The following is an 874,525-nucleotide window of genomic DNA, read 5'->3' on the forward strand; positions in this document are numbered from 1 at the left end:
TGCAGTTCACATGATTAACAATAAGCTGTAAACCTGTTTGTTAGAATTACAGCTTGCTATATCGAAATATGAATTCTATATGAATTTTATTATTCAATGTTGTAGCCGCCTCTTGAAGACCTGAGCTTTCTGAGGTTGCACATCACAAAACAGATGTTACCGGGTTATGAACAACCAACCCTGGCAGCGTGGTGAGCTGTAATTCTCATTTCCCAACCCATCATACCCGAAAAGAAGAGAGCCCACATCTTGAAAATGGGCTTTGATGTTAAATACTGGTGTCACTGGGCAAGACAAGCAGCTAGTCAAACCCTGCAAGCTATGGTGAGTGCTTCTCCAGCCTGACAAGGCGCATCGTTCCTTGGAAGGCAAGGAGAACCTCTTATCTGGGGCAGCACTGGAGGAGAGGCTTTAATTTATTGGGTGACCAATAAATACCACACCGTGCTGTGACGTTACAGCAACGACCGTGGCCAGCCTTCTGAGTTTCGTTTCTTTCTGAAACCCTTTCTCTTCACACAAGGAAGTGCTTGCTGCAGTAGCTTGCAGTCTATTTATAGGCGGTGATAAAGCTGTATTTGCTGGGAGACTGACGTCACCCTGACCACTCACACCAGCACATCTCATAATGGAAATATTGATTAATCAAGAATGCTAACTTGTAAATTGCACTACCGTAAATCTAGCCACAGCTCTATTTAAAGTTTAAAGAATTCAAAAGCAAACTGATATTGGCTGTAAAAGCAGTCCTATGGGTGAATGGAACTTGTTCAACAACACTGCTGTTTCATTATGATTTACTTAAATCAATACTTGCAGAGGCTGCAGGTAAAGTGACCCATGCAAGCATGTACAAAGTCAAAAAAAATAACAGCAGAAACCAGCCCCAAATGCCACTTAAAACACAACTTATATTCTAAAGTAGTTTTATATCAAAATTAAGCTTGCTGTCCATTCTAAGACTTCCTCAATTGCCATACTTTTTGGAAAGTATGTGTTAGTCATAGCAGACATTAAAAAATAAACAAACCACACCACAAACCGTCTATGCAACGGTTTATTCTAAGATTCCATCAAGACACCCTGCTGTACAGGATCCAATTTGCTAATGAGTTTTAAATGCCATTATTGTATCCGTGGAGCAAGGAAGATGCTTAGAACTGTGCCGAGAACAAATTTTACTCAGTACTTGCAACAAAAACAGTGGAAAATAACCAAGAGAAAGATGTGAAACATGACAGTCTGCTCCCTCCTACCAAGGTTAGTTCAGTGCAGTTTATTTTTCTTGAAGCAGTTTTCAAGCAGCCTCTCATCGAAGCCCTCCTCTCCCCCCACCCTTTGGCTCCCTCGGCAGCCAAATCTCGTATAACCACAAATGAGTTTGGACGCAAGCACACAAAACAGCTGAAGTTCGGTACCTGCACTGCTAAAAAGAGCAAGGTTTACAAAACACAAGTCTCTTAGATCACTAAGAAGAAAAACTCCATTGAAAGTAAGCACACAAATACAAAATGCTGCCATTACCCGCTCTAGGAAATCAGGTAAGAAATAAACTTCTGTAAAAATGTTTTTAAGAGCCCTTAAAGCCATAAGCAGCAGCCACCCTCTTGCAGGGTGGGTTATTTCCCTTCTGAGCCTAACCTGCAGGGCACCAGGTAAGCACGTGCTTCTGTGCAACGCTTCTTGGCACAGGCATTCCGTGAATGGCCCAACTGGGAAAATTACTTGGGCAGTAAAGAAATACCAGCCAAGACAGCCATTTTACAAACGCCCCCGGGGTCAGCTAGCTTAATTTAAAACAGCATGATGCAAAGAGGCCGTATATAGCCCTTGCAAAACGTCACTGGTAGCGTGAGACAGCTAACACACACACACCACCCCAAAGGGCAGCATAAATTTCCACAGCACGGTCAGTATTTTCTCTCCTCAAGCAGCAGTCTCCTTCCCCTGCCAAGAACCACATCCACTTTGTTGCCCCCATCCTCCAAGGAACATGGCTGCCTTCTTCCCAGCCTTACCAGAGGGGCCACGAACATGCCCCAGGCTGCCCAGGACCAGCCTTCGGGATGTCAGTCGGGGCACACAAGTGTCATAAAGCTTCACTGAAGCTTCACGTGAGAAATTCTCTCTAAAGAAATCAGTCTGAAAAGCAACACGTTTTTCAATCACAGTGACAAAGTCTCAGAAGTAAACAGGCAAACCTGTAGAAGATTCCGTCGAGGTCGATTAACGTACAACTGGAAGAGGACTCAGATTAGAGGAACAAGTGTTACAGAAGGATGGGTGTAGGCTTGCGTGACCTCCAAAGCCAGCTTCCAAAGAGAAAGGAGGGCTCAAGACATGAAACAGTACCAGTGTATCACCAACACACCACTTAAGGCTTGTATGTTACTTATTTTGTTATCCGTTACACAACGGACATGTGGGTCCCCTACCTGGCAGCATCTCACCACACCGGCTTTCTCTCCTTTGGCTAAGGAACGATCCCACCTAGATCAATGGTTTAGCACATGGTGGCCCCATGGAAAGGCATCCGAACACCCCCGTTTCAGAACAGGCACACCTTGAGGCTTGGTGCACACCAAAACACGGGCATTGCTGCAGATTCTTAGAAGAGCGGCGTTAAGGAGCTGCAGCTTTTACATAACACCACCTCCTTCCCTCGCCCACCTGCACTGAGTCAGCACAGCAAGCTTTCTGTAGTTGTAGTTTCCTACTTCTGCATTAGAAGAAGGTGATCAAATCTCTGCAGCCACCACAAATGGAACACATCAAGAAGAAAAAGGAAAAAAAAATTAAAAAGGGATTTTCTCCCATATATTATTATCAGTTATTCTGCAGCAGGACTTCTTATTTTACATTGCTATTAAAATGACAGATGTTACAGAAGATTACATCAGGTTCTTTCTGCTCTCTGACTCATATTCCTAAATAATTTTGGTTGACTCATTTCTCCTCACTTGGCTGAAATTTAAGTTTTTCCTCTATTAACAAATAAAAGCGGGCTTCCCCCTTCTCTCAGCTTTTCCAGGTCAAGACTAGGCACTTCCACTGTTCTAGGTGACTGCAGGAAACAAAACTGCAGAGATTTGACCTGGCAAAACAGCCCACGCACCTCTTCACTACGATTAAGATGTGCAGAACCTGAGCATACCTGTCCTGTATCAGCTACGCACACACCGTATATCCAGTCACTAAGAACATGAGCAATGGATTTATTATGAGCAGTTATATTCTTGTAAATTTAAGTTCCACATTCACCTACAACTGTATGTGATGTACATACATCATTAGTATTAAAAAACATGAGCATTATCTCCACCATGATTGAATGAAGCCGCAAGGGGAACATGACACCAAGAGATATGATATTTTATTTAAAATCAGACCACAGTAGATTACAGAAAGACTTATTATGCAAACAAATCCACTGTACATTTCACAACTTGCTAGGCATATAAAATTGCCCCTTTATTCAACTGTCCAGCATTACACAAAGAAAGCATTCAGGTGCAGGACGACTCTACCTCCTCTGAACTCAACGTTTGCCAAGAAGCTCTGTGTTCAGGCTCGAGGAATTGTCAGTTGGAGCTCTACGTCTAATTCACTATTCCAGTTTGAGAGGGCAGAAACGTCCACAAGAGGTGGAGACTGAGGTTATGAAGTGGGAGCACTAAACAAAACGGCCACCCACGACTGGACTGTGCCCAGGGCCCTGCCTCCTGGAACCATATCAGAGCTTGTATCCTAAAGAGTCCCTCCAGGGTCACAGTACAACCGCGACCTGTGTGGATCAGCTGTGTCAGAACAACTGACTCCGCTTCCTCCGAGAGACAGCACTGAGGTGCAGTGAAACTCATCCTAGAGTTAGAACCATTCAATGCTGACCATCATTCCAAAAAAACCCCAACAACCCTAACCACACACAATCGAATTAGTCATAACTTACAAAATCTGCGTACAAAAGACTGGCAAACGTAATGCCATCCAAAGAGAGCATTTTCAACCCTACCAACGCTCTAAAGCCGTGTTACACATCAAGTTTAAAAGATTTTTCTCCGCTCCAATTGCTTTGGGGAAGTATATGCTATTTGCAGCAGACATGAAAAATCCTCAAGACAACATAATATATATTTTGGCAAGCACACTGAGCTACCCCATCTCAAGTCTCAGCTTGCCTATGGCATTTTAATCTCACTATCTTATAAACAGTGCAAATTAGTACAATTCTAAACATCCTAGCCATAGCAGAATTTATTAACTATAACAGAACAGGAGAAGCTGTCAAAGGGCAACGGTTCAAAGCACTGACAAAGCTCTTGCCCGACTCATTCAGATTAGTGTTCTGTAACATTTTTTTTCTGAAAGGATTTAAACAGCTTTCCACAGTCGTCTTTCTCCTATACCCTTAAACATTACCAGCAGTCAAGTACATATTTACAGTTTGTGCGCACACACACACAATTAATGGCAAAAACATTTTCCATGAGCAGCTGGATTTCAGTTACGGGACTGCTATAACTGAAACATCACATTAGTTGTATCACCTATGTTCAAACTAACCCATCAGTGAAGGCAACTATACGCTCACAAATAGCAGATACAGCCTTTCTTGATTCTAAAGTATGAGGGTGAGATTTTTGTTTTCATTTTTTAAAGAAAGTGCTCTTGAAGAGCCCTTAAATTAGAGTTAAACAATGGCTATTCAAATGATAAAAATGCTAGTATCCTAGTATTACAATCACAGGTAGTGATCCTAAGGCACATCAGCCACATGCATATGCAATAATGCATTGTTTTGCTTTCAGACAGAAAAACTGCATTAGCTTTGTCTGTATTTAGTTAGCACAAGAGTCTGTTTTTAGATAAAGTATCCCTGAAAGATCATGTTATCACAAAAGTTACCAAAAGACAGAAAATTTAACAAGTAGTAAAAATACTTTTGGACTACTAATACCAATAAAGTTAGATACATAAAATGCAGTGCAAATTCACAATACACTTATCTATCACCTCCATCACTTCTGAGGATTTGCAACTCTCAGAAAAAAAGTTGGCACTTGATAAGTGTAAAATATACCTGGTTGTTTTTATTAAATGTTAGCAAAACTAATTTGGGATTGTTTTAGTTTGTGTAGCAGGCTCAACGTATGAATTTCTATACTCAATCACCACCCTGGTAGCCCCCACCAACTTTTATTCTTCCTAGGACACAAATCATTTCTACAGCAGATTTATGTTTAGCATTCAGATACGACAGTTGCCATCCAAATACCAACACTAATAGCACAGCAAAATTTTTTGAAACAAGTCATGATCAACCATGCTTACACAAATGCTTCAATGAGGAAAATAATACCAAGAAAAGATATTACACTATTTTAAAAAACACATCCTGTACCATCACTAGATTACAGAAAAACACACGTGGCAAACAAATCCAACGCACGTTGCTTCACGAACTCCCCCATCTACAGAAACTTTCCAGATTTACACTGGGGAATTGGTTCAGATGCCAGTAACACTGACCAACCTTCTGCCTTTTGTCTTCAGAAGGCAAAACAAGCCAAATAACTGTATTTTCAGAATAGAGAGCTTCCTGTTATGAGATTAATTTCAGATCAGTATTTGCTAGCAACCACCACACTCCAGAGGAAATGATTAAGGGACAGTCAAGGGCCTTATGTAAAGAAAAAAATAATCAGATATTCTATTTTGACTGAAGCTGTTCGTAGCACAGACTTCCAAACAATGTAGTGCATTCCAGGACAATGATAAGAATGTTTTAAAATAGTGAAGAAGATATGGCAGATTCTGGATCATGTCTTCCTTAAGGTAGCATGAATTAGTTGAAAGTTGTTTGTGGGTATGAAAAATTGATAATCAATTTGCGGACATATTCTGCACAAGCAGTAAGTGTTAAGATTTGCCTCTCCCAATGCTAGATTAGATTACCAGCGCGTGCCTAGGGTCATATTGAGAATGAGATCTGAACTCCCCTAGGCAGCCTCCCTCTCCAGTGGTATAAAAAGTCAAGAAAGGATTATATAAGAGGCAAACAGCTACCATGGAGTTCAAAATTTTTTTTCTGTTTTGACTGCTTGCACAGAAATGTTAACTGCAAATTCCAGATGGATAAGCAGGCCAAAAACTGCAAGACGGAAGGAAATGGAGAAGTTAAAAACAGTTCTGCCAAGCAAGAGATGGCAGTTTGAGGGACAAAATGAAGTTGTGGGCAATTACATGATGTGAAAATCCAACACTTAATTAAGAAAATACCCTGCCTGGATTCCTGGAACCACATGATATCAAAAGCTAAGCACCGGTGTATAAAAAAAATTAACTTCTGTATCCAAGGTGTGGAAAAAAAACATATGAAAATCTTAATAGGTAAAGAAATAAAAATTCCTGGTAAAATTTCTATAAAACCCTAAACTGGCTCTACAAACAGTTTAGTTTAATTTCAAGAGACCAGGACTTTCAGAATATCAAACTATTTAGGAATGGGAAGAGTGCGTACTTTTATTATGAAAAGTCTAAGGTAACAACTGAAATGTAGAACTGAAACTCTTGTAACTTTTACTGTTTAAAAACCATAGAACATCATCTGACAACAGTTTCAGCTCAGCGAGCTCTGAAAGTGTTGTGCACCTGGCCACAAATGCCACCGTCTGGGCGCACTGCAAAGGCTGCTGATGCAGTCCCCTCCAACCCTTCGCCCAGCATTCAGATATAGCTGTTACGATCCAAACACTGGCACTGGTAGAGAATTCTTTAGAGAGACAAATAGCTCCCGCTTGCCACACACCCATCCAGCTGCGACGGGAATACATCAGAACAGAAAAGGATGCTGATTTACCATCGCTAAAGAATTCGGAGATTTATAACATCAGGAAATCCACTGTGCACTGTTTCACAATTTGATGGATTTACAAAATTTAGCTCCTATCACCTTCCTAGAAAGTTCTTGCTGTCACTGGTATTTGAAAACAAAAATAATCACATTTACTAAACACAATTTCAAACCTCTGTGCCAGAGCTCAAATTTTATACTCCACTGTGCAAAAAACAGAGGCTTTCCATTGCCTATGTTAAGTCTCTGACAGGGAGAGAAAAAGGAAATATAAGCACCAATACATAAGTCAGGCGCACCAAAATATTCACTGGAGGATAAAACCAGGATGTGGTGGGAAGCGAGGTGGTCTTTGGGGAAGAGCTGGAGGATACGGTGGTACGAACTGAGATGGGTATCCTGGCTGTGACACTTGACTTGCAGACTGAGCTCCCGGTCGAGGTGGGAGAGGAGGATATGGAGCACCTGGATAAGAAAGAGCTGGTCCTGAACTCATGGCTGCAGTAAAGGGAGTAGGAAAGCGTCCTGCTGGGACTGAAGGCGGAGGGGGTGGTATTCGTCGGGGCACAACTGAAGGAGGAGGGTTTGCATCCGAAGTGTAGGAATCTTGAGGTGCTGGTGTCGTGTCAGGTGCTCTCGGCTGAGCCAGCGGCTGAACCTGCGGAAGTCTCTGTCCCTTCAGCACCATCTCTTGGAGCTTCTCAATTTTTACACGTCGCAGGTGAGCCAGTTTACGCTTGCTCTGGTACTCGTCAATGAAGGAATCCAGTGGTATTTCACCATCAAGAAAATTTTCTGCCATATTCTATCAAATATGGAATAATCTCTTAGAAAACGGCATACTCTGAGACAACCTAAAGGGCTTACATCCTAAAAATAGTGTAATTTTGCCTGTGATTTTCCAGATTGCATATGGAGGATGACTGGCAGACTAAGAATTCTAAGCAGAATTTTGAATTAGTTATCACTTAGAAGCAGTGGGAGTTAAATACCATTTTTGCTGAAATTTATGCTGAAGTAACAGCAGTAAGAACATCTGAATCTGTCTCTGAACATTTCCCTGATCATCAGAGGCAGGACTGAATCAAGCTCAACAGCTTTCCAGATTGCCAGCTAAGCTGAATTACGGTTTAGTACTGCTTGCAATGCCAACAGAAACACTGAGAACTCTACAAGCCTCGTTACAGCGAGGTAGATTATTGCTAAACCAGATTTAATACTCGTGCTTACTTGTGGCAAAGCAAAGCTTTGGGAAAATGATGTTTTAATAATCAAGAGAGGTGACCACACGTATAATCATGAAATTCAACTTGTCCTGGGAATGTTTTTTTGCAATCACAATTCAAGGCCAATAAGCAGATCTTTTCCCTGATGCTAATAAACTATGTAGTTACACAGAACGTCCTACAGGCAAATCCACTAACAAAACTAACCATTCCCGTTGCTCTAAAAACAAGCCACCCTTCAAGCACTTGTAGTGACCATTGGCACCTAGACAGGTGCGTTGAAATCATAATGGAATATTCCACCGAAACTACTGCAGAGTCATCCCTCTCATAGACCAGCACAGGCAGTCTTTCATTAGGTTACTAATTGACATTTGTAATGGATTAATACATATACCAGATGAACACCATTAAAAATATTTCCACATTTAGATGCTATTAGTTTGAAGGCAATGTCAAGGAACTAAGAGAGTTTGGCTTTCTCTTCTGAAAAATAGTGTTGTGTCTTAAACCTCAAAGACCTTAAGAATAAAAAAAATTATTCAAAAAAAAAGTGTCACTGAAATCAAATGACTGTTTAAGGAAGTTCAAAGCAAAGACCAGACCATATACTTAAAAATATCCCTTTAGACTACTTATTACATGTTCAACGGTATTATATACTTCAGCTACCCCAAGTCTTCACTAATGGGTATAAAGTGGCAGAATTGAAGTGTACTGTCATTACCTCCGTGTCTTCCTCAATCTTAGCCCCCTCTGTCTGAAGGAGTGCTAGCAGTGTCTCCAGTGAAGCATTACTGGATTGTCTGTCTGTAACGGCATGAAAACAAGTGTAAGTGACAGCTGTTTGTAAGTGACTTTTAACTGAAGCTATAAAGTATCATCGAGCATAAAAATCTTCTCAGGCACATCTGTATAAACAGCATACTCTGCTGATCTAGACAGGATGACTGTCAGACTGCAGTGAGACAATATGACATTTAAGTAGTTAGGAATATTGTCGCGGTGCTAAAACCAGAAATTATAATTTATAATAATGAAAAAAGCACTTCAGCAAGTGCAGTATCAGACGCACAGTACTTCATAATTCGGTATTTAATGAGAACATTAAATACAAGTTTGTTTGATTTATGATTAATCACTGGAAATTCAAACCCGGTTTTACTTTTCAGCAAGGTGGGCAAACTTGGCCATTTAGCAAACAATAGCTACGTAACCACATCAGTAATAAGGAATCTGTAGTGCATATTTCTGGGTGTAAGAGATATTATTTCTGGGTGTAAGAGCCATTAGGTGTATGATCTATTTCAGAAGTACGTGAGAGTAAGTTTTGATTTTATACCCTAATGCACAGAACTAAAAATGAGGGAGTGAAAAAAAAAAAAAAAAAAAAAACCAAGATGCACGACAGATTTAAATTCGCTTAGAAAAGAGCAAATCATAATAACCAACAGAAAACGTTACCTAGTTTTGTTTTCTTTATCTGGTATGCTTCAAAAAGAACTTGCAGCTCTTGATATTTTTGAGTCAAATTTGCTTTCAAAGACTCCAACTTCGGCTGGAACAGAAGATTGTCCTCTGCCAGACTGCGGTTGCTGGCAAGAGTCATGTCCTTGCTGTGTTGAACATTTTGGGCCTGCAAAAAGAAAGGTGTGTGAAGTGACAGCGACAAACGATATTAATCAAGATTAACGGTTACGTAGACAACACAGGAATTTCGAGACTACTACATAAACAGCAAAAGTAAGCTCTCTGCAAAAACAGTACTACTGCATTGGAGCTGCAAATAACAATACTTTGGGACTTTTTATTTGTGAATGTCTCCTGTTTTGGCAGGTATGGTCAGCTTCAGCTATTGCGCCCATTTCCACTATCTCTTTCTCTTCTGCGCCAAATCTTTCCCAAACTCTATTTCTGCTGCTCCACAATATGCTCTTTTAGCAGAAGAAATACGGCCTATGATGCAAACAGCACATTAAGGACACCTATAAACACAAGCTCGCACACAAGGAACATCCCCTGAGCGATTCCACTACGAGCGTGGTTCTCCCCGCTCAGCCAGCACCACCCTTGAATTCATCGCTTCCGAGCAGGAGTTACCGCTCACCTAAGGGCACCTTCCCACGTGTATTTTTAACCCTCACATGAAGCAGATGGTTCATTAAGCAGTATTAGTTCCACCTTGGAGAAGAATTACTTTTATTCCAAGCATTTGAGGAGTTTGTGCTGTGGGAAAGGGCTCCCAAGAGGAGCCTCCCCTCTGACAGGGGCAGCGGAGCCGGCAACGGGCCCTGCAGGTAGAATGGCTTTTGCTGGGTCAGGACAAAAACAGGAGTTCCTGCTATACCAAACAGCCCTCAAGAGACCCGTTTCATCCCATTGTAGTGGTTACTGACTGGAAATCAGTGCCTGGGCACCCATTTGGACATCTCTGCTCCATGGCAGTGGAGCGCAATTTGTGTCACCTGAGTTTCCTCTAATTCTTGTCACAAATTTACGTGAGGCCTGACCTGTTGGCTGCCTCGGCCTTGGGAGATCAGAGTTTCTCCAGAATATTCGTCCCAAACTATGTTAAATCTAACCTGGATTAATGCCAAAAGCCTGTGTTTCAGCTCAATCCTGCTGTTTAACATATCGTAGCCCAAAGACATGGTTCTTAAGGAACAAATGACAATTTCCATAAAACCACTGTCAGCAAGATTCCAAGTTTGCTCACACACGCACAATTTTATCAAGACAGTCTTCAGGAGCTTTGGGAAAGACGAGTGTTCAGAGAAGCCTGCCCTGGATGTCACATTAGATTCATTAAAAAAAATCAGACATCAAAAAGAAGGGAGGAAAAAGCAAAGGATCTGATTTCAGTCTGAATCAACAAGTGGGCTAATTTTCCCATGGCACAACAGACTGATTCTATTAAACTTTCTTCAAAACCAATTAAATGTTCGGTGCACTTCTTCTGACCTCCTACATTAACGTGCCCCTTCTACCCCACCTTCAGTGCAGAACAGTGCTTGCTTCCTTTCACGCTCCTGGGGGGACATAGGAGAGGCACACCTTTGAAAGGGCAAAAGAGGAAACCTGAATGAGAGGAAACCTGAAAATCCCTGAAAAGGAGAGGACCAGAACTCATGTGTTCCTGACAGTCTGAGCAAAAGGACATATACAACAGGTGAAAATATTTCCCAAGTGTAGCAACAGTGTCTTCAAAAGCAGTTACTTGCTTTTGAAATATTTATACACTGCTTTAACCTGCTAACTTCAAATTTGACTCAGTATTGCTTAAATACATCTTTAATACTTAAATACATCCTGAGATATTGCTCCTCAAATACCAAGTTTTACTCTTTTGCGCTGTTCTTGCTAAACCACTCAAAAAAAAAATCATCAAGTCAAGGATAATGCCGAGTCCTAAACTGTGCATCAATCAAAATAAAAGTCTATTCCAAGCTGTACAAATGGGAGGAACTATTTGTAATACTGTTTGGCTTCTCAGGATTCTCACATCGAGCCTAAACAAGCTTTCAACCCTATGCTTGTGTTCAACTTGAATACTTTCCAAGAATAAAAAGAAACTCCTCTCTTCTCACTTTTGATTCCAATGCAAAATAATTTAAATTAAACTCGTTGCTTCCATTTGTTTGTTCTCTTATGATCCAACGCACTTAGACTCAATTTTAGTAAGCTGAAGTCCTTGTTTTACATTTTTTCCTAACAATAATGAATGGAAACCAAGTACACGCTATTTAACAGCTTAATTACTGACATCCAGCTTCTTACCAAATTACCTGCCATCACCACAAGTTTTGTTAACTAGCTGTCTTGTGAACTGCCAGCCAAAGGAGATTGCGTGCAAAAAGATTTATGCTTTCTGATGCCTCTCCTCTTTCACCATTTTAACGAGCAAACTACTTCCTTCAAGTGACTTAAATTTGATCTGGTGATCACATTTTCACTGCTTGTAGGGCTGACATTCTCATTTCAAAGTAGTTGTGCAGTCAGGCTGGGAAGACCAGTTTTATGAGCGGACTTTGATCTTTCTTCAGGACGAAGAACATGTTATGTACATTTTTTCTAGAGAAGAAAAAACAGTGGAATGAAAGATACGCAAATCTATAAACGTTTCAAAAGTACAAATCTCTGGGAAAGGGTATTACTCAAATCATACATGTAATAAGGAAGAGAAGAACTCCAGGTAAATAGGCAGAGTAAGAGAAAAGGCTTCTTTAAGTGATATAAAACTTAGGCTACTTCTTAAATAACTCTCCTCCTCAGGTACCATAATGTACTTAACCACGTACATAGCGTGCAGCCGGGCTATGGACGTGAACAAGGAGACAAACACCTAGCTTTCTACGACGACTTTCTGAAGAACTTCACTTCTGAATCATTATGAATGCGTAAGATGAATAAACATCATCATAATGGGATATACTTGTCTCGTAGGTGTAAGAAACAAATTAATACTACAACAGCACCTGGAAAGTCAGAGTTACCTAGTTTGATGGCAAACAAGTACAGGTAACCCACCTCCGTCTGACACAGTGACACCCTTTCCTGACCTTGCCACCTGATGTCTAGCAATTACAGACTAGTCTATACTTAACTGAAAGTCTTAAAAATATTTGTTTTAAAGATGACAAAAAGTTGAGCTATTCTTAATCGCATTGTAAGTTACAGTGCTTGAAATTACACAAGCCTTAATGACTCAACTTCTTCGGTATTATAGCACTTCTAAGAAGGGCACATTTTTCTACAGAAATTGAACAAAAAACACAATTCATATTTAATGCTCAGGTGTTACTCTTGAAGTCTTCACTTCCAGCTTTAGTCTCTGCATCAAACTTATTTTAAAAACACGGGCAGTTAAACAGATGAGAAACTTGTATTAAATCTTCCTCAAAACCATGAGAAGAATCAACTCTTCAATTACAAGGTAAACTTAAGAACGACTTCTTTCCAAAAACAAAGGTGAAGACCCATACACCTATTTGGGACATTTTAATGCTTCACTTCACCAGAAGAAGTTTGGGGAGGGAGTAAATTCTAATTCCTAACAAACAGAACTAATATAAACCCAAGCCAATGCAACTTTAATACCATCACAATTTTACAAACCAGAACAATCTCTGGCAAAGATGTAAATTCAGTGTAATAAACTTCTCTGCAACTGTTCCACTACATTTAGAAGTTAATTCAAGGACTCAGAAAAGCAAACACTTAAATTTGCCTAAAAAGCCCTAAAGAAAAGCTTTCAAAAATGTTGCCTGATTTAAAACCAAAAAAATAAGTAAATTGCACAATCATCCAAGGGTCAAAGATACAGTATAGCGTGACCAGTCTACGAAGAGTACCAACGCAGCACAAAGCACGCTTTCAGCATCCATTCAATAGCTGTAACAGAACAAGGAAGGAATAAATCCAAACCAAGTTATTTTGTTGTCAGATCTGCTCTGCAACAAAAAATTGTATTAATAGGGAACTGCTACTGCATCAGATGCTTGCCTGCCTAATGGAAGTAGAGCGAAAAAAAGTTACCAACAGAAATAAGCTAAGAGCACGCAACCCTAGCAGAATCGCTAAGATGACTGTTGAGGTCGTGTGCACTTCATCAGGCAGGAAACCTGAATCTGAAAACCGATGAAAAATACCAGCCAGAATCATGAGACATAATGAGACAGGGCGATATTAAAGTAGAACTTTTTTTTTTTTTTTAACTTGTTTTCCTTTTAACTATCAAAGTCTCACTATGAATTCTGAATGGGACAAACAGGGCAACACGGAGCTGCTTACAGTGGGATTTTGATGGCAGAGAGATTGCTCAGCACTGAGCTGAGCACTTGAAACCAAACTGTGGGCAAGGCACGGCAATGAAGTCACATACGCATGGAAGTTAAAGACAAAATCAGGGATTATGAAGTTATTCAAAACTTAAGATGCTTAAATAGTTTCTTTAAGAGATAATTTGAATAGTTTTACTCGAGGATTTACTTAATAAGCACTTGTAAGAACAGGCAGCAGCAACGGCTTTGGGAATGGAAAACCTACTGATCTCCTGAACTGCAGCTTTGTTTCATCCCACTTTTAAAGCGAAGAAAAGTGCTGGACAAAGTTAAAATACAAGCAAGTACTAGGACTAGCTTAGCAACATTTTTACTGTTTACCATTTATTCCAAAACGTTTGCCCTAAGAGTGGTTTGTTCAAAATAACTCTGAGAACCATCCCTCCTGTTGATCTAAGGCATGTTCCCAGTAGAACACGTCCAGACCAGGTCCTTCTGCCACGGTCCGAGCAACTGAAACCCCAAGGAGCCACAAAGTGCACCCAGTGCTGCTCTAATTACAGGCTGGCTTTGGCAGGCGTCAGGACAAGTAGTCCACTGGTACTTTCAAGAAAAAGGCTCTCGAGGAGCTACAAATAAAACAAACACTCAAACTCTCTCTTTCACTTGCATTACATACTTGTAATTTAGGACTCAAATGCGCTGTCACACTGCAGAAGTATAACTATGCACGGTTGGAGTGACAAATTAACCCTTGAAATAGGAGCCAACAGGTGCAGAGGAGGAGAATAAAGACGTCTTTTACAGAAGATTTAGGAATGCTTTTCATCGAGTACTGGTGAACCATAACGCACCCTCTAATGGCATCTGTTTGGTAATAAATATTAAGACATATTCCAAAATAATTAGATTTGCTAAATTTAGGTATTCTGATTATGCAATTACTAGCTTAAAAATGAGAAAATAGAGGTTAAAAGGTAAGTTGCAATTCCTAAATGTTTTTACTCCTGCTGCCCAGAACCGCAGTTTGTGCCCAGCAGACACAGGCAGGTTATTCATTCCGTGCTTAGCTGGAAAAGAAAATCCTATAGTTGTCACCAAGTCTAAGTCTTAACTTTGTAGCTAAATTTCATGTTTGGCAAACGAGAACATAACCACTCACACCATGCGGTTTTAGGACAGGATAAGGAATCCAAGAAATCTGGGCATGCACTCACATCGTTTGAACTCAAGACTTTCTGCGCTGCCCGATCTTTTCGAACAGCTTTTGAGAAAAGGGCTACACTTGAAAACCCCTTCCATGCCTGCCAGCGTATTCTGAAATGCTGGAACGAGAGGAAGGCGACGCATTTCTGACGACTTCATTTCATACGATTAGGGTTTTGAAAAGCAAATAATTTTGGCAGTGGATATTGAGCATTCAGTAACACAATGCTGCACTGTTAAAAGCAAAGTCCTAGTACAGGTCACGAGACGACCAACTCTCACCAGAGAAATTCATCGAGCTACCACCAGTATCCCATCACAAACTCACCTGTCCTGTTTAGAATTACCATTCTGAGACTGACTTTTACAATGTACTTTTATTTCATGAAGATGAATACCATCGATGTACTACAGAAATTAACCTCAAAGGATTATCAAAAAACCTCCTCGATTTCAAAAGACGAGGAGTACCAGACAATTGGCTTCCTTCCTCTTTCTGCCAGACAAGATGTTCGTTGTTCAAGCGCTAAAAGCCCAGAGGCTTCAAAAACAACCTTGCAGACAGAAAGAAAAAGCAGCTTAGCTCTTTGATGCCACATTTTTACACACCTGGGGTTATAGCATGAAGGACACTGCCTAAGCACATTACCCTGGTGAAATATATCTGCACGCTAGCACACGCACACAGATATATATATATATATATTTTTATATATATATGCCTACACCCCCACGATGACATATACAAATCCTGCTCAAGTGCTGCACAGGAACACATTCCCTCTGGAGCTGGAAGGAGCCTATTTTTAGCTATTAGCAAGAAAGCCAAGTGGTTTTCCAATCCCTTCTCTCTGTGAACAAAACATTGTTTTTCTGAGCTGGGTTTCCCTCGCAACGACGAGTACAAAGGTTTTTTCAATTACGGGATAATCAGCTTTAGCCAATTTTGCCACTGAAAATACGAGTGACCTCAGAGAAGTGACTCAGGAAACATGATTTAATTGGCATGCCCCAATAAAATTACTAATTTAAGGACTTTGGAATAACGCTACAACCTAGATACATCCAGACTGAAAACCAAATACCTACACAAGCAGCAGTGAAGTTACCATGGTTCCCCCTTAATGTTCAGGATTTCCCTCTCTCCCTCTTCCTGTCACATACTTCATTGTGAAAAATCAGGAGCCAGCAGCACAAACCCAAGGAGCAAACAATTCAATGAAGGCAGGAACAAAACAAGGAAGTATTTGAGCAATTCCAGGACAGGTAAATGCTTTTGAGTTGAACAGACTCTGGTAAAAGCCTCCGTGCACAATAAAAAAGGATTATACCCAACAGTAGTATAGCCCTATTTCCACACAGCTCAAACACCTTCAAACCTAGCCACACTTTCCTAACACCACAAAATATTCCCTCGGGCCCAGAGAACTTTACTCTACAATTTAAAAGCCTTCTGCTGCCAACTAAAGAGGGAAACCGGAGGATCAGACTGAGAAGACGGTGTAATACCGCAGCAAGAGACAATCTTTGACACGAAGGTCAAGAGGTTTTTTGTCACTTCTGACCCACAGTCTGAAGTGTGCGTTGACCGAAAACAAGAGGCTGGCTGGGCCAGCCCACCTACCGCTGTACCTTGCCAGAGGTCAGGCTGCAATCAGCAGCGCTGCACCCGATCGTATCTGCACCAAATTAAGCCCGTTATGACCCGCTGGCTTTCCTTAAATCCTCAGTCTTGCCGCAGAAGGGTTCTCCTGCCTCCCAGTAAGCCGCTGGGGTCTCCAAGATCTTTTCACGTTTTACTTTTTACAGCAGCATTTGCTTCTTCAACGGTTTCTTAAGTCCTCAACGCATAAGCTCGTACGGAAAGCTAATACACCCAACCCCATCTTGCAAATCCATTTACACAAAGTTCAAGAGAAACGCTGCACAAAAAAGCAAAGAGCAGCTTCCCCAGGACTCCTCGCTGCCAGCCTCGACCCTCGGAGGGCCCCTCCGTTGCCTGCGATACTTTAACGCTGCGGTGATCCTGAACCACTTCCTTGGACGCACTAGAAGGGCAGGGATCGTACTTCCAGGAAAAGCAACAAAAAGGGATCTTACTCAATAGATGAGGCTTTTTAATTAGCTAAGCCTTTTTTTTTTTTTTTTTTTTGTTTCCCCTGGGACTTTGGTCCTCTGATTTAACACAAAACCAGTAACACCAGATCCTGGGAAATACAGTACGCTTGCCTCTTTCAAAAACGTTCGCAGCAGCAGCGGATCCATCTTACTTGCCGTCAGCTGACTGCTCGGAGCCTTTTCGGGGCGTTCGGTGGAGCACAAAGCTGGGGGAGGCTGCTCCCAGCACTGCCCTACGGTCACCCTCCGGCACCCAAAGCCCCCGTACGGGGGGCCCCCGCGGCAGCGAGGACACAGAAGAACACTTCTTCTATTTGGTCTCAGCAAGCCCAGACCCGAACCCATGGCTTTGGGGCTGGGGCGCTGACAAAGAGGCTCCAAGCGGGCACAAAAAGCCCCAGGAAGGCTGACAGCCTCCCCTATTTCGCCTCTTTTGGACTTAAAATCGCGCTGAGCTCGAGAGCACAACCGGGACCGGCTTCACCCCACGACCCCCCCCGGGGTCCGGGCACAAAACGAGGAATGCGTTAATCGGAAAAAATTGCATATATATAAAAATAAGCACGATACCGTCCGCCTCTGCCTAATTTAGCCCAAACCGAGCGATTTCAGCGCTGCCAGGCCCCCTCCTCCGGCAGCCGGCCGCGGGGGCGCCGGGGATCGGGGGGGTGGCGGCAGACAAAGGGGGGGAGGACCGGGAGGGACCGGGGAGACACCGAGGGGGCCGGGACGGGGCTGGAGGGGGGGGGACCGAGGGAACCGGGAGTGAGCGGGGAAAGCCGGGACGGGGCTGGGGGGACCGAGGGAACGGGAGGGTACCGGGGGGGGCAGGGCCGTGGCACGGAGCCACCTGCGGCCGGGGGGGGGCTGAAGGTCGCCGGTACCCCCCGGACACCGAGCGGCGTGGCGGGGGTCGCCGCTCACCTCCTCCATCTCGCGGGCCATGTCCTGCAGCCGCTCCTCGTCGTCCAGCAGCGCGCTCAGCTCCTGCAGGCTCAGCGCCTCCAGCCGCCGCGCGTCCAGCGCCATGGCCGGCCCGGCGCGGCCCCGGCCCGCTGCTGCTGCCGCCGCTCCCCCCCCCCCCCCAGCCCGGCCCCGGTTTCCCCCCCCCCCGGCCCCGCTCCCGCTCCCGCCGCCGCCCGGAAGTGGCGCGGCCCCGGTGGCCCGGCCCGGCCCCGCCCCGCCCGCGGCGCCCCCTGCTGGGAGGGGCGGGGCGGGAGGAGGGGGCGGCGCGTGCCGCGGCCGGGGCGGGGGGCGCTGGGGCGGTGCCTCAGGGGAGGCTGAGGGGGGGGGGGGGCAGGATGGAGGCGCTGTGGGTCCCTGCCTTCGGCCTCCAAGGGCTTGGATGGGGCAGTGGGGCAGGAGAAGGGCCTGGAGTGGTGGTGGTGCCCCAGGCTGTGGAGGGGTGGGTGGGTTTCCCTCAAGGTGCCAGGTCTCGGCCCTCAGAGCCCCTCGGTGCTGCCTGACCCGAGGGGCTGTGGGGCTCGCTGAGGCGTCAGGGCTTGGTGCGTCCATTTTGTGGTCGCCCCGCAGGCCCCCGACCAGCTCTGAGCGCCCCACGAGTCGTGTGCTGAGCCGTCACGGCATGACGGAGCTGCTGCCTGACGGGCCATAGGCATCCTTGTTCTCCTTTTGTGTATAGCTGCAGCTGTAAATGAGGAAGGAAAACCAGTAGAATTATTTAATTCACGCTTCCTTACCTGGTAGGGAGTTGGCCACAGCAAATCTCAAAAGAGTGACTGTGTTATTGTTCTCAAGCCTAGGCCGAAAACCTATTTACGCTAAAAATAGCTAAAAATTGCATCTTGACAAGCTTCAGTACTAGTCCTTTTGTCCATCTGAAGCACTTTCTTCATCAAGCATGAAGGTCAAGAAATGATCTTTCTTTCACGATGTATTTTATAGTGGATTTAAACAATTTTGAAATAAAACCTGCAAGTTTTACATTAAAGAGCATCAGTCGAAACATCATGGCTCAATTTGGTTAGTTTCTGATTTATATCCATTAAGTGCACTTGCAAATATATATTTATCAGCGACATTTTGCTGTGTACTTTGTGGTAACACTTTGGAGCAGTAGCTCTCCAACTACTGCTGATGCTGGAGCATAGATGATACATACAATTATGCCTGGAAATAATTAATCGTGTAAATATAGCCTAGGCTGTATGAATCTCTAGGCATGCACCACCTTCTGGCCTGCTTTCGTAGCTAATTGTGGGTGTGGGTGCGCCCGTTTCCCAGTGTGTAACTGGAGGGAGAACCAGGATAAGCACGAGCCAAAGGAACAGGGTGGGAAATGGCCATGGTGTCCTTACCCTTTGTATTTTAGATCAAAAAAGATCTATCTAAAGAAAAAGAAAATCAATGTGGTGAACTGAATCAATCTGTGATGTAATCCTTCTCAAACATAATGACATTAGTCACGTTCAGGAAGTGACCCAGTACTTCCTGGCAGACCTGAACGAAGACATAGCAGCGTTGTGTTTGTTTTTTTTGTCCTACAATTAAACTCAGCTCTCCGTCTCCCCCAAAAGCCCTCTCCGTCACCTCACAGGTCGCAAAGCCTGACAGTAACACGCTGCCGGCAGAAGGCTTCCTGGCCTTCTGGCTGTTTAGTGCAGGGCTTCTGTGAGCTCAGTGCATTCAGAGGCAGGTAAGAGAGGTCAAAGCATCCGGCAGCTGAGCTTGCCTAGGGTGGGGAGACCGTGATTAGCGATATGGGCATGTGTCTGCTCTTCCACGTCAACATGCCTGCGTATCGCTGTGCTATGTGCCAAACTCCTCCTTGTGCGGGTGCTCTGCTCGGAGCGAAGATGAATAAGCAGCTGTACCCCTTGGCTGTGACATGGCTTTTCAGGGCCACTACAGCCTGACCTTGTTATTTAAAACCAGCAGATAGCTGCCATGTCAACATGCTATCACATGCCGTATTTGCACATGCCCATCAAAAAGACAGAGTTGTACCCTGGTGTTAAACCAGCCTTTAAATCTCTACATGCATGCAAACACATACATATATGTGCGGACACACACACAAACAGAGGAATTAGCTGAGGGATTAAAAGAAGCCCCTTCTTCTAAAGAACATTAGTGATTCTAACTTCATAGCATAGCAAGATAATTGGTATGGGGGGAGTGTGGTTTAGAAGAGTCTGACTCAGCTTCATGTTGTAAATCTAGTTTTACTACTGCCTCTCTGTGTGATCCTGAGCAGAGGTCTCAGCTTCCCTCAACCAGAGGGCCTTTTGCTTAAAAGGAAAAACCAAAATAACCTCTCAGGCACATGCAGAGAGTGGAGAGGAATAGTTCACAGTGAATAGTGCTTGTGGAGGTACTGTGGGTGAGTATCTCAGGTGAAGGGCACTACAGTATTACCATAATTGTATTGTCAATATGCTGATTGGAAAGATGATTCTATATTACAGTGACCTTCTAAGGGGATCTTCTACATAATTATATAATTTGTTCTTGTTTATTTTGCATAGAGTTGTTTCTGGAATTGTACTGCTGTAGACAGCAAGGAATTGATTATTTGAATTTGTCAATGGTAAACAATATTCAATTAGTTAGAAGCCATATAATGCAGAACAATGAAGTCCTCAGAAAATGCACAGGGAAAACAGAACTCATTTGTGCTCAAGTACAACATATATTGAAAATACTGTTTCTCCCTGTGTAGATAAATTTGCATTCTGGAGGTGCTGGAGAGGAGTGTCAATATTAAACATCTGGTCTGCTTTTTAGTACTCTGACCAGAATCTGCATGTGATTGAGAATTCACGTTTGGCCAGAAAAACAACTGAGGTTGACAGACAAAATAGGGGTCAGCTGCTTTTGTATAATTACCTATTCTACTTGGGTAGGTTGGAAGGTGCCTTTCCATTCAGCAGTCTTCATGAAAGATTAAGGTTTTGTGACAGCACATCACTTCAACAGAATGTGAGGAATAGCAGATAAACTAGGATTTTAGGCTACAGGGATTATCAAATATTGCAACGCTGCAGTCTGAGATTTATCAGCTGCCAAGCCCTGGTTCCTCTTTACCTTTGCTAAATTCCTTTTGAAAGGTGACAGTACTCATGAATGTGAAGAATGTAAGCATGCAAAGTACAGAAGCCAGGATTTCTTATTAGAAGAGAAATAGAACAAAAACTATGGGAAGACTACAGTGGAAGCCATGTCATGGTGAATAAGTCAGGCCGCAGTCATGGGGAGAACTGGCATCCAGCCCGCTTTAAATTAAATGTTAGGGTTTTTTTTTTATTTATTTATTTTTTATTATTATTTTTAACTTTTTAAACCTGAGCCTGGATTTCCTTCTGTCACCTCATATCCCTTCACGGTCAGCAGCACTGTGTCCACGCATATTTATTAGATTTAGACATATTTTGCAAGTCACCTTCACAACTTCTTTTCTTTTCCTGGACAAACTGGTTGGTTACGTAGAGACTGAATTTGCAAGTCTAATCTTTGGAGTTTATTAACCCGTTTTAGTCTGGTTGCTCAATAGGTAGATAAGTTTTCAGGCTTCTTTGCAATTTCATTTCCTCATTGAAGTCTGCACTTGTGTCTAGATTTCACAATTTAGACTCCTTCACACGCGAAATTACCTTCATATCCAGCCTCCTGGGGGAGAAACAGCAGTTCTGCTGTTGGTACTTCTTTCATTTAGAGAGCCAGAGGCGTGAAATGAGCAGGTTTATACACCTGTATACACATTCTTTGCCCTAAGCTCCCAGTGACGCTGGAGGAGATGAGGCAGACGCTATTTCTCCTCCCCACACTTAAGGTGCAGCTCCAAACCTGAACTGGAAACACTCTGGGTATTTATTTGCTTGTGGTATTTCCAGCTCTGCTGAAGGCCTAGAAAGCCCAGCCGCTGAAATGCACACAATTGCAGATTGAGGCAGAGTTTGGGGTGCTGGGAGACAAGCTGTAGGAATAAACACAGCTATGTTTTTTCCATTACACCGCATTTACATTTACCTTCTCTGTGCAAACGTACAGGGGTAAATACATGTTGTTTGGGAATCGCTAAGACTGTAAGATCTGCTCTTGAACTTTGTCTTGGATAGGGTTCTCCAATGTTTAAATCAAATAAAGCTGTGGTTATACTTATTACAGGGCATGGTTTGAGCTTATTAACAGTGAGGAAAACAACCTATTACAGAGCATACAGTCAATCTTTGTCATCACCTGTGCTTTCAAATGACCATTTGCTTCCAACTGTGCCATGACAGTCTTTAAGCTGTGCTCCACAAGTTAAGGTTTCAGAGAAACCCATCTGAGTTCCCTGTGGAGAAAAGACTCTCCCCTTCTAGGAGAATAAACTTAGCCGCCTTACTGTCATCCAGAAGTGCCTGAACAGATCTTCTTTGTGTTCCCATGTAAACATCAGCTCCGAGCAAACACGCAGCCACAAAATATTACGTGTCAGGGTCTCAGAGGGAACAGCGGCCTTTTTTCCAGAACAGCCTGAAATTTGGAGACTGCACACAGGCCCAAGGACAAGGGCAGCTCCAGATATAGCACAGAAGGAACTGCCACTGCTGCACCAAGTTAATACAGCCTCACTCCTGGGCTTTGCTTGGCCAACAGGCATCTCTGACACCAATTTTTACGTTACAGACAAACCCTGAAGAGGAGACGGTGCTCCTATGGAGACTTAGCACAGTGTTTGTTTGTGCTCATATTCTAATTTAGCTTTCCAAGGAAGTCTTTACGAGTTCAGGCACTCGGTTCCCACCCAAGGTTTCTTCTTCGGCTCCCTTGGGAGATCCAGGCTGTGCACGAAAGAGAGCAAGAGGTCTGAAAAGAATGCTTTCAGCTGGACCAGACATGACACTCCTCGTGAAAACAGATTGAAAAATGCTGAGCAAGCAGCTTCTGCTTACATGGAACTGCAGATGAATGCAGCACCCCCGTAAGGTAGGGGAGTCCCATCAGAAAAAGAAGTCATAGCTGGAATGATTTTGTAAAGCAAGATTTTCTCTGCAGTTACAGGGTTTGTACAGGTTTGGGAACAGGGCCAGCAGAAATGCCTGTATTAGATTAGTGTTGCTGGAGCCCTGGTGGTATGTGGAGCTCCCACCACGCTTCCAGGCCCTAAGAAAACCCGTACAGCTTTAGCCTTCCAGCAGATCCACTTGTCACGTGCCAACAGCACAATAAAAGGACTTGTTCAAGCCCCAAGATGTAAAGCTCAGTGGAAGAGTAGCCTCGAGTTATCTGGATGCAAAAGAGAGAATTCGGCACCTGTGGCAGTGAACAAAGGCAGGCCCTGTTATCAGCTTGGCCTGGTGCCACCACAGAGACAATCTGCCCATTCCAATTCCTATTTCAATTGAAGCTTTTTGGACCCGAACTGGGAGTACAATGCTGGGATTATCATCACAACAAGCTCGGAAAGCAGGGCTCCCTTCCCCAAATTCACTGTAGCCTTTGCAATAAAACTAATCCATGCGTATCCTCAGATTCTCCTTAGTGCAGCACTGCCTGGGAGGGCACATACATCAGGATCTAATTCTCTTTTCTGCCACCTCACGTAATAATGAGCATTGTCCTAACAGCACTTCCCAGGGTGTTGGCTTCCCTAATTCCCAGGTTACCTTAATTTATTTTTTTTTCCTTCCAGTTTTTCAATTAAGCAGCAATCAATTCCACTTCTACAATCCACTGGCCGTGTTCTGCTCAGTCGTTGATAAAAACGCAGAATTAATCGCTTGCCCTCCAGCACTAGGTGGAACCCCCAACCTCTTCACACCCGCAGTGAATATTGTCATCAGGCAGGAACATACTGGCCATTTACTGAAATGATGAGGGGGAATGATTTCAGTGAGCTTTTGCAGCGTGATAAAGGTTTCCCAAGTGGAGGAAGGTAAGACAAAGAGAGCTCTCTTCCTTCCGAGGCACAGATTTGTATCCTATCATGAAAGCAAGCAGCTGAAAAGACTCCAGCCACGAAGCCCTGTGCTTTGAGAACGGGTCAGACTGCCTGTCCTTTTGTGTGAGACTGACTACCAGATGGGATCCGGGATGAAAACAAGTTCTTAAACAGGCTATACCTAGTGCTATGGTTCACGGTCATTATCAGATGCTGAAGGCATTTACATACCTCATTCTCTGCAGGTTTCTTGTTATTCCCCATGAGGGAACCAGAACATGTGTGGTACGCAGCTGTATCCATCCATCATCTCAGATGAACATTACCTTGAAAACCCAGATGTTCTGAATGCAAAGAACACCCCCCACTAGACTGGCTCAATGTTGAGTGGCAGAGGTAGTATTTTATTTTTTTTTTTTGAGCATCCCTCCTCAAGGACACTAAAGAGTTTGTAAAACATCACTGAACGAAAACAAAACAGTGCCAACAACAAAACTGCAAAACTGCCAAAAAGTAAAACACAGCAGCATTCAAATATTGAGAAACATGAGAGCTAAAGTGCTTGAGATCATTTCTTAACTATGCACAGTCTGAATCAGTCTTTCCCACATAAAATCCAATGCTATTTTTCAATAGCATCTGCCTGGCTGCATAGGTTTCTTCACCAATCTATGGCAGCATAACACTACTAAGCCAGAGCCATCACACAAAAGGACTAGGAGCAACATCTTTCTTTCTTTCCCTCTTACTAAAAGTTAATAAATAGTACTCAAAGAAACACATTTCACAGTTCAGGCAGCGGAAGTTTGACTTCCAGGAAAGTGACTGTACGGATTTCCCATGCAGTGAAATCACTTGCATTGCCTGAAGCTGAACAAAGCTTTGGTGGGTTTTATAAAGTGCTGTCTTTTAGTATTTTATGCCTGTCTTTAGTAGTGTTTTTTCAAACCAGCACCGGGGTTGTGAGTTTAAAAAAATACTGAAATAACAGACTGAATTTCAGTGGACACTGGAGCCAGACAGACATTGTACAGTGCACACAGAAATATAATTAAAAAAATCCCTAACCCAATTATGGTAAAACTCTTCGTCCTTAAAAAGAAAACCAAACACCCACCAAGCACCAAGAGTAAATCTGAAAGCAACACCTGCCTCCTGGTCCCCTGGCTCATTCCAGGAAGGATGATTACTACGTGAAACAAGCTCAGCAGCAATGGTTGTGAGCCTGAGCCTGCAGGCACTCAGTGCAAAACTCTCCCAGCATTCAGCCCCATGGAAGCGATCCCATTTTCACCGAAGCCGAAGGGAGCTCCCTACAGACTTCAGCAGACTTTGGACTGACCCCATAGATTGACAGCAGGAGCAGGACCTTGTTTTACAGTCGCTGCTTTTCTACCCAGCCAAGAAAGCCACCCCCTGAAATTCCTGGAGGGGTTTTCAACCTTCCCCTCCATGCATGCATTTAACATCCAGTACAGTTAATAGCAGTTACACATGCATATCAATGGGAGAAAAGTCCCAGTCGAGAGGAATTACTGGTAGTAAGAAAAGAAACCCAGTAGAAATGCTGAGAATTGCTAAAGACCCAACTCCCCGATCGGTTTCCCTGTTTAACCAGCAGGCGTCCGCCCACCGGGCTGTACTGCAGGAAGCTCTATAAGTGTGTGGTTTTGTGTGCACGGGTGCGTGGCGCACGCGGGACGGGCGAGCGGGCGGCGTTGTGCGGCGTGCCGGCCTGTCGGCAAGCTGCCTTCTGCCTCGGCATCCCAGCAAGCGTCTCGAGCGCCGGCCCTCGCCGCTCTCACTTGTGAGCTGTGTTGTTATAATCGTCCTGCGCCGCGGCCGGGAGGGAATGGTCTATCCTGAACTCTTCCTCCAGCCCGCTGGGCGCCTTCGCTGAATCCCCCCGGGCTTCGGGTTGGTGGCCGCCCGTGCCGCCCGCCTCGAGCCCCAGGATCTGTCTCTGCACCAGCTTGGAATAAAGACCTCCTTCTTCCATCAGCTCCTTGTGCGAGCCCTGCTGCACCACGCGGCCCTTGTCCAGCACAATGATGTTGTGTGCCTTCTCCACAGTGCTCAGCCTGTGAGCTATGACGAGCACTGTGTGGTTCTGCAAGTCGCCGTAAATCGCCTGCTGAATCTGCGCGGGAGGAAAAGCTATTAGTGCACGAGCATCGCTGGCACCGCTTTGGGAGGGGAGAAGAGCAGCTTTGTGGCTCTGTGTTAAGAAATCTCTGGGCAGGAGGTTTGCTCTCCTCTGGCTACGCAGAGGACACGAGAGCAGGACTTCCTGTAGCACTACCAGCACCGGCATGTCCATCCTGGCTCTCACTGCCTAGCCACAAATCCTCTCAGTCCAGCCAGCTCACGGATGCGGTATGCATCCATCCACTGCCAGGAAAGGGCTAGGGTGGTTAAATGACAGGTCTGCTCTTGCAAGCTGGGCTCTTGTTAGAGCTGGGATGCAAATAAAGGCCACGCAGCGTTGGCACAGACTGCGGGAAGCTGGTACCTGGGAAATGCAGCTGCTCAGAGAGGTGGGGCTGTTTCCTGGGAGGATAACAAGGCAAACCAAGAGAGCTGTTTTCCAGCCAAGAGACGGACGAAGGCACTAAGATCTGAAGGCAGGCAGATGGCCACCGGGCACACATCAAATTGACACCCCCAGCTATCCAAAACCAGCCCCAGGATGGCATCAGATACCGCGGGTGATGCTGAGGGTAGTGCCCAGGCCTCAGCCCACGAGCTGCCCCACAGGGTCAGACTGCTCCACACCGTGGGCCGGCAGTGCTCATCCTCCAGCGCCAGGAGACCCACCCTCACACCAGCATTTTGACCTAGCTTTTCCTTGTGAGGATGAACCAGGCAGGCCAAACTCTGCTGCTGGTAGAGCCGTTTGGTTCTCACATCCCAGCCAGATAAACCACGGCACGGCTCACAGAGAGCCCAGGGCCTTTCCTGCAGGTATGGCTGGTTCGGTGCCTCGGCTGGGATTTCAGCTCGGGTAGTCCTACCCTGCCTACTGCAGAACCATTTTTTGAGTCTTCCTCTGTGTCTTGTGCTAAAAGGCTGCACGGTGTCGCTGTATGCCAGCTAACACTTTGCACGCTTCAGTGACTGGCAGGGATCCCGACCTGACTGGGCCTGGCAGGCCCCGACACCCGGGTCACCCACTCACCGCGTGTTCGCTCTCTGCGTCCAGCGCGCTCGTGGCTTCGTCCAGGATCAGGATGGGGGGGGTTCGGATCAAGGCCCTGGCAATAGCCACCCTCTGCTTCTGGCCACCCGACAGCTGAGCTCCTTTTTCGCCTGCCTCTGTTGGATCAAGAGGGAGAAGAAGGGGGCAAAATAAAAATCAGGAGCTGCCACCAAGTTCAGCGCCCAGCCAACAGCACCAGGACGGTGGCATGCTTTGAAGCAAAGACCGGGTAAATGCTACAGCTCCTGCTCACTTGGCAGAGCAGTTTAAATGTATTAAACACCCACAAGGTTGCAGCCCTTCCCTCCAGCAGCAAGTTCTCCAAGTCCCAGGGTGTGAGGGACTGATGCTCATGGAAACAACCAAAGGAGGAAGTCCCCGAACCTGGGAGATCATCCAGGTCCCAGCTTCCCTCTTGCCCTGACCCACGTGGCTGCGTTGCTGCTGTCTGCCCCTAGAAGATGGGCTCCGGAAGCTCTGAAACCGAGGCAGCAGTGAGAAGCTGCACCCTCTCTGCCTTCTCATGGTTCCCTAGGCACAAAACAGTGTCAGTGCGAACAGAGGGATGTCAGTACCTGTGTGGTAGCCGTCCTGTAGCTCCGTGATGAAGGCATGTGCGTTAGCCTTCTGGGCAGCCTGAACAACCGACTCGAAGGAGGCCGAAGCTAAGCCGTAGGAAATATTATCAGCAATGGAGCGAGCAAACAGCACTGGCTCTTGGCTCACCAAGGAGATCTGCAGAGAGGAAGGGAAGAGCAGGCAGTTGGAGCCGGAGACACAACGTCTGACATCTCAGATCATCAGCATCTGTTCCTGCCAGGTAAGAACTTGAGCGGGCAGAGCCCCGCCATTAAACTGAGACACAGAAATGCCTCAACGTGAGCTTCCAGCAACGCTGGTACTGACAGGGTGCAGGGAGGCTGTTGCATAGGAAAGAAAACGCATGCAGTGCTGGTATGTTGGCACCTGGGATGGGCACCCCCTGTCTAGGACCCTGCTGTGGTTTTGCTCCAGGCCCATCATTCCCAGCACTGTCTGCTCTTCCCAGTATGGGAAACCAGTTGCTGGGACGAGGCAAGCTGGACAGACCTTCTCCCAAAGTCTTGCTAATTTCCCGTTCAAGGCTAGTTGTCACAAATGGCCCCTGTGAATAAGCCCTCCTGCGTCTTTTAATCCAAAATTAGGAAGTTCTGGACATAGCTGATGCAATTCCTTAATTGCTTAGCAACGGTCTCCCTGCCCTACTGTACAGCCATCGCTGTTCACTCTCAAATTCAGCCTTTGTTAAACAGTCTATATTGAAATAAATTGAACCCTCCAAATTATTGCTCAGAACAGGACGTGAAGAGAGCCAGCAGGATACGGTCATATTTTAATTGACTTCTCCCCATGCTCCTAACACCACACCAGGCCTGCTAAGCTGAAAGACTTGCTTGTCTTTTAGTTTTCACTCAGTATAGGCAGGGAATGTAAATTAGTCACACTGACTTTGGCTTTCCAGCCTGCTTCTGATCAATTGTTTTCAGGTTTTCCTGCTGACTCGCGAGGCCATTCACTCTGGGGGCAAACAAAGCGGGCAGTTACTTGCAGAGGAGATGGAGACTGATCTGTGCTGACACGCAGACAAGAGCCAAGGGGCCCGAACCCCTCTGCTGGGCAAAGCACCCAGCCCCTCCACTGCTCCCACTGCTGCTGCTGGCATCTCGAGCAGTTTAAATCCCAAAATCTCATCTGAGAATTACTTTAAGATCTTAAGGTAGAACACGCTGGAGGACTGTAAAACACTTTTTCCAAACTCAGCTTAGACTGTAATTAATCAAACAATGAAAACTGTATTTCTAATGGGTTGGCCAAACAAATACAAAACAAAACATGTTGCTTGTTCTGGTTTTGGAAGACTTCCCCCTCCGCACAAACCGATCACCGCCCCTTTCCCTTCTGCCCCAACAAATTATCTAAATTTGTTTCCTGGACCACCTCCAGCTTTCCGGACATTTTGGAGGTTGCCAGCTCAAATCCACAGCCACATGCAACACTGCCATCCATCCCCTCCGACCACGGCAGGCGCTAGCTAGAATACACGTAGCAGTCGCTCGTACCACTGAGTGCAGGTACTTGTGATCGTACATGTTAATGGGACGCCCGTCGAGCAGCACCTGCCCGTCTTGCAGAGGGTAGAAGTTCTCCAGGATGTTGACGCAGGAGCTCTTCCCGCTGCCTGATGGGCCCACCAGCGCCGTCACTTTGCCGGGGTGCAGGGTGAAGGACACGTTCTGCAACATGGATGGGAGATTGTGGTTAGGTGCTGGCCTTCACCGGGGACCTGGGGCAGTGTGCAGGGGATTTAGCCAAATTGCGGCCCCCCACCTCAATGGCGAGCTGCTTCAGCCATCTCGCCTGCAAAAGACTAGCTGTTTGCTCCTCCTCCCAGCTCCCTTCCTCCGAGGAAGCAAGAAGCCTGCAAACTCGCTTTGAATTTGCCTGCTTGCGTGGCAGGACCTCCAAAAACTGCACGGCTTTGCTGTCTCGCCCTGCCCTGTGACCCCAGCCCCTTTCTCACATGGAAGCAGCCTGAGACAACTTGGCACAAAGCCCTGTACCATGCTGACGTGTTCAATGTCTGAGCTGGGAAAAAGGGTTTTATTAATAAAACTCTTTCCCTATAAGGAAAGCCAGCCCTAGACACCCACTGTTCATTATAATCTGTTTGCCAGCATGCCACTGAGCCTGCCTTTATGCATCTCCAGAAGGGCAGCTGACCTTCCCTGTGGGCTGGGGATCAGTTATTGTCGTGACAAAAGAATATCGTGATAGGAATATCCTCCTGATGGGGAGCTCTCCGCACTGGTGGGGCTCACCTGGAGGACCTGCGTGGCGGAGCGAGTGCGGTAGGAAAACGTCACGTTTCTGAACTCCACCTTCCCATCCACGTGGTCCGGGACCAGCGACCCGTCGTTCACCATCGTTGGCTTGCGGTCGATGAACTCGAACACCTTCTCAGCAGCTCCCACTCCCTGCATCAGGCCGCTGTAGACGGAGCCCACGGACTGGAAGGGAAGAGGCAACGATGAAACCCTCTCACGTGATGGAAACAGCAATCACGGCCGCTCGTAAGGAGAGCGGTCAAAGCGTTTCCAAATCTACCGTCTGACGTTAACTGGAGGCAGGCAGAGAAAGCAAGCTCTTACCGCCACCCAAGGTATATTTCTCTCTGGAATAACTCCCCATCACGCTGGCCCTTCTCACTGTTAAACCCAGAATTGCCGAACAGCCTGTAGTGCAACTGCCCCTCCCATTGGAGGAAAAAAAACCCAAACCATACGAAACACACACCGAAACCATAGCCTGGAAACACCACCAGAGCCCGCAGTTATCAGCGCAGATGGTGAGAGCTGGGTGAGCTGTCTCCAGCTCTGCTCTGTCACTGAAGCACCGCTGAAACCAAGCTTGGCTGCGAGGAAACCTGGACTTGCTAATTTCTGCCTCAATTAGCCAAACTGACACCTTGGCAAGGGGGAAGCAGCCCTGGGTGGGCTCCACCATCCCACCCACAATCCCAGCTTGCTAACGCGCTGCCAACGCAGCAGCTTGCAGCCTGTTCCAGGGAAGTTTTTTTTTTTTTTAAAATAATGTAATTAAGCTCTTAATGAACCCTGAAATTTAACAGGCAGCCACACAATCTCTGCATCCTTCATACCAGGAAACGTGCTTGGGAGACAGCCAGGACTCTCCTGTTCAGCGGGGCCAGCCCAAACCTTTTGGTGCTGATTGCCTTATTGGTGCTGAGCTCCTTTGGGTGCTTTCAGGAGCCAAGGCATTAGCAGAGGCCTTATTCAAGGGGCCAGAACGGGATGGGAGCGGGGAGCAGAGGACACACAGGTGGGCAAAGCCACCCGTGTGGTAAGGTAGGCAACACCAGGTCTAGTCCCGCAACTGCAGAGACTGGGAACATCTGAAAGACAAACATCACCTTGATACGGGGTGTCCCAGAGGGGTCGGGCTCACCTCCATGCAGTCTCCCAAGACGAACTCATAAATGATGAAGGATATCAGGTTTCCGCTTGTCATTTGCCCAGAGATCACGAGGTGCCCGCCGTAGTAAAGGATGCTGACCTGGACCACCAGGAGGGTCAGCTGAAAGCAAGCAAACACCCCCAGATCAGCAAGGATGACCGACGTTTTGGTGTCGCTGTGGTTACCCACACAACGGCCCACAGTTCAGGAGCTGACATTTATTCTTTGAGCCCCAAACCAAGCATCCTTGACACTGCATGGCTGACAGCAGTGAGGATGGATATGAAAAGGGAAAAACAACTCCGGTACCTGGGATGGGATCTTTCAACAAAACAGGAGTCCAGAAGGGCAACAAGGAGGGAGAATTTATCTGAAATAACAGTGCCTCATCGATGTCTCTTGGACTAACATCCTCAAGGATAATAATCCATGCTCGAATTATCCAAGACATGCAGTCACCTCACCGCTAAAATAAACTGTTAAATGGCTGTGACACATTTTAATTTAGAGCACCAAACCAAGCCAAGAGTTAATGCACAAAATCCCTGCATATACAAGTCCCTGCAGCACAACCTCAGCTCTCGCTTGAGATCAGTGTGTGGGGGTGCCACCTACTCCGCAGAGACAGCTCAGCCCTGATGCGACAGATAACAGCCCCGTGCCTTTAGTCAGCCTGTTTCTTTCCACGCAATGCCCGGTGCTCTGCGCAACGTTTGCCACGCAGGCTGCTACAGGGTTACATGAACGTCCAGAGCCTTCCCAGGATCACAGGCGGTGGGCAGGGCTGCTGGCTATAAAGTCATGCAGAGGAAAATACTGAGAAAAAGTTCCTTTTCTCTCCGCCAAGATCTGACCTGAAGATCCCCAGTTTCCTCTGAGAAAGGCTCCGCTAGGTCTGTGCTAAATCTGTCAGCTTCTTTTTACGTGAGCCCCACAGGAGCAGTTTTGATGGTTTTGGACTCCTTTGACTCAGCGGGATCTGTTCTGACCCAGTTCTTGCCGCTGGCTTCACCTGGATGCGCAGGAACAATGCTAGAAATGCTCTGCTTTTGCTTCCAGCCTTGGGAACCCGCAAGCCTCCCACAGCTGTACGAGGGCGTCATACCTCAAAAAACCTTTCAGCAGCATCCCTGAACGAGCGTGGGTAAGGGCAGCCCGACGCGAGGGCTTTGCGCTGCCTTAGCAGCCGGTGCAGAAGCCCCGGACCATCTGGTCCCAAGCAATGAAAAAAACACTTTGCAAAAAAAAACAAAAACAAAAACCACAACAAAACAAAAAAATCAGCAGCCTCCCCTCGCCACTGCCCCCACACAGAAGATCTCTGTTTCTGAGCAGAGTCTCAACCTACGCAGCGGCTGCTTCCCGGCTGGAGCAGCCGGAGATGAGCTGGCACAGGCATGCAATGCAGCAGCCCGAAAACACGGGGTTTTCCACGACCTTGAGCAGTTATCAGTGATATTTTTATTTACAAGAGAAAGCAGGCTGTTCACCGGCATGATGCAATGCTGCCCTAAGGGGGAACGGAACGTATTTTTCATGAGTTCAAAAAAAAATAATAAAAAAATATCAAGAGATGGTGGTTTACTGGCAGCAGACACCAAGGCTGGGCTCATCCCACAAAGCTCCCTGAGAGCGTGGAGCAGCATGGACATCACACCACGCGTGGTTTGTCACCTGAAGTGATGTCCCCCGCCCGTCCCTAGTGCTGGTCACCTACCCCGCTGGACCACACGTAGTAGGTGTAAGCCAGGGCCTCGCGCTTGTTCAGTTTGTACACCTGCTGCAGCTTCTGCCAGTACACGTTGGCCTCTGCCTCCTCGTTTGCAAAGCTGCGGACGGTCTTCATGGCAGAGATGGTCTCCTCGGCGGTGTTGTTGGCCTTGGCCAGGGCATTCTGCACGTCCTTGGAGAGTTTCTGCACAGAGAAGAAGCAGAGGGAGCTCAACACACGCCCGGCTGCCTGTGGCACCTCTCTCAGGCTCAGGAGAGGGCACGGTGACATTTTCCAAGGCCACGGACCGAGCCAAGGCTGAGCACTGGGACGTATCCCCCGCCTTGGGACAGCGGGAGAATGTGGTGCAGGACTCGCATGGCCACAAGCCGTGGCATGAACCACGGGGGACAGCCCCTGGCATAGAAAGGGAGCTTGGGGCTAGGTTTAACCCTCCACCCGAGTTACTCCAAAGGGAGAGGACAGACAGCATGTATACGAGCAGGCACATATGGAACATCTCGTGGCCAAGCTACCTCTCCTGTCAGCTCCCGAGCACGAAGATAACAGCCAAACTTACGCTCATCTGCCCATGCAGGTGCCATGGTGCCTTCCTGCCCCCACTGCGGGCAGCAAAACTCCCAAATACCAATCCCTCCAGCTCCAAGGCCGCCCACAATCCCCACAACAGCTTCCCAAGGGGACCAGCCCAGCGTCATGGCACACGACAGCCACACCAGCCCCTCCTGCCTACCTTGTAGTACTTGCCGTAGACGTCGGACACCAGCATGATGATGGGGAAGCCCATGAAGGTGACGAGCGAGAGCTTCCACGAGAGGCTGAACATGAAGAAGATCACCCCCGTGGCCTTCACGACGTTGCGCAGGAAGATGTTGATGTTCTGGGAGACCAGGTCGCTCACGATGGTCGTGTCCGATGTCAGGCGGGAGATGACGTCCCCTGCAGGAACGAGGGGTTGGGGAAGGGAGAGGGGGGACACGTCACCACGGCAGGTCGCTGCCTGGCCGTGTCCCGTGTCCCGTGTCCCATGATGGGACCACACACAGAGGTCCTGGCAGATGGAGCTCCTCATCCAGCCCAGGGCCTGGCTGGGGGGCAGCCGAGCAGCATGGATGGGGATCCACAACAGCGGATGTGAAGCAAAGCGGAGGAGCTCAGACTGCTGGATGCACAAGGGACATGAAATGCATCCAAAAGCACAAACTACATCCTCGTGTCACTCGGGACATCTGCGGAACAAAGGGGACTGCCTCCGCACTGTACCCTGGAGGGCACCCCGTGGGCACACAGGCTGCCACGTGGGTGCATCGTGGGTGTTCACTGGGCTGAACACCCCTCTGGAGCTGTCACCCCAGCCCCCAGCTCATTTCTGAATGATGCCAGGAGCCCTCCACGAGCCTGCCAGGGACCGCTGGCACCTTTCCCCGCTGTCCTCGCAGGACCAGAAGCACTCCTGGCACAGCACGCCCCGCAGAGCACGAGGCAGCTTTGGGTTTAGCTGTGTGTCCTGCAGCCTGGAGGAGGCCCAAGTGACCTGGAGGATGTGGGTGCGGCAACTAAGGACAAAGCTCCTGCAGCGGAGACGAACATTAAGAGCCAGCAAACACCACCCTGCATTTCTAAGCACTTGGCCTGTCTTCGAGTGCAGCCAGGGCCGAATCCCCGTACTAAGCAACTGCTAGTCCAGGGTTACTGGATCCCACTTCCAATAACATCTCCAGTGTCCTCAGCTAGCAGGGCAGCTCGCAGCGATTGCTAAATACAGCGGTAACCTCAAAACTAAAAATATCGCCGGGAAGAAATTAAGTGTGGGAAAAGTTGCAGCCGACTGGGACCACGCCAGAATGACACAGCCGGGGACAGGACTGAGTGGCAAGCTGGGAAAGCCACAAGCAAGCACAGCAAGCTTTACGCGCCTGAGGTTTCCAGTGCCTGGAGCAGAGATGGAGGGCAGCTGTCAGTGGGAAGGGAGGTGCAGGAAGGGGAAAGGAGGTGTTTTGGGGATGAGATGGCCAGAGATGAATGTGTCAGCCCCGGGGCTGCTGGATGTCAGGTTGGTCAGTGGCAGAGTGACATCCTCAAGGTGCTGGGCAATCCTGACCTCATGGCAGGGAGGTACCCAAAAGGTTAAAAAAAAAAATAAAAAATAGAGCTTTCTATCCCCATTTCTAAACACGAGCACTTGGGTGCCACCTCCAGCTACTGACAGCTACTTGCCAGGAGGGCAAACCAAAGGGAAAAAATACCGTAGGCTGGGCCAGGATGGAGGGACTAGAGCAAACCCAGGGGAAAGGGGAACCCACCTGTGCGATTCTCATCAAAGAAACTCATCTCTTGGGACACCAGCGACCTGAAGAGGCAGTTGCGGAGGCGGATGTTCAGCCTTGCAAATATGAGCGTAAAAACGCCGCCCCGGATACCTGCGGCAAATGAGCTAATTGCAGATAAGAAACGTTATAGACCAGTGGACACGAAACCCACTCCTCAGCAACACAAACACACCAACGCCCACGCCAAGGGCTTGGGCATTGCTGTGCCGGTACTGTTTTCCACCCCGGGAAGTGGTGGTTTTACCAGCCCATGCCTCCACGGGGTGCTACCAGAAGGGGACGCTGGTCCTAACCCCAGTAATGACACCCGTCAGGACGGGACACGGTGCTGCCAGGACAGCCTTCCCTGGGGGGCCCGTCCCCTGTGCCTGCTCCTGCTCCCGCTCCCCCACCGTGGGCAGACGGATGAGGAGGGCTATGCGATGGCCTCCCCACCACCACCACGGCCTCGCAGCGCCGCGAAGCGCCGAGAAGCCAAAATGAATCCCTGGGCTCCAGCCCCCGCGATTACCTTCCTATGGCGAGCAGCGACATGACCAGCACCGCCGTGGAGAAGCGGTCCATGCTCTTCTGCACCACGATGCCGTCGATGGCCAGCCCCGTGTAATAGGGCAGGAAGGTCTCTCCTGCACAGGACCACAGGACAAGAGGTTACAGACCCACCACACACAGGACCAGCACGGAACCTGTAATCCCAACCACGAAGGCCCTTGGACAACCCCATCCCCACCATGGAGATACCCCTACCTCACATGAGATGTACCAGGAGGCACAGCCCCTAGTAGCGCACAGAGATGTCCCATTTCCCATTGCATTTTACCCTCCGCTGTGCATTTTGCCCCATTTAATTCTTCCCCCAGCCCATTTAGGAGGTGCCACCCATCTCAGGAGCAAGCCCAGGGTGCCGCTGAGCCCCATGCATGGCTCCTTCCCTCCCGACGAGGGGCAGAGCACCCCACGGCCCCCTCCAGCCCCTTCGCTCACCCAGCGCGGCCACGAGGAGGAAGAAGGAGGCGATGCCCAGGAAGAAGGCGTCCGGCTTGGTGTACGACAGCAGCTTGTGGATGGTGGGACCCGCCGCCTCCTCCCGCTTGTCCCGCGGGGCGTCGCAGCTCTCCTCCGCCTCGGTGCGGGACTCGGAGCCGGGCCCCAGCGCCTCGCGGGAGGACGTCACGCAGGCCAGCAGCTGCCACAGCCCGAAGGTGGCCACCAACGCCACGTAGGTCCAGGCAAAGAGCCCCCAGAACCAGGGGTCCTTGATGGTCCTGCGCACCTCCGAGTAGAGCAGCAGCTTCACCATCATGTAGATGCCCATGAGGAGGCAGACGACGGCGATGAAGGTCCGCGAGGCCCTGAGGCGCCGTGGGCCGTAGGCCGTGTTGGTGGCGACCCCGATGGCGGCCCCCAGCAGCACGCAGCTGCGGTAGAGGCAGCCCCCCCAGACGTCCAGCAGCGAGTTGAAGATGTTGAAGTGCCGCAGGTCCTGCAGGATGTCCCGGCCGCCCCGGCCGTGGGCGTAGAGCAGCGTGGTGACCGCCACATCGGCCCCGCTCAGCGCCAGCGTGCTGGCCACCGCCTTCCAGGCACGCATCCTCCCGGCCGGGCTGGGAGCCACCGAGGCGGTGGGGGGGACGGTCCTAGTGCAGGGAGGACATGGCCACGGTGTCCTCTGCGTGGGGTGAGAAGAAGGGGACGGGGTTGGTGTTCGCCACCGGGAGGTGGTGGGGAAAGGGGAGCAGGTTGCAAGTGCCTGTGGGGGAAGCCACGGCAGCCACCCAGCATCCTGACCCCAAACACCGCTCTCTGTTCCTTCGTCCCCTCCTCTTCCCCTCTATATACGCTCTGAGATATTTCATGGAATTGGAAGCCCAAATGAAGACAAATTCCCCCTCCCAGATGTCTCCATCCATCCTGAATCCTGAACCTGAAACCTCCCCTTGCATCTCGGTGGGAAACTTCATCCTCTCTTACTGTGAAGGCTCCAGGCCCACCCCGAGGTCCCAGCTGAATGATGCTGGGACACAGGCACAGGACCACAGGTCCAGGACATCTGTGCAGCCCTCAGGCCCTGCGCTACGGAACCGTGCAGATATTGAACCCAGGCATCTGGGATCTGAGGGTCCCTCCCTGCTTTTCCTAGGATGAAGCTGAAATCAACCACTCGATCAAAACCCTACCGAAACCTTATCAAAGCATAAAGGAGAGCAGCTCTGCTTTGTAACAGCTTCTCCTCTTAGAAAACCAACAAAAAAACCCGCATTATCTTCAAAAAAATGCATTATCAATGATGTCTTGAGGTCCCTTCCAACCCCTACAGTTCTGCGATTACAGCTCCAGCAGCCACAGCACCCTCCCAAATAACCCTTTGGGGCAACCCTCTGAACGTGCCGCATAAAATTCAGAGACACGCAATAAAAAAAAAATCACGAGGGAAAACTACAGAGCAGCTGGGAACCCACACCCGCATCCCACGGGAGAGGGAGGCTCCGAGGCGGGGACACCGCCCTTGCCGCCACGCGTGGCTCCGACCCCACGCGGGGATGCTTGGGACCGGCTCCGAAGTGACATAAAAAGCGGTAAAAAAAAATAAAATAAAATAAAAAAGCGGGACTTCCTTCCTTCCTGCCCACCTGGGCCATGCCCAGAGGTGCTGCGCTTCAGGAGGAGGCAGCGTGACCGATCCACGCGAAGGCAGCCCCGTGGAGCAAGGAAGGGCCGTACAAAGTCCCCTCGTGACGCGTGGGCACCGGGGCGTTGCGGGGTCCACGGAGAGCCCGGAGGGCTCTCCGTGGACCCCGCAACGCCCCGGTGCCCGTGGATGGAGCCTTGCCCCATCCCACCCCCCAGCATCCTCCCACCCCACCTACCCGCGCAACCCACGCAGGCAGCTTTTCCCCGCGCCGCACCCCCTTTTCCCACCAACCACCCCCTCCGCCCATCCCTCCGTGCTCCGGCCGTTCCGCAAAACCCCCCAAAACCGGCGCGGAGCCCCAAAAAACCCTCCCAAACCCCCCTCCCCCCCCCCGCCCCAACGCAGCGCGCCCCTACCTGCGGCGGCTCCGGCGCCGGCGCGCCCGCTGCGGGAGAAGGTCGCGGGTGGGCGGGGCTTAACCCAACAGGCCACGCCCACCTCCCCCTTAGCCACGCCCCCTCGCTGCGGCGCTTTCCCGCCGGCGCCACCGTGCGCCGGGAACGGGGGTGACCAAAGGGGGGGGGGGGCACCGGTGTCGCCCCCCAGCGTCACCCCCCCCCCGGTGTCCCCCAGCCCCGCACCGCCTTGGCCAGGGCAGCCTCAGGGTCCCCCCCCCCACACCCTGTAAAATTTCACAGAATTTATTTTCTTTGGGTAGGAAACGAGGGAAAAGATGGAAGGGCCCTAAACCACGCTTGGTGGGGTTTTAAATTAACCCCTAATAATTAGCCCCTACTACAAGTATTGCTGCGAGGGGTCCGTTTTCAAGAAATCCGGCTGATAAATGTTTTTGTCTTCGAGCCGGGACAAGCTCGTGCCATCCAGAGGGCTGCCAGCGCTCGGCCTCTTCCCCGCTCAGCACCCAGGTGGGTGACAAGGGACAGCCGGGTGCCCTGGGTCACCCGCGGTCAGGGGTCCCCGCGATGGACTTCAACAGGGTCTGCAACCCCGGCAGCGTGGGGTCTGTGGGAGTCCCGGAGTTCACCCCATGTCTGGGGAGAACAGAAGGAAGAAGTCAGTTTCCTCTGCCCGGATAACCAAAAAAAAAATGAAAATCTCACGTTTCGTTGTCGATTTTAATCCCGCTAATGAGCGCTTACAACTAAACAGCTCGCTTCAAGCCATCCCCACGGCCACAGGGATGCAGCCAGACCTGGCGTGGCTCTTCCCGGGTCGGGCTGCCGGTGGGGAGGGCAGATCTAAGCCGTAGGAAGCAGACTGCAGCCTGGCGAACGCCGTCGCCTTTCTGGTCCTTTCCCTCTCTGCACCCAGATCGCTCCCCAGGCCTCAGTGCAATGACTCCCGTGTTCCAGGTGGAGGCTCCTGGCACTACCAAGCCCCCTGCTGCCCCCAGGTGAAGATGGTGCCACTTCTCTGTGCCGTAGGGATGGTCCAAACCCGGACCAGGAAGGGACGGAGCAGAGCCCCTTGTCTGAACCTTCCCCTTCCTCGCTCCCCAAGACAGAGCAGCTGCGTCCGTGCCCTGGGCCCCCACACAGCCGGGACACAGCCCTCGGGAACAGTTCGCTCTGCTGGCCCCAGCCCCGCAGGACCCCCAGAAAAGCCCCAGAGGCTAACTGGTTTTCTTCCCCCCGGCCATGCTCTGCTCAGGCGGCAGGACTGTCTCGATTTGGAAGGACACAAACTGGCCCTTCTTCAGCTTCTTCAGGGGAGAGGCGCCGTTGCCCCCGAACACGTTGTCTTCCACTTTGAATGCAAGAGAGGGCAGGCCCCGGCTTTTCCTCTTCATGCTCTTGCGCTCCCGCTTGTAGGCTGTGGTCATGTTGGCGATCACCTGTAAAGCAGATGGCTCGGGTTGGGCCTTGAGGCTGCTTAAAAATCAGCTCAGCTCTGCTGGCGAAAGCTGTGCCGGCAGCGTCAGCGCTGCTGGCGGCACCTCGAGGCACGGGAGGGACCAAACGAGGTCTCTCCCCACCTCGTCTCATCACCCCCAAACTTGCAGAACCCATGCTAAGAAATGACGATTTGTGGCTGTGCTCAGAGTTCTCCAACGGCAGAGGGCAGAATGGGATCTAGGCTGGAGCTTCGGGAAGCTCTGAGCACCTCCTGTCAACCACAGCCCCTGCTCCTGCCCTGCTCCTGCCCTGTTTGCAGGTGGTACCAGCGACCCAGACACCAGACGGGGCAGGACACCTCAGTGTGACCTTGTCTAGCATTTTTTGACACACAGGTCTCCCAAGCACTTTCCAAAAGACACCGAGGCAATTTTTTGAGGCAGGAAACTTTCACGGGAGAGAGCCCACAGGCAAGGGACTCCTGCGGGGTGGCATTTCTGGACAGGCAGGGGGCTCAGCTGCAAGACTTACAATTTCTTTCACGGCGTTCTGCTGCTCCTGAACGGCGGCTGTGAACGGCGGGAGGCCATCTGCCTTGCTGGAGCTAACGCCCTGCTCCTTAGAGTCCTTGACGAAATCCACCTGCAAGGCACAGACACGTGGGCGTTACCCTGTAGCTGCACCAGCACCGAACCTCCTGCACAACCCCGCTCTGCCGAGAAGTTACCTCGGAGGACAGGCAGACGTATCTGTTGAACATGAGGAAGAAGGGGGTGTACTTCGTGGCGGAGTTGACCGAGGTGCGGAAATCGAAGAGCACGGGGTCGAGGTGGGCGTCCCACTCGCCGGGCTTCTCGCTCACCACGCTGCAGATGGAGGATCTGAGCAGCTCGGCGCTGCGGTCGTCCAGGCTCGCGCAGTCGGCGGGGTCTGCAGGGGTGAGGATCTGTGAGATGTTCCAGCGCTCGCACAGATGCCGGCTGACCTGCAAAGGTCACCGCAGCAGTGAGCGGCCCCCCCCTGCCACGAGACACGGCCGCGCCACGTGGCTGCAGGGGAGGGGACTTCACAGTGCTGCTGGTAGCAAAAAAAGACTGGAGCAGAAACGCTCCCAGAAGCCTGAGGTACTACAGGAGAGGGAGAAAGGTGTCACTGGGCATGGCGAGCTCCCTGGAGAAGTCATGGCCTGACCGAGGATTTTGCAACAACCTTTGTTACTGCGCTTGAGGCTTCCCACAGCACTGGCAAACTGGGTTAATCCCAGCACGGGGCAGAAAGCTTACGGGCATCATCCCACGGGGCTCTTCCTTCCGAGCAGAGAGGCTGCAGTGCGGCTGGAGGACTTGCACCACCTAACTGCGGCCTCAGATCCCTACAGCGTGAAGGCTTTGGAAAGCACCTACTGCTCGGGCAGCGGGGCTGGGAGGTGGCAGCACCAGCTCCTTGCACCCCGCGCGCGGCGTGCTGCGGCTCTGCCAGTTGGACCTGCTGTCCAAAAAAACCTTGAGATCACGTTGCTTTTTCCATGAACCACCCAGTGCGTGACCTACCTCCTCGCAGAAGTCCCAGCTCTGACTGGCATAAATGTTCTTGGACGCTCCGAACCTGAAGAAGAAGAGGACACACGATTGGTTTTACTCCACAGGTCGCAGGGCAGAGCAGCCGATCCTCACAGGAAATAGGGCACAAAAGGGACAGAGGGTCCCCAGTGGGGAGAGGCAGGCGTGACCTCGCCTTGCCAAGAGCAGAGAGAGCTCTGCTGGCCGTATCTGTTCCAAAACAGCCAAGCCTGTTTGTTCAGGAATGATAAGGCAGCAGCAGAAGCAAGCAAAGTTTCTTGCTCTGAAAGCAGCCTCTGCTGGCTCCACGCATTTTCCACGAGGTACCGTGGTGAGAGGCACCACACGAGTGCAAAACAAACACCTCCTGGAAGGGATCAGGGTACAGTTTAGAGCTTCTGCAGGGAACTGGGGCACAAACTCTGCTGACCTTGGAGCTACGCAGAGAATCACTTCTGCCTCTTTCTCCCTTCCCCTGCTAACAGGAGGACACCAAGCTGCTCCCAAACACTTTGTAAAGAGCAACTGCGAGGCACTGCATGGCCTCTCCTGCGGGAGAGAGCGCGTGCTTTTGTGGGAAACCATCTTGCAGACACAGATTCTATCTGCAACACTTCCCAGAGTGTCCCACCTCACTGCAGAGGCGCAGTGTAACTAACAAGAGAAGAGCCCACCTGTAAAAAATTGTAGCTAGGGCTTTAGCCACTGACAAGGGATCTTTCTTCTGCAGAGGAACAGCCTCAGTCCACTTAGTGAAATAGTCGGTCACAAGGAGGACGTGTGTATTGCTCTGGCTTGTCTCAGGAAAAGGTCCTGCATGAACGAGCACCAAGAAAAATCAACGTGATGCCACATCATCGCCCAAATGAGGAAGGTAAAAACCGAACCCAGCAAAACAATCGCTGTGACAAGGCAAACAACCCCGATTCTGTTCGGCACTGCCATTTAGCCAGCACAACTCTGTGACCTTTGTCATCAAAAATCCACCCATCACAGCCTCAATCCTGAGAAGTAATGCACGCCCACAACTCCCATTGTGTGTCGAGTGGGAACCACGCCAGTCACCGGATCAGGTTGCACCTCGGTAAGCTGCTACGGCCTCCCTGACACCTCCTCACTGCAGAGCTAGGTGGCTTTCACTCACGTGTGGCCCCAAGTCTGCCACGCTTCCTGATGGCTGGCGCGGAAGCCTTGAAGAGCCTGTTTGACAGCCGCAAACACTCACCGTGAACATCTAATCCCAGCACTTCCCAGGGAGATTCCACTTTAACAGGTCTGGCTTTCCGCGATATGTTCTTGTTGTGCTCCGCGTTCTGGCACGTTTCGCACATTTTGATCTGGAAAAGGAAAAATTCATATCAAAGGACTTTAAAATAGGCTGACAATTTCTGTCAGATTCACACTGAACAGGTTATGAATGGGTAGGAGGGGCAGTAACTGTGAGCAGCTTCCTTCTACCCTATAAAAATAATGGGACAAAAGAGAAAGAGGACAAAAGACAACAGGCTGACACAGCTCACCTCTGACAAAACTCACTCAGACAGCTTTTGAGGACACAATAACCAACTTTCTGAATATGATCTATAGCAAAGACATTTCTCACCCCACTTTGGAGCAAATATTTACTGTATTTTAAACTTCTTCTACTGACTAGAAAAACTGTCAGCCCCAGGGTGCTGGAGGGGCATGGGCTCTTGGTTTATGCAATGTAACTGCAGTTCTCCAAAGCAGGCCGTGCCACAGAGCCCTGCTGCAGGGGACTTTCAGCAATACTCCGGGTGAGGCACAGCAGCCCGGAGGAGCTGACAGAAACAACAAGCACCTCTCATTGCAATAGTTTAGCGACCTGAGGAGCTCTGGCGGGAATCCATCCTGCTCAAAGCCAATCCCAGTTCCCATGCTGGCCAAAAGTGCCCTGCACGAGGATGCCCACCTGTGTAGGCTTTCTCAGGCTCAGGGGAAAGACACCCAATTTATCCAGCTGTCTCAGGCCGTTCCAGCAGTTTCACCTAGCAGGTGGCTTCAAAGCAAGAGCACCAGAAATGAAACCGCCCGTGCATGAGGGCTCCTCCAGCTGCTCTCTGGGGTCTCCTGCCTGAACGCCTCGGGAAACGCTGGTGGTGCCGCACTCACCCAGTCCACCACATCCTTCACGATGCCCAGCCAGTAGTACCGGCTCTGGATGCGGTGCACGGTCTTCTTCTGGCCCAGGTGGTTCCCGATCTCGGTGAAGTGGCTTTCCAGGAAGACCTGCCGCCTGCGCTCGGGGTCCACGATCACCTCGCGCTTCTCCTCCTTCTTGGGCCCCACGTAGTAGAGGCAGCCGCCTGCGGATGGCAGAGAGAAGGCATTTTCGCATCACGCTCCTTGAGGCAGCTGTCCCCCTGCCCCAACCCCACAAAAATCCCCCACCCCACAGCGACAAAGCCCTGCTACGGGCAGCATCACCCCCCACACACACCTGGAGGCCCCCCCAACCCAAAACCACCTCACGGACCCCCGGGGGGTGGAGAATTCCTGTCAGCACCGTGCCCCCCCCCGTGAAGGCGGTTGTGTGTGTGGGGGGTCGCTGCCCACCGTCGAGGACGAATTTCTGGGCGTAGCGCTTGAGGTTCTTCCTCTGGATGGAGCAGAAGCTGGGCGGGAAGCAGCCCTCGGCCAGCAGCCGCTGGATGTCGGCGAACTTGCTGCTGGGGCCGCCCGGCTCGGCCGCCGCCGCCGCCACCACCTCCTCCTCGGCCACCTGCAGCGCCGCCTCCATGCCTGGGCTGAGGGCACCGTGACGGGGCCTCGCGCGCGCGCTCCCGCCTCCTCCCCCCCCCACCCGGGAGCGCGCACCCTGACGGGAGCGCGCCCGCACACCGGACCTCCGCCCCTCCTCGGGGGGCGGGCGGGCGGGCGGAGCCGCCCGGGGGCCGGCGCTCAGGGTCCGGGCGGAAACATGGCGGCGGCCCGGCCGTTCCGGGCGTGCTCCTGCTTCTTCTCGGACAACGTCTTCGTGAGGCGCTGCGGGCTGCACGTCCGTTACCGGCACCGCGAGCAGCTCCGCGGCGACTACGGGACGGTAACGGCGGAGGGCTGCGGGGGGGGGCGGCTCGGGGTCCCCTCCCGGCTCGCTGCTCACCGCCCTGTGGGTTGCAGGCGCTGAGGGAGCGGGGCTGCGGCAGCCCCGAGGTGTTCGAGGCCGTGGTGCGGGAGGTGAGCGGCGGGGGGACGGGGGGGGGACAGGGGGGGACGGGGGAGGCCTCGTTGCTTCTCTGTAACTGCCTGAGAGGGAGGTGGGGGGGGCTGGGGGTTGGTGTCTTGTCGCAGGTAGCTGTGGTAGGGTAAAGGGAAAGGCCTCACGCTGTGCCAGGGGAGGTTCAGGTTGGAAATTCGGAGACATTTCTGTCAGAAAGAGCGGTTAGGTACGGGGATGGGTTGCCCAGGGAGGTGGTGCCGTCACCGTCCCCGGGGGTGTTCAAGGAAAGGTTGGGCGTGGTGCTTGGGGACGTGGCTCTGTGGTGACACTGGTGGCAGGGGGATGTTGGAGCGGGTGATCTCGGATCTCATTTCCAACCCCAACAATTCCGTGATCCTGCTCGGTTCCCTGGCTCCCCAGGCCAGCGAGCTGTCACGCAGCCGCCGCCAACCTCACCCCTCCTTCCTCATTTTCCTAAAGCGTGCTGTAACTAACCTCACGGCGGGTTATTGAAGAGGAAAAGCTACCCAAATCAGCTGCTGCTCCAGCTGTTTGGGCTGCGATGACAGATCAGCCTGTCCTGACAGCACTTAGCAGTAATCCCTTCCTGACAAGTCTGGTCTCCTTCCTGGCAAATGTCTTCATCCTGCACAATGCCTGTACTGACAGAACATAAGCCAGACTCTCAAGGCGTAGGCCGGTGACTCACGAGGTGTCAGAAATGCCTGAAAGGGTTGAAAACTCGCAGCTCCACGTGACACGTCCATGGAAAGACTTCAGTTATTTTTTTAAGCCATCCGCTGTGAGAATGTGTCTCAAATCCCACTGAGGCATTTGAATTTTTAAATATTTATAGGGCTTGTCTTGACTACAGAAAAGCAAAGGCACGCACTCTGTCTCCCAGAGGTACCCTGAACAAAAATAACTGGTTTGAAACAATGAGCAGGTTCCTTGAATTGTTTTAGTTATCCATTTTGATTTTCTAACGAGATGCTTTTTGTTTATTCCTAGATCGAGGAAGAAGTGCAGAGAAGAAAGCAGTTAATCCATCAGTCGGCGGAACGCAAAGCCATCATCGCCAGCCGTTACAAACGAAAACACCCCGAAGTGTACATTCTTCAGGTAGACACTGGGTTTGAAATCTGTTTTGCACCCAGGGAGCTGGCTGAGAGTTTATTTTTGCAGTAGGGAGCCCTTTTATCATCGGGACTGTGCACAGTTCTAGAGCTGTGGCACCCTGGCTCGTTCTCCAGGCAGGATTCTGCCAGGTTTGTAGCCAGATGAGGGTCGTTCATTGTTGAAGCTGCACCAGCACCGGGTACCAAGCTCAGAATACCATCAGTATTGGATCTGAAGCGTCATTGCGGCACACAGGGTTAGTGAAGGCTGAGGGACAGCTACAGAAATCAGCGTTTTTGCCCCCTAACACACAGAGAAGTTCTGAGTTGCTCTCAGCTGGAGGGTGGCAGCAGGCTGCCTGCCTGCGTGCACCCCCCCCCAATTGCTCTGTTGTGCTGAGGCCAGGACAAGATGCGAAATCCTTTAGGAATGACTTTGCATTTATCCATTAGGTGTCCACGCTGTGAGTCAGGCTCTTTCCCGTTGTGCTAAGGATAAATCTGGTCGGTTATATTTAGAAATACCCATGAACTACAGAAAAACGCAATTAACTAAACCACTAAAGACACCAGTATCATTTTCTGCCACAAAAGTAACCCAAGTGTCACCATCAGCCTTGCTCCCTAGACTCTATAAAATTTCTGTGCCTTTGTGGAAGCCCATTTCCCTCTGGGGCTGTAAAAGACAGTGCAAGCTAATTGTGTGTCTGTTTGTATTTGTCTTCCTTCCCTGGATGCCAGGATTCATTCCTGGCCCCGGAATTTTTAGAAATCGTTAGCTACTGCACTTCACCAGATGCTCATCTCGATGGCCTCCTGCGCTACACCGAGTCCTTCTCAGGTAAAAAAAAAAAAACACAACCCATCATCGACAAAGAGCACCCACGTGACGCCGAGCCTCAGCGATGACAGCTGTTTTCGAGCCCTGTCTTTAATAGCTCGGATTTGATACGCAGCCGAGACGAGCAGGATGTTATTTTCTGCCTGATGAGAGTCTCTGGAGAGGCAGTGTTGTGCAGCAGTTGTGCTCTGGATGAGATCCTGGGTTCTGCCTTTCCAGTCCCAGCCTGCTGATGTCTCAGCAGAGGCTCTCGCTGCAGCAGGGCTGGGGTTTTGGTTGTACCGTAACCTCACAGGGGAGCCCGCTGAAGGAATCCTGTTTGCTAGGGGGGCTTGGTTTTCCCTCCCCAGTGCTTTCCCATTTCAGACAATCCCCCTAGGTTAGTCTGAGCTGAAATATTTTCAGTCTGGCTTTCAGCCTTTTTAAAAGAGATCTGGGTTTTCAACTTCCCTGGTGGCATTCGTGAAGCTCTCTTCCTGCCAGAAATGCTGACAAAAGCTGAAAAGTTGTCTCCTTTTCTCAAAACAGAGAAAAATGTGTGTGCTTGCAGAGCTCTGCTCTCCAGAGCTTCTCAGAGCACTTCCGTGGCACCTACAGCAGGCATTTAAATCGGTGCCAGGGCTCACGGCTGGCAGGAGAAGCCTGGAAGCAAGGGGCCAGCGTGCAAAATAACAAATACATCCCAGAGCCGATCCTCAGGACCAGCGCCAAGCCTTTGAGCAGCTGGAGCATGACGCGAAGCGTGTGGGTGCTGCGTTCTCACCGACACGAGCACAGTCTAGCTCGGCAGCACAACGGCCAAGCACACTCCTGCCTGTTTTTTTCCCCCAGCACAGAGCATCTCCCTTCTCTTGGCAGATAAGAGGATCTATCGGTTGCCAGTGTTCACAGAGGAGTTCTGCCGAGCCTTTGTTGAGGAGCTGGAGAACTTTGAGCAGTCAGACATGCCGAAGGGCAGGCCCAACAGCATGAATAACTACGGGGTAGGACTCAGCAGCTCTCGTGCTTCTTTAGGGGGAGTGTTCCTGAGCAGACTTCGTATTCTTTACCATCCTTTCTGTTCCAAAATGTCAATAATTTGAGTACAGCTTTGTTTGGGTACGGCCTCCTTAAAGTGAAAGGGCAAAGGGAATGTGTGTGACTTGTCCGGAGACAAAAGGACGGGGAAAGGCAGGGAAAGGGCATGGGAGCTGCTATCTCAGAGCAAAGAGCACCTTGCATTTAAACAATACACATTTAAATCGAGGCGTCTGTTTCTGAAGGACACTCACCTCTTGATTTTACTCTTTTCACCACCGCTTTCCACCTGATCTTCTTTCCTCTCCCTGTAGCTGGAGTCTTTGTTCTTTGGTTCTTTATCTGAGCAAGCAGCAGCGTTGGAAGAGGACAAGGCAGCTCTGCAGCTTCTCTGATGAAGCAGCAGGGAACCCAGCTGTTGGTCAGCTGCTCCCAGCTCCTCTCTTTGTGGCAGGTCTTGCTCAATGAGATAGGGATGGATGAAAACTTCGTCACGCCCCTGCGGGAGAAATACCTGCGGCCCATAACGGCTCTGCTTTACCCCGACTTGGGGGGCGCCTGCCTGGACAGCCACAAGGCGTTCGTGGTCAAGTACGCGCTGCACGAAGACCTGGATCTGAGCTCTCACTATGATAACGCAGAAGTCACCTTAAACGTTTCGCTGGGAAAAGACTTCACAGAAGGCAACTTGTACTTCGGGGATTTCAGACAGGTACTGGGCACATTCCTCACCTGGGTCCTGCTTCTGTTCCCCCCTAATCCCAATTTCAAGGCATTGACTGTTCTAAACCACAGTTGTTCACTTCTGACAGTCAAAACCACTCTGTCCCTTCCCCTTTTTAAAAATGTAGTGGTTATACAGGAACCTTTTCTGCTGCAAACAAGATCTCAGTGTTCAAGCTAACTGCAGCCAATTCAAGGAGAGGAGAGAGCTGTTGTAGGAGAAGCTGGAGTGAAACAAACCAACCCATCTTCCCTTAAGGGACATAACGAGCAGGGAGGTGCTGAGAGAGAGGGAAAGAAGTCATTTACTTCATGTGAGACCTACGCCTAATTCTGTAACCCCTGTTCTCAGGGGATTCTTCACAGGAGAGAGGTTAAAAAAACACCATACACTGGTGAAAGAGTTTTGTGATTGAAACTCTGTCTTTAAGTTCCCTCTGGACCTGTCTCTGGGAATGCCTTACCTGAAAGCAGTTGTACCAAACTGCTGCCCGGCCACCACTGGAGTGGCTGCGTTTGAGGTACAGCCCATCCTCTCCCTGTTGCTTGTTTAAGAAGTCGAAATTCAACTCGCTGGACACTCTTCTTCAGGGACTTCCTGGTGTAATGCTGTACCCGCCTGCCTTTGTTCCAGGATCCCAGCCCAGTGCCGAACTACATCGAGGTCGAACACGTGGGGACGCAGGGGCTGTTACACAGAGGAGGGCAGATCCACGGGGCGCTCCCCATCGCCTCGGGGGAACGCTGGAACCTCATCGTCTGGATGAGAGCCTCAGCGATCCGCAACCGGCTTTGCCCCATGTGCAACCAGAAGCCCGAGCTAGTCGAAGCAGAGGGATTCGGAGACGGCTTCACGGAAACTGCTGAGGATGACGTGCCTGAGACTGTGGATCTCTGTTCGCTGTGGTAGCAGGTGGTAGGGCATGATTTCTTCGGACCGAGTTGCCTGAAGCTGCTTTCTGTCCTCTCGGGCTGCACTGACAGACTCTAGTGGATGCGTGAGTCACGTCAGAAGTCGCTGTCACCTTGGCAGGGGGATGCAGAACCAGTCCTGCCGGGCTGGGGAAGCCGGCTGCGTCCCCTGCTGGTACGCAGGCAGGCAAGGGCTCACCCTCGGCCTGGCGTGGTGGAGGGATACTTGGAAGATGTGGAAAGCCTTCCGTTGGAGCCACTGCAAGGGCTCTGTGAATATTTTCAGGGGTACAGGAAAAATAAATGAAGCTGCTTGGCCTTTGTGGAGACCTCTGTGCCAACAGCAGCATTGCAAGGCTCTGTACATGGAAAAGAACAGTGCAATAAAACCACATACCCCACAGAAACAGTGCAATAAAACCCGAAATTTGCCACTTCTCTGCTATTTGCGGGGAGTCCTGGCCTCTTGCAGGAGAAAAGCTTTTGGTTGCGGGGCAGCAGGGAGAGATCCGCCCCAAACTCAGCTAACGGTGGCTCAGAACAGGCTGCTGGGAATGGTGTGGAGTTACCACCACCGGAGGTTTGCCTAACGCAGGCTCAGAAAAATCCATCAGGAGCAGCACAGGAAGCGTCGATCCCCTGGGGCGGCTGAGGGGGTGCCTCGGGGGCTCCGCGAGCTCTTCTGAGCAGAGATTTCCCTCTCAGAGACGCTGCGAGTGTCGAGTAAGCGAGGGGGAATGGGCCTTGGGGAGAGAGCTGGGGGGTACCTGCAGCACAGCCGGGCTCTGCAGAGGGAAGCGAGGGCAGGAACGTGACTCCCTTGGGACAAGCGGAACCACAGGGCGCCCATCGCAGTACCCAGCGCCTCCCCGGGGGCACCAGTGTCTGGAGGGGCTTTGCCATTATTCGATTACTCCCTTATTCAACTGCAGGAGTTGCAGTGAGGGGGCGTTGTGGTGGCAGGACCTGGGGAAGGCTGGATGGGGCAATAACAATGGGACGATAACAATGGGGCACCAACAATGGGACAATAACAATGGGGCACCAACAATGGGGACAATAACAATGGGGCACCAACCAACAATGAGGCACCAGCAATGGGCCCGGCCGAACCCCGGAACCAAAGAGCGCGGCGCTGTTGCCGGCCGGCGCCGAGCGATGGGGACCGGAAGTGAGGGGGGACGGGACGGGACCGGGCCGGAGGAGCGGCGGCGGCGGCGCGGCCCCGGCCCGCGGTGAGGCCGGGGGGCGCGGCGGGAGGGGAGGAGGGCGCATGCGCGCGGCGGCGGCACCGGGGGGCGGGTGAAAGCGGCCTTAAAGGGGCAGCGCGGCCGGGGCCGAGCTCTTAAAGGGGCCGCGCTCCTCTTAAAGGGGCCGCGCCCCGCAGGCCGCCGGCGGCCCCCGGTGCCTCCCTGGGATCCTGGGGAGTGGGGGGGGGGGGGGGGGCGTCGAGGCGTGCTGCGGGCGTCAGGGTGGTAATTGACCGGGGGTCCTCGTGCCCCTAATTAATTAACCGGGGGGTCCTCGTGCCCCTAATTAATTAACCGGCGGTCCTCGGAGCAGCGCTGTCCCCCCCGAGCGCTGGTGGCTGCCCGGGGACGAGGCCGCCGCACGCCTGCTGAGGCCGGCCGGGCTTCGCTGGGCTTGGGCAATTCTGGGGATGCTGAGGGCGCTGCCCCCGCAGGGGCCGAGGCGCCATGGCCCGCAGCCGGTCACGGAAGCGATCGCGGAGCCGGAGCCCCTCTCGCAGCCGGCAGCGGAGGAAGGAGAAGCGCAGGAAGAGCGGCGGGGACCCGCAGCCCGGCGGCGGCTCGCCGGGGAGGCGGCCCTCAGGGCCTCGCAGGCGTAGGTCGAGCTCGGCAGCCGCGAAGGAAGGTGGGGAGGGGTCCGCGACCCCGCGTTTTTACCAGGCTTTCTTGGGGGCAGGTGGACAAAGGGGGGGGGGCCCGGGTGGGAGAGAAGGATCCCTGCCCGTCACGTCAGCGCGCGCTTTGGGCCCGTTTTGGTGGGGCTCCGGCAGGTGCAGAGCCCTGAGGCCCCTCCTCGCGCTGCGCTGTAAGAACAGCTCCGCACCCTGATGTGTTCCAGGTGGCGGCACAGAGGGGATTTGCCCTGGGGACTTTGTCTTCAGGCTGGGAGAGCAGGGCAGTAACAACTGCAGGGGATAATAGGAATACCTGCTGCCACGGGGCCAGAGCTGCTCTGCTCACCCTCTTCTTATGCACTGCAGAAAAGAAGAAGGAAGGAAAGAGCAAAAAGAAGAGGAAGGCAAGCACGTCTTCCTCTGAGACATCTTCCTCCTCCAGCTCCTCCTCGTCTTCGTCTTCTTCCAGCTCCTCTTCCGAGGACTCCAGTGACAGTGAGCCCAAAGCAAAGAAGAGTCGACACAGCAAAAAGAAGCGAGCAAAACACAAAGAGAAAAAGAAGAAGAAGAAGAGAATAAAAAAGAAATCCAAAAAGAAGTCAAAAGAAAAAGCTAAGGAGGAGAGAGCCAAGGCAGAAGTGGTGCCTGGCCCCTCGCTGGAGCAGTGGCAGAAGGAGTCGCTGGTGGACTCCGGGCCAGGTAACGATCGCATTTCCCTCCTGCTTAGCCAGGGCTCAAAACATTGCACTGGGAAAAGGCCCCTGCGTGTCCCCCCGTGGGATCCACGCAGGGTGTCAGTAGCAGAGCTGTGCACAGAGCAGTCTCTGACTCTCCTCCCTTCTAAGTGGCTGCCTTTGAGCAACAGCAAGTAAAAGTAAGGAGCTACGGGCATAGATTGGTGAGTGGTTTAGCTCTAATTGTGGCTGTAAAGTGGAAACAGAGAAGCCAAAGGAAAAGACGCAGTCAGCAGTACCAACCTGGCAGAGCTCTGGGGCCATACAGCAGCCAGTCCTTGGCGTGGTTTGTCACTGAACCAGAAGCACCGCCATGGAGCCGGTGCTGCGTTCCTGGCTGCTCATTGCAGGCGCACTGCGGTGCCCCAGGAGCGTGGCTCTGACTGTCTGATACCTTCCAGTCCTGACAGACGAACAGAAATCCCGCATCCAGGCTATGAAGCCGATGACGAAGGAGGAATGGGATGCAAGGCAGAGCGTCATACGGAGAGTCGTGGACCCCGAAACAGGGAGAACCAGGTATGGGCCCTTGGGGCAGAAAGGAGGCAGCATGTCCCCACCCAGGCGTTGTGGGGTGGAGGCCTGGAGGAGGCCGTTCTGCAGCACTGCAGTGCCTGCACGGAGCCACGTCCCCTGCGGCAGCAAAGGCCTGAGCTGAGGCCTCGCAGATCCCTCCCATCAGCCCTGCAGGTGGCACATTGGGCACTGAAGTGTGACAACATGCTGGGTGCCCACACAAAGGGCACTGGGCTGCCTCCCAGCAGCCAGCTGCAGGCAGCAGAGCTCCATCTTATTTATTCCTTGGGGCGTGACTGGTTCAGCTGTTTCCCATTAAACGGCGCCCTGCCCCTGCAAAGGAGGAACCAGAGGGGTGATGGTGCCTCCATACCCCCCCCACTTCATGCTCCTGCCTTTCAGAGCTGAACCGTTAGCACCTGGGGCTGAGTGGGCAGGGAGCGTGTTCTGCTTGGGGTTACAGACAATCAGCCTGAAGTTCGTTGAGCTGCCAACTAGGAATGACCCAGTTTTTAATAAACTGCATCCTCCCAGCGAGCAGAAAACATCATGCTGAAGAGAATTGGGCATGACAAGTCCGGTCTTAAAATAGAAGGCAGCCTGCGGGGCTTAGGGAGGTGTGGAACTAAGGTCAGTTCCCCGGTAGGCACGTAATGAAGACAATTAAATTCCTGCTTGTAGTTGGAGGTGGGAGCTGCCTCTGATGGAAATTTGCTTGGGCAAGATGCTCTGGGGCCTGGCTGCCTTTCAGCCCCAAACTGGCTCCCGTTTATGAATGGCCCCTGCATGCTTTGGGCAGTCAGGAGCAGACTTGAATTCAGCATAATAAATAAATAAATAAGGAAGGAGTTTTGCAGAGGCTGGGTCTGAAGCAGTAGCTGTCACAACTTGTGGCCCTCTCCTTGTCTTCCAGGCTTATTAAGGGAGATGGAGAAGTTCTAGAAGAAATTGTCAGCAAGGAGAGACACAAAGAGATTAACAAGGTAATTGGGGGGGGGGGGGGGGCGTGTCACCATCACTGACTGCTGGTGGGTGGGGTGGGGGCCACAGCTGAGGGGCTGCTGCACCCAAAGGCGTTGTTTTGCCTCCCGGGGACCTGAGTGGCTCCACCAGGGCAAAACGAGCCCTGGCAGCCCTGCAGCGGCCCCAGTGGGTGGGTGCTGGTAGCTTTTTGTCCTCGGGAAGGCCGTGCTCTGAGCGCCCGTCTCTCTCCCTTTCCAGCAAGCCACCCGGGGGGATGGGCTGGCCTTCCAGGTGCGGACGGGGATGCTGCAGTGAGGGCCTGGGCTCCAGCTGTGCCGGGGGCTGTTCTGCAGGCACCAGCCCGGGTGTGAGCCTCGTCGAGTGGAACCCTGCAGGCAGCACCGCATCAGGAGGCTTCCCGGGGCAGTTCCCACCCACTCTGTAAGTTACTGACTGGGAAGGAGAGCACCTCCCAGTAACCGCCCTCTCTCCTGACTGGGGCCAGTGTGGCTGTAACGCGCTTGGATCCTGCTTGCCCTGGTGCCCCTGTTAAGGCCCGAGGAGCTCAGCAGCACCGAGAGGTGCTCCTGCCCCTCAGCTCTGGGCTTTGGCTGGCAGGAGGCATTGCTGTGGCCAGGCTATGCACCAGGGCTGCAACACTGGCAGCCGGCTGCCACGTCTTCCCTTCAGGGGCTGCTCTCGGTCCCGTCCTTGTGGCCCTGTGCGTACCCAGCTCACGAGCCCTTCGTGCTCACCCACCCTGCTTGGAGCAGAGCGCCCGTGGTGCTGCGTGGCTCTGCTCGGGCTGCAGCACCCAGCCTGAGCCCTCGAGTGCCACCCTGCGCTGTGCCCCCGGGGCAGGGGCTTTACTCACGCCCCTTTCCCACAGTGCAGGTCCTGGGCAGCAGCAAGGCTCTGGGGGGGTCTCGGGGCCCCTGCTCACAGCAGCTGTGATGCAAACGGCCGTCATTTTTCCCCACTGCAAAGTCCATAAAGCTACAAACTGTTAAAAAAAAAAAAAAAAAGTGGTAGCTAACGGACAAGTGAGTCCTGCGGGACTGATCTGCGCAGAAGCCCTCCGTGTTGTGTTCGTGGCTGTAACCCTCCATTAAAGTGGCGCCTGCTCCCGTCCCGGGCTTTGTGACTCGTGTTTCTAGCGGCTCCCAAAGAAGCAGACGCGAGACGAGCCTTCCCATTTCTTTTAATCTGTGTAACTCACAATGATACTGTACACAAAGCACACCCAGGCATTGGAACGATGCACTAACAGCAAGGAGGAGAAGGAAGTCGTACAGAAGGTTTGTCACACACAAGCACGTCACCTGCACGGTGCTGCGCACACAGGGGCGTACCCAGCGCGGCCCGGGAGCGCCGGCTCGGGCTGCTGCTCAGCCCGGGCCGCGGGCGGGCGGCCGGCGCCCTCGGGCATCGCCCTCCGGTGGGTCCCCACACGCGCGTCTGTTACCCCCCCCTCCCCCCCCCCGAAGCAATTTTTTATAAATAAAATATAATTAACATCGTCGAATATAAAATTGACAGTCGAGGGTATCGACAGGCAGAGGGTGCTCAGGACAGGGAAGGGACCGTAAGGCTTCTAGAACTAATAGGAAATGCAGCAAACGGTGGCAATACCTGAAGAAGGGGCTGCTACAGCAAGCACGGCGGCTGCTGGGCGGAGCGGGCGTTTGTTAGTAACCCTTTGGCTAGTTACTGCTCTCGGCTCGCGTATCGGACACTGTAAACGTTTTTGGTATCAGAATTTCGCCTCATCTTGATGGAGTGAGCTGGCCACCCAGGGAAACAACTCGGCGTGAATGCATGGGGTCCTTTTTTTTTTTTTTTTTAAAAGACTTGAAAGGGACAGCGTCAGGTAGAAAGTCTGGCCCAATAGTTCCGTAATACAAAAAGCTGCTTTTTATAAAAATCTGAGCTCCACAGCAGAGTTTGATTCCCATGGAAACAATTAAAAAAGAAGGAAAAAAAAAAAAAAAGGAAAAGCCTGAGGCAGCCTGTGCAGTGCGTGCTGTATTGTGCTAATGTGCGAGTACAGGACGTGGGCTGCAGCAGAAGCAGCGCGACTGTCAGCGGTCGTGCTGGTGGCTGCCCAGACAACAGCGACAGGGAGGAGTAGGAGAAACTTTTAATAAGCTTTCATTTCAAAGCAAACGCGTTCTTTGTAACAAAGATAAGTTAGGTCTTGAACCTGACAGTGCCCCTTTAGTAAGGATGGGATCATACATTCATCTTTCCCTCACCGCGTCCAAGTGGATCCTCTTCCGTACACGTGGAAAGACATCGGGTCACATGCATCGCTCTCCGAAACAGCTCAGAACAAACAGGTTACAGACACAGAATTCAACTATTGCTATTGTTCTTTGAGTGAGTAGCACGTTGATCTTTGCTTCAGAGAGATGAGTGCCAGATGGGGGTGTCTGAAGACAGACTGATGCAGACTGTGATGGACTGAATCGGTGGAGAAAACTTATTGGCATATTTCCTGGTAACTACACCCACGTCATCTGGTATTATTGCAGCAATAAAGGTCCTGCTCTACAGTTGCTTCTCCATGTTGGATTTGTACAATGGCAACAGATGGGGGGCCAGGGAAAGGACCCGGGGAAGTTTCAAGAAGCTCAACAAAGGATGAGGACGGAGGTGCTATGATTGTCAGTCTAACTGGTTAGTAGCTGTTTAAAACATGAAGTGATGGAGAGGTGAGTATAATATTGCACTTCTGCATTCATTGACAGTTACATTAAACTTGGTCCATGAAGTAATTGCTTTGTACATAATGCCTGAAACAAAAAGCTACATTTTTAAATATTAATAAACCCTGAAGGTTCCAGTTCCTCCAGACATTTCTTCCTCTACATAAATAAATAACTTTCCATTTTATATATCCACTTTTTATGTTGAACATTTACATTCGCCTCTGTTTTACACTATCTACACATAAGAAAATGTGAACATCTCATCAGCATTGGAAAATGTACAGACCATGCCTTGGTTGTGGGCTTTGAGGAGAAGTTGAATTTTGCAAAGGCCATATCCAAATTTGCAGGAATTGTTTTGTGATGTGTTTTGGTGACTTCACAGGACGGATTGTGGCTTGGCTTCCTACTCGGATGGCAACTGTTGGATAGAACATTCGACTAGCAAAAAGCTGTGGGACGATTCACATTGTTTGGAAACCCAGTCAGCTCCGGCCGTACATTCAGAGAGAGCTTAGCTGGGCCCACAGGAAGGGAAGTCAGTTTTCGGTAATAAAAGTCATCGGATACATTCTGCAATTGACTAATTATCAAAGAGAAGTGGTTAAGCAGTTTGCAGTCAGGCTGCAAGGACGTGGGAGATGCACTGTGCGGGCGGGCAGCTGGGTTTGAGCGCCCCGCCGGCAGCTCAGCACTGTCCCTCCGCTGGCGGCGCAGGCAGCGGGCGCGCTGCGTCCGCATCGACGCCCCGAACACGAGGTCTGCCTCGGATGCCTGATGAGTTTAGGTTTGCCTACTGTGGCCCGGAGCCAAGTAGCAGAGCAGTGTTCACAGTGCTGTGTGTCTCAGTGCGGCCGTCCTGCACTTCGTATTGAAACAGTTAATAAAATGAAGCAGCCAGTCTAAAAAATTTTGTTATAAATAAGATCCTCGTAAGTAGAAAGTGATATAAATACAGGTAAGTGTGGTGGGGGAAGCAGGGTTACACACAGTCGAGGAGCTCGGTAGGACTATAAAATCTCCACGTGAAGAGGCCAACTGGAGGCTGTAAATGGGCACCCCGAGCCCCCCGGGGGGTGCCCCTCTGGCCCGGGAGGTGTGCGCAAGGAGGGAACCAGGCCCCTCGCCGCGGCCAGAAGTCCCGGCCAGGCTGACCTCGGGGGGGGACAGGGCTACGGGGCTTTCTGGAAGCCCCCGCTCTAGGCACTGTTCTCCTCTGCAGCACGACACAGCGCACACTGTGCGCATCTCGGTGTTACCAGGGGGTGCCGGACAGCAGCGATGGCTTCCCCCACGCACCGGGCAGCTCCCGTCACCTCGCACCCAGCCCCGGCTCACTCCGGCAGCACACAAACCATCGGCTCAGGCACAGCCGCTGAGAAACACACCAGGAAAATTAAGATATGGCCTTTTCTTAAGCTCGCCTGACTCTGTTGGCACACTTCCTTACAGTCTCCTTACTGCTGGAAAAACTTCCGCACAGAGTTTCTTTTTTTTTTTTTTTTAAATATATACATATACATATATATACGTGTGTGTGTGGGCATATGTATATGCACGTGGATGGATATATACACACACACACACACACACACCCTGGCTTAGCAATATTTCTTTGTCATGCACTACAAACAGATGTAGCTACATGAGATGGTAACAGGTTTCCATTCTAAAAATCATCAGTGCAAAAAACAATGAGGTTTTACAGTTCAGTAACTACCGGTAAAAGAAGCGAGTCTAGTTCCCATTGAAGCTGCTACTGAACTTGGAGAGAACCTGGGAAGAAGAAAATGTCTCAGAGGTGGGTGTTGAGAGTCAGACCCTGCATTTGGATGAGAAGAACTGCTTGCAAATATATGGTAGTTAGTTCTGGAAATAATATAGAGCAATATTTGGAGACTTTAACAGCAAATTAAGTGTCTGAGGCTTGTAACAGCTCAGAGTAGCTTGTATTCTTCTTTTAACAGGTCAACACGTTAAATTCCATCGGCTTCTAAAACGTCTCTTTAAAAAATAACAGTAATAACGACCCCACTTGCTTGGGCGTGAATCTGCCAACATTCTGCCCCTACCAACAGCATCTTTCTGCTTTGCCACTGCACGTACTCCTTGCGAAAGTGGCTGAACTTGAAGCTCCTCGTACAGGTAAAGCTCTCGGTTGCTCTGCCTGGCGCAGCCCACGGTAAATCCCTCGCTTGGGGCTGTCTGTGCCGGGGAAGCAGCGCGCTCACTGAACCCCAAACCCACCCCGTGCCAGCACTGGCAGAGCACCTCGGTCTGACTCCTGGGACAACCAAGAGCAAGTTCCCCCAGCCTCATCCCCGTTCCTGTGGCTCTGAGGACAGCACTCGGTCACGCGTATCGGAGCGATGGCTAACAAGGCGAGGAGGCACATATTTACAGTCACTAAACCTGGATAAGAGAAGGAGGCAGGAGAGAGCGCGATCTTGACCTGGAGACTTTTCCCCCCCCGATTTCCAGCTGTTCCTTGGGCTCATGCTGCACAAACCTGACGCTCCCGCTTGCAAGGCCTGAACGTTCCGCGTGGGAAACATCCCATCTCTTCCCAGAACACCACGATGTTATTAGAGTAGCACCATATTTACCCTTCCAGCCCGTAACGCCGGCCTCGTCCCTCTTTCCTTTTGTTTTCCCCTCCGGTGGCTACAGCCGACAGTCGCTGGCTCTGGCTTGGCTACTTCTGCCCCAAGAGGCCAGACTCCAGGCGGGATGCTGTGCTCCGGCCCCAGCACCCCGTGGCGATGCTCATGCTTCTTTGGCTGCGTTCCCTGTCCCTCTCCTTGTCGCTGTCGGACTGGCTCTGGGTGCGCTCGGGGCGGTGACCGGCGCTGCCGCCGCCGGCAGCCGAAGGCTGGGAGGAGATGGTGCGCAGCAGGTGGTTCCTCTTGCGCAGGAACTCCGTCTGGCTGGGCAGCCCGAAGCTGCCCTTCCGCAGCGCCATGCGCGTGGTGTTCTTGGCGGGGCGCGAGCGGTGGTTGTACTCCAGCTGGGCCAGGTGGGCCGCGTACCCCTCCGTGATGAACTGTGGGACAAGGATGAGAAGGGCAGGCGTTAGAGGGACGGGACGCGTTTCCCTGCTAGGCTCTGGGAGCTGAATGCTTTTGCTGTGCCAGGTTCACCGGGTGATGAACAAGACATGCAGCCACCCAGACAGACGTGACAGGCCCTGCCACACGGGACCTTCCTGTCTTGAAAAACACCAGGTCAGAGAGCAGTTTTAGGGTGACCAAATCCCCACTGTTCTCCCTCCCACGGGAGGCCCTTGGCTTTTCGGGCAGCACCCAGGGGGCTCTGACGAGCTGGCTCCTACCTGACACTGGCTCTGCAGCTTCTTGGTGGGTCGGCCAACGATGTAGATGTGGGTGGGTGGGAGGCTGATGGAGCTGTACACGGAGATGTCCTTCGTGGAGCCGTATGCTGCATGGATCCTCATGTGGAGCTGCAGGGAGAGAAAGCAACACGCGGTCAGAACATAGGGGCGCTCCTCGCCGCTCAACAGGCAGGGCTTCTTTTTTTTTTTTTTTCTAACCAGCATTTGTAGGAATCTCAGGTCAATAACTTATGTAAGTTCCCAGCTGGATAATGCACCGCTGAGCAAAGCATTAATTAACAGAGCCGGGGATGTTTACAGGCCGGAACAAGAGGAGTAACAGCAACAGGAAAGCAGATCTCCTCTGGCTGAACGGCTGCCGTGCCTTGAGGTCCGCAGGGGGCAGGGATGCCGCACACTTCACTGCCTGCTTGCCACTAGGGGAGAGGAGTGTTTTGCAGCCCCCTGTGCAGTCATCAGCAGCAGCACGGAGCCTTCCCCTCCGCTGGCCATGCTGCCACACGCGGTTACGCTGCTCAGCGCTGCGGGACGGAAGGAGAAGGGACAGGCAGCGACACACAACTGCCTTGCGGGGCTTTATCCGCCTGCACTCCCAGCGGAGAGCAAAAGCAGCTCCTGGCCAAAGCCTTCATCAGGGGGTTGAAGCAGGGGAGGTGCTGACGTTGGTGCCACCACAGACCAGGCTGCTTTGCCCCCAGAGCTGCAGGCAAGCCAGGGATATGGACTCTTTGGCCCTGGTCACAGATTTGTCCTCCAAGAGGACAAGGGAGAGCAGCTAACGCGGCCCTCGTGGCAGCAAGTCAGAGACAGCTGCTCCTGCCACCATGGTTCAGGCCAAAATGCGGGTCCAAGGGTTAATGAGGGGTTCCCTGTTTTTCAAGGCAGGGCACGAGTGCTCTGGAAGCTGACAGCTACTTCACTTGCCAGGCAGAGAAAAGCTTGTTTTATTTGGAGCTTTTCTGAGCCTCTGGGCTGAGTGACATTACGACCTCCCTGGGGTGAATGCTCGGGAAGCCGCTCTACGCAGTCTCCCATCAAGGGTAGGTGGTGCAAGGCCACTCCCTGCGGCAGCCCCACGCCCTCCAAAGGGCACCTCAGACCCGCAGGTCACACGACGGGCAGACAGAAAGCCACTGAGCAGGTGACAAAAGCACACGAGCAGGGAAGGGGAGGCACTGCTCCCTGTTTCACTTGGCATTTGGCGTTGGAAGAATCAGTGATGAGATGGGACAGTGCAGAGCGGAGATGACACAATTTAACAGCACAGACACTTTGTGGAGCAACAAAAGGATGAAAATAAAATGAACAGAGATTAATCTTCCATTGCAGGTTGCATTGCTGCCAAGAGACTGGTGCTGACAGGGGCAATTGGACGAGCAGCAATCTAAACCCGTGCTACGATCATATTTCAGCAGACGCAGGCTTACGTCTGTGATGAGGGATTTCAGGAAGTTGGCCTTGTGCCGCAGCGGGTCGTGAACGAGCCCATCGCAGAACGAGACGATCCCATGGGGGAAGTTGTGCTGTGCTAACCACGCTACCACCCTCTGCTTCTGCATGTCGGGGCGGCCTGTGACGTAGATAATGAGGTAGCCAAGGTCTTGCCAGTGCCTAGAAGAAAACCCACAAGTCCAGGGATTACAGACCTAGAGCAACGCTACGGGCAAAGCAAACCAACAGCCCCAGCCCCTGCCACTCACCGTACAACGTCGACCGCTCCAGCGCGGACTTTGGGGTCGCTGCCCATGATGGAGACACTGGCTGCAAAGGAGCCGTCGATGCTGAACACCACAAACTCCGTCCCCTTCGGCAGAACTGTGATGTAGCTGTCTGCGTAAGTGTGGTCACCCCTGAAAGGGAACCGGGTATTTATAGGTATAAAGATACTGAGGCTCTTTCAGAAGTACTGAGTGCACCAAAGCAGCCCCAGACCTGGCCCAAAGGCTCTAACAGCTGTGCTACCCTCGGTTAGAGCAGCGACGGGCACTGCAGGAAGGACTCTGTGTTGAGGTAGGGTGGGAAATAGTGCTCCGGAGTCCTGGTGTCAGTGCCCATCAGTGACTCAAAACACACTCCCAGGAGAACATAGCTGCATTCACCACTAAAACGATGCTCTTCTTCTCCCCCTTCCAAAGCTGAATGCCAGCAACTGGAGCTGAGCTGAAACCTCTTGGGCTGTGAATTACCATGAGAACAAAGTTCTGCCTCTCAAGGACAAGTTTATAGTCTTTAAAATACGCTCGGCTGTGCAGTTTTGCAGATGACAGTGAGGCCATACACCTATGGTGCAGAAGGCGTGCAAGATCCTGCAACCAGAGCTCAATTACCATCCTGTTCATGATGTAAGAGGCAGAATAAAACATGAATCTTCCTTTTATAGCTGTAGAGTACAAATCATTTTGCTCCTGTTGCTGGCAAACCAGGCTCTGAACACACCCAACAATCAGAGCTGCCACGCAAGGAGGGACCGTACTCTACAATTATCAAATTCCTCTTTTGTTCTGGGTTACAGGTCTATGACTTTGTCACGCAATCGCATGGCCTGTTTCAAGCCTTTTTTGTCCTCTTGCAAACTAAGCCACAGCCATCCAAGGTACATCACCTGACCACCATCTTGACAGGGTACACGCCAATGCCCAGGCGCCGGTTCTCAGGGATGACGTAGGAAATTCTGCCACTGCTGTTGCTGATCTCAGTGTCAAAGTAAACCCACTCTCCTGACGGCGGCTGGGTCATGATGTGGATGTCCACCTGGGGAGACAGCAAGTCTGGGTCAAAAACAGCGACAAAGATGAGTTGTACAATGGGCCAAGCACAGGGACCTTCCACCCAAGCCCCTTCGTTCATCTGGGCTTGGTCCTGCTTCTACCCTCTGTGCTTTGCAAGACCCGAGCTGAGAAGCAACTGAACATCAGGTGCTGCAATGAAAGCCAGCCTCCAGGATCAGGGCTGTCCCTGGTAGGAGGCACCACCCAAGCCTGAGCAGGGGAACCGGGCCAAGGCACAAGGGTAAGAAACCCAAGCAGGCAGTGAGGGAGCAGCCTCTGCCCCCGTCCCCCCCTCTTTTCACCACACGGCGCACAACCCCATAGCAGACTGTACCTTTTCTCCCGTGAGTGTGACCATATCTAGTGGACCGTACATAAACCTTCCAGTTAAGGTCTGGGGCCCATCTTCATTAGCGATGGTGTCGTTTATCCTGTGGTTGGCTGTGACATTCTACACAAAACAAGAAGAAAAAAAGAAAAAGTTCAGTGACGAACAGTCTCAGGGGGAATGCCAAATACGACTGCACAAATCAGCGTGTGGGTTTCTCTGTCATTCCCCACCCTCTCCCCAGTTCACCCACAGCTCTCAGCTTCGGAAAATAATTTGACCTGTAGGGGAGGTGAGACTTTGTTCCCTGCACCGATGGCCACCGTGTATGTGGCTGAAGAGCCCATTTAAAAGGCAGTTTGTATGTGCAATGCTGCTGCTGTCCGTTAGGTCTTACACTTTCAATTTAAGAGGCAATACAAACAGTTGCCAGAGAAATTTGCTGACACTGTTTCAGCTCTAGCAGAGAACTGCCCTCTTTCAGGAATCAGAGACATTTCCTGGGAACGAAGGGCATTCACATGGGACTTGTGTTCTTGAACTTTGGAAGAAGCTGCTTCTCCTTCCCTGACCTACAGCCACACTCGCTGCATTTTACACGGAGTGAAGGCCGAGACCTTGCTGATACAGATCTTTTGGGTGCCTCTTTCACAACTATCTGAGTGAAATATCTCTAACATACATCAGCAGCATAAAGCCTCTGTCTATATAACATGGCAAGTGCATGGACAGACACAGGTGCCCACGGTGGCTGCCTTCAGCACCGTTCTTGCAGCCCAAACTGAAGCCCCCGTAGGTGACAGTGCGCCCTGCCGCAGCAGAGGCAGCCCCCAGCCCCCCTCACCCGCAGCTTCACGTGCGTCCTCTTGCGGAGCCACTTCTCGCGGGGCTTGGAGGGGGTGAAGACGGACACCTCCTTCCCATCCAGCTCCAACACGCTCGAGTTCTCGTGCCTCATCACCTGTGGGGGGACAGGTCCCGTCTGCACATCAGCCACTTGCACAGTGCCGCCCTCATCCTGCCTGCACTTTCCGCATCTCCCCAGCCTGTGCTGAGGGAGGGCAGTGCCTGGACAGAGACGGCTGAGTTCCCCTGCTGGGCATTTGGCTTGTCAGCTAGCACTTTGAGAGGCTGCTCCCTTAAGAGCAGGGAAAATCGCTTTCTTCTGAGCTAGCGAAGTCTGTGGCCAGCACTTGTTTAATCCTGGCTGGGATGCAGGTAAGAAGGGCGGGTTATTTAGGCTGTCAGGAGGTACAAAACTGGCTCAAACGCAGCAGAAAGTGCTGCACTCCCCTTCCTGCAGGCATTCACTAGTCCCATGGCCTGGCAGGGACTGATCTCCAGGCCAATGCATGGGAACAGAGATCCAAGAGGGACAAGGTCACATCCCCCAGCCAGCCTTTGGGAGCAGCTCCTGCCTGCCAGGGCACAGGCGAGAATGGAGAAGGAGGAACCTGGAGAGAGGAGGGTTATATCCTGCCTAGGTTGCTCTTCAACCCCAGAAGGGAAAGGGAAGACAAACACCAAAGGCGAGGAAGTGTCTCAAAGGCTGCTCTAAGGCTGGGAGGTGACCCTGCAAAGAGAACTCCAAAATTGGCAGCAGTCTTTTGTGACCCTGACCCTCCAAAATATTAAGAAGACTCTCGTGTGTCAGCCCAGGCTGACAGCTACAAGCCCTTGAACACAGCCTGTGGGATCAGCAGCTCTCCAGCTGACCCAGGCAGTAGCGGTCTGGCACGGACCAGCTCGCTTTGCAGAGCTGAAGTTGTTTTTCTTCCTGGGAAACAGAAAAAGGACCCCAGGAAGGGTGAGATTGCTGGGGAGGGATTTCACAGAAATCCAAGGCAAACAAAATAACTAGTTTTACTGAGAATTATTTACATCAGGAATCAATTTTGAGTCCCATTTGGGGTATTTTAACAAGATTCAGTCTTTGGAGCCTAACGCTATCCAACAGCTTTCTTTTACACTTTGTCCAGAGATTAGAAACAAGTCCTTATTAGGGGAAGAAGTGGTGTGGTGCTCTGGAAGGACAGCAAGAGGAGAGGGCATGAGAAAAATGACAGTCTCGAGGCAGAGATGAGCGAGTAGAGACAAGCACTGGGGAAGCAGGGGTGCCACACTGCAGAGGCAGCCACTGGCAGGCTTTGAGCAGATGGAGAGCTGCAAGATATGAAGTACCACACTGTGCTGCAGCCCCAGGTTTGGGCTGAATCCTGAGTAATTGGTTGTGCTATTTTGGGAGGGGGGCCTTGCACGTGTGAGACCATCGCGGCTCTTCCCACTCAGGCACAAATTACGGGTCCCTCACTGCCTTCAGCCCCGCTGGGCTAAGTTTGATGCGGGGCTGTGGTTTCACAGCAGCTGAGCTGGCGAGGTGTATGCAAGCACGGAGACGTCTCGCTGGGCGAGATACAGCCAGAGAAGAAAGGGTCTCGCTGGATTATTGCTACTGCTCTGCTGCCACCAGCACCGACATCTCTGTTGTTTATGGTTCGCACACAATTTGGAAAACAGCACTGAAAGAAAGTTTGCCAACAGAGTCATAAATAATTGAGAGCTGCAGTCGAGGAGGCTGGAAGAGAGCGGGGACAGCTTAACAGCTGAGCTAACACAAAGCAAATCCAAGCGCCGTAGTGGGCAACACAAACCACAGAGTTGCTTTTTGTTTTGTTTTTGTTTTTTTTTCCACTTCCATGCTCTAAGTACCTTTCCTTGAGGGGGTTCATACTTTGTAAGGCAAATAACACCCCTTCATCCCCCAAGGAACTGAAGAAAAAAAATTGTTTAGGAAAGTCATATTTTAAACAGTGAATTTAAATCTCAGGCCAAATTTAAGTTGACAGAGTCTGAGGCATCGGACTGCAGAAATCCCCATTTACCTAGCCCCAGGAGAACTGCTTTGTACTGGAGGAATGAAAATAAAATCCCAGCACAGTGATGATGGTCTGGGTTCCTAGAGGAGACTGCAGTAACTCAGAAAGCCAAAATGAGGAACCCAGCCCTAACTATCAACTCATGTCAAACTCATACAGAACTTCGTCGGTTTTATTGAATTTGGTGCTTTTTCTATTTAGACACCAACAAGTTTCTTTAAGTTTCGGACTTGGGATCCGAACACACACAGAGAACAGCTCACTTGCAAGAAACAAGTGCCTCCATCATTTGCCACTGTGGTCTGATGGGAAACAGCCCCAGGCTGCTTGGCTCACTCCAAGGCTCCTTGGTGAGACTGCCTGAAGCCTGTTTTGATGACAAAACCCAGACCTGAACTAACGGGGTGCAACAGCACCCATCCGTTAATTTTGCATGGGTGCAGCTCTGCTAGTGACACAGGTCAGAAGCAAAAAGACAGGGAAGAAGATGGACCTGCACAGAGGGTATTTTCACATCTCTACAGATCAAGAAGAGTAATGGAAGGTACAGTGGAAAAATAAAAATCCTCCCCCCCTTTTTTTCCCAGCAGAAACAGATCCCAAGGGAGATCAGGGTGGGAGGATGACCGTACCTGTCTCAGCAGGAAGGAGACAACGTCTGTGGACTCCCAGTAGCTCGCGTGGAAGAGATGAGGTAAGGCAACCGTGGGGAAAGCCGTCAGGGCGTCAGGACAGTAGAGAGCATAGTCGATCCTTTTGGTTCCCCACCATTTGGCAGCAACTAGAAGGAAAAGATTTGTTCAGAGCGGGTTCACGTGCACGCACGGTCTGTCACAAATGGTATTTCAAGGCGCTGGCCCCTCGCTCCAGTTAGGCCAGGAAGTTGCTCCCCTGACGGTCGCACTGTTAAGAGGGAACAACCAACCCGGGGCTTACTGTCTGCTCAACCCGAAGGAGGAACACACAGAGGCAGCAGCACTTGAGCTCTCCTTTATTTAAGGACATACAAAAGCACTAGGGGGCAGGTATTAACTCGCCGTTCATCCAGACCACAGGGAAGGGATCCAAGGCTCACATGCAGCGAGCCTGGGAATCCACAATCCAAAGCAGAAGACAAAACATGTCTCCTGTGGGATGTGGGAGGAAGGATGTGCAAGCTCTGCCCACTGCAGTGTGTGCCCAGGTCATCTCCAGCCCTGCTTCAAACTCCTTTAGCTCTCACCAGGGAGTGAAAGACTCTTTAGCACCCAGATCTCAGCCACGTTGCACAGGATCTGAATTCCGGGAGCCCACATGAGATGTGAAAGGCTCCACAAGGCAGGGTGCTACGGCACATGCTGCCAGGATTGGCAATCCCCAGTAAGTCCTCGTTGCCTTCCGAGGCCACCATGGTGCAGGTGACAGAGGTGCCTGGCCCAGCTCTGGGCCAGGGGCTCTGGGACTCCACTGCATGGGAGGACTGAAAAATGCACTGAGATTTGGGTGGGCAAAGTTACAGAAAATTCAGGAAAGTTTCTTCCACCGAACAGCTCACGCACAAGTGGCTGACAGCCACCACTCGCACACCACCACACTTCAACACTGCCCTGAACACACACACACATCCTTTCCAGCTCCAACACAAGCACGTTTCAGCCCAAAGCCTCCGACCCTGACGGCATGGGCAGCTCTCCCAGCAGCAAGGAGCCCTCAGCTCCTGCACGTTCTGGCCTGGAAGAGCAGCCACGGAAAGGAGAAGATGGCTCAGGTGAAGACAGCAACAGGAAGAACTGAGTTTGCATGCAGGTCGCAAGCTGGGGTTTTGGCAGAGTTTCTCCTCAAACTTGTTTTTCTCTGTAACAATTTTCCCTTTTTATGGCCTTCCAGGAAAGCTGCCAGGCATAAGGTACAATCCAACAAAGCCTTCTTATTAAGGGAAAGCTGCTGGTGATGAGACCCGATGCTGAACTTAAGAAACGGACCCATCAGCTCCTTCCAGAGACCAGCACAACCACTGAGAAGTGCAGAGACTTACAGCATCAGCACTTCCCCAAGACCTGGTGTGCCGAATGCCCAGGCCACCTGGGGACATCCTAATGGCCCTCGAGATTTTGAAGAGCCGGGGAAAAGAGAAGGAGGGCATTGCTGGATCAACACGGCTTTTCCAGATCACACAGGCACCTCCTCGCAGCCACTTCTGACTCCCTGCCTTGCGAATTGGCAGCTCCTGGTCACGTCCCAACCTTTCGTTTCTCATGCAAGTCCCCAGCTTGGGTAATTCCAGATTCTTTGTATGAAGCAGCCAGGATTAACTCTTCCGCACTCAAAAGACAATACGAGGGTGGTAGAGGCAGAAGTGTTGTCCCCACAACTCTGCCTAGAAGAACTCCTGCTCTTGCCAGATGTTAGCAGTGTTAGGAGTGACCTTCGGAGCAAAGTGACAGAAGTACTTGTTAAAATGCAACCAGAAATTGCAAGTGCCTCAGTGAAAGCGCATAGATTTGTTGTGAAGATCTGTGACCACCGAACGAGAGGAGGTTGACTGGAGCAGGTCTCTCCAGAATACCTTTCTTGATGTCCAGGTTGGGTATCCGAAGAGCACAGTCTGCATCCTGACTCGACGGCCCTTTGAGTTTTCTTCCCTTTGAAGGGACTTCCTCATGTTTATGCTGCCTGGGTCTCTTGGATGAAGTTTGGGTGGGGGATTTGTGAGGGAGTGCAAGTTGGGACAGAAGGCTAAACCCTCTACAATGGTTAAGGTGGTGTTTGGTTTCTAAAAAGAAAAATACATACAAAAGCGAACAAAAAACAGAAATCATACTTCTTACGGCACACACGATGCAGGCAACACCACTTCCATCCTCCAGAAGCTCACGCTGCGAGGAAGCTGCACCCTGGGGAGGGCTCCCAGAAGGGAAACGCCATTTTGCAGCGCCCTTGTGGCCTGCAGGCCACCTCCAACCCTCAGTGTATCAGCTTCAGGCTGCCACTGCGCTAACGAAATTGAGCATATGAGCTGCAAGGCCGGTGCTGAGGGGCTGTGCCAGTACGGAGAGGTGAAGGAAGGGGCTGAGACACCCTCACAGCAGGGAGAAGGAATGGGGCTGGTCACAGGCCGGGTGCTGGGGACAGGCACCCTGCGTGGCCCTGTGCTGCCCAGCACTTCGGCAGCTTCCCCCTGCGCCTGGTGGGGCCTCTGGCGCGCCAGGCATGTGCTGAGGGCCGGACTTCTTCTCCCCTCTGGTGTCACAGACAGGTTTTGATGGCTGTGAAGTGTGTGCAGGAATACCTCACACAAAACGTAAGTCAAAATAACTGGAGGAAAGCCGTAAGACTGCCCAGACCTCTGCAGGCAGGCAGGGGGATGCGCTGACGGACACGAGGGCAGCAAAAGGTGCCCCCCACGTTCGCCAGTGGGTTCCCCACCTACGCAGCATGAGCTCTGTGCAGGCCTGACCCTGCCCTCAGCTGGCGGAGGCAGGATGGCTGCGGGGCCTTACGTGGGGCCTTCAGGCACCGTCCCACCACGAACCCTTCCTAACAAACAACGGCAGCCCCCAGCTTCCCTCCTGGGCCGACCGAGCTTGGCAGCTCTCCGTGGGTGTGAAACAAGCACAAAACAAACACCTTCTCCCCGAGTAGCCTTCCTCCCGTGCAGATTAAAAGTTAGCAAGCAGCTGGCGAGAAAGCTCGTCAGGACGAGTACAAGAACGCACGCTGGGCTTACAGCATCGGCTCTCGGATGTGCTTCAGGGAAGAAAAGCTCATTTGTCCAAGGGCAGGTAGCGTGTTCCTGCTGCAAAGGTCGCCTCAAACAGGACAAGAAGCCTCTGCCCCGTGCCCACGCACTTCCAACAGCTCACACTTGCCTCAGGGAGCGTTACTAAGCTCGGTAATTAATTACGAAGCAAGTTGTTCATAGCCCTGTAATTTAACGTGCTGGGAACAGACTATCTCTAAGTTTTCACCACCTTCTGGGACAAAAGTTTGGGCTGAAGGTTTTTTGGTTTTTAAATTTGTTTGGCTTTCAGCCTCTTTCCATCCGAGTTTATCAGAGGTCCCTGAGGATATAGTCTGTTAATCTCACACCTCAGCTGAAACGAGGAACGGGCTGAACTGCTAACAAGGGCTGTTGTTCCTCACTATGTTAGCTGGGAAGTTATACAGGTTTTGATAAAAAAATAAAAAACAACATCCTTTTTCTCCTCACTTTGCTCTGGGACATGGCCCATAATTGACTGACTCTTGGAGCTGCCCTCCAGGCTACAGAAGAGCTGAATTTTCGATGGGAAGTAATAAATAACCCAAACCTTTTCCTGCCTTTCAGCATTACAGAAGGGCTTACTTGTCCCCTCCTCTTGCGGATCACGTTTAAGTAATCTGCACCAAGCCACGCACCACATCCTGCATTATTAATCTAGAAGTGCCGATCCCCACTAGTTCTGCCAGACTCTTATCAGCAGCAGTGCACAAACATCCCTTTGGGTTAACCCTCACCACACGCAGCAGCCAAACGGCGCTCGGAGTTATCAATTATTACCATTTTTGAACAATTTACACCATAATCACCAGCACAGTCCAACATGCATAACGCGGCAATGGCCCCTGTGTCATAACCTGGCTCCTCCAGGGGTTACGATAACACGCAGCACTGACTAGGACAAAACCAGGTGAAGGTGAGATAGCTCCAGGTTTTGTTATAAATGGAAAGCATACCCCAGACAGACAGACAGACGGACAGAAGCTGCGTGGCTCTGAGCCAGAGCGGGACGGCTTGGTGCACGGCGCTGAGACAGCGGTGTGGTGGCGAGCAGAAGTGTCGGAGGGGGTGAAACACTTACTGTTGGCTATGTTGGAAGCAGTGTAACTGTCTGCCATTCCTGAGACCTGGCTGGCAATGCTGATCTCACTGGCTCTCCGGAAGCCCCTGAACTGAGGGGCTGAAATGGGGGTGGACAGGGACGCGCTTTCCATGAAGACGGCACCATGAGACTGAACAACATCTGCTACAAAGTTGAAACAGGGAAATCAAAATATTAGACCAACAGACAGAGGCTGGGCAAGATGAACTTGAGAGGAGGAAGAGGAGGCAAACAAGGCTCGTAGATGCAAAAACCTTTCAAAACTGATCGGAATGAAAAACATTTCATTGGAGCTCTAGTTTGAAAAGGAAGCAAACACCACAGCAGGCAAAGAGGCATGTGGCAGGAAGAGCAGTCTTTGATTGAGAAAAGCAAAATAATTAGCTAAAAAAAACAAATCCAAAACCCCAAACCAAAATCCAGGCAGACTTATTTAAGCAGCAATAACAGAAGCATGTGTCATACATACAGATGTGAATATATCCAACTTTATATATTCACATTGAGACAAAATAATAATCAGGGGAAGGAGAACAACAAAAAAAACAACCTTTAAAAGGGGATATTTGTTTTCTTGAAACATTTAGACTTAAATGAACATCTCCAAGATAGAAGCATTAATGCAAAAAAATATCAAGAAAACATTTTCATGCCTGGCAGGGACTAAATTTGAACTTGTATTTTATTGCTGATGGATACAGCCAACACTCGTTAAACTAAAACAGGGGCTATTGAGGAAAAAGGAGCCTGGTGCTGAGCACTTACATCTCCAATCGGTGTTGGTGGTTCGGGGAGCGCTCAGTCTCTGTGAAAACAGAGCTTCTTTTGTACAACATGCAAGTCTGGATTTTAGATCCCAACCTGAGGTTTACCAAGTGTGGCTTAACCCTCTAGTACATAAATACAGAAAAGGAGGATTTAAAGGCATGCTCACGTGGACCTTATACATGTATTAGAGGGAAATGGACCTAGAAACGTTCAGGACTGGCAAACCAAGAGATGCTGTAAGTCAAGATAAAATCTCTGCATTTCATTTTTCCCCCCTGTAACAGTGGTACGAGCACCCACCCCTCTGTGGATGCTCTGAGGCCAAATTAAACGTCTCTGAGACATCTCGCCATCCTGCACTGCAGAGGGTTTGTAGTGCCGATACCACGTGCTTCACAGCAGGCAACACAGGTATGACAGTAACATGCAGAAGCGAAGCTATTTACTATCGCTTTAATGTTGCCCATCTCTGTTGTACCTGAGTAGCAGCATCTGAGCTTTTTTCCAGACAGGGCAAAAGTTTGTGCCCAGCTGGGCAGTGGATGCCACGGGGAACACAGGAAAATCACTCCCCTGCACCAACATCCTCCGCCTACTTCAGCCAGTTTGGCAATCCCTGGATTTGATCCCAGCGTGCGGCTGACACGAGGCGTTGTTTTGGCAACTGGTTTATTTTAATACAGATCTTTTTGCTTGGGGCTACTGCTCTGCTTCCTCCGATCTTTCAGTTCACAGCAGCAGTGTCTGTGCCCACACAAATCCTGCTGCAGCGGAGGGAAAGAGAATGTATGAAGCAGAGAATGTGTAGATAAGTGTCGGTAAAAGAGTTCTGTTCTCTGCAGGGAAAATCAGGCCACAAGCTGCTCTGTGTAAAAGCTTTGTGGACTGCAAGATCTGAGTCCTAGCGGGAGCCTGACCTGATGATGAGCTTCACACACTGCCCACGTTGTGCCTGAAAGGCCATTACCAGCATCACTTTCTCAGCACTTTCCTCCACTTTTCACCTTGCCTCAAGCTGCTGGCTGTCAAGGCTGCTACCAGCATCCACAGCCCAGCCAGCCCCACTAGGCCAGCACAGTTTTCTTCCTGCAGAAAGCACCAGCACGAGGCAGGAGAGACAATTCGACCAGAGGCTGTGCTTGGGGAACATGAGCCGAGGCAGGAGCTGGCTGAGTTCAACCCCACAGACGGGGTAAGGGGTCTCACTCCCACTGCAGGTACCTACTGACTGCGTGACCCGGCACAGCCCTCTCACCTCTCCGAGTTACCCCTTCTTCTCCTTGCCTGTACAGACTGGGAGATCCTTCTGCAATTACCCCTCCCATCACACGGGTGCCCCGACACAGCTGCAGCACAGATGATGACCGTCAGCTCCCCCGAACTTGGTCAGATGCAAGGAGAGGTTTGGCTTTGTCCAGCTAGGAAAAATGCCAGGCTCAGGTTTAGCTTGCACCTACCAGCGAGGCCTGAACTTCTTTTTCTCCCTTAAAAATAAACATCTGTGACTTGCATTAGGAAGCAGCTGGAGCCTTACACCAACGCTACACAGGAGGAAAGGCTGGGCCAAATGGGTTGATCACGGCTCTGGCTCTGTTAGCTTATCCTCGCTTAGCTCTGCATGAATTTTACCTCCTTTTTTTCATGGGCCCAGGAACTGGAAATAAGTAAAGTTAAAAACAGTGGCACTCTGGGCTTGCTTTCTTAGTCATCTGGCTTTCTGTGCCTAGCTGTGGGTTTCTGAGTCTGAAGAAAAAACAAAACAAATCAACACAAAAAAAACCACTTCAAGAGCCCCTCCAGCACCATGCTAGCTAGTGTCACCACAGGAGTGATTCTCACTCGTATAAAAACCTGATCTGTTTTACTGTTACCGAGCTGTGTGTCGGTGGCAGGAGTCTGCCCTGTAGGGGCTGACGTGCAGCCCAACTGCAGCGTCCCTGCGTCCAGCCCACTTGCGTTACTGTCATGTTTCTTCCTTTTCCCAAGCTCTGCACCCTCTGTCCCTGAAAGATTACAGTTTCTAAGAAAAATGAGGGCCAGGAAAAAGCAGGGCAGGAAACGTGGACAGAAAACTGCCCCTTTAGCCAGGCTTCCTCAACCCCAAAGCTGCTGTGACAGCGACTTCTAGATAAAACCCTGTGACCTGACTCACAGGAAAAAAAGAAAAAAAAAAACAACGAAGAAACAAACTAACAACATCTTTCCTAAACTCTGTGTATTCCTTGTACCAAATCCCTCGGGCAGGAAGGTTCTTGCCTTTTTGAAACCCAGGGGGCTGTCTGTGGGAATGATGTGACCGGGGCAGGACGCAGCAGATGCTGCCACACCGGCACAAAGTGACCAAGCCCCTGCGACAGCTCCTGCTCCAGAAGGGCCCTGTGTCCTGCTTTTCACAGGTGGCAGCCCGGGAGGTTTCTCCAGCAAACACTTCCAGCCCAATCCCGATGCCTGGAACAGGACCAGCACCAGAAAGATCAAGTTTAGCCACAAACCGTCAAGACTAGCTGTTCCTTCAGGACATTAGATACAGGTGGACAGAGGTGCCACCGGTTTACTGCGCTGGCTGAAACGTGCTTTGTACCATGCCTGAGAGCAGACCACACCAGAGCGAGGAAGATCCCAAAGCTGGAGACCTGGCTCGAGTGGCACCCTGAGCACCCCTCTCCCGGCAGCACATGGCAGACCGATGCGTGAATTGAGATTTAACTGCACTTCTACAAGAGCTGCCATAAGAAGCAAAATCGCTTTTTTTTTTTTTTGGCCTGGCTATGGATCTTTAATACTCATTTCAGTGCTGTACCTTTTTGTTTACGGACCCATTCGTCAATGTTCTTACTAATTGTTTCGCACTCAGTGAACGGCACTGGGCCATCCTCCTAATGTACTGCTGGCACCGAGTTAAGTCCTTGGGGCATCCAAATGGCACGTTTCGGTATATGCTCTTTGCAGGCTGGGCTGTGCCACCAAAGCAGGGAATACTGAAAGCAGCTGAAGATACGGAAGGTTCAATAACGAAACAAAGAAGCCAGCCAGCTGCTCAGCACAGGCCAGACCCTGCCTGCACCAGTCACTAGCCAGTGCTGGGCACTCTGCAATTGCTACCCTAAGATCAAGAGCCACACAAATTTCAACACAAATTTCTGTTGTCCTTAAGTCGTTATGATTCTGGAGATCCATTCCCAGTGGCTGAACTAGGAATCAGCACCTGCTGCAGTCAGACCAAGCACTGCTTGGCCACATCGTGCTCTTGACACACAGGGTAGAGAGCAGAGAAGCTTCTGAAAGCCCTGTCCTGACAGCAGGGTGTATCAGATAACAGCTAACGGGCATTTCATCACTGACCTCCAAAGTGCTTAATTAATAGTGCCAGATCCTTTCCCTCTGCTTTGTTACAGAACATCACAGCACGGGCAACATGGCAACTGCACACCTGAAAATCATCAGGGAGAGACTATCTGGGATAGCCAGCGATGTTGCCATCCTGTATGACCACATAACGTACTGGACTGCTCATGAACAGCAAGGGTCAGCTTGTTAAATAAAAATAATTAAAAAAAAAGGCGGCTGAATCAGGCACCCAATGCAAAATAGAAAAAAGGTGAGAATGGGCAAGTAAGACACGGGAAAGAAAGAACCAAAACAAAGTCAAGTCTCATTAAAATCACAGATGCAGCACCAGCCACCACCAGAATAAATGAGGCCATGCAGCATTTATAACGGTAAAATAAGGCAAAACGAATGCATCAAAGTTTGCTTTTTAAGGCAGAAGTCGCGAAATTAATTTTCAAAAGCTAACACATACAGCTACCTTGGGGTCTGAAAGCCTCAGTCAGTGTATTCAGCAGAGCCACAAGGACTGTCCAAACACGAGATACTCAAATGGACAAAATCTGGTCCGACAGGCATTAGACTTCTGGCCACAGTGCAGCGTGGCTGAGCGCTGGGGAGTTGGACGCTGCGGACAAACCAAGCAGTTCCCAGGGGATCCTGCACATGAGCAGGCCACCCGGGGACTCCACGTCTCTGTGCCAAAGCCTCTTCCCAGCAGCACAGCCACCACAGAAGGAAAAAACCTGAGCATGTGGCGGCAGGCCCCCCTTCCAAACTCAGCACTGTAATGCCAACTCATTCTTTTTCCTGCTGGGTCTCCCAGACCCCAAGCACGACCCCAAGCAGTTTGTTCATGTGGCACAGCCTGAGACACAGCATGAAGATTTCAGCTCCAGGAGGTAACAGTGTGATCTCCAAAAAGCACCCCAAGTACCCAAGACCACAATACAAAAGTGTAGATTACACACACTCAGCAAAACCGGCACTTTTATTGGAAACATCTTGCCAATTCAGTACGGGAACGGGGATACTTGTTTCCATGAAGCTGTCCTGGTGCTGGAGAGCACCCAGAGGGCTACTTTCCATGAGGAGGATGGGATTGTTCTGGATTGTCTCAACTAGAAGCAGATGGGAAAATAAAAAAACAACAAAAAACAAAAAACAGAAGGACAAAGAACAACAGACATGCGGCCACAAAGTGTTAACATACAAACAGTTACAACTGAGCACTTCAACTATGAGTCAGGGTCTTCAATGAAAGGAAAACCTTCAAATAGAGGAAAAGAAACAAAATATGGGTGACTTTCCAAATAGACCCACATCAGAGAGATTAACTGGTAGCAGAAGAGAGCAAAATGATGGCATTTCAACAACAAAAGAAAAAGGAGTCTCTTAACCAACTCCTCCAAATGAGCCAAATCCATAAATACTCAGCAGATCCAGAGAAATCTTTTTTTACTACAAGGAAAAAAAATATGTGCTCTAAGGGAGATTTACTTGAATGAGACTCAGCCTACACAGTGCAAAGCACAGGAGTAAGCAGGGATGTGAATCTGATTTCACTCTGCATGTTGGTCATAATCAAACAGGGACCCAGCATTTAGTACGGGTGCCAGAACAAGAGTCTAAGAGACTTCCTGAGCCCTGGACAAAAATAAATAAATAAATAAAAGCCAGCTATCTGTGCAAGGAAATACACACAAATAGTGTTACAGAATGTTTAGTACATAACTAATTATAATTGAGCACCTGAATTGCACATGATCACCAAATCATATCTCTTAATTATAGCAACAATTAACTTTTCTGGAGCACCCTACGGTGAACGCTCCTGCTTTAGCAGTGGCTTTGCAAATCATGGTCAGAACAGTCCTTCTGGGTAATGCATAAATCTCAACATAATTTTTACTCTAATGGAAAGGAATAGTCTGTTACTTTATGATAAGCTAACGAAGAGGCTTCATCTTACACAAGAAGAGAATGTACAGTTGCTTTTTTGTCAGTCCTATTCACCATGGCAAAGCAGCATCTCTTTTAATAACAAAGCTCAAACCTGGAGAGGGTTCTGAAATCGTTCTACCCTTCTCATGGTTGAGCTAATTGCTGTGTAACTCCTCTCCATTACATTACATGGAAGTGTCTCTCTAAACTTAGACACAACCAACTTAACAAAGGTCTAGGGAGGCCCAGTAAATTAATAAGATCACTGCTTGTTGCACAGAATGATAACCAGAATGAAGGTTGCTCAATGGCAACAGGGCTTTTGCTTCAGGCTTCGCTGAGAACAGGGGACTTGAAATATATTTAAGGGGAAGAAGGTAAGATGTTCAGGATTTTTCATTTTAATTTCTATAAGAAGCCACTTGCAGCTGATATCTAAAGCATACCCCCAAAAAAATCTGCTTTTCAAGTTGCTACAGATTCCCCAAGCTGTTGTAACTGGACTGGGTACAAATGCAGTTGTGGGTGGATCCATTTTTAAAAAGTGTTGCAGCAAGATCTTTGCTAAATTTGATGAGTGAGTAGGGCCTGCAGAAAGTATTTTATTCACTCCATTAAACATGGATTTTAGTTTATGCCCATTTAAACAAATCAGATTCAGCAATTAAAACAATCCTTAAAGATACAGATACATACAAGACCACTGTTTTGCATTTTCAATTTAAAAGTGATGCAGAGTATCATTTTTTTTAATTCACCTCTGGATACATATTTCTCTTCATTTGGTCCTACATGATTAAATAAATGGAAAGTTACCAGAGTTTTAGAGAAAAAAAAAAATCTCAATCCTTCTAGCTGATGGCTTTCGTATTTGACTCTGGTTTGCCAGCATGATTTCTTGTATGCTGTAAATCTAGTTTTACAGTAGAGACTCTTAATTGCTCTGTTTACTGTAAGTAGGCTTTGACTAACAACCTACACGGGAAAAATTATGGTGAAATTGTTCTTCCTGCCCCAAAGCCTTGACCCTGCAGGGAGCCAACACTTTAGGTGAAACAGAAAGGTCAAATTTAGTTCTGCACAGTGCTGAGCTTCCTGAAGAGCTCCTTGCAATGAGATCTTGCACTGAAATGGCAACAGACCATGAGAGTCTAGGCACAGAAGTGAGGTGAAGATGGCAGGAAATATAATTTATTTAATTAGATCAACTGCAAGAGCACTGATGTAATGGGAGCTGAGGCAGGGCATGGTCAGGACACAATTGCTTCAGATGCAACCCAGGCAGCCAAAAGGACATGCACACAGCCATTTTAGACATTGTTACTGCTGCAATTGGGCTAGAGCAAGTGAAAAGGCCACTGATGGCAGAGGAATCCTAGGTGTTCTAGGAAAACAATGTCTCACGAGCAAGGTGGCAAAGGCAAGGCACTGTCACCAGCCCACCCGTGTGCAGTAGCCAGTCCTTTGGCTGGTTCCATGAAAAAGCAAAGGGTGCAACCAAGTAAATCATCTCATGATGTCACTACTGACTCTGCTCCTTCCAGTCTTCGCTGGCGTCCCAAACATCAAGGTCCTTAAAACTCAGGCAAGTTAATCATGTTTCATCCAGTCCCAACCACAAGCGCCAGCTTGGGTATTAAACAGGGACCTTCAAAGAGAGGTCACCACATTTTGACTCTCAGCAGCTGCTGGCCTTTGTGTGACAAATGGCAGGCATTTGAGTCACAAGGCACCGACTTTGTTGGAAGAAAACTACTTTTCCGATAAAGCAGGAACAAGGTTAACATTACAGGGCCAATTCCCTTTCTTGGCCTTTCCAATTGCTTTGATATCCTCATGTGAAGTGTGGATATAACCCTTCAGAAAGCTAACATGAATCCAAAGTGACTTACCCAGAACAGCAGAATTGCCATCACCCAGTGGGAACCTCTGGTAACGGGGAATATTAAAGGGGGGCAAAAGGTAAAACTTTCTCTCCAGAAGAGGCTCGAGGCGTGAAGCAGATGGGTCTGCAGGGTGGAACAGGTTATAGACCTGCTGGCAAGCTGGTCTGAGCTGAAAGACTAAAGAGATGGAGAAAAAAATATTCAAGTATCACATGGTTATTTGTTAGATTACTGTAACTATTCGTCTGTAAAACAGATAACAGTTAAGTTTACAAAAACAGAAAAAGCACTGAAGATTTATCATCTTCCTCATCTTCCATTTTAATCAATGGAAACAATTTATCAGTACAGCATTTACAGATTCAAAAATTTCCCAGTATTTTTAATGTTTTCAACTAAATGACAAATAAATTGTATCATCAGTATCAGCTAGAGCATACAGTGATCTGATGCCTTATGGTGCAGTAGATGTTATACATAAATATTTGTTTTTTACTGGATTACTCAGTGAGCTCAGCAGTTTACATCAGGACTTACTGTCAAGAGCTGGAATGACAGTTTTTCGTAGTGCAAGAACCAGACCCAGGGGAGAACCAAAGAGGAAGAAGTCCGTGATCTCAAACTCAAACTTTCCAATATTTCCTCCATCCAGCATAGTGGAGCTACTAGATCGCCTGGATCCCGGGTCATTTCTGAGAACACTAGAATGTAAACTAGAAGAAGAGCAGAAAATAAAGACAAAATTTTATTCATGTTGGTTTTTCATAATTGATGACCAGATAAATGATTGACTGCGAGAATTTTGTCTCTTAAGTGAAGAAACAGTGCCAATCAACCCACCATGCCTCTTCACCGTAGTTTATTATCCAGCAAAGTGTCCCCCCAAACAATGACCCCATTTCATTGGCATAATCTAGACTGTACAAAACCAAGCTTCAAGTGGGTTCGTTTACACACTCCACTCTCCTCAAATTTTTTAATTTTTTTTTAGGAGTCAGAAACTTGGTTACTGCTAGCAGAACAGTCATTGGCAAGCTAAAATAACCAGCAAAGCAAAATTACTAGAGCACCAAGGGAAAAAGCAGATTTACAGCGATTCACTCTATTACACACATCACTGCTATGCTTTCTAGTTGTCAACATTTGAGTTCCTGCCACCACCTTACTCTCAAATGTTACGGAAAGTTGTGCTTACCCACTTCTTCCTCGTGCAAGTAGTTGAACAAATGTTACAGTATTAAAAAGGAAAGAGAAAAAGAAAATGGGAGGGGAAAAAGAAAAAGAAAGATCAAAATCTGCAGGAGAGTTTCTAAGATCCTTGTGCACCAAGTTTGAACCTCGATTTCCAAGCATGTGCATGGCACACACTGGGAATGGAAATGTGGGGTAATTAACTCAGTGACCATGGGGTAAATTGTTTTTATCATGCACCCAGGACCCTCCCACCTCTCTTTTGCCCACGAGACCACATGTGCCAAGTTGTTACCACTCATACTACCTCTTAACCCCAGCCCAACAACTCCAGATAACTGCACCTAAAAGATACAGAACGTGTCTAAGGTTTTTCTGTTCCTTCCAGTTGTCAAATCTCCTTGAAAAACTCAACCTGTGTGCAGTGCAGGCTGGCCGATACAGAGGTTTAAAACAGGGATTTGACGTCACATATCCTTTGGACACTGAGGCAGAGGAAACAGGAACCCTCAGATAACAAGCCTGGGAATCCACCCCCGTGCTAGGAAGCCGTGTTTCTTTGCAGGCTAGATCTGGGATAAAGCTGAAGTGGCAGATGTGTAACACTAATAACCTGGTTCACAGAAGGTTTTCTGAGATCATTCTCTCACGACCGAAAAGCAGTAAGCTGCAATTTCTTTTCCTCTCCAGGTTCTGCAGATTCAGACTGCAGCTTTGCTGCGCTCTCACTGCTACAACTGCAAGTGGAGAGCTGCAGACAGGCTACCAGCAACATCTTAACAGGGTGTTTTCAAACACTTTAACAGGCATCAGAACAGAGTCTATAAAATATGTAGGATAAATGGATACCACAGCAGTTGGGCTGGATAAAAGGTTTACTGGCCTGAAGTCAGGGATGATGCAAATGGAAGTCTCTACCCAGCCCCGCGACGAAGTCCCAGGTGCTCCGCAGCACTTGCCTGGCCCTGCGTGCCACAGCACTGGCTCACTGCTGCTGCTTCTGAATGCAGCTGGGCACTGCCATGCTCAGGGAAATGGGGATGCTCACTCCCCACCATCTGGAGCCCTGGAACCGTTGCACTCGCTCACCCCTGCGCATGCTTCCCCTCTGGGATAGCTGTTCTTCAGTAAAAGAAAAGCTGCAAATATGCAGATGGGAAGAGAAGCGGGTTTCACGTGTACTGAGTTTTCTTGGCAAACAGCACATTGCCCCAGAGACAGCACCTCTGCTCTGCTGGCTGCTGCTCCCAGCGGTGCTCAAAACCTTCTTTCTCCTCGTGCCCCGCTGCCAGGTACTGCCTAAAGGAGCCCGCTCGCACGCCTGCGGTACTATTCTCCTGGTTACCATCCGCAGGGAAATAATAAGCTGACTTATGCCAGACGTACAGATCACAGAAAGTCAAAACAGTGATGTCAAAAATGAGAGGAACAGGAGGTTACAGCAGTGACAGCTAAAATGAGTATGTTCCCAGTTCTGTGATGTGAACGAGCCTCCCCGAGATCACACTGCCAAGATGTGCAACGCTGAAACAGATTTAAAAACAAGCCACCTTCAGTGAAGCTACAATTATTTTAGCTGTCAAGACTGCAACGCATTAAGTTTGCCGTGTGTAAGGAATACAAAGTTATTTAGAATAAGTTGGGTTTTGCCAAAGAGAGGGCAGCGGCAGCGTGATCCAAATGAACGCACCACAGAAAGGATCCTGACGGCGGACGTGTTACGGCAGGGCAGGTACGAGGTTTTTTGTGTATTTGCTCCTCTTCCCGTGGCATCTCTTCGTGGGGAACGGAAGAGAATGAGAACAGCCGTGCCGCTAAGCAATTTGGACAGCTCCTCTCGTTTTACCGGGAACTTGATAGTCTTTTTTGCAATCAAAAGAAACGAGAGCCAAGGGGAACTCTGAATCCATCATGCTCCAAGCAACCTACAGCGCCCTGTTCTCCCTTTAAAAAGCAGCAGATGTACTGTGTGCATTAATTAAACAAGAGCTTATGGATTTCAGAGGCAAATCAACTCATTTACAATAATACAAGTACAGCACAGCCAGAAATAATGTAGTTGTGCAGAAGGACTGAATTTAAAAATAAATGTGTGATTGTAATCTCCAGATGCTGCTCTGGCTTGCTGGGCATTATCCCAGAGAAGCGGGTAGGTCTGATACATGAATAAAAATGAGTGTCTTTGGCACCAGCTGAAATCTGCAATAGGCACAGACAGAAAGGCCCCCATATGCCAGGCTGCCAGTATGCGGTGCCCATTAGGAAAACTTGGCTCTGCTCCGCCAATCTCCTGCACGAAGCTGTGTCACATCAGAGCTTAGTTTTCATATGGGAAAATCATTATTTAGTGACAGCGGGAGCGCTGGGGCACTCAGCCCATGACTGCGCTGCTCAGCGATGATGGCTGTGAGCATGAGGTCCGAGGACAGGGCCAGGTGTGACACCCTGCCAAGATGCTGTGGTGGAAGAGGAGAACCCCCTGCCCCTGAACCACCCCTGCGCCAGGGACCGGAGGGGGAGAGGATGCAAAGACAATTCGTGGCATCAGGCTGCTCTTTTTCATGAATTAATCTTGCTCTTGAGATGTGGGAGAGGCTTATTTTTGACCCAAGGTCTAAAGGATGATTAAAAAAGATACGAAAGCCCCAAAGAAGTAAAGGCGCAGAAACCCATCAGCGCACTGAACGCTGACGGCCCTTTCCAGGCTCCCCTCGAGTGCTTCCTGAAGGGAGCAGCCACGCTCCTTAGGAGATGGAGCAAGAAGGAGCAGGACAAAGCTATCTGAAGAGACAGATGGCACCGTGCAATCCCTCAGCCATCGCAGGCCCACTGCTTCTGCTAAACCAGATGCAAAAATACAGCAAGACGCCAGCCCACTTCCCTGCGCTCGGTCTGTGATCTGGAGGTCAAGAACAAGGAAGAGAAAGCACATTTTTGCATGACTCATATTTTCTCCTGTAATACAGGAGGCCGGTTCAATAAGGTATGAACAAGAGACTGATTGCCTTTTATTAACCTGCTAGAAATAGCTGAGAAGCTTATTGTGTTTTTTTTTGTTTTTTTTTTGTAAATGCAGCTTATCTTTCTGAATATAGCAACTCTGTGCCCCAGTGACATTCCCTTTGGTGTTTTCTCTCTCCTATGAATCTTCTGCAAAAGGGCCCCTGACGTGGCAGGACAACAGGAGCCCCTGGGCTGGAGCAACAACTGCAATTAACGAAGAAGCAGAAATTCAAGACAGGATTTCAGCTCAGTACAGGACAAAAGAAACAGCCTTGGACACAGTTACAATGCAGATAACAGCGTTTGCTGGGGGGAGACATTGCTCCTCAGTACCTGGGACGTGGGGGGAAGAGGGATTAAGAGGATGATGCAGCCTGTCTGGTCCTGTAGGAGAGAAAGGGATGGGCTATCCAGTTCCACAGGCGAGGCAAATGAGTCAGAAAAAAACAGTCAGAAAAAGCCTCTGGGCTTACAGAAGTAATCCCTGAATGATCAGCAGCAATGGAAAGACCGCTATGAAAATTTTATCAATTATGTTAACAGATATGTTTCTGAAAGTCCATTTGAAGAAGCTTTGCAATGTGATACTGAGGGCTTTGACAGTGAGTAACATATCTGAAACATGACCTTGGTGCAAGGGTGCAGCCCTGGCAGGGGACAAAACCCAATTCCCCGTCCTTGCTTCATGCAGGGGCTCGGGTCGCTTCGCCAAATAGTCATGTAAGTCATCAAATAGTCATGTAAGACAGCAGAGAGACAACAATCCTCGTGTGTAGGTGAAGGCTGCTCCCTGAGTAAGCCAACCACCGAGGGCTGAGAACTTCTTGCCTAGAGCATCTAACTATCCCGGCAGCAGAAACCTACTCCTATGACAGGAAAGGGCACTGCAATTCAATCTCACGCTTGAACTAGGCCAAAATTAAAGGACATAACACATGCTCAGCTTTCCCAACAACAGGTCAGCTTTCAAAGATGCTTAGAAATGAAAGCAACACTCGATCCCCAATCCTGCTTCGCTGTTTTCACTCACGCTATTTATGTATTTGCTTTATGACCTCCCTGCCCACGGCAGGGGGGTTGGAACTAGATAATTTTTAAGGTCCCTTCCAACCCAAACCATTCCATGCTGCAACTGCAGCACAGCAAAAAAGAAGTTACCTGACTGCCTGGGTTGTCAAGAGACAGGATGAAGGGCTGCTTCCTCCCATTGTAATACAAAGGCAGTAGAGCAGCTGGATTCTCTCCCTGCCACTAATGGTGCTGTTAATTTTTTTTTTTGTATGTACAACACACTCAATGAAATCTATACTCCTCCAATCTAAAATTACACTTTCCTCCACCTTCCTTGTCACAGGATGACGAAGCAACATCCAAGTTTCCTAGGTGCATTGATCTCAGCTCCAGAATATTGCTGGTTCTGTTTCTTCTAAATCTTACCTTGAAAGAAAGGCTTGATGCTGCTTGATTGTGTCCAGTTCATAGGTGGATGAATCACTCCTTTTTCGTGGCAGCTGCTTCTTTGGATCTTCTCCATTGCTACGGGGAATATCGATGTTGCTCCTGCTGAGGTGTCTGCTGGCTTCCAGATTAGAGCCACTGGAGCAATAGGTGTTGTTCACTGTTATTCCAGGAGACAGAAGGTCGGTATCCTGGGATTTGAAATACATGGATTTACCACTCTGGCAGCTGAATCAGGAATACACCCACATTTATCTTCCTCCTTCCATCCTCCTCTCCCCATCTACACCAAAATCCCATTCAGAGCAAAGCCACAAAGTCCTGAGACATGCTCTAGGACATACCTGATGGCCTGGCCACCAAGTAGGAAGACAGTCTTTGGTCTTCCATGCAAAGATCCTTACTAAAATCAGGGGCCGTGGAGGCGTTGTGGCCAGCAGACCCATTCCCAACAGACGCTGAGAACCAGCATTACCTGGACACTCACAACACTCCCTCGCCGACTGCTGTTCTGGCTCTCGGACACTGTCTGATTGCTGTAGCATAAGGCATCAAATCCCAGAATTCCTCCAACACAATCTCCTACCAAACAGACCTGAAAAAGGCAACAGAAGTGGGGCGGGGAAGAGCCCTTTGACTTCAGAGATGACAGTTAAAAGGAGTGCTGGATTATACCTGGGAAAGCTGCTGTAACAGGATAACCAGTGCTTTTATCAGTAAAGCTATTTTGTCAATGAACATCCATTCAGACCCTGCAGACTCCTACTAGCTAACACAGCTAATATGTTCTGGCTGTCCCCACCAGCCCACTGGAACAGGGTGAAAGCAACACAGAGTGCTGACTACGGCCCTAACTCCAGCCTCAAAAAGACAAGCTCGATTCCCTCCTCACCAGCTCTCTGTGCTACTTCAGGCAAGCTTCCCTGTGCTTCTGTTCCCTGTTTGCGCTGTGAGGAGACAATGCTGTCCTGCCTCCAAGCGTGTTCGGCAGATAGGCACAATACAGCACTGAGACCCCTGAGCAGGAGAGGGCTGTCTGGGGCCGCAGGGCTGGGAATAAACTTGGGGTGGATAAATCACACTGCAGCAGAGCAGTGGGTACAGCCTGTTCAATAGCTTATATCCCCCTGGGCCAGAGAGTGCCTTTGCTCATAGAGGTGTGATGCTCAGTCATGGTATTTACAGGGCGCAGCACCTGTGCTGTCTCAAAAAAGAAATCCACTTTTGCAACCGGCAACCCCAGTGAGAGCTGCTGAAGGTCCTTTAAAGACAGGAACACTCAAACAGCCTTGGTTTGCAATGGGAGTAGAGATCACATTTAGTAACAAAGGTAGCATTCCTGATTTGGAAAGGTGTGTCATGCTGAAAATTGATTAACTTCACAGCTTTGTAGCTTCATTTCTGAACACAAGCTCTGACTTTGTTTGGAATCCCAAAGGTTCAAGACAGAGCAAAAGCAATAATCTCTCTCTCTTTCAGAAAGAAATGGAAGCATGCTTTCTTACTGCAGCTCAACACTGTCATGTTTCCATCCCTCCTGAGAGAGTAGCGAAAATAGAGCTTCAGAAGGAAATTGCTTCACTTGCTCTTCCTTTCATTGTGGCTATAAACAGCTGCTGGCTCACCTGGCCATTGAATGACGTGCCCTCCTGGGATCTGATGAACTCGCTGTAGGCCTGGTTGGCTCTGACGATGACTGTGGCTACCGCTTCTTGGTACTGTGGGGATGATGTCGCTAGCAGAGGGAGCGCAGCAAGGGGAATGTGGTCCTGGCTGTTGGATAGGCAGCCTTCATCATAGCTATACGGGCTGAGGCTGGAGAGGGCAAGAGAGATTGGAAATACTCAGCCTAAGATGCAGAGTGGGGAAAACCATTTTCAGACAGTACAGTTAGTAATGAGGATTGCTAAAAAAAAAAAAGAAAAGAAAAGCGCCAAGATAGAAAAGGCCATTTACTCCAATGTGAATGGTTGAGAGCTTAATAAATCTTTCCCTCCCATCAAACGTAAATCTTCAAGGACAACATACTTACAGTGATAGAACAACCCTCAGACAAGGAATTAAAGCCTTAGTATTTATTGGATTAATTAGAATAAATCAATCACAGAACTCTTGCTGCATGATTACTGTATTCACTGCAGCTAAGTATGAAATCGAGATTGAATGCCTCTCTAGTATATTAAATAAGTGCATTCTCAAAGCGTGGTCAGAGCTATCACTACCACATACAGAGCATTTCATGGATTAAAAAAAAAAAAGGCAAGCACAAAATTTAACCCATCCACTTACCTGGACACCAGCGAAAAGGCTTCGGAGCAGATGGCTGGGCAAGGGACTAGCCTGATGGCAATGTGTCCAAGAGCAGCTGGGTAATGTACCCTCATCACTGTGTCAAACACGGTCGTGATGGTGTTGACATCCCCTTGCTTAGAGCTCTGATCACCACTTCCCGAGTCCAGGATGTTCCCCCCGTGGAGCACCAAAAGGAGGACATGGATTTTACTTGGCTGCATTAACGGCTGCACCGACTCGTCCTAGTTGGGGATGAAACAGAACACAGTAGGAAGGCTTGTTCAAAGAAATTGTATTTGTCCCATGTGCATTTTATGCAAATTTTATCACATTTTCTCTCCCAAGCTATTACATGGTACCTATAATACGTGCATTAGCCACATCAGTGCCACAGGAGGATGAAATGCCTGCTCTCAAACACAGTGGAGATGAGAAAAGAAAGCTAGGGAAGGAAGAGAGATGCTTAATTCAGAGGACAGTGCAGGCACAAGCACAAAAGAGCACAAACTGATCCTGAATAAGCATATGCTGAAAATAAGGTTTCTTAAGGCAGGAAGCATGAAAATTTAGAATAATCTCTCCATGTTTTGGGTAAGAAACTAAACTGTCTTGAAGAGGGAATGTGCTTAATTTATGGAAATGGTCGGTCCTCAGATACACCTAGGTGCAACAGCAGAGAACCTGACTCCTCCTTTCAGGTCTCATTTCCCACACAGGTGCACGCACAAATGCCCACACTGCCTCAGTGTAATCGCCTGTCCTAAGCAGGTGGAATGCTGAAAGTCAAAACCAAGTTAAATAAATTGCAACCGGGCAAAACATGGCAGAGGTAAAGACTTTGCTTGTGTGAGTTAGGGTGGAAAATAAAGAACTAAAGGATGGGTGTTGCTTTATGTTGGGGTGCTGTGCTCAGCAGCAGCTGACAGTAAAACCTGTATTCAGCAAAATTAACAAATGAGGTCAGACAGGTGTGCAAGTGGGAGGTTACTGGGGAAAGAAGATGTAAGAAGAGATCAATCACTGCATCTGCTTGCCTAAGAGAGAAATTATAAATACATTTAAGGCTTCATATTTGCTTGTACTGTTAGAAAAGAGGAACTGAAGACAAAAAACTTAAGTTTCCTGTAACCAAGGACTGGCCAACATCTATCTGGGAGGCTGCTGCATGAACACAGTAAGGGCTTTTATCACGGCTGTCCAGGTACTTTGCTTCCTGCATCGAATAAATTCCTTGCCTTAACAGACAGCCTGTGGTTTGTACTTGAAGTGGACAGGATTATCACCACCAGAACAGCTGTACACCCGATTCTGATGTCCCAAGAGCAGGTACAAGAACATCCACTTGTGCTGGTTGCACATTATAACACAATGAAGCACAAACTATTTTTAGTATCTGTCCACTGTCAAGGCTTTCAGTGTTAATGGCTCCCATGCAGACTCAAATCCCACTACCCCTACACTTCTGAGACATGTGGAAGCAGGAGGTGCTGATCTCTCCTCCTGTGCCTCATCCCATGGGCTAGCAGAGAACATTTGAGAACATCCTGGCTCCCTCCCCAGAGGAAGGCAACTCCCTGTAGCCATTGGGAGGGGATAAGGAAGGGGTAAGAGGCAGCAGGATTTTCTGTTTGGCAAATTCTTTTCATTTTAGCATCTTTAGTCGCCTGTTGTCTTTTGAGCAGTAATTGAGCCCCTGACGAACATGCTGGTGGGAGGGAAGCATGCCCAGGCACACATTAGCAGCCTAGCAGCTAGCTTGCATTTTTACCAGATAATGTTAAAGCATGTGTTAATACACGGCCCACCAGAAGCATTAAAATTCACATCCAAGTCTGTAATAAAGATTTTCCAGACTTCCTGCGCAAGAATGGCCTTTAATTATTTAGTACCATTACATTGTATTAATGTCTGCTCTTTAAACCTCTGATTCCAGTTTACAGTGCTTGCAAGGTGAACTTTTGCCTAGCTGGAGGCATGGGAGGAGTTCTCTCCACATCTCAGCGCCGCTTTTGATTTCAGCCAAATGTTTAAGTGCTCATTTGGAGAACAACATGAGTCACCAAGCTCGGGTCATCTGGAGGCTTATCAGCAGTCATTTGGAGGCACCTTTCCCTTCCAGTTCATTAACCTCTGCCCTTAAAGGAAGTGGGGAAAATGCAAGCAACTGCTGATTAGTTTGGGGTGGAGGTGGCTGTTTCGAACTTTCTTGTGAGATCTGGAGTCACTTAAGACACCTGATTCTTGGACTACCTTTTGGTAAACTGGAAGTCCCCACAATGGTGGCTAGGAATTTTGAACTGTTTTAGTGGACTATTTGTGAACAACTACAAATAACAGCCATTTTCACTTCACTTTCAAGCTCTTTTTCTAAAATGAAGCCAGAAATGGGAGGAATCCAAGTCTGTGTAGCAAGACAGCAACTTCTCTGCACCTTTTCAGCCTCTAGGTGAAATCTTAGGGCTGTAACTTGTGGACGGCTTATGTTGAGTGGGCTGGAGCCATTCCCATACCCAGCCACTCACTCTCCCTATAGCCCTCAGTCTCTAAAGCAAAACCAAAGCACCATGAACGTACAGCTTGGCATGTAGAATAGTACCAAAGTCCATACCACACTCATGGTCTTTGACTGACTCTGACATAGCTTGGGCTCAGCAGGCACTCTGCAAGCAGCTACATCTGTGCAGCACAGATGCTTGCAGGGTAGGATGAGTACAGCCACTCCATGACACGCGGTCTCACTAGGACTCTGAATTGCAAAAGCCTGTATATTCAAAATCTGGACAGCCAGGGGTAGTTATTTATTATTTTATCCAAAGCTCTGATACAAGCTGTGCTATAACTGGTTTCCAAACAAGTCCCTGAGCAGCTCAGAGGAGTGGGCTACAGCACAGCTGTGTCAGTGGGACTACGGCAGCCTGCACCATGGTGCTGCAGGAACACGGCTCTCCTGCTCCCACATCTCCACCAGCTCATTTGGCATTATCAGGGCAGCTCTACCAGCAGTGCCTCAGGCAGCAGTTATCCCCACAGGATCTGTGTTTTTTCCAGCTGGATACCTGACACTGCCTGCAAACGACAGAGAATTTTCGATATGATGTTCAAAACACAGGTGAAATAATCCCTTAAGCCTAGCCATGGAGTACAGAGCATGCCAGCATGGCTCCAAATAACACACAAAGACAAGACATCGCTCGCAGCAAAGGAAACAGTTTACCCCATTTACCCCACAGGGAGACCTTCCAGCAACAAGGGATCTCATTATAAGAAACCAAAGCACTTACTTCAATGATGCTGAGCCTCTCTACGCTGGAGCCAACGTGGTACTCTGCTGATGTCTCATGATACAAGTCACCTGGAAGCACAGAGGTTTAAAACATCAGCACTGCAAGACACTTTGGCAAAGCCAGTCTTCCAATACAGGCAGATTGTGCCAATGCCTCTCAGCCTCTTTGCCTCATAGTGCTTTAATTATTTCATCTAATTGCCCTCTCTTTCCCACCCGCCTCTTTGTACCAGCGAAGCCTGGGCAATGGCAGGTCACTTATTTTCCAGCAATTTCTCATAACCTCAGTAAGCAACAGAACACAAGCACGCTATTCTCTCATTACAGCAACCCAGCATCCTTACTGCATTAAGCATGGCAACAACGGGAAATCCCTGCACAATTGTCAGAAATGATCAATTTGTGGGAAAAATAAAAGGACCGGTTTGAACTGTTCGGGGGGAACAGAGATCTGATGTGTTCGTGTGTCTGTGCCTATACAGACCGACTTTGTACCAGAAAGCCTAGGTGTCAGCTTCTACTGTGCTGCTACATGAATCGATCTGGTTGAGGAGTCAGCTTCTTTTCAAAACGAGCAGAAAATAAAACCAAGGCAGGTACGGATAAGAACAAAGGATGGAGCAAGAGGAAAGAAAAGCCAGGAGAAATTTGAGTAATTCAAGAAGGAGCTGGAATATTTCATCATTATACGAGAGAATCCTGGCTGTGGCACAAAGGCATCCAACCAACGTGGAAAATAAAGAGAATCGAGAGCTTCCTTATCCCAGCTCCCACTGGGCAATTCTTTTTCAGCAGCACTGGGCACATTTTTGTGCTCTGTCTCAGCTTTTCCTTTTATGAGACGAAGATAACAAGTTTTACCTTTTTCAGACTGGGGCTGTAACAATTACCTGGAAATACTGTGAAATATCACATGCAGCTTTGACTAAAAAAAAAATAAAAATTACCCTGGACATCATCGCATTCAGGGGTTTCGATTTTATCCATCAGATCATTGGAACTCCATTTGGTTATTTCTTTCGGGAACATTTCCTCATTGTCAGACAAGTCCTCTTTAAAAACAGATGTTTTGAGAGTCACACACATACAATATGTATACAGGCAAGAGCACAGAACAGAATTTTAAACAAAAGACCCTACAGCTCTATGTAATCTCATAAACATTTGAATGGTTTAAGTCATAATAAAACACGAGACTTTACCAGCTTTTGTTAAATATAGCTTTTGTTATACAATATATTCAAAAGCCTATTCTGAAATGAAAACAAGACCTTTTAGTTGCACGTTGGTAAACAAACAAAAATCCTAAAATGTGGAAAAAATCCCATGGATTTTTAACACTACCATTTGAGGCACCAAGTTTGATGTTATCCTTGCCATGCCTTCTGCTTGGCACCACCTTGTAACACCGCTCGAGGATGCCAAAGCAGCCAGTATGTTCCGGTATAGGAGAGGACAAAGCAACATTCACTACTAGGATCCTCCCTGAGTTGTTTGAAAGCTAAGTGAGGTCTTTGGGGGAAGCAGCGATAAGGATCACTATTGTTAATAGGATGGAATACCTAAAAAGGCATGAGTAATAAAGGAAACAAACTCCCTAGGCTATCTTTAGCCCAATTTCCTTAGGAGACAAGACCACACTGCCTGAGTGTCTGCCATTTCCCTCCTACCTCGAGATCCTCTTCCCTGGCTAATTTTACTACAGTTGATAAAGAACGATGGTCCCAAAAACATGATGTTCCTAGAAGCATAACAAAAAGGAACAGGCATATGAAGGGCAGTCCCTATAAAACACCCCCCAGCAATATCCAGAAAGGGTAACAGCCTTGCTCTGTATGAGCCCCCAGAGGATCAATGCCAGGCTGGGGGACAAGGACAGCAGGCTCGTGCTCTACACCCACACAACACGTGGAGGCACTGCACAGCCCTAACTGCCAGCAGCAAAAGCCCAAATTGGGCTTTCTGGTGAAAGAACCAGAGCCCAGAGCCCTGGAGCTGCCGTTTGAACCCACAGCAAAGCAAACAGCAGCAGTTCAAGTCTTACAATGATGCTTTTGGTATGAGCTGCTGGTTCCTTTTTTTTTTTTTTTTTTTTTTACATTAAGGATGCATCTTTTACTGTTGCAGAGGTTAATTGGTTTCTAATTTATTTATTGTTCTGTGGTTATTATTTCTTTCCTGAAAATTTTGGGCTTGTAAATTTAATAAAGAGCTATAAACATAATAATAACAGCAGCATTTACAGATGTCTTGACAATCTAAAAGCTGTAATCTTTGGAGAGCCAGCCTCGGATTCCCCCTTGTTGCTGTACAGTTACTAAGAAGGTAATTACGTGGAAGAATCCCAGAATCAGGAACAAAAAGATTATGAGATATATTACTCTTTTCAGCATATCTGAGCTAGCAGCTCAGATCTAAGCGCGAGCCAAGCAAAGACCAATCATTTTTAGGAGTTTCTATTTACACATTGACCATAAAAAGACAGCAACCTGGAAACCTGGTATCAGCATGCCATTTCCTTTTTCAGCTATGGAAAAAATCTGAGTAAATCCCCCGTTCCCTGCACGAGGCAGTGCAGAGCTACCTGTTCAGAGCAAGGGGAAAGCATGTGCGTGCGACACGCGTGCTGGCAGAGAATTAGGGGGAAGATAGCACTCCAAGCTCCTTCAGCAACTTAAGCTAAACGTTGAACTTATTTCCTCGAGAGGTTTAATTACAGCCCTTATTACTGCTTAAGTGATCACTGAAAGGGATACTACTCCTGTTATTAGCATTTATTACAGGATAGAAATTAGATATTACTGTATTTGTCACCACCTTTACCATAGCATGCCAGTGCACGGGGATGAGTGGGAAGCCCAAGACAAGGCGGCTTCCCAGGCTCGGGGTACGCCCACTGCACGGCAAGGAAACACGTGTGTGTTTGGGAAGCACTGCTGAGGAACTCTGCTGGGTGTCGGCTCGCATCCTGATCCGTGCCAGTTCCCGTGGCACCGACCCTGAAAGCCTCCTGGGCAGGGTGAGCCGCACCGGTGCTCAGCCCCTGCTCGCAGACCCAGAGCCAGGAGCTGACACCCGCATTGAGAGGTCCCTCCCGAAGAGAGGGCTGTGTTGAACAGCACACTCATAAGCCAGAATCCCATTAAATCAGGCAGACTTTTCAAACCCAACTGTGCGGGGACTGCAGAGCACAACCTGTACGTAAAGGGAGGTGCACTGTGTACGAGCAGAAGAGGAGCTGCTGCTTTTCCTCGTAAACTCCTCAAAGTATTGCAACAGAGGGGCAGATGCCAACCGCAGCACGCATTTTTGTCAGTTCTCCTTCCCAGGCCCCTCAGGAGCACTCCAGGGATTCCCTGGGGGCCTGCATCCCAGGCAGAGCTGTCTCCATCTCAGTTTTATTACTGAGTAGTTAAAAAGCCAAAAAAAGAGGGTGGATAGCAGCGATGCCATTTCAATGACTCACTCCTCTCTTCTTGTATGTATATTGCTACAATAAATCCCTACAAAGTTTTTGTAGATGCTACATAAGTTAATAGAGACACTTAAATGAAGTTGGCCCTTCTCTTTCTGGGCAAAAGCCACATTCATCACCTTGACTTACAAGCACACTGGCCACTTGAGCTGCTATTGTGCAAGTCCCAAAAGCATGCTGCATTTTACCCCAGAATTTAGGATGTGTGCCTAAATACTTGATGAGACAAGTCTTCTGGAGCACGACACTATCCATTTTTTGAGACTGAACTTTAGCTGAACGTTACTGAATTTCTGCTTTACAAAACTGGGGTGTGATCTTCTAACAACTCCATTTCACAGAAAGGTCACCAACTCCAGCAGCACGCGTTGCGCACAGAACTTAGATTAGCATTACGAGCCGAGAGAAGGGTCCATCTGTTGTCAGCAGAGATGGAGCCTCTCAGGCTTAGCACACATTAAGTACAATGTAGAAAATGAATGCAGTGGCACAAAGCTTCTTCACAAACATGCACTGAAAAAAAAGGAAAAAAAAAAAACACCACAGCTTTCTCCTAATATGAACAGTCAAAATTATTCTGGGAATTTTGCAATGAACACTGATGAATTTTGGCACATGAATTACCCCGCTGCATTCATTACTGTATTTCTAGGAACAGGAGAATAAGGAGTTAATAAGGCAAATTTTGGTCTCTTCAAGCCCGGACAGGACAATTAATCATACCTTTTACTGATTAAAAAATAATAAAAAAAATCTCGCCTTACTGAATCAGAATCATTAAGACACACCCACCGTCCAGTTAGCACTGCTGAATTTTACCCACACATTTGCACTGAATCAAATACAGCTCCAAAAGCTTAAGACTGCTCAAGATCACTTCAGACATATCACACAATCTGAAACGTTGCTGTTATATATAAGAGTCTGCTGAGCGATGCTGGGGAAGCTCGAAGAAGCTGCACTGACGCTGCACACAGCTTGGTTAGAAAGGAACAGACTTTAAACAAAGCCAAAAAGTCTTGCTTCCTTCCCCACTCACCCCCCAGCCTCTCATGCTTTCCGTCCTCTTCCCCCACCATTTCAGGTAACAAATGACGGTAATTTAGGCTCCACGTACCATGTGCATCAAAGTATTCATCATCTGAGCTGTCATCCGAATCCCTGGCAATGCTCTGCATCCTCCACTCAGAGATACTATGGCGTGAGGGACTTGCTGGAAGAAATAAAAAAGCCTTATGCGATATGCTACATCGACAAGACAGAGAGTTCCCAACATGATCTTTGCTGGAGGAAGAGTCGTGTGTTCTCTATGAAAATTCACTGCTGCAATATTAAAAACACAAAACCCCGATGATGCTGGTGTGATGTCAGTGTACCGTTTTACAGATCCTGTTTGTTTACTGTTGTTATAACCTGCCAGCAAGATGTTACATTAAAGCAAGCTGTTTGTATCACTCTTATGCTATTTTGAATGGCAGCTATTTATAATTGTTAGTAGGACGTGCAAAATCAGCTGGGTTTTAAAGTTTGCAATTAGGAAGGAAGCAGACTGATTGGAAGCTTTCTTCGTGCCTTTAATCAGCACACAAGCCAAGCCTCTGCTTTGCTAACTTTTGGGTGGGTAGCTCAGCAGAGCAGCCTGGATAGAAATAATCTGTTTTCTGGAAGGAAATTGCTTCCACACAAATTGGATTAGAGATCTATTTAAACTTTAAACTTGAATGATTTAAACAACATGCTCTCCAACTACTTCATAGGGGAGCTGACAGAACAGCTGTCCTGGTGTAGTGAAGAGAAAACCCAACAATCCTTCTGGTTCCTGCTCACTCTCCTTTCCTCACACCCACCTGCTCCCTTTTACTTTCCCCTCCGGAGCTCCCTGCACCATATATAAACGCATTACAGCACTATTTTATTCAGATATATTTTAGTAATGACGCAGCCTGAACTCTGCTTGACTGAACGTGTCCCAGAAACGCAGTCCGATGAAGGAAACTGCTCAAAGAACAGGAGACACAGTTCCTCCCCTCTTTCAGATCGCTCTTGCATGTCACAGACAGAGCACACACAAAGCCCTTGCAGCAGCCACCCAACCTAACGGAGCAAAAACCGGAGGAGACTGACAAATTCCCATTTAGCGTGTGCAAAGACACTGAAATGCTCCAGTTCCTGCGAGAGCTGCACGAGCTCTTTCAGGCTGTTGTAACAGCACTGAATATGTGAGCAAAACGCTTCTGATTCTAATTTTGCTCCCTGATTGTCACACGCAAAGACAGCGGAGACCCTGTGCAGTCATTTAATTGCAGCTCAGCGCCGGCTGGGCAGCCCCCAGCTACCCCACCGCCCACCCCTCTGGGAGCAGGGGGAGCTCGGCAGAGCGGCGCTAATTCACGCCGGCGTGACGTCAAGGCACTCGCATAATAGTTGCTAAAAATAGAGCATATAATAACATATAGGACGGCGACAAGGGTCCTGCTATCACCACAGGTCTCGCTCGTATGGTATAGAAAAGACTGAGATCTTCTGGGGAGCGGCGGTGCTTTTTTCAGCCGGAGGTAGCGGTTCGTCGAGACAGCCCTCCTTGCTTCCATATGTTAATACGCTGCCAGCATGAAGAAGGATTAAAATATCCGTGTGACGTACTTCTCAGCACATCACAATTCATTTCTTTCATTACTTTTTCCTGTAAAAGCCGAGGCAATCTGCAGTTTAAAGCAAATTCACGCTTTGCTACCAGCGAAAACCTTTAAGTAGAATCCTAAAAGGTCTGAAAGCTACAGCTGCCAATGAATGTGTCAGCACTGGAAGAGGGGTTTCATAACAAAGAGCATAATGAGAGATGGGCACGTCGCTATAAAATCCTGGTGCAAGAGAAGTAGCCAGCATTTTTATCTTTATCCAACGATTTATGAAGCGTCTGGTAGGTTCTTCCCCAGGGCTCACTCTGGTGAGTCATCACGAGGCAAAACTACTGCTCATATCTCATTCACCCTGTGATGAAATCAGTGATGGAGTGGTAAATAAAAATTACGAATCAGCTCCCAATATTTAGTACATATGAGAGATGGACAGATAAGCTTCACTCATTCAGATGCCCCTTCCACTGTCACTGGAAGAAATGCTGCCCCTTGGGGTTTTCAGAAAATTCAAGCCTTTTTTCCCTCTTGCTGCGAGAGCTATTACCCAGATATCAGCTGTGCCTGACTAAAAGGAGAGGGAAGTGTTGAATATTCAAGCCTTTTTTCTGTCACTTGCTGAGGATTCACCCCTTTGTACAGAACGGTTCAGAGAAAGGAGGAGTTTAACGTGGGGGAAAAATAAAAGGAAAAAAAAAAGGTGACTGCTGGTGGAGAGGTGAATGATGATGTTCGGGACTCAAAGCTGAGCCCTTACAGGGGCTTTAACAGCAAGAGCCTGAAAACTTGCTGAACGGTATTTAAAGGGGAACGTAAACTTGATCCATGGTCTCACCTAGTCCCAGGCTGGGAGTTTTGGTCCCCAAACAGCCACCACGCATTACCACCCACGAAAGGCAGCAGCCCCCACCCACCTGGTTTCAGAGTACGGTGACCTGCCTTAATTTCTCCAGCAGCCGATGCGGTACCGTGCTGTGTAAGCTGTACTGCGGCACCCACGGAGCCAAACGCCCGCTTTCGAAACGAACGGCGTGTGGTGAGGTGTAACCACAGCCCAGGTGCCCGGGGTGCCTGTTGGTAACTGCCTCCTGGAAGACGGGAGCAGTTAACAGCCACCCGCTGCTGGGCTGGTTCCACAGGGCCAGGCAGGTCACAGCACACAGGCAGGCATCCAGAAGGGAACATTCCTGAAGGATCAGGACTTGTAAAAGCCACCAGTGGCTCGTGGGTAACAGGGACTAACCTCCTCTGCACTGCTTTGTCATCTTCTGCCACCCAGCACTGCCACCCAGCCCCTTCCTGCTCCTCTACTGTTTTTCATAATTCCTCTGCTTTTGAGGTTTGTAAGAAGTCTGCCATGTATCACTTTGAGAGTCACACTTACAGGATAACTACAAACATTTCCAAGCCCACAAGAGGCCACCTGAGAAGACTGAGCCTACAACACCAGCAGAAAAAGCCTCCTATGAGAGCTGAAAGGACTCCCAGGAGAAACATGTGTTGTCCCAAAGGTGCTGCCATGGTCACACTTCTAAAGCCCAACCTCCACACAGTTCAGAGGAGTAAATCATCAGCAGCATCTTACCTCCTCTCTTTGAAGACCGTGAGGACTTGGAAGAGGTGGACCACTGCTTGGTGAGCGATCTCCCAGAGGCTGTTTCACTGTTACCAGCAGCATCTTCGGTGTCCACAGGTGAAACTGTGTCGGCTTCAACATCCTTCTCACCAGGAGTGTCCTTCACTCCATGCTGCTCCGTATCATTTTCGCTGCAGAACTGGGCCATCTTCTGAGCCAGCATCAGCTGCGCCTCTTTCTCCAGCTGCCGGATATCCTCAATGGTGAGCCCGTACCACTCGTCCTGCCAGCACCATGCCTGCCGATGTGCACGGACCATGACCTTCCGCAAGCCTGCAAAACCAGAATGGCCCAGTCACCAAAGCTACAGAACTGCAGGAGGAGATGCGTTCCCTTCCCCTAAACCTAAAGACACCGTGGCATTGATATTACAGCAGTGTCGACAACACAATGATGCAAGCCGCAGAAAAGGATTCATTGCATTTATCGACCGTGAGGATGGCAAATTGGTCATTTCTGTAGTGTAGCTCTGCAGTTCTTGCTAACCAACCATCCACCGAAAAAGCAGCTGGTATTCTGCTACTGCTTTGAACTCTTGGGAAGGGATTTCCTAATTCCAGATCCACGACTTTGCTCTGTGACTGCCTGCTCCGCAGGGAAAGAGCCAGGCACAGACCACATGTCATTCTCATGAAGCTCTAGGAAGTTGCAACATTTAGATCCAGCCCTCAAAATGAGGCATGTTCCCAGAAAAAGAAAAAAAAAAAGCCCAAACCAGCAATTACTGCTTTAAAAAAAAAAAAAAGTTGAGAGATTCAAGTGGTTCCTTCATGAATACTACACAGCCCACCACAGTATGTGACATGACAGAAGCACTTCCCACACTGCTTGGTGCTAAGACAACCAAAATCTCTCCTTTTCTTGGAAACCTGGTTTCTGCAAATGGTTTCTATACATCAGTGAAACAGCATCACAGATATGAGATAACGGGATGGGAAGCAAAGGAAGGGAGGGAATGAAGACGCTTTATTTTGCAGAGACTGTCTTTCTTCAGCAGCATGAGGAAAATGAAGTGTGTAAAGCTAATTTAAAGTATTATTTCAATGTGTCACATATCTGAAAGGAAGAACCATCTCAAAAGCAACACAAAGAGCTCACAACAAGGCAAGAGAAACTTTCCACCAAGACTTCAGCATATTGGCTAACATCATCGTATCACCAAGACTTTTAAAACCGGGTATTCACTGTGGATTTTTGACAATATTGCTGCTTAAAAGCTCACGCCAGGTCCAAGCTCCCAACAGCTATTTATTACTGATGGGAACACACAGCAGTAACACTGCTTTTTAAAAGCTTCTATAAATACTGACAAAACTAATCCTCAGGTGCCCTTCTGAAAAATCGATAAATATTGTTCCCCCTTTCATTACTGGGAAACTGAGGCAGAGAAGGGTTGATGGACGTGCCAAGAGCAGCAGTGGGTTTATGGATCTACAGCTCTCCACTGCTGAGCCTGGACAACAAAGCCGGCAGGCCGGGAGCCCAGGCACTCGCTCTAATGAAGGCCCTGGCTGAAGACCACAGGCCGCAACACCACCGCTGCTATTACGCACCAGAAAGCAATCAATAGGCTACATTAAAATCATTGCGGTTTCTAGAGTGGCAGATTGAGTTCTCTAAGCGCCACCAGGAGTGAAGATGGCTCCCACAAGCCACGCTCCATTTCCCGGAGCAGGGCCAAAGCTGAAGGGTCCCACTGCACGCAGGGTTTCTGAGCTGGTCCCAGCCAGCAACGTTCACTTCACTGTGGTAAAAGAAAGTCTTAGATCTCACTGCTGCCATAGTTTCTGTGATCTTCATCCTAAATATCCCCTTTGTTTTCAGGGATTACTTTTTTTTAAGCATAAAAAGCTTGTTTTTATATATTTATTTCCTTCCAGGCCTGGGCACTTTATTTTCTGTGCTGCACTTTGGCTAGTCCTTAATGCCACCAGCTATCGCCAGTCACCCTATCAGGAGGAAATAAGCAGAGAGATCAGCAGCTAATAGGATGGACCAGCTCAACCTGAACTTCATTTGCACAGTAAGATTAAATCTATCAATATTTTATGTACTTCTCTGCCTGACTTTCAGATGGGAGCTCCACGTAACAGAGGCAAGTTTGAGCCACCAGACTGCGACCTTGTGGGGGCAGAGCAAGGGGCATCAGCAACTTAATTCTGTTCAACCTTAGTCGAGATTCAGAGTTATTTCCTTCACCAGATTACTTTTTGCAGAGCTACGGCAGAATGTTTTAGCCTCTTCACCTCCTGTTATGATTGACAATCAGCAGGGCTTAAAAACCAGAGATTAAACTCCCATCACATCCACCCTGAAAGCCAAGAAAACGTTCCCTTGCTGTAATTCAGTCCCTCACACTAGAGCCATTCTTTAGGCTTTTCCATCTACAACGTGCAATTCTGCCTCGCTTCAAACACCCTGAAAACAGACTGTGATCAGACACAGAGGCCAGTGGCCCCCTCGCACTCATCCAGAGGCTTCCTTGGCTGCAGGGCTCAGCAGGATCGTGGGCCCCCAGCCCCTACTCACACTCCTGCACCCAGCCATGATGCCACCAACTCCTCAGAAATTCTGTGTGAGGGCACAGATGCCACCGACCGCATATGTTTGTTTTAATGGACTAACATCCTAGGGAACACAAAAAACACTTGGGGCGATAAAGTTCTCCTTAAGTTCTTCTCTGCCTTCTCTCATGTCATCCCTTAGATGACCCAAAAAAAAACCCCAAACCCATTACTGCCCATTGCCCATCTCCGAGCCCAGCAGAACCCACAGACCTCCCCACACTGCTCACGTCAGGCTGATCAGACATCCCGATCACCCTTTCTTAAAGCCTTTTCTTTTGAAAACAAGATGGCATTATCCATCATTCTAGATCAGTTATAAACCAAAAAACTCGAGATTATTTTCCTAGCCTTCGGCCTTCACCTGGGACATGTCAGCGATGCTGCTTTTTTCTTTCTCAAGCACAGGGAGAAAACCTGGAAGAGAGTGAGGCTGTCCAGGTACAAAAGAAATTGAAAAATAAACGTCATGGCTCGCAGAAAAAAAATCTCCACTGCTAGCAATGGAAAACTTGAGCAGTCCTTGTAGGCACACACAGCACTGAGTACATCGCTGAATTCTACCTAAACTTGCGGCACTGAAGCCTTCCAGTGGGCAGCAGAGACCCAGAGGAAACGCGAAGTGCCCCCACGCAGCTACATGAATTCAAGATCCAGCTACAAATGACTGATTTCACCTGTCAGGACATGGCTTCCCTCCCCATGCAATGGAAAAAGTTGAGTTTTACAGCAGTTTTTCCTTAAAATGTCAGTGAAAAACAAGCTTATTATTTGGAAAGTGAAGAGGGGATAGATTAGACCCACGAAACAGAGCATAATTGGGAGCAATTTTCTTTTTAACAGATCAGAGATGCCCATCAGGACAGTGTTGAAGGCAATTTGTGGGCCAGTTTGCCTTCATTTTTCTCTCTGGCAGGCTGGGAGGTGCAAAAGCCTCCTGCTCAGCCCGAGAAGTCACTGTCCCATGCTCAATCCCACACGTGGTGCTTCCAAGCTGTGCCTCACGGCCGGCTGCAGCCCCCTTGGCAGTTTGCCTCACAAGCCTGTGGCATGCTGCTGGGCTCTGGGAGCTGGCTGGGGAGGGCAGGAGGGGTCCAGCAACACACCCACCACCTTATTCCAGGCCGGAGAGAACCCAAGAAGCCCAGTGGAGGGCAGGCTCCGGGCAGAACAACGCTCCTGTGTCCCACCCAGGTGCCTGTTCCCTTCTCACATAAACACCTCCTCTCCTCACAGAGCAAACAAAATCAGCTATGTGGAAGAACAGGGGGTAGGAGGTGGTCTCCCAGAGAGGTCTTTTTGCTGTGAAGGGAGAACTGAGAGCACAGGAGAATCAGGGCAGATGTTAGAGTAGGTTTTCCCTTCCACCCGGTGTGCCCCATGTTCATTTCAGGCTTCTTTTCAAGAACTGAAGGACAACCCCCCAGTCCAGGGCAGGCAAGTCACCCACTGAAGCCAGTCCAAAATAAAAGGAACAGGATTTGTATAAGGATGCAGGTAAAAGCTGATTCCAGTAATGTCAATAGTTAACAGTACTTTGTTATTTCTCTATAGAGCACAACACTTTGGTTAAAAAAAAAAAAAAGGAAACCACACATGCACATATGTACACATGCAGATTGAGTTCAGAGGTACTCGTCATTTCTGTGTTGTTTTAATTATAACATTTCCCACTGCGGCGTGCAGAAAGATGATCTGTGAAGAGTCTAGCAGGGTGCAAACACTTAAATCACTCACCCTTCAACTCACCACCTCAACAACTCTGCCGCAGAGACTGGCTAAATCCTTGAAGTGCTGACTTTCGTAAGTGATTTGCTTGCATATTGTGGTGTTGAACTTAATTTCACAAAAGGAAGTGTAAATGAACATGAGACAAGCCAGGATAGATGAATTTTAAAAAGCCTTTGTCTACAGTGCTGGATTTGTTTTTCAATCTGAAGTAAAAATAGCAACTGCAGAAAAAAAATCAGTATTAAAAAAAGAAAAAAACACCACACCAAATCCTGCCCAAACCTCTCTCAACTATCTGCATAAAGCAACTGTTCAGACAGCCATTGATTATGCACCCAGTAGCAACATCCCAGAGCATTTTATAATGCACTCACACAACTTCCTGGCAGCCGATAAAGGATGCCTGATTTTCCTCAGGCAACATTATTTTGTTGATGGTCACAACAGATCCCATAACCTTGTCAGTACAGTTCTGGTTGTCTGACTGTTCTGATCAAGGGTAGCAAGCAGATACAACTCCTGGTTGCCTTATCTTCCCTTGCTCAGGCCACTCGCAAAGAGAAGTGTGTGGTCACACCTGCGTGGTGCTAACCACAACCTGCCTTCTCTCGAAAAGGCGAAACCCTACTGCAGGCCCCAATGAGCAGAGCTCATTTGGATGAGCTTTCGCATTTTAGTGCTCAAGTGAAGCAAAATTTCTGCAGAAGAGCTTTCTAAAACCTCTTCCTCTTCATCACTGTGCGACAATTTGGGCATATTTAGCCTAAGATGCACTGGCTTAGACAAAGCTCCAGTTACTGGGCCAGGAACACACTTTGCCATGGTGTATAATCAATAACCCATACACAGTCAACACACTTGTTTAGCAACAAAAGAACCAGAGCCCACGTGCACAATTAGGAAGCAAGTGGGAGCAGAACATTATGCAGTGCCAGTCCAATTAAACTTAAATTCTATGGGAAAGGAGTAAAAAAGCATACAAATATTACAGCCAAGTAGACTAATAGCCCACAATTTTAGTCTGTGTCTCAGGCTGTCAAAGCACTGAGTAACTGTCCAATTAGTCATCAGAAAAAATGGCTGTTGCACTCAGAAAGACTGAGAACATTTCAGCACCATCCCCCAGAGTCACTCCCTCCGCACTCAGTAGCCTTTCCACATATTACAATCCATCCATCACCTAACTCCGAAGTTTTCTTCTTTCAAGTCATTCTCTAATTTTAGTTTGCACCACCTCGGGGAGAGTTTTGATCCTACTCTTGGTTTCTGCCTCAGTTTTCTTACCATCTTGACGACCCCATGCAGGAAGGGCTAATTCCCCAAGAAACAGGCTCGTGGAGCCAGGAACCAGCAGAGAGATGTCAAGGAGGGGCTGGCAGACAAGAAATCCGTGGCACCTGAGCAATTTGGTCCACCATCAAAGCAGACAACACACAAAGGTCTCCACTTGCTGTGGGTCATCAGCTGAAACCCCAAAACCTGGATTCACCGTCTAAGCCATGTCTTAGCCCACATCCTTCTGACTTACACATCCTCACACCTAGCTGGCTGTCTTTTCTACACAATCCCTGATGCTTTTCCCAGTCACTAACAGCTTGCCCATGGCTATCCCACTGCATGGGGAGGATACACGTCTCTGGGCACCCAAAGCTTTTGCTTTCATTTTTCACCCACTCAACTTTGTCGCGCCTTAAAGACTTCTCTGATTTTATGCATCTTAACCACTTTGAAAAACAGTATTTGCCATCATTATAACAGAGTGGAAAGGCTTTTGAAAGGCAGACAATGAGCTGGCTCGGCTCTCTGCAAAGCCTCAATCAGGAGGGAAATGGCAGGCAATCTTTTGTGAAATACAAAAGAAACATTTCTAAGAGACCACAGTTTAATCTATGCCAAACACCTCCGAACAACTGGAAGAGTCACATGCTTCTTTCTCATTTAACAGATACAATGGAGTTGTTATTCTGCCCCCATGTTTTGCAGCATACACTAAATTAACCCGTGTCACTGAAACACCAAGGGAGTTCATTGCAGAGAGGCACTTGTAATACAGCCTGTAACAGGTAAAAACTTCCATCTAGGCTAAAGTAAAGCCAAAGGAGCTCTAGCAAAGGGAACAGACTATTCAGAGAATGGTGTGCACCATTCACCACTGCTCCTTCAGTGTTTTTCACACTAGGAGCTCCATTTAGGAGCACAGTGTAAGTAAGAAGAGCTGTAAAATTATTTATTTATTCCAGCATCAGGCACTTCAAAGAAGCTTTGCGTATAGAAAGGGACAGCTACCCAGGTCATGCAGGAGAATTCACTGCGTACAGAAAGCAGGAAGCATCATTTACAAAGTCTTTCTTTGGCCTTTTCTTTGCCAGAGGACAGCCATAGCTCTGCACTTCTCTCGAGATGGGAATGTTTCTTTAAAACATTCTTTAAGTTATCCAGCTGGCCGTAAGGCTTGTCTCCTCCGGCAAGGCTCAGAAACTGTATCAGTTGTGTTATAGATTTTCTGTGGAGAACAAATTACTGCTACCACCTGCACAGTCCCCACTTAGTTACTTCTGGGACACAAACAATAGGCTACCTCCTTAAAAGCATTGACCTAAGAATGATGCACCAGTCAAAGCAGCACATTTACTCACAACCGAGAGCTGTCAGTGACCCATGGAGAGTTATAACACAGCGAGCTGAGGAGCCCTGAACACCACAACCCGGAGATGTATGGCCGCATAAAGACCCACCTGCCCTACTGCAAGCTAGGGACGCTGCAGGGACTGGTTTCCTGGAACCACTTGTGACACAGAGTTGAAGCTCATTTCTTTGAGCAGCCCTTGAGGATGTTGTCCAAAATAAAGTAAAAATGGCAGATTTTGAAAAAGATCTAAGTTAAACAAGCAAATCCTGATTTAAACAAGAAAATGGACTTGAAACCTTTTCAGTAGCTACATGTGATTAGGACTTATACATACCACGACCACAAGTGATAGAATAACATTTTTTTGAACTCACCAACAGCTCTGCAAAAGAGTAATCGGGTCTGAGAGTCTTTTCACAGACATGCCTTGGGATACCATACATTGCACATACCTCACCATTGTATTTCAATTTGGAAACAACATTAAGGAGTTGATTGTAAACCTTGCAAGACTATAAATGCTCACCAACATCATGGATAAACCGCTCAATTTTCGACTGCATCCCCCAGTATCTGAACTCGACTTTACAAAGTTTATATGCACACATGATTGGGTATTTCCCAGGGTTGTTCTTGTACTCTTGAATCCAATCTTCTGAGAGAGGGCCTCTTTTAGTCTTTACTGATTTATACAGCTTTGGATCCTCCTCAGCCTTGTATTCATGTGGAGGGATAGGATCTTTAACAATATCAATAGGATCTGTAGGAAGAATAGAAACAGTTAGACATTTCCTCTGTCTGAACAAAAGAAGAAAGTACATTTTCAGGAGTTATTTCTGTTTTAGTAAGTACCAGAAGCATTACAACAATATCTGTTTTTACTTAAACAACTGATAGTTAAATTGTTTATACGCTGCTGCTGGGTAGTGATCCACTCTACCAGAGGAGTTTCTGTGCACACTTCCAGCAAACAGAGGCTTTGCTGTAAACATTTTTGCCCAGTGACTATAGGTCCAAAGCAGATCTGCTCATGCCATATTTCTAGCTCCAGAGTTCCTTTGCACATTCCATCTCTCAGCTTTTGTAGTATCACTGACATTATTACAGCTCTGCCTAATATGAGACACCTAAATATACCTACCTCTTTTTAGTACTGTTATGGAATAGATGTTACCACTGAACGTCTTATCTTTGGCGTCCATCAAGTGAGGTTACTGTTACCTCCTCAAACTTTACTGTTACATCAGATATACTACAGAAGGCAGAAAGTGTAAAGCAAGTCCAAATTGTCCTCATTAACACTTCAACAATGAAGAAGTGGAAAGTGCAATGGGAACGGAGTGAGTGAACATATTTTTAAAATCTGCATCCCCCAACCCAAACCTAAGCAGCAGAAGTTTGGATTGAAGGGCAGGATCTCACTTCCAAGGAACAACAGCTCTCCCGACGCTTCTCAGAGAGGCAGCATGACTCAAGCCTATTTGTTCAGGACTGAAAACCCAATCAGATAGGCTTTGGAATGTGGACAGTCAAACTGAAGTTCAAAATGAAGCAGCTTAAGCCAAGTAACACTCAAGTAAAATTGCATGGGGTTACCACCGTGGCCAGCATGTCAACAGAGCTTAAGGAGCCCGAGCAGCCACTAGGTGTCCTTCCCCAGAGCTCCTTCTGGGTGAGCTCAGCCCTGGGACTGTGAGAATCAGCCCGAGCTCAAGTCACTTCTCCAGGCCCGGCAGCTTCAGAGCAAGGGATGCTTCGGTTCGGTGAGGCTGTAATTGCCAGCACTCCCTGCTATGCAGCTGGGCCTCCAGCAGATGCTATGGGCACGGGCCATGACGGACAGCAAGGCAGAGGAACTGCTCTAATGCTTGCCATTTTCTGCCTTCTGATATGATGTTCCGTTCTGCCTCTTCTTTTGTTAAATCCTTAAGTATATCAGGCTCATTAACTCAACCTCCCAAAGACAGCTGTGAAGCTGAAGTGTTAACTTGCGTAAGGGAAACAGGAGGGGAAGCATAAATTAAATACACCTTCATGTTTTGGAAATGCAGCTAGGAACGTTCTTTCATATACCCAAAGGAGATATTTAATTATACAGCTATATTTTCCTCTTCAGTAGTTATTTCTATTTATCATCCCCAAAATCATTAGCTGTCCAAGTTCTCTCAGGAACTGCACAAATAATAGAGAAAAGCATCAGCTTCATTTTACAGACAGGGGGATTCAAATGGATTTCCAGGTGCTTTACATCAAGCCTGAAAGAGAACCCAGGTGCCCTCTCTCTACTCGATGTAACCCTACCCAGCAGGCACACCACTGATGGGGTTCACACAAGGGTTAGGAGTGGAAAGGACAGGCCAAGGAGATGGGGCATACCAAGCAAAATCCTTTACACAGCAAAAAGCAGAATGAAGGAAGAAGTAAAAGAAAAGGGCTACTCACCTAGAATGGTTTGTCTTTTTTCAGCAGGAGAAAGGTTGAAAACGTTGACGTGCTCTCCTGGATCAGTTTTGTAGTATGTCTCAATATCAATAGAGAACTTCTCCACAAAAGGGCACGTATACCTGAAAGCAAGAGCAATACAGCTTGGCGTAAATCCTGCTCTGTTTCGCAAGCAGAGAAAATGCTTTCCTAAGATGTGTAAAATCAGCCTGAAATCCAAGTCAGCCTTCACTCGTATTTTACTTCAGATATACTTAAAATACTGGCTGTACAGATTAGAAAGATTTGCTTTATTAAATTCTTAAGATAGGAGCTTGCCTTGGACTTGTGGCTTCAGTGGAATAGCTCTGGTTTAGTGAACCCCCAACCCCACAGCACAAGGGGGTTTGCTCCCCCTGAGCTGTTAGATGGATTTATGGGTGAAAAGATTCCAATGCTCCCACACTGTTTGGGTGGTCTCACTTTGCAGAGACACTGACAAAAGCCTGTGACTTAGTTTGACAATGTCTCCTCCAAAAGACAATTATCAGGGCAGACCACATCTGAAGGAGCAGTGTTCAGCAAGGAGATAACTTTTGGGTCTGCTGTATTAACAAGTTTTGTTATCCTTATAGATATGACACCAGGACACCCTGGAAGTGCATTTTTAGCAGGAAAAAAGCAGAATTCTTGCCTGGAATTTGCAGCAGAATAAAATACAGACTGGTTCTGCCCAAGACCAGGTTTCCTGGCCAGGTTACTGACTTACAGACAATTCAAGAGGATGGATAAAAACAAACTGAAAGTGGACTTTAATCACTGGAAAGTCATAAGCTCCATATTATTTAGTCATGAGCAATTGTCCATACACACACTGACTATCCACCTTTCCCCAAACTCACGTTACTTGTAGAGGTCAACTAAAACAGAACTATGAAAGTTACCTAGATTTCTGACAAAAATCAGAAGATCCTAAAGCCTTTTTATTATGACAGATGACAGAAACATCACACTTGCAAACCCAGAATAGGGGAAATGCTCTAAACCAGAGTAACTGGCATACAGGGTATTTAGTCCAGGGCATCTGAAGTCCTCCCAGACAAAAGTCAGATGAAACAATGAAGAGCAATCACCTCCCTGGAGCCTCTGACTCTCTTCTCTTCTCTCAGAGTGAAAACCACTGGGCACAGGTTTGTTATTTTCTAGCTAAAAGACAGTAAGATAGTTCCCAGAAAAGAAGCATTGTATTTATTAACAATTTTTAAAGATTTTTCTCTCCCTCTTCTTTCCCTCTTAGGGCAAGTGAGTCCTGTTTTATTTGATAGTGTTCGACATGACAGCTTTCCCATCACTGCGTACATTTATAACTTCACTGAGCTAGCAGATAACTGCAATGTTAAGTAGAACACAGTGCAGGATACCAGACTAAATAAAAACCATTCAAGATTTCCCACGCTTTGATGGACAAAACAGCTCACATTTTAAAGCAGCCAGCCACAAATTCTCAAGTACACATGCAGTCAGCCCATGCAACGCTGATGCTTCTGAGATAAAGCACAGTGTAAGAATTTCAGGACTCGACGCCATGTTTTCTCTAAAAAATATTACTGGAGATGTAAGAGATGCCACTGCATCAAAACCTCTCCCTGAAGTAGGGAAACACCTCTGGTCATTTTTCTAAGTTTTACCTTGTCCTGGTATAAGGATATGCATTCCACGATTCCTCTTCAACTCGCAGAGCTGCCTTGGGCAATATTGACCGAAACCAGCTGGGTATGTGCATACCAATGTGGTACACTTTGTGAGTATACTGCCCGTTGCCTCCTGGTCCGTCCATGTACGGCCTGTTTTCCAGGATCTCTACTCCACTGCCTTCCCCACATGTCTCCTCTCTGCTCTTTTTCTGAAAAGGAAAATATATCACACAGTTAGGCTTTCCAATGTTTTGTACGTACCAAGTCTCAAAGCAGATGAAGATCGGGGTGGTTTCTCAGACTCCTGTTGATCACAGTTTTATATAGCCACAAGACCCGTAGCAGCACCTTGGCAGTAAGATTACCAAACCTTGAGATCATAAATGACAGATTTAGATACTCATCTGGCCAACAGAGGAACTGGGATGAGATTTATTAGAGATCCACTACAAATCTGGATTTGACATCTCTAAAGCTATGAGAGAATTTGCACGGAGACCTCATGACACAAATCCCTCCTCTTATAATAGGTAACACATTTCTCTTTCCAGGAGCACACTAAACCTTGGCTCCAGCTTTGAACCACCCAACAGCACAAAAAGCTTTCACATCAGTGGATGACATGGCGAGGGGGAATTTGTCCAACTTGGCACATTCTTGTGGTGGTGTATCAGCGTGAAGAATCACACACACACACAGCACAACACTGCAGTAATAAAAACTGTTTTATGACCTAAACCCACAGGATTTAGGGGTTTGTTGCTTGTGGTCTGGCAGAGCAGCAGCTCTCCAAGAACAGCTTGGAGACTACGTTCTGCTAATTAAGATATTTAGAAGAAAGAACTCAAGTTTGCCAGAATGCACACAGTACCCCCTGGCAGCTTCAATATTTTGGCTTATTTGTAGCACTGTCCCTCATTGAGGGACCTGGCAAAAGTTCCTTCAATAAAACAAACAAATAAACAAACAAAACACCTCATTTCAGTGCTTCTAAAAAGAGCTAGAGGCAAACCAAATATTTGTTCAGCTATAACACATTTCAGCAGATTGGATGATGGATAGCCTTCATCATTTCCAACCAACAGATTCATATTGTTAGTGTTTTTGAACTTTTCAGTTACTGTCTCTGTTTGAGAGGACGGTACTCTGGAAATTAAGAAAAAAATGGAATTATACACAAGAATCAACTGTGAAATATAATGCAATAACAACCTCTCACTTCTGGCAAACAAACAATTCCAAGGAAAACAAGGCTTAACAGAAAATGATTAATAAGATGCAAGCGATCGGCTTCTCATCTTTTGAGGACAGGATGATAAGCCAACAGAGCTATTTAAAAAGAGGGCTATGTACTTCTAAATAACTCTCAGGCGATTTTAAATTTAAACAGCTGCAACCAACAAATCTAAATAACTGACAATCTAAATAGTCATTTTTTCCTACCCCACAAACTGTGAAGTACCGCAAAAGAGAAGCACTTTTTTAAAGTTTACGTCTAACATACTGCTGGCAGTTCATTAAAACACACATCCTCTTAAAACAAATTACTGTCTTTCAGTTCTTATATAAGCATTGACCAAGTCCTGTACAAATATTTATGACAATAACATTAAATAATCTTGATGACCCAAAAATCTGGTTAACTCGAAGGTCTTGGAAAACAAAGCAACCCAGCAGGCATGGCGAATGTGTCAGACAGAATAAGAGCGCAGCATCTGCTCTGAACAGTTGATACAAATTATGGAGATCTAGAGTCTTATTATATGGCAGAAGCACGTGGAAATCATAAGCAGAGGAAATACAGATTCTCCTTGTGCCAAATTACCACATGTGGACTCACACATCAGCTAGATTGAAAACTACTGTTCCAGATTATGTGGTTACCAACAATTCCAAGTCCAATCTACCGGTCCTTGTTTCGGACCAAAACCCATTTAGGAGTTTTTCAAGAAATCCACAGCACCGAGTGGACTCAGCACCTGCTAGGATGGTGCAAAGCCAAACCTGCAGGGAAGAATCCTGTCCCTAGACTTACAGCTGCTTGTATTGTAATGGAAAACCAAAACACTGAAGATTTATTTTGTTTTAATAGCCACAGTTGAAACTGAAATTAAAATGGATAAAAACACTCTTAGGCTTTCCTTGTGGGAATGTGATTTCATGCTTTTCTTTTCAGAGGTATCTCCGAGAAATGCCTTATCCCTCTCCGACAGTTCTCCACTTCTCTGTCTGATCGCCGGAGATGCGGCATGGTGTCATGCTCCCAACGCTTGGAGAGGGAAGGAAGAAGGGAAAACCCTAAATTAACTGAGACTCTTTGGGGAAGTCAGTTTGCATCCCACTTCTGATTTCTGGTTATTTTATTCACTTCTGCACACCTGCAGGAGACCACGAACCCTGTTCTGAGAGCAGTGCATGCTTCCTCCTTCAGCCTTTCCAGATGACCAGCTCCAGCCCACAGCCTCTTTCACCCAATTGCAAACCTCAAGCAAGTTTTGGCCCTATGTGTTCCTCCTGCTTGTCACTTACCTACACAAAAGAGGACAGGGGACAGCAAGAATATTCTCTTAGATGAACGTGAACTAAGAGCTGCACCTCTACATGACAGAAATCAGAGCTGCAAATTTGCATCTTGAACTATCTTTTGAGCAAGGACTGAGTCAGGCCAAACTATATTCAAAACATACCACAATTTATCACTAGGAAGAACGCTACAATCAAAGAAAAACTCTCAAGAAATCCCCACAAAGCTCCCTCCCAGTCCTGCACGCTCTCAATTAGCATACAGAGAGGGCTACAAGCACAGCGAGGTCAGGAAGGAACAGAGGGGCCAGGTTGGATGGTAAATGGTACAATTACTAACCTGTCATAAAGACAAAAATAAGATACATATCTCAGACAATAAAATAAAGACATCAGCAACGCACACTCAACAGACCAGGATGATACTCTGCGCTAAGTGGTTCAGCGAAAGTACACCACTTCTGGAAGTGAAGAGCAATTTGCTTTCAGCCATATAGCCTCTTCACATCTATTGTGACTCAGCTACAGCATGGAGAGGGCTCGTTACAAGGAAGTGGTCTGTAAACAACAATTAAAAAATAACCATTGATTAGGAAAACATTTGGCTTGAGAAGTGTCTGGCAAGCCCTCTCCAAAGACTACCCGTCTGCTGGGAGTGGCTGCTGTGCAGGCATTTTAGGGTCAGTCTTTAAGGTTTCAGCCTCGTAGACCTTGCCCCTACAGAAAGAAGATGCTTTATTTAGCAAATTACCTGTGTTACTGCTACTTGCTACTGACAACAGCATCTTCCCTTTACATAAACATCTGAGGAACAGTCCCCAACAAAATCAAAGAGTAGCTAACAGCTTTTATATGCAAGATATCTAAGCTTTAATCACAGTAAACCGTCTTATATTGTATTACAACAGGAAATCCAGTCATCCCTTTAGAAGTCCCTCTCCTCTGCTGATGCCACTCGATGTTCTGCACAGCCCCATCAATAGCTTTCCAGGACAGATGGTGACACAGATCCCTCCTAGCTAAAGTAATAGCATTAAATTACTCATAACAGGGAACCCAGAGAAGCAGATGCACCATGATTAGCAAGAATGCCAGTTACTTAAAGGGTTCTATTAAAATAAATCTCTTGGCACAGCAGCATAGCATGGGACACAGCACATGACCTCACCATCACAATTACGGAATGAATAACTCCGATGAATGTCGTTTAAACATCGGGCTAGCCTAACCCCATTTATCATCTGTCCTTCACAGCAGGAGACAAGCGGCTGCAAACAAAGCCTTTCGCGAACGACGACGGGGTGATCAGCTTGCAGGTCCTCCATCCCCTTGCCCAGCGAGACACATGCCCGGTGTTTCATCTCCAGAGTAAAGCACAACTGTGTATGGGCTCAAGTCCACACACAGAACATCTCTGCGAAGTCTACGGTTGTGTTGCAAGTGGTTCAGTGCCTTCATTTCTTCTATTTTTATTTTTTTTAATTGTAACTTACTACTTTGAGCAATGCTGCAGAGGAGTAAAGATGGGGTGGGTTGCATGGTGATAGCAGGCAATCCAAGCATTGTTCTAGCTTTTAAAAACAGGTTACGGCTATAATCTTACCTTGTTTACCACTGATTATTGTTTACATTTCAACTCCTCAATCCAAATAAGTTAGACAGTGATTATAAAGGGTTGACATGCTCTAGCTTCACAGTGAAGTTTCTTGGTGCATTACCGCAATATATTTACACAGTGCTGGTGGCTTATTTCAATGACCCATGAGAGTTTTGATTTGAGATTATTCAAGTTATGAAGACTGACAGCGCTACACTTCGTAGACCTATTGTCCATGAATAACGAGGACACAAAACCATTGTCTGGAAACAATAACCAGAACAATTTTTTCCCCTCCAGCTCCCATTAGGCAACAGGATATGTTGATAGTCCAGACAAATTCTCCTGGGAGAATCCATTAAAATAACACTCAAGTCTTGGGATTTCTCATCCCATTTGGACACAGATGCAAGAAGCTTACTGCTGGTAGATGGTTTCAGCTGATAATGATAGCAAAGGCATCTACGTATCCACTGAACAAGAACATGACAACAAATTTCCCCAGAGGATCCTGCTAACACTTCCTCATACTGTTGTGGCAAAGGAGGCTGAGATAACATTCTCTATGGCCAATTACTGGGTTTTGTCGTTTCAGATCCAAAGGCTATCACAAGTGGCAATGAAAACCCCAGAAACAGCCTTGTCCTTTGGGAACCAGAGAAAGCCTAAATTGCTTCATGCAACTCACCAGAAAACAAAATTCCTGAGGCTGCTTAGGATGGATGAATCTGGCCATTTTTGGATAGCTTTTAAGACCTGGTTTCAGCAATCAGAACTTTTTCCCCCATTCTGTTTTAGAAAGGAAGACCAAAGGCTCTGAAGATGTAAAGAGCTAAGGAACAAAATTTAGGATGGGAGAGCAGTAAGCTACCTGTGTTCAGTTTCTTCTATATGTTAAGGGAGAAGTATTCCCAACCATCTCTGGTCGGATGTCATTTAGGCTGACCATGATTTCATCTTCTAACTGATTTTCCAAAGCATTGCCCCCTTCCCATCGCCAACCGCCTGCCCCGATGTGCTCCTGGCACGCACTAAGAAGGTGCACACGCTACGGGGCACACCAGGGCTGCACGCACCAAGAAGGTGCCAGTTACACCACAGCTGGCGCGTTGCAGGTGCATGTAGTGTGATTGCTATTTTACACCCTTCTTACCTCCCCTCATGAGAAGATCCCATCCCTCACAGTTTTTTCACTACTTTGTTAGGTCACAAAAGTCAAGTTTAGGCAGGAAATGAAATTCCCTCCCCTTCACTTTTATGCTTAAAAATTACCTTTTTTTCCCCCTCGTCCTTGATAGACAGGAGTTCAATAACCCTTTCCAGAAATGCTGGGAGAGCTTAGAAGCAATGCAGCCTGTTAGCTGGGCTCACTGTGGCTATACCAGCATCGAGCACCACAAATAAAACAGCACGACAACAAATGCACAGCTGCAGCCATAGCTGCTGCAAGCCTGAATTACACAGCACCTAAAACCAGAAGGCCAACGATAGAGATGCTGGAAAATACCACGAGGTCCCGAACCTAATACATGGCTTATTCTTCGCGCATTTTTCCAGCAGAGGATTTTTGTACGTGGATAACAAGCACGGTGACTGTGTGCACACACATGGGTGTATCCTTTCTGTCTTCAGCTGTCTCTTGCCGCGGTATGACTCAGCGCTGGGTTCTGTTAGCCACTCCTTTTTGATCATTTGAACTGACATCTAATTCATTACGAGCAACCAGCTTTCACCACCACCAACCTCCCATCTGCTGACACAGATATCTCATAGACCAGGCACCACTCGTGCTCAGTGTTTACTGCAGGTACTCCAAAATCAGGTCTTTGACCATGAAAACAAAATGTTGTTTTATCCTAAAAGCGTAGTTGAGCCTTATGCCTCAAACCATTTTTTTTCCCCAAAAAATGCATGTGTCAAAGACCACGAAACATTCAGTTAAGGTGATATCACCTGAATCAGTCTAATACCTGAGGAAAAAAACTTTGTTAGTGCGAAAAAGGAAGGGAGCAGGGGAGATGGTGCTCTTCCACTCTTACAGAAGCCAAGAAGGAAAACTTTTGATCAGATCAAAATTGACATAATTTTATCAGTGCACAGCATCTTCTAAGACAAAACAGGAAGTTACATGAACTTAATTAAAAGTAAAAAAAAAAAAACCACCCACACTGTTATTAATACATTAGGTTGCTGAAGTAGAACAGCACACACAACCTTTGGCTGTCAGTCGAAGGCTTTTGTACTGCACTCAGTAGAGCAAAGTGCCATTAGTGCTACGCATTAGAGAGCACAGGCTCGGCAAGGGAGCAGCCTTTTAAAGGGGGAGAAAGTAACTTGAAGAGACAGAGCTGCTGGCAGGGCTGTGTGTAGCATGCAGATCTTTCAAGCCCCATTTCAACAAATTAACTGTGATGTGGCAATCTTCACGGGGCTTGAGTCGGGACCTTTAACAAGATACGGCAAAACAGTCTGCAGACACTCGGCAGCCCTGAAGCAAGGGAAGGCAGGTCAGCTTCTCTGCTCCTGGTATGCAGGAGTCCAGTGCATGCTTACTGGTTGTATTGGGAAGACAATATTAAAGGAGGCAGGAGAGAGGAACCTTGTTCCCCCCTAGGGCTGGGTTTTAATGGTACTTCTGAACCTGTGCTTTGTGAAGTACAAATCAGAAACAATCCATGTCAAGGGGGACTGACAGGCCTGCAGCAACGTTGCTGGAGGACAGTGAGGAACTCGTGAGTTTGGTTCTTGTTACTCAAACGCAAGGCTTACTGTACCTCTTCGTGCACAGCGACGGTGGCACTACCCATATGGCAAACCAAGTTCCACCGCAGTGGGATTTCCCACTCTCTACCTCCTCTGAGAAGTTGCGGACGCCACAGGACCCTGATTTTGTATACACCACGTGCATCACATTATGAATGCAGGCAACTCCAAGCTGCACCATCCGTTTCCATGGCAATGGGACTGCATCAGCAGTCGGCTGGGTTGAGTTTAGGCCATCCTCACCTCGGCTCCAGCGCTGCACACATATCCCTGCTGCTAACACAAACCAAGTGATGTCACCAGTAACCATGGTGCCCACGCCGAGCTTTCCATGTGCCCTTTGCGCTCTAACATGCATCCTTCACGCATGACAATTGCTTTAATCCAATTAGTGATTGTAAAAAAAAAAAAACTACACAAAGGCCAGTGTCAATACTTATTTAGCAAAGGAAGGTTAGTTCGAGTCAACAGGACAACAATCCGAACACGAAGCTCTACGATAGCACTTCCACTTCTCGTTGCGCTGTACACGTAGGAATGACCTGAAACTGGAGAGAGGGGAAGGAAATCTGTTCCTCGTCAATAGTTTTATTAATGAAGGCAAAGGAGCAGCCGTTTTAAATATCCTCTTTCTAGGTTTGATCAATAGCTGGGCAATGCACAGTGCTTCCTTCCATCTGGGCAGTACCTCTTATCCCAAACATCAGCACTTCACCGGCTGAATATAAAACCTGGTCTTAAGTGCTCCTACCATCCATTTGAAAACAAACAAAAGGAGTCCTAAAACGAGAGTGAGTTGTAAAGAGTGCACATGGAGAACTCAGAAGGCTGCCCAGACAGGCAGGAACCCGGCCACCATACCACGAAAAGACCCTGCCATCTCCCACGCTGCTGTAGCAGATGGCCACACAGGACAGCTCTATCACGACGGAGACATTTCACAAAGACCTAAGACTTTGCTGGCCGTTAGCACAGCCTCGCCAATTCACTCTACCCATTAACAAACCACCTTCATGCCCCCATCCAAGACTGGATTTGGAAGGGATGCTACTTCTTGACAGATCAGAAATCAACAGCATCAACTCTGCGCAGGAAAGGGCTGTCCTGCATGCTCTGCGGCTGGGGGTTACGCTCAGAGCCACCAGGAGGGCCAAGCACCTCCTGCCCTTCCCCTTCCAGCCAGTCTGGTTTCACTGGGCGTACCCAACCACATCACATAATTCGGCAGAAGATTTTGAGAGTAACCATGAAGTCATTGTCATCTGTCTTCCCAATCTAGTATCGCACAGATGAAATTTCCAGGAAGGCTGACCCTTTAGGTCCTCCCATGCTCTGCAGGGAGCTGCCCTCTGATCACCTCCCTGCCAGAAGCAGGGATATTACGGGGCTCTTCCCTTGAGTTTACCAAGCAAGAATTGGGACTATCACACACAAATGGCTGGCCTTTTGTCCCCTGCTTCAATCACTGTGTAATGCTGCCTCCAAGGAGGCAGTAAACACACCAGGAGAAAGAAAAGGATGTCATCCCTGAAGGGTCTTCCTGTCAGAAGAGCCACTTGCTGGTGGGAGGTATTTTAGTGTCCAGGAGATTCTGGGTCTGCTCCTGCCACCCCTTCGCTCTCCTGAGAGCTGCCTGAGGTGACAGTCACAGATCCTGGCATTGCACCCAGCCCCAGGCATGACCAGCAGCTCCACCAGGCTCCGAGGGCAGGGCATCGCCACCAGGAGAATTCAAGATACAGGGAGAATCCTGCAAGAAATCCCAGCCAGCAGAAGCAGAACAAAGCTGGACCTGCAGAAGGCCCTGTCCCAAAGAAAGGACTGCTCTCACCCAAGCAAGCACAGGTTACTTGTGCCTCATCTGCAGCACCATCACTCTTGGCTGCTTTTCTTGTAATGTAAGACATATTCCTAAAAAAAGCCCTAAAAATTAAAGCTGGGACAGGTTGTCATCAGCAGGCTCTTGCAAGACAGAGCACAGGTATGCACAGCGTCAACTTGTAAAATATTGTATGCGCTGCATTATTTAGAATCGGGTCTAGAAATTAATGAAGCTGTTTGTACAATACCAGGATATTTTGAGGACAATCAATTGCACAGGACTATAAATAATTTACAGCATTAAGAGAACCGTTCTCATGGCCACTCATTAATCACCCCGCCTTACAAAGACACCCAGCCACACTCCTACGGAGCCAAGGCTGTATGTGCCAGAGGCACATGAATTAGGAATCACTTTATTATGGAGATACCTCAAACTTGTTTACCCCACACGCTCCATCTTTCAAAATGTCTGCTACACTTCCAGCACAATATTTCATCTTACCTCAAGTATTTCCTTCCCTGTCTTTAAATGGATTTTTCACTGCATTAGTTATTCCACAGACACTGTCCGTGAGGATTACTGTCCCTAGTTTAGAAGGAGAAAAAGCAAGTTGCCCATTATTATGCTGTGAGTCAGAGATGAAATTTCAACTCCCTGTTTCGGATCAATTCTGATCCTCCGACTACATCCCAGATTTTAGGAACCTAGTGCAACTATTCCCCAATAGACTGTACACTAAACTACCAGAGGACTGGCTCAAAGAAATCCCCGGAATTTTCCTAATACCTAATTCATCACTTGCCTTCAGATCTTAGAAGTAAGGACCTAATGCAGATCAACAATCAATATTTTGTTCACAGGTAGACAGATCAAATTTTCTTTCATAAGAATAAAAATGAAAGAGAAGGAAAAAGGATTTTTGACAGCCGCAAACCCAGTAGGATTATCAGTGCTGCATCTTTTATTAAAACTAGTACAAATCTGAAGTTTAAAATCATGCTTTGTTATAACCTTATCTCATCTTCACTGAGTTTTGTTGGAGAGCAGAAGCATGCAGACTGTAAAAGCACCATAGCTCATTACTCTAAAATAAAAACTTTCTTCACCAGGTATGGAATAGCAGCCAATTTAAGAACTGTTCCAAGATAATGACTACAAAAGAAAGAAAAAAAAGAAAAAAAAAAGGAAAAAGTTTGCTATTTCTGTAGGGTTTTCCAAAACATTAATCTATATGGTTGTCAATGTCAACTCCTGCAAATTGGACTTGAAGTCTAGTAACCCCAAATGCAGCCCTCCCTTGATCCAGAAGCAATGCAAGTGTGAGCATCTCCGTGTCCTCTTTCATAAGGGCACAAGCCCTTGTGATCAAAGACAAAAGGTTACAAAAACCAGAGGAGGAAGAGAGAACATAAGAATCACAGGTTTTGAATCCTGCAGCATAGAAATTCACTGAAATCCTCAAACCAGGATTTTGCTTTTAGGAGACTCTGCATCTTCCAAGGTCTCCGGAGCTGTCAGCGGTGTCACCTGCTTTTGAAATTAAAGCATACATGTCTATCTGTCCAGATGGCCAAGGCATCTGCAAACGAAACGAAAAAATAATCAGCCATCCTGTTCTTCGGTGTCCAGAGATGAAGGGTTGCTTTGCTTTCCCCCACTCAATCTTGCACCATCTGCTGAGCCTGCTGGCAATTGCCAAGTGTAGCTAACAGTTTAAGGGACAAGACTTTTGCACCCAGATATCAGCACATGGCCTCAAAAATTACCGAAAACGGGCTCTGTGGTGGAGCCTGTTCCCAAAGGCCCTGCCTGAGAGCCTCAGCCAAAGAAAGGCGAACGCAGGGCAGCGCGGGGGTCTGGAGCCCGCGACGACCGACACACCACCACCTTTTGGAAGGGAGGAAAGCGACTGGCGGCGCTCCACCGGCACTACGACAGGTGAGCACAGCACACCGCAGATGCTTGGAAACACACTCTGAATTTTCAGCAAAGCCAATAAATGCAGAGCCCTGAGGGACTGTAGAAGACGGGCCCATGTTAAAAGATGCGAAGAGCCCTCGACGCCCAGGATCCCGGCCAAGTTCAACGGATAGTGCTGAGCAGATGGCTTTTCCTAAAGAGATTGCCACAAACAAGGGCCAGAGTCCTTCCCCAGCTGTGGACCTTCAAAGTGCCGAATAACAAAGTATTACTGTTATTAGCTCATAAGGATGAAGTAGCATCTTAAAATAACTCCCATCCTCAAAAGGCAATCACTAGGTCCGAGCAAGTCTTTCTAAAATACGCGCTGTCTTGGGAGGCAGGTCACAAGTACCCAGAGAAATCTCCTTGGAGCAAGAGAGGACTGAAGCTGTTTACAACAGAGAAACAGAGAAAGCAAGCTGTGCACGCTGGTATAAATATAAGATTTAATAATGTGAGGAATCCTCTCGTCTTATGCAGGGGTCAGAAGGGCAATGGTCTCTCGGAATCCCATGCCATATGGAACTGCAGTAATGAATGGTATTATGACAATAAATGGGCTGACCTTTGGCTAATAACATACTGATCTTCCTACGAATGCCTTCAGATCTTGGAATACAAGCTTTTAGGAGACAGAGACTTAATATTAAAATGTGTGTTGTTTCTGGGGCAAAGGGGGGACACAGAAAGTACATTCCCTAAACACACAAGAAAAGAAAGCATATGTTACAGGACAGGATAGCTGCTGAGACAAATATGCAAACATCTAGAAGAGAAATAATTAAGAGTTCCCTTAATAAGATTTATCTAAAGTGTCACAGAGAAAAAACAGAACAGTCCTATCCTTTGTGCCCAAGAGGCTTCACAGTCCTTGCAGAGACAGAAACATTGCACATGCCTTTGGGGTGATACACAGAGTCAGAGAAGACATCCATGACAGAGTCCTTGGTTCAGCATTTCTTCAGAAAGAAATCCCTACAGATGCTTGGAACAGTCCCCTCCATCAACTGTTTGTGCTTCATTTCGGGTCTCCACTGCCAGCACTTACCCAAGTAGCTTTCTGCTTATGTTAGGACAGGAGCCTGCAGTTCCTCCAGTTTCTCCTTGCAGTCCTGTGGGCAAGTCTGCAGGTCAAGTTTATCTAGACATCTCTCCCCCTTGGAAGCAGCAGTGGGATTTTAAATGCGTGCATACAGATCTTATGAAAAAAATTACACTGTAAAACTCTTATCTAGAAAAGAGATGCAAAGAGTGATTTCACTGGTTTGATATATTTTTTGCCTTTTATGCATCAGAACGACAGGCCACACTAGACAGGAAGATCACTGATTCTGAGTTCAGATATAAAAATTAGTATGTTTTAATTGGATAGAAAAAGAGAGAAAAGTGCGGCTATGATGAAAAAAAATGAACCACAACCACTGTGCACATGGAGGAGCTGAGACCTAACTGCTCCGTGGCTAACGCAGCAAGGGCTCCCAACCCAATGACGCCAACAACACTGCGTGAGAGGTTTCCCATGAAAACAGTGATACTGATAGACTAAAATTTAATAGAAGAAAGCTATTCAGTTTAGACCTGCTAGGCTTCAAGCAACTGAAGGGTACATTAAGCCCTTTGCTGTAATGTAAAATTAACTTATTTATGGAAGAATCTAAGTGCTACTTAAAGTACTGAAATCACTGTCTCTGTAGATAGTATTTCAGAAGCTAGCAGAAAGCAATACTTGAGAGACTCCTTTTTTCTCCACCCTCCACCTCCCCCAGAAAAGAGGAAAAACCAAAAGGAAGCAGCAGGCCACTCATCTCGGTTTTCACGGGTTTACAAACCAGCTTGGGGAACTTTAAGCACAAGAGGAGCTTCAGAGCAACGTGGGCGCGGACACAATGATTTATTGTATGTCTCGCCTGCCGAGAGGCACAGTGTACCAACAACAGTTTATAATAATGTGCAATTTTAATTCTCCCGTCCTGCAAACATGGTAAATGCAAGTACAGCCTGTCCTGGCTCAAAGGAAAGATCCTTTGCTACTTGGGCATGACGCTGCTTACATCAAAACCGGTGGAAATTTTGTTATGGCTTGCAACACGACGGAGGGACTGTTCCCTCCTGAAAGGAGATGAAAGGACCTTCCACTGCAAAGGCAAAAACCTCCATAGAAACGTCTTTAAAACGTGACCACAATATTACAGCTTGAGTCTGAACGCCCATGCCAACATGGCTTGGAGGGCCTAATTCTGCAAAAAGGGTTCCCAGAGGAACTGCATGGAGCAGCTGTTTCATCCCCAGGTGGGAAGATCTTTTTGGAGATCTTTAGCTGGGAGGATGCTGAAATCCGGGAGAATGATTTGATTGCTCTTGAAAGAGCAGCTTTCTACCAACTGGTTTGGAGCTTAATAGGGAGCTTCACTCATGAGCTTGAAGTTAAATGAGTGATCATCTTCAAGGACATGCTTAAGACTGCCTAAAACCCTTGAGGAATACTTGTGACATATCCTTTTTACCTTGTTGGAAAACTGCTTCTTACAGAACGGGCTGATTGGCGTCTCCAGTGGTAACAACACCGTACTGTATGCAACAAATGTCTTTGAAATGAACCTTTTGCTCTTAAGAATTGCTCCTCTCCCCAGGAACTACTTTAAATGGTTCTGTTCTACACATTTCAGACAAACATTTTTAAGAAATGCCTCTACACTGCTGTTTTATACAGATATCTCTGCTTGTTCCCCTAAGGAGGCTCAACCTACACGGCTTGCTTCTCCTGTGACCTCCCCACACATTTCAGAGGCAAAATAAAAGACAGACACGAAGCACTTTCCCATTCTCTGAAAGGAACGCAAGTCATGCTCCCCACTGCTCTCTCCCCAGCAGCTGTCTCACAGACAAAACCTCCACTTCTAAATCACACTGAAGAAAAAGGACATTTTATAGCAAGGTCTAGGAAAAGCTCCCATTGAAGCCAGCAGTAATCTTTCCACCAATTTCAAGAAGCAGATCCCTACTTAATACTAATAAAGAGAACATAAACTCCATATACTACTGTAAGTGGCTTTCCTGGTTTTGATAATTATATTTTTTTTGAGCTAAGACTACTTTCAGTGTAAAGCGCAGCTAACTTTTCCTCTTGTACTACTCATACACATAACAGAGCAAAGTCACTTGCTTGCCACGTACTTCACTTCTGTAGCTCACCTGCATCTTGGGCTACATCCAGCATCTCTTACTGCCCTGCGCCGGGTAGGTGGAGGGAGATCAGAGACGTGACAACATCACTTCCCAGCACACCAGCTACTGCACCTGACCCATGAGGAAAACTAATTTTGCTGCATATCAAAGGATTAGAAAATTAGAAGCAGGGCTGGATGGAGGTGTAGTTTCTGATGTAGTTTCCTGGGCCAATGAACCTCCCCCCTGCACGAAGCCCTAACGGCATGTCCAGTCCTTTGACATGAAGATATGGCCAAAATCACTGTCAAGTGAACAAAGTGGAGCCCAGTGCTCCGCATTAATTATTTTAACTGCTGAAAGCGAACAGCAAACTCATCCCACTGACCAAGTCCTCCACAGTCAAATAGTTCGTCTGACAGCAGGCCTCATGCAGGCACTCCCCAGTTAACAATTCATCCTCCGTTAAATTAGGTGGGCTCTTCCTCCTTAATCACATCGTTCTCCTGCACGCTCTGCTGCTCGCTGAGGAGTTCTGCACAGCTAACACACTGCTTCCATTAGCCAGCTCTTTATTTAAAACAGCTGGGCTAAATTTGGAAGAAAAAACTTGTGACAAAATAGTTACAACAATATTCAAAGCTACTACAGCATCAGGAAAAGCTAGACAAAAATGATGCCACCTAGGAATAATGTTTACTAATTTATGTTCACATTTAGGCTAAACGCACAAAGATGATACATATCCTGGAGTAGTGTCAGAAAAAAAACACTGTTATCACTCGAAAACACGTACCATACGCTGTTTTGGCAGTCAAGTCCAAGTGTATTAGTCCACAAAGAAATACAGTTGGACGGTTGGGGGAGAGAAGGGATAGAATTGTGCTTTTGCTATATATTTTTCCTTAAATTTAAGTCATTTTAGGTTTTGAACCAAAGTGGATTCTGCTAGCATTCATCCCGCCACAGAAAGAGGAGGTCTACTGCCAACTCAGTATTAGACGTGTGCTTTGTTGGATAAGCAAAATTAATTTTTATTTAAGGTGCGGGACAATGAAATAACTCTTCAAATTCATTTCCTTTTAAAAACGCTCCCAGTTGGATTTCAAACACTGGGAGAACATGGGCACAGAGGATCTGAGTTATAAAAAACCAACATTTTTATTAACTGTTTTATTGAAGAGAGGGGATTTAACAAAAAGTCCCACCAGTATTCAACAGCCTATTAAAAATAACATAAGTTTTATGCCTCGACTGATTAGTATCTGTCTCATAGTGGCACATAAGAAATACCACATCTAGATTTTTTTTCCCCTAAATTCCAAGTTACGCCTGTTTCTTCCGTGCAAAAGAGCACAAGCCTTTGGTTTGCAGATGGAGCTGGCATCATCAGTTACCGCAGCCTGGCTGGGAAGCAGTGGCTGCGTAAGCCCTACAGCCCAATCACCTCCAGTTCGGTTCCCAAAGCCCTAGGCTCAATACTTCCCTTCTCCTGAACGGCCTATCCGTGAGCCAGTATTTCCCCAGGCAGGACGAACAGAGGTTCTCTAATTTAAGGACAAAAGGAGGCAGAACTTCAGGAATTTATAACTGGAAGTTTGTATTCCTTTTTCCCCCTGCTCAGAAAACCTCAAATTTAAAATAATTCATTCTCCACATGCTCTTCCACACAAAGCCCTGTGTCAGCCTGCACCAAACACACCAGCAGAAACGTTACTGACCTGTATCATGTACAGCTGCGCGATTCGATATTCTTCCACGCTCATCGGAAGAGGAATACGATACTCCTTTATAAGCATTTTGAATACAAAATCTTTTGTCCTCTTAGAAACACAATCCAGAAGCTTTTAGTAAAGGCTCCTTAAATAATGGCAAGCAAATGCATTGAGGATCCCTGAAACAGAGCGAGAGAGAGCAGCAGTTATTTTCCATTCTTATTGGAGAACATCCTACCAAGAAAAAAATAAATAAATGAGCTCAAACGTTAATTTTTGTAATAGCAATAAGCTTAATAGCAGAGACGAGAATCCCTGGAGTGTTACCAGACCCTTAATATCAAATTGAACAGAATCTTTTAGAGGAATTTTGATTTGCTTCATGGGATACCATTAAAGCTATTACCCTCCTGACCTTTGCCACCGTATCAATCAGACTTTCATATGCAATAGCATCTCCATGGGAGAGATGTGACAAAAGCTCACAATGAATAGGCAGACCTTTAGTTGCTAGACAATAAAGTATCTTTCCAGTGTCAGCAACACACCAGAGATGCATCTACTCAAACGTATCAGGTTTTATCTTCTCGCGCTCGTTCAGCTGCAAGAAAAGGCAGTAACTGGACTCCTTCAACCCTCAAAAACTCCATGGCAAAGAATGTCATTTGGATTCTAACAATGAGGACACCCAAAATGTATTTTTCTTCCCTCTTTTATTTGGAATTACTGTCTTGGTAGGATCCATTCTTTTCCACCTCCAAATAGTCTACAGGCAAAATCCTCCCATCATCGATGGTAACGTCAAGACTCATTTTTACACTCTTGCTGCATAAGAATACAGCCAAAGATCAAAGTGCAACCAAAATATCCCATCGTACCCAGCCCTGAGGCAATTTAATAAAATTATTGCTTAAGAATATAGGGAATATAGCATTTACTACACCAAGGGTTAAAGCAGTTTCAAAACAAATGTCCTTAAGGTTCCCCAAAGGCTGTAGATAAAGGCAGTGAAATAATCTAAGGAAGGGGAAAAAACAACACTAGGGAGGAAGAGAGGGCACAAGGGGTGAAGTTGCCTGCTATCAGCACTTTGATGGCTGCTTTCCTAGCACGGAAAGCACTCGCCTGGTTCCTTTTCGTCACCAAAACTCCCCTTTCTGCTGTGCCTGCTTACTGGGAGTCCCCAGAAACAGCTGCTGGAGGGAACGTGGCCCCAAACCCTACGCCTGGGGAAAAAATCCCCTAATCAAAACCACCGACTTATCTAGAGGATTAAACTGCAGCCTGGGAACCAGGAAACTCCCCCCCCCGCTATCACGGCTATCCATACATCTCGCTGTTTGCACAGCACTTCACTGACCTTTTACGAGGTTCAGAGAGGTTAAAACACATGCCCGCGATCACAGAGCAACCAGGGGCGAAACGCGGCGTTGTAACCCAGGTCTGTGACTCCTGATCTGCTCCAACCTCTCCGCCACACCTGGCCCAGCACCGAGCTCATGCAGGGGCACAGACCACCGCCACCACGGGCCAGCCACAGGCTCTGCACAACCTGGGGCTGCTCGCTGCCATTCGATTGCTGCGTTTCTGGTTTGGCCGTAAAGCCCATCCATCCTGGACCGACTCTTCTGGAACGAGCTATCCGCCTGGTGCCGCACCAGCCGAACAATTTGTTTTCAAATTCAATTCCGTTTCATTTTATTGCTGTCAGAGTAATCTGTGTGTATGTACGCGTGGAGGGGGGGAAATAATAAATAATAATAATTTATCTTTGCCATGCAAACTCCGTGGAAAACAGTTCTGGGAAGGCTGCGCTGCCCAGCGCTGCCGTGCCTACACGCAGGCGTCTGCATGTCCACACGCACGTGCAGGATTTCCTCCATCAAGCTAATCCTCCAGAACAGGTGGGGATAATCTCATTAGGTGGGTTTTAATTAGTGTCATGGCAAAGAACAACAATAACCTCCGTAAGATGGATCTTAAACACCATCCCAGATCTGCACTGGTGAGATGCCAGGATCCCAGCTCTTGGAGCTAATGGCGGTGGGAGACTCAGCAATGTGGCTGGAGCAGTTCTTTATACTTTAGAGGTCTTTGAAAATCTGATTTAAAAGCTTCTCCCCCCAAAAAAATGCTCTGAAAGTGATTCTCCTCCCACCAAAAGAACGTCAGTCATGTCTGCCTGTGCTGCTTGCTAAAACCACGATATTTCCTATCGATTGGAAGAGACGAATAAAACAAAAATAGAACCTTAAAAGCAATGAAATGGCAGGAAACCAGTACCAAGAAGGAAAAAATGTGTTTATAATGAAGTGCCAGGCAGGCAATAATTCAGATGGCCAAGACACGGGAGAGACTGCTTTATTACAGGCACAAAACCCAACTGTTTTGGCCCCAAGCAGCTCAGCAGCAGCCACCGACAGCCACCGACTTGCTCGAGTGCACCAGACTCGAGGAGCATGGCTGGTCCCAGCCACAGGTCCTGGTCCAGCTGGCCTCAGCTTTCCACTTTCCTGTGGTCAGTAGGGTTTGGTTCAGCCTGCAGGTCCCCAAGGGGCAGCAGGAGCTGCTGCTGTGCCTGCGGAAAGGCAGCGCTCCCAGGGACTGCTCCGGCAGCTGCCCTTTGCAGCCGGACCCGAAGGCTGGGCAGAAAGCGGCCCTGGAAATACCCTGGGCAATAGCGAGAGGCAGGTTTCAACCCCACACTGACTGTGAGGGAGGTGCAAAGAGCATGCAGGACAAACCTGCACTTTCAGGCAACTCACAGTGGCCTCCTTCCAAAGCCTTGGGGCTTTACGGAGAATCAGAGCTCACCAAGACCGCTTACTGTACTGCCCAAACAAATCAGAGAGCACAGCAAACACTGCAGAGAGAAGAGAGAGCCCTTCTGGGAGACGGGGAGCCACGACACAGCTTTGGAAATCAGGTCTCACAACGTGGTTTGTGTCCCTGGCGCTCACCCCCATCCAGCCGCGTTTCGATGGCAGGCTGGGTTTCGGCTGCCCGGCCTCCGAGCACCAAGCTGCACCTTCCACGGGCGGCACATTCGTGCAGGCCGTTATTCAATTTGTACACAGAGCTGTAGTAACTGTGCGAGCCAGGAGCATAATTTTATACCTCAATTATTTTAGAATCAGGCTCTCAAAGCATCATAATTACGCCACAGAGTCAATATCCTGCCCCGATGAGTCAGGTCCACCTTTGAGATATTGTTTCAGGCTGGATGAAGGCTAAGGCACCGTGTGCTGCATTTCCTTCTCGTTTTCACATTTTCCCTCGCAACAATGGCAAGCTTCTTAAGGAGGTGCCCTTTCTTTAAATGGGGGAACCATCAGGATCTGCAGAAGCTGAGCAGATCGAGAGAGCCAGCGAAATCCTCAGCTTAGCCCCCGAACCTGGTGTCTGGGCAGTCACTTCGGGAGCATCAGGGCCAGCCTCCCCGTTGCTAAACGAGGTCGCAAAGGGCTGATGACAACCGACAGCTTGCAATTAAGGACTAAGAGCTAGTGTGTGAAGGGTATTTAAACTGGGCTATTTAAGTCCAGGAGGCCAAACCACGGCCAGGCTTGACAGGCTGCCCCTGAAGGGCGTGGAAATTGAGCGTTAGAACAAAAATCCTGGCTCCTCTGCACGTCAGCTGGGCCCAGCGCAGGAAAACCGCTCACACCGGTACATTGAGGCTATAAAAGGCCCGTTCCTGCTCCGTTCCCAGCTGACTCCCCGAGCTGTCACCTCAACAACTGATTTTTGACCAGCTCTCCTTTTCTGTGCCCCGGTTGCTGAGCACAGGCTTTTTTAGGACTGGAAGGAGCTCAAGCACTCCAGCCACAACACACCTCATGCCAGGGCTGCCAGTTTCTGTGTTCAGGAGGGAAGAAATAAAGTCCTGGAAGCAGAGAGCGGCTGTAATGAGCTTTTCCTAGCCTCACACAGGAGGCTCGTTTTACACTATTATAAAGTTTAAGGACTCACGCTAGGGAAGAAAAACCCATCACAGAGGGTCACACAGCAGCCAGCGGCAGAGGCAGGTCCCAGCCCTGGGACTGCGGTCTCAGGCTCTGATAAACCATTGCCTGCTCAGGGCTGTGCTGCCTTTTGAAGCTGAGAAAGCCTCTCACTCATCAGCTCAGCTACTGTACAATTTTCCTTGGAATATTTTCACTGAGAAATGAGAGATATTAAAAAACCAAAAACCTGTAAGAAACAGTTAAAGGTAAAAGGACAAGCAAAGATATTACCTGGAGTCCTCACCTACCTTCCTAAAGACTTCCTTTGGGTTTTCTACATCTCCTTAACCCCCCAAACAAATGCCTCCTTGAAGAAAGTGATATTTAAGAGACGTTCGCGTTGGTCCCAAGTGTATCAAACACTTGCACCTTTGGGAAGCAGCACCAGGCTTAGCAGCCTGGCCACCACCACCCCGCTGCAAAGTTCCCTGAAGGAGAATACAGTGCCCTCGCAAAACGGGAAGCGCTGCATACATATTGCACTCTGATTTATTTATGCCATTAGAAGAAGCTGCAGAAACGTAAAAGATCCCTAGGACTTAAGTCAGCATTTTTTAAAGGCAGCCTCAACACTCACACCTTGATTAATGCAGCAGCCTCCCTGCTGGCCCCAAAGCAGCCTTGCTCAGCCTTACCCATACAGAATATCACTGCTGCAAAGACCCTTAGTTATAATTTTGACCGTATCACCCCTCTTATTGGCACCTCTTTGCCAGCAGTATCTCCTTTACCACATCAAACCTCTACTCCCTCTCACCTTCAACCCCTTCAGTCCATCCCTCTCTCGTTCAGCACTTAGTGGTCGACCCCGGTTTCCAAGGAAGGCTGTCAGCCTTCATTTCCCTGAACAAAAAATCCCAGAGAAGCTCCCTTTGTCCTCGCTCTCCCTGGCTCTCAGAAGAAGCTCCCCGTTAGCATCTGGGAGGCATCACTGCCGAACCCTGCTCAGCAACCCTGGCTGGCCAGCGCCTACCTGACCCGCGGCAAGGGCTGCGGTGCTGCAGGGCACAACCCACGATGCCGACCAGCCCAACCTCACGACTGCCAGCCCCATCCAGCAGCTGTCTGACGGCGAGGGTCTCCTCGTCTGGGAAGGCGTGATGCTCACTGCGGGACCGGCTGGAGCACGACTGTCTCCTCCAATCACAGGAATGGCCATCGCCACGTAAAGGTCAAGGGGAAAGCACAGTTTATGAGGGCTTTCCAGGCAGATGGATACTGAGTGCTTGTGCTTTATAATCCCCTCCTCTCTACCCTGCTGAAGTGATCACCCTGCACAGGCTGGCTGAAAGGTTAAAAAAATAAATAAAATCTGTTTTGTGGCTATTTGTGGCTACCATTATTCGCAATAACACTCAACGCTGCACGCAAAACTCTCCCTCACACACACACGCACGTGTGCAATATATAAACTGAAGAGACAGAAGAGACTGAAGAGACAGGCTTTTTTTAAATCAGCAGTTTTCAGTTTTAGTACTCCGGTCATATCTGCTGACTGGCAGCTACGCAGATTTAAAAATTCATCAGGCCTTGAAAAAAAAAATAAATTAAATGTTAAAGTTCCTTAAAAGTTCACGGCTCATGCTATTACTGATTGAAGGATACCGTGTCGGTAAGTAATGTTCTTTGTAATCATTCATCTTAATCATCCATCTCATCTGTCACATCTTTTTTAAATAGAAGTTTTTTATGCAGATGCTTACGCACCCGAGTTTCAAGACTGAGTTTAGGTCACGTCCAGGAGTGAAGGAGAAGCTAGCGAACATTTACTTGCCCACATCACAACGGCATCACCCAGCCCTGGGAGCCCAGGGCTCCTGCCCTGCCTCCACCGTGTCCAGCCATAGCCTGCAATGCAGTCAGTAAAAAAAAAAAAGGCAAGGGGGGTAAATAAAATAAAAAAGGAGGAGGAGGTAAATGCAAGCATGCCTGGAGAACAATTTTCCTCAGGTGTAAGCTTCAGGACAAGCTCCCCAGGGTATTTCAAATGCAGGTAGCAGTGCAAAGGGCTGAGGACAAAACGCTGCTCGAAAAGGAAGGCACAGAGAGTGAACACAACCCGCATTTACAGTACTTAATCTTTTTTCCATTATTAGATACAATTTGACGTCACTTATAGAATTTAAGAGCTCATTGTAAAGCAGACGTTTATTACAACAGAAGGATGGAATCGGTCCAAATGCAATATAGCTACACTGGAGCTATTAAATCTTGTTATAGTTCACTGGGCAGCCAAATACTAGCTTGAAGCAATGAGAGGGAAAAAGAAAAAAAAATCATCACACCACACCAAAGCACCTACACACCCTTTTCCCTCCTTAAATATTCAATGATATTGTACCGTCTCTTCATATTTTCCATTCCTGTTACTTCTTTAACATTTGGGGAGAAGCACAAACCTGACTCCCTCCCTTCGGCCTTACGAGCGATGCTGCAGTGGTGCTCAGCAGCCAGCCCTCTACTCACATGCTGACTTCAAGGGGACCAGGTAAAGTCCATCAGCAGAACTTTGGCTGGAAAATTAATGTTTCAAGTCATGCCATGCCTGGAGGTTATGCAATAATGAACTAATAAAGAAGCCATTAAAAGGACTAATATGCACAGTGAAGTCACTGATGAGTTCAGAGGGAAAGACAAACCAGTCTCTAATCCTTTTGCTGATGCTGAGGGATAAAACTGAATATTAAAAAGAATGCAATAGAAATTAAAGGTTAAAAGTTTCCAAGTAGTCTCTGTGCTCTGCACAAACAGGGCAGCTGCAAAACCCCGAGTTCGGTGGCCTTACGCAGAGCCAGGCTCCTCCATTTGGCTGAGCTGCAGAACCCGGGCAGACCCTGCTTTTCCCCGGCTGCTCCGAGCCCAAGTCCCTCACTGTCACCTGCTGAAAATAGGCAGAGATTAAACACACGCATGTAAATAGAGATGTGTCATATAGATTTTATGTATGTATGTATATATAGACACGTACGTGTACACACACACTTACAGAAACAAAAATAAAAGCACTGACGATGTGATAACTGCAGTGTGTTGGCTGAAAACAGACTGAAAATTGCTGGGGTGGGATAAAATACTGTAAAGAAAATCTATGCAACGCTACAGGCATACAGTGATGGACAGTATTTTGCTTTTATCTGGGACACGTCCATTAGCTGAAGGCCACTGCCATGCAGAAGTCTGGGCACTCAATGGACAGTGGCGGCAGGGAGATGGGATGCTGGCCAAGTTAAATAAATAAATTAAAAAATTAAACACCAAACATGTCTAATTTCTAAGATAGCTCTGGGAGACTATTGCATTTACACCTCACACCTTTGGTTGCTACAATCCCTCGTCCTGAAGGAATTGAGGACAGTGAACAGAGAGAGCACTTGGTGCAGTCTCCACTAGTTTTTCAAGACCTCGCCTGGATTAAAGAAGTGAAAGAAAAGCCAAGAACAAGCCCAAACATAACCATGCTCTCCACGATCCATGCAACAACCCTTACACCTAGCTCACAGAAGTGCTGGCAGCAGCATGACACAAAAATTTAACCAGGAGAAAGACAAAGAATGAACCAGAGTCAAGGGACGACCTCACCTATCTAACTCAAGCCATCATCCACCTCTCTCTCCATTAGCTGCTGCATTAGAGATTGCATTAACGCTACAACATACCCTCTTTTTTTCTTATTTTTTTTATAATTACATTATTATAATGACAAGAGCAAGAAGTCACGAGAGCTCCTACTCTGTCATCTTAGCAGTCACCATGCATGCCAGTAATTTCAAGGGTAAGAAGTTCTGGGAGCAGCCGGGCTGAGGTGCAAGAGCTCTGCAAACCTCTGCTGTGCAGCCCCCCAGAAGGTGCCCAGGATGAGCACAGACCTACCGTGCTCAGACCTGCTTTGAAAACAAGTGGTCTTACAGCTAGAGCTGCTCAGGAACCAGGTCTATTTCTCTAAAAAAAAAAAGAAAAAAATGTGAATGAAGAAATATACTTCAAGCTGCAGAACCAAGGAGTCTCAGTCTGCAGATTATTTACAGATGTAAAAGGCTTTTGCTGCCTAACCTAAGTTATTCTCACTACAGTTCATGCCTCTCCTTTTGTGCCAGTCTCAGGAGAAGTTAACTATTCTTCTGCAAATCCCATTTTCATATTGAAAAATATATGCCTCTCTCCCTCGTCTTTCTTCTGAATTACAAACTTTCAGTCTCTCCTCAAGGGTCACATTTTCCAGCCCTCTTCTGATCCTTCTGCTTCTTTACCCCTCCTCCCACTGATCCACCACCACGGCAGACCTGAAGAAAAAGGATAACGTTTCTTTCATACATCTTTCATATGACTCTTGCTCATATATATTCCTGCATGACATTTGCCAATGGCATAAAGCAGCTGATGGCCACTCAGTCCAAAACCCATTGCAGCCTCATCTCATCTCCCGCAGAAAGGCAACCACACCAGTCATTCCCCATTACACAGTTTATTCATGGGTCTTTGCAATCATTTTACCAAATTATAGCCCATTTCAGACGATTGCCCAAGGTTAGTTTGAATTTTTATCCTGTCCTCCAAATATCTGCAGACCCACTAAAGCTGACTCTGAGACACGAGATGTCTATTTCCAATTTGGGGATTTGAGACAGCACCAAACAGACCCCGGACTGCTTCCTTTGTAGCTCCCTATCACACTGAAAGGGGACATCAACCACAACTCCAGTTTTTCAGTAGTTACAGTCTAGATGGAAATAACATTTTATTACCTCACTTATGAAAATATCACGTGGAAAAGGGAATGAACATTCATAGCTGGTTTTAAAAGACTATTTCGTAGAGGGAACACTGTATGATTGCAAAGTCAGTGTTATAGCGCCGTAATATTTCATGCTGGTTTCATTAGGCTGAGATTTGCCTTGCCTAAAGGCAAGATAGGGAAAGAGAAAATAAGTCCTACTCCATCAGAGGAAACTTGGAATGACACCTAGATCCTTGCACAAGAAGCCAGACAAACACAGCAGTGAAGCTTGATGAACAACGCTGCAATTGAGATGGAAAGTAAGAGGCCATTTTGCACAAGAGGGGTAAATGTTTAATATCTCTACTGCTTCTTTCATCCATAACATCAATAGATTAACACTGTTTCTGCGGCTGTGTAATTTCTTTGGAGTTTTGATCTTGGAAATAATTACACTAAATATTTCATAAGTGCCTTTGAAAGTTTTTTGGTTAATAAAGAAAAAAGAATTGCTAGCTGCTCTCAGACTGCAGCGGGATAATGAAGGTGCACGGATAATCAATAACCATTTTCAGTTCATTATTCAGCACATTTTGGGCTGGTGCTATTTCTTTCCCTCTACCATTCCGCATCCCACATGCGGAGTGACAGAGCATTTTTAAACCATCAGGTCTTATCGCTTTTGAAAAGCATTCTTAATGCTAACCACAACGTGGAACCCCCAGCCTCTAATAACAACCTACAAGATTTATAGCTTTCCAGGGTGCTTTCAGCTGAGCAGATTGCAAGCTGGGGCAGAGGAGGCCAAACTGAACTACCTGACGGATTGGTGGAGTTTCTTCTTTGGTGTAGATAACAAATCGCTGCATTTCTTCAGCGACTCCCAAGTGCATACCAACTCAGACTGGATCTTGCATTAAGTTCCCTTTCAATTTGGGTAATTTCTGTTGCTTGTCTCTCAACTTTTTAATAAGATGAAAGAAAGGCGAAGTTTCTGTTCTGTTAAGTCACTTCACTAGTCCCTACATACAGCAAAAGTACTCACTCATATTTAACTTGTGTTGCTTCTTGGCTGCTCGGGGCCATCATGGGGCCGGGCCCTTTTCCTTGGCCCCCCTTCCAGCCACTGCACTGCGACTACACTTGCTCCTCCATAAAACTCGGGGCTTTGAATGTGTTCTCTGGAGCTGGGGCAATGTCTGCCAGAAGAGAAATGCCATCGCCTTGCTGCTGGAAGGGACTGAGCGGAGTCACAGCACCAGCCCAGCCAGCAGGTCTGACTGAGGAGAGCGCCATTTCTGCGTGCCGCTGAGGAGACACAACTCAGTCATGCGAGGAGTAAATGAGGAGCCTTCTGGCAGGAGGAGAAAGTCCTGCCAGGAGGAGGCTGACCCGCCTTCCCATCGGAGAACATGCATTTGCTAAGCCGAGGCAGTATTAAAGCCCTAAAAGAGAGCAGCTTTTCCCAAGGATTACACACTACTGGGCACTACAGCTATTAAAATCCAAGCCTGGCCTAAGCAGCCTTGATTGCTAACCCCAACGCAAAGAGTTATTTTCCATCAGCATCCAGGGGCGATCTCCAGGCAAGATGCCCCACAGAGTTTGCATAATGGCAAAGGACAACTCCTGGTGCTGGCTCTGCCCTGAACAGCCCGGCGACTGACTGACTGCTGGAGCGCTGCTGGCTGCCAACATTTCCCTGCGCTGCCGCCCCGTCACCCCCGAGCAACAAGGCCCGCAGCACCCGTGGTCGCCATCGCAGGCCCAGGGCCATCGTCCTGGACACCGCCGTGCCTCCTGCACCTCAGGAGGTGAGAGGCCACGAGGCGAGATGGAGGCCTGCAGCTCCATTTCTACTTCTCGTCAACTGAGGGGGCTCCACTGGCTTCTTCCAAACCAGAGTGCCTGCGACAGCCATCGCTATGCGAAACCCCAGCGACACTTCCAAGCGTTAACCCGTGCGTCCAGCCTCCCCTGGGAATAGCCAGCCCCGTTCCACCCCCAAAAACCACCACGGGACGTGCCGTGATCGCTTAAAATATAGCCAGAGCTGGAAACTGAATCTGGGACTTGGGAAGGAGAAAGGCACACGGATGAACCCATCGGACCACATTCACTTGCTGAGAGCATAAGCAGAGGGAGATGAAGCCATGTTGCAGAAAATTCTCTCCTCAAGAAAAATCAAAACCTCTTGATTTTACAGAGTGGAGTTAAATTGGAATCTGCCCGAGACATCAGCATCCCCAATGTAACCTTCAAAATCCCATAAGATCTTGATTTATCAGTTTAGCTAGAAACTTGAGGGAAAGAAAAAAAAACTATTTATTGGTGCCTTCTTTTTTTTTTTAAATAACCAAGTTTTCATGGCAAAGAAATGAAAGTGGACACTTTTACAGACACAATGCAGGAGGCAAATTGAACATGTTCTTTGCAGTCAGATACAGCTGGAGAGACAAGATGACAAAAAACGACAAAAAACTGCTGTACGGTATTGGAAGGGAAAATAAAAGCCAAATAACAGCTACACCTTCCATGCAAGCAAACCTTGAGGATGAAAATTAAAAAGCACCCACAAGAGATACCTGCAAAGCATTTAAAGTGCTAGTTTGAAACAAACAACAGCAAAAAACCCGCACATTTGTCTTCACCTACTTGCTATGTTTTGCTTTTTTAAATCACCCCTTTTTCTCTGACCACTTTCTCAACAGCCCTGTTATTTCTCCACCGCCACAGCCATCCGTCTTCTGATTCCCTCCAACACAGAGAAACCTTCACAAGTCTCAAGGCAGAGGACACCTGCAGGAAAGCCGACCATAATAAAACACCCAGGTGCTGAGACAGAATTGGACCAGCGGAGGCTGATTACAGCGCCGAGTGACATTGTCCCTCCCAGGAGGGAAGCCAGCTGCACCTTTGTATATTTAACTTCTGCATGAGCTTTTCTGAGCACAAAGTACAGCGTGTTTCTACAGAATACTTATAAACTCTCCTCTGATTAAACTTGGGGCCGGCTATACAGCCTTGCGCTTGTTTGGATTTCTCGACATGCAATTCAATTACTATTCCTGTCATCTTGCAGACTCGTTGTGAAACAAAATCCAATAAAATAGGGAAAGAAAATGGCACTGTGGAAGGAACACGAGCACCTCCAGTCAGTCTGGACACCCATGGGCTGAACTCCCCCTGGCTGGGAGCTGCCCAGAGGGTTTTCTGCTGCTGCTCTGAAGCGGAGGGAAATTGCAAGAGGGGCAAAAAGCAGGGAATTCACTACAAGCCAAAGACATTGAGCACTGCTACAGAGACAATTGGAGGTACGAAGGTAAGTTCTGGCAAGAAAAAAGAAGGAAACAACACTGCTTGACTGAGTCACCCAACTGGAGTGAGCTGCGGCACGGAGTGGCTGCTCCAAATCCAAAAGAGCAGCACTGCCTGGCTGGTGCCCAGCTGTGCTCCTTGCAACCACCGCGCAGCACTTCACAGACGCATTAAAGCTTTGCCCTGGCCTCAGGAGCTAGGGCAAGTATCATTATCCCTCATCTGTTGGGAAAATTGAGCTACAGAGAGAAGTGATCTGGCCCAACATTCAAAAGAAAATTAGTGAGAGCCAATTCAGGAGCTTCTGGGTTCTGTAAAAACTTCTTTTTTTTTTTTTTTCCTTTTAAATACAAGGGGAAGTCAGAGAGCTCAAATAAATCAAGTTTTGCTGATAACTGGCATAATTCTGCAATACTAAAGTAAAGACTAAAGCCCTCCAGCTGCAGGGAAGTGCCTGGAAGCCTCAAGAACTTTTCTTTTTAGAAAGATAAGAAGCAGATAACCAGCACAATCCATGGGCTTGACTCAGTCGCTTGAATGAAGCCTGCCACAGCCTGTGGCTTCACGGCCCTCAGGACAAGCATGGTCACAACTGCATCCCTCCCTCTCCTACAAGGGCTACGAATATCCTCAAAGTTTCTTTAAGTGACAAGGAATGAAACCAGCCAGAATGAAAAGACAGTTAAATCCTCCCTTCAAGCAGCATCCTCACAGAAACTTGTGCAAATAATCCTTGCTGTGGATAATGTTATCAGACATAATTAAGTTTTGCTCTGAACCCAACAGGGACATTAACATCTTGGGAATCACAGAAGAAACTAACTTTTCAGTTGTCAAATCCACATGGAGAAACTCTGAAGCAATTCCTGCCTCCTGCTTTAGCCTTTTATTCTGGCCTGTTCAGCTGAAGAACTCTCCATAGCCTCTCCCCACTCCCCTGAGTTTCAAAAATCCAAGGGCTGAGTTTACGCAGACTCCTCTCATGGAAACAATGCTATTTCCTAAGGAGAATTTCTGGATGTAACAAAGCATTCAACTGCCCAAGACCACATATTGTGGTTTCAGTACAACAATACGAGCAGAAAGTCTTCCTAAGGGCAGATTTTCATGTTCCTTGAGGACTTGTGTGGAATCCTGTGTGGTTTAATTCCTCAAATTAAACGTGATTTCAATTGTCTTCTCCAACCAAACATTAAACCTCACAAGTCAATCATGGTGCCCTACAACAAAGAGTCATTCTGTGCCCGTGGAACAAAGGAAAGCTACTTAATGAGGACCAAAGCTAAAAATCTGTTTCCTGACCTGCAACGCCAGTTCAAATAAACTCTTCTCCTCTATTCCCCATCAAATATCCAAACTGCCTGGAATGTCCTTTTTTAAAGTGTCCTTTATAAGAAAGCATTACAAAAACAAGTCCAGAAAAAAAGAAGTCCACGAAGGTTTATGGCACAACATTTTCCTTTTCATTACAAGTAACATGGGATGAAAACCTTGCTCCAGCCTGACAACAGCTGAGGAGGCAGAGCACACAGCAGAAAGTGTCAAATCCCATCAGTTCGGATTTCAGGGACAGCTTTGAAGGCCTCGACTGCCTCGTGCACAGCTCCTCTCTCCTTAAACCCCTCCTGGCCCCATCAGGGCAGGCACACTCATCAGGTTGTCTCACCTGACTGGTGCAGTTTCCAGTCTTGGCTGCACAGTTCTTGCTCCAGTCTGGCCCAGTGTTTTATGCCTTCAGAATTTCTCATCCCCACTATTTCTGCTTCATGTGTCAGCTGTCAGAGAGCAGGAGCGCTGCACGGCTTTTGCGAGAGCCTCACATGCCCTTCATTAAAGGGCATTACAGCTGTATTTATATCTGACATAAATCTGCTTTGTAAACAGTGACCTGATTCAGGATCTGGACTTTCTTAGACTGCGACATCAGGAGCGCACGTGTGGTGGCCCCTAACGGGCAGCACCAGACCTGCCTGGCCCCGGGAGGAGGCACTGCCCACCTCCAGCAGCAGCCGCTTTGCTTTGCTGCAACCCTGCAGGTTACCTTCCTCCGCTGCCCACCTTCCTCGCTCGCTGCAAACGTGATGGGATCTAGGAGAAGAGCCAAGGAGCTTGAAATGTCAGCTTCGATCAGAATACGGCACAAAAAAAAGGGGAAAGAGAAAAGAGGATGATTATTCTGAGCAATAAGAGTGACCTCCATGTTACAGGTAATGCAAGAGTCCGAGGGACAGTTAAGTTTGGGCAGTTTAGGCCAAAACACCCTGCAAGTGCTGTCTCACCGTCCGACCAGAAATAAGTAGCTGAACTGAAAATCAAAGCTGTGCTCTCACTCCAGGCACCAGACTGTTTTCTCATCTCATTTCTATTTGCTGCCAATTCAAAACGCTATGACAAAAATGTCAGCTCATTAGTCTTGTTCTTAGAAGTCTTAAGCTCTTATATATGAAGTTGGTATTATCAACAGAGCCCATAAATTGCAGCTAAAGTCCATAAAGGAAGCAGTCATGACATAACCCCAATTTAATCTGAATCAAGTTGCTACAGTCAAAGAAGTGTTTTCCACAATGGTAATTAATTTTTAAAAGAATGGATGAAAGGGGTTCTCAATTAATAGAATAGGAGACAAGCTAGAGACGACTGTCCATTTTTACTAATACTGCAATTTAACAGCTATTCAGCATCTAATAACTTCTCATTAAAAGTCAACCCTCCCCTTCTTCCAGCAGATTAGCTCCCCATTTGTCAAACACAATACAGCCTCATTAGCCTGAAAGTTCAATTTCTGCTTTCCCACAGATTTGCTTTTATTTTGCTGGTATCAGTAAGCTAAAACCCTGAACGACAGCAAAGTCCAGAAACCAGTAACACAAACACTGTTTGTTTTTAACGAGCTCTGGATGGCATTTTGGATGTCACGTTCCCAGCAACTCCAACTGCAACACCACATAGAAGTAGTTGGAGCAAGAGCCAGGCAGGAAACCCCTGGGTCCTCTTACACAACGCACAAGGCAAAGGCATGCCCATGAGCTGGAGCTCACCTGGAAGAGGAGACTAGGGCTGCCTTTTCCCAACGCCTTTTCCACCCAAGGAACTGCCCCGTAACACTGCACAGCCCGTCTGGAACTGGAGGGTATAGCTGAAAAGGGGACATCCAGCAATTTCTGCTTTTACCACAAGTTTCTGTTGCCATTATCTTGAATTTTTGGATTAAGGATGTTCTTCACCTATATAACACAGAGGTGGATGCGTTGTTCTGCGTGGTTGTTTTAACCACCACTGATGCTCCACAGACCTCGCAGCAGGGCGGGCTGGCAGCAGGATAACTCCTAGCGGTCAGAGCTCAGGCAGGACAGCAGCCACAGCCCTGCAGTACAGCACCAGCACCCTCCACTCAGCACCTTTAGAGAAATGTATCCCTAGACATACCGCGAACGCAGGCAGGAGACACATTAGCAGAGAAAAGCTCCTGCCAGGGCAACCCTAAAATAAATAACAACAACAAAAAGCCCCCACACCGTGACGCCAGCAGGGAGGACTGGGCTGTGTCGAGGAAGGCACCGCACAAGAAGAGTACGGCCGCACAGCCGCGCGCGGTGGCTGGGCGCATTATTGAGACCTAAGACCTCCGCGCAGAAAGAATCCGTCTGCACGGATTTCACTGCAGGATCAGAGCTCCAGGAAGTCCCTATAAAAGATAACAGAAACTGAAAGAGGTTACAACTAAGGCTAATACCACCCAAAAGCTAAAGCAAACAAAAACATTCCAGTCTATCGGCTTTATCTGCAAAAACTATTCAGCTGTGTTTAAGGCTGTAACAGCCATATGCACGGGCTTCAATACAAGGGACACCTTTCCCCCAGCTCCTGCTGTTGTAATTCTAAGGAACGGATCCAGACATCAGCAGAAGGGGAAGTTCAGGATATATACAGCATCGGTTTCCAAGAGAATATTTCTTGTGTTACGTGAGACCAACATTTTTAGCCAACTTGGCAGAAAATAGACAAGCTGCAAAGCTATCCTAAAAATACCAGTCCTGCTAATTACAAGAAAGAAAAGCAAAGCATAAGCAACGGCAGCACTAACAATCCATACTTTTAGTGACACCCTGCTAACAATTTTTTTTTTCCTAAATCCACACCATTTCTAAAAGATCATCTCAGTTGCTCGGGTGTGCAATAGATGTTTCTAGTTTTATGTCATGCAATTGAGACAAGCCAAGCTCATCTCAGACTGACTTATGGCTTCATCTGTGTGATTTACTAACATGTTTGTACTCCTCCACCTCTCCTCAGCACAGTGAATATTTGTTTTCTTATTCTGTAATTCAGCTGCACCCAACGGGGGCCTTCGCAACACACCCCCAGGTGCAGGCAGGGCACCAAGCCACCATGGGAGGAAGAAATGCTGGAGGGAGATCAGGGGAAAAAAAAAAGAGAGAGAAAAATCACCAATGTACACCAGTTCCACCATCCATCTCTCTGGGCATGGTGTCTGAGAGCAACACACTGCATGTGTCAAGGATGCCGATAACTCACCCGAGCAGCTACTTGTATCCTCCCTGCCCATACAGGAAGCTTTTCCCAAACCCCAGCCTGCTGGAGGCAGGCTTAAATCTTAGCATAACGCGACAAAACTGTCTCCTACCAGGAGCAGGAACGCTATCTGAGGCACAGCACGCCAGCTGGAAGGAGAGGGGATCACAGCATCGATACCTGAACTGAAGAACTTTGGAGCTGAGGGCAGCTCTTCGGCTCGCCCAGACCGACAGCTCCAGTGGGGTCTGTGCAGCCGTGGCACCTTGTGGCCGAGAAGCTGGCCTACGTCTCTGACCTCTGTTGGAGGCAATTCCTTGCAAAAACAAAGCAAGTAGAAAAAAAAAAGTGGCAGGAAGGAGCAGAAAAGGGTAGTTTGAAATTGCTGACCTCACGTCTCCCCAAGAAGCACGAAGTACGAGGTCCTAACCACTCTCCTCGCTGCTCTTCCCCTGAAGATAAGTGCCGGAGACCACAGGCCATCTGCCCTACTGATGTTTTCCACTCATTCACCACAACTTCAGTGTAATTTTACAGAGAAAAGATCAGGGAAGAAAGCAGAAAAACGTTAAGACGACATCAACAACCAGAACCCAGAAGCTTATTCTCTCTGCTCTCCCACTAAAGCAGGAGCTTTTGCCAACGAGCAGCTGCCCCTCCTTCCTGAGGACAGCACCAGACAGCCTCAGCATTTTTAATAAACTGATAAAGATCAAAAACCTCCAAAAGCTTGTAAAAAGCTTAACATCTTAGCCTGGGCTGGAGGCGTGCTGGTGACAGCCCGAAGCACAAGCCAGAGCAAACTCGGGCCTGTGCTCCTGCGCTGAGGGTTGGCAGCGCTCGCAGGAGTCTACGGCTGCAAAAGAAAACTTATTTTTGTCACTGAAATCAGCAAGGGTGACTCACAATAGGCTCGGGGAGCCTCGCTGATGAGTTTTTTTTTGTTATGCAGTCACTTTTCACCCTTAATTTTCAAAAATACTTTGAGTGACAATAACGACAATAGAGCATAATAGCCATAATTAGCTAGTGTGAGAGAAAACTTCCAAGTTCCAACCTAACCAGAATTACTACTTCTAAATAGGCCTCACGAATGAGTAACGCAGTCAATCCCCGTTGAGCACTGAAGCTAGAAGAGAACAACCTCAGGGGACTGTCCGTCACCTTCGGCACGGTCCCAACAGCCCTGGCAGCAGAGAGCAGGAGCAAGCACTGCTCAGACGGCCGCTCTGAGGGCGATTTACTGCTGAATAAACCACTGGAAGCATCTCCAACTTACCAGATAAATGGGTCTGACTGGACCAAAATCAAACAAATCGCTGCCTTCTCGAGCACAGGTTAATGTATTATTTTCTTTCTAGCAGGACTAAGAAGGTAGAAAGCACACGGGCAAGCTTTGAAAACGACTTGCCAACCGATGGCTGCTCGTCATGCACCTTTTGGGAATCCTTCCCTCGCACATTTTACACAACCCAAACCGCTCTCTTAAAAGGACCGAAAGCACCAGCAACGCTGAGAAGCCAACGCAAAACTTGCTCCATCGCCTTGTGTTGTCAGAGGGCAGAGAAAGGCATGAAGCAAGTGTGCAAAGAGACAACTACGTGGATGTTACTTCAGCCTTTCTTTCACCCGCGCTGCTCCCTGGGCGCAGCAAAGGCCAAAACCCAGCCCCAGCCCCAGGGCTGTCCCCAAATCTGTGTGCTCCCCCCCAGGCAAGCGCTACCTGACCACCAGCACAGACCCTCTCGGGTTCAGTGACAAGCATCAAAGCTTTGAGCACCCCATACGAGCAGGCTCGTGAAGGCAGCAGTCGAATTTAGGACAACCACCTCCGCTTCTCAAAGCGCCAAAGTTGGCCAGAATCTTTATTTAGGACTAAAGTCCAGTAGCTTTCCTCTGAAGAGGGGATAACATGGAAACTATTCTTGCAGAGTTTATTTTGAGCTGAAAATATTTTCCAGTTTCATGTTGACAAGCTGGGATTCTAACCGCGCTGTGTTACAGGATAACGACTGAATTTCCAAGGCCTGACATGGGGAAAAGCAGAGAAATCTCCGTTTTCCTCTTTAAGGTGTTTGTTCCTGCAAGAATTTTTATGCTTTCAAAATAAGGTCATGCGCTCCTGCAGCACAAAAGGGCCCCAAAACCAGACCACAGCTGATGCTATCTATCATCCCAGGTAAACTGTGATGATCAGATTAGCCAAACAGTTATACACTGACCGTATCTAAAGGAGAAGGAAACAATTTTCTCAGATTCCTCCCCCTGGCAATCACCTCGGAGATTTTCCAAACAAGCAAGCAGCGTCAGCCTCCCGAACACGTCCCAGTGCTGGGCTCCTCTGGGACTAGAGACAAATTCCTTCAGCCCTGCTGGGAGCCCAGGTCAGCCTGTCACATCTACTGAAGAAAACACTTTGCTAGAAGGACGCAGTAAAAGCATGCATTAAAACCTCTCGTTTTATCCACACCTCCTGCGATGCCTTCAAAGAGCATTCCTGCGAGTGGCTACCGAAACCCCCCGGGAGGAAACCTTCCGCTCCTCACCCAAAGCAACGTGCTTCGGTGCTGCGCGAGGGGAGGTTGCAAGGGCAGAAGGGACGATTTGCTGTGTCTCTCCAGCACCTTCCCTCCCCGGTGGCCCAACACATCTTCCTTCAGAAGTGCTGCCAGCCTGAGGACACCCACGGGGAGAAAGCCAGCGAGCGCGAGGAGGTTTTGAAGGTCCAACGTAAAGGAACAGAGCGAGCTGCGCGGCACAGCGGTGGCACCAAAGGCACGCCTCCGAAATCCCACCTGGGCTCCTTATTCAGGCTGTGAGGTACCCACGGACCAACGCTAATTACCACTTGTACTCTCACTCAAAGTGAAAGGGGTTAATTAACTAAACGCATACGCGTACCTTCGGAGCTCAGTCCCGGCAGCTGGAGGCACCTGGGTGATCTGCCACCCCCACTCCTTGGAAGCAGCTCCCCGAGGGGGCACGGAGGACGAGCGCACGCAGCGACAGCAGCAGCGAGCAGGGCACTTGTGGCTCTTCAGCTGGGAGGTGGCGAAAAGCCTTGCTCGACACGGGACCATCAGCTAGAGGATACCACGTGCATTTTTTTTTTTTTTTTGTGAACAGGAAGTTGCTGCTTTGCTGGAACACAAGGTGCTTCGTTTTTCCCCTGTAACACAGCCCTGTTCCTGCAGGCAGAGCTCAAATATCTCCACTGCCCTGCTCTCGGTGTCGAGAAATGCTGTCAAAGGGACTGCTGGGACTCGAACTAGGGGTATCGGAAAGAAATGCCATCAGTTTTTATTTCAAAATGCATTTAGCTTTGTGCAGAGAGCTAAGAACTCTCCCTCAGCTCCCTCAGATGCTCTGGCACGTAGCAGTTCTGCAAAAGGCGGCAGAGACAAACCCTTCCCTGGACAGAAACACGCTGCTCGGGGTCAGCCACACCGGTCCCTGTCCTCTTCCACTCCCAGAGCAGCAACGTCCTCCCCGGGACTGCTCCGAGCAGGCGTCAGCACCAGGGGCTGCAGAGCACAGCAACCATCCCCAAGCTGCTTTTTGGCTTACTCTTCTCAACTCGACGGGATGGAGGAGGCGTCAGGTTCGGACTGCAGTCTGTAAGTGGCACCGCCAGTTACTGCGACCTTAGGCACTCCGAACGTTAATGTCAAGCACCCTCTGCCCCTTTCCCGAAGCATGATTCAGGCACAAATTTAGCACGAGCTAAGCGATTCAGAGAGTGACTGTGCTGCAGTCAGGAGGGTTACTACACACCGCCCAAACCCATGACATTTCCATAGAAACCGCAGCGGGAAAGAGAAAAGCCTCAAAAAGCTGACAAGAGAAAAACACTTGGTGAAGTAATTCTGGAGGGAAAAACACACGCGCGCGAGGTCCTCCCCGGCTCTGCAGCAGAGCGGGCACTCAGAGGTAAGAGCTAGCATCACATCGACGCCAACAAAACTTGGCGAGACCCACTTGACACCACTACGCATCCCTGATGCAGAGGCTGACCATCCGGAGCATTATGTGGCAGAAGGGGAGAAAATTTGGCTTTTTAAAAAGCATCAGATCAAAGCCGAAGGAGTTCTGGCTTTCACGATTTTAGTTATTACAAGCAGTGCCACACTTTGTTCAGCGTGCCATTAATTTCCTCCAGGTTTCGGTCCCTCCCGCTGTCTGACGGGAATAACCACGCATACCCCGTGGGGAGATTTCAGAGGACAAACTTGCTGAGCATTCCAAGCAGCGCTCCCTGTTATCTGCAGGGGTATTTTGGCCGTTAATGTGTCACCAAACATAAAGGAACCTCCTTAACTTTTTCCAAGATTGGGTAAAGTCTTCCAGAATATACGTGGGATTGATTAAGCAAATAGATACTGGGGAAAGTGTAATGGAAGAAATTGATTCTTTTGGTCAAACAATCTCCCTGCTGAGAGCAGGAATAAAATAAAATTAAAAAATAACATTACTACCAGGTGCACACATTTTCAGCTGCAAGCTAATAAGCCACTCCCAGCAAAAAAATAGCTTAAGTATGTTCCATTACACACTTGCCTACTCCAGAGAAGTGTTATGTGACATCAAGGAAAAAAAAATCAGTCAAGAAAGCAATGGCTTTTAAATAATTCAGGATGCTCTGCTCTTGTTCTGGAAACCAGTCACATTCCAGTGCTTGGCAGAAGCGAGCCGGCTCTACTGGGAGCAACGCAAACATGCACGGAAGGAGGCTGTTTGTTCCAAACTGAATCACTCGCTGAGATGCCTGCTGCATCTCCAACCCCTTCCAGGCAGAGGAAAAACATCCCCAGCTTGCCTGGTGCTCAGCTCAACCGACCGCACACCCCAGCACCTTCCTACAAAAGCCAGAAGGAAAAGCCACGCCGAACTCCACGAGGTTCGAGAGCAAATCTGCACGCGAGCATTTCCCAAAAGGTCAGGGAGGTTTGGTTCAGGCTCGTCAGCTCAAAGGACAACAAGATCCTCGCGTCGCTGTCAGCGGGACGGTACAGAAATCCCTGTGGCAAACACCCTCAGCGTGCAATAAAAAGCCAAGTCGCTTACCGTGGCACGAGGCGAAGCTGCCGGCAGGGCTCGCAGACCCAGCGCACCTCGAATTAACGTCGCTGGCTCCAGGCACACGTCTCGGCTCGTGTGCGCCCTGCACGCCACCGAGGCTTCGCCGTTCTCTCCGCTCGGCTCGTACGAGTCTATGAAGCGCGCCAGGCATCGAACGGGGAGCTGCACGAGCACGCGTGCGACGTGTGCACCTCGCTCTCCTATCGGGGCTGTGCTGCTGTGAGCCGACTGCCCCCGTTCTTCCCTTTGGCAAGCCAAAGCTTCCCTGCTAGCACCCTTCACAGACAGCACATGACTTTCCGCCTAGGAAAAAAACGGGACTGCTTTTTGGGTCTTGAAAAAATACTTCAGCCCGACGGGTGCGTTTTTCTCTGAAATTAGTTTCTAAAGATACACTCGAGCTGCCACTTCATCCAAAGCAGAGCTAAAGACACTAAACAAGCCAATACATTAAATGGTTTGTCTTGTTAGAGGCTTTACAGCTATTTAATACCGAGTTCTGGTAACTGCTGCCTGTATATGTTTATTATTGCATGAGAGTCTTTAAAAAAAGCCCTGTGTAATGGCACAACCTTGCCTTTCAGCTGCGTAAAAATTCCATGCTCCAATCGATATCATCATCATTAGCAAGAAACTAAAAAAAGATCAGCAGAAGCTATAAAATACAGTAAATTACGTTCTGGGGAACAGCTTTACTGCCACCATATTTTACAGAAATCCTATTTAAAATTCGCACGTGGAAAAAAAAAAAATTAGGTATACACGAAAAAGCAAATCTGGGCAGGAGACGGAGCAAATACGTTGTGTTCTCTGACGAGTGGGATAATAAAAGCAGAATGGTAAACTCCGAGCTGACCTTTAGGGGTCAGTCACATTTTCCATGTGCTGTTAAATATCGCTTGCAAAGGCGGGGGGGCAGCGGGGGGAAATCAATTCAGAAAGAAAGAAATAACGCGCGGTGTTTACACGGAGCAACCAGCCAGAAGCTGTTACTTTCCAAACCGGAGCGAATCGCCCATGGCTTCTCCGGGCCAGAAGGAAGCTTCGCGTCCCTCTGCCGATGTGTTGGCACTTAAAAGTTTTACACACCGCGGAGTCTGAGCCTCCGAAAGCAGGCAGGCGCTGCCATCACGCAGACTAACGCACATTCCTCCCTCTCCCAGCACGGAGGCACTGACGGGCACGGCAGCTGAGTTCACAGAGCACGAGAAGAGCGTAAGCGTTTCTTCGGCCAATAAAAACAAAACTCAAAGCTACAAATATAAACCCAACCTGGACCACGAGCCCACTGCTGAGGAACGAGCCGTTTACCCTTCGACTTCAGCCGTCTTCCCAACCAAAAGGCGCCGAAGGATGCTGACACGCGTTACCCAAGTTGCTGCCGCCTCATTACCTGGACTAAGGAGCCAAGGCTTACACCACAAAGCCCCCCCTTCGTTACCTCACACCAGGAAGAAATCCAGAATTTATCGGGAATATCTAGTTGTGAGAATTTCACCTTAAATAAAAACAAACGGGTCCGAAATGTAGGTGAACTTACTCCAACTCTATTCAGCGCTGCATGAAGTGCCAAAAAAAATAAAAAAAAAAATAAATAAAGGGCAAAAAAAGCCACTGTTCTTTCTGGCTGCTGGTTTCACACAGGCCCGGAGCAGCCGCAGGGGCTGCCTCGCACAGGAGACACTCGCTGGGTGCTCTCGGGGGGGTTGCAGCCCACCTCCTCGGAGCTGCCGTGGGGCCGTGGCCACCCACCCTCGGCTGCCCTCGTGCCAGCTGCTCCTCTCGCCCCCGGCCATGGTTCCCTTGGTCTGGCTCCTCCAGGCTGAGGCTAACGTGGGCCAGGCTTGGGCAGATGGAAGGGAAGGAGATGGAGGCATGGTTAGAAGGAATTGGGATGCCAGGAACCAAACCAAGCCCGAAGGCACGGGTTGTGGGGAGGCCACCTGCTGGTCTCAGTCTGAGTGGATGGTTCTCGTTTTATGGTAAAGGTGGTTCTCGTTCTGAAGATGCTCTTTGATGAAAGGACTCGATACCTGATACAGGGAAAACCCACCTCTCAGAGTTAACAAGCGAGCCGTAATTCCATTTATTTCCATTCACTTTGCTATGCCAGGCGAGGCTACCTTCAACACCCAGTTCAAAAAATCAGAAGCATCCCTAATTTAAACCTAAAATAGGGATTCGAGACAAAATAGCCAGGTGATGCTTGCGTGCAGAGCAAATACAGCAATACTCCATTTCTCTCTGAAAAGTTGGCTTTTTCGGGTTGGCTTTTTCCAGGGATTTTTGCATAATGGCACGCTTTTTCCCTTTTTACCTTTATGCCAGCTTCTCTAGAAGGAAAGCAAACAAGCCACTGTGACTAATCCTTAGCTTTGCCAGCTGACAGAACCAATTACATTACCACACCGTGCTTTAAAAAAAAATAAAAATGACAATTTATTAGGGGGGGGAGGAGAAAACGTGATGCTCCGGGGGATCCTGCCCTGGTCCCTCCGTGCTCCCCCCGAGGCATGGCCCGGTGCTGCCCCCTCGGCCCCAGGAGCCTGCCCGGTTTGGGGACACACTCCGGGCAGAAAAGCCACGTTCAGGCACAAAAAGGGAAAAGTGGCTCTCTGCGATACAGGAACCGCCACGGTAAGTTGCCATGGAGAAAAGGGAACTGCTGAAGTGTCTTGAGGTACACGGTGCCGAGAGACATTACTGCAAAGCCAGAGGGAATACAGAAGCAAATGGATTTAAGTGCTCCCACAAACCTGAAGCTTCCAGACAAGAAATTACCAGTAATTACTAATAATATAATTTTCATGCAGCACTCATCAGTACAAACCAGTTCTGTCCTCACAACAAAGAGGAACAACAAAAGCCACAAACAGTTACCAAATTAGCTTATTAAGATCTCTGGGATTTTTTGAACCTTCATAACCATCAAAATTGGTCTGAATGCACAAACACGATTACAATAAAGAGGCCCAGATATTTTCTGGGCACAGCAGCAGCAGATGCAGCATCATCCCGCAGGCAGCGGGCGCTCAGGAAGCTCTTTCACGGGCACGACGGCTGCTGCCCCGGAGCCGCTGCTCGCCTCCCGCGCTGCTCCTCGAGCTTAGGAAGCTGTTGTTGCTCCTCTTTCACACTCGCTCCTCTATTTAAAAAATAAAAAAGCACACACTGAATGGCAGAGGTGGCTAAGCAGACTGTACAGCCCACAAGACAAAGCTCGCAGCCGAGTTGAGAGGTGCTAAGTGGGAGAGCCCAACGGGGGTTGCTGATTTTCCTCCCGTGTCTCTCCCTGTTCCCCATCAAGGCACGGCCCCGTAAGGCAGGAAGCCCAGCCACGATCAGGCGCTCGCTTTGTTAAAATCCAGGCACAGCAACGCTCGCTATCAACCAAAGCAATCTTCATCCGTCCAGCGGGACCTACGCGCATCAGAGATGGAACCGCTGGGATGAGAAGCCCCCACGCTGCCTGGCTGGCTCGGTGAAGAAGCTGCAGTCATCGCACCAGCAAGGAGAAGAGGAGAGAGGTGCAGCGGGATGGAAGCAGCTCGCTCTGCTCCAGCTTCTGGCCAGGAAAAGGGGAAGAGGAAGAAGAAGGGGAAGAGGAAGGGGAAGCTGCACACAGCTCGCTGTCCCCAGCCACCAGAGCAGCAGCCAGACCAGGATGAGGACGCAGCTCGCTCCAGAGACGTTTTTAGCACTCAGGGAAGGGCTAACTATCCTGTACGGCTGCATCCACTCAGTTTCCAGAATCTCAACCTCTCTAATGATAACAGTTCCTGGAAGAGCATTTCTAACCGAATTAGAGGACGTCTCACGAGCACGTCCTTGGCAGCAAGAAGCCCGTGATGTGGGAAGACGCCTGACTGCGTGATCCAGGCCCTCCCTAATTCAGTTACAAACCCCGTCGAGCGGAGGTGAGAGGCAGGTGTTGGAAAAGCAGTCTGCACTCAAGGTCGTGGTCTGTGGGTTGTGTGCATGTGTTTTTTCTCCCCCACACCCCATTTCTTTTAAGTAGTGGAATGAGTTGCTGGTCTTTCACCTTTACCAGCACCCGCTGTGCTGCTGAGAAAGGTGCAACGCTCATCTCCCATTGGAGCTGAAGCAGGGACCCACGTTTTGTTGGAGCAGGGAGGACAGAGAATGGAAGAAGCTTCATTCTACACTAACTGGGTTAGGCATCGCCCAGACACGCTTGCTCAAGGAATTTCTATGCAGTGGAAGAAGAGATTTCCCACGGCAACAGATACTTTGTACAGTTGTCCAAACTAAAACACCCATTTGACAGGGGATTCAGCCCATCCTCGGACACGCTCGTGCTCTGAAACATGCCCTTAAAAGGAGAGTTCGTTGTTCTTTTGCATTAAGCAAAGCTGTGTTAAAATGTTTGTTTCCAATGGAAGAGGGAGACAGACATCAGGAGGAAGCAAGCTGTGTCTGAAGAGCAGAATTTCTGGCAGATGGGTCAAGAGCAGCAGCTGTGCTCACAGAAACACACGCATCTTTGCATACTTAGGGTTGCCATTTGGAAAACATCACAAAAGACAGCCTACAGCAGGGGGAAAGGGGGCCTTTTTTGGCAACAGGTGTCAGGATACACTTCTCTTGTACCTTTCCAGGGGGTGCTGCAGACGGATGGCCCGCTGGGCAGCGAAAAGGTCAGCATTAACAGCAAAGCTGCACTGGTTAGGGCAGTACCTGAAACACCCCGCAGAGATATATATCTTAATTGTGGTGTGATCGACACATCGCCTGTGTCCAAGTCAAGCTGCGGCTGTTCCCAACCAGGCTTCAATTTCCTTGGCAGCCCTCCGGCCCCGTGCTGTGCTCCCCGTGCATGTTGGCAGCATGTCTCTCCTCCCCCAGGGAGAGGGTGGAACTTACCTACATAATGTGCACGGGGAGAACAAAAGGCTTCCATCAGAACAAAGAAGTGACACGTTTTGGCCTGCGTCCTCGATGAGAAGCAGGTGGCGAGCACAGGGATGACCAAGGAAGACTGAAGCTGAGGAGCTGGCGTCCAACAAGTCTGCAGTGCGAGAACTTGTGTTTAATTTCTACGTCACCACATCCTACTGTGCCCGCTACACACCACTTTCTGCAGCAGGGCCAAAAAGCAGTGCCACAGAACGCGGCAGCGAGGCAGGCACGGTCGAGGCAAAGGGCTGCTGCTGGATTTGCTAACCTGTGTCACGGAAAGAGCTACAGATGCCTTATCATCGCTGAAATGTTACAGAGATAACGGGCGTGCGTGTTAGCTGCCTCCTGGAAACGCAGCTAAGGGCACTTCTGTGCTTATCCTGCACCGAAAGCAGTGCATCAGATCTTTTAGGCTAACAAAAGTCCCAGGCACCCAGCAGAAAATGAGAGCTTGAGCAACAGCACCACCCATTTTGAAACAGCCTGGCCTCAGCAGGCTCTCTCTAGAGCCTCCTCTCCCTCCTTTCAAGATGGTATAAATGGGTTATTTTCCACAGGTAGGGCCAGGAAGACCCAGGAATTGTTGCAAGCAGGACGTAAGTAATGAGTTTGCCAAATCCCCTGGGCCAATGACACTTAAAATGCTGCCCTAAACACACGGCGTGGTAACAGTAATTAAATAAGCAACAACTTTCTACTGCTGTGACCTTTTACTTGAAGGATTGGGAAGTGCTTAGAGGAGATGCTTTTGTCGTGCAGGCACAGCTTGGCCCTCTCGCATCCCGAGGCCAGGGAGGCAGCTCTCCCCTTTCAGAGGAGTCCTGCACAGGTTAATGAGCTCTCCTGCCTTCTCCCTTACAGCTCAGGGATACAGAGGAATGTCAAGTGTGATGCTGACATCTGGTACAGCAAACATGTACAGGAGGGCTGCAGTAAGAGGAGGAAGGGCATTAGAGAGGATCGTGTCAAAGCCAGAGCCAGTCCTGCGAGCCTTTTGTAGGTGAGCGCACCGAGGATTACTCCTGAAAAATCAGCCTGATGTAAAGGAGAAAGCAGGGCAGGAGGAGGATAACTCCGCCACCAACACTGATGATAGACAAAAATAAATCACCACCCTATTGCAGGTGCCCTCAGCACCATTTCTAAAGATCACCCTACTGAAAGCCTGGAAAGAGCAGCAGGACTTAGGAGATCACCTTGAGTTCAGCCCCGGCTGAACCCCGTTCCGCGGGACAAATCCCATAACCTGCAGGTTTCCCCTTACCCCAGCCAGAGCCAGCAACCAAAGAGCTGGCAAGCACGAAAGCCATTTGCTGCATCAAGTATTCAACAGGGTCAGCTCTTGGCAATTGTTATTCCGAGGACCCGGTCCTTCGACTACTCGCTATTTATGCACATTGTTCATCTGAGCGCGCCTCGCACTTGTAAGCATTCACAAGGCTCCAGATAAGACTTGCTCTATTCATAAACAGCGAAGCTCAAACAGAGAAAAGATCCCTGCGTTATTCAGGGCTATTGAGAGAAGGGAAATTAGATAGCAGGTACCGAGAGAAAGCCCGAGCATGTGTGTTATGTATTTAAATGGAATCGAGGTTTCTTCAAAGCCTCGTTGGCTTGTTTTTTTTTTTTTTTTTACGGTTTAGGGGATTTCTTTGGCTTTGGTGTATTTTTTTTTCCTCCAGAAGGCTGCAGTTGCAAAGGTAAGATTCTTAACGAAAATGATCAAACAGCTACTCTTGTCACAGCGGGAGAGGAAGAGGGTAGGAGAGGCTGAACGCCACATACGCGACACGAGCAATAGCCGAGCTTACTGGGGCTAACAGGAGGAGGAAAGTCAAGGTAGAAACCAAACAAAAACAAATAAAAGCACACAATCTAGAGAGTTTAGATATTTAATGTATTGTCACAGGAGACAGATTGCCCAGAACAAAGTAAACACAGAGGAGGACGCACGATGCAGGGTGCTCGGGCAGCGGTGCCGAGGGTTCAACGCTTCCTCGCCGTGTTCCCCAGCCCGCAGCTTGGGCTGGACACGGCCTCTGCTCGGGGCTTAATGTGCCAAGGGGACTTCTCTTCAGGGAACACAGTAAATAATAAATACAAAGACAAGTCAAGAAATTTGCTATTGTATCTTCTTAATTCCTTTCCTCATTAGCTCAACTGTAAACTAACCTTTTTTCTTCTGTTAAGATTTTCCCCTTTAACTGCCATATTGCCATATCACGTTCTTGTTCCACTGTCATTTCAAGAACTTATCCCCCTCACAGTCCGAGAACCAATTTTGTCACTTTAAGCCCCAAACCTGCCAACACACGTGCTGACAGCTTTCCTGAAGTTGTGACTACAAACGTCGGTAGGGAGCACAGGCAGGGTTTGTGCTGCTTCAGGAGAAAACGCAAGTGAAGCCCAGCACTCCTTCACCTTTAGAGAAACCCTGCTCCGCCAGCTGCTCAGACTGAAAGCAGCTTCTCACAACAAGGCTTCAGCAATCCCCCACTCCCTCCTGCTGCACAAAGGGAACCGATCCACCTGGAGCATCGCACCGCATTGCAGGCACTTCTCTTCCAGGAGCGCATACTCTCGATTTTCATCCTCTGCTTTACATGGGCGCAGTAACCTCTCTCCAGGCTAAAACCCACATAAAGCAGTTACAGGTTGAAGAACATGCAGGAACAGCAAAATAAAACCAGCATTTCTGACATTATTGGGCTGGTGAGTCATCAATTAATTCTTGTTTGTCAGCTCCTATAAAGGCCGAGATCTTCAGAGGCAGCTGGGGCCAGCAGACCCTTGACTGAGCAGGCAGCCGGGCTCGGGCCAGGCTGCCCAGAGGCACAAATGCCTTTCCTCCCCCTTTAGCTGCCAGCAGAGGCAGGAAGGGATTAGAGAGGAACTCCAAGTGACAACATCCTTCCCTCCAGCCCTTATCCCAGCTCTGACCTCCACCATGAGCCGCCCAGCACAAACCCCAGCAGGGTTTCGGCCGGGCCAGGCACTGCCATCAGTTGTCCCTCCAGGGAGGCGCCTCTTCCACCACGAAAACCTGGGGCTTGGCTTTTGTCCCTGGCATAGGGATCCCTCACAGCTGTGCTCCGGATTCAGAACAGGACCATCCGTCACACATCCAGGAGCCCGTCACTGCAGGCAGCAGGTCTAACCCATGCCCAAGCCCCGCGCAACAACAGCTGCAGATCAGGAAGCACCACTGCAGATGAGAGGCAACACAAAACACAGCTTGCTTCAAGCTAGGCACCCTTATTAAAATCCTGTTGGTCAGGATGCAGAGGGAAAACGAGGGATGTATTTGCATTTAATGGCAGGGACCGCATAGTAATTGGCGGTCTCTATACCCAGCCTCACAAATATAACTTGTACTGAACGCACGCTTCATTTCTTTTATTCTTACGTTGGAGTTTTTTCTTTTCCTAAGGCAACCCACTGAGCCCTTCCCATGCTTTTCCTTCTCCCCTACCACGAACTCTGTTTGAGAATAGTTTTGCAGAACAGAAGAAAACTGTCCCCTGCTGGAGCCAGCCAGATCGGTCTATTTTCTCTAAAGGTAACAGCATTTAAATATAACAGTAATCTTTCACAAGCAGGAGCTAAGAAAGCTGGTGATCAACAATACCAAAAAAAAAAAAAAAAAAGTACTTCTCAGGGACCAAGAGTCAAGTCTCTTATACCTGAGAACAGTTTCCACACATGCCCATCGCCTTGGAAATTTAGATCAGCTAAAAAAGCCCCACCACATGGGGAAGGGAGCTTTTCTGGGGCTAAGTGGGATCAGAGGCAAAGTGCTCAGAAGTCCCGTTAAGAAAGCAGCAGCCTCTTGATGTTTAAGTGGCTTAATGCTTTTGGGAAGCAGGCTCCGAGTACATTGGTGACCCGGGGTGCTATTGGAAAATTGCGCTTCTGGTGCTCAAGTTTTCCTAGAGCCACCAGCTTCTAAGTTACAGGATAGCTTCTGAGCAATAAAACCTCACGTTGAGCAGCTTGAGTTTTCCCGTAGCTAATTATCAAAAGCCAATGTTGGCAAGGAGCATTACGTGCTTATCCAGCGGAGTCAATAAGAGATTGCTCATTTGTGCACATTTTGAAAGGGCAACCCCGTCTGCCTCGCCTGTCTTTCACTGTTATATTTAAATACATTAATATTTTAATCTTCTAAAAGCAAAAGCAATTTATCTCTTCTTTAAAAATAAATAAGGTGGGGAATGCGATCATTTTTAGACAGTGGTATCTAGAGAAACATTTTAATGCAGATGCAGACACGCTTCAATACCCCTAAAGCATACAGAAAGTCAGATCCAAAGTCACGCAGGACTAACAATTCCGGATGCCCAAACTCACACCTTTCACAAGGAGCCAGGCTTTTAAAAGATAAACCTGCAACCACGAACTAATCTCTTGAGAAGACAGGAACAGATCGACTTCCATCACTTCAAAGAAATAGTTCCTCCCATGTTTTACAATAAGAGAGATAAATAATAATAATAATAATAGAGACAGAAAGAGACAGACAGACATCTGGGTTATGTTCTAAATGTAATTAGAAGCCTGACAACAGGACAGAATAATGTCAAACAAATTACAAGCAATGTGTTTTCATTCACAGGGTGACAAGTCAACAGGCAGTCAGTTAATTTTAAGACTGATTATGTACCAACTCCTTAAACAAGATAAACACACTCACACACACGGAAAGCAACAGGGAGTCCAAACACACCATCGATTTCCCTTTGGGTAAGGCTGAACATCGCAGTTGTATGCGAGAAATAACGAGAGAGAACATTTTAGGAGTTTTGTTTGTTTTAAAAGCAGTTGCCATTCCCTTCAGGGTGCCCAAGCCACCGTGCTTCAGAGCCCAGGCTTGGGGCTGCTGCACATCCCCAGCGCGCACCGAACACTGACACAAGCTGCGTAGGAGAAAATCACGCATAAAGGCGCTATGGGGCACAGCTCCCACGGACAGTCCCACCTGATGTGATAACTTTGGGGAAGAAAAGCAGCAGGGTCCTGACCAAAGATCTTTGGAGAGCAGCACCCTGACACTGTGTCAGGTGGCTCCAGGCACTGCACAGAGGCAGGGAAGGGCTCTGCCACATGAGCACTCCCAGGGGCTTTTGCACATCTGCTCTTTTGTTTTGTTTTCCCCCGCTTTGGTTCCCCCCTAGCCCATCAGGGTAGGGAGATGCAGCCCCTCATGAGCAGAAGGGAACCTGCTAGTTGGCAACTGCATGCATTTGATGGTGGTTTTGCCTTTTTTTTTTTTTAAAAGCAATCTTAATTTATCAAGTAGCAAAGGGGGAAGACGCCCAGCTCAGGCAGCTGGGAACAAGCAGTTGTAGAGGGCATCTTTTCTATTTTCTTGCAGTGATAAGAACTCCCTATTTGTTTGAATGATGGTGGCTTCACGGGAACACCAATGCAGAGCCAAAAGACGACAGCTGTGACGTAAATAGAGGAAAAAGCAAACAGACTCGGTACTACGCGTTAAGGCAGCAACGGGACACGATGGTGGAGACGCCAGGCTGCAGGGAGAAACAATGCAGCAAGACAGAATGACAGATGAAAAAAGAAAGGTTACAAAAGCAGAACAGACTAGAAAGGCACTTATAGGATAATAATCCTTGCCTCTGTTTCTAATTATATCTGTAATACTTAAAGCTGAAAGGATTTTAGAAGGCCAATTTACTTTTCGTCCTCTGTGCCATTTTCTGTTGGCGTTTGCCCCAAATGCCTGAAGACAAATGGTTGGTTTCAGCATCTGCTAACACACGTGTGCAGCTGGGGTGAAACACTTCCCAGGAAACTCCGCAAGTGATGGAGCCAAACCGGGGATGGACACAGCCCCAGCAGACCAGGACAGGGCAGGAGGCGAGGGGTGGGCACAGGGCTGCAATGCGTAGCACTGGATGGCAGCACTCACTGCACGGGGTGGTAGGAAAAGGAGCCACTGCCTGGGGCATGCTAACCACCTGCAACAGTCTCCAGATTTCTCGAGGATTTTAAAAAGGGCACAGGTTTATTAGTGGAGGGCTGGTAACATTTCCCCACTGCTCTGTCTCAGCTTTCAAGTCTGGCTTGCATAGCGTTCCCTGGTCAACAAAGCCCACAGGGCAGGCACCAAAGCAAGCACAAGAAGAGAAGCATCCCTGGGGGTTAAAATCCTCCCACTGTGGCCAGGGCAAGCTGGGCAGCCCCCATCAGATGTGTCCCTGTCCTCAAGCCTGCCCATGGAAATGCAAACCCAACAATGCCACTGCAGCGACTCTGGGCACCTTCTGGTGATGGTCTTAAACCAGAAAACTGTGGAACAGCACTGGACTGTAAGTTAGACATCAGCTCAAAAACACTGCGTACTGGATTAACCAAGTAGAGATAAAAATTGTAATCGCAGAGCTATTCGGAGCAGAGTGCTCTGGAGAGGAAGCCGTACTTAGCTTATCTCCTCGCAAGCAGTAGCACTTCGGTTTCATCTGGAGCGTTGTCACTGTAAAGAGACGCAGCGCTCTGAGAATTTTAATGCCTTATGCCCTGCTTCAAGAAATCGACCCAAGTTTCAGAACACCAAAGCCTGTCCCAACAAGCAATCAGGACAAACCATCGTAACTAGAAACATTTAAAATTTGGAAATGCACAAACATAATGAAAAATGCAGCAGCACTGCCAGTACACTGAGAATTAAACACTGCTATCCGGAGGGAAGGGGAGCATCTCTACGCTCACTATTTGCTGCATGATTCACCTGAATCTCTCTGCTAATTAGCGTTTTCTACCAGAAGTAGGGGGAAGGGAAAGACTTTTGGAAAAGAAAAACTACACCAGAGATGTTGTTATAACAGTTCCGAATATTTCCAGTAATGCTTCAGATGCTGCAGTGAGAGATCTTACCCAACAGCTTTTGGAAACAAGGCAGTAATATTTGTCATCATCACCTTCCCCAGCTCAGTATGCTGAAAGCTGAACAGAGAAAAAACAGACAGCCTTGGAACAGTTAAATGTTTTGGGGGGGGTTGTTTTGGCTTATTACTGATAACTGAACCAAACCAGAAAAACAGTCTGAGGGGACAGGCTGCGTGCACCGCACTAGACCTTGTCCCACAGCAAAGATGTGACACTTTTGCAAAAGGAAGAAACTGTTCCAACATATTGAGCAGACATTGTTGAGATTTCTAAAATTATCTTTCCGACTGCCGAGCCTGAATCCCGTACTCCTTACGAACAGCACTGCCCGAGACTCGTCCCCCCGCAACACAACGCGGCATCCCCACGGCCTGCCCGCGCTGGGAGGCTCGGTACATCAAGGACGTACCTGCTCCTGGAGAGGGCTCTTCCAGGTGCTCTTTTCTTAACCAGAAGCTTATGAACAAAGGGCCCCACTTCTCCCCCAGGCAGCCACGGGTCAGATCCCAAACTGAGGACAGATCGGAGCCAGCACGAAGCCCGCGTGGAGCCGGAATGGCACGAGGGGCCCAAACCAGCCAGCCACTTCCCAGAGCCACAGGGAAAGGCACTGGCGCTACCGCGTTGCACTTGCAATTATTTTAAGCAATCAACTTTAGAAAAACACTAATAAATAAGGTTCATTACTCCTTTCGTGTAACAGTACAACTTGTACTTAACCTTCCTGTCACTAAAGAAATATTACATTTAAGAAAGCATCACAGTATCAATTTAACAACTGAGCAAACAATACCTTCATGCTGTTATGCCTGTTGACCTTTGATTTACAGCTACATTTTTGTCAGGTTTCTTTTTTTTTTCTCCCCCCTCTTTTTAAATTAAGATGCTTATATCCTGACAGGTAACAAAGTTCACTCTATTAAATTAACATCTGCCACCAATAATGCACTATCAGAGAGTCAAACATTTACAAAGCATCGAAAACAGGTGACCGAGCATTGAACAGTCTTCCTCTGTATAGGTTAAGAAATGAAAAGCCAGTCAACACCTGGAAGCTAAACACATTTTGCACACATTTTTGGTCTGTGAACAATGGGCTCCAAACACTTGGCTTTGGGGCTGCCGCCAGAGGAGCCCAGCGGCACGGCGCAGGCTCCTCGCCCTGCTGAGGTGACCAGGCCGGACGCATCATCGGCCTCACGTGTAGAGCACTGACTGGTCTTCCACGGCAATTTTGATTAAAATAAAGTTTTTGAGAGCAGTCCTTCTCCTTCCCCAGCCCCAGAGGAAGCTTTACACAGGGTTCCTGGAGACTAATCCTGCCCTCTTTGCCTTTTTAAGATGGGAGAAAGAAGTTCAGCACTTTTTTACGCTACATGAGCGGGGGTATTAGCAGAAACCAGTCCGTGGCTCATATGGCCTTGCTTCCCTGCTGGTTGGAGCGTATGTGCTGGGTGTAAAAAGTTGTATTTCTTTGTGTGAATCCTTGTAGCTCGCTGCTACCATACGCAAGTGCCCGCTGTCACTTCTGCACCATTTAAAAAGGGCAAAGGAAATGAAATGATGAAGTTATCCTCCTAAAACAAGCGCTTTTTTTGTGCTAAGGCCTTCAGTGAAAGGAATACAAAATGCGATTGCAACAAGAGCTCGGATTGCTGCTTTAGACTCTAATGGCTTCATAACAGTAATTAAGGCTTCTTCCTGACTTCATAACTATGCCATAATGCATTTATCAAAAGCGTATTACCACAATGGACACATTCACTCTTTCTGCAATATTCTGCAGCTCCCTTTGGACACTATCAGTAAATAAAATCTTATGTGGTCCAATTAAAGAAAGCATAAATCCAAATCATTTCTCTGTGGCTATCTTTGTTTTGAATGCGCTGCTCTGTCAAATTTCTAAAGGGAAAAATGTGCAAGCATTTTGAATATAAAAAAAAATTCCCCAGAACAACTCCAGGATGCTGAGTCTTTCTTTTCTTAAGAGCCATAGGAAGGAAGGAGGAGCATTACTCAGGAGCTTTGTTTTTATCACAGAAGGAGAGGTTTTGACAGCAGAGACTATTGTCAAGTGCATTTGGACTCACGTCAAGTTTCTGCCTTGACAAATTGGACTGGGAGCCCTCTCACAGTGAAAGTGCACGAGAGAACCTAACACGCAACGCAGAGCCATTTCTCCACTCCAGTGAGCAGCAGAAGGGAATTACAGACCTCTCCCCCCCTCCAATTCCCTCCAGCGGGCTGCAACAAGCACAGCAGAGCGGCAGCGCTCCGCAGGGACCTGCTCACGTGCGTGCGTCCTCCCACCAGCCCCTTGCCCACGCAAACCCCACTATTTTCTTGTGGGGAACACACGTCGCTGCTGCCAGCTGAGCTGCAGGAGAAGCGGCACATGTGTGAAGCTCACACTGTGTAATGACTGCTACCAAAAGTGCAAATGCAAGTGGGTGAGTATTGGCATGAACTATGCTGAATGTAGCTAAAATTAGGGCTGGCAATATGGAGAATCCATAATATCCTCTGCACCTGGGTAGCTCAGGGGACTCGAGCCCAAACATGCTTTAACTGGAGGCTGAAGGGAGGCGAAAAAGAGGGAAGATGCAAAATACACATGACCTTCCTCACCGTTTTTTTTCCTCCCCAGCAGAAGAGATTTTGCATTAGCCATCCTGCAGAAACAACAGCTAGGGTGGAGATATTTGGGAACACATTACCATTTCTTTGAGCAAACGAGAGATATTTTAAACCTAAGTGGTACTCAGTTCCAGCAGCAATTCTCAGTCCATGAGATACTCTTTTTGCTATATGCTTCTCCCACATCTCTTCACAGTGTAGTTCTGCTCCTCTAAATTTAGTACTCTATGCAAAAACCAGCACCGCATTTCCCTAGCAGCACCCGAGAGGTGAGGCACAGCAGCACGCAGAGGAGCTCTTTGTCTTTTTTTGTCTCTGCGTTGTGGGGAGAGGGGTTGGATCTGTCAAGAAACCTTCTAGAAACCCTGGGGGTGAAAGGAGAGAGTACTAGAACTGGCTGCAGCAAATGAAAAGCGTAATTCAAAATACTGACATGTGCTTCACCAAGGTGAAGTTCTATTAACTACATAGGAAGGAGCTGCACCAACCTCTATTTAAAGAAAAAATAAAATCCTAAAAAAATAAAAGCCCAGCATTATCCAGGGGCTGTTCCTGAGGCCACCAGCCAGAAACTGACTACCATGCTTTCATTCAATAAGGTACTGCCACAACAAAATTACCTCTTGGTGCTAATGGGGTCTTAGTTATAAACCACCTCTTTGAATAAGAGAAAAAAAAAAAAAGCACTTATCAAGGAATTTACTACAGATTTCCTTTAATAAGTCCTACCCCCCATTCAGTGTTTCCCAACAGGAGCTGGCCTACCAACTATCATCACCAGTAATTCTTCCCCACCAGGGAGACAGTAAAATAAAGAAATTCAGACCATACAAATGCAGCTTTCATCTTGGGAGAAAGTTATTAGGGGCCTTCTCGCTGCCTGGCTGACGTCTGTACCCACCGCTGGCCCTTTCCTTCTCCATTAACTGCTTGCAGAGGTAGAAAGGAAGAAATGCTGAACACGTAAGGCACAGTCAGAGACTCAAGATATACATACTCATTTAGCTTTATTTATAGTAGCAATTATTTTAGTTAGTTTTATTTACACTAAGAATAATAGGCCCAAAGGCTCCTGGCAAAAGCATCCTGCTAGTGCAGCTGGCTAAGTTGCCATCGGGCTGTGCCAGGTATTCCCTGTCCGAATCACCTATTCTTGGCATATCCCACAAAAAAAAAAAAAAAAGGACAAAAAAAGATTCCCCTCTAATTTCCCAGAGCTCCTGACAGTTCCTACCTGCTTGGGCTGCTCTCTGCCAGCTCCATGTCGCTGCCAGCCCAGATCTCTTGGCCAGTGCCCTACTTCGAGAGCGCGTGCGGGGCAGCCAGCCTGCAGAAACCCCGCAGAGCTATCAGTAGGGCCACGCAGGGAACGCACCAACAGGTTCCTATCCAGAGCTCAAAATGCCTGGAAACCCCCTTTATTTCACACTTTTGCAGCAGGTGGTGATGGAGCACGTCGTGCGCCCTGGGGCTGCACTTGCGGCGGGGCGAACACGCGTAGCCTCCCAGGTACAGACAAGAGCTTGACAGCAGCTGCGTGGCACGATGAAGCGCCTGAGGAAAGGAGCACTGCCCATCCTACAACCCTTCTGCAGAGCTCTCACACCACCAGGACATCACACTGCTGCAGAGAAGCAGCCTGGACAAAGCCAGGCTGCTCGATTCAGGCTCCGGTGCGCCCATGGGGACAGAGGCAGAAGCAGCAGCCCTGGGCCAAGGGCTGGCAGGGCAGGGAATAACATCGGTTTTTCCTCAAGCAAAGCCCAGCCTGGCAACTTTTGTTCCACTCTCCTTCAAATACATAAACACACTCCTCATAAGGAGTTTACCAAGAATAAAGGAACTAACTCTAATAAAGTTTTATTGCTTCCTACACCCGCTCCTCAGGGAAGGACCAGCAAAACTTTGCAAGCAGCCCTAGCAAGAGTCTCAGATTATGCTGGGACCCATCTACAGTGGAAAAATAGATTCCTGCTGATATGCTGGCAGTTGGAAGTGTCAAACATATTCAAGATATGTTTAGCCCCAAACCAGAGAGGAAAAAAAAAAAAAAAAACTTCACCCTCGCTTGCAAGCTGGTCACACCCTTGAGTTCCCAAGAGCTCATAAAATCCTCACAATCCCTTTGGAAAGTAACCACAGGCTGCCCTGCGGCCACGGAAGCGCAAGGTTTTGCAAGAGGAAGGGAAGCCGCAAGGAACTGGGTATTGAAGGGCAGGCAAAGAGCACAAATTCATGTCAGGGCCCAGCTACAGACACAAAGGAGTAGAAATCAGAAGGGTTTCTGCCCCTTATATCCACAAGGCACTTTATGCATAGAAAAGCACAGCGCTTTATTTATACAGAAGCCTTCTTTTCAGCCTGCACCACTTAGCTATCCATTATCAGCCCCAAAACAACAGGGCACAGGAGACTACTTTAATGAACAGCACGAGCAGGAAACACAGAGATGTGGAGCAAGATTTAAAGCTCAAATGATTCAGGCACTGTATTTTACAGGAGGTCATTCCCTGGGCCTTTATACTTCATTTATCAAATTACATTTGAATTGGAATCAGGATGACTGCACAAGAAACCATAATGCACCTTTCCCCTTCAAAAAGGGGAAATAAATACTTTATTTTCAAAGCATTTTGCACCAGAGGATTTCGGAGTCCTTCCCTGCCACCGTGCTTCGTAAAACCACGGCGGCAGCCGGCTGCTTACCTGCGGACGGCCGTCAGAGGTGCCAAGAAGTGCTCTGCCCGGGGTGGCCAGCATCTCACAGCCAGTGCTCAGCCCCTGTCTGAGCCACTTACCCGAGCTGCTGCCTGTAACGGCTGGCATCTCACAGCCATAGTATTTTCCTACTGCTTCCACTCCTCAACACCCCGGTGTTTGCTCACGAGCCGTCCCATCACGAACGAACACGTTGCGGCTCCACGGCAGTGGAATTTCTGCGGAAAGTCATGGAGAGCAGCGCTGGCTTGCCAGCCACCTGCACCACCTCCCCCTTTAACTCCAACCCAGAGGCATGTTACAATTGCATTATTCCTGCTAAATAAAATTATTTTCCCCTGTTCCAAGACATAAAACAACCGCGTTATTATAGTCATAGCTACCGTGATTTAATAATTTGAACAAAAGACACACACAATGATAGGAGCATATTAAGTAGCCCAGCACTTCATTACAGCTGGAACCAGCATTTATGATCCCCGAAACCAAAGATGGTCTTGAAAATTATGTGCCCAAATGCGTCACTTCAAAATTACAACTTAATCATATAATATTCAGCGCAGAGCTTTAAAAAAACGCTGATCGCCTTTTGTTTTTTTCCAGGGTGAAGAAAAGCCCTGAGATAATAAATCATTTAATGCATCGGTGGAAGCAGATTACTTACGAAACAGGATTTGCAATGCAAAAAGTGAATCATGAAGCATCACCTTCACACTTCACCCTTCCTCACGCACGGCTGCTGAAGGCTGCCTTCCCAGCTCGCCCACTGCCTCCCACGGCGGGTCAGGGATGGGGCCAGCAGCCCATTTCTCCAGCATCCCTCTGCACAAAAGGGTTTGTCACGCTCTCGGAGCCACGCGAGGAACGAGCCGAAATGCAAGCCAGCCACCCCAAATCCCCAAGTGCCACGAAAGCCCTAGGCCAGCTGTACGGAGAAGTTAATCTAGCAGAACGCTTCGGGCACTTAGCTACAGCCCAAATCCCATTCTTCGCCAAGACCGAGGACAATATGTTATTAACTGAAGTTTAATTATATCCACAAACACACATTTCTAGCTGAGGCACACAACCACAGCTCCATAGATTTGTTTGCTCTTCTAGTGGTCCCATTAAGAAATTAGTTTTGTGTTCACTTTCGTAGTCCAGAACACGCATTTATCTGGTATTCAATTTGCTCCTGTTTTGTTTCCATAGGAATTTCATTGGTTTCATATTAATTAAATTATGTCAGCAACAGACAACACTTTGCAAAGGACCCCCTAATCAGTGGCTAATAAGGGCGGGCTGTGACGCAGCATTTGTGTAAAATTGGTAAGATTATTTTCAAAAGACAAAGCACAGTCTCAAAGAACACGCTGCCGTCTCCCCACCTATCAAGCACAGAAATTAAGTAGATCTTAATTATTACGTTTGCAATGCTTTGGATAAGGTGCGATCGATTTCCAACCGGTATCACTCCGTGTAGGAAGAAGAATGGGGCTGCTCGTAATCTACGGATGATGCATTTTGCTTTTAGGAGAATATCTGCAGGAAGGATGAGTCAGCAGCAGACACCTAGCCAGGTCTCCAGAGCCAAGCAACAACTCTACAGGAGCCTCAGCGCGGAAGCCTTCCCGCTCCGAAAGACCCGAGTGTAAGAAAATTGCGTTGACAGGCTGCCCACTCTCCCCCAAACAACCCGATAACCCAGCTGCCACAGGGGCAAGGCGACTAGCTCGGCATGTTTTCTATCTTCCCACACATCTTTCAAGTGCATCGAGTGCATGTGTGAGCAAAGAGCGCGCGCTCTCTTCTAAGGGAGGGGGCAGAATTCAATTAATGACACCGATCTTCAAAAGTCAGCAGAGACCGCACAAATGGCTCATTCGGGAAATTTTTCTTTCTGAAAGCTTCCGTGCACCATAATAAAGCAACCGTCGCAGGCATTCATTTATTAATACAGAAAGATTTATTTATGAGAGATCTGCAATCAGCTTAACCTCTGAAAGCGCAGCCTGATGTAGCTTAGCCCCTGGCTAGAGTTTCTCGGCTGCTTTTACGTCAGGAAGCGGCACCCATTAGCTCCGGGGTGAGCTGAGCACAGCCCAGGCGACACGCGGGCACTCGCTCGACTCGAGGCCGCCAAAGGCGGCGGGCACCCGGGCTCTGCTGCGATGCTGGGCTCCGACAGGGCGGAGGGACAGCAGGCAAGGAGAGCTAGGAGGTGGCACAGCCTTCACGAATGCCATGGTGCAAGCCCTGGAAGCTAGAGAATGCTGGCTGCTTTCCCTTAAAGGCTGCTAACGTGAGGCTACATTACCCAAACCCTGCCCTCGTGCTAGAGGCAGGCCGCTCTCAGCTGGTCGCAGCACGGAACAGGCGGCACCTGCAGATCACCAGGCCTCTGCCGGGCACAACGCTGCCAGAGCTACCGGCAGCAGGAGGTTTGGCAACGACAGAGCCACTTTATTCCAAGCAACGGTACGATTAAGTTAACTTTTATTCATGATATTAGCTAGCTTACATTTAAGAGCAAGAGAACGGCACTGGGAGTTACTTTGATTCGTAACAGGCAGCTACTAAGAAGCGAGGAGGGAAGTTTTCCCAATTTTTATTTTATTTTTATTTTTTGGAGATGTTCTTCCATCATTTCACAAAGCCCAAGGAGTCAGTAAAAGCACACTTTAGGTCCTTAAGAAAGCAGATCCACGTACCACCTCAACAATCTCATAAAAGAGACAAGCCCAAATGAAAGCATTGTCTATTTCCCAAGTATCTGGACCCCGGCCTTCCTCATCTTGGCTTTTATCGCTAGCAAACAGCCCCGGTGATAACGGTGAGGCTGAGGACAGCTGCCTAGAGAGGCGGCAGGGACTGCTGAACACAGTATGAACTCAAACACAAGCCTCACCACAGCAAATTCAAAAGCCAGAGCAGTTTTTCCGCCCGTGGTAGCCCAGGACCATAATTTTCCTTCCTGCCTTCCACCTCCTGAACTTCCTGCCATCCTGTTTGGGGAACTCCTCCGTCCCTGGCCATGAAGGGCAGAAAGCAGCCATCACACAGGCGTGAGCGCTCCGCAGCCCTTCCAGCACGCCCAGAGGGCTGGGCCAGCCCCTCCAAGTTATCGCAGTCGGGCTCTGCAGGGCAGCAGTGCCCTACACACCACGGCTCTGCCAAGGGGCACCCTCCCTGCCCCGCTGCTCCTGGCTCCGCACAACGCAGGCGCTGGTACCGGGCCAAGACTGAGCATCCGTGTCCTCAGAAGGCAGGGGGAGGGAGAGAACTGCTCAGCGCTGCCTCTGAGAGAAGAGAGCCAACAATTACAGTGGATGACATCTTTGCATGTAAAAAACCTTTGAGACGTTAACGTTTGTCAGCCCCAGCTCTGCATCTCCCCCAGAGCCTGTCCCCTGAGCCCCAGGAAAAAGCAGCAGGGTGCTCAAAGCAATGGGGAGCACAGGCCAAAAGGGTGACATGAAACGAAAAATGGCTCAAGAAGCTTGTTCCACATGCAGAGGAAATTACTGGGATGGACAGAAAGTAGTACTGAAAAAGTCCACCTGAAAGAAGAGCACGAAACAACTGCCTAAGAGGCGTCACGGTCACCACAGCTGCTGGCTCCACAAGCCACAGGGATGCCCTTGGCCGCTGCTGATGGGGCAGCAAAAGGGACAAGAGGGCTCAAAAATCCTCGAAGGGCTAGCAGCTGGGGGGCAGTCACCTCCCAAGGGCTTGGGAGACCCTAAACCACCCCAACAGGAGCATCTCTGCCCACATCCCCTGCTCCCACCTCATGCGGTAGCTCCTCACCAGCGGCTGATTAAAGCTTGCGCTGACATCTGAGGACTCAGAGGCAAATCGAAAACCCTACACTTCTTAATCTGATTCATGCTTTTTTAATGACTGGAGTTGGTATCATGCGGAAAGCATCTTTTGCAAGACAGTACTTTGACCACTGCTGTTCATAAATATAAAAAGACTTGCTAATGCTTTGCTAAACTCCTCACAGAAGTATTTATATCAGCACCCCTCTATTTTTTCCAGCAATAATCTAATTCATGTGCCTCTTATCTTAGCTATGAAACAGAATGTTAAATCCAAGATCACAGCTCATTTAGATAAATGGGATTGGGCACATCCAGCAAATCATTCCTGCTGTGACATTTCTACTATTGACAGAGTTATTTCCAGACCCAGCGTGGGCAGGGAACTGGGAGGACTCGCACACTTCAGCACAGTCCCTGCCCCTCTTTGAGGTTAAACAGGAACGGCCAAATTTTCAGAAGGGCCTGTACCTGGGTCTGGACACGTGTTAATAAGCGTTCTGGCAGCCTTTCCCAGAAATAACCTTCAGCAGTTACCTAGAAACATAATCCATCAAAATAAACCTCATCAAAAAAAAAAAAAAGAACTTTTCAGTGGTAGATTGCATTCGAGCTATATACAGAAGAATTAGTACCCAAACTAGAGCCATTGATCAAGGAAATGGAGCAAATTAATTTCAAGATTATTTTCTTAGACAGTTCATATATAATCACAAACAGCGCTGGCTGAAAGCTTCCCTTCCATCATTCTTTGTTACTCGACCTCAGTCCTTAAGAGCAAACCCAAACCTCAAAGGACCTGAGAGCACCCAGGGGAACCTCAACACCTGGTAGGTGATGGCCTGAAGCGAGCCTATTGCTCTGGAGCTTAATGCCCAAATTGTTGAGAGCAGATTAACCCATCTAGTCGAGTAAACCGAAAGTTCTCCTTCAGCATAGGGCCATTCCCCTTTTCTCTAGGGCTCCTTCCCCACGTTCCTTTCTAATCTGAATAAATATGGTATTTGCATCTCCCTCCTCTTACCCTCTTTTTTTCATATAAAAAAAAGGCAAACACGACTGCTGGGATGATGCAGATACAGCACGAAGATTTTCTTCAGATCCTCGGAGCGCTCCTGATCTGCATATTGATTTTTAGTCATCATTCTTCACAAACAAACTGGATACGCAGGAGGGTTTGTCAATCGATCTGCTGGAGCAGCTTTCTGCCTGCTCACAGCCAGCGGGGCCGGGCACGGGGAGTGAAGCAGACTCACCGTGGCAGCAGGCTCTGCAGTACGAGAAGTGGCGCTTTTTGGATCACTTCCACTTGAAGCTTTCGAGCCGACACGCAGTCAGAAGTGGTCGCAGCCGGTCAGCCGCACCCGTCACAGCGCTTTCAGCGCTAGGGTTATCTCACTGATAACCTGCAGGCACCCCGGGGACAGCCGAGCCACGTGCACATCCCCACGCTGATGTTTCACGGGACATAAACCAAACTTGGCTGCAGCACGCGATTTCCCAGCATCGCTCCCGAGCACTGCGCGAGACGTGCTCCGCTCGGTCTTCAGCAGGGAAACCGGCACTGATTTAGGGGAGCGGACGTGCTTCGTATACAGATGCAACACAACTGCTTGCTAATACCATTAACAGCTGTACACCTTCCTAAGAACCAGATTTTGAGCCAAAGGAAGCACACCTCACTATTAAGACAAGGATCTCTGTACCACATGCTGCAGAAATTAAGTTATTCCTAAATCAGGGAGCTGGTACTCCACCAAGACCCACCACGGGTGGTCTGCTTCTAGGAATTTAACTGCTGTGGGCCAGTCAAAAAGACGCACGATCTCAGGATTTCCGTACATTCTCTTACTCGGGTAGAATTCACGCTCTAACCCTTCTCTGCAATAAGCACTTACTGGCTCTGGATACACGGCCAGCCCCTGCTGCCCGTCCGTCGGCTCGGAGGGAGGTGTGGTGGCTCCACCTATCTAAAGTCCTAGGGCGGGTTCTGCTCAAGTCTATGGAGTTTTGCTTCTGGCCTCAGTAGCAGTGCAATAAGACTCTAAACAGGTCCACCAACAATAACGTAGGGCAACCTGAAATGAGTGCAAGAAACCAGTACTAGGAAAGAGAAGCTCCAAGGAGCACAGTTTCTGCAAATAAGGGTGTTTTCTATGCAATAACAAGAAGTTAACATCCCTCTTATCTGCGTAACACCAAACATCCTTTGCTTCCCAAAGGCTTTAAGGCAGCAGTTTTCAGTTACCTTTCCCCCACCTCTACCTCCCCTGGCATTACTGCTCTTCCTGGGAAGCCTGCTGGCAGCCCCTGGGAGGTCTCACTGGAAACTGTGAATTAAATACTTGGTTGTCCTGGCTCTTTCACAGTTAGAAGGACATTTAACAAGTTAAACCCACATTTATTTCCGTCTTACCAGCAGAGTTTTGGATGACTAATCAAAAGACTGAATATATTCTGAAGATCTAATTCCCCCTTCACTATTTATACTAGTCAATGTCACTTTGACACGATGCTGGCTTTCGACTGCAGCAAACTTTCCCACTTAACAGCCCCATAAAACGAATGTACTCTTACAAGCAGACAGAAGTGCTTTTCGCTCCATCTCTCCCTCTCCCGAGTCAGCTCCAACTGTCACCAAAACCACAGTAAGCATTTTCCTTCTTGGGAACTCTGTGTTCTTGCAGTAATATTCAGTGGACCAGAAGAGTCTGGCATCAGAAAAATATCTGATTTCTTGGACTAACTGCCAGAGAACCTGTCTTGGCCAGATAGTTATTACTACCAAGAACTAAAAATTCAGCTGAGTAGGTTAAAGACGCCCTCGGCAACTAATACTGGCATTGCAAACAGTGATCAAGCATTCAGCCACTGCAGATACAGCTTCGGGGCCTATGACTGCTCCTTAAAGAGCATTTCTTCCTGCAGTTTTTTGTAAACGTGAGCAAAACGTTCACTTTGTAAGTTAGTGTAAAGATGTGCAGAACTCCCAGCCGTGAATCGCTACCCCTACTTCAGTAAAAAGAAAAGCAGTCAATAGCTGTGCAAGAACCTTTCACGTTTTTTTTTTATCTGTTTTCAGATTCGAACCGGTATTTTGGCTTAAATCAGACTAAGCATTTAAATCAAGATTGAATTTATTATTTTTGTGCAGTTTGTAGCACCTTAGACCTACCTTGAAGTACCGACCCTGGGAGCATCCTGCACATCTTCCCCTGCAGGGAAGAGAGCTGCTGCGCTCAGATGGCGAACAGCTTGCCCATGCGTCCTTTGGCTGTGGCAGGGACCGCTACCTCTGGGCAGCGCTAAGGAATAAGAAATAACTGGCTTGTAGGAGTCAGAACAGATACAAACTGGTTTCCTAAAAATCTGCTCAAGGCAAGTTTCTCCCAGATCATTTCAACCATGTTTTCACGTCCCGAAGACTGCGCTTGTGTGTTGGAAAAGATGGAAACCATCTCTGAAAACTTCCCAGCAAGTCACGTCTCCACCCTGATCTGTCTCTCTAAGGAGCCTTCAATCACTTCATGAACCATCCCTTTCTACCATGCTGCTAAGGCATCATGAAAGCGAGTCTGCAAGCACGTGTCCTGCTGCCTGTCCCCTTCAGGAAGGGTCCTACCCCACTTCACGGGAAGGCTGCCATTGGGAATTTTATCACAAATTACATAGCACCTCCTCTGTGCTATGCCCAGGACAACCTTCTCTACAGAGCTTTTCCATGAGGGGTCGTTCATCAGGTCTTATTTTTTTAAAAAAGAATCTGGGCCAAGTCATCCCTGCTGTAGCTTTAATGACGTCAATGAGCTACAGCAGGGGTGAAATTGGGCCATTATTTTTTTTTATGTCCATATGTCACGTGCCCATTAAAGAAAAAAATGCAAAAGAAGATCAAGCAAGAAGAGTTATTGAATCAAAAGACTATCCTGTGCAAAGATTAACATCTAGATGTGGAAAGTTTCTCTTTTGTTCCTGCTGTGCATTTCTGAATGTAATAGTTTATGGAAAAAGAAATACTTCTGTAGTGTCAAGGTAAATGCAAGCTCTGTAGTGACAAATTATATTCACATTTTATATCCTGTTTTGATAAAAGTAACAAAAAAAATCTTTACCAGGAAAAGGCTCTTCAAAACTCAACAGAAGAAGTGACACAGTTGCCAGTAACTCTTCATTTCTCCCCAGTAAGCCAACATTAATCATACTCTGCATACCACCAGCCAGTAATAAAGGCCGCTGGACCTTGTTTTGAGCTCATTTCTTAGTAAAACCTAACCAGGATTGTACAAATGTCAAAATCAAAAAATATGAAACAGAAGTCTAAACCTAAGCAGTGTTTTCTGTGAACGCTCAAAGCCTTGAACACCAACGTGGAAAGGAACACAGCTGGGGAGACCAAGCCCGCCAGATGTAGGGCACCAGGCGTGAAACGCAGCCGTAGCAGCCACCGCAACCCATCTGCCTGCTGCCAATCGGGGCAGAATCGCAAACCGCACCGCATGCCTGGAGCGGGTGTGCGCAATGTATTTTCCACTGACCGTGCCCCAGACCATCGGGTCCTGCCCCAGGCTGTCAGCAACGACTCAGACTGGCCAAACCACAAGATGCATCACAGCCAGCGAGACCCACGGGCAGAAATTCTCAGCCCCGTATTTAAAAGCCCACTTTACTCACATGCTCAAAGGTCACTTAACATATTAATGCTGTTCACTCATGATGAACAGCAGTAAAATTACTCACCAATATGCTTACAGAATCCTGTCAATATGCCTTTAAAGCTAGACATTTTTTTCGGAAGCATCCAGGAACAGCACCAGATCACAGGAGCGTGGTGTCCAGAACCTCTCCCTTGTAGGTGAGTTTTCATTCAAAGCTTAATAGGAGATTCCTCTGAAATGCTTGATTCTAATTCTCCAACTCTCAGCTTTACTCAAAGACTGTCTTTCTTTTTCTCCAACTGCTTTCACTTATAATAATGAGTTGTTTTCCTCACAATAAACCAGAACAATTTGGGGTTTTGCTTTTTTTTTGATCCCTGACCCCCCCCACCATTCCAGCACCAGAATCAAAATAACTTGAGATGGAGAACGTGTGACCTCCCAAGCCTTTATTTACAGTATCACAAACCACAAGGGAAGGATCTGTCCGAGTTTTCCAGCTGGAATGGGAACAGCAGGGAGAAACGTGCTCTCGCTTTTGCGGCCGTGATATTTAACACATCACAGGGAAGGAGGATGGGGAAGGGGAGGAGAATTAGAAGCACGTAACGATGCCATGGAAATATTGGATGAAGAGGTCTCAGTCAGGCATGTAGGTTCATGTGATTACATCCTATCAACCCAGAAATAAACAGCTTTATGCATGCAAATATAATTACAAAGCCATTCTGACACATTTAATGGTGCTGCTTCTTGACTTCTCTGTTACACAAGATCTGAAGATACAGAGCCTTCTGGACCTCACCAGCCCTGAATTTTTATTAGATCTCTAATGATCTCTCTTCATGCTGCCACCCCCCAAACTGCTACAACAAAGCCTTCATCAAAAACAAGAAGCCTAGAAGCAGTGGAATCTGCCTCAGCTATTTAAACAGCGCAGACAAACACAAGCGAACGAGGTTTAGGTCTATAGAAAGTTACTTGCAGCAGGAAACCGTCAGTTTGTGGTTAGAGCCACACCAGTGTTACAGCTCTTTCCTCCCAGTTAAATACGCATGTCCAAACAGTTCCTCACGTCTAGGGCTTCTATTATAAAAAGGAAGAAAATGACCGAGGAGAAAAAAAAAAGAAAAACCACCCTAGATCCACCAGAAACTTCACGTCAGACCATTCAGGAGACTACCTTTTTTTCATAGGGATATTTCTGTGCCTTTCCAAATATTTACGACCTGGACTGTCAGGTCTAACTCAGCTCACCTGTAACCACCTCCTACCCGTACAAGGCCCCCAGTCCCCCTCCCTGACCTGCTAGCAGCCTGGCCCCATAACATGTGCCACCCTAACCCGTAACCTTTACACACTGAGGTACGGGAACACCGCGCTTGTAGTGCTGTTATGCTGCCAAACAGGGTTGCCCTCCTTGCCGGTACGGCAGCAGCGCTCACCCAGCTTTCTGAAGTGTTATCACCTCGATCTAACTGTACAGTGTTTTGCAGTATGCAAAGGATCCAACTTGATGACAGATTGCACAGAATTCAGTCGGTTTCCTTAAAGCCAGCCCTCACAAGGGGTACTACTGTCATGTCACAGGTCATGCACCAAGGCCCCCGACAAGCACAGGGCAGAGAAAAAGTAAAATTTTGCCCCAGTTTGTCTCCACGTAGAAGAGTACAGGGCTCTGGGAGAGGAAAGCCAGGCTCTGCCTCTTCTGACGGGGAGGCACTCACTCATCCCATCCAGCTTCTGCTCTTGCAGGAAGGGAGGAGACAGAGGCAGTGCAGTGTCCCTGACAGCTGGAGGCAGGATGCTGAGGGATGGTGCAGGCGCCTCCGCGGCTGCATCAGCACCCTCCACCTCCCCTTACCATGCTTCTTCCACAAGCCGGCTTCTCGCTGCGGTCCCACAGCCACGATAGGAGCATCACAGGCGTTCAGACCCTGCTCTGCCTTTCTGCTTGTGCCAGGGATTCAGGTCACTTCCCTGGTTTTTGAAATAATTCCATGCAAAATACTCCCAGGGATGAATTCCAGAGGACCGTCCTCCCGTTATTTTTGCTGGGTCCTGCTTCAAAGCCTCCGGGCTGCACAGGGACGTTGACAGAATGCTACAGCATTTTCCTGCGCTGTGGAGATTGTTATTCAGCCCTTTGTTTTCACGAATGCTGCATTCCCTCATGATGTTTAAAACCCATTTTTCTTATGTTCCTCACCTGCCAATCCAGGGACATTACTTGCTCTCCAGCAATGCAAGCGGCACGGATTCGTTTCGCTGGGAACAACACTGAAGGCACTTTCCCCTCACCTGCCCAGGCTCTCAACAACCACTCGGGCACCTCTTGGAGAGGAAGATCAGCCCTGCGGAGTGCTGAGTCCTTCAGGCAAGTGAAAAGTGCCATGCCACAGTCCCAAAGCAAAGCGAACCTTAAACATCGCTAAGGATTAAGGTTCTTTGCTGTTGCCGTTAATCCAGAGAAATGCTCTCCTCTGCAACACCCTACAGGGGAGCAAGGGGACATCGAGTGATCTGTGGCAAGGGAGGCATAGTTTTTGAGACAGAGATGTCCTCCCTCAGCACGGGAGCACAAATTCACATGGCAATTAATGCCACTACATCAACTCCTCTGGTAAAGCTGCTGACAGCGGCGTCTGTTCCCGGAGAGACCTGTCCACAGCTCCACCACAGGGCTGCAGTGGGCAGAAGAGAAGCTGCCGAGCTCTCTCAAGAGAAAATTAGGTATCCCACCGAGGGACAAGCTGCAGCATTGTGAGCAGCCTACTCGAGCCAGCCCTGGGCTCTGCTGATGCTAAGAGAGGCTTCAGGAAGGGAATCAACACGGGGAAGGGTAATGAATTCACTGGGAGCCAATTTGCTGACAGGAGATAATTAAAGTATTCAAGTGACCCTTAATTTTCAAGGATTTCAGGTATTGCATGTTAATACAAAGCCGGTGTCACTGTGGTTTCAGCATAACTGCTGCAACTCAGAAACGCGTTTTCAATTTCTCTGGATTTCCTCAGTCTGATGTGTGAGCAGTCTCAGATCCAAACTCATTTACCCCTTCTCTGCTCTTCCCTGCAACCCATTACTCTTACACCAAAAGTTGGGAATTTTGAGTTTTAGCATCCTGCAGCAAAACTGCAAAATTGCTACATCACCGTGTCACTGCAAAGAGAAACCTTTGGTGGAGTTAACAGTTAAAAACACTTTTTGACAGAGGGGAAGAAAATAAGTGGCAAGAAACTCAATGGAGGAAAGTAAGACGCAGAACTACCCATTCTGCTAGTCTAAAGGCTGACACCCCATCTACTGAAAAAAATTCCTGTTCAGCCACTAATTTTGTGCACAGATTTAGGAGTGTGATACACATTTCTAGAACTCACACAAAGGAGGTTTAGTGGGAGCTGGAGACGCACACAGTGAACCCACAAGCAATACTTCAGAGGTTAGAGCACAAGGGAGTAGCAGGTACATACATTCATAAAAAGAAAAAAAACTCTTAAGATTTACTTCTCAAAAAAAAAAACACACATGGTACTCACTTCCCCATCTACACTCTACTATGGAAGTTTTGCATGGCAATCCTCTTGAAACATAAAGCAAGTTAGAAGTTCGGACATGGGGAAAAAAAAAAGGGAGGTAGAAATTAACAGCAACGTTATGGCAGCACCAGAGGCTGCATGCTGTTTATTTCAGTACAAATAAAATGCAATAAGGTTAAGTGTTGTGTTTGGTGTTTTTTTTCGGGGGGGAGACCCACAAAATATTTAAGTACACACACAAAGTTTATGTTAATTGCACATCCTGCACAGCCATTTCCCCTTTTGATCTATTTATTTGAAAGATTTAGAACAAACAAGAACACTGACTGAGCAGAAAAAGGTGGGGAGCATGAGTTTTCCTCAAAAAGAGGTTTATCACCAACACATATCTACATAATTTAAGCCAACCATGTCCTGTAACTGCCAAGCCCTTCTCAAAGGCAACTCGTACAGCCATTCTTCCAGACTCCATTTTATCACGTTTCCCCTCGGCGCATATTCAAGTGGAACCCAAGCTAAGGTTAATCCCCTCTCTCGCCAGCAAGCTAGTATCCACCAGCCTCATTACCATTCTCCCTAGTAACATGTAAATGTTTTCTTTTTCTAGTATAGGAGAGAAAGAACAGCCATCCAGCTGAACTGCCAGAACCTACCTTCTGCAAAAAATCTCTCTAGATGCTTCTGAATGCAGGAGGGAGCAAAGACAGCAGTGCTGGAAAAGGATGTCACTGTTGGTCCACATGTGTCAACATCCTAAAGAAAGATAAAGCACAGTTGCTTAACTGCTTTGCCCATGGGAAATCAACAGCAAGAATAAAGCTGCATTATTTTCACAGTTATACCATGCTAATGGCTCCTATGCAAACAACATACAGCTACAACATTTTATAATTGCACATCAGAGTTGCTCTGCAGACATCCCTCCGGTATGTCAGAAATTCAATACGTGATGGTAGGCGGCAATGAGCACCTCAGGGATTTAAAGTGCGTTCCAAGCTATGAGTCATCGCCATCTCTAACTCATGGAAATTTAAAAAAAAAGAAAAGAAAAAAGAGAAGAAAAACACACACACACCGCACTGACCACTCGTTTGCTCTCTCTGCACAATATCACAGCTTCCCCCCAAAGCACTTCCCTTTTAAGTAGCTTTTCGTGAATGCTTTTCACGAAGGGGAAACCACCACAGACCTCACTCCAGAGGAAAATTAAAAAAAATAATAATCATTAAAATCAAAAAGAAGAAAAAAATCAACACAGCAGCATTCTTCCAGACAGCTCCCCGGGGAGCGGGCAGGATCCCACGTCCCAGCAGCGGAACCGGAGACGGAGCTGCCTCCGCAGCCACCCCCAGTCCTCTCGCCGCGGCGGGGCCAGGCCCGCAGGACGGCGAGGGCAGGGTAGGAAGGAGCAGCACCCACACAGCTCAGAGCTGAGAGACGCCAGGCCGAGGTGGCCCCTTACGCCTCGTCTCGCCGCCACCGGCTTCCCTTCAGGGCTGCTTTTGTCAGGGGAGCCGAGGGCCGGGGGGCACTTGCATGGTTTGCCTCGCCGGGCCGGGCAGCACGCTGCTTCTCTGCAGGGTTCCTCCGGGCAGAGTCCCGTCGTTACCAGCAACCTCAGGGAACTATTTTTAATGCTGCTTTTACAGCATCTGGTGAGCACTTCGGGTCACACACGCACACACGTGCTCCCCCCTCTTAAATCCTCCCAAGGACGTTCAAGATCCTTTAGGTCTTCTTAATTTCCTTGGCCTTTATTTCTGCCTTCGGTCTTGTCCTCGGTCCCTCTGCCCCTGCTGTCACCCAGGTGGGGGGAAGGGAAGCAGGACAAGGGACCGGAGCACCTGCAGCCTCCCCCTGATGCCAGGGGGCCGCAATATTCCTGTCCATTTTGAGGACGGGCGCAGCCATCCCTCCTGACAGCAGGAGCTGTGGTTTGCACTGCAACATGCAAATCCAGGTCCGCACGCAGGCAAAAAGGCCCGGACTTGAAATGCCAACAAGAACAAGGCCTCTTCCCTTCCCTCGCACACTCCACGGGGAGAAAAGCAGTGCTAGCACGGCCAGGGACCAGCTGAGTACCTCTCAGTGCAACCCCTCTGCTGGGACCCAGATCCAACCTGTAAGACCAGCACCCAGAGACAAAGGGTTACAAAAAAATATGACACCAGCACACTGCTTCATGAACCAAAGGACCTGGAACCTTTGGAAAACACGGGTACCTTTAGCTGTGACACCCCGCTTCAGTCGACAGATTTAGGTCTCATCAAGACTTAAAAAAATAATAATGTAAAAAGTGGGATTGCTCTTTACGCTTGTACCTTCCTGCACAGCAACGCCAAAAAATAAAAGTGCTTGCACGGGTCAGATTCATCCTGGAGGAAGAGCAAGCATGAGTAACATTTCGGGACCATTAATCTCGGAGATCTCACCAAGAGCAAGCAGCCAGACAGCTTAAAAATATATTTAGTCCACAAATGCTTATTAACGTCATTTGCTGATTCACAGCTGAGCCAGTCGCACGGGGCCCAAACGGCGCTTCTGCTTTCCCAGCCCGGGCAAAAAATAAAATAAAAAACATTGAAATGGCTGGACATCAAGTGGCTGAACCTCCAAACCTTCTGCAATGCAACTATTAGCTCACGCACACAGCACGGAGGCGATACTCACACCACACGATGATATTAAAGGACTTCCTTAGCTTTGTCAGGCACTCCGGAAGGTGGAAACACCAAGTATTGCCCGCCAAGCTATCCAGGATGGCCTGCAAATCAACGCTGGCAATCGCACGGCCAACGATGCGGCGTCACACGCTCACTAGATGGCCGCAGTGCTGGGTTACACAGATGAATTTGTCTTCCGTCCCTTCACTGACTGCAGTTCTTCCCCAACACTAATGTGGTCCAGAGCAGATCACATTTAAAACTGACTCTGGAGGCTTACAACAAGACAACCAGTGAATAATTACTATTCTTAAAATTATACCTTGAAATCAACTTAAGAACTACTTGACAGAAGATTTGGTAGATATAAACCTCTGTAAGGCAGGTTTCAGGTCTCCGCTCTTTGGGGAGGACATAAACCCGCTGAATTCTCATGGAATTCCCAAGTCAAAAAAATTTCAAAATGGAAGTTTAGAAGGGTTTATTCCCCTACTAGTATACGTGATGCAATGATTTAAAGCCCAAAGGATTTTTTTTCCCTAAATCACTTATTCAAATCTGTACGATGGAGATATATTTAAATATAAAATTTTATTCTCGCTTTGCATTTGAACTTGTGCTTTCCTGGAAAAGAGTTTAGTCAAATTCTTCATTTTAACCACTCTAACACACCGATCTGTAAATAAACAGGAATCCTCACACTCCCTTTCTTTTTTAAGAGGATTAATTATATTCACAAGGTTTTACAGACCAACATACATCTAGCCAGATCGGGTCTTCCTATTTTTACTGTTTCTCAATAATTCACTCCTCAGCTGCATCAGGATTTGCTAATGTCCATTCCACGCTTGCCTTCACCAGGTAGACAAGTTTATAAAGACGCTGGATACGCCAGAGAATATCCTCCCACAGGGCACATCCACCGCACCGTACGGTTAAACGGCTATTTTATTTACACGGTGCCAGCCCAGAGCCTCATCTCAGCAGCTCTGCAAAGCAAAGTGCACTTCTCGGAACGAGCAGGGGCGTGTAAGAACAGGTTTCGGTGTTCAGTTGACCCATCACGGGGACGACCCTGAAGGTCTCACCACGCGGCTACACAAAACTGCACGGGCGGCCACGAAACCTCCTCAGTTTTCAAGCAAAGCCATCTTCCTACCTGCTTCAGCCTTTCTCGTTTCGGGGTTGGGTTTCTTCCCTTTTTTGGAGGTTGGGGAAGGATGACAAACTTTCTTATTTTCAGTGACAGCGAGTCTGAAATGATTACTCCAAACAGAAAGAGCTCTCTATGCACTTGCTGACTGTACCGAAATCAAAAGTGATTAAAAGCAAAGCATTTCTGAGCAACAGAAACCGAAACTACACCCTTTGGAAAAATGTAAACACCAGCATTTTCTCTACAGTAAACACTGAAAGGAACAGATAATGAATGGAGCCTAGGACATTATGACACAGATATACACCTCCTTTTTCTGGAATAATCACACAGAATTCACCTTCATTGCATGCCCAAGTCAGCACTTTTTAAACCCACTGCAGCTTGCAGAGGCCTCGCTGATGCTATTCTTACTTTTATTTTTAGGCGTGAGAACAGCTTACCAACTCAAAATTTAAACTTAAGTGTTATGCTTAAATCTTAAAATTAAATAGTAAGGCCCTTATAGATCAGTAGTAGTTAACCCTGCCCACATTTCAGACACATGTAGTGGTACGTGGTAATCAAATACAAATTAAAACTGCTTCTGCTCCATAACTGCACTTCTGAAACCCGGGGACCTCGGGTCCCTGTTAAACAGGGGGCACGGTTGTCCAAAGCAACCGAATAAAACCATTTAGAAGTGCAAGTTAACGCAAGAGTTCCCAAAAAAGCTAGAAAAGTATTGTTATTCCGGGTCATCAGCAGAAGAGGATCAGTACAGGCTTCCTCCCTTTGGGCAAGCTTCTCTCCAAGGAAGTCCTGGGGAGCTGGGGTGGCTCGGAGCTGAACCCACAGCGATCACATCTGGCCCTGGAGCAGCCCCATGCACACCACATGAGGGAAGTGAAAGATGCAGCTGTCGGCAGACAGATTCACATGAAAATGCACTGTGCGAGAAGGATGAGGTGCTACCCAGCAGGTGGCAAGCAGCTCATTTTTAGCTGAAACATCAAAAACACTGCTCTACACTGGTAGAACTGGCATTCGCCTTTCCAAGGAGGACGATTAATTGCAAGATGCTTTCTCCTGGCTTCTGAAGGCTTGTCTGCTTAACCAAAGCATTGCACTCCAGTTACCAGTCCTCCTCCTAAGTCAGTGCCACCACTAAAACGCTTCATACTGGTGGGCCGGGCAGAGCCCCCACCCTGCCATGCCTGGACAAACACTCGGTGACGACCCCAGAGCAGCACACGCTGGCCTCGTGCCCAAGAGCAGAGACCTGCATAAATCCAGCCACATCCGCACGTGCAGCAGCCCTTGCCCTAGGAAATACCCAGGCTCAAAACTGCTCCTAGCAAATGCTACAGCTGCTTGAGCTCAGCCGACTGCCTTTGTACCATCTGCGTTACTGATTACTTAGCCCTAAAAAGTGTCAGCTGTGCTCACACCCTGCCTGCCCACGGCTCGCAAGCACCAGTTTCAGACCATGGGGAGTCAGAGGAGTCCTTCATCCTCAGTGACGGTGTTTTCCCTTCTCACATCAGTTAGTCACCCTAAAACAATAAGGGGATATAAACGAGCGACTAAAAAGCAACAAAGCAGGGAGAAATAATATCAAAATCCTGAATAACTCTGTAATCACATGAAAAGGCTCCAGGATGTGCCAGGAAACAGAGGAAATTAATGAACAAGGAAGACAAACACAGCAGTTAACTAGAAAATATGAGCAGCTCAGAAAGGCGCCCAGATAACTCTTCCCACCTGATGCCTGTGGCACCTGCCCCCTCCAAAGCGCCCCGAGGTGGCATTTCCCCAAGGAGCACCAGGTCCTGGCCTCGCTGCCAGCAGCCAGCCCCAAGGGGAGGGAGAGAAAGCAAACAGCGAAAAGGTTTCCAGAAACGCTCTGGATGTCCCTATAGCTGTGAAAAGCTTTTCACCTGCAAAACCCCCACCCTCCTCCAAGGAAATGCATCAAATACACGTACGCAGCTCCACTCTCCGTCACCCAGTAAGGTGGGAAGGGTTCAGGTGTGTCACCACACACCAAAACCTGCTCCCCACACCCCCCCCAGAACACCTCACCTCCCCAGACAGGCGCCGACCTTCTGCCTCCACGGCAGGATCCCAGGAACCTCAAACAGCAGCATCTGCACCGCGCGGGCATGGCATTGCCCTGAGGTGGGCCCTCACGGATTCAGACCTTAAAAGCTGCTTTTACAGGCATTTATTTACAGCCAGGCTCCCAACTCCCCTCTGCGAGCAGTATAACCCGGGTGATTTTTTCCACGAGTGAAAGCACAGAAGTGGAGGAAGGGAGAAAAGCCTCGTGGTGGGCTCAGCACCTGCGGATGCTGAATACACTTGATGTGTTATGCACGAGAACGCTACCACCACGTAAAGATTTCTAAATGAATCGGCCAGACAGGGTCTCTACAGCCTGCTTCAGGAGGACTTCATCCCCACACCAAATATTTGGATCCAGCCCCACGCTTTATGTTACTTTCCAGTCATTTCTACTGCGTGGATTTCCAGCAGAGAACTCTGCATCAGCTTCCACCTTGCCCTTTCCCACATAAACGTGGCAATTAACAAAGAAATTAGTCAACTATGCAGCATTTCACCTTAAATAAAGTGGCTCAAGCAATAATACACCATTTAATCCGTACTTGACAGCCAGGGAAGAAACATTGTGTCTCAGTAACAGGCTTAGAGAGGGTTCAAAATCCATTCTGTAGGCCTTGATGGAAGCCTGTCCTTGTCAACGAAAGCCACAATCCATAATAATTCTCAGCATTGTGCTTTTATCCTCCTTTTTATCAGAGCTCATCTGCTGATCAATGAGGAGTCCCATGGAATAGCACTTTGAATTTCAATGTCAACACAGCAGTACTGTGGTAATGATTGAAAATATTTACATATTGCCTCATTGATCGTGGGGTGTTCTTTTCCAACCATCTGGCTACTGGGCACTCTTTTTTTTTTTCAGGGCTTTAAGCAGTTATAAAGCAGGTTATTTGAATGTCTTCGGAGCTGATGTCCAGCGTTGCACCTGAACCAGGCTCTCCTGTCATTTTTAACCCGAAATATTAGCAGTAGCATTGATCCATTTCATCGCATCTCAAGGGAGGAAAGAATTCTCCTAAGGAGAACAAAACGAAAAAGCCCGCAGACACCTGCTCCGAGCCTACCGGAGCGCTATGCCAATTCAGCTACAAGGTCTCATTTTTAATGTGACTCAAGGGTGTCACCACTTTGACAACAGATGAGTCAAATGGAAATATGTCACTCATTCTGCACTCTTTGCCAGCCTCGAGATAAAGCAGCCCTGGAAGGTTTGTTTTTTCCACCTCCAGATGGAAAACCTTCTGATCGCTGCAGTGCCGAGCCCCTGGGCTCTGGAGCACGTGGCTGTGCTTACACCACCTTTAGGAACTGCTCGAGTTGTCCAAGCCAGGCGGCTCAGGCCACTCGCTGCCACGCAGGCTGCAAGGACGAAGCCTTGATGAGCACCCAGGAGCCTTCCTCACCTTCCTGGGCTGGGGTCTGCACGCCCAGACCCACCAAGTGATCCCCGGCCGCAGCAGGCTGCTCACCGCCCCACCGGACACGCAGACCTGGGCTACACGCAAGAAACTGCAATGAGAAACAGGAATTTAACCTCAAGAAAACCCAGACAAAAGCAAAAAGGAGGAAACATGGGAACAGAGGTGCTCTGAGCAATGTGGTCACATTCTGCACGCTGCACCAAGCCCTGGCCACAACACTGCTTGTGCCGTGCTAGCTCCTGCCTCGCTGGTCCCAGCTTTCCAAATATATCTTAAAAAAAAAAGCTTTGAAAAGCTCATCTGCGTACAATCTCCTGCAAAGTTTAGCAGCAGGCTAAATGAAACGCGCGGGAACGACTGACATCTACAAGTTTGCTGCAGGAGGCCTCTGCAGAGGGCTGGGTAGGAATATTAAGAAGGCGGTTCTCAAACAGTTGTTGAGCTGATTTCAAGGCTTTTTTTGATGGCTCCAAGCCTGTTTATAATCAGGAGGAGACTCTCTGAGCTGCTGGTGCCATACACTTGATTTAGGAAAAAAGGAGATCTAAAAGTCAAATTATCTTCTGCCTTAAACCAGGAACAGGAATCGTCTCTCAATACCGTTCAGCTGATGATTCTGATAATGATGTTTAAGATAAAACATTCTGATCTCTTCTTCAGTTCTACTTTACCAACAAGGAGTAAAACAATTTTTTTTCTGGTTTGTTTACGAGACACGAACTGATAAACTTTGCTACCCAGGGTCTTCCCCCTGCCATCCTCGCCCCGACACAGCGATGCTGCATTTCCAGTACTAGTATTTCCGAGCAGAGCCTCAAATACCAAAGCATGCCCCCTCAGCACGGCAAGTCCAACCATCTCTGCTCTTCTGACCGAAGTGATGCCTTCAAACTGGGAGGCCAACACGCAGGAGCTGTCCTGAAGCATCAGCCTGTTAAGTAGGCTTACCCCATTTACTTCCCTCAGACGGCGACAGTGTGTCAGATAAACGTGCCCTCTTGAAGTGCCTATTTATAGCAATTAAATGTAAACAAAAAGCAGCATTAGAAGTGGTTTTCTAGTCCCGAAACAGAGGACACATTGTGTCCACGCTGAATGCGTTTTTAAGGATATTCACTGAAGGACGTTTACCATCTGTTGAAGTTAAAACCTGGAACAACGTTTTACAATCCAGATACATGTTAGACAAACAATGGGTCCCAAGAGCCTGGATAAATGATGCTTGAAAACAATGAAGAGAGGGAAAACAAACGAGCTGTTTGCTCTTCTCATTTTCCTTCACTTTGCTTTAGTGGAGTTGTACAAGGTGCCTAAAAGCCCCCTGCCAGCCCTACCCAAAAAATACGAGCCCACCTGGAAACTGGGTCCATCCACCTGGTGCTGGCCCACACGCCAGAGCCACTGGGATTTTTACTGCCCCTTCTCCCAAGTCGCGCCCTGCAGCATCTCCCACGCCTGCTGCTGGTTATCCTTGCTCAAAACAGAAGCCATCTTCCATCTCTCTTTGTAAAAAGCCCGGGAAGTCAGGCACAGGGAGTGCTATAAAGGAGATGAGGATGACAGAGAAAAAGCAAGCGTGAGGCCTTCCTCCCCCTTCTGTTCCTTCCCACCAAATATCTCCGAGTTATTTACATCCTCACGTCCCGAACTCCCCCTCCACTTTCACAGCTTGCAGTTAACCGTGTGCTGCTGGAGATAACACATGGTTAGCTTTCAGCATGTTTAGGCTAGAACACCCTCCGAACGTAACGCCAGGTCGCCAAGCCCACAGAGGGAAGTATTTCCAGCTGCAGAGACTGAGGAGAAGCGCGGGACAGAACCACGAGGCTCTGTCTCCCCAGCACCCGAAGGGAACCAACCCACTCAGCGCAGTAGGTTGACTAACAGCTTGGGAACGCCTACAATTGGTTCTCAACCTCAGATCCAGCAAAAAAAAAAAAAGATGTAAATATTTAGATTTCGATTTCATCGGATATGATAAATATAAAATGCCTATTTCCTTTGTTAAAAAGAAAAGGAAGGAAAGTAGCACTAACGTAGGTAAACCACCCACACAGGCAAAGCGATTCCAGATTCCATGGTGTTTCTACCTGGAGGAGGTTACCTACGTTACAGTACCAATCTTAAACCAAATTATAATCCCAAGTGAAGTTGTACCCCGTGCATTGGACATACATAAAGCATAATTACACCCATGCCCACATGTAAACACACAAGCAAAACCCTTGGTTGCTCACTGCAGGCAGCCAGTGCCTGACGGTCCCTACCTGCGCAGAGAAGCCAGGGCCCTTTGGGGTTCCCGGTGTCGCCACCGCTCTGCCTCCATCCCAAACCAGCTGCAGGAGCCCCAGGGGCAATCACCGAGCCCCGCAGCAGATTTGTGGTGGCCAGCCTGGACCAGACACACAGGAGAAACCGAACTACAGCTTACCACAGCTGTGCTATAAGAGCCTGAATCCTTCCACAGCCTTTTAAAGCACCTAATGGAATTACAGCCCCACCACGCAGCCAGGTTAACAGTCATGCAAATTGCAAACTTTGCTGGAGCTGCAGATAACAGGGCCTCACCCCAAACGACCAAGATATGCCCAGGCACTCGACGTGCCAACGTGATTACACGTTCCTGCCTTCCAAATTAGTTATTGCTCTGTTAACAAGGAACGCCTTCAGGTCATTGCTCCGCGGGTTAAATCAGCTAATACGCCTGAATTGGTGTCCCGGGCTCGGTGCTTCTTACATAAGTGCCAGAGATCCAAACAAATCACAGCTCACGTCCCGGACCGTCACAAGAACCGCTGCCACGAGGATGGACCAGGAAACTCGCAGCTGATCGCTCGCTGCTCCCATTCCTGAGCACCCACGGCAGCGATGAAGCTGCCTGCCCAGCTGACACCATGCCCCCTCTCACCACTGGCTTGCCCTGGCCCCAGCCAGGCTGTGCCAAGTGAGGAAAGAAGCCCGAGGAGAAAGCCCCCCCGTGAACCCAAGCTGCATGAAGGCACAGAAAGGATGAGGCGAATCCCTTTCCCTCGTGGTGCTGAGGGAGGCTCTGCAGCCTCAGCTTGTCCGCTTTGCTGCAGAGGGGAGCTGTAAGGGTCCTGCTCGCTGTGCTCACCTGGCAAACACAACCGAGTCGGGACCAAACCCCACACGGAGCCCTCCTTACCCAGAGCGTTCAGCACTCAGATTATTTTTTTTGTGTGAAAAACACTGAGGTCCGCAAGGATGCGGGTTTCGGGATGCTGTAAGCCCTTCAGATCTACCTGAGCGAGATCTCCTGGAGGCTGCATAAAAATGCTTAAAAAACCCGGCGAAAAGTCTCCTGTGGAGTCCTCAGGCACTAACTGAGCTGGGGGAAGCTTTAGAGCAGCCGCAAAGGGTTACATTGGCTGCTCGGCCGCCCACGCTGCTGCCCTGACAGCTCTGCTCTGCCCAGCCTCTGCATCAGCCGAGGGTTTGCCTTCCTCCCAGCCTCTGCGGCGCGGCTGCAGGCAGCGTGCTGCCCCACGGCAGCCCTGACCCCAACGAGCTTACGTTGAGCCCAGCACGCCCGGCCGCGCTGCAGCCTTCGGCAGCCTCGCCACCATCCCCGGCGTGCTGCAGCCCGCACGTGGAGACGCTGCTGGACCGCTTGGGAACAGGCGCCGCGGTGCAGCTCCTGAATTCTTCGCTGCAGAGCCAGCACCGAGGTGCTGGGGGTTCCGGGGGATGCTGACTGCGTCTCCTCCTGCTCTTCTTTTAATTTAAAATTAAAGATGAATGAAAGCTTTCCTCTTATTATTTATTAATTTTAAAAAATTCATTCACAGTTACACCTGCGAAAGCCCTCACCTGCAGAAAACACGCGATCACTCACGACTTCAGGCGCCCTGTGCACGGACTTGGCACTGCGCTGACCGAAACCCCCCGATGTGACAGGATCTGAGCTAGCTCCGTGCTAAATCGCGCTGCTGTTCCTGCATTAACAAATGATATTTACATGTTCCTGTTTTGTTCACTTAAAGTTTCACAGAACTCTTGGCACAGACGCTACCAAGAGAGAAGCCACGTTCCCTTTCAGGTCGTGGGTGAGCTCACGCTCAGACTCCTCAGCCCCAGCACAATGTTGTGGTGTGTGGATTTCCTCCAACATCCAGGAAACAAAGTTAAAAATAAAGTGTTTTATTTATTCCCTTCCTCGCCCCTCACCCTCCAATTACTCCATTTCCATTCACTTTGGCTACTACAGAATATTGTTGAATATAAGATGCTTTTGGGCTCAAAATTAAATTTAGACATATCTCACTAATTTGGGGATAAACAGAAATATTAATTGCATCGTATCTATATCAGCCAGCTTTAAAATTAAATTAGAAGATATCTTCACCATTTAGAGAAGCTGACTACTAAGAAAACCATGGTTTTCTTACATTGCTTTTTGTTTCTAAGAAAATTAAAATCAAAGAAATAAAGAAATTGATATTCGTTCCTCCTCCCTTCTCAAAGCAAGGCACGTCTTTCGTAGAAGCCTGAAGAAAAACTGCCAAAAATTGTTTCTCAATGGATCGTGCCTGTCCTAGAACTGGTCGCTGTCATGAATAAGCGAGAATGGCATGAGTCAAGCGACATCCAGGAGTCAGCAGCAGCTTTCATTTGCCATTTTCTGAGGCTTTCCAGTCAGGCTGCCAAGAAAAAAAACTGAATGGCAAGATTTTTATTTGGGTGTGAGGGGGACATTAATGCTGGCTTGGACCGATGGAAGGCACCTTCTTTATATGACCTTGCTTGAAGGATGTGATGCTCTGCGGCCAATTTGCAGAAGCAGTAACAAATTTTGAATTTAAAAAAAAATATGAAGAGAGACTATCTAAATTCAAAACCCCCCAGCACCACTGTCAGTTATAAGTTTTGAGAATTTCTTTAAAAAATAAAAAATAAAAAAAATCAGGACAAGGTCTTTCCAAACTGGTTGCTGTCAACTAAAATGAGAAGTTAGATAAAACTCCCACATGCCAGATGGTAAATCACAATAAACGCTTGGGCTGTTAGATGCACAACAAGCAGCAAGTGCATTGAAATGCACCATCAGAAGCAAGCCCGAAATAGAAAGGATATTTTAATAAAAAGTTATAATCTGGGGGAAAGTTCCTTGTTGAGCTCACCAGAAGCAAAAGTCCTGCACCGAGGGCTTCTTGCTTTCCTCACCACCTCATGTAACTAATGATTTTAGCAGAGTTATCTCAGGCTACTGTCAGCAAGAGCCTCGGAGTTCCCTATTTAGACATCACTTTTGACCCTTTCTGCCAAGTTACTTAAAAATACTGTTAAAGGATACCAGAAATTTGTTTACTCAAACCATTACTGTTTCCTGAACACAGATGCAAGAAAAAGTTATATTAAGAAGATAAACAGCTGCTACTGTATGCTGTTTAAATGGCAACAAAAGCATCTAAGGGCCATAAAGGGAATAGTAAGGGAATTAAAACGCATTTTTATGCATGAAGATGGCTAACATCCGTACATTCATTAAAGTGGTATCAACCATGCTTTTAATTAAAAGTTAGTGACAGAAACTTAAATATGATTAATGAAATCTAACAGCCTACCAGAAGTCAGCTCTATCAAAAGCAAGAAGCACAACAAGCGGCGTTTCCAGCCCTTGCTCGTTTCCCGTCCCTCTCGGAGATGCTGCCACAAGCAGAATATATCGCAAGGACGACAAAGCAGCATTCCTGTGAAAAACACCAAGCTAGGGCAAGTCTGCAACCCTGCTTTCATGCTTGGTCATTCTTGATTTTGTGTATCCCAAGGAGGCATTTCAGGTACCGAGCAGCCCAGGGCCAAGCCGAGGAGCTGGTGACCTGTCAGAATAGCCAGCTACACAGCAACCTCTCGAACGTCGCAGGCACGAGGTCTGCAAAGGACAGGAAAGGCTGTCCTACAAACACCAGCCTCCTACTCAACAGTGGAAAAAATCACTCAGAAGCCAGCGCTGAACTCTGTGACACAGTCAGTCTTCTTGTGTTACTTGGGGGCACAACACAGTCACGACAAAAATAAACTACACGATAAAAATACAGCGCAAGCAAAAAGACTAGACACGGGGAGGGAATCAGTATGCGAAAAGGAGTCTACAAACCATGTATGTTTCAACACGAGACCAAACCACTGCCCATTTAAGTCACAATACCTGTGAAAGCTGATCTGTGACCACTGCCCTACTGAACTATTGTCCCGTGCAGAGCCAAGCATTTGCAGATTATGTCTTCGAAAGACTTAGGCCTTTTTTTGGCATCATATTATCTACTTTGCTGCTTCCAGAGCATATAGAAGATGGAAGTTCTTACTTCAGAGCAGTTATTAACAAAGGAAGAAGTTGTTTTTGTGTGGTTTTTCTTTTAAATGCACAATTTGAATAAACTTTGTCTCAGCCACAGCGTTTCAACATAAAACGTTGATCGGACTGCGTTGCGTGGCTGACTGCACAGGGCACTGCTCTGCACAGGGAGATGGGCTCCTCGCTCCTGGCTCTGCTCACGATGCTGCAGCCCAGCACACGCACCTCGGCACGCTCCTCCGTGCTTCTGCTGCTTCTTCAGTGAAGCAAGAAGGGGTTGGGGAGGTGAAGGAAGTGACATTAACCCTCCTGCAGCTGGGCAGGGAGCTAGAATTGCTCATGCTGTAGTCTGCTGGGACGGGGCAGCAATGAACGCTTCAGAACCAAGCCCAGGGTTGTTCAGGGGCACCAACACCAGGCCCTTTTTGTCAGGCGGAGAGGCAACAAGGGGCCGCCAGGCCCAGCAGCCTCCCAGCAGAGGGATCTCTTCTTGTAGCCCATCAGCCGGCTACAGAACAGCACCGCTGCTTGTTCTGAAGGGAAAACCTCTCCCTCCCAGCCTCTCCGGTGCAGACACCGCCTCAGGAGCCTGGCCGATGTCCCCAGCCACTCACCCAGCAGTTCAGTGACCACCGGGGGTGCCTAAGGCCCAGAAACCCATGAGGATCTTCCCAGGCTCTATCTCAAAGGCGTTCCTCCTGCACGGCTGCTGCAGGTCTGCCCCCTGCTCTCCTGAGGCAGACCCCACAGGCACGGGCAGCACCTTCATCCTCTCCTCACAGCATACTTTGGGGACTCTTGGGCTGCCGCCACCCTGACCCTTCCCGACAACACCCGGTGCCTTGCCAAGAACTAAATTCAGGTAAATTCAAAACCCAGGAGAAGTGCTAACTGAGAAATCAGGATGAGGAGGGCCATAGCCAGAGTGAAGCACCTCACAGGGCATGCTACGGCCTCATGCCTGGTGTGCCTGAGGGCTGCCCTGACACCCAGTGCAGTTCCGTGCGGCCACGACCCCACACTGAGGGTGCCCCTCTGCCGAGCGTGGCAGGGGGATCGCGGCCGGGCACTGAGGAGAAGGGCAGCTCCTGCTCCCCGCCAGCACTGAGGGGAAGGCTGGGGCACAACCAAACCGCTCTGACGCACCGGCGGGCCGTGTCCAAGCAAGGTTACCCTCGCTTCCCAATTTCACGTGAAACAACCGAAAGCCGAGGCACAGCGCTGCTATGGCTGCGGCGCCAGGCGCATCCCTCCCCTGTCATTTCTTCCGATATTCGGGAAACTTTCCCCGCCGAAGCATCCCGCTGACCGCAGGAGGCGACCAGCGCGTCCCATCCCAGCCCATCCCCGTCCCCCCGACCCCGCGGCACCCCCGGGAGCCACCGGCCGGGCACCCCCCGGCGCCGCGGCCCGCAGGGGCCGTTCCTCCACCGGCCGCCTCAGCCCCGCCGAGGCCCCGGGGAGGAGCCCGCCGAGGCGAGCCGAGCCGAGCCCAGCCGCCCCGGCCCCTCGGGGGGAGGCTGCAGCCGCCCCTCGGGCCCGGCCTTTCCCTCCTCGCCCTCCCCTCGGTTCCAGCCCCCCTCCCGCAGCGAGGCACGGCCCCGGTGCCCGCCAGGTGCCGGTGCCCGCCCCGCCGCCTCCCCCCCCTCCCCGGTTCCTCACGCACCGGCTGCTCCCGGCCGCGGTTCCCGCTGCCGATGCCGCCGCGGCTCGGCGGCTGCCTACGAGTCGCTGCGTGCCGACATGCCGGCGCTCCGCTGGCATAATCCCCCGGCGAGGGTGGGCCGGGAGCGGGCGGCGGCGGCGGCTCCTCGCTCGCTCGTTCCCTCGCCCGCCGGGAGCTGCGGGGGGGAGAGAGGCGGGCGGGCTGCCGCAGCTCGGCGCTGCGGGGCGGGGAAAGCAGCGGGGAAGGCGAAAAGCCTCAGCGCACCGCCGCTGCCCCAGCCCCTGCCCCTGCCCCTGCCGCACGGTTTTATTCCCCAGCCCGAGCCGTGCCCACCGCCGCGGGGAGCCGCCACTTCCTTCGGCGGGCCGGAGCTCTCGCACGGCGGGCGGCTGAGGGGGGGGGGGGGGGCGCCGCCTGCCGGCCGCGGCTCGCCCCGCTCCGCCGGGAGCCGGGAGGTGGAGGCGGGGGGGGGGAAGCCCAGGAACGCGGCCCTCCGGGCTGGGGGAGACGGGGTCACACCTGAGGCTTCGGTCCCTCCAAACTCTGGGGGGGAAAATCAGGGTTTTGACTATTTCTTGCATTCAAAAATCTCGGAGGAACAGCAGCAACGTTGGCTGTTTTAACTTTTAAACTGTTGTCAGTTGTCTGCTTTTTTGTTTCAGGGTGCATCGCTTCTCCTCCCTGCCGCAGCTGCAAATTATTATCAGCAAGCAGCCTGTTGGTAAACGCTGGGTAATTCCCAACTCGTCAGCCTCACGGGAGCTGCACAGCTGCTGTCAGGTCCGTGCTTTGGCCTCAGCCTCAAGGACTCGCACACATCTCCTCGGGACCTGCTCTGTCCCAGGTCCCATCCCTGGAGGTTACCCACGCTCCTGGGTGCCCAACTTACCGTACTCAGCAAGCATCATCTCTTTTGTAAGGACTACCTGCATTGCTGCTGTAAAATCCAGTCACTTTTTATTTATTAAGAGATAAAGTTCCCAGTGAAATGCAGACCATAACTAAAGCTATCAATGGTATAGAGACTTTTTTTTAAATTGTTTCCTATAGAAGGGGACAAATAAAGAGACTTTTCCTAGAGTTAAATCTCAATAAACGTTACTACTCCTGCAACTCATCACAGAGAAACTATGCACGGGAGGGTCTTGCAGGGTCAGTCTGAGACTAAGAAAAGCTGGAGATCTGAGCAAAACCTAGTAGGGTCAAAGAGGTGATGAATGTCTACATAGCTGACAGGTGCCAGATGGAAGAATGCAAGAATAAGACAATTGAAGTCCTGCTCCGAAGAAGCCTAAGTTTCTGCTCCTCTAGGCCTTATTTCTCCTCAGCTATGGAAAGAGACAATACGTTTGTGCTCAGGCAAAGAATTTTGAAAGGGCTTAAAATTTAAAAAGACATTATCCAGAAGAGTGCACAGCAAGTGCAGTCATATTTCCCAAACGTGCCCCACTTTTTTTTTTTTTACTTTTTTTTTTTTTGATGCTTCAGGTCTGATTTTCAGAAGCACTAAGCATTCAGGCCTCCCACTGATTTAATCTGGAACTGCAGATTCTCTGCCCCTCTGAAGAATCAGGCTGAAGGCACCATACTGAAACAGGTCACCCTAAGCCAGACATTTATTTGAAAAGGTTGTCCTAGAAGTTTACGAAGAGCAACACTTAGATATTATTTTTTCCCTTCAGTGTTATAATAGAACAGAAATAGCCTAAAGAGCTCCAACAGATGGAGGAGGACTTTTGATTAAAAAATAAATTCTGACTCACACTTCAGTTTTCTGGATGTAATAAAAAAGTACATGAATATGAATAGCACTGGAGAGAATGGAGTGAAAGTAAAGGGAGGTTATAAGGAAAAGGCAGTGAAAGAGCTGAACCGATTTACCTGCTTGTTTCAAACGCTTGTCAGGGAAGTTCTGTTTGGGTTTGCTGCAGTGCTCATGAAAGAACAAGACCATTAATGGACCCACGTTAAGTTTTCTAGTGGTGGATTCCTTGTGAAAAATGCTGCTTGCTGAATGCTGCTTTTGAAGGATACTTCTAAATTCTGCCTGTTAATAATTTAAAATGGTGGAAAAAACTTGTTCAGCTAAATACTGGAGTTGCACTGGGAAGTCAATGTTCTTTTTTTTTTTTTTCCCCCCCTCCCTCAATCCCTCTTTTGAGGGAAAATGTTAATTAAGAATATGAAATACCATGAAAATTCTGAATCTATTGGTGTAGCCAGGAAGTATATTCAAGCAAGTCATCTCCAAGCATTCAGGCCCAATTTCAACATTTTAGAGTAAAAGGGAAAATGAGTAATTAGCATCCTTGATTTCTCACCAATTCTAATCGTATATTAAAAGCAACCCACATGGCAGAAGTGGAGGCACAAAACACTTTATATAAAAAAAAATAAAAAGACTGTGCATGGGTAGGACAGTTCTTCATTAAATATCTTAAAACAAAAGCACTCTAATTTTAGAAACAGACCTTCACAAGCTTCCTTTATGACAGCTATTCTGGCCTTTCCACTGCAAAATAATCACATAATTGGTGGCTAAACATCTTGAACAAGGACAGAATTTGAAACACACAATATGATTAAAACCTACATTATCGCTGATGTAATATCCCAGAACCTATTATTGTTCTTGGGCTAGAGGAAAGAATCTAATTAAACATTTATTTAATATTAAAATGCAAACGAAAATATCAATGTTGAACAGTAATTCAACAACATGCCAACTAGCAAGTACATATTTTTCACCAAGAAAAATGCATGTACGGTCACAAAAATAGCTTGGATTTCATTTGGAAATGCGTGCTTGTAACTGCGGTCAGAACACTGGCATGGCACAAAACCCCTAACTAGCATATTAAAACAGAAACTTGAGTAGTTACACGTCCTGGGATGTCGGCTGGAGTTGAGCTGCTCATTGGGAGACAACCTGGCCACTGTCAGTCTCATTAATCCCGGTCCTCGTGATATCAAAGTATTACTCCCTGAACTGTTGGGAGACACCAAATAATTTAGAGCAGTATTTTACAAACATAGCCAGAGGCAGCCAAACTAGCAAAACATATACCAATTTGCAGCCAGCCAGCCATAATGAAAGTATTCCTCACAGTTTTTTGTCACAATGAAAAATATCCAAGTTATAAGACTTAAATTAAAAGGATTTACCATATAGCAGTGGTTATCTAACACTGGTAATTCATGTTGCTTTTTGTATGAAAATTCAAAATTTACTATTAGCTATATTTACAACATAGCATAGATATTTATAAAATGGTGAGGAAAATGAAGTGCAAAAAAGATAACACGGTCATTTTCCAAAAACAAGCTGCCTTTTAGTTTCTTCTTATTATACATTGAATATCATTATTTAAAAATAATTAATATTTCTAAAAATATTACAATACAGGATAAACATCGATTCCTCAACAGTAACAAAAATATGTTTAAAATATAGGTGGCTGTTTGAAGTACAAAATATTGCTGTGTGTAAAGGGTAACATAGTTGTAAAACTACTATTCAGGGTTTATAAAAATACAAAACAATTCTGCATTTACTGAGTGCATAATTATATATTAGTGCAAAAAAAAGCTTATTTGAATTCAAGAGTGAATTGTCAAAGATTTGCAGAGGTACGTAAAACATGAAATCTTTTCAGAGTCATGCGTATTGATCCCAAATCCCTGTTAATCCTTTCCAAGCGATCTTCCAGGGCTTCCTAGCAGTTAAAGAAAAGAAAGGGAAAAAAAAAAGGATTTAATAACATACAACAAAATCCAGTGATCCTTCTAAAATGAATAAACTACTGTTATTCCTACATTCAGCTAGAATCCTTTCTGATATATTGCTAGCATATTCTGTTAGCATCCAAAAACTAGAGCCAGACCTGTAGATTTATCATATTTTTTTTTTAATGTGTGTGTGTGTATTTGTGGGTTGTTGACTTTTTTCTTTTCCTTCTGCTCCCATTCCTTTTTTTTTTGGCTTGGGCATTCGGAGTCAGACCAATAAAAATATTATATAAACATATAACTATTATTTTTTGAATTATTGTCATAAATCACACAAACTTACACCTTTTACAAGATAATTCAGAGTGTGTTTATGATTAAATTGAGGTAAATTCCCCTTTATCTTTTAATGCTTTAAAGTCTAGAGACAGCATTTTAAACAGATTCACAATTCAGCCATATTCAGGAACAACTCTCAGTGGAATAGTAATTTCCATAGTAATTGCACTTATATCGATTTCAAAATTTGAACTTTCATCTAAACTATGTATCCTCAAATTGTGGAAGAGCAACTGAAGAGAACAGTTGTAGGTAAAAGTTTTTGCACCTGATTTAATCTTGCTTGCAAAGTCATTCTTCCAGCAGAACAAGGAATTCGACTCAATGCAGCCTCAATCTAGTAACAGAAAATATTTCAGATGTAAATTAGAGCTTCAAGAGCCAATATATTCCTTCCTAACTAACCTTACAGAGAGAGAGGGGTGAGGTACATAGGCTACAGATACATGTCCAATACTGTTCTTAAACAACAACTTATGTTACCATAACACAATGCCACACCAAACTAATACAAAAGTTAATCGTATAAGTAGACACTCAAGGAGCATTTTGAAGAGAGCGCTCTTAGTTGCCTAAATAGCCTTCCTTGTTTGAAAGGCTGAGTTAAGCCACTGTCCACTAAAGAAGAAAGTAAGTTTACTCCAACCCTTCCATCCACACTGTGTTCATGTTAAAATGACTCTCCTTTAACAAAGTTAGGAACAGGAAAGGACTGTAGTGTCAGAAGCAGAGCAGGGAATGATAATGGCACATTCCCACATTAACGATGGAAATTACCCATGAACTTCAGCCATGCGTGGGATAGGTAATACAGCTATACCCCTCACCTCTCGTACAGTAACTATGTTTAGTCACAACTTTAAAATAAAAAATCATCTTTGCCTGTTGCTTTTCTTGAGTCAGCTCATCAAAAAGCCTCTCTGTTTCAGCCAGAGTCTTAATCCTCGGTGCATACTTGAAGTCTCCCTCACAAGGTGACAGCAATGGCTCATAGTTCTGCGCTACGCTCCTCTCATCCCATGCTGTTGCCTTCTTCATTCCAATATTGACGGATTCAGCACAAGAGCTATGTCTGACACCTGAATGCTGCCTTCCTATCAACAAAACAGGGCTCTTTTATTTGTTTTGTAATTGTCTATTAAATTATTAGATAGGATAGAAAAAAAAAAAACAAACAAGAATAGCAGCGTGATCTTGGAGGTATATAAAATGATAGGAAGTAGCAAAGCCTCATTTGCTTGCCTTAAGCAAACTTCCCAGAAGAATGCAAAACATTTGGATGGGTCATCTTTCAGCGATCTTTATAAAACAGCATATTTTTTTTGTTAACAAACAGATTAATGTATTGTGCTCATTAAGAATTACTGGTACAACATTTCTAAATATCACCATGTAGACTAGCTGTCATGAAAACACCCATCTAAATAATTACATTAATAAAAACAAAAGCAGAACATTGTGACAAGAATTAGAACATTAGAAAGATTTGGTTCAATCAATCATTTCAAAAAAACCTTAAACAACTGGCTTTATTATATTTACTCTTTCTGTTACTAAACATTGCATTACAGATAGGAATTTTATTAGTTTGACTGAGTATGTACATCTTAATATAGACTCTAGTAAGATATGCATTGCATAACTGAGTTAAGCATAGGGAAACATATTGCCCTTCTTTCTCAATTTAATTATTTTTGTTTTTCTGTTGCGTTTGTGCACACACGCATATACATAAAAATAAAATCCTGTATGAATGGTATTTCTCAATCTACAGTAATAAGACAAGATAGAGAGGATTTGGGGAAATTGAACCTCATAGAGTAACATGTCAGCTTTCTATTTAAACAGCTGTTACCAATGTGGAAGAAATTATGGTAAAAATGTTTCTGTTGGGAGAAAAAGTACATTTTATAAACTCAAAAAAAAAAAAGTACAAAGAAACATTTTCCCCTACTTTGGAGGATTACCTTCTGTATCATCTAGTGAGAGAAACTGGAGCCTTTTTCTTGGATTATTGTGCTGTAAAGTAGAGGCAGGACCAGTTTCCAGGTCATCTAGAAGTATATCAAATCTACAGAATGAGGAGCACACAACAGTTACTCACTAGAAATAATTTATCAACTGAGGTAGTATTTAGCCAAGACACTTAAAGGTAGGAAATAAACAAATTGTTTATAAAACAATTTCCACAGTAGTACCATATCCCAATACACTCCCAACTGCATATACCAAAATGCTTCATTCATGTGTCTTTCTTCTGGAATAGGCCAAACCATCACTCCTGAACATACTCAGCTCCCACACAGTCATTCTCAAAAACCAGAGTGGTGCTACGCATTTCTTCTTCCTCACACGTGTCCTACACTTTAATCCTGCAGCTAAGCGTGTTCTCTAAAACTCTACAAGCTTTGCCAAGCAAAGACCTCTACAGAAACCATATTATGTAGCTCGGTTACCAGAAAATTCAGCTTATGCATCTTCTAACATGCTTATAAATGACGCAATAGGTAGATACTATTTTCAACTTTTATTTACATTTCCTGATAAGCTGCCTGTAAATCTGGACTTACTCCACAAAACAATTCTTTTATAACCTTTTTGTCACCGATCAATGTCATTGCAAGATACGTAACAATAAACACAACACCTCTCCTTGGTAAATGCTAAGTTACAGAAATCATTCCAGATTTTTCTCGTCATGTTTTAAGAAGTAAACCTTAGCTTTATGTTTAGAAATCTTCACATGACTCAGATTTTCCACAACTTTTTAAATGAACAAAAAACAGCAGGAACAGTATTAAGCCTGCATAAACATACTGCTGCTATTACAATCGTCAGAACACAATTGTATTCACAAAATTCATACCTTGTCACTGTGTTTTCATTTTTGCTAAGCAAATGGCTAAATCCAGGAGAGAGGTTTTCTTTTGGAGATCGTTTTGGGCTGTACGTCACAGACACTGGCGCCAACATTATCTCTCGTCTTGCTGTGAGAGACAAAGTACATTCAAGTACCTAAAATTCTCCCTGCTCAGTATTTCCCATTCACGTGATCTTATGTTTACATCTTTAAAGGATGCTTTTCAAAGCTGTCTATGTTTATTTAAATTATATGAAAAGGTCATCACAATACAGAAAAATTAAATTCTTGTGTTTTCTACGATTTTAGAGCTTTTTTTTCACATTGTCTACTAGAATAATGCAGAAATCATACTTTTATTTTTCTTTTTTCTAGAGCAACCTTCCATTATTTATATACCTTCACTTGTGCGGGTGGGTGTGTGTGCAAAAAACATGAACCAAACTTCAGGAAAGCACTTACTTGGAGTATTTGATTTCCTGTTTGAAGGAGGAAGGGATGATGACCTCTGGCCACAAGGGGAGCTGTACCGTTTTGGTCTCTGTTGGTCTTTACCTTTCTCTGGGGATCGGCTAGCAACAAAAGAAGTTTCAACAAATCCAACTGTTTGACGTCGAGTTGTTGTTTCTAATTAAAAATAAAAAGCGACTACATTAATCAATACTTTTTTGATACAAGAGCTCACAAATGTTCTCTTGTACTCAGCTTTTACAACTGCACTTAGACTGCCTCATGCAAACGTTTGTGCTGTTTTACTTAAGACTCATTTCCTGCCCATCATATTCATGAAACTGATCGTTTCGCTAACTTATGAGAGAGGGTGCTTTGCAGCACGAGGGACATCTGATGTTAAATAACAGACAACGAAAAGCAGGACAAAAGCTTCTTTTGGTTACGAAGATTGGAGTACCCGCCTGAACCAAGACCATAAGCATTTAAGAATGACTCGATGTTTTGTAACTACAAGGCTTCCCAAATCAACATTAGAATGTCTCAGTGCAGTTCCACAATACATATGCCAGCTTTCATAATAACATTCTGATACAGCACTATGGGAACAAAACTAAAATGGATTTAGAGCCAGCCAGAACTCTGTTAGGGCTCCATTAACTGTTTATAAATACTACGTTATTCTTAGAAAAAGGACATCAACTACTCTCTAGCTTGAGACCTAACAGCAACCTTTGCATTCCTTCTATTTTAAACAAGTCCCTTAGCTGTATCATTTTGAATTTTCTTTGGAAAACTCCAGAAATCTGCATGCTAAAAACCACATTCATTTCACCCCATCACTGAAGACGGATGGGCTTTCATGGTGAGAACAAAACCAAAAGACATGCAAACAAAAAAAGGCCCATAAAGACAAGTTTAGGAATATAAAAATAAATAAATAAAATTACTAGCTGACGTGTCTTCTTTTTCTGTCTGTGTACCCCAATCTTTAAAAGCTTTTCCTTCTTCAAGTTCTTTAAAGGCTTTTATAATTGGTGCTTCTGACATCCCATTTTCCTTTTCAATCGTGTTTGTTGAAGAGTCTTCTTGTGAGGAGTCTTTTTCAGGAGGAGAATGGTGCCTTAAAGAAAGGAGCAGGAAGAAAGATCAAATTTTCCAGCTTTATTTCAGCAATCCAAAAGCAAGCTGAACAGAAAAACTGGGAGAAATTTATTTTGAGCTTTACAGTTGCCAAAGCAAGATTTTTAGAGTTGTTCTTAATTTCAGCCAAGAACCTCAGACGATCGTGTTACAGCCAATCCAAGAATCCAAAATATGAGTTAAGCTTGATAATTTGACATCTTCTTCAAAGTAAATACATACCGACAGAGGCTTTAGAAACTTCTGAGGAAGAAGGTAAACTACTGAGAAATGAAACTATACCTGAAGCTTCACACTAGCAGCAAGTTGCAGCCAAGCACATCAGCTCACATCATATACAACAGAGCACTTCTTTGTGTCCAGACTCAGAGTAGAATTGGACACAAACATGGAGAGCATAAAGCCAGCAGCACCAAATGCAGTTAAAGCCTTCTGATATTTCAAGGAAGGTACTGAAGGCTACAGCTGTTTCTTTCATACCAGGTTCCTTCATACTAGAAAGAAGGTTGTTTTGCTTTTCAGGGATGGTTTAGCATCTATAACACTGAGACATGTTTTAGAACTCTACTTAGCATCCGCAAAATCTGGAAATATGAATCTGGTTTATTTTCAATAAAATTATGTTTTAGAATTGTTCAACTTCACATCACAGTGGAGACTGAAGGATACCAGCTCACCTTGAAGGAATATAGGTTTCTTCTAATCTGTTGTCTTTTGGGCTTTCCTGGACTTCCAAGGGCTGGCCAGTGAAGATTGAATACTCTGCTCCTGGTATCAGCCACTTTCGCCTGCTGACATCAGGAGTTGCCAACTTGCTGTGGGAACAAAAAAAATTTCTGAATTATGAATGGTTTTGATTTATTATTTTTTTAAAAAATAATAAAATAATATTATTTATTTGTTCTACTTAGAAACAAATAACAAATATACGATAACTTTGTAAATACTGTAGAAAAAAAGCAGCTTTTCAGGTCTTTAAGACATGGAAGCACCAAAACAGAAAAGACACCAACTTCTTATTTCTTTAACATACATTCACAGTCCACACTGGAGTATGCATTTTAACTTCCACACTACTCACAGCATACCTGTAAAAACTATAGTTAGAAAAATAAAAAGCAGTAATCAGCCTCTTAAATCAAAGACATAAGGGCACAAAGAAAACCTCTAATGTCTAATTGGACAATTAGATTTTATTCCCAAGATCTTTGCTGAGCATGGAAATCTATATTCAGCTTAGAAACTGAGACCAGTCTTCACGTAGGAAGACTAGAGACAGTCTGCCAAATAACACGTGTGTTATCTGATTTTTATTTTTTTAATCATTTCTTGGCATATGAAGTCTTGGGATTACAGCACATGTGTTTAATCCAGTTTAGCCTATGGACTGACATCTTTATCCATTGTTACCCAAAACACATTAAAAGTATTCTAAAGCACATGACCTGTTTTCACATTACTGGAATATTCACTTACTTGGCACAAGAGGTTCTTAAACGACTTTCAGTAATATGGCGAAGTTTCAACATATTTTCATGTTCCACCTGCTTGAGCTGAGCTTCAAGTTTTGAAATCGTCCTAATGTAGAAGTAGCAAAGATGCATAATAAGATGATTTAGAATATATAAAGAGACATCATATTTCCTGGAGTTTACTCATTTTTATTCAGATATCCTGAGTAGAGCAGAAGAACAAGAGTAACTACGAGATTTCTATCTATCCATAAATACGTAGATAAATATCTGTTTGTATTCTAAGTCAAATAAGTTAGGTGACCTAGCTAGAAAGACAAGACCAGGAGATATTGCTGTGGATCAAAGCGTTCAACTCCTAGGGGCTTTGGGAGGGGTAAACAAATGTTTTTCCTCCTTGAAATGAGGAATCTATACAAAGGACTCCCTGACTCTGATTTTAGTGGGTGGCTCCTTCTCCTGTGTGTCACTCAGGTAACGACCAATCTGCTGCTCATGCAGTCCACATCTTCAGTGCAACACAATTTTAGGCATTCCTTGCTTGGAGGATAGAAAGTCAGGGTTTTGGAACAGGATGTAAAAATTGCTTTTTTCCACTTTATGGGTATGGAATGATCCCTAGCTAGCATTATCAACAGTCAGGCAAGAAAAATAGAAGCACTAATAGAAATACCATACTGAACTTTCTTTCACACTATCTTCATTTCCTCAACAGTACAATAAAAATTGAAGGCAAAGTATTTTTGGCTTCTTTCTACTTCTTCCTTAAATTCTTGCTATTCATTCTTTCCATTCTTTTTCTTCAAAAATCAGGTGATCTGAGTAACAAAGGACTGCAAAACATATGCCTGAAAATTGCATTTTCTTTTTCTGGTTTTAGTTTTAACTTTACACAGGTTAATGCCTGGTTGCTATGACATTTGAAATGGATTTTGAGGTGAAACTTGTAGCCACATTTCTAGAAGAATCATCAAAAACCATGCACAAAAAAAAAAGAAAAAGATTTATTTCTAACAGTCTTGGTTTCAGCTGCTGAAGTAAAACAGGAACGGAGATAACAGCACATGTCCCCAAAAAAAGCTCAGAGGGAGATGAATGACATCACACCTCACCTCGCTGCAGTACTACAATGCCTGCCCTCTCAGAAGTCCTCTCTCCCACACCTCTCTAAACTCTGCTGAACTACTATGCTGTTTTACACCCTTGACTAGGAGTAGCTGAGAAATCCCAAACTGGAGGACACGTCCATAGCTGTAAAACCCTTGATGGTCATGACTCTTGCCTAGTGCCTGCCCAGAAAGCATAAAGCTCAATACGTATCTGTTGTCCCAACCACAAGATAGATCCAGGCAGCATGAGGGACGTCCACAGCAGGCATTATTTCTGCTATATATGGAACACTTTCTGTCCTTTATTCACGTTCAGGAGCCATAATCTTGAATTGTGGATTCCTGCCAGCATCCTCACTCCTGAAAACCTGCATAGAGACTGGTAAACTGAAGATGGGGGCTCCTGAGGAAACAACTTCAGTAGCAAAAGCTTGAGCAGCAGACTGGCTGGGCTACCTGACTGACACCAGAGAGGAAGCAATAGCAACCCACTGGAAGAGGTTGTGATCAAGGAAGTAAAAGCACACACCACATTTCTTAAAAATAACAAGATTCTTCACATTTGTGCAAAGCCACGTCAACCAACATGAAATACTTCATAAGATGTAATTAAAATTGCAAATATACAGACTTGATAGTCTAGGACTAAATGTTTGGGCCACAGGCTGTATTTCATATTGTTAAAATAGTAATAACATTCACATTTACCTTTTCAAATCAGAAATCTGGGTGTTTGCATCAAGCAATTTGTTTTCAGTTGCATTTAACGTATCCTACAAAGTACACAAGGAAAAAAGTAACAAGTCTAGAAACCACATAAGTGTCTACAGAAGAAAAAAAAAAGTAACTTCAATCTTGAAAACAATATATTAAATATGCCTTCCTATTTGAAATAGAGTTCCATTAAATTTCTTTGGCTTTGACTTCACAGTATTTTTGCCGTCTATAACTAGAACACAATATACTTTAAACTCAGTCTTTTTCCCTTTTCAGGGACTCTGAAGATGCAGTAAAAAGCTTTCAGCAGAAAGATATATGGATATTTCATTTTGTCTTTTCCTAAATACTTACGTTAAGTCAGTTAATTCTATGATACATTACAACAGATTTTACCAGCCTGGGTTTTTAATTAACTAGTGCATACTTACCTTTACTCTTTCATGTTCTTTTCCAAGGGACTCATATTCTCCTAAAAGCTAAAACAAACAAAAAACCAAACACATATGGAGAGTAAACATAACTAACATTTCTGTTGAGTGCTATAAAATAAATTCCTTGTCTAACATGCTTATAAGCACTATGGGATATATAGAGTGCATTTAAATATTATTTGTTAAGTTCTAGCATCTTCTAATCAGAAAAAAAAAGTTATAGAAGGGACAAGAACTACATGCACAACATATTTCTAATTGTCATATAATTATCTTTAAAAGGAAATGACGAAGCTAAAGGAAACAGTAGAACTCTTTACTGGCTTTAAAGTCGACTTTGTATTTTCAAGTTTATTTGGAAACTAAATAAATATAGGATTTAAAGCATCAAGTTGCTTTTCCACCTAGTACCCATTTTTCTGAAACAAATCAAACATTCCATAGAGCTGTTACTGAAGAATCAGAAGAACAAGTGCTTTGATTAAGCCTAAAATTATACATAAAATTAACAGTGATGACTTACAAAAGAGATTCAGTCCATTCCACATAAACTCAAGAGAACAAAAAATAACTTGTTCTGAAATTATTTCCTATATTACCTCTACAAAAAGATGAACTAATAGTGCATAAAGTAATAAAATACCTGAGAAAGGATACAGCAAATGTTATCACATCAAGTAAATAATTGCTGCCTTATATAACTGTTTTAAAGTATCTACCAAGTCTGTAGTATAACCTAACACCTAGCCTACAAAGTAGTCTACTGAATATTTCTGTTCCCTCAGATGTGCATTAAGTCTTGGAAAACTACTCAGAGTATACCACTGCAAAAACACCCAGGACTTGCTGTGTTGGTAAAATGCAATGCAGCTGTAAAAATCATTTCACATTTTCTTACTTACGTTTTGAAACATTTTATTTTCTTCCTTTAACCTTGCATTTTTATTATCGGATAATTTATAAGCTTTTTCAAATGCTTCCTCTAGATCTTTAAGCCTTGATTTTAGTCTACTGATCGTGTTATCCTTCTCTTTATTATTTGTGCGCATTTCTTCAATACGTTCCTGTAAAACTTTGGAAGTATTGCTAACAGCATAAAAGCGTTCTCTCCAATCTGTCTGTAGAAGAAACACAACATTAATTATAATGCTTACCTAGCAGATTTTTAGTTCAGAAATTAAAATCATCCAAATAGAATAGTTCATCTACAGATGTACAAGATTATGCTCGTTTCTGTGAGGTATAAAGAACTAAAATCAAGAGTCAAACCCCCAAAAGACGTATATTCATTTTATATAACTTAAAACATCTAGAGGTTACGTCTCTACTCCCAATTTACTGTCTTGCTTCCCAGCATAGAAAAAAGTCTAAAAGGTGGAATGAATTAATCTCTCCAGGCATTTAACTTCCAAGATAGAATGCCCTGTTCTTTCACCAATAAATTCAACTCTGCAGTCATAAACAAACAGGTCTGACCTAGCCAGAAAGACTGTATAAGTACACTTATATAGATAATATTTTTGCCCCAGTGCAAATGAGATTTCCTCTTAATTACACAGCTCTAATTAGAAATCAAAAAGGAAGTAATTAGATTTTTTTTTTTAATTGATTCTGGTATAGAGTGAGACATCAGAAACAAATGACAATATTTAACTATTAAACTTCATTTGGCCCCTATAAAGGATTGTTTATAAACAAAAGTGATTATGATTCATGCAAGAGTACTTAAGAAACACGGCTAGGAAAGTCGCCTGTGTAACATACTGGCTGTGTCATATTAAGAGAAAGGTTGAAAATAAAATACAGAAATACAGATTAGCTCAACAATGAATAGGTGCATTTTCTTACCCTTCTAGTTAAAAAGCAACTTGAATTAATATATTTCACCATAAACATATACTTACCACTTGCTTTTCTAGCATATTATTCTTATTTTCAAGGGCCTTTATGCGAGCACTTGCTTCATTCAGAGCTGCATCTAATTGGTCACACCTACTCGGAAAATGGAGATTACAAAAATCTCTTAAGCTTTCAAATAATAAATCTACCCTTTATAGCTGCCTTTCCTTCCTCAAGCATCCCCTCTAATTTTGGTACCCAGCCTGGGACCTCTTCCCATAGTCTACAGCTGTTGCAGTGAGCACCCAGCACCTCTGCACGGAAAGGTTGCGGTGCTCGGAGGGCAAGCAGCAAAGTGGGAACATTTGCTCAGAACCATCTGGAGTCTGTGCACAAGAGCTCCACGACCAGAAGCAGCTGAGAGGCACCAGAGTGGAGTTCCACTTGAGCTAATTGATGATGCTGTGTGATAATTAATGACTGAAAGCATACCACAAGCTTCTTGTAACTCAGTAAATGGCTGCTCAGAAGTCACTTTTAATAGGTAGAACCCACTAGTGCTAGGAGAGAAGTACAAAGGAGTCCCAGCTACCCACACACGTTTTCAATTACTCTGAACGCCATAAATTTTGTGAAGTACTTTAACTGTCTAAATTTTTAATATGTATTTTGACTGGCAGTAATGATATAAAATCACATTGAACTTCTACAGCAATCACCCAAGTGGCACCAAGTACACAGGTGAGGCACACAGCCTCCGGCAATAGTATCTGGCCAAAGAGCACTGACTGGTAAATTGGCTTTGTAAAGCTACCAGTGAATTCAAGACTTTTCCTGTAACATCTGGAAAACATCTGGTAGCTTTGGTGTGAAAGATAAAGTGGGATGATGTTCACCAGCATGACAGGCAAATACTATCTTACAACACTGATACTTCCATTACAGGTTCCTTAGGACTACCTCAGCCTGTCAGCCAGCTGTTTTTAAACAAAACTCACCCTACCTTCAGCACAAAATCAGGTCAAACAAGACCTCTGATCCAAACATCCCACTTACCACCTAACAATAATTTTAAACCAATCTTAAAAAGATGCATTAAATAATGTAAAATGTGTATTTAGTAGTAAAATATTAGTATCATAGATGCATGAAACATTCAGAATTGAGGAATGACAAACATTTCAAGATATTCTAAACAAGCATATGTAGTTTTTAAAGTAGAAATAATACCCTGTAACAGAGAAAGAAAAAGATGGATAAACAGTACCTGTCAGCAAGATTTTGATTGATTTTCTTCAAATCTTCAGAAGAAGCAGCTTTATGGCTTGCCTCTAGCTGCTGTTTTAAGCTATGTATCTCAGCATCATAGTAAGCCCGTAGATCAGCTATGTGTCGAGCATGTTTTTCCCTCAAGTTCTGCCTAATCCTATATTCAAAATTAAGAACAAAAAAAAGTTTCCAGCTACCAACATGACCATGCATTGCCAGCTACACTGATTCAGACATAATGAACTCAGCACATAAATATCTCTTGCAGAGCTTTGTTACAGTCAAATTGAAGCAAAGCAAATTTGTCATCTAAAGCAGTCGTGTCAGACACCCAAGGCTGGCATGGAAGTATTCACATTAATAGCACAAAGCTTAACTCTTTCTCCCCTTTTCTACCCAGTAGAAAATACGCACAAGAAATTAAATGGGAAACTCACAAATTGAACTATCTTGAAACCGTGGCCCTCTGCATGAGCCCTCACACATGGAATATATGTCACATCTGCTTGTCGCTGCGCAAATCATGAGAGCTTCAACAGTGATTGGGGGATATTTATTTTTCCTAAGTACAGTAATTCTGTGCTTATCCTACCATTTGACTCTAAATTAAAAACCATACCTACCACAGAACTTTGAAATTCTCTACCTAAATCAACACCCTCATACAGCCTGTGAAGTAAGCATGTATTTTTATTTTAATGTATACACAGAAATAATAAAAAATAAAACAAGGAAAACTGTTTTGTGTTCCAGTTAAGGCTCTGATATTCATAGGGATCAAGGAAGACAGTACAAACACCGTGCTTTAGATTAAATAGTATGGTCTCAAAGACATTTATAAGAAGTGGAAAATGACTGTTCTATCTCCACGCCACTTGTACTTCAGGAAGAAGAAAGAAAAAAAAAAGCTATGCCCAGCTACATTCTAAGCTCACAGAATGTGCATGTTTTGTTCATGTCACCAGTACTGTTCTTTCATGAAGGGACTAACTCTACAACTTAAAAGAAAAAAAAAAAAAAAAGAAGAAAAAAAAACTCACTTTGACATTATAACAGGATCTTCAACAGATGTCACTGAAAGATTATATTCTGGTAAACTGTTGTCAGCACACTGAGTAATAGAAGATGGAGTTAGAGTTAATGTTTCTTCCTCCTCAGGGTTGAGTGAAATATCACTGTTAGCATCGGTATATGCCATTGGAAAAGGACAGCTGGCCTTGTTTTCATTTGGAATTGTATGATTTTTCCAGAGGTCCAAATGCACAGCTCTGCTACCAGCAGGATATTTTGGAGAATCATCACACTGAGATGAATTGCTTGTCCGTGAAAAAGAGTCTGTATCACAATGACTTGAAAATCCAGGTTCTGCCATAGAGTCTGGAGAAAAAGGAGTAGTCTCTTCAGGAATATTGAAAAAGCAATGTCCTGGATTCTGCTGACCGGGTTTCATATGCAGGGTTGGGTCCAACGTCAAGATCTAGGAAATACGTTACAATACTAAAAAAAAATTGTTTTAACTTTTGGTCATGTAAACGGAATTAATCTGAATACATTAGTCATCTATATAATGTATTGCAGGAATTATAATGAATATTACTACAATTATTTGATATTTACAAACAAGTGCAAAGATGAAGAAATCTGCAGCTCAGAAGATGATACGTATACCCAATGCTTGCAATTTGTGTTTCTGACTTTCTGGTAGGAATAAAAGATATATCCAGCATCTGTAGCTGTCCAGAAGATTTCAGTCATATATATAAAAGAATTAGGATGCTTGCTTGCAGGCTAAAGCAATAACATTGTACAGTTACTAAAATCACTTTGTGGATTACATAAACAAGATAGACACATAATAGTCACTGTGTAGCCTTATACATTATGTGCACAAGTAAAAACTAAAGGCTATATCCTGGAAACGGGTACAAAAACAGATTTGATAAAGAATATTCCCACAACCCGTGCCTATTCACTGTCTGTGGTGGAAGGAACTTGTCTTGTAGGAAGTAGAAAGAAAACCCTGCTTCTGCAACTGCAGTCCCATGTGCATTTCTGCAGCTTCAGCAGATTCACCCCTGCATCACCTTCAAGGGTGTGCTGCAAAGGTGCTCGTTTACCCAGAGTGTTCTCAGGGGTTCTTTTCAGTTGGATCCCCTGCCAGTCTGGTTCATCGCAGCTGCAAAAATTGTTGTTCCAGCATGGCACTGGAGGTGGCAGCAGGTGCCGATTAACATGAAAGCAGCCTGTAAAACCCATCATACCTTCAAACTGAGATGTGGAACAAAGATAACATTACCTCTGGTGGGTGACTTGACTGGGAAGAAGGCATAAAATTCATGTCTGGCAGCTGCTTGTTTTCCCTCTGTCTTTTATGATAAATATCCTTCAATGACGATAGCTTCATTTCATCAGCAGAAGACGACTTAAACAGGCAAAATTGCTACATTAGTCTTTCTGAACACAATCCTTCATCCCCAGTTAAATAACTTTTTTTTTTGGCTAATGAAACAGTTCAGAAAAAAAAAAGGCTCTATTCAACGCACCCAATTTAAAGAACTGTCGTTAATGAGGCAAATACACCTTTAATATACTAGTTAGTCTCTTCTTGCCTCTTACACCATTTCTTTTAGATGACAGAAGAAGGTCAGTAAATTCCAAGTGGAGGTAGCCAGGGTAAATGAATAATGAAGGAGACAGTGAGCTAACAAAAGGAGGCTTCACGGAAAACTTCTCTTCTGAAGGGCTGATTCTTTCCATTTGTAGAAAAGGAGAAAGATGACAAATATAACACATCTTTTAGAACATGCACAAAGTTTACCTGATCTGGTGATACTTTTGTGGAGAAAACATCAGTGAATTCACTTCTGAGGTTCTCTGGTAAAGAGTGATACATGTCCTGTTCATCTAGTTTCCAGTACGAAAGTCCTAATGAAAAGAATCATCGGAGAAAAAAGGTTACAAATTTCAATCTCACAGCTATGGAGCTGGAATCCCCAAAACCATTAGAAAGATGTTACTCTGCCAGCTAACAACAGTAGTGTATTAATTATTAGCATCTATTGCTTAGGGATTTTACTGAAGTATTTGTTAGCAGAAGTTACAAAAATCTCAACGCAAAACATAAGCAACATACATAATCAGTATTGTATCACATAGCATCGCTAATTAAAGGTGCAAATTAGTGAAAATATATACTCTTTGGTGTTTGAGGTCATATCCTCATTTACCATAAGCTGCCACATTTCTAACAATGCCAGTATAGCTCTTAAAACTTATAATGCCGAAGGAATAATTCTAGACAGCCACTCAAGGTTACAAACTCTTCAGTTTGGTGCTCAACAGCACACCATAACATGCAAAAAGACAGGCTACCGGGACCCACCTACTGTGGGATGGCACAAGAGGAACATTTAAACAGTCTTTATCCCCCTTCAGTTTCTTATGTGTGGTTGTGTAGAAGCAATATACATCATTTGCAGGGCTACATCTCCGTATCCCTGTTTATTACTGAAGTGGATCCACTATGTTACGATCAAAACACATAAATTAGTTGTTTGGCTTTGACGAAAAATAAATAAATAAATAAAACACCCAATAAAACTGTAACAACAAAACCACACAAAGCTCCCCCGGAAAGAACAGAAGCAAAACCACACTAAAACAAAAAACAACCCCCTTCGCGCAGACGCACCCCAACATAAAAAAAAAAAAAAATTAATCCCAACATTACACACTGCATGATTTTGTTCTTGTTTATTCACAGAACTACTGAATCATTCCTTTGACTTACAGGAATTCTGCTTCTATTACCATGCACTCCTGTGATCACTAAACCATCAGTGGTGCTAATATTTTAAAAGGTCATTTCATCCCCTACCATGATTTTAGCAGTAATTACATTATGAAACAGTTTTAAATACAAAGCTCAGCCTTGAAGTACTGAGAAATTTGAAGAAAAATAAAATTGCCCAAAGTCCTGCATCTGCCAGCAGTGATGCACAGGAGCCACCATCAGTTTGAAACAAGACTAAGAGCCGCAGAATTATACTGTATCAAAAATTAACAGCTTTTCTGTGCTTATGCCCTCCGTACCTCCCCAGAAGTATTGGAGGTATGTTCTAGTAAGTTCTAAAAATAGAAATCAACAGAAAAGGAAATTTAAGGAGAAGATATTAACAATACCTGAAGCTTCGGACACTAAGGAATTTGGGCTTTCAGTTGGTTGATTGAGGTAAAAAGTGTAAGGTGGCAAAACAGCATCAGCAGAGTTTGTCTAAAATTAAAAAGAGAACACAAACTTATAACAAAAACTGCAAGGCAAGAAAAAAAATTGAGAGTCTAATTTTAAAAAACTGTACGTAAATGCTGTTAGCCTTTTCACACAAACGGATTAAAGTTAGTTATGGTGACGGTGATCCGAAACTATACAATTTATATTCAGGGCAATCAAAGCCAGAAGGGAAACCAAGATATGCCATATAATTAAATGATACTGGTAGTTTCTAATTCATGTGCCAGTCCACTTACAGAGCATTTTTTAGATGAGGTATTATAAAAATACACATTTTGGACAGTCATCTAAACTTTCCTGCTCCTTAAAAGGTGCGAGTATATAGAGGGATGATGCCTTACCGATAGTGTTACTCTTTCCTCATCCTAAGACTGGAATTTCTTATATTCAGCTGTTATGCCTCAGGTCAGGAGGTAACATTGTCTACCATCTCAGATAGACAAGATACTACATACCCCCGTGTAAGATACTACATATCCTCCTTCTCTTCACTCCAAACTTCCTCCTTCCCTTCACTCCAAACTTTCTAGGCAACCCCTCAGCTAAAAAAAAATGGAGTTTAGAACTAAAGCACAACTTTTTGAATTATGTAGGGTATTACCTCAAGGCTATTCTGTCCCTTTTAATGTTTTTATCTAGGTATTCTCCTCTGCCTAAGGAGGAAGAAAGGAAGGTGAAGGGGCAACAACTGAATTCTTACAAAGGAACACAAAGACAGATTTTTTTTTTCAAAATCTGTGTTTCTGGCACTGATTTCCACTAGCCAATCATGCTTCCACTGACAACAGAAGGCTAGAGAGAGCAAATCCAAACTGCTGTGATTACCCTTTCTGGATCACCCTCAAAGTGACCACAGGAAAGAAAACTGACCCTGCCTTGTACCAAGTGATTCCTATTTTCTAGCTCTCCTATTCTCTCGTAGGTGGAGCCTTTCAGAGTTTCAGGAATTATTTCCTTTAAAATAGCATAGAGACACTTGTGACAATTAATATACTCAAAGTAATTCTAAAAATTCACAGTTACATGTATGATGACTACTCATACAATCATGTTGCATACCGTCCTTTTGGGTTGAAAATGTTATACGTGGTTAAACTTCCCAAAATAATCAGATTTGTGAACATACAGAAGGAAATATTTAATTGTGGGGATGGGGAGGAGGGAAGGGACACACACACACACACAAAAAAATCTTCTCAAAAGAAGCATTTTGAGCCTATTCTGTAATCATGGCAATAGGCGTTACCACAAATAGTTCTAAAAATACAAAATTTCTCTTGAACTTTTATTGTGTGGGTTATTTGTTTTTTAGTAACCAGTGCTGCAGCTGCATTTGGAGTAGTTCAAATTAGCCAAATCATGATCATATACAAGCATAAAATTTATTATTATTCTTACATAAACAATACAATAAAGAAAAAAAAACTTGTTTGGATTTTAGCCTAAGAGTTTGCTAAAAACACACACAAAAACACTATTAGTCCCGAACCAAGTGGCTAATGCCTCAATATGCAAAAAGTGGAGCAGCTTGCATTAAATTCTGTATACCTAAAGAGACATCACCAGCTGACGTGGAAGACCAACATCTGTAAAACAAAGATGCTTTAAAAAATGATGGGACGCAGTAAGTTACCATGACCTGATGATTTAGTTGAGAATGTGACTATTATCTATACAAGGAAAGAACGCGTGCCACTGAGGCAAGCTAAGACAAAAAAAACGAGGCAAGGAATAAAACAAGCCAAAAGAGCAGTATGCATAGCTATAGAACGATCCAAGCAGTAAACTCTGCCCACATGAACTTTAGATGTGTCAATGGAAAAACCACTACTCAAATGCTCAAAGTATGAAAGCAAACACTGAATCCGAACAACTCTAAAGAACAGGAGTGACGAGAATAAAATTTAAAAAACAAAACTAAATTAGAAGGAAACTTACATTCTCCAACGGTAATTTCTTTGCTTGCTCATTTCCTTGCATAGAGGTTACTTGTACTTCTTCTGCATTTATTCTTTTGGGTTGGTTTTGTTTCAACTTTTGTGCCCATGATGTTAAAGACTTACTAGACGATAAGAAACACACATATACCATAAATATATATTCCCCTTTTCAATGGAGAAACAATTCCTACAGAAATTAACTTCAATAGAAAGGAGGAGGAGAACAAGCACATCAATGGCGTTATGATCTACCTTGTATGTTGAGATAACACATCTCCAAAACCAATCCTCTAAAGAAAGCTGGTTCTGTTTCATAGCATACTAGCAAGATGCAAGTTCATTTTCACGATTCGCCGTTTTTCCAACAGACAGAACGTTTTTATCTCTGCAAAATACTATCACGGATTCACAGGCAACATGCTGCCCATGTGAGCTCTGATATTGCTCATGGCTGTATGAAGCCACTGCCTTTAGTCTAGCCTGACAGGGAGAGTGACAAATTCTGTGCGACTAGAGCAGAGTTTGGTCAGTTATTATGGCTTACAGACGAGCCAAAGTAGCTAAAAAAAAAAAAAAAAAAAAAGTTTACTAGATCCATGCACCTATTGGACACAGCAAAATAACAACAAAAATTAACTAAAAAGAAAATAACAACAAAAATAGAAAAAGTCACACATTTGGCTGTTGTCTGATACAATTTATGACTGTAATACATGCATATAAGCTGGCAAAAAAGGCTGAGTATCACAGCCAAATGTGTCATATAAAATTGGTAATCAGCTTCTACAAGAGATAAACACTGCAGAAGTAAATATGCATCACACAGAAACGTCAGACTAAAGAAACACATTTATCTACCAAGCACCTTAGGTTTTGGGGGGATTTTCGTGTGTTTACTTTAGTCTTTTTAGTTCTTACCATCAAGAAGTTCCATTCAATTCTTATGTGTTTCTAGTTATCAAAAGGCATTTACGGAGTGGGGACTGTATAATAAAGTTTACCACTTACCTGTTTTTTTTCCCACATTGCGCTTCATTTACCTTACGTTCACATTCAACAGGAAAACCTAAAATATCATTCCTTCCTGATGAGCAGTTTTCCTCTATTTTTTTTGGTAAAAGTTCTCTTGTATTTTGAACACTGGCTACAGCTGCATCGCTCTGCAATACTGCTGCATCACCCTGTCCTTGAGAAGTTTTCTCCGTGCAGTCTGTGCACTTGATAACGTCATTAGATTTGCTAGCGTTCAGTTCAGAGGCAGAAAGGGTGCCATACCCACTGTTCATCGAAGCATCATTTGCAGAACATTCCTGATACAGATCAGATGCATTTGGCTGAGTTTCTGATTCATTAGATCTAAGCTGATTGACAATGCATTCATTTTCTTCAGAGACTTCAGATTGCATCCCCATTTGACTTCCTATTGACGAAAAAGCGTCTGTAACCTTCACGGGCAAACTTCTGCTCTTGCCAACACCCCAATTGCTGATCTGCAGTTTCACTAACTGCCTTATTTCATCCTGAATCAGCTAAAGGATAAAAACAAACGGTAGAATTCCCATGAGATCATGCTACAAGTCATATTTATATCTTGATCCATCTTCAATTCACATTATTAGGGAGGGAATTAGTGTACTTCTTTCAAACAATTCCAATTTTTCAATGCGTCCACATCTCATGCATAAAAGTAGATATATGCATACTGTGCAGAGCAGTAAAAGGTGAATGGTAACAACTCTATATCCAAGCAGTGAATTACAGGTCTCAGTAGTCATTTAATTATGTAAAAAAACATGCATGCGTGTATTGGCTACATGCCTTCAGAACTACAGTTACCTATCAGCCACCTAAAGAAATACCAGTTATCCAGGCATATCATTAGAAGTGGACAAAGTCCTTGGCTAAATTTAAGTCTAAAAGACTTTATAATTTGGATTTACATATTTAAAGATTGTAAGGATGCTTTAATGGAAGAATAAACCATTACTCTGTTACACGAATAGGAATAATGTACCTCTGTAAGATTATTCACATAAAACGTGGCTTCAAAATATCTGATTTAAGTAATGCATTATTGGGTAGTTCATTTAATAAAAAGATTTACATTTTGATTTATTGGTTTTTGGAATATGATAGAGTGGAGCAAATCTATAACAAGGTCACTTGAAGAGACTTAACAGGTTGTTTAGTCTGCAACGCCTGCAAAGAATTATTTCATATGTATATAAACTCATCCACTATACTAAATTGTTTAGTAGTGTGCTAGTATACCGAAATAACTAATTTTTCTGTCCAGAGCTATGAAAAGACTTCACGCTAGTGCCCACGGCTGTGCCCTTTGGCCAGGGAGCTGCACTTCCACAGAGCAGTACTGCAGTTACTGAACTCTCTGTGGGCGCACAGCTCCTATTACACATTACAAGACCAGAGTATATGGTAGCTTTCAAGAACACATTTCAAACCAATTTCTCCCTGGAAAAAAAAAAACTCGACTTTCAATAATTTTAAGAACATGAAACTCTAGTACTGCTTTATTCACAGAGCTACAGTACATTACTCACATACGAATAGCAGGTGCAAAGCACAAATTGATCAAAACTCATCCGTTCTTTCAAAGTGAGAATTTTTTTTAAAAAGGCTTAATTCTAAAGGAACCTACGTGTAATGCTAGTCAGAATCAAGCCTTGTATGTTCTACAAACTTGCAAAACAATTAACAACTGAATTTCAGGTCACTCTTTCTATTAAAAAAAAAACAAACAGGGATGACGTTTCTGCAATAACAAAGTTTTTGGTGATTTGAATCATGACCAAAGCAGTAGTTTAGGATTTAATTCTGTGACTCAACTCTGTTGAAGAAGGTAGGGAAGGGAGAATAAAAGGGAAGAAACAGAGTTGTGGGGGAAAAAAACTGATCAGATTCCCTGCTGGCATTTAATCTTCGTCAATAGTACTTTGCAGGAAAGGTGAAAGACTATTATTCTAATTAAACAGTACTTCTACTTCTCCTTGCAGAGTCACAAATAGTTTCAAGAGAAGAAAAGGCCTAGGAAAATGAAATTTAAGAAATTTGTATAGAGTTTTGGGATTATAGGTAGGTTTCTTATGTTTTTAAATCTTCTTCAATAAATCCTGATTTTAGGATGATACACAGTTGGTGACAGGATGTCATTAGCACACTTGTATTTTACTGTATAATTTGCACCAGCTGAGGGCTGACCCCAGCGTAATTCCAAAATGAACTCAAGGTTTTTTGACTCATATTTTGGTATGACGATATATTTTCATAAGCACAGTTGGTCTTGAAACACAGCATAGAGCAAGTCTTATCTCAGAGCCAGAGTCAATGCTAAAGCAGCATCTTGCTTTTCTACCCCCAAATAGTAGGTTATTAAATTGGGGTTTTATATTTATTATTATTAGAACATGTTGAATCCCCTGTGTTTTAGAAAATTCACTAGCCTACCAGTTGAAGTTTGGAATAGTTCCATCTGGTTTACCTAATGCATTCATACAACTGAAAATATGTTACAGCCATTGATTTTTACATTTAGTGAGGCAGTTCATGCAGTTAGTTAAGTCCCTGCTGATATCACGAACTAAACTCTTCCAGAGGTAGCCTTTCCTATTAATAAAGACAAAAAAACAGCAAAGGCAACACAATGGATTAGTCAAGACTACCACTAGCAACAAGTGAATCAAACCAGTACAGTAAGAGGAAAAGAAATACGAGGATAAGGAAACACCGGTGGGACAAAAGCAACAAGATGGGAGAGAAAAGAAAGAAAGGTGGAGGGGGAGAAACAGGAGATAGGATAAAAGGACAGTACCTCTTGTTAATTCAGTTCAGGAACTGTTGGTTACTACTAGTGTAGAGGGCATCAGGAAAGGGAAGGGAAAAACAGCAACCAAAATGATGAAGACATTAGGTATTACATAGTTAGAGTATACTGTCTTTTATACATACATATACATTTCTTCTGGTTTAATGGATAAATACACTTCAGCAAAAATGTGAATCTTCGTGTGAGCCATCTTTCTTCCTTAGAAAGGAGACTGTTTAACCAAAGGGTGAAAGAGGTGTTCAGCTATTACAGTGAACGTCTTCCTGTGCTATGTACTGACTAGGGAACCACAAGTTGCGCAACATTTTCTGATGAAAAGAAAACTGCATTGTTTCAATATTAGAAATGATACAGTCTAACAGATAACATAAAACAGCTTGTCCAATAATTGGACAAAGTCCAATTATCATTCAGGCATTCTGAGCCAACCTTTTTGACAATAAACACCTGAAAACAAATAATCCAAGAATCTTCACCTCTGAAACGGTTCCTACCAGTTACTTGTTTAATTTGCCAAGGCTATCTCAAATATGCACCCTGTAAATTGCCAGTCCAGTCCCAGTAACCGACTGCCTGAATTGTCAGGCCCAGTACACTTACAGGAATGGAAGGGAGGGAAAAAAAAAAGACTAAGAGTTCCCAACACTGTAGTGTGCTGTTTTGCATGGCAGTTGGGAAAGAAAGAAAGAAAAAGAAACATTTAACCTAACCCACCCACATGAACAAATCATTACTCACTTGGATTTGATGGTGGAACTGTTCTTGCTGGGCAACTATTTGTTCCTGGCATTGCTTTTCTACCAGTCTCAATAACTGCAGCCACCTTGTCTATTAAATCACAAAGTAAAATAATTAAGGCATACTCATATTGAATCTCTTACCTTTTATTCTAGTTACATAATGGCTTTGCAATCTTATACTTAGGCATTGACATATTACAAATTTTTCATAACATCCCTCTGGTTGTGCACCCCGCAATACATGCAGACGCCTGTCACATCAATCACAGCAAACTATTCACGATAGACATATTCACTGGAGAAAAAAAAAAAAAAGAAAAAAAAAAGACCCTTCTACACAAAAAGATAGTATGTCCCTAAAATTAAGCTTGGCTTTTAAAAAAATGAACAAGGGAAGTGAGTTATTCTATTTAAAAAAAAAATAATAATAACTTAAAAGAAAACACAGCTGGCAGAAAAATACAGTTGAAGTTTGGAAATGCAGGTTTCAGTTCAATAAGATCCAGGCAATCTTAAAATTGATAATTAAGTATCCTCACGTCCAGTGAACCACTTGCTCCAACACAGAAAATCTTCCTTTCGACAATTCAGCCAAAGAAAAAGATGCACAACTGTTTAGTGAAAACTAAAATATAATAAATAAATATATAGTGTTCCTAACGTGTGGTAAACTCTGAATTTTTATAACTAGTTTTATGCTAATGTTTATGGAGCCTGGTATTTGATGCCTAGGACACAGGACATAAAACACGTGCCTAAATGCAGATATCTACACTCTTTTCTTGGAGCTGTTAAAGAGCACCAAATTAAGCATCTGTCAGAAGACATTTTATTGGAGAGCAGCCAGAAAGCTCAAAAATTCTGCAAGAACCAGCCCATGGTGTGGAAACTTGATGTTCCCTACAGACTAAAAATAATGATAAAATATAATTTTTTTTTAAAAAGGAAAAAAGGGATTGTGAGAATCAGCTCATTGCACCAAGATAATGGTTTGTGTGTTGTTTTAAATCTGAAAACAAACTAATAATCTACACCTCTTTACAAACAGAATAAATAAATGATGCAACTGAAACAGAGCCATTTTTAAAAGAAGAAAAAACAACTACTTTCTAGGATCTCTTCAGACTTCATCTTGACGTGCTGCAGTTTTAGAGGTTTAAAATTTTCAGTTTAAAAATTTGCAATCTCTATCTTAACACTGAAAAAAACATTCACGCCAGTATTGTAATTGTAGAACACTCATACATAAAAAGCGAAGATGAAATCGCGACAAAATCCATCCACATGATTAGCTCACAGCACTGTAAAAGCATTTGTCCCATCACAAAGAACAAAGATGTATTTAATCTCTTACTGCTAAACTGTACTATCACTAGATCCGTCTTATAAAATGCAAAGCTGATACAATAATATTTTTTTCTTCTTTTATATAAACATGAATATCAAATACCTCACAGTTCTTCACAATTTCTGAGTCAGCATTTCCAACGTTCTGGATATCTCGCACGAAGGAGGAAAGCAGCTCAATGGAACCAGGTATTAATGAGGACCTGCTATTCCCTGAGTAACCAGAAACTCCATTGGGATTGGACGAGGAACTTCTGGCGAAACGTGAGGAAAAACATTTCAATTATTTATTGTGCCACCTGTCCAACATAGTGGCCAAAATAATATACTACAGACCCTATACAATCTTAAAAGAATTATATGCTTAATTTACATTGTGACCCTGATCATGCTGAAAAAAGCGACTTCCATAAGAATGAGGTTATTTTTCAAGAAAGTGTCACAGAATCTACAGTGTTATCTTACATACCATTTAAACACAGGAGCTTTCCAAGACAGACGGCATAATCAGCACAAATGTTATTGCTCACTAGTACAAATGTCAATAAAGACAGCTTTTCATCAAATCTATATGCTTCTTCATAGACTCTAAGGTTCTAAGTTTACAGATAGAAGCTTCTGAGAAACAAGTTACAAAATTCAAGACTACTGCCTCATTTTGAGAAGCTGCACACGCAGTAAGCGACTTGTAATTCTTATCTCAGCAAGTCAACGAAGAACTTCTCCTAATCTGACACGTGGGCCATTAGTCCATATTTGCCCTTCTTATTCATTGAATATAGCTTAGACATTGAAAAGAAAAACAATTCCCTCCCCATTCTAAGTTGCACAAGGCAACGGAAGTTATAAAGTTTAAGGAAGATTTTAACATTTCTTTCATTAAGGCTTCTCATTAAACATTTTACCTGCAATTGTAAAGAAAACTAAAATATATTAGAATATTACATATTACTTCACCTTGGTAACAACGTTATATCAAGCATACCACCTATGAAAAACAAAAATAACAGAAGCATTTGTTAGTAATTCCTTCAACGTATCATTTACCTGTTACAATTCAAATTGCAAACAGAGCTGTGGGTATTTCTGACATCAGAGTCCACAGAAGCTGAAGGGATTTCTTGCACAGCATTCACCAAGTCATGGTTTTCCATATCTTACGTCCCAGTATGAAGTGACCCTGCAAACATAAAGAATTAAGCATCACCCTCCTATTTCAAAAAGCCATTGGACTTTGTTGTTTGAAGAAACAGAATTTGATTAAAGCAGCAATTTTTTCAGCCAAACCACCCCAGGAAACGGTGGCAGTCCAAACCCAACCTCTCCTCCTGCCCTGCGCTATGCCTGCAAATAGCTGCTAGCTGGTCAGCATTGTACTTGCCGCAGCTCCTCTAACTCAGAAAGAAATCCCCATCACACATCGAGGCTGGGACATAAGGGGGTCTTTGAATCCCAGTACAGCAAAGTTGTGGTGTTTACATGTTTAAAATCTGGGATTCCACAGTCCATTTTTGAGACTTGTGTGAAGCACAATTAAAGAACGGGCCTATTGTCACTGCATTTACATCTGCGGAAGGGGGCTCTGTGCCTGCACTGCACCGAACACACTCCTCAGAAACAAAACCAAGAGCTGAGCTAGGCTGCAGCTGACCAGTTCTACCACACAGTTACGCGAACACGTGTTTTATTATTACTGCAGAATGTTGATTCAAAAATGCATCAGAACTGGTTTGAGATAATTCACTTCATTGTTAATTGGTAAAAAAGAAAAGATGTCAAACAGGAATCACAGTTAAAAACACCACAAATAAAACACATGCATACAAAACGCTTGAGCGATGGACTTACAGCACTGAAAGCAGCAGTTTACAAGAACAGCAGCATAAAAACATGCTTCCAGTATCTGTACTTCCATCGAGAAAAAGGCTTTGAAACACGTTGGTTATTCACTTTTCCTACAGTGCTTATTTCAGCATCTTCTATGCCCTAGCGAATTCACCCTAAGCTCTACCACTGCAGAAAAACCTTATGATCATCTTGCAGATGGAGAACAAAAAGAGGCATTAAGAAATAAATGTCACCCTGGCGGTCTGTGACAACACCAGGAATAAATCCTTGTTGCCTCGCGGCAGCCTAGTGCCTCCAAAGCGTGACCATTCCTCACAGGGCTCACAAGGACACGCAGGTTTAAACTTTAATTATTTGTAAGTATCTAGAGACGTATCTCACAGAGAATAGCTTTGAAATATAAAAACTCATTTCTACACGAATTAAATGGATGGACAACCACTGCCTTCTCCCCGTTTCCCTGGAGCCAGGGGCTTTAGCACGTTCTCCAGGTGGCTTCTCCAGCGGTTTCCCTTGGGTATGGCTGATAAGGGGGCAAACTGGAAGGAAGTTACCCAGAGACACACGCCCCTCTGAGAGCGATTTTGGAAATAAAGCGGGGGGGCGGGGGGGAAGAGAAAAAAAGCTTTATTATTTTTATAACGGCGCAGAGTCCCGAAGAGCTGAAGGTTATGAGGCGGCAGAGGCACCCCGAGAGCAGCTGGGTGCCAAGGGGGGGGGGGCTCTGGCAGCCACCGGCATCGCCCGGGGCCGAGATTCCCCCTCAGGGCTCCGCAGCCCCCTCAGGCCCCCGGCGCCCCCTCAGGGTCCCCTCACGATCGCGGCACCCCCTCAGGTTCCCGCCCTTCGCCCCCGGCCCCGCGCGCAGCCGCAGCCCCTCGGCGCCCCCTTACCGCGCCTCGGCCCCGCCCCTCCTCGCGCCATAGCCCCGCCCCCTCCGCGCTCCCATTGGCCGCCCGCGCCCTCGCGCTCCTGTTGACAGCGCCGCGGCTCGCGATTGGCCGGCGGAGCTGCCGCTCAGCTAGGAAAAAGGGGCGGGGCGCTGCGGGCGGCCTGGCGGCGCTGGGGGCTGCGGCCCCGCCGGGTGCTCCCGGGGCTGGGCCCGGCCCTTACCCGCATGGCCGGCGGCGGCCTCCCTCGGCGGCCGTTAAGGGACAGCCAGGCCTGGCCCCGCCCCGTCGCCGCCGATTGGCGGTCGCTGTTCGAACGCGGGAGGGGCGGAGGGAGCGCCCGCCGGGGTTCCGCTCGCTGATTGGCTAGCTTGGCCGGCCGCCAGGCCGCGCCTCCCTCCGCGATTGGCTCGGCGGAGAAGGACGCGCGCCGCTGCGAGGGGATTGGCCAGCGCGGCTACGCGCCGGACGGCTTCGCGCAATTCGATTGGGGGAGGGCGGGGGGGAGGGCGTGCACGAAGCTCGATTGGCTCTGGGAGGGTGCCAATCAACCCGGCGGTGCCCTCGCCTGCGGGGGCTGCGCGTGCGCAGAGGCGAGCGGGTGCGTGAGGGGACGCGCGCGCATGCGCAGTGAGGCAGGGGGCGGCGGCCATCCCGGGGCGCTGAGGTGAGGGCGGTGGGGCCGGGACGGGACCGGGGGGCCGGGACGGGGCCGGGCTGCAGCGGGCCCGGCGGTGCCCTGAGGCCGAGGGGGGGCCGGGCGCGGTGACTGCGGGTCCCCGCAGCCGTGAAGCCGCGGTGCGGCCCCGCTGAGGCCCCGGTTCCCGAGCGGAGCCTCCTCAGGGGTCCTGCTGCCGCTGGCGCCGTTCTCGCGGGCCCATAGCGAGCCGCTGCTGCCGGGCAGCGCCCCCGGTAACCGGGCTGCTGGGCAGGGGCTCGCTCAGAGCGAGGTAGGGGCTCCGCGAAGTTCGTCTGCGGGGTTTTTTTGCGGTTAAAATAATAAAAGAGTTGCCTTCTAGTGCCGCCAAGTGGAGGTGTTTAATTGCAAATAAAAGCTTTCCTGAACTTACGTTGGCTTCATCGGTGATGTTTAGCTTGTATGGGTATTTACTGCTCGGTGCTGCTGCTGCTTCGTGTGCTGAAGTATTTTCTGCTGAAGCAAATGAAATGTTTCAAGCATGAAATCATTTACTAACTGCTTACCTAACGCCTTGTTGAAGAATGACACTTGAGAACAGTAGAACCTGACGTTCCTCATCCTCCATGAGGGGATGAAGCGTAGTGCCAGCTCCTGGGGCTTCGTTAACAACCTGACCGGGAGGAGATCACCGTGTGAAGCAGTGTGTGAAACCCTGGTGGTCTCCTTACCTCTTGGTTCTTTCTCCTCCCTCAAAGCTCTCTGATGGGCTGCATGGGAAGTTATGAGAGTAGAAAACGAAGCTTGTTAACAGGGTCAACACGGAAGGATGCTCACCACATCAGACCACTCACCAAGTTCCATGTACGCTCTATAGCCTGACCCCAACGCTTAGAAAACAGCACCTTAATGGGGCAAGTTCAAAATACAAGTCCAGATTATCTAATCCGTGTAGGTAGGGATTACTCAGTATCCTGTACTAGCCTAGCATAAAATAAAATCTCAGAATTCAAAATCATAGATTAATCTAGAACTGCAAATGAACGTCCACAAGTTCTGCCCTGTACCACCAGGCAATTGTCTTGACTGACCAGTCATGCATCATTCTGAGAGGTAAAAATCCCCCTTCCCGTTCTAACTTTAACTGCTCAAGATGTGTTCTCCCAAATCTGACTGTAATATCCACGTCCTTGGGATGGAAATGTTCTACTATTTTTTTTTTTAATAGTTATTGTTTTGTTTTCCTTTCACCTCCTCTTTGCAATCTTCCGTGACTTAAAGCCAATGAACATGGGAAGTCAGGACATGAGGTCAGTTACAGTAAGTAAATTTGCTGCTTCTTCCAGCACGTTTCTTTCAGTAGTTTTGAGAACTGTTTAAGGCAACCTCAGAGGATTCCTGCGCCCGCAGCAGTCCCCCCCGATGCAGTTCAAGCACGTTTTGACAGGTGGATTGTAGGTACTCTTGCCAGCAGGAGAGAACCGGGGTGCACGTGGAGTGTCAGCAAAGGCTTTCCTGTTGGCCTGCAATACAAATTTGGTATTCTCCAAGTGGGGTAGGAATACTGATTTAATTTATTTACTGTTTTCCAGATCCATTCAACAACACAAAAATAATCTCGACTATTTTAGGAAACCTAATTGCAATCAGAACTAAAATCCCATGTGGAATGGTAAATGTTTCAAGGCAAGTATCTATGAACCAGTTCAAAAAGCCTTGAAAATAAATCTGTAAGTAAATAAAAATACCACACAGGATGTGCAGCTAAACTAGAACATCTTAAAAGAAGGATTCTTATCCTAAACCCTATTCCCTACGTCTGTTTCAGGTTTCTTTCCAGAGAAACTGTATCTTCATTTCTGTATGAATGTTCCAAGTTTATTGCATTTTACGTTCTTACTGAGAGAAGCACGTACGGCATCTTGGAGGCCATGGATTTTGAGGAAGCAGCAGTTTTCCCTGCTCAGAATGCCCTTGTTTCAGGCAGCAGGAAAGAAGAACTCTCTCAATCTCCTTGGACTAACTGAGGCAGAACTAGAAGAACAGTTTGTAAGAGGTGATGGCCCAGGAGGTCAAGCCACTAACAAGACAAGCAACTGTGTTGTTTTGAAGCATATTCCATCTGGGATTGTAGTGAAGGTAACGACATTTTATTTCATTAAGTCACAAGTCGCATCATGTCCTCCAAGTCTCCTTTTATAGTGGAGCATAATCACAGCGCAAGTGTCACAGAGGAAGAGTTTATTTATATGTATTGTAAAGAACCTCAGCACAAAGCAGTTTTGGTTAATGGTAGGTAAATAAATGTGGGGTCACAGCCCATCTTCCTAGCCTTGGCACGCGGTACTATTTTGTAGTTTCAATAAATTGTATCTCCTTACCCTATCGGTGACAGCCTTTGCGTTTCTGTCTCCCACGAGAGTCAGTTAAGAATGTACTCATTAACTCATCATAATCTGCAAATTCTTTTTAAGCATTACTCTTAGGTACCTATTGTGGGTTAATACTTTTCAATTAATCTGTACTTCCTTATCATGAGAAGGAGGAGACACAGTTCAGTTAAACTCAGAAGCAGACTTCCAAGGTAATGTGGAAGCAATCTTGTTTGCCAACAGAATTACAGATTAATGTAAAGGCTGGTCTGACAAGTTCCAGTAGCAAGTCACTATTAGGCAGCCTCACCAAAATACATCATCTGGATACAAAAGTTCTAGCAGGAAAACAGAAGAATACACAGGTCAAAGTTGTAATAAAAGTGTCCTACTGTGTTTCTTCAGTGTCATCAAACAAGATCAGTGGAGCAGAACCGAAAGATAGCCAGAAAAATCCTCCAGGAAAAAGTTGACCTCTTCTACAAAGGTGAAGATAGCGATGTTTTTAAAGAGAAGAAAGCATCAGAGAAGAAGAAGCAAGAGAAAAAAAGAAGAGCAAAGGAAAACCTAGAGAGGAAAAAGCAGTTTAAAGAGATGCTACAATTGGATAGCAAATAAACATGGAGAACCGACTGGCTCTAGTAGGGTAAGGGAGAAGTTTGTCATGCCTAAGCACAGTTTTCCTACTAACTATAATGTAGGGTTTCATAAGGACAGCTGAAATCTTGAGTAGTGACCTGCTATTACAGTAAGACTGAAGTGTTAAAAGCAGTATGTGTTCTTACATCTGTCTGCCATCATCTCATTGCTCATATTTAGTAATCTGTTTTTCTGCCAAGTTCAAAAGATGATAAAAAAGCAAGCGGATCCTTCTGCCTAGTATGATAACTTAGGCTGTTTCGTAGGAGTTCCAGTAAATAAGGAGAACAGACCTTAAAGGTCTTTCCATCCTTACTCAGACAATGCCTCCACTGATAGAAATCCTTCAGAAACAGTGGCCAGGTTTAGATGAGAAATGAAAAGTTGCTTTGTGCTGTTGGTTCTGATGATGGAAACAGATGCACTGATACAAAGAGCCACCAGTCACGGGCAGTCTCCTTCAGATCTGTTAGCTTAACTGCCTGCACAGATGCTCCATCCCTCTCAATTCTGAAAGAATTTTAAACAGTAGCTTTACAACTCTTACCTAGAGTGGTGATGAGCATTGCTGGGGAGCCAGGGAAGGCGTTCCTGCAAGCGAGGGCTCATCAGACATTTTCTTCCGCTTCAGAGGCAGAATTAGGTCATTAGAAGTATAGAACAACCTGCATTGGGAGCTGCCTGCCGAGGCAACAGAGTCCAGTTCATCCAAGCTGTGAAGCAATTAACTTTTCTTCTTAATACTACATTCTCTTCAGGGATCCATAGCTCCATATATGTTAGATATCCCAGATATCCTGTCTTCCTTAGGATTTAGATTTGGTTGTACTGCAGTGAACAACAGTTCTGTTTATGCTATGCTGCAGCTAAGCTTGGGTATTTCTGTAACTTCACTCATTTTGATAGTTTCCCATTTTATGCACCTGCTTTTCCTTTGTTACTGTTACTTTGGAGCCCCCAGTGAGGTATACTTTCCTATTTTAATACCGTTAAAACGCTAATTGCTTAACCAGAGCTTCTCTTTAATTTTCAGGCAGAACCCTCACAGGCTGCCACTGCGTTCTGACTTTCAACAATGAAGGGAGAGAGCTTCAAGAACCAAAGTTGTTATATCTATTTTGAAAGCAAGGTACGCTACTAGCAGCTGTACCACCCGCTTAGAGACATCGACTGCATCAAGGGAAACTCCCCAGCAATCCGCAGGCCCGTTCCCTTGTCGTCCTGAATTTGAGCCTCCTGCATGAAGGTTAAGTCTTTGCTTCTCGTACACTGAGTATGGATCTGATTAAAGTGACTGTAGATACTTTTAATACAAATTGTTAATGAAAATAAGCTTTATTACATCAAGTAATAAATACATACAAAGATGCAAATAACAGTTTTAGTAATTTATCCAGAATTTTCTTTTTTTTTTTGTCAAACAAACTGAAATCTCCTGCCTTAATGTAGAAATTAGCCTTTCAGGACCTTGTTATTATTTAATAGGTTTCCCTATTTTCCATATAACTCATGCACTTTAAATGGACTTCAAAGCACTAACAGTCATGCAAATGTTTATGCAAAACGAACAAAAAAGGAAAAGTAAGAGGAGGGGAAGGTTATTTCTAAGCAGGGTCTATGCTGTATGACAAATTGTGACATAGCAGACTACTAGGTACAGCATGCTATTCTGCATTTATTAAAAAAAATCCTCAGAGCTTATGTCAAACTTTGAAAGATTGACCATTTGGGGTTAAGTGAATATAGTGAAAATTAAAATAAACAGAATGGGACTGTGACTGGATAAAAAGAGAACTGAAATATAGCCTGGGAGAGAGAGCATTCCTCTGCATGCAGTTCAGTTTTCATGTTTTAGAAACATTTTAGGGAGTTTTAATGTCTTTACAAAATGCAAACCCTCAGTAAGTTGAAAAATCCTTGTTTTATCATTCTTAACTATACATTTTTGTAAGGGCAAAAAAAGAAAGATAAAACATTCAAAATAAAGGAATTTGTCTGAACGTTTCAAGAGTCAGAAGGAATAGGTATTACTTTTTCTTCATTGAGAGATGGAAAATCTTGCAACTGCATTGGTGGGCTAGGATCTTGCGTTTCGCTCAGTCTCAGCCAAGCATTCCCGAACTAATCCTCTGGCATGAATAATGCCTGCAAAAGAATGGGACATATTTTACGTGATCTCATTAAGGTGACACTCGCAATGACAGTCCACAGAAAGGTTTATGTATTTCTGTCTTGAGTTGCTAAGGCTACCACAGCTTGCCACAGAAAAGGGAGAGATCCCTCACTTACCTAACATCAGCCACTGCTAAAGAAGTTTGCTTTCCCAAACTGGCATTATAAATTGAAAATAGCCCAAACCAGCCACTGTAGGTCTGCAGTGAGAGCTATATCTTAACGTGCAGTGCAGGCCCATTTACAATCAGGGACTTAATTAAAAAATAAATAAATAAATCTTACCAACCTGACAGTTATTTTGCTACAATGGGGTGAAAAAAAATCCAAAGTTATTTAGGGAATCATTTTAGCAAGGTCTAAAAGTCTTAATTAATACCTTGGAATAATTTTCCAAGTGGATGCATCAAAATCCAAGCCTTCAAAAAGTTGCTTAAACACAAGTTGCATCTTTTATAAGATAAAATATAAGAGGATTTTTTTATGCTGTGTGTGGAAAGTCACCTCCTAACTGGCTCAGCTCCCAGTGTAAATCATCGCTGCCTTACATGCTGCTGTATCTACTCTAATCTGATAGACATAATGTGGAATTTTCCACTAAGAGTCCTGTTGCCTTGAGTTTCAGCAACCTGGACCTTGAGTTTTAATCCTGGATCTGAATCTAGATTCGTGTTCACAGAGCTGCCCAAAGAATAGAGCTCGAGTTAGATTTTACAATAGGAAACAGACAGATTTCTCTCCAACAAGGTTATGTTTTAATGTCAGGAAAAGACAGGTGATTTCTCTGCTCATTCGTGCTCCTTAACAAGAGTGGACAAATGACAATAAGGCAATAGATGAAGTTTAATCTCTGTTTAGAGGTAATAGATTCTGTCTCTAGAAGGCTGCTGGCCCAGAACAGCCTCCACATCCAAGGAGTGATTTGGGACTTGACGTGTGCCAGGCTTTGCAGAGGGTTAAGTTGACACAGACAAGTAAAGCTGCATCCTGCAGCTGTGGGAGGCAGAAATGCACACTCAGACCAGTATACTGGGCCTGGATCTGGTGGCAGGACGCCCGGTTTATGCAGCAGAACTACCCTGAATTATGTAGAACGCCGGGAATTTGGCCAATTTTAGAGGTCAGCAGCCTTTGTGCTTAGAAGCAGGTGGAGCTGGGGACAGGGACTTTATTCAGCAATAACCTCCACATGGCCATGGAGGCTGCAGTCACATGGTTACTCTCGATCACTTCTACTCTCACACTTGCCCATGCTCCTTCAGCTATATGGCTCCCAAAATGCAAAGAGAGGTATGTTTGTGACCAAAAGATGGCAGCAGAAAGTACTTATTTTGGATTTTTTGCAGCATTTGCAAGTCAGTCGCAGTGGCAGCACTGAATCTTAAACCTACATTAGCTAAGTAAATACTCGCTGCAAGAAGGAGCAAAACAACTTTGTCTCACCTAACCGAACCGTTCCGTTCAAAGAACGTCTGCATCTCTCCCGGTCCCTGTCAGGTCGTCCCTGTCAGCCTATTGCCATTCATGATCTATTAATACTGACTCAGGCAATGCAATAAAGAGAGACTCCAGCAACATTGATTTTAGCTGGGCCAGATTCCACTTACCACTCATCAGCAGACTTTATTGCATCCTTTCCCAGAACAGCTACTAGTCATTTTATTGCATGTCACGGCAGATATATTACTCTCCCATAATGGTTGAGCCTTAAATAAAACTTCGTAGTCCTGAGCGAACGTAAGGGGGCTTTGCGAGGTGGTGAAGTTAGTCTGTTACAATAACATTCCCGTTCAGGTTCGAATGCTTGAGCCAAACTCAGCACAAGGACCAAGGAGAGGGAGGAAAAGGTAACTACACATACTGGCAAAGGACAGAGCTGCCAGCGCAACCATTGTCGGTGGCACTCAGGGTCACTCCAGGAGCTCGAGCAGTGGAATGTCCCACTGCTCCTTCAGAAATATCCCTTGCACGTCCCCTGCAGGGGACAATGTCAAGCTGATGTCAGCAGTGGGGAATGTGGGGGTTTCTTTTACACTGCGAGGAAAGGGCATTTCTGTGACCCCTTTTAGCTGACTAAGCAAAGCTAAAGAGACCTCATCAGCCAGGCCTAAAAGCTTCTGCGTCCCTTACGAACAGACTGCTAATGACGTCCACTTGAAGCAGGTAATGGAGCCTAAGCAGCCCGACGCTCCACGGAGAGCAGGAACACGTCTGTTTGACATCTCGGTCTGAACAGCTTTCGCTGATAAAACCACCTTGTTTTGCCTGTCTCTCTCTCTAGCAGCCTGAGTGATTTACCACCGCGTAATATTTCTCTAATCAAAATGCACTTCAGTAAAGGTTCTTGGGTCAAGTAGGTGGGTGATGTTTATGAGAGGAAGTAAACGATGCTTGGCTGTGTATTTCTCAGGTTAGGGAGGAAAGGCAGTAGAAGGGGCGAGCAAGTGACTAGGAACCTGGCAGAACACCGCCAACTGACAACATAAGGGTTCTAAAATAACTTTGAACTATTAACTGAAAACCCCCTTGTGCACATGAAACACATTTGGCCACTAGTTTATCTATCAAATCCAGCAAGAATAGAGTATACCAAAGTTTCAATTACTGGTTAATACACCTCGTTTACCAACAAGCTCCAGACAGCTGTCCACTTTCAAGGAGAAGCACTGTTACAAAGCTGTATATAAGCAGTCAGCACACAAAGGGCATGGGACATTTAAAAAAAATCAAACATTACCTCGTTTTAGCCTCTCCATCGCGCTTTTACTCCCAGCGTACGTGGGTCTGATCTCTTTCCCTAATTCTTCTATGATAGCTAGAAGTTCTGCATATTTGCTTTGCGGTACTTGACTGCTGCTGGTACCCTGTAGTTGAAAGTAGATTGATCTCAATTAAACACTGTTAAAAACAAAACAACAAGAACAAACAGCAAATGGAAATTCACAGAGGACCAGAAATAGCCCTGGAAGCCACTTTTCTTCTTTTTAAGTAAAATTTCGCATTTGTTATGTAAACATTATTTTCTTTTTGCCCTTCCTGCTACAGTTGGACACAATGCTCCGTGCCCTTCCAAAATCAGAATTAACTGGGAGGATGCAACTACAAGATTGGAACCTTACGTGAGACAGAAGTTAAAACAGTTCTACAAAACCAGCAAACAGAACTACTTCTTTAACCCTCTCTCTGCTTTTATCAATGTTCAGATGTATATTTTGTGGAGGAGTTAGCTAGGTAGGGAGAGTGAGGCGTAGATAAAACAAAACTGCCCATATGATAAGGGGAATCCTGTAAAGTGGTTAACAAATTTCACAGAAAGAAACCAGCTGGATTCCTGAAGCTGCCCATAGGAATGTCTGTAACACGCACTTCATGAGACTGTAAATCTTACGTTATCAGTTTGCCCAAGGAAAACAGTTAAAGGTGTAGGAATATCACTTTTCTAACGAATAATTTTAAAAAATGCCACAGCCCTTCCTAGCAGAACATAACTCAAGACATGGTTCACTGTGACTCAGAAGGGACTAACAGTTAATTAGTAACTAATCTCACTCAGCACTCTGCTTAGTCTAATTTGATCCCAAGACATGTGCGATGAATCAGTCTGCCATTTGGGTTTGATTTCAAACCTTGGTGGGAGGGAGGAACACCTCAGATTACAGGCCACGATCCACGCAAACCATGCAACCGTAGGGTCGGTGACCTGGTTAAAGCAAAACAAGCAGAGCTGTACCTGCATCCCTTGTGTGTACCCTAGGGATGGGGGGCCGTAGTCGTTTATAAGCTGTCTGTATTGCGCAGACGTTGCCATACTTGTGGAGGGAGAGTGAACACTCCCAGCTGCAGAGAAAAAAAGAAAAAAATCTGTTATTATGTAAAGATGGATTAGCCGGTTACGTTGGGACACACCTTAGGTAGCTTTTCTCTTTTCTAAAGCTGTAACCTCTCACCTTTGTCCAAGCCGACTAACGCCATTCCAGAGCCACACTATTCGCTAGGAAGAGAACAGTTAAATGAACGCTTCCCTAATGTTTGCTGTACATTTGAAAATAGCACAGCCTGCAACATTATCAGCCCAAATTGTTTGCCTAAAAGTGAAACGGTGTAACATGACAGGTTGTTCTGCCGAGACAAACCAAATATTAAGGAGCCCTATTTTTGCATATATACATTCCACAGAGATGACTCTAACGTGCTGTGCTATTTTTACTTTTTCAGTGCAAGTTATCTGAAAGCAATTTTGCAACTCAAAGTGTCATCACATGGTCAACGCAAGTTACCCTCGGTACTATTTTCAGCTGATGCCAAAACTATTCATAGAGAACAGTCGGTTGAGGTATATCGGATCTGCTGCTCATTTTGTGACATCGGAGGTGAAGAGCACTAGCGTTATTCCTCTTTGTGTGATACCAAACATTTTTAGCAAGTCAAACAGCGCCGCATAAACCTAAGGAAAAATAACATCTCTTTGGGTTATGGTTACTTTTTCTAGTGTTATATAAAAAAAATATGTATATACATACAGGGTTTTGACTCAGCTAAGAGTTAAAGAAGCAGACTCAGATGTGATCATTGGCGAGCTGCTCCAGAAATGAGGAATCAAAACACCTCTCCACCCCACAACGGGAAGAATTTGGGGTTGAGAAGCAACCCTTAGACTTTTCTTGAAGGCCTTAATTATGCTGCCCGTTTTACAACCGCTTTAGAGGACCTGCTGGTTACGGACTGCGCACGCAGGACTAAGGCGATGTTCGACCTAGCTGCTGCTCTTTTCCACTCTTGCAGCTAAGTGCCCCTGCATCCACTGATGCTGCTGTCTTCGCCTGCAGGCACAGACACAGCCTGCCTGCTGTCGGAAAAAATCTGCCCTCTTACAAACTTCCTTGCTGAAAATTCCCAACTGCCTTCCCCACGGGGAACAGATCTTATTCACCAGCCTTCATTTGAATCTAAATTAAACTGATGCCAAAAGTCACTGGGGCTCAGAACTATGTAAATCACTAGCTTTGTTTAAAAGTTGCAAGTGATTTCAATCCCTGTTTCCCCTCACTACAAAAAGAAACAGAAAGCCAGTAGTTTGTGAAAAGCGCTGCTGAACAGGCTCTCCTCCTCAGTTGGGAAGTCTCTTTCCACTTCAGAATTAATCACAGGATATCATTGTGGTGGCGTCTTTGTTACGAGAAGAGAGCGTGTTCTTAATTTTAACTAGACGTGAAATCCTAACGAAGGTAAACTGGGCTGGTCACTAGGTCAACTTAAAAAAAAAAAGAAGGTTTCTCTGTCTTTAACTAAGCTGGTAAATTTTCTGGCATTACAATGTGTGTTTCTGTTACTACAGTTTCACGTGGAGCTAATTGTCACATTTTGCTGAAGAATAGTAAAAAAAAAAAAAAAAAACAACCTAAACTAAACACACCCATGGAGTATGGCTCCTGCACTGTGAAGAAACAGCACGGATGCCAGCTCTGCTCTCAATCAGTTCTTCACATTATCAGCTCGAAATGCATGCACAATTGCAAGATTTCTGTACTTACAACTCAGCCAACATTTCACGTCCAGATGACTGAATTTCAACACTTATCAAACGCGGCACAACAGCAAACCGCATCTTTCCTCCAAAGATTTCAAAATGCTCCAAAAACCTTAACGAACCCTTTGTGCTATAAGGTAGGAAGGTTTAATTACCTCGATTAAGTAAAGAAAGACTTAAGCGATTTTTCCTCACGTACAATAAAACAAAAGACCCATCCTGTAAGGACTTGTTCCTAAGCTGTTACCGCAGGCAGTCACCCATCATGCACACAAGCCCTGGGAGCTCCAAACTGGTTCTGAACCAAGGCCAGGACTCAGATGACCAAGCTCAGGCATCCCGCTTTACCCACTCAGCAGAACAAAAACCAAGACCGTTTTCCACCACCACCATCTCAGTTAATGACAATATAGATGGTAATTATTTCAGGTCATGCTGAGTGAAACGACGACACGTGCTTCGTCTCTACGAAATAACACCACAGGGCTCGTCTAGGTAAGAGAGAAAGCCCTACTGGAAACACGACGCGGCAAGACAAAGCAGTGAATCCGGGGCCAACCCAAGCTTGGCAGACGCAAGGCACTGCAGTGGACAGGAGCTGGCCTCGGCACGGGAGCGCGAGGCCGGCAGTGACTCAGTCGGCACGGAGCTACGAAAACAAACGAGGCGAACTTGCAACAGGCAGCGATGAGTAAGGACCCGCCGCTGGAGTCTGAGCATCGCTGCCCATGGGAATTAGCAGGCAGCTCGGCAGCGGGTGCCGCTTGGCAGCCAGGGGTGCTGTATTGTCTCCCGTACCCAGGCGTATGCAGAGCTGTGCTGCAGACACTAGAGGCCATCGCTGAGTACGGCGTGCCCTGCCAAATGACAGATCGTGGTAACCATGGTGAGTTTACCCGTTTCTTTGCAGTCTGCATCAAAAATGTAATAAGACATAATGCCATGCGCCGACCACTTTATCAGCAGCAGCAGGCCCTGAGAACAAAGAAAAGGATCTGACTTGGCCGTGGCACCGGGCTCCGCACACCCATGCCAGAAGTTGCGCCACTCAAACTCTGCTGGAGGGAAAGGAAAATGAAAAATCCCCGATTTCACCTCAATTTAGGATGATGCAATCGTGAAACTGAAATTAATTGTGGGGGTATTATTATCTCGCAGGGTAATGGACCTTAGGCTTTTTGACCTATCGCTCCGTATGTTAATCTCGAGGAGAAGCCCTGGGTCTTAGATGACTATTAGTCAATTAACCCGAAATACATCTGCCATCTGCATGTCTGAACATCCTGTACGTCCCAGATTTAAAAATATATATATATATCACCAGCTACTGCTATTACTGTTAGGAAGCAAAATTAGGCCAGCGAGTCTCGCAGTCAAGACCCAGTCAAAAATCAGTTTGATGATTAGGTATTCACTAGAGAGGAAAAAAGGAGGGGGGATCTAAACTGAGGCTTGCTATCTCATGTTAAAATAACAATGGAGACAAGACAGTTACGAATTGACAGAATCGAAAAGGGAGTGTGCTTGGCACTGAATTCGAGTGACACCGTGTATCACCTCCCAAATTGTCTTAGCGCTTGCTGCTGTTTAAAACCTAAATTAATATACACACTTTCCTCCCTCCGCTTTCCTAATTAAATGTATACAAAACCTTTTATATAGCCATTTATTCTTGTGCCAACAATGTCTTTTATTTCTGTATTCACACAGAAGACTGACAGAAGTGGTTTTTTCCCCACAAAAATACAGTGATTTTCTTGTTAATCAATATTACCCTTTACCAATGGGTGGGGGAGGTTTACAGTACAGCAAAAAGAAATTAGATTTTTTTGGCAAGATCTCTTCCTTCCAGCGGTCTCTCGGAGCCCCACTGAACACCCTGGAAGACAAAGGATCAAGAACCAACCTTTGTTTCCCTGAACTCCCACTGACCAGGAATCTCCCCACTAATTTCTGATACGTTTGTAGGGATCCACTCAGTTCCTCCGCTACTGCTTCCGAGCCTGAGCAGCAATTTGCTAGTCTTGAGTTTTAATTCTTAATTGCTGTTGCTTGCTGGAGAAGTAACTGGAAAGGCAGCTTACTGTGCACCCCACAAGGAAGTGGTGGGAACAGGAACGCTGGGGTACTCACCTGATCTGCTCCCAGCAGATGCCATGGCATCCACACAGCTCCAACAGCACCCTGTTTAACTTGCACAAACAGCAAGGAAAAATCAGGAATAGTCCCTCAACTCAATGAGTTACTCCCATAAAACTGACTTAGGCAAGTAGAGCCAACCCCACTGGATATGTGTTTCTCTACCGCCTGCACTTTGTAAGGTCCTATAAAGCTGCAAGTGTAAGCTGCTGCCATTTTACCGACTCTTTGTACTCAGGAACACGACAGTATCTAAGAAGAGATCCCTGCAGTATGAGACAGCCAGGAGTTTACCTGCGAGGACGTAACTTCTGCCCTAAAATGGCCAAATTTGCAGCGGAACACACGAGGAGCGTTCACGTGAGCTGCTCCTAACGTACGCCGCGGGGCAAGTACCTTCCAGCCTGGGGAGAGACGTAACCCCATCGCAGCTGTTTCTGCGACGAGTCTTTGCACACAGCCTGAAACACGGTTGCAGTGTTCTGCCTGGCTACGAGAACATTTGACTCCCTAGCCCTCCGCACACTTTGGCTGAAGTTCAGCGAGAGCTCCCTGCCATCCGTGGGACACCACATGCGTGTCTGCACAAGCAGATCTACTGCACAGCCAAGCAACACGCCAAGCTGTACAGGAGCTGCCAACCCAGAGCAAAAAATGCTGACAACCCCCATTTCCCCCAGCCCTCCAATAATTTTTTTTTTTTTAATTTAAAATAATGGAACCCGTTCTCATTCGCACAAAACATTCCTTATAGGACTGGCTGTGAAAGTTATATTTTCACCCACTACTTCCCCCCTCAGACAGCCCATGTGGTAGAAACAGACCTTTCTTTGAATAAAACTATTTCATTAAAAAAAATCCAGAACACACATATAAATATGTTCTCAAGAACTAGGACATTCTTTATCGTAACAGCCAGAGGCCTTGCTCTTTTGATCTGTCACACTCTGGGCCTTTCCTCTGGTACTCTCGTTCCATTTAATCTTTCCATGTGGATAACGGCCATGTTTTATGTCTGCTCTTTCTTCCTCCTCCCTTTTTTTTTTTAATCAGAAAAACAAAAGACAGTCCCTCAGACTCCCCACCATTCTTCTTTTCTAGCTTAAGACAAGCAATTTTTGTATTACCGAGTTATCTGGCACAATGGGAATGGTTCAAAAGATCGAAGAATTTAGGATGTGTACACCACATGTAGCTGGAGCGAGGGGGTAGGATTTAGGTCTACATTTCAGTCAGGTCCCCCAGGCCAAGTGTTTGCAGCATGGATATGGCTCAAAGCTGCCTTTGGTTTGGGCCCTATGTTCCCATTAAAGGATGCAGTGCCAGCGTTGCACAACTGGAGCGCAGCTTCTGGTTTACTTTTATGCAAAAGGAATGAAGTTTGCATGAACCAAAACCACCCTGCAACTCAACCAACAAGTGGTGGGTGGGGACGATGAGGAGATTTGCTGGTTGAGAAAACCATACCGTTCATTGCTTTGAACCTAAACGCTCTGGTAGACAAAGCCAAAAATGCCAGTTTTCTAAATGTCCCAACAAGTCCACTCAAAAATTGCTAATTCTGAAACATGCTTACTGTGTTTCTTTTCAGACTGCTCTTAACCTCGCATGGATTTCAAGCGACCAGAGAACCAGCAAATTTCAGTTTGAATGTTGAGGGTTTGGGGACGGAATATCAGCTACGTGTCCTAAAAACTATCCCCTCTTCTAAGATGTGAACACTTTGCTCCCTGCATTGCTTATGACAGCATTCCTTCCAGCACTCCCACTCTAAAAACCGGCTTCTCAATCTGGACAACAATATGAAACCTAAGCTGTCTGTAAAGGGCAACAAGCAAGGCATTTGCTCATGCAAGTGTGCACTGCGGTCTTCATAAGGAGTGACCTAGTAGCGTGCCCGGTTTCACCTCGCAGGACTGAATGAAATTGGTCTCTCCAGTTGCAAGCAACAGCCCTGGTTAGCGAAGTTCTTTCTGGTTCACCTCTCAGCGAGAATTTGTGCTGTCCACCACGAGGCTCCCGGTCGCTGTGAGGTGCAGCAGCTGCTCTGACAGCCCCGTTCGTCCCCAGCTGCGGCAGTGCCTGCTGCGCAGGTCACCACTCAGTGACGGGGAACCAAGGCACAGCTCCTTCCTTCCCTTGTCACAGTCTGACAGAATTTGTTTCTCCAGATCCTACACACGCAGGTTTTTAAGCTTTATTACAGGAATAGGGTTTTGTCTCGAAGCCTGCCATTTTTGCAAGAATTAGAATAAAACCAAAGAAACACCCCAAGCTCTTTCTGCTGGCTTCTGCATCTTAAAACTACCGTTCTCAAACCAGTTCATACTCTGTACAAAATGCTGGTTAATATCCACAACAGAGCCAGAAAATGCCTAGAAACAGGAAAATCACAGAACTATAGAATCACAGAATGGTCTGCGTCAGAAGGGACCTTCTGGTTCCGAACTCTGTCACGGGCACAACTCCTGCCCCTGGACCGGGCTGCCCCTGACCCCATTCAGCCTGGCCTTGAGCACCCCCAGGGACGGGGCACCCACAGCTCCTCTGCCTCGCCGCTCTCTGAGTGAAAAATTTCTCCCCAATACTTCCTCTAAACCTGCCCTGTTTAGTTTAAAACCATTCCCCCTGGTCCTGTCACCACACCCCCGATTACAGGTCCCCCCTAGGCCCTGCCAGCCGCGGGCCCTTCTCCTCCCCAGGCCGCACGCCCCCAGCTCCCGGCTGGCCCCGCAGCGGAGCCGCCCCGGCCTCCCAGCACCCCGCGGCCTCCTCTGGCCCCGCTCCAGCAGCTCCGCGTCCTTCTGGCGCTGGGGCCCCTCCAGGTGGGGCCTCACGGGGGCGAGCAGAGGGGGACGATCCCTTCCCTCGCCCCGCTGCCACACCGCTTTCGATGCAGCCCAGGGGACCGTTGGGTGCTGGGCTGCCAGCACGCAGTGCCAGCTCGTGTCCTCTCGAGCCTGGGCAGCCCTGGGTGGCAGCCCTTCCCTCTGAGGTGTCGATGGCACCACAGAGCTCAGGGTCACCCACAGACTCGCTGAGGGTGCCCACAATCCCACCGTGCATGTCACCGACAAAGACATTAAATAGCACCGGTCCCAACACCGCCCTGTGAGGGACGCCACCTGTCACTGGTCTCCACCTGGACATGGAGCCGTTGACCACAGCTCTGTGAGAGCGGCCATCTGGGCAGTGACTGTGATCATCCAGCTGAAATATAAACTAAAAACCAGCAGTCTACAAACTACACAGCTGGTGTAAAGCTCTCTGCTCCCACCGAAGCCGGTGGAGAAGCCCCACTTCACCTCAGCGCAGCGGCTGGCCCTCTCACAGAGGAGCTGAGTTAAACAATATAAAACACAAGATGAGGAGGAAGCTGTGCCTTGCAGGATTCAGTACAATACGCAAGAGAATAAAAACAAACCGAAATGCTGCTAGAAAGGGTAACAGAGGTTCCCCTGGGGCACGGCAGGGCCAGGTGAGGCTGGAAGGAAAAGCCGCAGCAGCACAGGTCCCGCTTACCTGCCGTGCAGGGCAGGTGCTTGTGCGGGAGGTTAAATGGGGCTCCCCGAGCACAGGCGGTTTGGAACTGACAGCGCTACACGCAGGGGCCTGATTCCCAGAGCACAGGCTCCCCAGGAGGGAGGTGGATAATTTGGGCAAAACGCTACAAGCCTGGCTGCAGGCACCCCTGAAGGGTGTCACCACTGACCAGGGCAAGGCGAGGAGGAACGGGCACCGAACCCTGCTGTGACACCACGACCTCCTTCCCGCAGCCTGCTGTGGGGCAGAGCAGTCCGCACCCGGATGCTCCCAGCATCCTGGCTCACTTGCGGAGCAGCTGCGCTTTCCTCACCCGCAGCCATCCCCGACCTGCCCACGGCCCCACGGAGGCTTCCTCCCAAACTGCCCCCGTCCCGAGGCAGCCCCTCTCCCCCAGGACTTCAGCCCAGGTTTCCCAGTCCCCAGCACGCTCCCGTGCCAGAACGGAGCACAGTCACCCACCGAGCACAACTGCTTCACCTCACCGGGCCACTCACTGAGCGCAGTTTAAGCACGATTTCGCAGAGCAGCCGCTCTCGGGCTAAACTTGAAAGGAGTTAGCTCTGCAGAGAGGACGCGGCTCCAGGAGCTGAGCCGACGCTGCCTGCCCAAACGCTCCTGCACCAGAAGCCCTGCACTGCAGGGAAGCAGCGTTACCTCCCAGAGGAAAATCCCTGCGAGATCCACAGCTGGCCAGAGCCCTCCGTCGGCTGAGACCAAAATACTCAGCATGCACACGGAGAGGCTTCTGCAGGGCTGGTTTCAGGCCAAAAGGGACAGATTTCCTGTTTTCCTCTCCTCTGCAGGACGGGGGAGGGGGGTTCCTTCACCCCAGGTTTGGAAGCGACCCTCGGATTTCTGCTCCTGGCTGGGGGCATTCAGTGCAAGCACAATAGCGAAGCAATCTCCTCCAACTCAGAATCAAGCTCCAGAAAGGAGGGGGCCATCTGCAGTCATATCACTCCGAACGCGATATGTGCAACTGCAAGGACTGCTTTGTCTAACTCCCTTGGCCTTAGGCCACGGTGCTGGCAATACCACTAGCTAGAGGAAGAGCTGGTGCGTGAGGATAATGGCAGAAGACAGGGAGGGAAGAGAGAGCCCATTTTGGATTCCGAGGAGGACGTTCTTTCATTGAAAAGATTCTGGGGGTGTTGAGGATGATCCGAACTGAGGAAAGAGGACAACTTAGACAAGAATAGTTCTAACATGACAGCGAACTGCCGCTAACTTGCCATTACGGAGGGGAAAAAAAAAAAAAAAAAGGAAGGGGGGGGGTAGGAAAGATAAAACTGCATGAAAGAATCTAAAACCCCGATCGCAGCAGGAGCGTTAGAAAGCACACGGGCACGGCAGCAGGAGGACCGGAGGCAGAAACTTCACTGCTCAGCTCGCGCTGTGAGCGGCATGTTCGCAGCCCTCGCCGGCGGAGCGGCCGGCCCCGGGTCCCCCCGCGGCACGACCTAACCCGCACCCCTCACCCACCATCGCAAAATACCACCTTTGTTCCCCCTGCAATTTTACGGCTGTTCCGGAGCGCCAGGCACAGGTTCTCGTGGGAGCCGGCAGGAGAACGGTTTCCCTTGCTGGGCTTTGTTTTGTTTCTTTCTTTCTTTCTTTTTTTTTTTTTTCCCCTCCGGTGACACTTCTGCTTTTTGTCAAAAATCCTGAGCACATCCCCTGCTTCCTGACCCCTTCGCGGGGCAGCACGCGGCCCCACGGCAATCCCCACGCCGCCGCCCGGCTCGCCGAGCCCTTCAGCGCTCGCAGCCCCACCGAGCTCAGCTCCGAGCAGGATCAGAGCTTCTCCCGCACGCAGGCGGCTGAGGCGCGGGGACCTCGGCTCATGCACCAGCTGGTGACAATTCCTCGCCGTAAAATAAGACGGCCGCTCTCCCGGTAGCTAGGGCAGAGGTGCATCTCGTTAATCCCTTTCGTTCATCCACATCCCAGGATTACGACCACGCACCGGGGCAGATCTCCCTCCCTCCTAAACCAAGCAGCCAAACTTTCCCTTCTCAGAAATAAAAGAAATTTAAAAAAATCAGCTTTTCTGCCTGCGGACGGACTGGTGGCATCCCCGCAGGCTGGCGCAGGAGGGAAAGGGAGACGGGAATATTAATTTTAAGTCAGCACCAACTTCTCCATTTTGGTTCTGTTTAATACGAGCGAGATCCCCTCCAAATATCCCAGAGCCAAGCGATCGCCGCTGCGGCTTTGTTCGGGCTGCAGCGGGGCGGCCGCGCACCCCGGGGCGCAGACCCCAGCGGGCACCAGCACCCGCCTGCCCTCACCTCTGGAAGGCAGGGGGGGAAAAAAAAAAAAAAAGTTAATCCCATCAAGGAAACTTTTTAGAGAGGAAAGTTGGAAAGGCTCCTGTATGGATGCAAGGGGGTGGAGGGGGATAAGGAGTGTTTTTGTAGGAAATAAAGAGGAATTCCTGTGGCCCCCCCCCACACACACACTTCCAAAAATATTTGGGGGTGAGCGGGGAGGGCTCGCCCGCCCGGGCCGCCCCGCCGAGCCCCGGTCGCTGAGGGGCAGCGGGGACCGAGACCCCCCCGGCGGCGGAGGGCGCGGGGCCGGGGTCCCGGGCGGCCCCTCAGCTCCTGAGGAGCGCGGCCCGGCGGCGGCGGCGGGCGTGAGGCGAGGCGAGGCGCGGGGCGAGCGGCACTTGCGGCGTCCCGCCAGCAGCGGTCCTCGCTGAGGCGCCGCCGGAATATTCCTGATCCAGATCAATCAGCCGCCCCGGGGAGCCGGGCATGGAGGAAAGCCGGCGGCCGGAGGAGCCCCCCCCCTCCCTCCCTCCCGGCGGCGGCGGAGGCGGCTCGGGGGCCGGCCCGGCGGCTCCCGGCGCCCCCGCGGAGGGGCGGCGCGGGGCGGCGCGGGGCGGGCGAGCGCCCGGTAATGGCGGCGCGGAGCCGGGCGCGGAGAGCTCGCTGCCCCGCCATAGCGGGACCGGCCAGAAAAACTCGAGGCCGGGGCTCGCCTCGGGCTGCCGGGGCGGCACGGCGGGGCCCCCGCCGCACGCCTCCCAAACTTGCCACCCAGTTGCCGCCGCGGACTTACCCGGGGTGAGGGGAGTCCCGGGGATGTGGGCGTTCAAGTTGGGCTTGTAGGACATTCCCAGAGACATGGCCAGCGGGGCGAGCAGGAGGAGGAGGAGGAGAGGCGTCCCGAAATTCACCGAAGCGTCTCCGCGTCTCCCAGACACTTTGGGTTGTTTACAGCGGTAGCAGGCACCGGCAAATATGGCCGTCAGTTATATTGACACCCACAATGCAATATATCATCCATACATCATGAGGAGACGCCGATCCCAAAACTTTGGGGGAGACGAGGCAGCCGCCCGCCGCCCGCCGCCGCCGCCCCGCGCACCGAGGCGCGGCGGGGGCGCGGAGGGGGCGCGGCGGCGGGGGGGTGCCGCCGCCATCCCCTCCCAGACAATGGAGCTCCCCTCAGGGACGCCGCCGCCGGAGGAGCCGGGCGGGGAGGGAGGGAAGGAGGGGAGAGGAGGGGAGAGGAGGGCTGGCGGCGGCGGGGGGGGCCCGGGGGGAGGGCGTTTTAATGAACTTCGCAAAGTTCGGCCGCAAACTTCGCCTCCGCGGCGGCCCTGCCCGCGCCGTGCGCCGGGGGGGGGCCGCGGCCGCCAGCCCCCGGCTGAGGTGAAGGGCTGCCGCCTCCCTCAGGGCCCGCTCGCACCGAGCCCAGCGTCCCCCCCCCCCACCTCTCCCCCCACCAATTCCGATGGAAAATACCTGTTGATAATTTTAGAATATTATTCTTTTTTTCCCGTCAGATGCCGCCAAGGAAAAATCTGCCTTTCCTTTATTTTTCTTTTTCTTTCAGACCACTATTTTCTACCCGCCTGAAGGTTGAAGGCCGACGTAGATTAATTAAAAAATAAATATTTTTGTTCCCAATTGACTCGTTTTCTGCTCGCGAGCAGCTGTAAGCTTGCCCACCGAAGATATATATTTATTTTTCTAAACTTGCAGGAGAAATTATGAAGCTTTTTAGCCTGCGTCTGCCACTCCACAACTCGTCTCCCATCCTCTGTCATCGTTAAATTACTCGGTTTTTACCAATATACAACCACTCAGGACCTGGACAGCCCCTCCAAGGGTACGCTGTTCGACCTGAGACCCCCAAGGTGAGACCCCCAACGTGAGACCCCCAAGGTGAGACCCCCAAGGTGAGACCCACATCTGCCTTACCAGAAGCCACTCCGGGACCGGTGAGGGCGCCTGCGGTTTTATTGCCCAGGCTAACGTCTGCCCAATGCTATCTGCTGCTTTTAGTGCCAGAGATGGCAAAGGCAGGGAGCCCAGTCCCGCTCCTTGGAAGTCAGGGGCAAATTCCTTTGAAGTGACGCTGGTTCGGGCCTGTAGCATCTCTGGTCGAGGACTGCTCCGCCAAGGGAGGCAGAGAGCATCTCCCTCGCACAGACACAGGAAAAATCGCGGGGCAGCTGGGTGATTTCCTCAGCAGGGAGGAGAATCAAGCAAGCCAGATGCTGAGCTCCCCGGCTCATGCCCTAACGACTGCACACTGCGTGAAAGAAACATCTGAAGATTAGGACTGGTACCAGATAAAATACATTAATGTGTTACAGTTTTGTATTTTACCTCAAATCCTCACTCTTACAAGTGATCTGTGCTCTCTTCTCTTAGAGAGGGGACCTGAGAGCCCCAAGCGCAGAATTATGTGCAAGTGACAGTATTTTCACAGCAGAGCACAAGGCTTTGAGAGTGTAATTCTCATCAGAGTCCTGAAAGATAGCGCAGGTAAACCCCCACACCCTGCGCTGTGTCATTTAGAAGTCTGCATCCCCCAAACTCCGCATTCAGATTTGTAAATCACTGCCTGCCTGCTGGTTCCTGGACGGGCAGTGAAGTCCTGCAGGCGAGGGGCATGCCGCGCTGGGATTTTCCATGGCTGCGCGGTTGTTTACAGCCACACCAAGTGAGTGCGAAATGGGAGTGTTCAGAGCTTGCCGTGTTCTTCACGGCTTTGCACCAACTCTAAAAAACTGCGCTCAGGGCAGCGCTGTGAAGAACAAGCCCCCCTGCGTTTTGCCTGGTTTTATAGTGATGGCTTAAAAATATACAATATTCCGGGATATGGGTGGGGTGGCATAAGGAGATGATCCTGTAAAGATTAACCTTTCTTCAGCCCAAGTTATTGCTAGCTTTGGAGCAAACTGTGACTTAGCAGATGGTCAGGCTCGTAGGGCCAGAGTATTTGCCCTGTAAGTGGGAACCCAGCAATACCACAGCATCGCTCAGTCTCAGTATTTTACGTCTGCTCTGCTGGTCTCCAGGCACAGGTAGCAGCGGCAGCATGAGCCACAGGACCCTGCTGAACGACAGCCTTACTGCTTGGCCTCTGAAGTTGTGCAAGCTCCAACTGCCTTCGCTAGCTGCCTGTTGATTTTTGCAGATACCGCGGACGTTGGCTTGGATAGGAAGTACCTACAAGTTCTTCCTATCTGCCAAGCGCTCTGTGGAGTTACTGAAGTTATTTTGAGCCAGGTGTGACCACAATAAAACCGCCGCCATGCCTGGGCCCCAGGATGACAGTTTAGCTGGGTGACCACAGATTCGAGCTCCCTCGGAGGGGCTGCCTGCAGTTTAAACTTCTTTCGCATCACGGCACGGCTTGGCACTGCTGAGGGTTTTGTTCTGCCCCTGCACTGAGTGTAACAGCTACAGTTCCAGCAGCCTTTGTGCTCCAGGCTGCTTACAGCAAGCTGCAGGTCTCTGCTCTGCAAACTGATGGCACAGCCTTGTCTACTGACAGCAAAAGCAGCTCTTAATCACCGAGTGGCCAAGTCATAGTGCAGGAAATACAGCAGAGCAATTTTCTCTCACACGTGACGTTTTCAAGCCTTCTCCTCGCTAAGAAGTAACTTAAAAATAAATGTTCTTATGTTTTTCAGCAAGGGAAAATGGACAGTAAGAGGTGCCTGTCTCTGCAGTCATCTGCAAGTCCGCTCACACACTGCCACAAAACCTCCCATATTTTCCAGGTACGTAAACCTCTTTCTCAGTGGCGTTAAGATCTGCAACTTTCACCGTGTTCCTCCCTTTTTTTTTTCCTTTGTATCATCTCAGTTTCCTCTCCTGGTTTGACTTTCTCACCTCTGCTCCTCCCAAACCACTGGGAATACTCGGCAGCCAGGGTTTCCACAGCGTTAGCCTTCCAGCCCCTGCTCAGCCAAGCTCTGACTGACACCGAGGAGGTTTTCCCTTCGCAAAGCTCTGCGAGGTTGGATGCCGTACCCCTCTGGCAAGGGTGTAGGGAACACAAACGCAAAGTGTGATGTTGGAAGGCGCGGGCAGCTGGCTGTCAGGACGGCTCTCCAAGGCAGAGAGGGGCCTTGGCCCATGCTTTGAGGCAAACTCGTTTGTCCCCTTGCATCTGGAAATCAGACTAATAGCCATCAGTGCCTGCAGAGCTGTGCTGCAGCACACTCGAAGACCTGCAAATACAGGGTGTAAACTAGTCGTTTCTTATCTTCTTGGGTTAAATTATCAATGAGAAGAATGAAAGATGGCACAGCAAGCCCCTGGTTTTTTCACGGTATGTCGTTGACATGTAAAACATTACATGTGCGCATTAATTTCAATGTAATTAATTGTTGTCAAGTTTAATGAATTGAGTGACTTGGGGATGTTCTGACACTCACCACAGAGACCCGTGCAGCAGAGAGGGGAAAGATATGGGAAGTTTGTTCCTTTTTCTGCAGGGAGTTCATATTTAAATACTTATCCCCACATTTCCAGGGAGGCAGCATCATGAATAGAATAATCATAAAGGTACCCACAAGTTTCTGAGCACTAATTTAATCTGCAAGTCTCCAAACTGTTCTTCAGTGCTAAAACTAAGATGAACATCCAAAACAAAGTGAAAAGTCTCTGCTTGGCCCAGGCTGAAAACGAAGCTTTTGAATTCCTGAGTGTGGGTGGGTTTAACCCCTTTGAAGAGCACAAGTGGTCGATGCATACCCCGAGGCTGCTCCCTCCAAATCGGCGAGGCTGCAGGCTGGGAATATGCAGTGACTGCAGCAGGATTTACCCAGTCTTTGGGCAAAGACATGCAAAGCAGCTTCCTGCAGCGCTGCTTATTTTGGCTGATACGTACCAGCGGCTCTGGGGGCTCAGCACCACGGATAACCTGAGGAAGCCCAGGCCTGTGTCGTGCTGCGCTGTGCTGCACGTACAGCTTGGGCTTCGGGCCCCTGCTGTGCCGCACAGCTCCGTGGCTGCAGGCTGACCCTGGCCAGCTCACAACAAAGGAACCTGCGGGCGAGTCCCACTTCATACCAGCGATTACACCACCTGCGTGGCCTTGCCTTTATCTAGAAGTGCAGAAGGTTCTCGTGTGAACGTCCTTTCTGTTTGACAGAAAGGACAAGCAGAATTGTTTTCTTTCGAGAAAAGCCTGTATCAGCTTGAATGACCGAAAATGGGCTAACTCTTTCCACAGAGCCGGCACGCTGCACGCTGATCAGAGAGCCTTTCAGTACTGAACAACTCCACGTTCCCCACATCTGAAGGGACGTAAGTTTTTCTACACTATTTTCTCTTTGTTTTTAGCGTTAGCTCTAACAAATAACATTTTAAAAGACACTTTCCAGAGCCAAACACCTTCCTTACTGATCGTACTGAACCAGCGCTTCCTGGTACAGAACACCTCCTGCTCCAGGCCCTGCTCCAGGGATGCTCCCAGGGTCGTCCGGGACGCTGACAATGAGGGCAAATTGTGCATTTTATCCTTTTGGGCTCCATTGTTGCTCCCTTATCAGCTTGCTACAGCTCCTCACGCTGCTGTCTCTGTTCCCTGCAACTGCATCCTCCTGACAGTCCAAGATTTCCGTCCTGCTCATTTTGTTTCCAAGAGAGAGCTGACAGCCCTTGGTGTCCCTCCACTATAATCTGCTTTCTGGCTGATGTTAGCTGCTTACTGCCCCATCCTCATCAAAATGCACAAGGAACACTCGATCCTGGAGAGAAATACAGATTCCCTAGTTCTACTCTGACACCTTTTCTCTCTGAAATACCCCTGAAAGGACTGGATTGCTCCCCCCAGCGGGAAGCAGCCCGCTGAGACCCTTTGCAAGGGGGGCTGTGATGCAGCGTGACGAATCCAAGAACTCTGCCGCAGCAGCAGCGAGCCAGGCCCCAGGAAATCCTCTTCCAGCGCCTGGCCCGCATCAGCAGACAGGCTCGCTATGATTTTGGATATAAGTTTGGACGCCTATTCCGGACAGACTCTCCCCATAAATACTGCCAGATAAACTTTTTCCCAGCTGAGCCCTGCTCCCCACTTTCAGATGGTTCCTCCCAGGCCAGATGCCATATTATCTGGAGCGACTTTTCCCTCCCAGCCTTGTTTTCCTCCTACTCCTGAGCCCTTTGTCTGTCTGCCAAGTGGAACAGCCCTGCCAGGCAGACAGCTGCTCAGCATCGCTGCACGGGTGCTGCCCTATGGGCCGAGGAGCTGCTTCCAGGCTCGTTCCATCTTTGAGGGGGATGCTGTGCCTGAGAAACGGCGTGTACAGGAAGGAGGGAAAAACTAGCACCTGTAAAGGTGTCAAAAGAGACTGGAAACGTTTAAGATAAAGAGGCCTGAATGCTACTTGGGTTTGCCTTAGAGACAGTGTGAGGAACAAGGCTGCTCTCTCCTGCTCCGGCTGGAGGTCTCCCTGGAGGACCACAGCCCGGCAGTGAGAACTTTCCAAGCCCTCAGCCACAAAAGCGCAGGCCTGGAATCTCTCTAATGAGAGTTTTCCTCTTTGCCGTTTGCCAGGCGAGCAAGCACCAGGCACCAATATCAAAACCAGCCAGATTCCAATGAAAACCAGCAAAGAAAATAAGAACAGAAAGGAAATTGGTCTGCTGGTTAAGCCCAGGCAAATAAAGGCACGGAGCCCTGCAGCCAGCAGGACAGCCCTGCTGGGAGGGAGAGGCCGGGAGCTGCACCGAGGCTGCGGCCGCGCGGCGCTCCTCCTTTGCTGCTCGCAGGGACAGCTCACCGCCTAGCCCCATGCTGCAGAGCATCCCGCATCGTCTTCCCAGACAGGCAAGGGCTCCACCCTGCCTGATGCCTTCAGTTTGCCTGCGAGGACTCTCCCTTCTTGCCCTGCGGGCTGGACTCCTGCTTCCCTCCCACTCCCGAGCCCTTGAAGGCCGTGCCAAGGCGGGCGGCGCGGCCCAGGGCGCAGTCAGCTGGCACCGCTGCCCTGCCTCTGCCTCCCGCCCTGTGGGCCCCGGGCGGCAGCACCCCGCCCTTTGGCTGGGGCAGACGAGGTTTGGAGACTTGCTTTCATCCCAGCCCTGTCTGGGAAAGCTCCTGAACCTGCTCTGCAGCTGAGTGGAGGGATCCACAGCAAAGCTGGGCGCCTGAAGTGCTTCCCGTACACGGGCCGCGACCAGCAGTGTCAGACACCCACGTGCCCAAATCGAGTGGTGCGCAGTAAGAGGGCACGTGAGAGCTGCGAGGTCTGCAGGATCTCGTTACCTTCTGGAACCATGCACTGGGGTTAAGCTTTTGGCTTTTGCGGCCTCACAGAAAACCTTCCAAGTGTAAACCAAGTGGCAGCGGACCAGTGACATCCTCCTGAAACAAATAATGGAGGGACACCAACTCCCTGGTCCCTCATTGCAACATCAAGCTTCGAGCCTGATGGGAGCATCCCCAATTGTTTTGTTATTGGTCATTTGAGCAGAGGAAGTGGAGGAGAGAGTAGAAGCAAAGCCCAGGGCTGGAAAATGGAAATGACTGCGAGGAAAGGAATGTGGAGCTTCACAACAACTCCGGGAGAGGAGAGCAGAGCAGGGAGAAGAGGGAAGGAGGAAAACCCGGGGGTAAATCACAGCAACACCATTGCAGGTTCCTGCAGAGCGTGGTCCAAAGTCAGTGATGGGCTGCGGTCTCCAGGCAGGCTGTGTGATACTGCCTGCAAACCCCTTCTCCCCATACAAAAGCAGAGAAAGGCTCAGGTTCCCCCATGGTCTCCCTGGAGCAGAGATGCTGTGCGTTATCCCCACGGAGCCGCCAGCCAGCCTGGCAGCGGCCGTGCCACCTCACCGGGGGCTCTCCATGCACAGGGAGCAGGAGGGACAATCCTGGATGTGGAGGATTTACAGCTCTGGCAGATGCTCGTCACAGGAGTGAGCATCGCCTGTAATTTAAGTAGTGCAGGCTGAGGCTCGGAGACCTGACAGCAGTCCCACACGGCATGGCTGAGGCAGGGGCCCGGTGCAAAGCCCCCAAGACCCTGAAGGAGCCACTGACCTCCTGCTGCTGCCCAGAAGAGGGAGGCCAAGGCATCCTCCCCTCACCGGGAGCACGCTGGCCTGGGACAGGCTTTTCTCCTGCCAGGGAAGGGAGGAAATGCCAGTGTTGGCTCAAGTCCGCTCTGAGAAGCAGCAAATGGCCAGTGGCACGTGTGTGATTCGGCTGCTGTCCTGCAGCCCCGAGGCCCAAGCTGTGGATGGAGGAATTGAGTCCCCTTCCAAAACCAGCAGGTAGGAGCCGTCACCAAGAAAGGCCCCGTCCGAGGGGTGCGAGCACGGCGCGGCGCTGGGCGCTCCCGCAGCCTGGCCTCTTGCACTGAGGGCAGTGCCGGCAGGTTGTGGAGGCAGCGGCAGGCCCAGATCTGCACTCTGGTTTCGTTGCTCACATCTACGTTTTTATTCACTCCAACTAACTTCAGGGGAGATCTTACCTAGAAGTAATTAAATTGCTTGCACCCTGGTTTATGACTTAACTTGGCCACTCTGGCTAAGCTGATACAGATCTCTGTTTCGTGCCCTGAAATTCACTGCGAATTCAGCAGGCACAATCAATTCTCCTGGCTTATAAATGTGTAACAGGACCTCCAGTAAGGAACAGATAAACTAGACTTGGACTTCCAAGGGTAGAGGCCATCAGCTCACTGGCTGCCTCTCTGGCATTTTTAAGGCGTATTAAATATATATATATATAAAAAAACACACACAAACAAACAAATAAAAAACCACCACTCTCTTAAGACATTTCTCCCTTACACACCAAGGTCTACTGCTTTATGAAAATTATTAAGTTCTGAGGTTTGGGTATCTTCATTTATTGCTGAAATCTTGGCATCATCACTTTTCTGGATTTGGGGAAGAAGAGAATAAAAATCAATATAAAATGATTCACAATGACGGGATTAGATTAGCCTGTTTATCCCAAACCAGCACTTTGGACATAGGAAAGATACTTCCATGCTATGCACAGAATGTAAGAGTTGATACTTCCCAATCTTGATACAGCTTTCATAAACTCTCCTCCCCTTTTTAAGATTACTGCAGTTAGCATTCAAAGAATCCCCTGAATCTGCTCTTAGCTACCAGTCATGCCAAAGTAATGAACCAGTGAAACACCCTCTGTCGTTTAAGCGGTTAAGTGCCAGGTGCCTAAATAGATAGCAACAAAGATATTTGGCTTATTACAGCACAACTTCTGCTACTCTGAAGGATCCTAAGATGGAGCAACAATTCATATGTTTAATGGTCGCAGAAGTTTTGCTGAAAGGCATGCCAGTGTAAACAGCCTATGTGGGTAAGTTCCACAACAGAAAATTAAAGGGAAAAAAAAAAAACAAAGTAGTAGTCAGTTTAATTTATTTAACATTTTTTTTAACCAAAAAAACTCAATACATAATTTGTGTTCCACAGTTTGTCATTTTTGTGAATATAAATCATTCTAAACACTATTTTATTGCCAGGCACTCACAATTCTGCCACTTTGTATGAGCACGGTTGGCCTGTACAGGTATTGTCTGCTCAAATGGGGAACGCGGGGACATGCGGTGCAACACTGTGCTGTAGGGTGAAGTTTTTAAGGTTGGCAAACATTTTCCATTAGGATAGGCAACAACAACAAAAAAAAACCATACACAATTCAACTTAAATGTTACACGTCTTTGGAATTTTGTCACATTGGATTATTAAAGATGCAGACTGAAGTAGCATTAATAGGGAAGTCCTGCTTTAAAAAAATAGCGTATCCTTAGTGCAGAGGTAGTCTCACAGCAGAAGTTATTGCAGGGGTGCAATACAGTCCCTCCACAGGATTGCCAAAAGATACTGAGGCAAAGAACACCCGCCTCAAATAATATTCAGTATGCTGTGGGGCTTTATGTAAATAATTAATAAATCAAATGACCTGGCAAATAAAAATGCCATCATGTGCCTGCAACGAATCTGGCATTTTACTGAAGTTAACCTCTCCAAATCAGAAAGCAGATAGGTGAATATGCTTGCAGAAACGTCTCTTTATCCTTCCCAGTGCACATCAAACGTAGGAAAACCATTCCTCTGCAGGTGACCTGTCTAATTACGCCCTACGAGCAATTAGGTTCAGAAACAGTAGCCAAACTTAGTTCTTATAAAGCTTAACACATGTTGATTCAGCTACTTTACCACTGAAGTTTTTTTTAAATACACTATTTAAATCTGGATGTATTTCTATGTTGGTTAAGCTAACCGCCTAAGTGCATCGAATCCTTTCCTTTCGGTCTGTCCTCTCAGCATGGCTGTCTTTTTTTTTTTTTTTTCAGGAAAGAAATGCCAGTCTTTTACACGCGCAGCGTGGAGTTCTGTGAAAACCTGCAGTGTCAGTTCGTAACACAGCAGACTGAAATTCTGTTTGCTAGTTTTGGCCTCAACTTAAACCAGCCCAGCTCCTATACTGGAATCTTACCATAGCCTCAAACTTTGTCCCCTCAAAAAATGGTTTGGGACCAATTAAGACATAGTGAAGCAAAGCTGATTAAGAAAGTTCTTACTAGAGGTTTTTACTTATCAGCTAATTCAGCATAAGCTTTTAGAGGTAATTTGCCCTCAGCTGTTCTAATTGCAGCTGAGACACTCCTATTTCCAAGTCTTTTCTTCTCTCCTTCATGTTTTTCTCCTCAAAAAGAGAATTGTTGCCTCTCAAGCTGGGTGTACAACCTAAGCAGCAAAGGAGGCCAACACTGCTCTCGGCTGTCTGCAGCGTCAGCCCCGGAGGTTTCCCATGTCTCATTCTGCACTCACGCATGTTTGTGGTTGCATTACTTCATTACTTCTGCCAACTTTGTCAGCCTTTACCATGAGATTCCGCGACACGGAACCATACAGCTACCAGTACATGACCAAAACGCTTCTTTCTCAGCATTCATTTTTAAGCCTGTATTGACCATAGAAACTACCAGAAGTATTTTGCTGCTATTTGCAGCTGGACGCTTCTTACAATGACTCTCCAGTCAATGGACTTTGCAAACCACTTAATTCTGGAAAAAACTGTATGGGCACAGTCCATCCCAGCATGAGCAAAAGGGGAAGGGCAAAGCTGGTGTGACAGCTGCTGGAAGCCTAATAAGCTAAATTAGAAACAGACAATTCAATGAAATTCTCATCCATCTCTAACTTAGATCCAAAGATACGTGTTTTTATCTGGCAATTAAAAATGTGCACCATTTTCCAAAGGTATAGAAATTCCATTACCTCTGTTTCGCACATTTACACATTACAGGAAGCTCAAAACTTTCCCAGGAAACAATCTACAAGAGCAGCATCTTTTCTACTGCCAAATTATCCCTCTTTTCTAGAGTGCTTTTAAGACAGTTAATATTTAATATGGATATAGTAATCAACCTTTTACACGTTAGGCTAGTGGGCAGGTTCTGTTGCTGATGTATTTAATTACCTAGAACTCTTCTTGTAGGAGCTCACTGAATGCATAATTGGAGATACCGGTAGGTGGAAGAAAACTGAAATTTACCTAGGACTGAAGCTTAAGATCTGAAACGCACTGAAAAGACTAAAGAAAAACGAAATATGTTTCTTTCTGATACAGGCACTAGAAGTGAATAGTACAAGTCAACTGGAAGATAGTGGGAGCCAATTTCTTGCAAGAAAATGCATTATACACTAAAAATATCAAATAAAAACACACAGCATGAAAAGGACCGTGGAAGACAGACAACTGATAGTCTCGAAAAAAATGATGACAACGTATTAACATCTACAACGTATGCAGACATCCCTTGGAAGTTTTATATATGCTATATATATTTCAAAGTACACACAAATTGCCTATTTGGCAAGTTGAGAAAATAGGAATACATCTTGGGAAGGTCATGAAGAAAAAAAAACACACAAAGGAAAACAAGAGTTATTTACATTCATTAATTCAGTAGCCTTTAACATCTCTATATACATACATATTCTTTCTATATATGTACAGACTGCAATAGGATCTGAACGAAGCTTATTCCAAACGCAAAAGAAAAATACAAAAACCCCTTGATAATTCACTTGACAAATGTTTACAGGTTGCAGAGCTTTCTTCATTTACAAAGAAAATACCACACATCGAGTAGACAACTAGCATCTTTGGGGAACTTTAAGTCCTTACGAGAGGTGTATATTCCTAACGCCCCACACAGCAATTGGAAAAAATCCGAAAACTTGCTGTGCAGAGTGGGTTTTTAGGGGGGTTATAACTGCATTTGCTGTGTCAGACACATCTTAAGTATGAAACTAGTTAACAAGTCAATATTCAGTAGCTGTCAAGGGACGTTTAAAAAAACAGAAAACCCAAGTTTTTTTTATCCCTTCATTTCTCGAGTCAACTTAAAGAAGTATCCTCCCCTTCTACAGCATGCTTCCAGAAATCACCCAGTACAGGAATTACCACCAGCATCTTACATTTAGGCTTGCCTCTGTTATCAGAAGCATCCATCCTTTATAAATTTAACATCCATTTCAGATGCTGATTTTTGTGAAACAGTTCTGTTGTTCCAGAAGTAACAGAGATACAGATACAATTCTAGCCTTATAATTTGTATGACGCAACAATTGGTCTCTCCTTTTTCCTCCCTTTGAGGATGCTTTTCTTACAGGCAGTGCTGCAAGATGTTAACACATAGCTGTCCTTAGCTCATCCATAGTGCTATTCATAGTCCTTTTCTTCCCCAAGTCTTACCAGCAGTTAATACAAAGACATATTAGCAAATAATTTAAAAGATCTAGCAGGATTTTTTAAGAGAATGTTTCTGTAGCTTGAAGACTAACTTTCCTTCTTTGATGTTAACCTTTGGGATGTTGCAACACTCTGGAGCTGTGGATGCAGCTGTGTTAGTAACAGAATGACAGAGCCAAGGAATTGATAGTGGCAAGCGGGAGAGAACATGCAAAGAAGAGCAGGTAGGGGGAACCCATTACTGGAATAGGAACAATTCTTACAGCTCTTTTAGTATGGTTTTATTTTTTCCTCCAGGTAACACAAGTCTATGGGAAATTTAAGAGGGGTGAATGAACAGTATACACCTTCAAATCCTGAAATTAAGTGATGGTGTTATCAATACAGGTAACATCCAGTTAGTTGTTGCTCAACCCAACCACCGAACTTAACATAATCGGATGAGAAGAGCACTCAGGAGCTGAAGTGTATTTAAATAACCACTTGTTACAAGAATTGCTATTTCATAGAATCAGAGAATAATTTGGGTTGGAAGTGGCCTTTAAAGATCTAGTCCACCCCGCTGCTGCCAGCAGGGACATCTTGTGAATTTACTACTCCATTTTACTGAGGGTTAAGATGGAAAATACCATGTCACCCTCAGAGTACAGAAGTTATTTCTACATTGATTAAAAAAACAACTGAAGTCCACATACACAGCTTGCTGTTACTAGCAATTTGGTTCACTATCTGTTGCAATAGTAATCTGTCAACATACTTCTCAAAATCCCATTGCTTTTCCTGGAATGGATGCCAAATACATCCCATGGTGGGTACATAACACATGAACATCCTCCCCCACACCCTGTCTGTGGTCTTGAGTTCTCCAATGCATAATCAGCTTCTACTGATATCACAGCATTCAGGCAAGCTTCCCTTCACTACCAGAGGATTAAAAAAAAGCCTCAAGACACACCTACTACCTGCATTACAAGTACTTTAGAGAGACGTAGCAGGTGCTAGAGCAATAGCATGCATGCCAATTTATTCTGGATCTGTATTTCCAGTTAGTCAGAACTGTGTGCAAGAATCACCCTCCGACCATTTCAAGTCGTGGAGCTGAGGAGAGCAGGCTGAGCGCCTTCCCCAACAAGCACGTGCACCGTTACTACATGGGGGTGCTGGCACTGGTAGCACTAACGGAGCCTCAAGTGAAATAATCCATGCAAGGGAGCTCGCTTCAGCCTGAAGTGATGGAACTTCTGGCCCCATTACTTACGGAAAAACTCTGTGACACTTGAATCTGGCTCCCTGAAGGTTTACAAAGTGACACGCTACGATGAATTGCTGCTCTGGCAGGAGACCCTTATTTAAAATTTGCATCAAGGTTTAAATACAGTTTACTTCTTGCCTCACTAATGAGCTCAACTGAAATATTTGGACTGCAAGACAGAAGCCTGGTTAAAGCAGACCAGAACATGCCAAGTCCTGTAAATTCCAATTGTAAAGACTTGTTAGTTTTTGTTTTTTTTTTTGGAATACAGTGATTGCCTAAACAAGACTCCACTTCTTGTTAGTACAATAACTTTTATTTGACATCTACAAGATCATTATCTTGTAGTTTTTTTGGACAGGTTTATACAATCTCAATTTTTCAATAGTGCAACCTGTGCAAGCAAGAAATGACAAACATTGTCCTTCACTTTCTTATAAACATCTACTATTATAGGCAAAACAAAACTTACCCATATTATAGATAAGTGACTATTCACATTTGTACATTACAATTTCTTTTAAACAGCTCCAGATAAACTCTACAATGTCTTACAACATATTAAACAGTATTCAAGTTACTGGGTAACAGAAACAGCACATACAGCGGAACCCTCAAGTGTTTCCCATTCTCTAATTTACAGCTCAAGTAAGGTTTCATCTTACAAGTGACAAATTAAATTACATTAATGAAGTAAAAAATATAAGATTGTATGCGAGATGGAAGTGAATTTGCACTTAAGTTTCCATAACCACCTCGGATTAAGGAAATGCTTCAATTTAAGGAAAAATAGGCATCCAGCCATCTTTGCAGTACACATTAGGAATACCATTAATACATTAAAAATGAACTAATTTTAATTTAAGATGTTTATCACAAAAAGAACATGTTGTAGACTCAAATATATAACCCCCAGGAGAGAACCAGAAAAAATGCAACACCTGGGTATAAACACTATAAAAATGCAATAACCAATGCTGTACAACTAAGATTGTGTTTCTCTCTGAATTCCTGTCTCGTGTATTTATCCTGTCCATGCCCGTTTCCAAAGACATGCACTGTCAAACAGAAACTGGGAAGGAACCTGAATGCATGATGTGCAACCTCTAGGTTTCATGCTTTTATAAACTTATAAATTGAAGAGAAAAACCCAATATATATTTTCTATATATATACTCAATACATGCATTCAAGGATATCTCCCACAGCAATGGCATTGATGCACTGCGTTAAACCCTGAGCACTGTATGACAAGATAAAAATAAAGCCTGCTTGGGGACTTTCAAGCATTTTCAAACAAATTGTGGTTTGTAGCTTAAAAGGCCAAAAGTAAAAGCAAACAGGAAGCACTACAGAGAGCATAAGGAAAGACAGATGCACCACCATGAACAACTGCTGGCTTTCAGTTCTACCAACCTTTTTAGATCTCTTTATTTCCCAAAGTATTTGAGAGCACACAACTGAACTGAAAAAGTTATATTTCTTTGGAATCTGTCCCTGATTTTTATGCAAGTGATATGCTTTTACAGCCTTTTCCTCAAACACCAAAGTCAACACCTGTAGTTTGTCCTCTTATGCATTGTTGAAATTGGTGATGCTTTGTGGGTGATGCTGCTGCCATATCTGCTGCTGTTGTACTGCAAGCTGTTGAGACTGGTCTGATGTCGACAGGAGGTTTACAAGGGGCGATACACAATTTGCAGGAATGATCAAACCTGAAAACAGCAAGAAATCAGTTGTTTCACAAGCATACAATTTTGTTCCTTAAAACTTCAGGCCAAAGGCTGATGATTCCACCGTTTAATTTAGGCAACACAACGGTGCCTGTTTCTAACATCAATCTAACCAAGCACAGCTACAAGCTTTGCCACGTAAAGCCAGAATTCAGCTACTGCTGCTTTTCTAGTCTCAAAGAAATTACAACAGCATGAAAATCGAAATACAAAACACCTAGTTTCAACATCTTATAAAACTGGCACTATTGTGACTTTACAGATAACAGAAAGTCAACATTTGGAAAAAAAAAGGAGATTTCAGGCTCTAGGGTATCTATGCTATGAGAGCTTCCCTAAACGGTTTAGCAACAAGACATTACACACTTATCTCAAAGTCACTCTAAGCTACTGGTTACTTGTGCTCAAAAACCATGAAGGCAACCATTTCAAGGGCTCACTGTTACTTGTGAGAAATGGAAAAAAAGTTGAGCCCTTATTGTTTCAAGGGCAGGCTGGCTGGAACACGCTGAATTTTGGTGCTTGTGAATGAAAAGAACAGAGAATAAATGTTCCAACGCCTGTCTGGAAAAAGATTCTTCCTTCTTTAACTTGAGTCAAAACAGTGTTTGTATCCCCAAATCCACATCTTAATAGTACCTTCTGCCCCTCTTCAACATACACGCAAATAAGCCTTTTCTCTTGTAAGCATCTTCATAAAAAATCTCCTACATGGCTCTCAGAGGGACTTGTAAGTTACAGCCACCTTCTACCTCAAAATGGAAATAAAGGAGCAGACAAGCCACTTACCTACGATCCTCTGACCGTCTTCTGTTCTTAGACGAACTATTTGCATTTTCACATTTGTACCACTCACAGAGGCTAGAACGCCTTCTACTTTTGTCCAGACGCTCAATACTGAACCACACAAGACATAGTAAGTTCGACAGCGGAGTCCCACTTCACAAACTAATCCCAGGCCTGCCTTCTTACAATTGCCTCTCCTAGAGGAAAGAGGAGGAAAAAAAAGCTTTCAAACCAAAGTTCAGTTAAAAATAAGCCTTGAAGTTATTCAATATTATTCAGAGTTAAATAAGTGCTCCAAGTATACAGTAAATGGAGGATACTTTATCGTCCAGCCACAGAATGCTTCTGCTGGGAAAGTTTTGAGAAGTTTTTGCCTATTTATAACCTCATCTTCACAATGTACCGCTTTAAATCAAAGATACTACTCATTTAAATCCACTAAATCTGTTACATATGAAACCAGTACCTGATCAGCAAGTTTCAGAAGTTCTGATATTAACCTGAATGTTTTGCCATAGCGCTGTTCCTCTGGAATGAGGACATCAGCTGCTGAGTTCAGACACACTGCTAGGAGAGGTAGCACGAGAGCAGCTGTTGCTGAACAACTATTTTGTCTCTACATGAAGTACGAATATTCCTCCCCTCCCCCAAATAATACCTGAACTATTCTACCACAAACAAGGTCTCACAAAGACAGAACACCACAAATGATAAACCAGTTCAGGTAAAACAGCTGAAGAAAGCATCTATCTGCATACAAATACTAACCAATACGCATGTGTGCAGGTGTCTGCAGAAGAATTGTACTGCTCTAACCAGTGTGGTAGAGCATCTTCAGAAGGTACCTGGAGAAGTAATTCAAAGCAGAATTAGTAAGACTGATAAGTAAAACACATCAAGACTATAATAGAACAAATCCAATTTGTTCATTATTATGAGAAAATGGGGAGCACCAGTGGTGAAAAAGGTACGGTATTCTATAATTCCAAGAATATTCAATCAAAATGCAGTCTCGAAGGATGAACAAAATACTTAACACAGTAGAATCTCAGGAAGAATCGTGGAATTTCAGAGTTTTCCAGTAATTAACCTGATTTAAGTTTCACTTCAAAAAACAATTAAAATCAAGAAGTTGTTTTTAAACAGAAGCCAGGTATATGACCAGCCTCTAACCAAAATAATCCACTGCAGTATTTAAGAAAAAAACACAAACACATTAACAGTAAGCAGCTGAAGCTTCAAAATCATTCCTTAGAATACACCATATGTAGCTGCTTATCCAAGAACATGCCTGTACACCTTACAGAGAAGTAAGGCTTTTCCTTGCCAGCCCTGAAAAAACAACTCATTTTATATTACCACAATACAAATTACTCGTATTCAGAAAGCTTTGGATATAGCAATACTGAAAGCATGTAGCCATACTTGCAAAACCTCAGATACAGGCTGTGCTATGGAAAAACAATCCATAGCTTTGATTTGACGCAACTGTATACAAACATCAGAGAAAAAAAGAAAACTCTTCTTTAAGTTTGAAACTAGCATCATTTTAATAGTTACCTTCTTATATTTCTTTTTCAGGTCTGCACATGTTTCTAGTTTGAGCTGTTTCCCAGTATTTGGTCTGTATACTAAAAAAAGCTTCTTTTTAGGATTCACTTCCTTCACGAGAATAGCGGTTTTCTTGTTATTTCTTATCTGGAAAAAAATTAAGTTTCAACATGCTGACAAGCCCTACGTTAAACAAGTCCATACTGTGTTCTTAGCCACACTTGATAATAGCGTATGCTCAATAAATAATAACTTTAAGGAGTATCACTATATCAAGCTTTCCTTATAGTGAAAGCACCTGGCTTTCTTGATGAAGGTTTTAAATGAAAGCTCCTCACTTAGGCTCACAGTTCTATCCACAAATACCCAGAACTATTAAAAATGAGTGCTTCATACTTAAAGTTTGAAATAAACTTAACATGATTCTTGAAGTAAAATTAAAAGCATTCTGAATAAACTGAACAGTGATTGACTTGAACATTACATTTTTCAAACTAGACAGCTTATTTGGTTAGCCCCAAAACAGACTTCTCTGAACATAATCATAGACACAAGCAAAGGATCTTACCTGTAGTGATAAATAAAACCCATCGTCCGGACCTGTCTGTTCTGCCCAGAGCTTAGTCGCTTCATCCCAAGACATTCCTCTCTCTACGCTGATCTAGAAGAAAGCCACACAGGGGTATTTGAAAAGGAACAGGCATTCGAACAGTTACAGAAATGGGAACTAAAGGACCACAGAACCTACTATCACCAAGTGAAAGGCACGGAACCCCTCACTCAATGCAAGCTTAGCTCATCACAGTATTTTAAGAACTTACTGAAAAGCAAGTTTTACTAGTTCATACCAAAGAGGGGGAAAAAAAGGAAAAACTTACTGTGTATAATTCTACATGTCCAGAGGTAGAATATCCGGGAGTTAAAAACTTCTTAACATCTGCCTTCCTTACTTTCTCGTCCCCAGAGCCCAAATCTTAAAAGGAAAGAACAGAGTTATTCCTCTTGTCTTTTCTTACCTCATTGCAAGAACATTGAGATGTTGAGTACTCACCTAAGATGCCCATATCGTATCTTCCATTCTTTTTAGCATTTTGAATGACTGCATTTAATGTGTCAGAAAAGTACTGGAATAAAGCATTCTGCTGATGTACTTCCATACCAAGAATTCTATTCAGAAATTTTCCTATATTGTTATAATCTAAGAATAAGAAATACATACATCAGGTCAACAAAGATTAAACTTAATGACAACAAGCTTTCAATGAATATTCAAAGCATCTCAAAAGGACTACTTAAATCCATTCTTTCAGAAACGAAGAAAACATTCAGAAATTCTTCAAAGAGGTCTTTTTTTTTTTTTTTAAAGATAGTTACAAATTCAGTTCTGCTGTTAGGAATCCACTATCATAATATGAGCGTACAGGTGATTTTTCTTAGTGACATTCTAAAGGTAGGCTAAAAACAAATACCTTTATCAAGCGTTAGAATTCCAGATCTGTCTTCTACATTTATTAAGCCTACACCAATCAATCCTTGACGAACATCTACGGGAAAAAAAAAGTTAGATCACAGCTGCTTTGACATCTAAAAATAAACCAATGACGTAACAACTTGTTTAATCAACCTTGTTTCAAGACTGAATCCCATAACTTCGATACCCCCAAATACATTGCTAGCAATTACTACGTAATATATTGATAAGACAGAACTTCGCCTTCTGTCCTTTCAGAAAGCACAAGTAAAAAAACTACTAGTGACATTATACATGAACCCATAGGAGAACAAGATACTTTAACTTTCACCATTATCTGTTATAAAAGAGCTGTACTTAATACTTTGGCCAACCTGATACAGAACATGCGTAATATTGATTGAGAGGGTTCACTTATCTTGTTTCATATGTGAACTTCAACATTCAGCAAAAATACATAGGAATAAAATCCAGTGAGAACCAGCCGATCAGTTCAAAGAGCAACAATATTTTCTAGCTCTAGAAATACTTGCGTTTTCTGCATTGTGCAGAATGACTAAAACCAAGTAATTAAATCCAGTGGATTAAAATTACCTTTGAAGAAGTCTCCAGGAAAATCAGGTGGCGGAGAGACCATTGGGGAGTCTAAATTCACAATGGATTTCATAACAATCTCTAAAGCATTCCTGCCATACTGCATAAGAAAAAAAGTTGTTTTAACAACATGATTCAGTGTTTGTGCCTCAGCTCCAGGCATACACGGGTTAAAACAAGCATTTCTGATTCACAACGGAACTTTTCACTCTTTATTAGCTTTTCAGTTATAAGTTACACTACATAACAGCCCAGTGTTAATTTCTAATTACAATTGCCAAATTAATCTTTTAATTTTAAATGAAAAGACATCATTCACTTCTGACCTGGATTGTTAGCAGATGCAGAGAAGTAACTTACATGCGTATTTCTGCTCTATGTTTTCTGGCTATTTGTAAAGCCACGATCTTAATTCTATTTCAAGAAGAGGCCTTTCATCAGAAAGTAGTAGTTAAAAGTATAAAATGCTTCACATGAGATGGAAGAGATCCTTCCTCAACAGGTCATTTGTGGAATAAGCACCACAGCATGAACTTTCAAACAAAAATAGAACTGTCACCTTGTTGTCAAAATTGAATCTGCTGAGGTCTCGAGTTTCTGTAGCCCGTCTGTCACCATGGGTGAGGGCTCCCTGTTAAGACACACCTTTGTGATTAGAACAAATTAAGGAAACAATAATTTAAGCTCTATTTTCTCAAAAGAAGGATCAGATTTCTTGGAAGGATCAGATCTTACCAAGCTTTCCAGTCTTTTTGCAACTATGGATGCAAATCTTTGCTCTCCAGCCAACTCAGAAATTAGGAATACATACTCTGGAGCAGTCACTTGGTTGGACCTGTGAGTCCTTCCTGGATAGTTAAATAGAATCACATATATTAAATAAATTCCACTTCAATGAACATTTGAATTTTTGAGAATTAAGAAAATAGTTTAATCCTACTGAAAATCAGCTTCTGCTGTAATACAACCAATGGAAAGTGGTACAAAAAAAATAGAGTTTTGGTAACTTCATAAAGAGATTTGATATATGCAAAACAAACTAAGCTGTGGTGTAAACTTGTTCACTAGGTTTCTTTCAAAGCTTTTGAGACTATTAGCTATGACTATTAATGGAGGTGATTCTACCCCAGGTGAAGGAGATTGGAAGGGTTCCTTAAGAGGCCACTTAGTCATTCTTTACATGAATTAACTGTAAATTTAGTATTACTGAATCTGCTAGGAGAAAGATACAAGAAGAGCTATTTACCAAACTGCTGTATTGCTCTATCCGCACTCCATGGCAACTCCAGAGTCATGTGAACTCTCCGCCTCTGATTCTTAGCTCTACGGTCTGCTTGCAGTGAGATACCAGAGCTGGCAGCCTCCGAGATTATGGCAATGTTCTTTTATTAAAAAAGAAGATATTTAGTAATAAAGTCGAGATCAAGTTTCAGTTTTCAGTTTCTAAGAAAAAAATGATGTCTGGAATAGTATCACTGTCATTTGGTCTTAATATCTCAAGAAGGGAAAGAAAGAGGGGAGTGAAAAAAAGTCTGGTTCTCTATCATAGTTAGAAATGCTAACAATTTTTTTTTTTTGAGAAAGTGTTTTTCACTTTTTGGCAACACCTTTCTATGCAAATGAAAAAAGGCAGTATGTTACAGTCTTGCCATTCTAAAGGACACATTTCTCTGATGGGAAGAGGAAGAAAAGAGAAGGGACAGAGGGAGACCTGTGCAACAGCAAGCAACAGAAAAGAATTACAGAAAGTTGTGGCTAATACCGCATAAGGAAGAACACGTGGCCATTCTGGTATCTGCATTTGCCTTGAAAGAATTTAAGCTCTTGGACTGTGTGCAAGTCACTTACAGGAACATGAATATTTCCCCTCGAGTGTAATAACAGATCACAGAAGTTCCATGCAACAGCTACATTTACTTGATTTGCCCTCTTGTGGTAGCATACCCAAGTGAATCAGTTACGGTGTTTGTTTTTTCCTCCTCCTTTTATCAGCTCCAATTCTATTATTTTAGTCATTATTTCCTTTCAGAGTACAATTTAAAGGACAAAAGCTATTGCTCTTCCCAGCATTACTTCTCCATCTGTGTTAAGGTTAACAAACTCCCACCGTTTCTCATTGAAACTTCTTCTCCCCCTATTGCACCAAGTCAATCTAGTTTTTCCCCCTCTCAACTGTTTGCTCTTTGTAGCAGAAGTACACCTTAATCCAGATAAAGGAATCCGGAAGACATGGAAGGTTTATCTGCTTTATAAACACATGCTGTTTCAACAAGACTAGTTTAAGGGTGCTAGCTTTCCAATTGGCACATTTGTATGTGCCTCCTAGGAACAAGCCTCCATGCCCACCCAAACAAGAGCCTGACCTATGAAGAATGCTGTAGCTACGTATTAGATAGGACTACTCATCACACTGGTTTGAAAAACAGAATGCACAGCACTGAATAGGAAATGCTTTCTAGCTGGTACTTATCGTACTTAAAGTCACTTACAGTGAGATAAAAGTAGACTGAAATATTCAAGTTGTTGCTCTATGTGACTGACTCATCTAGCAAGTTCTTCTAAATCGTATTTAAGAGCTACCTTATCTCCATCCATGAACCTCTGCTTTTCTGTGATGTTCAAAATTTCAACAGGCACATCAAGTTCAGATCTTGACTCATAAGATATGCTGCCATCATCATTGCTCACAACTCTCCCTTTGCGGCCTGTCATCTTTAAAAACAAGAAGGGAATATAAACTCATTATGGTAATACCAAAATTATTACATGACCCAAACTTCAAGCAGTGATGCTATTTATTCATATACCAACCTTAAAACACAAATTACTGATTCTGAAATTTACCAAGTACAATACTCCAAGCACAAAGCTACCTTTGAGAACCTGCATTATATTTTTTGCTTGACGTCGTTATCTGCTACATGGAACACTTATTCAGAGGTGGCTCATGGAATCAAAAGTACAACAAGAACATACCTATGAAGAAACATATACTATACCACTGTCCATAGCGGAGCTGTTAGTCATCAAATAATTCTACAGACTACTGTTGAAGTTATGTCTTAAAATGAAGAGTCTAATGCCTGTCAGAAGTGAAGAAAAGCTGTCACATACTAAGAGCTTGCTATTTTTACTCCTGACAACAGCAACTGGGGACATATAAAAATGCTCACAACTCCAGAGGACTCCAAAGGTACTAAGAAAATGAGCTGAAATGGTAGCTGAGATTGTCAATAATTTTAACAGGGTCTTTTAAATCATGATGATGTTTCTACCTGAAAGAGACAGGTAGCTTAGAGACATGTTCCTAAGATTTTTGAGAAAGAGATACGATCGCTCATCTGACTTTCCACAAATTCGGTTTTATTATACAGGTTCTTAATCTTTATTGCTCTTATGTACCAGCTTCAAACTGACAACAGCTAGTTTGAACTATATACCACTATTAAGAGAAACAGGAACTAGTGTTATTTATCTAATAAGAAGCTACCACCAGTCTCAGAAATAACCTGTTTATCCATCAGAACTCTTGCCTGTATTCCAGTAAAATCTTCCAAGTTTCTCCTTCACGCAGGGGCATTCAGCAAAAATAGGTTATATTCTCATACCTGTGAGATGTCTAAAACTGATGAACTTCTCTTTTCAGATACTTAGGCAATACATTATCTTGAATGACAACAGTGATTTACTGCTGCCAGATCAGTAACATACAGCTGCAGTAGAAAAAACATCATTTTCTCTGACCGTAAACATCAGCCTACCTCTGCAACATTTTCAGGACCACCCAGTTCATCTATAAGCTCATCCAGTGTATTAGGTGGAAGATCTTCAGCCAGCTTTTCCAGTTTATCAAGCAGTTCCTTCTTCATTTGTTGGGCCCTTTCAACAGCATCCTGACTTGTTACAAAGCTGCTGTTTGTGTTACTGTTTGCTGAAAATTAAGAGGAAAACCTTTGATTAGAATTTCACTGATGAATTGCTAAGGTGAACCAAACAAGTGAATTCCAAAGAAATTTATTCTTACCTGATGTGTTGGTGCTAGAAGTAGTGGTACCAACAGTGGAAGTAAAACAGCTAGGTCGTTTTGAGCCAAGACCAGAAGCTAATAAGGCACTTTGAATAGAATCTGGGTCTATACTTTTCTTCTTTTTCTTGTCTTTATTTTTTTTATGCTCTTTTCTAATTAGCCAGGGATCTAGGATTAAATGAAATATTTTCAAAAAGTTTACAAGTATTTAACAAAAAAATGCATCCCTTCCTTTGAAAACCAAATTTCTCATTACAAAAGGTGACTTACAGAAGCCTGAACTTTAGTGTGTAAAAATCTGCTGAAGAGATGCAGATCACTCTAGAACTAATTCCTGTCTCAGTAGGATTTAACTACACACTTATCATTCGCAATCGTATTTTTGGCTCACTGAAATATTTAAGACTTTACGCTTACTATATACAAGTACAGATACTTGCTTCATGAAGTGCTTAAACTGCCTTACCATCTTCATCATCTTCACTGGATTCATCTCTGAATGGATTGAAGTCATCATCATCTCCAGAACTCAAAAATCTGAGGCTCTCATTATCACTTTCTTCATTGTCTGAAGCATCAGACTCGCTTTCACTCTCATCAGAGCTGCTACCTGCAAGGCCACCTGTTTTACGAGCTTTTTTGGCTTCTCTGCTTACTTCTTCACCTAATTCCATCACCACCCCAGGACAAAAAGGTAAAAAAGTTAGTTTAGACCTTGTAGTCTACTTTTGACATTTGTTTTCACAGCCACTACGTACAAACTGAAAAAATATTCAACATTAAAAACAAAACTGTTTAAAATAAATTTAAGTTTTTCCAGTAAGCCCTCCCCCCAGCACTTTTAAAATCACTTTTTTTTGGTAAAACTACCACCAGCCTGTGGAAAGAGGGTACCAGGCTTCTCTTTTCTTAGTCATGAGAACAAGGAAGCAGTTATTTGCTTGACTGCATCAGGAAGTGGTCTGATATACAAGCTGCTTTGGGACACAATCCCACACTAGTTATCAGCCCAATTTTTGAATGAAGTAATAACTAAAATTTACAGACTGTATTATTTTGGCAGCTGTTTTAAATCTATTAACAGAAATTTGTAACAGAAGTCTTAGAGACCTGTAATACACACTCTTTCCTGAATATTGGTACTGATACTTACATTCCCATAATTTATTTTTTCCCCTCAGAGTTCACTTTTCAGCAGTTGTAAAACTGCTATTTTCACTGTGATATTAGTGTAGCAACTCAAGCGTTACCTTTCCGTTTCTTTATTTTGTTCTCCTTGCAAGGGCTGTCTCTGGGTGAATTGTTGTTGCTTTGAGCAGTCAAGTCAATTCCCAACAAGCTAAACAGTTTCTTCCTGTCAGGAGCTGGAAAGTGCTTTTCAATAAGAGACTGGAATACTCCTCTGTTTAAGGAAAAGAAAGTTCAGTCCAATTTGCATTCATCTAAAGTAGAAACTTGTAACATTTGAACAGCTTGACTTCTGTGAAGAATTATTCCTCATGAATGCAATTACAGATGCACCCTGTATAATTATCACCCATGTTACTGTGTTTGTCACCCTCTAAAAAACAGTGGTAGGAGACATTTACTTTACAGCACTGTTACTTTTAACTCATTAAATTGGATTTTGGTGTCAAGTGTTATTGCTACTGACATTTTCTTACCGCTCAACGTTTAAATGATAGATTAACTTAAATTATTAAGATCTTCAGCAAGGTAGTCTCAGGGTTGGATCTGGCTCATCTGATAAAAGTTTTTCTGTAAATGCAACATGCACTTGACACATTTACCCTCCCTCCCACTTTGAGGTAGAACAGTACCAGCTGTTCCACCTGAAAGCATCATTTAACATGGCATCAGCAGAACCAGGAACTAAAGAACGACTCCTGTAAGTAATCCTGTCAGACTTCACATACAGGCAGCTTAAGCACAAATTGCTACATGTATTCCAGTTTTCCAGTCACTTTGCTAAAGCGCAATTCTGACAAACATCATATCTTACTTTGCTGTAGAAACAAAGTCATTCAGTTCACCACCACCTTCCTCCAAAGCTTCTAGCGTCCTTGCTTCTCCTGTTGACTGCAGGCCAATAACAACACACTAAAAGACAAATTAACACAAGGTACACGTTTCAATACCAGAGAGTACAAAAGCATGTTGCTACCATGCCTTTTAAAATATTTGTTATAAACAAAAATATTTAGAGGTAAGTCTTCATCAACTTACTTTCCCATTTTTGATTTCTTCCCGAGCTAGCTGCACCACCCTCTTCACTTTAGATGCTATGCAAAGGTACTTGAAAAACCTCTGATGAGCTGACCAAAATTGACCCCACATAGACTTTTTCATTCGTTGTTCTGCATCAATAAGATCAGCCGCTTGTTGAAACCTTTCTCTAGCGCTGACCCACTGAAAAACAGAATGTTAATTGCTTTGTGTGTCACATTTCAAGGCTATATAGATACATTCTTTAGTATCCAAATAAAGATAGAACTGTAAAGTTAGGATACTATGGGACTGCAAGTCAAGAAACTCCTTGTACATCAAAGCTCACAAAAAAGAAAAGTTATGGCTGAGTAAAGTCAAAATGTAATTACTTTCATAATGAAAAGCAGATATTTACATTACTGCCAATGCAAATACACAGTTTTTTCTAATTATCTACTTTCTCCATTAATATATTCAGGCTACAAAAGCCAAGAGAACTGCCCATAATTAGGCATAAGCAACAACCAAAAAAAAAAAACTACTGCTTTCACATTTACAATGTTTTGTTATACCCTTTAAAACTTGTCTAAGACAAGAATGTTAAAGTAAGACTTCTGCATGCTTTTAAGTAAGCTTTGGATACGAGTCTAATGACTTTTAAACAACTTCATAAAGTAAAATGCTGTTTTGAAGTTGATGTTATAGCTGTCAAAGAACAATTTTAATTATTGTAGCTATGCAGCATGAATACTGAGTCATGCTTAAGCATTTATTCAGCAGGTAAAGACCCTGTTCATTTTAAGCTATGTCCAAGGAACAATTAAGCTGTGTCAGGAAGTTCAGATTCCCTATTAGGAAAAAGTTCTTCACTGAGAGGATGGCAAAGCACTGGAACAAACATCCCAGGCAGGAAGGAGGATCACGGCTCTAAGCCTGTGTTCAAGAAGCATTTGGACAACGCTCTTACATATATGGCTTAACTCTTACGTTGAGCTATGTAGAGTCAGGAGTTGGGCTCTATGATGGGTCCTTTCCAACTCAGGATATTCTCATTCTAATATTTTTCCTAATACAGTGGTGACAGTGTACTAGAAAGTGTACAAATGAATGTGTTTTGTGGACAACGTTAGGAACAAGAGATAACCAGCCAAGAAATAAACAAAAACATTAAAGGCAACGACAGCTTTGCCAATTTAGACTTGATCCACTGCACATGTAAAACTACCGTCCTGCACTGTTTTAACTACAAGCATAGCTCTACCATACTGCTTCCGTGAAGAAGTGTGTGCAGTCTCTCTGTCTAGTGCTTTTGCAGCTTGTTTTCATCTCAGTTGCCTAAAGAGGGAGGACTGGAGCAACTATAACCAGCAGGAGAACAGCGTAATCTAAGGCAACAGTGACCAAGGTCTCTGAAGCGCTGCAAGAGGGCTGTGGATCTGTCAGATACTGGAAGATGCACCCTAAACTACAGCTTTTATGACTCCAAACAAGAACTAGCAGCTTTTGCCGAAGTCTTAAATGCAAATCTTTACACTAAGATGGTACAAGTAGATGCCATTCCTGTCTCTCAACAAGCAACAGGACTATATTTTATTTCAGAAGCATTTAAGTTTAATGCAAGTAACTTCAACCTCTCAGAACTCAAGACAGAAGCAAATTTAAAGAAGCATTCTTACCAGTTTCACAGATTTATTGTACATTTTAACATATTCCTGTGAAAGCAGAACTTCATCAATTTTGAAAGTTACACCTGAAAAACTCAACTGTCTAGCTATGTACATTCCTCTCAGTTTCATATCCATAGCAACTATTTCCATGGCACCAACACCTCTAAAATAAAACAAAAAGTGAATGTTAGCATTTTCAAGAGCAATGATTTGTTAAAAACACAAAACAAAATTCAAGTGCTTTACAAATAAATAGCATGCTTACAAATGTGGAGGAATGTTTTCAAAATCATTAGGAATGTTTAACTAAACAATACTAATAAAGAAGGTCTCGAAATCTAGCCTCCACATAAAACTACATCCCTGCTCCATGAGTACTATGTGTACTCCAGCAGGTATAAAACACTCAGATAGCTACTTTTTCCCCCAAAATGATCCAGCATGCATTAGGATATCAACTTATTAACTGTAAAGTGAACAAAGAAGTTGGTCCAAACATATAACAATATTTTATTGCAATTTTATTAACTCCAATGAGGACTTAAAATAATGGATACAAACTATATTAAGTTATTCAGATTTATGCTGGTATGAAAATAATTAAGTTACCTAGTAACTTAAGTTCTCTTCAACAGAAACGCACCTTTAGCAATACCTCAAGAGCACTGAAGTCAATTGCAAAGCTAAGCTACTCACAAGCTCAGGCCTGTAATTTCATTATTGCTCATTTGATGCATACTCAGTAATAAAGCGGAGACTACACTTGCACAGTCTAGAAAAAGCATGCATCATGTAGATGGTATGTGAGAAGATGCATACTAAGCCCTATTGTAGCATTCTGAAGTGTTCAAAAATCCTTGTCAAGTAGGCAAAACAGAATATATTAAAATGCTCACCTACCAAAGAATGCAGCAGTGGCATTATCTCCCAACCTCGCACATTTAGTTTTCTTTAAAAGGTCTGAAATACGAAGTACCTTTCAACAGCACACGTCATTTCTCTGAACTGGGTTCTTATACCAGAAAGCATAAGAACAAGACTTCTTACTGTTAAGCTGCCTAAGCTGAGCGCATAAACATTAGAGGGCTTTTGCATATAGGGAGACACTGACTATACCGAGCGTACTTGGTATACACAGTGTGTTTTCATGATTAGCAGCAAAACATTTTCACCTCATACCACCACCCATGTTTTGAGAGGGCTATTCTCCTAGCCGGCTTCTAAAGCTCTCAAAGTCTTCTGCACGTAAGGGGAACATCTCATCTTTCACCACGTAAGATAAATTACATTTTTGCTAGATTTAGAAGCTAGAGGCAGAAAGTCCTTAGTGACTGGATGAGTTTGAGAAGGACTCTGTGCGAGCAAAGACAAAGGAACTGGAAAGCACATTCAATCACAACCATATGTGTTCTTGCTATAGCTCTTCAAATTATTACCTTCTTTCGACAGCCTGAATAAAGTCACTGAATTCCCTAAATGGAGTTCCTTCACCCCATATTCCAAGACGGTTCATGTATGCCATATTTCTTGGCTCAGATGCACCTAGGAGAAGAACACACTTTGTACCAGTGCCAGTAAAAGCACACAGACATTTAATGCTAACCAAGTAGTACATACCTGTGGCACTAGCATAAACAACCCTAGCTTTTGGAAGTTTATTTTGAAGTTCCAGTACAGCCAGACCTGTTTTTGTCGGTTTTGATGAACCAACAGGACACAGATTCTTGGCTTTATGACACTCATCAAATACAATCTGAACCATAATTAAGGAAAAGGTTTGTTACACTGATTTTTTTGTGTGAACTTAGAGTTAAGAAGAGAAAACAAGAAAGTCTACTAATTAGAGATAGGTTACAACAGTAAATTGCACTTTTTACTAGTCACATTTAACAACTTTAGGAAAAATATTTAGCTAGTATTTAATAGCACAACTACCCATACTCTTCAGAATTGAATCCGTTAGTGTCATCGATACTCCCAGACAAAAACACTTAATATACTGGAGAAAGGGAATGTGTAAGCTTAAGATTCTTAAATACCATTTTAATTTTGTGTTCTTTATAGAAAATGCAAAAGCTCATCTCTTGTACAAGAGTTGTGTAGTAACAATATGACGGTCGTAGACTGCCATGAAGTTTTTAAGACTTCAAGTCTACTGTCAAAGCATCAATGCAATTCATTACTGTGTGACAGTACTGTGAGAAAGAACAAATACAAAAGTACCAGAAAATAAAAACATGGGATTGTCTTTAAGGATGTGCGCTCAAACAACAGCTTTGCTACAACCAACTCCAGATAAAGGATACGACTCCATCAAAGTCTTCACCACACCAGTGAAGAAGCTGCTTTAATCTGGTCTTGTATTTACCACCAGACTGACTTTCACCAATAAGAGAGGAATATGTGGCAAAAATGACACCCTTCTTCACACTTCCATTGTGTTTGGAAGAAATCTTCCCATACTTGAACTGCCATAGAGATAAGAAAAATTATTCAAGGGATTCCTCCTCAGGACCATCTCTACCATATGACTACGGCATGCTGGTGTTCTTAACCTTATGGTTTGTGTACTTTGAAACCCCTGGACCCTACATCGCGCTTAGGGTATATCTGGCTTATGGGAAGTTGGTTAAGAGGTTTTACAGCACTCTGCTTAAACATATACTTAAGAAAGACTAGATCTGAGGCCTCGAAGATTAACAGCCAAGTTCTTCAACTTGACGGTTTCCTTAAAGACAATTAACATTTTTGTTCCAATGCATTCCTTAAAGCTATTTAGAAAGCGTATTTATGGCTGCTACTATAACTGACAATTTCTAGAAGCTTTACTGTATTTTAGAAAAAAGCAAAAATACTAACTCAAAAGGAATTTTAAGTTCAGACAGTGAACTCAACCACTAATCACACTTCACAATTTATGTAAGTGGCTAATCCTAAGCAGACAGCACAGAAAATAACTTCATGCGCTGCTGCTGCTTTAATACATTCTGAGAAAGTCTATTATACAATAATTATACACAAAGTGTACTACATACAAAATCTGCACTGGTGGGGTAAAAATGAAAAAGTGCTACAAAGTCTACGTGATTTAAGGATTATTTCAACTTCTAGAAGACACTCTACTAGTAGTATCAGTAGTGGTTTGAAGAATAATGTTTAAAAGTCGCATGGTAAGATTTAATCCTACAAGGGGCCTATTTACATGATTATCTTAAAGCACTGCATGGTTCTCACAAGATTAAGGCCTGTCAAACAAGACCTAGACAGCAGTTTTATTGAAATTAGTACGTTCTTGCTCTTAAAACAGTTAACATGCACAACTTGTCACACAAGCGTACCTAAAGTTTTGCCTCAACTGTACATAGTAAAAAGTTTCCACACCTTGTTTAATGAATGAACCAAAATGTTTTTTGCTCCAATATCTCTCAAATCTCTTTCAGCATCATATTTCAGATCATTCGACACGCTAAACCTGAAGATATAAAAAAGCATTTAAGTTACAGCAGTTCAAAAAGCAGTTGCTAAAACATTTCTCAGAAGAGATTACACTGAATTTAAGTGCTATAGTTACTACAGTGTCTGCTCTAACAAGTCCTTACACACTTACCAGACTGCTCTTTTTCTGCCTAACAAGTAATTTTCATAGATTATCCCAGCTATGGTCCTTCCTTTTCCTACACCAGCACCATCACCTATCAAGAATCCAGCTCTGTCTCCATTGGGCAGGAATGTTTCATGTTGCTGTAGGAGAAAACAAAAACTTGTACTCATTCTCCAAAACACATCACTGCGGATTGTCATAAATAAGCCAACATAAGAAACATCCTATCGGATGAGACCAGTGGTCCACCCCACCAAGCAGTTTCTGACAGCATGAAGAGGTTTTATTGAGAGAGAGCATATGAGCTTGACTGCTCTACGTGGTCCTCATCCCTGCCTCCTTTCCTCAGCACCTGGAACTGCTGTAAAGGATGTGCATCTGTCTAAGTCCTTTTAGCAGCCACTAATAGATCTTTTTTTTTAAACCCTTCAATACAGTCACTGCTTACTGTGTAAACATTCTCTTATCAGTTTCACCAAGCTCCCATTTGTGCCCATTCTGTGGAATCTGATGAACAGTTCCACGGCCTTCTTGTGGAATCTGATGAACAGTTCCACTGCCTTCTTGATTATGTAAATCTTGATTTTCATCCCCCTTTATTCTTCCCTCTTCTCCAGCCTTAGGCCTAGACTTTAAGTCTCTTTTTCAGTAAGCAACTTCTTCCTATGACCATTTTAGTTGTCCTCTAACCTTCACTACCTTCCTGATTTACAGAGAGCTGCATAGCCAGTATCAGACATGTGCCCACTGAAGTTTTTAATACAGCAGTAAAACACACAGAAGAGATGTAACACCTAGCATACCTGGGCTGCGTAAGTGATCGCTTCAAGTTGCAAAGCTGACAACCAGCCATTATCAATTGTTTCTTCTGATATCGATGTCTGGTACCACACATCAGGAGGAGTTACACTGGATAACGAGCTGGTTTCCACTACCGGGTCAGGATGACGTAGACCGATTTTTACTGGTTGGAAAAGTAAGGGGAGGAAGGAAGAGGATGAGAACATCATAAACAGATCTGTTGCTACAGAAAAGGTTGGTTTATTTACTAAAACAAACTGCAGTTGACCACTGCAAAGGTTGAACTCAAGAAATACGCTTCAATGTTTACTCAAGTCTAAGTTGCTTTAAATTATCACATACAAAGGAATACATCAACCTGGGTTTACATAACCGCAATTCTTAACTGTTTCTCTTTTAACCACCTTCCCCCAATTTTAATGAAGTTGTACAAAAGCTCATTGTATAGAAAATTAAAAATATTTATGTACTCGATATGTTTGAAACTGCCCTGAACTTTGCCTTCTCCAAAAAATAGAGGCAGCCTCAAATGTCAGAATCACAAAAGCAACATTCTTCTCACTATTTATACAGGGCTGTTTTTAAGTAGTATAAGAAGAGAAAAGATTTAGAACAGACATGGTTTAATTACTGACAGATATCTCTGACAATAAAAATTAACCATTTAGCTGCAAACCCCATACAATTTTTTTGCTTTACTTTTAGAGCTGATCATCAAGCAACTAGTAAACAAGATTAGGCCTTTTTGTCACTAATTACAATAAAGAGGGGAAAGGAGAAAAGAGAGGAGATGGCAATTAACAGCTGTAAGAGATGCGCTTCCTTTTTAGAAGAACAAAAAGGCAATTCTAAGAAATAAAAGTCAGGAACAATACAGGAAGAAAGCACTTAGGGTAAACTTCACACTGAAAGACTCAAAATGGATTTTAAGGATAGTAGTGACCACTCAAACTTTTTATAAGAAATTCCTCTGCTGAGACAGAAAACTTAAAGGTAAAAAACCCGATTTCAGTTCAACTCTATTTATGAAACAGGCACTGCTCAATGAACTCCTTTTCTGTTAAGGAAAGGAACATTACCTTCCAAAACTAAGTGCTATAGAAGAAAAAAATCCTAGGGAAAAAAAACCACCATAAATTCAGATTTTTTCTTCATTCAGATAGAAACCTATAGGACTTATGGTGTCTGCTATTCACTCCTCTATAGGTACTAAAGATATCATCACATTTCAGCATTTTAATGCATTTAAGCTTTAGGTCATACATTTTATTGGCATATACTCAGCGTAAGTTTCTGCATGGCCCATTTCTTCTTCATCTTCTTCCTCAGGTTCCTCCTCCTCTTTTACTGCTGGCACTTTCTAGAACAGAGGAATATCTGCATTAGAGTACTAATAATGTGCTGTTTGACTATGTCCTGAAAATTAAACTGAGAAACGTAATGAACATAAACTTGCACTTGACTGTTTTCTTAGCACATGTAATAAAGCAGCTGGGCAAACTACAGAAGGAAACGTACATCTCTTAGGCTCTGAAGAAATCTTCAAACACAACATCATGGAGCTTCCTCTCCCTTATAGAGGGAATCACTACTACAGCATTTTAAATCCAAGCTATGACTTAAAGAAAACAACAAGTTAAAAACCTAACTTTCAGGTACTCCTGTGAAGTCTCTTCTAGTTGCACATTCATTGCACAATTTCACACCTTCAGGGAACAGTTATGATAGTTACCACAGTTATATCCAGTATTCTCCCAAACTTGACAGTTATCCATTTTTACTGTGATTTTGGTTAACGTAAATATACTAATATTTTAAAACACTCTCTAGACAACAACTCAAAGTCTTTCACAATTAATATTTAATATTTGCCCAAAGAAAATTTTTTGTGCCAGTTACTGAGGAGCACTGCTCATCACAAATTTCGACCCAATTCCATCAGTGATGATGATGAAACTCTAAAATACGTTCTGGTGCTGTAAACATCTATTAAAATTTAAGGCTATTGAATGATACTCTATTTACATCTTAAATCAAACCACCCAAAACGTCAGTCATGCTAGAGAAAGTCTCCTAGTTTCCTTGTTGCTAGTTACACAGAGATACTTTAAAAGAAGGTGGTCTTAAAAACACACAGCGAGCGAGGTGTTTATCAGCTTTAACTGGAGCACATCCTTTCGCGTCCACACAGCGAGGTCCTGTTAAAGGTAACTTCAAGAAATTGCCATTTAGTATGCAGGCTGCCTGGTCTACACAGCTGTTAGTTTTAGTCATCTAATCAAGTACTCTTAGCAGAGAAGCAAACCTTTTGAAGAAACAGATGCACTCAGTACAATTCTACCACAACAGGCAAATACAAGTAACCACCGAAACCAGTCACAGTTGGCTGGGGCCGATAAAATATAAACTCATTTAGCAGATTAACTACTTGTACTACTTACCATAGTAGGTGAAAAACTTCTCATTTTAATATCATTTATCCATATTCTTGCTACCTCTTTTGTGGAAGCCTCCTTCTTCACTGCACCATTGCTTAGATCAGCTACAAAAAAAAGAAAAAACACCCGCTGTGTTTTACGGGAATTCCCTCTAAATGCTGACTCAGATTTCAACACTTCTCTTCCAGCTCATTAACAGAGAAGGACACTACTGTTCAGTAGGACACAGGTGCTTCATAATGCTATCAATATTTGTGTCCAAAACTAACGTGTCTGAGCACACAAGGAGTTAAGTCCCACTACTATTTAAAATTTCCCATGCAATACCATCACATTTGACACAGGCGTGTATTAGTTTCAAAATAAAAAAGAGACCTTCACCAAATCTAGACACAGTGTTTAGAAGTACTCCACCTTGTGAACCTCTGGAGTTTAACAACAAACCAGAAAGCTCAGTGTTTCAACAGAAATGAACGTACCTGGTTTGGTGGCATTTACCACCTTAGGAACTACAATTATGTCTGAAAAAAAGAAAACCAACTTTGGTCTCAATTGTTTAGAGTTTATAACAGGATCCTTCAAGATGGAGATTTACTAACTTGCCTGTCTTCACCCACATTTGGAATCTACTAGCAATAGGGCTCAGTACAGAATTAAAAGAAATTAATGCAAGGAAACATGTAAAACAATTAAAAGAGCGGTCAAGCTTCCATGAGGTCAATAGTCAATACATATATTAGATTTCATGCAACTGACCCTAGAAAACAATTAAAACAATTGCACAGAAAGCATTTGCCTCAGAGAGGCTGTTTAATTTTTTTTTTTTTTACAATCTAGAACTTCTGCTGCCTGAGTTGTATGAAAAGACCACGCTTCCTTCCACAAGCTTCTCTGCCCCAAGTTTTCTACAAGTACTTACCATTTTTTTTAATTATTTTTGAATAAGAACGAAAAAGGTCCAAAACCACAAGCACATAAATAAGACTAGAAATGTGGTTCTAAAAGTCATGTCTCCTTACTTGAGAAGATGCATATTCCACTACTTTCTGCAGCTGTGCCACTACACCACCTATTGGGTCTTGATAATTCCTTATTATTTACATGCTTCTGTGAGCTTTCATTTAGTACAAAGAGGTAAGTCTGAGATCCCAAAAAACTCTTTCCTGTTCTCCCTCACTGCTTTTCCTGCCTCCCACCCCTCAACTTCAGTAACTTCAGCTGGTTTTTTAAGTTCAATTTTTGTTAACCACTTCAGAACAATGAGCAAGGAGGAACATTCTTGTTTCCATCCTAACAGCTGGCTTCGTTTAGAGCGCATTCTACCTGCAGATGAAAAAGAGGCGTACTTTCAACTCTGCCTATAAAAATCAGTAACATTTATTTCAGAGACAATGATAAAATAGTAACACAGAAGAAGCCTGTGTACCTCTCAGGAAAAGCAGCAATAGAGATATTTTCAAACTCAAGTAGCCCAATCTTACCTCATGCTAAAAGCAGAATAACTCAAAAAAATGAAACCAATACATTTCATGCAATACTTTAGACATTAAATTGCAATTTAAAAATAGGTATGCACGCAGTTTTTCCCCTTTTATTTAAGCTGATCATGTAAGTTAACTACATGTTAGAAATAGCATACAAGAAAAGACTATGAAAGGTATCACAAGGTGAAGATTTAGAGCGCGGTAATAAAATACTTCTGGCACATAACACCATCTTAAAGCAGTAACATGGAAGCAAACAAAGTTTTTAGCACCTTTTTTTTTTTTTTTTTTAAACACAACAGGTCTGATGCTTCCCATGAAATATACAGGGCTACCAAGATTCTCCTTTCTTGGGAGATACTTTAGAGAAACACTGTATGATAGGAGTACTACAGATCTGTTTTGGAAGATGCAAGGGTACAAGCCCATCTGTCGTAGTTCCACAGCAAACATACAGCAGAACAAGAACTCACACAGGCTCAAGAAAGCTAAGCCATCAACTTCAGTAATGCCCACAAATTAATTTTACGAATTTGCCAGCTGCATTTTAAAACATCATTTTCCTCATTCCTTATGGTAAACTGAAGGCGTAACTTTTTTAAAGCCTGTTATTTTGTATTACTTCACCCTGAATTCTAACACTATTAGAGTTTGAACAGAATTTATAAGGTTTTCTGCACACTTTCATTTTACTGGGATATTCCAAAAATCAACCAAAATATAAGATGTACAAATATCTTCACACAAGATTATTTTACCATTTATCCAAAATACTGTAATTATGAAGAAAGAAGAACACTCACTTGCTGCTGTTGCTACTGGTTGGGCAATGTTAGGAGGTGGCTTCAACTTCATTAGTTCATTAAGACTATTATTCTTCAGAAGATCTTTCAGCTGAATCTGGTCCTTCGAAGGTGCAGTGGTCAAGGCATTCCGTACTGCTGGTGCTGCAACTGAGGGTCGAGTAGTTGTGCTGGTCTGAATGATTTTTGCTACAGTAATAGTCTGCCTCGTGGTTGTAACAGGTGTTGTTTTTGTCATCACTATTGTAGTCCCCAAAGTTGGAAGCTGATTTATTTGATTCAGCACAAAGGTTGTGGTGGATGGTGGTTGCTACCAACAAAGAACCAGGGAGATTTTTCAGACGGCAGTGAAAAAAGCAGACTATTAGCCTTTCAGCTAGAGCACAAGAGTCACCATTTACGAACTCTGTTAGTAAGAATTGCCTTGTGGTACAACAGGCTGAGCACAAAGTGTCTTTCAAAACATTTACCACTATATTGCTGTTCGTGTTTTTGCATTTTTTTAAAGGCAAGGGAAAGTAAATAAATAGGATGAAGGATTAAACATCTAGGCACAAAACATAACTTCCATGGGTATAGAAACACTAAACTGAAGAAAATTTCCAACATACAAACTATCTCCACAGTTGTGGAAGTAAATAACTTGGATTACTTGAAGTACTTGGTGCAACCTTTCAGACACGCTGCAGATCTGGCCTTTTATATTCTCCCTTCAGGTGCAACTACCACACTTGTGGTGCTCAAAATTATCTGCAGTTACAAAAGGTGATGCATAGTTCAGGCACAGGATTCAAGTTCCCAAAGCTTTCATATACACAGAATATGCATGCAGGGGAAGTAAAATGCACATTGGACACCCCAAAATGTTTTTCTGCATGCTGCTTGTCCTCTTTGGTGCTCCTTGTCATGAAAATCCTATTAACCCATGGGTCTGTTCAGCTCTCACAGGCTCAAAATACATAGTACTGAGATGACGGCTAACTGGCATGATACAGTCCCAGCTCTTTTGTGACATTTCACTAACATACACATACAAAACCCTGAAGTTCTTACCCGAACATTTAATAAGGCTGGAGTTGATACAGTCTCTGGTTCTTGTTTCACAGCAGCTGTGGCCTCAGTTTCCAAGCCTAGCTCTAATGCACTAAGTGGCACTGACTGCAGAGGGAGGAAAGAAAGAATCACTAGGTACTGGTATTAGCAGGAAATCAAATTCAAGTCTGAACACCCACCCACAAAATGAAAGTTAATAGGGAAGTCCTTAACTGAGCTTACTAACAAAGGCTGCACTGAAAACAAAAGGTCATCAAGTGGTTATTTCCATCCAGAAAAGTTGAAGACCATTAGTTAACTGCAGAGAAAACGTTATTAGGTTCGTGACGTCACTGACATCTCATAGGAAGCAGCCAGATATTAAGAGTGTGCACATTTTAAGGGAGAGCAAGACGACTCCAGTAATGCAGAGTTCTCTATGGACACATGACAGTACATCCCCATTTAACATAATGAAACCAGGCAAGTTAAATATATGACTATACTGACCTAAATAGTGTGTTTCAGATTGTGTTAGTATAAAGTCTAAAATGAACTGACAAGTCATTTTCCAATCTCAGCATTATGAAGCAATAAATTCATGAAAATTCCACATTCTTTGAACATTTGCTATGGATCCTCCCTCCTCTCCCAATACATCAAGTACAAGCTCTTATGTCCTCTAGCAAACAACAATGTTCTTGTTTTAACCTGCTGAACAGCTGGAGTTGGAGCTGGATTTGCAAGAACCACGTCCGGAGAGTCAATATCAAATAGATCATTTGGACTGATTCCACTCTCACTCAAAGCAGCAAGCAACAGATCTTGTCCTGGCTCCACCATCTCTAAAAAATTAAGATCATAAACACAAGTTACATTTAATTGTGACTTACTGTGCATGTGCACACACATTTAAAGTTTCCTTCCCTGTATTTAAGAACACGTGCAGTGCAGTCACCTGCATACATAGTTTCACTTTCTGTATTTGCTCCGGCTCTTTTGTTCATTTCAAAAAAATATTCTACAAATCTTTTCAATATGCCCAAACTTAGAAGTAGGTAGGAAAAAAGTTTGCTACGCAGAACGCTATGACACTCATTAACTTACAGAAAAAAGATGGCCTTTTTAGTCTTCATCACACTACATTTTTAAGCATGACAAGAAATATCAAGAGGCAGAAGTGGCGAGACTACTATGCTAATGATGCGTCTCTGTCAGTAAAGCACACCGCACGAGGGAAGCACAATTAAAATTCATTTAGTTTATCTTGTAACAACAATTTAGCGATAAAAAGCTTGTAAGGGAAGCTTTTATTTCTTGCGTACCGTTTCATTAGGTAGTAATTCATTCATGGGAGAAATTTTGTTTTGCATAGGGGAAAGAACAAATGTTCCATATAGTAGTACGTTAGCTACACATTAAATAGGACACCAGCATCAGGTCACAGGCTCCTTCACGTGTAGGACAAGCAAAATTAATTCCAAAAAGCTACACTAGGCAGTGTATAAACTTCTGAAAAAGCCAAATGCTGTTCAAGACAGATGTGTTTTGCTCTCCTAAGGAAGTCCTAAGAGAAAAACTGAATTTCACTCATTGCCTCAGCTGTTGCTTACATATTCCGAAATACACCTTAAGCAGAAATTCATTTCACTTGCTTTCCGCACCACCACTACCACCCATTGGTAACAAAACAGAAAACTAACAAAGCTGAACACATACTTTGAAGCAGATAAGAACACAAAAACATTTGCCATTTCAGACACGTTAACAGATGAAGCAGCATTCAGTCGCTTATCCTTCTCTACGGGTACACTAAGACACAGCCAGCTGGTCGGTCACACACATTACCTAGCACGTTTGGCAGAACAGGTAATTCTTGTAGTAAATAAAGCCTCGGGCATTTAATTCTTGCTCTTCCTAGCTCTAGTAGGCCCAATAATAGGGAGAGACCTTCTTCTAGTGGACCAACTCTCAGACGGTGGCACCGCAGCCGAAGGAGTGGACGTATGGTACAGGGACAAGGGGGAAGATGTACTTTTAAGCCTCAAAGACTGTTCTGTCCAGAAGAATACCAAAGCAACAAAATAATCGGTGGAGCTCCTACTAACCCAAAGCGATCCCATTAAAGGCCATTTGCTATGTCAGAACTATACTCTGACCTTTTTTCCCCTAAGAAAAATAAAGCACTTGAGGTGATCAGCTAAGTCGGCAGAACAGCCTACTTTGTAGTTTATTGGCACGGCAGATCTGAAGATAGCGAGCAGACAAGTTACGTGTCAGCTCCTTCAGAGGACATCACCTCCCACGAGTCCGTCTCCTGGAGTCCTGAATGGGTCAATAAAAGCGAGTAAGAGCAGACTGCTGGCTTTACCTTTCAGAAATATTAAGCCCCCTATCTCAGAAAAGGGGTCTATAAATGCATACAACCACTGAAATGGGAAGGATAAATCTAATTTTCATCAGACTAAAATACTGACCCATCATTTTGGTTAAAGGCTTACAGCATTGTTCCCTGATTATAAACTGGTGGGAGGAGAAAGATGAAGCCTGCAAAACGAAGTTTTGGCTTCTCGATCCTTTTGGTGTTCAGAACTTCAGCCGTTGCAGGTGAGTTTGTACAGTGGGGGGAATTAACACTGGTCACCCCTTCAAACTGGCGGCCCTGCAACACTTCACAATTGTAACTTTGCAGCACTCATTTGGGAAGGAGCAGGCACTCTTCCGCACAGCGCAAACACCTTTGCTCACAGTCAAACAAGAACACCTAAATGTACAAGAAGAGCGACAGTTAGGTCATTGTTCAGCCTGCACGTAGCTTTCCTTGAGCCACCTCTAGAAGGAGGTATGGCTAGAGCCCAGTTGAGAGATGCATATGCACCTCTTTACAGAACAGGGGCATAGGAAAACAGAAGCTTGGAGCTGTTTACTTCAGTATTCTTTTGTCCTAGTTCTCTTTAAGATAACTTCTAGTCTAGTACTGCAATACGAGGCAAGGACTTCCTATGAAATTAAGGCTCAAACCGAGGCTAGGAAAAATAACAGCACCACACACACAAACGCATCTTCCCCAACCACTCTAAAATGGTGCCACAGCCTATCAAGTCTGTTTAAGGTCAAGTTTAACATAACAATTGCCCTGAACACTTCGTTTTTAACCCTTAAAAACACAATGGCTTGGATATTTGAATCAGTCTGAGTTCCAAAAACCAGTCACAGAAGTAATTTGTTAATTGCTTGCTTCAAAGTTTCTGCGAGATGAGCAGCAATAAAAACTAGCATAGCAATTCCTAGAATTCCAGAGTGCATACGGTCAGCTCCGAACCCCCACTTTCCTACCAGAGCTGTCTTCATCCGAGAAATCCCCCAGCTGTATTCCTCCCATGCTAACTCCTATTTGAACAGTCTTAAAAATTAGCTTTGGCTGGACTGTTAGCAACCGTTAACAGAAACAACAGCAATTGTTTACTTGTCTGTCACACAGCTTGGACAATGAAAGTTTGACTAACTAGTTTCATTTATTTTGTTTCTGGATGGTAGGAACAAAGCTGCATTGTTTGAAACTAGAACAAAAGGAATTCTGAACTTCTAGAATTTTTACATTAAAAGCCCTGAATACTTGGCACCAGTTTTAGATTTTGTGAACCTTCCAAGTGCCACCGCGCTGCCACCCCCCCTTTTCTCCCATGTAGTTTTAGATTAGTAAGGAAGAGAAGATTAAAAAAATATATAGGAAAAGCTGCATCTTGATAGCTTATTTTATTTTTTTGTGACATACACTAGTCAAGCCTAAAACGTTATCAGGCTGAAACAGCCCCATAATCTTGCAAGGTAGGAGGCTTCCTAGTTAACATAAGTGAAAGCAACTTTATCAGGCTCTGCAGCTCAGCTTTGGCAATACTATATAAGGACCTGTTTGCCACATCTTAAAAAACTCCAAAAGAAAATATTTATAACAAAAAGTTGTGAATATTACAAGCTGTTCCCTGAGCATTTCACCAGTCGAAGAGCCGTTCTGAGCATGCAGAAGCTTGCAGACAAGGCTGTCTATGTTTAGTCAGGCTGTCCAGTGTCACAGAGCAAGAACCAACCTGTTAGATAAAACTAAAAATATGGATTTATAGAATTTCAACTGTAGTATCCCAGCTATTCTTTGCATTAAAAGAGAATACAACCTGCTGCCATTTCAAGAAGGCCTAGGAAAATATACCAAACATTTTTGTAAGGTGCTATACTGCTGAAGAACACGGCCTGAAACTTTGACAAAACGACAGTTTCCCTATCACTGTGCATTATGTAAATAATTTCTGATTTAAAGAAACAAAACCAGAATGCCATGTTTAATATTACGACGTGTATCCATGCCAACCTGGCTCTCTCCCTCCCTCCATTTTAGCTTTGTTAGAAAGACAGAAAACAAAAAAAAAAATGCTAGAACACATGGTAAGCAACCTGCTCTCCATTTCCCCCAAGAAGAGTAGGGTAGAATCTGAAACCATAAAAAGGTTTCACTCCTAAATCCGTCAGTTACACATTGTAACGCCCTATAGGGTAAGAACCTATAAAAGGCACAGAACTACAGTATCACAACTTAGCCTGAAGTTAACATCACAATCAACTAGGGAAGCTATTGCTAAACCCTTCAGACAACCGGCCTCCGGCATGCCCAACCTGCAAACTCGGTTTTAATGCTCAGCCTGCGACACTACCACAGTTAAGCAACTAGTTCTCCTTTTATTAGGAGGAGCTTTCAGAGGAACACACGTCACTCAAGCTATATTAGAAGCCATGTGAGGTATCATGCAAATCATGATGCAGCCCAGAAAAGCAGATGTGTCCCCCAGTCCCCACCTGCCTGACCTGTGCACTACTGGCAGCAGAAACATTTCACAATCCCCTCGGCGGCAGCCTCGCACAAGAGATGTGTGAGGGCTGTTAACTCCCAGTCCCACTCAGCAGGGTTCGCTGGATATCCACATGGGTTCTGCTCATCCCACCTTTTGCCTCTAGAAAGTAGCCTGGGTAACAACAACAGAAACGGAAACAAAAAACCTGAGCTCAAACCCAAGGCTAATTACCCCACTCACCCATCCTTACACCCTTTAACCTCAGGACTACTGCTTAACGTTGCAGGTAAATGTACGAAGTTATCTCTAGATTTCTGTGAAAATCAGTCCAGCCCTGTAAATACCCTACCAGTTGTTCAAACACTACTTCTCTCTCCAAAGAAAAACTTAGGAGGACGCGAGGCACAGCTCAGGATACCACACCGTGGGATTCAACCCTGCCCTAAAGCTCTCTCCCAACTGCTTTATGAATTTTACAGCAGGCAGGACGTACAGAAAGAAGATGGGAAATCCAGTTTTTTTCCTTAATATTAGATGGCTGAACAATGCAACGATTTGGTGTGAAATCAGCTTTCAGACTAGATGTATGGAGGTTAAGTTAGCTGACAGGAAAGGTTTTTAAGAAATAAAAACCCAGAAGAGATTATCACAGCACCTAAACACCAGAACCCTTCCTCGGTTTTGCTGTGGGAGTCAGTTCCAGGTGTAACCCAAGGCGCAAGCTCCTAGAGCAGCTATCAACCAGTTCTGACACCAAAGAACTTGTCTGAACAGTCAGACAAACTGCCCACATTTTATTTTTAAAGACTAAGATCACTTTCAAATATAACAGCACACCAGCAAGAAAGAAAGATAACAGAAAAGAATCTGAATGTCAGGCTGTTACACAACTCCTACCGTAGTAAATTATTTGCTTGACATCATCATCAAGCTCTTCGATTTAAGAAACTAGCAAAATATCCAGGCATTTTTACTCGCTACTTTAATCCAGACAATTTATGTACTTCAAAAGCAAACAGTCTATCGCTGAGTTAATTCTTAACTACAGGTTTTGTGTTTTTGTGTAAGAAATCGTCGTTTGCTCACGCTAATAATTTAACAGATTAATTTAACTCCTTTTTACGCGTAAGGCACTAACCTAACCTTCAGCGGGCACCAAAGACCAAGAACCACGCCGCAAGCACCTAGAGAAAGAGCTCCGTGCTCCTCGTTTCACCCCTCCAACAAAGCGCGGAACCCGGCCGGCTAAAAATAACAGCGGGACGAACGCGGGGGAGCCCCGCGAGGCCTCCTCTCCCTCGGCCCGTCAGGGACGCGGGGAGCGCTCCCCCTGGCAACCCGGGGGCGAGGCGCGGCGGCCCCGCAGGCGGCCGGGGGGAGCCGGGGGGGGTGAGCCGCCGCCACGTGGGGCGGACAAAAACTTCCGGGTTGGGCCCGGAGCGGCTGCGTAACCCCGGTACCGGGGGCTGCTTCGGCTGCGTAATGCCGGTACCGGGAGCTGCCTCGGTGCGCGGCCTTCCCCCGCCCTCCCCCCCCCGCCGCCGCCGCCGCCGCTCCGAGGAGCCTGAGGAGAGGGGAAAGGGCGCAGGGCGGCACCGCGGGGCACCGGGAATCCCCTCCGCGGGCAGCACGGCGGCCCCGCAGCCCTGAGGCGAGCGGCGGGGGCCGAGCACAAAGGGCCGGGGGGAGCCGCGGCGGGGAGGCCGGGGCCGAGGCTGGGGACCGAAGGCAGAGATCGGGGGCCGAACGGAGGCCGCCCGCCCCCGCGCCGCCCCGCTCCTCACAGCCCCCGGGGGCTGCGCCGCCCGCCCGCCCTCCCTCCCGCGGCCCAGCCCGGCCTCCACCCCGCTCCCAACCGCCCCCCGGCGAGGCCCGGCCCGCGCCCAGACGCCGAGGCAGGCCCGGGGCCCGCCGCCACCCCCGGCCCCTTCCCCCCGGAGCCCCCCCCGGGCCCCGCTGAGGCGCTGAGGGAGCCCCGGGGGCGGCCCCTGCGCGCAGGGAGCGCCCCGAGACGGCCGCGGGGAGCGGCGCCGGGCTCACTCACTCGCTCGCGTCTCGCTCCCGGTCCCGCCGCGGCCGCTCCCCGCAGTGCCCGCCGCCGGCCCCGCCGCTCTCTAACTGCCGGCCGCCATCTTGGCCCTCCCTCCCCTCTCACAGGGGAGGGGAGGCCGGAGGGGAGGGGGAGGGGGGGAGGGCCGCCCGCCGCGCCGCCCCACGTGACCGCCGCCGCGCACCGCCCCCACGCGACGCCAGGCACTGCCCGCCGCTGGCGCGCGCGCGGAGAGCACGTGACCCGCTCCCCTCCTCCTCGCCCCCCCCAAGGCCGCGCGCGCGTCACGTGACCGCCTGGCGCCGCCGCCTCGCGCCACTCCCCCCGCCCCCGCCGGGCGTTTTGGCGCGCTCCGGCTCGCGCTCGGCCATCACGTGACGCGCCGCTCCTCTTCCCGCCCCGCCCGGGCGGCGGGGGAAGGCAGCCGGACCCCGCGGGGGGGGGAACAAAAATAAAAATTAAAAAAATAATAATAAAAAAACCGGCGAGCGGCTCCCGCGTTCTCAAAAAGCGCCGGGCCCAGCCCCGGGGCGGCGGCCGGAGCCGGGAGGGGCCGGGCCGGGCCCGGTTCCCGGGGGTGGGGGAGGGGAAGGCGGAGGCGAGCGGCTGCAGGCGGTCACGTGATCCCGGCGCCTCCAAGATGGCGGCCGCGGCGGGGACGCGAGAAGCGGCGCTCTCGCGAGACCCGCCTCCCGCGGGGCATCATGGGAAGGAAAAAGGGGGGGGCGCCGGGGCCGCGCTGCGGGGTGGGAGCAGTGCGCATGTGCGGCGGCTGGGCAAGGGTGGTGCTCGCGCGCATGCGCGCTGCTGAGGCGACGGGGAACTGTGCTTGTGCGCGCTGCTGAGGCGCCGCGGGGGGGGGGGGGGGGGGGCGCTGTGCCCAGGCGCATGCGCGGTGCTGAGGCGGAGGAGCGGGGACGGTGCTGAGGAGCCGCGGGGGGGCTCGGCCCCGGCCCGCCGCGACCCGCGGGGCCGTCCGGGGGTCTCCGGGGCCGTCCGGGGGTCCACGGGGCCTGGGCACACTCCTGCGCCCCCCCGCGGCGGGGATCGCCCCGTTCCCGCCGCTCCCCTGACAGGAGCTGCCCGGCCCCCTGAGGAGAATGCGGGCGAGGCCGGCCTGGGGGCGCCCCCCGGCCGTGCCCCCCCCCGGCTCGGCCCTGACGGGTGTGCCGCAGGGTGTGGAAACGGCTGCCGCAAAGACCTGGCTGCCTGAGAGCCCGCCGGCTGCACGGGTTGGCTCTACATCTGGGAAGAGCTTTGTGCCGCTGAAAGCCCTCAGACTCGATTTTTTGCTAAAAGGAAGTCTTCCGTCAAAAGGTTTACCCAGTTGTGTAAGAGTGCAGCCATTTCGAAGGATTTTCATAAAGTTGAAGCAGGCATAAAGTGTGGGCGGTCGTGAAATCTGCTTAAAATGTTAAGGACTGCTCATTCAATTTTACCGAAGTCCACCCCCTTCTTTTTATTACACAAAAAACAAGCAATAAAAGTTAGGCAATTTAAGATTTAAGTAATTTAGATTAATCAGCGATGCTTCAGACACTAAATGGAGGAAAAGATGACAGACGTCTGGCCAGAGATGAGAACAATTTAAATGGCACCTCACATCTCGACTGTTGCTCTCTACACACCTCAAGTAAAGGCACAAAGAAGTACAGGTCACGTGCCGTGTATTTAACGCTAAATGCATCCGTACAGCTCCACACAGTCGTGACAAGAAAGTGACATTTTTGATGTCTTGGGTTGAAAAGAGGCCTGGGAGCAGAGTTTATGATCATCCTCGACTGGGAGGTGAGTAACCCGCTGGTGGCACTGCTACTCCCTGCTCACGTGTAATTACCACATGAAGAGCTGTCTGCAGCACTATTTCCCTATGACCTGAAATACGAATTAAGTATGTCACCAAATGTATTTTGGTTAGAGAAAATATTTTTTACCACTGGGCAGATGCTACTCTGAATGCATTTTTATAATCAGGGAAATGTAATTGATGCCTACTAACATTTTACTGTACAACTCTGTAAAATAACATTGCTTAGCGTAGCGCTCAGCAGTTACCCTCAAGGCATTTATTTTTACTTGCTTTCCAAGGGAGAGGTACAGTGGCTGAAACACAAAATTGTCAGCATTTCATCTCATAGAGAAGTAATCTGCGTAAATGTTGTGATGTTTCACTGCAAATTTGACAGGTGAGAAAGCGAGACGTGCAGCAATCACTCGTGCTCAGTTGGAAATTCTTAACAGGCATGTATTTGCGGTGTATCTGAAAGAAATTGAACTTTCAGATTCAGAGGCAACCAGTCCTAAAAAAGAAAAAAAAAAGTGTTTAAGAAAGGAGTTGAAGTGTTAATGGAGACTGGATGTATTTACTCTCTAAGATTTTCTTTCCCTTCTGAGCAAACCCAGCGCCTTGCTCGCTATTTCTGTTGCTGTCCATTTCATGTTTCGCTGTCGGAGGGCAGCGCTCCGACGCTCTCGGGGAGATGAGGTTTGGGTCCCTGGGTTTCACAGCTGGTGCGAGGAGGAGCCCCGCTGCTCTCTCCGGGGCACCCGGAGTCGCGGTGACCGGCGCTGGCGGCAGGCGCAGCCTCCGTGGGCTGCGGCCCCATAACGCTGGAACTTCCCCTCGGCGCCGGCTTTTTGGCCACAAAAAGGAGGAGCTGACGCGGGGAAGCCGGCCCGTCCTGCGGGCTCGCAGCGTCAGCGCTCCGTGCTGCGGAGCGGGGGCCAGCTGGGGCTGACGCCGTTTCCTTTGTTGCTCTAGAGATGAGAATTATTTAGCTTGCTTTGCCCTCTAGCGGCGGCCTGGACGGCTTCGATGCAAACCCGGTTGCTTTGTTTAGTATACACATCCATAAAATATCAAGAAATATCTGATATTAAAAAAAAAAAAATAAATAAACTGAGCGAAACTATAGGAAAGGAATTTCCAGAGGTTGCCCGGGATATTACGAGTACAATTCCCAAATTACTGCAGGAAGGGAACCGTCGTTAACAATTCATGCGGTATTTTTCCCCGTGACACCGTAGTCACACCAAAAGCGCGGCGTGAATTGGGGTGGAAAAACCTGCAAAGGCGTCAGTGGGCAACCACTCGGTGCCACGGCGGAGGCTCAGGGGTCGCTTGGCCGCCGCTCCGCGCCCTGGGCACGCAGACAGCTGCTGTCGGAGGAGCCTTGGAAGGGAAATAGGGCAGAAAGAAAAGGGCCAGGCGGCGCCTTGCGGCTCGGTGTCACCGCTCTGCCTACGCACCAGGGAGGCCGTGCGTGGCAGCTTCCCGCCCGCATGCTGACAGCGGAGAGGAGCCTTCGGCCTCCCGCTGGTGCCCCCCCGTGCCCCGGGTTTTATTGCTAGTCCCGTCCGGACATCGGTAACCTCCCGGTATTTCACCGCAGGCGCTGCGGGCAGGGCGCTGACAGCTCCGCAGGCGCTACAGGCGGCAGAGGCGGCCCCGCTGTTTCCTGCTCGGGTCCCGGTCCCGGTCCCGGTCCCGGTCCCGGTCCCGGTCCCGGTCCCGGTCCCGGTCCCGGTCCCGGTCCCGGTCCCGGTCCCGGTCCCGGTCCCGGTCCCGGTCCCGGTCCCGGTCCCGGGGTCGCCCTCCCCGCCCCCACCCACGTGGCGCAGCCCCGCGCCTTTGGGGGCGGTCCTCCGCGCTCCGCCAATCAGAGCGCCCGTTGCCCTTCGCGCGGGCCAATCAGCGCCCGCGGAACGCGCGTTTAAACGCCGTTCCCGGGAGCTTGCCCCGGCTCCGTTTGACACGGAGAAGGCGGGCTTGAGTCACGAGAGCCAATCAGAGGGCGCGGCAGCGCTTACCGACGGCGCTCTGAACCAATGGGAGCGCGGCGCAGGGTGCGGCGTCTCCCCGCGGAGCAGTTGGCGGCGGCGGGGGAGCTCCCGGGGAGGGCGGCGGCGGAGCCCGGCCGCGGGGGGCTGCTGAGCGCCGGGCCCGGCCGCGCCGCCGCCGCCGCCATGGCGAAAGGTGCCGGGGCTCGGGGAAGGGAGGCGGCGGGGCCGGGGGTGGCGGCGGGGCCTCCGCGGCGCGGGGCAAGGCGGCGCCCGGGGCGAGGCGGCTCCCGGCGGCGCGGGGCGGCCGGGGCGCGGAAGCTCCTCCCGGGAGGTGCCGGCGGGACTCCTCCCCCGCGCGGTGTGCGCAGCTCGCCGGGAAGGGGCTGGGCCGCCGCGGCTCGGCCTGCCGGGAGGCAGCGAGCCCTTTAAACATGGCGCAGGCCGCGGCGGGCGGGCGATGAGGGCGGCCCGGAGGCAGCGCCGGCCATGGCTCAGCCGCCGCTCTTCTCCTCTCGCTCCTAGGGAAGAACATGCCCAAGGCCAGGGCGGGCGGCGTGGAGGAGGCGAGCCCCGAGAACGCCGAGAGGAAGGGCCCCGGCCGCCCCCGGGCCGGTGGGGTAAGCGCTGCCCCTGGGCCCGGAGCGGGGCGGGAGGCTCTTGGGGGTTGCCGTACCCCTCGGGTCCCCCCGCGGAGCAGGGGCGGCCGTGCGGAGCCTCAGCTCCGCGGGAGCCGGGTGTGTGGGGCTCCTGGGGTGGGTCAGGAACGGGGGGAGTGTGGGGGGAGCTGGGCTGCGGCCGTGTCCCTCTGTGCCCTGCTGCCAGCTGCCCTGCATGCGCCGGGGGCTGCTGTCAGCCAGCAGGCAGGCCCCAGGCTGGGTGGTATTCGTGACAGCTCCGGTGCCCTGTGGTCGTTCTAGAGGCGTCTAGCCAGAGGTTGGTAATCCCGTTGCATTTAAACCTCCATGGAAATAACCGCGGGTATTGCATCAAAACCCAGCCTTCCTCAGCAGCTCTTAACGTGCTCTGCTGTGCTGAGAAAATGTTTGCGCTGGATCTGAAGCCTGGCACAGACAAAGACGTGGCAGCCGTGCCTCTGCGCCTGAGAGCGTAGCAGGCAGGGAGGTGGGAACAGGGGAGGAGGACGAGCTGAAAAAGTGGCTGTTTAGTGCCTCTTAACAGCGTGCTCAAAGCCAGGAGGCTTCCTTGGCAGGTGAACTGCTGCAGTTGGCTGCTTCTGGCTTTTTCCAGAGATGCTGATATTTCAGGTTCTCACTAAACCTAAAGGTTTTCTCAGTGCAGGGTTCACTGCTTGCATTTGTTAAAATGCAATGTTTTCACAGTACTTAATCCTTAAAGTACTTTTTAAAAGAAGCAAGTCTCATTTCTTGATAGACTCTTTGGTAATATTTCCGTGGGAGGGAAGGCTCCAATGGACTTGCTCCTTCTCAGGTTGTTCTGCTGTAATCTTAATTCTTACTGAAACTTGTTTAGGGTCTAAGATTTGAGCCTTTAACTGATCTTACTTTGAGTGTTACTCATGTCATATTAACTATTAAAATTATCTTCTGTATTCTATTGTGTGCTTTGTTTGCTTTACTAGTTTTATGGGACAGCATACACTGGAGCATTACTTTAGTCAAGTGGCATCTTTGAGCTGTTTTGTTTTTTTTAACCAATGGGAACCTTTGTGTGCTTAACAAGGACGCAATTTTTTTTGTTGTTTCATCTGGGGCTGCAGTGCCTGTAAGTGCTTTTAGTTGAGTTGAAATATGCCAAGGCAAGCTTGTTCTGGCTGAGCTGCCCCTGTTTGCCCAGATGCTGAGGTTCACAGTTGCAATCCGCGTGCCTTCTGCATGCAGCACGGTCAGGCCTGGCCAGGTGGCAGAGACCATAAAAGCAAAGGCGGCCCAACTCCACGGAACTGCGAAATCTGTACTCCTCACCGCTGATGTTCTCAGAGCCTGAGCCCACACACAAACCCTGGTCTCTGTGGTGTTTAACCACGCCGGAGCCCTTCACCGTTTCCCTCCTGGGACCAAGCATTTTGCCCAGGCTCTTTTGTGTTTCTTGTGCCATGAACAACGTCTACGCTTTACTTTGTGTGTTATAACGGATGAAGAAAAGATAGCATTGTTTATCTCCCAGACCTTACTGAGAGATGTCACTCAAGGTAGGCTGTCCAAAACTGATTCCTGTCTTCAGTGTTGCTCAGCAGAGCATATAATTAATGGCAGTGATATTTGACGCCTTATGAGAGTGTTTGGGCAAGCTCGTACCTCTCTGACTGTGAGAGATATGTACGAGGCTTGGGCAGTTCTTGCTGTGTTATTTGTACTTCGCTTGGCTTGCACTCTGAGTAGCTTGGTTATTTTTTTAGTACCGGAGTTCACATTCTGAAGCGCAGGACGGAAACTGTAGTTATGAAATGTGGTAGGATGGGATATTCATATGAGCGTCTTCTTGAACTGAAAGTTTGCATTAGTAAAGTTCTCCAAGTGCTTACCACAGTTATGTTTTCATGTAGTAGAAATAGCAACGGTAGCAAACATGTGGCATTACAGCAATATAATTTCTGTTGGCACAGTCAGCTGTCAGCCTTGTTTTTGCTGGGTGTTGTGGGTGCCAGCTGGAGGTTCCTGGCACGTCTGTAACGTACTGATTTTTGTGTGGCTCTGTTCTAGGAGAATGTGTTTATTGGTCAATCCAAAATCTACAGCTACCTGAATCCTAGCAAAACTCCTGGTGCTCGCCCCCCACTTCAAGAAGAAAACTCGGTCATGTATCACGAGGTGAAATGTCAGGGCAAAACACTAAATGAAACCAACAGAAAAGGAGATGGTAAGCGTGATATTTGGATTACTGGCTTTACGAGACATTGTTTTTTCCCCCTGGTTTCAGAACTTCAGGAGACCCGGCAGCTCCCCTGCCCCAGTTGCTTTCCCAGTCCTACAGCTCTTATCAGCAAACTGACTCTACGGGGGTGATGGTGTCCTTATCCTTTTCAAAACTTAGGTCATGGATTTACGGGGCATTGATGAGAAAACAAATCAGCTGGTTTCTGTTTAAAGGTGTGGTTGTTAACTGTGGTAATCTTTCAAAATGTTCTGATGCAAACAGTTGTAGCAAAATACGTGTTTTAAGCCCCATTTAACGCAGGGAGCATGAGGCTTTCTGGGAGCTTACAAGCTTTAGCTCCCCAGTTTCAACAAGGTGAAGATGTTGTAGCCTGTTGTGCAGTGGAGCTGTCGCCTGTCAGCTGTGCTTCATTTCTCTAGGGAGACTGAAGCATCTGTTTTGTCATGTGGGGCTTCAGCCTGGTAATTTGCCTTATATAAAAACTTTATTCAGTCTTAAAGCATGCTTATTTACCTCTGAATCAGTGAGCTGAGCAGGAGGATGTGGTCAGCTCAAGGTACGATGCACTCAGCAAAGACAATGGAATGGGTGTGGATTAGGCTTTTTCTTGCCAGTGCCTGTCCTTCGGGTTCCTGAGTGGTATTGACCGCTTTGTACCAGCATGCGAGGCTATCGATCACAGCAGTGCAGGATCCAGAGACTCGCACTCCTTCAGCGCGGGGTGCTGATTCATCAGCAGCAACTTGATAACTTAGAATGCCGAAGGCATTGACTGGCAAACTGAGCACTTGTCTCAAATACTGCACTGAAGGTGCTATGGGTTCAGGTCAGGTTTGCTGCTCGGTTTTCCGATCACGACCAAGTACTTGAGCTCTGTTTTACCCTTTCCCTTTCTCTGTTCGTGCCTCCCTCTGTGCTGCATGTAGTGTAGCAATGGCTACTCAAGAGTCTAGTAACGGTCTGTCTGGGTTCTAGCACAAAGAGATTGTATCATTCATTCCCTTCCTCTTTCTCCTGTTTGACAGGACTAGAAACCATTGGAATTCATTTTAAAAGCACTCTGGTATAGATGATCTTGAGTTCAGAGCCTTACTTTATTTTCCTGTCACCAGAAAAAAAGAACGGTAGCAATATAATTGAAGGTGCTATGAAACCAGACGACCAGAAAGATAAAGAAAGTGGGTGCAATACTTCGGTACCCTCTTCGGATCAAAACCAAGAAACTGCAGAAACTGAAAAGACACCTCTGCCTTCCGATGGTGCTGATGAGGCCAATGCAAAGCCAGCTCAGAAAAAGATGGTTAAAACAAAACGTGGACCAAGGAGAAAGTAAGTGGCTTCCGAATTGTAAAAGCTGTTCTGCTTTATGCCCTTTTGCGCTGTTGGGCGTGACCTACATCTTATGCTCAGGGGCTATAGTCAGACTTACAAATAATGTTTCTCTTGTTTTTAAGCAAATGGCTATGTTTGAGGGAACAAATTTTAAAGATGGCTTTTCCTCAAGACTAGTATGTTTGAAAGTATAAAATAGCACCCAAAGTAAAGTACGTATCTTCTTGCAGATGACCTTTTCTTGCAAGCAAGGCTTGTGTATTTTAACTCAAGTGAAATACTTGCTGATCACCTCTAGAAAATGAAATTAACAAGCCATTAAGACCTACTTTTCTGTTGACAAATAGGAGTGTTTCTTGTCAGAAACAGGATATTGGATTAATTGCAGATGGTGGCTTTCTGGCTGAGCTGGAACCTTTTCTCATGTCGTTGGAGTAATGTAACCTAGTATTAATGAATTCTTTGTCGAACAGTTTTCATTACCTAAATTTTAGAGAGCTTTCTGGAAGGGCCAGTGGGGTTTCGGAGTTGTAATGTGACTTTCAGTTGATTTCCAGTGGTATCTCATTCCTGTGGATAAGGGACTAGTAGAGGACGTAGCTCTTGGCTTGGGAGGAAGAGCAGTGATGAGAAACATTGATTCATACTGATCAGCTTTCAACATACCAAGCTGAAAGCAAAAACTTTTTTACAGATACTTGTTCTAGAGGCGTAACTTCAGAAATGGTCTGATATGTGTGTTCCCTATCTTTCTTTCCTAGAACACAAGGAAGAACACCAAATCGAAAAGTGACAGATTATTACCCGGTTAGAAGGAGTTCCAGGAAGAGCAAATCTGAATTGGAGGTAGTGCTTCTTGTTAACATCACATTGCCTATAATGTTGCCATTTAGTTGAACATTTGAGAAGGTGCATAACTATCTGTAAATGGCTTCCACTGGCAATAGCCAGTTCACTGGAAGTATTGTTAAGAACACTAATAAAATACAGAACTGTTGATCCATTTCTTTTAGGATAGAATCTACATTTTTGGGGGTAGAAATCTAAGATTTTAGGAGGATGGGATGGTTTGGAAAAATGAATGTCACTGGCTAATCATTTCCTCTTAGCTGTGGTACAAACTACAAAAACTATGAAAGAGTAACGTAGTCTTGTGTTTTGTCTTGTTTCTTCCCCAGACTGAGGAAAGGAGGAAAATAGATGAACTAATTACGAGTGGGAAAGAGGAAGGAATGAAGGTAACCGCAGTGCCAGCCCGAGTAGCCGTGCACAGTCTGTTGCTCTTAATCTGTTTAAAGAGAAAGTTGCAGAACTCGGAACTGCTGCAGTTCCTTGGTTGAAAGATGAAAGTGGAGCACGCTCTTTTCATTTTGAATGGGTAATATTTGACTCTGGAGACCATATTCTTCCAAAAATGGGGTTAGATATATCCCCTTAATTGTAATATGTATGGAAGGTAATGCCCATGTATCCACTGAATGGTAACAAATTCTCTTATCCTGTCTGCAGCTAGTTGCTGTGGGTTCTTCATTATGGCACTGAAGCTAAATGATTCTACTGGTTCTCCTCCCTGTGGTAGCAAATGTTAGTTATTGGCACCAGCTGCTTACTGTTTGGGTTACTCTGACCACCCCTTCTAGAGTTTAAAGCAGAAGTAGCTCCTGGAAGTGCAAGAGAGCTGTGATTCTCAAGAAAAAAAATGCAAACACCACCAACAAAAAAAAAACTAGCCTGTAGTTAACACTGGATCTTCTAGGATAGTGACAGGAGAACTTTCTTGGAGTGGGAGGGTTGTCCGGGTTAGGCTGGGGGCACAGGGGGAGTAATAAAATACACTAGTGAGTGACAAATGTAATTTCTGTGATTGATCTTTCTGTACCTCTGACATTTTTTCCTGTGCCTGCTGATGGTGCCCTTGAAATGGAAAAGCTTAGTCCATCAGTAGGGGTAATTTAAAAGGAAAAATGGATAACTTCTGTGTATGTAATTTATTTAAAGTAATTCTTAATTCCTTGATTAGATGACGTTTTATCAAAATCCATGATAATTCATAGGTTGCGTTCTGAACTCATCCTGTTTCTTCCATGATATCGTGCACTGTGCTTCCATGGCTCTGTCGGCAACACACAAGTACCATGCTGTATTTTTATGACAAATGTGACGCACACTGATTTCCTAGTAAATGGCATATTTGCAGTCATGTAAATACTTTGTAATTTCCCAGCTGATTTTCTTTTCAACTCAACAGATTGATTACATTGATGGCAAAGGGAGAGGCGTAATTGCTACTAAACATTTTAATCGAGGAGAATTTGTAGTTGAATATCATGGGGATCTCATAGAGATCACTGATGCTAAAAAGCGGGAAGCTGTGTATGCTCAAGATCCATCCACAGGCTGCTATATGTACTATTTTCAGTACCTCAGCAAAACGTACTGGTAAGCTTCTTTTGACGTAAGTGTAGTAGTTGAATGGTAGAAATACTGAATGCTGTTTTTTCTTGTGTTTTCATACAATTTTTTTTATTGGGAGCCATGAATTAGGGAATCTTCTTGGAGCACTGTTTCACGTTTCACAGTCCAAGAGCCTCCTGTATCTCAAGGCTAAAAGGAATGGTGGATGACTCAAAGCCCTCATCGCTGAAGCACAGCACAAGCTATGTGGAAAGCTGTATCTGCTTGGATGAGACTTACAGCTTTGCCATGGATTTCTGCCTAAACTCACTGTTCTGTAAAATTGATTACTTCTCCTGAGTTGTAATGACTCTTTTGAAAAGCAGTAAGGACAGACCCTGGAAGAGCAACACCTCCTTCAGCCGTACTTGCCTGGGTCTCTTTTCTTTCTCTAGTACCTGGCAACCTCATGTGCATGCTTTATCACTGTTTGCTGTTTTATTTGCCCCAAACTCCAGTTCTTCTAAAGCAAATGCTCAGACAACCTTCTTTCTTCCTTGGCTGGTGCTACTATAGACTGGAGTGTGGGTTAGTTAACCTGTCTGTTAATTACCTTGAAGAGCTCTGCATTCTGAGTATCTGCCTTGCAGTCTAGATGTCATGGCAATAGCTGCCATTGTAATTCTTAGAGCAGCGAGGCACTAGAGCTTTAGGATGAGTGTGTCTCTGGAAGCGGGATGTGTAGCATTTGTGTGTTCTCAGTCTCCTCTGTGAGTAGAGGCTTTTTCACTTACTTACTCTGTGGAGACTACTTAGCTTTGACACAATTTTCTTGAGGGAGATTTTTTCAAAGGTATCAAGCCTTTCTGGTGTTATCCTGCATTTGGGTTGTGCTATTCCTCGGGAGCAATTGAGAGCTTCTTAGAAACAGGCAACTTGAGAACATAGTCTGAAGCATTCATTTTTCTGGTAACTTACAAATCTCCCAGAATTACTTTGGTTAACCTACACAGTTGTCTTACATGCTGTTTAAACATATGAATATTCTGTAACGATCTTTTTTCCTTCATTTTTTTTGAGCCTTGCGTGAATTCCTAAATCTTTATCTGGCTTGCACTTTGGTTTTTGTCCCCTGACATGACTTGTGCGTGACATGGAGCAATCCTGCACTCTGTTCTTGTTCTTTCAGTGTTGATGCTACAAAAGAAACTAATCGTCTGGGAAGACTGATTAATCACAGCAAATGTGGCAATTGTCAAACAAAGCTCCATGACATTGATGGTGTGCCTCATCTCATACTGATAGCTTCCAGAGACATTAAAGCAGGTGAAGAACTGTTGTATGACTATGGAGACAGAAGCAAAGCTTCCATTGCAGCACATCCATGGCTGAAACACTAACTCTTCATCTTTGGGTGTGGTTTTGTGTGTGGGTTTTTTTTGGACTGAGCGCTCTACAAGGAGTCAGTGGATTTTTATTTTATTCTCTCCTGCCCTCATTTCCCTCAGCTTTCTTAGTGGACTGCTTATGGTGTTCTGAGCTCCTTGAAAACTACCTTTTTGCTTTGCAGTTTTTAAATTCCTATTACAGATTTCCAGGCAGGCTTGAGTAATTGATATTAGATTGCCAAAACTTTTATATTGTAAAAGGAAACCCTCCCTAAAAACCGAACAGTTTTTCATAGTGACCAGTGCCACCTGAGCATGCGAGGACTTGCACAGATTGAAACGTAATCATTTGGGTTGTGCTTCTACTTTTGCAATGAAATCTCATGCTCCGTTTTGTGGGGTGATGAACTTGGCATTAGCTTTGACAGCAGATGTACTTTTGTATGCTGACTCCTACATTCAATGGCTTGTCTACTTGTCAGACTTTTTTTTTACATCCCAGTGCTGACAGGATTTTTTTTGAGATGATGCTATTGTTTCTATCATTCTCAAATCTGTGTTAGGGATCTAAGTTTTTTCCAGTGCGGTGTCTCTGGTAATGAACTTTAAATGCACTTGTGCTGAGGGAAATGGATGGTCAAATTGGCTGCTTTCATCAGAGAAATGACTCCAAGCCAAACGTGGATGGATTTTGATAGACTGGGTTGATACTGATTACAAATGTGGAGCTGTAACTTCACAGTGAGAATCAATGCTTGACGTTACTTATTTTCTAAATTTGAGATGGTACCTTTTTATAGTTGACGGCTGATTCTTGGAGGTGTCTCCTAGAGGGTTTTAAAGAAGCAAAAGAAGCTCTCTCCAAAAATTTTTTATTGCCTTTCTATGCTAACTAGCCACATCAGAAGCTATTTATTTACTGTGAATGCTTGAAATAGAGCATAGTGGTTCCAAAAATAGGAGTCATCTTCATATGCAGCTTCAAACTGTAATGATGGAGTTCATGCAATGAAGAAAGTAGATTCCTTATTGCCTGGTCCTGTAGGTCTGTCCAGCACGGTCTGGTCCCACTGTCCTAAATGGGAGCTGAGCGCTTAGCATCTTACAGATGTTTGTAACACGGCTGTTGGAGAACCAAATGTGTGGTATAGGCGGGCAATATACAATGCAGGTCCTTTATGTTAAAGATAAATTCTTACCGGTTGGAATTTTTGCCAAGGCAGGCTTGGCATGTGTGTAGATGAAGATGGCTGTGAGCCATCAGCCACGCTTGCTGCTGGAAGATGTCGGCAAGGGATCTGTGGCTCTGTTAATGTCTTCTATTCCTCACGTCTTGAAGGCTGCAGCTGCTCCAGCTAATGCCCTCTAGGACAATCTTACATGCTTGCCTATGTGATAGGTTAGACAGCAACAACATCGTGGTTGTATGCTCCAGCAGCAAGAGAGGTGGCTTAGTGATGTATTTTTTAAATTAAAAACTTGAAGACAATGTCTCTGTAAAATAAAGAATATATTTATTATTGATGAAGTGGCTGCTATAGTACCTGTCTCCATTGCAGATCGTTAGCATTTTGAAAGAAAGCTGTGAAAATCATTAGCCATTAAATGCTTAATGTTATTTACCATTTAACACTAGGCAAGCTCAGCAGAGAAAGCCTTTGTATTTTCACAATTTCTGAAGGATTAACTGGAGACCTGTTACCTTACATGTACTGAGTTACAAGTAAGCTTCTTTGGCTGACTTGTTCTAGTTGGCAGTGATTTCTCTCCGGTCTCAGTAACAGAGACGCTACAGCAGTGTACAGTACCCTGCTCTAGTAGAGTGCTTCCCTGAAGTCAAAATTGGAATCAAATGCTTCTTTATTTGTTCTTTATTTAAACATTTGCTTGTTCTCTATCAGGTTAAATAGCTTAAAACCTCTGTTCTTCGGCATCACTTTCGTAAACGAGAAAGGGAGAATCTCTCCCTATTTTACATAAAAAGGAAAATGTCTTCTCTGAAATGCTTAACTGGTAATCAAGTAGCACTGCATCGGAAGATGGTAATAAAGCTGATATTGCACTGAGAATGTATCTTTTACTTTTCTAGGAGCTATATATACAAGTGTATGTATATGTGTGCATATATATGTTTGTGTGTATATATTTTAAAATAATTTTCACAGGAACATGCAGTTCTGACTTTATCCTTGTGCCTTATAGGAAGGATTCGTCTTCTAAATAAGGTTTGAAGCACTTAGCAGGGAAAGATGCCCTTGGCTTGGGAGTTAAACGTCTTTCATACGGCTTGTTCCTCTTTACCAGAGGCAGCAAGGTTGCTTTAACAGGGCTTCGACCCACCATAGCCAAGGAATTTGCTTCCCTTCTGAGAGAAGCTGGGCAGTTCACTTGACACCAGATGGGATGCAGCTATGATGGTGCCAGAAAAGAATTGCCCCAAGAGGTTGGGGTGCAAGAGGTTGGGGTGCTCTTCTGTCCACTCTAACTGGTGAACCCCTGCTTCTAGTTTTCAATAAAGAACATCTTCAGTGGCAACTTGAATAACTGCAGCATTCCTTGTCTCCTTCAACTAACAGTAAAGAAGGGCTATGTTACAGTCTTCTGTACCTCCTCGTCAAGCTGGTACTCTTACAGACGTCTGTTTAATTTCTGTACTTCATCTGAAGTTGTTTCATTAAGATTGGATAGTGTAATTACTGTGGTTTTAGGCGTAATCCCCAACCCCTCCCTGGATCCTGGAAAATACATCTTTGGATGAACCATCCAGGAATTTGCATTTCAGAACACGTTTATATCTTTCCCGTTCAGAGATGTGGCCTGGCTCTTGCCAATGCCTGATGCTTTCTTTTTTTCCTTTAACTCTAAACCCTTGAAAGAGGATACAGCAACTTCCTTCTCTGCTACCATGCTCGAGAAAATCTCAGGCATGTGAGCAAGGCTTATCAGTATGCTGAAGATGACAAAGTTACTTCATAATTTCAGCAATGATTTCAGTGCACTGGCTGTGTTAACTGTAAACAAACCTACCTAGGTCAAGCATCTTTGTCACCTTGCTAATGGACAGTTGCCAATAAATTTTGAGCCTGAACTCCTACCTTCTGCAGAGCCACATTTGCAGTGTGTGTCTGAGCAGATATGCAAGGTGCCCTACATTGTTCATGCTGATAGCATACGAGAGGGAATCAAAAGACTTCAGAACCTGCTTTTATTTCTAAAGAGCGTAAGATCATAGTTGGGTTCCTGTCACTTCTCTTTTTATGTCTGTTCAGACTCTACTGCTCTTGAAATTCAGCTTTTCTAAATGTAGAATCTAATTGGTATTTTTCAAGCTTTTTCTACCCTTCTGTTTGCCCTATATCATTCTGCCAGTGATAAGTGTCATTACTTAAGCTAATACACAGCTCCTATTGGCTAACTGAAAAATAGAGCTTATGAAAAATAAAACTGTCTACCACATAAGGCCTTCAGCTGTCAAATGAAACGTCTGCTGCATCTGTTCCAGTTTGAGTTTGTCTGTGCCTCTGAAATGTTAGCAGTCCTTGATGTGTGTGAAGCACAATGCTTCAGCTTTTCCCTTGCTGGGCTGTTCTCTACCTTTCATCTTGACCCCAAAGGGTTGCTCCTGTGTATGCCCCTCTAATGCAAAGAAGGGCAGAACAAAAGCAACGGGGGGCCTTTCTTCAAGCAGTTGTGTGTTAAGGTAAAGTAGGGAATTACTTTCCATATAACATCAGTGAGAAGTACAATTGGAATGGGTGCTTCTTTCCCAGCGCTTTGCTACGAAGGCACTTGTGAATGGCATATATCCTTTATAAATAAAATCTTAATCTCATAAAATCATTTTGGGCTGAGCATTTTGATAGGCAGACCAGATAAATGTGTGGCCACAGGCTCTTTTAATAAGAATAAAAAACCACTCATACAAACATTTATTCTTTCCAGATGGGTAACGTCTGGCAGGAATCCAACAATGCAAGAAGTGTCAAACAGTTTCTAAAAAAGTAAAGTAAAACCTTCTGTGAAAGAATATTATACAACAGAATTCTTAGGAGATTGCTTATTCTCTACAGTAAGAGTGAGGCTTTATTTTCCGGTCCTTGACTCCTAACTCCTTCAGAGGCTTTCAGCAGTGCCATTTCTGAACACAAGGGGTTAAAAGTTCTCAAGGACGTTCATTTTCCATGTTTAAAAGAGAACCTGCAGAAGAAAAAAGTACAGATGGAAAAGAAGGATCATACAGTGCGACTGCTGTGTCCTGCTATTTTGGGGAACTTTTAAGGACAAGGCTTGAGAGTGTGGGTACTGCATACAGCTGCGTGCATACAGTGTAAACAAACCTCCAGGGACAGCTGGCATGAGCTTTCATGTGCTAACCAAATCACAGTTTTGTTCTGAAATGCTGATTCTTTATAGAAAAAAGTGATACCCTGCTTGCCAGGGTGGAGCTTGCTTTCCTGTGGAGTACTTTTTCCACAGGAAAGGATTTCCCTATCAGGTTTTAATTTTATAGAGAGGAGAAAACAATGTCCAGCTAACTAGGCCAAAGTTCAGATTTCATCCCTGGATTCACTAAGTGTGAGGCGTGTCCTTGTCCCATGTTCTGCCAAAAAAGTTGGAAAAAAACAAACAAACAAACACAACTTACAGACGTTTGGTGATTTTCTTCTCTTCGCTGTCCTTTCTGGTGCTTGGGCTGCTGCCATAGGATTTTTTTTCCAATTTTTGAGTTTGGTCCTTTGTCTGTGAGATGATCCCACTGGCAAGAGAAGTGGATTTTTTTTTTGTGTGTGTGGTTTTGTGCATAGCATGGTATAGCATTGCTGTCCGCATTTAGTCCTTCAGTGGGCAGCCTGGGACATGGGTGAAGGGGTGTTCCCAGGACAGGCACGGCAGCCTGGCCCACTCCTTTTACTGAATTATTCATATTTTCCTTGAATAACTACTGCATTGTAATTTTGCTTAGGCTATGCTGTGATGAGAACACTAAAAAAAAGTAATGAGCTGACTTTTCAATGAAGGAAAAATGGCAAACCATAACACAAGTGAAAGGGAAGTGTAGTTACACACTGGATTTGTTTAAGAGTCCAAAGACAAAAACAGGATGCAGACACAAATAGTGACGTTCTGCTTGGGTGGATCCATGGTACCTTCAGCGCAGCCACGGAGGCTCAGGCCACGCAGCTGGGAACAGAAGGGAGATTCCCAGCTTTCCCTGCAAGGCAGGTGAGTGTTCCTCTTTCCGTCCTATAGAGCAGAAAAGAAAGGCTTTGCCTGAGCTGTAGATTTTGTCAGGCTGCTGTCGTGCTGTTATACTTCACAAGGTTGTAACCACATATTCTTCAGCTTCACCAGCTCCTCCTGCTTGGAATCAGGCTAAATTTTTACCAATTGCATATTACACTGTGTTTTCGCAGCATGCTAACTTACTACCCTGAGCTGACCTCTTCTATCTGAAGAACCGAGTGGATCAAAGCTTGTTACTGCAGTAGCTGAAGGCCGAAAGTAGCTAAGCAGCACTGGTTTCTGGCCATCAAAAATACATACATTTTAGAATACATGTTCAGATTTATCCTCTTCCCCTGCAGTTTTATGTGAATGCCTAAAGGGAAGGTGGTTTTTGGCTTAACCTGTAACACTGTATGAAGAGAAAACCACATAGCACTACTTGAACCGAAAAGTAGCCTTGATGCCTTTTCTAGGTACAAAGCACTGTGACATTCACTCAAAAATGTAAAACATTCATACCGTTAATTTTTAACTTGGCGTGTAGTGAGCTGTGTAACACAGCTGCGAAATCAAAGGCAAGAAGCTGTTCCAATGGTTACACTGCAAAGGTAGTCAGATGGGATGGGGAAGTTGGTGCCTCACTGTTACGTGAGAACTGCTGCTGTGCAGACAGTTTGTAAACTGACTTTTTGGATTTAACTTTAACTTCTTGGCTTAACTTGACTCTTACAGACGAGGCAAAGGGCAGGCTTAGCAAATCTAAGAGGTTGTTGCTGAGATATCTCAACTGAAATCTTATGTGCTCAGTCATTTTGTGTCTAGATTAAAAAGTAATTTCTTGCCCCAAAGAGCTTATAATACAGCCAGACGATGAGGGGCACAGGTGGGTGGGGAGAACAGCCTCGTAGGTGAAGCAATTTGTAGCACCAAGAGAAAGACCCTTCCTACATCCCATCCTTTGGACCACATTGATTCTCCCAGGCTGTTCCCTTTTAGAAAGACAGAGATCCTTCTCTGAAAGAACTTGTTTTGCATAATTCAAGTGTCTTAAACAACTCCCTGTTGGTACTCCTTAACAAATAAAATCTTCTCAATGATAAAGAAAGGACTTAACAGTCTGCTTCCTACGTTAATGCAACACTCACTCTGGGGACAAAGGAACAGTAGATAAGCTAGCGTACCCCCATCTGTACCCAACAGGCACGTTGGAGGAGGAAGGAAATTTTGACTAAAGTGAGATGGAAATCCCCACGATCTTCTGGTATGTGGCTTTAGACAAGAATAACACGTGTGCAACTGCTGTGACTATGTAGGTTAATTTGTGTGCATGAGAATCCAGCTTGTGTGTGGAGTTGCAGTAACCGCATGTGGGCTTTCAGTGGGACAACCACCAGAGCAGGCTGCTAACTGCACAGACTAAGAAGGAGTTTAGTTTTAAAAATACGTTGCATAGATACTTCACTGTTCCCCCATATTTCTTTGCTCATTTGTAGGCTCTTAGGAGCAAAGATGTCTCTTACACGTTTGGACGGTTCCCATCCCAAATTAGATGCTCAAACCTGCAATACTTTGATCTGATAAGCTCCCCAGACAATGTTATTAGTTCTTTGCACGCTATACCTTTTATAGCACTGTAGCTCCTCTTGCACCACTAGAAGCTGAGCTTTCAGCTGGTTACGCTCCTGCAGCACTTCTCGCAGCTCTTGTAACGTGAACCGAGGGCGATTTGGATCCGTGAGGTCTATTACCATTTTGTCTGGTCCAAGGTTGAGCTGTAAAATAAAGGGGTGAACGTGATCTTGTAACCTGTCAAAAACTGGGCATTCCTAAAGTAAAGTCTCAGAATTTTATAAATCATAGTAACTCTTAGTATCTGTTTTTCACAACCCTGACTTTTTTCAAGCAGTTATTGTTTTTCATATTTTCTGTCTTCCCAAACCAAGTAGGGGGCCTACCTGTGAGGCCCTGACCACATCTAAAACCAGCCTGTTCCAAAGAGTTTGCAATCTCATTTGCCAGGAAGCTGAAAATGAAAGCAACTTTTCTGGTGGTGAGAGAGGCTGAGAAACCTATGATCACACCAAAGCGCTGTAGCAGAGAGAACAGAATTCTGCTTTCTTAAGGCCTTTTTATTAACGTCTATTTTTTTTGTCATGTTCATCAGCTTTCCTTGTGCAGAGGACGAAAGCTTTATTGTACGATAAATGGCAAAGTGTCTGCATGGGACAGACTGGTGCTGAGAGCTGTACAACTGAGGATTTGTACTCTGAAAACCTGCAGCCGCGTGTTTAAGCTTCTGTGGGCTCTACACGTAAACCTGCAGCGAGGGATCCTCAGCGAGGGATCGTGGCCCCTCCGAGACCCCTTGGGCTGCGACAAGAGCCTGCTGACGGTGACAAAGGTACCCTCCGACCCCTCTGGCGTTAACGTGGGTTTCGTGACAGGCGTGTGGCGGCTCCCGGGGCCTGTCCCGGGGGCAGGGACCCCCGCAGCTCCCTGGCAGCCCCCGACCCCCGCCGGGGTCCCGCACCCACCTGCCGGGCGCTGCCCGGGGCTCCCTCTCCCCTCAGCGCCTCCACCTCCTTCCTCAGGCGGTCCCGCTCCAGCCGCAGCCGCTCCTCGGCCAGGCTGCCGCCGCTCACCAGCGCTTCCAGCATCTCCAGCACCCTGACGATGCTGAACTGAAGCCGGGCCGCGGCGGCGGACGCCCGGGGGCCGGCGCTGAGCTGCAGCAGGTCCCGGCCCACCACGGAGGAGATGTCGTACACGTCCTCGGCCGTCAGCTGGAAGGGGCTCTTCTCCAGCGCGCTCTCCGCGCCGCCGCCGTCCTCCTCCTCTTCCTCATCTTCCTCCCCTTCCTCCTCCTCCTGCCGGCCGTGCTGCATGCCCGCCGCTGCCTCCCTTCCCCGGGGCGGGCCGGCCGGGCGGAGCGCCCCCCCCCGCCGCCCTCCTTCCTCCTTCCCGCGGGGGTTTCCATGGCGGAGCCCGCTCCTCGCCCTGCCCCTTCCCCTCAGCGCTCGCCTCAGCTCGGGGGCGGGCCCGGGGGAGGCGGCCGCTGCTCCTCGCCTCCTCCTCCCGCCCGTGGGGCCGCGCCGTGAGGAGAGGTGAGGGGAAGGGAAGGGACGAGAAGGGGCCGGGGGGAGCCCTCAGGACGGGGGGCTCCGTCCCGCCGAGCCCCGGGGCCCTCAGCGCCCGCCCGGCCCGGCTGCAGCGGGGCAGCGCCGGCCGCAGGCTCCGGGAGCCGCGAGAGGGCCCCGCTGGGCCCCGGGGCTGGCTTTGGAGGCTTTTTTTTAAATTTATTTTTAAGGATTGTTGTGTTCTGGGAAGAGTTTTTCAGCGTAATGCCGTGGGAGGGGGCCGGCACCACCCCGTGAAGGGTTTCGCAGCGTTTTATAAATGTTTGTGCTCACAGGAGCTGATGGCTGCTGTGGTGGCAGAACGCTGCTGCTGAACAGCCTGGGCCTCAGCACATGCCCACACCAGGAGCCTACGTAATGCTGTGGTGTCCTGCTGAAAAATTAGGATCTAACAACAGTGACATGACCAGTTCGTCATACTTTCGGGGATTCTTGGACAAAAAATGCTGTACGGCAGTGCTGGAAGTGCTTCTCACACCACCTGCTTTTGTTTAGAAAATGTCAGCAGTGACCTGTGAGTATGTGTAATGTTTTTCTTTTTTTCCCTCTAGACAATGAATGACTGGGCCCCCATAGCAAAGGAGTATGACCCCCTCAAAGCAGGGAGCATCGATGGCACGGATGAAGAGCCCCATGACCGTGCCATATGGAGGGCTATGCTGGCACGTTACGTACCCAACAAGGGAGTTACGGGAGATCCTCACCTCACCCTGTTTGTAGCAAGGCTCAATCTTCAGACAACAGAGGAGAAATTAAAGGAGGTCTTTTCCCGGTACGGAGACATCAGAAAGATCCGTCTGGTTCGAGACTTGGTCACAGGATTTTCCAAGGGTTATGCATTTATTGAGTACAAAGAAGAACGTGCTCTGTTGAAGGCCCACAGAGATGCCAACAGGCTGGTTATCGATCAACACGAGATCTTTGTGGACTTTGAACTGGAAAGAACTCTTAAGGGATGGATTCCTCGGAGGCTTGGAGGTGGGTTTGGAGGCAAAAAAGAATCTGGGCAGCTACGGTTCGGAGGACGGGACAGACCTTTCCGAAAGCCCATCAATTTGCCAAACGTGAAAAATGACTTCTATGGAGAAGGCTCAGCAGAGAAAAGAAACTGGTCTCGAGAGGGAACAAGGGACTGGAGAACAAGGGACCGAGACCATGAAAGGAGCAGAGAAAAGAGATGGCCAGAAAGGGAGCGGTCATGGGCTTGGGGTGAAAGTGAGAGAGAGAGGGACTCCAAAGAGGAGAGGAGCAGAGGAAGAGACAGGAAGGACAGAGACAGGAAAGACAGAGAGAGAGACCGGAGCAGAGAGAGAGATACCAAGAAGCAAAGAGATGATGATAAGCATCGATAGCTGACAGCACCTCGTCTTATGGGAATGATGGGAAGTTTGGGTGTGGTGACTACTTTTATCCTCCCCTTCAATAGTGTGAGCCAAGTCCTACTGCCCTTAGTGCTGCCCGGGACCTGCCTCTGCTGTCCTGGTAAATGAACTGGCGTGGAGGAGGTGATGCAGCAGGTTCTTGTCTCCGCAGTCTCTCGATAAAGCTGCTGCACCTTCTGGAGGACATGGACATGATTCAGTTGCAGATGTCACCGTCAGCTTGGGGCTGTGCGCTGCGTTCCCTGAACCAGCAGCGGTCGTGTTACTGTCTTGTGCCTATGACTTTCACCTGCTAGCAGCTCTCTGTAGTTTGGTTCCTAGTGCAGTTACGATACCTTTTGTTGAATTGTTCTTCAGAGAAATTAAACTTTTCTATTAATATTTTGAAGTGGTAAATACTGTAAGAAACTCACTACATGTACTGGCACCCCACTGAAATTGAGTACACAACACATTTGATGCTCAGCTTGCTGCTTGGATTAGAGTTTGTGAGAGAGCTCCGTATTTAATTCTTTATGTGTCAGATGTTCACACTCATTTTGTGAGACAGATGCCCTTTATGAAGTCACTTGTGAAGGAATAGAAATGAAACAATAGCAGCAAACTAAGCTTTTGAAAAATGTGGCCTAAACCAGACGCTGAAGGGAAGTGACTTTATTTTCTTGAAGATACTGGGACAGGTGAGATCCTTTGTAATACTCCATCCTTAACTAGTTCTGTAAGGTATGAGAAGCATGTAATAAGAAATCTATTTTTAACATCATGGGAGAGTGTAATTCCCTTTATTAGAGGAATGCACACCACAGAGGAGTAAGCAGGTCAGAAAACATCCCCAGTCATTATGTGAGTGGTCACTGAAGGACGGTGTCATGGCTCGATGCTGTGGTTGCAGCTGCGTCCAGCTCTCCTTTCCTCCTCTCTGCAAGTGAAGTCCTATCTGCGCAGGGTTTAAATCTTGTTCTGGCAACTGGGCTTGCTGCTGGTTCTAGCTGAATTGGGGAAACCAGAGGGCAAAGCCCCCTTTATTTTCTGTCAGGATGTGTGTACAGGATGCGTATCCAGACATGCATCTTCCACTGAGGAGATTACAGCGCTCCTCAGTGAACCAGAAAGGATCTGTGGTGTTCTTTGCCATCATCAGCAACTCCTAAATATGTGATAATATATTTTAAATCATATTTTTGGCAGTTTTTGAATGGCAGTATCCTAAACGTTGCCCGGTTTGAGGCTGTATTTCCATTTATAAGCCTTTTTCAGGGGAGAGAAGACAGACCTGTACACTGCATCCCCAGAACAGGTAGTATTAGACTTCCACAAAGAAAAAGGACACAAGTCTTGCAGAAATACTTGTTTTTCAGAAATATTTATTAAACCGTTAAAATTATTTACTGCCCAACCAAAACAAAACCAAAAAAAAATTCAGTGATCCTGCACTTTGGAGACAGGATTGTTATGTCCCATACCTGACAACATCCTGGCCCCTTTTTTAAAAGCAGATTTTAGTTAATATTGAGAAACTACACGACAAATCTTCAACTCTTTACATACTCATCCCTACGTGCCATCTTCTCAGATGACGCTTGGTGTGTATAAACTCAGCGCTTCTAACGTGAGAAGGAGGAGCGAGGTGGTTAATACTAGCAGGTCAGGAGTGACTAATTAGATTTTTGAGGTAATGGGCTACAGAGATGAACGGGGAAGGTTGTACTGCTTAGTGCCATTGTTCGAAATCGGCTGCAGATTCGACCCAATAGCGCACTGGGCTCTAGCGTATGGGACTAGCTGTACGTGCACTAGGCCAGGAGCGTTTTTAATACATGAGCTTAGATGCTGGGGGGAAAACAGTTCAGCCTGGGGGTTTCTATTATCCCAGCTCAGCGCTCTTAGCTGATTTGAAAGCGATGTGCTTATCCAGGCTGGGAATCTGCTGCATTCTTGCATTGTTTCTGATCACTGCATCTCTTCTGAATGTGTCAAATGACTGTAAACTACGCTAGGGAGAGACAGGAATCATTCACAATTTATTTAACTGCCTGATACAACTGTAGTGTGCTTTTTATTCCTCCGCCCTCGTGCGGAAGTGAAGTCAGGACGTCAGCAACTTAAGCGTTACAGTAAGACTTCCCCCATGAACTGACTCTCATGGCAGGGGAGAAGTGCTGCTCTTTTATGGATACAGCTTTCTGGAAGCATAAAACTCATGATGTGTTACCAAAACGTAACCAGGCAAAATTATCTCTGCCTAATATTAGCATCAGATGCTAGTGTCATTATTTCAAGTGGAAATGCCTTCCGTGTAAGGCCACATTTCCCCCTCCTGCCCCGAACGGCAATGACGCCTGGCAGGCACAGTAAACACTTCTCTACCTAGGACCCGCTGAGGGTCGGTGTTCAAACGTAGCCGTTACTGGCGGGAGCAGAGCAGCGTTCAGCCTACCGCGGCAACAAAATGGTTCCCTGGCACAGCTTCCCAACAAGTGAACCGTTTGCTGCCCATACACATTTAGGAAGCCGGTTGTGGATCATCCTGGACTAAAAACAACTGGCCCGCACTCAACGCCGGGCTCTTCACAGAGCAGACGCAGTTGCTGCACTGCCACCAGCAGCCCCCAGCGCTAAGCAACACGTGCACAAGTTGCGCGCAGCCTTGCTGTAGCTCGAGAAACTCCTCTCCAGCAGTGCTCTGCTTCAGCACAGGCTCTCCTGGCAGGCAGCAACGTTCACAGGTGACCTCCTCACCACCTCCCTCGTGAGGGGAGCAAATGCAGCCAGGGGGTGCATTTGCGCTCTCCCACCGGGGCAGAGCCTGGTGATGTGCAGAGCCAGGGTGCCACACGCAGCGGTTAAGCTGCACGGAGCTTTAGTGTTAAGTTTTTTTTTTGTAAGTACAACCTCAGGCGGTCCCAAGGGTCTCACACATAATTACAAAGCAGATCTAAAACCCACCTCCCGGCAGTTCAGCCGTGTTCACGTGCGGGGCTTTAGGGGACAAATTAAGGCCCCTGTAATTGCGGGTTACCCAAACATCAATCAACAGCAGCAGAGCAATCTGCATATGCAGAATTTGCCCGTTCTGCCACCCAAAATAGTGTTCAGACTAGTCAGAAAAAAGGTTTTGAGTTGGGGTCATCTCTAAGTCAGTTAAAATAGCTCGTGTCAGCTACTTGAGGATGTCTTTTACTCTGAGTTAGGCAGTCTTCTCTAGGCAGAAAAGTGGAGTGTGACTTAAATCTAAACCTGGCTGTGGGAAGGGGACCTAACTCCTTTATAGCAACTGTCTGCTACTTTAGGGGGGAAGTCCCTGGTAAGAAAAAAAAATAAGTGTTAGAATCCCTCATAGTAAGCGATTTGTTTTCCATTAATACTGCAGAACTCATGGCAAAATGCAAGGCACGCTCACCTCGTACATTGGTTTCTTCATGCTTTAGGCACTATAAGCAGCAAGGGAAATGTATACACTCACTATCCCTCTCAAGGCTACTCCAGTTTATCGATTTGTATCAGGTGAATTTCCAAGTGGTTACTCTGCAAAATGCAGGTGCCAGCTGAATGTAACAGGACAGAGCAGTGCTAAGACCTGCCACGGAGAGTGGCCAGCTGCGGTGTTTTCCTCTTGAAAAAAATCCTAGCAAATTAAGAAAAAGCAAACAACCCAAAAATTTAACAAACAGGGTAACGGAGTCTTTGCCAATAGATATTGTACACTGCAAACAAACTTCTATTAATGGCACAGGTCCTTTTTTTTGGTTTAGAGAAGCTCGTGTTACTGTAGTTAATGCGTGAACAAGAACGTGGACTTGTTATTCAGCACGAAACAAGTCATCTAGAAGCTTCAGCATCCCAGGGCATCGATGACTGTTACTGCAAAGCTTGGACTCTGTTTTCAACAGTCACCAAGTGAACAGTGCAGGATCCCCTTGGAGGAGTACAGCTGAAACACAACCACCAAGGTGTGCGAGGCAAATAAAAACGACGAGCTGCCAGATTTGTTCACAGAAGCTTCTTGTTACTAGACTGTCGAGATCTACTGCAGGAAGCTGACCACCTCAGGGTTTTAGTCACAGGTGCTGCAGGGCTTCTTGTCCTTGTTCGGTGTAGGCGTCATCTCTATTTGAATTTGACCATTCGCCAAAAGTATCCTGGAAGTGGACGTTTTTCTGTGATGCCTGCATACGTCTCTTATCACGAGAGAAGAAACTAAACCTTCCGGGTAGGAAGGAGGAGGAAGGGAGGGGAGGGAAAAGAAAGAAGACTGTTTACCGTCTTGGAAACACTTCAAACCCCCGACACGATACACAGCACAAAAAAACACAGAGCAAAAAAATCCATTTGCATCTGCAAAAACTAAGGCAGTGAAGCCTGATGGGAGTGCATGTCAAAATGTTATTAGAGATGAAGTCATTGCAATCTCAAGCGGCTTTGCTACGGAAGCTTCACATAAGCTCTAAATGCTGTTGACTCTGCGAGGTGCAGTTATTGTTTTAGGTGTATAACCCGCCCCTTCCCCAGCCCTGAGATACAAAAGCAACAAAATACAACACGTTAGTTTCTCAGCATAAGTAAAGTGGTATCTTTAGCATTAAATCTGTATAATTTACCATGAAGCAGAAATAAGGAGTATTTTTAGGGGTGCCAGCAGGGAAATTCTTAAGATAAAAGAAGTGAGCCTCCACAATTTTTTTCCACGTGAACAGATTTTGATTATACATAGACTAGATTCCTGCAAAAATAATTGAACAAATGCACGTGGGCTCTCAAGAGTTTGCAGGATGAAGGCTCTGAACGAATGCACACAAGTGTGCACGTCATTTCCTGTCACACAGCTTGGGTGCTCTAAGATAATGACGTACGTGAACCAACAGCCATTAAATACAACGACATATTGCCAGCTGACAACACAGCTAAAAAATAGTCGGAAAAACCCTTAGTGTCATTCTCATTTGTATGGCGTGAAGTTACTTGATTAAGCAAAGTCAATATTCAGAATGAGTTCAGTACAAGAGGTGTTAGTGCAGTGTTTAAGTCTACTGAGAAATGCAAAAGTTTTGGTTCCAGCTGCCGAGGGTTCGATTTGGCTGCATGCCCTTTTGTCCTCACTGGTGCACTTCACGGGGAAGCACTGTTTTGCTTGCACAGGACCACGCACAACGCGGTGCTGATCCAGGACAGGAATTGCTAAATGCTTCTACAGTAAGAGATTACACAAATATAAGCGCAGCTCTTGCAGCAGATGGACTATTTGCCAGGGCATAAACCTGGCCCTATGTCTGTACCCCACTGTCGTCAGCGTTCCTCCTGTGTCCGCGCACCCTTCAGCCTCCGCTCAGTACCACGATCCCAACCATCCCAGCTGTCTCGTGCAAAACAGGGCATCCTGCCTCTGATGTCACATAGGAGGCTGAATTGAGCATCAGGTGAGGCTTAAGGCAGCTTTCCCACAAAGACATCCCATCATATGTGCAGGTAAGGACACTGATAATTATTTATAAGCTGTTCTTGACTAGAAAGTGATATAAAAGGCTACACAAGCGCACCGCAAGGTAACGGATGTTGCTAGCAGGACCTGAACTTTTGCATTTCCTGGCTTCAAATTGCAGCCTTAACAGTGAAATAAGTCTTTTGCACTTAATTAGTCTCGTACTTTTCTACCACTTCCATCACAGGAGCTCAAATTCACACACATATGCTCTATCTTTTCAGGGCCAGGTCCAATTCCAGCTGACACGTGACGTGTGCAGTCACTAGGGCTTTCTGCTGGGCACCTTCAGTCCTGCGTGGTCAGGCCAAGCACCCCAAAGTCCACACAGAGGACTGCTCTATTTATGCAGTAAGTTTCAAATGTCAGCCTTCAGTAATTTTTCACTTTTTATCATGAAATAAGTAAGAGAAAAATGTTTTCGTAAAATCTCTACACCAAGCAGAAGGATTAGGGGGTTTTATTCCTTCTGAAACAATGAAAATGGTTCTTACAACTTGAAAATGTTTATGGAGGATGTTTCAAAAAAGCGTATTTGTGGAGAGGAAGGGAAATTGGAATACTGTGTTGCTGCTGTAGATATAAAGACCTCTAAAACAGCAGCTCTAATGCAAAAAGGGTTTGGTTTAACAATTATCAGCAAGCACCTCCTCCAGGGACAGCCAAGAATAGGGTGACAGAATTGATTATTGAGTGTATACTCTATTCCAAAATACATAATGAGAGACAAAATCTACAGTGCATAGAGAGAAAGAAAACATGGAAGCAACAACCTATAATTAAAACTGGAAATTACTGTAGATATCAGCCATTACATTCTGCAAATCTAACTGATTTGTAACAGCTCATTAGAACGACATTTATTTTTTTAAAAAGCATTCGTGTGAATTATGAATAGGCTGGCTTAGTAAGCAAAATTAACAGATTCTGGTTAAAAATGCATATTCCAACAGTTTTCTAAGGAGTAATGATTGGTTTAGCATGGTAACAGTAAGGCAAAAGGTGATCAAATGTCAATAGTTGAGGATGAGCACGGAGGACTATGACAAGTTGTGCACTGACTGGTCATTCTGATTGGCACTTTGTGCTTCTGTGATCCCACAGGCAGCCGATGAGAATGCAACCAGCAGTGCATGTTAACAGAGGGTCATGCAAAAGGAAAACACGGTACCAAACATTTAAAAAAAAAATTCCTACAAGGGACACAAGTCTTCTTATTGGCTGCAATGTGGGATCGTCTGGAATCAATCCAGCTGCTACCATGGGCATTATGGCTGTAAAGATCCTGGTCAGGAAAGTACAGACACAGAAGAGGTAAGACTGGAGCAAGGGAAAGAAAAAGCATTCCATTAAAAAGAAAAGAGGCAAACATGATACACGGGGTTACTTTGAATTATCACACAGGACATACTACAGGGAGAGGTGGATCTGCATCACCTAAGACAGCTCTTCTCAGTGAAAAACTCTCATTTAGAAAAAGCAGTCACTGAAACAGTTTAAATTGCTCTTGAATTTCTAAAAGATACCACTTTTCTGTTGTGAGGCAGCCTGCAGTCTGGGTTGGATTTCATCAGGGTATCACCACCTCTAGCAATGCAGAGCAGAGTGCGCATTTTTCTTCCCAAGAAACAAACGGGCACGGACATAATGAAATGAACGATGAAGGTGTATGTTAAGAAATACAAAACAGGACTGTGCTGTGACTACCGGCTATGTGCACAGAAAACAGGGTTAGACAGGACGAGCATTACAGTTAAAAGACTTTACAAATTAACATTTGTTAATAGTTGATAGTTTCGAGGTAAAAACCAACACCACAGCTGAAATCTTAAAATCATCTCCTGTGCAAGCTACTTGGTTAAAGGGCCTTGGTACCTCTTCCAGAAGAGCCTGCATTGTTTCACATGCAGAAAGATGCTAACTGCAGGCAGCTCAGTACTGGTTTGAGACCTTGCAACTACTCCAGCAGAAGGACTTTCTGGCTGGCTAGCAGCAAGATCATTTCTTTGTAAGGATTCAGCACTTTCACTAGGCATTGGACAATTCATGCAACTTAGAGGCTGAGAGAGCATGCCAGCTGGGTGCTCAGCGCCCAGCCAGCCCCACACAAGCCTGCCAGCACACCTTCATCCGTACCTGGAACACCCTCTGTTTTTCTAAGGGTTCTCCTCAGAGGTTCTCCCTTGTGCCAAATATTTTTTTGAACTGTGGACTAATGTCAATTGAAAATTAAGTTGAAATCACGAGAGACATTTCACTTGTGACCAAACGCAGCTCTCCCCAACACAGCCACCCTTAACTGCTATTCTTAAGATTCCAAATGAAAACAAGCAAACATTGTTCTACCATTAGCAGTAGCTAGGACTTGTACTTTTACACATTGTGGCACACTCAGTTAGCTGCAGCGATCAGGCAGACACATCAGCTTTTGTAGGCTGCAAGAATAGGAAGAAAACGTATGGCTGTTTCAGGCATTACATCAGTGACAAACAAGCACGTATCCGTGAAGAGAAAACAAAAGGGTGTTTTCTGCTCAAAACAGAGGGAGCATTTTCAGTCCTTGTACTCTTCCTCCTCGATAAAGCCTCCTGGTTATATTATTTCATCGAAATTCTGACATGTGATGTGGTTGAGACAAACGCAGTATGATGAGATCAGAACCCAGTTTGCCCCAAACCTGCAAACTCTGGCAGTGAAAAAATGTGGATTACTGTGACTTCTGTTTCCTTTTCTTTATGTGGGTGCTGCACAGAAACATCCGAGCACATCTTAGATGGCACAAGCTATATATATCTCATTCCCTGAGATACTGCATGGTCAAAGAAAAAGGGACACACCACACAGACAAGGATAAAAACTTCTCCTAAGATGACAGCATCAGTATCTTACTTTTGTACTTCAGCTTTTTGTTTAGTTAGGAGGAAAAGCCTGAAACAGAGGGCAAAAATAAACTACTTTCATTTATAAAAGCACTCTGCACGCAGATATCAGCCTTACGAGTTTTCCTCACGCCATTAGGGTACGCAGAGTTTGTGTGTCAGCCTGTTACCAAGGCGTCATAGGTGAGGTGCTGAGAGTGTTCGGCCTGTGACAGGGAGAAAGCAGCTCTGGAGACAGCTCACAGCAGGCCAGGAGTGCAGGTGGAGGTGTTAGAACAGGACAGGACAGACGCTACACTTGGGTTCCTTGTTTCTCCCAGCAGTGAAATTTCCTGACTTTTTAAAGCCGACAGCTACACCCCTGCCACCAGCCCCTTCTTAACCACTTTGAGGACTGCTTGGGTTGCAGGAGTAACCATCTACAAGCACAATGTTGACGAGACACACAGCAGAGGGGGGCAAGGAAAATAAACCCACACTTGGCAAATCCCATCCAGACAGGCTGCAAAAACACGACAAATCCGAAAACAATTACTGTCCTTCACGTTATTTAAGTAGAAGGTTTTATCTTCCCTTACTTAATGTGAAGGCTAAGTAAGGAGAGAGCAGAAAGAAACTCGGGGATGGAAGATGGCAGCTAAAGAACATAATTCCATCCCAACAGCAGGCTCAATACGCCCTTTCACTGTCCAGCAGAAGAGGACTCTTACCTTCTCTGAAAGGGGCCAAAAGAACACGTTTTCACTTTTTATTGTGCGAGTTTTCAATTATATAAATTTAACCCAGAATCTGAGAAACAGGAAGATTAGATAGGCACCTGAAAATGTGCATTGATCAAATGGCCTGACGCTCTGTGGGTACTCGCCGATAAATTAACTGAGAGGAAGAAAGCAGCAAGCACCACAACTAGTTGAAGACCCAAATGTTCCTCCTGCCATGGCTCCCTGCACTGTGATGTCTGCATGCAGACGGCAGAGCCAAGGCTGACACCCAGTCAGCGTGTGCTTTGACTTACAACGTCTGGTTACGGTTTTGTGCTGCCTTTTCTTCATAAATCGAGCATGGGAACTGCAATCAACACAGACTGGGTACGCTGAAAACAGCCACCCCCCCACAACAGGGCAAGCTTTAAAAAGTACTAAAATAAATTTAAAAGAAAAAGAAGCATTACAGGGGAGAGATCTTGTGAGACAGTATTTTTACCAGTTACAGAATGAGTCCAAACTCAAGTGTGATTTCCAGTCATACGACAGGAAGGGCTCTCAGCAAACAAAGCAGCACAGAGGGAAGCTGGAGACTCTTGAAAATGATCAAAAGTGCCCTCCTGACTTTACGGTGTTTTGGACCAGCACAGATCTTCCCATGAAACTTACTCTTACAGGGCTGCTGCTATTATTAAACAAAATCTGGAGGTTATGGACATGGAGACAGGATGGAAGAGCTTTTTATGTTGAAACAAATGATTGTTCCAAAATCCTTTATGCAGTTAAAAAAGCTATGCTTCTGGTATCAGAAAAAAATCCAAAGACGTGCTGTGAGATTATGAGACTTAATTTGGAATAAATCTAGAAGGAAGGAGTTTCAACTTCACTTTTGGACAGCACCATTAAACACTTCACCAGGAGAGGGTGGGGTTCTTTCTAGCCAAGAAAGCTGGCATCCTCTCCAGCAGGGCAGCTGTTCAGCAAACAAAATGTTTTGTGCTGTAACAGTCAGAATCTAAAGACTTTGATCAACATGGAAACAAGCCCAGCAAGGTCATGGTGAAACCTTATTCTCCACACCCAACTGCCAGAGGTCTGCAGTTGGCTTTACTTGTGAACATCTTCTTTACACATCTTCTGAGCATGACCTGGGGGCCAGTGGTTTGCGACATTCCACCACCTCAGGGACTGTGCGTTAAGGAGCTGGGGCTTGTGCTTGAACAGGAGCAGTGCTCCTACAAGCCTTGCATGCTGAGATTGGTGCTGACTTCAGTTCTGGGCACACAGGACAGGCTGAGTGGTGCTCTGGATAACACCACAACTATTAACACCTCCCTTTGGAGTATGACTGCATGGTGGAGACAAAAAAATCCTCTGGGAAGATCAGGTGTCTGTCATTAGGAGCTCACTGGCTCATACAGCTATAATGAAACAAAGCAACACGTGCTCTTTTGGCTAGCCTGAATTGCATACTTAGGAAAGAAACAGAATTGGAGTGGGCTTCTTGCACACATCCATCTTGCCTATAAACCCAAGCACATGGAATAGTTTTATTCTCTACTGCTGTCTGCATGGAGGGAGCAAAAGGTGGCACAGCAAAATCTGAGATTGGAAGCTCACCTATAAGTATGCTGGAGTTTTGGCCAAAGCCAACTCTTGTTTCATGACACCTATCCAATGTTCCTTTCCAAAGAAAACACTTGCAGACATTCAGGATCTCTCCCATATACATTAGGGATGTGGCTATTAGCATTTGCAGACTATATCCAGTACCCTTAGAAAATACGCTACTTACAGGCGTTTGATTCCAGATTCAGGCTGAGTCGAGGGTTTTGATTGAATTATGGGCGGAGGTTGAGGGGTTCTGGTTTCTTCTTCTGTTTCCTCACTTGAAAGAAAGAAAAGGTAATTAATATTGTCCTCCAAGCCATGGAAACACTTTCAGTTCTAAAATTCAATCTGAAGGTGGACTGTTCATGGAGAAAGGGTCTCCTTTCAGTATTTTCTTCCCATTTTGACCAAAAAAAAAAAAAAAGTAGAAGAGGAATGCATGGAATGTTCTATAATATGTTTTATTATATGTTCTATAATATCCATTTTAGACCTACGATTACCCTCATTTTTTAAGTTCAATTTTTTAAAATGCTTCTAATCTTTCCAAGATTCAGGGGGAATCTGGGAGCTGGGAGTTAGGGAAGGATTTAAGTTTTTCCCAGTGTTGAGAAACCAGATATAAAAGCTCATTGGAGACTATTTAAAAGCACATTTATTGTTTCTAGACCTGCCCTATGGCTCCTCTGTGCATAGCATGTAACGGGAGAGAAGACCTAACCTACCTTTTGTAATATAAAAGCTCCTCTTGAAGTAAAAACACTTTAGATTTCAATTCATTCCTCTCATGAAGGACATCCCGGAGCTCCTGCAAAGTGAATCTTGGACGATTTGGATCTTTTAAGTCCATTGCCATCTTTTCCGACTCCGAGAGGCAGTCGTCATTGTTCGGTTCTGTCTAGGAAGCGAAACACAGGCTTTAAATTCACTGTGCGAATGCATTTCTGAGGAGTTTAAAATATTTATCAGTCTAATCCCCAACCTCTTTCTTTTCGGCACTATTAAATATTCTTTTAAGAGGAACAGCAGTTTTAAGAGAAAAAACACAGGAGTTTTTTATTTTATTTTTCATGTTAAAAACTGTCAGCAGGAACAGCTCAGAGATCTGATCGCTTTGTTCTTTCTTGTGCTCAGATCGACTGATGACACACACAGGGCTGGTGATACCATGGCAGCTCTCTGAAAGACGATCTGAGCGCTGTTCTACCTCTCTTCCCTCGCTGCTCAGGGGAACCTTGCAGATGAGGATGACCTAAGTGACCTTCAGTCAAAGCCCTGTGCTCACAGGAACCTTTCCCAGAGTTGTATTTTTGGGAAGACAAACACACACAGCCCAATTGTTCCTAGCAGCCTAAAAACTGGGTCCAAAGTGGGCCACCACACAGGTGTAAGCTTTCTTGTGGAGAAATTCCTCTGGAATCCAGCCTGCTAGAAAGCCTATTGAAAATGTAAAGCCTCGTTTTTGATAAACAAGTCTGTTTAAGGAATTTATACTTTTAACAAATAGGGTAAATCAAACGTCAGCCTATTATATAAATACTGAAAAAATAGCATTGCAAAAATCTTAACAGTTCCTTCCAGTTCTCTCACAAAGAGAAAGCTCGTTTGGGTGTAAATATATTGAGTGGAGATTTAAGTTCTTATTGCCTTAATGCCTTTATTTAAAAATGCAGGATTGGTATTAGCACTAGGATCTAGCTACGAAGTGGAAGAAACCTGCAGACAAAACAGCAGAGCAATGTTCATCTGTCCATTTGTTTGATTCACCCCAGTAATCCAAACACATTCCTTTACACAGATCGTACTAAATAAAGACAGATGCACCCTAACAAGAAGTTCAAATGAAACTACCCAAACACTTTTCTTCTTCACCCTCCTAGACTAGAGTCTGATCTGGCTTGCACAAATAACCTTTTTTTTGCTAGATTTTGCTCAAATCTGCGAAGACTGAGGGCCGGTAGCCAATGCAAATGTACTTGCCCGAAGCCAACAAGCGATGTCCATGGCAGAGCACGCAGCTATTCGAGCTGCACGCTTGCCACTGCAATTCCTGTCTAACCATCAGCCTGGCACAGAAAGCGGGGAACGGCTCTAATTAGAAGAGGCACCATTGCCACGGAACAGATGAGTTAAAGAGAGGTGAAGAATGCATCCTTTCTCCCCAGAGACTGAAGACACTTTCACTCCTGCTGGCTTCGGGCCTGGGCTCGGTGGCCCCGTTTACAAAGCGGGGTGTCCTGGCTGAATCAGCAGCAGTGAAGTCATCCTTTCCATTATTAATACACTGCTTGCCCAATTCAGCAGCGACATGTTAACAGTGGCTGTTACATTCCTGGGGGTACCAGGGCACCCCATCAGCCTTTGCCTCTGCTTCCTGATGTACGGCCCTGCCTCCTACAAGAGAATTAGATGGTTTGCTCCCTGCTGCAGTCCCTCAGGCACGTAAAATGCTGCTGTGCTTCTTCAGCGGCTTGGTACTGGAGCTCTTACCAACACAAGCAGCCACACAGCTCTATACCGTAGTGCTCCTTGAAGTTCTTTCATCCTGTAATATCCCTTATCCTACTTCTTACTCTAAGAGCAGCATTAGGAAAGGGAAATACAGCACATTTGCTTGAATAAGACAGAAGTAGTGTCACATGCACAAAGGAAAATAATAGGAACCATGAAGAAGACTAAGGGATACAGCAGAGCAGAGAAACATCCCCTTGGATTTGCATTCTTACTACTCTGATCTCAGCACCAAGCCAATTTGCAGATTTTCATTTTGCCTGTTCCAGCAAGTATTTGAGTATGCAAGCAACATTTGCTCTTCATGAACATTTGTGCTAGTAACACTTCACTGCACGAATTCTAGTGGGAAGCAAAAGCAGGAATAGGGCCAAAGTTGTTTCCTCTAAAACATGCCTTCAAATATTTATATGTTGATTCTGCAGCAATAGAGCAGCTCTGTCCCGACAATTAGATCAAAATGCCGTAAGCAGTGCAAGAACCAAGTGTGCTCTCACTCATTTTCGCAGCACAAGACCCCAGCTTTCCTGTCACTTCTTGGATTAAGGAAATCCTTATTCAGTTGTGAACAATCAGTGAGGCAATGGATAGAAGCATGGTCAGGAAGAACAGAAAGCACAAGTCTCTGCAAAGCTTATATTTTCAAGTCTCTGGACACATACTCATGGGTAGCAGTGAAATGCTGTGTTATTTGTTGGTCATAATACAGCATATCATGGAACTGTGACTGCACTGTGTTTTGTTTCTACCCCAAAGGCTTTTACGCTATTAATTGTAAAGCCACTGTAAATGAAACCCGGAAGATACAAATAAAAAAATAATCCACAAAACATGCAACAAGTTGTACTGGAGTTGCAGAAGGACGTTAAAACTGAGTTGCTCAAAACAATATTCAGAGGAAGGGGGAAAATGCCATTCTTCTCCAGACGCAGAGCCACAGCTACCAAGCTACAAATGCACAGCACAGCTTTGTTCTGGACATGGTAACGGCTGCGTCTCATGCATGGTTTAGGCAGGAACCATTCTAACCGCAGGGCTCCTCAGCAGTCACAGACCCAGAATGACCATCACGAGCATCACAAGATTCCTCTCCCTGAAATGACTGAATGCCAGAAGCCGGACTAACGTTCAGGCCTGTTCGTCCCACTGCAGACCAAGATGTGAGACAAATCTGGTGTTTGTAAAGACTCAGCAGAGGCTTTTGTAAAGAGTGTTTGTAAAGACTCTTGGAGACGCTGTTCCTAGTCAAGTCACCGGCACAACCTAGGCTTGCCTGCGCACACAGCCGGGGAGAGCTTTAGCAGGGTGACAGCAGCCAGCCCTCCCTTCACCCTTTGTTTTTCATTCTTTACGTTACGTCCAGAGGCCTGAAGAGGACAGGTAGCATTTTAAGATTATGAAACAGAGCAGAGATTTCAGGCAGAGCAGGCATATTCCACTGCATATGAGCGTTCTGCCCTCAGGCACTGTCTGCCTGCAGAGTTCTGCATTGCCTCTGGGACCCCTTCCGACACAATTTCTTTCTTCCTGCGGTTCTCACGCCACCGCTGTCATAGTGCTGTGCACCTTCAGGACCTGTTGGGGCTTGCAGATTTGCATGCTCAACCACCACTGCTCCTGATGCACGTTGATCACATTTAGCCAAAGAAGAGGTGCTTGATACAAAGACTGAGGATCTGTAAAAGGCTGATTTTAAAAGTGATTTATACTGCCTCTTACCTTTATTTCCTCCCCATTTTGGCTGTCCTCACCCTGCAGTTTTTCCCTCAGTTTCCCCAGCTCTGCTCGTAGGCTGCCCATCTCCTGCTCCTTGGTTTGCAGATATGCTTCTAACTCCACCTTCTGCTCGATCAGCGCCTTTCCCTGAGCCTCAACAACAGTGATCCGGTGCCGCAGGTCGTGGTTAATTTTCATTAACCTGTTCTGTTGCTGCTGAAGCTGCAAATGTAGAAGGTCAGTAGAAGTTTAGTATCCATTCAGCCATCAGCCATAATGGCCAAGTCACAAATATTATGTTAAAGACCAAGTACTGAGTTCCTGTTAAATCTGATCTGGAAAATTCTCCTCACCCCCTCATTCATTTTTTAATATCTTATCATCTAATACCGTTGCAGGCACCAAAGCTTCTTTAAGTGGTTTCTAGAGTAAAAAAAGCGGTACTTTCCCCAAAGCACAAGGAATTCTCCAGCTAAAACCAAATCTATCGCTTCCAAAATAATGTTTCAAAAAAGCAAAATTCAAGAACAGGGTGGATTACAGGATTCTGAATCACATCTTAAACCCAGAGCAGAAAAGAGAAAGACAAGGCAGAGAAATCCTTACTATTCAATTTGTAAGCACTTTCCTTTGAGCCCGTAGGTGAGGCTGGGAAGCAAAATACATGTAAGGAGGTCATAACACAGAAAGAACCACGACATCAAGTGACTGCCAAGGTCACGATGGAGTCTGTGACTCACTTAAGACTAAATAAACTCTTTTATCTTAAATCTTTTGTGCACTCCCCATCCCCTTGGGGACCTTCTGTTCATTGCTGGCAAGTGTTAAGTGACCCAGGCTGGGCTCAGGCCCCTTCCTCCCTCCCTCCTTCCCCTTCTGTGTGCACAGAGGTAATCCACATCGCATCCCCAGCGTGCGAGTGCATGAGTGGAGTCCCTGCTGCCAAACTCTGTGGACAGTGTATAAAAAATACGCAGTACCTGCTCACCCAAAGCAGGGGTGGGTGAGAGGGTTGAGGCATGGGGGTGCTGAGGGAGGCTGCACTGCCAAAGCAGAGATTCGTGAAGCCAGAGCAAGTTACCTGTCCTGTTTCCATGAAAGGAGGGAGGTGTCAGGTCTTCAAGGAAACAAACAAAACAACAACCTGTCCTTCCTCCTCCTTCCTCCCTTGTCACACTGGTTTCCAGTCACGTTCCGAGTGTGCCTGGTCCCTCCAAATGCAGCAGAGGGCGTGTGCCTGCACCGCCTGCCTAATCATTTGGGGCATTCCACAGTTATGCTGGACACGTCAGTTTCTGGACTGATAATCTGACATTGCTTAAAAATTCCACGTTAGCTTACATTTGAAAGAAGGCTACAGAAGCATGGGTGAGAAGGAAGGGAAATAGGAAGAGCAAGAGCCACTTACAGCCTCCACATCCTCATTTTTAAGTCCGAGTTCCCGGTCCTTTGCCCTGATTTCATCCCTCTGTTTATCTACGACTTCCTTCAGCTTCTTCATGACTTGCCGCTCTCTCTCCGACATTCCTGGTTAAAAAAAGGAACACAGAAAACAAACTAAGGACAAGCAGGAGCTGCTGAGACTGAGAACAATAACAGTGAGAAATATTTGGATAAAGACTCTGCAAGGTGCCTGCTGGTGGAATTAAAGAGAAGCTGCTGGGAGGTGCTTTGAAGGTTACTTTGAGGGCAGCAGGGAACACAGATGACAAAGTCCGCTCCACAAAGCCTCTGCACAGAAACTCCTTGCAAAAGGAACCAACACTCCTCAGAAACATTTACAACAGCGGAGTGATACTGCTGTATCTGCTGCCTCCGTGGTTTTACATCAGTGTTCACATCATGGCCCTTGGAGCTGGTTCATTTGTGTGACAAGCTGTAGAAGCAGCTGGCCAAGACCTTAAATTGTAAAAAATAGAGATTGTTTGGACCCTTAGCAAGATCTGAACAACATTTCACTATTGTGGACTGCATCTAGATCTAGAACAGCTGAGGTGCACCGGACTGTTTTTGTATCGAAACCCAGCTTTGTAGTGGGTGAGACAGAGACGAGTGGGGAGCTTCCAGAGGGTACCTCCACCCCAAATCCAGACATTCAGCCTGAATTATGGTCACTTATTTTGTCTGCATGTCTTGCAACCTGTTCCCCATCCTACTGTATGATAATTCATCTTCAAGGTACTTGTACTTCAGAGAAAAGTACCACGGGGCCTTTCACTTCGGAAAGATGTTTGGAACATTGCCAGGATTCCAACATGGAGCCTGTTTGAAGATGACTAAAGGATTAGCTTAACCTGAAGTCTGACCAGGGAATCATGAAGAAATGCCATGAATCACAAAACAGAAAGCATTATTCCATAATCTGCTATTACAGAGATGATCAAGAACTCCTGGACTACAGCGATGGGCTCTTCAGAGCCCAGACAGATTTACCACAGACCAGAAGATTTACCGTGTTAAGATGATAAATCTACATAAACCTATTGCCCTAACTTTTTCTTGTCATTGTACAGAGATGTGCAGTCTGACGATCCTGAACTGTCACGTAAAATCCCCTTGCAAAACATCCCAATAGCTTGAGGACGAGAGGCAGTGACCAGGGCAGCGTGTGGCTGCTTGTCTGTTACCTCTGGCAAAGCACTTAAGTTACTTGGGTCCTCGGCTTCCTCCACCCATGAAAGCAAGTAGTGATAATTCACTCAGCTCCCTGGGATGGCTGGAAAGCTACTTCCTTCTGTATTAAGGCAGTTCCCACATGAAACCCACTGCACGCACATCCAGTGGAGCCAGCTGCTCAAGTCTCTACCTTCTGACATCAGCTCTGACTCCTGCTTATGCTCTTCCTTCATCAGAGAAATCCAAAATTGCTCCCGTAAGACGGCGTATGTTGCATGCCTTTAGGGACTCCAGCTTACAGAGCTTAGGAACAGTAGCTTACAGCTACATTTGAACTGGTGGATAATACAACGGAGCAAGACAGACCTGAGAGAGACAAAGGGAGCAGTAACTCTGGTGGGTGTGCACTTCTGCAGCAGCTGGGGGTTCCCATGGGGGTGTACAAAGTGCATCACTGCAAACAAGGAGAAGAGCAGCTCCAGTCCCTCATTAAAAAAGCACCTGGAATGTCCCAGAGCAAAGACCGGGTAACTGCTCTGCTGGGAAAAGGATGGGGGAACAAAGCTGGCTGGGAAGCTAGTTCAGAGGACGTGTTCCCATCAAAGCCCAGAAATCAGCTGAGTGACGACGTGGTGTTCATGTTCTCATCTTAGGTTCTCATCTTTTTAAGTTCTGTGATAAGTTTTCCTGCTCTGTTTCGGGAGCCTGGTCCTCTTTGTGTTGCAGGCTCTAGTGTTTTGCAGGATACTTTTCATTCTTCACTGCAATAATGGCTCATACCCACTCGGGAGGACAAGTAGACGCTGACACATGCTGCTACTTGCTCTCCTAAAAGATCCACGCTCCTATCACAACACAGGGCTGGAGGGCTAGAAGCCTGTACCCAGCTCTGACACCTCTCTGATCCCTAAACCTCTGACTTAGTTTCCTGACTTGCAGGGACATAGGAAAAGACAGGAGAACCTTGTTAACATCTGAAGGGAGCTGTGTAGAAGAAAGACAAAACAAACAAACAAACAAACAAACCACAACCAACCAACAACCAAACAAAGAGCCAGACAAGGACCCTTGCACCAGCCAGCACAACAGAGCACTGGAACCTTCCCACAACTTGTTCTTGTTTACTTGCAGTTCTTGACCACCGCTGTATCTGCAAAACCCTGCTACAGGCTCTTGGATCCACCCCTTCCCAGCCACTCTCAGGGCTGGGGCCTAAAACATCAGCTGTATTAAAACAAAACAAAACTCCAAAACTTTGCCTTGAGGTACGGAGGAACTGCAGTGAGACTGACCAGCAGTTTTACCCCAGTAGGAGCTAAGAATAGTGAGTGCAGCTATATTCATTAGTATTTGTGCAAAGCTTTGAGATTTCCAGAGAGCAGGTGCTATTTAAAGAATAAAGTACCATTTCAGTGCTGACTGCTTTTCCTCCCACTGTACTCAATTTTCTCTATAACATTTGGTGAGCATCAAAGACTCAATTGTGTGCACGGATCACTACATTATCCTCTTTATTTCAGGAGGAGAGGAAAGGAAAGGTGGGAAGTGTTTTGAAACAGTCACATCTTCTTCCATTTCCCAGGCACTAGGGAAGAGGAGAAGGAAATCACTAAGTGTCCTAAATGTAAAGTAATTATCTCTAAATGACTCAAACTGTAATATCTGCAACATCTTAAAGGGCACACCCAGCTGGCTTCTACAGGCACATCCTATGAATTCAGAGCTTCCTGTGAATTGCTGCGATCACAACAGTGTTCTAAGGAGCAAGAGAAAGGAAAAAAAATTACATTTAAAAAAAAAAGAAAAGAGAGGAAAAAAGACCATCCTTTATGTTTATGCTCGGGGACCTGTTTACTGTTGAGTTTATCCAACGTCTGTTGCAAGAAGCCAAAGCGTGGTCAGGGTCTGTGGCACTTCCTAAACATTCAGAAGAGAAATTTGCCTTCACTTTGGAAAGGGAACGGCAGGCTGCTCAGCAGCCGAGCCCGAGACGTTTACACGACTGTCGGCATCCCGCTGCTGGTCTGTATTACCATCGCCAGCCTGAGAAGGCAGCTCCTCTCGCAGCAGAGACGCAGCAGCCTGCTTGTCCTGTTTGACACATGGGTCAAGTTTGCTCGTGGCATTTCACTAGGATATTCTGATCCGCCAGCACCAGCAAATAAGCGCTCAGTTTGAGCTCAGGGAGGAGGAGTGTTAATGGAGGTTGCAAATTCATCTTTAACCTCTCCTACGTATTTTGTATTCTGCCACATGGACCCTTTCATACAAACACTGCTCGGCTCAGACTCTCAGAGAGCACATGCTCCTCCTATTTATACAGGGTTGTTTGCCTTTCTCACAAACACCTTCATTATGCTGAAGCAAGGCTCTGTGAACTATAATACGACTATTAATTGGCAAGATTGAATCTCAAAGCCTTAGCACACCCAGATCGCTGGCCTCTGTTACCCGTACTAAAAACAACTCCTTTAACTAACTGTCTGGTGAGCAGGCAGCAAGCTGCTAATCCCAGGAGAGTTAGCCACTAAAGGAAGACATGAGCACACCACCAAATCATGCTGAGATACGGCTGGAGTCTGGGCAAAGTTAGTCTAGCCAGCAAAGCATTTAGCTTGAAAACCTGCCTCTGTAGAGTCTGCCTGTATCAGATCAAATGATGGAGAGGGGAAAAAAGCAGCATGACTGCTTTTTGACGTTATCCAAACGAGTAGTTTGAGACAAACCTGACTCCACTCATTAATGACAAAAATTCCTAAAAATGAAAAAAATTGGGCTTGTTATAACAGGTCCCACTAACAAGCTGAGTAAGTTACCCTGTAAGTGAGGGTGATCTGACTTAAACTGATCATTTCAGCTAATGAATATCAGTGATCCCAGAATCTCATCTCTGGAATGGGTTTTGTTTGTTTTGTTATACTTGCGTAGACACAGTAAAAATAACATGAAAAGCATGTGTGGCATTTGCTTGGCTAGCCGAATGTAAAGAGTATGGCTATATTTAAATACAAGCACATGAGCTGCAGCGAGCTAGATACCCACTGGAAAAAAAGACGAAAAAACAAAGGGGAAGATGGTTCTTTATAAGAACATGTCAGTCTTTGTGGCCTGTGACACATCACTGCCATTCTGACACTTTCCATGGAGTTTGTAGGCTGGCATTAAGCTACTTCTTAGAGATTAATTCGCTACTAAATTGAAGGAGCTGCATTTGTTTTAGAAAAGTGGAAATCTTTAAAAGTTTTAATAATTTTTGCTTTGAATTGTGGAGCAAACAGACATCTGCTCCTCTGCCCCCGCTCTTTGGAAAGAGCTATTTGCTGAGCTGTGGGTAAGAGCTGGGGACAGCAGCTGTTTCAGTCGCTGCAGCAAAATCTACCTGCAGTTGCCAGTCAGAACCTTTTGTCTTGAAATTCATTCTGCCTCCAGAAAGAAGGTGCTCATGAATTAATCAGTTATTTCAGCTCTTCAGGATTCACCCACATCCTGGTTTATAGATCTCTTCACCTACTCTAAATTGGATGGAAGTGTCCTGAACAGGTGAGAGAATCCTAAAGGGAAGTAAACCAAGTAAAATCACTCTCTCAACATATTTTTCTAGCATATCTCTGTATGACAGATTGATGTAATTCAGACAAATCTTGATTTGTTGCTTTACAAACAATTATCCTGGGTAGATTGACAGTTACACTTATTTTTGTGCATAACAGTGTGAAATTGCTGAATGGATTATTTTTTGTGTTAGAGAACGTAAGGAGGGATTAAGAATGTTTTTACAAAATGCTAGCTAAAAAGAAGAAAAAAAAAGCAATAGACCAAAAAATGATGCTAAACTACTTTCAGAGATGCTTCCCGGCCAAACAGAAAGCTGTTCAGGCTTCTCTTTTCCTCCTGCCCCCACCTCTTATGCCTCCAGCGTAATCATGTGTTCAGAAATTTTCAATTCAGAAAAAAACCTGCATTAGTCTATAGGAAAAAAAAAGCCAGAATATCCAGTCAAAATATTTTGATAACGTATTGCTTTTTATAACAAAAGCAAGTACTGAATTTGAAACACCAAACTTGCCTTCATGCTTCTGAAATTCCTCTTCCGTGAAATTAATGTCTTTGTGAGACAAGTTTGTCATCAGTTGTTTATTCTCCTCCTGCAGCTGTGCAATTTGGGTAAGAAGGTCCTGTGCTTCCCCTCGCCAGACATCCTCCACCAGTTCTAATTCCTAAAGGGTAGATTTAAACACGTTAAGAGTCTTGGACTGGACTATTTACAGATCAAACCAGTAACAATACTACTACAATTCTTACGGAAAACAATTAAAGGAGACTACTTTGAATTTCTTGGAAGATATCTACTTTTGTGATGCTAGCGTCAAGAAACCATCTGAGTACCAGTCTCCATATGCTGAATGTAAACACACGAGGAGTCAATTCCTGATGCAAACATTTTTGACGCGTGAGTTACCCAAAGAGTGCCTCCTTACTCCCCATTTTTCTGTGAGAAGATTAAGGGGATTGCTGTGTTAGACAATACAGCCAAACTTGAGCAAGAATTCCCTCCTGCATCACAGAAAGCAACCACAAAAGCTGTTATAAATGCCCCAGAAACATCACAGCGCAGACAAGGGGAGGCAGCGTTAGGCGTGCTCATTTGGAAGGAGCAGCATCTCTAATCTGAATTTCTGTTACAAAGCACAAGTGAGTGCCTGAGACTGTGCCGCAGACCCAGAGCTCCTGGTCCGAATGGTAAACACAAGACAAAACTGTGCTGCTTCTTACATAAATCGTTCTGTATGGAAGTCTTGAGGGACATCTACGTGAGCGGCAGCGAGAAGGGTCAAAACACCAGCTCCCATTTGTCAGGACACCGTGTGTCAACAGCAGCTGTCACCAATCCCAGTAAAGGTCAAATTAGGACAAAAAGTATAAGGGCTTAAGGAAAAATGGTTGTATTAGAGCTTCACTTGCTCCAAACGTCTTTGCCATAAACCATACTTCTGCAGTGGGGGCATTCTCTACTCCGTTTTCATGTATGTGCTTCAAACAGAAAAAGCTGCATGCAAATCACTGGAGCCGGGCTGAGTCACTTGCTGACTTTCGCATTCATCCAGCAGGCCCCTCTCCTACCTAACAACAAAACACCCAGACAACAACCCCGCCAAGCACAGCTCTAGGCTAAAATAAGCTCAGCTGAGAGATGAAAGGATAGCTCTCTGCTTTGAATGCACGCTCTGACACTGGGAAATCACGTTCCTATTGATTTCCGGGTCCAAATAAAATGCTATTTTATTCCAGCATTTATTATTGCATCGCTGTCATTTTATAACGTCTGTTAGTGTGCTGTGAGGTTTGCAGAAAACACGGACAGATAAACAACATATAGAGTGTTGTAAACTATGCAGACTTAAGAAAATTCCATGAATCACAGCTATTTTTACCTGAAACTCTTTATCTTGAGAAATACAAATCTGCAATGAAACTGTTTATTGCCCAGTAATACCTAGATGATTTACAGTGATGCTGCGTTTTAACTCTGTAGCGAGAACAACGTGCTGACCTAGTTTAGAAGATGAAACAGCACATTCATCAGTTATAAGCATACTGATAAAAAATAGAACACGCAAAAACCCAGGCTAGCTAAACTTACCTAGTGTACAGGGAGCTACCCTGTAAACACACAACGATGCTAAGGTTTAACCTGGCAAACGTTCTTATTTATTGCTACCGAAGAGCCCAAGGAACTGGAGCAGAAGTGAACTTCTGAATCCTCGCTAGCAGAGGTGTCCGACAGAGCAGGCAGGAGACCTGCGGGCCAGTAGGTGCCAGCCAGCTCGGGACACTCCAGCCACGCTCAGCCAGGCAAGGATTCCCACCTGAAGGCTGAGTGCTCTGAGTGCTAAAACCCCACCAGCTGCTGCTTGCCGAAGACCACAAAAAGCTGCCTGGATTGGCTTTTGGATGCTTCTTGTTCACAAATATATCTCAGTCTCTGGCCTCTTCTGCTTACCAGTACCTGTCCCGTGAGAGTTCGCCTTGAAACGCTCGCACTGGAAGACAGCAGGATGTGACGCTACTGGACTACAGCAATGCAGCGTGCTGGCAATCAACTTACTTAAAAAAATGCATTGTGTATCTTATTTTCCCCATTCAATGTTTTCACACAAGTTTCACGTGGATTGTCTGAACGCTCCGTGAGCCACTCTGTGACTCCTGGAGAAACCGGCAGAGTAAAGGTGGTTAGCTGGCAGGGGCTGGGTGGCACCTGGCAAGCACAGCTGTACGCGGCTGACATGTTTAGAAAACTTCTTAACACAGATGTGGACTTCAGAGGCATCTATGCAGCTTTTCCAACTGTCAGCTTTTCCAACGATACTGGCTGCTGCTACCAGGCCCAGGTCAGCGTCCATTTCACCAGGCAGCATTTTTTTAGTATCTGGAGGTAAAGAATTCCTGCTGGCTGACAGTACAGCGGTCTCTGGCAACCCAGCAGAGAGATCTGACTGCAGACGCAGTACGGGACCAACACAACAGCCCACCCGCTTGCTTGCATGATCTGTTAGATGGGCAAAGGCATGGGTTTGGGACATGCTGTAATTGCATCCATTCTCTGGACCAGTGGCCTTCATACTCTGGAGGCTTACCAGGGCTTTATACACTAAAGATCTTCTACCATCCTTTTCAGGACCCTGTCCTAAGACTCCTTCTGCAAAACGTTGCAAGAATTGTCCTGTATTTTTCATATGCTAAGCAACAGTCCTCTAGCTGATTCTTTTAAACAGATGTAAAACTTCCTCAAATGAATTTAAACTAACTCTTGGAGCTTGGGGTCTCACTTCCGGAAATTCCCCACGTCCTCTTTAACGTGGACCTGTCTGCGCAAGCAGGGATGGGACGAGGCAGCAGCGACGATTTAGCAGCCCCTTGCTAGAAGAACCATTTATTTCAACCAGTTATCTGCCTGGTGTGAAAATTAGATCTGGCACTTCCATTGCACCAAGTGGAACAGCTCATGCTGTCCTGCTGCATGAGGGTAACAGGATACGGGAAATGATCTCCATCCACCTCGGGCCTTCACAGGGTCAGGGGACACTGCAAGCACCCCGGGTGAAGCCGAGGGACTTCGTGCTGTCAGAGGATGGAGCAGGAGCCTGGGAAGCGCTCCTCCCTACTCTTCGGCTCAAACACTGACCTGAAATCCTCAGTCCTCCGGCTCTCTCCTATGCCTTGCCTACCCAATGAGTGTGCCAGGAAGACCGGAGGAGCTCCGGAGAGACAAGGGTATCGCAGGCACTGACTTCTCCTGGCCTAGCAGGAAGCGGCGCAGTCAGGAGAGAGGCCGGAGCGGGGACTTGGAGGGAAACGCTCTGGGAAGGAAAGGCGGTGACTGGGGAAGGGCTGGGGGACGGGAAGGAGGCAGGGAACTTCCAGGAGGGAATTAAAACACCCCGACGACAACCACACACCCAAACCCCCGGCGGTGGTGAGGCAGCATCCCCATGGGGCTCCCCTGGCCTCCAGCCTCTGGTCCCCCCGGCCTCCTCCTGGCTCTCCCCGGGGTCCCGGCTCTCCCCCAGGCCGTCGGGGCCCCTACCCCCCGTACCCCCCCCGCACCTTCTGGTGCTTCCTCTCCTTCTCGATGCGGTCCATCCTCTCCAAGCGGAGCCGGTCGAGCTCCAGGCGCAGCTCCTCCAGCTCGGGGTTGATGTGGTTGCGGCTCACCAGCACCTCGAGGATCTCCAGCACCCGCACCACCTTGGGCATGAGGCGGGCGATGGCCTCGCAGCCGTGCTGGTCGATGACCCGCTCAAACTCCTGCCCCACGGCCGAGGCGATGTCGTACACGTCCATCACCGTCAGCTCCGCCGCGTTCTTCTCCAGGGCGGGCGGCGCCACCACGCCAACGCCGCCGCCGTCCATGGCTCGCCCGGCCCCGCGGAGCCCTCATAGGCGGCGGGGAGCCCCCTCCTCACGGGGCGCTCTGCTGGCCGGGGACCCCCTGCCCGGCTCGGCTCGGCTCGGCACGGCCCGGCTCTGCCTGCCCCGGGGGGACGCGGCTCGGAGGGCTCGGGGGTGCTCGGACTTGGCCGGGAGGGAGGGGAGGGGACGGGGAGGGAGGGCAGGGGAGGGCGGGCAGGGGAGGGCGAGGGCTCCCCGCCGCCGCCTCCTCCCGGCCTCGCCCCGAGCTCGGGGCCAATGGAAGGCACCGGGAGGGCCGGGGGAGGCCCCGCGCATGCCCGGGACCGGCGGGGGGAGGCCGCCGGGGGAGGCTGGCGGGGCTCGGTGCCCGCCCGAGCCTGCTGCGGGGAGAGGGGCCCGGCCGGTGGCGGGCTCCGGGCGCGGGGTGCCGCCCGCCGTGCTCGTGGCTTCTGCCCGGGGAGTCGGGAGGAAAGCCTCGTGTGGGTGCTGGAGGGAGCGCGGTGGGGTTGGGGAGCCCGCCTGGTGCTGCTGGAGGCCGTACGCAGCGCTGGTAAGGGTTCACTGCAGTGTCTATGCTGCTACAGCACCCAGGGGTGACCACAGCCCCCGTGTTCAACGCTGTCCTGTAGGCACCGGGACAGAAGGCAGGGAGAGGATTGCTGCCGCAAAAGAGTTAATGAGGTCTGAGGTAACGGGGTGGATCCACACAAACGTAAAGGGAACCACAAAACCAAGTTTTATGTGATAGTAATGGTCTCGCGCACAATGTTGTGGGGTTTAGGTCCTTGTTCTGCAAGAGCGAAGAGAGTCTTTATGCCCGTACATGTGTTCAGGGTATCAGTGGGGATGTCACGTACAGAAGTAGTTTGCTGGCACAAATCAACTTAGTGATGGATTATATTAAACCAAGATATATTTTTTCTGGTTAAGATTTTCAGTATTTTTGCCTTCAGGGACCACCATGCACTTTTGAATGTTGTTAGAGTGTTTAGTAAAGAGGTGCTATGGATGAGACTTTAGAGATAATTGTGTCCTGAATTGCTTTAGGTCCCAATTCCACCACTTGCTGTACGCAGCGCAGGAATTCTGTGTTAAATTTTGGACCAGAGACGGCAAGTGATGTCAAACATTGGAATTAGTCAATGGAAATAAAACTGAAGTTACAAAAGCAAAGCTTGGAATGACTAATACGTGCTGCATGTTGGGAATACAGAATTAATTCTCTTATTTTTGGCAGATGCAAAATGCCAGTGCAAGTGAATGGGAGGTTTGAGTGACATGAAAAACAACACTGTGACACTCAAACTTATTTGTGCCACTGTGTCAGCATTGTATTCTGTCACACGTGTCAAACTAGCTTATGTGCTGCCAGCCGGCTCTTGTCTTTGTTGACCCAGGCCAAGAAGGTAAAAAAAAACAACAAAAAGCCTCCATACATCTGAGTTTGACATTCAGTTGCCTATTTTATAATAATAATCAATGATATCCCGTGAAAATATATATACATGTCGTTTGTGAAGCTTACTGTCAAAATGGAACGCCACAGGAAGTTGCCCAAAGTTCCAGGGAGAGCAGGAGGATGAATAATGGCACAGTCACCTTTTCCTGGCCAGCGCTGCTTACGAAACCATGAAACATGGTAGCAGCGTGAGCAGAATGTTTGGAGAGGGCTCTGCAGAACCTCGGGGGATCAGATGTGACGGGAAGTGAGAATTTTGTCCGAGTTAGCGATGAGAACGCGTTCATACCACCAGCATTCGGTATCAACTGATTTCCTGTTATATACAAATGCATGTAGAGGAAAAATGTAATAATTTAGAGAATGTGCTAGTGGCAAAACACTTTGAGATAGATATAAAAGCAGGATAGCACATTAGGCTACTGAGAGGGGAAGATATAAGGTGGGCTGTGACGGCAATGGAAGTTTGGGGTGACGCAGTCAGGTCTGGTACTCGGTCCCCAAGCGACCTGCAGCTCCTCACGCTCCTGCTCTGTCTCGCTGGAGGTTTTCCCTCCCGTGTGCCCACACCCTGCGCCCGCCCTGCCTCAGCCAGCCCTGCCAGCCCTGCCAGCCCGAGGTGACCGGGGCCTGCTCACACGCACCGCGTTCGGGTTGCGCCCGTCAGGCACCTGAGGACACCTGAGGAGAACCCGGGGTGCGGCGACTTGGGGGGCTCGCTGAAACGCGTAAATATTTCTCAAGGAAGCCGGTTTGTGCTTAGTGTGTAAACGTTACGGGGCTAATCGCAGCAGCCAGTCACGAACTCGAGCGCAGCCGCCTGTCCTGACGGGGAGCTCTCCGGGCTTCCCCGGGGCCGTCCTGACCGTTACCGCCCCCCCCCCATCCCGGGGTCGCCTCAGCGCCTCAGGCCCCGCGCTCCCGCCCGCGCCGCCCGGTTGCCAGGCGACGCCCCCCCTCCCTCAGCCAACGCCGCTCCTCTGCTCTCCGATAGGCCCACCTTCCCCGCCGCGCGCTGATTGGCTCCCCCCTCCTCCTCTCCGCGCCCCTCTCCGTCCTCATTGGCCGCTCCGAGCGCAGGCCCCGCCCCCTCCCCTCCCCGCTCTCCCCCACCCCATCCTCCCTTCCCTTTGTCCCTCCCCGGCCGCCGTCTCCCCGGCCCGTACGTGGCAGCGCCGCGGCGGCGCCCAATGAGCGTCGGCCCCGTGCCCCCGGAAGCGGCGTGGCTCGCGACCGGAAGCGCCGTCCCCTCTTCCTGCCGCCCCGCCGCTGGGCTCCGCCATGTCGGCGCTGCGGGCGGTGCTGGCGCTGCTGGCCGCGCTGGGCGCCCCGGCCGCCGCCTACTTCGTCAGCATCGACGCGCACGCCGAGGAGTGCTTCCTGGAGCGGGTGCCGTCCGGCACCAAGATGGGGCTCATCTTCGAGGTGGCGGAGGGCGGCTTCCTCGACATCGACGTGGAGGTGAGGCCCGGGCCTGCCCGCGCGGGGGGCGCGCTGAGGCGAGGAGCCGGGCCGGGGGGGGCTGGGGGGGGGCTGCCGGGCGGCGGGGGGCTGCCTGCGGCCCGGCTGCGTGCCCGCCCGGCGCTGCTCGGTGAGGGGTTTTCCTCTGTAAAGCGTTAAAATCTGTAGCGGAGTAACGAACGGGAGTTGCTCTCGTCACGGTGGAGGGCGCGTCGCTGCTGGCCTGGAGTAACGTCAAGGCGAGAGAGCTGTTGGGGAAATTGAGCGTAATGCTTTAAATTTGCCCGTTGGCCCGAAGCAGGAAATAGGAAGCTGCGAAACCCCGCTTGGTTATCGCCGGTGGGAGCTCAGCAGCTGGGCCTGGTGGCCTGCTGGGATGGGAGACGTCAGGCCGCGGCGAGCCCGAACGTCCGCTGCTCTGGCCATGTCAGAGAAGGCAGTTGCAGCAGTGCACAGTATTGTAGTCAAAGCAGTGTTGACATACTGCAGTATACCCTTTCTTCTTTCTATTTTTCTTCAAGCAGCAGAGATAAGGTTTTCTCCGCAGTTGTTAATTTGGCTAACGGCCAGCCTTGTGGCCAGCGTTGCAGCCAGCGTACCTCTCCCTTGTTGAGTGCCTCTTATCTTGAGGACAGATGGCCAGTAACCTCAGCCAGAGGGCGAGGCTTTTACGTGGCTCGCCTTACTGGGAGTGCTTTAGAGATTCCTGTGCAGAAGAACGCAGCATTGCTTTGGGTCGGGGGAAGGAAAATACAAAGAATGTCAGGCCAGTCAGAGCAGGGGTGCTGTTGGTGAATCTGACTGGATAGCTTCAGGGTATGCATGTGGTCTGTAGTGATGCATTTTAAAGCACTGTATGTTAAATAAAATGTATGATATTTTGTTTTCCCCGTCCAGATTACAGGGCCTGATAATAAAGGGATTTATAAAGGCGATCGAGAGTCCAGTGGAAAATACACATTTGCTGCCCACATGGATGGAACTTACAAGTTTTGCTTTAGTAACAGAATGTCCACTATGACCCCCAAGATAGTGATGTTCACAATTGATATCGGGGAAGCTCCAAAAGGGCAAGATATGGAGACAGAAGGTGAGGAAGACTCCTGGAAAGAAATTAGCTCCGGCTTGTGAGCTTTTCCGTGCATGCATGACTCGTGAACTTGCCTGGGATTCTCAGAATTCCCGTTTCTTCAGGCGGTCTAGTTAGCTGTCCTCTTGCACAGCTAGAACGGATACGGATGTTTTTAGACCTCGTGACCCAACTTAATGCAGAATCACCAGGGAATCTCTTGGCCATCTGCAGAAACTAATGCTCTCATCCTTTAGTCTTTTCATCAGTCTCATTCTCTGATTTCTAGTTTGCTCAGCAGTACGTAGATTACCACATGCGTTAGTTGAGCTCTTTGATAAATGTGCTAATTAAAAAAAGCTCTTAGCCGTGTAAGTTACTGTTTTATCTGCAGCCTTTTGTCCTGTACTTGTGTTCATCTCTTACACTTTTCTCTAGGTGGTGGAGATACCTGGGATGGTATGTGTCCTGATTTTTGAAAGCTCATTAGCATCTTGTCTTTTGCAAGTGTTTATTCACTAACAGCTAATGTTTGCTTTTTCTCTGTAATGTTTGTTTGTAGCATGAGAATGCCTTTTTTTAATAAACTACATAAAAGGTCTGATTCTGAGCAATGCTGAGCACCTGCAAGCTTCCACCGAGGCGTTTATGTACTTAGCAGCTCTTGGGATCAGGTCCTTCAGCTGGCCGTGACGGTTTGTCTTCAGGTGGTTACTTGTGGCTAATGGAAGACCTGATTAGGAGGAGTTTTCGGGGGAACTGAACTAAAACAATGAACATCCAGGAATGTTAAATATTTTAGACAGTGTTTACTTTCACTGAAACTCGTGTTGGATAATCAAGGGCTTTTGGAAGCAACAAATTCCATCTCGGTTATGAGTTAGCAATAACGTTACAAGAAAACTTCAAACTTGTCATTTGCTGTAAAATAAACCTTTGGGTATAAAAATCGCTAACTGAAGCTAGAAAGAAGAGAAGCCTTGTTTTCTGTTTTAGCAAGCAAATAACGGTGTGCCTTGAGTGCTTGATAGCTCTTGACAAAACTTAACATGTTCCTAACTTGAACTTTTTATAAGTCTAAGTTAAATCTTTTTATTGAGTCTGAAGAGACACTGTAAATATGCATTGTAAAGAATATTAATACAGCTTTATTTTTTAAAGCAAACACTTTCCCTTGAGTGTGCTTCTAGTGGGTTTAAACAATCCCTGCAGCTGTGGTTTCTTCTCTTACTAATAACTGCACGCATTGCAGTGACCAGTTGGCCACGAAAATAAGGCATTTACAATATTAGCAAAGTGAGTGTGGTTTAGACATCTATTTAGGTTTTAATTATAGCTTGTATGAGTGTTATTCTGTCCATGGAATGACTGCTTGAACTTCCCTTGGTGCTAGAAAACGTTGAAAATCACTTACATCGTTCATAATTTTTATAAGTGGACAGTTCTTTGAGCATGAAGGTGTTTAAAGGACTCTGTGATCGGCAGGGCACTAAACCTCGGGTCTGTGATCTGTCCATGTGCTGAATTATCTCAAGCTAATTTCCTGTCATTATTAGTTTATTTTCCTATTCTTCTGCTTTCATGGCGTACCAGAACCCGAGGCCGGTTCCTGCCCTCTGCCAGGCCCCTTTGGCAACGTTTCTGCTGAATGCCGTGCTTCAGCTAAACAGGAGGATCACAAGATGTGCCACTGCTTCAGAAAGTCATCTCGTTTTGCCAGCATCATGATCTTAAGCTAATTCCTCAGTTGTTCTATTTTTGCAAGCTTAACAACTAGAAAAGACTGTTATGTTAAGATAACTTGCTTGGAATATATTGGAAGGTATTTGCAAAATAGCTAATGGTATGGTGCTGAGCTTGTGCTCTTATGGAGAGCTATGTCCAGATGGGATACAAGCAGGCTGTGCTGCCTGACCTGGGTGTCCTCTGCCACCTAGCTGGATGCAGAGAAAGGTGTTTTCTCACTTGTTAAATACCGTGGAGGTGTGTTAGGAAATGTGGCGATACGATAACAAAACCTTATTGTGCTGTGAGGCTGGGAAGTGCAGTCGTACGGATTGCATTTCTCAGAACTTCCCCTGTGACAGGAAGCTAATTACAGCTGTTCATATGTTCTAACAAACTGGTTTTTGAGTCAATAACAGACTTTCTTCTGAAATTATTCTGCAGCTCATCAGAACAAGCTAGAAGAGATGATTAACGAGTTAGCAGTGGCCATGACAGCCGTAAAGCATGAACAGGAGTACATGGAAGTTCGTGAGAGAATACATAGAGCAAGTATGTGTCTTTGACTTAAATGCCTTGTCCCCTCTCGAATGGATTTTAAATCTATTTTTTTAGGTTCAAGTTCATAGCAGCTTTTTCATGTTACTAAAAAGAATTCAGAACAAGTTCTGAAAGTTCTGCCAATATGGTAAAGAACATGATTGACACTTGCTATCTTCTTTAATTGAGCTTGTCTCACGTAATGAAGGTTGTTATGCAAAATAATCTTTGCTTAATTGGTGTAAATTCTGTAGTTCTTTGAATGTCTTACTCATGAAGATAGCAGTAAAGGTATGGTTCCTAGCACTGGACTAGGACTGTGGTTCCTAGTGCCTGTCAAGAATGAAGGGCGGATGTTTTTAATGTGGACATACAGCATTATGTTACAACACCGGCCTCTCAATGCTTTGAACCTATGATTATTTCCAGTTTTATGACCGTTTTTTCTTTTGTTACTAACGGTCTGACTTAAAGTGCCGAACCTTTTAGAACCAGAGATAATGAACCTTTAGAGATCTGCAGTTCCCCTCTTGACTTTGAGACCTTAAAACGTGGCTGTTGCTTGAAGCAGCAGGTGGCATCTGGTTGGCAGTTACATGCCTCTGTCGGCCTCTTTGAAGGTGGGCAGAATACAGACAGATGTTGCAGTTTGTGTCCAAAGGTGAGGTTAACATCTGCTTGCCTAGCATAGGTTGAGCTATTCAGAAAAATAAGCCCCTGAGCTCTCATCCATAAGACTGCAGAGTCTCAGAGCACTTGTACTGACCCGATACAAATATCAGTGATGTAACTGGAAGTTTACGTGCAATTGTTCAGTTCCTATGACTAAATAAAATATATTTGTTTGTTTTAAACTGTTGTTTATTTTTTTCCCCAACAGTTAATGACAACACAAACAGCAGAGTGGTCCTCTGGTCATTCTTTGAAGCTCTTGTACTAGTTGCCATGACACTGGGACAAATCTACTATCTGAAGAGGTTTTTTGAAGTCCGAAGAGTTGTTTAAGAGTACTGTTCCTGGTCCTGGATTTCAGTTCACTATCTACCAACCATCCTGGTCACAAAAAAAAAAAGTCATTTAGTTTCTAAACCCTCTTTACTGAACTGTAAAACTTATTTGCTTACGTTCCTTCCTAGTTAAAAATGAATTGTTTTTATATATCTTCTGTAGCAAAAGCTATGCTGAAATCTCATCACTTGATTGGCATATTTTTTTCACTTCAGTCTGCCTAGTCTGTACGCTAAGCGAGGTCCAAGCAAGCTGCAAACGCTGTAACTCAACTGTAGTAACAAGCAATGTCGGTGTCTTTTCTAACTTTCTGTTTTCATAAGTACTTGCAGTTCTGTCTAGGGAAAACGGTACAAGGCCCTAATGTGACTTGCATTTTTCACATCTTTAACCCTGCAGTAGGTGTTACGAAATTGAAAGAGTCCCTTCTTCACGTGTAGAAACTGCCAAGGAGGAGCGATTGGAACTTTATTCTGAGGAACTTTATTCTGATAATGAATGGAAGACAGCTGACAACTTCCACTCTAGTATGTATACCTGGTTAAAATTGAAAAGGAAGTCTTTAGTAACTGTCCCAAGTACTCCCAACTTATTTCTGAAGCTTTTTAATTCAGTAGTCAATATCAAAATACGTTCTCTCCTCTACCGAGTGTTCACCATATGGTTTTTAGTCTCTCACCGGTTTTATATCGAAGCCAATCGTGCAGTGTCTTGGCAAACAATAGTTGGCCCTTTGGTTTTTGCAGCTCCAAAGCTCAGACTGTTGGTGCTATTGCAGAATGCAGTAGTGTTCAGGAAATCTGGATTCCAGATGCCAAAGGGTTAATGATTCTGGGGGTTTATTGCGATGCTATGCAGCCCTTGTATTTAAGTTAAGTGGCAGTCTGCCATTATCTGGTCATAATTAGCATAATGCTAAATACTGGTGTGTTTTCTTTTCCAGGCACATGTAGATTTGTTTTTGTATAAAGTTACTTTCCTTGGTATCTGATGATTGGTTTAAAATTAAAGCAGCGTCTGGTGTGGGTGCTGAGCCAGGATTATGTTGTGACTGATGTACATTAGTTGTAATCATTTTTGGGGTGGGGGGGGGGACCTTTTCCAGGGGGGAGCCTCTACAAGTTACACACAGCAGTTTTGTACAATTAATTTAAAATTTGTTACAGGTTTTCATGTTCCAGGTAAAGATTTTTCAACCTCGGGCAAACACTTGCAGCAGTTCTTCAGCAAGGTGGCTGTTACACCTTATTGCAACTGTTGTGTGCCAATATTTTTGTGTAAAACACTCAAATTGAATTCTAAGATGTACATTTAAAATTGCTTGTGAATCTACATATGACCCAGGTTCGATAAAATAAACAAATTCTTTAAAAAAAGAAAAAGAAACAAGAAAGCTTGTCTCTTTCTTCTTTGACCCTGCGAGGGGCTGCTTGGCACGTGAATTTTTTTTTTCATGAAATATTTATTTGGGTGTTGGGAATTTGTTAGGCTGCTGCCTTTGCGTTGAAGGAAGGAGACATAATTGTACGCTGGCGTTGGTGCTACTGGGCTCTGGCACTGCAGGGCCTCCAGCAGTGCCTTAATGGGCGATTTCCCGAAAAAAGGGGATTTTTTTTGTGGTGCTTGAGCGGCCGCCGTGGGGCATCGCGCAGGGCCGGAACCAAAGCGCCGCGCCGCGTGTTTCCGGGGGGGGCCCCGCCGCTGCCGGACGCTGTGGGGGGGGGCCGGGGCCTGGCGGCGGGAGCGGCCCGAGATGGAGGCGGTGACGGAGGGGCGCTGGGAGGCGCTGCCCGTGGCGCTCAGCCCCGGCGTGCTGCGGGCGCTGCGGGGCCTCGGCTTCGCCAGCATGACCCCGGTGCAGGTGAGGGGGGAGCCCCGGCCCCGGGGCTGGGCCTCGGGGGGGAGGAAGGGGGGCTCCGGGCCGTGTGAGCGCTGTGCGGGCCCTCTGCCGGGGCACCGGGCTCGGTCGCAGCCCTGAAGCCTCCCCTCAGGTTTTGCCCTCGGGTGTCCCCTCGCTCGGATGGCTTCTAGAGAGCTCTGGTGGCTCCTGGGGGAAATCTGGGCTCTGTGAGATTTACTTCCAGCAGAGCAGGTTGAACCGTTGGTGTGCTGTTTCTCTTCTAGTCCGCAACCATTCCGCTCTTCATGAGTAACAAAGATGTTGCTGCGGAAGCGGTGAGTGTTGTGAACCGGGGGAGCCTCTTGGTTTTCTCGGTTTGTCTCTGGGGCTAACGAAGGGCTGATTCTCCTTCCGATTTCACAGGTAACAGGCAGCGGCAAAACCTTAGCCTTTGTAATTCCCATCCTAGAAATTCTTCTCAGACGGGAACAAAAATTGAAAAAAATGCAGGTAAGATTAAGTTGTTCGGTTCTGAATGGTTTACTCTGTTCTTATGATCCCTCAGTAAGATTGAGGAGCTCAGTGAAAGCACCAGTCAGTCAAACTGAATACATGTAAAGTGACCATGTGCTCAGCTCACGTATACCAAGAACAACAAACTGTGTAAAAATTGAAAACAAATACTGGGTTGCTTTCTTTGCACTTACCTTACAATGGACAATTTTCCCACAGTCTCTCTTCTATTTGGTTGCTTTCCATAAATTCCTTTTGTCTTCTTGTGCAGGTTGGAGCTATAATTATCACACCGACAAGAGAATTAGCTATTCAAATTGATGAGGTATTATCGCACTTCACAAAACACTTCCCCATGTTTAGGTGGGTGAACTTCAGGCTTTTTGTGATCTCTGTTCCCTTTCCTTTGGACTTCTGTCATTTGTAAACTTGCAAAATTCAAAGATGACCTAAATCTTTCTGTTCTCTTGTTTTAGTCAGATTCTTTTAATAGGTGGTAGGAATCCCATGGAAGATGTTGAAAAATTTAAAGAACACGGGTAAGTTGATTGTCTGTAATTTTTACCAGTGCCTTGCAACTGTGGTTTTCTCCTTGTCATTAAAACTTACAAATTATGAATTTGGGTCTTGCTGGTGGTAAAATTTGGTGGTTCTGCATAAAAATGTTGGGTATATGGTAAAGAAATTGTGGATTCTTGAGTGGGACGCGCCATCCTGAGACGGTAATGAGACGACAGGAAAGGCTCATATATGAAATTGGTACCATTTACATGCTGTCCTGGTAAATCACAGCGTACAGCGTGGTGAATTGAAAAACTGTCTTCACCGACAGGTTTTCAGTTCCTTCTTTTTTGTAAACATTGTACTAGCAGTAGAGTCTGACGAGATTGAGTCTGTGTTGTATAATTTTCTGGAACTGATGCTTGGTTTTGATGTTTGGTGCTGATACTGATGGGGAACCTTTGGAGCAATTGTATTTGCTGCTGGCTTTTTCGTGGAGGCACCAAATATTTCTTCTAGCTAACGGTTGCTTTCCATAGTCGATGTTCTAAACTTTTACTGCTGCAGATAGCGTGCTTTCTCCTGAGGGCTTTTTCTCCCATCAACGTACTGTCTGAGAGGTCCTGAAATAGGAATACAGTGGGAAATAGCACAGAAATTGTTTTATTGAAGAGTGCAGATTTGTGCTGTGTTAATCCTAGCAGTTCCTCCGAAGTCTTTACCTTGCGTGGTTACAAAATTGCTGTATGTCCTTAACCCAAACAGCGGGAACATCATTGTAGCAACGCCAGGCCGCTTGGAGGATCTGTTCAGAAGAAAAGCAGATGGGCTGGATCTCGCAAGCTGTGTGAAGTCTCTTGATGTGTTGGTGTTAGATGAAGCAGACAGACTTCTCGATATGGGCTTTGAATCAAGGTATTCAAATAATAAACTCCAGTTATATTTCTGAATTTTTAAATGAGTTTGTATGTGATTGATGTGAATGAGCCTGGCCTACAACAACCTCTGAAACGAGATTTGTTCCGTTTTGGTCTTTTACCTCTCTTGGCTCTGCAGACTACATAAAGCAGTTGCTAAGAGGGGAAGAGAATCAGGAAAGGGTGGTTCCTTGATGAGTACAGAGTTTAAGATTTCTTTTTTTGTGATGTATGTTAGCATGTACTCATTTAAGGATTGGTATTTACACAGTATAATGACTTGAAACACTGTAACAAATAAACTCTGACATCCTTTTTCTCTTTCTTGAAAAGTTACGATGATTAACTGAATAGAAGAGGCTGTAGAGTTGGCGCTCAGTAGTAAAAACTATTTCGTTTATGAACTCATAGTTCCAGTGATTAAACTTCTTTCTGAGGAAGATCTTGGGACATTTATGTTTTACATGTGCTTACTTGCAGTTTAAATGCCATCCTGGACTTTTTACCCAAGCAGAGACGGACAGGTCTCTTCTCAGCAACTCAGACTCAAGAGGTGGAGAACCTGGTGAGAGCAGGTCTCCGGAATCCTGTCCGCATCTCGGTGAAAGAGAAGGGAGTGGCAGCAAGCAACACACAGAAAACTCCAACGCGCCTGGAGAACTACTACATGGTGAGAACTCTGTGCCTTGTGGTAGTTTGTTGCTCCCTTTCCCTTTTCCCTGGTTCCATCAACAGGTTTTTAAATCGTGGCCAGTTAATGGCCACATTAGCAGAGGAATCAGAAGTTTCAAAGACACAAAGCTCTTGCAAGTCCTCTGAAGATCAGTAACCATGATGGGGAAAAAAAAACCACTAAATTAGCAACTGGTAGGTCAGTTTGTATCATTTCCTTATGTATTTTTTTTCCTTTGCATCGTGTAGATATGCAAAGCAGACGAAAAGTTCAATCAGTTGGTGCACTTTCTTCGACAGCACAAACAGGAAAAACATCTAGTCTTTTTCAGGTAATTCCATGCAGGTTTTCTTGTGAAAACAGAGTGGTGTTTTATTACCTTAATTTCAAAACTCTGCCCTGTGTTGACAAGGACACAACTACTTTAAAAGTGTTTCATTTTAATAGCAGTCTTATAGAATATGCTAGTTTTATACATACTTTTAAAGTAAAATGTATATATGTTATATATGGTGATTAAAAAAAAAAGTACCTATTTTAAATAAAAATAGGCCAAAGTGGCTATTTTTGAAAGGGCTCAGACTGCTCTAGCTTGACTGCCTAAATCAGATAAAAAATACAACATAATCTTTTGCATTTCTGTCATCATCACAACAGCACATGTGCCTGTGTGGAATACTATGGGAAGGCTTTGGAGTCCTTAATTAAACAAGCAAAAATAATGTGCATTCATGGGAAGATGAAACACAAACGTAACAAGATTTTTACCGAGTTTCGGAAGCTCCCAGGGTAAGACCATACAAATAGGCTAAGCCAGCTAAAAGTAGTAGTACAGGATGTGGAATTGTGTCTGAAAATACGCTCTTCTCAAATGATGGTCTAATGAAAAAATGCTTTTTCTTCTTCCTAGCGGCATTTTAGTTTGCACTGATGTGATGGCCCGGGGCATAGACATTCCAGAGGTACACTGGGTTTTGCAATATGACCCACCTAGCAGTGCAAGGTACAACTTCAGATCTTAAGAACCTTTGCTTGTGCTCATGTTACTGTACTGTTTAGATACAATTTGAGAACACACAGCTGTGGAAAACGCGTTTACTTGTCGCCTGAAAATTGGTCTGAGTTTGTGCAAAATAATGCACGAACAAGGGAGGATCAAACATTGCAATTTTTATTGTAACTGCTGTGAAGTTAAATGGCTTTGTGTCTGTCGTACAGAAGTCAAACAGGTGGTCACCACTTGCATTTGTGTGAAGAGGCTTTCTGTTCTAAGGGTTAGTATGAGAATACCAAAGAACTAAAAAGGAGAAACACCAGGGTGAATGAGAGCAGAGAGTGGGTACAGAGCTCTTCAAGGAATGGTACATTGGAAGCTCACTTGAAAGGAGCTTTTCCATGTGTTTTAACTTCTATTGTCATAATTCCTGGTTGCTAAAATTATTCGTTTAGTTCAAAAATAACCAGCACTCTAGGTTTTCCATTCTGTTAGATTTGCCCTCTTGCTCACTAATGCTTTTGAGTCAGACTGAGCGTCTCCTATTAAATTAGCCCTGTTTTGTTTCAGTGCCTTTGTGCATCGGTGTGGTCGAACAGCACGGATTGGCAATGCCGGCAGCGCACTTGTATTTTTGCTTCCCATGGAAGAATCTTATGTTGACTTTCTCTCAATCAACCAAAAGGTTAGTAGACTTTTATTCTGTTAGGCAAGGGGACAGGCAAGCTCACCAGAACCTTACTGACAGTGATGATGAAATCCAAATTCATAGGGCTTAAGGTCATACGCATAGATCATGTTTTAGCAGAGTCACATAATTTAAAAAAAAAAAAAAAAAAAAAGACGAGCTGCTTATTAATCACCAAATTCAGCTGTTAGAATGCGATGGCTACCTGTGTTTTTTTAACTGAATCTTTGATAGGAACATGTGATGCATCGATTAGGGAAAGGTTTTTCTTTTCTAATGGTGTGTAGGTCGAGCATTTCCATAAGGCAGCACTGCCTTACACTGCTTCTGCCTCAGATCCTGCCACTACTGCTTTGTATGCTACACCCTCGGTGCTGCTGAAAAATGGCCAGAACAAATTTATTTTTAACTTGAATATTTTAACTTGAATTATTTGCTGGTCCTGCGTTTATGGGATTAATTGTATGCATTCTGTAGAGGCCTGCTAATGAGAACATAGCTTGATAAGGCATGAGATGAAGGTGTTGCCTTCTCTTGAGCTGTACTGTGTGAGCTCTTCTGCTGGGCTAGGATGATTGTTTGTGGGGCTGAACAGTGAACTGGAGTTTTAAAATGACACAGTAGAAGACGGAGAAGGGGGCTCAAAGCTTACTGAAGATTAACTGGGAAGAAGTGTGTGTTTGAAGTTTCACAGCACATTTTAAATCGTTCAGCTGAACTTTTCGTTTGAACTTTTTCTGTTTCTTTTTTGGTTTTCAGTGTCCCATGCAGGAAATGAAACCACAGAAAAATGTGTTGGATCTTCTTCCAAAACTGAAGTCTATGGCCCTGGCTGACAGGGCAGTGTTTGAGAAAGGGATGAAAGCATTTGTGTCTTACATCCAGGCTTATGCCAAACACGAGTGTAATCTGATCTTCCGAATAAAAGGTAATTCACAGCAGGGCTGGTCTCTTTTACTGTTCTTCAGAAGACAGTGTTTGATTTGGCAAAAAAAACATAGTAGTGTTATTCAGCAGCTACAACTGCCCATTCCTGTTCTCAAAGTTACTTCCTGCAGCATCAGATTCTGACAAAACTCCTATTTTCTCAAGCAATTCAGACAAAACATTTAATTAGCAAGTTTGACTAAAACAGACATAAGCGCAAGTGCGACTTAGCATTGTTACTAGTATAAAGTATAGAATTCAAGATAACTTTAAAAGTCACAGAAAAAAATAACTTATTATCCAGGAGGAAACTGACTTTATAAACTTTATTTTAACAGATCTGGATTTTGCTAGTCTTGCCAAAGGTTTTGCCTTGTTAAAAATGCCGAAGATGCCTGAACTAAGAGGAAAATGTTTTCCAGACTTTACTCCAGTCACTGTTGATACAGACTCCATTCCATTTAAGGATAAAAATAGAGAAAAACAGAGACAAAAACAACTAGAACAACAAAGAAAGGAAAGACAGGAAAGTGGGGGAAAAAAGAAATTCATAAAGAACAAACCCTGGTCAAAGCAGAAAGCCAAAAAGGAGAAGAAAAAGAAAGCAACAGCAAAAAGGAAACGTGAAGAGGTAAACCGTGCCCGTTCTATTAAGCTACATGTCGTTGCTATAGCATAGGTGCGTACTTTCAAAAGGCAGGGAGCAATGGGATTTTAGTCTGACGTAAGTGAGATGCACTGCAGAATTACAGACTGAAAATTAACTTTCTAGGCCCTTGACAGGCAAAGCACAAAAATAAAAAGCACAGAAGCTTTTCAGAACCAAACACAAAACCAACTTACTAATGCTAGTGAATAATGCTGCCAGAATAGGCTGCATGGGTTTTTCCTTTTAAGAGGTCCAGCAGCACTTAATTGGACAGTACTTCGTTGTTGTTATTGCTTTTTTAATTCTCAATAGGTGGAACAGAATTAGAATGTTTCCTAGGTAGAACCTGAATATTATTTCGTGCTTGGATACTCCTGGCAAAGTCTGGGTTGTAAAATTCTGTTGTGTTCAGATGTATAGAATGAATGTGGTTTGGTGTTGAATTTAATTGTTTGTTTTTCAACTGCCAACAGGGCTCTGATGTTGACGATGAGGAGATGGAAGAGTTGCTGAATGACACAAGACTCTTGAAAAGATTAAGAAAGGGGAAAATTAGTGAAGAAGAGTTTGAGAAGAGACTAACAGGCACCCAAAGCAAAGTGAAAGCAGAAACTGTTGCTGACTTAGAGTCTGAATGTTGACAGTTATTCTAACCAGACTTTTATGTTGATGCTGCCTATTTCAATAAAACTGTATATTTATAACAAAATAATGATGCAGAGAGCAGAACTGATCTAATTTCTTCATAAAGAGAGCTGACAGGTTTCTTTTTTCAGGTACGTACCACAGATCAGCAAGTGACACCATACCTCAGAATGAGTCTGAATGCACCACAAGGTATTTTATTTTACAGTATCAAAATACTCCACCCATCTTTAAAACAATTTATTTCAGGTCTTCAGAAGCTGTAGCGACTTGGATTTTTTTTATCAGTGGTCCATCCACTGGTGCTGCTTTGCCTTAAATTCAAGAAGGCTCATAATTACTTTAATCCTTATAATGTTGTCTTCTTACCACATCCATATAACTTATATCATCTTCCGATTTCTTACAACTGTGATAGTCATTGAAGATGACACATTCTGTACACAGTGTCCTTTTTGTTACAGATAGAGTTTAATAAGTTCATCACTGACAGCTGACGGAGTTAACACACCAAGGTCTGTAAACAGTAATGTGATTAGTGATGGTGATGTGTAGTCAATCCAGGGATGCTCCTCTGTTAGATTCTGACTTGTTTTCAGAGTGTCTGCTTTGTACTAGAAGGAAAGGAGACCACCAGTTATTACACATCTGCAAGCTAAAACCTCTTGGGCAAGGGTGGTCATGAGCAGATGTTTGTGGTAAAACTGAAGGAAGTCAATTTAAAAACAAGGCACAGGCTGCCACCTTGGTCTCAACTGTTTTATCTTCTGTACGAACTACAGTTTGTAGTTCTGAAGTGTCTCAATCCACCTATTTCTTGCCCTCAGCTACTCTTCCACCCCAAAGGAACCACTTTAGGAAGCCAGTGATACTATTAAGACAACTTATGGCTGTCTGACGTTTGACTTTACAGTGGAGCAACTCCATATTATGTCAAGTAAGCTAGAGTAGAGACGTCCAAATAAATGAAGACGTGCTTAGAGGAAAATTATTCATAGACACGTAAGTGGATCTTAGCCTGCTAAGAAAAAAAAATGTATTCCTCTTACCTTAAACTTATCTGGGACATCCTGCTGATTTAGAGGGAAAAGCCTTACAAACTTGAAACTTTCTGCTACCACATAAAATGGTTTATTCTGAGCTTTGGCGCACACAGCAATTTGATTTGTGCCGATCTGTGGAGACACACAGAAAACAACATGCAGACTTGGTGCTAGTAGGACGTAATGTTGCAATATTTTCAACAACAACAACAAAACTGACATACTGGATAACACCCCAATAGAGCAAAGATATTTCAGAAATCCCTGAATTCTTCAAATAAATTAAATTTTAAGAGTCCAGAGTTTACAGAACGTTATAGTAAAGTCACTACCTATTACCTTGTTAATAATGCCTCCACTTTCAACTACACCTTCAGCACCAACTAAGACCAGGTCCACTTTCTCCATAATGTAGCTGTTGAAGGGGAAAAAAAAGGCATTTTGCACTTAAGCAAGAAGTGAGATTCAGATGTGTAATAGTTTCTTTTGTCATGTTTTGGATTTATACTAAGCAGTAGTAATTTAGTAGTTAGCTTAAAAAACATGACAATGATAACACATGGAAAGTAGGAAAAAATGTAGCCTTTTTGTTTAGCACCTCAGTTCCTTTTTCCAAATATCCCCAAGACCTAAGATCCCTTAGGTCTGCCTCCATTCTTCATTCTAATAGGCAAACATCAAATACTTGTTTTGTAGCAGGCATGTTCTGCTAATCATGCACCTAAAGGTGTAACTTGTTTAGCTTGTTTGATGGCTATGACAAACTAAGGAACAATTTCTGTAGAAAGAAGCTGCTAAGAAACTTAACACAAAATGTAAAATAAAATTGTGACGAGCAGTATTAAGATTTAATGATCAGGCTTACCCAACTGCAGCATCCAGAATCACAGTCACAGGAATGTCCAGCTTCCTCAGGGCTTTTGCCATTTTTTGCCTATTAAAATAACACATTTGAAGCTAAGAAGACTTTTTAAAGACAATGCTAGAAAAATATTGTCTAAAAGACTGAAACCCACAACTGCCCATATTTGCTTGCCAGCAATTTTGTACCCCCTAATAGAAAATAAGTTATCATGTAGAAATCGAAACAGATTACAACAAACCCTGCAGAAGTAAAGCGAGCCTGTTTTAGCAGTCAGGAATTACAGCTATAGAAAGATGAGTCAGTGAACTATTAAGATGACAGATTACCTAAGCCATCTCAGCTTTTCCATCAACACGATATAAGAAATAACTACCAGCAACGCACCCCACGCTTTAAGCGAGGCTGATAAATCATACCTACTTAATTTGGCTGAACATACTTGATTCAAGTGAAAGTGGTTAGCAACACAGTATGCAGGATATGCTCTGAAGAGGGAAAGCTTGCTCTCTTGCTATCGGTAACGTAATTTATTTGGCATCTTCAAACAATGTGTTGTTATCTAAATGTTTTACTGTGTGATGCTTAAGACAATGCTGATTATTTTAGCCTACTTTTGAAGAAGGCAACTAGAAATCAATTATTTACTGTCTCCCAAAGGGAACGGGTTGCTTAGCATGGATTGAGAGTTTGTAAACCTTTGAGGAAAACTTGGGTAACACTGTGATGAGGATATTAGTATGGGAAATGGCTTGCCGATACTGATTTTTCACTTTTCCAGAATAATGTGGTATTATTAGTCATAGAGTTATCATTTAAAATGCTACAAAAAATCCTCGTAGCTTTTTTAAAAATATGGCAGATTTGACACTAGCTGAAACTTATCCTACTAACCAAGATCAAACACAAATTAATGAATACTTGCCCTGCTTGGTCTGGCTGTGATTCAGTAACATAAACGCTGAATCGCTTCTTTGACTCAACAGCTGCTTCTAACACTCTGAGGACTACTCTTGAGTAGGCATGTGTCAATATTCGCTGTCAAAAAAGATCAAATATTACTTTTTGCTGAACTTTAGAAAAACCTTTAGTTCTGTTAGTGGTGCCAGAGCTTTTACTTCACACATCTGTCAACATTAAATAATAACATGATGTTTGTATACGACAGAACACAGGATGGCAAACACACTGTGAGATGGATGTTACGTGGCCAGCCCTGACGCTGCCGAGGGGTGACAATCTAATACTTTAAATGGAAAGTTGATGTTGTGATGCTTTGGCACCTCATAGTAGTAGACCACAGCTTAATGTTGAATTGCATGGGAACTGCAGCGGGTGGGGGCATGAGTCTTAACAAAATAAAGCAATGGGTGATGCTGTCCGTATTTCCTTGCAAAAGCCACATCAGACAACACTGCCACGAACGTGAATGAACTTCACTCCCCTCCTCCTCTGTTTTTCCATCAGTGCAAGCAGCAAAGTGCCACAACAAGAGCAGCCCTGCCTCGGCCTACTTACGGCACCGTCTCTGATGAAAGGATGACAGAGCTTGGCGATTTTGTTCCTTGAGAGCGAGACTTTCCTCAGGAAAATCTCCCCGCGCTCGATCATGATTTCTTTGCATTTGGAGTAATCCTGGAAGAGACAGCGAGACATCTGCTGCGAGCCCGCCGGCTCTCGGTGCCAGCAGCGCGGCCGAGCGGGAGGCGGCCGCCCTTACCGAGTACTCCAGCGAGGTGAGGCTGATGAAGCGCAGGAAGAGCTCCCCGCCGGAGGACACGGCCACCGAGGAGTCCACGCGGGACAGGGTCTCGATGGCGTCCAGCAGGCTGCTCCTCAGGCCCTGGATGGTCTCACCTGGGTGGGGACGGAGGCAGGGGAGCGCGGTCAGGGCTGGGCCCCGGGGCTGGTGCCCGGCCCCCGCCTGGCCCCGGGGGCCCGGTGCCCACCTCGGTCCCGCTTGAGGAAGCCGAGCAGCGCTCGGATGGCGGCCACCGCCGAGGCCACGTCGGGGTCGTCCCTCAGCTGCGCCCTGAACGCCTCGATCAGGTCTGAAAGGCAAAAGGAGGCGCCTCAGGCCCGGCCCGGCCCGGCCCGGCCCTACCCCGGCCCCGCTCCGCACCCCCGTTACCGTCCGTGCTCATGGCCGCGGCCCCCCCGCCCCGCCCCGCTCCGCTCCGCTCCCGGCCGCCTCGCCGGAGCCGTGGGCATGACGCAGCGCCCCTCGGCGTGACGTCACGCCGGGCCCTGGCGTCATTTGCAAGCGCCGGGAGCGGCCGGCACCTCGCGGCGGCGGCATGAGCGCGGGTGAGGCGGCGGCGGGCGGGCGGGAGCGGGCCCCGGGCAGGGGGGAGCTGAGGGCGGCCCTCAGGGCGCCCGGCCCCGGCCCCTCGGAGCCGGCCCTGCCCGGGGAGCCGCGAGCCACGGCGCTGTGTCTGTTGCAGACGATGAGCTGAGCCTGCTGGTCATCGTCATCGACACCAACCCCATCTGGTGGGGGAAGAGGGCGCAGGGGGAAGCGGAGGTACGGCTGCTGCTGGTGCTGGGCTCTGAGGGAAGGGCTCTTATTTCCTCAGTCTTACCGAGTGGGCAGTGGACAGGGGTAGCCTTGCGTTTCTGAGCAACGTTTGTCTGATAGAACGGATGTTGGAATGCCTTTTTAAAAAGACGTGCTGCTGTGTGTCCGTCAAAGCCTTGTATAAATTCTCCTTATGAAGAAAGGAAGCTCCACATCTTAAAATCCAAGTTCTTCCAACTGCAGTTATTTGAGAGCTTTCTTGTGAATTGTTTAACTGTAGATGTTATTGTACTGTTTCTGATTTCTTTCTTTCTTTCTTTTTTTTCCAGCAGTTCACCCTATCAAAATGTATCGATGCTGTGATGGTACTGGGAAACTCACACTTGTTTATGAATCGTACCAACAAGCTTGCTGTAATAGCAAGCCACACACAAGAAAGGTATAGGTGCTTCTTACCTATGTAAAAGTTTAAAGTGGGCTTTTCTATATATATCTCCTGATACAGTGTAGCTGTAAACTGATTTAGAGCCTTACGCAAAGCGAGAAAGGCAATGAAAGTGACGAGTTTCCTATTTAAGTGGGTATTTTTTACCCAGATGTTCATGAGTCTCAGGATCTACCCCTAAGTGCTGGAATGGTATGTATTTCCTTTTTTTTTTTTTTCTAATATCTTAGAAGGAAGACTGTGAATGTGGGTATTACACCATTTGGGGTTTGAAGACTTCCTGCCTTACGTTGCATCTTTAATGTCTAAATTATTTGAAATTGCCTTTCTGAATATTGCTGTCTAACAAGGTTAAAATTGAAACAGTAATGCTTCTTACTTCCTTTCTTTCAGCCGTTTCTTGTACCCTGGGAAGCGCTGGGCTTGTGCCGATCTCCTTGGAGATGGCAGTAGTTCTGCAGAATCTAATTGTTCTGGCAGCAAAGATGGAAAATATGAATTGTTAACAGCAATAAATGATGCAATTGCAGAAGAGATTAAAGATCTCATGACAAAAAGTAAGAAAAATACATTTTTAGGTTTAATATATGGAATTGCAAAGCACTTTGGCTCTCAAGGAGTTGTAGGAATTTCCTTTATTTTGATAGTATGAATTTTAATATATTTAGAGTAGATAAGTTTATTATGTTGGCACTTGGAGCCTCTCTATTAATCTAATATGCCAAAGACAAAACTTGTAGAATTTAGTATGGTCAGATTTAGCAACTGTCTTTGTAATTTCTGTAACTTGAATTGCAGCTGACATGAGGGGCCAGCAAACAGAAACTCTGTTAGCGGGATCACTTGCTAAAGCACTTTGTTGTATCCTTTCTATTATGGAACTTTCAAAACCTTTATCTGTTTTCTAAGACTGTTTCCTGTAATATTAATTGTGCTTCAATATAGGCTTTACTATTACTGCATTTTATAATAACATTCAAAACTGAAATGGTTGCTTAATAAGTGTGGATTGTGCTCACTAAAATGTGTGTTGGCTACGGTGGTGAATACATGGTATGGATGCTGCGGTTACTTCCAAGGAAGAAACGTAAAGTCCTTAACTTCATCTAATGTAGTTATTAACAAGATGAGCAAAGAGGTAAAAGGTAATACCTTTCTTTTGAGTACTTACATAAATATTTAAATCAGAATAATAGAAAAAAATGCTTAATGAACAACTTTGAAATTTCTAATCGATATGTAATTGCTTTTGGACAATAAATGAAATGGGTTTGCATTCATAACTCTAAATTAGTGTACAGATACTTGTCACACGTTTCTGCTGCTCTCTGTGCCACTGGGGCTATAAGACAGTTCCATATACATATTTGAACTGAAATAAATTGAAATGCTAAATGCTATAGAATTATAAGGGCAAACTACAGGGGATGAATGTACTCATGCATTTTATTTTCTTTTCAATACTTAGCCAATCAGGAAATGAAATCAAGGATTTTGGTAAGAGCTTTGCTGTCACTTTTCTGTTAGTCTTTAAATCCAGAGATACTGTGTAGGCTAACAAGTCTGAATTGCTTTATTTAGGTCATAAAAGCTGCAGAAGATAGTGCATTGCAATATATGAATTTCATGAATGTGATCTTTGCAGCACAGAAACAGGTGAAGTTGTCATTTCATGTTGATCTTTTATTAATATGTAAAAGCTTAAAAAAATTGTTCATTTTTCTTATGATTGTGATCTGGTTAAAGAAAGCTTGAAACAAAACCTGTCATGCCCAGGGGGAAAGCTAATCAAGCTTAAAAAAAAAAAAAAGATTCACATCACTACATCTTAACATAAAGGGTTTGCTAGACTAGTTTAAGATCACTATATAAGTACGGACAGTAGCCTTTTTGTCCTGCCTTGCAGGTAATGTGTACGAGGTACTTTTGGTGATAGTTCTTTTACTGCCATGTGAGAAAAGAGGGATGCTGGAAATTTGGATTTGTGTTCTGACCAAGGGAAAGAGCTTTGTTATCGCTGTGGTGGTCCTGCAGCTGTAAAAACATGTATGGTGATAACACTGGTGAGGGTACATTGTTCATAGCTGAATTTCTGTTATTTTTTGTTTGTTTGTTTTCTTCATGCTTTTCATCTCTTTGCTTGCAGAGTATTTTGATTGATGCCTGTGTCTTGGACTCTGATTCAGGTCTTCTACAACAGGTACAGACTTTATTTTACTTGCTGTTTACATGAATTCATAGGTACTTGATGCTAGACAGTTTGTCATATTGTAAAGGGAGACATTACACCTTTTTATATGACATCTTTTGTGCCCTTTTATTTTGAAGTAGATCTGTATTCATTTGTTCTTCCTTTGGAACAATTACTAGAAATTGTTTCCTTCCTTATAAGGCTAAACATATTTCATAGCAATTCACTTTGTTTTTGTTGTTCAAAAAACATAATGTGGGATAACACAGCAAATACTGTGAGCTTACTAGGGTGTAAATTATGCCTCATGGCACATTATTTGGAGATGCTGTTTTTCAGAATTCTTCTCAAAGGAGGATTGGGGAGGGTAATTACCAAAATCCTATAAATTTTTAGGTATCACAGAGACTGAGATAGGAGTTGAACTATTGAGATGAATGAGAATAACTTTTCTCTTTGCATTTGTCTCTGGATGTGAGATCATAGTTTATTTATTTTTACACTTCTAATATTTTTCTTTTCATAACAACAGAAAGAGAGATACTCCATGATGGGAACAGTTGCTCCCATTTTAATTTTTGTCAGTACTTTCATTTCTAGTTCTTTGAAAATATTTGGTTAGAATTTGAAACATGCAGACCTTGAGCAGCATGTGGATATTTAAAATAACATGTTAATTTAATCAGACATAACAATCTGATCATGCTTTCTGTTTTCCAGGCCTGTGACATTACAGGTGGCATATACTTGAAAGTGCCCCATATGCCATCCCTTCTGCAGTATTTATTGGTAAGTCATTTAAAAAGCACTTTGAGTGCTTTTTCCTGTGTCAGACATGAAATCCTACTGACTTCATTGACATGTTCATACAGCAGTACCCTTGCAATTTCTAAAATACTTTGTCCTCTGTTTGTATAGTGGGTATTTCTCCCTGATCAAGAGCAAAGATCACAGCTTGTGCTTCCACCTCCTATTCATGTTGACTACAGAGCTGCGTGTTTCTGTCATCGAAATCTCATTGAAATTGGTTATGTATGCTCTGTGTGCTTGTCAAGTAAGTTTATAAATGTCTAAGACTATAATTTCTTAAATTTGAAAGGAACTATTTTAATGACAGACAAATCTTTTATTTTCCAGTATTCTGCAACTTCAGTCCTATTTGTAGTACGTGCGAGTAAGTGTTTCTTCTTGTTTCAGAGTTGGGTATGAAAATACGTTCAGTGTATCTGATAGCTCCTTTTTTATGTTTTTTTCAGGACTGCTTTCAAAATATCACTGCCACCTGTCATGAAAGCTAAGAAGAAGAAATTGAAGTTAGCTGCATAACAACACTACGTAAATACACCATTATCTCCTCCAGTAATTCCATGAAATGGAATGTACTAGAGAAATTGACGGCACTTTTTATAGGATGTGAAAGAGAACTGTATGCAGTCTTATGACTTGTTTCTTACTGGATAAATATTTAAATCATATATTTTCTACACAGTAACAAATCACTGTATTACCATGTAACCTGTGCTGTTTTAAGTACTAATTCTTAATTGTAATAGTAATCAGAAGTTGCAGCTTGTTAAGATGCAGATCTTACAAAGTTAAAAGGTATTCTTGCCATTGCAAAGCTTCATACCTCCAAATTATTTTCAAAGACAAAGCTCTGATTGTTTTTAGTCCTATGTTGGTGTAAAGGTAAGTTATGACTACTCCTGATGTGTAGGTTCTGAGTATTACCACTGTGTCATCTGGGGACTTCAAAATTCTGTTAGCCTTTGCTACCTTTTTTTTGAGTGCAACAGGGTCAGTTTCAGAATAAAGAAACCAACATTTTCAAGATGGTTTAGAAATCCCCTCCTTCCATTTAAAGATGTTAATTCCCCTGCACGTGCATGCTCACATTTTTCATATTCTTTCATTCCCTTTGATTGTGATTTTCTCCCAGTTGGATATCTGCTCTTCTAATCAATATCACTAGAATAATACTGCCTTGTAATACAGAGGTAGCTTTCCCAAGGAAGTTTATTAACAGAAAACTCTACATTCATGAATTGCGTTTTTTTTCTTTCAAATGACTTCAATAAATGCAAATTAGGTGGTTAGTCTTAACATTGTGTTTTGAAACTGGAAAACACAAAATGTAATTCTCTGTAGTAAGACAACAGACATATCTTTGCTTGTTTGTTTTTAAAGTATCATGGTTTTACCTTTGGCATTTGATAAGCAAAGTGGAAAGATTTTGGAATGGTGTTTTCTGTATCAGAATATGAGAGTATGCTGTGTATTTCTGAATGTTGTTTTGGTTAAAAAGATGATTTCTTACTGTAAAAGGTAACTGCATAGTTTGCTGTTTTATCCTGCTGCTAGTAACTGATGTTCTTAAAGGAATATAGAAAGTTATTTCCTACTTAAAAGAACTTTCCTTTCTTAAGGTGCATACAGGAATTTGTGTAGTCTCAATGCTTGCATCAGGTTTTTGTCAGCGTAACTTGTAATCAGGGCCCAACTCTTAGTGGCTTGTTTCATCACCAAAAGCCATTTTGTTTGAAGCCTGTATTTATAATTTCCTTTGTATAAACCATTTGTAATAAAACCTGCTCCTTTTCGCATACAGTTATTGCTGTGGCTATCAGATATTTTTAAGGGTGAGCCACACGGACTTGTTACAATTCCATTGTGTAAGAGCAGAAGAGGAGTCTTGGGGAGGGAGGATGGCTCTGAGGGGCTCCGGGCCCGGCCTTGTCCCGCTGGCGGCGCTGCGGTGCCCGCCGTGAGGCGCCGAGGGCCCCGCCGCCTCCCCGCCCCTTCCCGTTGCCATGGCGCCGCGCTGCCGCCGCAAAATGGCGGCCGGGCGCCCGGCTTCTCGGCGGCGCGGCCCGCCCTGACGCGATGGCGGCGGCGGGCCTCGGGGCGCTGCTGCTGCTGCTGCTGCTGGCGCCGGCACCGGCACCGCGGGCTGGGCAGCCCGGTGGGTGCAGGGGGCCGGGGGGTGAGGGGGAGGCTGCTGAGGGGAGGGGATGCGGGGGCAGAGCGGGACCTTCCCTGACTGACTGGTGATGGGCTGGGGCGGGAGGACACGGAGCCCCCGAGGGGTGGCGTGGGGACGTGCACAATGTAAACACCGTCCTGTGGTAGGCAGCACGAGATAATTTTGTGCCTTTGGGGACAATTTAAGTGTCCCCAAAGTTAAGTGGGTGTAAGAATCCAGCCTAAGTGTGAGACCTGAATGTATCTTACGGATAGTGCCTTTTTCAGTTTGTGTGTATTAAAATGTGTCCCCCCCCCCCGTTTTTTTTTTTCTATTTAGTCTTTCAGCCTTCGTTTATCCATATGTCTGGGCTAAGAGTTAATTCGATTTTTCATGGAAATTCCTCAGGAGTTAATTTTTATATAATTTTGAATCCTATAGATGAAGAGACAGGTAAGAATGCTTTTTTTTTTTTTCCTCAAGTAGTATGTAAATTTTTTTTTTCTCCTGCTAAGATTACTGGAGCAGTACAAGTTCATGTAGTGCTTTAACAGTTACTAAAACAGTATCTCCTAAGGACTTGTGCTGGTTAAGCCCTTAGTCCTCTGTTGTATGCTTGTCAGCTGAGCTTAAGGATGTACCTACTTGAAGCCACGGAAGAAGTTTAAATTTGCTACTGATTCTTTTCAGTCTTCTCTAAATGAAAACACAATATATATTTTTATTTTAATATAGGAAAATTGCAAGTTTCAAATTGCAGTGGAAGTAAAACAGATGGTGATTGGAATTTGAGCGTAACGCCTGGTGTGGTATGTAAAATACTGATTCTTCCCTAAAATAGGGAGGATTGAACTATCATACGTTAAGGACTAATGAAACATCAACAAAATGTTAATTTACTGACAACCCGGTTTGCGTGTTGTGCCCTTGCCATTTTTCCTTGACGTACCTTGACATACGAAGCTGGTGAAGGGTCTGAAACACAAGTCCTATGAGGAGCGGCTGAGGGAACTGGGGTTGTTTAGTCTGGAGGAGGCTCAGGGGAGACCTTATTGATCTCCACAACTACCTGAAAGGAGGTTGTGGGGAGCTGGTGGTTGGCCTCTTCTCACAGATAATAGCAATAGAACAAGAGGGAATGGCACAAGTTGCGCCAGGGGAGGTTCATGTTGGAAATTAGAAGAAATCTCTTCTCAGAAAGAGCAGTCAGGGAAAGGAACAGGTTGCCCCAGGAGGTAGTGGAGTCACTGTCCCTGGGGGTGTTCAAGGAAAGGTTGGATATGGTGCTTAGGGACATGGTTTAGTGGGTGATGTTGGTGGTAGGGGGATGGTTGGACCAGATGATCTTGGAGGTCTTTTCCAACCTTAATGATTCTATAGTTCAAGACTGTTATAGATCTACTGGAAGGAGCTGGTAATACATCAGTGTTTTTATATAGCACGAGCTCTAGAACATCCACATCTATTACAATTGTCTTCAGCATTAGTTACGTTACATATAATTCTTTAAGGCTTTTGTCAACTCTGTAGTCATTTCAATTTTCAGCTGAAGGTAGCTATAAAAACTGAAATTTACTTTTTTGGTTATTTGTTCTTTTCTTTAAAACTGCATGTGCGATTTCTGAGGGAACTTGTTCTGCAATGATTCCTTAAAATTCTGTGTACAGTTCATATACTCACTTTATTTGCATATTCCAGTAGCATACCTTTTGTCATTCCGACTTCAACAAACACCTGATTTTTATATTGGAGGAATATCATTGCATTGTGGCAATGACAAAGTGGTACCAAAACTTCTCTTTCGGGAACTGATGAGTGATACAAATAAGAGTAATTTAATATAAGCTGTCATATCTGTCAAACTTTATTCTGCATTTTTCAGGATACATCCAAAGTGATCATAGACCTGACTAGAAATCTTCAGTTGTGTTTGCCCAATGCCACTGACTGCTGCACAACACCTCTCTGTGTGCTGGAAACACTTCAGGTTTTAGCTTGCCATGATTCAGTGGTTCTGGCACATCTCCTGATTCAAGCTGAAATATATGCCAACTCTTCCTTTACAGGAAATGTGTCAGGTAAGTGTTTAGATATGCTCAAGAAGAAATTGTATTTTCTTTTCCTGTATATATGAAAAAAGAAAATCTGGGATTTCAGCAGCAATGATTGATCCTTATTAATTGTTAATGAAATTTAACAAAGGATTTATACACGGTTGGAATAAACTGTGATGTACAGGGCCTACTTCTTGTGTTTCCAGTTCACGTGGTTTGATTTGTCTCTTCTTTTTTGTAATTCTTTTATAGAAGATGCATCTGTCATCCCTAACCAGGTGTTTCAGCCCTTGGGCCCTTGTCCTTGTGACTTGACAGATGGAGCTTGTGATGTTCGTTGTTGCTGTGATCCGGTACTTACTTCGTACTAAACTTTGAAATGTTTTCAAAATTTCTAGGTTCTGGGGAAAGTGAGGAGAGGGAGAGGTACTGAATGTTTCAAGCTAGAAGGAGGGCTTGTCTGGGTGTTCTGGTATTCCTAATAGTATATAACACATCTCTCTACAAACCTGGTTTGTTTACCTGTGAGTAGGCTATAGTGGCTACGGTAATGCAATTACTGAACTAAAAAGTGACCGCTCTTTTCCCTTTCAGGAGTGTACACCAGATTTGAAGCAGTTATTCAATGGATCATGTTTCACTGGAGTGTTTGGTGGGGATGTAAACCCACCTTTTAATCAGCTGTGCTCTACAAAGACTGATGAATATACTCCTGATTGGTTTCCCTTCCTTTGCGTACAGTCTTCTCTTAACAATACACCATTTCTTGGCTACTTTTATCATGGCTATATGTAAGTTTTATGATATTTTTTTCTTGACACATGCATTAGCCATGCTACTGAAACTGTAACCTGTTTTTTATAATGAAAGTTATTTTGAAATTGGGATTTTATTGTGTGAACTTTAAATGCAAATGGAGAAATGTAATTGGTACTATATGAGAACACGGTATTTGAGAGCAGATGCATAATTATTTGCGTGAGATAGGGAGTAAAGAATTGTTTAATTTTTGAACTTAATTGCAGATCTACACCCGGAGTTCCTTCATTTCAGATCCCTTTACAAACGTCTCCTGTGAAAGTTTTCACTGGTTACAGTCAAGGAGATCCAATTATGACAGAAGAAAATGAGTATTTTACCATCCCCCAGGTAATCATGTCCTGTTTAGGAGCTTCTGATTCCTCTTGGCTTGTTTGACGTTCTTTATCACGTTCCTTATGTCTTTGTAACCAAATTCTGCAACTTGCTGTTGTGAACTGGTAAATATATTTTTCACCTAGCACAAAATCATTATTAGAAATGAACATTATCCTTTCCGTTTCCCCTACCCAACTCCCAAAGTGGTAATGTTTTAATTATTTCAAGAGCTAAAAACAAGCTTGGCACCCCAATTAGTAGTTTATGGCTTATCATATTTCTGTATATATGTTATTTGTCTGCTGTATTATGGAGTGCTATAGTTGGTTTCCCCTTGTCTCATCTAGCTGTATTCTTTTAATTCCTTCTGCGTTTTAGAGAGAGGCTTGTTAGTTATAATTACTTTGACGAATTGGGATGGAGCTAGACCGTGCATTATAACTATTTTGAAAGCTGTCCATTTTAAATTTTAACCTCTTTTGTGATGTTTTGATAACATCAGATCACTTGTTTGTCAGTCATATATGGCTACAGTACATATTTGGAGCATTTCACTGACAAATAGTTTTAAAATGTAAAGCAAGAAAAAAGCCCAATGTACCTATTTCTGTTGAATTACCTGCAGCAATCCATGGCGGGGCAGTGTGTTGGAAATGCCCCCGTGGCTTATCTCCATGACATTGACGTTAAGTGCCCCACTGATCTAGCATCTTACAAAGAAGGACTGCCCCACGATGTGAGAATAAACAGTGGTACAGGAGGTATGTTGGGTAAGCCCTAACAGAAATGTATTGTATGTTCTCCCAGCTGATAGAACAAAATAAACCAGAGGACTTTTGACATGGCAGCTACGTGTAATGTCATTGATACCTGGTAGCTGTAGTTCAGCCTTTGGGGTGGTTTCTGACAGCCTTCTAACAAGCTTCCCACAGTTACTCAGGACTTAGGATATAAGAAATCAATGGTAAACAAAAGCCAATCCCATTGTCTGTTTCTGGTGACTCATACTGAGTATGGCTACACATGACAGAATAAAGCATCTCTTGCTGTTCTCCAATTGTTGCAGAGCCCTTTTTCTGTCAAAAGGGTGCAGTATCATTTTAGAATTGGTGAGAAGTGCTTTTTTCTGCATTAACAAAGCATATACTTATGAAGTGTCTTTCTGGAGTTTGAGATGGCATGATTACCAGCATGAAGATAATTTATTTTATACCGCCTAACTAAGTTGTCTAATTTTTTAATCTATACTACGTTTGTAAGATCCAGAGATAATGAGCTATGCTCTCATAATACATAAACCATTTGGTCCTTTACCAAAATTAATTTTCTAAATAATTTTATGCTCCATTTCCATAATAAAAATGATTGTACCTTGGATGTGAAAACAGTATCTGTTAGTCAGGATTACTGCAGTATTTGTTTTTTATTCTCAGATTTCATCCAACAAAACGTGATCTATAGGACCATTGCTGACACGGGCAAATTCATCGCTAAAAGCGGTATGTCTCTTCCATTTAATAAGTGCACTTCTTACCTAACCTGGATGATACAGTTGATTTTGATGCCTAAAATGTTTACCTGCACTGATTCTTAGGGGGGATCTTGTATGTCTTCTAGTACTCAAATAAATAAATGGCAGGACATGTGGTCTGTGTAAGCAGCAGCTGTGTATGTCTGTATTTTTGGAAGCTCTTGTGCCTCTTTAAGGACCTTTTTCAGCCAGTGAAGCAGCTCTTTGATGTAGAACAGTGGCTCCCAGTTGGTGAGGGAGTACTGCAGCATAGATGAAGTGTTGAAACCAAGCTGGTGTGTTTGTTTTTTCTGGGCAGTTATGATCCTCTTAGAGGGATGAGATGAAATGAGGAGGAGTCCTGAGTCCAGAGAATCCCATCGACTGATGAAATAACGCCCAGTGCTGGGCTCTTGAGAGTTAGCTATGAAAGGACCTGCAACTACAGATGTTAAAATATTGATAAGCTAGAGGACTGTGCTGTAAGTGCAGCACTCTGTCCTTATATGATGGGACTTAAACAGTAAAATAACTCTCCAAAAGATCAATGTTATAATTTCCAGAATTTTGGTAGAGATTTTTAAGGTGGTGTTCTTCATTTACAATACAGCTTTCTAATTAGCAATGCTTTTAATTGTGTGGTTTTATTTTCTTCTGCAGAAAGCCTTCCTACTACTGAGGTTTTGTGTCAAAATGTAACCTTTGCAGAGAATTATACGTTCATTTGCAAAGATGAGAACATAGAGGGAATAAACGTCACAGTCTTCCTCGGACGTTTATGTGATGGAGGTATCATGAGATTTCTTTTACAGATTTTTAACTTACTTTTATAGAATATAATGGAATAGTTCAGCTGGACAGGACCTTTGAGGAGCATCTAGTCCAACTGCCTGAGTACTTCAGGGCTAACCAACAGTTAAAGCATATTAATGAGGGCACTGTACAAATGCCTCCTGAACACTGACAGGCTCGAGGCATAAACCAACTCTCTAGGAAGCTGGTTCCAGTGTTTGACCACCCTCACAGTGAAGAAATTTTTCCTAATATCCAGTCTGAATATCCCCTGGCACAGCTTTGTGCCGTTCCCGCACATCCTGGCATTGGCTACCAGGGAGGTTCCTCTCTCGTTCCCCTCCTTGGGAAGTTGTAGAGAGCAATGAGGTCACCTCTTGCCCTCCTTTTCTCCAGACTAGACAACACGTTTTTTTTTTTCTTCAGCATGGAAATTCTTTGATAGACTGTGTTAATTAGTAATTCTGCTTAAAAAGAATTTCCTTTGGATTCTGGAAGAAAACTTATGGGTCTGATTTCCATTAATTTCTATTATTTTGAATCTTATGTTACTAATGAAGGATGGAAGTTTGCATCCTATATAGAGTTGAACAGAATACTTCTTGCTAATTTACTGATTTAAAAGTGAAGTTATTTTTTTCTTATTTTACCAGAAATACTGACACAGAGATTCACAGCCAAATTCGTAAGCTTGAAGAGTAATAATGCAGAAGAACTGTCTGGGAATCCAGGTATTAGTTCTTTATTTTGCTTCTTAAAAGAACAAATTTTTGTACTAGACTGATCATTATCAGTGACCATATTTTATACCTCTTTCATACTTTGTTATGTTGCTAGCCTCACTTTCTTATCTTTATCGTACTGTCAGTTGTAATAGTGGTGATTGGCTTTTAGGCTAAATATTGATTATTTTAAGTGATGCTACTGTAATGGAAAAGTGATTACTGCAAGACTGATGATATGTATTATTAAAACAACCTTAATGCTTGTAGATTCTTACAAAATGTTCGAAATTTCTCCTACATTTAGGTTATCAAGTTGGAAAACCAGTGAGAGCTGCAAATATGAATGCTTCTGATACTTCTGGCAGCCTAAACATTTTGCAGCCAGGTACTGACTTGCGAGGTTGCGACTTCAACTTCTTTTACTGCTAAAATGCGTTTGTTTTTTTTTTGTATATTTTACTTCAGAATCTCCTCTATGCCAAATTTTGCTTTTCCTAGACTATTTCCTAGCCTTCATTCAAACTTCATTGAGGAAGCCTGTGTTTAATACCTGTGTTACTGAGCGCAATGTACTTTAGGTATCCAAACATATTGCAAAGGAGACAATTAAAATGGAATTTAATATCAATATTTCTAGTTGAATGGACTTGAATCTATTTGGATTATACTTCTTAGTGTTTTGCTTTCTAATATTTGATGTTTTTGCACAAAATTGAAAACTAGAGATGAAAAGGTAAATATGAAAAACCTCAAATAAGATGTTTTTGATTTACAGCTGGGAGAGGTTTATGTGCATCAGCAACTGATACACCAGTTTTGTTTGGATTAGATTCATTCTCTGGATGCATACTAGAAGTTGGTATTAATGAAGACTGCACACTTTTAAGGTGAGCTACATAAGATGAATTGTTTTTCCCTGTATCCCTCTTGCTGCTCCTCACCTGATTTTCTACAAGTTTCTACCAGCAACATTGATACGTTCTTTTTAAATGTTCTTGCATACATTTCAGCTTTCTGTGGTTGACCCTTTTTTTTTAAAAAGGGAGATTATAAAAATTGTTTCACTCATATATCCTCGTATTCAAGTGAGGATTATGTTGGAGTGGGATGCTTTGTCATTTTGTACCTTTTGCAGATAACTCAATAGTTGAAGCTTGTTTTAACTAAATGATAGCATCTTTCTGAGGAAACTGATGTTATGATATAATAATACTGTAACCCAGAGTGGTTTACACTATAGATTTACTTTCTGCTTAATATAATGTTTTTATTTTCAGGGGAAATGTAACTGAGAGATTGAATTCATTAATACAAGCTACTCATGTTGGAAAGAGGAGCAATTCAAGTTACAGTGATGTAAATGACTGGGTGGAAATTATACGTAAGTGAGGTTTATGTTGTTATTCATAGTCTAAATGTTTAAAGTATGCTCTTGTAATATGATTAAATCATCTCAAAATAGAATCCAAATGTAAAGTCAAGTGCCTGAAGATACTGATCTGTGTCTGGATCCATCCATCCATGTATACATTCACGTGCACACACACATATAACTTCACATGTATATATATACTGCAGTAAGATGTGTACAGCTGTCAGTCAGTAGATATAATGACTTGGTATTTTTAGTTTTCTGTGGATAAACTATTCCTTTATGTATATTTATATAGAGAAAATGTTTTTTGCTCTGTTCCCGTGGGACAGTTAACAGTGTTTCACTGGAATGTGACGATAATATAATTACTGAAAAGATAGTATTTTCTATAATATTTTCATTTAACTCTGTTCTTCCACAGGTCTTGATCCATTTAATCCTAATACAAGTGTGAGCACTGGAAACTTGAAAGGCATTTGTCCAGATATTCCTGCAAATCTGAATATTCGCATAATTTTTGCTGATGTGGGTGCAGTACAAGGGATTCCCCGTCAAGAGATACTCGCTGTGCAGATCAGGTAGAACAGAGCTGTGTCTCTGGCTATTTGACAAATGAATGTTTCATTTTGAGACTCACTTTTGTGTCATACTCTGATTAAACTTTACAAACATACATATTAATTCCAATTTTTACATGCATTTTACTTGTGTTTGGAACACAAATTCTTCTGAACCTAACCAGAGGCTGAAATTTAGGTTTGCATATCTCCTTCTGAAATTTAAAAAAAAAAAAAAAAAAAAAAAAAAAAAAAAAAAAAAAAAGAAAAAAAGGCACAAAGATTGCCCACTGGTCACCATTAGTTTCAGTGAAGTATTAAAAAAAAATTTATGCTGCCAGTAATAGACGTATGCAGGGCATTCCATCAGAAGTACGTTTTAATTCCTTGCTGTGGTGGAAAGGACAACAAAACAAATGTCTTGTGTTCTGCCTTACCCCAGTGAAGAGCTGCTTCTTGAGAGCTATGGTAAATGTTTTCTTCTTTCCTGAAACTGGGGAGTTTCATATTGCTAACACTCTTTTTTTTTGAAGTCAATCCAAATCAAATAAATAGGATTGTGTTCAATCTACCTCTTTTTCCAGCCTTTGCACATTCTCTCTGCAGTGTTGAATATCCAGCGATCATCAACCTCCTTCAAAATCCTGTATATTTTGTCCTTTCATGGCTACGTTTAGGCTCTGCATTTCCACTTTACAGCCCTTTAGTAATAGTTATTCATGTTCTTACAGTTACTCGACTGTCATATGGCAATTCCAGTGTGGGCTTACCTGTGAAAACACTGTCAGCTTTCTTCCCATCACTGCTTCTGTTCAGTTCATCAAAGTGCCAGCTCAGCCACCGATTCCAATGACAAGGTAATTCTTGTATTAAAAAAAAACAAAAACAACACACAAACTTGTCACTAAGTTAAGCAAATGTAATGTAAAATGCATTGATCAAAAGGTTATTTTGGTTTGCTGGAGTACAGAGCATGAAGGACTGCTTCTAACATTTATTGAATAACAGTTCTGTAGGTGAGGATCTCCCCCAGAAGCAGGCAGTGTGGGAAGGCCTGTAAATTACTCTGCCAAGTTGTCACTTGGTTTTGGCAGAAAGCGTCCGTGCCTTTTATTTGAGTGGGCAAAGATTGTTGTGCGAGGCTCCTAAACTATCTATTGTCTGAAGATTTGCTCATCACAAAAAGAAACACCTGGCTAAAAATGGCAGATAGGGAATAAAAGGGAGGCCTCTGGTTTTGTTAGAGGAACTAGACGCTTGTGGTTTTTTTTCTTTCTTTCCTGTAACCTGGCCACTTTTCCAGCTCTTTTTTTTTCTTGTCCTGGTGTTCTGGTGGTACTGTAGGTAATAGACATGTTTTTTCAGGTTTCAGATTAATTATACGGAATTTGACTGCAATCGAAATGATGTGTGCTGGCCACAACTCTTTTATCCAGTGACACAGTTCTACACAGGTAAGAATAATAAGCAATGCAGAATGCCATGAACTGGCTGTATTTCTTGAAACATAATTAAATGTGTGGACTTGTTCTGAAATAATGGTTTGTAGTAGGAAATTGGAATTTCAAAAATGTGCTCCAAAAGTCGGGTTAAATTTTTTTCTTAATAATGCATTAACTTCTTAGTTAGGCTTGTAAAAAAATAACTGCTAAGAGTGCTTTGTTGATTGAAATTTTGTGAGCATCTGTTCGACAGATTCTTTTTCATGCCCGTTTAGAGTTGGGAAGGAGGTATGCTTTCTAGGGAAAAGGAGAGAATGTTGCTTTATGATAGGGTTCTGTTTCTGTGTCTTGTGGTAATTGTGGTGTTGTGTTAGTGTGGGCTGTTGCCCCTGAAGGGAGACTCTCTCACTTTGCCAGTACGTGCTGTTCTGTCTGCCCACGGAAGCTGCAGCAAAATCTTGCCATGTTGTTAAGAGAGGGAACTTTTGAAGTTTCCTTCGTGAACAACTGTGATGGATTATGTCTTGTGGGAGGTTGTATAGATTAAATATCTGGCATTTCAAAGGGCATCAAGGCACTTGGACTCTGTTCTGAGAGCTGCACGGACAGAGGCACCTGTCTGTTCTCTGTACTTCAGGGATACAAGTTACACAAAGTACAAAATTTTATAAGGGCAAAGGATCTTCCTTGTTTTATGCTCTTTTATTCAGGCTATGTATATGCTTGAATCTGTATCTGACAGTGGGTTGATGTCCAAACTGAAGCTTAGCATGTGCTTATACTTTGTTTTCTTTTTTTGCAGGAGAACCCTATTCCCAATGCCTTGCTAAGGGCCTGTCACTGGCATTTCTTGTATTCCTTGCAGCAATTTTGAGTAACCCTTGGTTTTCTAAAGTATGGGATAACTTCTTGATTTAAAAATGTTGATGTAAAGAAAACCACTTTGTAAATATTTTAAGGACGTTTTGGTAAAATTTATGGATGGATATTGTATTTTGCAGACATTTTATATGAACACTTAAAGATGCATGAAATGAGTTCTCCCACACTGCGCAGAAACTGGTTGTATTAATAAAAAATGAAAGTGATAGAATTAAGTTTAGTTGCTAGAGCATTTGGAGCAGCAAGAGCACAGAGCTGGCTTCAGCAGCGTGAGGTCAGCTGGAGCGGGGCTGGGGGGGTGTCAGTCCGGGTGAGCGTGTGGTGGGCCCCTGGGGCAGCAGACCCAAGTAAACCTGGCGTGCCCACCTCTTTTTGGAACAAGGGAACCGAGTACTGCTGCCTTTGGACAATAACAAGGCAGTTTTTTGAGGGGCTGTAATTTGATTTGGTAACTACCTGCTTGGAGCTGCCTATACCCCACAACACGCTTCCTACCGCTTTTCTTGCGGCTATTAACCACTGTACCGCCGCAGGCACGTTCCCCTGACTCAGAGGGGCCCCTTACCACCCTCAGCCTTTTATTTTCTTCTTTCCACTCCTTCCACGTGGACCCCCTTGGCCCCGCCCCCCCCAGGCCCCGCCTTTCCTCGCTCGGCCCCCGCGGGGCCCTGCCCCCGGAAACGGCCGGGCCGGGCCGGGCCGCGATGGCCGCCGCAGCGCCGGGCAGAGCCGGGCCCCGCTGAGCTTCCCCCGGCCCCCCCCCCCCGGAGCCCGTTCCCGGGCCGGGCCCCGCCATGGGCTCGCTGTTCCGCGGCGAGCCGCTGTGCCTGGCGCAGCTCTTCCTGCAGAGCGGCTCGGCCTACGAGTGCCTCAGCGAGGTGGGCGAGCGCGGCCTGGCCGAGTTCCGAGACGTGAGTAGCGGTTGTGGAAACAGCCCCCGGGGCCCCCGGCTGGGCGCCGGGTGCGGGCCTGGCTCCGCGGGGCGGGGAGGGAGGCCCGTGGAAAAGGTAGCGCGGGGCCGCGGCCTCCCTGAGGCTCAGGGGAGGGCCCGATCCCACCCCTCACACGGGCGGTGTAACCTCTGGCTTTTGTGGAGCATCCTGTGGAGAGCCCGTTATGCGCCTGAAGCCACCCTGACTTCGGTCTGTAGGTGCACAGCCAGATGTGCCCACCCCGCTGACGAACTGATGGGAACGTCTCAGTTCTACAAGCTTATTCCTTCACCATCGCACGCTGCCGGTTTGTAAAACGCGTCTGCTCCCAGAGCAGCAGTTCACCTTGAAGGAAGCCAAGTGCCTCGCTAATAGAAGATGGGTTGGGCAATAATTAACTTTGTTTCTGCGTTGTCTCATCGTAATTATATGATCTTTGCTTGCTGACTAAGACTTTGGAATTTCTCTCAGGTATTCTTCATAAATGTAGGTTATAAAATGGTAGCAAGGAAAACTGGGAAAACTTAAATAAAAATAACAGCTGGTTAGCAAATACCGCAGGTAGGAGGATCCTGTAAGAATCATTACACGGGTATTGTGTTTAAAGGCCACAGATGCCATTTCAAGTAGTCCTGATTTTAAAGTTGAACATGTAGCCAGAGACAATGCACGCTCATGGAGAAGCGTGGAAAAAGATCTGGTCAAAGCTTAACGTTTCGAATCGAATTTATGGAAAAGTATAGCAAAAAAATGTTTATAGATAGGTTCACATTTATTAATTTGAAGTCTTTAAGCAGTACTTTAAAACTGTAGGAATAATATGGGGGTGGTTTCTCCAGTAGACTTGAGTTAGTTTGTTATCAGTGTCTTTCATTCTTTTCACTCAAATAATTCTGTTTTAGTAAAACCTTGCTATTGGAAGACTTCTGTCTTTTTTTTTAAATAGCTTCCTAGCTGAAAAGCAGTTTGTAGAAAGAGTGCGCGTACGGTACATGCAAAACTGGCTCCATGAAGTCAGAGAAACAATTGTGTTTTTTAGGGGTGTTTTTTATTTCATTACCTAATAAGTGTTTTATCCTCCTTCAGCTCAAGCCAAACGTAAGTGTATTTCAGAGGAAATTTGTGAATGAAGTAAAGAAATGTGAAGAAATGGAAAGAATACTTGGTGAGCTTTATTTTCATACCTATTTTCATCTCATCTGTGGCTTTATTAAAATTCACTTTGCAAGAGGAACTACAGTGGAGGTTTCAGCTAGAGCTTTTCTTGTTTTTTCCCAGTGTTGCACCATTTTAATGTTTTGGAATCTTATAAATTTTTCCTGTCTGTGAAAAAATAAAATACACGTACTCAAGTACGTAGTTTGCAGCTCTTTGGAGCTGGAGATGGCTTATTTGACTGCAGTACTGAATTGGGTCAGAACATACAAGTATGTTCCTTAATCTGCATTCATACGCTGTGTCAGCTTTGAGCGTATCACATGATTGTTTAGGTTGGAAGGGACCTCTTGAGATAACTTAGTCCTGTCTCCTGCTCTAGCAGAGTGAGCTAGAGCACATTGTCCAGGGCTCTGTTCAGTGAGGTTTCGAATACATCTAAAGGTAGAGACTCTAGGGCCTCTGGGCAGCCTGTTCCAATATTTTACCACTACCCGTTTCTTAGTTTTGTATATGTAAAATTTACATATGGTCCAACGTGTGTTAAATATATCCGTGTTTTTTTTTTTTTTAGCGTAGAAGTGAAGAAGAGTTGTTAATGCGTTGCTGATAAACAGTTGAGACCATTTCTGTATTGACTGCTTAAAATACTGCTTGGACCATGGAAACGTTACTCTAGATATTCCCTTGACTTATAAAATAAACCCAATTTCTCATGTAATGCAACTCAGTGCTGTTGAACTTCCAAGTAGTCTCCAAAACATTTTAAGTTACTGATAATTGTTTTCACATGATAGTCAAGGAATAGAGAAAGGACATGAAGAGCGTTACGGCCAAGATGCAGGTTCCTTCAGTATACCCAGAGGAAAAGCCGCTGTTGAAGGATTCTTTTATTGGAATCTCTTATCAGAGCCACGTGCTGGTCATGCCAAACATCCCAGTAGCTATCGTGGCAATCTCACCACCCAGCATGAGTTGCATGCGTTGTCAGGGTTTCTTAAGCCTCCTTGTTTGAACACCTTTTATTCCAAACATGGATTGTTGAGCAGCACATCAGTTTTTGGCGGATGGCATTAGGAGCAGAAAGTAGCAACAAAAACATATTATGAAAAGTCAAAAGCTTCTTAAAAAGTGCTCGTGGTTGGAAAGTTTCAGTCTGTGGTCTCTGAAGATAGTTTACTTCTGCAAGCGTCCATGGGAGCAATGCTCACTCTCTGTCTTGTATTGCTAGCACTTCATAAGCTGCTCTTTTTCTCCATGGAGCACTAATCTTTACCCTTTCTTTGTGTTCATTTTGAAGACTCTTTGTGTATTGTTGCCAAGATAAATTAATAAAATAATTAGGGCTTGATGCTGCAGTGTGATCAGTGCTCTCAATAAGAGCTGAAGATCAACTGTGCAATTTTCAGTTTCATTTCCGATTGTTTTTTTTCTCCAGGGTATTTAGTACAAGAAATTAAAAAGGCGGATATTCCTCTTCCTGAAGGAGATGTTGCTCCTCCTGCGCCCTTGCTGAAACATATTTTAGAAATCCAGGTAATTTTTTCACACTCCATATGCCCAAACTGTTTTCAGTTTAAAATATAAATTAAAAAAAAATTCAAAAAAATAACATAAACAAACATAGTAAAAAAATAAAATAAATAAACATCCATGTTTTCCAGGGTGTGTGAGAATTTTATATGCCCAAGGCTCTGTTTGCCCGTGTTGGTTGTGTAATGAAACACGGTGCTCTTTTCTGTGAGTGCTTATAATTTTGAATGGCATTCTGTTCTGCTCTAATTCTATCGATAGAATAGGTAGCTGTCTCACCCTCACGTTCCAAGTTCTAATTCCAAGTCTGCCTTACTTAGCTCAGACACAAATTAGGGTTGTAACAACAGACTTAATGGATGCTAGTGGAGGATCAAGCATACTCAATACAAAGCGATCTTTGGCAGGCTGAGCAAGAAAATCTATGGAGCTTAAGTTAATTAAGAAATTGAAAAGTTCCTGTTGTTAAGCCAAATTAACTTGCTTAAAATTCATCCTCCCCCAGTTTCCAAAATGGTGTAACTGATTCTGTATTGTTTTTATTTCATGTAACAGGAACAGCTGCAGAAGCTGGAAACAGAATTGAGAGAAGTAAATAAAAACAAAGAAAAGCTGAGGAAAAATCTGCTTGAACTGACAGAATACACGTGCATGTTGGATGTCACACAAACGTTTGTCAGGAGAACAGCAGAGGTACTACTTGTGGTGTTTGACTAGAATTGTGTGTCATGTGATGGTTCTGTTGCGTGCTGTTAGTGCTTCTAGTTAAGTGCACGACTTCCTGTTGGGCTTTACAGCACCATACATTGTTTGTTTGTGCTCGGTACCTAGCGAACCTGGCTCACAACTGCTTGTGCTGTATGTACAGGCATTAGGCATATGCACAGCAAAACGCAGCCCTGAAACTTAGGAGCTTTGTGATTTCTCTGTTGATTCATCTGAATGTTACTGCTGATGTCAGCAGAAGATGAAGTCATATTCGTGTTATTTTGATGTGTAAATTGTGCTGAGAAATTTATCACGTAACCTTTGCAACAGTGACTATAATTGCTGAGTGACTCACTGGAGATCCCAAGATATCTCTGTTGTCTGAATTGAGTGCAGGAAATGCTTTTGTATTTTCACTGAAAGAATTAATTAGCTTTTCCTCTATAGAATCATAAATGAACCAAAATATTTTTTCTGAATGCTGTGAATGATATTTCTTTTATTTCCTAGTATGAATCCCATTTACACATGAATTATGAAGAATTTCCATCTGTGGAAAACGAGCCATTTGTGGATTACAACTGTATGCATAGACTGGGTGCCAAGCTTGGGTAGGTATGGTTCAGCCGAGGTATGCCAGGTTGTCGTGGTGTGCTGTTTCAAAACTGCTGGGTGAGCTGCTGTAAATAACAGGCTAGTTTCTCAAGATGGGATGTTGTGTGACTCCAGTGATTTAAGATGAGCCAAACCATTTTAGAACGGGTGTCCCAAATGCATCTCTGAAACAAAACTGGATTCTTTAAAGGGATAAGGTCTGCACCAAGAATACTGTCATAAAGCTTTCGTCAGACCAAGTATGTGTGTTTAGAGCATTTAAGATTTTCCGTAATTTTGGTACTTTCTTCTACTGTTCAAACTGTTTGTCTAGGATAAACACACAGTTTTTCAATGAGCTGTCTGAGTCAATTGTAAATGTAACATTATTAACGGTATTGCCTACTTGCCTTTAAAATGATATATGGAAACAGCTCCCTGCAATGTCATTTTTAGAGTACCTTACTGAATAAAAAATTAAGAACCTTACTACTGCAGAAAGAAATTACATTAAATATTCTAGTTGTTTGTTCAGGCCTATAATCCATCTGTTTTCCAAATAGAAATTGTGTCTCTATTTTATATACCAGTTAGTTCCTATATAGGGTGTGGTGTTTCCTTCTCTGGAGTTGCTGGATGTGAAATTCTTGTGACTGTGATCTGGAGAGATGATGTGTTCTGAGATTTTACTTCATGGATTGTGACTTACTTTTCAAATGTGTTTTTTTCTTTTTTTCATAGATTTATATCTGGGTTAGTTCATCGAGCAAAAGTTGAAGCGTTTGAAAAAATGCTGTGGAGAGCCTGTAAAGGATACACTATTCTTACGTATGCAGAGTTGGATGAATGTCTGGAAGATCCAGATACAGTGAGTAAACATCGTAACTATCGGTTTATTTTGTTTGTACTCTTCATGTGACCTGAAAGAATTGCTGCTCAGGTCTGCAGTGAATGTAAATAATTTCCTAGAGCCTTTGGAGAGAAAATCACTTTCGAATATTATAACTGGCAACTTCAAAATTAGAGGTCTCAATTCCATCATAACACTAGGAATGGTTCAGCTTGATGCGTGCAGAATCACAGAATATCCCAAGTTGGAACGGACCCACAAGGATGATCGAGTCCAACTCTGGGCTCCACACAACGCTACCTAAAAATTAAACTACGTGTCCGAAAGTGTTGTCCAAACACTTCTCGAACTCCAGCAGGCTTGATGCTGTGACTGCATCAGACTGTGACTGGGAGCCTGTCCCAGTGCCCGACCGCCCTCTGGGTGCAGAACCTTTCCCTAACACCCAGCCTGACCCACCCCTGTCCCAGCTCCATGCCGTTCCCTCGGGTCCTGTCGCTGTCCCCAGAGAGCAGAGCTCAGCGCCTGCCCCGCTCCCTTTGTGAGGAAGCTGCAGGCCGCCATGAGGCCTCCCTCAGCCTTCTGTCCTTCCAGCTGAACAAACCAAGCGACCTCGGCTGCTCCTCATATGTCTTGTCCTTTATTGCAGAACTTTATTGTGGAATAGTTGTGTCTTTGTTTGGCTACCTTGATCAAAATGCGTGGCATAGATGGCTGCTTGGATATTTATTAACCAGGTCTATACAGGCCATTACCTTTTAATAATCCTTTTATTTGTTCATTCAGTAGTTAAAGAAAAATGTCTGGAATATAGTCAGTCTTCTATGAAGATTTTTCTCTAAGCTTACAAATTCACTTTGTAAATTAGCAGCTGTGGCTGTCCAATATTAATTTAAACTTTACTTTGATTTTTTTGATTTTTTTTTGATTTTTTTGTTACTAAAAAAACCCTTTGAAATATTGGTACACTTGAATTTTATTTTTTGTTCTTAACTAAAATGGTGGAATGTTAATGCTACTAACACTTCTCTAACTACACAGTAAAATAACAAATTTGAATAAGTACAGCATAGGAGAGTTGTCGGTTAAAAATAAACTGTATCAACTTACCCTTTTTTTTTTTCCAGGGTGAAACCACAAAATGGTTTGTGTTTTTAGTGTCCTATTGGGGTGAACAAATTGGCCAGAAAGTTAAGAAGATTTGTGACTGGTAAGAAGCAAATTTTATATAATTTCTTTATGTCTGGATTATTTTTTTCTTCGTTTTCCCCTTCCTCCCCTTCCTTGGAAATGTTGATTTCGTGCAAGGTTTTGAAGTTAAATTTGTTTTTTTCCTAGCCCCTCAGTTGCATCTAGCTTTATAATTATCTCACGTACAAATAAATGTATGAGTCATTTTATCTGCAGTCTTTATTAAGTATTGGCAAAACAGTGACTGCCAGTTGAATCTGGTCCGTGGTTATTAGACGGCATGTTGCAGATTTGACGAGGGCCTGGGGCTGGCTGTGTTATTTTTCTTTAGGTTGGTTATTTAGTACAGACTTCTGTGTTTCTGTAGTTATCACTGTCATGTGTATCCCTATCCAAATACCATGGATGAGCGTACGGCAGTTGTTGAAGGACTAAACGTTCGTATTCAGGATCTTCGTACTGTGAGTAAATTGCAATGTATTCCCTTTGCTGTAGCTACTGCACTATAGGAAATCACTTAACGTGTCACAGTATTAAATACATTAATATATTTCTAAAATTCTTGTGGCTTTGCATCTGAACTTGACCCTATGTAGTGTCCATGGTCTGGAGTTGCATGTATTTATTACACTTTAGGGTAATTCCACTGCCTAAAACAATGCAGTGCTTATTGCAGCCTCCCACAAATGTAGTTCATCGTTGAAGAAATACTCGGTGCTTTACTGTTGTTAACATAATTGTTCCTACGTTTTCAATGAAAGCTTTTTGTTTTTCTTCTTGGACGAAGGTGCTGCATAAAACCGAGGATTACTTACGTCAAGTTTTGTGTAAAGCATCTGAATCCATCTATACGTGGGTTATCCAAGTAAAGAAGATGAAAGCCATTTATCATGTACTCAACTTGTGCAGTTTTGATGTCACAAATAAATGTTTGATTGCTGAGGTTTGGTGTCCAGTGGCTGATCTGCAAAACTTGCGCCATGCGTTGGAGGAAGGTTCGGTAAGTCAGCTGAATGCTCACGGATGTTAGAACTTCTGTCTTCAACTAAGTATACACATAAGGAAAGAAAAGAATTTAAAATAGGATGAAAGTCAGTCACAGGCAGGTCTCGGTCTCTGTGTACTCATATTAAACAATTTCTTTATGGACAGAGTCTTTTTTAAAACAAATTTTATAAGGAAATTATTAAAATTTGTTATTTCCTATAAAGTAAGGATTAGAACACTGTACGTTAGTGCTTTTAGAGGAACAGGTTAATATAATTTTTATTTTTTAAAGGCACAAAGGGATAAAGGTTAGATTTGAGGGTTACTTCAGGCATGTTTCAAGATCAGTGAAACTGTTGATAGAGAAAATATTTTCACTTTGATTAAATTGTCAACTGAGTTTTCATATAAATGTATCTTCTCTTTCTGTCTGGAATTAGAGGAAGAGTGGAGCCACAATTTCTTCATTCATGAATACCATCCCAACAACACAACCCCCTCCAACTCTGATACGTACCAATAAATTCACTTCAGGGTTCCAAAATATCGTTGATGCTTATGGAGTTGGAAACTATGGGGAAGTTAATCCAGGTTGGTCCTCCAAAATCTGAACTGTGAGCTGTGCTGCCATTATTCCTTGCCTTGTAAGGCTCTGTGTTTAAATACTTTGCTAAACTAGCCACCAGTGATGGCAAAACAGTGACAACCGTACTGATTATTAGTAGCTGTTTTAAAACTTCAGCAGCTCATCAAAAGTACAAATGGTGTTCCAAGCAGTAAGATGGGATTTAATTTTAGTGCGTTATTTCAGCGTAAAAACAGCAGTAGCAATTGCATATTGTTTCTTTATATGCTTTACCTTGGATAAGAAAAATATTTAGGGAAAAGAAGAAGACTTGGTAATGGCTACTGTTCTTGCTCAAGTGTGAAGCTCATCACTTGAAAAAATCCTGCTTGTTGTATAGCCCAGTTAGTTTAATATCTTCATGTATTTTTATAGCTATCTTGACTATGAGAGTATCATGTCACGCTGTACAGGGGAATGTAAGGTATACTACAGAGTCAAAGTAACTGGAAAATAACTTTTATTTCCTGGATTCATATTATTATCCTTAGAATTGTCATGTCAGCTGATGCTCAGCTGTGGAGTTGTCACTGCTCAAGGGTGTCATATATATAGATAAGTAAGCTTTAAACTGAATTACATTTATAGCGTGGGTGAGATGTCTGTTAGCATGGGGTGAAATGTCTTTCAAACTTAAAGCTGAACAAATCGAGAGGTTAAAAATACTTTAATTGCTCACACATAATTCAGATACCACCATCATCTATTGTGCTATGTGCCTGAAATCTGTTACGTTGCCATTTCAGCTCTCTATACCATCATCACTTTTCCCTTCTTGTTTGCTGTTATGTTTGGAGACTTTGGGCATGGTCTGCTGATGTTCATCTTTGCACTCCTGACAATACTGTATGAAAACCATCCTAGGTTACAAAGATCGCAGGATGAGGTAAAGAAAATTATAAATAACTTAACTTCCACGAGCAAGATAGTTTCAATTGGATAGTTACTGCATTTCTGGAAAGTAATATTTTTTGTGCATGTATTAGATGGTTTTTTCTTTGTTTTAGGATTTTCCATGTTTAAAATTACCATATTTTTCAAGATTAATGCTTGTTAAGATTAACAATGCTTGTTAAGATTAATCTTAACAAACTATATTTTTATTTGAGAGAGGGGGCTTGTCTTTCCTTCTGCTAAGGCTTCTTAGCGATGCGTGAATTTTACAGAATGTGGTTACAGTGACTAACCTGAGGAGAAAATGGCTTTTCAAATTCTACCTTCTTTTATTGTTTCTGAAAATGAGTTGTAGTTTGAAATTCATAAAACCTAATTTTATCTAATCTTTTAATGACATAGGCTTGGAAAGCAGGAACACTTGCATGTCTTATTAAAAGTATATTTAATTAAAATTAACTTCACTTCTTGAAAAACAGTTCAGGGGAAGAAATGTGTCTTACAAAGACTATTCATTAGTGTAAGGATATCAGTGGGAAAAGTCTCAGTTTGTGTCATGGGAGCTTGCATGGGGAGTTCAAATCTCTGCATTCACCTTAAACCAAAGTTGTCTTTCTGAATATACTTGCTGCTAGCTCTATGTCCTAATGCAGCCTTTGCATATAAATCGCTTGGCATGAAGTTGCAAATGTGGAGAGATGAATCTCAGGCATTTAGTGACTGATATTTTCAAATTGCATATTTGCATGCTTAAGGAAAAGGTTTTTGTTCCATTTTGATTGATCTTGGGTTTCCTCGTACTATTTATAGGCTATTTGTAAGGATTTTTAGTTTTTAGAAGTTTTGTGAGGCGAAAAATGTTTCTTTTAGAAAAGTGTAGATAGCAATTATTCATATAGCAGATGATGAATGATGTTTTCTTTTTTTCTTTCTTTTTTTTTAAATACTTACAGATAATGAAAATGTTATATGAAGGCCGATACGTTATTTTATTGATGGGTTTGTTTTCTGTATACACTGGACTGATTTATAATGATTGTTTTTCAAAGTCATTAAATATATTTGGTTCCGGATGGAATGTTTCAGCAATGTTTGAGCAGGAGGTTTGGCGGTGAGTAGCATGCCTTCATTTGCTGTATCATTAAAGCAAATCTACTTCCTGCAACAGTTTAACCCTTTGGCTTTTTAGTTGTCCTTTTATTGAGAGTAGTAATGAAATCTGGCAAAATCTAGTTAAACTATCAAATGCTAGTGGGCTAAGCACTAAGTTTCTTCTAAAGTTTCATCTACTCTTAAAATAAAAAAAAGCAGTAATAGTTATTTAGAAACAAAATGAAATTGCTTACTTAAATTGGAAAATCCACAGAGAACACAATTTCTTCCAAAACTGCTGTTGGAATTGGAATATGTATAATTCAGTCAGTCTGTCAGGTTAATCTCTTATTTACCAATGCTGCTTTACTGGGTTATCTTGCTGTCATGTTCTCAGTCACCGAGAACATTTTCTAGACTTTTATAATTAGATGTAGATGAAAATCAGACTCCTCCTGGACCAAATTTTGTTGCAGTACCCTCATGCTATCTATGCTAACTAGGAACTTCTATTAAAAACTGCAGCTAGCGTAATTATCTTATTGGTGGTAAGAGCTCACATGCATTAATTTTAGAGGCAATATTTCTTGGATTTATTCAGTCTCTAAAGCTCCTTAGAGGTGTTTGGCATCTCTTCTTGTGGTCTTCTTGAGATTAGTTCAGGATGTTTATTTACTGGTAGCCAGCAGTTTTCATTTAAATTGTTAAAAGTGTACGACTGTTCTGCTGTAACTAATTAAAACAGATAGAGCAAAGTTTTTGAGAGAAATAGAAAACACAGGGCAAGTTTTGGAGAAACTCGTCCCAAAATACAGTTCTGGAATTAGGCAAGAAGCATTGGTATCTACTGTAAAGGTACTAACAATGACATAAATTAATTACCTAGCAAATATTAGTCTATGCACAGCCTTTCTTGATAGCGCAAAAAAAAAAAAAGGTTGTGAAAAAGTAGGTCTGATAAATCACATAAAGGGGGATAACCTCATTATTTTAGGGTGTTAAGGCCTTTTGGTATTTAAATGTTCACAGCTTGCATTTCCAAAACAGGAAGTGGCTTAAAGTAGAGTCAAAACTACTGACTTTGGTTCAAATGTAAAAGGTTGTGAGTAATTTGTTAATTAAAAACTGTTTGAAGTTATAGTGGAAACTATACCTTATTTTTCCCTTTTACATTTGAATATTTAGTCCTTTGAGTGGTTGTTAGTGAATTTTATGTAAAAGCAAATTGGGAGCTTTTACAATGAGGCTTTATTCTAGGAGAATGCGGAATTAAAAAATCTAGAAACTTTCCTTTCAAAGACAGTGAACTAAGCACAGATTCAGAGCCTAGATTTTTGTTGTTATTTTTACTGACCGGATCCTTTGTACTTAGAAGTTGCTTTATCCATTTATAGGCTGAATCTGGGTGAATGTTTTTGTGATGGAAAACAGGGGTAGTGTCCTGCAGAATGCAAACTACATATTGCCACAATGTTTAAACCATGTTAGATCTGATTGTGATTTTCTTTCTCTGCAGTCTTGAGGATCTGAAGTCTAATCAATTTTTGACGCTGGATCCAAATGTTACTGGTGTATACAATGGAGCTTATCCCTTTGGAATCGATCCGGTTAGTTTTATTCTTTTAAATTCTCCTTTGTGATGATCACTCATCTTTAAATTAGACTTTGGTATGTGTATTAGGAAGATAAACAGATTTTTTTTTCCCATGGTATGTTTTTTCTCTCAATTCAAAAAGTTTGTTCATTTATGAATCAAAGAAAGATTTAACTATTTTTACAAAACTCAAACTTCAGCTGTGATTTCATTTTGAGGTAGAATTCTGGTGTCCTAATAGAAAAAGAATACAGTTTTATTCCTTCTATTACATTGTTCTGAAATGTGTGTTTTGTCTCATTTCTTCCTCAGATCTGGAATTTGGCAAGCAACCGTCTCAGTTTTTTAAATTCTTTCAAAATGAAAATGTCTGTGATTTTTGGAGTAGCTCACATGACGTTTGGAGTTGTATTGGGGGCATTTAACCACTTGTAAGTACAAGAAGTTAAGATAATATTATCATTACATACTTCTTGTCAAGTCTTGAATTATAATAGTTAACGTGGTAAGAGAAGTGATGATTTATTATTATTATTATTATCTTTTTAAAAAACAGGATAATAGTAATTGTATTATGACAGTAACATGGAGATTTCCTTTCACATAAATTAGGTAATGGGTCAGTATTATGACAAAAATCTGAAGCGACCGATAAATAGGGTATTTTATTTTACTTTTTGTTAAATACAAATACATGCTTCATATGGTCTTGATTTCCACTGAAATACCTGGTTAAAACTTTACTGAATACGAAGAAATCATTTTTTTAATTCTAATTTTTGTCCTACTCTATGAAAGTGCAACCACTGTTCTGTTTCATTGAAATCATGTTTGGGCCCCATACTTATTTTTGATCTTTCTTGGTAAAACTTTTTTTTCCCATTTTTATCTTTCAGACATTTCAAGAAGAAGTACAATATTTATTTGGTTTTTATTCCTGAACTTTTATTCATGATGTGCATCTTTGGCTACCTTGTGTTTATGATCTTCTTTAAGTGGTTAGCATACTCTGCAGAGGACTCTACATCTGCTCCTAGCATTCTGATTGAGTTTATTAACATGTTCCTGTTTCCTGGTGGTGAAACAGATGTCTTTTATACTGGGCAGGTTAGTAATGTTCTTGCAAGCTTCTGATGATCCTGTGTTCCCTGTTCAGTTAACTGCTTTACAAGTCATGTTCCCCTACGAAGGGGAATGTATCAGACTAAGGGGAAAATGAATAAACAGTACCATTAAATAATATTTTCATTCTTTAATTTTAAGATTTTATGTAGTGCTTGTAAAAATACGTTTCTAGAACAAAATCACCCAGTTTAGAGTTGAGGTTAGAGAACAGGGCCATATTCTTGTGATTTTGATTCTTTCCTGTGTACTGTAAATAATCTTAGTACACTGTGCATCAGTCATGTATTAACTTAGAACCAAGTCCTGAAGGTGCTGCATGCCTATAACCCCATTTAAGGGCCTGATTAAGTAAATACTTGCATGGATTTTCAATTTGGAGCACATGCCCACTGAAATCAGTAGTATTTTTCTTGTATTTTGCTCAAAGAGGTTTTTAAAGGAAAATGGGAAGGCTTTTACTAACTTTGATTTTGGAACCTGATCTCATTTTCTTTCTTTCCTACTTATGAACAGGTTGGTCTACAGAGGTTTTTACTGAGTCTTGCTTTTCTTTCTGTTCCCGTAATGCTTTTTGGAAAACCACTTTATTTATATTGGTTGCACAGTGGAAGACGAGGCATTAGAACGTACAGGGTGAGTATTGAGATACTTTTAGATATTTCTTCAGTATAGAAAAACTCAGCTAGTATTATTGCATACAGAATAATGTCCATAACTAGATGCTTCTATACAACGTGGAACATTTTCATCTGTAATGTATGATAATGTTTTGTTCCTCTACACTCTGGTCATTTTTGCCTTTGGGAATGTTACTTCTTGCAACTTCTTTAAACAAATTTTAACTTTGAGAGCCCACTCTCAAAATCCATTTTAAAACTGGGAGTCCACTTAGCAAACAGACACGATGCATTTCAATTTTGCAGAGTGGCTACAAGCTAATTCGAAAAGAGAGTGAAGAAGAACTCTCTCTGCTGCGATCTCATGATGTGGAAGAAGGAAGCAGTCATTCAGACAGTGGGCACAGAGAAGGGGATGAAGAGGAGGTAACTATCTTATTTAATTTCTAATTAGTATGTCCTTGAAAGCAAATTAGAAGTTGAAAATCAAGAAGATGGTTTGTGTACTGAGTCCATGGAAGTTTGTAAGAATATCAGCCGAGCCTTTACAAAGACCTTGATGCATGAATGCAATTCATGTATTTTTATTTGTTGCTATTTTATCATTATTTATTAGTATGTTCAGATTGTGGTACAGCAAACCACATCTATCTGTAGCGGAGAACATGAGGAGGGCTTTATTTGAATCAGACTACAGCGCTGTTTTTTTTGAATTGAAGAAGTGGTATAAATTTTCTTTTTTTCCTGCGTGCTTTTATGGATCCTTAACATTAAGGAAAGAAGATGACTGTGCAATTTCCTGTTAATTAACCTTGACTTTTCACCTAGAGAAAACTTTTTATAGTTGAATATTAGATGTGACAAAGCCTATTTCTAATGGGGGTTTGAAGATGTTAAATTGAATTCCTAGTCCTAGCTATTATTGCTATCTACTGTGGTCAAATCTGTAAAAGTATTTACTGTTTCCACGGATTTCATGTACATTTAAAGCCAGGAAACTGCTTCAGTTTCCCAGTGTGTGGTCTACATGTAGTGGTTACTTCACTGGGAGCAGTAGAATTTTGCTAGCTACGTGTAGAAAATAGAAGAATTGTTTGCTTAAATAAAATGTCATAGTTTCTTGCAAAGTAGTTGAAACTTGCAGTGGTGTTAGGCTTGGTGCTCTATTAGCAACAAGCACATGCATTTAGATTTTAGTTATTAATGTAATTGTTTCTCTGTCACTCCTATTACTAATAATTAACCCTGGTTTTAACGATTCAAAAAATGACATTATAAACTTGCAATATCAATAGAACGGGAATTGGAGATGTGGTTGGTTTTACTACCTTTATTGTTCAAGTGTTAGATCATATTCCTTGCAGAAAAAATAAATTTGCATACATCTTTATCTGTCCACAAAGTAATTGGGGAAACTAACGAGAAAACAATAGCATCTGATTTTTTGTGGTGGTTGTTGTCCTGTAATAAGGATTTTAAATGTGCCAGTGGCTTTTTTTTTTTAATTTGATATGAAGTCAGTGTATTACCCCTTAATGGCTTTTCTGTATAATAAGATTTACAGATGAATGTTTTTTTTTCATGCCGTGCTATGTTGTTCAAATGAATACAAATATATTTTCATATTTTAGTTTAATTTTGCAGATGTTTTTATGAATCAAGCAATTCATACCATTGAATACTGTCTCGGATGCATTTCTAATACAGCCTCATATCTGAGACTCTGGGCATTAAGTCTTGCTCATGCACGTAAGTGTTTTTGTCGTTTTTTGGTTGATTTTAAATCTGTTTTGATTTTTAATGCCAGGTAGAGGGGGGCTGGCCTGTTGAAGTAATACTACTATGAAATTATCTTTTACTTAATTAAAAAAAACCAAAACTATTTAATAACCATCTATGGAAAGCCCCAAAACTAGAATTGTAACTTACTGTTTGAAACCTAGTAACATTTTTCATTGATTGTTCTTGGCTGTGTGAAGGTTGATTTATCTGGGTACAATGTTACATAATACTGTATCAGCATCCACAGTACCATTTTTTACCTTCCATTAATTGACCAGTTTGAAAGGTATTTACGACTTGCTGAAGTCATACTATCATAGTGGAAAATGTTGCCAACAGTAGACCTTATTTTGAAACTCAGATGTACCTTTAAGCATTTCTTGAAGGAAAAGGAAAAAAAAAAAAAAAGGGGGGGTAGTGTAGGGAATTGCTTGTAGTTCCCATATTCAGCAAATCCTGTAATCCTGGTTAAGCTACAGTACAGGTCAGGTACAGTAGCTCACTTGGTGGATGTGTGCAGTATCAACATGAATTATGAAAGTTTTATTTTTTTATTTTTTTATTTTTTTCAGAATTATCAGAAGTTCTTTGGCAAATGGTGATGAGAGTGGGTCTTCGTGTGGATACAACATACGGTGTCTTACTGCTAGTCCCCGTTCTAGCCTTTTTTGGTGTGCTAACAGTTTGTATTCTTTTGGTAATGGAGGGGCTTTCTGCTTTTCTCCATGCTATACGACTTCACTGGTAAGTTTTAACTCACCATTTTATAATTACTTCACTACACTGTATACTGGCTTCTTTAGCAGAATTTTTATTTCAAAATATTAGGTGACTTTTTAATAAGTGTAAAGTTTAATAGTCTAATGTTATTTTAATAGATTTTATCTAATTGCATCAAATAAATGGCTTGTTAGTTGAATGTGAATATTCCTCTGGAATACTTCCAGTGCATTCAAATACTATATCCGCTTATGGTGTATATTGACCTCTACCACATTGAGTTGATTATTATGCGAACTATGAACGAGGACATTTGATTTATAGTATTTTAGCTTTTCATACTGTAGAATATTAGTCACTTTGATAAACGTTTTTAATTTCCATCTGGCTATATCACTGAATGGCTCCAGTCTGTTTTATTTATTTGGCACAACAGAACGTTATAGTAGTGAGCAAAACTTGATAAAGTGGGACTGCCCACCCTTAAATATTTTAATTCTTTTTAGTCTTAACATCAGGAGCTCCGCATGTTAGAGTGGATTCAGGTACTTAAGTTGGAACTTGATAAAATTTACAATGTAAGAAAAGACAGACACTTAGTATCTAAACACATGATACAGAGCTATTTGCATTGCTAAGTATTGTCATCATGATACTGTAGATTTGCAAAACAATTAACTGCAGTTAACTCAAAAACAAATTAATAAGACGGAAGTGAGATATGAGCCATAACAGTAGAATGTCTGGATCTTTGAGTCTCCTGAGAAACATCAAATTTGCCTGTGATTGTGATAGGAAGGTTAAGCAGCTGCACAGAAAGTGTAAGTGATGGGATTAGGATTGGTTTTGTTTGGTTTCTTGTGTTGTACAGTTCCGTCATTTGACAATCAGTCATTTTGGATTAATATCCAGATTCTGTTTTTTATCTTGTTTCAGGGTGGAATTTCAGAACAAATTCTACACTGGTGGAGGATACAAGTTTACACCCTTCTCTTTTAAGCACATTTCTTTACATTTTAATAAAGACGATATGGCATAGTTTGGTTGCTGTCAGCAGAAGTGTTTGGGATTGTCTGTTCTAGTAGGACAGTGTTTTTCACTGATTGCCTTATAATGCAGCCAAATAATTTTGTAATATATACCTCCCATAGAACTACATAACAAATTTGGAGCATCTTGGAAAGTATAGGTATAAGCTGTACATTTTTCTTGATAAACTAATGTTGTAAATTAATTTTATTCTTAAAAATAAAGTGTTACTGCTTGTCCTAAAACCAATGTTGGCATTTTTTTGTTAAAGCTGTTTATTTTCTTGACCAATTATTTCTTAAGTTATCTGAAAGACTTTCATCATATTCGACATTCATTACTACTCATATAATCATATACTTAAGCAAGCTACCATCTCATGTACTTTGGGAACAATTTAGCAATGCAACAGAAGCAACGTCTGTTTTCAGTATTTCTTCCAGAAGGATAACAAAACATAATATAAACTTGTACATAGCAACACGACGTGCTCTTCTTTGGCCGTATTTAAAATTGCACTAAAAATGTTAACTTCATGTTCAGAGTTCTGCCCTGAATTACTACTTTATTTCAGAAACCACAGTCATATTTAATGTTACAGAAGGAGGCAGGGTTAGGTGTGGGGATTTGAAGTATCAGCCCTCTTATTTCTCTTTTGTGAAGAATTTTATGATACCTGCTGGTCTGTAAAGCACCTGCAGTGATCTTGATGGGTAAAAGCCTCAGAAAAAATTTGCACTGTCTAGAAGATTTTTGTGCAATGGGGTGTCATCATGTAGAAAGTTTCTACTACGAGTAAGTTTCTCACCAAGAATAAAAAATGGGTCTTAAAACAGGTGTGCTTATGCTTGGCTACCCCCTGACAGGAATGCCTGGTTTGTCTCATGCTGAACCAAAGCTGTTTTTACCCAGCAGGATGGGGGAGGGCTGCAAAGGGGTCCTTTTTTTTTCCATGTGTAACAATGGGGATATTGCCATAATGCTTAACAGCTGTGAAAGGGAGATATTGCCCTACTGTTTAAAAACTGTGCCAGTTAAAATTTGCACTTATTTCATACTAATTCCGAATAAAAACACTGTTTACGCTGTTCAGAGCCGGCCCTTACATCCCTGTGTAGCCATTTAGGGCCCTGGCCGTGCCTCACACAGAGCCCGCCGGGCGGCAGGGGCTGAGGTAAACGCCATCGGGCGGGAGCCGCGCGCGAGGCGGCCGTTGGGCGGGAAGGGGGCCGGGCGCGAGGCGGCCGTTGGGCGGGAACGGGGCTGCGCGTGAGGCGGCCGTTGGGCGTGAGGCGGCCGCTGGGCGGGCCGCGGCCGTCGCTCCTCCCCGAGCCGTTACCGCGGCCACCGCTCAGCGTCGGGCGGCCGCCCGGGGCCTCGCCGCCATGAGCCTGAACGACGTGCGGGTGCGGTGGCTGCGGGACCAAGCGCTCGCGTCGCTGGGGCTGAGCGATCCGGCGCCTTTCGAGGAGCTGCTGAACCGCCACGGCGGTGAGGGGGCGCGGACCGTGCTGCGCTTCTTCAGCCGCGGTGCTGAGGATGATGAAGAGAAGAAAGCCGCGGGGGTGTTGCTGCTGCGGGTCGAGCGGCGCCCCCAGGAGACCAAGGAAGCAGCGGGTGAGGCTGTCCTGCTTGCCCGACCTGCGGGACCCACCCCTGGGTACTGCCTAGTCCTGAAACCCTTCCCGCTGCCCTCTGTCTAGCTGTTTCTCCCTCTTTCAGGCCCCTACTTGTCCCATCTGGAGTCCCAGTCCCTCTCCTTACCCCATTCCCTGACCCTCCATCCCTTGAGCTGTGCCCAGTTGATAACTCAAAAGCTTCTGAAACAGTTACTTGCAGAGGCAAAGAGTCCTGCTCTGGTATTTTATATCCATAAAAGAATTTTGTTCTTACTGTGTAAAAAAGGACCATCAAAGTTAAGCATGAAGTCTGACGTGTGTATAAGTAGATTAAAGGAATGATGTGACCCAACTTTCCACTCTGCACCTCTCAGTGGTTGCAGCTACAACACTGCAAGTTGGTGCTTAAAGGCAGCAAGATGGGGAGAATTAATATTGCTTCATAATAATTATAGCACACAAAGAAGTGTGATCTTTACAGTTGGGGATGCAACTATGTTTCTTCCACCTTTTAAGTGTCTAGAAGCCTGTGTTGAAAGGGGAAGGAGACAAGGTGCAACATCTGAAAGACAGGAAAAATAACATTTCAAGTTCTTGAATGGCCCTGGAATTCACGTAGTTGTTTCTTGTGTTACAATGTCTTCACCTTTGCTTCTTGGGCGTGGCATTGCTACAGCCGTTTTCACATCATAGATCAGTCACAAAAAAAAAACTTAATTGTTTGAAGGTTCCTTTTGCAAAGTGCCTTCATCTTGGAATTTGTTAACCTACTTATTTTATACTAAAAAGTCAACAGTGCTGGAAAATGCTGATAAGGATGTTCTAGATAAAGCCCAATTACCTGTAGAATTTAGCATGGTCTCTTCCATGTTTGGATTCAGTCCTTCAGCAATAGTGCTGTCCTGTGGGAAAATGTATGGATGTCTGATTGTTGAAAGGTGGTGCTGTAGGGAGAAGAAAAAGCTCAGTTACTTAATTTTAGAAGAAAATTGGAAGGATCCATCTTACGTGCATGGAATACCTGTTCTTTAAGTGAGTTCTCTTGTGTTATTCTTAGACACGACTCAGAAAAGTAAGACATCTGATCCGGAACCCTCAGACAATAAAAGTGTGTCAGGTCATGTATCAACTCTCTCTAGTGTGTCTGAATTGAGTGAAGTAGAGCAAAGACTTGCAGCTGACAGTGTGGAACACACACCCCATGTAAGTCTGTTGTATTCACTCTGTTCTTTTGGGGTATGAAGATGCTGGCTTTCTGATGCAAATATTTCAGTAAAACTTGTGGGCTAATTAAGGAGGTACAATGCAGACCAAGGATTCAGAGCAGAACAGAACATTTTACAAGAGCGGCAATTTTCATTGAAACAGCTGGCCTGTGGTGCCTGCCACAGCCTCTGAAATTGACTGACATTACAAAGGTAATTTACTTGGCAAAACTCTATGTTTTTAGAGAGGAAGTGCGGTAGTGAGTTACTCAGCTACCACATTAGCTATTCCCAGGTTTGCTTGTAACAGAAAGGTTGTAGTTAGAATGATTGCTAGATAAAGACACCATGGGAGGATCATGTAAGGGACAGTGAACAAAGGCTTTTGTACCTCAAGGCTTTTGCCTAATTAGACACTTGGGATGGAGTCTGGTGTTTATAACTAAACTTAGTTTATGACTGAGATGCAGTGGGAGGGGGGTAGGTGCTTGCACATTCTCAGAAAGGCTCTATGGGGGGCATTGAACTGTGGTCCATTTTTTTATGTTTCAAACACTGATGCTCTTGGTCCTGTTGGTCTGGAAATTATCATTGTTTACAAAGCTGATGCTTTTTACTGTTAACTGAGTGATTTTTTTAAACTTTTTTTATGACACCTGTTTACTTGGACAGCAATGTGAAGATAACGTAGTTAAAATAATGCTTCTGTTCCATTGCTCATAGAAGGCAAACATTGTCTTGCTGTTAGGAAACTTGGCAGCAAATAGTAACAGACATTTTTCCTTTTTATTTCGTGTTTCAGTTAACAGAACAGAAAGCTGACAAAGTGTATTTGCATGTGGCTCTTGATGAAATTCCTGAAGAATTTGTCTCAGATGTTAGTGTCTATTTCTTGAGAGACACCAAAGGTATTTGTCCTGAATAACTGCTGGCTCTGTGTTTCCAGACTTTTTATCAATTATAGAATCATTTAGGTTGGAAAAGACCTTCGAGATTGTCAAATCCCATTGTTAACCTGACCTGCTGAGTCCCATCACTGTCCCTTAGCAACACATACATACATTTCTTAAATATTTCCAGGGATGGGGACTCCACCACTTCCCTGGCCAGCCTATTCCAATCCTTGACCACTCCCTCTGTGAAGAAATTCTTCCTAATATTCAATCTAACCTTCCCCTGGAGCAATCTGAGATCATTTCCTCATATTCTGTAACTTGTGATCAGAGAAAAAGGGACTGACAACCTCCTCACTGCAACTTCCTTTCAAGGAATTGTAGAGAGCAGTGAGGTCTCCCCTTAGCCTCCTTTTCTTCAGACTAAAGAACCCCTCTTCCCTCAACTCCTCCTCATAAACCTTGTTCTCCAGTCCCTTAAGAAGTAGTTCATACTGAGGAAAAGTGATAATGGCTGGGATTTAGGATAGTGCCTATCCATTCCTAACTGGGTAGGAATGCTCTCGGAGTAGAGCCAGGAATCAAGAACACTTTTCATGTTAAATTTTTGGAAAATTACATATCGTCCACATTTCGCCAGCAGGGATGAAGCTTTCAAGCTGGTCTCGGAGGAACTAATGAGATTTAGTTACTATAACTGCTAGAACTGCGTGAAGTGCGTTGAGAACGAGGAGCTGTATGTGAAAGGTGGACCATAAGGTGGTGATAAGTGCAACTGGGGTATCAAACCTCCTGGCCTGACTCAAATTTTGTTATACAATATCAGCATGTGAAATAGAGGTTCTATTCTGATAGTTCATACTTTTATCATAAAGCCAATGACAATAGCTACTGTTTCTGGTTACAGTCAGACTTCAGTATCTAGTTCCACTCCCACAGTAAACAACTTCTAAACTGAAACAAACAAGTATTTCCATGCCTATTTCCAGGAACAATCAGCCGTCTGTTAACTCTTAGTGCCAGCCACTGATTCCAGCATACATTTATGTGGATTCACTGAGCAGCAGCATGTGTGGTTTAAAGCTACAAAGTATTTTGTATGTGCCTATTACTTTCAGTTTTTCTAAAAACATGAAATATGAGAAAAAAAACTTCATCAAAAAATCTGCAACATTAAAACCAGCAGCAGTTTTGAAAGTGGCTTGCATCAAGCCTAGTTTATTTATTACAATGGCAGTTTGCTTTATTGGAGTTTTAACTTGTTATGGAAAAGAATTTATACAATTGTTTTCATAATTGTGTTCTGTACAATTATTAATTATTTAATTATTGTATTCTGTATGCTAATTGTTTGTATACTTTTTAGAAACAGTTACTGAACCTAATGACCTGACTGAAGCTAATGAGGTTCTTCCTAAAATGATAGAATTTGGTTTACTGACTGATGGTACTCTTTTGATGCTAAAGAATGTAATCTCACAGGTAAATGTTTTACAGCTTTTATATGTGAAGTTTTCAGTTTTCCGTGAGTGATTTGCCTATTTAGTATTCTGCTGACCATGTAGACTACGTATATGAAATCCTTTCATGAATGACCTTCTTATGCCAAAATGAAGTTTGGGGTAATGCTTTTTATTTTGTTTCCCAAAATTTTATAAGGATGTGGAGACAGTCATTATTTCATTGAATTGCCTGACCCTATATAAGAAACATTTAAGAATGTGACACCACGTACCTTTATTTTGTGCTGATAGACTTGTGTGAAAGTATGCTGGAGCTATTCTCCTGCAGAACTTGCAGAGAGAATAGTCCTAAAGAGGTGAAATGGAAAGAGATGTATTTAAGTTAAATTTTAGAACAACCTATCCAAATGCTTAAGTGAATTACTAGTAAGGTTTTTGTTTGTTTGTTTGTTTGTTTATAAATACAAACCATCTAATCTATGGTACCTGTTTGAATTATACTTACTTTTGCCTTCTCTCTCCTATAATTGACAGCGGGCTGAGGAAGCTTCCTTATATCCAGATAGCAAAAACACAGACTCTGAAAAAATAAATTTATCTGAGACTGAGCTTGCAGGAAAGATAGAACAGCCTGTGGAGTACTGTAATATTCAGATGAGGAATGAGCTCCTAACCGACATGCAAGAATTTTCAAGTGTTATTCAGCAGACGGTACAGCAAATTGAAGGTGAGTATTCTGCCTATGCCAGCACTGTGTTGATTAGAGTACAGAACAATAGAAGGAGGTTCACCTAGAAATGGCTTTGTTTAGAATAGCAAATGCATACAATTTCTGGGGAAGCTCCAGATCTGATTAAAGTTTCTCTTGCTGATCACAGTAGTATTTTTACTGCTCTGAAGCATAGCAGACAGTATGGTGAAATGGACTAAATCAGTTTCAAACAGCCTGGAGTAAGAATAGCAGAGAGGGTAATCATGCCTCGTTTCTTCACAATGTTCAGGGGACTCAGGCCATAGCAGGATATAGAAGGCAGAAGGCCAAAGCAGACTTTCACACGTAGTTTAGCATCGTGTCTCTGACAGGGATTAGTGTCACACCATTGAGGAGAATGTAATGGTCTTCAGTAAACAGACCGATAATCTTCAGCAAAGCCCTAATCCTAATTTTTAATAGTTAGAGGCTGTGTTGAAGCTTGAAAGCTGAGAGCTTTTCAGTTATTTCTAGGAATATATCTTCGTTTGCACTGTATTAACTGTGAAGCAACTGGATGCTTTTTGTCATATTCTCAAATAGGCAGAGCAGATGGTATGTTACCTATACTCAAGTAGCTAGCAAAATGGAAGGTTTAAGCCATTTCAGTGATGTTACCTTAACAGTGCTGGTGGAACAAGATGGTTAATTTCAAATTCCTTTTCTCCCAACAGGAGAGATTAAACTGGACATGCCAACTATAAATCTAAACAGCGATGCGAGTGTTCTTGCCGCAGTTCCAGAAGTGGTTGAAGCTCTTGAAAGTTGTGCAATGACCTGGCAAAAATTAATATCCACAGCTCTAGAGGAACAACTGAAAAGGGTTCCACAGGTGATGTTGCCCATAGCACCAAGCTTGTTTTGCTCCCAGAGATATTTCTTCATTTCCCGCAAGAATCTCTCTGAATGGTTTGTGCTCTGTTTTAATCAAACTTAGTGTTTGATTGCTGGAAAGCCCATTTACTAATTGAAGTAAAGTAGAACAAAGGTAGTGAGTACCTGTGTGACTGCAGGAAATAGAACATAAAGCAATTCTCTGCAGATCCTATCCGCCTGGGAGACTGGGGAAAACCAAGGCACTTTAGCTAGTTGCATTCTTACTTCTAAAACCAGTGAGATAGACATGAAATATTAAAAATGCAATGCTTTAAAAAAATATAGCACTATATTTTCCCTTGAAAAATCATCTCTCTCAAACAAAATACAATCTAATTGTAAGGTTCTGATTCTGCAAACAGTTACACATATGAGTAATACCATTAAACATAATAAGACGTTTCATGTCTACGAAATCAAGTGGGCATGTATTTTTGTAAGCATGGAATCTCCAGATCCAACTCAAGGATGTAATCCCCATGAGCAGTTCCCCTCAGTGTGTGTAAAAATTTTGATTTCAAAGAGTTTCTTCTTTTTCTGTTTTTGTTTTTATTTTTTTTTCATAGTTGAATCACATCTGGGTTTTCTCAGTATACAGTGTAATGAAAAAAAAGAACAAATATAAACCTCATCATAGGTATTCATCCTCGAGTAATTGTAATTTAGAAATTTTATTTTTCTCCACGTATCTTGTAGGGCAATGGTCCACTTGCAGAAATTGACTTCTGGCGTGAAAGACATGCTGCTTTATCTGGTCTTACTGAACAGACAAAGCTTCCAGGAGTTGAAAAAGTCTTGGCAATACTACAGGAAGCTGAATCTGAGCATAGCAAAGATTTACAGGCAGTCTTAAGTGACCTCAGAAAACATCATGTGGAAGCTCTAGATAACGCTAGGTTCCTTTCAACTCTTGAACGCTATTTGAAGGTATGCATCCTTAAGAAAACTGGAGTTGTAGCTGTATTTACCTGAGTTTGGTTTCTTTGTTGGTCAACTATTATTATTATTTTTTACTTTTTATCATTAATAAAGATATACTCTAGATTTTTTATATTTAATAATAAAAAAGCTTGCTTATTTTGTCTGAATTGCTGCTGTTCTAATATCTGAAAGCAGAAGCACAGAGCTGTGAACAGCTTGGTTTGTAAATCACAGCTTTGGAAGAAAGAGATAGCACAGCTGAATTAAGGAAAACAAAGATTTCTCTACTCCACTTTTTGAGGTAACGTCTATCACTGGTTAGAGCTGATATGTCAAGTTTAAGTTCTATTGAAGATTATCCAAATAAACAGTTGGGCCAAAACCAGTTTTAGGACATCTTTTTCAGAAAGTAGAATACTAATGAGACAGTACCTGACGAGCATTTGGAGCAATAGATGCAAATCTGCCCATCCTTAACCATCTGTGTAATTTGGTCACCAGGGTGTTTCCTTGACTGGGTTCTTTATTTACTAATGTCTAATGTCACAGATTTTCTTAACTTCAGCTATCTGTTGAATATTGAAGAGAATATTGGTTTATACAATATTGACCTGTATTTACATGACAACTTATTCAAATTATTTAAAATATATTTAATAGAATTTAACACATGGCACTGGGTTTAATGTTGTCATGGACACAATTCCTTTGCTGATGAATGCCCTGAGAATGGTATGGATTATCTCACGGCATTACAACAAGGATGAACGGATGGTACCCCTCATGGAACGAATTGCGTGGGAAATTTCAACACGGGTTTGCAAAGCCGTGGATTTACACACACTGTTTAAGTAAGTACTGGATTCCTATTTAACTAGGCTGTATTTATTAAAAGCTTTGCTAGTTTTACAGAAAGTGTGGTCGATAACACTTGCATTGAATATGTTTCAGTGTTTTTCACTATCTGAAGTTGTATTAGAAGGTCAATTAAAAGTCAATTAATGTTCTAGTTTTCATAAATTACTGAATCAGCCTGAAGAAATAGGTGCTTGTCCTCTTTTCTCTTGAAAGGACATAAATCAATAAGCACAATGCAAATACTGTGGTACAAAAGTGACGTAAATATCGTAAAAATCAGTCCTGAAATAACTCTTTCAAAATCAGTTTCACTGAAAATGAAGGCCTTGCAGTTGTAAGTTTTGCCTAGATCTTGTACAACTAGAAGATACTAAACCAGGATAGATTGATCCAGTTGAAATATCATTTTATATCTATAATTTTTCTATCTATAGTATCTTAACTCTTTTGATTAATAGAGAAGATAGAGCTGCTGCAAAAAAGAAAATAGCAGAAGCAAAAAGTACTCTTGAACAATGGAAGAAATCTTATTTTGCTGTTCGTGACCAAATTGAAGCATCAGGAAGAGAGCAACATTGGGAATTTGACCGAAAGCGTTTATTTGGAAAAACAGATTATATGGCTTCCATCTGTCAAGATCTGTATGACATTTTGCAGGTACTAATATAGACAGTAATTAAAGAGGACAGTTTGTGATCAGTGTCTTCTTCAGGAGAGGAGATTCTTTTGTATTATAGTTGTTGAAGTGTTAACAGCCTTTTTTTTTTTTTGTGTGTGTATGTGCTTAACCTTAAGAGAGATGAAATAACTCTTCTCAAGGTACTGGTTGGTGCCATGAGAAAGGTATTGCTGTGTACAGTACTGTTATTAACCTGCAAACTTGTAACAGTTGTTTCACAGATTTGCAGTTTTCACGTCTTGTTAGTTTAATGGTATCATTTTAGATAAAATAATCATTTAAGTATATTGTAATATAAAATTTGACTGTATATAAATCAATGTATCGACTGCAGGATAATATACATGTAAGATATGTGCTATGTGTAGGCTCCTTTAGGGTAGGGTAACTAGAAATACTAGTTGTCCATCAATGGCCACACGTTATGTGGACTGTGTATGTAAAATCCCTAGTGGAATAAAAAGAAGTAATAACTGAATGTTATCTGTTTTGACAAATGTGGTGTTGGGCCTTTAGAGTGTTTTTTTTTTTTTTTCCATAGAGATACTTCATGTCTTGCATAGGAATATGCAAAAAATGTAAATCACAGCAAGAATTGATTGTTCTCTGGGCTATAGTTACCTTTAAAGGAAACAATAACAGAAGAGTATTAAATAGCAGAGAAAAGCATTAAAAATAAAGCTTTCTGTTATGTTCTTCTGAATTAACAGGTTGTTGAAGAGTTTTACAATATATTTGGTTCTGAACTGAAAGCTGTCACAGGTGATCCAAGACGTATTGATGATCTACTGAGAAGGGTAGATGGACTAACTAGTCCAATGGAAGAACTGTCTTTTGACCCTTTTAGCATCAAAAGCGCACATGATTGGAAGTTAATTATAGGAGAATTTAAAAGAGAAGTTTCAGTAAGTACCGTGTACTGTAATTTTTCCCCCTTATTCCTTCCTATATAAAAATCTTTCTAGAATGTCAACGTTTTCACTTAAAGAATGAATGCTTTTTTTTTAAAAAAAAAATTTGAATAAATATATAAATGAAAATGTGAGAAATTTTACCAAATTTTTGAAGTCAGTATTTTGTGTTCAAGTTCTTTATCACTTCACTTAATCTTCTAAACCAGTGAAACATGCTTTATGTTCATTGGGAAAATAACTAGAGCATGGGTGGAGGCTATATATGACCTCCCTATACTCATGTGCTGACATATCTCAGTCATGTTCTACAAAGAAATTAAACTTCTTTCTGGATTTATTCCTCCCATTCAGCTAAGAATACCCACAAATGCAAGTTGTTACAATGCCTTCTATGACTTATATAGCTGCCCAGCAGACACTGGGTTAACACTAATTTCCTGTAGCTTACTGGAAAGCCATCAGTTTACTATTTGGTCTTATAAGTTACTAACAGTAAAGATATGTCTCAACACTACTAAAAAAAGATATTTTAATATTGCCTTCCTTTCTGGGTTTTGCAAGATGAACCTCTAAGAGACAGGATTTATTGGCCTTCTTCCTTTGTCTCTGTCTAGGTTATTGAAGAAGAGGCCAAAAACTTTATTGATGAATCTTTTAAGACCCTTCGATCAGCAGAAGCTGCATTTGACATGCTGTTAAACTTCAAACACATCCGCACTCGTGAAACCATTAATAAGCAGATGATGATGAAATTCAATGACGTTTTGGACCAGTACTGTAAAGAGGTATTTAATTTAGCATTTCTTAGGTAGTATATGATATTCTTTAGTGAAAATAATAAATCTGTATATATGTCTAAACACATATGTAGTGTCATTTACCATCCAAAAGACTGACAGGTTTAAAAAAAAATAAACATAGTAATTGTTCTCACTTTTCTGGAACCTGTACAAGAAATAGTATGGTTAATTTGCTGAAATTACGTGCATATCTGTATATTTGTAGCACTGTACAGGAACTGAAAGATGTTTGCATGTGCAACGAGGATTGTGGCTATTCCTTTACTTCGTGAGCAGCAATTCAACAGCAGTCCTTCCTGAGAAAAGCCATCTTTCAGCTTTCTTGTGCTGGACAATAAGTTCACAATATGACCAAAAGGAGTCAGAGATTAACAGTGAAGGCAGAAAGAATAACTTCTGTGAAGCCCAAATATTGGAAAGTTTTTGCTATCATAGCATTTCTCTTGGTAATTCAAAGAGTTTAACACTCAGTTAAACACTGGGTTTATCAATAAGATGTAATCTCACAAAAAACACTGACAAAACAGCAGTTCCACAAGACAAGGAAAGGAAGGTGTTCTGTGTACTGCAGTTAATGCAAACAAGAGATGAATAAAAAAATAATGAATTATTTTTATCTTGTTGCTGGAATTAGCTTCAGAGCCTGTGCTATGTACCAGGTTAGATGCTTACCATGGAACAACACGTGGAGAAATGATTCTTAGCAATGTTTTATTCTCTTTTAGGTTGAAAATGTTAAGCAAATCTTTGTTCAGAACCTCAAGGATCCACCTTTGTTCAAGAATCATCCTCCATTGGCTGGAGCAATATACTGGTCCCGATCCCTTTTCTATCGGATCAAACACACTATTATTCGATTTCAAGAAGTAGAGGAGTTACTTGCTAGTGAACGTGGAAAGGAAGTATGTTGTTTCTTTTACTGTTTAATGAGGGAAGAATACTTTCCTCACACCGTTCTTCTAGGGAGGTGAAAACGCTCTTATGTGAGCAAGAATGTCTTTGCACATAGTAAGCTATGTTAGACGTGAAAAGCTGATTGGTACCTTCCCACTGTTTCCTGGAGAAATAGTGTCAGAATATATGACAGAACTCAAGAACCTGAATTCTTCATCACCTGTATTACAAGGCATTATTTGCCCTCTCATCTGATAAAGATCAGAAACCTTATTAAGACAGGATAGTGGAACATTTCTCGTGATCTTTAAAATGAATTATACAGAATTTTTCTTTCTAGGTAAAGCAAATATATCTTCAAGTGGCCAAGAGGATGAAAGAGTATGAAGATCAGAAATATGATCAGTGGAGAGAAGGAACAGAGCAGATGCTCCCACTGTTACTGAAAAAATCTCTGCTGATGGTCGTTACTGGTGAGGCAGCAAACCATATTAATCAAGAGACTTCTGAGCAGGTGAGAGAGGAAAAATAACATACCTGATTTCTCTGTGGGAAAGAACTGAAACCTATTTGATGATCGGTGAGATTTTTCAAAGAATGATGTCTTAAAGAGAAACACTGTTTTTTAATGGAAAATTAAAAAAAGTACTGAGATCAAAATTGAAACTAGAATGCTGAGATTGCTGTCAAATTTTAAAGGCATTTCCACAATCTGAATGTTAGCTATTCTGTCTGACTTTTACCTACTGTCTTATCAAATGTCCCCAAGAGTTAACTTTTCCCTTGTGTTGTAGCAGTCTGGTGTTTCTATGCTTTCTGCTGCTTTCTTGTGTTGTAGACCTCAGCAGCAGAGGAGCCTCTCACCACAGAGGAAAGAGTGCAGTTCATAGTGAATTTTTCTCCTAGACTCCAAGAGATTATAACTGAAACAAAGTACATGGAACAACTGGGGTTTCCAGTCCCAGAAATAGCAAGAAATGTGGCATTACAGGAAGACAAATACCTTGGGTAAAGTTATAACAGCATACCTGCTCTCATACAGACTTACAGCAATGTTTCAAGTGATTTCACTCCAAACCAGAGTGTGCCATGAGTCATCAACTTTTGGAAATACGAGAGCTCGCAGTGACTTTTTTTAAGGGTAAAATTGCTGATGGCCGTGGTACACTAGCAATCTTTTCTCTTTCGCTGTCTGCATCCTTCTCCCTGTAGCACTACGTTTTACAGATGAAAACCTCCTCAAAATCTGAAGGAAAAACAAGGAAAGAAAGTACATTTTTTTTGCAATGAATTCTTAATGCCATTTGGATTTCAGTTCACATTTGAACTCACTGCCACTTTTTTGTACAGCCTTGGATAAGTCACTTTTGCCCAAATTATCACAGAATTTAGGCACACAGGTGCAATAAGAGCCCTAACTGGATTTCAAAGTTTACCTGTTGAGTTCATGTATGTGATTCAAACTGAGGCTGTCTTAAATACTTCTTCTGGGTTGGGGCAGGAGAGGATGGTCTAGCTGCTACTGGAGTCATACATGATTTTTGTTTTGTTTGTGAGAGGAAGTGAATTGTATTTATGATCAATACATAGTCAGTCATTATTTCTGCAAATTTTGGTTTATGTGGAAGTTTGAACAGAATGAAGAAAGTGATCTGCCTTTTTCAGAACTGTATTTCCAGAAAATCATGATTTTTATTTTTTATTTTTTATTTTTTGTTGTTGTTGTTATGTTTCTTACACTCATTAGATATACAAATGGATTAAAAAACATGCTGGATCACTATCACAACTTAATGGGAACATTGAGTGAAGCAGAAACCAAACTTCTTGATGACCATATTCAAGAGCTCTGGAGAGTATTCAAATTAGGACACAGAAGACTCAACTGGAACTCCCTAGGTAATGGAGATACTATTTTATAATGGCCTTTGCTACTGATTTGCAGTTCAAAAATTCTCTTCAATTCTGCATTCTATTTGATTTGTCAGACAAAAGCTATGCATCCTTAAACAGGATAGCCTATTGCCATGGTGTAAGACAGAATAGTATGTTAGACAGGGTCTGATCCAAGTGGGTATTTCTTATGTTTTTATTATATGTAAAACACTGAGTGGAAATGGATATAGACTGTTAGAGCTAGAAGGGAGCTAGATGAAGGATTAGGTGAGAAAACATCTAATCTGTCTTTCTGCAGAGTATCAGTTCATTCTCAAACATATCTGGAAGTTGACAATTTTGATGCATTGGTGAAAGATTTGGTAAAAGAAAGAAAACAAATGATTGTAATTTATTTCAGGTATTGATGACTTTACAGTCCGATGTACACAAGCCATCAGGAAGTTTGAATCACTCGTCCATCAGATTCATATTAATTCTGAAATCATAAGCGACAAACTTCTGTTGATAGAATCAACAAATCTTTTTAAGTTTCCACTTCCAAAAAATGGTGATGAACTTCCTAGTAAGTCTTTCATTTCTGAGCTCCGTGATGTTTTATTTTGCTCTATCTGCTACTTTGCATTTTTAGTTGCAAAGATCAATCCTTATAATAGTTACCAGAAGTTACAGCAGTAACAGTATTTCCTGGTTTAACACAGGAAGCACAAGCAGAACTTCAGTACCCTAAGCTGACACTGTCAATGAGAGGAACTTAGAGACAAGTATATAAATAGATCATTTGACCTGTGTTTACCTTGCTTTTGATTACTTTCCCCCTAGCTTTCCCTTGGATTCTTCTTCCTTCTTGTATGCAGTAATGTAGTCTTAGAGTTGCAATCTGCATGGAGTGTCAGCTCCCATCTGGGCTATCTCAACTGCACTCTTTTCTGCAGAGGGAAATTGCAGTGAGGTGATCGTCTCCCAGGCCTCCCTTTCGCTTCCAGTGACAGGGTAGGGGTGATGGACCACATTTCTTCCAATGATTTGTGAGTCTTACAGAGGTTACTTTCACATCTAATGGTTACTATTGAATAATTGAATCCATATAAAATCAGAGGGCTGAAATATTAATAAATTAGCATTACTAAATGAAGATATTTTTCTAGTGTGCAATATCAATTTCATGTTTACAAATAAAGACCAGCTAATTGTTGCACTACTGAAATCTGTTAGATCTTTTGCAGTTATTAACACTATTTTTTGTAATCTTTTGCAGATATGAAAGATTTTTTTGTATATGTTAAGGGTGAAAGAGCAAAAGATACAGAACTCATGGTTAGAAATTATACTGCCATTCCAAAATTGTTAACAAAAGTAGAAGGACGGGTTGCCAATACAAACAGTGGCAAATCTCCAAAGTTAGCTTCCTATTATGCACACTGGGAAAACAGGATTTATCAGGTGTTGACAGAGTTAATTTTGAAGTAAGTCAGTTGTTTGCTTTAATGGGTTTTTACTCTTTCATCTTTAGTATTTTCTAGATCTGTTGTTCTAAACTCATGTATACTGGTATTCTGTTTGAATACCTTAGTGATTTGCAGTTTGAGACAGACTTGTACTGTTTTTTTTTGATTTTGTTTGTGCAAAGAATGGAGAATTGATAACAATGTAGAGAAGAAACCCAAATTCTGAGAAAATGGATATTGGACATGTTGTTGCCAGAAGAGAGAAATGCACCTCTTCCGCAGTGTATATAGTTCCATATCCCAGCTTTATTTTTAAAGTCAATGCCTTGTTTTAGTAAAGAATACAATTTTGAAAATTTGGTGTCTGGGTGCCAGATGCATCCCTGTAATGCAGAGAATACCAGTACAAGAACAAAGGTTTGTTGGATTATGCTTTATCTGGGCCCAAGGAGGTTCCTGTAGCTAGATATTACAATGGCTTTTTACAGAATCTCTAACAGAGTGCTGCAGTGTTCTAGAAGCTTCCCAGCCATCTCTCCTCGTGATCCATGTCTTTGTATTCTAGTCCATGCTCAGCTGACTTCTGTGGGCTTCCCTGTCTGGGCTGTTGCATAGGAGTTGACCGTAGTCTCAGGGTCCTTTTGCACCAGTGTATTCCCACTCCTTCCTTCCAGTAGCTTCTTTTAGCCAGCCAAGTTTTTGCATTAAATCAGTCCTAGTGGGACAATTTTGCTTAGATACACATCAGTGTTTCCCGCTGAAATAACAGTTAACTGACTTCTGACAGATCTGCTTGCAAATCTAAGTGCGTACCTTATAATTGCAGTCTCTGTTGGACATTCTGTGGAGGGATCAGTACCTGATCATTACTGTATGTGACATGATTTTTTTCCTCTCCCAGGAATTTGCGAGCTTTTAATGAAGCTGTTCTTGCAAATGTGCCGTTGTTCCAAATAGAAGCTGTTTTATCTTCTCCCGAGATAATCTTGCAACCTAATGCCAACAAGATTGACAAAATGATGGCACAATGTATCCAAGACTGTGTTGAGGTCACTAAGGTGATTTTTGATTAAAATTTAATTGTTGCCAGATTTTGCTTATGATGATTATGAATTAATTGGGCAAGTGTTAATGACAAAGGGAAGATTCATATTGCTCTTTCTTGAAATCAAAATATCCAGTACATAGTTCTAATTTTACAGACTGTCTTAACTTTGTAACCTGATAACAAAGGAGAAAAAAAAAAGCAAAACACAAAAAACCAAACCACCATAAAGCTTTACACACTTTTTACTTAGGCAAAATTATTTGCTACTCTTCAGCAGTTTTACCATTGTAAGGACATCATTTGGTTCTATAAATCAGCATACATCACAAGGAAATAGTTTTCGCTGCAGATTTTTTTTTTTCTGATGTTTAATTAATAAGATGGAGTAACAAAATGGGTAGCCTTCTCCATATTACAGCTCTCCACAAAAGTAGCAAAAAAATAGTTCAGAAAATGTTAGGAGAAGGACATCTAGGACAGCAGGCTAGCAGTAGATGGAATATATAGCTTGTTGACAAAGATGTGGCATTATTTTCTTGCATGAGTATGGTCATGCCTTCCAGAAAAGAAGCCAAATATTGTGGCAGTGGTCCTGCCCTCTGATGATGAAAAAATGGTTCCAGATATCACATGAAATGAATAAATTTAGATCAAGTGTGCTTCCTATGCTCAGATTTGCTGTTCTGTTCTACTGCTGCATCCAGCCTTTTTAATGTGATACCTGTTTCCCTGTGCAATGCTATATTGCCATTCAGTGGAGATTTTAAAACAGACTGAACAATGTATGGGAAGATTTTGTTAGGGTGAAATTAACTCTTCTCTCAAGTGTTTGTGAAAATACAGTCTCTTCTCATGCTGTCAGAAAAACAATTGATTTGAGAAATCATTCACACCCCTTCCTACATAGTGTCCTAAATAATAATGAATTATTTGACTAATATGACTCTCTAAAAAGTAATTATTTTTCAACCCTGTCTTGAAAACTCTAGCATTTTGTGCGATGGATGCACGGCACATGTATTGAATGCCCTCCTCAGCATGTCGAAGATGAAGTTATCACTTTCAGCTTTTACAGTGACATCTCCCAGAACCCTCTGATAATTGAGCAGGCTGCTCTCATCACTCAGAATGTCCACAAACTCCTGGCTTCTCTCAGCAAGTATTTGAACCAGTGGAAGAGGTATAGCTTTCTGTGGGAATTAGACAAAGGCATAGCTATAGAGAAGTTTGCTGCAAAAAAGCCTGCTTGTGTCACCTTTGATGAAAAGTTGCAGTTCTATATGAAGATAGCTCAAGAAGTGACTCAACAGCCCTTGATTAAAGATGAGCAATTCATCAGGCTTCAGATGGGTCCTTTAGTTTACGTGGTGGAGGAGAATGCTAGAGACTGGATGATTTCACTTGGAAAGCTGCTTAATGAGTCTGCAAGACAGGAACTCTTCAGTCTTCAGGAGGAGATTGAGGTAGGTGTTCTCAGTTCTTCTTGTCCTATGCAGCTAGTACTGACTAGCAGGTGACCATCTGAACTACTCTCTGAATTGGTTGAAACTGTCTGGTGTACTCTGGTATGTCATACATAAAGAGGTGAGCCACCACTCTCTGTAGCTGGTAAACAAGAGAAAACAGTCACACACACAAAAAAAATAGGACTTTCTCACTCCTGTGCTTGTGAAGGGTCCAACTAAGTAATTCTGAAGTTCCCTTTAAAACACTGCTTATAACTATTTTTTGTAGTAAAAACATCCCTACTGTAGTGGTGTTTACTTTGTGTTGATTTGTTGTTGTTGTTATCTTTATCCCATAGACTAACGATGTAAATGAATCAGCACATTATTTACTTGTGTTTTGTGTTTCACTAATAATTATAATTTTGGCTAATTGCTTTCCTGGTGTTGCCTCTGGAAATTATTTATTTTTACAGAGACTATCACAGAATCTTCAGATACCACCTGATTCCCTGGAAGAGCTCAAAATTGTCCTCGGTACAATTGCAGAGATCAGAGGCATGTCACTCAAGGTGGAACTGAAATATTTAGACATCTGGGAGAGATACCGAACTCTTGCAATGTACAGTATTCCAGTAAGTGAATGTTATGCCTTGTCTCATAAAACAATTTGCGTTGGAGCATGTGGCACAAATACTTCACATGTGAACAAATAAATGTTTTCCTGTTAAGACATTTCACAGAATCACGGTACTGCTGAGGTGAGAAGGGAGATTGTCTAGTCCAAGCTCCCTTCTCAAAGCAGTATCTCCGCTTTAAACGGACATACTGCATGTGTTTAAATCTGATTCATAGAATCATCTAGGTTGTAAAAGATCTTCCAAATATCCAATCTAAACCTCCCCCAGTGCAACCTGAGACTGATTCAGGTCACTTCAAAGCTGTTTTCATGTTTTGCACATTTACAATGTGAGTACATCTTCTTTATTTTCTTGTGACTAACTATTGCTTGTGTGAGATTACTTGTTTTGTTTTAGATAGCTGAAGAAGAGCAAGAGATGGCAGACAAGATTAAGAAAAAGTGGGAGGCTCTCTTCTTTGAAGCATCAGAAGTTGATCACAACCTTGGAGGCATAAAAAAGAAATTCACAGAGGTAGTATTTGTAATTAATTAATTAAGAAAATAGAAATGGAAAAGAAAACAACTTAAACACTGTTCTCTTTAGATGACACAGCAACAGATTGAGGACTACAGTAAGGAGATAACAGATTTCTTCCATAAATTCATGGCTGAAGGGCCTGGTGCTGTTGGGGAAAATCTTGATAAAGGTAAATGGATTAATATGTGTAAAGTGATGCTTTTACAAAACTAGTCTTTAGAAAATTCTTCAAATGTTATATAAAACAAGCAAATTATGATTTCTTTATTGACATAAAAACTGTTCAAATGGAAATGTGACATTTTCACTACTATAATTTCTACAGAAATTCCATCTTACTTATTCCCTATGATTGATGGGACTGTTTATCTAGAAAAATTTCTCTCCTTTCCCAGGATTGGAACTCATGGCCATTTTTGAAAAAGAAGTGGAGAAACTGGAAAAAGTTCATCAGGAACTGGGCAGTGTTGAGAGACTTTTTGACTTGCCAGCTACAGTGTACCCTGACTTAACAAAAGCGCAGAATGATATGAAAGGTCTAAAGCAGATCTATGAAATTTATGAATTACAAAAAGTAAGTGTATGCATACACACACGTGTATTCAAAGCACATACCACACATAAAGTTGGAGGGTAGAAGAAGAAGCTGCTTTAGTTATTATCAACTCTGTTTCTGAGCCTTTGCATGAAATAAGCTGTGACCTGTAAATGACTGTCACCATGAAATGAGTTTAATGATGTTAGAGAAGCAAAACAACATCTCTAGAGTGAACCAAACACATGCTCTTATCAGATAGGAACAGACCCCAGTCCCCCAGAAATTATTGGGTGGCCTTATACGGCACGAGTCTCCTAATTATTGCAGTTGAACTACATTTAGCTATAGTGTGTGTACAGGTGATTATGTGTTTCTCAGGCTTTAACTGATCTTAACTATTTTTAATAAGTTTTTTTTTTGAAATTAAAATGCCTTGATATCAGCAGCCAGATCAATCACCTGTAAAGTATGCTCTTACAGATGATTTTCCTGTTGTCTGTATTTTTTTTTGATTTATTTGTTATACAACTGCTTGTGTTTTGTTCTGAATCTGCCTTGAATGTGAACCTGTCTCTTCCTCTGTTTGTAAAATGTTAATACAATTATATGTGCATACTGACTGTGGTCTCTAGATCCTACTGTACTGATTTTTTTTTTTTTTGGTCAGAAATAAAAAGAAATATGATTTTTTCCTTCTGGTGACCTTGTTCCCAGGCAGCTAAAGAGGAATGGTCTCGGACACTCTGGATAAACCTCAATGTCCAGTTTCTTCAGGAAGGAATCGAAGGATTTCTTAAAGCCTTTCGAAAGCTGCCCAAACCAGTCCGCAGTATGCCAGTGGCCTTTCACTTGGAAACAAAAATGAAGGCATTTAGAGACTCCATTCCTTTGTTGCTTGATTTGAAAAATGAAGCTTTAAGAGAAAGGTTTGATTTGATTTATAAATAAATAAATAAATAAATAAATATAGAGGAAGATTTTATTTGTTTTGTTAGAACTTTCAATTTTAGTTACAGGGGTCATGCTGTGTCCTGCAGCTTGAAACTTTACTTTCTACTTAATGAACTGATATAATAGCATATACTGTGATTACGATGACTAGAGTACTTTGTGTATTTAAAATACTAGTTCTTTAAACAATGCAAAACATGGTTTCATTATTATATTTTAAATTACAATTGTTTTTATTTTTACTGTATTGTGGTGGTTGGTATAGTTGTTGATGTGTCAATTTAAAACAGGCATTGGCAAGACCTTATGGAGAGAACAGGCACAAGGTTTGAAATGACAACAGAAACATTCACTTTGGAGAATATGTTTGCTATGGAACTTCACAGACACTCAGATATTATCAACGAAATAGTTGGAACAGCTGTTAAGGAACTTAGCATTGAGAAGGTAATTTAAAATTTGTAATAAAACTAAAAAGACAGATGACAATAGTTTGTTTTACGTGAGATCTCTATTGGAATGGCAGAAAGTTCTGCCATCTTCAGGGAGGTGCTGTGAAGTAACTAATAGATCAATAGCTCTGTTAATAAGCTACAGCATGGCACAGAATCTTAGTTGTCTTGACTTCCGCAGCAGTATATTGGATTTCTGCTATTACTTTAAGCAAGTCTAGTTTATGAAAAAGGATCTGAAATGGAATTTATTCTGTTTTCATCATGATGTTGTGAAATAGACCTCCTTATAAACCAGGGGTGAAAATCTGTGCAAAAAACTTTTCTGAATTAATTGATTTTAAGTTAAGATTATAATTCCCTAGTTTTTGAAGACTGAAATGTGCATCTTTTTATGCTCACATGCAGGGTGTGAAGGACATAGCAGAAACATGGGAACAAATGAAATTTACCGTACAGATATACTTCAAAGGCACTGAGAAGAGGGGCTCTATTCTGGGATCTGTAGATGAAATTCTAGAGGTTCTTGATGATAACAATGTCAATCTTCAGAGTATCTTGGGCAGTCGTTTTGTGGGTCCTTTCCTTTCAACTGCTCACCACTGGGAAAAAACACTGTCTTTGATTGGTGAAGTAATTGAGGTAAGGAGGAAAGTGCTGGACTCAATAATTAATGCTTATTTATAATCAGGGTTTTCTATTGTATTTTTTTTGTCTTTGATGGCAACATTTGACTCTTAGATCTGGATGGTGGTTCAGAGAAAATGGATGTACCTGGAGAGCATCTTTATTGGTGGAGATATAAGATCACAGCTTCCAGAGGAAGCCAAAATATTTGACAGCGTAGACAGGATGTTTAAAGAGGCAAGTAACTGACTTCACTTGTGATCAGCACAGTTATTTAGTGTGTTTTGCTTTTTGTTTTTGCTGTGTGTTTTGTCATTAGCTAAATATACTTTAGTATAATCTATTGCTGTTCGGTATTTTCTAGTTTTTCTTCTCTTCCCATGTAGATAATAGATGAAACTGTAAAAGAACCAACAATAAAAAAAGCTTGTGAAGCCCCAAATCGTCTGTCAGACCTCCATCATATAAATGATGTGCTGGAGAAATGTCAGAAAAGCTTGAATGATTATTTGGATTCCAAGCGAAATGCCTTCCCAAGATTTTTCTTTATATCTGATGAAGAGTTGCTTAGTATCCTTGGCAGCAGTAACCCACTTTGTGTCCAGGAACACATGATAAAGGTACAGTGTCTGGCTTTCCAAAGTGCCCTGTGCTTTTAGGTGTTTTTAAAAGTTGAACAGACTATATTGTACATGCTCTTAAGGGTGCACTAATATTTCTGGCATACAAAGAACATCCTGGCAGCGTCTTGAAGAAACTTCTGAATAAATAAATCAAATCTGATCAATGGTCTCTCCTGGCACTCATACTGGACAGTAGTGGTTATGGTAGAGAAGATTCAAGACACACCAGAATGATCAATCATTAAAGAACCTTCTTGTAGCTCCTGATAGGTCTTTATTTCCTAGGAAAAAAAAATAAAGTAATTTGAGCCAGATCATTTGCTTGTTTACAGTGCAGTTGGGCTGCTGAGCTGTATGTCACCATTTGTATTTGATTACTTAGAGCCAGATCCATTTTTGCTTTAGAGTCCATGGAAATTTCCCTTCAACATTAAATGGGGGCTAGGTATACTTAAATCTCCAAAGCTTGGTTTCTCAAATGCCAGTGAGTTTCTTTGTTGATTTCAGATGTATGATAACATAGCTTCCCTGAGGTTTCAGGATGGTGACAATGATAAGAAAATCGCAACAGCCATGATTTCAGCTGAGGGGGAGGTGATGGAGTTCCGGCAGGCTGTAGCTGCAGAAGGCAGAGTGGAGAATTGGATGACAGCAGTGCTAAAAGAAATGAGACGAACAAACAGACTGCTTACTAAGGAAGCTATTTTTCGATACTGTGAAGACAGAAGCAGGTGAAATGATCAGTATCAAGATAATACAAATACCTTATATGTTATTACGAGCCTGTAACAATATAGAAAATGAGAAACTTCATTTTTTAATTTATGCACAGTTTAGCCTGTATTTCTGTAAGTGGAGGGGATATACATGCATATCCAGCATTTTAACTGTCCAGAAAAAATTGTATTATCTATTGTATGTTATTTCCTAAGCCTTGAATTTTAATTTTTAGTGATGTGTGCAGTGTGTTTTTCTCATTATGGATTCTACTCGGCAATTGTTACACATGGAATAGGTAGTTTTTCTCTGAGAGTATTTCTTAGGCTTTAGAAATAAAACATCACACCTTGATGGAATTCTATACATCTTTATAAACCTTTGTCCATGTTGTAGTTGTTGCAGAAATAGGAGGAGCTTCCTTTTTTTTTTTTGTTGTGATGAGTTACTTAAAATAAACAGTAACTCAGACTCCCAAACTATATCTTTTTCCCACAGAGTTGATTGGATGTTACTCTACCAAGGCATGATGGTGCTGGCTGCTAATCAGGTGTGGTGGACATGGGAGGTGGAGGATGTCTTTCGGAAAGTGAAGAAGGGAGAAAAACAGGCAATGAAACTGTATGCTAAAAAAATGCACCAGCAAATTGATGACCTGGTTACTCGCATTGCAGTGCCTTTGAGCAAAAATGACAGGAAAAAATACAACACTGTTCTCATTATTGATGTTCATGCCAGAGACATTGTTGATACATTTGTAAGAGACAGGTAAACTCCCCAACCTCTTGAGAAAATACCATATCCACAAATTGTATTTCCATCCTTTTATCTCATATAAGCACATCTCTCTTGTGTAGCATTCTGCAGGCTCAGGAGTTTGAATGGGAAAGCCAGCTGCGTTTTTATTGGGACCGAGAGCCAGATGAACTGAATGTGCGGCAGTGCACAGGCACATTTTCATATGGTTATGAGTATATGGGTTTGAATGGACGTCTTGTGATCACCCCGCTTACAGATCGTATTTATCTTACACTCACACAGGTATATATTAAAGTAGATTTTTGCTAACACACATTTTAAAAATATACTTCCATGCAATCACATGACTGGCAACTAAGAGATAATGTTGAAAAAAAACCACAATGTGAACACAAATATATCTGAAATAGGTGGCAATAGCCTTCTCAACTGATTGCCTCAAAGATAATATAGAATGCATTCACAGATAAGATTTAAAGCTTTTTGTACCCACAGGTTTGTTCATGATTTTGCTACCAGCTTAATACAAATGCTTTTCTTTGCTTTTTGGTCTGTCTTCAAAGGCTTTATCAATGTTTTTGGGAGGAGCACCAGCAGGGCCAGCCGGTACAGGGAAAACAGAAACAACCAAAGATTTGGCCAAAGCACTGGGCTTGCTGTGTGTAGTGACGAACTGTGGAGAGGGCATGGATTTCAAAGTAAGAATTTAAGATCTGTATTCTCTGACAGCAGTTACTGTTCATTTTCAGTGCCCAAGGTAAGGACATAATTTCAACTTTTGAATAAGAGTAGTTGGACCTACTGAAGGTGTCAGATCTGTTGTCATGAATGCCTTGTGCCAGGCCCCAAACAAGTGAGTATATTTGATAATTTGATACATGGAATTCAGGTTGTAAAATACCATAGACTGCATTATTCAGACTTGTGTAGTCATGACATGATCAAGAGTTAACCATTCCTCCCGTAGAGATGCTGTACCAATTGATAATGAAATATAGTTAAAAAAAAAAAAAAAAAAAGAGTCTATTTTGAATAAATTCTCAAAGGAATTTCAGGATTCTATCTATGCTTTAAGCAGGGAAACAATGACTAGGTGATATGTACCTGAGCTCATCATGGGCTATCTGCACTTGACAAATAATTATTGAAAGACCTTATGACAGATTGCTAGTTCCTGCATATATGGATATCCAGAGGCTTTACCTGGTCATTAGGACTTTTAACATACTTCAAAATTTGCTGATGCTGAATTTTTTTTATGTACTCATTGCTGAGATATTTTTCTGCTTGTTTTTGTTAGGCAGTTGGTAAAATCTTCTCTGGTCTTGCCCAGTGTGGAGCATGGGGATGCTTTGATGAATTCAATCGTATCGATGCTTCTGTGCTTTCAGTCATTTCTTCTCAGATTCAGACTATTCGAAATGCTTTAATGAATCAGCTGAAAACATTTCAGGTAAAGATTAAAAAAGAAGAGCAATTGTGAAGGCTGATCTTGTGCTTGAAGCCAAGATTCAGGGCTAGACACCATCATTAGATCGAAGGGCTGTTTCTTTGGTAATTACTTTGTGCTGAACATTTCAAATTCCAGAATATGTACTCTTACATACTTTCAGAGATATTAAATCTTTCCTTATTTCTTAATCCTTTCCTAGCTTCTTCCTTTGTGAAGTGGGATAAGAGTTATCTAAATAGGATAATAGTAACTAAATGGGATAATAGTATAGCAGTAGTTAGCGTCAACTTAACTTGATGTGGATTGTGAGGCTTAATTTAATGACGTTTATTGGAATTCAAAACCATCAGACAAAAAATTCTATTGAAAAATGTGAAATGTCTTGATATTTATGTCCAGGATGCAAATAATGAGTTGAATGTACCTACACGACTATCAAAAAATGATTTCTTAACATGTTGTGCTTACTGGGTGCCCCAATATTTCTGTTTTTCTTTTTTATCAAATGATACTATTTATTTCAGCTCCAAATGCACATTGTTCTAAAGTTTTCTTACACTTTCAGTTTGAAGGACAAGAAATTAACCTCGATAACCGAATGGGCATTTTTATTACGATGAATCCTGGTTATGCTGGCCGAACTGAGCTCCCTGAGTCTGTAAAAGCTTTGTTCAGGCCTGTGGTTGTTATTGTACCAGATCTTCAGCAAATCTGTGAAATCATGCTCTTTTCTGAAGGATTCCTTACAGCAAAGGTAAGAAAACTGTATTACTATCCGTACCCACATATACACCCATGTATGTGTGGTCAGTGTTTGGTCATGACTTACATATTTGTGATTATCTAACTTAACTCTTAAACAGATCCTTGCCAAAAAGATGACAGTGCTATACAAGCTGGCAAAAGAACAACTTTCTAAACAACATCACTATGATTTTGGACTGCGAGCCCTTAAGTCAGTGTTGGTGATGGCTGGAGAACTGAAAAGAGGATCAGCAGACCTCAGTGAGGTAGACTTACCACTTAGTTACCCTCAGATCATCCTTTTTCATTAGGAATAGGATGTGTTGACACATCTGCTGTTTGTCTGCTTTGGAAATACGAGCACTGGTGTTATTTGTCTCTGTATTTTCTTACTGAGTTTCATCGTGCCCTCTGCCAGCAAGTTAGTATCAGAACTCAAAGTAGGGAAACCTATAAAAAATGAGGTGCTTTACTTTGTATATATTTCATATGCAGTTTTGATGTTAAATCTAGGATGCAAATAGCCTCTGGGTGAATAATGATTGCTGGTTTCTGAACATAAACCCAAATTGCGTGGTCCAGTCATCATACCATAAAACCATAGAGCAGCTTTGGTTGGAAGGGACCTTAAAGAACATGTAGTTCCAACTCCCCGACATGGCCAGGGATGCCAGCCATTAGATCAGGTTGCCCAGGGCCTCATCCAGCCAGGTCTTGAACACCTCTAGGGATGGGGCATCCACAATTTCCCTGGGCAACCTATTCCAGTGCCTCACCACTCTTTGAGTGAAGAATTTCCTCCTAGCATTTAATCTAGATCTCCTATCTTTTAGTTTAAAACCATTCCCCCTTGTCCTATCATTATCTGCCTGAGTAAAGTCACAGTTATTAATCATACAGCTCAAGCATTACATCATACTTATAAATGAAAGTTTTTCAATGCTGCATTGATTTTTATGGCTTTCTTTTACACTTTTTAGTATTATTTCTATGTGTACACTTGTGATACCCAGTTGCTTAGGGAGATTACTATTCAAATTTCTGCCTAAAACTTGGAGAAACCTGAAGGAAACTCTCCTATGCAACTATTTACAGACGCACAATACAGGTTGTCAGGAAGTTGGGGTCTAAATAATGCTCTCAAGGGAACTACAAAACTTGTGAATGTTTATAAAACAATTGAGTATTTTATTGTTTGTTTTAACATCAAATCAGGGAAGCTATGGAATGAGCCACTCAAGCCATTTGGCATTTGGTTAATATGGTAGAAAAAGGCAGTGTATTATTCTTAGCTATTGGTCAACTTAATCCTTACAAAACGACCTTTATTTCTACTAGTTAACTGATGCCAAGAAAGCATTCTCAAAGCTATACTAAAGTAATCAGGTAATGGTTTTTAGAGGTGTTTGAAAGTACTACATGTTAGATAATTGGTTAGCTATTTGGTAGAGATTGATTCTGCTATATTTTGTTTAGGAGGTTGTACTGATGAGAGCTCTACGAGATATGAACCTTCCCAAATTCGTGTTTGAAGATGTACCTCTCTTCCTTGGCCTAATATCTGACCTATTTCCTGGCCTGGATTGCCCTCGAGTCCGCTACCCTAACTTTAATGATGCTGTAGAACAAGTGCTGGAAGAAGGAGGTTATGTTGTTTTACCAGTCCAGGTATAAAAAATGTTAATTGCCTGACTTTTGTTGTAAACATTAGGCTGGATGTGCATTGCTGCACTTTGGAGTGATTCCAGGAAAGCTAAGCAGATACAGACCAACTGCTGATCTTGTCCATAGAAGATTTATGGACAGCAGTCTATTGAATTAATGTTTTTTTTTAGGTGGATAAAGTTGTTCAGATGTATGAGACAATGTTAACTCGGCACACTACAATGGTAGTTGGACCTACTGGAGGTGGCAAATCAGTTGTCATTAACACTTTGTGCCAGGCCCAAACCAAGTGAGTATATTTGATAATTTGATACATGAAATTCACGTTGTAAAATAGCATAGACTGCATTAGTCAAACTTGTTTAGTCATGACAGGATCGATAGTTAACTGGAATATTTGCTTGGGTTAACATGAGATGGTACTATGTCATCTTAATATTGATTTTCTTGTTGTGTTTCTAGGCTGGGATTATTGACAAAACTTTACACACTGAACCCTAAAGCTATGAGTGTGATTGAGCTGTATGGGATCCTTGACCCTACCACACGAGACTGGACAGATGGAGTACTGTCAAATATTTTTCGGGATATCAACAGGCTTACAGATAAGAAAGAGCGAAGGTAGACTGTTAGAAATCATTGTGATGATTTTTAGATACTAAGTTTTACGTCAATATTTTATTTTTATATAAAACAAAATATTTTATACTGTGCTAGTTCAGAAACAAATGCAAAATAAAGTGTCTAGGGGGTCTTTCTGTCTCTTGTGAGTTTCCAGCCTCAGTGAGATGGAGAGAAACCATGCACTTATCAAAGATGCATGGGAGGCTTCAAAACACTTGGATTGACATTGGTACCTTTCATGGCACCTCTGGATTGTGAAATATGTAAGTAAAATCAGAGATTAGTCACTGTTTTCCTTGGATCCTGTATCCGCAGGTACATTCTGTTTGATGGAGACGTAGATGCTCTCTGGGTTGAAAACATGAATTCTGTCATGGATGACAACAAGCTACTGACCCTGGCAAATGGGGAGCGGATTAGACTTCAGTCACACTGTGCTCTGTTATTTGAGGTGGGTAATGAATATACCATTCAATACATGGGAAGGGTTAGATACAGCTGGGTCTACAAAGCCTGAAAAGTAGTTACTCTGGCTATTCTTTAAGTGTATGGTTATCTAGTATGTTCATTTTATAGGTTGGTGACTTACAGTATGCATCTCCTGCCACAGTATCCCGCTGCGGAATGGTCTTTGTAGATCCTAAAAATCTGAAATATAAGCCTTACTGGCAGAAGTGGACACAAAAAAGAGAAAATGAGGTGGGAATTTCTGCACTTGGTCATAGACTATTTATTAAATACTGAACTGTAGACAGATGTTAAAAAAACACATCACCTTTGTAAAGTCAGTCTGATTTTTTGAATTGCCTTCCAGTTCACTTGTCATTAAGGTCTCTGTTACTGAGTTTCATTAAGTGTGTAAGTTGGCCTTCAGTTCTTGTTCATGGAAAGATGCTCTATTAGGATGGACTCCAGTGAGAGAGGGCCTGATTTCTAGAATTAAAGGCAGAAAAACCAACTCACATTAAAGAATATTGAGTCTATGGCCCTTTTAAATGCACGTTGATACTTTCTTTGCAGTCTTATGTTATACTATGACAAAAATAAAATACAACATACTAATGTAGAACAGTTTGTTTGAAGAGAGAGCCTGTGTTCTATATCAAGTTTAATTATAAGCCCAAGTACCCATCTTCTCCTTCATTCCTAAATTGATTTCCTAATGCATATTAATTTATTTGAATATTTTAGTAAAAGTTACGGGGTTAATTAATGATCTTTCATCTTTGTGTGGTATCACCTGCTTTTCATGTAAATGAAATTTTAATATAAAGTGCTAAATTTTTGTCTGTATGAACTATTGTGTTTTATAGAATAAGTATCTTTTGTGCAAACAAATATGATTCAAAGTCTTACATTCTTTCCAAAAGTCCACACTTAACTGACGCATCAAGGTCAGGAGAGTAGTTGCCTTACACTCTCTCCCTAGTCAGTGCAGTAAGACAGGCACTTCCAGAGCGTTGTTAAGATCTTAGCAAGGAGGAATTCCATGTTCTGTACCTGTCTTTCTCTGTTATGTAGGGGGTAACCTTATGCAAATACGATCCAAATGTACAAACCTCAGCTAAGTACTTACAATCTGGGACAACAAATCTAATCACTAGGCCTGTGGCAGAGGGCTAAACAGAGTTCCCAGCTTTTCTAACTTGCGGTTGCTTCTGAGCAGAGAAGAAACAATAAATCAGTTTACGTGATCTCCAAAGAGTTAAGTGAGATTGCTTAGGTCCTTGTTTCTTACATTTGGATTAAAAACTCAAGTCCACAGGGAACTAAAGTAAGACAACTTAGTTGCTACCGTCTGATGAATCCAGATCCTCACCTGCTGAATACCCAGTCTATACAACAATGTCAAATTTCTCCATGTGACTGTACCCTGTCATTGGTAGAAGTGATTCCTACAAGAGTAATTGTATTTGGTTAGCCACATGTTGATGGTAAGCTTTGCTTTCACAAATCAGCTTTCCGTGGGATGAATTCTTGTCCTTTTCTTCCTTCAGCAAGAGAGAATTGAATTGAATCGTCTCTTTGAAAAATATGTGCCCTGCCTTATTGATATGATTACGGAGGGAATTGTGGATGGCAAACAAGGAGAAAGGCTGAAGACCATTGTTCCTCAAACAGATTTAAATATGGTGAGGAATAGAAAGTAAAGGTTGAAAAAATTTATCTTAAAAGTGAAACTGAATAATGAAGAGACTAAAACCTCCCAAGGAAATCACAGGAGTAGAGTTCACACTTGAAATGTCAGTTTGCTAACAAGAGACAATAGAAAGAGTCAGTTCCTAACAATGCTCTTCTGTCATTAAAACTTATATCAGTAGATATACCTGTAAGAAGAAAAGATCAGCAAACACTCAGGCATCTGAAAACATATTAAGAGTTCTTATGTATCTAAGTGGTGATTCTATTTATAGTTTTGTCTTGTTTTTCAACAGGTGGTGCAGTTGACTGTGATGCTGGAAGCTTTAATTGTGGTACAACCTGATGATCTTGATGTTCTGGAGTGCTTCTTCTTGGAAGCTTTATATTCCTCCTTAGGTGCTGCTCTTCGTGATACTGGAAGAATTAAATTTGATGAATATGTTAAACACATTTCCTGTATGTCAACTGTTCATGATGACAACATCCTTGCTAAGCCAGGGGAGTTGCCAGGTAGGATTTTGTCATAATTTACTCTGAATCCCTTTGATTATGTTAGAAAAGTCCTAGTTTCCATAAAGGTACAACATTGTTCTCCCTTCCAGCTAGCTATCCTGGCTGCAAAATACCTTTGATGTTCTCTGACTATCAATAAAAAACCCTTATAGTTACTGATGCTAGATGACTCTTAGCAACTGGTTTATCCTCACAGAACAGTACTTTTCTATGCCAACCTGAAAAGATAAACAGTGAAAGGAAAAACAGAAAGGGAAAGGAAAACCAGTGGAAGGGTGCTAATAAGCAATAATATGATCCAAGTGCAGGACTAGGAGAATTTTATTTCATGTCTTACTGGGTTAAATGATAAGTAAATGGAACAGTGTTGCATGGCGTGGTCCAGAAATCTTACCCTTCATTTTCATTTCAGTCAGGTTATTTTCTTATGAAATATTTCAATGTCCTAGAAAACTTCCAGCTCTTTAATGGTTTGCAGGTCAGCTGCCAACTTTGTATGACTTTCATTTTGATGGTATTCAAAAAAAGTGGGTACCTTGGATGAAACTTGTTCCTGAATATATTCATAATCCTCAAAAGAAATTTCTTGACATTCTAGGTAAGTATAAGATAAAATATAGTGATGTTATGCTTTTAATTTATAATCTGTGGCCACTGAGTGGGTGGCACTTAACATGAGACCTCCTCTTTCTGTGCTGAAGGTCATCTACTCATGTTCAGTTTCTTGTGATAGCAGAAATCAATTTCTTTAATGTTCTTGTCATCATTTAACAGGGATAGAGTTGATATATACAGCACTGTGTAATAATGAAATGAGGAGAAGATGAATATATTTTTTTCAGTGCCTAAAGCTTATTAGGAGAGTTAGAAGAGCAGAAAATAGATTCACAGTCTGCTCTGCCAGAAACCCTAGGAAAAATCTCAGATCAGTGGTTCAAATGCTCAGTAGATAAAAATTACATTCTTAAGGCCATTATTGGTTGTTACTTATAGCACTGTAATGGTGAAAAGTGCGTTCTGTAGTTAACGGCAAATTGACCCAGGCTGTTTTATAGTAGGATTCAGCAAGCAAAGGTTAACTTCACTGACACAAGAGATAATGGTATGATCTCTGAAGTTGCTCCTGATGGCAGGCTATTCACAAAGAACAAAATTAATCTCTTTAGAGTTCAGAGAAAATGTTTAGGATCCAAATAAGTCCTGATTATGTCCTTGAAATAGGGATTAAATGGAGCTTAACCAGTCCATGGCCCTCCTATATGGAGGAAAAATTATTTTCTAACAGATCTATAGTAGAAAAGATCCCAATGATAAAAGCTGAAAAGAGGTAGTAAAGCAATTAAAAATTTCCTTTGACATTGGTAGTGAATTGATATTTCATATTATGTCTTTGTGCAACTGCACATTAATACTTGGTGAGTCTGATACAGCACTATTCTATAAATATAAATCCCCCAGCTGTACTGCATTTTAATTTAACCTTCTGTCCTATTCATAATCTTTTGCAGTGCCTACGGTGGAGACAACACGCACTACTTGGTTGCTAGAACAGATGGTAAAAATAAAACACCCGGTTGTTCTTGTAGGTGAATCGGGTACTTCTAAAACAGCAACTACACAAAACTTCCTAAACAATCTGAACAAGGACCTTAATGTATGTATGAGTCTTTTTGCCTTTTTTGTAAAGCTGCCTTTTCATGTTGTGTCCTTGTGTTAAATTTCCATTATGAAGCCTGAGCCTATGGGTAGCAATATTAACTTTAGCCTCACATGGGTTCAGAGATCTGACTGCAAGCTCAGACCCAAAGTATGTGGATGATTTGAGAATACCTAAAGATCAGAAATGTTCTGTTTTGTTACTTTATAAAGTAAAGTAAATGTATATTGTCAAAGATTTAAGAACAGGAATTTTACTTTTTTGGTCATGTGTAATTAAAGTGAATAACTGGACCAGAGGAGTGTTTCCTGTATGTCCAATAATTTAACACAAAAAATATTTTCTAGAATGATCCAGTTAAAAAAAAAGAAAAAAGAAAAAGGTAAAAATCCATTCTTAACCATTTCCTCTCCTTTGCAGCTGCTGCTAGTGATTAACTTCTCTTCTCGTACAACGTCAATGGACATTCAGAGAAATCTAGAGACAAATGTAGAGAAACGAACTAAAGACACTTACGGCCCTCCCATGGGAAAACGTCTCATTGTTTTCATGGATGATATGAATATGCCAAGGGTAAGTTGCCAATGGTTTGCAAGGTAGTTTAGAAACATCTGAGGGGGGCACTGCTGTGGTCCCTTCATATACAGATCCATCTGTATGAAGACACAAGATCTTGTATTACAAGTCAAGGAGATTCGTGGTAAGTGCATAACTGGATTTCAGCTTAGGAACTTTGCAACAGTTGGACTTGTGAGCAGCATGAGGTATTTCTGTCTGTTACAATATTTGTCTTCTATGTAAAAAGTATCTCCTTTTGGATCACTTCTTTATGTCAATAAAATCATTTTTCTGTCGCCTGATACTGGTTGCAGGTTGTCTCCTGTAGAAATCTTGCCTTCCTCTTTGCAAATGGGTCAGGAGAGTATGCGTGTATGAAGTTTATCTTGGAGAAGAGGCACTTCTGCCATACGAGACATTGGAATGAACATTCACAACCAGTGTCAGAGCTTTACAAAGTGTCACTTAGTCCTTGTAATGTTCTCTTGAGTAGGGAGCACAATGTTTCCACATTTATAGCAGTATTTGGCCTGGTGATGTACTGTGCTCAAAATATCTTGCCTCTTTTCTGTGACAAAGGTTGATGAATATGGAACACAGCAACCCATTGCCTTGTTGAAGCTGCTACTAGAAAAAGGTTTCTTGTATGACCGTGGTAAGGAGATGAACTGTAAAATTCTCCGAGACCTGGGTTTTATTGCTGCCATGGGGAAAGCTGGAGGAGGTCGGAATGAAGTTGACCCTCGATTCATCTCACTCTTCAGTGTTTTTAACATACCTTTCCCTTCTGAGCAATCACTGAATTTGATCTATACCTCCATCCTAAAAGGCCACACTGCGGTAATTTCACTTTTTAAAGGGTTGCTTAACATGTTAATAATTTTGAAATAGACATTTATTTCTGTATTGTCACAAAACCTGAAATCATCTGTTATTGCCTACTTATTTAGAATCTCATGCAAACTTTTCCCTTCTTGTATTTTTCAAGAGATGTGTTTATAATTTGTAGATAAATTCTTGAATAATATGTGAACTTTCAAGTAAGGAGGTAATTTGTGAAACTGGTACTTTTCATAGGTTGAAACCTGTGAATCAATTCGTTGTGGTTCCTATAACCAAATACACAAAGGTCAGCAAAGTCTATCCCAAATGACAGTGAAAAATTCAATGTAATGCAGTAGACTGCATTACTATGCAAGTGAACTGCAACATCGAGTTAGAAGAGAGCAGTTTATTTTTTCACCAATGGAAGTGCTGTAAAAAATCCCAGTCATAGAGTATGATGTTATTTTCAGCACTGTGCAAGCTTCGGAGTGAAGATGGACCCTGCCCAAAACATTTAACTTCAGAATGTTAATACCGCACAGGAATATGAATTTCTAAAAATATTTGCCCTTAGTTATTTGAAATATGCCAAGTAGGGTTAAAAGCTAGAAAGCAGAATATGTTTGATAGTATTCAGTTTTGTCTGGACAGTTGCATGAAAACATCTCTTCTTTCTCATGTTTGCAGATGTTTAATGAGTCTATATCAGAAATCTCTGAGAGGATGACAGAGTGTACTTTGAAGCTTTATAAAATGATTGTCTGTGACCTACCCCCTACTCCTTCCAAATTCCATTACATTTTCAACCTACGGGATCTTTCCAGGGTCTATAATGGACTTACTCTTACAACCCCAGAGAGGTAGGAATATAAAAATTGCCTTCAGTGGTCCTAAACCTATTTATATGAGATGAGGCTGGGTGAAAATGAGGCAGCTTGGTAGTATGAGAAATCAATCACATTTTGTCACTTTTCTTTAAACTTTCAGCAAAATGAGAAGATGTTTAGGAAAATCCTAAGTTGTGATATTACTACTGATGACAAATATTGATACATTAGTCTTTCTTAAGTAAGATATCTGGAGGTAATAATGCAAACTATTTTTTCATTCTTATGAAGAGAACAATACCAGAAGAGTTTTTTTTAAAAAAAGCCCAGACTTCAGTCAATGTTACTAACTCTATGGCCTTAAGAATCCTATCAGTTTGTTTGGTGCAGTTTGATATTTTGATGTTAATGCAGGTTTCAAACAGTCACCCAGATGGTGAGAGTTTGGAGAAATGAGTGCCTGAGGGTTTTCCATGATAGGCTGATTAATGAAACAGACAAAGCATTGGTGAGTAATTTCTTTCATTTTTTTAGTAGTCACTGAGTATTACTGTGGCAACTAAGCAGTATTACCACCTGTAAAGCAGTATTACCAACTGTTGCATTCCAGTCTTGCACTCGTAATGCAGATTTGTCTAAACACTATGTTGCTCGATTAATTTAAAACTTGGTATGCGGAGTTTTCGTTTCTAAAATAAAGTTACAGTGGCAGAATAAGCGAGCAGATCTGCTGAAGGAAAAGAAAGTGTGACTGGGTTTGTCTGTCCAGAAAGGTTGGTTAGCAGTGGCACAGATGCCAAAGTGTGAGAGCTGTGCAGGAGAAATCTCAGGAAATCACTCCTGCTTCAAATTAGTATTTTCCTTTAGGAAGGATTCTATCAGAATGTGACTTTACAAACTAGGAAAAAGAGAGGTAAGAGCTAAGTTTCATTTACTCAATTTTCGTCGTTACGGAACTCTAAAATGCTCCAAATTAAATCAAGATGAGAGAATTAAGCATTAAACATTAAATCAAGAGTGAATTACGCCAGTTTTATAGCTTGAGGATTAGGAAAGGATTTGGGTAAAGTTTACTTGCATGTAAGCTACTTGCAAAGCAACTTGCTTAGATAAAAAGAAGTAGACTTAGGTGGCTTCAGATTTTTCAGCTTAAAACTTTTTCCTATAACATACAATGACAGATTTCCAGATCAATTTTCACAAATCAAGGTAATTATATTGCAGCTTTTCTGTATTTCTACACTTAATTCAGATTTGCAAGATTTGTGAGAAATCTTGGTGATAAGACATCAATATGAATGCTGAGAAGAACATTCATTAATATAATATTAATACAAATATAACTTTTTTTTTTTAATCAGGTTTGTTCTTTTTTGCCTTAAATGTCTGCAGTCCATTGACTTGAATGGTTTCTGAACTTCCTGTTAGATCATTTTATATCATAGAACATAAACAATAGGAGGCTGTGGTCTGTGGATCTTCTGGTGACATACTATTCCCTTGAAATCAGTCAATGTTTGAGCAAAGACTCTGCATTATCAGTGTCACCCTTCTGAGTGTTCCTGGACCTAGACATACCTGCTTTGTTGTGTTGTACCTGCTTTGTTAGGTTGCCTGACTCATTTCATTTATTTGAAGGTACAAGGCCATATAAAAAAACTGATTGAAGAGAATTTCAGAGATGAATTGGAACAGGCCATGAGGGATCCTATTCTTTTTGGAGATTTCAGAATGGCACTGAGTGAAGGAGAGCCTCGTATTTATGAAGATATCCAAGACTATGATGCGGCAAAAGCTCTCTTTCAGGTAGTGTGCTTCGGCTTGGAACTGTGCATGATTTTGTCTCTCTGCATGCAGAGTGTGCTGGAGCCTGCCTCAAACAGTAAGAATTCTCTTCTTCTATGTGCACATTGCAGCAGTGAGCATAGAAGAACAACCCTCCACCCCCTTCTGTGGTCTGGAGTAATGAAAATTGAGGATCATCTATGGAGTTGGCTGTGCTTTCCAACTGTTTCTTTTCCCTGATGATCTTTTGAAGCAGTAATGCTGCAAAATAGATTGTTATTTTATTAAAATTATTTATTGCTTCCTTGGTTTCCTAGTAACATTCTGACCATCTTTCTCTGCAGGAGATTTTGGAAGAATATAATGAAGTTAATATTAAAATGAATCTAGTCCTTTTTGATGATGCCTTGGAACACTTAATCCATGTACATCGCGTCATGCGGATGGATCGTGGCCATGCCCTGCTTATAGGAGTGGGAGGCTCAGGAAAGCAGTCTCTTACAAGATTGGCTGCCTTTACAGCCGGATGTGAGGTTAGTGACTGTGCATCTTTGCAGTGAAAGAAGAAAAGGAAAGCAATGCTGGAATCAGGATTAAATTGAAGGGGGTTAGGAAGAGAAAGTCAGTCAAGATACAGTCAGGCTGACATCTCTTCCCTGGGAAGAGAAAAACATTGCTTGCAGGTCTAGACAGTGGATGATCTAGGCAGGAACCCTGCTGTGATTGATACTGTAATATTTTAGACAGGAAATGTTCCTCCCTCAACAGCCTCTTACAGAGGCTGTTGGCTTGGAAGGGAAGAACAAAAAAGGAGGGTGAATGCAAAGTGCAATCAAATTTTGGAAGTGCGATCCTGCAGGGCTGTACAAATGTAGTTGTTTAAAAAGAATGTAGCACTTAATTTTTTTGATACTTACACATTTACTGAAGTTAGTATATAAACCAAAACCTTTTGATCCAATCTAATTAAAATTGAGTTTCATAGTTACCATCATGTCTTGCATCCATCTTTGTCTTCTCAGTATATGTTTGCATCCTTAGGTATTTGAGATCATCTTGAGTCGAGGATACAGAGAAAATAACTTCCGAGAAGACTTGAAAAATTTGTACCAGAAGCTGGGTATTGAGAACAAGTCAATGGTCTTCTTGTTTACAGATGCCCACGTAGCAGAGGAGAGTTTCTTGGAACTCATCAATAACATGTTAACTTCAGGTGACACAGGCAGCCTGAATTACTGCCAATTAGTATGCTTGTGAATTGTAATCTTGTGTGCACACTTCGTCCAGCTATTACAGTTTCACCCTGTGTCCTCTGCTGCTTTAGTTAGTTGCAACTTTCAGTACTACCTGAAATTATCTTGGCCTTAATGATGGCTTTTTCACATCATCTTACTGTCATTTATATGCATCTGGGAAGGCTATAAGGGTTAGTTCATGCTGATCGTAGTGTTGCAGGAGTCTCAGATTTCTTCCAAGACTGGACTACATCTTCAGTTGCATTTAGTCACAAGCCCACCTTTTCTCTCATTTGCTTTGGAATTGCATTCACCTGAAATGCAACAACTGCTTATATGTATATTCTAAACTATAATTTAGTATCTTTTATTGTATACAGCACCTGAAAATGAGCAGCAGCTGGCACTGTGTGACCACCCTCCCTATATAAGTTCCTATAGAGTCTGATTTGAAAGGAGATGTATTAAATCTCAACCCTTTCCTTTGTGTAGTTCTCCATGTTCCATTCTGCGTATGGCAGTCATTAGGTAATTTATACAATATTACCATGTGACTGAGAGAATGAAAATGTGAATTGATGGTTTGCAGACACTAATGATGATTTCCTCTGCAGAGTTAAAAATGTTTTGTGTTCTTCTGACATTTAGTTTATGTTGCTGAAGCCCAAACAAAACCAAATTAATTCTTCCTCTAAATCCCCTTGTATCATCCTAAGTACTTTATTTTCCGTAGTGGCCTGGGATGGAGAAGGAAGAGAGATTAATAGGTTCATCCAAAACTGCCCAGAATCATTTTTGCTGAACTAAGTTTAAAACCTGTGACTCTGGTTTCTCATCTTCTCTGTCCCCAGCACTGTGGTTACAGGTTGTTCTCACTAGCATTCTTCTGTCCTTATGTTCCAGGAATGGTGCCAGCCCTTTTTCCAGATGATGAAAAAGATACCATAATGAGTCAGATTGGAAATGAAGCTACTAAAGCTGGTGTGAATCCAGCTAAAGAGAGTGTCTGGCAATATTTTGTAAACAAATGTACAAGCAACCTTCATATTGTCCTGGGAATGTCCCCAGTTGGGGACAATCTGAGAATGTGGTGCAGAAATTTCCCAGGTATTAATTGTATACACTGGTTAGTCCCTTCCCTGTGAAACACAGGTTTGCAGGCAAGAGAAAATCTCCAGCAGGCACTCACACTTTATGGCAACTAAAGCTAAGAAGAGCAGGTTTCATGATTAGACACTTGGGTAATTTTTTTTCCAGTTAATTACCACATATCAGTGTGTATTATTGATTAACATTTACCAGATCAGTTCATTTTCCAGCTGAATGGTTAGAAATCAATTAGTCATCTTCATTGACCTGGAAGTGTACAGGCAGCCTATGTCTGCAGCCTCTCTTCTGTACTTACAGAGGAATGCATCATATTAAATCATTATGAAACTAGGATGGTGGTAAGTGAAACATTTGTGTATCCAAAAGCAAAAGAAGAGCAGGATGAGAGGGACACCTACTGAGAGAAAAACCACCTGAGCCAGGTGGACATTGCTGTATAACAGGTGGCTGAAAGGAGTCCTCAGAGACAGGAGCCCCATGAATGAGGGGTACTGGTGGGAATCCCAGCCCAGATATTAAAACATCTAGTTGCTGCTCGACTGTATCCTGCAGAATGTTACAGTCTAAAGAATAGTATGATAGTGTTAGCAGGACACAGATGCAAAGTTGACTGTTTACTATCAAAATAGAAGCATTGGCTTTGTGATAATTATTGTTCCTAAGTAGGAGTCAAATAAGACAGATCCTGCAAATTCTTTATGCAAATGAAGCACAGGACAATCTGGCAGATTAAGGTCTAGTTTTACAAAGGAATTGTTTCAGGTAACATTATGCTTTTATTTTAAGGTCTTGTCAACAATACTGGTATTGATTGGTTCTTGCCCTGGCCCCCCCAAGCCTTGTTTGCAGTTGCAAAATCCTTTGTAGGTATGTAAAGTGTCAGTATTTTAACTCCTTAACACTTGGGCTAGCCTAAGAAATGTGTTCTTTACTTTAAAGTTATTGTAGGTCTCATTTTCCCATTGTCACTGCTATTGTAAGTCTACATGGGTAATGCAAAATCCTGGTCAAAAGTATTTTTGGATGCAATTTTCCTACTCAATTAGATTTTAAAAAATTGGTGAAATTCAGTCTCCCAACTCTGGAGACAATGTGACCTGGCTACCTGCTACCAGGAGGCCTGTGTTCTTTTCTGAACTCTGTCTTGGCCTTGCTTCTTGCTCCAGAAAGCAGACTTATTTTTATTTTTATTTTTATTTTTATTTTTATTTTTATTTTTATTTTTATTTTTATTTTTTATTTTTTATTTTTTATTTTTTATTTTTTATTTTTATTTTTATTTTTTCGCCTGGCTTAAATGTATGTTAAAGAAGGAAGATGGTAATTGACATACTCTTAAAAAAAGTCTGATTTGTTTTTATTTTCTTGGCCCAATTTTAGGAAGTAACACACGTGTTCCAGCAGAGATTTCCAAGCCGGTGGTTGAGCACATGGTCATGGTACATGAATCGGTAGGGGATTTTAGCAAGAGGTTTCTGCAGAAATTGAGACGTAGCAACCATGTTACACCAAAGAATTACCTTGATTTTATCCATACTTATTCAAAATTGTTGGAGGAGAAAAATGAGTTCATTTCAGGTAAGGCTGTGTAGCCGTTTTCTCCTTTTTAATAAACAATTTAAATATTAAAAATAAAATAAAATAGTGAAATGTGGTGAAAATGGGTGAAAATCCCACATATTACCCACATTATGCAAAAATAATGTTATCTATACTATCTCAAATGCTGTGCTGACATCAGTTTTTGACAATGGATCAATATCCTGGCCATATATATGAATGTTCATAATCTGTCTACTGGTATGTTTTTCCCAAAGTCTTTTGTGGATGAACCTGAGCCAGAGTTTCCAAACCAGACACTCCTCTGCTTGGGAAAGAGTGATTAGATTTAATACCAGCTCAGCCTAGCTCAGGGTTTCACATTCTTCCTCAAGCAGCAATTCTTACTCATACTTCTGTGGGCACTGAAATATGTGAAAAGGATAAAACATCGACAGTGTAGTAGGAAAAATAAGTTGTGGTGCCGGGCCACTATGTGGCAGCTCAGGTGACGTTAACACCATCTTGGTTGAGAGGTTTAGGAAACAAAAAATCTCTCACAGTGATTTTCCTTTCACAACTGAGGTTGCCCTGCTACGAAGTGCACCTATAAGCGTATTTACCTTCCATGACATTGTCTATTGCTGTGCAATAATGCCAATGAATCAGTAATATTTCTCTCTTTTTTTCCTTACTAGCACAATGTAAAAGGCTGGATGGGGGCTTAGATAAACTGAAAGAAGCTAGTATACAGCTGGTTGAGCTGAACAAGAAACTTGCAGAGCAAAGGATTGTGCTAGCAGAAAAGTCAGCTGCTTGTGAGGCTTTGTTAAAAGAGATTTCGGCAAACACAGAAGTAGGTAGGTGGTTTACGAATACTGAAGAGTCCCACAGGCTAAGCAAGGCTTACATAGTCTGTGTTGGGTCAGAAGACACTCTAAGAGCTCAGACTGCTTCTGGAGTTGACCCTCTTGTTCTGTCTGTGCTGATTTAGTATCTTGCTAGAAGAGTAGGTCCTGTATCGTACTCAGATTGCCATCGCTTTGCACACCTAACTACTGTGTCCTGCGCTTGTCTTCCCTTACCAAGGTATAGTGTGTAATGTGGGAAAGAGAAATTAGCAAGAAAGGGACCTTGTCATTCAGAAAATTGCTTTTAGAGGAAAGACAGAGGGAAGCATAGGAGGAAAAGAGATTATGTATGCTTTGTGTGGAACACTAACAGTGTTCCTAGACTGATGATGGATGGAGCCCTGTAAACATTGGCAGGCTAGCAGTAAGGGGTACTGAGTTGATGGTAATTTCTGATTTTCAGCCAAGAGCACATCTATATTAGTACATGTTCTGCACACAAATTTTGAATAATCCAGTTATGGTCCTGCTTTTACAATTCATAGCTGAGGAGAAGAAAAACCTGGCTGAAGAAAAAGCTGCGGAGATACAGGAACAGAATAGGATTATTGCTATGGAGAAGATGGCAGCTGAGACCGCTCTGGCTGAAGTCATGCCTGTTTTAGAAGCTGCCAAACTGGAGCTGCAGAAGCTTGACAAGTCTGATGTTACTGAGATCAGGTGATTCATTTGGATGTACAGTAGCATAAACTCTTGGAAATTCACTGGGAGACCCTTGTTTGTAGGATCTGAACTTTAGCTTCACCTTCCTCATATTCACAGTGTGTGGGTAAAGGTCAGGACATCAGTTGTCCAGGAGCAGACACAACAGAATCTCCTGACTCCTAGCCCAGGATGTCCCCTGAAGCCTGTTCTTCCTGTCCTTCATTTGATGTCTTCTCTGTAATTTCTACCCTGTGTCTGATGCAATGGAAACTGCTTTGGTTTCTGCTCGAGGAGTGGCTGTCCAAACCCCTTCATTCCTCCTCAGTTTTTGCTCTGCATGAGTAGGAACATATAACAGTTACTTTTCAGGGATGCTTTGATAGCATCAAAGTATACTTCTCTGCTGAATTACTTCCTCCTTTGTTTTTATAATACACCTTGTATTTGGGGGCACATATGAAAGTACATCCAGTCCTTGGCTCTCCCAGAAATAGTAACCACTTTCCGTTCCCTGTCATGCTTGTTTATTTTCTTTTTTCTAGTAGATCTGTGGATTCATCCTGTACCGCTCCTCCCAAAGGATAGCTGCCTCACTGCCCTAGGGAAAAATATGGATCATGGTTTTAGGCCTTCCACTGCTGAAATCCTGTAGCCTATTATTGATCAAATTGCCCAAATACAACAATTGGTTTTGAGCTCATATCTAGTTATTTGTTTCTTGTCTGGGCTGGATTATGTTCTTCACTTTGGGTAGGATGTCTTATGTACTAGCTGTTGTTGCATTGTGATGGCAGTCTTAATGGGAAGCACATGTTTGGCATCATGTGCTTTGTCTCCTCCATTATCTCCTTCACCTGTTTTCTAGATCGTTTGCGAAACCCCCCAAACAGGTGCAAGCTGTCTTGGAATGTGTTCTTATAATGAGAGGGTACAAAGAATTAGACTGGAAGACAGCCAAAGGAATGATGTCAGAGGCAAATTTCCTGCGATCCCTGATGGATATAAACTTTGATGGAATTTCTCAGAACCAAGTGAAATCTATCCGAGGTAAGTAACTGACCTGTGTACTTGGAATGAATGTAGTAATTTGTTAATGTGGTTAGCTGTGTCAGTGGCAATCCTTCTGGTGTTCTTTGGAAGGATAGGATTCACTTTGTGCAAAGGAACAGCCATGTCTGGGGTGCTGCAGATGTTGTGCTGTTGGCATTACTGGATTTTTCAGAGTACAAACACCTTCTCTGTGTTACATCCAGTTTGTGCCTTAGCTAGGGCCTCATACACTTTGGTTTAGAGCAGGCAAGAAACAAACAGGACAGCTGAGCAGGCCCCGTTTGCTTTTAGATACTTAGAAAGTAGCATTACAGCCTCATCCACGTGGTTACAATTAAGATGTGATATGTACACAGTGGAAGAAGATAAGCTATATATAAAGCTTTTTGGCCAAACCTTGCAGACGCTCCCAAAGTTGTAATCCATGGCTCCATTAAGAGGTGAATTTGATTCTTTCAACAAAATGGCATCTGACTTCTGTGGAGAAAATAAACCATGATACTGAGATATGCTTAACAACTCCTGTATGCACTCCTTTTTTGGAGAAAGAACTTGAGAAATCAGTAGCAGTATTTTTTTGGTATTGTTCTAGCCCGGTGCCTTCATCTTACGTTCAGTCTCTCTTTAATATTCTGACAAATGTTTCATATTTTCTGTCATATTATTGCTCAATATTGCTGGTATGGAAACCTTATTTCTTTGAGGATTTCTGCACTATAATTAACTCACTTTCAATATTTTTGTTTTTGCCCATTTAGCTCTGTTAAAGAATCTTAATACTACTGCCACTGAAATGGAACTTGTTAGCAGAGCAGGCCTGGGAATGTTAAAGTTTGTTGAAGCAGTGATGAGCTACTGTGATGTAGTTAGAGAAGTCAAGCCGAAGAGAGAGAAGGTAGAGTGTATGGATTCAAACTCTGAGGAGAACGAAACATGATTGTAATTAGAAAAATAACACTTAGGAATTTCACAGACAGCCCCATTTAAGAACTCTTTGAACTGCTTAAAAAGAGGTGTTTATAAATATTGCAGTAGGGGTGAGGAATGTGATATTCAGTGATAAACTGCTGTGTTTGTTGTGCTGAGATGCTGTGGTATGGGTTCCCATCCACTACATTGCTTGAAGAAGGTGGAGGAATTTGGTCAGGTGGCATTTGGTAATCTAACATGGGTAGAAAAGCAGTTTTTTAATTGTCTACTAAGAGCATACTTCAAAATGAATGGCATTTGGGCAGATGAGAGCTCAGTAGTACACAATATCCATGCCCCTTGAGCACAGACCTTTCTATTAACTTTTTTTTTTTTAAAAAAAAAAAAGACTGGAAACTTAGCGGTGTTACCAAAGGAAATCTAATGTCCAGAAGATGATGTCAAGAAAATTTCTTCAAGAAAAGTACTTTATATGCATCTAACTACTGATAAACTATATGCACTAGATGATGGGCCTCACAATTTTTGAGGTCATTGTTATTGAGCAGACAGACCTCCCTTTTTGTACAGGTCTTGCAGACCTACCAGGTGTTGGTAGGACTGCTTTACATGCTTAATATACCTTATGTGTTGAAAGATCTAGTTTAGGAGATTTATCTGCTTTGTAACTGCAGTTTTAGACCACAATATATATATTTAGGATGGGGGGAGGTGGGTGAAAAACTGTACCAGTTATTTTGACTTATACTGTTTATTACCAGGATGCTTTAAAATACATGAGATAGCCAAAAGAAATCTGAGAATTTAAGATTTCTCTCAAAAGCCTTTCTTTCCTCTGATACTCTTATATTTCCTTCTTAATGTAGGTGGCGAGGCTAGAACGGAATTATTACTTAAGTAAGCGGGAACTGGAAAAGATAAAGGCAGAACTAGCTACAATTCAGGAAGAGCTTAAAGCTTTGGGGGACAAATATCAAGAGGCAATAAAAGAAAAGCAACAGTTACAAGAAGAAGCAGAGATTATGCAGAGGAGATTAGAAGCTGCTGACAAACTCATCTTTGGCTTGAGATCTGAGAACGAGAGGTAAGTCTAGATTCAAAGAGGATTGTTCTTGACATCAGAGGGCCATGTGCCAGGAATAAAATATATCAAACTGAGACGTTTTTGGAAATGCCTCTTCCCGTGATTTTTTTTTTCTGTGAAGAGTTAATATCCATTCTAACTAATATTCATGAGACCTTGAAAAATAGTAACAACAATTTTTAATGCAGAAGAGAGAGGTGAACTAAGATTAAAAAGGAGAAGGTTCAGACCAACTCAGTGTCTGATGCCATCACAATAATGAGAACTACTGACTGTAAGTTTCAGGGCTGTCTCAATTTGCAGCTAAATTAGCAGCAGTTAATGCACATAATCCCCATCCCCCTGGTACAAACTCACCCAGGATTCCCTTATTTTTCTATCAGGTGGGCAAAAGAATTAGAGGACTACAAAACACGAAAGTTGAAGTTGCTTGGAGACTGTCTGCTCTGTGCTGCCTTTCTGAGCTACGAAGGAGCATTCAACTGGGAGTTTCGTAATGAAATGATTTATCAAGTGTGGCAAGAAGATGTCCTCTCACGAGAGATCCCTCTCAGTCAACCATTTAGGCTAGAAAGCCTTCTGACTAATGAAGTGGAGGTTAGCAGGTATGTCCAGTAAAGAAGTCCAATGACTACTGTATGTGAAATCATGAAGTGGGAGTCTGGATCTGAATCTGTAGCATAGAATTGGCATTGTGGATGGAAGTGCACAGCCATTCTAGGGAAGACAGCATTTTACTTTCATGCCTCAAAGATGGCAAGGAAGGAGACTTTTTTTTTTTTTTTCCTGGTTAGCAGAGGCTATTTGCTATAACAGACCATTGTTCTTTATGTTCCAAGGACATTCACTGAACCTGCACACATATAATAACTTTTTATAATTTTTTTTTTGTGAGTTACCTATAATATGTGTTCAACTCAAGGCCTAATAGGAGTCTTTTCATTGAATTCAGTGAATTTGGAAATAAATGCATGCCCAGGTAACCCATATTTCAACTGCTGCAAGACTCTTCAGCAAATACAACAGTTGGTGTTTTGAGTGGTGTAGTTACAAATGACTCAGACGAGTCAGGCCGAGTTTTGACGCCGCTCTTGCAATCCCATACATTATATGTTTGCTTGTGTTTCTAATACTATGCTCAGTGGATTGCATAATTTTACTGACTACTGAAATGTCCTGTTCTCCACTCAAATTTTCATTCCAGCTTAGTCTTTGATCCATTGCCTTCCCAGGTGGGTTTCCCAAGGATTGCCTCCAGATGAGCTCTCCGTCCAGAACGGCATCCTGACAACATATGCAAGCCGCTTCCCACTCTGTATTGACCCACAACAACAGGCGTTAAATTGGATTAAGAAGAAGGAAGAAAAAAATAACCTGAGGGTAAAGATAAACATTTCACCTCTTTACTTGTTGTTTTAAGAGCTGCATCAGTACTTGTTACCTTGAATGGGGAACAATTATGCAGTTATATACAGACAAATGTGGTGACTATTGTGTCTCTAAAATGGATAGGGAGTTATCCCTGTTCACATGACCTTCAAGTCCTCGGGACTGATGATTTTTTTGGGATCTTGGACAGCCTCAGTACAAGAAAAATAATATAACCAAAAGGCTGGTGTTGCTTGTGTTCTATCGCAGCTCCAGGATGGAATTTTCATGTAGGACAATAGCACAGTCAGAGGCATAGTTGGAAGAATAATTCTCCAAATGGAAGTCACTCTCAACTGATCAGAAAAAACAGCATTTTTACTGTTCTGTACCAGTGTAGTTTATATCATTTATAAGAGTAAAGGCAAAGAGCAACATAGAGCAATCTTCATTAGTGCTGGCAGCTATTGTAAAAATAATGGTGTTCAGAAAATTGAATCAGTCCTGTTTGCATATCTTCCCATTATTCTCTTGCAGATGGCTTCCTTTAATGACCCAGATTTCCTTAAACAGCTAGAACTTGCCATAAAATACGGAAATCCTTTCTTGCTGCATGGTGTTGATGAATACATTGATCCTATGATAGACAATGTCTTAGAGAAGAATATCAAAGTTGCACAGGGGCGAACATTCATTGTCCTGGGTGACAAAGAGGTTGACTACGACAGTAATTTTAGATTGTACCTGAACACCAAATTAGCAAACCCAAAGTATACTCCCTCTGTGTTTGGCAAAGCTATGGTTATCAATTATACAGGTAAGCAATAGTGTGTGTTTAGTAACAAAGTAGTGATTATGCTGTAGTGCAAGTTTAGGGCCTGTGTGGTTATCTGAAATGACAACAAAACTCTGAAATTTCATAGTCTCCCTTATACTTATCATCTGACTTAATATAAAATTCTTCTCTCTTCTCTCTCTTAATTTGAAACGTAGCTAAACATCTGTTCTTAGACCTGCCAGGTTAGGATGCATTGGTAGAATCAATATATACAATTACTAACCAGGTCACTCTGTTGTATTGCTGTAGTTTTATGAGATGTTTAAGATGAAATGAACTGTCTAAAGGCTGTCCTTATTTAAAAAAACAAACAAAACAAAACCAAACAAAACAAACAAAAAAAACCTGTGTGTGCTGCGTTCTATCTGTAGTTACACTAAAAGGCCTAGAGGATCAGTTGCTCAGTGTCATTACGGGTTTTGAAAGAAGGGAATTGGAAGAACAGAGAGAACATCTAATCCAGGAGACAAGTGACAACAGAAACTTGCTGAAAGATCTGGAAGACTCTCTCCTTCGGGAGCTGACCTCCTCTACAGGAAACATGTTGGACAACTTAGACTTGGTGCAAACCCTGGAAGAGACGAAATCCAAAGCTACTGAGGTACCAGCTCTGTTTTTTTTTTGGGAAGGATATCTGCTTATAGAACTTCTTTCATTTTCATTGTGCTTCATCTTCTTTCATCCTTGAAGCTAGGAACTAGTTTGAAAGCAATGAAGAAATCTTTTAAGTTTGTTGTATCTTTCAGTATTGGGCAGTATTTTTTTGCATCAGAGAAAAAAATCCTACCTTCAGGAAAGTCCTTATAAGGACCAAAGTAATGGTTCTTTACGGTTCTAAATCAAAGGGTTTGTGATGTATTTCTTTCAGCTCTGAAACAATCTTCATGTTGGATTGTATCAGATCTGAAATGAAAAATGAAGATATTTGTTATTCAGAGGATGTTGAATCTCTGTCCTCGGAGGTTTGCACCACTAGATCAGGTCAGCTGGGCAAAACCACAGCTGACCTGATCTAGTGGTGGTGATAGTCCAGTACTGTGCAGAAAGTTGGACTAAACATCCCCAGAGGGTTTGTTCCACACTATTTCCATGATTCTGTGTTAATCTTTGCCTTTACTTTCCATAAAAATACAAGGTGGGACTCGTTTATTCTAACCTTTGATTTTTACAGTTCATACTTCTTCTTTAGGGTTACTTGCCCAGATTCCCTATATAGTCAACAGAGGGAGGCAGGCACTGGTAGGGCATGATTCTTTTTACTTAGTTCAGATGTCTCCAGTTGGATGGGCACTGTGCCTCAGCAGTGTCTTTTTTACTCCTCAGACTATAAGGGGACATGTAAGATAACTAGCCCTTATTTCTCCAAAGAGTCCTGTTTGCCTTACTCTAAGAGAAATTTTGCTACGGTATTTAAAAACCTTTAAATCTATGATTTAAAGATGACTTGCGTTTTTACATAAATACAGTCTTTTTAAAAGTAATAATGGATGTTACTAGTCTTTAGTATCTTGCCTCCTGGTGTTCATATGGTTTTAATGCATGCCATTACACGCAATATTTTTAGGTGCTAAATGTTCGCCATTATTATTTCAACATGGCTTAGCCACAGAATAGCTTTGCTTATTGTGACGTGTTATATACACTATGGACCCGCGTGTTAATAACATGTGCATAATATCTATATATGGCTAGGTGATCGAAAAACTTAATCTGGCTGCGACAACAGCGGTGGATATTGATCGGCTTCGAGATGGCTACAGACCAGCTGCCAGGAGGGGAGCCATCTTATTCTCCGTTTTGTCTGAAATGTCAGTTGTCAACATCATGTATCAGTACTCCCTGGTCTCCTTCTTAGATGTTTTTGGACTCTCTCTTCGGAAATCCATGCCCAGTCCTGTTCTTCTGAAGAGGTTAGAAAACATCATGGATGCATTGACTTTTAACACCTATAACTACGGCTGCACAGGTTAGTGCAATTTAGCGATACTGTGGTGTTCAAATGCTTGGTAAAGCCATGCTTTCAGCTGGTTTACATTAGAGGCAAATTACCAAACACAAACAAATTCACTGCTGTTCAGATCTCAGCATTGTTCCTGGTTTACTCTTGCTACTTCTATTTCTGTTTGAAGAAACTATGCATGTTACAAATATAACCTAAAAAAATGCTTTAATTAATGGATTTACAAATGGCAAATTGCTGTTATGGATCTCGCATTCCTGGATATTTCTCACAGATGCCATTTTGATTCCAAACATGTAGCTGGTCTATACTTCTGTAAGCCTGACCCAAAGCCCTATCTTTGATCACTCAGATCTTTGTGGGGTGACCAGAGGCAGGATGTAGATTTAAAGATTGCTCCTGTTCCACGTTTTAGCACCATATTTTTGAAAATATTTTCCTTTTAATGTAGGTTTGTTTGAGAAGCACAAGTTATTATTCTCCTTTAATATGACTATCAAGATAGAGCAAGCTGATGACAGAGTTCCACAAGAAGAACTTGACTTCTTTTTAAAAGGTAACATGAATATTTATATATATAAATGTATAGCTATATGTGGTGATAGCTAGGAGATCTTTCAAAGGTAGATTTTGTCTAGATATGATTTGCTGTGAGAGCTAGCACCTGAAGTCAGCTGAAATATGTTGTTTTACACAAATTGTGGATTTTTACTTTTTTTTTTTAATTTCTTAAACAGTGAAGAGGCTAATCTGTTTTCCCTTACAGTTGTTGACAAATCTTGTATTAGCCATGGACAATTAGAATGTTACCTGAGAAAATAATGTCTTGTTATTTTCTAACTTTTTATGAATAATTTTAGAAATGTTTGAGAAGATACAACTTTGGCAAGCACTTGTGAAATGGCATATTTACTTTAGCAGACCGGTTTAATCTCATAGTGCTTCCAGAGACAAATTTCCAAATGGTTCCTCTGTGCAGTGGGGACTATATGTGTGGTCATGTATTGGAGAATTTATGCCATGGACAGTCACTCTGGTTTCTGAATGTGACTAGGCAATATTTCCCTGGAGAAGAGTACACGAAAGAAACCGTTCGCTTGGCTTCCAGATCAAGGCTGGGAAGACCTAATTCGCTTGTCTGAACTATTTCCTGAGCAATTTGAATCTCTTCCAGATGATGTGGAAAAAAATCCAGATGTATGGAAAAATGTACGTGCTTTTCTGTAATCCTGTTCTCTCTCCTTGTTTTTCTTCTGGAATTGAATGTTCAAGTATGATGCAATGTGCCATAGGACTCTGTAGGAGGCATGTCACCACTGGCTTTTTCTGTCAAGGCCTTCCTTTTCTTCTTGAACTCAGTGATTGGCTTATTTCCAGAAGAATTAGGGCTCTTATTTAAATGACAACCCCCCCCCGAATTGTCTCTGATATATTGTACACATTTTATTTTCCAGTCAAATGCCTTAGATGAGTTCTTTGTCCCATTCGAGTCAGTGGAATTTTTGCTGTTGGATTTCAACAGTCAATATTTCGCTGTTGTTTTTGTACTGCTAAATTGTACTTTGATCTTCTTGTGGCAATGAGTTTTATAGGCTAGTTACAAACAAAGGCTTTCCTTTGTTCTGCATTCAGTTTCATTCCATGTCTTCTTGCTTTACAAGAAGTCTTTCTGTAAGCAATCTGTTAATACTGTTTGTTGCTGTTTTCTATATCTTAAGAGAATTACTTGTCATAAAATTAAAGTACAGATATGTTTCTGGATTTGAATGCTTTATGTTGAAAAAAGCGTAAAATCTTTCAATATATCTTTGCAGCTGGTTGAATTTCTTCGTTCTCCTTGAGTCTCTTAGCCCTTCCTCAATCAAATAGCTTTGCTCTGTTTTTCCTAGTAATTTCATTGATAGATCCATTTGATCTGTCTGCATTGTCTCCCACCTTTTCTTGCCAGTGGTATGACACAGATGCTCTGGAGCAGATGCCATTCCCCATGCAGTACCAAAACAGTCTCTCAGACTTTCAGAAACTCCTACTTTTGCGGTGTTTCCGAGTGGACCGGGTATATCGGGCAGTAACAAACTATGTTACTCTGACAATGAGTGAGAGGTAAGTCACCCTCGTTTTAAATCAGAATACTACTGTTCAGGTATTTCACACAGAACTGGAGTTGTAATCAGTTATGTAACTGGTTTGTATACTTTGTCTAAACAGTAGAGCATGTTTTGTCTCTGTTCCGTTTGTATGTAGTCTGCTATGAATGTTGATGTCTGTTTAAGAGTCATCTTTTACACATGATGGCTACTTTTTTGTAGAGCAGCTTATTGTGCTTCTTTTCCTACCAGGTATGTGCAGCCCCCTGTGATCAGCTTTGAAGCTATCTTTGAGCAGAGCAGTCCCTACTCACCAGTTGTTTTTATCTTAAGTCCTGGCTCTGATCCCATTAGTGACCTCATGAAACTGGCTGAGAGGACAGGCTTCGGAGGGGACAGACTGAAATTTCTAGCCATGGGACAAGGCCAGGAAAAGGTAAGTTCAGTGGGAGGTTGGGACATTCTGTCGGCAGTGAGTTAGTGTGAGAATGGCATATCATGCTGTTATTGTCACGGGCCTGTCCAAATTTCCTTTCCAAAGGCCTGCTCCATTTAAAATGGAGTTTCTTTGTGCTTCAGACATAGCGTACCATATGCCAGCCTGGGAATAATGCTTTCCTGTAATGTGAGAGAGAGCATTTGGCTGTTAGGCTGATTTTATGGGTTTGGTTAGGCTACGTTCAGAATGAGGTTTTCATGTTAGAAAATAGTTGAGCTGAAGACATTGCTCTGTAGCCTTTCAAAGGTTAATCGGTGACCCTGTCTCTGTGTAAGGACATGAGTTGATTGGAAAACAGTGTTTGTTACCATAAACAGGATCCTGCTGCTCTTTCTGTCTTTCTTGTAGCTTTCTTTTTTGGTTGTGGTCACAGCTTAGCAGCTGACTGAATTTGCTGTATTTTTGTTCAGTGGGAGAGTTCCAATTAGCTTCGCTTAGACACCACTTCCTAGGCTCTGATCGCCTGCTAGCAGGAAGAAATCCATTGCGCTAACCCATTAGAGCCGGTTTGCTTGCAGGATAAAGGGAGAGTTACTAACAGACGGTTCTTTCTTTCTCTCTTAAGATTGCTCTGCAGATGCTGGAGAACGTGGCGGTTAGTGGAGAGTGGCTGATGTTGCAGAACTGTCACCTTTTGGTGAGGTGGCTTGTCACTCTGGAAAAGGCCCTGGAGAAAATTACAAAACCTCACCCAGACTTTCGCCTCTGGCTGACTACTGACCCTACCGAGGGCTTCCCAATTGGAATACTGCAGAAGTCATTAAAGGTACCGTGCAGTGGGGAAACCCCAGTCAGGAAAGCATGGCCTGCTTATTCAGCAAAACAGAGGGGCTTTGGGAGGAGCATGACCTGAATGTAGGATGTTGACTTGGGCTGTATGGCTTTTTGGCTTCATAAGCCAAATACATTTTTCATCATCCTGTTTATCTTCTGGTGACTTTTTTTTAGCTTTGGGTGAAAGCTGTTCAGCATTTTTTTCATGAAGCAGTTATTTCAGAGTAGAGGTTTGTGAGTAAACCTGGAGATGTGACAAATGCTCTTCAGACTGAAATGTTGCCACAAGTATATCCAGAGTCAGAAATAACCCTGTCAGTCCCAGGTGCTGAAGTACAGAACCGAGGTCTGTGCCTAGCCTGGCAATAGTACCAGCAGAGCAGACACTGTAATAGGATAATGGTTTCCAGCTGCCAGTTCACAAGCAAGCTGAGCTGATTATTTTGAAGGCACAAGCCATGATGCTGTCCTAATGTTCTTTTCTCTGGCTGCTTTACTTCTGTTGTGGTGAACCACTCCTGTAAACATAACTGTATTTCACAGATTTGAAGGCAGTGGTATAACAGATCCACCCAATATGGGCTCTACTGTATCAATGACAGCTCTAGAGTAATCATCTCCAGTAGTGCCTAATTATGCAGCGGGGAGAAGCGAGCATCAACGTACCTTTGATTTATGACTGCAGATATGCACTTTGTAGGTCTAGCAATGCGCGGTGAGATCAAAGGTTTTATAGCACTTTGAAAATGTTACCAGGAAGCTGGCTCTGCCTTCATTTGATCACCAGTAAAGACATGTTAGAGACTGTTAAGACATTTTACTGTCATGATATGTAGGACACAGAAAAATGTGTAAAGTACTGATAATATTTCAGTAAATTTGATCTTCAAGTATGATAAAATATTAATGTCTTTCCAGTAACATGGCTATTTCTAAAATAATATCAATTTTCTCTTTACATGTGTATGTTTACCTTGATGTACTTAAAAGGTCAGTTTCATGTCTTTACATAAGAAAAAATCCCATATTGATATGAATTCAGGAAGGTGATCGTTTTTTTTTTTCAAGTTTGCATTGTGTAACTGACTTAGAGAATGTGATACATTCGCTGTTTATTTTCCTGAGGCAATTCAGTAATTGATGGCTTCCCTGATTATTTTCATAGGTTGTAACGGAACCACCTAATGGTCTGAAGCCAAATATGCAAGCCACCTACTTCAAAATTCCCCAAGAAGCCTTAGAGCAATGCCCACATCCTGCCTTTAAATCCTTAGTCTATGTCTTGGCATTTTTCCATGCTGTGGTTCAGGAGAGAAGGAAGTTTGGGAAGGTTGGCTGGAACGTTCCGTATGACTTTAATGAATCTGATTTCCAGGTAAGAAAATAGTGACAATAGCTCTTATATTCTTGACTTGCTCAAATTATTTTTGAAAACATGATATATCCAGATTTAATCCTTTTTCACAGTGACATTTTGCCTCTCCCTTTTCCCTTTTGTTTTCTTTTCTGCTGCTGTGGACTCATGTAGACTCATGATCTTCTATAACGTAAATTTTGGCCACTAAAAATAAGATTCCCAGTCCTTCATGATTATATTGCATCCCTTGTGGGCTTCCTTTCTTAACAAGATGTACATTTAACTTTCTAATTCTTTGAGGAAGAAACTATTGTTAGCTTTCAAACAAGAACTATGTGAAGTAAAATCTATGGACATGTATAGATGATTTATGAATCTTCTTATCTCACACATTTAAAAAACTTTATTAGGTCTGCATGGAAATTCTGAACACATACTTGACGAAAGCTTTCCAGCAAAATGATGATAAAATCCCCTGGAGCAGTCTCAAGTACCTTATTGGTGAGGTGAGTGCCTACAATGTCACTAAGGAACATGGATGGTTAAAGAATCCTGACAAATGAAGCTTCCTTTCTGTATGAGCTACATCATAAAGTAAAGCTGGTTGAGAATCTCTCCTGGGCAGTTGTCTCACTGCCTGAATGAAACAGGGCCGTTGTGTTTAACTGCACAACAGGGGAGTTATGGGGCTTAATTAATTTGGAGTGAAAGAGCCCTTGGGATCCTCTTATGAAAGGTACCGAATGGCAGTGTTACAGTATTAGTAGTAAAGTGGAGTACTGCTGATGTGAGCTGTATGAAAGGGTATTTCTAAAGCTCTTGCAGTGCTGTATGTGGTACGCGCTGTGTAGCAGCTGGCCAGTTCAAAGTCAGGACATCTTACAAGATGTTGTTATTCTGCAGCATTTAATCACAACTGATATGTTACCTAAGGGAGTTCCTGTTGCACACAGATCACTAAGACTGGCTGTTAGAAGTGGGCCCGAGCAGTTACCATACTGAGTCAAACACTTCATGTGTTCCCCTTGAGAGGGAGCTAGAGAAGCCTTGAAGGGAAACAGCATTAGTCATCCAGTCACTGCAGCAGCAAGTGCTTTGGACCTTTCAGTGATTTTATTTTTTAAACTGTATTTGCTGCCCCAAAAGCCAGTGGTATAATATTAGTATTATTATTTCTAGGTCATGTATGGTGGACGTGCAATTGATAGCTTTGATCGTCGCATTCTGACCGTCTATATGGATGAGTACCTTGGTGATTTCATATTCGACACATTCCAAACCTTTCATTTTTATAAAAATGATGAGGTTGATTATAAGATTCCACGAGGGACTGTAAAAGATGACTTTGTTGGTAAGCAATGCTTTTCCTGGCACATAAGTTAGCATTAAAAATAAATAAATCTACTTACAGTATTCCTGCTCTCCCCATGGCCAGTGGTGGACATGAGAAATTGAAAGTAACTTCAGGCGTAGTATTTGTACATATTGCAAAGTTATAATCCACAGCTGATAATGCTTTTGCCTTATATGAGCAGGCCCTCTTAACATGTGAGCTTACCAGCCAGCTCTTTGCAGTTCTTAAAAACTCCAACAAAGCCCTCCCCAAGTAAACAGCATGTTTGAAATGCGGTACCTTTCCATGGTGGAGTGGGTGTGGCTGTCTGTCTGTATTTCATGCTCTAAAATGTTTATTCAGTCCTTGCAGTGTTTCAAAACCAGCTATAGCATTTGATTTTTTTCAATCATAACAATAACAAAAGCCACTCATGGAATTCTCTGCAGCATTCTTTTGGTCTGGTAGCTGTGGCTTAATATATGGCATATTTATGAAACATGTTTTTGTATTGCAGTAGCGATAGAATCTCTGCCGCTTGCTAATACTCCAGAGGTGTTTGGGCTTCATGCGAACGCTGAGATTGGGTATTATACAAAGGCAGTTCGTGATATATGGTCTCATCTTCTTGAGCTGCAGCCTCAGACAGGTACATTCACCATCCCTTTGGACTGTTTTCACAAATAGGAACTAAGGTGGCGAGCTCTGTGCTAAGAGACTGCGATGCCAACCGTGCCCCTGCCCACTTCAGGGGGTCTGGGGCCTGGCATGGCCGCTGCAGCCAGTAGCGCTGCCTGCACCCCGCACGTTGCCACAGGCTGGCACGCAGAGGTTTCTGCAGCTGCACAGGTTAGTGTTTGCCTGCCAGCACAATGTGTAGTGGCCTCGTGGAGCAGAGGCAGCAAACAGCAGGGACTGGGAGGCAAGCAAAGCAGCGGAACTGCTTAGTCCTGCCAGCATGCAAATTGTTCAGCATGTGCCCTGAGGCACAGTTTGAGGCATGCGGGAAGTCTTCTAATCCAAATGTCAGTGCCACAGGGACTGGGCAGAGAATTTGGTGCCAAAAGGTGAGTCAGCTCTCAAAATTGTCTTAGAGAATAATAGAAGGGATAATTTATTCATATATAGTCTCACTAACCCTTTTTTGTTTCAGGTGAATCTGGTACAGGAATCAGTCGAGATGAATATATTGCACACGTTGCTAAGGATATAGAAAGCAAGATACCACAAGTATTTGATCTTGCCCAGATACGAAAAGGTTTTGGACTAGACATATCCCCTACAACTGTGGTGCTGTTGCAGGAACTGGAACGTTTTAATAAGCTGATCATTCGCATGGCAAAGTCGCTGGCTGAACTACAGCGAGTACGTAAGGGCACAGCTACTACACTTTATTTGTGCCCATTCAGGCACTCAGGACTCTCACTGTCTTTCCAGGCCTTGTCTGGGGAAGTTGGAATGAGCAGTGAACTGGACGATGTGGCTCGGGCTCTCTTTAATGGACAGATTCCTGGAATCTGGCGGCGGCTGGCCCCTGACACACTAAAAACACTTGGAAATTGGATTATTTTCTTTAGAGCTAGGTATAACCAGTATACCAGCTGGGTGAGTAAGACACTCCAGAAAGCTCTTTTCTTTTGTTAATCTGCATGATATGCTGTGCAAGTTAGTGCTGGAGTGCAGAAGTCATTGAAACCACGCTGCTTTAAATAAGTTACTTGAACTAATGTCAATTAACACCTAGAATGAGACTGACTCACTGCACAACGGTGGAGTTAAGGAAGCCTAGCCACTGCCTTTAAGCTGGCTGGCCTCTGAGTTGAGTGAGGTGGTAGGAGAAGAGAACAAGTGCTGCAGGTTGTCTTCTCTGATTGCAGGTTAACGAGCGCGAACCACAGGTAATGTGGCTCTCAGGCCTGCACATTCCAGAATCGTACCTGACAGCTCTTGTTCAGGCCACCTGCAGGAAAAACAGGTGGCCCCTGGATCATTCCACCCTCTACACTGAGGTGACTAAATACAGGACTGCAGAAGACATCACTGAAGGGTCTATACAAGGTAAGTGGTTTTATGATCATTTGAGGGGGAAAAAACAGTTAATTGGGGCCAGAGGAGTGGGGGAGAGGGAGAGAAATTGCTTCACCTACTGAGTGGAATTATTTAGATCATACCTCTGCAGACAATACGCATGGTTATGGTTTTAACAGTCCGCATGATTACAAGCTGGAAATCAGCTAGGTTCAGGTTCCTGGTTTGCTGCCGAGCAAGTGTATACACAAACGATGATCTTCTTCAGCTTCTTTCACACATACCCCCATATATTTCTTCAACTTCCAACCTCTCCTTGGCTCTCTCTTGCTTATTATCTCTGTATGCATTTTCTTAATGGGAGAAACATTATAAACTTGCTAAGACTAAGTAAAAAATGCATTTACACTGCAAATAATGTATTTAAGCAAAAAAAAAAAAGTAAATACAACTATGTTGTATTACGTATTGTGTATATATATCTCTTAGAAATGTCAATGTTCTGATCACTAAACGCAACAACCTCTGGCTAAAGGGCCAGGTAAGCAACTCTTTTCGCATATCACACCTGACTGGAAATGGAGAAGAAAAATCTGTTTTTTGCCAAATATAGCTATCAGTTAACAACAACAAAAAAGGTCACTTCAAGCCTAGATTATTCTGTATTTACCAACATTTCAACAAAAATGCTTGGTATTCATTTGTATTAGAACAACTCTGTCCAAACCCACACCTTTTGTCAGCATGAGCTAACCTTCAGTCCCACAAGAGTGAACAAGTTCTCTCACACCTTGGCTATTACTTGAGCAAATACTGAGGATGGTATCCACTGTGGGGAAGAAAACTGGTAGGAAATTGGTATTTATTCCTGTTTATCATATATAACACAGCTGAGCCAATTTTAATTTGAAAATGTTTTTTTAAACCCACAGCTCACAGCTGTATTATACGAACAGACACCACAGGTAAATAAATATACCTCTGTGTAGATGCAGTTTGAAAGGATAAGTTTTGTCATGACTGTATTAATGCCAAGGACAGCCACTGCAGGAACAACGTTGCCTTAAACAGTGTTTTTTAGTAGCTTGACTTACACAAGATGTTGCATTTCTGCCTTTCCAGGCTGCTTTGTTTCTGGCCTGTTTCTGGAAGGCGCAGACTGGGACATAGAGAACAGCTGCCTTACGAAAAGCAAGCCCGGAGTGCTGGTGGTGGAGTTACCCATTCTGAAGATAATCCCCATTGAAGCGCACAGGCTCAAGCTCCAGGTACTTTTCCTCTAGGGACTCTGAGGTACATTTGTTTATTAACTTCTTCCTACTTTTAAATCTCAGTAGCTGCTAGTCCTTTCCCTCTTAGCACAACCAGAACCACCACTAGCATTTTAAAGTATGCAGTGTGAAACTTCTCCTTACATTAACAGAATGAGTGAGTTTCTGAAGCCAACCATCTCTCATAGAGGCTCCTCTTGTTTCCGCTTTCACACACTTTAAGAACTATTCAGTGTCTTCCTTTCCTCCACACTCTTCTAGAATACCCTCCGGACACCGGTGTACACCACCTCCATGAGAAGGAACGCGATGGGCGTTGGCCTTGTTTTTGAAGCTGATCTTTACACCACAAGGCACATGTCCCATTGGGTGCTTCAAGGTGTTTGTCTCACTTTGAATGCAGATTGACAGCTTGAAATTAGGCACTAGATTTTTCTCATAGAATTCACTGCTTTAGGGAGGGAAAGAAAAAACAAACAAAAAACAACAAAGAGGCAAAGATTCAGCACCCTGGGTGGGGTAGTGTTCACTTAGGCATACCTGACCTTAAATAGTATGTTACAACTAAGCTAGTAGTCTCAATAAACACATTGGAAAAGGAAGTGTTTTTCATCATTTGCTTTTTGTTTTAGAAACACTCCAATTTGCTGTGTACAGATATAGGAAAGATGTAGTAAGTTTGTCACACACACAAAGAATAAGGTTTGCCTGTATAGTTGTAAGAAACATTTTTAATTGCCCAAAGCATCGCTTCTGCTGGGTTTAGAAGCGATGCCTTCCATCAGCCTTGAACAAGTGGCAGGGTAGTTCACTCATACAATAGTAGCCATCATAATATGGCAACAACAACCAAAAAAACCCCAAAACCAAAACCACTGCTGGGTAATGCAATACACTTAGACGTGGTAACCCCCGAAATAACAAGCTGTCTTTAACCAATCATTTTTCAGGAACACAGCCTTCTCCCTGTCCCTCCCCACAATTCATGAAACAAATCCTACCACACAACTGACAAGGCACAACACTGACGAGTGTTTCTTGGGCTTTAAACTAGCAAGTGACTGAATTGTGAAGGTGCACAGGCAGAGGACACAGGAGGCCTTAGGGCTAGTGGACATTCAAATCCTCTCTGACTGGCAACAACCCTGCTGTAAGTTATCGTGCTACACAGGAAACTTAGCAGTACCACAATTAGGAAGAACAGCTGTCTTCATCCTGCCAGTGCCCTTTTTTTTTTTTAGGGAAGCTGACAAATAGTTATCCAAGGCTCCCGAGGGACACACACACCAACACACAGCTGCAGAAAAAGCTTAAGGGGTTAAGACTACAGCTGGCAAGAGGAAGGAAAGAGGGCAGGCAGAAATCCTTCACCAGGTTTCACAAAGGTTACATGTTCCAAGTTTTTGAAGGCACATCATAAGCTTAGCAGCATTTGGGAGCCATTTTTTCTTGCTTGTCCTACTCAGAGGCTGCAGACAAGAGTGAAGCAGAGATGAGCTGGAGGTGCTGATCAGAAAGAATTTAAGAAAAAAACTGTCAGATTTGTGCTCCCTTCCCACAATTACATACTCACACTGCTCTCAGTATGCCTTTCTTTCCTAGAAAAAGAGAACAAACATAAAAATCAAGTAGTCTAACAGAGATGTTGGGGCTACCTGTTGCTAACTAGGCAGGAGTAGGGGAACCAGGACAAGTACAAGGCAAGCGTGTCCCAATTGGCCGAGATAAAACTCGAGGATGCCAGGTTCTCCTCTTGTATGAATTGGTTACGTCAGTTACATTTCAAACTAAATGCACACATTTTAAAGGGACAGCGTGGGCTTCTAAGCTGTTAGAAGCCCGTGCTGTCTGATGATACCCAGAACAAGTCTACGGTTTTCAGGAAACAAAAATAATCCCTTTATAAAAAAAAAAAGTGCAAGTTAGAGCATAAGGAACCATTCCCATATTGGATAGTCGGTTACATTTGCTCCCTGAAAAAGGAGCTCTGAACCAGTATGGAAGGTGCCACAAGTGCAGTGTACTGACTAGTGTAAAACGTGCAATGAAGCCATTCAATTTAAAAAATAAAAAATAAAGAAGTGTTCATACTCTTTCTGTGAGAACCATTAAACCATTGAAAAGAGTGCTTTATCCTCTCCTTCCCCATTTTTTTTTACTTAAAGCCACAAACCAAAGTATTTAGGACTAATAAGTAATACTTGCTGGGACTCTCAGGATTTTTGAGACAGAGAAACTATGAACACAATTTGCAACCAAAAGCCTATGAAGGTAAAAAGTCCTTAGTGCCTCAAAGTATAGCTGCAGCTGCATTATTTTCAATGCTACCATGAGAAAAGGCTTTGTCATGGAAGTTAATGTTTGTGTACGAACTGCTACATACACAGTGGAGAAAAAAGACCTGTTGCTATTTTAAATGCTAACAGCCAATACCTATTGCTGCAGGTTTAGAGCTAAGTTTGCTTTCATTAACATTAATAACACAGCCTGCAGCCTGTGCCTTTGTCCACATGTGTAGTTACCATAAATGGAGCAGTGCTCAGAAGCAAGCGGTCAGGTACCCCTGATTTGGCCACAGCATTTAGTAGTTATATGCCTTGCCATATGAACACAGTCCTATTAGGGTTCATTAGAGGAGAATAATCTATTAATGATGTATCTGGAAGAAGTTTGGCATGCATGGGGCATCAAAAGAAACTTTACTGCAGGTGCTATTTATCCTATAGGATCACAGTGCATAAACAGCAACAGAATAGAGCAAGTGATTTTACTTAAACAGTTCTGTCTGTCCCTGAGTGCTTTCTGACCACTTTGCTTCCGTTGACCTGATCCACTGCCAGCGTTTCAACCTCCGGCTGAGGCTGGGACGGCGCGACGTGGTGGATGCGATGTGCCACCCCAATGTGTGCCTTGTGTGGCTTCTCTCGGGCCGGACTGTGTGATTCACCGGATGCTCGATCTGAAGCAATCGGTGGAATAACCAACGGCCTCTCCTTGATAAGGTGCACCTCTGCCGTTTCTCTGGCCAACAAAAACGGAGTGGGATCAGGCATGGCATCCACAGGCTCTCTTAACAGCAGCTTCCGGCTATCCGATCCTATTCTGTAGGCCTCTTCAAACTCAGGGTTGAGTGGTGTTGACAGGCTCTTCTTCATTCTGCGTCGTGGAGTCTCAGGCAGTTTATCTTTGGGAGGGGCTGGCTTATAGTTGGACAACACTGGACTGCCAGAAGGGGTCCCCTCTGAAGTCCCGCTGGAACTCAGCAGCTTCTTCTTAGTAGCGTGCAGTTGAGAAGTTAAATAAGCAATAGTGCTTGCTCTCTGCTCCAGTTCACTTGACAGCATATTGAGCTTATGGCTTTTCATTTTTAACTCTTCCAAATACTTCTTTTCTCTTTCTTTAATAGTGTTTTCCAGCACCATTATCATAGCATTCTTTTGCTCCAGTTCTTTCAATAATTCATTGTTTTCAGCCTCTTTGCTTTTCAGTTGAGCTTCAAGATCCTCACACTTTCTTTTGAGTTCATCACTTCTTGAACTACCATTTTCTAGAAGAACAGGGAAATAAGAAGTGTTTCAATTTAATGATAGTCATTAAGTTAAACAGTGGAGCAGGGTTCCTTTTGACAATTCAAACCCATAAGAAGACCCCAAAGGCTAACTTGTGCTAATACTGTAAGAATCACTTTATCTTCAGAAGCACTGGGATGGCTCTTACAGAACAGATGAAGAGCTACTGCCACTCACCACAGCTTAAAAGAAAGCTGTTGACACCAGGTAAAGATGCTTCACGCATTGAGGTAAACAGGGATTACAGAAACCATGCTTGCCATACTTGCTCAGAATTAGAGCCATTTTGCAAACTGGCTGGTCATTAAGAGGATCTGCTCTCCCAGCAAGCACCAGACTGGCTGGTGAGCAGGCCGGAACAGCTGTCCCAGCTCACCAGGAAGGCATGCCCAGGCTTTAGCTTTGGTCCCCCATGGACAGCTGAAGCCTGTGACTGTGGGCAGAGACGTTCCTCTTCACTGCTGTAGAAGTCTCTCTGGGGATGAGGTGTCTGAGCCTGGCTGCCTTCTCTTCACAAGAACACGCCCCCCTGTACACCAGGGGACCTTGCACTGTGGGCATGCCCTACAAGCTGACCCCGTCTCCGCACCTGTGCCCTCACACCGCACATGGGGCGTGTGGGGTGATTTTGTCACTCTTTAGTTTTTGCAGCTGGACAGCTTTCCAACTGTTCAGCAGGGACCTTCAGCCCAAAATTCTCCAATAATACAGCACTCTAGTCACAGAACTTTCAACTATAAATTGTTAGACATTGTCCCCTCCACAGTGGGCAATGTTCATGTCTGTCACAGCACCAACACACTGGCATTACTAACAGACCACCTACTCTAAAAATCCTGTGATGAGAAGTATCCGACAAACACTGCAATATCAAAAATTAATGCTGAGCCCATGCAAAGCAGCTCAGTTGCCTTGCTAGATTTGCCGGTGTTCTCTCTTATCCGCAACACACATCCTGTCCTACACTGTCCCTGGTCCGGGAGGTTACACCCAGGGAGTCTCTCATTCCTCTGCTTCACCTGTTGATAACATCACAGAAAGAAGAAAGCTTTGTGGTATGATAACAATACCAGCTAAGTTTTAATAAGTCTCTCTCCTGCCTCTAAAATTCCGTTCCTGCTCGCAATGCATGCAGCATACGCAGGGAGCTAGGGAACTGATTGTCTCTAAACAGGGAGGAGGCAGCAGTTCTGCACTCTCTTCCTTGGTCTTTCGAAGATAGCCTTGCTAAAGAATTTGCGACATTTATTCCATAAATAACCATAACTCTGGAAAGTAGAAAGCTACTCTTGTATCTTTTGAATTTATAGAGTCAACATCCCTATGCAAAGTATTCTCACCTACTTATAATGGAGAAAGTAAAACATTAAGAAACATGAGGCAGTTTAACATGAACACTAAACAAAAAATGTTACGTATTCCTTACCTGACAAGTCTGAAGTCTTTACAGTCAGCTCATAGGTTAAATCTGAAGGGGAAAAAAAGTTGTTTAGCTTTCTTTGTTAGAACAACAACAAATAAACCACTTGGTGAGCATGTTTACAGTAATAGGAGATCCACTGCAAAAGATCAAATCTGTAAAAAACCAACCCAACCACAGAACAATCCCATGACAGTTTTTTTTTTTTAAAGGCAGATCTCTGCTTACTGACCACACTGTCATGCCCTGAAATACATGCACCCTAACTATACCCCAATGGGGGGCTCTGTTGCAGAGGATTCACTGCTCAGGTAGGAAGCAGTTACCCCATTCTTGTGAGAAGAGTCAAGCACTGACCCAGCGTATCAGCACGCTTTCCAGTTACCTGTGCAGTGCTGCTGCAGACGTCGAATCTCAGCGTGCAGGCCTTTCAGTGTGCTGGCGTGCTCCCGCTGGAGAAAGAGTAGATTCTTCTGGGCACTGTGTAGCTGGTTCTCCAGGTTTGAAGTTGCCATCCTGGCATGCAGTCGCTCTGTCAGTAAACAGATGTAGAACGGTAACACGCAGTTATCTTGCGGATATAAAGATCCTCACTACAACGAGAATCAACAGAAATAATTGAATTATACTATTAGTGAATTGATATGCAAGCAAGCAAATACCCCAAAAGTATAAATGTTTTTCTGTTTCATGACTATTTCAATTAGTAGTGCTCTTGGTTCATAGAAAGCCTAATTTAACTCCATGCCAGAGCAGCACAGGGAACTCATTTGTTTGGAGTTAACACATTTAAAGGATTAACTTCAGACAGACTAAGTCGCTAATCCTGTTACAAGATATAAGTGGAGTTCTGAGAAATGGGCTAGTATGTCCCTCTGTCTTGTTGGGCGTTTTCCATGTACCTCGTGGGTTACAGGACTCAGTAACATGTCTGGACAAGAAAGAGGAAGAAAGGACTAAACCGCATCATCACTAAAGAGAAATGCAAAGTTAGGAGCCCTTAACACCCAGCTGAGCCCAGCAGTGTGCGTGCATGTGGCTGCTCAGGGGCGCCTTAGCTGAGAAGCGCACACTGGAAGGGGGAGGAGAGCGCTCTGGCTGCTGCTGCATTTCAGCTGCACTACAGCATGGACGCAGGCCCCATGGCACTGCAGCCTGGTGTCCCACACGGGCCCCAGTGACACTGCAGTGAGGCTGTGGAAAAGCACAATGTCCCATTTAAAGACAAAACAAGCAGATATTTGTTGCTCAGGTTATGAGTAAAAGGAGAACTCTTACACCACTGGGGTTTCCTCGCAGAGCAGTCTCATAAAACTAGGCCCCTGGCCACAGCAGTGCTCAGATTCAAATAAAGACAGAAATGGTTTGCAGTACGATGCTGGGAAGCATCTTTGAAGACCCCTGCTGTGTTACTACTGCTCCTTGTAAGGCAACAATGGTTTTAAAACATTTTATACCCACAGGCCAAATGACAGAGAAACACCTGTCTAGTAGAGCTGGAGACACCGACTCCCAAATGAATTCTCTTATAAAAGGTGAAAGTGTCTCCTCATACAAGGTGCAGCCAGATGCTTCCCTGGGGCTCCCTTTGTGACATCTGAAGAGTACCTGGTGAGCTGCGGTGGCAGGATCACGCTCCAGAGGAGCATGAACAGGAGTCACTAGGTCCCTGGTGGATCTAATCACTCAGTCTGTCATGACACTATTTTCTTTATTGTCCTGCTTCCTAGGGAAATTTCAACTCTAAAATAAGTACGTTAATGAAAAAGTGCAAAGATGACAGCATGCGACCCTCCTGCAGCCTCAAAGCACAAAATCACTCAGCACAAAATACTTCTAGTTGCTCTTGAACTTCACAGTATGACCATTGCCCCTCTCTGCATACACAGGGTGCTGTAACATGAGCAGCACTGCTACAACGAGGGCACACAATGCTGCTCCACCTACAGCTGTTTTACAGAGGCTGCTGGATCTACCTGAAAAGAAGGTTCCAGAAACATATGCCCTCAATTCCTCCACATTGCTAGATTTCTCCTTTCTTTAGCAAGGAATCTGTCAAGCTTGGGAAGCCTTCTCCTCCTCAGACAGCCCAAGAGCACAAGGACAGCACAAAAACAGGTGTACAGACAAGTTCGAGAGAGCCAGGCTGGTGGGGATACTGGGGTGAGGGGCAGTAGCTCATGCTGGATGGGAATCGCCCAGGCCATGCTGGGAGAAATGCCATCTTTTCGGGGTGCCGCAGAGGACAGCTGCTGGCCTGCTCCCAGGAGCGAGGAGGAGAGGGTTCCCAGGCGCCCTGTGGCGCTCTGCACACAGCTGCTGCTGCCGCCCACCATCCAGCAAGGAGACGGGGCCAACAAAGCCGCTACCACACTGTGTCACACTGCTGCTGCATGAGGAGCATTAGCCTTGTCATTTCAGTACTAAGGCTAAATTGAGTTATCTGTGTAGCTTTGTAAAAGCAATTCCAGCATTTAGATTGCAAAGATAAGACTCGGGACTCTCACTGCCTGGACAACCATCTGCAATGGCATTACAGCTACAAACTGTAATTGTGGGACCACGTTGTGCAAGAGATGGACCTTAATTCTGTCCCCTGGCTACCTCACAGGCAGCCTTAAGTGGTTCATATTGCTAGGTAAAACATTTCCCGTTGGGCTCTTTTGGTATGCAGTTTTGTGACAAAGATTTTTTTCTACAAGTTTAAAGTTAGTAAAACATACAGTCAGAGAACACACCATGCGTTTGTCATTCCTTAAGATAACACAGACTCGTTTTTAATTTTATATCTTTCATCCCAAAGATGTAACCTGAGGAACATCCAAATGACCCCAAAGAAATACCAGAGACAGAACCTTGATAAAACATTTGAAAATTAAAAATGTACATATATACACACACACAATCTTCCTGACTTTATGTGTAACTGTAACTGACATCATCATCGATGACTTATCCCTACCACAGAAACATATATTTGACTGTCAAAAAATAAAGTGAAGGTGTAAGAGACTTTCACGGAATCGATTTCTATGCAAGAAGCGAAACAGAGCTTTCAGTTACTTTATAATGAAAATGAAAGATCAGGTTCAGTGCTCAAGAAGAATGAGGGAAACAGTGCCAACGTGCTTTATTGTGTGGAACTGGTCAGTTTGCAATCAACACAATTAAGAAACAAGCAAGGTACAGATCAAAAATACTCTCAAAAGAGGTTCCTGGGTTGGCTAAATAAGAAGTAACCTCAGTCGTGCATTCAGGCTCCTGTGCAGCCACTACATGAGAGCGGCTCACTGAGCCGGGACTGCTTTCTGCCCTCCGGCAAGGGGACGCACTGGGAGCCCCGTGGCCAGCCCAGGAACCTCTCGTGCTGCAGCCTCAGCTGGTGCCTCACGGTCACAGCAGTTACTGCGGGCACTGTTAGTTTAAAGGATTGTTGCTGCTTTTGCTGTTACATTTTCAAAGTGACATCATCTTGTCTGCAAAGCTGACTTCAGACAGACAGAAGCTACTGAATCATCCAATTTTGTAAGTGATCATAATACTCTTATCGACCGAGTATGAAGCAGGTTTTGTTCTGCTGTCAGAGTCCATTCCCTTAACACAGCTGGAGCTGAGACTGTGTGGTACACCAAGGCTCAGAAGGATTTTTACTAAGAAATGTATTTTCTGAAAAACACAAAGCACTGACAGTGCTATGTGACAGAACGGTCTACATATAATGTCCTGGAACCTTTCCTATCCCACTTGTTACTAACCACTTATAGGCTTTATGCTTCTAACTATAATCCCAACAGAAAAAGTCTTCTTCACCAGCAACAAACTTTGATATGAAGTGTTCATAACTCAATTCTTGAAAATAAATGCATTTTTAAACTAACTCTGAATGTGAGAACAAGCAAAACAAGGCCGTCACTGTTGATTCAATTATTCAATTATTTTTTCACCTTGATCTCTTCCACACTAAAGATCACACTAGGATTACCTCATCTGAATAAAAACAATCAGAGGCAGGCTAGTTTTATGGGTTTGGGAAGAAAAAAAACAAACTATCAGCACCAGAGCATCACCTCCCCTGCAGCACTGGTACAAGATCAGTGAGAGCAGTTCCATCAATCCACTAGCAGTTTTAGCTGCAGCCCCTCCGTGGTAAGTCGTTCCTCCTTCCTCTGAGGATAAAGGACCAGAGGGCTGGCGGCCTGCAGGCCTTCTGCAACCCTCCAAGGCTTTGCTTCCTCACTGCAGCCTTGCAGTCTGCCTCTCTCCTTCAGCCACTGCAGTGGTTGTCTAGGAAGGGGAAGGCCGCTGTGGTAAAGTCACAGTTTCCACAGAATTCATGGGCAGCCACTTCAATCCAGTCCCCATTCTGCCCTGCCCTATCATGTCTTCATAAACAGCACATAAAGCACCACGCAATTCGGGCACCTGTTCTCAAGAACAGGTGAGACAACCACAGAAACAGGGCAGGTGTCTTGCAGAGACAGTCACTATGCAAAGCCACTTATGCTGAGAAACCTGCTTCAGCTACACAAATTAGTATTCATACGAATATACTCCAAGACACTATTCACTTCGTAGCTATTTTACACTAAATCTTAAAACACAAACGTAGGCTTATTTTTAAAGCCTGGAATATGGATGAAATAGATTTCTACTGAATCTGCCAACTGAGTTCATTAATACAATATTAAAAATATTTTAGTTTCTTTTTCTCCCCTCATTTGTGCATCAGAAATTTCCCTGTGAGTTTAGCTGCGAATATGTTCACACCAGCACCCCGGATAGCTCTCAGATACCAAGGGATCACATGCGTTTCACCCACCTCTTGTTTTTCCCTATAGGAACTTTTTAGCCAGCACCTAACCAGAAAGCTGGCCAAACTACCAAAGCAGAAGCCAGCCACAGAGAAAATATTTATCTCCCTAGAATAGCATCGAGTCCTTTTATGTCCCTAGAGATAATACAACCGAACTGGACAAAAGGTAACTGAAAACACGGACAGATGTGCATTACATCAGGCAAACCTAGCCAACTGATACATTCTAGGGCAAGTTTACCAAACAGACCGTGTCAGAAGATCAGAAACACAGCACTAAGAGGAGGGAAAAAACCTCCTGGCACATCCCAGAACAGCGCTCCTGAGAGCTGGGAGCTCCAAGAGCTGGACACCACTGGTGCTCCCCCTGGGAAACCTAACACTGTGCTACGTACAGAAAAACCTACAAGTCATGCCTCTACCACCACCCTATTTACACAGCTTCCATGGCTTGTTCCGATTTCTTCAGCTCTGTCAATGGAGTTTTATTTTTCTTGCTTTGCTGGTGCAGCTTGTCATTTTGGAATTGTTTACTGTCCTAAAAGTACCACCGAGCAGACTGATTGCTTTTACTGAGGAATTACTCCGCAATCGATATGAAGGACTTAACTTCCCTACAGAGAATACTGGCTGGCACCACTGTTTAAAGACTACTCTGGCTATGGTCTACTCCACCTACTCCAAGCTCCCTAAAAATTGTTAACCCCCTGTTTGCTGGTACCACATGTAGCCACAAATCACATCCAACAACTGGTCTCACAGGCAGCTGAGATCTTAGGGAAACGACTACCAGTCTTCAAAATCTAGTCAGGTACATTCCTGTTGGAGTTTCTAAGAAGAAATCCTATAAAGTAGTTCCGGGATTGCAATAAGCTCATTACATCTCCTGCTCTTCCAGGCCTTAAGGAATGTGAAGCCATGGATATGGTTACAATCAAAAAGCACAAGATAGATACGAGAAATGCAGACGTCACCCAAGTCCTTAAGAGCCAGATGAGCAATCTTTACTCTCACCATGGAAATCAGCAGGACAGATTTCAGAGCAGCTAAGGCAATGCTGGGAAGAAAGCTGTAACCGCATACCGCAGAGTAGTTAGGTAGGGCTCTATGGTTTTTCTTCCTTCTTTCGTCTCCAACACAAGTTTTTTTTTTTTTTTTTTGAAATGCTTGCTTTGTTCTTACACAAAAGTAACTGTGAAACACAGTGCTAGGCCAACTCCAACTAGGAATGCATGGGTCACTTGATAAGGTTGATAAAACATTAAAAGGGGCATCGCAGTATTCAACACTGCACTGGTAACACACCTGGTTCACAGGAAGACCAGCACTAAAACCAGTTTCCAACCTGTCACAGTCGCAAAGCTTTATCTGTATGGCGTCCTGCATTCCACCCTTAAACATACAGTATTTCTCATTTCCTGATCACTACAAAACATTTCTAGATATAGCTAGAGATTTAGATCTGGAGACAGCCCACCGAGCAGTGGATTTAGAATTTCTTATGAATACAGTCTGGGAGAACAAACTGAATGAAGCAGCACTCCTTCAGAAATGTGAAGTGCAACACTAATCCCTGCTGCACCTAAGTCCTCACCTTCTCTTTACTACGGGAAGGTAACTGAACATTCTTGTAAGCTCACCCTAAAAAGGAACTGTTCCATCTCTTTCCTGAGTGTGTGTGCCCTTAAAAAGGGAAAAAACGTCTTAAATTTAAAATAAAAAGAAAGGAACAAGAGCTTCCAATATCCAACATCATCACATGCTCACCATAAACAACTGCCAACATTTTAACAGCCAAATCCTACCTTGTAGATGATGAACAGGCTCCAGGCCTTTTCTGATCTCAAGTATTTGGATAGAATTCAAAACATTTCAATGAAATGAGTGTAATTTTCTGGCTGTGCATTATTAGGTGCTGGTGCACAACGTCAGAGCATATCCATATCTCACTGCAAAGTAAGGAGAGGGAGATGCTAATCTATGATTTTAGACACAGTCTAAAGGAATCTACTGCAATGAAGCCCAACTGACCACAGTTATTTAACATTTTCATTCCCGTTTGGTATCCACTGAACAAAATAGAACAATCTCCTTCAAAATAGATGGGGCGATTATCACCTGGAAAACCACTTCAGCTCCCTCCCAACAAATATCCAAGTCTTTTTGGAGAGACATTTGGGCAGGCCAGCTTTTTCCTCTGAACTGGTATCTAGCTGTTGCCCCCTCAAAATGTGACAAAAGCTGCCAAAACGCTTTTTGCATGCTGTACAAAACACAATTTCGAGAACTAATTAAGGACATGGGCTCTCTCGGAAGAACCTTGTAAGTGATAGTCCCCATTTTGCAGACTGTCACTGAACTGACCAAACATTGCTCAGTAATGTAGCTCTAATGATAAAATGCCCAACTGCTGGACACTTAGCTGTTCTCTGCTTAGATCAGCTCTCCCATCTCCAGAGACTTATGCCATCCGAGAAGTGTTTGGTCAGCTTGTTTCGAAGGACACACAGAGAAAGCCTGCAGTCTCCACAGCCAACTCGAGGGCTTTGCTGAGTGTCCTTCTGCTCAGACATTTCCTTTACCTGCCCAGCCAACCCAGTACCGCTGCACGTCTACCGACATAGATCCAGCAGCACAGCCCAAAGACAGCCTGCTACACAGGAGCAGATTTATGACCCCCTCCCCATGCCCCTGTGCATTAGACCGGACCATGTTCACTAGTCAGCAGCTCTTGAAGCCGGCCCTGCCTTTCAGACTACACCCTGGGCCACTGCAGCCACCTTCAGTACGCAGCACAGCTCGTAGCAACAACTCTGGACCCTATTCCTGTGCTTCTGTGTCAACGCGTATCAGTTCTTATCGCATCTAACTGTGGTCCCAGGACACTGTTCTCACGCTCTTTTGGTTTATGTCTTTAAAGCCAGACAAAATTAGTTCTTTCCTGGGGACAGCCGATGGCAAAGACGAAATGTGCCACCCCCCTCCCAGACGAAGGATGACTGTTTTCTCAGCACCCTTTCTATTTCTAACACTTTTTGATGTTGTTTTACTGGGTAGTTTTTCTGCCCTGTTTCCTCTTCATTTTGTGATCAGGGATTCCGCAGGCTCTTTACAGGGAATCTCTGAATATCCCTGAAGAAGCAAAGTTTTAATATTCTAGTAAAAAGAATAAAATTGTTTTGTTACTGTAACAGCAGTGGGTATGGCAGCAGGAAGAATAATTAAGAGGACACATCTCTGACAGCAACGCCTTCGTTCCTCCAGATGCCTTAACCTAACAGGCTGGTGGTGCAGGAACCACCGACTGCTTACACGCTGCCCTACGTGAAGCCACGAGGGCTGACAGGGACAACACACACAGTCCCCGTCCTTGAGACCGCACCACCCCGGGGCCGTCACAGCGGAAGCAGACTAAAAATAAGTCAACGGTGAGACCGCTGCCATGCCAGAGACTGGAAGAGAATCAAATCAAAGGGAAGCAGTCCTGCAGCGGCATTTTAGACCTACGTATTTTCTGACTATTACCAAGGTATCCTGACGCTATAGCAACCGATGCTATGGCTGTCAAGAAGAAAGGGCTTACTCTGGCAGAAGACGCTGAAAATGACTAAAGTCGGGCATTAGGGAAATGGGGAAGGCATCACCTAAATAGCACCGATTACTTCAAAAACAATACTCTCCTTTAACGGTGATTTTTTTTTAAGTTATATTAAAACCCCTCATGAGTAAAGGGGTAATTTAGCAGAACAGGCAGGCTCTCATCAGTAGCTCCTGATGAGTGGATTTTCTATTTTATTCACCCCTTCATTCACCCTGGGGAGAAAGGAGTTTGTCACTGTAATACAGCCTCCATCAAAGCTTTCACAAATCGCACCCCAATCACAACTGGTCCGTTATAATACTGCAAAGAAACATACTGCTCTGTCTACTAAAGCCAGTTTCTTTTGTAAGAAGGGCAATGAAAAGGAAGTTAGTCTCCAATTCCCCCCAACACTAACATAATATCAGTGTTACACGTAAGAATGATTCTGATCCTATTACTTTCACAGTCATTAAGTTCTCCGGCTTCAGTTAAAGCTAAATCAGGACTTCACCTTGTATAGCACCTGTGGGAGGTGTACAAGGATATGTTAAGTACAACTCCAAACTCACGCTTAGAAATAATACTGTGATGGAAAAGTCAGTTTTTTCCCTTACGAACACCACTTTGTGTTATCTTTTGAGTTCACTCTCTGTGATCAGTAAGCGATGCGTGAATCACAGAAGGAAGTCACAGAAGATGTATTTGTGTCATTTTTAAAATGTCCCAGTTTTAAAGGCTTAATGAAATGCCAACCAAAACAATTACTATGGCTGGTTTCACATAAGTGACTTTTTTTCCCCTCCCACTTAGTAGGAAAATAACCTGCCACAATGCAGACATGCAACTATTCAGCTATCCAGCCTAGCCACGACTTTGCCTCACAGCTTCCACTCGGATATACTGAGCAAGTGTACTGCCACGTCTGTGAAATGCTCCAAATCCACCTTCCCCCGGACTGCCTAGTGCTGCAGGCCAGGGAGGTGGTCCCGCTGACAGAGCCACCTTCCCACTGACTGGTTTTCACTGAGGGGTTCACACTGCAGCCACCTCAAGGGGAAGGGGGAAACGGGTGAGCAGGGCAGGTGGGTGGGATGGGCACAAGTGCCTCCCGAGGCAGCGGTGCCAGCTCCTGGCACTGCCCCGAACTCGAGCTCCCACTGCGAGGACAGCAGAGGGCATGATTTTCAGAGTTCACCCGGGATGAAAGGCGTCAAGAGAACTGGCTGGACCCAGCTGCAGAGCACAGCTACTCGAACTGCTCTGCAGAATAAAACAACAATTTTCCAGGCAAGTTTAACAGGCTGAGAAGTATGTTTGTTCTCTAAAGCATTCTGCGACAGTCTTTTCCTAAGGCATCGATTTGATTGTTTGAGAACAGTCAAACAGATGAAAATTACTCTCCATTTTGCTGAAGTAAAGGTTTTGAGAGCTGCTGCTGACAGGAATCTAGGGGCAGTGATTACCTATGTCTAAGTTCTCCCCTTAAAAAAGTACAAGATTTTTTATTAAATAATATGATGCTGAGACCTAGGTACCTTGTACTCTTACCTATATAACCCAGGTACCTGGAAGACAGCAGGGCTAACAGAGCTTGAATCAAGTTTTCATGAGGAACGGAAAGCAAACAAGCACACATACTTGTGTTACAAAGGAAACCTGCCACTAACGACATCATTCAGGCTTTTTCCACACAGACACCTCCTGAGCGCAACACCTCTGCCCCACAGCAGTGTGATCGATGGCACCTTGTGTGCCCTCCCTCTGGGCACTGCCTCGGATTACCGGGAGCTACCGTCCCTGGTGAACTTTCAGCCTTTCTACAGGCAGGCACTGTTCTGTTTGGGTGGAAGTCATGAAAAGTTACAGTTTTCAGTCAAGCAATATTTTTAAATAACTTTGATCTTGAATCCTGGCTCTCACCCACATAATTAAGACTGACAAGCAGCAAGATATTTTAATGATATTTTCAAGTAACACCCCAAGTTTTCCTAGGAGTGAAATGAGAATAAACGTGCTCCTCAACAGCGGGAAGGAAAGGGATCCATATAAAAGGCTTTTTTTTTTTTTTTTTAAAAAAGACTATTTTAAAACCAGCTTGCAGATATTCCAATACACTCAGAATACATTGTTTTCAGAAAAGATTTGCCACATCTCTAACTTCTCGTAGCATGTAAATGTACTGCTCCCATTTATAATACCATGCTCCTTAATATCATCAAGGGAAACGAGCTGGTGCAACATCCTCAGACAACGTTACTCACTGATCCCATGGAGATACGGACAGACACCCATTATCAGACTGCTGGACAGCTTCACTTAGAGAAAAACAACTTTGCTATCATTTAAAAACGAACACAGAGACAAATCAGGCACACGCTCACTGAAGATACTACAACCAGATATATAAAGGATGCCGGCTCTCGAAGAAGTGCAGGAATCAGAGATGAGGTACAGCAGGCAGCACCTGAGCACCAACACTCAAACCTGGCTCTCCGAAATACAGCATTCATCATCTTCAGTTGCTCTTTCAGGTGGTGCCTTAGACGCACGCACACGAGAGGAGCCGGGAGTGTTCTGGCATGCTGCGGATGCAAAGGGAAGCCAGCCTCCTGCTCGAACAAAGGGCAAGCGCCACGCTTGGGCTCCACCCCGGCGCTCAGCACCACGTCTCCAAGGGACAGGACAAGCGCTGCCACAGCCTGGCCTGCCCACGCTGCTGGTGGCTGCCCAGCACCAGCTGACTGCAGCATGCTCGCACTGCCGACAGCGTGGAAGCAGAAACAAGGCACACAAACCTGTGCTTTTCTATGTCTCACAGCCACTCCAAGTACACGCGATGTTTTATTGTATGCTGCAGCAAACTGACATGAACAAAGCTGCAGACAGCCAGACCACAGATGGTTCATGCAACTGCCTTTTCTCAACACCAACACCAACACCCTTAGGTCTTTCTTTTCTCAACCTGTGACTTTGTTTTTCAAACAACCAGCAGCAGGAAAACAAGGAAGATCCATGCACTTGTCTACTCAGACTACACCTATTCCCCCTAAAGCACAACAGTAAGCTACCCGACACAGGGATTTCTTCAGTAAGTCGCTGCTCATTAAAAACCCACTGCTGTTAGTTACTAACAGACACATATATACAGATACACAAATATATAGCATCACTTGTTACTTGTCAGCGAAAAAATTCTCAAGCATTATGAACTATTTCAGAAAGGTGTTAACTACAATTTGCTACATTATTTTTTTACTACAAAAAATGAGGTGAAACGTGAACTTGAGCGAAAAATGAATTACATAACAGCATTCTGTTTACACAAGTAAGCATTGCAATACATTGTGAATCTTGAGGATATAAAAGCAACCCTTTAATATTTTGCAATTTTAAAACTCAATTTCTTAACCCATGGAAAAGCAATAACACACTTAGAAATTAGTGCCTAATGGTATTAAAGGCAAACTAGTTTGTAAACAGGACAGTAGAGGGGCTACAGTTGTAGTAATGTTCCAAAAATATTTTACCGTACATTATGCTTCACATTCTGCAATAATAGGACGAGAGTTTTTCTTCTCCCTGCTGCTGCTAAAGGACCCACTAACGTGGCAGATCTGAATGAACAAATATTTTGTCCTTAATACCTACAGCCCCTTGAATTACGGCACATGGAAGAACAGTTTGATTTTTGTAATTACAATGATAAAAAATTATACATTTTAAATACATTAAAAAAATTAGAAACCTTAGAAGTATGCAATTATACCTGGAATCTTAAGTAAAGGAAAGAGCTTTATGGAATGAAATAAGGTTGCTATTTCTGAGTTTACAGCAACCGCTGGACCTAAAACTGCATAGAGCATTTGGACTGGTCACGAGGCCTTTGTCTTTTCTAAGGCGATAGGGGCGGAAACTTTACAGATACACAAAGCAGAAGTATGGTAATAGGATGAAAACAAGCAGTTATGCATCAGTTTAGCCGATTCTCTAATATATTTCTACATATTATATAATAAATATTTTCTGCTTAAGCAGATGATACTTTCCTCTGTTACGGCCCTTTTTCACTAAAAATCACTGCTGGAACCTCAGCACAACATTCACATAATTACAAGCCTTTTATTATCCGTTCATAAAATGCTAGCCTTAAACAAATCAAAAGTGATGCTCAGTTCAAGAACATGAATGTCCGTTTTTGTTTAAGAGCATAAACGTCCAGCTTCCCTCAGAGGTTCAGTCACAATAAAGCACTACAGGATTACATTCGCTAACATGCCGGTTATACAGAAAAAATGCACTGTATTTAGTCTTATCTGTTTATTTATTTATTAAATTGAGAAACATAGTTTATATTGCCAAAGCCTCAATAAAGCCTTTTAAGCTTGAGCATCTTACCATCGAGGCAAAGCCAACAAGTACCCCGGGTGCCTCCTGTGCACCTGCAATGCAGATCAAAACGGGCAATTCCACCCTCCAGGCCGCCTCAGCGTCTGGGCTTTCATTTACCTTCAGGGGCTCGGCTCTGCCCAATTTTGCTGCCAAGCTCACACCCCGCTGCTGTCACCCACGGAGGCAGGGCCCCTCCTTCCTCCCCTGTCCCACCCCAGGTCCCCGGTGGGAGAGCCTCCCCGCAGCTGGCAGCTCTCCATCTCTGAAGGCGCGCCGCATTTCTTCGCTGCCAGCCCCACGGACGACAGGCGTTCCCTCGGGAAGAACCCGCTCGTCTCAGCCCAGGATTGCTCCCCACCCGCCAAGCCCACGCACCTGCTCCTGCCTTACCAGGAAAAGGGCAGCGCCGGAGGCTGCGAAGCAAAACCCCTGCCCGGGGCGGGGGGCGGCAGCCACGGCGGGGCCGGGCTGCGTTTTCCAGACAGCGCCACCAGGGAGGGACGGAGGGAGGCGGCTCTCCGGGGCGGGGGGCACCCGGACGGAGCTCCCCGGCCAGCAGAGCCGGGGGGCGGCAAGGAGCCGGCAGCCGCCTGCCTCCTCCGCTCAGGAGCACGAAGCGGAGCCGCCCAGCCCCCGGCCAACTCCCCCTGCCTCACAGCGCCCGGCCCGGCCCCCTCACGCCGCCGCTCCTCACCTCACCGGGGCCGCCGCCGTCCCCGCCCCGGAGCCGCCTCCTCACAAAGGCCGGAGGGGGGGCCTCCCCTCAGCCCCTCACGACGGCGGGGGGGGGACGCGGAGCCGTTAGGGCCGTTAGGGCCGCTAGGGCCGCATCCCCTCAGCCACAGCCCCGCCACCCCCCCACCGCCGGCCGCCCCTCACCTGCCTTCGGCCCCTCCGCGGCCGGCAGCGCGCAGCCCTCAGCCGCGCCTCATGGCGCCCGCCGGAGCCCAGCGCCCCGCGGGGCCGGCGCTCACCGGCGGCGGGGGGGGGGGGGGGGGGGACACACGGACGGGGCCGGGGGCGTCGGCGCAGGCGCAGGTGCGGTTGCGGCAGCCCGGCCCGTCGCTATGGCAACGGGGAGGGGGGGCAGCGCGGCGCGGCGGCCGTTGCCGCGTTCCCGCCCACGGGGGGGGGGGGGGGAGCGCGCGCCTGGGCCGCGCGCCGAGGAGCGGGAGGCGCGCGCGGGGGGCGGGAAGCGCGCGGCGGCTGCAGGGGGCTCGCGCGTGGCTGCAGCGGGGCGCGCGTGCACGGGCGCGTGTGCAGGCTGCGGGCGGGAGCGGGGCCGGCTGTGCCGCAGCACGGTGACAGCGCGCGCGGGGGAACGAAGGAGAGCAGCCGAATTCGGGGGATTTTTGTGTGCTGGGTACGTGTCGGCACCTGTCCCCGCCTGCCCAAGTAGCTCCCGGCGGCCACACGTGCGTGCGTTTTGCTGCAGGACATCCGAAACGTGCACAGCTGCATCAGGACCGCTGCATGGGCATGCTGCTAGGGGTGGCTCTGCGCTCCGTGCCCACCTCTGCGCGTGCACCGTGTTTCTGCGCTGCTCTCTGCACCGACACACGCACGTGAGCTGCACTCACGCCAGCTGGGCAGGTCCAGGATGTCTGTGCTGTGCGTCTGTGTTGGCTGCACGAAGCCACGTGAGATGAGGCCAAGTAACATCACCATATTTCTGTCTGCTCACACAAGTTACGTGAGCACCGGCAGACGCCCGGAACCCCCCGCACCCAACAAACGCAGTGAGGTTGGGGCAGTCGGGGACTTGGCCATCCCCAGGACATTGCCCTTGGGAACACACGGGGAGAGCTGAAGCTTTGCATTGCACGCAGATTGTGGTCTTTTTGTGTTTGTAACAGAAAGAAATACTTCATTACAGGGGACTTCAGGACGAAGACGTAGAAACTTGATAATGTTCTAAGGAAAAAGAAGCATACCCAACACAGGTTGGGTATATTTCAATATATATATTTCAAGACTTACCGCAAACCAAACAGCACGAAGCAGCAAGCTGGTGGATCTATGAGCCCTTCAGTGGTTCAGCTGCGCGTGAGCAAAATGGAGGATGATCTGTGTGTGCTTTGCACCGTGCGGCTCCTGGAGCTGGGGGAAATGCAGAACAACATCGCCTAGAGGGAAATATTTTTCAGAAGGCTTATTAGTTCTTAGTTAGCAAAACTAAAACCAAAAGCAAAGGATAAGTTTTAAACGGATAAGCTTTAAGTGGGAATCTAGGAGTGAAACGACGAGCAGAGAGGAGGCTGTGCAGACAGGCTGGCAAGGTCAGACAGAGCTGGAGAACAAGCCCTCTCCCGCCCATGGTTCTCCTTCCATTTTATCTCAGATCCATCCAGCTTTTTATATAAAACAGGCCGTAACAGGGTGGACTCTTAATTTAGGATCCCGTTAGGTGATGAAGGAATGGTCTGAGGAGCTGATTCACTTAGGACTCGTGCCAAAAGAGAAATGCATTTGCTGTTTGACTCATCCTGGCAGGGAAGGCGGGAGGATGTTAAATTCAATATGGGTCCCTAATAACCTAACGCAGATGAAGGAACCCCCCAGCTGTGTTGCTGGACAGAAACTGCTTTTTATGAACTGCCCTTGGGAGTGTGACGTTCAGCCAAGAGAAAGAGACGCCTGCAACCCGACAGTGTGTTGGAAACAAAAGGACAAAAGCACATCCATTTAGAAACGAACTAGAAATAGTGCTTAACAGTGCCATTTTTTCAGCATGCCCCCTGGTTTCTCTGAAGTTTTCAGTTCTGTGAGGTTTCAGCCTGCAAACGTCACCCCGATTTGTGGCTCCGCTTCAGCAGCTGCATCGGCTGCCCCTTGCCAGGTGAGCGGCACGCTGAGCTGCTCCACTTCCGTGTTCAAAACGGGAGTATCTTGGTCATGTAGGGTGCTTGGTAATCACGTGCCATGAATATCTGCAGAGCTTTTTTAAAGTTCTGAAAAGGGGGGTGCTGATTAGTACAGCTAATTGTCCTCAGTGGCTCCTCGTTGCAGAAGGGGAGGAAGTTCAGGCCCTGACCACAACTCTTGGCCAAGGGTTTTGTCCCCAAAATGCAAATCACCAGTCCAGCAAAGGGTAAATCCAGGCCCTTGAGATAGGAGTGCCCTCCAGTAAAATCTCAATCAGGGATCACCAACAGCTGTGACTTGCTGTGCAGCAGTCCTCCAGGCCCTACCTGCGCTGCCTGTGGCCATGCCTGTTGTCTAATTGTCAGTGCTTCCCAGTTACAGCTTCCTCTGAAAAACGCAGGCGCCCTTTCAAAGATGGGCCCTAAGCAACCACCCCAGGGTCAGATGAGGAAACTGAGATAAATCCCAGATCTGACTCCCATGATTTGACCGGATCAGGAAGAAAATCCAGCAAGCAGCCACCCGATCTGAGGACCTCCAAGTCCTGGCTGTCGGTTCAAAGACCTCTGTCCCTTCATGGCTTATTCAACCATACAGTCAGGCTCTGCAGAGCGGGGAACTCCCTGCAGCGGTGGATTTGCCTGGATCTGAAGGGATGCAAACATCTGCACAGACTGCCAGTACCCTGCTGCTAAGCTCAGGTTGGCCAGTCTGCCTGGGAGCAGCTGGAGAACCGCCCTGATCCCACACCACGCAGCCCTGCGTGCCCTCTGGGGGCTGGCCGGGCCGTGCTGGAAGCATCTCCAAAGTTTATATGTAGAAATAAACCAAGCGGCTGCAAAGCCTGAGCAGGCAGTGTAACGCCCATGCAGGCAGGAGGCTCCCAGCAGTGCTGGGTAAGGACGAGTGGAAATCTCTGTGTACTTGGCGGAGGGGCCATGTGCACGTTAAAAGGTCCAAGCTAATTAGTTAATGGGAGACGAGTGTAGGAAGATGTCAGGGAGAGGTGGGGGCAAGGCTGATGCTGTCCTGTACCTGTCTCAGACGATCTGCCTCCTACCCCGTGCTTTCTGTAGTCTTGGGTTTGCTCTCCAGGCCTTCCTAGGAGCAGGGACAGAGATTTTCCAGGACCTTACAGGCAGTGTATCTTCTCCCTGTTGCTGGCTATTTGTTTTTTAAGGTGCCTCTCTCTCCTTATTTTCTGTCACTTGCTTTTTTAAAGAGCACAAATTTCAAGGACAGGAGACAGCAGCAGGCTGCAGGGCTGGAAGCAGAAGGGGTTCGTCACCTCTCCTGGGACGCTGCATGTGGATGTTGTTTCACTTTGCCATGCATCTGTGACACCAGCACACACTGCTGGCCGGGTTTTGCTTCTGGTGATGCAGATCTAAATCCAGACTCCTCCACTCCCTAAAGCCAAAGGCGTTACCGTTAACTAGATCAGTGTGGCTGAGACGAGAAGCTGGGATTAGCTTCACATTCACCCCGCTGGAAAGGAGACGGTGCTGGAGCAGCTGCCACCCCCTGCATGCAGGCAGCCTGCAGGTTGCATGAGTCCTCTCCTCTTGGCAGCAGCGCGATGCTGGGAGCGGGACGAGGGAAGAAAATCGTGCAGAGCCTCTCCCAGAGCTTGGGGCAGAGAAGGGAACAACAGCTGGGATGAAATTCAACCAAAATGTTAAAATCTGAAGGGTGATGCGATCCCTTACAAATCCAAAGGGAAGACCCCAAAAATCAGAACCAAATGTACATAAGTGCGTGTAAGAGATACGCGTATACTAGGCCTCATTTAGTACCTCTGCCATCAGACATCCTATTGGGGAAGCACCAGTTAAAATACCCCAGTTGTGGCAGTGACACCGGCCAGGCCAGCGTTCCTCCCACAGCGCTGTGCTGGCGCGTTGCCTTCGGTCCCTCCGCTGCATCTTACCAACAGCATCTAAGATAATTAGCAGTCATCAGACGAGATCTGATCTTTAACAAAATAAGATTAAGAGAAGGAGAGGAAGACTTACTGAATGGCAGGAAAAGTCGGTGTCAGGGAGCGACAACAGTTCCTTTTATTGTCCTCTGGAAAACAGTGCCATTACCAAGGATTTATTTACAGCAGTTGAAAGAAATAAGGGAGGTGCTGCCAGCTCCTTAAGGCAGAGACTGGTTTTAGTTATTGTTGTTTTACCTTTGTTTCCACAACACTTAGGCCAGTGGGGTTCCTGGTGCAAGAGGAAGCCTCCTGCTGCAAAACAAATAGCATCTGATGACAGGGGCTGAGATGGAGGCTCAGGCATCTACTGAGGAACAGAACTGGAGAAAGCGGGTCAGGATCCAGGAGGTGCCTGATCCGGGGCTGGAGGATGGGAGCAGGCTGCCGTGAGACGCATGCATGCCTCTGTGCACGGAGGGAGGCACAACACCGAGATCCTTCTTGCAACTTTGCTGCAGCATGGCTCGCTGTTGGTGAAAGAGTGCTGAGCACAGCGTGGTCATCAGCCGGCTCCCAGAGGCAGCACACCGGCCCCCGCTGCCTTAAGCAGTCCTTTGCTCTATAGTGGGATGCTCAGGAGCATCCCTGTTTGTTTTTAGTACAAGAGCATCATCTCCAAATAGATCTGCCTGGCCTTGCTCTAGAAGTACACGCAGGCAGTTCCCTGCAGCAGCAGGCAGCCAGAAGGGCTTTGCATCCTTGATATCTATCGTACATTCACCAGAAAGCTAATTTAGTGCAAGCTGCCCTTATCTCATCCATTAAATGTGCAAGTGAATTGACCAGCTCCCTGATTGTAAAACATTGCTATAATTGCTGCCTAGGAGAAGGCAGCAGACCCTTGCTGGATCAGCTCCCTTATCTGCACTTTACCAAGCACACACTTAGAAAATCTGTTATTTTTCAGTGCTAATTCATGGGGTGGATGTTAGCCAGAATTCTGTGATTGTACAAATCCTAACAATCTCAAAAGCAGTCCCCACCTTTCAATTATACGGGCCTTTCCCAGGGACGTGGGGAGCAAGGGTTCCCATTTCAATTAGAAATGGTGTGATTAGGGCCCAGAACAGCTTTCAAAAAGCTCTTCAACTACGCAGCTGAGCTTAGACAATCTGTCCACAAATGACAAAGGACAAATTGTGAATACTTTGTAAGTAAAAGAAGACCAAACTTTTTTTTTTTTTTTTTTTTTTCTAGGGCAAACGATGACCTGTGCCATCTGCATTTTTGTTTCTAAGGCTTTTCCAAAAATAATAAATAAATAAATAAAATAAAATCTATTCTAAGTGCACAAGCAATCACTGACAGATTTATGTATGTATGCCCAGGCTCTGCCTACTGGGTTCTATCACATATCAGCAGGATAAAGGCCAGTGACCTCTATGTTCAGGGAGCAAAATACAGACAGAGAACCTTGTCCGTTTTGTCCAACCCGCTAGATGTGCTGTAGCTATTACCATGCATTAACTCTCATCACATACATTTACACACAGACCGTGATTGCTTCCTTTCAGGTCAGTGATAAAGCGGCTTTGGAGAAGCAGATTTGCAGTGGGAGATGTACCCTTGGGCCAAAGAATCGTTAAATCATCAGCATCAAGAAACCTACTGCAATGCGACTTGACAGCTGTACGGTGCTAGGCCGGGGCTGTGTTTACTCTAGACTTTTTGCCCGGGCTTACACTGAGCTTTTTTTCTTTCCTCTGAGTAATTTCCCATCATTGCTACCACATGGGTTCATTTCCATGGCAGAGGAAGAGACGAGTCACTGAAGCTGTCGATAGCTGAACCGGTACCATCATCTCAGCAGGTCCCGGGGTCAGCGGGCTGATGCCTCCCCCAGCGAGGCAGGCAGGCAGGTGGACAGCTCCAGATCCTGGCTGTACCCGAGAGCAAAGTCAAGCACAGAAGAAAGTGCTAGCCCAAACAACTGCAGGAGGTCCAGAAACTCCTCCCGCAACCACTCTCTGTGCTTCATAATCCTGCTGAATGCTTTGTGTCCCACTGAATCACCCACTGGCTCCACGCACAGTCCCACAGCCAGCCCAAGGTCAGGCTTGTCTTGCACACAGCCAGCCCGCTGCTGCCACAGTTCCCCCTTGCCTCCTCTTAATAAGCAAATGCCCACCTTGAAGAGCTTTAAGCCTTGTTGGACAAAGGGTGGGAGGAATACGGCATTCGTTTTTGCAGATGGGAGATTCAAGGCATGGAAATATTAAATAACCTGCCAGAGCACACTGGGAAGCTGAGCTACATTGCCTGAGGGCTCGCCTCACATTTTGAGAGAGATGATCTCTATTCCCATGAACGAAACAGGCTTACTGTTAGCTAGGGAAGTACAGATGCCTATAATCTGGTTTGCAAAGAAAATGGGTTTAAATGATCAGGAAACAGCACAAAGATCTGAGCTTGCTTTGGGAACCTAAACCAGGTACTGGCCTAGAGGTGCAGCATCCTGCTTCCGCACAATTCCTGTCTGTGGTCTCCAGGTGAGGAAAAATGAAGGGATTTTGTTTTATCTTCCCTGATGGTGAATGGTAATGACCTGCAAATTGGTGTCATGTATAGTTTTCATTTGTTTGTTTGTTTGTTTTCCAGGCTGTAAGACAATTAGGCCTGTTCCGCAGTTATAGTTTTGCTCCTTGCATTTGGGAGGGTTTTGTGCTTGCTGCTGGGCAGCACTGTGTGTCTGGGAGTTGTAAAGATGTCTGTGGTTTTACGGCTACACTTTTACAAACCTCAGGTTTGTATTTTTATTATGATTGCTGCTGTGAAGACATTTTAAAAATACTGTGTTTCTCTTTGCTGATGTTCCTCTTGATGTTTCAGGGAGTTGGGAGGTACTGGCAAAACATGCCAGGTTAGCCAGGAGGAACTCCTTCACCCCAAATCCTACCTTTACTAAACTGGGGAGGCACAGGATGTTTTCATTCATTAACGTCCTGTTAATAATTATTTATATTAGCACATTTCAGCAATTAACATAAATTATCATTATTAAACCACAATACATTTATTATCTTAACATAAATTAACATAAATTAACATGCTAGTGTGAAGCAGTATCAGAACAGAGCACCGTATGGGATGTTGTTAGCAGCCCAAGATAGTGCCATTTTCCCCCAGCCTTCCTTTTTGCTCATCCAAACCTTACGTAAGTACTCCTTTCTTGGGGGTAATGGACAAAGTGCACAGGCATTTAACTGTCACTGTTTCAAACCTGTTTTCAGACTGGCAGGGTTGTGTTTCGGCCTGATTAAGCAAATTATATGCAAAGAGGAAATCTCTCCATCCCTTCCCTCTTACCTGAGGTTAATGGTAACACTGAGATGCAGAGATGCACTGGCATTTGGCTGCTGTAGAGCTGCATCAATTGTCTCTTGTGACCAGTCAGGGGAACTCTGAAACCTCATCATCCCGCCTTGAAGATACAGAATTGTTTCCATTAGCTTGCTTGCTGAAAAGAGCAAAAAGGCACGTAGGAACCTGCAGAAATGAAACGTGTGGTCAGTGTTGGCTCACATCTTTCTATTGTGTTTGGTTTCAAAGGGCTCCAAAGAACCTGGCAACTATTAAGGAGTTAGTGATATAGCTGTAAATTACATGGCAGTGTTCTGAAAAGAGCCAGTTTGCAGTATTTGGTAAGAAGAAAGTTAAACTGCATTTACTGTATAAGCTGTTGCAAACACTCAGCCCTTCTGATCGATAGGATGAGGATGGGAACAGCTTAAGATAGGATATTTTTAGATGCTGGGAGTAATCCTGTATTATTTATTATCAGAGATGGTTTGGTCCAGCCAATGATAATGACAGTGCTGCAGTCGCTGAGTCTCAGCCTTAAATAAAGTATTCATGGATGCCATTAAAACGCTGCTGCTCATGTCCTCAGCAGATTTTGCAGGGATGAACTCTGAGATAATGCTGGGAGGAAAGGCTGCGTGAGCAAGTGGCAGGAACCCCTAGGGGGTCCAGAGTACTGATTTTCCATCTGGCCCTACCGCTGATTTGTGACCTTTAGCGAGGCAGATCCCTTCTCTCCGCACACCTCCTGCCTGGCTGGGACTGGCAGTGGCTGTGCAAGCCTGCAGCACCTGGAGTAACAGGACCGAGGTGTTGGTAGAGGCTTCGTGGCATCAGAGGGATGCCAGCAGTAGATTATCACCAGCTTGAATCACTGCATGAACACAAAGCTGCTCTGTCAGGCACAAGGCTGTGCCCTGGCCACCCCTTTTCTGGCCTTGCTGTGAAAACCCCGCTGGTGGCAGATCTGCCCCTGCTGCAGGTTCCTCCGGGGGCCTCCACGCACGGCCAGGGCACAAACAGAGCTGGGCTCCAGGGAACGTTTCTGAACAAAACTACACGAGATAGAAGGCTTTGTATTTTGTTTTGTGTTTTTCCATACAGGGTATGGTGGTTTGGCATCTGTCAAGTGAACAGATTAAGAACAGATGGGGAGAGATGTGAAACCCCATTGATCTCTGAGGGATTATTTCAGAAACGCAGAGCACAAGCGCATGCTGGATTCCGGCCCCTGCTCTCGCGTCCTTCCTGCAGGGACTGCCCGAAATGGGTTTCATGCTGCTGGGGAGTTCCTCCGCTCCCGTGCCTCGGGCACCTCCGATCTCTTGTCCCTCTCCTGCAGTTGCCCCTTCCAGCCTGCAACATCTCGTGTCTTACAGGGGATGTCCGGGGGAACTGCTCGGGGAGAAGGGCTGCACCCTGCCCTGCACTCCCAGCCTGAAGGCACAGACACCCTGACACCCCTCCTTTGTCCACGCTGCGTGCTGCAAGCAGCCGGCTTGTAGCTTCATTTCACAGCTGGATTGTTGTCCATCTTTAAAACAAGTCAGGTTGCAAACTCCACATAACGTTCCTACTCCAATGCTGTCCGCAGCCCGGGTATTACCACATGCATTTTTTGCTTGCAGCCAGCAGAGGACACTTGCTTTCTTTGCAAAGAGTTTGCTCTCCACTTGGATGCAAGAAGGCAAAAGATGCAGAGCTTGGCCACATGTGGGCACTGGAACAGCAAGAGATGGGCCCGTCCCAGGCTGCCTTCCAGCCCCAGGGCTCTGGTGGTGCCTTTTTCCTTTAGCCTTTCATGAGAAGTTTGAGATGTGCCTGCAGCAGGCTGTGAACCAGGCGGGCTGGCTGTGCTGTGCTCCCCCAGGTGAGGCATTACCGGGCTTCGTGTCGCTGTGCCTGACTCCCTGGGTGGCAGGAGGACCTGTGGGGGAGCACTCGGCAGCGTGGATGCTGGTCGCAGTGCCGATCTGAGTGCAAAATGCAAAGCCTTGGCAAATGCTCTGTTACTGAGCTCTCTGTTACATGGCTGTGCAACCAAACGAGCTTCCATCGGGATCAGATGCCTAACTGTAGACATGGAGCGTCTGGGGTTCAGACAGCTCAAAAGACTGTATCAGAGCCAAGCCAGGACTAACCCCTGACCTCTGCAGCCTGCTGGCTGCTCTGTCGGCCTGGAGGAACATTAAAGTTCCCCAGTATTCAGCTGTGCACCCCTAGGGAGTGCTGGACGAGCCGGGGTTGCAGCCTACAGCCCCACGGCTGCGAAGGCAGGTCCCAGCAGTTCTGGGGCAGTGAACTGCTGGGGTGAGAGGTACTGGGGCTCCCAGGTGCCCGGAGCAGCTCAGCCCTCTTGGAAGAAACCTCCCTCCCGTACACGGCCCACAGCTCTGAGCCAGGCTTGAATGCAGGACAGCAAAGACCCCCATGTGGCAAATGGCTAAGCCCACAGACTGCCCCTGTCCCTTCAGGGGCTGAGCTGGTGAGCAAGGGAGTTCCTTCTCTGGGGAGAAGGAGCTCAAAAAGGCTGCTTTTGTTTACACTCTTGTTTTCTAATCGTGGGCAACTTTTCGTTTAAGGGTTGCTACTGGCTTTCCCCACCTCATGCGGAACACTCACGTGTTTTAACTCTGGTGATTTATGGGAAGAGAACCAACAAAAGAAGGAAGAGCACAAGTGAAATCTCAGCAGAAAGCCCAGGAGGTGTGGGCCACGTTTGACAAACACTGCACTCACTGTGCTGTGTAAAACCGACACAGTCCTATCTAACCAGTAACCACGTGTCTTTAAATCATCTTTAAATCACAGCAGAAAAGCGAGGTAGAGGAGATGTACAGGCAGACCTTGGGTCCACACCAATCAACTGAAAAGCTTTGCCCGGTGAAGCCTGACCCTGCTCTGGCCATACAAGTCCCACACTGTGCTTTAAAGATTTGCTAGCTAGGATTAAGCAGCTTTCTGGTCCCTTTCTGGTCACATCAGCTAGACGTACCAAGCCTTCCCAGTCCATTAACAAAAAGAGCTGGCAGGCCTAGATTTGATGGCTGTCTAAACAATATGAAGAGGTGGTGATTTGCTGGCGATGTGTAAAAACAGGCAGCAAATCAGCTGGCAACATGCGCTGGATTGAAATTAAATCAAAGCAAAAGGCAGATGACTTTGAATGGGCTCCAAAGGTCACAGAGAAACAAGCACAAAACGATACGGTTCACTGGAAAACAGAGCAAGCAGAAGGAGCACCGCATCTTCTTGGCACTGGGAGCTGCTGGCATCTATTTGCAACAAATGTATTTCTGAGTTAAAAAAAAAAAATTTATCTGGAGGGAGGCTGGAGGCATAAAAAGACAATTAACTGGTACAGAGAAGGCTGCCGTGGCACTGCGGAGAGCAGGCAGAAACCACGGTGCTGGGAAGGGCTGAGCGCACAGCGGGGTTGTGATGCCGTGGGGATGGTGGTGGTGGTCACGGGCTCCAACGGTGGCCGTGCAATGGGCACTCCGAGGGGCCGGCTGCGGGGCCGTTACTGTGCCCCACCTGTGCTCCACGCTGCCCCAAGCATTCCTCGCTCGCTGGGAAGGGCCTCCTTCACGCCATATGGGCTGCTCGGGTTAATGGCTAATGGGTAATTGAACGTGTAAATGCAATTAACACAGAAGAAACGTCTCCAGCACTAGAACACTGAGGCCAATGGTCCCATGCACAAGGCGAGATGTAACCAGCAATGAGAAAGAACCAAACAAGAGACTTTGCATCGAGGACACAAAATAACCGTGCACCAAAGTCAGTGCCAGGAGCACCCTCAGGGCAGTGCAAGGAACAGACGGGTCAGCCTGACCACGGTGGGATGTCTAAGCAGGAGAATGTGAGTGTCATTTGGTACTTTCCTTATCACAGGGCCTGCTCATCTATGCTAAGGTATGGTCCATGCAGTACCATTGAAACACAAGTCAAAAGTTTTCATCACCTGGCACTTTGATGCACAGCATTACATTCTCTCTGCAGCTTGGGGCAGGCAGCAGGTGCTTTTTGTATACCTGGATGTTCTAGCAAATATAAAACAGGCAGGAAAAGCGCAAATGTCCCCTTCTGTCTTGGCTGTTAGCAAGGGCAGACCCTAGCTCCCCTAGTAGCTCCTACACAAGGTGTTTCCTCAGTATGGAGTGCATGCGTTCCCATGCGTGCCCCTTGCCATGAGGCCGTGAGGGATACACAAGCTTCATCCAAGGGAGGGATCGCCTCAGTGCTGTCTGTCTGGGTGGAGGAGCGGGTGGTGGTGATGCCACTTCCAGTTGCTAGCAGGAATCTGGATGTGTCTGTGCTGGGAAATTGCAAAACACTACGTTGTACTAATTAACGCCAAACAGGAGGGCTTTGAATATACATCATCAAAATAACCTTTAGCAAACCCCAGATTCCTTCCGTCCATGGGTATCTCATAAAAAACATTCATATTTATTACGTGGTAATGGAAACACACCTCAAGAGCACACTGTCCAGCACAAGCATAATGCTGAGTTAGGCTTAAATTGTCTAACGTGCACAGAAGGAAACACCGCTCTGTTCATTCATGCTCCAGGAGTGCTATTTTCACCACTGGCAGCTCCTGCTGCACTAACTAAAATACTTCTGATCCAGTCCAACAAGTTTTTTTCCAGGTTTGCCTCTCCACAGCGAAACCACAGATCGTGCTATATGGAAAGCTCTGAGCCTCGAGAAGTGTAGAGTTACTGTAGGTTGCAGCGGTTGGATTTGATCCTAAAACAATGAAACCGAATGTGAAAAAGACACAGATGGCTGTCGCCTCTGTGCCATTTGGAGTGGTTTTTGGTTTCCAGCCAGTCAGCCCCATGCCACAGTTATGCAAATAAAGGCAGCAGAGTTCGGTGCAGTGGTACACACATCTCCAACAGGCTGTGGCATGAGGGATGAAATAGCTGCGTGTTTCCGAAGAGGGCAAAAAGATCAGCACGCCAGCTTGAAGGACAGAGGATTTAAGGACACAGAGTGAAACCTTGTTTTCACTAAGGCAAAGGAGGCTTTGCTGTGGCTTTTGATGCACCTGGGTACCTGCGTGCTATTCTGCAGAAGCCTAAAAGGGCGATGAAACCTGGAAGCTCTCCTCCATGGGCCTCGGCCCTGGGGAGCTGCTTGCTTGTCCTCCCTGTGCAGCACCAGCTCCTTGGGACGGGGCACACGTGAGCAGTTCAGCCCTGCTGCCCTACCACTAGCAATGAGGCAGAAAAGGGAAGTCTGATGAGAACAGGAGTGAGAAGAAGCCATGGGGAAAAGGTTCAAATTGCCTTGACAGAGGGCACACTGCTGAGGTCAGACCCTGAATTCTGCAAGGTGTAAGGGGATGTGCATGAAACTGCATCCTCATACTCCAGGGCTACACATAGCCCTGGTGAATTTCAAGAAGAAACACACAGAACTGCAGACCCCTTTTAAAAACGCCGCTCTTCAGTGAGACACCAGCAACAGAACAGATTTTGATATCTGACAATTAAACTCCTAATCAACCCCTTTTTAAAGATGCCCGATGGTTCCCTTCTCAATCTCCTGTAAGGATCGGGAAGGCTTAGAAATTTAATACAATTCTGTGGCTGAGTTAAACATCAGGCAGGTTTCAGACTGTGTTTTACTAGAACCAGATGAATTTCTAAGCTTGAAATCCAGCATACAGAATGCTGATTAAGTTTGATCTGGTGACCATCTGTCCTTGTGTTTGTAGCATGAGTAGCTAAATGAAATTCTGGAAAAAAAGGGTTATCTTAAATACACACAGGATAAAGCAAATTGAAGAAAGCCCCATTCACTGTTGCTATGTGAATCTTCTCAGCAAGAGGGGAAAATTAGGTCTGTCTCTGAAGTTACATATGCTCAAACTCACTTTTTTGACTCTTGGAAGCTGAAACATCAAGCTGTAAGATTTGGTTTAATTGCATCTTGTGAATTTTCCCTTAGCTACACACTAAAGCCAAGCAGACAATACATTGATTTCTGGTAATGAGAAATGTTTTAGAGCAAGTCAGTATCTTGGAAGGTATAAACTGGTGCTGCTCGATGCAATTTCTCTTCCTTTCTGCCTCTGCTTGGGCCATTAATCACCACAAATTACTCCTTCTCTCTTTCTCTCTCTTCACCTTTATATCCATCTATGTATCTATCCATCTTTTTATTTAGACAGAGCAAGAGAAGACAATTAAACTGTAATATCTCAATAATCAACCAAAGGTCATCAAAGAGCAGAGGTGATGGCTGCCAGATTTTTTTTCTTTCCAGTCATAATGGAAACTTGCTGGAGAAAAGAACAGCATGAGAAGTGGTGGCATAACATAATGCCCTCCTTTGAAGAGAGCCACTAAGAGGCTGGGCCCATCAGCAGACTGAAAGGGGAAGAGAAAGTATCGGGAAAGGCAGAAAAACAGCACTGTGGGATCCCACACACAGAAACAGAGACAGCGCTTGTGAGGCTGGCTAACGGAAATGGTTTCTGACATGCAAAGGCACCAACTTCTTGTCCCCGAGCCCCAGCTCATGCCACGCGGTTCTCCTGCCTTCGTGTGAAGAACCGCAGGGAGCGCAAAGCAAAACCAAATTCAGTCCGCGCCCCGTGCCAGTTTTCCCCGGCTGCCCGCGGGACTTTGCTCTTTGAAACGGAGGGTATCTGTTCTTTAAAAGGATTTGTTCACATGTCAGCAAGTCTGTCTGTGTACCAAAGGAAAGACGCCGAGGATGGCTGCAGGGCTCGGGCTGGGGCGCGGGACAGCTGCACAGGAGGAGGCGGCTCAGCAATAACCACAACAGAACCGACCGGCTGGGATCTGGGGAGCACCTTGGGTGTGGGAAGCTCTCTGCTACTACGGGAGCTGCCTGCTCCAGGCTTTCCCACCGCTTACCCTGAGCCCGACTGCTCGATCTCCTGGCAAGAGGGAAAAGTCTGCAACTGTGATGCTTTTCTGGGGGAAGAGAGAGCCACGAGAAGTCTTCGCAGGGGCTAGAAAGGAATTTGGCAAGAAGAGCCAAGCGGGCGCCTTTGAAACTCCGAGTGTGTTGGCTTGTCTGCTCTGGTGACTCCCTGCGTCCCCAGGCACGTGGATTCCACAGGTGTTAATACTGTTAGGTGGGCCCTGCTCATTTCCAATGGCCAGGAGGGAGGTCGTAGAGACAGTACCTGTGCAAGTGCATCTGGCTTCGATAAAACCCTGCTATTAGCGTTCAAAGTCTCTGGCTGACACAAGAAAATCCAGTCGTTAGGCTGCTTTCTACCTCAAACAACCTAGGAAATGAACGCATTGGGCATCATTGGACTAAATTTATGCTTTTTACATGGCCATTTTCTTAGCATTTTTTTTCCTCTCTGAAGTTTAAGAGACGCTTGTTTTTCTTGCTAATTCTTTCCTCCCGGGTGCTGATAGGGATCTCTGTAACATGAAGCCAGCTGGAAGAAATTCAAGCTGCTTTCTAAATGCTGTTATGATAGAGTGCAGGGGACGTGTCTTTGAAGCTGCTGGACTCCAGAGATGTCCCTGATTCAGGAGAATCGCAAGAGGCAATTAAGTTCTTTTTCTGGACCAGGCTTGGAGTCCCTCCATGAGAAAACACAACCACTTGCTGCTGTCACCCCACACTGACCTCCAGGGAGAAGAGAATTTGGGCAGCTGTTATTTAGTCTATCTGGGAAGATGGGGGCGTTCGGCAGAGCCACCTCCTGGTGCTAGGGAGGCTGCTTTGACTTTGTTCAAACTAAATAGCCCAGGTCAAGTGGAGGTGTGAAGATCCCCTGATTTGTGCTTCACATCTCAGACACATTACGTCCTCTGTTAAGCCTGGAGTAGGAGAAGGAACAAGGGAGACCCATGTCTCTGCCTTCAGAGAGTCAAAGTCACTTGTTGAAAGCAGAACCTGTTGCTGGCAAATGTGCGAGGTGAGTCAAGGCAGCAAATTTGCGACAGGACACGGGAATTGTGAAAATTTTCATGGGGGAGATATTGTTTTTTTTTATTTTTATTTTAGTTCCTTTGCTTCTATTTGTCCTTTCTTGCTGCACTGATCCTGCTGTACCTGCACGGATCCCTGTGGGATTGGCCTCCATGACACTGTGCTGTGACAAACAGTGGCTGCTCCTGGATTAACGGGAGTCCATGTGTGGGACAGAAAGGGGGCGATGGTCACCATGACCCTAACTGGCTTCTGCTCCTGTCCCGTCCCTCTCTGGTGGGTCCTCCTCAGACATCACCACTCAAAATTGATCGAAAAGGGACCACGGAAAGGGACAAGGAGCAAGTCCCACTTCCTGGTCACACAGACAGCTCTCTTTAAGCTCAGTGAGCTGACATGCCTTACTCTGCCTCCCCAAATGGGCCCAAAACACCCTTGTTTAAGGTGAAGTGAAAATCCTGGCCTCATGCCTGGAAGCTTCAGGTGTTCAGGCCCAGGGGCTTGCACTGCCTAAACACAGCCCCGGCTGCTGGAAAAACTGTCTGGTTACTCCATCCCTCTGCCAGGGAAGGCTTGTTCCTGGTTCTTTCCTTCCCGGTCCTTTCTGCAGACAGGGTTGAAATCCCCACGTAACGGGGCTCCGTCGGTCCTGAGGGAGGGAGACAACTCCACGAGGCACACACGTCGGTTATCCGCACCTTGAAGCAATACAGGAGGCAGACAAAGAAAAAAGTCCTCTAGGGAAGAGATATTCAGTCTAATGTTTGTACTACCGATTCAGTCCTATGCATAGGGAAAAAAAAAAAAAAAGGAAAAAAGCAAGCAAAGGGCTTTCCTCTGAGAAAAGCCCAGCGGTTTATTGAGCTCTGGCCCCGTTTGAAAATCTGGCTTCAGTCATAGCTACAAGTTTCTTCTTCAGAGGAGAAGAGGCTTAGCGGGACTCCGGCATGGTGGGAGGCTGACAAGCCGTCGTGAAGGCCATTTGTAACATGTGGGGCCTCGGAAGCAAAACGAAGAGACAGCCAACAGCCCTGAGGAAGTGCAAGGGAAGAAGCTGCACATGGGCTCCCGGTCCGCAGAGATGAATCCAGGTCTGCGCCTTCGCCTCCCTCCCCCCTTCCCTTTGTAGATATTTCCTGCGCAGACAGTTTCTATAGGCATTTCCTGGAGAGGCTGCCCAGCCAACGTTGCATTTTTGACATTTTTTTTTAAAACCACACTTTGCAAAGTTAAGGGGTGTGTGTAGGGGGAGCACAGAAGCATAATGCCGAGGCAACTTTATCTGCGCAGACAAAGTGTAAGCAAGTCACCAGCCAACTCTAACAGACTCTGCATCAAATCGTACAATCTCCTAAAACACGCAACGGCAAAAGCATCAGGTTGCCTGTCTGGAGTCAGCCTCTCTTGAGCTTTCCAGGGCTCTGCTCCCTCAGCTCGGCCATGCCCTGCTTTTTGCAGGGTGCAAAGCGAAACCCAGAGTAAGGAAAAGCTGGCACCTCCGGCAGCCTCCTGGCCCTGGGTGCTGCTACTCCCATCTCCCCCTGCTCACACATCCCTCCTTCTGCACCCACCTGCTTGCTCTTCTCTTTTCCATGATGCTACGAGCACGTTGGAGCAGGTCTGTTTTACACGGCTGCGTGCAGCAGTTTCTGTGAAGTGGCCCTGTTTCCTGGCTGAGGGCTCCGCGCACTCCCATATCTACATCTGTATTGATATTTCACTGCTCTGCCTTGGGAAGAGAGAGCGCCTGGCCATTTTCCCTCCCGTCAGGGTGCAGGGAGGCTGGGCCACGGCCTCAAAACTCGATGTACTCGCTTTGCTGTGGGTGCAGTGCCTGTGGCAGAGCCCCAGGAAAGGCTCCCTCTGTTGTATGATTTCAGGGTATGTTTACAGCTCTGAGAAAAGATATGCACATCTCTGGTCCTGCCCCACAGGGTGGGGAGGAGCTGGGACACCATCACCAGGGACACCTAATTGCTATAAATAATGGCAGCTGAAAGTAGAGAAATCAGACAGACAGCTCTGGCTCTGCCTTGTTTCTCTTGGCTGCACAGATGAACAAAACTAGGAAGACTTCTGACAAGACTAAAGCCAAGGCAAGGCAGGCACGTTAGTCTGCAAAGGAAAAGGCCCCCTCTGGACCATCCTGTCTCCCACATACATACTTGTTTGCAAGCATCAAGCACAGGGAAAGAGCTTCAGAGGATTTCAAGTCCATATAAGACCACGTACGAATGGATGCCAGGCTGGCCCTAAGGATGTGGTTGAGACCTGCCAGCTAATTATTTCATTAATCATTTTAAACAAGTGACTCAGCCAGGGCCGATCCCACCCACCGGTGGCACCTGTAATTAAAACGACGCACAGAACAGGGTGAATATCCACAGATAACATCCAGGGATGGCACTTGTGTTGCTCTCCCTGCTTGAACTTCCCGAGACGTAAAAACACAGTACAGCAGCCCAGGTTGAGCTGCTCAAGGGGAAATATAAAAGAGGGAGCATCCTGGCAAGAGCACTAGCGGATGAACATGTCCTACGAACACCCTTGGGACCACTGGGGGCAGGAACCGCCTTGTCCTGAGCCATGCTCAGCATCCATCCCTCCCAAATCAGCGTGCTGAGCGATGCTCAGCCCCACGCAGCGCAGCCCAGCAGCTCTAACCCTTCCTCCCCAGCCCGCAGCAAGCGAGCGCCCGGTGGGTCTCAGTCCTCTGACTGGCAAACCTTAACACCAGGAGCGCGAAGCAGCCTCCTGAGTCGCTGCCCTCGAAACCCAAAGTAGAGAACATGTTTCAAAATTAAGACAGCTTGAGCAGTGTCAGCTCTGCTTGTGTTTGTTTCTACGGAAAATTGTTACTCTAATGTGAGTCATGGGAGTAATTAAGGGATAAATACCAGGACTGCGGTTCGTCAACACCCTGGTGCCATTGCAAAAGCGAAGGGAAGTGTACACATTCTTAGGGAGACACAAACCCAGCCAGGACGCAGGCAAAATAACCATTCCCATCCTTTGGGCTTTGGCAGTCTGCTCTGGTCTTAGTCAGGCTGGTGTCGATCTGGAATAGCCTTGCTGATGTGATTTACCAGGGAAGCAGTGAGGTCAGGGTTGTGACTGTTCAGTTTATGTCAGGGTGTACCAGACAGAGAGACCAGTGCAGGAGCCCAGCATCATAAATGGTGTAAGCCCAGATGGATGTTGTTAAACTGGACAGTAAAGGAAAGCGTACTGCAGCTTTGCTGATTTTTTTTCCTTCTTCATGATATGCTGAACAAAAAGAAGAGCTTACAAATGGTCCCTGCAAAAGCACTGAGCTGGATGGGAACTGTGACAGTCCTGTTTTAGCCCTGGCATGATTGCTGGAGCTGCGCTAGGGCAGGGAGAGAGTGCATGAACAAGGAGCTGAGCTGTGCTTGAGCTGGACAACTGCAGCCTGAGAGCCAAATCTGGTGCTGAAGGCAAGAGCGAGAGGAAGAAGAAGGGCCCACTCATTAGGGACCATTGATACTTCTGAACCACTCTGCCATGGACTAACATGAAGTCTCCCTGAAGACAAAGAAAACAATGCAGTGAGGCAGGAAATAGTGCTCGGAGATGAGCAGGGAGCTAGACAGTGATGGCAGTGCCATGCTACTGCGAAACAGGTCAGCGTAGACGGAGTCTGGAAGCGAGATGGCTCTCGGATGGGCATCGGCACTCGCCAGATGTAAGAGGGAGCCCCTGCCCCAGCCATATGGCTGAAATGGCAACTTTCCAGGCTGGCTGGAGGCTGCAGCAAGTGGGTTAATGTGTTCCAAGTCAGGATCCCCCCCGCTAATTAATCAACAGTTTGGAAAACGTTTACTACAGCACCCTCGGTGCTTCTGCACACATCTCCCTGGCACAACGAGCACCATTTGGACACGGCCAATTTACCTGGCTTCAGGGCTGGCTCACCTGGTGCTCAGCAACCTGTGCTGTCCTGCAAGAAACGCCTGCAGCCTCTGTTCCTTCTGCCCAGCAGATCTGGCACCACGGCCCCTCGGGGGTGCCGGCACGGGGGGCACTGGCTCTGGAGGGGGATCTGAAGAGTTAGCGACGTGTGCTGCAAGTGCTCTGTATTTGCACCTGTCCATGTGGAAAGACTGCTTCTCACCTGAGATCCATACTGTGAGCCCTTCCTTCATTCTCCATTCTCTTTAGTTTTTGCGGGTGATTTCAAGCAACTCACTTTTCCACTTTCTAATAAGCAATTTAAACGCTAAAGGGCAGCTCCTCTGCTGAAGGCAACTGAAGCCAAGAGAGCTGTGACAGTTTATGCCAGCTGAAGCGTTGCCTTTAAGTAAATGTTTTAAACTTTCCACTAAGGAGACTAAAATAAGCCATAGCATGAAACATTAAGAGCAAAGAATGAACTCTGGAGACCAGAGGGATTTGGGAAATGAAATGAGATCCATCTTACTGGCACATTTTTCCCTCCTGTCTATTTTTGGAATTTAAAAAATTCCCCCAGATTCGTCTTCGACAGAACAGCTTTTTGTTCAGAGACCAGCAGTGAGCAGCCTCCCCTTTCACACAGAGCAGGTGAGCTTTGGCAAGCCAACATACAAAATACAGACCTGGAAACTATTAATATCTTTTACTGCTGGAATATGGCAGGGCTTGGCACAGGTGCTATTTGTTTTCTTTAACAGGCTTTTCAGCTATGCAACCTGCAACCAAATACTAGATGAACAAGAAGATTTCAAGTTAGTGAGCAAGCCGTGATCAACCCAGCTCTTCTCCAGAGTGCTGTGACACCTACCGTGACCGGGTAGATTTTACTTTGGGCATTAAATCATGGGTTTGACCATGTGGCTGTGCTAGTTGTGTTTATAGGATGGAGTGGAAGGCAGCCTGGTCCTGCTCATTGGACTCTGGACAGAGTCAGGAAACCTGGGCTCTAGCTCCTGGCTGCGGTATTAATTCTCAGTGGGACCTCAGCAAGTCACTTCAAGCTCAGTTCTCCAGTTGGCTTGCAACCCACGTTTTCCACTGACTTTAAATGGGGCAAGGGATCTTTGTTGCCTATGAAAACCGAGCCTCCAAACACTTCAGTATCCCCACGTTTAAAACAAGGAGGAAAATATTTTGAGATCAATGGATAAGAACACCTGCATGCGCTAATACCTATGTACCCTGCCAAGATACTGAGAGATTAAGCAAATATTTTGAAGGGCTGTAGGATCTTATGAAGCGGGTAGGGGGCTGTTTAGTTTGTCCAGGATATATTTTTCCCTCCTTTTATTTTTTTTTTTCCAGAAATGGGGAGATTTCAGGCAGAGAAAAGAAGAAACATATCCTTTGCAGGTTTGGTTTCAGCCATGCTGATCTGCTTTGTGAAAACTAAACCAAGAACACCTGCACAACCCCTTCTGAGACACAGCGGAGGGACTCTGAACTGAGGAGGAGCACATCTGATGGTGCCCTAAGATTTGGCCTGAATATCTCCAAATGGAACATAGCTGAAAAAGCAAATCATTTTGGGAATGCTCTGTCTGGGTATCATAGACCACAACTCCAAACAGGATGTAATGAAGCTGATAAGAGCTCAGACGAGATTTGCTCTGTAGTGGGAGACTTGATCCATACAGTGTGAAAGCTAGGTCCAGTTTGGGGCAGCGCATTTCAAGGAAGATAATAGACTCAGTGGAGCGTGCACAAAGAGAATGAAATGAACGATAAAAAGGTTTAGAAAACATGACCTGTAAGGAAAGGTGGAAGGAAGTGAGCTTGTTTAGTCTAGAAGAGAGAAGAATGAGTGGAACATGATAATGGTTTTCCAATATTTGCAAAGGGGACAGCAACTGCGCTCCAGAATTCGGGAAGGGCACGAAGAAATCAGTTTAATTTATAGCAGGGAAGTTTAAGACAAGACTGTAGGAAAAGCCACATAAACAGAAAACGCTCAAACGAGCTACCTATGGAAATGTACATCATGGGAAGTTTTTAGGAACTGGACTGTAGCAATTCATATGCAAACCCGGGAACTACATAAACCAAACAATGGTGTTTGCAGATGCAGAGATATTAGATTGTGCCAAGTATGGGCAGACTGTGGTTTACACAAAACAGTTCTGAAAGTCACCCAGGTGTGACAACGCTGAATACAAGGCAAATCATTCCAATTAAATAAATATAACTGGTGTGGAGGCAGCAAACAGCATTACTGTCTCCAAAATTGCTTTCAGACCTCACCTCTATAGCATAATGAATTCCTTAAAAATCACTAATGACAAAGGAAATTACAAAGAAATGTGACCGTGGTACTGACCTCAACAGCAGAGTGCTACAGCACCTGGAAGGCTTTCAAATCTGGCACATCACAGAATAAATAACTTACTACATTGTCTCACTCAGGTAACGCACCTTTCTCTTTACCTCTATTCTTCCTCTCATGTTCTGTGTCTGAAGAGTAAAAATAGCAACTTTATATATATTTTCACCCTCCTAATCACTGGCTTAGGTCACCATTCCCTCAGCCCTGTCTTCGCAGCATGGGCAATTGATCTGCCTGCACTGCAAGATGGAGAAGGTTTAAGTGTGTCACCTCCAGGTCTGAATATGGAAACGCTACAACAGCAGAAACACGGCGTGCAGGTGGCTTACACGGCGTGCAGGTGGCTCACACAGCCACCAAACGTGTCTGCAGGCACACAGCAAGGCAGGCACAGAGGCTATTCACTTCACAGCCCATGCAGAAACCTGCAGGCATCTCCTGACAAACTCCCCAGTCCCAACTCTGATTTCCTACGTGCAATAGAGACCCTTCCCAGAGAGCTGAGCCTTGAGTTTTGTGCATGCTGCTGGTGCCGCTGTTTTGAAGTGACAAGAGGATTTGCAGAAGTACTGCTCTCCTCTGATCCTTCCAAAGGGGAGTTCCCTGTTCCCCGTGGGAAGAGGCAGCAGCACCTTGGCGGAGAGAAGACCGCAGTCTTCTGACTGGTTGCTGATAAGATTTGGGTGAAAATCCACTCCCAGTTCTATTATTTGTCCCTCACTAGTCCTGCAAAATCTCCTCCTCTCGGGCTGCTTTTTGAATGGATAAATTCTGCTAGCGGACAGTAGCACAGGCCAAAGAATGAGTCAAAACCACCCACTGGTTTTAAGGAACTAAGTAGCCTGCAAGGACTGGGCACTATCATGATGAAAGCTAGTTGTGTGGCACTGCCGCACAGCTAACACATCTCTCCAAAGCTCTAGGTAAGAAGAAGGACAGTTACCCCAATCCTGCAGACACAGCCTTGCTCTCTTCCCAAAGCAAGGGCAAGGTCTGTGCAGAGACAGCTTCTCTGTGGGAAGAGAGATGTGTTCAACACCAAGATGAATGAGGGTATTTCCAGGATGGAGTTCACAGTCGCATGACAGTAACACAGCACTGCTGGGCAGGGGGAGTTTGCTACAAGCACTGACCTACCTAATCCACTGGAGATTGCCTGGCCTGTCTCGTCTGCTTACCAGAAAGGCTCTCAGGTCTGCGCCTCACTGCAGGGATGCCCTGTGTTAGTTCCTCTTCCATTTTTCACTTTTTTTTTTTTTTTTCCCTAGGAATCCTCTTGTTAGGCAGGACTGAGCGTCCTTGAAAGCACCAGTTATAACAAACAACCAGGGGCAGATCTCAGGCGAACACTGCACGAGTCAGAGGTCACAGCTGGAACTGCTTTTAGGGGAAATTCAAAATTACTGTCAAAAGCAGTTCCCTCTCATTTTAATTGTAATTGGTTAATCTCATTTTATTTGCCTTGTGGCTATGGCTGTGAAGCTTAGGAAACTCTCGGGGCCCCTGCTCCACTCTCAGTTACCCTGGGAGCAATTCTGAAAACTTCAGCAAAGTTGCACTGGATTTATTCCTTGTGCCACTGAGAGCACAGGCTAGTGCTTGGAGAAACCTTCGGCAAAGGAGGGAATGGATGTGGCAGACGGCTGTTCCTTTTTCAGAAATGAAGACCAACAAATGGCATTCACTGGTTTAACCCTCCTCGTGGCCCCTCTGCTAGGAGTTGCCAGTGGCCAGTGCGGGGACCCAGGGGACGGGCAGGGCTCCAGGTGGTACAGCTGTTCTGGGAAGGGGTGAAGAGGGTGTCAGGACAGCATCAGCCGAGGATACGCCCCATCAGATTTGGGGAACAGAAAGTCAGCGGGAGCAGTCTGTTCCTGTAAATACGTAACACACCTCGCACAGCGCTGCTGGCAAATTCTCCACTAACAGGTCGAACCTATCTCTGCAGTACGCTAACAGCAGGGCAGGGCTTGTCCAGTGGTAGCTCAGCAAAATGTGGAGCACACAGAAAACAAGGGTTTGCAGAGCAAGACACTGCTGCAAGGCCAGGCCGTGCACTAACAACCTGCGCCTCGCCTGGTAAGAGGCTGGCGAGGATCGAACACGTCGCTGGCTTGTCTGAGGCCACCACCTCCCCGGCCTCTCCTCGCACACGTGCGCAGTCACAAGGAATTTGCTGCTTTGACTTGCAGGCAAGTCAAAAAGCTGTCGGACAGCGATCACATCTAATACCACTCATCATCACCGTCAATTGTTCTCCAAATGAAACAGCCCCCGTCGCCAAGCAAAATGCTTTGGAAGATGTTTTTCCAGTGGACACGCATCCAAAGTAAATACAGGAAAATCTCCTTCTCCAAGCACTTCTCCTGATTACTTTTCATTCGAATCATTAGTAAACCCGAGATACACACACAATAGCACAAGGCTGATGAAAACCCACTTCAACATAGTGCCCCCTTTTTTCCTTTTTCCCAGAGATTAATCCTCTTTGTTGCTCTCAGCCTACAAGAAAAACATCCCGTCAGCCTGTCCAGAGCCAAGACGATGTGCACATCTTCACATATACTGCCTGTGAACAGCCTTCCCTAGATGACCTACCAGTTCTGAAGGGACCCTGGTGCTGCAGCTTTGGGATTTTGCTTTCAGGCAACACCATGCTCCACCCTTCTGACTAAATCCCATCTCATCCAGAAGCCCAGGTTCTCTGCCTTGGTGTAGAATGAGTGGAGGGAAATTCTTCCTTCTCTAGGGGCTGGGAAGGAGCCCCTGTCTCCTTGAGGACTGAGAGCAATCCCCCATCTCTGACAATGACAGTTTGGGCCCATGAAGAGCTGAGATCTGCAGCCAGAGCAGAAGCAGAAGGAGGGGAGAGCTTGGAACAACAGCCATGGCTTTCCCTCCCCGACCAGCCCTCACCAACTAGCCTCGTCAAGGCCAAAGCTTAATTCTGCCAGGATTTGAGTCCAAACCACACACAGCCCGCTAGCTTCAGTGCGTCCCACCCAAATGGCCCAGGTTCACTCCAACCTCAACCCAAGACCTGGCCCCAGGCTCTGCAGACACGAACTTCTCTCTTCTTCTCTTTGCCCAAATACCTGCCTGCAGCAGATGTCCTGGAAATCCTGGCTCATGGTTTGAGACCATAAAGAACTTATGAAATGTTCACTCAACTCCAGTGGCCCAGAGATGGCAAAGACAAATTACAGGGCTCTAGTTCCTGGCTTCAGTGTGCCGGCATTGCCTTTGTGCTAAATGCTGTGGGCAAGAAATGTTCTGGTTTACAGGAAAGTAGGCTTCCACCCAGTTGCTTTTCCCAGAGGATTTTCTAACAAATCAGTACCTGTCTCTGCACTTGTCCCAGTTTCAGTGTGACGAGACGGATCACAAGACCTGGATGCACTGAGCGTGGCACTCGCACTGTGCAGGCAGGTGGGACTGAGGATTTCAGCAGGCTCCCTTCCAGACCTGCTGTACCAGACACCAGGCTGGTGACGTATTTCTATGCCAAGCACTAGGCAGCCCAGATCCTCTTCTGGAGGTGCCTGCACTTAAATGGAAGACATTTCTTTCAGTCTTCCCTGACCTGGGCATGCAGCAGAGCCCTGCTGCATTTGCAGTTGGACTGGAAGTGTTCAGATGTTAAACATGCCAGAAGCTGAAGCTAGGATTGTGCCACTGCTTGGACAATCAGTATTTCCAGCACCTCCGGTCTTAATTCCTAATGCAATTCGCTTTCCCCTGCCTTGGATTGCTTCCTTTGCAAGAACACTTGGCTCATTTCTAGCCGGCACTCTGTCTTGCAGTGAAAACAGGCTCGGGGCCCTCCCTCAGCTCTCTGCTGCGCTCATCCCTGGGATGCTCCCTGCGAGTGGCACGCAGCTGGGGGCCTGGCAGGGACGTCTGCTGCAGCGTCACGGCCCCGGCAGCACCGGGAGGCATCAAACCAGAGCCCTGTGCCAAAGAGGCCGTGCTGTCCTCAGATTCTCCGTATGTGCTGGAAGTGCCTGGGGCAAACGGGGCTCCGTCCCTTGCAAAGGCAGTTGCAATCACTGTCTGAAAAAGAAAAGCCCTTTCTTTTTGACATCTGGATGCCTGTCCTGATGAGCAGGACCTCAGTGCTGAGGAGCCTGGCAGAGCTCTGCTTCAATCAGCAAGCCTACTGCAGTCAGTCAAGCCTGTGCTGCCGCTCACCCGGACCAGGAGAGGCTTTGGAGATCTCTGCCCTCACTCCTCCCTTTCTCTCCTGTGATTTATAGTGTAAACTCTCCCCTCCAAATGAAGGTTCCCTGTACGGTGGCCTCTGAGCCACTGGTGACATCCACCCCTGATTTTTCTCAACTGCGCTGACAAGGTGGTGGTGCTTCCCGGAGCTGCTGCTGACTACAGCCCTTCAGGGCAGACCGTGTACCTGCCAAGGCTCTGCCTGCCCCTCCGGCTCCGCCGGCATCAGGCTGCAGAGGAGGGCAGTGCTCCCAGCCAGGTGAGGCTGTGGCAGCCCCTGGGAGCTGTGCCTCAGCAGGAGGCCTTGCTGTCTGTGGTACAAGATGACAGGGACCCGGGAGAGAACTGAGACGCCTACACAGAAAGCCCACCCGTCAGCAAACCTCCCAGCCCTGAGACTTTCTTCTGTGCAAATGCCTGGCATTTACTAGCATAGCCTAAATTTTGGGCAAGAGTATTTTTTCCCCCTCTTCTTTCTCCATAGCTCACTGCTGACATTTTAAGAGCAGCGATTCTGATCTCACATGATAAGCTAAATCCAAACCTCCCGAGGCTGCAGCCCAGAGAGCAAACAGCTCTGTCTTTCACCACTTGGAAAGTGGGGCTCTGGAAGCAGCCTTCTGGGAGCCCAAGAGCTTTGCCGAACCATGATCAGCTATAACATAACCAGGAGCCTTCCCATAACTAGTTAGCAGCCACCAGCCAGACTGAACACATTGTTCAGACTGCTGTCTCACGAGCAGGGCTTGCAGTGATGGATTATGTTTCCGTAAAAAAAGGAGGGGAGGAGGTAGCAGCCGTGACAGTGACTGTGGTTGGTAGGAACTGGTCATAGCTGCAGAGCAAGAGATGAAGGGAGGAGGGGGCTGGAGCTGCATTATGCTGCTTTGTTAGTGCTGACACCACGACAAACCAGAGCTTGGAAGAAATTCGATTGTGTGTTTTCTCCCCCTTCCCTCTCTCAACCCACCACATTTCTCATGGAACAAGAATCCTATCCTTTGCCCAGCTCTACCGCTAGAGCACTAACGCTTTGGCTGTGGCAGTGAATTAAGTCTGGGTCCCTGAGAAAGCTCTTCCAAGGCACAGTGAAGATTTTGTTTGTTGGGGTCTAACCCATGTGGCAGCTCATAGCCGCCACGGTTGTGAAATTGTGCTTTTTCTTTTCTTTTCAAGCACCCCGTATGAAGCAAGGATAGCAGGGCTGTTCAGAGAGACTATTCTTAATGGTCTGAAAATAAACCCAGTATTTTTCTTGGCTTGTAGAGGAAAATGGTTACCTTGATTGAAACTTGGTTCTAACATACATTTCAGACAGTAATGAAGACTGCAGATATGAGACATGTACAGGCTCTGTTACACAAACCTTCACAGATGTATTTTTTTTCTTTTATTCTCCTCCTTTTTTCCCTTCTCTACCCAAAACGCTGCCTGGTATAGCTAGGAACCTTCAATAGCTTGTTGGGAAAAGGAGCTTTGAGGTGCAAATGTTGAGAGCCACCTTTTATTCTTTGCCATACTGACAAAGGTTAATGAAACAGCTGGCATTTCATCAAGGCCAGCACTGAAAATTAGGGACAGAGCTGCCATTAAAAATAACCAGATGCATGTGCTTCTATCCCTGACACACCGGTCTTGAAATATCTCCCTCTTGGGCTGTACAGCTTCCAAGGAATAGCAGGAAATTGCAATTGTTACACTGTCCAGAGAATGGATTTAATTTGTACTGTTTTATCCTCCCTGTTGGAAACTATCCTCTTTTTTCTTCCACGCCAGCTAAAAAGAAAAGGAAAAAGGAAAACAATCCAACAAAACCAGCACATTTCTCTATAAAGCTTTCCATGCAGTTGAAGCATGGTCTACCATAAAGCATGCACACTTCCTCTACTAGAGGAATGGATTGCATTATGCAGGGCTTCTTGCAACATAGCCATATAGATCATATTATGTGCAATATCGCAGCAGTTTAATTAAAGTCAGTTTGAAAGCCACTGGTTAGTTAGTTCAACCAGCACACGAAGTTGATGCTAGGGATGTGGGTATATATTTGCTAAAGGAAGGGCTGCTGTCTTGTGATGAGAAAGAGCTGGTAAAAGGGGTTAAATGAGTGCTGTCTGGCCACGTGAAGGCAAAGCCAGAAGATTACAGTTAAAACAGTCTGCAAGGGGGGAGTTAAATTGACCTTTGGATAGAAAGGAGGAAAGAAGCTGCCGTACAAGTAACACTTTGAATTGCCCAGCAGCGATTGTCCAAGCAGGGGCTCAGGAGCTCTGGCTGGTTTAGATTAGATCAGCAGGCACCAGTTTCTTACTAAGGCCATCACATTGCGTAAGTGAAGTTTAAGAGCTGGGCAAGTTAAGAGCATGCACACAATGGTGATGTTGCTCCAGCTGAAGGGCAGTTACTTGTTGAGCAACCATAATTTAATTGCATTTCATCACATGCCTGTACAAGGAGGTTTGCATTCATCTAAGTCACCTGTTTTCCTTAAGTAGGTACAGCTCTGGCTACGCAGGTGGACCCAGCCTTCGGAAGGACAGGTTGCTGGCCTGGGCAGACAACAAAGAGTTGAAGGCTTATCAGGGCTGAGCAACACTAGACACATTTTTCAAAGGGGAATTTTGTACTCTTGTGACATCACAGTGGGAATACATTTGGCCCTGTTAAGACTGGAAAGATGATTGCAGTGATTGAGTTACAGAGGCGTAATGAATTACCACTGCTCATCAGCTGAGCTGCGGTAACCGACTCTGCCTGTTGAATGCACAAAGTACAATGTGTTAGCTCAAGGCTAATTTCAAGCAGAGTGAGGCATAATGTGGTTACCCAGAGCAGAAGCTGGCCTGAACCCATAGGCTAAAACCCCCTTGCTTTTGGAAAAGTACCTCGTAACGTTAATTGGCTCCAGAAGGCTTGGTTTAACAGCTTATCTGGCTCCAGAAGTGCAGCGATCCCCAAGCTCACATGAGGACCAAAGGTGGCTGCTCACTTAGAGATGTGCAGTCCTGTTCCAGCCGAGCTCTGAACCCGTATCGACAACACAGTCCCTAGTCTGGCACCAGAAGCAATTTAGTACCGACTCAGGAGGGAGGAATTGTAAAAACGCAGTGAATCATTAACAGCCCGAACCTGGGAGGTCTGAAGGAGGTCAGCAAGAAGGACGGCGGCTCTGCAGCGAGGCCGTGAGGAAGCGCTGGAGCTGCTCTGCTCTGGCGCTCCCATCCCGAGGTGATCTGGCTGGAAGCAGATGAAAGCAGCCTGGGGAGGCATGGTGAATCACTGCTGTTGGGAGCCGTTCCCTCTTTCAGCAGCGACTGTAGCCAAGAGCTGAAGTGACTCATGATTGTTTCGGCTGAGGGTGGGAGGCAGACAGAGGATGGCACAGCCCTAATCAATGCCTGTCGTGGGGCCAGGCCACATCGGGTCCGACAGCGGCCCCAGGGCAGGACAGCTGCAGGCCCAGCACTGCTGGGGCTGCCATTGCCAATGTTGTTGGCTCATTACTTAAACAGTCTTTCTGGCTACCTCTTCTGCCTCCTAAAGCTTCATTCTCCCCTCTCTAGAGAAAAATAGGAGCTTCAAGAAAACTTGTCTCTCCAGCTGTCTTCAGCCCCATCCTGTCCATGAGGGGTGTTGAAAGAGGGAGGACGTGGAAGGGAGAGGGGATCAGAGAGCAGGGGTGGGAAAGTGAAGCAAAGGAGAGAGCAGGGGTTGGAGGGGAGAGAGCGATCTGGCAGGGGGCAGGCTCTGATGCTGGGGTCTGTGGTACTGAAAACCAGCACTGAAATTGGGCAGTGAGGCAGAAAGGAGGGGCTGCAAGCACAGATGGGGCTCTGGCTGCTGTTCGTGCAATCTCCCTTGAGGGGCTCCTAGCTTGACGTGGCCTGCAAAAATGTCCAGAAATCCTGGGCACCTTTATAATGGTCTGGACAAAACTTTCAGCAAGAATGAAAGGCCCAGAAAAACCTGGTTCCATGGAAGCCCTACACAAAGAGCAGCTAATCCTGGACCTTGCTACCTGCCACAGCACATTACACCCCCCCCCAGCTGACCCCCAGCATGGAGCACTGCTCCTTCGCGTAGCATCAGGACCGCAGCCGACAGATCTGTGTTAGTGTTCAAGAGGGCTCTTACCAAAGGGGAGCTCTGGGAGGTGGGGTGGAGAGCAGGCAACCATCAAGCCCTTTTATAGCTGGTCCCAGAGGATTTTGTTTTCCTGCTATTTTTAAGTTGAACAGGATTGAGTTTCACTGCAGGAAATAGTTCTTCTCCTCCCTCCCACCCACCTTTCTCTTTTCTACAGCACGCTGGAAGCGCAGTCTGCTGTCTGCTGCAGGTTTCCGAGAACCAGACAGTCAAAATGCAGACAGGGCACTTGCTATCTGCAACCAGGGAAGCAAACGGCGAGAGGCTTGAGAAGAGATGCCCCTGTCTGCAAATGCACAAAATGTTAGTGTGTATGAGCTGGTGAGATTCATCATTCCCTATTCCTTTTGACTGGGCTCAGATTGTAACTGGGGTCTCAGAAGAGGTTTATGTGAAGCCCCTAAAGATGGGTTGTTCATATCCATGGAAGTTGCCCTGCCTTTCCTAGCAGAGCAACATCACAGAAAGACCTCAGGGTGCGAGCACAGCAACCTGCACTCCATGAATCTCTTTTGCATATCACTTGCAGAGCTGGACATTTGCAACAGACCTCGAATATGGGCTTAACTTTGCATTCCTGTTAGAAACAAATTCATTCAATCAGTGCAATGCTCCTAAAACCTCGACATGTGTGGGCTGTGCTAACATCGTGACATGGATTCCTGCACACCAATAAATCTGCACCTTGTCGCAGATGCAAAACGGGCAGGCAGCACTCATGTTCTGGTCAAGATGCACATAAGCCATCAGACTTGAAGCTGGAGCTCAATTCCCAGCCCATCACCTAGGATTTAGAGCAGGGGTCTGGCTAATTAACAACAGCCTGTCAGACACTGTCTACAGTACACCAACTTTTAATCCACAGAATTCACAGCCCTGCAACAACTCCCTCAGTCCTTCCCCATTCTGCTGATACCGATCAATTTTGCTCACCAGACACAAACCCACCTTTCCTGCAGTGAGCCCGAGGCAAGGCACAACTCATTTCTCCCATTTTCCTTGCAGTGACAGTGCAGACAATGCCTCATTTGTAGGTGCTTCTACATGCCTGGTAGAAAACCTATTGGAGACTAGCACAGTTATATTAATAATCTCCTGTTTATTATTCCTCCTGGCACAGGGCTTGCCATTACCTTCCTAGCTCAGGCAATGTTTTCCATTCATCTTTTCTCAGCCAGGTGTTTGCTCATTTGCAGCAGGGGGCTTCAAAAGAGACAAAGCTGCAATTGATGGGAAAAAGAAGACCAGGCTGCTGCCAAGATGGGTCCTCCCTGGGGACGTTCATAGTCATAGAAATGGTTATTACAAAGTCTTTCAACCGTGGTTCTACACACCTGCTAAAAAAGCCTTGACTTCGCTTTCATTGGACCTGTCTTTCTGATGACCTTTGTTGGGCACCTGTTAGTCAAACACTTTTTGGGTTCACATCCTTCCAATGCAGCCAGTCTTGTGCAAATAACTATTTCCCACTCTACTGAACCCAAAGGCCCAGCTCCTCTGGGGTGTGCAGGAGGGCTGTGCCTGCAGTGGGACAATCCCCTCTAAGTGCAGGGTCTGATATTGTGTTTCTGGCCTACAGCGTGATGTTAGTGTGGTTTCAGGCAGATTTGAGCATGGGCTTAAAGTGCAATAGCTCTTTCTTACCAGCTCCGTGCACAATGAATTCCTTGTCTAGGGTAGGGGAATCCAAAGACAGCGAGTTACTACTTGGGAATAACTTCACACAGACCAAAGCAGAATCAGGTGCTGCCATATGGGCACACCTGAGCACAGACACTGAGCAGCAGCAGGTAGGGCTACTGAGTACACAAACCCGAGCAAGCGCCTATTAACGAACATGCAACACAACTGCAGAGCAGAATCCAACAGAGACTCATCTGCAGAGACCTGTTTCAAGAAAGTTTAAGCACATATCTGCTCGCATTGCTTCTATTAGGATAGCACAGAATAACTAGGTACATGCATCTCCTAGGATCTCTGCTCAGCATCACAGAGGTTTAAGGATTAAGTTAGGTAAATTTATTGTTACCAACCTCGGATAGCTTTCTGCACATCTGCAATGTATGGTTGTAGTCTGGAAAGACCGAATACCTGATCATACACGTGATTCAAAGTAGGAATTCACTTTGCCTGTTTCAGTACCCTTTGTAAATTTGTACATCCTTTGTACAAAGAAGGGATCCTTTGTGCAGAAGGGCTCCATACTTAAGGACCAATTTCCTTTACCTTATACGTAAGGACCAATTTCCAAGTGCCTATACTGTCTTGTCTCCTATCCCACGACCTTCTGGCTCTGCTAGTTAGCTTGTTAACTCTGGGCCCACCCTCACATTTAAACAAAATCCAAAAGGGCACGTCAAATTAACCAAGTTCTTGGCTTTGGCTCAGGTGTAGAGCTTCAGAAACACCCACTCCCTTCATGTGACACATTGGTCTGGGAGATACGGCCTCCTCTCCAGAGCTGGGTACATTTCAGGTGGATAAAACTTGAACGGGGCAAAACCTTCCATTTCTCATTCAGTCAAAGCTCACAGTATGAGCTGCAGCAGTACAGCTGCAGATGTGGCAAGCCTTCTGCAAAATACTTTGGGCTAGAAGACTTCTTGGCAGGGTCTGCTTTTAGAGTCACGGTATCTCCCCCTTTTTAATTGCATGAGGGCAAGTAGGATAAGTCAAATACTTTGCTGGAAAGTGGTGGAAACATGGAATCCTGAAAACTGAGCAAGATGCGCAGGACAAACTAAGAAGATCAGATTTGAGCTTGCAAAACAAATCCAGCTGGTGGAGGGAAGACGTGAATTAAAGCAGACACAGAGCAAGAGTCCAGCTGGGAAACAGACCACAGCTATCCTGGAGGAAAAGAGAGCTTTTCCAGCCCACCCTTCCCTGCACTTTCACGGCAAAGCCTCACAGATTTTGAACTAGAACTGCCCTCTTCCTCCTCCTCCGCTCCCACATGGACGGGCTGTCTGGGACATTAGCTCAGCTCTGCTCAGGTCCCACTAGGTTCTCTCTTCCTGTGGCTCCCAGGCTCTGGTAACAGATATCTCTGAGGCATGAGATGAACCCATCACATTGTGGTTATTTCAGTTCCTTCCCTTTTGTCTGCTTTCTGGAGCCAACACGGGCTCCTGGACACAGATCACCCGGCTTGGCCAGGGTCCTCACCAGGGAAAGACCCAAGTCATTGCTGTTCAGACTCTACAAGTCCTGAACTCTCATTAGTAGTGTGAAATTGCTGCCTCAGTCACAGGAATTCACTCTGGTAATCCCATGCACAATCACGAGCTGGCTGCTCAGCAGGATTCGCATCTTATGATCACAGGGACAAGCTCCTTCTCCACTCCCTTGGCCCTCCAGAAAAGCTGGAAAGGAGCTGCAGTAAGCTCTTTGTGTTCCAGCAGGGTCACTCTTTGCCCTGCCTCCCAGAGAAATGGGCACAGACCCTGGGCTGCTGGTACAGCCCAGCAAGTGGCAGCAGCACCCACATCCAGGAAAGACACTGGAAAAAGGCCCTAGGAAAAAAAGTGAAGAGCACTGCAGTGCAAAGAAGAAAAAGGAGGGGAAATGCTGCTGGCTAAGTCTCTTCATTCAGAGGTTATTACTTTGTAAATACAGCTCTTGCTCCTACTATATTTTCACCCCTTGGCATCACAGAGGAGCTATAAATATAGGTACTGATTATGCCAAAGTCTGGGGAAGGTGCTACAGCCTGCCTCAAAATGCGGGCTGGCACCCGTCATGTGCAAAACAAGAATGTGCTGTTCTTCTATGCAGGTCTTAACATTTCAAGCCAGACAGAGGGAACAAATGCCCACAAACCACTTTATCATCATCAGAGACTAGCGAGACCTCATCTACATGCCTGCAGCCCTAGAATCTTTCCATGAACATTTCCAACGTGCATACTGCAAAAGAACATTTTTGTCCTTGGAACAGCACCACGGCAGGAGACTCTCACCCAAGGAGGGATGTCTAGGCTTGGCTCACAGCACTCTCCAACCCTGAGCACAGTTTGTTTTTCTTCTGGGTGCAGGAGAAGGTAGGCAGCAAGGAGCTAGGTCCTTCCGTTCAACCTTCAGAGCTTCTTCACAGCTCAGTGCTACTCGAATCAAATGCCAGCTCTGCTGTGCGACTGAGAACCCCGAGAGGTTTACACAGGCACTTTGGGCAATTTGGAAGTTTACCACCAGGCAGCCCCTGGGTAACAACATACCTGTAAATACCATGGGCAGGAAAATGGGCTTTTGTGTGTGTGTGCAGTAGGTTCATAGTGATAATGCTGTCTGGATTTGCAACTGTCTAGACAATGGGAAAATTAGCATCATGAAACTGGATAGTTTTGTGAAATGCCCAGCCAAATATCTGGGAAATATTTTTGTAATGGTTCTCCTCAGAGGGAGATATGAGCCTGAGCCGTCCATTAGAGATGCAGTTCTTTTGTCTTGCTTTCTGGTCTGGTACAGAGGGCTTTTACTGAGCCTGCTGAGCCTCATCTGCCATGCCTTTCATCCAGATGCCGGGTGCTACTGCGGAGGAAAATAAGCCCACAGCACAAGCACGGCAAATGAGCTTTCTGTAGGATGGAATTGCTGCTTTTCTCGCATGGAAAAGAAATTTCATCCTTAAAACTGGAGGTTAGGACCTCATGAGCAGTGTTTTACATCTGGAGACAAACAATTAAAAGCCTGTGTCTCCCCAGCTTGTTTTACAGCATACAACAAAGTCCAAATGATTTCTAGGTTGCAACACTTAGCTACTGCTCCCTGTGGGGTAAAAGCTCACAGAGAGCAAGCAAGACTCATTCTGAACTTCCAGCCTGGAGCCCTGGGAGCCGTTTTCTTAAATGATTCATCTTCTCAGAGAGGCACGGGGATCTCTCGTCTCAGCTAGGACAAGAAGATGCAGCAACCAGGACTGTGTTTATGGCGAGGGCTCAGAAGTGATTTGTCTCCACGGTGTCTGTGAAAGGCCCTCCTCAGAGCTGTAAAGACAAGTTCTGCCACTATGGTTCTTGCTCCTGCAACAACCCTAGAAGCACTGGTTCAGAGTTGGTGCCAGTGGGAAGAGGGAGGGAGGCAGGACCTGTCCTTCCTCAGATGGCAGATACGTGAGGCTTTTGCAGTATCTCCATCCTGTGAAGAAATCAGAACAAGCTCAGACCACAGTGGTTCCTGGGAGTCCTTACACAAAGGTAACAAGCCTGCTGCAGCCAAGCCCTTCTCAGAAAGGCACCAATGTCCACAAGGAGGAAACATCAGATCCGCACCTGGAGGCAGGTTTCCCCAGACCAGGAATTTGCTTCAGTTCTGATTGTCACTTCATTGTCCTGACATTTAAATAAAAAACATGAATGGAACAGGACAATACAACACCACCTTCCTTTGCTTCTCTGAAAAACCTTCAAAAAGGGTAGGGGAGACCAGACAACAAGCACCTCATCTTTACAAAGTAAGGATGTTATCTTCCCTTGAAAGGAATGGGCTGTCAATTCATCTAAGGACAGCAGAGTTTAGGTAGTGGCTCAGTATTATTGATGATTGTCGGCCAGGGAACCTTTGGCTTGGTTTACCTTGTGGGAAGCCTTGAAAAACTGCTCTGAGCTTTCAGTGGATGTGTTATACAAATAAACAGAATAATATTTGCAAGCCCTGTGTAGATTCCAGGAAAATGTGGTGCTCAGACTGGGGCTTCTCCCTATGAACGGCAGTGGAGGCCTTCTTTCAGTGTCGACAATGACAACCAAAGGTCTGGATACAAAACACAGAAGGACTTTTAATGCAGAAGCTGAAATTGCCATAGGTCACTTTTAGAGAGAACTCACATGTTCTTCTGCGAGGGATTGTGTGATGTTTCTGGATGCTGTTCAGCAGCAGTTGAAAGAGATCTGGAAGGAGAGTGTGTTGTAGCATGGGGTTTTGAAAGCAACAGACCTGGCTAATCTGGGGAGGGAGATGTATGGTAAGGGATAATTTGCTGTGGGAGGCATGGCCAGAGTCACGCTGGTGCTAACAAGGAAGTGCCAGGAGAATCAGTGCTTGTTTGGATGTGGGTGGCTTGGCTGGCCACCCACCAGCCAAGTTAAGCTGGTGGCGTTAAGCTGGTGCAGTGCCCCAGAGCACCCACAAGAGGAAACTTGAAACAGAAGCCAGAGCAAAGGATTGAGCTACTGACCTTTTCTGTACTGAAAGACTCCTGTGGCATGGGGACACTGCTGATCCACAGCCAAAAACAAAGCCTTCAAAACACAGCATGCAGGAAACGACTGGCACACAGTATGTTCTCAACCAGACCTCCGTGTACCCGATGGGCGTGTGGAGAGAACCATACGAGCCACCAGGGACATAAACAGGTCTTCCCCTCCAGCAGGGCACAGCTAAAGCACTCACAAAACCTGAGGAAAACAGGTCCTGGGGTATACTGAAAATGAGAAGATGCCCTGCACTGATCCCACCATGTCATCTGTCAGCGAGGAAGGAATTTTATTACAGTTGTGCTGGCCTAGCTGAATTTGTTCTCTCAGAGACAGCGGAGGCTTAAATGGAGAATCTGGGGTCCTGAGAATAACTGTTACGGGAAAAGCTCTTAGCTCCTTGACTGGCCCTGATTTCTGATGAGGCGCCCCCAGTGCAGTGACACACGATGCAGAGCAGCACCCACAAGGCAGCCCCAGTGGCACCCTAAGAGACAGCTTGGATGAAGAAGGGAGGCCAGAAACGAACGCAGGTAAATGCAATCTAATGTTGAATTGGCCTGCAATATTTGGAATTCGTTCAATTGTCCCAAGGGGTTGCACTTTGCCTAAACTGACCCAAGTGAAACATTTTATTTGTGTTTTCTTGACAGAAATATTGAGAAGTTGCTACAACAGCAAAGTCTCAGAGAAAGAGGGGCAAGGCTTTGCCCCATACACTCAGGATTCAAACCAAGGAGGCCTACTTTGCTCTGGAGATGAGTGCAGGAGCAGTTCAGAGAAACCGAACAAAATAAAAGCCTCTGCCCCCCATTTTATGTCAGAGGAAGATGGTATTTAAATACTTTTCAGATATCTTTGAAAGAATTTCCTACTCATGACAAAACAGCAGCACCAGAAAGCTAACATTCCTGTGCTGCAGATTCTGTTGTTGTTTGACTGTTCTGAGCTATTTCCTTGCTCCCATCCATCACAACACTGACTGGCTCATTTTTTCCCCCCTCCAGTTTTTGTAGAACTAATCTTTTAAGTTTTGTGGAGTTGATCTTGGCTCATGGCACACACCCCACATCTGTTTTTTCTAGGCCTTACCATTTGACTCGGAATGATTGTATTTTAACTTCATCCCCCCACTGCTACCGTCAAGTTTCAAAACAAAGCACTCCCACCACCAAGGCATACCCAATGCCTGCGAAGGTACCTGTTCCCTCACCTCCTGGTACCGAAGAGTGGAAGGTTACTCTAAGAATTTCAACTGCTTATTTATTATTCTTTAAGATGATATGGTGAGAGCTGACAACATAAGTTAAGTACAATTATTCTTTATGAATGAATTTTCAAAGCTCTCCTTTTGGTTCTTACCCAAGATCCTTTGAAAGCACATTGTTAAGCACACACACTGGTCAGTGGGACTTGACGTACTCTTTCTGGGCACGTTGTTCATGCTGCCTTTTGAAATCAAGACCTGATAAATGTCCATCCCTGTTGGGCAAGTTGCCAAAGACTTTGAGGGGAGCCTGGCTTTGGACCAAAGACCTCACCACTGCATGTCCCAAAGTGACCATGACTTGCCAGAACCAGCAGGTAGAAGGTACTTGGTCTCTCAAAGGTCTCCCAAAACAAGCTTTTAAAACTATTAGCCCTCTTTGAAAACGTAAGGCCTTAGCTGCTTAACGCCCTTCTTGAATTTCACTTAGGGCAATTGGAAGGGAAAAATACTGGTTTCAGTAGGACAACTCCAACATTAGAGATAGGATATGATTAAGCAAGAGCATGTCCCCTGAGCACGTAGTCAGAGAAGCTCTGCTGAAGCTCTGTAGACTCGTGACCTTCAGTTAAATTTGGCTAAATATATCTGGAGTGGATATGCTTTCTACCACTCTGCATCTGGTAAGACAGTTAATAAATACTTCTTTCAGCATCATCTTTCCTGTGGTATTTTGCTCATTCTAATTCTGCTACTAGGCAGAACTCAGAAATGCAGGAATGTGAAAGTTTGAGGGAAGGTTTTGTCCCAAGTGCAAACCAGTCTGGGCTCCAGTGCACATTTCCTTGGGTGTGGGAGTCAAAACCCAACAGAAGAGATGAAGGCCACAGGTTAAAGGCAAATCCCTGCCGGGGTAACCTCCCTTTCCTGGCCTCTCAGCACTGCAGAGTCCTGACCACCTCTGCTGGGTTAACCCAAGCGCTGGATGGCTACAGAACTCAAATAGTAGCATCAAAAAAAAGTGAAAATAAATTTTGAATGCTGCTATTCGGTAACTTAATTACCCTGAAGAACAAACAATGAGGGAAACAGTTTATCATAGGGGCAAACTATTATTATTTGGGGAAGAAAGGTGAAGTCTTTAAACTTTTGTACAGAGTAAGCTCTCTGGTTGCAATTAGGAAATGTTAGCTCAGTCAGGCATGGAGAGCTCTTCCTTGCCAATGTCTGAGTCTTGTTTTGTCTCTGATAATTCCACACTCTGCTTTTAAGAGACAGCTCATGTTTGATGGTAGTGGGTTCAACATATAAGGCTAAATGCTGTCCTGGCAGAGTATGACCCTTAAAAAAAAAGATAGGGAGGGAGAATTTTCTTTTTTTTTTTTTTTTTTTAAATTCTCTTACTCAAGCACAAAGGAACAGCTTCACTAAAATATCTTAGCTGTGTTTTGAAATGCAGAAAAACGAGGGATCTTCAAAATTCTACCATTCTTTGCTATGAATGGTACCAGAATATGGCTTGTATCAGCATACAGGGCCAAAGCAACGCCTGCAAGAAACACTGGCATTTAGTTCAGCAGAAGCAGGCCCCATGCCTGTTCTCTCTTGGTTTGTTATGGGAGACGTCCTTGCTGCAGATACTGTTCAGTGTTTCCACTTTCTCCATTCAGGTTTCCCTGTTCTGTTCCCTGTTCCCAGCCCTTGCCAATTATAAGCCCAAGAGTCATTCATGACCATTAGAAGAACAGCAGCAACTGACTAAACCAGCGGTACCACGTATTTCCTGCAACAGTGACCCCACATAACTCTGTTGTTATGCCAACAATAAATGCCACATAACAAGGAATTAATCCACTCCACCCTCAGTCAAACCCTGCTGACATTAATCCTTACAGCTCCTCACTGTATAAGGAAGCCTGGGGCGAAGAACAATCCATTTCTTAGAGTCATTCCTGCAAGGGGTTGTATCAAAACAGGGAAAACTATCAGGCAGAATAGCTGCGTTTGAACACCTCCCTCTAAATATGTACTTGGCTGCAGCAAGGAGGAATTTGGAGAGATGGCTGTTGAATGGACACATGGATGCATTTTAGTGCAGTATAACACAACAGGACTCCTTGGAAGTGAGCGTTCCTCACTTCACTTGGCCCAGAACTCCTCGTGTCTCCTTGCAGCAGGTGGCCCTTGAAGTCCAGGGAGCTCCAAGCCACCCTGCTGCTTCTAAGATGGGGTTGAGCCCCCATACTGCTCACTGGCCTCAAGCCTCCTATATTCATTCCTTCTTCCCACCCCCCAACACAAAACCCTTGACAGAGCAGGCGCGCCTTGGAACATCTAAGAAACCCCAAAAATCTAGACTTGGGAAAAAGCAGGTGGAGAGTGAGAGCAACACATTTACAGTGGTCACCTGAGTGCAGCACTACACAAAATACCAAGAGGAAGAGTTGAACATTACTTTTTTTTTAAACTACAGATGGGCTGCATTAACCACAAAGGAAACACAAGAAGAGCTTGTATCTGGAAGTAATAACAAACATTTGCATAACATGCACGGTGCATTCAGTGCTAGCAGGAGGTGCTGCACGAACAGTCCAACAGGCTGAGGACCTTCTTTGTCAATGGAAGTGCAAAACTAGAAGCCTCCTCCTAAAAGCGGCCCGAAAGCAGCTAATTGGAAAAGAAGGTAGGTCAGTCTCCCAAGCACAGAAACCGTTTCATCTCTCAGTGTCTACACAGCTTCCATGTAACCTCCGTACTGTGTGGCAACCACTTTCAGGATTCCATAGGAAGATACACAGAGCAAATTCATATGACCCAAAAAAACTACAAAAAGTTTTAGTACTTAAACCTGTGCTGAAATTTAGGCACACAAGTGCCCTCAGTGGTGGTATAACAGCCTGTCACACAGGAATACCACAGGCTAGGTCTGAAAGCTGCATAAGTGCAGTGATACAAATATGCTGGTGTAGCAATACCAGTCTTCCTCTCCACTCTATCCTGGAGATTGCCAGCACAGCTTCTTTCCAGCACTCTACGCTGCCTCTCTCACATGTGTTGAGGTTGTAATAAATTCCAACTATTCTCTCCTGCAGGCATCAGTCAACTGTAGATGGCTTGAGTCAACAGAACTTCAAGTCATTTCAAATAAGTCAGACTCCTTTATCTACCATCTCATCCCTTTTTTCTTCAGAGGATGATGTAAGAATGGATCCATCAGGCCCGTAACATATAGGATCACCCAAAGCTACCTCCTCACAAGCTGTTGCCGCATGTAACATCAGGGAACAAGCCTTGTTCTTTAGCATAAGTAATTAAGGGGCTGCGTATTTTGGAGCAAAGGGAGTGTGGCTGAAATTCTTCCCTTGCTGACATTCCACAGCGCTAAGCTGTTGTGGCAGGCACCAGGAGCAACAAATGTAAAGTCAAAGGCATTGTAATGTAAGGAAAGGTTGGAGAAACCCAAACTGAGTTGTCATAATAACATGAGCCAGAATTCATTACCCTTGTAACTAAAAAGAAACTACTGATATTCCAATTTCCACCCATAAATAGCTGTAGTTGGGGCTCTGAGTTTAAAAAGAGTTGAATGACTTACCATATGTTGTACTGGGTGGTTTCAGTCGGAAGTCCACAAAGGATCAGTTAGACAGCAATTTTTCCTGTTGAGACAAAAACTAAGAGGTAAAAACTGCCTTGCCAAGCCCAGAAGATAAGCACAAAGACACATTGTTTTAAATCACAGGGGAGCAGAGTATGCTGGATCACATAAGGCACAAAGCAAATACAGACTCTTTGGGTGTTTAGACTACCGCTTGTCTGCGTTTTTGCAAGTTGGGTTGAATGAAAAACAATTTACAAGGAGTTCAGGATTACTGCAGACATGCCAGAGAGTCTCAGCAGCACAGTGAGTTGTTTAACCAGGGAAGCGAGCTTATTTACAGGTAAAGGTTCCAGGTGTTTAAAAGGCAACGAGGAGATGCAGCTCAAAGAGTGTGGTAGTGAGGAGCTGGCTCACAACTTCACAGCAGCTAACTCTTGTCCTGCTTTTCCCCTATCACATGTGATGATGTCCAAACCGCTTGGCAAATGGGTCCCACTGCAGCTTCCTGCCTTTATCCTGGACAGCTTCATTCCTGGAGATGCAGCAGTGAAGGGCATGGCCAGCAGGAGACATCCCAGGTTTTCCCCGGCCTGTTTCTCTGTCAGGGATCTGCTTTGTTCCCGTGCCCTGCGCATCCCATTTACCACCAGAAACAGACCTGGCATCCAGGTTTTCTAGTCCAGGAAACCATGAGTTTACTGATGGAGGAGGCGTACAAGAGGCATGGAGAACCAGCAGAGGCCTTGCAGACGCTTCACACCGGTTACTCAGTAGATCAGTCCTGGTGCCCTCCATGGGAGAGGCAGGTTGTTTCAGTCACAGAAGACTGCAGACAGCGACTGATGGTGGCTGTAGCAATGTCTGAGACTCAACAACTTCTGCCTTCACATCTCTTCCCCTTTGCCTGCAGAGACTGCAGGTTCTCTAGGGCATGGCATATCTTTTACCTTCTATACTTGCAGGCAGCATTGCAACGCTTACCAGGATCTATGGAGTATCTGTCAGCAAAGCAGTAAGGGGAGACTTTTCCTTACTCCCAATTTATCCCAGTAATAGACCAGTCCAGGACGTACCCAGAGTGTATTTGCCAAGCTGGTTTAAACAAATATGAGGAAGCTCCATGAAGCAGGTCCCCTGGCTTCCCTCAGACAGCTCTACCTAACCAGCTCCTGAAGGTCCCAGCCCAGAGGTTAAAAGGCAGGAGGGGAGCAAACAGCATTGGTTTTGTGTGACGCAGAGGGCTGAGAAATTTTGAAAGACAAATTATTCAAAATAAAAAGTAGTGCAAAAACAGATTAGAAAACTACTGTGCCGTGACTATTAATGAAGCGACAGAAAATATCAATCACTCCCCAGCCTCTGAAGCTTGCTGCGAGAGAAGAATTAGGAGATTTTATGTTCCAAGTACCAGGAAACCGCAGGGCCCTGGTGCCTAGTTCTCAAAAGAACACTGTTTGAATCACAGGGAGGAAAGCAGAGTGCTGCAAAGAGAGCCAAAGGCAGGGTTTAAAAATAGCAGCTTTCAGTCTCGTATCTTTTTTCTTCTTCTTAAGAGCCTGGATATAGGATCAAGTTAGAGGGTGGATGAAGAGAGCAGATTAGCCCTTGTGGAGAGAGTGTTCCTAAATACAGTACTGCTGCTGGGGCGTGGTGGTGGGGTCTCAATATCTGGGGAAAATGTGGCACCGTTCTACCACCTCCCATCCAAAACAACACAAGAACACATTGTAATTCTGGAACGATTCTGACCCTGGCTGCATTTTGGGACTATGAATGCAGGCAGCAGAGGAGAGGGGGACACAAGAGGGACTGAAGTGGAAAGCTGGCAGTAATGATGGGTATGATGGATGCTTCCCCCGAGTCCAACCTAGGAACAAGCCATGCACAAGGAATGCTGCATCCTGCTTACACTTCCTAGGCATGCCCTGGCCTGAAATGCTGAGGGATTTCTGTACCCTATTAGTGGTGGCTGCAAAGTGGGCTTTCTTGTAATTTTAGAGACCAGCAGCACAAAGCTACTTTGGAGAGAACGATGCCGTTAAGGTATATTATGGTACAGCAGCAGGAAACAATTTCTGGTGCAGCTAGAAAAAAAACACTTTCCCCAGAACTGTTTCACTTGATGGAACAGCCAACCCCCAGCACCCCAGCTCCCCCCCAAAACAAATAAACAAACCCCAAACCGAAAACCACCAATGCTATCTCCTAACACACTTGGAACAAGCATTTGCGTAACCCAGCAGTTTGAAAACCCATAGCAAGATGTTGCATGTTTAGAAACTGTGAGGCAGAAAGGAAAAATTCCTTCCAGGAAGTGGAACTCAACTTCTCCACGTATCTAAATTACAATCAAGGGCTGATCAGGCTCCTGGTACCAATCTGCTAGCTTCCTAACATCATCTGTGGCATATATAAGACGATATGGAAGAACTGCACATCTCAGATCTCCTTTCTCTGAGTTTAGAACCTAATCTATGATATTTAAAATAGCCTTGCAAAGTTCTGGCAGAATCATGTTAAGAACAAATTTGCATTTACAGCAAAGACCTGGGTGTCGAACAGAGAAAAGCAATTCAGTTGCGTTTTGACACAGGAGAGTTCATGTCACGGCCTGGTCCAGGATAACCCGTGGCAAAATCCTTTTCTGCAGGAGGCCAAGTGGTTTGAACCATGCTTATGCCAGCAGACACTGGACCTGGTTGTCTCACCAGCTACCAGTTTCATGCTTTCCTTCTTTGTTCATCAGATAACTGAGGCAACAATATCTCATTCACCTCCCACATTAAAGAAAAACAAAATCCCCTTGAGAAACCTTCAGATGCTGTTCTCTTCCCACGTACAGCTCCAGCTGTTTTCACCTTTGCATTACTTGTTCTGTGCAAATCCAGGTCAACTCTGAAAATAACTTCCTGGCATTTTTAAAGGCCTTTCACTCTGTGATTTTTAGGTGGAATTTTAAAGCTTTCCAGTAAAATACTTGTGATTGGCCAGGATGATCACGCACTTCATCCCTTCTCTATCCCTGGATTGGCTGAGAAGTTCCAGGATATATTTGCCAGGTGATATAAACGGTGTTTTCCACATATCCTTGTATTCAGATCAGCTCTCCGCTAACAGCAATTCACTAGCAGTAAAATTGGCTATAAAACTCCATCATCAGGTGTTTTGTGAGCCAAATCTCTGAAACCTTACACAGGATGACCTCCTGTTGCCCAGACCTAGAGAACAAGACAAAACTACTGCAAAGAGCTCGTTTTCCATTATCACTGCACTGAATGGGCTGGATCATCAGTAAGGCCCCAGTTGCAGGAACTGCAAGGCAGCCCCTGCCCTCAGGAGTTTAAGATCTGAGCCAGACAAAGCAGAGAATAGTCCTGAATTGCCTTTTCTTGTGCTGGAATATTTTAGATGAATAAAGCTGCAGGTTTTGGCACGCAGCAGCCAGCTCTGACCAATTTGCTTTGTATCCAGACTGCTTAAAAGGTACCAGGGTGAATTCATCCCGTTGATTTTTGTTTGGGCAGAGTCCCAGGTCTCTTATTGAACTCCCATTTTTGATTGCACGTCATAACTGTGCCAGACAAATGTCCATCCAAAGCAACAGCAGCACGTCTAGCAGATCCCCTGGGAGATTACATTAATGTCAGTGGTGTTCAGGCACCTTCTGTCCTTGTTCCTCCGCTCAGGACCATGTGGCCAGTGCAAACTGAACGATCAACAACACTTTACGCGTGTGAAGAAGCAAGCCTGAGCTACCACAGTTATGACATGATGTCAACATGGCAAAAAAAACCCACGAAAACTCCACACCTGTGCTCCTGACATGGTCTGGAGCACTGGAAGCCTCCCCTGGGAGCCCAAAACAGTTGCTCATGTCTAATCTCTGCCTCGGTTTTAGTGGGGAATTTCCTCTCTGCACTTCAGGTGGAACAATATTTTAAGGAAACCTATTTCAGCCTGATGACTGAAGAGGCAATTTAAGGGAAGGCATCCAGTAGCTGGAACTGAAGCTCCATTACGTTATATTAACTATTGAGCTCAGTGTAGGAAGCCAGACAATTGCATACTGAATTAATAGCGTTATTTATTCCATTTGGTGGAGTACGGAGGACACTTAATCGTCACAGCGTTTTAGGTCACAGCTGGCATCAACAGCTCAGCTCTGAGAGGATTTTATGGAAAACACAGAGGTAGATTGAGTAGCTGGAAGTGAAACGAGTGTGAATGTGTGAAATACAGCGGGTTTGGTAATAATAAGGTTATATGGCCTCGATTCTTCATTTCGCTTCTAATGCTCCGGCAACACTTTGTCTTAGGAAAGAATAACCAAGTCACCAAAGATAAGTTTGGGTTGGAGCTCGTATAGGATCTGCAGGCACTTCACTTTTTTTTTTTTGTCAAAACATTTATCATTTTTAAAGCAAAAAGTATCTGCTCAACCAAAGCAAGATAGTGTCATAGAGAAGTGCTCTTCTTTTGGGGGAGGAAAAAAAGTAAATAAAATAATAAAAGCTTTGAAGATGAAGAATTTTATTTGGAAGGATCAACTATTAAGTAAATGTGTGCAGAAAGTTTCAGCTGTAGGAACTCTACCTTTTGAAACAGAGGGATTAAAACATTACAGAACTACAACAGGGCATCCAAGATATCTCCCCTGTTATTCTTCTTTCATTTTTCTACTTCTTAATTTTGGGCTCTCCAATTGCCATCTCTTACAGCCATATGAACCAGCCATCATGAAAGAATCTGCATTTTTCCCCATCACTCAGCAGGAACAGCCTATCGCTACTTAGCCTATCACTACATTTCTCAACCCTAATCACCTCCAACTGCTGTGGGTTCTAAAATTCAGTCTACTGGAGAAAAAAATAACTGATCTGCCATTTCCTGGAACTCTGATTTCCATGCCCTTGACGGAACAATTTCATTGACTTCACAGCAGCCTATCTGGATTTACACCTGTGTAAAAACAAGGCAAGAAAACTGACCCTTGGTGTGGAATATCAAGTTCATAAATGTGTTTTGTCTCTCCATGAATCTCCCCATCTACAAAGGTGAACAGCTGTTGCTATAAATCAGACAGTCTGAACTGGCCATTAGAACTTCATCCAGATGATCCGTTTAAAATATACAAAGGCAAGGTTTTGGAAATAAAATCTACCCTGATGTCCTCAGGGACATCTTCTGTTGGAGAAAATCTCACAATTCAAAGCTAAAATTAGCTCACTTGAATGCTTTTTCAGGAGAGCTATGATACTCAAGAGTAACATTGCCTTGAGAAGGCCTGTTAGATGACTTAAGGGATCCTAAACATCTGGCAGCTTGGTACATACTGCTTTGGAGACATCTAGCATCTTTTTCAACTTCTCTGTGGGTGTAACTCTGGACTATTAACTAGAATGGCTGTATCTGGTCCAGCTCCCATCAACCATTCTCTCTATTTGAGAAGGAAACACTTGCTAAAGTCTGGAAACAGCTGGCAGAGTTGGGCGTAGCTTGTATTAACAAAACACGCTCTTGTTTCTGACCACAGGCTGCCCTTTAAGTTCTGGCTGCAACTGCCAAGGGCTCTTCATAGCTTTCAGGATGAGACCACGTAACCCAAGATGTACAAGCTGGCTGTGTTAAAGGTTGACTCTTGGAGCATAATACTCCCTGTCAGGACAGATAAAGCTTTATGCAAAGGTAGAGGGGAGTAGGATGAGTCCCCTTTTACCAAATGGGAAACTGAGAGACAGGACGATTAAATTATTGGCCTCGTATTACTTCCCAGAGAGAGCAAGAGAACAGTATCTTCCTTTCTCAGGGGTATGCACTAATTCAGGTAGGTCAACATGCAAGACCTAGCTACGCACCATTCACCAGCAGTTTAAATCCAGCCAGGACAGGGCTGCTGGACTGAACCTCCCGCTCCTTTCAGTACATAGCACACATCTTCTGCTCTCATTCATATAAAGAGCTTAAATGCAGCTCAAAGGGGCAAGATGGTTGATCAGTCTCGTACCAACCACTGCACAGTCACCTATTCCCACAACAGCAGTCTCCTCTGCCTTCATGGTCACTGCTTTGTCCTGAAAGGTAAGAGCCAGTATGGTGTCACTATCCTGTTAGGCTTTGTTGTTCATCTTTCTAAGGGTATTGGAGTGTCAGATGCAACATAAACATGGAAAAAACAATTAAACACAGTCAGAGCACTACCTTGAGCCTCCAGACAATCACAGAGAGTAACAAGCACAGCTTCTTTTGCTCAGTTTCATATGTTCTGAGACCATGAAGAGGAACTTTATGATATGCTGGAAGGGATGAAGTATTAACTATCAAAAACTAGACTGAAGTAACCAAGAGTATGGATTATTTTTTCTTTGATACATGCTTATGTAAATTCAAATACATATGCTTAAATGCAACCTTTCTTCAATTCCAGCAGAGCTTATTAAATCTATTTAAGTGAGACAAGCTAGGCTCCGTGTAATGCCAGGAACTCCCCAGACAGTTTTCCTTCCTACTTAATGTGATACTCTACAATTACACATACCAGAGCCTTTCATTCAAGCATTTTAATTTACAAATACTTTTTACATTTTTTTTAATGTCCCTACGGGCAGGCAGGCATTAAGAGTCCACTTTATTCAAGAGCAATCAATCGAAGTGAGGAGAGGCAGCCTGTTTTGCTCCAGATCACGCACTGAAATACTACCAGAGCTTAGAAACCTCCTTCCTTGTCCCTTCTTAGTAGTCACTCAGAAATACAATTTCCACAATTTAATAGCAGATACACTCTCTGAATACTGCGCCAAAAGCTCTGAACAGAGACATAGAGAACAAACTCAGTAGCAAAAAAGCCATAGGAAGCAGAGACTAACCTTAACCAAAATTGGCCACAGTGAGGACCCCCTTCACCCTTTCTTTGGTAAGTTCCCTTACCAAGGGAGCGCTACTCTCTGTCATGCAAATCTGTTAGACCTTTCCTCCACAGGTCTTCCCAGCACCAAGCATTTTCTAGGGGAGAGAGAGGTATTACTAAATACTTACTAAAATACTTGAACTCAGCTGTATGTTTTCTCAGCTATCACACAGTAAACTGCACAGCTGCATACAATCCTAGCTCCTTCAAAAGAATGGCAACCCAACACTCAGGCACATCTTTTCTTTTTTTAACTTGTCAGTTCCATTATTTCTGGAGTTTATGATGCATTTTAAGAACATGATTTGCCCCTCTCACAGGCCCAAAGATGGAGTCAGGTTAAATCCAGCCTATACAGCTTGGCAGAGCTTACAGAAAGCAGCCCAGTACCAAGTAATACAGGTTCCAATGGGACTCTTACCAGAGCCAACCACAGGGCACCAGCTTGTCTTCTGCTAGGACTTCAGATTATCTCTATCACCCCCTAAGCACTGAGAAGCACTGAAGAGACCCTCCTTCAAACTCAAGTTTTTAAATAAACACCACGTGGCCAAGTACCTTCTGCTCAGGAACGAACTCCCGTGTGACACCTTTGCTTCGCACCTGCAGGAGTTGCACCCTTGGGGTGGAGCTGAGCTGCCTGGGGCAGGCAGGTGATGCTTTCTTTGCTGGGGTGCAGCCAAGGGCTTCAGGTGACATAGACTTCAAATAACAGGTAGAAATGAAGGCTGGAGATATCACTGCAAGTCCAAACCAAGTTGTGTTGGTGTTTTTCCATATGCTCTTTGTAAGTGGAGTGTAATTGTTCAGATGAGGAAGCCCCTGCCTTTACAGTAGAACTGCCTATGAGAGGCTGTTCAAGCAACCTTTCTGGAGAGGTCGAATTTAGGTAATTGGGGCCAGCCGTGCTGCTGGTTCAGGGCCATGGAGCATCAACAGCTCCTAGGTATTACAAATTAAACATCTACCCTGTCTTTGCTTGGGCTTTATAGGGAGACAGTGACCTGGCTGCAGCAGAGACAGAAGATTAAACCCAAGGTGCAAGGGGCAGGTTGTATCTGTAGGAAGTGATCTGGGCTGCAGCAGTGAAAGCTGGGAGATGAACAGCCCCAGGGATGGCTCGGAGCAAACCTTGCCCCAGCATTTATGTTTGCAGGTCTGTTCCTGAAACACTCTGCACGCAATGTTTTAAGGGGATAAAATGAAATCTGCCATCCCTCCATGTAAATAAAGGGATTTGTCATAAAGCTAACAGATCCTGCTCTTAAGTAGTTCCCAAGAATATGAAGTGACAATGAGGTGCCTAAGAAAATAACTTTCCCACTGCCTGGGAAAAACCACTCCTAGGACAATAACTTTACAGCTGTGATTGATACAGGCTTTGAAAGAAAGCAGGGGTCTGAAAGACTCTGTGTATGGTCTCAGCGAGGAGAACAAAGACAACAAAATAAAACTGATATTTTTTTAAGGGTCTGTGTCTTACCTTCAATTATCATCTTAAGGAAAAGTTGCTGGAATGGTTACAGCCAGCCAGTTGCTCTGTGGGAATGTGATATGCACCTGGCAAGCACAGGGAGCAGCGAGCTGCTGCTTGTAGCGCTTTGCCCACCCAAGGGATCACCCTGGCAGGTCAGGTTCATCGTGGGTTCCCACTAACTGTTCTGGTGCCGCTCTCTGGCTGCCCTATCACTGCAAAGGTGATGGGGACTTTTTTTTTTTTTAAATGGCCCCACAGAGAATTTTTAGAGTTGCATCGTACCCGAGAGGCTGAAGCAGAGAAACATGAACCTGTGACCTCCAGAGCTGAAACTCTGGGGCTCCACAGGAGTTTTGTGGTTCATTTACTCTGAGGCTGGATTTGCTGCCAGGTTTGAACCCCCAAGACTTCCTAGTGCTACACCCTGATGGTCTCCCTTTGGGATACAATGCTTTCTCCTACCATTTCCCCATCTCTTCCCATGGGCTTGTGAGAACAAAGCAGCTCATGTTTGATAACTGCTCCACGCAGAATAATTAGGCGTGATCACGGAATCCAGCAATGGAAATCATTTACCCAGTGGGTCAGTCTCACTTTCCTGCAGAGGGCCCAGACTGCTGGCTGGCTTTTGCTTTTATTGAAGGAATAAGTGGCTGCTGCTTTTTAAGAGCAAAGTTCTCCCAAAACTAAAGTTATGATGGACAGAGAACAAGCAAGCTCAGTTCATGAAGAAATACAACGGCCACTCTTCCCTCTTTGTGTCACTCCACTGACTCCAGGGCAACTGCAGCAGCACTGACAGTGGACTTACCCATCGAGGGGAAAACAAGGCTTCCTTCAAATCCTCTTTTATTTACTCCAGTCAGCTGTGTTGAGTGTATTGATTCAATCAGCTATTTCCTTAACCATAAAACCAGATGTGCGCCGTCACGGCCCATCTACAGGGACTGAATCAATGCCATTTAGAAAATGCAGAATAAAAATAAAAAAATCCCAAGAAAGCTGAGATATGCTGATGTTTGGAACTCTCAGAGTTTCATAGGTGAATTGCTTTTCTTTTGAGTCCCATTTATTTTTGTTACCTCCAAAGAAATGCTGTTTTAGCCACATTTCTTGGAAGCAGCATTGAGATCTAATGGGTTGTTACTGATTTGAATTCTCAGGGGAGAGGCTGGAGAATAGAGGGAATGTAGTATTATCTTTGCTTCTGGGCATCAGCAACTTCTGCAAGCAATATGGTGTGGTACATGTCATTCTTTGCTGAAGCAATTAATTATCTTGGTCCCCAGTGAGAAGAAATATTCAGCTTAAAAAAACACTGCAGCCCTTTGGACTTGGCTTAACTTCTGGGCGTCTGGGTAGATGTGTGGATTAGGGAGGCTGGAGCACTCCGTTCTTCTCTTTCTTCTCGGCACATGTTCTGATTTTCCACTGTACTTCTTATAGACACTGTCACCTGAGGCAGTTCCTCTTTGAGAAGAGTCCCATAAGAAATGTGGCCTGGCTCCTTCCCAGCTTTGAGTTCTGGCTACCAGGTCTCCAGGTCACCTATTCCTAAGGAGCAGAGGAAGGGAAGGATCTGAGGGCTGTGATGAGTTCTCCATCTGCTGGGTCATTCTGCCATGGCAAAGGTGATACAAGTGGGGTCCACACACCCACCAACACCTGATGAACTTGCCCGTATCCTGCTCTTGCCAGGATAGAGATGCAGGGTGAGCAAACACTGCAGGAGACTGGGGCCGGTATGTCTCATCAGAACCTGCAGCTACAAAGAGAGGAATTGTACAGGAGTGGGGTGGAATTTGCTCGCTGCAGAGTGCTTTAAGCAATGTGGCTGTAATAGGCTACATGCCAGATTGTAGAAATTCCTAGCACAGCTTTTCAGAATGTGAATAAACTTGAGATATATGTACAAAACACCACACGTCGTGGGCCCTGAAATGCCTCGAGAGTACATGGCATTGCCTTTGTGCACTTAGAACTTGAAGGGATTTCCCCAAGGCCAAGTGTCCCCTTCAACTCTAGTATCCACATATGCTGATCAATTCTTTCACTATATTGAGAAATTATCTCAAAGTGTCATACCTCTCTAATGCACAGACTCATTTCCCATTGAATTGTCCCTTAATTGCCACCATAAAATAATGTAGCCGTAAAATACCACAAATATCATGAGTAGGGAGGCAAAGGGAACTTGAGACTGTGTTACTTAGGAAGGCCTGAGTGGGCTACAGAGTCTCAGAGTTGGTTCATCCTGAGGTCCAAGCCACAAGGGTAGAGTCACAAGTGATTCACTGCAAAGGGAAGTGTTATCTCAGAAAAGGGATAATTCAAATTTAGGAATCACTGCATAACGCTCAGGCGAGCCATATCCTAACGTCTACCTAAAATCTATGCCCAATGTACTTGTCAGCTCTATGTCCAGTCCTGTGCCATTTTAACACTTCATGGAAAAAAACACAGGGGGAGTATATGGCATCACAGGTAGCAAATATTCAAGACCAACACAGGGTAAGTCCCTCTCTAACAGCTGAGCAGTCTCTGGGGAAAGTCTGCTGCCATATAGATGTGAAATGGTTTCCTCTGGTACAAGAGGCAGTGGGGGTCTTTCTGCTGACATAATAATAATCCTTCGTTATCACTGAGCACTGCTAATTAAAACCAAAAGGAATAGAATATTTTCCAAAGATGACTTGCTATTTTCCCCCACTTAAGAGACTTGTTTGACATCTGAAGAGTGGAGCTCTGTGTTGGCATGGGGCAAACACTTAAATTAGTCCAGAGGTAGCTTGTGCCCCTTTGTAACTGTCATAGTTGCAGAAAGAAATAAGTCAACAGCAACAACAAACTCTGGAAACACACGCAGCCAAATGCTGGATTTAAAAGCAGGAAAATGGCCTATGTACTGTTCTGCTCCTGACCTGTTCTTTATACTGTACTATTTTGCACGTTGCTCTTTCTCTTCCCCAGAGCGGAGAGAAACCAGATCTTAAAACATTCACTACGAATTTTCAAATCAATAACATGTGAGACTTTGTCTAAAAGGTAAAGTTGTTGTAAAAATCAATGTCAGAGAGAACGCTTTGCCAATTCAATTATACTTGTTCTTCTCAAGCTGAAAAAAAAAAGAGAAACAAAAAAAGGAAAAAGTTGTGGGCTTATTTCAAGCCCAATAAATGTTCCTTGGGCTAACATCCCAATTTTGTAAATATTCTCAGGGTTTCTCAAGCCAGGTCCCCTCAAGGGGTCGTAATTAACTCTAAATAGGGTTACCTTGATTTAAAATCAGCCTCATTTCAAGCAGTGTTTCTGCCTGTGTCCACAATTTTAAAATAATGTTGTGTCCATTAGATGGCATGAAAGCTTACCAGAAATAGGAATCAGCTTTCAAAACTTAAACACAAGTAAGTGTGATTAGACATGGCAGCTGTCTAGAAAATATTCAGCTTTATCACTGAGTATTGGGCAAAATATGAATGATTGTACCCATTCCAGTAAGTGCAGAACCAGAAAGGCTCCCACATTACCCTCTGCTTCTCAAGGCAAGTTTAATTTTAAAGCTTGACCCCAAATAAAAAGAAAACAGCAGATATAAGTATAAACAGCTGTGCTCCTGCTGGCTTAGCTGGAGACTTCAAGGAGCTTGTGAATCACTCACCCGAAGACATGCTGTATACAGCACCCAGCCAAAATGCTGAATCCAGGCCACCGCGGGTAGGAGTGAATGGCGCAGCAAAATCCTCATACAGCTGTGGTATCACAAAGGTGCATGTCGCACAAGATTTCCTTTCTGGCCGTGATCTCTCTTTGTCCCATACTACCTGGTACGCACCAACCTCTCTCACGCTGCACACAGAATGAAAGTTTTTTTGGTGCAATAATAATCTTTTTGATCTGCATTTGTAGAGGATAGTCCTGAACTGCATTTCAGGTGCAGGAAGCTGCTTCAATGCCAAATAATTTAGCCAGAATCATGAGTTCCAGTCTCTGATCTGGACTTGCACTTTTTGCCTTCACATGGACAGGCCACCTCTGTGCCTTGTGGATAGGAAATAACACGTCTGTCCGGCAGGGCTGACTAATGCACGCCCTGATGTGCGCTATGTGCAGTTTAATGCTGGACACTTCTCCCTCCACCAGAACAAAGACATGGGAATGTCCTTGCGTCCAGGTATAAGGCTTGCCACATCCCACTCCTTGTCAAAAGGCTGTCAGTAATGTTCCCACCGCTGAAAGAAAATGCCTAGGAAATAAATACCAACACCAGTAATTTAGGTGCAAAGCCAAACTCTGAATGACCCTAGCCTCTCTCATATGACAGAAATCTCTTACAAATATACACCAAATACAAAATCAGTTACAGAAATACCCTGAAAAATCTGTACTTGGTTATCCTGAAACTAAACCATGTCAGGAATTTGGGTAAGTTTTTGCTTAAAGACTATCATTATTGGCACTTGATCAGATACAGATAAGTTAGATTTCCAGCTTGTAAAGAGAATAACACAAAAGGAATTGGAGTAGATTAATTTCACATGTTTCGTTTCAGGACAGGTAGTTTTTTAAAGCACTAAAGCTACATTAATATAAATCTGCATTACAATGGAGCTGTAATTTACAGGAAAAGTTTTAAAGCTTCTAGTCCATGCGTGTTTGCAATGTCTAAAAGGCTTTTTTATTTTTTTCCAATATGGTGTCAAGTGAGTAAGATTCAGAAGTTGTCAAACACATATTTATTACTGTTTTTACCACACACTTGATCACATTCTTTTGTTTGTTCCTCACCAGGAGAACAGAGTTCAAAGGTCTATTTTGTGATTTTTTAAGAGTCACGTTTCTCATTACATTTTCCTTATATGCTAGTGTAACACCAATCCCAAACACAACCAGGGTTTGTCTGTGCTCTCCATAGAGTACCTGCACTGAAGAGTTTACTACTGCAACAGACAAAAAGACCAAAGGCAGAAGCACTCCTTGCATTTCACATGGGGAAGTGTGACAGGGACGTTCAATGCTCTATCCAAGATCCTGTGGTACCTTTGGGAAAGGGAGGCATACAACCCTTAAATCCCTTGAGCTTTGACCCGCATCCTTAAACACGTCATCTGTTGCCCAAGAACCATACAGATGGGTCTCCTTGGAGGAGGAGTGATTGTTCCCTGCAGATGTTCCTGACAGCAGCTATCCTATCACTGTACAGTTTCATGGCTGTCTTGCAGGTGATGCATATGAAGTAAGAAGCTGCTGGTCATTTTCCTGCTGTGCAAGAGGACAGCAACTGTGAGCATGAAGTAGAAATAGGGAAGTGAATAACTGCGCATGACCATGAAAAATAGTAGTGGAACACAGTAGTTTTCAGAGGAGGTTATGAAGAGCACAGGAGCATGCTTTGAAAGGATGTGGCCATTTGGAGTAACCGCATCTAAGATACTAGGACCAACCCCCTTATGACTGCTTCTTCCCAGAGGAATCACTTCAGGGAAAACTGTGTTCATTTGCGATGCCTTACAGACTGTACACAAGTCAGTCTCCCTCCAGCACCATACTGAAAATGCAGTGCTAATACACTTCTCACGAGGATACTGAAGACAAGTGATGTTGATAAAGAACTTTGGAATCTGCATTTCTAGGGAATGGGGTTACAGCACCAGGATTTATGATGAAAACCTCAGTGGGCAGAGCACATTGCAGGACACAAACCTCAAAACATCCCCATCAAGCCTCCTTTTCTCCAGAGATCTCTGCTAACACTGCAGAAGCAATAAAATACTTTAAACATACTGCATGGACAATAAATAAAGCCAACTGTCAAAGTACAGACCAACAGATCAACTGGATACACTCCAAAAAATATCACAGTGCTTTTAAGCTATTTCCTTTTCTGTTAAAAAGGTATCGTATCTGGTTCTTTACCTAAAACATTACTAGACAAGAGGGGAGAGATATTAAAACTCTTGCAGACATTAAAGTGTTAGAACACTCTAGTTTTACTGGGGAAGAAACACACAATGGGGAGGGAATATCCTTGCAGTATCTTTTCACAAATTAACTGGCAGCACAGAAATCCATTTCTTTCCAAAAGCCTGGACTGATGTTACATTGGATCTCATGAAAATAGCCATAAAGTCTGATTTACTGAAATGACTCCAAAAGCTTTAAGCCTTGGTGAATAACAGAGAACCCTAAAAGTAGTGTGAGTCTATAAAATCAAAACAAAGTTTGATATAAATATGGTTTTGCAAGTTAAAATGAAAATATTGAATTTTCTATTAGGAAAGCACAGATAATAGACCAGCTAGGAAAAAAAAAACACTGTTTGAAGACCATGAACTTTGTAGATATCAGTATGAAAGGCAAGCTTTTTTAGAGTATAATCTCATTTTTGTTGATTGTCAGAAAACTGAAAAACTCCTTGCACAAGGTGATGGAGAAGTCCTACTGCGACCAGGCTGTAGATACTGGGACTTGAATTAATCTTGTGACTTGATTTAACTGAGCTGCTCCTGCACGGTGCTGGTATTTCTCTCATCAGACATCCCTGTGAGCCAGACTCTGCTGCCATTTATACTCTACAGGTGGGGAGCAAGGGCAGACAGGAGTAAGGAGTAATGGGCCAGAGTTCTAACTGCACTTGTTTAAGGAAATTAAAGTATTTGTTGAAACACAGCTCAAGCATGCCCATACAGGGCTTGATTTCTTCCTAGCCCACTCAAATGGGAGTGTACTAAATAGTATAAAATACAACACCTGGATGTTATGACGAAAGGTCGGAATCACCTGTTGCAGAATATGCCAGCTACTGTGATCCCAGTGGCTTTCCTGTGCTCATCCTCACTGTGACTATCCAGCGATATCAGCAAACCACACGGAACAGCTGCAATTTCACTGACCTCAAGACTGTGAATGACGCAGCTTGTAAAATGCAACACTAAGGATGCCATTGGTATCTGCTCCAGTCCGTTCATATGTCAACAACCACACCCCATGGAAAGGTGTCCTGAATGCCTAGCAAATGGTTTCCATATAATTTTAGGGAGGAATCTGGCTTTTCAAATTAGTCCCTGTAAATTCTGAGGACAGCTTAATAGGTCAAGGATTTTCTGCCAAAGGAGCTCTGCCTCTGTTGTAGAAGAAATTCCCTGAAATTTGTAGTCTTTCCTTTGGAAGACTTTCTGAATTATGTCTTTAAATAAAAACAACACCCCAAGACAAAGCCAGTGTCACTCTCCTGGTGATAACGGTGCTTACAGCCCTTAAGACAGACTGTCCACAAGTACAATTTCTCAACTTCTTGCTCTGTCTCCCTGAGCGAGACTGCAAGCTCCCAGAAAATGAAGGCTTGTAGGTGCACATTCTGCCAACAAAGTAAGCAACCTTTAAAAATGCAGGCTTACAAATATGATTAAAAGGTCAGGTAGTCTCTAAGCCAGAAGAGAATAATCTCTCTGTCTCTGTGAAGTCCCTTCCTTTCCAGCGGCTGTACTGGCTGTTGCGGCCAAGCCAGAATGAAAGATGCTTTGCATGACTTTCAGTATTTACTCTCACAGGAAGCTCAGTATCCTGTCTGGCTGTTGGTATGCTCACCACCTGATTCCAGCACACTCCAAACAGCAAAGTCTTTTTACACAACTGGAATGCACTGCAGTTCAAACGCCGGGAAGAAAACAAGCAAGAAGGGCTGCTCCTGATTTGGTAGGGCAGCGCACTATTTGCTTAAGCATTAGCATTGAATCAGGCTCTTTCTGCAGCAGCCCAGCAGAGGCACGGCACCGTGTGCCTGTGTCCTTAGTGACTAATGCAATGGGGACTCCCAGAGACCTTGGAGTACCGAGGATCCTCCGTGCTACAGCCTTCAGCCATTTCTGAGGTGGCAAGGACCAGGTCAAGACCATGAAAGGGAGTTAAGGTCTGTGCCTCGCTCTTTAGGGCAACAGATAGTTAGTGTGTGTGCAAAAATTGTCCTTCCAATCAACATTTCTGTGATTCTGTGGTGGGACTTAATCAGTGACAAAGAGTGATTTCATCACCTTTGCGTTTGGTGCTGGTGCATTTTGTGGTGTACAGTGGGCCTGGGCCCACCACTCAGAGTATGCTGATAGACTGGAAAGGATTCAGACAAGAGCTGTGAGATGAATTAAAAGGCTGAAAAATAGCTTTTAATCAGAAGCATCCGAGACTGCAACTTATTCTTCCTGTTACGGAGTGATCTTGTATTCTGTTGAAGCACAAATATGGGGAACAAAACTGATCATAGGCTTTTCATTCTGGCAGACAAGAGGTATAATGAGATTTGGTGGTGGGGGCCTAAAGTGAAAATTTCTAACAGCTGGAGCAATTTATTAAGGTAGCAATTAACTCTTCACTACTGGCAACTTCTGAAGCAAGATTGGACTCCTTTCTCAAACACATATTCAGTTCAAAATACATTGATCTGGAATTGATTTTGATTACTGCAGCCTGCGTTATATGGCAGACAAGCACTGATGACATAGATTCTCTCTATGCTTCTACAAAGTTAGGAATCTTCCAAGAAATTTAGCAATCCTCTGATTTCTTTTTTTCAGTAATATTCATTGACTTTAAGATACAGGTTACCAGACCTACCCAACTGACCTGAAACTACAGCCCAACCACAAGTAGCATCTCCCAGGGAGGTGGTTCATTGCTGAACCCATGCAATTTTCCCCCCCCAGCTGCAGTTTTGGAGTTGAATAAACTTAGGGAAAGTTCACAGGTAACATGTGACCTGTAATTTCATACAATAGCTAGCTGTAAACCCTCTGCCTGTGTTAATTCAGAAACCGAAAAACCCCCAAGATACATTTCTTAAAAAGCGATTAAGAAAACCCTCCCAACAGCACACAAATGAACAATCTCAGGTTGCACATAACACAAAACACACCCGGCATTTTAATTCCTAATAAGCAGAGCAATGCAAACACAACTACAGACATTGTTTTCTAATTAGGAGAACGTACCACGGGATGTTTACAGACCCCTATGGAAATGCATGGACGTTTGGTTGCCTAGCAAATGATGGAAGCTGAAAGCTGTCTCAGCTAGGACATTCACAATTAGGCTGGCAGGGGTGGAAATAAAAGCTCTAGGAGCAAACGTAGGGAACAGTCCCACATTGACCCAGGAAAGGCAAAGACAGCGCTAAGGGGAGTTATGTAGAAGTATGCCTTAGCAACTATTTTTATTTGAATATTAGCTTACCACAACTCTGTGTGTGCAAACAGCTGAATTCAGACTGCCTGTAGGAAGGACTTGGTGGGAGCACCCACATGTGGACGCTGCTGCGTGGCCTGGGAGCTCCTTTCCTTCAGGGCACGACATTGCTGGGCAGACGGTGCATTCATTAGAGACCAGAGTCCAGTCTGCTCCAGCGTGAGGCAGCAGTGTGTGTGCAAAAAATCAACAAGAGAGGCTCATTTGCCATGTGGAGGTGAGAGCAAAGAGATGCACGTGGCACACCACCTACAGAATGTGCTTCCTGATGGCTGGGTAGCAAAATGCTTGGGCCAGCTGGATTTATGAGCCTGCACCATTCGTGACTGTGGCGTGGGTCTCTGAAAGGAGAACCTCCTGGGGTCTCAGGCACAGCTGTGTCTGAGAACTAGTTCATACCAACCCCTCAACCCTGCCTTTGCTGCAAGCCATGGAAAGCAAGTTCCTATGCTGCTGGCTTTTGTGTTTCAATAAACAAAAGAATTTAAATGAACAATTTAATTTTTACTGCCATTGGGGCTAGCTCCAAACTACATATTCTGTAGTTTTGTTTTTGTTGCTGTCACAAGGAAACTGTCTCCTCTTGTACAGAGCAGCCCTACTTCCAGATTTTCACACCTCCATGCTGGTTTCATCCTCTTGGAAAGGGGAAATAACAAAGCCTGGTGCAAAGAAACATGATGTTTTCCTTCAGGTTAAGCGGTCAAATAGATGTGGGAAGATGGATCATGCACTTGCTTGTGAAAGGAACAGTTTTCCCCAGCATCGTCCCCCATTGTGGTATTGGTTACCGCAGAACAAACCTTTTCCATCCCAAATGCAACAACGAAGTACATCAGAAAGAACTACCTCCAGACTACGTTGTCTTCACTCAACATTCCTTCACCCTGGAAAAGCAGAAGGAAACCTGCCTATAGGGCAAGCCAATCACACAGCACTGCTGCAAGCATTTCCTGCCTTACTAGTTTCACCCTCTGTGCTCCTACAGCTGAAGGGTTTCAACTCACAGAGCCTGGGTTTGAAAGGAGACAGGAGCGTAAGTTTGCTGGGATTTAAAGGTTGCTCTGATTCACAGGAGCTCTTAGTGCCCTGTTACATGACTTAAATTACCAAGTTACTGGATATAACTGGAAGAGAATTTGGTTTTAACCTGAAGCACCGAATTTTGTGTGTGTAGAAAAAAAATCTTTTTTTTTTTTTTAATGATGAGGTGGCAGGAAACAAGGTGAAATTAACTCCATAATCATTAGCCAGTTCTGCTCCTGGCCAAACGATTTCTACAAGTAGTAAGTGGTGTTTGCAGCAGTTCTAATCCCTCTTTAAGAAATATTTCAGATCAGCAGTTTTCAACCCTCTAGAAGTTTCTTTTTCCAGTGCAAATGCAAGGCTTTAAATCATGAAATGTAACCTGCTGATATCACCTCTTTTACCCATCAGAGACCTTCAGCAACAGTCCACTGCCCTCACTAGGTCACAGCTGCTGCTCATATAACTGGCCATATTTGTGTCACTCAGCACCAGCATTTCTACACAACTAGAAATTTTGCCTGCCTTTATTTTAACGCAGAAATATAAGGTGTGGTGGAGCAGGGGGAAGGGATGTTTGCAATGGCTCTAATCTGCGAAGATGGTTTCCAGCTGCATTTCACATATGATTTGGGGTTTGGATGAAGTTTTGACAGAATTTCTCCATGAATTATGCAAGAGGCTGCTGGAACGCTGTGAGTACACAGATGCACAAAGAGACTTGTTCAGGCAGCGCTCAGACAACACACTGCCATCTGACACGTGAACCAAATCAAAGCCCACTCCACTCTGGGGAGGGAAAGGGAGCAGTGGACCCCAGGGCCGTGGGGTGTCGAGGTGGGGACAGGCAGGCTGCTTGCAGTGAGGTGCTGCAATGCAGCACTAGATGGTGCTGTATTTTAGAAATAACTTTGCCTTGTTGGTGCTTTGATATTGGATGCGAGCTCAAAGATGTGGCAAACACACACACATGTTCCTTTTAAGACACTTTGCTGCTCTCTCCAAGGAAAGTATGGATTTTGCTTGCTGGCTGTTTTATAGCATGGGATTTAATATGGGTTATTGACTTCACAACTGCTGAGTGGTCAGTTAAACTCTCCAAGGGCTGCTGTTTTCCTTTGGGTGGATAAAGGCAATTTCAGGGCACCATGGAAAGAGTGTCAGGAACAATGCCATGTACCCATGTCTGCTCTTCTCTGCCTTAGCCTCTTCCTCCTGATTTATGCTGTGATAATCTCCAAAAGCCCAGCAGCAAACCTGGGCTCAGGTTTTGTACTCCCTCAACAGAAGCTCAGAGCTAGTGTTCAACTGCCAAGAGAACTGAAACTGGGTAGCATTGGGCACGTGGCTTGTGCCAGGAATGTCCTCAACGGTGCCTTTAGAGCAGCATCCTTCCTAGGGTTGTCACATTGCCACAGGCTACATGATGTGAGGTGCTAGAACCCACCATGTCCCTGCTGGAAGCAACATCGCTTGCTGGGGTAGGGCTGTCAGATGAGATGGGGAAGTCACGGGCACCCAGGTCAAGGGAAGGCAGAAATCTTTGAAATTAGTGGCCTAAAAATCACATCTGAAAGGAGACAGGCTGCCTCCAGGGTTCACTCCTACTGCTGTTTCTGTCTTTGTGCTGGATCTGTTTGGTGTGTTTCTAAAGATGCTGGACACGGATTCGAGGCTGGCCAGTTACCCTCACTCTCAGCTGCTCCAGCAGGCAAAGCAGGCACTCACCAGTTGGCTGGATCCAGACAAGGCTGCAATGAGCAAAACCTTCTAGGAGCTCTCTCTGGGATAGGAAGGACCCAGACACCTGCTTATTGCAGTGAGCTGTCCAAGGAGGAAGACGCACTCTCTTTCCTCCTAACTCCAGGCACAAGTAAGTTTGGTTTCCTGGCTACAAACAGGGCAATCCAAGCCAGGAAAGGGTAATTAATGTCAGAAAAAATCAGGGACGCAGTGCAGCAGAGCTCACTTGGCAGGAACACAAAGTAGGGAGGGGGAGATGTCTTTCAGAGAATCTGCAAAGTGCCAAACCAGCCATACAGTGGGCTGGGCCAGGCTGTTAACCTAGGAACCAGTCTCTTCAAGGGGTCTTTCAGCTTTCTCTACAGGGCATCAGCAGTCTAAGCACAGTTTCTTAGGAGGTAAGGATGGGCCAAACACAGGTTTTTAGTTCGTTTTAAGGAGAAGGTAGTTCTACACTGAGGTAGCTACAGAGGGGAAATACAAGCCTGTATGAAAGGCCGTGTAGAATGGAGGCTAGCTAGAATGGAGGCTGGCATAACCAGGGTGTCTGCAGGGATGCTCAGCAGAGGCCCACCTCTGGCTGCGTGCTGAGCAGCCTGTCCCACCATAAAGCATGGCAAAGTTTAGTTTGGCAGCAGAGGTGGTGTCTAGCTGCCAGGGCCTTCGAGGGGAGTTGGGAGCTTTTAAATGGAGGTGGAAGGTTTGTGATCACATTTGCTTCCTAGTCTGCAAAAATCCACTATATTCAGGGGGTCTGAAAGGATGGGATCGCCCACTGCAGATAAAGCTCACCTATAGGATGTACTGTGCTCTAATCCCAAGAAAAGCTTGGTAGCTAAATGAAGTGAAGCCTTTCCAGGACATGCCTAGGAGCCCTCCGAGTTGCATCCTTGTGCTGTGGGAATTAGCTCTGCACAGCAGACTCCAGTGACCTCAGCAAGAGTTGTCTCCTCTTATCTCCAGGTCCCTGCGCCACCTCTAATAGGGGAAAGGATGCCATTCCCAAGGGGTGTGTACAAATTGGAGCATGGATAAGCAGAAAGAGGAGACTGCCAACGGCAGGGCAACAGAATATGTCATGTCACACCTGAGGATGCCATTTTGAGAGCTCAAGGCAGGTTGAAGAAAGAGTTATTCTGCTCACTGGGGAAAAACGTTGGAAGGGGCTGGCATCTCTCCCAGACTGGAGCGAATGGTGCTGCAAACAGCCCAGGAAAAACAAAACACGCTTCCCTTTTGTAAGGAAGAGCAGCCAAACCGGGACTCACAGCCTTGGCTCAGAGTCCATCCACAAAGTGCCTGCCACAGTCTGCCCATGGGTTGCGTGGGCAGGAGGACGCTGTTGGTAAGAGTTTGGGGGCAACATGACCAAGCCCTCAGAACCTCTCCCTATACCGTTCACAACTAATTTTAAGAAATAGTAGGAATCAGAGCCCTACAGCACTCCAGGCGTTGACCTCCCCTCACTCATCTGCCAAACAAATAGGCAATCAGGGGTACACCATGCCACAGTCTCCCATTCTTTTCCTTCCAGCCTCACACTGTTCTTAGGTCACCTGGATTTCAGCTCAAGTTTTGTCTTTGTTACTTTGGCTGTATAAAGCACAGTATTTTTACAGGAGATTCACCGCATGTTCCAGCTAGACAAGGCCTGTCTTCTATCTCTGTGATTAACTCTGCGGAAAGGAGACAGATCTATAGAAATCCTCAACAGAAAATACGTAATAGGAAGACATTAGGGGCTACTCCCACTACAGATTACTTTGGGGAAAAAAATGTAAAAAAAAATTAAGGTTGCTACTGCAAGCTTCAATACTGGAGGAAAAAAGTCTTGAAGCTAAACTGCAACAGCCCACAACTTGGGGAGAGACTGACTGAGGGACTGCCATGCTGGGGTACTTGTTGTCTTCCAGGATTATCCCCTCAGAAAACCAAGCTAATACAGACAGATCTCTGCAGAGATTTTAGATCTCGCAGCAGGACGACCTGATGGCCAGGGGACACTTTTAAGCAGAACAGAGAGGTAAAATCCTGCTTTCAATTAATTGCATCACAGGGGAACTGGAGGGCAATTTGGATTAAACTATTAAGGCTCTTTCAATCAGTTCCAAAGGGAAGATCTGAGCATGGAGAATACAGCCAGGAACAGCAAAGAGGGGAGTGAGAGAAACATGGTAAGGGTTGTGAGGAGGGACTGACATACATCTGCCCTGCATAAAACCGTGGGTTCACACGCGTCTGGACCCTGCCACTGCCAGCAGTAGGGACGTGGGGAGTTTGAGGCAGCTGACATGAAACCTGTTGTGTGCAGGTAAGGGGGTCATTAGGGAGTGATTTATTGCGTGCTGACCTGCCTGGAGATCCCTCAGCAAAAGAGAAAGAGTGGTGCCCTGCTACCCTCATATACCCGGTTTGTGTGTGGCCCAGTTTCTAACTACTTATAAAGTAGCCTCTGTTTTAGAGGATCCAACTTCTCAGTCTCTCCATGGGCAAAGCCAGGATTTTTTTGGGTTCGCGCCTGTTGCTGTCTTTAGGATCTGCCTTACTGCTCCTTCTTGAATTAGAAAGTATGCACTACTGGCAGCTAGAAGCAAAGTCTCCTCTCCCCACATAATGCCAAAGACTCATTTCTTCTCTTCAAGTTTAAATAAAGCTCTACTGTTTTGAAGTGCTATAAAGGGCTGGCTTTTGTTCTGTAACTACTGATCAGAGCCTTGCAGCTTCAGGTCATCAGGCCACCACTCAGCTCCTCTGCACCACGCAGCCAGGCCAGCTGCCCCTGGCTGGACAGGGGGAGCATCTGTCTCACTCCCACTTGTAGGACCAGATAACCAGACAGGATCCCATGTTGGAAATCAGCCTAGAAACTGGGGGTGAGACAAGTGCTTTTTCTGTACCCAGCTCAAATTCCTAAGGTACAGCATAAATACCTGACTCAGGCTGTGATATGGCAGCTTTTTTGGCAGAAACATGGAGGCTATGGACTCGGGGATGGCTCTAGTAGTGTTTTCAGGCCTTTAAAGGAGTCATCTTGTGCAGAGAAAACAAAGGCAGATGAGCAGAGACAAAAGAGTAGGTTTGATGAAACAAAGCTAGTTTGTTCATTGTATATAATTAGAAAAGTGGCCCGGTCCTGACTATATCCAGAGCTACAACTAGGAGCAACTACAACAAATCTGAGTTCAATTTACTAAAATAACATCCCCCCAAAAGTAGCTGGAAATCCCTGTATCTGCATTTTAGTTGTGTCCTTTCTCTGCCTTTAAAATTCAATGAATGCCAGATGTCCCTGATTTTGCTCTCCAGCAAACAGGTATCTTGCCCAAACCATCCCTTTTAAATTAGACACCATTTGCTGGAAAGTTAGTTTTGTAAAAGTGAAAAGGGGACAAATGGGAAGGGACAAGTAAAACCCAAGAACTGCCGGCATCTATCATGTGCAAAATGACTGTGGAGGAAGTGGGGGACATGCTGCAGCTGTCATGGCAAACAGCAACAGATTGAGGGCATGGCATAAAGATGCATGGAGCTCTAATGAACAGGAAGAGCAAAGCCAGAGCTACAATTTTATCCTGTGTTGATATTCTACAAGAAAAATGATCACAGAGCATTTATTGCCCCCCTAACAAGATCAAGCTTAATAACAAAGCTACACATGTTATTTACTACAAGGTTTGCCTATTGCATAAGCAGAAATATCTGTTGTCTGGATCCTTGCTGCCTGCTGAGGTCCCTTCTCTAGGAAGGTGGGTCGAGAAGACCCCAAATCAGTGTTTGCGTGAGAGAGAGGATTGATGCTGGGGAAGGGCATGCATATGTGGATTACACTGGGCACCAGCTCAATTACAGTACGGACAAAACACGTAACATAACAAAACCCAGCCCATCAGGCTGCTTCCCTTGCCCATAGCCCCTGCACAGCTCCTATACCCTACAAGACGCTGGTAACAAACAGGCCACAATTTGCATAAGGCAGCTTAACCCAAAGTGGGCTGTCATGCCCAGCAGGCTCAGCTTCATATCCGAGTGACTCTCTAGCATGTCCACTTAAAGTCCCTGAAGGCTTAATGTTCATGGGGCCTTCTGCATAGAGGCTGAATCCCATCCTTGTACAGAAGCCTTGGATAGAAGAATATGTGCTTATAATGCAGAGAAATAGAGGACACAGGAAAGAACACAAAGATGTGAGATGCACAAAGAAGAGCAGAGAGGACCCGGAGCATCCAAGCTGAAAAACGAGGCTCCAGAGCTGCAGGGAGCAGTGGTATGAAGTCTTTTGCTCAGACAGAAGAGACACACACAAGTGGGCAAGTCACGACTCCTGTACTTGGTGGCTTCATGCCCCAGCACTCACAGCTGCAGCACGTGCTCTTGTTACATGCATTTTCCAGAGTGCTCCCCCTCAGCACACTCCCTAGAAATGGCACCTTCTCAGCAGTCTTGCTGTAGAGAGCAGTGGGCTGGTTACTGTCCACTTGCTCACACTGTGTTCCATGACCTGGACAACTTGAACTTGGGCCCTGCTAAAGCAAGTGTGCTGTAAGCCAACTCTCTCCCAACTTTCTTTTATGTTTATGAGCTTCTGCTAACTTTGTCCACCTCCTTACTCAGAGGACCAGGAGGGAAAAAGAAGATCCTGATGTTTAATTTTCATAAGACACAGTATCTGCTTTTATCTTATCTGCTAGAATATGCCTGGGTGTCAGGGAGAAGAAACTGGCCCTGACTCAGCAAAAGCAGGAGCTCCTTCTTTTTTGTGCTGTGTTTGGGAGACTTTCTGGAAGAAACATCTTTATCTGTCAGGCACTGTTTTACAGTTACACCCTGTTGGTGCACATGATTGATTGTTTGGGTATGTTTGCCACATGTGAAAGCATCCCAGGAGCAGTCAAACAAGAATATGAAACTATTGTATTCTTATACTGATATAATTTTCCCTCCTCATTAATTTTTTAAACATCCAAAAGACATTAAAAGCCTGCATTTAAACAAGGTGCAGAGGACCTGGGCAGAGTGACGGAGGACACACATAAGCCAAGTAGCAGGAGAGGAAGGTAGGAGATATCAGTGCATATCAGCAGAAAGCAGGGTTTGGAGGGTGCCGGGGACATGGAAACCTCCTAAGGTGGCTCAGTGGTGAAAACAATGGCTGACACTGCACGTACCTATGAGGTAATACTAGGACATTTTCTCTTCCAGGGATGAGAAAGGAAGCAACAGGCATAAGAAAAGAGAAGGTGAATAGGAGAACGTGGTGTGAAAGGATGAGGGGCTGAACTGTACTCTCAGCAAACACAGATGTGGACAAGAGGCTCACGATTTTCTAAGAAATATTGAGCCCTTTCAGGACTGGTCAGATGCATAGAAAAGGGAGATGAAAGCTGAGCAAGTGTCTTACTTCAATGCCATTGGCCCTGGTAGCAATCTGCACAGCCTTCTCTGCTCCTCCATCATGGCAAGCTCTCTGCTCCTGAGTAGAGTTTGGGTTCAGATGCTGTCGGGTTAGCGTACCAGGGTGCTGCAGGGTCCAGCTCCAGCAGAAAAGTCCACACTGTGAAAACAAAGCCAAGTCTCCCTGAGCAGCTGGTAAAGGAGAAAAAACAAAACGAACAGCAACAACAAAAAAATGGGAAAAAGTGATTTTCTTCAGCTTAGAAACAATGTCTAAGCAGTTCTGTCATGCTGTTCAGGTCATGCTGCTGCCAAGCTGCATCAGGCAACATTCCTTGCAGCACTGCTGATACAATGCAGAAGGAAACAGGAGGAAATGAATTTCTGATATGCCAATTACTCACCAAAGACTTGCAGCATCAAACATGCTCTCAGCAGTCATTTCAACGGGGCAAAATGTTTGCATGGCCCTTGCATTGGTTCAGCTTCTGAAATTCTGCTGAACCACATTATCATTGTATTGCCAGTGTCAGAGCTGCCAGGAAAAGGTAGACCCAGCTAGCTCTTACCTGCTTTTGTTATCAGTTGGCTCGGGTTTCGGTGGTAACTCTCTGCCTGCAGAAAGCCGTACGAAATACAGCAGGGGTAGCATCTGGCTGGGAGGTCTTTAGAACAAACGCATTCATCTTGTCCTTCAGTACTGCTGTTGTACTGGCAGGTCTAGCTGCTCTGAAGTTCGACAAGACAGATTCCCAGCCCTGTCAGAGTGAATCAGTTCCTTTAATTCCTGAATTCAGCTCCTTTAATTCCAGAGCTTGAGCATAACTCTGGGATTCTGAGCCTGCACAGGCAATGCGCAGTCCTCATCAAATAAGCCCCATAGTATTTCCACGAGGTACAGCTGCTGCTATACAGTACGTCTAGTGATGACTCGCATTTACAGATAAAACTGTTCTTCTGGTGATTAAGTTAGTTTGTAAATATCGTTGTATGGCACACATCTAGTCTTCCGTTTTCTCAGAGAGTGGCTGGTGGGTATGCTTCAGTTCTTGTTTCCTGCAACAGGGTTAATCAACTCACAGCGCACCTGAAATTCCATAGAAAAGAGACAGTTTCAGAACTTTGACTCACAACACCCCTGCCTGGATAAAGAATTCACAGGAAAACATTGGCAGCACATGTTGCTGCTTGGCAGAAATGAGGTAGAACCACTCCCATTCCCAGGCTCTAAAATCAAAATCTCCCCATTTGCAGAGACTAGAGAGGCAAAACTGATCTTACACGTAGGAGCCATCTACCCCCCAAGTCACCACTACAAGGCACATGAGAGATGCTGGTTTCCTCCCCAAGGAAAACACAAACACACACAGACATGACAAAGAATTGGTAAAAATGGTAAAAACAACATTAGAGAGCCAGTCCTGCTTCTCACTGATGCATGTGTAACCCTCTTAGAGCTAGTTAGGACACATGCATGAAAATAAAGAATTTGGCATTTGGGCTTTGAAAAACATCTAAGAAAGCTCCACCCTACCAGCATTATTTTTTTAAATCTGTTTTCCATGGGGCAGAAAGTTACGTTATCTTAATTTAACTGAAGGAAGGATGGAAGCACAAAGAGCCCTAAGGTAACCCCATTTCAGTGGTAGACCTGCATACCTCACCATGAGGAAAGCTTTCATCACCAAACTATTTTGGTTCAGCTCAAGCCTGACATCCAGAATGCTTTTTCTGCTGTCTCTTAACCCCCTTTACTTCTCCTAACTTCTCCAGCAAGCAGACTGTGAGCGTACCAGCCACAGCATCTCCATTTCAAATGGTTTGGCTTTCCTTTCCACAACACTATTTCCTGACTCTTTTTTCCAATCTGTAGCTTGCTGAGCAGAGGATTAGGAGAAACTGAATCAGGCAGAAAAATGTTTTCTCGAGGCTGGCCTGCAAATACCACCTTTTCCCTCTAATCTCAGGTACCCAGCAGCTCCTGCTTTGTACTGGATACACAGAAAACTCCCTAAATTATGTGCATGTGAGCAAAGGGATTGTTTTGAAATCAAACCTTCTGAAGTGTATCTTGATCCCAGCTCAACTTTGGACACACTGTTGAAATTTGGATTTAATTAATTCCACTTGAGTTTTGAAATGGTGCGATACATTTTTCAGAGGTTTTTTCCCCCCATTTCCTGGATCAGAGCCTCAACCACATTCATGGAAACACTGAAGGGAAAAAAATCCCTAGCAATAATTCACCAAGTGGGAACTGAAAACATTTGCTGAAGAAGGAACCTCTTGGTCTTTGGATGCTGGGAATAATTCAACCTCTCCTCCCAATTCCCTGAGGCTCAAACAGCCCTTTTTCCGGCAGAGCTGTGGTTATTTGAGCAAGCTGCCCTGGGGACAAGTGCATGTTACTTGTAGGATTTGGGCTGGGAAGATCAAGCACATGGATTTGTAGGCAAGAAGGGTTTTGTGTTTTAATAACTGCCAACAGGCCCACAGAAGAGCCTAAGCTTGCAGGAAGAAAAGCCTGCTTGGCAGAATTCAGCTCAAATATCTTGGAAGCACGCAGGAAAGCGCAGACATGTCTGTGAGCATCATCTCCTTCAGCAGTACAACATTTTGCATGCAACAAATGTACCGATCCAGGACTCATACGATCTCCACTTTACGCTCCTCTCCTATATTGCTATTTTTTGAAGACGTTTCCCAGCGTACCACGTGCCCAATCAATAAAATTACTATCACTCAATAAGCAGTAAGCCGTCTGCCCTGCATGCGCTATTTGCGGCTGTACAAACAGGACCATGAGACATGGTATTGGAGTAGTGCTACCTCCAGAAACAGACACTGTAGATTTCCAGGGCAGCAAGGTGTCTGAATCTTTGGGAAGAGACAGAGAGCAAACAAGGATGCTGCCACAGCATTCCCTCCATCTCCCGCAGGTGACTGAGACATACTTTGATTGGAATGAAAACCCCATGCAGGGCCACTGGAGGGTTCTAGCATTACCCTTCAGCTTCTCTCTCCTCCTTAAAAGAAGGTGTTGGGTTTCCACAAGTGATTTTCTTCCTCTGCCTCCCAGAACAGTCCCAGAAGCATCACAGGGGCCCGGAAGGAGGCTGAAGAGGACAGGAGATCTCAACAGGGAAAGTGAACAAAAAAATCTGTGTCATTTTGAATTCTTTGCTCCCAGTGAGTTGAAACCTCTCAGAGCATCCATTGATCTACAATTCCAGCCATTGTGGGTGGCGAGGAGACCCTCTCCACTTCACCCCAGCTCTAATAGCTCGTCTCTCTGCTGGGGCGATGGAGGTTCTCCTCACACCTTGACAGAAGCCAGATACATCCTCTAGGGCTACAGAAGTAGTTCCAGTTCCTGATGTTCAGCTATGTTATTAACACACAGTATCCATTGCCTGAGTTCTCCCTGACAAACACCAGAAACACTCGGAACCTGAACTTCCTAGGCCATCCTCATGTCGTTGACAGAAAATCAAAACCAAACCCTATTTACAAACAGAGCAGGAGAGGCCAAGAAGCCCATATGTAGAAATGTAGAAGAAACTTGGTCCTGATATGCAACGAGCACGTTTGCAAATGGTCTGCAGGGTGAAAATGGGTGACCCAAACTAATCCCAACTAGGAGCTGGGCTCACAGTGATGTCCTGAATACTAGTCTGACTACTAGGAGAGCAGATTTTGAACTAAGTGCTCTCTTCTTCTTGCAAAGCACACTCAGAGCAGCAGAATGTGTTAATGCCTGGTCATCACCCAACCTCCACTCTGTGAGCTGCTAGCAGGTAAAAGTACTGCCAACCTGCATGGAAAACACATCCATCTACTTCCCGTCTATCATGTTTTCTCAAATCCATTACACATAAACCTAGAATACACAGAGGGCAATGTACATACCGATTGTATAAATTCCTCTTCAGAAATATACAGCATGACCAAAGACAAACCACAATCCTACAACTGAGCACACATTCAGGACAGATGCACTACACAACTCACGTTTCCTTTACTGCTAAGAAATAATTTCATCAGTTTTGTACTCCTGTGTTTTGTGATAGCTAACTGGCTCTCACCCCAAGATTCTTGTCACCTCTAATGACTTCTGAACCTAAAGCAAAAAACTCAACTGGATTCAAATTTATTGGACTGCAGACCAATAGTCTCCAGTTTACATGGTACAGAGTCCGTAGATTTTAGCCCTCTGAGTGCCACTTGGTGATGCAGACAAGAGACAGCGGTGGAATCTGACACCTCTCTGGAACAGCCACTGTCTCCCTCCAAACACCTATAGCCCAAGAATTGAATCATGGGGGGGGGCTTTCTTCCTCAGCAACTGAACCTAATATTTTCAGATGAAGCGTTTCCAGGGTAGAAATTCTTTAAACATTTTGCCACCAGTAAAATGCTTTTTCATTGACAGAAAATATTTGGGCATAATTAGCACCTTGAAATATAAATGGAAGACAAAGCACCTTTGTTTTGATCAGCTGGAAACAGAAGTGATCCATTTTGATTTGAAGTGACTTTACCTCAACAGTTAAAAACAAACTGAAAAAAAAATTAAAATGGAAATGAGTTGAGGCTTTTACTTGAACCAAGATGCCTCTTAAATGTTTTGGCATGAACACTGAATTTCCCAAATCTCTTTACACTGTTTATTTCTAAATACCGGATGTCTGGTTTGCTTGGAGAGGGTGTGTGCGTGTGTGTGTGTATAAAGTATTTGCCTGGCTCGTCTGTCCCAATGTCACAATCATAAAACACAGACTTGAACTCCTGGCACTGGGGGAAAACACAGCAGACAAAGAAAGGGCAGGAGAGAGCAGAAATTATGGTTGGAACTGCTTTTCCAGTAATATGTGCTAGGGTTCTCCTCCGTAGCAATTTCTGGGAGCCTAAATCACTTGCTATGGTGGTATCACCTGACACAGAGGGAGAAAGGGATCAGCACAGGGGATACAAGTGAAGACGCAGTTTTGCTCCTTCGACAAGCTGGTGGTTTTCCATATATCCAGCTGAGTTTCTTTAGAAAGTTTTCCTGTATTTCTAGGGAGAGGACAGGCTTTGTAAGGGAGAATAAAAACGTACTTTCTGAGCGTAAGCCCCGTGGGACAAGCACTGACTTCTCACAAAAGCTTTGCCCAGCACACTCCCCAGCAGGGCAAAGCATGGAATAACTGACACTGTGTAACCATGTGAGGTGTCACGAGGCATGTTATTCCATCTCGGTCCTTCCAGCACCCTGAATGAAGAATCTATGGTAATTACTCATAATCAATTCCAGATTGCATTTCCAAGGACCTAATCTTCAGCTTCATAGCAAAAACACAGCACCTAAGCCCAGCTTGAGAAAGATGCTGGTCATCTGCCATCCAAAAGGCACGAGGTGGCTGGGCAGGGAACACCAAGCCTTTGTCTCCTTTCACATTTAAGAGAAAAGCACTGTTCTTGCTGTTGGGCTGCTGCCAGAGCTATTTCTATCAAGTGAACCCACCGTGGACAGCAGACTGTGTAGTCAAGAATTTAACAAGCCAAAATGTCTCCCCTGATATTTGGGCTACTAAAGACACACAGCTCAGCACAGCAGGTTTCTTCCAGCAGCTAAGCTGTCAGCCACGGGCGTCCCTTGCTGTCTGTGCACACAGGCTGGGAGCACAAAGGGCCAGGCACGCTCTTCAACTTAATGAACCACAGAAAGACCAAGCCAGCATGACAGCAGATGCAAACAAGAATGTAATTAGAGGTGGATTATAAATCTCTGGCTAGGTACCTGGAAACACTTGCATTGTGAGAGAAAGCAACAGCTTTGCTGATGGCATTTGGACTTAATTTAGGTCACGATTACAGACAGGGTGCTCTGAGCTGGCAGGGGTCAGATGGCAAATCAAAAACAGGCTCCTATTTGTCTTGACTCCTGCTGCTGGCCTCACCTTTCCAGCCCCACAGCCCAGACAGAAGCAAGCACTGTTTTCCCCTGGCCAGCTGGTGAGCAGCAAGCGTGGTGCAGTTCATGCTCACTCTACTTGCACTGTGTCTGTCTGCAGAGCAGAAAAAACAACATAGTTAAGTTCTTTTGCTCTAAAGAACATTAATATCCAGAAAGCAGAGGAGAGCTCTAAACCCAGCAGGGGGAAAGCACAGGTCAGCTGATCCGTAGGGAACCCCAGCTGAAGCCACAGGCCCTGCACACTCTGACATTCAGAGAACCCAGATGCAGGCTTTCAAAGAGACCTCCGTGCCACTCAGCTTCCAACTCACAGCCTGGAACATTTCTTGTCAGCCAGGGTAACACCCCAGAGCATGGCAGTTCCAAGACCTTTACTGGCTTGTTTCTTTCTCTGTACAAAATGGGATAAGCAGCACAAGCTGGTGGGGAGACCCTCAGCCAGGAGAGAATCGGTGGAATATGCCTGCCCACCGGAGCACTATTTCTGTTCAGAGCTGTTCCTCTGCCTCGTGATACAGTTCCCAGGTGGATCTTTCTCAAGTTTGGGGCTGTCACTGGAGTGTTTCTTGCTCTTGGTGTTGAAATTTGAAAACACCTACTTTGAACTGTCTTCCTTACACCGTGTCACACTTTCTAGATAAGCCTGGCATAAAGCTTAAACCTGCACATGCTGCCTCAGGCAGGTGCCAGTGAGTGGGAGTTAGCAGCAGAGCACCGTGAACTTAAAAACTCTCTGCTGTTCCCAGAACCACACCGTGCCAGTGGTATCTGCAGCCAACTAGGGGTAGGCAGACGCCTCTGAAGCAGTCTCCAATCCTTGATACCGAGTGGAAGGAGCTACAACTCACCCAAAGCTGGAGAGCACATGCTTGGCAGAGCAGGTGGGAGACTTCAGACCTCTGTATCCCACCACCAGATCTCGCTGTCTCTCCTAGAGCACCTCAGCTGTTCTTTATCCTTGTCTGTGTAGGACAGAGAAGCCACAGTCTGATCAACCCAGGAGACAACCCTATGAACAAACAGAGCGTGGAAGAACATTAATGGACAGGTTAATAAATGAGCTGATTTTTCCAAGGGCTGGCTGGCATTTGAAGTGTTAACGACTGAAGGCTACTGTATGATTTCAAAGCTCGCTGCTGTGGACACTGGCTTTGTTTGAGGCCATTTGCATTTCAGGCCCACCAGCTCTCATTCATCTCCAGAGAGGCATATTTAGCTGCCACTTGAACTGAACCCTGACTGACACTTCATGCTGATTTTCTCAGGCATTGGGTCGTTGGTCAGTGAGTCCTGGCAGGAGAGCAATACGAAAGTAGCTGCAAAGGTTGGGGTCTAATCTAAAATCCCTCGGAGTCCCTGCAAAACATTCCTCTGCTATCAGTAGCCTTTGGATGGGGGCCATCACAAACAAGACACATATTATAGTACATCACAGTTATTTCAATCCAGGAGAGCAAAACATGTTTCTAAGGGACAACTAGCAGCTGGAGAATGGAGTGAGTCCAGTCCCCTGAATTTTACTCCTAACAGCTCGTGACCCATCAAGTGCTTTCCTGGGGAACCCTGCTCACTCTGTTGGTGGGGGACCCTTAAGACCATCAGTTTTACTACTAAACCTTCACATGGTCTTGCCCCAGTCCCCTTCCCTGCTATCACACCACAGTGCAGAACTGCTGCTTGGACCAAATACACACATTGCTCCTAGCCAGAACCACTCCATCCCTGGCAGACATGGCTCTGCTGCAGAGCCCCACAGGGGCCATTCGATGCCTCTGAGTTCACAGTTCTCTAAATAACTCACTGGTGCCAGAGGGCACATCTGCTCTACACGTGCTCACCAGCAGACAGGTGAGGTTTGGTATCATCTGAATAATCCAAAAACATTGTTTTCTGGGGGTTTTCTTCCTTCAGCTCCATTTTCTATGTTTACCTGAAAGACATCAGGGCAGTGTGTGGAGGTGCAGAGCCTCTGAACATGAGGGGAAAAAAGATGACCAGAGAAAGGGGCTGGGAAATTCAGAGAAGTAAAGGGATAAAAATAAGAGGAACAATACACACTGCATTCTAGGGTGAGCCTCTGTGTGTGTGGTCACCCGTTTGTTGTTTATTCCTTCCCAAATTCAAAACAGCCCTGTTGTTGTGTTAGTCACAGAAACAAGCGTGTCTGTCCTCCTTCAAGGGATCTGCTTCCACCACACAGTGGCTGTATACTTCGCTGGAGCCATGTTGGCTGAGGAAGGACAATGGTCCCAGCCTTTGCTATCGTTGTTGATGCTGAAGTTGGATCCCAGTCTCTCGGGCACGTCTGGGGCTCTGCCAATACGCTTGCTGATTTTTAAGCATATAGGACAATACATTGGCAATTATTCTCCTGCAACAGAGCCACTGTCCTTGGGAATCCAGGGCTTCACTTGGCTTCTGGAGCCACTCTTGATGCAACATTCCGCTAATGTTGTTTTACTGCCCTTGCTGACCAAATTGAAAACCTCAGCAGCCTCTAGAAATGCAGCCTGTGTGGGACCAGTGGATCACCTCAACTGTTGTTCAGGGATGCATCAAACAGACTTTTTTCCGGATAGAACTAGAAGCCATATAAGCTAATCTCACCCCCCTGTAAAGGGCTTTCCATTTCTTGTGTTCTACCAGTTTGCAGACATCCTACCACCTGTAGCATTTTAACTCCTTAACACCACACTATTCTGAATAGGACTGTAAACTAAAACAAGCAGCACACTGGGAGGCGGACAGCCCAGGTTTTCCTCCAGCAAAGCAAGGCAAAGAAAAGTTAAGCACATCCTGAGCCTCAAAGAGCAGACAACTTCTGAAGAATAGACAACTCAAAACACAGACTTCCATCATAGCCCACAGCTGCAGCCTTTGACAGAGAGAAGACTTAAAACTAAAAGCTGTCCTAGGGCAGACTGGGTCAAGCCCAGCCAACTTGGAGATCTTCCCCGCCAGAGTGCAGCATGAGACAATTAAAAGAAGAGTAGAAGGCCTTACTAGAGGGATACACATATCCTTCTAGCAATTAGCAGTTGGGATGAAAGCTTTGTGCACACCGGTTGCAGGAGAGGATGTGCTTTGTAGTGCTGTTCCCCATGGCTCCATCCCCCATGGCTCTGTGCTCAGCCAACTTGAAAAAGATCCTTCTGAAACCCAGTTACATCAGCACTCATGTGCCACAGCCAATTATTTCTCTGTCAAATGGTGCCTAATTATGGGCAATCAACTATTTAGTGCAGAAGCTTTCCTGCTTGGCAAGGTGGGAGGCATACCTTGCCTCAGGGCTCTCAGTGCTGTCTGTGCCCAAGCAATGGGGGGTTGCTGGGGGTTCACAGACAGATTACATTGGAGTCACGAGCCCAGCAAACACAAGGAGATAATCCACCAAATGTGGTCAAAGAGACCAGCAGCATGTGTGAGCACACCCTTCGGTATACTCTGCCTTCCAAAGCAGCATGGTTTAAACCGGATGGGCCCATGACAATGTTCAGTGTGCTATCTTGGATTAAAAACATCCTTCTTTTCTGCCACTTATTGCTGTCTCAGAAGATGTTGCAGAACACCTCTACACATAGGACTTCACCTGGACAGTCTCACTTACATCTGTAGTTAGTTGTCTGGGGGCTAACCTTGAACAAATGCCCCCTAGATCAGACTGGGTTAGGGCGTGACCATACAGGTCACATACTGGTCAGGCCAGTAGGTGGGAGATAGCTGGGAATTCCCTCATTTTATTTAGTATCGATGAGGACAGCCTACCTGGCAATAGCCTTGGATCTTCTTATGCAAGATGGAGGGAACTCTAGATGGTTTGTGAAAAATAAGTCATGGCGGTAGGCATCAGATGCTTTTCCCACTCTAAAATATACAGAAAAGGTATTATTTTAGCTCATCTAAAAATGCACTAAGAGCACATGAATAATCCAGTTACAGGAAAGAATAGGGCAGATGCCAACCCTGTTAGGGGAACAGGAGTAAAGCAGAGATAAAAGCAACTTATACACTTTAAAAATAAATCGATAAATAAAATTGTTTTACTCTTTTCCTCTCAACCTGCTAGAATATGCAGTTAGCTCACTTACAAATCAAACAGTGATGGCTTACAGAAAAATTGCTACAAGTTCTTGTTTGCTCCCCTTAACTTCTGAAGGGTGAAGTCAATGCTCCCATGGAAAAATTACTAAGAAGTTTCTAGTTTGGTGTGTCTTCCAAAGTTATATGAATTTCAGTAAAACCAAAACATTTTCTGAGAAATTTTCAATCCCCTCCAACCTCTGTCAGCTTTCCACACCTCCCAAACAAATCTGTGAAAAAGGATATTCGTGGTAAAGTTTCCATCTGGATAAAGAACGTTTCATTAAGGAACAGAACGAGACACTGAATAAAGAGTTCAGACCAATTCTAGTTGAAACACTGGCTAGATGTATTTCTCCAAATTGCTTTTCTTCATCTACTTTCATATTATTTTCCTGCATTTTTTTAAATGGAAAAAATATTCCAATAAAGAGGACTTGGAGGGTCCCAGTTTGAACTATACAGAGCTTTTATAGCTGCTGGGCGCTTAGCAGATCGGGGCTCTGTTTGTTTTAAATATGCATTACATTTATTCCAAATAAACTCCATAAATCAATCTGAGTAATAGAAACCAGAAAAGTTTATGCAAAACAAATATAGAAAGTCATAAATACTGTGTTTAAGATGTCATTTTTGTGGCTGGTATATTTCTATGGTATGTTTTTACTGTTCGTGGGATAATTTTTTCAGAAACATTAAAATCTTTCCTCCCCTCCATTCTCTATAGGTTTATCCCAAAGAAATAATGAGGCTAGCTCTATAAACCAGCATTTATTAAATCCAAATGGGCACTTCATCTTACAGTAGCTTTCAATATAATCTATTTGATCTTTCAGAGTAGTTGGAAAATGATTTCAAGGGGAACTTTCACAGAACAAATTAACTTGAAAGAAGAGAACACTTTATACCCCAAAGAGGGAGGAAAGCAATTTCCTCAGTTTGTCTGTCTCTGGATTCCCCTTCGCCTGACGGCAGATATGCATGCTTGAAGAGGCACTCTCTCTGGCTGCTATTGCATGATCTCAGCAGCGATGCCAGGATCCTATGGAAAGCAGGGTCACAGACTCACAGACCCGTAAGACTATGGTTGTGACAAGTTTATCTCTGGTGAAACTCCAGATTGCAGATGAGATAGGAAAGAACAGACTCATATGGAAACTAAAAACTGTTTGTCCAAGCTGCAATTAAATTCTACCTCTTAAAAGTTATCTGTTTTTTTTTTTTTTTTTTTTTTTTTTGGAGGGACTTTATTACCTGCTTGCTACAGCTCTTCAGAGTAAGCAAAACCAGCGCTGGGGCCATAACCTAGTCAGCAGATTCAGGGACTCGGATTTTAAGAATCCAAAGCTTAAGGCATTACAGGTCCTCAGGGAGAGGTCAAGGCCCTGGGACAGATGAGGTGCCAGTTTTTGGGGTGTTCCACCAAGTACTAAATCCATCAGCTGGGGAACATTATGACTCCCATAGCCCAACATTTCTCTTTGTATTCGTATTCTCTTTGTATTTGTATATATTTGTATATATATATTTGTATTGTATGTAACTCCTGCATGCATCAACAACCCTGTCTGAGCAAGTTTCTCAGTTAACCAGGATATTAGGAATCTCCATCCAGCCTGAAAGCTCTGTATGAATCATCTTCATTAGCCTATTTACAAATGCTAATTTTCTGTCTCCACACATGTGGAGGCTGCAGGAACCAAGAAGAGAATGGAGCCGAGAAGGATGAGGCATTTGGGGACATGGGGTCGAGGAAAAAAACAAAGAAGGTTTCTCTGTTTGAATGCCAGAGGAGAGCTCTTGGACTGCGGGAGCAGCCTGGCTGAAGCATTTCATCCTAGGCCAGGATAAAGGGAAGAAATAAAGAGCCAGAATTGAACTGTTCCCTACAGCACACTGAACTGATGCTCTCCATCTCCAGTGTCTGCTGTTCTACAGTCCCTTGGAAGGTTAACAGGTTTATTTGAGGAGTGCTGGCTTTACTTTCCAAGGCTGCATAAGCTCCCAGGAGGGAAAGTTTATGATTTTGAAAGGCTTTAGGAAAATATTTCCTTAATTTGTTCTTTCAGAGACCAGATATTTTTGTTTCATCCTCTTGGTGAGGTTAGGAATGGTATGTACATAAAGCTTCCCTATAAATTGATTTCTTTTATTGGAATGAATTACTGTTAAAGGCATACAGTACTGGGAGTAATACTGCAAGATCTAAACCAGTACCTACCAGGTTTTCTTCCATAACTGTACGGTGGGGTAGGGAAGGGCTGATCCTTATTTTAGACGTGGGGAAACCGAGGCATTTTGTGAGGACAAACGTGACTTGGCCAAGTCAAAAAAAATAGCCAGTGGCAGGTTCCAAAAGCCCCATCTTGGTATCCTAGCAATAACTGCCTATCCTACTTCTCTAACGATAAGGTTGCCTTTGAGATCTCCAGCACCGAAGGCGTAGAGGAGGCTGAATATGCAGGTAAGCCTTTCTTGGCTCCTGATGAAAGCTTTGTACTCCACTCAGCAATGCCCTTCTGGCAGACACATACTGGAGAGATTGCCTGCAGGCAGGCACAAAAGTAGGATCTGCCAAGAGCACAAACGTTGTCACCTCTCACTGGACACCTACCTTCCCCAGCACCTAAAACTCTACCCAGAGCCAACAACAACCAGACTCCAGACAGGGATTACCTACTGGCTCAGGGCTGTGAGGAACCTCAGTTCACCTATAATCACCTTTCCCACCACAAGCAATCTTTGTCTGAGCTAAGGGCCGTGGCCTGGCTTCCCTGTGGGCCAGCTACAAACTGCTTCCCTATACTCTCTGTAACCTTCCAAGAGAGACAAAATCATTTGCTGCTCTGTGTTTAAGCCAGACAGGTGGTTTTACTACATGCTGCTCAGTGGATGCCATGTTCCAGCCCTGCAGTGGCTGTATGTGACTAGTTTAAAGCAAGACTGGGCAACAGAGGCTAGGAAAGGAGACATCCCTCTTATGTGTTTCCTGAATGGGTTTTGTGACACTTAACTTACATTTGAAAGTCTCCTGTCCTCATCTTACAATTAAAAATAATTCTCCCCTCATTTCTTTCCTAGGTGAAGCAGAAGCAAGTTGCAGAAGTAACATGGATACCAGAAAACCCGTTCAAAGGCAAGGGATGCACTGAATAGGCTGTCGGCCATGTTATTAAATTACAGGAGTAAAACTAGGTGGCTGGAGCAGGTACGGTTCTTCAGGACACCAGACTTCCCTGCTCCAGTCAGGGAGCTGCAGTCACACTGGATCAGGTGCTCTGGGCATTTGCAAGGAGAGCTGTGTGGTGACAGCCTCTCAGAGCTATTGCTACAGCCAACTTTGAGAAAGGCTGTTGACAAGGAGGAGAACTATAACAAATGGGTAACTCCCACGACAAGGCAGAAAACTATTTATAGCAACCTTGAACTCCACGGCTGGCTAAACCTACTGTGCTACTCTGCAGATGCAGAGAAACAAAACAAGACACCCGTTCTCTTCAGGTGGCTGGATAAATCAAGCAGAGCATGAAAGCATGCACAGGGAGACTGACACTCCTGTGCGTTGATCCAGGATCAACAGTACAGGATCAAGCCCATGAGTGCTTGGAGAAAGTCTCCCCTCAAAGCATCTCTAAGAGATGCTCTCCATCTAAGACTCTCTCTGGAGAGTCTTAGATGGATCTGAACTCCCCCAAAATGTCTGTATGTGGGCCAAGGTTTTGCAGAAAAGACTGATGGTGTTTCAGGATGGAAGTGCAGAGAGCTAGGGGTATATGTAAATATATCAGAGATACAGGGCCAGGGTAGCTGGCCAGCAGGCTGGATGTAGATGTGGAGCAGCTCTGCTGTGCCGTTCAGCAAGCTGCCAAGGAAGCAGAATTGCCATGTAAGAAAGTAAAGGCAAGATGTACAGGAGCAGGGTCTCCCTCGTGCAGCCTTTGGCAAGCTGCTGGAGGGAAGCAGCATGCTTCTGCAGATGCAGAGGAGCTGTCAGGGGACAGGATGCTCCTCCCAGTTCTGGCTGAGGCTCTGCAGATGCTCTAGCCAAGTCACGTTTTAACAGCCCCATGCCTCAGTTTCCCCAGCTGTAAGCTATTATAGGGATGTTTTGTGGCTGAACACAACCCCGTATCCACAAAGCAAGCAGAGCTCTTTGGACAGATGATCCCAAGGAATATAAAGCATTTACTTGAGATTTTTTTCCTGTGCTTCTCTCTGATCTTTGATGCTGTCACCTAAATAATTTACAATGTGAAGAAGGAAAGAAAAGACCAGAAGCAATCACACCAAAGCATCCAGCCTCCTCCAGGCATGGCCCAGGAGTTTTGAGTTTTGGGGAGAGGAGGAATGTGCTCCCACCCCACCCCCTCAGACTTCTGCATGATGACATGCAAGTGATTGCTGATCCTTTTCTGGCTCTGGGGACTGACAGACTTTGAAGTTGGCTTGGCATCCCCAGTTATAAACTGGGACTTCAAGTGATCAAAGGTGCCAGCATTTGCTGACGCCTCATGAATGAAGTGGGAGCTCAGAATTTGGGATTGGCTGCTAATGTCCCCAACAGCGTCATGAGCACACTGCAGGCAATCTGGTGGCCTTTCCTTGCCTGCTTGACGTGTCACGAACAGCAGACGGAGGGCAGGCTATGGCACTGTGAGACATTGTTTCTTATCTGTTTCCTAGCATGAAGGATATATTCTGGAAGTAATTCTAGCACAGGATTTCCTACATGAAAACCAGACCTTCAACAAAGAGGCACTAGTGACAACAAAAATTGTAGTTAAGCTTTTTAGATCACAGCTGGAGCTTGCAGATGTGGCAGGCAAGGGAAAATACCCCTTCTTTTCATGGGAGTGACTTCGGTTTAGGGACTACACTCCGTCCTGGGTGCATTACGTGGACTGAGACTGGACAAGAGTTCTTTGGTGTCCTAATCCTTCTCAAGTGAATGGATTTGGGCTGGAGAAAAGGAGAAAGGAAGACATGGAGTGGCTCTGAGTTCACAACTGCCTATCAACAGCCTGAGAGCCGCCCTCTTTCATGTGAGGCATATGGGACACAGATATGAGTTGCTTCCAGCCTGATGTGGCTGGAAGGGGTGAGGAGGGCAGGATCTGTGCGAGAGGTTTTACAACCTGCAGCCCGAGTGCCAAGCCACCAGCCCCCATGAGCTGTGTCAGGTGCGCAGGTATAAATCAAACTCCTGGATGTGAGACTTTTGATTAACGTGTCCATGGACTCTCACGTTCCTTGCACCGTGCTTTGAAATTTGAACAAGCAAAGCTCTGTACAGCAGTTAATGAGGGTGCTGGGACAAGCACATTGCCTGGTGGAGACAGGAGCAGAAGGAGCACAGGCTAGTCAAGTAGCCTTTTGATAGACCAGACTCACTCAGCACAGAAATGCTGGCTGAGTCTGAATTCCAGCTATGAACCCTGACTGCCCTCATCCCGAGGTCCTCCTCGGGAGAACTGCTCAGTGTGACAGCAGACCAGACCCTGACCCTTCACTGACTGAATGGCTGTCCTTCCAATTCCAGCCTCGTAGTTTTGTAGCATTTCACACATTCAGAGCCCTAAAATTACACCATCATTCGCTACCATGAAGATACTTGCACGTTACACCATGACAGTCTGTCATCCTCATGATCAGAACCATGTCATGTGTTTTTTTCTGGATTTATACATGTTAACCAAAAGCCATGAATTCCAGACTCCCCAGGCACTAATAGATTTTAAATGAGCCAAGTGATATTCATTACACTGCAAAGGGACCACTGAGACATTACCAAGAACACCTTTGGAGTTCTCCGTACACCTCCTGAACAGAGCTTATCAGTATCTGTCCTAACTAGGAAGCAGTTACAGGCTGTAAAATTCACATCACATATCCTGCTACTGAGATACTGTTCTTGGCCCAGAGGTTCAGTTCAAAGACACCCAAGCCTCATGCTTGAAATTCAAGCCCACCTTTCTGTTTCCCCTCCACCCCATGATGAAGGGATCAAATTCACCCTTTGCTGTGACTTACCTTTTTCTTTTTTTTAACTGGAAAACCATTAAAGACTGACATGCTGTTCACAGACATGTCACAGCTCTGAACTCAGTCTGGTCTTGGTGAAAAGTGGCCCCATACTTTACACTGCCCAACACAAGTCCAAAACAGTCTGCCTGAAAAAAAAAATTACTAACTCAGACAGTATTAAGACCGGGAAGGCTGCATTAGTCCAAACAAAATGTCTCCTGAGAGCATTCAAAGACCACATTCAGTATGAAAGCAGAGGGTATACTGAAAGCAGAATCTACTCAGTTATAAGGCTTAATACGTGGACACAGCAAGTGGGAGACTAGGCTACCTCTTTGAGCAGACCCCCAGTTTGACCCTGACAGCACAGGAGCTTTGGACAAAAGTCTCCATCAGGCTGTTATTACCCTGTCCTGCAACGTATCCAAAAAGAAATCAAATGCCTTTGCATTTTCCCAGCTTCATTAGTGAGAGCTTCCAATAGCAGACAGACAAGATTATGTTCTCACTGTGTTTGCCTCCTTTCTTCCCCTTCTTACTGCTGCTTTTTCTTCTCTGGCTTCACCGTTCCAAAGCTCATCTTTGCTTGGCCTTATGCCTACTAGGAAACAGTCAAATTCCAGCAACAGCAGCCCAGCCCATCGTGATTAACTTCTTTTCTCTGAAACACCATTTCTTGAAAGCCATCTGAACAACCCTTCAGAAGCTCTCTACAACTAGAAAGGAATTAGTACTTACATTAAGAACCTTAACCTTCCCTGTTTTACACCTTAGCTGCTTTGCACACCTGCTCTGCTTTGAGTGATAATTTTATAACTTAAGAATTCAAGGAGGTATCAATAATCCAATAGGCACATACTCAGTCTTGGGGACCTAAGAATTTACACTGATGTGCAACCTAGTTCATCTCCCTTAGATCTGAAAGCTCCTTTAAGTACACACTTTGGCGAAACCTTGAAGAATACCAGGCTTTTGAATAAGAACTGAAATCAGAACTGCTTTTATGAAGCACCATCAAATGAAAAAGGTCATTCAGAAATCTTGTGTGATTTAATAAATACATATATAGTTTAGCTGCTTGGGTTTCTTATTAGGGAACTTAATTGCTGTATTTTAGTTTACTTGCCATTTTTTAACTAAAAGCATTTTCATTCTTTATGAGGCAGTCAGCAGGTGTACACCTAACTTTATGTCAACATCTGAAAACTACTTATTGCTCATTTAACTCAGAGAAAATTAAAAAAATTGGACCACGTCTCAAGAAAAATAAATAAAAGGAGAATGCTGTGGAGTTAGAGCAGAGGTTTAAAAAAAATCAAAAACAGGAGAGGCTCTCTTGAATACTTTTTCCAAGCGCTGTTGTTATAGGTGTTTCCTGAGGAAGTGACTGACTTTTCCCTCCCCTACCCCCTTCAAGATTTTTTTTTTTTTAAAGCAGAGTCTGAGAGGTGTAAGCAAACCACAGCAAGCAAGCATAGTGGACAGTTATTTAGCTTTACTGCTTGAATAAACTGATGGGAAGAGAAACAGGCCTTTTTACTCCAGTTCAGTAAAGCAAAGCAGGGAATAAAAGTAGTCGTGTGCTTAATTTTAGGCAGGTGCCTTGCCAGGCTATGGCCTCTACAAAGCCACACAAAAGCATCAGTGAAATTAAATGCCATCTAGTTATTTTATGACCGTGCTTCAGTGCAGTGCTCTTGCAACTGGAAGCCATCTGGCTGGGGATGGTTTCACGTTCTCTGATTTCACAGCTCCCTGCCCAGCAGGTCAGGGCACAGGGAGGACTCCTAGGACCTCCAGCAGCATGATTCTACCTGAGCTCTGCCGAGGGCTTGGCCTCTGTCCTTCACTGCCATGAACAGCCAACACACCAGCCCTGTTGGGAGCAGTCCTCCTCATAGGAGGGGGAATGTGAGCCTTCAAGCATGTACAGAAGCCAGCTAAGGGTAACTCTTGATAAACTGGCCAGTGCATGTTACCACTAAGAGACGTGATTCTTGCTTCTTCCCCCCAGTTTGGAGTTCTCAGCAACTTCACGTGACCCTTAATAAAGAAGGTGACAAGCTCTGCACCTGACCCACGAATCCTGTAGTTGAGGGTGAAGGAATCTGGATTCAAACTGTTGCTTTAGCTCCTTCACCGAGAGGAGCAGCACATCAAGGCAGAGATTCTGGAATGTCCAAAGCTTTAGAGAAAACACCTCTCCCAGCCGTTTGAAGTGCAATACTCAGCACTGGGAGTTGCTTCCGTGACTGACAAGTTTCCAGGCTGCTAAACTAGAATTGCCACAGGAAGGCAATATTTTTTCCCCTTGGATTAACTTCCTTACATTCACCTACGCAGAGTCACTGAAGCCAACTCTTGATCCTTTAATACCCTGTGTGCCGAGAGCTCAGAATAAAGCTATTATAAGGCCCGAGCGTTGCTCTTCATGAAAAGATTCCAATTAAGCTCAATCCAGCATATGCCCAGGTTGGATCCTACAGGATTCAGGCCTTGGTGCCAGCTCTGTGCATCCTTCGAGGGCAGCTGCCCACAGAACTGGCTAAAGGAAAGCACCAACAGTGTGCAGAAGCACTAAGCTGTAAATCAGGGTAGAAGGCAAAGCTCGGATCTTAACTCCAATGCAGACACATAAGCAGCTGGCAAAGTTGTCCTCTGGTTTTACACTGACACACCTCCTCTCAGCTCTGCAGAGTGACTCCAGATTTGCACCAGCACCACTGAAAATCAAGCCAGCAACCCCTACACCTCAGCTGAGGTTGCTAGTTAATCAGAACAGGGGCAGTATATTTTGGGCAACAGAATTCCATAGGCTTTTGCCATTGTTCCTTAGCCAGCATTGATCAGAGAACTAAAAAGGGTTGCCAAGTCCTCAAAAGATTTTAGTGTGAGCGATGCAGACCACATGTGCTGAATGGTAAACAGTTCTTGAGGATCAGAATAAAAAGGTCTTTATAGTCCAAGCAAACAAAAGTAAATGCCAGAATCGAAATGAAATTGAGCTTTCCAAAAGCCTGAGGCTACTAAGATTTCAGCACTGCAAGTGTAGCCTTGTTTGTTTCTTAGAAAGTCCTAAAGAACATCGCATTATCGAGAGGTGACCCTGTCCTGTTCCCAGCAAAGCAGTGTCCTTTGACTCTCTTCTCATTTCATCCCATCTGAAAAATGTCAGTCCCTAACAGACTGCTTAAGCCTCCTGTTAAAGCTAAGTGTCATTGATTACTTTGTAAGTGGGTAGCCAGCAAAGAGGGGAATGCTGCCAATGAAGTAAATACCATTTATTACTGAACAGAGTAATATGGAATACAGCAATCCAGTCTAAGCCACACCGCCCAGAAAGACAGTCCTAACACTGAGAAAGCTTTGAAATACTTTGTTATTCAGTTTTAAAGATGTCTGTGAAAATACACAGACCGAATCAGAGGAAGAGTTGTTACATTTGGGGACCACAAGTCCCCAAGAAGCGAGTAAAAGCATGTGTGTTGGAAAGCACTCCAATTTAGCCACTGTAGAACAACTGGTGCTGCTCTGTCCATGCTGGGCATTTAGAATTATTCCACAAAAATCCTTGGTCCTGCTTCAAACAACCTCAGAAGCAGATCCTTCCAGATCAGTGAGCCTGTGTGCAGAAGACTGCCTAGAATTTTAATCCAGCTGAGAACCAAAGGCTCCTGCAGGATAAATCCTCAAGCAAAAGTCCCAGTTGGCCCCCGGACACATTGCCTCTGTAAAGGCTGATGAATGCCTGCAGCTTTGAGGTTAGACAGCTTTTGGTTTGTTTAAACTAAGTTTTGGCTGCTGCAGCATAAACCTACTACTGCTCCTGCAGTCCTCATAGGCTGTGCAGGGCTGCCTCCTCAGCACAACCGGCGTTGCAGCTGCCAGCAGCTGCTGCTCGGATTCCTCCAAGTGCATTTACTCCATGCAGCTCTGCCCATGGCTTCAGAGCACTGCTGGCATGGAGCAGAATGGAACATGCTGTCTCCCTGCCACCTCTCAGCCCAAATCCCTCCTCCTTTGGCTCACTGCTCAGTCTTTCCCTATCTGTTGTTTTCCCAAGGCACTACCTCGCTGATTTAAGTGGCACTGCTCTGATTCCTTCAGTATGAAAACGCAGGTTCAACCTGTGCAATAGGTCTCTACAACTGTGGCAAAACAGGGCATGAAAATTCCCTGCGGGAGTATGTCCCACCCCTGTCAGAAAACTCGCTTTATGTGGGCAAGGACAGCTCAAATCAAGGGCAGGGGAGAGGGACAAGACATGAAGAAATGCAGTGTCACTAAGGAGTTTGTAAAAGATAAGGCAGTTCACACAAGGAGAGAGATTCCAAGCCCACTAGCATGGCTGGGAAGATGTTTTAAGATTAGAAATGCTTTTACACTTGAAGCTCATCCCACCCCATACAAACCACACAGATATCATTTTGAGATTAGAGGAAGAAGTCCTGTATTGCATCCTCTGCCCCTTTTCTTTCTCCCCAGATCTGTACCCAGTACACACACCAACTATGGTAGAGTTGACAAGTTAAGAAAGCTTGTAAAGCAGCACCAACCCTATAGCTCTTTAGTTAGCTCTTTTATGGCCCTATGGGTGAACGGGGGAAAAAAAGTATGGTTCACCTTGGGCCTCTTTTTCCCCACAGAAATTCTTTCCAGTATTATTTTACAGGTTTGCACATTCCTGCAGTGAACAGAAACCCCTAGCATAACAGGCATTTAAAAAACATGCTAAGCTACCGTGAAGTAAATTACTGACTTAACAGCCAGGCACCTACAGGTATAATTGGATTTCATTTGAAGAACAAATTAAAGCAATGTGCACATTAGCCTCTGAGTCTGCAAGGGGCAGAGAGATTCTGGAAACTTTCCAAAGTGCACAGGATTAGAAAAGCCCTACCGAAAAGCCCCCAGAGATAAGAGTCACACTGAGGAAGGACCATCTCCCAGGGATGGCCAGACCCATGTCTAGCTACAGCTGCATCCAGGCGTCCACAAGATAGCCACTGTGAAGGCTGCATTTGAAACTATGAACTGCAAGGCAGGGGAAGAGAAGGCACATCAATGGAGCCTAACGGGGACACAGAAGGAAGCAGAGGGATGAGCAGTTAGACGGATACTGCAGTTACTGGCTCACAAAGCTTCATATTCCACTGAACGGTGAAGTTAAGAACCCTTTTTTGAAAGCCCAGAGGCAACCACGCTGACTTCCCTCTCCTCCTCCAGTATCAAGTCTAGCACTTCACCGTATCTTAGGGCTTTAGTAGTGCCTATACTCCTGTCACATCTCAGTTCACACACTACTGAAGACTAGGATAAAGCCCCTGAAAAACTGGAAAAGGCACTCACCAACATTTTCTCCCAGCAAGATGCTCTGCTGCAGCGACAGTATGCCACAGGACAGTCTCCTCAGATATCAGTAATCGCCACTGGAGGAACGCTGACTACAGGATGAGTTTCTTCAGGATGCCTCTCCATAAAGGGATGGGACTAGCTTCCTTGCTGCTTTGACTTCCTCCATCCACACCTCTTCTCATGCTTGCCATCTCTTCTTTTCTCCTGCCAAAGAGAAGAGAAAAGGATGAAAACAATTGACCAGCTGAAAAAGAAAAGAAATAACAGCCATTGAGGGCTTGAAAGTTAAAGCAAGGAAGTAATTTGTGGAACAGCTGAACGAAGAAGGCATCAAGACAAAGTGTAAAACAAACAAACAGATGAAAGAAGTAGAGTGAGATAATGAGAGAGATGATGAACAGTCTGTTAGCAACTTCAAGGCTCGTCTTGGATGTTATCCTCCAGTTATTTCTAGGTTTCTCTATGCAACAACTCTGTCCCTAGAACAGCTGCTTTCCTTCAATCCTATTTCATTTCTGAACACTCTGCTTCATGAGCAGGGCCCAGATCTCACTGTTGCTTTCTCTCTTCTGACTGAGAAGGCCACTCAAAACCTCAGCACGCAGCTCACCCAGACAAAGCACCTGATTTCAGCTGTGCAGCCCAGTCCAAGTTAGGCAGCGAGTAACCGCAAGGCAGTTTTTTTCTTGACAGCACTGTTCACAGTCCTGCCCTGTGGAGTCAAGGGACTCAAATGACTGTGCTGAAGGGCACAGTCGTCAGATCTTTGGAGAAGGGGAACAACTTGACATGAAATCCTGCTAGAGCAGTCTAGAAGGGCGGCTTGGCTGGTGTTGATTCAGAATATGAGACTGTAATAATATTTGCCATCGGTTCAACCTCATATACTGCGCACAAAAGCCTCTGTCTGAATAAAGGAATAGCCAGCGAGACATGAACTGAGAAGAGCCAAGAAACTCAAAGCAAAGTCCCAATTCTCTTTGTCCGGAAATTTAACTGTTTTGGAAAGAAACAAAAACACACCGAAGGTAGACAAGGAAAGGGCAGGACAGATTTCTTGCTGAACTTTCTCAGCTTTCCTTGACATTATTTAAGAAAGAAGGAGCAAATGTGCATTCCACAGAAAGGGTTCAAAAGATTACTTTTTCCCCTCATTGAGGGGGACTTGTTTGGCTCTTAGACCAGCCTTAGCTTCCTGGATAAATAAAATTGTGGTGTATTTTAATAGCATGCAGGGTAGAATGGAAAAAGAACCAGTAATCAGGCAATCTAGGCCTCACCCTACCCCTAGGGCAAACCACTTGCTCATATGGCTCACAGTCAGTCGCGAGGGGACACGTGCCTCTGCCTTTGTGCCTGCCTAAAGGCCAAAATACCTTCAACATCTCCCAGAGACCTGCCTGCAATGTTTTCAGAGAGTTGGTGTGTAGCACATTGAATACCAGAGCCTTTATTGATATCTGATCCTGGAACACCAGAAAATCATAAAGTTGATTATCAGGAGAAAGGTAAACATGGTCCAAGGCCAGAGGGGTATCAGGATGGAGTAAAGTTTCTCAGGCTCCCACCTAGACCAAATTACTTTTAGCACAGCATTCAGATGCCTTCTGCCAAGGCAGTTGTTTTTGTAGCTAGTGACTCAGACTGACCGTCTGGGAGACATTTGAGCCTGTACACAACAATAAATATAGCAGGTGATCAGTTTGGTCATATGAATGCTGGTAACAAAGTTTTCAGGGCAACAGAGACCAGTATAGCAGTGCTGAGGCACCAATGTTAGGATATTCCATTTGACTGTGTTTTTCCAAACATGGTAGAGAAGGCCCAGGCAGTCTTACCTGCTCCAGACACTACCTCTTTCTCCTTGTGGTGTATTTAGCCAGATGGCAGGTATTTTATATTTAGAAAAACATTCATTCAATAGGAAAACATTTCTGCAAGGTTGACGTCAAAGGACTTGTTTTCTTTCTCCCTCTTTTGTGGGAGGAGAGAGTCTAGCACCAGACCCTGGAACTACTCACACCTAACACTGTCTACGTGTGAGAAGTGAGACTTGGGCTGCACAGCCAAGGCACTGGTGGAGGACAGCAGTACAGCCAGCTCCAGGGAGGCAGCATGCCAGTGGACTTGGCAACAGCAGCCCCTGGCATTGGGGTAAGATCCAGAGATACCATGCCTGACAATCCAGATGTGACTTGCATATGCATACAAGAAGCAGCTCCAAGTGGTTATATCTACTTGTATGATCTTTTATTTTTTAAATGCTTAGGGGTTGTGTCCTCAGCTCTCTGGCCTCCTGATGGGCTGGAGAGGGCAGTTAAACACAGTTCAAATGCAACAGCCCAAGAAACAGAGCAGCACATCACTAACAGTGCTATGAAGCACCTATGAAGCTCTGTTGGACTCCTCCAGACACCTGATGTTCCATTCAAAAAGTAACAAGAGCAAGCCAGTCTTGAAACAGGCAGAGAGCCTCACATAGATCTGGCTAGGAAAGCAAGAGAAGCCTGAGGTTGCTGTGACCTTAAAGGCTACATTTACTCAAGATAGTTCCCCTACTAAAGGGGGCATCCTCCATGCAAATTTCTGGCAGGGAGCAGCAATAGGCAGCTGCTCCCTACAGGGCTGGGCACCAGATTTCAAGCATGATTTGTGCCAGGCTCCTGGAAACCCACTCCCAGCCCCACAGTACCTGAGAGGGGCGGGCAGGGCAGACGTGGTGGCAGCACCCAACTTCAGCTGAGTCCAGATCATCTTGGAAAAAAACCATGCTGATGCAGCAGGTCACATGTCACTACAAAAGACCTGAGAAGGAAATAGAGGCCCAGGTCTGAGCTTATATACAGCCATGCCGCACAAAGGCAGAGAGGGGGTGGTGGAGGCCCCAGGTGAGGCTGGTCAGGATCACTAAGGTCTATTAACGTTCTCAGGGGCAACTGGCTGCTTGAACTTGGTGGATTGGGTAGAAGTGGGGGCAGCAACTGTAAAAAAGAAAAAAAAAAACATGGGGACAGATTTCAGCTCTCATGATTAGAGTTTATGCTATAAATAACTGAAGGGGTTCCTCATGTGTGAGGATTTCAGCAGATTGAAACTTGGTAAATGGTTTGTCTATAACATTGTGATAATAGGTACTGCTACCAGCATCTTCTTTAGCTTCTGTCAGATGCTGTGTTGTTCCCATTCCCAAAATCATTCCTAGTTTCAACTCTGGTGATCTGCATCTATTTGCTAAAGAGAGAAACTGAACTGATCAGTGTTAAAGCAAACAGCAAAAGAGAGTGCTATGTCCTCCGTGATACAACAGGAAAATACGAGGCACAGAGAAATTTCAGTAACCCTGCTGGTCTAGCCTCCTGGAGGATCCCCGTCTGGTGCTCTGTCACATCATGTTGCCTTTAATTTTATTTACACACTGCTCTCCTCTCTCATAGACCAAGGTTTGGAACCTAACATCTTCCTCCATGTTTGCTGCGGTCTGAAAATTAGATGCAAGCCCTATCATTAAAGCCTATTTCAAAATAGCTGACTAATTTGTCTTTTCTATAGCTTTTCTTTTTTCTTCTTCCTTTTTTTTTTTTTTTTTTTTAAATCTCCAGGTCTATTCATAGTTCAGTTGTTTTCCAGAGATAACTTGTTGCAGTTTGCTTTGGTTTGAATGGGGCTTTGAAACTAGTGACTATGGTGCGCCACACTTCTAACTTCTACACAAGATCTTGAGGAAACAGCAGGGTAATTTATGAGACAAGCTACTCGTCTTCAAAGGATAACATCTTTTTAGCAGAAGTCCCTTTCCTTCAAAGGAAAATTTGCTTTTGCCTTGTGAACTTGCATTTATATATATAGTTTTATGTATATTTATAAATAAAACCAATATTTATTTTACACTTACCATGTCTGCATGATGTGTGTACAAAGGTCAAATGAAAGCAATTGTCCTCAAAGTTTTGGAAGAAGTATTGTCTGAAGACAACTGCTCCCGGCCCCTCCACAACCAAATGAGGGATTGTCACACACGCTATGGAAGCAGCCAGCAGGGGCTGGCCTCCCACGGTCCAGTGCTGGAGCGCGAGCAGACAGCAAGCCAGCATGTGCCAGAGAAATTTAACCTGTGGGGGAGCTCTGCCATCAAGGAGTCTCCAGGGAAAAGAAGCTCAAGCAGATTATTAGAAAGGCAGGACTGCAGTGCTGGCCTGGGAAGTTGTGGCTCTGCCCTGCTGCCCCCCTCTTGTGACTAGAGCTATCTGGAAAATACCAGAATGTTCCTAATTTGCCCCCAAAATAAAATCCTTAATGCTCTCCCCTGCTGCTAAAGAGAGGGTTGAGGAATGGCCCTGGATACAGCCTCTGGCCTCATCTGTCTGCCTCCTTCCTATAGCAAGGCTTCCCGGGAAGCAACCTGCCTGCGTGAGCAGGATTGCTTGGTCATTGCGGTGTGCTGAAGGGCAGCCTCAGGTCGTGCTCACAGCTGTGCTTCCAGCGCACAGCCTCGATGGGTGACAGACCAGGCCTTGGAGGCGGACGAGAGGTGCCTCAGAAACAGTGGTGATACTGTCCTGACCCAACACAATCTGATTCCTGGCCCCACCAAAAAAAAACAGGACATAATTCTCAGAGGCTGAAGCAAGAGAATGCAGCCGTAATGAGGCAAATGGGGCGTTCTCTACACCAGGCAAAGATCATGAATGCATCTGCCAAGACCTCTACACGTTAAAGAATACGAACAGCCTGGGAACAGCCTGGATGTGCAATGCAGTGCTTCCAACTCCATCTTCCCTTCCATGTGTTCCCTGGAACACCTCTCTCTTTACTTAAGGAAAGCTGCATCCTTACACAAAATGCCTTCTGCTGAGTGCTAGGACAATGAAAATGGATCACAAGCATTGCTGGAATTAGTCCTAAAATGGGGACTCAACCATTCTGGAGCACAGATGGGGTCAGGTCAGGTTTTTCCCTACAAACAGGAGAAGCCATGTGGTTTTCGTATAATTTGGAACGTTTTCTTACAGAATGAAGATTGATTAGATGTCTGGAGTTCCCCAGAAACAATGTTGATAGTGTTAGCAGCCTGCACGCTACAAGAACCCATTCATGAAAAAAAAATTCCTCATTTTTTATTTTTTTTCTTTAACTTTATGTTCTTGCAAAAAGAAGCTTATTGGGTAACTATCAGAACTCCTCTTTCATCACCTTGTCATAAATCCCACAGGCTCTGAATTCCTTTGACAAACTCTCAGTTAAATTGTGACCTGCCTGTTCTAATAAATAAACCCTTTTTCCCCCACAAAAGCTGGAAACAGCCATGAAGTTGCTCCCCTTGCCCTTACTCCAAGTTCTGCTAATTGAGACATCAAAGCAGATGGAAAATCAAGGTTGTGACTGTACAATCCCTGAACATTAAACTCTCTCTCTAGGCCATTTCCAAACAGGGCAACTAACTTTTGTCAACACAAATCCCCCTCTGAAGTTTCAGCCATATGTTATATTCTTTTATCACTATTTCTGTGAATGATGGAACAGCTGCTGTCTTTCACCCTGAGGTGGCTGTACCTTGAGGGCCATTGATGCGTTCCTGGTTATACCTCGTGGAAACTCTGACTGTCAGGCAAACTCTGACATCCCAACCCAGTTCCATGTCAAAACCATGCTGTAGTTATAAGCAGCAAACATCCCTCCCCTTCCCTCCTCAGTGGTCACATGGAGCAGTGTCTAATTCACAACAATATATAAACATTTCACTTACATCCCAAGAAAAGACAGTGCATGGCCTCTGGGGCGAGAAAGGGTCCACATCATTTTTTTTGTAGCTGGTTGGATGGGGTAACATGTCCCCCTGTTAAACTGTGCAAAGAGAATGCATAAACTAAGGTTGCTGTTGGATCATGTGGTGCTTGTTTTCCCCCTAATTTACTGGCATCATTTTTCTGCTGATGAACAACCCCAGCGAAGTTCCCTGGCACATTTTCACTCAGATTTTATCTCAGGCCTCTGAACACTGAACAATTAGGAGAGAGACTGAAATGGGACCAGGTTTCAATGAAAAGTTAGCACCTAACACACATTTAAATGCTCTGTGCACTGAACACCTGATTATGTTTAGGACAACATGCTGATCCCCAAAAGGGTTTGCAGGTTTCCTTGTAAAGCAGACAATGTCCAGTGACCCAGTGCCATCCTCGGCCTACAACGACGCACACCTACTGCAGAAATCCAGCAAAGTTTGCTGGGTGTCCGTGTCCTGGAGCAAGAGCCCAGACATCCGCAGTCAGCTTGGAGCACCAGAGCTTCTCTCCAAAGCTTCCTGGCAGGCTCTGACTTGGAGGAGAGGGAGGGAAAGAAGAAATTTGAAAACACCCTTTCCTCTCTCAGAGGAGTGTGCTGCAAACAGCTCTGCCTGCCAGCTCTTGCGGTGCAGTTGCCAGGCAGTAGTACTGCTCTGCAGTCCAGGATCAACAAACTACACGTCTGTATTCTCACCAGAGCCAGCATTATTACTGCCACAACTTAACACCCTTCAACAGAAACTGCTGCAGCTGTGAGAGCTGCCTTGGGAATCAAGACAATTGCAGCAACCAGTGGACGGAGGAAACAGAAGAGTGGCCGCTATAAACCTCATGGAGGAGGCAAACATCTTCCTTCCAGTTATGGGTAGGAAACAAAATATCCAGTACTCTGATGGATGTAAAAGATGTGTAGGAAGGAAACGGACCAACCAAACTGACGATTCAACTGAAGATACTGCAAAAAATGTGGCCACTCATACAACCTCAGCAACAGTAAGTGACCAGTTACTTGAGTTCAGCTTTACAGACTCACCAGCCAGCAAGCAGTGACGGACTGTGAAACTCTTGTGTCGGTAGGGATGAACTGAAATGCTGGAAACACTTTGCTTTTTCTGCGCACAGGTCAGACTCAGGCCATTAAAGACAGTTGGAGCAGGCTCCAGATGAAAGAGTTTAGGCGTGGTAATTACAGTATGAGACTCACTGTCAGTATTTGTGTAGCAATCTTTTCATGGTGCATAGCAAGAGGAATGGGTGGGGTGAATGAGATGATAACAATTCATTGCAACCAGGGGTTTTCTTCTTGCCCTCATTTGTGTGAACCTCTGAGGCCATGGACAGGATACAAATAGTGAAAAGCACAAATTCTGTGCTTTGAGCAGTTCTTTTTCTCTTGTGGGACAGCACCTTTTGCTGGCCCCCAAAACTACTGGTGCAGACAAACTGCATCATGGAGGGACCTCTCCGTTTCCTAAACCTGAGGATGACAGCATTACATATTCCAGGAGCTATTACTGCTGCAAAACCTCCTGAGCAGAAAACCAGATCATCTCCTGAGACAACATCTTCCATCTGGAGTTGATGCTTCACAGGGAAATTACACGTAAAGAACTCTTAACATTGAGCTTGCAGAATGCTCTCTCTCTCCTTGTTTATTTCAGCAAACAGAAGATAACTGGCCACAGAGGTGGCAAAATCATCCCATCATCTTCTCTCTGACAAGCTCGTACCTTCATACCATCGTGGTGGCTAAAAAGCTGTGGATGGCTCCAAATCAGGATTTATTTTTAGGTTTTCAGACTGTGTATATTCCTGCCAAAAAAGCCTGGTCCAAAGTTTATTCAAGTCCACGATAAAAATGTCTAATGGCGTGAATGACCTTTGGATCAGCTCCAAAGAGTGTGCACTGATATTAGCACTGGGGCTGGCTGGGGATTCCCTTTGGGAAGGCTGCCCAGTAAAGAGGTGGTTTTCACAAAATTGAAATTTTCAGGGAGAAAAACATCCTGATTTTGAACCCTCTTACCTTTCAGAAGCAAGAAATAAAAATACACTTTTTTTTTTGTTTTGTTTTCAATTAAGGAAAGTCAAGAAGCAGCATTTTCTACAGGGCCAGTTGGAACAAAATCAGAAAACTATGTTTTGGTTTGAATGTGTTCAATAAACCTTTAAAACCTCATTTTCCTATAAGTACACTGCTTCACTGGGGTTGTGGTTTAGATGTCTCACCTTTCCCACAGGCTCTTTCCTTGAGGACTCCATTCTCCATGATGCAGAGTGGACTCCAAGGTCTGCGAGACACGATAGCAGCTACACACTGTCCCCTGAGAAATATGGGTATTAAGTTCCCAGATGAGAGCTGCCAGGAGGAAATACGATTCAAGGCTGATGCTCAGGGTTGAATGTAGTTGAAGCAAAGCGTTTCGGGTTAATTGAACAAACTAAAGTGAAGCATGTCAACTTGGACCACAGCAACACATACTTTTGATCCAAAAATGTCAGAGTAAAACTTACTGACCTCTGCAAACCAAGATGTTTTGAAATTTTTTGCCATGAAAAATTTGGAAACATCAGTGTTTCTTCACAGCCAAAGAGGGAAACAAAGGTTAAAAATTCCCAAGACAGAAATTCTGCATTTTATTTCTCTCTCAGTAATGCTAAAAGGAAGCAAAACTTCATGTCGTTGCAAGTACCAAGAAATAAGAATGGTGAGACAGAAAGATGTAAGAAGCTAACTGCTCTGTAGCTGAAAGGCCCTGCAGAACTGAGCACCAAACATCCACCCTCTCTCAGCAGCTGTCTGTCCCATATTTCAAGGGTCCTTTCCCAGGATAACACACAATCCCCCAAGCTGGAGGGATTTGAGAGTTGCCTGCTGATCAAAGAGCAGATAGTTTTGAGTAGCCACTTCCCTGGATGCCCCAGAACACCATGGAAGGATGCATCTCTAGGGCTTTGGAGGAATCTAATTTGACCTTCGTTGCACCATTTTCTTCCCTGGAGTTATTCATGGTTCATCTAAGGGAGGCCAGCAGCCGTCCAGTCTCACATACTCACCACCCAGGTGACAGGCAATGAAGTGGCATGTGTAGCAAGCACTGGGAAAATCACCTTTTGATCTCATTGAAGGTGGTCCTCAAACCAGGTCATGCTTGAGAGAACTGGCAGGGAGACTGAGGAGAGGCTGGGCTGCAGCTGTCTGTGCTGGGGCGGTCTCCAGTTCAGCAGAATATTTGCCTTTCTCTTGCTGCCAATTTTGGAGCCTTTATAAATACCACACCTAAATAAAATGGAATAAAATAAATGATCCTCTTCAGGCACCCCACACCCTTCCATCACTCTCCCTAAGAACATCTCAACATCCAAGGGCTGCAGAGATGCACGGAGGAGAGAAATTACTGTTGAAAATAACTAGTCTGTGGAGGAAAACTATGCCGGATCTGGAGCAAGGATGAAGTTCCATTACCTACTGATAATCAAGTGAAAAATGTCATCCCACGGCCTGCTGTGCAGTCAGCAGTGACTTTTGCAGCACAGCTTGCAACTTGCAGCAGCAGAGATGCAGTCAGGACATGGTGTGGGGGAGCAGCCAGCCCCTTCCCTGTCACTCGTCCTGCAGCAAATACTTCACAAGTATTTCATCACATCCTCACTAGTAAATCTGTCCCTTGATCTGCTCAGTTCTGTTTTGCCATGAAGCACAAAGCTTAATATTTGCTAATTATTTGGCAAGATGCCTTTGTCCTTGTGAATGCTCCTGGGCCCCATCACGGGGCTATTCCCTGGGGGTCTTACACTCACAGGGCAATATTCACCAAATCCCAGCACGTAAAAAGAGCTCTTTTTATTTAGCCACCTGGTCTGAAGAAGGTGCTCAGCCAGAGATGAGACTGAAGGTAGATGCGACACTAATTAGCTCTGAATCAAATGTGGTTCAAAACATAGCTCCTAGGAAAGGGTAATGCCACACACCTTCAAACTGGACAAACTATGCAATCCATAAAAGTCAGCTCTGGAACATACACTACAGTGTGCTATTTACAGCACCCTTTTATTATTGTTATTATTATTGTTATTATTTTCCTTTTTGCCTGGGGACTGAATGTTTGGGGACTGTGGAAGGAGAAGGCCGTACATCTGGAAAGCGTCAGATTTAACGCCCGAAGTCATCAGCCCAGGTCAGCTAAAAGTACATGTTTGCTTCCAGCAGCAGCTGTGCAAACTCCTGTTGCCTTGGTTGTGCAGAGCTTATGTAAAGATTCCTCAAAGACAGTGCCCTCTTTGTGAGCCCAGAGCTCTGCTGATCCCTGGCAGTTCCAACCCCAGTTTCAAAAGAAACGGGCCTAAAATGGCACTCCCACCGCAAACAGATGTGTTTCAGCCTCTGTCTAAGGCAGCATTCATTTCATCATGAAAAGGAAAACATCATAATTTAGGGTCACACGTCTCTTGCCTGTCAGTCAGGCACTGCCAGCTATTTTTACAGCATCCCAGGGTGTTGTGGCAGTCTAGAGAACAAGTGACACACCTTTCCAAAGGCTGTGCAGAATGATACCACGCAGTGAGAAGCTCTGAGCTCCGAGCTTTGGTTTTATCCCTGACTTTTTTTCTGAACAGAAAATATCTCTGTGTGTATCGTGTGTTTTTTTTCTATTGCACATTGATTTTCTTTGCTTCCCATTGCTCCACTGACTCGCTCTACCCAGTGCAAAATATGTACTGTAGTGTTAGAACTTTTCTCATGATGCTGTGGCATGTGGCTGGACCAGATGTACCATGAAAACAAGCTCTCTCACAACAGTAGCCAACAGCCGAACAAAACTATACATACTGTGAGGGAAGCCAAATTTCACTCCCTGACTTCAGTAGCTTTTGGTTGCTCCTGTTTTACATTGTGATTGAGTCTGGCCAATTTATTTAACCTAATAAACAAGATTATAATTATAAACACTCCGGTAAAAATACTGGTCATCTGAAAGAGGCACAGAGACCATTATAGAAAACAATCCCAAGCTTCCCTGCCTTGTAGCCAAATATTATATCTGCAATGCAAACAAAGCACCAACATATTTACAGTTCAGCGGGAGTTTTGATCGTGTAATAGCTTTAGGGTTCAAACCACTGTTCATTAAAGTCAATAAGAGTCTTTGCATTGACTTTAATGAGCTCTGAGCCAAGACTGGAACATGCAGAATTTTACCAAGAATTCAAAGTGGAAAAAACCCCACCTTTGCCAAAGCTCATACCTTTGGTCTTTCTGAAAGCTGAATGCCTGAAGGGACCATGCTCCTCTTGCTGTGCAGTTTCAGCCTCCAGGGGCAGAAAGCCCTGCTGTGCCCCTCCTGGCAGTGCCAGAGTTCCTCACGCTGGAAAATCCGCCAGCAGATTTCATTACAATAACTGCACTAGAATTAATACTACATTGTAGAGAAAGTAGGCAAGAAAACGCAAGGGAACAAAATCCAGATGATCAATCATCCTTTTTTACTGACACTGTCTTTATGTGGGTTGTTTTCACTGGAAATATACACCTAATAATTGCCCAGGTTCCTTGTTTTTTCAACATCATTTCTATGGTAAATGTCATTAGTTACTGTGCCATGGTGATTTAAAGCTGAAAACCTACTGTGACCTGAACCAAAAGATAGATTAACTTATCTGCTTTAACAAGGAGTTGCTTGAAAGCCTTATAGGAAATATTGTATGAACTTAAATTTCATATGGCCAGTAATTACTTTTCCTGTTATTTTTCTATTAAAGAAATACAAAAGGAAATGGGGGCTCTGTGCATAAAGGGGACTGGGTTGTAGTGCTTTTAATCTGCAGGTCATCAATTCAAGGTAATTTAGCTGATGACTCCAGTGGCCTCAGCCCAGCTGAGGGGACTGTCTGGGGACAGGTGACCTCACTTGGCCGTCCACCATTGCTAAATTCTGGAAGGCAATTCAGTAGACTCGGAGGACTTTGACTGACCAAGCTTAAGCTTGTATCCCGTGTATGGGGCTGTTGTTTCAGGCCCAGCTGCTAAGCAGCTGGATACAGCATGGTCAGACACCAGGGACCTAGGTCAGTCCCTCTGAGCACCACATACAGAGGGGTCAGTCTGTCTCTAATTATTACAGAAATCAAAAGAGACTCCCACTGATACAGGGTTATTCCTGGACAGCCATGGGGAAGAGCGTTGTGAGAGAGATCTGCTGAGAGCCTGCTGACAGGGATAAACAAGAAGAAGAATGGATTTTCATCTCAGTGACCTCTAAGAATGAAGTTATTGATTTCCAGGATCTATGGTCTGATATCCTTGAGGAAAGTTCAATTCATAGCTTCCACTCTTTCATTAGGAAAGATGCTGAGATCACGAAGCAACTAGTTTTCATGGGATATTATCTTAGAACCAAAGACTTTTAACTTGAAAAGTTCCCTAGGACAGTGGATTCTAACTTTTTTTCCCATTTGTGGACTCTCAGCAATGATGCAGCTCCTGTACAGTGAATTTAAGCTGACTGTAGACTTGCTTTTCTTGGCTTCCTTCCACAAGTGACAAGTTGACAGCTACTGCTCTTGGAAGAAGATGGCCCTCCAATCCTCAGGTCACCATATGGTGCACAAATCATTTCTTTCATGTCATACCTGATTTAGAGCTGTAGGAAATAGAGCTAGGAGACCAGTGAAGCCATCTCCCCCACTGTCCATCACGTGTTACTGTGTCATGCCCTGTTTTCAGCGTGCCATGTCTCAGCAGGCAATTTGAGAGCTGTGGCTGTCCTTCCCAGCTTTATAAGCGTGCTAAATGGGGTGGATACCTGGAGAAGAAACATGCCATTGACTGTGAGACATTACAGAAGGAATAATGTGTCGTAAATCAAAGAGGCACAACACTACACCAATAGACTAGCCAAGAATATGAACTATAGGAGTCCTTACAATAACATCCATTTGTGGAGTCAAGAATTTAATCTGTAAGTTGCTCAGTGAGGATTTACATCTCCCCTCTGCTCCTGCATTCTAAACAAACACAAAAAATCTGAAAAAAAATATTCTTGGGGAGAGTTATCCTCACTGTTATTAATGCTTCTTCAATTTTTTAAAAAACTCCCAGAAAATCATAAGCTATGAATCACTTGCTTTTTTGAATTATTATTTTTTTAATTCACCAGGGTAGCTTTTGGTGTGCTCATTTTTCTTTAACCATGCTTAGAACAAAACTGTCCTTCCCAGAACAGTATTTTTCCCTTGCTTGCCACGAAATTAAGTAGGATAGAAAAACAGAAGTAGGAAACATAGTGTATGTCTAGAAATCAGGGAGTGTAAACATACCAGCAGAAAGCGACCTAGTTCTCACTCTGAATGGAAGAGTAACCGAAGGAAAGCACATTAGACATCTTAGCAGCTTGTATTCCGCCACGTGGTCTTTCTCCTCTGGCTTTCCCATCTGACTGGTCATTATTAGCTCTCCTACTCTGCCCTACGGATGGAAATGGAGACAGCAAGAGTCAAACATTACTCTGAGTAATTCAAATAGACCTTGCTATAGTTAGCAGGAAAATATGCTGTAAACAGTTGTTATCCCAGACTTGCACTTGAACGGGCAGGGTCCATTTCCAGCTGGGCTGTCTGGGAATAGCCATGAGCATTATTCCAGAGCATAAAACTAGCTCTTCTCAACCTAAAGGGAGATGCTGTGAGCGCTGCTGGTCATCCATGGCAAGGAGGGCAAGAACTGCACAGAAACACTTCCCCTCCTCTTCCTCTGAGGCATAGCAGTTGGTTCAAATGAACAAAGCAACACAAGAAACAGTCTGGGTCAGACAGGCACCTATTCTCTGGCTGGAGTGTCAGTCCGGCCCTGCATTCACACTTGGCTACAGATTTCACCATACCCTTACAGCTTTAAACACCACGATGTGCAAGTACAGAAAAATTCTGAATGCATTCTTGCGCCATGAAATGGCACCGGTCTTATTTCCCTTCTGCAATCAGACCCAGAGGCATGCTGCACTTGAGCTAAGAGGGTCTGGTTCTGTGGGACATCCTGCCGCTGCCTCCCAGATGCCCCATTTGGCCTCTGCTGGCACCCGGCAAAGCTTTAGTTCTTTGCTTTTGATGCCTTACTCAAATCCGGCTGCAGTCCCTCCACACGCCCGTTTGGTGCGAGAACAGGCCCACTGGGGTTGCAGAGCACTCCCCGCAAATGGGCAGAATGGCCATGTAAAAATCAAATCCACATGACTGTATTTATAGGCAACCAAAGAGAGGGCTGCTCTTCCAAGAAAAACTTTTCCATGTAAAAGAATTCTTAATCTCCCCTTTGACTGTCATTGTTGAAATGATGGCTTCGCAGGCTTGAAATTTAAGACCCTATCGGCGTCTTTTCTGTTAGCTGTGATTTATGAATGGTTTCGCTGTTGATTATCCCCCAAGATTACAGCATGTCAGCCCTGACAGACAAACAGAGGAAATTTCACAGGATAACGGGTAGGTCCTTCGCCAAGGCAGTGAGGCAGTGAGGTGTGTTTTGACTCAAGCGTGTAACAATATCAGCAAATGCTGACTGGACTCAACAGGCAATTGAACAGGCTACATGCAGCACCTTACTCAAAGGCAAGCAGAATCAGCAGAATTCGTTATGATGGTTTCTCTGGGCTTTGGACCTTTTGCTCTCTGTGCAATATAGCATTCAGTTATTTTGTTTGCCTTGGTTGTGGCACAAGCTGTACAAACTGCAGGCAAAAGCGAGACGGTAACATTTGCTGCAATGTAACCATCAGAGATCATCCTTCCTGACTGCAATATAAGTCTACTGTCTTGTCTGGGAGATACAGTCATTCTGTCAAGCCCAGAATATTCAAAGGAAATTTGCTACCTTTGATTTATTGCCAAGAACAGACACTCCTGACACCAGAAAAGATTTTGTGGCTTTGTTTTCCATTTCTTGCTAGACAGTTTGTTCCAGGTCACTGCTAGGAGGGAATGTTTATCTGGTGAAGGTAACAGGGCTAAGGCAGGTGAAGCCACAACTTGAGGGAGCTACACAGCATTCTGGTTTCTCCCACAGTACAGTACTGACACACTGCTAAAGGAGACAGAAACAAGCTACAAGCCCTTGTGGTGGCTTGGCAAAGCTGTGCATGAGAATGTTCCAAGGAGAAGCAACCGCTTACGTTAGTTTGGTTCCTTCTGGGCTGTGGCCTCCACTTGACCAGACAGCCAAGACTCCAGGTTGCAAGAATTTTTGATGTGGGGGCTGCCTAAAAATGAATGAGCAAGCCTTCTCATGAGAGAGGTGCTTTCATCTCCCAATAAACAGCTTCTGCTTGTCAGGCAAAAGGCTCCCTTGATTTGAACTCTGCCGCACTGTTCTGTAAAATGAATTGTTATTGACATGTGGTTTCCAGGTCTGGCACTATGGACGTGCTTCCTGCTGCTTGTAACATCATCTGGACCTGTGCAGTCAGTGGCAGTATAGCACCCTCGTGCTGTGGATCAATTTTTGCTGAGGTTAAAAAAAAAAAAAATCCAGGAGGTATCAGGCAAGGGTGATCTGCACCTGATGTACCTGAATCCTGCTCTGTGGCTGCATTCCCCTCAGCTTGAGAGATGCTGCTGCTCTGGGGCCTTTCAATACCACGGTCATGAAGACACTACAGAGAAGAAAGGCTGCACCTCTTTGGAAGAAACCAAAGAGCAAAGCTACATCCAACTGTGTCCCAAGCCATTCTTACTGGGGCTAGTTATGCCGTGGGTGTTCTGAAGGATCGGGTTCGACTGTGAACCAGAATGGACATTCCTAGCATTCTTCCAATTTTGCCACCCAGCCTGCTTCAGAAAAAGTCCCGATGTAGGTGTTTATATCCTGTCTCTTTCTTCTCTCACAGTATTTGTCTTTCGAGCCTGGCAGCAGTGGAAGGAAACTTAGCACGTGATGCTGACATTCTGCCATGTCTGTGGGACTGCAGATTCCTAAAGTACTCAAACCTAGCTAAGAGAATAGCTAGGGAAATAGGAGGCAGAGGACCTACCCAAGCATGCAGAGGTTGGAATCCCAGTGGATTCAAGGAAGTGTGTAGGCTTTTATTCAGCAGCTGGGCTGCTCACATCAGGAAGGCTGTTTGGGTTCCTGCCTCCAATGCCCACACAGTCCCTTTCTCACAGCTTCCCACCTATGCTACATCATTTTGTGCTAGTGATCTGATCATTCGTATGTCTTACCAGAAGGGTATTCATGGGCATAAAGGGCTGCTGGATATTGTAGCACAATTGTGCTGGACAGATGAGCTTTGCTAGAACCTGGACATAGGGAAGGGAGGCAGAGAAATGGTCACGGTGGTGGAGAAGCTGCAAGGGAAATCCAGGAATACCAACAGCAGGAGCAGTGTCAGACATGAGTCCTGTGGTACTTGGCAAGGCAGCCAGGAGCAAGTGGAAATGAACATACAAACATGGGGACAAAGTCCCAGCACTTAACTGAGGGATCTGTGAAGACCACATAGCCCTCAGCAGGTCTTGGTTTGTAAAGCCTCTCCTGGAAACCTCAGACACAATTAAACAGAGACTGGTGAGCCTGGGCTCAGATCACAATGCATCCCTGATGCTCTGCTTATTACCTGAGAAAAGCTGTCAATGCCACGTGTGGTATCAACTGTTTGGCACACAGCAGGTCTCTCTCTGGTCCTGAGGAGCACCAAGCCCCTGCAGCTCCTCCAAAAGCTCAGAGGTTTCTTCATGTGGAAATATTCACCCGTTTCAGGACTGGGCCTAGGGTCGTGTTCTAGAACAAAATAGACCAATGGAAAAAAAAAAGCTGGAGAAGCTGTAAGAACTGCGTGTTTCATAAAGACCTCTTTAATCAATGTTGGCAGAAATACACCTCTGTCTGAGTGTGAATCTTAACAGATACAGTCCAGCTGGAATTTTCCCTGGTTTTCTGCTGCTTGACTCGCCACTCCTTATTTATTGTTGTTTTACACTCAAATTTCCAGCTAAGTAGGGTTATTCCTCCAGAGTTAGTGCTGGTAGTAGAGACTGCTGTGCCACAGTGTGTGCCTTCACACACTGCTGCCCTTGTATCACTGTGTTTGCACCTGTTTGTCTACACTCAGCTGCTTCAGAAAACTTCCCTCCAGACTTTTCCTTCCTCCTTGTCCCACCGTACACACAAGGGCCCAGTTTCCCTGCTCCCAAGCCAAGACACAGGAATGTACTAGTCCCCAGTGATTCCCTCCAGCAAATTAGGAATTGCTGAACCAAGCAGGGTTTCAGCAGAGCAACATAGCCTCAACTGAAAATCCCCTGCTTGCTGTTTTTCTTCTTCAGTAGGGCACCATGAAATATTTACACCCAGTTTTGACAGGGCTAATTCTACTGCCCCATATATACATCTGCGTCTGCACACTGTATCCTTCACTACGTTTCTACTCAGCCAGATTTTCACTGGCCAAGAACCAGACCCTGGGGCTTCAGGAGGACTTCTGACCAATGAACAAGCCATTTCCATCACAGCCATCAGGACAGGAGGCATTTCTTACTATCTGCCACACTGTGATTTACACAAGAGCACTCCATCTTGGTTAAGCTACACAGTACCAACTTTAAACAGACAAATAATAACACCATAATACGTGCATAGACATGCCCTGCAGCACCCAGCAGCAGTTTAGCCAGTTACAAGTGAAGTCAATACCCTTATAAAGGCTTGGGGCTGCTCAATGGTGCCTAGCACATCAACGGTTTAGAGCTCGGCAAACCCTAAACCATGAACACCCACTATTGTGCTGAACACGCATATTGTGCTGAAATTTGCTTTTAAAAATACACATTATTTAGCTCCAGGAAATACTAGATTATAGCTTCTCAAAACAAGAATCAGACCCCCCCCACCTCCAATTGCTCCCTAAATTAGAATATTTCTGAATAGGAGTAAAGGATTGCATACTCACCCCTGCCTAGAGTCACAGTCCTTTGTCCTGCTCCGTTTTTTTTCCTTGGAGGAAAGCAGCTTTGAAGATGCTCCTTCTCCTTGGACATACAGTCTTACCAGTTCAGGAGAGGGGTAGGGGAACAGGGCTGCAGGGGAACTGCTGTGCTGAATGTCTGTAGTTCACGGCACTAACTGGCCAGAGAATCCTATTACGTGATAGGTAACAATCCAAGGCCTAATTTATGGAAATTTTGACCTTCAGTCCCCTTTGACATATTCGGATCAGCCACAGCCTGTGTGAGATGTTAAAGCTCTTACAGTAAGGGGCTCTAAATCAGCCTGCGCGGCTGCTGGAGCCAGTGAGCGGGTCAGAGGTAAGAATTCACTGAGGTTTGTGTGTGGGCTGCTCAGAGCCTGTTTGACATTTATAAATCAGTGACATTCTTCTACACAGCTCAGTGCATACAAATCGCTTCAGTCTCTCTGAGGAGGGCCCCTCATGTCAGTGAAGGCTGGATTTGGGCATCCTTGGCCTTTCCTTTTGACTTGTGCAGAATAAGCCTAAACAAATCCAGCTTTATTAGCTAGCGAGGTCACCTACCACCATAAGTGTGACCTGCTCCCTCAGGATGGCGGAGTGAAGGATCTTTTAGAATCAAACCAATCTCCAAGGACTTTGTGCCGTCTTCAGGGCTTGGTCATGAAAGTCTTCAACACCAGGTGCCATACCAGCTGCCTCATGCTTTCATCAGCTGCCATAACAAATGTTGTGTTCATTAATATTGTTATTAGTGTAGCACAAGCAGCCACGGTCCTGTTCTGCTCAGTGCTGGGCCAAGAGGAGGTGACCAGCTGGATGTCAGCAGCTTCCCAGGGAAAACTACTTGCCACAAATAAAGCTCCACCAGGCTGAGACCTTTGAGTAGGCCTGCCCCGAATTTCTCACACTCTGGACTCTATGTAGAGAGAAAACATGATGAGAAAAACATAACCAGGGCTGCGGACAAGGTAACGTTAACATCAGCCAGTTATTGTGCAATAAACGTCCATCTTGGCTTCTGCAAGCCTGACCTGTTTAACCACCGCTTGCTTCTCCAAACCCCGAGGGTTTACATGGACACCCTGTTCCCTCAGCGCTGGCAGTGCCCTGGCACACCCTGCTCATCCCTGCTAGCGGCTGCGCTGGCCTTTGGGACACCCTCCTGTTGCACTTAGGGTGGCCCCAAGCACACGATGGTGGGACATTGAGGACAGTTCCTCAGCGGCAGTGGACCAGCAGCCATGGAGCTGGTTACAAAAAGACGTTTTGGACTGTGCTGAGCCAGAAAGGGCTGGGCTGACAGAGAGGGGCCTATGGTGGGCTCGTACACTGTTGGGTGCACTGCCATGGCCACCTGCTGCTGCCCTCAGGTGAAGAGGGACGATGGCGATGGCCCTTGGGAACAGCTCTTCCCTCATGCCCACCTTCACGCTGAGGGGAAAATCTGCTGGGGGGGGGGGCGGAAGGCGGCAAAAGAACTGAGGTAAAAATTTGGCAGAAGTGAGGTAAAAATCTGACAGAAGTGAAGGAAAAAACTGACAGAAGTGAAGAAAAACTCTGGAGGGAGCAAAAACTCTGAAAGGAGAGAAATCAGCGTAGGGAAAGCGCAGCTCCGCGATGGCGGGGGGCTGCTCGGGGGGCGAAGCTCGGGGGGGAGAGGGCGGGCGGCTGCCGGGGCGCTCCCCGCCTGGGAAGTGCCTGAAAATGTCGGGCCGGGGCAGAGCTGGGGGGCCGGGGAAAGGGGAGGGCGCTCCCCGGCTCCCCTCCCACCTTCTCCGGATAAATGGGCCGGCGGGAGGCGGCGGGCGGGCGGCTGTAGCTTGCGGCGGAGCGCGGCCCGTCCGGCCTCGGCTCCCCCGCCGCGCCCAGCGCTCCCTGCCGGCGGGGCCGGCCCGGGCTCCGCCGCGTCCCCACCTCCTTCCGTGGGGCCGGGGGACCGCGCCTGTCTTCTTCCCCTTTCACCCTCCCTTCCCCGGGAACCGCCTGCCGGGCTGGGGGAAGGCAGCCGGGGCAGCCCGCCCCGGCCGATGCCGGCTGTCCCCGCCGCGGCAGGCACCGCCCGGGCTCCGGCAGGCTGGTGGCGGCCATCGGGACTCGGGGCGGGGGGCCCCCGGGCGCCCTTCTTCCCCTTCCCTCCCTCCCTCCCTGGGAGGCGCTGGAGGACTTTCTCCCGCTGCGACCCCCTCGCTGCCCCCCAGACATGGTAGGTCACCTCCAGCTGCAAGGGATGGACGAGAGCCTGAAGGAGAAGAGCCGGGAAGGCTTGCTGGACAGCCCGGACTCGGGGCTGCCCCCCAGCCCCAGCCCCCCTTTCTACTCCCTCTCGCCCGGCAGCGGCGAGGGCCGAGCCGGGGGGGGCAGCAGCGGCGCGGACCCCCCGGCCCAGGGGCACCGGCGAGAGGCCAAGGACGGCAAAGTGGTAAGAGCCGGAGAGATGGGGGAGAAGGGCCGGGAGAGCCCCGGAGCGGGGGGGGCAGCGAGGACGGAGCCTGGAGCCCCCCCCTCGGCTGCGGCCCCCTCGGCTCCCCCGGGGCTGCGGGGCACCGCCGGGGGGGTTCTGCTGTGCTCCGGGGTGGCGGCACCGCGGGGGGACCCCAGCAGAGGCACCGGAGAGCAAAACCAGGTCTTCGCCGCCTTCCTGCGGCGCGCAGCGTGCTGGCACCGCGCTGCCCGGTCCGTGCAGGCTGCCTCCAGCATCGGCTCCCGGCTGCGCGCCTGCATCCCGCGGTCCTCCGGGCCTGCCCGTGCAGCCACGTCTGCTGGAGCCCCCGCTGAAAAGAGAGAGGGAAGAGCTCGTTAGGACAGGGTGCAGGCGTGAGGAGTTTGTTAGGACAGGGTGCAGGCGTGAGGAGTTTGTTAGGACAGGGTGCAGGCGTCTGCCCGGGGAGTCGGTGTGGGGGCATGGGCTGGGGAAGGCTGCGGGTCCCTGCCCCTTGCTGGGTTTTGGGGCGCGAGGCTGCACGGACGGGGTGGGTTTGGTGGCTTGTCACGCAGGCAGTAGGGCCACAGGTTCTGGTTAGCCTGACCCAGTGCCTGGCCAGCAGCTGACTGCGGGGTAGGATTTGGGTAGGTTTCCCGTGACTATTATTCAGCTTGATTTTATTTATTTCTGTCCCTTAGCCGTAGAAAGCCTCTATAAAACACAAAGTTTAGAACATAAGCGATGGTGGGAGAAGTTTTTAAAGGACGATGAAAGTTCATCCCCAGGGATCTTTCGGATTTTTTTTTCTAACATATAAAAGGCTTTTGTAGATGGAGTCAATACAGTTAATTGACTGCTATGGAGAATAAAAACTGCAACACTAATCTTTCTGTGGGGAAAACTTATCTGCCAACGGATTAGTGACAATTCGGAGACTTCTTCCCAGTAGAGACACTTTGCAATAACTTAGCACACCCTTATTTCTTCCTCAAGTTCTAAGGCTATTTTAGCTTATTGAAAACTGCTTTTTACTCCCAAGCATGCCAAAACCATCCCCAAGAACAATGACTCCATCTCATCAGAGTACGGTGGGTAGGGTGTGAGGGATTAATTATGAAAATAAAATCCCAAAGCCTCTAACAACCACTGACTGCGGATCCAACTTCACAGCCTTACCTGCTGTTGCCTGGGCGTGTGCGCTGCCTTGATGGGACGGCTTATGTTCAAAGAGTTACTCACATGCCTCTGATTTGGCAGGATCAGGCTGTTGCTGTGCATTTGTAAAATAAAATGTGGGAGGATGATGAATGAAGGTTTGGTGGACCAGAAAACAGCTGGGGTGGAGGTGTCTGCAAAGCTCCGTGATGGGGATATAACAGCCTCCATTCCAGTAATCGTGACAGTCAGCCACCACTCCTCTCAAGAAGGCCTGTAGATATTGGAGATGAAAGATCGTAAGAACAGAAAAATCTACGTCTTGGACTGCTTGGATTGAGAGTTTTAGTGCTCCTAGAGGAAAAAGTTATTCGGGTGATCTGTGCAAAGCAAAACTACATTTTTCAAGTTACTTTTCCTATTTTGATCACAAATTAGTATTTTAAACATTACAGAAGAACTCAAAACTGTGGATGTTTGATTTTTATATCACGTTGCAACAGCATGGGTAGTCTTGGGCCCCAGCTGTTAGGGTAGGGGTTTCATATACTGCGGATATTTCCATGCCCTTAGGTCCAGAAGATCGCATAGGTACTAACAGTGAAGCCAATTTGAGTGCATTATTTGGAGCGGTGCAGGACTGTGCTCCCTAACTCTGTTTGGTATATTGCAAAGCAAAGAACCAGGCAGGAGTTTTCACTCCACTTGACTGCACAGAGAATTTCACTTCTCACTTCCAGCCTGCAAATACTTGCAGCTGCTGTTAAGAAAACAGGAAAAATACAGAGAGCATTGCTTGCTTTGTACTTCTACATTTCAGTGTCTAATTAGCTTTAACCTTACCATTTAACAAGGACTTGCAGATCTATGAGCAATTATGCAATCCATGAATGTGCTTCTGTTTAACTCCACTACTCTGCTGTTCATCAGAGCATGCAGAATTGGCAAATCAATAATTGCAGCTATTTGCACACCAACACATGCTTTTTTAATTGCTGATTATGTTAGTGTTTGTTTTGCTTATAAACGTGACAAAACCAGGAATGCAGACACCACTCTTTGTGCTGTAATACTATAGAACCATATGTAACTCAGTTACTAATGGCCAAAATTCTAGTATGTACAGTTACAATAAATTGCTGTCAGGTGAACAAAACAACGTTCCAGATCTGTGGGAAGGATTTCCTACCATTCCTTGCTGCAGACCTATCAAAACCACCAGTCTGAACCCAGTTGTGTTCTTTTGCAGTCAGCTATTTTGCTCCAACTTCACAAATATGTAGCTCCTCTCATACAGACCAAAATGAGATTGCATGCCCTTATCGAAGACTTCTTTTGTGTGTGTAAAATCCATGCTCTCCCTGCTTTGTGTCATTAACTGATTCTGAAAAAGTAAACTCTTTTCTCTTTAATAAGCACGACTTTGTTTCAAAGACAATGCACCATTTATTCACATTTAACCAGCCAATTTGGCTACAGCTTTGGGATCCAAGAAAATATGAAAGGCAATTTAGGACCAGAGTCATAAATACCACAAGTTCAACACCATTTAGGGACTTTTTTTTTTTTTTAATTTTTATTTTACTTGCAGTGCAGCAGGAATTGGCTTTTATTTCTTCAAGTAAAGTCTATGTAGGGAATTTGTCAGTTGTTTTCTGCTTAAGTGCTAATATCCTAATGAAAATAGAAGGTAACTTTGACCTAGTTCTGCCTTTTAAATCTGAAACATGATTAAATTGATCTTTCGGCTTGGGTTACTGAATTCCCTAGGCTTTTCTTGTAATGCTGGGCCAAGGGGAACACACATACCATGGAATAAATGTCTAATAATAGGCACAAAGAAGCAGTTGCTGGAAGGGTAGGGAATGAAATGGCATCAAGATAGCTAGATCTGCTTAGAGTTTTCCTTCTTGTTGTTGCCCTGTGATATAGTTTTAGGCTAGAAGGACTGATTTTGAGCTCTTTCTAGTGCTGCACTGAAATAAATGCTTGGCATCCGATAGCATCACTCCTAATGGATACCAGAAGGGATCAGGACCACGTTCATCTACAGAACTATGCATCTTGAAGCAGAATGCTTCTTGTCCCTTCCCAATGCTGCTGCCACTGCAACAAGTTCCTTTTTATTTGAAAGATTAAATATTTATGAATTCAACACCAGCCTCACTGTGCACTGACTTCTGTGGGACTATCCCAGTGGATCAGTGTTCAGATGAATGCCCCCACATAGGGAATTTCTACTTACGTTCAGGAGCTGTTTGACAACAGTGTGGTGCCAGAATATGCCCTCTGTGGTGGGAAGAGATTCCAGCTTCATCTTCCGTACCGTGGAGGAGGAGTGTACCTTGCCTCTTGGTGTAGCTTTCAGGGGCATGGTCCCATCAATAGAGTCCAGGTCAGCGTGTGTGCCAGGCCTGTTGGATTTATGGCCAATATCAAAAAAAAACAACAACAAACACCTCTCCCTGACATGCCACTTATTGAAGAGCCTTTGGGGCCACAGAGCCCACATCTTGCTCTACGCTGAAAGAGCTCCAGGAAGGGGGGCTGTGTCCTGGGGACGGGGTGAGGAGCGTGGCCATGGAAGTGTTTCCAGGCAGCACGTAACTTCCAGGCCTGCCACCCCCTGCAGGGAAAGCACCTGGAGAGAAAGGCCCAGCACCCCCAACCTGAGCCAGCTTGCAGCCCGCACACGCAGCAGGTGACACGTCTTCCCAAGTCCTCGTGGGTCCCAGCAGCTCTGAGGAAAGCCCCAGGCTTGTCCAGAGAGCAAGGCAATTTCCACTGTTGGCACGGTGCCTTTTGCCCCAAATGCTGTTCAAATGAAGTGGAAATGGGCAAATCTCTCAGCAGGCATCAGTCTGCATCACTGGTGCAATTAGCAGCGAGACGGTAGTGTCAGTACACCTAAGCTGGTGAGCTCTGTATCAGCTGGGGGGGGGGGGAGGGCAGGCATGTATTCTTGATTCAGGCAGTTCGTGATAAAGGCCAGCAGGGAAAAAGTCATAGGACTCTCATCACCTATGCTAAAAATATGGCTATAGCTAGGGTGATGTCTTCTAGCTGTTTAATTTCTGTTGCATCTCTAACACTGGACCCTAAGTGGAGTAATACGTTTCCCACTTGAAGTAGAAGAGGCAGGAAGGATTAATTCTTTGAAATAATAAAGCCCTGCTTTATACTTGAGGTCTGCATTTACTGTTATCACTTCCAAATAAAATCTCATCCGGCTTTAGTATAAATTACTTGTAATGTGCAATACATAAAGATATTGGGAAAATAAATGGTCTGTAAAACAAATACTGCTTATCAGCTAGCGCAGAGAATGTAGATGTGTGTCAAATAACTCAGCCAGATCTTTCATTACAGCTGTAAATAACAGCTGAGTAAAGTGACATTTTCATGGGCCTGACATGTTACCGTAGTGGGAAAATGTGGTGAGAGATTTGCTTATGCCCTAGCGAAGTTAGGAGCTGGGAATTTGGGAAGCTGTATCCTGTTTGTATCCCTGATGCTTGGAAAACCATTTCCCCTTACAGTCCCTAGGGATCTAATGCCAAATCCTGGTGCCTTCCACATAACGACCGTGCCTAAAGGAGTCAGTTCTGGTCTGTGTCGCTTTCTGGGGAAAAGTTTTTTTTTTTTTTGGGGGGGGGGGGTATTTTTTTCAAGTCACATTAATTTCCTTCCTTTCTTTTTGCTTTGCTGCCTGGAATGTGGAAGCTACGAGAACAGCCAGTAGACTGCAGGCCCGTTTCATGGCACGTTATTTACCATAACTCTGCTTCCATTCTTGTAAAATACCCCAAGCGAAAAGCATCTTAACAGAGCCCGCTAATTCTAATTAATTATTAGGGGTAACAGAAGGTTATTCTGCCCACCGTATTATTTTTGCTGTTGTTCTCTGGGGTCTGAATACCCCCAGGAACCAGTCGCTGAGATGTCACTCCTGGCAGGTACCAAGCAGTGACACGGAACTGAAGGACGTACATCAGTCGTAAAGCAAGAAGTCCTCTGCAATACTAACGTCAGCACAAAGGAAGTGCTCTTGATCAGCAGTAGGTTGAATTCTGTTCAGCAACTGATTTTATGTGTATTTATTTATGTACTCCTTGAAAAAAGCAGAGCTTAGCTACCCAGGCCTTTACATGCCTGAAAGGCATCAGAGTTAAGGCAGAGGGAAAAATGCAGCCAAACAAGAATCACTTCAACTTTTTAATAATACTTTAACCCTTCGCTGGTTCAGACAAAATTAGGTACTGGAAAGGAAATAAAAATGCTGACATATTTACCGCTTAATTTTTGTTCACCTTGGCTCTGTTTTAAGGGCATAACATGTACTTCTGCCTCCTCAGCCTTCCTGGACTACCAGACTCATGTTCTCCCTGGATAAAGATACGGGGTTGTGGTGGCTTCTGCAGGGTTGTGCTGGCTTCTACTGGGCTGTGGAGGATGGTAGGAGTTGCTCAGTTTTCTGCTGAGCATCTGCTAAGTAGCAACACAGCTCTAATTACTGGGGACAGATTAATTAAGTCCCAGCCATAGCCTTCCAGCACAGCAATCCTAGGGTTTCTTTGGATAGACAGACCTTGACCTGTGGGCAGCCTGCTCTAAAGGGCTTGTGCAGGGCTACAAAGAAACTCACCTTATTGTGAAGTGTCTTGAGATTGCTGAGTGATTGCTAGAGATGAGCCAAGGATGGTGATTTCTCTGGCAGGTCAGCAGTCCGGTGCTTCTGTTCTTTCAGCCTTTCCTGTGCAGAAGGAAAAAGAATTGAGTCAGTTCTTGTTGTTTTTCTTTTTTTATGACAGGCTGAACATTTTTGTTTTGTTTCTACCTTAAAATACATTTGAAGGAGCTGCTGTCAAACTGTTGCCAAAAAGCCAACTTCTGGCGTGTGTCGAGCATTCGGCATTTCAGCCCCAAAGACAAATCTGGAAAGCTTGGATGCCCTGTTACTTGCTTCCAAGCTCCAAGTGAGATTCAGAAGCAGGTATTTCAGAACATCACTGGAGGCAAAATGAAAAGTCATCTGAAGTGCCTTTCAGTTGCTGCTCTGTAAAATCTGCACTCGCTGTTTACTGACCCTTCCACCCCATGCGAGCAGTTCAGTTGCTTGGGGAGCAGACTGCAGGGTCTTGCTGATGATTTTTAGACCATCCTTTGTAAGGTATTTACATCTTCCATCTGCAGAATTCCAGGTGACTTCCGAGGTTTCCACCTGCAGCTGCTGATGGTACTGCTCATGGTAGATGAGTGTGAATCTGTAACTGTCTCTGCTGGGTGGCACAAGTCACTCACTGGCTTCGGCTTACCCATGTCCACAATTGTCCCAGCTTTCTAAATTAACAGGCTTAGTCTGCAGGTCTGAAGTTGATGCTAATTTACAGCATGGATGTATGAAATGTGTTATTCCCTTTTTTTCACCCTTCCCTGCCCAGATCAAGGTTAACTGTAACTCGCAGTGGAAGTAGTCTCATCACCTCTCCAGCCAGAACTAACCTGGAGAGAAGCGAGTCCTGCTCTCACCAAATGCAGTGGCAACTTTTTCACTGATTGATTTCAGTCATGCATGAGAGATCCTCCCTGCCTCCCTGCATGCTGGTACTGTTTCTGCAGCATGTTCTTGTTTCCTGTTCCCTGCTGTGGGGCTTGTGATTTCAGCAGACAACGTTTGCCTCTGTCCCCACGTTGTGACGGAGCAGCACCCCCGGCACGCAGCAGGCTGCAGAGCCCGTTCCTTTACAAATGCCGGGGGCCAGATGTCCACAAGCATTCTTGTGAAGCCACAGAAAGGACCTTGCCTCCTGCATCCGTGTCTCCAGGGGTGTTCAGAGCATGCTTACTGTCAGCATATGTTAGCAAGAAGTGGGAAGGTTTGTTGGTTTGTTTGCCTGGGAGCACTGAAGTTGCTTCTTTAAAATTGCTTCTTTAAAACAGCACTTTACAGACGCCCTTTGCAGAGCTCTTACGAGATTTGGATTTCTCTTGTGTTAATCCAGCAAGGACGCTCGTGGTTACCACCCTTCCAGCTTTGTTATTTGGTGTTCTAGCAAGCCAGTCTGGATCTTAAAAGCAGCTTAATTCACAACTGTTCACAACCTTCCCTATGGAAACGGCGCAAATAGAAACAGGCACGTGTGTTTGTCTGACACCAAAACAGCTTCATGGAAGAAACATCAGCTGTAGCACAGGCTCTTTTACATAGGAAAGAAAATCTCCTGCAGGAGGGACGCATATCCCCAGCCCTTCTGCCTTCACCACTTGAGACAATCTGCGTCTCTTTGCAGGTGACCCCCCAAGAGAGCAGCTTGCCTGCCTTTAGCAGAGCCCACGAACACGAGCACATGGTGTTTGATTCCAGCACCCAAATGAACCTCTTCTCACGCACAAGATGTCTTTAGAAAGAGCACAGGATGTTTGCAGGCTGTTAAAAGCAAGAGATCTGCACCCTTGTGAAGTAAGGCTTGTCAGATCTAAACAATTCACATTTCAGAAGGAAAGGGCTTTATTTACAACCAGAAAGGCTGCCCTTGCCCTTCCCTGTAAAGAGTGTTGAAAGCAATCCAGGAATGAACTTTGCCTTTTAGCCAGTGTTTGCTAGGGAGAGTGAACACATTTTCCTCCCCCCTTACAAATTTCCCCCTTTTTTCCCCTCATCCCTTGTACAAATATTGTCCTTTTTTGGCAGCGGATTAGAAACAGTCAAAAAGAGCGGCTCGCCATTTTACCTTACAATTTAACACAGTAGTAAAGTGCAGGGATGTTTCAGTAGGGAAAGAGTAAACAGCTTTGTGGCTTTGGGACACAGAATTGAAGGGCTTGGAGAATTCAGATGAAGCAATGACATTGTTTTGCCTTAGCCTAAGGCAGCGAGCCCAAGCCACCAGAGAAAACCAGACCTGAGCTAGTGTGAGCTGATGCTGTCGAGCGGACTCCAGAGGTTGGCCAGTTAGCAGCAGCCGAGGGGTGACCTGGTGAGCATCGTGGGGGTCTGCGTGGTGTACAGGGCAGGGCACAAGGGGAGGCACCTCACCTGGCACCAGCGGTAGGAACAGGGCCACGGCTCCAGGATTGCCCCCTTTTCCTCCCGACCAGAAGGTGCTGGGGAAGGTGGAGGGAAATGGCACGGGAAGAGCAAGCCAATTTCTCTGTATCCTCAGCTGCCTTCAGTGGACACCGTGAGTCCTGAGACGGTCTGACTGACCAGGAGACTGATGAAAAATCTGTGTGATTCTAGCACACACATGGCTGACGTGTGGTGGAAGGTGGAAAAACTCCATGAGCTTTTCAGCCACCTAGAGACCTTTCAACCCTGCCCAGTGGCTGCCAGCCATCTCCTGTAAAGAGACCCTATGTCCCTGTGTGCCATAAATCACTGCTGACAGAAAAGTGGTGGCAGCGACCAAAACCCACAATGACATTTTTCCAGGATTAGGCTTAATTAGCTGCTGGGCTGGGTCCAGACACCAGACACAGGACCCCTGTATGTGGGAACTCATGTTTAAGAGCGCTCCACTATAGAGAAGTAGGATTATTCATTTTTGTGGTGGGCAGGGGAGCCTAGGCTGGACTGTGACAATTTGTCAGACTAATTAACTGCGGGATGAAATTAATCTTAAGAACCCACTTTCAGTGGCATGATTTGGAGCAGCTCCATTCATTAAGAAGTCCTGGCTTGAAACTGGTTCCCTGCATCGCAGCAGCCATGGGGTGCCCCAGTGTCTCACCCCGCGCTCACTTGTGCATGGTTAACGAGAACATCCCTTGGAACAAGCCAGCTGCTCCTGGCATGAAGACTTCAGCAACAGCTCATTCCCCGCTTGATCGTTCCAAGGGATACATTATTCTCAGCACACATACATATTTATGTGTCTGTATAAAACATATAGAAGCACTACTCACTTAAGTAGAACCACATCCTTTAAGTCAGCAGACTTGGGCTCTATCTCTGTGTTACATCAGACTTAGAGCCCTTCTTCATGCTTGGAGTCTTTGTAAGGGCTCACAGGCAGACAAGCAGTATTTTGTTTTGTTTTGCTTTTTGGTAAACCTGAAGCTTACATCTACAGCCTGGTCTAGAAAGCAGCTAATCTTGCCTGTTTTGCCTGCGAAGTCCTGGCTAAAAACCTAGCTTATGAGAGGCTGTGATCATTCATAACAGAGAAGGCAACAACATCAGGGTTAAAGAAGACATGTAAAGAATTGCCGTTCTTATGAGAAACGAGGAAGGAAAGGAAGGGCTAAATTTCAAAGAGCAGATACTGCAGCAGGGAATGCCAGAGGTCTGGGCAGAGTCACTTACCTGGGCAGTGAGCTGGGCAGAGCGAGGTTGGTCTTGGTGGGACCGGAGGGCAGCCCGCTGCGCTGCATCAGTCCTGTGAGCTGGAAGGCATCTGCAAACAGAGACAGGAGGGTGGAGGTGTCTTAAATGCAAGGCCTGCGCAAGGTTTGTCTGTGCAAGGCAGGGATTAATGGTCCCATTCCATACCAACCATCCTAAGGCTTTTTTTTTTTTTTTTTGGCAACTTGACAGTGGTCCTCCCCTTTGAGCGTTCTGCGTGGGGAGGAGTGCCTCCCTCCTTGTGATGAGCACCCCTCTCACCTGGGGCCCTGCTCCAAATCTAGAAAGAGCAGGGATTACGGGAGGGAACTGGATGATGCTGAGAGAATCAGCAAGGCGAGCTCCGCTTGTGTGCAATTAAAATCAGTGCTGCTGCAGTGATGTGTTCTCATTGCTGAGGAGCCTGCCACCTGCAGTGTCCCCTGTGGGACTCTGAGGAGACCGAGTTCAGCAAGCCTGGAGGCACTGGTGTCCCCTGCCAATGCTGAACGTGCTGTTCCTGACTGCTCAGCTCTCAGCCACAGCACGTTAAGAACTGTGCCAGCCTCATCTATTGTGTTACAACGCTCACTGTGCTGCTCTTCCCTGCAGATGCCTTACCTGCTCCTGAACCCGACCATGCCGGAGATGAGGCCTCGAATGTACCCCGTGTTTTTCGGAGAAAGCATTGAAGTCAGCCCTGAGCCCGTGCAGGAAATTAGGTACAGATGGGATTGGGTAGGCGGGTGGGGATTTCTGTCCTTTTCCTTGTTCTTTTTCTTCTGAAAAAAAAAAATAAATGTGTTTAAAAATGGGAGTCATGGTTATTTTGATGGAAAAGGAGGGAGGGACAGGTAGGAGGCTAATGCCTGAATTAAAGACACTGACAGCAGCAGAGGTGGAGGCGACTAGGCAAGAACTAGGATGAGGCTGTAAGAGAAGAAGACTACTTCCAAGGCCAGCTCATTTCCAAGGCTATGAGAGAAAACTGTTACCATCTGTAGGCTTGCCAGCCTGTGCTAAGTAACCTAGTGGTCTTTATCCTGTTCCCTGCTGACTTGTATCCTCACAAGAAGCAACCCCATTATACTTGGCACCTGTTTTTGTTAGCCCTTGCAGCAGAGAAACCAACATTAGCTCACAGAGAATTATCCTCCTCTTGCCGGGGTGGTCCCTCAAGCCAGCAATCGAGGTGTTCTGACCTCCTGCGGGACCGCAGGCAATGGCCTGTGGATAAACGTTCCCTGCTCTTCTTTTGGTGTGGAATGTACTCTGCAAACAGCATGGAGCGGTTACACACAGCTTGGGGCACGGCCGGTGGGAGGACTATAAACCCAATTCCCACCCCGCACAACCTATGCAAACGTCTCTCTGGAAATGTACCCCAGTAAATCTCTGCTTGCTGAGGAACTGCCGGCAGGCATGGTTTTATGGTGATTACATCGGAGTCTTGTTTTATGTGCACTGAATGACTTGCTTACACCCTAGCTGTGCAAAATACATTACAGCAGCTCGGATTACATGCAGTGCACAATCAGTCAGCCCCCCTCCGGGTGGAGGTAATGACAAGCACACACCCAGCTTTTAATCTTTTTTTACGTGGAACTGCACATTCCTTGGCTGCTGATTGCCAGAGGAGCGTTTGGGGAGTGGGGAAAACAACTGAAAGCCCTGCAGTTCCCTGTGGCCAGGGATTCTAGCAAAAGCCCTTTATTTGGCTTGGTTTCCATCCATCCCTTCTGGAGGCCAGCACAGAACATGCAGGGCAGCGACATCCTGCATTCTAGGGGGTTCTTCATCTGATAGCTTTGATCATGGCCGCTTCCTTGGAGCCCAACAGCGTGGATCTTTGTCAGCCGTAGCCCACAGCATCTCTGTGCTTTATCAGCTATTTGACCACTGCCTGTATTTTCTGTTGGCCCCAATAAGCAGCCTCACCCCTCATCTCCCAGTGCCCTGATTTTGGCTAGCTTGGGTTTCTCTTTGGGTTCTGATGGCAAGGCAATGTAAAGAGAAAAAAAAGAAGGACAAACACACAAACATGACAACAAGTGTCTGTCACACCATTATTTCTGCCACCCATGAAAACCTTATTTATGGCATTATTTTCCTGCTGAGACAACAGGCACTCTGAAAGCAGCAGCAGGTGTGTTGTGCAGGGAAGCAGATGCCCCTGACCCCAGTGGGACGTTTACCTCCAGCATAGCTCTCACGATTGAGCTGAAGCCCCAGTGGGCCCATGGAGGAAGCAGAGGAAGCAGCAGGCTGCCCGGAGCCTGTGCAAGAAGGTCCTTTCTGTCCTGGCACAAACAGGCAGACTATCCTCTGTGAACACACACTGCAGAAGTAGCTTCACAGCAAGGTGGGATTCCGCCAAGATGCACCAGCAGGAAGGAGTCTTCTTGGCCCTCTGCTTTGGGTTGTAGGGTTTGCATCAGTTCCAGTGTCTGTGCACTAAGAGGTCACAGATATTCCCAGCTCCATACAGTTAGAGAAGAGTCCTGCTTATCCTCTCTCCTTTGCTGCCTGGTGTGTGTGTTCATGACACCTTGCTGTCCTCCGTAGGTGCAATTCCGAGGTGAAGTACGACTCTGAGAAGCATTACCGGGATGACATCTTCTACGGCCCCATTCCCACTGTCACCACCTACAGCGAGACGGTCATCGCTGCACCCAACTGCACCTGGCGGAACTACAAGTCCCAGCTGATCTTCGAGCCTCGCCAGAAGCCACTGAGGTTTCAGAGCACGACCATCATTTTTCCTAAGCGTGCCAAGAACATTTACCGGACCACCCTCAACTACAGCCTGGGCTGTGCCAAGCGCTGGTTTTCTTCCAGCGTGCAGCTGGAACTTTGCGAGGAAACCAGCCCATGTGTCATCTACAGCGAGACCCTCTGATCCACCCTGCCGCTGGCAACCTTGTGACCTCAAGGAGGCCGTGGCCTTTGCTGGGTCTCTGGTTGGGCCCTCATCGATGACGACTAAATATTAATGGCTGGAGAAAACGTCATCTTGGGTGAGGATGAACTGGCTGGGAGGAGGCTTGCAGGGCATGGGATGGTTTTGATCAGTGAAAGGCTGGCTTGCATTTTGCGACGTTCCTGACATTTGTGATCTGGATTTTATTTTATTATTTTTTCCAAGCATATCTATTTTTGACTTGTGCTTAGATGAAATCAAGATGACTAAGGACCCTGTTACCCGTAGCAGAGTGCTGCCTTGTGAGCTCTGTAGGTCTTGTCTAGCACATGGGTGAGACTCACTTCAGAGCTATTTTGGTCTTCTTCAGAGAAGACCAACTGCAGAGTCAGCATCCGGCCTGCCCAGCACACACCAAGCCCGGTCTCTTGGAGTTTAAATGCAGAGGAAGATATTTGTGTCAATACTTCACATCCTGCATCCAACAGCTTACCTGGGAGATAGCTGCAATATTACACCACTGCAAGAATATCAGGCCTAACTTGCTTGTGGGAGTGGGGACTGTCACCAAGAAAAAGAGGAGGAAAGCAGGTGCACAGTGCTTCTGCCAGCAGCTAGCTGTTCGCATACTATAACAAGGCATGGCACAAGCAGGTGATGGGAGGAAGGCCTACCCTGACCCACAGCCAGCTCTTCTGCAACCCCAGCCTAGCCACGAGGATGCAGGGGAGACTAAGGAGACTGAATAGCTATGGGGCTGTTTTCTAAAGTGTCCAAGGGGCTTAGGAGCCCTTTTTCAGAAGTACTGGCAGCCCAAATGTTGCCATGCTGTTTGTTGTACCTAACACCCAGTTTGCAGGGATCTTTATGCACTCACTTTTGAGTTTCAGGATATTACAGAGAGGAGCGTAGCACAGCAAAATGTTATCTAGCTTTAAAAAAGCCGGTGCAGGTTTAACTCGAGAGTAAGGTTGCTCACCTTCTCAGTAGTTTCCATAACCGTGTCATGGACAGCTTACCTGACTGTGGAGGAGCATCCAGACTGTCTCTGTGTAGAGCCTGAAGTATTGAAGAGCCAAAATCTGTGCAGGATTTTCTTAATCAGCCAGGTTGTAGCAATTAAACAGGTATTACACAAACAGCCGAGCTGTCCCTGCAACAGGATCAAGCACAGAGATAACAGGAGTCACTACAGCCATCCTAAGGTAAACCGTTCCCACTCATGAATCACATCTCCCAGTATCTCTTCACTTTGTTAGCTTGCTGAAAATCTGCAGGAGCCTGGATTCCTACAGACATATAACCTTTGAAAATGGTATGGAATTGTCTCCAAAAATCATACCAAGAATTTCTGCATGCTGCTCAGAAGAGCCCAGACTTAGAAAATAACCACATAGATCTGGAAATTAATTTCCAGCTTTCATTCTTCTAAACTTTCCATTTTTTTTCTGACTTGCTGCAAGTCTGATTGAGTTATTTCAGAATGCAGCTAAGAAGCCAAGTCAGAAAACCTATTAACAGTGTCAACAAGACACAGCTGATTGCCCAGAACAGTTGACGCACAAACCCACAGAGATTTAAAAAGAAATCCCACAAAAAAAAAAAAAACACAAAAAACAGTCTGACAAACTTTAAGAAAAATAGTGACCTACAAAGATACTTTTTTTCCATCAATTTTAAAAGGCAAATGGTAGGTGTGACCAGAACTGTGACCTTTATGAAACAGAGTTCTCTTATTTAAAATGAAGCACTTTTTTTTTTTTTTCACCTTAAATCCTGACAATTGAAGCATCAATAGTACTGAAAGTCATATTCTGTGGTAGTGGTGAGCTCTGCCTCTGTCTGGGAGTTAGATCTGGGTAGGAAGAAATGTCTCATAGGATTTCCAAGGCTTCCACCTACTGCAGAATTATTTTCAGCAACACAGAAAGGAGGACTGTATTTGTTACTGGTCAGATTTTGCTGTCACTCACCATCAGCAGCAAAGCCCAGAGAAGCAACATCTGCCCCCATGGGGATCGATTCCTGAAGCAACCCTTCTCCCCAGCACTCCACCAAATGTGAGCGCTGCAGAGTTAGCCAACAGGGCACCTGAAACTAGGCTGAACGTGGCCCTAGTGCAATGCAGGCTGGTGATACACTTACTTGCTAACCTGTCTTGAGGACTGTCCCTTATCTCCTAGTGCTGCGGACAAGGCGTATCACGGAGTTGTTGGGCCAGTGGAAGCACTTGTCTGCCTTCCTGGGCACGCAGTGAAGGCCCAGGAGGGCTCTTTCCATGCACCCTTGAGAGTCTGTGGCAGAGGGGAAGGTTTCCAAGCTGAGCGACAGTGTAATCCAGGTTCAAAAGCAGCTCAGGGCCAGGCAGGACTGGCTTGGGCACAAATAGGAAGGTCTGTCAGGCCAGTCCTTGCACCCAGGAAACCCTTTTGTGACGACAGATCAGATCGCAGGCACCTCCGCTGAGCAAGCGTGGGGACAGGCTCGTTGTGGGCCTCCAGGCTGAAGGATTGCCTGAGACTCCTCGTTCTGACCACCCATCAGGCTTTTCTGCTGCTAACAGTTGAATTGCTCCCTTGCTACAAGCACAAAACTGCAGTTTCTGATTGCTCTGGTCTTTGAGCAGGGCAGGTTTTCCCCCAGGGCCTGTCTCTTTGGGTCACAGTGAGAGGCCTGCCCAGCCATGGGCCTTTCCAAGCAGACGAGACCCACACAGACATCCCTGCACTTACAGGAATTCTGACATGTATTTATTTTTCATGACAGACCTGGCTTCAGCTTTTCTGCAAGTTCGTCCTGTCCTGTACACGACAGAGCCAATGTACCAGGTTAATCTCATGATCGTTTTTATCCTGGCCAACTGCGGTCTTCTACCTGCTTTGTCTGCTGTTAGTTCTGTTTCCTCAACATTGGCTGCAGTGGAAAAAGAAAATTCAAAAAGCTAGTGTGCAAATATAAGTCCAGTGGGTTTATATCCACCACAGCCTGGTCTTTGACCCCACAGGGATAGGGGCTGCTAAGGCAACGTCTCACAGGTGGACGTGGCCCCCAGGAAGGTGCAGGGGAGGGCTGCATCCTTGGCAGTGCAGGGTCTCCACCCTCCCAGGCTGCTTTGAAGCCTTATGCTTTGTTTTCTCTGCAAATAGACTAGGAATGACCTAACAAGCTCCCACTCCTTTGAGCTTAAGCAGGATTTTTTTGGTCTTGCCATGTCAGGAAAAAAAAAGCCGAGCTGCATAGCCAGGGACAGGCTGTGGTAGGCTACCATCCTGGGCCACATCCAAAACTGTGATATTGCCAAGTAAGTGCCTGTAGGAATTTTTGAAAAATACCGTCTTAGATGGTGTCTCCCTCGGGCCCATCACAAGCTGCTTTTCTTCTCCGTGAAAGCTGGCACTGGAAAGAGACTTTGTTCTGTGCAAAACCACAATGGGCACAGATCCCACCCTGCCTGCCCACCCTCTGTCCCTATTGCTCCTAGCCCTGTGGCTGGGTGAGCAGTGCTAAGAGACAAAAGTCATCTTGCTCTGAATTTGTGAGTGCTGATTATTATTATTATTATTATTATTGGTTTTGCTCAAATACCAGAAATTGAGTTTTGGGTGCATGTTGCGAATAAACCGCTCCCAGGCACCAAGTGCTTTACTTCAGTACGTTTTGTGCATCTAGAAGAAACGATTAGTTCCACTAGAGAGGTCTCTTTCTTTTAAATGGAGCATTATTTATCTCAACCAACAGATCTTTGTTCAGGTGTATTTTCTCAAAGGTACAAATGATAAATCTAGCCCATGGAAAATGCTGCTCAGAAAGGTGAATTTCCTTGAGCAGCTGGGACTGTGACAACATGATTTCTCCCCAGGATCCTAACATGCCCGTTGCCCACAGCCCTGCATGCCTGATGGGTAAATCACATTCTGTCTTTAGAAATTATTTTCCACCAATAGTTATTTTGGGATCAGAATCTTTCTCACAAGGCTCCTGGTTTTGGGTTTTCTTTTATTTTTTATTTTTTATTTTTTTATTTTTGAATTTTTGTGCTTTTTTGGGAGGGAGGGATGTCTAATATGCTCTGTTTTACATCAGAACAGAACATTTCAGAAGGTCACTCTCTGAAAGGTGAGGGGTTTGCCCTTCATCCTCTTCACGCCTGTGATCGTTTTACCCCTAAATGCAACAGAGTATGCTTGTGTCTGGTCTGCCTGCATTGCTGTCATCGCATTTGGGGTCAAAAAGGGGAAACCCTAGCTAAATATTGAACTTTAAGAATCTGCATAATACTTTGCACAAATGCAGAGAACAACTTTGACCAAAACAGTTTACGGCTTCTTTCATTTTTTTTCAATTTTCTTTCCATTTTTTTTTCTTCCTAAGCCAGCTCTACTTTTCTCAATGTGAAACATATTCGCACCCTAGGTGCAGACTTTCTGGGAATGATGAAAATGAGGTTTGGGTGTTGATAGCAGTGTTTGAGTGAACTGCTGGTCAGAGAAGTGAATGCTATTTACTATTTATGTTGAGTGAGTCTTACAAAAAAAAAAAAGGAAGGGTCACTAGGAGGTAAATGAACGAAAGACTTTGCAGAGCAAACTGAGGACTGAAGGCTGTGTGAATCTGAGATAGACGTGAGTGGATCTGTGTGTGAGCACTGTGAGCTAGGATACTTAGCCATTGTAGTTTTAACCTGCTTTTTTCTCCTTCCCTGCAGGGAAGGGCATCCTTGCCTTCTTTAGAGCTGAAACACAGTCAGATCCATCCTCTGTCACAGTCACGCAGTCCCACTGAAGTCTGTGGAGCTCAGCGTTCCCCAGGCTTGCAGGGGACTCTGTGCAGAGCTGTGCCTGTGTGCAGAAAGGGGAACACGTTATAATGACGGATCTGGGTGTGGGATATTCACATTTCTACTGCCAGATAAAGTCCGCTCCCTGAGGATTACCCCATCACTCACAAGTTGCTCAGTTCTGGGCACATCCCCTACAGCTCACCAATAACCATTGTATTTGATGACTTGGGAGGCACTCATTCCTCTTCAGATACTGTGATGGCCAACAAAATGAGCAAAGTATCCTGCCATGTGAATCGTGACCTGAAGATGGGGTTGAAAGATGTTTGAGGGTTAGAGAAGGGAGAACATATTACTGGTGGAAATGCAGAAGGATGTGTCATATTTTTATTTTTGTAAGTCTGATTCTCTAAGTGCTTGTAAAGTACTTGACTGTTGTATATGTGGTGATGCAGTAGTTCTCAATATCCTTTTATTTTTGTATATTCCCCATCTCCACAATAATCCCTTCCTGTTCAACTCATAGAGAGTAATTTAAGAAGACAAAATTTATATATCATAATAAAACGTGCAAACTGTCGTGCTGATGTATGTGAGCTTCCTTCATCTTTCTTACCCATTCTCTTGGTGCCTAATGCTCCTTTCCCATCCAGAGGGAATGTTTTTGGTGTCCTCCTCCTGCACCCATGGGATTTGGCCCAGCTGCCCCAGGTCGGGAGGCTGTTGACCCATATGGGCAGCACCATGACCTGACACCTGCTCTGTCCCATACGTCCCGTGAAAGTTTAAGTTACTCAGGCAAAGGGCACGAAACTTGCTTCCTGCAGAGGCTGTTTTGCTCATCAAGATTTCACTGGTCAGCAGTTTTACAATTTCTTATCTTAAATTTCCCTCTTCCTGCTCAATCTTGTTCTACCCAGCTATGAAGCCCTGGTGCTCAGTCTGGTTAGTTCCTCTCCCAGTGTTTCCACGCCCTTCAAGGGCAGGCAGAACCAATGTAATGCTTCTTTCATGGCCAGGTACCCACATCCTCGTACACTACCAGGACCCCTGCTACTTCCTGGCTTTCCGAATCACGAAGGCAGATGGGTTTCATCAGGGCTAAAACCCTGCCTAGCCATGAAGTTTTAAACCCACTGCTATAAATGCCTCAGGCTCACCAGCCAGCTATCAGTAGAGCTCTCAGCTGTCTTCCAAGACCTAAGATGTCTGCAGGGAGAATCTGACACTAATCCTTATGGAAAAATCATATTGGATTTATAGGGATGAAGTCAATAGGCTTGGACGAAAACGGCTGTTAAACGCTAAGGAATGGAAAGAAGAAGGAAAGCCACGTTACGCAAGAGGCTTGCTTCAGGTGCACGGGAAATGCCCGTGTCCTCATCCCAAGTTTTTCTGACACAAATTATGGCTGAACTGCTCCCAGGATGAAGGATGGGAGATGCTCGTGCTCAGGCACCTGAGGAATGGCAACAGCATAGTGAAGGCAGGGGCTGCACGGACTGGGCGAGTTTGATGGTCGAAACCCAAATGCCAGATGAAGAACACGTGCATCCACTCCTGTTATTTAAATAAAACCGTAAGACATGAATGCCGTCCAATGAAGATTCCTGAGGTGGCAACTAAATCCTCAGAAGCAAAAGCAGTATTAGATGCAGGATATGTGTTTTGGCAAGCGCACTCAGATGAGCTAACTCCTAGGGGCTTTTACTGTGCCATTTGGATGTTGTAAATTTAAGCAGATGATGCTTGGTATTAGTTTTGCTCCTGGGATATTTCAGAGAGTAATTGCACATATCTCTGAGGGATTACAAGGTGCTGAAGTTATAATGGATGGACTTTGAGTTTGGACGAGATGCCTTTTTGAACAGAAGGAAAGGTTTAGGCTGGTTTTACAGACAGCACGAACGCTGTGTGTAAAGTGCCAAAAGCCTCAAGAGAAAAGTTGCTGATAATGGGCAAATACAAATTAATAATAATAAAAACCCACATGCCGGGATCCCAGTTCCACAGATGCCTTTATCAATCTAACTCCACAGCTATGCACAGCCAACAAACAGTGAAGGGATTTGACAGGAAAAAAAACACCTTACCTGACACTGGAGTAGGAAAAGCCCCGCTGCCAATCTGCCAGCTTGGAACTGCCACGTGCGAGGCCTTGGGCTCCATCTCCGCTCCTGTGGCTCAGCAGATGGCAATGTCACAGCCTGGACCCACTGAAAAGTCTTCGGAAGATCTAGGTGGTGCCAAGCATGAGGAAAGTCATGTCACAGTCCTTAGAACAGTCACAGGCCTGTGCCCATGCGGAGCAGCCACCAGCAGCACGCCTGGGCTGAGGCACAGACTGCCCCTGCTGTGGCACGGGACACCGAACGGCCACCGAAGGCAGCTCCGTGGGGAGCAGACGGTGGGTGGCAGGCTGTCACTGCGGCACTGCAGCAGCTCCCAGCCCCAGTGGCAGGTAAGTGCTGGCACCCGACTCCTGCCTGCTCTTGCCTCTCCCAGCTCATTGCAGAGGGAGGGGGCCAGGACCTGCCCGGCCCTGCACAGCTTCTGCTGAAGCACTGAGTCCCCTTACCCTGGCAATGTGCTCAGCCACGGGGGGCAAGTGATGTAGGAATAGTTTGTTCTCAAATAGGATAGAGGGTCCTGGAATTGTTTTTGGGGGGCGTGAGGATGGAGTTTTTATGAGCTCCATTTTCTGCTTCTAATAATGATGCTGGATCCAAACAGCTCCACGCCTCAGAGTCCAAGGCAGACAGGGAGTTCACATCTATGAGGATGAAAACGCTCGTCCTGCCAAGCCTTTGATGCTCATCGTATCCTTCCTACCCTGCAAACAGGCGGACAGCACATTTCTAGCATAAAAATATCCTCCTCTGCAGTTAACCACCTCCAGATTCCCTTCCTGAGCCCATCCTCAGCCCGGTGATTAGACATTTCTGTACACATAAACATCCAAATCATCTCCCTGGGGCTCTTCCTTTCTCACAAGCAGATCCTGAGACCAGCGGCTATTTGCAGCTCCGTGAAATACAAAAGGGATCAGGGCCTCTTCCAAGCTGACCGCTGCAGTTGGGGGCCCGCTGCTCTGCACAGAGCGCTGGGTTTGCTCCTCGGCCACGCAGCCTCCCAGCACGTTGCCCACCACTCTGGGGATCAAGCTGCTCCAGATGCCCTGCTCATGGCTTTGGGAGGCAATGACGAGGGGGCCACGTGCCTTGGGAAACCTACGGTGGCACCAGGACATGCAGTAGGGGTGCACAGAGGAGGGACAGTGCAAAGCACCCCAAGTGCAACGCAGTGGAGGAATGAAAAACATGCACACACGCACACACACAAACGTGCACACAGGCACACGTGAGTACTAGCTTCTCTTTGATGGGGGATTGTCGAAACGTTACCCTCCCTTGGGGCTCTGCAGTGAAATAATCTGATTATTCATAAACCAGCTAGAACCATGAATCCCTCATTTATCATTTTAACATAAATAATAAGGGCAAGAGGAACACGACAGCAAGAAACTAGCTATAGACGTAGTGTTGAAATCTGCCCGTTTCTTTTAAGCATGCCCCACTTACTGATAATAAGCAGTGATCCAACCAATTCCTCGTCTGAATCCGCAAGCATTGGATTACAAAGGACACAAGCCAACACCCTGCTTTATGCTAGTGGAAGTCCATTTGGGTGGGAGGCCAGCTAGGAGAACGCAGCGAATTTAAGAAAACACATTTGTCTTACTGACAAATGCCTCAGGAAATAAAAGCCTTCGTATTCTTCTTTGACCTCTTCCACTCCCAGATGGGTTTTTGCTGTGTTTCTGACGGAGTTTGTTTAGCACCTGCCCCTCCAGGATGTTCGCTGTCGGACGGTTTAGGAAGGGGCTCCCCAGTGCCTGTACGCTCGCAAGGTGCTGGTGCCCACTGCTGGGTTTCGGTCGGGTGCCATGGAGCTGTCGGCCTGTTGTGCTGCAGAGCTGGCACAAGGTCGGGTTTTAGCTTTGGGTCCAGCTCCCAGCGGGGCTCTATGGGCTGGCAGCAGCACAGGCCTCTAAGAGCATCCTCGGCTGGCTGCTCGTGGGCTTTACCCCGTAATAAAGATGGAAGCAGGGGATACAGCATCCAGAGCCACGCACTCCCCGTCAGCTGGGAGAGGAATTGAGCATCTCCACCCCCTACAGCTCCAGCCTGAGCCCGCTGTCAAAGAGAACGTGGGGAGCAGCCGAGCAGCACCCCAGGCTCAGGGGCCTTTGCTAAGCACGGCGCTGCTCAGCCTCCAGCTCTGCCCTTCAACTTCGCAGCCTGGGCTCTTTGCGAGTCCCCCAGCACTTGTAAACATTTTGGCAGCGCCAGCCCTGTGCGCAAGCCCCAGCCGTAGCCGAACGCGCTATTAACGAGCCACGTGCTTTGACAGCCTCCAGGCTTGGCACCAGACCCCGGGGACCCGGCCGAGCCCGGCTCCAGCAGTGCCCGGCGCAGCTCTCCGCAAAGCTCTGCTGGCAGAGGGGCGAGCGCCCGGCTGCGGGAGAGCCCCGCTGCGTGCCCCTGCCCAGCCCCTTCCCTGCCGCTCACCCCCTCCAAAGGTCTCTCCTCGATGTGCGCTCAGAAAGAAAGAAAGAAAAAAAGTCTCCTATATTTTTAAACACTGCCTAATGGTGAGGAGTAACATCTGGAGCGCAGCCTTGCCCCTCACGCACAGTCCTCCCTCTGCAGCAAGCGGCTCGCCGCATCGCCCCACGAACCCGGCGGGACGTCACCCAGAGGGAAGCACGAGCTCCTCTGTGCCGGCCCTCCTGCACCTGCTGGTGGCCCGGGGACAGCAGAAGTGGCCGAGGGGACCGCTGCTAGCAGAAAGCCCTGGGGAGGTGGGTGGCTGGTAAAAGCCTTGCTTGCGGCTGGGAGATCCTTGGTCACCGAAGGGAACGGGGCTGCTCAGATCGCCCCCATCGCTTGTGCCTGCGCCTCCTGTGCCGGCCCCAGCTGGCCCATCGCCCTGGTGCACCCAGAACATGGGGTGCAGGAGAAACCCTGCTTCCTTCAAGCCTGTTTCCAGCGAGGCTCTTCCAGCCAACATTAACACACGTTGCTTTACTTCCCAGCACGGCCCGGGGCAGAAAGGAACATCTGGACCTAATAAAAAGGTTGTTCCCCCTGCACAGAGACCCAGGAGCAACCTCTGCTGCGTGGTTCCAGCCTCCGCCGCTTGGTTTCTCCTTCTCCAGTGGATGGAGGAGGCAGCTCTGCAGGACGCTCCGGCAGCCCACGGGGACTGAACTTTTCCTGGTAGCTTAAAAGTGGGCCCAGCGCAGGGCAGTGAGATGGGTTTCACGTCTCAGGAGCCAGCACCACGTGAAATGGTTGTGACTTGTCATCTGGGTCTGGAGACGGGGCATAAGGATTTGTTGAACAGAACGGAGCTCTTTTTCTATTCCAAAACCACAAAAGCTGGAGATGGCTCTAACCCAAGGCCCAGGATTAACATCCCTGTGGGGAGGAGCTCTGATTCGGTCCAACTGGAATCCAGCTCCAGACCTGGCGCCCACCTCCAGGCACGCACCGGCCAGGCTCCTCGGGCCTGACCTCTGGCAGCCACTTCGCTTTCTCTACAGGGCTCAGGACGAAGCAGCAGCAGCAAACATTCCCTGCATCTCGGGCAGAGCTAGACCAGGATTGCCTGCCTGCTCTCCAGCCTTCCACAAACAGAGGAGCCCACACTTCTTCAGCACCCGCCTCTCACCAGAGGTGATTCGGGGCTGTTGCAGTGTGCACGGTGGAGCTGCTCTGAGCAGAGTTTGGGACCACGCTGAGCTGGCACGCAGCGTCCTTGGGAGCAGACGTTCGGATGGGAGCACGGCGGCATTTCCTGCCCCTGCCATCTCCTCAGCAGTACCAGCACAGAGTTTTCCCCCAGCTGGCACGTAGCCAGCCATCAAAGAGATCGCGAGTGACTAATAAGTATGAAAAGAAGTTGGGTGAGGGCAGCAAAAATGTCTGGCCAAAGATCAGCCTTCACTGACAATTGCTGCTTTTTCTACGTGGAAGTGCCCTGCTGAGCTTAAAGCAGCGTCTGCTTAAAGCAGAGCACCCTGTGAAGGCGCTCCCTACACACCACACTTCACCAGGCTGGGGACGTTTGCACCATTCACACCGTTCCTGGCAAAGGGAAGTGCCCTGTGCTCTTCAAAAGCGTGCACCAGGAGCAACGCATGGCTGCTGCTCTGCTCTGTGCCACACAGGTGGCAGAATCCAGTACCGGGCAGCGCCGTGGGCAGTAATCCCTGCCTGCTCTCCGCTCACAGGGGCTGACAAGAGGAACTGAGAGCACTGCACTTGTACTGGCGGTGACACCGACCTCGCTTCGGACACTGCTCAACCTCCAGTCAGTGGCAAGTGATTTATTGCCACTCCGCTGCCCGGAGCCCTGACAAATACTCAGTCTGGTAATTACAGGAGGCCAAAAATGAGAGGATAAACAAACCTGACGATAATTCAACTGTTACATGCACACAGTGACACCTTTCTCAAGTTTCATGCGAGCCCAGCCCTTCCCTGGCCCGGCTCACAAACCAAAGAGCATCAGCCAAAGCTCCCTGCGCCCTTGCCCAGCACCGATAAGAGCCAGGCATGCATCAAAAGCCACTCTGGTTTCCTTCCAGGGCACTCACCAGCCTACGACGTCTCATCAACTGCCAAAATCATCTCTTCAGCCCTCCATCCACATCGTTATCAGAGAGCATACATAATTTCAGGGCAAATCACAAGAAGCGGTGAGTGGCTATTTAGACTGCCACTGCGGGATGGTAGGAAACGCTTCCTGCTGCAGGGCTCCTAGGAGCCGTTACCAATTTTTTGCTCTCTTGCAGAGCCCATGCTCTGCTTGGGGCTGCTGGGTGCGCACCACAACCTGCCTCCCGGGGAGGGCACAGGGATGAGTGCTAACTCCACGTGTCCTTTGTATTCTGGTGCGTTTTTACCTGTTGATCTTACCGAGCCCATCGCCGGGTGCCACAGCCACGTCCCTCCCTGCTACCAGCAGGGCGCACAGGGCGATGGAGAAGCCGGAGCACAGAGATGCAGGGAGGACGACCGCAGTCTCGCTCTGTTTCCTCATGGATCTTCTGACTCGTCCAGGCCTGGCTGAAAAAAAAATCTTCCTCTTGCTTCAATTCTTTCCAAAAGAAAAGAAAACAAAGGAAAACACCAGCCCCATAATATTAACTAAACATTAGTTCACCACCAGGAGAAGGTCACGGTGCTCCCGCACCTCCTTACAGCCTCTGTCGAGGGCAAAGCCTTCAGGGAACTTCTTTTATGTTTCCTTTCCCCTCCAAAAATCGCTGTTTGCCACCAAACCAAAACCCGAGTGAGTCTGGGTTTCTGACATTTTTCTTTATTGCTGGTTTTTGAAGCCATCTGCTTTTGTCCCATTTCATTTTCATCTCCTTATGTAAGAGCTTTTCAAGTAGGCCTGAAGTTTTCCATCATTAAATCATAAGTGCTGGCCTTGAATGTAGCGTTTTCCCACCTTCTGTTTCTTCAGCATCAGTGTGAATTATTGACCAGGGCAACTGCTGTCAGCCCTCATCACCACTGAAATCCTGAGGCGGGAAGCTGAACAACCTGGCTTCTGTTTGTGCTATTTATTAACTTCTAATTGCCTTCCGAGCAGCAAGACTTTCCAAAAGAGGAACTTCAGCAGAAACCACTCTCATTGGGCCCAGAGATCTTCAGGCTTTAGGAGCCAGCACATCTCTACCTCGCGCACGCGGCTGCAGGCTCGCTGCGCCTGGGTGCTGCCAGGGCTCTCAGGCTGGTGTGGATCCTTCACCAGCCCGGGGACAGGAGCCTTTCGGACACCGTGCTCCCCCGGACAGACAAACGGGGTCGCACAGGACCACAGACAGCCCAGGAGCATCCCCCACGACTTGGGGCAGCCTGAACGGACCTTTAGGGTTTAAGCACCTGAAATGCTGTGCCTTATGCCTGTAAGCAGAGATGCCCATTGCTCCTTTCAGGAGGAAAATGGTATTATTATTACTATTGTAAAACCCATTTCTGAGCGCCGTAAGAGGCAGCTGAAGATCACCAGTGCAAAACCAATAATAGCCCTCTGATGGGTTAAGTTCCATAGAGTCACCCACAGCCATACCCCTCAGCCCAGCACTGCAGCGGGAAGCCTGTTCCCCTTCACCACTTGCCCTGCAAAACAAAACCTCCTCCACATCCCCCTGCAGCACAGCCCCAGGCCCCTTCGCTCCTGTGGGCCACTTTCTGAGGCAGCAACGCAAACCCTCGTGCTCCAAACAGCCCCCAGACACCCCACACCTCAACCTCCCATGCCAAAAAATAATCCCGTGGGTACAGGTGTGGGAGGGGGACTGATGGCTGGGGCCCAGCCAAAGTCAACCAAAACCCACGGGACGGACATCAGGGGTAAAGCAATCCAGAGCAGCAAACAGCTACCAGCGCTTCTGTCCCAGCTGCTAATTAGGTAGAGCTAATTAGCTTCCCCAATAATTCCCTGCAGGGCTTGGGAGGGTTTATCCATCACCAGAACTTTTTATTTTTATTTTTCCAACCACAGCTGAACACTGTTTCGCTTGGCTGCTATTCAAGGAGCATTGAAGCCAAGGGGTCCATTTGGTGGCATTTGGTTAAGGGGTCCCAGAGCCATCCTTGGGGCTCAGGGTCCCCCAGCCCCTGGGCCCACTCCCCACTCCCCAGGCCCAAACAAAGCTTCAGGGGGCTGTTTTGTTTTGGGAGGGTTTTCTGTTTCCCCTGTGAAAAGCCAACAAATAGTCTGGGGCACGCAGGGTCAGGGGAAGAAGTCTCGGTGGCCAAACACATACTGCTGCCAGGAGAACCCAGGGGCTGTTTGATGTCTGGGGAGCTGCCCGCAGCAGCTCAGTAAAATAAAATGAAAATATAAATAAGAAAAATAATAATAGCGGAAGAAGAAAAATCCCTCTTCTGAGATGTTTCAGGCTGATGGGAGACACATTAATGATAGGGAAAGATAGGGAAACCAAGGCAAAGAGGGGGCTGTGACTTAGCCAGTGCACCCACCTGCAAGCCGTAGGAGAAGCGTGCGAGGCCCCTCGAGCTCCAGCCAGCAAGCTCCCCCCTCACCCACCCGGGGCAGGGTCCTTCGGGCAGCCCCAGCCCCACCGCCAGGCCCCGGGGGGGCACGGTGCAACGTGGGGCCAACGCTGTGCCAATGCCAGGGCCAGCCTGGGGTGCACACCGCAGCTCCCACCTGCAGAGCCCCCAGCATCCCTTTTTCCCCCTCTCTCAGCCCATTTTGCCAGGGGTGCCCCCAGCTGCACCCCGTCACCACGGGGTCCCCAACCTGCCCCGCTCCCACCCATGCTGTGGCATCAACTCGCTCCTCCTGGGCTTACGCACGGAAAGAAGCAGGAGAGCAGGAGAGCTGTATTTTGCTGGCAAAGAAGCTTTTTTTTTTTTTTTTTGGTTTGTTTGTTTGCCTTTTTATTATTTAAACAGTCAGGCAGTGTTCGGCCACTGCTGCCCACACCGCTTGCTGGTGGGCGCGCTGAGCAAAATAACAGTGAACAAACCCTTCACCTTCAGTAGAAGAAAACCACCCCTTCAGAGCAAGCTGCGTAAATATTTACACCTCGTGGTTTCTATATACAGCCCCGTCTATCATACAACTCACTTCAAAACAGCTATGCACAATTTGCTTGTACAAAAGATAGATATTTCCCCCCTCGGTACAGCTGAAACAATAAATTGCCCAATAATTTGCTTGCCAGTTTGTACAAACTACGAAGTCGGTTAACGTTACCTTTAAACTGGGGTTGTTTTGTTTCTCTAACAGCTTAACATGCCTTTCTCCTCCTTGGCTGCAGGATGGGGATGCATCACGGCCGGCAGTACGACGACTTGGGTGATTTGGGGCAAAAGCGCGTGAAAACAGAGCCTTTGGCGGGCAGGAGGACGCGAGGGCAGGACGGGGGGGTGCCGCTTGCAGTGCTCGTGACCTAGAGGAGCAGCAGCTCCCCGCTTCCAGGTTTCCCCAAGGGCGGGACCCCGCTGAAGCCAACCCCACACACGTACCCCACACGGGCTGCCCCAGACAGGGCCAAACCTCCAGCATGGAACCGGTGCCACCAAGGCCTTTCCAGCCCTGTGGCACCACCAACCCCTCCTCAGAACACCGCCCTGCGCAGGCCACACGCCCACCGAGCCATCAGCCCCACGCTGACTAAAAAGTACCTCACAAACCTCTCACGCCTCTTGAAAACGCAGCGAGGCCCTCGCAGTGCAGCCCTGGGCCAGGCCTCGGCTTTGCTTCAGCGCTCCCAGGCCTCTGGGTGAGCCCACCAGCTCCAAGCCCCTCCTCCAGGCACACGAAGCCATGGTGGAAAGGGCAAAGCAAACAGAATTGGGCTGTGTAACCTCCTCCTGCTGCGTGGCGGCCATGAGGTGGTGCCTCGGCAGCTCCCCGCTGCCCTTCCCCACCTCAGCCAGCAGGCCCCGAGCCCAGCCCAGCCCGTGGGGTCGCTTCTGGCTGGCGTGGGATGTCCCAAGGGGCTGTGCCCTGGGGCAGAAAGGGACAAGACTGCCCTGGCTGGGTGGTGACAGGGCTTGTGAGGGCAACACCGAGGGTGAGGAACCCAAACGCCGCCCGACGCCTCCCTTCGCGCGCCGCAAGGTGAGGGAGCGCCGGCAGCCCCGCGCATCGTCCCGCCGCCCGAGCTCAGCGCCGTCTCCACAGCCAGGGCCAGCGGGGCCGGGGCTGTCCCCTCAGCGGAGAAAACGAGCCCCAACCACGGAGAAAGCGAGCCCCAGCCATCCTCACGCCACCTCCACACCGCTGCTCCACGCTTCTGGGCACCGCGGCCCTGCCAGTCGCATCCGCTCTTCAACAGCGACCTGCCCCTGGCTCGGCCTCTCCTCAAGACACCAAAGCAGCACACAGTATTGCTACTGTGCCAAGTGGTAACTTTATTCTTTGTTGTGTTTTTTTTTTTTTTTTCTCTGTCTGAAAAGGTTAAGGAGGCGGCTTTGAAGATGGGTCGAATTTGGATTTTTCCCAGCAAAATCTGCGACACTTTAATAGCGTTATGCCCAGACATCAGCTCTGTTAGCTTTACATCTCAGAGCCATGAAGACACCAGCAGCAATAACCTGGGAACTGAAAGACTTCCACATCGCTTGTGCATTGTCTCGTTTTTTTTTTTTTTCTTAAAAAAAAAAAAAAAGCACAACAGAAAAGACACAAACATTGATGAACATTAAAAACCTGTACATTGTAAAAAACGAAAAACAAAACAAAACAAAACAAAAAAAAAAACAAGCCCCAAACAAACAACAAACACCATCATTCTCTTGCTTTGAAATCAGAATCACCCTGGGAACATTGCAGGGGGAAAAGAAATAACCATCGAGAACGTGACAAGGCGATCCTCGCTGTCTGACACGCGGCGGATCAAAGAGCTGCTGGAAGGCGGCGCGGGCTGGCTCCCCCCGCAGCGGGAGAGGCGGAAAGTCTGTGCCGTGGTCTTGTTTCCTCTAGCGTATAGAATGCAAAGCATTTAATACATTTTTTTGTGTTTTTTTTTTTTTTTTTGCCATTTTTCTCCCCCAGAGCGAGAAAGCAGAAGTGAATGAAAAAAGTCTAATATTTTGTTCTTTAACCATGTAACTGCAGATATGATCCAACATCATGGAATGAAAAAAATAATGTAAAGTAGAGCATTCGTGTGTATCACAAAAATACAATAAAAACTTTTTTTTTCTTTTTTTTTTTTTAAAGTTTCCTGTGAACTCCCTGCCATGCCGGCCTCCTGCCCGCGCTGCCCCTACACCCGGCCAGCTCTGGAGGGCTCTGGAGAATCAACGACTGCAACCAGCAAACGGATTCTGCTGAATTAGCAGAGGTGTGTGTAACGGGGGGCCCTGCAACCATGGCAAGATTTTCTTTTTTTAATCTAAGTTCATACATTCTCCTGACTTACAGACGACTTTGATGGATCACTGTTACCTTCTTTTTTTTTTTTTTTTTCTTTTTTAAACATTTCCATACAATGGACAAACACATCAAAGCCTGTGTGTAAGAACAGAACCTCTTTTACAGCATGTAATACTGTGTTTTGTTTAAGTCCTTCCTTGCGTAAAATATTGACATAATTCACCGAAGGTATCAAAAATATACCCTGTAGACCAATACAATTTACAATTGCCTTTTCTCACCATTCAGAAAACAATGCACTTAAAGCAACCGAGCCCGTCCCCAGGCGGTGCGCGAGCCCCCCCCGGGGAAATCTCTTCCCACTCCAATTGCAGCCCGGGATATCCATCACCGAAGGGACCAGCTTTTTTTTCAGAAACGGATCTTCCCTCCCTCCCCTGCTCCTCCCAGCCGCGTTCAAAGCGCGTTGAGGCCAACGCGTCCCGCGCGGCCGGGACGATGGGCTCCCCACCCTCAGATCAGCCGGGGGAAACCAAACTGGGTTCGATCCTATTTGACATTTTTAAATCACTTTTTTTTTTTTTAAACCGTCTCAAGGTTTTGTGTTTCCGTGGCACAGCCCCACGGAGCCCCTCACTCGGCGCCGTGGGAGCAGAGCGTCCGTGTGCGCGCGGCCCCGGGACTTGCGCGGCCACTCGGTCCCTCTCTCGAGCGCGGGGTCACCGCTCAGCCATGCTGGCAAGGACGAAGGTGGGATCCTTGGGTTTTGTCTCGTTAAGGCTTTTTTTTTTTTTCTTTTTTAGACTGAAGAGGATGCAGAAATTTCCAGATGTTGAGAACAAAACAAAAAAAAAAAAAAGGAAAAATAAACCAACAACAAAAAAAAATCACCCCCCCCCAAATTGGCTGGTTGGGAGGAGAACGTTAAAAAAAAAAAAAAAAATTAAAACCCAAAAAAAAGCTCTGCTCCTGCGTCTTTGCTCGTGAGAGCCAGCGGGGCCGGGGCGCTGGGTGCTCGCCCCGGGCGGCTCGCTCGCTCCCCGTGCCGTCGGTTTGGTCGCCGTCTCCCTGCCCCTCGCTCGCTTCATTCACTGTCCGAAAGGGTTTCGTACTGGGAGCAGAGCAGGGGCTTGGGCTCCTCGTCCCACGCGTGGTGCTGGCTGCCGGGCGTCCCCTGCGGCAGGGGGGCGGCGGGGGCCGCCGTCACCACCCCGCTGGGGAGCCGCATGGTGAGCGGGTTGTAGGGGAACGGCGTCGAGCCTGCGCGGGGAGGAGAGGGCGGGGGGTCAGCGCCGTGGGGCTCACCGGGGGGCTGCTGCGGGGACACGCGGCCCCCCCCGGGCCCTACCTGCGGACGACGGCCGGTCCTCCCAGACGCGGTTGGTGAGGGGCGTCCTCCGGTTGCAGTCCCCCTCCGAGTGCACCGAGGACACGGACGGCGGCCGCTCGCCGGAGGACAGGCCCGGCGCCGGGGACTTGGCCTTGCGGCTGTTGGGCCTGGCAGCGATCTTTGGCTTTCCCCCTCCTCCTGCAAAGAGAAGCGCCCGCTCGTCACCCGGCCCGCGGGGAGGCGGTCGCGGGAACCGGGCCGCGATGGATTTTGGGGGGGTCGGGGCAGGGGGGAAGGAGTGCATGCACCCAGCGCTTCCCCAGCACCACGCGCGGTTTGAAAGCCTGCAGCTGCGGGTGGTGGCGCGGGAGGGACGGGGATCCACGTGCCGCTATGTGGCCAGCTACAGGGAGCCCGTGGCCACGAGGGTGCCGCAGCCCCGAGCGTGTTCCCCGTCCCTGTGGTCCTTAGTCAGTTCTTACAGCAAAATCAGCCAGATTTTGAAAGGCTTAAGGGCCAAAAGAGCCTGTGCCGGGTACGTTAGCCCAGCTAAGCAGGAGGAAGCTCCCGAAGGGGGACGGATGGACGGGCTCTGTGTCCCACCCCACCGGCCCTGGGCAGCCTCTGCCGGGCGCAGGGAAGCGCGGGTGGAAGAAGCTGCTGGGTTCATGCAGTGGCCAGAGAAGCTTTTCTGCAGCAAGCCGGGGAGCGCCTGCTCTGAGCTGGCCCGGATGGTAACACGTGGCCCCGTGGCTTTGCCCTGGCGTCACGCGGGGTGGAGGCCGCCCCCGGCACCACCCTGCCCTTAGTGGGCGTGCGGGGGACAAACGCCTCCCTGACCCATCTCTGGTTCCCTTCCTTAGCTGGGGCCGTGCAGAACGACCCTCCCGGCTCTGCTCCAGCCCCCCAGCGCTGAGCGACCCCCCTGCAGCGCCCAGCCGGGGCCCTCAGGTGCTCAGAGCAGCCAGGGGCTCGTCCCCAGCCCTGGTCTCTGAAGATGTCCCTGACCTGTCCCCTCTGGTTCCCTTAAGCTCTCCCTCTTGCTCCAGGCCCTGTCTGTCTCAGCCAGACCCTGCCCTGACACTCCTGAGCCCGGGGTGAGGAGGGAAGCGTGACCCTGCCCGGTGTCCCCATGCCTGTCCTTTGGGAAGCCCAGCTTCGGGCACGCGCTGCCCGCTTGGACCTGGCGTCCCCTCCTGCTGCCCGGGGCCGAGGCACAGCAAAAGGGGCTTTGCTGGGTGTGCTGGGCACGGGAGGGGGTTTTACAGGCGGTTTGGGGTGGCTCTTTTAGGTTATGGCTTTGGTCTTTTGGGTGTGGGGTTCCCCCACCCTCCTTTACGTGATTAAAAAAAAGGGGAGATATTAAAAAAACTGTAACAGGTGGGGAAAGAGCACAGTCAGTGGTTTAGAGAAAGCAACAGCACCTTCCGAGACTATTAAATTAACATCAAACAAGACCAGGATTAATCAGCGGATTCACAAAGCTCAAAGCTGGGGCAGGGAGAAAAGAAAACCAAAATGAACAAAAACGGGGGGCGGAGGGGGGAATAAATCCACCCGCAAAAGGGGAAAAACAAAGGCTGAGAATTAATAACACAGAGAGAGCGAAGGTGGAGAGGGCTGCAGACCTGGCAAGGAGCGCACGTCCTCGTTTCGTCCATCAGCAGGAGTTATGGGCATAGCAGCGGGCAGGCTTGCACTGGCATTCAGAGAGTTAAAAGCATTGGCACTGAGAGGTGAGCGCTCTTCCCACTGCTCGTCATATTTACCCATTAGGGCTTTCCTAATTATTGCCTCCAACCCCATGTTGGTACTGGAATTCTCTTGGACCGACTGGCTCCTACAACTGATTAGCCCTGGGAGATACGGGAGGGGGAGGAAAGAGGGGGCGGGAGATGGGGGGGCCAAATGAGAAGAAAGATGGGGGGACGGGGAAAGGGGAGAAAGGAGACAAGGGAGGAGGGAAGAAACAAACAGTCAGCACATTCTCGCAAAGCAACAAACTTTGTCATCTTGTTCTGTAAAGCTCTGCAAAGCACTCGGCGCGGGTTGGCCCCCCTCCTCCTCCTCCTCCTCCTCCTCCTCCTCCTCCTCCTCCTCCCCTCTCCATCCCACCCCAGGGCTTGGCAGGGGCTGGCGGTGGGAAGGGAGCGCTGCGTACACCATCTGCCTGGGGCCAGGGGCTTGGGGAGGGCTCGGAGGAAGCAGGGAAGGGGAGAGGGGTCTCTGCTGCACCCCGGGGGGTGGCAGCACCGAGGGGGCTGAGCTCCCCGCCCGGCCAGGAGCAGCGCGTGGGGAGGAGGAGACCCCCCCTGGGGTCCGTAAACGTAGGTGTGCGGAGAACTTTGAGGCTGGGGCAGTTTTCCATGGAGGAAGAGACAGGGTGGGAAGAGGGGGCGTTTGGAAAAACCCCATGAAAAGTGGACGGGAAAGAGGTGCCCAGATTTTGGCCCTGGCATTAGAGGTGGGAAGCAGCCCCCGGAGAGGGGCACGGACCCTGTGGGGCCAGGCTACGCTGGGGGAGAGGGCAGAGTCCTTCCATCCCTCCTCGCGCTCGTTGCAAGCCCCTCACCCCTCACCCATCCCACTCCCTTCCTCCCCATGGGGCTGGGGGCCCGCGGCGGACCAGGGCCCCCTCGCAGGCTCGGCCGTGGCTACGGGACAGGCTGCAGAGGCGAGGTGGTGTGTCCGAGTGGTTGTGAGTGTCAGAAGCCATGCAGTTATGGTGCAGCGCCGCACAGGGACCAGAGGGCACTAGGCTCAGCCACGCGACCGTCATTCCCAACGCGGCGGTTACAGGGAACAAGCAAGGGCAAAATACAGACACAAAACCAGCGGGCTGGTGAGGGAAGCCCCCCGACAGCCCCCAGCTCGCCCCGTCCCGGGGGGGGTTCGTGCTGGGATCGCTGCCTCTCCGCTCTCAAAGGGACGGCTCCCCTTTTCCTGAGAAGGGGCAAGGTCTCCCTGGGTCCCCCTCCAGCCAGACCCCGCTCCTCGGCTCCCTATGCTCTGCTCCTCCCTCCGGCACAGCAGGAGCAGCTTTAACCAGGGGAGGCTTTGGGGAGGTCAGGCTTCACCCCTGAATTCTGTCTGCCACGGACCATCGGGTCCCAGCTGCTGACAGGAGCCACTTCTTCCCAACGAGGACACCACTGACGGCTTGCCTTGCCCTCCTACTCCACAAGTCCTTGCCCCCCTGCACCACAAGTCCTTGCCCCCCTACCCCACAAGTCCTTGCCCCCAGGCCGGGGCTCGGACCTCACCCCAGGGCGTATCAGCATGCTACGGATGCAGACCAGCACGGGAAGCGTGTGTGGCACCAGTGTGTGGCACCCCCCTGCTGCTGCGCAGCCCCCGGCTCCTTCCCTTGGTCATTCCTCCTCTTAATTATTAATATAACAACCTGGAGGTGTCCCCGCTGTAGGAGGGTGTTAATACTTGATTAAGTATTAATTAATACTCGTCAGTGGGGATTCATGGGAGAAAGCTGCGCTGCTGGCAGGGCTGGATCCCCGGGGGTGATGGGGGCAGGCAGGCAGGATGTACAGGACGTGCCTCCTGCCCTCTGGGACACCAGCCTGGTCCCAGAGCCCCAGCCACGCCACGGGACCTTCACACAGACGAGATGGCAAGGGCTGGGTGCTGCTGCGAAACCCCGCAGCAGGCTCTCCTGGTGCCATTTGTGTGCCCACACCGACGTTTCGGCAGCTACGCAGGACGCAGGTGGCAGCAGCTCAACAGCCTTCGTGCCACCCTCCTGCCTCGGGCTGGCCTGTCCCATGTCCAGGAAGCCCACCCTGCCTGCCCGACCCTATGGGGCTGCTTTTGGCCCCATTTTTTTTTTCCAAAATCCCTTCCTTAAGCTGCTCGCTCTCCTCTTCTCCCAGCTGGGCTGAAAGCCGTGGGTGCAGCAGGCCTGGGCAGGGTGCAGTGCCTCTCGGGAAGCTCCTAACCCCCCATTTCAGCTCCTGCGCTGCCCTTCAGCTCAGCTTTTAACCTCTCCTCAAACCCTGCAAGGCTTTCGGAGGAATCACACCGGGAGCTACAGAAGAGTACCACGGCTCCACTCTCCCACCAGCCACAACGCTCGGTATTACAGCAAAACAAAACAAGGAAATGCTGAAATCTACCGAGCCTCCTGCTCTTCACAGCGGTGAGCTCTGCATGGAGTGAGGTACGGTACAGATACAGCGCGAGAGTTACCTGCTCCGGTAATCGCTGGCATATTGAAAATCTCTGTCCCAGGCTGCCCAACATCTGGAGAAAAACAAAGAAGCTCTTCAGTACGGAGAGCAGCGCACGCAGGCCGGCCCGGCCCTGCCAGCCCCGACGAGACCTCGCTGTGCCCACCACAGCACCGGGGCCGGCAGCAGCAGGAGCAGGTCTGCGGGTGCTGGCCGGGACCATAAATACCACCTGGGCCACAGCAGGCACGTCGCGCCAGCCGGGAAGGGGCAGAAAGGCAGAGCCCAGAGACCTGGGGCGATGCCCATGCCCAGTGCTGAGCTCCCTCCCTCCCTCCGGCGCTGCGGATTACGAGCTCTGTGAAGCTGAACCCTCTCCTGCCTACGGGATTTCCAAAGGCTCGCATCCCCACATCCACAGAGCACGTCTGGGCAGTGGGGAGGGCGAGGAGGAGAAGAAACGTTAAATCAATATTTTCCCTTTTAGCTGAGCTGTTTGACTTGGATATCGCTTTCCTTGGAATAACAGTAATCCTCATCAAATGAGAGGTGTTTCCTATTTCTGTATATTTTCCCTTGATAAGGAAACGTGTGGAAGGTCACAGGGTTCAGCCACACGTCCCCAAAGGGGCATAACAATACTGTTGGCTCATGGTAACATCATCCAGGAGACGAGACAGCTTGGTCGCTCTTATCCAATGCAGCTGTTGTAAGATGGATTCAAATTGAATTAGTATTGACTGTATAATGCTGGGCTAAATTAAATTATGATCCTATCTACTCTATTAGTGGTTAATGAATGAACGGGCTGAATTTCTAATATAAGCCAGCCTGGTTAGTTCCACAGAGCTACACCAATATTGATGTAAGGATTAAAGTAACGGCTGGGGGAGATGCATCTCAAGGAGGGAGGATTCAGCTTGGCTGGCCATTCATTAAAATATCAATTGTTCTTAAGTCTCCTCCATGCTCAGCTCATTATTTCCTTCCTCTTGAGGTTATCTGACACTGCCACACGGGTGAGACTGACAGCCCCACAGCAGGGTGATGCGCGGCTGGGAGGCCCCCCAGATGCACACCGCCACTGCTGGCACCAGCAGGGCTGGGGAGGCTCAACCTAAACAGCATTTGGCACTTGCACTGCCCGACAAAGCATGGGATGGTTCTGGGAGCTCCCAGCCTGTAACGCAGCAGCACCCGTTCCCAAATCTCCCTTTTTTAATGTGTCCTCAAAGCTTTCCCCCTAGTGCCCCCATATACGCTCCCCACATGTCCTTACTGTACTCCGTCTCATTTTTGTTGGTCGTGCTGAGCTTCTTGATGATCTCCTGTTTCTTGGACTTCACCATGGCAGAGTTGCTTTCCGTCAGCTTGCTGAAGAACGCTGGAGGCTGAGTGTTGTTTCCTGGGGACTTGGACCCCATCCTGCAAAGCAAAAAGCCATCAGAAACCTCTGCAAGGTCCAAGGCAAAGTCCCACCTAGTGAGGCCTCTTCCCTTAGGGCAACTCTTCCTAACCAGCCCGGGGCTCCTGAGGTATTTGGGATTTCCAACCTTCCTCCCTGTCCCTGCCATGAACGTACTGCACAGAGCTGAAGCACCCTTACAGATGTGTGAGGGTCCGGGATGTGACACTGCTTTTGGATGCAAGAGAAAATCTTCTGCCTGAATACTTCCCGCCTTGCAACGAACGAGCCCAACCAAGTGCCCTTCTCAGACCTAAAACTCAGTTCCCTACCAGCAGATCTCTTGCTTGGCCGAACACTCAGGAAGACGGTTTCTATAGAGAGATGTTTCAGCTGGGACTGGAGAAGGGGGTCTGGGGGGACACAGGGGAGCTGCTGGGATGCAGCGACAGAGGACAGGGACAGGACGTGGCTGGGCTGCGGCGCAGAGCAGTGGGCAGGAAGCGTGGCCGTATGTCTAGGAAGAGGATGAGCACGTAGGCCAGCTCCTCAGAAAGGTTTCTGTAGCCAGCTGGCCCCTGCTGCTGGATTATCGGAGCTGTGAGGAGGGGAGAGCCCCCAGTGAAACGGGGATGGGGCCACGTCTCAGGGCAAGGCAAGGCCGGTTGTCCTCCTGGTCCGAGCGACCACGGGGCCGGGCACATCCCCAGGCTGTCACCACCGTCCCCTGGCTCTGCGATACCTCTGGTCCATCTGCTCGCCCTCGCGGTACAGGATCGGGTACGTGGCGCTCTTGGCGTGCTCCGGTTCTCCCACGCCGTCTGGTGGAGAGACGGGCTCGATACAGTTGTCCGGCCCGCCGCCGGCCGAGGCTTTGCTCTGCTCCGGGGACCTGGGGATGGCGTGGGGAGATGCAATCGGTTTATTGCAACATCCTCCGTCTCCGCACGGGGCTGGGGGGAAGGACTAAAATAGCTTGCTGTACTGCAGGGAGGAGAGCCAAGCCTTCCCCACCCTTGCGGGCTCACGCCGCCTTTTGACACAAGCCCTCGGAGCAGCGCAGCTCGGGCATGTTTTGAACCGCAGGCGTGAGGAGCAGGGCTGAGCTGTGGCCCACATTTCCAGGCAGCAGGCCAGCCAGCAACTGCCCCAAATATCCCAGGAGATGCGAGGGGGGCGGCCCTGGGACCTTCTGGCTCAGCCCCAGCGTCCCCCTGCTCCACAGCGCATCCCCATCCCTTCAGAGGGCTGGGACGCCAACCCTCCGGGGTCACGGCTTCTGATCCTCCGTCGTATTTCCTAACGTGAGGGGTGTAGGGACAGTGCCTGCCACTTCCCATCCACCTCGTGGCGGGGTCAGGATCTGGCCTGGCAGGGCTACACGGAGGCAGCCTGGAGGGGATGGATGCAGCCCTCCAAGTGCAGCCGGTGCCTGGGAGGCGGCCAGGGTTGAGTCTGGGAGGAATTCCTCACGGCCAGTTCTGGGAATTCACGTCTTTGTTCTTTCTGTGGTTTCTTTTTCTCAGGTTTTTTTTTTTTTTTTCATCTCTGGGTGGCCAGGGCTGGGCTTTCTCCCCTAACGTTACGAATCCAATTCTAAGACCATGCAGAGCTGGGGAAATAATCACACAATGACGAGGAACCACAGGTCTGGAGACCTCACTGTTTCCTGGACACATCTGGGTCTCGCTGAGCTGCTGGACTGAGGGTGGGAGCACAGACCCCGCTCTCAGACTCCCAGGCAAAGACTCCCGTTTTTTCCAACTCAGCACAACAGCAATCAGACTTTCCTCGTGCTGCTGTCTGCATGATTTAGAAGTGACTTTAAAAGAAAAAAAGGTGTTGCCTGAAATGGGTAATTAGAGTTGAGACATGGCTTATGTGTCTAACAAGCCTCTGATTCACTAAGACTGATGAAAAGAAAATTAACTCTGAACCAATGGTAAACACGTTTCTTTGGGTTTTTTTTGAACCACCTGTGGTCTGAAAGGTCTGTGCCAGAGACTGAGGACAGTGACAGGACAAGAGGCCACAGGCACAAACCAAAACACATGAAATTCTACCTCAGTGCAAGGTAACTATTTATTTATTTTTTACTGTAGGGTGCTCGAGCACTGGGACAGGCTGCACAAGGAGGTTGTGAGGTCTCCATCAGTGGAGATGCTCAAAACCCAACTGGCCCCTGGGCAACTGGCTCCAGCTGACCCTGCCTGAGCAGGCGGTTGGACTGGAGGATCTCAAGAGGTCCCTTCCCACCTAAACAATTCTGTGGCACCAGCCAGCTGGGGAAGGATCACAGACAGACTCTAACAGGGTCTAGAAAACATCTCTAAAACTACAGGGATGGCAAGAGAGGCACCACAGGGCAAAAATGCCTGGATCAGAAGGCAGTTTTACACTCTGGACCATGTAAGGAAGTGATCCACGCAAGCCCCAAGCTTAGGACCCTAAATCCAGCAGTGCCAAATGACAGCCTGCCCTACCCAGCGCCTTACTGGGGTGCCATGTAACCAAGGGCATCCGCCCAGCTCCTCAGCCCTGGTCCACCTGAGGCAGAGTCTGCACTGCGGCTTGGCAGATCCCGGCTGTGCTCACTGTGGCTCTCTAAGCTCACCTCTTGCCTCCTTCGTTCTGCGGGGAGATCCTGGAGGCTGCTGCGTGCTCCTGCTGCTGCAGGTAAGCCTCGCTGGGGGTGCGGCGCAGGTCCAGCACGGGGCACGCGGCCCCAGGGAAGGAGTACACCGGGGTCTGGATGTGGGAGTTGAGCTGCTGAGGGTGATGGCGCGTGTAGTCCTGGGTGATGACCTCCTAGAAGAAACCCTTGAGTCAGAAGCAGAATTGGTCTCTACTTCTCATGTTGCAGGACATAACTGAGGGCAAGCAGGAAGGAATTAGGCAGGTTTGTTCTTGCAGGGTTGTAACTTCTGCCTCCTGCCGGCAGAAGCTCTTGCGATGGGCTTTGTTTGTGATGCAAGGACGTGGGATGACCGTGCCCAACGCACCCTGCTCTCCCTAGCCCTAGACCAGCAGTGCTGAGGTCTCTAGCATCACTCCCAGCCCTCCCCACCAGATATATTTCACATCGGCTCTGGATGTGGCCCTTCCCTCCTCCTTGGGCACCCCAGGGGAAGGAGAAAACCAGGTTAATTACACTGATGTGCTGGGCCAGCGTGACCACCCGCTGGTTCATGCCCTTGACGCTCTGGCTGGACTGCAGGGGCTGGCACTGGGGCTGGGGGCCGTCGGGCTGCCGGAGGTGCTGCAGGTGGGCTGCTTCGGGGGCCGAGGCCTTCAGCGAGGCTGGAGGAGGCACAAAGAGCAGAGCTGGAGCCAGGTGACACCCGTGTCCCCCTCCTCGATGGCCGAACACCATCCTGGTAGGGCACCGGGGCACCAAGCCCACCGTGCCAGCCTCAGGCTCATGCTGGGCTCCGCCGGTCCCTGCCCTCACCTTGCTGCTTCTGCCTGGGGTCGTGCTCCCCGTGCCCCTTGTCCACATCCTGCAGCAGCTTGGCCCCTTTCTCGTGGGACAGGCTGGGCGAGCTGACGGGACTCACCGCTTCGATCCGCTCAGGGCTGTAGCCACCGTGAAAGCCTGGGGAAAGGGAGAAGGGCGTTAAACCCAAGTGCTGCGGCCGTGGTCGCTGGTGGGCAGTCGTACAGTCGGCAAAGGGGGCAGAAAAGAGATCAGGGGAGTCCTGGCAGGTCTGGCCGACTGTATGGTCCCCTGGGGCTGCACAGATCTCAAAGTGCTTTACAAAAAAAATCCCCGATGATGCCAACAGCAGGGACTTGAAAACGGAGCGTGAGGCCCTGCAGACCTCAGACCCTCACACGGGCTGTGAGGATCCTCCTGCACAGACAGCACGCTTGCAAGGGGCAAGAAGGCTCCTTCACCTTTCTCTGCCTTTTAAACCCATTGCACAGACTCAAGCTCCAACGAAACGTGCGGAGCTGGAATGAAAGACAAACATTACCCTCCAAGAGAGGGAGGAAACTGAGGCACAGGCGGGTCATGCATCCAGGGACCAGGGGCAAAGGCCCCAGGGGGCCTAGAGGAGGCACCCGCTGCCTCCTGCCAGCTCAGCGGGTTTGGTAACATGACTTCTGCCTCCACAGACCTTCAACCTCCTTGTGCTCAGTTCCTAGAAGCTGCCCATTGCAGGCCGAGCTGGCAGGGGACCCGCGGCGCTGCCGGGAGGCCCCGGTGCCCGGGGCATGCTCTGCCCCGCTGCCCTGCTGCCCCTGCCAGCCCCAGCAGGAGCGGCTTGGACCGTGCTGCTCTGGCATGGGCAAGTGCTGGGGGGAGCCACCCTCACCCCACGACCCTCCCGAAGCCTTCTGGTGGCCAACAGGCCCTGGTGGATGCTCCAACACGAAGAAGAGGCCTCCCCCTGCCCCCATGTGCTGCCTGCTGCTGGGAGCCCGCATGGGCGCTCTGGGGGAAGGTTTGCCCCACCAGGAGCAGACTACACCTTGAGTCCGTCCCATTGCCATCCGGAGAAACTTGTCCTGTTGCTTCTGTGTGCTACGCAGGATCGCAGTCAGTGGTTACTGCGATCTGCTGGGGGAAAGACCCCCGAAATGGCAGCCCTCTGCACGTTTTCTCACGGGGAGGCCGACAGAGCCCCCCCGTGCTGCAGCCCCCGAGCCCCCGGGGATCCTGCAGGCTGCATGGCACAACTGTGAGCGGGGCCGTGCGTGTCGGGTGGCCAGCAGCCCTGTCACGCTCACACACCCAGTTCTCGTCTTAGCCCCTTTGATTTATTACCCACAACTGTTTCGTACAGACTGCCTGGGAATTGCTAATCATGGGGAAATCAGAATTAGCAAATTGCTGTTGTCTGTAAAAAGCAGTACCAGGAACCGAACAACATTTGCAAAACAGGGCTTGGCAATGGAAAAAACTGAGAGAGTGTGGGAGAAGGGAAGATCCCTGAGACACACACAAATAAAGACTGGAATAACGTAACAACTGGGAGGGAGAGGGACAAGCACACTCGGGGAGCTGACGAAGCCAGTAGCCAAAACGTGCAACTCAAAATAAGAAATAACGAAATAAAATCAGTCTCAGGCCACAGCTGTCTCGCCCCTCCCCTCCAATTTCTTACCATCGCTAGTGGAGTCGTTACTTAGCGAGCCTCTTTCTCGCTGCCCCTTATCGCAAGAAATTTGGCGCATGATAATCACATCTATGAAGTTGGCCGCTGTCGTGGTGGTCTTACCGAGTGCTCGGAGCTCCTGTTCCTGCATTGATAAGGGTTTACTTTGACTCTTTTCTCTACTGTGCTGCTCGGGGCCTGAGGCTGCGTGCTGCTGGTCCAGAGGGTGATGGTGCTGCTGGCTTTTCCCCTGTCCTCTGCTATAGTGATGAGAAGAACCGGGCCCGGAGGCGGGTAAAGGCCTCGACTCCATGGCTTTAATAGGCGAAGGCGACTGTTCAAGGGTGGCCCCGCTGGGCAGCTTTGAGGTGAACACGTTGTTGTCAGGCTGGGGTCGCTCGGCCTTGCCTTCCCGCGCCCTCGAGGCCTCTTTCTGCAGGACGGCCGGGTCCATCATGGCTGCGTAGCCGTCCACCGCGCCGATGGAGGAGCGCAGGGCGGAGGCCGAGGGGAAGCCCGCGGAGCGGATCGGCGACGTGGTAGTGGTGGATGAGGAGCTGGGAGGCGACAGAGGACGAAGCAAAGATTAGCATGTGGCGAAAGGGGAGTGCTGCTAAGCACCTGGCAGAGCCCAAGTGTTTAGCCCGGGTATTAGCCCTGTCTGGCCGAGGTACTCAAAGCTGCTCTGAGCGTAGAGTTGGCCCGGGCTGGAGCAGGTGAGGAAGGCTCAGATGAAACCTCTGCCACCCATGTGCCCACCACAATAACATGGGGTATTTGCTGTGGTCTGGATGGATTGACCGCAGGGAAGAAAACCCATGGGACAAGCCCATACACCTCCATAACGCCACAACCAGGAAGCTTTCAGCAAGAGCAGTGATACCTGCACTGGGACACATCCTGCTTTCTTTTCTGGTAGCAGTAAAAGCCACCAGGTAAAGTGAAGGGACTGCGTACCAAAACCCACCTCTCCCCATCACAGCTTCCCCGTTAGCCCCAGTCCTGCTCCCGCTGAGACGGAATCACAGAACCACAGAATCATTTAGGTTGGAAGAGACCTCCAAGAGCACCTAGTCCAACCCATGACCTAACACTAACAAGTCCTCCACTAAACCACAAGGCCCAAACAACCCTTTCTGCATCTCCGAGGTGCCCGCGTGGTGCTCATTAATTAGCCACTACATCTGCCCTCGGCAGCAGTCCGGGCAAGGGGCAGGGAGCGTGGCATGGGGACGTACCGCAGGACGGAAGGGGTGGGGGTCTCCGAGGAGATGATCTTCATGTTCGTGTTGTGGAGCACGCTGGGGCGCTGCTGGATGGTCTCGTGGGTGCGGGGCGAGACGGGAGAGTGCTGGTGGCTGTGAGAGTGCGAGGAGGAACGGCTGCTGGACTGCTCTGTACCTGGGGCAAACACAAGCAAAGGCTTCAGCCCCTTGTTTTGGAGTCCCAACGCTACCCGCACCCAGCAAGGGCCCCGGGATGCAGAGCCAGGCTCCTCCCCAGCCTACCTGGTCTCCAGATGGGTGCATGCTCCACCGTGGTGGATACTAGGATGGATTTTTCACGCTCCCTCTCACGTTCACGCTCCCGATCCCGTTCCCGTTCAGACACTGATGATCCTGACTGTTTGGTCAAGTGCGTGGGGCCTCCTGAAACCCAACCGAAAGGCAGTGAAAGGGCTGCAGACAGCGCGATTCCCCGCGGGGAACACAGCCTGCCCTTCACATCGCTGTGTCTGCAGAGCAGATAACGAACAGCTCCATCCAAGGTCACGAGGAGCAGGACAGACCGGGGCGACCAGCGCGACAAAGCCCGGGCAGATCACGCAATAGCTGTCCTGGCGCCATCTCCAGGATATGACCTTCCACAAAGCTGTTTGCTATCTGCCACTTCGGGGAAAAGGAGGAAAAGCAACGAAGCTCCCAACAAGCAGAATCAGAGGAGCTGGTGCGAGGGAGCCGGAGCGCTGGTCCCCGAGCGGGAATGAATTTGAGCTCTGCCCCAGCACACCGAGCTCACGGCCCCGAATTGTTTAAGGGAGTCCTACCCAACTGCCTTCCCACAGGAAAAGCAAGCTGCAGCGTTACCTGGGGAGAGCGGGGAGCTGCTGTGTCGGCTGCTGAAGGTCTGGGGGGGGCCGGGGATGTAGGTGATGCGGTCCATGGAGGTGGCGGAGGTGCCGGGGGTGGGGGGCACGAGGACAGGCAGGTGCGGCACTTGGGACAGGTCGATGATTCCTGGAAGAGAGCAGTCAGAGGGCTGTCAGGGTGACGCTGAGCCGCTGCTGCTTGACCCCAGCCACAGCTCCCAAAAGGTGGGAACCCATCCCCGACCCTCCCGGCTGGATTCACAAGGACCTGCTGCATAGTTGAGGGCGAGCGAGGGCTCCCGGGGCGACAAGCCGCGCAGCATGTCCGCCCGCTGCGCCATGGCCGTGGCTGCGGCGTTGTGGTGCATCTGCTGGGACGTGATGTAGTCGTTGATGATGGTCTGTCGGTTCTCCATGGCGGCCGTGTCCGGGTACCCCCGGATGAGGTACGGGGGGTAGAGGTGGGGGTACGTGGGGCTCGGGGCCAGATGCCTCGGCAGGTAGTAAGCAGCAGCTGGGAGAGAAGAGGAGGGAGAAATGAAGCGGCTTTCCCCACGGGTGGGTTTTTGGGAGGCAGCAGGCCATGCTTTTGCCCGGCGCATCCTCAGGTTTTGGAGCATGCCAAGGAAAAAACAATCCCAAACCAACCATGCCCCCCGGCGAAGGTACCTGCTTCCAGTTGGATTCCCCTTGGGATGGCGGCGGGATCGAAAGCCAGCGGGATGTGTCCTCGGTACAGGTCGACCCCGCTCACGCCACGGAGCAAGTGCTCATATGGGGAGATGGGGTGGTGGTGGTCGGGCACGGGGGCGTGTGGCGACTTGGAGTTGGTGAGTTCTCTTGACGTGGGGGTGATCTTTCGGTCCTGGGACACTGGCTTCCCAGCAGTGATGCTCCCTGCAGCGAGCAGAAGGAAATGAGTCAGAGACTGAGCACCATGGCCAAGCCACGTCCCCGAGGGGTACCCACAGCCAAGAGTTTCCTCAAGGGACGCCCACAGCTCCTCCTGAACTCAAGGGACCCTTCTTCCCTCCTTGCTGCGCTGCTGTGACACATTACACCACCGAGACCAAGGTGGCCAAGCCCTGGTCACAGCCAGGAGGAGAACCCTGTCCTAAACCCTCCCGTGTGTGCCCCTCGAGAAATGGAAAGGGGCTCCCACCCTCGACTGTGCCACCCGGACCTCTCCCTTTGACATCCTGCTCTCACCTTCCACCTCCCACGAGCAAAGGAGCAGGACAGGGCACAGGTACAAGGTGCAACGCGCTGGGCTAACACATCTTTGCTACAACAGCACTGTGAGCGCGGTCACGCAAGACCCGTGGCAGCCCTGTGCTACTGGCAGGGCCGTGCATGTCCCCTGGGCATGGCTGTCCGTGCAGCATTTGCACAAGGAGGATGCCAGCACTTTCCTATTCATCCGTCCCACCTCCATACACACCGGGCATCCTGCAGGCTCATCCCGCCCTGCACAGGCACCCCGCGATGGAGCCTGGCTGCCGTGCTCCTTGGTACACCAGCAAGGAAGAGGTTAGGGCTGCTGGGCAGAGCCGGGGACCCCAGAAACTCCCGGGCACGGTGACGAAACGGTTCAGAGGGTTCAAGCACCAGCTGCCCTCTGGAGCTGTCAGCTCTTTCCCAACACACGGAGCGAGGTTGGATCAATGTCAGGGCCTTCCCTTGGCTCTCCCAACCTGCACTGGGCATTGGTGGCACTTCTCGCCCCACCTGGGACAAAGGGCACCAGCTCACGGTGTTCTTAACAGGCCGGGGACAGCAGCTGACAGCCACCCCAAAGCAGCGTGAACACGCTCCTCTTGCACCAAATTGCACAGAAATGAGCCCAGAGCCATTCAGAAAAAGACGCAGCCAGCCTGTCCCTCCCCCTCAGCCAAACACATGCACAAAAGCCCCATCTCTGCAGAGGGACGGGGACACAGACTGCGATGTCTGGCCGAGCCCTGCTGGCCCTGGCTTGGAGGGCAGCGAGCCGTCCCTGCCCGCCTCCGTGCGCCGGATCCGGTCCCGCTGGTGGGGACTTGGAAATAACCACAGCTCCAACACAGGCCGGGCGCACTGCCACGCCTGCCCCTCTCACAAACCTCAGTGTCTTGGTGTGGCCACGAATAAATCAAACCTACTGCAGGGGCAGGAGGAAAATCTAGCTGGCGTGGGAAAGCTCCACTCCAGCTCCGCTCTACGACTCCTTGTAGGACCCCGCTCCTGCAGATCTCCTGCGTCCCCAGACCCCGTGATCTCCAGACAGGCAGAAATCTACTTTGCTGCTGGCGTTTTACAGGAACGCTGATTTTTCCCTTGGGATCCCTCCCCACAGCCTGGGTGCTGCCTCCCCCGCGCCATCCTCACCATATGTGCAAATCTCAGAGCGCCGCAAAGCAGCTGAAGGCTTCCCCAGCAGCACTGACCTAGCTAGAAAAACAGCTAGAAAAGGCTGCGGCAACGGGATCTGCTGACCACGGGGACCCCTGGTGTGCCCAGCCGGCTGTGAGTGACACCGGTGGGTTTTTGGAGAGCTCTGCCCTCTGCAGCCCCATCTCATGGTCCTCTCAGGGGAGCCGCATCCCGGCCCTGGTTTTCGGCAGACTGCAGTGCCTTGTGCCGCACGCCCCCAAATCATGAGACTCTTGGTGTAGGACAAGGGTTTGCAGGTGGGAGATGCAAACCTCCTGAGAGCGCTGCCGCAGAGCTGGAGGAGAGCGGTGCCCCGGGCTGCTGCAGCTCCCCGTAGCTAGCAGGAGAGATGACAAGGTGTCCTAGGGACTGGGTTCTGCACTGCCCACGGGTGTGCCACAACGCCAGAGGACTTTCTGGGCTCTAGATCCGAGTGGGTCTCACCAGATCACCAGACCTGAGCATGTGCCTGGTCCCTGGGAGCCCCGGCTCTGGGGACAGGAGATGACTGGAACCAAGGGGAGCAGGCAGACCCCCCCCAGAACAGGCTGGGGAGGCTGCAGACCCCAGCAGCCAGCCAAACTGCCCGGATCTACCAGCTCAGGAGGATTATGTGTACCTGGCGGTGAGGTGCTCGGGTGCCAAGGTGATGGATAAACACACAAGGCAGGCAAACAAACACCAGATCGGTGAAAAGGGTGAAAATCCCCCTGCCCAGCGCACGGAGCACTGCTCTCATGACCTCCTTTAGAAACAAGGGTGCCCAGGGACAACTCTGGGGCAGGGAAAACACTTTGTACACAGCATCAGCTTCACCAAGGTCGCCTTTCAGCCACCCCACTGCAGGCATGCCCCAGCTCCCGTGAGTCAGCCCCAGCTGAGGAGAACAGGAGAGCAGGTTGGACGGGCACCTGCCAGGAACAGGTGGGGTCAGCAGCGACTTCCCGTGCACCTTGCCACAAATCTTAGCATCCAACAAAAGGCTGGCAAGTACCTTCATGCTGCCGTGGCGTGGATTCCCTCGTGGAGACCGGAGACCCTCTGTGCAAGTGGCTGCTGAACGCCGTGCTGTGCCCTGCCTGGTGGTCCTCGTAGGCGAGGGCGCTTTGGTGGGGTTTTCCCGGCTCAGGCACAATCACGGGAGCCCCTCTGGCGATCGATCCGCCCGAGTTTGTCACTGGGCTCGGCCTGTTTTTCAGGCTCTCTTCGTAGGCTCTCTCCAGATTCCTTGGGTCTTGTATGACGTCCAGAGAGTGTACAGAGTGAAAAGTCCTCCCGGGACTGCCGATGATGGACCGCACGTCATGCTTTTTGGTACTCGACGAAGAAGAGCCGCTGTCGTACTTCAGCGGGGTACCCTGCGGACACAAGGCAGGTGAGATGTCAGAGGGGCACAGAGCAGAAGGGGATGCAGCGACTGCACCCCACCGAGCTTCAACGGGGCTTGTGCTTCCCAGGTCAGTGGGTCGGTACACCAGTGACACCAGTTTACTCGGTGAAATGGCAGCAGCCATCAGCACAGCAGAGATAACAGCACCGAAACGGGCAGGGTGGGGTGCCCGCTCTGCATGTCGTGTTGTGCTACAACAAGACGAGGATGAGTCACTGCCGAGGGCTGGCTGTGCCCATCACGCCTCGCTCCTACACACGCTGTGAAATGAGGTAGGCCTGCGAGGTGCCATGGGAACCCTCCAAATATTTGCAGCCCGACAGGAGACAGCACGCAATGCTTCGTCCTAAATACTGGCCTCGCTGGGTTGACTCTTGCCCGTAAAGCGAGGAGACCAAGGCTATGCACACCCAGCCACAGCTGCCGAGGGCACCAATTCGCCTCTGGCCTTGAACGTGAGCCAAATGCGGCTACTCCCGTGTGCGTGGACAGAGCACTGCCTTCTTCACATGCCAGGGAGCACAGAGGTTTTGTATTTATCTGCTTGAGGATGGAAAAGGGGAACCCATACCCAAGCAGGGCCTGAATACTGAGCAGTTTGCAACCCCGAAGCCCTCTCTTCTCTCCTGTTGGGAGCAGACCCTGCAAGGGCAGCAGGCTGAGTAGGAGCGAGCCCATACCTGCGTGATGGAGCCTTCCTTCAGAGGCCTCGTCAGGGAGATGTCTGGGGTCCGCCTCAGCTCCTCCCGGGGAATCTCGTGGATTGACCTTCCTGCTTCTTTCACCGTGGCCACCAGGCCTTCGTGGGCTGGCTTCATTTTCAGGGGAGTAAGGCCCTCGTGAGACCTGACCTTGTAGGCATCAGATAAGTCCCGTGGTGGAGTGTTTTCCCTCTTGAGCTGTTTGGCTTCTCTTCTGAGGTAGTCCTCATGGGCCTCCACGTAGGACCGAGGTATTCCTGCAGCCCCCGAGCAGACAAAGCAGAGGGTGAGTCCCCAGCCACGCACTGGGCTCCCAGTCCCCATGGGGATGCTCAGCACCAGGGGCCTCCAGTTAATGCAGGTAACTCACGGACTGGTACCTGACTGAGCGCACATGCAACTACATCGCTAACCCAGCAGGACCCCCTCCCGTTACCACCAGTTTCTGGACCCGTTTTGTACTACTTTCGGCCTGCCTTCATGCGAGTCACTGGGAATTTTACCCCTGACTCGGCGACAGCTTAGGGTGGTAGAAGCTGAGCAAGACTGGCAGTTTGTCTGAGCACAGAGCAGATCTGCAGCCGGACCCCAACGTGTCCACCTTGTGTTCCTCCTGCTCTAACCTGACGATAAGGACAAGGGCCCACGCGTGTGAGATATTTCCCCGTGTTACTTCTGGCCATGGGCTTGTCCTGCCTGCAGGCATTACCTTGTGTAATTGAGCCGCGGATGTGGTGCTGCTCCTTTAGGTTATGGGGACTGTGTCGGTCTGGAGGGATCGCTCGACCCATGAGACCTAGGAGAGATCCAAGAGGGAAAGCTGGGTTGTGACACAGAAGTTCATTTAAAAAAGGACGCACAGTGATGGTGTTACCAGGGCTCCGGGGAGAAAAAATACCAACAGTTTCTAAATGACTTGATTTCTCTTTTTTTAAATGTGCTTCCTTTTTTTGTAGTCCTGGAACTAGTTTACATGGGCAGAAGCCAAAGGCAAACAGGCCAGCCTGTGTCCCTAGTCTTACCACGCCTGTCAGATGCTGCCCTGTTGGGATGTGCCATGGGATCCCAGCTAACCACTGCCAAAACACAGGCGTGGGAAGGCTCATCATGTAGACAGGACACAAGACGGGGTCTCTGCAGGTCACTGCTGACGCAGCAGGGGTAAAAGTTTTCCCCCAGACCCACCTTCAATGCTGGCAGACAGCGGATCGCGGGCTGACAAGCCCCGGCTGATCCTCCCCTCCATCATGTCGTAGGTCCGCTTGGTTCCCGTGGTCTCATGTGAAGCTCCTGAGCTCCTGCTGTCTTCTTTGGGACACTGAGAAGCAGCAACCCCACCTGGGGAAAGGAACACCGAGAAGCACCATCAGGAGCACAGAAAGCTGGCACTTGATGCAGGAGGGTGTTTACCACCGTCTGCCTGTGTTACCAAAAGGTCAGATCCCATCTGAGCACCAGCCACCACTTGGCACTGCAAGAAATGTCGCATGAGGCTGGCTTCCAAGAAATTCAGCTGATGTCTTCTCCCCTCCCTGCCTGCTCAGATTCCAGATCTGTGCCTCCTGCCTGGGTAGGAGCAGCCGCCCTGTCGTGTCCCGCTCCCTCCCGCCCTGCGTGGGCCAGACGTAGGCAGCGGGACAGCTCGGAGCCGGCACAGCCCCGGTGTCAGCAGCTGCAGTTCCACTGAACTCAGCCCTGCAGTGCTGGGGAGGTTTTTTTTTTGTTGTTGTTGTTTTGATTTTTATTAGACACCTACTGTTTGGGATCTTGTCCAGTCTTAATATTTGCTGAGACACTCCCTGGGTGAGAAAAACAGGCAAGAGGGGAGAGGCAAAGCAGAGAAATCCTTTGAAGCAGCAACGAGCACACACAAGAGACGGCGAGAAGTCCCACGGGTCCGAGCCGGAGCGATGGAGCAAGCACCGGCGTGACTGCAGGCCACGGACCACGTCCTCATCCAAACTCGGACCAGATTTTTCTGCAAAGTGGAGCTCGAGCCCTCGCCTCCCTGCTGCGGGCAGCGTCACGCCGTCCCCGAGCACCGGGCTTCCCAGCGCAGCCCGCCCGTGACCTGGAAAGCCGCTGCCTTGCCTCCGCGCCCGCCCCACCGAACCCATCCGCTGAGCCCAATTTCCTCCATCGGGTGCAGCGAGCTGTGAATCTCACAGGCCGGCTGTGATCCAGCTGAATGCCTCGTGTTTATGTAACGAGCACTGAGCGAGGACGTTGGCTCGGGGAGGGAAACGCCTCTGCCCATTATCTCTGGCCTGGCCGCGCCTGCCAAGGATTGCTGGTGCCCCGCTCCTCCTCTTCATGGGCAGAGAATGTGGTTATACAATTAGGAAAACGGAGGAGAAGTTAAAAACGTTAATTCCATCGCAGACAATTGGGAATAAAAGTTGCCCTTTGAAAAGCCAGTAATTAATAAAATGGGATTATCACAACTTCACACCCACTGTTGCTTTCCGCAATCAGCATCCACTCGATCCAGAAACGGTTTGGGGCTGCGCGCAGGGAAACAAGAGGTGATCGGGCTCTGAGCCTTCACTTCAACGTCATTCAAGGGGAAAAAGCCGGGGGTGATGCTCAGAAAGGAGCCAAGCACCTTGCGGCAGACGAGGGGCGACACTCCCACACCCTGTCCTCAAGGCACATCTGTTGCAGAAGTCCCTGTGCGGAAGGGAACACGGCCCTGGGCACCCTTTGTGCTGCGGGGGAGCAGGGGGAGGGCACAAGGGAGGAGAGAGACTAAACAGAAAGCAAAGCACTCCAAAAACACGTCCCTTGCCTTGCAGAAGCCCTCAGCAATCATATGCGGAATGAGAATAACCAATCTAGCACAATTCAGCTCGCACATGCTACAGGATCTCGTCTCATTACAGCTCTTTTATTTTAAGCACCCTCATGACACTAAAGAATTTGCAATTTTTTTTTCTGCTTGCCAAAATTCATAATCACCAACAATTTCATTTTCCTTTTTTTTTCCTTCCCTTTTAACTCTTCGGCTTCAGGCTGTGAAGCCTCGCCAGGCTGCACGGGGGAAGGAAAGGCAGCGGGGCTGGCTGGGCTGCCGAAGCAGACGAGATTACTCAGGATGCGATAAATGCTATCGAGCATGGAAAAGGCTGCCGTGGAGGGGAAGGAATTAATTCCTCGTCCGCGTCCCCCACAGGGGGTAGGATGAAAGGCGACGGCTGCAGCCGGGGAGGCTCAGGATGGGTGTCGGGGAGCTCAGCTCCCCTTTAGCAGCAGCCAAGTCCCAAAGCAGAAACTGGGAGGGCGCGATGTCCTCAATCCAGCCTCAAGGGTCTCGTTGATGCTCCCAGCACCTAAAGGATCACCTGCTTGTGGCTCTGCAGACCCACACCTATCCCCGAGAGGGCTGCGACCTCCTATTTTATCAAGTCCTGTCCCTGGGGTGGCCGTGGGAGGCACAGGGGAGTGCATGCAATGGGACCAGCTTTGGGTCCCAGCTCTGCCCGGCGTGGGATCCCCTCTTGGTGCGCAGCTCCGGACCCAGGGGCCGGGGCAGCCCTCGCCACCCAGCAGCCTCCCCCGTCTCCGCCCCGGTGGCACCACGTTTGTGCCCAGCCTCGTTCAACTCCGAGCCCGGGCAGAGGAGATTAAAATAGCTCGTTGCACAAACAAGTCCCGAAACACTTCCTGCGTCCTCGCCGGGACGAGTCCTGCCAAGTGTCCCAAAGGGCGCGCAGACACAAGTCTCCTGCGGTGACACTTCGTATCTGGGCGAGAGTTGACAGCAAACACGGGCGGGTGCGGGATGAGGCGGCTTCCACGCGGCGAGCAGGAGGCAGAGCCCTGTCCCCACAGGTCCCCTCAGCCACCAGCAGGGAGGTGGCACCTCACAAGCCTTCCCCATGGCACGACCCAAATGCCGCGTCACCAGCCCGTGGTGAAACCAGCTCCTGGCCCTGCAGGGCTGCTCCCGGACAACCTCTGCCCCAGGGGGGATGCAGCCCGCAGGCGTGCGAGCACAGCAGCCGATGGGAGCGATACCTGCTGAGGCAGGCGAGCGCCACCAGGATCAGGCTCTGGGCTTTGCTCGTCTCCCTAAGTTTGACTCAGAGGAGAAGTGACGCGTCCCTGCTGGATGGCTGTCGGCATGCCAGGACTCCAGCATCTGGCTGTTTTTACACCGAGCCCTGAGGGATGAGAGGCCCCGGAGGACGAGGGGCTGCGGGGTTGCGGCGCCCGTCGCTCGGCTCTTCCCGATGCCAGCCCCGGGCGAGGAGGAGCCAGGCACCGCGCCAGGGGCAGCTGCAGCCTGGCCATGCCTGGCCCAGCGCAGAGCGAGAGGCGAGCACGGAGGAGTCGTTTCCAGCTTCACTGGAGATGAACATCTGCTTATCTCTAATGGAAGCCACCGGGGCTTGCAGTCAGGCTTTTATGGCCAGCGCTGCTATCTGCTGAGCAGGCGCAGAGGCGGCAGGAACAGCTGGTGGCTGCATGCTGATGCCGCTAACGCAGCGAGGCAGCTTCGGCACGTACCGAGGCAGCGTTCCCGTACAGCAGGGGTGCGGGCTGCAGCACAGCTTTCGGGTCTTCCCAGAGCCTCCCGAGAGCATCCCGGTCCTCAGGCTCCTTGCAGCCGCTCGCCCACGTCTGCTTTTGGCAGTCCTGCTGCCGCACTGCTCTGCGGCTGGCCGGGGGTCAGGTTGGTTAACAAGTGTCACCGGCTGTGCAGAGGGGTCTCCGGGCTGGTCCTTCATGGCTCTGCACCTCTGGGCAGCTGGGAACAGGCAAATGCATCACCCAGAGAGGCTCCTTGCTGGGTGAGGGAATGGCCTTGCCCCATCCAATGGCTACGGGTGCTTTAGAAAACTCACAGGATAACGTAACGCGGTCCTGGTGAGAAATACGGCACCCTGACTCTGTCCCATCCTGGAGCTGGAGGAGCCAGGGGCTGACTCATTCCCGATTTTTAATGCCGTTCAATCCATGTCACATTGCACCAGCGCCGTCCTTCCTGAGACATGGGACAAGAAGCCAGCAGCCGGAGGCACAGGAGCCCCAGCCACAACCCTGCATGCAGACGGCTCCGTGAGCGAGGTCACTTCCATCACAGACAGCTGATCGTGCTCGCCTCCACGGTGCTGCTTCTTCTTCAGCCCTGTGCAGGTCGGGGCTGTCTATCACAGGCCATGCAGGAAAGACACACCAAGTGCCCCATACCAGGCTCCTGATGATCAGGGAGCCACAAGCTCCCCTGTGCCATGGGGAAACTGAGGCACAGTGCTGCACTGCCCCAGTGGTTGCAGTTTCCACGCTTGGAAAGCCGCATGCTGTCCATTCCAAATAAGAAGCCTGATATCATGATAAATCTTTATGCCAAACTACCTGACTTGCCTCCATCCTGTAGGTTCTTTGGGCTCCACCTTGGCCCAAGACCTTGGGGACCCTCTCATGGTGTGGCATGTCCCACGGGCATCCCGCACCGCGTCCCTGTGTGGCAGCAACGCCACCTCCGAGGCGAGATGATGGCACGGGACAAAGGGAAACCCAGGTGCAGGGGGGAGAGGTTGGGATGGGAGAGAAACCATGCTGGAAGTGAACCTGCGAGGTCATCCCATCGCACGTGGTCAGCCTTGCCTCAAATATCTCCCAACACCCGAGCACCGTGGCACAGCCCCCAGCACCTGCCCGAGAGGCAGCGGGTTCCGACTTACCGTCGTAGGACAGCACGTGGCCCTTCTTCCCTTCGTAAATGACGTGTCCTTTGGGCAGGGCATCCTCCCTCACTTTCTCTGCTCTGCTGGGGCTGTCTTCTCCGATTATCCTGGTAATGGTTCCTTTGTACAGCACTTCTGCCGGGGTGCCCTTGGAAAGCCACCAAGATCCATATTTAACAGTGTCACAAGCAATTAAGCAAGCAGGCGCGCTCGCACACAGGAACACTCTGTTCCGCCGGGGGAGCCGAGCGGAGGAGAGCGCGCCCGGCCTCCGCTTCCTGACACAGCCAGCAGCGAGAAACCTGCAGCTTAATTATTGATGAGGACAATAACGGCGAGCGGTAAGAAGGTACGTGATCCGGGGAAGGCTGCTGGGAAGAGGTGGGGGTGAGGGCAGCGTGGGGACGGCAGGCACCAGGCTGAAAGGGGCGAGGTGCTGGGGCCGGCCTGGCTCTGGCTGGGTGCTGGTATCGGTGCCGTGCTCCTCACCTTGGGGCAGCCACCACCCTGGGCCTCTAAACCAGCAGCTCTGTTCTTTGCTGTGCGTTTTGGAGCAAGCTACCCGGCTTGTTTCCATCCCACAGGTGTGGGGCAGGGCTGCCAAGCACTGCCTGAGCGCTGGCTTTCCCCGCAGCCTATTTCCCTGGCCCAGCACCACGAGCTGCGAGGCGTCCCGCCGAGGCAGGGCAGGTGGGGGAGCGATGCCTGCCGTTTGGCTCTCCAACGAAAATCGGCTCCTTACACAAACTCGCATGAGCAGAAACCTCAATTTCCCCAGGGGCGCACATGAACGTGGTTCACAAGCACCTGCCCTCCCCGACTCCCCCCTTCGAAATACCCGGAGCTGGATGTCCTTGAGGATGTCGCTGCTGATTAACGCTGCTCTGCCAACACTGCCTGCTCGGTGCCGAGCGGGAACAGACACCGGGGGATGATGTCCCCCCGCCCACCGCAGGGGACGCACAGCGGTGCTGTCAGAGCCCAGCTCCTGGCTGACACCCCCCCGCTCAGCCTAACCCCACCAACTCCCAGGGCTGATGCCCACAAGAAGCCCCGGGGAGCAAAACCCACCCGTGCTGGTGTTTGAGATTCGGCAGACTCTTTTCCCACCCCACCCTGGAGATGTCTCTGCTCTGTACCAAGCTGTCTGAGGGCCACTGGTCCCCCAAATCCCCCCTACAGCTGCCGGGATGTGCCCGTGTGTGGGATCAAGGCCCCGACTGTTGGTGCTCATGGTACGCCCGGTGCTGGCTCTCCCAGCCCCAGGTAAAGTCGTCTTCCTTCCGCGGACGTGCTCAGAGGGGATTTGAAAGCAAGTGATGACAGATGGCTTCAGAGCAGAGAGCATATATTCAAGATCTGCCTCCTGCACGCTGGATGACTAATCCGAGATCAAATATCAGCCACGGCACCGGGAGCTGCTGCAGGAGCGGAGGGACGCAGGCTGCCAGGCCAGCCGGTGCCAGGCAGCAGGAGGGATGGGAACGCCAGGAGCAAGGGGCAGCCTGCTCTGGGCTTGGGACCTTAATTCCCCAGCCAAGGGAATCCAGACGGATTAAATAGCTGTACATACAGCATCGTACAAACTTCTCGTCTTTCCGAATTCGGGCACGTGGTGCTCAGGACCCTTCGTGCCCACCCATGGCTTCCCAGAGCTGCTGCAGGGGCACACGAGGGGATGCATTTGCTCCACGGGGTTATTTGCAGTCGTCAGGCATCCACTCCTGGCAGCTGCTGGATGCAGGGCACCTGGCAGGAGAAGCTTTTGCTCTGAGCCAGGATTTAGGTTCAGGTCGCCAGGGCCAAAGGGAACACGGTCACCCTCTTTGAATGAAGCAGGCAAAAATCTCAGCACGAGTGGCTTTGAATACCTGAATGACGGCCAGATAAAATCCCCATGGGAAACAGGTGATTTTTTTTTTTATGCTCTCTGCTCCGTTACCAGATGAGCAATAACTCACACGGCAAAAACTATCGCCCGCTTGCCAGCTGCTCTTCTGAAGATGGATGGTGGAGATTAAGGCCAAAGTATCTTCCTGTTCCACAGAGCCTTTGGGCAGGACCCCCAGCACTGCGCACTCAGCACCGGCAGACCTCATTACCTGACGTGCACCTCGCAGCCTCCTCCTCTCCTCTGCCCAGACAGGGCCTTCCACCCATCTCCTCCTCGCTGCTTGCTTGCCCTGGCAGGATTATTTTCCCAGAGCCATTTAAAGCTGCTTTCGCCTGTGCTCCTGACAGCTACCAAAAGCAAACGGGGAGCTCAGACACGCTGCAACTCTTTGCATCGCTGCTCGCCGAGCTCTGCTCTCCTGCAGCCTTGGCTGCTGGGACGGGGCTTGTGCCAAGCCGAGCTCAGGCTGTTCGCGAGGGCTCCGTGATGCTGCAGGTGGCTCAGCCCCGTGCTCAGCGCACCCACAAACACCGGCGCCCCAAGCTGCAGTGACCAGCACCCGGGAAAAGCAAAGCCCGACGGAGACAAGGGACTTACGTGCGTGATGGAGCCTCGGTATGTGATGGGCGACTCCGGAGGGGGCCTGGATGTGGGTGTCCCCTTGGTGATGCTCCCTCCTGAGGCAGAGCCGAGGGAAGTACCTGCAGGACACAAACACAGCGAGTTGGAAGCTGGATTTGCTGTTCAGCACAACGTCCGTGGGGCTAAGAGTGCTGACGGCTAAGCCAGCAGGATTCGACCCAACCTCTAGCGAGCTGAGGGAGCCGAGAGGAAGCCCACCAAGAGATGTCAGCGTTAAATCCAGCGCCTTGAACAACTCTTCCCACCCTGTCCCCCTAGGGACCCAGCCCCGGGGCTGGGAGGTGCAAACAATTCTTTTGAAGCTATCACCTCCCTGCTGCCTTTGTGGAGGGGCCAGGCAGATTTATGGGCCTGAGAGAAAGCACAGCCTGCCGCAGCCTCTGCTGATGTGATCAGAGCACATCTCCAGAGAGATGTAGCTCAGGGTGGTGTGAGTTCTGCTGTGTGTTATCTGGCTGGAGCCGATCCACCCCACACCCTGCCTCTGACTGCAGTAAGCTTGGGGACTTCTCAAAGCAGAATTACCTAAATCACTTAAAAACAACGCATCTGTACTTATTCTCTAAAGAAAAATGGGAAGACTAGATTTAAATGAAATGTGCTCCCTGCCCAGCTGCAGCCCCAACAATGAAAACCAGTCAATGGCATTTAACTGGTCCTGCTTTGCTGTCTTGAGCAACAGATTGCGGGGTGCCCCGTGCACACAAAACCCCTGCCAGGATCAAAGCCCATGCCCTGATTCCGGGCTGTGGCTAGAAATGTCTTGGTGTCCCATTGGAGGTGCTGCACAGACCTATCTGCCACCGCTCTGGTGATCTGACCGGCTGGAGAGAAGGGGCAAAGAGACCCCTCTGGCTGGGCAGAAACCCCAAAATCCACCCAGACCTTCCCAGGGCAGCGTGTGCCTGGTGTAGCAGCGAGCATCCCTCCTGCCCTCCCACGCTGGGGCACGGCCGCACGCTCACCCCGCAGGATGGAGCCCTCCTGGGACGGCTGCATCACCAGACTTTCCGGCTGGCTGGCCTGGCTTCTAGGAGAAAGTTGTTCCTGCTTTACTCCAGGAAAAGGCACTGGAAAACACGAAGCACAGATCAGCGTGGCCTCCGCCAGCCTCCAGCTGGCACCTCCCGTGTCCTGGGCCACCAGGATCACGTCTCAGCCCCGCCTGGCACCAGCTCTTGTACCCGGCAGAGGCAGGGCTGGGGACTGGCTGGACCAACGGCCAGGTCTTTGGTGGGGAGCCGAGGAGGAGGACTTGGAAGCCTCCCTGCAAAACCCACCGCTGGCCAAGAGCCTCCTCCAGCACCGCTGCAAGCAGCTGGAGGGTGCTGCCCAGGAGCAGGCACTGATCCGATCCCTCCTTGTGGGGTCGCAGCGCAGGGCTGGCACCCACATCCCCCATCCAGACCCAGTCCTTTCCCCAACTCCTCATAATGCTAAGAATTTTTTCCAAATCTGCAGGCTGAACACTTTCCTTGTTCACTTCAGGCCATTTATTCTTTATCCCACCAGCCTGGGGAGTGGCAATATGTTTCCTTCCTTCCATCGCAGTATTAGCCAGAGGGTATTTATAGACTGGGAAGTGTCCCTGCCTGAGTCGTCCCTTTCCTATACTGCATATATTTAGCTCCCTGTCTCTGCTCTCCCCAAAGACAACTGCTGTCATCCTCGGATCACATCTGCCCCCTCTGCACTTCCTTGCTGTGCCCTGCGAGACATCCCTCGCCTCCCGATTTCTTACCCAGTTTCTTGGGATCCATTGTCAGTGGCAGGCCCATGGTGATGGAGCCGACGGGGACCTTTGCATGCTCGGAGCTGTAGGGTGTGTGGAGCTGGATGGGCATGCCCTGCGGTGCGAGAGGAGAGGTCAGGGAGCAGCTGCGGGCCCCCGCCAGCCGTCCCCGCCGCTCGCGCCCGACGTACCTGGGAGATGGAGCCCACGGGTCTCTCCAGCACAGGAGGGTGCTTGGTGGAGGAGATGAGGGGAGGAGGGTTGGAGATGCTCGCTAGCCGCTGCAGCCCTGAGCGAGAGCTCTCATGCAGGTTTAGCGGGATGGGGTGTCCTGCGCGAAAAACACAAGGATTAGGGAACTGAGGGACAGTAACGTGCTCTAGGATCCAAGCAGCACAACCGCTTTGGAGAGGACTGGACTAGTTTCAATTATCGCCTCTTCCCTTTTGTTTCTGCATCCAAATTGCGTGCCCTCCAGATAGAGAGGGACAGCAGAGTGAGGGCTAAAACCCTCCTGACTGCACCAAGGGCGGTGCAGGGAACACTCGTGGTGGTCTGTGACGAACCACGTCCCTCATCCTGCCCCGGTCAGGGCTGGGAGACCCGCCTGGCTGCTCTCAGCTGGCCCCACCAGCTGCGAGGGAGGCTGCTCTGTGCTGGAGCAAAGCAAGGGGCCGGCGGGTTTCTGCTGAGCCCTCTCTCCCACCCAAAAAGAAAATAACTGCACTGATTTAAGGGAACAACCCGTGATGCTGGCTGCAACCGCAGCCTCTGTCCTCGGCCGCAGGTCAGGGCAGAGGGGACGTGCTGTGCAGATGGTGGATTGCACTTGCCTGGTGAGTTATACTGGAACAAGTGGGGCTCCGCCTGGGGAGAGGTTTTTATCACATCCCGGGAGTAGGACAGGACAGGGGGCCAGCATGAGGCGGCCGTCGGCTCCGCGCTCAGCTTCTGAGCCTCTGCGATGGAGGAGAAATGCACCGACTTTTCTGCAAGGCAAAAGGAAGACAAACAGCTTGCTCAGCGGCACCCCACGGACAGGCAGACGCGAGAAGGGAAGGCTCAGCGAGCAGCCGAAGCCACGTCCCTTCACGTGGAGGCGAAACAACCTTCCTCCAGGCTCACACTCCTCGGCCGGGGGGGGCAGGATGCTGCCAGCACCCCGCGTCCCCCAGCACGCAGGGACATCCAGCGGGTGCCGCCTTGCTTGTGACAACCCCTGTGGTCTGCTGATGGGCCAGAAATAAAGGCGTCAGCTTGTCGGATGGCAAGGGAACGATGCTCAGAGCCTGAAGTGACCGGCTGTTCTCCCAGCACCTGGGACAAATGTGCTTTGTGAGACCGTCAAAGGCAAACGAAGTTCAAGACGGGCTCGGCGTGACGACTGGATGCCTCCGCTGCACGGCAGCTGGGCGGCAGGCAGGGGAGCTTTCGGAAATGATCTGGCTCAGGTTTTGTTGGATGCCAGGCTGGGTTCGCCCTGCCTATAAAAAGGCTGATTCGAGGCCAAGAAGCGCCTGCTGGCTGAAGAGCCGTGCTGGGGGTGGTTAAAGAGCAGCTCTCTTCTTGACCTGAGAGCCCTGCGGGGTGTTGGGGAAGAGCTTTATCTGCTCCATCCCGAGCGCAGCCTCACGGAGGAACGCTTTGCTAAGCAGACAGATGAGACAGCCGTTTTTGAACGGATTAGAGGCAGGTTTGGTAGGATTTGCTTTTAATCGATAACCACTTAATTTTGCACTGCCCTTCTTTGTCAGACCCACCTGCGTAACGCCTGCATTGACCAGAAATTAGAAACTGGGCAGTAAACAATAGCAGTCACAAATGAACCCAGCCTTTAACCATCAATTTTTGATAAAAATAGATGCCTGAATCCTGCTAAGCCTAATAATAGGGCGAGTAGATTATCAGAGGCCCAATTTAATGAGGCTTTACTGCATTATCATTATTAATGCTCAGTGTACTCAGAAGCTGGGAGATTATTCTTGTCCTCTTCGGTGAGACAAGAAATCCATTATCAGCACGCAGAGGTGTCTGGGCACACACACAGCTGCAGCCTGGCGGGGCCAGACCTCGCCTGCAGCATCTTCCCTCCCCGTGAAGATCCCATGCCAGGTCCCAGAGAGGATCCTCCCGGCACAGGGGATCCAGGAGCATCCTCCCCACTGACGGAGGGGCCGTGGCATCCCTTCATTTTTTCCCTTTCAGCTCAGCCCCGCTCAGCTCCCTGGGGGCTGATCCAGCGCACGGCGTGCGGGGCTGAAAGGCGCTGGGATGTCCCAGCTGGAGCTGCTCTCCGGAGCCAAGGCACCACCAGCCAAGGCTCCGCGCCCCCTGGATGGCTCCCGGAGAGCCACGTCCTCCTCCCCGCCCCGCGGGTGCCTCTCCCTCCCCTCCGTGCCTCTGGAGCCTGTGAAATGTGGCCAGTTCTTAATTGCCCCCGCATTAGAGGGCGGCTATAACTCAGCCAGCTTTTGATAAAATAGCACTTACACGGGGAAGAGAGAGTTCCTATTACCGTTTATCAAGCCCCTGGAATCGGAGCGAAGGAGTCAGAGTTTATACGATCCGTCATCCAAATTAATGCTCTTGGCTCCCCGTCTCCTCCGAAGGCCAACTGAAACACGACTAAATCAACACACAACGCACCGCCGGCTTTCCAACCGCCGCGCGATAACCCGAGATATGCCCGACGGCGGCTCGGCACCGGGGGAAGGGATCAGGGATCCGTCTGCCCGACCGCGGGGCTCTGCAGGGCTGCCTGCCCCTGCCCGGCCCCGCGCTCCGCGGCTCGTCCCGCGCTCTGGAGGTACGGCTCTGGCCTGGCCGCCCTCCAAGGCGATACGGACCCAGCCAGGAGCCGCGAGGCAGCCAACGCCTTGGCCAGGATGTGTGCAAGACTGCTTTGAAGCGGATCCAGAACGGTGTGAAGGACGTCGATCCCCTGAGCGGCTGCAGGAGTTCAAGCCCTCTTATCGAGCTGGGCCTCAGCGAGCCGCGGAGGAGGCGGCGGACCTGCTGCGGGGAAGCTGGCCCCTGGCTACGAGGAGCCTCAGGGCTGCTCTGATTGAGGTTTGCCGGCTGGGCTGGACTCTCCCCGTTTAACGAGGCCCCTGTAGACGCGGTGTGGCAGCCCAACGTGTGGGGTGTTGACACTTGTTGCCCCAGGGGGAGGCCTTGGAGAGCAGGGGAGGGAAGGGGCGCTCCCCTGGTACACAGACTGCGCTGCCTATCTCGGGGTATCCTGCCGCAGAGACAGTGCTGAGCCACCACCTGAGCTCATCGCTGCCCTCAAACAGGGCTTTGGGGGCTTGTTTTCTCCCCTCGAGGCACCTCTCAGCACAAACCTGCTGGTTTTTACATGGCAGATGCATTCACGCCATGGAACGAGGGCTCCCGAGGGCCCACGTGCGACCCAGGCCCCCAGCGGTACCAGCACACAGGCACAGGGACGCAGTGTTTGGAGATCACCCGAGATGTTTGCTCCGCTCCTAATCCTCGTCACAGCCTGGTCAGCCTACTCCACGCCTCTGTGTGACACAGGGCAGGTGCTGTGCACCTCGCAGGGTAATTACCTTCATTAACACGGAGATCTGGAGCACTGCAGAGGTGGCCCAGAGAAGAAAGCGCTCCGTACTACACACTGCGGTGCGGTGGTGCCGAGCTCCAGGCCCCAGCACTGGCCGTGCCATGCGGCTCACCATGAAGCTGAGCCGTGCAGGACAGATCCCCACAGGATTACGGTGCAGGAGGAGACCAAACCCATTAACCCATTACCCACCACTGGCAGGGAAGGGCTGGAAGGGAGCTGATCTGCCCGGGCAGCAAGCACCAGCGCGGGATCAGCTGAGATGGGACTTCACGGGTGGCATCACCGTGACTCAGGGGAAACTCCCTTCCTCAAGGTGAGCAGTCACCTTCCTGGCTTACATGCAAAACATTCTGCAGGGCTGATCCACACATGGTGCTGTTTGTTGTTTAAGGAAAAAGAAAATCTGGCAAAGAGTCAGCAACCAACTCCTTCTGCAAGCACATCCTCCTGTCCCAAGAGGGACGCGGCTGCTCTGGGGGCTGAACGAGGGCACCAATTTTCCAGCGATGACCACAACCAGCACCTATCTGCCCCATCCATGTGGCCTCATCCCTCCCCACCTCCTTGCACTGCGATCCCAGTGCAGGACCCACTCCTGGGGGGCATCGCCCCCACAAAGCCCAGCCTCCCGGCTCCTCTGATGGCACCGCTGGCTATGAGGGGCAGGCACGCCGACGCCGAACTGGAACAGACTGTCACCGAGATTAAAAACACATTTAGAGGATAGTCTCATCAGGACTTCCCGACTCTCCTTAACCTCGATCCCCAGGTGCTCAAGCTAATAACACTTCAGATGCTCTACGGTGGGAAACTTGGGGTTGCTCATTAGGCAGCCAAACCACATCACAGCTATTCCGGGGAGAAAGCACTGGGAATCTTTACAGGAACCTTTGGACTCCAAGTCACAGTATTAGCATTGATTTTAAATGAAATAATGGTCCCTGCTGAGCATTAAAAGCATTCTTTATAAAAAGCCAGCAAGGTAGAAAAGAGCCATTGTACCCAAAGCCCTGGCATGCCTCCAGGCCCCTTTGCTCTCAAGTGAATGGCAGAGACGCTAATAAAGGCAATCTTCACCTCCTCGGCACTCGACACTAGCTCGGTGTTTGCTGTAGGCTCAATGAGACATGATGTACTGTCTAATGAACATGGGAAATTAGCCATGCCTCTCCGGTCCCGCTTCGAGATGCTATTAAAGAGCTTTCAAGGGCTGAAGCAAACGTCCACCTAAGAGGAGGCAAGCTGCTGGCTGCGTGCAGCTGCACGCGGGGCACGTTGTGGCACAGATAAATGCACACCGCCACGCACGCCGCCCTACCTTCCTTGTCGCCAACAGCGGGGCTCCGGCTCTTTCCCCTGGGGCTGCTGCTCGGCTGCTGCTGCTCCTTGTCGGCTTGCTGCTGCTGCTGGGCCTGCGACAGCTTGCTTGGGGGCACATCCTCGCGGGCAGACTCGTGGGCTTTAGTGATCTGCTGCTGGTAGAGGGCCAGGGCGTGGGGAGGCACCTGAGGCTTCACGCTTCCACTCTGCAATATCCCCTCTGAGAAACCTTCAGAAATCTGCAACAAAACAGTGAGAGCTGGTGAAACTTGCCATGTCCCGTTAACATCCCTCGCAGCCGTGGAGGCAGCAAGGTGTTACAAAGCCCCACAGCCCAACCATCCCGAACGGAGCTCCAAGGCTCACCAGCCACAGGAGGTTAAAAAACCCACAACGAGGAGCACCAGCTCTGTTCTGGTGACACCACCGGAGAGCCTCAGACCTCCCTCGTTTAAAGCCTCTAATCTGCAGTTCAGTGCCCGTAGCTTTTGCAAGCAGTTACATGACAGCAGCCACATCTTTCGCTGGAAGAAGGGAAACTGAAAGAGCACCAGGAACGGGTCTTTCCCGAGTACTTGAAACCCAGCACACACGAGCAGGGGTTTTCTCTCCCCACCCCACAAATGCTCCTCCTCTGGCACTGACCCTGGAGATAAGAGGGTGCTTTTTGTCACAGCCCCAGACAGGAACCATCAGCCTGTTGCAGCTCTCCAGTAGCCTTGAACTGAAAAGGGGAGACCAAGAAGAGCTTCTGGATGAGGAGGAGCATAAATATGTTTTACGTGGTGACTTTAAGCACGAGACCAGGAGAAGCACAGGGCTGGGAGGGTGCACAGTTGCTTTTTAAAGCAAAGGGAGGCAGCAGTCATGTGGCAATGAGGAGCTTTTTCTGTCCAGACCTCCCACTACTTTCTGATAGAAGAGCTCAGAGGACATCCAAACATCGCTGGCAGGCCCTCCGGCAGCTGGGAGCACGCTGCGCACAGAGAGCACCTTGCCTACATGGGGCTCAGCCACCCGCGTGTCGGGCAGGGGGACACGTCCCAGTGCAAGCGTACGTGCAAGGCACGTGCTGCGCCCCCGGCCCCAACCCTCTTTTTGGGGCACTTACGATGGGAGGGATGGCAGCAGCGCGCTGCTTCAGCTGTTTCAGGTCCAGCGGCTTCTGCGGCGAGGAGTTCAGCCTGGCCTCGCTGGCGGTGTTGAGCAGGCTGGGCCGGGGGGACAGCAACCTGAGCACAAAACACACGGTAAGGGGCGATGTCACACACGAGCTCCACGTCTGATCGCCCCCCCATGCCCCACACCCCCGTGCTTTGTGCTGCTGAGCCAGGGGACATCCCTGTCATCGACGAGGGGCGAGCTGGACCGCTGCTCACGGCTGGGACCCCGGGCTCCTGAGCACGCTGTGCACTTGGGCTGCTAGCTCTGCAACCCGCTGCCTGGTCCCAGACCTGTTCAGGTGCTACAACCGTTGCAGGGTTCACTGTGAGGCTTGGACAGGGGCTGCTCAGCAGGGAACCCCGCTGCACTGCCCGGAGCACGGGGTGCCTGCAGCCCCGGGGAGGTGCCTGCAGCCCCGGGGAGGTGCCTGCCGCCTCCACCTCGGTGGGCTGCCGGTGCCTCAGCTCCTTTTAGTCATACAAGGGCCCAGGGGACCCGCTCCCCACTACACGACGCAGACCAGCAGCACCAAGCGAGCTGCAGAGCGCTGCCACAGCCGGGGCAGCTTTGCCGTGGGATAACGAGGCCCGGGGAAGGCGGGGAGCGGGATGGGATTTACGTCCTGCTTTCCAGAGACAACAAGTCCCGTGGGACTCAGTGCTCTGAGACGATTATGTCTGCCTCGAGAGGCTCTCAGCTCCCCTTTGCTTTAGCTACTACACTAATTATTTCTAGCAAACTAGCTGCTGTTGTCCAGAATAAGCCCGAGGGAGAAGCGGAGCCCGGAGTCACGGAGCAGGGCGACCCATTCAGATTGCATTTGGGCGCCACACCACCCTCCCCAGCTCACTCAAGCATCACCCAGCACTCGAGATCAGCCCCGCGCTCCTGTTCAAGGACTGTCTTTTATCAAGGCTCTACAGCCTGGGCAAGTAACCACGCACACGCGGCTGGAGCGCTTGGACCACCTGAAAGGCGAGAGCCTGGGTTCGGATGGGATTTGGTGCTCAGCTTCGTGGCTGCACAACCCCGCGCCCTCTCCGCTGGCTCTTCCCCATGGCTGAGCTGTGGGGCGGACACTCAGAGGATGGCTGTGCCGAGCCCCTTGCAAAGAGCAAGAGCCCCAACGCGCTGCTGTGCTACAAAACCTCTGCCTCTCCTCCTGGGACAGGGTTCTCCCTGCCGCCGAGCGCCACAGCCCTCCTGCGAGGGCACAGACGCAGCCAGGAGGGCGAAGGGGAGTTGGGACATCGCTGGGATCTCTGCCTCCCACCACCCCGCTGCACAGCTCCCAGCTGTAGGGACCAGCCGACGCCTCATTTCTCTGGGGCGTTACCAGCACCACGCTGCTTTCCCCTTCCCGACTGTTCCACCACGCTGCAAGGCGGGTGGGCATCTCCTGGGTCCCCCCAAAACGGGATGGGAAAGGAGCGAGGCAAAGCCCTCGGGTCGAGCTGTGTCCGTGCTGAGACCCCAGGGCCATGTCGCTCCAGGACATCTTCACTTTCTCTCCCTCCCAGCTCCCATTTGTTGAAGCCAGTTCATCGTTTCTAAGTTTTACAGCGTGACTTGTTTATTTTAGCTGTTGTTTCACTGCTCTCTTCAGCCTATAAATTTCAAGGTCATTCCACGCTCACCCTTGGATGAATAAACAAGCGTGGCTGGGCCATGTGCGGGGAATAAATACATCGCTGCGCTGGGGCTGCCCCAGCCCTCGCGGCGCGCCGTGCCCTGCATCGGAGCGGGAATGGGACCCACCTCGGGATCTGCCCCAGAAGTGGGAACTGGGATGCGCTGGGGGAACTGGGATGCTCTGGGGGAACCAGGTGAGGGGCAGCTCACCCGAGCTGCTCTCCAGACAATCGCGGCGATGTCCGCCCACGGGACGGCACAGGTGGGGAGAAGCCACACCAGAGGCATGGGGGCAGCACCCCAAGGGCTGCTGAGAAGTGCCCGGGGACGAGGACACCCAGCACTTGCTCTCAGGACAATCGCGCCACGCTGAGCTGCAGCACGTCTGTACTGGGGCTCCCGAACCAGAGACCACTGGGGAGAGCCCACGGTGGCAGCACGCTCTGCAGCCCTGGGCTACGTTCCCAGGCAGTTTGGGCTCTGATTTTACCCATGAGAAGCCGATCTTCAGCCTGGTTTTCTGCAGCCCGGCGAGCTCCATCAGCGGCGGGAGAGGACGGAGCTCTCCCTGCCGCAGGCACAGCTCCGTCGGGTGGATGCTCTGCCCTGAGAGGCACTGGTCGTGTCCGCACACAGCGGGACAGGGGACAAACAACCCCCAGCACCTCTCACTTGGGGGCCCCAAAGCCAACGACCAGTCCCTACGTGTGGGCGATGGCGCTGGGAGGAGCAGCGAGCCCTCTGCAGGGTGTCAGCGTGCCCGGGGTGAGCCTGGGCAGCGGGGAAGGCTTTGGGATGACCAGGGCACCGCATCCTCCCAAATCCTTCAGCTTGCACCACGGGGACCGGTCCGAGCCCAAGGGACTGGTCGAACTGCCGGACAACCCAATGCACCATGACCCCTCCGAGGTGGTCCAAACTCAGTTTCCTGCGCATGCGGTCACTGCATAAAGGGGACAGAGACCGGGGGCAGTCACCAGGTTGCCCGGGAGGCTCAGGGCAGCGTCTCCTTGCCCCGCGCTGCAGACCGGCAGCGGGTAAGTGTGCGTGGCCTCGCACGCGCGTTTCCGTCTGGCCTGACCTCCCACTGAACTGCGGTACTGGCAGTGCTCGCGGCAGCCCTCCCAGCACATGCTGCGTGTAACCACGGACACTCAGCTGCCTCCTTCAGCTCTGACGAGCTGAGGCTGTGGCTCCTTCTCCCAGCCCAGCCTTTGCCAGCGCAAACAGGAGGAGGACCCACGGTGGCCAGCGCCTGCCCCTTCCCCGTGGCTGCAGGGACCCTCGAGCCACCCCCATCCCCTTCGGGGAGATGCTGCGGCCACCCCGGAGCTTTCACAAGCTCAGCAGCGCAGGGTGGGCGGGCGAGCATCGCCCACGTGCCCGGTGCCGTCCCAGCCGGGGCGGCTCACGCGGCATCTCGGCAGCCCCGTCCTCTTCGTCGCCTCTGCCCGCGTGCTCGCAGTCACGCGGCGGTGGGGCTGCGGTAGCCGCCCGCGGGCACGCGGCCTCGGCTGGCTGGAGAAGCGAGGAACCAGGGCAGCTGAACTCCCACGGCTTGTTGGAGGGCTGCAGGCACGCACCGGGAGCCATGCCTCTGGTTCTGTGAGACCGCATCGAAAAGGAGCGAACGAGGGAGCGCGCGGCATCCCCGTGGGCACCACGGCGGGTACCAGCTCCCGCAAACTGGTTGCAGGACACGGTGTGGGCCGGCAGGGCCGGCCGCTTCGCCTGGACAAAGCCACGGGGCTGCTCGGGCTGCAGCTTTCCCTGCCCGCAGGCTCTGCTATCACCTGCGCCTTCCCACCGGACTGCTACGAGGAGAGGCCGGGCAGCAGAGGGATGCCCGATTACTGTTTGATATTCCCGGGAACTGGGAACCGTTTGACGGCTGAGATATTTGCACTGACTCAGTGCGGAGCCCGGATGGAAAAGTCGTTCCCAAGAAGAGCTGCTCCTTTGCAGTAGGGAGGCTGGTAAAAGCTGCTGCCGTCCCGTGTTCGGCTGGGTTCGTGTCAAGCAGAGGAGTGCAGCCCTGCTGGCCTCGCTCCCCCTCGCAGGGAGGTTTCTCCCAGCTGGGAAGGGGAGGGCGGGGAGGGGTGGTGCTGGACTCCTTCCACGCCAGAGAGGAGCTCCCCAGCCAAGAGGCCCCGGCCGCACCACGGGGCCAGGGCCAGCTGCATCCCCAGCGCCCCCGGCAGCGTCCGCGCTGCTTCCAGCGGGGGGCTGCTCCCCGGGGGCGTGCAGGCAGCACCAGGGACGCTCCTGCACCCTCCTGCGCCGGCAGCACCCACCCACCTGCACTCCCCCACCGCGGTGCCCTCCTGAGAGCAGCGCTCCCGTTACGGGTGGCAGATCACAGAAGCATGACAGCTGCCTGCTGCCTTGTCCTGCCGCTTTCCTTTTGTGTTTTTTTTTTTCTTTCTTTTTTTTTTTCTTATGCAGCCTGCCTGGCCTCGGAGAACCCGTCTTGCTGCCAACCGCCCCCTGCAAGCCCTCGGGAGGGATGCAGGATGCTGGATGCAGGACGCCAGCCTCCGGTCCCAGCCCAGTGCAGAGGCAGGAGCCTGGAGGGGCTTCCGTGCCCCCGTGCCACGGCCGGGTGGATGCGGGAGGTCCCTCCCGGCCCAGGAGCCAGCGTGGATGGAAGTGGGAGCCACCAGAGAGAATAGCACTACAAAGAGGCGCGTATTTATATATAATTCTTTAAAAAACAGGAAACCCTGTCCCGTTTGTGAGGCTCTTGGGTGGGGAGGGCTCTGAGGCTGTGGTGGGAAGAGACGGGAGGGGAACAGGACGTTTCCCCTCCGAAGAGGCCGATGTTTCACCTCCCTGTCCCAAGAGCCACCCGTGGAGGGTCGCGGACCCCCTCGGCCACCAGCCAGGGTGGCTGCGGGGCTTGGGGCCGCAGCGGCTCAGGTGAAGCCCCGGTGGTGTTTCCGCAGGAAAGCTCGCACATCCCTCACCGTCCTGCCCCCTTTATGGCCAGGGCGGATATTTCACCCTCGCGGATCCCAGCAGCATCTCCGCCAAGGCAGCAGCTCGCCCCCTCTCTGCGCTGGGAACACGTCCCCGAAGTGACTGCTCCCCTGCCAGCGCCGACTCAGACAGAAAAACCGTTCCCAGCCCCGGATGCAGGCAGCCCAGTCTACGCCTCTGCATAACTCAGCTGTCCCCAAGGGCACGTCCGGCTCCATTGCATCACCCCGCAGGGCTGCGAGCAGCAGACTCAGCGGTTCTGCACCCAACACCTGTCTGCGGCCATTGCCCAGCAGCACCCCCGCGTTGGGACATCGCGCTGCCCGCGGGGTCACGGACCCTTCGCAAGCGATGGCCAAAGGGCCGCGGCCACGCGGGGACACAGCCGGGCACGTCCCTTCGCCTGGGGAGCACCTCAGTGGTGACGTTCCTAAAAAAAGAGCTCAGGAGAGAGCACGTGGGCACTGCCGCACGCAGCAGACGCCTTGCCCGGCCCTGGGGCCACGCAGTGACCCACCTCTCCCCCCAGCCCTACCTGCTCTTGTCCACGGCGTCCTGTTCGTCCATCTCATCGGCGCTGCAGGTCGCGCTGGAGTCGCTGTCGGGGTTCACCCCGGCACCTTTGCTGCCTTTATGGCTCTCCTTCTTCTCGGCCTTGGGCGTCCCCTCCGCCCCCGCCGCCCCTCCGCCGCCGGCGCCGCTTTCCGCCTTCTTGTCATTCCCCTTGTCCTTCTCCTGGCCGTCCTCGCCCTCCTCCTTCTTCACCTCGCTCTTGCAGGGCTCCTCGCTCGCCTTCTCCTCCGGCTCCTCCGTTTTCACCACGTCCACCACCAGCTCCTCTTGGGCCTTCTCCTCGCCGCCGGGCGCCTCGGGAGCCGCCTCCGCAGGAGGGCTGGCGGCGGGCGCGGGGTTGGTGGCGGGGGCCGCGGGAGCGGCGGCAGCGTCGGGGGGCGTGGGGGCCTCTTCCAACTTGACTGCCGGTTCTGCGCCGGAGTCACCTCCCGGCCCGGGTGGTGCCTTGGCCCCGCTTTCGCCTCCCTCTTTGGCTTCGGGCCTCGGCGAGGGAATGCTCTCAGTGTCGGAGCTGTTATTTACTGCAGCTGAGAAAAGGGAAGAAATAAAAATAAGGATCGGGCTGAGATTCTCACTTCCCATACCGCTGCCTCCGCCCCCTCCCATGGGAGGAGAACGCCCTCGTTGCTCCAAGGGGGAGACGATCCCGGGGCTCGCGGCGCGGGGCTGGGATGCCCCGGAGATGCGCCGGGGGTCTCCCGGCTTGCCCAGCTCAGCATCTGCTGCGGCTGCCGCAAACCCCCACCCGAAGCCGAAACCACGCTCCCAGCAACTGGGAAGGAGGGTTTTGATGGAAAACCCTGCTGCTCGCTCCTGGCCTCCCTCACCCATAGCTCTGGAGCTCGGTTTTGCTCTGCCGGGCCCGGGAGCTGTGCGGCTCGCTGCCCGCCCGCTGGCACGGCGCGGCCGCCACCTTACGTCCCGCGTGTCCCTGGCGCTGCCACCCCCAGGGCAGCTGGGGACCATCCCAAAACGCTGCGCCTGTTTGTTGTTGTTTGAGCCGCCAGAGGCGAAAGAAAGGAGGTCAGGGTCGGTGAGAGCAAAGCTCTGCCAGTGCTGCAGGACAGGTTAATTATTAAATGTAAAGGATCGTTCCTCAGATCTGCTCATGGCTTGAAACGGGCCAGGAAGGCCAGAGAGATGGAGGTGCTGCGGGAAGAGGGGGCCTGCAGCTGGAAGGGGATCGCTCCCTCCTGGCCTCCCTTGTACAAAGGAAGGCAGCGAGGGCCAGGCGACCACACAACGCCCCCAACACGCCTCGGCACGGCCCCTCGGGGCACAGCTCTCGTGCTCCTGTCCAAATGAGCTCCTTCCCAGGTGCCCCTTTACCTGCCTCTCTTCACAGCAGCCCATTTTGCTTCAGACGCCAGCAAAATGGGGGACACGAAGATGTGGCTGTCCCAGGAGCCGCACGTTTGAGCACACCCGAGGTCTTCCACTTGCTGGGCACAGGACTGCAGGGCAGAGACGTGCAGCCGCTCGGCCCCCCCACGCCCGGTGCTACCCGATGTGAAAGGGGCAGCTGAGCCACGAAAAGGCTCAGCCGGGCGCTGGGCTCTGCTGCTCTCGCTCTGGGCCCTGAATCCGTGGCTGGGGAGGCGAGGAAGGGAGCTGGGTGGAGATGGGAGCGCCCGGCTGGCCACAAAGCCCCGGGCACCGGGCAAACAAGCACACGTGCCTCGCATTTGCAAGCAGACGGCTTGGACACAGGCGATTAATCGCACGCTACAACCCGCGCCGAGTCCTTCTCCCCACCCCAGGGCCTGCCGCGTGGCCCCCGGCCCCAAGGTGCTCCCCACGGGTCTCCGAATGTCACCCCGGAGCCCGCGACCTTCCCGAGCAGAGCGCCGCTCTGACATTTCCGTGCCCGTGACATTTCATCAGCCTCTGCTTCCACGCTCGCTCCGCTCAACAGCCCGCTTCAGAACCAGGCCCCCTCCGCCCAACGGGAGGAATGAGAAATGAGGATTGGAGCTCTAGGAAGGTAAAGCTTCAGCGAGTGTCAAGAGATCTGTCTTTAATCTCAAAACCGCATTGTTTCCTCTCAGCCACTCTCACAAAGAGCAATAACTACCTTTTACTCCGCGGCTCTGAGTCACATATCACCTCGCACAAAGATTTACCTGGAATCTGCCTTGTAATGAGTCACTTCCAACAATGATTTGAAAAGATTTCCAATTTCAAGTCCCATTAGCCTGGGTGCTAAGGCCAGGAAGCAGCAGGGTGCCAGCAGTGCTGGTTAAGTTATTAAATTACTTTGACAAAAGTCAAATGGGGCTATTGTTGGAAAATTATGCACATTTTCTCCAAACTCGCTGCCGTGCTTTCTAAGCGATAAATAGCTGAAAATTGTCACTTTCAAGTTGTTTCCTTCCTTTCCTACGGCTGGGAGAGAGGAAAATGCTCCCTTAAAAGGGGAATGGGGAGGAAAGGACCCGCCGAGGTCCATCAGCCCTGCTGGACAGGGACTGTGGCAGCCCTGGGGGGGCTCAGCCGCCTGGGGCAGTGGTGGCCACGATGCCCTGACGGGACGGGGATGGGCTGTGCGAGCCCAGCGGGTTGCATCCATCCTCGTGCATCACCCAGGGGCTCTCTGCTTTGTTTCCTCCAGCAGCCTCCCCCTGCGCCTCTCCCCGAGACCCCGCAGTGCCTGCAGTCTGCCCCGGCTCGGCCCCGCGCCCTGCCGAGCTGTGCAGGGCCTGCTTTTTGGAGGAAAACAAGCAGAAAGCTGATTTACGAGAGCCAACGCTCTGGGGAGCGTGCGCTGATGGAAACTGGAAATAAACCGGTGCAAGAAGGGCACTTCTTGCTTCTGTGGGGCGAGAAGGAGCCGCTGGGCATCACCCCAGGTGCCACCCTGCAGGGACAAGGTGCGCGCGGGGTGGAGAGGGGCCTGGGGAGCGCAGAGCTTTGTCACACCACAGCTGCACTGGGGAGGACTGGGAATGGCAGCGACTTCAGGTGACAGTGACTTGGCACCCCTGGTCCTCAAGAGCTCAAGGCAGCAGCGAGAGCTGCTCCTCCCTGCACACCCCTGACTCCTGAGACCCCCGGGGGTCCCCAGCAGAGGCCGGCTGGTGACCGAGCCTTTGCATTGCACAACCTTCCCAAAATACACATCCCTCCCCACGGACAGGGGAGGAGGGCAGCGATCCAGCGCAGTCCTCGCAAGCGTGAAATCCCGAGGCACCCGAAAGGTCACGAGCGCCTCGTGCTGCAGGACAGCATCACCTCGGTGCAGCTTCAGGGTGGCACACGCGGCCCCCTGGGAGCGCTGACATTTGCAGCCCCAGAAAGGCCACACACAGCACCTGAACTGCTCCGCCGTGGCTGCATGGCAATGCTGGGATGGCTGAGCACGTCCCCCGCCTCGACCCGCCTCACCTTCTGCCTCCTCGGCCATCTCCTCCTCGTTGCCGCTTGTCCCCGACACCTCCATCTCCTCGTCCTCGGCGGCGGGAGGGAAGGCAGCTTCTTCGCTCTGCACGGCGGTGCCTTTTTTCTTCTTCCTCTTCGCGTTCCTTTCCTTCTCCTTGGGGAAGAGGCAGAGGAAGGTGAGAAGGAAAAGCCCAGCGGGACGGGAGCCGCGCGGGAGCGGCCAGCACCCCTCCTGCCCAAAGGGACGCGAAGGGCACTAACACCGCCCTGAGCCCCAGCTCTGAGTCCTGATGCTCCCCACGTAGACCCTGCAAAAGGTGGCCGCCAGGACCAGACTCGCCTGCCCAAAGCCCCATGATGCGGTCTCGCCCAGCCAAAACCCTCGGGGCGGAGCAGGACACGGCGCACGCCAGGCACTCGCTGCACATGGGGCTGCCCCTCCGGAGGGAGCACGACTGCAGGGGAGGCCCTGGGGATGCTGCACCCCACGCACGGAGCAGATTTGGGGTTGGACGGTGGGTGAAAGATCCATCTAGCACTGCTGCGGCCGGGGCACAGCGTCCCCCTGCTCTCCCTCCTGCAGAGCTCAAGCCCCGGCAAGCCCCCGGGGCAGGGTCAGCGCTGACACACGGGTAAAGGATGCACGTGCAGGAGCCACTGGCACAGGGCTGCTCGCTCCTGTTTGCACTGCGTGCTTCCAGGGACTACCTCCAGCTTCACAAACGCCCACGGCCGCATCCTGACGCCCACCCGCAGGTAGCAGAGCTGATGACCCACGCGCAGTGCAGCCAACACCGGAGCACACCGGCTTTCGTGCGTCCCGCTGCAGGAGCTGCCAAAGGACTTTGCCTCCTGCTGCTGGTGGGGACACTGGGTGCGTCACGGCATCCCGAAGGTGCCCAAACACCCCGTGCCCCGGTCCTGCCCTAGGGCAGCACCGTCCCTGCTCTCCAGGGCACGTGCCGCGGCCACGGGGCGCGCACACACTGCTCCCTCCCTCCCGCCCGCCGGCCTCAAGGAAAAGTCTCGCTTCTGCTATTGTTTCCTGCTCTTGTTGCTTGAATAAATATTACCAGTAGGAACAGGCCCATCATCTCCGGCTCTCCCTGCAAGCCCCACACGGATGACGTGTGTAGGACGTTTATTTACATGGATGAGAAGATAAAGCCGTGGCGGAAACGTTAACTTTGCTGCTGGATCCCTGCGCTGGGAAGAGCCGGTCCCTCCCCTCCAACCCAACTTTCCAATCCTTTAAAAAACTTCCAGATAAAACAAACAAATCCAACGGCTTTTTGCTTGGAAACGCTGCTTGCTCAAAGTCTATTTTTATCAGGCTGGGCAGGAGAGAGGAAAAAAAAAAAAACAACACTCGAGAAACTGCTCTCTGAGGGGCTGGTGGCACCGTGGGAGGCGGGCAGGGCCCCTCCGTGCCCCGTCCCACCGCGGTGTCACCCGTGGTGGCGGCGGTCACGGTGCCCCAGCGCTCACACCTCTGTCAGGGCAGCGATTCGGTAAGTGCACGTTTTTGTCTGAAGCAGCAGTTCCCCGTCATGCTAATGCGATGACAAAGCTCCTACGTTACTATGGCAAAGACTTCTCTGCCTCTTACTCACGGGTCCGTGACTCAGTCGAGGCTGGGAGCAGGCTTTTTGCTGGGGAAGCAGCCGGGAAGCAGCCCCTGCCTCCACACCGCGCTCGGCTGGAGCCTGCGGAGCTGCCCGGGGGCACCTCAGGTCCCTCCCGCGGTGAAACCCAGCAGCAGGTCCCGGCCACATCCAGGGACGCGTTCGAGGCCACCGCCTCGCCTCCTGCCGTGCTGGCAGCTCCGTGCCCCCCGCCCTGCCTTGCTCATGGGCACCGTCCCCTCCTGCTCTGTGCGTGCCAGCGCTGGGGACACAGGGCCCCCATCCTGCCGACAACCACGGGCACACCAGGCAGGAGCCCCTGCAGCCTGAGTGAAGCCAGCCGAGCGTCCAGGCGTCTCCCCCCACCACCGTGTGCTCTGCTTAATCCAAGTGACCACCAGCGAGGCCACGGCAAGGCACCAGCTCCATTCGCTATGCTCAGCTTTGGGTTATTTCAGCCCACGGGGGCTCTGCTCTCTGCCTGCCCCAGGTTCCTGCAGGGCCACCCAGCTCTTCAGGCCGTGGTGCCCCGGGAGCGGTCTGTCCTGGGGAGGGGATGCCAGCAGCCCCCGGGTACGGCACCTCTCTGGCCGCCTGCCCTGCTGGGGGAGAAACCATCCCGACACGTTTGGTGTCTCCTTGCCACCTCCAACTCATGCAGCTGGAGCAGCCAAAGCAGCTTTCAAACCCTGCTACCGATACAGGGCCATCTCTGGATTTACCTCCCAGCCTCAGCCTCTCGTCAGTGCGACCACGCTCCCCCGTGGGTGACAATGACACGTATTTGACGCTGCGCTGGGACCGACCTAACCACAGGGTGACAAAGCACCTCCAGGCCTGGCCCTGGGGAGAGCCAGCCCGCCCCTCAGCCCTTCGGCCCCTGGAGTTTCGCGGGCCCTGGGTGAGCCCTGACGGCGGCAGCACGGGAGATTCCCCCACTGCTTTGCTCCAAAAAAGCCCCAATTAGGGCCAGCAGAGACGAGTGAGAGACGCAGCAGCAGAGCGGTGATAACTCCCCCGCCGTAGCTCCACAAGCCAGAACAAGCCCGAGCAGTCACCGGAGCAAAGCAGAAACCTCCCGGCAAAGAGGTGCTGGTGAGGACGGCGCCTTATCTCCGCCCGCTGGCAAACAGAGCGGCTCCGGGAGGACACCCCGTATCCGCACGCCCCGCTTTCCTTCAGCGCCGAGATTAGAGAGCACAGCACGCAGAAGGTCAGGGCTCAGCGACGGCAATGCCCGGGACGCATCCGAGCCGCTCGGCAGCGAGAGCGAGCCAAAACACGCCGCAGCGCAGACAAAGCGGGGCTTCGAGGTGGCCTGACGCTGCCCGGCACCAGCAGGCTGCCCGTCCCTCGGGCACCCCGATCCTCCGGGGACCAGGGCGAGGATCTGAGGTTGTGCGCGTCCCGACGGACCCCGCAGAAGGGGAGCACCGCAGCGCTGGGCACCGTTGCCAGCTGCATCCCGAGCCTTTTTCTCCCTAATGCTGGATGCTCAGAGCGGTGGGGGGTTCCCTGCTGGTTCTCTGCCAAACCCCGATGTGTTTCGGGGCACGAGGGACATCCCCAGGCTCTGCGTCCCATCCCGACCCGGGGACTGGCACCTGCTCACCCCCAGCTCCTCCACACCACCCGCACGCTGTCAAACCAGAGAGAGGCCGGGGCTCGGGAGGGAGCCCTTCAGCCCTGTCACACCTACCCAGAGGAGGAGGAGGCTGTAATATTAACGAGCCCCGTTTGGGGAACTAATGAGATCTGCTAATTGAGTTTACTCTCATTAAGCAAGAGGAAGAAAAGCAGCGCCAGTTTGTTTCCTCACACACGATCGGCAATAGCTGGCGGTGGGGAGGTCAGGGAGTAATTTGGGGATTTCATGGCAAGCCCACACGATGACACACCGGCTCACCACATGCCTGCTCGGCAGAGGTCAAGGCTGACTACTGGGTATAGCAGATTAGGAGGCTTGGGTTGCTCGTGAATATATTTAGGAGTCAGGAAGGAAGGTCTATGGCAATTTAATCTCAGTTGTTCTTTCATTTTATTCAGCTCTCTGGCATCTGCTGTTGCCACAAAACAATAGAGCACAATAAATAACAGCTGAACGTTCATTGTTCTTCTACAAAACCGAATCCCATAGCCTCGAATGCTCAAAAAATAAAATGATGATGCTGATATAAACTGCAAGTGAGAGTGAGCAATTAGACTGGAGAAGTCTAGCGGCTGCCTTGGAGGGACGGATGCAGGGAAAAATGTGGTTCTGCAGAAAAACACTTCTGTGATATAATTTCTGAAACGTTAGGAAGCAGAGTAAATTAATATACACCGATCCCACTGCCAGCTAGGCTGTGTGATCTGATTTCAGATCCTCTTCGGTAATGAACAACGGCATCTTTATAACATAACGTTTTATATTCGGAGGGCTTTATGCATGTTTAATTCCAGTCTTTATACAGTTTTTTGGGGTCTTTTGTATAGTTTGTTTGCTTTGTCTCTAAAAACAACTCGGTGAAACATAGGAGCACAGGAGTGTCTCTGTGCATAGAGAATTAATAAAAAAGAATCGCCAATGCCTTCTCTTTCTCTCATTCCTATAGACTGACTAGGATATTAAATTCCTGGGTGAGTCATTGAATGTTTTCCTGTCTTTCTTTTTACTCTTGCTGTAATAGCTTGCTTGGAGAGATTCCTGCATTGAACATTGTCCTTTGCATTTTCAAAGCACCCCTTGGGGGTTTAAGCCATGTGAATTCTATTAGCCAGAAACTGGGAACCCCAGGATACTCTACAAATGAAATAATTATAATCCTTAGCTGCTCTTAGCAGTCTGCCCTATCTCCTGAACGCTGAATGAGCCCCATTTCATTCATGCCCTGCACTTCAGGCCAGAAAAGCAGCGTCAGCCCGTTCTGACGGGGAAACCGAGGCACGGAGAGATGCGTGTATTTGCTCGCGGCCACAAGGACAACCAACATCCACGTCAGGATCAGCCTTCTCTGCACAATACCTGTCCCGCCACCACAGTTTTGGGCTAAGCCCCTCTTTCTCTTGCATTATCCTAAAACCCTGTATTTCTTTGGGGTAAACTGCCCTCAGTCTACTCCTCCCCTTCAGTCTGGGTGCCCCCGAGCATCACCGCGCTCCGGGAGCCGAGGCACGCTCCCACACGGCACCTCCCCTCCTACCGCTCCCCGGGGGGCCGAGCGGGCAGATGACCCTGTCCCACATCACTCGCACCCCCAATCCCCTGTGCTTTCACCCCAAAATGTCCTCCGAACCGAGGCGGTTCCCCTGTAGCTGCGGGACCGGGCAGGCACTCGCCGGGAAGTGCCCGAGGCACCCGGCGCGGGCGGCGAGGGGATTCTCACCATTTTCAGTTTGTGCTGCTGTAGGATCTCGTCCAGGTTCTGCCTCTTCTTGTAGTTGAAGTAGAAGTTTTTGCACTGCGACACGGTCTTGGAGCCCACCATCCTGGCAATGGCCGACCAGTTCCGCCCATGCTCAAGGAGACCTGCGGTGGAAGGAGGGAAGGGAGAAGCGTTTAAGGCCAGATAAAGTCGCACAAGGGCAGCATTATCCGCACAGGATGGGAAACACCCACTGCGCAAGCCAAGCTCCACAGGAACAATATGGTCACTAGCACCCGTCTGCAAGGCTTCCTAGGCCAGGGGATGACCTACAACAGCCTGTTTTTCTTTCCACGGGGGAAAAAAAAAGGCACTGGGCTGTCTTGCTCAGGAACAAAACATCCCGCGGCCACATCACCACTGCGGGTGGCCAGGAGGGGCTGCCTGCCCTTCGGGACGGGAGCAGGAGGCGCCGCCGTGCCCAGGAGAACCCACCAAGAAGCAGCGGTGCTCTACACCCTCCTGTGCCCCTCCGGTGGCTTACACCGGGGCAACAAGGCGGCTCGGTGGGTTGGAGTCCCGGTACAGGTGGGGAGGAAGAGCCCGGGCAGGGAAGCGTCAGGAAGCGCAGGCGAGGTCCCCGCTGGGACCTCAAGTCCGCAGGTTCACGCCCTGGTCCCGGGGCCGTCGCGGGTGGGACGGACGCCTGCCAGAGGGACGGGTGCTCAGGCTGCACGCCTCAGACCTGGCAAGACAGCAGGTTGGGAGGAACGCTGCGGTGCAGGAGGCTGGAGAGCACAACCCATCGCCAAGCCCAGCGAGGCGTCTGCTGGACACGGGAGGCAGGCGGTCACGTCGGAGGGGGGAGCCGCAGCCGCAGCCCCGGGCCACACGCACCGGTACCCGCTCTGCCTGCCCCGGACTCCTGGAGGTGACCTGGGCTGGGGCCACCCAGGCTTTGGGGACAATTAAAACCTCGCAGCTTGCCGTCCTTCCCATGACCTGATTTCCCCATCTGCGGCCATCCCTGGCCTGGCGCCTTGCGAGCCCTTGCACAGGACAGCACGTCGGGGGCCAAGCAGCCTCCGAATGGGGCGTCCCTGACCCCAACCCCCCGCGACGTGGCAGCACGTGGCACAGCTCCCCAGGCCCTCCCCAGCACCTTGTGTAAAGGATGGGGGGGACGCTGAGCCCAGGGGCACGGCGCTGCCACCGACGGGGACTTCAAGAGCTGAAAACCTGCAGGGAACAACCTGCCCAAGGCACCTTCCTCTTCTGTACGGGGTTTTTCTGCCCAGAGGTCACAACAACACACGGGGCCTGGGAACGGGGACTGCCTGGGAGTCTCCGACCTCCGTCCCCACGCCCTTCCCTGGCTGTCCCCAGCTCTGACACCGTGGGGCTCGGGACCCCAGTGTCCCACCTTAGGGCTCCCATTAGTGGCCCTGCTTGTGCCTGGGAGCCGTGCAGCCGTGCCCCAGCCGTGCCCAGCCTTCAGCCCAGCAGGGGATGGGGTGATCTCAGCACCAGGGCCCGAGGGATGCACCTCTGAGCAGGAAACGTGCAAGGGGAAGGCATGCCTAGGGGGGACACAGGTGAGTCTGCACTGAGTAGGCGGCACCACGTACCTCAGGGCAGGTAAAAAAGAACAAAACAAACAAACAAAAAAAAAAACAGCCCCTCCCAGAGGAAAGCAGCTGTACTCAGCGCGGCAAGAGTTAACGTCCCGGCCGTGCCTGTATCCTGCCCCGTCCCAGCACCAGGGCTTATCGAATTGCACGCAACACGCAGGCATCACACAGAGCGCTGAGCACCACAAAAGGCCGGGGCCAGCCAAGAAACAAGTTTGAGCTTTAACTCTGCAGCTCCCAGCGCCGCTCCTGCGAAACCCACGACCTCTGCCGCGTGCAGGAGGGCTGGGGCTTCTTAAAAAGAAAAAAAAAAAGGGACGTCCGGCCACCAACCACGAGAGGTAACGCGCCGGGGGGGCGGCAGTCCTCCCCCCGCGTGTCACAACCCAGCGCCGTGGCCAAAGCAAACAAGGCACCCGGCCCCCTTGGCTCGTCGCGGCGCTGTGCATCGAGCACAGCACCCAGGGCTGGAGCCATTTGCTGCGCCCCGGGCAAAGGCTCCCAGCGCCGGCGCTGCCGCCCGGTCCCGGCGATGCCCCACGAGCAGCCACGGGACCCAGCCCGGTAAACGGGGGGGCCCTGTGCTGCCCACGGTCCCCAGCGTGATGTGACCTTCACCGGCTGCGCGGTGCCAGCTCCCGCTGCCCTCTCCCCTGCCACATGCCGGCTGTGCCGCCCTGCCCGCCGCCGCGGGGACACTGGGGACGCTGCCACGGCCCCGCCGGGAGCTCGCAGCTGGCCGGGCAGGTGGCCGCATCCGTGCCCGGCTCACGAGGACAAGGCAGCCCGTGGGACCCAGCGGGGTGCCCAGCCGCCCTCCTCCTTGCACTCAGGGCAGAGCAGAAGAGCAGCACCTGCTGCCCCGCAGGCAGGGATCGCCCGACACGCGCCCCGGGACGTGCCGTGCTACCCTCGCCGCGCGCCCCCGGCTCAGCAGCCCCCAGCCCCGCGCTCCCCGGCACGCCAGCCCGTCTCGGCGCGGCCGTTCATTTCCCAGCGCAACTGAAACTATGACTAACTGAGTTATCAGATCGTACCCAGAGCTGCGCGGCTTGCCGCGCCGTGGGGGCTCGGCATGGCCTGGGGGCTCGGCACATGGTGGCCCTGCAACCGCGGGGTCTGCCCCTGGACACGCAGCTACAGCTCCACGCCAGGCACCAGCCCCAGTGTTAATTAACCCCGTCCTCGCCCCCCCCCCCAGTACTTACATGCCGCGGGTCTGGCTGCGCCGGGCGGGGAGCGTGCCCGGAGCATGCAGCGGGCGGGCTGGGACGGACGCGGGCGTTGGGGCGCGCTTCAAAGCCCCCCCGGGCACACCAGCTCGCGGCGAAGCGCTGCGAGTGCTCCGCTCACGCCCGCCCCGCTCATTTTGCTTTCGCTCCCTCGCAGCAGCCGGAGAAAGAGAAGAAAGCAAAGCCGGTTCCTTAAATCCCGGGGGCGAGAGGATTTCAGAGCCATGGGCGGCGGAGAGCGGAGAGCGGGCGCCGAGGCTGGAAACCAGGTCACAGGCGGGAGAGTCCTGACCCCGGCGCCAGAAGTTGGAGGGGACACATGCTCTGTCCCCAGCTCTCCTCCAGCAGGGCTCGGGCGCTCGGTCCTCCCGCTCCTCCCGCTCGCGGCGGAGCTTTTCCAGCCGGCTGCAGCCGCGGTTGTTAAGGTGGATGGAAGCGCCTCCGGTATTTTCTCCCCTACCTCCTCGCTCAGCAGCCTGGGGCTACGGGGAGGGGAGGCTGTGCAGTTTCAGGAGATGCCCGATGTTGCCAAGAAAGAATAATAAATAAATAAGCCCACAGAAAAAAAAAAAAGCAGCAGAAAGGCGCAGGGGAGGGAGCAGCCGACGGCGCGCTGCAGCTCCGCTCCTGCCAGCCCGGGGACGGGGAGCCGGTGCCGTCGGTATGTGGCGGAGCAGCGAGCGAGCTCTAATCTGTTCCTCTGGCTGACCCAGGGCTCACTGCATCTGAATGTGACCTCTAGACAGAGCATTAATAACGAACGTGGCACTGACCCAAGCTGACAAGGGGTGCGGCCGCTTGGCACCGGCTCCCTCCCTCCCTCTCTCACTTTCTGTCTCCCTCGCTCTCATCTGAATGTCAGCGGCAGGGGGAGGGATCCAGGAAAACAAAGCTTGGCTAATAGTTTCCTCCGCTCTGAAGTGAATCAAAGGCGCTTTTCTTTGGGGAGGTGCGCGCCGGCCGAGCCCAGCGGGGACAACGTGCCCCCAGCGTGGCTTGGCCCCGCAGCCCGCGCCGCTGGAGAGGTTTGGGAGAGGACGCGGGACGGCGCAGCCGAGCCGAGCCAACGCAGGGGCTGCGTGGGCAGCGGTGCCACCACGGCCTCTGCCTTGGCACGAGCAAACGGGGGCTGGAGCGTCGCAGAGCAGGAAGGAAGAGGAGCCCGGAGAGCTGGGAGCACCCCAACGTGTGCTCGGAGGGGTAGATGAGGGGGCACCGAGGCGGGTGGGAGCCGGCCGCTCGCGGCCCCTCGGCTCTCCGCAGCTGCGGGTTTTTATGTGATCCTTTCCAAGGCTCCCCGGCGCGGCCGCCCTGCTCCACCCAGCTCTGGGAGAGGGTGGAGGGAGCCCGTAAAAGGGTCCCTTAATGGGAGCTCGTGCGGATTAACAGGACAGGGTTACAAGGGAAAAAAATAAGTGATCTCACTCCCCTATGCCTGACGGTACCTCGAGCAATCCTCCAGCACCCCTCGCACCCACTCCCCCGCTCGGGAGCGGGGATGGGGACACTCCTGGCACAGCCAAAACTGTAACCCAGCCCTGGAGAAAGACCAGCACCGCGCAAACCGTGGCATCCTGAAAGCGTGGTCGGCGTCGCTGGCAACCAGCGCTCCGCTGCCAGCCAAATTAGCGCGCCGCAGCGATGCTTTCCCCCGCTGATCTCAGAGCGGTTCGCAGCGTGCGGGCGCGCGTGGGAGAACCGAGACACAAAGAAGGTGAGTAACCGCTCCGGGGCCGCGCAGGCGGTGGGAGGCAGAGCCGGGCGAGCACCGGGCTCCTGACGCCGCGCCGCGCCAAGCAGCGGGGACGACGCGCACGCGGCCGGCCCACGTCCCCGCGGGAGGGGACAGCGGGCAGGCAGGGCGACGCTCGCCCGTCCTCGGGAACGCAGCAACCAGCATCGGCCTCCTGCCACGCTCCGCACCTCCGGCAGCCCCGTGCTTGAACCTCCCCGACCCGGATTCCTACCGTCAGGCACCTCGCCTCTCCTCTCGCCGCGCTGCGTCCCCTTCCTTCCAGCCCGCCGGCAGGGACGGGAGCTCGCCCTGCTCCCCGCGGTTCCCCCGTCCTGCCGGGGATGCGGGAGGCTCCGTCCCGCGGCCGAGCGCATGCGGAGCCGCCGCTCCCCTCGGGCCCAAGTGCTCTTTCTTCACCTGGCTCGGATATTATTCCCGCTCCCTTATTGTTGAAAAAATAATGCTCAAAATTAAAATGTAGGCTGTAAATTATAGTAATTACCCAGCAGTTCCCCCTGACAGGCCTTTTGTGTTTCATTCGCTGACACTCGCTAAGCAAATCCTCGCAGTTTTCTCCTACATGCTTGAGAAATGTTCAGCCAACTGTGGCAGAAAGCGCAGCGCCGGGGGGGCACCACGGCAGCGACGTTACGGGCGTTATCCCGGGGGGCCACGTTCAATACGTGCTGCCAAACACCTTGGCCAAAGGCAGCGTGGCCAGTTCACGCCTCGGATGTGGTTTTCCCCTCGTGGCACCCGATCCACCCCATCCGAATCGCCCCGACAATTTCCGCCTGCTGCCTCCCCGTAGCATCACACGCGCTTCGGGGCACGCGCACGGTTCCTCGGCAGCGTTTGTGGGGCTTCCCCGGCTCTGAGCACCCGGGGCACCCAGCCTGGATGGAGGGACCCCACGGCTCGTCCCACCCCACTGCCTGGTCCCAGCACGAGGGACAACACGCAGCGACGGGCACAGGCTGCAAACCACCTTCTCCAGCCTACGCTTATTAACATCATCTTTTTTTTTTTTTTAAATTTTAAAGTATTATTTAACATTTCATATTGGAGAGGGGAAAGCTCCAGTGTGAGTGCAAGGAAGATGAAGAATGTACGGGGCAGGGCTCAGTCCCAGCTTCCCACGAAGACAGCATCGCCTGCTCCGCACCGGGCTGCAGCCAACTCCTTTTAAGAGCAAAGGCTGCCCTGCCAGGAAGGAGCGATGGAGGAAGAATGCACAGACCTACACAGACCTACCTCCCCCCGTTCAGCCAGCTGTTCGTTCAAATAACAGTGCAAAACCAAATTAGGGTTGGAAGAGCGCATGCTTGCGTGTGTTTACACACCCGTTCAGGCTCCAAAATAATCCTGTGCAGCGCGATAGCGTGCTGAAACACAGCTGTGCTCGAAAGGCGATGGGAGACGGCTGGTTGCTGCCATGGGCACGCGTGTTGCTGGGCTTGGCAGTGTGTTAATTTTAAGAAATCAACATTTTTAAAAAAAATCCTGCTTTTTTTTTTAATTATTAGTTTTATTTTTTATTTTATAGTTTCATGGACAAAATGGAACTGGGGAAAAAAAAAATGGCTCAGGTTGGTCCAAAATTCATCTCGCTTTCTAAGTTGTTTTTTGGCAGAAGTGAAAATCAGCCCTCAAAAGAAAACCTGTATCCAAGGAAATATTTTGCATCCACCCAAAATGAACTATTTAGGAGTTTTCATGGGTTATTTAGCTCTTTGACATTGGCCTTTTACGCTCTAAAATAAACACCAAAGTGCTCACACGAGCAGCACGCACACGGCTGGCCCGCCGGCCCCGCTGTCCTCTGGGTGCCAGGACCGCTCATCAGTGCCTCCGACGCAACTTAGGAAGGGTCTCGGCCCCTACCCAAAGCCCGTTTCTCTGCTGTTACACATTTACTGTGATAGAAATCAAACACATGCCATCTCCTCCGCCAGCCCTGCTCGCCCAGGAGCTGTGTGCCCAGGAGGGCCCCTCTGTCCGCGCTGCTCGCACCCGTCCCCGTGACGCCTCCATCCCAGTGCTTCCATCCCAACACCTCCATCCCAACACCTCCGTCCCAGAGCCTCCGTCCCAGCGCCTCCATCCCAGCCCTCCCCGGCCAGGCCACACGGAGGCAAGGCGTGAGGAACACGATTTTGGCTCTGCCCCTCCAGCGAGGAGCGCAGAGCCTCGGCACGGCGTGGGAGGAACTCAGGTGAGCAAGACACTGCCATTTTTACGTGGCCTCTTTTCGGAGTACAAAACCACTTGTTAGACTCCAGGGGGCGGGGGGGGGGGAAGCCCAGAGCCAGAGCGAGAACAGATACGAGACTAAAGATTAACGAAGGTCGCGCTGAAACCTCCTGGTTCATCGGGTTCAGCTCCGCCGCTATCGCGGGCTGCTCTGCGAGGCAGCCCCGCTCGGGCACGTACCGCTGCTTGCGCTCAGCACGAAGGGGGCAACAAACCCTCCTGGCTGCTGGGGCGTGCCGGGCTTCCTTCCCAGCCCACCGGCTCCTGCCAGCGGGTCCCCCCCAGAAGCCGAAGCTGCCTAAACACTGCCCTGTAAGGAGCAGCGCCCGGCCAGCCCCGCAGAGCTCCGGGTAACGAAAGCCTCCTGCTTCCAACTTGGAATCGCGGCCCCTGTGCGCCGAGGCAGCAGCAGAAAAACACGCTAGCTACCCCGTAATTACACCAATCTCAGCACATTTTGACAGACTAGTGAATCAAAGTTTATTGCATAATAAAAGTGTCATTAAGCAAGAACTTTCCTCTCGCTAGGTTTTCGTTCCCCTAGTTAACTTTAATAACACGGTACTCCCCTTTATTGTCTCTCCCCACAGACCCGGTCCTGCCTTCTCCTACTTGGAAGCCCTCCGTGCAGCTCTGCCCTTCCAGAGCTCTCCAACTCATTTCCAGAGCCCTGCTTGGTGCGGCCGCTCGGCTCCGGCGTCGCGCTGTCCCAGGGCTGGTTCCCCTACTATGCGCCCGCCCGCCCTTTCCCTGCAGCAGAGGAGGGGGGTTTCATGCCACGCACAAAAAAGCTGATGGTGAGGCTGATCCACCTACCCACTCGCCAGTGCCAAGAGCAGAGGTCACCATCCTCCTCTTCCCAGGCACAGCAAGGCGCTAAGCAGCAGCGGCTCTGCAGCCTCCTGCGGCCCCTGAGGTTACCTCCGGAGTTTGGTCGCGCTGCGAGTCGGAAACCCCCAGCCTGCCAGTCCCTGGAAATGCCAAACAGAGCCACTTCGAAGCAGCAGCGCGGCTACTTCCTGGCAAAGGGGAATTTGGCTTCTCTGCAGAAGTCTGGCGTCGAAACCTCGGTTTCCCGGGTTGTAGCGGGCAGGGGAACGTCAGCCCAGCAACCAGGCTTTGCAACAGCAAATCCCCCTGCCCCTGCCTGGCCCCCGGGCTGGAATAACGGGGTCAGGCTCAGCTTACGCAGGAGCAGGAACCACTACGTGCTCCCACACCTCATCTTCCACGCAGGCTTTGGCGGCTGGTTTTAGGACTCCTTAAGCGCGCGTCCAGCATCCAGCACAAAACAGCGAGAGGCGCTTTTTTCCAACCAGATGCGATCTCCGAAACAAAGCAGCGCTCAGAAAAGATCCCTCCAGCAGCACTCCCCTGCTCGGCACCTGCTCACCCCGCTGCCTGGCTCCGGGCCAGGCTGCCTGATTAAAGTCTATCCATTAAGTTTTGCATCCATAGAGAGCTACGCTCAGCAACGCGCGAGATTGGCACCGGGCTGCAAAGAGGGTTGGAACAGCTCAAAGGCGAGCGAGCCAAACGTTTTGGGATATTCACAGGCAAAGTAATCCGAGTCCACAGCTCCCACCGGCACCTGGGAAGCCGGGGCTCCAGAACATGTAATCGCCATCCTTGCAGCAGGTGCATTTTCCAAACCGAGCTGAAGCCACTAACGTGCCTGCCTGCGCTTGCCATCCCCGAACGGCGCTCATTTCCATTTTAATTTCGCGTTTACAATCCTCACCGGGCCAGGAGAATCAGCAGCCACGCAAGCAGGATGCACGGGCCGGGGATGTGAACCCGGCAGCGGATCGACAGGACGTGACTTTGGAAAAAATTAAAGCAGCGAGAGGGCTGGCACGGGAGCTGCGCGGAGGGAGGGGGAAGTGGCAAGCAGGGCTGTGCCACACTCAGCACTTTTTCAAAACGGTCTCAGCAGAGGCTCTGAATCAGCTCAGGATGTCGAGAGCCCCACTCCTGCCCGCAGCTCTCGCGAGCTCCCCACTGCACGCCGGGGAGGGCTGGGAAGCCGCAGCTGCCCCCGCACCGCGGAGCGCCGGGGTTTGCCACCCACAAATTGCTGAACACCAGAGTTACCAACACAGGCGGACGCCCTCAGCACGTCTGAAACCGATCGCACAGATAGGACGAGGCTTCAGAGGGCGAAGCCTCGTGCTACGCGCAGCAGAAGCTGCAGGAAGCAGCAGATGAAACGTCTTCCCCATTTCCTACAGCCGGCTCTGCTCTCGCGGGACGCACGTGGGCCGTGGCCGCAGCACCGCCGGCACAGATGTCCCGGGGGTCAGCACAGCTCCCGGGGCCACAGAAGCTGGGCAAGCACCGCGCACCAACACCTGACACCCCTCTCGTTTCCCCCCAAGCCACCCACTGAGGCTACTGCGAGAAACCAGCAGCGAGACAGGCAGGACCTGCCCCACCGCCCTGCGGTCAGGCACCCTCCGTCGCCAGCTGCTGGGTCGGCTCCAGCAGCACCAACACAAGAAAGAAAACAAGTGGCTTACCTTTTTTAGCCGTCTCCATTTCCTCTTCAGTCCAGCGAGAGCTTTCGTTCATCTCCAGTGAAGCTGGGGAGGAAGAAGGAAAGGAGAGCAGTCAGAGGGGACCCAGGGCTGAGGGACCCCGGCGAGCTCCGAGGCGCGCGGCAGGGGGAAGCAGTGGGTGATCGCTGGAGGTGACTTAGTGAGGCTAAACCTACGTCCACTTCTTAAGAGAAGGTTCGGCACTGAGGAAACTTCCAGGGTGAGATGTGGCAGGTATGCAAGGAATCTGTTCCATGCTAGCCCCCTCGGCAGCATAACTCACAACCTCGGGTGCTGGTGCCACTGGGGAGCCTGGCGTGCTGACCCCGAGAGGTGTCAGAGGGCAGAGCAGAGACCCCGCGGCCAGGCTCTGTGCTGTCGTGGCAGGGATGGGGGACCCGATGGCACTATGGATCTGACAGATTGCATGGCCAGCCTGAGTCTAACTGATAACCGTATCACCTCCTCTAGGTGAACTCTGCTCTTTATAACCTCATTATAATGCCAAAACACACTTCCATCCCAAAGGCTACCCGCCTCCGAGGTGTGACCACCCCTCACTGAGCACATGCTCTGAATTTCTCTGGGCCTGTGACTTCAAGCCAAAAGCAAGAAGTTATACCAATCACAACGAAGGCACGTATGCCTAGAGTCACTCAAGCTCCACCTAAAGGTAAGAAAATAGCATAAAAATGGCTCATGAGAGGAAAACGCCAGGGAAGACACCGTCGCAGACAAGTTGGAAGGACATCGCTGACTTGTGGGGTCAGCCGAGGGGCTGAACCTCTCTTCCCCCCACAGGGATGCCTCTTGGGTGAGATTCGATCTCTTGGTTATACCGAGAAACCTAACGCTCCCTACCGAGCTGTTTCATGAGTTACCAACTACCACGTGTCGTCGGTTGTTGGTCGTATTCCTGGTGTCTGCACGTGCTTCGCAGCCAGTGCATTTATCACCAGCAATCCAAAGAACCGGCACTCCTGTTGCTTCAATAAACCCCACCAGCCGTTTGCTAGGCCGAAAGTGCACTGTGCTGTTTGCGCACCTGGCTGGTGCTAATTCAATGCACCGAATGCGACCGACAGTGCCAGCTTGGGCATCGCTCGGAGCCCAACCCTGGCCGACCCCAGCCCCTCCGATATCTCAGGACAGGCTGGAACACAAGGGGTCCTGCCGAACTTCCCTACCCTTTAACCCAACAGAAGCCCAAATGCCGCTCCACGGATGCCCCCTCCTGCACCCTGGTCACCGGAGGCACAGCAACGACAACCCCCACGGCACCACCCTCCTGGGCTGCTTCTGGGTGACGCAAAGCCTCCCCTTTGGTTCCTTAGGGACTGGAAGCGAAGCCAGATGGCTTGAGGGAGGCAGCACATTTCCTGCTGAACCGGTGCCACGCTCTCTGGCCCGCCAACAACAGGTACCTAAGACGGAGCCGACATCGGCTGCGTGCTTCGGAGGTGGCAGACACGGGGTGGGACCGTCACCCTCAGCAGAGACGGAGAAACGGCGTCACCTCGGTCACTTTGGCCTGCCACCCGCATCGGTCTAGGGAGCCAGCCCCGCTAACAGCGGGCTCCCTCGGAGAGCTGGCACCATCACCGCGCTCTCCAACACCTCAGAGCCACGTCCAGAAGTGGCAGGGGCTCGGCTGATCTGGGGCCAGGAGCAGCTCGGGGTCGAGGGGGTGCACTGCTCCCACCAGAGAGGAAGAGGAGGGCGCCAGCACCTGTGCCCCCGTCCCCACGCCCCGCTCGGTGCAGGGACACCGAGGTCCTGTGCGAAGCGCTCGCTGCGCGCCAATCCTGCTGGCGGCCTGGCACCAGCGAGCAAACCCTACAATAACAAACCGGGGTGTGAGTCAGAGGCAAAAAACAACTCGGTAAGGAAACAGATTTCCGGTTCAGGCTGCCAGCGGGTTATTACTCTAAACAACAGGCACAGCGTTATTTCAACAGCGATGAGAGATGTTTTGACAGCGTCCTTTCAGAATGGAGAGCAGGCTGATAGGTTAGGCTAGAGGATACGGGCGAGGGGAGGGGGAGGCATTTTCTAAGGGGCTTTACAAAAGCTGGGACCGTGCAGGAGGACGAGCTGGGCTGCGATGCCTGGGGCACACCGGAGCCAGACCGAGGAATCTCCTTCCCAGCTGGCTGAGCACAGCCACAGGTGTCCCCTTGCCGCTTCCCCCTGCCCCGGGCAGATTTGGGGCTGTGGCTCTCCTTTGCTTCAAATCGAGTGTCCCAAACACACTTCACAAGGCCCCTAACTCATCTTTGAGACGACTGTTATTGTATGGTGAAGAAATGTCAAAGAAATGGCCCGTTTGGTTTGATTAATGATATTTACTGAGGTTGTGCAGTTATGTAACAGATGCCTACTGGGAGCTCCAGCACGCTGCAGTTAAACCACAATATGGTTTTGTGTTGTTTTTCAATGTTCAATTGGTATTTAAAATGCAATAACTTTCTTAGCCAACCTAAATTAAAGCACTAGTGGAGAGACATAAAGTGTAACCAATTGCTCAGATATGCCACTGGAATCAATCCGCTTCCTTTTCCCAATTTAACATGGTCTGAAGTCTTTTCTGTCTGCCTGCCGTGAAGTTTATCAAGGGCTCTGAGATGCTGGGATAAAAAAAATCCCATCCAAGTCCCTGGCATTATCTGCTCCTTCTTTGCAGCATTGCTTAACAAGTTGGAGACAGAGATCAGGGCTCCGTTGTGCCGGGAACTATTTATATCGCCTGGATGAAAACAGCGCTCGCAATCAAGGCTTCAGCCAGTTGTCAGCAGAGGAACGGGGAGGCGAAACACCTCCGAGTGATTTATAGCACATGGAACAGAACAAGCAAGAAACTGCAAAGAAAGGAAACCGAGAGGAGTCACCCTGCTTTTATTTTTGCTTCGCCTTAGGTAGCGCAGCAATAATTTTGTACTTGATAGAGTACAAAACATCGGAAAATCAGCCAAATTCCTTGATGTATTTGCTTCTCCAAGTCAATACACGAGCAGTTTCCAAGGGTAACCACTACCGGAGCTGCAAATGCCAGAGGCAGATGCACACGAGGTGTGTCTGGGGATGATGTTGTGAATTCCTGTCTGCCCCCAGACAGCTCTCCCCGACTGCTGCTCTCGGCCAAGTGCTGGCCGTGGTCCCTGCGAGCCGGCGGCTGTGCCACGTTATGGGCAGCATGCTCTGCCTCGTCCATCTCGCCCTGCAGCTGCTCGTTCCCCTTGCTGCTGTGCTCAGCACCCTGCAGCCCTGCACGCAGCCCGGCCATGCCCCGTGGGCAGGAACGTGCCGAACCCTGCGCCTAGCCCACGGATGGGGCAGATGAGCGGGGGCACTGGGGATGCGCACGGGCAACGCGTGCCAAACAAATGCCACCTGGGGTGCGTGGCACGAAGGCAGCCGGTGGGGAGGCTTCTGAGCAATGAACCCTTCGCCACCTCACCGCATCCTTCACAGCAGCCGGGGTAGCGGCACGGATGAGGAAGGAAGAGCCCGATTCCCAAGGCCATGGGGTTACGGACCCCGCAGGCTGCAGCAGCGCTGGGCCCACGTAAATTGGACAACTGAGAGGGGCAGGAGGACTGCGGGGAGCCAGGGAGCCCCAGCACCCAGCAGGGCAGGACAGCATTGGTGCTGAGCAGCCCCAGCAGCTGAGGGCACTGAAAGCCCGAGCCTCTGGCAGAGGGAAGCACACCTCCAGTGCAGGAGGCGCACGAGCCCTGCACGAGCCCAGCTAATGCACTGCTAAAACCAATGCCTTCCCTTTTTCTCTTTTGCAATACTTTCCCTCCCTCCAGGGTCCTAAAACACATTAACGCTGGGCTAAGACAGTTGTCGCAAATGCCTCCGGGTCACCTGGGCGAGCAGGTTAACAAATGGGCAAGAGAACCCTTCCTGCTGCCCCTGGGAAGGGGCTGCACGAGGAAAACCCTCCTTTGGGAGCTGGGGACGGGGAGCAGAGCAGGGCAAAACCCCTCCCCAGTGCAGAGCAGGGCAGGCACCCTGAGAGCTGTGCCGCAGCGCCTCCTCCCCGCTCCCGGTGCCGGCGGCTACGCACCCAGCTCGGCGCTCTGCTGCGGGGCGGCCGCCTCCTCGTTGTTGGCCTCGTTGGCCATGGAGCGGGTGATGCGCCCCTTGCGCCTGCCCTGGCTGTTGGCGGTTTTGCGGCCCTTGGAGGTGACGGTTTCCTTCTCGTCGTTGTCTTCCCCGGACGTGTCGTCGTTCTTGTCCCTGCAGAAAAAAACAAGGAGCGAGGAAATCACCATTGGGTCGGGAGGATTTGGAGGTCAAGTATTTCTCTGCACAAGTTTGGGGTTTTTGCAGTGGTCCTTTGGAGGGGAAAGTCTGCCTTATTTTATTATTTTTTTTGCACACATAGACCCCTTTCCTGGCTAATCTGGCGGCGGGGTTATTTGCGGCGGGGTTTGCACTCTGCAGATGGCTGTAGCTCCACCACCAAGTGCACGCAGAGACCTGACAGAGACAGGTTTAATACCAGGCCATTCAAATTCATCACTGCCTCCTCCTCATTTATCTTCCTGAAAAGGACCTGCTGGTAAATGTCTTAGCAGCCTAGATATAATGAAGCCAGATGTTCTTTTAAAGCAAGTATTAATCCCATTACAGATAGCTAGCAGCCCGCGTGCCAACCTTTCCCCGCCGCAGCTCTGATGCTCCCCTGTTAGTTATGATTGTGTCAGGCAGGGAGGCAGGCGCGGTTATAAAACTGGCCGAATCCCTTGATCTGGAAGCTCTCATGTTGACATCAATAACACTAAAGGTGAAGCGCCACGCTCGGCTGGGCTCCGAGAGCTCCTCCGACTCCGGGAGGTTCTCGCAACAGCAAAACAAGCCCGAGGATCAGAGCGGCTTTGCGGGTTGATCGGGTTTAAAAATAAAAGCACATCGGAGAGCTGTTTTCCAAGTTTGGGAGCAGCAGGGGGGGAGGGACAAAGAGGAAAGCAGGCTCTCCCCTTCCCTCCCGCTGGGAGGAGATGGGCACACGCAGCCCAGCACCGCATCGGGCAGCCCAGCACCGTGCCACGTCCCACCCCGCGTCCCAGCAGCACCCCGGGGAGACGCACAGTCCTCGCTGCAGGCGGAGGGGAGCCAGGAGGGGAGGGCTTCGCTTACTTTGTCAGTTCTTCTTTGTCATTTTCTGCTTCCTGTTTGTCTTCCTCTTTCTCTCCCTCCTTCTCCTTTTCTTTCTCTTTTTCATCCTTCTCTTCTTGGCTGCTCCGGGGCATTTGCTGCTGCTGCTGCAAAACAAGGGACGCAAAACAAAACAAACCTCAGCGGCAGGGCAGATAAACCTCGGCACCTGGGCCAACCTAAACAAACACGGCCAAACAATGCCGGGGGGCCAGCGGCCAAGAGGAAAGAGCGCTGCACCACCACGGGGTGCCCGTCTGCAGGACAGGGTGCAGCCAGGGGGCCGAGAGCATTACGGGGAGATCAAGGTGGGGGGGGGGTTGGGATCTACTGTGGCAGCCGTGCTCCGGGCCCTGCGGGACAGCCCCGCTGCACTCACTGCTAGCTGCATCGGTCACGACCCGCACCGGAGACGCCCCAAGGCTCAGCGACACAGATGCTGCTACCTTTTTTCCCAGTGTCTGGTCCACGGGGACATTTTATGGCCTCTGGGTCCCCGAGGAGGGACGATGCCCCTGCTCCCTGCTGCCCTGCATCGCCCGGCCCCCTGGGCAGGGGCTGCGCGCACCAGCACCCGGCCGCCGCCACCGGCACTCTGGTACCGACCGCGCCGTGTTACGGGGGGAGGGAGGGACGTGCCTATTAGAGTATTTCTGGATTTTGTTTCAACAGCTGCAGGAAGGAGGATGCTGGGGAGGCCTGGTTCCCCTGACCTCCCTTCCCTCTGGCGACCGGCAAACGAGAGGAATTTCATAGAGGAGTAAAAATTAGAGACGGGAAATGATTTATTAAAGCCCTCCTGCTCCTGGCTAATGCAGGGCTGCTTGCTCCAGTAAAGCCACCCGGCTCACCCAGCCCCTTCCCAAGCGGCAGCGCTCCCACCAGCCCTGAGAAAGGGCTCGGCGATGAAACGGAGGGGGGAAACTGGCTTAAAGGGGATTTATCAGCACAAGTCTGATCCCGGGTAGCCTAGCTGTCACGCAGACATTTGGAAAGTGCCGTGCTGATGAGGTGTGCTCCGTCCTGGGAGCCCGTCCCCGCTCCGCGATGCTCGAGCTCGTGGCTGCCTCCAGCTGCGGCTTCCCCCGCAGCAGCCGCGCTCAGCGTGAGCTAAACCCTCAGCCCCAAAGGGCTGCTGCTAAAATTAGAAGCGCGGAGCCGTCAAAAAGGGCTTCAGAGCACTTCAGCGAGAAAGGTTCTTAATTCTTCCAGGCCCCAGCTCAATGCAAGTCCTCAAAGCATGAACACGACGCTGCCATCAGCTGAAACCCCAGGGGCTTCCAGCTCCTCCCGGCCCCTGCGGCACCTCCCCGCCAGCAGTGCCCGAGCTGCACCCCCCTGCACCCCGCTGCGCCCCGGGGGCGACTCGGGAGGGCTGGGATGAGCACTCGGGTGCTGAGGATCTTCCAGCGCCCACAAATCTCTGACGCTTTGGGACCGGGCTGGCTGCTGAGGCGTGCGGAGCCCAGGGATGCTCCTGGGAGCCTGCGGCCACCCAGCTCCCCGGGGAAGGGATTTCCCCAAGGCAGGAGGCGTTCCCAGGGCAGGGAGCACGGCTCAAAGGATTGAACCCGGCAACTGCCCGAGACCAGCGCCATACCTGGCGTGCCGGGCGCTGCCCCCAAAACCCTGCAGAGAAGCTCGGGGGCAGTCGGCAGAAGCCTCGCTGCGACTCGGAGGCTGGCCAGCCCACGCGGGCTGCAGCGGAGCAAGGGGCACGCGTCACACGCGCGCTCCCAGCGCTGCCCTGAACCCTCTGACTCGTGAGTCACGCCGCGGGTCGGCGGTGAACCCGCGCGGGTTCAGCCCGGAAAAAAGGGCCACGAGGGGACGGCGGGGACCTGTGGCTCAGGGCTGGGCTGCGTGGGGAGAGCACGGGGCTTCGGGCAGGCTCTGCCCCGGCCCCCGGCCGTCACCACCCACGCTCCTTCCCTTCACCGAGTGCTTGGGCAAGCGAGGGGTACCCAGATCAGTTCTGCAGTGTTTCTACCGCTCCTTCACGAATATTTTCTTCCGGGGGAGGAGGGAACCACGCAACCCTGAGACACCAGCTCCGTGGGGTGAAGACGAACAGCCCTCGGTACCGAGCTGCCCCTGCACACACGCTCCCCAACCCGTGGGACAGTTTGCCTGTCCTAAGCCCCACAACACCTAGCCCGAACAAAGTCCCCAGGGACACCCACCAAGACAGCAAGGAAACTTAGGGCACTGCCAAAGAGGTGTCCCCACCCACATGCGGGGACACGAGCGTCATGCTCAGAGGGGCAGGTGCCTGTCCACAACCCTGCGCCCTACAGGCACCGGCCGCCAGCAGCCGGCCCTATTCCTCCGGCCTTAAACCAGCCCCTGCCCCAGCAGCAGGCTCGCAGGGCTCCTCGGGGAAGCTCCCTTATCGTTTCATCTCGTCTCCGCACCCGCTGGAAGCAGCGGGCTGTAACCCCGAGCAGCGATCGCAGCTCTTCCCCATAGTAACGGGCTGGGATCGCGGTGATGCTAATGAGCTCCCCGCGCCAACCTGCAGGCACAGGGCTGCGAGAGGCAGGGAGAGGCACGAGCAGCCGTGGAGGCTCACGCCCCAACGCACACACCTCCCAGGATGGCACCGGCCGATCTCCATCCTGTCCAGGAGCTGCCGAGCCCTCCAGCCCGGCTGCAGGGAATGGATGTGTGCCATGGGGCCGCCAGTCCCACCGTGTTTCCCCATCTCCTGGCTTACTCCCAATGGAGGTTTCAAGCCAAAGGTGGTGGGACACCAAACCAGCGCTCCTACCACCGCAGAGGAGCATTTTAATCCACGGATGCCCTCTAGTGATTGCCCTGGGCCAGCCGGGGCATGGTGCCCGATGCCAGGAGTGACATCTCACAGGGCAGAAATGCTGCGTGGGCGCAATGCCCCGCGTGGCAGCGTGACGGCTCTCATCGGCCGGCGCTCTCCCGCGTGTCCGAAAGGCACAGAGCAGGCAGCGCTGTCACCCCCAGGCCACGCTGGGGAAAACTGCCCCCGGCTCCACCAGGAGCTGCATTTGCTCCTTCAATCCCGAGGAGGCTCACGGGGCCGATGGCAGCCCGAGCGGCTGCCCAGGCCCACCCACGCCACGTGCTCTACCTCCAACCTCCCACCGCACGGCGTCGGAGCCCGGCACAGCCCGGCACAGCGCCGGGAGCCGCCGGGCACGGGGAAGCCACAGCCGGGAGCCGGCCCCCAGCCGGCCGGTCCCCCACCCTGCCCGGCACCGGGCTGCCCCCGCGGCGCACGGGGAGGCTATTCTTAGCTCTGGACACGGACCAGCTCTGGATGATTCAAGGGACGGGACGCCATCCCGAAGCGTGACGGGCCAGGAAATGCTTCCCCAATTACCAGATGATGTTTCCTTCTGATTCACGCTGCCCCACTTAGAGGTGGACTGGCAGGTGGGCTGGCGCTTATTGGAAAAAAAAGAGGACCAGGACTGAAACTGCTCCACTCCGGCAAGCTCCCTCCAGCGACAGCCCTGTCTCCCCAGGCTGAACCCCCCAGGTGCAGGAGGCAGAGCAGGCCCACGCTCCCCGCCTCGCGCCGAAGGCTGAGGGATGTGCCCGAGGCCTGGGGAGAAGCCTGTGGCAGAGCAGGGCCGTCCCTCCCGTCCCTCCCTTCCAGGTCAAGTGTTCTCCTGCTGCCGGACCGCCCTTCCTCCCCAGCATCGCCGCTGTTTGTTTTTGCTGCCAACACATCCTGTTTATTTAAAAAGGCCCCGGGACAAATCGCATGCGGGACGCGTGAGCGAGAGGCCGATCCTGCTCCGAGCCCCGGGGTGCGAGCCCGCGGAGCCGTGCTGCCTCCCTCCCGGAGCGATTGCCGTGCTCCGGCACGAGCTGCTCCCTAATTACAAACATCTGCTCACCTCTACCCCAATTCCCCAGCGGCCCCGGAGCAGCTGGAGAGGAGCAGAGCGGTGCCAGCCCCGCCGGGAGCAGCGCGTGCGCCTCCAGCCTCCCCCTGGCCGGGGCGGCGGGCAGGGTGGCATGCTCGCACCCACCCACCCAACTCCTGGGAGCGATGCGTGGCTGGCTCGCGGAAATCTGCTCGCCCTAGCCAGCCGCCCCCGTCGCACTGGCACGCCGTGCCCAAGCACGCTTTCCGGGGACACGGGCTTGCAGGTAGGTCCCGGCCAGCGAAGCGTTGGCCCCACCGAGAAGCGACCAACTCGCCGCGCGTCCCGGCAGCGCTCGCCGCCCCCCCCCCCCAGCCGCAGGCCCTGGGTCTGGCAGGGAAAAAGCCACGGCGAGGAAGAGGTGCAGCTCCTCCCACTCTGTTTACTTCCTCCGCTCAGGCGCTGCCTGCTTCTGGCAGGACAGGAGGGCAGGAGGAGGTGGGAAGCAGCTCCCCACCTTCTCCCTCCCCAGCTCCGCCGGAGACGCCCTGGGACAGAGACGGGGGAAACCGGCCAGAAACGCCTTCCCGACCCGCAACGCGCCCCCCCCGGCTCCCCGAGCGCCCCATCACTCGCTCAGCACCCCCCCAGCCCCTCGCTCCCCCCCCCGGTGCTCACCTCTCTGGCCCCGGGCTCGCGCGAGCGGCCGGTCCCCGACAGCCCCATCGCCGGCTCCCGGCCCCTGCTCACCGCCCAGCCATCCGGGCTCGCTGCGCCTTACGTTCTCCAGCTCTGAAGGCTTCCTGACGATTTGCATAGTTAAGCCGTAAACTAACCACAACATTCCTCTTATGATTTTGCAATCTGCTGGAATAACGTGGTCGCTCTAAGTCGAGTCGATGAATCATCATCTATAAACCACAGCTCTCGTCACCGGGGCTCTCAGTGCTGGCTGCAGCCAGTGTGATTAATCTGCGAGGATGCCAAGCCGAACCTACAGCGCAGGGCTATTTATTTTCCAAACTTCCAAGCCTCTGGAGAACCGCCGCTCCTGCCTTCCCCGTCCCCTCCGCGGTGAGACACGCCGGGCTGTGGCAGGGGCTGGGGACAGTGCCAGAGCCAGGCGCAGACACCTCGCTGCCCCCAGAGCATCCCGGAGCTCGCTGCTGGCCCCGCACACCTTGCGCCCGAGGCACCCGCTCTCCTCCAAAGCCACGGGGATGCTCGGGGTGCTTCTCACCCCGTGCTTTGTAGCTTCAGCAGAGCAAACCAAGGCTCAGCTGCATCCCCAGCCCTCGTGCTCCCAGGGAGGGGGACAGGGCTGGCCATCCAGGGATGGATGAGCTCACTCCTGGCCAGCTCCTCCTGTCTGGCCACGCCGCGTGCTGGTGGATGTGCAGGTGGGGGACTGGCTGGGTGACAGCACCGTGAGGCCTTCACCAAGCCCCAGCGCTGGCTGGAGGTGCTGCCTCCTCTCTCACGCCAGGTTTTGAGGCTGGATCTGCTGCCCATGGGATGCCATTTGGCAGGTGGATCACGTCACCTCCAGCACCGTGCCCAAAGTCACCACCTCCTGCCTGCTCCTCGCAGCAGGAGGAAGCAAACTGCCACCCCTAATGCCAGCCGCACACGGAGCCGTGTGCGTGCCGGGGCTGCCCGATGCGACATCTGGGTACCTTACCTCTCAAACTCACTCACTCACATCACAGGGATGAGCTTTGAGACTTTTACTCAGACGTGACTTTCCTGCCATTGCCACCAGCTCGCTCTGAGCCTTCTGCAGCAGCGTGGAGACGCGTGCCAACGCTCTCCCCACCCACACTGCAGCCAAACCTGCCTCGATGGGGAATTTGGGTAATGCGGTGCCCTGCCGGCCACGTGGGCCTGAGCCCCCTCCCCACCTGCAGACCTGAGACCCCTTGGCCGTGCCTCCTACCGCACATGAGGTGCTGGTGCCTCCCTTCTCCCGTGGGTGACCTCAGACTCAGGCATTTACGGTGCTCTCCTGGTGCGCTCGGCTGCGCAGCCGGCTCAGGCCGAGGTCACTGCACGCAATCAGGGAGTCGCAAATTAAAACCAGCTCAAGATAAGCCGAAGGCAAAAGGCCCATGTTTTGCTGGCCCGGGAACGCTTGGGGTTTGCTTTATCGCTCTCCCCCTCCCCGTGCATCCTTCCACTTGCTTTCAGGCTCTCCCTATACCCAGTACCCCTTGGAGTGCCCTGCCGAGGCACAGCCACCGCCCCAAGCACCCGCAGTGCCAGCCCCCTCGCCAGCCCCCACTGAGTGCTGCCCAGGCTCCTGAGCCCCCCCGGAGCATCCTTCCACCTCTGCCAGCCCCGCAGCGGGGGCTCAAGCCCGTCTGCCACCGAGGTTTGATCCCACACAGCCGCTACAAACAGCACCTCCCGTCGCCCTCCCTGCAGGGAGCTCGCAGACAGGCCGGATAGAGAGCGCAGGCGGGAGGGCTTATAAATATATATATATATGCATCACGTAAGCGACTCCCAAGGCCCAAAGCCTCTGATCTGACAGTCTGGAATGCCTCAGTCCTCGCTGCCACCCACAGCCGCGGAGCCTGGCTTCTCACGACCGCGCGCAGCACCCTCCGCTCATGGGAGAAACCACAAATCAAAACAAGCCGCTGCCAAAACACGGAGGGGAAGGAGGAGGTCTGCTGGCTACTCCGCTTTGATCGCTCACAGCCCGGGCTTGGGCTCGATGCTGTTGGCCGTGGAAGCAAGTCAGAGAACAGAGGGCCAAGCTGGGATTTGATAAGGAAAACGACAGCGAGCGCGGGGCTCGCTCGGTTTGGCTGGGAGCAGGAAGGCTCCAGCAGGGAGCGCGGGGCAGCCCTCGATCTGTGCTGCTTCTCTGCTGGATGCAACCACTGCTCAGCACCAGAGAGCACTGGGCACGGCACAGATGAAGGACTGGGACCAGTAGGGCTGGGGCCATGCACCTGGGTGTGGGCCCATCGCTCTCCACGCTGGGAGCCTCTCGGGCACGTGCCTCCCGGCCTTCTACCGCACGGGGATCCTGCTCGAGCGTGGCAGCGAATTTACAGGACCCTGCTCGAGCGATCCCTCCTTAAATCACCGAGGGCTTTTCCATAAGAGGAAATGTTTCTTTTCTGGGTCACTGCTGAGTTTTTTGAAAAGTGATTTGACTGCTTACGAAGGGAAAATGACCCGAGGGGAAGAGAGCACAACATTTGGAAGTGGTGAAGACGAGCCCCGCTCCGTCCCAGGCAGGGAACACGTGTTTTCTCTTCTCTGCGGTTTGCTTTGCCACACTCTGCCCTGCTGCCAGGCTCCAGCTCTCCGCCGGCTGCTTTCCGGCTCCGCAGGGACCCCCCCCCGGCGCGGTGCAAACAAACAGTGGCAGGGGCTGGGCAAGAGGCTGCTGGGCCCCACGCGCACGCACCGGGGCGAAGAAAGCCCTCCGGGATTTTCAGCTGCGCCCGTTTCAGAAAGCACCGTAGCCACGACGTGACCTGCCTCCCTATTTCCCTTCGGCTCCAAGCTTCACACGGTTCCCAGTCAAAACCGGATCCCGACTGTAAATAAAACAACTTATCCCCAGATCCGTTCCCTATCCGAGACCCACGAGGAGGACGCTGCGTTCCCCAGGCAGCTCGGCAGCTCCCGGCCCCCTGCAGCACCCAGGACTACTCACGTGAGCGCAGGCGCCGTGGGGCACTCGCCCAGGGGCTGCATGGACCTGCTGCCGCAGAAACACCAGTCCGAGCGCGGGGTGAGCCGGCGTGGGGCTTCACGTGGCTCCCACGCAGCTATATTCTCACCGAGATGTAATTAAGCTGCAAGGAACAGCCAGGACATCGCGGCCACGCGGTCCATCAGCGGCTGGTCCACGGGCAGCCCGTGCCGGTGCCACTGGGGTGGAGCGGCCGCATCCCCACGGTATCGCCACCGCCCCGGCACAGCCTGCGAGGCTGCCGCGGGGTCCGGGACCCAAGCAGCGATCCTCCCGCAGCACCACGTCCTTGGGTTCCTTTCCCAAATATGGCCGCGTAGTTCTGGTGTAATCACCCCCAAAACTGCAGCTGGGATTCCAGGAATGCGAGTTTCCATTGTGTCGGCCCGACCGCGCTGCCCGGAGGGGTGGCAGGGCGGTGGGAAGGCTGCGGCTGGCTCTACCGGGGACACGACACCTTCCGGGGTGTGACCAGGGATGGGGTTTGGGAGCATCGGGAGCCCGGACGGGAAGGATCTTCACCCCTGTCCTGCTGCCACGGCCTGCAGCATCGTGCAGGCACTGTCGGAGGGTTACGGGAACAGCACCAGTCTGAACACAGCCACATCTCACACCGTGCCTACCTCCTCTGCACAAACACTGCTCAGAAGCAGCACACGGTGGGCATCAGGCCCCAGACAAAGCCCCGAGCCCTTGCCTGCACCTCCAACGGCACCGAGCTGTAGGAGGAGCACGAGGGACAGGCTGTTCTCCCAGAACCAACCACGTTCCCTAACAAAAAACGGCTTTTTTGCAGGGCTCCACCACTTCCAAGTGTCCTCCGGCATGACCCTTGCCTTTGCTACAGGACTGATTTTTGGAGCACGAGGTTTTGGAGCACATCTGAGGTTCCTGGAGGTTAGGTGGTCTTGTTTGGGTTTATTTTGGCTACGAGGAGATGTGGATTTAAAGTGTGAGCACCTGCACCTGGCAGCACACACGAGCTCCCAAGGTGTTAAATGCTCTGCAAGACGTTTCTCTCCCCAAGACCACAGCTCAGCCAGGACCAGGACCATGGCATCCATCCAGGTTCAGCGTCTTCTCATGGGTCCTTCCCCCTCAAGCCAGGCCTGGGGAATTTTCCAGCCCTCCTTGGCCACCAGCAGTGCTGTCAGACTGCAAACCTGTCCGGAAACCGAGCCAAATTCAATCCCCTCCAAAAATCCCAAATCAACAAGGTCTGGGGGGTTGTTAACACAGATGTGGTTCCTAAAACGGTGGGAGAGCCCGAAGTCCACACGGCTGCCAAAATCCCGGTGCCCCGCTCAGGCTCAGAAGCAGCTGGGGGGTCCCAGGGGTGCAGCGGCAGGGTGCCTGCAGGCTCTGCTCCGCACCTCCCGCAGCCGGTGCCTGAGAAATCAGCCCCTGAAGGAAAAGAGATCTGGGTTGTGCCCAAGCAGCCTGAATCAGAGCGTGCACGGTGCTGGATGGGGCAGAGAACGGGGCTGTGCAGCCTCACCGCGGCGTCCCAGCAGCACGGTGTGAAACCATACCCCAGCACCGAAATCCCAGCCCTACACGCTGCTCTTTTACGGGGCACGCTGCGGCCACAAGCCCACAGCCCTGCTGCTGCTCCGATCATCCCGGTGCCGCTCACAGGCAGTGCTGGAGCCGGCCCACACTTAGACGCCCGCAGGATAATTTATCGGTATTTGTGGCAGCGAAGTTTACTGGTCGCATCCAGGCACGGCTCTGTGCGATGCGCTGCGTCATTAAAGCAGCATTTTATGACAAATATCTCCGCGGGTCTGAAAGAGAACTTGTCAAAGCCGTTGGCGTTAACACGGAGCTGCTCCCCGGACTGATGGAAATCGAATGCTTCCCAGAAATAAATACCCATCAGTCGACTCGTTAGCCAGTGCAGTTAACGGAGCAAGGGTCCGAGCGCAATTTACAGCCTGTGAGGCATTTCGCTGAGCTCCGGACCTGCTCCTGGCACAGGGAGAGGAGGAGGCAGCAGGACGAGCCCCGTCTGCAGTGCAGGGCCCCAGGGCCGCATCCTGCGGAGCCGCGCTGAGGCCCCGAGCGCCCGCCTGGCAGGCTGAGCCTCTGCCAGCACGGCGAGCCGCGCCGCCACGCACCGTGTTGACGCTAAAAAACTGAAGGGCTTGTTTATAAAAACCCGGGCTCGGGCTGTTTATCCTCACCAGCGTGTGGGGACGGGAACGGTTTGCGTTTGGGGGAGGGCGGGCCAGCCGTCGGTACAGATAATTCGATTTGGCTTTTGGCAGGGGGCACGGAAGAAGGGGGGCGGGGGGGGAGGGCTGGGAAAGCTGTCAGCCCCGGCAGGGGAGCGCGTTGCTGCCCGGCCGCTCACGCAGTGGGGCACAGGAGCCGCCGTGCTGCTGGTGGAGCCGGGGGGCTGCGTGGGGGTCCGGCCCCTCGGGTGGGATCCTGCTCCAGAAGCACCGCCGGGCGAATCCTCGAAAGCGTCAGCGTTACCGGCCGGGTGACGTCCCGCTCGCCGTGGAATATGTGAGCGCTGTCTGCCGGCACGTCCCGCGGGGCTGCCAGGGCCCGCGTCCTCCCGCCGCCGTGCATGACTTCACCCGGCCCCGAGTCACCCCCGGCACCGCGCAGGGACGGGTGGCTTCAGCCCCGGGAACCCACCAGCACCGCGCGGGGAACGCGACCGCCGCGTCCTGCTCCATCACGCAGGCGCGCTGCTCCGAAGCTCGGCATGGATTTATTCCGGAATGAAAGCCCCGCACGGGATCACTGCGGTGAAACAGACACACTTCTTCCAGCTCGGGTTCGGCACGATGCTGTGCTACTGCGGCCGGGCTGAACGGCTTGCCCGAGCAGCGCGGCACATGGTGATAGCTGCTGAGTTTCGGTGCCCCGCTCCCTGCACAGGATTAGGGGCGTTAACCAGGAGATGCTCTCTGAAATACCCTAAGGAGCGACTGCCACAGCCCCCCCAGGAAACACATCCAACACAAGGGGTAGCGCTGCGCAGCTTTCGTTACACGATCATGCAAATTTATGCTCATTACTGCACACTGAGGATTGGATCAGATCGTTTTTACCATGACTCAAACTTTTTTTTTTTCCCCCCCCTTCAATGAGAAATTACACGCTTGGAAGCGATTACTTTTAGCACTGATTCCCTCCTTTCGGGGTTAAATGACATTTTTCCTACCCGAATGCGGAGGATTATTTTAGAAAGGATCCTCAGCTCGGCAGCCTGAGCGCTGTGCATAACGATGCCTCGGATGCGTGCGCCTTTCATTCATTCGCCCAAGGGGAGGCAGCGCCGGGAGCATGCGCCGCGCCTTGGACCGGGAGCCTGCTTGTTTTTATGACAAACTGGAAGCAGAATCATGTGAAGTCCCCGCTCTTGGCAGGAGAATTTGAGCAATAAGTAGCGGCTTTATGAGGAATATCCTTTGCCAGGGGACCATCAGCCAGGGAGCAATGGGATCCTTGTTTTTTAATGTACTTTTAATAAGTAGGCCACAATGATAATCCTGACACCAGAGTAGCTTTATTTCTACTTGCAATTATCCCCGCTTTTCGCTCAAGCTCCCCGCAGCCTCCAACAGCAAATAAGACCACCAAGCTCTCCGTGAGAAAAGGAGCGAGACGACAGAGCAGGGCCACTCCAGAGGCACTCTGTGTCGGACCTCAGCCGCTCCTCTCACCCGGCAAAGCGCACATCTCCCTCCCCTGCACTAAATCCACGAAATCCCACCGCTGGCGTTTAGCCGCTTTAACCCTCACCAGCAGGACCGACCACGTCAGAGCCCAGAGCACGTGCAGCGCTGGGAGCAAGGCACGAAGCCTCCCAGTGCCGCAGGTGTCCAGCAGCCCCAAGCCCTCCTTGTCCCTTTTACGGGTTGCCTGTCCCCGTGCTGTCCCCCCTTGCAGTCCCGAGCCCTGCTGCCCTTCTCCGGTCACCATCAGCCCAGCGTCCCCGCTCCCCGCACCGTCCCTCAGCGCGCAGCCCCGGCTCTTCAGGAGGCCACGCGGGCAGCAGGGTGAGGTGCATGGGGTTAATGATAATCCGGGAAACAAGGGAATTATTTTTTAGCTGGGATTAGGTCCTCGCCGTCCAGCTCAGCAGACAGCCCCACGAACGGCTGAAGTGGCACGGTGAGGAGGGACCCGACAGGAAGGCCGGGAGGGGACACGAGGCTGAGGTGCAGGGTGACTTTTCCTTCAAAAGCAGCGACGTTCTGGTCGAGCTCTGCACCACCAACACTGCAGTCAGCTCACCTCGGGGCCCAGCAGTTGCTGCCTCTTAATGATTTACAAATATTTCTGTCCCCTAATTCCTAAAGCAGGCCTGCCTTCTATTACGGCTGATGCAGCAAGTCCCCGTTTCCACAGGCCGGCCCCTCAACGAGGCTCCAAATGGCAGCCCACGACCTCCACCGCCCCCGTTGGACCAGACTCACAAGCAAGGGGAAGCATCCCAGGAAATTCTGCGGCCAGGGCTACTTCTGGTTCTTCTAAAAGGCAAAATACAAGCAGTACCTGCTGAGCGCAGGACCGGCGGGTCCGTGGCCGCAGGGCTCGTGCAGAGCAGGGCGGCAGATTGCCTCTCTCCCTCCACACTTGTTACTTGCTCAACTTAACATCGAAGCCAGAATGAGCTGTGCTAAATGTCTCCACTGCTAACAAGAAACAAATGTGGCCTCATGTTCTAGTTGCTGTGATCTAACAAAACAGACCATGGTAAACACTATAAAAATGTACTGGAGGGAACCACCCTGTGTTTGCTGGGAGAGGGACTGGATAATCTAATAGGGTTTTATCCATCTCTAATGTCTCTGAAAAAAAGAAGGGAAAATTGGGCCCCGTCCATGACATTCGTCATGTGCGAACTATTCTGATGTCTTAATGCTGCAGAAATCAAATTGGAGCAAGGCTACCTATCTGCCTCCCAATCAGCATCTAGACCCAAGTGCTGCTTTTTATGGCCATGCAGCACGAGGAGCTGCTGATGTCAGCGGTGGTATGGGACAGGCCAGTTTTTCCATTCCTATCCCCATGTTTTCCAGAGAGATTCCCTGTGCCATCACCTCACTCTCCTCACTCCATAGATCATTGTTCACTTCACCAACCTGGGGGCTCACCTCTGTCTGCAAGCATCTGCGGGGACAGGGTTCCTGCTCTTAGCACTTATCTTGGCACTTTGGTATCAGCAGCAACACTGCCAAGGTCACGTCTCGTTTCACATCTAGGCCACATAACTCCACGGGTTGATCCATCACCTACCCCCAGGCACCTCGTGTTGTATCTGAGGGACCCGCCAGGCCCTCAGCTGGCATGCCAAATGTGTTAAGGGTCTCCTCTAGCTTCAGCACCAAACCTGCCAGCCCCCAAGGGATGTCAGACACCCTCAGGCATTTCAGAAGGCTTTACGGACCCCTGCTCAGTGGCCAGAAGTCACCGAAGCCATTCCCCTCCCATCCCAACGCAGGTACAAGAGCCTCGGGCAGTCCCTGCCAGGTAGGAGCACCCCTGCCCAGCACCCAGCCCAGCACCGTCCCGCTGGCACGCCAGCTGTGGAGGGCAGAGGGAAACAGCTCGGGTCTCAGGCAGGACCGACATCTCCTCCGGGCAGGCTGCACAGGCCACCCCGGGTGACTCCTGACGCGTGGCCAGGTTTTCTGCATTCGCTCCAGGCCCTTTTTTCAAGGGTTTGCTTTTTAAAGCTACCGTGACCTTGGCATGGGGACGGACAGACATCAACCAACAGAAAACAGCATGTTCTGAAAAGCTTACACAGAGCAAAATCACGGCCCCGCCGCAGCCTGTAACCATTTACGGGGCGGGGTGGGGGTGCTCAGCCATAAAGTGCCACCAAGAAGCTGCAGCAGAGATAACGTTTCTGTGCGCTTTTCCCTCGGGCTCTTACCTGGCTCTTGCCCCGCCGCCGGTAATTCCTTCTCACGAGGTTCTTGTAATTCTCATTCTTCTTGGTCAGGTAGTAATACAGGACGCAGTCCGCCACCGTCTGCAACGACACGGGGAGTCAGGGCGCAGAAGGACCTGGCCCCTCGCACTGCGGGGGCGCAGACCTTCAGGAGAGGCAGCGTTCAGACCCTGCAGCTGCCGGACCCCCTGCCACCCCGGAGGCTCTGCAGCCACAGCAGGCTTCCCTCTAGGTCCCCAGGGAAGCCCTTTCGGGATGCTGCTGTGGGCTCTGCCCGCTGGAAGAGGGGGACGAAGCACATCGCCCTGGTAAAAAAGGGCACTTCCCAGTGACAAAGCGGGGCCCTTCCCACAAGCGTGCCGGCTCGGAGATGGGGATGCAGAACAATGAGCACCCTGTGTGCGAAGCAGAGCGCGGGGCCAGCCCGGGGCAGGGGGCAGGGCTGACCCCAGATGACTGTGGCAACTAAAAGCAGAACAAGGAGAGCTGCCTGTCACCCTCTGTTGTGGTTATGCCCCGCACAACCTGCCACGCGGCTGTCAGCCAGCATTACTTCCAGCCACCGAGCTCGCTGGCTGGAGCGCGCCCGGCTTCCTCGCGGACGCCCCCATGCTCCCGAGCTGCCAGCCGAGCCCCGGGTCCCACGGCCGGCTCGGGTCCTGCGTCGGGAAACAAGCGGCTGGGACGCGGCTCTGCTCCTGGTCAGCGGCACGGAGCTGGACAAAATTCCTGCGCCAATTCCTTCCCCTACCGACGTGGGCACCCGAACTGTACCTTCACAGCGGGGCTCGGCGGGTGTACGAACAGAAATAACCCCACAGACCCCGCAACCTGCAAATGCCCGGGCACGGGGTGCTGCCGAGCGCTCCCAGCCCGCCCCTGTAGGAGAGGTCCAGGCTGCACTTTCCCCATCCCCATACAAAGAGTGGAACCATGTGCAACAACAGATTGTAACTTTTAAAGCGTTAATTGGATCTCTTTCTAATCTAGCCCTGATTACACACACACACACACACACACACACAAACACAAAAACTTACAGTCATCTGTTCCAAGGGCTAAGATCACTATTTTTTTTTTTAATGCAATTTAAAAATCTATTAATTCATTACATTGAGCCATACTTTGCATCTCTCTCCAACGGGATAATGGATGTGTTCTGTATCATAATTACAGCCTGATTTACAAACGAGTACAAATAAAATTAGAAGACATTTTACAGCTTGGAACACAGACTGGATTGTGAGCATAATCCAAGTCCCACCACTTTCGGCTTTAACAAGGGAGAGAGGCTGAAAAGAGCCTGGTGTCTTACAGCATGAATGGCAACAGAAGGTTGCTGCTGCCGCACGGCTTGCTTGCTGCTTTGGACAGGGAAGTTGAGCTCTTACAAATGATCTGCCCAGCCTGATTCGTGCAGGATCAGAGAGCAGTTTAAGCTGGAAAGGACCTCGCAGGCCACTGGGCCCAGCCCCTGAAAGCAGAGGGCTCCCCCCCCAACCCAGCAGATGCTGGGAGGATGAAACACGGCGTGAGATGGGCCAAGGACACGAGTGACCCCAAGACCCAGGGAAGACAAGGGCTGCTTGCTCAGGAGAGCGCCTGGCCCATCTGTCCTTCCAGGCTGGGTCTGTCCAGGATTTGCCCGTATGGCCTGTCCTAGAGCAGGTACCTGGCCTCGCTCAGAACAGGAGCAGAGCCGTGCTCCTCCTTCAGATCTTTTCCAAACCTTTCTTCCATCAGCCCAATTAACAGCAAAAAGGAAGAGTCCGAGCAGCACAACGCAGAGCCTTGGGAAAGTTCAGGCCCTCCCGCCCTCAAACCATTCCTAAACACCACAGGCGGACACAACGCCAGTCCGAAGTGCTGGGTGAACTGGGACTCTCCCCGCCCTCGGGATCCCTCCCCGGGGCGAGGAGGGGACCCCCAGGGCCCTGAGCCACCGCCACCGAGGGGCCAAGGATCTCCGCTGCCTGCTCCAGCACCGAAGGAGGTGTGATGATTGAGAAGAGGCAGTGTGAAGAAGGTTAAAGCCGCGCAGAGAGGCTTACCTTCCTGTCCAGAAAGGAGGCGATAAGGCCGAAGTTCTTCGGGTGCTGCATGAACCTGCAGGAGCAGAGGGACAGGGTTAGTCCTAGGGTTACTTAGATGAGCGCCAGTCCCGACCCCCTGCCCATGGGCGGCCTTGCCCTGTGCGCCTGGAGCAGCGAGACCAGCTCCGTGGGGGACCTGCAGGTTTAAGAAAATATTTGCCTGCTGCTCAGCTTCCCAGAAAGATGGGAACTTGAAGTTTAGCCCAATGGAGCTGGGGCTCCAGCAGGCAGTCACCCCCACACCAGCACCCTTCCTGATGCAGGGCCCCATCTCCCCATCTGCTTTGGGGGGTGCTGCAAGAGCCTGCTCACCGTAGCAGGGGGACCTAATCTCTGCAGCAGCCAGCGCGAGGCTTTTGTGGGTGACAATGAAGAGTGGGGGGGACGTGGGAGCGTGGAGGACAGCCATGGGAGCGGGATTCTTAACAGGGACTCCAGACTCTGTCCCACGTCCAGCTGCAGCCTTTCTTTCATCAAGTGTTTTGAAGGGCAAAACTTATCCAAATATAACACAGACACCCATGGGAGATCCCCCAAGACATGTGACTAAATAAGTATGTGGATGAAAAAGAAGAAACCAGAAATGCTAGGAAAAAGAAAAAAAAAGACCTGGGCTGCTCAGACAGAGCGGGATCACCCCACAGATCCTACGTGTCGTGCTGTGTGTGGCACAAACCAGGGGCCGATCAGGGGATGGGGTTTTCATGGCCACGTTACCCATGACAATAACACAGATCAGAGGGCAACTCGGAGGGCAATCCTGTGGTTTTTTGCCAGGCCAGGCTGTGTCCCCGTGATGAGGGAAGGAAGCTGCGCTCTCACAGTGTCCAACACCATGGGGCCTCTGGGCTGGGCTGGGTTAAGGGGTCCCACAGCCACTGCTGCTGCTCTTCTGGAAAACCACGGTCCGCCTGGGATCAGGCCACTGACGTGCTTACAAGAAGATCTGAAATGCTGCCCAGCAGCAAATCAGGCCAGAATCTTCCCCATGGTTTGATGGCTAAAATGGGTTCAGAGCTGGAGCTTGCAGGCCTTGCAATGCCTAGCTGCTTTTTCTGAGAGCCCCTGTGACCAGGGCTGAACAAAAGGCCGCGCTAGGCTTTCACAGGCTGAGGATGCTGCCTCTGAGCCACCATCACAGAGAGCACAGCCCACGTTCACCTCAAAAACCCAGGCCAGCACTGCAGCACCCAAGGTAGCTCAGCTCTCCGCGCACTGGGATTGGGGAGGGCACCGGGGCAGCCCTCCTTGGGCCTTGCTTACAGCTCCTACGTACCAGTCTCCACAACTGAGTTTTGTGAGAGCCCCAAAACCCTTCTGTATTCATGCCTTGAGCTCCGCATCACCCACAGCGATGACACAGAAACCACCGTGCACAGCAGGACGCAAGAGCTGGGTGTGGATCCTTCCAGCCCCATTAGCCAGGCATGGCCCCTCCATTAAAGAGCGAGTAATTAGCCTTTGCGTCATTTGCGTGCAAGCCTTGCTGTTTGGAGTGTCACATTTTAAGGCTAATTAGCAATGAGGGTTCTCCTCTACAATAGGCTTGGAGCTGTTTTCCTTGTTTTGTTCATTTTTGGTCCGTCCCGACAATGACTTATTTCGGCTGCAAGCAGGGGCTGTCGCGGGCAGGGGAAGGGAAGGGAAGGAGACTTTCTGGCACAGGGTGGCTTTCGGTGTCAGCGCTCCCCTCGTTCACCTGGGTGGCTTCCTGGGCTCTTGCTGGGTGCCGTGGATCATCTAAATTACACACCTAATGGCCACCACCACCTCGTGATCGGAGCTGTGCCCAAACACGCAGCCTCCCCGCCACACCTAACACGCTGCAACCTCCCGGGGAAGTGCCTGCTCCGTGCGTCCTGCAGAGCTCAGCCTGCTGCAGGCTGAACTCCAGCTCGGTTTTTAAGGACACCCATGGCACACCGGGGGCACCCAGTACACTCCGGTCCACTGTGCGACCAGCACCGGGGTCCCCACTGGGGTACGAGGTGAGGGGGAGGCTGGACGGGAGGCTGAGCTGGGACCCACGCTCGGCTGGCAGCGCAGCGGTACCCTGGGATCAGAAATCCCCAAAGCGATCCCAGTCGTTCGAGCCAAGCTGTTCTCAAGCACTGCTTGCAAACAGGAGAAAACAATGCAGACAGAGTTTGCTGTCTGGTGTGGGAATGCAGCCATGGAAACAGCAGCTGGTGGCAAATCCTACAGGCAGCGGGACGGTGCTGAGGGAAAGCACCGGATGGAGGCTGTAACCTGAGTGGGCTGCATGGCTTTGTTTGATGTTGGCAGCCCCGAGAATCCCCCCGGACATGCAGGTAATCCAAAAATATCACGCTGCACGCATCTCTGAGTTTCACTGGCTCTGAACCTGAACTGGCTGATACAACAGGGGGAGTGAAAACAGAAAAACTTTGAGCCTTCTCCCTGCTGGGAGCGGCAGCTTCCCACATCTCTGCAAGGGAGCAGGCAGAGCGAAATCACAAGGGCACAAACACACCAAACGTATGCGAAGGCCTGACAGATAGGTTTCTGTCCACCTGCATCACCCTGCCCCCAGGTCCAAGGCGAACACAGCGACAGAGGCTGCACCACAGCACGAGCTTCTGTCTTCACACCGGGTCCCGGGTGTGAGACAAGTCCTCAGGGAACTCACCCAGGGCGCCTGTGCTGGGGCTGCTCCCTGCAACCACCACCCGCTGCCTCAGCAGGCTGGGGCCGTGGCCAAAGGCAGCAGGCAGGTCACATCCCGCAGTTCCCAAGGGCTACCCAGAGACGTCCGCGGGCTGCACTCACTTTTCGCGGAAGGTCTCCTTCTCCTGTTCGCTCCACATGTTCATCACCTGCCGGTCCTTGTAGACCTTCATGGGGTCGTCCATGAGGCCGTTCATGTTGATGAATTTCATGCGCTGCTGGTCGGCGTCATAGAGCATGGGCGGGATGACGGCGAGCTGGCGCATCTGCTTCTCCAGGTTCTTGGGGGAAAGCAGAGAGAACAGCCGGTCAGCACCGCGGGCCCGCGGGGACCGCAGGGGACAGATGTTCGAGGGGGAAGGACAGGCGGAGGAACAGGAGAACTGAAAAGCAAGCACTAGGCAGCTTTAGTGCTGGAGTAATTGTAAATTAAACGCTGAAAGAGGCTATTGCCATCAGCCAGGAAGCAATTAATCTTTCTTTTTGAAATAAAAGGCTTTAAGATACGGGGTGGAAATGCCTGACTTAGGGAAAACAGCTCCTATCCGCAACGAGAGACAAGTCAAAGCAGCAGTGGCACAGGGACCAGACACCACAGCCACGGCCACGTGGAGGTTCAGTCCCCTCTGAGCTGCCCGGTCAGAGGGTCAGCTCTGCAAAGCCTTCTGAAGGGTGCGCAGAGGGAGACCTTTTCTGACCCACAGGAAGCCCCACAGGATGCCTCCCAGCACAGTCTCTGCCTTTCCTCCCTCCGTTCAACCTGAAGTGTCTCTGAGCTACCCCAGACCCCCAAAGCTTCGTTTCCACGTGCTCTGGGTTGCTCCCGGGGGCCAGGTTCCCGTCTCTGACAGCATCGGTCCCTCGTGAGCTCGCTCCCCTCTCCTGCCAGCTGTGCAGCTGCTCTCCTACCACCCGGCCACTTCCCTCAGCCACGTGAGCAGATCGGATGTCGCTGTGACGGGGCTGCGATTCCTTTCTTTCCTGCTAGCAGCACGCCCTGGGACACAACCTGACACCCGTGCTGCATCCAGCCCAAGCACTAAGCCCATCCAGAGCCCAGGCTGCAGGCCAGGCCAGCACAGACTGGGCGCACCGGTTTCCTCAGCCATTCCCAACACGGTGGCCAAATGACGTCTCACTTGTGCTGTCCCCTGCCTGAACGCTGGCCCTGCCCCTCCAGCTGGGCTGCCCGTGGTCCTTCAGCACAAATCCCCCATGTGGGGACGAAGGGACACTCTCGTCACCCTCTTCTGTTTGCTCTCAGCACCGTAACCCTGAGCCCTCCCTGCCGCCCGGGATGGCACCGGTGACATAAATCCCAGCCGTTGACCCGGGAAGGCCAGGTCCCAACTGCAGTTACGTTAATTCACAGCTAGACGCCGGTTCCTTGCAGAACTCCCAGCAAGCTGCCCCCCGGCTCCAGCCTCCTGGCTTCCCTCAGTCCCGGGAAGGGCTGGAGCCTGACGGAGGCTCTCAAAGCCTCCTCTGAGCAAAGCAAAGCGGAGCCTCTGGGCTTAGCAGAAGGCCAGAGTGGAATGTAGCAGCATGCGCTGTGCGGGAGGCCAAAGGCAGCCACGCAACACCCCCCTTGGCCACCTCCACTACAGCGTGACACCTCCCTCTGCTCCTCAGCCCCGCGCCCTCCACGTGGTTGCCTTCACTTGCTAACAGCAAGCTGCCTGCAGCCCAGCGCCGTGCGCAGGCAGCAAACATCTCAGCTATTGCTGGGCAATGGCTGCTCTCCCCTCCCAAGCGCGAAGCCATTCACTGCAGCTCGCCTCCGTGCCAAGTGAGTGGAACCCTTGTGAAACCAGATCCAAACGAAGCCAAGGTCACGGGGATGTTTCAAGATGAATGGAGCACTCCCAGAAGATGTGGGCCAACTGGCTCACGTACAAACCATTCATTCCATAGGATTCCCCTGTGTCAGGCTGCACAGCCCATTCAAAACACAAGGAAATAGAAAAACCCCTCTGCCCGTCAGCCAGGGCACCGGCTCCCTTCGCTTCCTACCTCCACCTGCAGGTAGAACCAACAGCAGTAAGGTGTTTGTGGGGTGCTTGGGGTCTGACGTCCCTAAGAGGCAGTCACACACCACTAACTCCTACCTACTGGCCACCAGCTATCAGGGAAGCCCGCCCACCCTCAGCCTGGCCTGGGGCTGATGGGATTTGGCATCTGAATTCACCGTGGGGCTTGGTGCTACTCCACCTGGTCTCCCTGGACAAGAGCGGAGTGAGAGGTAAAGAGGAGGGGAAAGGAAGAGCCGGCCTCACCTCTTGTTCCGAGAGCCCATCGATGATTTCTGACACCTCGTGTTCGCTGCGCGCAGCCGACATGGAGAGCCCTCCGCTGCCCCTCTGTCCTACCCTGCTGGGAAAGGGCAAGGGACATTCAGAAACTGGTGCTCTGCTTTGTGCTGTGCTCCGCGCTGCAAAACGCACCCCGTGCCCCTCGTTCCTCACCTGTGCCAACAGCCACCTCCTGCATCGCTACAACGGGACGTTTCACACCCACCCAGGCCCTCCCACCGTATTTTCTCGTGCCCACTTCATCGCCCCAGAGCAATAGCACAAAGGTGCCAGTGCTAGGACTGAGCAACCAGCGCTGTGCCGCTGCGTCTGGTTTGCAAATCCTGCAGGAACGCTGAAATCAAGGTCAGCCATCAACATCTACTTCCCATCCTGGATCGCCAGACGTAACAGCCACAGGTCCCAAGGAACTCAAACTTTTCTCATTAAGCAGGTACAATTTTAAAACAACTGTCAGAACCACTTATCCCCTTCTCTTTAAGATAAAAATAAAGCCACTGATTAGGAACTGTTCACGCATCCAGCTGTTTGCAGGGCACCAGGCAGCGACGGACGCAAGCAGCTGGATTCTGCGCACAGCAGGTGTCCCTGGGCTGCAGTGGGAAGGACGGGGAGTTTTCGGCAAGGAGGGCGGGGATCACAAAACTGCAGCTCCTCCTGGCAGGAACCAACGTGACCTCAGTTGTGCTTTCAATGAGGAGGAGAAAATGGAGAGGGGGACAGCAGAGACAGGGACACCCCTTTCAGGGAGACACTGCTCCTTTCATATCGTCTGCAGTCGTTCCTATAATCTCTGCAGATGTTTCTTGCCCCTGCCCACGCTCCCATCGAAGCACAAGCACGTTTTAAATCCCTGACATGACCAAATCCATCTGCAAGCCTCGTACATTGTCATTTGGGCTTAGCAATGAGGAACTAATTAGTGCCATCCCAGTCAGGTGGCCAGAAAAGGGAGCTGCCTCTGCGCTCTGCTGCAGCCAGACGGGAAATCAGCAGCCAGGGGAGCGGGCAGCCGCATTCCTGACATTTTTCCTCCTGCTGGAGCTGCGCGGAGCCGCCCTGGGGAAAAAGCAGCAGGTGACTTGCCTGCTGGCTCCTGCACTCGGTGCACCCCACAGTTATGGGACCAGAAGGGGAGAAATGGGACTGACAGCCATCCCAGCCCGTCCTCCCACCGCCCGTCGACAAACAAAAGAGAAAGGCTGTCCGATACCGGCCCAGCCCCTTCCTACCGCTTCTCCTCTAACCTCTGCATGCGCTCTTGCAGTTCCCGCTGCTTCCGGATCTCTGGGAATTGCTTCTCATAGTATTCCCGCACTTTGCTCTCCTTGGCACGGCGCCGGGGGTTATTTTCAATGCGCTCCACTTTCTTTTCCCAGGCCTCCATCAGCTGGTCATAGCGCTGGCAAAACTTCTGTTCCTGGAAGGGCAGAGCGAGAGGGACGTCAGGAGATGTGCCTGGAGAGGGCAGCTCCCCAAAGCCCTTCCCTCGATGGCTGAGCGTGAGTCACACTGCTTGGAGAGATGCGGGCCAGCAGGACACGGTCACGCTCCGGGGTCTGGGGCCAGCCCAGGGGCAGATTCGCAGTGCAGCCCAGCGGGTGCCCTCAGGCTTTCCCCTCCCAAGCCCGACATCTTTGGTAGAACAAGGACCGTCGCCCGGCGTGCCTTTGCTCACCCGCCACCCCTTCTGCTGAGCATCCTCCGACACCCTGCGTGCTTGATTCAGCAGCCAGAGCCCCAGAGAAACTCCTGGGCAGCTACACCACGGGCCGCTCTCCGAGCCCACGGAGCTGAGCTCCACACACGCCTCAGCAGATGGATGGGGAGCTCGAGCACAGCACAGCTTGTTGTTCCCAAAGCACTGGGCGCAGGCACACAGGGGGCTGTGCTCCCAGAGGCGCTGCGCTCAGACTCATCCTCACGGGCTGGAGCTTTAGGAGGAAAATGCTTTTAAAGGTGCACAGAACCCTCCTGCTGCAGTCGGTGGGACAACGCGATTTCACGGCACTAAGGATTAGCTCTCAGATGCTGGTGTGTGGTTTGAGGTTATTACTAGCAGCGTTGTCGGGATGCAGCACGTGCCCGGCACGGCCCTGTCATCGTTACTATCGTCAGAGCTCGCACGATGCCCTCCACATCATCACCGCTTCCAAACACTTAGAGCAAAACCCTCTGGGTGGGTTGGAGACCTCTGATGCCAGATAAGAACCTCCAAGGGACTGCAGTGCGGGGGCAAGGTGGTGGCGAGAAACGGATCCCAAATATCTGGGATTCCTGGCTAGGATGTGTGCCCGAGGCTGCGGCCGTGCACGCACTGCGCACACCCGTGGCGGCTCCGAGGGCACCCGCCTCGACCTCCCCGACGTCAGGCAGCCACAGAACTGTCATTTAGGAGGCGCCGCCTCCCCTGGCCACAGCTCGCCGTGCCGGGAGAAGTTCACCACGGCGGCGCAGACCGGGCAACCCCTTCCACCCACGCGCACCGGCGCTGGCACTCCAGCGGCACGGCGCGGTGGCAGCCAGCCCTCGGCCGCGGTGCCCTCGGCTCCTCCACCCCGATTGTGGCAACCGCGCTCCTCCCCGGGGGTTTTTGGGAGCAGGCAGGTACCCAGAGCATTAAAATCCCGTTTGCGACACAAGCGAGCCTTCCTGCACCGCCACCCGAGGCGGCCTCGAGCCGCCCTTGCCCTGCCTTGCTGCGGCCAGCCCTTGTGCCGGAGCAGGGCACCCACCGCCTGAGGTGCCTGCGGCGCCGTGCCCCCGCCCCGTGCCACGAGGGGTGCTCACGTGAGAGCAGCTGGGCAGCCAGAGGGGATTTTAAGGTTTCGTTCTGAGCGAAGCAAGGGCCTCGCAGGCCCCAAATCAGGAAGCGAAAGCAGATGGCGCTTTGCAAAATAATCAATGGCAAACCCCAGGTTGCCTCCCTCCGCCTGCGCTACTGATCTGAGTCCGCGGGCTGGTTTCAGGAGCCGCCGGTGCGTTAGTCACCGCAGCAGCAACGGGGCGAATCGAGATTTCAAAGAAATAAACTCATCTCTCGCCGCCACCATCCTACGGCTGGAAGGAAGTCCAGCGCCACAGGACTTCCCAGATGCACCCTGCTCTCGTCTCACTCTCTTAGCAACCAGAAAAAAAAAAAGCAGGGTGAGATAAAACCCACCAAAAGGACAGAAACGCCCAATTTCAGCCCAGGAGGCAGCTGGGTGACACTGAGCCAAGTGGATCTGCTGTGCTATGGCGCCGGGCACCGGCAGCTCCGAAGCTTGGTGCTGCTCCCATCCTGGCTTACGGGCTTGGTCCTGGCATCCTGGGCCTGGCCGTGGCCCAAGCAGACCCATCTCATGATCCTACGACCTCCTGGGGGCAGTTCTCAGGGCACCCAGGACAGACAAAGCACCTCCAAACCCCGGGGTGATGCACACTAACCCTCTCCCCTCAGATAAATTAATTCCCGCAGCCAGAGGCAGTCCTGCCCCCGATGGAGGCACAGGAGGCACTCGTCTCCATTGGGAGCCGAAGGAAACGGCTGCAGGATGAAAGCGAGGAATGAGAGCAAAAATAAAAACGCCCTGGAAGCTGCCAAGGGGACTCACGCCGCGAGCGAGGAGCTGTAGGTAACGCGACCGAACCGCGGCACCGCGGGGAAATCGCAGCTGCTGCGTCTTCACCCCTCCCGAAGCGATGCCGTCTCGGCCCGACGACAAACAAGAGCTCCCACCCTGCCAGCAACGCTGCTGCATCCTCTCGCTTTCAGAGCGTCGTGTTTGGGAAGAGGATAAAAATACCCTGCAGGGTTTACCGAGCCAGGGCGCCCGGAGGCAGCTGGTGGCCGGGAGCCAGCCTTGCTCCGGCCCCACACAGCCTGAGGACACCGAGTTCGCCCAGGACAAGGGCTCAGGGAGGGCTTTTTTCCCCTTCCTTGATGCAATTTGTTATTATTTGGGCTTACAGCTGGCGTGAGCAGCACCAGTGTCACACATTTCCTCAGCGGCGCTGGGCGCAGCTCTCCAGGAAAAAAAAGCCCCTCTCCAGGCGCAAAGCCCCCACACCTAAACCTCCCGCGCGCAGCTCCTGCACAGGCCAGCTGAGAGCTTCTGGCCCGCAGCTGCTTTCCGAAAGCCCCTTCCCACCCAGCAGTGGGAGCCCAGAGAGCCGTCCCCGCCTCATGAGTGCCGTGCTCCAAACCCCCAAATCTTCCCCCTCCGAACAGCTGGGTGGGGCTGGGCCATCCTTGTCCGGTGCTTTGCGGTCCCGCTGGGATCTGTGCTCCACGTGATCTTCTGCCACCCTTCAAACGCAAAGGTCAGAGGCCCCTTACAGCACTCTGCCCCCAGGTTTTCGCAGCTCGAGCACCAGGAGAGGCTCCCGGTCAGGCGCTTCGGGAGCAGGAGCATCTAGTCCTTCTCCGAGCATCCTCCGAGCAGCCCCGAGCCAGCGTGTCCGCTCCTGAAGAAACGCCTGCGCCGGCTTCTGGCCTCGGTGCTCCCTCTCCTCCCCTTCCCGGCTCATCCTCCCCGCCAGCCTCTCCATCACACGAGCGGTGGCGAGCCAAATCGGACCTGACACGCTGATCTAAAAGCGGGTGAGTAGTAACGCTGCCGTAGCAGCTGAAGGCAGCCTGCAGGCTGCGCCAAGCCCAAGCCCTCCTGCAGCCCACGCTCTCGCGGCTCGGGGAGCGGAGCAGCTCCTCGGTGGGGAGGAGAAGAGCGAGGGTGGCAGGAGGAGCTGCTCCAGTCCTACACTAGCCGCACCGTTTGGCTTCCCTGCTTGACGGAGATAAACCTTTTGCGTCCAGAAGGGCTCCCTTTACCCTGCTCTCTCTGCAGCGTCACCTCTTTGATAGCAATTCAAAGCCTTTTACTGTGCCGACCCTGGTGGAGCAGGAGGAATCCCCGCGGGCTCTTCCGGGGGGGCTCTCGTGGCCGAACCCAGGGGTGTGCTCAGCCCCTGCTCCAGCTGGCCCCGGGCGGTGGCAAGGCACCAGCAAGGGCAAGAGCCAGCAAGGAAGGCTGGCACGTCGATGGGCTTTGCTAAAAATAGGGCCTGCTACAGAACAGGCAGAAAAATAGCTAAGCACACCCATTCTGCAAACAGAATCAGCAAATGTGTTCGCTCTGCAAATTCAGCAACCTTCTGTTGCCTGTTTTGTAGAATAGGCAAAACGCTTCCCTAAACTGAAAAATCCCCTTTCAAGGACACTGAATAAACCGGCTGGCAGAAATTCACCTATTTTGCATGACAGGCGACTTTACTGCGGGCCGTATTTCAGGAACCGTGCTCCTGCAGCCTAATTAAACCTTTTCCCCCAGCTCCTTGATATTCACGACAGACTCAGTCTGGCTTTAGCGCAGTAACTGGTCGGTTCCCCCAGCAAACGGCTCCCGTTCGGTTCCCTCCTGGTTCCAGTAAGGCCGCAGCAAGCTCTGCCATCTCTGCCCTGAGGAAGGGGACGCCGATCCGCCTCCCACTGCTGCGGAAGCCATCAGCTGTGGCAGGAGAGCTCCCCCGAGCAGTGCCGGAGAAACCAGCACCAAAGAAATTGCTCAGACCTGCAACATTTGCAACTGCAGACCATGACGCTGGCACCTGAGTCCGACCCAGCACAGACACACACCAGGAACGGGTGTTGGCACCTTGCAGGTGAAACCCGAAGCCCTCTGTGGTGAGCTGAATCACCCTCCGCGCTCGTAAACAGCGAGGTACCGCAAAATCCACCTCGCGCTTCCCGCTCGGGGTCGTTGGTTGCTTCTGGCACTTCCCCTCCTCTGCGCAGCACGGCCAGCCAGCTGGTTTCGGCTTCCAGCTCCCGCTGGCTACTACAGCAGGCCACCGGCAGCGCCGAAAGCAGCAATTCGACAAATCCCGCTTGAACTTTCTCCTCTAATTGCCAGGGCCCCGGAACCGCGCTCTGAAGTCTCCTACCAACACCCACCTTCCCCCTGACGCAGCCGGAACTCCCCTCCTGGAAGGATGCTGGAAGCGACCTTGCAGGCAAGGCTGTCCCGAAATGACCTGGCCGGGGCCTGGTTTTGTTCTGAACCACACGTCCCTAAAACACCGCTCGGTGACCAGCTGCAAAGAGGCAGCTCGGCCTCCAGATCGTTTATCAGAAGCGGAGTCAGCTTCTTTCACGGATCTCTCGGGGTTCAATCACTCACAAAACAGCCATTTACCCTAGGAGAAGTCTCTCTGAGATCGGTGTGCTCCCCCGTGACGGAGCCAACCCCGTGTGCGTGCTCCGTGCGGGGTGCTCGCGGAGGGGGGTGCTGCACGCAGCAGGGCCGGGGACCTCGCCTTTGCATCCGAGTTGCTGTTAGCATCAGAGATGCCACGGCGAGGAAAAAGACAATGCAGCGGGCAAAGCGCTCAGCAGGTCCCTGCTGGGAAAATCCCTTTTCTTTCTGACATAATGAATTACGCTGCTTTATACTCATAAAATAGGGTACGCGGGAATCACTTACCCACTGCTTGCGAGCATGATTTCTCCTCTTAAAGTACAAAATTAACTTTTTCCGCATTGCCTGGTTTCTGTAAGAGGAAAAAAAAAGATGAGATCTGGTTAACGAGTGGGCTAAAATTCGACGACTTGCACTCCCAGCTCACGCAGGAGGTCACAAAGCTGCTTCCACCTTCGCTTGGAGCCGAACCAATGTCAGAGCAGCGAGCGCGGCTATCTGGGGACCTCGCGCCAGCCTTATGGAAAGATCAACAAACTCTCGAACACGAGGAACACCGACCACGTCTGCTGGTGAAACCAGGACCAAGGTTGAGAGCTAGGCTCATAAAACCCCAATTCTGCTACCAGTTACTGTGCGCTCAGCACGGAACCAAGTCCCACCACCACCCGGTGGCCATCGCATGCCGCCCAGGGCAGAGGCAGGAAGGCTGGGATGTGCGGGCGATGCCTTCTCCCTGCCTCGACCTCAGGACAACACCTCTTCCCTCCTGCTTCCTCCTGTGCACGAGCTTACAAAGGCTAACGGGGCACCGGCGAAGCGATGCCACCTGCAGGGGCCGCCTTGGGGCTCCCCGGCCCCCGGAGGTGGCAGCGAGGGAGCTGTCAGCACGCACACACCGGGGTTATTCACCCCGGGCACCGACGTGCCGACAGGGAGGCCGGATTGCGGCAGTGCTCGCAGCGCATATCTCCTGACCTCTTGCTTTCTTGGAGCCGTGCCTAACAAAGCTGCAAACAAACCAGCCAGGAAAGTCCGGCCACTTGCAGAAGTGTGACCTCAAGAGAGAAACCAGCCACTACGACCACAACCGAGCCGGCGTCTGCCCAGGCACCTCCTCGGTTTCTTCTTCTTTCTGCTTTTTCAAGTAAGCACGAAACGATCTTGCAGAAGAGAAAACACCCACCAAAGCTGCGAGGTGCTGGAAAAGCTGCAGGAGCTCCGAGAGCCTGCACGAAGCCGAGGGCTGAACTTCTCAGTTGTTCCTGTTCCAGTCACAGCAATAAAGTCTCTAGGTTAAAGGTAGGGACTGGGGACAAAGGAGTTTCCTGAAGTCTTTCCTCCTGATTAGAGGCAGAGCTGCGGCGTGTAATTATTGACCAGGAGCTTAGCAGCATCACGCAGGCACGTTCTGCGGGATTTAGCACAACGAAGACACACCCTCCCCGATCCCTCAGGTCCCTCCCGTCCACATCCCCTGGCCGGGAACAAAAACCCACCTTCCTTCCCCCCTACATCCCTAAAACGTAGCCTCAACGACCTGTTGAGCAAGGGCTTGGATAGCAAACCTCGTCCTTCCATTCCGTTTCAGAAATCAAAGGGGCATTGATCATCAGGGGGGGAAAAGCTAATAAATCCTCACACGGGGCACGTTCTGCCTCTGCTCTTTTTTGACGGTACGCTTACAAAGGACCCGCTGTTGTTCCAGGCTGCACTGCGAAGATCAGAGGCCACCTCATTAGGCATATTAACAAATATCACTGCCAAAGGCTTCTTCTCCCTGCTGCATCGCACAATGCCACCGTCTTTTGTCTCTGTCTGTGTGGCACCATCCTCCAAGGAGCCGCGGAGCGGCTTGGCAGGCGAGGGGCTGAGCTAAACCTCGCTGCTCAGCTCTGGGCGAACGGCGATCACTCGCCCTAAACAGTTAGGGAAACTGAGGCACGGAGCTGCAGCCCCTTCTGGCTGCCCGTGCAGGAGGAGCGCCATGGGAAGCCGTGCCCAGGACTGCTGCAGGGCATCCATCCCCGGCAAGGTCAGCCCAGCAGCACCCGTTTGCCAGCTCCTTGCCTGCCCTGCACACCGGGAGCTCCTCTGTGCACCCGTGTCCCGCTGCGCCCGGCGAGCTTTCTCCTCCGGCTCCGGCGCTGCGCGGTGCCACGGCAGGCAGGCGTCCCTTCTGCAGGGACCCGGCTGGTGGGTTTCGTTCCAAGGCTTTAGTTCTGCGGGAACAAGCTCCGACAGGAGACCGTGCCCAAAAGACACATTCCCATTGTTTGCTTGTTTATTGCAACTCTGATGGAAACTCTGCTGGAGCGATGCTAACAGCGGCAACTTCGGCACAGCCCTGGGCTGTCTCCTGAGATGCGCCTCGCTCCTGGGCTCCTGTCAACTTTGGCTTACTAAAACAGCCCGAAGCGTGAAAAAATTGGTAACCAAAAGGCAAACTAAACGGTGCCTGGCTTGTGGTCCTCTTTTACATGTTTTTGTGTCTGTTAAAGCAATCCCACCCTTTTTAAAGCCCTTGTTGCTCAGCACAGAGTCCAGCATCGCTCCCCGCGGTGCGCAGCCCCATGCTGCACATCCTGCCCGCGCACAACAGAACAAACCCACCCAGCAGCAAACTGCTCGCACCTTTCCTCCGCGCCCCACCAGCGCAAGCAAAGCAGCCACGAAGCAACGCTGAAGCTCGAGTCACTAACTCACTCCGCTATGGCTATCAAACCAGATGAGCTGAAGGACCCCGGGCTGAGATGGGTGCACGTCGGCTGACATGGGCTCAGCTGGAATCCCAGCGATGGGTCGCTGGGGAAGGATATGGCCCTGGAAGGGCCAGCACAGCCAAATCAATTCCTGCCCTTCGCGTGCCAGCCCAGGGGACACCCAGGAGCAGTGTGGGACTTTGACACCGCTGCTGGATCCACCACAAGAGTCAGCAGCAGCCAGGAGAGTAAGGGAAGAAAATCGGGAGCTCTTACACAGCCGATGCATTGCCTCGAGTTTTGCATCATGGCTGACCTTGAAAGTGCTAATACAGGCAAAGATTTAATGCCTCTGCAGCTGTAAAAATGGGGAATGCCTTGAACGCCAGTGGATGTTTACCCCTGCCAAGGCTGAAACAACCAAGGAGCGAGAGGATTAAAAACAACAACCACCCCCTGCTAAGTACCCAAAATGTTTTTGCCACTTTATCTCTTTTTTTCTTTTTTTTTTTTTTGCATAAGGTCATCCTCTCAAAGGTTAATAAAATCTCGGTAAATATAAATAGGCTTCACAGTTTATCTTGCTACATGTACTGCTGTTACTTAGAAACCATTTGCAGAGAGGTTAATTCAGGCCACATGTCTCCGAAGCACACGCTGTGCTCCCTGGGCGAATCGAACAGGGAAAGAAAATTCCTGCGGCATAGCCAGGGAAGGTAAAGGCTGTCTGCTGGTAGCCCCGCACAGACACAACCAGCGCGGAGCAGCCTGTCGGAAAGGTCGTTCTTGCAACGTGCCAACCTTCCTTCATCATCCTCAGCGGATGCCTGAATCCTTCCAAATCCCCGGCCTGAGGCTTGCCAGTGAAGAAAAGCATCGCATCTGGAGACCTGGCTGGCTGGGAAAAACCACACAGCCCACAGGCAGAGAGAAGGGAGGCTCCTTAGATAAAGCAACAGTGACTCTTGTGGGCAGTTTCAAGTACTGCTGTGCTGCACGAGCCACCCACGTCACACACGCCGGGCAGGCTGAAGCGCTCGGTCCCTGTCCCGTCCAGCTGCTGCGGCAGAAGGAGCCAGGCTGGGGCGGACGCAGCCCGCTGGCAAGCTGGGTTTTGGGGTTGCCGGGTGGCACGTCCACATCTTCGTACGCGACAGCCCTCGATGCGGCTCCCTTCTGTGACCTTGTCTCACCGCTGCTGGAGCACGTCGGTGTTTCCGCTCTCCCCGCTAGCCCGGAGCTGCTGCTGCTGCTCTCTGACCGCTCTCCCAGCTCCCCGAGGATTTTGGTCCCCGCCGCTGGCGAGCTCAACCAGCAATAAATCCCCTGCTGTCCCTGCTGGGAAGAGCCCAGCCTGCCGTGGAAGTGGTGGGTGATTTGGGATTTTTCACACTGGGGCCCGTCTGTTTGCATGCCCAGGGTGGCAGCAGCTCTCGAGGCAAAGCGCCCGGTTCAGGGGCTGGATGTCAGCTGGACAAGCCCAGCAAGAACCCCGGTCCCAGCAGTCCCCAGCGCCTCCCCTCGAGCAGCAGGGACAGAAGGAACCAGAGGCTCAACCAGTTAAACCAAACTGGGAGCGTGCTGCTTGAGCGTCACCCGCCACCGGCGCAGGAAGCGAGATTCGGGTATCTGTAATTTGGGGCGTGCCTCAAGGACGGCACGTCCTTGCATAACTCATCCTCATCCCACGGCCCCACTGACCTTGCTGGTGGGTCCCGCGCCTCAGCACGGTTCTCAGAGCCGATGTTCCAGCCCACCGAGCGCCCAACAAAAGCCCATCTCCCCCTCTGAGCAAAGCCGGGAGCCCCGTGGAAGCCGCCGCTTCCACCCCAACGGCCTTGGCGCAAGGTTGCTTTTGTTTTTTGGCTTTCACAATGGGGCCAGTCAAGGAGAGAAACTGTAACTCTGACTTCTGAGTCACTTGGCCCGGGTCCTCATGAATTACTTGGCTGCGATCCTTCTGGGGGTTGCAGTCCCGTAAGGATGCGCGCAGCCGCAGGCGTGTCGGTGCCGGCGTAGGTGCGCGCGGGTGCTGCCGAGGCGCCGGGGGGAGATTCCCGAGGACACAAAGGGCCCATGTACTGCGGCACACCTGCCCGGGAGACCTTGGGCCAGCAGGAGAGGAGATGAAAGGAAGTTTGCTATTTGATCAGAACTAATCACGGGTATTTAATTACACGGGGACGTCTTTCATCAGACGGCCAGTGCAAACAAAGTCGGGATCGAGCCTGCAAAGAGCGACGGGAAGGAGGCCGCCAGCAGCTGGCAAACCCATTGTACGGCGAGATTTATCGTGCAGGGCCGGAAACGGAGAAGCCTCCTGGCAACTCGACCCAAACAAAGCACTGCCAGCGAGACTGGAGATCTTAAATCACGGGACCCGCAGAGCACAGCGAGAACGCGCCAAGGTTAACCCAGCCAAGGGAGCAGCGCGGGCGCACAAAGGGATGTTGAGATGTCCGTGTCCCTGGGGGCAACGCTGGCAGCAGGGTGCCAAGCCCTGCCGAGAGGGCAGGTAGCAGGGCATCCTTTCCACGGGTGGCTGCACCCAGTCGTTCCCTTGCTCTGAAACGGCTGGGGCACGGCGATGCAGCGTCACCTGTTAGCCCACAGGCACATCACGTTCCTGGAAAACAAACCGTTCGGAGCTTTCTTGCAACACTCAGGAGCTCTTTCTGGGGAAGAAAAGTGAAGCAGAGCTTCAGTTAATTCGCCTTGGAGCATTTTGATGGACTAAACCAAGAGCACCCTCATGCTGCTGAGAAGACAATGACGGAGGTACGCAGCCGGTCACGCAGCCAGCAAGCTGCAGCTGTGCCTAGAAACTAGTCCAGAGAAAGAAGCCATCCGGAGGTCTGCCAGCTTCCTAAATCACGTCCTGCAGGTCCACAATGCATTCGGCTTTGGAGGCCCGAAGTCATCACCATAATTCATCCATTAACAGTGTGAACGAGTTGGTGCTGGTAATTCACCTGGCAGCTCAGAGGGCAACGAGACCGCTGCGCTCCGAGGAGGGGGCGCCTTGGTGGCACCACCTGGCAGGTCCCTGTGGTGCCACCCCCTCGGGAAGATGCTCCCAGCGGGATGCCCAAACGCCTCCCTTGGACAGCAGGTACAGCCACGGCCACGGCTTTTAACATCGTTTTGGAAATTCATGTCCATCCTCTTTAGCACCTAAGAGCTTAGGACCAACAGGAGAGAAACCCAAGTGAGTGCAGAAGCACTTCTGGACATCAGCTGGACACGTGTCCGATGCCTTTGCCTCTCCCTGAAGCCCAAGCACTTCAGGACAGTCCATGCAAGAGAAACACGGACCGGCAAGAGAAACAAGCAGAAGGTTGTAGTGTGGCTCCATCATTTAGAAATTCATCACGAGGTAATACTTCTGCCCTAGTACGTGCAAATAGAGAATAAAAGAGATGAGAAACCTTGAATGGGATGAGCAGGGAGCTGCTAGGTGAATTTCTAATGAGGAAAATGTCTACAAGCTCTAATAAAAAGAGCTGAAAGAGAATGCATTAGTAATTGCAGGGTTTGGAAGAGCATTTGTGTTACATGTCAGGCTTTTACTATGAATTTAGAGGCAATCCACTGCTACTAAAACCCCTAAACAGCCAGTAATGAAAAGATGACTTAAATTTGCCAAAGTGACAAGTGATTTGGAAAGCTGTAGTTAGCAGCAGATTTTCAGAAGAAAGCTATTCTGCTTTGGGGAAAAAGGGGGAGAGGCAGTTCAAACAGAAAAAGGCATTCAGAAGCCCCTAAACCTCTCCGAACATCCAGATGAAAGATTTCAGTTCTGCAAATTTCCCCCCAAGAAAAGCCATCAGCTGCAGACAGCAACACAAACGGGCGTACTAACAGTACACACAGCTGGGCTGCCGCTGGATCTAGACATGCAAGGGAATCAGAATCACACAAAGCTCTTGATCAGTTTTGTGCTAAATGTAAACTCAGACACCTCTGCAAGCATCTCGTGGGAACGCTGCCTGGTTTCAGCCCAGTATTTCTGAATTGCAGCACAACAGCAAGGAGCAGCTCTTGAGGAGAAGGCTTAAAGCAACCTCTGTAAACGGCACCTTGCATGTGCTTACCCCGGGCTTTTCAGTTTTCCTCTCGTGTGCTTGTTCCGGGCTCAGAAGCTTGCGTTTTGCTTTCAAACACAAATCCCAGACTGCGATTTCAACATGACTGCTTCGAGAAGGGGGAGGAGAGTCCTACCGGGCTGCTCTTCACGGCTGACCGAGTAGGAATCCACTGCAGCGGAGGCGAAGGCCCCCTCGGAGAATCTCTCTCCAGGAGGACGGCAGGTAATTGATCCCGCTCGTGTGCACGCCTCGCCTTTGCTCAGACACTTTGCAGAACGAAGGTTAATGCCTTCGGTGCCAAGAGTCTGGAGAACACACAGCATCCCTACCAAAGCTGGGTAGGAAGAGCAGCTCTCACCCCTGTACATCCACCAGCTGCCAAAACACCAACACCAAGAGACACAGAACAGATGCGGGTGGTGCTGAGCCGGAGCACAATTCGGCCTCCTCTCCGCTTGTTGCTGTTTTTCAGCAAGGTCCAAAAAAAAAAAAATCACGAGAAGTCCCTGCAGTCCCCCGACCTGCTGCAGAATCGATCAAGTGGCCTCCAGCTGGCACCCTGCAAAGCTGGGAAATTCATAATGTGAACGAGCGTGGGCCAAGCTAGCTATGCGAACAAGCTCACGCCACCCCTGTCGGTATCAGAGCACTTTACTGCTACCTTTGCTTGAGGAGAGAGCGGCCAAGCGCTTCCCTCCAGGGAAGCAGGTATTACAGGCACGAAGGACCCCGTCCTGCCCCAGGTAGGTCAGCTCCTTGGCACAAACCCCTCGGCTCTGCCTTCGGTCCCGCAGCAGCTGTAGCATGCAAAATTAACCACGCTTGCTGGAAGCCTGCACTCGCAGGTGAAGCGCAGGGACCCACGCAGGCGGGTAGCAGAGCACAGCGAGGCAGTCAAACAGGACTTAAAAGCTTCTGAAACGGCAAACACTGGAATGAACTGGGGCATGAAATTAATTTTAACTGCACTGAATAGGAGACAGGCCATAAAACTCCGCGGAAAGAAGAGACCAGGAACATTTGAGGAAGAGCAGAAAACCTTCCCGTAACTCCCCAGTCAGCCCAATGAGCAGCAGTGACTCATCCCCGCTGAAGAGCAAAGCAAACAAGCAGGAGGGATTAAACCAGTGTTGCAAGGCGCAAAGTATCGCTGCGGAGAAATCGAGGAATTCTGGCTTTGTGATATTCAAATGCCTTCCCACTGACGCTTGCAAACATTCAACTGAGGAAAAAAAAAAAAATCACCCTAGGAAAAGTTGGGGGGGAAAAAAAAAGGCATCTGTGAGTAGAAGCAGCCTGATCGTCCTTGTGTGGCCAGGTAGGAGGCTCCTAACCCACCTCCCATGGGATCGGTTTGTATTTAGGGCAACGGAGTCAGCATACAGTGAGATCTTGTGGACAGAATCGCAATCTGGATTAATTCCCAGCAACGTGCCAGAAGACTTTTTCATCATGGCTAAACCTGCTTACGGTGAAGTTGCTGCGAAGAACCTGCACCCCATTCCACCCCAGCAAAGCGCAGCCCGCGGTGCCCTGGCAGCTCTCCCGCTGGTGCCGTAGGGCGCTGGGCTGGTACCTCCAAGCCCCCGGCGGGCTCCCTTCACCTCCTGTGGGAGCAGCCACCCCCAGGCCAGGGAGCAGAAGCTGCTCATCCAGAGCAGAAATGCACATGAGGAGGCCGTGGGTGGGATTTGGACACCCAAGCGGGATTTGGCCAAGATGCACAAGTTTAAAACCTCTTCATCCTGGGCATGCGACCGTGAAGTATTTGCTCGCAAGAACTGCTGAGACCTCGATTTTGTACCTGGCCCTCAGGCACCCAAATATCCTCTACCGTGCAGCAAGGACACAAGAGATGGGAGGGCAGGACACGCCGATCTCCCCACACTTCTCCGCAGGTAGCACAATAAAATCCAAACCCCAGGACCTGAGACAGGCTCACGGTCAAAAGCAGCAAACATCTGGAGCCCAGATAGCTCAAGGGCCTTTCCCTGACCTAGATCTGTAAATGCACCCGGCTGGCATCAATAACCAGCTGAAGACAGCTAATTGCAAGGTTTCTGGAAGGAGGAGATGGTGGCTTTTCATTAAAATGTGTGGTTTCCTTCCCATGCTTTTGCAGCATTAATCACCGAGAACATTAACCCCAGGGCTGCCTGCTTCAACCTCACCTTGGTTTTCAACCTCGCCTTGGTTTATCACCGCTACGGCCACGAGGGAGGGCTGGGACGACCTTCCTCCACGCCAAGGTCTAGAGAGGAGAACCTGCTTGGGAAGCTGCTCCGACAGCACTTCGTGTCCCATCACCAGTTTCACTCCTGCCCCGCGCGGTCACCGTCCCCTTCTGTTTGTGCCCGTCCTCCAGGCAGCAACAAAGGACAGGAAATCATTTAAATCACAGGAAAACGTAATTCCGAAACCACAAATATTGGCAAGGGAACGGTGAGTGGGTGAAGTAGCTGGATCTGCTTTTAACTCACTCTTCCGTGGACAAAACTAGGCAGCAGCCTGAAATCGCCACCCCCAGCGCCCAGCTGGTGATGGAGAGCTTCAAGAGGAGGGGAGGTCGGGGGACCCTGGAAGGTGGTGGCATCCACACGCCTCAAGTGCCTGGGGTGGGTCACAACCTGCAGTGACAAGGGCACATCCTTGGGCCAGCACCAACGCTGCACAAAATGGTTTATCAGCTGTCAGCTCCCTGAACCAAGAGCACAACGCGCTTCTGAAAGCAGGAGGCTGCGGGCTCACGGTGAGCACAGACCCTGCGCCAGGCATCGTCCCTTCTCCCAAGAGTATAATCAGCACTACCTCGTAATTCACGGCTTGAGTCAGTAAGCCAGAGGGGGTGGCTCTGGTTCCCTTTGCTTCTTCACACCTCCGCAGCTAGAAGAGCGCACCTGAGCGCGGCGTGCTGGGTGCCGGTGCGCAGGGCACACGTCTGCCCGCTGCACGGCCTCCGAGCACGAGCACCAAAATCCCGGGGAGCCCCTGCCCGAGGCTCCTGGCAACGTCTGCCGAGCTCCAACAACCAGGTAAGCGCAGTACCGAGGCCACGTTTGCCGCCTCCTCCTCCCCGCAGCGCTTGGGGACGGCAGCACTTCAACACCGCCAGCGCCTGACGCGCTCCCCTGAGCCCCGGCAGCAGAGCCCAACAGCAGGAGCCCGTTAACTCTTTCCCTGTAATTCCCCCGGCACCAATTAACATACTGCTGAAAAGCAAAAGATTATTAACTTTTGTTAATAGATTATTAAAGATGATTATCAGCAGCTGACCGAGCCTGTACCGAAATAGACTTGCTGCAGGCAGCGCCGAGCAGCCCGCTCGCAGCAATCATCGGTTCATTCACGCCAGATAAAAGTTTCAGATCTGGTTTGACTATTCAAATTTCCAACAATAATCGCAATTATCACTATTCTCATTATCTGTTATATTTCTTCTGTGTTCAGGAAGTCGTTGTGGTTATTAAATGCAAGTTGATGATTAAATCATGTATTGAGGTGATAAGTCACAAATTACATGATTGCTAAGTCTCAGTAAGTATCTCTGAAATAACCAGTTGTTATTAGACATTCAAGAGGTGCTTCAGGAAAATCTAATTGTAATTGCAACTTCTCATTTCACTTCATCTTCCCCGCATGCAAACACACACACGCGCGCACGCTGGCAGCTGATTTCGTACTTCGGCATGCGTGAAACGAGCCGAAAAAAGCACCACGCGTCTCGTTTCCTTCCCAAACGCCCCTGGGCACCGGCGTCACCCACACGGCAGAGCCGCCCCCGAGCTGCAGCACTGCGGGGCCGTGCCCCCCAGCGGGTCCTGGTGCCCCCCAGCCCCCCGCAGCCAGGGTGACAGCCCTCCAGGAAAGCCCTTACAGAGGAGCCAGGACCTGCTCCCACCACCCCCAGGAAAATCAATCGGCACCTTCAGCATCTGTCTCAGCTCTGGCTCCCAGCTGCTGGGCTCCCAGAGATGCTTCGGGCACCCCGAGCAGCGAGGCGGCAGCTCTGGGAAGGTACAGACGGGGTCTGGGAGCAAGCTAGCATCCCCCCGCCGCAGCCTAACGCACAACCTGACATTTAGAAGAGCCTTTATTGCCCCGTACTTACATTTTAATGTTTTCATGGTATTGCCTGGTGTCTGAAGGCTGGTTGTATAACGGCTGAAATAAAGAAGAAAAATGAAGGCATAAATGGTACAGCCTGACATTTAGAAACTTCAACCTGGCCGAAGCGCCGCTGCCTCCCGTCCCCCCCCCCAGCCTCACCAGCCTGGGCACGAAGGGAGAGCACCCCCGACACCACCCGGCCCCGGCCCTGTCCCCGTGCCCCCGTCCCCTGCTGGAGGGAGCTGGCTGCCGGCGGCGCCGAGGCCCCCGCGCATCCCGGCGCAGCCCGTGGGAGGGCAGGCAGCGCTCGAGCTGCAAGCGCTTTGCTACGTAATCCCCACAAACACGGCGCGGTGCCTGGCTGTTACGCGCCCGGTGCAATCGCGGCGCGCCTTGGAACATACGCCACGGGGGAGGTGAGGGGAAAGGGGGGCCCGGGGAGCGGGCAGAGGCAGCCTGTGCACCGCGCGTTGTTATGTCTACGCGGCAGCAGCCTGCCTGAGCTCGCCGCAGAGCCGGGACAAGTCTTTGCCCCCGGGGTTTCCAGCAGCGCAAGGGGTGCGTTGGCCGCTGGGCACGTCCCCGCAGCCCCCCCGGCACCCACGTGTACAGTGGTGCTCCTGCACCAGCCTGCACGTGATTTGCACAGAGAAGTGAGAGGTGGAGGGAGAGCTACCCCCTGCAGCCCATCGCTGCTGCGTCTTGGCACCGGCAGGTCGCCAGCTTCTTTTTCCGGCTGCCCCTCGGACGTGCCCCTCTTTGCTGGGAAGGCACGAGTGATGCCTCGGGTGCAGGCAGAGGTGGCGAGGGCAACCAGCGTGTCCCTGAAGGCACAGCGGGGCTGCTGGCAGCATTCGGGCATCTGGCACTCCACAAGCGAGCTGCACGGCTGCCAGAACAACCCACCCACCCGGCCAGCGAGGAGACACCGCGCTGGCGATGCCCTCGGCGAGGGGACAAGCCCCAGAAGGAGGCGTATTCCCTGTGGGTATTTATCAGGAATGCTCTCAGATCTGCTGGTCCAGCCCCAGGCTCAGGGCTGGGCACTTCTCACTTGGAAAGCTCAGAGGGACACGGACACCCGCCTTATCACGCAGCTCACGAGAGGCAGCTCCCACCATGGGGAGGAGAAATCAAGCCGTGGCTCTGGAGCACCACGTCTGGGCTGCCCTGACCAGCCACTGCTTCTTGGGAGGGCTGCAGGAACTGGAAACCCTGGTAAATGAAGTGCCTTCCTCCCCTCCACGCTGACAAACAAAGCCAATAAGCTGGCACGTGACGAGGCGCAAATATCCTCCGCTGAGCGAAGGGGAGGCACGAGCGTTTTGGTTTCTGTCTGGGTTAGCAGACTCGTGTGCGCATAGGACGTCACGGGTGCCCTGATGCTGCTCAGCTCACCGGAGGCTGCTGGTCACCTCCACTGCTCCTTACCTGGGACACGAGCAGCCACCCACACCCTCAGTTAGCGACCCCGGGTGTTAACGGGCAGCCCCTGCATGCAGCACTTGCCCAGAAACGCCGCAGCATTCAGAAACAGGGGACCGGGACCCAAACCCGAGTTCCACACGACAAGACCATCTCGAGGAGATTCCCGTCTGCCCAGCACTGAAACCCAGCCCGTGCAGCAGAGCGAGCCCAGGAGACAAGTTGTACCTACCCCGTAACTAAATACTACAGAAACTTCATTCTCAGCAGGACAAGGACCGAGAGACACCATCTCTCCTTCCTCAGAGCTGTCCGCAACCTGCCCAGAACTACAACTTTCTAAATGAGTAAGCAAAAGCAAACCTGACAGGCCGGCTGGCGCGGGGACATGCTCACAACAGGCACAGCACTGCAGCACGGGAAGCGACGCGTACCGCGATCCTCTGGGGGAGGACACTTAAGGAAAACAAAATCGCCACGCAAGCCATTACTGGGAGATCCTTGGATTTACTGAAAGCTCTTTAAAAATAAAACAGAATGGAAGCCCTCGATTGCTTTCTGGTCACCGCAGCATTCGGAGTGCAAATCTCAATGAAATTTCTCCCTAGGGGAAACACGGGGTCATTTTAAAATGGTCCCAGCTACACCGCAGGGATAACACGAGCACAGTCCCGGCTTGCTAAGCTGCCTCCTCCCCACCCTTCCGACGTGGGGGCAGTGCCAGCATCCCCGCACCTGAACTGCCTTGCCCCACGTGCCAAGGACACAGCACCTAACCCTGCGGGTGCGAGCCCTGGGGATGCTCACGTTCACCAGCCGCTAGAAAACGGCAGCCTCGGGGGCCTCGGCTGCTCCGTCACCGCAGCACGTACATCCCTGGTGGGCCCCGTGCTGCCAGGTGCCCCCGGCCCCAGTGCGGGGGGGTGATTTCACAGCCAGGGAGCCCAGCCCTGGCACGGGGCACGGGGCACGACCACTGGGCTCCCCAGCGCATCCTGCATCGGCTGGGGCTGATGTGGGGGCCCTGGGAGGAGGTGTCAGGGCACCGAAAAGCCCAACAGACAGGTCGGAAAGGCACCAGTAAGGGGCAAAGGGATTGTGGTACAAATCTGCATGTTTAAAACCCGAGGAGCACAGAAACGAGGATCCTCCGAAGAGAATCAGACATGAACCAAACCTCTTAAGGTAAAAAATGCAGGGCTGGTTCTTGTAGGTTCGAAGCAACGAGCAGCTGGGAAGAGGAAACCAACACGAGCTGCTTCCTTAAGGTGTTCAGCTCCCAAGGACACAAATTTCAGCGCAGATCTCACAAGCCCAAAAGCTGTTTAAAAGACTCAAGTCAGGAGCTAAGAGTTTCCTACCAGAGCTGGGCCAGTACCCAGCAGCTTCCAGCTCAAGGGGAAATCCGTGACACGGCCCCAAACCCCTGGGTAAGTCCCTACTTGTTCTATACTGGATCGCTCTCAAAATCCCTTCTTCCATCCGATGCTGGAGCAGCTTCCCTTCCAGCTCAGGAGCGCACCTCGCTGTTCATCTCGTCCCTCAGCAGCACCCAGAGGCCGCTGGCAGGTCCGGGGTGCTCTGTGCCTGACCCAGCTCGGGGGCTGGGCAGTGGGAAGGGTCTCTCCCTGGGCAGGCAGACGAAGACAGCCTGTGCGAGGCACACAGAGCACAACGAGGGGCTGGCAGTGTTTGCTCCGCAGAGGTTTCCCCTCCCCTTCGAGGAACAGGGCAGAGAGGCAGGGAAAGGTTTGCTCTGGGCTCTGGCCCACCTCCCAAACTCCCCCGAAGACACAGGCTGGCGCTGGAGCGTCAGCGCCCGAGGGAAAAGCATCAGCAAATCCAAAAAGGGGGGAGAAAAAAAAAAAAAAAGGTGCGTGGGGGAAGGAAAGGAAGCGCACCATCTTTTGGATGAGGAAGCACCAGTCCCAGGCACCGCCAACCCTCAGCAAAAGGCCAAAGGGTTTGACCCCGGTGACTCAGAGGAAAAATAACGCGCCCTGCCTCCCCAGCAAGGAAGCGGGCTCCGACACGCAGCAGCGACCACTAATTCCCTTGTGACCTCTCCCTTCCGCACTTGGGGAAGACAGTGATTAGCCCCACCTCCGCACAGCAAGTCCAAATTACAGCCGATGAGCACAGCCAGGGCCGCACACCCACCCTGGCAGGACAGGCTCCCTCTGCTGCGCCCCGTGGCTGGTGCAGCGTGAGGGATGCTGCCGGACCCGGGTCCGGCCCGCTCTGATCCTTCCGGCTGCTCCGCAGCATTGCTGCAGATGCATCTTTTTTTCCAGCACCTTTCTCGTCCTCAGCCCCTCAGGGGCTGTTCCCAGACGCCCCTCCAGCAATCGGCTGCTTGACTTCCACCGAGATTCTGCTGGATGATGGAGCAGCCCCAAAACGACAATTTATTAAACGTGTTTTTCTCGGTTTCCCCGTGCACAAGACAGAAATAGGACGCACGCAGGTCCCGATACCTGCAGGCAGCTGTGGCTGCGGCTGGCGTGTGCTTACAGAGCCCTTTCCCCGGCACCCTCCTGCACCTGCCCTGGGTGCCAGCGCCCCATCGTGGGGCTGTGCGGTGCCAGAGCCCCCCCCACATCGCCCTGCCACGCTGCGGCGTGCGACAGAGGAGCCGAAGGGTTAATGCTCTCCGAAGAGGGCTCTGTGTGTGTGTTTCAATACTCATCTCAGCCACTTCGCTTCCTGCCTTGGTGCCGCGCCAGCGAGACGTCCTGGCCAGCAGCGCACTTCCTTCTTACGGCTTAGGCGCGCACCGCTGGGGCGCTCGCCTCCCGGGGACCTCTCCGAGGCTGGCCCCGCTCCAACCCCCCGCGGCCAGAGGTGACACTCACCAGCTCCACTTGGGGACCCAGTCCCTCCAGGATCCGGTGGGCGGCTTCTGCCTTCTTCTGCAGGGAGGGAAAGCAAAGAGGGGAGGAGGGAGGGAGGGAGAGAGAGGGGGAGAAGAGAAGTTATTTCTGCTGCTGCTTACAGCCGCAGCCCTCTGCTCCAGCGCCCCACCTGTGCCAAAACCCCTTCCCCAACAAATCCCACCCCTGCCTGGAAGCAGGAGGGGGACCTGCAGGCAACGGGCAGCGGCAGCTCGAGTTACCCCAAGTCCAACACGCCGCCGGGCGCTTCCGAGCCCTTCCCAGCACCCCAAGAAGCCCCCCCCAAAACCCCCAAACCCCGTCCTCGCCCGGCCGCAGCCCCGGGCTCCTCCAGCTTTGGAGCTGCTGAAGCGTGCGCATTACCTCGGCGCGGTCGCAGTGCGAGGAGGAGGGCGGGCGAGCCCACATGCACACAGAGATGCCCTTTCTAGGATTCATCGCTCCGCGAGCATGTGATCATTATATTCGAGCTGCCCTTGGCTCCTCGTCTTGCTCTCTCTTCCCTCCCCTCCCCGCAGCCGGGGAGCCCTTCGCTGCCCCCTCCCTCCGCAGCCCAACCACCCCGCGCGTATCAGAGAAACCCCGAACACGTGGCGGGGCTGCGGGGTGGTTACTAATTAAACAGGCCTGAAAAGAGACGTGGGCTCGCTGCGGCAGGAGCCTAAATAAAAGATGACATTTTCAGTAAACAGCACTTCCTCGCAAAGCCAGGCTTTTCAGTTACTGCTACTAACAGTCCGATAAATCCGGATCGCTTTACGCCGCCGACGAGACGTGGGGCTGACCCAACAGAGCCGAGTATCTGGCAGCGAGGGGGACAAGGAGATGGATTTTCAGAGGCGTTTGTTCAGTGACATGGGTTATTTTACACATGGGATAGGGGGAGAGAAAGCCCATGGCTGCCGAAAAGAGGGCTGCAGCAGCAGCACGGACAGAGCTGAGCTCCCCAGGATTTAAGCACGGGGAGGGGAGAGGGAAGAAGAGAAAACCAACCCCCTTTTCTGATGCAGGTTCCAAGCTTTAACCCAACGAGCACTGAAGCTCTGTAGGATCGGGAGCTGAACCCCCACGTTTGAGTGCTGGGACTTCAGCTCGCCGGAGAGGCTGGGCACGGCTCCTGGGCTGGGCAGGGGACGGGCTCTCAGCACCCGGGGCTGACTCACGCTGCTGCCTGGCACACGAGCATCAAGCACCCGTCTCCCTTCGCCCCCACGCCGGCTCCCAGCGGGACGTGCCCTCCAGGCTCGCAGGACGCCCCACGTCTCCCCGACCCCGCGCCTCGGCGGGTGCCCCGAGAGCCACCAGCTTCACCTCGCCGCTCAGCGTGGCCGCCCCGAAGCGCGGATGCGGACAGTACGCGTGCAAGCTCCTGGCCGGGGCTTTGCACACCCACGCACGGGCTGAGCTGCAGGCGCGCGCTTTCGCAGCCCCGGCCCCGAGCCGTGAGTCACCGTGCCCGCAGCCACGCTGCAGCTCCCCGGCACAACCCAGGCCAGGTGGCTGACGAGGACGAGCCCCCAGCCCCTCCATTCGCTGCGCTCTCGGGAGGATGTGAGGCTTTGCGCGATTCAGAAGTGACCCCAAGGACGCTACAAGAGCCGTAACCCCGAGCTGGGACGGCAGAGCCCGTGCAAAATTAAGCCTGAACCCTGCGCTCCCCACCGCCGCTGCTGCTCGCAGTGCCCTCACCCCTCCCACAGGTTCCTGGCGCAGAGCACAGCTGCCTGCAGCAGATTTCGGGCTCGAGAGCAGGACACGAGAGCAGGACACCTGCCCGGGACGCAATTTGCAGCTGGGCACCGCAGAGGCGCAGCTCGAAGCCGGGCTGCAGCCCCCCAGCGGCCTCAGCCTGCATAACCCGCGTGGCGCCGCACGCCCGGTGCCCGCCTGCCTGCGGCTGCAGCCCCGACACCTGCCTCTCCTCCTGCCCTCTGAGCGCATTTCAGCCACGAAATGAGGCAGACCCGAGTACGAGCCTCGAGACTAACTCTTGGCTGAGCCACTCCTACCAGCAAGCTGTCACATTTGACCTCACACAAGGAAATAAAGGGAAATCAAAAATACCTACACTGCCAACCCCAGCCCATGCGGGGCTCCCCGGGAGAGGCTGGTGAGCGTTGCGTGTTTCCACCGCCGTGCACCGGGCTTCACTAACGGGAAGAAGCCACGTCTGCCCTGGGACCCGCCTGCTTGAAATATTCATCGTGCTACGGAGAACTCATAGCCAGAGCTTCATACTTCAGTCTCTGAGAGCAATAAAACCTGCAGATCTCACAGACCATGCGCACAGTGCCACTAGGAAGTCTCAAACAATTAAAACCAGGGCTAAGATTTGGGGCAGGGAAGGAAGGGGGGCATTAAAACTGGTACAGAACCGCATCTGCTTCCAAGAGGGGGGTTTGGGCAAGCAACCTCCTGCACCCCAGCAATTCCCGGCGAGTGGGAAGTGTCCTCTGAGCAGAGTTTTTTCCAGTACGTACCCAGGACAAAAACCAGTGCCCTGATTAATTGCAGGCAGGTTAATTAACTGCGGGTTGGGGACTGCAGGCACAGCCAGAGGCAGCCTCTCCCAGCAGCACCAGTGAAGGATGCACGCGGATGCCCCAGCCACGAGTGGGTGCTGCTGGAGGCCTGTGCGTGCGCCGCGATCAGCGCGGAGGAAAAGCTGAACGTGTTCAGCTGCTGCGTTTGCCGTGTTTAGACAACTTAATGAGACAGCCCGGAGGCAAATCACCACCGGCAGAACATGTGGCGAATCAGGAAGAATGACATGATTTGTCTTGCATTAACTGCCTGTAATGCACACGTCTCCAGAACCAAAGATCAGGAGGGAAAGCGATTCTGAGCACGTCATATCTTCGTACGCACACAAAGAAATGCCTCTATCATGAAAGCCGCCCAATTAACACTTGACACGCACCGTAATTGCTGCTGCTCCTTGCTGCATTTATCAGATGGCAACGGAGCTGTCTGGAAGGCCAGGCAGAGCCACGCGGGAGCCGGTGGCAGAGCCAGGAGCGACGGGTGGCACCTACAGTCGGGGCCCACCGTGCCGCGCCTCATGCCGGAGGACAGACGGCTGCTGGCAAACCTGCTCCCGCGTGGCCCAGCTACCTGGAGCCCACTCGGGGAATTTAGGCGAACCTCAAATCTGCAGGCCCCAGCTCCTTCTGCACCCACAGGATCCTTGCAGGAGACCGGGGCCAGCCCTGCCGAATCCTTTCCTTTCCACGGGCACGGCCACCGAGGACTCGATTCTACTACCGATTTCACAAGGAAGATGTTTCCTGGCTGACCCTCCAGGAGGAAACCGGAGAGTTCATCCCCACCTGCTGAACAACCCCCGCCAGCAATCCGGCCGCGCCTGCGATCCCTGTTATGTGTCAGGAGGGGACGATCAGGAAGCAAATCCAGCCATCACTTCCAGCGAGACGCCCGAAGATCCCCGCTGCTTTATAGCCCCTCCGCTGCTCCGCAGCGAGCAGCTGATGACCCCTTTTCCGGATGTGGTGCGGGTCCTGAAATATTGCCACAGCGCGGAGGCGTTCGCAGCAGAACCGGAGCCCCGAGGCTGAGTTGTGCTCCCGTTCACACCGTTTGCTTCGCTCAGGGTTTCACACCGGCACGGGCACGAGCGAACCGGGGGCGCACCCCTCCAGGGTGCGGGCACCATTCGTGCTGATGGATGGAGCTTCCCATCACATACACGCTTTCTGAGGGATGGAGGGTCTTCAAGAAGTGTGGCCAAGCCACAAATGTCAACCAGTGTCACCGCAAGTCCCACGGACAAAAAAAGGGGGACCCACAGGTGTGGCAAGGAGCAGCACCTGCCCTCAAAACCTCCCTCCCCAGCTCCTCCTGCGGGCAGGGATGGGCAGGCGGCGCTCTCACCCTGCGGGGACTGGGCTCACGCCTGGAAATAACGGGATCTTCACCCACAACAAAAACCGCCCTGCATACTACAAAAACCTCTGCTCTCCCCTAAAAAGCATTTGGCTTCAAAGCAAACTCCAGCCCCTTTTTTTTTTGATGGAACTGAAACGAGGGGTGGGAGGGGGAAGGGGGCGGGAGGGCAGCTTCCCGGCCACGTGAGCTCCGGCGGGGACGACGAGCTGACCCCACGAGGCAGCGCCGCACCCGAAGCCGAGCGGCTGGGCTTTCACGTGGGCTCCCTCTCAAAGCGAAGTTTAAAAAGGGAAGATAAGGAAACACGGGGTTATTTTGAGAAAGCGGATCTGAAATTAGGAGGCGGCATTTTCTTGGAATCGCTCCAGCATCATTCCAAGCCGCTCCGCGCTGCTGCCGCTGAACTGTGCTCCCGGGGTTATTTATAGCAGCCCGTAGGCAGCAGGCTGTTGGCCGTGCTGGGGAACGCGAGCATTTCCATTTGGGACCTGTCCCGTCCCGCACGGAGATAAGCAAACCTTAAAGAGGCAGCAGTGCGGAGGGGCTGGGCAAAAGGAAAATTTGTGCTCTGCCCTGCTGGGACCAGACCGTCACCTTGCAGCGCTGGTTTCACGCGGAAACACCTTCATTCCTAGGACCAAGGGCACCCATCTTTCCCCCTGCAGTCCCGGCCCCCTTCCTCCCAGAGGAAAACCACCCCAGAGCTCGCTGCCCTGCCGGAGGCAGGGGGGGAGCCTGCAGGACTCCCCCCTTGCACCCCTCCTGCCGCAGCAGCGGTGGCAGACCCACCGCCGGGGACTCCCCGCCGCGACGCACGTAAGGGAGGTGACAAATGACTCATCAGAAAGAGCAAGAAACCCGAGGAAAGGCGGCTGTGTGCTCACACCCGTCCCCGCGCATCCTGTGCGCAGCATGACAGGCCGGTGGCTCTCCTGTCCCCCCCCCCGCGGCTGGGCACTGCCAGCCGGTTTCTGCGCTCGGCGCTCTCCTGCTCTGCCCACAGCGAGGGCAAATCCTGCTCCGGGGCTGGGCTGAGTTCCCACGTGCTCACACACAAACACGGCACCACGCTCCGTCATCCGGAGGGCGATGGCATGCAAAGACGGAAAGCGGCACGCTGACGTGGTGGGCGCAGCCTGGCAAAAGTGCACAGAGGGCTTCTGGAAATCAGGCTCGGCGCTGGGGCTGCCATGGGAAAAGCTTGGTGACCCCATCCGAGGGGCAGGCACCGTGCTACAGGGTTTATGCTCCTCTCTCCTGACATATTTGAGTTCTTTGCGCTTCTTGTCTTTAAATCCAGGACCTGAAGATGCACGACACACGGTACCTGGGCTGGACTGGTCTCAGACAAAGCCTACAGCGCAGTGCACCACCACGACCTTCGGATCTGAAGCAGATTATTAGAAATAGACACCAGAACAATTAAAAAAAAAAAGGCTACTTTCTTTAAAATCCGAAGAAAAGTGAAATGATTCTGAATCACTCCAGGCTAAGCCTTTGAGTGTTATTTTTTTGGAAATCTTGCTGTTATGCAGCGGTGTTAATAGCTCCTGACCTCTGACCTTTCCGATTTTCCCCTGGATTAACGTGCACCGCTGAGCCGAGGTGAGGCAAGCCCAGAGTGAAAGTCATCACGAACAAAAGCAAAACGAATGAGGCCCTTCCAGCAGCCGAACACAAAATGCCCCCATCCTGGCTGCCACATCAACCAGAACTTGGAAAAAAAAACACAAAAAACCCTGCAGATTTAATGTTCAGATGGCGTTTCACTGATAAGGTTTTATTTACTGCACCAGCTCCATGCTGACGACGCGGGCCTGATTCTTCCCTTTCTAATGTAAATCAGGAGTTCATAGAAAATCAGTTACACAGACATAAAATCACCATGGGATCTGAGTCACGCTCTGTGCCTTTGAGTAGTTAAAGGCTAGATTATACTTTGCAATGCTAAAAGTGTTCATTTATTTATTCTCGTATTTATGGATGGGGCATTAATGCTTCATGAACGCACGGATGAGGGTGAGCGGGTAGCCAGGAATACGCTCGGCGCAGACACAACAGCAGCAGGGGGTGGAAAAAGTTCAAAACAACCCTTTGAATTCCAATTTTACAGCATAATGCTGAATTTATAGATAGATAGCTGTGCCCTTTTGAAGGAACAAGCACTGAGACAGAAAACGAATTAAAATTTAATCTTATTGATTTCCACCAACTCAATCCCCAGGGCGAGACAGACGGTGCTGCCTGCTTCCCCTGCCTGCGCTGCATCAAACTGGGTTTTTCGGAGAGCTGACAGCAGAGCGGGGAAGGGCTCGAGCGGCCGGGAGCCGCCGGCACCCGCAGCACGCGGGGGTCTCACCGCAGCCCTCGTCACGCTGCTGCGGGTCGCAGCGCTCGGTGTCCCCGCTCTGGCACCGCGGCGGCGCGGAGGGCCAAGTCACGCTGCGTCCCGATGCGACCTCGCCGATCGAAAAGGGAGCTCGGTGGTTTAGAGGAAAGCTGGCGTGCACTTGTTTGCAGGGATGGAGGCTGCCTTTTCTCTGGCAGCCTGCGAGCAGAAGCCTGCCTGGCCTCGATGCACAGGGCTTTGCCCACCAGCGCTGCCCCACGCACGGTCTGCAGGAACCCGCGGTGGCACAGCCACACCGCCACAAGGGTGGGAGAGAGGGTGTGAGCACATCTGCGTGCACGTGTGCACGGCAGCTGATGGGGAATCTGGGTATCAAGGGGACTCTAAGGACTTTTAACCCAAAGCCCTGCACCAGAGGGCTGCCGGCTGCTCTGCAGAGCCTCCTCCAGGCAATGCTGGTGCAGGAGAGCTCGGCGAGCCTGAGACAGGCTCAGGGAGCAATTCAGAGCCACAATGCCCTCCCTGCACGCCTAACAAGGGGCCTGCACGCTGCAGCTCAGAGCACAAAAACGTCTTCAAGGCCAGGTACGTCACATCAATTTCAGGGGAAGATGGATGCAAGGAATCCCACGAACAACCCAGCAGAATAAAACCACGGCTAAAAATACAGACAGAGGATCTGTCCTGGTTATGGGGGTTTGACATAAAAGGAAGATAAATTCTCTCGATATAATAACGCATCTCAGAGGTGCAAATTAAAGCCCACGAACAGTCTATGCCACAGCTACTGTCACAGAGGTGTCAGACCCAGCAGGAATCAGCTTCTCTCCCACAGGGATGACACTGAAGGTCGCTCGCATGGTTTAATTTAGGAGATCCGTACTGTCTGCACTGCAGTCAACCTCTAGCAGCAGATGCCCATCATGATCTGGTTTCTCCAGGTAGCTCAGCACCACCCTGCTGATGTCCAGCTCCAGGAGTGACAGAGGGCTGGAAATCGCACCCCACCACTCAACCACACGCCCTGCAACCAATGCCACCCAGCCAAGGCGGTCCTGAGCTCCCCTCCGCTCACAAATAGGCTCCCTCTATCACTTACTAAACCCTCTCAGCCATTCCAGCACTTATCGCTGTTTTCAAACATTTTTCTGTCTCTTCAAGGGCTAAAAACCACTTTTGAAAATAGGGCTCAGATGCTTTTGAAAATGCTACCCCGTTGTTTCTTCTTGTTCTTGTCCACGCAAAATAACAAAAATATTAAATTGCATTCTCATACATCCTTTTAGGTATGTTTAGACAATATACACTCACCGTTGAAATTCTGGCTTTGGGACATGTATGTGTGCATTACACTGCATTGCACTGCGGACATTTCCCAAGAGGTATTTTTTCAGGTGCAGTTTCTCAGCTCATCTTGAAGACAAGATAGAGTGGCTCTGGTCGGTATATACTGTCCAGGGCAGGAGGCACCTAGACATCAGAGACCATGAACGAGACTACCAGCTGCCTCTCTGTAAGAGCTGAGACCCTGAAAACCTCCCCAAACGCAGCCACGGCCTCACTATGCAGCATTTCACTGTGCTCAATAAGAGCTTTTCTCTCTCCTTCCCTCCCAGAATCTGTACAGCCAACTTTTTTTCTGGAAATCAATTACTTGTCCAGCAGAGTGTAGCGAGAGGGGATTACAGGTCAAGTTCTCCACAATTACGCTCTCCAGTACTGAGGAACTTTTCAAATCGCACGTGTTAAGTAGGTCGCAAGAGGGAAAAGCGGCATGATGGGCGTTTAGCAGCGCAGCACCTGCATTTTGAGAAAAACAGATACACGCTAGCGCCAACCTGCATCTCAACCCCTCGGCCGTACCCAGCACGGCGGTGAGAAAAACATATAGGCTTCCTTGACGAACCATTGGCTAAAATTAGAAACCGTTCACCCCTGAAAAGCCACAGCTATCGCCAAAAGCAAAGTAGGTCAGAGAACGGCTGGCTAACTTGATTTTCCGGCGTTTCTAGCTGCTCTGTCCTCACATAACCTCCTCTCTCCCATGCACCGCTTTCGCTCCCTCCTTTGTTTGCGCTGTGACTGCACGCAGTGTGCAGCTCCGGCACCGGGCTGGCAGCGGCGGTGGGAATGGGCACGGCAGCACCCGCGTGCCGGGGCGGCACGGAGCCGCGGTTCATGGGGAATTAATTAAAGCAGAGCCAGACGAGCGGCCCCGCGCGAACCGCGCCGCCTCCCACCTGCTCTGCTACGCGCACAAGCGCGGGCTTTCTCCCCCTGCCACGATACGGCCCGTTAAAAACCCACCGGGGCATTGCCAGCCCCTCTGGGGTGCTTTGCTCCCTCGCCTCTTCCCCAGGCCTCTGAATCCTCCTGCTGGTTGTGCTTCTCCCAGGGCGGCCTCCCTCACATCAGGCTGTCCTCCCTGTGCATGCAGGCAGCAGGCAGCCATTACAGCAGGCTTTCCTCCTGCGAGCAGGCCTCAAGGCATTCAGCAGGCCTTCACTGCTTCTCCGCCACACGCGAGAGGCGGAAAGGCTTAAAATTTGGCCCCCTGACCTTCCCCACCCTCGACCGTTACGTCTCTGTTCAGCTCAGAGCCCGTTACTCCTACAGCTTACCTCTCCAGCCCACGGGAGCCGCAGTAAGGCCGCAGGGCAGCACGGCAGGGCCCACCCCATGCCCCAGAGGGCTGGGTTCACCCCGCTTGTGGTGATGCCGCCATCAAACCCACCAAAGGAACCCGATGTGTGACCACCAGCGGCTACCTTCCGTGTGAGGGCCTAACTGTGGGTGCTCCATGTCCAAACATGGGGAAAATCCAGGCCCCTCTGCTGCTTTGAACGTGTCCAAAAACTGCCATCGCTCGGCCTCAGCTGTTACACTTGGCCTGCTGACCGAACAGATCACGTCTTCCTCAAAGGAGGAACTCCAGCCTGTATGGTTTCTATCAAGCAAAAGGGAAGGATTGTTTGGCCTGAGCCTCCTACCCACAGACAGGCTTGCTCACACGCTATTCTCAGCGGGACTCCGCAACACGGAGGAAGAACCTTCATTTATCCATCACAGAGATCGCACGGATACGAACACAGAGCCAAACTCGAAATTATGCAGACATTTGGTGTCAGACGTGACCTTCCCTCGCTGAGCACCCACCTGGAAGGTGTGCACCCTGTTGTGAAGGTTAATAACAAAAATGCTCCTGCTTGCAGCCCAGCCTTGCGGATCAGCGTAGCTTAGAACCACGTCAGGAGCATCACAAGCAGATGCCACCAGCCTTGGGCACTGTGTGCGACACCTTCCCAGGCATCACAGCCGTTCACTTTCAAAATGTAAAACCCCACACTTGTTCCCCGCACTTTGACACTACCCATGGGGCCAGCAGCAGCCCTGAGGGACTGGCAGGGGCTTTGGGAGCAGATCCCAGCTGCCACAAGGGAGGTGATGGGGTTCAGAGGGACAGGAGGGAACGTGTGGCCATACTGCTGGGGCAGGAGCGGGTGGAAACAAGGGATGAAATAGCAGGACAAGGGCCCAGCAGGACACTCAGCCCTGCACCACGTCCTGCTAACAGGGACCACTCCAACAGAAGCCTTTGGAAATACAACATCTGAAGATCACTTTTCCTTCCCTGCCTCACTGTTATCACCCATTTCTTCCCCTCTTAACATGGTCCAGGTGCATGACAGTGTCCAGGGAGGATGCAATCAACAGAATAGGGATAAAAGCGTTCGAGATCTCCTTCTGCGAACCCAGTCCTTGCACAGGATGCATCAGCCACCCAGCCCAAGCCTCCTGCGAAGGACACTTGGTGGTGCCACTGGGCAGAAGTGCTTTAGAAGCGCTCGGCACCTGCCCGCAGAGCCCCGCGTTGCAAAGCCACCACCAGCTGGCGTGTGCTCACACTTCAAACGCGCCGACCTCAGCCCTCGCCCACTTGCACAACAGGCTGTGCCAATGCCGGGCTTCCGATTGCTAAGGGAGAAAAGCAGATGGAAAAAGTACAACCGGGAAAATTGCACTGCCTGCGAGCACAGGGTACGTGGGGTTTTTGTTGTTGTTTTGTGGTGGTGGTGGCGGTTTTTTTGGAGTCAGGCACCTGGATTTCTGCAGCTCCCAGTGAAATCGCAGGCCTCGCAATTCAAAATAATTAGCGACTGGTAGTTTTCCTTTTATGCAAAATCATCCTTTTTATCCAACACCTAAATGAAAATGAATGTGCTTGATTATCTACCAAAGGGCCCAATTTTCTAGCATCACTCCAACGCGCAGCAAAATTCACGTCTCCTAAGGCTGCTATTACAGGCGATGGCTGAGCGCAACAAATGAGCGGTCAAGGCAGAGATCCAGAGGCAGCGATGCCAGCGTGACCTTTGCTAATGCCATTTACAGCATCAAATATCCACAAATCCAGCCAGGGCTGCATCCATGTCCTTTCTGCTCCAGCCCCGTGGCTCAGGGGCAGCCAGGAGGGCTCAGATCTGGCTGCCAGCACCTGAGCATCGCAGACGTCCCTCTCCTCTGTGCAGCCCGCTCCACCAAGCCAAAGCCCAGCGTTCAAGGCAGTTTTCAACTAGGTTCGCTCCAGGGGAGAGGATGAAGTGAGCTATTTAACAGACAGGGCTCTGAAGCACCTCCTGAACGCTTCAAATCTAACACTTATCACAGGAAACCCCGACAAGCAGGTTCTCGCAGGGCTCAGAAGACATTTGCACTTAATCCACACAGCAGAGAGAGCACCTCAGGGCTCAGCCCTCTGTCATCACCATTCCCGACGGGGCTCCATCCATCAAAACGTCCCTCCCAGGGCTATCCCCCCGCCCACCCCTCACCCAGCCCCACCATCCCTGGCAGGGATGACACAGCACAACCGCACAATCTCCGTCGTTTCCAGACTCACCCTGTTCTCGTCGTAGATGATCTGCACCAAGCTGCGATGTTTGGACTCGATTGGAGGGGGGGAGATGGGTTTCTCAGGCTCTGGCGGTTTGGCTGCTTCTTCCTCCAACTGTTGCTGTGGAAGGAGAAGGGGGGAGGAGGAGAGTGAGTCACAGCGAGAAAGGCAGCCGTCCCCGTCCACACGAGACTCTCTGCGGTGCTGCGACCGACGCAGAAACCGCCATCGCAGTTCCTGTGAGCCGTCACGGGCAGCTTCAGGCCGCAGCGACGGGGAGAGGGAGGAGGGCTGCGGGCAGATGCGCAGCGCTGGCCTGCCCCGTCCCCGTGCTGGTGGGCTGGTGCTCTTTGGGCACAGACCAGAGGAGGACTACCACCCATCAGCAGGCCTCCTGGAGCGCCTTAAGGCTAGAAATAATGGTTTTATTAGAAATCGTAGAGGGGAACCGCAGCTCTTGCTTGCCTCCGGAGCTGCCATCTGCAAGGGAAGCTGTGGAAGCGCGAGGGTGAGTAACGAGGCCGCTCTCTGCCGTCAGTTTTCTCTTTTGGTGCTGCGGTCGGAGGAGACACCCCGGGATGACTGGTCTTGGTGAAATGACTCGTGCGCCTCTGCTCTGCTCCGAGCAGGAGGCAGCTGCCCCTGCGTGGCTGGATGAGCCCGAGCATGGCAGAGAAGGCCAAGTGGGAGATGCAAAGTGCTCCCAAGGGAAAGCAACAGCTACAGGACTCCCTGCGGAGGACAGCACGGGGCTCAGACACAGGCCACCGAGACAGCCTCTGCTTTTGGTGACCTTTCACAAAGAGCCCAAGTCTTACAAGGCGAATGCCTGCAAACACTTCTCACAGCCCTGGTCGTCTCAGCAGGCCCTGGAGACCCGCTGAGGGCACCGTCACACAGCACTACCTGCCCTCCAGCCATAAGCCATCACGCCGTCCTGGGAAGGCAGCTCTGAGAGCCGCTCCTCGCCTCCTTTCAGAGGGAACAAATGGTGCTGAGCACAAACCACCAAGTCAGTCCAAACTCCAACTAGAGAAAGCCCACTAGGGGTGGACGGCCATCACCAGGGTCTCCTGCCCTCAGAGCCAACAGTGCCAAAGGGGGTGGTCTGTTGGCTCCTCTGCTTTCTTACTGTCTTTACTGCATTGCCACAGCTCCGTGTTTCCCGGTATCCAGGCTTCGAGGTGCAGCAGCCGTGGACAAAACCACACTGCGCTGCTCCCTCCAGCACCACGGAGGCTGCCACGTCCCCGTGTTCAGAGCTCACCAGTCTCCTGATGTGCTCCTACCCACCCGCGAGCTGCTCAGGTCATGGCAAACGTGCATTATAAACCATCGGATTTAAAGGAGCGCTTTCGAACATCGCCGCCATCGGAGGGCATGTGTCCTGTACAACCTGCGCCTCTGGTTCTCCTGAGTGCTGTGAGGCAGGAGGAGACGTCTGAGCCCTCTCACTGCGTTTGAGGAACCGCTCGGATGGAAGAGGAAATAACAGATTCCTCCAAGCTCCTCCTGTGGCAGCGGCTCCCTGCGAGGACGAGGAGCTCACGGCAGCTGCGGGGCAGGGCAGACACAGAGAGGGAACGTTTGTCAGAAGCCCCATATGATTGTTTTTTCTCCGTTCAGCTCCAAACCTCCAAATCTTTCTATTTCCCCCTGCAGCTAGAGCTTTCCCTGTTGAAGCAAAGGAAAAATTGACCGCATCCCTTACCATGAAAAAAAATGCACCTGGGACTGAGCAACCTGCCTTCGTGGGAGGAGAGGAAACCACCATCCTCCAGAGCCGGCGGTCTCTCCTGGTCTGAGAAGGAGGTGGGCACGTATTAGTTCCTCACATCACCTCCGCTCCCGCTGAGGATGAGCTTTAGCACTGCTTGGGCTGCAGGATGCAGTCCAAGGAAACACTTAAGCACGCAGCTAGGTCTAGTGGCTTGTCGGAGACAACTCACAGCCTTTAAATGAAACATGGGGTTCAGCGGGCGAAGCGACCCCGTGCTGTGGGCTCCGCTCCTGCTCTGCCTTCCCACAGGTGGCCACCTCTCCCGCGGGGAAGATCAGCAGCACAGTGAACACCCCGATACAACCCAAAAGCCGTTATCGGCTGCCGGACCACGGTCCCCGTGAAACCCAGCCAGGATCCGTCCGCTCATGCCCACAACCAAGGCACACCAAAGGCTCCGACCGCACGACAGGACGGCCCAGCGGCTCCTCTGGCTTTTCAGCCGCGGCTGTTCCTCAGGTGGCCCAAATCACCACGCACCAGGGGGACGCCAGCTCTTCAGGAAGCTGCGGCTCGAAGCTCAGGCTGCCAAGGAGCTGTCAGCACGCAGCGGTGCTCCCAGGTGCCTCCCCGCTCCCGCGCTGCTCCCCCGGAGCCGCGGTGTTCGCGGATTAGCGAAGGCACCCCAGCGCACGCCACCGCCCCCGAGCCCCAGCTCCAAACACGCAGGAGAGAGAGCCGCAAAGGCATCAGTCAATCTTGTCCTCCTCTCGGGGAAAATATTTGGGTAAAAAAAAAAAAAAATGTCAGAAACTTGGCTGCATTGTTCTGGAAACCCACAAAAATTCTGCGAAGTGGTCGGCTCTGCTGTAATTGATTTCAGACAAGAGGATTTGATGGCATATCAGGAAATGAAAGTTTGCCAGTAAGTGGAGGCTCATTAAAAGCAGCTCGTTAAAAGAAAAAAAAAAATACAAATCTAATTATAGCTGAAATACAGTGGAGAATTAGACTCCGCTCTCCATGGCGTAACACGGCACAGTTATTAAAGGGCCAGATGCTGGAGGCTACGGATGCGGGCAGAGTCTGCGGGCGCCGCAGCCCGCTGGAACGGCAAACCTGACCTCAGCAGGTTCAGCCCGCGACAGCTACCCCTGGGAGCTGTGGGAAATGGCAAAGCGAAATAGGTCAAGGTTCTCAGACACGAACAAAATGGATTTCTTAAAGGTCTGCCACAAAAGCTAGGCTGGGACTGTGACCTTTACAGGGAGAGGAGCGGGCTGAGAGATGAGACCTGACGGCTCCACACTCTCTCCCTCCCCACTCCCGGCAGCGACTGCCTGAAAGTCCTCCCCTCTCCCCCAAAGCCAGAGCAGCGATGTCAAAGGGATGCAAAATGTCATCATTAGCCACAGCACTGGCTCCCCCAGGACCTGCAGGCCAGCCTGGCTGGAAGTGAGGGAGATGTCCTGTCCCATCCCTGGGCAGGAGTCCCTTCGGCTGCACCGCGCACCGCAGAGGGGCCACCAGAGCCAGGTGGGCGCTGCGCCGCACCCGGCATCGGTGGGCTGGCAGGAAGGTGGGTGACACTGCAGGAAGGTGGGTGACACTGCAGGAAGGACCCATCCTGCACAAACCTGCCCACGCGTCGCCTGACGAAGGCAAGGTGGCTACGTGCATGTCCTACGCACCCAGCACGGCGTGCCGGGCTGGGTACTGGGTGCCCAGCAGAGAGGAGAGGGCTCGTGGCCACCACGCGTTTCTGAGCGCTTCCTTCAAAGAGCCTGGGGGAGAGGAGGGGAAACCCAGCCAGGAGATGGAAGGGGAAGGCCCCGAGCTCCCAGCCCCGCTGGACGCCACGCAGGGCTCCGTGCAGCCGCCGGCTCCACCTCCATCACCAGGTGGGAGTGTTGTACTCCCGGAGAGCCCTGCGCGGAGCTCGGCATCCAGGGAGGCTCAGGCACAACTGCGAAGAAAAGCCCAGCAGTTTATTTCTTGTTAAGATTCCCAGTGCCGCTGCCAGGAATAAATGCATAAAGATTATCCTGCGCTGTCAGGAAGAGGGGGAGAAAGAACTCAATGGGAGATGGAAGCACATATGGCGCATGAATGAGCGGGGGATGGCTGATCAAAGCGGCCTTCTGCCAGGGGTGCGCAGGATTTGGGGAAGGTTTCTCAGCTTGCTCGAGTCTTTTGCTTCTTGAAACCCCTCCTGCCAGCAAAGCCCGGCAGAGCCTTCGTTGCCATTTTTGGAACAACCGAAGACAGAGGAATAGTGGGTTGTTGTATTTCATTTTTTAGGTTTTTTTTTTTTTTTTTGAGCAGCCTTTCCTTACAAACGTGTTTAATTACCCCGAGAAGGCCTCCCAGAGACAGAGGGGAAAAGCATTAGGAAATTACGGCCGTGCACAATTCCTCCCCTGCTCCACCCCCTGCTCCAGGAGGAGCGGGATCTGTTTCAGGCTGATTGCTTTTCCCTCTCCCGTGCTTCTCCTGCGCTGACAGCTCAGAGGCGCAGATGGACAAAGCGTTCCCGCAGACCTCCGGCAGGAGCCCGCAGCAGCCCCCGTGTGCCGGCCGTCCTGCAGGAGGGGACGGGAGGCCGGGACGTGCGGGGATTTGCCACAGGTATACCCGACGACTTTCCCACCACGTGCCTAAATAAATAAATAAAAGAGCAGAGGGGATGACTCTGCTGCCAACAACCACTTTCGCCTTCTTCCCCACTCATCAGAGCATTTTTGTGGGGAGGAAGACTCGTAAAATTTGTTCCGAGGGAAGAAATAAACCAACCAAGCAGCCAACAATAAAAAAAAAAAATCCATTTCCTTATGGAAGGACAGCTTGATTTTAACGGCAAGGAGCATACGCTGCTCCCGTCAACTTCGGCAGCAGCTCCTTGGCCTCTGAAACAAGCCACGAGCGGATCTGCAGCGATCAGACCTCTCGGCTGCCGCCGCAGCAGGCGCGTGCCCCTCTCTGCAAGCCCCTCACCTTGCGGCAATGGGAAATGAGCATGTTTTGCACCTCCCTTCTCAAACACCAGTTAAACACGTGGACCGCTGTCCCCTCTGTGTAAGCTGCCAGGTGCCTGAGGACAGCAGCGTTTTGTCTGCGCCTCCCAGGGAGGGCGAGGGGCAGGGCTGCACCCCGCAGCTCCCACGGGACCGAAGGCGGGCAGCCTGTGGTGTGTGTGTGCCCCAGATGCTCCAGCTGCCCCCTGCACCGGGCTGCTTCCTCTCACCCCCATCACAGCAGCTCCTGCAAGATCTCGGCTCCCTTTCCCTAAGCGCCCTGATACCTCTGTAGATAAAACGCAACACAAAAACCGTCCCTCGCGTTAATTAAACCACGTTGTTTGAAAACAAAACTTCCTGCTTTGGCTTGCAGGAAAGAAAGGGAGAGTATCTGGTACGTGAAAATACAGCTCCAGCAAAGAAAGAAGACCTGGGGTGTTCCTGCATTAGAAATATTTAAAAAAGAGCCAGGCACAGGACAGGAGCTGGGCTATAGGTAGGGGGTTTGGGAGTCTGGGAAGCACATGAAGCCTCTCGGGCCGGCTCTCTGCACTCGTTTTGCCTCTTCCTGCTCCACTCGTGCAGATGGGGAGGAAGGTCAACAGCACACTTGTCCTCGAGGAGCACTGGCCTCGTCCCCATCTCACACACAGTGACAGACCAAGCACGCGTTTCGCTCCATTCACAAATTCTTGACAAACCTCAGGAGGGGCAGTTTGGGATTACCGGCCTCAGGGCTCTTAGAAACTTGCCACGAGCAAAGGAAAAAACAATTAGAAAGAGAGCTACAGAAGTGATTTGGTTTAGGAAGCGAAAGCCTTTAAGTCCCTGGGTTTTTCAGACATCCCCCAAGGTTTTGTCATATTAATCTCTTAATGGGTTTATGGTAATTGTATACATGGCTACAGTAAGGCGGGTGATCCTTCTGCTGGGGAGTGCTCAGGTGCAGGAAAGGCACTGCCCGAGATCAGGTTCAGGGCCCTGGCTCAGGCACAGCTCCGACCGCAGCCGGACCGGGCGCTGCCCACAGCTGCAGAGCCCCGGAGGAGCAGGCTGGACGTACAGGAAGGCTCGAGCACGCAGGGCCGTTAGGGTGCAGCAGCAATGTTTTAAATAGCCCAGTACTACAATAGTGGCAGCAACGGTGCTGGGCAAAGACAATTGCTGGAAAGGGAAAAGAAAAGGTCTTGTGCTGGCGCTGGGCTGCGCAGAGGACTCGGGCAACCCAGACTGCACTTCCAGCTCTGCCACTGACTGCTTGCATGACCGTGGGCAAGTCACTAAATACAGATTTTTCTCCCTTTATCATATTCTGACGTGCAAGAGAGCCCAAGGCATAGTTTTCAAAGCTCCCTCATCTCGCAGCTACCAGCCCCTGACTGTCGGCGCAGCAGCCACGTCCCCACGTCACGAGGAGCAGGGACACAGACCAGCCTGGTGGCACTGCCACTTCTCCTCTGCGGACGTGCACGGGAAGGGACAGGGTGCAAGTCAGCGGGCAGAAGCAAGAACACGTGCTCCCCTCCAGGCCCCAGCCTCTTACCTGCTTCTTCTTCAGCTTGGAGATCTGCTGCTCCACCATGGTGATCTCGCGGTCCACGCGGTCCATGTTCTGAATGAGCTCCTCCTTGGACAGCCGGGCCGGCAGCAGGTCCAGCTCGGCATCGGGGTGCGTAGGGCTCACAGGAGACACGGGCTCCAGTTTGCCAGGCAGGCCGCGATCCTGAGGAGCACAAAACGAGCAGGTCAGCTTTCCCAGCGGGCTTGGGATCCTCCTCTCATCCTCCCATACGAGCTGTTGTGGCTCCCTGGCCCAGTCCCAGCCCTCTAAGACACACGCACACCTCGAAAACCTGCTAGGCTAAGCGGTACCAGCTGCTACATCACATCACTGCTGTGCGCTGCAACCCTCAGCATCTCCAGAGGGCACCAGCTTAGTCTCCTGGGGGACGCTGCAGCAGCTTGACCTCCTGCCAAAGCCTCCGAGGCTCCCACCGCCTGCAGCGGTACCCACGTTCCTACAAGGACCAAACCCATTGTTTGCAGGGCTGAAATCCTAAGCACCATCCCTTCACATCTCAGCAGCCAGCCCACGGATGCGCTTCCTCGAAAACGAGGTAGCCACGGGTTTGTCCTCCTCTGACACAGCCCCGAACAGGCTGGGAAAAAAAGAAAACATTAACCACACTGGCTATGAGGGCAGCCCCCGGGAGGCGAGGGGACTTCCAGCTCCTTCGGGTCCTCCTCCACCTCCCGAAGTTCTTGGCAGAGTGGGGGGAGCCCCAGGTGCGAGATGTCCGACGTCCTTCCAGAAACGGAGACCACAGAGACAGATGAGGTCAGCTCCGATAAAAATAAACTGAAGTGATGGAGAACAGATTCTTGCAAACTCCAGGTAAAGCAGCTCTCAGCTCAGCAAGACCTTTCAAATCGGAGACCAGACGGATCAGCAAAACCTCTGCGGCCGTCAGAGGGGACAGCTCTCACTTCCCCTCTGCCTCCAGCTCGCGGTAACGCATTGAAACTTTCAGCTCCTTCTCCAGAGAAGTGACAACTTTGCTGATGCCACTGAGCCAGCATCCCACGAGCACCCTGGAGCCACAACCCCTCACCCACACACCGCCCTTCGCCCCCCGAACTCCCCATTACTCGGAAGCCCGGCTCCCACAGACACGAGTTTCGTGCTTGGAGGAGTTCGCGCGGCCCTGACGAACGCACCTGGGATGAAGCAGCTGTGTAACAGCAACCGGCCACGCAAACAACTACGCGTTTTCCCTCCTGAGCAGCTGCTCCAAGGGCTCGGTGCTGTCCTTGTTAGCGGGGCTGCTGGCGCACACGGCCCCGTCCGAGCACGAGCAGCTCGAGGTGACCGCTTCGGAGGGGAGCTGGGAGGATTTCGTAGCACGAAGGGATGCACCTGAGCTGGAGGAGGTGGTGCAGATGCTTCCTCCTGCGTGCTCACCGAGGGATGTGCAGCACCACGTCCAGCTTTGCCGCTGTGCACACCCGGAGCACCGTGGCTGTAGGCTCCAGCCCTGCCCTGACACAGCTTTGCTGCGAGGTCCAAGGGGACCCCGGCACGCCCTGACCTGGGGCACCGCGCTCCCGTCTGGCAGCTGCCCAACACCTCAATTAAACCTTTATCTCTTCGGTTGCCGAGCGGGAGGATGGATTTTCTTTCCCCCTCAAGGGGGCAGGAAGCGGGGAAGAGGAGCTGCGGCTTGGTCTGTAACCCTAAACCGCTGCCAGACTGCGCAGAGCACCCTGCAGCTGCTCGGGAGGGGAGGGGACAGGGAAAGTAAACAAGGGAAGAAGTTCGCACAACCTCGCTACCTTAATTACAGCGCGGGGACAAAGGCGACCTTGTTCTGCACCAACTGGCGCTGCCGTCCCGTCCTCCCCTCCGCCCTGACTCACGGCCACGGGCGAGCGGCCAGGTCCCACCACCGGACCCACGGCAGGTGGGCCGAGCACCGAACCCGAACCCGCCTGGCCCTCCTGCGGGCGGCAGGCTGGCACGACGGAGCCGGGTGGCTCAGGGGTGGCACGGACCCCCTCTGTGCTCTGCAGACAGCGACGCACGCGGATGGTGGCCCTGGGTCACCCACCCACCACGTGGCTGCTCACACCAAAGGCCAGCGCCGAGCACGCAGAGACACCGTGCAACAGTTTGAGTTCAGCACCTCATTAGCACGGGCTCACCGGGAAGCGGAACCTCACACGGGGAGTCCTGACCACGCTGCCGGCGGCGATGAAAGAAGCACAACGAGCTCCGTCCCGGGGAGCCATGCCCACAGTGCCAGGGGCCCTGGCTTCGAGCCGAGCTCTGCACTTTGCCCCCACCAGAGATGGGCAACGCCACCCACGGCAAAGCTGGGACTCAAGGAGGCAAGCGGATGCGTCTCAGCGACGTGGCCGTGCCCTGGGACAGCATCACCCAAGGGCACAGAGGCCCTGGAAAGCTGAGCTGGCTGTCGCCAGCTGCCCTCCAGAAGAGCAACCAGAGGAACGCTGAGGGTCTCTGGAGAAGCCCAAAGAGCAGATCCTGTCTCGTTTTACGTCCCTACGATTAGACACCAAAAACGGTCAGCCTGCCGCGGTGGGCAGGTGAAGCTCAATGTCTTGTCCCCAGGTGCGGTTTTTGTGCTGTTTTTTCTTTAAAGCCAAGAGGAGCAGCACAACCGCAAGAAGCAAAAGCAATCAGTTGCTCCTGTAATCCGGTTCAGATTAAGGAACAGGGAGGGAAAGCAGCAGTGACTTGTAGGTGGGTAAGCTCTTCTAAAAGCCAGAAAGCTACCTGCCAAAAAGGCAGGAGAGAAAGGCTTCCCACTGCGCACGGGGAACAAAAGATACTCTCGTGTTGGCCAATATACTAGACAGGGCATTTTTAATCTGCTACTTGGCACAAAACCCTTTGGTAAACTTTTCTGATAAAATTGTATCTTTTTACCTTTCAGAACATGAAGCAAAATAGCAGCAAAGCTTTGTAAGGGGAAGAGCTTCAAGTTAGAGCACAAAACCCATCATCATCTTGTACTGTGAGATGAATACAGCAATAAATAGAGGCAGTGTCCCCAGACCTCAAATCACTGGTCCTTGCCGTTCCACCTCAAGTGAGGAGCAGCGAGAGGAATTAAAAAACAAAACCGAAGGCAAAAAATCTCCCCCGTGCAATTGTGAAATCCAAAACGCAGAGCTCCTGGAGCGGGGTGACAGAACATGAATGAGACATACGGCTTTTGGGACGAGCCAAGGAAGAGAAGAGGTCTCAAGCCCAGCAAGCCCACGCAGGCACGCACCGAGGGACCCGGAGCCGGCTGTGATCCTCTGCGTCCCAGGGCGCCGGGAGGAAGGACTGGAAACTCAAACCAGCAGCACGGCTGCTGCCCGTAGAAGCAGCCCCCAGCCCACCAGCCTCCCTCCTGCTGCCAGGTCTCCAAAGCACCTGCCGGGAGCAACGCCAGGGGACCGAGGTTGCGAACCAAGCCTCCAGCCCCGTGCTGATCCCTCACAGCAAACCCCGCAGCCGGGGCAGGCACCAGGACGCCTGCGAGGAAGGACCTGGGGATGCCGATGGGTGGGGGCAGCTTTGCTTGGACTACTGCTGCTTCCTCGCCCTCCGAGTCAAAATAGACTCCAGCGCTTTGGATGGCATCACAGACAGGCTTTGGACAAGCGTAGCGCAGAAGGTAAAATCCTTCTGATTAACAGGAAGTCACGGGCTTCGAGACCAGCACAAGGGGGGAGAGTTGGAATAAATCCGCTGGAGGGAAGAAAACAATTACTGCATTACTCAAGTTGGTATTTTCTCAGTAATTATACCGTTTCCATGTGATTTGTTTTTGTACGTGGCTAACAGCTACTGTAGTTCCCGTTTATTCCTGGCCTTATCATTATGTGATTTGTACGGTAACGAGGGTGGGCGAGCGGGGGGCAGAAGCTGCACGCACCTCCCTGCAGCAGGAGGAGATGCTGGCAGCGAGGAAAGCAGTTATCACTGGGAGACCGTCAGACAGCAAGGCCGGGCTTTGGGGGTGCTTCTCTTCTACTCACTTCCAACCCCAGCACCGCGAGGACCAGGCACAGCCTCAGGCACGGCGCGTGGGACTGACGGGAGGGCACGGCCACCAGCACAACTCTGCCCCCAAAAACCAAAGGGAGGACTTGTGATGACACCGACAGCTGAACCGCGCCACCTAACGCAACGCGAAGCTGGCGACGTGGCAGAGACGAGGACTCGTCCTCCCCGTCCCTCTCCAGGACCCACGGCTTGGAAAGCACCGCGCAGCTCGGCTGCTTGGGCAGCCCGGGGTGACCCACGGGGGGACCGGTGGCAGTGGGAACAGGGCTGTCCTACAGCCCTGGTACGGTGCTCAGCACGGACAGCGAGCCCACACCTCCATCCCCTGGGCATTAAGGCAAAAACAAGCGTATAAATTCTTTAAAAAGCCAAATAGAGGCCAAAGGTTTCTTTTTTTTAACTGGAAGAGCGTCAAATACCGCCTGACATATCAGCAACCCCAGTGCGAGGGCACTGCACCAACGCTGACAGGGAAAAAACGCCAAAAGGGCCCAAAACCAACATCCCCCGTCCCCGGAGAGCAGCACAAACACGGCGTTAGAGAGCCCGAGCGGTGAAAAGTACATCGAGTTATTACAATTCCTTTGTTTGCAGCCATCTGCTGCGCTAATGGCTCTTTCAGCAGCCCAATCCTTTAAACGGAGTTTTAATTCTTAACTACTTCTGGCTCGCAGCTCGGCCGCGGCCCCGCAGCGGCAGGCGAGGCAGGCTGGGCGAGCGTGTGCGCTGCCGGACGCGGCTGCTGGGCGAGCTGGTGGCACCGCCTGCCAAAAACCATCCCCGAGGAGAGGGCCGAGCAGCTCCGAGGACCAGGGGAACGGGACGAGGTGGATGTGGGACCCGGGGGAACGGGACGAGGTGGCTGCAGGACAGAGCGGGCTCACCGCGGTGCTGCAGACCCGAGGAGAGTGGCGCAGGCGGTGCCGAGGCATCGCCCTCCGTTCCCACACAGCAGGGCATGCGCAGGCAGGGCAGGTACCCAAAAAACATTCGCCTTCCCCGGACACAGCCCGGCACCATGTCTCGGGGGACTCCACGAAGCCGGAGATGAAGGAGCTGTCTGAAGACAAAGTCCATTATTTTTTTTTTGGTGTTTTTATTTTTCCTTTAAAGAAATGTGACTTTATGAGAAGGCGTACGAAATTCCTTTCCCCCGTAACCCAGCTGAATTCCACAGCGCCGGGGCAGAAAATATCCCAACAATTTTTTCAGCTTGCACGAAAGTAGGTCAAAAAACTTCCCCAATGTTTCAACAGCTTGAAGCAATTGAATTGCAAAACCAGGAACAAATGCTGACCCTCCCTCCCTCCCTCCCCACCCCCTCCAGCAGATTTACGAGGGTGGTAAAACCTTTCCAGTCGGCGTTACAGTTAAATGCACTAACCAAAGCAGAGCATCTCGTCTTGCAAAACTTGCCCGCGCTTAAAAGAGCCGTTCCGCAGCATTATACTTAACAGATGCTGCCTCTGGACCCGAGGATCGCGGGATATTACAGAAGCAGCAACAAGCGCGGATAGACGCGGCGAGAAGCTTCGGATAACGGGCCCGATCTGGAAAACCTTGCTCAGACGAACTCCCACCGAAGCCCAAGGCATTACACTGACAAATGGACGCGGTGCCTCTCATTACCTTCTTGCATTTCCCCATTAGTGGATAATAATTGCATTGAACTCGCATGTTCCCTACTGACTTCGCAGGAGTGATGAATTCTCACCTACCCATCTCCTCATTACAACGAGGAGCTAACGGCTCCACCTCTCGTTAAGGATTGCCCAACATTTCCTACTCGAAAATCCTGGGTTTTCAACCGATTCTAAGTTTGTTAAGAAATTAGCTATCTGGACTGAAATTTTCCATGCTGAATATTTGCTTCAGGCTTTTTTTTTTTTTTTCCCCTTCTAAATAGTAAATTTCAGCCAAAACAACTCTGCCTTTTCCAAGAACAAGTTTAGAGGAAAATACGCCTCTCTGCAACGCTGAGAAAAATTCTGGAAACCTTTTCTTTGAGCATCTTCGGCAGCCCGAAGCTACGGAGCGGAGTCGATACATCTGGCAGGCTGCTCCGTGCCAGCGATGTGCCTTTTGCTAACTCGGGGAAAAAAAAATAAAATGGCCGAGTCAAGAAGAATAAAATCTCCTTTTGATGCCAGCAGAAGTGATTCGGAACTGAACGAGCAAAGGCTGTCCCCAGGGGGCGGGTGGCAGGGAGCTGTGGCTCAGGTCCCGCACTCCTACCAAGCCCGAAGCTGGCATTTTGGGGAGAAAAACACGGATTTGGAAGGCAGCCCTGCCCCAGCCCCCTCTGCCTGCAAAGCAGGGCTTGTGGCCCCCCCGCCTGCCGGGGAAGGAGCTCGCTGGCGCGCCGGCAGCAGCGAGTGCCATGGAAGCTGCAAGGAAATGCAGGGCTGGGGCTGGGGGAGCGCACGAATGCCCGAGACCACCCAGCAGGCGGCGGGGACGGAGGAGAGGAGCAAACCACCTGCTGCTCGCAGACCGAGGCGGCCTGGGCACCCAGCAGAGGAACCAAATGCAAAGCGCAGGTCACGGAAAGCAGAGACTGCGTCCTGACGCTTGCAGCAAAAAAAAAAAAAGGCAGGGGGGAGAAATTAAGGTTGCCAGCGTAACTCCCCGAGCAACGAGCCCTCCGACTCGTCAGTTCGCAGCTTTTAATAATTCACGGACCCAGCGGCCACCCAGAGCAGCACTTCACCTGCGCTGCTGTCGCACCGAACGATGTAGGGCAGAGAACGTCCTTGTCCCTGCAGCACACAAACCCCAAATCCTGGCCTGGCCTTTGCAAACCCCAAACCGTTCCTTTAAACGAGCGGGGCTCCTGCTAACCAAGTTACAATCAAAAACAACAAGAAAAAAAAACCCACACACATCAGGAGCTACTGGAAGAACACGGGGATTTTCTGAGAGGCTAAGGAAGAAAAGCCAGCCCACAGAAAGCCGTGCTGTGGCTTCCCACCGGGACTCGTGCGCAAGGCGCCCCGTGGCCAGGGCTCGAAGCAGCCCTGCTTTCCCTGGAACCGGCCAGCTTCTGGCAGCTTTCACAGGAACCTCTGAGTAATCGCCACGGCCTTCCACGGAAGCGCCGGACATGGTGGCACGGCCCCACGTGCCCGTCACCCCCAGCCCTGTGGCTCGGGGGGGTTTCTGCAGGCAAGCCCCGAGGACTGCAGCGTGCGCAGGAAATCCGCTTGCTGCCTCCGAGCCTCCTCCAGCGGCCCCGGGAGCATCCTGCCACCAAACGGAGCCACGTGCAGGGGAACCCGGCGTCCCCGAGTCGGGTGCAGTGGACAAACCCAGGGAAGAAGCACCTCCAGCCATCCCTGCTCGAGATGCCCCTCTTGCCTGGAAGGATGCGGATGCCTCGCTCACTCCGCGCCCCTGAAAATTTTAGCCTCCCCCTGTTTTGTTTTGGTTTTGCGACGCCACCTGTCCTCTTCCGACTGCCACAGGCAGCACAGCAAGGCCTGAGCCTTCCCAGCACGCCAGCCGCGCAGGGTTGTAGTGCTGAGGTCCCGCTAATCCCTGCAGGCACGTTCCCTCTGACTGAGCATTTGAGGACGCTAGAACTGTTCCCTGGAAACCTGCGACGTCCTAAGCGGCACTCAAGAAGCTAGAGGAGCCCTCAAGCCCTGTGTGCCACGCTGAGAGCATGCTGGAGTTTGCCTTTTGTCAAAAGGCCTCTGCAGAAGAAATTCTCTGCTTTTATACTAGCACAGCCCTCATCTCACAACAAATGCTATCCCACAAGCTGGCATCAGCGTGCGATAGTCCTGCAGAAGCAGGAGGCAGGCGAACGCATCCTCTTAAATCCACCCTCCACTAGGCATGGCACAGAAACCAAAAAAAAAAAACAAAAAACCATCCCACCTGGCATGGCTGTTCCAGCCAAAAAGCAGGCGGGCTGCAAGTCAGCGCGACGTGAGACAGCGCGGCGACACAGGCTGCGAACGTGGGACCGGGTCCTGAGCCAGCTCAGCACTCGCCGCAGGAGCTGGGACACGCCAGCCCTTGCTCAGGACATCCACGGTGCTCCTCTTCCCCCCTGTGCTCCTGGGTTGTCACCTGCCTGGCTGAGCCCCCCCGGTTCGGGACCCCCAGTTCGGGACCCCCGGCTCCCTCCCTGGTGCCACCAGGTGCATACTGGCACGGGGCCACGCACGCCGGGGAGGGAAAGCCCACCGTGCCCGCTTCTGAAAACCTCGCTCGTTTGAAAATAAAAAATTGAGGGGAAATGGAAAGACAAAAGCCCTTCTCAGCCTGGTGTTATCAAGCAGAGGAAATGAGACTTCTAAGGCTGCCATTCAGAGAGGAGCGGGGGGGGGGAGAGAGAAATCCCACTCCAGACGCACTTGAGCGAACAGCTTTTGAAATGGAAATGTCGCTCTTCAGAAACATTTGAATTTCCTCCTATTGCCAGGGAGGAGGAAGAAGGGAGCGGGGACTCCTCAGCCATGCAAATTCCAACGCGGGCCCATTCACGCAGCACCCAGCCGGCTGCGCGCAGGGGATTTGTCAGGGAGTTCATCAGGACCAGCACGAACACGGGGAAGCTGGCTTGAAGGGGCATCAGATTTAGAGGGAAGGCAATGAATGAAGACAGCTCTATTTAATCGCTGCGAGTAAGATATCCTCTAAGGCTGCCCAGTTCGTGTTTCCTTCCTCCGTTCACCCCTGGGCAACGACCGCCCGAATTGTTTTTCCCCAAACCCAGGGCAGCGTGCTACGAGAAAGAGCTTGGAGAGGGAAGAAGGGAAGCGCGAGGAAGACCTACGGCGGCATTAGCAGTGGTTGAGGCGTGCTGCGGACCCAGCCCAACTCTCCTCTTAGCACCTTGTGACCAGCTAGGCGTGGGCTGGGGTCCCAGCACCGAGGTCCTGCCCACTTGTAGCAGCTGCTCCTCAAACCGTGCGGGTTCTTCGGGGAAAGCCGTTAGGTGCTGCTCCTACAGCTGTCCGCCGAGCTCCTCTCGCCAACCCCACGCCACCAGTTCATTGCTGTGGCACCCGTAGGGCCATTCGGCATTGAGGTGTGTTCCAGCCATGCCCTCATATCAAGCACCAGGAGAAGCCTTCAACGAATTTCTGACTCCACTGCTCACCCACCACATGGCAAACTATCTGACTCTGCAGGTCTTGCCTGCAAAAAACACAAATTCCGAGGCTGCCAGAAAACTGGACTTAAAAGCAATCCTCCAAAGACCTTTTTTTCCCAAAAATCTAGTTAGATCTCAAAAGTTCAATTTTCACCAGCGAGGTCTTGTTATTTCTGTTAGAGCAGCTTGGTGCACACACACACACGCGCCTTTTAAGGCTCGAACATGCACAACATGAGAGGCGAACTCGACAGCCTGGAAACGGCTACGGGTCAGCGGTGAACGCGACCTGTGAACTTCACCAGTTGAGATAATAAGCAAAAAAACAAGCCCCGTTTTGATCAGGAATCCGAGCTGGTCTGCCTTCCATTTAGCGGTGGCTGCACTGGGAAACTTGTTTAAGTGCGAAACAAAGCACACAGCGCCTTGGATGCTTTTGAAAAAATAAAAAAATAAAAAAAAAATCAACCAACATGAATAGGCTTGGGGGGAAAACAACCCTCCCCTCAAACAGCTCGTCTGGGCTTTTAATGAAGCTTCTCGTGGCCTCGCAGGTCCCCAGCACTGCTTTTGCAGCTCCCCGCTCGCTCCGGCATCGCTCCCTTAGGCGTCCTCAGCACGTGCACAGGACACGGGGACAAGGCACCCGCTGTGACAGCAGTGCCCGCGGCCACCCCTTGCACACACAGCCCCGACACAGCTTGGGGGGCAGGGACAACCCCAAATAATGCCCCCACGGAGCTGGGATATTCGCTGACAGCGGAGCACGGGTGGTGTAAAGCGAGCGTCAGCTGCGCTATCAATCACGGCCGGCCGCCGGCTGGGCTCAATGGTTTATTGTTCTAATAATTGTGCAGACACGTGGAAGGGGGAGCCTCGACACCGGCTGTTTTTGAGTAGCCGTTTCCTGCGCTGCTTTCCGTCAGGAGGCCACAGCCCGAGCCCCGGCGGGGCTGGAGACCCCCGGGACCCCACCACCGCCAGGCCCGGGGCAGCCCTGCTCAGGGTCTCAGGGTTTAGGAACCACCACATCTCAAGTGTGACACTCCTCGAGCATCAGAGCATGGCCTTCGGTTAAAGACCAGGTGGGAAGAAGGCAGGAGAACAGCTCTCCAGGCTCAGGGGGCAGCACAGGCCTAGCTGCAAGGCCTGCGGAGCGGCCCGAAATGCAGGCCCCGGCCTGGGCCCTTTCTGCAGAACAACATGAAGGCACCCCTGCCTTTCCAGGCCAGGATGTTAGAGAAAAAAACGTAGTATCTCAGCTCCCAGAGCAAGAATAAGCCCACAGTGAATGTGGTATTATCTGTTAGCAAAGCAGCAGCTTCCCACCAAGGCTGGAATTTCCATCTCGGTTTGGCAGGCACAGGGCTATGAAATGATTACTGTGTTTACTTTTCCTTTGCTAACTATAAAATCCCATTCCACTGCCCTGCCAAGAATGACTGAAGCTAATAAAATTCAGGCATTTGGAAGAAAGCAATAATAAACTTCCCTTTTGGGGCCTTTATGATGAAATTTCCCCACTCCAATCAGAGATTATGCTGTATTCATGAACACCAGTGATGTCTCCAAGTGCACCTAGATCGACTCAAATCAATATTTAGCTTTGCTAGAGACTATAAGCCTTTCTTCATGTGGCTGCTGAAGGCTGGATCATTGAACGGCACAGCTATAAGAAGCCTTTGAAAACACAGCTTGCAAGGAGCAGGCAGCATATATGCGCGTATACATATATATGAATGCAGATTTTTCAATTACTTAAACTGTGAAAAATACATAGACACGAAACACGTATGTGTAATTTACATACCCCCCAAATACATTGGAAGCTATTAACAGACCAGTCTATATATTTAATCACATACCTGCATGTTCTCCAGTAGCTTTTAGCGCTTGGAGGCCTATAACGCTCCCGTGTTTACGTCTGCCACTCGCCTGCCGCTGAGGCAGGAACACGTTAGCTGCTGGGGGCTATCTGCTCTACGTCATACCTGCGATCGCTGGCACGAGATAAAATGAGGCAGACCTGAAAAACAGGCTGAAGGAAAAGCCTGCACTTGTTGCTTTGGTCCCATCACCACGTGGGCCGGCCCCCTTTGCACCAGGCGACGGCTCTCCCTTCAGCAGCCACGGGCAGGCCGACATCCCAGGCGGCGACCAGAAGGCAGGAGCTATCGGCGCTCCTCCTCGGGGAGGAAGAAACCGGCCGTGCCCGTTGCCAGCACGCCGCCGGGGGAGGAGAAGTGCCCGGCAGGCAGAGGAGAAGCCGGCTGCGGCGAGCACCGTGGGCTCTGCAGCCTGGGGGACCCCTGGGGACACGGCGGAGGCTCCAGCACCGCAGGCAGGGAGCTCGCCGAGCCGTCTGAACAGACGAGCTGTCCCCCGAGCACCGTGCCTAAGGGGGGGCCCGACCAGCAGCTAACATGAGCACAGCCCAGGAGGAAGGCAGAGCACTCGCACGGAAGATGCTTGGTCAAAGATGACCGAAGAATAACAACTAGACACAGGTCAGGCCCATGAGGAGGTGCCCCAGGTCATTTCACCCCTCGCTGCTGCTCCCCCCTTAATTTCTGCCTTGGATCGACCAAATCACGGGGCAGGACGGAGCACGGTGCTCCTGCCCCAAGCCAGCTCTGCAGCTGGGTAAAAGCACGTTTCCAAGGGCAGAGGGAACAGGCTCCACCGCGTTCTCACTCTTTATCCTCTTGGAGAAAGGTGCCAAGAATTAGAATTACATTTTTTGAGAGCAGCAGAACAAGCCAAGGGCCTGTCAGCTTGTCCTAAAACAACCCCTCTGCTCGCAGAGCAGGCAGCCAGCATTCCTGACGCACACAAGTGTCCATCGGCCCCTCGCCCCCCCCCGCAGCACAAAGCTGCATTGCATTTTGTCATGGAGCAAGCCAGCAAACCCTCCGAACGTTCTCTGCCTAGAACGCAGCCAACGAGTTTTTACATTTAAAAAGCAGGTTTGGGTCCAAAAAGCAAGGAGGTTTTCAGAGTGATTATAACTAGGGCCTTTGGCACTCGATGGCTCCTCTCGTTATCGACGCTGAGGGTGTTGTTAGGAGATGAGGCTCCACGAAGCACGGAGGTGAAGTTACCAAGCTTCAGCAAGGGCTGTTGCCATGTTCAATATGTTATTACAGCTCCCAGCACCACAGGCACAGAGAGCAGCAACTCCTCTCTGCCAAATCCATCTCTGAAATCACTCCCCCACTCCATCCCCTCCAGCAACAGCAGGCGAACACCATCGATCGCTGCTGCAGCTCCGGCGCTTTCCGCCCAGCGCGGCGGTGGAAGGATTCGGCACGAAATGCCCTCCTCCTCAGAAAGGCAGCACGCAAAATTAATCTGATCGGTGTCACAACTCGCTGGCTTTTGTTGCATGAGTCAGAACTGTGGATTTACTGCATTTCATAACGATGGAAAAGTACAGCAGGGCAGATGTGCTAGGTGCCGTACGCTCACGGCACCGATGCCGAAGCGCCCCCAGGGCCTCTCGAAGCCCCTTGGCGAGGAGGGGAGCGCAGCCGTGCTGACCGAGGGAGCCCAGCTTCGTCTGTGATAAGATGTACGTGCTTGTGAGTCGGCAATAACTTCCTGCTGCCTCGTCGTCTGCACGAACTGGGCAGATCCCGTGGAAGAATCACATACCCTGCCCCGGAGTGAGCTGCGGCGACGCTCCCTGCCTCGCAGCGCACACAACCCCCTGCCAGCGGATTAGAAGCAAAGAATCCCAAAATCGGGCTGAAACTGCAGGGGGGAAAAGAAACAGCCAGAACATCACAGCCTCTCGGTACCAGGACTGAATTCTTTCCTGGAAATATGCGCCAGGCGTGGGTTTCTTTCCGCCCCAACTGCTCAAAACCTGACATTTCTGACTGACCGTAGGCGGCCGGCACCAGCGGGCAGCACAGCCCTCGTCACCTGCGCTGCTCCTCGCCTTCGAGCCAGGGCACAGCTCCTGACAGACACCAGGCACAGCTCCTCCGCTCCACCTGAGGGCTCAAAGTGAAGCAGCAAACCAGCTCTGGCTATCGCTTTCAGGAAATAACAGCGGGGCACATAACAATCCTTGCTGTTAAAGGAAAAATGGGCTTCAAAAGCATTTTACTCCGTAACAGATGTACAAACACTTCAAAGACAGAAAAAAAAAAAGCCAACAATCGCTGTGAATCCATGCAGCACACAGCTCGCAAGGCTGCCCTGCTGCAAGCACAACCACTGGCTGTATTTCTTCCAATTACAGGGGTGAGGCATAGGAAGTCAGGGGACTTCCTTTCCCCCAAGCAGATCGGGGAGATGTCACACTACGCGAGCCCTGTAATATTGACCAAATGGAAAAAAAATGTGTGTAAATGACGAAGCAAGTTCCCAGGGAGCAGCCGGCCTCATCCCGCTGCCTTCGCAGTTTGAAAGCCGATTTAAGAGGTCGTTTCGGATGTCGATCACCACAAAGGAGCAGGAGGAAGCAAGGACCAGCCACCTGCGCTTGAGGCACAACCGGTCCACCTGCGGGTTTCCAGTGGCAGCGGGACTGGAGCAGCCAGGCAGAGGACAGCCAGCTGGGAGAAGGTCAAGCTCAGTTTTTACACCTCATCTCCAGAGGGTTTCTGCAGCCCTTGAGGGCTTTCCCTGCCGTGCCCACATGTCTCGGGCCATAGCTCAGTTTTTCACCCACGGGGACTGCACGAAATCCGTTGTCTCACCAGTCAGGGCGCTCCCTGCCTCGAGGCCTGCTGGAGGAGCCGCGCGCCTTGAAGCAGGATGCGATGCCCAGCAGCGCCTTGTTTGCAGACAGCGCCAGCGTGAGCCCACGCGTGGCACCCACCGGCCCTTCCAGATGCGATGCTCCTCCTGCTGCTTGGTGCCTCGGCTGCCTGTCCCGCCTCGGTGAGCAGCACGGGCTCCTGACAAGCCCTCGCAGCTCTCCTGACACAGCCGCTTGGCGAGGGGCGATGGAACAAACTCCTGTACCCACCACGAGTGCCAGACGGCTTGCACAAGGCAGACGCGTGCTGCCCAACGTGTGCGCTCATGCACAGGTGGGCAGGGCTGACGCACACCCGTGTCCTCCTGTTGGAAACGGTCTTCTGGGGAGGGAGGAGAAGGCAGAGGAGAGAGGAACCCAGCCAGAAGTGTTTGCAGCGTGACAGCATGAACAATGCAAATATTTCAGCTTTTAAATATGTTTGGAATAACAGAGAATGACAACATCTCCCTCATCTTCCCAGAAATAGCTTTGAATCATTGCTGCCCTAACGCAAAGTCCTCCCCCACCCCACAGGATCGTTCTGCAATTAGATTTTTATCAGGCACAAGACAACAGCGTGAGCGGCCGCGTGGCAGATGGGTGGATGCTCAGCGCGCTGCGGTGGGGTGCTCCTACAGCTCTCCAGCTCGACAGCCCCATGCCGCTTGTTCCCGCTGGATGTCCGACTGCACCACGGGCCTTGGGACCAGTCAGTACCGGGGGAAGCCCGAAGCTCGTCCCAGCGAAGGTGGCTGCAAAGGGAGTTGATAAGAAACACTGCTCCCTGCTGGGGAAGGAGGACAGAAGCCGTGGTGAGACACTTGAGGCATTTCACCTGTCGCGGGGCAGGGAGCTGGAAGTACTGCGGTGTCCTCTCTTCGCAAGACTCCATCGTGAGCCTGACCTCCTGCCGCTCAGCGCTGCACAGCCACAGCCACCTCGCCTCGGGACCCGCTGCCCGGGCACAAAGGCCGCAGCCTCTCCCTGCCCGCCAGAGGCACGAGGCCAGGCCCAGGCCCGAGGAAATCGCCTCTCCTGGGGTAAATGTGCCAAGGAGAAAAGCCCCACATCACCACTGGCTCCCCGCTTCACCAAGTGCCCCACCAACGAGCCCGGAGCTGTTTTTGCCGAGTGCAAAACAACCCCTGGAGAGGAAGGGAGAGCCCCGTGCAATCCGCGCCCCAGGCTGGGAGGCTACGGGAGGACGCGCGCCCAGGGAGGGCCGAGGCTGGCAGCTCCGCTTTATTATCCAGCCGCTTCGTGCCATTGTTCCACGGCAATAAATCTGGGGAGGCACCGGGATCCAACGCCGCTTTCTCCAGGGGGGGGGAGAGGCCGGAGAGCTCGGGGGGGGGGAGCCCGAGCCGCCCAGCTGATGCAAGCGCGCCGCCGTCGCCTCGCTTCTCCTCGCTCGCTCCCTCGCAGGTCGCCGTGCTCAGCAAGTTTGCGAGCCCCACTCCTACACATCCTGCTCGAGCGCCGCAGCTTGCCGAGTTCAAAGCGCTGCTGTGCTTCCACCCCCTCCGCTCCCCTCCCCCTGCGCTGGATTACTCAATTAGAGATTATGCCTTTGCCAGCTCCCTCCTAGCCAAGTGGGGCCTCTGCCAAGGTCAACACAAGTTCCAGCCAGTTTCATTAATAACTGTGAGACCAGCCCGCTGGAAACTCTGAGAGGTTAATCCCAGCAACAGATCAATGTTCCCATAACAAAGCCACGCAGAAAGCACAGAGCGGAGAGGAGCCTGGTGATTTACCAGCCCGGCTAGCGGCGCTGGGATCGGAGGCACCCACCTCCCCTCGCCTCGCAGACCGGGTCCCGGCCAGCGCTGCGTCCCCCGAGCACCCCCCCGAGCCGAAGCCAGGCAAAACCCTTGCAGGAGGGAAGCCACAGCCTCTGCAGCCCCTGCTTTTGGAGTCCCCAGCCTCAAACCCTTCCCGAACCCTGGCACGTTCGGCAAGGAAGGGAGCAGGGAACAGGGCTCCCAAAAGGCTCCCGCAGCGCCCTCGGTGCGCGGCCAGGCTGCGGCCGGGGCAGGAGCGAAGGGGCTGGCCGAGCGCCCTCCCGCCGCACAGCCTGTGTTCCAGGAGTTTGTTGGGAACGGGGCTCTGGAACGGGCGGCCGGTGTGAAATTTGGCATGCACGGTGCTGGCTGCGATGCATCATTAAAAATGCATTTTAAACATGTTAATTCAGCCTTTTTCGATTAATTGCTTTTAAAGCTACATTAATGTGCATCAGAGCACGATGCCCTTTGCCCTAATTTCTGCCTGCCATATATATTTCCTGGCCTTGCTGCTGCCTGTTCCTGGAGTCCCACCTTCTCTTTTTGTATCCCAGCTTTCAGTCCACAGCGCAACAAAAACATTCATGCAGAAAGGGAAGGAATTAAATCCCTCTGACAATGTACAGCCGAGTCCGAGCACTACCACCACATGGTCTTTTAACAGCCTTTTTCCACCGATAGCTGTTAACTCTTTTACAAAAGAGGGAAGTGGCATTGTCCCTGTTGCAGACGGGGAAATCTGAGATACAGAAAGGGGAAGAGACTTACCCGGTGACCAGCGGCCTGCCGGGGCGGACGGCAGCGAGGTTCGGGTTTCCTGCGCCCAGCCCCGTAGCCGTGATCCTACAGGGCTCCCCGGCAGCACGGCCCTGCCGGAGCAACGGGCTCCGAGAAGTGCAGCCAGCCAGCCTGGCGAGGGGACTAAATGCAGATCACGACTGACTCACATCCTATAGGAAGAGCAGCAAGCCACATACGTGGTGGAAAAGCAGCCTCAGAAATGGGAAGAGCAAGTGGAAGCATAGCGGGAATAAGGAGAGATGGAAGGGAAGGGGAGAAGCAGGACTGGCCTCCGGCTCTGCTGAGCAGCGAGCAGGCGCTGCACAGCCAGGCACAGCACGCTGACCTGGGGCAGCACCACCCGCAGCGCCAGCATGCGCGGAGGCACAGAGACAGGGCATCACGCAGACACACGGCTGGCCTGCTCGGGAGCAGCCGGCTTTATTCTTATCTGGTGTTACGTGATGAAGGTCCGTGGCTTTATCGGAGGAAACGCAGAAGCCACCGAGGGTCCTGGGAGCCAGCTCCAGCACCTCTGCCAAGAGCACGCCCGGCAAACCCGCGTCACGGCAGCTCTTCAGCAAGCCTCTCACCCATGCTCCCAGTGATAGAAAAAGCTCTGCTGTATTTTTTCCTGCTCAGCCAGCTCAAGGGAGCACCTTCTTGGAGGCAATGTCAGCCTCTGCTAACATGGAGGGCATGCGGGGGTTTCATTTCTCTTCCCCCCGCACAGCCTGAGCTCACCTGAGCTCGCCCGGCTCCATCCAGCAGCAGCAGCAGCGGGCTCCGTGCCCTGCAGCAACGCGACAGCCACCTCGCCTCCAGGGAAAGAGATGCTCAAGTGGGAAAAAGCAGGCGGGAAGACAGCCTTCTGATTCTGGCTTGAAAAGAAATACAAGCGCTCAAGGATATGAGCAAACCGAGGTTCAGAAGAACAGGTAATGTCCTTCTGCTAGAACAACTGCGAGTTTGCTGTAAAGCTGCTGCTTTTGAGAGGCTCGCTGCCCAAAAGCATGCCTGTTTTCTCCAGACAGAAGGAGCTGATCTAATAACTGACATTGCCTTCGCCTTACAAACCCATCCTTACTTAAGTGAGGCTGCTGTTACCCAGAACAGGGTAAAAGGGCCCAGCTCACCCTGTATTTGGGAAAGACAGATGAGGAAGCGATGAATAAAAGCCATACAGGGTCTACTTCTTTTCTGGGGGTGTTTATGGGGAAAACTCTGGGACCTGTTACAAGGATTTGCCACGTAAATTACTTCGTTAGTGTTCACAGCACAGCTCATGGCCCAAACCAACGGCCTTGGAAACGTGCAGGGCTGTGTTACTTCTCCCCGGGGCCGACAGAGGCCGGTAAGCCCAAAACAAGCCGCAGTTTTTGGGGCTGTGCTTAACTTGCACCACCACAGACCCGATCCTGCATCTCAGGTCCAGCGCTGCTCTGAAACCAGCAGAAACCAGCGGGCATCAGCTGCTCAGGAGCAACACCCATCACTGCTGCATCACCGTGGCTCCTTGGGAGGGTCAGGCTGGCACCAGGAGCGCAAATGCAGAAACCCACCGTAAAAACGGTGCTGGCTGGGGAGCGCTCTGCTGTGCAACAGCTAGCTCAACCCGTAAAAGCACCACGAAGAGCACTCCTAGCACCGATGAATAAACGGAGCTCCTCGCAACACAGTGACTGCAGCACCGTGGAATGGGGTGAGGGGTAAGCGGATGACTCCTAGGACACTGTTTAAGTAAGCACCAGTGTGTTTGGTAACGCTCGGCTCACGTGGTGCGTTTTACCCCAAGAGCTCAAACAGTTTGCAAAGCTGCCCTAGATAAAGTATCGACTGCCTCCGTCGCGCACTGAGTCAGCAGCGGAGGCAGGAATAGCGCCTCTCGCTCGCTCTGTCTGTTCAGGCTGAGTGCTCCCATCGCTGGTCCAGGCGTCCTGCAGCTGCGTGCCACCGCTCTGACTGCCGCACATCTCGCGGGTCTGTGCCAGCCCTCCAGCAACACCCTGTGCCCGTGGGGAGGGAGCGAAGCTCGTGGAAGGACCCCGAGAGCGATGGGATGGGATGAGAGAGCAGGGAGACGAAGGTGCTGCTAGAAGCGAAGTGAGGGCCAGCGTCTGCTGGAGGAGGCAGAGTGGGCATTGTCTGCTTGACAGGAGGCACCGTGCTGTCTCGTTTTAGGTTACACCAGGCGTGCAGAGCAACTAACGGCGGTGATGGAGCCCTGCGCAGCTGCTCATCAGAAGGTCTCTATCAGCTATTACTGCTGCTGGCTTAGCACGGAGACAAAAAGTAGATTTACGCATGTAAACAGCCCAGATACGCACGCGTCCAGAGCTCACGGCCGAGGATCGGTCTCAGTTCTCAACCCTTCCCCTGGACGAGCACACCGAGAACGCATCCTCAAACACTGAGGCTCAGAGCGATGCGCAGCTTAGCTGCACGAGCTTTATCACAACCCTCATGTCCACAAGCAGTTTATAAGGATGGCTGCTCAAGAATGAAGCCAGAAGTCTGCTATTAACCCAACTTCCAAAGCTGCAAAGGCAGCGAGGCCTTCCGAGGGGTGGTCCTGCACCCCGGGCTTGCCTTCTGCTCCCAGCCACTTAACAGCACCGAGATCAGCCCGGTCTCACAGCATCCTCAAACTCAGTCTGGAAACAGCCCTGCCAGTTTTGAGCAACTAACCCCAGCTCCACTTAGATGCTCCCAATCACTTTTTCCTCTTTCCAGACTTAGAAATTACAAATGACTCCACTAAAAGCATAATCTTGTCCTGCTGAATTGTCTCGCCCAGCTTTCTCTCTCTCTCTCTCTCTTTCATTAACAAATGTTTTAAGCCCCATAAAATGCACGTAATTCTTGGAAACGTGTCACAGACCAAGGAGTAAATGCAGCCCCTAAACTGGGCAACTAATGCCTCAAGAGTGGCTCTGCCTATTAGGAACAAATAGCTGAGACAATACGTGGTTTTCTGGTGAGAAGCAGAACAGAACTGATGATGGAAATAATGTGCAGACAGAAAAGCTGTCCTGGTTTCCTCACGTCTTTGGAGAGAGGATATTTTTTGTCTCATGGCCAAGAGTTTATTTTCCCCCATCAGCCACCCAGCCCAGCATCCGCAGAGAACGCTCCCCGGTTCAGCGCCACCGCGATGCGGCTCGCTGCGGCGGGCAGCAGGCTCCCAGCTGGGCTCAGCACCACCTCATTAAGATGCATCTCCAAGGGAGCAGCGAAAATGGAACAGAAAAGGGCCGCAGCACCTCAGAGGCATCTTTTCCAAGGCAACACGCTATCGAGAGCGAAAGGAGAGAGAGCCGAAGTGTCTGGAGCGTTTTTCATTTTGCAGTTCGAACACGGCTCCGACGCGGCAGCGGCTCCGTCCCTTCCCGGCAGCACGAGCGCTGCCTGGTCCCAGCCTGCGGCCACTGCAGCCCTCTCCTCCGAGGAACCTGCCCACGCCCCCCTCAGAATGCGAATGACCCGTGTTTTCCCCAAGTTAAACATCCTTCTCACTCGGGACGGTCTCGTGTAAGGCCCACCAGCCCCGTTAGGACAGAAGTCTGAATATCCCGGTGCTCCCAAGCAGAGCTGCTTGCCCACACGTTACTGCCTCAGCTCCCGCAGCGATACAGGAAAACGTCCCTCTCACCCTGGGTACGGCTGCCAGCCTCCCTCCCTTTTTACTGATGGCTCAGAAAGCCCCGAAGCCCAGCCTGCAGCCGCATTAGCCCCCAGCGCCTGCGGTGCTGGTGTCCCACAGCAGCACCTTCCTGCCAGCCACGAACACATCCGAGCTCAGGGCAAAGTCAGAGACAACTTACCCCAACAGCACGCAGCTACATCCAAACAGGCACCCGAGCGAGAGATTTTTCTTTGTACCATTTATCACACATGCAGAGGAGACAATTGCACGTAAACAATTTGCTGTGTTACATGAGACTAAGGCAAGGGAGGCTTTCCTGGGGAAGATTACATTAAGGAACCACCAGCAACCAATTCCAGCCCTTCAAACGCCAATATTAAATAAAAGAGATGTGATAAATGAGAAAGGTCAAATAAAAATCAAATCAAGGCACAGCATCCAGAAAAGCCGGACACAACCAACCCTAATTCAGCCAACAGAAACTTCCCAAATGCTCTGGTGCATCTAATAGCTTGGTAAACACAGGCCCATGACTATAATGGTTGAGGGGAAAACCCTATACGCCTTCCTTTCCCCAAAAACATCCCCCCATCTCCCTGAACGCCATCCAGCAATGCCGAGCACCGTGTGATGCACCAAGAACCGCCACCTACACGGATTTCAGCAGCGACTGAGCCTCGAAGACCCCTCTACACAAGATGAGGATCCCAAGGCACGGAGCCCCCCCCCCAGCCGCCGCCCCCGTACCTTTGAGAGATCCTCTGTCCCTGCCTGCTGGCTCTGGTTCAGCAGAGGCGAGTGCCGCAGCAGCGGGTCCTGCAGCAGGTCCAGGCGCGGCCGCTTCGTTTCAATGAACTCCAGGTCTGACGGCTTGGTCAGGTCGGAGAGATAGGAATGCGCCTCGGTCCTCAGGTGCAGCTCCTGAGATCTGGGGACGGAGAGAAAGGAGACTTGAGAAAACAGGCCCTCCGGCTCCAAGACACAAGCCCTTCAGGCAGGACAGAGGGCTCACCCGCCTCCCGAAGGACGGATGTAGGGAGGCCGCGGGGCCGCGGTTCAGGCACCTCAAGCCGTTGCACCACACATCTGGAGCCCCTACACCCAAGGCAAGGCTCCCTCCCACCACGCTTCGCTTATTTAGCCAAGGCTACCTGCACCGCCACTTCTGTTTAGCATCTCCTACCAAAGATTATACCCCGGGGAAGAAACGCACCCTCCTCTGCGGCTAGAGGGAAGGGATTTATTTTCTCAAATAGAGGAGGACCGAAAGGGGCCACGTGCAGCTGCGTGTATCCGACACAGACCTGGCAAGCCATAAAGGCGTATTATCCAGCAATAACGGCAGCACTGACTACTCACATCAGGCCGAAATGCCTTTTCACCTGTTAAATACGATGCAGTTGGTAATACCTGGAAACTGTTTGCTTTGTTTTTTTAAACAAGCATAAAACTTTTTGTAGCTCTGTGTTTCCTAGCAGGATTCTCCTGTGGGAACCGTAAAGGGATCCTACAAAAATACACTAAACCTTTTACTATGCCCAAGGATCAGCTTCGCTGAAGCAGCTCCAAAGGTGTTTTTAACACCTCATGCAGATGGCTCTCTTAAAAATTAAAATGAAACACAGAAGATTCAAAGCTTGGAAAAAAAAAAACATGGCTTTTTTTCTTTTCTCCCTTAAGCAAGACTGCTCAAGTCCTCCCGAGCTGTGTGGTGCCAGCATCCTCCCAGCCACCAAAGGACAAGCTGATGCCTTTGATGCTACTCAAAGGGGAGGGAGGCGTTTTGGTAAGGGTGAGCACAGAAGATGGGGGGGTCTTGTACAGGGCTTGGCCCCCACCCACAAACAGGGACTGCTGGCGCTCATTTTTACCTAGCTAACTGAACACCTCGCACAGGAGGATAGAAAGGGAAGGACCCAGAGCCCTCTGAAGGCAGGGGGAGCCCCCCCAGAGGATGTAAGGGCTCTGGACCGCATCCAGAGCGGTGGCCCCTGGCACAAACCTCCTTCCTGGGGACATTCCTGGGGAGCACGGCCTGGGAACAGGCGCAGCCGCTGTGTCCCCCACCAAACCCTGCCCAGCTCCGGGCACGTGAGCCACGGCTACTCCTCTCTCACCCCCTCCTCTTCATTTTTTATTTTTTTTCCATTTGAACACCAGCACTGGTCCCAAAGCACGCGCAGGCCAAACTCTGCTGCTGTGGGTTTGGCACAGGCGCGCTGCGCTGGGAGTCGGGCACAGCTTGCTGCTGACACACAGGAACAGAATCTGGCTCGTCCTCTTCCTCCTTCCCCGCAGAAAGGGGATGAGAGAGCAGAGAGCCTCTCGCACCGCTTTTGCCACTCAAACCCGGAGCCACGGGCACACAGAACACAGAGCGAGCACACAACCAGCGCAGCGAGACTTAGAGCAGGGCAGCCCCTCGGTTTGGCACTGAAACACAGCTCACCTGCTCGCTCTTCCACTCCAAACGCAGAACTGTTCTCAGCCAGCCCAGAAACATCCCGCGGCACCTCTCGAGTTTCCTGCTGGCTTGCCCCAACCCCTTGTGCAAACCCTGCCCGCCCGCAGCTGCACGCCGCCGTTTCAGGCTCCACTGCAAACCCCAGCGACAATGAGCAACTGTTGCGCTGGGCAGGTGTTAAAATATTCCAACACCCAAGGCTCTACTGTACCACGGCAATTAAAACTCAGATGTATTTATTTTCACTTCTCCCCCCCCTCCCTTTTTTTTTTTTTAAAGGCCGTACTACCAAGAAGCTGCTAATTGATGCAGGACAGCTCCGAGACCTGTGCCAGGGGCACGCCGCGACCCGCCGCACCGAACGCACGCGGCTTTAAGGTAGGGGCAACGCTCAGCTTCGCAGCGGCAGTTACTTACGGTGAGGCTGGGGCCATGCTGGGGAAAACAGCTGCAGTGTTACAGGGTGCTATTTTATTTCCATTTCCACATCCACTGGAGCCGCTGTTAACTCCACGCACTGGAATTTCCAGCCGCTCCCAGCATGACTTTGCCCAGCACAACCCGCTCAGCCTGTCCCGGCTGCGAACAGAAACGCTCCTGCTTGAAGCCTTCACACCTTTCCCTCCTCACATCCACAGCCGCCGCCAGCTCCTGACAACCCACTTTTACATAGCGATGACGTTGCGATCGGCATAAAAATAGCCCTGCCTAGCACACCATCATCCCGTTACACCGGGTCTGGGGCTCTGCTGCGTTTTCCAACTAGTTCCCACCTGGCTGCCTCGTTCCAGAGATCCCTGCTTTGCTGAAGGGAAAACGAGGTTGTAATTGCAGGGGAGTTAGGCATCGTTATGTGAAATAAAACAAATGCCAGCGTTAATTACGAAGCGGGGCGGGTCAGTCCTCACCCGGAGTCCTTCCCCAGGAACCCAACACAACCTGCAGGAGCAGCCTGCCGACGCACCAGCGTTTGCCCTCGTGCCCAGCCGCCTGCACGCAGCTCTGCTTTGAGCCAGAAGCCCGGGATGACCCGAGATCAGACCTTTGGTTTCTTGCTAATCTAAAAAGTTAATTGCCCACCGCCAGCTGCAGAGCCGGGTGACTCACGGCCCAAGTCTCTCCCCGGCAGATCGTGGCGTAAATGGCTGGATTCGTGCAGCGAGCGCTCGGCACCTGCAAGGTGCTCAGCACATCCTGCTCACTGCAGCGGGGGAAAACATCGGCTGCTGCGTCGTACCTACAGCAGAACCACCGGAACGCAAAACGGGTTAAAAAGGGCTTGAGTGCTAGCTGGGTATAAAGGAGGCTGAGCGCATCCATCACCTGGGAGAGAGGCTCCAAGCAGACATCCCGAGCTGCCCTCGGGGACTTTGTAGGAGCAGCCCTGATTAGATCTAAATGGATCTTACCTTTATCTTCCTTACTTTGCTGAAGCTAAATCACAGGGAAATGGGCAAGTACAAACTTTTCCTGAGGTCAAAGAGAAGCTTCCCACCCGCTAACCCACCTCGGGAGCACTGCCCTGCTCTGCTCTGCAGCAAACCCCCTCCTTTTTTCAGACCTTCCCCTTCTCCACTCCTCCATCAGCCGAGAAGCAAAAGGTGGCAGCAGCAGGCAGACCCAGAAGCAGAAGCCCCCTCTGACTTCAGGCGGACTTGTCTTCAGCACCACGGGCTCCCGACACCAAGAGGCACTCCAGGCAGGCTCCCGCTAACTTCCCAGCAATGCTACGTTTTAGGTTTTGCTTCCATCCACAAATATTGTTCCCTACATCGTGGGGCCAAAGACAGGCAGGTGGGAAAACTGGCTCTCGCTGACTCCTGGAGCAAGAGCGAAGGTAAACGATAGCCTCAGTGCAGCTGTTTATTTCCTCGGGCTGAGATGGTTTCGTGGGAAACGGTCTCCAAAAATAAGTCTAAAAAAAATGTCTCCAGCCCCCACAGGTACAGACAGACAATAAAATGAGCGAGTACTACAGAAAACCACCAGTGCTGAAGTGAATTATTTATAGCCAATGCTAAGATTTGCAAGAGGTTTCAGCAAGCTCTTTATGGCCAGTGATATCCAGAGTAGGAGACTGGGCAAATTGAGACCTGTTAAAGAGAGAAACCAGAGGGTTCGTAGGAGCAAAACTGCCACCAGGCAGCTAGAAAAACACGCACAGGGGCGGCTGATATATTCCCTCTGTCATACAGCTGGAGAGGGAGGGGAAAAAAAAAACAGCACGACTTGTCTGGGTAGGGAAGGTGGAGTTCTCACGCCCTGAGCCACGTCTGCCAGCAGCAGGGCTGTGTCTTCGCAAGCCGAAGGCGCGGGACCACCCCGAGCACGCTCCGCTCACCGGGATGCTCGAGCACTGCAGGTCCCCGCTGCCAGGAGGTCCCCCGCGTGTCCTCGCCGTGCTCCTGCATTCCCGCACACACAGGCAGGCGGCTGTGCTTCGGCAGCCCCACGCAAACCCCTCAGCCAACTTCCTCCGAGCCAACTGCGATTTGAAGGGAGCAGATGCTTTATTTTAAAACGTGCATATTTAAGAGGGCCGTGCGTGGAGCCTGAATTATTCATGGCCAGGACCAGCAGAAGCTTCAGCACCGTGCCACACAACGGCACTGGCTCACTCAGGAGGACGAACGCTTATGCATCCCTGCAGCTCCCCGACGTGCTCCTCATTCACCTTTCTTCAGACCTTTCTTCCCGAATCTGGAGCCCTGCTGGAAAAACCTCTTGGCAGTCCTGGGTCGCTGGAGCATTCCTTGGCCTAACGACTTCAGGGACATCCCGTGTTTCATCAGACCTGCTGCACACAGCACAAGATCACCTTTCCTCCCTAGAAACAAATCTGGTTCAAGATTACGCATGGAAATGTTGCTCCACCAACTGTTATTCCTCCGTGGCAGCCAAGGCAAAGCTCAGGTTTCCCCTCGCACCTCCCTGCCACGGCACAGTGACCCATCCCACGAAGCCTGGGGTCCCCACACCTCCTCTGAGGCACCTCGGTCACCCTCTGCGCCCACCCGCGGACGTGCCCGCAGCCCACGGAGAGCAGAGGGTGCTCGTGGGACAAGGCGCGACACCGGCACCGAGCACCCACGCGCCAGCAGCTGCCCTCCCCAGCCAGCATTTTCCCACGTTCATCTAAGGAGGGAGAAAATCCATCTCCCAGAACACGATTTCAAGTGTGAAAAGCCACCGAGATCTACAGTTGCAGGGGATTTCAGCCGCACCGGCGCTCGCTCCCGAGAAAAGGGTCACCTTTAAAAATGGAAACTTTAATTAAAGACCATAAATAAAATCAGATTGGTCGCGCCGTTAACTCCAGAACAGTTGGTGCCATTTGGCCCGGCACAGATGAAGGCTGAGAAGTGCACATTATTTCCAGCGGCCACGCACGCCGCACCGGCTCCCCACCCACTCCAGACTCCCACAACTCCCCGGGCTCCTCGGCCAGAAGGATTAATCACGTCCAATAAGCGCAGTAATTAGGCCTGCTCTCATGCTGTACTGCACATGGCTATCTCGGATGGCTGCAGAAGCACAGCAGCTGCTCAACATATCCCAAATATCATACTTGAGATGAAGGCTGGGCCAACTCCTCGAACTCCTTCTGACTGCTGAGCAGAAAGACTCCAAAAAGAGAGCACGGTCTCATGAACTGGTAAAATAATCTCCTATGAAAATAGTGACTCATCTTATTCTGGACAAAGGCGGAACACACCGCGTTAACATGCATACCATTTATTTACGGCCACATTTTCTGCCAGTGAAGCCATAATCCACCCCAGCATTCCTGCGTTAACAAGGAATCTCGCTTCAAAACTGTAACTCGCACCAAGCCAGAAAAGCCCAGGTCTTTGATTTTGCAGACCCCTCGCCCCACTGGCACCTGCCGTTTAACTCAATCCACTTTGTCTCCTTTCAGATCAAAATACACAGAGAAGAGGAAAAAACCCTAATCCCTGTCACTTTGCCAGGACATTCCTCTGCAGGCATTCATGGTACGACTTGTACCAACAGCAGATCCTGAAATACTGCTCCTCGCTCCTGCAGTCCAGTTGGCACAGCCGGCTGAACGAGCTAAGGGGAAGTCGCTGGATCCTTCCAAGAAAAAGCCTGCTACCAAAAAAGTCATCAAGGAAAGCAGCACGTCCCTGCCGAGGGCCACGGAGCCAGGCGGCCCTATAGCAGCGCATTCCGAAGGGCTCCAGTTTCCTTCCCTTCTTCCAAGCCAGGAATGCTACACGGGGAGCTCAAGCCTCTGCCCATCCACCAAGGGATGACGACGACTCTCAGGGCTGACTGACCCCAAAACCTGGGACTGTCTCAGAGCCCCGCTCCTTCCAGCACGTTACCACTCGAGTTTTTGCCACCAGCACCTGATCTGTACCTAAAAAATCACGTCCATGGTGATATAATCCACTGCTAATTCCCTTTTCACCGGACTATTCCTTCGTGACCACAACAAAACAGCAGCCTGGAGAGGGAAAAAAAAAACCTGCGACGCTACAGGAAGCCCATCTAACCACCTTCCACTTGCACTGCACTCACAACTTTATTCCTTTAAGGGGTGGGAGTGATCCTGGAAGAGCATCAGACAGCACAACCAACACCAGACAGGCTGCTTCCTCTCCAATACCCAAAGCAGAGGGGACTGGAAGGGTTTCCCCCCCGCAGCCGACACTTGCTTCAAGGGGAGGAGGAGGAAGGCAGGAAAAGCAGCCTGGAAATTCATAACCAAATGCCTGACACCCACCACCGCTGCGTGCCAGGCAGGGCATCGCACAGCTAGACCCAGATGAGATTCCTCCTTTCAGACACAGCACACCCTGTGCTTCCCTCTATTTATTCCCCCGTGCCCGCTTTGCAGACGTTATTTGTTTGCCATTGGTCGCTCCCTCCTCCCAGCCCCTCGTGCTGAGAGCCAGCTGCCTCTGCTCAAAACCCATCAATCCCAGCCCAGGAACAAAGCCAAAGTGCTTACAGATGCGCCTGGCGTGAACCTGCCAAAGGGGACTCAGCTGCAGAGACGGCTGCTTTCACCGCCCTCCCTCGTCCTGCCTTTGCTCCGCTGCAGGCGGACCCAAAGCTGGGTTTTGGGGTGAATATCAACGGCCAGCCCGAGCTGCTCCAGGAGTCGCAGGGCCCTGCAGCTCTCAGGTGAGCGACCACGCTCCCAAAGGGCTCCATTTACAATGCATCAGGCGCTGCTTTACAGCGGACCCTCACTCTACAAAGATGGAAAAGCAAAGGCCACGGGAGAGGTTTTAAAGCACAGCACTTAAGGATGCAGAGAAACAGCAAGTGGCTTTGTGAGATAGACTAGCACCTCCCCAACCTCAGCTTGACTCAAAATGACTTCAGTAATTAACTACACTAGGTTGAAAATTTCTGCAGACCCCTCATTTTGCATCCCCAGATGCACAAATTTCTATTTTATTTATTTTTTTTTAAGTTTATATCCAAGCATTTTGGCACAAGATGCCAACCGGGCTAAACTTAAGTGGCAATGCTAACTTTATTATCAAGTCTAATTTTTGCAAAAGTTCAATTCTTCAGATGCTACAGGAAAAAAAGGATGCAAAGTAAGTTGGGTCTGTCATTAAAAAAAATTCTTTTTATAGCATGCCAAAACTTAATCGTTCAGGTTGAAAGTGCTGAAGCAACCACCATAACCGCTTGGATGCGTATCCTGTGTACCTGACAACCCCAATTAACATTTGCCCACAGTCCACGTGATTGTCAACAACAAAAAAAATAAGTCTGGGGAGTCTGAAACATTTGTAAGCCGAATGGAGATGCTTGGATGACCACAACAGATGAGGTGTGTGGCACAGCGCAAACCAAGGCTTGCAGCTGTTTCTTCAGTTATACAGAACAACCAAGATCTCTTTTTTTTTTTAAACAGCATATTCAGACCTTGAAACCTTCCTTTTACTGGAGAGCAGAACTGGTTCTCCGTTCTGCAAACCGTAATTAGTGTGAAAATCCAAAGCAGGCAGGAACATGTTGCCAGGTCCTCTCTACCCATCTCCCCCGTATTTAGCTGAGCCTGGTCTGCTTCCAACTTAACCGTGTTACACTGCGCTAAGGAGAAGTCGGCGCTGGGGAATCAAAGCAAGTCAAGGCAGCGTGTCACGCAGCCGTAAATGACTCGTCGTCAGAAGTGACATTACGCCTCTGTACATGCAAGGGTCATGGCCTGTCCACAACACAGAAGAGCCCGTCCAGTAGAGCATATGCAAAACTAACTTGGGAGAATGGTTTTTGCCTCCAAATTATCACGGTTTTGTTTCTGCGGAGCACCAAGCTGAATCCATCCCACTAGAAAAATCCTGTTGGCATTTCCAGCAAAGTCCCTGGTGCCCTGGTTACTCTGCGCCCTTACTCATTCAGCAGCCTGATAAAGAACAGAAGAGTTGGGTTGGAGGGGTACTTCAAAGATCATCTAGTCCAACTGCCTTCCCTCTCCCCTAACAATTATGATTTTAGAGAAGCAGATTCATTTCTGGCTGGCCACAGGCAGCGGCTCAGTGACTCTGCACTACTTTTATTCTTAGCCTAGGGAGCGAGCATCAAAAAAATGCTTTGCATAAACCTACTGCTGCAAGGTTCTTATTTCACTTCCAGGCAATTTTTTTTTTTTTTTGCAAAACCACTAAGCATCAAATGCAGAAGAGAAACTGTGAGAGAGCAGCATTTTGTGATGAAACAGAGAGCGAGAGCGATGGCCTTTAAAACAGATCAGCTCCCGTGGTTAATGCAGCTACAGCACCGCGAGCCTCATGGCACTTGCCTGAGCTGCTCACACAAACACCGAGAGCCTGACGCAGGAGGCGACGAAAGCGATCAGCGACACGGGGAGAGCCACAAGGGCATCGGGCAGGGAAAGCAGCACCTCAGAGAAAGTGGCGAGGGGAATACAGAAAGAGAAACAAAACCAACGAAAACAGGGAGGAAGAGCAGCAGAAGAGGAAGCGGAGGTGCATAATGGCAATGAGCTATTCTCATCCCTCCCTTCAGCCCAGGGAGCCGCACACCAAAACCAACGGCACATTTTCTATGCTGGAGAGAGCTAACGCAGCACGTTGTAGCTAAACAGAGATGTGCAGCTTCATAGATGGTGTCTGTGTGTGTGTGTGGTGGGGTTTTTTGGTTGTTTTTAAGGTGTCTTTAAAATGCATGACAGTGCAGGGGGAGAAACCAGAAGTCAAAGGAGCCACTTGGGTTAGCTAAGAGAGGCGCAGCACCTGCACGCAGTCAGTACCAATAAGTAACCAGGTAATAAGTTATAATAAGTTGCCCAGGTCTGTGCAAACTCTGCTGACATGGTCGGTGTGCCCAGCGGCCCCGGAGCAGCCCGCGGTACCTTTCATTGCCCGGCTGGAACTCGGAGAGCAGGGACGGCCTCCTCCGCTGCGGCTGCATTATAGACCCCGGCGGGAGGTGGGAAGCGTAATCCCTGGAATGATGCTGGTACTCTAACAGCGCGACATCCTGCAGGAACAAACAGAACAGCTCGTTAGGACGGTGGCAACTTTCAGGAAAGCCGTGAACCCCAAATGCTCGGAAGGAGCGGTGCCAATGCTCTGGGCCCCCACAGCCTCCAGCCCCACAGCACCCAGACGAGAGCTCAGCCCCAGCCCCAGAGCAGGCACACCAGCACTTCTGGCATACCAGCAGTTCTGATGACAGCTTCAAACCCAAGACTAAGAACAAGTAAGGAGAAAATGAAAAGTCGCAGGATACTTTCAGCTTCCACGCAGCCATATGGAGAAAGAAAGGGGAAAAAAAAAAAAAGAGGAAAAAGCACAAATGTTATCTCAATAGGCCCCTTTAAACACAGCTCCCCTGGGCTGAGCTAGAGGGGTTTGAAAGGATAGTTCGCTACTTATTATGTGCACGTCCCTTTTGTTCCTTGACCCTTGGAGAGTACAGTACAGTATGTTCCTGACTTTAATTAAATAAGAAGCCCTCCTGCTCTGTGCCACAGACTGCTTCCAGCAACAGCATTTCAGCAGCTACGTTTCAATTGCTATTTTTTATTTGCAGATAGATACTTGACCAGAAAAGAAGAGTAATCATCTAATTAACTAAGACCTTCAGCAACGGCATAGAAAGCCCTGCCACCACAGAATATCCGTGGTAACACTGACACATATTTACATTAGAACCGATCCCACCTGGGAGTCTATTCCGAACAGTCCTCACCCAGAATGACACCAAAAAAAAAAAAAAAAAAGGCAGCTCCAACTGCCTCAAAAAGAGAGAGAAACATCAGGGTCAGTAACAAAACAAAAAACACCCAACAAACGAAACACCAAGTACTTGCAGTTGGGAGGGGAAAACCTCTCAGCCTGAACAGCTGCAGCAGACGTTATTTGATCAGATGTAATGAAGACTGATAAACGCCAGCACAGCAGGGACGAACCTCAGCGAGGCGGAGTGGCAGGCAGAGGAAGGGTTTTGGAGCTTACGCTGCACCAAGCTGCACCTCCAGAGCCCTTCCCGAGGCGTAAGCGAACGCAGCACCCGGCACTGCATGCCGTGCTCCCCTCCAGCCGCAGAGTACGAGGAAGTATCAAAGCCCAACAGCTTTGGCCAACAGAGGATAAAACTACGTGTTTGCCCAGTAACCTTCTGGAAAGCCAGGAAGAAAAATAAAAATGCTAAGCACTCAGTCGAGGGGAGCCAAGAGAACCAGAGCCCCTGCCCCAAGTTCGGCCTCTCTCACACAAAAGCCAAGAAGGTCAAAGACAAAATGGAGGAGGAAGGGCGGGGGGTGTCCGAAAGGCATACCAGGTTATTTTGGGAACCAGGTTTATCTTTCCCTAGCATCAGAAGCAATGCTGTGGTGGTGCTGCTCTGACCGAGCTGGGGAGGGCCCAGGAACCAAGGCCCCAGGCAGCCCCAGGCTCCGGCTCTGCCTCAGGCCTCAGCCTCCGGGGCAGGCCTCGCGACAGGCGCAGCAGGGCACCCCTGACTCATCTCATCAGGGATGTTCGGCTTCTGCTGTGAATCCGGGTGCTACAAGAGGGAGCTACCCTGCTTTTCGTAGCTCTGCAGTCCCCGTATGTGAGGTCCTGGGGTCAGAACACACCGCCGGCCCAGCCACAGCCGGGAGAAACTCAGACGCCCGAAAGGCAGGAGCACTTTGAGCACTTGGATCTCCCTGCCCCGGCCAAAGCAGGATTGCCGCCCACGTACAGCAAGTTTCCCTCCGTTCACACTCATCCCAGTTTTAAAACAAAACCCAGAAAGCAAGCGATGCAGCTCCTGACATCTGCACACAAAACAAACACGCGACGTCTGGGAAGGCACGCCAGCAGGCCCGCAACCAGGCCCGTCACCTGCTGTGGGCGTACAAACAAGAATTACCCGTCTGGGAGGCTTGGAGGCTGTGCCCTTGAGAAAGAAAAAGAAAAAAAAGGCTCGAGTGTCCCGAGAACCATCTGTTTTTCCTTTCCCATTGCCCACAACACTCAGCTGAGCTTCGCCTTTTCCTCCTCTGCCCCCTTCCAGAAAAGGATTTCATGCGGCCAGGAGACTTGATCCGTGGTGGGGCCAGGACCACAGGCACAGCTCGCTGGCTTCAGCACCAAGGGCACCAATTCTGCTCCGCCAGGAGTCCCCCAACGCTCCCCGATCAGCTCCACTTCTCACATCGGCGCTCGGTTTTACCGGAAAAAAACGTAACACAAAAAGCTACTGAGGGGGGATTAAACGTGACAAATTTCTGTGCCCTGTGATGAACTGTCAAAGGAACCGTGGGAGACCTGGCAGAACGTAGGTGGATTAATTGCTCCGAAAGTTACTGCAGTAAATTGCACTGTGAGCTATGGCTGTGTTCTTCAGACGCAAGTGCCGGAAAGGTTTACGAGCTGCCTCCAGAGGAGACCTTGGTGTTGTTCGGCCGCGTTTTGAAGGCAGACGCCGGGAGACACCCTGCCGCCAGCGATGCTGCGTCCTCCACGCACGGACAGGAGCGAGGGAGCAGGGTCCAGCGGTGCCACGTGAAGCGCCCCGACACCACAGCACGACGTGATTCACCCCACAGCCTGACCCACCATTTCTAGCGCCGTTTTGGCACCTGCTCATGGGCAGCTATAAGACAACTGAACTACGGCAACTCAAAACTCTGCAGCCCCGAGCTACGCGTTGCTCCTTTTCTGTCCGCTGTTTTGCTGAGTCTTGCTCACTTGCACATTTTGCTCGTGTTCTCCCCTCCTCGTCTCTTTGCATCTCTTCTTGCCCCGTGCAAAGCCTCCTCCCACTCCCCCAAACCCACTGAGGGTCAGAGCACCTTCTGCAGGGCCCTCAATTCTCCTTCACCCCCTGCCTCCTGGTGGGACTTTGTTCCTTTCCTTTGTTCCTTCCTGTGGCTCCGTCTGGTTCAGGTGCTCCCACATGCATGTACTTTGTGACTTGGGGAAGGTTTACAGACTCTCATAAGCTCTGTAAACATCATGGAATAGAAATTAAGAAAACAGAAAGAGAGTGGAATGCCAGGTACACGGACACATCAACAGGTCTGGGGAGCAGGAGGATGGTTTGCCAAAGGCAGGAGGAGATGCAAAGAGAAGGAGAGGATGAGCAAAAGGTAGAATCGAGCACCTTTTCCACTTGTATTGATAGAAGTTACGTTTCTTTACTGCACCAAAAGAGGGGGAATGTTTCCAAAACAAAAACCAAAGCAAAACAACCAAAGTCACTTGGGAAGTTTCAAATTCGAGACCTTATCACTCTCCTGATAAAACAGCAGCTTCCCAAAAATACAACCCTGGGTGAAAGGAACTGTGTCAGCTCCAGCGACGTAGGCAGAGGATAAACAAACAGGCCAGAGTTTCCTCTCTACCACGACTGTACCGTCTGGAGCCGCAGACGGTTTGAGAACGTTCAAGGCGATGCCAAGGCTGAGCTCCCAAGCTGGGGGTTAGGCTCTCCTGTCCCACACCACCAGAACACTGCTGCATTAGGCACAGCCCCGGGGCAGCCATCCTAACCCATGGAGGTGGCAGCCAGCCTGCACAATACCCCAGGGGTCAGCTCTGTAAGCAACGTCCCCCCAGAACGCCTCTACAACAGAGCACAGGGGGGATGAAGCTGTCCTCTGACACAGGCGTTTGTTCCCCAGCATCCCCACAGCCCAGCCTTGGCACACAGGTCCTTGCGTGGGTTCACAGATCACGTAACGGTTGAGGGCATCTGGTGCAACCCCTGCCCAGGCAGAAACAACCCCAGAGGTTGTCCAGGACCACGGCTTCTGAGTATCTCCAGGGACAGAGACTCCACAACCCCTCTGGACAACCTGCTCCTGCAGTAGCCCCGATGCCCAGCCAGCCCTGGGGACCCAGGGGCAGCAGCACCCTGCCAGCGGGCCCGGCTGCGGGCAGACTGATAACTATGGAGTCACCCAGCCAGCAGAGGAAGGCTGGATCGCTGTGCCTGGGAGCAGCTAGACGTCCAAGCGCAGTGAAGAGGCCGAGTTTTTCCGTCTTCCAGCTCAGAAATGCATTGCTCCCTTCGTCCTTCACAAGCCACCTGGTATTACGCCATGCTGGATCGCTGCCCCGGCCTGGGCCATCAATCTCGCGTGCAAGGAACAGACACTTCAAAACCAGCAAGCCGTATCTCCAAAGCTTAGGGCGAAGCCAGCTAAGTAAAATTAGAAAAATGACAAGGAAAATCTCCATTATCCACTTTCAAACTATGCACCTGCAGTAGCGCTGGAACAAGTCACCTCGGTGAAACCCAGGAGCGAGCTCTCCAGGGCTCGGTGCCCCGCTGCACTGCCCCAGCTGCCAGCGACCCCCCGAGGAGGGGCAGCCCCTTCTCCACCAGGACACCAAACAACGCAGGGCTGTGCAGCGACCACTAAGGGGGCAGGGGACACAGGCAGACAGCCGTCACTGCAGGACCTCGGATTTCAGGTGCCCGCGGCGTACCCTGCACGGTGATTTAGCAGTCTGGCTGCGGCCCCAAGCAGCCTCGGGCAGACTTCAGCACCCAAGGCCAAGGCCAAGAGGGCTGCTGCGAGCCCCTGGCCTCTCTGGAGGGGCTGGGTTCACTCCCCAGCGGGCCCTCCTGAGCAGCTCCTGGCCCCACAGCACAGAAAGCGGCCGGCGGGGCCGAGCCAGCAATAACAGCATCGCCCGAAACGGGCAGACCCGGAGTGCCTACAGCGCCATAAATCACCGGCACAGCGCGGCACAGCGCATGGCCAGCCTTTAGATAAATAAAATGCTAACAAGCCAAAAGCAGCCTCATTAAAATACACTTCTTCATGCAGCAGACTGAAAAGGTGCTCTGGCCCCGTCAGACTTCCAGAAAGCTGTCCTTCGCTGCCAGCGAGGGAGGCGGGAGGCGCTTGCACTTCCCCTGCCTGGAGGTGCTGGGAGGGGGAGCTGATGAAAGCGCTCAGTCTCAAGGTCTTTTTGTGTTATTACTCAATTCTGCAGCACTGAGAGCGCCGTCTCCCTCCCCTTCCTGGTAAATCCTGTGACCCTAAATAACCCGAGTCTATCAGGCTCATTTAGATACAATAATCAAACTGTCTGAAGCCAGGAGACTGAATGCGCCGTTACAGAAAAGCCTTGCAGTGGCACAAAAACACAGACAACCCCATGGGAGAAAAGGAAAAAGAAAAGCTTTTTCTTATCTTTAAACTCTTTTTCAGAAGCTTTCAGTCTGCCGCCTCACCTACCGTAAGCTCTCCAGCAAAATTCTGCGTGTCCTCTGACCTCGGGATAACCCACGCACCGCACCAACGACTGCACGCAGCCGCACAGGCTCGCTGCCACCTCTCGCTTTCTGTTTTGACCGTGTGCACTTGCTGGCGTGCCTCGCTTCTTCCCCCTGCTCGCAGCTGCCTGACCTCCAGCGAGAGGAGGAGAAGGAGGTTTGAGAGCCATGCTGAAAGCACCCCGGGCTCTGACCCGCAGCACAAAGAGCGCGGCCACATGGACGGGGCATCGGCCAACCGCTCCAGCTGGACAGCGTCCAGCCGCGGCTGGAATCAGCCCCTGAACGCGAGACCCCAGAGAAAGGAGGCTGGAGGAAAGGAAGAGCTGGTCTCACAACAGCAAAACCGAACCGCTCCTCCTCTCTTCCTCCCACCAGCAGAAAAACAAGTACAAATACCCAGCGCTTTTGGCTCCCTTGGGAAGCAGCTCAGGAACGAGCCCGCGGAGATGTCGAGCGCAGCCAGGCGAGCACCTGCGACAGAGCTCAGGCTGCCTGAAGCATCGCATCCCTCCCCGGCTGCTTACCACGTCTCCAGCTGAGAAAGCAACCAGGAGCTCCCCTCCGAGTTTCAGTGCAAAAATAAAGACGGCTCCGCTTAAAACCACCACTCTTGTTTTGCACCGACACCCAGTAGGAGCGGTCCCGGGGTCACTCACCACATCCGCCAGCTGAGCCGGCTCCGCGCGCAGGGTGGCACTCGCTGGAGCAGCCGCCTCTAATCACGGCTTCCGCCGCGCCGCGGAGGCGGCTCCCGGGGCCGCGGCACGGGGCTCCCGGCACACAGCGCCCTCGTCCCGGCCCCTCGGCTCCCCGTGCCCTCACCTCCCGAAGGCAGGCGAGCTGCTGGGGCAGCACAGCTGAAGCCAAGGGCTCCAAGCACCGTGTCGCTCGCTGCTCAGCACCAGCCTGCCCAGCGTCACGTTGCAAAGAGCTGCCGCAGCGGCTGGGCAGGAATGAGGCCGGTGATAATGGTGCGGTGTGAACGGGGAGCCAAAAAAACAATGCACTGCTGTTTGCTCCCCTATTTGTGAAGTGTCCCTTGACTAATTTTTAGATGACAAGGCCTGGAGCCCGTTCCCACTGCTCGTGTGCTGTCCTGGGAGCGCCTCTGAACCGCGGGGACCCGCTGGTGGGGCTGGCGTCCCCCCGGGCCACGGGGCTCAGGGCAAGCAGAGCCGGGCACCTTCTGGCCGCTGCCCCGGCGTGCCCTGCACGCCTCCCAGCAGAGCTCGTTTCCCCACATCAAAGGACACCCTCTGACACCCCGAGCTACTCCCCAGACAACAAGGCCGGCCAGAGGTGACACGCCAGACCGAGAGGTCGAACGCGGCGTTTGGGGCTCGAGCGCCCGGCACGGCACGGCACGCAGCAGGTCGAGCAGGCTGAGCCGAGCTTCCCACGCCCACGAGCACACCGCCAGCACCGAGCGGCGAACCCGAACGGGAAACCTGCGAGGGCCTGCGACCATCCAGCAGCTACCGCCTACGCTAAGCTGCTGCTCGGGCCGCTTTACGTAACCCTGGCCGAGCAGGAGCTGGGCTCGCAGTCAGTGCCACCAAGAGGACCGGCTCTCCGGCCCGAAATGGGGGGTCCCCGAGGAGCAGGAGATGTCCCTCACCCCCGCCCTGTGCTTTGAAAAACAGAAGTCGCTTTAAATCTCTTTCTGCCAGCAGCAAGTGTGACCTATTTTAGCAATAAAAGGAAAAGCTCTCTGGTGCCTGGATACCCCTTGGCGCTGGCAGCAGCTGCTCATCAGACCGAGAAATGCACTTTTTAGCCGCTGCCTGGAGAAAACAATTTTTTGCCCCAATCCGATTCAGGTAGGAAGAAGGGGGAAGGTCTGGGAGGAACCAGCACGGTGGCAGAGCGCCCGCTGCTGCCCCAGCACTGCGGAGAGCCATCTTCTCCGGGAGCAAGAGGAAACCTCTGCAGATCGTCACTGCTGAAGCGCAGAGGAGGTGGTTATTGATCAAAGCAGGCTGGCCCCAAGCACGCTGCTGTCTGCCCCACATCCTCCCCAAAACGCTGGGAGGAGCTCGCTGCGGAGTCAAAAAAACAAAAACAAACAAACAGCTCCTCCACGATCAGCTATACTGCTGGAGATAAGGTCAGTAATAAAAACCTGCCTGAATACGTGCATTTTTATCTTGCCTACGGGGATGCAACATGTGCTGAGAAGACAAATGCCCTCATTGTCCTGACGCGGTCTCGTTGCCATCCATCTCTCAGACGCTGCTGAGTTGGCCTTTTGTTTTAGGAGGTGACCACACTGCGCGTGGCCTCTTCTTGGAAGGCATTGATTTCTGCTGCCATCCCCGCGCTGAGGCCACGGCTGCTGCCAGCACCATTAGCGCCTGCAGCAGCTGCACAGTAACGCATCCGTCCTGACGCCTTCCCCCCTCCCTCTCCAGTGAGCCAGGGCTGTCAGCGATGTTTTGCTGTCCTGCCTGAGCGTGCCATTCACGGACAAGAGGTCGCGGCGTGGCAGGGACAGCTCTCGGCGATGCCGGCCTCCCGGACATCTGACTGCCTGGTGCTGGAGCCCGGCCCCGGCAGCCAGAGGTGCACGCAGAACAGCAGCACGTTCACTGCAGGGCTGCACTTGGATTTCTCTCCATCACAAGGCTTTTGGCCCCTTCTTTCGTCCCCATCGTGCCCAGGCACCGTTGAGCCGGGGGTGTCCCACCTGCCCTGCCTCCATCCCTCACGCTCACTCTGCTTCCAGGAGCCGGTCGGGGTCACAAACGCTCCTGCGGGATGAGCGACCCTTTTCACACCACAAACCAAGACCTCCACCTTAAAAGCACCAGGTCCCTCTGCTCATCAGCACAGCCCTTGTGCAGGAAGCCCCCCGCCATCTCCCACCGCACGTCCTGACACACAACACCCATCACCTGCCTGGGGGCCCGTGCAGGACCTTGCCGCCTGTCCACGTCCCCCATTCAGCTCTCAGCTACACTTCCTCCTGCCCCCACAGCGAGTTCTTCAGGTCAAGGGACCCGACCTGCTTGCTGTTTTGAATAAATGTGCCAACTAGAGGCAGCCCCTCGCCTTGCAGGAGGCGTTTCCACCCCGGTGGCTGCAGAGGCTGGTGGAGCAACGCAGCCAGAGGCAGGCTGGCAGCACAGAAAACCACCGCACGTCTCCAAAAGGGGCATTAGTGGGTCTCTACCTATGCCAAACCGCACACGCAGCACAAGTTTTTCCTTTCCCCGTGGATTTACAACCTGGAGATCAATCAGAAGCAAAGGAGTACCCTCTACATCAAGCCATGCCCAAAAAGCAGATTAGGGAGCAGCCACAGACATTTGCAATAGCTGGAAGAAAAAGAGCTCTTTTGGCTAAGTGCTGTATCCTAGGGAAAACGAGCCCTGCTCACAGCAGCTACCGTAAGCCAGCTCCTTGTTCCTGGCACTGCAAGAGAGACCCCAGGGCAGGGAATTAGGTGTTCTCTTCCTTCGCTTCCAGCTCTCCCGATCCCGGAGCACAAAGCCAATTTTCCTAAAACCGCTGCTCAGCTGCTCTGATCTCGTGAGGTACTTCAGAGCAAATCTCAGGGCAGTTCAGGAGAGATGCTCTGAGCTCTCGGGACAGAGCTGATCGGAGGGGGGTATTTCCAAGGCAGGTTTTTGCACTCCTTCAGCCATCAGCTGGAGGCTGGCAGACAGAGGCAGGAATCGCCCCCCGCTCAGCTCCGCAGCCCGTAGCAGGAGCCTTTCTTATCCGCTCTTGGAGGTGGTTGGAGAAGGCTCCTTGCAGCCCGGGGGATTTTAGCATTTGGCACTGTAAACTCTTCCGTTCTGCAGGCTCCGGGAGCTCTGACACAGACTGGCATTTTGCTTCCAGTAGATAAAAAGAGTGAATAACCACTCCGAGAAAAACAACACTGCAGCAAGGGCGCCGTGTGCTTGTAATGCAAAGCACGCCACCTCTCTACGGGCTTACCTGATGTCACATTGCCACTGATCATTTCACTGCGAAGACGAGCCAGCTCCTGCCATCGCAGGAACTTGCAGCTCCTTGCACGACAGGACACTCGCTTTCAGTTGCTCTACTGCAGCTGCCGGGAGTTGTCTGGGCAGGGAAGGCACGCGTTGCCCCCAGGCCACCATTTGGCCAGGACATCACATCACCACGCCAGTTTGCACCAAGCCCGTCGCTGGTTCAGACACACGGGCAAGTAGTTATCGCCGGCCAAGAACCAAATGATCAGCCGGGGAGGCTGCTGCACAAGGGCTGTTTTGCAAACAAAGTTTTAATGCAGGAACTACAGCGGCTTACAGGGAGCTGCTCCCACACAGCAGAGGTGGCAGGGCAGGAAGCACGAAGTCCTTGAAAGCTGGAGCACGGCGTTACGGAAGAGGAAAGCTCACGTTTCCACCTTGCTGAAGCATCGTGAAGGCAATGGGGCCACCCCAGCCCACATCCCGACTTGCAACACTCCTCTGGCAGCAAAACATCGGGGCACCACCAGCAGAACGACCGCCGGGGCACTGCAAGCGGCTGGACACCTGGGGAGGAGGAGCGGGGAACCCTCCTGCCCCCAGGGGACATCCATCACCAAGAGGCTTTAGAGGAAAAGGGAACGCGTGCTATGCACGTGGGACATTGATCTGTTTACAGAAAATACCTGCGGGTTGCCCGAAAACGAATATCCTTCGTGCCAAGGTTTCCTCTGAGCGCATGAACTTCGGGCACATTAGAAGGTTAAGAGTGTAAGTAATGTGTTTGTTCACCTCTAGCCAAAGGTCGTGGAGCATTCAAACAATTCTTCTGTTCCCAAGATGAACATGACAGAAACCGGCTCAATGCCCCAATATTACAGCTAATTAATATGGAAAAAAAAAAAATGTCCACCCGACCGATTGGTGATTTATTTTTTTTTTACATAAAAAATAAAAAGTCCAACTAAACCAGAAACTTTTGACCAAGCTTCCTTCTTACCTTTAAAAGCATGCACACTTGTCAGCGGGTTTTTTTTAAAGTAACGTTTTTAATAAGATGGAATTAAACCTTCACGCCTGCCTCCCTGACAGCTGCTGGCACCCGATGCCTGTCAGCGAGGGGCAGGACGCCCCGGTACAGGTGGGGACCGACCCACCCTGCGGAAGAGAGCTTGCTGCATCACCCAGCAAAGCGCAGTCTGGATCCGGCCCGCGGGCCCGCAGCCCTCCCCAGAGCTGGCACCGAGGAGCGAAACCGGGCAGCAAACTCCTTGCTGGCGCTGGATCTTCTCCAAACACAGCAGCAACTCCTGGACCTGGCTGCCGGGAGATGCTGCCCATCTGTACGCAGCACATTTCTGTTTGCTCATTTCAAACACATCTTTTCCCCCAGGTTTTGTGCGACAGGAGAAGAAAAATGCCCGGCCTGCTTTCCACTGCCTTCTGCCCCTTCACGACGCCCACTCTCGCTTGCCTCATCTGTGAAATCGAACAGCTGCAATCCTTTAAATCACTTTTCATAAAGTGTCTCCAAGCCTAAAATAATGTCACGGCTCATTTCTGAGCTCAGTATTCCTGCCGCACCGCATCTCCCTGGGTGCGACCGTCACAGTTGGACTGTAATTATTTATTTGTGCTATAATGGCATTTGCAGCCCTGCTGTGCTCAGCCCCACGCACGTGCCCAGGAGGAGGTGACCCAGGGAGTTTCCCCAGCCAGGGGAAGGATCCCGGGGCCGACAAATTCCCCGCTCTCATGAAAGGCTGTCGTGGAATGCAGCAAACCAGAACCAAGACCTAATTAGATGCAAGGCACGCCGGCGTTGGGTTGGTTTTGGCCTCCCTCGCTCTCTTCCAAACAAGCTCTCACTGTGCAAACACACCCCATGACAGGACTGACCTGGCCAAGACATGCGAGCAAACACCACGGACTTTTTTTTAATATTAAGCAGCGCAGAGGCTTCAAAGCGGCTGGGCTCTCCTCTCCCGACCGACCCCAGCAGGGACCAGCCCCAGCCCCAGCCCTGCCAGGCGAGATGCTCGCGGGGGCGAGCGGCTGAGAGCGAGGGCAGACGGCACAGGGACGGGAGCCCGAGGAGCACCTTCCACCCTCTCGAACGGAGGCAAGGTGCGCTCGATCCCGCAGGGCTGGCACGCCTCCACCGAGCGGGTGCCAGGATCCTCCTGGCCTTCCATCTCGAAACCTCAACCTCCCCTGCGTGCAGACACCCAAAAGGTATCACGTAACTTTGGAAGATCGCGCGCGGCTGTAAAAATAGCTTCTAGAAGCAACTGCCAGCACCGCCTTCCAACATTAATAGGACAGAATAAAACTGGTATTCACTCTAGCCAGGGAGCAGCACAGGTTGGAGAAACCCGGAGCTCAGACCTGCAAACAACTGCCCCATTTGGTTTGTCCTGCTGTTGCGACACGAAGGGGAGCAGTGTGTGTTGGCAAGGGACGAGGACTCAACCCCAAGGCGAGAAGCTACTTGTGCTCTCCTAAAAATCCCTCTCCTTGCTAGGTCTTCAGGCCTTGGGACTTGTCTCTTAAATCGGCTCTGCAACAACAGCAGATCTTGCTCACCTGGGCACATTCTGCTTCTGCTCCTGCTCGAGTTCCTGACAAAAAGAGAACTGGGATTTTCTTGTTCAGACAAATGCTCTCATTCCATCCCACCTCCCAAATAAACACGCTCACGCTGATGGAAGCAAATCTCCGCTAGATCAAACCAGGTCAGCCTGTCTCATACCCTGGATGAAAAGCTTCTTTGTGCAGAAGCATGCAGACCCCGAGCAATCTAGATGAGCCAGTTAATGCAGCCAAGAGCTCGCCTTGCACCCTCCTTACATTTCTATTTCAAAGCCTTTCCGAGCTCCAGCTCTGCTCTACGCGCTGCTCTGCTGAAGCCCAAAGAGGGCAGACAGGGAAATTTCGCCCCTTCGGTGACATACCTTGGATTTCCAGCCTTTCAAGCCAAACCTTCAATTCGGCGCAGCAGGAGTTTTACAGTTCAGCAGCCTTTACCGTCAGAAAGGTAACCCCGAGACAAGGTCACCTCGCTAACTCGCCTTACGAGCGCTCTCCTGGCTGCGGTCACCGCGCCGCAGCTCACCACGAAGCCGGCTCCAGAGAGCAGCCTCACAAGTGCGCGCCACACTCCAGCACCTAATAAGATTCATTTAAGCAGCCTGAGCTGACTAAAGCTGTTCCACTAAGGAGAGTTTTTTTCCATTAAGGGCTTAAGCCTAAAGCATTCAAACATCCAGGATGAGCAAGCACAGACGTGAGTGACAGGGCACAGAAGGGAGAGGCCGGATCTGGGTGATTAACCCATGCGAGCTCCAGCGCCTTCAGCAAAGCACAGCCAGCCCTCAGCCTATGGCTTGATTCAGGGGGAGACAAGAGCACAGGTCAAAGGGGAGGGAGGGAGGGAGGGAAAAACAGGGGGAAAGATAAGATGGAAAAGATCGTGGGGACCTGAGGACCAAGGAGGGGCGTGCTGGGGAGCGATGAGCCCACACCCAGGAGAGGACGCCGCTCCTCTTGTGGTGCAGGGCGAAAAAGGTCATGCTGAAAAAGGCCAGAGTCAGCGTGCTCCAGCTCTGGGTGGGCTGCAATCTATGCTTCCCCTCTCCCCCAGCCTTCAGTGCTGCAGCACTACCCCAGTGCACTCCCTGGGTGGACAAATGGTCTCCAGCACTCAGAGGTGGTGAGCCGGAGCCCAGCGCAGCAAGGGCTAGGAGGAGAAAAGCTGAAAGCGCCGTGCGGAGGAAAGGAAGAGGATCACACGAGAGAGAAAGGATGAAATCCCATATCGCAGACGCGGAAACGGCCTGATTTCTCTGCACCAGCCACATCAGAGCCAGCGCAGCTGCAGCACTGCCCCGGCCCTGGGGACACCACGCAGCCCCCGTCCCACGGGCGGGCGGTGAAGGAAGGTGTCCTGCTTACCGCGTGCGGCCGTGCGATCTGCACCGGGTAGGACATGGCGTGCGGGGGGTAGCGCGGCTCAGCAGCACGCCAGTTCTGTGTCACCGGCTGCGTAGATCCAGACATGTCGAAAGAGCAGACGCGGCGTTCGCTGCTTCCAAATCACCGACAGAGGATTAGGAGAGCCGAGAGCTCCTCTTCATCGTGAGTGTGCTTTCCACGTCACGCAACAACTGCAAGCAAAAGAAGAAAGGAGCGGATTAAAACTCAAGGCGACCACAGTCCTACAAGACAGCTGAACATCAAGCCTCGGGTGATCCCCAGGACCTGACCACTCGTGGTTCTCCACCAGCCCTGCTCCTGCCCCGCGGCGTCCCTCCCGAGCTGCTATCGCAAGGTCCCTCCTGCACCACCCTTCCCTGCTCACACTTCCCGGCACGTGCAGACACGACGCCCTCCGTGCCAAGCTGTGGTAGTTTCTGCATCCATCTGAGGCAAGCCCTGATGTCCCGGCAGGTAACTGGGCAGGTAACTGGACTGCCCAGCAGCCCTCGCAACCCCCGGGGCCACGCTGTGTCACGCCTCCAGAGCCACCCGAATAGCGAATCAGCCGTGCTGATTAGCATCAAGTGCCACAGAAGACGGCATGGCCCAGAAGGTATTTTCACAAACACGTCGCCCACATGTTCGATGGTTTATCACGTGTCGCAATCCCTTTCGCAGCTGTAACGCAGGCAGGAAAACCAGCACAGTGGGAGGACGCCCCTCACCCCCAGGGGAGGTTTACGAGTGGCTGATTTTTACAGAAACCTCAAGCGGCGTGTTTGGAGAGGACCTTAGGCCTCCACTCGGTCAGGATTTCAACTAAGAAGTAACATACGTCTACGTGCTGCCAGTTCAGGAGGCACTAACCATTATTCTCATACTAATGGTTAATTACACAACGTGCAAATTCCCACTGCTGCCTGGATTCGGAGGATGCTGCCACGACGGACCCGCGCGGGGAGAGCTGCGGCACCGCTCCCTCCTCCTCCATCTCACGCAGAGCCGCGCACACCGCCTCCTCCCCAGCGGAGGTGCTTATTAAGTATAGATTTGTGCAAGCTCCGCGGTGGTATCAAACTCTTTCATCAGCACACAAGGAGCAGCAGAAAAAGCTTAGGGCGCCGCGAGCTACCCGCTGGCCTCTCCCCACCGTTCTCCGGGGCGCGCTGAGAGCCCGAGCCAACGCAGTTGACATGTACAAAAACCAAAAAGGGGTGGGAAAGGAAAAGAAGAGGAAGCCTTTTTCTTTTTTTTTTTCCTGCGAGACCACAGATCAGCCCGTGCTGATAAACCACTCGCTATCTGCGACGAGCAGGCACAGGACCGCCTCGCTGCTGCGCCTGCATCCACGCTCTGCTTGGCAGCCAGGCACAAAATCAAACCAAACCAACGGCCCCAGCAGGGCCCGGCAAGCAAAGGAATCCCCCTTACACAGGGCTCAAGTCATACGAAAAAAAAAAAAATCAAATTATTCCCATTAAGGCCTAAGGGTGGCAGAAATGTGGATTATCTCGATGTGGATTATCAAGGTTTGCCCCCGGTACAGAACAGGACGGCCGCCTTGCAGGGCTCGGTGCCGCCCGCCCCCGGGCAGGAAAGCCCCTGAGCACGCCGGGGAATTCAGAGACACCCAGCAGGCGGTGGGGACGCGTTTCCACTTCCACTCCGACTGCCCCGCTTCCCCTCGCGCGTCCGACGGGATGCGATGCGAGCCGCGATCCCCCCGAGCAGGCGGTCAGACACCTGCTCCGCTCACCTCCACGGCCACCACGCTCCCAGGGCTTGCAAACGTGGCCACGGGGCCGAGCTGTGGCCCCAAATCGCCGGCCCCAAGCCTCCCTGCAGCTGCCAAGGAAGCATGCGCAGCGCTCGAGAGCGCCGAAAGCCAGCTGGGATCGGCACAAGTTTCAGGTACTTTCCCAGCAACAGATCCGAGCTCGGGCACCCTTGCTCGCAGCCACCTGGGGGTTAATTTGCACACACATCCCTACACACACTCCAAGGTGAGGGGACCCGCAGCCCTTGGCAGGCTGCACCGAGCCAAGCGCCCCACTCAGAGCTCACCAGGAGGACTGGAGCACACCACGGCAGCTGTCTGCATGGGAAGAAATGCAATGGCTTTCTCTTTTTTTTTTAAAAAAAAAAAAAAAAAAAACCTCTCTTCAGATCAGAAGTTCAGCTTTGAGACGCAGCGCCAACTGCCAAGACACACTGTCACGCTTCAGAAGAGTTTACAGGCGTTTTGCTTCTCTCTGTGCAGGCAGCGAGCAGAACCAAAGCCCTCCAGACATTCCCCAAACTTCTCGGCGCGGCAGCAAACGGTGACCGCGCCAGCAGATCCACGGGCACCGCGTCGTACGGGGAAGTGACCGAGCTCAGTTACTGGAGGCTGCAGCTTCTAAGGGGTGGACATGTGGGGGTCCACGAATGCCATTTTTACCCTCGGTGCCATCTTTCTGCTCATCGGTTCCAGGCAGGCCGGCTCGGGGAGCTCCATCCGTGCACCAAAAAGCAGCAGCTCCCCAGCTGCAGGAGGACAGGTCCTCGAGGGGAGCCAGCCCCAGCAGCCGGTACCCGTGAATTAATTGTTTGTAAGAGAGGAATGCAAACAATAGGGGCAGATTAATGGGAAATGAAACAGAAATAGCGCAGCCAGGCTCCTTAAATCTTTAAGGCTGGGCTGTTTGGTTACTACTTTTCTCAACTGATTTTGATGAGGAACAGACATTGTCTCACAGGAAAAGTATTTCTCCCCCCTGGTTGGAGTCCTGATCAGAGAACGTTTTATCCACAGACCTGCGTTAGCCATTACGGTGCTAGGTACGAGGAGATTTACAGCCTGATTAGAAACAGGAGAAAGCGGGAGGTTACTGGCAAATCCAGCCCCAGGACGACAGCACAGAGCTGCGGCCGAGGCAAGAACCTGCAGGGGCTCCTGAACCCGTTTCTTCCCCCCTGTCTGGGAGCCTCCCAGGCCCCTGCCCCGCTGCTGAAGTCTTCAACACCCCCTCGCCATGGGACAGGCGCTCTTGGCACTTGGCCGCCGAGCTGTGCGTGTCTGCGCCGGGCCAGCAGCACAGCCCCGACCCCAGCAAAAGCGCACACGGATTCTGCCCGTGCCAAGAAAAGTAGCAAAGATTTAAGAGTCCTTTGCAAGAAAGCTGATTTGTTAACAATTAGAAACGCTCGACGCACTTGTTGCTCTTCAAAGTTGGAGTGAGTCCGGCGATCTGCTCCGTGATCCCAAGGGAGAGCAGGATTCCCAGCTGCATCCCTGGCTTGCTGCTGCCACGGTACGAGCGTGGGTGAGCCGCCCTAATTACCCCTGCCTGGGTTCGTCCGGCTGAAAGGTGAGAACGAGGCACTCCCAGCGCTCAGAAAGTACCGCTCCGTCCCTGCCTATAGCAGTTTTAAAGATCTCACTGAGAACAGAGTGCTCAAGTTTAAAATAAACATTAAAAAAAAAATACGCAAAGAACCGCTGAAATAAGATTAACAGACCGTTCTGTTTCTGAAGTGCAAAGTGACGTTACTCAACTTGTGGTCTACAGACCGTGATGGTCCGCAGAAGACGTTAGAAGGTAGCCCACAAAATGACAGCAGAAAGGCAACAAGGAGAGACAACCTAAAGGCAACAGCCAGTACCGCCCCGCGATGCATCCCCGGCACGGGGGAGTGAACGACGTGCTGCTAGCACTCACCGGGGCACATTTAATTGAAAAGTATTGACACTAAAGCTGATGCTTAATTGCAAACAAAACGATGCCCGTTTTGGGAAAAACAAACAGCTCTTCTTCACTCGGACGCCAACCACGTGACGATTTTCCTCTTCAAACACACACTCAAAAAAGATGTATCCTCCAGTCAACTCACGCCATTTCGAAACAAAAATCAAGGAGACCTTCGTTTATAACGCTTAATTAATACGGAGCAATACCGCTCACCTCCGGGAGCCCGACCAGCCACCATGCCTAAAACCCCAGGCCGCACGTGTGCGCGGCCCCGCAGAAAAGCCCATTTATTGCCGGCAGCCGCCCCGCGGCCCGTAATGGCATTCGCATGCCATACGTCCCCCGATCAAAACCAGAGCTCAAAAGCAGCCGGAGACTTACCCCCGCTTTCTTTAGAGCGCTGGTGGAAGCAGAGAAATAATTAAGACGTAATGAAAATGGGTTGGAGGACATTCCTAAGGAACGCACCACAATGTAACGATAATGGATTTGTCTAATCAATATGTGCATGAAATTTTCTTGGAAGACAGCTGACATTATCCACAAATATTTGTATGTACTGTATCTATTAAGGCCTTTCAATGGGAAAGGCGGCCGTCTGCCATAAATTTAGGGCTCTATTCAGAATAACAAAGAAAACAATGTCACTGTCTGCAGCCCAGGAATCCACAGTAGCATTCAATCCCAGCGGGGTACAGAGGTTTTAAATTAAAATAGCAGCACAGGGTCAACAGGAAAGATCAGGCACGCCCCGAGCTCCCCGGCAGGGCTCGGGGCTCGTTTCAGCCCCGGGGTCGGGGCCTTCACCCCGTGCCATCTCCCAGCACCGTGCCTGCCTTGGAGGAGCAGAGCAGGAGGCTCAGCACCACCTGACGGGTCACAGCACCGCGAGGGCAGGATGTTACCCCCGTGAGCGGGCACAGCGGGTCCTACGGCCACGGAGGGGCTGGCAGCAGCTCAGGAGCTGTGCCCGGCGTGCCGCCGTGCCTCCTCCTTGCTGGGGTGGCACCAGCGGCTCCGCGCAGCACCGCTTCTGAGCCCCGACGAAAGGCAACTTCTCCGCCCTGCCCCTGCCGCTGCCCGGAGCAGCGAAGCGGGATTTGGGACCCGTGTTACCGCTTTTCAATCTTTCCGACCTATTTTGGGCGCAGGACCCACGTTTAGCCCTGCCCCGAGATAACCTCTGCTGGCGTTTGCGAGCAAATCTTGGCACCGCGGCCGCGCGGAGCGAGGTCGGAGGGTTTGGTTTTGCCAGGCCCGCTCCCGGCAGCGTTTCCCGAGGCAGGTTTTCCAGGAGGGCCCGCTCCGAGCAGCGGCGCAGGCCGGGCCTCGTGCTCCAGCAGCAGAAAGCACACCCCGAGCCGCTGCTGTGACTCCTCGCGCTCGGCAGCCCCAGGGCCAACAGCCTGTTCGAGGGGTCCCAAGTGCTAAAGCACGCTGCCGACCCCCGGACGGCGAGCCCACGGTGGCCGAGCTGCTCCCGCGCCACATCTCCAAACCCCTTCGCCCCCTTCTCCACGGCGAGGGCCGGCGCACGGGCACGCGGCCACCCCCGACACGCTGCTGCTGAGGGGCAGCTGCAGGCTGCGTGCCCAAAAGGGACCCTTCAAACCCTTAAGGATACTGACAAGGAACACGGGGGGGGGAAAAAAAGAAACCCCACAGAAAAAAAAAAAATGGGGGGGGATTTGGATCCAGGCACGGGCCATTCATGAAACAAAGGAGTTATTTTAAGTGTGGGCTGGAAATAGAAAACAAATTAGAGCATGTGAGGCCTTTGTTGAAGATGATCTGCAAAGACAAATCGAAATGCCTGAAGAGGAAATTTAACAAAAAAAAACCACACACACAACCACCCGGGCACTGGGACTGCAAAGGGAAATCGGGCAGGAGGCTGGAGGAGGAGAGGAAAGGAAAGGAGTGATGGTCAAGTGCCGGAGCACAGACGGGACAGAGGCAGCCAGAAAGAGATAAGAAAACCAGCGCAGGACAACCGGAGGGAACCAGCAGAAGTGACTAGCGAAGCCCTAGGGATGGAAAAAACGCTGAGAAAAAAGCCCGTTTTCTGATGGGAGCCCAGCCAAAAGCTCCAGCCCCACACACGCCGGGTGAGTTCACACCCAGAGGTGCCCCTGCTGGGACAGGGCGACCACGGGGTGCTGGTGTGTGGCGAAGCCCCTGCCCCTCCAGCAGACCCCAGCCCGAGCTGTGTGCCCCCACTGGGGGGCAAAGGGGAGCCACGTGGCCCCCCTCCCGTGTACCACCCCGCACGCCTTTCCCACTTCGGCACCCCCCTTACATTAAACATGCGCTTAAATATCCTAACTGTTATGCAGTACTAATCTCAGTTTAATAAACACGCGCAAGCAGCTTTAAATCAAGAAAAAAAAAAAATGCAATTCCTTGCCAACACGCGATAATGATATAGTAACTGTAGGCCTACTCCAGCCCCGCTTCCAAGCACATTAAACAGCACATTAACAACCCTCGCTGTAACACCACATCATCGCTGCATCCACTCGCAGCTCCCAGGAGCTAACCTAACCCCGGACTAGCCAGATAAACACGGCTTTTAGAAAGCGAGGGAGCTTGCAAAGCACCTGTGAGCCTTATTTATTTATTTCGCCCAGCACACGCTGCTGCTCATTTGGTTTTCAAACACTTCAGCTCGCATCACTGCGGAGACAAGTCCTCTGATGTCTTGGGCACACCATGAAAGCCTGGGGAGTCATCTTCTCGAGATTCTTTTGTTGAACAAATTACGCAGCTCGGGAGTGACATTTTTGATTATTTACATCCCGCATAAAGAAGGGAAACTCATTTTCTGGATTCCCTGAGATAAGCTCTTTGAGGAGGATTGCACTGCTAAACACTCTCTCCTTTCGCACGCTCCCAGTTTCAAAGATGACAAAACATCTCCTTGTTCTAAATTATTCTTTTTCTTTCATGATCCTCTAATGATTCAGGAGTCTCAACTTCACACAAGCATCTTTGAAGAGCCCTGGCTGCCAGCGTAAGAGCTGAACTATTGTGACAAACTGCACAATTTAATGCCTCCATAGGAAGACATGTGCAAAGGAGCAAAATTACCCTAGGGAACTGAAACTAAGCCTGCAAGTAAATTAAATGACCTGTAAACTAAGGTACTCAAAAACATGAGATGCTGTGCGGCTGTGCCATAAAATATCACTGAAGAATGAAGCCACTCGAGGCCAGAGCTGATCCAGACTGACCCGTTTTACTCCAGGTTGGGGTGAAGGAGCCGTACTTACCCAGCACGTTACCGCACCTCGGACGCCGGACAGCAGCTTACGTGATGCTAACTCAGTTGCTCGCGATCATCCGTCAAATAGCAGCTCTGAACCCTCCACCAGGCCGTTCTCCTAGTACTCCCCCGATAATTACTAGTAGATTGAGTCAATTTTCAGCCCAGGTTAATGACCAAATTCCAGCCATTTGTTCCCGCGCATTTCTGCTTCTTTCATTTCTCCCCAGGAAACGCGAGGAGTTCAGGCTCACCGGTGGCCCAGTGAAAGGAGCAGCTCATTAGTTCAGAGCAGAGCAGCCGGGGAGACAGGCCTAAGCGGTGGGAGCCATTAATTGGGTATGTGTTCTGCTTTCCTCGGCTAGGTAATTAATAGCTTCTAGACAGAAAGTCAAAGCCTCTCTAGAGGCACCAAAAAAATTTCACCGGTTGCATCCGAGGCGTAGCAGCTCGCGGGATGCCGGACAGCCTGCAGCGAGGGAAGGGGGACAGGAGAAGGCGACCTCCTCTTCCTCCTCCTCCTCCTCCTCTCCCCCTGCTCCACCAGCTGGCACCTTTTTAATTTCCCTTTCCCAGGCTCAGAGCAGTGATTTTGAGCCTGCGGTTCGCAGCCCTCTGGAGTCTGCAGACGCCTCTTCAGTCGCCTTTCAAGGACTCCTTCAGCTCCTGCTCCACAGACAGGACACGTCTCAGGGTCTGCCCCTCCACTGGGAAGCTCCACGCCTCCCCGAGTTGGAGAGGCTGACGGATCTGGCTTGAGTCACGTTGTCAAGCTTTTCTTTCCTGGGCAGAGCTTTAAGAAATTTCTCCCAGGATTTGCACAACGTACAGATTGCAAAAGTAAACCTTGGAGGGGGGGGAAGGAAAATATCGTTTTGATCGCCACATATTGCATGACTTGCGCTAAGCTTTTAAAATCACAATAACTGACACCACCACGCACTGGAAATTTACTCAATGGCCTCAGAAACCGAGCCTGTAAAGAGGAAGCAACGGCAATGAACCTTTTCTTTGCCCAATCTCAGACCACTTTATCTCTCTTACACTCTCTGGTTCATTTGAGAGAGCAGGACATGACTTTTTCCTAGATATTTAAGTTTGGGTATCCGACATTTTCATGAAAATTTCAGCTTCAACTATAAAATTAAGCAAGGTGAGCTTGCGCACAGAGAAAGGCTGAGGCATCAGGCCTGAAAAGCTCTAAACTGTACCTGTTGCAGCTATTTGTAAATTAGAATAAACAAAGTAAAACACATTTTAACAACCTCAACTACCCACACCGCATATCTGAAAATAAAAAGCAACATGAGCACATGAAGGAAGAAATTCCCTTCCCTTCTGTTGTTCTGTTTCTTAATAAAAGATGTGAGTTTTTACCTCACTCTATCCTACCTACCAGGGATTGTTCACAAGAGATGGTTTTCATAGCTTCTTAGGGCCGCACGCACATTTTTTGTCAACAGTACTGCTGGTAAAAACCTTGAGGAAAGGAAAATTTGCTCCCAAGAATTCAAGAACTGAGTTTCTGAATTGGCTTCTGTCCTGGTGACCAAAAGCATGATCCCACAAAGGCTTTTTCATAGGTTGCAGGAAATCAGTCTGGGAAGGGGTGTCGTGCCTTCAGTGACCACTGCCTACAACCCCAAATCCAGCCTCACGGCGTGCACCCAACGCCTGCCAGCAGGACGCGGTCCGAAGCCTTTGGCCCACCCGTCCCCTGGTACCAGAGGGAGGGGAGAACTTTGCCTCGTTTCCTGGTGAAATTTCCGTTTCAGTCCCTGGGCTATCAGCCTGCCCTGTTTTGCAATCGCTGAACTCAAAGCTATTTATTATTAACAACTATTGCTGCTAAAAAAAACCCTCAGCCACCCAAGTCACTCCTCGGATGAGTCACTAGTCCAGCTCGCAGCCGAGGCAGCGCAGGCACAAGCAGATACCCTCGGTCACCCTGCGCCTACCTACCCTGGGGCTGAGGTTTCGGCTGGTTACTCATCCTCCAACCCTTGGCTACATGGCAGGAACGAAGAAAAACCACGAGGGAAACGTCTGACGCAAAGCGCTCCTCGCCGGATGGGAAGCTCCTCTCGTGGGCGAGCAGGAGCCCTAGCAGCGAGTCGACGAGTTCGGGCAAAACCGGTCAGGGCAAAAGCACCAGGGAAGTCAGCACGGGTAGCAGCAGTCACAGTCCCAAGGTCAAATTTTGCGTTTATGGAGCTACAGAAACAAATTACAGAGTAATAAATTTTTCAGAGTGCATCTGAGGGGTACTAAAGGATGTCCCCCTTCATCAAGGTGATGAGCTCAACGCATGAAGGCCTCAGATTTAAGTTACGATGAACTCTGGTTACCCACAGCAAGAAAAGACACAGCATCTGAAATTATCTCTGGTATGAGAATGAGTTTTCCTTGGCACTGGGCTGGCACAGGACAGCTTACGCAGGGACAACAGAGGATTTCCATCCCCAAATCTCCATCACCTCCGCTTGGGCGGCTGAGCTGCTCGTGAAACAACTGCAGCCAGCAGCCCTGGCGTGTTCGTGGAAGCAGCCAACAGCGGTGGCTTTAGCTTCAAATAGCTGTGGTTCTGATGAGGACTCTGCAGGGGAGGGCACCGGCAGCCACGGCCATTCCCACCACCCCCTGTGAGCTCCCCCCTCTCCTCCAGAGCCCAGGGGAATCAAGCCCTGCTCCACCTCACCGCCCCAGCCAAAGGCAGCAATAGAGCACAGCGTTTTTAAAATAGCCAAGAGGCAGCTCGTAAAGACCTCTGAGCCCTCTCAGCCCCCCCAGCTACTGCCAGCTGGCCTCTGTCGAGCTCCCCGGGGAGGGGACATCCGCACCTTGTCCCCCCGGTGCCCCAGCAGCAGGGCCAGCCGCCACCGGCTGCGCCGGGAGCAGGAGAGGAGCCGCCGCCGGCCGTGGTGGTGCCCGAGGCATGGCCTTGGAGCAGGAGGGAGCACGGCTGGAACGAGACGGGCACTCGGGAAAACTCCTGCATTTCCCTTCAAATCCCCAAAGTAAATCAAGGCGTTAAAGTTCCTTGGGTCTGTCCTGTGGACACGGATAAAACTAAGATGTACTTCGCAAACATCCGAGGAATGTTTAAACAAGGAAACCCTAAGGAAGGGGTAACACTCCGATTTTATGTTGCGCAGGAACTTTTATGGATGAACATAACCACCCCCCACCTTCCCCCGCTAGGTTTTGTTGCATGCTTTGTCCAGGAAATTGTCTGTTTTAATGCAAAACACTTGACCACAATTTCAACCGATGCAAGGTGCTGCAGAGCTACGTGCCCTGCAGAGGCAGGGTGTCACTCACCAGCGGTCAGGAAATTCCGGGTTTCCTCTGCAATCACAGCCAGGCTGTCCCAGCGCCTGCTAGCAGCCTCCCAGCTGCCGGGTGCTGCTTGGGGGAGCCGAAACGACCCCGGCGGGAAGTTGCTCGCTTGCGCAGGCAGGCAGGACAGGGAGCTCTTCTGTCCTCCTCCCACAGCTCTGGTTTAAGGGGTGTGGAATGGCTTAATTATGCCCCTCCAGGTAGGAAGAAGTCGCTTGTCTTTAAATACTCAGGCTTTTATTGAGTTAATGTGTTTTAACAAGGTCAGGGCACCAAGGGTAAGCTCTTACCCACCAGGGAATCCATTGCTTCCCCCCCCTCACAATTAAGCAGCATCTGCCATGCTCAATTCAGAGGCTGGGGTTAAAGTTACACGCTTTGCAGATAAAAAGTCAAGAAAAATATTCAAGCAGTCAGAGAGGGCAAAGAAACCTTCCCTTTCTTCGTTGAATCTCAGTGTCCTGGAGGAGCACCCAACACCCAGACCAGCACCCAACGCCGTGCCCCTGGAGGGAGCCAGCTGGGCAAGGGGCGCCTTCGCCTCCCACCACGGGGAGCGCTGAGCTGCTCCAGGCTGCTGCGCTCGCCTTTTGTCAGGCTGGGCAATCACCCCCTTTATTCCTGTAGGGCTACTGGACCAGCAGTTCTGTACGTGATAGGAAAGCTACCTCTCCGAAAGGCCCATTTACGCGAAGAGGATCGGTGAAAGCTGGCAGAGTAGGGATAAATTGCGCATCTCTGACCTTCGGCAGACTCAGTCCTCCTGGAAACAAGTGCTCATGGACCCAAGTCTTATACACGGCCTGAAATAGCCCATCAATTCACCTAAACAAGCAAACTGTAAGCAACACTGTACCCTGGGAAGCCACCCCAGTGCTCTACCCTGCGGGGCCTCTGCGGATGCCCTCCCGAGCCCAGCACGCCGCTGCTGCCGCCTCGCTGCGCCGGGGTTCCTGGCTCCACGGGGATTTCACGCCTGGGGAGCGAGGGAAGCTCCCAGCTCGAATCCCTGTGGTCCCAGCAGTCACAACAGCTGCTGAGCAGCTGGCTGGGGGCTGAACGAGGAGGCGCAGGCCGTCAGAGCCTACCCGCGCCGCTCCGCTCTTCTCACGTCTCCTAGGGCACGGTTGGTTGCCCATTGGCAGGAAATCTCCAGGAGCAGATGAATACTGCAGATTAAACGAACAGATAAATATCGCAGACAGATTCTGGAAGTAAACACACGAATGAACGCTGAGTTGTTTGACAGCGTGGAAAGAAATATAAATTGCAGCTTGCCCCCAGATCATCTTCCTTCTCCCGAGCCCTTGAAAAGCCTGGGTTTTGTTTTCACAACAGCCCTCCACGGGGCGAGACCATTCCCACAGCCAGCGAATCCCCACGTGTTCATTTCCATCGGCAGCCTCGCCACAACGCTACCAAGCCCTACAAGTTCCAACTCCCAAGGAAAACCGCACCATTACCTCTTTGAACATATGCCATTCATCACAGCAGATCATTTAACCACGTAGAGCGGAAAGTCGCTTGCGAGGCAGGAGCGGGACAGACTGAAAGTTAGCACGTTACACAAGCAGCACTTCTGTGCCAAGCTTCTGCTTCCAGAGCCCAAGCGCGACCCCGCTGTTGATGCTCAACAAAGATCACTGCACTCAATCATTAAATAGGTGTTTTAATAAATAGGTGAATCAATCGTTGTAAGCCAGAGCTCTAAGAGAGCCATCAGGCTTCATAATAATCCACAGTGTCGCCAATGAAGGTTCTTATACCTCCCTATAAGACATCCTCACGGTGCTGATCTGAAGAACAGAACATGCCATCTATCACTTCTCAACCATTCGTACGTAGACCTTAATGTAAATACAGGCTATATGCGGCCACATTTCACGTACGGGATGCTAAAAATACAGATGAAACATCGCAGAACGTTAAGAAGCAGTCCTTCGGGATCGCACTGGAGAATATTTAATAAAGTCAAAAGCTGCAGGCTAATTTCCCCTGAGAGCTGCCACTTAGAGCCTGTCGCAGTGAGGATCCATCACAGACAACACGGATTCACCCACACTGAAGAGATAAAAAAAAAATAAAAACCAACCCTCTTCTTCCTTCCTTCTTGCCCGCTGCCAGCCATTAGGACATCGCCTTGGGTAAAGGAAGGACGCCCCCGGTCCTGAGCGCTGCCGACAGCACAGCCCTCCGGCAAACCTCAGGGACTGGCTGCGGGCTGCAAACCCGGCGTTACCGGCGCAGCCAGGGGCAAACATCACCCGAGCTGGATGCTCAGAGGGGAGGGAGGGCACCTCCACCTGCTCGCCTGCTTGCTCAGCTCGGAGGAGCCGCCGGAGCAGCGGTGGAAGACGAGAGCCCCACCGAGCTGGAGAGCAGCCGGTGCCTGGGAGCAGCAGCTCCCGACTCCACTTTTTGGCTGTGCAGGTGAGCAGCTTGTGCTCTCTCCTCCGAGGAGCTCTGAAGGCAGGCCGAGACAGAAGGAGCATCGCAGCTTTAGATGGAGCTCTTGACGCTGAGATATTTCCTGTAGCGTTTCTCAGGAGAGAGGGGGGGAAATAAAAGCAACCAAATGCCTCAGGTCGGCTGCGCTCCACCGGCCTCCCCGGCAGGCAGCGAGCAGATGCCTCACCTGAGCTCAACCTGGCGCTGCTACGTGACTGCGAGGGGTGGGAGGAGACAGGGCCAGCTGAGCAGGAAGGGGAATATCTCCAGCTCCACCACCACAAGGCCCACGCCAAGAAGCGCGCCGCCAGTTCCTCGTCTGCTTTAACTGAGCAGCTCAAACACCGAGCACGGAGGCGGGCAGCTCCTGCAGATGCTTTCAGCCCTGCTCCCAAGCAGCAGCTCAGCCCCTCCTGCTCAGCAGCCTGCCCGCCCCGTGCCCCGAAGCTCCCACCCCATACCCTCCCCGGGAGGATCCATGATCAAACCACTTGCTCCTCGCTGCGATTTGGGCCATGCGGCCTCAGGCAGCGCTGCTTTGTGAACACCTCTCAGCGTGCCCGGCTCTGAAAGATGCAGAGAGGTCTTGTTTAACACGGCCTGGCCCAGTATCCATGCTGCCAGAAAAATAAGCCACCTACCGCTACGCTGCTGCTCTCTTGGGCACGCCGACCTGCAGGTGAGTTAGGAGGGGCACTCGGATTTGGAAGTAAAACCACCAGCCTTTAAACCACTACAAAGCCTGAACGATGCTCCTGTGCGCAAGGGCACCAGGGGAAGGCATCTCCCGTCCACCGCTTTGAAAGGTGGATTTCGGGTCACTGTCCCTTACGCAACAATAGCTACTCAGGGAGGATAAGATCAACCGCTAAGCAGGATTACAAATTTATCTTCCCTCAGTAGTGTGATCTTCCACAAATAATCGTATCACGGAAAATAATACAGAAGGTATTTTTACAAATTGCACTTCGAATCGCTCGTAAAGCATGAAACACCCACACGACAAAAATCAAAGTCTTTTAAGTGCAAGGGCAATGTGCACCGTGGGGCGTTTGTGAATGCTGCACCTCTTCCCCATCAGTTATGGGATGGCAAGCACAGATGCGGGAAGCAAAGCACAACGATTCTGGTGTCACCAATAAGCCCCAGAAAAACCAGGCAGCGCTAAGAGGTGCACATCAAGCCAGCCGGGCTCGGTTCAGAGGGAAGAAGTGAAGCACCACCAGCCGATGCACCACCGGGAGCTGGGATTTGATGTGCTCTACCTTCTGACGGCACTTCCCCGCTGTATCTCCAACTCCGGTCTGGATAGCAGCTTCCTGCCGCAGGACTGCAAAAACTGATACCGGCACAGTATAAGATCCAACCCCTGAAGAGGATGAAAGGCAATTTTTACACTCTCGCTCCCTGCTTGGCACTGAGCAGAAGCAGCTCAAGGAGCTAAGCTAGCAGAAAACCACCCTACGAGCTCCCGGTGTAGGTACAAAGCTTCAAACCAACACTAAACTTGCAAATAAGCTTTCAGAGACCACAACTGAAATCCATAAACCTCTACCTCCTGGACTCAAATCTAGTGGTTTTGAGGTGGGATCAGAAGTATTTTCTGAAACTGTGCTGGAAATTAGAAGCTCTATATGTAAATAACACAATTTAGAGCTGCGGACTTCCCAGTTTCCCATCACCATTTGCACAAAGACATCGTCTCATCCCACTAATCGCTGCACCAGGCAGCAGTGACTCCATCAGTGACATCACGGGCAGATTTGGTTGCAGGGCTGGTTACATCACCACCCACAAGACATCACACAGCTTCCAAAAGGCCTCAGCAGCTTCTAAATAACTTAAATTAAACAACTTAAATAGACGAAGCCACGGAGGACATATGTTTAAGAAGTCTCAAGCTATTAATTTAATGGAAGTACTTCCAACGCTATCTTTTGGAAATATCAACAGGCGAAGTATTGTCACACGTCACTGCTATGTCAGTGAGCCAGCACATGCTCGTGAATGTTTTGTTTCCAGGAAAAGTGACAAACACGCGTTGTGACTAAAGGACCCCGCAGCAAGGCGGCCGAGAGCAAGACTTTGCACGAGCGTAAACCGAGGACGTCATCACTGGCGATGGGAAGAGGAGAGCCAAGATTTGCCAAGTACATGACAAGGTAAGCGTGCTCTGAGCCATCTCTCTCCAAGGGTGGGAAAAGTACTCAGAAAAGCCTATTAAAAAAAAAAAAAGCATGACTCTCAGCAGAAGGTAACCTGAGTTTAACAAGAAGAATTCCAGTGAAAACCAAGCAGCCATTACAGAATCTGGCAGCGAGCAGCCAGAACGTGCGCAGGACAGTGTCTTGCTGTCCCTGTGCCACACACCAGCCCCAGACCCGTCACGGGTAGCTGCTCCCCGCTCGGCTTTCCCTCTGCGTGGACTATTTGCAGCAACAGCATTAGAGCAACCATCAAGCAGATGCTTAAAAAATGCAGAATGACGTTCAAATGACATCTATCCATAAATCAGCCCAAACCACAAACATCTGAAGAAGATTTTCACTTAATCCAATTTACTGTAATCTCTCTCTTTAGTTAAAATGACAGAAATGTCAAAATGGGACTTTACTCCTCTGTCAAAGCATCTCATGGTGAAAAGGAAAATAAGCAGGCTCTCACACGCAGCACCACTTATTAGGTTAGAAATGTCAAAACTGTACTTTGATTCTAACTATTAACAGTCACATCCACATGCTGCGCCCTTCTGTTTCACTTCATTTCCCCCAAAAGCGGGCACAGAGCATATGCTCTATGCCAAGCGTCGTCTACACAAAAACACAAGTCACACGTTTTTTGTTTCCGATGACCCCGCGCCCATCTCCGTTCAAGGGCACGCAGCCTCTTCCGCGGGTCTGTCTCATGCTACACCTAAGTCTTGTTTACCATCAAATGTCTCAGGAAGGCTACATCCTATTCCCTAAAAAAAAAATAAAAATAAAAAATAAGCCAAACCTTCCAAACAGACCAACCTTAATTTGCCTTCCCCCATCTCTCCACGTTAATTAGCGAACAGGATAATTGACTCCGTGCCTGGGAGAAGCCAGTCCACAAATATATTTCTGCCTGCGAGTATATGCATATTTTTCCCCAATGGTCACAAAAATTAAGCCATTATCCCAGAGTCCAAGAAAGTGAAAGAAAAATACCTACTGTCAGAGGCGGGGGTCTTCATGCATTATTTAATGAGAACTCTGTTGGCAAAACTGGTGTTGTTTTTATATAAAAGCTAATAGAAATTGTACCTCCAGGTGTCAAAACACTGATGGTAATTCCTGCTGCCTCAGACATCTTGATGTTTCAATTTTAGCAGTATGAGGAGCCTGCAGGGAATCCAAGAGGGTAAAGTGCTTGTACTGAAAGAGAAGCAGAGAGAAGGAGAGCCTTTTTATTTCTTTATAAAGGGCTCAGGGGAACAGTTCTACTCACTGGAATTATCAGATCTGGTTCCCCTGCTCCTTCCCTTCCTTGAAAGAGGAAGGAGCAAGGTAGGCTAACAAGGAGCGATTGTGTCGCGTCGACAGGAAAAATCGACGAGGCTGCTAAGCAGAGGCGTCAAGACAAAGAGAAAGTGAGCAGAAGACAGTATTGGGGTGCAGCAGCACAGGAGCAGCTGCCATTAACGGATTAATGGGATGCTTAAATGGCTTCCAGAGAACAGACAAGCTGCGATGGAACGGCAATTTTATTTATTTTTTTCTCCTTCCAGTTTCTGCCTAAAAGCACAGCAGCACGTTGGATCCCAAGCCCCCTCCCTTACCCCCCAGCTGCACTTCTTCAGTCCTGCCCTCGGTGCCGGGGAAGACCAGCGCCGCATCCCCAGGCACAGCACCAGGGGACGTGGCTCACACCGCTGGGCCCAGGGCCCTCGGGCACTGACTTTTACCCACAGCAGCCGCCTCCTGGTTTTCCTCTTAAGAACCACAGTTCTGTAACTTCCTGGTGTCAGCGAATGGAAGCATCCCCCAGGCCTTCCTTGCAGACCTTCCCAAAGCACCGCAGACGCCGGCCGACCCACCAGTCCCACGTTTATCCTCTGCTCACAAACCTCTAAGGTGGCAGCTGACATCCCGACGGCCTCCTCGTGCTCCTTCCCCTTTTCGGCCCTACACCAGACTCCCCTGGTGTAACCCCCGTACAAGCGGCTGCCCACCTCCAGGACTCGGAGCCGAGGCCCCGCACGGCGCCTGGCAGCACCGGGGAGCAAACCCGTCGGTACAACCCACCGCAGCGCTCGCTTCCTGGGGCGCCGCGCACATCCTTGAGACCGGCAGCTCTCCGTTTCTCCCTTTCCCAACTACCTGCTCACCTTCTGTCACCTGCCGTCACTCCCCTTTCCGACACGGCAAAGATTTGATTTCCAGACCCCAGCGCTGACAACCCACACCCCCCCGGGTGGCTCTGCCACCGGGATCACACAGAACCGACTCAGCCCATCGCCTCCCAGCGCCGTGCTGGGGCACCGAGACAAAAAAACGAAGATGCATAAAGCACCCCCACCGCCATGCACCCCTGCAGCGCACAGCGAGCTGGCCAAAACGAGCCTCACGGCAAAGGCACGAGGCAGCAAGCATGCTTTCACACCGTTTCGGTAATTAATTTGTTATGGGACTTAGGAAATTGTTGTTTCAGACCCGTGCCAATTCAGCAGCCTCCCCGTTTTAAAGTACACCCGCTCCAGGTGTACCACAGCCCATGACCCGAGCAGAAGGTCCAAAACCCCACGCTCCAGGGCTGCAGCTCCTCGGGAAGCCCCCAGGAGCACGTCGCAGGCCAGGCACCCCCGCACCGCTTCCACCGCCGAGGAAAGAGGAATCCGGACGGCGGGAGGGGAGGGAGGGCTGGGGGGGACAGACGGGGAGAAAACAATAGCTCAGGAATTCACCAGCAGCTCCGCGTGGTGTTCAAGAAAATAAACAACTTCTCCACGCAGCCGCTCAGCCGGGGACACAAAGGTCTCGGAGAGATCCTCCGTTGGGTCGTGAACTCCCGCAACCCCGGTTTCAAAAACAGTGCCGAGGAAATTCCCAAGGAAAAAGTCAGTCAACGCACGAGCGAGCTCAGCTGAGCAGCGCCAGATCGGCTGCCGATCGCCTTCCACCTAAGCACACGCCGAGCCCCTCGCACGTGTGGGGTCCTCACGCCGACCAGACCCGCGCCCAGCTCCCATTTCACCCCAGCACAGCACCAGCAGCCGGGGCACGGAGCGGTCCCCTCGTACCCAAATCTGTGTCCCCAGGGCCTTCAGGCCCCCCCGGCACCCTCGCTTACAGCTCCGCTAGCGCTCCGGGGCTGCCAGCCGCTCCGAGAGGCGTTTGTTGACTTCTTGCTTCTCCAGCCGTGTCTCACAATGCGTGGTACAAACTTTGAGAGGCAATGACCTCATCCGAGCTGGGAAGAGGGAGGCGGGGGAATTGGCTACTCGCCACCTTCTCATTTTTCACATTAAGAAAAAAAAAAAATAATTTATGAGAGAAAGTCCATTTTATTAGTCTAAAAAAAGAAAGAAAAAAAAATCCCATTAGAACAAGCCGTGGAGCGGGCCGCTCGCGCAGCCCCCCGAGCGGCAGCACCGTGGTTTCAGAAGTGTGCCCCACGGCCGGGGCAGAGCACGGCCCCACGGGTACCCCAATACACGGCCCTGGGGACACCCCAGCTCTGCAGACAGCTCGGGAGGCACGATGCTGCAGCACAAGCATCTCTGCTGTCTGGCCAGGCAGAGCTACTTCCCCTGCAAGCACGGGGAGGGACTTCCAGCTCTCTCCAACACGTAGCCACCCCAAAAGGGCCGTTACGTCCTCACTGGTGCCTGCAGTTGGGGTTCAGGCACCCGGGAGCAGGCCACCAGCCGCGGCTCTGCGGCGAGCAGCGACTGCGAGGCATGCCCTTCGCCCTGCCCAGACACGCAGCGCAGCCCTCCTGAACACACACGTCGCATGTGCGCAGCGCGCCGCAGACACGGGACGCGTGAATTCTGCGTACTCACACATTTTATATACTCGTATTACTTATGTTATAGATTCACACATACATTACTCATAACTGTTAAGAACAGAACATACAGTTCATCTTGGCACAAATCCCAGAGGAAGAAAAAAAAAGAAAAAAAAAACCTCGCAGCAACAAATCTAACTCGAGTCCAACAGCATCTGTGGTAGGAGCTAGAAGAGTATTATGGATCATTAAATTATTGAATTATTTTGTATAACACACCCGTGTGTCGCCAATAACACGAGTCAAGCCTGCTGTTTGAAGGAGCATTTCCCGACCTGAAGCACTCCCCCAGCCTCTGAAGTTTTTGCCTGTAACTGCCGAACACACGCAGCAACCACAGGAAACGCTGGGAAAAGCCATTTATTTCTGTAGCGTGCCTTTGACAACCCCTCACACACATCAATCAGTTCCACGCCTTCTCTGCGTTTCGAGCCAGGGCCCAAACACATTAACGTGGGACTGTAATTGTACCCAAATAGCAGGTTTTTTCCTCAAGTTAGGCACGCTGGCCAGAGCCGGCTGCGTTCCCCAGTGGGGACTGTCACAGCCGTACAGATATTTCCTCTTCACGCCCCACATCACGATGACAAAGTCAGCCCAATCAGCACGGACCGAGAACCTAACTCCCTAGCAGGTCACCATGCGATGAGGGAAAACATAAAAGGCACAGCACACCGAAGCTTTCACGTGCTTTTTAACTGCTACAGCAGGTTTCCCAGTCCCGCTCCCCTCGCCATCCCGCTGGGCACGGGATTCCCACCGCACCACCGACATCCTCCCCAGGGACTACGGCGCCGCGACCCTCGGACCCAGCGAAGCCATCCAGCCTCAAAGTTTTGCGGGCAGAGTTTACCGGCAGTAATTCCCTTTCTGCAACAGCCAGCACAAAAACAGCAGCTGCAAACTCCCACTGGCCTGACCGAAGTCAAAACACACCGCGTGCTGCTTTTCAGGCAAACCCAAATTACAGCGTCGTCTGCTGACTGTTCCAGGGACGAACAAACCCACATTAATTACAGGCTAACTTCGCAGTTCACCTCTCAAAAGCACAAAACATCAGCAAAACTGCTTTGATCACAGCGACAAATCTGTCTCCAGCCGGCACAGCAACGTGTAAGACCGAGACACTCGGGGGAAAAAAAAAAAAAGAAAAAAAAAAAAGGAAAACACAAACTTTTTCTCCCCGTCCTGCTTGCCCACTACCCTCCCCTCCTTCTCCCAAAATAACATGCTGCAAGCCAGCCCGGGCTGAGGGACACAGCCACGTCTGAGAGCAGCAGAGGCTCGCGAGCCCTCGCAGCTCCTCTCCTCCAGCCAGAGGCCGGCCACCCCCGGGCAGCCGCAGGAGCGCGTTCCCAGCCTCCAGCGCCGCAGGCTGCTCCCGCGTCGCAGGGCCAAGCCCCGGTTTCTCAAAGGAACTTCTTTCTGCCCCGGCCTGCTCCAGCTCGCCAGACAAAACGCCACCAAAACAAAAGCAGCCCGGCCGGCCCGGGGGCACTCACCTAGCGGCATCCCCGCGTCACCTCCGCAACCTCCCGCGTCGCTAGCAGCCACCGTCGCAGCTCCGAAATAAATAAATAAGAGAGGCCACACAGCCTTAAAACTGAGCTGGAAATGAAATGGAAAGCCTGTAATTATTTCTCAATGCTCCTGCCAGTCTCAGCCTATAAACACAGTGGATTACATAAGTCCACCCCTCCTGTTTTGAAGCCAAAAGTATGAGCTTTTCCTCCAGCTCTGGCAGCAAGTAATAATTCCTCGTAGCCATGGCAACGCTGGCTGGCTTCCAGCAGACAATGGGTGAGCTGAAATACTGCGAGGCCTTTTTATAGCTTAGCTCTGAAACCCTCTAAAATATGAGCTATCTTACGGCTAACCCGACTCGACAACCTCTCTCCTCTTTAACCGTTTCCTGCCGGCCGTGCCCGGGATCGGGGATGGCGGCGAGGGGCTGCTCCCCTCCTGCTGCCCTCACGGCCCGGCAGCGCGTCCGAGGCGAGGCCCTCGGTGACTTCTCATCCCGCGCCGAAACCCCAGCCAGGAGGGCCTGCAGCAGCAGCTGCGGTGACCGCCACGGGCTGCAGGCGGTGTTTGGGTTCCTCCTGGTTTATTTCGGGCTGCTGCTCAGCAGGTAGGTTTCCTGTGACGTTTTCGCTCCAGCAAGCTGTGCGAGGTGCTCCTCTCGGGTTCGCCTCGCTCGAGAGAAAGCAGCCAGACAGCAAGGTAACGCTCACGTGTGCGTTACGCCGCCCTCGCTGTCTCATGTGAGCAGGGCTGGGGTTTGTGGGGCTCTGGGCACGACCTCCGGAGCAGCAGGAAGCCAGCAGCTTCCCAAGGCCTTCTTGGCAAATCCTGGGAGACCTCACCTGTCCAGGCACCCTCTGTACCCACAGCACGCTGTCCCCACGCCGCTCGGATGCTGGCCGAGGGAAAAGCACAAAGGAGCCCCGCCAGCCCGGGCCAGACTCAAGACTCAAACAGAGAAGGAGAATTCACTCATGGCGCGCTTCGGACTGCTGAAGCCCAGGAGTCTAGTGACTGAATTTCCTCCAATTCCACCAAAAGCAGAGGCTGATGGACACGCAGCAGCTCCCAAGACCACCAAGTTAGTGGTGGGCCTCCAAAAGCACACCAAGCTGCCCAGGACAACTCCACAGCCCCCAGGCAGCCCCACATCCACCTCCGAGCGGGATCGCCGCAGCTCCAAGTAACGCTCACCCCAAGGGCTGGGAGATCCTCTGCAATCTGCCGAGTTTTGCAAGTTAGCAAATAAGCAAGGAAAACAATAGAAATTAGGGAGGAAAAAAAAAAAAAAAAAAAGCAGAGCCAAGGCCACTGCAAAAACACAGCTAGCTCACTTGTGAGTGCTCGAAATAGCGCTGCCAGCATTCACGACCCGGCTCCAAGCCTGGCAGCAGCCCTGGGAAACCCAAAGGCCCCGTTCACTGGTGACTCCGCGGGGCCGGCCCCGAGAGCAGGCGGCCTGCTGCCCCGACACGCGGGAGGAAAGGCTTGAACACGTGACCCATGGGAGCCTTTCGCCCTCAGAGGCTAGAAGGCAAGCAAAAAAGACCGTTTCTTTCTAAATCTCATTAAATCGGAGAGCACGATTATGATTTTTTAATGCGCAAAGGTGATAACGTTGCTTGGAGCTCTAGCTCAATTAATTATTTTATGGGGATAAACACACGAGGACACGCTAAACGCAGACCGTCAAGGTTTCCTGGTACCTGGCCTCGCAGGCTTACAGCTGCTCAGTCCCTGCTACAAGGCTGCACCTCCTTACGCCAAAGAGCACAATTCTCACCGGAGTGGGAATTACTCGTCAGGATGCATCAAGCTGTAGCTCAATTTGTAGTGCTGAATTCTCACAGAAACTATCTGGGGGAAGAAAAAAAAAAAACTCAATTGTCTTCCACCTCTTAGCACAAACCAGGATGTGGCAAACCCTGGCAGATGCTCGTTCTTGCAGCGAAACCTCCGAGATGGCCAAGAGTAGCAGTTGTTGCCTCAGATAATTGAACGCACGTTGTGCTACTGCGGCGCCAGGCGAAGCCACGCACGGGGCAGGAGCCGCAGCCGGCAGGGGCTGCGTGCCGTGGTCCTGGGAGCTCGGGGTTAATTGAAGCCAAGACTTGGCCGTCACATCTCTTCACGCTGCTTTGTCACATACACGTCTGGAACACTTACATTTTCTAGGCGAGAAGAGCAGTTCTTTTTGTTTTTTTTTTTAAATGACCGATTCTCTGGGTTCCACCCCAGTAAGTAACAGGCGAGCAAACCACAGGGAACTGAAACCCAGAGAGCTGCTTAGGGGCGGGATCCGGCCCTGCCTGCCCGAACACCGCAGACGTTTGGCTAAATTTCATACTTGGCTCCTGGGGTGAAATCTCAGTGGGTCTCGGGATATCTTCCTGAACAGACGGCATTCGATCCCCGCCCCACGTCCCCAACCTGCTTCAAAACTCGCCATCACGAAGATGACATTTAAGAGAACGTGGCCACAAAACGCTCTCCCCCCGGTCTGAAAATAAAATAAATAAAAAATACAAGCTCTTTGGGAAAAAACAAACAGACGATGTTTTCTCCTGGCTCTGAGGCATCACGTGCACGCGCCTGCAAAGACGCAGGACCTTCAAAGCAGGCTTCGGGGGCCACAGGAAAGAGAAGAAAATGAGGTCAGGGCCAGCAGCTCTGGAGAAACCCCGCTGCCCTTCCCCAGGCCAGCCTTCCTTCTCCGGGCAGGGAACATCCCCACAACAACCCCAGACACTCGGATGTGCGATCCAAAATGGGGAATAACAAGTCGCAACTACAAAGCCCCACTTAAACTTTAAAATGGCATCGCACTACACACGCTCTTCCAGCTTAGCCCCTTAATTAAAGAGGCTATTCTTTACAGCGCTGGAGCCGCTCCAACTCCCATTGTTAAATTTAAAATAAAATCCTGCAACCCCACAGCATCTGTAAGACATTAGAACATTCAATACTGACTTCTTTATTCAGCTTTAAGACATCATTTAATGATTTTTCCTCTCAAACCCCAAATCTAAGGATTTAAGGGAAATAACCAACAGCACCTTTTACAGGATGGTTTGTTTTGTGTTTTTTTTTTAAACGAACCTTCTGCCATAATATCCGTGACCCTTACCAATTCAAAACTAATTGAAAACACTTGATCACGTACAGCTTCTAGACAGGCCGCAAGACCAGAACCCGTCCAGCTCCGGGGGTCAGGACAAAGCAGGCCCCGTAGCATGGAAGCCAGCTCCAAACACGATCCATTCGTGCTTCGGGACAAAACATGAAGCAAGCAGATTCGACCACAGAAAACCACCATGAGCACAAGAGAAATGCATCAGAAAGACCATTCTGGCCATTGCTAATAACGCTGTGCAACCACAAGCCAGAACCTTGTTATTATAACCAGCAGAGCACTGCAAGGTCGGCCTTTATTTCCCCTGCTCCCTCCAGAGAGGAGCCGCACGCAGGCGTGTACAGCCACTGCTCAGGTGGTGTCTGAGCTCTGGGAAACAGACGTACAGCTACAGCAAGGGGTCTGGACACGACGCCTTTCCCGATGGGACGTGGAGAACACCCTGGGCTGAATGCCAGGCCTCTGCAAGTCAGCGGGGCCTCCGCGCACTGCACGGGGAGCAGGACTTCAAGCCTGGTGGCCGGCACTACCACCTCCGAGGACGTGCTGGCAGGCCGCGGGGCTGCTGACGAGCCCCCGCGCTTCCACGAAGCCCGTACAGCTCTAACAGCACTGCCGGTATCCCTCCTGTCAGCACCTCCACAGCCCCTGAGACGTTTTGGGGCGACGGGTGGAAGTGCAGGAGACCTCAGGACTAACATTCAAGTGCAGTTCAGGAAGGAGAAGGATGCCTGTGGCCTCCTCCCCAACACAAAGTCATGCAGGAAGGTGACCTGGGCGAAAGGGGCAGCTCCACAGGGCGCAGGGCTCCAGCTGGGTGTCCCCAGAGCACCCTGGCCCCGCCACGAGCCTGCCTGCCGCCCTGGGGACCGTTCCCATCCAGCCTACACGCCAGCGAGCTGCAGTCGCTTCCGTCACTGTCCCGGCGATAGCATCCCATCGGCGCTGTGCTCGCGGCCACTCCTGCCTCCTCGCTCACCGCCGCCCCGCTGAAAACACGAGAAGGGCAGCGAGGTTTGCAGAAAATCCCGGCGAGTTATCTCGAGCAGTTCCCACAGCTAATTAAACCGTTCAGTCATGCATGCTTTAAAGTTCATAAAATTTAAAAAAAAAAAAAAAAGTCACAAAAACAAATACAAAAGCCTGACAATTAGTGGAAGCAGCTTTGTTTGATCAACTCTCCCCGTCCTGCCAAGCAGCTGTGGCCACAGCACCAAACCGCTCGGGCAAGCCAGCCCCGCGCTGACCGTGCCACCGAGCTCCTGCCCCCAGCCCAGAGGCACAGCCACACGGCCAGGGCTAACCCTCCTCTGGCTCCGCAAGCCAAAGCCTTCAAAAGCACCCAGCCAGCCCCAGGCGAGATGCACACCGGGCATGCCTGCCCCTGCAAGTGGAGCCTGCAGGGGAAAAAAAGCTTCGCGTGGGCCAAGCGCGTCGTCAGGAACCCGCTCTGACGTCAGGAAATGCTGCTCGCACAGGCAGACCGGGGAAACACGTGGCACGTACATCGGGACCGAAGGATGCTGGAAGAGGAACACAAAGAAGGGAGGAGATGGAAAAAGACGACTCATTCAGGCATCGATGCAAAAGCTGGCATTCCCAGGCAGCCTTCCTCTAACTGGATCAAGAGACTCGGCGGCAGAACGCAGCCCGTGCACTCAGTGAGCCCACGTCAGCCAAGCAGAACCGAGCTCACACACGGCCCGAACTGGCGCATGGCAAAGAGCCACGGAAGGAGAAAATCCACACGCGTAGGAAGGCAGCTTAAAAGGAAAAGGGGAAAAAAAATAAAAAAAAAAGAGGGGAGCAGGGGAAGCGTTTCATCATGCTTTTTAGAGCAACAAATTAGAAGGGAAGAAAAACAACATCAAGAACACGATCCAAAGCTGTGCTACAACAATAAGTCTTCGCAATTGTTTCAGGGAGCTCTGGATTGTACCCTTGCCAAAGGCACTGCCCAGGCTATTCAAAAAACTAAAAAAGCGTGAAGAACTATTCCCCCCCCCCAGGCGCACCGCTACGGTACGCGGGACCCCGCGCATCTTCCTAAGACGTGGGACAGGGGTAGGGAAAATATAAGAGGCCACTTGAACAAACCCCATCTAACAGTTCTGCAAGCAAAGCGAGATCACGGAGAAGATATTCAATAGCTGGTTACAAAACATATCAAATCCCAGAACAACCCAAAAAAAAACAACTAGCTCAGGCTGGATGTGGAAACAGGAGGCAAGCGAGATCAGAGGAAGTACGAAAATCCCTCTTGTGCAAGCCATAAAGCTAGGTACAGATTTGAGGACCCACGTCCAGCCACCGACCAGCAGCAGCGGCTTCACACGGGTTTGGAAACGAGGCTGAAATCCATAAAAATTTTCCAACTTCTCTCTTAATGCAGGAAATGGTAAGCCCTGAGCCTACCAACCATCATGCCGGTCCTCTTTCAGGGGATTCATCATCCCCTTATTTGGGGCCTGAAATGGAAATATCAAAGAAAAAAAAAAGACAGAAAAGCAACCCGAGGACAGGGCTGAAGCCCGGCCACGCAATTCCGATGCCTCCGAAGCGCACGGCTGCTTTCTGTTTATGTTCAGCCACAGCTTCCCCTCCACACCCCCCTCCTTCCCCTTACACACTGATATGCCATTTCAGATCTCCTATCTGCTGCCTCTGCCCACTGCATCCTCAGGGTTTAAAATAAGAACGCTAGGACAAATGCTGGGTAAACCCAGTCGCTATGAATACTGCAGAAGCAGCGCGGCCGAGGGATATTGCAGCCTAGTCATATGCTTCGATATTTTGTCCCCAAGAGCTCGGCCAATCCATTTAGCAATAGAGCAGGATTCTAATAATAGATACAAGGATACACAGGAGATAAATGTACACAAGCCAAAAATAAACTCCAGCCTTGCTATAATTTCAATGCAGGAGCTAAACTGGGAAATGATAAATGAACACAGTTTCCACAGTTGAGTCAAGAGGAAAATTTAACTCCCACCCTCCCAAGAGCAAACACGTTGCACGCTGGGTGGGAAACTTTCCGAAAGCTGAAGGGTTGGATGAGCATTACTTTTTAAATACGTTTCTCATTATTTCAAACGACACCAGAAAACGCTTTACAGTGTTCCAGTGAAACTAGAAGCAGATATTAAGCAACTGTGCATGTTCTCGAACAGCGAGCTGCCTGCAGTTGCGGGGCTAACATCCAGCTCGAAAGCTGCCTTCGGCTCCCCGAGAGCGGTGTAGCTGCGCCGAAGCTCATTTCGATCTCAGTAAACGATCTCAAATTAAAGCTTTAACACGCTCGTACACAGCTCTAAAACTCCTACATACGTTTTCCCTTTATGAGTTTTAGCCCGTCTCCAGTCTACGCGCTAACCGTGCTCCCCCCGCAGCCCCTGCCCTGGCTTCAGAAAGCCAGCCCTGGCGTTTCACGGGATTAACCGTTTCCACACACAAGTCACCCGAGGGCTAACTCTGCCCTTCCCGCAGGAATACCCGGAGGAGCCTCAGGGATTTCACAACCCTAAGCCACGTGACGCCACCCATTACACACAGCCACCTACTGCGTGACCGAGCCGAGGCGCGCGCACCGCGGGCCAGAGGGGAGCTGCGATCGCCTGGCCTGCCCCCACTGAGATGGCTCGAGCCCAGGGCTTCACCCAGCTGCTCTCGGATGTATGCCAGGCTCTGGGCTCCCCAGCAGCCTCTGTGCCCCTCCGAGCCCACCCCAAAGGGGCTCCAGACCCACAGCACCCATCGGCTGCAGCGACCTGCCCGGGGTCCGCAAGGCGCCCTAAGAAGCGGCACAGCCACACCAAGGTGCCTGCAAGCACTGCCGCCTTGACAAGCTCTGCTTTTAACCCGCAGCTCCCAGGATGGTACCAGGTCAGCCTTCTTCTGTCCCCGAGCACCTGAAGGGGACCCCAAGCAGCCCTGATATTTCTCCCATCTGATTCTCTCAAGCTCTCACAAGTCAACAGGCACAGGGTCGTTATCCAAGAGTGATGCAAAATGGGCCAGAGCAGATCTTGAACCACATTCAAGCCCTTCCTCCGCTGCATGACTGCTTGATCCTCTCCTCCCTTAAAAAACAGCCCTGTCTGTGGCTTTAGAGCCCATTAAAGGGCACATCTGGGGGCTAACGACCACATGAGCATCCTTCTTTGGGCAGCTTTTGGGTCGGAAGAAAGTCATTAGCAGATCATTACCAGATTGATGAAGGTGTAAGAAACTGCTCAGAAGCCCTGTCCAAACACTAACACGAGGACAGGTAGGATGGTCCCAGAGGTCTCATCCAGGTTCAGAGCTCATTCCGTGCTGCAGAACTGGACCATTACCTCTGCTCACCCAATTAAAAAGGAGCAAACAGCCACGCTCAGGATGGAAGAGACCCTTTGCATCAAACCGGGGACATCTGGCACGCTTTGCTGAAGGTCTCCGATCATGCACACAAGGTATAATGCTATCTAGTAATCTCAGGAAACATCCATGGGTTTTTCAGCCTCCTCTAGAAATTGAGATTCAACAGGAAACCACAAATACACCAGGCAATTAATTTTTCTTTACCAAATGTTTTCAGTCATGTCGCAATTTTAACAGTAAGCAAACTCTTTGGGTTCCTTCCAGTTCTTGTGCAACGATGTTCCTCATTTTTCATTTTATTTTTTTTTTAAATAATCTGGCTGAGATTTTCGAAAAGAATTTAAAACAAGTTAGGAAGCCGGTTCGAACGGAGCACACTCTCTCCACTAAATATTTACCCCCCAAGAGGTTTTTATGTCACACAGCGGAGGTTTTCTACAAAGAAAACAAATAAAGACTTTTCCCAGCTAAAAATACCAAGAATAGCCTAAGAAACAAGAGCAGAAAAACATATCTACCGACACAGGCAACACCAAGCTCTCTGAGCCACATAAATAAAAGTCTCATTCAAACATTCCCCCCTTCCCTCCCAGCACCATTCCAGGAGAACAAAGAAACATTAAGTCTTACTTTCCTGGTGCACATTTGATCAGACCTTCTGTTAACACAATATGACAACAGCAATGAAGGGAAGAATATCACAGCTAAACAACCGTCTACCATTCCCCTTCCTTCTGCTGAGTCCTTGCTGACGCAGGGATGGAGCAGCTGCTGTCTGTTTTTAAACAGCTCCATATTTCATAAGAAGCTGCTGATTTCTGAAAGGACAGAAAACCCAGCCAATGGCTTACAAAATAAGAACCAAATGAAAGCAATTCAGGACACAGTATTTAAACATCATGTCCATTTGCTCAGCTTCCTTCCAAGACACCACCACAGCTGAAATCCCTGAGACGACTTCATCCTCTACCTTAGCCCAACCGCCTCCATTACCCCATCAGCACAACTTCTAAGTGTTCATTTAAAAAGAGCAGAGGACTCTGGAAAACCTATCCCATGGCTCTAGAGAAGAAAATCTTGAAATATGGGAGAAAAACCAATGCCTCCAGCTCAACACAATCATAGGAACTACGACAGCACCAAGTTAACATTACCCTTCCCAAGTCCTGCCTTCTGCTGCCTAGGGGCACTGTATTAACATTAAATTGTCGCTTGGGATGGAAAGATTCTCCTTGCAGGACCCAGCCACATGTCTTGAACATCTGAACACTCACCAGCAAAAGATACAGATATAGATATTTATTTTTAATCAGGGATGTATCAGATCTCTGGAAAGACTCATCACTACTGAAATTCCATACTTGGCTCTTAAAAATCTGCATGATAGGATACAGGTCACTGAGTATTAGGATCTCAAAAGAAAGGATGTTAAGCCTTTTCTGTTCTGACTCTACAGCTCTCACTTTGGCTGTTAAAAATAATGTGTTACACCAGGCAAGTCCTTCCTGAGAGGCTCCAGATGCCTGCTGTCTCCTTCCCAGTTAATAGCTGTAGTAACAATACCGCTTTTTAGACTGTTTGTATCATGTTGATTAGCTTGGATAAAGACTTGGAAAAGGAGGAGGGAAAAGAGAACATGCAGTGGGAGGAGGACTTAAAAAAAAAAAAAAGTCTTTCATCTGCTCTAATAATTAGCAGGTCATGCTGAAAATGATCAGCATCCCTTTAAAGCAACTGTGCATGAAATGTGCAGAGCCCTGCTCAGGTCACTGCACCCGTGCAAGTCACTTAGCTGTATCAGTCACCAAGACCTCGTGGCTTGCTGAAGTCCCCTGGCTTCCTGCGGGCTCCGGCCGACATCCTTCTGATCCCTTATCCCCTCTCTGGCAGAGGCAGGGTAGCAAGGCTTGCCAGTCTTGCCACAAGGGAGGCAAGCACAAAGGTGCTGAGGCAAATCAAAGGCTAATTATAGGTTTGCAAAGGCCCTTCAGATCCTCTGATAAAGAAGCACAGGGCAATGCCTTGCAAAGCATTTGCCATCCCTGGAGAAAATTAACTGAGTGCAAGAGCCTCGTGTTCTTTGCCTGTAGGTCCCTTTTCCCAAGGAGACAATCAGCAAAGAGGCAGACTCTGCCCAAACATGACAAGATCTCTTATTATTCATCGCTGTAGCTGCAGTCCCAGACGTCTCTGCAATGCCCACGTTGATTCACCCAAACAGCCTTCCCCTCCCTGAGGTGCTCTGCCAGCTGTGGATCCCCAAGTCCAGACAAGCTTGTATGCTACCCTGAAGACCCTGCCTAGGACTTCGTACACAAGCCCTAGCCCAAAACTAACAGCAGTGAAGAAAAAAAGCAAATTAACAAGCCAGTAACAGCTCCGTGGTCATTTGGGCTCCCTCTCCTCCCCACATCTACCCTCGCCTTTGCCAAAGCTGGCACTCTTCCTGGAGGGGCAGAACCAGCTCAGCTGGAGCACAGGTCCTTTAACAGAACCGTCCTCCTCCAAAGAGGTGAGGAGATGGTTATGATGACGATAATTCTTTCTCTCATGTACTCACATCCTTCTATTAAGGACACATTACCTCAAAGGTCAGTAATTGCAAGCCATAGACAGCTCTGGCCTTGACAGCCCATCTTCGAAATGCACTAAGTGCCTGACCACGGGACTGTGCCCAGGATAGCAAGAGACTGCTGCTAATGTGCTGTCTGGCAAGAGGAGAATTTCCTCTGGCAGCTGTGATGGCTGTGTCTTCTCAAGTGTCTTTAATTTCAGCGGCTTTCCTCCCCTTCAAAATAGTCCTCCTGCCTCAGCTTAATGCTTATTCCGAGACAGGCTGACACGCACCTTTAAAGTGCTGCTTGAAAGAAGCCTGGAAACGTGGAAATTAAGAGATTACTTTCAAATAAAACGACGGGTTAAGTCATCTTGTCCGGCCATGTCCCCGAGCCTCACCGCAGGCACTGCTGTCGAGCCCTCTCCCAGCTGCTTTACAAAACCAGGAGCAACTCCCCAGGTATGCGGAGGGACAGGAAGGACGGGGACAGCCAGCGTGGCACAGAAACCAAGGAAAAAGCACCGGGATGGCCTGACTCTTCCCTAGTCACCTCTAAAAATGCTGCCTGAATCCTGACAGCCACCAGGGCCTGTCTGGGAGAGCAGCAGGAGCAAAGCAGAAACCCTTGGCAGGAAGGGAAAACACAGCTTTAAGCAGCGGAGGCTGAAATCACCCAAACTCCCTCTGGTAAAGCAGAACACCGCCGCTGCAATGCTCACAAGGCAATCGGGAAGGAGCCGAACCAAACTGAAGCATAAAATACTTCAGTTTTACTCTGTGGTACCTGCGCGTGTTCATCTGAGAGAGGTGAAACTTCTCCGAGGGCAGAGCGGAGTACGGCAATGAGAAACCGACAGCAATGATCAGAAAGGCATCGTCCATACATAATTTTGAATTTAATGCAATTAGGCACCCTGCTAACTTCATTACTCGTTTAACCGGACCGCTCGCTCGATTTGTGTTACCGCGGTTCCAGCCGCCGGCCCTGGGCCCGCCTCAGCGGCCGCACGCCAACAGGCCGCAACTGGGAAGCGGCCCGGTGCAGGCGGGAGCCCTGGCCACACGCTCACCTCTCCCGGGACGGAGGCATTTCCCAGCTCCTGTGTCTTGGGTTTTATGCCCTTGTTGGTCTACCTGAAGGCAAAGAAGCCCAGAGAAGCTCAGAAGGAAAAAAAAAAAAGCACAAGAAAGTGACAAAACACACAGTAGATTTATCATTGTTAACGCCAGTCAAAGCAGCAGCCTCCTGTGCAGTTGCCAGGAGCTTCTTTTTCACCTAAAAATACCCAGGAATATTACCCTAAAGGTCTGAGAGGTTATTTATCAGAGCACTTCGCTCATCATCCAAGATTACGCTTACAAAACTACCTTCTCCAGTGCACAATGCACCTGCTCAGGACAGAAACCAAACAAGGCCTCACACAAGCAACTGCTCTTCAGACCCCGATGGGCCGGGAGGTCGGCAGCCCGAAGGGGGGCTTCCACCCCGAGTCAGCCCCAGGAGCAGGGGACGTGGCCCCCTGAAGCAGCCGCCTGCTGCCCACCCGGCGGCGTTTGTCCTGTCGACCCTAGGAGCCTCCTCGGAGGACCGGAGTCAGGAGCCTCGGTTCCCCTCCGATCAGAAGGGAAGGAGCACCATAGCTGAGAAACGGACAGGAGGAAACAAGCAGATCCCTGAAAGGGCCTGCAGTAGGCAGTGAGACACCTCAGGCTTCCACTGCAAGGTCTGTCACAGCAAATTCGTACTTACAGAGAGGCATCACCGACAGGAGAAAGGGTGAAACGCTACAGACAGTAGCTTGAAATTAGCATGATCCTCTTTGGATTTTTTTAATTCCTTCTCCAGTTCAACATTTCTCTTGAAATCAACCTGCTGTGAGTACCCCGAGCACCCACAAAACTCAAGAGGAGAAGCTGGGCGGCAGCACACGGCCAGGAACACCCCGTGCACGCCGCCAGCACGGAGGTGGACTGCTCGCCACCAGGCGCGCGAGCTGCAGGCATGCCCTGGGAAGAACGTCATTGCCTCCGTGTCCTGGAGACAGTGTTGTGATACCCATTTTTCACACTCCAAATTAACTCCAGGCCCAAAAACAATTTAAGAGCTTAGGAGTTCAGCACAATTTGCTCCAAACACCATGCAGGGCTTTTGTTTGAAGTGTCAGACGTTTAGAGGAGCAGCCTTATGGAGAGACCATTCCCCACTTGTGGGCTGGGATCTGCTGCGTTAACAGGGAAGATACAGACCCACAGATAGCATCTCTTATTGTGATGTTACTTGTAAACAAAGGGCTGCAATCATTACCACATGGACTGACAATCGTCATGAAGCCAACACGTAGCCAGCAGCAGCAATGACTGCACTCCCTGCAGGCTTCCAAGGCGCACCAGCACCAGAAGTGTTTTCCAGTTAGCTCTAGTAAAACCAAAACTCTGCGCAGCTCACAGCCCCTTGCTGGTTTTGTGTTCAAGGTGCTCGAAGTTAAACCTCGTGCCAAGAAAATCTGGTTTTCCTTTTCATTCGTGTGCAGCCTCCCCCAAACGTAACACGAACCACTTGCCTGTTCCCTGTGGATGAAAGCCACGGGAGGATTTGCACAACGTTAGGAGAAATGTCAGCGCTCAAGTTCCCTGCGACCGGGAAGGAGGTGCCACCTCGCAGCAGAGCCACCTCTGCTGCCCTTGGGATAGCAGCAGAGGCTGATCCCTGCATCACAAGCGGGGCCAGGATTTGCTATCTGGCCGGGGAAGGGGCTGAAGTGGCAGGGCCAGGGTTATTCCATCCACCCCGAGGTGAAGAGATCACGCAGACTCCATAGAAGCAGAGGATCTTGGCAACTGCCGCTTCCTACGGCAAATGGTTCTCAGGGGCCTCGTCCAAGCTCCTCCAGCAGGAAGAGGGGAACTTCTAGCACCTAATTGCTGACATTTAAGAAGGCGAAGCTCCAACCATCAAGTTGACACCGCAGCAGGGAATGAAGCTAACAGGTATACGGTTGCACGCTCCCCAGGGTGTGGATTTCAAGTTACAGTTTGAAAGGAAGAGAGGAAACTAACCTAGGAAAGCAAGCAACTTTATCTGGGATGTATTTATCCCCACATACATGTGGCCGTGCCATAATGTAAACACCTGTGCGGGTTACACAGCGCTCCACCAGCAGCGTCCAAAGCGTGTTCACATCTGGAACCCTTTATGTTTTAAATACCACTGCTACCTTCCCCCTGGTGCCAAAATGCACTGAGGAAGCAGCACGTGCACAGGGGACGAGAGGGCTCAGGGAACGTCTGGCACGGCACTGAGATGCTTCAGCTCTCGGCCTGATGAACGCAGCCCATGTGAGGGGCAGGCATCCGCCCGCGCGCGCTGCGGGCAGCAAGCGCTGGAGATGCTGCGGTTCGCGAGCGGGTCACACCAGGTGAAAATTACTGCTCTCCTGCGGTTTGCAACAAAAAGCAAATTCACGTCTCTCCTAAGTAAATCCGATGTTTGTTATTTCCGGTTCTCTGCTTGCTATACAGAGCTCCAGAGCCGTGCAGCATCATTTCCTGGCCAGCTCGTGTTGTCCTCGTACAAATCTAGACCGGCTTTTGGATTTTCCTGTGTCTTGAGAGTTGCAATTAATTTCAGACAGCCCCCAAAGCACGCAGCAGCCCACAGCACAAAGCAGCAGAAAGCAGCATGCGAGTCCTCCCCTCCCCAGCGCTGCCCCTGCTAGGCTGCCTGGCAAGGTCCCTTCCAAGCAGCAGCTCCGTAACGCGTCTCGCTAGCTGCTCAGACAGCATTACAGCACAAGGGCACACAGCTCCCTAATGCTGATGTTTCCATCTGCTCAGGAACTGCTTTTATTTAACAACAAAATAACACCAAGCGTGCCGTGCTGCAGCGCTGACCCTGCGCACAGACACTGGGTGCCTCCTTCCTTTTAGGCACCCCAGAGGGTTTCAAAGCGCCCTGGGGACACGCAGATAAACAAACCTGCAAAGGAGATGAGCGTTAAGAGGCCCATCAGCAGCTCTCTAAGAGACGTTTGGCTCAAGCCAGAGCGCTGTACAAAACCCCTTTGCCTTCACTCATCTGGGCTGACCTTCGTGGCCTGCTCAGCTCCCACAGCCGGCCCCTTGTCTTCTCCTGAGCCGCCGAGGCAGAGGCTGGTGTGACCCCAGCCACCCTTTCGCCTCTTTGCTTTCAATGCCCAGCCTTCAGAGACCTGACCCAAAGTCCACAGGGTTAAGGGACAGGCACACGCTGACGTCAGCCAGGTCCCTGGATCAGGCCACCGCAGCGTTTGCCTTGTTCTTGGAAGCAGGGCTGCTGGAAGCCAAGAAACAAAGTTAAGACTGAGCAGGGGGTTCGAACACAGGGCTCACGGTCTTGGTCTTCCCCAGGAGCGGCCCCTCTTCTGCACGCACGCCTGGCAGGGCTCAGGCAACCGAGAACAGACTTGGGAAGGTTTTTTCTATACCATCTGCACCAGCTTTCTCCACACCAAGCAGCCAACAAGGCCAAGCTCTGAGACCCAACCCTAGAGCTGAGACACCGGGTTCTGGGGAGACCTCCACACAAAATACCGACAAGAAAGGGTAAATGTGCTCTTCTGACAGCATTTCACCCCAAAGTGCTGGGTGCAGGAACATCCCCGGACCCCCAAAACTTCCCCAACTCGGGTACGTAGAGGTTCAGGGGTTACACCCAGCACCGTCCACCTGTAGCAGCCGGCACGACCTCGTCTGAACGCGGCACATACCAGCGGGACTGACGAGTCCCAAACATTTGCCTGGTAAGGCCAAGAGGTTCGCGGAGCAGCTGTGTTATTTACTTTCCGAGTTTAATTCTATCTAAGGAAATTTTTGGGCTGCATTCCAGAGACATTTACCTCCTGTACCAGTCTACCCTACCACAGACACACCAATCCCCTGGCAGAAAGAAAATAAATTATATAATTACCAACCCAGCTCTTTGATAGAAGCTCCCCGAAGATCCTCGCTGCCACGGGAGACAGGAGCTCCGAGACAAGTATTCCTCTTCTCCCATGCCAGGACACCTGTTTATTTGGATGCCAAATACCAGTGGCTCCAAAAATACAAGACGTACGAACCACCCGTCTCCCCCCGCTCCTTTTGAAGATGATGGATGTGTGCTGCGGAGAGCAGAGCAGCAGCAGACGGAGAGGCCTTTTTAACACCCCCACGGCCCGCTAGCAAGACAAGCAAATCAGTCACCAACAAAGAGCAAGTCCTAATTAGACCTGAAATACGAATGGATCATAGAGAACAATATTTGTGAGTATTTGTGTATTAAAGCCACTTTTCTGCGGCAATGAAAGCCAGAAGAGCCTAAGGCAGTCACAGACAGGAGGTGCAAGCTCAGGGAAAGAGCTCGTGCTTAAGGGGAAAGAAAAACAAGCAAACCACCCTCCTCCCCTGCAAATAAAATGCGCCTTTTGATGCAGGATACATCCCAGGGGCTGCAGACACTCAGCACCGCGTAACCTGCCCCGGGCTGCCGGTATGGAAGCGGTGACGGTTGGCTGGACGTTAGCACGGCTTAACGGGGCTTCCCGGTGTATTGCTGCCCATGCTGCACGGCCTTCCCCCAAAGCAGGCAGCGCAGCCAGCACCAGGCAGTGCTCAAATAACCCACGGGCAACTCGGAAAGAACATTAGGATGTAGCCACTGAACGTCTGCGAGTCCGCACAGCACGAAGGCGAACACCGATACAGACAGAAGATGGTCCGGGCAGCCTTCAAGAAGCCCTGTGCCTACCTGCGACGGCCCCAGAGAGAACAGAGCGCGGTTATTTTAGGGCCGGCTTCCCCGTCTCCTACCAGCAGCTCCTAGAACAGAGCCTGAGGAACACAGCCGGGCTGCCAGGTCCCAGAACCGAACAGCACGGTGCCCACAGCATCACCCGAGCGAGCTCCCGGCGAGGGCTGGGGCCAGCAGAGCGGGGCGGGAGGCAGCCCTGCGGAGAGCGGCGCATACCTCACCCTTGGGAAAGCAGCAGGAATGTGGCACAAAGGTAACTGCTACAGCCCGGGGCCGCCAGATGAAAGCGGGATCAATACTCCACTATGCTGTTTAACCCGTTTATTAGGGGGAGGGGGCAGATAACCCGGCAGTCGCGTTGCCAGAGGGTACACTTTCACCCCGATCTGAGTCAGCCAGACGCGAGTTCCTGCCCAGCAACACCATCGCAGCCAAATGATTTCAGCCTCACAGCTCGCCTAACCGCAGCGCACAAAGCCAGTAACCCAGCAGTCAATAATGGAATAAACTCGAGGTCAGTGACCGGGGGAAAACACACCGTTCCCAATTATTCCCATATCGACACGCACAGGAAACGCGGGCCCGCGTCTTTATTTATTTATTTTAACAAGCCTATCTGCTCAGAAGCGGGGCCGAGCCAGCTGCTAAAATTACAAGGTTAGGTTTTCAAAGGCTGTGGGGAACCCGCGCGGTGCCAGCGCACGCTTCGATCCCTACGGCAGGCCACTTGCGAGCGGAGCTGGGCCGGTGACCGGCCACCACGCTGCCCGCGGGTTAGGGGGCACCTGAGCGTGCAGCAGGGCCCTGCCGAGCTGCCTCGGGAAGCCTGGCCTCGAGCCAGGAGGGAGAACACAAACTCCCTCCGAACAGCCCGCCAGAAGCCCAGCCAGGCGCATTTGTACAGCTCCATTTCCTCTCCAGGCCGCTTTTCCCCGGGAAAACGCTGCAACGACAATTTGCACCTCGAGATTAAAAATCTCGGCGGCTCTCTAGCAACTGAAAACATTCAGAAAATATTTTTCCCCTTTTCCCTTCCTGCATACAGGGAACATTTTTTCCACCAGACGTGAGCAAAGGGAGGACGCGATGACACCAGCCACCACAGGCCCCACGCGGAGAGCTTCTCAACCGAGTTCGTGTGCTTCCGTGCTCCAGCACAACGAAGCAACATTGCTCCAGACAGGAAAACAAAGCAACGGGCACAAGGCAGGACTATTCGGACAAGCAGCAGACACTAAATGAGGCCAGCCTCTCTGCCCCATGTGGTAAAGCCAAACCAGTTGCCCTACGGGGCTTCCAGCCTTTAGGATCGACACTGGGTACCGTTGGCACAGGGTACCATCAGATGCTTGCACCCACCAGCAACTAGAGCTGAAATTTAACACACTTAGCTGGATCCCGATGCCAGCTGGGTCTGTGTGCAGAGCTGGCTGCCCTCTGACAACCTCCCCAGGGCGCTGCTTGGCCGCTTGTGATGCCCGGTGTGTGTGGATGCCACGGGCAGGGACAGGAGCGTGGCACCAGAGCCCCACGGCCGCAGCAGAGCAAGCACGACGCGGAGATTAAAGACTTCTCCAGGAGAGCACCGAGTAAATATATCATGCTGCTCCCCAAATTCATTTTTCTCCAAAGTACCCGCTTGCCAGAGGGAAAAGCCTTCGGGGCTGAATTTAGTGCTCAATAAAAAGCCCAGATTAAGAGCTGCAGAGGCCGCTTCCTCCGTTCCTCTCCCGGCAGCAGTGACACAGAGATGCAGCAGGGCAGCCTCTGCGTGCTGCTGAGGGGAAGCTGCCGACACAAAGGGCTGGCACGGAGCACAGCCTGGTGCCCCGGCTACGCCTTGGCACCCCCAGCACCGCCGCTGAGCATCCCACCGCCGTTCCCAGCAGCGGGAGAGGCACCTGCCCGCGTGGAGCTGGCCTCCTGCCACCCCGCACGGCCGGGCAGCCCCCGGGGCCGCAACGCTGCAGGGATGGGGCAGAGCCCGTGGGACAAAACCGAGGGCCTTTATGCAGCACGTGACGTCTCACTGCTCGGGGAAATAACCGGCAGGTAAGCACCGCCCAGCTAGCAATTCGCTCACAGGCAAAACCTCTCAACATTTTTCCCCGGCTCCCCAGTAACAAAGCCCTAAAACAGACCCAACAAACCTCCGTGGAGCCCGGCTGGGCTCGCTTTCACTACAAGCAAATCAATAGCTTTCCTCTATCTTGCTCGGCTCGGGGGGGAGGAGAAGGGGCCATTTCTTCTTTCCCAGCCAAGACATCTGCACAAGGCATCTAATGTGCCGTGAGCCAGGACCCCTAACGGGGAGAGCTGAAAGGAGCTGAAAGAGCCCTTTGGCACAGCGCAGCCGCCTCCTGCCCTCCTCGCCGCTGCCACTGCCAGAGCCTCGCATGGGGAACGTTTTCGACACCAAACGCCCCCCCCCCCCCCGACCACCAGCAGCCCGGTGCTGGTTCGTGGGTGCTGCTGGTTACCGGGTGAGGTGGGAGGAAGGGGGAACCGCTCCCAAATGCTGTAGGTAGGACACAAGGCTCCCGCTCTGCCCAGGCAGCTTCCGACAGAGCTGCTTGTCCTGCGGGTCATGAAGCAGAAAAAAGGAGGTTTGGAGGCCCTGAGGAGGAGGCGGATAGGAAGGAAAGCCAGGCCTGGCATTCAGGAGTCCCCACTTCGGGGGGAGATGGCTTCACAAGTCCAGTCACCGGCCAGACAGAGGAACCAGGGGTTTAGGCTTCATGCAACCCGCGTTACAGCAGAGCTGTGTCAGTTAGATCAGGCTCTGCCTTGTTACCCGTCGTGTTTACAGTACACGTGAAGGGTTTCTAAAGAGCAGATGCCTTTCAAGTTTAATAACTCTACCATTTAGAATCGCACAGTGAAAACCCCGCACATGGAAAGAAACGCATGCAAAATAGAAGTCTTTTTGTTGGTTTCAACTTTTCTTTAAACAAGCCACCAAGAATACCAAAAATATTTGGTTTTGAAGAATGGCAGGCGAAGAGGACGTCTAGAAGATTGAAAGCACAGAGAAGGAAAAAACAAACACGAGGCGACCCTCAGACATGTCCTTGTGGGACAGCTTCCGAAAGCCACATGAATAAGTAACGCAGGCTTCCCTCGGAACAGCAGCAGCAGAAGCATCAATGGACTGCGTCACCAGGGCTCGATCTCTGCTGCAGATCAAATGCCATACGAGCAGGAAGCAGCTGACACTCAGCTCAGCCCAATTACACACGGTGCCCTTTCCATTAAGGGGCTCCTCTGCTGCAAGCAAACTCACGTCGGCAGCCGTCTTGAAGGAGAAAGGCCAAGCTGGCGTTTGTGCCGGCCGCCAGCCAGCCAGAGCTAGCAGGTCCCTGGATGCCCACCCTCTCTGTGAGGACGCTGAGCAGCACGAGCACAGAATGGAAAGCCACAAAATACCCGACGGCTCATCTTGGCTCTGGTACCATCTTCCTGCGTCAACTGGAACGCGTCGCTTCAGGTCTCCAAGCCTCAATTTCCCCACCTACGAACAAACAGCGAGCAAAACTTCACCGCTGCAAGAGCCAAATGGAAAACACCTGTAAGAAAGACTTCCCAAGCGTAGCGTGTGCTCTTTGTACTCGTTATTATCAGGGCTTGGACTGTGAATTGTTCAGGGCACGAACTATCTGCGCCGGGGGCTGAAAACAGGGCAGCGTGCTGTTAGCACTCAGTGCTCGGCATTATCCGCACACCCGTCTCGTCACCCCAGTCGCTTACACCACGACTAGCTGTTTTACATTTACTCTCACATAACCACATGAGTGTGGCATTTAGAGCGCTGCATTATCACTACAGAGAAATTACTGTAGGGGACAAATTAATTACGTATGCAAAGCAGGCTAAGAATAGGCAGCGACATACTGTACCGCCGCGACGTTAAACAAAGCCTCCAAGAGAACTTCCCTCGCGCGGAGGATTACAGATCCTACCCATAAAAGGCTCAAGTGTCCCTGCTTTATCTTCATTCCGTTTAAAAGGAAACAGACTTCCCTGAAAACCCGATATAAACACGCCTTTACAGAGCGAATGCAAACAGATTAATGCACGCATCAGCAGCAGGCTGGAGGGGAGGCGCACACACATTCCTCCCGCTGCCTACACGCTCTGAGATGCTTCTCGTTAAATTACAGAACATCATTAGCTAATGAAAAATTCGGGTCCGTCGTCACACAACCCTCCTGCCTTGCAGGTCCCCATGGTTTACAAACCCCCCCCAAAGTATTTTCAAGGCATGGCAAGAGGCAGGATGCTCCTTCCCCCCTCCGGAGCATGCACACGAGCGCGCCACGGCCCCAGCTCAGCGCTCGGCCGGCAGCTTCTGAGTCCCAGGGGGAGCGAAGACCTCCAGGTCTCAGTAGCCCGTTAAGTGTCTGTGCAGGCAGAAACCCTCATAAATTGTTGGGTTTTTAAGTGCGCAGCACCGGCTGAGGGCTTTAACAAGCATCTACCAAAACGCTGCCTTGTCAAGTTCGGGAGCGTCAGCATTAAATCCTGGAAGCAGCCAAGACAGAAATGGCTCCAGAGGCAGACGAACGTGTCTCAGCATTTTTCCCCTGCCTCACCCTCTCCGTTAGCCAGTGCGTGTTTGCTTTTGCTTCTAAACTTCACTCCGCTGCGCAAACCATCTGCTCCAGGAGGTATTTGCTCGGCCCACAAGTTTTCTGCTTTTTTCCGCAGGGCCTGCAAGGCAGGCGTTCCCAGCCTGGAGGCCCCGGCTATGAAAAATGACCTCGGCCCCGGCCTCCTCGGCAGGCCTGGCAGCCGGCACGGCAACACCGCCCTTACAGACCCGGTCACCTGCGGAGGCCGTCCTACCGCGGTCGTCTCCCCCAGCACCCGGCTCCTGCTGCCTTTGTCAGCTTCCCCCTTCAGAGAAAAATGCCGGGATTCAGCCTGGACCTCGGGTGGGAAGTTCTGCCCGGTAAGACAGGCAAACGGGGCCCGGAACGGAGCAGGCGGGCTCCGCAGCAAGGCAAAAAGCCAAGTGATCCGAGCACGGTGGTGACAGAGGGGTGAGGAACGCCACCCCAAACGAGAGCCCTTCGCACCTCCGGTGTGCCGAGCTGCACCACCACGGCGCGGGGCAGAGCTGTGGGTGCGTACGGCCTCTGCCCATGGCCAAAAATAAAATCAGCAGGTGCATCCCCGGGTGTCAGATACAGCTGCTCCTGCGCACTGTTAGCTGAGGACCAGCGCAGGCATCGGGGATGCTGTGGAGGACCGGGGGCATCAGAGCCCACAGAGACCCTGGCCTCCTCCCCCAGGGCCGGAGACACCCAAAGCACCGCGTCTTTGAAGGCACGCTCTGAAAGCACAAACAGCTGGGAAGCCGCAGCACAGTTCTCAAAGCTTTCCTGACAGCCAAAGAGACTCTGCCCCGGGTCATGCTTTGTAGGGAGGCCAGCTCTGAAACCTGGCCCGTTTCAAGTCAGCTTTTATATAACCATCTTTATCCTGCGTGAGAGGTTTACACCACACCCATCACCACGTTCCCTGGGCTTGTGCGCTCAACCTCTTCAAACGCAGTCATTTTCCCTTTTCCCAAGGCCTCTTACACCCACGCCTTCCAACTGCTTGCTGCAGCTACGAAGAGCCACGTCGTACCTAATGCGCTGACCAGCTTCTGCTTGGACCAGCACCAAGCCCCGTCAGCCCTCGGCAGGCCCTGGATGCAACTCGAATACAGCGAGGAGCGCTCCAGTTCAAAGCCCAAGGGACACAAACAGGATCTCCAGTTGAGCAGGATTTGGTGGATGGAGGTTATTAGCGCATTACAAATAGAACAGAAATTCAGGAAGCAGTTATCTCCAGAAAAGAAAGATTCATTTCCTTATGATGCTTGCAAATCACACTGCTAACTTCAGATCGGAAGAGCTTGCGCTCGGTAGAATGAAATTAAGCATGTTGGATCACACAGGACACCTGAGTGGATAATAGCAGAAAATTAATGGAAGCATATGTGCCTCAGGCAGAGGACTGGAAGACCAGCAAGAGAGCTGCGCACAACTAAACTTCATCATGATAAATGAGGCCCACTGAACACACCGCAAATGCAGAAATACAGTGATTAGACGTACACCGGAGGTTCAACGTCTTAAACATTAATTTGTATTCTCCAAGAGCATCTCTCCCGGCCAACATAAGCAGATGTAGAGTCTCCTTCCAGAGACAAAAGGATGGGGGGGCGAGGAGGGGAACCAACAGTAACAAGCTTTTGGAAAACACTTGCCTCGCACAAGGAATTTATCCCTGGATCACCTCCAAACAAAGCCTTCCAGAGCAGCAAACGAAATGGCACCGCAGAGATGAAGTAAGCGGCCCCTCAGCCCCTCTGCTGACGATCAGGAGCCCGGCACTTTCGCAGGCTGGTGACGTTCGAGAGCTCACTTTCCCCACATGGCCGAAATCACGGGGCAGCTCTTCCCACCGCCGCACCGGAGCGGGGATGACGATGGAAAGGACAGGGCACTACCAGGACACGGGCTGCAGCCACCGTGCAGCCGGCGTTGAAGGAAACCCGCGCCCTCGCAGCACCTACCTGGCTGTTCCCACCACCCTCCCGTGCCGTCTCCTCTCCTCCACCAGAGCACCGAGTACTTCGCTCGCACATTTCCAGCAATCTGTTGTTTTCACCGATGCAGACTCACTCCCTCCGCGCAAAACTAAATCCCGGAGTCTCCCTCTGACTTGCCTTCACAAGAATGCTAATTAGGTCTTTACTATCCTCGGGCTTTCTGAAAGAAAACAGGCATCTGCCATGTGCACTCCCACTCCAGCTATGTTTTCCCACTCCAAATCAACAAAACAAGTGTGTTACTCGGTCAGTGACACGCAGAGGACGCAGCCGGCGTGAAAGAAGGCGCGCTGGGAACCTGGGAGAGGAGCTGCACCACCCGCCGCGCTTCGTGCTCCCGAGCTCCACGAGGAGCTGGCCACCCGCAGGAGGAGGACACGCACTTCGCGGGGGCCTGCAACAACCGTCCCGCCACCCGCTGGGTCCTCGCTGGGTTTCCCCCAAGGACCAGGCTGCTGCCATGCCCCTGCGCCCACACGGGCTCTCCAGCACACGTCCGACCCTCCCCGAGCCACCCTGGTATTTTTAGCACAAGGGGCACAGCGTAAAGCAATCTGCTTCCATCGACCGGTCCCACCGACGACATCCCCCCAGAACTGCCCTCCTGCAGCCACCGACACCGCAGTTTTATGGCCGGGGCACCAGCCGGTTTCTCCACGCCTCCCTCATACCCAAAAGGGGGGCACTTTCCAGGAGCAGGCTGCCCCCTTCCACGCAAAGGGATGGGAGGCAGGAGGATAAGATGTCCCCCGGCGCCCCCGCAGGTAAGCAGCCCCGCTGCTGCTTCTCAGCCTTCCGATGCACAAGGTGCCTCGCGGTCCTCCCCTGCCCACCCCCAAAGGGCCGCAAGCCCTCCCCGGCTTCTCTGCGTTGTACTTGGAAAGCAGACAGCCGAAACGCAAGGGAACGTGCTCAAACAAAAACATGGCACGAGTGGCTTGGGGGGAAGTGTTTCAGGGCCGGAGAGGTCCTCTAAATGCAGGATAGAGCCCGGGCCGTGCAGCTGCCGAGCCAGCTCTCTCATTCCAGGGGCAAGACTACTTCCCGGCATGAGAGGTCCTCTCAGCTCCCTAACGCCAGCTGCACGAACAGGACTTTTATGGATGACACACAAATATCCTCGAAATTTCAGAGCTACTCAGCGAGTGCACGTGCCAGTGGCCTGAGTTGGACAGTTCAGAGACCACAGCAAGAGCAAAGCTTTCTCCCAGGAAGCCTGTTGCACCTGGGCTGTCCCGCTGCCCACAAGGCATCCTCGCTTGGGAAGTTTCAAGCCCAAGCAAACTTCGCTGCTTCAGCTCCCGGACCCCCTTCCACCGCTGCCTTCCTCAGAGCGCTGCGCGGGGCCGCTTTGTCCACGCAGCGTGCCTTCGAGCGCGGGCACAAAAGGACGCGAGATGAGCGTGTAATCAATAGGCCTCACCCTCGCTGCTCTCCCGCTGCCATTTCTCAAAGGGAACTTTTCCTTCCTCCCCCCCCCAGCCCCGCGCCGTCTCCTTTTGGCAGCCAAGCCGACAGCTGCGACCACGCTAAGCCGGATCTGGCAGGCTGCTCGGCCGAGCCGTGCCTGGGGACAATGACTCGCCAGAGCCAGGACATCTCCACGGGCTCCTCTCGCTGCTGCGTGCGAGCAGGGCTTTCCGCTGCAGCTGCGCCGCTGCCCCCCCTCTCCGCGCCGCTCTCCCACCCTAACCCCAGCGGATGCGACGCAGAAGCCCAAGCGCGAAATGCTGCCTGCTGTACGCAGCGGGGCAGGCCCCAGGAACACCGCCACGTGGGCTCACTTCTGAGGGTCGCACGGAGACGCCCAGCTCGAACGCACGGAGGGATCCATCCTGCATCCTGCACAGCATCCCAGGCACCGAGCGGGCCCAGGGCACGGCTCCGCAGTTATCCCCAGGGAACGTCTCGGCCAAGGCAGTCCCAATCCAGCAGCGTGTCAGTGAGCGGCTGGTCCTTGCTCCATGGTTTGCAGCGCTGCTTCCAGCCCTGCCGCGGTCCTTCGAGGCTGCCAGGGAGGCTCGGGGCGCGCTGGAGACGCGTCCGTCCCTGCAGGGAGGCGCAGAGGGGCTGAGCCGCCCGGGGGCTGCGCGGTCCCAGCCTCCCCGCTGCAACTCCTCCGGGGACTGACGTGAGGAGCGCAGTGGAAGAGATAAAAGCTCTATTTCTCAAATGCGCCACTGTAGCTGTGAGACATCAAGAACAATCTGTACTGTGTTTTCAGGAAATCCTCTCTCTCTTTTCCATATTCATGCTGTTCCAAAAAACTCCTACATGACATCCCCTCTAGAGCAGCACAAGCTATTACAGAACTCGGGAAACGCAGACAAAACCCTGAAGACGCTCTCGCAGCACATTCGACGAGGCCGATGGTTTATCCCCCGACTGATCTCCGCCACTTGTCTTCAGCAGCTCCCGAGGACGAATAAAGACCTCCTGGGACTTCTTCCCGAGCGCAGTCTCCACTGCCTTTCCCTGGGATCGCGCTCTCGGGACTGAAACTCAAGGGTCAGAGCACGGAAACACACACAAGAGAAAGACAAGTGGTCACCATCAGCCGCATTTCCGTGCCTGATGCCCCGCTAGCAGCGAGCGCAACCCACAGCCACTGGGTCATCACACAGAAGCCTGGCAGGGACGTGCAAGAGCTGAAGAAGATCAATACCAGCCGGGTTTTTGGCAGCTCAGCTCCCCCCTCACCTTCCCGGTGTCACCGAGGATGTCTCGCTCGCTGCCTGGCAGCCACCAGGAACAGATGGGAGCACGCAGGCGAGGCCGCGGTCCTGCTGGGGATGCCTCACGGCTGGGACACACGCGGGTAACCGCGGCCTGCCCCGAGCCTTCCGCCAGCCCCCCCGAGGCGGCAGGTGAAATCGGTACGCCTGAGACACATAAAGGCTAAATATAATTCGGCTCAACGTGCACCTGTCCTCCAGACAAAGCCCGCTGCTGGACGTCAGGCTGTGCCTCTCGGTGTACAAAGACGGGTCTAAATCTGCCTGTAATGGAGCTTTTCAGGCTGACTGAGCAGTAATGTTCACAAGCTGCTCCCCTCCAGGGAATACTGTATCTTCCTCACTGCATTACCCCAATCAGAAAGATCAGTGAACAGCTCAAAGGCATCGGTGGAAGAGGCACCGCTGCTGCAATTCCATTTAGAATGTATCAGAATATTTTATTCCTCCCTTTGAAAGCGACAGATTGGGTATTTCCGCGTCTCTTTGAAGTCTGGCAGAACAATTCACACCGGTGGACCGAACAGCCCTTGCTCCTCACTCCTTCTGCCGTGCCAGGTACTGCAGATCGGAGAAAAGTCTCTTTGAAAGCCCCCCAGAGCCACCCGAGGCAAAGCTACCTCTGTAATCAAAGCCTGGACGCCCGGCCAACAGGTACTGATTTCTCTTCATCACAGCAAGCTTTATTTCCATCACAGCGTCTTTATTTTCAGAAAGCCTCCTGGAAAATGAAGCGTGGTACACCTCCATTCCAAAAAAATCTTTCCTTGGCAAGTGCTTGGTTCCCCCTTTCTGGCAGACGCTGAAATTAAATACAGCCTCCCTGTTTATTTCCTTCTCGCTGCGGACATGCACGTCCTTGCTGAGCTCTGGAAGTAATTTGTTAGCTAGGAAAAATAAAGATTTCTTGCTCCTGCATAAACCACGGCTGGTGACAAGAGGGGAAAGGGACCGGGCTGGAACATTTCTCGCGTTTTATTGAGGTGTCTCTCAGGGTGTAGCAGAGCAGACAAAAAGAACAAACCCGACCAACAGACCCAAACAGCCAGATCTCAGAAGGGTGCTGGGGAGATCAGCACCTTCTTCCAGCACCCAGGACCAAGTCCCACACAGCCCAAGCCCCTGCTGGCCCCCCGGACCAAGAGGGGCAGACGGAGGGGCTGGGCTGTTCCCAGCACGGCTGCCTCCCCGCACCGCGCTCTGCTGGAGCGGCGGAGCCCACGGTGCTGTGCTTGCCAAACCTACCTCCTCTGCTCTCGAGTCTGAGTGCTCGGGGGAAAAAAAACACACAGCCTTCCCTCGCTACATGTGCAAAAGGGGGAAATAAGCAACTCAGTCGCTGCTTCCTCCAGCCCAGAGCACAAACTGATAGGATCACGCTGATCTAATCCAGAGGGCATTCCCCTGCAGATTTTAACAGCCTTAAAGTAGGTCATGCTTGGGCCTGAATTTCTCAGCAAGCCCGACTCTGACATATTTCTAGAGCATGTGTAGGTGCATGTGTGTTTTTCCCTCTCCCTGTAGTACCTCTCCGCGTGAGGCTCATAACCAGAAACCCAAATTAGCTCAGCCACAGAAGGGAGCCAAGTCTGAGGGCTAGATTTCTGTCTGAAACAGACAGACTGAACTTCTCCAGTCCACAGACCCTCCTCTGTCGCACGTGCTGGTGGCAGTTGTTAATCTCAGAGGGCATCCCTCCTACCCAGGGCTTCCAGAGGGGTAAAGCCCACTGCCAACCAGCTGAAGCCATGCACGCGGAGAGGAGGAAAGTGCTGACGTGCCCAGGGCCAGCCCAGCCAGGAAGGAGAGCAGGAGCACTGGAAGCAAGCCTGCCGGGCCCCACGCGAGGTCCCAGTCCTCCCTCGCCTCCTCTGTGGCCCTGGACCCAGCTGCTGCTCTCCCCGGCTCTGGGGACACCACTGGACAAAGCTACTCCTCAAAGCTGTCACCAGTTCCAGGCTCACCCAGCCAGTCTGCTGCACGTTTCAAGCTGTAAAAACCAAAAACCAGGAGGCTTTGACAAACCCACGCTCTCCGCTGAAATCAGGACCGCGGGGCCCCTGCCCTTCTTCGCCTCCCGTCACTCGGAGCAGGACGGATCCCTACAAAGCAAGCAGCAATTTTGATTCGTCAGGACGTGAGAGGAACGCATCCCCGCTCTCCCTTCATTACCCCAGGACTGCTACAAACCAAACAAAAATCCCACACAGAATTGCTCTTACGGCGACGCACTCGGAGCCCTTCCCATTACTTTAATTTAAGATGCTCCCAGCTGTCGCAGTGCCTGCCTCAGCCTCAGAGGACCACAAATGCAGGCTTTCTTCAGGGTCCTGGGCTGCTGATGTGCAGAGCGAGGAGGAGAATTGCATTTGCTGAGGCTATGAATGATTTATCACCGCACTGACTGCAAGAGGAGCGGGGTCCCAGGGCTCTCTGCACGACCGGAATCGCGCAGGCGGGCTGCATCTGCAGAGCTGTTTGTGCGCGCTCCTCAAATCATCATTAACCACCAGGACCCTCCAGAGGAGCATTTATTTCCTTGGGATTGCAAGGGAGATGGCTGCTGAGAAAACAGCTGGGCAGGATTTAGCCCCATTATATCCGTCTGTCTTGTTCCGCTCTCCCTCCCCTCCACCTCCCAGTTTAATTGGGTACGAAAATAGAGATAATAATGAAAATACAGCAAAAAAAAAGGGGGGGGGGTGGAGGGGAAGCGCAGCACAGGCCAACGGCGGGTCACAGCTCTGCTCGGTGGCAGCACACAGCTGCACGGGGCAGGGTTTGTGCTTCCCAACGCCCCCCCTGCCCCAGGCTTTAGGAACTCATCCCGTTCTCCCGATGATTTGCGCAGTGCCGCGCGCGCAGGTGTTATAAAAAAACAACGCCATGCCCACGATGGCACACAGCCCTCCGCTACGAAAATGGGCATCGAGTATTCTTAATGAAATGGGTTTGCGTTTCCCGGCAGTTCTGCGTTCTCTGGAGACAGGGCGATTAAACAAATACACAGAGCGAGAGCCCGGCCTCGGCTCCATCTAAGGGAGTTTTGCCACGGGCTGAAGCGAGGCAGGAATCTCAGCGCGTGGGCTTCCACCACCAGCTGCACAGACCTCGTATAACCTAATATTGCACCTCCCTTTAAGGGTGAGATACCAGCAGCCAGCCATATTTAATACGGCACGCCGCGCCTAGGGATCAAGCAGGATGGAGCCAGGCATTAATCACCGGTTCTCTTTCCTTGGGGGGATTACGCAGGCGAATCCTACCGCTAGGAAATATTTATAAAGTAGTTTTTCAGTTCTGGACGCCGCAGACTTTTTATAGTTACTATATTCCTGTATTGTTGTGCACAAAATCCTCACCTCAAACCCGGTTACTAAAAAAAGCGCTGCTCCCTTGAGAAACAGTCCTCAAATTAGCTGCAGCACACCGCCCTGCCTCCATCCCCACAGCTCTGCATCCCGCTAATTACCCTGCAGACGCTCCCTGTAACGAGGGAGATGGAAACCTGAGCGAGGAAGCAGAGGACCAGGCAGGGTGCAAGCAGCCCTGGAGTAAGCCTCCCCTTGTCACTACCTGCACACGCTCGAATCATTTCCTCCTTCCTCCCCAGGCAACCTGTGGATTACACGCATGGAAGTACAGCAATTACCCTCTTCAATTACCCTAAAGACTCGGGAAGAATAATTGTTTGCAATGGAGAGCCCTCTCGCCTGCTCCCCACACAAAGCCTAACCCTTCCTCCACCGACAGCCAGCCTCCAGAAATCTGTATGCTCCGCAGGGCGCGACCAGCGCCAGGCAGTCAGCTTTAATTTCCTCACAGTCATCGATATGCAGCAGTGTGGCTCACGCAGCTATCCGCCACGGCCTTCGGAGGGTTCGTTTCTCCTCTCCCCCTCTCCCACGCATCACGAAATGCGAGCAGGAAGAGAGGGGAGCAGGGAAACTTCTCTGAAACGACCTCCACCTCCCAGGCTTGAGGATGCGGTGCAGCACGAGCCTGGAAATGAAATCCTCGCTCCCCGCAGCCCGCCGTGCTTCCAGGGCCGGTCGGAGGAGCAGCACCAGACATCAGCTGACACCGGCAATTACATCCAAATAGCAGATACAAGGTCTGCTATCGATCTGTTCCTAGAGGGAAGGACAAGCTATCCAGTAAAAAGGGGTGTCACGTTATTAAATTCTGAAAGGATAATAACCCAACACGAAGGGCACAGCTGTTACTGGTACACTTCAGGCTTCGTTTCCGAGTCTGACAGGGAGCAAAGATCAGCGGAGCACTTCACCGTTCGGAGACAGGCCTAGAAATTGCAGGAATAAATTAACATATCCATATCCAAATTACTGGGCTGCAGGGGTTGCCGAGCTGCTGGCAGGGACCGGCCTCCTGCTACCACCAGTCACTCCCCGCAGCCGCCTTTCCCTCTTGCTAGCTGGCACCGCGGTGCTCGGATGGAAAAGCAAAACACTTCGACCTTTCCTACCTCTGCAGCTTTGCCTCGGAGCAGGAGGTTTAACAGCCCCAGCCCAGAGGCTGGAAAACACAGGGCAGACACAACAGACCTCGGAGAAGGCACTCGGGAAGCCAGATCTGCCCGCAGGAACCCGAGCCAGGCATCCCGGCGAGGACAGCCAGCTCCACGCAAAGCCTGCCTCGGTTCTGCTGGGACAGGAACGCACGGCTGCGGGAAGCAAGCGAGTCAGGGCCCTTCAACAGCAGCAGCTCAAAGGAATCGGAGAGTTTAACCAAGCTGCTACTGAAAAAAAAGAAAAACAGGAAAAGTTATCGATTCGTACGAGCTCGGAGTCAAGAGAGCCATAAATTATTCTGCAAGGCAACAGAGATGGCAGATTTCTTGGGCACTTCAGTGGCGCGCCACGCAGAATTACGGGCTCGGCTCATTTGGCCAGACTGTCCTACGAGCAAGCAGCAGCGATCCCTGAAACGGGCGCCGGATGAGTTACCGCCAGCACCCCATTAACAGCATTGCAGGGCACGCCAGGGGTTACAGGCGGAGCCGGACAGACAGAGCCACGACAGACACATGATTTCATAGCATACTTGGGGGATTTTCCACCCCGCTGCAGACAGCGGGTCGCTCCGTCTGCGTGACCAAAATTACAAACATAACACAACGAATTAGAAGCAAAATGCCCCCGCGCCCCTGCCCAAACAGACTAGGCTGGGGAATCCAAATCCCTCCAGTCATCCTGAAAGGCATTTGGAAATCAAGGTGAGAAGAGCCCTACAGATACCAGCCCTCATCCCAGATATCACAGTCCGGGCAGAAAACCGGGACTTGGGAGCCCTGCAATGTATCCCCCGCTTCACCACAAGCCTCAGGTGCTGCCTCTGGCAACTCAGCTCTCCAGGCCCCTTCACAGAAGGAAAAGCAACGGTTTCCCTTCCCTTCAAGCGAAACACGTTGACACGGCCAGATGCGAGCGCAGCAGAGGCCAGGCAGCGCCTCAGATCCCAGCTACCTGCACAGACCTCCAGTGCCACAACCACCTCCAGTGCCGAAAGCAAGCGGCCCCTTAGGTGCTCAGAGGTCCTGAGGAAAGCCGGGATCATCCCCCGGTGCTGCCAGCGGAGCAGGCGCACACCCTGCCAGGCTGCCACTGCCTGCGGCACCACAACCCCTGGGACCCCGGTCCTGGGGGGCTGCCCCCCGAGCCAGGCAACGCGCCAGAGCCCTCGGTACTGGGGAGACTGGTGTGAAAGCAGCGGCTCGGAAACTTCGGACACGGGTATGTCTGTATGAAATGCAGTGAGGGAAGATCAATATTTTCTTTTGTTAAGTAAATCTGGCTGCTGTGGAAACACCGGGGCAGCAGCCCAGAAGGCAGGTTTTCTGTTTACCCGCACCACCAGAAGCAGAAGTGGGAACAAAGGCGGCCGTCCTCACCCGCCGTCCTCACCCGCCGCCCCGACGGGGCCCCTGCAAGCTCCACGCACGGAAGGGAAGCGCAAAGCTCCCCGCGCTGGTGCAGCAAGAGCTGGGGGCTTCGAGAAGTGACAGAAGGGGAAACAAACCGGTGCTATTCACCCTCCCCGAACTCCAGGGACTCGATGTCTGCCCCTAACAGCCCCTAACCCCAACGGGAGCCGCAGCACCGACACCCAGCGCCCTCCGGCCCAGCAGGCAGGCTGACGGCCCCGCAGAGGGCTCTGGCAGGCAAAGGCAGCCCCGCTGGAGTTTCAGGCGGTGCAGAGCAGCACATTGATCCATTTATCGTCTGCGGGTTGCCATAGAGACCACGAGTCCTCCCCCACCACCCCCCGGACCCCCCCCCACCGCTTTCCAATTGATAGCCGGGCGCTGGGGAAGCTTTTGCAGCACCATGGAAATTAAATCCCCGCTGGCAGTCACAGCCATCGCGGCCACGAGCCCGCAGCTCGAGGCAGTGTGCCCACCCCTCCCCACCAGGCAAGTCCGAGCAACGAGCCTCTCCTGAAATAAGTATTGCTGGGAGCAAATGGTATTAAAGTGGGGTTTCACACGAGCCGGTGGGTCAGCTTCAGCTGCCAGACTTCTTCCTGGCTGCTGCAGGAAAAGCCACCCCTCGGCCTGCGGAAGACACGCAAGCCACAAACTTTTGGGGGCAGAGAGGCCAGCCCCAAGCACATCCCCTAATCCCACCCTTCAGACACGATTTCTCCCGTCCCGCTCCCAGCAAGGAAGGAAAATACCTCACCTAGCCCTGAGGCAAACTCCTCATGGCCTGGACCGTGTCCCAGAGCGGTGCACAGCAGCACCTCCCACACCAAAGCAGCCCAAGGCCCCGGCACCACAAAGCACTGCAGGTGCTTAACCAGCCTAGCAGCACCGCTTACCAGCACAAGGCACCGCGCTATTTCCTTTCTCCCACCCGGCTTGGGGTAGAGAAGCATAATCAAGACAGACGGAGAAAAATCTTCAAATCCCAAGGCCGGGGGTTTGGTCTTCAGCTCCACGCGCTGCCACGCGAGCAGGTCGCCCCGCAGGCAGAAGAGCTGCTGCCAGGTGATTCCCTCACACGTCCGAGGAGCTGCTCTGCAGGCACCGCGCTCCTCAGCCCTTCACACTCCGCACAAAAGCGTGAAAACGCGGTGCTGGCTTCCCCCACGGCCCCACAGGGGCCTCTCTGAGGAGACCACAGGAGAGGAGTTCGGTGCCGCACGCAGGGGCAGAGCCAGTGCCTGCAGCCCCGCAGCCAGGCCCGAGCCCAGGCCGTGGGGCAGGTGGCAGGGCCGAGGCGGCTGCAGGCCTCGAGGGGAACTGGAGAAGCGCGGTGTAAACGCTGGATGTGCCTGGAGCCAGAAGGCTGGGCGAGGGCTGCGCGGCATTTCCTGAAGGTTCCCTCTAACGAGCGCTGTCAGCCCGCCAGCCCCGCGGAGCCCTTCCGTGGGAAGCACGGCGCTGCCGGGCCCTCGGTGGCACCGTCACAGTCTGTGACAGCGGGAGCTGCAGAAATGAAATTCCTCCCACGCAGCGCAGAGGCAGGGGTAGGACATCCAGGCAAGCAAATCCACCCAGATCTGGTAGAGCTGAAGGGGAGAAACTGCCCGGGAGCAGCGCAGAGCTCCCACGGCACATGGGCGGCTGCCTCACCTCTCTGTCCCCAAGCACCAGCACCTTGTCCCACCCCGACGTGCCTTGTCAAGTGCCCTGTCAAGCTCAGAACAACGCAGAAGCTTGCGACCTGCCCCAGTCTCCAGCCTGGACACGACGCTTTCCAGCAAAAGCAGCAAGTCCCCAAGCTCTCTCGCCAAGCCTCGGCAGCCCTCCTCTTCCCACCGCTTCTTCAGGTGCTGGGACCTGCTGCAAAACGCGTCACTGAGTATAACCGAAGGCCAGCAGTACCTGGGCAGTACGTGCCAGAAAGCAGAAAACACGGCAACTGCTAGAGGGAAGGAACTCGAGAGATCTGTCATTCCGGGCGGGAGGAAAAAAAGCCATGTTCAAGGCCTCCTCGGTTACGTAAACTTCATTTCCATGTCTTTTATCACTGATAAGATAAGCCATTGCTCAAGTTCAAGTTCTGTATCAAGTAAACCATGATAATCCTCTTAGGAATTCCCCATGCCCCAGCTTGAACAGACCTGCAGAAAAGAGCTTAAGGGGTTGCCTTCGGCTTAAAAAAGAAACACACACAAGCATGCAGCCACATACTTATTTATAACGTAGGCAAACTGGGGCCCGGTATAGAATAGGAAAGGCTTATACGGGGCTGCCTGAATAAAGGGACCTACTTCTGCCCTAGTTCATCAAGGCTACGAGCCACCGCTCCGTCACGCACCGCGCAGTCAGCCACAAAGAAAATCGCCCTTCCGAGAAGGATTCCTTGCAACAACGAGGACCTGGAGGAGCGGATCCCGAGAAGCAATTAAAGTGATTCACGGCCAGCCCCACGCACTTTGTGCTGGATTACGCCAACAAGAGTTTTCCAGGCTGCTGTATTTTTTTTATTTCTTATTACAACAGAGGATAATTTTACCTCATCTGAAGCCGGTGGCAGAATTACAGTGATTTCCAGCAATTACCCCCCTGCTTCAGGTGTAAGACTGGAACTCGCCAAGACCACCCCCTCCTGTTGTACCCCTTCATCGTACCGTCACGACATCCAGATGTGAGCCATCGTCTGTATTTGTTAGCCTGTAATCTGACCCAATCTAGCAACTGGATATTCTTACTAACCACTTAAATATGCACTTGCACACACTGCCTCGTAACACAAAAGGCCACTTCATAAACTGCTGATTGCAAGATAGATGACAGAAATAAACAAACTCTTGTCCTCTGCTGCTGCACACCATCAGGATGCAAATTACCTGGGCCAGCAATTTTATCACAGCATCTTCCAGGCGACTGCCTGAGCCTACAGGCAGCGAAGGCCAACTTTCGAAGCCTAAAGCTTCGCTTTACGGGGAAAGCTCGACTTCACGGGGCCACCCTTGGCCACCCCCAGGCACTTCAGTGATGTGCAGCCACAGACCAGGAGGGCACAGCCTTGCACGACCGTGGCAGGCACAAGAGCAAGGCGCAAGGCAGTGGTATCTGGGATCAGGACTTAAAACGAAAGCTTTGTTCAGGCCTATCTACTTCCCTCAGGCAGCCCAACGGGCTCAGGCACCCACAACTGCTTCTTACGCACTTCCAGAGAGCGAAACTTTCATCCCTCCAACCCCAAAAAAAAGAAAAACTGCCTCTCCCCACCACGTTTTTCTCGAACATGCCTGGGAATTTTATAACATGAACTAAAGACGCAGCACATCGATCCAAACATCTCTCCCCTCCCCACCAGCAACTTCAGGATCCTTCAGCGCTGACTGACAATCCACAAAACCGTGGCAAAGGTTGTTTTCAAATCAGCTGCCGGAAAAGCTCTTCCAAGATAGCAGCTGAATTCAAATCACATAGCAATTATAGCTCAGGGGGATTTCTAGGTTTTTCTTTCAAGAAACCTATCTGAAAACAAAACAAAAGAAAAAAAACTGCTTTAAATCTCATTAAAAGATTTCAAAGTGTGTCGCAAGCACGCCACATTTTCCACCAAGGCAAGCAGGAACAAATCCAACTATCTCCACCCCAGCCGAAGAGGTTTTGTCCTTTAAACCCTCGCTGCGTGCCACCCGTTTCAGCAGAGGAGCGGGACACGGCAGGGTCCCCAGCTGCTACAGACCTCTCAGCATCACGCTCGCCGCCCCGTCCCACGCCGTTCCCACACGGTGAGGTTCTCCACGCCGCCCTCCTTGGGTTTTCGCCCCTTGCCTCAAGGCCGCATGCAGATGACCGTGCTTTTTCTGAAGCCGGTGCCAATGAGGCCGCTGCATTCGTTATCCGGGAGGATAATGACAGAGTGCAATTCAGTCAACAGCAAATCCTCCCCGGGGAGATGCCCTCTGACCTCTCCCGAGCTCGGGGATGAAAGTAGACAGCCAGATCTCAGACAGGCGGCAGAGCTGAGTGAATAATTCCTAATGAATCCTTTCATCTCCCCTTTTGTTTTGGGGCGGGGGGAACGGAGGGAAGCGGAGGGAAATGGTTTGGCGCTATCCACCAGCAGAAAATGATTTTCTAGGGCTACTCCAAATCACTGTCAGCCGCAGCACATTTTTCACGGGCTCGGCTCGGGACGCAGCGGGCGAGCTGCTCCCTGCGGGCGGCCGGGTCCAGAGGGGGAGAGCAGAGCAGCACAGCCCGGCCCGCAGCAAGAGCAGGGATGCCGCCGGAATCCCAGCCTATGAGCCCCATGGCAAGCAGTAGAGTGAATTCAAATATCCGCTGAAACCGCGTTTTCGCCAATAAAACTCGGTTCCAGCAGCACAACAGTAAATACGTGAAGAAGAAGAAAGTTCCTTAAGTAACGCCCACAGAAAGCCGTGGACCCAGGCACCTCACCTCTCCCCGCGTGCCTGTCAGCCCTCACCAGCAGCTCTCTCCCGGTTACAAACCCACGAGCTGGAAAGATAGCAAGTGTGTGAGATGAGCAGATTATTACCCCAAACAAAAAGCAGCAATTCTCCCTTCTCCTGCGTGAACTCAGCGGCAGAATCAAGTCCTGCAGCATCTCCTGAGTGTCACCCAGAGGTTTTAAGGGAAATAAGGATGGAAAGCAGCGGCAGAACACAAACCTCCAAGCTGCTTTACAAGCTTTCGGTCACCCAAACAGCACCAGGCCCATGGGTCTGCATCCGGGCAATAGAACCAGCTGCAGGTGTGCAAACTTCATCCCCATCTCTCAGGCCTGAAATCAGCCGCGTCTGAAGCAGTCGCTTCCACCCAGCTGCTGCTACACTTCGAGATCTGCCCTAAGCAGCACCGGTATCTCACGCTGCTAACAGGAACTGCACGCAGGGCCCACAGCCCCAGGACGCTCCCTCCCCTCCTCCGAAACAAACGAACCAACGCAAACCCGCACGCTCTAATCGAGCTTGGCGAGGGTATTTATAAAGATGCCAGATCCCAGGGGTATCGATGACAATCTCTTCCCCAGTAAGGCCCGACTCCAGCCCCGGGCTCTCTCAAACCCCCCTGCTACCTCGCACGCCGCCCGGGACATCATGCGCGGCCACGCAGGGAGCAGCCGCCATCCCCTGCAGGTGCCCAGAGCACGGGGGCCGCGATGCCAGCGATTAGGCAGAGCTTCAAAGGAAGGGAAACAAGAGTCCTAGTCAATGACTGACCAGAGGAACGGCTCAGGCTGCTCTCATTTGCTCCTCTCTCAGCACATTTGTTTGCCAGGCTGCCCGAGAGGCTCCCAAGGGTCAAACCCAAGGAGCCGCGGGGTCAGCGACTGCGCCGCGATGGCAGCTCCGCCGAAACGAACACAAATTCCCGAAACTGCCAGTGAAAAGTTCCCAGCCTTCACAATTAAAGCTAAAAAGACGTGGATATGCAAATCCTCTAAGCTCAAACATGCCAGAGACAGCATCAAAACTAAAACACCACACGTGACTGCTGGAGATCAGAGGTTAACAATATTTAGTGATCCGCCTCACATTCTGACCTGCTCGCAGCGGGCTGTGGAAAGCAAAACCCTGCTTTCAGGCTATTTTGAGAAGCACTCACAAGGTTTATCCCAGAAACTGCTCTCTGCCTACTCGGATTTCTCAGCCGAACCGATCACATGGCGCTCCGACGGCCTGCCGAAGACACTTGAGAATAGCAGCGCTGCCTGCCGCTCCCCGCCTGCCACAGCGCCGCTTTTAATTGAGGCTGAACTCCTTTAGCCCCTGCTGCAGCCTGCAGCTCCAATCACTGAAATAATAATTAAACCCAGGAGAAACGGTCCAAAGCAGCGGTGCCCTTAACTAGCGCGTTAAGACGGGGAGACCTGAAGACGTGTGCAGACACCTCCAGGACGTGCTGTTTTGTTTCCAGCCTGCAGACCTGCCTGGGTTTCGGATCTGCCTGGGTTTTAACGGCGACGTCGGCGCGGCAGGGATCTCGCAGTGCAGCACAGAGACAGAGGAGAGGCAGAAAAGCGTCCTTAAAACTTGCTTTCACCTCGCCAAGACCGAGGAGGAAATCACGGCGAGTTTCACCCGCTTCGGGACCTTCCTCCTCTAATTCCTGGGAACGCCGCAGCTGATGACGACCTGAGGTGGGCGTTCAGAGCAGGGCACGTGGCCCCGCGTCAGTGCGGCTCGGGCACTCGCCCCAGCTCACGGGGTCCTAGGAAGGAAACCCGCTGCAGACAGCGCTGGCTGCGAAGGCCGGTGGTGCATCAGGCAGCGCTGCCCTGAAATCCAAAGGGGAGAGACTCAGCCTGGAAACTGCTCTTCGTTAGGTTAATTAGTCGAGTTTGCTGTAAGCAACTCGGTTACCATAGCCACGGTGCCCGGAGAGGAACGCTTCACACGGGTGTCCCTGCCTGGGACCGGGGCCGGGGGCTGCTGGCCCTTGCTGCCACTGCACAAACACCGCTCGCGGGAAGGCTCCTGGCCACAGATCACACGGCTGCTAAAAATAGTGCTGGAGAGCAAACAGGTTAACGGCACGGCGAGAAAACGCATTCACACACGGAAATAAACAGAACCCATGCGAGACCTGCCCCCCAGCCTGCCCTGTGCGCGTTAACAACCAAGATGATGCTGGGTGCTCTTAAAAACCCAAGCCCTGCCGTCAAAGAAGTGACCGAGAGCTGCCCGTCTCACCACGCTCCCTGCACACACAGCCAAATCTCTTTCATCTGCTCCGGTGCCTGGAAAAAGTCCAGAGTTAGAGCATTTCCCCAAACAAGCACATATTTTAAGTGTCATTAGCTACACTCTGCCCTTTTATGATCAACATCATCTCAGTTGCTCACAAATCTGCCATGCAACACTCATTTATCCCTGTACTCGAGGCACGCCAGCAAAACTCCACTGCTCATAGAGGAGAAGAACGGCTGATTTAGGAAAGTGGGAGAGAAAAGGCAATTTGCAGTTCGACCGAGCTCCTCCAAAAGTGGGAAGCCCCGAAATTTATCCTAAAATCAGCAAGAGGCAGCAGAAAAAGTCAAAAAGCTCAGCCTTGCTTGACAGATAGCCCCAAACCCATTAAGGAATGCAGCTCAGCGCCACCTTTCTCAGCAGGTTAATGTTAAGCTGCTGCTTTTTTTTTCCCTCTTGCAGATGCCTTAATTGCTTGCTTAATACAGATTTCGCCGCTACGCTTATCGCAAGGCTCCGAGCCGGCCGTGTGACGAGGGTGCAGAGCGCAGGGCAGACCCATTTGTCTCCGTAACTAATTGTTCTGACTTCTCAACGTACACACCAAATTGACTTGGCAAGACTGCAAGGCAAAGCTGCTGTATTTATTTAGGCATTTCTTCTGCTTCGTACAACAAGGCTCCAACCTGGGCTCCCAGGCCAAGACACCACGGGCGTCTTTATCACATTTATGCAAAACCGGATCGACTGAAGGAAGGATCAGGCCCCAGGTTAGCAACATTCCTGGGCACGTCCTTTACGCCAGGTATTTTAGCCCCGGTTACCTGGCTAAGAATTAGCTGGCGAAGCGCTCCAAGTTCACGAGGGAGAGCGCCAACACTCTTACTCCCGGCTGCAGCCTCCCCACGCCAGGGACCAGCCTCTGCACGATATCCGGGGCGTGCAGCCTCGCCGATCCCAGTGCAGGGAGCGCCTGCGTTAGCCAGGCACGTCCGACCCCGGGTAATGCGGGGCCGCCGTCGTGCACGGGCACGTTCTTCCCGGAACAGCCCCGTGCCTGCGGCCAGGGGTCTGCCTCCGCACCCGCCTTCCAACTCCGCCAAAGGTTCAAGGTGTTTCCGCACGAAACAAGGAACTAGAGCGAGGCGAGCACAAGGGCGCATTGTGCGGGGAGCAAAACCTCCTGCAGAGAAATCCGCAGGCTTTTAGAAAGCACGACTGGACAAAACGGGGCGGGGGGAATGCCACAGACAGAACTTAAAGTTCTTGTCCTGGGGAAGCTGATAGCAAAACTCACGTGGTGGGGAAGCAGGAGCAACCAGAGGGCTTGCACACCTGTGTCTGGCTCCGCAGCACGACTCTGGGCAAAGCAAACTCGTTTCCCAGCTTTCAGGGCATCCACAAAGCGTTCTGGAGTGCAGGAACACCAGTCTCGATGGAGATGCAAGCCTTAGCTTCCCGCAGCGAGAGAGACAACAAGAACACAAGCCTTAAGGTATGCACTTACGTCTCTCTACTTCTGTTTCATAATGCTGGAGAAAACCCCAAATCCTGCAGCACTTCAGCCCGTCACCACGCAGCCCTCAGGAACGCTGCAGGCAGCTGGCTGGGTGCTGGACCAAAACCGCAGCAGCTCTTTACGTGCCTCTCTAATCACTGCACCTTGAGCCCCAAAAACACCAGAAATCTAAAGACGCAAAAATTTTTAGCAGCTACCCGTCAAGACAGCAAAACAAAGCCAAGACTAAAACCTCCAAATGAAGGAAAAAAAAACAGAGAAAGCAGAAACAAGGGCTGGCTGACACCTCCTGTACGTGCTGTCAGCAGGATCACCTACTCCGAGAACAAGGACGCAGCGCGATGCTCGGCGCATCTGACACATGACAACTGCTCCACGGCCCCAACGCTGGAGTTGCACGAAACCCTCTGAGCGCCCATTGCCTCGCAGCTCAGGAACAAACAGCCACTTACACTCGCTCAGAGCACTCCAACTCCACACGCTGCCCCCCAGTCAGATCTTTGGCTCTTGACCTCCTCTCAAGCATCCACCCGGGGCGCGGAGAAGCCTTCCACCCCGCCGCCAGCCACGCTCAGCAGTTCCAGCCACAAGCGTGCAGCCGAGCCGGCAGCACAGGGGCCGTGCAGAAACATCTCACCGGCAGCCCACGGTGGCCACCAGGTCCGCAGAGCGCACGCAGTGGCACCACCACCAGCCCCAGCCCCTGCACGCAGCCAGCCTCCAGCATGGGCACACGGGGCCACCTCCTCGGCACCCTCCAAGCGAGTTAGTTAAGACTAAACGAGTTAGTTAAAGACTAGAAAGCCTCAAGGAATAACACTGATGGCTTTTTCCACTGCCAGTTCAGAGAGTTTTTTTCCCCAAAACACTGGATACACAGATTCCCATAACGTGCAGACTTTGCTGCGTTTTCTTTCTTCGACGGTTTTTAATCACTTCTGGTCTGGCATTTGGAAATTATTATTCACACACACACAGAGACAACAGGAACAAGGCTGCAGGGAAACACGGATTTCACTGGGCTGCCTGTTTTTGTCTGTGGACACCACCTCACATATTACCAAATCAAAACAAGGCGGCCAACTTCAGCACGAGGGGGGAAATGAAAGGGCAGACGGGTGACCTAGAAATGAAGCTGAGACTTTGGCATGAGCTCGAAACTGCAGCAGAGGCAAAGACAGGCAGAGCTTTCCAGGCTCCATTTTGAAAGCAGCTACCAAGTGGAATTACAGGACACGGTACCTGCAGAACAACGAGGGCAGCGCTTGATCGAGGAGGTCTTTCCAACAGGTAGGAGTCACCCCCCTTCAAAGAGAAGAAAGCCTTGTGCCAAAGCAGAAGGGATGCAGTTATTTAAAGCCTCAATACAGGAACCCCCCTGCGAGCAAACAACTAGAGAGACTTCCCAAGTGCATGGCTCTGATAGCAAACACCGCGGCTGCTCCACGCCCAGGCTTTACATACCACACGAGATCACGAAACGCATGACTGTAATGGCAAGGGCTTGGCGAGTCCGTAGCCGAGGCTGTAGGGCTTCGAGCAGCGGCTGAGGAACGCTGCAGTCACACGTCTCGCAGCGCGGATCCAGTACAAACTCACCCCGCCAGTTATAATTGGTTCGAGGAGGGCGTGAACGAGGCACCTCTGTTCCAGCAAGTTTCAGGCTCCGTCAGGTAGCGTCCGCAGCGCTGGCGCGGAACCGACGCAGGCTGTGCATCGCCCCCGGCAGGTCTGGCAGGGGAGGCCGCCACTTGCTCGTGGCCCAGGCTGGACGTTGTTATACCGCTGGGTGGCCCGGGGTAAATCGCCGGGGGCTCGCAGCCTTAAAACCAGCTCCTTGCAGCATCAGGCCAAAGAGACGACAGGAGCTCGGTGGTAAACACTTGCCCAGGGCTGCAAAGTGGCCACGCATCCTGCGGCGGAGAGGAAGACATCCTCCGTCCTCCGAGCCAGGGCCGTGGGGATTCTCAGGACGCCTGGCTTCGCGTGCCATCCCAGACACCCCTTCGCTCTCCCCTACCAAAATCCACGGCGACGCGCCCCGAGGAGGATGAAGGCTGCCCGGGGGAATGCAAGCCCCCGGGGACCGAGCAGAGACGACGGGATGATCTCCATCAGGAACCTTCCCAAATCCTGTCATCCTCCACCCACGGGGCTGACACATTTCTTCCATTTTGCCTTCTTTAACGTGAAGACACGGCAAAAATGAAGGATCACAACACAAACCCCGCTGCCCAAACACGCACAGAACAAACATTAGCTGTCCTGCCCACGGAGCCGGTGGAAGGCGTTCAGATGGCGGCGCTGAGCGCCAGCCCACGGCATGCAGAAAGCAGGGCTTACGAGAGGCAGGAGCCCCCGAAGGCACACGGCGGACGGACACGCCACCGGAGAGCTCCCGCAGGTCGCCTGCAGGGAAAAGAGCGGCCAGGCGGTAAGGGTTAACGCCCCGGGGATTTGGGGCCGAAACCGCGCTTCTGGGCACCGCCACAAGGTCCGGCGTTACACCGGGGAAACAATGCTAAATAAAGGTTACACTGAGCAGTATTATGTAAATAATTCTCGTCCACAATGAAAGGATAAACCCAGACTGCTCGGTTAGTTATTAACTCGGGAGCCAGCGCCGCAGAGAGGAAATCCTGCCGGCTCTCCCTCCCTCGACATATGTACCGGAGGGCTGCAGATGGGCCTGCAGCTCCCCGAGACAATACCCGCAACATCCCCTGCCTCCCCAGGCGCTGGCACTCTCCCCTGGAGCACTTCCCACCGGAGGAAACCGTGTCAGCCCCACCACATTGTCTCCTCCGAGGGCAGCCCGCTCGTCCTGAATCCTGCCGCTGCCCGGGCTGCATTCAGAGCCCTTCCTCCTCCTCCTCCTCCTCCTCCCCGAGGGCTGCCTGCCCTGACAGGAACACGCTCCTCGCCACGTCCCTCCACGTGAAGCCGGGCCCAGCCCTTCCCTTCCCCTCGTAGGCTGAACCTGCTGGAGTTTGCCTCGCCAGCACCATTTCTTCTGCCCAGAATAACTTACTCAACCTTTCTGTCGCCTCCTCCCCCCCTGCAACCTCCCTCCAGCCTTGGCCTCACGACTGAATGCTTTATGTTTGTCATACAATTTTAAATCTGTCAGCAATTCATCCATCTGCTGCCTCCTGGGTTTTTAATGCTGCGAGCGGCTCTGGGATACAGCCTTGCATAAAACTCTCCATGGAAAATGAAGCTGTATCTCATTCAGAAACGGAACCAGCTTTGAGATCATTTCTTTCCAAGGTGTTGGGCTGTTTCAAAGGCTGGCTTCTTCCCTACAGCTAGCAGAAAAGCAGTGATGCTATCCGCTCTAAAATAAACATTATGGGAGCGGCGATAAGGGGAAATATTTCAGCTGACTAAGAGCAATGCGGGTTCAAATCCAAGCGTAAGCTGATATTGCTTGTAATTTGCTCCCAAGCCAAAAACACAGACCGGGAGTGGAAAAAAAAAATGGATGGCATTAAACGAGCAGCACACTCAGCGACTGCACAACTTCAGCATTTGCATTATTATTTTTTTTTAAACTAACCTTCAGTTTCACGGACCATAAAGTTAATTTGGAGCTCGCTTCCCTTCCCTGTAACTAGACGAAGCTGCCATCCTTTACATGTGTTAATGTTTGCTCGGTGCTCCGGGGCTTCAGATCAGTCAGGGGCATTCCCCGCGCCACCCGCGGGCACGCAGCCGCGCCGCCTGCTTTGCTCGCCCCGTCCTCACACCAGGGCAGTAACCGCAGCCCCTCCACATCCATCCTGGCCACGTCTCCTCCGGCACCGGTCACCTCTCCCCTGCAGGCTCCTCTTGGACACCTCCAAGCCCAACTCGGCCCACTGGCCAGGCGACTGCAGCCCCTCCTGGGGCAGGCTGCTGGCCTCCAGTAAGCCAGCCCGTGCCCCCAAGGCTTGCTGGTGGCCTTGGGAAGAAGGGAAGTGACAAGAGGGGTGGGCAGGGGACTGGGGGCACAACCCAGATTTCTCAACTCCCAGCACAGTCCCGCTGCTGCCTCGTGTGAGGGTCAGGGCTCACTTCCCAAAACTGCCAATTCACGCATTTCCTTCTGCTGTTCTGCCCTCCTTCCCCTCCCTTCCCTGCAGCTCCCTCCCTCGCCTGGACCAGGCTCCGGGGGCACTTTGACGCCCGCTGATCCAGAGGCCTGGCTCCCCTCTTCAGCCATCTTTTCAGGAAGCATCTCTAGCCACGCTCATTAAATGAGACCCATTTCCATTTTCTTCCACGACCCAAAAATCTGACCCTCGGGCACCACAGGGTAAATCCGAGACCTTGACACCTGTGTGCCAGGACAAGTCCAGCCACAAGGAGCAATTCTCCACTGCTCTCACACATCAACACGCAGCAAGGACCCCAATTAAAGCCACGCCAAAGCCTATATCAAGGCATCCTCAATGAGAATCCATGACCCCATGATGCCTAAATCCTTAAGCAACCGCAAAAGCCCCAGCCAGCGATCACAGCGGCGACTGGGTGCTGCTGCGCCTCATCCCTAGCTCCATTAGAGCCGACCCTGCTCTCTGCTGAAACCTCTCCGCGAGGACCGAAGCGCGCTGCAGCTCACCGAAGTGCCGCCGCACGAAGAAAACCGTCCTTTCAAGCACACGTTGCCCTGGATTCCCATCCTCATCCGCCCCTGCACATAGCCCGCGGCCCGCACTCGGTGGATCGCTGCTGGCAGCCGCAAAACCCGGGAGAATCAGCCCCTCGCCGTCCGCAAGAAGGAACTCTTGCGGTGAGGGCAGAGCACTCGTGGGGCAGGGACTCCTCTTCACCACCAAAACAGCTCGAAACGTTGAACCACACGCCACCTCTCCGGCCTCAGTTTTCAGACTTGTCCATAGATCTGGTTGGAATGAGCCATCAGGTCAGGGACGGGTAGTGCTGCACCCCAAGCCCTGCACCTCTCAAGCCCAACGCCTTTGCCACTGCTCAAATCACCTGCCCGAAGCCCGCTCCAGAAAATTTACCCGTTTAACCCTCCCTTCCTACCTGCTCACATAGAACCGGGGAGATCACAACTTTCCTCCCTTCCAAGGAGCCAGAAGACGACGCTCACTCACACGCACAGGTTACGGCTGGCTTTGAGCGGGCTTCTCCCACGACGACCCACCCGTACCCAGGACTGTATTTCGGCAGAGGCACATTCCTGGGTCACTGCCAACCAAACCAGCAGCAGGAGAAGCGCTGGAAGGCATCAAAGGGCCAAATAACGCACAAGCACGTCACAAAACACGAGGACGTCTGCTCCGACCAATTCCAGCCAGCGCAGCCCGGAGCTGCTGCGGGGACGAGACGGGCAGCTCTGTTATTACCACGTGTCGCTATCGGCACAGCTGCACGCACGCCTTCATCGCCAACCATAACAGAACTGCCTTCACCAGACTGGGCCTTGTAATTACAAGACACGAACACGGCTGAACCAACCCCCCTCTGGATTTGGCGCGGGATCGCTCCGGGGACGGGTACAACCTCCACTCGAGGCGGCTTGGTCCAAATCCAGCCACAGCCGTTAGCAAACGAAAGGTATTGCCAAGGAGCAGCTGCTTGGTGGCTTGCGTGAAGCGAGCTTATGGTTTCAGTCCAGATCTTGTCGTGAAGAAACGCCCGTCACCTCCCTGGCACCCAAGCTGTGAAGCCAGAAGCATCCACCCTCCTCTCCAGCGTGGGAGCCCCGCCGCGGGAGGCGTTCCTGCACGGAGCTCCGCAGCAGGCCCTGACCTCTGCAGGGCTCTCAGAACCAGGTATGTTTTGCAACTTGGCAGAAACACACAGCTAAATAACAGAAACCACCACCCACATAAAGCCAGAAGAACAAAGTACCAGTGTTTTCCTGCCCCAGACATGTGCATGCCCCATCTCCTCTCTCGCACCAAAAATAGCTTCTACTTTTTCCCTTTTGGCAACAACGAAGTAGGGTTTGAGTGCATTTGCTTTCAATAAACTAAATGCGTTTTGCAAGAGTATCTCTCATACCGAAACTTACCCAATTGAAGTTATAAAATATTGTCACACGCAGAACTTCCCTTCCCCTCCCGCGGCACCTCGGGACTCGGACTGCAAGCTCTTCGCAAGCCTTGCTTTCCGCTCTCCCCGCACGAGGCACAGCCTTGGAGCACCGTGGAGCCAGGATGGCAGAGCTAAGCCCCAGAGTCACCGAACGTGTCAGCGGTGAAATTCAGAGAAGCAAGCACAACCTCACGAAAGCCATCCGGAAGTTTTGTCGCCACTTTCACAGGAGTTGGACATACTAACCCAGCTGTCCCAACTCACTTTCCTCCCCTTTACGAATTACCACCGTCAAACCATCTCTTTAAAAATCACACAGCAAACCTTAACCTTGCTGATAAAACCTCGGCCCAACGCAAAAAACTCTCACCCCACGCAGCCGAGGAGCACCACTGGAACAACATCACCTCCAAAGTCAGATTAAAAACCACCGGATTCAGCAAAGCCCCGACGTCTCCAGGCACTCGAAGCCCCAACCTTTGCTTTGTGAGAATACCGAGGGAGAGGTCGCAGGAGAGTTCAAACCATAAACGCCTGCGAGCCGATGGGGCGGCGTGAGGAAATACCCGCCGCACAGATCACCTCCAGCGCCACGGCCCTCCGGGGCAAATTCTTGAGCTGACCCAAAACACAAAGTTCAGGGAGCAGACCCAGGCGGGCGCAGGCCGGGGCATCCAGCGGGTTTGAAGCAGCGGGAGGCAGGGCGGGGGTTCAGAGGGGTCAGCACTGCCCATGGCGGGGGTTCAGAGGGGTCAGCACGGCCCCGATCCCCCAGCCTTTGGGCTGGCTCTGGGAGCAGCCCGCATGGCAGGCAGCTGCCCGCACCCACCGCCGCCCGCTCTTTGTGCGCCGCCAGGGCACGGGAGCAGCGGGAGAAGCGGGACCGGGAAATTATGAGAATCTGCAGGGGGGAAAAAAAGCGTCGCTCCGGAGGCTGCAGCTGGGAGAGAAGCGCACACTTGTTGCCTGCAGACGCCGGCAGACCGGCCCTGTTTACCCACCGTAAATATTTACACGGGAACCGCCGAACGCCGCATCTCCGGGTAAGTCAGCCCTGGAGTTCGCAGCTCCCCACGTCTGGGGGCTCGGGGCCGTCCCTCGGCACCAAGGGCCCCGTTCTGGGGGCAGCGGGGCGAGCCTCGCCCGGCGCTGGATTCCCCACTGAATCGCCTCCGATGCAGATTCATCTCCCTGGGCTCTCACGGCGAGCGTGAAACCACCGGCTTCAAGTACGCGTGTCGGGCGAGAGCCCGAGAAAAAATAAAGCAGAATTGAAAGGGATTTTTTTTTTTTTTAAGAAAAAAACAGCCAAAAAGCACCGCCACGCTGCTGGGGGGGGGGGGGGGGGCTGCCTGTCCCCAGAGCCCCCCGGCCCCCCGTTGCCACCAGGCTGCCTCGCGTGGGGGGGGGCTTTCCGTGGGGGGAAAGGGAAAGGAGAGGGGGAAAAAGGGGAAAAAAAAAAGGAAAAAGAAAAAAAAAAAAAGAAAGTTTCTTCCCCGCTCAGCCGCTCTCGGTGCACATTTTCATTTTTACGTAACCGCGGCTGGCTCGCCGACCTACCTGCCTGGCAGCCCCTCCGCTCGGCCCCTGGGCGCCGCAATTAGCAGCAATTAACACTGCTCCATCCCCCCCCCCCCCCCAAAAAAAAAAAAAAAGGAAACACATTTCCCATTGCCCCCCCCCCGTGGGCTACCGGCGGGTCCTGCGTGGCCGGGCTGCACCCCCCCCCCCCCCCATAACCCCTCGCTAATTAATTAGCGGAGGCGGCGCTAATTAGCGGGGGGGGGGGCGCTGCGGGGCCGGCCCCCCCGCGGTGCTCCTGCCTTACCTAATCCCGCCGCCGGCTGCCGCCCCCCATGGCCGCTCCTCGGGTGCCGCCGCCGCTCCTCCTCCTCCTCCTCCTCCTCCTCCTCCTCCTCCCGCTGCGGGGCCGCCTCAGCGGCCGGCGGGGCAGCGCTGGGCGCGGGGGCTCGGCCCCGCCATCTGCGCCGCGGTTATAAATCCAGAGCCATGGGGGCTGCCTCTCCCCGGGGAGCCGAGCCGAGCCGGGCCGGGCCGGGCCGGGCCGAGCCGTGGCAGGCGGGCGCAGCTCCGCGCCGTGCCGCTCCGAGCCGAGCCGAGCCGAGCCGTGCCCTGCCCTGCCCGGGCGGGAGGGAGGGAGGGAGGGAGGCGGGCGGGAGGCGGGCGGGCTCCGCTCCCTGCTCCGGCCGCCGGGCGGGGCCGCGCCGCCCGCCAGCCTTAAAGGCGCCGAGGCCGCCTGCAGCGCCGGGCACCCCCCGGTGTCGCTGGGGGGGTCTCGGGGGGGGGGCACGGAGCGGGTGGGGGCAGCCCCGCGTCCCCTCGGCAGGGCTGCTCGCGGCCCCGGCCGGCCCGGCCTGGGGGTACCCCCGCGGGGGTGCCGCCTGTGGGCAGCCCGCGCCAAGGCCTCGCTGCACTCACGGTGAAAAATTTCTCCCCGGTATCTCATCTAAACCTGCCCGGTTTGGTTTAAAATCGTGGAATCATTAAGGTTGGAGAAGAGCTCCAGGATCGTCTGGTCCAACTATCCCCCCAGCCACCAGTGTCACCCCCTAAGCACCACGTCCAACCTCTCCTTGAACACCCCCAGGGACGGTGACGCCACCACCTCCCTGGGCAACCCGTCCCAACGCCTGGCTGCTCTTTCTGAGAAGAAATGTCTCCTCGCTTCCAACCTGAACTTCCTCTGTTGCAACTTGAGGCCGTTCCCCTAGTCCTATCACTAGTTATCTGCAAGAGGCCGACCCCCAGCTCCCCACAGCTTCCTTTCAGGCAGTTGCACAGAGCAGTAAGGTCTCCCTGAGCCTCCTCTCCTCCAGACCAAACACCCCCAGCTCCCTCAGCCACTCCTCACAGGACTTGTGCTCCAGGCCCTTCACCAGCCTCGTAGCCCTGCTCTGGACACATTTCAGGGCCTCGATGTCCTTCTTGTAGTGAGGGGCCCAAAACTGAATGCAGCACTCGAGGTGCGGCCTCACCAGAGCAGAATACAAGGGGACCATCACACCCCTGATCCCCCTGGTCCCGTCACCACACCCCCGATTACAGGTCCCCCCTAGGCCCTGCCAGCCGCGGGCCCTTCTCCTCCCCAGGCCGCATGCCCCCAGCTCCCGGCTGGCCCCGCAGCGGAGCCGCCCCGGCCTCCCAGCACCCCGCGGCCTCCTCTGGCCCCGCTCCAGCAGCTCCGCGTCCTTGTGGCGCTGGGGCCCCTCCAGGTGGGGCCTCACGGGGGCGAGCAGAGGGGGACGATCCCTTCCCTCACCACACTGCCCCTGATGCAGCCCAGGGGACCAGTCGCTGGGTGCTGGGCTACCAGCACACGGTGCCAGCTCGTGTCCAGCCTTTTGTCCACCAGCACCTCTGAGCGCTTCTCCTCCTGCTCCCTGTCCGTCCTCTGCCCAGCCTTGCCCCAGCCTGAGTGCAGCACCTTGCGCTTGGCCTTGCTCAGCTCCATGAGGTTCACCCCTCTTGCACCTCGCACGGCCCCATGCGCGTGCCAGCAGGCGATGCGACACCCCAAAACCTTGCAATGCCGCGCTCCTCCCTCCTGCTCTGCGAGGTGCTGGCAACCTGCTCGGGCTTGGCACCAGCAAAGGTGCACGTCCCTGCAAAGGTCGCAGTCACTGCAAGCACAGCTTTGCCCCGCGTGCCCCTTCCCTGCATTTTTCAGTCCTTGGCTGTACGTGTCAGGCTGAGCGCCTTGTGAGGCAATGTGGCGGATCAAACCTTCCTCTGGAAGATGCGATTATCTCTGAAGATAAAGGACCGGCTCCATCAGCCTTGCGTTGTGGGGTGTCCCTGCTCCAGCCGCTTAGCATTACTTGAGCTGCGCCTTGTTTTTTTTCTTATCTGCGGTGTTTCTCAGGGAGCTTTCATTTAATGAATGGATGGCAAGTCCCGTACCACTGCAAAAAGGCTTCAGACGTTAATTTTACTGCAGCCAGGAGCCAGGCGTTTTGATTCTACTGACCTCAGAACAACATTATAATCAAATGTATTTAAAAAAAAAAATCCGTAAGGGTTGAACACACTTTTCAGCAGGGCTGCCTATCCCACCAGAGCACAGATGGATTCTTTGACTGCATTTCCACAATCTGGACGACCGCGGTCCCGAAGGAGATGGGCTGGCATCGCAGCATCAATACGGGCTTTTAGTAGTGGCATTGCTTTTGTAATAGAGGGGATGGTTTCACCGCATTTCTACATCTTCCCCTGCGCCTGGCTGTCCTGTGGGCCCAAACACCAGGGTTGCCCCGTGCTGGGGGGTGCACGCCCCCAACAGAACAAGCAGCGAGTGATGGCCTGCTCTGCACGGAGCTAGCCTCGTTGCGCCCCATCCTTAACAACCTTTCTCAGGGCCTCCCGGCTTGGAGTTTCCAAGCTTTTTCCCAAGCAGCGGCGGAAGCTGGGAGTTTCTTTTTTCCATGGAAATCCCTGAGCAGCTTGTGGCAGGACCACGAGGTGCCAGGAGCCGTGGCCTTGCCAGGACGAGCCTCCCCAGCGCCACACCGAGCAGGGGACACCGGCAGCAGGTCTCGGTGCCAGCCACGTCCCTGCACATGAAACACCCGAGAAAGAGCAGGGCTGCCGCTGTAATCACAGCGTGTCTGCGCTGCGAGGCTGGAGATAGCTTACACAGATTTTCCGTAGCGTTTCACTTCTAAGCAGCCGTTGATAGCTATTCCATCAGATAAAATGGTAATGCAACGCGCCTCTGAAACGGCGCATCAGCAAAGAAGGGGATTTCAGATCTCAGCGGAAAACTGGAGTCCTGCCTCGTATTCTTGTCTTGCAGTGTTTCGGCATTAAACTCGCCTGATCCCCGGCACAAATGCAAGAAATTGGGGCATTTTCTCACTTGGGTTCACCTAAACTCCTCCAGGAAAAGCAGCGAGATGCAAAACAGGAGCCACCCGCACTTTGAAACCGCCCTCCCATGGAAAGCTTCAGGGGAAAGTAATTAAATTTAATGCAAGCTGCAGCCTTTAAACTAAGTCATCCTGTAATTGCCTTTATCAGAGCATCAGCCCACTAGAACTAATGCTCGTGAAAACCACTCCAGGGGAAGGGGGGGGTCCCTCCAGGAGTATGCGTGGCCCATGGCAGCTGGCAAGTCCTGAGTTATCAAAGTTAGAGAAAGGCCTGAATCCTGCAAACAGCGCGCCTGTGTCCTTGGGGAGCTGGGGCTGAGCGAGGGCAACACCACGAGGACTTCCAGCACGCGGCCCCATGCTGTCCCCGATGTCCCCGCTGGAGCATCACCGACATGGTACGGAGGGCTTGTGCCAGGGCTGGGAATCACCTTGGGAAAATGGATCCGTCTCCAAAAACAGCCAAAAAAGCCAAAAAGGCTCCGTCTCCAAAAAGCCAAAAAGGAAAGAAGCCTCTGGTGCTGCTCTGTGCAGGGGCTTGCTCCATGCCCACCTCCCCATCTGGAGTCCTTCACCCAGCCACTGCCCTCGTTTCGAGTCTCGGTCACGCCAGCGTCCCCGCCGAGTCCCCGCAGCCGCTCGCAATCTGCCGCAGACAGCTGCTCTCGCCTCTTCCACGCTCGCTTTCAGGCTGGCGGTGGTTTACGGATGACGAGATGTGGGTATCCCAAAGTAGGTGGCATTCAGCGACATGCGGAGAGGGGAAAACCTGAAATGATGCTGGATGGCGGCTGTAAGCTGGGAACAAGAAGCGCCAGGGACGCCTTCGGCTCCAGCAAGCGCTGCAGGGCAGCCACATCAGGGCAGCCAGGGCTGGTGGGGCTGCGGGGCCCCCGGGACATGCACCCAAAAGGGCCGCATCTCGAGGATCAGCAGGGGACCTGGCTTTTCAGCTCAGATAAAAGCAGAAAACACAGCCACTGCATAAGAGCAAATGTTGCCCTCTGCCCTGCAGCGGGGATGGGCAGCGGGGCGGGGTGGGGCTGCAAAATGAGGGGCTGGAGGGGCATAGGGACATAGGGACATAAGGACAAAGGGACGTGGGAACACCTGCCAGCCCATGTTTTGGCCGGCACAGGGGTGGGTGCCACCGGGGCAGCTCTCACAGTGAGTACCTGGGCTTTCCCACAGCAATGAATTGCTGCAGCTTTATTAAATCAATATTAATTCATAATCTTTAGCACACAATTACAGTTATCTCACACACAAAACTCCCCACCTCTCCAAATCTCTGATCTGACAGGGTTATAATTAGCTTATTACTGGCCATACATCTGCTAATAACTTTTCCCTCAGCCCTGCGAAGTGAATTAAGGAGCGCTAATAAACCATGGCTGTTAATCCATTTATATGTCTTAGGCTTTTGTCTAGGTACCAAGTTTAAAGATCCTTTAAAGGGGGTTCTCCGGCCCCTCCTCCAGGTGGGGCTGTCCCTGGCCGCGCGCTGTGGACACCAGGGGTGGCTGGTGGCACAGGTGAGGTCCCACTCACTGCCCCAGCGGGTGCAGTCCTCGCTGGAGCAGGATGCGGGCAGAAAGTCGAGGAAGCGTTTGATAAGCTGGGGAACCCCAGAAGGTGTCAGCACGGGTCCCTTTTCCCCATGCCTTCCTATTCTCAGCCCTGCTGCCTGTGCCTGGCACAAGGCAGAGGGTGTTTTGGGAAGGTCCACGGCGATGCGGTGAACCCCCAAAATACCATTTCTCAGGGAACAACAGGCACGGATCCCTTTCAGCAGAGCTCCAGCGCTGCCCGCTCCCCTTCACCACGGAGCATTTCTGGTGCCATTCACTGGCAATAAGGAAAGCGAGATAAGACATGGCTGGGGGGGGAGGGAAATGTTGATCTAAAACGATGGCCCGTAATAAAGGGCAGCGGAGAGGCACGGTGTGATGTGACGAGATAAAAGCAGCTGGCTGGCTGCTGCTTCTAATTATAGGCCCCCGCTAATGAAGAGGGCGCTGATTAGACTGACATTGTCCTAGGACGCGCGCTTCTGGAGGAAGCTGGCTCTGCGTCGGTGCGCACGGCTGCCCCGACCGGGGGTCCCACGTCCTGAGATGTGTCCCCACCATGGGGACAGCTGGGACCAGGACATCATGAGGACATCGGGAGAAGCCGGCGGCGATATTCCCCGTGCCAGGGAGGGGACTGTGGATGTGAAGGCCACCGCTGGGCCACCTCACTGGGTGCTGCTCCGACTCCGAGGTCCCAGTGTCTGGAGACAAAAGGAAGCTCCTTCTGAGTAAGAAATGCGGTCGAGTCTCATGGGTGAATAATTTATGATGCTTACAGTAACAAGACAGAAAAAAGCCACATTCAATTCTGGTTTCATCATATTTTTGGCTATGAGTAAAACAGTAGAAAATGATGAGGGCTTCCCACAGAAAGCCAAGTGCCTGAGACTGAAACTGGTAGCCAGGCCACTTCTAACCAGAGAGTTGATCTTTTGCATATTTTCGGTCATGTTGGCTCTTTTTCTCCTCCATGGAAGAAACTTGACATGCAGTTAGTTAAAGCACTGTTGTGTCTCCCTCACTGAGCTCATCCGGCCAAGCAGGGCGATGCCCCGGCTCACATCCATGCAGGGCAGCCCCTTTCTAAGGGCTGGGGGAAAGGTACTTCCCTCTTCTGTACCCACTAAAACTCCATTAAGAGCCCTGCTTTGGGTTGGAGGAGCGAAAGATCTTAACAAAATATCCCCGGGATGAGCCACAAAACTGAGGCAGAAACGTTGCGAGGTCTGCAGAGGGAGCCGGGCTGAGCGGCTGGCGAGCAGCTGGGCAAAAACGGGGAAAGACTTAAAAAAAATGAACCAGTAAGCCTGAAGTGATGTTTGGGAGTCATTCCCTAACTATTCAAACATTCACGCAATAACTCTTTCCAGGTGAAGTCCGCGGGAATTACCCGCAGCGCCTAGATCAACGTCGGCGTGCCTGTGAGGGCGCAGAAGAGGCGCAGGAGCAGTGGGGCGAGGTGACGGTGACACGGTGCCCGGTGCCCCGAGCAGCTGTATTTGCTTAAATCGGAGCAGCCTTTCGGGATGGGCCCCCTGGGACTTCCCGCAGGAGGCAGGGCTCGCGCCGTGCCCGTGCTGTGCACACGCACACGGTGCCAGGCGCTGGGCACCCAGCTGAGGGCGTTTTCCCACGGCCGCGGAGCTGGGCGAGCGCCTGCAGATTTTCCGACTGGTGACTGCAGCAATTTCAAGTCCTGCTTAGCCAGGAGAAGCAGTTGCCAGGGCACCCAACCTTCTGACATCTTAATGAGCGAAGAGCTCAAAAGGAACCTCGCCAGGATTATTTCTTTTTTTTTCCCCTCCCTTCTCAGAGGATTCAACTTTTCATCTCCCTCCTTCCAAGCATGAGACGCGGGGATAACAAATGAGCCCGAGGAGTTCAAGCTGCAATCACCCGGCTCCTTGTAGCTGCAAACAGGCAGGAAGCGTGCGCTGGAGAGGAGACGTAATTAGGTGCAATTCAAGAACAGCTCATGAGCTATATTTAACAGAAGGGCCGACTCTTCAGCAAGCAAAAATCCGTGTAGGAAAGGCGGTGGCGGCTGAGCCGCCCTCCCTGCAGCCCCGGCGTCCTGCCCTGTGCTGCAAACACCGCTTCGTTATCGGGCTCTGATGGCTGTTCAGCCCATAAACAGCTCGTGGGAGCAGGACCCCTCGTGGAGGAGATGTTTTTTGGCGCTCAGGGTTTTCCGTTCGGTGGGATCAGATTTAGCCAGAGGGAGAACGACCCAAGAGCCTCTTTCCTGCTCATCCTTCTTGCCTGGCACAGACGGGGAGCCCTGCTGAGCCCCCCAGCGCCACGGCAGCGAGGACATGGAGATGCTGTGCTCCTGCTGGGGGAGGAAAAGCCACGAGTGCACACAGGCACCGGGTGGGACGGCAGCGATGGGCGCCCACCTCCCCTTAGCAGAGACACGGCGGTGCCGAGTCCAGATTTACCTGTCTGCGGAGGCCTCCTAAACACACACACTCACCGAGGTTCCAGCTTGAATACAAAACCCAGGGAAGCAGCCAGTGAAGCTCCCTGGAGAAACACTCCTATTTTCCTTCCTAATGAAAGCCACCGGGTGGATGCTGAATTTGCATGCCAGGCTTTGGTGACGCTTCCCCAGGACCGACGGGCACCAGCAAGACGCTCAACAGCTGCAAGGAGCAAACCGCATGGGCTGCCCAGCAAAACCCCCCCTGTTTTCTGACAGCAACCCCCAAAATTCGTGGGCCCACCGGCAAAAAGAGACAGCAAACCTCCCAGGGCAGAGCGTGCAGGGATGGTGCAGAGAGCAGGGCACGCCTGGCTGCGCAGGAGGGCCGGAGGAGCCGCTCCCTGGGCACCACAGCTCCCTGCGAGCAGAGGGGAAGGAGCTCCCTGTGCCGGGACGTGAAAGCCGGGAGACGGGGGAGCGCTATAAATAGGGCGTATAAACTTTCAACTGACAAGGCTCTGATTTTGTTATTGTAAAAAGGGAGGGAGAGAGAAGGAGAAAAAGTGCCTAGGTAGAGCTGACAAAGAGGGAAATACATGCAGAATACAGGTTTGTTCCCAGTAACGCGCTTATTATAAGTCAGATGTAGTTAGAGCTATTACTTTAGCTTCAAATGAATGAAAGGAAGGAGAATAAATCCGCCTTTGTGCCAGGCTGCCTGCAAATAGCATCTCCCTCCAGCAAACCTGCAATTGTGTTTGCATGAGACATTTGTTAGAATAAATGCAATTTAAGAAGAAAAACAGCTCCCACCTACAGCAAGGGAAGGCCTCCGGGATGAATGGCAGCCGGCAGAGGAGGAGGAGGACCAGGAGCGCCTTCGTCTGCAGGGGCAAGGGCCTCCTCTATCTTCCTCCTTTATCTTCTGTGTGAGCAGACTGAAAGAGAAAAGCACCTTCTTAAAAGTTTGTGAGTCTGCATTTCATAGTCCTAAACTATTTCCCAAGGTACTGAAAGTGCTTGCGGGTTTTGCTTGATTTTTGCTTGTTTTAAACAAATGATGTTGGGCGCTCCCAGAGCGTTTTTCCACCCTCGGCAGCCCCGGTGGCTTCGGGGAGGGGACCTGCAGGGCTGCCACCCCCAGGGCTGGCACCCCCCAGCCCCATCCCACGATGAACCCTCGTGCTCACCAGCTCCATGCCTCATCACCCCGGGGCACCCGTGCACCTGCACTAACGGGAACAAAATCTGCCACCGGCTGCCCAGAGACGCCCAGGCTGCCTGCGGTGCCCTGCGGCAGGCTGAGGACAATGCCCAGCACGGTGCACGTGTTTCGCAGTGCCGCCACCAGGCTTCGGTGCCTGGTCCCGTGCCCAGCTGAGCCCCCTCCCCTGCCCCCTTGCCCACCACTTGGTTTCCCTCTTCTTTTTTTTTTTTTGCCTGGAGAACCCGGCTTCTTACCCAGGATGCGGCCCAAGGGAAAGGGGAGAAACCCTCTGCAAAGTGCCCTCCCGCCTTCTTCTGTTAGTATTATTTTTAATATTATCCCCGTTGAATTTATAGGAGCAACAGCCTGGGAAAATGACTTTACCTCTGGTTCCTTCATAAATTTTTAATAGGGCAGAAATGGAACCAAAAGGGATTTATAAAAAAAAAAAAATATGCGTTAGCGTCAAACTCTGGCTCTATTCATAATTAATTATACTTTCAGGGGGAGGGGAAAAAAAGAGGAAACATAATTACTAGCTTCTAGTGAGAACATTCATTATCATGCTAATGCCGAAATCAGTACTGCTGCGCCTCTGTGTGTGTGTGTGTGCGCGTTTGCTCTAATTACTCGGCAGCGGTGTGCGGCGTTCTCCAGCCACCTCGGTGCCGCACGGGGCTCCGGAGTCAGGGGTAAGGCGGGACGACGGCGCAGCCTTCGTGGCTGCGTTTTGCCCCGTGTTTCTCAGCATCGCTCCCCAGGTGCCCCGGCAGTGCTCGTTAGCAAGCAAGATCCTGACTTCGTTTTTTTGGGGGCTTGCAGTGCACAAGAAGAGCGCCGGGAGGGTTTCAAGGTGCGAAGAGCCAGGGATGCACAAAGCAAGCTGGGGGAAGGAGCCCAAAGAAGGGTGCAGAAAAACAAGGCAAAGTTTCAGATGTTCGGTGCCTGACAAATGCCCGGGTTTGCTGTGCCTGGGACACCTTGCAAAGCAGATCCCATGCCTCAACCCTGGGAAAAGTATTTGGGCTCAGCCAGGGTACAAAGGTACCCCGGGCAGGGCAGCCAGCCGCAATCTGGGGAGAAAAGGGGCAATTTTCTATGCATTAAAAAAAAAAGAAAGAGGCTCAACTCAACCCCAGCGCACTGGTGTCACCAGCAAAGGGTTTTTTCTTTGCTATCCCGATCCACTCGGCACTAGGGATGCCCCAGCACAGGACCCAGCCTCCCCTGGGTTCGTGCAAGAAGAGCTGGGCACGGGGAGGTGTCGGCGCCGTCCCAGCACCCCCAACCCACAGCAGGGCCTAGGGGGGCAGGCACGGCCGCATCCTGCTGCCCGTGGGCTCTCGGAGCTCCAGCTGACGTCTGCGAGGGAAAACGCAGGCTTGGAGCGGCGGCTCCAACACCCCGCTCAGTCCCAGACATGTTTATAGACATGAGTTATCTTAATTATATTAAACCTAAGTTAGGCATCTGCACAATCTGAGCATTTCTGTAGAATAATTAAACCGATCTCCCATTATTTCTGGAGCTGCCAAGCGGATGCCCTACTTTCCTCAGCACGAGCACTGCATTTCTCCAGCGACAAATCCCCCGGCGGGCTGCGGGAGCCGTGGTCCGGCCGGCAGAGCCGAGCAGAGCGGGGGGCGCGGACCCCTGGTCGCCCCCAGCAGCTCTCCAGCCCTGCTCTGGCTCCTCGCTCCCATCTCAGCGCTCAGCAGAGGGCAAAGCCAGCCCCGCACAGCCCCCTACCTCCCCGCACGGGGCTGTATTTGTAAATTGCCTTAAGAGCCTGAGAGCAAACGAGGCCCCAGGGCTGTGCCACGGCCCTCACCGCAACCTGCAGCAGCGGCTCGCAGCCCGCTGAGGACAGGGCAGAAATGGGCATGGGAGGAACTGGGGCTGGAAGACGGGACTGCTGGAGCTGAGCCCCGGTGCGGGGCCGTCTCTGGGTCACCAATCCTCTGCTCGAGGAGGACAGCGATAATTAGAGCTCCTCTGCTTGCCTCGCTCACGTGGGAAAAGCAACTGGCTCTTGTAGCGAAGCGGAGGGAGAAAAAACGGAGACAGAGAAGAATGTGCATTGAATTTAAGTGGGAAAGCGTTAACAAAACCAGGAGCCGATTGAGGCGACCCCAAATGAGCGGTGCAAGGAGCCAGCGCACCCCAGGCACGACATCAGCTCCCGTCCAAAGCCACGCCGGCTCCAAGACGCTGCGCAGGCAGCACCGAAGCACGGCTGTCTGCATGCGAGGCGGGGAGAAGGCAAAGCCAATGCTGGGAGTCCCCGGGATAAGATTAGAGGCTTTTCGTTCAAAGGTGGGCTCTGTGCAACATCTGGGAGCCATTCCTGTCCGTGTGGGATCGTGCAGGCAGGCGAGGGGCCCCTCTGGCCTTGCTGGAGCTCCAGCTGTGCCCAACGCCAACATTTGGGGTTGCCTGCGAAGCTCCGCACCCGCACCAGCCCCAGGGGCGCACGGTGGTTTCGGCCAGGGGTGGCAAAGGGCTGCTGGGGACCTGGAGTGTGGTTCCTCTGTGAGCCAGGAAACTTGGAAAACGCCACTTGGAAAACGCTCACCCCAGCTCAGCACGCGGCTTTGTACCCAAAATGTATTTGGGAGGTGGAGGCCAGGAGCCTCGAAAAGAGCTATACAGACGTGTCGTGGAAAATGAAGGGTACAAAGCGCACTGCGGCACCTATATGGCAGGGGGCATTGGCACGGCCGTGCTCCTGCACCTGCACGGTCCTTGGGGTCGGGCTCGGATGTGCTCCGCAGCGTCCCCAGGCACCGTGGCACCACGCGGAGCTCGGGCACGCTGCTTGGGCTGCAGCGAGGGCTCGCACGGGGAGAGAAACCATCGCGGCCCCCCGAAAGCCCTTCCCCTCCCCGGCAGATAAAAGGGCCTCGCTGTTCCTCAGCGCGCTGGAGCCAGAGCCAAGCTCCCTGAAAGAAAACAGATGACCTCTTGTTCTGGGAATAGCTACAATCCCTCCCTTTAGCTTTATCGCCGGTTGAACCCTGCCCAAATGAAAAGTAATCAGCCATGACACGAGCATCCGCTGCCCTGCGCAGGCAGCCAGGCGCTCCCCAGCTGGCCCCTAACGAAGCTGCCTCGTTAGGGCTAACGGGGCAGCGGGCGGCTTTGCACGCCCCATGTCTGCCCACGTCTCAGCCCTCGGAGCAGCCCGGGGTGCCCACACCGGTCACATTTTCATGAGGGTGCCGAAAATGCAGAAAGGTCGGGCAGCACGTCCCTGCCTGGCACCCAGCGGTGTCGGGATGCTGCACGAGGCATTTTGGGGCTCGCAGTCCACGTGCGGCCGCCGCAGCCCGGGCTCATGGTCAAGTCCTCGCCTCTGCTCTTCGCGTTTATGCTGGGAGAATTCAACCGCACCGCACGTGAGCTTCTGAGAGCTGGTTTACGATGTATGAAAATAGCCCCGGAGCCTTTGCCAAAAGCGTCTCTGAGGTGGGTTCTCGCTTTGGGAACGGAGCCCACGGAGCTGGGGCTCACCGGGGCTGCGATGCCATTTCAAGCCCCGCAGGCTTCTAAACCCCTTCTTCCAAAGCTACCGGCAGCAGCGTTTCCAAACCAGCCCCCCAAGACCGCAGGCTGCCCAGCAGCAGTGTGCATGAGGCAGGGAAGGGGCAGGGAGAGGAGGAGCCGTGTCCCCAGCAGCGTCACCCCGTGGGCCAGCGCTAGCCAGCACGTCTCCCCTGAAGCCACGGGGTGAGGATAACCCCCAAACCCCGACCCGCGGCGTTTTGTGCAGCCGTGGCTGCGGTGGGGCGTGCGAGCCTGCTTAACCTTCAGATCCCGACCTCGCTGTTCCGGTACATAAAGCAATTCATTAGTCGTTACTGCTTAAGAATAAAGGGGATTAGGTATTTATTCAGCATGATGTGATGGGGATCGTAAATTTTTACTGTGCTCCTTGAGCTGGCCCCGGGAGCAGTTAAGGCGGCGGGGCCGGCCGCAGCCCCTGCGCCCTCGGAGCCCGGAGCGGGGCCGGGGGCAGAGGCTGGGATCACACACACAGACAGCCCAACGCCAGGAATGTCTTTTTCCTTGCTGCACTTCGTCCATCTGTATCGAACAGTGGAGCTATGAATATTCAAGAGGAAAAAAAAGTGTTAAAAACTTGTGACATTTTCAGGATTCGCTTGCACTATCCAGAGAACATCATTCACAGTAATTACGAATAAAATCCACAGCTCTTCACGGATGACAACAAATCCAAATGGCCTTTTTACACAGTGAAAATATTAGCCTTAACACATTTTTTTTTTAAATATCTTCCAACCAGTTGCTGCTTTCACAGGCACCTCAGAGCAGGCTGATCTTTTACAAACTCCTCCCGTCGCGGTTACATGTGCTGCCTGTGCTCTGTGCTAAGGCCAGCAAATGAATAGCACTTCTTTTTTTTTTTCCTCCCTCTCATTTGAGAGTTTTCTTGGTAGGGATGAAACCACGGAACAGAAGGCCGCCTAAATGAAATTATTAACCCAGAGAAACCACTGAAGGAACTTGATTAATTTGCCGGGTAACAGAGACCGGTTTGTTCTTTTAGGCAACACATCTTAAAGTAATTGAATCACCCCTTGAAAAAAAACAGTAGATGATTGAGCCCTGAGGTACACTCGTTCACTATCCTTAATAAATCTCTCTTTATGAAGGAGGTAGTATGCTTTTCTCATCAGAAACCTGTTAATTTTTTTCTCTTCTAAGTAATTGAATACAAAGTTCAAAATCTATCTGCAGCATCCTTCAAGAAAAAAAAAAATCAAAGGTTTATCTCACGTTTCATCTCAGCAAGTTAATTATGCTCTCATAATTGAGTTAAACCAGCAGGTTATTAAAAATACCACAGGACCATTTTTATTTTTTTTCCTGATGAAGTACCGCGAGCCCCAACTCCTTGGCAGAGCCAAGAACCCAAAGACCCGGCTCGTGCCCTGCACGCAGCAGGAGGCGCCCAGGATGGACCCCTCCAACCCGGGTTCATTTAGGAAAAGCAGCTCTTTGGGCTTTTCTCCTCCTTTTTTAGATGTTTTGCCCTCGTGCTCCTGCCTCGCTCCAGGGAGGGTCTCCAGGATGCGGCCCCTGGTCCAAGAGCCATCGCCCCGAGTGGCACCAGTCCCCAACATTTGGGGCAGGCTGGTCAGTGCCCCTGTGGCAGGGCTCCCCGCAGAGCTCACACTCAACCAGGTGCGTCACAGCCCAACCACGGCTCACCGAAAGCCACGGAGCGTCTCCATCCCAACTTGGACGAGCCCGCCGGCCTTCCACGGCCCAGCTGACACCTCTCCACGAAGCAAGGGAACACCCCTGAAAGGGAACGCGTGAAAAACGCTGGTCGTAAGCCCAGCCCAAGGGCTCACTAGGGAGCTCGCTTCACACAGGCGATCCCACCTAAAAGCCACTGCAAAGCCGGTAGCCAGCACCCGCTGAGGCCAGAAAGCTTCAGAGACTTCAAAGCAGCTCAGGACAAAGCTGTCCCTACCGTGGCCGTGCCCAGGGACGGACGGGGAGCGCCCGACGCCGCACCACGGCGCACATGGCGCTTCCGACACCAGTGTATTTCTAATCAGCATCTCACTTCAGATTTTACTCATTCAACTAATTCCACTAATTCTAGGGAATTACAGAAATAATTGCTATTTTCCAATAGATACAGGCCTGCCTCTTGAGACAGAAAAAAAAAATAAGGCAAAAAAAAAATCAATGAAGCACTGTTTAAGAAAAGTCAAAATAAGCTATTTCCATCTCCTCGTTTGCAATTAACTTCGGAGCATAACACAGTGGGAGGTGGTTCATGGGAAAAGTGCGACTTCATTGTAATCCTCCCTCCTTTTAAGTGGAAGGAGCGGTGGAGATGGATGCGCCGAGGCAGCCGCCGCTCCCTGCAGGTCGCAGCTGCCCCGTGCCCCCCGCGCTGATGGCACGGCGTGAGGCGAGGGCGGCGGGGCCACCAGCCCCACGCTGCAGCCCGCAGTGCCACCCGGCCGGGCGAGGGGCCACGGCTGGGCTCTCATCGCCCGCGGTCACCACGTGCACAGCAGGGCGCCACGGTCCTGCACGAGACGCCCGTCCCCATCCCCATCATCCCCATCACATCTCTACCCCCGTCCCCATCCGAATCCCCATCTCCATCCCCACCCTGTCCTAAGAGAGGGCCATCTGTTATTATCATTTTATTTTTTTTTATAATTAAATTGGGATTTTTTTGTACGGCAACTTCCTTATCTTCTCAGCCACCAGTGACGGTACCAGCAGGGAAGGGGTGGCCCGGCAGCACGTCCTCCCCCGGGGAGCTGGGCACAGCTGGCAGCAGTCCCAGCAGGATTTGTGCACCGTGGGGCACCCCAGCACCGCTTTGCCTTGCGTCAGCCCTGCTTCACCACAGGAGACCTCTCCGATTACGGGCTTTTCAGCCCCGTTCCCCCCCCAAAATAGGCAAAGCAACAGTCTGGGGGCAAGAGGGACCTGAAAGAGCCGGTTCCCCCGCGCTGCCTGGCAGGGACGGGTGCTTCTCCCTCCCTGCTGCCAGGCAAACGCTCCTGCGTGGCGGAGGCGCAGACCCCGCCGGGCGCTGGGAACCTCCCTCCAGCCCCTGCCCGGAGGCAGAGGATCCAGACTGCGAGGAGGCCGTGGGTCAGGTGCCTCGTCTGGCTCGGGGCTTGGTTGCAAAGCAGCGGCTCGGAGGCTGATGCCCGTCAGGGGAGAAGGCACCCGGCTGGCTCCTGCTTCCCAGCAAGAGCGGAAACCTGCTGCCGTTGCAGGACCCGTCCTCAGACCCCATCCTCCAGCGCCCGGTGACCTCTGCCAGAGATAAGAGCACTCGGTCCTCCAGCAAGCACTTCCCATCCCTTGCCCTACAATATTCCCCCTGCAGCTGACGTGGCGACCTGCTGCTGTACGTTAAGCATTCACCTACGTGAGACTTCCTTTGAAGACTTTTCCTTTCAACTGTTCTATTTTCATCGCTGTCCTCATCCCTCCGCAATGCTCCGTCTTCTGCTCAAGTGTCATCTCCAGATTTCCTTCCCAATTAATATTTCTATGGCAACTGCATTTAATTTTGGAACCGCAGCGCTCGCTGGGTGGCGGGACCAGACCCTCCTCCCCGCCTCGCCTCCCCGCGCCTGCTGCGGACGTTTGAGCCCTGTTCATTTCCGAGGGGCACGGCTCTCGGAGCACCTTGCCCAGCCCTGCCTCGCCCCCTCGATGCCAGCCCCACGAGGGCTGGGCCAGGCTGAGCTCAAGCTCGTCATTTATCCCGTGCTCCTTTACTGCTAATTAGCCCGTGAGCACATTTATTGGTCACCGCCCGGAGCAAAGCACCAGCTTTTGGGAAGTGCACCCTGTAGGATCCAGACTTTGGGAGCAATACGGACACCCCTGGATGACCTGGGGGGGGGGGCATGCTGGGCAGCACAGCAAAATGCTGTGAAACGAGGAGAGATTGGGACTTCAGGAGGCAACAGGAGGAGTGAGAGATTCTGGAAACCCCGTCCAGCCCAGCTGCCAACGATGGGTGCGGAGGTTTCTCCCCAGCGCTGCCCAACCCAGCGTGGTGGGGTGCAGCCCCCGGTGCTGTAATGTCACCGAGGACAACCCCAGGACCCTCCTGCAGGGCTCTGGGCAGGGCGAAAATGGGCACTGAGAGGTTCGAACGAGCCCGCTCGGGTCAGGGGCTGGAATCAGAAGCATTCGTGTGCGCTGCTTTCCCTGCCAGGGCTCCCTTCTGGTCTGCCTGAAACCTTGCCGGCATCTCAGGAATGCCAGAAATGCCGGGGCTCCCGGTAACGGGGCTTTGCACCCTCAGCACCCGGCGCTGGTGTGTGCCCAGGGACCCGGCCGGTGGGCTGGTGGCTGGGACACTGCGTGTCTAGCACACAGCTCAGGGGCTGAGCACCGCCCCGTGAGGCGTGCGTGGGGGGCTTCAGGGCACTAAGTGCATTTTAGGGGCTTATTTTGCACCTTTTGGCGTCCCCCTGCTGCAAAAGGGGGGGTGCTCGGGTCGGTGCCCTGCACGCAGCCCCCGTGCACCGGCTGCAGGCTGGGTGCTCCCGCCCGGCTGCGCTCACAATATCGGCGTTATTCCACGTTCAGATGAGGGAAGCGCGGAAAAATGTGATTTTGGAAGCTGAGTAACTCAACTCCCCGCAGCTGTGGCTTCGGCTGGGCTCCAGCTGCTCCCCTGCCGCCTGGGCTCCGCCGCTCTCCCCCAGGCACCGGATTCCTCCCGAAACTTGCTTCCCGTGCCGGGCACTTGCTGTGAACAAAACGCCAGCGGAGCAGGGAGCCCGGCCCTACATTCTGCTCTCGGATGTCTCCTCTGGGCCTTACCGTAGTGGCTGCACGAACACGGTTTGGTTGAGCTCCCAGCTGCCCTGCCCCGGGGCTGCCGTTGCCCAAACGAGCCAAAAAAAAAGAGAGAACTCCTGGGGGAGGGAGAAAACTCCTGGGGGAAGGAGAAAACTCCTGGGGGAAGGGATCCCCACCCTCTGCACTGCCTGAGCTGGTTTTTTCCCTGCTGCCTTCTGCAGCTTTGCCCAGCTCGTGCCTGGTCATCAGCTACGGACACAGCCCTCCTGCGAAATAGTTACCCCTGTTGCCATAACGTGCGCATCTCGCCCCAAACCATGGCACTGCTTTCTGGAGGTGACCCATGGGGCTAGGAGAGTTCCCACGGTGCTGTCCTTCCTCCTGCCATTGCTCAAGGATGTCTTGGGGCAGGTCCCATGCAGGTGACGACCTCCTGGGGAGGACGTCCCTGCCTCTCAGCAGCTGCGGACACCGTCCCCATGGGTGCAGGCACGCGGCATCACTCACGGGCATCACGGCCCCGGCTGGAGTCAGCGGGTATTTTAGGCTAGGGAGGGAACCGTGCAAAAAGCACTCCGTGGAGATGGAAAAAAGGGATGGAAAACAAGCAGCATCCCCAGGGGCTGGCTGTGGGTATCTGTCCCTCCCAAAGGGCTTGTGATCAAGATGGAGAAAAGGCAGGGAGGGATGGATGAGGTGACGGATGGCACCGAGCTGAGAAGGAAAAGCAGTGGTGAGGGAAGGGAGAAATGGGGGAATGGCAAACCAGCAGCACAAACGCGACTGCAGCAGGAAGATGAAACCCTTGGTGGATCGCCCCATAGGACGTGACCTCCCCCCATGCCTCATTTTTCCTGCTATTCCCTCCAGAAACTTGTGGCCCCTGCATGCGCACAGGGGCACTGCAACCTTGAGCTCTGCCAGGGGAGCCGAGGGGCTGCGAGCGCTCCTGGGCTCCCAGCCTGGCCAGGGCTTCCCCCCCCCAGCCCACACGCGGGGCCGGTGCTGTGCAGTGCCTGGGGCTGCGGTGCTCCCGTGCGGCCCCTCCAGGGACCGTGGCGGCTCCGTGCAGCCCCTCCTGGACCCTGAAACGCTCACTGCCCTTCCCATCACACTGCCCAGCTCGGCAGTGACGGCTGCCCTGCAGCACCTGCAGCACCCTGGGGTGCTGTGCATGCCTCGGGGGCTGCTGGGCAGGCCGGTGGTGGCACGCGGTGCTGGGACGTGCTGTCACAGCCAAGCACGTCTGATATTGGGATAGCCAGCTGAGGATCCCAGCACCACTCATGCCCCGAACCCCTCCCCTGCGCTCCCCCGGCCGTGCAGCGCAGCGCGTCTGCCTTGCCAACAACAACAGGCACCGACTTCGTGTTTAACCTGCGATCCTCGAGCGAGATCAGCAAATCTGAGGGGCCAATTAGGGGAAATCATCACTTCATTAGTTCCCTGAAATGCAGCCACCGCTGGAATGACAGGCGGCAGTGCCTGCGAAGCTCGGCACGGGGCTAAAATCCAACGAAACGCGGAGAGAGGGGAAAACCGCGCCGGCCCCCGGCAGCTGCAGCGAGGGCGATGAGCCTCACGGAGACGCTGAGCCACAGACTGCGAGAGCCAGAAAAAACGGGGTGTCCGCACGTCCCCAGGCCCCACCAGCTGCCAGGCTGCAGACCAGCTCCAGGGCAAAAAGAATTAAAAAAGGTCCTTGCTTATTAAATGCTGTGCAATGCTCCCGAACAGGAGCCCTGGCAGCCAAACAAGCCACCTCTCCTTCCCTGCACCCCCCCCTGCTCTGTTTTTAAGTCAGCCCTGCAAAAAATGGTGAAAATTGAATCGCCCCAGCACAAAACCTTACGGCTGCTCCTTGTGGCGGGGGCAAGAAGCACCTCGTCACCTTTTATTCTGCTGCGAGCAGCCACGCAGGCAGCTAATGGGAACGGCTACCACGGGCCCAGCTTTCGTCCCGATTCCTCCTAAAATTCACCGCCTTGCGAGAACTGCGGCCAAAGACGTGGGAACACCTAAGCTGGGCACCTCATGCGAGGGTCTATAGCTGTACCAACACAAAGGCCACCAAAATGCCACGGGTGGCATTTCACGGGTCCCTGCAGTGCCCTGCAGGCGAGTGCCAGCCTGCCAGCGCCTGCCTGGGGAAACCTTGGGGGAAAGCTCGCAGCCGAGCGGCGCGAGATGCTCGGTGCCGCTGGCTTTGGCTCCTTCTCGCTGCTCTTTAACCTCCTCCTGGACTTGTACTCAAGGAAAGCCGTGACATTTATCATGAGAATATCCTTCGGTTAAAACCGGAGCCCCTGATTATGTTAACAATTTTGTAATGAATTAATGAAATTTTCCAGTGGAAAAGAGATTGTGAAACTCTCCCGGGAGCTCCCGAGCCGACCCAAGCAATCCGTCACGGGACGACAGCTGCAGTCTGGCCGCTTGGCGTCTCGCGCGGGCTCTGAGCTCATGGCCAGCCTAACGAGCAATAAATAAGAAACCAGAAGACGACTGCGGACGCCAGGGATGAGCCGGGGGTCTCTGGCTACATCGGTGCAGGTTTCCGGGTGAGCTCAGTGTGCTGGATGGGGGCTCCTCTATCAAAACCTGGCCACCAGCACCTCCGAAGCCAGCCCCGCGCCAAGAGGCAGTGGCTCCATCTCGGCACTGACATCCCTGGGCATCATCAGCAATAATATCAAAAACCTGAAGACGCGTAAAACAACCAATATCCGGGGCTAAAGGAGAGATTAGCATTATCCAAATGGCCTGCTCCTCGGCAGGAGCTGAGCAAACTCCCAGAGACACAGCCTGGGCAGCCAGGGATGCCACGGCTGCCCCGAGCAGGGTCCCTTCGGGGAGCCTGGCCCCATAGCGCAGCACCACACCTGAGCCCCACAGGGCAGAAGATGCTCCAGGGAGGATTTCTGCACTCAAAAAGGGGGTCACAGCTCATTGCACTTCCTCAGCGGCACCGTGGCTTCATCAGGATGGAGTGAGAGCACGAGCACGCCCAGCGTGTGCACGGGCAAATCCCCGTTTCTGGAGCCGCGCAGCTACCGCGCCCGTCCCCACGTCCCGAGTCCTCCGATTTACAGCTGGGAAGTTTGCACTGACTGCGCTCGGAATCATTAAGCTACAAACCATACGCTAATTATGGTGCCCTGGGCAAAAACGTTAATCCAAAGAGCATAAAATTGTAATGACTTTCTTGGCATAATTAGACCAACCAAGACAAACAGCCCAAACAGCAGCCGTGGCTACCGCGCGGCCCCGCTGCCGGCTCAGGCGAGGGTCGGGAGCTGCTGAGGACGGGGTGCTGAGCTTCGGGTAGGCTGCCACTGCAGCGGGCTCTAGGAGGTTTCTCAGCCCCTTTCTGCTGCTCTAGGCATCAGCCTCAGGGTCTGGCGGGGACGCTGGCCGGGTGCTCCTGGCTGCCGAAGGGGCTCGAGCGCTTTCCCTTCCAGCCACCCAACCAGCGAGCCAAAAACAGCTCCCGCGCCGCAACCCTCATTGTTGGAATAACTTGGGTTTCCTGTGAACTGGAAAATTTTTTGTTAAAGCGCAGTGTGCCTTGAAACAGCAAAGGTTTCAAATTAGGGGGAACGATCACACCTACGCTGAGCCACAGACATCACCCCAGCAGAGCACGCCTTCCAGGTACTGGAAAACTTTGCCTTTTTTCAGTAAAACCTCCGATTTAGCAACGAAAGCAGAGCGAAGAGGAAGGAACGCGGCACGGAGGAGCTTGCTGAAGCCTGCGTGTCCCGCGTCCGCAGCCAAAAGCCCACGCCATCTCCTGCGTGCGCGGAATGAATCGCTCTTAAGTAAAATCTAATCAAGAACTCCTCCTTTCTTCCCCTTTTTCAAACAAGGGCACTATGTGATGTGTGCAGTCTCAAAAGGAGATTTACTAGACACCGCTGTGACTAAGGCAGATGTAATTAGAAGAGGGGAGGGACATTTATCATTTGCCAGAGTGAATTAGGTATTTCGACTTCTCAAAAGAATTGAAGGCAGAGGGTGAATTTTTTTCCAATTTCTCTCACATCTCAAATATTATTAAGTTCAGCTAGAAAACACTCGAGACAAATTGACTCATCTGAGCCCATCTCTTTATAATTGTTACACATTTTAAATTGGTTTAGTTAAATGAATGCTTCGCATAGTGTTTGACAGACTCTGTTGTCTGGATGCGATATTAAAAATATCAAAATCTACACAGGAACTAGAGCAGAGCTTAGGGATATTGCTTTTCTGAGTGCTGCATATTGCTTTAGTTGAAATGTAGCATATTCACGTAGCTTTAAACACGGTTTCAGACATGGATAAAGAGATATTATTCCTTTCCTATTAATAGTAAGGCGTTTTTTCACTTTCCTTGCTACTTAGCACGCAGTTTGCAAGCTCACACGCCAAACCATCGGGCTGAGCAGCCGTGGATTCGTGCGCAGAAGCCATCCACCCAGAGCTTGCCCACAGAGCAAGTCTGCACAGTGTGATGCCTTCGCACGAGGCCTGGCATCTCCCCCCAGCCCAGCAAATTCCTCCTGCCAGCCCCTTTCCACCGCCCCGGTGCGCACACGAGACGTGCCACGGCTCTCGTCCAAAGGCTCCTGAAAGATGCAGGGAGAAGCAAAGGAGAATTGGGGTCTGCAGCTCGCCAGCATGATCTCAGATCACATTCTCAAGGCTCAAGAGCTTTGCAAAAACCCCAAGCCAGGCAAAATAATTGCTGATAGGGAAACATTTGAGCAGCTCAGGCATGCATTAGATAAGGGATCTTGTTTCTTCTCACCCTCCCCTTGGCTTTCGTGCTTCCTTTCCACATTGTTTTATCGCGAACAGAAAATAACCAGAGAGAGACAGAAAGAGCGAGCCTGCCAGCTGCGTGATTTATGCTGCTTGAAGCCAAAAGCCCTGATAAAGCATCCACAGCCTTGGACGGCGACGAGCGGGGCTGCAGCAAAGCCGGGTCCCGGCCCTGCCCTGCCCTCGGATCCCCCGAGATGCAGATCTCAGCGCGTGCCCACGGAGGGGTGGAGGAGGGATGTGTCTGCCTCGAACAGCTGAGGCTTTGTGACTCCACAGCCCAGTTTGTTGCTCCCTCACATGGATAACACTCAGCAAAATTTTTCCCAGAAACAGGATGGGAATAAGCGGGGAAGATGGGAATCAACCTGCCTCCTCCCCGAGACCGACGTGTGCTTATTCATCCCTATCCCAGGAGCGAGATTTCTCCCTGTTTAAATAGCGTCTCCAAGGGCCTTACCCTTACTCGTTTAATAAATAAGCGTGTCAACACCAGCTCTGCGTAGCGAAGTGAAGGGCACTCAGCAATTCCCCCACGGGACAATTAAATAAAGAGAGGAGAAAACAAAGGACGGGCTCAGCGTGAGCAGAGATGTCTCCTCGCAGGCGGCGCGGTGCCGGGACAGCGGGATTTGTCCACCTGCGTGGGCAGGGGGCTTAATTCGGGTTTTCCAAGGAAGCGCTCGAGTGCTTTTCGCACACCTCTGAGCTGCCTGCTCGCCACGAAGGCAGACGATTTGCACGCGGAGGGCAGAGCTGCCCCGACCCGTCGTCACCATCGGGAAATGTGGTGTTCACATCCCCTTCGCGCGGGGGAAGGGGGAGAAGGCCCCCTTTAAAGTGCCTCGAAAGGAATTTAATTTAAAATGGATTTCACTTTCGCGTTTGATGAATTAAAACCAATGTGGTTTAACAACTATGTAATGGGTTATATATATGATCTGTTAAACAGGTGTTTGAGGTTTAGCAATTATCTAATAAGAGACTCATACATATTACAGTAGATAAACTTCAATAAATATGTTCTTAATCAACCGGAGAGCACTCAACATACAATTACCATCCCTGCCACATCTTGTTGAAATGAGCAGCTGATTCAGTGCAGGATGGGGTTTTATGTGCTACTTTAAAAAAAAAAAAAAAGAAAAGAAAAGAAAAAACATGCCTCTCGCTCGTACAGCCGCTGCGTGGTGCCGGTGCCGAGGTCCCTGCACTCGGGGAGCGGGGGCACCCCCGCGAGCGCGGGCAGGGCAATGGGTACGGGAGGACGATGGTGCTGGTGATGGGAGCAGCACTGGCCCTCGCCTCCTCTCCCTTCCCGTTGGTTTCACCCCACCGGGGTGCCTTGCACCGGGAACAGAGCAAAGCCTCGCACCGCAGCGCCCTGAAAGCTTCCCGGGGGCTCAGCGGGTGCGCGGCCGTGCCAGGACCTCGCGGTGGGTCTGGGGGGGTGCAGGAACAGGACCCCACCGGGGGCGAAGTGCGGCGCTCTGGCTAATTTGCCACTTTCCTAGCTCGGGTATTAAAGCTCATTAGCACATTAGCGCTGGCTTTCCCAGCCATAAAACAGCAGGGGGGATCACCAGGAACCGCTGGAGACAAAGGCACTCGGTGCTTCAGCAGCTTCCCCGCTGCCTGTGCCCCAGAAAGCCGGGTTTCACCCCAAACAGAGGGCAGGAAAATAAACATGGGGAGGGGAAAGCACCCAGAAAGCACCCTGGTGCAAGCTCCTGTTAGTTCGTTTGCTGGTGCACAGACCTCGGGTAAAAGTTCATGGTGGGTTTGAATCACTGGGGAGCGAGCAAAAATTTTTCTCGAGGAAATGCAAAATTTTTACTTGTAGCCACAGGATCTCTGCACAAAGAGGCTTCTGAGCATCCCCGGGGGGAAGCGTCGTGCCCCCCCAGGTGGCTGCACTGGGGGGTCCTGGCTGGTCCTGGGGTCGGGGGGCCAGGCCTGTGTTTCCTTGTGTGGCACCATGCACGTAGCTCACAGGTCAGCCCCTGCACGCTAAAAGCTGTGTGCGCACAGCCACTGATCTCCCCAAAGAGCTATGAAATCCTCAAAACCCGGGGCAGCCCGAAGAGCCGGGACTCCCCCAGGCATTCCCTGGGGGAAGGCAGTGACCCCTCGTCCCGGGGAGCTTTCCTCTCGCCCCCCCCCCCGGTATGTGCAGATGAGCACATCGTTAAATATAGCAGCCGAGCTGCCCAACAGCCGGCTGGGGAACCCGAGCTGTTCTCACCGATTTCGCAGCGGCTAAACGCTCCGAGCCATGCGCCCCGCGGGGAACGCGGCTCCCCCGATAACCTGCCCCCACGCGACGCCTCCTGCCCACGCGGGCTGCGCACGGGTCAGGAGAGCGCGGTCTGCTTCTGGTGGTACTCCCGCCACCGTTACCGGCGCGATCCCATCGACCGCTGCATTGCCGGCTGTTTAATTATTCCCTTTTAATCCCTTCGAGCAGATGAGACGTAAAAGCGGAGGCCATTAGCGGCTCTGGAGCGATCTGCATGGCCCTAGCCCCGCGGGGTGACCGAAGCCCGGCCGGATCCTGCCTCCTGCCTGCGAGCCGGACGAGGCAGGAGGCACGCCGGAGGGAGCAGCACTTAAATAAAGACGTCACAGGGAAAAAAAGCAAGGAGGTGGCGGGTGCCGAGGGTTCCCCACCGCCGGTTTCCACCCCACCCCAGCTAGAAGGGGCACCTGCTGCAAAAAGCAGCCAAGGGCTGAGCATCCTTGGCGGGTTTCTTTGCTGCCCCCCCGTCTGCAGCCCCCAGTTCTGCACCGCCGCAGCCCCACGAGACATTCGTCCCCTCTGCCCCTCGGGACAGCCGTGGCCACGCTGGGCTCCGGCTCACAGCACGGGCGGAGGGAGAATAAAAGACACTCGGTGCTTTTTTTAGACCCGAACGGAGAAGTTGTACAATCTCGGCTTATAAATAATTGAGGGGCTAATGTGATCTCAAACTGAGCACTTATTAAATGGAAACGTCCCTGTTGACAGATGAATTCCTGTAAATTTTCTTTGGTTGAGCTCAGATGCCCATTTTCTGCTTTGAAGCAGATGAGGTCACCCTTGCTGGAGAGAACATGCTGCGGCGAGAGGGATTTGGGCCTTTTTTTTTTTTTTTTTTTTAAGAAAAAAAGAAGGTAACACTAATAGCAGTGACGCAGGACTGAGATGTGAAAGGAAGGTGAACGCAGGCTGCGTGCACATCCCTGGGCCCTCTTTCACCAAAGGGCATGGCTCAAACCAGGGCCTGGGGGGTGTCCCTGGCACTCGGGGGTGTCCACAGCGAACCCCCCCCGTGTCACCCGGGGGCCGTGGTGCCGGCAGCACCGGAGGGGTCGGGGGGCTCGGGGACCCCCGCGGGTGGGCAGCGCAGAGCCCCGGCCGCCCCGGCGCGCCCCTGCCTCCCCCCGCGCTGCCGCTGTGTTTACGTTCTGCCTTCCTTCAATTATAATTAATAGCGGCTCATTATCAGGAGGGGACCGTTTATAAGATTCAATTAGAAGCCATTTATTTTAATGCTTTTGAACACAAAATGAGTTTGATCTCAGGAAACATTTCATTAGCATAATCTTCCCATAACGAGATCATCTTCCGAGCCTGACGTATTTACCGGCGGGTGCCAGGAGGGGACCGCGGCCAGCAGCACGGACGTGGCTGTGCCCACCGGCCCCGGGGCGATTCCTGCTGCTTGGGAACTCGCAGCCTCAGCCGAGCCAAAAACCTCGGAGAATTCATTTGATTTGACTCCCAGGGGCAGGAGGAGCTCGGCGCCGGTGGTGCCAGAGCCGTAAAGGGCAGCAAGGAGGCACCAAGAGCCTTTCACCCGTCAGCAAACACACACGGGGTGACGATGGCAATGCCCGCACCGCCACCCCAGCTAGAACCCAGCCTGCTGGGCTGCTCCAGCAAAGCGAGAGCCTCTCAGCAAACCTGCAACATGGCACGGGGAGAGGCTGAGGTCATTTTATTCGACTGCTCAGCTTAGGAAATTTAGTCATGAAGCAGGAATGAAAACTTGCGTCTACTCCAAGTCCGAATACTCAATGCAGCACGGCCGTTTTTTTCCCCTAGGATAATAATCTCCGATTTGTTGCCCATATGGAAGACGTATTGGTTTTCCATCTACCGGATGAGTTATACGTTTCATAAGCTGAGCTGCCCGTATATTCAAAGTAATAGGAAATCACTCACCTAAACTGTGCAGTGCACCACCGTGTCGTTTGGGTATAAAATTATGCCACGGACATATTTTTAAATGCTTGGTGTTTATTGGAGCCCTGTCTGGATCTATTGCATTTCAGAGAACGATGCTCCCGATGCCCTGCGACATCCCCTGCAAAACAGCTGGCGAGAGCACCCTGGCCCTCCGCGAACGGCTGGGCAGGGCTGGGTTTGGCTCCAGGGCACGCGGCTTCAGGGCTGCCAGACACTGCTCCGGTGTTAGCTGCTGCTGAAGGAGGCAAATATTTTAAATGCATGGGCCATACATTCTGGGAAACGTAACACACACAGCGAAAAAAACATTGCTTCCCCAGATGGGCTCAGAGGAGGCAGGGACTGCAGCGCGCCGAGCCAGATGGCCGGTAACTCAACGCAGCTGAACAAAAATCTCTGGGCCAAATTCATCTTCCCGGCAAATTCATCCCTGTCCTGAATGTGAACGGCATCCAGCACTGTGCTGGGGGGGGGTGGACGAAATCCCCCCGTGGCTGTGTCCTCCCCGTGCAGGACGGGCACTGCCCCGGCACAGCGGGGTCTGGACCACACCAACGTGGGGTCTGGGAGCAGAGCAAGTTTGGCTAACTTGGATAACAGCTTCAGGAACGCCTTACTGCAGCAAACAACCTCATACCAGAGCCATAGGCTCCCCGGTGGCCCCACCATGCCCAAGGGGAGCCCTGGCCCGGGGCAGGCGCCCACCTCCTCCATGCAGCCCCCAGCCAGGAGCCCGCTCTGCTCTTCAGTGCCACGCTGGAGACCCCACCTGCACCTTGGGGGCTTTCTTTGATGTTTTGACCAGAGTAGAGGAACAGAAAATCTACCTCTGTGCTCAATTTCTGCTTCTGTGGAAACTTTGAGGCTGTAGGCCAGCCAGAAGCTGCCCTGCCAACCCCAGCAAAGCCCAGAGTGCTGCTGGCGGTGACTGAGCCCGGGATCAAAAACCCCAAATCCAGCAGCACCTGCAGCGACACTGACCAAAATCGCTCCCCAAATAACCCAAACACGCGAACAAGCAAAGGGGCTCCTGCCTCCATCAGCAGCCTGGGAGGCAACGGGGGCCTTGCACTGCCCGCACCGGCAGCACTGGGGAACAGATCACGTTTAGGGACTGACAGCCGAGCAGTTTCACAAAAGCTCATTAAAACACCCTTCGATCCTCCACTAGATTTGCTCTCAGCTGTTGCAGCGGTGTAACTGGGAGGAGTGAAGGCCGGAGCTGGAGCTCCCTGACCCCGCAGGGCCGAGCCCCCTGCTGCTTTCCAGCCCCCGGTGCCGAGCGCGCCGCATCCTGCAGCCAGCGCTGGGCCCGCCGCAGCCGGCACCCGGCACCCTCCTCCCGGTGTCACTGCAGGTGTGAATCGCTCGTCTGGGCCAGGACCCCAGATGGGTGTAAATATGAGTCATTCGGAGGAGGTGAAAGGAAAACCAGACCGGCCACGTGTTAAAGCTCACCGAAACGACAGGAGGAACACGCATGTAAACGAGTTCATTTCATGAACGTCTCGGTGCCGCTTCTCCCAGAAGGCGCAGAGCGCAGGCACCATCCCGCTGCCCTGCGACGCTCCACCAGAGGCCACAAAACGCAGCAGATTTGGGGGCTGAGACGGGACAAGGCCCCCACACAGCCTCGGTGCTGCCAGGACGGGCTGTGGCAGAGCGGGACTTGGCTCTGCGGGTTTCAGACAGACACGGAGCAGCCCTGTGTGGACGTGCAGTGCGTCGGTAACGCCCCTGGGGCTGCCCAACAAAAACCCCACCGAATGGAAACCCCCAGCCTGGCGTGGAGGCAGCTGCTGGAGCGCAACGTGCCCACCCTAAGGGACAACGCGCCCACCCAAGGGCATGCGGGGCCAGAGACTATGGGATTAAAACCAATTTGCTTTGTTACACGGATTTAGATTACCGGCTGGTGCCGGTGCGATTAGACGGGCTCACCATCACCCTGCAGGGGAGGGAGGAGAGGAAGGGAGACGCTGCAGGAGAGCCCGGCCACACATTTAGGGAAGAAAAAGCCAAGCACCGGCACCCCGGGGAAGGGGTGAGGGTGCTGAGCTGCTGGGTGCACCCTGCCCCGCTCGCTGCCTTGCTGGTGCAGTGAGAGGCGGCCTCGGTACCGCCGGCTCGTCCCAAATTGTTCACATTCCTCTGCTAATCCCCGGGTTACACCGCGGAGGAGCTGGGGTTTTCCTCCCCTTGCCCTCCCGAGACCCGCAGCGCTGAGAGTCCAGCACGACGCGGCGGGCTGGGGAAGGAGCTTCTGCTCCCAGAGAGGGCTGAGGATGGGACGGAGACCGATTTGGGGCTCCAAATTTGCCCTTGCTAGAAATAACAGCCTTCCTCCAGTTAAAAAACTGCTACACCAGAGCAGTTTGCTGCTCCCAGGGCCGTGCGTCGGGCAGCCACGTGGTGCAGCGTTGTTTGCACGCTCGGGAAGGCAGCAAGTACCAAAGTACAGCCCCCAAAACCCTCGCCCGGCTCCTGCAGGCAAAACAGCCGGGCACACAGCCCTCGCCAGCGAGCAGGGTGCCAGGAGCTGCCCGCGCCCAGCCCCTCGCGTGGGGAAGGCAGAGCGGAGCAGGATTTGGTGCGGCACGCGAAGGTACGCAGAGCTGCGTGCGGCCCCCGCGGCTCCGCATCACCAAGGGCTGTGCTTACCGAGCCAGCTCCCTCCTCGCCAAACGCAAACACGATCCTTAGGGGAACAACAGAGCGAAGAATTTGGATGAAGGAGCTTTAAGGAAAAAAAAAATAAAAATGAAAAAAAGGAAGACATCCAACAAACACCGAAGGGAACAGCGAGCAAACAGATTTCCAAAAAAATCAGCTGCTAAAGTGGTTGCTCTCAGGGGAGAGCCAGTTCGGAGCATTCCCATGAGCTGCTGTTTCAGCGCTTCCTCTCCCTGGGACATCCCCCGGCCCCAAAGGGCCCCGGCTGTGCATTAACTCCGCATCTGTCCCGGCCACCCCGTGCCACTGCTGCCCCCAGGCCCCCGCGCCACAGCGTCCTCCTCCTGCATGCGCGGCGCTCACCAGCCATTAAGCAGCAGCGCTCCCGAGCATTTAAATAAATGATGCTGCTGCAATATTGATTCAGCTGCGCGGCCCTCTGAATGCTACATTAGCGTCCTGGTAGCAGACAGAGCAAGGAAAACCTCCGTGGGCCTGGCCCGGCGGGGCTGCACTGCCCGCGCAGCGCTCTCGGTGCTCTGGGTGGGTGGGGACGGGAGGCTGCCTTCGAGCTCAGCCCAGGGCTCTGGGTTTTCCAGATGGTTTGGCCGTCTGGGGACGCCTTTTCATGCCTTTCACAAGAAAGAGCCCTCCCTGGAATATGTGAAATGTGAACAAACATTAAAGCGCGGAGACAGATTGCATGAATATTTCCTTCTATTCAGAGCCGCAGACTAAAAATACAGATGTGTCAAGGAATCGGAGGGCGGCTTTTCCCCTTCGCCACTACAGTTCTGGGATTCTTTTTATAGCCTGAATGCTGATATAAAACGAGCCTTCCCTAAAAGTCAAGAGCCCATTTCTGCAGGGGGAATTGCTGTTTCAGTGGGGGTTAGCCCCACGCGTGAAGGAAAGGGGAGGCTGGGGGAAGCCCAGGGGAGGACATCCTTGGACGCACCACAGCCACCGAAGGGATGTCAGCGTAACAGTGCTGGCGGCCACCTTGGAAGCAGTGAGAGCCCTTCCAGATGCCCGTGATGCTGTGTGCCAGCTCGTGCCACCACGTCTGCAGCTGCCGGAGCCATGCCTGGGCCAGCGCGGGACGGGCTCACCCCATCCGTGGCACTTGGCAGCTCCCCGAGCCCCCAGGGAAGCTCCCGAGCCACTGCCCCGGCTCAGCCGTCCCCCTGGAAAAGCTCGGTGCCCGCTGGCTGCGTGCAGGCAGAGCTCCCGCAGCGCCGGGGTCAGCCCTGCGCAGGGAGCAGGCGCGCTCGCTGGCTGGTTCGAGCAAGAAAATCCATACATGGTAGGAAAGTTTTTAAAAGGCACAATCATTTCGATCTCAGATAGAGCCAGCATGCTATGGAAAGAATTTCACAATTGGCAGAGCAGGAGAATCAATTTAAGGTGTTTACACAATGCAAAGCTCCCAGTGTATAATTACCATTTTATAGTCAATCAATTGTAATTCTGATCCAGGAGCGCGGCACATGAAAATTTGCATTTGCGAGCACCTTTGATAAATTAGCGGGGATTATCGAGTCTGTGTTTGCAGAGATTTTGGTCTGGCACTGGGGAAGGATTTAAAAATGGCAAAGTTTTTGCTTCTGCAGTTGAATACACCAGGGGCTGAGGAATTTAAAGCCATTTAGTTCTGGAAGAGAAGTGGGATTAAAGCTATGGAGAGGGCAGGGATCTATTCTGTATTCGATTAGAAGTTTTATGATGCAAAGAAGCTTTGGGGAACGCTTCGGCTCTCCCTGCACGGGATTACAGACACGGCTGTATTAATTATTAGCATTAGGCTAACACCTAGCAGCCCCTGAGGAGAGCGGGAGCTGCTCCCTGCTGCGGGCACCAGGGACACATTGCTGCTGCCAGCGCTGCGCGGACCGGCACGGGTTAGGGCGACGCCAGCCCAGGGGGCTGCCTCCTGAGGGACAGGCAGATAAAGAGGAAATTACCCCAAATTACAAACCCACAGCACCCCTAGCCCAGCGTATGTCCCTGCCACGGGCCCATGCTCGTGGCCCTGACGATGTCAGGAGCAGCAAGCATCGCTGCTCCCCACCGAGGCTCCGTCCTGCAGGGGATCCTTGCTGATCCTGAGAAATACACCGAGGGAACCACGCGTGGGGAGCAGTGCAGGGGGTCCTGGGTGCGATTCCCATGCAGAGGGGAGTTCATCTCCAGCACCCAGCTCGGCCAAAAAGGCGATGCTGGGCTCCCTGCAAAGCTCACGACTTGCCCCACGCGAGTGGGGACCCGCAGGGCACCACTGGATGCCACAAGGCAGCTGAGCACTGAGCTGCCCCTTTGAGACCAGGATGAGACGAGGAATTTGGAGGAATTTGAAAGAATCTGGAGACATTCAGAGGAATTGGGAAACCTGCAGCCCAGACAGAGCCAGGTGCCCACCAGCTCTCCCCACTGCTGCCAGCCTGCCTCATCTCACTCGTGTCCTAAAGTGACTTTTAGCAGCACAGCTAATAAACCAAAGGGGAATAAAAAAAAATAAAAATATGAAAAATGGCCATGAGGAGCAGCGGGCCCAGGAACCGTGCGGCTGACAGCCTCTCACCAAGCACAGGGAAGCCACGGGCAGGCTCTGCAGGGTGCACAGGAGCAGCTGCTCCGCAGGCACAGCTCCCTCCTCCTTTGTGCCGGCTTTATCATGGTAATACCAGGAGCCCAGTCTGGTGGCGATAATCTCCTCTTTCTCTGCCGTTTCCTCAAGGGGGTAAAGATCATGGAGCATTAACACGGCGGATGTGCACTTTGAACCAGAAGCTGTTCCCTGGGCTATAAATCAGGGCCTGCCACGGCAGCACAATGGCCCTGCAATGAATTACCCCGACGGGTTCCCAAGCGGCGAGCACGGGGCAGCCCCACGGACGCACGCAGGCGGTGGTGGCCGGATCCAAGCCCTCGCTCCCGGGGCAGGGCTGGCTTGGGGCAGGGCTGGCTTGGGGCAGGCGGCTCCCCGAGGGCTCCGGGCAGGTCACCCCTGCTGCCCGCAATGCTGTTGCGGCCCCGGGAGAGCCAAAAAAATGCCAGGTTGGGCCCAGCGCTTGGGGCAAATCCCTGCAGTTTCGGTCCTCATGCTGACACAATTAGCTCGCCCACGTTGCAGAGAAGTCTGCTTTCTGCAGGCTTGGAGACGGGCTGCGGCTACAGGGACGCCTTGCTGGAAGGCAGACCTCGAGAGCCAGCTGATAGCAAGAAGCAGGGGAAGAAAAACGTCTTCAGGAAATCCCACAGGACAGAAGACATTTCTGATCATCTCCCATTTTTCCCTGGCAGCTCATAGTCCCTGTCTCCAACCCCTGCCCCTGCCCTCGTCCAAGCCCATGCCCTTCAGATCTTTGGCCTCGCTGCCGAAGAGGAGGAAGGGCCCGGGCTTTTTGCTCCCCGGGAGCATTTCCCTCCTCACCACCTGCAGCTCTCTGGGATTTCTCTCCGAGAAGCACAAGCCCGCCTTCCCCTCCCCGCAGCCAAAAAGGTCGTATTAAGCAAGTCGCTAGATTTCCATCTCGAACAGACTGTTCGGGGGTTGTTTGCAGCCTTTTTTTTTTTTTTTTCTTTTAACATCTCGAGAACTGGTGCAGCAATAACGCACACCGCGCTTAGTCCTCGTCTCGCATGAAATGAAGGAGAGAAAAGTGCAGCCGGTGCCTCGGCGGCGCCCAGCGCAGCTCCTGCCCGACGTCCAGCTCCATCGCCGCCTCCCCAGCACGCACCCTGCCCTGGGCTCTTCCCCACTCGCCCTCGGTGCCGGCAGCACCCTCCCCGTGGGAGCTCTGTCTTCGTGGCTCAGGTGTGCCGGTACTACTGCACGGCAAAATTTATGTGCAATTGAGACCTAAACACTTGGGCGCTAATGGAAGGCAGCGCGTGCGTAGCGTGAATAAAAATATGATCAAAGCGACGCGCGGCGAAATGGCAGCATCCATCAGCGCCGAGATGTTTGCTCACCGCGCGTAGGCTCAGACTATTGCTTTCACAAACGTTACACAAGGAAAGGGGAAATTACCACGCTTTTGCCGCCTGGCTTTCCTCCCATCTGTGCCGCACAACCGGTCCCTCTCCGTGCTAAAAGGTGTAAAAGGACGGCGAAAGAAGCGCCAGATGACTGAAACATAAGCCGCGGTAAAGCGAGTGCATTTTTTAAGAGACATTTACATTTAAGGAAGGAAAACTACATCCATCACCAGCCGAACGGCACTTTCCCTCCGGCACGTCCCCCGAGGCTGCCGCCCCTCTCCATCCCGCTGCAGCCCGGCAGCGCCGTGAATAATGCATCGCGTCCATTTTTCACCCGGCGTGAGAACCGAACGCCGCTCGGGCAGCACCTTTTGGGAGCCTCCCGCTCGGCTCTGCTGGCCCGCGGCACGCTGCTTGCCAGGGGAAAGGCTTTCTTGGAAAAATGGCACGGGAAAGAAAGAAAAGGGAGCGCGGCGCTGCAAAGCGAGCGGCTGCGCTGGAGGCGGTGGGTGAAGGAGGCCAGGAGGAGTTGCACGCGTGGAGGTGAGGACGCGCATCTCCAGGGAGAGCCCTCCATGACGTGACCGTGTTGTGAATGGCTCTGTTCCTCCGAGTGAAACCCCAAAAGTGCTGTCCGGAGCTGGTTTTGGGGTCCCTGGGGGGCCATCCCTCCCGGCCCTGCACGGGTTGCCCATTCAGGCTTTGCTACTGCCTTAGACACCCAGTTATGCTCCCCGGCACTTGTGTGACTTGAAATAACCTCCCGATGTACAGAGCAGGAAAAATACATTTTTAATTAAGTGCTTTCTGCTGAAGTTTTTATAACCGAAAGGTCCCGGAACGAGAACAAAAGCTTCCTTTCAGGCAAAATAAACGTTTGATGAGGATTTTAATCAAAACCAGCACACGTTTGAGGAGGAAAAAGGGTTGTGCCAAGGCAGCACGCTCCTGCATTTCGGAGAACATTAGGTTCCCCAGCTCGGGCCAGCTCACCCCAATGCCATGGGGTCTGCATCCCCCCGACCACCCCGTGGAGATGGGACACCCTCCCTGCATCACCCCACTGGCCTGGCCTTACAGGAGATCAGTGGCTGCAGCCCAGGCTCTCACCAGAAGCCCACCAGGGACCAGGGCTGGCCCCGTATGTCATCCCGTGGGGACCCCATCCCACCTGGCTGCGGAGCCCAGCCAGCCCCGTGCCCTCCCAGACCAAAGCTGCTGCTCCAAAGCCCCGGTTTCGTGGGGAGCAGCTGAACATGGGGAGCCATCGGCGTGCTTATGGGGTGAGCTTGGTCTGCTGGAGAGGGTGCTCAGGCCCCTTATCCTCTTCTGACCCACACGAGCACCACCTCATCTCGCTGTAGAGAACAGCCCTCCCAAAACCCTGCACCAAAGACCTGCCGCAAGTATGTATTTTATATACATATATATATGTTTCCTTCTGATAATGAAACATTTAGTTCTAGGTCACTAAGCAAAGGAGATGGAAAAGGAGAGGGAGAGCTGCTCCGATCTCTTTTGCTGCTTTTTATAGAGAAATGTTCTGCTTAACTGCCTTTCTGGGGAGAGAACTGTCCACCGCATAAACGGGGACTGGCTCCCAGCCAAGGCTCCCGGCTTTAACCTGCCCGTGCTATCAGCTCCGGGCTCTCGCTGGTAACCAAGGGGAAGCAGTAATTTACAGGCGGGCTGTAAAAGCCCAATTTCATCGCGGGAATAGCCAGATATTCACAGGAGAGCTGAATGGCCATATCCGTCCCCCAAAACCATCCCAGCCCCAGGAATGGCCCTGTCCAGACCCGCAGCATCTCCCCGGCAAAAGCCTGGCTTAGGAGCCCCTTCCAAGAGCATCGTCCCCACCAAGCACTCTGCGTTTAGCCTTTCTTTAGTGCTTAAGCATGGGCAAATACCTCATGCCACAAAAAGCAGTGTTATTGCAGGAATAACGCTGGAGAAATAGAGGAAAAGGGAGTAGGGAGCTAGCGCCGGGATTTGCTTGGATTAAACAGCAACTGAATCTAAACTCCTGGAAGTTCATACACTCCTGTAGCAATATCCTATAAAGCCTTATGCAACATGATTTATATAAAGAGCAGTTTGCTTATTTTTTATTCCACATTACGAACCAATAAGCAAGCGAAACCCAAGTCATTACTGAAAAGCACGCTCTCACGTAAGCCTTACAGAAAATGTCTGTCTCGTGGCTTGATAGCCATAACAAAAATGATTAATAATCTGCTGCAGACACTTATAATTGCGATAGCTTCCTCTTGTGAATTTAAATAGCTTTCTTGAATTACTGCCTTTGACATAATCAATAAAGCTGAGTTATTGCTTTATCAGGCGGTGCTGGGGAGGCAGGAACGGGGCCAGACCCCCCCCGCTGCCCAGTGGGGGTGAGATGTACACCGGGGTGGGGGGCTCTGGGGGGACAGAGGGGACAGCAGGACAGAGGGGACAGGCCAGGAACCCAGTGAGGGCTTTGCCCCTGGGGCCGTGGAGATCCCCCAGGGTTATTTACGTCCCTTCGAACAGACTTGACAGCAGGATGGAGAGCGGGTGGGACCCCACCGCCTCCCAGCAGCAAATATTTAACGACGACTTGTAAACCCAACCAATATGTTTAACTTTTCCCATTTCCTATAAACGGGCTCTTATTTGGCCTGAGCGGGCTCTGACGCTAAACGCGGGGTGCTGAGGCGTGCCAGCGTCCCCGGGGGCACACGGGGAGGGTTTCTCCACCAGGATTTCCATCCTCTCTCCGCTTGGCATGGAAAACGGCGCCAGCGGTGGGTAACCCACAGCAGCAGCGTGGGGCAGCGGCGTGTCCCTAGGGGTGGCTTTGTACCCACGGGCTCTCCCCCCCTCGCCACGCACGTGTCCCCCGCCAGATTGCTGCACAGCAGGAGAGGAAGCAGCAAACGGGGCTTGAGCGAACGGCTCCCACCAGCGCCAGCAGCACGGAGGAATATTTTATTTTCTCATTTCAGCTTAAAACCAGAAACGTATAGATTTTTTTCCCCCCCTTCTCTGCAGCAAACAATAATATTTCTTTCTAATAGGTAGGCAAAAGCAAGAACTCATTTCGAGCTTTCAGCAAGGCGCTCCGATTTGGCAAATCCCTGCTTTAATTCAATACCCTTTCACGTCAACTTCATAAATTAAAGAGAAACGCTCCAAACCCATCACGTAGGTAACTAAAGGGCCTGAGCAGTGTGAAGGACAGCGGGGCTGCGCTACGGCCCCCAGAGCACCCGCTGCCACCCCCGGAGCCAAAAAACCCCAGCGAGGGGCAGCCCCGACACCATCCCACGCGAGGCACCAGCGCCACCCTCGCAGCAGCTCTTTCCTCTCTTCCTCCCCGATACAAGAGCTTCAGGAAGGTTTTTCTCTGTGTCTGAGCAACGCAAACAGCCCTTAACCAGCCCAGCAATGTGCTGGGGGCAGATCCCATTTGCTGGCCCCATCCCTCTCTGGTGGGAGGGAGCCTAGCAATCAGACAGTCCGAAAATAACCCCCCCGAGGTCAGCAGCATCCTGGGGAGCGAGCAGTTTCACACAAGGAAGAGGCTTCAATTCTTTACACCAAGCTAAATATTGACTTTTTATTAGCTTTTTCTTAAAGCTGGTCATCTCATTCCCTGACCGGGGGTGGAAACAGCCACCCTGGTGGGAACCCCGCTCAAAGCTGGCTGCCAGCTGCAAATAGATAATGCATCGACAAGGTTCGGTGGTCAGATAAAGTCGTTTTTGGCTTCTAAACTTGTGCCTTTGATAAGCGCTTTGAAGTGAAAAATATTTCCAGGCCTGCTCAGCCCAGAGAACAGAAGGTTCGGGAGGGATCTGATCAATGTGTAAGAGTGTCTGAAAGGAGGGCGACAAGAGCATGGGGCCAGACCCTTCTCAGTGGTGCCCAGCAATAGGATGAGAGGCAACGGGCACGAGCTGCACCGCAGGAAGCTCCGTCTGAATGCGAGGAAAAGCTTCTTTACTGTGTGGGTGAGTGAGCACCAGCCCAGAGGTTGGGCAGTCTCCTTCCCTCAAGGCATCCGAAAGCTGCCTGGACCCGGTGCTGGGCCACGTGCCCTGGGGGACCCTGCTCAAGCAGATGACCTGCAGAGGTCCCTCCCAACCTCAATCGTTCCGTGAAATGCTGCACTATATTAGCATTAAACTATTTTTCCACGAGAACCCTCTGCTAGATCCCCCCAGTGAGCAAAAACGCCCCCAAAATTAGGAATAAAATTCTCCTGGGGCTTACGAGGGCTTCCCATAACTCACTCTGGCTCTCTGCCGTAATAGAGATGGATGAGTCACAGGTGGGGCCAGACCGAGGAAATAACATTTGTCATTTTGATGGCACCTTTTAACAGGAGCTCGCAAAGTGCCTGAAAAGCCCCCGCTGCAGCTCCACAGCCAGGCAGGAGAAATTCCCCTGCAGGCAGAGCACCAAACCAAGCCCCGGGCCCGCTGGCTGCTGGAGCATCCCACGCCGTGCTGTCCCCCTCGGGAGCAGGACGAGGTGGGGGCCCCAGCCAGAGCCCTGAAATGCCCCAAACCACCAGGGGTTTAACGGGAAAACGAACCCGAAGAAGGATGTGGGGGGCTGCGAGTCAGAGCTGACCTTTATTTAACGCAGCAAATCGTGATGGGAGTGAAAATACTTCCTACAGGATCACCTATTTTAAAGAGACAAATGAGCAAAATCTTTTAAGTTGGAGACTTAGAGACAAGAATAAAGTGGGATTCTCCAGCGTTCCTTTTCCTTGACTAACCAAGCCGTGCCACATCTCTCTCTTTTTGCCCTAATCCCTCAGGCGCTCACACCGTGCACGGAGCAAAGCCCCACGCCGCGGGAGAGCACCGAGCGCCCTCCCGGTAACATCGCCGCTGGTGGGGAAAAAGGGATTAAGGCACGTAATCACATCTCAGTTTTAGCAGAAACCGTTCTTTAATTTAATCAGCACCACGGCTGTCACACGAGCAACACGTTAAGCTAATAGACGGGGACACTGCTGCTACAGAATTAAAATGATCGGAAAGCAGAGGCAGGAGCCGGGCGGCTCACTGGGAGGCTCAGCACCCACCTGTGGGTTCAGAGTAAATCCTGCAGGGCGATGCACAGAGGGGAGATAAAGCTCGATTTAGGAGCTTCATTTTGGGGAGAAGCTGGTTGTTGCTCTTGGACTGAGGTCAGGCATTAAGCACTGAACAGCAGCTCAGCGCCCCTGGCAGCACATCCCCAGGGGGTTTGGCTCCCATCGGAGATGGAGACCACTGGCACTACCCCACAGGCACGCGTCATTTGGGGAACAGGATGGGCCCAACCCATACCTCAGAGCAGCTCCCCTGTTCCTAGCTCAGCATTAGAAAATCTGAGGAAATTACAAAAGCAAAAGCAAGGCTATTGCTGCAGCAACATCCACCAAGGGGGCTCTGCGGGGACGGCGAGTGCTGGAAGCAGAAGGCAATGTTCTTGCCGTAAAGCCAGAGCAATTATGTCTTCTGCAAGGACAGAAACGAAGATTAAGGCCCCACAGAAATGACTGACGATTTCAAGGGAAGGCACAGAAAGGGAAAAAGGAAGAGAGAGAAAAGAGGAGACTCCGGCTCAGGAGCACTGCGCAGGGCAGTGCTGGGCCGGATCCTGCCCCGGCCTGCGGGGAGGCCGCCTCTCACCGGGGCCTCTTGGCACCAGCACGAACAGCCCCCTCACTCCTTTCCCCCACGCTCTGCCTTGTGGGATTGTGAATTTTAGGTCATTTCCACACGAAAATGATTTGAAAAGCAGAGGGGCCAGCCCCTGCTCTGGGCTGCGCAGAGGAAATTCCTGCCGGTGCCTCGGGGGCTGCTCCTCGCCCCAGCACCGCCGCCAGGAGCTGTCAGCTCTCACTGCCCCCAGCCCCTCGCTTCGTGAGCCACCAAAAAAGAGAGCAGCCAAAGAAAATCTTTAAAACCTGTTAATGCTGAAAGTGAGCCTCCCGAAAGGCTGCAAACGTGAGAGCGAGCGGTGCAGAACAACTGCCTTGACATCCCCCGCTGGACGGGCGTGCGAAGGACCTCGCATTTACACCAGGGCGTCCTGGGGACCACGAGGCACGGCCCCCGTGTGAGGAACGTGCTCTGAAGAAGGCAAAAGCCAGCACAGAAGTGTTGGGAAGAGAACAGTTTAAGAACCCTCGGCACCTCAGTGCAACCCCACGGGGAATTACGGCCGTAGGAGATGCGTTGACGCGGCAGTACGAGGGGCGTCACGCAGCCCGTGGTGCCAGGACACCTCGGTCCCATCACTGTTCGCAGGACCGGCCGTAGAAAAAGCCTGCCTGCGTGTACCTGCACGCGCAAACATTCTTGTGCTGAAGCTTTTACGATTGCTTTAGCAGCAAAAATGCAACCGGGCCTGAAGACAGCGCGAGGCGGGACTTGCCCACGGGCCATGAGGCGGTTGCAGCGCCCGGTTCCTCCCCACCACCCTGCCCACGCTGAAGCCCACCCAGGCCTGGCCCAGCCCTTCCACCAAGGACACACGGCTGCTCTTACAACGCCCCTGAAACCCGATCAGAAACCTGCCGGCAGCCCCAGAGGTGTGCGAGAAGCAGCACCTGCCTGGAGGCTGCCACTTGCTGTGGGGACGTGTCCCCCCGGGGCAGCGGCTGCCCCCCGCAGCCACACGTCTGGAGGGACGTGCTCAGAGGGAGCGGTCCCGTAAGAGCAAGTCGGCCTTGACAAGAACCAGTTTCCCTGTTTCTTGGCTCTTGCCCTGAGCTTGCGGGGAGGTTTAAGCTATCACCTGCTATATTAAGCATGATATGCAGCTTAATGGCCAAAAAGCGCGGATCTGGCCTTCTGCCGCCTCTCCCACCCATGCTCCCAGCTCTTAAATAATTTGCTCCCTTTAATGTCTTTATTCGAACAGGTTTTGAGGCATGGCAGAAATCCACTGTCAGCATTTATGGAGAGAGAAGGAGAAGGAGGCAGAGAGGCGCAGGCAAGTTATCTAAATCCACGAAAGCCTTGTTTGAGGCTCGAGATGAACAGGCGCCCTATAAAACACAGCAGGCAGCGAACCCACAGCTCCCTGTGCTGTCAGGACTGTGGCCCCGTGCCTCGTGAACCCCCACCGATGTCTGGGGTGCCCAAGACCTCTGCCAAAATGCAGACCTGCTGCGGGACATCACAAATCCGACGCCCCAAAATAACGGCACGCTGAGCCCTCGGCAGTGAGGACGAGCCGCCTCCTTGGGGACATCGTCCCCGGAGAGTGACTGGGTTATTTAGGAATCTGCCGGAGCCGGGCACACACCAGCCCCATGAAGGCCCTCCGTGGTGAGGGGAGGAAGAACCACGGCCCCATGGGGTCCTGCAGGCCCCTTGCCCTGCGCGGCACCGCGGCACGTTGCCCTCCTCCAGCCTCCGGCGCTCCGTCCAGAGCGTTCATCGGGCCGAGAGCATCGCTGCTGCCTGACAGGGAAAGGAGGGCAGAGAGACCTTAATGCCGTGAGTGCATCCTCTAATTAACAGTGAGCCGCAGCGACAATAGCCCTCGGGGGGGGCTTTGCTCTCCCCGCTGCACACACCACCGTGCAAAACCGCCCCGAGCGCGTGCAATGCACACCCCAAAGCAGCAGCAGCTAAAGGCCGGGCGATGCTGCAGGGACCTGCCAGAGCAGGTGAAGGGGGGGGAATAAAGCCCAGAGCAGCCGAAAGCAATTCCTAGTGAGTGCAGCAAGTGTCTTTTCCTCTATAAGCACACTTGGAGCTTTCGTTGCCAAGCTAAACATTATTCTAACTGTGAAACTGAGACCATAATACGTGTCACAGTTGGAGACTCGCAGGTTTTTATAACCAAATCTGGGAAACAACAGTCACACACTTACTTCTAATACATCGCAGCTTTTCCCTGGCTGGATTCTTCCAGCAGGTGAGAGGAGGAAATCCCTCCCGGGGCCCCAGAAGCTGCCTGCAGGCGGCGGGTCCCTGAGCAAAGCCACCGACGGTGGAGGGGACACACAGCGGGCTCGCTGCCGGACTTCCCCGACCGCTAAAACTGTGAGCACACATTAACTATCTTACTGAGGCCATCAGCACATACGTTTTGCGGTCATTAAATGCATTTCCTTTATGTTTCCCTGAGGCGAGAGCAAACCTTGCTTTCAGATCATTTGCGAGAAAACTCTCCAAAGACTATAATTTACCTGCTGCCAGCACCATAAATCTTTAAAATTAGTGAGCTGACTGTTTGCTAATGACCATAAATGTGTTCGCTAATACAGCCACTTTTTAATTAGCTCGAAAGAAGAGCTCTGGGCGTCGCGGGACGCTCGGAGCTCCGAGGTGCAAGTCAGCACGTTGCGAGGCGCCGTCCCGGTGCCGGCAGCGCGAGCAGCGGCTGGGGACCGGTGGTGCTGGGCATTATAAGGGGGACAGGGCTGAACCCAGCACCCCGCCACGGCCGGTGGTCTCCCTGTCGAAGCACCAGCTCCATGGGGTCACGTTTGCCTCCCACGCCAGGCAGCGGTTCTGCCTGAATTCCCGCGTTTATCCTTAATTACCTTGCGAAGAAGCCTGATTTATTGACCGCCGCGTGTTGGCTGCATAATTCACGTGCCAGGAGAGGCGATTTCCAAAAGTTCACCTTGTTGCATCCTTCCCGGGGAAGGGAGCGTGGGTTTCTGGCAATCGCACACCATTAACGGGGACGGATCCTGCCCGCTGACAGCCCCGACTCCGTGCCTGCAGGGGCAGCAGCTTTCCAATGGCAATCACAGAAGACGGGGCTGCAAATATTAGTGCTCAGAGGCATTTTGCAAGGAAGACATTTTAATTTAAATCAATGAGTTATTGATTCATTTTTCATGCTGGAAAGAGAGAGCGCAGTGTGTATTTCTGCCACTCGATCCGTACTTCTGATGACCTCAGGCATACAGTATAAACCTGATGTAAAATATTTCCTTTCCTAATAGGGGAGCTTTTATGGCCTTGGACCTGAGCGAGCAGAAAGTCATCTGGGAAAGGATGCCTGGATAGGAAACCATGGCGAGGAAGGTAATTAATGTGCAGCGCATACTCTCAAATTAGCCTATCCCTGAAGAGGAAGGAAATGAATCACAAGCTGAACTTTTATCCAGCCTCGGGGTCTTCTCAGACACTTACAGAATTTCCTGGTGCAGAGGAGCCGATGCAGAGCTCGGGGAAGAGCAGTGACACCAGGGCACGGAGCTGGGACCCTCACCTCCCAGGAAGCCTCCCCGTGCCCGGTGCTTGCTTTTGGCAATCAGAGGACGTGGACACTCAAATCGCTCCGTGACCCCAAATCGGGGGGGCTCTGCTAGGGGGCTGGGGGCTTGTCGGTGCCAACAAGCTGCACCATAAAGGAAGGGCCAAAAAGTCCCTTCAGAAAACCTGCCAGGGCAAGGTCTTCGCCGCCACCTGCAGCAGGAAGCGCTGCTGGTGGGGATTTTTCGGGAAGAATCTGCTTTAGGAAGCTCGGGGGCAGCTTCCTACTCTGCGGGGTCAGGGACAGCCATCATCCGAGCTGAGACACGGAGGACCAGCCTGGAGAAGACGCCAAGGACCAGCGTGGCACGGGTACCAGCCGGACCCCAGAGACCCCTCACCCAAAGAGCCAAAACGCCGCGGGGATGGGACGTGGGGCAGGACGGAGAGCCTGGCACCGACCTCCTGGCTGCTCGCACAGCCTGCACTTCCCTGGGCTCCAGCCAAGGAAGGTGACGATGACCACAGGCACCGATGACCTTGTTTTATGGCATTCCTACCCAGAAATCAGGCATTTCGATCAACCTATCGGAGGAACAGCCTGGCTGCGGAGCAGGCTCTGCAAGGAAGGGTTTTTCCACAGCTCCCCACCAGGTACGGGCAGGGCTTGGCCCAGCCTGCGGAGCTGCGTCCTTTGAAGCCCGGCTCATAAAACAGCCACAACAACCAAATGGCTTTAATGTCTCCAACAAAGCAGAGCTATAAAACCGTGAGCGAGCTTCCGAGAAAAGCTGCCCGTTGTGAGTCACGGCACCAGCCGGGCTCTGCCGGTCGCGGGGCACAGCCGGGGAGGCAGCAGGATGCCCGGGGTATTTGCAGCACCGTGCTGTGGC

General features: G+C 49.1%; 25 protein-coding genes and 4 long non-coding RNA genes across 102 annotated transcripts; 16 read left to right on the forward strand and 13 right to left on the reverse strand.

Moving 5' to 3' along the window:
* Positions 1-3,354: 3,354 nt before the first annotated feature.
* On the reverse strand, positions 3,355-18,296 carry VPS37B (VPS37B subunit of ESCRT-I). The gene is made up of 4 exons (XM_080559544.1): positions 18,108-18,296; positions 9,544-9,715; positions 8,807-8,889; positions 3,355-7,658 (listed from the first exon to the last, which is right to left on the reverse strand). Exons 1-4 carry the CDS (start codon positions 18,210-18,212, stop codon positions 7,161-7,163), a joined length of 858 nt encoding a protein of 285 aa, XP_080415670.1. The 5' UTR covers positions 18,213-18,296; the 3' UTR covers positions 3,355-7,160.
* Positions 18,297-24,452: 6,156 nt separating this feature from the next.
* On the reverse strand, positions 24,453-38,460 carry ABCB9 (ATP binding cassette subfamily B member 9). The gene is made up of 12 exons (XM_080559497.1): positions 38,393-38,460; positions 36,329-37,013; positions 35,856-35,970; positions 35,318-35,448; positions 33,748-33,953; positions 33,000-33,197; positions 31,274-31,402; positions 30,127-30,315; positions 29,368-29,541; positions 27,844-28,003; positions 27,248-27,384; positions 24,453-26,209 (listed from the first exon to the last, which is right to left on the reverse strand). Exons 2-12 carry the CDS (start codon positions 36,933-36,935, stop codon positions 25,871-25,873), a joined length of 2,385 nt encoding a protein of 794 aa, XP_080415623.1. The 5' UTR covers positions 36,936-37,013; positions 38,393-38,460; the 3' UTR covers positions 24,453-25,870.
* A 5,801-nt stretch (positions 38,461-44,261) lies between these two features.
* On the forward strand, positions 44,262-49,628 carry OGFOD2 (2-oxoglutarate and iron dependent oxygenase domain containing 2). 5 transcript variants are annotated; one of them, XM_080558881.1, is made up of 7 exons: positions 44,262-44,455; positions 44,533-44,589; positions 45,584-45,694; positions 46,432-46,531; positions 47,390-47,514; positions 48,003-48,260; positions 48,400-49,049. In XM_080558881.1, exons 1-7 carry the CDS (start codon positions 44,333-44,335, stop codon positions 48,487-48,489), a joined length of 864 nt encoding a protein of 287 aa, XP_080415007.1. In that variant the 5' UTR covers positions 44,262-44,332; the 3' UTR covers positions 48,490-49,049. The 5 variants fall into 5 exon arrangements, with proteins under 5 accessions (XP_080415007.1, XP_080415005.1, XP_080415006.1 ...); XM_080558879.1 differs by having other exon boundaries at positions 44,268-44,455; positions 48,906-49,628; XM_080558880.1 differs by lacking the exon at positions 44,533-44,589 and having other exon boundaries at positions 44,268-44,455; positions 48,906-49,628.
* A 693-nt stretch (positions 49,629-50,321) lies between these two features.
* On the forward strand, positions 50,322-54,390 carry ARL6IP4 (ARF like GTPase 6 interacting protein 4). Its single transcript, XM_080558884.1, has 6 exons — positions 50,322-50,418; positions 50,868-51,058; positions 51,414-51,746; positions 52,183-52,300; positions 53,211-53,280; positions 53,519-54,390. Exons 1-6 carry the CDS (start codon positions 50,342-50,344, stop codon positions 53,573-53,575), a joined length of 846 nt encoding a protein of 281 aa, XP_080415010.1. The 5' UTR covers positions 50,322-50,341; the 3' UTR covers positions 53,576-54,390.
* Positions 54,391-57,901: 3,511 nt separating this feature from the next.
* On the reverse strand, positions 57,902-190,187 carry PITPNM2 (phosphatidylinositol transfer protein membrane associated 2). 14 transcript variants are annotated; one of them, XM_080558863.1, is made up of 29 exons: positions 189,785-190,185; positions 175,110-175,209; positions 150,160-150,304; positions 143,098-148,420; positions 123,631-123,803; positions 108,069-108,283; positions 106,402-106,523; positions 104,486-104,719; positions 96,985-97,308; positions 93,881-93,976; positions 90,236-90,340; positions 89,287-89,357; positions 86,003-86,247; positions 85,339-85,528; positions 84,189-84,308; positions 83,693-83,904; positions 78,599-78,774; positions 78,068-78,238; positions 75,203-75,352; positions 70,116-70,280; positions 67,841-68,047; positions 65,928-66,076; positions 63,264-63,380; positions 62,426-62,542; positions 61,926-62,074; positions 61,024-61,173; positions 60,751-60,934; positions 59,303-59,431; positions 57,902-59,014 (listed from the first exon to the last, which is right to left on the reverse strand). In XM_080558863.1, the coding sequence occupies exons 5-29, from the start codon at positions 123,706-123,708 to the stop codon at positions 58,667-58,669; spliced, it is 4,224 nt and encodes a 1,407-aa protein (XP_080414989.1). In that variant the 5' UTR covers positions 123,709-123,803; positions 143,098-148,420; positions 150,160-150,304; positions 175,110-175,209; positions 189,785-190,185; the 3' UTR covers positions 57,902-58,666. The 14 variants fall into 14 exon arrangements, with proteins under 14 accessions (XP_080414989.1, XP_080414996.1, XP_080414995.1 ...); XM_080558870.1 differs by lacking the exon at positions 150,160-150,304; XM_080558869.1 differs by lacking the exon at positions 143,098-148,420.
* A 21,336-nt stretch (positions 190,188-211,523) lies between these two features.
* Positions 211,524-220,449, reverse strand: MPHOSPH9 (M-phase phosphoprotein 9). Its single transcript, XM_080558885.1, has 5 exons — positions 220,269-220,449; positions 218,355-218,487; positions 217,411-217,561; positions 215,959-216,048; positions 211,524-212,905 (listed from the first exon to the last, which is right to left on the reverse strand). Exons 2-5 carry the CDS (start codon positions 218,459-218,461, stop codon positions 212,381-212,383), a joined length of 873 nt encoding a protein of 290 aa, XP_080415011.1. The 5' UTR covers positions 218,462-218,487; positions 220,269-220,449; the 3' UTR covers positions 211,524-212,380.
* A 142-nt stretch (positions 220,450-220,591) lies between these two features.
* On the forward strand, positions 220,592-225,069 carry MTRFR (mitochondrial translation release factor in rescue). 5 transcript variants are annotated; one of them, XM_080558886.1, is made up of 5 exons: positions 220,640-220,712; positions 222,275-222,368; positions 222,511-222,821; positions 223,460-223,700; positions 224,727-225,069. In XM_080558886.1, the coding sequence occupies exons 2-4, from the start codon at positions 222,359-222,361 to the stop codon at positions 223,670-223,672; spliced, it is 534 nt and encodes a 177-aa protein (XP_080415012.1). In that variant the 5' UTR covers positions 220,640-220,712; positions 222,275-222,358; the 3' UTR covers positions 223,673-223,700; positions 224,727-225,069. The 5 variants fall into 5 exon arrangements, with proteins under 5 accessions (XP_080415016.1, XP_080415012.1, XP_080415014.1 ...); XM_080558888.1 differs by having other exon boundaries at positions 220,646-220,712; positions 222,275-222,412; XM_080558887.1 differs by lacking the exon at positions 220,640-220,712 and adding an exon at positions 220,730-220,995.
* CDK2AP1 (cyclin dependent kinase 2 associated protein 1) lies at positions 224,998-241,522 on the reverse strand. 6 transcript variants are annotated; one of them, XM_080558891.1, is made up of 5 exons: positions 241,292-241,521; positions 240,144-240,287; positions 229,596-229,702; positions 228,603-228,729; positions 224,998-225,838 (listed from the first exon to the last, which is right to left on the reverse strand). In XM_080558891.1, exons 2-5 carry the CDS (start codon positions 240,208-240,210, stop codon positions 225,771-225,773), a joined length of 369 nt encoding a protein of 122 aa, XP_080415017.1. In that variant the 5' UTR covers positions 240,211-240,287; positions 241,292-241,521; the 3' UTR covers positions 224,998-225,770. The 6 variants fall into 6 exon arrangements, with proteins under 6 accessions (XP_080415017.1, XP_080415019.1, XP_080415020.1 ...); XM_080558893.1 differs by lacking the exon at positions 240,144-240,287 and having other exon boundaries at positions 241,292-241,522; XM_080558894.1 differs by lacking the exons at positions 240,144-240,287; positions 241,292-241,521 and adding an exon at positions 238,576-239,528.
* A 676-nt stretch (positions 241,523-242,198) lies between these two features.
* LOC308179676 lies at positions 242,199-249,773 on the forward strand. The gene is made up of 2 exons (XR_013940481.1): positions 242,199-243,105; positions 244,566-249,773. It is a non-coding gene; the product is annotated as an uncharacterized lncRNA (long non-coding RNA).
* Positions 249,774-253,626: 3,853 nt separating this feature from the next.
* Positions 253,627-284,645, reverse strand: SBNO1 (strawberry notch homolog 1). Of its 5 annotated transcripts, none has more exons than XM_080560161.1 (33): positions 284,414-284,621; positions 278,237-278,370; positions 277,547-277,651; positions 276,494-276,803; positions 274,686-274,727; positions 274,210-274,310; positions 273,032-273,128; positions 271,771-271,931; positions 270,974-271,107; positions 270,748-270,838; positions 269,673-269,834; positions 268,984-269,119; positions 268,803-268,908; positions 267,376-267,529; positions 265,718-265,900; positions 265,494-265,591; positions 264,742-264,893; positions 263,958-264,155; positions 263,489-263,659; positions 263,226-263,395; positions 262,045-262,176; positions 260,711-260,846; positions 260,200-260,312; positions 260,024-260,095; positions 259,465-259,564; positions 258,869-258,943; positions 258,451-258,597; positions 258,278-258,372; positions 257,968-258,060; positions 257,409-257,546; positions 256,617-256,693; positions 255,852-256,045; positions 253,627-255,044 (listed from the first exon to the last, which is right to left on the reverse strand). In XM_080560161.1, exons 2-33 carry the CDS (start codon positions 278,366-278,368, stop codon positions 254,902-254,904), a joined length of 4,218 nt encoding a protein of 1,405 aa, XP_080416287.1. In that variant the 5' UTR covers positions 278,369-278,370; positions 284,414-284,621; the 3' UTR covers positions 253,627-254,901. The 5 variants fall into 5 exon arrangements, with proteins under 5 accessions (XP_080416287.1, XP_080416288.1, XP_080416286.1 ...); XM_080560162.1 differs by lacking the exon at positions 284,414-284,621 and adding an exon at positions 283,508-284,089; XM_080560160.1 differs by lacking the exon at positions 284,414-284,621 and adding an exon at positions 280,003-280,289.
* Positions 284,646-285,347: 702 nt separating this feature from the next.
* On the forward strand, positions 285,348-298,711 carry KMT5A (lysine methyltransferase 5A). 2 transcript variants are annotated; one of them, XM_080560189.1, is made up of 8 exons: positions 285,348-286,207; positions 288,725-288,819; positions 290,884-291,040; positions 292,171-292,387; positions 293,152-293,236; positions 293,569-293,628; positions 294,639-294,829; positions 295,974-298,711. In XM_080560189.1, exons 1-8 carry the CDS (start codon positions 286,150-286,152, stop codon positions 296,182-296,184), a joined length of 1,074 nt encoding a protein of 357 aa, XP_080416315.1. In that variant the 5' UTR covers positions 285,348-286,149; the 3' UTR covers positions 296,185-298,711. The 2 variants fall into 2 exon arrangements, with proteins under 2 accessions (XP_080416315.1, XP_080416314.1); XM_080560188.1 differs by lacking the exon at positions 285,348-286,207 and adding an exon at positions 288,149-288,395.
* LOC308179669 lies at positions 286,368-288,369 on the reverse strand. The gene is made up of 2 exons (XR_013940471.1): positions 288,230-288,369; positions 286,368-286,719 (listed from the first exon to the last, which is right to left on the reverse strand). It is a non-coding gene; the product is annotated as an uncharacterized lncRNA (long non-coding RNA).
* Positions 298,712-300,049: 1,338 nt separating the features above from the next.
* Positions 300,050-304,284, reverse strand: RILPL2 (Rab interacting lysosomal protein like 2). 2 transcript variants are annotated; one of them, XR_013940469.1, is made up of 4 exons: positions 303,933-304,284; positions 303,019-303,170; positions 300,818-301,416; positions 300,050-300,369 (listed from the first exon to the last, which is right to left on the reverse strand). XR_013940469.1 is itself a non-coding variant. In XM_080560220.1 (4 exons), exons 1-4 carry the CDS (start codon positions 304,281-304,283, stop codon positions 300,345-300,347), a joined length of 639 nt encoding a protein of 212 aa, XP_080416346.1. In that variant the 5' UTR covers position 304,284; the 3' UTR covers positions 300,050-300,344. The 2 variants fall into 2 exon arrangements, 1 of the variants encoding a protein (XP_080416346.1); XM_080560220.1 differs by having other exon boundaries at positions 300,818-300,928.
* On the forward strand, positions 303,192-306,298 carry SNRNP35 (small nuclear ribonucleoprotein U11/U12 subunit 35). 3 transcript variants are annotated; one of them, XM_080560207.1, is made up of 2 exons: positions 303,192-303,799; positions 305,087-306,298. In XM_080560207.1, the coding sequence occupies exon 2, from the start codon at positions 305,090-305,092 to the stop codon at positions 305,885-305,887; it is 798 nt and encodes a 265-aa protein (XP_080416333.1). In that variant the 5' UTR covers positions 303,192-303,799; positions 305,087-305,089; the 3' UTR covers positions 305,888-306,298. The 3 variants fall into 3 exon arrangements, with proteins under 3 accessions (XP_080416333.1, XP_080416332.1, XP_080416334.1); XM_080560206.1 differs by lacking the exon at positions 303,192-303,799 and adding an exon at positions 304,362-304,502; XM_080560208.1 differs by lacking the exon at positions 303,192-303,799 and adding an exon at positions 304,562-304,983.
* A 966-nt stretch (positions 306,299-307,264) lies between these two features.
* On the reverse strand, positions 307,265-331,614 carry RILPL1 (Rab interacting lysosomal protein like 1). Of its 2 annotated transcripts, XM_080560187.1 has the most exons (8): positions 331,036-331,614; positions 327,497-327,647; positions 322,223-322,341; positions 320,818-321,036; positions 317,313-317,485; positions 316,772-316,864; positions 312,591-312,678; positions 307,265-310,120 (listed from the first exon to the last, which is right to left on the reverse strand). In XM_080560187.1, exons 1-8 carry the CDS (start codon positions 331,339-331,341, stop codon positions 310,115-310,117), a joined length of 1,155 nt encoding a protein of 384 aa, XP_080416313.1. In that variant the 5' UTR covers positions 331,342-331,614; the 3' UTR covers positions 307,265-310,114. The 2 variants fall into 2 exon arrangements, with proteins under 2 accessions (XP_080416313.1, XP_080416312.1); XM_080560186.1 differs by lacking the exon at positions 312,591-312,678.
* On the forward strand, positions 310,127-320,811 carry LOC308179673. Its single transcript, XR_013940476.1, has 4 exons — positions 310,127-311,380; positions 311,618-311,744; positions 312,498-312,707; positions 317,722-320,811. It is a non-coding gene; the product is annotated as an uncharacterized lncRNA (long non-coding RNA).
* A 2,407-nt stretch (positions 331,615-334,021) lies between the features above and the next one.
* On the forward strand, positions 334,022-339,996 carry TMED2 (transmembrane p24 trafficking protein 2). Of its 2 annotated transcripts, XM_080560221.1 has the most exons (4): positions 334,022-334,261; positions 335,159-335,351; positions 337,500-337,607; positions 338,476-339,996. In XM_080560221.1, exons 1-4 carry the CDS (start codon positions 334,082-334,084, stop codon positions 338,598-338,600), a joined length of 606 nt encoding a protein of 201 aa, XP_080416347.1. In that variant the 5' UTR covers positions 334,022-334,081; the 3' UTR covers positions 338,601-339,996. The 2 variants fall into 2 exon arrangements, with proteins under 2 accessions (XP_080416347.1, XP_080416348.1); XM_080560222.1 differs by lacking the exons at positions 337,500-337,607; positions 338,476-339,996 and adding an exon at positions 335,769-337,481 and having other exon boundaries at positions 334,034-334,261.
* A 294-nt stretch (positions 339,997-340,290) lies between these two features.
* Positions 340,291-347,014, forward strand: DDX55 (DEAD-box helicase 55). The gene is made up of 14 exons (XM_080560182.1): positions 340,291-340,464; positions 340,728-340,778; positions 340,867-340,953; positions 341,228-341,319; positions 341,433-341,495; positions 342,223-342,372; positions 342,855-343,044; positions 343,296-343,378; positions 343,705-343,836; positions 343,958-344,050; positions 344,612-344,726; positions 345,489-345,657; positions 345,995-346,287; positions 346,779-347,014. Exons 1-14 carry the CDS (start codon positions 340,357-340,359, stop codon positions 346,944-346,946), a joined length of 1,794 nt encoding a protein of 597 aa, XP_080416308.1. The 5' UTR covers positions 340,291-340,356; the 3' UTR covers positions 346,947-347,014.
* Positions 347,015-347,123: 109 nt separating this feature from the next.
* EIF2B1 (eukaryotic translation initiation factor 2B subunit alpha) lies at positions 347,124-351,126 on the reverse strand. 2 transcript variants are annotated; one of them, XM_080560205.1, is made up of 9 exons: positions 350,987-351,126; positions 350,805-350,906; positions 350,576-350,712; positions 350,374-350,490; positions 349,781-349,893; positions 348,859-348,927; positions 348,333-348,408; positions 348,000-348,125; positions 347,124-347,564 (listed from the first exon to the last, which is right to left on the reverse strand). In XM_080560205.1, the coding sequence occupies exons 1-9, from the start codon at positions 350,997-350,999 to the stop codon at positions 347,409-347,411; spliced, it is 909 nt and encodes a 302-aa protein (XP_080416331.1). In that variant the 5' UTR covers positions 351,000-351,126; the 3' UTR covers positions 347,124-347,408. The 2 variants fall into 2 exon arrangements, with proteins under 2 accessions (XP_080416331.1, XP_080416330.1); XM_080560204.1 differs by having other exon boundaries at positions 350,978-351,115.
* On the forward strand, positions 351,018-356,612 carry GTF2H3 (general transcription factor IIH subunit 3). Of its 3 annotated transcripts, none has more exons than XM_080560199.1 (13): positions 351,018-351,162; positions 351,300-351,379; positions 351,703-351,812; positions 352,212-352,375; positions 352,617-352,679; positions 352,934-352,963; positions 353,287-353,315; positions 353,400-353,474; positions 353,965-354,018; positions 354,730-354,798; positions 354,928-355,063; positions 355,147-355,183; positions 355,266-356,612. In XM_080560199.1, the coding sequence occupies exons 1-13, from the start codon at positions 351,153-351,155 to the stop codon at positions 355,333-355,335; spliced, it is 927 nt and encodes a 308-aa protein (XP_080416325.1). In that variant the 5' UTR covers positions 351,018-351,152; the 3' UTR covers positions 355,336-356,612. The 3 variants fall into 3 exon arrangements, with proteins under 3 accessions (XP_080416325.1, XP_080416326.1, XP_080416327.1); XM_080560200.1 differs by having other exon boundaries at positions 351,706-351,812; XM_080560201.1 differs by lacking the exons at positions 352,617-352,679; positions 352,934-352,963.
* A 190-nt stretch (positions 356,613-356,802) lies between these two features.
* TCTN2 (tectonic family member 2) lies at positions 356,803-367,657 on the forward strand. Of its 2 annotated transcripts, none has more exons than XM_080560179.1 (18): positions 356,803-356,971; positions 357,311-357,424; positions 357,707-357,780; positions 358,854-359,049; positions 359,278-359,378; positions 359,620-359,816; positions 360,051-360,174; positions 360,788-360,932; positions 361,596-361,661; positions 362,333-362,461; positions 363,118-363,195; positions 363,494-363,574; positions 363,965-364,076; positions 364,467-364,570; positions 364,986-365,142; positions 365,853-365,978; positions 366,487-366,575; positions 367,366-367,657. In XM_080560179.1, the coding sequence occupies exons 1-18, from the start codon at positions 356,893-356,895 to the stop codon at positions 367,479-367,481; spliced, it is 2,088 nt and encodes a 695-aa protein (XP_080416305.1). In that variant the 5' UTR covers positions 356,803-356,892; the 3' UTR covers positions 367,482-367,657. The 2 variants fall into 2 exon arrangements, with proteins under 2 accessions (XP_080416305.1, XP_080416306.1); XM_080560180.1 differs by having other exon boundaries at positions 360,788-360,923.
* A 451-nt stretch (positions 367,658-368,108) lies between these two features.
* ATP6V0A2 (ATPase H+ transporting V0 subunit a2) lies at positions 368,109-385,967 on the forward strand. Its single transcript, XM_080560178.1, has 20 exons — positions 368,109-368,356; positions 369,464-369,542; positions 370,971-371,068; positions 371,621-371,758; positions 372,284-372,384; positions 373,109-373,235; positions 374,345-374,427; positions 374,776-374,869; positions 375,196-375,408; positions 375,836-375,986; positions 376,767-376,906; positions 377,868-378,025; positions 379,523-379,613; positions 379,913-380,031; positions 380,497-380,707; positions 381,239-381,358; positions 381,649-381,768; positions 382,974-383,091; positions 383,697-383,868; positions 384,781-385,967. Exons 1-20 carry the CDS (start codon positions 368,240-368,242, stop codon positions 384,881-384,883), a joined length of 2,553 nt encoding a protein of 850 aa, XP_080416304.1. The 5' UTR covers positions 368,109-368,239; the 3' UTR covers positions 384,884-385,967.
* A 217-nt stretch (positions 385,968-386,184) lies between these two features.
* DNAH10 (dynein axonemal heavy chain 10) lies at positions 386,185-454,823 on the forward strand. Of its 10 annotated transcripts, none has more exons than XM_080560133.1 (78): positions 386,185-386,490; positions 387,550-387,695; positions 388,500-388,605; positions 389,957-390,072; positions 390,588-390,780; positions 391,479-391,636; positions 392,377-392,607; positions 393,262-393,452; positions 393,894-394,116; positions 394,849-395,043; positions 395,667-395,837; positions 396,578-396,754; positions 397,087-397,260; positions 397,585-397,754; positions 398,494-398,645; positions 399,043-399,207; positions 399,901-400,108; positions 400,992-401,148; positions 402,128-402,601; positions 403,060-403,218; positions 403,621-403,737; positions 403,810-403,912; positions 404,139-404,317; positions 404,996-405,207; positions 405,523-405,679; positions 406,093-406,326; positions 406,426-406,548; positions 406,698-406,931; positions 407,442-407,665; positions 408,150-408,419; positions 408,509-408,692; positions 408,974-409,108; positions 409,711-409,863; positions 410,429-410,617; positions 410,727-410,873; positions 412,084-412,275; positions 412,443-412,561; positions 412,735-412,893; positions 413,212-413,347; positions 413,473-413,595; positions 414,894-415,028; positions 415,332-415,548; positions 416,030-416,149; positions 417,060-417,205; positions 417,629-417,781; positions 418,346-418,606; positions 419,279-419,451; positions 419,833-419,926; positions 421,057-421,224; positions 421,548-421,736; positions 422,245-422,416; positions 423,342-423,545; positions 424,335-424,415; positions 424,929-425,126; positions 425,786-425,947; positions 426,484-426,658; positions 427,509-427,690; positions 428,452-428,588; positions 429,490-429,707; positions 430,091-430,312; positions 430,940-431,087; positions 431,613-431,892; positions 432,285-432,514; positions 433,606-433,879; positions 434,325-434,429; positions 434,928-435,082; positions 435,822-435,976; positions 436,213-436,396; positions 437,025-437,225; positions 438,399-438,608; positions 439,001-439,096; positions 439,770-439,941; positions 440,441-440,572; positions 441,077-441,288; positions 441,361-441,528; positions 441,801-441,981; positions 443,074-443,219; positions 451,015-454,823. In XM_080560133.1, exons 1-78 carry the CDS (start codon positions 386,259-386,261, stop codon positions 451,018-451,020), a joined length of 13,650 nt encoding a protein of 4,549 aa, XP_080416259.1. In that variant the 5' UTR covers positions 386,185-386,258; the 3' UTR covers positions 451,021-454,823. The 10 variants fall into 10 exon arrangements, with proteins under 10 accessions (XP_080416259.1, XP_080416257.1, XP_080416258.1 ...); XM_080560131.1 differs by lacking the exon at positions 451,015-454,823 and adding an exon at positions 449,942-451,007; XM_080560132.1 differs by lacking the exon at positions 451,015-454,823 and adding an exon at positions 450,101-451,007.
* On the forward strand, positions 432,242-656,761 carry LOC308179656 (uncharacterized protein). Of its 3 annotated transcripts, XM_080560193.1 has the most exons (5): positions 432,242-432,262; positions 649,075-649,592; positions 650,418-651,974; positions 653,951-654,210; positions 654,839-656,761. In XM_080560193.1, exons 3-5 carry the CDS (start codon positions 651,902-651,904, stop codon positions 655,502-655,504), a joined length of 999 nt encoding a protein of 332 aa, XP_080416319.1. In that variant the 5' UTR covers positions 432,242-432,262; positions 649,075-649,592; positions 650,418-651,901; the 3' UTR covers positions 655,505-656,761. The 3 variants fall into 3 exon arrangements, with proteins under 3 accessions (XP_080416319.1, XP_080416318.1, XP_080416317.1); XM_080560192.1 differs by lacking the exon at positions 432,242-432,262 and having other exon boundaries at positions 647,568-649,369; XM_080560191.1 differs by lacking the exons at positions 432,242-432,262; positions 649,075-649,592 and having other exon boundaries at positions 650,286-651,974.
* CCDC92 (coiled-coil domain containing 92) lies at positions 443,932-461,997 on the reverse strand. Of its 4 annotated transcripts, none has more exons than XM_080560194.1 (4): positions 461,876-461,997; positions 448,597-448,804; positions 448,218-448,259; positions 443,932-446,769 (listed from the first exon to the last, which is right to left on the reverse strand). In XM_080560194.1, the coding sequence occupies exons 2-4, from the start codon at positions 448,724-448,726 to the stop codon at positions 445,994-445,996; spliced, it is 948 nt and encodes a 315-aa protein (XP_080416320.1). In that variant the 5' UTR covers positions 448,727-448,804; positions 461,876-461,997; the 3' UTR covers positions 443,932-445,993. The 4 variants fall into 4 exon arrangements, with proteins under 4 accessions (XP_080416320.1, XP_080416321.1, XP_080416322.1 ...); XM_080560195.1 differs by having other exon boundaries at positions 461,880-461,972; XM_080560196.1 differs by having other exon boundaries at positions 448,597-448,743; positions 461,876-461,972.
* On the reverse strand, positions 526,489-569,634 carry LOC308179670. The gene is made up of 12 exons (XR_013940472.1): positions 567,665-569,634; positions 566,333-566,496; positions 563,046-563,193; positions 562,359-562,531; positions 558,840-559,008; positions 552,638-552,926; positions 549,940-550,149; positions 544,597-544,736; positions 538,252-538,350; positions 535,335-535,495; positions 529,097-529,614; positions 526,489-528,687 (listed from the first exon to the last, which is right to left on the reverse strand). It is a non-coding gene; the product is annotated as an uncharacterized lncRNA (long non-coding RNA).
* RFLNA (refilin A) lies at positions 569,507-587,864 on the forward strand. 2 transcript variants are annotated; one of them, XR_013940468.1, is made up of 4 exons: positions 569,741-570,104; positions 580,198-580,307; positions 582,151-583,710; positions 587,211-587,864. XR_013940468.1 is itself a non-coding variant. In XM_080560209.1 (3 exons), the coding sequence occupies exons 1-3, from the start codon at positions 569,886-569,888 to the stop codon at positions 582,482-582,484; spliced, it is 663 nt and encodes a 220-aa protein (XP_080416335.1). In that variant the 5' UTR covers positions 569,507-569,885; the 3' UTR covers positions 582,485-587,864. The 2 variants fall into 2 exon arrangements, 1 of the variants encoding a protein (XP_080416335.1); XM_080560209.1 differs by having other exon boundaries at positions 569,507-570,104; positions 582,151-587,864.
* On the reverse strand, positions 598,239-832,439 carry NCOR2 (nuclear receptor corepressor 2). Of its 19 annotated transcripts, none has more exons than XM_080560150.1 (47): positions 832,126-832,439; positions 764,567-764,778; positions 751,294-751,421; positions 742,214-742,394; positions 721,359-721,538; positions 715,085-715,198; positions 703,890-703,946; positions 699,611-699,663; positions 688,998-689,064; positions 683,781-683,953; positions 682,498-682,591; positions 680,324-680,502; positions 677,492-677,546; positions 675,423-675,521; positions 661,934-662,058; positions 660,858-661,030; positions 656,768-656,830; positions 647,419-647,561; positions 642,435-642,582; positions 639,013-639,577; positions 633,814-633,934; positions 632,701-632,941; positions 628,627-628,782; positions 627,985-628,124; positions 627,803-627,908; positions 627,027-627,131; positions 626,017-626,120; positions 623,523-623,673; positions 619,021-619,173; positions 618,545-618,631; positions 617,815-618,092; positions 616,739-617,102; positions 614,002-614,229; positions 613,601-613,846; positions 613,331-613,480; positions 612,752-612,892; positions 612,482-612,644; positions 611,367-611,800; positions 609,593-609,736; positions 609,293-609,441; positions 608,756-608,949; positions 606,884-607,033; positions 606,016-606,161; positions 604,756-604,809; positions 602,322-602,408; positions 600,571-600,750; positions 598,239-600,482 (listed from the first exon to the last, which is right to left on the reverse strand). In XM_080560150.1, exons 2-47 carry the CDS (start codon positions 764,669-764,671, stop codon positions 600,307-600,309), a joined length of 7,350 nt encoding a protein of 2,449 aa, XP_080416276.1. In that variant the 5' UTR covers positions 764,672-764,778; positions 832,126-832,439; the 3' UTR covers positions 598,239-600,306. The 19 variants fall into 19 exon arrangements, with proteins under 19 accessions (XP_080416276.1, XP_080416269.1, XP_080416268.1 ...); XM_080560143.1 differs by having other exon boundaries at positions 602,181-602,408; XM_080560142.1 differs by having other exon boundaries at positions 602,181-602,408; positions 682,498-682,594.
* Positions 721,545-729,729, forward strand: LOC308179655 (uncharacterized protein). The gene is made up of 2 exons (XM_080560190.1): positions 721,545-723,947; positions 724,273-729,729. The coding sequence occupies exon 1, from the start codon at positions 722,756-722,758 to the stop codon at positions 723,779-723,781; it is 1,026 nt and encodes a 341-aa protein (XP_080416316.1). The 5' UTR covers positions 721,545-722,755; the 3' UTR covers positions 723,782-723,947; positions 724,273-729,729.
* Positions 832,440-874,525: the final 42,086 nt, after the last annotated feature.

This window comes from Anser brachyrhynchus, assembly GCF_964034855.1.
Source record: "Anser brachyrhynchus genome assembly, chromosome: 17".
NCBI classification, from domain to species: Eukaryota; Metazoa; Chordata; class Aves; order Anseriformes; family Anatidae; genus Anser; species Anser brachyrhynchus.

Bases quoted from the DNA above. Each gene is read 5' to 3' on its own strand.
- VPS37B (XM_080559544.1), bottom strand. From the start codon at position 18,212: ATGGCGCTGGACGCGCGGCGGCTGGAGGCGCTGAGCCTGCAGGAGCTG. The intron at 8,890-9,543 runs GTAACGTTTTCT...ATGCCGTTACAG, and splicing joins GATAAAGAAAACAAAACTAG to ACAGACAATCCAGTAATGCT. The intron at 7,659-8,806 runs GTAATGACAGTA...CATATTTGATAG, and splicing joins AGATTGAGGAAGACACGGAG to AATATGGCAGAAAATTTTCT.
- ABCB9 (XM_080559497.1), bottom strand. From the start codon at position 36,935: ATGCGTGCCTGGAAGGCGGTGGCCAGCACGCTGGCGCTGAGCGGGGCC. The intron at 31,403-32,999 runs GTAGGTGACCAG...GCTTGCTTTCAG, and splicing joins ACTACGTGTGGTCCAGCGGG to CTGACCCTCCTGGTGGTCCA. The intron at 27,385-27,843 runs GTACTGACATCC...TTGATCCAACAG, and splicing joins ACAGGACGGCTACCACACAG to AGGCAGGCGAAAAAGGAGCT.
- OGFOD2 (XM_080558879.1), top strand. From the start codon at position 44,333: ATGGCGGCGGCCCGGCCGTTCCGGGCGTGCTCCTGCTTCTTCTCGGAC. The intron at 46,532-47,389 runs GTAAAAAAAAAA...TTCTCTTGGCAG, and splicing joins CTACACCGAGTCCTTCTCAG to ATAAGAGGATCTATCGGTTG. The intron at 48,261-48,905 runs GTACTGGGCACA...CCTTTGTTCCAG, and splicing joins ACTTCGGGGATTTCAGACAG to GATCCCAGCCCAGTGCCGAA.
- ARL6IP4 (XM_080558884.1), top strand. From the start codon at position 50,342: ATGGGGACCGGAAGTGAGGGGGGACGGGACGGGACCGGGCCGGAGGAG. The intron at 50,419-50,867 runs GTGAGGCCGGGG...CTGCCCCCGCAG, and splicing joins CGGCGCGGCCCCGGCCCGCG to GGGCCGAGGCGCCATGGCCC. The intron at 52,301-53,210 runs GTATGGGCCCTT...CTTGTCTTCCAG, and splicing joins CCCGAAACAGGGAGAACCAG to GCTTATTAAGGGAGATGGAG.
- PITPNM2 (XM_080558876.1), bottom strand. From the start codon at position 123,708: ATGCTTATAAAGGAGTATCGTATTCCTCTTCCGATGAGCGTGGAAGAA. The intron at 106,524-108,068 runs GTAAAACTTAGA...TCTTGCTTTCAG, and splicing joins TATCCTTATACCAGGACAAG to GTATACGTGCCCTTTTGTGG. The intron at 85,529-86,002 runs GTAAGTGGATGG...TGCCCTCTCCAG, and splicing joins GCCTTTTCGCTGGTGTCCAG to CCTCAGCCCGTATAGCTATG.
- MPHOSPH9 (XM_080558885.1), bottom strand. From the start codon at position 218,461: ATGGAAAACCATGACTTGGTGAATGCTGTGCAAGAAATCCCTTCAGCT. The intron at 217,562-218,354 runs GTAAATGATACG...ACGTTTCGCCAG, and splicing joins TGCAATTTGAATTGTAACAG to AAGTTCCTCGTCCAATCCCA. The intron at 216,049-217,410 runs GTATTTGATATT...GTGATTTAATAG, and splicing joins AAATTGTGAAGAACTGTGAG to ACAAGGTGGCTGCAGTTATT.
- MTRFR (XM_080558886.1), top strand. The intron at 222,822-223,459 runs GTAACGACATTT...GTGTTTCTTCAG, and splicing joins CATCTGGGATTGTAGTGAAG to TGTCATCAAACAAGATCAGT.
- CDK2AP1 (XM_080558891.1), bottom strand. From the start codon at position 240,210: ATGTCTCTGGGAATGTCCTACAAGCCCAACTTGAACGCCCACATCCCC. The intron at 229,703-240,143 runs GTAAGTCCGCGG...TTTTCTCTGCAG, and splicing joins CGGGACTCCCCTCACCCCGG to CTGGGAGTGTTCACTCTCCC. The intron at 228,730-229,595 runs GTACAGCTCTGC...TTTCAACTACAG, and splicing joins GGTACACACAAGGGATGCAG to GGTACCAGCAGCAGTCAAGT.
- SBNO1 (XM_080560160.1), bottom strand. The intron at 269,835-270,747 runs GTGTGGAAACTT...TCTCTATGGCAG, and splicing joins TGGTTCATTCATTAAACAAG to TTCAAGTATGGGAAGATTTC. The intron at 265,592-265,717 runs GTAAGTTGATGA...TTTGTCTTTTAG, and splicing joins AAGAAATCAAAAATGGGAAA to TGTGTTGTTATTGGCCTGCA.
- KMT5A (XM_080560188.1), top strand. From the start codon at position 288,248: ATGGGAGCGCGGCGCAGGGTGCGGCGTCTCCCCGCGGAGCAGTTGGCG. The intron at 288,396-288,724 runs GTGCCGGGGCTC...TCTCGCTCCTAG, and splicing joins CGCCGCCGCCATGGCGAAAG to GGAAGAACATGCCCAAGGCC. The intron at 288,820-290,883 runs GTAAGCGCTGCC...GCTCTGTTCTAG, and splicing joins GCCGCCCCCGGGCCGGTGGG to GAGAATGTGTTTATTGGTCA.
- RILPL2 (XM_080560220.1), bottom strand. From the start codon at position 304,283: ATGCAGCACGGCCGGCAGGAGGAGGAGGAAGGGGAGGAAGATGAGGAA. The intron at 303,171-303,932 runs GTGGGTGCGGGA...TTTATTTTACAG, and splicing joins CCCCGGGCAGCGCCCGGCAG to CTCAACCTTGGACCAGACAA. The intron at 300,929-303,018 runs GTATAGCGTGCA...TTCTCTTGCCAG, and splicing joins GAGCTACAGTGCTATAAAAG to TGGGATCATCTCACAGACAA.
- SNRNP35 (XM_080560207.1), top strand. From the start codon at position 305,090: ATGAATGACTGGGCCCCCATAGCAAAGGAGTATGACCCCCTCAAAGCA.
- RILPL1 (XM_080560186.1), bottom strand. From the start codon at position 331,341: ATGGACGGCGGCGGCGTTGGCGTGGTGGCGCCGCCCGCCCTGGAGAAG. The intron at 321,037-322,222 runs GTAAGTGGCTCT...CTACATTTGCAG, and splicing joins AAAATGAGGATGTGGAGGCT to CTTCAGCAGCAACAGAACAG. The intron at 310,121-316,771 runs GTAAGTAGCGTA...CCTACCCGGAAG, and splicing joins GAATCTGGAATCAAACGCCT to GTTTAGTTTCTTCTCTCGTG.
- TMED2 (XM_080560221.1), top strand. From the start codon at position 334,082: ATGTCGGCGCTGCGGGCGGTGCTGGCGCTGCTGGCCGCGCTGGGCGCC. The intron at 334,262-335,158 runs GTGAGGCCCGGG...TTCCCCGTCCAG, and splicing joins TCCTCGACATCGACGTGGAG to ATTACAGGGCCTGATAATAA. The intron at 335,352-337,499 runs GTGAGGAAGACT...ATTATTCTGCAG, and splicing joins GCAAGATATGGAGACAGAAG to CTCATCAGAACAAGCTAGAA.
- DDX55 (XM_080560182.1), top strand. From the start codon at position 340,357: ATGGAGGCGGTGACGGAGGGGCGCTGGGAGGCGCTGCCCGTGGCGCTC. The intron at 341,320-341,432 runs GTGGGTGAACTT...CTCTTGTTTTAG, and splicing joins AAACACTTCCCCATGTTTAG to TCAGATTCTTTTAATAGGTG. The intron at 345,658-345,994 runs GTAATTCACAGC...TTATTTTAACAG, and splicing joins TCTGATCTTCCGAATAAAAG to ATCTGGATTTTGCTAGTCTT.
- EIF2B1 (XM_080560204.1), bottom strand. From the start codon at position 350,999: ATGAGCACGGACGGTAACGGGG. The intron at 348,928-349,780 runs GCAAGTATTCAT...TTATTTTAATAG, and splicing joins TCACAGCCAGACCAAGCAGG to GCAAAAAATGGCAAAAGCCC. The intron at 348,126-348,332 runs GTAATAGGTAGT...GTGTCTCCACAG, and splicing joins GTGGAGGCATTATTAACAAG to ATCGGCACAAATCAAATTGC.
- GTF2H3 (XM_080560199.1), top strand. The intron at 351,380-351,702 runs GTACGGCTGCTG...TTTTTTTTCCAG, and splicing joins GGGCGCAGGGGGAAGCGGAG to CAGTTCACCCTATCAAAATG. The intron at 355,184-355,265 runs GTAAGTGTTTCT...TGTTTTTTTCAG, and splicing joins CCTATTTGTAGTACGTGCGA to GACTGCTTTCAAAATATCAC.
- TCTN2 (XM_080560179.1), top strand. From the start codon at position 356,893: ATGGCGGCGGCGGGCCTCGGGGCGCTGCTGCTGCTGCTGCTGCTGGCG. The intron at 361,662-362,332 runs GTATGTCTCTTC...TTTCTTCTGCAG, and splicing joins CAAATTCATCGCTAAAAGCG to AAAGCCTTCCTACTACTGAG. The intron at 363,575-363,964 runs GTACTGACTTGC...TTTGATTTACAG, and splicing joins CCTAAACATTTTGCAGCCAG to CTGGGAGAGGTTTATGTGCA.
- ATP6V0A2 (XM_080560178.1), top strand. From the start codon at position 368,240: ATGGGCTCGCTGTTCCGCGGCGAGCCGCTGTGCCTGGCGCAGCTCTTC. The intron at 373,236-374,344 runs GTGAGTAAACAT...TTTTTTTTCCAG, and splicing joins GTCTGGAAGATCCAGATACA to GGTGAAACCACAAAATGGTT. The intron at 381,769-382,973 runs GTAACTATCTTA...TTCATATTTTAG, and splicing joins GAGAAGGGGATGAAGAGGAG to TTTAATTTTGCAGATGTTTT.
- DNAH10 (XM_080560137.1), top strand. From the start codon at position 386,259: ATGAGCCTGAACGACGTGCGGGTGCGGTGGCTGCGGGACCAAGCGCTC. The intron at 390,781-391,478 runs GTGAGTATTCTG...TTCTCCCAACAG, and splicing joins GACGGTACAGCAAATTGAAG to GAGAGATTAAACTGGACATG. The intron at 405,208-405,522 runs GTTTGATTTGAT...AATTTAAAACAG, and splicing joins AATGAAGCTTTAAGAGAAAG to GCATTGGCAAGACCTTATGG.
- CCDC92 (XM_080560194.1), bottom strand. From the start codon at position 448,726: ATGGCAACTTCAAACCTGGAGAACCAGCTACACAGTGCCCAGAAGAAT. The intron at 448,260-448,596 runs GTAACTGGAAAG...TTTCCCCTTCAG, and splicing joins TCTGCAGCAGCACTGCACAG to ATTTAACCTATGAGCTGACT. The intron at 446,770-448,217 runs GTAAGGAATACG...CTGTTCTTCTAG, and splicing joins AAAGACTTCAGACTTGTCAG to AAAATGGTAGTTCAAGAAGT.
- RFLNA (XM_080560209.1), top strand. From the start codon at position 569,886: ATGGTAGGTCACCTCCAGCTGCAAGGGATGGACGAGAGCCTGAAGGAG. The intron at 570,105-580,197 runs GTAAGAGCCGGA...TCTTCCCTGCAG, and splicing joins AGGCCAAGGACGGCAAAGTG to ATGCCTTACCTGCTCCTGAA. The intron at 580,308-582,150 runs GTACAGATGGGA...TGTCCTCCGTAG, and splicing joins GAGCCCGTGCAGGAAATTAG to GTGCAATTCCGAGGTGAAGT.
- LOC308179656 (XM_080560193.1), top strand. From the start codon at position 651,902: ATGCTTTCCCCCGCTGATCTCAGAGCGGTTCGCAGCGTGCGGGCGCGC. The intron at 651,975-653,950 runs GTGAGTAACCGC...CTCCTCCGCCAG, and splicing joins AGAACCGAGACACAAAGAAG to CCCTGCTCGCCCAGGAGCTG. The intron at 654,211-654,838 runs GTGAGCAAGACA...CTCTCCCCACAG, and splicing joins ACGGCGTGGGAGGAACTCAG to ACCCGGTCCTGCCTTCTCCT.
- LOC308179655 (XM_080560190.1), top strand. From the start codon at position 722,756: ATGCTTCCTCCTGCGTGCTCACCGAGGGATGTGCAGCACCACGTCCAG.
- NCOR2 (XM_080560140.1), bottom strand. From the start codon at position 756,885: ATGTGGCCGCGCTCTTTGTGCTGCGGGTCAGAGCCCGGGGTGCTTTCA. The intron at 677,547-680,323 runs GTGAGTGCAGCC...CTGCTCCTGCAG, and splicing joins AAGGAGACCTTCCGCGAAAA to GTTCATGCAGCACCCGAAGA. The intron at 611,801-612,481 runs GTACGTCCCCAT...GTCGCCTCCCAG, and splicing joins CCCACCCCTTCCGTCCTGCG to CTCCTCATCCACCACTACCA.